Source organism: Brettanomyces bruxellensis, chromosome 6, assembly GCF_011074885.1.
Source record: "Brettanomyces bruxellensis chromosome 6, complete sequence".
Taxonomy (NCBI): Eukaryota; Fungi; Ascomycota; class Pichiomycetes; order Pichiales; family Pichiaceae; genus Brettanomyces; species Brettanomyces bruxellensis.
Genome location: NC_054687.1, coordinates 1315 through 1084915, shown reverse-complemented (window position 1 = coordinate 1084915; position 1083601 = coordinate 1315). Strand labels below are relative to the sequence as shown.

The window sequence follows — 1083601 nt, the reverse complement described above, 5'->3', positions numbered from 1 at the left end:
ATAACAAAATTCAACCGGTATTATATAATTACACCTGACTACGTAGCATCTACTCTGATTCCAATTGTCCACTTATTCTGATACATAAATCCAATCTGGTCTGCACAGCAACCTCAGTTATTGTTGAAATGTTGCTCAAGCTGTGAAAGTATTGTTGCAATAGTTAAAGTAATGCTGAAGTTTCTAAAGTAATATAAAGTTGATAAAGAAATGTAAAGTTGATAAAGTAGTGCAAAATTGATAAACCATCACTGAAGTTACTAAAGTATCAAGCTCCTCTATACCATGCTCATTTCTGCACTACCGCCTTCTGGGTCCCCGAGGCTTCGAAAAACGCATCTTACCACCTAGAAATTGTGATGCCTTTGCAGTATCCTTCTTTTGCTCGCTTGCAGTTTCCAAAAGAGAACTCACGTCCAACTCGGCAGGATCACCAACTTCTACCGTCTGCTTGAAGTTGTACCCGTGATTTTTCAAGTCCTTTGTGAATGCTAGCCTACTTGCAGCATACTTCATACGATCACGGACTTTGGACCCACTTGGACAGCAATAAATGAAAAATTCACCTTTTGCACTGCTCACAATATTGTAGGATGGATTCTCCGTCGGCAAAGCACCAACCAAATCCGTCTTGAGATTTTCCAAAGTGTGCTTTGCATCCAATTGTAGCTCCTCACCCTTTATGACAATCGTGTAAACTACATCCACGTCCCCGGAATGGCCAGCACACCCGTACACCACTTTCTCCAACGAAGGGTCCATTTTAAAGCCCAATTCCTTTCGTTGGTCCTGAACCAATGATTTTCGCCGGCTCGAACTTCCAGCCTGCAGCCAAATCTCATCATCTTGTTTCTCTGGATCTTCCTCAGCATGAATATTGGAATCAGAGCCCTTTTTTTCGCCCTGCACACTTTCCCACCACTGTGAAGTCAGGTCCTCTTTCGAATCAACAAAAACACTACTTGAAAAATGATCGGCACCAAGATCACGTGCAATTGCCCCATTTGTTGATGCGTAGACCATCTTATCGTGGACTTTCGCCTCCGATGGAACGTACGAAATAAACGTGAACGTCTTACCGTTATTATTTCTTATCACAACGTAAGCTGGTGCATGTTCCGAAAGGGTGCTGCGAAGCGACTGCAGCCACACGTCGATCGACGCGTCGCCACCATCCAGCGTGGAATCCACCTCTAGGGCCTCGTTTTGAATCTTCACGATGAGGACTTTCTTCTGTGAGGCAACAAAGGACTGGAAATCCCTCAAAAGGTTCTGATTGGCTAATAGATTGTTTGTTAGTAGTCCGTATCATGATGGTATGTGCAAAAAACAAGCAACGGTCAGTTTACCGGCTTGTTTGCTCTATGGCATATGGTGAAAGCGACAAATGACAATCAGTATGTAATTGGGGCACAATTGTGCTCCTTGAGTAGTCATAAAATTGGCAATTTAGCGCCAAACGGTAAAGTTCGAAATAAATGAATTCACAATTAGCATCTTCAACTTTCACCGGATGTTGATCGAAAAATGCGTACCTTCAATTCCAGATTGACTCGACATATTCCTGACACGTGTAATAATTCGGTAGCAGTGGGATGCTCTGATAAGATTCGAACTGATAACAACAGAATTACTCGTTTATGCGTTTAAATGTGGAGACCTTGCAAGATATTCTCGTGCACAAATTAGAGATTGCGAATGAGACCAAAAAGCGGGTGATGCTAGGCATTCAAGTGCACGGGTGTTGATTTTAAAGGTGCACGGGTGTGTCGTGACGTTGCCCCTCTTTTTATTTTCTTTCTTGTCTTTTTTCCCCCCTTGTGCCAACACTTTTGTTCCAGGATTGAAACCCATCCCACTTGCCGCTTCGGGCACAGGTAATGCCGTGCGGCGCGTCGGCGGAGTTTTAGGCCGTACAAACGGGCACACTGGCGAGATGCCCGCCCTTAGGCTGCCCCTCCCGCACGGCTGGCCTCCCGGTAGCCATTCCCGTGGGCCGGGTGGGGTCTCCTGATCTTGACTTGGAGCCACGACATGCATAACTGTCCGCAAAGGGACGGTAGAGTACACGGAGCTGATTTGTTCTCCTTTCTGGTTTTTGAATGAGTTCAATAATTTTTCACCCGATACTTTTTCGCGCCAGCTCCGGCTCGCAGTTCTCTCTTGTCGTTCTCTTGTCGTTCTCTCGATAGTTTTCTCACCTTTACTTTTCAGCAAACAAAAATAAAGTTGAATAATCCTCACCGGATTTTAGTGCGTATTTCTGCCTCTATGCTGTCTGCTTTTTTTTATGCTGGACAGATAGATGCCCTTTTTTCGTCCTATTTTTCGTTTCTCGTTTTCCGTCCTCTATTTTCTTTATTTTCGTTTTATTACTATTTTTTCCGTTATTATTGTTATTTTTTTTTTGATTTTTTTTTGATTTTTTTCTGCCTCTTCATCACATTTTCATCGCACCAAGAACTTTTTTTTTCATCACTCAGTACTTCTTCTGCTTAGTGTTTATATCTGTATACTTCATCATCAAGTATATTGCACGAGCATTGACGCTGAGGAAAACTGCTGTGTGGTAATAAGACATAAATTTTTCTGTTTGTTTGTTTGCACCCATACTCAATATTCATACTCAATACATATACTCGATACATACTACAACTTATTACAGTATTTTCTACAATATACTATACTTAGTACATCCACTTGAACGAAATTTCCGGCAACTTCATTTTTTCCACTTTTGGTTCACAATCGTTTCAGCATAAAAAGCTTCACTTTCTGGCCTATTATGCAACAAGAGGCCGCCGTGAATAAAGCACCGCCACAATCTAATATACCAGCAAACACAACCACGAGCACGATTTCCGATAATAGTAATAATCAGCAGAAAATTAATAGGGCGAGGGCTCAAATTAAAAGTAATTCATCGTTTTCTCCAATTGCATCTTCGCGCTCATCCCCCATGTCAAACAATAGTTCCTCAATGGCGCTACTTTCGCCGCCTTCCTCCAGATACGCGTTTGAGCCTGCGCTCACCACTGCGGCAATTCCTCCGATTTCGTCCGTACTGATGGAGGATGCGGATAGCGCACTCTCAGCGAAAAGCATTCTCTCGAGCCCGAAGCATGTCACCGCGGTCGGCGCAGGCACGCCAGCGCATGACTACAGCGCCAGCGCATCAAGCGTACCACCCTTGCGCGAGCGTAAGCCTGCGCTCAGCGACGGTATCCCTGCCTTCCAGCCCAACACAGGTGCAAAACTTCAAACTTTCAGCATGGACTTGGCCTCCTTTTCACGCTGGATATCTGACATGAAACCAGACCAGCAGAAAACGGTTGCGGATGTATTTCTCAGCGCTGTTTCTCCGCTTGTTGTTTCGTACATCCACGAAAGAAGCGCAGGCGGTTCTGGCGCAGTTTCTGATGCGCTCAGCTTTTCTTCTCCCATTAGTAACTGTGCTGTGCCTGCGCCGGAGCGCCCGATCTCGCCGCTCGTCATGCTTAATGGGGATTCCATTTCCCAGGCCAGTGCACGCATGTCCGCCAATGCGCCGCTCTTCTCATCCGCTGCGCGCACGCACAACCCTGGCGCCGCAGGCCCCTCGCACGCTGCCCAAGGTGGCGCAGCAGCGCCTGCTGCTTCCGTTCCGGTTGTTTCACCAGCTTTAGGCTCTCCTATTCTCGGAATGAGTTCTGACCCGGTTGCCAGACCTCGTTCCGCAGGCCCGCTTTCATACATTGCGGGAGACGCGTCGATGGATGCGCGCCAGGCGGCATATCTAGGCGGTCAGAGCCAGCAGCAGGCGCCAGCACCATCCGCCATTGGCGCATACGGTGCCAACTCTGCATTAAGTGCGCAGCCGCTTTTCAGGGTCTTCTCATCCGATTTGGACAATTCCGGCTACCAGCATAGGGCAAGGGACTTCTTCTCGGATGATTTGCAGCGGGGCATGCGCCTGCCTGCGTTAGCAAATCAATTAGAAATGAGCAAGACTCAGTTCCAGCCGGATGGCGCGCATAGCGCTGCCGCCGCGCAGCAATTTGGGCTAACTTCTGCAACAGACTTTGCGGGCCAGAATGCGCTCAAGCTCAACCAGTCATTGAGCACGATGGCGCGCAAGCCACAGCATGCGCAGCAGCCGCATGCGCATCATGCCCACCACGCTGGTAAGCCCGGCGCCGAGAGTTCGGCCACGAGTGCAGGCGCTGGATCTGCAGGTAGCGCCTCGTTGCCGCAGAGCTCGGGCGCAGCAGCAGCCAACCAGCGCGGGAGGGCGCACGGCGCCATGCGGGGATCCGCAGCGCAGGGTCCTCGGCGCCCCCCTCAAGGCAGACCTCTAGAAACGTGTCGGGACACGTCTCCGGATCCATCTCACCTCCATCTGTCGTCAAATCGGCTTCTCCAGAGGACATTGCCTCACGCAATCTCCTTGTTGATATTCCCCTTTGGCTTAAAACCCTCCGTTTACACAAATATACAGACAACTTGAAGGACTTGAAGTGGCAAGATATGATCAACTTGGACGACCAGCAGTTGGAAAAGCTTGGTGTGAGCACTCTGGGTGCCAGAAACAAGCTCTTGAAATCTTTCGCATACGTGAAGGAAAACCTGCATGATTGATCGGCCGATGGTTTGGTGCAGGGATGCTTTATAGGTCTAGATGGCATACATATACATGCTTCCAAAGAATACAGTACATACGGTAGAATGTGGTAATCGGGTAGTTTTGCTTTTTCATCTCGGGTGTAGTTTAATGTAGTTCATTGCGCACTAATTTCCTGGCAGTTCTCGTCAAGGAGAATGCCTTGTATAGTAGTCGGCGGCGCGTCGATCGACTATAGCTGGATGGAGTCACCCTGCTGGTATTTTTTTTTTTTTTTTTGACGGCTGGTCGACCCGACGATGGACGAAAATATCGCGGAGATGTCTGCAGTTTGGAAGTTTCAACGGTTTTGTGGAGAATAGAATGAAAGTTGATTGTGTGTGATACTGGCGGCTGCATGCATGTACTTTGGCAAAAATTTTTTATTTGATGTATTTTTAAATTTTGCTTTGATTTTGCTTTTCTTTTATTTATTCTTTGATTTGTTCTTTGATTTGTTCTTTGATTTGCCCTTCGATTTATTCTTTGATTTGTTCTTTGATCCCTTCTTTGATTTGACTCTGATTACTTTACATCCATGTTCACCCCGTAACTATTCCACTGCTATAATTGTTACTACGTTAAATCTGCATACTATGACATCCGTACACTCGGGTCTAACTATTTGGCGCTTACACCTTAAAACCGCATGTTGGAAAGTCGCCTTAATTTTTTCCCCTTCAAATTTTGTAAGCCTTTTTTTGCTGTTTTTTACTTCTTCTTTGTGGTTTTTCCCCCATGCACTACTCAACCGTTAAAAAATCTAATCTTGATCCTTTTTTCCATTACTTCAATATTTAGACACAATCTTGTTCCGCAAAGTACATTCTACTTGAATCAACATTTACTTCGTAAGCTTAGAAATAAGGGCTGTTGATAAGCGTTTGAGTTTGGCTTGCTTTCTCGTTTCAACTTCAATTTTTATTTTCTTTTCCCGTTGAATACAACGTTTATTTACTTATCTGGCCCATCCCACTATTGCCCAATAGAACTCTTGATAAATTTGATCACCGCCTCATTTTTTAGCACAGACGCAGTTCGCCACACTTTTAAGGGGTCCTTAGTTCATTAGAGTGAACACAAGCCACCTGGAAGATCGCCTTTTCATTTTATTGTTGCTGTTATCGAAAATAGGTGCAGAAGTCACATCCGCTAAAATTTCGTTGCATCTCACACTTTCTGAACTCAACTTGCCCACACAGGATGGCTTCTTTATTCTTATCCTAGACAAGCCGTTGCAGGAAAATGCTTACTCCACAGATCAGGAAACTTTCCATAAGAGTTTGTCAACAACTTTCCCCAGTGCTCATATCGAGATTTTTGCGGATAAACTGCAGCTTCTCAACCGCCTCATTCGCAATAAGAACTACATACTTAAAACAAGTACGGCGAATACAAGGACAAGAAAGCGGCAGGCACTATGCATACCAAACGACAAAGAGGAGGAAGTATCGTATCCAGTTGTTATAATGATAAATTCAGTTTCTATAGATGGATTTGGCGTGCTCTCGGACCTCGTGGAGACCCATTTCAGATACCTCAATCCGGTAATTCGAAGCTTTGATTTTTCCGGCTCGGATTCCGTGGTGTCGGAAGACATCTCCAGCTTGATGGATAAGATTTCCACTTCTTTACATGATAGAGTGAGTCGGATGGAGTCCTGGACGGGCCTAAAAGATGCTTTTTTTAATAGTACCTTCAACTCAATGTCGAAACTCATCAGATTCCCATCAAAGGTATCAGACTTGTCTGCAAACTTTGACTTTCTAGCCTCAAAAGTGGACTACCTCGAACCTTTACGCAATTTAGAGAACGCAAACGGTAAGCAGTATTACAAAAATGCATGCCGAAGCTGGGACTTTGATGCATACAGCTTTACGCTTGACGAGTTGCTCTACATCGCATATATCATCTTGTTGGAGCCGTTTTTGGAGTGTGTCAATTACAGAAAGTCCAAATACTCCAAAAAACTATTGATGAATCGCCTGGCTGCCTTTCTTTTTTACATTAGGGACAGCTATCACTCAGAAAATCCATTCCATAATTTCCGTCATGCTGTCGATGTCCTTCAGGCCACGAATCACTTCTTGAAGCGAATAGCAACCCCAGATTCTCTGTCTGCACACAAATTCCCGCTTCAGTTCACATTCTCAGAACAGTTCGCATTGTTGCTTGCTGCCCTAGGTCATGATATGGGTCACCCGGCCGTTACAAACAAAGTGTTGTCCGAATCTCATTCCACAATTGCAGCATTGTTTCACGATGAATCCATTCTTGAAAATTTCCACCAATCAGAGTTTAGAAATGCTTGCTCCGCGTTTCTGCACATCAACGGAAAGCATATTTTAAGCGATGAAACTTGGAACTTGATGGACTTGCTGATAGAATCGTCTATTTTAGCCACAGATATGGCAAAACACGATGAATACATGCGCCACATGGACAAATTCGATCCGAGGGGTATCCTGAAAGAGGAGAGAATGGAAAATATACATTTCTTGGCCTCGCTAGTTATAAAAAGTGCCGATATATCCAACGTTTGCAGACCTTTGCAAACGAGTGTAAAATGGGCGTTAAGTCTAGGCCAAGAGTTTGCAGAAGTTGGAAAATTCGAGCAGGTTGTGGTATACGGAAGTAAGGATAGAACGATAAAAAAACTACCGTTTGAAATATCACAAATTGATGCCGATGGTGCTGTAGAGAAGGTTCCAGGCCTTTCAGCATCGGAAATGTTCTTTATCAATCGGTTTGCAAGCGAGTTCTTTTTGAAAATAGGTAATGTTGTTCCCCCATTGTTGTTCTTGCACAGCCAGCTGATTGAAAATACCGGATTTTGGGTTGCTGATGAGGAGAAGAAGGCTGCAATTGCGAAATGTGTCTGAGGGTAATCTCATGGCTTTCTAGAAAATCAACGTTTCAGGCGGTGGTCGATTGATATGCGATGGCTTTCTCCTATCTTTTTTTCCCCTCTACTTTTCATCATTTTTCTTTTTTTTTCGAGGTTGCTGTTAAGGCTTTGGCTTTGCAGGCATCCTCTTGGTTTTTGCGAGGTTATATTTCTATACATGAGTATTTATAGATGTGATAATAGAGACTAGAGTCGAGTATTTTATAAAATGCATATGATGTATTTTGTGACCATAACTGGTTCATACTGAGAATGAACAAGTGTAATATTGTATTATTTCTGGGGAAGGATTACCAAACCAGGAAGCAAGTTATAATCGAATTATAATCAAGATATGTCCCAACTAAGCAAGATAAAGCACTTTTTTGTTTGCCTGATGATCATATATATATGAATATTGGAATATAACCGTGTGACTATAAATGAATACGATTTAGAAAGATATAAAGAAGTGGTGAGGTGTTCAGTATACCACACACACCCCATCAATAGTACTAGGAGAGCTTCTGATATGTTGTGCGTCGATATACGCGACGGTAATCAAGAGGCCCTGTTTGTTGGCTCAGTAGCTCAACGTTGATTTTTCCTTATCTTGCAAATTTTTTTTGGCGCTTTTCGGCCTGACTCGTGCGCCAGGAGTCAGCAGGAAGTCAGCGGAAGTCAACTGACTTCAGTCGAGGGGGTCGGAAATTTTCCCCAGAAAGATCAGTGGAAATCACAAGGCCTTTCTGCCCCACCGTATATATAGAGGGGAAGAAAAGCTCGAAATAAATCGAACAGTACGTTAAGCCTTTTTATACTTTCACTTTTTTCATTTTATTTCAAAGTCCAACCTTCCCGTTTCTTTTCTATCAATAATTGAACTTTCATCGCTCAAGATGATGTCCATGTTCAGATCCTCAGTTCAGGTTGCCCGGTTTGCAGCCACTAAAGCATCATTTGGTGCCAGATTTGCTTACAAGCCATGTGTGGGGCTCAATCTTGCAAGATTTGAGTCAAGTTTGAGCGATAAGAACAGCTTGAACACCAAATCGATTGCTTTCACATATTCAAAGGGTCCAGTCACAGTGAAATACACACCAGAACACGAGTGGGTGTCAATTCACCCAGATGGAACCACATTTGTCGGAATTACAACTTACGCAGCAGATGCATTGGGAGATGCAACATACGTGGAGCTCCCATCAGATCTCATTGACCAGGATGTGGAACAGGGCAACACGATTGGTTCAGTTGAGTCCGTGAAGTCTGCCAGTGACATTTACTCACCTGTGGATGGAACTGTGACGGAGGTTAACGAGGTTTTGGATGAAAAGCCAGCCTTGATTAACGAGGATCCAATGGGAGAAGGCTGGATCACGAAAATCAAGTTGAGCGACGGATTTAAGGATGATGATTTGCTCTCAAAAGAGGAGTATGTCAAACTTTTAGAAGAAGCAGACGAGTAACAACAACAGCCAGCAAATCTCATTTCATTAATTGTGTGACGCAACTCGATGCGGCACTGCCTACAGTACGTACTTTGAACAGAATTATTACCGTTACAAGATATAGAAAATGAATCCATAGATATAGTATATTGTACTGCCTTTTGTTCGTTTAATTTTGTGCTTTCTTTGCCAATTCCCTCTGCCACTCCTCCGGGGTTTTTGCCTTGATCTGGAGTGCATGCACACCTTTGTTTTGCAACTCGTCCTCTAATAACTTGTAGATGAGGCGGTGCCGTGAGGGAAGACCTCTGTAGTCTTTGAAAATCTCACTAATCACAATCATGTTGAAGTGGGATTCCGTTTTGTTTTCCGCATTTTGCATAGGCTTATGGTGCTCATGTATCCAAGAATCGTTTCTAATTTCAAAAAATGTTGGATTCAATGCTTTCCTGATTTTTCTCTCTATGCTTTGCTCAATCGGTCCTGCTTCAGCCTGATCCTCTGCCTTTTTCGTGGTGTTAGGATGGTTCGGACACCTTGGTGCCTCTGGCATTAAGTTGTTTGCTGATGACATGTTTCTAAAGCTGGAATTTAATCGAATCACCGCCTTGTAATTGGAAAGAGTTTTGCAAATACTTCCCCTAATGTTGAACATTTCAGGATGATCAATCCGATATCTTTATCTCCAAACAGGTTTTTAAGAAAAAAAAGGTAGGGCAAGAAATAAAAACGATTTATATGTGTAAATATCTCCGCCTCGCATATTTAAATTTGAATATTTTATTTCATTTTTCACCATCCACTTCATTTCATCTTTCTTGATTTGGTGCATATTCTATTTTTCTTGATTTACTTGCTTTAGTGCACATTTCGTTTTACTTGATTTGGTGCACATTTTAGCTTTGCAATTGTCAACCACGATCGCTGCATAATAGATCCTTTCTACATAATTACATCACACCCCAGCTCAATCCATATATCGTCAAATAATTTAACTTTAAATCCAATATTGCAAGAAATACAAACTAAATACATACATGCTACCAACACCTCATTGTTGCTGTTCATACTGGCATCCAGACACGAAAAACTGTACATCAGAAGAAACTCAAATATCAAAAACAATAATCAGTACTCAAAAAAAGCAATAACAATATCATGCGGCCAGACACACAGTTCGAATTCCACGAAACTCAGAACTTATAGGCTTAATAATCGTTGCCTCTTCTGTCGTTTCTGCCACTTCCGTAGGAATTATCGTTGTCGTTGTCATTTCCGTAAGAGTTAGAGTTGCCTCCGTAGGAATTATCATTGTCATTTCCTCTTCCTCCATATGAACTGTTATTATTGTCATTTCCGTAGGAATTGTCGTTGTCGTTGCTTCTGCCTCCGTAAGAACTGTTGTTGTTGTCATTTCCGTAGGAATTGTCGTTGTCATTACTTCTTCCTCCGTAGGAACTGTTATTGTTGTTGTCATTTCCATAGGAGTTATCGTTGTCATTACTTCTTCCTCCGTAGGAACTGTTGTTGTTATCGTTACCGTAGGAGTTATCGTTATCGTTGCTTCTTCCTCCGTAGGAACTGTTATTATTGTCGTTACCGTAGGAGTTATCGTTATCGTTGCTTCTTCCTCCGTAGGAACTGTTATTATTGTCGTTACCGTAGGAATTGTCGTTGTCGTTACTTCTGCCTCCGTAAGAACTGTTGTTGTTGTTGTTGTCATTTCCATAGGAATTGTTGTTATCGTTTCCATAGGAATTGTTGTTGTCGTTTCCATAGGAACTGCTGTTGTTGTTGTCGCCATTGCCACTCTTGTTAGAGAATGACTTGAAGGCACTTTCTGCCTTGTTCTTGAAGTCGTCGTTGTTAAGAGCTTCCTTAGCCTTGTCGAACAAACCCATTTTTGAAATTTATGATTGATTTAGTTGGTGATGTAGTTATCAGAAATTATACTGAATACCGATACAGAAGAAGCTTTAAAAGAGAAATGGAAGGGATGGCAAAAGAGAAATCAAAATTGTGGATGTTGCCCCCCTTTTTATACAGAAAGAGGAATCAATTAATTAAGCAGGTTCAATAAGACAACCGTCGAATATATTTCCACGTGTACACAATGTGGCTCCTTTTTGCCCTCGTCGTTTCTTTTTGTGTGGTTCCCGATCAAATTCGCCGACTGAAAGCTTTTCCCCTCAATTATGCAACACTCTATTATACCATTTGATCTGAAATGTGAAAAGAATACCTGAATAATGAGAAAAAAAAAGACAATTCCCGTAGAATTGTTTTCTCTTGCAGAGTTTACGTGTTGAATTGGCCAATAAGAATTGGTTATGTTTTGTAGCTAGACCGGACGCGAATAATCTGCATTGAAGAAAATATTAGAGCTTAGGGTTCCATGCGTCGGACAAATGTTCTTTATTTTTCCTTTCTAAGCCACAGGTCAGTTTTTTACTCTGAATTATGCAGAATTGAAAATTCATTACAATTCAAGGTGTAACTATGGTGTGAACAATATGACTTTATGTTTACATATGGATGTATAAATATATATATTCTTTTGTTTTTAAAAACAATTAATTGATTGAAACAGCATGGTATCTTTTTTTTCTACAGCTGTAATTCCGAGGTGTCTGTTTAGTTCGAAATCTACTCACAGGGGGTAATCAGTATTTGCAAAAAATGCAAAATATGATCAAGAATAACATTTATGACTGGAAGTATTCAATGGAATGTCCCTCATAGGGCAAAGGTCGAACTTAATGAGAATCAAAGAATATAATACAATACACGTATGAAGCTTGATGGTATTTCAAATCAAATAATTGATCCAGAACAAATTTCCAAAAAAGCAATTGCGGTTTTCCATTTGTTAGGCTGCGTTTCTGTTCTCACGATGATGAATGGGGACCCCCTTATAAATTGAATTGATTATAAATAGAAAAAATAAACCAAGTTCAAAAAATGGTCGTATAATACGCCTTTCCTCCCTCGCAGTCTCGAATGTATATTCTCGAAAATTTAGAGAAGAAATGTCAGGGGAAATTTTATCTTGACTTTCACCATCGAAAATTGGGAAGAACTGCAAATTCAGAAAAGGTACACAATGAAAAATATTTGGATACCATGCATCTTTGCCACATCAATTGAATTCGTAAATAAGGTATTCATCCAGCAAATTAATTGTTGGTTTTATTCAACCTCAATCTCTTTACTTTTCCTGCATTGTAATCTGTTCGGCAGCTTAATTACATTTTCCTTCCCCCTTCCACCTTTTGAATGCCACGGTTCTAAATGTGGTTCAGTATTTTAGTAGGTTGCCTTTTTCTTCATCTAACTAACTTCACTCTATACGCGCCTTTTAAATCAGTAACCTGAGCTTCCAAATGTGACCAAATTTGCCATATAAATTATTCATTTCTTTGGGGTTTGTTGGGGATAATAGTGCTGCTTTTCAAAAATCCTCACAGGAGTTTCTCGGCATCACATTAACATGTTATTGCTTTTTATTTTTTTTTTACGTCGGATGTGTAGCTTGGGTTTGCCGAATAGCCGTACCGTGAATTTCTTTACATTCCTTCGCTCCTTTTAGGTTTGCTGTACCATTTCTTTATTATATGCATGAATACCGACTGCTTCGGTCCACACAATAGTTGTCTCATCCCTCATATTGGTTTTAATTTCTACGGTGTTCGAAATGCTTGAGGAATTTATCCGAGAAGTAATTAAAATTGCCCAGCCCTCATAATTACCGATAAGCGAATCAAAAGGGGAAGAAGTGTGAATCTCGTTTAATTTCCACTTAATATTAGCACTACAGTACTCAAACAGATGGACGTATCAATCTGTTTCAAATGTGGGCAATTAGTGAAAGTAAATATTTTGTGTGCAAGCATCTTTGCTGGCTTAAATTATAGCGGATGCTCCTCCTATTACTTTTTGTTTGACGTAGCAGCTAGCTGAGCTCACCTACAATTTCTCTTTTTGCTGCTACGAAAAAAAAAAATCGAAATCAGGAAAGAAATACAAGGATTTTGGAATTTTATCAGTCACTAAACAAAAGCATACGACACTAAATACAATAATTTACAATGTAGTTAAATTACGTAGTAAAGATGAATGCTTCACTCAGTACAGACGAGAATGATTCAATACTGACAGAAAGCATTGAAAGCGAGTTACTCGAAAGTACTGGAAACCAATTGAGTTTCTGGGATAATTTTCTGTCTGCCCTTAGTTCTGGTTGGATATTAAGACCAAAAAGTCTGACCCTAACTTCACATCCGGTTCAGGCAGAATTTTGGGTTAAAAGATCAAAATGCCTTGGAGATGAATCAGAGAGAGAAACCTGCTCCCTCATGATAGCCTCAATGTGCAAAAAAGATTTGGAAATTCAAAAGCATGTAGTCAAGCGAGTTAGATTTCCGCTAAATTTTACTGAAAAGCAGGAAAGAGAGGCATTAAACACTTTCAGTTGGGAACGAGGGTTGTACAACTCAATTATAAATTTGTTCTCAAGAAAGAATCCCGAAAAGGTTTGCTACAAAACAATATGCAGCCAACTCCTAACTCCTCAAGCCAAACAACAGGGTAAATGGTACATTAGCCATTACAAAGACGTGGTTGAATGTACTATTCATACATTTTTAAGAGATTTTAAAAGGTTGAACAAGAATAGTGATAAGCGAACTGTGTTACCGATGCTTTTGAACAAAAAGGCGTCTTTTTCCCAGCTACTAATTCCTGCTTCCATGTGGTCAAAAACAAATTCATTGCTTGGTACTTTGATAGACTTTGATAAGTTTCTTTTATCACATCCACGTGTCTCAAATAAGCTAGAGAACGACTTCCTTTTTGTTCTTGATGGGCCTCATCAATTTTATATTGAAATACCTTTCACACGTGATTCACTTGAACCAAAAGAAGCTGCAGCTGGACATTTTGCGTTTATAGTCCCAGAACCATCAGAATTTATTACATGCATTGATTCCGAAGGCTATACTTCTGTTATTGGTGGAAATATGCTCAAGGAAATAACTGTACTTCAAACCAGACTAAAAGCCATGAAACCGAAAAACGAAAATGGTGAACCAGATGAGCAATTTCAGATTCTCTCCAAATTAGTTTCAACTATATCAAATAGTTTTAACAAAAAGGTTACACGTTTCTTATGTGAACGTTTTGATTACATTTTCATCCCCACAATATCCACGACATGCCCTCCGGATACAGTTCGTACTAATATTTTATCCAATTCATTGTATATGAAACTTGCTGATAATCTTCACCATGAAGCAGATACATTTAATAGGCAAACCATTATCAAAATTCATAAATATGGCAGCGTGGAAAATATTTGCAGTAGTTGCGGAATAAAGGGGAAAGCAATCACAGAATTTGGTTTATTCTGTTGCTCTCGTTGCGGCCTTCGAAGTGATTCAAGTGAGAATCAAGCTAAAACCGCAATGTTGATGTATCTAAAGTCGTATGTTAAAAAAATGGTAAGAGATTCAATTACACAATAATTGACCTTTATGTTTATAATAAAGGAACTGACAAGCTGTAATATACTCATCATGTGACCACACAATCCATTTCTGGTAACAAATTGTAGAAATCATATTAAATAATCACAATTCCCCTACGATAAATAGTGAAAGTATCAATTAAAATTCATTCAGGACAAAAATATGTATTTTCTGGTGTTTGTATGTACTATTGTACCTGTACTAGTGCAGTTGTTTACTTTAACCTTTTAAACTCCTTTTTAAGTTGCCCTAAATCCCTATTTTTTTTTTTCTCCAATTTTTTTTTCCTTAGCATGAAATATCCAAAACGGGAAACATATAAACATACTGATTGGCTCTAATGAAATGCATTTTTTTTTCGTCCTCAATTTCCATCAGTGCTAGGAATTGCTTCGGCGTCTAATTTTATAAAACATAACCCTAAAATTATGAAACAATTCCATCCTTTTGTTCCAATAATCTAGGTCGGTAAACTTAGTTAGCGTTGGTTTTGACTTTGCTAGGGACTGGGCAATCGAATAGAGACTTGGGGTTTGGAAAGACAATTACATTCCTTTGTGAGAAGATAAGAGGACAGATCACATACCAAGCGATATACTGCATTTAATACGAAGTTTCAAATTGGTCCTGGTCTAGCACAAGCAATTTAGAGCATCAACTATTGCCAGAAAGCTAATTCTGCATTTGGGATTGAAGATATCAGGCATTGGTGGACGAATTAAAATCAAATTCCACAAGCTGAGAATCAATTCTAGATTTATCAACTTTCGAATTTCCATCTCAAAAGCATCCATAGAGAACATGTCCAACAACAAGATTCCGGATCAAGGGAGGACACCTTCTCCAAAACGTCGCCACAGGACGATTTTTGGAAACATGAGTCCGAATCTGATTAATCAAAGCACAAATTCGATATTTACTGGTAAGAAGCTCAAATCCCCAGATTTAAAGGTGGTCAGTTCTGATTGGTCATCGAAACATATACCGACATCCTCCGAATCTACTTTGAGCAGCACAAACTTTCAGAAGCTCTCGCAAAATATTAATCGGGAGAGATCAGGGTCGAATTCTACAAAGGGAGATGCATATAGAGCGTTTTCACTGGGATCGAATCTCAAGAGCTCAAACACAACTAATAGGATATACACACATACGAAAACGTTTGCATCGAGGATGAAACCAAGAAATAAGACTGGCTCGAAATCTAGAACGAGCTTAGACAGCCACCATCTTAGCTTCTACTTTGGCTCCATCGATAAGGAAAAATGCTTTGGAAAAGATACCAGATCCGAACTGTTGAATCTTTCGCATCACTCGCATCACAGAAGTCACAGTGAGGTGTTTGATACACATTCTAATGGTACCAGTCTTCGCCGGTCGAACACATCTGAGATCTTTGATAGGTTTATACCGTCCAGGCATACGACATCGGGGAAGTTGTCATTACGAAAGCCAAAACCAAAGCAGTCTGCACTCCCTGTAGACCACATTGCATCGCAAACATCAAAGATATATCAAAATACGGTGGCAGAGGCGTGTGGGTTGGAAGTTGGCGAGAGGATTCTTCAATTTCGACCGGCTGCACCTGAAAGAACGGCATCTTCAACATCTGTAGTTGGTAATGTGGCTGAGCAGGGAATACCAGCATCAACCGTACAAATGAGACTGAAAAAGATGCCGACTTGCCCACAGAAGGTGCTCGATGCCCCGGGATTCATCGATGACTTCTATCTTAATCTTGTAACGTGGTCTTCATCCAATGTTCTTGCCATAGCTCTGGGAGACAGCGTTTACTGTTGGAATGCGGAAACCGGCAACGTGGTTCAACTGGCGAGCTGCAGTAGCACTGTTTGCTCCATAAGATGGTCTAATGACGGCTTCTATCTCTCAATAGGGCTAGAGGATGGCTCGATTGAAGTTTGGGACTTCGAGAGTTGTCAGAAGCTGCGCACAATGCGAGGACACGATTCAAGAGTGGCTGCCCAGTGCTGGAATCAGCATGTACTTACAACTGGTAGCCGTTCAGGCCAGTTAATACAACATGATGTGCGAGTGCAAAAGCACCAGATAGCAGAACTTCAGGGGCACACAGCTGAGGTTTGCGGAATAGAGTGGAGGCCAGATGGGTTGCAACTTGCAACGGGAGGAAATGACAACATCGTGAATATATGGGATGCACGCTCCACAACACCACAATTTATCAAAACGGCACATAGTGCAGCTGTCAAAGCTCTAGCGTGGTGTCCAACACACGCATCACTACTTGCCACAGGTGGAGGATCGGCCTGCCGGAAAATTCACTTCTGGAATACTGCAACCGGAGCCAGAGTGAACACTATAGACACCCAGTCACAGGTTTCCTCTTTGCACTGGGGATACAGCAATGGTGTGGGTATGGAGTTGGCTGCCACACATGGATTTCCCAATAATGACATCAGCGTCTACGCCTACCCGACATTACAAAAAACTGGAGTTGTGATAGATGCACATGAGTGCAGGGTACTTGGTAGCTGCCTATCTCCAGATAGAACAACCTTGGCAACGGTTGCAGCCGATGAGAATTTGAAGTTCTGGAAGATGTTCGACAGCATTGAGGATTCGAGGCCCGAGAACTTGACCGAAAAGGAAATCAACAAGGTGATCCGTTGAGGTCTGGCATATAGAATAATTATATAGATGGAATAGATACAACAATTAAGCAGACAGAGGGGTACAAATAATGTATGATAATTAGAGAAGAATACCAATACAAAGATCCTTGTCTCGTATGTGGCTGTTCCAACATGGACGAGTTTGTAAATAAAGTTCGTCTATGGATAGCAAGAAAGAGATCAATTGTTGATGATGCGACAAGAATACTTGTGTAACCAATTTAAGCGCGCTGTTTAGGAATAATCCTGCTTTTTGACCAGTTGACAAAATCCAAGGTTTTGTAGCGGGAGACATTTAAGAAAATAGGCCTAACATTAGTAAAATACTACTAATACTGCTCTATGAGAACTAACCATGTCTTGCTATTTTCCGCTACTTTTTCAACCGATTTCTCGTTCTCCGCGGTACAACAACCCTATTTCCAGATTTGGAAGTTACACTCGTGGCAAATTATTGTGATGGCGGGTGTCACAGTTATGTGAGTATGAAGGTCAAACAACATGGATTAAACATGAAGCAGTATTTATTTGAAGATACCATGAACTGTCATGAAATACCGTGCTTGATTTATCCATGCTTTTTTGAAAAATGACGTTAATATAATGTCCTTCACATGTCCCAATAAAAATATATATCTGGGACGATTTTCAACTGGTGAGGCAAAGTTCCGAAAAAGGAAGCTGGACTCATCGAAAGCGAACAATGCCTACGGAAAATTTTACACTCCGGCAAATATCAGGTTGGTATATATAAAAGCACAAATCGGATCTATCGAGATCTAAATATGCACTTGTTACAGTAGAAGAGCTTAAAGGCAAGCCTTTATTTTAAGTTATACTTTAAGCTTGCCATATTAAATTTTAAGTTTCCGTAATCGATCTGCGCCGAGGATTGGTGATACTAATTGACATAAAACTGGGGTCAAAATTTCAAAGGGTCCGATATTTGAGATTCCATTCCAAATTACATAAATTTAATCATTAAGAATGAGCTCGAGAAAAGTGCCAAAGGTGGAGGTTCTTACATTTAAGGACTGCAAGAAAGCAGCCAAGACTCTGTACAATGCATTCAACGATGATGATGTTGACAGATATCTAAGCAGACATCTAGAAGATCAGCCAGAACTCAAGAAGAAGTGCGATCTGCTATTGTTTGAGGCCTATGTGTACTCACTAATGTTGAAGGGAATAGTGGTTGGTGTGAAAGGTGAAGACTCAGAGAATAAGGACTGCTTTGAGACTGTTGCTACATGGTCAACCCCTGATACTGGCACAATCGAAGATTATCTGACGATGCTAAGAAGCGGATTTGCAAGATTGGCATGGATGACAGGTGCAGAAGGACGTAGGAGAATTTTTCACGATCTTTTCAAGACTTTGGCCGACAATGCTGACGATATAATGTCTGCTGATCCTGATGGAGAAAACTTGTTCACATTGGTGTATCTAGGAACGATTCCAGAGGCTAGGGGCAAGGGAAATGTGAGAGCAACCTTCGAATACATGTTCAAGAATTACATCGACCCAAGAAACTCCATATCGTATCTTGAAAGCTCTGCCTTGAGGAACATTCCTATATACGAGAGATTTGGATTTCGAGCTGTGGCTGACGAGTGGCTTGGCGATAAAAACGCACCTGTTGACAAAGCTCGGATGGATGTGATGATCCGGGGTCCCCAGGGAAAAACATGGAAGTATTTGGAAGTAACGAGAAAGAGAAGAGAGTATGAAATTCCAGAATGTTCGCAATTGAAATGAATCCGCAAATAAGCTAGATAGCATAATAAACGATAGACAAGGCTGTGAAAGAAGTTAGCGTGTGGTGTAGTTGAACTTGGCATGTGTACCATTCATTATCTTTATTTAAGCTGGTAAATCCTAATCTATCTTTCTTCACACAAATATTTCAACTCTATTTGCTAGCGTCTCACAGCATCGCTTGATTTTCCCTGATGTACATCAAAATTCAGTATATATCATCTTTCATCTTATAGCCTCTTTTAATATACATGATCTTTGGGCAAACGGCTTCTTCCAACTTTAACTTGCATCTGAATTTCACCTTCCTCGCCAGATTCACGTTTTCGGGCGCAGTTTTTTTTTTTTGGCATCTTCTTTTTCAATTTCTCCAGTGTATTTTTTATTTTTTATTTTTTACTTTTTATTTTTATTCTTCATTATTTTATTTCTAGCTCTACTCCTTCACCAGTCTTCTTTACTTCAATTCTTTTCCTTTCACAATATTATCAATTTCGGCTTCCACAAGCTTTCTGTATTACACAAACAAACGGAACATGTATAACAACAGACAGCAGTTTGACTTGGGTGGCGTGGATGCTCCAAACCAACAAAGAACCTACCAATCACAATTTTTGAATCAGCAACAACATCAACAACCAAACTTGGCACTTTCCCAGCAACTGCAGGCAGCTGCGGCGGTTACAGCAGCAGTTAATCACCAGAATCAACAGTCGCAGCCAACAATGGCGTCACAGCTGATGTCGCAACGAGTCCAGGCCTCAAAAGCCACTCTTAAGGACGGAAATAGTGAAAATATGATGCCTGGTAACTCACCCAGTAATGGCTCCGGAGCCAGCGGCAACTCCAGCAATAATAACCGTGGCCCAACAAGGAGAAGCCAGGAAGCTGGGGAGGAAGGCGGTGCAGCAACAAGAAAGGCAGTAGAAGATGAAAAGATATGCTCATGGATTGTGGAGTTGACATACGGCCCAAACAAGGAGGAGGCACTTCTGGAGCTTGGAAAGAAACGAGAGTACTACGATGATCTTGCATTGGTGCTCTGGAACTCGTACGGGGTGATGACGGCTCTTTTGGAGGAGATAATATCGATTTATCCGTATCTTTCACCTCAAAATTTGACTACTCCAGCATCTAATCGTGTTTGCAATGCATTGGCATTACTGCAATGTGTTGCATCCCATCCAGAAACGCGTGCAGCATTCCTACATGCGCAAATTCCATTGTTTTTGTATCCATTCTTGAACACCAGCTCCAAGCAGAGACCATTTGAGTATCTTCGATTGACCAGTTTGGGAGTAATTGGTGCGCTAGTGAAAAACGACAGTCCTGAAGTGATCCAGTTCCTTCTCACAACGGAAATAATCCCATTATGTCTTAAGATCATGGAGTCATCATCCGAATTGAGTAAAACGGTGGCCATTTTCATTGTCCAGAAGATTCTGATGGACGATACGGGTTTGGCATACGTTTGCCAGACTTACGAGAGGTTTGATGCAGTGTCTAACGTTTTAAAGTTGATGATCGACCAGATGGCAGTTAACCCTGCACCGCGGCTTCTAAGGCACGTCATCAGATGCTATTTACGGCTGGCTGACAATGCAGATGCCCGATCTGCTCTTAAAGAACGCGTGCCGCAATCTTTACGTGATCACACTTTTGATCGCGTTTTGGCAGATGATCCAACTGCAAAAAAGAACCTTTCACAACTTCTGTATACTGTGATGTAATGAGGGAGATGCTGTGCATATTCGCTGGTTGTATTTCTTGTTCTTTGGGTGGGTCTTATATAGAGTTACGATTTTGCTGTTAATGTATATATGTATCATGCGGCTTAGAGTGGTGCAAGGATGTGGAGACGCTTTTCTGGGGAATGTAGGACTGGGAGATGGAGAGGAGGAGGAAAATGAAAACTAAAATGAAGATGGAGATAGAATTAGATGTAAGTGAAAATGTAAGTGAAGATGGATGTGAAGATGGATGCGAAGATGTTTCTAATAGTTTATAAAAAGGAATCTTGATACATTTTGGGCATGAATCGGGATTAGTGTGGATCAGGCTGAGGTATTAAATTTGAAAAACGACAAAATGTAGGCAGATTTTTCTTTATTTATTTTTTTGGCATTGATTTTTTTCCCAGCACTTATTTGATTCTTCGCGGACGATGTGGTGGTGAGCAGAAAAACAACACTTGTACAGATACTCAATACAGGACATCAGAGGCAGCTGGCAACACCTTCGAGTAAGAACAAACAAGCTTGACTGAATTGCAGTTCTGAGCATAGCGGGCGTTTGAGCAATCGAGACTCGTTGTTGGCACACAAATTAGCAAAGCATTGACTTTAGAATTGAAGCCTCAAGCATAAATGTCGACATCTACGTACAAGCGGTTCGAAGACCCCGAATCTGGGGTTCTTCCGGACAAAATGACGGTTTACCAGGAGTCCCAGCGGGCATTTGGAGCAAGCCCAATAAAGGCGAAGAAGTGCCGGCGGTTGTTGTCGCAATTGGTGCATCTTTTATACCACGGAGAGACGTTCAACAAAACAGAAGCAACAAACCTTTTTTTCTCAGTGTCGAAACTTTTCCACAACAACGATCCGTCTCTCCGGCAGATGGCCTACTTGGCAATCAAGGAGCTCTGCTCGATGTCTGAGGACACGTTGATGATTACGGCATCGATAATGAAGGATATACAAGGCAGAGAGGCCGTTTTCAAGCCGGACGCGGTCAGGACACTTTCGCGTGTTCTAGATGGTTCGACGATCCACGCAGCAGAGCGTGCAATGCGCAACTGCATTGTGGACTCGAATCAGGCTGTGTGCTGTGCAGCTTTGGTTTCTACGTATCATTTGTTTCCAGTTGCGAAAGAGGTGGTTAGAAGATGGGCAAACGAGGCACAGGATACGATTGGTGCAGCCAAGAGCATCGTGAGGTCGCCATATACGGCCCAGGGAGGTGTCTCCGGGTCGTCGCGTCTGCCCCAATCGACATATTTCCACCAGTACCACGCCCTAGGCTTGATGTACCAGTTGAGGAAAGACGACAAGATGGGCATGCAGAAGCTGATCCAGCAGCTCACGGGCAGCCGGCGGTTGCAGAACTCGTTTGCCACCGTGCAGCTGGTGCGGTACGTGGGCGTGCAGCTCGCAAACGAGGTGCAGGTCGGTGCGTCGATCGACGCCTCGGCGACCCGCTCCTGGCCGCTTTTCGCCTCCTGGCTCTCGGACAAGTCCGAGATGGTGGAGCTGGAGGCCGCCAAGGTCGTGTTGAGTGCCCAGCTGGCCCGCGTGTTCACTTCCGAGCAGCAGATGCAGGCAATTTCGACGGTTTCGAAACTTCTCTCTGTTCCTCGCACCGTGACCCGGTTTGCAGCCATCAGATTGTTGAGCCGGCTGGCAGTTTCGAGCCCCGAGAAGGTGAGGCCGTGTAATGGGGAGATCGAGGAGTTGGTGAACGACCCGTGCCGGTCGATTTCGACGTATGCAATCACCACATTGTTGAAGACGGGCAGTGCAGAGAGTGTGGACCGGTTGGTGAAGATCATCGGCGGGTTCATGGACGACATCACGGACGAGTTCAAGGTCGTCGTTGTGCGTGCAGTGGGCACTTTGGCGCTCAAGTTCCCCGACAAGCATCGGGTGCTTCTTGGATTTTTGGGAGATGCTTTGCGGGACGAAGGAGGCTTCACCTTCAAGAACTCCGTCGTGGAGTCTGTGTTTGACATCGTGAAGTTTGTGCCGGAGGCCCGCGAGGACGCTCTCAAGCTGCTCTGCGAGTTTATTGAGGACTGCGAGTACACAGAGTTGGCAGTGCGTGTTTTGCACATGCTTGGCCAATACGGTCCTAAGGCCTCCAAGCCATCCACGTACGTCCGGTACATCTACAACCGGGTGGTGCTCGAGAACTCGATCGTCCGGTCGTCGGCAGTCGTCGCGTTGTCGAAATTTGCACTTGTTGGGGACCAAAAACTCACCTTGAGCATCGAGGTTCTCCTCCAGAGGTGCCTCAGAGACGTGGACGACGAGGTTAGAGACCGGGCGGCCTTTGCATTGCATCTGTTGAAGGAGGCAGATGGCAGTCCGGAGGCCTCGGCGAGAACTAGGGCACTTTTGGATCCACAGACTAGGTTCTCGCTTGCATCTTTGGAGCAGCAGTTGTGCCAGTACGTGCGGTCGGACGACAAGGCGTCGTTTGCACAGCCGTTTGACACGTCAGCCGTCCCAATGTGCACTGTTGAGGACAAGCTGGCCGAGCAGTTGCGGCAGAAGATGCAGGGTGAGGGTGAGATCAAGGAAGGAGTGAAGGCTGAGATGAAGGACGAGATAAAAGGTGAGATCAAGGCTGAGATCAGTGAGGCTGGCGGTAAAACTGGGGCTGCATTTGGCGAAAAGTTGACGACCCAGGCCCAGCAAGAGGCCGAGAAATCCCAGATGCTGGTTTACGCACGCGAACTGGCCACGTTGCCGCAGTTCGAGTCCTATGGGGACCTCTTGCACTCCTCGCAGGCAGTGGAATTGACCGAGACCGACACGGAGTTCGTCGTCCGGGCCGTCAAGCACGTCTTCAAGCACCATCTCGTCGTCCAGTACGACGTGTGCAACACTTTGAAGACGTTGCAACTCGAAAATGTCACCGTTATCGGCCAGCTCGACTCAGATGCCTACCAGGAGGAGCTCAGCATCCCAATACAGCTTCTAAGACCGGACTCCAAGGCCTCTGTCTACATCTCGTACAAAAGACCAGACTCCGGATACGACCGCAAATTTGTCAAATACTCTCTCGTACGTCGCCAAGGACCTCGATGAGGCTTCCGGTGAGCCGGCTGAAGACGATGAGGGTTACCCAGACGAGTACCAGGTCGAGGACTTGCAGATCACCCCTGCCGACTTCGTCATCCCGGCTTTTACCGGCTCCTTCACTGCCGTGTTCGACTCTTTGCCCAACGAGGAAGTCGCAGTGTACAATCTTGGCTCGGCCGAGTCCATAAACATGCAGGATGTCGTCGCCAAGGTTACCCGGACGCTTGGAATGCTGCCGCTTGAAGGTTCTGCCAGAGTTCACAGCGAGTCCACGCACACTCTCAAGTTGTTTGGTACCAGTGTCGATGGTGCCAAAGTTGGGGCACTTGTCAAGCTCATTTTGAGCTCAAAGGGTGCCATGATGAAGGTCCAGGTGCGGTCCTCCGATGCTGATTTGAGCCTGTTGCTTGCCAACGTGTGGGGTGAGAACTGAGAGACCGGCAAAATATATAAATATACTTCTCTATGAAATCTGATCTTGAATCCAGCAGTAATTGTATGAGGATGTTGTATAGTGCGATGTAGAGCCATGCATGAATATGTTGTATCTAATGCGATATAAAGTGATACATAGTATATATTGTATCTAATGTGATGTAAAGTGATACATAGTATATATTGTATCTAGTGCGGTGTAAAGCCTTACATAATAAATGTTGTATCTCTGGCGATGTAAAGCCTTACATAATAAATGTTGGTTCTCTGGCGATGCAAATCATACCCACAAAATAGTATACGCTCTATCTACGAATATCCACATACTTCTTGTGCTACACTTAAACTCACCTACTCACCCCTCCGTGCTTGTCAAATATAAATATATTGCTTTTCTATCTACATGAAATCTATCTCACCACCCTAAATCTTAAATCCATAACCAGCCATGCACTTCTTGTACTTAGCAACCAACTCCTCGCAGTCTGGAGACTCGTTACCCTTCAACAATATGCACTTATCCCGAGCATCCTTCTCATCAAGACACACACAGCAAGGCTTTGGCTTTCCTAAACGTACTTATATGTTAGTATCATATCTAAAAAAGGCACATATGGCCAACCACCTGAAATACACATTTACAAATCTAACTTACCGTCATCTTTCTTCATGTCGCACTTCTTGTCATCACACTTCTTCATGTCACACTTCTTCATATCACACTTCTCATGCTTGTCACAATGACAATTGTCTTTCTTATCCTTTCCCCACGAGAACCACATTGTGTATAATATGTGATGCAAATATTATCCTTCCAGTATAGACTCAAAAGAAAATAACTACTCTGCTATTATGTTATCACTCTCCCCCGCCCGAAATATTTATAGTTATGTAAGCATTATTATTCAATTTTTCTGATTTTATTTTTTTGCCAATTACCACTGCTGGGATTTGTCATCCTCGCTTCTCCACCAGCCAAATCCAGCGATAATTCTCTCGTGTGGCTGAACACGCAATGTCCAGAGGCGCAGCTCATCCGTACATGCAAAGGTCGAAAAAAATGTACCTCCTTGAAATTTTCCAGAATTACGCTGATCCAAAAATTGGCCGACTTCAAAGCTTCTTTTGCCTACTCAAGCATAGCAAAGCCATAAATCTGTGTGAAAAATTAGACACCCCGAAATGGTTGAGCCGGACTCTCCAAGGAGAGACAGGTGTGAGATATTAGGTCCCTTTTCACTCCTAATTCAAGGGTGCCTAGGCATTCTTGCACTATCTTCTTTGGTTTGGAAAAGATTCCACGAGTATCCAAATAGACGACCCTGGAGGGTTTGGTTCTTTGATGTTTCCAAGCAGGTTCTCGGAGCTCTTGGTGTGCATCTGCTCAATATTGGAATGAGCATATTGGGCGGGAATTCGGACGAATGGTTTAAAGAAAATGGTGATCCAAACAACCAAACAACTTCTCCATATTATCTACAATACAAGCAGGGCCGGCCAAAGCCTTCAGATCTCTGTGATAATCCCTGCGATTACTATTTCCTCAATATTCTATTCGATACAACTGTCGGCATTCCAATTCTATGGGGGCTTCTTTATGCGATTTATCACCTCGCAAAGAAGTCGGGCATATCGGGAATAGATAGTGGGGAGTATGGCAATCCTCCTAGATTTGACTACTATTCAAAGCAGCTTGGACTATACTTCTTGGGGCTTTTATCCATGAAGCTTATTATTTATACGCTTCTTGTTCTCTGTCCATTTCTTGTGCGTTTTGCCGTTTGGATACTTAGCTGGTCAGATTCCATTCCAGAGCTTCAAGTGGCTTTTGTCATGATGATTTTCCCGCTAATTATGAACTCCTTCCAATATTACGTGATCGATAACATCATCCAGAGCCCTGAGTACTACAAAATGAACAAGAAACTCAAGCATCGTGTTGTAATTTCTTCCTCTAACAATACCGATGAAGAACAGAGCTCTATCTCTGAGCAGTCTTCGGAAATTCACGGCTTGTTGGGCCAGCCAAAGCCACGTTTGAGTGAGGCAAATTCCGTTGACAAAAGCTGAACAACCTGCTAACATTTACTTTCATGTTACGCTCTTTGATATAGTTATTCAATGTTTACTGGCAAATGCCTCTTTAATTTATAACTTATAACTGCATTGCATAACTTCGATTTCATTCGAATGTCCTTTTAAGCTCTTGTTTTTTCACATTTATCTGCTTCTTACTCTATGTACATTAAATCCTCTCCTGTATGCAGTTTTATAGATTTTCCACCACTTCTGCATATCCTTACAGTTGCAACTCACCTTTTAGTATCATACTTTCAATTTATTGATATTATGTCCAAATCTCCAGTTGGATTAAATAAAGAAAAAAATTGGTTCTTAAGGTGCATCCTTTAAAGTTAATGTCCGTAGCCACAATAACGGTTTCTTGCCGGATAATGCTGTCAAGCATTATTGGGCAAAGCCTGACGCACTTGCGGCTGCTATTTTTATTATTATTTTTTCTTGTTTCTTATCACCCCGGTTTGTCTTCATTTATCTCTATTATTACCTCTCGCAACCCGCTGTGAATTTTTTTTTTGGTTTTATTTCCATTTCCATTATTAAGTTGCCCCTGTTTTTAATTTTATCTTGGTTGATTTTATTTTCCCCTTCAATCTACCTTTTTCCCACTGCACAACCATTTTCTTCTCTTTTTCACACCGTCTTTTTTCTTCGATCGTCATACTACTTCAGCAAGACACATCAACTTCTTGGATTATTCTTCAAGTTCTTGAGTAATGTCAGCCACAAAAGACTATAAGGCAATTCCGTCCTCAGCCGAGGAGTTGCAATCCACTGAGAATGTAACTATAAAAAATGGTACAGATGCCTCTTTGCAAAAGCAACCAAGAGCATGCAGAAGAAGACGGGTTTGGCTCATAAAAATAGCCCTTCTTCTTACCTTTGTTCTGCTTTGGTTTTCGTTCAAGTTTGCAGAGGCTGGAAATGTGGGTGAGAGATTTGGTGACGCATCAGGCACCACAAAAGCCCCAAAAGGTAAGAAGAATATCATCATGATGGTGACGGATGGAACCGGACCAGCTTCCATTAACATGGCCCGGACTTTCCGTCAACATCGTGACAATCTCCCTTACGATGACACGCTTTTTTTAGACAAGTATTTTATTGGCTCGAGCAGGACTCGTAGCAACTCCTCCTACATCACGGACTCGGCAGCCGGTGCAACCGTTTTTTCGTGTGGTATGAAGTCGTACAATGGAGCAATTGGCGTGGATCCACTGAAAAATCCTAGAGGAACCATCTTGGAGGCTCTAAAGTTGAAAGGTTATAAAACTGGACTTGTTGTGACTACATCCATCACAGATGCCACTCCAGCAGCATTCAACTCACACGTTGACTATAGATTCATGCAGACACTTATAGCAAATCAGCAGCTCGGCTTTAACACCACTTTGGGCCGTGTTACCGACTTGATGATTGGTGGAGGCAGATGCTTCTATCTTCCAGGCAGCTCAAAGGGTGGTTGCCGTGATGATGAGGTAAATTTGATAGATGAGGCCGAGAAAATGGGTTTCAACGTTGCCTTGGACAAAAAGCAATTCGACTCTTGGGATTTGGGCAAGAATGTCACTTTGCCTATGCTTTCTCTCTTGGCATATTACAACATTCCGTTCGACTTGGACAGACAGGAGAAGAAGTATCCAAGCTTGGAGGAGGAAGTCATTACGGCATTAACTGCTTTGTCGGAAGCCACTAAAGATTCTGATGAAGGCTTTTTCCTTTTGGTTGAAGGCTCCCGGATTGATCATGCTGGACATTACAACGATCCAGCAGCCCAGGTTCGCGAAGTTCTTGCCTATGACAAGGCATTCAAGGCAGTGATCGACTTTGCCGATTCAACTGATGTGCCAACATACATTGTGTCGACATCTGATCATGAAACAGGTGGCTTGGATGTTGGACGGCAGATAACAGAGGCCTATCCCGAGTATTTGTGGAAGCCTAAGGTTCTTGAGAATGCTACGCACTCTGGAGAGTTTTTGACTACAGAGGTGCACCAGTTTCTATCGAAATTGGAATCTGAGTCGCTTTCTGAGGCCGAGAAGAGCGACAAATTGACGATATTTGTCGAAAAGCAGGTTTTAGAGGAAGGCCTAGGCATTTACGACTACGATAAGCAGGACGTGAGCAACTTGATTGCATTGAAAGACACATCGTTAATCCAGAATTATCTAAACAACATGGTCTCGGTTAGAGCACAAGTTGGCTGGTCCACCCATGGACATACTGCTGTTGATGTTAACATTTATGGACATGCAAATACCAAAGATGGCAGGCAATTCTTGTATGATCATTTACTTGGAAACCGTGAGAATGTTGAGGTTGGAACATTCTGGCAGAAACTCACCGGTGCGGATGTCGATAAAGTCACCAAGCTGTTGGTTGGTACACCACATAAACCAGCATTACTTGAATTGCAGGCTGAAGCCAATGCTAAACAGATCGAGCATGGCTTTATTTACCATCCATTCGATGATACTCGGTTTTTTGGAGTTGACATGTGGATGTAAGGTCTGACAGGTGCTATGTAAAAAAATGTATTTAAATGAAAAGTGTGTTAATTGAGAGCAACAAGTGATACATGTGGAAAGGATGTATAGATATGATGCGCAGTTATAGTAAATTTTTTTTTTTGCATCATTTTTTGTTTACACGCGGTATTTATCTTTTACGAAATAAAGCGGAAATCCATTGAGATCAACAGGTAAATAATGAAAAAGAAAAACACTATCTATCAACTTGGATACTTCTACCATAATTCTTCCTTTTTCTTTTCTTAAAGCCATTTTATGCAATCAGAAAGAAAGCAGCTAATTTGTACCGAATCCTTAGTTTGACAGTTTGTAATAACATCCGGAAACTGCTTGCAAATAGATGGATTACCAAGATTCACCTGGAAATAGAACACAGAAAATAGTCCAAGCTTTCGAAAAGCTTGCAGCAGGGACAAAAATGTCAGAAAATGGAAATAAAGCAGTTGTTTCCTGTTCAGAAGAAAATGTGGTAAAGGACCCGATACAAGAACACAGCGTAATTCAGGATGACTTCTCCGGTAAGACAGGAACATACTCAGGATCTAGTGATACAAATGTTGGTTTAACTAGAGGAGATAGCAAGCATTCACATCTTCCAAGTGACACAGAAGTTGCAATTAAGGACAGCCAGCAGTTGGAAACCGATTCTCTTGAAAGAAATGTGCTACCAAAGCCTGCTCTATCAATGAATAAAAGTGGATATGGCAATTCTTTCAGAGAAAGCACCAGGAATGACAGTATGCTACTTGAGAATAATCATTCCACAGCATTAGCAAGTCCACTCAAAGCTCCACAGATTCAGGAAACCGCAAACAGCTTTTCGGATGTTGCACTAAACGATGATGATAATAATGATTACACAAGTACAGTTCATACTGCAGATTGCGTTCCTCCAGAGCCCCCTAAAATGACCAATAAGTACGTTTTAAACGCAAATTTCAACAAGGAAAGTCCGTCGGCAGTGAAGGATTCAAGAATACAGGAGGAGAATTCAATCCATAGCGATCAATCCTATCAATATTGGATGCCATCGGTTTTAAAAGATCAAAGTTGGCCTCAATCTGATAGAAATGCGTCTGGTGAAAACACTCAAAGCTATCGGCAGCGAATACGTAAGAAGTCGTCTCGATTTGATGTTCCTGAACAGCCCGATGATAATTCCAGGCCTGTTTCTTCTGAAACTTCTTCTGCTGGTGAAATAATTCAAGAAATCGATACAGAGAGCAGTGATGTCAGTGGGAGCGAAAATATCAAAAATGCACCCAGTGTCAATGTGCCTAAAGATAAAGGAGAGCTTCTGGAGAATCCGTATTTGAGTATTAGTGCCAAGAGCAACACAATCTTGAAAAATTCAGTGCTTAGCGAAAATAGCGAGGCCGAGTGGAAGAAATATCGGAATAACGAATTCGTGAAACATCTCAAGCAGAATAATTTTAAGCTCAAGCCGCCTTTTGAAGTAGCTCATGAAGAATATCCGCCAGACACATTTGCAAACAAGCCAAAGAAACACAATAAAAGCACAGAATCTGGATCTTTTACACCAAGCTCTCCACTTAAGCTCTTTTGGGACCGCCATGACACATATACAAAGGATAAATTCAAGGATATTCTGGGTCATGTGAATGGAGAACAAGCATCAAAGCCATCTCAGGGAAGCAGCCAGATTCAAAATCTGAAAAGTAAAGATGAGGGGAAGGTGGCTAGCATAGAGAGTTCTAGCGATATAGACGCTTCCGAAGTTGATGATGATCGAATAAGAAATGTTCTACAGAGCGCAGATAGTATTTATAACAAAGCAGTTGCTAAGGCTGCAGATCGACTTCCACAGAATAGAGAAACGCAAAATGTGGAAGGCTCGGTTACATATTCCGAAGATTTTACTTCTGATGCTGATGAGTTCGATTCAGAACCCTCTGCTACGACTTTTTCAGCAAACAATTACTATCAAAACGGTGATGATATTTTCCGGAATCTCAAGCAGAAGTTTGGCAAACCATTACCAAGGCCTGGAAGTGAAATTTCCGACTACACATTTGATGGAAATGGGGCGAACAATAGGGATGTGCTTTTAGATTCACCAATTAAAAAGAAAGCATCCACATCCGAGCAGGTAGATCCCCACGATGCTTCCTCAATCATATCTGAAGTAAAGACCGAAAATGAAGATGAAGATGTAAACGTTACCTCCTCTCTTGAACTCTTACAAAAGCAATTAAATATCTCTTACAGCGACCTTGGACACACAGACAAACCTGTTTCCATACCGAAGATTGAAGAAGAAAAGGAAAACAATGTCCCCACTGATGAAAAATCGACAAATCATGCTGTGACAAAAGTGAATTCTGATGATACTGCCATAAAACTAAATGAAGCAGTTGGTGACGCTGGAAAAATCAGCCCTGGATCTCCAGCTAGGATTGCACACTCAGGAATGAATTTTATTTCTGCAGAGGATTACAAGGACAAAGTATTCGATAAAAGGCAGAACAAATATATAAGCAAGGATGAATACACAAAGCTTTATGGTGCTGATACGTTGTCTCCTGTTGATAACAGCAATAAGCTGTCTTCTAATCCCCTTTCAGATGATAAATTGGATAGTTTGAGCGGTCTATCCGATATCGAGGCACCTACAACTTCAAAGCCGGTTTCACCACAAGTTGAAGAATACCAACCTCTGCACGTTCCAAGTCATAAGACAATCACCAAGAAAAGAAGCAGTCTTAAAAAGCCCCATAGTAACGACACTCGTTTACGGCATCAAGAGGTCTCTTTTAAGTTACCAGTGCAGGAAATGAGGAAGGAAAAGATTGAAGGGTATCCCGCTAACGGAAAAATGATTCCGAGTGATTCAACATTGGCTGATCTCTCCTTTTCTCAGACCAATAATTCCTTGGTTTCAGCAATAACAGAGTCTTATCCACAAGAAGACTGGGAGTTGGTAGAGCAGCTTGATATTAGCGATAAAAATCTTGACAAGTTACGCGGTCTTAACAAGTTCACACCCAATGTCTGGTTATTGGATGCCTCACATAATCATATTTCACATGTTGAAGGAATTCCTCAGGATATTCAGATTTTGAAGCTGAACGACAACAGTTTGACAAACCTAGCTTCGTTCCAGTTTACCAACTTGCAAGTTTTAGAACTGGACGGCAATCATCTTGAAAATCTTTCAGGACTCGCGCCTTTAACAAACCTCACGAAGCTTAGCTTGGCTTCAAACAATATTGCGAATATTGATCATTTGGAGAACTTCAGAATGCTTCGTTATCTCAATCTTTCGAATAACGAAATTTCCGGGCAGGTGGACTTTTCTAACTATCAACTATGGCTTTTAGAAGATCTTATCCTTGATGACAATAGAATCAACTCTTTAATTGGAATAGAGAATTTACCAAATTTAGTTTATTTATCAGCAGACAGGAACAAGGTTAGACAGCTCATCTGTCAAGGAGTGAGACATGAAAATTTAAAGCGGCTTTCACTTAATTCCAACATACTCACAGAAGCATCGTTACAATCGTTTCCATTTTTAAAAAGGTTGTCATTCAATAGAAATAACACGAGGCTCGTTGATTCGATAGGAAAGTATTTAGAAAAGGTGTCCTTCAAATATCAGGGATTCACAAGTTCATCAGCCGGAGCACAGATCATTCAAAACAGTTTAAGAAGTTCATCACACTTACAGGAGGCATGCTTTACAGGAAGTAGTATTGACTTTGAACAAATCGACTTGTCTAGGGGAGGAATGTTTTCCACTATAACAAATCTCAATATCTCTGCAATGCAATTGACGTCCCTACCTGCTAGCTTTAGCTCAATTTTCCCACTCCTTGTGACATTAAATCTTAATTTCAACAACTTGAATACATTAAGAGGTTTGCATGGCTTAAAGCATCTACGTAAATTGAAAATGTTAGGAAACTCGATTGAGGATGTGTCTGAAATCATAGAATATACTGAGGCTTCAAGAAACAGCATCCAACTTTTTGATCTCAGAGTCAATCCTGTTACAAAAAGTTTCTATCCGTACGTCTTTTATGATCCAGAGGATAGGAATGAGGATGACAAAAACCAACTTTTTGAAGAAGAGGCAAGAAGTTCGATGACCAACACTAATGATGGAAGTTTCGTAGATGAAAGTACTGTACTGAATTTAAAGGATTTTGATGATATTGAGGCCTTTTCTGTTGAGTACGAAAAGTTATATTCCACAGATGAATTACTACGCTGGCATGAAAAAGATGCCCAATTCGATAAAAAGCAGCCTGGAATTACATCAAAGCAGAAGAAAATATACCAGACTGGACTTATTGTGTGGTTTCATAATATTCGTTGCCTAGATGGCCTAAAAATAACGAGTAAGCGCCGTACGCATGAATACCATCAGTTTTTAAAGCAAAGACGGTGACCTTTTAACATTCAGCTTTTTGGAGTTTTTGTTATTATTTTAGACTCACGTAACAATTACAGATTTACTTTTGGCCATGTCTGGTTTAACTTGTAGAACATAGATACATACAGATCAATAACTAAATTATGGTGAACAACCGTACACCGCGTAAGCAAGAAGTAAAATGAAGTAAATTTTGGATTTGAGCAAAGGAGAGAAAATTAGGATAGTCTTCAATTTTTTAGGGTGTATCCTTTAGCTAGAAGACATGAATCCTACATCGTAGAAAGTTTGATCAATTCCATCATAAAAAGAATTGGATTAAGTTTGCGTATATTTCAAAATGGCCAAGGCATATCCATGGTACACAAGAGCTACAGATATCGCACACAGAGTGACGGTTCTTTCATTGGTTGGCTTTACATTGTATATGACAGGGGCTATTGTGTATAATATTGCATCAACAGGAAAGGAAAATAAAAGAAGGATAGCAATTGAACAGAAGAGACGGGAAGCTATTTCCAAGCAGCAGCAGCTGGAAGAGAGTAAGCAGAGCCCCTCTCAATAAGCAGTATGATAGTACGGCGAGGATACAGAGATCTTTTTATACGATTTATGTATGCTCTCTGAAACTAGTCATTGTTATGTGGTAAAAGGTAAATGCTCGTTGGAGAATATGGAGCATAATGTGTTTGTTGTTTTTCAGGGAGTTTGCGATGTTAGGTTTCTTATTAAGTATTAGTTCTTCCTTTTGCGGAGATTTCGCCTGTATATAACTTTAACTTTGGTTTTGAATAGGAAGAATAGTAATGGTGGAATTTTTCATTTTAGTTATGCACCGTTCACAGTCTGATCGCATGCGATACCACTACGGAGTCCCGAATAGTGACGGCAATTCAATATGTCTGTTTCGGATTTATTGAACAATAGTATATCTATCCATCTATTTATTATTTATCTATGAATATACATTTTGTACAATCCAGTACAGTGGAAAAAATATATATATTTCCAGCGTACAATCGAGACCGGCTTTCCGCAAGCCATCGAGCAGATGAGATAAACATATTCACGAAGAATTTTTCAGCGAATACATTTCTTCCAACGTCAAATTATATCAGCTTCTGCTTTTTCGCATCTTTCTTAATGTTATCTTTAGGATCACCCTTTCTTTTCGTGTGCCCATCACTTGCCTTCCTTTGCGGCTTCAAAGAATGTGTGAGTCCGGAATCTTCCAGATCTCTCATTCGTTCCGCTAGCCTCTCCTTTTCAGTATTATCCCGGGTATTTATATCAACAATATCACCGCCACATGTAACAGAGCCACAAACGGGACACCTCATCTTTACGTAGCACCTTGACTTCCGTTTGTTGGCTGATACGTGTGCCTTTTTGTACTCAACGTCCAGATACTGATCAAGTATCTCCTTTCCAACAGTACAACCACAGGGAACCAAGTAGCAAAGTTGAAGTTGGTTGATATCGTTATCTTTCTCACTTCTCAAATGAAAAACCTTGCCACTTAAGGGACATTTCACAGTACCATCATGCTCATTGTATTCTATGTTTAACTCCACAAGATCTTTCATCGTTCTGAGATGCGGAAACGGGTCTGAGTCCTCCGAAGTATCTTCCTTTGCATTGTGCCTCTTTTTTTCATCCGATCCATCTTTCAACTCTTTTGATTTTTTACTTTTCCTTGCCTTCTTCCTCTTCCTCTTTGCTATAAGATAGAGAATAGCGTCTTCCTTGTTGAACAGCCTCCCCATATAATCGGATACTATTGGTTTGGATAACCTCTTATGTGATAGTTGACAATACCCAAAGGCACCGGCCAACTTCCAAAGTTCTCTCTCCTTCTTGCTAACATCGCTTTTGGCTAAAACCCCTCCAAGTTTTCTCTGTGTAAAGTTCAATATCTCTTTCCTTGAAGGAATCGTTCCTCCGTCATTCTAAGTACATGTTAGTAGAGATGATGATAGCTAAGTCGTATAAAGCAAGAAAGCACCGTTCTGTAATGTACTCACACCCATGGTTATATTTCAGCTTGCAACTGATGCCATATGATTTGTTTTAATCCGTGGAAAGCGGGTAAAGATTGCTGATGTGTAAATAAACGGATATAAGTATGATTATTCGTTATCTTTACGTCGGCGTTATTAGGATAAGATTTTCACTCTGGATTCTCCGCAATTTTTTTTCAGACAAAAAGAGATAGATAGATAGATGTTTTAGCGAATCATGCCTACAATTTTTATGCGAAGCAAATTAATTTGTGTAAGGATGGTATGTTGAGTGTTAGATTATAGCTCACAGAACTAACAATCAATAATGATACTAAATCTGGACAGTCAACTTATAATGTATTTAAGTAATGAATTAAAATCAATTTAAGTTAAATTATTTTAGCTTGTCTTCCTTCAACTTTTTCAAGAAAAAGGAAGTATTGGTTACGTATTATAGTTTAGCAAAACTCAAATACCCCTTTTCGCAAGTGGGATTCTCTGTGTTGCATCGATTCCCAAAGATTTGTGTGTGCTTCTGGGATTTTCGCAACAATAACGAATCTGTTCCTAATACGTAAAGACGCGTCAATTGATCCACACGCATCAAAATCTTCAATGAAGTTTTTTTTTTTACTTTAGCTTTAAAATGTGCCAAGGGAAAAAAATTACTTAATAAAATGAGAATGAAATAGTTAGTTTAGTAGAAATACGTGCACATTCATACATAAGTAAATTGAGGTCAGATTTTCAACAAGAATTTACTTTATTAGTTTACCAAACTAAAAATTAAAATTATGTACGTATTTGAATTCTGATCTTTACCATTTACAGTTATTTGTTTGTGGTGAAAATTAAATTCATTGATGCTGCGATCAATTTTAATACCTGAGTCTTCAAGAAATAGTAATTTTGGGGATTAAATAATGTCTTTCTGAAAGTTTCGAAGTGATTTTATTTGATATATCAGCATGATATCGGACATGATTTTATTTCTTCTAATTTAGTAATGAATAGTAGCAGTAATTTTTTTGCCAAATTTAAACCATTGTGTGTACTGGAAAGTCAACGATTGGATACAAGTTGTGTGCGTTAGATAATACAGAAAGTTAAGTAAAAATTAATGATGTGAACAACATAAAGGAGTGTTTCTTCTACGACAAAGAAAACTTCCAGTCCAAACAAATCATCTTGTATATACATATATCTTCAAATTAGTTTCCCGTTTAATCAAAGGTAAGTGTGTTAATTGGATCATAGTAATTTCTATATAAGACTATCACACGCATGTAATAGATGCGTCGAGAGTCGCGTCTACATAAAGCTGCCCTGCCTTGTTTATGGTCAAGAAAACCTCGCTCATAAGGATCAAAGGTATTTAAACATGTGCATTTTCCCCTTTTTATCCAGTTCATTTTACCTTCTTACTTAGTTCTTTTACTTTTATACTTTTCCTTTGTTTAGCCTTAAAAACACTCAATACTAGTTATAACAAAAACTTCAGAAAGTAATCGGCGTCACACTTAAACCAATTAAATAAAACTATTACATGGAGGTTCTACCCGGACCCGAACATTTCCTTTTTACTAATCCCTTTTTTGCTTTCTTATCTGCCCATTTTACTTTGTATCCTATTTTCATTAGACTTCAAGTCATTGAATATACTAGTAAACGATAAACTTCACAAAGTAATAGGGGTTACATTTGAAACCAAATCAACTTTAATGCAAAGGGAGTTATCAATGAATAAACATTTAAAGGTACATTCATTGCATAGAAAAAGTTGAGCTGATAGCTTGTTAAACTTATATTTGTAATATAATAGTAGTTAACTCAGTAGTTTTTTTAAAAATAAAGGTTAGAAACAAAAATTGATGTAGTGATTTTATTGGGCAGATCATATACATCTGCATACTACACTATTAAGATACCAAAATAAGCATGCATTTAATATGGCAAAAATCAATTATATTTATGTCGATTTATGTCAATAGCAAAACGAAAGTGCTCTGAGAATTTTAACATTAAAACACTCCAAGGAGAAAAGACGTGTTATACTTAATTGTGAGAGGATCACGCCCATCCATACCTTTTCTGTTTCATTTATAACAATCTAAAGGTAAATAAATACCTTTGTAGAGGTATTTGTTTGAATTTTCTTTTCGAAATTTCTTGAGAGTGGATCTGAACATGCCAATGTGTTCCCTATTAAGTTGCACCAAATATTAAATAATAGTCTGCGGCCTATGAAGAACTTATTCCTACTAATCGGCATGATAAAAAAAGCCGGCAACACACTTGCCGCGAAGTGGGTTGAAATATATATATATTTTTTTCCCCGGGATAGACGCATACTCCACTCTCTAAATTACATAGGAATGCTTTCTACTGCGTGAGCCAAAGATTTTTTTGTTTCACTACTTTTTTTCTTTAAACATTCCAATTCCTGGCCCGGGGTGAATTCCAGTTAGTGATAAGGAAAAAAATAAAAGATGAATGCTTACCGATTTAAGCAATAAGTGCAGGTAGGTATTAGTTATGATCATTAAACGACTTTGGGGAGTTTCAGAAGCATCACACTTTGAAGAGAAAACATATTAAATAAATTGGGATCTTCTTTTCAAGCTTTCGGACTTCACCATACCCTCAGAGAATGAGCGATAATTTCCCACAAAAAAAAAAATAAAAAGCGCTTTTCTGCTTGTAGTTCACAATATGTCTGCACTAACACTTAAAATGTACGGTGAAAAGAAAAATAAAAAATTCAAAATGAGAGACTAAAAGAAATTCTGCTTTTAATTGAATTTGTCCCGATATATTTAGTACATATTATGGAAGTGATGACCAATTGAATATCCCGTCAATTTCTTACCTATAATCTTGCATTTTTTCTACATTTCACATTTTTCCATTTTATTCTCTTTCTTTCTTTTAGATATTTTACTTGGCTCGTCGTATTCAACCGTCCTATTTGATAATATTTCTAACCGTCTTTGCCTTATCAAGATTTTGTGATCACTTACCCTTCGTTTGGTGTGTTTTTTCTGTGTTGTCGTTGTGGTCATTGATTGAGTTTACGTTCTTTTTTGCTGATATAGTTGATTCGAGCGCTCGAAGTTCATCTTATTCCGTATTTACAAGATCTCAGCAGTCATCTATTTTAGAAATAGAATATCCATTTTACAGCTGGAGAGGACTTTTCCAGGATACCGATCAATAATTTCCAGAAACAAAGAAATTAAAGCCAATTTGTTGGTGTACTCCTTATCGCAGACTTTTCATATCCAAAAGAAAAATTAACTTTTAAGCTTATTTTTGCAAAGCAATTAATCCGATCGCATTGTATCCCTACGCTTTTGCAATAGCTTACAATAAGTTTGCTTGCTACTAATTGGTTAGATTTGTTTCTTCCAAATCTACTTTAATATCAAATATGACCCCAAATGTTCCATCTATACCGGCGCCTCGGTCACTGGCAATTTCAGTGCTTGAAAATAATATGATCAAATCTCACGGAGAATTTGATTGCGATGATGTAAGCTGGGCATATAGCTTTGACCCCAACTCACCTAATAAAGATTTGGGTGACTGGAAGAAAATGCCTCTTGAAATCAATTCAAAAGGTGAGCTCAGAGCTCATGATTCGGCAGTGATTGTCCCAAATGTACAGCAATGCATTGTTGGAACATTTCCAGGCCACCTCATTTTGAAACTAGGCATCACGACACAGAAGGTGCTGTATTTCCGCTTACCATCATATAAGGTTTACTCCGATTTGCTTGCCTGTCTTATGTCATGGCAAAATTTAAAGCCGAAAGGACTTATTTCCAAGTGGAATTTTTCACGATCAATAGTCTATGATAAGCATCTGCAGGCCAATGATGTTTTGATTTGTAGATTCAAAGTCTACGGACCTTTACCTAGTAATAAGAAGGTTGCTGTTGATAGTAGACTGCCAAAGATGTCTTCTTACCCTATAGATTCCGAGTCTGATGTAGAGGAAGGTTGGTTTACTGCTATTGGACATTTAATGCCGAACGGTATTCTTACTTTGCTCTGTGAAACTGATGGTTCTGCCATTTATTCAATAAATGTTGCTTCTCTTTTTTCATCTGAGGTTCGAAAGGTCCACAGTTCCGTTGTTCAGACAAATAACGTCTTGTTTGTTGGAGTCATCAACGAGTTGAGAGTGCTGCATGGTGTTTCGGATGATTTTATGTCAAATGGCAGCTTTTTGATTCCTCCCAAAGGTGCAAATAGTTCTGAAACAAAGCGTTTGTCTTCAGCATCGCGTGTTTTGCTCGATTTTGACCTTTGCATAGATCTTGAAGATTGGTATGTGGCACTGAAGTCTGTTACAGCACTGGAATACGTTGGTAACACATTATACGAGAAGAAGTTACGTCTGGTTAGAAACGTCAATCTTGAAATTTTGGAAGCAACATTTGAGGATGATACCATCTGTAAAGAGCATCCAAATATATACTGTGAGCTTGTTATGTGGGGAGCTCCTTGGTTCAAAACATCTGTTGTCAAGGCATCAGAAATTTCTAATTGCTTTTGGAAGGAAAGTTTGAATCTTTCGCTTCCATGTGGATCTGATTATTTCAAAATTCTTTTGAAGACTTCCAAAAGCGCAGACTACTATGATGTAGAAGGTGTCAATAAAGATGGTATTGTGGGGGAGTGCTTTATTACTCCGAATTTCTTTGAGAGTGACCAGTTTCTGACGAAAGTCCGATTTTCGATTCCGAAAGCAACGTCATTGGTCAATTAACTATTAATTTATCCACAGATGAAGTTCATATTCTGCCGTACAAGAACTACAAGGTCTTGGAGAAAATGCTTTTGAACATGGACATTAGTAAGTTGGTGCAATTCATCTCGCCCTTAGTTGATTCATCACATCTTGAGCCTTGGTCCATCATGATGTTGGATGTTTTCCAGACATTACATAAAGAACGTGAATTTTTTGACACCCTCATGAGACAAGAATTAGCATCTATTGATTCCATAACTCGGACCCATCGAATAAGCGAGAGTATTTCATCCTCAACTGTTTCCGGCGCCGATTCAAACGTTTCCGGTGTTTCCAAGACGCCATCACGTGCTTTCAATACAATTTTCAGAGGCAATTCGATTCTTTCTAAAGCTTTGGAGAAGTATGACATTCGTGTTGGTCAAGAATATTTAGAGAAAATGCTCGGGCCATTTATTCAAAAGGTTGTTTCTGAAAATAAGAATTGCGTTTGCGATCCAAAGACTTGCCCAGATGATTATGAGGAGAACTATAAAAACCTTCTTGGATATGTGGAGATATTGTGGGAAAAAATATACACGACGTCAAATGATCTGCCTAGAGAAATCAGAGATGAATGGAAGAACTTGAGGAGAAATGTTGAATTATCAGTTGATCCAAATGATTCGGAGACCCCACTTAATGCTTTGACAGCGTTCATATTTCTTCGATTTTTATGTCCGGCAATTATGAATCCGCAGTTGTTTAACCTTACTAGAGGATATCATAATGCGAATATTTCCAGAAGCTTGACTTTGATTGCCAAAGTTCTTATGGTGTTTGCTAACAGGTCAGAGTTCAAACCACACAAGGACCCATCGCTAATGAGGCTTAATACAGATTTCATAGACAACCACAAGGATGAAATTGTCGCATACTATGATCGTGTCACTGGTTGTAAGATGGATTTCAATGAAAAGGTATTAGATCTCTCGAATTCAAAGGATAGATTGAAGTTGAATACATCCGAGGAAATTCTCAACGAGCTTCCAACCATGCCTTACCTCATAGATAAGTATCTGAATCTGACAAAGTTATGCCAGATCTTGTATAATGAGGTGAAGGAAAATGGCTCTGAGAGCAAGAGTACGGACACAAATCCGCAGACCGATAATGACAGTGCCCTTCTTGGAGTTGATGTCTCAGGACTTGGAACTGGTGATTTCTTGAAGAATCTTTTGGATGATAATGACGAAGAGTTCAGCAATATTTTGTTTAAGCGAGACTTTTCCATGAAAGAACTTACAGATCAAGCTGTGCACATAATGGAGAAAGTTCAAAGCCTTGAACGTGTGTTAAAGAGGGCAGAGACACCTGAAGCATTTGACGAAAAGAACTGGAGGATGTTTATTTCATCCATTATAAGGTCTGTTCGACTGACCGAAGATGATGTTATTCTGAATGATCAATTTGTTCTGCACAACCCCGATTTGTCAATGGAAGAGGACCATCAGTTGATTGGGCTGCTTACTTCACTTTCCAAGGTCACTCCACAGACTGAAGACGAGATACAGAATCATCATCATCACGGTAAGGGAAACATTTTCAGAAAGTGGTTCAAACATAGAAGTTAATTATTGCTTAAAGTTTACAATTTTTTTTTTTTTTCCCTCTCTTTTTTCTTTACTTAATTATACTACACGCCGCATTTAACTCTGAGATTGTAAGAAAAGAAGCCAGTTGTCGGGGCATAATTGTCGCTATTTAAAACGTTTTAAGTAGTATGCAGAACTGGGTATGACTTATTGCTAGTAGAAGAAACAATAATGAAAACGCAGGAAAGAGAAAGGAAGGAAAGCAACATAAAAATTTTAAACGATGAATCAGGAAAATGTGATATGTAACAGGGCAACGATGACGCTTGACTTATTCAACAGTAATCTAGTGACAATGTTGAATCAGGCCAAACTCCGAAACCATTAATAGACACTTGGGGTCTCACCTTCTGGGCCAATGTACTTCTTATCTTTCCAAGGGCCAATATCACTCAATAAAAGGCCCCCTTCCTCCTCACTAACAACACTCTTACCACCAAACTTAACGGGCAAATTCTCAGCAGGAATCTGCTTCAACAACTCGCTCTTATAGTTCCAGCCAAGGATGAAAATCTTGGAGATGGTAACCGGGTCCAAGAAAGGCTTGAAAATTCTGAAAGCAGTAGCAAAGCCGAAAGGTGCATTGATGAGATAGAACTTTCCCATTCTTTCAGGATAGTAATTTTGGCCAATATTGGAGGCTGCTCTCACATAACTCAACACTTGGTACGTGGATGAAAGTGAAATCCCCTTTAGGTCCAAAATCGTACAAGATGTCTCAATCAAGTAGCCGGCTTTTCTCGAACAAGCAGTAAGTCTGTAATTCGTAAATGCCTCATACTCCCAAACAAGATTCTTGAGCATCCTGTCCTGATTAGTGATCTTGTACATTTCTGGAATGTTGACGGCACCAAGCTCCTCATAATAGCACGGCCTTCCGTCCTTATCGGTCTTGTGATAGTACTGGGGATAGTACTTTGCCACTTTAGGTTTCTCTGTGTACTTGAAATCTGTCAAAATGGTGTTTGTGCCAAACTCCTTTCTCCACTTCTCACAATCATCAAACATCTTCTTTGCTAGCATCACGTCGAACTTTCTGGCTCTTAGAAATCTAAGTATGGTTGAATCATCTAATCTTTCCTTATAGCCCTCAGCCTCTAATATCATCCTCAGTTGCTCCAAGGCTGATTCCTCAGATTTAGTCAAATAGCCAGGGAATCCTGTCTGGTTTAAATCTGGCTTTTGAACCTTCTTTGGAAGAGAATCCCAAAGTTCTTGCTCTTTCGCTGTTAATGTCATTATTGTTGGTCTTTGCTTGCGTGGTATGATAAGGCTTAGCTTGCAAATGGTATATTCAAATAGAGTACACAAACAATTGTACAATACTACTTTAGCTGCTCTTTGAACTGATGTCTAAGTTAATGCTGAGAGACTTTCCTTAACGAATAATTAGTTGAAAGAGTGATTTATCGTAAAGATAAGCTGAACATTATATTTATAAGAAACTACGGAATCTCAACAAAAAAAAAGAGAGAGAAAAGAAAAATAATTGAAGTAAATAAACGGGCTGAAAAAAAATTTCAGATCATGGAGGACGAAAAACTGTACAGATCGATGGTAGAGAATAAAATGAATATTATGATTTTCATAGTCTGCCAACATTTTTTTTTTGTACTATGAATCGTATCGTTCGCATTCCATGATCGTTTTTCCTGTCTTAGATCCCAGAAATTCTTTTGCCTAACAAAGCGACAAGCGAAGAAAAAAAAAATTCCCCATCATTTGAACTCATCGACGTTGAAATGAAATTTTCTTGCGATATTTGGAGGAAGCAAGATTCAAGATCACTGTGCTTGGGAATACAAAATATTATATGAGGTTTATTATAATCATGTATTAGCTTCTGTGTGTGCTCTAAAGAATGAATTCGACAGAAACTGAATTGACTACTCCATTAAATATACTACAATGTAACCATCCGAAAGAACACTTGACTGTATTGTATAAATACAAGGAGTGCTAAGCAGCTAATATCGAGAAAAAAAAAAGGCATTAGTAGTCAGCGACCTTGTGGTCAGTTTACTTACAAGCTACCATTCCATAAAGCTTAGTTTTTCATCTGCTCAGCAACATAATTGTAGCTTGGAACAGTATCGATAGTTCCCAATGAAGCCATTGCAACCGGTTTGTTTCTAAGAGAATTCTGGCACCATTCAACAACATCTTTCTTTGTGATGGCATTGACAATCTTAAAAGTTTCCTCGGGAGATAGTCTTTTGCCTGTTGTAACAAGCTGTCTTCCAATATCCTCAGCGATTGGTGTAGTGCCATCCATAGAAAGAAGAAGCGAACCCTTAAGTTGTGCCTTGGCAGTTTCAACCTCCTCATCGCTTATATGTCCAGTACAGAGACGTTTCCACTCTTTAATGATTTCGTCAACCACTGGCTTACAACTGGTAGCTTTATCAACAACAAGATAAACTCCCCAAAGACCGGAATCAGAGTATGAGGTGGAAAACGACAGATATGAGTTGCAAAGAGGCTCATCCTTGTTCCCATTGACTCCATTTGAAACTGCTTGAGCTAAAGGTGTAATCGATCCACCTGCAGCTCTATCCCAGTTTCCAATAATTGCCTGTGCAACAAGAGCTCTAAAGTAGTTCTTCGACGACCACGAACAACCTTCGAATGAAATAGCAATATATGTGTTTGGAAGATCTTTTCTGTCAAATTTGGCTTCGCCAGCACAAAAAACTGGCAACTTACCTCTTGGTGTTCCAAGAGGAAGAGGTTCACTGCTTATTGGCACATGTCCAAAATCCTTTTCAGCTAATTTAACAAGTTGATCATGCTTAACAGATCCCACACCCACTAAAACCATCCGGTCTCCCTTGTAGTTTGTTTTGATGTAATTTCTCAAGTCTTTCTGGCTAATCGACTTAATATTTTTGATAGGTCCCAAAATTGTTCTTCCCAATGGTTGGTCTTTGTAGACAATTTCGTGTAGTCGGTCGAAGATAACCTCGTCATACATCTTATCCACTTCTTCACTTTCTCTGATGATCACTGACCTTTCTCTTTGCACAGCCACATTTTCAAGCTTGGACCTGGTCAAAATGTCTGAAAGAATGTCCACAGCCCTTGGAACGTCCCCCTTCATCGATTTTGCATAGTATACCGTATTCTCACGTGATGTGTAGGCGTTCAAGTGTGATCCACAGTTTTCTACCTCTAACTCAAGGCCCAATTGACTTCTATTACTTGTACCCTTGAAAGCTAAATGTTCTAGAAAGTGGGCTGTACCGGAAGTTGCATCACTAACATCAGCACGCGATCCTGCATCAATCCACATTCCAATCGTAGCCGATAAAGAGTTTGGGACTTCTTCTGTAGCAACTGTTAAACCGTTCTTCAAAACGGTAGTGTTCACTTTGGGTATGGCCGATGAGGCCGAAGCGAGACCTCTATATGCACACAATGGTCGTATGCTTGGTTTGATAAGATTTCTTGCAATATTTCTGAGCATATTATGCTATGAGAGTTGATTTTATGATACCAAAATAAGTGTATAGATATGCATATACGTAAGCTATGCACTAGGTTCCGAAATGAAGGCAATGTTCAAAAAAAAATATGGAGTTCCCATGATGAGCAAAGGTGCTGTGGGAACAGTGGAAAAAAAAAAAAATTGAGGAGAAATAATTATGTTAGAGGAAAAAACAAAGCAAGCTTTAACCAGCTTCCCAGCAAGATGTATAGTAAAAGGAAGCTGGCAGTCAAGAATGAAACAAATCAGGAAGACATAAACAGAAAATTAAGATTGTTCCCATGTAGAAAACATTAAAGCAAGACTCATGTTAAGAAATTACAGATAGTGAAACATATATAAGAGACGACATGCACCAATGAAGCCCGACCCTAATTCTTCGTATCAGTCACACGTGGCTTTGCTCAAATTGCTGACTTAACTTCAAAGAAACGCTTTAGGTACAAAACTTGGAAGATAGAGTTCAACACAACAACGATCAACTGAAGAACAGACCAGTATTTCACTCTAGAATTCGTAGACTCGGCTGTGTTTCTGTGTGTTCTTTCTCTAACAACGATGTAGTTCTGTTCATTCTTCACGTCGTAAACTAATTCAAGAAGTTTTCTAGCACTTGATTCTAAGTTATCGTCCGAATTATCGTTAACATCAACGTAAACGACACCATGAACGTTGAAAGAAACATCCTTCGTCTTCATAGATGAATCCTCATTCGAGAAACAGTACGTATGCTTTCCATTCTCTTCAGCCTTGATTTGAATTGTACCGTGGGATTGGTCGTTCAATGATCTCATGATTCTACCAGAAGGAGCTTGGATCTATCATAAAGTAAAAGATTATTAGTTAGTAAGTATTCCGCTTCATAATAGCCAGACAAGCAAAAGCTGTTTTACTTACCCAAAAGTCTGCAGTCAACTGTTCTGTTGCTTCTGCATCTCTGTCACCAACCTGAAATGTGACCACCAATTCGTCTTGTGCCTTTAAATTCTCGTAAAAGCATTCTTTACCCCTTGGTGGAAGCAAAGCAATATGTGCCTCGATTAATTGCGAGAATAAAAGTAATGAAAGCAATGATAACAGCCCCTTGAAGTTCATCTTGTATCTTGCCTTTCCTTTAGCTATTTATGGTGGAAATGTAGCCCAAAGATATTATCACAGTGAGTGGTCTTCGGATCAGACATGTATTTATTTTTACTGTGTCTTTTTTTTTTCACCAATACTGTCAGCTTTACTTGTTATCTTTTTTCCCCCCAAGCTAATTAATTCATAGGGGAAAAAACGCGTCGTCAAAAAAAAATTAGAGCGAGACGAGATAGAACTGCTAATTATATATACGTCGATCGACGTAATGCAATGACATCACTACCATAACTGCAGAAGAATTGCCGCCCACCCTATTTATAATTTACATATCATTAGTTGGTACCGAGGGTCTACAAGAATCTTGGCTTGCAATTACTTAATTCAACCAAGCATTACGATTCATACTGAATAGCTGACTCTCATAATAATGATCTATTTTGCCAAAACCAAACAATTCTGTTTAAGGAAATGGTTTATTCATTTGAAAAGTGTCTCTTGTAATTATGAAATATTGCAACATTAGTTGCGGGGTGTAAGGTGGTCTTTGGCCGATTATTTGTTATTTGAGCATCTGGAAGTACTTTAGATCATACTGAAAAAGGGAATTATGCACACTTTCCAATTCCTACTCTCTTGGGCGTCACTGGTACAGTTTAGTGTTTGATTTCGCGGCACAATTTCTGAGAATTATGCAACACAGAGAATCCCACTTGCGAAAGGGGGTATTTGAGTTTTGCTAAACTATGATACGTAATCAATACTTCCTTTTTCTTGAAAAAGTTGAAGAAAGACAAGCCAATACATATTTAATTTGATTTGATTTTAATTTGATATTGATTGTGTTATAAGTTGACAATATACCCCAAATTTGATATCGTGATTGATTCTTGTTCGTATCTCTGAGTCTTGTAACTTCACACACCAGGAATGGGTATCTCATACCATCCTTACACAAATGAATTAGCTTCAGAATAAATTTGGGTGCCATTCAGTAAAGCAGTAATAAAAAATTTTTCCCTCCTGCCATCGATAATTTTTGTTTGACGAGATAGACTTGTTTAAATTGCCGTCGATCCCACCAAAGCGTCGAAAAAGGTCTACTGTTTACACAGGGATCAAGGCGGTGCATTAACAATTCCAGATTGAGGAAGCACGTGCAGATGTACCTAAATGAATGGACAGCTTTATTTCTTTCTTTGTGCATATTACGGCCGTTGGCACACGCTTAGTTTTATTTTTTTTTTTACATATCTTTACAGAGGATGCAGTGGTTATATTAAAGTCCGCGTTGTTATTTTGAAACCATAAATTTGAGATCTTGCTTCCGTAAGGTTATATACTGTCAGAGGAATCCTTAACGCTGTATCCCTGTTGCAAAAATGATTATGCTGTCATCACTGTCTGAATATTTTCAATTATAAAAGTAAGCAGTGCTAAATACTATTCACAGCACTAATATATTGCAATTATGTAAGATAGTGTATAAGTCTTCTTGAATAATCCATTAGACCTTGCAATTTTCTTATATGTAGTATTCCAAATCATGTCACTGAGATCAACCGAAAGTGCGATTGAACTTCAATTAAAGCCTGTTCATAAGGTTGCAAAGAAATTTGTTCCTCCTTTATGTAGTGAATCACATTGAACAGAGTTTACAATATAAATATAAAATAGACTGCTCCCACCCACGAGTCCGTTAAGATTGAAAAATAAATTGTGGAAAATAAAAGTATCCATTGTTGAATTGGCTTTAATTCATGATTTAGCTATAAACGGCATTGTATTTCTTATTCATGTGGAAAATTGCCGATGCCGATATAACATAATAGGTATGAGCATTTACTTTTAATCTACATCGCCGATGTACAAGTAATGTCTAGCAATTCTCTTCACTATCTTTCTTTATGTCATTTATATACATGATTCAATTTCCATTTGTTCTTTTACGTTGTATCAGTTGAGGAAATTTTAGTATTAAATTCTGTCAGTACAGTGGTAAATGCCAGTAAAGCCACTAGATAACATCCTTTGGTATATCCACTCAAGGTTTCAGCTTTTCGATCTGGAACACCAATAAATCCGGCTTTATTTGAGCTAGTATTGTCAATGAGAAGTATAATCTGTCCTTATCTTGGAAAATCGAATAATTCATTACAGAAAGGCTGTTTACGAACAATATAACTTCCTTGATTGCAAGTCCAAGTACAACCAGTTCAAGTTTCAGTCATCTTTGAGTCAGATTTTCCAAATGGTAACGCAAAAGAAGTATGAAAAAAAGACAAATTCACAATCTGAATCATCTGCACTTCGGCATTTAGATCATAGTGTGACAACACTGAAGTCAAAAGGAAAAGAAAAACATATTTGTCAAGTGGATCAACAGAAGTCACAGTCCGAACTTCCGATACAGTCTTCTTTACCATTATCACAACCTTCCACGGACACTGATTTTTTGTCATATGGTTTAAATTTCCCATTTCAAAACAATATATTTACTCTTTCACAGCAACCATATTTTGTAAATACAGATAATGCTCCTTCAACTACCTATATGGAGTCTGCTCCAGTGATCAAGATGTCCGGAATAGAAAGTCGGACAGGCACTTTAATGTCACAATCATCTGCAGGGCAACCTTTTCTTGATGGTTCGCATTCAGCATATAGAGATTCTTTTTCAGAAGACTTTTCTGTTGATCATAGCATACCACAGTCGTCAAGCAGCGATGATTTTCCTGTTGGAAACAACTATAATCAATCAAGTTTTCCATTCCAAGGTGAACGGGCCCATTTCAACAAAATACATCGGCAGCAAAGCGTATTGTCAACAAATTTATCATCAACAACCACCTCAGATATTGCAAATAGATTTAAATATATAAGTACTGCTTCAAATGTGCCGGCCTCCGATATGCATACAAAAATTAGGCCTGTTCCAATTTTACAACCAAACTCGTTTCCAGTCCTCAGAACCAACGGAAAACCTAGAAAAGAGAAATTGGTGAAGATCGCTTTAAGAAAACGATGCTACAAAAGGAAAAAGAGACGGATATCTGGGAATGGAACCAATTTAGACGGAGCAAACTTAGCAGTAAATACCAACCATCAGGAAAGAAAATCTAGAATTGGAAGGCCTCTCAATCCAAAAACTAAAATTAAGTTGACCTTAGTCCCCAATTTGGTATCATTGCACTCACTGCTAGTTTCCACACATAAAGAGCAAGATATTACTATTTTGACCCAAGGCAATTTTACCAAAAAGATGGTTGCAGAAGAGTTAGATATGGATCCAAATATAGAGTGGAAATTTCGACCCAATCAACATGGTGAAGTGTTTCCTGGTCAAGCACATACATTGATTTTTGTTGATAAGGGCTATCAACTAATGAAAGATGAATCTCGAGCATATGTCTCACCTTATTTGTATCCTGGGGCAATAGGATTTGAATATATAGGAAAGCATACTGATTTACCGACAAATCCGGAAAATGAAGATAAAGATAGAGGTACTTATTTGACATCCGGCCAGGGAGTAATTCCGATATATGATGATTTTGCTTTAGCAGTCAGAGAGCTTTTTCAAGCAAGAACATTCTCTTTGGTAAGAGTCACACGAGCTGCTGCATTTGAGCGCACTGGTGCAATCGTATTGAAGCTGGAAACAGCTCATCCGGGAGATATACAGCTTAATGATGAAGATGAAATCGTTGATAATGGTCGAAACAACGAGGACGGAAAAATTTACTTGGGACAAAAGGGAGATCCGATAACAACTGCATTTATAAAGAAAAGAATTGCTCGACCAAGATATAAAGCAGACATGCGAATATATTTCATTCCACGTGATACAAATGCTGTCCTCTATTCGAGAGAAGCAATGCTGGAACGTGATTTGCTGAATGGAATTGTGAATCCTTTAACAGAAAAGAGATTAGTTACTTGTGCCTTTGATTCCCGTCCATGGTTAAGAAAACTTGGTATAACCCAAAGACAAAGCATCCAATAGAAAAAAGCAAAACGTCTTCCAAAATTTGGGTTGCAAGTATTTTTTTTTGTCGCCGGTTCGCTTTGAAAGAATAAGCTAGCTAACAGTACAAGAAGAAAAAGAATCTGATCAGATAATGTAACAATAGTCTAAATATATAAATAAGATACAGACGGTATCAATTATTTTATAGAGTATATAACCATTCAGCTTCATTCGTAAGGCTACGTAAACTCCAAGCTCTGTTTGAAATGCTCAGCTGCTAAACCTAAAGTAGCGCGCATTCGACAATTATCAACATGTCACCTTTCTTATTCTCAACGCGCAATATTCTTTATACCGAAAAAATGCGAATTCGCGAAAACAAGAAGCGAGCACCGAAAAATAAACAGTGAGGCAATAAAAAAGACACGAGGTAGAGATGAATTTTGCGAGCAAAAATAGAAAAAAATAAGTTGAGAGTTCGCTAGCATCTACACGTACGTAAACCTGATCCACACAGTGGGAAACTTTTTTGAAGCACTTTTGTTTGAGTGTACAGGTAAATATTACCAAGAGAACGGCATTAATTTACTAATAGAGATGTTCTCCAGCATACTTTTAGCATTGACACTGCTTGTGTCTTATGTTCATGCTACAGCATTGACATTTGCTTTGGAGCCAAATGAAAAGCAGTGCTTCTATATATTCAATAATAAACCAAACTCGAATGTTGGATATTACTTTGCCGTTCAGTCGGGAGGTGCATTTGATATCAACTATTACATTAAGGCTCCAAATGGGGTTGTTATTGTCAAAGCAGACAAATTAACACATGCTGACTACATTTTCACGGCGGACCAAGTTGGTGAATATGAGTTTTGCCTAAGTAATGACATGTCCACTTTTGCAGAGAAGATTGTTGACTTTGAGATCAAGGTTGATGATGATTTCAAAGCTTCGCTTCCAGAGGCACCAAAGGGAAATGCTGCTGCTGAAGGTATGCAGAAGACTGTTAGCAGTATCGAGCAGAAAATTAACCAATTGGCAAACTCTTTGGCATACTACAAAACAAGAAATAATAGGAATCAGTCTACTGTCAAGTCTACTGAGAGCAGAATCTTTTGGTTCTCTATTATTGACCTCATGTTGATGGCTGGTATATCTGCATTCCAGGTTTTGGTTGTCAAGTATTTCTTCCAGGGATCAAGAAAGCAAATGGTTTGAGTTCGATTTAATGATTTCTTATATACTTAAATGTTTTCATAACGTAATTTGGTACTATCTTCTTGTGTTTTTTCTTTCAGTAATCCATATGAAAGTATATTATAACGTGTTGCTGATAAGGCTTGTCCGCATCGTGTTGGGTCCATACTTTTTGGTGTACTGTTGTATATCAATGATCCTTGTCAAAAAATTTTTCAGATCCGTACGGCTCTCCGCATAACTGGGTTTTCCGCGACAGGTGGAAAAAATTTTTATCCCAGTTTTCCAAGTTGCTTGCTTACTTGGGCACCGACCAAAGACCAATAATTCTAAACGGAAAGCGTGAAAAAAAAAACTGTGAGTCGTGCCAGTCATCCCATAGACAATACAAGCCTTACAATTGAATTCATAAAGGATAAATTTAGGCATAGTACGCTTCGTCTACTAACATCACCAGTCTTTACTTTCAATCTGTGCTTAGACATATTGAAGTAATCTCAACCATAATTGACCACAGAAACAGTTAGAACAAAAAGGTTAGTTATAACAAGAACCAATCATTTCATTATGAGTACAACGCACTGCAGATTCTATGAAAACAAATTTCCGGAAGTGGAGGAGGTTGTGATGGTGAATGTGTTGCAAATCGCCGAAATGGGTGCATATGTTAAGTTATTAGAGTATGACAATATTGAAGGTATGGTGTTACTTTCTGAACTTTCTAGAAGGCGTATTAGATCCATTCAGAAATTAATCCGTGTTGGAAGAAATGAGGTTGCAGTCGTTTTGAGAGTTGACAAGGAGAAAGGTTACATTGATCTTTCGAAGAGAAGAGTTTCTGCGGAAGATATTGTTCAGTGTGAAGAAAGATACAACAAATCAAAAGCTGTGCACTCTATTCTGAGAAGATGTGCTGAAAAGTTTAATATACCGCTTGAAACCCTATATAAGACGATTGCATGGCCTCTAGCTAAGGAATATGGCCACGCCTTTGATGCCTTCAGACTGTCTATTTCAAAGCCATCTATTTTTGATACAATTACTCCACCTTCCTCAGACGTGTTGGAAGATTTAAAAAAGAACATTGCAAGAAGGTTGACCCCACAGGCTGTGAAATGCAGGGCTGACATTGATGTTTCCTGCTTCTCATATGAAGGTATTGATGCCATAAAAGAAGCTCTCAAAGCTGGAGAATCTGTTCCTACTAGCGACGATAAAATTACAATTAAATTGGTTGCTGCACCACGTTATGTTATGACAACCCAGAGTTTGGACAAGAAGCAGGGTGTGGAGGAACTTCAGAAATCTATTAACAAAATATCCGAAATCATAACCAAGTATGGCGGTGTCTGTGATGTTGCAATGGCTCCAAAATCTGTGTCTGCTAGTGAGGATGCAGAGTTGCAGGCCTTGTTGGAGAGAAATGAAATGGAAAGTTCTTTGGACTCAGACGACGATGATTAAATCATCTAGAATCATTTTCTTGTCTTCTATATAATTGTAATAATGTTCTCCCATTATCGATAATTGTGCCATGATGAAGTTTAAAAAAATAGGATAATAGAAAAAAAAAAATAAATGAAATGTGCTTTTTATTCCTTCCCTCCTCTGTTAACTTAAATTCAGTCGGCTAATTAGAACATCACCAGGTAAAAAAATAGGGCATCGTTTTCTTTTTCCGGGCTTTTACTACAGTTTCAAAAGCATACACTGTGGGTTGAGTTCTTCGCGACATTTCGATTCGATGTTATTCATAGCAATAGGGTAATATTTGGTATGAGTAAAAGGTTGGTGCCCTCTGATAGCGGCCAACAGGAAAATCAGAAAAGGCAGAAGAGTGATGATTCATCAGACAAGTTCCAAGAGTTGAAAACCATACATTTTAGATTATGTTCGTATTTTACGTTTTTATCGTCGAGAAAGCATGTGATAACTACATTTGAGCTTCTTAAAGTGGCCCCCGAGAAAGCAATTAAGAGAAAGTTGCAGATATTAGACCTTGCCCGAATAAAGGCATTGATACCAGATGATGTTGTTTACGACTACTTTGACGAGAATCAATTTGTGCTCGAAGATAAGCATTTCTCGTGGAAAAATGGCTTTGAGCAGAAGGATAATGACATTTTTGAACTTAAGGATGAGTTTGGAAACGTCAAGCCGTTTAAGCAACTTTTAATATTTGAATTTATAGATGGCGATCTCAAAAAATCGAAAACTAATACCGCCTTCAAAACTGAAATCAGAGTACCGCAATATTCGCCTTCTTCTGTGAAAAAGTTAATATTAAAGAGAACCCAGAAGTTTAACGGGGCCATATCATCTTTCCTAGCAAGCTGTACAGAAAATGGCATTTCGGATCCATGGGCCAAATTGACAAATGATGCACAAAAATACATTCCCCATAAGATTGACTTCATCGATCCCATGCAGGAAATGGAAAAAAGCACAATAAATGCTCAGAGAAACGAGGAAAGTGGTGCTGGAAGGCCAACTATGGGTTGTGTGATTCAAAGATTGAAGCATGCAACTTTCTATAGGGATCAGATACCGTCAAATGGTGAATTCTTTTTAACCCCTCGCTCAGCAGAATATCGAGACCTTGATTTTGAACTCAGTCCTAAGTTAAAGGAAGCGTTGGAAAGTTCAGATAAGATCACAAAATTTTACACGCATCAAGCGGACGCAATGAATATGATACACCAAGGAAAGAATGTTATTGTTTCTACATCCACATCCTCAGGTAAGTCATTAATTTACCAAGTTCCTGTTCTTGATGCCATTGAAAAGGACAGATACGTTACAGCAATGTACATTTTTCCAACCAAGGCCTTAGCCCAAGATCAAAAAAGATCTTTAAAGGATCTGTTGAAAATGATGCCTGGTATGACTAATCTTGTGGTTGAAACATATGATGGTGATACTGCAAAGGAAGACCGCAAGTATATCCGTCAAAACGCATCAATTATTTTCACTAATCCAGATATGGTGCATACAAGCATTTTACCAGGGCATCAATACTGGCAGAGATTTTTGCGTAATCTTAGATACGTTATGATCGATGAATTACATATGTACAAAGGTCTTTTTGGATCTCATGTTGCCCTTATAATGCGCAGGCTTCGGAGAATTTGTGCTTTACACGGAAATGATAAACTTCATTTTATTTCTTGCTCTGCAACGTTGAAGGATCCTGTAACACATATGCACGATATTTTTGGAATACCATGTGAAGACATCGTGCATGTGAAAAAAGATGGTTCTCCATCTGGAGGTAAGCATCTTATAGCATGGAATCCTCCATTAATTGATGCAAGAGATCCGATATCTGGCCGGATCAATTTTATTTCTGAGTCTGCGAGGATTGTGATTGAGCTGATAAAAAATAATGTCAGGACCATCGTCTTTTGTGTTGTGCGGAAAACAGTGGAGCTCGTAATGAAGGAAATACGTCATATGTTGAAAGCGCAGGATAAGACTGGAATACTGGGCCAAATAATGAGTTATCGAGGGGGTTACTCGGCTTCTGATAGGCATAAAATCGAGAGGCAAATGTTTCATGGTAATCTTAAGGCTATCATTTCAACAAATGCTTTAGAGCTTGGTATTGATATTGGCTCTCTTGATGCGGTTGTAATGTGCGGCTTCCCGATCTCCATTGCAAACTTTCATCAGCAAAGTGGTCGAGCTGGTAGAAGAAATAAGGATTCACTTACTTTGTTTGTGGCAGCTGATGATCCGGTTAGTCAACATTATATGGCTCATCCAAAAGAGTTGATAAAAGCCGATTATCCTGATTTGGCGCTAGACTTTGAAAATGTTCTTGTTTTGGAAGGACATTTGCAGTGTGCTGCATTTGAGACACCTCTTGCCAAAGATCTTAAGCTTGAAGAACCATTTTTCTGCGATTATAAGAAATTGGAAAATGTCGTCAAGCGTAGACTTGTCTTGGACCCCTCAGATAACTGTTATCATCCGAATTCACGATATCTGCCTTGGCCTTCTGCCAAAGTTTCTATCAGAGCTATTGAAGAGGATAGCTTTGCTGTTGTTGACATGACCAATGGCCGGAATGTCATTATTGAAGAAGTGGAGGCTTCAAGGACGACTTACACCCTTTATGATGGAGGAATCATTATACATCAGGGTTTACCGTATATCATAAGAGAATTTAATCCTGAGGAAAGATATGCAAAAGTTGAACGTGTTAATGTAGATTGGATTACTTCACAAAGAGATTACACGGATGTGGATCCGTTGGTAATTGATAAAATCAGATCCCTCAACTCCAATGATGTTCCGATTTACTTTGGAACGGTTCAGACGACGATGATCGTCTTTGGGTACTTTAAGATGGACAGAAGGAACCAAATTTTGGATGCTGTTGAGGTTCATAATCCTCCGGTCAAATATAAATCGAAAGGGCTTTGGATAGATATTCCGAAAAAGGCCCTTGATTACATCCGACTGAAGGGCTTAAGTGCTCCTGCTGGAATTCATGCTGCCCAACATGCGGTAATTAATATGCTTCCACTCTTTATTTTGTCGGGACTTGATGAAATTCGAACTGAGTGTAAAGCTCCCGAAAAGGAGTTTGGACATAGAGAGAATAAGCGTAAAAGACCGGCCAGATTAATCATATTTGATAGTAAGGGAGGGCAGTTTGGTTCTGGTTTAAGTACCAAGGCATTTGATAACATTGACATAATACTAGAGCAAGCATTGAAGACTCTTTTAGAATGCGATTGTGAATGGGGATGTCCAAAGTGTTGCGCTGCTGCAAATTGTAAAGAGAATTCTTTGGTTTTATCAAAATATGCTGCAATAATTATTTTAGCGGTAATTATAGGGAGGCCTATCGACTTGGATTCACTCCCTAATGGGCCAGAACCAAATATGCCTGAAATAACCATTGAGACAATTAGACCAGCAAATGAGTTTGGAATGGTTGTTTTGTCCGATGACTTAGAAATCATTGATGAGAAAAAAGCCACAAATAGATTGAAGCCACTTCCTAAATTGGAAGAGGTCGTTTATCTTGGAAGGAATAATCGGAAACCGGACGATGAATTGAATACGTTTAAGAAAGAACCGGACGGGGAGATTGTCGTGAAGCAAGAAGGTGATGATAATATATTTATTAAAACGGAAGAAAGAGACATTGCTTTGGAGGAGTAGTTAGTTACTTACTGAATGGCAGAGTTCACATAACATTTTACGTAAATATATATGTATATGTATTCCGAAAGGAAAATAGTTGATTATTTCTTTAAAGACAGTTTCCTCATAATACCAGAAAGTCCATGGCTTTCTGAGTTGTTTTCGGCTGGTGATGGTTCATTATTTTCGTTTCTTGTTAAATCATTCACACGCTGAGAAGTAAACGCCATTCTGCTCCTGAATGAGCCCGAATTTGATGACAACGTAGAGGATCGGGATCTATATAATGTTGATCGTCTGTCATTGTATAAAGGATTGCTTAATCTGGAATTTGATAAATCTTGGCGAACTAATGCAGGTGAATCCGAAAGTGTTCTCGGTTTGCAATGTCTAAAAACCTGCTTTACCGGCCTTAAGTATATGGATGCAATACTTCCCATACACAAGTCTAGCTCCTCCCTTACATGGTCCGGAAGTGCAGCCTGATCATTCTTTAGTGTGGGTAGACGTGGTTTTATTATATCAATAATATTCGGAAGTCCCGAGGAAAGAAGTCTCCAGTAAAACAACCCTCTTTCACGTAAATCTGGGTTGTCGATATCCACGATTGTAACTTCAAGAATATCCTCAACAAGTGCATGCAATTCTTTATTGTATGGTTGGCATGTATGGGCCTTCATAATAGCGGTCAAAAGCGTCAACTGAGTTTCCGTTGATTCTTCCACAAAAGTTTCTGAAAATTGTTTTAGGAGCGTAACAGATTTAGATATAGATGAGCTGTATTCGCCCAATATCCATATTATCGAAGTCTTGGCATCGGACTCTTTAATAAGACTGACCCTGTCCACCAACATATCAATGAGGTAATCAAATGTTCCGGGGTATTTTCGAAGAATATCTCTGGTGATAATCGCTATTTCTTCTATCACATATGGAATTGATTCTGATAATAAATCTGCAAGCACAGAGACGCATTTTTCGCTTGTGGGCTCTATCTTGACTGCTAAATTGCCTATAGCTCTAATTGATTTTCTCACCATTTGAATGTCGATCTCCATGGCATATTCTTGAAGCTCTGCTAATACAAGATCCATATTTCCCTCGTTGGCAAGGAGAAAAATAATCTCCAATTTCGTGTCCTTGATATATAAAAGATCATCATACTGACAAAAGAACATCCTGATATCCAAGTCTAGCAAAGCAGGTTTATCCAGTAAAAGTAAAATGACGTTTCTCATGGCCAAAAATTGAACCTCAGGCGGTCTAAGCATTAAATTAGAGATCGCCGCCGAAATTGACTGTGGCAATGATGGAAAAACATCCAAAACATTGTTAATGTAGTATGAAAAGTAAACTATTACTTTAAGTGCATTTAAAGCGATTGATGAATTGTCTGACTGTAAGTACGGAAGTATAAGATCGATCAAATCCGCTGCTATTTTATGGTCCTGTGGCACAAACGTAAGAAGAGCATTTAAAATTGAAACTTGACACCATTCTTGACAGGATGCCATGCCCTCTGTCAGTTTCAAGGCGTGTTCTTTATCTGTAGATAATTTTAGTTTGTCCGTATTTAATGTAATATCACCCAGTGAATTCAAGGCTGCTGCCACCACATCCAGATCATCATCAACAAGTGCGTCATTCAACATCTGTAGAAGCTTAGGACTTGATCCTGGATTTTCAACCTCGTTACTTCTGAATATCATGGCAACACAATAAGCAGCAGTACGCCTAATTGATGCATTGCTGTCATTAAATGCGTCTTCAAGAAGTGGAGTTAACGCATCTATGTACGCTTTCAATTGAATTGAAGCAATAGTTTTAAGTGCGGCACAAGCATCAATAACAGATGTGTCACTATTTCTTTTATAATCTTCCACCATGAATGGGAGAGCAGATATAGCTTCCTTTGGGCAATGTTTCCAATAAGTTATTAAATAAAGATAGCACATGTTCTTCACTTCTAAATCCTCATAGCCCATATTAAAAAGAATTCTAACAACATCACTAGCCAATATAATAACTTCGTTATCTCCAATGGATAAATTCACAATGATCTTCTTCAGTATTGTTTTCTGATAGACACCCGATCTTGGTTTCTTCTCATAATTCTTAAGTTCTGTCAGTATATCCGAGGCCTTTACCCTTGTGTATAATTTTGCATCCCCCATTTTTCGACTGTTCTATATTCACTATGATTATAACCGGAATCTAAGTATTACTTGCTTGGAACCCCTTTTCATGATTGCTTGGTTGAAATTATTTGAATATCGGATCAAGCGGATTTTCATATCAGCAAAAAAAATATATATATATAATTTGGAAAAATGCACTCGATTGCAGCCAAGACAATATTCAATAACATAACTCTCAGAAGCAAATGATCAAATTAAATTACATCATACTGAGCAAGAATCATTTTACCTTCAGACATTGTCTTTACAACGGATACAATGTCCTTTTCACGATGAGAAATGATATTATAGATGACGATATAACACTCTATATAAATGAAAAATGCAAAGCAAAGCAAAATAAGCAATCCGTAGAAATTCACTAGTGCAAAACTTCAAACTTCCTTAATGAACAGCGGTCTCATTGCTTCTGGGAATTGGTTCCGGAATTGACGTCTCAATAGGAATGTCTTTGCCTTTTATAGATTCCTCCACACTAAAAGGTGTAGTCGATTCAGTAGTGCTAGAGTTCCTATTATTGGAACTATTTCCAGTAGCACTATTATTGCTATTACTGGCAAAATCCTCCTCAGGATCGTAATCCGTGTATACCGTTGACGAGCTAGAATGATTTTCCTTACGATAAAGTAAACCATCTCTATACACGTCAACAATAGATCCCGTTCCGTCCCAACCTTTGGACATTTTAAGGTGGACCAACTCTTTAAAGACCTCGATCCATTCGTAAGAAGTCCAATGCTGCTGATTTGCGTTGGTCATATTTAGCGACACAAGGTCAAAAGCTGTCTGCATATCCATATACTGAGTGTGAGGTAACTGCGGGAAGCCAAATAAAAGAGAATGCTTATCATCTCTGCTAGAACGGAATTTTTCAGGACGGCCGTACAAGTGAAATGTATTCATGATAGGAATAAGAAGCCGAAGCATTGTCTCGGATGGTTGGACGGCTCCGTGTGTTTCCGGAATCATGTAGCAAAGTTTTGTCTGAACTAAATCCAATTTCTTCATCCTCTCAGGTGCCTGAGCATAACCTGCCTCAGAATGGGATGACATCACAGAAACAGTCGAGTCTGCTCTCCTGTGTGTATTAGACCTTCTGGCCCTTGAAAGTCTCCTTGCTGATGGTCTCAGGGAACTGAAAGAAGATGTTCTGGTACGCCTGTGAATTATCTTCAGGTGCTTTGTGTTTGTATATCCGAAGGTTGAGCCGTTTTCGTTAATTGAACTGTCATCATCTTCCTGAATTATCTTTTGAATTAGTTGCCTATTGATGTAGCAGTCGGCCCAAGTTCGGATCAGTGCATTGCTATCGATATATTTGGGATTTTCTGGATATAAAGAGTAGGCGGAGTGTCCGTTAGTCATTATAGCCAACAAATTCTTTTTGGAAATGGTGCTCGATGTGTAAACCTCGATTTTTCCACATTTGTGTTTTTTCTTGATGGTTCTACTTTGCGGTCTCACAATAACATAGCACCTTATCCATTTATCATTTATAAATGGGAATCTCAGAATACACCACTCACTATGTGCATGCAAGTTTTTTGGGTCCAATAGTGTTCTGACATCAGAAAAGTGAACAGCAGTAGAGGAAAGCAATGCTCCCGTAAAGCTCTCTTGCAATTGTTTGTACTCAAATTGAGAAAGAAACAATCCTGCTATGAGATAGTTCATATCTTGCTCATTCTCACAGCGAATATAGTAGCATTTTTCGTTAGTGATATTCAATTTTAAGTCATAGGTCGCCCCACTTTTAATAAATTCAAGTTCGGCGTCCGATATGTTGATGAGAAGGGAAGACGGCTTTTGCTTTCGATCGTACGAGGTATCACTAGCGGTAGTTTCTTTTCTTTTCGTATTGGACTTTCTTTCCATTATGGCCAAATCTGTTCCAATCAACCTTATAAATGCTGGCCTCCAGGCTATCGCTGAAAGTGGTTTGTTTGGTGATTCATGATCATTTACTGGGACATCAACAGTAGCTTCGAAATAGCATCTGGCCTGTTGGGCATGAATTATTGTTACAGCAGGAACCAATGATTGCGGAACTGGGACCATCCCTGTATCTGCCTCGTCACCTGAGTTCATGAAAGGGACACGGTTGGAGGAGATTGTACTAGCCGACCGACTGTGAAGAACATTACTCAGAGCTTTTGCTCCTTTTTGCTCAGATTCGGATGTTCTCGATGACATCGAAAAGTTTCTCGGCCTTCCATAAGAATCGCTCAAAACTGGAGGAGCCCTAGTGGCTTCTACATTTGGAAAATTGCCCTCTGCAGAAGATGATGTGGTAGATGTCCGGTTTGCGATTGGATCCGTTAAAATGTGAAGGAGGCTTTTCCTCTTTACCGAAGTGTCCGGGCTATTGGATTCTGGTCTGGTTTTAAAAGTCTTTCCATTACCTGAATTGGTGAATTCCTTCTTGTTGTTTTGTCCTTTCGAACTGTACGATGTGTGGGAAGCCCGCTTCTTGAGAAAGCCAAATAGAGCCATTTCAACGGGTGCCCAAAAGAGAAGTGTGGCTGGAGGAAGTAATTAGCGATTATTGAGCCACCGTATCTCAGAAATCCTATATTAGAGGAAACCGTTAGTACAGTTGGAAAGCTAATTGTAAATGTGAGAAATGTTTAAAGGCGGATCCTACTCCAAAGGAAAAAATATATATCTCGAGAGAAAACGATGTTTTAAGATCAGGGGAGATATGCGACAAGAGATATTAAGAAAAATTATGGGATGTCGAAGCGGATATATTAATAGGAAATTTTAGGGAATAATAAAAACAATAAGAAAGAGAGATAACTGAATAATTTGGCCCTGCCGCACGGAAACGGCGGCCTACGGTAATATATGCATGTATTTATATACAGCTGGTAAATAGCATCATATTATGTATATGTGGTGACATATTGTGAAATAGTTCATGTTAATAAAACAGCAAGGGAATTTTCGGAGGTAAGACTCTGATTATGAAGACGATGATCATGAAAGCAAGAAAAAAATGAGATAAAAATATGAAAAAGAGCCGGCGAAAGCCCCCATAGTGAGTGCATGTCGTATTTCTATAGATATTCTATGATTTTACAATAGAGCAGAGCAAGGTACACACACACATTGTATTATTCAAAACAGGACAAACCGAGCCAATTTTTGATATGAAAAAAAGTTGATGCCGAAAGAATTCGTATCACCTATTGTGCTAGTGGACACGAGGCGAAGCAAAAAAAAAGATTTCTTTAGTAATGAATATGCAAAGGCCAATCAAAACATTTCAAGGGTTCGCGTTCATGTCCTGGTGGGGGCTTATATTGAGCAAACGATAAGATGGAAGAGAAGAGGCAGAGCATATTAGGTATAATAAAAATTAATCTTCGGAACAAAGCTGAGCAAGTGTGTGTCAAGTGATAGATAGGTTTTAGCCATGTTTTAAATTATGACATCACAGGTGAAGGCAAGTGATTTTTATTTTTCATGATCGGCTGGAAACAAATAGTACCAGCGAAATAGTTAAAAATAGATTTCACACTGGCATCCTAAAAATGCCTATGGAATATTATTTGTTCGCACATTGTACGTAATGAAAGCCGATAATATAACTTCATTATAAGTAACAACTGCCTGTACAATACAAAGAATATATGAACGGTCAAGATCTATAGATATTGAATAAAAAAAAAAAAGGATGCGTTCAAGATGTCTGCAGGTCATAATAAAGAAACCAGAAAAAAGTGGTGGCATTTTTAAAGCCCACTAGTGGTTGAATTTAACATTCATCTGTATGTTTAAGTTACATTGCAACGTTGTCGAACTTAAAAAAAAAGAGATCCCTACTTTGGCGAATAGCATGTGTTAAATTCCAAGCATATATTGCAGTCAATTGATTTCGTATTGTTCCTTTTCAAATAGCACCTACCTAAATTTTCAAGGTTTTTGACACTCGCAGATACTGGATAATTACGGTAAAAATAATATGAAAGACCATACTGTGAATTTCGGTATGTTAATTTATGAAGGCAGAAAACAATCCGAGTGACACAGAACGAAAGAAATGGTATGGGGTTTGTTACAAAAGCCGGTCTAAACGAGAAGCGTCACGGGGCTGTAATATCTACGTAATATATTTGCCATCTTTTATAAATCACCATGTTTTTTTTTTTTTTTTCAATTGCAAGAGATCCCCGATGCATTGCGTCATTATCGATAAATTCTGAAAGTCGTTGAAAAAGGAGCTGTTTTCCTGTGTTCGCAGACGATTTTTTTTCTATATAAGAATTCATCGACGCGTCGCCCAATTTATTTTTCTCTGCAGCACGTTCATCTATACGCCGTAAGTAGAACGCTTCCTCATCAATCTAAACTATCTTTCTTCTATACTACTTATGCATTACATTTTAAAAGGCTAATGCGTAAATTTAGGAGTATAATTTGTTAAATGCAATGTCATTGCGTTAAAAGTTTAGGAACAATTATTCCTCAATTTTTTCCTCTGTTAATCAGCGAAGTAATCCTCGGCATTCATTTTATTGCAATAGTTAATTGGTTTAAGTGTGACGCCGATTACTTTATGAAGTCTTTGTTCTAACTAGTATTGAGTATTTTTAAGGTTAAAGAAAGAAAACGTAGAAAAGTAAAAGAACTAAGTAGGAAGGTAAAATGAACAGGATAATAAAGGGAAAATGCACATGCTTAAATGCCTTTAATCCTTATGAGCGAGGTTTCCTTGAGTATAAACGAGGCGGGCAGCTCTATGTAGACGCGACTGTCGACGCATCTATTACATTTGCAGGGGTGCAACGACCTTGCGAAGATCAGATGTTGATATTCGGAAACCATCTTTTGTTCTCTTGTGCTGGCGGTCAGACTTTTTACAACAAAAGCGAATATTTTTTTTTTGTTATAGGATAGATATTGATATATTTACCAATTTCTTTTGTATGTCCGGAATCATTCAACAAGTAATGTTTATAAATTTTTAGAAATAGATATCTTCTTGTTCTTTTTTGCATTGAGTCTTTCTTCTTCCAATCATAAAAGAGATGAACTATTTGAGAATAGTTTTCGAGGTTCAACGACACATTCAATAAATAAATTGATCTTTACCCAGCATGCAGTATGTAGATAATAAATCAAAACATGGGAATATATAAGAATATGTCTGAAAATATAGGATTATTGAAGTCAGCTGGTAGTAGATTTGATGATAGTCACGTCTATAAAGAACCATCTTTCCTTGCTTTATGCCAGGAAAGCCTCATTCATAAGGATTAAAGACATCTAAGCAGGAGGCATTTCCTCATTTTATTTTAGTTCTTCGTCCTTTCTCTCATCTCTCTTAATTTTATCTTTCCCTTTATTTGATCTTATAAGCATGCAATGTACTAGTTAAGGAGAAACTTTATAAAGTAATCCGCGTCACACTTATAGCCAATACTCTCAAACATTACACAGTCTCTTTCAAATTTTAGAATATTCGTGGGGAATGGTACGTAATAGATTTGTCGATAGTCGTATTCAAGAAAAGCAAAGCTGCCCCGTTTCGTTTTCTACTTATCTTTTAATCCTTCTTTGTTCAATCCGCAAAATTGCATCAGAAATAATTTGCTATTTCTTTTTTGCCATATTTACAACAGCAATCTATCGGATTTTTTCTTTTATCGATCGAAATAAGATAGACTAAAACGACTTCGTTTATCCAAAATCGGAGCTAATTTGAACCGAAAAAAATTTATTTTTATCGGTCGAATCTGTAATCTTTAAAATCAGAAATTGTGGAGTATGTGGATGGGGACAATGAAATCTGAGGACGGGTCCTAAAAAATTTTTGGTCACGTGCATTAGAGAATGTGAAAATTCTTCTTTCTTCTTATTGTTTTTTATCTTATCTTCCACATATAAATTTTGTGGCGAACGGTGGTAAGATGTGGACAGATATGGAAAATTTGGTCTGCCTCGGTTAATTATGAAATCCGGTTCCGATTTACATAAATCAAATGGTATCAGCCATTCGCGGTTTGATACCGGTTTTCATTCCATAGGTTTTATGAATGATACAAAATCTTAATATACCAAAGATGGGTAAGTATCCTCCTACCAGAACTTCGGTTGCCTGCTTTAATTGCAGGAAATCTAAAATTAGATGCTTTAATAAAGGTGACGGCACCCCATGTGACAGATGCAAAAAATCAAAATTGGAATGTAAGTATTTGTTCACGGGTCGGCAGCTTCAGAAAACCAGTAAGAGCAAGAAGAAAGTGAAGAAAAATACTGAAAAAACATTGTTAAATGCATCACCACCTGGATATCCCTATGCTTTTTCGACCAATATTACCCCTGTTGTGATGCCAGATAAATCACTGTGGTTAGAGATCGCGGATATCTTTTTTAAGAACCAATATCAAGGTATTTTTCCTTTTATTCACAAGCCTTCTTTTTATTCTTTTCTAAGATCCAAAGAATTCAATCCTTCTACGTACCTTACGGACTATTATAATGGTCTCCAAAGTAAAGAAGGCTCTATAATACGCTGGCCTGACCCGATTGTTCTTCTTGGAATTCTTGCTCTTTGTGCCAGGTTACATCCGACTTTGGTTCGTCGTTATGGCTCTTTTAATGAGGATGATAATCCCCATCTGTATAAGCCCACTCTAAATACAAATGGATCTTGTGACAATGATGCTAAAGAATACAGCCCCCATTCTGCTTCTAAGTATTTTGGGTGGCATGCTAGGATGCTGCTACAGAATGTATTTGATCGGCCAACAGTGCAAAGAATTCAAGCATTGACTATGCTTAGTAGCCATGAATGGGGAGAAAAAAATGTTGCCAGAAGCTTCTCCTATATAGGAATAGCAGCTAGAATGTCATTATTGTTAGGCTTGGGTGAACGAAAATCGCTCTGTTATACCGAAAGAAAGGATAATAATGAAGATCCTAAACAATCATTTATATTACAAGAAGTTAAAAGACGAACTTTATGGTCTGTTTATATGATGGATAGATGCATCTCCAGTGGTCGAAATAGATCCTCAGCAATAAGGGTAGAGGATATTAAAATATCTCTTCCATGTTCCGATCGAGATTTCGCTTTTGGAAGTTCAGTTGAATGCATGACTTTTAATCAATTACGAGATCATTTGAATTCAGAGGTACATGATTGTGAACTTGAAAAGGCTACTTCTACTACATTTATTATTTTTGCTTTTGAGTTATGGGCTCAGATTGCAAAATGGTCTGGAGAAGGAGGGGCAAGGAATGATACCCTCGATCCATGGTTGCCAAATTCTGTATATTCTAAGTTCTCCTCTCAATTAGATACAATCCATGACTTCTTGCCCAGTAATCTGCAGTACAACTCCATTAATCTCGATGCACATATTGCAGATAATACTGCTGGCTCCTTTGGATATCTTCATAGTTTATTATTTCTTTGTCGCACTTTTTTAAACAGAGAATATTTATATCTATGTCCAAAGAAGCCGCAGAAAAGCTGGTGGTTTAAATGTATTGATGATTTGATTTCTTCCATTAAAATGTGTTCAATGCTGATCAGCACTCTTTCTTCATTAAATTTAATGGTTGTCGCACCGTTCACTGGATTTCAAATATTTACTTCCGGTGGAACATCCTTATATCTAGCCTCGTTTTCATCTGATATTTTTGAATATTATATTAAATCCCATGGATTTTCCAGAAACGACTTTAAAGAAATATCACTTCAAAATGCGCGGCTCCTAAGACACTGGGGTGATGTTTGGACGTTAGCAAACTGTTGGGTGGTATATATAAATCAAATGAGAAAGGCATTTGCTCGGATGGCTTCTTTTGAGGAAACGTCGCAAGGTTCGCCAATTCATAGCATATTGCTAGACTATGGCTCCCCTATTATTCAAGATGAAAATGATAGATTGGCAAAATCTCCTGAAAATCCTGCTCAGCAGACGCCTGAAGATCTTAAACAGAACGAGCAACAAGCAGCAGTTGTTGAAACAGGTAAGAAAGTATTACAGTCGAATGCCGAGAAACAATTTGCCTCAGATTACTTTGATATTGGTTCTATATTTCCGGCTTGGTATGACACTATACATGCAGATGATGAATTCAATTATCAGTGGAACTAATTTAATAATTCTACCTAGGTCTAAATAGTGTTTTTCTTACTTTTTTTTGTATTCTTAATTGATTTACCGGGAAGGGATGCTTTGAGGAAACTATTTGAATTTGTGCTACTTTGCAAAACTAAGATACAACATGTTTTCAATTTAATTTTCCCCCAGTGTATGTCTTAGTCAAGCTGAATTGTGTAGTTGGTGAAGAGTAATGATGTTAAATTATGGATTACGTATTTGGCCTTTAACTTCGATCAATATCAGAGTTTTGGCATTAGTTTGAATTCAGAATCTTCAAAAAAGTTTTAAACGGTGGACAGAACTTCTGAACTAAAATTGTAAACCTGTTTTTTTGTTAATCGTTATAGAATTGTAAGTTTATCTGATTCATATCATATTCTTAAACTAGGTAATTTCAATTTTTCAGTTCTTTTCATTCCTAAGAGTATCGAAACCACAATTTGGAATTTCTTGCGTCATCCAAAGTGAGAAATTAAAGTCTTTTGTGGCATCTTTAATCTATTGCGGCATATTTACTAGCATTTTGACCTTCATTTCTATTGAAATTGCCACACTTGAATAAAAAATGTACATAGAATCACATTTCCATCCCTTTGTTTCCATGGTGGCATTGTATCTACTAATAAAAATGAAATAAGTTGTTCCCATTTCATCGCGAATTTTATAAAATTAGATAATCCTCATGTTCATAATTAAAATCATTCTTGCCATTTCTGTAAATTTTTCCTGAGTTCGGTTCGGTTTGACACACCTCGGTACAGCGGTGTATACACGCATAGTTGTCTAGAAAGTATATATGTTGAAAGTTCTTTGTTAACTAAAGATAAAATAATAAACCGAACATAATTATGGGAATTTTTTCCTGTATTATGTTTAAAGATTTGACCCTAAGTATTAGATTCTTGTATATTAAAAATGTTTTTCTCCACGGGATCATGATCAAAGTTGTGGTTGAAATACAGAACATGCCATACCAGTTTTCATTGCCAATGGCTTATATTTGTTTGTACCGATAAAAGGTATGTTGTATTCCATATTGCCAGATAAAGTTTTTCCAACTGAAGAAAGGAATGAAAAGTGCATTGGAAAATCCAGTCATCTTTCTGAAGAGGTCTTGGAGGAAACCCATAATAGTAATGTAAGCAGTGAAAATGTATCTGAGTTTGATTCAATGGCAGACACAGAAACATTGAATTATGATTATGGCGCCATGAATGGAATTATTGAATCCTTAGACGTACCTTTGACTAGCGGCTCTTTGGGGAAACAAACGACTGTTGGAAAGTTGTCTTTTATTTGCATCGAACTTTCCCTCTTTGCAAATGTCTTTTTAACTGGATTTGATAGTACAGTTACTGCTTCTATCTACACAACGATAGGAGATGAGTTTAATGCAGTCAGTACTGCCTCTTGGATAACTACTTCTTATTTGATTACAAGTACGGCTTTTCAACCCTTATACGGTTCGTTCTCGGATGTCTTGGGAAGGCGCATTTGCTTGATTTCGGCTACATTTCTCTTTATTTTAGGCTGTCTTGGTTGTGGATTAGCAACACATATCTATACATTAGATATAATGCGCGCAATTTCTGGAATAGGTGGTGGTGGCTTAGTAACATTGGCCACGATAATTAATTCTGATATTATTGCTCCGGAAAAAAGAGGAAACTGGCAAGCCTTTCAGAATTTACTTCTTGGTTTTGGTGGGATTTGTGGTGCATGTACAGGAGGGCTAATTACAGCTGTATTTGGATGGAGATGGTGCTTTTTAGTGCAAATACCTATTGGAGCATTATCAATTGTAATTGGGTATTATTATGTCATTGATCCTGAAAATTACATTGAAAGCAGTATGACCCTATCAAAGATAGATCTTAAGGGATCTATCACCTTAGTGATATCACTTTCATTACAGTTGCTATACTTAACCATTGGTGGAAATGAAATTGGATGGTTTGATAACACTGCATTGCTTCTTATTCTAATAAGTGTGTTCATGCTTATTTTGTTTATATCTACGGAAATAGCCACCAACGCACTCCCAATTTTGCCACCTGAACTTCTGCAAAATTCTTTCAGTATGATTATTTTATCCATTGGGGTACTTGTTGGTTTTGCAAGCTATGCCTATCTCTTTTTACTTCCTGTTTTATTTCAAATTGTTCTTGGAGATAGTATTTCTATGGCAGGACTACGTTTGGCCTTTCCATCAATTTTCACTCCGATTGGTGGATTGATAACCGGATATTTCATGAATAAAAGCCCGGATACATTATTCGCCTTAGTTTGTTTTGGTTGCATATGTATGTTTATTGGAAACTACCTTTCCTTACTCATACATAAAAATTTAAATCCATGGTTGTTGGCGTTGTATCTTATTCCAGCAAATATCGGTCAGGGAATGATATTTCCAAGCTCTTTGTTTTGTTTCATTTACTTTTTTGACAAAGAAAAGCAAGCCATAGCAACATCTACGGCGTACTTGTTCAGAAGCATAGGTAGTGTTTGGGGTGTCGCCTGTTCTGCATCTATTGTTAAGCATTATCTTAAGATCTATGCGGTCCGTAAACTAAAAGAGATACCAGGAATGGATGAAGAAAAAATAATGTCTGTTCTTAAATCCGTATCCCAAGATATCTCTAAAATTGGATTTTTGGACCCAATTGTCAGTGAAATTATTAACTTTGCTTACGCTTCCAGTATTCGGAAGGCATTGGAATTTTCGTGCTTCTGTTGTGGTTTGTGTCTTATCCTTTGTGTTATCAAGGTAATCTTTAAAGTGAATGGCCCAATCAGAAAAATGAAATCAATGGATTAGAATAACTTAGAATAAATATTTAAAGAAATTTACATGTCTTATCTTCGTATACGCCTGTAATCCTAAGATATCGGAAAGTATGGTTCATAACTCTTCCAGAAAGTATGGCGGAATTTTTGATCAACTTTGGTGAAATGTATCATTCTTAAAGATGCTGAATGTTCACAATGATAAGGATAAAGAGAATATTCGATGTTGAATCGAAGTGGAAAATGTGTGCCATAATACAAACCCGCAACATAATTTCATATATGCAAGGTAATTTTCAACCGAAAACATAATCAACCGAACCGAACAAGGTTTCAATCGATAGGAGAATAGAGTGAATTGAGCTGTACTAGTTGCCACATTTACCAAAACGGTTGCTTCCATAACTAATTTAAATGAGTTCAAGTAATGTAAATGCCGTATTCGTTAATCTATATAAGGCTTGTTCCAGACTAACTTGAACTTTTGATAGTTATCATTATTAGCTCCATCAATTAGTATACAATTTGCAACGTCAAACGATGATTTATCAATCTTATTTTTTACTGCTTTTTCTACACATTCTTGGAGTTTCTGCCGATTGGCAGTTTAGATCAAGACCAGATTTAGCTCCTCCTAAATTGAACATTACAATTCCTGCTACCTCAGAAGCAGCCCCAGGTTATATTTTTTGTGCACCGTTTTCAGGTTATGCAGACAACAGAAATCATGGTCCAAGACAAGCTGCTCCCTACATATTTACACAAGATGGAGAACTTGTTTGGTCCGGCTTCAGTCTCTTCTCGATCTGGGCCACTAATTTCCAGGCAGGTAAAATTAATGGTGAGAATGTTCTTTTTTCTTTTGAAGGATCGCATAACCCATTTTATGGTCATGGTCATGGTCACATCACCATCCTGAATGATAAATATGAGACTGTCAAGGAATTAAGAGCTGGTAAACATAAGATCTCAGACAAACATGAATTTAATATTATTGATCAAAAAACTGGATTGATTCAAATATATCAGCCTGTTCCAACAGACTTAACATCCTATGGTGGTTCAAAAGATCAGCAATGGATTGTTGACGCTATATTCCAAGAAATTGATCTTGATACGGGCAAAGTTTTGTTTGAATGGTCATCATTGGATCACGCGTCGCCAAAGGATTCCGTTGTTCCGTTAACGCCAGATCAGGCTGGTTCCGGTTACAACTCCAGCGATGCTTGGGATTACTTCCATATTAACTCAGTTGATAAGGATGAAGAAGGCAATTATCTTCTATCAGCAAGGGATATGGCATCACTTTATAAGATTGATGGCAAAACTGGTGAAATTTTATGGAAATTGGGTGGAATTCCTGGAAAGACCTCAACCAATTTCACCGAGAACGAAGAGTTTAAATTTGGTTTTCAACATCACGCACGGTTCCTTGCAACATCACCTGATGGTAACAAACAGATCATTTCCTTCTATGACAATTCAGCTCATGGCTCCGAAGATAAGGACGGAAGAGTTCTTAAAATTAATGATCATTCTAGCGGTAAGATTGTTGAAGTTGACACAAAGAACTGGACTGCGAAATTATTGCAAAACTACGAGCCTCCTTATGATTTGTTATCCAAATCTCAGGGCTCCACTCAGGTTCTTGAAAATGGTAATGTTCTCGTTAACTGGGGTTCTGAAGGTGCTGTTACCGAATACACTCATGACGGAGAGCCTATTTTTCATGCATTTTTTGATTCAGGAAGTTTGGGTGATAATGTTGAAAACTACAGAGCTTTTAAATATCAATGGCATGGGTTCCCAACGGAAGATGTTGCACTTTTTAGTGAAACCACTATTGATAATGAAACGATAATGTACGTTTCGTGGAATGGTGACACTGAGACTAAGAAATGGAATTTTTACCGCGTTGGCGACAGTGGAAAAAGAACCATTTTAGGTGAGATTGAAAGAAGTGGATTTGAAACTTCTTTCAAAGTTCCCTCTATAGTTGAGGATCCAATAATTGCAGAGGCAGTCGATGCCTCCGGAAATGTCATTTCTATATCAAGTGCGGTCACATCTGTTGAGCAGGTGCTACCCCTTAATACCAAAATTGAGAAGAGTAGCAAGGATTTTCTTGATTATTTTTCATGGAAGGCAGCCCAAACGTTTTTTTCAGGGATTTAAATTGACATAGACAATTGCAATTACAATTGGCGTGATCAATGATTTTTTTTTTCTAATGTAATTAGGATTAGAGCCTTTAGACATTTGATTCTTTGATATATCATAATTATGTTTTTCTTTCTACATAATGATAAAAATGCATTTATACTATTGACAGGTGTAGCGTACCAAATAGCAAGAGGTAATGTAGCCAAAGCTTAATAAAGCCATGCATCTTGTAATTCCATTTTACTGTTGCCAAGTATTTCATATTTCATGTGTTCTATACGTTTCAAGTTCATTTATAATTTTAAATCATTCAAATTATGTTGTCAGAAGTGTCAATGTGTACAATATTACATTAGATGACAACAGGCATATCAATAGTCACGATAAAGCAAATATAAAGTATAAAAAGACCCGAGATTTTCGAATGTTAAAAAAAATGAAAAATGAAAATGGACAAAAAAGGAGCAAATTCATCAGTGTGGAAAGCGAAAGTCGAGTCGTTGAAATCCAACGTCCTTGGAGTTTTGACAATAATCCAACTTTTGCTCGTCTGACATTGAATCCCATTTCTTTGCTTTCTGCTTGTTCCTAAAAATATAATAGAATTTTGTAAAAAATGCGAAAGCAATGTTAAAACAGACAATTCCCAAAATAATATTATTTCCCTTATTATAATATGGCTTATCTGCTTGTGTATATATGTTTGCTGCTATAATACTACCGACCTGGTAGGACATATTATAAACTGCAGTGCCAACAGCCCTTATTCCAACATCATTTGAAGTTTGAGAGGTCCATGCAGCCAAGATTGCATGAGTATAAGGTTCAGCAACTATACCACTTAATAGCACGTACTTTACCCAATTGCTACCTGTGTTCGGATATGCCACAATTCCAACAATAAACGGGAATACAAAAATGTTTGCCAATCCAGCACAAATGCTTTTCTCCTTAGCCAAATGGCTTAAGTAGACAAAAAATGGCAAGTTTATCAAAAACCAAAATTGCCCTGGAATTGCAAGCACGTTCGAAAGGAAAGTTGAAAAGCCCATACTTTTTAAAATAAGCGATATATATTGTGACACCGGTTGCATGGGGATAAATGCCATTACTCCCTGGATAAATAAAGGGTATAGATCTGGACTGGTCAAAACAATTTTAAGATGTTTCCAAGTAATCGATTGGCGATTATTCATATCTCCCTTTGATGGATCATCCCTCACAAGCCGGTTGACAAGGATTTTCACTTCATGCTCGTTGAACCATGGGTTTCTTCTTTTAGTAAATCTGTTCCGTGTTTTTCCAGGTCCTGTTCTCATGATATAAAAGCTTGGAATTGCAACTCCCAATGAGACAAATCCTTCAATTAAAAATAAATATCTCCATCCAGCCCAGCCATGAAGACCTCTCATCTCTAAAATACCGGATGCGGCCAACGAACCTAAAATTTGGAACAATGGGATGGCAATCCAAAAAATTGAAAGTCTCAAAGGAAGTTCCGTACTCGTATAAAAGTAGGAAAGGTAAAGTATTTGATCCGGTATAAATCCTCCTTGACAAAAACCTAATAATGCACGAAGACCGATAAATTGATTCTTTGTAGTCATAGCACATTGGCAGATACAAACAATAGACCAAACAAGAATTTGAATTGGAATAATTCTCTCTGGTCCATACCTCTTGGAAATAAGATTTAACGGTAATTCGGCACATAAAAAGGAAAGAAGATAAATTGTTTGTCCTAAGTTATATGAAGTGTTATTCATATTCAAATCATTCAAAAAGTTGTCGGCAACCGCACGGGTGACATTCCTTCTGACAAGATCCAAAGAGCAGAACATGATGAACACCCAAATAAAGACTTTCATATCCAATCTTCTGACTAGCTTTTTCTCTTCTTTGGGATCCCATTCAAACTCGGGATCGAACCATTGCAAGTTTTCATAATGCGAATCCTCGTACACCTTTCTCCATCTAGCTGCAACCGCCGGATCTGAGAAAACGTTTTTTTTCTTGGACTCCACTTCAGAATCATCACCAGCTGATGCAGTGTAACCTACGGAGTAAAACGCCGTTTCAGATTTCTTGTCATTCATGACTTTTGGGAGTATCTTTTATGTTTTCTCGCAGATATTTTCACTGTAATGATACGATCTGGCAATTTGTTGAAATTTGTTGCAGTCCGATAGATTAAGATTTAAAATTAAATAAAACACTCCACACAACGATCTTCTGATGGGTATTTATACGTATTGGTGCAAGCGTTGATCATCACGGGTTTGTGATGTTCTAAAGAGCAGCCACAACCTTATCTGATGAATATCATTTCCGGATAACAAGTTCAACCTTTCATATGTCTTCACATCGCATAAATTGTATATTTACACTTAGATAGCCACAGTGGCTAATTTAAAGGAGAAGAAAAATTAAAAATTTAGTGTCCTATCATCCCAACCTGCTTATAGTTTCCCCCTATGTGCCTAAAAAGATAATATTATTCCTCCTTATTTCCTTTTTCTTTTTTTTAACCGGCATTCTATAGACAAATCAGAAACGGTTCGCATGCAGAAAGTATCGATGGCTCGAAAAATCAGTGGCTGAACCGATATGTGTTCGGTTCACAATTAATACCTGATCAACCGAGCACGTAAAGGATCTTATTGAAATATGATCTTGATTTATTTCGCAATGGTACACTCATTTTTAAACGCAATTTAAAACCTAAGCCTATAAATTGGTTGTAATTTGATACCGGAAGTTGTATGATGTAACATGTTTTGTAATGTGATTTGGTGTGGCCGGCTACAACAAGTAATTCTGAACAAATTGTTGGGATATTAAGTACTGTAAAGCATTATTGGGCAAAGTCAGCAGTATTTTTTTTGTGATGTCAAATAAATTTCTCTTTGAGGTTACTTTATATGAAATGAATATATGTTGACAATTATGAGCTGAGCGATGCTCAACTTTAACTCTCTGAATAAATACATACTAGTTTTTTTTTATGAGCTTCTCTCCCCTCTATCAGTTATTGTGAGAATATCTTGATTTATTTGCGTTCGCGGTTCTGAGATTCAGGAATTAACTCGTAGTGGGAATTAACTCGTAGTAGTAAGTTTAATAATAACTTTTTAAAGCAATCAGAGCTTTTGTTCGCAAATATCTATTTATCATATTTTGTATTACGAAATTTTGTGTTTTCCTCCTCAATGATTCATGCCGTATTAATATGTAAGTGCTATAAAGATAAAGTGATTTTACTATTAATCGAAATTACTAACCATAGATTCTTCATTATTATAAGCATAGTTAATCAAAGTGGTGTGCCCAGATTGATACGATTTTACACACCTGTGGATGTTCAAACCCAGCAATTATTATTGCAACAGGTATATAAGCTTGTCATTAAGCGGACTGACGATCAATGCTCTTTTTTGACTCCTCCTACTTTACTTGAGGACTATGATGAGATTAAAGTGATATACAGAAGATATGCAACACTTTATTTTGTTTTCATAGTGGATCAACAGGAATCTGAATTGGGAATTTTGGATTTGATACAAGTTTTCGTTCAAGTTTTAAACCGCTGCTTTAAAAATGTTTGTGAATTGGACTTGGTATTCCATTGGCAGGTGCTAGAAGCTGCACTTGAAGAAATAATTCAAGGTGGTATGGTCATTGATACGAACATCAACAAAATAGTTGCTGCAATTGACGAAGCTAATATGCAAGAAGAGTCTTCATCTTCTTCTTCTTTCTTGAAAAGAGTAGGATCAAGTTCGTCACCTAATGCATCATCCGCTGCAGCTTTTTTTAATCGGTGGGGCTCTTATTAATTCCCAGTACCAATATAATTACATTTTAAATCATATTTCCAGGTTATAAATAAATAAGGCATTATAAACACGCGTACTAAAGTCCGACTCACTACCAAAATCTGAACCAGCTCTTGGTAGCCTTATCTTTTTTCGCTATATCTTCCGTCAATGTTTGTTGGTTCTTTAATTTTGCCAACTTTGCTTTTTGTTCTTCTGATGCTTTCATCTTCTCGAATTTCTGTTTGGAGACTAGTGATGATTCTGTGGTTCTTTTATAATCAGGATCCCAAGGTGATTTAATAGGGCCTGTTTTCCAAATTGGATCCTTGGATGCAGCCGTCTTTTTAACTATTTTCATGAGTTCCTCCTGCTCTTTCATGCGTAGTTCTTTGTTCTCTTCTACTTGTCTTCTCACACCCGGTGACATTTCTTTAAGTAATTTCTCTGAATCAGGCGTCGCATACTTTAACAAGATAAATCCAAGAGCAACAATACTCGAACTCCAAAATATAGCCTTTGCCCATATAATTCTGGTGCCCCGTTCCATCCTTAAGTTATATATGATACCGCTGTTCTTAATATCTGAGTATTACTCTAAATAACGTATGACCAGTATCGGAGACTTGCGTGTCGAGTGTTTGTCGTGTTTGCACCTCATATCATGTCATTTTTCCGCCCTCACTTCCACGAGTTTTTTTTTATTGTATATCGCCTTCGGGAACCTAATTAATATCTTTATTTCTACCTTTATGTAACTCCTAAAAAGCTTTAAGAATAAGCTGATTCAGGGCAATGTAATCAAAAAAAATTATATATATCGTAAATTTATTCACTTTTGTATCTTCACAATGCTTGGCGATTACCAATGGCGTCATCTTCACTATCTGCTACAAGCTGGTCGTCTGAGATATCACCCATCTCAATATCTTTAGAATTTTCGTGTCCTGCGACCCTTTCATATTGTATGTTTCCACGGTTGTAGCCTAATTTTGATAGTACAGTGTTTAGAATGTTGCTTGTTGGTTGTTTGTTGTAAGGCAAATTGCTATTCAAGTCAGAAGTTACTTGATCATCATACTTTGCGCCCGAAGAAAGGTCATGTTCTGAATCGTCATCATAGATGTCATCATCATCTGAAATATCATTTCCGTCTTCCCAATGAACTCTTTTCCTTTTTCTGCTTGCCCTTGACTCCAGGAATGAAGATTTCTTTATGTTTCTGTGTCTTAAGTACAAACACAAGAAAAGAGCTGCAATCAATGTAACCCCTATTAATGTTACCTTCACGCCTATCCATGAAGTTTTTGATGACCCGTGGGCTGGAGCTGAATACTGTTCTTTACCTGAATTCACATAAGTATTTGCTGACGTGGTTGTAAATCTATCCTCAGCGCTCTGTAGTTCATCTAAGCCAAGCATTATGTCTAATAGACCTCTTGAAACTTCGGGTAAATCATATGGAACCATATGAGAAGAGTTGAAAACCCGGACATAAGTCAAATTCATTTCACTTCTCACGTTTCCAACATGAATTCCATCCTGGATCCAATTTATATAATGGGAATTGTTTGAAAAGCCCTTTTGTTCATTTCCTATTATCATTTCTTGGATCATCATCTCTGTTCCCAAATGATTACAAATAATATCCTTATCTCCATTAAATAGCATAATCGGAATATCAGCTAAAAGTTGAGGTATTAACTCAAATGATTTAACCGACTTTCTCGGAGAAAACAGCATAGATGTGTGCTCATCACATTCAGCCCATTTCTTCTCGTGAATGATATTCAACGACTTTTGGACATCTTTCCTATTAAGATAAGAATCTGTGGAGGGTAATATTTCGGGCCAGTTACTTCCACAAGCAGGATATACATCTTGCTTCCTGTAATCATAGTAATTGTAGCATGTCCCCCGACTTCCAGTATCGTCATTTATAATTCTTGTTGCTTTAGAAAACACATCCAACACTTTGTCACACTGCGATTTTTCAAATTCCTTGTTATCTGGATCATTAATCGCGTTCTGGCACTTTTCGTGTTGTGCTAGAAGTTTAGGAAGCATAGGATTTGTTTTATTGATAAGGTTGTTATTCATAGCAAATGGAACGTATGATAACGATTGGATATCGGGTTCTACCCATCCGTTTCCGATGAGAAGTCCAGCCAAATTTATTTGAAATTTTGAATTTTTCTTTTTCTCCCTTAGAATTGCGTCGGCGAAGTAGGGAATATATTGACCAGCGTACGATTCTCCAGCAATCCAGATGTTGCGAAATCTATCAGATGGAAACTTCGAAAAGTAGCTTTTAAAGAATTCAACAATATGTTCCGATGCTTCTGTTAATTCAGTATCGTAATTAACATCTGTGTATGCAAATCCCGTTCCAGCAGGTTGATCTATGAATAATAAATCTGCATATTTAAGCCAGGTGCCATTATTATAAGTAAGTTCAGAAGCATCATCCTTTTTAGTACGAAATGGTCCAATTTCCATCATTGCACCATCAAGTGATGAGCATCCAGGACCACCGTTAAACCAAATAACAAGATCTTTGGTTGTAGAATTATTTATCGTGCTATTTTCACTATTCTTCCCGAATCTCCAGAAAAATAAGCCTGTATCGTTCTCAGAATCCAATGCCAGTTGCCCAGCATGCATCACAGGTATGAGAGATTCTGGTATATCATCAATTCCTGGTAAGTCTGTCACAATGTATGCATCTTCTTTCCTCGAATTTTCAGTTGTAACGTCGGGTATCGGTGAGGCAAAGACAGAGCCAGAAAATAATGAAAGAAGGCTAATCAGCGAAGAGAGTGCGGAAAGAAGCATCCTGAAGGCCAATGGATCTATGGATTCAACTTTTTAATTTCAAGTTCTTTCCTTGTCTATGTGATTAACGACGTTTTATAATGCAAGCAAACCAATCTTGATGATGTCATTATATCAGGCAAGTTAAAAAAGATGCTCAGGTGTGGTGTATCTAGAATTTGAAATGTTACGAAGCTGAAACACACAGAATCGCGAAAAAAAAAATACCTGATAATTATTGTTAGTGTGAACCAATATCTGTTTTTTAATTTACGTAATCAAAAAATACTTTAGTGGACTTTTGCTACTAGGAGCAGAAAGACTAGTTAGTATTCTTGACAGCCTACTGTGTCCAGTAAATTAGTGGTTTATGTAAACCTAACATTTTTCATTTTATGCAGATGAAAGAAGAATACTGTGAAGGGTATAAAATGATAATTGGAAAAAGATAAGAGGAATAGTTGCAATAGAAAAGGTTAACAGTGGGTATAGTAATACTAATTTTACTGTTCGTCTCAAAATTCGTCATCAAAGAACCAAACGTACTAATATTAACGAAAAATAGGATTTCTCATTTACGTAATTGTGTACAGTTAAATTTGCATCGAAAGGCTACCTACCTAGAAATTTCAAAACATTGCGAATTATCCTCCAGTATCCGATTCATTATTTGCAAAAACAGAATTTGTGGTTTGTATTTAACCACATAATGATCATGCCCAAGGTGCTAGTCAATTTAACCATGATACTAAAATAAACGTAAAATGGATGGGAAACAATTCGAGGGCACTATAATAATTGATTTTATAAAAAAAATCAAGAAAATTGCAGGCTGAGAGGTTCGAACTCTCGCATCTTACGATACCACGGCCTAAACGTGACGCCTTAGACCACTCGGCCAAACCTGCATTTTTCAATTTGTAAATGGTCGGACTAAAGGTAACAAAATATTATTTTTAATAACCTGAAGTATAAGGATTCTTTAGATGATTACCAAATCCGTCTAAAGATATATAATAGATTAATAAGATTGTTATCTGATACTTCCCGTATCCTTTCATATCTCTTATCTCATAGCTCTCTATGAATCATTCTATTCATTCATTCTTCTATCTAATCACTTTTTCCCCCATCTCTCTTTCTAGAAAAATAACTAAATCATAATCTAACCTTGCCTCTGTATCAAAGGAGGGCAAGGGCGCATATTTATATTAAATGGAGAATGACACTTCTTCCATTTCTCTTCCAAATTCATACAATAACAAATTGTACGCCAAAGAGGAATCCATCCTGTTTGGGAACTGTCGGACATATGAGAATATTACCTAGTATTAGGTAATCTATTATTATATGTCATTAGGTTTATTTGTTTTGAGATCTGAACTTATTCTAAAATAACGAAGATTTAGAATAATATCTAATAGAGACAATCCTGGATAAAATGCACTAACTGTGTATGTTAGGGAATCAGCAGAAAAATAATTATGCGCGATCATAATTCTGTTTCTGAGAATTAAATCTTTTTTTTTTATTATGTATGATTACCTCACTTTATTTTCCTTTTTATTTTTACTTTACTTTACCTCTTTTTATATAACTTGTTTCTTCTACGAAGGGACGAGACCCGATAGCCTATTTTGCAATACAACTAGTTCGACTCCACTTTGATGGTAACAGAGTAAAGAAAGTAAATTCATTTTCTTCTATGGTGATACATACACAATTGTTAGAATGTTAAAGGCATTAACATTATCACACAGACCACTTGGTACATTTATATCCACCCACTTAGGTAACCGACCTTACAATTGTCTGAATCTCCCCGACTGCTAGGTTCTTATTAGTTCTATTAAAGAAGGAGTTTGATAGCTAAAGCCCGGGAGTAACTCATAAGGTCTCTCTTAACTCCGACAGGAACATCACATTATGTGAATTCAGCATAACCCGCGATCATGCAAAAACCTGTTGTTTTGCATATGCAGTCGCCACACGAATATTAGTCAGTTTATTCCGATGTAGCTCTTTCTTATTGTCTTTCGGATCACTATCCTTTCAGTACGCTTTATTTCTTATTCGCGCTTCTCATAAATTATTTCGGAAACTATTTATATCTTTCCGTGTTACCTAATCAGGTAAATGAATTCATTAATATTTTATCTGGCTTTAAACCAATATGCGCTTGGTTTGACCCCTTACACAATTTGTAAGAGTCCTGCTTTAATTTGAACCTAAATTATTTTATATTATGTAAGTACAAAGTGATTTGTGTGTTTGTTTTGATGTGTTGAATCAAACAGTCATGTCAGAGTATATAAATCCCGTGTGACATTTGTATCTGCTTAATTGCTCACATATCTCTGTGCCGTAGCACTACCGAGCGCGCAGATGCCCAAGGTTATGAACGGGATTGGCCATATAGTTCGGATATAGAAAAGACTTCTGTTGCATAGAATGTCCCTCATAACAAAACAGGGTCCTTACGAACACGTTTGTAATCCAGCGAGAACCCGAAGGTTACTCTCGGTTTCAGCTGAAGGTTCACTTCAAGATGGATTTCCTTATATGAATATGTATTGCAAATTACACAATAAAGTCGTCGTCCCTTCTAAGAGACACATAGTATATAAGGAAAAAGTAGTACATACATATAAGAGATATTTTTCCGCAGAAGTGGAATAGGTCATTCTCAGCCGAAAGTAGATTAGGGAGAAATTTATTTCACAGGAAAAATTTCCCCGCGAATTATTTCTTATATCTGTCTGAACATTAATTTGATCCACATATTATAAATCAAATACCAGTTGAACCTTTATGCGTTATTAACATATGGAACATTATTATAACTCATAGGTTCCGACAGATTTACATATTACAAATCAAATATCGGTGAGCCTATATGAGATAATGTCAAAACAATGTAGTTCCCAAACAATGGAGTTCGAGTAAGTGAAGATGATATTGTTATATCATCTGATCAATACCAGAACCACATCTATATAAAGTGAAGATATTCCCTTTTGTCCATCATTATACATATTATTTATTACATACTACAATAAAGATCGAAACACTATATAAATCTGGTAACACTAACTTTAACAGATAATAACATCAAAAATATCATTATATCTCATATGTTCCGACAATTCCAAAATATTCGATCGGGCCTCGGCCCTTTGTAAAAGAATAAAGTTATATAAAAAGGACAATGTAGAGGGCTGTAATCTTGGTTTAAAATTTTCCCTGTTTTATTTCATACCTTAGTAAACCTCACATAATGCTTAGAGGTATTTAAGCATGTGCTTTATCTTTTACTGATCTCTTTTGTACTTTCTTCCTTGCCTCTTTCACAATGTATAGTTTTTCTTTTTTTGGCATTAAAAATATTTGATATACCAGTAATTTGGAACTTCATGAAGTAATAGGGTCTCCCTTAAAACTAATTCAATAAATAATACACGTTTTACGGGGTACATTTCCTCTTTTCAATTTCACCTTTGTCTCTTCTACCTCTGTATAATTCTTGTTTTATATACCTATTTTTTTTCTAAAAGTGACAGTTAATTCCAATTCATGCTTAAGTAATTTGGCCTATTTATCGGATAAATATTCTTGAAATCGAGTCCAGTAATGGTCTTCTTCTTGCGCATCCTTATAGCCATCTTCCCATAGATGAAGATCTTTAGGGCTTATATCTTCAAATGTTTGCAACAAGTTCTCTTCTATATCCAATTCAGGTTCCTTTTCCAAGTTATTATTCAATGAACTTTTGATTATTAGCTCTCTTTCCGGATCAGCCATATTTTGAAAGTCTGCACCAGAGTTTCCCTCTGCGGTAACATTTGCATTTTTAAATGCAATTTTTCGGGCAGCCATTAGATTATCCAGATGCTGTAATCTCTGAATCGCAGCATTATTTCCTTTACTCGCCATGCTTTTCAACAATAGCAGGCTTTTTTTTAATAAATTACTTGTTCTTGTTCTTTGAATTCCAAGAATTTTCCCACATAAAAAGAAGGTAAGAGCTGCCGCGTAAGCGTAGTCTAGATCCATAACTCCAAAGTCGGCCAAGATACCAACTTTTTGACAACCTTGTAAAATTCTAACAGTCATTTCGGCGGAGTTAATGCAAACACTTATTAAATCAATTACCCTCTTTTCAATATTATTCGATTGTAATTGATGTGCTCTTTCTTGTTTATCCATACGATAAAGTATCGGTATTATTGAGAGATGAATGCAAAAACAATAGTTAAGATTTAATGAAAACACCAATCTTCTTCTCTTTTTATCAATAATTGTAAAGGCATCCTTAATTCGAAGTTCTTCTGGAAGTTTGGAGCTCCATGCAATAAGATGATGTATTATACTTCTCAAATTTTTTGTTAACCCCTTCGGATAATTCTTTGTATAGATCACATTGCAGATATCTTCCGCAATAAAGGTCAACTCAATATAAAATCTAAATGCATCTCTAATAAACTGTGTACTACTCAACGATATTGGCTTATTTTTGCTATCATACGTGATAAACATCGGTAGTGGTCTTTCTATTTTTGAAGAGTCCAAAATAAATTGATTTCCCATTTTTGCAGAAAGGGTTCTATTTGCACCAAAGCAGATCCAAAGAATGCGACACTTCAATTCCTGTTGCACAACATTATCAGATGCATCAAACTTGTATAAATTTATTTGTGAGGCAAATTGTAGGGCCAAATTTGAATATAAAATTGAGTCATCTCCTCTACCAATCGATCTAAAGTAAAACCCAGCCATTGTAAAAATGGATACTAAAAGATAGTTTTCATGTCTTTCTTTTAATTTTGTTATAGGGGAGACAAGTAACAATGAGTATGACATAAGATAATCACAATCATTTTCAGAATCACCAAGATATTGCTTACCTAAGGCAAATGTTAAAAGAACCAATGGTTTAAAATATGTTTTTTCTTGTTGAAGAAACGTTTGCAAATGTGTCACTGGTCTGAATGCCTTGCGAAGCCTTTCCTTCATGAGATCAACGTCATATGGAAAGTAAATATCATTAAGATAAAAGTGACACTTATCAATTAATTCCAATGCCTGGGCTAAAGTAAGATTTTTTATTATTGATTGGACTATCTGATCACATTTATTTATCTCTTGCTTCATTTCATTGGAACTTTTCAAGACGTTTAGGTGAATGGTATTTTTTTCAGCTGATTCGGAACTATGAAGTTCTGCAAGTTTAGTAATAATACCATCAGCCGAGTCAGACGAAAAGTCAGCTTCATACCCTCCAGATTGAGTATCATTCGGGTTTACACTCATTGTAGTTTCAGGTAAAGGTTCATTTTCAAAGTGTTGAGCCTCATACTGGTGTGTCTGAAGAAGAATTTCTTCCTTTAATCGTAACACCTTCTTTTCCATATCATTGTATTGGGAAAGTGAGATAGATATTCTTTTCGGAAATGGAACGTAAACACATTTTATCCCCATTTTCTTGCAACGGGTACATGTTGGCCGCTCTCCAGAACATTTAAGTCGTTTTTTCTTGCAGTATGTACAACTTGGATTCTAAGTTAGTAAAGTTCTAAAAATCTCACATACATGGATATACATACGCTTTACGTCTTCTGCAAGAATTAGTTTCATGAACTTCGGTATTAAACAACATGTTAACTGATTTAATAAATACTTCTGAGTACACATCAAAAGATGTAAAAAGAAAAGCAAGATCTTGTTTTTTGTCACTATAACATCCGTGGTTCAACTGTTTTTCCCAAATGAATCTAACGATATCATATACTAACTCCTGCTTCTTAGATCACCAAAATATGAAATATAATAATGACCAACAAAAAAGAACTTCGGTGATTATTTTTCTGGGTACAAGGAACTCAAAATAACAATATGAAAAAACATATTATGTATGGCCATAATCACTGCGCATCCGCCGGGTTGGTCAGATCAAGAAACATTTCCGATTTCTGACCGATTAAGAAAGTTCATACAAAATCTAAACAATACAATATTATTTTACTTTTTTTTGATTTCCGGTTATTCTATTGGTACATTTTTTTTCCCCTTGGCAAGATAAGAAACTGTGAATTGTGAATATGACTGTTTATTTTCGGACGTTAGCGAAATGCCTACTAGGACCTTAAATGTATGTTTAGATTTTGTTTCTGAGATACATCTGAAGCGGTCAAAGCTATAATTGTGCTAAGTACACTTTTATCTTTATCCGTAAAATAATTGTTTCATATTTAGGTATATATTTGATGGATCTTATTCCTTATATCCCCCACACATATCAATAATAACACGCATAAATATACGAACTGTATCCAAATAGTCGGGTATGTCAACTCTCTCATTTGGCATTGTGTTATATTTTCCACCGGGCCCACAAACAATACCTTCCATTCCAAGCTTTTGATAAAGATGACCGGCATCACTTCCGTAGAAGCATGGAGGTTTGATGGCTCCTGTAGGTTGGTCAACACCTCTGACTTGCTTGTAATATTTGTTCAAAGTTTGTACAACACGAGAATTTGGATCCACTTCAAACGAAGGCATGCAGTGTTCAACACCTGTACTTAATTCATATTTAATCTTTGGAAACTTCTTCTGGGTTTTCTTAAGCTCATTTTCAAGATCACGCTTTACAGATTCTCTGGTTTGACCTGGTGCGTATCTTGCAGCACCACCAAATGTAACAAAATCAGCGACTTGGGGTTTTCTCCATGTTTCGTACTTACGGCCAAGCCCACCTCTGATTGTGCCTACATGACATCTATTAATGCTCTCGTGAACTTTACTTCTTGCGTTCGAAAATTTCATGTCTGTAAATCGTTGAATGGCATCCATGGAAGCTAAGATAGCATCAGTAGCTTCCTCTCTCTTTGACAGATGTCTGGTATCACCAATAATATTGACGGTAAATATTAATGATTCTGCATGCATAGTTAATGCAACAACATCCGTGGGTTCGCAGTTTATAAAATAATCTGCGGTGTCCTTCTTAATGGTACCATTATCTATCAATGCAATTGTTCCAACACCACCCTGAAGTTCTCCAACAACGAATGTCAAAACAACATCTTTGGAGACTTTGTATCCGGCGTCAATCAAAGTCTTCACTGCCATGTAATAAGCACAGCAACCCGACTTCATATTTGAAACACCAATACCCCAGATAAATTTATCATCGACTTTCCCTTCATATGGATCCACTGTCCAGCCTTCTGACACAGGATTCACGTCAACATGACCATTAAATAAAAGCGATTTTCCTTCTTTCTTTCCAGTACCTTTCCATATTCCAACTGCATCATACCGTTGACTGCCATCCTCTTCATCTTTAAAACCAATACTTTGCCCATTTAAGCCAATTTTCTTCATGGCCTCAGTCATATATTTGACTGCATCAATTTCGGCAGGGGTTTTTGAATGAGAAGGTATTTTTACAAAATTTGAAAGAAACTGTAGACATTCCTTCTCATTTATTTGTGGTAGTGATTCCATCTTTTTGTAGTCTGCTTTGCTCAGTACAAATATGATTATTTAAGCCAATTAAGCTATTTAATTGTATGACAGCGTTGTTAACCCATTGAATATGACAAAATAAAAGAACCCTTCTTTAATCATTTAACTTTAAGAGCATGCTGATTATGTATATACCCACCTTCCTCACAAACTCAAGTTCGGGGATACCGAGAAACATTAAACCTCGCAAAACAGCCTCCGGATAAAAGCTCGCGATAACTCTTGTTGACAAAAAAAAACTATTGTGCTGCATTTTCGGAAGTACTTTTGCCTGGGCCAGCGGGATATCTTTTGCGAATGGCAGTAAATGCATTGTTTAGACGTATCCTTCTTAGACGAGACTGAAAATGAATTATATAGGAAAAGTACTCCGGAATGTCATTTGAAATCTTTCAAAGCAGGAATTGCATTTTTACTCCGATTACTGTGGATGGGCGGATGATTGATTATCTTTAAATTTTGACGGATCGAGTATTTGCTATCTACATTGCTTTCCTAATTAGATCTCAAATGATAGCGGTGATAAGACACGTAGCTTAAAACATCGAGGGCCTCTAAACCTTTGTGCACATAGAAGATTGCAAGCAGTCTTGATTAGAGATTAATATGATGGTTAATAGTTTAATGATGTAAAACGGTGTATATATGAATGAATCAAGCAGATTTTCCGCTTTTCATGTTTGTCAACTTTGCACTGAATTGTTGAAATAAATCTTTAATCACAGTTGATTACATTGAAAAATGACGCAAGATCCAACGAATTCAAAGGATAACGCAGTGGAAGAGGTTGTGCCAATTACTAGCTTTAAATCGCCTCTATCTGGGTTTGTGACTATTGATGAGAAACATCCGGACAGAGCTTTAAAGTATGCTAGGGATTTAAAGCCAATTGATGATGTTACAGATGTCGAATATTCTAAATTGAAAAGAAAAATTGATTGGATGATCATGCCTTTGATATCTCTTATATATGGTGTTCAGTATATGGATAAAAGTACTTGCTCTTTTGCCAGTATTATGGGACTCTTAGAAGCTCTAAGTATGCACGGTTAAATGTATTCATGGACTACAACATCATTTAACTTGGCCTATTTGGTCTTCGTGTTCCCACTTTCAAGGCTTTTGCAAAAATTTCCATTGGTGAAAACCACTTCGACGTGTATTATTCTCTGGGGTATCGTACCTTGTTGTCATACCGCCTGCGAATCATATGCTACATTTGTATTGTGTCGTGTTTTGTTAGGTGCGTTGGAATCTGCCGTGACACCAGGCTTTGTTTTGCTTTCAGCAAAATGGTATAAACAAGAGGAATCCTTTTTGAGGACAACAATATATTATTCAAATAATGGATTTGGTACTATAATAGGGTGTGCCATTGCCTATGGTTGCTATATTCATGGTGGAAGTTATTCAATGGCCAGTTGGAAGGTTTTATTTGTGGTCACAGGCTTGTTGACAATAGTTCTTGGTTTTATTTTAATGTTCCACGTTCCTGATAATCCTCCTGATGCATGGTTCTTATCTAAACGTGAGAAAACACTTGTTATGCAAAGAGTAAAAGACAGTAAGCAAGGATACGGAAGTCCAAAATGGAAATGGTATCAATTTAAAGAATCCTTAATGGATGCAAGAACATGGCTTGGCTTCTTTTATGCTTTCTCCTCGAATATTCCAAATGGTGGACTAGGATCCTTTATGTCAATATTGCTTTCCGATTCTTTAGGATATGGTTCCAAAAAAAGTTTGCTAATGAGAATGCCTGGTGGAGCCGTTGAAACAGTTGGTCTTGTTCTATTTGCTCTTCTTATCAGCAAATGACCATATCGTATTTTCCTATCCAGTTTTATTACCGCTGTCGTTATAGCTGGCTCATGCATGCTAGCTTTCTCGACAAACAGTAAAGCTCAATTAGCTGGCTTGTATATTTATTCGTTATCACCGATTGGTATGATTTGTTTCCTTTCCTTATTTGGTGCCAACACTTTGGGATATACGAAGAAAATCACATCACAAGCCTTACTTTTGATTGCTTACGCAACCGGTAATCTTGTTGGTCCTCAAACATTTAGATCGACAGAAGCACCGGGCTACCATTCAGCAAAAATAGCTATTGTTGTGTGCTACGTTTTCTCACTTTTTTGCTTAATTGGAACATTTTTTGTGAACTACTGGGATAATAAGAAACGGGATAAGATCGAGAACAGTCCATCCTTTGAAATGCCTAACATCGAAAACATCGAATATGCGGATTTAACAGACAGGGAAATGCCTGGATTCCGTTATCTTTATTAGTTATCTATGTCATTGCTTTTATTTTATCTCAAATTTATTTGAAGCTAATGAATTCGATAGTTGAATCTAAAAATACGTACATTGCTTTCTACTAAAAATGTATCACTCAAAATGATTGTAGGCACTTAAGCGGGAGCAAAATTTCCCTCATTATTGTAATTTTGTTCTTCTCTACCTATTTTTCTACTTCACTTTTCTCGGACTTAAGAACCCAAAACAATTGACATCCATTATAGCAAAGAAAAACGGCCTGATAATAAAATCATTCAATAAAATTATTCTCTATTTAAATCCGATTCAATTATTCTAATGCTAAAAAAAGTATGCGTTTATTCAGTTTTTTGACATGTCAATGTTAATCAAGCAAAGAAGATATGTATTTCGTGATAGCGAGGCATTTTTCTTCTTCTAGACGATTACAAACAACTTGAACGCTTACTGGTCCTCCTTCAAATTTAATCAAGTTCTCTCTGTACGTATCATGAACATCTCGATCAACATCACTTAAATATGAATCTTTTTTCACAGGCCTATCAATTTTCACGTTACATCTTGTTACTGGAAGTGTAGAGGCACTATAATCTAGGGCATTCCACATAGATGTGTACGGCTGAGGGGGAACTTTGTTCAAAAGGCATGCCGGAAAGGCTGATGTTGGAATAATTATAGCGTCCAATCTCCCATTACTAGATCCCGTATTCCAGTAATTTAAATACTGTTGCACAATTTTGGTCCTTTGAATTTGATAATTCCAAAGTCTGGAAACCGGCATCACCTTAGCACTGGCAATACTTTTTTGCATACGTGAATCAATTGGTTCGCCCGACTGTTTAAGTAGTTCTTTCAAAGTGGTGAGCCCGTTTGCTCCATACATAGGATACATGCAGTCGGTCATACTTTTGAAGTATGCATCATTCCAATCAAAGACATTATGGCCGGCAGCCTTTAGTTTTCTTTTAACAATATTTAATCCTCGAATAAGGGGCGGTGTAACAGATGTAAGTCCATCCCGATCGAGAAAAGCAATGTTCAGTGGTTGATGTTTCTCTAATGTGTATTTTCGATACGATAAGGGTATACATCCAGCGTCAATATCTTTATAAGGTTCCGCTTCTATAAAAGCCTTAAATGAATACGTCATGTTATCCAAGTAATGCGAAAGAATTCCATACACTGTTTTTATAGACTCCTGTCCAGGCTGGCCTGATTGTGTGCCATATGTTGGTATACGTCCGACGGATGGCTTGATTGAATAAGCATTGTTCAATGCCGCAGGATGTTTAACGGATCCTCCAATATCTGATCCAATTCCAAAGCATGATCCTTTCAAAGCTGCAATAGCACCCTCACCACCTGAAGAACCTCCAACGTTCAAGTACTTTCTACTGTAAGGATTTAACGTTCTACCCCAGAGCATATTAGTGGTTTCTGTGAACAGCAATCCCGCAGGAGTATTTGTTTTGCATATAATAATACCTCCCAATTTCTGTATAAGATTGACAATTGCTGCATTTTCCTTTTTTGGTTTGCAGGCTAGTGCAATGAGACCCATTGTACTATCGAATCCTTTGATATCGATGTTATCTTTAAGGGAGATTGCCACACCATGCAATGGGCCTATTAATTCATGGTTTCTTTTGAAATACTCATCCTGTTTTTTTTGCTTCTTCAATTGCTTCTTCAAATCTCACTTCCGTAATACAATTCACTAACTGATGTGCCAATGTTGCTCTATGGCAGTATGGCTTTTTCTGCAGTTAAGTTATTATTAAGATATTGCTGTAGAAGTAGCTTTATGGGAGAGTTTGTGATTTTTTTTTCTTCGGATGATAATAATTCGCAATGATCTAAGTAATCTGAAATGTCATTTTGTTGATCTACCGAAGGTATAGAATCCACTGGAGCTTCAAATGCTTCCAGAAGAGTATTCCTCTGATGAAGTTTTAATGCTTTCTTGTCCTCCCATTCAGGCATATTGTATTTATCTATTATATTCTGTGGGACGTATCCTTTCGAATTTTATTGAAATTACATAATTCATCATGAATTACCATAACAGAGATTAGTTAAAAGTGAAGTAAAAAAATATTACATGCAAAGAACACTGAATTTATTTGTGAATTCAAAAACGCTTGATGTGGTTAACATCAAGAAAAATTTGAAGGGAGTTAATTAGCGTAAAAGAAAAAAGATAAGGAAAGATATTTGAATATCGGTTGTTTTCTTGAAATAAAAAATCAAGCATTATATATATCTATTAATGTATAGGCACATTTTCACGGGCATAATGCAAAAATATTTATTGCTAGATACAATTGCCTCGTACATTACCTTTTTTGTGCGTGCAGAGGGTGTAAGTAATTATCAATCTAATTGAGGGATTTAGGAAGATCAAGATGTGTCTTTCTGGGTTTAAATATTGATCTTCTAATCACTGTCAGTGTTCTCAAACTATTTCAAAAGTAAAAGCCTTTAGGTGTCCCAAAAAATGGTGTACTTCTTATTTTTAGTTTTTAGCGATCATTTCATCTTGTGAATGACTATGAAAACCATATGATTGATCTCCTGGCCCAGCTTTTAGAATACTTTTGGGATGGTTGTGATGTCAGATCTTGGTTTTTAAAAAGTACTGTGACGCGCGATACGTAAATTCCGGCGGCTCAATCTAAAGTTTAAACAATAGAAATTATTTACATTGTTGAAATTTAGTTCGGATCATGTTTTGCGAGCACATAGATAACTGGATAGTGTTTTGCGAAGAGTATAGAGGAGATCAAATAAGGAACAATGGTAAATATAAATAAAAGTTCATTATGTGCGATTTATGATTAGGTGGTTATTTTAATTCCCTTTTTTGACATATTCTGAGCGACGGAGGAACATTACATAAAGCTGAACTTTTGCTTTCCAACGTTATATCACAAGAAACGAATGAGCACCTAATACCTGCTGTAAACTATATCACAAAACAACTGGAAAATGTCAGAAATACTAAAATCTGCTGCGAAAGTCAATATGTCGGAAGAAAGTTCCGACCTAAAGGATCAGGTCTCTAGGGTGCTTTCTTCAGCAGATAAGGAGAATATTAAAGATGAAAACTTTGATCTTTTTGAAGAAGGAGGCTCTAATGATGAAGTTGATCAAGCAGAATCGAAGCGTGTTGCCCGTAAGTTTGACTACCATATGATGTGGGTTTTATGTGTTCTTTATGGTATCAATTATGTTGATAAGGCGGCTCTTGGATGGGCTGTTCTCTTGAATTTCCGTAGTGACCTTCATTTAGTCGGTGATGATTATTCGTGGGTTTCTTCTATTTTTTACTTTGGTTATTTGGGTGCCCAGTATCCTGCCTCATATTGCCTACAGAGATTCCCAGTGGGAAAGGTGATTTGCATTTCAACATTTCTCTGGAGTATTATTATGTTTGGTCATATAGGCTGCAAAAATTATGCTGGTATTTTGGTTTGCAGATTCTTGCTTGGTGTGTTTGAGGCCCCTATTTCTGGTGGTTTCGTCTTGTTCACTTCACTTTTTTACACAAGAAAAGAGCAAGTTACTAGAACTATGTTTTGGGGATCAATGCAAGGTATATTTTACGTTATTTTCAGTTTTGTCTCTTACGGGCTTGGTTACGCTAACAATGCCTCTCTAAGTGAATGGCAGTTAGTTTACTTGGTTCTTGGTCTTTGTTCGGCAATCATCTCCATCGTTTGGTTTTTCCTAGTTCCTGATACTCCAAAGAACGCTCGTTTCTTAACTAAAGAAGAAAAGATTATTGCAATCAAACGTGTTTCAAAGAATATGATGGGTACAAAGACACATGACTGGAAGTATCAACAAATGTGGGATTGTCTCATCGATGTCAAGACCTGGTTCTTAATTGCATTTATTGTTCTCTCGATGATTCCAAATGGAGGTCTCACAAACTTTGGTACACTTGTTCTAAGTAGTATTGTGCATAACAGACTTCAGTCAATTGCGGTCTCGGTTGGAAGTTCCTTCTTTTCTTCCGGACAAATGCTCATATATTCATATTTTGCATCTAAATACGATAACTTGAGAACTATAGGAATGAGTGGACCCCTCCTTCTTGCTATTGCCGGTCTTTCCGCTGTTTATGCTACTGAAGATCATGGAGGAAAATGGGGAAGGGTTTTCGCTTACTGGATGATTAATTCTTATGCCGTTACTTGGCCTTTCTGTCTTTCTGTCCTTGGTTCTAATTATGCTGGTCATACCAAAAGAGCCACGATGAGTATGCTACTTCTAATATTTTTTTCTGTTGGTAACATTGTTGGACCTTTCTGCTTCCAAAGTTCGGATGCTCCAAAATATACGAAAGCCTTGGCCACCATCTTGGGATGCTTTTGTGCATGCTTTATTATTGCAGTTCTCTTTAGGTACTACCTTATTTTCGAAAACAACAGAAGGGATAAGAAGTATGGTAAAGTCGACACCAAAGAGGATTCTGTCAAGAGAGAGGAAAAACTTTCTGGTATTATTAATGGTATGAAAGACCAGACTGATACCGAGAACAAGAACTTCAGATATGTTCTATAATTTGTCTGTACTTTAAAAAAAAAATGATATTTTTATTCATTTATGCGATAGTGTGTGGATGGCTTGCAAAGATGTTTGTAACATTCTTATAGTTGTAATTGTACTTAATTCGAAATCTGGAATTCCGATTCTTTCTACCGGAACCAGTTTTACGAACATCAGAATTGCGTTAAAATCCCTCTATCTATATATATCGCCTATCTGGCACTCTTTTTTTTTTTGGGAAGTCGCGGTACCTGCATACATTTTTTGTCTCTTTCTGAAAGAAATAGACTAGACTGTGGGGAGCGAGCGAAGTGCTAAAGTCAAAAAAGCATGAAAAGCTGGCAAGATATCAGAGATCAAAAGTTAAAAGAGCGGGATGAGAAGTTGAAGCCCTTTTCTCCCAAAACAGAATTACCCTCCATTGATGAGCTGAATGATGTGTCAGATTACATTGATAAATCAGATGTCCTCAGTAACGACGAAAAAGGTATTACCAATTATTCCATCACAGAATTAATTGAAAGATACAGAAATGGAACTTTGAACGTTGAAGAGGTTACGAGAGCATACTGCTGTCGTCTAGCAGTTGCAAATGAACTTGTGAATTGCATTACAGAAGTGCGTTTTAATGAGGCTTTAGAAGAGGCAAAAGAAGAAGACAGATTTTTTAAGCGCACAGGTAAGCTTGTTGGTCCCCTTCATGGTGTTATTGTTACATTGAAAGATAACATCAGAGTTTCCGGTCTTGCAACTTCGATGGGCTTTATAGGTCTATCGGAAAGCATTGAAGCGGAGGATTCACCTATGGCCAAGTTAATCAAAGATCTTGGTGGTATTATTTTGGGTAAAAGTAACACTTCTGCTGGAATGATGTATTCAGAAAGTACTAATATGCTCTGGGGTAGAACATTGAATCCTTACAGTAGAAAATACTTGAATGTTGGCGGTTCTTCAGGCGGTGAAGGTGCCATTGCAGCTTTGAAAGGATCATGCTTTGGAATTGGATCAGATATTGGAGGATCCGTTAGACATCCTGCGGCATTAAACTATGTTTATTCCATAAAGCCATCGTTCGGCCGTCTTCCTTGCTTTGGTACCGCCTCTGGGCAGCCTGGTCAAGAGTCTGTGAGAACAGTATATGGTATTCTTTCCAAAAAGCTGGATAATGTGAAGTACGTGTTACAGCAAATTGTCGATGCAAAGCCATACAAAGGATATGATGCAACATGTCTTCCTATAGACTTTCGGCCTTATATTTTGCCTCAAAGAAAATTGAGAATTGCGTTTTTGGATACAGATGGTCTTTCTACTGCCACACCACCAGTGTTGAGAGGTCTCCAGATTGTGAAAGATAAATTGAAGTTTAATGGACATATAGTGATTGATTGGCCCGATTTATATCTTAAGGATATTAGGGAAACAATATATCCGTTTTATGATGCGAATGGCTTTCAAGCTATTTTCGACATAATTAAAAAGTCCGGTGAACCTGTTGACAAGCTACTTTCAAGATGGTTTCCAACGGCAAGAGACATGAATGTTTCGGAATTGTGGAAATTACAAATCAAGCGTACCGAACTGGCCCAGAAATATATGGAGTTGTGTAACGGATATTTCTCTGAGGGAAAAATTGATGCAATCATCACGTATTCCTCTCCTCTTCCTGCCTGTCTAATAAATGGTGTTGTACCGCTTCCTTGTACGGCAATTTGGAATGGGCTTGATTATGCTGCATCAACTTTCCCTGTGACAAGGTGTGATCCTAAAGTTGATATACCGATCCAAAAGAAAGCATATATTTCAGAATGTGATGAAAAAGTTCATACCACTTACAAAGAAAGCTTACATAGGTTTGCTGGAGGTCCGGTCGCTCTACAAGTTGTTTGTGGTAAACTCGAAGAGGAAAAATGTTTAGAATTAACTAATTATATATCTAGCTTGATTTAAATGAAGCCTTATATATATCAAGGAGTCCATTAATGTCAATTACATTTTTTTGTGTACTGGCTAATGTCTGATAATTAGTGTGTAATATTTTATGAATTCACATTTAGATTAGTCTTCCGACAAAAAAAAAATCGATGCGGATTTTAAACAGTTAAAACTGGACACTACGCTACTGTAACTTGACTTCCAAATTCTTGTATCGACTAGCCCTGTAATGATATACCCAATGTTTATATAGTCGCAATATTGATAGTTTAACATGTATATTGGCTTCATCATGTATTTGATGAATTCAGGCAAAGTTGAAGGTCATATATGAATAAAAACATTGGAAAGGAAATAAGCTCACGACCATTTTTATAATATTGGCCGCGAAATATCGATGAACAACTCCTTCGTTCACGCATGGCAAAACACATTCTTTGTTCATGTTTGCAACGCATATTTGTAGCTTCGTGGACAGACGACCATATGGAGAGAAGAAAGTGTGGAAATTGGGTGAAGCTTTACTGTTGAGCATAATAAGGAAGTAAGCAAACCTTGGTTTTCAACGACGCGTCGATTTATCGGAAGCATCTCTAATTGGCTGACATAAAAACTTTTTGAAGAAAAGTATAATGCTAAAAGACGATTACCAAAAAAATCACACAGGTAGAGTGTGGCATCCGTAGAACCCGAAAAGTCTTTCGCAGTATTATGTACTTCCTTTAAAACGATACCCTCGGAAACCTACATTCATTGATTGAACTTCAGAACTGATATATATATATATATTTGTCGATAAGCATCACGATATATACAGTTGTTTAGTATCCTGCACGAGGGCTTACGTTATTTTGATCAGTTTTTAGCAGCAAGTACGGCAATGAATTTCCAACGTACTGATTTATATGGTGGAGCAATAACAGCACAAATTCCGCGTGATCTCATAGATGCGTCAAAGTTCAGGCAGATACCTGATACGCAGGAGGTGTATGTTTGTCGGGATTCGACAATTTTGAATGAAAATGATGCCCTAATAATAGATTTAATGGAAAGAGCAGATGTTAAGGATTCTGATGCGCTTCGTTATCATCTTAAGGAAATTTGCAGACTGAATGGTGTCGAGAAAGATGATTCTGTCATATTGGAGGAGGCTCATGATTTGAAAGTTGTTAATTTACCCGATTCATATTGCGATATAGTAACATCTGGAGAGAATGTTAAAAAGTGGGGGAGGGATGATGTTCATTTGGTTCTTATACTAGCGATAGTTAGGCTTTTAAGGGTAAAAACTGATTTGTTGATTAGTTATAACGTACCATTTCATAAACCAGACGAAATGGAAGATTTGAAAAAAATGTTGTCTGGAAATAACTCTACGGCTGGTAAAGCTAAGCAAAGAATTGACGTTGGAAGGCGGGTGGTAGCAAAAGTTCTTGATAGCTTGAAAATTGAAAATTGGGCGTTGTTTAAAAATTGAGTAAATGACGCGGCAATCTCGCGCCTTTAACACATAATGATTGACCAACATGATAGTGAAAGTGATCTTAGATTTTTGCGTAAGCATTCTTAATGAGGTTTGTTCTGTAAGCGATATTCCCTCTTGAGCAGGAAGAGAAAATGGTATATTGTTGCAAAAGGGTAGTATGCAAGACCCGAGGATATTTGAAGGATATAAACAGTAAGTACGAATTCCGCTGAGGCGTGTTATGTTCAGGTTGCGGTGAAACAAATCAAATGTGGCATCCAAATATGTGCTGTTCTGTTAGTATATATAAATCTCGCGCGGTTGTTTCGTACTCTATAGTCTTCGTGCAATTTATTGCTGGTAGCATAGATTTCGTTCAATTATGGATATGGTTGGCCAGATCATTCGGGCATGAGAAAATATTTCCGTTTCTCCGAACAATTTCACAATGAATAAAAGGTATTCCTGCAGTTGAGCATGTTTCCTCACTTCTGGGTGGAGAACTCAAGGTCATTCTAGATTTCTGCTTGAACTTTATCTCATCATATTCCTTTTTCCGCTTCATTTTTGTAATTGCATGGTACACAAAATTTTTCTTCTCTTTAGAAGAGATGTGTAGTAAAGGAATGTGAATAAAATAGTATGAGTGCTCAAGTTGCGTTCTTCTGCAAAATAGTATAAGGTTAAGCGTAATTTGGTAATGAAATTCATCTAGCGGGTATATAAAATACATTTTTCATCTTTCTATTCCTTTCTTTCTTTTGAGACTATCTTAATGTTGTTCATCATATGCGATGCATCTTAGCTCACTATAATGGTTTTTAACTAGTTAATCAAATGTTTCTAAGGCCAATAAAATAAGTAATTTAATGTGAATGAAAAAATGCGTACTGTTCAAACAATTTTCGAACATCCCAAGGCCAGAATGAGATTCGGCATGAGGATTTATATCATTTCATATATTTTAACACCAATCCTTTCATAATTATCAAATTTATATTCACCCAGTATTGTATTGTATGAAAACTTATAGGAGAATAAAGCAGACACACAAGTGTGCATGATTTTTATATTTTGATCGGTCCATTTGTTATAGGACTGGAAAAAAAGATCAAATTTCCTAATCAGACAAGAGGAAATATATCGATGAGATAAAAAACAAGAAATTCAATAACCCTGTGGTCAGATCAAGAATATATTGATTTAAAGACAGATGAAATATTAATGAATGCAATCACCTGACTAGATAACACGGAAACGTATGAGTAGTTTTCCAAATAACTTATGAGGTGCCCAAATAAGAAAAAGCCCAAAGGACAGTAATCCGAAGGACAATAAGACAATAAGAAAGAAACTGACTGATATTCATATAACAACTCCATATGCAAAATATAAGGTTTTTGCGCTTTTGTTGGTTTTGCTGAATTCACATATTGTGATGCTTTCAAATAGGATGTATTCCCCTTTGACATACAATTGTTATTGTATGAGATTGTAATAGAAATGGAAGAACTGAAATTCTTTATTTAATGTAAGTATATATCCCTGCCATTTTCTGATAGAGAGATAAATTTCAGGTTGCAATTTATTTATCTTCTGAAAAGCAGAAGAGGTGAAACAGATAGAATTGTTAACGAATAAGAATGGTTCACAGATAATTGTTATCAAATAGGGAATATGAAACAAGATAATAAGTATGAAAATATAAATCTTAACAATCTACAATATCGTTTAAAGAAATTGGCTAACCTTCTAGTGAATTCTCAAACTCCAGGCCATTTAAAATAATATTTTGTTACTTTCAGTCCGACAATTTACAAAGTCTGTGAGGGACCAAATATGGAAAAAGTACTTGTGATCCGAATGGTTACGTAATAATATGAACGAAGCAATACGAAATCTATTAAAATTAGTGTTCCCAGATTAGTATAGTGTTCCAATATTTATTGTAGTATATAACTTGTATATAAGGTTTTGTGTAGACAAAAAAGAATATCTGAGCTTTATACAGTTCACATTCTTCTTCATATACGATAACTTAGACAATAGGTCTTGTTCTCCTTATAAGTTCAGTGTTCTATCTTTCTATTATTTTTGACAGCCCCCTTGTAAAGTGATATGTATCTCTTGTGTTTGTTGGTTCAATTTAAGTTTCTTTTCCAAAATACATCGGTTTAATAACATGTCTGCTAGATTGAATCCTCCTTTGACGAACATCAATCTAATTTTTCTTTCTAGTGCTACCGCGTCTGTAACTCCAAGGATTTTCTCCCTAGATATTTCTTTCCTTCTTGATGTCCTAGCGTAGAATACATCTTCAATCCTGCTTTGTTATCATTTACAAGTATTATGCTTTTAGGTGCAGATTCATGACATTCGAGGAATCGCTTAATACCTAGTCGATCATTGTATACCTTTTCATATACCATAAGTTCTACTGTTGCTTATTAAAATTGGACGACGAAGTGCATATATTTCATTAAGTTAAAAAAGGAGAAAGATTAAATGAGTGTGCTTAGCCTTTACGTAAAAATTATGATGGAGATGAGAAACATCATGTTAAAGCAATAGAGGTAAAGACAATGGAGTTCTAAGAATAACAAATTCTATTGTCCATGTTGTCATAAAAAAGAAGAATGACAACTATATAAAACTCAGATATCCTCATGTGCCTACACTAAAACTTACGTACTAGTTATATACTACAATAAATGTGTGGTCACCATACTAATTCGGTCGCACTACCTTTGACAGAAAAAGCTTAAGTTTACAGAAGAAGAAAACGATAAGAATAAGAACAACAGAGATAAGAATAAGAGAAAAAGATAAGAAGATAAGAATAATGAAAAACAAATAAATAAGTCATTAAAATAAATCTAGCATTACTTCAAATTATAAACGCATACAAGTGGGCGCTTTTATCTGTATCCTAGAAAATACAATCAAGTTGATTATTTCATTATATATTACTTTCGTTGTCGGACATATGAGAATATTACCTAGTATTAGAAAATATATTATTATATGTCATTAGATTTATTTGTTTTGAGGTCTGAACTCATTCTTAAATAACGAAGATTTATAGTAATATCTATTATAGACAATCCTGGATAAAATGCAGTAACTGTGTATGTCAGGAAATCAGCAGAAAAATAATTATGCGCGATCATAATTCTGTTTCTGAGAATTAAATCTTTTTTTATATTATCTATGATCACCTCACTTTATTTTCCTTCTTATTTTTACTTTACTTTACCTCTTTTTATATAACTTGTTTCTTCTACGAAGGGACAAGACGCAATAATCCATTTTGCAATACATCTGGTTTGAATCCATTTGATGTTGACCGAGTAAAGGAAGTAAATTTATTTTCTTATGTGATGACATATACATAATTGTTAGAATGTTAAAGGCATTAACATTATCACACAGACCACTTAGGTAACCGACCTTACAATTGTCTGAATCTCCCAGACTGCTAGGTTCTTATTAATTCTGTTAAAGAAAAAGTTTGATATTATTCTAAATCTTCGTTATTTTAGAATAAGTTCAGATCTCAAATCTAATGACATATAATAATAGATTGCCTAATACTAGGTAATATTCTCATATGTCCGACATAAATATAACAGTACTTCAAATTATAAACATATACAAAGGGGTGCTTTTATCTATATCCTAGCGAATATAAACTAGTTAATTATTTCATTATACATTACTTCCGCACTTACTTAAATTACATCATAACATTCTAAAAACATTATTTTACAACATACAGTACTTCATCTTTTCGTGGTTTGATTCAACACTTCAAAACAAACACACAAATCACTTTGTACTTACATAATCTAAAACAATTTAGGTTCAAATCAAAGCAGACCCATTTTGTACCATGTGAGGAATCGAACAAGGAAAAGTCACGTGTTATCCAAATGGTTACGTAATATTATGAGCGAAGCAACATGAGCGAATTATTTATTAAAATTGGACGACGAGATGCAAATATTTTATTAAGCAGAAAAACGAGAAAATATTAAATGAGTATTTAGCCTTTTTGGAAAACTCAAGATGAAGAGAAGAAAGAAGAAGCAACAGCTTAGATAAGAAGAAGATAGAAAAAGAATAAGAAGAACAGAGATAAGAATAAGAGAAAATATAACAAGAAGATAAAAATAAGAAAAACAAATAAAACAAATACAAAACGAGTCATAAAAATAAATATAATAACACTTCAAATTATAAACATATACAAAGGGGTGATTTTATCTATATCCTAGTGAATACAAACTAGTTGATTATTTCATTATACATTACTTCCGCACTTACTTAAATTACATCATAACATTCTAAAAACACTATTTTACAACATACAATACTTCATCTTTTAGTGGTTTGATTCAACACTTCAAAACAAACACACAAATCACTTTGGACTTACATAATCTAAAATAATTTAGGTTCAAACCAAAGCAGACCCCTTACATACCAAACAAATCCGATGTAGTGTAATGGCTATCACAGGTCGCTCTCACCGTCCAGATCCGAGTTCGATTCTCGGCATCGGAATCAATATTTTTTTGTCCAGCAATCTTTAGATATCTAACATGAGAGTTGTATCTTTATACAGTAACAGACTTAAACGATATATACTAAAACATATTTACATAAATATGTAGAACTATTAAGATATTTTTAATAAAAGTTTTCCGGTTGTCCGTCTACCCTCCTGTTCAATCACTGCCTGCCTGTATTCGGAAAGTGGGTATATTTTAGAGATGTCAATTTCTAGTTCATGATTATCGATGAGGCTAAACAACTTCTCTGTGTAATATTTGAACTCCTGTGGCTCGCTAATGTAACCATATAGTTGTGGTCTTAACACTTTAAGATTTTTTGCAGATAACCTATTAATTGAGAGGGGAGGAACAGTCCCAGATGCATTACCAAAAGAAACAAACGTTCCTTTCCTCGAAAGAGCTGACAAGGACAATTCTGCTGTATCTTTTCCCACAGAGTCAAATGAGGCTGCAACACCATTTCCTCCTGTGATTTCCAGTATTCTTTTTAAAATTTCATCTTGTGACAATTCTGAAGAATTTAGTAGGTATTCGGCACCAGCAGCTTTAGCTTTTTGGAGCTTCTCCTTACTCGAAGCTATCGCAATGACATGTCCTTTTTTTTCTTTTGATATCACCTGATCCAAAAGCAAGCCAACACCACCAGCTGCGGCAGTGACCAAAATGTAGTCCCCTGGTTGAACTGAATATGCTTCGTTAACGAATGTTACAGCAACCAAGCCCTGCAACAATGCTGCAGCATATAATTTTAGCTTTTCATCATCCGCATTTGATCCAAGTTTGATCAAATTTCCGGATGATGGGAATTTTGTATACTCTGCAAATGTTTTGCCGGAGAGAAAGGCAACCTTATCGCCAATTTCGAGGCCAGTGACATTCTTGCCAATCTTTACGATGGTACCTGTAGCTTCCCGTCCCAAAACATATGGCATCTTCGAAGGATATATTCCTTTTCTGAAGTAAACTTCAATGTAATTAATACCTGCATACTTGTTTTTGATTAAAACCTCTGAATCGGAAATTGCTGGAATCGGGAAGTCTGCGTATTCGAGAACTTCTGGACCTCCGTTCTTTCTAAAAAGAATTACCTTCTGCTTTTCTGGAAGTGAAGCACTCATAATAGAATAAAATGATTTTTGTCGCAAAATGTTTCTTTGATAATTGTTAGGAAGGAAATGCCAATTATATGAGGAATGGTATGCAATTCTATTAACGCCACTGATTAATTTGCTATAACAGCGAAAAAGCTGTAATCGTGTTTGAAACAACGTGAGAAGTAATAAAGTAAGAATTGGCAGATTGCTTCTTTATAACTGCGGAATTGAACTGTGGAAGAATTTGCATGTTGTAATTTAGAAGATTGTGGCTGCTTGCCTTACCTCATATAGTAAAGACCTATTAGTAATTAATATGCAATCTATAATTTTTTTTTTTTTTTAGTTCTTTCTATTATTCAAGATTACACAATATGGATCCTCTTAATAATGGCAATACTTCGTATCACATCATACAGACAAATGCTTGAAAACTTAATATTACATGGAAACAAATAACAAGCCTTAGCCCATCGATCATAAGTATATATATATATTTGATAAATACGTTTTTTAGCTGATTGGTACCATCAAGTTACATCTTCTATTATGGGACCATTAATCATATGTGGCATTTTGTTAAGCACGATTCCAGGCTCGCTATCTACTGCAACATTACAGAAACCATCTAAATTTATAGAATACCATCCAAACTTTAGAATTGATCGCAGAAGTGAATGGGCATCACCGTCATTAATCAATTCATTGGGGCAAAACTTCAGTTTGCTGTATCCGATATATGATGATGCACTTGAATACACGTGCAACATAAACAACCCAGTCACATCTCCTTACCAAGAGCAACCAGAGAACGATTCAATTGAACTTATAAAACAGAAGGTAAACGCTATAAATGCAGTAAAACGTTTTAACGAACAACATAAGAATCAATGCATATATAGGGAATTCGGCTACTGGTCTTATCGCATCTGCTTCCTGGGAGATATTACACAATTCCACTATTCTGGGGATAGAATGAAAGTTCATGAACAATTAGCGGTTAAAAATAACAACATACCATATCATAGATTGGGTTTGATGAAGGAGGGCTCATACAGCAAATCTTCAGACTTTGAATTTGTCAAATCAAATGACGGATCGAGATATTTGAGCCAGCTGGTTTACAATGGATCTACATGCGATATTACAGGACAACCCAGATCAATATACGTTCAATACAAATGCGATCAGAATCGTGCAATTCCTTTTATAGAGACTGTGGAGGAGTTAAAAACGTGCGAGTATCGTATGGTTGTGTTATCTGCTGAGCTATGTCAATATTCCGTTCTCCAACCCGAAATATATGCGACAGAAGGCAATATAACTTGTTATCCTGTCAAAAAGGAATATATTTCCAATGACGATCTTGTTGAGCATGAGAAGCTAGATTTGTCGGCGTTATCGCTTCAGCCAGTTGGTTCTGGAATTTTTTATGGAACATTTAAGGACCAAAAATTGCAAGCTAGGCCTAACATACTTGTATCCAACAGGAACTATGAAATTATTACAGATAACATTAACTTAACAAGCTCAGATGTAGGGGATGATAATAACATGCAGGTTACAATTGACACTAATTCTCTTCTCGGGGATGTTATGAATGCTTTCATTAACATGGTCGGTACTCATGCCATCAATTCACCAGACGGGCTTAAAGGTACGAGAGCCATCCGACAAGGTGACAAGTTTATGTATGTGACCGAGGTTTATGGGTTGAATCGAGAATTTATTGCCAATGTTGCATTTAATCAAACTGATGATAACCTCATTTTAGCCTATTACATCGATTATGGTACAATCAAAGACAATTTCGTGCTTTTTGAATCTGCGCTTTCTCCTTCTAGTACAGAAATGCAAGAAGTCATGAGTTCTCAACCAACAAAATTAATATGATGACAAACGAGCAATGCCTATATTAATAGGATATGCTTGATAACAGAACAGGTTCCAAAAGAGTATATTCTTGGAAGTTTGAAGTATTTCTACCGAAGGGAAAAAATACAGTACAGAGAAATATTAAATATCTAGGACTAAAAGTACAAAATAAAGGAACATTCAAAGATTGTCTTATCTTCTTCTTTTGCTTGAGCGAGAATTTCCATATCTACCATAGTGTCCACTAGAAGATAAGGACACAGGAAGAGTTCCTCCGTAATTATGTTGTAAAACGAGTAATTTTTTGCTTAGCTGCAAATTTAATTTTGAAGGATTAATATTTTTTGTCTTGAGCAAGCCAGATATTAAACGTTTAAGTTTATGATATTTCTCAACCTCCTGTTTCGAAGCCCGTATCATATGATAACCAGCTCCAAATGTATTAACACCTTGACGAGACTGCTGGGCATAAAATTGCTGCTCGGCAGCCAACTGCTGTCTTTGAAAACTTATTCTTGATTTTCGCAGCTCGTTAAGTTCAAGTAATAAGTTGCTAATTTGTTTTTGAACTTTATTATCCTTAATCACATTCTTTTCTGCATCATCAATAGTGTTGCCAATGTTCCACTTCAATAAATTTTTCAAATCAATCTTCTCGTCATCCATTAAACTGCCTTCTTCCAGATCTTTACTATCGTCTTTCTTTTCATCCTGCTTTTCGTCCACATCGTTTGGTAAGACTTTGCTGCCATCATCCTCCGGCTTGGACCCATCCACTATTCTTTCAGATTGCTCCCCTAGCAACTCATTGTATTTTAACTTAAGATCTCTCATCTCTTCAAATCCTACCTGCTGCATCCACGTTAATCCTTTCCATTTATTGGTAATAGTGGATTTGCTTTCATCATAGCTTGGCGCAAATGAATAATTAATGTCTTTATCACCATGCTTTAACCACTGTGAAGCCGTTAACCAGAGCCAGTTTGGGTGCATATAACTATCCAAAATCCTTCCAACAGCTGGTAGTGGCTGAGGTGAACTCTGAGACAAGAATATCATCTTCTCCGGCTTAACTGAATACAAGTTTGGAATGACTTTGACAACATTCACTCCCAAAGTAGCATCAACAATTGGCTCTCTATCATCTAACTCAGATTTTGCTCTGTTAAGGGAGGTGAAAAGGGGGAGATTTCCGGATGCAACCATCGACAAGGTTTCAGACGTTTTATCCACAAATGTCCTCGTTATCATATCAAAATCTGTAGCAAGCGTCTGTTCTAAACTGGTTTCCATATCAATACCCTGTTCGCATGGTTCCAATTCCTTCTGCTCATTTTCTTTCTTCTCCTTTTCTTCTTTGTGGTTGATATTTTCGTTGGACTCTGCTGTATTAGCAAGACCATCAGTGCTCTCTTCATTTTTCGAATCATCCATCTTCACATCCCTCTCATCAGTATCGACCGAACTTTCTTCCCTTTCGTTCTTTCCAGAATTTTTCTTCTCTACTTCGAGTACCATGCCAATTCTAAGACATTCCCTCAAAAGTAATTCAGTAGCAATTTTGAAGAATTTGTCAACATTTTTGTAGGCAACAGGATCATCCTCCACTTGCAATAACCTAATGATGCATGACACTTTGAGATCATGGAAGATCTCATATAAGGAACTATATTTGTTGGCTGCGAATTTATCATGAAATGTTGTATACTTTTCCAAATCGGTAAAAGCTTTACCTTCTTCCGCTGCTTCGGGTTTTAGGCTATCAAGATACCTTAATAACGAGTAATTAATGTCCCGCAGATTGGGCTCAAAAAAGTCATCCTTTAGTGGGATTCTACTGACAAGAACGGACAACCCTCTATCCAAATTTTCTATAACAGCAACCCAATCTTCAAAGTACTTATGCAATTTATCATCCGATTCTTCCATTTTTTTCATCCGCAGAGAGTATTGAGTCAGAATATGAATATATTTTGGGAGCAGTTTAATTATCACGACAAACAGAAGATTAAATAGTTGATTTCTTTCTACGCGAAATTATAAAGGGGACGTACGTGCACACGGAGAAAAAAAAATTTGCGTACTTGTTTATGCTGAAAAACTTACCAATCCTAACCTCCATACACATGCAAGGATGCATTTCCTTCTTAATTAAGATATACTACTATTTCGATTGTCCCATCAACGTGGAAAACACCTTTCTTAAACTGCTAGCAAATCGTTTTTCCTGTAGCTTTGATATCGAAAATTAAAAATACATAACTTTACATATTAGTTTGACTGTTTTAATATTTTTGACTATCGAAAGTATGAATTAGCTTGATGCCCGGCTATGTGTAGTTTGAAAAAGGTTGTAACCTTTTTTATCCTGCTGGATTGTTCTGTAGACCGGTACGGTAACATGACTGTTACATTACTAAGTTTAACATTATATTCAGATCTTATTATCAGGTAGATTTTCATGTTTAGATCAATACAAAACATCTGACAGAAAGTGTATGATAAATATACTTCATAAAGGGTATTAGTAACGGTTTTCTATAGTTTGCCGAAAACATCATACTCGTATAGAAAGAACTGAAAGTAGTACGAACGATGAATTTATTCCAGACATTAATCATTCATTCTATAATCCACGAACCATGAACCTTCTTTTGCTTTACTTTAATTGCAGGCAAATTCCATCCGAGACTTCTGTTACCTATATTGGCACCAAATCTCGGAACAACATAGCAAACTCTTTCGGTTGGAGTTACGTTTCTTGGACCATAGGGATTTCCAAGGGGCTTGGAATAAGTCACAAGGCCACTATTTTTACCAACATTTGCAAGTGCCTTCCCAGTGACGTCATTCAAAGGTTTGATTCTAACTTTCCTGAAACCGGAGGAAGTAGCATTCGAAGATAATTGCAATGCTTGAAAGACTAAATACTTTGGTGGCAAGTCACCACTCTGTGAAATAATCGATGATGGATGTATATAAACGTATTCTTCGTCATCGGATCCCTCATAATTCTTTACAACTTCCGGATCGGTTGAAGGGAAAAGGGTGACATATGGTATGTTAATAATCTTAGTGTTACTGCCAATCTTCACATCCTTTTCAATTATGTCAGCCCTGACAACAATTTGATCTATAAATGCTGCCGTTATCATTTGTTTAATAGCCTGAATTTGCACTTTTGAAGGCTTTGGCAATTTTAAACCCTCATCTGTCACATGGGAAGACGCCACTGAATCTTTGCTCAAGTTCACATCCACAATATATGTCAATTGCTTTCTTAGCTTCCTGATATCATTCATAATTTTGGAGTTCAAAAAGTTCTGATCGTAATAATGATCGCGGTTTTGTTCTTTGACATAATCGACACTGCAGATTGCAAACAGAAGCTTGATTGAATCGCCATATTTATCCAAATGCCCAAATATCTTTCTGGATTTATTAAACCTCGACTGCAACTGCCTTTTTTTCTCCTGTTGTAATTGCGTTATCTGAGTTTCATTTTGAGAATGATGATCATCACTTTTATTATCATCATCTACATCATTGTCATTTTCTCTGCCACTTTCATTGATTTTTATTCCAAGATCATATTCATTTAAGAATGGGTCACCCACGGAAAGGCCAGCAACAACTGCAATAATATATGGCAAACACTCTTGTTGGTTTCCAATCAAAAGCATCTTGGAGAATCGTGGAGACACAGGCAATAAACTCATCTGCCTACCAAATTCAGTTATTTGCTTTTTAGTATCTAGCGCTCCCAAATATCCCAAAAGTTTTTCTGCCCTATCCATCATTGTCCGGCTTGGTGAGCTAGGAAAAGGAAAGTTGATAATGTTGTCAATTCCCATGCTTTTCATTGTTAAAACAACACTTTCCACGGGCATTCTTAGAATTTCCGGAGTTGAAAATTGTGGAAAATCACTTTCAAAAAGCGCAGAAGAATATATTCTATAACAATGGCCAGGACCTGTTCTTCCAGCTCTACCTGAACGTTGATCAGCACTTGCTTTTGAAATCCAATTAACTTCAAAAGATTGTACACCCGTTTTCTCGTCGTATTTTCTTTCTTTTGCTCGACCACTATCAACAACATATCTAACTCCAGGTATAGTTAAAGAAGTTTCCGCAACATTAGTGGCAACAACACATAACCTAGATCCTTTTGGAGGAGTAGAAAATATTTTCATTTGCTCTTTCGTTGGCAATTGTGAATAAAGTGGTAGAACATAAAGGGGATCATCTGGCGTCTGATCCTCTTCTAAGGTTTCTTCAAATCCTTCCTCATTCTCCTCTTCCTCGTTCGCATCATAATCATCCTTAACATCTTGTATATTCTTTCCGATACCCAAATCAATGTCCTCTTGTTCAACAGCAACATTTTTTGAAGAAACTCCAACCTCTAGAATATCGTCCTCATTATTTTTAACATGAAAATACTTCTTTTTATCTTCTGGGAAGGGGAACTCTTTCCTTAACCGTCTCACCATATCATTGATCTCCGCTTTACCAGTTAAGAATATTAAAATTGCACCTTTTGGTAGTCTCCTATGGATTTTGCAAGTTTTCCTAAATACCTCCTCTGTGTAATTAAAGACAGTTCTTTTATTAAAATGAATCGAAACGGGATACTGTCTAGCATCAACCTTCAAAACAGGAGGAGATTCTTTAAAGAGTACTCTGTTGCCACTAAAATCTTTCACTCTTAGGGTAGCAGACATAATGATTAACTTAAGGGGCTTCCACTTCGACGAGTTCTGTTGGTAATACTGTCTTCGAAGCTTTAAAATTCTGCTCAACATGCCGATTAGAATATCCGTATTAACACTTCTTTCATGTGCCTCATCTATGATTATTGCTGAGTATTTATTCAACATAAAATCACTCATCATCTCACGCAAAAGAACACCATCTGTCATAAACTTTAAGGCAGTATCCTTTTTTACGTTACCATCAAATCGGATCTGATAAGCTACCTTATTTCCATAGTTGCAAAGCTCTTTGGAAACTCTATTTGCCATGGAAACTGCAGCAACTCTTCTGGGTTCAGTAATCCCAATCATGCCCGGAGTATCTGATCCTTTGCTACCATAACCTGACTCAAATAAAAACTGCGGAACTTGCGTGGTCTTACCTGAACCCGTTTCACCGCAAATAATAATACAATCATTATTATGAATTGCATCCATAATTTTATATTCTTCTCCGTAAACAGGCAACTGTGTCCTCACAGCTTGAATTTCTTCCGATCTGTCCACTTCCACAGTAAATATCTTTCTATTGAGATTCTCATTCAATGAGATAAATTCTTCTTCACGGTCATCTTCAAGATCCTCTGGTCGTACTAACGGCTTGTAATTCTTCGGTGTAGGCTGCAACTTTATCTCAGTAATACCTTCAGAATGTTTTGCTCGTTGCTCGGCCCATTTCTTAAAATCTTGTCCGGCCTTAGTGTGTACGCCATGAAACCTTTGCTTTGGTTCTTCTGAAATTACATCAGTATTCTCACTGGAACTTGACTCACCATCATTTACCTTATCATCGCCGTTCAAACTGCCATCAACACCATTATTATTATTATTATTATCATCATCATAATCGTCATCACCTGAGCTAGATTGGAAATCGTCATCATCCTCGTGCTTCCTCCTTTTTGCTTCCTCCGCCTCAATCTCTGCTCTCCAAGTATACTTCCTTTTTTTGGATGCTTTTTTCACCTTAGTTAAGTTAGAAAAAGAAAAGCCAAAACTTTGATTTGTATTTCCGGTTTCATCTAGCGTGACTTGTAAAATACTTTTATTCTTGATTTTCGAATGCTCTGCTATTTGTGACCGACCGTCGTCATAATTAAAATCGGTGTTTTCCCACGTCTTTACTTTTCGTGGCTCATAAAGCAAATCATGTGTAGCATCAGTGCCTTTACCTTCTTTCTCCAACTCTAGTGCTTCAGTTAACTTTTCTCGTTTTGTCTGCCTACCTGTTCCTATGAGCTTGGCTGATTTTAATATTGATGTGTCTATTTGAGTTTGCTGAAGCTTTTTCAGCAATATCTCTTTCTCTTCTCTTTTCAATTGATGCTCAATATACTTGTTAAGGCGCTTTTTCTTTTGAGTACTAAGTTTCGTTTTATATTGCTTTCTCAACTGTTCTCTCAACTGTTCTCTCCTTTTATTTTTACCTTTGGATCCTTCCATCTTAAGTAATTCCTCAGCCTTGGTTGTACTTTCATTTCGATCATCTGAACTGTTATCATCATGCTTCGCCTTAAGCCCATCAGCCTTTCCATAGAAATGCCGTTTTCCCATGTTAATCTCCAAAGTGGCTATTATATGTTGAGAGGTTTTAATATCGTTTTCATGGAAGTCGAACAAATGTACCGATCAATGAAACGGAAGAAAAATGATGTCAAGATTTTTGTTATCAGCCGGTGAAAAATTTTGGTACAATAAAAAGAAGATTTCTCAGTCTTATTTACTTTTAGACAACCCCTGAATTGGGCACTAAAACGAGGGAAAGAAGATAACGAACGGTAGCAGGTATTACACTTGTCCTAGAAGAGCACAAACAATATAACTATAATTGAAGGAATAACACATTTTCTTGGAAGAGATTCCTTGGTTATTTACAAAATTTATCGGAATGACGACTAATGATCTCAGCCTGCAGGATGACGATTATGGTGCATTGACCTATCGAAACATTGAGCGTATAAGACTTGGCAAATACGAATTTAATACATGGTTTGGAAACTCTACTATATTTTTTCCCAACGAACCAGACACATTGGCATGCAAAATTATACGGAATAACATTCGAATATCGGGGTCAAAGAGGAAATTGGAAGAGTACGCATCAACAATGAGACCTTGGCTCAAGCTCCTTCATATATGTCCTTACTGCTTTAAATACACGGATAACGAGAAAGAGATGAAAGAACATACAAATGGATGCCCTTTAAAATTTCATTTAATGGGAAAGGTGATGTACTGTGATGGGGAAGTAACTGTGAGAAAAGTGAAAGGATCTCGACATCGGCTATTCTGCCAATGCCTGTGTATTCTAGCAAAGTTCTTTTTAGAAAATAAGTCGGTGTTTTTCAACCTCGAGCATTATGATTTCTACGTGCTATACAAAGTTTTGGATGGAATAAGCACGCCGATGGGCTTCTTTTCTAAAGAACTACTATCCTGGGAAGGAAATAATCTATCGTGTATAATGGTGATCCCCTGCTATCAGAAACAACATTTGGGTACAAAATTAATAGATTTCTCATATAGATTGTCACAGTTTGAACAGGTTGTAAGTGGTCCAGAGCGACCTTTTTCTTCCTTGGGCAAAATTGCCTACCTCAGGTATTGGAGTGGGCGATTATGCCTTCATTTTCTCTATGGGAGACTTTCCACTTATCGACACGTGACATTGAAATTTGTCAGCCAACAGACGGGCTTTAGGATGGAGGATATTCTTATGGCACTGAATTTTATGAATACTTTTTATGTGAATGGGAAAAAGAGACCTTACTCAGAGTACTGCCTCCAGAACTTAAACGAGGATGACGACTGTGTTTGCACCGAGGAAATAAAACAAGACAATAAGCAGACAATCTTTGGCTACGACGGATATAATCTTTTCATTGACAAATCAAGGATGAAGCAATGGGTTGTAGACCATAAAATAAGCGATAGCCCAGTACTAAAAAAAGAGTATTTAATTTTATACTAAATTGAAGGACAAGCGATCGTTATAGCATGAATGCGTATACTTTTCTATAAAAAAAAAAAAAAATGATATATGGAGTTAGAGGTGTTCAGCCAGTTAATCCTTAAATATACTTTGAATTTCTTGAATCCTCTTCTTTCTTCTTTCCTCATCGTTCAAGGTTAGTGCTTCACCTAAACGGTTTTTCTTAGTTTGAATATCCAACATTCTCTCTTCTATACTTCCCTGCATGACGAAACGAACCACTTTCACGCTCTTTTTCTGACCAACCCTGTGCAACCGGTCTATAGCCTGAAATTCTACCGCATTGTTCCAGTGAGGATCTAAAAGAAATGCCTTGGAGGCAACCGTGAGATTTAAGCCAACACCACCCGCTCTCAAGCTAAGAAGTAATATTGAAATAATAGACTTCTTCGCATCACATTCCTTTTCAAAATTAGTAAGGACCTTTTGCCGTTCTTCCATGCTTAAGCGTCCATCAAATTTATAAACCACAAACTCTGAACCATAATTGGCAAGTTCTTTTTCTATTATGTCCAAAAAACTTGTGAATTGAGAAAACACTATTACATGATCACCAGGTGACTCTTCTCTTATTTGGTCCAAATGTGAAAGAAGTGCATTCAGCTTCGATGACGTTCCATAAGGGTCAAACGGTCTAACTGTGTATTGTCTATCGGAATTAGAACTGCCAACCTGAGTTAAAAGCATGTCTTGCGATTGTTTAGTCAACTGGACACCCAAATTCTTTGGAACAGTTTTAAAAAGACGATTTTTCTTTATTTCTGCTCGACACATCGGACATAAAACCTTTACATTGTTTGAGTGTGAGTTCACATTAGATACTTCCTCGGTACTATATTCGGTCTCTAAAATGTTCTGATGTTGCTCTTGAAAGTCAAAATGCTCTTTCAAGCAGGAGGCACAGAAGCAATGCTTACACTCTGTAATAACACAATTCCGTGGGTCGATGGGGCCCGTGCATATTGAACATTCAATACCATCAAAATTTGGATACAACTTGTATATTTCTGTTTTAGTGTGCTTCATTTCCTCTAAACTCATTCTCCCCGCTACCTCTTTTTGCTCTATACTTTTTATCATCGCTAAAGCCTCTTTATCTTCTTTGCTTATAATGTCATTTCTGAGACTCATGCGATCCTTGAATGCTTCATTTTCCCCAGATGCATCGCCTGTATCTTGCGTTTTAATCAAATCGATATGATCACACACCTGACGTAAACGGAGCAACTGCGTTAATATCGACGAGTAATTTTTTAACAACAGTCCCTTCCTGAAATTTTCGTTAAATGTGGTAACTGCTCTTGCCTTTAACCAATTATAAAGAATTTCCTCTTTTTCATTAAACTTGAGTTTCTCAAGGACAACCTCCTTAGGTGGTAGCTCAACAAGAAGCTTACCATTTCTTCCTCTCTGACCTTTTGTGCGCCTCAAAAGTATGGGATCAAGGATAGATTTCAACAAAGTAAAGGCAAGCGGTAAGTCTTTACCAGTGTCGAAAGGAGCAGTAATAAAATGCTTCCAAAGAAAATGGTTTGACCAAGGTTCGAAGTTAAGAAATCGAATCAACGAATACAAGTCTTCCAATCTGTTGACAATGGGGGTACCAGTTAAAATCCATTTTCGCCTAGCGCCAAGTGCATAGATAGCACGGGCTGTTTTAGTCGATCTATTTCGAATTATATGACCTTCATCAAGAATAATTCTAAAAAAATCAACTGAGTATAAGCCCTTCGATGTGTCCTTACTTTCTATCCTAGACCACTCACTTTGAACTATTCCGTATGTCGTTAAAATCACGGTTGGTGCTTTTGAGTTATTGCAAAGCAAATTTGGTAAATCATCAACAATGTTTGTACCATAATACACGAAGCAGTGCTTCTCAACACTGCCATTTACACGAGTGAACTCTTTATCCCACTGTGACAACAATGCCATAGGGACCACAATCAATGTGGTACCCGAAGCATAACTTCTATTTTCTGATAATTGGGACTGAACATCAGTAATGTGAGTGTCGTATGGGCACGAAAATATCAATGAGAGGGTAGTTATAGTTTTACCGAGTCCCATCTCATCAGCCAAGATACCGCCCACACAACCTGAATTGAGAGTCGGTCTCTTGAATGAGCAAGAACCATCATATAAATTTATATAGAATGATCCTTCAAATTCTCCTTTAAGCACCTCGTATTGCTTTAGATTCTTTGGTACTGATGGCCACTTATACTCTCTATATAGGGGGTTGATAGCCTTGTCAATATCATTTTCACTTTTTGATAAGTTACCACCGGCAATTTTTTTGTCTTCGTTTTCCCTGTGAAGCATCCAGCTAAGTCCATGCTTCTGGTATGGCCGGAGTTCAAGATTGAAGTCTGATGGGGAGGTTTCTGGCCATTCATACTTTATTGCCGCTGATTGATTGGTCCCATACAAATCTTTGATTTTATTCATGGTGAACTCATTTGAATTTAAATCCTCTTGATCATCATTTCCGGAATCCGAGAGATCGACAATTTGGGCATTTTTGACTCCTCCACTTCTAGGAATAGCAGGCGTACTGATTCCAACTCTACGGAACAAGTCAAAGATTGAAGTACGTTTCCTGATGGTAAAAGCATCTAAAGATTCGTCTTTTGATTTAAGATGGTTTCCCTCTGAATATTTCAAAGCATGTAAAAGATTCTTGTTGGAATTATCAGATTGGGAAAAAAGAACCGATTCAACAAAGCAATGCACTTGCATGATGAATGTATCACCAATATGCATTATTCCACCTGGAAAGTAATATGGCTCTAAGGTCACATATAGAATATGTGCTCTTAACAAAGGTCCAAGACACACTGCAACATCTTCGTTTACACGTCCAATTTCTCTTAAGGCTCTACCTGTTTCGGCCAGCTTAATATACACAACATTATCGTTTGTTTTGTGGACTTCAAATATGAGATGGCCATCACCAAATAAAGACGAGCTCACGACTGTACGCGTGCACCAGCAATCAACATCAAAACTTCCAATGTATTTTCGCCAATTATCTGATACATCTCCTGCTGAAGACACACAAGAATCATCGTTAGGTTCTTCGGATATAGTTAATATGCTCGTTGATGGTTTAACATTCATTGCAAGTTTCTTTTTTTTCACAATGTTGCTATCCAGAAGACTTGGAGCCTTATGCTTACGAGAACTCACGTTTGTGAAGGGCGACAGTTTGTAATAGTCAGGATTGTCTAGATATGCGTTTGTTGCCTCGGCAAGTGGACTATCGGAGCCTTTGTAGTCATCAAATAATTTTTCTAATATTGGAGTTGATATCCCCCTGAATAATGATAGCATGCCTTTCTTGAAAGATGCAAAGGCAGAATCATCAGGAGAAGAAGTTACATCATCTATGACAATAGGATCATCTTGAGTTGAAGGAACGGAGGATGGACTCACCACAGTTTTCAGTGAATGATCAAAGAACGGACTCCGTTTCATTGATGCTAATATATGCCAAAACTCTATCCGATTAACAAGATTATCTAAGTCTACATACTTCTATTGCACACCATGTACTAAATGGAGGGTGGAATCAATTGAAAAATTCTGTCTGCATGTATTTTTTTTTTTTTTTTTTTTTTTCATTTCGCGACGCGTCGGCCATCCTTAGAAATGCCAACCAGAGCATTCAAGGCGGTGCACAATTTTTGAGTCTTATCATGGATTTAACAATTGCAATACAGACAAATATGCGTGATACGAACAGACAGTTAACATTTTTATAGAGACGTAATATAATACAAAGAGAAGTGACAAGATAGAAATAGAAATACATTCGATAGGGCATAAAAATCGGATAGTCGTCGAGCTAGAATAAATAAGCCACAGATGTGTATTTCAGAAACATTAATAGGATGGAAGACGCGCTAGTAAAATAGGAAGGAGGACAGAATAAAAAAAAAGAACAAAAAAAAATAGAAAACCGTAAAGCAGTAAACCAAAGTAGGTAATAAAAACACACACACACACAAACGGCTAAATCAAACGCAGCAAAAAAGAACAAGAGCAGAAAACAAAGTGGCGCCAAGTACATGGTAACAGAGAAGAAATAAAAAAAAGGTAGAAGTAAAGAAACCGAAGAGAGATAAAAAGTATACCTTTGATACCGGCGACAGTAAATTGATAGATGACTTCAAAAGTAAGCTTTCAAGCAAACATTCCATCCAATTCGGCCAGTGAAACATTCTCCGGACTTTCTATATCCTGATTCAGGAATCCAGAACGAACAGTTTCAAGCCATTTGTTACTAATTCGTGGAGCTTGAGACTCTTCTGCCTTGGATCTAGCAGAAGAGCCAACTGCAGAATAAAAGTTACTCAAAGCAGACACACGGAGAGCAGCAACGGCAGCAGAAGCGCCCGGAGAATCGGCGATAGATTGCTTTCTAGGAATGCGAGGTGTCATTGAAGCTGCAGTTAACTTGTTGGTCCTTGGTCTTTTCGATTGGATGAAACTCATCGATTTCGATCTTTTGCTCAAAGTAGATGGAACAACAACTGTAGTAACAGAGGAGCGACGACCCATATACACTTCATCTTCTTCATCTTCCTCAGAGTCGTTCATTAGACTCAACCATGGATTGGCTGATGAGGGCGAAGCAGAGGAAGAAAGTGATATATTTGCTTCTGCTTCCTTCGTGGAATCAAGAGGAACACGACAGGTGTTTAATGAGGCGGTGACAGGGGCTGAAGAGTATGGAACCGACAATTGAGGCATCTTTAAGGAAAGAACGGCATCTTGGAAAGGAGACTGTTTCTTGAAATAACCAACTCCAGGAGCCAATGGTGGATTTCTATCACCGCCTCTAAATGGAGATGAGATGTGATCCATATTCACATCAGTACTGCTGCCAACAGAGCTGTTAAGACTGGCCGGAGTTCCAATAGAAGCAGGTGAGGCTGATGACGATGGGCTAGCTTCAGACATGCTTTGAGCAATTTCAGCCTCCTTAATACTTTCTTTGAGACGAAGTTTCTCGATGGCATGGTGAACAAACTCTGGATAGTTATCTGCAAGCACGCCACGATAGATGTATAACATTCTTCTTGGGGAAGTGTTTGCCCAAACACGTGACAGGGCATACTTCATCCTTTTATCACCTTTTTCAATCCTCTTCACGTAAGCATTCAGCTTTGCCGAAACGAGGTTTGAAGTCTTCGACGATAGGTTGGCCATTTCTGGATGCTTCTTTATAAGAATATCACAAATGTGTTTAACGGTCATTCCGTTACCATCCGTATCCTCATCGTGTAAAATTTCGAAAATTGCCATCAGAACATCATCACTTAATGAAGGATGTGCCGTTGGACGAACTCTCTCTCCTTGAAGTGGAACATTGGATGCAATACCAGTCGCATGGTTTATTGTACGTGGCTTCGAAACTTTTCTCCTCTCCTTTTTCTCTTTCTTTTCTTTCTTTGATGAATTCTTCTTGTAATGTTTGTGCATATGAGTATGCGAGTTAGGGCGAGAAGCGGAGCTCTGTGAATCGAAAGGCTTCTTTTTCTCGACCTTGTCCGCATTCAATGTGGAGGACACAGGCTTTACGAGTTCCGACGGATCTGCCACCGAAGTTGCAGCAGTCGACGGGTCGATCGACTGCGTCGATGAAGGAGTCGAAGATTGCTCGCTCAATGAATCAATACCCACAGCGACAGACGTTTGTAATGGTAAAGAGGACTGAACCGTAGTCGTTAAACCAGACATAATGATGCAAAGGAAACCGTTGAGATAAGAAAAACTGCGAGAAAAAAGATGTTAAAAATGGAACAAAAAAGATGAATAAAAAACAGATGGGATAAATCCTTAACAGGTCGTCAAAAAGTAAATATCAAATAGGTTGAAACGAGGTCTGTTTCAAACTTAGTCCAAGTAAGAGCAAAGCTGTACCTAATATGATAATTGCTCTAAGACGGTGAAGTAGAACGAGGGCAACAACAAGGATCTACACAAAGTCGGAAGCTTAGAATTGTGCGAAGGCCGTCAACGTTCAGAAAGATGATGAACTCGGGTTCGGATTGTTTAACACGAAATTCAGGGGCTTGCTTTGTGGCTCAAAGATGAAAGCTTGAGTAATTCAATTTGATAAATACTATTTAGCTCTATGAACTAGAAGAAGAAGAAAATCAAAATTAGTATGTTGATCTGGCGAGAGCTTAATTAAAACTAGCGGAAATGCGACCTGTACAGTCAACCATGAAGCAAGGCAGTATTTTAAACCTCAGACATCATCTCCAGTTTATCAGTAACGACAATGCTTGCCCCTATCTTAAGTATGCAAATAATATCATATCCAAGGTATTTTTTATTTTTAAATTTTTTTTTTTTGGGAAAATCCTGATTTAACCTAGATCTAGGATTAAACTTCATTCTTTGACTTCGGTATGTAACAAAGGATCATAACTTCGGGTAAAGCTTAGAAATACGCATTTGACAGCATGGTGAATGATATTATAAGAATGGATTTCACTTGACGAACTAATACCTACCTATAAGCTTTCAAATTGAAAAATGAAGTATATTCAACAGAAGTGGAAACAGTAAGAAGTAAACACCCAAACTTGTGGGGTTGGATTTCTGATGCTTTTGGTGATTTGCAAAGGCAAAATACCACTGGATAGTGCTTGTAAGCAACGCTACCAGGAGAAACCAATATTTGAGTAACGAAGATCAAAAGTTGATATCAATAGTCAATAATAATAATTAACAATACCTTGATAAGAGAAAACGTGAAGAACGTAGTAATTAGGCCTTGCACGTCGCGGGGAAAAATTTCCGGGGTATTGGCCGCGAGGTGTCTGGTGTAGATTATCGTAGAATTTTAAGCTATGACTCAGAATTTCATATTCACTATGCGCGACAGAAAGAAATATTAAAATTTTAGTGCTCGGGATAAGAGGTGTCCGATAATAAGGCAGTGCTAAACTCAAGATGGGAAAAATTTAGACTTCTTTACTGGAGGTGTAAGGTGTACATTATGGTCCCAAACAGGGTAAACGAGAGATAGCGACTTCAAATAATAAGAACGACATACAAGAATTTACTTATCACATAGCGTAGCTTTTGCGATAAAGCCACACGATAAATTTACTAAATTGCCATTGGTAATTAAAATTTTTTTTCTTGGTTTGTACACTTGTAATCAGCCACATAAATAAGAGATGAATTGAATTGCAATAATTACTTGGATAACGATAACTAAGAGGTATATTAAGTTGTAGATGGGGATAGGATAATAGTAGTTGACAATGTTAGAAGTAAATATTTTCTTAGTCGGTGTCCGGCTTTCATTGAAGCCATAATTTCAACTTCTCCTTATTTAATAAGGTCGATCGTACGAATCCTAAAAATAAATGTCTACGGCGGCCAACTTTTCTTGTCTCAACCCCGCAGAACCAAAAAATCAAATGCAAAACCATCCCGTTGCTTACAACTTAGACTACACCGCCCAGATTTCATGATCCAGTGGGCTTGTTTCATGCATGCGAGGAGGAGAGGCAAATAAGGGCAAATTTCCTGAAGATGTGTAATTTCAAGTTTTGCAATACCAAGATCATTAAATACAATTCATTTCAAATAAAGTCAATATTGCTACTAATCAGTTGGCGTTGACATTAACAAACACTACCTATTTAGCCAGAACATACACTGAGTCCTGCTTTCGGCTAGAAGTACTATTTATATAGGAGAATGTAAACTTCGAAACAAAAAAAAAAAAATAGAACAAATAAGCGGCTGTGTACCTTTTTTTTTTTCTGGAGATCACCGAGGCTTCTATTTTCAAAAATAGGAGCGGGACCGATTTGACAATCCAAAGGTGGAATCCAATTGTAATCAAACATATTACAGACTACAAAAAATTAGCTTTGTTAATTTACTAATTAGTAAATAAATGATAATACACAAGCATTAATATCGCCGACACTATGGTGCTATTCAGCGCCATCATTTAAAGTTCACTTATGGGCGAACCAAAGCCTTCCTAAAGACAGTTAAAGGAATAGGATAAGTTAATGAGAACTCCGGATAGTGAATTTCAACAATTATATTTAAATCATAATTTGATCGAAGAACGAGGCTAGAAGAAGAGAAAGTAATCTGTAGTGCAATACTTTCAATAAGAGGCTGGCTGGGCTTTGCTAATTGTTCCTAAGCAAATCCAACACTAAACTAGACAAGGTGTACAAAACAATAGTGATAATAGTGACAACAATGCAAAGCGACCTTCACTTACCGGCATTTTTATGCCGAACGCCGCGAACATTTGTATTCTGAAAGGAAGAAACCAATCAGATTATGTATTTCTTTCTTTTAGTTACCGAGAAGACTTTCAAAGTGACACAAAATATTGGAAAGGAACCTCCTGAAACGGAAAAGAACAAAAAACATCTTTGTATATTTTTTTGACAAATGGCTGTAGCGTACAAGTAGTCACTGACTGAACAATAATGTCTTATTTGATAGACGTAGGTGCCACCAGCGAAACCTGGATAAGACCGAATAAGATAAGTGAGTGATCATAGAAATAAGATGTGCCTTTATACGGTATGGTAATGCTAAATAATAAATATTTTTTATCTCTGCTCTGTGAGATCCTCAAAAGAATTTTCCCACTATCTTTTCACGAATTTCTGGTTGCATTATTGGGCAATTCCTTATCTAACAAAAATATTGAGGAGATACGATATTGGCGGTGAAAGTTGTCTATTCATGCGGCACACATTACTTAAATATCAGAACATTTAGACATCTTCGGGGCAACAATCAATTGCAAATGGGTGTACTATATTAGGTAAACATTTCACATTAAATTTATCGTCGTTGTCGTTTAATTTTTGTCTTCTGACCTGAGTTGATAATAACTTAAGAAATTGGCACTAGTGCGCAAGAAGTCAAATTTAGGAATTTTTTTTCCAAATTATTCAGGGTCGGAGAGCTATTGTTTCGCTAGCAGCTAGCAATATAGAACAATAGGATTTTGCCCCAAAAAAGACGAAAAGAGCTAAAGCCTTACTTGGAGTAACATAAGTGGGTTCTTATCTGATCACATATATAAAAGTGAAAGTACAAGTCTTTCAAATATTTATTTTTCCAACCGACGTTTATTCTATTCCTCTTTGACATAGGAACACAAACCTTTTAATTCTTCTCTTAGAATTAAGAGCAACCAAAAATGAAGCAATTAGAAGCTGTTAAATCCCTTCACGCAGTTCAATCTTTGCGGCAGGAGCTTTCAAGTGTTACTTCGATTGATCCTGAGGTCCAGGCAGACTTGGATGCACATCCAGAGGAAAATCTCATTTTTACCGAAAGAATCCGCAGGAACTTCCATAAATTTGTTAAGAAGGTGACGACAAAGGAAGGTTTGCTTGGCCATTATGATTATTCTTATTTATTCATCCCTGCAGTCCCATTTGTCAGTAAAAAGCCAAGAACACAACCGTTCTTTGGCCTCCACGATGACATGCCAATATTTCTTGGTCTGCTTTTGGGTCTCCAGCACTCATTGTCCATGCTAGCAGGTCTAGCTACGCCTCCAATCATGATTTCTGGTTTTGCAAATTTGGATACCAAGCAGGAACAGTACTTGGTGTCTGCTTCTCTCATGGTTTCCGGATTCTTGTCAGCAATCCAGATTACTCGTTTCCACATTCCAAAGACACCATACTTTATTGGCACTGGTATAATTTCTGTGGTCGGTACTTCTTTTGCTACCATCACTATTGTGACTAAAGGCTTCCCTATGATGTACAAGACTGGATTCTGCTCAACCGATTCTAAAGGTAACGAGCTTCCTTGTCCCGACGGATACGGTGCATTAATCGGTACTTCTTGTGTATGCGGTCTTCTTGAAGTCGTCCTTTCTTTCTTGCCACCAGCTATTCTTCAGCGGATATTTCCTCCTGTTGTCACTGGTCCAGTTGTGTTGTTAATTGGTGTTTCTTTGGTGGAGACAGGTTTTGAGGATTTCGCCGGTGGTTCTGGTTGCATGAGTTCTGGAACTTGTGCTAAAGGACTTCCTTGGGGTTCTGCTCAATTCATTGGTCTCGGTTTCTTGGTTTACGTCACCATTATTTTCTGCGAGAAGTGGGGTTCTCCGATTATGAAATCCTGTGCTGTTATCTGCGGTTTGTTGGTTGGCTGTATTGTTGGTGCAGCTTGCGGATATTTCACACACGAAGAAATCGATGTTGCTCCTGCAGTTACGTTCGTCTGGGTTCATACATTCCGATTGAATGTGTATGGTCCTATGGTTCTTCCATTCTTGGCATGCTATATTGTGTTAATGATGGAAGCCATCGGTGATATTACTGCCTCTTCGGATGTCTCCAGATTGGACATTTCTGGACCTTTATACGAGTCACGTATCCAGGGAGGTGTTTTGGCAGATGGTTTCAACGGAATTCTGGCTGGTTTGATGACGTTGCCTCCACTTTCCACCTTCGCACAAAACAATGGTGTTATAGCCATCACTAAATGTGCCGCAAGAACTGTCGGTTACTGGTGCTGCTTTTTCCTTGTTATTATGGGTATCTTCTCCAAATTCGCTGCAGCTTTGGTTGAAATTCCAAGTGCTATCTTGGGAGGAATGACCACGTTCTTGTTCACATCTGTTGCCGTCTCTGGTTTAAAGATTATTTCTACAATTCCTTTCACTAGACGTGACAGATTTGTGCTTACATGCTCTCTTATGTTTGGTTTGGGTGCTACACTTTTGGGTGACTGGTTTGACAATGTCTTCACGTATAGTGGTGACAACAAAGCTCTAGAAGGTTTCTTGAATGCCATTATTTTGGTTATGGAGACTGGTTTTGCAATCGCCGGTTTCATTGGTGTTATCTTGAACTTATTTATTCCACAGGATCTAGATGAAAATGATGAGGCTGATCATCTAATTGATGAGGAAGTTGTTGAAAGCTCTTCAAACAACGGAATTTCCAGCTCAGACGAAAAGAAAACCGATAAGGGTGTGTCTGTTGTACAGAAAGTCTGAGTGAAATTACATTTTCGAGTTTGGGGTGTCTCCAAATTTTTTCATTTTATACATTTCTACTTTATTCATCCTGGTTTGTGCTTTAATTCTTTCGTCTATTTTAAAAGAGTGAAAAAGGCTGCGAGGTCTTGCATATTCTAATTGGCTATGTATCCTTGGTCGAATTCTCTATCTTATTTTGGTGTGATGCCGCTTCCTTATTATTTAACCAAGCTTCGTATTCCCTTTTCCTTTTTCCTTTATTTATAGCTCTTCTATGCTTTTTACTCTTTAAATGTATCTGATATTGGTCCCCAACAAAAACTAACGGCTTCCCATCTTTATCGAGGCAATGATCACAAGTATGATATACCCATTTACTTCTATCAAACGCTTCTTTCTTCTCTCGTATTAAATTCGCATCTGCAAGACTTTCAGGAATTTGAGGAACAGATTCTTTCACTTTCTTGTTCTTCAAAAACTGCTCAACAATAACTTGTGCTCGTTGCTTCACATTTTTCGACCATAATGACAAATCGGTAGCATCAACGACATAAATCTTGCCAAAATGACACCAATTATGCTCTGCCTCAGATGAAAGGTCTGGAATCAAAGTGTTTTTAATCCATTTGACCTGCTTTTTGGCGTACTGTTTAGTTCGCAACTTCATCTGATTGCAACATTTGACAAATAACTCATCCTTGAGAACGTCCTCCTGAGATGTATCCAATAATACGTGCTTTCGGTTGGATGTCAGATAAGGCATAAATTCTTTAAATCCAATGACTTGGAAGCAGCCTTGATCCATTTTGGGCTTTGGCTCTGGAAGAGAACAGTAATAATCATAAAGCTCGGTCAACTCCCTTAGTGCACCACTGTTCATCATTTTATCCACTCTTTTATCTAACCGTGGTTCTAAAACATCTTTCTTTGAGTAGACCCACAAGAATAATGTGTTATATCTAAGTCTCGAGTGAAACTTCTGCTGCTTTTGCTGATCTAAATATATTTGATTAGCAGTATTTCCAGTACGATAATAAATTTCCAATGCTCTTTTAATTCGTCGCACATCATGAGGATGAAATTTCATCGCCACGACGGGATCGTATTTAACGAGTAGATTATGCAGTTGCTCAGGTGAACTTGTACTCAATATCTTTTTCTGATCCTCTGTCAATAACTTTTTTTTGAACTCATCTGGACTATCACCTGAGTCTACCGTTTTATTTAGAAAGAGAACACTTTGCAAATAGTAATGTGTTCCACCCACCAAAATCGGGATTTTACCTTTCTTATGAATTCTTTTGATAGCTTTAAAGCATTCTTTCTGAAATCGGTGAATATGATATTCCTCGTCCCAATTAACATGATTTATCACGTGATGAACTATACCATGTCTTTCATTGATCGGTTGTTTATTTGTTATTTCAGGTAATCCCTTATACATTTGCATGGAGTCGGCATTGATGATCTCTCCATTGACTGTTTCCGCCAAATAAACACCAAGATCTGATTTACCCACTCCTGTGGTACCTATAATGGAAATAATGGGCTTGGGCTTGCGCTTGAATATTGAGAGAACGGAACCCATCAGACGTTGCCAAATTACCATACGTATAATATCAAGTGTTGCATTATTGCTGAGAGCATATGATTTTGCACTGTAATGTTTTGGATAATAAGATATATCTTGAATGTGATGACATTTCATTATGTGGGGTCCCGAAATTGAAAAAAAAAAAAAAAAAAAAAAAAAAAAAAAAACTTTCAGTAGAAAGAAAAATTTCACATCCCTAAATAATGCATTCTTCCGGTTGGAATCGATACTTCTGCGCAGACCTTTCAGAAGAATAGTACCGTTTAGATTTCACCAATTTATTTATGCGTGAACAGCCAGAAATTAAAAGAAACATAGTTAATGAGAACTGGTGGAGAAATGGAAAACAAATTGCAAAGCAAGAAGTTAGAAGCAAAAACAGCAGAGGCAAAGCCAGATGCTGTCGCTAAAGATAAGCATTACAAACAATCTTTAAAGCCATCAGAAGTGCCAAATATACGAGATACAGAATCGTACATGGGTTCAGAATGGTGTGGAATATTTGAAGTGGATGTTGATTTTAAGCAGGAGCACTTCCTGCGTGCTATGAAGAATCTGATTAAGAATCCAAACATAAATTCCACGGTTATTTTGCGATCTGATACATTAAAAAGATTTAAATATGACTATGATACAGATACTCCACTTGAGGGCCAGGAACCAAATTTGGAGAGCTGGTGCAGAGAGAGACCAGAGGAACTTATTGTGAATACGGAAGAGGACGGAACTGTGCTTACAAAAAACTTGCAAGATGTCGATGTTAGGAGAGTTCCGATCAACCCGGCTTTTAAACCAAGACTGGAAACTGTGAGAAGAATGATTCCAAGAAATCCCGCCAAGGATTATATCATAAATCAAACATGTTTGATTCTGGAAAGTGGAAATGAACCTGGAACTACGGCGGTTTTATACAATCCTCATGTTTCTTGCTCCGAGGACATTCCTTACTATCTTCCTCCAGTGAAATCTATTGCTATTCTTTATAGGAAAGGTAAGCTTTCAATACATTATCTAACTTTTACCAAGGAGTCTGCGGGAAATCTTCGTTGTATGGAACCTACAGAGAGACCAATACGGATAGCATACAGACTTCTGCATACTGCTAAAAAGCATTCAACTGGTGTAATGAATGGCTACACAAAAAGAGTGAATCACGATCGTGTCATTTCAAAAGAGGTGTTTCAAGACCGATATATTACGCTAAAGCAGAAATATGCTAAGACGCTTGTTGATGGATGGAAGGAGAAAACAGATCCAAGAAAGCATGTATTTGAAGATATTGCAATTGCTGCCTTTCTAATAGAGCTGTGGAAGAAGATATACAAAGCGAAGCAGGATTTTCAGTTTAGAGATCTAGGTTGTGGAAATGGCCTATTGGTCTACATCCTCACAAAGGAGGGGTATCATGGATTAGAATAGATGCCAGGGCCCGTAAATCGTGGACTTCATATCCGGAGGATGTCCAAGAAAAGCTCAAAGAACAGGTTATTGTTCCATCTGTTCTTCTAAGACCTCATCCTGATATCAGGAAGAACTCTCCGGAGATGAAAGATAACGGCAAGGTGTTTAAAGTGCCGATTAAACTAAAGCCACAATATCAAGGCAACAGAAAACTTCACTCTCAACCTACATATCCATTTGGTGAGGGGATCATTCCAGGAATGGTTCCGGCAATTATACCACCGCTTGGTACGGCAACTCCGTTACAAACCTTCGATAACAAAATTGAGATGGTGGAATGTTACAGTAGTGCAGAGCTTTTATCATCTCCGAAAGTGAACACTGCTGAATTTCCTCAGAATACATTTATTATTGGAAACCATGCCGATGAGATAACATGCTGGATTCCATTGCTAGGATACCCATTTATGGTAATTCCATGCTGCTCGCACAACCTGAATGGAGAGAAGATCAGATACCCGATCAACAAAGCAAGACAAGAAAACAGTAAAACACTTTCTTACTCTTCAACCTCACGTTATGCTTCTTTGGTGGACCACGTTGAAGATCTTGCTGGAATGTGCGGATGGAAAGTTGAAAGAGAGATGCTAAGGATACCATCTACAAGAAACGCAGCCATTGTCGGATATGAGCGGAAAAGCGAGTCTACAAATTCAATATATGATATAATTGCCAGGGAAGGAGGTGCCGATCGTTGGGTTGAAAATACTATGTCATTGACCAGAAGAGCTCCGAGAAATCATTGATTACATACAACTTTCTAATTTTACTAAGCCGAATTAAGCATTAAAATAATGGTTAATATTACATTTCTATGCAAGTAAACTAAGTATTTGTAAAGCGAGCGACCCTCTCATTTCTTTGCAGTAGCTAGACCCTTCAAGTCAATATTTTTAACTGCGTTCTTAAGCTTCATCTGAAATCTCTTATTGCTCTTCACACTTTTTTCGTGCTTCTTTTTATCCTTTGGCTTTGTAACTTTTCCAGCCTTCTTACTACTCTTCTTACTCTTCTTTTCAAGCTCACGATTCTTCTTTTCCTCTAATTTCCTCGACTTTCCTTCACGAACCTCACGCTCCCTACCATAACTGAATCCATGATGATTTCCATTCTGTGATTTGCCACCTCTCCTACCTTCTCTATGTTGCCTTTTTGGATCAGATTCTACACCATTGGCTTCATCTCTTTCTCTCTTTGCTGCCCTCTTGCTGTTCGATATTTGCTCTAATCTTCTCTTTATAACGTTAGCATTTTCTATAGCAAATTCAACCACAAGTCTCTTCCTTTTGATAAGTTTCTCACCTTCAGCTATCTTCTTTTCTTCATCGGTTAAACTAGAAAGGATCTCATCAGCGGTAACTTGATGAGCATTCAGCCATCTCAATGCCATCAATGCTGATCTATGGTCTCTAAATTCCAAGAAACCATAACCCCTAGATCTTCCGTATTCCCCACTTCCTTTGATCTCATTAATGATCTTTGATTGAACAACCACACCATGCTTACTCTTCACCTTACCAGACTTCCGATCCTCGGGTGTAATTCCCATCTTTTCGTCAATCCATTCAGCATGCTTCTTAGACCGATCCAATTCCTCCTTATTAAGAGGATGCCTTTTACCATCTTTCACCTCCTTGGCAAACTCAACGATAGCTTTTCTTCCTAATGCCTTCAATGCCTTATCGTTCACTGCACGGGGAATATTACGAATGGCAAGTCTTGTCATTGAAAGATGCAAACTTGGATTGCTATTAAGCTGCTGAATACGTGCCTTATAAGACTGTTCTCTAATTTCCATATCTGTCGTTGATAAAAGATCTGCCAACTTTGATTCTGGCGCTATTCTACCTTCATTAAGAAGGAACAAACGCCTTTTATCACGCTCATGGGGCTCTCTTCCAAACAATTCAGCTCTAGCTTTGGCATGTCTTTCCGTAAGCTTTAATGCTGATTCTCTGTCAACTGCTGGAGCAATTTGCATCACTCTGCCTTCAAAAACATAAAATGGTGACACATCATCGGGAAGTAAAACCGAATCCTTTGGAATTTCGGGAGCATTCAACAAGCATTCTTCATATGGCTGCTTATTCTCAAATGCAACAAATGCTGTACCCTTTGCAAGACCTGTTTCCTTATCCATGACCGGAAGAGCGTACTTGATATCTCCCAACTTCTTGAAATGCTCCTCTAGAGCCTCTTGTGTGGCATCGTATGGTAAGTTTCTGATGAATATGCAATACTTCTCTTGTCTGTTTTTCTTCACTCTAGGTTTTTTACTTGCCTGCTTTTCCTCATTATCTTCTGGCTCAAAGTTTATCTTCTCATCATCTTCAGCCTCTCCTTCTTTACTCATATCGTCTTTATCATCTGATTTCTCCTCTTCTGGTTTCTCTTCATCTGATTTCTCTTCACTTGGCTTCCCATCTTCAGCTGTTTCCTTTTTATGGGCTTTTCTTTTCTGCTTCTTCTCAGCGGCCAGATGCTTTTTTTCTGCCTTCATCTTCTCCCAATGATTTTTGTCAATAGCAAGAGCAACGGTTACTCTTCTTCCCCCTATCTTTAATCCCTTACTACCTTCAACGGCTTTCAAGGCAGCAGCATGCTTCGACATTGTCACAAACCCAAACCCAGACATCTTACCACCATTCTTTCTGGGGATGCACGAATCTTTAATCGTTCCGTATTTTTTGAACAATTTTGAAAGTTCATTGGCATCACGAACAGACCAAGGTAGGTTCCTCACAATAATTTTGGCAGTCTTCACTCTCACATTTTCCTCCTCCCTGGCTTCCGTCGATTTCATATTTTCATGCTCTTGAACATCATTGTCTTTGCCTTTTCTTGCTCTTCTTTTTGCAATATCAACAGAAAGTAGTCTGTTGCCAAACTTGGTTTTCTTGGATTTCTCTAGGGCGGTCACGGCATCATCATCAGATTGAAAAGAAACAAAACCAAAGCCACGACTGCTTCCCTCTTTATCTTTGACAACCACTGCATGCTTCACTGGAACAAATTGGGAAAAAAATTCGGATAAAGTGTCATTTGTAGCATCATTTGGGATTGATCGCACAAACAATGTTCTCCGATCCAAACTTGGGTCTCTAACCTTTTTAGGAGACACAGTCGTTTCGACTTTTGGAGTCTCCGATATTTTCTCTTCAGCTGGTTTAGCTTCTTCAGTCATCCTCGAGGAAAGATATGGAATTCGTGTCTTGCTTATCAAGATGGTCAGCCAATAGTATAGATTAATTATGTCTGATCTTGAGACTAAAATTTTTCAGATTCAAAGGACCTGGGGAAAATTTTTATTTTTATTTTATTTTTATTTCATTTTTATTTTATTTAATTTTTTTTTTCAACGAAACATTTCGCGCCTGCCTGATTAAGAGACTTTCATCTCTAAAAGAAACGATGATGAGAACTGTTTATGTTTTGTTTATCATTAAACAAACATTTTTTTTTCGCGTTTCATCAATTCTATCTAAGCGACACTGTATACCAAAACACTGCTATATAATAATAATCTAGATGCCGAAAAGAAGCCGGAAACATCAGAACCCTGGTATATTGTCAAATTCTTATGTCCCACCATTGGAACCTCGAGTATTGGTAAAAGAGCTTACGAGATTATCCACAAAGTCTCTTTATAATATTGTTGAACTATGGCTAGCTCTTCCAGTCACACAACCATTGCTCACGACGCGGCAAAAGAGGAAAGGGAAAACTCAGGCAGATATTGTTAAAAGTGCCAGGGAAATTTTGAAGATGCTCCAGAACACATCGTCATCCAAGAAAAGAAAACTAATAGACAGAATCATGGTTGATTTTTATCCAAATGGCTTAAACACACTTCAACTTGCACAATTGGATATACAGTTGATGATAGAGAAGCCCAGGTTATACAGCTGGGTTTATTCCACCGCCAAAATTGCCAAGCAGACTCAATCTGGCGACGAATTAAAGGATTCATTACAGGATTTCATATTGTCATTAGACGCACAATCATTTCTTGATCACATCATCAAGAATCTATCAAACCTTTATCTTACACACATATACATCTCAAGACATCCTGAACTTCCACTGATAATCATCCGAATACAAATGTACGAGTACACACATCGAAAACACCACAAACGAGCACAAACAATCACTCATCATGGTAAGCGAAAGAACCCTGATATCATATCGAGAAAGCCATACTACTTGGCAATACCAACAAGCTCGCCAAATATTATACACTCAGCTTCAAATGAAGACGATCTAGCTTCGAAGCTAATTCTTCAGGCTGTCGAAATAACACTCTCAACAAGCTTCCGCCAGGTTCGGTTGATGAAAAACAAAAATCCTCCTGTCAAGACTCTCGAAGCAATGAATATATTGACCGGAGTATCCCGCCATGGAAATATGCTGGGAAGCTGGGCACCATATGCCGATGGAATTGTTGATATCGGACCATTAGGTGAGATTGAGGATCATATTCTTCTCAATCCGGGCATTACAGGAAGTTATGACGGCAAAGAAGCATCTGAAAGGGAGAACCGTAAAACAATTGCTGCACTCCGCTTCAAGGGAACAACAGGAAGTGCTCCAAATGAAAAATCATACTCAGGGAAAAAAAATAAACCTGACACAGTTAATGATGAAGACAAATCTGAAGATGATACAGAAAAAAACGAATATGCCTCGGTGGTTCCTTTACAAACAGGTGAATTCTTTATTCAAAACACATTGAAGAAAAAGAACAATTCCGAAATGCCTCCAAGTGTCAGGCTTCGACTTTTTGGGAATGATATCTTTGCCGGATTGCACGAGTTGGCAGTAGAAGGAGTAATAGACCCAGTTAAAATACCGAGCTGGCTTACAGGAGAAGAAGGACTAAACCGTGGCATCATAAGCAAAGGTCAGTTTACAAAAATCGAGTAGAAGATATCAGGTGTGGTTTATTCGCTTTCCAGTTTGTATTTTCTCTATCCAAATCTTCTTGTACCATTTATAGATTCAATACTGTCCGTCACCAAGCGGAGATGTGTTTGGCTTTTCGCAAGAGGTTTTATTGACTCTAGAAGCTCCACATTTCTCTTCTTGGACACTTCATTGACAGCTTCCCGGAAGTTATCGCATTCTAAATAGCATCTGGCCTTTTCTTTATAACTGAGCTCAGAGCAGAGTGATATATACATATCAGCCTGCTTTTTGTCACCAACAGCAAGTAGCTTTGCGTAAAAGGGAACGTATCCAATGGGCGACTTCTTAAATGTTGCAAAATCATACAACTCACGTCTTTTCTGTGGAACCACTGCAAGTGTATTCAACACTTTGTAGTAGAACTGCTTTTCGTCTACCTTGAACTTTTTCTGCAACTTAGCTGCTTTTCTGATGTTAACCAGACAAATTCTCTCAATCGTCTTCATGACCGGTTCATACTTTGAAGTAGGGATACTCTCCTGATTGTAGAGTTCTGCCTGGTATTCAATTAATGCTGTCATATTTTTCAATGCTTCTCCTTCAAATAAGGTAGACTTGGACCGCAGTAGCACCCTGGAAGCCTTTAAAAGATCAGCCTTTCTTGATTCTAGAGAAGCACCCGACTTATCCTTCCGTACAAACCGTTGAAGATCAAGAATAGCCAACCCAGGAATATAATCATCCTGATAATAATAGTCATATAATATGTGATCATCAATCTGCGAGAAGTTCTCTTTAAATACTCCTATTGCGTTTGTCTTACCATCCAGGAGTTTAAACAGTCGAGTGAAGTTTGTCTTACTGTACAAATAAAGCAAAACGTAGCAAATTGAATCCACGTCAGCATCTGCATCCGCCTTTAAAAGAGCATACTCATCCTGCTCCATATTGAGCAAAAGTGGAATTGCTCTCGAGGTCTGCTCTTCCTGATTAAGTAGTTTAACGCTGAGTTGCCCTCTTCCCTCCTGATAAGCAACCATAGCCAATTCTGCAAACGATACATGCTTATTCTTAAGTCTGTCAATTATTACAGATGCGAGCTTCTTCTCGGACATATCAGGGGATGCTCTAATCTTGGCCGATGCCCAATGTAAGTAAATATCATCCTTTGAGATATCCAAGGCATCTGCTATCTTGATGCACAAGTAGTGTAAGTCTCTAAGAAGAAGAAGCCTTAAGATATAGTTCACGCCAAGCTTTGCATACTGTGAATATGTGAGGAAGATCCCAATCTCAGGCTGTCTAAGTACATTCAAAATCCGGAGCACGGTACACATATGGACAAATTTATCGGGATTATAGAATCTCAACGAAATCTTTCCTAGTGAAGCAGCTCTAAGTAACCTCTTCTGCCAGTAAGGCTCAAACTCCTCAGCTGCAGCATCAATACATCCATCTATTGCTTCTTCTAGGTTATCTGCAATAATTTCAATGTTCTCATTGGCTCTTGGGGAGTGATTATCAAGTAAATCCACTGCATCCAAAAGAATTGCACTTGGTGCAGTAGAACCAATCTTGAACACATTGGAGGTTACTTTAGAGACTCTGGATATCAAACCAAGAGTGCTGTCCGTTAAAAAAAATGCGCCATCCTCTTCAGATCTTATTACAGATCTTGAATTAGTGTAAAAGCTCAAAATATCTTTCGTGGGCCCGATCAACTTCAATTCATCTGGATATGAAATCACAACCGCATCGTTTCCACACCAACATATTTCTGATGGTTTCATTGGTGTATCTAGCTTCTGGACGTTTAGAGTGTGCTTGAAATCTGTGGTACATATAGTAATTTCCCCTTGCATGTACGAATAAAGTGCAATTAATTCATTATTTGGAGACACCGCCATTAGGCTGTAGGAACACTCCCTGTCAACTGATTCCGTTAAATCTGGTGATGCCTGATCCCAGATACAAATCTTTTCTGATATGGAGGCAGCAACTCTTAGTGTTCCATGATTTCTGGAATGGGGAATTACCACCCAGGAATGTATATCAGAAGCAGTAATCTTTAAATCCGATATCTCGTCATCTGATTTGGCACTGTTAAGAGTGAACCCCGATGGATTATCAAAGTTTGTAATGAAATGGAATTCCCCATCTGAAGCCATAGCTGCAAAAAAGTCTGTAAAAAACTGAGCCGAAATTATGTCGCTATTGGATGAAATATCGTATTCGTCAAAGTCAGACTTGATATCATGATAAATTCTGTATTTTCCGGAATTCAGAACTATAATAGGACAGCAATCATGCGTCCAACCTATGGATACAACCGTTCCAATAGAATTTAACCAGGGGATCGAGTTTATTGGCGTTCCAGAGGCGGAAAAGATATCAATAGAGTATGCTTGTTCATCGTGCTTTAGTGACACAACAGCTATGTAGCATCCATTTGGTGCAATTGAAACATTGAAATCAGATGAGCTTATATATGATGCTGGCCGGGATGAATCTGTATCCCATTGCATTTGAAAGCATTCCCTTGAGCGATAAAAAACATCCTGAAGACATTCCCAGCCCAAGCTTGGATTAGACGGCATGTTCTGTATTTTAGAATGCTGAGCAATTCAGAATTTCACCCGATCTGAGTAATGCTATAACGTCAACTTTGGAAATGTATTATTGTTTTGAAATATCTTAGAAATATCTTATATAAAGAATCTGTACTTGTTATTTGCTTTTTAGAGGGTAACCCAATGCTATGTATGCGAAGATAGCGGTCAATAAGAATGAATATTCAAGGGAGGAAAAAAAAAAGCTCAACTTCAAAAAAAAAAAAAAAAGAGGTAGATCATTTCGATCTACGATAACGTAGATATGGAACTTAACTATGCTCATTGTGAGGTGTCAACACTATTACATAAATCCTTTAAAGTGTCACACAGTTGCATCTAATTAGAAATACAAAAAGAAGGATATAGTCCGAATTTAGCTTGATCATGTCCGACTCAGATCTGGAAGAACCATCACCTTATGTTACGCTTATATCTAGTGATGGATACACATTTCAAATTACTCGAGAAGCAGCAATGGTGAGCGGGACTCTCAAGGGAATGCTCAATACATCATTTCAGGAATCGTCAACAAGTACAATAAAGCTTCATGAGCTAGATTCGCAGCTCCTTGAGAAGGTTGTCGAGTATTTATACTACAATCTCAAGTATAAGGACAATGTGAATATTCCAGAATTCGATATTCCCACTGAGATGGCATTGGAACTGTTAGTGGCGGCAGATTTTTTAGATGTTTGATATTACGGCGATACATTTTACGACTCAAAAATATAGTTATGAGGTAGACAATAAAAAATATTCAGAAGTGTCAAATTAAGCAACAGTTTGCATCGGGTTAAGCATGACTAACTCAGCTGACTCACATACCTACTGCTTCCAGCTCTGATTACCAAACTTCGAGTACAAGGATGGATTATACGCGGATGGTGTGCTGTAGAAGTCCGTGTTCTGGTCAGAATTAATGTTGCTTCCAGGATTTATGCTTCCAAGATTTGTGCTTCAGGATTTGTGTTTCCCAGATTTGCGCTTCCAAAATTAGCATTTGTTCCAGGCTTTGATGGTAAAGGGGGTGGTCTGGACCTCTGCGAAGATGAATAAGGTGCCTGAGATGGTGGAGTATGCATAGCAACGGCAGGTTGTCTATATGAAGAAGTAGAAGAAGAGGAAGAAGCCCTGCCAAACGATCCACGAGGTGAAGCTGCATTTTGTGATGAAAAGCTATACCGATTCATGCTTTGCCTGAGAAGCTGCTCTTCGGTACTACTTCTGGCTTGTATACTTTGTACGAATCTATTTCCCTCGTTTGCCCGTTGGCCGACGTACTTCTCAATTTTAAACTTCAATCCTTCAGCGAACTTAAACAGCTGCTTGTAGAAAGGGGCCGCTTGCTCACATCCTTGAGAATAGGCTTTCCAGGAGTCATAGGCTGCCAAATAGGCGGCTGTTTTGGCTTGCCTGGTCGTGCTTTTCTTCTCATACTCCTTCATTGCACTTTTAACTGCTTTATCATCCAACACAGATGCCATCAACTGCTTTATCGAATTGATGAGACTGGTCTGCTTGTCTATAGTGTCAGCTATACGCTCCTGGTAGGGGTTGAACTTCTGCAACTCCTCGTTGAACACACCCTCAAAGTCATCTTTATCCTTATTCAACACCAACACATTCGATATGTCGTCATCTCTGACTGCCTTCTTCAAGTCAGTCAAAGTGTTGTCTCTTTCTTTTTGGAGACGTCTTAGATCCTGGAGCTTTGAGTTCATTGCCTCCACTTTCTTTTTGGCCCCACCTAAGTCCATCTCACCACTGTCATCCAAGTCCAAAAGAGATATCTGCTGGGAAAGTTGCTCTTCCTGACTTTTGCAATCTTTTCCACTCAAAAGAGCAAGAAATTTTGGATTCGTCGGCCCAAGACTGAGTTCGTCGATCTCTGTTTGATAGTGCTCACGCAGCATGCTGATCTTTTTATCTGAATCACCTGCATCCTTCAAAGACTTCTTTGCCTTCTCCAACTCCTGCTTCAACTGCATAATCTCTGAAGGATATTGCTCCTGAGTGAATTGCGATCCATACTGTGATCTGAGCCCGGTGAAACGAACATCATCATCTCTGAGAAGCTGTTCGCATCTTTTTAGAGTATCATCAACGTCAACCCTAAGTCTATTGGCACCCTTTAAACTGATCGACGAGCCAGATATCTCGGAAGATATGGCGAGTATACGTGGATCAACATCATCACTTTCAGAGTCCCCGTTATCCACAGAATTTGACCATTGCTCCGATCTAGATCCATCACAAATCTTTTGCAACTCAGTGAGCGATTCCGGAAGCTTTAAAAACTCCAAGGCAGACGTGAATTCTTCCTTGGCAGTGGCACAACAATCATCCTCATCTCTAAGAATCTGTGCTTTCTGCTCTGAGTATAAGGACGACTTCTCATGGACACTCATCGGTATGATGTTTTCAAACAGATCATGACCAACCATCTCATCCACTTTCTGCTCGTTTAATGGTATCTCTTTGCTAGCATTCAGAGGCTTAATGGTCGAAAGTGAGGCTACAGCTGGCATATTTTGATGATAAATGAAGTCATTGTCCTTGTCAAGCTGCTTATAATCGGCTTTCACCGTATCAGTATGCTCTTTCAACAATTCCACAATCTCGTAATCAAAAGACGGATCAAATGCACCATATGAAGAGAGTTTATCCTCTGCTGCCTTGAGGTTCGCCAATGCATTGCCATACTCTTCATTATCACTCTCCACTTTTGAGTTGTAATAGTAGGCTAACGACTCATAATACAACTGCTTGATTTTGCAGTAGTCGTCCTGCTCACTGGGGAAGAATTCTATTCTAATTGTGAGCTCCCTAACTCCTCCATAAAGATTAGCTGCGCTTTGGGCTAATTTTGAGCACAACGAATCCTTTAGAGTGGCACCACTATCCAAATACTTTAATAGGAAGGCCTCTTGTGCCTGTGCAAGCATCAACTTTGAGAATGCTGCAACCGCATCCACATTCATGTCATCGGAAGGTGCATGCATAAAATTCTCTTTAATGTAGGAAAATATACCTGCGGCTTTTTGAAATGCCGAATATGCGGCTTTCAGGTCATCCTTGGAAGAATCGGCTCCAAGCTGCGATAGCAATGCTGCTAGATTGAACAAGACAGATGCCTTTTCAAAGGCAACTGAATGCTGCGATATCTTTTTTGAAGGTTTGAATGCGTCATGCCATGTAAATTCAATCTTTAAAAGATCCATCGGGACCCGGAGCTCAAGAAGTTCCAATTGACCATAGTATCTATACAAAAGATTCTTTGCAATGTCATCTTTGTCTGAATGAACGATATCTGTGCGTAAATTGTCAAATTTGCGAACTGAATCTTCGTAATTGGAAAAGGAGCCATATATTTGCGATAAGAATGCTTTCAACGGATGCACCCAATCAGTGGGTTCAGCCTTTTTCAGTGGAACCGTGATGAACTTCATTATTTATTATGAAAAAATTGATCGTTTATATATTGATAAAATACATATACTTTGAAACACAACAAACACTACACTAATCATTCGTATGGCTGGCGACTCAATTCCTATTCTATTTTTTTTTCTCAATCTGATTTCTTCGAGCAGCTAAATTATGTGCTTTTTTATATTGGCTGCGTGCCGATAAGCTAATAAACGATAAAGAATAACACTTTTACATATCTTTTGCTGTACTTTCATGGACAATATTAGTAGGATAAAAATTAGTTTTGTAGTACATTGCAATTCTAATGACAATTCAAATTGACCATCAAGAAATATATGTACATTGCAAAATAGTCGGACATCTGTATGAACAATAAAAATGAGCACTCACTGTAGTAAAACAAGTACTGATATTGATAGGCAGGGAGAAAAAAAAAACAAAAAAAAAAACAGAAAAAGGGCGCCTTATTTATTTTCGTTATCAGATGCCTTAGCACTATAGTGACTAAAGGTATGCATGCCCAATTATTATTACTAACTGTTAAATCTGACACAAAAATTAATTAGAGTTTGAAGTGGAACTTGGAATTATTCATGAAAACTTAATTGGCGTCATGTCAGAGGTTCAGAAAGTCAAGGAAGAGGTTTTCAAGCTCTCAGCTGTGAAATCGCTCGATAACATGGTAAATGATTCGGATGCACTATTAGCAAGTCTTGAAGACCTGAAATCGGACATTGAAAAAGATAATGATATCAACTTTGATGAGGTGAAAATATCCGTTGATGAATGGGACAAGAATTCATTACAAAATGAGAAAAGGATACATCGTGCCTTAAGAAATTACGCATCAAAGATTGAGGAGATACCAACAGAGAATGTGGGGCCTATTTGCGAAAGTGTGGGAATTGATCGAAAGTTACAGAAGAGTACCATAGATCAGGTGATTGCGGAGGATTTGTTGTATAAAGGGGAGTTTAAAATCAGCGAGCAGTTATGCAGGGACAAAGATGAGGAAACATTTGCAAATACGGAGAAGCAATTTAAAAGATTGGCATTCTTGACTGATGAAATTCAGAAGAACTCAAACATAAATCCTGCAATTAAATGGGCGGAGGAGAACTTGACAGAATTGACACGAATAGGATCGGATTTACCATTTCGTCTTCAAGTGGCAGCATTTCTTACTCTTCTCTGTACTGGAAATCGTGACAAATACAAGGCGCTTCAATATGCACAGAAAAACTTTCCAGAATACACGAATTCGAACTTGGAGGCCGTTCTAGATACGTTCAGTCTTATCATACGGCCGGATATTGAATCAAGCAAGCTTGAAAAAATGGCTGAGAGCATGAACGTATACATCATTGAGAAGCTCCGTAACGACTTTTGTGCTATAATAGCAAAGCCAGAACAGTCCCCGCTCTACAGTAGTGTAGCAGCAGGTTACATTGCCATACCAGCATTAAAAAAGTATCAGGCGATATCACAAATGACAGGAAAGTTGAACTGGACGGAATCAGACGAGTTACCGGTGGCAGTTCGACTTCCGAAGTGGCTCAGATTCCACCCTACATATATTTGCCCAATTTCGAAAAGAGAGATTGGAAAAAACGGTGAGGAAGCAATAGTTCTTGACTGTGGTCATATTATTTCCTGTTCCGCATATCGTAATCTGTTGGGGTCTAGGAGCGACGGTAGTGCAGTAAAATGCCCATATTGCCCGAAGTTATCGTATAATGCGTGTGAAGGAGTCTTTGTAAATATCTGAAGGGGAGTCAAATATAAATAGTAAGTATAAGATTTCTAATTAGCATTAGTAGATATGATATGCTATGATACTGTATTTTATGATATGAGATACTCTGAAAAAGAAAATTTTTTTCAGGACTATATTTTTCAAATAGTTACTAAACCAATTTCTGTTTCAACATTGTGTACCTCTATTTGGCCCCTACAAGTTCAAAGGCTTTCTTTATACATTAAACTGGATATACATATCAATATGCTGGAAAAACTCAGTAGAAAGGAGCGGAAGAGACGGAGAGTGGAGGAAGATAGTTCAAGTTCGGAATCATCATCTTCTGAAATATCAGAACTTGAAGAAGATATCAATGACGAGGAACAGGAAGCAGAAGCTAATACTAATATTTCTGAACTTGACACTACAAATGTGAAGGATGATACTGTCGGGGAAACTGTGAAATCATCATTAAAAGACATACAGGCAACCCGGAAAAGTATAAGAAAGATCGAGGATCAATTTCCAGATATGAAGAAGCTGGAGATGGAAGTGGATGCTGGAGGGGACCCTAGTAAGATGAGAGATATTAACGGGAAGATAGATGAAACGAGAGAGAGGCTTCTAACTGAATACTTGGCAAAGATACTACCTTCATATGGAGATGACTTAATCCAGCTTCGAAGTAAGCCAGATTTCCATGGAGAGAGCTCAATCCGTATGATTGCAGAACTCTTGAAGACGAGTGGTAATATATTTGATGATGAGACATTAAGAGCAGTCGTTGGAAAGGATATATGATGATACTGTCCTAGATACTCAACAACTATCAAATTATACCAAGGCATCTGCGAACCGGTGCAAGGATGCAAAACAAAGGATAGGAATGGGCAGAATAAGACAGGAACAGCAGCGATTGAGAAATGATGCATCTTTTGCCTCACATCATGGATTGTCCAATTGCTTCACTTTATTAGCAGTAATGACATCGGAAAGCCAATCTAGATCTGCATGAGGGCTTTTTTTAGGTCCCATCCGATTTTTTTAATTTTTAACTTTTTTATTTTTTTCTCCCTCAGATGTGTTTAGTCGAGGTCACACAAACCAAAATGGTGGAGGGGCTGAGCCATCAATGGCCAATGATGATTGGTTCATTCTACACATGAAGACTCCGAGATCATTTACAAATTAATTGACATGACAAGAAATCCTCAAATATGGGCAACTTGCTGATATAACGGTACAGGTACCTTGTTATCGATTTATTAGCATATATCTATGTCAGGCAGGGAGTGAAGAAGGGAGTAGCTAAAAATAAGAAAAAAAAATAGAAGGAGGATAATTACGCGCGATGGCCAAGAATGCACATACAATTCATACCGTACGAAGCTGAAAACTTACATACATGGCAATGAATAGCCGGCAATTGAAGATCTCCAATCCTCGGCCAAATAAAAACTAAAGGTATATAATATAGATTCTAATATCCAGACTTTGATAGCTAGGAAATCGTAGTTAACATAATTATACTAATTGGAAAATAGGCAAATGTGTGATGTACAAGTGCCACTAGTGGGCTTTAGTGCAGCACATGGAAAAAGTAGACAATAACGAGTACGCGGCAAGTTGCTGTTTAAACAATCTTGGGGAAAAACCTCAAGGTTTCTGGTACAATAAAAAAAAGTACCCATCTACAGGAGCTACTATTTATACCATACAATTCCCCAGCCCCCAAAACCTGACTTTGGAATTAAGGTTTCTGCTATTAGATCTCGATCTTGCCATTTTTTTTGCATTTTATCTTCCTATTTGAAGGGCAGGGAAATAACATCGGGGAAATTAAAAAGGAATCTGCATTTGCATAGATACATTCGCATAGGCATCAGTAATTAATTATATCAATCGGCATGTTACCAATACTTACGCTTTTATCACTTGTGCTGTCTGGGTGTTTGGCACACCCTGCACCAGTAGCATCTCCAGGATATCTAAAGATCGATGCATACAAGTACAGAGGATCTACACCGGAAAGTGCAGAACTAGGAGCTGAGCCTTACGTGCTTCAGAAAAGAAACACAGATGGCTCATTGGAGATGACATTGATGAATGAAGAGACATACTACCAGGCAGAAATAGAACTCGGGTCAAATAAGCAGAAGGTCGGTGTGCTTGTTGATACAGGATCGTCTGATTTGTGGGTCATCTCATCCAATAATACTGGATGTAACTCGGACGAGTCTAGTGGAGTGAGTGCTTATGGTGGATACTCCACGGTGTACGAAACAGAATCTGCATATTCCGCGGTGATGAGCGAGATGAGCGAGATGGGAGGCATGGGTGGCGGAGCGTACACTACCACGATGTGGTTTAAAGGTGTTGCACCTTGGCAGATTCGCAATATGAATGCCATTAGCAACAGCAGTGACGTTGAAGTCATGAAGGAAAATAAGGACACAAGTGGAACTGCGACGCAGAATTCGATGAATGCAGTTATGTCGAGTGATGATCCCGAGTCGACACTTGATTGCAATGCGGAGGGAACGTTTGATTCGAGTGAATCATCGAGTTTCAAGTCCAATGGCACATCTTTTTCAATCGAGTATGCCGATTCGACGTTTGCAAAGGGAACATGGGGACACGACACGGTTGTTATAAACGACCAGGCGGTGAAGTCCCTCTCATTTGCCGTGTGCGATGACACAGACAACAAATTGGGTGTTCTGGGTATTGGATTAATGGGATTGGAGACAACTTATGGAGGATCGAGCTCAGGATCTGCAAGCAGCATGTACATGTACGAAAATCTTCCCGCAAAGCTCAAGAGTGACGGCATAACCAAGAGTATTTCTTACTCTATTTACTTGAACGATACCTCGTCGAGCAAGGCAAGCGTGTTATTCGGAGCTGTTGACCACAGCAAGTACCAGGGAACGTTGAACTTGTTCCCGATTATCAACTCGGTTGCCAGCTACGGCTACAAAAACCCGATCCGGTTGGAGATAACGTTGAGTTCGTTCACAGTTGGTTCATACACGGAAAACGAGGAAGTCAAAGTTGCACAGGGCGAGGCAGCAGCACTTCTTGACACCGGTACTACTCTAACGTACATTCCAAGTGATGTTCTTAAGAGGCTAGTCAGCGCTGTCAGTGCAAAGTACAATGCCAACATTGGATACTACATGAAGTGTAGCGACGGCGATAATTACTACGTCACGCTTAATTTCCAGGGTGTCGACTTCCGCTTTTCACTTTCGTCTTTCATGATCTCCTTGACTACCAGCGATGGATCCACATCCTCATATTGTGTCATTGGCTTCCGTTCAAGCGATGATGAATCCTTCACCTTGGGTGATACTTTTCTCCGCAATGTGTACTTTGCTGCCGATCTCGAAAACTACCAGATTGGTATGGCTATGGCGGACTTTGACTCCAATACTGAAGACATCGATCTCATCGAAAGCTCCATCCCATCTGCCAAGTCTGTTGCCTCGTGGTCTGCTACATATGGCCAGAGTGCAACCGTACTCAGTACCGTGCCTGCATCAACAAAGGCTGTGACATATTCAAAACCTACTGGCAATAATGCAGGTGAAGTGTCTGGTGCTACTGGCACTGCCGACTCTCAGGCCTCATCATCTGATTCTCCCGCATCTACAGTTACGACATCTTCTGGCAGCTCATCTTCAGGCTCATCTTCAGGCTCATCTTCAGGTTCGAAGAATGCAGCAGTCACGGCAGTTGGAACAACCCGAATGACAATAATACTGTCGCTGGTTGGAACACTTCTTACTCTATTTTTGTAACTTCGTTCTGCACAGTGTGATATTTTTGTTTTGTATCACTAGACGCGATAATTTGTTTATATATTAATCGAATAAAGCTATTTTGCTTATCGGCAAGCGTAAAAGATAAACTTGTGGTGCAGGGGATTCCGTAGACCTGTAGCTATATATATATATATATATATATATACATACGGCGGTTTCTATTGTAATTCGTTACATACAGGCTTATCGGCTCACACAGGAAAACAAATGAAAGCAATAAACAAGAAACGAAAGCTGGCAACTCAAAGAATATTGTCTCAGTTGTCGATGCTTAGTAAACATAGTGTAATTAATAGTAATAATCTACTTGATTACATTATTTTATTGTCATTGCGATGATTCTTTCAGCTCAATCCTGTAATTGGCTGGCGGTTGCTAAGAAAAAAAAAAAAAATCGTTCCGCGAGCTGAACTGCATGCATTCAGCGCTATACGATAAACGAGATTTTTTCCACAAATTAGACTCGGTGAAAGTTCAACTGTAAAATTTTAAGGTAGCCAGAAGGGAGGCTGGTGGTCTGCAGAATAGGGCAATAGTACGCATCAGGATGCGTGATGAATAGAAAAACACAATAGTAACATAACCTTCCATTAAGCTGTACACAGAAGGAAATTGTGCACATATCTACAATGATACAATCTATTTATGCAGCTGTTACGGAATATTTATTTTTGTAGCTAAGTCAAGGAAGGGCCAGTGTAAAATTAGATTTGTGGACCAAAAACGGCTCTTCTTATTCTAAGCGCGAGATTTCAGCATTCGGAAAGAAAAGGGAAGGAAACATTGGTGCACATCCAGCTTCTTAATTCCACTGCGGGATAAATCGAAGTCGCATTGGTGGGAGGGAGCCCAGCTTTTTTTCGATTCTTGCAATTATTTTATTTTTTCTTGTATTTCGTGCTTCCTCCTATTTTCCTCGTGCCGTTAATTCTCGGATGTATAAAAAGTGTAGCGATTCCAGTTGGCTTTCGCACTGTAGACCCTGAAATAAAATTATTCGGTCACAGTAAAGCCCGGAAGAACCAAGCCCCACCGCTCATTTTTCACCCTTAACCAGGAATTTAGCAGCAGAGAAAAGCACATAGAACGTCAGAAAGATGTCAACGGAACCAGAACACATTGCTCTTGCACCAAAGCATTTCAAGCAAGATAAGGATTTTGCGGATGCTTTGCATGGCAAGGATGCAGCAGAGACAGGAGGTCTTTCGGCATTGGCCCACAAGAATAAGAAGGCCGATAAGGAGGCACTAGATGGATATTTCAAGCACTGGAACGGGAAGACAGACAAGGAGGCAGAAAAGGAGAGATTGGAAGATTACTCGAGTTTGACCAAGCATTACTACAACTTGGTCACTGACTTCTACGAATACGGTTGGGGATCCTCCTTCCACTTTAGCACTTTCTACAAGGGAGAGCCTTTTGGTCAATCGATAGCCCGTCATGAGCACTACTTGGCTTTGAAGATGGGTCTCAATGAGAACATGAAAGTCTTGGATGTTGGATGTGGTGTTGGAGGCCCAGCCAGAGAAATCTGCCGTTTTACCGGTTGCAAGATTGTTGGTCTCAATAACAACGACTACCAGGTGGAAAGAGCCAACCACTACTCTAAGGTTTACGGAATGGAGGACAAGCTTCAATTCGTCAAGGGAGATTTCATGCAGATGGACTTTGAGCCGGAAACCTTTGATGCTGCTTACGCAATCGAGGCAACCGTTCATGCTCCTGTTTTAGAAGGTGTTTACGGTGAAATCTACAAGAGTTTGAAACCTGGTGGAGTTTTCGGTGTTTACGAGTGGGTCATGACTGACAATTACGACGAGAAAAACCCAGAGCACAGGAAAATTGCTTATGGTATCGAGAAAGGTGATGGTATTCCAAAAATGTACAAGAGAGAAGTTGCAGAGAAGGCCTTGAAGAAGGTTGGATTCGAGATTACATACCAGCGCGATGTTGCCGAGAACAACAACCAGATCCCATGGTATTATCCTTTGACTGGAGAGTGGAAGTATGTCCAGAGCGTCAAGGATCTATTGACATTCTTCAGGACCTCGTATCTTGGAAGAAAGATCACTTCCGGTATGGTTGGAATGATGGAGAGCTTTGGAATTGCACCAAAGGACTCGACAAAGGTTACTGATGCCTTGGAAGATGCTGCCGTGTACTTGGTGGAAGGAGGTAGAAAGAAATTGTTCACCCCAATGATGCTCTATATCTGCAAGAAGCCAGAGAACTCCAATTAAAGCCGGTGGCTAGCTTTACTCGACAAACCTCTTCTTTAATTTATTGTATATACGGGCTGTGTACTTATTTACTTACTTTGCTGTTAGTTATTCCCAGTATAGACGAAGAGTAATAACATTACGCCGCATTGAATGGATTTTGAACAGCTGGAATAGACTAATGTGGAGAAGAAAAATCTATTGTGGGGGAGTAATTAGAAAAGACGAAATCATAGTACAGACGGCAAAAGCAAAGCAAGCAAAACAACAAAAAAAAAAGGCAAGTGCGTAGTTTCAACTGTCGATCCAATCAACTAAAAGCCAGGCAGAGCCAGCAGCCAATGAACCGACAAGAATCATCTGGAGGCCTTCACTTAAACATGTGGCAAATCCGACCTCCGAACCCATCGATATTCTAGCTTTGAAGAAGCCAAACCAGAACAAAGTTATGAGCATCACAACAACGGAAATTGTGAGGCCGGTACCCACAGTATTGGAGAAGAAATAGGGCACAAGCGGTATAAAGCCGCCAAAGAAGTACCCAGAACCAATAGTTAGAGCTGACGTAAGCTGACGATTCTCAGCAGGCTCCTCAAGGCCTCTTCCGTATCGGATGATGAAATCAATCATCAACTTTGGGTTTGAGCTGAGATCGTTTATGAGCATATCGGCAGTGTCGATGCTGCCACCCATATTTATAATAATTTCCTGTAATTCACCCGCCATGATTTCCGGATCGTCAAAATAAAGCTGTCTCTCTCTTCCCACCTGTGCATCATAGTACTGAGATTCTGATTTAGCTGCGAGGTATCCGCCTAGACCCATAGAGATTGCACCAGAAACCAACTCCGCCATACCACCGGTAATAACCAATTTGGAATTTCCAAGAGATGAAAGACCTGCCGTTAATGCAAATGGAACCGTCAATCCGTCCGATAAACCAATAATCAAGTCACTCATTACTCTGGGGTCCACCTTGCCGAATATCCCCAGTGATGATGACGATTCATCACACTTATCTCCAAATTTACTAGATGCATTGGCATTTGTTGACGATACAGATGGCGTACTGGAAACATATAAGGTGTCAACAACATTAACTGTTGAAGTGTGCCCTGAATGACTGCCATCTTCCCGGGTATTTATATTTGATGCTGAAGTATTAGGCGAAACAATTAACGGATCATGCTCATGGTCAGAGGCATTGCTAGCATTACCAGATGACTTCACCTTATCTGCAAATGTGGTAATTAAGCCTGTTATAGCCTTCTTTGTAGCCACCAAGGACATGTTTGTGTAATAAATAGCGTGCCTGGCTGCACAGATGTTTACCTTTGCAGTTTTAAGTTAGTGTTAAAAATACACAACTCTTTAATATGAATGCTGAATGGAACAGGGCTTGCCCTGAACTGAATGTGAGGCAAGGCAAATAACTGCAGGTTATTCAAGGTTAAAATGCACAAAAAAGTCAGTAACACGAGGAAAAACTATAGCAACTCTTGGTCGATGTGTGTGTTAAAAGAAGATGCGTTCAATTTCTGGATATTTGGATGCTTAGAGGAAGGAAAAAGAAGTAAGTACCAAAACTGAAATATGTGGAATAAATAATTAATTATCTAGACTAGATCCAGTCGGCACAGTTCCATAACAAATCCGACTAAAACAGATCAGGAGCAAAACATTTTCTCTTCTCCTTATTTAAATTTTTTTGTTATCCTTTGTAAGGCTGAGGGGAAAACTTATAGACATAAAGAAAAATAGAATGGAAATTACCGAAATGGAAAATAGACCGGTTGGCAGATTGTTAGCTGGATGTGCCAAAGGAGCGAATAGTATTGCGGAAAAATGTAATCCTATAAAGAAGGATACCAGCGCGCGACTGGACAAAGCACGTGATTCAAGTCACGCGACAGCTTTTAAACAAAAAATGCGGCCATTTGATGTCGGTTTTAAAACGGGAGCTTTATAGTATGAAAGAAAAGAAAAGTTACTGGGAACGAGAACTAGAAAAATAGCGGCTAAAGGGTGGTATACCAAAAAATGACTCAAATACTTATGCATTATGTACACTTTGAAGAGGATAAGATGGGTAAGGTATAATATAAGAGACGGACAGTCAAAAATACTAGGGATTGGCAATTAGATCCTTAAGCTAATTCAGATATAAATGTAAGAGCTTGGAAATATGGTGGCACAGTTTTACTCTTAAGTCGAGAATTGTTTGCATTCTTACTACATGAGCAAGCTACATAACCAAGGCAACAAAGAGTGCACTGACAAATAATCCCCAGTACTCGCAAAGGATAGGCGGAAACAAATGCGGATGGAATTACTCACAATAAGGCAGAAAAAAAATAGCAATTCGAAAAGAAGGGCATAGTATATCAATGTAACAGAGTACATTGCTTGGGAGCGTGGAAGGCACCGATACAAAGCATGTGGGAATAACAAATAAATAATTCTGCATTTTTCCCTTCCAAGTGCCACATATCTCAACATACAGAATTAATAGGCACTTTTGTTTGCCACAGAGAAATTTAAGCGCCGTAACGAGAAAAAAAATGTTAACGTCGAGAGGTATTTTTCCTCCATTTTTTGTTTCACATTTAAGCCGTTTAGGCTCCTTAGAAATTTCGGAAGTGCTTCGTGCAGGGTAAGGATTCGTATTAATTTCTGATCAAAATAGGTTGAACTAGTTGCTTGATGAGCAGACGGGACGATTATGTATAAAACATGTAATTCCTTAGAAGAAGATCACGGCTTAATATAATACGTGTAGTAACTAAGATGTATAATAGGACTAACCAAATACTTCCCGCGCCTGCTTTTTTATAGGGTATGAAAGCGGCATTTAAAATAGAGAGAGACCGATTAAGGAAGTTGGGGAGAGCAGATTGGAACAAGCAAAACAAACATGTGGATCTCAAATTCAGGAGAAATAAATATTATTAGGTGAAATGGTCCGCAATCAGCACACCAATGAGATGTTACTTTTTGTTAGTGCTGTAACCAGCCCACAGACCACCAAAAAAAAAAAATTCGGAATCTTTTTTTTTTTTTTTCGTAACCCAGGACATACCATTTTGCTCCTGTGACCTGTAGTGGCTATGACTACATTCTTTTTCCTACATTCTCAAAATTTGTTTTTTCTGGAAGTTCTGCGTCCTTATCTGGCAGCGATAACGGCAAGAGAGCGAACTTTATCCCTTGGCCTCCTATTGTTTACACGATGGGCGACAGATACACTTTAACTATATATATCCTAAGGAAAAAAAAAAAAACTGTCGGTTTACTTTTTTTTGTTTTATGATTCATATTTAAAATAACAACATATTCTTATCCTGTATTTTCCCCCCTTTACATCTCTTTGAAGTAGACTGGTGTCAGTTTAACTTTATATATTTCTCAAACTTAAAAAACACATCTCTGGCTAATACTAAATCAGTGATTTGCCACCGTATACATATTACAAACCATCAACTAGAATTCACAAATCCATTTGATCACTTGAGTTTGCCTCCGGACCAAAAAAAGACCCAAGCAACTATTTGATAATCAAACATGAAGGTTATCATCAAGCTTAATAACGAACAGATTTTCCACGTCACAGTGCCCGATAATTCTACAGTGGAGGATCTCAAAATTGCTTCACTAGTGGCGCTGCCCCCTAAAGTTGGCTTATCAAGGCATACAGCAAAGCTTTGGTATTCCGGTGAGAAGATGGAATTCACAAGTACTTTAAAGAGTTATGGAATTACTTCCGACTCGAATTCAACAGTGTACTTAACAGCTGGCAGCAAACCTGTTGTTGATGTTGTGGATTCAGAACACTTGCAAAGCCAGTTAAGTTCGGAGTCTGCTGTGTCTTGCATTTCTCAGGGTGAATCAGACCAGGAACACACTATACGGCACACCAGAAAGAAGTCCAGATCGAAGTCAAAGTCAAAGGGCAAGAATAGATGCTCATTTGGCACATGTCATGCTACCGCTTTGAGATTGACAGGCGAATGTCAATTCTGCAAAGGCCGGTTTTGCTCCAAGCATAGACTTCTTGAGAAACACAACTGTAAGGGATTGAAAACATGCAAGGACAAGTGCTTTGAGAGGAATGCGTTGAAGCTCCGTAAAGAACAGACTGTTGCCTCCAAAGTTTAGATTTCTCTATATGTGGTGCAGTTTGTCTACTCTTTGCTGTCTTAATGAACGCTGCTGATGTTTCTTTTGCAAGAACGACTCCTCATAGACCTTTTTTTTAAGATGGCACTCGAGACAAACATGTGTTTTTTTCTCCTGGTGGACTCACTGTCATTCTCTCTTTATTTTTCTTTTCAATATCATGCTGCGTTTTGGTGTTTTTGTTGTTGTTTGCTTTACTTCTTCGGATTGTTCTGGGTTCCCTTGTGCTATACATTTATTTTTCTTACTGTTCTCCGTTTTTACGATAGGATGTACAATAACACTATTCTTCATCGTATAGACACCTTTTTTATTTTCTCTCTTCTTTTTATCTCTCACCAATATAAATTAACTCATATTTACACGTCATAGTATATCATTGGCTTTCAAAGCCTGCTCAACCGCTTCCTGGACATTATCGGCTATTCCGAAGTTTGGCTTAGGAAGTGAGGGGTCAACGACAAAATCTCCATCTCTGTAAACACCAGTTCTCACCAATATGGTATTCCATCCATAGTCATTACCTCCCTTAATATCGCTTCTTGGATTATCACCCACCATGTAGATATTCTTGAACGGAGAATTGATTGGCGGATCATTAAGCTCAGGTAGGCAGGCGTCAGTGTTCACATCACCAGTTTGGAGCTTATGTCTCCAGTCTATAAGAATATGATGTGCGTAATCATACGAAACTCTAAATGGCTTTCCAAGTACCGTTGATTGCAACTTAACGCCGTCATTTGTTTTAGCATACAAAGCCTCAATGGCAGTTCTGACGGCACCCTGGCCAAGGCGCGGTAACTTAAAGTCATTTGCCCAATAAAGGTCATCATTCGAAAAGATGATCGGAATGGATGGCTTCGCTTTACCCGTTATCCGCTTTGTTCCAAGCTGGCCAAATTCCGAATTCAGCAAGTCGATGATGATTTGAATATCTGAGAATAATTCCCGTGGGTCGTTGAAAACCATAATGGAGTCAATCGGCTCATTGCAAGATGGATCATCCACACTGACTTTAGCCTCATTTGGCGGAATACTCCACTCCTGAATCTCCCTTTTAGTGTATCGATGATATGGACAAATACTTGGATTGGCTCTTATAATATCAACCGGTCTTAGCACCTCTTGAAATCCGTAATGCTTGGCAACAGCACGCGATTTGTCAGCAGGACCTCCTACCACCAAAACACGGTGATGCTTTGTGATAAGGGTCCTTAGTGGAGTATGCGATTGAATGATCTGATTCTGGTTAATTGGATGCTTTTCGAGATGCAAGAGCTTGTTCAAGTATGCTACACGATCAGCTTCCAAAACTCCACCTCCATTTGTCAAAAGAACAAACGGTATTTTATTGGCTGAAAGAAAGCTTAAAGCCTCAGTTGCCTCCTTGATAGGGTGCTTTCCTCTAATAAGAACCCCATCAATGTCAAATGCAAAACCTATGTCTTCCTTTTTCACTTGTTTTGGTGCCTTCGGCTTCTTTGTTGTGTAAAATCTATAACTGTTGGCCAATACTGCTTGGTGAATAAAATTATGTCTTAATGCTGGCCGTAGTCCATTAATTAAACCAGAACGAACACCCAGCATTGTTGATTGAGTGAATGTATCTAATATTGCGTCTATCCTTTGTCTATGATTTGGAATGATGATTTGATATTGCGGAAATACTTTATTCAACTAATAAATTGATGTGGCACAAAACGAATCCTAATGGGCTCGAATGAGGTGAGGCACCGCTTAAAAAAAAAGAATAAGCACCGACGACTCCAATAGACGCGTCTATATTTGAAGAAGAAAAACTGCCAGTTCGCTCTTTCTCTCCGCTAGATGCTACTGGACAAACCTACTTGTCATCTTTTCACATTCTTTCTTCTTCCTTTGGAATTCCGTAATTTTTCCAGAACAAGACTTTGCCATATTGCTCAGATTGATGTAGAGTATGATAAAATACATTTTAAATCAGTTTCCGTCTTCTGTGCAACACCTTTCTAGAATCCAGATCTCCGGAGAACTTTCCAGCAAAAATGCAAAATCCCGAAATCAGGCAAATTCAGGCAAATTTTATGCACCACTACACCATATTACGACGGAGTCTACGGAGTTTAAAATTTTATAAAAGCGCGGGGTGCTCCATAGAATTTGTTGCTCGAGCAGGGGATCTTCTTATTCAACTTTTTTTATTTTCAGCTGTTTGTTTTCGTTTACCTCTCTCTGTTTCTGCTTTTTTGTGGCAATTCATTGCAGTATATATTAGATTTAAAACAAAGTTATTAGAATGCTCGGTGCTATAAAGTCTAGAGTACCAACTGGTGCAAGACGAGCTATTCTTTCTTCGTTGACTCATAATAACGGAATCAAGCGGAACACTGCAATAGCAGCATCTATAAGTTGCATGAGACCATATAGCAATGTACAAACTTCATTACTTCGATCAAATGTGTCAGATAAACAGGCAGCATTGATTTTGGATGGGGTTCGGGCAAAACCTAAGCTTATGGCATTACCTTTAATTTCAACAAGGCAGTTTTCCACATCTCGACCATCAAGAATCGAGATGAAGATGAATCCAAAGCAAGCTGAACCAGCATTGAAAAAATATGGTACAGATCTGACAGAGTTGGCTAAGCAGGGAAAATTGGACCCTGTGATTGGCCGAGATGATGAGATCAGGAGAACAATTCAGATTCTATCGAGAAGGACAAAGAACAATCCAGTTCTTATAGGTAATGCCGGTACGGGTAAGACGGCAATTATTGAGGGATTAGCTCAAAGAATCACAAAAGGCGAAGTTCCGGAATCGATGAAAGATAAAAAGGTGATAGCATTGGACTTGGGATCCTTGATTTCCGGTGCAAAGTATCGTGGTGAGTTTGAGGAGAGATTAAAGCAGGTTTTAAAAGAGGTCAACGAAAGGGTGATATTGTTCATTGATGAGTTGCATGTGCTTTTGGGCTTGGGAAAGAGCGAGGGATCAATTGATGCTTCAAATCTCTTGAAGCCAGCCTTGGCTCGCGGACAGCTTCAATGCTGTGGTGCCACTACTATTGATGAGTACAAGAAGTACATTGAGAAAGACACTACATTGGCCCGTCGTTTTCAGTCGATTCTTGTCAAGGAGCCTACAGTTGAAGATACAATTAGTATATTGAGAGGTTTGAAGGAGAAGTACGAAGTTCATCATGGTGTCAGAATTCAGGATAATGCACTTGTGACGGCTGCGGTTTACTCCAACAGATACATCACGGACAGATTCTTACCGGATAAGGCCATTGATTTGGTTGATGAGGCATGTTCAGCTTTGAGACTTCAGCACGAGTCGAAGCCAGACAGTATTCAGGAGTTGGACAGATCGATTATGACGATCAAGATCGAGTTGGAGTCGTTAAGAAAAGAGACGGATCCTGTCAGTAAGGAAAGAAGGGGAAAACTCGAGTCGATGTTGAAGTCGAAAAAGGAGCAGTTAGGCAGATTGACAAAGATCTGGGAATCGCAAAAGAAGGACCTTGAGGACATCAAGGAGTTGAAGAAGAAGCTGGAGCAATCGAGACACGAATTGGAGACTATGCAGAGAGAGGGTAACTTTGCAGAAGCTTCCAAGCTACAATATGCGACAATTCCATCGATGGAGAAGAAGTTGAATGATTTGGTGAAAAAGCAAGACTCTGCTGCAAAGAAAGATGATGGTGCAGGTCCTCTTCTACATGAATCTGTTACTTCAGATGATATAGCCATGGTCGTTTCGAGGGCTACTGGAATTCCAGTGCAAAATATGATGCGTGGAGAGAAGGATAAGTTGCTGTTTATGGAAAAAGCGTTGAGGAATCGCGTTATTGGTCAAGACGAAGCAATAACAGCCATTTCTGATGCCATCAGAATGCAGCGTGCGGGATTGATCAGCGAAAAACGTCCAATTGCATCCTTCATGTTCTTAGGTCCAACTGGTACTGGTAAGACTGAGCTTACAAAGGCCCTTTCTGAGTTCTTATTCGATGATGAGAATGCAATTATCAGATTCGACATGTCAGAATTCCAGGAAAAGCATTCCGTTATGAGGTTAATAGGTGCTCCACCATCGTATGTGGGTTACGAAGAAGGTGGTGAGTTGACTGAGCAGGTGAGAAGAAGACCTTATTCGGTTGTCTTGTTTGATGAGTTTGAGAAGGCACATCCAGACATTTCCAAGTTGCTTTTACAGGTGTTGGATGAAGGAACCTTGACCGATTCTCAAGGTAATCATGTCGATTTCCGTAATACTTTGATCATCATGACTTCGAACATTGGCCAAGATATAATGCTTTCGGATCATCCTGACAAGCAGAAGATCGAGGCCTTGTTAAAGAGTACTTATCCACCGGAGTTTATTAACAGAATTGACGATGTTGTGATTTTCAACAAGTTGTCACAGAAAGCTCTTAGAAGAATCGTCGACTTGAGGGTTAAGGAAATCCAACAGAGACTTGATGATAGGAGAATTGTACTAAAGCTTACAGACAAAGCTAAGGACTGGCTTGCACAAAATGGATACGAGCCTCAGTACGGTGCAAGACCTCTTAACAGATTAATTAAAAGAGCATTGTTGAATCCAATGTCAAAGATGATTCTCACTGGTGATATCAGAGATAATATGGAGGTGACTGTTCATGTTGAGAAGAACAAGTTGGCTCTGAAGGCTGAACCAAAAAAAAAGGAAAATGGTGACAGCGATGGAAAGAAGGATGAAAAGACTGCGGACAAGCCGAAAAACTGATAGATCGAGGTTCAGACTACAGTGTGCTAATTAATTAATACACCTGCATCGGTTCCTTTGCTGACTTTTAAATTTCCTGGTTGCAGCTCATAATATCAGACATTTTTATTTTTACTCTTTCTTTTGCTGTCCATTTTCTAAGTTTCAGCGGTGCTTGATTTTATCGTGTTTCTTTTGTAAATATCTGTGGTTTTTTATTTGCCTTCATTTAATACATGTAAATATTGGGTACATAATGTAAATAGAGATAATTAATTGCACTATGTGGTAGTGCCGAATGGCTCTGTCGTATTTTTTTTTTTCACTTTTTTTTTTTTTACTTTTTCCTCCACCTACAATAGGAGATGCCATTGAGGATTGGTGCCGGATAATTATAAAATTTCCCGTTGGAATAATATCGAGTTACTTTGTTAGACATCATCGCCTCCAAAGTGAACGGAGAAGTTTCAATAAGCGGATTGCCTTTCACCAATATTCAAAGTATGCGTAGAAATTCGACGTAAAAGCAAATTCAACTTGATGATTTTAAACCAGGTAAAGTAGGAGAAAAAGCTTTGAGTCTAGATGGAATTGACACTGTATTCAGGATCGTGTTCTTGTTTTATAGGGTCGAATATATTGTCTGAGTACGTTTTATTTTTCTGATGTTTCTACCTCACCAACCTTAGTAGTAAGCCATTTCTGCTTAACAATCGAAACGGTTTCTACTTTTTCCTTCACGTTTCTATTGTTAAGTTTTTCTTCAAAAAATTTTCAAAAATTTTTTTAAATCAATTAATTTCATTGTTGTAACGATTAGACTTTGCCGCTTTCGTTTGTAAAAAATTTTCTTCTATTGTTCATTCGAGATGTAGCGATTATCTATTTGACGACTGCAAAATAGTTTATAGGGGAATTGATGTGAAGCCAAGACGTTAAAAGCATCATATTCTTTTCCTTAAGTTAATTACCTAGGTGCAACATTGGTCCACTGGAGTGCTATCTACATATTCGAGAAGCTAGCCACTGAAAATTCACAAGCATGCCACGCTTAACAACTAGAAAGAGAGGATTGGCAGAATCGCAATCAAAGTCGAAGCAATCGACACACAACTTGAAGCGAAGAAGGATTTCGAAAGCAAAGTGTAAATCAAAGACGAAACAAAAGAACAAATCGAAGTCGAAGTCTAAAATCACGCTAAAGTTAAAGTTGTCGCCAAAACACAAGAAATCCTCCTATTCAAATATCGAACCATTATCACCAGAATTGTCCGAAGATGATGAAGGCCTGTTTGACGAGAACCAAGAAGAATCGGAGTTGAGTGATGTGACTTCAACTTCAGACTATGAAGAAAGTGCAGAATCTGGAAAATTAAGGGGAATCAAGATCGAGGAAGATGACAAACAGGGTAAGAAGAGATGCTCAAGACGCGACTTTAGATCTTGCTTCAATAATTTCTTCAAGCAAACGAACTGTGTTCCACATCCATCATCTCTCAGAATCGACGCAGACTCTGAAATAAGACTTCAGAAACAAAGGCAGATGATTGAGCTTGGAAGAAAAATGGAAGAAGATGAGAACAGCGATAATCTTTCTGACTTGAGTGATTGTCTAGAGATTTATGATGAATCTGACAAATCATTGGCCATAAAACGCGGTGGAGCTTACACAAGAAAGAGTCAGAAAGATCCGGAGCAGGTGAAAAAAACCTTGTCCGAAGTTCCAACTGGTTTGGAACCTGTGGATCATTTGATAAGACTTGCTAAGGAAATGGATGATACTGCAACCAGTACCGATCTGTTTGAACTTGAGCGCGGTTCAAGAACAGAAGTAAATGCATCACTTGACAAGTCTCTTGCTGATTACAGTTCAGATGATCTTTCACTGGATAGTGGAAATCAGCAGGATGAGGAAACATTCGATTCTTCATCTTTCAACAGAAACTCCAGCGATTGTGATCTCATTTCTCCTACATCTTCGTTCAAATTATTGGCAGATGAGACAAGCCAACCAGAATTTGCTTCATGCTACCCACTGGAGTTACCCCAGTATAACAAGCCTTCGATGATTCCAGAAACATCTATCAGGATTTCCGATTATCTTAAGATAGACGTGCCATCGGATGATTCCTCAATAAGTCTTGGACGCCGCCGTCACAACCTTGTTTTCCCATATAGATACAACAGCGATAATCTCAACTTGGCATGCCTGGATAACGTTGATGAACAGATGTGTGAGCCTAGACATGCCAGAGCTTTAAATAAAAGAGCTTTGTTTTATGGAAATTCAGAGGCCATGGTCAGTGACGGTAGACCGATCACGTTAAAGGACTTTTTAAATTGAAGGGACCCTATGTTGATACCTTATGAACTCATTGAAAACAATATGAATGCTGATGGATAATACTAATTTAGACTTAGGTCCCTTTTTTTCTTCTTCTTCTCTACATACTACCCGCAGGTAGTTCGCATCATTTACTTTTTACTGCTATATACTTACTTTGTACTCTTCTTCTATCTTAATGTACATTCTTTTATTATTTTAAATCTTCTTTATTTCCCTGTCATGTATCTAAATTCTCTTCAATGCTTCAAATCTCTTCTTGAGATCATCCATGTCATCTCCCTTTTTGCTTTGGTTTTTGTCATTCTTGTCATTACCATTTACACTTTTGTTCTCGTCCTCCTTCTCAGCTATATCACCATCCGAATCATCATCACTCGAATTACTTTCATCTTTGTACAACCCCTCCCCATATAAATCAATCTTGTATGTGTCACAAAACTCTTTCAGGTACATTTCTGTCAACTCATCGACATTATCTTCTGTACATTTCTTTCTGAAGTCTTCATCCGCTTTTGACGTTTCATCCAACCCATAATTTTGGACAGCCTCTTCATAATACAATTTACCGTATTTATTGATGAGAAGAGTCACAAGCTTCTTAAATTCCTTGATGTTCACGTAATTTGAGGCAAACATCATCTTTCTTGCTAACTTATTCACAGTTTCATCACCTCCTTGAATTTCCTCATTCTTCCTGTCATGTCTCACACTTAACAATCTGTTCAATTTCGAAAGCATTAATTCACAATCAACTACAAGGATTTCGTAAATATCTGCCGTGTTATCATCGTTGACTAGTTTTGAAATCCGTATCTTGATAAGTAAAAGTCCTCTGTCGAATTTTGGCCCTTTGGTACCAGCCAAACTTTTTAAATCCTTTGAAACAGACCCTAAGGCCATTTTGTTCAAAGTTCTTGTCTTATTGGCTTTAAATCGAAGCTTTGACGACGTCATCTTAAGTGCCGTTTTAAATAAGATCTGTAAGAATGTGCAGTTAGTAATAAGTTCATTCAGTATCAACACATCTTGATCAAACTTACTTCTTCAGATAGGGGCATTTTGTCAATTGTGTTTTATACGATATTGTTACCGTTAATGGTAGTAGTATTTATCAAGTACAGCAGGTTTCTATTAGTACACTATCACTTCTAGATATTAAATCATGATAAGCTCTGACCGTTAAATTGCGAATGACAAAAAAATAAAAATAAAAATAAAATAAAAAAAAGTTACTTACAATTCTACTTAAGCCGCGCGCAGCACGTTTCTCCTCATTTTTTTCTTCTACTACATCATCTTTCTAATATACACTATTGGTATTGAAAGTAATATAATGCTCACCTAAGCTTAATTCCCAGATGATACAGCACCATTGTAAATGTCGATAAAATAAAGGTATAACCCATAAGAACAAGAATTCCAGACCAGTCTGAGGAATCTAATGTATCATAACTCATGTTGATAACACCAGTTAAGAGATTGGCAACCAAGAAAAGAACCAAACTGTTATTATTGACAGCCGTCAGAGCACTAGGAACGGATACAGAAGGATCAATAACACTCAAATCGGTGTTTTTTGGCTTTTTGGCAGATGTTTTATCGTCAACATACTGGACTTTAACATCTCCCCAGACAAAGTTTTCAATGAGTTTGTAGCAAAGCAAAAAGGTACTATTATAAGCCGAGACCCAGAGAACGTAAAGCATGTTGGTCATTCTTCTAGAAACGCCGTATTTATAGCATTTGTCACCCAGTAAGTATAAGACATGATATAGAAGTGATATGAGAGTAAGTCCTTGAACGGGGGTAAAGGTGAAATCACAGCTCTTTTTTCCCGATTTATGATAAGCCATCAAATCCTCACGCGAGCTAGTCATTTTAGTAAGATTGTGTGGTGTTGGAACCACAGTTAAAATCATCGATCCTAAAGCAAGACCGTTAAGACAAATGCAGAAGTATCCGATCAATGAGAAGATACCTTCCTTATTATCGGATAGAAAATCCACTCTTGGGCTCGAGATAATATACCGCATCAATCCTCTATTGGTAAGGATGTATTCGTATGTAGTACCAATTGTGAGACTTAAAATTAATGGAGAAACCTTCAAGATTATTGGGGAGAGAAGATTAGTAAGGGGTGGAAGACATCCCAAAGTGAAAAAGAAATTCCAATATTTGCCATATTCAGTAACGTGCTCCTGATAGTTGAAATATTTCACACTCAACAATCTGAAAACACCCAGTCCAAGAATAGGAAGAGATCCTTTGATTGCGCGGAAAAGATTCCTGAAATATGAATATTTTCCAAGGAAATGCTGGCGAAGATAAGCTCTGGCAGTAATAACTCCCATTGAAAATGCAAATGATCCCACTCCCAAATCCATCAAGCTAGTACCCCAAGTTTCCACTTTTGCGAATCTTCTGGGAAAGATTGGAAAATCCACGGCAAGAATGCAAATACACGTAAGAATCATCATTTGAGACCTGTATATCGTGATGTATGATTTAAATGGAAGATATTCCTTCACTGTAAGTGTTTTAAAATTGATCCTAATAACCCTTTGAACATACTTTTTTGATTTCGATGTCAGCAAAATGAAAACAGCAGGAATTATGATTAAGAATGTCAAGAGCGCGATGTTATTCGCATATATAGTCACTGCCAATAACAAGTTGTTCCAGTTAAGTAAAAAATCAAGCAATTGGCTGAGTACCGACCGTGGATTCTCAAATAAATTTGTTCTTTTCTTGATGATGCACCAGATCAAGTATGAAACTGCCGATATAGATGTGACCACATACACATCTGTAATTGTACCCCCGGTGAGTCCAGTTACAAATGCCTCTTTCCTCTCTTTCAAGCCGTCCATTCTTAGAAGTATATCCCGACAATCTTTGAGAATTTCAGGCTTTCCAAAAATATAAAATGTAATGAGAAAGCGTACGGCCAACTTGTACAAGTAACAGTCTGTAAGAATAAAGGTTGAAAAAAAAATGAAATAGAAGAACGACAGGGTGTACACGAATTCTTGCACGTCGATCGACCCGCAGATATAATCACGACTGGAATGTGCGGGCAGTGCAGAAATCGGGTAAAGAAAAAAGTAGTAACAATACGAATAAGTAATAAAAAGCTCGATAGCGCGATCACCGTCAATCCTGGAGGTTGGAAATAATAGCCCGATAATCACAGGATTAGTTGTTGAGTAGAGTTTAGAAGTTTTTACGCACAGAAATTTCTCTCGTTACTATATCCAGATAAGAGATGGTGGAAACTGAACTGGAGTAAATTGAAAAGAAGGAAAAAAGAAAGAATTGAATTTAAAGGATGGATCAGTTAGAACAATATTACAGAGATCAGATGGATGAGTTTCATGCACTTAAGGCAATTTATCCAGATATCTTGGTTGATTTGACTCCGAAGACATCTGCATGGAACCAGAAGCCTCATCCGAAGTTTGAGATCACACTTTCATCCGACAGTGAAAAAGAGCCGGTGTTATCATTGCTAGTAAGTGTAGAATTTACCGCAACATATCCTCAATCAGCACCTATCATTAAGTTTAAAGAGCCCAAGAACATCATGGGCTCGCAGATGGACAGCATAAAGCGGCAATGTAATCAGATATTGAAGGACGAAAAGGGGCAGCCGGCAATATATTCTATAACTTCGACAATTCAAGAGTACATAGATGAAATACAGGAAAGTGCCAGGACAGAGTCTTTGGAGGAGGAGCGCGTGAATCGGCTTGAGTTGGAAAAACGGAGGCTGGAACAGAAGCAGAAGAGAGAAGAGCAGGAATTTGAACAGGAAAGGGCCAAAGAACAGGAAATGCTCGATCATATGGTTGAAAGAGAGCTGAAAAGAAGAAATAATGAGGGAAGACCGGGCTCTTCCGACCAATCAGTTAAAGAAAGCTCCACAATTACGACAGACGATGAATCGCTTGTCCCCACACAGGAGGAGCTTCAAAGTGCCGGGTCGTACTACTACATATTCGATAAACCGATCAGAGTGGAAATGCAGTATGTACAATTTCAGTTTAGAACAGTGACCGGGTTTGTTCCAATCCAGCCGACGGGTCTTTTGAAGGCGATTTCCAAGCAGTTCATTGTGAGGCCGTACGTAAGGAAGGGGTCGGCGTCGGATAAACTTCTCCGGTCGGCAGAACTTAAGCGAAAGGTCTCCAATAGGGCACATGGCCATGCTGGGCATGACCTAAGGAAGAATATGGAGTATCTGTTGACTGAGGTGGAGCTAACAAACCCATTCTGGAACACCTCGCATGGCAAAAAGATGATGCTTACATTAGAGAAGGAGTTGCAGGCAGTAATGAGGTTGAAGCACGAGAATATCGACCAGGTATACGCATTTAGCATTGAGAAGTTGCAGGTGAACCCAGAGGGAAATATCACGATGAGAAACTCATCCTCTAGAAAGGTGTCGAAGAAGATTGTGGCAAAGGATGCGGACATGACCATCTGGAAAATACGGATTCTTAGTGGCTACTGCCAATCGTTAGGGTCACTTCTTTCGACGGTGGCATTTGTTAACATTAACACTGCCCGGGAGTGGGCCATCCAGCTTCTTGAGAGTCTGGAATACTTGCACAAGAATGGTCTTATGCACAGATGCATCACCTTGGACTCTATATTGATGGCTGAGCATGGGGGATGAGGACATCCACACCAAAGCTCTCATCCACTTTTTACGGATACACTCTGCTGAATATGCTCCACATGTATCCGAACGACGAGACGAAAGACGCTTTTGATGTTGGAATTGACGATGATGAGGATCTGATTCCGTTTGGAACAAATGGTTGGACTGCACCGGAAAGAATAGACCCGAAAGTTCCGTCGAGGTTCTTAAAGCCCCAGCGGAAAACAGACGTCTGGGATATTGGAGTTGCATTTTTGCAGACGGTACTGGGTGCCGATGTGATATACCAGTTTGGCAATCCGTCTGATTTTCTTGTCGACTGCGTCAACTTGGACGATAGTCTTCGCAGCTTTTTAGAGAATATTTTCCAGGTGAAGCTGAGGAAGAGACCAGATCCGTTAGAACTACTTCCGGCGAAGTTTCTTCGTCTCAATCTGGATGTATCCCCTCTCGCTGGACTCCGTGACACATCTTATGACAATGCTGATGCTAATAGGGGCAGTATAGGCTCTTCACGCGAGCTTTCGATGGGTGTTGTGCGAGACTCGGGAGCCAAAAGTGTCTCTGGATTCTCGGATATCTCGAATGAGCCTGTGATCATGATTCCGGCTCAACGGAAACCAGTGGTACGATATAAACGAGACTCGTTTGGTGCTTCCAACTTTGCATCTGAACGAAAAACAACTTCACGTTATGCACAGGACTTTGATGAAGTTGGCATACTAGGAAAAGGTGGTTTTGGGGAGGTGGTGAAGGCTCGAAACAAGTTGGATGGCCGGTTTTATGCGATCAAGAAGATCCGCCACACGGAGGACAAGTTGGCCAAGATTATGAATGAGGTGATGCTTTTGGCACGCCTTAACCACCAGTATGTGGTCCGGTACTATGCGGCATGGTTAGAGGACGACTATGCGTATGATGCAGACAACGAGAATGCAATCGAGAGTTTCGATGAGGACACCGATGAGTACGAAAGTGTGGATACCGATAGTGTCGATGATGAGGACACAACTCCGTCTCTTGTTCCTCCCGCAAGGCCAAATGCTAACACGAACACAAACAGTCAAAGTTTCACGGACTTCATCTCGAGCTCGATGAACCCGGAGTTGAATTTTGACTTTTCCGATACCAGTGAGGATGAGAATGAGGATGAGAATGGGAAAAGTCACAATGAAGGTGAGGAGGAGGATCAGAATGATAGCAGTACTGAGTACTCTGGCAGCTCAAGTCAGGACATTGCTACAACTTCAGAAACAGAGGAGTCTAGTGAGGACCCGTTTACCTTTGGTTCACAAAGCGACGACTCTGCAGGATACACTATTGGTGCAAGGGAGAAAAGCAACAGGACCATTATCCAGCCAAGGCGAACAAAGAAGAGAAGTGTTCTATTTATCCAAATGGAGTACTGTGAGAACCGCACGCTCTTTGATCTCATACAGCAGGGACTTCCGGATGATCCCGATAATTACTGGAGAATCCTACGGCAAATCCTCGAGGCACTAAGCCATATTCATGCACAGGGAATTATTCACAGGGACTTGAAGCCAATGAATATTTTCATCGACCGCAGCAACAATGTTAAGGTTGGTGACTTTGGCTTGGCCAAAAATATGCACAACACGGCAACTGCTGCTAAAGTCCCGGAGGCTGATAGATCCAATGAGGATTTAACTTCAAACATAGGAACCACGCTTTATATTGCAACGGAGGTTTTGAATGGAAGCGGTACATACAACGAGAAGGTGGATCTATACTCGCTTGGTATCATCTTTTTCGAGATGGTGTATAAGCTCAAGACGTCAATGGAGCGGTACAATGCGATCAAGAATCTAAGGACCCCTGAAATCGTCTTTCCAGTTGATTTTGACTCCAAGCGCTTGGCCACTGAGAAGAAAATCATAAGGATGTTGCTAAATCACAACCAGGAGAAAAGACCATCGGCAAAGCAGTTGCTGCAAAGTGGATTGATCCGTGTTCAGCAGCAGGATGATCTCATGAAGGAGGCTTTGAATGCATTAGTGGATCCTTCCTCGTCCTGGCATCACCAGGCTAGAAACATCCTCTTTTCACAGCCGTACAGTTTTGCACGTGACTTGCTTTTTGGCGATTATACACAGGATACAAACTCGGATGTGACGGAGTACTTGCTTCACAGCACGATTGAAAAGCAGATCTCCAAGGTGTTTGAAACGCATGGGGCCGTGAAGTTCTACGATAACAACTCGATTCTTTTCCCCAAGACGCCACTTTACGACGAAAGCTACCAGGTGTACGATGTTTTGGATAGAGCAGGCTCTGTTTTGCAGCTTCCGTACGATCTCACTCTTCCAATGGCAAGATTGCTTGGAAGGAGAAAGCTTGAAGTCCATAAGATGTTTCGAATTGAGTATGTTTATCGCTCCAGAGCAAACGATGAAGGCTCGGGTCCGATCAAGTTCAGAGAGGCGGACTTTGACATCGTGAATCATTCAACCGATGCACCCGAGTACATTCCGTTTTCGGATGCTGAGTGCATAAAGGCCATAGATGAGATCGTGTGCATCTTCCCGTTCATCAGAAAGTGCAACGTGAAGATAATCCTCAACCACTGCAATCTCATGGAAACCATACTTGAGCATTGTGGAATTGAAGGGGCACAAAAGCTTATGGTGGCACGTATTCTATCTGAAGTGGGCTACAGCCGAACCATGAAGGATGCTACATCCACATTAAAGGAGGAGTTGAACATACCGTCGACCGTGTTGAATGAGTTAGTCCAGTTTCAGTTCTGCTCACCACTTGACGTAGTGCGTGCGAAAATACACAAGCTCATGCTGGACAGCCCGTTGCTAAGCAGAATTGACAGCGCCTTAAACTATATTGCGAGGGTTGTGAGGTACTTGAAGCTTTTCCAGATCGATCTAGCGATTGAGGTTTGTCCATTCAGCGGATATAATGCGTCGTTTTATCGCGGTGGATTAATGTTCACGGCAATCTACGAGGATAAGGCAAGATCAATACTTTGTGCCGGTGGAAGATACACGCATTTGATTGGCTCATTGGCCCGCAACAAGTCTCCACGCACGTTACCAACTGCTGTAGGAATGCGTTTGGCTTGGGACTTCTTTTACAATTCGATGAAGAAGTACATCAGTGCCATAAGGCACCACAGAGGAAAGAAGAAGAAGCACTTGGACAAACAGCTGAGGCTCGCATGGAACCCACGTGAGTGTAAGATTCTTATTGGAACGTTTTCTGTTGCTGCCTTGAAAGAGGTCATACCTTACCTGTTGAACTACATGTGGTCTTATGGCATTAGTGCCGATGTCACCAAGAACTGCCTTACCACTGACGATATGATGGCAGAGGCTGTGAAATGCAACGTGAAGTATTTGCTAATCGTGAAGGCCCAAACAACGCTGCAGTTGTTGCTCAGACAAGGTCGCAGTGGCTCATCCAAGTATAAGCCACTCAGATTGAAGAACTTGGATGCTTCTCGGGATTTCGATGTTGATTTGAAAGGTTTGATGAAGATAATTAAAAGTGAAACTACCGGACTTGCCGACACTGAGGCCTCGAATGAGTCGGATGAGCAGATTCCTGACGGTACTGAGCATAAGGACAGCTCCGAAAATATCAGAAACCCTAACCAGAAAGTGATCGTGGTGGCCAATCATGCTACAAATGCCAATAAAAAGAGCAACCGTAAAGAGAAATGGGTCATTGTTGAAGATGCTCTAAAGGCAACCGGTGGCCTGCTTTCGATCCTTGGAGATGCCCCTATATTTACCATAGAGGCGAGGGAAGAAGTGTTAGATATGATCTCGATAACTTCGCTAGACCAACCTGAAGAATGGAAAAGAAGAGTTGGAGGTGTTTCCAGTGCTACTCCTCGATCTTTTGTCAGCAACATCTACAATGCTTTGGCCAAAGAGGCAGCCAGGGGAACCAAGTGGGGGATTGTTTACGGTGGGCCCAAGACTCAGAAGGTCTGTATAGTTGATCTACAGAGGTAGATGTGTAAGTAATTGTGGGTATGTATTTAATTATGGATACGCAATAAACCGATAATCTCCGCAAATTTATTTTTCATGGCTTTCTTATCGTTGCACTGCCCGAGGACAAAAAATACAAAAAAAAAAAAAAAAAAAAAATACAAAAAACAGAAAAATGTAATTATGCCAAGATAAGAGAAGTACATGCATGCACTCTGTCATGGTTTGAATATGGTACAGTAACTTAACATTTTACATATCCAAAAATGGCTGGTAATGCAGACTTTGGAGCTGTGGTTCCCCTAGAGTCGGATCCTAGAATATTCACCGAGTTTTCGAGGAAGCTTGGACTCTCCCCACTTCTTGCCTTTTGCGATATTTACTCAATTACAGAACCTGATCTATTAGCGGTTCTTCCCCGGCCACTCAATGCAATCATCTTACTATTTCCTGTTACGGATGCATACGAACAGTACAGGGAGTCTGAGGACAAACGGCAACATGCTGATGGCAGCGATATCCAAAATATTTTGTGGTTTAAGCAACTCCTTAAGAATGGATGTGGACTATACGGATTGCTACACGCAGTTTGCAATTTGCCCGAGGGTCTAATCGTGGACAGGTCGAAGATATGGAATTTCATTAATGACGTTAGGTCACTACAAAGGTGCACAAACTACAATAACTTTGCTCGAAAAACACATCTCATATCAAACCTATTTCTCTCCGCTTACAGCGAATACAGTCAGCAGGGACAAACCCCAGCACCTGATGCAGAGGAGGATGTCAATTTGCACTTTATTTGCTTCACCAAGGGGAGAAATGGTCATATCTATGAGTTGGATGGACGAAGAATCGGACCTGTCGATATGGGAAGGTGCGATTCCAATTCTGACGTCTTAGACTCAAAAGAAGTCATCGACAAAATAAAATTGTACATGAGTTTTGCAGAGGGTCAGGACAGCCTGAATTTTGCAATGATGGGATTGGGGCCGGAACTCGAATAAACTATATCTGGCCCTTGATGTCGATTGTTTGGAATGTAGACCTGAACAGAGCATCAACGGTTGATTTTGCCTTATGACACACTAGAATTCCACCAGAACTGTTGTTTTCTACAAATCCAGCCAGACTGTGCTTTGTGTAAAAGTCCGCAAGATCATGCGCCCTGTCCAAAAGTAGCAACTGCCCCAAGACCGAGTTGTCGATTTGTCTATAAGCGTTGCAGATCGTGTCCAAAGTCCGGATTCTTTCTCGATGCATGATGTTTTCTAGCATTTTATTGAAGAAATACCACTTTCCATGTCCTAGTAGTAGATGGTGATCAGACCAGATTTGTTGTATTTGGGAATCTGTTTGAGAGTCTGCTTTTACCTTTATCTCATCTGCATCAGTCTCATCCCGCACTTTCATTGCAAGCTTGCTGAATCTGTAGAAATCGCTCGTTAGAGAGAAATTCAAGGCTGCAAAAGCACGTGTTAGGAATTCTGGAATTTCTGCATCTTTTGGAAGCTCGCACAAAACTTGTAGTTTGATGTTGAAGGCCTCCTCAAGATCCTCGGTAAGAAGACAGTACAAGATTCTGTACGAGTAGAACTCATACTTGTTGATGCACTGGAACCTGGAATCCGCATATAGAAGCTTGAGCTGTGTCTGGCATTGGTTGAACTCACCCATATCACCAAACTCTATCGCAAGTTTACTGTGAACTTCGTAAACTCGCGCTGCGAACAAACTCCATATCTTCTGAACTGTGAGGTCTTGCCGAAGAGACTTGAACTGATCGCATAGATAGCCATAGTGGGCATGCTCCATGTATTTTCGCACTAAAAGAGTAAGTGTCTGCTTCAACACTCTCACAGGTCTCACAAGCTCAGGATTCGGCTGAGATGTAAGCCGAAGATACTTCTTCTCGAGTTTCTCGCATGTGCCAACAAATCTTCCTTCTGGATCTGCTTTATCGCTGGTTTGTGTATCAGTGGTTGGTTCATATTGAAGCTCTCGTTCAAATCTCTTTTCCCGGAGCTTCTTCCTCTGTTCCGAGTTCATAACATCCAACTTCTCCTTGCTGGTACCTGCACTGCCCATGATTATGTTTGTCGGTTGGTTTGCCATCTGCTTTTGGTTTACATTTTGAGTTGCTTCTTGCATTTCTTTCTGCTTTGCTTCTTGTATTGCTTTCTGCTTTGCTTCTTGTATTGCTTTCTGCTTTGCTTCTTGTACTGCTTTCCGCTTTGCTTCTTGTACTGCTTTCTGTTTTGCTTCTTGTATTGCTTTCTGTTTTGCCTTCTGATCCGCTTCCTGGGTGGCTTTTAATGCAGCTTTTCTCATTGCCCGTCTCATCCTCTTCCTCTCTAACTTTGCAAGCCTTTTCTGCTTCTGTTTCTCAGCCGTTAGAACTCTCTCTTCTTCAACTTTTCTTGCTACAATTCTTCTCAACTCGTCTTCTTTCTTCATCTTTTCCCTATTCTTGTCCACTTCTGCTTCTTGTATCTTTTCCAAAACATTCTTCGACACCTTAATATCCGCCTTGTGCCTCTTTTTGCTTGGATTCTCTTTGTCGCCATCCTCTTCTACACCACTTATCGCTTCTGGATCGTTTTCATCCTGCTCGAATATATTTCTTTTCTTTGGTATCGACACCGCCTTGCTGTTCTGGCCAAGTTTGGTGGTCTCCATGTTGTTCGTCGCACTCTTTTTCTTTCCCTTCAAGTTCTTTGCCCTTTTCTTTTCAACAATATCGCAGTACAATTGCAGCCCTTGCCCATAAGGATGACATAGTGTAGGAAGAGTTTGTTTGGTCCAATCATTTATCAACACCTTTTTCTCCTTAATAGATTTGTTGATTATGTTTCTAAGCTCTCCTTGAAACTTTTTTTTTTCCATTCCTTGTATATTTTGCTTTGCTGCCTGCTCAAATGAATGACTTATAAACTCTTGTAACGACTTGGGCCAATTGGCTGGATTACGCATGGAGGAATCATCATTATGAGGTGGTAAATTCACCATTCCTAGTGTTATATTCTGTAAGTAAATAAATTATCAAATGTTAGTAATACGAATAATGCCAATGCAAGCTGTCTTGCCTTTATTTTCTGCACATGTGTTCTTCTATCAAGAAGCTTTACAGAGATATGCTTCGTCCAGATCTGAGCAGAAATGTGAGAAAATCGAAAAAAAAAAAATCAGCAATGCAGTAGGTGCGGAAAAGTTGAAAATTCAGTCTCAACTTTTTTTTTATTTTATTTATTCTATTTATTTTATTTATTTTATTTATTTTCTACAGACCCTCACACGTTCTTTCCGCAACAGATAACAAACCAGCTAACAATTAATATGCTACCAAGTCAAACAAAAGCACATATCTGGCGGTAAAGGAATTAATTAAGAAGTGTTTAAACGCGCGGTGGCATGGGTGACGTTTTCGAATTCGATGAGGACAGCCTTGCCTCTGAATTCAGGGATAAAGTCAGCATTAATAAAGAAGATGAGGATTTAAGCACTATCAACACTCCAGACCTCTCAGATAATGAAGGAGAGGGAGTGCAATTCTTCAAAAAGCACAACTCGAACAATGTCGTTTCAGTTGGTTCCATTGGTAAACGTTTAGGAACGTCTTACAAAGTGACATTGGATGAATTTTACGACTCTGATAATGCAGAAAGCAGACAAGGAAGTCGTAGGGGTCTTTCTAGCGAAGAAGAGCCAAACGAGGCGGGCAAGCTAAATGAGAAGAAGAAAACTGGGGTGCAGAAGGAGGCGAAGCGGCAAAAACCGAAAATACAGGACTTCAAGCAGCTCAAGGTTTTAGGAAAGGGAAGTTATGGAAAAGTTTTATTGGTCCGGCATAAGAAAACGGGTAAGTTGTACGCACAAAAGCAATTCAGGAAAGCCTCTATGATTGTCAATGCGACAAATTATGAGCAGACATTGACTGAGAGGACGATCCTAAAAAAGGTGAGACACCCCAACATCGTGAAATTGTACTATGCACTTCAGGATTTCGATAAAGTGTACTTGATCCTCGAATATTTGGATGGAGGAGAGCTTTTCCACTATCTAAGAGAGGAGAGGATGCTCTCTGAAAAAGTGGCATGTTACTACGCGGCAGAATTGGTGCTTGCACTGCGGCATTTACACATAAATGTGGGTGTTATATACAGGGATCTGAAACCTGAAAATTGCATGCTTAACAGTCGCGGCCATCTAGTTCTCACAGACTTTGGACTCAGCAAGGTTTCAAATGAGTGCAACTCCATGTTTGGAACGGCCGAATACATGGCGCCGGAAGTGGTGAAGGGAGAATGCTACGACTCGCAATGTGATTGGTGGTCCTTGGGTGCTGTTTTATACGATATGCTAACTGGAACACCACCATTTATTGGAAACAATCATAAACGAATCATGGATAAAATCGTGAAGCAAAAAGTCAGGTATCCATTTTATCTTTCGCAGGATGCAAATGACTTTCTCAGGAAATTGCTCAACAAGAATCCAAGGAAGAGAATAAACTGCGATAAGGAGTTTGACAAGGTGAAGAAGCACCGCTTTTTCAGATATATAGATTGGGATGCACTTATCGCACAAGATGATGACAAGTTGCCTCCTCCGATTGTACCAATAATCACTAATCCGGAGGATGCAGAGAACTTTGATGAAGAGTTCACTTCGATGCCCATTACTCCTCCAAGCTCTCCAATTGGTGAGTCTCTGTTTGAGAGTATTGAAGAAAGTAGATCGACAAGTACCTCCTCATTTATTCCGATTCAAAGGACTGATCCTAGCGGTAATAACGATGTCAAGAAGTCTGTTTACTTCACCAACTTTTCATATACGGACGAGAGTGTTCTCCGATGAAATCGTGTTGGTTTAATTGACAATCATTTTTCTTTCTTCCAATGTTTTTGTTACTTTTACTTTTTTTTTTCTCTCTCTCTCTTGCTATCTCTTTGCATTTTTCCTTTTCTAGACATGAACCCCATGATGGTTCCGGCGCGTTGCTTATTTATCTAATTGCATTCGTTACATTTCAGTTATTTTAATTACATATGTTTCATAATAGTCACTTCCTACTCCTCCTGTGCTTCTTAGGCTTTTTCTTTATCACTATTTGGCCCTCCTTGACCTCCTCAGGTGCATCCTTCAGCTTGCTCTGAGTGTCCAAATAAAACATCAAATCCCTTACCTGATCCTCGAGGTCCTTATTTTTGTCCTGGAGTTCCGAATTCTGCGAAGTCAGAAACGACAATTTCTCCATAAACGCCTTATTCAACGACTTCTCGTCCTCGTACTTCCGCTTGACATCTGACAGTTCCTTCGGATCAACCTTCTTACATGCTCGATAGTCCTCGGACACTTTTTCGAGTTTCTCCTTCAACCCGCCCAACGTCTTTTTCACACTCACCAAGTTTTGATTCGCAAGATTGAACTTATTCTGGACCTCGGCAAACTTCGAATCGTAAAACTCCCGCTGCGACTCGAGCTGCGAAATGAGCATATTGGAATACTCGAGGCCGATTTTCTCAATCTTCGCCTCCTTGGCTTCATCCTCCTCGTCACCTTCATCTTCATCATCCTCATAATCGTCATCATCATCCCCTAAAAAGCCCTTGTGAGGCTTGTCTCTGATTGGAAGCTCCAGATACTTGCCATCCACCTCACTTTGCACTAGACGATGCACGTAATTATCGCCAGAATAGTCCCAGACTCGCTGCGTGGTAATTTCCATCGCAAAGCAATGCGAAGTTTTATCGTAGTGATCAATTGCATGGCCTGAATCGTACCGGCCGCAACCGATATGTCCGCAAAGAAGACAAATCCAAAGATTATCCGTGGCCTCGCACTCCGTACACCGATCAACCCGTTTTTCCTCCTGCGACTTTCTCATGTCTAGCCGGCTCGAATACCGGCAAACCGGACACGTGTCATCTGTCCACTTGGCAAGACAGTTGCTGTGGAAAGTGTGCTGGCAAGGAATTGTGAGCAATCCCGTCACAGTTGCGTCTAATCTCTCCAAACAGACTGGACAAGTGGCCAATTCTGTATATTCAGATGGTCCCTGACCCATTGTTTCCCTTGGTTTGTCAGCTGAGTCTTTTTTAAAGCTTGACGAGGACCCTCTTCTGGGAGAATTCTTCACATCCTTGCCTGAAACGACTTCTGCAGCCTTTGTTGACGTAAAGGGATCGTCCAAAAGATACGGGATGGTGCTTAACTTCCCCATATTGTGTGTCAGAGGTCTGAAAATAATCTCTTTGATGAATATTATCTGGCACGCCTCCAGCTCCATCGAGTTGAAATGTCTCCCGTTGTACTTGTCGACGAATTCTTTTGCCTTTAGTGCACTTCTAAACTTCATCAAAACCATGTATCGATTTGGTGTTTGTGTCTTCAAAAGCCTCATGTGCGATGCACTGTCAAGAACATCCTTATCAAAAAAGCCCAACAGCAAGTCACTCGTCGTGAAGTAAAATGGAACTCCCAGAATGGCAACTGTGGTATCATCGCCTTTGTTTTTCATCAATATCCCCTTCTTACTCTCCCTGTTTTTGTAAAGACGTACAACACCATAACCTAGTAGTTTTGCCTTCAATGGCTCGTTTGAGGATATAATCTCACCCTTCTTCATGTCTGCTGCTATAATATCCACCCTTGAAAACCTGTAGTCCACAAAATTATTATTGTCCTTCTTCCGCAAAGATATCTTTTCTTCAGTGGCCAGCTTTTCTATTGAAAACTCCGCCAAATCTTTCTCTTTCTGTTGTCCTGATACCTTTCCACCAGGTAGTTTCGTGAAAATATCCTCTTTCTCGTAAACTTCAGAACACCAAGCGTCCAAACTTAAATCCTCAGGATACTTGACTAATTTCTTTCTTTGAACCGTTCTAAGATAATTTATACCTAGACGGGGTGAATTCGATGAACCTGAACTTTTTTTCTGCTCAAGTTGTCCCTCTTCAAATAAATCAATCGGCTTAAATATATCGAGAACAATTGTGTATCTAGTATTATTATCACAGGTTGTGTCTTCCATGACTGCAGTAAATGCAAATGTAGATAATAATATTCAGGCCAGCCCACACCTTAGACCTTATTAAGCATCGTAAGTTCCTGATAAAACTTTGAATATGGAGTGTTTATTGTTGGTGTTGAGAATAACCAAAGAAATCAAAGAGGACATTCCGGGGAATGTGTGTGCAATGTTTATTTCCCGCAGGGGCACATTTTCCCCACCTTTTTCTTATTTCTTATTTTTGTTTTTGTTTTTGCTTCTCTCCCACATTTTACTTTTATCCCCGCTGTACCATTCCTATTGTATTCATATTTTTTTCTTCTTTGCCTGTTTGAGCCACATCCGGAAATTTGTCGTGCAATCCTATCCTGACAGTAAAACTTTAAATCTTTGAATCATTCTTTACATATCATGCTTTGATATTTTTACATACCTTATTATGGTATTGCCCGTATGTATATAATTTAAATTATTTAATTTATGACTTAACCTTTTTATTTTGATTCTTTAAAGCTAACACCTTCTTCTTAAAATTTGCTTTGATTTGATCAGATGACATCTTTGAACCACTACTAACCTTGGAATTTTTTACTTTGGTAACTTTCACATTTTCTTTATCGTTTTTGACTTTCAATACTTCTTTATCATTTTTGACCTTTAAGGTCTCCGACTTCATAGTTGTTGACTTCTTTGGTGCTTGCACGCTCCAAATACTATTTGAAGGTATAAGAGTTTCTCCAAACGTAAATCTCTTAACTGCAGAAGGAGATTTCAGGCTTTTGATATCAGCTGTTTGCTTGTCATCTTCAACAAGTAGTTTGTTAATTTGTGATATCGTTTTTAAGTGATTCTCAATCTCATCTTTCGAATTTGGTTTGAAAAGATTATATTCTCGTTGCTTCAACCTTAGGGGTTTCTGAGGTTGTCGGATAATTTTAGTATTGAGCACTTTCTTGGGAACTTGAAACAGTGTCTCATTATTTGAAAAGTATGAGAATGCAAACTGCGTAATTTGTAGAAGACAAAACAATTGTGCACAGACTACTGAGATAGCAATTGCTGGTTTAAAGGCATACATAGAGAATTTATATGAAATCTCCATATATCCCACATTGTCCTCGGTAAGCATAGCATTATCATAGCACATTCTTAATAATAGAGCCATCTGATTGACGTCTTTTCCAAGCATAAACACACTACTTGTGCATCTATTTTTTTGATCAGTATTATTTGTTAGTATCCTCATCTTAAAAATAAAAGTTCACATTTCAAATACTCACATGTCGAATTGCTTGGAGGCTGATACTCCAAAATATTTAGAGACCACCTTTGTTATAGTTTTTCGTTTTGAAATTGCACAATTGTAGGAATCATCGATGTTTTGATAGCAGTCAGATAAATGCTGCAAAAGTTCGGAAAACAATATAGGAGTTGGCTTCTTTTGGAAATCACTCAAAAGCCAATTCAACCCCAGTCTGATTAGCAACAGAAGGTGAGCTAGAGCAACAACTTGAAGCCACATCATAGTTGTCCAAAAAACAGTAATTACGGTCAGAAAGAAGATATTTTATTGGGAGTACGAGTATCTTGTGAATAAGGACTCGTTTACTTAATTTATTATTGGCACAATATTTTTGTCCACCCCGAAAAAGGAAAGAGAAACTCTCAAGGAGTGAGAATAAAAAAAAAAAAGTAAAATACCAAATAATACCAACAACTACAGCTTTATGCTTATCAAATACTTTACATTAAATTCAACAACTTCTATAACACGATAAAAATTTAATTCTTTTCAGCGAGCTGCTGTGCATATTCTGCAGCCTTAGCCTTAACGTAGTCCGATGCTTTCTCGTCACCATTCTTACCTTCATAAGATAACCATTTTCCAAAGAAGAATTTGGCTTGCTTCTTGGTTAACTTTCTTGCACTGACTCTCTCAAACAAATCCTCGACCTTGTTCTTATCTCCATTCTTGATTTCCTGGTCAATGTAGACATTCCAGATATCCAATCTCTTTGGAATATCTGAGAGAAGTCCCTCAAACAAAGATCTTCCTTGCTCCGGGTCACCTTCCGAAAATTCGAGTTGTGCAAATTTTCGCACAACTTCCACGTGACTTCTCTTTGTAAGAACCTGCAATGCTTTGGCAAGAACCTGGTGTGCTTCGTCTGGCTTTGATCTCTCAATCAAGAACCGTCCGTATGCAACCCAGACGATCACGTGATCATATCCAAACTTCTTGCAGATAACCTTAAACATGGAATCAGCCTCCTCAAACTTGTCGGATGAAATGTAGATTGAGGCAAGCTTTCTGTGCATAGTGTACGCATCCATATACTGGCAAGCCCGAGTGAATGTATCCTTGAGCGTGTCCTCTGTTCCAAACATATTCTCCAAATTCAAAAGTGCGATCCAAACGTTCATCTTCTCACTTTCCTCCCTGTAATTGATCGTCTTCAAGGCACGGTCACCAATCTTTCTGGCTTTCTCAATCTCACCAAGCTGCAACTGGAAAGACATGTACTGAATCCACATAATAGATGAGTTTGGATTACCCAAGAGCAATCTTTCAAAGTCGGACACAGACTCTGGGGCACGGGTGTTGATTTCAGCGGTTTTGTCCTCGATCTGCGAAATTTTAGTTCTCTTGGACCTCTTCTTCTTCTTCTTTAGGTTCTCATCGTATTCATCATCACTATCCGACTCATCTTCATCCTTGGCCTGCTCCAAAACAGAAGCTGTCCAATCAATGCCTGTGGACAAACCTTCAGATGTAGATAGTCCACTTGCAGTTTCCGTTTCCAAAGCTGGGGCATCCTCATCACCAGAAGACTTGTCATTAGCATATGTGGCATCAACAAAGTCCTCTTCCTTCTCAGATTCAGAGGCATCCGACATTATTTCGTCTTCACCTTCTCCGTTCTCTTCCGCATCACTCTCAGTATTCTCTTTTTCAGCCTGAGAATTCTCCTCATTCTCCTCATTTGCAAAGTACGAAGCCTTCATACCCAAAGAAAGATGCTGCTTTTCTGCGTTCAACTTGAGAATCTTCACTTTCACCTTATCACCCTCCCCAAATATGCTCTTAATGTCCTTAACTGGATGGTCGGCAATCTCCGTGTGGTAGCACAAACCGGTAAGGTTAAGACATCCATCAAGCTTAACGAAAACACCATACTCAACGACGGACCTGACGACTCCATCATATATTTCTCCAACTTTGAGGTCTTCAAATCTCTTTAGCAAGTGCGCTTTGCCAGACATATCACTTTCTTTCAAAGACAGCATGATCTTACCCAAACCATCGGCCCTCACAACCTTTCCAGTAACAGGCTGATAAAGCTTGAAGAATGGCTTCCAGTCCTTCAAGTAGGAATCTGAAAGGTTGGCCACATTGACAAACGCATATACGTCTTTAGAAAGTGCAACAAGCAAACCTCCGTTGTTGATTCGATTGACAAAACCTCTCACAATATCTCCCACCTTCAAATTGTCAACGGAGTCGATAGATTTATCTTTAGCAGTGTCGGATTGAAGCGAAACTTCAATTCTCTTGCTTGGCTTATCAACTTCAAGAACTCTGGCAGCAACAACATCATTTTGAGCGTAAACCTCCTCCAACTTCTGATCGTAGTCATCGAGAGCTTCTGTTATGTAAGCGGCGGCATCAACATGGTCACCCAACTCCAATAAAACGTAACTCTCATAAACCTTGACCACACGTGCAGGAACACGATCACCAACATGGACTGAATCAATAGAAGTGATGTAGTCAGCCCTTCCCGAAAGCTCAACAGTCGAATACTGCTTGCTGACATCAACGATCTTCAACTTCAAAGCACTACCTAACGGATGAACTTTTTCGACGTCGGAAAGAACTGAAATGTCACTGCTGAGATTCATGAACGAAACTCTTCCCTTATACTTGGCGGCCATACTAATCCACACAGCGCCAATCGAAAAGTTATTGACAAATCCTAGAATCTCGTCCCCAATCTTTGCATCTTCAATAGTTGGGAGATACAGTCTTTCAGTATTCTTACCTGTGTCAATATCGACCTTTCTGGCGCTTAGTCCTATCACAGACTCATCAAAACGCCTGTGGTTTTCGGTAAGATAGGTGTGATTTCGGGAATCGAAGTATCCAATCACTTTCACCTTGAGAATCTCGCCTTCTTTAAACTGTGATGTTGGATTCTTTGGATCCTTAATGTCCTCAAACTTGTCAAACAAATTGGTAACATCAATACGACCAAGCTGGTTGTCAGCTAGCCTAACTATCAAGTATGCTAGCTTAACCGATTTGACAACAGCCCTGGTAATTCTTCCAGGAATATACTCGTTCAATTTCTTGATATGCTTATCCACAGGGTTGTTTGCAGGCTCTATAACGCCACCCTCAGACTCTTTCATAGATAAAAGGAATCTTCTGTTGGCATCATCCATTTTGACAACACGGCACGAGATCGACTGATTGACGAAGAACTTCTTTTCAAGATACTCAACATCGTTTGAGTTCAAATATCTGGGGAGAATCAAACCGGTTAGCTGGTTAGCAAAGGAGACAAACACACCATATCTGGTTACATTCTTGACAAATCCATGGAGCTCCTTTGAAGACATTGTAATGTCGGAATAATCAGATGGCAAGACACCATTCGCTGCATCTTTCATCAGTGATGGCTTTAGGGTCAAGTCCACAAACCTTCCATTTGGAACTTTCGAGATGACCAAAGCCTTGACGGTTGATCCAACCTTGGTCTTTTTCAAAAGCGAACGGCACTCATCATAAGTCTTATCCGAAAGCTGTCCGCAAGGTATAACACCTCTCAAGTTCGAGTCTGCAAGCTCTGCAATCAAGCTGTTTCTATTCTTTTCCACAATGTTACACTCCACAATTGTTTTTCCAGGAACAATCTTCTCCATGGCCTCTGTCTGCTTCTCGGATAAAGTTTCAGCAACTCTCATACTCACCTTCATTCTGTTTTTCTCCTTCTCAACATTGATGATCCTCACTCTAACAGTCTGCCCAAGCTTTAGAAAATCCTGTGGCTTGCTGACAAAAGTCTCACTAATCTCAGAGTTTGGCAAGAAACCTCTGAGGAATCCAAAGAAACTGACAAGACATCCACCAGGATAAAACCTCTCAACTGTTGCAAGAGCCTTTTTTCCAACTGTGGCCTCGTCAAACGATGAAATGATCTCGCTATCATCGGCACTGACCAATGTTCTCTTTAGTGTAATGTAAATTGTTGGCCGCGTGCTGTTTGTGGACACTCTGAGGACTCTACCTTTGACTGTGCGGCCAATCTTAAACTTCCTTTGTGGATAAAGCAAATGCACATCGCTGATGTGGACATCCGGCACAAAACCCTCAAACGTGTCCTCCAAGTTCACCTGTATACCCTTTCCAGGGACAATTTTATCCACCTTACACTTCACATACTGGCCTGCTGGAATATCCTCCATTCTCAAGTATTTTTGGTCGATCTTCTCCTCGTCCATAGTGAGAATATACACATTATCAAAAAGAGAATATCCCAAAACTCTGGCCCGGTGAGTCGAGCCAGTCTTGAAATCTGCATCCAAATCTGCACCTTTCGAAACTCGCGATTTGTGAATTTGACCAACGGCAGTTCTGCTTCCCAGATCCGCAAACAAGTAGTTGGAGTCACAGCCTGAGATTGTAACCTCGTCGAATATGTGCCCAATAGGGAATGCAACCAAAGGTGCAGATTCGTCCTTTGGATCATATGCCAGCTTCTTCAAGTTTACAATATGAGGAAGAAGAGACAGCTGAACATTTCTCAATCCATCCTGTATATACGAGGCGTAAACTCTGGTCCTCACAGACTCACCAACCTTGAAAGTGTCTTCCAACTCTGATGAGTTGTACTTGCCAATGTGTGTCAAACTGATGGAACCATTCGCAAGTCCAAAGGCTTTCACTATCAAACCTTCCGAAACGACATCCGTGATAGTGCAGTCAACCAACGAACCAGGCAATATGGCATCTATAGTCGAAACTGACGATGGTATTTGCTCTTTTTCCACATTATCGGATGGAATTGTGAGCTGTAGAGTTCTACCTGAGCGCTTTTTCACAGCCAAAAGATGCACAGAGCCAACTTCAAGACTGGCCAAGTCGATTCCGCCCTTAGTTGCATCTTTCTTAGAAAGAAATCCGTTCATATCGTGCATTCCCAGGTCCAAGATGGCACCGTGATCTTCAACAGACCTGATGGATGCCTGGACATACGTGTTTGGCTCAAAGTCGTCCTTTTTCAATCCTTTATTCACATTCTCCGGCTCGACACTTAGCTCGAATCTCTTTCTTCCAGTATCAGATGTGTTTTCAACGACATATGCCCGGAGATACTGGCCGACGGAAAATCTTGTCGATAGATTTGGGAACTTGGCACTAGAAGAAGAGCTTTTGGCCTTTGATGCAATTGTAATTCTGTCCTGTTCATCGCCATTATCCTCAGCCTCTCCTTCATCGTCATCAGAACTCATATCTTCATCATCATCGTCATCTTCAGACCCTTCTTGCTCCTCATATGCATCTAACTGTTTACTGAGCTCCTTACTGACATTAGTAATCGGCACATATCCCTGCAAGTTATCAGCCAAAGAGAGTGTGAGCTCAATGTTTGTCACCTTTGCCACCTTTCCCAACACATACGATCCCGGTTGAAGAATCTTGAATGATAATTCCTCAACTTTTTGGCTTTTTTCTTGCTCTTCCTCATCCACGGTCTTTGGATGGCTTTTACCTCCATGCTTTTTCGATTTTCTCGATTCTTTATGCGCCTGCTCAAAGAGGACATCGCTCTTAGCCTGGTTGGAGATTTTCTTGATTTCAAGAGGCGTCAAAACAGACTCACCACCACGAGGAAATGCTATCTCTGCACTTTGCTTTAAAATAGATTTCACAGGTGGTTGATCTTGCTCTGCGTCATCATCCACACTGCTTCTTTTCCGTTTTTCGACCATCTTCTGACACTTGGAGCGATTTCTATGCCTTGTTTTCTGGGTCAAGAGTCTGATGCTTGAGTGTTGACAACCTGTATATCACGATATATGGTATCTCAAGCAGACAATAAGGGCTGATAAAATTTTCATACATATTTTTTTTTTTTTAATTTTATTTATTTTTCAACTTTTCATACCTTGATCAAAAAATTTTTTCAACCCTAATCCTGCTTTCCCCAGATCTGTGTACAAAAAAAAAAAAAAAAAAAAAAGAATAGGTGGTCGGCGAGTCCATCAATTCCTTATTATTGAAACAATAGACTCAGACCAAGTGCAAAAAGCCTTTTTTTCAGTTTGTTACTGTGAAAAAATTACGTCTAACGACATTCCCCACCGTATAGAAGGAGATATCCGATTGTGGTACCTTTATTTCCGTTTTCAATACACACAGATGCGCATATATTAACTTATATGTACGGAATAATCGGTAAATTTGGAATAGGAGAGAAGGTAAGCTTAGGCAGAAGCACGATACACACTTCAAGCTTTCAGGAAGCAAAAACACACATAGGGAGTCAACAGAGATTAGCAATAGCGAAAAACCCGGGGATGTCCTTTGAAATAATACCGGTGGTTCATCCTACATCGGATTTGAACAGATCAAGTGTATTTATAAGAAATACGCTCACGGGACAAAGACAACTGATTGGATCCGTTCCAGAAGGATTTCAAAGAAAGTGCAATGAACTTGGAGTGCGCACATCGAGGCTTGAAAACATATTTCTAACCGGAACCCTTGATTGGGGCTCCATTAGTGGTCTTCCGGGTCTTATTCTAACGGTGAGTGATCAAGGTCTTAAACGACTTGGTGTGTACCACAGCACAAAACATGTACTTCAGTATCTAATCTCATGCTGGAGGTTTTTTGTGTTTCGCTTTGGCCTCGACTTAGATGTTGAAAAGCCGAAAAATGGGCCATTAGAGACAGGTGGGTTTGTCATTAGTCCTGTGTCGATTAAACCAGAAAACGGGTCTGAAACCAAAGACATAAGCAGCTCGCTCAAAAGGAAGCTAGACATCCTTGTGAAGCAAATCTTTCCGATACAGAATAATCCAAATATCTTGAACAAAACCGTCACCAATGTTTCGTTGCCCAGAACAATCACAAACAATAAGATCTGCACAAGTTGGGTAATGAACGGCATACCGAAACGTGGAAAGTTCCAAGTCAAGAAGGCCCGGGAGCTTGGATGCCAGATTAAGCATTTTAAAGCACTCTGCAACTTCCAACCTGTCACTTTGGATAATGGAACAGTTGTGACACCTGACCAGGTACTTGAACCAACTCGCTCATTTGAACCAATACTCTTTCTTGAGGTGCCTTCAGAGGAATATCTTGCCAATACCTACAAGTACGACTGGAGCCGGGTTTTGAAATCAGTTCACGCGGACCATTTTGGAGCAGTTTATCACTTTATTGGAAGCTCAATTGACAGACCACTCAGCAGACCTGATTATAAGGAATTCATTACTTCGTTCGGTGACAAGACACTCCAGTTTATTTCGCATAAACAGTACACTCCCGATCTCATCAACTACGAAACATCGTATGAAACATCGCTTAAATGGAAATGCTTTTTACCTCGGTGGTTTCCACTTTTCCGGTGGAGCAACAAACCGGAGTTGGAAATACCGGAAGAACTTAAATCCACAAATAAAATTTTCCCAATGATTTCCGGCCAGAAGGTGAACTTCAAGGCTGGAATGCCGGTGACATTAGACGAAGCAACGATTAAAGGGACGGAGAAGGATATACACTACTATGAAGAACTATACGACAGCGTTTTTGGAACTTTGAATATGGATAATAGTGAACAATTAAAGAACGATTTCGTGTCATGGAGCACTCCATCGGAAGCAGAGCATTTAATTCGTTGCAAGCCGGATGAAAATGTCTCTTTGGCAGATCAAGTTGAGACATTGGTTTGTGGAACTGGATCGGCAATTCCATCTAAGTTTCGAAATGTCCTTGGAAATATGGTGAGAGTTCCATTCATCGACTCGAAGACCGGCGATAGTGGATATAGGACGATATTTCTAGATGCAGGCGAGAATACAATGGGTACAATCAAGAGACTCTTTAAGAAAGATGACATGGACATGTTGATGCGAGAGTTAAAACTTATTTATCTCTCACATCTTCATGCTGATCATCACATGGGAATTGCTGGATTGATTAAGGAATGGCTCAAGAGAGCTCGGGAGGACAATGATGATAATAGACTCTTGTATATAGTTACTCCCTGGCAGTATGAGAAATTTCTAGAAGAGTTGAACAGCATAGAAGATCTAGGTGATACGTCGAGACTCCGGTATTTGAGTTGTGAGCAATTCAACAAGTGTTCATCCAAAATATTGCCGGAACTTGAGCAGCAGCCTTTGGAAGCGATCAACTCCGGTGATCTTCTTTCTTCAAAAGTCAAAATTCGTCCCTTCACCCCTAACGATGATCTATGCGAGCAGATGTTTAAAGACTTGAAGTTGAAAAGCTTCAACACGTGCTATGCTTTTCATTGTGAATACGCATACTCTTGCGCCTTAGAGTTTTGGCTTAACGACACTGGGAAAAGTTTTAAAATAGCATATTCTGGAGACTCAAGACCGAGAAAGCAGTTTGCACACATTGGACACCATTCCAATCTGTTGATTCACGAGTCCACATTGGAAGATGATAAACTTCTCGATGCATTAAAGAAAAGACACTCAACAACTTCCGAGGCCGTCCAGGTTGCCATTTTGATGAAAGCGAGAAAAGTGATTTTAACGCATTTCAGTCAAAGATATCGTTCATTCAGCTGCTCAAAGCAGGTGTACGAGCAATTAAAAAATGCGTCTTTATTACCCAGAAGCGAACTTGGTGACCCTAGAGTCATTATGGCGTTAAAGGATGAGCGTGAGAAAGCTGAATTGAGGATGAAAAGTAAGAAGAAGACAGAAGATGAAGAGACAACTGATTTGGTGATAAATCTGTCTGATCCGTTTAAAAAGTACGCCTCTTTTAAAACACGATCTAGCATCTTCAAGGTTCCAGTTAGCCCCGAGATGGAGCGAAATTCATCAAATATTCAAATTGTGTTTGCGTTCGACAATATGCTTTTGAGATATGGAGAGATGGACAAGCAGAGACATATAATAGAGCGGGAAAACGAGAGATTAGAGCATATATTCCAGTCTGAAGACAAGATTGAGCAAAAGGAAGAAGAAGAAGAGCCTAGGGATAGAAGCAAGAAAAGAAAGCTACAGTCCAGAAATTAGTATGAGAGTTTTAATTTTTGTTTCTAAAAACACATTTGGAAGCGTGTAACTGTTGAAGGTTACAGTCTAATCAGACATTTGACTTATTGTGTCTTCACTATCGGGTGCCTCATTAAAGGCGTGCTTTATCTGGGACTGTGAATTGGACATTGTATTAAAAACAGATGCATTAAGAACGCTTAGCGGTAAATCATGCGTAGAAGTTTGCGACCTGCTTGGTGTTTTGAACTTATCCAAAGGAGAGAGCGTACTCGTGTTCTCGTTGGCAAAGATCTTTGGATCAATTTGCTTATTGAAAGATGCAGATGCGTGAATTTGCGGCGGTGTATGTGGCACTAGTGTAAAAGGCGAGGATAAGATATTGTGCGATGTGTTAATTGTTCTACTTGGAGTGATGAACGGATATTTGAATGGATCTTGCGTTTCTTGTCCAGGAATAGGGAGTAGGAAATTAGAAGGATCCGATGAAGACGTTGGAAAGAAGCTGGAGGATCCATTTTTAGGAGTGTGTGCTTTAATGAGCTTCGAAAGTAGGGTATTCTGGGGGTATTTCTTTTCCAGTTTCATTCTGTTTCTTTGATAAACCTTGCTTGAGTACTTCTTTCCGGGCTTAATAACCTCCAAACACGAACCATCAGCTTTCACCACCCGAAACATATCCCTCAAAATCTTCATTTTTCTAATCGTTATGGGTCCCACCCGCTTGATTTCAGCTCCTGATATGGTAACATCACCTATGCGCTCAGCACTGTTTATCAACTCGTTCTCTCTCTCTTTGAACTTTTTGAGAATGCTGATCAATAGACTGATTCTCTCATCTTTTTTCAAATGGTCCGGCTCTTTATGGCGAGCTGATATGGGCCACCAATACGGTTTGGCCTTATCTCCTTGATTATATGGATGACGTGATTGCTTTCGTGGTTCGATAATCTTGATCCATTGCTTTGCAAGGATTTTGCATGGAATCTGCTGAAATTCTTCAAAGCAGTTGAAGAGATAGTTGTTTACTTCATGCTGGCTGCTTGTGTTGACGACTATCATCTTAACAGGACTGCTGTGTGGAGAAAAGAAGGTTGGATCTGGCTCCGTTGCCTGATCAGGCGTACTATCGGTTAAAGGCACATTCTGTCTGCATTCCGATGACATAAGCTCTCTTTTAAATACACCATTTGAATCATAGAAGATGCAATAATATTGAAGGCCATGCTTCTGGTTCAAGATCTCTGCCTTCTCTTGGATTTCCTTTAGATAATTCTCGACTTGCTTCATAATGACTTGCTTTTGTTCAACATATCATTTTCACTACTTTGTATCATTAAGACATATCATTTCGATGTATCACACAGATTTTGTAGCTATATATATTCAACAGATCAATATGATCCCTAATGGTTTTTTAAGCTCCATCCTGGTTCCATCTGTGTGAAAAAATTTAATGCGGATTCGGACTTGTTTCAGAACTGTAGGAGCAGTCATGGAAAATGTATTTGTGATTCATTATTGAAAACTATAATATTTGACGTATCAAGTACAATGCAAATATTCTATCTTGCCCTGTGTCCAGATTAGAGGATAAAACTATTGGAAAAGTCAAGTTTCCATTTGTTCACATCAAATCATAGACATGGGTTCTCATACAAGCTAAATTTCCAAATTAGTGCTGGTGTACGGATGCACAGTTTTCCCTAATAGTGAATTCGCTCAGGCTTTTTCTTTGCAAGGAAAATGCGGTTCGTGTTTTCCTGTACATACCACACTCCAAACAGGATTTGGACAACAGTAGAGTTGCCGAACAAATTATCGCACAATGTCTTCAGATATAGATGAGATTGAGCGGAAACTCAAAGGTCTCAGTCTCAGGGATATGAGATGCAACTCGAAAATATCGCCCACGCAGTATGCAATATCGCTTTTTGAGGTAGCTGCTGCAAAAGAGCATGTTGGTCTTCTTTCAGAGGCAGCAGAATACTATAGAAAGGCATATAAGTTGGATGATAAGGTGGACAAACAGTATCGAACAAAACTTTTGGAGAAATTACCACCATTGGAAAAGCGGAAGGATGGAATACCAAAAGTTGACCATAGGTTTGTTCGATTAGATCTCAGCAAGATTCAAGTGCAGAAACTGCTATCAACATTTTCAGAGTGCGAATTTGAACCACTGGATGAGGAGCAAAACCCGGAAATACCAATTGCTATTCTTCCAGATGAGATGCTCATGTATATTTTGAAGCTTTTACAATTGATGAATGCACCTGCCTGGTTCAATCTCTCGATGACATGCAAGAAAATGGCCTATTTGGGATTTTACGATAGCCGAACGTGGAAAGTAATGGCCAAGTCCGTATACAGCAAGCAAGTGTATCGGATTGAGGAAGGTACCAAATATCGACAAATCATGCGTAAGAAATGGGGGAGACAGTATTTGAAGATGCTTCGGGAAAGACCTTTCATCAAATATAGAGGGGTGTATGTGAGCACAGTAATTACCCAAAAACCAGGTGGCAGGGAGGAATTTTCGAGTAGTTGGGCTGTGCCTTTCAGGATGATCACATACTATCGTTACTACCGATTTTTCCGAGATGGCAGTTCTCTCAAGTTGCTCACAATTCTTGAACCATCCAAGGTCATCCCTCTTTTATACAAGAACTGGAAGGAGTTAATAAAAAGGCAAGAACTTGAAGATAACGAAGGTTCCAATAGGCCGCTAGTTAACTCAACAACAAAACGGTGGTATAATATCTATGAGGGAACATTCAGCATCAGCCCTGAAGGTTTGCTCATTGTGAAAAGTGAAGGTTCACAGAAGGATTGGAACTTCATAGATAGGCTTCAGATCGAAAATGGAGGCAGGTACTCTAGGCATGATCGGTTGAAATGGATAGAAATGGGATATATAAACACTTTTAACAATGAGCCTGGAACATTTGGGCTTGAGTCTGAGAAGGACTTTAAATTTATGAGGGTGGAGGAATATGCGGATCCGGCTAGAAGAGTGTGATATAAGGATTATAATAACTCAATAAAATAGATTAATAAGATACTAAAGGTAAATAAAATGAGACAAAAGGGATGGAAAGAATCCCTTTTATATACTTCTTTTTACTTCCTTTTTACTTCCCTTTACTTCTTTTTTAATTCTTTTTACTCCCCTTTAATTCACTTTTTATGTTTTCGTTTTATTTTCGTTTTATTTCCCTTTTATATGCTTTCTTAAATATACATAAGTATTGCAGTGTAGATCGAGCATAATTTCTTTTCCCAGAATGTGACGCATGAAATGGGATTCTGAGGCAAAGCCGAATTCGGACTAGAATGCCTGTATTCTAAAAGCAAAATGAGGGAGCCCATCTGCCCGCACATGGATTAATTTTGTGGGGTAACGGGGAGATGGCGATAAGGGAGAGAGAAAGAAAAAAAATAATAAAAAGGCACACCAAGATTTGTCGAAAATATGTACGGATGGAAGATAAGGGGAGAAAATCAAGAAAGCAGAAGGCAGGTTCGGTTGGCCGGAAGGAGCATTATTTGCATAGAATAGCGATGGGCCGAGCATTAATTGCCAGGGGTGACAGGAGGACGAAAATGGAGTGTGGGATGATAATTAAAAGAGGTGCGATATAAATACAGACCAGTTTCCAACATATTTTAATTAGCTGTGCATTCAGATTGACTTTGTTGTTTGCATTTGGAAAAGCAGTATTTTGTATTGGCCACGCAGACGCGAGCATTAAGACAATTAATTGGAAGTCAAGTGTGAATTCTTGAAATTTTTTTTTTCTCAACAATGCCATCCGCCGAATTATACAATTCTTCTCTAAAAGGTGTTCGGGTTGTGGGAGAAATCTCGGACAAGGCCGAGAAGGCACCCTCAACTCCCCGCGATATTCTCACGCAGGGAGCACTAAAATTCATTGTGTTCTTGCACAGGACTTTTAACGAAAGAAGAGAAAAGCTTTTGGAGCACCGTCAGGTTGTTCAGAAAGAATTGGATGATGGAGGACATTTGCACTTCTTGGAAGAGACCAAGTACATCAGAGATGATCCAAACTGGAAGTGTCTTCCAACACATCCCAAGCTTCAGTGTCGTAAGGTTGAGATCACGGGACCTCCAGATGCCAAGATGGTTGTGAATGCCTTCAACACCGATGTGCAAACATACATGACAGACTTTGAGGATTCATGCTCTCCAACCTGGCACAACATGATTTACGGGCAGGTGAACTTGTACGATGCCATCAGGGACAAAATCGACTTCACGAACCCGAAAACGGGCAAGAGATACAAGATCCATCACGAGGGAAGACGTGTTCCAGTTCTGATTGTGCGTCCGAGAGGCTGGCACATGGTTGATAGCCATATTCTGATCGATGATGAGCCGATTTCGGCTTCCATCATGGACTTCGGCCTTTTCTTTTACCACAATGCCAAGTATTTGATCTCGCAGGGCTTGGGACCATTCTTCTATCTTCCAAAGATGGAGCATTGGCAGGAAGCCAAGCTATGGGACGACATTTTCTCTGTTTCAGAGGACTGCCTCGAAATTCCAAGGGGTTCCATCAAGGCCACAGTGTTGATCGAGACCTTGCCTATCTCGTATCAGCTTGATGAGGTGTTGTATGCACTCAGAGAGCACTCTTCAGGTTTGAACTGCGGCCGTTGGGATTACATGTTTTCCACAATCAAGCGGTTGAGAAACCAAAAGGAGCACATTCTTCCGGACAGAAACCAGGTCACGATGACGGTCCCATTCATGACAAACTATGTGAAGCAGTTGATCAAGGTGTGCCACAAGAGAGGAGTTCATGCAATGGGTGGAATGGCAGCATTCATTCCAAGAAAGGACGATCCTGTGAAAAACAAGGAGGCACTCGATGCTGTTGGAAGAGATAAGCTTAGGGAGGTGTTGGCTGGACACGATGGAACCTGGATTGCACATCCTGGCCTTTTGCAAACTGCAAGATCTGTTTTTGAGAAGCACATGCCGACACCGAACCAAGTTTACGTGCAGAAACCTGACACTAGTGTGAGCGAGGCCGATTTGGTTGATACAAACATCATCGGTGGAAAAATCACCAGAAAGGGTGTTGATGCCAACATCTACATCGGCTTGAACTATATGGAATCCTGGTTGAGAGGCTTTGGCTGTGTTCCAATCAACCACATGATGGAAGATGCTGCTACGGCCGAAGTTTCACGTTTGCAGCTCTATTCCTGGTCTCATCAGAAGGTCAGACTCGAGGACACGGGGGAAACCTGTACACCAGAGTTGGTGATCGAGCTCATTGACCAAGAGGCAAAGAAACTTGCAACTGCTGATGGAAACAAGTTTGCTGAGGCCGCCAAGGCTTTAACCGATGAAATCGGTAACAAGAAGCCACTTTCGGAGTTCTTGACCCAGATCTTGTATCCGCAGATCACGACGGTTGGAAAGTCGATCGACCTCTCCAGCTTGAAGCCATGAGAGGGACCAATACTATTTGAAATGTTTATCTTATGTTTAAGTGCAGGTTCCGAATCGAATTGAATCAAGATATCTTAAACTTATATTGCATGTAGAGAGTTTGTTTAATCAAGATATTAGTAAACATAGAGGTTATTGCATGTAGTTATTGTTTGAATTGAATGCATTAAAAAATATATACGTCATTGTATGCACAGAATTGGCTTAATCAAGATATTAGTAAACTTATATGATATTACATGTAGAGAGTTGGATTAATCAAGATATTAGTAAACATAGAAGTTATCGCATGAGTATTGTCTGGATTGAATGCATTAGCAGACATATACGACATTGTATGTACAATTAGCTGAAATAAATAGCATATCTAATGAGGTAATGTGCAAATATAACTCAAACTGGATACCGAAAGCAAGTAGAAAGTACTATCATATACCAATTAGTTATCTAATCAAGCCATACATCTAAAACTATCTTCACGGTTAAAAAGCACTTGCTACATATCCTTTACTGACATGGCTTTATCGTTTATCCACAGCTATACATAAAGTACACTGCTTGCACCAAATTAAGGACGAAACACACATTATTGAATCCGTAGTCTGTCAAAGTACGTTCAACTAATGACTAAACTGGGTATTCATTTATATAGGACATTAAACCAACAGAATTCTGCAGCATTCGAAGCTGCTGGTAAAGATTAACACGAAACTACATGAAAGCAACGCGTCAAAATTCATCATTTACACATTCGCATCTATCTTCTTCCTTCATCTCTTTCTGCCCGAATTCGCAAGCGATGAACTTCTTCAAGCATCACCTTAAAGCAATCGTGCATGAGGTCTCTGTTTTGCCGATTAAGCTTCAACGGCCGGCCGTGTAGCTCCTGATGCAAATCCTGGATGAACTGAACCTCGTCTTCACCCAAAAACTTTATATATCCCCTAAGCTCATCGTATGTGATTCCAAACTTGTTCAAAATGTTCTTAAGGCTGTTGGTGGCACCAACCCAGCTCACATTCTGGAGATTATCCATGTATAGCGTGTAATAGTTCGACCCAAAATCCGTCTCATCAAGAATTCTCTCTCCTGCCCCACATAGTTTCACTCTTGCTGTCAGATTGTCAGACTGTGGCTCTGGTTTCGGCACTTGCCGATTACTGGGCACCTCCCGATAGGAATGCATCTCTTGCTGTAGCTCGTCCAAGTGTGCCTTGTACTGTTGAAGTGTTTTCTCAAGTTGATTGATCTTCTCATCCTTTTTTTTCAGCTCCTTGTATATGTTCACATTATTTTCCTCCATTGCACTTGTCTCATGCTCTCTTTCATCAAATACAGACCTATCAAGACGCCGAATACTCTCTGAGGTTGATTGTGGCCTAAACTCAGGGGCATAATCAAAATGCCCATGATGTACTTCTCGAATTTCTGGACGTTGTGCACTCACTGACGCGTTAAGGTACGGGCTTCGCATTGGTGTGCTTGATTCGACAAATTCCACCTTGTGGCTTTGCCCCCTGGGTTCGGCTTCAGATGATTTTGGAGCAACCGAGACTGGTGGGGGTAGATGGGGACGAGTTTGCTCTTTTTTCTTCATGTTTGACTCTGCTGTATTTATCTGCTCTTGATTTAGATGATCCTGATCTGTCGCCCCTAAATTCTGAGAAAACCGACGTTGTAGACGATTCTGCCGCCTTGAAAACATTCGCTTGATTTCAGATGATGGTATCGTCTTGAGTGAATCCTTATTTGTGTCATCTTCGTTGTTTGAACTACTGAATTCACCGTCTTGAGAAGACAAGGCTGAGTGATTAGGTGAATTCTTTGCATAATGGTAATCCTCCACAAATTTGTGCAATTGCGGCTGCACGTCCGAAGACATCTTAAATGCCATAATGCCAAATATTTTTTCTAAACGTTAATAAAAAATGGAGGAAAACATGAGTAGAAGGATATGTTGTTTCCTAGATCAAAATGCAAATCTTCTTTATTTACGTTTGGTCAACTGAAAATACGATTTCTATTTTTTTTTTTTTTTTTGTTGTTCCTAAAAATTATACATCCAACTCTATTGTCATTCCGGCAACCCGCTTTATTCGCATTCTATTTCTGTCCCATTTCTATATAAGTGATGCCAGTATTTCGCGAATCCTTGTTTCTAGCTCACATCCGCATCTCCTGGGCGGCTTTTCCTATTTCGGGTTCAAAGCATCGGCCTAGTTGCTTTTGCTTTCATTTCTATTTATAATGCTCATTTTTGCCAATAAACAAGCCAAGGGTCTCAAACGCAAAACCCGGGAGAGAGAAACATAAAAGTAAATAAAATAAAGATAAATAAAAGCCCACTAATTTCGCAGTGCATATATAAAGCATTATTCCCCCCACTGCTGGCACAATTTCCGCAACTTTTCATTCTGTGCCTCAAGAAGTTCTATTTCTATAACTGCCCGATTAAGCACATTGTACTTGGACATGGCCTTCCGCTTACTCTTGCTCTTCCGGCGATCCTGCAAAGTCTGTTCAAACTTGGATTTATCCAAGAGTTGGGATAATTTGAGAAACGAGCTTCGGATCATGAGTCGTCGTTTCTGTTCTGAAATTGTATGATTCTGTTTTTTTTCCTCATCTGTCAGCACCTGCTTTGACTGCTCTTTCACCTTCCCATTTTCCACCAAAATACGACCCGGAAGAATCGATTTTTCACCAACATCCTGTCTTTGTGTTGGCGGAATGCTAATTCTTGCTGCAGTTCCATCCTGCATTTGTTCCTTGAGACTATTGGCCGAACTCCCCGGGTCGATCGACGACCATTGCTTTGCCAACTTGTCGAAACTCACGTCGCTCGCTATAGAGTCGAGAAAATTCTCTAAAGCGGAAGTTTCAGTCATGGAAAGCAATTCTGTCGACTGCCCGGAGGAATTTGCCATTCCTGGGTGGTTTTCCCGCTGTGATTGGCCCAAAATGTTCGAAACACTATGCCCAGTGGCGTTCCCGGAAGGTGGTGCACTGTTGTTTGGTGCCAGATGCGAATATTGTTGATTTGGGACCCCCCAGTCGTTCATTGCCGTTTTTGACGATACGCTATAGTTGAGATTGTTGAATGTATTCAGAAGAACTCTTGTGTTTGGAGAAACGGTTGATGTTGTAGGCGGCACTGGTGAAATAGGAGGCGGTGTGTGATAATTTGATGTTGGAATTTGTTGTATTTGCGGCAAATAGTTTGTTCCCTGGACGGGATCCGGGATGCTTTGTTCGGCAAGGCCCGCATTTAAATGCTGCTTTTCAATACTGCTTGTAGGACCCACCTGAGAATTGCTTAAAGCATGAATGGAGGAACTGTTACTGCCCACCGGTTGACTGTTATAAGTCACAGATCTTGCTGGATGGGCTGGAAATGGGTATGTGTCCGTTTCCCGTTGAGGAGAAAACCTTGTTCGCACTAAATCATCAAAATTTGGCGGTGTGTAGCAGCTGACGGTATACCCAAAGAGGCAAAACTGCTTGATTTCAGTGGATCGGATGTCATGAGCAAGTATGCAGCCTCGAAATCGGCATCTGTGGCTGATGTTGGGGATTTCGTACGTGGTGAATTGTGATTGGACGATTCAAAAGTTCTGGTTAAACCAAGGAGATCCATTGCAGACTGTTGTGCCAAGCTCCGGCCACTTTGTGCATTTTTCTGATGTTGGATTCCATCTGCTGTGAGAGGCTTCATCGTCTAGCTGAAAAATGTGTGTGCGATACAAAAATGATGAGATGCAAGGTATTTCTGAAATGTGGAGAATAATTTAACAGGCGTGACAAAATAGTAATAGGAAACCCAAAACTGCACTCGATATACCCCTGGTACAAATCCTATGGATGCCTAATTGTGCCAAGTCCAAATGTGCCTACTGAAAAAGAGCGATGATTCAAATAATGATTTCTACAATTAGCAAGGGGTTCAATTTGTTTAACGAGGCGCGTGGACTAGCAGTCAAAAATCACATGCGGCGACTGTGAAAATTAAAAATTTAACGACTCCGCGTCGATCGGCGGATTTATTTTATTCTATTTTTTTTTTTTTTCGTTTCAATTCGTTTCTCAATCAAGTTTTGTTGGGGACACCTACATAGAACAACAAAAAAGTGAAAAGATATCAAGGATATTCAAAATACAATTAAATAGTACATAAATAACATGCAATTATTGCCGCACACCTTCATGAAGCCTTTCCAAAATTACGTCATCTTCATTATCGACCACCCCGGCCAACCGGAGAACGTCCTTGGTCTCAATAATGTTTCGTCGAAAATCAACTAAACGTACATTGTTCGAAAAAACAGTCCTTTTGGCCCACTGTTGAAGATCAGTCTTTGAATTGTAATCCAGGTACTCCAATATGTAATCAATTGCTTCTTCTTGGTGTTCCTGATAATACTGGATTCCCCTTTGAAGACCATCCAAAAACAATCCCAAAGATGGGCTCAAGTCACGTGATCTAGAGGAGACAACGACCCAGGAGGACCAAGGCGTGCAAATTTCACCAATTTGCTTAAGTTCCTTGTTTTCGTAGTACTTCTTTGTTGTGAAATACTCCCATAAGAAGATATCGGTAGTTTGTTTGTTGACGGAAGCTCGTAGGTTTTGGAAATTGTGTAAAACCTCAAACTCAAAGGGGGACTCACCTAACTTGAGCTTTAGGGCAAGAACATATGACATTACATACGAACCGGAGCCAATACGACTGACACCAACTTTTGCAGTATTGCCTTTAGTCAGATCGGCCTCATCTTCAATGTCATCTCTACCATAACCAGTAGAAATAGCCCAACATAATGGTGATTTGACATATTCTCCTTGAATCTGGTAAGAGTCATCTCCTTGACAGAGACCTCTTACAAACGCTTCCGTTAGTCCAATTGCAATATCGATCTCTTTGCTCTTTAGTAGAGAGATCAATCTTCCCGAGCCTTCGGGGCAAGGAATAAATTCCACTGATAATTTGAGGTTGTCAAAAATTTTGTGATCTCTAGCAAGCAAAAGAGGGACTGAGAAATGTTCTGGAATATATCCAACGGTAACTTTGTGCTGTAATGACATTTCAAATAGCTGAATAGACTTATGTGAGGGCCTTGAATAGATAGTTAAATATTATGATGAAAGTTTGGTGCAGGCTGTTATAAATTAATATGGAATAAAGAAGATTGAGAAGGATGCAAACGTAAATACATCCTTGATCCTTTTCCAAATTGACAGCGATAAATTTATTCTTGGATTCTTAGTTTTTCATCCACTTTTATATTTTATTATCTTGATATTTAATTTCTCAGTCCTTAGTATTTCTACTATACATTTTCCACTATACATTTTCTACTATACCTTATCTATTATACCATTTCTACTATACCTTATCTACTATACCTTATCTAATATTCCTCATTTATTCACTCTACATTATTCGCTTGTACTTTCCATAAACTCACACACTTTTTGATCCTTCATATTTCTACTTTCTCAATCTTTTTCCCCTACAAAATTCTTGCAGCATGTCTGAATGAAATACCCGTTCTATTTATTAAACTAATTTTTATACACCTATTTCACCTCCTTTTATAAATGCATGGCTTCAAAAGCCACTGGCCCTCATTCCCGCTTTCCCTTATTCCCTGTATGCTTTGAACATCCAATCTTTCAGGCTTTAATGGTTTGAAAAAGTCGAATCTCGTAAACATTTTGTTGGAAGTATCAGTTTGCTTATGTCTAAAGCCAAGCTTCGTTATCGTATTGGAAAACTCCTCTCCCGTACTATCGGCCAACCGGGATTGAATCTCTGCTATCCAGAGCTCTCCTCCAGGTGTGAGAATTCGATATGCCTCTTTAATAAAGTCTAAGAAATTTGTTCCCATTAGAGAAAGACAGAAAACAACAACTGTACATGATTCGTCATCCATTGGAACATTCTTTATATCGGCAACTGTCACATTATCGTTGACTTTGTCTAGATCGAAAGAATGCACTTTTATCTCGATTCTCTTATTTCTTGCAGAAACAAACTTATCTCCCCCGTACTTCTTCTTGAACACTTTCAAAGCCTTCTTGTGGTCTTTTCTATAAATTCAAGAAACCTGTCAACCTGTGTTGCTAGTTCTGCTTCACCACATCCCATATCTGCAACAACAACAGTTCTCTTTTTATCATTTCTCAAGCCAGGAAGTCCACCTGGTGAATTAGCCGGCTTTGAGACCCCCCTGAACACCAAACGCTTAATATACAAGTCCACCGGGTTTTCCGGCCACGATTCAACCTGTGATCTGAATCCTTTGTGATACTCTTCAAACAAATCAGGTTGTTTTCGAATGATTTCGAATGCTTTGTCCGAATCCGTGGTATAAAACTGTTCATTTATCCATCTGAATCTCGACCCAGACAATTTGCTTAACATTTTCTTTTGCAATGGCGTAAGTTTTGACACATCCATATTCATTGGTGCTTTAGGTGGTGCAACATCTTCTTTTTTATTACTGTCATCATCTGTCTTTTCATGCTGATCAGAATATACTTGCTGTTTCCCTATATTCTTTCCCGCAATCGGCTTCTTTTGATCTGCCTTGTGTTTCTGCTTTTTATGCTTCCTGGTATCATCATCTTTCTCCGAATCCATCATCTTATGTTTACTACCTTGTCTTTTGTCATCTTTCACTTTATTGACTTTTTCACTTTTCTGTTTTTTGCCTTTTGTTGATTTAGACACTCCAGGCGCCACTTTCTCGTTATCCAAGCCCCATCCCTTAACACTAAATAACGGCATTTTTGTATAACTGATGGCTTTTAGTTATTTGTATCGTGAAGTTGTAACTGATTTGTAACTGACTGGCAAGTCTTGGGAAAGTACTGCCGTGAAAATTTTCAAACGTATAGCAAAAAAATAATAAAATTAGGGAAAAAAAAATTGAAAAATTATTCGACCGAAAATTTTGGTGATGAATATTTCTGTCGATGAAGGTAGTAATTGGTAAGAATCAGATTGCATATACATGTATATCTTCACTTTGATAAAGTAGGGATATGAAAGGTTCATTCCAGATATATAAACCTCAGTTTCGCTGTTACAAATTGAAAATACTTCAGCTTACTGCAAAAGCACGAATAATGTACAGATATATTCGAATTTGTTTAACCAAACAAGAAGACAGAATGAAATGAAAAAGCTGAACTAAGGCTATCAGCCATAATATCACCTACTACATACTGCAAGAAAAAATGTGTAGGAAGGTATCTTCTACCGCATGCAAAACAATACTCATAGTGTAACAACCAGTTATGGTACATAATTAAGCCTGTGTGCATACTATCAAATGTAGAACTGTAGCATCAAAGAAAAGTGCACAGGTAATATTATATGCAAAAAGCAACATCAGACTAACCAAGAGCAAGAAATGCTCTGATTGAATGAGGATTTGCTTAAATCACTGTCAAACTTACTCTTAAAGCAGAACTGAAAACAGAACGTAGTATATATGTCTCATTAAGATTTTCAGAATGATTCTCAGAAATTTATTCACGAGTAAGGTGGACTCAGAAGGTATTCTGATGATAGTCTATACAAATGCACATATTAGCATGTGTTATGCATTCAGTGATAAATCTCGCTCTTAAACACTAGCGGTTGAATGTAAAAATGTATGTATATACAGGTGCATACATACGTAGATATATAGGTGCATACGTATGTAAATTTATACGTGCATTTGTATGTACGTGTATATGTATGCACGCACGCATGCATGTGCGTTTCGGACTTAATAGTAAAAAAGCACTTCCGAGTCGATCGACGAGACGCCTCCCTCGCCAGAACGTAAAAGAAATATCGCAATGTCACATGGAAGGTATTAAAACTCAAGATAAATCTTATGAAAAGCACATGCGGAAATGGTCTAGAATTACGGGACCTATGGAAAGAGGGCTGGTTGAGAGTGGGCAATAAAGCAAATGTGGGATGAAAATCACGAATTATTATAAAGGCAGCAACAAAAAAAAAATGTGGACCCTTACGAAGGGTAAGCATTGATTATGCATCTGCGGTTGCCTCGTGTAATAATATCCGCATATTTTGTCCAAACTAAGACAAGTAATTTTTTAAAATGAATAAGGTCTCGGAAAAAATATTTGCCGCGCCGTGATCGACAACTAAGTGGGTAATATTCTTTTGTTTATGTCAATATATGGGAGTACATCTATTAGTATGGGAGGAATTGTAAAATGAGGTGCACAAAACAATAAAATTATTACACAAAGTGGTCTCCGGCAATCACGGAAACTTGAACAGGCAAAAAGTCTGCCGGAGTGCATTAAAAAGGTGGGATCCCAAAAATAGAGCGTTAGAAAAGGTGTGGGTGGGATTGGAAATCGGAGGATGCTTGCTTGTTTGGACAAAAATTTGGGGCAGAAAAAGGCGGCCCTAGAGACTTTCCAAGAAAAAGGCAAAAAGCACAAGTACAGCATATTAGAATGAATAAAACAATCCGCCGACAATATTTCTGTGAGTCTTTTTGAAGGGTTATGAGTCTGAGATCCCACGAGTAAATATTGTAGTAATATTCCGACGGAGAAAAACACGCGGTATACCGAAAGTTCATTTTGGAAGTAGGTGTGGGATTAGACAGGTTTGCAGAGAGGAAAACATTAAAAAATGTGAATGTGAAGAAGAGCGGGAGAAATTTTCTCTTTTTCCGAATGCATTTAAATCAGAAAGAGAAGAAAACATAGGGGGAAACACAAAATGATAGCAGAAATGGGAATGATGGGATTAAAGGGAAAAAAGGAATAAAGGGAATAAATAAATGTGACTAAAGCAAATGTGGTTGAAGCAAATATGGTTGAAACAAATGTGACTAAAGCAAATGTGAGGGAAACAAATGTGACAAAAGGAAACGTGCATAAAGGCAAAAATCACTAATGAAAAGAAAGCATAAAGTAAAAATTAAATCATAAAATAAAAATTTTCTGCCGGTGATCCATGCATGCTTGTGCGTGCGTACGTGTACAGTGATAGACAAAAGAATTCCAATAAAGCTAAATAAAAATTGCCTTTTATATGCTGGTTAATATGATAGGTGGCATTTTTCTTCTAGAGCCATATTCTATTATTTCTTAAGCTGGAAATGTGTAAGCAACATCAAAAACTAAAAGCGCTGATTGGCTCTAACTGAAGAACTGCTAACTTTATATTTTCTATCGTACAGGTGACTCTATTTCTGTGCAGAATCACTTTTTGCCACAAGTGGTCCTTCTTGCTGTATTCTGTCTTTTTGCTGGCCCAGCGGTTGCGCATAGAGTTGCTGCTGCTGCTGCTGCTGTTGCGCTTGCGCCTGCGCCTGTGGTTGCGGTTGTGGTTGCGGTTGTAGCTGCGGCTGAGTCCGCGGTTGCGCTTGCTCCATGCCCTGCGGCTTTGCCATATACTGCATCTGCGAGTAATATGGAAAATATGGCTGCTGTGAAAACTGATGCTGCTCCGATTGTGCAGGCGCCTGAACCGCTTGGCGCTGAATTGTGGGTCCCGAGTAATATGCCTGGTCCAGATCATTTGGGTAGTAATAGTATGTCTGCTGTTGTTGCGGCTGCGCCTGTTGCGCCCTCTGCGCGCCTGCAGATTGCTGCTGCTGTGGCGGCGCCTGGACACCGGCGGGTGTGCGCACCTCCTGCGCTCCCGGGAGCACGGGCAGCGGCTTATATCCGGCCGCGCCATACGAAAGCGTCGAAGATGCGCTCCCCATCATATCTGGTGCATCAACAGGCGTCCCTTGCTGAATAAGCGAAGCAAGATCTTTCACGAAAAGAGGATATAGTAAATCGTATATTCCCTCGCGCTTAGCCATAGCCGCTGCGCGCTCGAATGGAATCCAAATTCCTTTCAAGTGTAGCGAGCCTATCTTAACGACATCCCTTATTTTTTCAGCCTTTAATATTCCATCTCTGCGGCCTCTGGTCATTTTTGTAACGTTTAATAGTTTTGTACCGTTTATCATATCGTTGTCGGCTCTTCGTACCACAATAACACCGTTGGCTTCAACTTGATAGCAAAGAGTCTTCTCGTCTTCCCACATTGTTGTTGTAATCTTTGGTTTCAGAACGGAGCGCCTGGGTGCTCTTCTTGCGCCGGGGTCGAGCGCCCCAGCGCCCAAGGCTGTGCCGGGACCCGCAGCCGTACCTGCGGCAGATGCTGGACCCGGCGCCGGCTGACCGTAGTAGTAGCCGCCGTTGGTGTATGCGGAGGTGGCCTGGTAGTAACCGCCTGCGCTGGCACCCGAGGGCAAAACGGAATCCTGGTACTCCGGAGTTGCGCTCTGTGCGCTGGGCGCAGGGACGCCTCCCGTCGCCGGATATCCCTGCGCGGAATAATACACGGGAGAATACCCAGGGGTGGAGACGGCGCTACCGCCCGGCTGAACGGCGCCAACCTGCGCGGAGCTGCGGTAGTATGGATAGGCTAACTGCGCCTTCTGATAAGCGCCCTGCTGCCCCGCAGGCATGATGCCCTGCGCGGACGCGAGCGGCTGGCTGTGACTGTCCCCCGATTGGTTCACGTACGACTCGTAGGACATCGGGTATCCGTATTGGTACTGCTGCTGCAGCTGTGCACCTGTTGACGTGGTGATGCTTGCACGACCTGTTTCAGATGCGGGGTGGCGCTTCTCGTGCAGGTTTTCTGCTTGCTGTGCCTGTTGGTTTTCGTATGCGGTCGATCCTGCTTCTGGTGTCCGGGTGTGTGCGCTGTAGGACATAAACCGGCTGAGCGAGTGTTGGCGAAAGTTGCGATAAAAATTAGTGCTTGCTTTCAGAATGGGTCGAAAGCCAAGTGAGGAGTTGGTTTGTTGTGCTGGTCAGATTAGTATCGTGCAGAAATCAGAAGCTGGCTTGTTGATCTTTGGCTTCCAGACAATGTGATTGGTGCGATGTAGTTTGAATTTCTCTTGATGTGCTATGATTGGACCTTCGTTGAACTTCGACTGCACTTTGTTTGTAGTTGTATGGACGTGGAATAGTGCCGTAAACAGTTGAAATTGAATGGAGAGAAAAGTGGAAAGCAGAAGAAGAGGGAAAAAAAAGGCAGCACCGGGATTGTAGCTGTTAGGAATTAGTAGGCAGGAAACTGTGTGAGGGTGGGGATGAGAGAACAGAAAAATAAAATAAAAAATATCAGAGTATGATGGGAGGAGAATAAAAAATAAGGAATAAAGCACAATGCATAAAAAATAAAAAGGTAGGAAGGAAATAAGGAAATAAAACAAACAAAACAAAATAAAAAATAAAAAAGTAGAGTGAGGCCGAGGTAGAAGAGGAGAGATGGGAGATGATAGAAAAAAGATGCAGCCGTGAGAATATCGAAAGAAGTATGTACATATATATATATATAGTCCAACACATGCAATGTGGGGTCTGTGTGACTCCAAGTGATAATACGTACAAATACCTGCACGGGAGGTTTTCTCGACCGGAATTATTTTTATCTTCGGATTACTTTTTGCTTTCTTCTTTATTCTTGACTCTGCTTTCGTTTCCTTTCGTTTCTTTTATTTTCGTTTTTCCCTTCGACATACTTCTTTAGGATGCTTCCCAGTTCGAGCGTCTTAGCGGAGGCTCGGAAAAGTAAACAATGAAAATGGCAAACCTGGAAAAGATAATAATCGTAAATGTAAGATTTTGGACACACCATTGCAAAAAGCCGTAAAACTTCTATGCGCCGGAAATTGGAGAGTTGGGTTTCCTGTGGACGGAAGTGCTGAAGAAAAAAGAATAGTCTATTCAACAGATAGGGAAGAAAAAAGCACAATGCACGCAAATAAAAATTGATCGGCATAATTTATCTCCAACAAGTAGGAAAGTGCAAAAAAAAAAACGCGAAAAAAGATTTTCAAACTGGGACAATAACAACCGCAGCGCACTTACACAGAAACAGGGTGCGCTCCAGTAAAGCGGCGCGCAACAAAGCAGGGGCTGCGGGTGAAGCGACCTCTTTACTGTAATTATGCCGAGCGCCAACAACAGCCTGTGCAAGGCTGAGTGGGAATTCAGAGATGAAGACAAGAGCAAGTGTTGTTGCGTACTATTGCATGCTTTTGCATGTCATGCTGCTTTGCGCCTCCCCTAGTTTGATTCAACTTCTACATGTATATTTGAAAGAAGTTCACTGTTCATAAAGGCATTCGTTGCATGGGCTAACCTTAATGCTGCAAGTGTATGTGAAAATGCTACAATACGAGACTGTTTGTTTACCTTTTTTGTACGTTACCTTTATTATTTGGCATACCTCTGGAACCTATCATAATTGATTTTTTTTCTTCACATGCTTTATTTTTGACAGGGACACCTGTGATACATGACGAATAAAAAAAAGGCATGCTAAAAGGAAAGAAGAAAATAGAAGGAAAAAATTTGAATGTGCAATCGGCGGAGGAACAAGAAGGAAAAAGCGGGAAGGGGAAAGGGGTTGGAATAGTTTGGAAGAGCTTTGGGAGAGTTGGTATTTTTTAGGTTCAAAATTGTGACGTGCAAACAAAAACAGATTCCAGAAAGCTCAGAAAATAGGAAAGAAATTAGAAGGAAGCTAGCAATTGAACAAAGCATTTAAGAACTAAAAAAAGAACCACAGAAGGGAAGAAGTAATTAAAGGAAAGCTAAACAAAACGACTAAAGAAGAATAAACAAAAAGCAGACCAGAAGAACAAAAAGCAGCTCAGAAGAACAAAAAGCAGATCAAAAGGCAGAACAAAAGACTGATCGGAAAGTCAAAACAAAAGAATGCTGAACAAGAATCAAACAAAAAGATTTTCAACAAAGGATAAGTAGAGGAATTTTGAAGGGGCAGGGATAGCATAACGTCCTTAAAATCGCTTCCAGGAGATTTTCAACTGCTTGAGTTTCCTGCAATCTCTGGCCTTTTTTCTTTTTCTTACGTTTCCGCTATAACAAAGATATTCCTTACATATTTCTCTCGTATTCTTTACACGAAATCTTATATCCATACTCTCGCTTTAAAATGCAGATCCCGGATACCTTTTAAAGCCGAGGCATCTCTACTTGTTCGGATTTGTAATCCTCACCAATTTTGTTCAGCCGTACTTCAGAAACTTTGATTCATTGTCTTTCTTATTCTGCCAATGGTGTGTGTTCGCCGGTAAAATATTTCCCCTTTAAAATTTTTTTTTTCCTCACTTTGTGTGGGACCCGGCCAATAACACATTATGCAGAGAAGCTGCCGCGCGTCACCAAATTGGAACGTGCAGAAACTTTGAAAACAGATCACTTCAACGTTTATTTTAAACTTTTCGGCCTGATCTGACTATCAAACTATAAAAAACTTATCTCACTATTTCTTCTATTGTTTGTCTGCTTCCCCTTTAATAAAATTTAACATGCTTTCGTCCCACAGAGACTTCATTTCTTCCCGTACTATTGTGCTTTATATTAGCTTCCGGTATCATGTTTCTGTATATCCACCATTCCGCTGGAATTGCAATCCGTTTCAAATCTGTCTTTACGGCAGTAAGTATACAAAGCATATTCACATTAGTGTCTAGACAGAAGTCGACACATGCAAATGCATTAGTGATTTGCAGTATGTGTAGATGTGACGGCGATATTTTTAATGTTCCTATTTCTAGAATCAACGATATTGACGTCTAACATAGAATTACAAGTCCGACCAACCAAATGTCACAACAATTGTTTTTTAGGTTAACCGCCATTTCAAGAAACTCGGGAGAATTGTCGCTTTTACAAAAAAAAAGAGTTACGAACATCAACAGAGGCCGTTGTTTTCTCGAGACGCATCTGTGCGTCGTTCGCTCCCGATTCGCTTAGGACTGTATGCATATCGAAACAATCCTTATTGTTCCCTTTTAGAACCGCGAAACTAACCCTGACATTGCACTGCCAGTACAAACACAGAACTTTGCTGCTTTTTGTCATGTTGTGCTTTTCAACTATTTGGGTCTTTTGCACAGACTCAATCCATATCTTAGCTGCATGCATCAAGTGTTTTACAATTTCATTTGGAATAAGATTCGGTATACATCCTGTCGTAAATATGCCACCCGACTTAAAAATTTTGATCGCACATTTTGGCCTCGTGCTGTAAAATTTTGTTTTTCCAGAAACAATTTTTTTTCCACCATTGCCACTTGCAGCGCATTGTTTCCATTTTCAGATTCTATTTTCAGATTCACCTCGGCTAAGATCCATCTGTAATCTTACATCCATGACCTCGTATAATTACAATATTTTAATTTCAGCAGTGACCATTCGCACTTCTAAGCGTATTACTCTGGCTGACTCTTTTTACTGTTTTACGATTCAACATTTGACATTACTCAACCATTGATTATTTCATTACCATGTAAGTTGTGGCAACAATGATTTACAAGGTGAATTTCTCCTCCGGCATTTGGTGTATGTACTCGCTCGGCTTATAGCTGACTTGCAGCCTGATTTAAACGAATGTTCTGTGGGAGGTACTTGCTCGTGACTGCCCAAAGTTGATCGACGCGTCGAATTCCGGAGATAGCCGAAATTGTTGTAAAGGGTTCAGAACGGCCACAAGTAGGATGGAATACGAAACATGTTGATTTTAGTAATGCGTCAATATCGTGCCATACACTTAAAGGGAGTATATGCTGATGTAAGGCAACGTTTAGCGAGCAGCGGTGTGTGTGATGCCAGCAGATGATTTACATTGTATGAATTGGTTACGCTCGAGAGTATTGCAGCTTTGATTACATTGATCCGTATTTGATATTTCCTTGCATCCTGTGGATTGATCCGTTGATCTTTACCTGCATTGTATCCTGTTTGCATTGTTTGCTTTCCTTGGTGTTTTGTCCTGGCTTCTGCGTGTTGCATGGACTCATGTATTGATTGTAGTAATGATGCATTGCCTTGTGGGCATGATACATTTACTTGTTGTAATGGTGATATTAGAAATGCATTATTTATTTGCTTCATCTATGCTTTATATCTGCTTTAATTTTACTTTGTTTTTGCTTTATCCTTGCTTTATTGCTTTATCCTTGCTTTATATTTCTGTTTTATATGTTCGCTTCACTTTATCTTCGCTTTGTTCATCTTCACTCTATTCATCTGTATTGTACCTCCTTCATCTATTTTACTTCATTCTACTTTGCTTCATTTGCTTCATTTGCTTCGTTCTACGTTGCTTCATCTGCTTCACCTCACTCACTTTCCGCGGCATATTATTTTTGTGGAATTTTTCACCCGCGGCGGTATTTCTTCCTGCGGTGAAATATTCCTCGACAACATGGAAATGTAAGATTGCGTGACTGCAGAGATCACAGCAATTACAACAAATAACTATTACAGCAGCAGCAATAAACACTAATCATTACTCATTAATCATAGCACTTGCATTTTTGCTCTCGAAATGCTCTCCAAGTGGCCCCTTTTTGTCAAAGCCTTTGGCTGGTTCAGCACGGTGCTTTCTCTAGTATCGGCCGTTTTGAACATATACTGCTACACATACCCAAGCCTGAACCCCCAGAACTGCAGCTGGGCTGTGTCCGATGACGTGGCCAGCAGCACAGCCGGCAGATGGTCGGCTTTGGGCGAGATGTTGGCGGGAATACCGTACTTTGGGGATTTGTACGCAAACAGTGTTGGCAGAGCAAGCAGGCACACAGATGACATCAGGATGCTTGCAATCGGAGATCCGCAGATCGACGGGGCATGGCCGTCGACGGGCCGGCGGAAAAGACTCGATATCTACGGAAACGACCACTATCTCGGGCACATATACGGGGTGATGAAGCGGAGACTACAGCCTTCGCATGTTGCCGTTCTGGGCGACCTCATCTCGTGCAACTGGGTCAGCGACAGCGAGTACTTCAACCGGACGTACCGGTACGCGACACGGTTGTTCCGGCGGCCCGAGACCCCGTTCCCCGGTACCCCGGGGGCCATCGATCTGCTGCAGCGGCGAGGAATTGCTGAAAACGGCAGCCAGTACGCTGCGTGGCTGAAAAATGGCGTGAAGACGCGTAAATTCGAGCAGGCAGGCCAGTACGCGTTTTATGACGTGTACAACTGGGACGGGGCAACCGGTGAGCCGCTTTTCATCAACACCACGGGCAACCACGACGTGGGGTACGCGGGTGAGCTCGGTTACAACAACATGTACCGGTACAGCCGATTCTACGGGCTGCCGAACTACTGGGTCGAGTACAACACACACGACGGGCACAAATCGCACGAATCGCACCCCTGGCGCCTCGTGGTGGTCAACTCGCTCCTCCTGGACGGCCCGGCCAAGCACACGCCGCTGTACGAGGCCCAGTGGCAGTTCCTGCGTGCTCTTGCGGCCCACCCGTTCAACGGGTCCACCGTGCTCATCACACACGTCCCACTGCACAAGCCGGAGGGCTTCTGTGCCGACCCGCCGGCCACAGAGTATTTCACGCGGCAAAACTGCCCCGCTTGGGACTGGGACAAGCTCGGAAACTTGAGAAGCCAGACGCTGCTCAGCCCGGAAACCTCCCAGAAGCTACTAGATGCCGCCTTTGCCAACGGCCGCCCCGGAATCATCCTCACGGGGCACGATCACAAGGGCTGCATCACATATTTCGCCCGCCGGGGCACCGGCGCCGCCTCCTGGTCTGCCTCCGCCCAAAAGCCCACCAACTACACCGCCGTGGTCAAGGAGATCACCGTGCGGTCCATCATGGGCGAGTACGGCGGCAACACGGGGCTCCTAACGGGCCATTTCTCCACGCTGGATGATGAATGGCAGTTCCACTACACTTTGTGTCCGTTTGCGATCCAGCACGTCTGGTGGGCCTCCAAGGTGACCTTGTTGTTGACTGTGTTCTTCCAGACCGTGTCCTACTTTCTCTAGGTGTGTGGGAGGAGTGGGGAAAGTATTTAAGTAAGTGGCTCAGTATTTAAGTAAGTAGTTAAGTAGTTAATGAAGTATTTAAGTAATTAATGAAGTATTTAAGTAATTAATGAAGTTCAGTAGTTAATGAAGTATTTAAGTAGTTAATGAAGTTAAGTGTTCGAATTAAGTTCTTGAGTTAGGTAGTTAAGTCAAATATTTAAGTTAAGTACGTTCAGTAGCTAACAACGTGAAGTACTAAGCTTGGGGTGGACGCTAAGTAATTCAGGTAAATTAAGTTGCTAAGGGGAAGGAAGCTGAGTTAAGTAAAAAAGTTTGGTACTTATGTAAGATAACTAAATAAAGTACTTCAATAAGTGATGATCTAAGTACCTAAGTCAATTTTAATAATCATGTTAATTAAGATAGGGAAGTTAAGTACTTAAGCAGTCAAATCATTATGTAAATACGTTGGGATGAAGCTAAGTAAGTAATGTGTTGAGCAAATAAAATCTCTTAAGTTGATTTTGATAAGTTAGTTAAGTTAAGTGGTTAGATAACTTAACTTGGCTGGTTAGGTATTTAAGTGTTACGTAAGTTAAGTCTTCTAGGCAAGCTGATTCTGTTACTTTGCTGAAAATTGTTAGGTAAGTTATGTGTCTGAAGTAAGTAAACAAATTCAGTTCAATTTAAATTAATTGCATTTGTTAAGTAAATCAAGAACTTCATTTGTTGATTCTTTGTAACTAAGTTAAGTAAGTTATTTTGTTAGCCATGTTTATGTTCAATTAATTAGGTATAAAGTGATTAAGTTGTTAAGTATCTGAAGTATGTGATTCTGTTAAGTTCAAGGTAGGCAGATATGTCCTGTTAAGTGATTTAGTTGAGTAGGTTAGTTCTGTTAATTAGGTTAAGTGAGAAAGCTAATCACTTTAATCCAGTTGGAATATGAAGTGAGCTCAGTATTAGGTAGGTTAAGCTAAATGAGTTCACTCCCTTTAAGTTCATTCCGTTTTTCCGCTAATTCAAGGTAAATAGTATTTTCAGTAAAAAAATACGAGGCACCTTAAGATGTTTTCACTATGATATATTTGAGTTTGATATTTATGTTGTATCCTGTTGGATCTAATTCAGCTTATTCAATTTCTGTACAATTCTCCATTCTCTGAAAAATTCTCGCACTCAAATCTCCAGTGTGGAACGATGAAAAATAAAAATTAATCCGCTGTCAACGTTTTTGTCAACTTTTCCTCGCTTACCAGTCTATGTCTGCATAGATCGTTTAGCAGGAAAAGTGCAGTTCAGTTCAGTTTGTTTTGCACATTTGCTTCAATTAGAGTCTTTTAGGACTGTTCCGGGCATTTTCTAGTCGTGGTAGAGACAGGTTGGAATATAAAAGCTATCCTACAAAAAGGTTGGATTCGATCTTGAGAAAAGCAATGTTATCTTCCGAGGTGGAGGACACAAAGCATGATGAAGGTTTAGATTTGATGGCAAGTAAGACAGCAGGGGGTATTGAAGTGAGTGAAGCGGAAAAGAGCGACGCAGAAAATGGTGAAGCAGAAAATGGTGAAGCTGTAAAGAGTGAAGCAAAAAAAACTGAAGCAAAAAAGGGTGAGGCAAAAAAGAGTGATATAACATCAAGTACGGCAGATATTAAAGTGCCTGAAAAGAGTGGGTTGGTGCAACAAGAAGCAGAGGAGGGCCCAGCGTACATTGTGGTGTCGATCAGTGGTACAGGGGGCGAGCAGATGCAGTATACGGCAAAAGATGCAAGTGAAATCATAGAAATAGCATGGAGAATAGTTTCAGCCAAGGATTTGACACAGGTGGCAGCAGGAAGCGAGCTGGTGAAGCCAATAAACACCCCGATAACGCCGCTATGCACGAGTGTGACCGGGTTGACGTGGAGCAGTGTGAAGGACGCAAAAACTTTGAAAGATGCAATCGAGAAATTCAGCCAGTCGATACTCGAGCACTTGATAGCAACCAAGAGACCGTTCAGTTTCGTTACATTCTCGAGCTGGGACTTGCGGATGCGTCTGCCAAAAGAGGCCCGCGAGAAATCGATCCAGTTGCCCGAGTACATGCGGTATCCGCGGTACTTTGACTTGCGAAAGGAGTTTGTCCGGTACCAGGAGGCCACCAAGGATGAGTTCTACTCGAACAGCAGCATTAACGAGATCACCATAGGCCAGGTAGTGGAGTCGCTGGGTGTGGGCAGTGCAGCAGGGCCGGATTTGTGTGAATGTGCGGCCGATTCAGGCGAAAAAGACGAAACCAGCGGATATGTGGCCGAAGATGGTGAATGCAGGAATGGAGGCAGCTCCGCCTTGAAAACCATAGGCCTGCTCGTGGAGATAATGCGGAAACTGAAACAGGAAGCAGGCCCGGAGCTCCGGCTGCTGAGCCGGCCGCACGATATGGGTCTAGACCTTACGCAGTTTTACGAAGATGGGTCGCGGATCCTTTACATCACTAATCTTCCACTGGATGTGACGCAGAGCGAGTTGGAGTCGTGGTTCACACAGTTTGGGTGCAAGCCGATGGCATTTTGGACGATCAAGGCGCCGCTTCCGGAGATGGGAGGTAGTAGCAGTAGCAATGGCAATGGCAATGGCAATAACAGTAATAGCAATAACAACAACAACAACTATAACAACAACAATGGCAATAACAGTAATAGCAATAACAACAACAACAATTACAACAACAACTATAACAATAACAACAACAACAATTACAACAACAACTATAACAACAACAATTACAACAACACTAGCACTAACTATAACTACAACTCCAACTCAAACTCCAACTCCTCTTCGCTCATCCTCCACTCCATGTGCTCCGGATTCGTCATCTTCGCGTCGCACGACGCAGCAGCCGAGTCGCTCGCGATGAATGGCCGCGTGTTGAACGATCGGATCATCGAGGTGCAGCCTTCGTCGGCCGGGGTGCTCGACAAGGCCCAGGAGATCCTCACGCCGTTCCCCTCGTCCAAGAACAGGCCGCGGCCCGGTGACTGGACGTGTCCGTCGTGTGGATTCTCCAATTTCCAGCGGCGGACGGCGTGCTTCCGGTGCTCGTTCCCGGCGACGTCCGCGCAGGCAGTCCAGGAGAGCAAGTACGGGGGACCGGGGTACTACACCGGGGGCCCTGTTGGCTACACCGGGGGCTCCTACGGGGCGGGCTACGGCCGCGGTACCAGGGCCCCTGGTGGGACAGACGGTGTCCCTGGTGCCACGGGGCAGCACCACCACGGCCACCAGAACGGCCACCGCGGCATCCACCAGGGCGTCCACCAGGCCCTCGGCGGCACTTCTACCAGGGGCTACTCCGCGTACGGCAGCCAGCCCGCCATGGGCTCCTCCAATGTCCCCTTCCGGGCCGGCGACTGGAAATGCATGAATGAAAACTGTGCCTACCACAATTTCGCCAAAAACGTCTGCTGCTTGAAGTGCGGTGCCCCCCGCGTGGCCTCCGCCATCCTATCGGGCCACCCTCACACCCCGCGGCACGCAAACCAGCCCACCGGGCCCGCAACCCAGCTCGGCCGCATCACACCGGGCTACCAGGCCCACGGCCAGCCCTTCCGGCCCCAGAACATCGACAGCCACCGCTCCTACTCCCAGCCCTACCAGCAGCAGGCCTACCAGCAGTTCTCCCGCCCCATTTTCTCCCAGGGCTCGACCCCGGTGCTCTCTGACTCCTCCGTTGACAATTTATCGTCCCAGATTACCGGTTTAAGCTTATCCCGGCCGGACCAGCCCACCGGCCAGGTCTACGGCACGCTGGCCAACCTCAGCGGGTCCTCCCTCAGTTTGAATCCCGACCAGGCCCAGGAGTATTAGTGGGAGATGGTAAATGGTGAGGGGGTTGAGTGATGATCCAACTGAGTAAGAGCTTGCGTGTTTTGATCCAACTGAGTAAGAGCTTGTGTGTTTTGATCCAACTGAGTAAGAGCTTGTGTGGTTTTGATCTAACTGAGTAAGATCTTGTGTCAACTTTTGATCATTCTAAGAGTTTAGTGTTTGTCAGTGGGTATTTTCCATTTGAATTTAATATATGGCCAGCTGATCATTCCTATTCGTCGTTGCTGTTGTATTTCAACCTTCAAGAGTTAATGATTGTGAGAGCTTATTATGAAGGCTCATGACACTCTATATGACAGCCCATTCGAATTCATTGATGGTTGCCTTATTGCTTCGGTATTTTATGATACTACTCTGAAGATCATTCCATGATATATTGTTTTATGACTGCATCTACTGCTGCTGAATGCTGTTTGACGATTGATTACTGATGGCTGTTTGATCGTATAATGTGTTGAATGTTTGCCTTATTATGAAATGTGTTGGTCGAAACCGTTTAGATGTTAGAGGTTTCGCATGACTGCCAAGAATATTTCGGAATGATGCTTTTTATGGCTTTTGCAATTTGAGACTTCGGATAGAATGTTTCTGTTTCCTCATCTGATTGGATGTGATGATAGGTTGTTTCATATGGCTGTTGAAGGCTATTTGATGATAGCATATAAGTGCCAATCAGAATTATGCATATCACGGATTACTGCTCTGAAGAGGCAGTTTGAAGACTGGATAGAGTGCTAGATATGAGCGTGAATGCTGACTAATTCAATGATGTACGTAAGTGTTATTCGTGCTCTATTTGGACAAATATGTTAGACTATACAATTTGTTTGGAGGACTGTTTGGCGTTAAACTGCTTTATACTAGTAGAGCTCTTGGAAGGTGTCCCTGTAGTAAAATGTCTGATTATTTTGACGATTGAATGCTTCTTGTGAGTATTCATAATTATTGATAGCTTTCTTTCTCAGTGCTTAACTACTTCATTCTGATTGGCTTACGTTATGCTATTACTTACGATGGAATGCTTCACACAATCGTTTTGAAGTTCTTGGCAAATGTTTGAGTGCAACTATTGTTGATACGCTTGATGAATTACCTTACCTGCTGAATATATTCTCAATATAACGATTTCCCGAGTGGTGTATTTGTATATTTTCTTGCCAAACGAATTGTGTATGCATCTGACACATTGTATGTACATCCTTACCTACTTCCTACTTCCTACATACCACTTTCCACTCACCTATTTACATAATTACCACTTCTTCTTATCACTTTTCACTTCCTCTTACCACTTACCACTTCACTTCCTACTTTACTCCCTATATGTTCTCACCTTTTCCTCCCCCCCCCCCTCAACTCCACGCCGCTCACTATCCGCGAATTTTTCCCGATTCAGAAGACGGCGGCTGTGCAGCTGCAGGAATGTAAATATTTTTCAAATATTTTTCCAAGTAATTTTCTCTACGCACACATTCCCGGGACAGCAACTTGGCCTTGAAGCTGTACCAACAGCCACTAATTAGAGCCAATTTACGCAACAACAGAACCAGCAGCCAGTGGCAAGCATATGACAGAGTTTCCAGATAATTTGGCGGCAGACCCGCCGCCCTTTGACCCGCGTGCACAGACACAGACGGTTTTCAAAGTGCAGCTAGGAATATGCTCAGGATTGGGTTTGGTGATCTCATTGTTGTTCTGCGTGTTGCGGAAAAGGTTCCCCGTGATCTACGCGATTCGGCCGTACCGCAACAAGAACATCCGGATGCTTCCCGGGACGCTTTTCGGGTGGATCCCGGTGCTTTACGATATTTCTCCCGAGGAGGTTCTCCAGGTTGCAGGATTGGATGCATACGTGTTTCTCCGGTTCTTCAGGATGTGCGTGAAGATCCTGCTGGTGTTGTCCGTGCTGGGCATTGCGTTCATGTGCCCCGTGCGGTACTGGCTGACGGGCCACTTCGACCGGGACCTGCCGGGGAGCGCTACCGGGGCCCCCGGTGGGCCTACCGGGGACCACTTCGAGCCACCGGGCTACCTTCTTCTCTGCACCATTTTCACCTACGTGTTCACACTCGTGGTCTACTACTTCATGTTTTCCGAGACCAGGCACATCATCCGGACCCGGCAGCGGTTCCTCGGGTCGCAGAAATCGCTCACTGACCGCACAATCATGATTACAAACGTGCCTGCCCCGATGAGAGATGAAACGGCACTAAAGACGCACATCGAGCAGTTGGGGGTCGGCCGGGTGGACTCTGTGTTTCTCGCGCGGGACTACACGGTGCTCCAGGAGCTGTTTGTGCGGCGGGAGGCCGTGCGGAGTCGTTTGGAGGCCTTGTACAGCCGGTACTACGGACTGGAGGTGCACGTGCTCCGGCCGGCCGCCGGCGGAGCTCACGGGGCCCCCGCGGTGGCTCTACGGGGGCTGCCTGGTGGAGTTACGGGGCCGCCTGGTGACGCTACCGGGTCCCGCCGCCCCCTGCTCCGCCTCGGCCCCCTGGGCCTCGTGGGCCGCAAGGTGGACGCCATCAGACACTTCTCGTGGCTGCTCGTTCACACAGACGGGCAGATCCGCCGGCTGAAGCACCGTGCCACCTTCCGGCCCATCCCCTGTGCATTTGTCAGCATGAAATCCGTCACAGACGCCCAGATGGCCGCACAGGCCCTTTTCTCGCCCAACCCCTCCCAATTAGAGACTTGCCTAGCCCCAGCCCCCTTCGATATCGCGTGGAACAACCTCCTGTTGAGCAGCCGGCAGGTGTTCATGCGCAGGAACGTCATCGAGATGCTGTGCATGGCGTTCTCGGCCCTCTTGATCGTCCCAATCCGGTACATCACGTCTCTTTTGAACGTCCAGTACATCAAGAAGCTGTGGCCCGAGTTCGGCCGCTATTTGCTGGCCCACGACACCCTCCGCACGCTTGTCACGGGTGTGCTGCCCACGTATCTCTTCACGATCATCAACACGATCCTCCCCTACTGCATCTACTCACTCTGCCAGCTCCAGGGCATGCCCTCTAAGGGCGAGATGGAGTTGTCCGTCGTCAAGAAGAACTTCATGTACATCTTCTTCAACATGTTCTTGGTCTTCACCTTGTTCGGCACCTTCACCAGCTACCGCGCTCTTCTCTCAGACACAACCAAGATCGCCCCCTTGTTGGCCAAGTCCATCGAGAGTCTCTCGTTGTTTTACGTCGACTTGATCGTGCTTCACGGCTTCACCATCCTGCCGCTCCAGCTCCTCCAGTTCGGCGACTTGCTGCTCGATTTTTGGCACTGTGTCATCTGCCGGCTCTCCCGGACACCTCGCACACTCCGTGACCTCTTCTACAAGCCCACCATCTTCCAGGTCGGCCTCGTTCTCCCGCAGCACATCCTCATCCTCATCATCATCTCATCTACTCCGTGCTCTCCACCCGCATCATGGTCTGCGGCCTCGTCTACTTCTTCGTCGGCTACTGGGTCTACAAGTACCAGCTTGTCTACTCCATGGTCCACCCGTACCACAGCACGGGCAAAGTCTGGCCCATCGTCTTCCAGCGTGTCTGTCTCGGTCTCTTCTTCCTGCATCTCCAGATGTTCGGCACCTTGGCCTTGGAGAAGTCCTACGTTCCCGCCGGTTTGATCATCCCGCTCTTCCCCACCACCTTGATCGCCATGATGTACTTCAAGCGTAACTATCTTCCCTTGCTCAACTACATTGCACTCGATGCCATCAAGACCGACGGCCTGTCCGTTGACCCGGGCAGCGAGGACGACTTTGAGAGCTTCATACGCTCCGCCAAGCCCAAGAAACGCGGTAACTCCGTCGTTCTAACCGACGGCTACTACGACTCCGCTGGAATTCTCCATGTTGACAATCCTGACCAGTCTGTATCCCAGTCTGCATCCCAGGCTGCATCCCCAACTTCTGACCATGGCTGTGCTCTCGACGACACCGATATTGCCAATTTATCGCAGAGCACGCTGCAGAACCAGCACATGATTCGGAGAAAGCCGAGCACCATCGAGGAGCAGCGTGAGGCCTTGCAGAACTACGTTTATCCATATCTTGTGGATCCCCTGGATGGGCCTTTGGTTGGTTTTCTGGGCGATTACATAGACACCATCCGTTACAGGAAGAATGTTGTCTACAGACATGCTGCTTATGGCTCGGTGCAGGACCAGGAGGTGTACCATGACTTGGAGCGTGACTTTGAGGAGCATTCCGACCTTGAAGTGGAAATAGTGCGCACGGAAAACTCCCAGAATGAGTATGATTAGAGGGTATATAGGTGATATATCATGTATTCTTGGTATTAATAATGGTTTATTTTGATAAGATACTTTGGATGTATTCTAAATACTCTAGACGTACCCTAAATGTGCTTTATATATACCCTAAGTATACTTCAAATACACTTTAGAAGTGCTTAGATACGGTCTAGATATTCTCTAAATATAACATAAATACACTCTAGTATTCCCAAACCCTATTTCTTCTTAGATACATCTACTTCTTGGAATATTCTCTAAGTTTACATCCATTTACCCCTGGATTACTTTCTGTCTGTAATTTGCACCTACGCAGTAACATATGCATGCACCTCTTAAACATTTTCTGCATTTCCAACACTCATTTAGTTCTTGGATATATTACTTCCACACTCTCCAAATGTACTTATTTCAAAATACACTTCCATATTAACTTTGCATACATTTACTTCTAGATACATTTGTCAAAGATATAGTTACTCCTAAATACTCTCCCAAATACCCCCTCCTCCATACTACCTATCCCTACAACATAACAACCCCAACATCACTCCTCTTCTCCAGTTCGTACTCCCTAGTCTGGGAATCAAAACCACCACCCACAGGAAATGCCTTGTAGTTGAATAGATAGTAGTTCAAGAATCCGTCTCCAGGACCAAACTTCAAGTCTTCAAGGAAAAGAACATTGTCCTGAGATGTCATGGCATTGAAAACATCCATTCCAATTCCCTTGGCAAGCACCAAAGCATCCGAAATAAGGTTCTCAAGCCTCTTCTTCAACTCGTTCGTTGCCTGAGCGTCATATCTAGGCTTGTCTAGTCCTGTTTCTGTCGCATAGTAGTATAGATACGCCACACCCAAGCTCTTGTACACACTGTTGTTCAAAACGGTGAACGGAAGAACATAGAACGAAAAGAAGTCGGTGATCTTCTTCTCTGTGTTCTCCACAACGTACGTGACGATGACTTTTTCACCATCCGGCTTCTTCTGCTCCTCGTCATCTCCCAAAAGAAGATGTGTAAGCTCCTCCTTGGTGAATAGCTGTGTCAGCTGGTACCGCTTTTGGAATTGAGTGAAAAGACTGTGCACAGCATCCACGTCGCGGACTTCCATCCTTCTCAAGCCAGTACACTTTGTAATCGACGGAAGTGCGTACTTTGCCACCATTTGGGCCCGTGTTTTGCCAAGGGGAAGTGCAGAAAACCCAACATCGCACAACTTCTCCCAGTTGAGCGGCCGATGGGTGTACCGGCACGTCGATATCGGAGATGGGAGCAGTGTTCCCGACGTGTAAAGTGCCTGCCAGACGTTTTCCAAGTGCACTCTTCGTGTAATCTCTTTAATCAGCAACGGGGCGAGCCGTTTGTTCCGCAACTGCTTGTGCACGCAGAGGAAGTTGATCTCCACCGCCTTGAACGTGTTGCCACGCACTCTGAGCGTTGCTGGCACCGCACTGATGAAGGCAACGAGCTTTTTAGTCTTCTTGACACGAACTCCAAGATGCCACTGCTTTTTCCAGCCTGGAGTCTTCAACGCCCAGTTGAAAAACGCCTTCCCATATGCAAACCGAAACGTCGAGTCGTGGTCCTCCACATAGTGCTCGTATAGGAGCTCGTACAGCTCGCTCATCTCACTATCGTCCTCTATATCCAGGTCTGACCACTCGAACAGATCAAGAATCGCATAAGACTCCTTGGGGACCTTAGAAACGTCCTCTCGGCGGTCGATCGGGCCCTCCTCGGACACAGCCTCGTTGAATTTCGTCACCGGCTGTGTTTTCCAGAACTTGTACTCGCTCATTGGCTTTGGTTTTTGCTCCTCTGTGTCATCTTCGCTGCTTGCAGATGTTGCTAGAGCTAGCTGCTTGAGAAGGTCTGCAATCGACTTTTTCGGCAATTTCTCTTCCTCTTTCTTGCTGTTCTTCGTTGCTTTGTTGTTTGCCATTGCTATCGGGCCACGCTTTGGTTGTGCTCTGTTGAAAAGATGAGCTTTAACCTGGACATCCATAAAGCACACCTTGAAAATCAGGAATGAATTTTTGAAATGCTCGCTTTCGCGGACAAGGCTGTGCTGCCGAAATACCACAAGAAAGTTAGTAGCAGGGATGAGGATTGTGGGGTGATAAATGGGGGAGAGTGAAATGAGTGTGTGGGTTTGAAGATAGATAAAGGAAGAGACACTTGGTTGAATTGAATGAATGGGTATAGGGGAGGTTGAAGGATGAGTTTGTGGTGTTTGGAAAATATTAGTGGTGAATAATACAAGGAAGAGGTGATAAAAAGAATGTAGAATTGACTAAATACTATAGATGTGTTTTTACGTTTTTTTTTCAAAACGTGTGTTAGGTGAAATGTGTTAGATGAAAATAGTTGGTGTCAGATTAATGATGTAGATAAAGTAATATGTGTACTACAAGGGAAGATGCACAGACCATAATGCGATCGTCGATAGTCGCGTCTAAATCTACCCCGCTTCACTCACTAGGGAATAAAGGTATTTAGGCATGAATGTGAATGCCCGTTTTGCTCATATCTTTACACCTTTTACATGCTTTTTTTTGAACTTAAAGCATTCATTATATAGGCCAACTTCGTAAAGTATTTGGCTCCATACTTGATCCAAGTAGGAACTATTACGTCTATGTCACACCTATGTTATTAGACCATGGAAGTTGGTTGCACAATTGCATAACATCTGCACAAATTTTATTTGAAGAACATGCAACTAGCTTTCCCAGTTTTATCGTTGGATTTTACTTTCAGATACAACTCAACTGTGTGTATTGCTTAAAGTAGGTCGTCCAGAAGAAGAAATACCGGACACTCGAGAGTTCCGGATTGGGCAGCAAAAATTTTTCAGCGAGTTTTTTTTTTTTTTTTTTAAAGATAAATTTTCAGATATCAACAGTTGACATAAGACAGTCCAAGAGATACAGAAAGGCCAACTTAAGCACCCGGAAAAGCAGGAAAAATGATATCGGCAACAGCATGGGTCCCGAGAGGGTTTGCGTCGGAGTTTCCGGAGAAATACGTGCTCGATGACGAGGAGATGGCCAGAATCAACGAGATGGCCAATTTGCACCTTGATAGTGAGCATAAGAAAGATACAGGGAAGGTGAACTCGGACAAGTTGAAAGACACAGCCGAGGTGGACGAGGATTTGAAGGAGTACGACTTTGAGCATTATGACGAGGAGCCGGACAACGTTTTTTTGGGCGAGACGGCAGACATGTTTCCAGGAATATCGAATACAGGGGCTAAGCTAGTGAGAGGTAAGAAAGGGGGAGAGGAGAAAAGAAAGGGAGAGGAAGGAGAAGATGGAGTGGAGAGAGAAGAAGAGGAAAATGAAGAACAAGACAAATATCTCGAGCTCCCTTCAAAAGAAGAAGAGCTTGAAGAGAAACAGGAATTCCAAGTGTATCCAACAGATAACCAGATCTTGGCCACAAGAACAGACGACGGGGTGTCGTATTTGGACGTGTATATATACGATGACGGTGCCGGGGCCCCCGCCGGGTCGAAAGAGGAGGAAGGAGACAAGCAGGACCCGGATGTGGCCCGGGGAATGGTCCGAGGAAGCAGCATGTACATTCATCACGATTTGATGCTTCCCAACTTCCCGCTCTGCGTGGAATGGATGAGTTTCCGGCCGCTAGGCGAGGTGGCGGCCTCGAACACGGGGAACTTCGCCGCGGTGGGCACGATGGACCCGACGATCGAGATCTGGAACTTGGACTGCGTGGACAAGGCGTTCCCGGACGTGATATTGGGCGAATTGAAAGAGGACGAGCTTGAGAGGCAGCAGGAGGGCAACGTGGAGCCCGAGGGAGTGCAGCCGGACCGCCACACGGCGGCAGTGCTCTCGCTGTCGCACAACCAGGTGTTCCGGAACGTGTTGGCGTCGAGTTCTGCGGACGGAACGGTGAAATTGTGGGATTTGGGCACGTGCGGCGTTGCACGGTCCATCGGGGGCCTCCACCACGGCAAGGAGGTGTCCGCGGTGCAGTGGTACGGCACAGAGTCCGAGCAGGACGGATCTGTGGTGCTCACGGGGGGCTACGACTCGTTTTGTGCGGTTTCGGACGTCCGGATCGACGATGCAAGCAGCATGAGCAAGCTGTACAAGACGGGTGGCTCTGGCAGCGAAGACGTGGAGGCCGTTTGCTGGAAACGGGCCGGCGGGGCATGCGCACACTTCTACGCGGGAACCGACAAGGGAAACGTGTACATGTTCGACATACGGAAGGAGGGCAGCCCGATTTGGAGCTTGCACGCGCACGATTCCGGTATCACGTCTCTCGCCTGCAACCCGCACGTTGGCGAGATGCTCGTGACCGGAGCTATGGGCGACCGCCACGTGAAGTTGTGGAAAACAGGCCTGAAACCATCCATGGTGACCTCGCGCGACCTTGGCTGCGGAAATGTGCTCAGTGCCAGCTTTGCACCCGACATCGAGGTGGCTGGCGACCTTGTGGTTGGTGGTTCGAGCCCCGGCTTGAAGATGTGGGACTGCTTCAGCAACCGGTACGTGCGGAAATCCTTCCGGGAGGATTTGAAGGCTGTCCAGGCTGCTGCTCGCACTGAGGCCCGGGCTGCCGGCCGGTCGTCCCGGCTAGCGCGGAAATATGCCAATGATGAGGGGGATGTTGTTCTTGGCGAGGAGGAGGATGAGGAGGAGGAGGAGGAGTGATGCGAAATCTGAAGGAAAAGACCCAGTCATGGCAAACAGCGTTCGAGACCTTTTGCGTAAGCTTTGAGCGATTTGTAGTTGGTAGCTTTGGTTGCAGTAGCTTGTCCTGAAGTTAAGCAGGGGACCTGTCCTTCTGCAAATAATTATATTTGTCCTTCCGCAAACAATTATAACTTATCCGGACTTCTGGCTGATAACTTGGTTTAGACGTGAATTTTGTGGAATATACTATTGAATGATAGATGTGGTATTAGAGGTGCTGATGTAATGGGTGTAGGTGTGGAAGATATTGAATTGAGAGAGAAGTGATGTGGAGCCGTTGAAGTTTAGACGTGGAATATATTATTGAATTGATCGAGGTAATGCTGTAGATGCAAACCATACTGCTGTGAGTAGGGTTGACTACAAAATACGATTCTGGTAGCTGTACAGATGCTATATTCAGCAAGCAGTCTCTATTGACTATAAGTTTTTGCTTTTATGTCTTACTGCTCAGATGTACAACACCTCACTGACTGATTCATGGGTCGAGTATATTATCTTTAGCGGTAACTACAATATATTATTGAGTGCAGAGGCAGCTGCGGGGTAACAATGTGGACACGGAGATCTCTTTTGTGGAAATTCAATAAGTGCTTGGTTGGTGGTCGATCCAAGTGGAATAAAGAATGATTATGATCGTGAAGAAGCTACTAGTGTAAATTATTGATTCAACCCTATTTAGTTATCAAGTATTTACCTGATTCCTTATTGGTCGTGACATAAATTATGTTTGTATGGTACTCGGTAATATACCCAATAATTAGTTGATAGTATTATGTAATTCGGTCTTAAATTAGATCGTAGTTAATTGGTGGGTGGCTAGATTCAAATAGAGTACTGTTAATTTATTGAGGTGGCTGTCAACTATTTGCATATTAACGAAAGTCTGTGTCGATAAAGTAGCTAGATCAGAGCAAATCCTTGCAATTAATATTCTAGTGTGATTAATATGCTGTAATACCGGTTGAATATGTTGAATCAGCAAGCAGTCGGTGCTTGGTCAAATTACAGTTTAATGTATGAGGTTAATTGGACTGTTATTTGAGTAAAATGTATTTTCTTTGCCACTATCTACCATCAAGTAGTGAGAAACAACCATGAATAAACATGAAATAGGTTATTTTCAAGTAGTCTACTTGGCCAAACATTCCTAATTGTAAAATGAGTGACTGCATTGAAGAATGATGCAAGACTACATATTGAACTCACTTGAACGATACGATCTATACGAAGTTATTAAGAAATCGAGACATTAAGAGGTTGTGTGAATGGATGACATTTAATTTTAAGTACTTTGAGGTACATTAGGTGAACATTTGTTGTAAATGGATATTAAATATCTCCAACCATTTAATTGCACATCTGCTTGTACGAGCGAATATGATTAATCGGAATATAAACCGCTGAGTTCCTTTCACCGGTATTGCAGCAAGCTTAAAGTCAGATCTGTTGATTATGAAGCTGTTGATAAGGATATTATCATTATGTCCATGTACTTTGAATTTGCCCATAGGCCATATATAACTCTAACTGTAGGATATCTTCAGAATGCAAGGAGCTTAGCTCATATTTCAACTCATAAGAGATAAGTTACGGGTTGAATATATATACTGCAAATTAAGCAGCATTAAGTGTAGCGCACATCGTTACCAGTTGGACACACTCAGATCCCAGCAATTTAGCCAGGTTTGTGAAGTTTAAATGTGCTGAATGTTTTGTAAGGGATAAAATATTGCAAGGCCAAACAGTAGATGTGCATCAGCAAACATGTAAATATTTATATTGCACATTTAAGGACACTTATGACCAGCACATATTTTAAAAACCGGTGCCAAAAAACTTAAAAAATCGGACCGCCGATCATTTTATGAAAATAATTATATAACACACGGTGTGAGGGAGTGCACTAACAGGCTTGCGAAGGCAATTCCGATGATGAAAAACGGCTTCGATGATTCAATGTGGCTGACTTCCAAGTTTCTGATTCGGAAATTCCAGCTTTCCCCACTTGTGCAGTTGGTAGAAAAATAGCAGCAGGGAGGAGCGAAATATGATTGGCTGGGAGCAGGGCGCGATAAGAGGAAGAGGAAAAAAAGTTGACATGAATTTTGCAAGTGTGCGGCGTATCCCGGCGAGGGTAGATAAGAGATTAAACGAGGGGGAAAAGGAAATAGGAGAATTAGTATAGGAATAAAATTAAGAGGTAGATGAAGTGAAGATATGAAGAAGTGAAGAAGTGAAAAATGATGAATTGAGAAATGTAATAAGAAATGAGAATTGAGAAATGTAATAAGAAATGAGAATTGAGAAATGTAATAAGAAATGAGAAATGAAACGATTTGAGAAATGCAATAAAAGGTGAGATATAAGAAATGAATATGCAATGAAGAAACCGCATAGATGAAATTCAGAATTTAGATAGGAACCGGAATAGATTAAATAAAAATAAAAAGTGGGAAGCAATGAGGTAAGAAAAATGACGAGCTTACAAAATTTATGGCTGCGATTCGCTGAAAATTCAAGCGCGAGCAAATGCAACAAGGCAGCGAAAACGGAAGATAAGTGAGTCGCGAATTATTGCATTGTTATCTGCAGTAATGGAGGAGAGAAATGTAATAAAGTTGGGCGGCACTGTTGGGCAAGGCAGAGGGGAAATTATGCGAGTGCTTGGACGGGAGTAATAAATTGATGAATGGATCTTTAAATAGGTGGGTTTGCCACTTTGGAGAAAAAGGAAAATAAAAAGTAGTGTAGACGCAGCATCAAGCTATAGCAGTGGTAAAGTGAAGCGATACTTGCAGCATTTGTAAGTATACAGAGTACTTTAGCAGTAGAGAGTACTTGGTACAGCATACTTGAGCAGTTACTAAAGAGTGCTTGAGCAGTTACCACGGAATAATTCAGTAGTATTACGGCATATTTCAGCAGTTACCACAGAGTTGTTCAGCAGTTACCACGGGATAATTCAGCAGTTAGTTCAGAATTCTTCAGCAGAATAATTCAACAGCCAAATCTTCAGTAAAAACAAATGAAAAAAGAACCAGAAACTTACTCAGTTTATAAATACGACGAGGTGGATGAGAACAAGTCGTGGGCCTCGAGTCTGCCCGTGCAGAAAGGCTTGTACCAGCCCGAATACGAGAAAGATAGTTGCGGAGTGGGCTTTGCATGCCAGATAAAGGGAGAGGCGTCGCACCGGATCATCTCCGAGGCCAAGTATCTTCTCTGCAACATGACGCACCGGGGAGCAGTTGGTTCGGACGCCCGGGATGGAGACGGGGCCGGTGTGATGACCTCGATGCCCGATAAGTTCATGCGGCGGGAGTTCAAGTACCGCTGCGGGGTGGAGCTCCCTGCTGTAGGGCAGTATGCGGTGGGAAACTTGTTTTTCAAGAAGGACCCGGAGGTTTTGGAGCGGTCGAAGGCAACTTTTGAGTCGATTGCCCGGTCGCAGGGGTTGAAGGTGCTCGGATGGCGGCCTGTGCCTGTTGATTCGTCGTTGTTGGGCCCTGCATCTTTATCCCGTGAGCCAAGGATCCTCCAGCCGGCAGTTGTGATGGGGGGAGAGAAAGAAGAAGCAAATGAAGCAAGTGCAAATACAAATGCTGATAGCACTTTCTCGTCGAAGGAATTCGAAAAGAAACTCTTCATCTTGAGAAAAAGAGCAACGCACACGATCGGCCTGCACAACTGGTTCTACATCTGCTCGCTGAGCTCGAAGAACATCGTGTACAAGGGCCAGCTCGTGCCTCCGCAGGTGTACTCGTACTACATGGATTTGGCAAACGCGGACTACGAGTGCCACTTTGCGTTGGTGCACTCGCGGTTTTCCACGAACACGTTTCCCTCATGGGACCGGGCGCAGCCTTTGCGCTGGCTCGCGCACAACGGCGAGATCAACACGCTCCGGGGCAACAAGAACTGGATGCGTGCCCGGGAGGGCGTGATGAAGTCGGAGCTGTTTGGCCCGGAGCTCGACAAGCTCTACCCGATCATCGAGGAGGGTGGCTCCGACTCGGCAGCTCTGGACAACGTGCTCGAGCTCTTGGTGATCAACGGTGTGCTCACGCTTCCGGAGGCCATCATGGTGCTTGTTCCAGAGGCCTGGCAGCACAACGAGCACTTGGACCCGAAGCTCAAGGCGTTCTACGAGTGGGCTGCGTGCCTCATGGAGCCCTGGGACGGCCCGGCGTTGTTTGCGTTCGCGGACGGCCGGTTCTGCGGGGCCCAGTTGGACCGGAATGGACTCCGGCCTTGCCGCTACTATGTGACCAACGACAACATCATTGTCTGTGCCTCCGAGGTGGGTGTTGTGCCTGTGGAGTCCTCGCGGATCATCCAGAAGGGGCGTCTTCAGCCTGGCCGCATGCTTCTTGTTGACACTGTGAAGGGACGGATTGTGGATGACAGGGAGCTCAAGCGGCAGATTTCTTCTCAGCATGATTTTCGCGCGTGGACGATTTCGAATATGGTGACAATGGAGGAGTTGGAGGAGAAGTTGGAGAAGAGTACCGGCAATACTAGCAATGCCAGCAATATCGCTACCGCTTCCATTGCTGGTGATTTGGCAAGTAAGGATGGTGAGGAGAAGGATGGAGATAGTGAGGAAAAGAATGGAAAGAAGGAGGGAAAAGAGGAGGAAAAGGAAGTAGGCAAAGAAGAAGTTAAAGAAGTAAAGGTAAAAGAGAAAGAGGGAAAGGAACATAATTTGAATGGATCCCCAAAAATCAATAAATCCAATCCTGAGGGCACAAAAAATATTTCCCAAAACATTTCCCAAAACACCCCCAATCCCTCCCCATTCAGTTTCGCGAAAGACCCCCGCATGAAAGCCTTCGGGTACACGCTCGAGCAGGTGGTGAAAATTCTTGCGCCGATGGCGCGGGACGCGCACGAGCCGCTCGGCTCGATGGGCAACGATGCGGCATTGGCGTGCCTCTCCAGCGCCCCGCAGCTAGTCTACGACTATTTCCGGGAACTCTTTGCGCAGGTGACAAACCCACCCATTGACCCTATCCGCGAGCGCATAGTGATGTCGCTCGAGTGCTATGTGGGACCGCAGGGCAACCTGTTGGCGATGGAGCCCTCGCAGTGCAACCGGCTCAAGTTGCGCTCGCCGATCTTGACGAGCGCAGAGCTCGGCGCCATCCGGCGCATTGCGCATGTGTACCCGAACTGGCACGTGCGCAACATTGACATCACGTTTGCTGCTACTGATGGCTTGACGGGATACACAGAGGCGATCGACCGAGTTTGCGAGGAGGCGACGCAGGCGATTGTGGACGACTGCCAGGTGATTGTGTTGAGCGACCGCGCGACGTGCGCTGCGCGGGTGCCACTCTCTGTGCTTGTTGCGGCGGGCGCCGTGCACCACCACTTGGTGCGCCAGAAGCAGCGGTCGAAGGTGGCAATCATCGTGGAGACGGCGGAGGCGCGCGAGGTGCACCACTTCTGCTGCCTCATCGGATACGGCGTGGACGCAGTGAACCCGTACTTGGCAATGGAGGCGCTGTGCGCGCTGAATGCGCAGGGGTTGTTGCGCAACGGCGCAGGGGGTGCAACACCCAGCGCCCCGCCTGATGCGCTCCAGCGCCTCTCCTCGCAGCAGGTCCTCGACAACTACAAGGCGGCCATCGACGACGGCATTCTCAAGGTGATGTCCAAGATGGGCATCTCGACGTTGGCCAGCTACAAAGGCGCGCAGATCTTCGAGGCGCTCGGCGTGGACAACAGCGTCGTGGACCGGTGCTTCACGGGGACGGCGTCGCGCATCAAGGGTGTGACTTTCGAGTACATTGCGCAGGACGCGTTCACGATGCACGAGCGCGGGTACCCGCGGCGGTACACGGTGAAGCGCGCTGGATTGCCGGAATCTGGGGAGTACCACTGGCGTGACGGCGGGGAGGCGCACGTGAACGTGCCCGGCGCAATTGCGAACTTGCAGGACGCGGTGCGCAACAAGAACCGGCACGCGTACGAGGTGTATGCGCAGAAGGAGCAGGCGGCGGTGCGCGACTGCACGTTGCGCGGGCTGTTGGACTTCGACTATGCGCACTCGCAGCCGGTGCCGCTAGACCAGGTGGAGCCGTGGACGGAGATCGTGCGGCGGTTTGTGACGGGCGCAATGTCGTACGGGTCGATATCGATGGAGGCGCACTCGACTTTGGCGGTTGCGATGAACCGGTTGGGCGGGAAATCGAACACAGGTGAGGGCGGCGAGGACGTTGCGCGGTCGCGGCGCAGCGCTGCGGGCGACTCGATGCGCTCCGCAATCAAGCAGGTGGCGTCGGGCCGGTTCGGCGTGACATCGTACTATTTGAGCGATGCGGACGAGATTCAGATCAAGATGGCGCAGGGCGCGAAGCCCGGGGAAGGCGGGGAGTTGCCCGGATACAAGGTGAGCGCCTCGATTGCGCGCACGCGCCACTCGACGCCCGGCGTCGGGCTCATCTCGCCGCCGCCGCACCACGACATCTACTCGATCGAGGACTTGAAGCAGTTGATCTACGACCTAAAGTGCGCGAACCCGCGCGCGCGCGTGTCGGTGAAACTCGTGTCCGAGGTCGGAGTTGGTATTGTCGCGTCAGGCGTGGCAAAAGCAAAGGCGGACCACATTCTCATCTCGGGCCACGACGGCGGCACAGGCGCTGCGCGCCTCACGGGCATCAAGCATGCGGGGCTCCCCTGGGAGTTGGGCCTTGCGGAAACGCACCAGACGCTAGTTTTGAACGATCTCCGCGGGCGCGTGGCTGTGCAGGTGGACGGGCAGTTGAAAACTGGGCGCGATGTGGCGATTGCGTGCCTTCTTGGCGCCGAGGAGTGGGGGTTCGCGACGCTGCCGCTCGTTGCGCTGGGGTGCGTGTACAACCGCAAGTGCCACACGAACACGTGCCCGGTGGGGATTGCGACGCAGGACCCTGCGCTCCGCGCGCAGTTCAAGGGCACGCCGGAGCACGTGATCAACCTGTTCTACTACATTGCGAACGAGATGCGCGGGATCATGGCGCGGCTCGGGTTCCGCACGGTGGACGAGATGGTGGGGCGCGCGGACAAGTTGGCGGTGCGCGAGGACCGGCGCACGACGAAGAGCGCGAACATCGACTTGGCGCCGATCCTGACGCCTGCGCACCAGATCCGCCCGGGCGTCGCCACGCGCTGCGTCAAGCGCCAGGACCACCGCCTCCACGTGCGCTTGGACAACAAGCTGATCGACGAGGCAGAGATCACCCTCGACAAGGGGCTGCCCGTGACCATCGATGCGCACGCCATGAACACGGACCGCGCCATCGGCACGACGCTCTCGTACCGCTGTTCGAAGCGCTTCGGCCCGCGCTCCTTGCCGCATGACACCGTGCACGTGAATCTCACGGGGTCCGCAGGGCAGTCGTTCGGCGCATTCTTGGCCGCGGGCATCACCTTGGAGTTGCAGGGCGACTGCAACGATTACGTGGGCAAGGGGCTTTCGGGCGGGCGGCTAATCATCTACCCGCCGAAGGATTCGCCCTTCAAAGCGGAGGAAAACATCATTGTGGGCAATACTTGCCTCTACGGGGCCACTGCGGGCACGGCGTTCATCCGCGGGATTGCGGCGGAGCGGTTCGCGGTGCGCAACTCGGGCGCCACGGCGGTCGTGGAGGGCACAGGCGACCACGGGTGCGAGTACATGACCGGGGGGCGCGTGGTCGTGTTGGGCGCAGTGGGGCGCAACTTCGCGGCGGGCATGTCGGGCGGCATAGCCTACGTGTTGGACATGGCGCAGGACTTCGACGATAAAGTGAACGGCGAATTGGTGGCGCTGGAGCGGCTGTCGGACCCCGAGGAAATCGCGTTTCTCCGGGGGTTGCTCGAGGACCACCGGCACTATACCGGGTCCGAGATCGCAGATCGCATCCTACACGACTTCAACCGGTTCCTCCGCAAGTTCGTCAAGGTCATCCCCCACGAGTACAAGGCTGTGCTCGATGCCCGAGCACGGCGCCGGGCAGCCCGGCGACGCCGGCTGGCCTCGAGTCTGTTCCGCACCGTTCGGGACGATCCGTCTGCGGACATAACCGGGGGAGAGTTTAGTGGGGGAAGGAATGTTGGAAAGGAGAGGGAAGGGGATGAGAAGGAAGACGAAAATGGAAATGAAGCTTTTGAGGATGGAGATGGAGATGATGATGAAGATGGAGATGAAGATGAAGATAAAAACGAAGATGAAGATGAGAATGAAAATAAAAATGAAAATAAAATTGAAAATGATAATGCTGGCAATGGTAATGTTACAGACATCGAAGATTCTATTTCCTCCATCTCACCCTCCACCTCCTCTATTTCCTCTCCCTCCACCCCCCTCATCAAACTTGGAGGCTTCATGAGATACTCCCGCAGACACGAAAAATACCGCCCGGCCAAATCCAGAATCCACGACTGGAAAGAACTCACCACCCGCCTCTCGCCCCGCGAGCTCCAGGTCCAGACCGCCCGCTGCATCGACTGCGGCATCCCCTTCTGCCAGGCCGACACCGGCTGCCCCGTGTCCAACGTCATCCCCAAATTCAACGAGATGGTCTACCGCGGCCTGTGGAAGGACGCCTTGGACCGCTTGCTCATGACCAACAATTTCCCCGAGTTTACCGGCCGCGTGTGCCCTGCGCCATGTGAAAAAGCTTGCGTTGTCAATGTCAGCGGAAACGAGCCCGTCGGCATAAAATCCATCGAGGCGGGCATAATCGACCGCGCCTTCCGCGAGGGCTGGATTCGCGCACAGCCGCCCGCCCTGCGCACGGGCAAGACCATTGCCGTGGTCGGCTCCGGACCTGCGGGTCTCGCCGCCGCCGACCAGCTCAACAAGGCCGGACACCGCGTCACTGTCTACGAGCGCGCCGACCGCCCGGGCGGCCTTCTCATGTACGGCATCCCCAACATGAAGCTCGATAAAGCCATCGTTGCGCGCCGCACGGACCTCATGCGCGCCGAGGGCGTCGAGTTCGTCTGTGGCTGCACAGTCGGCACCGACGTCAGCGCCGAGGACCTTGCGCATGATTTTGATGCCGTCATCTACGCTGTCGGCTCCACCGTGCCGCGCGACTTGCGCATCCCCGGCCGCGACTTGGCGCACATCGAGTACGCCATGGATCTCTTGAAGCCGAACACGCAGGCGGTGCTGGCGAGCGCAGCGGCAAAAGGCGGTGCTGGCGCATCCAGCGCATCCAGCGCATCCAGCGCATCCAGCGCATCCAGCGCATCCAGCGCATCCAGCGCATCCAGCGCATCCAGCGCATCCAGCGCAGACCCGCTTGCGAAGATCGCCGCGCAGATCGCCGGCAAAGACGTCATCGTCATCGGCGGCGGCGACACCGGTAACGACTGCATGGGAACCGCAGTGCGCCACGGCGCGCGCAGCGTCACTAACTTCGAGCTCTTGCCGCAGCCGCCCCGCACCCGCGCCCGCGACAACCCTTGGCCGCAGTGGCCCCGCGTGTTCCGCGTCGACTACGGCCATACGGAGGTCATCGATCACTACGGACACGACCCGCGCCAGTACTGCGTCCTCTCGAAGGAATTCGTCGGAGATGAAAACGGAAACGTCAAGGGCATCAAGACGGTGCGCGTCGAGTGGAAACGGTCGGACTCCGGTGCCTGGCAGATGGCAGAGATCCCGGGCTCCGACCACTTCTTCCCCGCCCAGCTCGTGCTCCTCTCGATGGGATTCGTCGGACCCGAGGTCGGAGACCTCAACGTCGCTACCACGGGCCGCGGCAACATCGCCACCGCCATTCAGGGCTCCTACCGCCTCACCCCGACCTCCAACACCTTCGCCGCCGGTGACTGCCGCCGCGGCCAGTCATTGGTCGTCTGGGGCATCCAGGAGGGCCGCCAGTGTGCCCGCGAGGTGGACGTATTTTTGATGGGCCAGACCAGGCTCCCGGGCAACGGCTCCATCGAGAAGCGCGACTTCAGGATGCTTGACGAGTTGGCTGCCAAGGTGTGACTGTTTTTTTGTATTGAACTTTTGTATTGAACTTTTGTATTGAATTTGTATTTTGTGAAATAATTGTAGGGTAAGAATTTAAGTGTGCAAGTATGCATAAAGTATACGCTGGCATGCAGGCATTTGATGTTTAAGTATTCATATTCAAGTATACAAGTATGCTAGTATGCATAAGTATTAATGTTTAAGTATACAAGTATTCATATTCATATTCAGGTATTTATGATGCATTCGGCCAATCTACAGTATGCTCCTCTCCATACTCTCTTCTTATCTCTGTTCACTCCTCCATAAATAGCCCACTAATCAACTAAGACAATTTGATTTCAGCAACTTTCACATCATTTTCTTATTCGTTAACCACTTGTTGAATGTTTGTTTGAAAGCATCTACTGCTTCTCTTATATTTGCATTCTTTTGAAGAATACCCTTAAAGCTTCCATTTATTCCAAGACCAAATTTCCTTTCTCAAAATTTAAAGCATTACCATCATCAAATATTTGCAGGAAATACAAGATGCGAAAACTTCATTCATGAATAGTGGTATCAAACAGTCATATTTCATGAATCAACCCCGAGAAAATTAATATGCATAGAGGAGGAGAGGGTATAGTACTGTAGCCTAATATGGTAAACACAACCAAACTCCAGCTCTGAATTCACACATATTTACTAAGTGCATGATTATGACTTGAAAATCCGCATATCCTCCCACTATTCAACTTAAGGCCAAATATAACTATCACTCTAGTGATTATAAATAATGCTTTGACATCAACTAATGAACACAGATATTCTCTTGCATATTGTGCTTGATGATTACGTCAGTGTTTCTTTACTGTGAATGTAACAACTCACTATTCATTCACACATGGCTAATAAGCTTCTACATTAAATGCCTATAATGAATTATCGATGTCATGTTAAATTCATAGTGTAGAAAACTATGCTTTTTGTTCTGCTGTCCAATCGTTCTTTTGCAGTTTTTGCATTGCCAAGGATGTAAATCAATTAGCAACACATGCATTGTTGTTCTCCCGTGCCTTAATGCAGATTATTACATAACAATATTTCCATCGATCAATGCTCTTTTTTGAAAGTATCAATAATGTTCTCATATTCGATAGTTTGGCTGCTTATATTCATTCAGCCTGATGTATCTTTTAAAATTAATTCTATTCACAAGTATAGAGCTCTAAAGGTTTAAAACTACCTAAACCCTTATTAGTGACAGCAGCAGTCACATGTGATAGCATAGTTAACTGGCAATTTGCACAACGCTTTTTATTCTCTTATAATATATCAGATAAACCTTACTTTTTCGTCTTTTAGGTGTAATCAAAATACCTTGAAACGAGATCTCAACCCGTTAACTTCAACATCACTGGGGAAATACCGGCTAAGCATGTAATATGCATGTGATAATGTATGTGATAATGTATATATATATGTGATTATACACATATTAAATTACACACATTAGATTACACATAGTTGATAAAATATTTATGATAAGATATTTTTGATAACTCATTCTTGATAAATCATTCCCGATAACACATTCTCTATAGCACATACATATAGACTACATACACTACTGATGGGGAGTTGTTAAAGCTCATCAACACTCATTGGAAATTTCCTTTGCATCTTTCCAAGAATACACGACCAAATTCTTGTATATACTTGTGTTTGGCAAGAATACCCACAATACCCAAATCCTGCAGTATCCCACTAGAGCACCATCCACTCCTCATTGAAATATCGCTGTATCTGGTTTCGGAAATTTTTCAGGAGATTACCGGTCACCTGCTGAAATCAGCGAAAGCAGAAAATCAAAAAAAAATACTATTCACCGTATCTACTTTCTATTTCCTTCACAAACAGCAGGCAAAAAGCGGCAAATTTTCTACCTGCAATACACAAAAAAGCACAATAAGCACAAGAATGAGTACGCCTAAGCTCATTAGCGCCGGCGAATGCCGGATTCTCGTGGTTGCAGACATTCGTGGAGAGATATCGAAATTGAACGATTTGGCATCAGAATACAAAGCAGACATCATCATTCACACAGGAAACTTTGGGTTTCTAGACAGCCACAGTGTAGAGGAGATCCACGAGTCGTACTTGCGGCACATCGTGGAGTTCTGCCCGCTCCTCCCGGAAAGCCTAATACTCAAGATATCAAAACTATCCAAGGTCAACGGACATGCCGTTGAACATCTTTCCAACGAGCACGAGAACTTGCGAAAATTGCTGCGGAACCACTCACTTTCGGAGCTTGGGGACTTCATCCGCGGAGATAAGACGCTCCAGGTGCCTGTTTACACGATTTATGGCATGTGTGAAGACTCCTTGGTCATCAACAAGTTCAGGTATCAGATCTACAGAGTGCCCAATCTTCACATCATAGACGACACCGCAGTGTCCCTGGTGGACCTACCGGGCGGCCACAGGCTGCTGTTGGCGGGAATCGGCGGATCCTTGTCGTACCACAAGCTTTTCCACCAGGGGTCCCCGGTGAATTTTGAGGATATCATCGGTGAAGGCCGACAGATGCAGGATATCGAAGGTTTCGGACGGCTTTTGCCCATCAGTGGCGACCCGGGCAACATCTGGATCACCGTGTTGCAGTTCGGCAAGTTGATCGAGACGTTGATGGAGTTCTCGTTGCGCGATCCCAAAGTTTATGCCGATGCAATCAAGATTTTCGTCACACACCAATCTCCGGCAAGAGAGCCTTTGCTTGAGCATCTTGCCATCTTCTTCAAGATGGACTACACCATCTCCAACTCGCTCCACTTCCGCTACTCCTCCTCGTACAACGAACTCTCCATCAGCCCGAGCTTCGAGTCCTTTAAGATGAAATTTAACGAATGCCGCCACAAGTTCGCCGTGATCTGGAAAAACGTCCAGCCCAAGTTCGAGAAGCTTCTTTTCGCCTTGGACAACCGCGAGATGATTGATTGCACCCAGCTGGCACTCCAGGTTTTCGACAAGATCCCGATTTCCAGCCGAGGCGCCGAGGAAATCATCCCACTACAGTTAAAACACCACACTGCCGATTCGGACGGTCCGACGGATGCCGACGGCAACCCCGGCGCCACCCGACCAGCCAGGCAGAGAGAGTTGAACGCCATAATACGCCAGCTCAACGATTTGTACTACATTTCCTTCCAGAACTCGTGGCATTTCAACATCTGCGATTTGGCATGCGGCCACCTCATTTTAGACTTCAAAGACGGCCACGTGTCCATGCAGTCCGTCTCAAAGGGGTTTGACTTCTCATACCGGGTGCTGGAGTCCGGGGAAAACGATAAAAGCAACAAAAACGACCAGAACGACGCTTCTGGATCCAACATCGACGAAAATTCTGCAAATTCCACCCAAAGAAACGCATCGCCCACTACAACCGGCTCACCGGGACATCTACGCCGTGCCAGGCGGCCGTTTGGCCACGGGACATCCTCCAGGGCCAGCCGGGGTGGCCGGGGCCGAGGGGGAAGGGCGTCTGGCAGATCTAGGGGAAGCTACAGGAGAGATTAGTGTTAACTGAATTTATATCGACTATGATGCAATTACCGTACGCAATTTAAACCAACGGTACAATGTAGCATGATGCACTGTAGTATATCTATGGACTGCTGCTTCCTGGATACTTTATTCGAGGCTCTTGATGGACACATACACCACTATCACCAACTAAGTCTGTCTCGTCTCTATATATCGTCCTGGAAGAATCATCCTGACGCGTCGATCGACGCGCCTGCCTCATTTGCACATGAATTATGGCCCATCCCGTAGATGCCAACGTTGAAATTTTGGGCCGATTTCCCCAACACCTACTCAACGGTGCTAAAAAATAGCAAAAGCGTGCCAAAATTATACGAGCCGAGCCATTTAAGCAACGGCGGTAATTATGAAAGGTCAAAAAAAGGCAATCAGTAAAAGGTTGGGCGCAGAAGTTTATTCCAGATTCTTACTTATTGCAATTTCTTCTTGCATCTCCTCTGAATTTACTTTGCACGTTTTACTTCTTCCAACTGTCACTATATCTGCAGATCTTCCTTTATACCCCACCTTGACCGGACACTATCTTTTTTTTTTTTTTTTTTTTTTTTTGCTTTTCTCCTCGCACCTACCCACGTTCCCCTACTAACGGGCAAGCAAAATAAAACGTAATTAAAAAATCAGAACTTCCAAATTAATTCTCCACTCACATACCTACATCGAATTCTTGTCGAATTGACCCATACTGTTTCGATAGGGAGTACAAGTGCACTTAGAATTCACATAAAGTACAGCACTAGGGTACCGCACAACACTACACCACATAGAGAATAGCCCTCAGGTGCTGGATTATTTATACCCTTGAATATTTGTACGCACACAAATATTCACACAGGCGTTTCTTATCAATTGTTATTCAGTCTTGTCAACCATTGATCATCTAAGTATACAATCGAGAGGAATTAGACAAGGCAACTACACAGAGGAATTTGATCATATTGAATAATCATATCTATCTGAGTTCTTTCTATTCATTGAATCAGCCCATCAATGAGCCCATCAACTAGCGCACCAATCAGCTCGTTCAATTAACACAAATTAACACATCCTAGCACAAATTAACGTACCCTAACACAGGTTAACACATCTTGGCCCAAATTAACACACCCTAACACAAGTTACCCCACTCTAGCACAAATTAACACACATCCAATCATTACACACATCACGTCCAGCACAGATAAAGACACTCTACATGGATTAGCAACGCGAATGAATTCAGTCAGGTCTATTAACCGGTCTCTAATAAAGAAAAAGCCACCTCCGGCTTTACCAGATACTTTGGCCAATGGCAAACTTGATCTACCGCCAACTTTCCCTTTGCATACAAAAGAGCTGCCTCCGATTTCGGACGCCGACATAGTGGGGCGACCCCCATCCAGCCAGATGGGCATTAACCCGCAAGTGACGTTCGATCACGAGTTTTACCGGGATGGTGTGCCCGAGGACTCGAAGCCAGTCCACACAGTACTAAAATTCATAATTGAGCTTGTTTTGTTCCTCCCCAAGTACATCGTGTTCAAGCCGTTGCGGTACATCGTGTTTATTGCTACGTATCCCGTCCGGCTCATCATATATCTCTTGTTTTATAGAGTCCGCATCCAGATATCGCGCGGGGAGGATACAGGTGGCAAAGCGGGAGATTCTACAAATTCCACCGGGACCAGTACCCCGCACGAAGTTTGCCCCGCGGCAAACGGCCCAGACGGCTCTAATCTGCATGCTGGAGATGACGACATCAAGTTTGAAGTGGCGGAAAAAGATGATGACCGTGTAAAGTCACCACAGGGAATTGTGCCAATTCATAAAAGAACGGAGTCGGCAAACTGCCCGCGCCCGCGTTCGAACCAGGGACCGGCCAGCCCTGGCGGCGCCCGTGGACCAATCAGAACACCCGTAGCCAGGAACCGCAAAAAGCCCCACAAAAAGACGTTTATCTTCCCCAGGCTGCTTTTCAACTTCGACATCAGCCACCCGCCGCGAATGCTGAAGAAAACACTTGTTCTCGACTTGGATGAGACCTTGATACACTCTTTGTCGCGGTACAACTCGTCGATATTGACGAAAAACAAGGGAATCTCCGTCGAAGTCCGCCTCAACAACTCAGGCCTAACCACCCTTTACCACATATACAAGCGGCCACACGTCGACGAGTTCCTCTCCATTGTCCGCAACTGGTACAACTTGGTGTGCTTCACCGCCTCGATCAAGGAGTATGCAGACCCAGTCATCAACTACCTCGAGGAGCAGGTCAAATTGAGAGATAAGACAGACACTATTCCGCAACCATCGAATTCTCCGCCGGAGAAAGCCGGCCAAACAGCCGTGTTTTCCCACAGATTCTACCGGGACTCGTGCATCTTTGTCGAGGGAAAGGGATACGTGAAAGATCTCAGTGTGCTCACTGGGCGACGCGACTCCGACTCCGTGTCATCACCAACACCCGTGCACCAGAGCATTATTGACACCCCTACACCATCTCCTTCACCGCATCCCGGCAGAGCTCATCGCCGGCATTCGAGCCACTCTGCAAACTCAAGCTCCAGATACACGGATCTTTCCAAGATTGTCATCGTGGACAATTCGCCAATCAGCTATTCGCACCACAAGGATAACGGAGTGATGATTGAAGGTTGGATAAACGATCCAGGAGATGTTGAGTTGCTGACCTTACTTCCTCTGTTGAATGGCTTGAGGTTTACGAGTGATGTGCGGACTATTCTCAGCCTGAAGAATGGTCAGTCTGCATTTAGATGAGTAATCATTCAGCGCGCGCATTTTAATAGTATTAGTATATGATATGAGACGAGGGTGTAGAACGTAAAGGGTGTGTAGATGTATCCATGAAGAACGTGAATCGCACAAAGTGCCTATGGGGTGCCCAAAGTGTCTAGCATTATGACTTCAATGAAACACTAGCTATAGTAACATCTTGCATCTCCTTGAAATACGAAGTGAGCACTTGCCACTTCTTCGAAATGAAGTAAGTATCAAGCATTTCCACCTCTCAGGCTTGGGGCATCATCAAACTTCTTTTGTGCGAAGTGTGAAGCATGCAACCTCAAGCATGGAATACCACCCATCTGCTACAAGTATAAAGTCAACAATCCACCTCAAGTACTATCCGACAAGTATCCACTGACCATCTTGGTGGTTAAATATGTGAATTAGATCAATCTTGATCCAATCCGCAATTATCATTCATCTTCATTCATCTTCATCAATCTTCATCAATCTTCATCTATCCCATCTATCCAATCCATCCAATCCATCCCATCCATTCATCCATCCAATCCATCCCATCCATTCATTCATCTTCATTCATCCACCTGCCGACCCCGCATCGGCTTCACTATCCTCAAGTTAAGTCCAATCGGCTTTCCATCACCCCTTGGTTTTCCAACAGCAGAATGTCTGGCCACCTTCACGTTCTCTTTATTGCTTATTGGTGCACCTACTGACTCCATATGGTGGTCCATGGAGCTTTGTATGGCAGAAAGACGGTCCTTGAGACTTCCCAACCGATTTTTGAACCCAGAAGAGTTTACATTCACCAAAGCTTCTCTCGCAGCTAGCTGAGTCTGAAGTTCCGCGATTCGTGAATCTTTCATTTTGCTCACTTTCTGCATCGCCTCGATCTCACGCCGGAGTTTCATGTTCTGCTCCCCGATCCCGTCCAGCTGATTGTCGAACTTGTCGAGCTCCTTGCCCAAAACGGCAAGCTTGTCTGTGCCTTCACTGTCTGCAATTGCCGAGCCTTCATTTCCTGCTCTGCCTCCTGGAATCTGCTTGTATCTCTTGATTTTCTCCTTGAGCAAACCGTTCTCCTCCTCAAGAAGCGAAATCCGCTTCGACATCGTCTCCATCCGCTTCGCACTTTCTGCATTCACTTTCACCTGCTCCAGGTACCGTTTCTTCAACTCGTTCGTGCTCAATTCGCTGTTTATGTGCACGGAATTCGTTATCCGCTTGGCCCGGGACCCAAAACGGAGTGTGGACAGCGTTTCCAGGCAATTGGACTCTGCCGGAGAACAGTTGATGATGAGTGTAGTCCGGGAGTTTCCTCCAAGCGATTCCTGAAGTATCCGAGTGAGTTTGGAGTTGCGATATGGGATATGGCGAGATTTGCCGTCTGTGAGACTGTTGATCACGTTTCCAAGCGCCGAAAGTGACGAGTTGATCTTCTTTGCCTCCTCCAAAAGCTGCCCCGTAGCCCCAGTGCGGTCGATCTTCTCCGAGCCGGCCAAATCCACCAAAAACAGATTTCCTGTCTTCACTACACCACCATCTAAGTCTTTGGATGTCAACTTTATCTGGAAAATCGAGTGCGACCTCGAGCTCTGGCTGTTCATCACAGTTGAGCCGGTAGTCCGGTTCTGTGACCCCTGCCGGAGGATTGTGTACACATCTGCGAGATTCGCAACATAGAAAGTCTCTAAATGCGACACGTAGACTCCATCAACGTTATTTTCGCGTATCGCCAAGTGCTTGTTGTTCTGCGGGTCCAGCAAGTCCCGCAAGTACTCATTGTAGATCTCCAAGTACGAAACTCCAACAGTGTACTCCAAAGTCTTTGGTGAGGCCTGTATTATCTCAAAAATCCGCTCGAAAATCCGTGGAATGAGACCTCTGCATTCTGGATTCTCCAATTCCCCCATCATCGTGTACGATTTGCCCGCTCCCGTTTGCCCGTAGCAAAGTACCGTGCCGTTATAACCCTCTGTGAGGTCATCTGTGGTTTCCCGAACCGAATAGTCGAAAATCTCTTGCTGCTTGCTGCTTTCAGGAAAAACTCTGTCATACATAAAGTCAATCGACTGATGTCCGGCATCGGCCCGAATTGTCACTGATTGCAAGTCTGCATTGTAGCTTATCACGGACTTCGCCGAGTTTCCCGGCCGGAATCGTGCGATCACCTTGATGTTGTCATTTTTCACGCTTGAACATCTTTGATGTGTTTTAAGCTTCGGTCGGAATGGGGATGCTGACCGAGATCGATCACGCGTATAATATGATATTTGCTCGCTAGCCGACATAATAAGTGCTGCCAGGATGTTTGTATCGCCTTGCTTTTGTCCTTTGTGCAAAAAAAAGTGCTGAATTTAAAGTTATTTGCGGCGTTATGCCGGACAAAAAATGTGTTGAAGATGTAAACAAAAAATAGAATAAATAAGTAAATAAAGAAAAAATGGAAACTCGATGAAACGCTGTGAAGCGCGAAAAACAGCTCGGCACGCACATCGATATATCGACGCGTCGATATGACTTTAGTGCACTCCGCCATTTTTTTTTTTTTCTCTGCCTTTGCCGAAATATGCATGCTGTGGAGATCGCACCAGCTTCGTTTTGCCTTTGCATTCCATCAATTCCACAACTTGCATCTTTTGAAACCACACAGTACGATAAGATCGATAAAAAGCCCACCATTCGACATCTGTAAACACATTGTACTATGTCGCAGCCAATTACCGTCATCTACAACTTCAAAGAGTTCAGAACTAAAGTTAAACCATCAACACTATTAGTCGATGTGTTAGATAAGAGTTGCTCATATTTCAACGTTTCCGAATCAACGCACACAATCGTATACAATGGCAAGGAGCTGGACACATCGTTGTCGTTTCGGTTTTTGAACCTTCCTCATGGAGTGAAAGTTCATCTAAAAAGCACAAAAACAAGCATGGGTGGCAATCAAATACCGAAAGCAGCTGCTTCATCTGTAAACATCAGGTTGCAGATCCTTGCACCAGACAAGGACGTCAATTTCAAGCTGTCCGGATCCATTCCAGTGCGCTCCTTTTCCTCAAGTGAGACTCTTTATGATGTGATTAAGCAGTATGAACAGATTACACAATGTAACTTATTGGAGAGAAAGTCGTACTACGATCTGCCAAATGCGGCAAAGAGAGTCCATTGCTTGTACATCCCGACAATACAGAATATGTCGAAAGTTGTCAGCGGCATTGATGAGTTTAAAACGACAAAATTACGCAGTATGGGTCTTGTGAGTGGAAACCACTCTTTGAGACTTTGCTTCAAGAGAGTTGATGTTTCATCTGAGGAGATTAGTGGTGTAGAGTTGAATGGTGTGCATGGAGGTAAGAATGTGGCTGAAGAGGGTGATACAGTAGCAGAAAATGCACAAATTGAATCGGAGGGTACGAATACTGTTGGAAAAAGGAAGAATTGTAAGAACTCGAATGAGTCAGCAGCGTTGGGCAATTTCAGCAGGAAAGATGCAGATGTGGGAATTAAAATGGAGAGCAGAGGAATGAAAGAAAGTGAGGAAATGAAAGGAAGTGAAGAAGTGAAAGGAAGTGAAGAAATGAAAGATAGTAAAGAAAAGAAAGAAAGTGAAGACAGTAATAATACGCTGAAAGAGAATTCAGACACGAGTATCAAAGTGTACAAGCACCAAAACTTCGATGATCGCAAAGAGGACACATACAGCGACTCAGAGTACAATATGACGATTGACCAGGCAAAAGCATACCGATCAATGCTTTTGAAAATGGGAAGTAACGGGCCAATGATGACCCGAAGACAGCGTGAAGCCCTCAAAAAGCAGAGAGAGCCTGTTGTCACAAGTTGCAAAATTCGAATCAGGTTCCCAGATCAGACATTGGTGCAATTAGAACTTCCAGCGACGAAAACTCTCGGTGACCTTTATAAAATCTTAGTGAGTGAGGTCCTTGAGCTTTCGGAAGCAGATCAGGAGGCAGTTAATAAAACTAGCGAGACAGATAGCGAGGACATTTTCTTCGAGCTTTTGACCATGCATCCAAAAGTTGTCCTTTTGGAGAGCAGGAAAGACTTCAAAAAGGAGTTGGTGAGCCATTGTGGACTTGGGAGTAGGTCTGTGCTTGTGTACCGAGAGAAAACGCAAAAGAAGAAAAATGTGTATGTGAGGAAGGAGTACATGCAAAAAGCCATGCCGTTATCTGCGATAGATGACATGAAGGCTGACCAGGAAGCAGATAAAGGGAAAAAGGATGAGAAAAGGAGCCCAAATGAGATAGCGAAGATGTTGCGGCCGCATTCGAACAGGAAGGTGCCTAAATGGTTTAAAATGGGAAGAATATGAATGAGATGTTAGGAGCGGGAGGTGGAACACAAGAAGACAAGAAAGTCATCGTACAAAGTACTTCTTAGATTTCGTAAAACTAGTTTCATTTAGCGACTTTCGCTGACGAATGCAAAAAGCATTACAGTGACCGAACACATCAATAAATAACTATAAACTAAAGCATGTATGTATTTGATAACACATCGAATTCACCTGGCAAGAGAAGAAACCAACATATCGAACTTCACCAACTCGTGCACGAAATCATGCTGCTTCCCATCCTCCAATGCCTCGGCCATACCCGGAAGCTGCTGCCCGGCGTATCCCGTATATCTACCACTCACAAAAACAACGTGCTTGAACCAGGGTCTGTTACGTAAGCCGTGCTTCGACAAAAAGCGCCGCTCGTAGTACTTTAGCACCCGGTTAGTTCTCGCTATGGAGACCACCAACTTGACCTTTTCCCAGAAGCTGAGGTCATCCCAGTGATCGTATCGGTGCTGTTGCAACTCAGCAGCCTTGTCGAAGGCCTGATTTTTCGCAAGCATCTTTGCAAGACTGATCTTCGTGTTGTCGATAATCTGCCTCACGGTCACATTTCTGTGGTATGGACATCCAGGACCAAAAGCTGGAGTGTAGAGCCAGCTGTCGGGGACTTTTGCAAATATTGCATCGGAGAATTCTGTCAACTTCACAGCATAGTCTGCAGTTTTGAGACGGAGCACCTTCGTTTCCGCAATGTCCAACACCAAGAGCCCGGCATACCGTGCAAGGAGGTTGTGCAACTTGAATCCCGGGTCGCCGTACCGAGTCATCCAGTTGTAATTGTCGTAAATGGAGTGATAATGGTACACAGGAGAGTTTTTCGCCGACTGGAATCCCATGTCAACCGCCGGGATGCCGAGACGCTCAAGAAAGACCGTGTAGTCAGATCCAGATCCCAAGTTCCCGACGACAGAAGTCCCCTTGTGTGTATGGCGGAGATGGTCGAGCAAAGTCCTCGTTTCTGAATAGGGAAGTTCCGACGCAACCGACTGCACAACCTCGTAGAGCATCGGTGAGGCTGCAAGGTTAAAGTTAGGGCCTGTGACCGCTGCATCCATGTTTATGTAGGCCACAACGTTTGCCTGGAGTCTTTTCGCGTAGTATGTGGCAAAGTCAGTCGATCCGAGAAGCCCGTACTCCTCACCGTCCCAGCTGGCTAGGACGATCGTCCTCTGCGGCTTCCATCCCAATTTGGTTAAATCACCGAGCCCGCGCGCCAACTCCAGCATCACCGCAGATCCCGAGTGCGGGTCGCCCGCCGACGGTGTCCATGAGTCCCTATGGTTTCCAATCACGATAACATCGTTTTTGTTCCGTCCTTCGACCCGCGCAAGCACATTATGCAATGTTGCAATTGTGGCGTTTTGGTGGGAGTGCACGGCGAGGCGGAATGCCGGATTTGGCCCAACCGAGTAGTCGAAGCCCGAGATGAGCCCTGCGCTCCAGCCCGCAACCCGCGGTCCGTGCCCAGAAATCCGGCCTAATATGGCAGTCGCGTCGCGCTCAGAGAGTGGGAGCGCAGGGATGCGCGGCAAGGCGTAGTACGGATCGGACCGCGACTTGTTCTCGCCTGGCTTAATCGCGTACCCTGGGGTGGTGGGATCTCCCGGGAGAATAGACAAAAACTGCACTGATCCCCTTTGAATCGAGCTAGGGTTCCGCGCAGGGCCATCAGGGTATGCCTTCACGCCACCTGCCACCGTCACATTGCCATCGTCCACCGGGTCGCTGAAAAGCAATGCCGCCGTCATGTTATGGTCCTGTGCGAATTTCACCTTGAGGCCCCTGAAGTTCCGGCCGTACCTCATCACGGCAATCTTCCCGGCAAGGGGCACACCGAGCTGCTCAAGCGTTGCAAAGTCCTCCCGCGTGCCGTAGTTGCAAAAAACATACTCCGCGGTCACATCTCCGGAGCCCGAGTATCCCAAGAAGGCAGGCCGCGAATTCTGCGAGTACTGATCTTGGTCGTATGCGTCCTCCAGGAAAGACGCATTGTGAATAATTGTGCCTTCTTGGATGTGAGTACCGAGATGAATATATGTGCCCTCAGTTTGGCTCTTTTCTGCTCTTTTGTTGCTTTCTTTGTTAGTTTCTCTGCTCTCAGCTTTTTCAATGCTTTTTTCAAAGTTTTTTTCAATCCTTTCCACATTGCCTTCCTTGATGCCTTTTTCATTGTCTCTTTCATTTTCCTCTCCCCTTTTCTCATTTTCTTCCCCCCTCATCTCCACAAGGGACAATGCCTGCTCCCCCGGATACGAAACGTACGACAAATATTCGTCCACACGGGCATCCCAGCCAAACTGCTTGAATTTTTCCCTCGTCCAGTTTGCCATCGCCACATTTGTGCCCGCGAGCTGCTCCTCACTGCCGTACTGCCGCGACCAATTGCCCGCGAGATTTTCTTCCAGTGCTGCGAGGTATGCCTTGGCTAGCACATCCCTCGGCAAAAAACTTCTTGACGGGGTCTCGCTGCTTGCTGCCGTCAGCTGAATCACCGAGATGTTCACCGCGTACCTAATGGCCAGAAGTTGGATCATCAACAAAATGCAAATTCCAACCAGTGCGATTGATTTTTTTAGTGAAATGTGTTTTTTCTGAGGCGGGCCTATTCCATCCTGGAATTTTTCACACTGCTTTTCGGCCGACTTTTCATTCATTGGTGTATTCATGGCTGAGAAGCCTATTAAAGGTGTAATTTGAATTCTGCTTGTTGAAGAATTGTTTGCGGTTAGACAGATGTAAGATCGCTTGTAGTGAAAGTATCTACCTTGAACTATGATTGCAGCTAATATGTATAGTTATACTTGCTGTAAGTATCAAAGCGTAGCAATACTAAAGTGTGGTTACACAACTGCAAAGTGCGCCTTTAATAAATTGTCGCTATACTAATCACTATAAGTAAAAAGAGTAGCTTGTAGTATAGCTAATTGCTGACTAATGATGGTTATGCTAACTATTGTAACTATGATAACTGCTAACTAGTAACTGCTAACTATGGTAACTATGATAACGGCTAGCTATATTAATTGCTCGCTATAATTGCTAACTATGCTAACTATGCTAATCGCTAGTAACACTTGATAGTGCTATATCCCTGTATAAATAATTGTTAACAAAAAACACTATTTCCACCACCAAATTATTATTTGAACAATGCTGAGCTGCTCATCGCTTTCTTTTTATCTTACTTACATTTGCCCCCACTTCTCGGAATTATACTGCATCTGCAAAAAAAATTTAATAAATAGAAATCTCGTTTGCAGATATCGGCATATCTCAGAACTTATACGACCTGCACACTAGGCAGCATATTGGCTCGTTTGCAGTTAACTACAGCGTTGTTTCAGTTGTATGTGTTCTGTATACAAACATGGTGATTGTGTAAAAACAAATCAAACTAAAGCTTTGCACTAATGCAATTTTCTACTCTCTAGAAACGCTCCTTGGTCGATAATCGGGACTACCGGATATCTCAGAATGTAAATGCCGAATATTCCCGAAGAGCCAGGAGTGAAAAGACCCGATGGTGGAAAGTGGCAAGCCCATATTTGAGCAAGCCAATCAAAGCTTATTACTCGAATGAAGCAGTGCTCATTAATCTAAGAAAGCTACAATGAACCTATGCAAGCTTCAATGCTAATAAACCTAAGCAAGCCACAATACTGGTTAACCTACGCAAGCCACAATGCTAGTTAACCTAGGATAACTAACCACACCTAAATAACCTAATTGTCCAGATTTCACTTTTCAGCCACCTCTTTCCGAGATTTGCAATATGTTTCACTATTTTATACATACGAGTATCCCTGCACTTCTGCTTACGAAACTGGAAATCTAACAGGTTGCGATTCTGCTTGTTTGCCGGTGTTCGGATGTGTGTTTATGCATAAAATCTTTGGGACTAACGACGTGAATCTGAACCGCGACGGTTAGATAGACGATTATCACAGTATACCTCGTTCTGCTCGTTTTCTGAATTTTTTTTTTTCCTATCTGAGGAATCTTGCCTTCAGCAAGTCAGTGCTCCTCACAGAAGTGAGCATCCCTGATAGTGCACACAAAAAAATTTTCGGTTGCCAGTATGTTCTAAAATTTTTTATTTACTGGCTGGCTATTTTTTTATTTTTTCCCTCTTTATTATTTTACTTTTTTTTTTTTTTTTTTTTTTTTTTTTTTTACTTACTCTATTTAATTTTTTTTTTGTTCTGCATATTTATACTATTGCAACCCCACTGACCCTCAGCCGCTTACCGTTGTCATTTTCTTCTTGCTCTGCAACAACTTTATATTTTCCTTTCATCTTCTTTTCACTCTCTTTCCATTTTCTTTGTTTTATTTTTATCAACTTCCTCCCAATTTCGTCTGATCTCCTCCAATTCAAACGCTACACATTAGACCACTGCTACGTTGAGCATTACATACTATCCGACACTCGTTACCCCCGGCAACAATTTGAAACTTGCATTTCCCGAAAACAACTAATTGCATAAAGCACTAAGCACGCACCAATCCAGCATGATAACTACCACGGCAACGCGGCTTGGCACCCCTGCTCCATCCGGGGCGCAGTACATCCGAATGACATCCTTTGACGATGAGAGATCATCATCAGATTTCCCGCGTTCCAGATCGCAGTCCCTAAGTGTACAAAAAAGCGCATTGGACACAACAAGGAGGCTATCAGTGAGTGCAGCAGCCGGAAACGAGAAGCCGCCGGCAGCCACGAGGAGCCGGTCGTCGACATACGGCTGGAATTCGAGATCCACGCAGTCGTTTTCGCACCATGGCGAGCACCACACTGGATTCTTTCTTTTCAACTTGATTCTCATGTTGTACGACGAGTACAAGGCGGCGTGCCGGGACGGGAACTTGCTGGTGGGCATCCGGGTTGGTTATAGGCCCTCCCTGCGGAAATTCCGCCACCTCACTGGCTTCGCAAAGGCAAATGTTGCCTTGTGCACGTTTGTTTTCCTACTTGTGCTCTACATAATTCCCGTCCATCTGTTCTTCAAGCTGGCCATTGCCACAGCCTTGATCACCGTCTGCACAGTGCCCGTCTTGTCGCAATTCTTCTTCTATGCAATGCCTGTTTTGGCATGGGTCTTTTTCTTCTTTTCTGCATCTAAGTTCCCCCAGGCCTGGAGACCTCCCATCTCTGTCAAGGTTCTCCCTGCTATGGAGAATATTCTCTATGGGGACAACTTGTCCAACATCCTCGCTGCCTACCACAACACCTTCTTGGACTTGTTGGCCTGGCTACCTTACGGAATAGTGCACTTTGCCGGCCCATTTGTCGTCGCAGCACTTATCTGGCTCTTCGGCCCACCAACAGCCTTGAGATACTTCAGCTGGAGTTTCGGATACATGAATCTCTTGGGGGTCGTCATGCAGCAACTCGCTCCTGCTGCACCGCCCTGGTATAAGAACCTCTATGGCTTGGCAGCTGCCAATTACGGCATGTCCGGTTCGCCGGGTGGATTGGCACGTATCGACCAACTTTTTGGCTTCGATATGTACACTTCCACATTCAGCAACTCGCCCATCATCTTTGGTGCCTTGCCATCCTTGCATTCCGCATGCTCTACTATGAGTGCACTCTGGTTGTCCTATCTCTTCCCAAAATTCAAGATTTGCTTCATTGGCTACGTTTGCTGGTTGTGGTGGTCCACCATGTATCTCACGCACCACTACTTTTTTGATCTTACCACCGGCACTGCCATGGCCATCAGCTTTTTCTACATGGTTAAGCTCACCTATCTCCCAGTGCGCGATCCTCGTTGCTGGTGTCGTTTTGACTACACTGAGATCAAGCAGTACAATCTTCAAGACAACGATCCGTTATCTGACCAGGCCAACGATGATTCTGGGGATGTGCTGGAGGCCTCGGTTCCAAGAGTTGTAGTTTAGGCTGTTTAGTTTAGACTGTTTAGTTTAGGCTGTTTAGTTTAGACTGTATAGTTTATGCTGTTTAGTTTAGACTGTTTAGTTTAGACTGTATAGTTTAGACTGTATAGTTTAGACTGTTTAGTTTAGACTGTATAGTTTAGACTGTTTAGTTTAGACTGTTTAGTTTAGACTTTAGATAGTTTATGCTGTTCAGTTTAGACTATTTATTCTGTTTAGACTTTAGATAGTTTATGCTGTTTAGTTTAGACTGTCTACTCAATTCTCTTGTCTCTCGTCTCTTCTTTTCTTCCATTCCCTCGTTATAAACTCGGCATCTGCTTGGTGATGCGTTCTTCTTCTTGGTTCACCTTCCTCTTGATATCGCCAGCCCGGGCTTAATTCTCTCTCTTTTCCCAGCCCTTTTTTCTTATCTGGCGCTACGTTTAGTTTCTAGTAATATATGGTCCTAATTAATACACGCTTGCTATTCATTTTAGTCATATAGTCATGGTCAGATCTTTTGGTGTAAGGAATGCAGTTGCGTTACCATTGTAAGAGTGCTATCACTTTTGCAAAGTATCTCTCTATAGTTACTATCTGTCTACTTCTGCGTCTTGAAATCCACTAAAAGATCACCAAACAGATCATCCTTCTTCTTTCCACCACTCACCAAAGTACTGTCTGTAGTCTTACTACCATTAACACTTTTCTCTTCGTTGTTGGTGATCGGAATGTGCACATTTGCCGATTTTCCAGTCTCGTATTCACCGAAATCATCTATTCCCAACGAGGAAAGTAGATCAACAGCAGGTGAAGGCAGCTCCTGCAGTTCCTTCTTCTTATTTTGCGACTCTGGTGCCTTTTGCAGGCTTCCAAACTCATCAGCCCACACGTTTTCCTCCTGTGTCTCTCCGATTTCTTCGGCAAAACTGCTTTCTGTAGAATTAGCAGCATTTGGGGTCTCCTCAACCCCATTGTGTCCCAAAGCGGCATCTTCAGCATACGATGCGTATGTAGATCCTGGAAATTTGTCCTCCCGGAGTCTCGGATCGTTGAAATTGTAGTCATTCGTGTATCGAGAGGTGCGATTTTCCGGAAGATGAACATTTCTCGATGAGCCTCGTGAATGGTGGCTTCCCGAGATTATCTTATTGACACTGTTGGAAACTGAGGACACACGTGACCGACCAAACGGATTCCGGTGAGCCTTGACCGTGCTGTCTGTTGAAATAAGACCCTGTGAGGCAATTCTCTTTTCGGTGGGCCTCAGCTTTGATCTTTCCTCTGCTAGTAAATCCTCATTCGAAAGCAATTCCAACAGCCTTTGTGCCAAACTGTGCACCTGCTTCTCGTGGACCATCACCAACCCATCGTAGCATATTTTCGCTTTGTACTGTTTCAAGCTCTCAAACACACTGGTGTGCATTTTTATGTCTTCTGCAATGTCATACGTGATTTGGCCCCTATTTGCGCGGTAGCAGTTCAACACTAGGTACTCCAACAAGTTGAGACACTTCACAATTATGAGAAACTCGTATCCCTTCACCACAAGGTTCTTCTTGAGCTTCTCATAGATGCTACTTCCGTGTTGATGCACCGAGTATTCCCTAATCCGGCTCACGATGAAATTCACCACATACTGGGATATTTCATGAGTCGTGGCGGGATCAATGTGGCCTGAAAGATCAATGTCGTTGTAGTATGATTCATTTTGACTGCCGGAGTACGTCAATATATACCGTAAAAGTTGTTTTTTTTGTTCTGTCGTCGGCCCCCAAGTGTCGGTATTTGTCGCTTGACGGATCAAATTATCTATATGCGAATATCCGGCAAGCGCATTTTGTATCTTCCGACCGTATTTTCTGATCCCATACATTTGTGCCTTCAAGTTTTGTAGTGTCCACTTTCAAATCACCAAGTATAGCATTTGGTTTGAAAATATTGGCGCGGCAATTTCGTGCCAAACCTTATTTGTGATCCTTAGTGCCGAGCCACCCGGGTGATTCCAAAGGTGTAATAAATCGCACGCATTCCGGGGGTACCCTCGACCCGTCGATCGACGTCATCATATAGTTAACAGCAAATTAGCACATCATCAATTGTATTCTAGCATTGACACTCCAATTTTTATTCCAGTAGTGCCACTTGTATTCTGGCAATGCCAAATTCAACGTTGATAATCAAATTAAAGAAACGAAGGAAAGTAAATGCACATGTATATAATCAAGAGCACCTCCTACAATACAAATACAGCCCATTTGCACATCCCTACAAAACTCCTATGCAAAAAAGAAAGCAATCAAGCATTGTTGAATTAAAAAGCAAAAATATGTAATTCATAGAAGCAGGGCATCCGAGCAGTTGCCCCTTAAAAGAGCACCAGCCAGTTTGCCACGCAAAACCTATAGAAGCAAGCAAATAGCATCATAAGAAATAATTCAAGCCGGCCTAAAAAGCAGCATTTACAACTCACCCGAGTCGGAAATGACAATTCTGGCTCTGGTGGCACCGGAAGACGAACCCAAAGACTCAACCTTCTTGACAACATCCATGCCATCAACAACCTCACCGAAAACAACATGCTTGCCGTTTAACCAAGGTGTAACAACTGTGGTGATGAAGAATTGAGAGCCGTTGGTGTTTGGACCAGCGTTGGCCATAGACAACATACCTGGCTTGCTGTGCTTGTGGATGAAGTTTTCATCTGGGAACTTGGTTCCGTAGATTGACTTGCCACCAGTACCGTTGAAGTTGGTGAAGTCACCACCTTGCAACATGAACTGTGGAATAACCCTGTGGAAAATCGATCCCTTGTATCCAAAGCCCTTCTCACCGGTACACAAAGCTCTGAAGTTCTCAGATATCTTTGGAACATCATCGTACAAAGAGAACGTGATTCTTCCCAATGGCTTGCCTGTACAATATTTGTTTCGTCGTCCTGTTAGTACTGCAATTCTAGACTTGCAACCAGTACACTCTAGAAATGACGTAATCCTCCCATTCCGCCTCATTTCGCCCCTAGATTCCGATAATACTTACCATCAGCAGTAACGTCAAAGTAGGTCTTAGTCATTTTGATCAATTTAGTTCAATGTTAGCAAAATAGACACTTTCTAGGACACGAAGTCGACCTTCACCCGATAAAAAGCAAACTGTACCTCGCCAGATAAAGATTGAAAAACTGCTGCAGGGGGCGAAAGGACCTCGGGGCTCCAGAAATTTTTTTTTTTACTTTTTACTTTTCTTTGAGGCCTATTAGAAAAGCCGGCGAGCCATTGGAAAAGTTCGCAGGAATAATTTCATAATGGAAAGTCCTAGATGAAGTTGGAGGAAATCATTATAATGAAAAACATAATGAACCATGCCTAATGCTGAATAGTGCGGGTTATTATTAATCCCAGTGGACTGTACCTCCCTACGGACATTTTTCATTTGCCAATTATCATATGGGCTTAGTTCAGCGCTAAATGAATGCACACTAATAAAGAGCAGTATTAGCACCTTCTGGCTAGTAGCAGGAAATATTACTTGTTAATAGCGGATTATTTGCTAATGGCAATGTTATCATTTCCTGGTCAATAGCAAAATAATACATAATGCCTGTTGATCTTTCTTCACACTTCAAAGCCTTATTCATCTTATTTTATTTTTCTTACATCATCATCAATAAAAGACCCGTAATTAGACAAATACCGTCATATTTTTTCAAGACGCCAGCATGTTCACTATTATAATTAGCATTTAATTTAATTTCTTTGGCATTGCTATTACACTACAAACACATATATCTATATTTTTCCGGCTCCCACTTTTGCCACTACAACCGAGACCTTGTACAATTTTTAGATCGCATCCGTTAGCATTATCCGCCAAATACAATAAGTTGTTGTTATTGGTCGAAATTGGTCGTCATCTTCTTCCTGCCCCGAACCATCTGGCTTAGTTCGAATTGGTATTTCTATTATTCAATTCTCAACTTTTTTTTGTTGTTTTATTCCTTATTGATCTCTTCCTTCTATTCAATTATTCAATCATTCAATTACTAATTTTTGTTTTTGCTTTTTTTTTGCAATGGCATTATTCTCGAGTCTTCCGTATTGAAAAAGATCTCAGGCATGAATCAACATTTTTTAAACAGTCTAGAAAATGATTACACCGACCGAATATGGTGTCCGGGTGTCATGAATAAGTTCTCTTTCCCTTCTCTCTATATGTTTCTACACAACAACGATAATCGTGGTTTAGTTCGTTTAATTCTATACATTTATATACATGAAGTTTGTAAATTAATGTGCAAGAGCCCCTTACACGTTCTCACACATTAAACAGTTTTTCACCTTTGGTTTCCAAAGGGTCATCTAAGAATTTTATGAATTGCAACACATTTTCACAGAATTTCTTATATCCTGCTTCTCTTGCCTCAGGTGCCATTTCTTCACTAATACTGGACAAAACAGACACCTTGTATGATTCTTCTGAACCGTTGTTGTTCACTTCGTAGATAACTGGCATTTTCTTATACTCGAGTTCTATCGTTCTTTTCAAATTCACTTCTGTTATCAGGTATGGAACATAATCCTGCTGCTCATGACGAGATGTTTGGATAAAATCCGCTTTTCTATCACCCATCCTGATTGGAACAGTCCGATTACGTAGAACGTGAATAAGCTTTCTTAGTGATGCTTGATCTTCCATCTTCAAAAGGCTGTTTGGAATCCGGTGCAACAACTTGAACAGTGGTTTTTGCTTTGACTGGAATGATAAGTCGTCATCTGCATTGCTATCAATCAACAGTGAGTTGTAACTGGATTGGAAGTTGAGATCCACCGATCTTTGTGGAAGGGGAATCCGATAATTGTACTCGTACTCGTCCACAAATGTGTCGCAAGTGTCTAATTGAACCTCCTGCCTTATCACATCAAGCCATATCTCGATGTTTGGAAGCTTTTTGAAGTTGTCGAGACTTCTGAAACCGTCTGGAACAAGTTTAATCTGCAATTTATGCGTGAATTGGTTCTTTACACCTCCTCCAATGCCAAACAAGTGCTGTGACCTGTCCAAAAGCTTTAACTGTGCGATTTTTCCACTCAACTCAGGCAAGTTGCTGTGAAATATCGCGTTCGAATTGGCCGACTTCTTCTCGAACAGCACTCTTCCCACTGTCGCACTAAGGATGTTCGGAAGCCAAGTATCCTGTTTTGTAATTTCTGGATGTAGCATTGCCTTGCTCAAGTTTTCCAGGTTCACTTTGAATTTTCTTTCCTTTTCATCTGCCAGTTTTGTTTGTTCTTTGGAGTTAGTCTCTTCGCCAGATTTACTTCCTTTTGTAACTCCTTCTCCAGATTTACTTCCTTCTGTAATTCCATCTCCAGATTTACTTCCTTTTGTAACCCCTTCTCCCAATTTAGTCTCTTCCGCCTCGTTTGTTTTCTTCTGTGAATCTTCATTTGCATTAGATATGCCAAGCGCGGAACTTGCATCCTCTAGGAAATTGTATTCGAAATCATCTTCAGCGTGTTCAACTTTCCTCTTTAGTGTGGCAACCCTTGATGCAACATCCTTGCCCGAAAGCCTTGCACCTGGCATCGTTTTTCTCAATCTAGGTTTCGGCACCTTAAGCCGATATATGGGCCCATCACTAGTTGTATACCATGGAAGAGAAGAGTCATACACTTCTTCGAATGATGCCTCTGATAAATACTTGTCTATAAATGTCCTGTCAATGACTCTGGTAACTGTTCCGGGAAGATTTGCGGCCTCAAGCAATAAAACTTTTGCATGAACCAAATTAGGACGAGTAAATGCACTAAGAATGTAAAGCTGATCTTTCTCACTCACAGCATCAAAGAATGTATCGCTGAGTTCCTGGACCAAGTCTATAGGCAGATTTCTATGTAGCGTGTTCATGTAGAAATCTTCAAGATTCTTCATCTCTAGACTTATCGACTGTACATTGTTCAAAAGCTCATTCCACGAAACTTGGACAAAATTAACGACTCTCGGGTCACCGGCGACCTCAAGTTCACTTCCCTCTGGATTCAATGTTAGTTTAGCCCCAAGACGAGACCAGGAGTTTGTAATGAATCCAGTGTGCGAGAAAAGCAAAAATAGCTCTCTTTTATTTTGAAGCGTGATATGTATCTTTTTCTGTAGTGCGGCCTCATCGATGACCTTGTCGGATATTGTTATCTTCCAGTAATTCTTGATAATCCTGTTGATGACTTTACTTTTATTGGCCGACCTAGAAGAAAGCACCTTTTTCGATGCTGCAAAGTTTCTGAGCTGTAATAGCTTAAATGCCGACTTCATATCCCGCATCAGCTTGTTGTATCTCTTGACCGAAATTACATTTTCATGCGGATTGAACTCCTCTATCTTCTCAAATATCTCATCATCAGGAATATCCTTCCTGAATATCATCAAGTCCTTCGCATCCCTCTCAAAATCTACCATATTTGTGTAATTTTCCCTTGCCAAAGGTGACTGGTAGCCCTTATGGCGTCCCCTCTGCAATTTTTCTAACGGTGAGTACTTCTTAATAAACGGTCCAAGAATCACGTGATCATTATCCACCGTCTTTTCTTCTGGATTCATCTGTTCCAAAGCTGCGTTCAAGTTCCAAGGCAATTTTCCATTTTCCTCTGATGAAAGTTGTTCCTTTTCCCACGGAAGTGCAAATCCCTGTTCAAAAAGCATCTTTTTCGATTTTATGGATGATTTATCGTTTTTCGGCAAATCTTCCTCGCCAAGATGTTCATCTCCGGAAAAAAGTGAAAGATATGCGTCAAATGAATCGTTCACATCTGCACTCTTTGAAGTTTCAGCCGGACTTTTGTTGTCCTGATCATCCTCAAAGTCTTTATTTACATCATTGAATTCTTCAACAGAGCTATCTGCTGCTTCATTTGAGATGGCATCCTGTATAATTTGGGGGCTTTCATTCTCATTATCAGTTGATTCTGCAGCCTTTTGCGCTTTCCCATCCTTACTTTCATCTGATTGGCCAGTTGCAATCCATCGACAATGATTACATCTTCTAACTGGCAATAAAGAAGCATGATAATTCCAATGGTGGGTAAGATTATGCGATACGGAACGGTACGCACCTCTGATCAACCCAAACCTCAACATATCCTCTTATATTGGGCACCACTAAAAGTATATTTCTAAAATATGTTGAGTAGGCCACGCCTTATTAAGACGATTGCTTGGTTTCTTTTATAGCCCACAAGGTCATGATGTACTTCTCATGAATGTGCAACATTATATTATAATTAGCGCTATCCCCACTCAATAATTTTTCAGCTTAAAAAAAAAAAAAAAAAAAAAAAAAAAAAAGTATATTTCAATGCTGATCTCGCAAAAAAGCTTTTCTCCCACTATTCAGCTTGCTTGAGCGTTAGTTATACCTAACGATTATGCTTCCAGGGTAAACGAAGTCTACAGATTACACTATCACTCGTTATTCCACAGATATAGTCTGCTATTATGAGTCGATAGTGGTGTATGTATCTACAGATAAGAGGCGTTATTCTATAAAGCATGTGCAGTGTCATGGATCAGGCATCAGAAAAATCAGTATCCTCAGGAACGAGTAAAAACGAAAAGATAGTATCACATACATTCAATCCACAAACAACTAAGAGAAGAAAAATCATTCCACCCAAGACTGGGCATCAGCATAAGAATGATGATCATCATTCATTGGTTCATACGGGCATTCCCGAAACTTGTTATGGCAATATAGAAAACACGTACAACGATATAGCAAAATTTTCCGATTTGGATCGACAGATTTATTACGAGCTTAAATCAGAAGATTTCGGCAATAACTCTAAGTTCAGGCCGAAATGGAATAGAACGTTGAACGATGTATACGTTGCGCGTAAATACCAGGGTTTTCTTCCTGAGGAAAGACTCAAAAATGGTCCACTTTTAGAATCATTGGCCAAACGAATGGCTCCACTGGCACACATTAAGACACGAAAAGTTTGCCTGCCACGTTTTCTTCAAAATCACAGAAGTACATCGTCCAAGCCAAAGCATTTCCAAGGTAATATCAACTATTTAAACTTCTTCAATCGAGAAGCTTATGCATTTCTTCATTTCAAACGAACCCCGGATGATCCAGCACCAAGTTTTAAATATAGTCTTATGGCGACTGATGGAAGCATGATATATAGACGGCGTTTGAGAAGTGAAACAGAGCATGGCATTCAAAGAACAATGTGGAAGCCAGGAGAGAAAGAACGCTTCTTTCAATTACTTTCAAGATATTCCATTCATAGAATCGATGCGATATGTGAGCAGCTACCTTCAAAATCGAAGAGTGAGATACTCACGTATTACCGGGCTCTTTCAAAGCAACTGAAGAGGATGAAGAATTCAAAGACCAGCTACCAAAGGCTGATACCGATGAGTGAAATGCCGATTGCTTATGAAATGAGTTATGAATACACGCAATTCGAAGAATCTCAATCACGCCTCCTGCTAAATGTTGTACCTCCTGAAGATTTTATGCGGACTCCCTTCAGTTCTAGAAAGCTTGATAAGTACCATTTGTGGGATCACAACGAGGATTTAATCAACTGGGAAGGCCTTTCATCCTCCTTTGGTCTTCGGATTGTAAATCCAAACACACGGAAAGGCTTTGAAGAATCGGAAGACGACCAACTAGAAATCAGAATAAACCCGTTCATCCGCAAGATACCGACCTTGACAAAAATCATGCTTAAGGATTTGACAGTCAACTTTTTGTACAGTCTCTTGCTTGGTGTTGTCGAGAAGAAGATTGCTGCACAAACGGTCCAGAAGTTATCCTATAACAATCGTGTTTTGATGCCTGTTACAACTAAAGACATTCTAGAATCATTTCATCAATTGACGAATCGAGAGTCCACAGTGTTGGAATTCTGGGAAAATCTAATCTCTGAGATTGGGGGTGAGATCCCAAAACGTGATTTGAAGTTTCGAGATCCATGTCCTATTTATAACAGGCAGGATGAGGAGTGTGAAAAGAATGATGCCAACAGCAATATCAAGTCGAAGCCTGACTTCAAGAAAATTTCTGCCGATTTTGAGGATGCACTTCAAAATACACTTTCTTTTGACGATCTTCAATACGCTGTAAATGATGACATTAGGGAAAGAGCAGATAAAGTAAAGTCTGAAATTCAGGATTCGGACGATGATCTAAACGTTTCATTTGAATGGAATGATACTGTATCCGCAAAGTCTGAAGCAGCATCAGATAGTGATGAAAGTATGCTGGATGTGGGAGCAGTCAAAGTAAGAAGAAGTAAAAAGAGGAAACGGGAAGAAGATGAATTCTTCGATGAAAAGGATCGATTGTTTGTCTGTGATGACCCGAAAACGGATAAAGAGCTTGAGATGTCGGAAAAGTTGTTTTTGATGGAAACATCACTACTAGAAAGGATGGATCATGAAGCTTCCGTGAAGTACGAACGATTATGTTTGGGATACATGATGTCACATCCACGTTTTGTGGATAAGAACGATGATGAGCTCACGAAATTCTACATTCTTCAAAAATATTACCCCAAGGAGCTTCCGTTTTATTACATCGATGATCTTCCTGAGATGAAAATCCTGCAATTGCAAGCAGCAGATAAGAAGAAAGCTGATGACTGTGAGCAGGCCTTGAATGCGTACGTCAAAAGAGAAGCAGCTTTAAATGAGTGTATGACAAAAATCAAGAGTTATGAACAGGATTTGAGACCATACAGCAACCTCAACCCGGAAGAAAAGTCGAAAACTCGTGAAAAACTCGAGCACGAAAGAAATGTGAAGTATAGTCTTGAGTCTACATCAGATTTGTATAACTGGATAAAGGGTCCTATTCCATCGGACTCAAAGACAGGCACCCTGAATATTCCACTTGAATATGATGGAGAGTTTGTGCATTTTGCACACTACAACGAAAACGATCCATACGCAATGTGTGTTTTCCAGGATGTCACAGATGACATGCTCTATCTTCATAACTACCAATTCAGCTCCTACGATAAATAGCACCGCATTGCTGCCATGCTTGCTTTCATAGATGCATCATGTACCAATTAATATAGACATAAATAATTAGAAAAGTAGAATACATGGTACTTTCAACCTGTAGTATTTCTCTCTCTGTATTTTATATCGATGTGTTCTTCACCCCTTCAGTAACAGACTCCATGCCTGCAATATCATCTGCAGCCACCTGTGGCTCACCGCCTTCTTCTCCAGCTAGACCTCTCTCAAAGATCTCCTTTCCAGTTAGCTTTCCCTGATGTATTTCCTCGAATCTCTTCTCCTTCCTCTCCTTTATTCCCATTTCCTTGCGGAATTTCACTTGCCATGCCTCGAAGTTTTCCCTCGTGACCTTTGTTCCAATGAACTTCTTCTGCTCCTGCTTCTCTCTTGACACCCGTGCCTGTTCTAACTTTTGAGTCTCTGCCTCGAGTTTCTTATTGAACATTTGTTCGGCATCATCTTTCAACACAGATGCTAAAGTGAATACGCTGGGCATGCCTATATTCATTTTAGCTTCTTCATCCAACTTGTCCGACAGCTCGCCTATGTCCTTCTTGTCGAGCTCGATGGTCTCGATTAGGTTAAGTGCCCGTTGTGAATCTTTAAGATCTGTGTCTTCTTCTTCTTCTTCAATTTCTTTTTCCACTTCTGCGTTCTTTTCATCATCAGCATTGGTATCTCCTGCCACCACCCAAAGCTCGGGGACCACCTCCGGATACGTGGCTGGATATCTAATGTGTAATTTCACGGCATGCTTTCTTTCACTCTCGACATCCAATAGAAGGTTAATCGTAAACTCTGTATCGGACAGTATTTCGAGTTCCTCAGGATAGATTGTTTTAAGGATTTCTATTTCCTGTTTCTGCTCTTCAGCTGGATCCATCTTTATTGTTTAGTCACTGTCGCTGTTCTCCCTTTGTCTTGCTTCCTGTTTACTGTGCATCCCATAACATGATTCGCAAAGGAAAGCAAATTCATGCTACTGCCACTTGCTCGCATGCTAACAAAAAAAAAAAACGATAGTAAAAATTAATACGATGCCATAAAATGAAAAATACAAGCACAAAAAATTTCACTACCCTGCAATAGCACTGAGCTGCATTTTTGACATGAACAGATTTTTCATCGATTGTTTCCCTTCTTTGTCCTTTTCCATCCCCATATACCCGTCTACATTGTTTGTGGGAGATAACTCAGTGCTCAGTGATGTCTCAAGCTATTACGGAGGAACTCGGAAACTTGATTGTTGAGTCTTCCCAGTTATTATCACAATCTCAGTCACAAGAAGCTGTGGATCTTTTAAAAGAGCATTCGGCTACATTCCAATCGCATCCAGTATATTTACAAAGTCTTGGAGAGGCACTTCTTGAAAATGGTGATTTAAACAATGCATACGATGTTCTCCAACGTGCTTGTGACTTGGATCCACAATCTCGTCAGGGAGTAGAGAAATTCCTATACTTGGGTCAGATTGTAGGTGGAGAAAAAGGTGTTGAACTATTGCAAACAGGAGTGAACAGATTGTTGAGTGACCTTGATCAGCTCATGAAGGGAGTAGTGAGCGATAATGCCGATGATGGTTTGCAGTTGCTATTCGCCGCATACAAGACCCCACAGGGAATACGTCAATATATAAATCAGAAGTTGAATCAGGCGATTTTTGCCATTATCGAAATCTGGATGACAGATCTATGCGAGGAGCCTCAGGCTGAGTCTGAATGTGAAAAGTGGATTCAGAAGGCTCTAGAAGTGGACCCGGAAAATCCAGAGGCTTGGTCTCTACTTGCCAGTATTAGAATATCGCAGATGAAAAACGAAGAAGCAGTTAAAGCCATCGAGAGATCGTGGCAACTGTTCCGAGAGAAAAAATCCAGACTTGAGATAGCATCCAAAGATGATAACATGAATTCCAAGGGAGAGTCAGATGCCTCTGATTTGCAAATGGCCTATATCGAGATGGCTGAACCAATTCTTACATTAGCAAAGTACGCAATAGAAATGGGTCTTTTTGAAAATGCCGCACTTATCGCAGCTGCCGTTCAGGATATTAATGAGCAGTCTGTTGAAAGTTTCTACTTGGAAGGCTTTTCGAATTACCTCAATGCCAAAAGAATTCAAAATGGAATATCAAAGGATGAAGGACGCCAAGTGTCTCTTGATTTCACAAAATTCCCACTCAATGCCAAGGTTGAGAGGTCCGATCCTAGTTATGAGTCAATCTCCAATGCGAGAAATGCCTTTACTGGGGGTTTTAAGCTATTACAAGCGGATTCCGTACTGGAATCAACAGATAAGGATGTGAAGAAAGCAGTGTATCATCTTCTCAAGGAGCTTGGAGGACCTGCAAAGAGTAAAAGCAACGCTGATCTCGATGTAGATGATAATACGTGGAATTCGATTGTGGAGAGTATAGAGTGATCCTGGGAAATAATATGTACATTTAATAAAGTAACGTGTGGAATAGATAATACGGCAAAACCAGCCCACGCGATAATTTTTGAGAGCGATTCGATCCTTATGCTTTAAATTGAATGGCATTAGTAAAGTATAAATTTACAGTGGTGTCTTTATAGAACAGGTTCACAAGCGGGTGAACCGGGAGAAGAGTGAAGTATGAAATAATCCTCAGCGAGAACCTCCATTAGCTGATAATCAGGTGATCTACTCCCTTCACCACTGCATCTTCCGTTACACTTTTGCTCAAAATGGTATTCTTTTCACTCTCGTCATCTTCTTTTTCCTCATCTTTCTTCATCTTCTCTTTTACTTTCTTCTCGTTCATCTTCGTATTCCCTTCTTGTTCCTTCCCGTTGTCCTTCCCGTTCTCCTCTCCAATTTCCTTCTCATTATCGAGCGATTCTTCTAACATTTGTGATTGTGCGGTTTTCTTCTCGCCAGATACTTCTTGGGAAGTTTCCGGTTCTTCATCGCCTATAATTTGCACATAGGCAGATGGGATTAGACCCGTCCTGCCGGACTCCGGATCATATGCTACAAGCCAACCATCACCATACTCATAATTGATCATAATAAGTTGATCTGGTACGAGACCCAGCTCATTTTCGTTTTCTGCCTCGAACGGATACAATGCCACGGCCTGTATTATTGGTTCGAGCTGCTCTGATTCACGAGTACTCCCCTCATCATTGTTCGGTAATGTTGATGTATTTTGCGTTTTTCCTCCTCTGAGTATGTCCTCCGTCCTCTGTTTGTGATCTGCTGAAGTTGACAACTGCACCTTCTTCCCGTGTTCAATCTCAGTGGAAACATCAAGTCTATTTTCTCCGTCGTCTTTTCTCAATGTAAACACGGTTCCATCATTTCCATTCTCGCTCTCCTCTCCATCGATTTCACCCTCATAATCCGAATATTCGACTGAATCCTCGTCCTGCTCATCATTATCATCGTATATCCCATAATGCATTGGATTCTCTTCCGTATATGCATAATCCTTTATTGATATCGGTCGTTCCGTATATATATCGTTCTGCAATTCTGCACCCTCATGCTCCGATACATCTCTCCCGCTTTCGTCATCTGTAAACTCTTTACTATCTGTATTTGAGTCAACATACACACTTGTCAATGTCGTCTGACCTTTACTGTGATTTGTATCACTAGAACCGTCTTCCTTTCCGGAAGATTCCATTTCTGTAGCTTGGATAAGATCAAGCGGCCCCTATTCAGCACAAGCACACTTTCCGAATGTTACTTTATGGCTGACGATGTCCAAGAAAAGAGTGATTTCAGTATTTCATTTGTGTGTGATACATACACACATGTATATTTATTGTTTTTTTCTATTTTTTTTTAGGACACATATCTAGTAGAGCCCGTATTTCGATACCTGACCAAGCAGTGGCGATAGAGCAAAAAAAAATAAAATAAAATAAAATCACGCAGAGAACATTTTAAGCTTAGTAGAACAAAAAAAAGATAGGAGATTCTGAAAGAACTGAAATTGCATCCCAAAACTCAGAATCTGCAGTTGACACCTGTCCGTCTTCAGAAATCCCTTCTATATACGAAACACAAGCATTGTATGGCTCTTTTACAAAAATCTAGCATCTAAATATTATGACTACTGCACACAGACCAACATTTGATCAGGCTAGAGCCAGATCGGGAGGTCCGCAAACTTCTATCCAGCATAAAAGAGCACTGCCGGGTTACAAGACCCTTAAATACAGGAAAAAGGCGAAAAAGGTGAATGATGACTTTGATTCGGACGAAGATAAGGAGGAGGAATTTGGTATTGATGGAAAACGGCGGGGATATATCACAGGTAAGGATGTTAAGTCTCTGCGAGAGACTTTGCTACTTGAAGAAAAGAGGGCAAAAGGTGAGGCCTGTTTGGGGGAGGTCAAAGATGAAATAAAGGAAGTGTCACAAACGTCTGGAAAACACAAAGATGAGGATTTGAAGCAGGAATCAGGTGATGAGGGTGATGACTCAAGTGATGAATCGAACAGTTCCAGCACAGATGAAAGTAGTTCTGATGATGATGATGAGGAGGAAGAGGAAGAGTTGCTGAGGGAGCTTGAAAATATACGAAAAGAGAAGGAGACAAAGGCTAAAGATGAACACGAATCGGTTGATAATACACAGGAGTTGATTAGAGAGCCGATCCCTGATACAGAGAATAAAAAAGCAGATACAATAAGGAAGTCATGGCGATCTCAAAGCTTGTTTCACCTGCAAAAGCGACAATCGGACCAGGAGAAGCACAATCCAATGATTAACAACATGATGCAGAATGATTTCCATAAAAGATTCATGGATTCATACTTTAAGTGACTCATACGCAGTGTTATACTTTACTATGCTTATTATCCTTTACTACATCTACTATTGACTACGGCTACACTTCACAACATCTACTGCTCTTCACTTTTCCTGTCACAATGTTCACAACTTAGCTTAATCTTATCATTTTGAACCTGCGGCCAGCACTTTTACATTTTTACCTTCCTACGAGTCTTGAACAAAATAAATACATTAAGTCACTTCAAGTAATGTAGCGAGCGAGAGAAAATAGCGAGTTCTAGTTTAAAATAACTTCCTAAAGGTATCTAGCTAGAAACTAACTCAAACTCCATCTAAAAATATCTAGCTCAGAAAACCTTTCTGAAAAGAGATTTAACAACGCCTTTGACCAATGGCCAGCCACTGTCTGCCCTGACTGCATCTCCATTCTCCTGTAGTCTTCTCAATAAATACTCCTTTGTCTCTAATGGGGGTCCCCATGGAACGTATTTTATGAGATTCTTTGCGTTTCTGTGCTTGATCAAGTAATAAGTAATGTTGTCGCCCATTCCAAGCAACTGAGCTTGAACCACGTTAGCCTTCACACCAGGATCTGTAATCTTATCAAGCAGATCACTGGCCATACGCTGTGTATCGGCATTGTGAGAAGCAACCACTAAATGGCCGACTGTTGGGCTTTTAGAACACATGTTTGCCAAAGTATTCTTGATTCCAGAGTCGTAGTTTGCATCCGTGTCGCTCTTAGTGTCTTGAATAACTCCTCTATCAGGTTCGGAGTGGATGTATGCTCCTCTAACAAGCTTCCAGCCAATCTTGTAGCCACCCTTACGTGCGTATTCGTCCTCTTTCAACAAGTTCGGAGACGATTCTTTCAAATACATCTGCATGGTTCCCACAACAACCGATTTCTCCTTGTTGAAGCGAGCATACAAGTCTCTCTGAAGCTTGTAAACTGCTTGTTGAAGATCGTTTCTCTCGGCATCGACAATTGCACAGATGAAAGGTGCCTTCCTGGTTGGGTACTGCTTGAGCAAGGCAGCATTGGCACTCTCACATTCCGCAATTATGTCAACGCATGTGTCGTACAACTGCTTGAATCTTGCCTGGTATGCAGGCTCCTTGTAATGAAGAAGAATGTTTGCAGCATTCTCGATTAGACCAGTTGGTTTCAATGCAACATATCCCGGTGGAACTTCGTTTATATGATCAACACCCACCTCCTTGATCATTCTCACTGTGTGAGGCACCAAAAGATCTGTCACTGACTTTTTCGTTTCGTTTATAATTGTATCGATGCTCACAGACATCTTCTTGCCATCACAGGCCTCCACGGTGTATGAAACCATCATATTTCTAATTCCTCGCTGGCTCAAACGCTCACCTGTCTTCATAACATCTGGAATGGTGTCTCCACCACAGTAATTCTTGTAAACGAGAAGTTTTATCATCCAAAGCGGAGTGAAGGGGAAAATCTTGATTGCAAGGTTTAGAATCGGCCGGGAAAGGGTGCATAATCCAATCACACCGTATCCAAATAGCTCTGATGAGCTTAGTGTGTCCAAGTAACTGCCAGTTTGTGGCTTTGTTTCTGATGTTTGTGAATGCACAGTAGCACTTGTCATATCTTTTCTAGAGCTGGATATGTATCTTCTTGTCAAAACAGACACAGCCGGCTGCCTGACAAAACACACAGCACTATTTCGTGCCGCCTGCTTTGATGAAACAAGAAGTACACCTCTTAATTGCGATGCAGACATTATATATGCTTTATGCTTTGAATTTGTCTTATCTAGCCTCGAGAAGAAAAAAATGTATGGATTCAATCTTCTACTTTAAAAGTTGCAATTTCGACTTTCTGCATGAAATTCATGCCTACTTATATGTCAAACTTTCACAGAATCCCTGCGAGAATTCTATTGTCCCATCCAAGGCACGTTTAAAGTGGCAATCACACCAAAGCTAGTGAAAGTTACCGTTCTATCTCCTCACCTGATCTCGGAGTCATCGAATTTAGAAAATGGAGTTCCCAATCGGGAATGCGCGGCTTGTCTTCTCTAACAGTTTCCAGATTTTTACTCTACTGTCGATGCGGGAGCCTGCAAATTGGAAACTGTTGGCGAGGTACCACATTTTGCGAAATAGTGCTAAAGCGCTTTTTTTTTGGCGCCTGCCATGCTTTTCGCACTAGTTATTTATTTTCTGTTATCTTGGCCCACTTTTCCTCATAAATTGATCTATTGTTAAAAGCTTATTTATGTTTACCGAGGAACTAAAAAAAAATTGTAGTGTGTGAAAAATATGTAGTGACAAAGATGTATGAACACAAGTCATACAGGAGAGGATGCACAGCAGTGTTTGGCATATCCGGTGAGAGAGCACGAAAATAAAGAAAATGAAATAAAAGTAAAGTAGATAAAGTAAAGTAAGGAAATAAAGTAAGTAAGGTAAAGAAAGATAAGTAGGATAAAGTAAAGAAAAATAAGTAGAATAAAGTAAAGAAAAATAAGTAGAGGTAGAGTAAAGTAAAGAAAAATAAGTACAAGTAGAGTAAAGTAAAGAAAACTAAGAAAGAGAATTAAAGTGAAGTGAAAGTAAAAATAAAAGATATCATGTCACTTTCAGCATCTTAGGTATCGAATCACCAACTGATTCATATACACTGGATCATACATATATAGTATGTGAAACGAAGACACGATAAAAATGACAATCCGCAAACTTGAAATCTTCAAAATACTTGCAGGTAATTGCATCAAAGAAAATACTTTGCGGATCAAAGGATGATTGTCTCACTTTTTGCTTTCATTTCACTTTCTCATCATATTGTCTTCATTTTTCTCCTAACTGCTTCCTCTTTATCTTTTTTACTGTTGAGCTGCAGCACTGTATGTGAGAGCCCAAGTTTTTGTCATTCCATCATCTAGCCAATTGTTGCTGAAACTGCTGCTGTTGAAAAAGTTGTAGGAAGTGGCAGGATCATACAAAGCAACATTCCAGTATAGGATTCCCTTCCAGCCAGAGTCAACGCTTCCAACAATACTCTTAAGAACGCCATTTTCCCACTCTTGCTTCACGAACTCGGGAGTCCTGATAAAGCTCGAAATCGGAGTCACGGGCAACATGTGGATACCATGAATGTACTCAACGTTTGTTCCAAAGTACGTGGTGTGGTCAATTTTGTTTTCGAACTTGATGCCGCTCACGTAGTTCTTGATGAATCCAGATGGCATCACAGTGTTGTCACTCTTATAGAGCATGTAGAGGCCCATTGATCTTTTCGTAATGGCAAGCATGAGGTTGGCCCTGGCTTCCATGTTTGTGTCAGAAATCACCTTTGACCAGATCTTCATGCCATAGCTGAAGTTGTAGTCCTCGCTGGAGCTTTCTTCATCTTTGCCATCGGCATAAACTGTGATTCCGTGCGCAAAAGAGTGTCCAATAAAGAAGTCGAAGTTCCTAAAAACGGGGAAATAGGTGTCGCTCTCGCTTGGGTTGGCCACATCTCTCACCATCAAATTCACCCAGTCGGTTATATTTTTGTACCACGTGCCACCCAATGCCTTGTCAATATATGCAGTAAGGGCTGCAGCATGGATATGGTAACCGTAGTGGAAATGATGGTCGTTGTAGAAGGCATTGCCAAAATCAGCAGCACTATCACCGCTCTCCATTCCTCCCGTGGAGCACAGCCCTTTCCACCTTGTCTCGTAGCAAAGTGGGTAGGTCTGCGAGTTGTTGCTGAATCTCTCGATTGCAGTTTTCATCTTTGCGAGAAACGTCTTCGTTGCAGAAGTGTCCTTCACCACGTAGTACAACACGTAGAGCACGTAAGCATACTTGTCGAGTATCTTGCCACTGTAGTACATGGAGTCCAAGTTAGAAAGACTGGAAACATCCTTGCCGGCATCGCTGGTGGCCGCAGTCTTGATTGAAGCCAACTGAGATGTCGTGTACGTTGGTTTTGACCATCCGGAAATGGAGCTCCATGGATCAACCCCAACGCTTATCGGCAAGGTTTCGGACATCTCGAAAATCGAGGTCAAGTATCCCGTCATCGTACCGTGAACCGTGTCTGCAAGAGTGGCCGAAGTTTTACCACTTGAAGTTGTAGACGTGAACGAATTCACCTGATGAGGTAACGCATACAGGATAGGCACTCCCTTGTTGGAACTGCCTGATGTCGCATAGTTGAACGAGTATTTAGCCGTTGAGCCACTAACCGAAGCCTTTAGTGTGGCTGCAGTTGGATAGCATCCGGCTGCCGCATCGTAAGCACTACTGTAATCTCCACGCGCCACCTGGATAAGGCAGTTGTTGATCGAGTTCGATCCAATAATGTGGTAGTTGTCCTTTAAGGCAAACTGACAGGTTTGATTGTCGCTGAACGTCACGTACATCAACCAGACACGATCATCATTAAGAGTAATCTTGTACTTGTTGGTGCCTGATCTTGGTGCCGTTCCGCCGGTGACTGACTTGATACCAATTCCAGAGTGAATCTCTGGAATGAGATCGTAATACACTCCAGTAATCATACCCATACCCTGCAAAAGCGAGGCCTTTAGGTATCCTGCCGAAGAGCTTTGAATTGTCAAGTCAACAGACATCTTTGCCAAGTTTGTGAGCTTGATGCTAACGTTGCTGTCAAAATCTGACGATCCAAGAACCATGCACTTGTTACCTGCTGCCATATAAAAGTAGCTGCTTGCCCCCTCGGAATTTGTCGCACCTAACACCCTTTGAGATGCATCCTGGTGCGAGATTGCGAGTCCTTCAAAGTTTGTATCTTTCGAAACCCACTCTACGTACGGATGTGTGTAAACATATGAATTCTGGCTTCCCAAAGTTAAGTTACCCCAGAAGTTGTTTGTTTGAATAGGTGCAGACGTGCTCACCCCCGAAGGAATTGAAACAGTGCTGGCAAGCCTCTTGTAGTTGAGGATGGTGCTGCAGTTGAAACTGCATTGAAAATAGTGCCTGAAGTTTGAGCTGTTAGGTTTGACAATCGACTATGTTAGTAACATTTTCTGAAATGGGTATTATACTTTCGCAGTGGCATACATACCTGTCATTTTGTTAGTGTTGTTGTTTGTTAATTGTGTTATTTTGGTTTTTTTAATTTTCTTATTTGTGTTGTTTTTGTCGTTATTTTTTTTTTTGCTTTCAGTATTTGTTTTGTATTTGTGTGCTCTGAGTGTACAGCACTGTGTGTTAGGTTTAAAAATGATATATCCCGGAAATATTCAATGTAATATCTCCCAAAAAGACTGTTCGATGAAGAAAAGCTTGTTAAAACGATTATATCGCAACAAGCACCAGTTCCAAAGTGTAGGATATATAGGCCTATTTATACCTTTGTTCGAACAAAATATTTTCGGGCAAGATATACTTTCCCAAATTCTTTTGTATCGAAAGGGGTATATACAAATATCAGTGTGCATACACAAAAACGTAAACACGTATAGGCACACAAAAAAAAAAAGGAGCGACAATCCTTTTTTATTTTTTTTTTTCTTTCCTTTTCAAGGTCCAAGTAATGTTTATTTGATCCTTCTTTCGTTTCTTTTCTGAAATTGTAACCATAATTTTCAGCAGGGGCAACATGTCTACACTGCCGTAAATATGTAAAGGTTACATACAGATCGCATTACATGTGTAATTTTATGGAAAGCCGGATTATCTTGATGGCAATTTCGTGAATTGCAACTCCTTCCGGCTTTTTTCTTGGATATTCAGGCATCTGAATCTCCCTCATATGGAGATGCTGTTCTTGATTGGCCATAATATGATGGAGAATTTACTGGACTGTTTCCATAAAATCTTGAAGGAGGTTTCTTATCTCCCGTATATATTCGTCTTGGATTAAAATCATCTACTGCCAGCTCCGCCTCATCAAAGGCACAAGGATACGATGGCATCATCCGACATAAATCAAGTCTTCCCCTTTTCCTGAGTTCCAGTTTCTCCAGAGATTTTCTTTCTTGCTTCCTTAGTTGCTGTTCTACTTTTAGCCGCTGGCTACACGCCTTTATACGAGAAATCTTAGAATTTCTCGCAAGTATTTGAGCCTTCTTGAAAAGATCTAATATCTTACTGGTTTGTTCGTGGTACTGTTCTAACTCTTTTTCCCCTAGTTGCTCACCATATTCATGGCCGAATTTTTCACTAATGAGCTGGTGCATCTCTGGTGAAGCGTTTAGATGTGCATTCTTGATCCGAAGTGATGAACCGTCATTTGGATTAATCATGTCACTTTTAGGCCCTTCCGGGACCAGCCGAAAGTTCATGTTGTTTGGCCCTGCTGAAAAAGGAGGTTTTCCATAGTTGTGTCCATACTCACGTTTGGGTGATCGTCTTGAATCGTTATACTGTAAAGCTAGCTGTGTATTCCCGAAATTCATTCCAGGTTTCCGTTTTTTTTGTTTCCTCCTTTGCCTTCTTTGTTTCCTGCGACATTTTCCACAAACCCCGTAGGCCATCTGCTCCGGACTATCAGTAAGCCACGTTGAATGACACACTGAGCATATTTTATTTGATAAACTCATTACCTTATAAATTCTTGATGGGCCAAATGATTGATTACTTCACTTGTTTTCAAATTATCTGCTTGTTCCTTTGCTGTTTGTTGGATTAATTGGTTCCTGATATTGTTTTGAAGTGTGTTCTAGTCTGCTCTTGCTGTCCAAAATAGTCGTTTAAACGTGTATATGTATAAATTTATTTTGGTTGTATTAAATTTGTCCTTGTTCCTTTTTCCCCTGTTGTTTGTACTTTAGTTGTATAGAGAGGTAATAATTCCGATTTGTGTATGCGAAAAAGTGAATAATACTCGCAGGTGTGAACTAACTTTAAATCAGAGGTAGTGGTATATTTTCTCTGTATCCCTTTTTCGTCGGCGTCAAATAAGTGTGCACTCAATTTTTTTTTTTTTTTTGAGGTTTCATAATGGTAATCATGATATTTTCAATTTGCTTATTTTTTCTACCCCTCCCCCAACTAGATTGAAATTTCAGCCCTTATCAAGACTATAATTTCGTTTTGTTGTCTTATCATATATCCATGATTGAACCATCATTCAAAGTTACGTTCACTTGAATTTCTTCAAATCAATAATTGAGATCTTGTTGCAAACTAGGATTTTGCAACCATGAAGTTTGTAGCCCTAGTATCTGGAGGAAAGGATTCATGCTTTAATATTCTTCACTGTTTAGCAAACGGGCATGATCTTGTTTGTTTAGCCAATTTATATCCACCTCCAACCGGAGAAGAAGAGATTGATTCATTCATGTATCAAACTGTGGGTTACGATGCCTTACGGTACTACGCGAAATGTATAGGTAAGCCATTATATTCGCAAATGATAACTGGTACTGCTGCCAACAAAAAATTGGAGTACGCTAAAACAGATAATGATGAGACTGAAGATTTATTCAAGTTACTAAGCTTAGTGATAAAGAAGCATCCTGATGTTGAGGCTGTAAGTGTAGGTGCAATTCTCTCAAATTACCAACGAACCAGGGTTGAAAATGTTTGCAACAGGTTGGGTTTGACAAGTTTGTCGTATCTCTGGCAACGAGATCAGGCTGAGTTGATGCAAGAAATGTGCAAATCGGGGCTGGAGGCAATTCTTATAAAGGTTGCAGCCATTGGACTCAAGGATAAACACCTTGGCTTGACTTTACAGCAAGCATATCCGATTTTGTCTGACTTAAACTCCAAGTTTGGTGTTAACGTGTGTGGAGAAGGAGGTGAATTCGAAACCTTAGTTTTGGATGCACCATTTTTCAAGTATGGACGATTAGTGATTAAGGAAAAAGAGGTTGTGAGACACACGAGTGATGAAGTTTGGTATTTGAAGCTTAAAGTTGATGTTGAGGAGAAGGTGCCGCCTTTACCTGATCCAAAAACCTGGTTGCAATACATTGAACAGCCACCTCTTTTTGCCGATCCATTTTTAGAGTTCGATAAAGGATCCGAAGAAGTCCAATGCGCCGAATCAGTTACCACAATTCCAAAAACTTACAAGTCAAAAGCTTGCATGTGGACAGCGAATTGCAAGCTGGTGGCATCAAAGATTTACATCGATAACTTGAGCTCGACCGCTGAAACTGTGAGCCAGCAAATTAGAGACATCTTTGAGCAGTTCTCTGAATTTTTGGCTTCATCTCATTGCACATTTGCAAATGTACAGTCTGTGGATTTGTTCGTTAGCAATATGGACAACTTTAGTGAAATAAACGGCATTTATAAAAGTTACTTCACAAAGCCTTTGCCTCCAGCACGCTGTTGTGTTCAGTCGAGTCTTCCAGAAGGAATTTGTGCTTTGATGTCTGCAAAAGTGATTCCAGATATAGCCCAAAAACTCGGACTCCATGTCCAGAGTCGGTCCTATTGGGCACCTTCTAACATTGGTCCATACTCTCAAACTATTATGGATTACAGTGAGGGAACAGCATACTTAAGTGGTCAAATTCCTCTAATTCCAAAAGGTATGGCATTATGCTCATACCCACAAGATAAATCAACTGCATTGGCTCTTCAGCATCTCAGCCGTGTTGAGGAAGTGACTGGCTATAATGAAACATTACTCCTAACAGCATACATTAAAGATGCATCTTGGCTTTCTACGGTGGTGGAAATTCAGAAGAAATATATGGGAGAAAGCAAGTATGCTGGTAATTTTGTCATAAGTCAGATTGAAGAATTGCCTAAGAGTGCTTCTGTTGAATGGAGTGGGATAGGCTATAAGAATAATAGCATGTATGATGATGATGATACGATCAAAGTTAAAAATATTAGAGATAGAATCCACGTGCTTTTCACGGATAGCTTAGATCAAGCAAGCCTTTCTGCCGAGTCGCACTACACCATTTTTTGTAAAGCTGACAACCTTAAGCAGCTTGTGAGTCTTAGCTATGAATTTGTTCCCTGCATCAATGTTTACAATAGTGAAATGAAGAAGTTTAAGTACGCAATTGTCCAAAACTGATGTTTATAAACGTGCAGGGTGCATTTGTTTAGCATACTTTTTTCCGTATAAGTACAAATACATAACTAATATAATGGCGTCTTTTCGCTGTAACTTCTTTGATAATACCAGCTATCCGGTGTTATAATTAACCACTGCTAAATAGTAAGCACGTCTTCCCAGTTCGGCATCCATATGCAGATCCTCCGTGTGGTCACATGATAAGCGCGGTTATTATTACACCTCGCACCGCTATTTGTTTTTCCTAGCAGTTGGATTATTCGCGAAAAGCCCCCGGGTGGAGTCAGCAATTTTTGCGGGCTATCTCTGACTCACCGCCGCGCGTCCACGGCAGCCCAAGAAATCAGGCGCGATAGAGCCAAAACGCACGTCTGCCAATTTTTTTTTGTTTCATTTTTTTTCTCCAATTTTTTTTTTTTCATCGTCGCGAAAGTATGGACTTCAATTTTAAGAGTAGGGCCAGCATAGATAGTCTATAGGCAGCAGTAGAAAGCTTCTTAGAGATTTAAGGTTTTCGCATACTTGCTTTCTGTATCAACATCCATTCTCAAGTTAACAGAACTTTTCAGTTCAAAACAAAGGAATAGAACCATCTTGCAAGAATGACTGCTCCAGTTCCAAAGTGGTACAAGTCCCATGACGCCCCAGTTGCTAAAAAGACAAGAAAGGCTGTCAGACCACAGAAGCTAAGAAAGTCTTTGGTCCCAGGTACCGTTTTGATCTTGTTGGCCGGCAGATTCAGAGGTAAGAGAGTTGTTTACTTGAAGCCTTTGGAGGACAGCACTTTGCTCGTTTCTGGTCCTTTCAAGGTTAACGGTGTTCCTTTGAGAAGAGTCAACTCAAGATACGTCATTGCTACCTCCACTAGAGTTTCCTTGGAGGGTCTTGACTTGGCCAAGTTCAATGTCGCTTACTTTGCCAGAGAGAAGAAGCCATCTTCCAAGAAGTCCGAGGCTGATTTCTTCAACGAAGCAGGTGCCAAGAAGGTTATTAAGGCTGAGAGAATCGAGGACCAGAAGACTGTCGACAAGTTCTTGATCACTGAGGTTAAGAAGACTCCTCTCTTGAAGCAATACCTTGCTACTTCTTTCTCTTTGAAGAACGGTGACAAGCCACATGCTATGAGATTCTGAATGCATTCTCATTAACCATCAACGCGCAAAAGAAAATAAAAAAAAAGACCAACTCAACACCATCTAAAATGTTCCACACTTCGAATCCATCGTCACAATAACTTTCACTAACGCTGGTAAATGCTTAGCTGCTGATTTGATAGTTCTTCCATTTTACATATAACTACTAGTGCATACATTCATTTGGCCGTATTGCTTTTTTTTCTCTTTCTACACCATCTAATATCATGTTTTGCTTTACGAAACTACGTGTCTAGAGGAATAAGGTTAATAGTAATTGGAGAATGTTCATTCAGTTCTTCTTCAGTTTATTTTCCAGCAGCGCTTTAATTATGTTGTTAGTTAGGTGTAAGCGTTACTGTTTCATCATATATTATCTAAAAAAAAAAAGCACGAGGAATACACCAATGCTTACAGCTTTCTTTTCAACATGTTGGTTTTTTCATCAATATCATCATCTTTACAACTCACTGTCATAGCAACGGCCAGAAGATGTCTCTTTTGGTCTAGCATGGATATTTTTGTGATGCAGAAAGTGGGTGGTCAGGTGAGGAAAAACTCAAATCTGATCTTCCTTTTTTGTGCCATTTCTATATCTTAATTTTTGTTTCAACCTTAATGTTATCTTAGTTCTGTTAGAAGCGTCCATAAATAGAGTAGCAAGTAAGCCGTTTTGATTTGGTAGCCGTTGTTGTTCACAATAAATCAGTAATAACCAAAAGTAGACCTTCCGAGTATTTGTTAATGCTATATCAGGGAGTGCATTCTTATTTTTCAGACATGCGAAATTTGTGCACTTTGGTATTTTCAGCATTCAAAATTATGCAATCATTTTGACCGAGCTGCTTATTTTATCTTCCTTTTCTAAATAAACCTAAGCATTTCATTGATTGACAAATGCTGAATCCAATACTACCTGTCCCACGTGACGTCCATCCTGAGGAGAATCCACAAATTCCAGAGATTCTCCCTCATGAACGTATGTACTCAATACAGATTGGAGATAAGCTATTCAAACTAAGTGCGCATCTTTATCATATGACTCACCTTCATATTTCACGGATTACTTTTCACAGCCAAATAATGAGTATGGCACGCTTTTCATAGACAGATCGCCTAGAGTTTTCAAAAAGATATGCCAGCATCTTCAGGGGTATTCGATTAAAGTGCAGGATGAGTATGAGTTTATGTATCTATATGCAGATACAACATACTTCCGGTTAAACAAGCTTCGCCTAAAGCTACTCGATGAAGGGCTTTTTGTTAATATTAGAGGGGAGACTTTTCAGATTTCCAAGGCGATTTTCAGACAGAAAGGTAACTCTCCTAATTATTTTACCGTGCTGTATGAAACACTTCAGGCAGATCCATTTCTAAACAGCAAGGTGTTGATTAGACCACCATCGATGACTCCATACAAGATACATCGGTCGCCTCTACTATTCAGGCAGCTTTTGTACCTTCTCACTGGAGGAATTGTCGATATTAAGGATGAAAATCATCGCAAGCAGCTCATTGAGGAGGCCAGGTACTACAGTTTCTTTGCACTTGAGCAACAGCTAACAAAAACGGATATCAGAAAGAATCCTTTCACGATGCATGACGAGATTCTTATCAACTTCAACGATATTAAGAAAGACGGTATGATAAACGTCTCCTCGAGCAATCGGGAGGCCCTGGTCCAATATTCGAGACCTCATTGTGACCGCATTGGTAGAGATCTTGTGATTCAAATAATTTCAGCAGAGGTAACATTGTTGATTGATGCGAACGATTCGTTCTGCAGTCTCAGTGTGGTGGGTAAGACTGCCAAGATACTGTATGGTTTGCTTTCTGTGGTATCAGATGATGTCATATTTGAGCAGACAGACACACAATTGAAGCTTACCCTTTTAGTTCGTCTCGACAACTGTTACTCGCACATAAATAGTGTTGAGATGCAAGATGGATGGATATCGAAACTTGTGGAAGCTCGCAAGCATAAGTTGTCTCCCCTACCAATGTCCGATCCATCTTTTTTCAATTCAAACGTGCCTAGGCCAACACAAACTAGCATTAACACCCGTAAAGTACCACCGCAAGTTATTGCAATTAAGGTTCTTCGATCTCAGTGGACAATATCGGTCACCGGAAGGCACCGTATACTTGCCAACGGAGTGATGATAGATGGTGTTTCGGACGAGGCAAACTACAATAATAGGCGGGGCTTCATATGATACAAATTGTACAATTATGTTCTATTAGTTTAATATATGTGCTTGTTGAGCAAGCACGCGTTTAATGCTCTCTTCTTTTCCTCAACTGGCCAACGGTGAAAAGTGGCACTCTGTCCTTATCATTGTCCATTGTAACTCTATTCTTTTCAATCTCGGATGCAAGCCGATCCTGCTTTTCCGAAACTCTAATGCTACCATCATCTCCAATATTGTAGAAGATGATGGAATGAGTCTCATCCACTAAACTTAGCACAAGTGTGTCGTCCGAAGATGTGCCATATATAACATAACCAGGAGTCTCGATGGTCTGATCATACTCCAGTGATCCATCCTCAATCACTTTCAAGACAAAAACGGCACTCACTTGTTCGATGATCACGGCTATTTTGTGAATTTTGTTGAGAGGAATTATTTCAGAAACGCAGTACTCTTTCAACGTTCCATCTTCATTCTGGAATTTTTTTGGTGCCAAATGCTCCTCATCCAAGTACTTTTCCACAACATTGGAAAGTTCCACCTTTCCTATAAGCTCGTTACCTGGATTGTTCTGCCAAAGCCATGAACATATGAAATTATCACCCCCGGCACTAATTATAACCTTGTTTGAGCACCACTCTGGAAGCACAAAGCTCGAGACGAACTCCTTGTGCCCAAAAAGCCATTTCTTTATCACATAACTCTTTGGAAAGTACGAAACTCTAATATGCTCATCTCTATCTGAAGTTATCACGCATTGTCTTCCGTTTTCATCAGTTGCCATATCTATGCACGTGAGCATAGAAACATGACCCAAGATTGGAGCTAGAGTCTTCTCGTCAATTGCCCTTTTATCCATCAGCGGAACAGAGAAAACATCTCCGAATTTGTCGGAAACGATTAAATCCATGTCATCAAGGGATGTTGTAACTGCAGATGGTCTTTTGCTAAATGGCTGGCGTTTTATGAGCACAAGGCTGAAGCTGGAATCGGCAGTATTGGCTCTTTTATCACTAATTTCAAAGACAACAGCGGCCTTATCGTTATCCGTCAGTATAATGAGATATTTCTCGTTTCTGGAAAGTCTCATTCCTCGAATGTATGTAAATGTTGGAGGTGCACCTGGCCCTGGAATGGGCATCTTAGGTTTCTTCGGCTTTGATTCCGGATTGTTTCCTTGCTTCTCAAAGCTCTTCATGTCATCTTCGTATTTCTGTAACACTTCCCTGTGATGTTTGCGAACGCTAAAGTATGGATCTATCTCATCTGTCCATTGAGTTAAAAGATTTGCGCCTGAAGGTGTGATCTCGAAAACAAGCACTGTGTTTGCCGATGAAGCAAAAAGTAGGTCTCCCTTCTTGTTAGCAATCAGCTTTTGATAGAAGTGCTTCATTTTTGTCTATTAACACCGAATATCTTTTACCGATCCTTCAATCTCCCGACTCAAATCATGTTTCTTTGGTATAGACCTTTTCCGGTAAAAACTGTGAATTTTTTTTCAGTGCTTTTTTTTCAGGCTCTATAATGTTTTCCAAAGACGCGTCTATAGTCTCTAGTACTCTACTATCCGCATCTTGTGACCCCACCCGAGCCAAGAAAGAAAAAAAAATCTTAAATTTTTGCAGGGATCCCGTTATCATCATTAAAATCAGAGATTGCCCGTATCAGGTAGGCACTGTTGTGTTCGTACATCACATCCGGTAGCTCTCGATTTCTATATTTTTTTTTTGTTATTCTTCTTTTTTTCACTCAACACAAATTATCTTCTCCAAACTCTTTCACATTTCACACTACCTCTAATCTGCATAAAGCGTTACTGATATTGTGTCAGAACACAGCTTTTGTGTGCGCCTCACTATACATAGATTCATTTATTAGGAAATTTTTAAGATTAGAAAATTATTTATTGACATGAGTGAGCTAACGCATCCTTTGATCATTGATGGATGGTTTAAAGAAGTCAGTGATGAGTGTTTCCCGGGTCAGGCATTTAGCTTAAGGGTGGAAAAGATATTGTATGCAAAGAAATCCAAATACCAGGATGTGCTCGTCTTCAAATCCACAGATTTCGGAAATGTGTTGGTTCTAGATGGAATAATTCAGTGCACAGAAAGAGATGAATTCGCATATCAAGAAATGATTACACATGTGGCAATGTTTGCACACATGAACCCAAGGAGAGTATTGGTCATTGGTGGTGGAGATGGTGGTGTTCTTCGAGAGGTGATAAAGCATCCTATGGTAGAAGAGGCCACCCTTGTTGAAATTGATAATTCTGTTATTGAACTTTCTAAGAAGTACTTACCACATATGGCTTGCTCATATGATAATCCCAAGGTTAAGGTCGTTCTTCAAGACGGATTCAAGTTCTTGAAAGACTGCGCTTCAAAAGAGGAGTCGCAAAAGTATGACGTCATTATAACGGATTCTTCCGATCCCGAAGGCCCAGCTGAAAACTTCTTTACTGAGAATTACTACCAACTTTTATACGATGCACTCACACCTGATGGTGTGGCGACCTCCATGGCTTCTGAAAATATATGGCTTAACATTAAAAAGCTTGCCCATTTAAGGAAAGCTGCCAGTCAGGTATTCCCTGTTGCCCGGGTCTCGAACTGTACAATTCCTACCTACACTTCCGGTCAGATTGCAATATTGTGTTGTGCCAAGAATTCGCATGTCGATGTATCAAAACCTATAAGAACAGTTACAGAATCTAAAGAGGGAACACTGTTTAAATATTATAACCATCAGATACACAGTGCAAGCTTTGTTCTCCCTACTTGGGCCAAGAATATAATATATCAATAGGTGATATCTATTAGAACCCAAAGATATCGTCCATAGCATCTTTTACAGATTTCCGTTTCTTCCTTTTCTTATCCTTCCCCTTCTTGGCTACTTTGTGATCTCGTGTGTTTGTTTTGGCAGCGGCCACTATATTGTTAACATCTGCCTCTATTTCTTTCACTCTATGCTCAGCTATAGATGAATCGTCGAAAATCATGGCAACACCAACATCCTCCTCTTCCTCATTAATTATCTTCACCTTTTCCGTTTCGGCATGCTCTAATATATGATTTGTGATTTTTTCTTTGGCCCTTAGTTTGTCCACAGTTATCATTTCCAACCCTTTTATCTTGCGAAGAAGAAAATACACCCGGGATACCAGTGCCAGTAGTGCAAATCCAAGCGTAATGAATTCTCCTGTTTGTAATATAGTGTAGCACATCAGATAGCACTTCGGTATAACATCTTTTACAATATATCTGCTCAATTTTAACGCATTCTGCCTGGCCCTTACTGTCAATTGAAGTGCAGATTTCTGAGTTAGCTGTTTTGTTCTGTGTCTAAGTCGTCCCAGCTTATTCCATCTTGTTGTCGTGAGTTTGTGTCTCGTTCCCAATGCATTTATCTGCTCAATATCAAGAAAAATTAATAAAAGTTGTCTCAACTTTCGATGAAGAACGTTAAAAGATTTCCACCATGTTGCAGTTCGATGTTGGTTTGCATTTCTATGATAAATGAGATGTATAAGCTCAAATTCTGTGAAGAGAAGATCAACATCATCGGAATTCAACAACGGCTCTTTCACATAATCTTTCATCTTCTCTGGCATCATCATCAATAGGGATGTTATCAAGTTTAAATTCTGGATCTTGGATCATAATGGACCTGGTACGTTGTACCAGACGTACCGATAAATTTTTTTTTTTTTTTCCCCCCCCCCCCCCCGTTCTCTTTTAAGAAGTAGTGACATACGGGCTAGTTGTTTTAAGGGATTTGATAATTCACTTAAATGAGATTGAGACGCTAGTGTGAGACTGAATGAGCAAACACTCAATAAATCAAAGAAAGATACCAGTTGAGTTCTGTCAATATAAATAGAGGGCTGAATACTGATGTATTTAAGAATGGCGATGTTCTCATGATTATGAAATGAGATTTCTTCCTACTTTGTAGAATATAGTTCCCGGATTGTTGTCATTACAAAAAATATATATTACACAATTTTAAGTACCGCAAAAGAAAGTAAAAAAACAGATTATGGGCGTACAGAACTCTGAGCTCTCAAAGGGATTATAACTTGGTACATAATAATATATGTTTATTTACGATTCATCACACAAACAGATTTCGTACTTCTTCAAGCACGTCTACCTGCCAAAAAATTTACTAACTGCTGAAATTGATAGAGAATCTTTGCATTTCAATCAGGTAAAGTGTGATAACACCGGAGATTCGTTGCACAAGTAATAACACTATAACATATGTCAGTAATGACAGGAAATATAGTTTTCAAGAATTTAAGCGCCTCTATTTAATCGGAACAAAAATTTTCATATGAGGAGGTTGGTAGTTGCAAATTACAGCATAATATTGGAGAGATAACCTAAATTATGGGTTAACGTTCTTTTAGATAGTGCCGGGAGTAGTGCTTGCACCAAATCTTCTACATTCTTTCCGATTCGCTACTTAAAATAGCAGACAAAAACTACCATTTGCAATGCTTCTATCATTCCTTACATTCCTTAATCCCAAATACCGTTCTTCTCACATATTTGCGTTTATTCAATCGCAGAGTGTACAATTGGTCGAACGTATTCGTGTAAAAAGACGAATTTTGCTTTTGCTGAACACGTTCTCCAAAACTGAATACTAAACAATATTTCATCGTACATCCTCGGTATGTTAAAGAAAAATTAAATAATGTAATTATCAGGTACTCGGTAACGCGATATTTAGTAATGGCATGCTAAGCAACCAGCCATCTATTTTCCAAAGATTATTATGCACAAATGCCTAAAATGCAAAAGAAAAAGGAGGAAACCTCTTACGCGTAAGTATTTGACCCCTCTGATGCAAGCTTTCAATCTACATGATTATCTAAAGAACAATTTGTAGAAGATAAAGAGTGCCACCTTTTGCCGATAGCGAGACATTGCAGCTAATTTTACGTGCATATGATAGGACGTGTGTATAGAGAACAAAGTAAAATGTGTGAAATTGAGAATCTATGGCCTTCTTTGGAGTCAAATAATACGAAAGCAGTAATTCAAGACCACTAAAAACTGTTCCCGAGATATGCATTTTTAACTCCTTTGCCAGATAGTCGCGCACCCCTTTATAGTGCATACCATTTTCTCCTTCTATTTTTCTTTCCAGCACATCCTTTTGATTCTCGATGTTTTATGGATTGTTCCTTTTAACGCCAAGAAAAAAAAAAAAAAAAAACGCGCTTCGCGCTTACATCGGAAAAAGCACTAAGTACAGACAGATAAACACCCCTTTGGACGTGTGGACTAAAAAAAGAAATTCAAAATAAGAAAATCGAGCTAAAAATAAAAAAGAATAGAAATTAAGTAGAACAATGTTCCTAGAATTGCGGGAAATAGCCAAACTTAAATGTATGACGAAAGGTAAACAGAGAGCGGAAAATACAGACGGGCCAGGGCCTTAAGATGGAAAGAAATAAATATTTCAAGACAACAGCCAAGGCATCATGCTGTAATCCAATAGTAAATATAAATGACGAAACAAAATTGTGAAAAAATAGTGATGTGCAGTGCTTACCGTGTCGCATTAACTGAAGTTAAGTCAATTTTGGAACCAAGCCAAAGCGTTAGCCAAAAATTAAAGCAGTATTCTAGAAGAACAAAAAAAAAAGAGGAATGAGGATAGAATTTGGATAAAGAATAATAATAAATGAAGACTTGAAGGATCTAGTACGTCTACCAGTGCATAATCTTAAAACTAAACTTGAATGTATTGCAAGAGCTTATCGACGATATGGCATTCTTGCCAGGTAGTGCCTGAACCGGAGAACTCGCTCGAGTTCGAGTGCACACGCACAAGTAATCCGTTTAAAGCGGAATCTAAGATGTGGAATAGTTGGGAGGGAAAAAAAGCAAAAAAAAACTATAGTGGTGGGAAGAAAATTACACAATGTTCACCGGGAGGCATAAACAAAGCACTGTAAACAACAAAAGAATATTTTGGTGATGTGGATCGAGCAGATAAAAAAGCTGGGGCTTCAGAGTTGAAAATAATTAAGAGGTAAAAGATAAAACGAAAGTAAAACAAAAATAAATACGGGAGTAGGAGGTTCCAGACTCTTCTGGGTGGGGGTACCCCCTTAAAGGCAGGAAAAATCAAGTGAGGCAAATTCCCCTCTGAGGTAAGGCTCAGCATTTTTTCGAAGCACATTGTTTCAGAAAAAAAGAATTGGAAAATTCATCACAGTTTTCTCACAGTTTTCTCATTGTGTCCAGGCAATGTTTTGCACCACCCAACTCGCGAGACAGCTACAGGCACGGAAACAAACAAACAAACAAAACGCCCAGGCAAAAAAAAAAAATTAACAATAATAATAAATATGACTGACTGAAACTCGGTAAGTTTCACGATCCCTCTGACTATATAAGTAGGATCGGAGCCGCTGATATTGAGCATTTTCTTCCACCCGTTTCAACTTAAGCTTTTTCTTCTCTTTCCTCTTCATCATCATTGATCATAAATTTGTTATTCACAAACTTCTAACTTACATTCACTCACTTAATCAAAATGCAATTCTCTTCAGTTATCGTCGCTTCTGCTTTGGCTTCTGCTGCCCTTGCTGCTGATGTTGTCTCCCAGATCGGTGATGGTCAGATTCAGGCTACTGCTTCTGCCTCTACCACCGCTGCTGCCGCTGCTACAACTACTGCCGTCACTGACACTTTGACTACCACTTACTGCCCAGAGACTGCTTCTGCTGCTGCTGCTGCTAACAGCACTGTCGCCACCTTTGAGGGTGCTGCAGCCAAGGCTGACGCTTTCGTCGGTGCTGGTTTGCTCGGTGCTGCCGTCGTTGCTTTGTTCTAAGCGATGCCGCTTTTTATTTTGTTTTTGGGTTCCTTGGAGCCGTTATAATTTCATGACACCAGGCTTCCTTGATTCTCCTACTTTTCTTTATACTGTCCTTTTGAGCTGAATAGTTTAATATTAGTTTATCATCAAAAGGTTGTTTATTTATGTCTGTGGTGTAGCGATGCCGCGTGATTTGTGGCTCTTGCATTACATTGAATTGATTGTAGATTATTTTCCGTTGTTTATGGTGTTATTTGATCTATTGCGGGATGCATTTTCGGATGAGCCACACATTCTGTGGCCACCGATTTATTTTGAATTTAATTTCATCGGGTGTTTTTTGTTGACGTTTTTATTCCATATCGTTTCATTTCCTTTTTTTTTTTCATTTTCTTTTTTTCATTTATTTATTCACAATTTTTTTTCGTTTATTTTCCTTTCACTCATTCTCATTTTTATTTAGCGATTCTTCAACCGCGTATCCCGGCAACTCGGCCATCCGGTTGGAGGCTCGGCCACCCGATTGACTCGAAATAATTAACAGGAAAAAACTTCCCCGCGCTGTCTCTTTTTCGGGATCCCGATCGCCCCCAACACATCCCTACACGTGGAAATACCGGCCCACCGAAATTTGGAGGCTGTCCCAAAACAGCAAGGGCGGACTGCGCCGATAAGTGTGCCAAGCCCCTCCTAGCAAATTTATGTGACAGTATAAAAGGAAGTGCGTTCTCCGCAATTTCTACAACTGACAACCACACACTTTCCTTTTCTATTATCATAATTTGCTTAACCACACAAAACCGCCAGACAGAAAGACACGTTTATACAGCAAAGATGAGATTCACAGTTCTCGCTGCAATTGTTTGTGCACTAGCATATACTGAGGCTTTGCCTATTGGTGAAGAGCATGTTCAGAAACATGCTGTTATGCCATGTTCTAAGGAGGAGCCTCAATCCATGTTTTCCGGCATTGTCGAAACCTTTTCGTCGTTGATTGGCTTTGAGACAGAAGCCGAGCCAGAGAAGAAGAATCCTTGGAAGAAGATCGGGAAACATGAGGGTAAGAAATGGAAGCACTATGGAAAGCACCAGAAGAAGAAGTGGGGCAAGAAGCCAAGGGAGGATCCACCATCCGACTCGGAGTTTGAGGATTCCGATGACGAGGATGACGAGATTATTGAGATCAAGATCAAGAACCCAAAGAAGCACTGGAAGGATTATGGCAGAGACCAGAAGAAATACTGGAAGCACCACGGAAAGGAGGAGAGAAGAAAGTGGGCACCAAAGAAGCCTGAGGATGATGATGATGAGCAGTTTGTGATTATGGAAGAGGGTGGTGAGGGAGAAGATGCTCCTGATAAGCCGGTCAAAGACCCTAAGAAGTACTGGAAGCACTATGGTAAGGACCAGAAGAAATACTGGAAGCACTTTGGAAAGGACCAGAAGAAGAAGTGGTCGCCAAAGAAGCCTGCATCTGATGATGAGGGCGAGAATGAGGACCAGCTACAGAAGCAGGATGCACCACCAGAAGCTCCAGATTGCTCAGTTGCCGCCGACCCAAAGGCTTGCTGGGATGATTACGGAAAAGAGCAGAAAAAGTACTGGAAGCATTATGGAAAGGAGCAGAAGAAGCACTGGAAGAAGTACGGAAAGCACCAGAAGGAAAAGTGGGGAAAGAAGCCTGATGATGGTGAAGGTGATGGTGAAGGTGACGGTGAGGCCGAAAAGACCCAGGAGTAGATACTTTGGCCTGGGGATTTTCCGCATTTACATTTTGAGCGCTTTTTCATTACGATAATTTGGTTCTTTTTTATTTTAATGCTTGTTATTTGACATACTGGGCCGACGTGAGGCTCCCTCTTTTTATTATACAGGTGTATAGGATATGTCACACTAAAAACTTCGATGACTAACTATTGGTAAATACTGTAGAGCTTCTAGAATTACTAAAGTTGAACTAATATTTTTTTCTGTAGATTTAATTTGGACAATTTACCTGGTGTCGGAATAACGTATCAAATTGTTGTTTTGATCTCCGATGTGTTCGGATATGATACTCCCTCTAATGTATGCCAACTCCATAAATTGAAGAAAGCTTAGCCCAATAGACAGAAGAAACAGGTATTTGCACGTGACATGCAGCGGGCACTTTCTGTAGAAGGCGGCATTTCGCATTTTTCGGTGAGCCCACACAGAAAGGAGAAGGGTAATAATTTTTATTTTCAGTGTAATCATCAGCTTTTATTAGGCACACTAATCAATAATTTGAAAGCCTACCACAGTTTGGTTAAGTATATAAGAGCAGCATTTGTACGTCAAAATAAGTGAATTTTGGCGGTTAGCTGTTTAAGTAATAGACTATCAATTACAACTGTTGTCACTGATTACCTGTTCAACGTAGTTAAATACTTATTATGAAATTTGCAACTGCTTTGCTTCTTTTGGCAAATACCAGATACATTGCTGGGTTACCAGCTGGATGCTATGATCAAAATATCGAAGAAATCGGCCATGGATATCATGATGTGGAAACTGCTGCTAGAGTTGCAAGAACTCTTGTTTCAAGAGAATCCCTTGCCAACTTGAATACCTATGATACAAACACTGGATATCCCGTTGGATTTGTCGAGTATTATGCCGACTGTCAACAGGATGGTGAACCAGTAATGTTGATGATTGGAATTAGCTCTTCTAATAAGAATATCGCCGCTGGCTCAAATGCATCGTTGACAATCCGAGTTGGAGATCATCAACCTGGAGATCGTGTTGATCCTCATTATATCGGTAAAGTACCACACTCTGTTGCGGGATCGCCTCGTCTTAACCTAAAGGGTCAATTTATAAATTATAAGCCTACACATTCCGAGCAGGAATATTTCGTCTCAAGGCATCATGAAGCCATAAGCTGGTTCCCTGGAAATCCTATCCATGATTCCTACTGGGTCAAGTTTAAGGTTGAATCTATTTATTTTGTCGGTGGTTTTGGAGACAGAGCCTATATTGGTGAAATACCTGCTGAAATGTATCTAACGGCAAAGCCATTTCCTAGTAGAAAGATTCCTCGTCGGTCAATCGGCTCTCATGAAAACGATAACCATGGTTCAATTGCTGATTCCATTTCTTCCATCGTCGATCGACTTCACATTGCATTATTCGGCACTTCACCTGACGAGTATCTTTCCGAGTCGATCGACCAGAAGCACGACGATCCACAAACTTCAGAACACATGATAGTGGATCAGACGAATGAAGTTTAGCTACTAGGTAGCAATGCAGATCTGGGGCTGCTAATTAATTATTCATAATTTGTTATTGGCAAAAATTCTACGAATATGTCCGATATTCTCTTTAAGCCGGGTCGCTTATCTCTTTCCTCTTCTAACTCATTTATCTACTTTTAACATTCGGCCTGCCGGTTCCCCACCCACAAAAATTCAATTATCTAACATCGGCTGTGTAGTCAATGCGCATTTTCTTTTGCAATGAATCTAAAATATGCTTATGATACATTTTAATACTCCTTTAAAAATCCGACGGTCCAAGGATTCAAATACTAGTCCAGTCCATTTTCCGATGAAATTAGCTTATTGTAGCCTGTTATTAACGCGTAACACGTTGAATTTGCAAAATCTAGCGATAAAAATTACCAAGCTTGTAGAGTTTCGCGCCACATTCGCAATATTCACAATCAAGCTAGTTATTAAAACCGTCAAGTGCAGAGTAGATAAAGCCTGCTCTAATTTTTTTTTATATACTCAATTGGGTCTGTGCTCAAGCCGGCAAACTACAATGTGACAAAAAACTTTTTACCTTTTTTCCCTTCTCTCTTTTTCATGTATCGTGCTTTTTTTTCCTCCGAAATCCAATCACTCACTTGCACAGTCATAATTTGAAATCTATGTCTATTTCCTTTCCCCTATCACTTACTTCCCTGGCTTTCACCCGAAACTATCTCCGTTTCTAATCTCCTTAATTTTTATCGAGCCAGATATTTATTGCTGAACATCATTTCTATCGCTGTTCAATTCTTCGTATCGATCGTCACAGTTAGCATAGTCAAATTCTGTTTTCTATTTACGCATTATCGTGTTTGCTAATCTAAATTTCAATTTCTTCTAACAAGAATAAGATGACTTTCAGTTTGACACCACAGCAACGTCGCAACGTTTCTATTGCTGCAATTTCTGCAGTTGCAGTTTTCGGAATTGCTTCTATAATCTTCAAGACCTATCCACATTTGAAACCAAGCTTTTTGGGTGGAAAGAAACCTTCTGACGATCCAGATGAAGATGAAGTTCTAAAATCGACCGTTGTTGTTAACAAGAAGGATATTGCTGATTGGTCAGATGATGATCTCAAAGCCTTTTTGAAAGAAGTGAGTACAGAGTTACCTTTTTTCAAATTCCAAATTCCTGTGAGCCGGATTTTTACTAACACAAATTTACTATCTTATTATAGAAGGAAGTTTCCGTTCCGGAAAGCGCAGAGCACTCAGATCTTGTTGCCCTTGCTACCCAATTCAAATCAGACTAATTTTCACACTCTTTCTATCGTTTCCAGCTATGGAAACAGTGTATGGCCTCTCTGTTTTCGTATATAGGTATATTTTCATGGTTATAACACTAAATGACTCTGGTTAGCTGGACTAGGTAGTGTTCAGTGTTATTTTATTTTTTTTTGCATCTGTCTCATGTCACCTTTCATTTAATGAATTGATATATCATATGCTATTATTTTGATGGTCAATTGATGTCTGCTGCTTTTCGTCTCCATCCATCGATTCCCGATCGGAAATTATGCCATGTAAGTTGCTCGTTAGGTAAATGACAAAACTTCACTCCCAGTTTTTTCTCCACGTCCGAGTTTCTCCATTCGTCGTCGAATAAGCATATTTCGCTAAAGGTCAAGTTCTCTGATTCTCCCTTTTTCAAACTCGAATTATAGTTCTCGACCAACTGCCGAATATGTTCAACTTTACTGTAATAACCCCATTCAGAGTTATATATGTATTTATCAAGACCAAATAATTTTAGCATTTTCTTTGCTATTCTGGGTTTAGCCGTTCTAGATGCTGTAAAAATGATGATGTGATGCTCTTCCAAGAAATCAAGAATAGGTTTCACATCTGGGTAAAGTTCAACTAAGAAATCTTCAGAATCAACAATCTTGGGATTTTCTGGAGTAGAGTCTTGTGTTAATCTAATTGGTGTTGAAATATGCGTATCACACCAGCACGCTAAAAATGTTTGATACATTAGTATTCATCAGTAATATTTCAGAGCTTAATCGCATGCCAACTTACGCCAAAAGGTATAATCGAGATCAAAAACAATTGCTTTGGGATATTTTTTGTTATCTTCTAAATCTTGAATTCTTACTGTCATGATGGTATGTATTTTCTCTATATTCTCTAGGTTGTTTCTGGTGTAATATGTTAGAACGCCGTTTTGTTGACCTTCAGATCTGAGTAATGAATGCACTTGGACCGGTGACAAATAGAAAAAAAAAATTAAAATAGTAAGTAAATATAGCGCGAGTATAAAGCACGAGCCGAACACATGCTTTGCTGATCTTAAAGTTTTCCAAACTTTTGAAGAGTTGCAGAAACCTTCGCCAAAAGATATTGAGGAAAGAATAACTGATATCTAATGGATTCAAAAATCGCTAGTATTGAGAAGGATCACAAGAAATATGACTCTGCACTTGAGAAATCGTTCAAGTTGTCACATGATGCTTTAACGTTATTGCAGGATATTAAAAAGGACCCACAGTTAGACGAAAGCAAAATCAATAAAATAGATAGCTTGCACAAAAAACTGGTGTTGGATAACATATCTTTAATAAGGAATAAGAATGAGATGAAACTAAAAGTTGCGGATATAAATGAACGTCTAGTTTCGGAGAAAATCGATAAAAATGATAAGCAATACAATAATACAAAATTGGCCGCTCTTCAAAGAGCATCGACAACCAATGACTCGTTAGCAGTGAGATTAAGCAATATCTTCCACGAAATTCCAGAGCTGTCTGGGCCCCAGCTTGAATTATTTCTTAGAGATGTTAAAGACCCTGATGATCAACAACTATTAAAAAGACTATTCAAAGGTTCTCCAGCTAAGAGTGATCTTGCTAAAAATTCTCCCGATGAGGTTGTTATCAGTGAATCCGATGTGCAGAAAGGTAAAGAGCTATTCGATACCGTGTCAAAGCAAAAGTCTAAGCTCGTTTTGCTAAATGAAAGATATTATAACAAAAAGATCAGAGAATTAGAAAAATCCATAAGTTACTGGGATGAGCAGTATAAACAGGTTACTGACTTCATAGGAGGCAGCATGGTACAGATAAAGCATAAAATAGATGAAACGCAGAAACGTTTAGATGCTGAGAGTGGAAGTGTTGGACAAAGTTATAATAAGCTTGCCGGGACTAAATCGCAAGTAAAGGCAGACAGTTCGAAGAATGAGGATGTCGAAATGAAGGATATTGGTGAAAATTCGGGCAATTAGATATGAACTGTAAAACATAATAAATTAGATTACTGTATCAGCATTGGTAAAAATGGTTTAAGACATATCTCTAAAATGTAGCACATATCAGTATGCTCCATGAACTTACGGCCAAATTTGGTCGAAAGGCAGAAAGCGAATTCCCGTGGAAATTAGCTTTAATCGGCAAAGATCTTCTGGGTGGAAATTTTGGTCGTCTTTTTTTTTTTTATTGATTACCGCAACGAACTTTAGGAGATAGTTCGAGATTAGCTCAAATTAACGGACATCATCTTGAATGTCCAATTTACACTTGTCGATTTCAAACCATAATATCGTCAACAGTTGCGGAACCAATCAAATATGTCTAAACCAGTGGCGAACTATTTGATGATAGCCCTTCCAAAGTCGGCAGGCAGTGAAGATTCATTACATCTTTTTCTGCAGAAAGACGTGAATGGAGGTGAAGTTAAACTCACACCATTTAAGCTTCCAAGTTTTAAAGTGGGTACATTGGACTCATTGGTGGAGCAAAGTGATGAACTAGCAAAGATTGACAATCAATTGCACGCATCGATCTCAAAGGTTTTGGAGATTGCTGGCAATGTTTTAACACCTTTAGCAGCGTTATCTTCTGGCTCTAGTAGCACCAACGAAACCCAAGCTCCAAGAATGAAAATAGACGGCAAGACTGTTGATGAGTATTTAGAAACTTTTCAATGGAATACTTCCAGGTACAGACTTGACAAGCCAACAGAACAGTTAATCAAAACCATCTCTGAAGAGGCATTTAACTTAGACTCGGACTTGAAGACTGCTTATAGTTCATATAATGTTGCTCGTTCGAATCTGCTAGCCGCACAAAGGAAGCAGACTGGTGACCTCACTGTGAAATCTCTTCATGACATAGTCAATAAGGACGATTTTGTTCTTGGTTCTGAGCATTTGACAACCGATCTTTTGGTTGTGCCGAAATCCTTGAAGAGCGCATTTTTGAACAGCTACGAAACTTTGACTCCTTACGTTGTTCCAAGGTCTGCTCACAAAATCACGGAGGATTCGGAGTATAATTTGTATGGCGTTACGTTATTCAAAAAATACGAGAAGCAGTTCTTGACTGCTGCAAGGGAGGCAAAATGGATTCCAAGAGAGTTCAATTATTCAGAGGAAGCTATCAGTAAGATGAGAAATGAGTATGAAGCTGCAACGAAATCAGAGGCATCATTGAAGAACGATCTTATCCGTCTTTCGAAGGAGGCATACATGGAAATGACATCTGCTTGGGTGCATATTAAACTATTAAGAACATTTGTGGAATCTGTTTTGAGATATGGCTTGCCTCCAGAATTCTCCTGCTTTTTGCTCAAGTTAAAGAACGAAAAGGCGATAAACAGAGCAAAGAAGGACCTTCTATCGAAGTTCGAATATCTTGGAGGAAATGCGTTCTCGACAGATAAAAATGGTAAGATTCAAAAGGATAATTCTCTTCACGAGTATGCATCGTTGGTTGATCAGGATTACGAACCGTTCGTGTTGTATCACATTGAATTGTTCTAGTTGTTGGGCCGGCGTATCTGGTGAAATTAGGTATTGTATGTTCTTACGTTAGCAGTATCGTCATATTTTTATGTTAATTACATTACTTTTTTTTAGTATCTCGTGTTTTATTTTCTATTGACTGCATGTCTGATTAAGAAGTCATACTACATTAAAGAGTTAAAATCGTTAAGTTCGTTAAAGTCGTAATATTGTTCATATAACTGCAAGAATATGCATCATAAAGTAGAGCTCATAAAATATAACCAAAAGCAGTAAGAAGCGAAAAGGCAGGCGTAATCCCAAAGTATTTTATTGCGGCAACCAATGAGAACGGCATATCATGAGAGATGCCACGAGAATTTATGGTATTATGGTCGGAGCAGATGTTATTGACACCCTGCGATCCATCTCCATCCCTCTCGTTTTTCGATCCTCCATCACATCCTTGGCCTTCTTTTCCCCATATTTACGGCAAAGTTTGGCGTAGAAAAGACCACAGGCATTACACAATGTCCGCTCCCCAGTTGGTCCCCTTCTCCACTCGGGTGTATCTCTGGATCGGCAGTGCATGCACTCACTTGGAACAAATGGTGCACTGCTAGGAGACCCCGGTGACGATGCGGCTGATGTGGAATATGGTGATGATAGCTGTGAGAATGTTGGTGAACGAGGACTCTTGCATGAGATCTTTATCTTTCCATCTGAATATAAGGAATTGGAACGCATTGTTCGTCCATAATTAGACCTGTTCCGGAATGTGGTAGAAGGGACAGACTTGCGTCTCTTGAAAGTAGATGATAATGAAGCAACGTTTGAAACCGGTGAAAGAATGCTTGGGGAAGGCACCTTGGTCGGAGACGAGAGAATTGACGAAGGTGAAGACACAGATGAGCTTGCACTGTTATGTGTTTCATTCATAGATGTCAATGCCCTCACTGCCTGCTCTTCCATGGATTGGAATGTCTTTGTATGTGCCCTGTTCGCCATTTTGGCATCCTCCATCTCCTTCATCTTAGACCACTCCTGATATATGTATCCCAGCTGCTGAAGTCTCGCATAGCCATCGATGAGTAGCTGTCGTGAAACCAGACTCATATCCTGAGATTCTGCAATCTTCGAGTTTATCTGACTGGTAAGGCTCGCAAGCTCCTGTAGCTGAAATTCTGAATTCATGCTTGAGACTGGTGCCAAAGGTATTGACTGTTGTTGTTGTTGTATTTTCTGTCGTTGCTGCCGTAATTGTATTTGTGGTGCTTGGCCTGAGAGGGGCACACTGTAGGTTGCACTAGTGTTATCAGAGGCTAATGTGTAGTTGTCGGACTCAAAAGTTCTCCCGCCAAATGGAGAGACAGCTCCTGTATTATTGTATGTATCCGATGGGGTAGAGCCAGGGGAAAGTGCCATATTTGATGAAGCTGAATTCTTCACGGAAGGAAATGCGGAGTTCACCGCACTAGTTGGAGCGTTTCCAAGCGTAGGGAATAGATCTTTTATAGAAGGTAGATTGCTCCTCCTCTGTGGTGCATGGATAAAGGTAGCCGTGGTATCCATCGTGTATCTGAATATAATATAATAAATCTGCCGGTATGGATATAGTTGAGAACGAAAATCGTGATGAATTTTCTGTGTTATATAGAATGTAATGTATACGAGTAAGCCTTTCGATAAAAGGGTAAGATGTGATATATCTAAAGTATAATAAGTTTGATGGGACGACAAGCAAGAATACGACAAGATCTCCCCTTATGAGGAAAAAAATGGGGGAGATTGGATCTGGAGGGAGGGAAATTGTTAAAGTAAGAAAACATAAACCGAATTATATACGATTGTCAAAAATAAAAAAGTGGGGAGAGTGGAGTAGCTGATCAGGGAAAAAGTGTTAAGGAAACAATAGAAGCAAGATCTAAGAGTAACAGGAGATCTGGGGCAGAATTTGTACTGCAAACAATAGGCTTTATGAGGCAGCAGACAATGCAACAATTGAATGCACAGACAGATGACTTTAAAACCTAGGCCGTATTTTGTGTCATAAGATGCGGCCAATAATTCGCTTTTTTCGTTTTCCTTTTTTTTTTAGTTCCCGAGGAGTTTCCGTTTACAGGAATCTTTGAAGCCGATCACTCCGTAAACTGGTCGTAAAAATAGCCAGGAAAACGATCAATTTTTGTGAGCAACACTTCTTTTCTTTGCTGGTATAATGCCCCAGTTGGTGTCTACTGCTATCTGAATGTTAAATTTGTTTGGTAATTGTGCCAAATATGTTTGGATGGGATTTGCTTTCCTACTGAGTCAAGAAATTTTAAACCGAGATAGAAATAAATTTTACTTGAGCGGCTGACAATGCTATGCGAACCCCAAGAAAAAATCTAACAATAATAATAGAAAACGAATTGCTTCAAAAATCTCGTCACGTTATACACACGGGAGTTACGATTCTTTTTTTTTTCGGTGCGAATGCGTAACTTCTCTAGCTAAAGAATTTAAAATGCCGATGAGCTTTGAGAATTTTAAACAACTATTCTACTAGAAGTTGTTTAAGATGATGGACGATGGCCTGAGAAAGGTCTACCTTCTCAAACAAGTAGGCTTGAGCTCTCAAGTATTTTTTAAGAGTTAAAATTTATTTGGACCTTTTTTTTTGCATCACCCTGATTGGTTAACTTATCCGCTATGTATGTTCTGCCTACAAGACTTAACACACAATGATGAGGCCAAGTTTCCTGAATCGAATTCTCCAAGTGTTGATTAGCGACTAATTCCTTTCTATTTTGTGTCGAAAAACATTCTTCCGTAGAATCAGATCATCCGAAATCTTAAGTGTGATTAAGGGAAAAAGGACAAATGGCAAGGAGGCGGTTATTGTTTGTGTGCCGGTTTCTGTCACTCGTTTATAGGAGTATTTGCCCCAAGTAGGGAAACTTCTGTGTGTATTACGGTATTCATCCCCGAGATTGAAACACTGAGATCTGTTCCTATCCCAAATTTAAAGATTTCTTCTATTGAATAATTAATTTCCATTACAGCCACACGCAATAAATTGTGGGGGAGCGATGATTTTTGTTTGTGCACTTCTGATAATTATCCGTACGGTTGATCATACTCCGAATGGCTGAAAAATAGACGTCTGCCTTACGTCCTAGAATTTTATGTGGGGCACATTGTTTCTGGTCAATCTTTTCGCTCATTCATTCATTATTTTTTGTTCAATGAGCTTTTAAATTTTTTTTTTTTTTTTTTTTTTTTTTTCGCTTATTCTTTTCGGTCCCTAGGGCCGTCAAGTAAACTTTGTTTTCCCAAAGCAAATTCTATTTTCCTTTCTTCATTTCCATCTTATTGTTGCCGGAAAACTTTCCTTCAAATTTAATCATTCAAAGTTGAATCCTCTTTGCAATTTATGCCATTCCCTAACAAGCTCTTTTTCCTTTGTTATCCAGCAAAAAATGCGGGGAAGCTTCAGATTCTATCTTCCCTTCTCGGCGTTTCATTCATCTATGTCATTTACAGTCATTAATTACATTTACGTAGAAAATAGTCCCAATTCTAAGCAGCCAGCTGTATCAGTTTTCTTATTTTTTGGTCTTGGTATTCTTTCTTTAATCAACTTCTGGCATGCGTATCTTCTGAACATTCTTTTCGCACTCTACTCTACCGAACGTAATCTCGATGTTATTCTTATTATCTTTTTTTCATTCTAATTTTCTATTCTCTATTTCTAACAGCATAAGTTTGTCACAACTTACGTATTCGCGTAGGTTATCATCCGAAAGCATCCCGCATCTAGGCGTGACTTGGAGCATTCAACCTTGAGTCAATGACTGCTATCTCGTCTCTTAAACTGGCTTCCTCAACTGTCTTAACCAACTCTTTGGTGCTTCTAGCTATATCAAAAGCAATACCTGCGGATCTTTGCTTGAAGTCCTTGTCGGCATACATCACATCCTTGCTGTGATCTTTTCCGTATAATTTATCCATCCGTATAACGCAGTCATCCAACACATCCACAACATATTGTGCGTGACCCATAGCGTCCGCATACCGGCTTTGGCTCATCAGAGTCTTGGTACCTTCGCACATTTGCTTCACAACTGTGATGATCAGTTCTGCAGCACCACGCAAAAGACCTCTTGTTGCCTTTGGATTCCTGATCGACTGTAGGAGCTGTTGAATTGCAGATATCACCTCAACAGTCTGATGTTCTAAGTAAAGCAACAACTCCTTCAAAGTGTTGTCTGGGTCCAAAGTGTTGAAGTTTTCAAAATCAAAGTTTTCTTCCTCTTCCTCAGTCGTTGCTCTCATAGGAGTCTCTTTTTTCTCCTCTGCATCGTTATCATCGCTCATTTTATCTTCCTGCCTTATATCCACCTCCTTACTTTCTTCTTTCTTGCTTTCCTCGTCTGATGCTTCCTCATCTGATACTTCTGCCGCCACTGCCCTTGTCTGATTACTATTAGATATTTCATCTGTAGATCCACTGCCTTGTATATATCTTGGCTTAGGCTCTGGAACCTTCAAATCTGACTCCGTACCACTCTGCTCGTATTGAGGAATTTTTCGCACGGTTTCAATTTTTGCCTCAACTCCCGTAGTGTCATATTCAGACTCCTCACTATCTCCATCGCTTTCATCGTCGTCCTGTTTTTCATCAGTGAAGAGTCTTTTAGAAACAGGTGATCTGTCCATAGAGTTCACCCTAGCACCGAATTTATCAAATGCTTTGGCAACTTCTCCGCCGTTTGAGTGATACTTGACGGGAGATGGACTTCCACTAGGTGAACTAGAGATAAAAGAGTCATGCTTCAAACTCTCTGCATCATTCTGCTCAAATCTCTGTTTAAACTTGTTGATTTTAGACGACCGAGGAGTAGATCCACTTCTAGACACTGCTTTTCCAATGCTATGTGGTGTGCTTTCATTACTTGAAATTTCAGAAAACTTGGATGCCAATGAAGAAACGCTCACATTTGCAGCAGGTGGTGAATTCCTAACTGGTGTTTGAGATTTCGAAATGACCGCTGGCTTCTTATTAATTGTATGGTGATCAAGATGTGGAACAGTATTTATAGCCTTTGGAGCAGAAGAGGTCGGTGATATCTTACTGAGATGCACCGGTTGCTTCTTTGCAGATTCTTTTCTCTCGACATCTTTTCTCGCAGCCTCTTTTCCAACTTCAACCGGCCTTTCAGACTGATCAGCCAACCGATCAGTGGAAATTGTCTGAACGGTCAATGGCTTTTCCGATGCTTTTTCCATGGTTGAATTTTTGTCTTGGTAGATATTTCTCATCCTTGGAGAGTGCACCTGTATTGGACTTATAGTAGGCAGAGGTCTTTTAAAGTTCCTTGGAGCCCTGTGACCGTCGGATGTTGATCTTTTTGTAAGATCCTCCTGTGATGATAATCTTTCGGCCATTCTGAGCGGCTTAACTTGAGTTAAGGTTTCCTCCTCGGTTGGAGTTCTTGGAGGAGTGCTGGCATCAGATCCATCTCCATCAAATTTAGGCACGTCAGGTAAATTTCCGGAGTGGATATAATCTGGAAGAGAAGCTAAGGGATCTTCATTCTTCTGGGAATTCAACTCACGAGACTGCAAATTGGACTGTGTTAATTCATGGGCTTTCTGATTGCTCGCCTCTTGTAAAGACTGCTCGGTACGAGACCGACTATCTTTAATTGCCTGGATCAAGGTATCTCCAACCGCATGAATCTTCCTCAGACTCGTCAAATCCAACACGCTAAAGTAAACGTCGCTAATCGCAGCATGCATCAAGAGCTTTGGCATAACATCCAAATACAGTGCGTAGTATCTAGTGCTAGTCAAAAGATTAGAAAGTGACGCCTCTATCAACTGTGTTTTTTCTCCAACGGCAGACGTTGGATCTGTAGATCCGGCATCCTTTGTTATAGCTCGAACTGCGGCCGCAATACCAGAAACACCATTGAACAAACCAAATGTTGAAATCTTTTCCTCTGATATATACGATAGCATCATCTCAACGCCCGCATAGAGATTAGCTACAGCAATCAAAGGGACAGAACCATCAAGATCGCAATACCGTTGCAAACTTTCAACATCTGGACCTTTTGCCGAAATAATGTAATCCGAAATCTTGTCTGCTTTTAGTTCTTGGAACTTTTTCTGCCAGACAGAGTCTGGAATCTCGCTGCTAGTCCTTTTCAAGCTCGTGCTACTCCCGTTTCTTGCCATAGGAATATCTTCCATTGTCTTTTGAAGAGCAGTGTGATCTTTTTGCAGCAAGCTATGTTGTCTGGACAATTGCTCATGCTTTTTCTGAAGTTCTTGATACGACCTTTTTTGCGATTCACTCTCCTCTTGCAACAACTTGTTTTGCTTCTCTAGATCGGACACTTTGTCATTTAAATCATTCGAGTTGCTATTTATCTCTCTGTCTGCGCTTTCATATTTTTCCTGTAACTCTTTATACTTCCCTTTAAGATCATCAAGCTCTCTGACCTTGGGTATCGCTTTGTGCAACTGATCTTGAAGCTCAGCAATCTTGTTTAATTGTTCGGCGTTGGTAACTTCGAGCTCAGAGAATTTTGAAGATTCCTCCTTCAAAGACTTCATGTTGGAATCTTTTTCCAACAACTCTGATTCTAGATTGCTCACCTTTTGCTCATTCAACTCAATGTTCTCCCTCAAAGAAGTTAGTTGCTCGTTCAATCCTTGAATTATATCATCCTTGGCCTTCAATTTCTCCTCGTAATCCTCCTTTATTTTTGTGTCTTTGGTCAAAGAATTGTGATTGGAGGTCAGCGGTGATTTATTTTCTGTTGCCCTATTCTTCATTTCCCTTGACTCAATAGAAATACGCCCAGGACGAGAGGCATCATTTGATAAAGCGTCCTCCTCTTCCTCATCACTCGACCATGTCAATTCTGCACGCTTTGGAACCACTTTAGTGGCTTTTATCTCACGTTGGGAGGGAGTCTCAACTTTTTGCTGTTGAAAGTTTTCTCTGACAGGAGTCTTAACCTCATTAGCATCGTCCAAATCATCAAAAGGTGAATCGATGTGTAGCTTTGGAATTTCCTGAATAGACAATGATTGTTCTGATCGCTGGAGACTAAGTCGCTTCGATTCAGTCTGCTGAGAAGACTCTCTAGCACTAGGATAATCATTTAAGTTTGGCGAGCCCATAGACGATCGTTCTATGGAAGGTTGCTCTGCCAAGTGTCTTCTATCTATCTCGAAAAGAACATCATTCACCAAATCCTTGAATCTTTGAGACGGTAAAGCGGCCAATTTTTGTCTTGCTTGATTTCTTTTAGGATGGTAGTTGGACTGCGGAAGAAGATGCTTTGGTTTCTCATTTGTTTCATTGATTCGCCTCTGTAATTCATCGTATACATCGGTACTCAAATCATAAAATTGGATCTCAGTTAATCGGCTTAGTTTTTCACGCGCCTTGGCAACACGCGCAGATGTTATGGGCGTCAGCTTATCTTGTGAGATTCCAAGATATAGCTTTAATGATTTGTGATACTTGATAAAATTTGAGGGTTCCAGTATAGAGTTCATCATCTCTGAATATGCCGTAAAGAGTGGATAAAGTGAGTGTTTCCTGATTCAGGTTTAAGAAATGATTTATTTTGTCAAGGAACACAAAGTAATCTGTAGCGGTGATAAAGTTATATTCTTATATCGAGCCCACACGATCTGTGTTTATTTTCTTTAGAAAAAAACGGTTCTCTTTCAACAAAGTAATCTCTTCCTTGTATAAATCAACACGGTGAAATTTGATTCAAGACAAAAGTGCGGTGTTTATTTTAATTAATTTTTTTTTCTCTTCTTACTTTTTTAAAGTAAGATAAAAAAAAAATTGATCTTGTGTGCTCTAAACAAGAAAAGTAGAATAATCAAGCACGTCGAAGCCCTGTTCTCGATAAAATGGCATGCTAAATTCGAAATTTTTCTCTCTTGTGGCTCGAAACAGGTTGGTATTTCGCGTCAGCTTTGTGTCCCGTTAACATTACAAGCTGGTAAAGTTTGAAATTTTATTTCGGATGGCAGCGCGTTTTGTCGAGGGGCGATAGAATATAAGTTGACCATATTCATTATTTAGTTGACAACCTATTATATAAATCGATTTTAATCCGGGTTTTAAAAAACATTATTGTGCTAGCTCTAAATTCAGTCGAAAACACAATTATGATGTAAAACACAAAATTTTCTCAATAGCCAAGTCTTCAAGAAATAATGTACTAACGAATGTTCTTTACACGCAGTAGTTCAAAAAAAAAAGTGAAATAAACAAACATTTAGGGCAATATGGGTCTCCTTCCCAAAGAAGGTCTAACCTTCTCATTTAGTATACAACCTCTACTCCTTCAAATGAAATAAGCTGCTATCTGACAAAAAAATCTAATATTGGCTTGGTTTGAACCCTTGTGCATAATATATATAAGTTGTAATGAGCTGTATACTTGCTGGAACTGTGAGCAGAATAATATCCTTAATTAAAGCGTCAGAATCCAAACACATTCACAGGTTAAAGCACATACTTTTTTACAGGCTGTTTTCCTCTTTTCTATAGTATTAACAAGCTCACTCACTGGCCGTCTTCTATCTTCAAAACCAATTGCGATATATCCTTAAATAACATTTCATTGACAAATTTTTCAGCAACTGCCTTTCCGTGTTGAGCAGCAATAGCACCAGCCAAGGATGACACTATAGTCGAATACATTGCCTTAGGTTTAACATTCTTTTCATGCTCCTTTTCTGAATACGGAAGAGCCACTTTGCAGAAGAATATTTTATCAATTCCCTTTTCACTAGCAAATTCGCTTAAACTCTTATCAGTCACAATCAAACGGTGAGCTAATGATCCAATAGAGTCAAAGTTATATCCACCCACCGAATATTTATAGTTTTCATTTCTGCCTGTTGCAAGAACAAACTTTGTGGCAGCATATTTTAAGAGACGCTCACCGAAGAATGAGAACTTTTCGTTGTATGGTTTTGAACCGTGAGCAAACGACTTGTGCGTAAGAATCTGAAGGAGCATTTTATCTGGGAGTTCGTACTCCTTACCTAGGAAGTTCTTCAAGGGCTTTATATTATCTTCGGATAAGCTGTATTTAATTCCCTTCGATGTCAGATAGTCGCTTGGATCTCTAAGCATACCTTTCACACGTTTTCCTCTGACAAAAACCACATTTCTCCTCTGTACATTTTGGAATAATATTTTCCCCCGCATCACACTAGAAAACGATAGTCTATCCGCAGCAGTTCTAAGACAATTCATGCTTCCTTATTCTGCACTATTGTACCACTATTCAGTATTTGTTATGTGTGATTAAATTGCTTTATATGGTTATAGTTAAATAAATATACCAACTTGTTTGCTCCGAAATGAAGTGACGATTTCTTATATAAATATAGATCGACGACCACAGATACAAAATATTGGAGTTTTGGTTGATCAAATCTGAAAATTCAAGTTGAACGCTTTGCTAAGATCAACAGTAACTACACACATTCAGTGTACATTTTTTGCTTCCCCAATTGTATAGACAAGACACTAATCACTGTGGATAAATTCACTAGAAAAAAAATTTTGAATACCCATTTGCACTGCCACACAGAATTCATGAGCCACGCTTTCGACCTGCACTGAAAATTTTACCTGCGATAAGAAAAAAAATTTCAGATTATTCGGAGTTTTCATCGTGAAGCAAAGATTGATCTTAAATTACTATCTTCCTTTTTATTTAGTTGGCGTTATATAAGAGATCTTACATCAGCCATACAAAATGGATCTTTTCAGGGCTTTAACAAGAGGTGCGTCGTTGGATAAATCCAAATCTGGTAGTGGAAGTTTTACAAAAGCTACTAGTGCGCAGATCAGAGGTCAGCAGGGAAAGCAGAAGGCTTTAAAAGAAGAGGTGGAAAAAGAAATAGATTTTTTCCATGATCACAAAATTGAAAAGCATACTGCCGATGAATTAGAAGATGAAACTAAGGATAAGAATGAAGGGCAAGATGACCTCCCTCCTCCAAAGATTCAGACAGAGGAAGATGCCTCAAAGTTAAGGAAGAAATATGGCATTAAAACATCAGGAGAAGATTTACCATTGCCGATTGGATCCTTTGAAGATTTAGTTACTCGGTTCAAACTCAACCGTACCTTATTGGACAATTTACTTAAAGAGGGCTTTACTGAGCCTACACCTATTCAATGTGAAGCTATTCCAGCAGCAATGTATGATCGTGATATTATTGGCTGTGCACCTACAGGTTCTGGTAAAACATTAGCATTTCTTATACCGTTAGTACAATCCTTGCTAGATTTCATTAGTCCACAAAATTCAGTTAAAGGAAAGTCAACAAAAGGTTCCGGGATTTATGGACTGGTGGTTTCCCCTACGAAGGAATTAGCATATCAAATATTTTCAGAACTTTCAAAGATTGTGAATGGTGTTCCTGGAATAAAGGTTGCATATTTAAACAAAAGTCTGGCTGCTAAGCTTCGAAACAAGGTTATTCAGTCGTCTAAGTTCAACATCATAATCACTACTCCTCTTCGATTAATCAGTTTAGTAGAAGATGATGCAATCGATCTTAGTCACATACATCATATCGTACTTGATGAAGCCGATAAAATGTTCGAATCGAATTTTGTTGAGCAGACAGACCGAATCCTTACTGCTTGTACAAACCCGCATTTGAGAAGATCCATTTTTTCAGCCACCATAACATCTAGTGTGGAGGAAATTGCGCAGAGTGTTATGACATATCCGGAGAGAATAATTGTTGGACATAAAGAGGCAGCTAATACAAATATTGAACAGAAGTTGGTGTTCTGTGGTGATGAGCATGGAAAGTTAATAGCAATAAGGAATATGATTCAGCAGGGTGAATTTAAGCCCCCTGTAATCATCTTTTTACAGTCAATCCCCCGTGCAAAGGCGTTGTTCCACGAATTAATCTATGATGGTCTCAATGTCGATGTTATTCACGCAGAAAGAACACAAGTCCAGCGTGAAAAGGTTCTTGAGAAATTCAAGCGTGGAGAATTATGGTGTCTCATCTGTACGGATGTTTTAGCTCGAGGCATTGACTTTAAGGGGATAAACATGGTGATTAACTATGATGTTCCAAATTCGGCCCAAGCTTATGTGCATAGAATAGGACGTACTGGTAGAGCTGGAAGGATTGGAAGAGCGGTCACATTTTATACTAAAGTCGATATGGATTTAGTGAAGACAGTAGTCAACGTTATGAAACAGAGTGGGTCAGTCGAAGGTGTTCCAAAATGGCTTCGTGAAGGAATGCCAAAGCTTTCCAAAAAGAAAAAGCACGAGTTGAAACGAAATCCCGTGAAAAGGGGAAGAATTAGCACTGTTCCGAATATTGATAGTAGAAAGAGAAAGAAACGCAGAGATATGATAGACGGCTCCAAGAGAAGAGAACTTTTGAACAGGCCAAAGAATCGGAAGTTACAAGATAACGATCACCAGGCTGCAAATAGAAATTAATGTAAAAATTAATAATAAAAAAATGATGTTGCTAATTGCAAATCATAACTTGATATAAACTATGGATAGCATTTAAATGGAATAAATATATGCGGAATTCTGAACTCTAGAGAATATGGAGAATGGCAAGCAAGAAGGGAGCTGGAATGGAGCTTCACGTATGATGTAAATAATACAGTTGCAATTTATTGTTTAATTGCTCTTCTTTGGGCCGTAATCAGGATATCCTGCCAATTTTCTTCTGCCGACAATCTCTCCCAAAGCAAAGAATCCAAGGATTTGAATCAAATAGCAACCGTACTTTAAGTAATCGCCGCTGGTAGATGTTTGAGCAACTCTAAGAAGGGATGTTGAGTATCTCTTTGGATCTCTCACTAGAAGCAAACCTTGCTTAACAGCATCATCATAAACCTTTCTGAATTCTGAAGCATTTGGAGGCGTAAGACCTTCCTTAATATAAATCTGTTTGGCAACATTACCAAACACTTTGGTCCAGTACCATGAGCAGTTGGCAAATCCTACAGTTAGTGATTGTGCTTTTTTGTTAGTATAATTGGCCCCCACAAAATCTATTAAAAAAAAAGAGAAATTAGAGTTCCTTTATCATGAGCTTTGCGTATTCCTTCAGCAATACTCTTGCTCTCAAGTAAGGGAGTACTTACCAGTAACCTTGGAAACAACCGAGGATGCAGTAGAAGCGTTTCTAACGCCAAATCTTGATGCTGATCTTATACCCTGTCTTGCAAACATTGATATATTGTTGTTAAATTTTGTAGAATAAAAGAGAGACGTCAACCTTTTGAAGTTGTTAATTCCAAAGGGGAAGGAAGGTACAACTTGCTGTACTGAGGTTGTATGGTTCGAAACCCCCCGCCTTATTTTTTTTAATTTTTTTCAGCTCGATTAAGCGTCCAACCAGATGCTTTAAAAATACTCAAAAGCCAAAAAGCTCCGCCAAAAAAATTAATAGAGGGGGAGAAAAAAAGAATATACTTTCCTCACGTGATCAAGTATATTTTCCAAGCAACAAGTTACCCATTACCAATTACCTAACATCAATTACCTAGCATCAATTACCTATCAATTTCAAATAGTACAAAATGGAAATTTCTTACATAGAAAAATAACTTTTTTATAGACTTTCATATAGGTCCAGATCTGTTTGCTCTTATTTCTCTCCTATGACCTCTTCCGAAAGTAACTATTTGGTTATCTGCCTCTAAACGCCTCAAAGCTTCGTTCAAATCCACATTTTCAACTGATGTAGAAGACTGATCATTGATCCTGTTAAGTAAAGCATCGTAAGTGATTGTTTCTTCTTTATTCACGATACTAGCTATTTGTGATGTCAAATCCTCCTTTAGCTTTCTCTCTGCCGAAGTCTGACCTGTCTGAACAAGATCCATATCAATTCTTCCTGTAAGTGGATCAGTTGCATATTCCTTCAATGCCGACTTCATCAATCGAACAGCTTCTTGAACATCTTCAAGATGAACCACATCAGAAAGTCTCATCTTTGCATGAGCCTCTGATAAACGAATCAAACTCTCCAACTGTCTTGTAGTAGCAGTAATTCTCTTTTCAGACCCACGAACATCCTCCCCAAGTTTTCTCATTTCCACATATGATCGCACTAGTTCCCCCTTTGCCTCTTCTGTCAGATGTGGCTTGTAGTGAGCCTTTGCATACTGGATATATGAGGTGAGGAAATCGGCACTTAAAATTTCTTCCTTTGTAGCACTAGATCCATTATCTTCAAGATACATACCAGCTATGTGTTTTGCCAATTGGCTATCGATTTTCTCATCCACCTTATCCAAGATAAGATATACAAGATCAAATCTCGAAAGCAAAGTAGGTGGAAGGTCAATATTTTTGGTAACCGGAAGGTTAGAATTGTACCTGGATTCGATTGGATTAGCGGATGCAAGAATAGACGTTCTAGCATTTAGAGTAGTGATAATGCCTGCTTTGGCAATAGATATAGTCTGCTGTTCCATGACTTCGTGTAAAACAGAACGAGTAGCATCACTCATCTTGTCGAACTCATCAATACAGCAGATACCACCATCGGAAAGAACTAATGCACCACTTTCAAGAACTAACTGCCGTGTATCTGGGTCCCGTGTAATATATGCAGTTAAACCAACCGCAGATGAACCTTTACCGGATGTATATATACCACGAGGAGCAATTTTATGCACGTATTGCAGAAGTTGCGATTTAGAAGTGGATGGATCACCACAAAGTAAAATGTTAATATCACCCCTTGTTCGGCCAAGTTTCTTGGTTTCTATGTTGTTACCTCCAAATAATTGCAAGAGGATTCCTTTTTTCACATCACCCATTTGATAAATTGATGGAGCCACCGACCTGGAAAGTAATTCATATATGTCCTCTCTTTGAGCAACCTTCTTGATCTTCTCTATTGTCTTTTGGGAAAGCTGCCTGGTCTCTTTAACTTCCTGCTGCTCTTTTAATTCAGTCTCCAACGTACTTTCATCCGGTGACAATCTTTTTCCGTTTGTCTTCTTAATGTGCACCACATCCAAGTACGTTTTGTATAGAGCCCTCAACGCACGTTGACGAGAATTAACTTTAACTGGTGATGATTTAAAGATTCCCGTTACCTCAACCCGATCACCAGCACGGCATGAATCAACAAGCTCGTCATACACACATAATGTGACAGAATGAGGAGTCTGTCCATCTGGAACCAAGTCCGGTGTTTCCTGAAGCTTCACGACCTGCTTATTGGCAAATGATGATCTATTGTGAATCAATTGCATGGAATTTGCCACACCACAGATGGGACGAGGACATTTTGTAGGTTCCTGAATTAGTCCCCTATCATTTTCCACCACAACGGTGTGATCACAAACATTGCATTTGAAAAAAGCAACCTTCATATCTGGAATTATAGGGGTCGATCTGATCACAATTCCCTTAACTGTCACCAATTTGTCAATGTCACCTGGATTGAGTTCACGCATACCTTTGTTGTTTTCAATATTATACGGCCGCACCTTATAGATGTTGGATTCAATCTGGTCCACAATCGAATCCCGTTCTGTGTTTGATTCATTGCTTGGTGCATTGTCTAGCACAAGTGAGACGAGACAGTCTTTGATGGTCTGGTCCATAATTGGCACAACTTCTTGCGGATAGTTGATTAATTGATAGTATAGCTTCTTGGTTGAAGAGTAAGCAAGCAAGTTCCTGCAGTCCAAATTCAAGTTGGTGGCGTTTGTTTCCTTCATCATGTTAAGCATATCCATATAGTACAATTTTTCATCTTCATCTGGATCCTCCAACGTATCGTCCATTTTCTTACGATACTTCATCTTAAATGACATCAAAAAAGTTCTGAAATTATCTGAACATTCTTGTATAGAGACATTTGTACCCCAAATGACTCTGACAGGTTCATCAGGAGCGTGTGACGTTGAAGTATTGGTTGCCGTAGACTGAGGAATGTTTGCTGCAGAAGACAAAGCATTTCCAGCATCAGATGACGGTAAGGCTGATGATGATGCAGATGAAGGTAGAGCCGAACTAGAAGATAATCCACGTTCCAATCCTGAGGATGAGGGTCCAGCGCCAGAACTCTCTGTGAAAAATCGTCTTTTCATGGGAGAAGATAAAAAGTCAGAGGAATGAATATCACCTCTACTATGCAAACGCGGACGCTGGAATGATCCAAATCCCGTAGAACTAGTTGAAAGTAAATCGCTTGTTGGCTCAGCAACAGGTGAAGATAATCCCCCGAGTGCACTTCCTAAGTGAGTATTTCTGTTGTGGTCATCGTTAGATCTTATTTGTGATGAAGGTCCCGAGACGGAATCACTCGATGGAGGCATAAAAAGCGGTGAAGATGGAACGGCGTCATGTGTTTGAGATGTTGAAAATGTATCATGAGCAGTCAAGTGTGTATCATTTGTATCCTGGTCATTATGATCAGGTGTTGAAGGCATTGGTGGAGAAGATGACATGGTGTTTATCTTAGTTTCCTTCGATTAAATTTGGCTTATGTGAATCGATCTCCTTCTTTAAAAAAGAAATAAACTTAACTGTCAGTATCTGAGACAAATCCAGAAAATATATGAAATAAAAGATCTTGAACTCTACAATCAAGTTTTTTTCGTGTTCAGTTTCACAATTTTTTGGAAGATAGGTTTCAACGCCAAAATCTTCACGTTCTTGTTGTGGGCTTGTCCCCTTTTTTTTTTTACCACACATTTGCTCGACAAATTTTCAAGCACTATGCATTCATTTAAACTCGATTGAGTAATGTTTCCTTTTTCGTGTTTAATGTTTTGCATTAGAACGCGAAATTTTTACCTTAATAAAAAAAAACTAGAGTAATCGAGAATCAAGCAACGCCCAAGCATATCTATCTGGAATTTCTTTTCCCACTATTACGAGTTGATTATACAACATTAATATTTATATCTGTACTATTTATTCAAATTATATTTTCCTTAATTTGTCATAGTAGAAGTTGCATCTGCGTTTATAACCCACCTGTTCTGTTTCTTGTCAAAGGAAGCAAAATGTTTAATGCTATTTCTCACTATGGATCTAGAGCACTCCGTAAATATTTGTTTTTGTAACAACTCAGTTAAAGTGCCTAAAGTGTAATTTGAGTTTTTCCTCACAAAATCCACAAGTTTCTTCACATCTTCTTCCTTAGTAAGCGTCTTTTTTCTCACCTTCATAATACCTGGTTGCGTGTTATTAGTATCTAGTGATCTCTCGGTGTGTGTATCTGTCCCTATCGGTAAAGATTTTGATTGGCTACTATTATCCTCACTCTCATACTTTTTCGAGCCATCCCAGTAATTTTTAAAAGGATTGATTGGAAAGCTTAGTTGTGCCTGTACCTTCTTTACTTTAATACCTTGGAAGTATTTGCCAAATGCATCTTTTTCCGAAAATGTTTGCCCAAGCCATCTGGTCTCTGGTTTTAATGGTCCAAGAATCTTCTGCTTTGAATCCGTAGAATTTTGACTATCAGAACCATCTTTTTCGACGAAGCCTTCTATATCAGATACACTAGATATGTCCTCTTCATCATCCTCGTCGTCCTCATCGTCATTCTCAAGATCAATATCTTCGCCGTCTCCCTCATCGTCAGATTCCTCCAAATCTGAATCGTATTCATAATTTATAGTTGGTCCTTGTTTTGATGTTATTTTGATGAATGGATTTGTCGCTAATGTCTCTTTCACATCAAAAATAGTATACGAGGAGGTACCACAATACGGCACCTTCATATTCTCATAGAATTGTAGAAATGCACGAGGAACCTTCTCAAAATCTTCCTGAGAATCTTTTATGAGACCCAAATTCATTTTTTGCGCAACATCTCCAGCTTTTCTGTAATCAAGTTTGATTTCAGAAGCATTTTTCAGCTCTTTATTTGCAAGTATACTAAAGTATTGATTGAGATCTGTTCTTGATTTGCATGTGTTCTCATCGTTCTCGGCATTTCTGATAAATTGTTCCAACGAGGCTTCTTTCGTAAGGTCAATCTCATGCTTAACTAGACGAGTATTTCCCTTCACATAAAATGGAAGGAAGAATTTTTCAAAGTCAGATTTACCTTCATTCTCCCCATCCTCTTTCTGAGCCTCCGGTAAACTTGTCCTTGAAAGTTTAGTCGAATTCTTCGTCGCCTTAACATGAAAGAAATTTGTTATCGATTGTTTCTTACGTTTTTCCTCCTCTATTTGTTGTTTTCGTAGTTTCTCTTCTTCCTTCTTCCTCTTTTCTTCTTCCTTCTTCCTCTTTTCTTCTTCCTTCAGTTTGTTTTTCTTTTCTAACTCTTCCTTCTTCTTTCTTCTTTCTTCTTCAAATTTTAGTTTTCTTTCCTCCTTTTCCTTTTCCCTCCTCTCTTTCTTCAACCTTCTTTCCTCAGCTACTTTTTCTCTTCTTATTTTCTTTTCCTTCGCTTCCTTCTCCTTACGAAGTCTTCTTTCTTCGTTTTCCTTTTCTCTTTTTGCTTTCCTTTCCAATGCCTCTTTCTGCTTTTTTGCTCTCCTTTCCTCCGCTTCTTTCTCTCTCTTCACCCTCCTCTTCTTTGCCTCTTCATCCTTTTGAAGTTTTCTCTTATGTTTCTCCTCTTTAGTAATTTTATGTCCAGAACTCTCTGCTTTTTTCTTTGGTTCGTCTTTCTTTAAAGGTGATTTATTCTTCATTATTTTATGTGTAGAAACTTTCTCTGTTGCTGGAACCTCTTCGATTTCGGATAATTGAGTACTAGTCGCACTTGTCCCAAACATCTGGCTCTGTTCCTCATCACTTTCCTTGTCCAGATCTATATCTAGTGACTTATTTTTAGTTTTGTCTTCACATCCATTTTCCTGTTCTAAGTTGATAATTTCTTGTGCTCCTCCTTCGTCTATTTTGGCTCTTTTTGAGATCGCTTGACGAGGTGCGTCTCCAGGTAGTGCACGTTTATTTTGTGGCAGCAAAAATGGCAGCTCCATTTGCCTCATCTTATTTCTCCAAGTACGTTGATGTGTTGAACTTCAGTAGCCTCCCAAATTAAATTGCTCCATGTCTGTCAGAGTTAATATTGTAGTCTGTGGGAAGATGATGCACGCACTAACTGAACCTTGTCCTTTTTTTCTGTTCTTTTCGCGACTTCAATTTTGACGCGTCAACCGGCTGGATATTTTTTTCAGTAGATACTTCACATTTATTTATCTAGCTGCTAATCAAAGATCAATCAAATGTTCTTAATGTTGCATGGCACCTGCTTCAATTGTTGCTGTATTTATATATTTAAACTGCTAAATTTTATTTATTACATGATTAAAATGTGTGAAGATGAAGAAAGTCATGATGCTGGGAAAATTTCACAGTCATTTGCCTTTGGTACACAGGCACAAGCAGCTTTAGAAGAATGGTCTATTGAGGATGAGAGAAAAGAAAAAATATCCTCATTACGCAAAAAGTTTTCTTTTCATCACAAAAAACCTGTTACAACGAGTGTATCAACTGGGATTGGGTCGAAACGTAAAAGATTGTCGGATGATTTAGAAAAGGGAGTACCTAACAAAAAGCAGAAAGGCTCAAAGCGCACAAAATCAAAGGTGGTTAGAAAAAAGAGAGTAACTAAAAATCGCAAAATAGGGAGCATTTCAAGCAAGATGTCCAAAAAGTATAATCGTCGCTCTGTTGATGCACCAATGGGTGTTGGTATGTTGTCTGGCAAAAAGGGAAAGCTCCGAAATTTTTGTAAAGGTTTAAAAGGAAAGAGTGAAGATGATATAGAATTGAACGGCACTTCCTCACTCTACACGGAGGAAGAATGGAGCGATGCTTTAACGCAAATTAAGAAGCGGTTTTCAAAAACAAGTGATGCACTTCAGAGAGAAAGTTTGGATTCTCTGACACAAAAATATAAAGAAAGACATCCAGATTTGCATTTTGAAAATGCTTCGGTATCTTCAAAGGGAATTGTAAATAATATCACTGGAACATTTGAATTCTCAAGTCAGAAAGAACCGAAAAGGCTATGGCCAAAATCATCGGGCGCCCCGACCTCACTGAGCAGAGAGGATATTAAAATGTTGTATGATTACGATTCGGATGGAAATGGCAGAAGTTTTCTTTCTGAAAGCCAAAGCGACGATGATAAGGAAATTTTTAGTATAGACCAGGTGGTGAATACGCATGGTAACGAATCTAATGGTTTTGTTTCAACACTTTCACAAGTAATGGATGACGTATCGAAGGCTGATCATGTTCAAAAACCCCAAGAAATTGATAATGATGATTTAATTACAATCAGTGATAGTTGCTCTGAATTAGATGCAACTCAAATTAATCTGGAAAACATTGAAAGTTCACAAAAGGATCATGGGCAGGTGAAGGTTTGTGACGCAAAAAATGACGATGCCCAAAATGATATTCCCAACAATTCTATTGGTATAATTGGCACACAGGAGCGTCCATTACTATTATCATCATCACCTAAAGTTTCTGAGAATGCGTCTGAAAATGCTCAAAGTAATTTTGTTGAAGACAGTTCAAAGAAAGAATTAATATCTCACGCAAGACTAGTTAGGAGAAAAGTTTCTCCAAGCAATTTTCCAAATGTGACTTTGTTAAGAAGATCGTCCACCGAAATGTCTGCAACCCCGGATATCAAGAGATTAAAAAGTATAAATCAGCTCCCTGAGAGTATAGACACTGTTAGCGAAATACCGAACTCTTTGTCCTCTGAAAATAGTGATGATTTAATATGTGTTGGTTACAATGATTTGAATGTTACTGATACTCCCATGTTTGATGCTGCTGAAGATAAAATAAATGGAGACAATAGCGGCGTTAATGCTCTTCCGAGTAGTTTCCAAAATAGGGAAGAAGTTGATGTTTCGACAAATGTTATTCAGGTTGTGTCCAGTCAAAAAGAGCCCATTGTAGATGATAATGATGCCAGTGTATCGTCATCTAACGAAGATAGTGAGCCGTCTACTGCCATATTTGCAAGTGCACGAGAACAATTTGAAAATGCGCAAGACAAGTTTACTCAGCAAGTTGCTCACGACTCACCTGATCTCTTAGAAACAAAAGATCTTAAAAATGTGCTAGCTCCAACTGAAATCCCAGATTCTCAATTTGAGACCCAAGAAAAGCAAAATATGGTATTGTTTGAGAAGTTTACCACCAAACAACTACGAAACCAAATTAGTGAATGGGGCTTGAAACCTACGAGATCTAGAAGCAGTATGCTGTCGCTTATACAAATGACATGCAACCTAATGGACCAGACCATTTTGAAAAAGGCAATAGCTAATTTTGATCCATCTAAAAGCGAAATATTGAAATTTACTCAAGCAGAAAAAATGCCTGAAATTCAATCTATAAAGGAGAAGGAAATAGTTAGGACAAATGTATTCAATAAGATACGTGATTGCCTTGTGGAAGGCGATGACATGTATCAGAAGATTCTAATGTACAAACCTTTAAATATCAACAAAGTTATGAAATACCTTCATAGCTGCGGCCTAAGGGATTTAGACACTGACGTTGTTTGTGAATGCTTAGATGAACTAGGAATCTGCTTTTCCGATGCAAACAACCGCAGATTGCAAAAGAAAGCTAAGTCGAAATGAAATCTATAAAAACACATTATCAAATAATAACATTTCCTGGGTAATAATGTTAGGCCTATTCGTAGAGTACATGGCGTACGCCCTTAAGTTTTCCCATAATCTTCTTAGTTGTATTTCGAAAGTTCTTCTTCATCATTATAAACCAAAAGGAGTTTTTTATTCAAAAAAACTATGATGTACGCTGCTATTAGTCCCTTTGCAAACAACACGATACCTCTTTTAACATAAGACATGCCATCAGTTTCTTGATGAAGCAAAAAATAATTCACTAAAAGGTCCCATAACAAGTTGAAGATCTCAATAACAAAATATCCTATAAATACCGTCATAAGTATGGTTATGAAGGCAGTCTTCAGCACCCTCGTTTTATCCAACTGATCTTCTTTATTGTATCTCAATCCATTTTCGTCCACTATAGTGTTATTATCGGTTTTTCTGTTCCCCCCATGACGTGTATTTCTCTTCCTAATATTTGTTTCTGACATTGAGATGTATGTTACTTACAGCTCTACTAAAATAATAAGTTGCCCCATATCTTAAATCATACAGCAGTTAGGTTCGTGTCTCTTTTTTACTCGATAATGCATTTTTTCCCCCACCCCCTGTAAGCGAGGTGAAGTAGAAAAGGCAAGGTATATACGCATATGGGACGACGCGTCGATATAGGACGAAAGCAACGGCATTTTTTGACGTTTTTACGCTTCCCCGTCTTTTTCGCGCCTTAGGCCCCAGCCAGCTACTTACCCCACATTGCTACTTTCGGACTTTGTCATTAAGCTTAAATTGTTCACTCAGGCGGAAACAGCCTACATCTATAATGTGATATTAACAATAGCAAAAAAGTCACTGCCACCTAGATTTTATGATTTGACCTATATTCTGTTAGACTCGAAGAAATTTTTAAAGAGAAACTGGTATACACACCAAAGTAATTAAAAAAAAGCAATCTGGAAAACATCGTCACGGCATCCGAGACTTTGTGATTTTTTCCTCTCCGCTTCTTCAGAACTTCTAAGATTCCATTCATTAGTGCATCGAAAATAGTACATTTATACCCTCGAAGCACTAATTAGCAAGCTTTGTACGCCCACAAAGTTATAGTCATTTCTTTATTTCCTTTTACCGGCCCGTCGGATACGCTTTTGATAGAAGGTGGCTCTTTTCAACCCTTGAAAGATCTATCCCTCCACGAGCATTGAATAAATAAATAAATATGGAAATTTCTTAATGTATGACAATCTGTGAAATTAGTTTCTGCCTATCAACAAACACATTTTATCTTTCTGTTACTTTCTTAATCCCTGTGCTAAATTTTATTCTGCGAGAATTTCTCCTCTACAAGTCTAACATTGAATCAGGTTCCTTGCTTCCAATAAACTTCCACTTCCTTATTAACCACATCCTACCCACACAATCCTTTGAGGTTCTGATTCCTCATTTTACTGTCACAAAGTCCATCTTGTCTTGGGAGATTCTAGTTTAGGATTAGGTTAAAATGGCGAGTCGAAAAGTTGCCTTACCCTGCACTTCTGTATTTCCTGTCACACCTTCTCCGAACAATAACCGAAAAGGGCATCATGCCAGTGCAAAAAACGATGAAGAGAGCAGAGTCAAAATGACACAATATGGGCCATTGAAAGTATCTACACACAAATTATCCTCGAAAAGTGTTATAGTTCCAGAAGAATTTACAGTCAAGGGAGCAACTCCTTCTGGTAAGCCTCGTCTATATGTTTGCAGTGTATGTACAAGAGCTTTTGCAAGGCAAGAGCATTTAAAAAGACACCAGAGATCTCACACAAAGGAAAAGCCTTTTGCCTGTCGTATTTGCTCAAGAAAATTTAGCAGAAGGGACTTGTTGATGAGGCACTCCTCTAAACTTCATGCAGGAGCTAGTAATTTAGTCCCTCGCTTGCGTAAAAAATCTAATAAATTCAGAAAGCTTTCGGGTGGACGAAGGATTGGATTATCAAGTGAGATACAAAATGCCACAAGGAAGAATTATAATAAAGTATTCCCCAGCAATGAAAATTCATTTACAGCATCCAAAAATGGTGAAATCGGAAATGCTTCCATTACAAGTGACGTCGGTAACGTTCAAAAGTCCGGACGCCAGAACGAGAATAAGTTTGATATGGATGCACTGGCCAAAGAGTTTAGCTCAATAATGTACCCATCACTTACGTTTAGGTCACTTCTGATGAGAGAATCTGCCTATACTGACTCAAACAAGATACAGGAAAACAATGTTAATAATAATCTGTCCGCAAATATGGAATATAAGGAAACTACGGATAGTTTGAACCCAACTGTCAATAATCCTCTGCTTTTTCCAACAAACAATGAGTCGTATGTGCGCCAGAGAGGTGTATCGTTTTCCGCTATGGGAGGGGAAAGTTATGTTAATGCCGATCAAGAACCAATGGATTCCGTCGAGTTTTCGACACCCCAACTCTATCCCGAAGACATGGATAAATTAAGTCTTGATGATGAAATATTGAGTACCTCAAAAGTCGAAAATGGTGTGCAAATAAATTCGGACAATCAAAAGATTATATCAGAGGGATATTCTTTCTATGATGTTCCCAGCAATAAGGGGACGCTTTTCACGCATGTAGGAGAGGCATATTCACCAGGCTCTGGTAGGCAATCCAGATTGAAGTCGTTGACCTCAACAGTTTTGGAGTCAGTTGAAGAAACTGATCGGGATACAAGTGAAAAAGATGTAAAAAATAGTATTTCGCCTTCCCTTGATACTAGTGTTGAAAAGGTGAAAAGTTGGCAAAAAACCTTATTTAACCAGGACATAAATTTTCTTGAAACAATTGCTGACTTAAACATTGCTAAGCCCTTTGATATTCCCCAGGGTTATTCGTTCTATGGAGATGACCAGCAAAATTTGAGAGATTCATCCCTTTCGTCAAACAATACCACTATCTCACCACCTTTGCTTCAAAATGCGGTGAATAATTCGAACCTGCTAGATACATTGCCAGGGGAAGTACGGAGTTCCAAGTTAAGCATGGAGAACCTTGCTCTCAACAATTTTGCGAGTAAGGGTTACTCCAGAGCTTATCTTTTTGGTAATACCATAAGGTCATGTGTTTTTGATACATTATCAAAGTATCCTTTTTTTGGAGTTCCATGCCCGACAATTCCAAAAAATGATAAATTAAACATGCTCGTGCAGCAATTTACGTCAAGATTCTTAATTCATTACCCCTTTATTCATCCAAGTATTCTTAATGAGTACTCTTTAATGACAACGACAATGGACATGGTTGATCCAACCGTGATCAAGGACGACCTGTTTGTACTAAATTTTAAGTCATCGCTTGTCTGTTTACCATTGTTGGTTGCAGCCATTGGTGCAACAGTTTCAAATGACAATAAAGATGCCTCGAATTTATATGAGGCAGCAAGAAGATCTATTCACGTCTATTTGGAAACGCACAAAGAGCTTCGCAAACAGTCGCCTCATAATTCTGCCTCTGAAACAATTTCCGGTTCAAGTTCTCACCAAAATGAAAGCTCATTCTCAATAACTTCGTTAAGCTCATCGTCACCACTCTGGTTGGTGCAGGCCTTGACATTATCTGTCATGTACGGCCTCTTTGCTGATGATAGCAACAGTTTAAATGTTGTCATTAGACAAGTAAATGCCTTGTGCTCTTTGGTTAAGACCTCTGGCCTAAATAAAGTCAATTTCCAGTTATCAGATCCTGCTCATTTAGATGAGATTTCCTACAATAATTTCATCAGATATGAGTCGACTATACGAACTGTTCATACAATCACACATATAACCAGTCTTCTTTCTGCATTGTACAATATTTGCCCGGCATTACGAACTGATGATCTTTTTATTGATATGCCATGTGCATCAACTCTATGGAACACGAAAACGCTTCAGGATTTCAATGGCATATTGAAGGATTTTGACTTTCAATCAGCTAATTATAAAGATGTTCTTTCTCAACTTCTCTTGCATGGTTCAAACGGCAATGAGAATACTGGTTTTCTTGATGCGAGAAACTTTATGTCAAATTATCATGTGGGAGATTATGGACTCATCTGTCTTCAAAATGGTCTCCAACAGATTTCTTATTTCAAAACCTGGAGTGATGGTTCAAGAATATTTAACGAACATGAGGTCACTAGCAAACTTAAGTCAGTCTTTGCAAATTGGAATTTACTCATTTCGCTCTTTCATTTCAATGGAAATCCTGAAATATATAACGATAGCATGATTATGAATAGCTATTTTTCCATAAAGATACTTGGATTGGTTAAGTTGGAACAAGTCAAGCAGCAAGTATGGTTGAGAGATTTTCACAAGACTAACATTTTGTTCTGTGAAAATCTCACGTATCCTAAGGGTGCATTTGATAACGGTGAGTTTTTCCAAGACGCAATGCTTTCGGTAGAAAGTACAATTCAGATATTCAAGATATTGTTCTTTCAAGGGAGTACACATTTTTTTGAATCAATGAATGTCGTACAATGTGACACATTTAAAACCGACATCTCATCTCTAGCAGATATATGTGGACTGGGCCATGATATTGATCAGTTAAATATGAATATTGAAAGCAAGGTTTTAATTGATACTCAAATTCTTTACGACGCCTTTTTAGCCCTTTGTAAGTTTGTCACCAATTTTGAAAGTCACTTCAAACAAACTTTGCAATTGCACAACCTGTTACCTTCAGAATCGTTAAGTTACTGTGATTTCTCAATTCAAAATAATGGGGAAGGAGATGACAATATATTACATTTACTTCCTGAACAGCGGGAATTAATGATGTATGGCTGGTACTTGAAAATATTCAAAGTATATCTATGTCTTGAACATTTTTTGAAGATCAATTATGATTATCAAGACTTCGAAGGAGAATTTCCTAGTCCAATTATACACAAAATACTGGGAGAGAGAAAGGGACATGATAACAGCAGTCTTGTTATAAAAGAAATGAAACCAATTATCGGCGAATTAATTCAGTTCAGGCTCCCTTGTAAGCTTCTAAAGTTGGGATCTTTCATGTTTAATTTTTTTTATGATAAATATTCCAAGTTCATGATTTTCAAGCAATTAGGTGAATCATTGTTCCATCTTCGAATATATCTTGAAAATCAAGAAATAGTTTGACTCGGATAATAATTTTATTTAGTAATGCATTTCGGGCTGAAGTAATACACTTATTCTCATGTAGTTTGATAAGCTTCTTTCTCAGCATAATTATCAAGGCACGCATAGACTGTATTAAAAAAAAAAGCATATATATTTGGATCCGATAAAAAGTGTCAGCAGAGCAAAACAATAAGAAATTATATCGATCATTATCAAGTTACTTGATTAGTCTGATTTAAAATTAATAGTACTCGGGAAGCCGGGTTATCACAAAAATTCAATAATGCATCGCCCCTTGTTCGGCGGGTATATCCGACGTTGGCTTATCGTTTTAATTGAACAAGAATTTCTTTGTGACAGTATAAATTTCAATATTTACTTCAACATACGTGTTGATGTATCCTATAATGCTCTAACCCCATTTTTCTGTTAACAATGTTTTGGAGCTTAAATTTTTCAATCGGCGCACCGTTGAAATTGAGTTCAAGAACATACGCAATTTGGAGTAGGGTAAAAATATTTCCCAAAAAAAATTTGGAGAAACTAGCAATCTCTAACTGATAACGTATTGTCTATCGTTTTCATGAAGGCAGTGCAACAGCAAATTAGAACTGATTGCCTGGGCTCTTGTGTGTTATCAGGCATGCATGCATCCTTATTTCTTTAAAAGTAGTTTTTGTTCGATCCTATGAAATAATTCAGGTATATATAGACCTCAAAACTCCCTTTTTTTCTGACTTAAATCATCCACAGGCCAAGATGTGTAAAGCATACATTTTTGATATTGAACTTCAGTTCGACAAGGAAATTTATTTATAACCGTCAAATATTATAGAAATCAAAAAATATACAAAAATGGCTTACCTACAGGATTGTACATATGGTAAGAACAATGTTAGATTTTTGAAGGTCAAGAGGGACCCTATTGACCCTAAAATCCATCAGGTCATGGAGGCTAGTGTTAGGGTCATGCTTACGGGTGCTTTTGATGTCTCCTACACAAAGGCAGATAACAGCGTTATTATTCCAACCGATACGATCAAAAATACCATTTTGGTTGAAGCCAAGCAAACAGATGTCTTCCCAATTGAGAGATTTGCCGCTCACCTTGTGAAGCATTTCTTTGGTAAGTACAGTTGGATTGCAGGTATCACTGTTCATATTGAGCAAGCCAAATGGTCTAAGTATTCTGTCGATGGAAAGCTCCAGCCACATTCTTTTGTCAAGAATGGTGATGAAGTCAGGGTTTGTGAATTGGTTTCTAAGAAGAATGGTGACTTTGTTCTTACAGGCGGCGTGCAGGGGTTGACCGTTTTGAAGTCCTCTGGCTCTATGTTCCATGGCTACAATGTTTGTGATTACACCACTTTGAAGCCTGTTAATGAGAGAATCTTGTCAACAGATGTAGACTGCAAGTACAAGTTTGACAGTGCCAAGATTGGTTCTGTCGATAATATATTCACTTTAGCCGATTCTGGACTGTTTGATAAGGTCTTCCAATCTGCTCTTAAAATCACTTTGGACAGATTTGCTCTCGAGAACTCGGCCTCTGTTCAAGCTACCATGTATAACATGGGTACCGATATTGTCAATGCTAACCCATATGTTTACAATGTCTCTTATGCCTTGCCAAACAAGCATTACATTCTGTTTGACTTCTCCTGGAAGGGCTTGAAGAACGAAAACGAGATGTTCTACCCATCACCACATCCTAACGGTTTGATAAAGTGTACTGTTGGAAGGGAGCCTATTGCAAAGTTATAAGTTTTAGGAAATTAGCGGACTATTTCAATTCCCAGTTGCTAGTTTTCTCAATTGCTTGCCGCAGCATTTTGGCGCTTGTTGTTCATATATTTAGTTGGGCTTCAATGCTATTTATTCGTGCTAATATAACATGCCATTGTTTTTTAAATAGTAACTCGTAACACTGTAACGTCTTTTTCTAGCATTAATATAACATGGAGAATATTTGAGACCACATAGAAGGGTGGAATTACCTGATTGCAAAATATCCGATTGGGAAGATACACAGTAATGAATAGCGACTTCTGAGCGTACGAGATTCTTCCTCAACAATTACTTTTTTTTTTTTTTGAACCCCCTTCTTCATTGCAGATTCATAATGCCTAAAGATATTATATACAATTATAATGAAATTGCCTCATTACTATACGCAAATAACAGAATACGATTGAATTTATAAGAACATCAGGCATGTCAATAAGGTTGTTGTATTTCCCTAGATTTTCTGCTTTCGGTTCATCCATTGTTCTACGAAATGTTGGCACTAGACGTTATATTTCCACCACTTTGCCTAAACTAAATGTTCAAGCGCATGCTCCTCGTCCAAAAGAAAGTCGATTGAAGAGTTTGGTAAGGGAATATGGATATAGTGGAATTGGTGTTTATCTTGGTATTGGATTCGTTGATTTGTCACTATGTTATTTGTTAGTTCATTCGGCGGGTGAAGAGAAGATAAGATCATTACAGGACAGGTTTTTAAATTTTATTGGCTGGAACAAAGATGACGCAAATGATCAACATCCAACAGAAGATAAGAAGAAAACCTCGACAATCTGGACAGAATTTGCATTAGCCTACGCACTTCACAAATCTTTGATTGTGGTTCGTTTGCCCTTGACCGCGGCAATTACACCAGCGATCGTGAAAAAATTACGTGGCATGGGTTTCGATGTCGGCAATATTGCAAGTGCTACAGCAAAAAATGTTGGAGAACGGGGTCTCAAAGGTACCCTTACGAAGAGTGGCGTTAAGGGTATAGCCAAAGATTTAAAGTACGATCCTACGGCTTCAGATCCAAAGTTTGGAAAGCCACCTTCTAAAGGCCAAAGATGGTTTTTCTAATGGTTTGTCAATATTCTATTCTTGGGTCTCTGTATTTGTTTCTTATATCTTTATAAATATGTTATGTTACATTTAAATTACGTAAGTTTCCTTGTAATTCAACGAAATTGCTCGTACCATTTCTCTTCAGAGAACCGTTTGTTAACTCTCGCTATCACCTCCGGACTGTAGACATCCTCCACTCTCTCACCACCAGCGAGAACCCGTTTCTCATGTTCCTTTAATTCTTTTTTTGTTATTACCACAAGGTTTGTAAGTTGTAATGGTTTATCCGGAAGCCATCTAGACACCGCTAATCTGGTGGAATAATTAGATATTACAGATTTTCCATGAAACACTTCCTCTAATAAATACCTCATGTCGTTTAAAGCAATAGGAACACGTTGTCCGTGACCCAATCTATCTTCCTGTGAGCTTATACTTTCCAAAAGGTTGTCATAAGTTTTGTATCTGTTCTTTCCTTCAATAGGTTCTATAGGATACCCGGAACAATCAGCTAGTATATATGAGGTTATTGCAAGTCCAAATATTCCAGGCATGGTACCCATGACTGGAAGAATACGCACCCTAAAATTTTGAAGGGCGCTAAGTTCATCAACTGAACCTTTGTCGAATTCATCCTCTGGTAGAGGTAATAGTCTTGCCTTTCTTGGATCTGGTTTCTCTGCAGAAAATATGCAAGTGACCCCATTCATAATTCCTCTTTTCCTTAGCCTTCTTCTCACTGCTTTCGCTAATGGATCCTCATCTGTGCTTGAAATATCGCCGACGTTTACCCTAGTAGGATCACTTTTACAAGAAGCACCCATGGATGAAATAGTTTTATAACCTTTTTTGTGACAGTATTCCAAAAGATCCACCTTGGAATCAATATTATCAATGCAGTCGATAACATAATCAGGGTTACCCTGAGCAACAAGTCGATCAGAATTCTCTATCTTAAAAACTTCGTCAATTGCTTCAATTTCGCACCAAGGTGCAATCTGAAGAATTCGATGACGTAGACATTCAACCTTTGGAGTTCCAACATCCTTGAGAGTGGCAACAGAATGGCGGTTTAATGATGATAAGGAAACCTGATCAAAATCGACAACTCTAATCTTTGTAACACCTGATCTTGCAAGTGTAGCCACACAATTGGAACCAACACCTCCTGCGCCAAGCACAACGACAAATATCTCACGAATTTTTTTCATCCCATCATTGCCAAAAAATGCATAATTACGTGCAAGTTGCTCTTTAATTAACACTTCTGGGTAGTTCTTATCTGGCTCTTTATATTCATCATCCTTCTTCTTATGGACAAGTGTGGAAGCACTGCTACCTTTAGTAGACTTCTTAGATAAATAATGATGGAAGCACTCTAGAGCCAAAGTAGTAACAGCAGCTGTTGTTACTATTACTGTACTTAACCTTCCTGTATCATATACCATCAGGAATGTCCTTAACTGATATAATGTCAATTGGGAAAGATGATTATAAGGTTTGCGGTTAGTTGAGTGAAGATATGGTGATGTATATATGATCTTAAAATTTTCAGTCAAGGTTAAAATTTTTATTCCCTAGATCTGTCAAAAAAGTTTGTGGCTCTCGATTTTTCATTTTATGTGAATCCTAGTATTAGTGTGCATGCTGAAACGTAAGTGCGTGATATATTAAGTACATGTTTCTTCTTCTATTCCAAATTTTATAATATACTTTTGATTGCTTTATTTGTAATCATTAGAATGTTACGTCATTTATCTAAGGACTTTTCTTTGCAACTTTGAAAGTAAGTCGTTGCAATTAAGAGAATATTTACTGGATCGTTGATTGCATTTCCTCTAATAGAACAAAAGTTATTATGTTCAATTGTTTTATTACAATACTAAGTACTAGTTCCAACAAAGTCAAAAGCTGATAATTTTGTTTAAAAGCAAATTGTTGAGTTCATATCAGTTACATGTTGGTATCAAGGAGATATTCGTTGTCATAAGCTTAGACAATAAATGAATAAAGTCTGTATGATCATATTACTCTTTTACTATTAATTCAAAATTCTAAAGATTGTCGTTTTTAATTCAAATAAATGAGCCAAAAAGTGCTGTTAAGCATTAGATTTTAGATAAGAGTATATGTTAAAACAATAGCATGGAATAAAGTTCTAGGTGGAACAAGTCCTATTGTCAATGGTGTCGTATAAGAAGAACAACGATAATTATATAAAGCTAATGAAGATATCCTCTTGTGTTTATGTACTACAATAAATATCGAAAACCATACTTAATATGGTAATACTAATTTTAATAGTATATTTATTGATGGCTTTCGAATTATCAGGGGAAAAGCACTGATATGCACAGTACTTATCATTGTGCAATAAAATGTGACATGTATGCTTCCTAAAATGAACTTTATAAAACGACAACCCCTGTTCTTATGAAACACTTCCATTGAGCTTTTCGTACTAAACGATTTCCATCACTCAAATTTATCGCCCCGATACAGCATCAAAAAGCAGTTGGGAATATAATGTGTGTCAATTTTCTTTTTAATTGTTTTAAGATGACCATTTTTACATAATACTTAAAGATAATTCAATGAAATAAGATAGGAAACCTAGAAGGACAGAAAAATGTATGCCTGTTGTATTAAGCCCCTCGATATTATGATCCGCATGATACTAAACATTTTATTGCTGTAGTTAATAAATCCTAATTCAAATCATTATGCAGTTATGAACCTTTTTTCTGGGTACTGTTATTAATTAATATGAATTATTTTCTGGAAACGTTATTGTTATGCACGGGAATCGATTTTATTCACACAAGATAAAGTTATATAGATCGAGAGGAGCATAGAGGGATGTTTAATGTTGTTCCTTCAAGCATATAGTACATTGGTATGAACAAGCCCTAAGGGCAATAAACAATGTAAAAGAAAGTATTACTCAAATTGTAATGTTCCCCAAATAAAATGAAAGATTCATACCTACATGTTTGCTTTCAACCCTAAAATGAATGTCTTCTGGAATATCGAACAAGTATACTAATCTGGTAACACTACTTCAGCAACAGTACATAAATGTTTTATATATAGCTGCTTGCAGTGCCTCTATTTTCTCAGGTATAGAGCCATTGAATAAAAATAATATGTTTCCGAGATTATCTAGATTTGCACAATAAACTTCTCTCCCAGCACATCACCAGAGTAACCTGAAATCTAATCAATCATATCTGATTTCCAGAGAACCTGGGGCCAGTCCATATGTCGGAACTTATGAGTTATAATAATGTTTTATATGATAATAACGCATAAAGGTTCAACTGGTATTTGATTTATAATATGTGAATCAAATTAATGTTCGGACAGATATAAGAAATAATTCGCGGGGAAATTTTTCCTGCGAAATAAATTTCTCCCTAATCTACTTTCGGCTGAGAATGACCTATTCCACTTCTGCGGAAAAATATCTCTTATATGTATGTATGTACTACTTTTTCCTTATATACTATGTGTCTCTTAGAAGGGAGGACGACTTTATTGTGTAATTTGCAATACATATTCATATAAGGAAATCCATCTTGAAGTGAACCTTCAGCTGAAACCAAGAGTAACCTTCGGGTTCTCGCTGGATTACAAACGTGTTCGTAAGGACCCTATTTTGTTATGGGGGTCATTCTATGTCGGACATATGAGAATATTACCTAGTATTAGATAATCTATTATTATATGTCATTAGATTTATTTGTTTTGAGATCTGAACTTATTCTAAAATAACGAAGATTTAGAATAATATCTAATAGAGACAATCCTGGATAAAATGCACTAACTGTGTATGTTAGGGAATCAGCAGAAAAATAATTATGCGCGATCATAATTCTGTTTCTGAGAATTAAATCTTTTTTTTATATTATGTATGATTACCTCACTTTATTTTCCTTTTTATTTTTACTTTACTTTACCTCTTTTTATATAACTTGTTTCTTCTACGAAGGGACGAGACCCGATAGCCTATTTTGCAATACAACTAGTTCGACTCCACTTTGATGGTAACAGAGTAAAGGAAGTAAATTCATTTTCTTCTATGGTGACACATACACAATTGTTAGAATGTTAAAGGCATTAACATTATCACACAGACCACTTGGTACATTTATATCCACCCACTTAGGTAACCGACCTTACAATTGTCTGAATCTCCCCGACTGCTAGGTTCTTATTAGTTCTATTAAAGAAGGAGTTTGATAGCTAAAGCCCGGGAGTAACTCATAAGGTCTCTCTTAACTCCGACAAAATAAATCTAATGACATATAATAATAGATTATCTAATACTAGGTAATATTCTCATATGTCCGACATTAACTCCGACTTCATGATCTTCTGAAAAATATTTTAAACAAAAAACAAATAAAATGCAATATATAAATAATTAAGTTTGTGCTGCTATTCAAATTGCCATACATTTTTATGATGTCTGGGCGTGTAGCGCAGTTGGTAGCGCGTCTGCCCTGCAAGCAGAAGGTCACTGGTTCAAATCCTGTCTCGTCCACTTTATTTTTGTTCTAACTTTTTTTGAAGGATTTTGAACATCGATCTGCTCGGTGATCGATGTTCATGGATCAAATAATAATGAATGAATGAACACACGTAAGCTTTTATTTTTCATTTCCTTTGTACTAAAAGCAATTCCCCTTATTGTCCGTAGACATCATGAGCAATTTCCAGTTCATTGGTCCCGCTTGTATACGAGTACTAGCGGTACCCATTGGGCAGATGGAAAGAACCGTGTACCAGGGCTATGTCGATCAATTAAGAAAGCTTAAAGATGTACGATTGATGGACTTAACACCAAATCCAGGAATATTTAACCCTCAAGCATATCCAGGGGGTAGGATATTTTATTATTTTAGTTCGCACAATGATGATACAGATACCTTATTTCTACACGATTTTGAGCCATTCAGGAAAACTTTTGTGATAATCGGATTGCTTACATATAACAATAACCTCGAGGAAGAAGAATTGCGAGACAAACTTTCGGCACTAAAGAAGAGATACCCAAGTGCTATTTCACATTTTCTCTTTGTATTTTGTGATGCCAATTCAAGTTACGATAGCGACGTTAATGGCGTTTTTTCATTGAAGGCAGATTTTTCAAATCTTAGGGAGGCATTGTCACATCTATCATCAAGATTTCTGGCAGAGTTTTCTACTTATGCTTCTGCATACGAACATGTTACACTACGATCGCCTGGGTCGATTAGTGGAGATGATATCAAGAGGGGAGAATCACTGATTGAAAAACAAAGACACCGAATTTCGGATTCTTTCGAACTCAGTGCAGAGAAGATTAGAAAATACAAAACAAGGGGACGGAGATTGAAAATATACGCCAATTTTTATCTTCTTGCTGGTAACTTAAAACAATCGTTATCTAACTTTTGTGAAGCCATTTTTTATTTAAAGGCCGCAAGCGATTACCTGTGGCTTGCATCTGCGTTGGATGGGCTTTCTGTTTGCTTATTTTTATTAGCTTTTTTAAATGCTGGTTTTCAACTTCCAAGCTTTGTGTCAAACATATTAAATAAGAATCGAGACTCCTCTTTATCACCGTTCGTGTCACCAACAACTTCTCCAAGATCGTCGTTGCAGCTTCACTCTTCTATATCAAACTCTTTAGAGGTTTCTTCTGCTGCTCAAATTGCTCCATTACCACTCTCTACGGTTCAGCAATTTATAGATAAAGCTTGTTTAAAGGTGTTCGTGTATTATCGGAAATGCGAAGATAGCGGAAAGGACTTTTTACCTTTTTTGATTTATTGTGAGGCAAGGCTTAGACATCTTTGCCTTCTTATACGCATCTGCGGGGAGCATGAACTCAATAGAAGTATTATTCATAATATCGTGACCAATATTCCGATTTCAAATAGTTCAGTCTCTAAGCCAAATTTTGATTCTTTACAGCTAACTGAAGCATCCTCAGAGATTTTTGGTGCACGCTTCAACGAGTTGTCAACATCCCAGCGTTGTAATATTTATAACCAGATGATATTAATATATGATACATTGGGTTTACATAGAAAAAGGTCACTGCTTATAAATGCGTTAATAACGCTGTTGATTTCTAGTGATTTTTCTAAAAATCACAATGTTAGTCTGGTTGATTCAAGCTTTGATATGAAAATTTTTGATCAACAATGCAGGGTTTATGGGATAGATGTTGACAGAACACCATCTATAGCAGGATTACCAAATGCACTTCAGAAAAGAGCTCTTTTGAATGCATTAATTTTTTCAAAGCAATTAAACAGTGTGAATGGTATGATGAAATATGGCTCCGTACTATTAAAGTACTTCTATAACTTATTATCTGATCTTCAGCAGATACAAATATATGACGATCTAAGGAAGTTAACTGTTTCTTCGGACGTTCAACCAGAATATTGGGATCAAAATATGCTTTCTAACGTATGCATTTCAACTAGCGAGGAAACAAGTGGGGCATTGGTCCAAAATGAGATATATGAGGCTAATATAATAGTCAAAAATCCTTTTGCCTTTCCTATTGGAATTAGAAATATTCAACTTTTAACGGAAGGAGAAAGTGTTGTGGAAACGCATATAAACATTAAAAGGAAGGGCATTATAACGACTTCAAATGGTACTCAAATTGTGGTAAAAAGACAGAGTACGGCCTCAATACCATTATTTGTTATTGCGCATTCTTACGGCACAGTTAATATCACTGGCATAAAAGCATCAGTATGTGGATGCAAGCCGCAAGAGTTTAGGGCTTTGAAAGAGCAGGCATTCAACATTGATAAAGAGCCATCGGGATTGAATAGGGCTGAAAAAAGAAGGAGTCATGCAGAGGCAGTGATCGCGGAATCATTGCGTTCTAAATGTAAAGATATTTCTGCAAGTACATCGTTGAATTTGATATCAACGTTACCAATTACGAGATATAAGACTTGGAAGTTTAATGTAATTCATGAACAACCTTTACTTAGATTGGCTGAAACAAATTTCAACAATAAATGGATTTTGTTACTCGAAGGGGAATGCAAACAATTTGAAATTAGCTTGAAGAACTGCTCATCAATACATATTAATGATATGGTTTCAACCTTTCTAGATTCAACAATTGAACCTTTAAATGAGCTTCTTGCCAACAAAAACTTACCAGCAAATGAGACTTATGAAATAGAATATTATTTAATTAAGAAAAAACCTTTTAAGATTCTTAATAAACCGGAACTTGTCGAGGTTTGTGGAAATAGCACGTTTACATTACGAATGGAAATATGGGGGAAAAGAGGCGTTAAAGAAGCCAAACTTATTCTACGTTATGGATGCAGAACACCGAAAGATATAAATGAAAATGCATCCATAAATACAGACAAAAACAACGCAATTTCAAAATTCACGAGAAGTATCACCATTCCTGTAAATGTCACTGTTTATCCAAGCGTTGAGCTTGTGGGATGTGATACAATTCCATTGTCATCTCACACCGAAGTTACAGATGAGAATAAAGGGGGTGATTGTTGGCCATTCTTGAAGAAAGCATGCTCTTCGGACCTCAGAATCTCTGATTTTTGTCTTCTTGCTCTTGATTTTCTGAACTCATGGACTGAAGAAATCGAGATCTGCATTCAATGCTTGCTTGAAGGATCAAAGAACAAATCCTTTCAGGAAGAAAGTGGTTTGTTAACAGGAAATTTGGATAACACTTTTGCCACTAAAATTCGTCTGGGAAGCAAAAAAACAACAAGAATATTGGTGCCCATAGAGAGAATGAAGTTTAGTGAAGAGTATTTGGATAGAAGAATTCCAAGTCTTCGCAACAAACAATTCATTTATGATTCAAAAACACCAAAGGAAGAGCAAAAATTTACTAGAAGGGCATTTTGGCTTCGTAACGAACTTTTACAGCGAATTCGTGCGTGCTGGAAGATTCCTGATGATGTTGAAAACAGTATATATGCTGGTAGGTCAGGAACGATTGATCTGCGGAGCATCCGATTTTCTTCTAAAATGGCAAATATGATTGCGGTTTCAAATATAGATATAAAGTTAGAACTCCATGATGAGAATGAACAGAAAGTGATTTTTGATGACGTGAAACTGAGTGAGTTCTATACAGTGAGGACCTACTTAATCAACCGGGGGAGTCATGAAATCCAAGGAATGCTTAGACAAATTCCAGTTTGCAAAGGTTCCAGATTACCTTTAGAGAAAAGAATTCTTATCAATGGTGTTCTACAACAAAGCATTGGAATGCCATTGAAGGCAAACTCCTCGAGGACTTTTGATCTTGGAATATGCTTTTTGGAAAAGGGCGAATATGAATGGGGTGCAGTGTTTGATGAGATGCATATGATCGATGACAGTGGAAACTTGAACCTAGTAGAACAGCATCTACAGAAAGAACAACTGAGAATGAAGGTAACGTGAACTAGTGAACGGTAATCCAGTTTTTGAAAACATTGATAAATACATATAGATTCAGAATTGGAAACACATGTGTTACGCAATGCATAGAACTCAAAAGAATGAAGTAGCAAGTAAGCGTGAACAGCGATATCACAGAATACTGTTCTCGATGTATCTTCATTTCCAAATGTGATAAAAAAAGGAATTCCATTACAAGACGTAGCGTTTAATGCCTGTAATTATTAATCACAACCCAATGTTGCGAAAATCATATGGCTCTTGTATTTGTCATGGATAACCAGGTAGAAAGCGACTTTTTTTTTGCCCCACCAATCTATTTCCCAACTTTTTTTTGTTTTCTTCGAGTGGGATATGGTAACAGGATAACATCATCTTTCAAGAATTAATTGCTGTGAGAGGAGAAACAGCAAAACATTGCGTAAATTATTGAAAACTCATAAGTATATTTACGGTTCAGTACTTTGGAATTGCCGTTCTGCAGGTTTGTATGTGCTTGCATTGTATCTGATCAAACTACCATAAGCATACAGAAATTATGTCAGGTTGTATCATACGTGCAGACGGATGGCAGGAAGGTCAAAAGGAACATTTCTTAGCTGTGAATCCGAGCGGTGAAATTGTTTCCCTTTATCAAACAGATGAAAATGCGGTAAGTGAGGACCATTCTATTTCAAGAAAACGAGAGCGTCCTGGATTTGATAAAATTCAATGTCTACAATACTCAAGAAAGCACAAAGGTCTGACCGCTGTTGGACAATTGACAGGTAGCTGCACAATTTTTAATATACTACAGTCCAATGGAAATATTAAAGGCGATAAGACTGATGATGGCAATTTGGAAACCTTAGGCGCTGGTCACTCTTTTACCCTTAAGCCACACCAAGCGAGATCTTGTAATTCTATATCTTTCAATGAAAATGGACTTATAGCCATGGGATATGACAGGGGAAGACAGGATCACTCAATACAGGTTTGGAATATTGGTACAAATGCTGGATCACCAGTGAAAGAGTATAGCTTCGTGCCAAACGAGAGCGTTTCTTCTGTTTGCTTCTGCCCAGATGAACAGAACAACCTTCTTGCTGGAAGTTACAAGCTGTTGAGGGAATTTGATTTTCGAATTAAGAAACCGGTTTATTCATTGGCAACGAGATGTACCCAAAGTATTTCGGCAGATCCTACGAATTCTTATGTTTTCGCCTCTTGCAGTGAAGATGGCTCGTTATCAATCTGGGACCGTCGAAAATTGACTACAGATAGCAACATAGATTCTAGTTCCAAGACTAGCACTCAATCAAAATTTACGTCCTCGGCATCCACTGTTCTTAACGAATCTCCACTGCTTAGCTTTCGAAAATTACTGGGTGATTCTCAGAGAAAAACTGGTGGTGCTCCATTCAAACTTTCTTCTGTAGTTCGCGGGGAGATAAGTGCTCTATTTGGAGGGGATATGATTCGAAGATGGAGAATAGGCACTGTTCCAAACCTTGAAGAACTATCTTTGGGTGATTCTCTATTTATATCTAGAGTTTCAGATGTTAGGACGAGATACGAGCGTGTAATTTCTTACGATTATCTTCCAAGCACTCAATGGGCTCATGCAGTGGAATTCGTTTGCATGAGACAGTCTGGTAGTGTTTATAGAATGTCTGTTGAAGAAAGTCAGACTGCAGCTAGATTCAGCAGTAGTAATGCGCTTACTTTTGCTGGACCGGAGGAGAATATTGTGTCGGTGATGATTTAGGACCAAACACAGATATTATTAACAGTGATATCTCATCGATAATAAATGATAATTCAGGAAATGGAACTGATATTAGCGAAAGCGGGAGTGCTGGCAAGAGGGAGCCGTCCATTCCCTCGCAATCACTGATGTCTGCATCATCTACATCTTCGGCATCAGCATCAATTTTTGCACCGGGCCGGGATATTTCTTTGAGGCCCGAGGTTTTGCTAGAGAATGATATTTGTTCAATAATGAGGAAACGTGCATCTTTAAATTACGGAATGGATCCAGAGATAAATATGCATATATTGGATACGATAACCATATTGGAAACACAATCACAGCTAAGAAACACTTGGAAATGGGTACAGATATCTGAAGCGCTTATTTCTGCCGGTAAAATGTCCTTCGAGGGGTACGATCTCGGATTTTTGGGAATTTCAGGTATTTGGGAAACAGGAAGCAAGTTTGATGGAGAATCAAGGTATTTCGGACCCTTGAAAGCAAAAAATGAAAAGACCTACAGTGCTGTGGATCTAAGTACCTTTCATGAAAATAAAGCTGACAAATCAGATCATCTCTCGCCGATGATTCAGGCGGTTAAGGCTATTGTGACACATCGATCAAGAGAAATTCACGCATTAGCTGTCCCGGTGATTGGATTTAGGGGAACGAGTGCAAAAAAATTACAACGAAGACTTGCCATGTATGTTATTGGATGGGACTTCAGTGCTCAAGAACTAGAGAAGAAATATGAAAAACTAGTAAAACAGGGAAATTTTGAACGTGCAGCCGGTTGGGCATTATTTCACGGCGATATTGACAAGGCTGCAGAAATTTTGCGATCTTCCAACAGGGAGTCTTTTAGAATAATATCTACGGCAATATCAGCTTATGATGCCTTTAAGGACGTGCAGACAAACTCGGCTTGGAAAGACCAATGCAGACAATTGGCAGCAGAACTAGATAATCCTTACTTAAGGGTACTATTTGCATATATTGCCGATAGAAACTGGTGGGACGTTCTGGATGAATCTGCTTTACCTTTGAGAGAAAGACTGGGTGTCGCACTTCGCTTTCTTAAGGACGAGGAACTTGATCTTTATCTCGAAAGATTAATAGAAGATGTCATCAAAAGGGGTGAAATAGAAGGTCTTATTGTAACTGGACTTACAAAACAAGGAATTAATCTTTTACAATCTTTTGTCGATCGTACTGGCGATGTTCAAAGTGCTTGTTTGATTGCTTCTTTTGCCTGCCCTAAATATTTCAAGGACACAAGGGTTGAATCTTGGGTTGATTCATACAAAAATATTCTTAATAGCTGGCGAATGTTCAGCCAAAGAGCACGTTATGAGGTTGCCAGAAGGAAGCTTTCTATAACTATAGATGGTAAACAACATGCTCATGCATTGGAAAGACAAATTTATATCCAGTGTGCCAATTGCCACAAGAGCATAGGGGAAGAATTTAATCATGCTCGAGCATCGCAACTACCTGTTAATTCTTCTGGACAAACACACAATTTACATTGTTGTCCACACTGCGGATATCCACTTCCAAGATGTGCAATTTGCCTAATGACCCAGGGTGTTCCGGTTCCCAAGGAATTGATTAATATTGATATACTTGAGGTGGAAAAAATTAATAAAAAATCCGAATTCACAAGGATACAGGATAGCGATAAAAACTCAATTTTGAAAGATGACACAGCTGAAAAGCATGACACGAAGGAGAAGCAATGTATGGAAGATGCTGAAAGGGACTTAGTGGAAACTCATTTCAAGGAATGCTTTAGTTTTTGCCTTTCGTGTAACCACTGTATGCACGCGGGTCATGCTGAAGAGTGGTTTTCAAAACATTACGTTTGCCCAGTTCCTGATTGTAACTGTCGCTGCAATAACAAGTAAGCTAAAAAGTGTACAGGAAAAATGATGGAAAAGATGAAAGGACTTCAAGCGACATTAACTTTTTATACTGGGAATCAGTTCTGTCTTACTTCAATGCAACTTTATAGAATTGAAATAAAATGTTGTGCTGAAAAATACTACGATTTTAGAAACAATGTTTTTTAAATCATAAATGGATTTGAACGATGCTACGCTATTCAAACAATATATAGCAATCTAAACTAAAAATTGATTATTTGTAATCCTTAAATTTGAAGTTTTCGTTTTTGGCGATTTTTAACTCCTACAGCGCGTTTTACGCATAAATATTTTTTGAAGGTTTTTAGCATGGAAAAATAAATCGCGCTATGTTCGCTTCGCATAGTCCCGCACATGAGAATGAGAAGTAAAAATCTTGAAGGGGTATCGTAGAAGAAATTGCCAAACAAGGAGGGGGGGGGAGAGAGAAAAATAGAGAGGGGAAAAAAGGAAAAATCGAAATAATGGAATCAGGGGAAAAAAAGAAAGAAAGTGACAGATTACCATAAATCAAGAAAATAGAGTGTAAAGAAATAAAGAAGAGAGAAAACCCAGAATTTTGGGTTACCATACAAACTATATTACCTTTTGGCTTTATGCAAAAGGCTCTCACCGTATCAGTCACATTGATTAGTACGTACAGTCGATAGGACTGAATCGAAGAAGGGAAGACAAAGGTGAAGGAAAATATATTAGTTTAGGTTGAAACGTTCAAAGGACAAAATACCATAACGTTGGATTAAACTTGGAACTTTCTTAAAGATATACATAAACTTCTTTGATAATATCAAGGTGTGTGTCGATTCGAATACCCAATAATTAGTAATCGACATTTATAAAAGCATCTTATCAACAACAATAAGAGGAGGCACTTGTTGCTTTACAAATTTCTTCTCCTGCATTTTTATTGATTAACGGACTGCAACTTATCATATCAAGTACTTCTAGAAATGGCAGAGCAAACAGATTCAGTCATAACCGACATCCTCAAGAAGATTGAGAGGGAGAGGAATATTGCTATTGGTGCCAATAATCTTCGTAAGGAGACAAACAACACCAGTGTGATTCAGCGATGTAACATTCAGATAAGGGTGGCTCAAAAGAACATCGAGTATTTAGAAGAGACTTTAAAAAAAATGACTTTAAAGCAGAAACAGAAGTATCAGATAGAGCAAAACGGCGAAGAAGCACAAATAAACGACGAAAAGAAGGTCATAATGCCAATACATAAACCAACATTTACTGTTTTAGATCTGCTAAAATACGAGTGCCCATCCTTAGGACACAAGATTCAGTACATGCTTCAGCTACTTCAGTTCAAAAAACAAGTTGAGGAAAAATATCGCGAGGCTAACGAGAAGATTTACAAACTTTATGAGGCTGACGGAGATAGAAGATCATTGGCCTTAGCTGATGAACAACGCTTGGATAGTGACAGAAGACTTCAGCTAATAAAAAAATCCATGAAGCAATATCAATCATTATACGTTGATGTGGATGAAATTTCTCGTGAGAACGCTGTGATAAACACATACCATAAAAATCCTTTGACAGGTACTCTTTCTCTCACAATCACCGCTATCAGAAATGTCGACCATATCTCGTCTCCAATGCTACAGCGTAATCCAGAATGCACAATTGTGATCAAAATTGACGATACGACACGTTTGAAAACTAAATCTGTTAGAACAGATAGGTGGAACGAGAACTTCACCCTAGAAGTGACTCAAGCAAACGAACTTTCTTTTATCATAAATGACAAACAGGACGGACAGCAAATTCCAGTTGCTTTATGCTGGCTTCCACTTTCCGATATTGCTGAAGAGATCAGGCGAAAAAAAGTTCGTCAAATGGAAGGTGGACAAAAAGACGCATGGATATCTGCATCCTCTCTACAAATGCATGCATCCAACGGTTTAACCTCCGCAACAGATTTTAGTGATTCCACAATTGGTGGAGGGGCCGCATCCAATGGAAAAGCCTCGGGTCTTTTATCATCCTCGTCATCCTCTTCGAAAATGTCGAATCTTTCATCCCAGGAAAGGGAAAAATCACAGGATCCAACATTCAGCTGCTGGTTTGAATTGGAACCAGCCGGACAGATCCTTGTTACACTTGGATTTGTGAAAGGCGAGACAACTAATGCCTCCCGTATGGGTAAGGCATTTAACGGCTTGGGAAGGCACGGTGCAATTAGACAAAGGAAAGAGCAAGTTACGGAATACCATGGCCACAAGTTTGTTCAGAAACAATTCTACAATATTATGTGTTGTGCAGTTTGTGGTGATTTTCTTCGTTACACTGGATTCCAGTGTCAGGATTGCCGATTCCTTTGCCATAAGAAATGTTACAAAAATGTGATCACAAAGTGTATATCAAAGCCAAGCTTGGGAGGTAACACCAGGGACGATGACGATGATGAGATGACTTTGAAGCACCGTATTCCTCATCATTGGGTGCAGGTTACAAACCGTGGTACCAAATGGTGCTGCCATTGCGGCTACATTCTTCCATGGGGAAAGAAAAATGTTCGAAAGTGTGCGGAATGTGGTCAGATGTGCCATGCTTCATGTGCTCATCTGGTTCCAGATTTCTGTGGTATGTCCATGGAGAAAGCAAACCAAATATTGCAAGCCATTAAAATGGCTAAGGAAAGAAAGGCTCTGAACGATGCCCGCAGACTAAGATTGCAAGGTGAACAAGAAGAAAAGGAGAAACAGATACAGCAAGCAAGGCAAATTGAAAAGCGTCAGAAACAAATGAGAAGACAGGAGGAGGAGAGAAGACGGGAAGAGTCGGAAGAAAGACAGAGAGAAAGAAGAAGGCAGGAAGAAATCACTTACAGACCACAGGAGGAACAAGTAGAGAAGCAAGAGAAGACGGACATAGTAACAGATTCTCGGGTAGAGACGACGCAGAGGACAGATACATATCCTGAAGTTGCGGTGACAAAGGAGAAGTCGAAACAAGTGTTGAGGCAGCAAGTAGATGAGAAAACACAGAGATATTCTCAGGGAGAGATATCCGAATCAACCGACAATTCCTCAAAGCAGATTTCATCAGTTGCTGGCAGGACTAAACATCACCATCACAGACATCATCACCGTCATAGACATGGACTTGACGACTTCAAGTTTCTTGCGGTTCTTGGTAAGGGTAACTTTGGTAAGGTGATGCTTGCCGAATCCATCCATACCGGACAACTATGCGCCATCAAGGTGTTGAAAAAGGACTTTATCATTCAGAATGATGAAGTTGAGAGTACTAGAGCAGAGAAGAGAGTGTTCCTGATTGCCAACAAGGGACACAATCCGTTTTTGATCAAGCTACACCAATGCTTCCAGACGGAGAACAGAATCTACTTTGTGATGGAATACATTCCAGGCGGAGATCTTATGTGGCACGTTCAGCAGAGGAGGTTTTCACAGAAAAGAGCACAATTCTATGCGGCCGAGGTTCTTTTGGCACTCAAGTATCTGCATGAAAACGGCGTGATATACAGAGATTTGAAACTGGATAACATTTTGTTGACATCCAGCGGACACATAAAGCTAGCCGATTATGGACTTTGCAAAGAGAATATGTGGCTGGGAAACAAGACGTCAACATTCTGTGGTACGCCTGAGCTTATGGCACCCGAAATTTTGAAGGAGCAAGGCTATGGTAAGGCAGTTGATTGGTGGGCTTTTGGTGTCTTGTTGTATCAGATGCTTCTTACAAAGTCTCCTTTCCGCGGTGAGGACGAAGATGAGGTGTTTAACTCCATCCTTACAGATGAGCCTCTTTATCCAATTAACATGGCTAAAGAAGCCGTCGATATTCTTCAAAGATTATTGACAAGAGATCCAGAGCAGAGATTGGGTAGCGGAGCACGTGATGCGGAGGACATCATGGAACATCCTTATTTTGCCAACATCGATTGGAATGCCATTATGCGTTGCAAAGTGACACCACCATACATTCCAGACATTAAGGATCCTAGAAATGTTGCATGCTTCGATGAGGAGTTTACTTCTCAGGCTGCAAAATTGACTCCGGTGAACTCTATATTGACACCATCGATGCAGGAACAATTCCGCGGATTTACCTACGCAAGTGGGGAGAATACCGCCTGTTAACCATTAATGGATCAATCGTATGCTATTTTACTATACCTTACTGTTGATAAGTATCATTGAATAATTATATCTAAAGTGTTTGAATAAATAGAAACATGTACTTTTTGAATCATATTGGGATCTAATGATTCCTTTCATGGGTTATGCAATACTTCGGCTTTTCTAACTCCGCGTTTTTTTTTTTTTTTTTTTTTTTTTTTCCAGTTGTTTCTCGCGAACTTTCGTCGTTATGCGCAGAACTCGACTAGTAAGAAAAGAAGATCAACGAATGTGCTGAAAATTTCATAGATTAGCGATAGTATACCAAGCGCATCTTTTAGAGGTAATCTCTGGTATTACTAAAGTAAGGCAAAAGAAAGTAAGAAATCGATAACATAAGTAAGATGGGACTAGATACAACTATCAAAAGCTTGGAGGGACTTGCGGACATTGACTTTTACAATGCGGTGCACTCTACTTTTCTGAATGCCCAGAAGGATGGATCTTTGATTTATTCTGCAGACCAGAAACCCGAGATCATTAAAGAGGATGGTACAAATATGAACATTGAATTAAAAACAGTTAAAGCGTTGGGTATTAGACCACACAATCGTCCTGCTGCTTCTTCTCCCGAGAGCAAAACTGATGATGAAAAATTGAAGTTGCAGCAAGACAATGACCCATTTGCTCATCCAGAACCAGAACTTACAGTCATTGGCAACTTACTAGATAAATACAGAATTATATTGAATAAATTCCCAAACTCCGACGACCATTTCATGTGGTCACAAAGGATTTTGCCAAACAAGACTCTTTGCTTAAGCCTGTTGAGCTTCAGATTATGCATGCTATCTTGAAGAACATCAACAATAGTGATGAATGCAAAAAGAACAATACGCAGTTCTTTGCATTTTTTAACAGTGGACCAGAAAGTGGCTATTCCCAATTCCATAAACACATCCAGTTTTTGAAGCTGCCTAGGGGCTTTTCTCCATACCAGTCAGGATTGGCTAGTACAACAGAGTTCTTCCTTCCACGTGAGTTGAATGTCAACAAGCATCCATTAATTTACCAAAATGCCAAATTCAAGCATTGGATTCTTAAGATAAAGGACAGTTTTGAGGACGAGGAAGAAAGGGAAACCATTCTTGCCATGCTTTACATGTTCCTCATCAGCAGAGTCTTGAATGTTTCTAAATCTCAGAAAATAACAAGAGACAAGGTTAGTTATAACTTTATGATGATGGACGATTGGATGATGGCTGTTCCAAGAAGTCACGCCAAATATGAAGATGTTTGGCAGAATGCTTTAGGTTATATGGGCTTATTCAGTGCCAGGGATGAGGATGTCAGACAGAAGATGCTTGATTTAGGATTTTCCAAAATATTAGAGGGATGCGGCTTTCCTGTAGAGGAAAAGGAGAAAGAAATCTCTTACGATGGATTATGGTACTAAGTAACATTTATAATTTACTTTATACTTTAGTTTAATGTTTAACTGAATGTTTCCTTTAATAAATATGAATGGATTATAGAAGAGGAAAGCGGAAATAAATAGAATAAATTTTAAAGGAACATAATTAATGCTTGACTAATTTAATGTTGTTCAACTCATCTTTCTCTTTCGCTTCAGCCTCAGCCTCCAAAATGTATGGCGTCAAGTATGGAATATCGTCCTTTGGCTGGATTGCCTTAGAGTCTGGCAAAACATCGTGCATTAAAGAAAGTTGATGAGAAGTCATGATTCTGTAATTTCTGGCATAGGACTCTTCTGCTGGAAGTCTTCTGATAGCAGACTGCATGACTGGATTCTCTTCCCAAAGTAAATCATCGAGTCTATAATAATATCAATTTTTTTTGTTAGTAATTTTGTATGCTTAAATGCATTCAGAGGTTTTGACGATTCATCAGCGATAGAGAAGCCAATTAAGCCATTCAATCAACTCATATTTTCCTAGAATACAATTGAAGAAGAAGCTAAATCAAATGACGTAACGAAAATGAATCTTCTATATCTTCTCTTCACTTACCTCAAACCCATGTTTCTGTAACCAGAGAACTTGGTAAAGAGCCTGGCCGCTGGCATAAATATTTGCCTTAGAATTGGCGTGCGCAAAATAAGATCTGCTCTCCTTTTAACGATAGATAATGACATGATGTATCCTAAATTTCTGCCTTTAATATGCCTTTATAAATAAGGAATAAATATGTATGTTGATTCGCCCAACTTTATCAGCGTTTCAGGTTTTAAGCTCTCTTTTAGCATCAAATTTTTTTCATCCTTTGCTCGATAGATAGATACAACAGAGACTTCTATTAATCTACTTCAAAGAAAAAATTGCCCACTATCCTGCTATATTCGAGCATGAGTCGACAGACAAAAAATCGACGCGGAATTAAATTTGTTTACTTCGTGATTGGCTGCTAAGAAAATAGACTACATATGCTAGAATTTCCGAGGGGAAAAAAACGTATGCACAGATGTATTACTTAGTAATGGAGCCTTCGGAGTGAAATCAAAATGCGAACAGAAAAGCCGGACACATGTTATGAAAATATACATCCAAAGTATTTTCATAAAGGGATAAAATCAAGGCAAATAAAGATTTCGAAACTCAGCTTTAACATTGCCGATTTACCCACGCTTTTTTACTATACCATTCTGACAAATACTTTAAAAATTCGCAATTTACCGTAAAAGGAAAAATATCAACACACACAATTAGATAAAAATGGGAAAAACGACGGAGATCAGGTAGGCCATCGAAGAGCATCGATAAAAGCTCCGGAGGTGAAAATATTGCTACTTACCCGAATATCATGTCATATAACTCAATTCTTCAAAGAATATAAACAATAATATATTTATGGATGAGGAGTCTAAATTCAAACCTTTTAGGTTTCCTAGGCCTTGCCTGCAGAATTGTTGCAGAAAGCATAATACAGTGCAATGAAACATCACACTGCCCAGCAACATACCCTTGCTGCACAACAGAGGGGTTGTGCGGGACAGGAAATTATTGTATGGGTGGATGCGATGCTAGATACTCATTTAACTTGACAGCTTGCGTTCCACAACCAGTATGTCAAAGTGGGAAGTACGAGCTCAAGTCAGAAGATATGGAACTGACAGATAAATACCTAGGAAGTACAAATGATACACTATGGACTTATACTGGAAATGTTTTGGATTATAATGGTACCGTTCTTTTGGCAATGCCTCAAAATTCGACTGGAACAGTTGTGTCTTCAACATTTTATGTCTGGTACGGAAAGGTGAGCACAAGATTCAAGAGTTCACATAATGCAGGAGTGGTCTCATCCAGCATCTTATATTCCAACGTGGAAGATGAGATTGATGTCGAATTTATTGGTTCTGCATTAAAGCAACCGGAATCGAACTTTTACTATCAGGGTGTTTTAAACTATACGAATGAAGCTAATTTGTCAGCTTCAAACACGTACGAAAATTGGCATACCTACGAAGTGGATTGGAAAGAGGAAAACATAACTTGGTCAATAGATGGAATTCAACAAAGAGTGCTTCAAAAGGATGATACATACAATGCTACCACAAAGCAATTCATGTTTCCCCAAACCCCTAGTAGGATTCAGTTGTCCATATGGGCAGGAGGAGATTCTTCCAATTCACAAGGTGTTATAGACTGGGCTGGGGGAGAAATCGACTGGGATGCTTCAGATTTTGATGATCCTGGATATTTATATGCCGCTGTGGATTATATTGAAGTCGAGTGCTACGATCCACCATCAGGAACAAAAATTAATGGTAACACTTCTTATATTTATACAAGCAAAAAGAATTTCACGCAGAGCAGTATTATGATAACTGACAATGAAACAATATTAGACAATTTGGGTGAAACGGGGTGGGATATAGCAAATATGGGCAATAGTGGTGTTGATGAAAATAATGGAACTAGCAGCTCAATTAAGAGCAATGTTAGCCAAAGTACTTCAACTCATTCAAACTATCCAAGCTCTAGCTTACCAGCAGGTTATTCTACTGAATTTTTCCAAAATATCAATTCATTATCTTCTGATTTGTCTTCAAATGCCGGTGCACCTCAAGCTATACCACATTTAGGATTAATCATCTGGCTAATTTTATCGTCACTCTGACGGAAAGTATAGGCTTCCATAGTTAAACAACTGAACAAAACTAGTAATATTTTGATAAGGGATATACTAGAATAATCAAGCTTTGCATCCGTGAGTCTCCCATACCTGAAAATAATTTGTATAAGGTAATTAATTGTTAAAATTTGAAATTTTCGGAGAATCGGGATCACTCCTCTTTCTTAAAAAATCTGGAGTACTTGGAGAAATACCGTAAATTTTTTATTTTATTGAGATATGTAGAGGTTATGTAAAGAGAAAGATGGGACTGTTAAAAAAGACAAAATCTGGGGATGTGTTGCATCTCTTTTAGCTTTGTTATCGAGTACTCCCGTATATGCCAATTCGTTTACTTAAATAGCTCAGATTTCTTTTTAAAGCCAAATATGAGATTTCACCGCGAATACTGGCATACTCGTATACTTCCCGCACGACATCACAAAAAAGAAAAAAAAGAAATGGAACAAGCGTATCAATTCAAGCTCTATCATATAGATAGATGTTCATGATGTGTTCTCAAAAACTAAAATCAAAGGAGTTTAGAAAGGAAGAAATTTTTAAATTTACTTTAGCAGGTATTTAGAAGGTGCAACATGACGGTATCAATCAAGAAAATAGACAAGCCTACCATTTTTGTAGCTCCCCTGTCGAATTGGTTGGAAATCGAGGATTTATTAACACGAGTGATCAATCGGGCTTATGATAAGCCAAGATATAAATATAATATAATATTAACACCAAGAATAAAGTACGGGCTTGCTCAAGACTTTGTCATCGAAGATATTAATAAAGCGATTCTTGCAATTTGGGTGGTTCCATCAACTGGCAAAAACATCAAGGTCGAACAAGGAGACGACAAGGATACAGTCACAAGAAAATTAATTGAGAATTATCCGATTGGAACGTTGGATCTAGATAATACTTTAATCGAAACGGAAATAACACCACTTTTAACAAAAGAGTCATTGAAAACGCTAGAAGGAAGAATCTTAGCAACTGTTTGTTTAAAAAGCTACGCCAATGATAAAAATGGGATGGAAATCACAGGGTTTACATCTTTTTATCCTAATCTTTCTTCACAACTGATGCTGTTTGCCAGAAACTACAGTTTGGAACACCACAATGTGCAAAAATTATGGGTTGAGGTTGTGCAGGAACACGATCTCGTGCCATATTACGAAAAGCAGGGATTCACACTCTTAGATTCAAAGTTATGTGTGGTGAACACGAAAACACACAAGTCCGCAGATCAACCATTGGAGAATGGAATCGAAGCATCTCAAAATTTTCATGTCGCTCTAATGAGCATGCGTACTACTAAAGCTTAAAAATAGATGGAATACAGTTACAGTCAAACATTTAGATATTATTATACCTTAAGATACATGGACGCATTCAGAACAATTTTTGGTAGTGGTCCAATAAATATTATTTTCTGACTATTCTCGATTTAAGCGTAGCAGACATCTACATTATTAAGAGAGGTTTATTTAATCGCCGGAACGAATTAAGAAGAAAAAAAAAATGGAGACACCAACGAAAACCGCTACAAAATTTTTTTTTTTTCATTTCGTCAGACGGAGCAGTGTGCATTTTTCAAGAGGTTTTCCGACTTGAATTTGTGAAATGTCGGAAACTTCTTTGTTGGTATATAATTTTAAGTTTAGTATAAAGCTTCGCTTGTAATTCATGCAGAGGATTTTAGCATCCACCGGATTACTGAATTTTTGCAGATTTCCAAAGCAAGTAAGATATTTTTCGCAGCATTTTAAACCGCAGACACATAAAGTTAGTGTTAAGAGAAACAGTAATATTGGCTTGTCGGTGAATAAGATGGCTACAAAATTCAACAGAGAACAGTTAGAGAGTCTTCTTAAGCACAGGTTCTTTTTTGCGCCTGCATTTGACATCTACGGGGGTGTTTCTGGATTGTATGACTACGGTCCACCGGGATGCGCTCTTCAGGCCAACATTGTTGATGTGTGGAGGAAACATTTCGTTCTTGAAGAAGACATGCTTGAGCTCGATACCACTATGTTGACTCCATATGAGGTTTTGAAAACATCTGGCCATGTTGATAAGTTTGCTGACTGGATGTGCCGTGACCTTAAGAGTGGTGAAATTTTCAGAGCAGATCACTTAGTGGAAGAAGTTATTGAGGCCCGTTTGAAAGGTGACAGAATCGCTCGTGGAAAGAAAGATGAGCCTGCTGCCAAGACCGACAAGAAAAAGAAGAACAGAAAGAAGAAAGTTAAGGAGATTAAGGCTGTCAAGTTGGATGATGAGACGGTTAAAGAGTTTGAAATTATTCTCGCCAAGATTGATGGCTATACCGGACAGCAATTGGGTGAGATTATGGAAAAGTACAAGATTGGCAACCCAGTCACTGGAAATCCACTAGAGAAGCCTCAAGAATTCAACTTGATGTTCCAGACTAACATTGGACCATCTGGTCAACTGAAGGGATATCTCAGACCGGAGACTGCACAAGGTCAATTCTTGAACTTTGAGAAGTTGTTGGAGTACAACAACGAAAAGATGCCATTTGCATCTGCCGTTATTGGAAAATCTTTCCGTAATGAGATCTCCCCTAGATCTGGACTTTTGCGTGTTCGTGAGTTCATGATGGCTGAGATTGAACACTTTGTTGATCCAGAAAACAAGGCTCATCCAAAATTCCACACGGTGAAAGATCTGAAACTCAGCTTCTTGTCAAAGGAAGTGCAGGAGGCCGGAAAAACCGAGCCACTTCAAATGACATTGGGCGAGGCTGTTGAGAAGCATATTGTTGAGAACGAAACCTTGGCATATTTCTTGGGAAGAATTTACCTATTTTTAATTAAAATCGGTATTGATCCTGCAAGATTCCGTTTCAGACAACACATGGCTAATGAAATGGCTCACTATGCCAGCGACTGTTGGGACGGTGAACTTAAGACGTCTTACGGATGGATCGAGTGTGTTGGCTGTGCTGATAGATCGGCTTACGACTTAACAGTTCACTCAAGAAAAACGGGTGAAAAGCTATGTGTGAGACAAACTCTTGCAGAGCCAAAGATCGTTGAAGAGTATGATTGTGAGATCGATAAAAGAAAGTTCGGTCCAAAGTTCAGAAAGGACTCTCCAAAGGTCACTGAATGGCTTCAGAGCAGATCACAGGCAGAGCTTGAGGAGCTGTCGAAGGAACTTGCAGAGAATCAGAAGATTGTTACCAAAGATATTTCTGGTATTGCAGCCGAAGAGGTTGAGATTCCAGGTGACTTCGTCAAGATTGAGAAGAAGAAGAAGACAGTCCATGTTAGGGAGTACATTCCAAATGTGATTGAGCCATCGTTCGGTATAGGGCGTATTATCTACTGTCTTTATGAGCACTCTTTCTGGTGTCGTCCAGAAGATACTGCTAGAGCAGTTCTGTCATTCAAACCATTGGTTGCTCCAACGAAGGTGCTTTTAGTTCCATTATCGAACAATGCAAAACTTCAGCCTGTTGTTAAGGAAGTTGAGCAGCAGTTGAAGCAGGTTCAAATTCCTTTCAAGGTTGATGATTCATCTGCATCTATTGGTAAGAGATATGCTCGTAATGATGAACTTGGTACACCATTTGGTATCACTATTGACTTTGATTCTTTGAAGGACCAGTCGGTTACCCTCAGAGAGAGAGACTCCACCAAGCAGGTTAGAGGTTCAATCAAGGAAATCATTGGTGCTATTAGAAACATAACCTACTTTGGTGAAAAGTGGGATGAAGGTGTGAAAAATTTGAAGGAATTTGAAGGTCAGTCAGAAGATTAGGAACAGACACTTTCTTTTTCTATAATTACATAACACCAAAGTAAAGTCTTCCTTTTTAGGTTTGGTTGTAAATAAAATACGTAAGGTTCGGTTGGTGGATCCTTACAATCCGAAGCTTTAATCCGTTTTCGTGGAACGTACCTTCTTGAAACATCCTTACACTCTGTGCACACATTCTAGCTCTGCGGTCGGGACCAAAATCAAATTCACGTCACTAAAAAAAAAAATAATCAACCGTCGGCAAACTACGCAAAAACTCCTTCGTGCATTAGTTTGACGCCCAATTTTATATGTATGTCATTTAATTAGGTAGACACCCCACAGTAGACTATCCAACCGGTTGAAATTATGAAGGCACGTAAGCTATTGAAACTTTGTGTGATTGCAAAAAGTGCGGATTGCAAGCCATCGTAAGCTGGATACAGTAACGCTTATACCATTTTAGGATACTCAACATGTGTACGAAGCCACCTATATTTATTGTTCGCTGCCGTGCAATTATTGAAAGAACAGTGGGAAAAAAGAGTTAACAAAGCGGACATAAAAAGTTGAGAAAGCGGTGTAAGAATGTTTTTCCCAAGAGGGTGTATCTCGTTTAATTGGAAAGCCCCAATCTACGTTTTTTTCTTCTTTGGTGCGCGAGCTCTGAGTGTCGATTATTCTGCCGGTAATTTAATTCAAAGGGTACATAAATAATTGCCGAGAGCTGGGCGAACTAAACAACGAGGGGAGATGAATATTTTCAGATACAAGGAGGGAAAAATAAAAAGAACAACTTAGTGAGAAAATTCAAAAAAACTATTATTTTTAGAAAGCGGCACAGAAACATCATCAGTCGTTACATATGCTCTCTTTACTTTAATTTAACCTAATCTGTTTAACATACCATTTTCTTACCAGATAATTACGAAGGAAAATTAACGTTTTTTAATCCATTATACCATCATTCCCTATTGAAAAAACAATTTAAATACACCAGTTACACTACAAATCGTTAAGACTTTTTTTGTTTACGCGTACCAGATCCAATTGTCTTAGCAAATATTTTGCCATACAACAAAAATGTCGACAATCACCGGTGGGGTCTCCCAACTCATAAGGGAAATAAACACAAGAGAGAATGATAGTAGATCAAAGGGTGCCACGATTAAAAGCTCGAAGAATAGTACGGCGAATAGCTCCGTGAATGTATCGGACGAGGAATTTCATGATAGTGTGTCTATGCGTGCCAATTCCACGGCATCACTTAAACCGGAAACAAGGAATATTAATACCAGTCGGGAAATAGTTATAAAGAATACACTGCAAATTGATGAACCCAACAACGAAGGTACCGCATCTGATGAAGATGCAGAAGAAAGTCAGAATTCATCGAAACATTCCTTATCACCATCTTTATCATCCTCTTCTGAAGACCGCACGAAGACTTTGAGTAGCCAAGAGTTGACGAATGCTGGAAATAAGTCAAAAGCTGGCAGCGAAAAGACAGAACTTGATAACAACGAACAGAAGGCGGGTCCGCATGCGAACGGCACCATTGCCAATCCGCTTTGCTCTCAAGATTCATTACCGGAATCTGTTAATGCTTCCGCTTCTGAAGCAAGTTGTGCAACATCCGTGACCAAACTACAAAAAAACTTTTCCTTGCTGAAAACGCCGAAATCGTGGAACCGCAATAGCATGAGCGATGATAGCAGCGAGAAAGACTCTCACTCAAGTAGGAGCGCTAACCCAGAGGCAGAACAAGCTAAAGATTTGGAATCGGCGGATACCACAAAGGACACATCGCCTGTACAATTATCACCCCGGAGTATTGGGGAAAAAGAAAACTTTCAAACTCTTGATCCAAAAGAGCGGACCAACGATTTGGAGTACAAGAAGACACTCAGAAAAGTCAGTAGTATATTATCACATCATAGAAAATATTCTTCACAAGACATACCTTCGCGCTTATCTAGTTTTTCAAAGGGACACAGCATCAATGGAAATAGTGTAACAAGGGCATCCAGAGGATCTATTTCAAAACAGCCAGATTCATCTGAAAGGCTTAGTTCTGGGGTTGTGAGCTTGGAATATTCACAGGAGGGACATTATGAGGGTAAGGTTTCTTTATCGGATAGCATGAAAAATTTGAACATTGGTGGACCGGCACTCAGTCCGAAGAAGCCGGCAAATTTAAACGCAATCAAGGATGCAAATGAGAGCTCGGAGAAATTGTTTGAAACTGAGAAGGATCATTCATCTGAACAGATTAGTAAACAAGTTTTCGGGGATCATACATTGTCAAAGGCTAAATCAAACGAATCCGATCAAGGCGCTCAGGATGAAAACACTTGCAATAAAACAGTGGAGAGCAACACTCCGGAAACTAATGAAATAACTGATCTGTGCCCACCCGTTCAGAACTTGTCTGCTCAACAGGGATCCGGCAATAATTCTATTAGTACAGAAACGATCGATATGCATGCGAAGAGAGTGGCACAAACTGGCGAGATTATGAGAGATTTAGAGAAGAACTATAGCAGCTCGAGTGTTTTGAATCCAGATAATGCAGAATTACTTCCAGGCAAGAACGCTGAAATTAAAATGTCGAATTCTGATGACCTGGAGGCCAGTAGTGTCAATGATGCCGATGAAGCTGCTGATACAAAGCTGGGGCATGCAAATCGCATTTCAGTGCCGAAGGATAGAGAATCAAATTCTGGAGAGAGTAATCAAAGCTCGGATGATGGTGAATTATATCATGGAAGCCCTGAGATGCCATTGAGAGTTACTAAGATTCCGTCCTCGAGAATTCGGAGTGTTAAATCATCTTCTTTTAAGAGTCAGAACTCATCGTTAACGTCCAATAGCTCAGCTCAAGAAGGAATGGTTGCTGATATTATTGATGAATATGATAGTTATTCTGAGCCCAATGAAGAGGAAACAAAGGAGGAAGATACTTATGATGACGAATATTCGGATAATAGCGATATACAGGAGGAAGAGGAAGATGTCAGTAATGTTGCAAAATTAATGGAGCCACCAAGTCGTCCAGCTCCTAGAATTGTGCATAATTCGGTTCCGAAGAGTTATATCAAGGGAAATGGTCGTATGGGTATTAAACATAAGAAGTCATTTTCACTGTCTTCTTCTAGTCCAACGGGTGACCAAGTTACACAAATGCCAACTACCGCCACACCAGCAACTCTTCCTTCCCCTCAGTGGACTACTCAGAAACAATCTGGGGTTAAGCATTCTTATATTAAAGGAACTTCTCTTCCAAGTACGCCTGATTTACGCAAAGGGTCTTATGCAAGGGCTAGGAGTACGTCAAACGGCTTCCAGAGAAATAATAGTCGAAGCACAAGCAGGAGTTCAAATGGTCGAAGCAGTACGAGCATAAGTAGCAAAAGCAGGACTGGAAGTTTTTCAAGAAGCAACACAAACAGGAGGAAGAAAATGTTTGGGCAGATTCAAAACTTGTTTTCCATTGGAGGTAATCAATCAAGAGGAGGGGAGAAAAGAAACATTTCAGCACCTATCGGGGTTGTTTTGAAAACACATGTTACCTTTGACCACGAGACACAGACGTACAAAGATCTTCCTGAAGAATGGGCCCGGGTTCTTTCTGCACAAGGAATATCCGTCGAAGAGCAACGGAAAAATCCTGTTGCCATGAATCAGGTAATAAATTTCTATAATGATAACTTTGGAGAATCAGATCAGAAATATATGGCGGTGTCGGCTGGAAGATTTTCAGAAAATAGTGGAAATGAGAACGACAGCAATAGAGAAACAAAAACTTCATCAGGCTCATTATCGTCATTCAGCCCTAGAAATAGCGGCACACAACGGTCTAGTAACAAGCTCCACAATAATTATTCTTCCGAGAATAGATCCGGACATAGCAGCTCGGAATACAAAACAGGTAATGAGCACTTTTCGCCGGTAATTGGGCAAAATATTATAACTGAGATTCCAAGGACGCGGAAAGACTTGAAGGATGAAGAGTTTATACCAAGAAGGCATGCACCACCACCTCCACCGAAGGCTATAAATACTAAGAGGATAGTCTCGAACTCTCGTAATCTATTGAATCGTGGAAGCAGCCACACTCAAAAAGGTCTGTTTGGATCTATATCGAGACGGTTTCACTCCACGCACGGTGAGCAAAGGCCTAAGATTGTTCACATGGCAGAAGGAATGAGAAATCCATCTGGACCAGAGCAGATTACATCTCCTCAAATGAGCCATGCAGCTGAAATGCATTCTGTGTCACCAATGAACGATCAATCTGGTGTTTTCACTCAGCCCGAAACCTTAGCAACTTCTCAAGTCAGCGAACAGGATGATAAATTCGAGAACTTCTTGTCACCCCATAGACATGCTCCATTACCGCCTGTTCCAGTGTTAGAAGGCATAAAGAAGAATTCCGAGAAGGAAGAAAAAGGGGTAACTGAGAAAATTCAGGAACAAAAATATACAAGTCTTGATGAAAATGAGAAAGATCAGCCTACTGAGTCTGAACAGACAAAATTGACCAGTGACTTTTCCAAGAAAGACTTGCCTAAAGAGGATTTCCATGAGACAGCAAAGAAGCCGGTCCATAAAGTTGAGGAATTAAAATTGAAGGGGGAAACAAAAGAAAAGACCGCTGGTACAGATGTCAAGATTCCACAGATTCCAACAAAGAAAGCTGTAAAGAGAAGACAACTGACAAGGTCGGAGCAAGAGAGACGCCGTGAGATAAGAAGAGCAAGAGATAAGAAATACATGAAGAAGTTGACACAGATATGCTCCAGCGCAGATCCACATTTGAGATATAAGGACTTGGTTAAGGTCGGACAGGGTGCCTCCGGTGGTGTTTACACAGCTTATGAGGTTGGAACAGGAGACATTGTTGCGATCAAGGAGATGGAACTGGAAAAGCAGCCAAAGAAGGAATTGATTATTAATGAAATTCTTGTGATGAAAGGATCGAAGCATCCGAACATCGTGAACTTTATTGAGGCGTATCTATTAAAGAAGGACCTTTGGGTTGTGATGGAGTACATGGAGGGTGGTTCACTAACAGATATAGTGACCCACAACATTATGACAGAAGGACAGATGGCTCGCGTTTGCAAGGAGACACTTCTTGGCTTAAAGTTCCTACATTCAAAAGGCATTATTCACAGAGATATCAAATCTGACAACATCCTTCTTTCATTGAAGGGGGACATCAAATTGACGGACTTTGGATTCTGCGCACAGATCAAGGATTACTCCGCTAAAAGGAATACTTTGGTCGGTACACCTTATTGGATGGCACCTGAGGTTGTGACAAAGAAAAGCTATGGTCCAAAGGTTGATATATGGTCACTGGGTATTATGACTATTGAGATGATAGAAGGTGAGCCTCCATACTTAAATGAGACGCCGTTGAGAGCTCTCTTCTTGATTACCACAAATGGAAAACCAAAACTGAAGGATCCAGAGGCATTATCCGTGGAGCTGCATAGTTTCCTTGACCACTGTTTGGAAGTAGATCCAGAAAAGCGTTATGATGCTGTTTCACTTTTGGCTACCCCATTTATTTCAAAGGCTGAACCTAATTCTTCGTTATCTCCTCTTGTTGAAATGGCCAGGAAACAAAGACTAGCAGAGAGATCTAAGAATTAAGGCTTTCTTTTCTACATGCATATATACAGTGTCACCTTTTTCCTCTATTAGTCTATCTTACTTTTTTTTTATCTCCCTGCTGTCTTCATGAATCATGTTTCTGCGTAAACGCCTATGATACAGTCTGAAATATAAAATTACATCGGTGAATAGATACAGTAAGAAAAACAAAATAAACAAAACCATCAGTGCATGATAATAGTGAGTAATGCTCTTTCCTGAACATCAGCAGGCATTGTCCAAAGTCAGAAAATAAAAGTTAGCTCATTCCTCTGCACTTTGAAGATCACTATCATCAGGATCAGCAACCACAACATATTTTGATTGAACAAAAAAGAGCTTTGCTGGCTTATCACCCTTATTCTCAAAGCGATAAAAGTTTCCCATCGGAATTTCAAAGGAGCTTCCTTGGGTAACAACAAAAACATTATGCGATATAGAAACTTCCAATTTTCCATCGATAACATAAAACACAAAGTATGTATCTTCATTTGATTTGACAGACTTTCGGGAATTGACAGGAAGTTCTAATATTCCTGCTCCACTAAACTCAACATCTTGATCAAATAATGTTTTAATTTTAAAGTATTCCTTCTTGTTCCTGATAATTGTAATATTCTTTGATTGGTTCGGAGCCCACGCAACCGTTCTTTCAATCTGTTTCTCAGAACCTGGGCCATCGAAAACGGGAATAGTTAAGGATTTATCCTTCATCCATCTTGCTTCTCGAGCATTCAAACGGACACTTCCAGAGGTTGACTTCCTTCTATGATTATTTTCTAATGATTCACGACGAGAAACAGTACTTTCTTGTTCTTCTTCTTTCTCGTCACCTTTTTGTACAGTCGAATATACCCGACCATTGAGATCATTGTTCTCACCGTATGCTGCTCCCACATCAGCATCCAAGTCGATAATTAGATTTTCCGGATTTTGGGAGGCCTTATGTACAACTCTAGTTCGATTGGTTATGCTGTGTGACTTGCGACGCCTTTTAGGGGAACGTGATGGAGATCGAGCTTCAATTCGCTTTAAGCGACGCTCGTTATCCACAGTTAGGTCATCAGGTCTATGAACGACATTTTCAACTTCTCTGACATAAGCCCCATGCTCTTTTTTCATTTTATACACAACGCGTTCATTTCTCCACCATGCAACGGGTTTCACTTTCGTCCGGGTGGAATGTCTAATTGGCTTTTGAATACTAGTTTGTGGCTTTGGTTTATGTCGTCTTGATTGTTTAGCTTTGCTTTGGTTCTTGGCTTTGATTTTACTTCTCGCATTAGAATTTTTGGTGCTTGTTTCAATGGTTTTAGATGGTTTATTCACCTCAGAAGATAATCTCTTTGCAGATTTAAGGCTGTTTCGAACTATGCTTTTACTCTGCTGTGCTATGACTTCATCACCGGAGTTATTGTCCTTATCGATACTTTCTTTCTTGCCATCTATCAGTTGCTCATCCTCATCGCTAGAGACAGATATATAGTCAAACTTCTTTGAGCGACCTTTCTGATGTAATGCAATTTGTTTCGTCAGACTAGACGAATTCTTAAGCAATCGCTTAGAGCTGTCAGAAGATTTCGAGAGTGGATCAACTGTAGCATTATTTTCAGGTGATTTCACGGATGCGACTTTGTCTTTGCTTTTTGGTCGTTGAACTATTTTATCTGCATCCTCGTCAGGCACTTGGTCATTTTCTGATTCTAATTCGTGATTACTCGAATTTTCTTCTGAATTTACTCCTCGAAAACTAGGTTTTATAGGAGAGCCAAAAACTGCTGCCGACTTAATCAATTCATCCGCTCGGCTATCTTCATTGTCGTCACTCTCGTCTCCAGAACTTGAATATGCCTTTGGAACATCATCATCGCTTACTTCAACAACCTGTGGCTCTGGTAGTGCTATTTTATGTACTTTTGCACGCCGTATCTTCAGTCTTCTGATACTTTCCGCAGGCTTCACCGATTCCGAACCACTATACTCATCATCGGAAAGGAAAAAATCCTCCAAATTCTCGAGTCCATTTTTGTCCTTCTTTGGTGTTCTGGTCATTCGAAATCCTGTTTTTCGTCCGACCTGACCCGGAAGCTCAAAAACATCTTGCTCTTTACTGTTTGTCTCCGTCATACCAACAATTACTTCCACAAATATTATATAACAAAGGCTTATAAGCTTGCGGTAAAGCTGCTTATCGTCTTATGCTTCTTGCAGACAGAAAGTAATTCAACTTTCAGTATGCGCTCTCAAAATTGGCAATAAACCTCCACACAGAATAGTTAACAAGATTCTGTATAGGGCTTTGAATTAAACTTAATATATGACCTCTCTCGCCAGCAGTGAAATTTACTTTATATGCAATACATTTATTTCTCATTACATAAATGATCACCGACAGAGATATGACCTGTGTGTGAACGCGAAAAAAACAATCCAAGGAAATCGTAAGAGCGCAAAAAAAAAAAAAAAAAAAGCACAGCCTTGATTGCAGTACTACCAACAATAAATTGCACATCAGTGCGCGTACTATATTCAACCACGATAATAATAATACACTCGATTATTGGTTATATATCTAACTGTCCAGGAATAAAATAAAAAAGAGACAATAATAGCCTTATAATGGATAAATTAAGGCGAATATTTCCTGATGCTTTTTATTCTTTATCATCTGCTTCATCGGCAGCTCCTTTCTTTGGCTTTTTCTTACCATCCACCTCTGTTACTTTGCTTGATTCACCATCATGATAGGCCAACATCTTCACTCTAAATTCAGCGGCGGCAACACCGAAAGTCTTCAAAATAAGTGCCTGCTTAACACTGAGCACCTCACCTTCCTTTACCACAGGATATGATTCTGTCAAAGTAATCTTTCCTTTCACTATCTTAGTTGGCATCTCAAACTTGTTTCTGAGCATTGGCTCCATAGTGTGTTGCATTGGAACATCCTCCTCCACAGGAATTTGTCCTGCTCTAGAGTACAATATACCTTCTGGAACAACAAATGTTATTGGGGACTTGCTCTTAGCTCTAGAGAAGCCTGTCTTAACATATGCTCTAAAATAAGCCTCAACAGTTTCAGGCGTCTCGTCTGTGAAAAGATATCCAACAAATCCATCACTATCGTAATCGGTTAGTTCGTTTAGATTGTCCTTGTATTCTTCTTCTGGCGTTTCACCTAATGCCTTTCTAAGAACCTTTTTCTTTCCTAATATCAACTTAGAACCAGTCCAGTCACGCCTGAGATCCTGCATATCTGGGGTTCGCAGTCCTTCGAGATCTAAGGCCCACACATATCTATGTGTATCCAAAGCTTTTCTAACGTCATCAAATATTCTGACCTTGTTAGCACGTCCCTTCTTCTCAGTTCTGGCTAAAGTCACCAGTTTCGATCTTTTTGATCTTGGCATTTTATGTTCTTTCTTGTTTTAAGACTATACGCCCTTGAATGTAACGAAGAAACGAATACTATTAGTTATACCATGATTATCCTGATAAAAATTTTTCAGTTATTATTATTTTTTTAATTTTTTTTTTCACCCTACAATTCTCAGAAATTATGTGTAGGAATCGCTCAAGCACTATTTGGCTATGAAAAAGAAGCTAGTATTGATTAATATACAACATGAACACAAAAGCTTAGCCATAAACAGATGCTTTTGGGAAATGCAAGTAACAAATGCGAAAAATTATTAGATACTAAGAATTTATGTCAATAATAAGTCGACGGATCACATTGACATTTTCTATTACCGATCTTTTGGGGAAGGATCATGTTAAATTTCCAAGATTAGTAGGAAGGACTAGATTATCAGGTTCAGTCGCTACTGCATACATTTGTCAGACAATATAATCTTAAATAAAAAAGTACTTTTCGAATAGATCTATAAAAATAAAGTGTAAGCAACAATATAACTTGAAGACTTTCTACCCAAAGATTTGATGATTTTGCAGTGAATACCACTCACTGAAAATTAATCAAGTCAGGCCATCTCGGGTGCACATATTATGGAGATGCCAAAAAAAGATATGAAAAAAAATAGGACTCCTCACCAATCGCCGCGCAATTATTTTGCCTCTCTCATACTCCAGCGTTGCTCCATCTTAAAACCGATCGCGCTTTTCCGCCTTTATGTGATACCCTCACAAATTGCCCAAATCTTGATTATTCAAATTTAGAAGAAGGGCGTGTTCTGCTATAGAAAACAGTCAGCTCAGCAGTTCTATTACTACTATTATTTCCTATTTTCCTTGCACAAATTTAATCACTCCAAAGACTTCACTTCTCACTACTATATAAGCGCAGTTTACTGATCGATATACCTCATATTCTGTCAAATTCAATCTTCTTTCCGAATTTGTTGGTATTTTTGCTTTTTGACCATGAAACAAAAGCAGTGTCTTTCTAAAGTTCGTTCATCGAACAGTAAGGTCTCGTTTAGCAACATCAGAAAGCAAGCATCGCGGGATATTCCAAATTCAAATGGAGGCTCTGATGCTGATATGCTATCGGAGGGTGAAGATGATGAGGAAATCGAACATTTGTCAGGACGGAAATTGAGATCTGGAATAAAGCCTTCTGTTACATCTTCTGTGCGTGGAAATATGGAAGATAAAGAGGAGAACGAGGAGGACGCGGCTTTGAGATGGCTAACTGGAAGTTACCGGCGTTCTTCTCAAGCACGTAAGGATTATGAAAGGTATTGTGAGAAGCAGAGGGACGAAGGTGGCATAAATCGAAATTCCAATTCCAACGGTGTTCAGGTGCAACAAAGAAATGTCTCCGATGATATGGATGACGATTATCTCAGTAATGATAGTAACAATGACGATGATGATGATGATGATGATGGTGGTCATGGTCATAATAATTACGAAAGCTCAAGAAATGAAGGATCTTCCAGTCATGGTGATTCCAGTTATTACCCCTCTCGCCATGCCGTCAATTCGAGTAATGCTGGCTATTCGGAAAACTTTTGGCGGTCCCAAAGAGATTCCGGGGCAAATTCCGACTCTACAGATGCAAGGTCTGATTCTGATGCAAATGCCAGATCATTTCGGAATGCTCTGGGAAGATTCCTTTCAGGGACTGGCTTTGAGGAAATTCTTGCCGATGGATCAGAAATTCAAGCTATGATTGACCAACTGCAGACGGAAACGGACCCATATATTGTCCAGGAGACATTGAATCAGCTCAGTGGAAAGCTGCTTATGATGAATGGTTTGGTTGCAGAGAGAGGGCTTCCTGTTACTTCTTTGACAACAGAGCTAGTTTCTATTTTAAACGATCCGAAATATCAAGAATTGTTGCAGATTCAGTTGGTTTCTTGTCGTTGTTTATATAATATACTTGAGGTTTCCCCAGAGGCTGTTCATACAATGGTTGAATGCAATGTAATCGAAGCCCTTTCATCTAGACTTGCTGTTATAGATTATATTGATCTTGCAGAACAAGCATTGCAAACACTAGAGATGATATCGAGGGATGCTGGGGATGAAATAATGGAGAGGTCTAATATTTCATCGTACCTTACATATTTGGACTTTTTCACCATACATTCTCAAAGAAAAGCTCTTAGTTTACTTGTCAATTCCTGCGATCATATTCCGAAGTCTAAATTGGCAGAAATAAGGAATATATTACCAACAGTAGAGCGTGTGGCCACCGAATATACTGATTCATCTTGTGTGGAAAGTGCTTGGCTTGCAATTTCCAAAATCATCAGGAACTTTGAAAAAACTCCAGAGGTATTGTCTGAGCTTATTAATTTGAGCCTTCTAAAGGGAATGGTTAGTATATTTCCAAGTTGCTTGGGAAATCATCACAGTTCCAATAGAATAGTGAGCTTTGGAGCTTGTATTAAGCTTCTTGGCTCCTTAACATTAATGTGTCACAGTTCACCAGATTTATCTTTAACCCTCATGCAATTGTGTCATCTTGGTCAAATTATTAAGCAGTCCCTTTTAAATTTTGAGAAAACCGATGTTGACGGCAGTAATTCCTCTTCAACCGTTAATATCAATGCATTGTCAACCAAATTTGAAAAAGACGATGACAATTCTGCGGATTCAAGTGGTAAAAGCGGGACAGTTTCAATTGAAGCTTTAATGTCAACACCGAAAGAATTATTGCTATCTGTTTTGAAATTAGTGGCATCCACAATACCATTTGTTCGGAGAGAGAGGTCAGATGAAAAGTTGGATGTAGGTAATTATTTAGGAATGAGGAGGGCACAGGAAGAAGAAATTTCTAATAAGAAGCGTATAGAACTTCTTTCCGATTCAAAATATGTCGAAATATATTCCAAATATGTTGGGGAAGTGTTTCCGATATTGATCAACATATACAGTGCCACAGTTGATTATAGAATAAGGAGGTTATCATTGGTTTGTATACTCCGTTCATGTGCTTCATTGGACCAAAATAGTATTGGAACAATAGTCTATGATTCAAATATCTCAACTATTTTGGCTTCAATTATTACACAAGGAAAAAATTCTTTGCTTAGATATGACTCCTCTGTGAGCTCTCTGGATAGAATTCGTCCGTGTATTCTTATTTATGGGGCCTTTTTAATTGCGCATGTATTGGTTACAAGATCTCCCGAGCTTTTCCTACGTGATTTCGATAGAGAGGGTATGTTATCACATACTCAGCGGCTCCTTACCGTATTGGACCAGGATGAAAATGTTATAAATCAGAGTTCAAAAATCAACATTGCTAACGAAGGTAACACTTTCTCACAAATGAGTGTGGATGATGAAGAGGGTGCTCGCAATATAAATGGTTCTGATGATGATACGCATGAGCATACAAATGAGGATGATGTTTACGATGAAGATGAAATGCCAGAGACTGATTCTGAGATTTCTGATGGTTCTGAAGTTCATGAATCAGAAACGCCAAGGTCAATATTTTCTTCATTTAGGCACTTGAATGAGTATGAAGATGATGGGGCTGCCCTCATTCCAATAGGAAAAGTATTATACAGTTTGGATCAACTATGTCATGAAGTGAGTCAGGACTATCAAACGTTACTGGCTTCTCATGGTACTTCGAGATCTAAGCACATGAAAGAACTTGAGGAAATAGGAATCTTGCTATCAAATAAGGGACAAGTGAATTATTCAGAGAAGCAATGGATGAACCTATGGACAAGATTTGCATATTGCATCAGTACAGATAATGACGCAGAGGCTATTTCAAGTTTTGAATTGACATCCTCCGGAATTATAGATGTGCTCTTGAAAACTCTATTGTCTGAAGATTTGAAGTCCTTTTGTGTTATGTCATTTCAGAATATATTTTGCTCGAGATCTAGTATTTTAGGATCCGAGGAAAAGCTTCCATTAACAATATTGGTACGCAAATTGGAGGAAGCACTAGAGAGAACAGAGTCGTTCTGTATCGTTACGAGTGGAACATCCTTACGATCTGACACGCGTGCCTCATCTATGGCAAAACAACTTCGAATTAAACTCGTTTCATCTGATGAAACGTTGGATGAATCTGAACGTAAGGTTCTTCTGATGATTCATGCAATTGCAACATTCAAATCAATAGATCTATTTATGCAGTCAAGGCTGAATAGGATTAAGAGTATACTTCGTGTATTTTCTCCGTCGAATGAAAGAGCTGCCAGGGCTACGCCTAATGAAAGTTACCATATTGAATTTTTGATTAACGGTGAGGTTGTTCCTCCCGGTACTACGGTTTATGGCGCGATATATAGATCATTACAAAAGAATCCACATGAAATAGTGTCTCCAAGACTTATCTGGACAGCCCTTCCTCATGTTGTGAACTTTCGTAAAGTTCTTGGTTCAACTAATGAACCAGATGATGAACTTTATCCAGTTGATTCAAATGCGGGTTATATTACTTCCACCAATTCTGGTGATTCAGATATTTCCTCTTTAGGGGATCCTGTTACCATAGAAGTGTTACATTTACTCAAAGTATTGCACCGTATTAATGGCAGGACGACAAACCCGGGTGCCTCAGATGCATTATTTTTGAATTACAAATTAACTGCAAAACTGAACAGGCAACTTGAGGAGCCTTTAATTGTTGCAAGTGGCACGTTGCCCGACTGGTCTATTGATATTACAAGAAATTTTCCATTTGTTTTTCCTTTAGAAACAAGAGTATTTTTTTTGCAGTCAACCTCCTTCGGATATTCTAGATTAATTGATTTATGGCAGAGCAGAAACAAGCAGCAAGGAGATAATAATTCTGCATTAAATGCTAGGAATGTTGTTCAGCTTGGAAGGCCTGTTAGGCACAAGTTCCGTTTATCACGTAAGAAACTTTTCCAAGGTGCAATAAAGGTTCTTGATGGCTATGCAAGCGCTCCAGGATTGTTAGAAATTGAGTACTTTGATGAAGCAGGAACCGGCATGGGACCAACTTTAGAGTTTTATGCGAATGTATCCAAGGAATTCTGCAAAAAAGAATTGAATCTTTGGAGGGATACTGATGGTTCTAATAGTCTGTATGTGAACTATCGCACGGGTCTTTTTCCACGGCCAATGGACAGGAAAGCTCGGATCTATCAGAAGTCGCTTCATCATTTCTCGATTCTTGGAAAATTTATCGCTAGAGCCCTATTAGATAACAGAATTGTTGATTTTGCCTTTAATCCGTTATTCTTCGAACTTTCGAAATTTCCAGAATTGCCTGGAGAAACAAAACTTCTTGATATTTTGAAAGGTGTTGATCCAGAGTTGTTTAAATCGTTGTCATTCTTAATATCTTATTTGGATGATAATGTTAAAAAGGAAGCAAATCTAACTGATCTTTCGCTATCATACGTTCTTCCTGGTTATAATGATATTCAACTTGTTGAAAATGGAGCGAATGTTCAAGTCACTGAAGTTAACCTTGAGGCTTACGTTAATGATGTCGTACAAGCAACTGTCGGAAAGGGTGTTTGGGAGCAAATACAGGCATTTAAAAAGGGTTTTAGTACAGTCTTCCCCTATTCTTCGATGGCAATATTCTCCTCCGATGAACTCACTAAACTGTTAGGTAGTGCCGATGAGGATTGGTCACTTGAAACTTTACTTGGTGTTGTAAAGGCCGACCATGGCTATACTGTCGAATCACCAAGTTTCCAGAATCTACTTGAAGTGCTGTCATCTTTTGACAAGAATGACAGAAGAAAGTTCTTGCAGTTCCTCACAGGATCGCCAAAATTACCTATCGGTGGGTTCAAGGCGTTACACCCCGAGTTTACTGTGGTCCGTAAACCCGCAGAAGGTAAACTTAAGCCAGATAATTACCTACCAAGTGTGATGACTTGTGCTAATTATTTGAAGCTTCCTGAATATTCTTCGAAGGATGTCCTTCGACAGCGTCTTATTAAAGCTATGAATGAAGGTGCAAACACATTTTTACTCTCATGAAATTTTGTTGATATATATATACGTATAATTGGATGATTCTCCAGCCAGTTGTTATATTCGAAATAAAAGGCATATTATTAAAAGATGTATTTATCATTGGTTGTGGTTGTTTTACACGTCTTTCTTTGAACAAGTTGAATATTTCAATCGCCCCAAAAACTACAGAATCAAGCAAATGATGATGCATTTGTAAGATAAATCAATTTTTCAAGGCTTTACATAATTACCAAAAAATGTTTCCTATTGTCTTCCGTAAATGTTTTTTAAAAAACAGTATACAAATCATTTTTTTTGTATCTAAATAAGTATGCCCATTAGTGCTAGTTAACGAGCATGCCAATTAATGCTATGCATATTCATGCCGATTAGTACATATTTATTTTTTCCTCCCTCAGAATTTTGTGCCAGATTGAACTTCAACTACTACTCATATTATCAACGTAGAACAACATAAAATAGCAGAAATCATTGGTTCAAAAAGAACAGCAAAGTAATGGCAAATACAAATAGTAGATATATCGATTATAAAACAAGAAGTAACAAAGTAAAAAAAATCAAAGCTGCCGATAAGGAACCAATAAAGCTTGTTTGCAAGAATGTGTTGGATAACTTTAGCCCAATAATTGCACAGGCTAAATATACTTTCATCATGATCATCAACTTAACAAATCTTTCCTTTCTTAAACGTTTGTTTTCAATTATTAAAATCTGAATCCAATATAAACAATGACAATCTTTACAAGAGTATATCACAATCCTTATGTGACGGAACCTTTCATGTACTATGTGAAAATCCTTGTATTTTTCAAGTAACTCTTTTCTGAGGGAATCAACATCATATTCAATTGTAGGTGAAAATAAATTTATTGTTTCAGTAGTATCTCTTACAATATATTGCAGTACTATTTCCATAATTACCCCAAACTTCATCTAGGTCTCTTCAATCAGTGCTTTGTAACATGGTTGTGATATGGTATTATTTCCTTTCCAAAACGCTTTCACAACCTTTGGGAGGAAAATATATAAATTTATTTCATCTAGTATATTTACAATATTTTTAGCCACACTTATTGACTAGAAATGACCTAAAGTTTAGTAAATACATTAGAGAATCATCCTTTTGAATTACTTTTTATTTATGAACGAAGCCAATATATGAGTGGACCCTGAATTTTGCATAATCGGGCATTACTCTCGCAATTTTTTCCAAAAATATATATGCCTGTTAATGCTAAATGGTTTGACCATTTATTAATGACATCTTTAAATCGGATCGGATGGTAATTTTTCGACCATATTTTTTGGATCCGTCCGCGCCAGTGCAGGTTTGCCCGCAAAAAATGGTAAAAATCGACGTATTTTCGCGCGCTGATTCTGATGGTGAATTCCTTTTCGCGAAAAAAATAAAATTAGATTTGTACGGGCCGCTTTGTTGTTAAATGGCTGGGAATTAATTCATGTCTTATATTAATTGCCATTATGTAAAGCCTTGCAACTTTTAAAATATGAAGCAACTACAATAAAAAGTCAAAAAAAGAAAATACAATATCATAAATATCCTGCAAAAACGGTGAAACGTATCGAATGTCCCATACATATAACATCACTCCATACTCATTTCTTGAACTTGTTTTCAACTTCAGCCTTGAAATCAGAACCAAAGTCCTTGAGATGTTCCTCACTAAGCACCAACTGCTTGTGAGATTGGTCAAGTTTCTGCTGAATGACCTCCTGTTGCTGCTTGTTCCATCCAAACCAGCTGGCTTTAAGGGAATCTAATTGCTTTTCATAACTCTGAACCTCATTTTGAGCGTTCACATACGCATTAGCAGCATCTTCTTTAGTTTTACCAAAAGAAGCCCTGATCCGCTCAACACCCTCATCGTAGTTCTTCCTTGCCTCGGACATAGCCTCATCACCATATTCCAAAAGTGATTTCTGAGCACTATCCAAAGCAGCTTTTGCCTCGTCAATAGATTTCCGAGCTTCCGCCTTATTCTTGTCATTCCAATCAGAGGCCTTCTGTTGGAATTCCTCACTAGACTTCACTGCATAATTGTATCTGTCCAATGCTTTCAAATATGCCTCTTCAGATTTCTTTTCGGCCGCTTCGTATGATTCTCTCAAACTCTTCCTAGCAGCCTTGCTAACATCATTGTACTTTGATGAAAACTGCTCAGCTGCCGCAGCGTAAGAATCTTTTGCTCTTTGTGTTAACTTAGAGTAATTATTCTGAGCATCCTTCGCTGCATTACGGCCATACTTCTTAAGATTGTCTTTTGCTAATGCAAGATTATATCTTGCCTGGTCAAGTTTATCCTGGGCATCTTGAGCATTGGCTTTTCCTTTGGCCTCAATAGCATTCTGTGCTGCTTCAACTTGGGCAGCAAACTCATTATATCTTTCAACTGCAGCATCTTTTGACGATCCAAAAGAATTCTGTATAGCACTGATGGTAGAATCGTACTTGTCTTGAGCTTTCTTTGCTGCGTCGGATCCATATTTATCCAACGCACTCTTGGAGTCTTCCCATTGTTTTTTGGCCTCAGCCAACTTCTCCGAAGCCTGCTTTGATTGCTCTGAAGTCCAGGACAAAAATCCAGAGTTCACTTCATCAACAGCCTCTTGAGCCTCCCTGTACTTGTCATAAGCAGAAGCGTACGCTTTGTTGGCTTCAGTCACAACGGAATTATAACCTTCTGATGCAGCATCTTGAACAGCATCAATTCCACTCTGAACTTTTCCGGCCATGGTTTCATATGTTCCCTTAACATTAGAAGTCGCTTTGTCCCATTGCCTTTCGAGAGCATCTGCATTTTTGGCATATGACTTCTTCATATCATCAGAGAGTTGAACGAACTTGTCGGTGGTCTGCTTATAAGCATCTTTGCCATACTTTTTGAGGTTCTGTTCGGCCAAGAAAGCAGCTTGCTGAGCATCAGCAGCCTTTTTCTGGATTTCGGCCGAGGCTGCAGTACCTTGGGCCTGAACACTCTTCCGTAACTCCTCCGCACTGGCTGCAAGTTCAAAGTAATAATTCTCGGCCTGTTCCTTCGTATTACCAAAAGAATTCCGGATTGCATCCGCTCTTCTCTTATGAGCATCTTCAGCTTTCTTAATAGTGTCCTCGCCATACTGTTGCAACGATTTCTTTGTATCCTCTACATGCTTCCTGGATGCATCATACTGTCTCTTGAACTGATCGTACTGGTCACTCTTCCAAACACCGAAAAACTTCTTAGAGCTGTCCAACTTGGCTTTAGCAACATCGAACTGAGAGAGTGCACTATCATATGCATCCTGAGCAAGTTCCTTTGATCTCTCATTTCCCGCAGATATCTTATCAGAAACCTTCACATACTGAGATTTCACGGAGTCTGTCATCTTGGAGTAAGCTGCATCGACCTGGGAAACAGCATCCGATCCATACTGTTGAAGATTCTTGCGTGCATCATCCAGTTGCTTCACAGTCTTCTCATACTGCTCTTTGGCCTCACTGTTTTTCTCCTCGCCCCAGTTCTTCAAGTCAGAGTAATGTCCAGAAAGTCCCTTCTGGGCAGCAATCATGTTGTCATAGGCAGATGCATATGCTGCCTCGGCCTGCTTCTTAGCCTGAAGATACTTGTCCTTCGCACCATCACTGAATTGCGAGTACTTGTTTTCTCCATAACTAGAAGCTGCCGATGGACTGAAATCCATCTGTCGAGTGAATGCACTGACAGTTTGCTTACGCCTATTCCAATTATAAAGTCCTAATGCCTCAACATTCTGGCCCTGATTATATTGCACATCATAAAAGTAGAGGCATGCGGCTCCGAGCACCACCGATAGAAATACTTTATTAGAAGCCGGCATTTTGTTTTCTTTTGCCTTCTGATATTATTCTTTTTTTTTCGTTCTCCTTACTGATTGGATCTGGATGTACGATAATAATACAAAACTACAAGAATATACATGCATTTCAAACTTATGAACATCTAGGTGTTGCAGTGCAGCAATGCGTGGTATATATACCAACCTTGCTAATTCCAAACTTCTTGGAGTTTTCCAGGAGTTGTGGAGAGCCGCAATATCAATACAATTTGATTGCTTCCAACGACTGCTGTTCAATGGCAAACAAACACTCCGGCAGCAATAAATAGAAAAATTGCAGAAAAAAGAAAAATAGCAACCTTTGTTTAGGATGTTCAAGATGAACTGAAAACGTTTTAGAAGTATGCGAGGAAGACGGCGTACGGCTGTAAAAGGACTTCGGAAGTGTGTAATTGTTAAAGTAACAATAAAAATACGGCGAAAGTTTGTTTGATTTTTTTTTTTTTGTAATTTATTTGGCGGCTAAATTGTAATATATGCTGAAAAGAGAGAGGCAATTCCGTTTTTGCCTCTAATACAAATCATTATCGTTGTCCGTAGACCATTCTATAAGAGGTCAAATATTCAGAAATAACCCGGAAGAGTGGCGCTGGCGGATCCGAATACAGAGAACTGATTCTAGATTGCTCTTACTTGTTTTGATTCATGCTTAATTGATCATTCCAATTATCGGCGGACAGGTAAATTAATTGTGCATAAATTTCGGGCACGCTGCTAATTGAGGTCTCCTCTTTTAAACCAATCTGGGGTATTAATGGCTAATTAATATTAATATGAATTTTACACCGCTAACATTAAGTCCTGCATTTTTTGCACCTTACCTTTGCATCTAGACAAATGCTTTAACTAGTACACATAATTGTTCTGATAACATATTCATAAGGAGTAACATTATAAATATTTCAATGCTTCATGTTTTATAGGTTGTTTGACATGTAGTAAAAATTGTAGTTCCCAACATTTCACAAGGGGAAGCAAGGAATTTGTATTGTGACGTATAAGTAAGTAGTACACCCTCTCACTTAGAATGTGCATATAGTAGTATTGGTGAAAATATATACAGAATAATTATCAGAGTAATCATACATAATTTTGTTAGTGTTGGATTAGAGCGCCTATCCTAATGATTTTACGATTTTTTTTTTTTCACTCTATTCTTCCTGTCTGTTTACTGGTACGAAATTTTTTTGTTTACTTTTTTTTTCGCTTAATCTCATATCTGATCCCATTTTCAACACGTCCCGTCCCTTTTGCAATTCAAGTATTTTTTTCTTTGCTTTCAATCTTTTCATACTATTAGACCACACTGGTTGCCTATCGTTCTTCAGTTACCATCAACACTATGGCGTCCTTTGATGATGATGACGAGGACTTTGTACTGGATGATGTTCAAGTAGCTTCAGCTGCAAGAACACCTCTAGCATCTACAACAAATACCGTCAATAGTACAGGTGCGAAGACTTCGAGCAAGAAGAATGGTGGAAAAACTGCTTCAGACAACTATCAGAAATTGACACAGTTGGAACATATTTTGAAAAGACCGGATACGTATATTGGATCTGTGGAGAAATTTGAATCTGAACAATGGATATATAATACTACTACTGAATCTATGGAATTTAAGAAGGTGAGCATTGTTCCTGGATTGTTTAAGATATTCGATGAAATATTGGTGAATGCTGCTGATAATAAGATTAGGGATCCTGGTATGAAGAGGATTGATGTCAAAATTGACCCGGAGAACAATCTTTTCTCTGTTAAGAACGATGGAAGAGGTATTCCTGTGGAGATTCATACCAAAGAAAAGATTTATATCCCAGAGCTGATTTTCGGTAACCTTCTTACATCAAGTAATTATAATGATAAGGAAAAGAAGGTTACCGGTGGTCGTAATGGATATGGTGCAAAACTTTGTAATATATTTTCTACAGAGTTTACTGTGAAAACTGCTGATCGTACAAATGGTAAGACGTACTCGCAGACGTGGCACAACAACATGTCTATTGTTGATAAGCCGAAGATTAAAACAATGAAAACCAAGTCCGAGTACACCGAGATCAGTTTCAAACCTGATTTGGCTAAATTTGGTATGGAAAGCCTCGATGACGACATCTTGGGTGTTCTTCGTCGTCGTGTTTTTGATTTGTGCGGTTCAGTTCGTGGAATCCGCGTCACCCTTAATGGAAAAGCTCTTAAAATCAATAACTTTAAACAGTATACGGAACTTTACGTGAAAGCGTTGTCGGAGAATCAGAATGGATCTTCATCTCGTAGCAGTTCTGTTGTGAAAACGGAACAAATTGATGATGCTGATCAATCGGAATCATCACCTGCTCCATTAGAATCTACTAAAAAGGTTCCACTTATATATTATGCTATTAATGATCGTTGGGAGATAGCATTTTCTTTGTCTGACGGTAACTTTCACCAAGTTTCTTTTGTTAATTCCATTGCTACTACATCCGGTGGTACGCATGTCGACCTGATTGTCAATATGTTGGTCAATAAGATTATGGAACATATTAAGAAGAAGCACCGTCGTGCAATGTTGCGTCCTTTCCAAATCAAAAATAACATCTTTGTGTTCATTAATTGTTTGATTGAAAATCCAGCCTTTACTTCCCAAACAAAGGAGCAATTGACAACTAGACCATCTCAATATGGTGGTAGAAAGTTGGAATTGCCTGAGACATTTCTTAAGAAGGTGTTTAATTCTGGAATTTTGGATCAGGTCATGGATATTGCTCAAGCGAATGCAGACCGTGCCCTAAAAAGAATGGATGGAAGGAAGAAAAATAGGATTACTGGATACCCTAAGTTAGAGGATGCAAACAAGGCTGGAACTAGAGAAGGCTATAAATGTACCTTGATCTTAACTGAGGGTGACTCTGCTTTGACGCTAGCTGTTGCTGGTTTGGCAGTTGTTGGAAGAAACTACTATGGTTGTTATCCCTTGCGTGGTAAGCTGTTGAATGTTCGTGAGGCGAGTGCTGATCAGATTATGCGAAATGCGGAAATCCAAGCTATCAAACAAATTATGGGTCTTCAGCACAAGAAGAAATACGATCCAGCAAATATTAAATCTCTTCGGTATGGTCATTTAATGATTATGACGGATCAAGATACGGATGGTTCCCATATTAAAGGATTAATTATTAACTTTTTGGAGACTTCCTTCCCCGGTCTTTTAGAAGTTCCAAATTTTTTGATTGAATTTATTACTCCGATTGTTAAAGTAACTGTTTTAAGTGGTCCGAACAGGAAAAAGGTTACTGCCTTTTACAATATGCCAGAGTATGAAAAATGGAGAGATACGGAAGGAAAGACTTGTTCCTATAAGCAGAAGTATTACAAGGGTTTGGGTACTTCCTCACCCGAAGAAATGCGTGAATACTTCAGCAAGCTTGATAAGCATTTAAAGAAATTTCATATTTTGGAAGAAGGGGATGCAGGATGTATTAATTTAGCATTTTCTAAAAAGAAAGCTGATGATAGAAAAGAATGGCTTAGAGCATACAGGCCAGGTACATTCCTTGATCCTGATCTTACTGAAATCCCCATTTCTGATTTCATCAACAAAGAGCTTATTCTTTATTCCATGGCAGATAATATCCGTTCAATTCCATCTGTGGTAGATGGCTTTAAGCCCTCTCAAAGGAAAATTTTGTTTGGATGTTATAAAAGAAATTTAAGGGGTGAAATTAAAGTTTCACAGTTGGAGGGCTATATCGCAGAGCACACTGGTTACCACCATGGTGATGCTTCTTTGATTCAGACAATTATTTCGCTTGCACAGGATTTTGTTGGTTCGAACAACATGAATTTGTTGTTCCCTCATGGTGGTTTTGGTTCCAGAGCTTCTGGAGGAAAAGATGCCGCTGCTGCAAGGTATATTTTTACAGAGCTTTCAGCTATAACGCGTAAGGTTTTCAATCCACTAGATAACAAGTTACTCACATACATGCAAGATGATGAGCAGACGGTGGAACCGGAATGGTATGTTCCTGTTGTTCCCATGGTTTTAGTGAATGGAGCTGATGGTATTGGTTCTGGTTGGAGTACTTCTATTCCACCGTACAATCCAGATGATATTGTGGAAAATATTCATCGCTTAATGCGGGGAGAGGATTCTCAGGAAATGACTCCTTGGTTTAAAGGATGGACTGGATCGATAAGTAAAATTAGCAAGGATAGGTATCGTGTGGAGGGAATTATTAATCAAGTTGATGAGACCACGCTCGAAATAACAGAACTTCCTATTAGAATGTGGACAATTACTATGAAAGAGTTCCTTTTAAAAGGATTATCTGGATCTGAAAAGCAGAGTGCTTGGATCAAAGATATGGAGGAGGATCATGGCGTTGGAATCAAATTCATAGTGAAACTTTCTGTTGAAGAGATGGCAAAGTCTCTTAAAATTGGATTGAAAGAAAGGTTCAGGCTAATATCCACCGTCAGCACTAGCAATATGGTTTTGTTTGATCCAACTGGTCGTATTAAAAAATATGATAATGTCAACCAAATACTTGAGGACTATTATCATGTTAGATTAGACTTCTATCAGAGAAGAAAGGATTATATGGTGACTGATTTATCAAACCAGCTTGAAAAGTTGAGCAGTCAAGCGAGATTTGTCAAAATGATCATTGAAAGAGAACTCGTTGTTAGCAATAAGAAGAGGCCCGTTATCGTGAAAGAATTACAGGAGAAAGGATTTCCTGGATTCGATAAAGAAAATAAGCCAATTAGAGTTGATATCAACGATAATGATCTGAAAGATGAAAGTTCTACCGAGGAGGAAGAAGATGCAGATGTCACGACAGCAGCAGAAACAGAAACAGGAATGGTTGTTGATAACTCCAAGAGTGTTAATTTCCTTTATGATTATTTATTAGGAATGCAAATATGGTCGTTGACTAAAGAGAGATATGATAAATTATTGAAGCAGAGGGATCAAAAAGAAATTGAATTGACAACACTTTTAGGCAAGAGTGCAAAGGATTTATGGAATGAGGATTTAGATGTGTTTGTTGAAGCTTGGCACACATTTTTGAAAGAAGATGAAGAGAGGCAGAAGTCTATGATTCCAGATGCTCCAAGTCACAACGGAAAGAAGAGAAGAAGACGAAAGAGGAAGGTCAAAACTGAGAACGATGAAACCTCAGGCTCAAAGAAAAAGGCAAAGAAGATGAAACAGTCCACGCTACCTATAAATGAGGAAGGCGAAAAGCGCAAGTCAAAAACACCAGAAGTGAAAGAAGAGGCGGAAGAAATTGAAAGCAAGGAGTTATCATCACCTTTCAAAAGCATGTTCGGAAGTAACAAGAGCTCGACTCCATTTGGAAATAAATTTAGCGCTGCATTTTCGGCATTTAATAACTCCGGATCGAATAAGGGTTCGGATATATCCACTTCTAGTACTGAATTGAGTTTGGAAAAGTCCAAAAAGAGGGGCAGAAAGCCTAGATCTACAAGCAAAAAGCCTGTTCGACGGGGAAGGAAAGTGAGTAAAACTAAGAAGAATGATGAAGTTGATATCGCTTCAGATTCGAACGACGAAGCAGCGGTTACAGCACCATCGGATGATGAGATAGTTACTGCGGTGAAAAGAAGAAATAGAGGTAAGAGTCCAAAATCATATGCTATGCCATCTATTGATATCGAAAGTGACGGAGGAGATGAAGATGACGATAGTGATGAAATTGTTGCTATTGATGATGATGATAGTGATGAGAGCTACCACGATGATTTCTGAGGTTTTATAAAATAATAAGCTATAGTTTTTTTTATGTGTGTGTTTTCTGAAATTGGTTATAGTGTTCTCTACATAAAGATTTGTTTTGGTATCTTTTTGTAAGCTTTACATGTTTCATGAATTCATGAATGCAAAATGTGTAACTAAACTAAATATAAAAAGCAACTTTTTTTTTAAAAATTTATCTCTTTCTAGTAGGTGTCATAGGGGCCCACGGATTAGATCCAGCTCCACCTTCTGATTTGATAGATGCAGATGCATCTGATGGTGTCATTTTCGTTTCGCTATCCGAAAACATTATATCAAGTCGTTTCGGCTTTGAAGGAACAATCGGAGGAACTTTATGGTTTTCTTTTGTGGATTTTAGTGTCGAGGAGTTTGTCAAAGTCATTTGAGGAACCTGGTCACTCATAGAGCGCAAAGGTTTTATTGTATCCCTTATAATGTATTGCTGTGAAGACACGGATATTTTTCTAGGAGCTGGAGGAACTGGTTTTGTTACTAATCTTTTGGATGAATCGAAAGAAGAGGCAGTACTAGAGCGTGGAGGAAGAGAAGGAGCGGCTGGACTTCCACTTCTAGATCTCGTTGGTTTCATCACTGCAAATGCACCGATGGCCAGACTTGATGATTGAGAAGATGTAGGCTGCTGAGAGTCTGTTCTTCCTAATATTTGGTTTGATGGTATACCAATATTGTCCGGCATAATTCTTGTTCCATCCCGATTGAGAACATCAGGTTCTCTTGATCCCGATGCAAATGGTGGTGGAACTTTCCTTCGTGTTCTTAAAGAGCCATTAGCTGACGTCACAACGGGTTTCGAAGAATTTTTCGGCTCTTCTGAAGGCATTTGCAGATCGATAAGAGTAGGAATGGATGACGATGATGATGAAAGAGCGTCAGAATCCAACGAATTACCATCTGTATCCACATTAAGTTCTATTATGTTGGCGGATGAGTTCTCGGCGGTAGACTTATATTCCTGTAAAAAGTGCTTCGTTAATGTATGTTTTCTAGTCGAATTGACAATTTTCACCTTGGCAGAAAATGTACCGTACACAGGTCTATGATCGGAAAATTTTATATCAGAAATGTAATGATAACATAGTTGTGAAATTTGTTTTCCTTGGTACAGAATTCTATCTGTCCATGAAGGAACACGTTGTTTCTCTGAAGAATCGTATCTATCAGAATTGCGGTCAAACTTATAGGTCGGAGGAAATTGTATCGGTAGCTCTGTAAAGTCTTGTAATTCTGGATGTCTCTTTAATTCATAACTTAATTGATCATATTGCAAGAGTTTACTCATTTGGCCACGATCTATTATCAGACGTGCTTCCTCGTTAGATAACGACACCCGGTAATTTAAGTCTCCGAGCCATATAACATTGTCATGATGTCTGATGAGTCTGTTCCTGGAAAAACGTATACCATTCCATGATGTCAAAAAGTCATTGAACCTTTCCTCGGTATTTGTAGAGCCAGAAGCAAGATGTGAGTTAAAAATGCAAAATGATGTAGAACCATATTTAAACGTTATAGCGACAGAACCCTTGTTTGCCGTCATTCCCCCCAAACCAGTTTTCTTGGATTTTCCCTCAACCTGTGTCACAAACTTCAGTTTATCATCTCTAACATAAAAGAGAAGAAGCACAGAAGACATGTATTCAGACCTTAATAGCACGTAGTTGGTGCCATTTTTATCATTAAGGGTTTCCGTTGTTCTTCTTTTCCAATACTGACCTGCTGAACCATCATTCTTCAACATACTAGAGGCATTTAGCTCTATAACCTCTTGGAATCCGATAACATATATATCTGGTTTCACAACGGTCGTTTCTTGAGGGAAAAGCCAATGCGATAGATCTTTATTAGAAGTTGTTCCGGATAAGTTGAATGTTCCAACAAATATAGATATGTCTTGGTATATGGTGTATTGTGATTCAACCTTCAACATTTTCTCTGAAAGCCACTCGGTGACAGGATCAAAAATTAACACCGGCATTTGATCTGTGTTTTTACCTAAAAGTGTATCAATAACAACCTGTTTGCCCTTATCCACGAAATTGTTGATGTATATTCTGCTGAGTGATTTTGTCGCGTCTGATAGAGCACCAGCTAACCCCATCTTACCCTTCCTGCTAAAGCTTGATTTCAAAGCATTGGTACCAGTATAAATCTGAGAAATTTGATCGCCATGATCAGCCCATATGACTGAATGCTTTGAAAAGATTGGAGATGACTCCACCGAAATCCTAGAATTATTTGAAGCATAAGGCGACGAATACTCCTTCATACTGGTTCTTTGGGTCCTTCCTTTATTGAAATCAGAAAGATAAAACGCAACAGCAGCTCGTGAGATAACTTGTTGAACAACGTTCGTTCTATCCAAGCAATCAAGGCAATTCGTTCTAAAAACCCCCTGCTGTTCCATTATCGTCTCCTTATTATTAATGTCATAACAAAAATATCCAAAATTCTCAAGCGAACTCTGTAATGACTTCAGCACTCTGTCTGCATCAGCGTAAGTCTTTGATGTTTCCTGGTGAAAATCAAAATCTGTGAAGTACACCGAATCTGGCTTTTTTTCTTTCAAAGCTTTATAGTGTTCTCTATATGCTCTGCTTAGCTCAACCTCCGAAGATTTTGTTTTAGAAAGAAGATTAACAATATGTATGGGGCCGTATTTTCCATTAAGATTGGCAAAATGTTTTTCAAAAATAGGTTGAGAGGCATCAAAGCTTCTTGTTATTTGAACTTTTGGAGAAACTAGTGCTGTATCTTGCTCCCAAAACAAAGGAATAGAACCTCTTATTTGTGTATAAGCAAAAATATGTACACCATCATTTAATATTGTTTCTGTCTCCACAAAGTTGGCAACATTTCCATTGTCATCAACACCTCTTACGTTGAACCGTGTGCCTGTTCTTTTCCATGATTGTTTTGAAATGACAGTCAAAAGCGCAGTTTTTGCACCAATGACAGCACGCACACTTTGGGCAAAACCTCGAATTACTGTTGTCAGAAACCGATTCTCATCTAATGCCTGCTTGGGTTCATCGTCTAGATTGTTCCGAAAATGAATAATTTCCTTCATCATGAACGCATTCCACATGTAGTCCATATGAAATCTATCAAGTGACAATCTCTGAGAAGTTTCTACACCTCTTCCCTGTAATGTGCTTGTTAAATCAAAATCTGTGCTGTAGTAGAAAGAACCATCTGTCAAGATCTTGCGCAATTCATAGCAGGGGTTTTGTTCAAGATGAGTAGAATACGCACCTGGAATGTTGTCATCCTCACCCGTAATTGGATATCCGTTACTATTTAGTTCTATAAAATCCCACGTTCCAGATGTCAAACAATGAAATTCAACATCGTATATGCGATTAATTCGCTGACCAGTAGTTGGTGAAGCAACTTCAATCCGTCCTGTAATTATGCACAAAAATATGCTCTTCCCCATTGAGATCATACCTAAAAATCCTAATGGCTTGTGCTTTGAAAGTATCCTGTACCCTTTTCTATTAAATGTCTCTAATCTAACCAGTTCCATTGCACATTTTGAAATCTTTTTAATGTACCTGAAAAGCAGGACATGTGTTTCTCCTTCAAGAGCCAGTGTTCTGTCATGCCCAGCTTTCACCAAAAGACGCATTTTCCCCAACTGAAATGTATACTTCAGTGTAGCTATTGCTAAGTAATGTATAATAAAGAAAATTAAAGTCGATTATCTGGTGTTTGGCAGTTGGAAATCAGTGTCAGAAGACACATCAGCGGAAAATGTTGAGACAGGAATTGAATCGCCGTCTTAGCCGGACCTTACAGATCTAAAAAAAAAAAAATGTATCAAACGAAAATAAAATTAGATGTTAAAGCGTAATCTGGATCTCAGTTCGTGAGTAAATGTTTCCACAAGAAAATTATATATGGGTGAACTCTATATTTATAGATATGTAATATTCTTCTATAGAAATACTCTTCATGTAATCTCTGTCCCTCCGTAATTTCATCATCATAATGTGAGTGAAGCCCTTGTCTCTTCATAAACTGTAAATGTAATGCAGGTGGCCGGAACAACTCTAATAATATTCGCAAGTAAGCCCTTGTAGAATCCTTTTAGGCCTTCCTCTTTAGCAATCTTATATACAAGTTGACGTGCAGAAATTGTCCTTAGACCATTGTTAACCTGTAATCTTGACCGTATCACTTGTAGAGGATAAAGCGTCATAGTTGCTGTTATTTTAGATATTGCACTAGAGTATAAATACTCGAAAGTCGTCAATTTTCGTTCTGGGCTTCCTTTCCGAAGGATAAAATGATGTTTGAATGTATCATATATTGAAAATTGAAGTGCCCCTTGAGAAACGTTTAGTAAAGCGGGTGAAAGTCCTTTGTAGTAGCCTACGAAGCCTTCGTAGCGGTAAATCTGCTTGATTCCATCAATAATAGAAGTATATGCTCCAGGTGCCTGTCTAGATGTCGCAATCATTCTTGTTTTAATGACCCATATCGGATTTGTAAGAATAGAGGTTGTCCAGCCAGCCCCAAAGGCGCTCAGTAAATATTCGGCCGAATTAAGGTTTGAGTCATTGAATGTGCTATCGGTATACTTCAAGATTAAGTCCTTATATTCTCTGTAAAAAGAGAAATAAAGTGCCCATGCTGCTGTAGATCCCACTAGATTTGGTCCAACTCCTCTGTAGACATTTTTTATTACACTCAAGCCATGAACCTTCCCATCGGCAGAAGTCGAAGTAAGTAAAAGATGGCTGATTATATTTTTGACGGCCTTCCATTGTGACGGTGACGTTTTATCAAGCTGCATTCGAAGTTTCATAAAGTCCAATGGATGTGACACCAAAGTAGTTGTAAAGCCTGCCGAAAATCCAGCAATTCCTTCCACTAAATTTGCTCTGTACTGACTCGCTTCTGTTATCCCATCATCAGGGGGTGTGTTGTTTAATCCCTTTATCGCTAGAGTCCTTGCATCTGTCACTTTCCCTCCAACAGCATCATCCACCATTACTTAATTGATATTCAGTTTTCTAATTTCTTCACTTCCACTTATAATATATATTTGTTTTATTAAAGATGTTTTCACGACCAAAATCAAGACATGTACTTCCTAGTGTGAGCGTGCATTTATGTGGGGTATCCAGGATCAAAAAAAAAAATTAATCAGACGCGTCGATGGACGATCTTTATGAGGGAGATAAGATGAAGCGGAGAGTCGTACATACTCCGAATTTCAGTACAGAAAAGCGTGGTTAATTGCCAACTAAGTACCGGTTTAACTGTAGGATTATATGATCCAGTTGCACCTGGATAGAAGTACTTGAAATCATCAAAAGTTTTATTTACCGTACGTTGTTTGAATTTCATTTCTTTCGAAGGAGTTCGATGTAGCGAAGAAAATCCGTTATCTTTTTCTTTTCCTGTCCTTTACTTGCTGCTGGCAGATAAGACCAATCAGTTTGTTTATTTGATGGCATATTTGTGGAGGTATATCACATAAAATAATGTGTGGAACATTTCATCGATCATCTAATTTCTATTTACTGCAAACATAGCAAATGTTGTACCTTCTAGACTTTATTTTTGTGAAAAGGCAGAAGTCAAGCGTGCCCCATCTTAGATTACAGATAGCCACCGGAGTCAGGACACTCGCAATAACTGAAAAATTTTGGTTATAAGGACGTGCGGTTGGACATTATTCTGAAAACTTACCCATTGAATTTTTTTTTTTTTTTTCAGTTATATTAGGAGTAACAGAGTTCTCGGGTTTCATTTTCTTTCCTCTAAAAGATCTTTTGCACCAATGACCAGCTCATCACGTACCTTTTCAAGGGTAATTCACACTTTACAGTCACATCAAGCAATGTCATCTCCATACAAAAAGCTTAAGCTCTCAATTGAAAATCCGGTTCCTTCCGATTACGAGATTTCTCGTAAGCAAACTCCAAAGCCAATTGTTGAGGTTGGTAAGGAGTGTGGAATTCTCGATTCGGAGTTAGAGCCTTACGGAGCCTACAAGGCCAAGGTGAAATTGAATGTTTTAGACCGTTTGACTGCCAGAAAGAACGGAAAGTATGTTCTTGTTGCTGGTATTACGCCTACGCCACTTGGTGAAGGTAAATCTACAACCACAGTTGGTATTGCACAAGCCATGGGTGCCGTTTTGGGAAAGAGAGTCTTTGCAAATGTCAGACAACCTTCCATGGGCCCTACTTTTGGTGTTAAAGGTGGTGCAGCTGGTGGTGGTTACTCTCAGGTTATTCCTATGGATGAGTTCAATATGCATCTTACAGGTGATATCCATGCTGTTTCCATGGCTAACAACTTGTTGGCTGCTGCATTAGACACCAGAATGTTCCATGAAGCTAGACAGAGTGACAAGGCTCTGTGGAAGCGTCTTTGCCCAGTGACCAAGGATGGCTCTAGGGATATTCCAAGGGGTTTGTTGCCAAGGGTTAAGAAGCTTGGTTTGGACAAGAAGGATCCAAATGAATGGACCGATGAGGAGATTGGAAAGTTTGTGCGTCTTGATGTTGATCCTGAAACTGTTACCTGGAAAAGAGTTGTTGACTTGAATGACAGATCTCTTCGTGGTATCACCATCAATGAGGCTCCAACTGAGAAGGGACTCACCAGGAAGACTGGTTTCGATATCTCTGTTGCTTCTGAGGTCATGGCTATTCTTGCTCTTTCAACTTCTCTTGAAGACATGCGTAAAAGATTGGGAAACATTGTTGTTGCATCTTCGAAATCCGGCGAGCCAATCACTTGCGAGGATTTGGGCTGTGGTGGTGCTTTGGCCGCCATTATGAAGGATGCTATCAAGCCAAACCTGATGCAAACTTTGGAAGGAACTCCTGTGTTCGTCCATGCCGGACCATTTGCTAACATATCTATTGGTGCATCTTCCATTCTTGCCGATAAGATTGCCTTAAAATTGGCTGGTACTGACTCTGAAAATCCTGATCCCGGTTACGTCGTTACTGAAGCTGGTTTCGACTTCACTATGGGTGGTGAGCGTTTTCTTAATATTAAGTGCAGAAATTCTGGCTTGTCTCCTGATGTCATTGTCATTGTTGCTACAGTCCGAGCTCTTAAAGTTCATGGAGGTGGTGCCGCTGTTAAGCCAAACCAACCTTTGGCACCTGAATACACAAGCGAAAACTTGGATATGTTGAGAAAAGGATGCACAAACTTGCAAAAGCACATTGAGAACGCCCGCCAGTACGGTGTTGATGTTGTTGTTGCTATTAATCAGATGTCTTGTGACACTGCCAACGAGCATGAAGTTATTCGTAAGGCCTCTCTTGAAGCCGGTGCCGTTGATGCCGTTACTTCTAACCATTGGGGAAAGGGTGGTGAAGGTGCGAAGAAGCTTGCTTTGGCTGTGATGAAATGTGCTAACAAGGAGTACCCTGTTCAGCAGACTAGAGATGAACATTTCCATTATTTGTACAGTGTCGACGGTGCTTCGACAATTAAGGAAAAGATTGAGGTCATTGCCAAGAAAATGTACAATGCCGATGCTGTCGAATTCTCTCCAAAAGCCGTCAAGAAGCTCGAGGAATACACTAAGCAGGGATTCACAAATCTTCCTATCTGTATGGCCAAAACCCAGTACTCTATTTCCCATGATCCAAACAGGAAGGGTGTTCCATCTCATTACACCTTCCCTATAAAGGATATTAAGGCTTCTATTGGTGCTGGTTACTTATATGCATTGGCCGACAAGATTCAGACCATTCCTGGTTTGGCTACAAGATGTGGCTTTATGAATGTGGAAATTGGAAAGGATGGTGAAATTACTGGTTTGTTCTAAGTGATTTTAACTTAGTGGTACAATATATTTTGCTACATTTATTTTTCTTTTTTTCTTTTGACTGCTAAAGGAATACCTTGGTGTGTATAATGGTTATTGTGCCCTACGTAATATAGATATGAATTGAAATTCTAGGCCGCCTGCCATTGATTTTTGGTGGTATTTATTATTTAATATTTCTATATTCGTATGGCTAGAGGTAAAACGTAGGTGGTATGAATCATCAATCTCTTGAAGAAACCAGCTGTACAAATGATCTTCTATTGCCTCTATTATGTCCTCCTCTGCTTCCCCTTCCAGATCTTCTTTGACTTGAACCACGTCTAGAGTGTCCTCCTCCTTTACTGCTATTTCTGTTACTATTGCTGGATCCGCTTCCAGTTTCATTTCCGTTTGCGCTTCCGTTTCCATAACCACCTCTATTCCAGTTCCCACTAACATTTACACTTTTATTTCTTGTATGACCAATTCTGGTGCTTCCTTTGCGAGCACCACCATTTCTTTGCTTAGGCAAAACAAGTTTAGAGTCGCCATGCGTGTCTTCAAAAGAGTTATAGCTACTGAAACTGCTAGTAGAACTTAAACGTTGATGCTCGTAGTTACCTGACCTTTCCCTTCTTCTGCTGTTTCGTTTTTCGTTTCCTCTTCCAGTTTCAAATTCGTCCATTGAAATATCTCTAAAAACTTTTCTTTTTAAATTTTCTTTATTTTCATCATCTTGCTCTCTGATATCTCCTGCTTCTGCACCCGTCGTCATGCTACCTCTTTTGTGCCTCATACTACTATCACTCCTTCTCCTTTCTTCGGCCATCGTAAGATGGTTTTTGGCGTTATCTGTTTTGCTGTGTTCCTCATTATGTGCGGATGAAAGTTCATGGGTGGCCCGCTCGTCATTGAATTTTCTTATATCCTCCTCTGTATCGCTGTCGCCATTTGAATTTCTTAAACGCGCCATCAGCTCCTCGTTTCGATTCATTTGTTTTAGTACATCCTCGCATTCGGCCATTACTATTCCTGTTTTTTCACCATGTGTTTTTGTGGCACCAGCAAGAGCAACTAACGCTTGGCTAACCGATTGCTGTCGCTGAGCATACATTTCTTCCAATCGCTCCGAATTCTTCACCACCACCTTATAAGAAGCCATGATTTCAGGTTCCTGTCTTTTCAGAAGGTCCATGTTACTCTCCAAAGTTTTCTTTCTGTCGTCAACAAAAGAATAAAGCTTTTGTTCCAAATCGGAGACCCTCTTTCCCATTAATCTTTTGTATTCATTTTGAGCCGTAACGATTGCGTCATATGATACTTTTAGTCTCTCGCATTCTGAAACTGCCATCTCTTCCTTTTCCATAAGCATTTTTACCTTTTTCCTCATATCATGAGATTCAAATTGTAAATTATCAGCTTTGGAAAGTGCTTCTGTTAGCTGTGCCTCAAGATCGGCTACTCTTCTTTCTTTTCGTTTTAATAGAGCTTCTGACATATCGCTTTCATGTTTAGCATTAGATAATTGTTCCACAAGATCATCATTCCGCTTCCGTAAAATTGAATTCTTCTGCTTAGACTCACGTAAACTTTCTTTTGTCTCATTCAAATCCCCGCTCAATTGATCGATCTTGGATTGTAATTGGTCGATCACTCTTGATGTAGCAGATGATGTATACACAGAACGTCCATCTGTTTGTTTTTGAGGACTCGACATTTTCCCGCTAAATTCCTACACCGACTAACTTTGGCAGCTTCGTCAAATAAATAAATCGCAAGTTCGTTATAGGATGTTGATAGATTGTTATAACGTCTTTTTTTTTTGTTAGGGAAAGAACAAAAAAAAAAAAATTAGACAGCGTAAAACAGAATGTAATCAATTAATTTATATTTATTTGTTCTGTCTAAATAGAACAACCATTTGAGAGTATATTGATGGGTTTCGAGGTCTGTCAAGCTGACCAATCGTTTTGATACATGTAAAGGGTCACTGTTGAATAAAAATTTATTACGAGAAGTTGGATAAGATTAACCCCCGTCTTTTATTCTAACGGTCCATCCTTTCTCTCTTTTTCTTCTTCACCCTATATCATGGTACAAATTTTGAACAATTGCTTGTCGTCGTTGATGCGAGATTGATATTTACATTTTTCTCGCTGGCTATTTACCTTTTCTATTACACCAATAAAAAATACATTGTTACTTGTATTAAGTTTGCCTTTTTGAGCACTATAACATCGTACACATGAAAATTTCAGTTCAAAAAAAAAGGTGCGATTTAATTATTTAGCGCCTCAATTCAGACATTTTTATCGAGAAATTCAAGGCTTCAGCATGATTACAGTATACAGTCGGGCCGCTATCAAAAAAAAAAATCTGCAAGCAGAATTGGTTTCTATTATTTAGAAATAAAAGAGCAGAGATAAGAAAAGAGTGAGAACTTTATATATTAATATAACGCAACAGGCATACTAGAAGACAGGAAGAATGAAATAATATAAGATGAAAGTCAGACAAGAAAGAATATGTCTATCCTGTAATTTTACAAGCAATTTTCAACTCCACTACCTTAATTCTTAACGCCAAATTGCTGTTCAACAGCTTTAATAAGATGGTCGACAACTTCGGGATTGATCATAGTACTGGTGTCACCAATGCCATTAGCCTCACCAGAGCAGACTTTCCTGATAATACGACGCATGATCTTTCCGGATCTTGTTTTTGGAAGGTCGTGAACGATGATAATAGATTTTGGAGCAGCAAATGGTCCAATGCTCTTTCTCACAGTCATTCTTAGTTCTTTTCTCAATGCTAAAAGAGAGTCTTCATCATCTGCAATATGAGGGTCTTTAAGCTGAACGGCAGCAATAACTGCCTGACCAGTAAGATCGTCACTAATTCCAACAACTGCATCCTCTGAAACCTTTTTGTTGGCCAAGAGAACAGATTCGATCTCACTTGTGGAGAGCCTGTGACCGGAAACGTTAACGACATCATCAACTCTACCCTTAATCCAGTAATATCCATCATGATCTCTACCAGCACCATCACCTGTGAAATAGTATCCTGGGTATGGACGTAAATAAGCGTTGAGGAACCTTTGGTGACAGTGATAAACAGTTCTTGCCATTGATGGCCATGAGGATCTCACAGCAAGAACACCCTCAACATCATTTCCTTCCTGAATCTTACCCGATGTTGGATCTATAATCACGGCATCCACACCAAAGAATGGAAGAGTTGCAGCACCAGGTTTTGTAGGAACTGCGCCAGCAAGGGGAGCAATCAGATGAGAACCCGATTCGGTTTGCCAGTATGTGTCAGCAACATGGCAGCAGTGGTGACCGATTTTTTCATCGTACCACTCCCAAATTTGAGGAGCAATTGGCTCACCAACAGAGCCTAGCGTTCTCAATGTACTAAGATCGTACTTGGAGATCTCGGCCTCGCCGGACTTCTTGAGCATACGGAGAGCGGTTGGAGCCACATAGAAATGGGTGGCCTTGTTTTTCTCAATAATCTTCCAAAAACGGCCCATGTTAGGATAAGCAGGTGTACCCTCAAATATAATTGTGGCGGCACCTAAGGCAAGTGGACCATAGACAGAGTAGGTGTGTCCAGTAATCCAACCGACGTCACCGGCAGTAAATAAAATATCCTCAGGCTGGACATCAAAGACATAGCGAGTAGTCATAGCGGCTCCTAAAAGATAGCCACCGGTACAATGAACAACACCCTTTGGAGTTCCAGTTGAACCTGATGTGTAAAGAATGAAGAGAGGATCTTCGGCATCCATAGAAACCGGAGGAATGTATCCGGGATACTCTCTAACCTCGTCCTGCCAGAAATAGTCTCTTCCCTCAACCATCTCGATTTCTGGATTGCCTGTTCTTTTATAGACAAGAACTTTTTCAACGTCTGGGCAATTCTCAAGAGCCTTGTTTAACAGCTCCTTAGTATGCGTAATTCTTCCACCACGTTTACCCTCATCGCAGGTTAAAACAACCTTTGCATCAGCATCAAAAATTCTCTCTCTGATCGCACCGGTCGAAAATCCGGCAAAAATACAGGAGTGAACAGCACCGAGTCTGGCACATGCCAACATAGCAATGACAGCCTCTGGAGTCATTGGCAAGTAGATAGCGACCCTATCACCCTTCTTAACACCCCAAGAACGCAGAACACCAGCAAGTTTACAAACCTCGAACAAAAGCTGTTGGTAGGAAAGCTTTCTGCATTCCCCTTCGTCATCAGCCTCAAATATCACGGCAGTTTTATCTGGTGTGCTCAATGCGAACCTGTCAACACAATTGTAGCAGGCATTGAGTTTTCCGCCTAAAAACCATGAAATGACACCTTCTTTCAAGGATCCCCATTTGACGTGATCGAAGTCACGATCCCATGAAAGGAACCTGTGAGCCATTTCTCCAAAGAACTTTTCTGGCTGCTCAATGGATTCTTTGTACATGCGCTTGTAGTCATCCAAATTCTGCAACGATTTGCGAGGCTGCTTTTCATAAAATTCCTTAGGAGTTGGGCGAGGAACGACATTGTCGGCCTCATGAACTATCTGATGGAGTTTTTGTTCATCCATGGTGAGAGTTAATAATAAATATCGGAATCAATCGTAGTGATGATATTTAGATAAAGATGCCAGTGATTGGACAGATTAAACACCTTAATTAGTAATATCAAAAGAGGAAATTAGAAGAAACACTAAATTAAAACTTGGTTTTATACAAAAACAAAAAGAAAAGGAGAAAGGGAGGAGGAAAGAGAACGCACAAATCTGATGTACTTGAGTCTACACTTTATTCTCACAGCTAAAGCATGAAAAGAGAAAAAGTGAAAGTTTTGAGCTAGAAAAGGATAATAAGAATAAGAAAAAAAAAAAAATAAAAAAAAAAGTAATTGTAATTATAATAAGCAATACAGTAGTAATGTTAACGCAAGAAGATTCCATATTGGTACTAAGCATTTTCCCGCTAACCCTTCTAGTATTCCACATCCGATTGAAAAGGATTTGGAACAGTGCCCGAAATCGGAATTGCCCCCCCAGTTGACCGATGAGGCACTCTTTTGCACTTCCCCGAATTAAGGTCCTATTTGTGCTCTTTCCCTCAGTCCCTTACCTTATTTCCTCTTACCCATCTTTTTGGGCGCTTAAACGTAAATTACATGCTGCATCATTCGGTCCAACTTAAATTTCGCATGTTCTTTTACTATGTAAGCGTTGCGAACTTATATTTTCCCAAAATGGTTATTTTCGATCGTAATTACTCCGAATACAATTATATCCAACGTATATGGTGCTTTCAGTATGGCCCCGTTTTTTCGTTTTCATACTCGTACCACGAGAATTTTTTTCAAATCTTGAGCGCTTCGAACGAGTTCCCTCATTACTCCAAGTCAATCACCATATCTCAAAATTTGTTACTTTCCACAACTCCTTCAACTATCCTCCCAGTATACATACTGCTAAACGCAGTTACAATTACATGCATCTATCTTTCTCTAGCAGTTAATCCTTCCTGAACGTCGTCCTATATCTTCAATTTGTGAGGAGTTCTAAGAACAATAGGCTTGTGACAACTCCAAAAAAAAAAGTTTTATGGCTTATTATTGCACTAATTAATTGTTTCTAGATTTCTGCCTCAGATTACATGTCAGATTATCAAATATATGTACTGTTAATATGTATTGTTAGCTTTACCGGATTACTCCGCTTATCGAATTTTACTTCAAAACTACTCATTATCTGACACCTTGAATTTTAATTAAGGTCGAAACTCTAAAACTGAAAAGTATGCTTTGGGTCACTCAACGTTTTCTATACTTTACATAACCTTAATCCATTTAATTGGCTTGGGTCCTCCTCCGTTGAGCAACGATTTGACAATAAACAAAAAAAAAAAAAAAGCGTTGGGCAGGTTGGATCTTCCATGAAAAGAAAAAAAAGTTTACAATATTTGAGGATCTAACTCCACACAGCCTCATTATACATTATACACACAGCCTTTAAATAATACTGTTAATTAGCTGAAGACTAGTAGAGAGGGGCGGAAATACAAAAAGAAAATAAATTTTTTCCCTAATGCTTTCATGGTACAATAGGCCTTGGGGTATGTATACATTTCGTCGATTCAGTGGGTAGTAGGCCCAACAGCTCGTGGCAGTCCGTAGTGTGTCAAAAAAAAATGTATCTTCATACTCGGTGTACGGGTGTATTCAAAGAATTCTGGGAATATACGTGCTAGTTTATTAATGTGGATGCTAAGAACACGTCGAACAAATGCATATGCAACATCAAAGCATCCTTTTTTATTCATTTTGTTTGATGTCTCAGTTTCGATGTTTCCAAAGATATTGACACTGTATTTGTATTAGTAGCACCACTTTGGTTAATCAAACAATTGGCTAAAAATTAGATGTTAAGCCAACTCGTAATTGTCTAAAAATGGTTGAAAAGACGGTAATCTCTCATAGAACACTATCCTATTATATCTCTTCTTTTCCAATCAAAAATGAGCATCTTACAAGTGTAGAAGATTCTAAAACATTTGCTTTAGTGAATGATGATGCTCAATCCGCGAAATCCTACACTAAAGTGCTTATGTAATCTGAAATTTATCTGGTTTTTGGGAAGCAAAGCAAGGTAATTGTTTCATCACTGCTTGATCTTTCTATTTATTTTCTTCTCGGAGGATAACTTTAGAACCGGAGCAGAGAACTTTTTGCTAAAACTACATCTCAACTAATTGACACTTGAGCCCTAATTTCAACAGCATTCAACTGTTATTATTAGGTAGATTAATGGATTTCCCGCCTATTTCATTTATTTCCTTGTACTAAAAAAATAAAAAATGATTGTCATTTTCCCACTATATTTCGGATGTTCTTCCCTGCTGTTGTTTTGTAATCCCTCCTTTCCAGGGTATTTATTACCATATTCAAACTGTCCATCAAAGCTTTTTTTTTATAACAGTACGAGATAATCTGAGTCATACCGTTTTAGTGAATGGTACCCAAATTTAGAATGAAGCTAATTAATTTGTGTAAGGATGGTATGTCGACTAGCTAGATACCGGTTCCTGGTGTGTGAAGTTACAAAACTCAGTGACACGAATAATAATCAATAATGATATCAATATGGACAATACTGTCAACTTGTGATACAATCAATATTAAATTAAGATCAATTCAAATTAAAAAATATATATTAGCTTGTCTTCCTTAAACTCTTTCAAGAAAAAGGAAGTATTTGTTACGTAGAATAGTTTTAGCAAAACTCAGATATCCCTTTTCACAAGTGGGATTCTCTGTGTCGCATCAATTCTCAGAAATTATGCTCTTGTTAGAATTTCTAAAAATCCGCGAAATCCGACACTAAACCGTGTAACAGTTGCTATTCATCTTTTGACCAACTAAAAAGTAGAAAGCATATGTATGTATTTTTCCATAGTCGTTATTTCTGTTTACAAGGCGACTTTTAGCGTCTCATAAAACAACATATCTACAAAACAAATGTACACCTCATGTAATTTTTTTTTCGTCTAAATTAAGCTTCAGAATTTAAGTACATATCTCCATCCCGTTAAACGCGACAAAGCTTACTTGCTCTAAAGATGCTTCTTCTGCTATAGTAGTGTCTTTGGTCATCCCCGGAGCTAGATTTTTTTTTTTTCCACCCCCCTTCCCTACTGTAAATTTTAGCCATCCTCCCCACTTCAATGCATTTTTTGTTTTCTTCTTCCTCCCAATTATATTTTTTACCTCCTTCAAAACTGAAGTATCGAATTTGCCTGCTTTTGCTAGTGTGTCAGGTTGGAGGAAATAAACATCAGAGTATTGTCTACTGGAAGCGGTTAAACCAATTCAAGTTGTCAAACATTTGATAGCTATTTAATACATATTTTTTCTATCTCAAAAGGAGAAGTTTGTTTTTGAAGTACAGTGGAGAACAAACGCATTCCAATTATATTACACCTGGGGGTTATTTCGGATTACCTATAACTAAGGCGATCTCAATCACATTGGCCTATTTTCAACAACTTGATTTGTGATAAGCAGAAAATAACAAAGAGCATGTCTTCTGATAGAGAAGCGACTCCGGATTACAGAAAAGCCGATCAGCAAGCCCCGCTTGTTCTTCCCAAAGTCCGCGGGTCAAGTTCAAAAGTTCAGTCGAGTCCTTACAAACCAAACATTGCACAAGCTACACCTCGAATGCTGCGGACTGCTAGTAATTCTAGTGCATTTATGGACAAGCAAATTCATCATACTGAGTCACATACACCTAATTCATCAGGTAATAGTAGGAATCCTGAATATGTTGCGAAGTCTCATCCAGTTCCTTCCTTTCAATCGCCGCGAAGGCGTGTCAGAAGTGCATTTAGCCCAAGAGCTATACATCCAATGGACGAGGTACAAAGAAAGCAAACACTTAGTGCTGGTCAGGATAAGTTTCAAAAGCCAATTCGAGAATTTTTAGAATCTCCAACAAAAGCAGGTCCTTTTCCGGCTTCCCCGATACAAATCACATCCAAGGAAAAGGGCAATATTTTCAATAGGGAAGCCCCAAAATATAATAACGCTATGATGAATTATGAAGGAAATAGAGAGGGGTATACGAACAATATAAATAATGGCAAAATGAATCATGGACAGCATCCTATAGTATCATCGCCTATCAGGCATCAGCAATTTCACAGGAAGTCTATAGGGGATTGGGATTTTTGTAAAACCATAGGCGCTGGATCCATGGGTAAGGTGAAATTGGCTAAACATAGAATAACTGGTGAGATTTGTGCTGTTAAAGTTGTTCCGAGGGCATCGAAAATATGGCAAAGACAGCACGCTAATGATCCTCCGGCAAGGGATCAAAAAGAACTGTCAAAAAGAGGAAAGGAGTATGAAAAAGAATTGGCAAGAGACAAGAGGACAATAAGGGAGGGGGCTTTGGGAAGAATAATGTACCATCCATATATCTGTAGGATGTATGAGATGTTTCCCATGACTAATCATTATTACATGCTGTTTGAATATGTATCTGGAGGTCAGATGTTAGACTACATTGTTTCTCACGGATCATTGAAGGAAAAGCAGGCGAGAAAGTTTTGCCGAGGAATTGCTTCTGCGTTGGATTATTGCCACTCCAACAATATTGTGCATAGGGATTTAAAAATTGAAAATATTATGATTTCAAAGACTGGTGACATCAAAATTATTGACTTCGGTTTATCTAACTTATTCGATCGCGAACATCTTCTTCGAACTTATTGCGGATCATTATACTTTGCGGCTCCGGAACTTCTTTCTGCACATCCGTATATTGGACCAGAAGTTGATGTCTGGTCATTTGGTGTTGTCCTGTATGTATTGGTATGCGGAAAAGTTCCGTTTGATGATCAAAGTGTTTCTGCTTTGCATGAAAAAATTAAAAAGGGAAATGTGCAATACCCCCAAACTTTGTCGTACGATTGTGTTTCACTTCTCTCACGAATGTTGGTTGTTAATCCTAAAAATAGAGCTTCCTTACGTGAAGTCATGAGTCACCCATGGATGACTAAGGGATACAACGGACCGCCTTCCTCATATATGCCCCATAGAATTCCCCTTCAGCCACCTTTAGACCCTAAGGTTATCGAAACAATTGTCCAGTATGAACTTGCAAGTTCCGAACAGCAAGTTTATCATGATTTGATTGATATAATATCGTCAGATTTCTATCAGAAAGCAGTTCGTAACTGGTATCTTCGTCGTTCCGGTGATGTTCGTTATGATCCATCTATTCGCGATCCAACCAGTAGTTTTCATCCTCTTGTTTCTATTTACTTTTTAGTTAACGAGATGCTTCAAAGGAAGCAGATGAAGCAAGGCTCTCAGGATGTTAATGCAAGACTAAAGGCCGCAGCTCTTGAAAAAGAAGAAGACTTAAACATGCAAACTTCCGATAGTGGTGTTGTACAATCTTTGGCGGCCGGTGCAAATCAGCCTGTTCTTCCATTTCCTGAGGCAACATACAGAACTCAAAGGAAAGGAAGCATTGCTGTTGGTAACATTCAGTCTACAAATAGTGGTCAGGGTGCCGCAAATGGTGACCTTTCTACTCAGATTTCATCTTCCCTCCTCCACAACAGGAAAGCATTCAAGGAAATTCATTGTTTAGAAGACTTAGTACTAAGTTGCAGGGAGGAAAACGGAGATACAGTACAAAGGAGTCGCATGACGGCCCTGAACTTTTGAGAGAGTACACAACAAATTCTCAGCAACGATACGAACAACGGCCGCCAGAAAAGTTGTCCGTTCCATTTCATCGTGTTGGATCTGTCAAAGTTACTAATAAGGAGAAACAGCAGTTGGCTTTAGAGCATCTTCCACCTCTACCACAAAGTGCACGTCTTCAAGTTCGCCAACATCAAAGGACCGTTTCCGCATATACGTCTGGAGAAAGTCAGAGAAGGGAGCAAAAACAAATAAGTGCAGGGATTCCCATCAACACCAATGGTGAAGAAGACCAAGATGGTAGGAATTCCAAAAGCATGTCCACAGGAATCCGCAAGCAGCAGCAGCCAGTACATACCCAATTGGAATCGCAGTGGGGTAGTGTCCCACGTCGGTATCATCCAACAGCACGTGGTAAATCTCTTGGTCACGGACGCAAACGTTCATTTAATATTCCAAAAGGCGGTCAATATGAGCCGGATCCAAATGCACCACCATTGCCTCAGTTACAGGTTACGACAGGAGATGATGGCTTTTTTGATGAGGTTGATATGGAGGAAGGAAAATGGAGAAGTCGGCGGGAGGATAATAATGGAGGCAATTTCAAAAAGCCTAAAGTCCTTACAGAAAGGCAAATTATACAGCAGTATGAAAATGCTTCTCCGGGAACAATGCCGTCTATCGAATACCCAAAGACATTATTTTTGAAAGGGTTCTTTTCTGTTCAAACTACTTCCACAAAGCCTCTACCGGTTATAAGGTATGACATTATTACAGTCTTGCCTGAAATGGGTGTCAAATACACGGAAGTTAAGGGAGGCTTTGTTTGTATCTATTATACTCGAAAGCAAGAGGATGATAACTCTGCCGACACGGTAAGTAATCATCGGAATGAAGAGGATGCTGGTCTACGTACTCCAACTTCAAAGTTACTTTCTCCTCCTTCTTCGCCTTCTCCTTCGCTTGGGTCCGATGAAAAGAAAGAGGCAACTGTTGTGGATCTAGAAATGTGCTCTCCTGGAGATAGTGAGTTAAGTAGTCCTAATGATGATGGAAAAATATCACACGAGTTTTCACCACATGCTGCTGGATCCGGGTCTACTTCCGGAAGTTCTTCGTTGCATTCACACAGAAGAAAATTTTCTCTTGGAAATGCATTTATAAGAAGAAAAGAACCTCAGAAAATTTCGCCTAATGTCTTTGGTAATACCATGTCATCATTAGTCAAATCGCATTCGAGGCATGTCAGTATACTTTCATCCTCGCCCACATCGCCAAAAACAGGTAATCATGCGGAACTTCTTATTCCAAAGACACCAGCACCCGCAAATGTTGATCGGAGATGTTCCAGAAGCTCGGCAGAGAGCTCAGAATCTCTTAACTCAGGAAATAATGGAGCTTCGGACATGCTAATTTCGAGCAGAATCGAAGAGGCTAATCAGAAGAAGGAGTCTACCCATATTAATACAGCACGAGCACCTGTGAAATTTGAAATTCATGTTGTAAAGGTTCCATTGATCGGTTTATACGGAGTTCAGTTCAAGAAAGTTAGTGGTAATACCTGGGTGTATAAGTCACTGGCAAGTGAGATTCTAAAAAGGTTGAATCTTTAATCTGTTTAATAATGTAATTCTCAAATAAATTTGTTTGCATCGGCTTATTTTCTCTCAAATCGTAAAAATGTATTGCATAACATTTAAAAATGAAAAATATGTAAAAATAAATGCATACTGCAGGATTCGAACCTGCGCACTCACATGAGTAACAGATCTTGAGTCTGTCGCCTTAGACCGCTCGGCCAAGTATGCTCGTTGTAAAAAAAAGATTTCAAATATATATATACTAGTAGTCAATTATGCACATAAAAACTGAATTTTGTTTGTGTTTGGCTTATTTTTCTCATTTTACTTTAATTTCTTTGATAAAAAAGAAATTATGATAAATGCTAATAATAATTTGTATGATGCAATGGATAAAATTTTATTTATGTCAGAGTATATAAATCCCGTGTGACATTTGTATCTACTTAATTGCTCACATATCTCTGTGCCGTAGCACTACCGAGCGCGCAGATGCCCAAGGTTATGAACGGGATTGGCCATATAGTTCGGATATAGAAAAGACTTCTGTTGCATAGAATGACCCCCATAACAAAATAGGGTCCTTACGAACACGTTTGTAATCCAGCGAGAACCCGAAGGTTACTCTTGGTTTCAGCTGAAGGTTCACTTCAAGATGGATTTCCTTATATGAATATGTATTGCAAATTACACAATAAAGTCGTCGTCCCTTCTAAGAGACACATAGTATATAAGGAAAAAGTAGTACATACATATAAGAGATATTTTTCCGCAGAAGTGGAATAGGTCATTCTCAGCCGAAAGTAGATTAGGGAGAAATTTATTTCACAGGAAAAATTTCYCCGCGAATTATTTCTTCTATCTGTCTGAACATTAATTTGATTCACATATTATAAATCAAATACCAGTTGAACCTTTATGCGTTATTAACATATGAAACATTATTATAACTCATAGGTTCCGACACGCTCCCTTGATTTGTAACATCTGAATAAGCATGTGCCTTAGTTTATCCATGACCTTGATAGTTATTGGTTTAGTAAGCAAATCAGCTAATTGGTTTTCTGTGCCAACATGCCTGATGACAAACTTCTTTCGATTAAATCTCTCTTCAAGACATTTAAGCCTGACTGCATATGGCTTTGCCTTCGGCGAAAAATTACCGAAGACTATTGTATCTATGGCAGACTTGTTGTCGACTAGTAACTCAGGACAATGAACCTTTCCTTGATAAGCAGAAATAAATTTCATCAAAGGATGGAACCATTCTAACTCATCAGTTAAGAAATTGATGGCTTGTAATTCAGCTTCGGTAGAAGACTTGCACACCAGTGGAGTGTAGTGACTTCTCCAATGAACTGGCGCATTAGCAAACATGATAAAATAACCATTCATCGATTGACGAGTAATTGGATCTTGCGCATAGTCACTATCCGAATAGCAAATTAGATGATTAAGCTTATCGGCGTCAGTGTTCTGATAAACAATTGTCCTGAATCTCGAAAAATAGAGATATCGAATTGTGTGAATCACCTGTTCTCTTACTAAATCATGTGGATAAGTAGAGAATCTTGCTAAATAATCAACTGCATAAGCAATGTCTGGTCGAGTCATAGTAGAGACATAAAGTAAACAACCAATCTTGCGTCTATAATCCGTAACTCTTTTATCCAATTCCTCTTGAGTTAATTTCAACGGGTGTTGATCCATATCAAAATAAAAGTTAGGACTCAACGGTGTAGCGCATTTTCGTGTCATCTCAATCTTCAGTTTCTCAACAAACTCTTCAATGTAAGAGGACTGACATAAACTAATTCTTCCAACACGACCATTTTTAAGTCTCTCCACCTTAAGATCTATACCTAAAAATCTTTGAACATATGTCTTTGGATCTTGTTCGATGATCTTTAATTCATAAGCTTTCTGTAAGTGCTTAGTGACCTTCTCAAGAATAGATTTGGTCGATGCACCTATAATAATATCATCCACAAATAGACCAAYCACGCAATCTGTTTTTCCCTTGACATCTTTATGAATGTATGTGGAAGGAAATGGGCTCGAATATTCAAATCCAATCTTAGCCAAATATGCCTTGATTGTCTCGTGCCATAATTTTCCAGATTGCTTGAGACCATATAAGGCTTTGTTAAGCCTGTACACCACCCTCTTACCGGTTGATACATCGGAAGGTTTGACAGAACTATGATAGCCCTGTGGCTGATAGATGTACAATTCGGTATCAATTGGACTATTAAGATAAGCCGTTTTAACATCAAACTGTGCCATGAACCAGTGTTGTGTAGCAATAAGAGCAAGAATGCTCCTCATGATCTCAGGTCGAAGTGTCGGGGAAAAAGTCAAGGTGTATGTTGACTCCTTCTGGTGGTCGCCGTGAGCAACGAGTCTCGCTTTGAACCGACCATCTGACTTGATGTTGAAGACCCAACCTGTGGAGACCGTCCGGCTCAAAATTCTAGGATCATCTGTAATAATAGGTTTGGGATCCCAGGTGCAATGTTTCCGATGAGAGTTAAACTCATCAGCAATTGCTGCTTTCCACTTTGCAGCTCCATCATTACTGCTTATCGCCTTCTTGTAGCTACTTGGTGTAACTGCCAGGTGAACATCACTTAGCAACACTTGGGTGACCTTGAGCTTCTTGTGTTTAACCGCATAACGCCAGCGGCCTTTTGCTTTCAGCCTAGATCTACCTGTGCCGATCGGTGGCACCGTGCTGTCATATCGGTCCAGATCGCCATCATCATGAAATTGACGTTTTCTAGTTAATGGTCGATTCAATGAACGCATATTACGACCTTGCCACGATGGTAAGCTATTCCCTTTAGAAGATGTAACTTCAGACTTTTTACCAGCCACGGAAGAAGACGTCTCACTGCTCGTTTTTCCGGAATCGAGTCTTGGAGGATGTGGGTAATCTTGAGGTGATTTATCTCCGTGTTTGGCTTGCTTGATTGAAGAGTTTGGCATCAGCTGACTGCCAGCGCTCTTGTCGTCTGATGTTATAGTACGTGCGACTGAATGCTCCGTATGCTTTCGTTGTTCGATCCCTGCCTTAACAGGATCTGCACCCTTCGGCTTCTGATTGTCTTCAGTCCATGCATCTAACTTGCATGTATCAGAAACTCCAACTTTCACATGCTTACCGAAGCTATCCGATGGATTTAAAGTTTGCAAAGAGTCCCCTGACTCCTTTGCAGTGGAAACAACAGTTGGTTTAAAATTTGCTCTACCATTGGTAGTAGTGTTACCACCTTTAGTAGAGCGACCATTTGATTTATTCAACTTGTCGCTCTGTGCACCCTCGCGTCTTTTCCGAGAACGCTTTGGATGCTTAGCCCTACCAGCATTTTGGCTAACGAGCGACTTTCCGGGATTCTTCGCCTCGACCCTTACCTCGGGTGGAAGTTTCTTGTAGTGTATTCCGGAAGTCGAATGATCTCCTGGATCCAGGTCGAAAAGAGAAGTACCTTCTACATCCTTTCTTTCGTCTGGGGCCTGGTTAGTCTGAGGTTCATCATCAGACAGCTCACGTGAGTCGTCATCTGAGTAATCCTCAGGCTCGGAAGAAGAGTCTTGCATACTGACGTTGTCAGGGGTCCAGTCCGGRTCGTTGTCAGACTCATCCGTACTTAAATTTCCAGGATGATCCGTCGACTCGTGGAAAGACTGAGTATCTCCAGGTGAGGTATCAATGACAATGGTATCGTCTGTAACCTTAGGAGGTTCTGCTTCTATTTCCTCTTTAGCAAGGGAAGACGTAGTGAGCGCTCCAGCCTTCGAAATATTTTCTTTAGGGCGAGTGTCTATCAACTCATCTTCAGGGGTAGCAGGTCTCGTGTCGATACTTGAATCGATACGCGACGTCCTTTCGACAGCGGGTGACAATGTTAAATCATTTTCAACCTGATCGTCAGCAAGCAATGCTGCTTCGTCGCAACTTAATGGTGCTTCCTCTGACTCTAGATCGGCAAATATTTGAAAACGCGGATCATAAAGTTCCATAAGAGGGTCATCATTCAAAGTTCGATGATTCAAGCAGTAATCCACATACAACATGGGCGTCTTGAGAAAACTCACGCTCCTTGAATAAACATGACTGCCAAATCGCAAATCTCCCGGAGTGTTTGGAACAAAGACATGAGAGCCAAAAGTGTTTGGATCAAATCCTAAATATATTCCTTCATTACCTCTAGTGTGAAGCTTGGGTAAGTAATCCGGAGGTTGAGTAACAACGCAATATTCGCCAAAAACATGTATATCCTTTGCCTTCAATGGAGTCTTCACTCCCAGTGCCATTACTGGACTAGTGTCAATGCTCTTCTGGTAGAGGTGGTTGCGTATAAAGATAGAATATGACGCTGCCTCTTTCCAAAATGCGTTAGGAACTTTTCCAGCCTGTAACATAGCACGAGTGTCATTCATTATTGTCAAATTCAACCGTTCTGCAACACCGTTGGATGCCGACATGTATCCTGAGGTCGTATGATGTTCCACACCTTTTCGCTCAAGAAGTGTCTTCATTGCAGCGTTCAGGTATTCAGTGCCCTTATCAGAATAGAGTTTGTGCACTCTGTACCCTTGTTCGCTGAACTGATTTTCCACCCAATCCAAGTATTTGGCGACCGCCGCGGTAACATCATTCTTATGAGCCAGGAAGTAAATTGTAGTGAACTTCGTAAACTGGTCCTTGAAAGTAACAAAGTAACCTTGGTCGCCTTTCTTAGCGTGCAGATTGACAACACAAACATCTGTATAAACCATATCAAACGGTACTGGGCGCAAATAATAATCACGAGAATATTCGACTGCATCAGCACGTCTCGCTTTTGCCCGTAAGCATCTTGCGCAACCATGATCCGCTGTGTGCTTTAGCTCATTTTTCTCCTCCTTGGAAACAGAGATCGTTCCGTGAGAGATAGAGTCTCGAATCAGCTTTGTATTGGCATGTCCTAGTTTTAAATGTAAATTATTGATTGCCATTTGACCACCGCCAACAATGAATTGGTTGTAGTCGCCAGGAATATACCATAGCTTGTCGATTTGAATAAGCTGTATGCACTCTTCACCAACATTTAGAACCTTCGAATAACTTTGAGAAGTAGTTCCGAAGTCATGATGATAGATTTGAGTACTGCACTCTGGACATTTGTTTATATCGTCTTCTGAAAGAATAGTTGGGGCACCCTCGTAATAATAAGCATCAACTGAGAGTAAATTTCCAGTATAATTAAAGATCAACCTGCCTAGACCCTCTAGATTTTTCGTTGAATGATCGTAGGCTATTGATTGAATATTGTCGGATTCTGTAAGTGGTACAAAATCATGTAACCATTCCTTGTGCCCGGTAAGACTAATTCCCGCTCCTCCATCAATAAGTATAAGATTAGACGAAACTCGGTAAGTTCTTACCTGACATCGGAACACCTCCCAATAATTCAAGATCAGATATGACGTTGTGATTATTCAAGTTGAAGTTGTGAACATTTTTCTTCTCGGGTGAGTCCTTCTTCGATTGACTCTGCCCTTTAGATTGACCGTGCTTCGAAGAATATTGCTTTTGTTTGTTGTGTGTGCCGCTAGAGTCGGTCTGAGAATGGTAAAGACCCTTCAATAAGTATTTTGGGATCTGAACCTCCTCCCTGTTAGGGACACGTTGGATCTTGACCTCCTTAATGATCCACTCCTTAAATTCAGTTAGTGTAGTAACTTGATTGAGTTCGTTTCGATCGTTCTCGCACAACTTAACAACACCTGGTTTCAATGCCTCTAGGATATCATCATCATCGACTTTGTAACCGTCGCTCTTAATAGCATTAATAAAGTCATCGATTAGATTAAAGTAGTCCAAAAAGGGTTTGGTATAATCTTCATACCGAAGTTTTGCAAGGGCCTTAAGATAAGACTGCTTGCTATGCTTAATAGTCGAGTGTCGGTCACGTAAAAGATTCAACATCTTTGCTGCGGATGGATACTTGCCGTGAGATTTCCTATAGTAATCTCTCAACATAACATAAACAGAGCCATCGTTTGTTTGTTTCAAAGTCTCGTTCGTGAATAACTCCTCTTCGTCAGAGACGGAGTCATATTTCTGTTCTGCAAAGTTAGCACAGACCTGCTCATAACCATAGTCCTTTAGAGCACTTCTAAGCTCACTTAAGTAGCGAATGAACACCATAGGACTACATTGTCCATCTTCGTCCCGCAAAAAATGAATAGCAGGGACAACACTTTCCTTAACCGTCTTTCTGATTTTCTCAGGGTCAAGACGCTTAACAGCGAGATCCTGATGAATCAACTTCAAAGTTTCATTAGTATTGGTTATAGCCCTAACAAGGCTACGAAGAAGTTCTGATGATTGAGAAGATTCGGTTGAATTGGAAGCTGAGTACATGTTGGTAAATTGAACAGTAGTGCCTGATAATATTTGCAAGTAGTTGAGAAGATTTTGCAATTGTAAATCTGTGAATTTTAGAGGTATTAGGCTAGATCTTAATCCTAGGTAGCACAAAAGTATTATGCAACTAAGAAAAATCCTCTGTCGACCTAAATTGACCAATGAGAAATTTTCCCACACGGTGCAATAAAACCGTATGAAAAATTTGTTAGTGAAAATTCCCTGGAAAGGGTTAATTCTCGCCGATCCGAAATGAAAGAGTATTTGAAAAACTAATAGTGTCGCGAACCACAATTCTTATGCAAAACTGAGTATCCTGTCTGTGACGCCATGTCAGAGTATATAAATCCCGTGTGACATTTGTATCTACTTAATTGCTCACATATCTCTGTGCCGTAGCACTACCGAGCGCGCAGATGCCCAAGGTTATGAACGGGATTGGCCATATAGTTCGGATATAGAAAAGACTTCTGTTGCATAGAATGACCCCCATAACAAAATAGGGTCCTTACGAACACGTTTGTAATCCAGCGAGAACCCGAAGGTTACTCTTGGTTTCAGCTGAAGGTTCACTTCAAGATGGATTTCCTTATATGAATATGTATTGCAAATTACACAATAAAGTCGTCGTCCCTTCTAAGAGACACATAGTATATAAGGAAAAAGTAGTACATACATATAAGAGATATTTTTCCGCAGAAGTGGAATAGGTCATTCTCAGCCGAAAGTAGATTAGGGAGAAATTTATTTCACAGGAAAAATTTCCCCGCGAATTATTTCTTCTATCTGTCTGAACATTAATTTGATTCACATATTATAAATCAAATACCAGTTGAACCTTTATGCGTTATTAACATATGAAACATTATTATAACTCATAGGTTCCGACAATTTACCTTCCCTTCCGAGTAAGTTGTGTATATATAATGAACTGAATTCGAGCTTTAAATTTTAGCGTTATTACGTGGATACAAACATTTTTACAAATTACTTATTGGAACACTTTTCTCAAAAGCGGAGGATTGATAATAAAGAATAATAATATTCGCTCATCAACAGAATATAGCAACAGTAATACTGCATGATTTGAAGGTATATTGTGATGTTAGACAGGAAATCTTCGTGTACTTTCTTTTACGGCACATGCACAAATAGGACAAATCTTTAATAATATATATTTTGGGATCATTAATACATAAAGCAAACATTCCATTCGGTATTACCATTCAATACTTCATGAAGCATAATAAATATCGAAGGATCTATTACAAATTATTGTAGCTATATATCTTTAGAAGTACATAGAACCACTTCCAAGGCAATAACCGAGATTACCACACCTAATGTGAGTTCTGTTTTAGACAATAACCGTGGAAGATCACAAGAATCCCATTAGAATAACAACCTTGTTGAATGACTTAGGGTATGGTATCCCTGTTGAACATGTATCTTTACGCAGAATTCCTAAATGTAATGTAAAAAAGATTCGAAGGTAATTTAAAACATGATTTTCAATTGCCATCCAAGTGCATGCTCTTGCATTTGCCTAACATATTTTTAGTCAGCATTAAAAAATCACAAAAAGTAAATCAACTATAGTATGTAACGGGAATGGAAACGAACATATACACAATTACTATGCTACAGCGAGTTCCATTGAATGCCATTTCTTCATAACTGAGCAGAGCAGCATTAGTATTTAATCCGTCGTATAAATTAGTTTTACAGGTTAGAAAAAATTGTGACATTTGATTAAAAAAAAATTGCCATGTCTAACTGACCTATTCATAATACACACATTCAATTAATGACACTTGAAAATTGAGTTTAAATCTGCTAAAACTTCTAAATTAATCAATATTAATTTTGATCTTTTTTGTAGAACGCAAAAATATTGTCTCATTCGCCTGTTCGAATATTGTGAAGGATCGGTCCTCAAAAGAATTCTTCACAATTGCATCGACGTTAGGCTTACTACCGCTTATCATATGCCTTAAACTTATATCACATAGACAATCAGGAAGGCTGTAAAGGAACATTGCTGCACAATCGGTATGCCCTGATTCCACCTGATAGTCTTGAAGTTCATCCGACTGTTTTTCAACCTGCTCTTTTGAATATCCAATATATACATATAGTTTCCTAAATCTTGGAACTGTTACGAGTTCCAACTTGGTTAATGAAGTAGGGAGGTCACATAGTTCCAGAGCATTAACACATTGAAGACTTAATACTTTGAGATTGCATGGCCATCTATTTAAATTTATTATTTGATTAATGGCTGAATCACAGAGATTATTCAATAACAACGACATGATCTGCTGGCAGTCTGACAGAAAATGATCGTTCCTTATAGTAAGACACTTTATGGATGAAATTGCCAATACTCTTAAAGATGGTGGCAAACTTTGAATAATAAGTGATGCACACGATGAAGCAGTGAACTCTTTTAATTTGCTAGCATAATTAAAATCAATGATCATAGGATATGTGCTTGAAATATTGCTCAACGAGAGTTTCCTTAACGATAATGGAATACTTTTGAGATCAAAACCGATGACAGAGTGTGCCAATTTCAATGCCTTAATACTGTCAGGAAAAACAAGCGGTTCTCCGTAGGTACAATGTGCTAATTTTAAAGACTCAAGTCCGGACAAATTTGAGAAGTTACAAGAAATAGCAGAACCTAAATGCCTAATGACAAGAGACCTCAAATTTACATTTCGAAGAACAACCTTCTGGGCTATCTTATGATTCACCAATGAAGAAACTCGAAGAGAAACCAAATTAGATAATCGGTTTAATTGTTGTAGATCTGTGAGAATGTTTCGTGGGTTTACACCAAATGCTAAATCGAGAGTGTGACATTTGCATTCGTTGATGATATCACATAAGGAGTCTTCCATCGAAGTTAAGTACATGTATTGTAATTCAACCATCAAAGAAGACTGCCCATCATTTGAAAGCTGCCTATACTTAGAGTATATGCTTATAAATGAGGCAAAAATATCATGACCACAAGTAAGCCTCTGCTTAACATCAGGTGAAATAGATAGAATAAGCTTTTCCACTTTCGGGTTATAACGCTGGATGTTGAACAACCATTTTGAGAATGTCTTCAAACTAGTGACCGCAGGATCATCAATAACAATATTTAGTACTTTTAAATTGTTCATTGCCACCAATTCGTTAAGAAAAAGTAAATCCTTACGATATCTGTATGCCACTTTTACTATTTTTGGACCAAATATTCGTTTACCGTACAATTCGACAACATCGAGATCGAAGATCTCAATATGCTGAACTTTTGTCGCAATGAAATACACCAATGATGGATGTACAGCAACAATATCAGACAAAACCATGTCACTATGCGGCTTTATAACCAGTGTTGTTAAGCTTGGATAACGGTCGAACAAATTGGAGTAATGCGATAAGATATTTGAATCCAAATTTGAGGACACATATCCAGAGTCAGAGATGTAAATTGTCACTACCTTGACATATTTTCTTAATAAAGATTTGAACGAATCTTTACCATGAAGGCCATCAAAAATCTTATATAATCTTGTATCCCTGCAATACGAAAATGTAAAGAAGTATTTAAAGATATTCTTCTGGATTTTTAATGGCAGAAGGTGGAGCAAATCCACAAGATCGCTCACAGGAATATCATCATTATAAAGATGTGTCATATATCTGCTTGACTATTATAAACCATGCTTCTGGAAGAAATTCAGCGGATATAAGGTTATAGAAAATGATGAGATCGCTGTACAGGGAAGCGTTAACTCATCAAATATATATATTTTTTTTCCTTCTATTAATTGAGCTATTATTATTGGAACTATTTTTAGTGGAAGAGGTCATATGTTGGACAAATGATGGAGCCAGAAGAATCGAAAATCGATCTCTTTAATTCGCAAGTAAATATGAAATACACTTTGCTGCACTAAAGATGGTAAATAGACAGATGCTATATTCCAACGAAATAAATGGCGCCATTAATGATGTAACAAACAGCTACATAGAGACTAAAATAAAATGTAAAGAACAAGCTCATAGAATAACTATAAAATTCAAGATTAACCGGCAACTTTGGTTCAAACACTCACCGTACCCATTCAGAGTATTTAGATGCCGATGAACAAAAATATGAATGCATCAGCAGAACAAAGTGCATTCAAAGCACCTTGTGCACTTTATTTATGCCCTTGATAATGCAGCTTCATTTCTAGCTATTTTTTTGAGGGATTTGTAGCGCTCGATTTTCTTCCGCGTCTGTCATTATACATCTATACACGCGCAATTATTGATCGTATCATACAATTGCTGTTTTTCCATTGCCGATATACTTTTTTTTTGTTCACCCCAAGTTATAAAAGGTATATTACAAAACGGTACAATCCAGGCAAAGTCGTAGGAAGCTCGGACCGAGATACAAGGAGTACATCTTCAGTTACTGAGACCTTCCAATTGGCCGTCTGAGACTAAGAAGAATAGATAAGACCAATATTAATACAGAACCGACCTTTTTGAGGAACTATTTTAACAGCTCTTGTGATACGCCCATAATTATTTTGATAGAATGGCAACAGAACAACAAAACATTTTGGATACAAAACTCGAGCTACTGTTCGTGACAGGAGATCGTGTCCATTTACAGCTAGACAAAGAACTGCTCTCAGAATGTGGATTCCATGAGGACAGCTTTCAGATGTTCAGAGTTGGAGATTTGAGACAGTATATATTCGATCGTTGGAAAGAGCTAGTTTCAGAAAGAGAGAGTCATGGTTCAGAATCGCAGGAGGACATTACGAATAGGCCAGAGAATGTAGAGAGAGTGCAACTTCTACATTTAGGAAGACGTCTTGACCCGAATGTGCTTTTGAAGGATTTAAATTTAAAACTTTCGCACGTGTTACACATAGTTGTAAAACCAAATGGACTGGATGAAGCTGGACTTCAGGATAAAAGTAGGTTTGATCATTTTGCGTCGCAATTCATTAGAACCAGAACGAGTGGAAACAGAAGAGGATCATCATCCAATACACCTGTGCCAAAATTTGTTTCCTCCGTGGCACATAAGGGATTGGATATGTCTCAGAGACTACAGGGTTCAACAGTACCAGAACATGTGAAGGGCAAACGGAAGGGATCTCTTGCAACGTCCAGTATATCAGAAATACCCTCCAAATTTTCCGAGATTAGCCCAGAGAGAGGAAGCTCTGAGAGAAAAAGTTCTGACGAAACTCAGAAGGAGAATAAAATCAATAAAGCAGCTAGTGCGAACATTAAATCGCATGAATCCAGCCAAATAGTTACGTCATCATCTAATCAAGCATCTGAAGTCAGAATTCAACCACATGACAGTAATATGGATACTTCTAGAACAAATCCGCCTTCAGATGGTGGTGGATGCTGCATCATCATGTAATATGGCTGGATTTTATTACCCGCTGCTTTTCCATCCTCTTTCCGCTATTTTATTTCGCCATCCCATTGATAGACACTTATAAATGCCATCTTTGAGTTTTATTCTCTTTCCTTCTCTTCCTTTCTAGCACATTTTCAGCATTTTTAATTTTTTTTTCATCCACTTCACCATACTTACTAAGTTTTCCTTTGATCTTTTATAATTTATGATTTTATCATAACTTCTGGCTCAATTTTACAATACTCTAGAGTGAAGAATAAGATTGAAAATAACAAAACGTATATTATATGCAATTGTAGAAATATCTTGCTCGTATTGTTAGAATTCTGACTAGTTCAGGGTCCGGTCCTGGACCCATCGCTTGCGGGATGATTCCGTTTCTGGAACTACTGCGTACTAACTCGCTTAATTAAAATCAAAAAATAGAAGTTAAGAAAACAAACGCGGACGCGCTGTTCAGTATGCGGCGAAAGAAAGAGGAAAGATTAAATTCATTTACACATACATCGGATATCTGATAACCACACTATCTGCATACTTACAACAAGCCTAGTATACAAACTACCCTACCAGATATATGCATTCTAGAAGCAATTTATATCCTTTATCTGGTTACGCTCTCGCTATTAACTAAAAATCGTTGATATAACATCAAGTATCAATAAAATGCCCATGGCATCTGAAACGGCGGCTTTGTCCTCATTCGAGAACACAGTTACACATGTATGTGCACACTGTGATTATGATTACCATGTATCAGGGTTTACGGTACGCATATTTTGTACCATCAAATATTGTTGTCTCCCAATAATATCAATTACTAACATTTGTGACAATATTTTCACCCTTTTACAGTTTACAGTTGGTCATTATCTAGAAAGAATACAATCAGATAAACATTACAAAGTGAAGCATATAACATCATCAGCAGAGTTTGATATGGAAACATTTCAGAAGATTCTTAAAAAGGTCAAGATACCGGATAATTGCCTTGACCATATATCATATAAGAGATGCTTCAAAATTACAGAGCTTGAAACAGAAATAAACATTCTCTTGAATACTTCGGATCCGGAAAAACAAGTTGATATGCTGGTCATTGAAGACTTATGCGATCTTTTTAACTTCGATTTTTTCAAGGATGATACCAGGGGTAAGTATATTTATCACATAATTGCCGTGCTTGAGAACATTATATTAACACCGGCCAACTTATTATAGCGAGTGCACACATAGTAATCATATTTAGAAAGCTTCGAAAGCTTGCACAAATCAAAGGGATCTCAGTGATTGTAAGTATGACTAAATCGTAAGAATCCTGGGTCATAGATATACTAACAAATAAAACCAAACCTAATTAGCTTTATGAACGAAATATAGGTATAACATACAACTCCAGACATATTGATGGATACGTCCAAACGTTGTACGATAACGAAGTTACTTTGGAACAGACGAAAATGAACGACCTTAGCGTAAAATTTTCGAGCACATTACCTGGAAAAAGAGACCAGATTACAGCGATATCTTATACTTAAATATACTTTCTGGCTTGAGAATTTATAGATTAATATAGAGCAGAGTTGCAATCTTGTCGATAGACGGGACGGGACTTCATCACAAACTGCGTAACGCTAAAAAATAACAAACCGTACACCAAAATGCATAAGATGAACACTTTTTACCACACCTCACACCTCGCGAAGGATGACCCGTATTTTCGAAAAATCAGCCCCGATAGGAGATTCATAACTCCTCTAATAACCAGCATTCGCGACTCTCTAAAAGTTGAAGCCGGGTCGAAAACTAAAGGCGGTTGAGATTCGCGGTAGATATTTTTCTTGGTCAGTGCTACGGGGAATTTTTTTCATGGACCTTTTTTTTTCACGATTTTTTTAAACTTTTTTTTTTGCAAGTGCTCATACCCCAAAATACTACAGATTCATAATACATCTGCTTCTGCTTATACCTGTATTGGAACACTTAGCGCTTAATTAGCTGTTCATCTTCATCTATTAACTATAAAAGATCAACAATGAGCACATTCCAACCAGTTGTCGTTATTGATGGTAAGTTAAACGAAATACAGAACTGTCATTTTGATTACCAGCTTAAACATTTATTGAAGTCAAATATTTCACCTAATGATTTAGAAAACATATGTGAACAAGAAATTATACACCAGATACACTAATCATATGAATATAAAACAATCTGATAGAAGACATGTCATACTTTTAATACTTTTTCCAGAGAATAGTTGAACTTAAAAAAAGTTGCATTTATTGGTCAACACGGCACATAAACTTTACCGCAATCTAATGTTCACTGAGAGTATAAGATGAGACTAGGGTAGTAGAGAAAGTTTGCTATGAAAAAAAAGATACGCTGATGATCAAAATAGAACAAGCTTAGAAATAACCAAATTTTGACAAGGGTAAATACTAACAGTATATATTTGTTTTGCAGGTAAGGGTCATCTTCTCGGAAGATTGGCATCAGTTGTCGCCAAGGAGTTGTTGAACGGTCAGAAGGTCGTTGTCGTCAGATGTGAGCAGTTGAACGTCTCTGGTGAACTTTTCAGAAACAAGTTGAAGTACCACGACTACTTGAGAAAGAAGACTAGTTTCAACCGTCTCAGAGGTCCATTCCACTTCAGGGCACCATCCAGAATTTTCTACAAGGCCGTCAAGGGCATGATTCCACACAAGACTGCCAGAGGTGAGGCTGCGTTGGAGAGACTTAAGGTCTTTGATGGTATTCCAGCTCCATACGACAGAAAGAAGAGAGTTGTTGTTCCTCAGGCATTGAGAATCTTCAGATTGAAGGGAGGAAGAAAGTACACCACCATAGGAAAGTTGTCTGCCTCCTTCGGCTGGAAATACGAGCCAGTTGTTGAGAAATTGGAGAACAAACGTAAGGCTAGATCCCACGAGTACTACGTTGCCAAGAAGGCTGCTGCCAAGAAGTTGGCTGCTGCCAAGGCTTCTGTTGTTGACACCGAGGCTGCTAAGAAGTTGGCTACTTTGGGATATTAAGTGGATTAGCTTTTGGGGAGTTGTATTGTGATGGACTCTTAACCCTTAACGATAATACAATGATGGGTTGAAGAGTTAGCTGGGTTCTTGAGGATCTGCTTCTGAAATGTAGTATGTGTGGTATATCTTTCGCTTTAGTCGAGGAGTTACTGCACACTTTATTCAGACATATATCTGGTCCTTGGTTCTATAATAAAATTGCAAAGTACTGTTTTAGTTGATATTTGTATGAATAAAAGTAGTTATAGTATTACATGTGTGCTACAAGATATAATTTATTTGCCGGAGGAAGTACTTGTGCGCATGGAGAGAAGTAATTGTAAAACTTGAAAATAGGAAGAGCAGTAGAACATTCTCGATCACTAACATTGTGGCTTAATCCTTGTTATTGAAGTTAAGCAGCTTACCCGAAAGTTACTTTAGGACGCGGACCGACTCAACTGATCCAGATTAAAAATCTATTGAACTGGTGTTCTAACCTTTAGTGACAAAATAAAAATTATAATTTGATGAATATGCTGTAATAACAACAGTTCGAAATGCCATACTTCTCGCTGAATTTAAAAGACACAATTTAATAAACTAGATGTTAAGTGAATTTTTTAGGGCTTTTGACCATCGATTACAAAATTATCAACAGTTTGAAGATAATAGATACAACATAAAATGAGAGGGGGGATCAAGCTTAGTCTCCTCCAATAGGACTTGTCCACCGAAACATGAAAAGAGGACTCTGAACACAGTGCTAATGTCCTTAATCGCTAGATATCGATCTGAACGCTTAGGTTTTAATCAATGATTTCAGGTATATATAGGAACAGAGCTAAAACTATAATCTTAATAGGAATTTTAAAGAAACAGTGCAGCCTAAAGCCCAACTGCATGAAAATACCAGTAACCGAGTAAAGAAAGACTCAACGGCTAAAACGGAGATTTCGAATCCGAAAACCAGCTTATCGTAAAGAGTAGATACTTATTTTAGTAGGAACGAGTAATCGCACAATAAGTGATCCAAGAGTGAACGGGAAAATAGTGGGAGCAAAAAAAAAAAAAGAAAGGGAAGGGAAAAACTCCATTGATATACCAAAAACATGGAGTAAAATTATCCGTCGCTTCTCCACAGCAAAGAGCGCGGAGAAGACTTAAAATTCTAATGGGGGTACAATGAGGTTAAGAATTGAAAAGCGTGGGGTGATACTACGCGATGCCACCATGAAAACAGACGGACCTAAGTGGGAGCACAACCTTGGTACTGTAAATATATTTTTGAATTATTGGAAAGGAACAATCCCACGGAAGGGGCTGGAGCTTTATAACAAAATAAGTAACACAGACAGCTTAACTTCGGAGACAGAAAGACAAAGACACTATAAATTGGTTAAACAGTGCCGTTTTTTACTTGTTAGGATAGTAATAACTTTATGTAGATATATTAAAACGGACTTTCGGGTCGAAACGTTGTCCACAAAACTCGGTCGGAAAACATAAATAAATTTATAGAGTTTAGAAGATGAAGGTGGAAAAGGCGGGAAAAAAAGCGATTAGTTTCGGCAATATCTGTGAAGATAAAAAAACTGGTGGCAGAAAAGTGGACCAATCAGAGAAAGAGTATTGGAACAAAGCCAAAGCTGGGAAATAAATTAAATTAGTAAGAGCAGTGGAAACAATGCAGCGTTATTTAATAAGGATAACAATAGACGGGAAGTGCTGGACGGGGAAAAATACAAAGGAAAATGAGAACTGCAGCAGATATGGCAAGTTCGAAGTTGCGGGAAAACCAATGGAAATAAAGGTAAAGCATAGGACGAATAATCGAAATCGGAGTTACTTGAGCAGTGGGTACAACACCAATAGAGATGATAATAGAATAAAACAAGAAATTATTGGTGGCATCAAAGAAGCAAAACAAAGCATTTTGACGCGTTACAATTTAGAGAAAAAAAAAGTTGAGGTGCCGAAATAGATCTGTATTCTTCTGAGAATGGATACTTAACATCTGGTATTACCGACAGAAAGAGAAAAAAAAGGCTGAAACGATTTTACATACCGATAAATAAATCAGATATGGAAAACTTTTTGTTCCGGGTGGCTGAACATTTTAACAACAGGAACATATATGGTGTATCGGTGGGATTAGGAAAAGTTGAAAGGATCAAGAATTGGTTAGATGCTGGCTAAGAAAAAGGTTATGAATCAGTACTATGCTCTATGTGATAAGAGAAAGGGGAAAAGATAGGTAGGCAGGGGGCCGGCTTACCTTTTTCAAGACTCTTCTCAGTGAAATCAGCTTTTTCCCATATATTAACAGCAAAAGACGAATAATAAGTAAGGAAATTTGAAAGGAAGGAGTGTCGAAAGGCCAAAGAAAAAGAAACGAGAAGTGAACGCGAAATATAAGGTTGTATTTAATGGCTTTAAGCGGCAAACCGACCTTGCCAAAATTTTTTACCAGTTCCATATTTCACCTCTTTTTATTAGGTAATGTCTCCTCAATTATCCATCCGACAAAGCAAAAATCAAGAAAAAAATTTTAATCTTTTTTTTTTTTTAATTTTTAATTCGACGTTCTCGCTTTATCCTAAGGGGGATCTTTTTTTTGTAATTGCGGCATTTTATATAGTGACAACGTTTCGCAATATTTTATTTTTTCTGTTAGGTTTTCTTAGAGGTACAACGCCAGTTTATTCTCCTTTTCCTCCCCTCTTTTCCTTCTTTCTTTTCACTTCCTCGCCTTTTTTTTGCCCGTCGTCCTTTTCTATCTATTAGCTTTTGTAGATATCCAAAGCACATATAATATTCTCCAGTCAAGATGTCCACTGAAAAGAAAACCACAGAGGCAGCCCCACAAGCCGGATCCAGTAACTTCTGGGTTGATTTCTTGATGGGTGGTGTTTCCGCCGCAGTTGCTAAGACAGCTGCTGCTCCTATTGAGAGAGTCAAGTTGTTAATGCAAAACCAGGATGAGATGATCAAGCACGGTACCCTTGAACACAGATACACGGGTATTGGTAACTGTTTCAAGAGAACCTTCCAGGAGGAGGGTTTGATCTCCTTCTGGAGAGGTAACACTGCTAATGTTATCAGATACTTCCCAACTCAGGCTTTGAACTTTGCCTTCAAGGACAAGATTAAGAGAATGTTTGGTTTCAAGAAGGAGGATGGTTACTGGAGATGGTTTGGTGGTAACTTGGCTTCCGGTGCTGCCGCTGGTGCCCTTGGTTTGTTCTTTGTTTACTCTTTGGATTATGCAAGAACTAGATTGGCTAACGATGCCAAGAAGGCTTCCGGTGCTGGAGAGAGAGAGTTCAACGGTTTGGTCGATGTCTACAGAAAGACTTTGAAGACAGACGGTATTGCTGGTTTGTACAGAGGTTTCGTTCCTTCCGTTTGCGGTATCATTGTCTACAGAGGTTTGTACTTCGGTTTGTACGATTCCCTCAAGCCTGTCGTTTTGATTGGACCATTGCAGACTTCCTTCCTTGCCTCATTCTTGTTGGGTTGGGTTGTTACTACCACTGCTTCTACCATTTCTTACCCAATTGATACTATCAGAAGAAGAATGATGATGACCTCTGGTCAGGCCGTCAAGTACAACGGTGCTGCTGACTGTGCCCGCCAGATCATCCAGAAGGAGGGTGCCAGATCCTTGTTCAAGGGTTGCGGTGCTAACATCTTGAGGGGTGTTGCCGGTGCCGGTGTTATCTCCTTGTACGATCAGTTACAGTTGCTCCTTTTCGGTAAGAAGTTCAAGAAATAAGTGCTTTGACTTTTCTGAGCTTTTCTTGTCTCCTAAGTGTTATTGGCCTGCGCCAGACATGATTTTGAGTGAAGAGCTTTCGTTACAGTTTACATCAGCTTATTCTTTTACTTGCTTGTGTTAAAGATCTGATGCAGATGTTCTGCGTCTCTTTCTTTCTTTCTCCTGTCTTTTCTTTTATATATTCTTGGACTTGACGATATATAATGTCTTGTACATTGCTATTATTATCAATTTCCACTTTTTCTGAAGAGCTGATGGTACTGCTGCCCTTATATATTCATACTCTACAGCTGTTCACGCTTGTTCAATACTCTTATATATTCAGTATTCTTATTCCAGAATGATGAAATTTTGTATATGGTGCACTTACTGTGCTTGGTATTCGTACTGGATCTTATAACACCTATTTGCATTCGTCTTTGATTCTTTTTATTGGGTTCGCTTGTGGGAGACATAAATTAACGATAACCAGATAGATAGGAAGAGACAAATGGTTATGATTCAATGTGAAGGGGTAGAGAATACCACAACAATGCTCGGTACGAAAATGTATAATTAATAACTTGCTGGAAGTACATTAATTACTCCTTATTACGTGACATCTCTACCAGAAGATTAACGTCAAACTCAAAACACAGATCATTTCAGGAAAGTTGAAACAAAGCAAAACAAAAAGAAAGAGAAAAATATTTGAAGATGAGGTGGCCAGATATGTGCCAATGTTTCAAGACAAGTTTAACATTGAACAGGGAAAAAAATGCAAGCGAGTCTTTCAGAGTCAAAGATCATCATCACTCACCAATTACTATGGCTTATCAGTACGCAGAGCCCGATGCAACAATTTTTTTTTTCTAATTTTCTAGTCAAATTATTAGGCACCCGTTTAATTTTTATTGATTTTTCACTTTCTTTTGGACCCCGACACACACTCTGATCTCAGTGTTCACCACAAAAAAAAAAAAAATAGAAAAACATGTTCCACTATTACACGAATGAGTTGACATGCCAGTGCTAAAACATTACTAAACAGTATTAACAGAGTTAGTCTGAAAACAAGAAGGGCACAGACTTCTCACAAGTTGCATATGCATTTTTTATTACGCTATGATTGATGAATGGCTGGCAGGAATTTCGTACTTCGTCTATTGACAAATTATTTCCCTGAACTTCCAAAAAAGGAATAATTGGATCTAGCGGGATCACGCCAAAAAAAATCGAAACGAGCATGCACATTGTAACTTCATTGTAAGAATGGCAGATTGTCTTCTGCTTACGCAATAACTTATGCTTTAGAACCCCTCACGTTAGTTCTTCATATATTCCTAAATCGTTTAATAACGTATATCTAAACTTTAACATTTGCCATAAAAAAGGGGAAAAATAATCTGACGACCTCCACATCCCAAAAAACATTTTGCTAGGGTGATTAATTCTGTTTGTTTATTTTTGTTCATTTTCATTATTATTTCCGTTTCTATTTATTTTATTTTTTTTATACGCTCTTTTTTTATTATACTTTTAAAATTCTTTCTAAAATTCTTTCTTATTCAGTTCAATATATCCTTTATTATTTATTTCGATTTCATTTATATCTTCTCCCCCTGAATAGCTAAAGGGTTGACAATTCCTAAACAAAGTGCATATCGACAATTCTGTCAATAGAGTTCTAACCTGGCAGCGCCTTTTTTTGCCTGGTACAGCCATATTCGCTTTCACTCGTATCATTTCTGCTGGGGGTTTCGCACAACTTGCATTATCAAAGAAATAGTGATAAGTCAACGATAATTAACTCATTCAATTGATCAATCACTTTTTGAGTGTGCTTCCTGCAGCTAGAGAGAGAAACAAAAAAAATTTCATTAATTCATTTCCAGCTTTTTTAAAATCCGCTGTTTTTGGTTCTCTTATAATCCACTATCATTACCGGAATGTCTGCTTCTGAACTATTATTCCAACAAAATGATTTATCATCTACCGGTTGCGTACACATTTCAAACGTGGATTATTCATCAAAGGGCGATGGCAAAGTTGTAAGACCCAATGATATTGTTGATCACACATCAGAATCTTTAAGCTTAGAACAACACGATCAAGATTATACAAGTATGGGTGAAATGCAGAAGAAGTTCATGAACAAGTTTCGCCGACTTGGTGGTGCTAATGATGCGAAAAAAGAGAAGCGTATAGGGAGTTCAGGTCCGGAAACAAATGAAAGAGAAGAACATATGCGAGAGATGAGAGATATCGCATTCGAGGTAAGAATGCCAGATAAGGGTCAAAATGTTCATCCGTTGGACCGTCCGCTGTTACTAAAAAACGGCGGTAGGATTTCAGCAATTACAGGTGAGTATGAGAGCAACAGTGGTGCTGGATCAAACGCAACAAGCAGTTCAAATTTTCCATCAAAAGGTAACACGAGTGCAAGCAGTTTGCGGAGTGGATCAACGGACGATGAAAGAAAAGGAATGTCCAAAGGAATTCAAGTGTCAATGAACGATATAACATGGTTCGCTGGCGTGCTATGGAAGATGCTTTATAAACTGCTACTGAAGCTCTGGAACCTGGATCTTTTTATAAATGTGCAAAAGTTCGACGGTTCGACAATGAAACTTCACATTCCATCCATAATATGTGGCTTTGTTTGCCTTCATATCATTGCATCATTGCTAATTGGCAACTCTACTGATAGTATGCCGGCTGGAAACTATTCTTCACCTCGAGATACTTCATCGTCGAAGTTTATTTCCATTCCACAGCTATTGACGTTCACTGTTGTTGCGGTCTTAATTGCATGTATGACCATATCCATGTTGGCAAGTTCTCATCGGTCTTCGGAGCATACAGTAACGACTGCAACACCGACATCCTCATCTGCATCGATCTCATCCTTTTCTAAAAAAACCTCCTCTCTAGAAGGACGCTTTGGTGACGGGGATAATACTGCTATAACTTCATATGACGTTAGCAGCAATGCACATGTAATTCCAAGAACAAAATCAGAGAATATTGCAACGGGATTAACGAGTAGGCAACATGTTCCAAGACGTCATACCACACCACAAAACAACTTGCATGTGAACAAGGCGATTTTTACGTATCGTTCTGGCTTTTCATCAAGTCATAAGGAAGTGGATGTTGAAAGAATGACAATTGCCGGGAGAAGTAGAATGCTGAGTGCATTTCGAATGACGAAAGCAGATGGACCCTCAAATGAGTTATACAATTAGTTTTTGAGAAGCCGGAAACAACAAGGACCGTTGACTGAAGATCACTCACCGCATGATGGTGGAGCGAACTTGCATTTACTTAATACTTTAATACTTACCCTTTGATGCCTTGTCGACCGGCATTTGGCTTACAATTCTACACAATGATCAAGCGTTTTGATGAAGCTATATAATGATTTTTTTTTATTTTTTTGTTTAATTTTTTGCAGGCATTCAATTCCATTCAATACTTTTACGGACAACTTGATGTTGAATTATACAAAGAAAACTCTATTCATATTATGTATACGTTGATGCGTTAAAATGTGTTCATATTTCTAGTTTCAATCTCCCAATTTATCGTAATCATAAAGCTTAACGTTGAAATTATCAACCTTTACTCTCAGTTCAGATTTTCCACCAGTATTCCCAAACTGTTTTGCAAAATGCCTATCCTTCTTCCAGCCTAATCCTTTAATTAATGGTATGAGATTATGGGTATCACCATTGCTTCGGAAATCTGGATAATCTTTAGTAAAATGCAAATAGACCGCATAAGCTGCTTGGCTATCATTCATAGAAAGTTTCTTGATCATAATTGCATATGTCTTGTAATGTATTTTAATATCTGGATGCTTCCTCTTGAATTCTTCAACCTTTTCTGCGCACAGGTTTGGACTCTTGCTAACCAACGATTCAAGGAAAGTACTCATAAATGGACCCATATTATCATAATAAATATCGCTCTCAATCATGCATCGATATATAAAAAAGAGCAACTTCGTATATCCTTGAATACTGGCAAAAGCTATAAAAGCCTTGAGTATATAACTGGAGTTTTTGGGACTCAATATTGTTGAGCCATACTTTTTATCACACATCATTATTCTATCAAACAGCATAATTGCCTCGTCTTCTGAAAGCTTACTTCCCCAAATTATAAAAATATTCCTAAAAATCTGGGTTAACATTAGCAGACCAGAATTGGGGCATACAAGATTTGGATCAATCTTAATGTCTCTCGTCAAACATTTGGGCGTTAGGTCGAATATACGGAATAGTCCAAGTTCCGTAAATATATTTAATGATAACGGGCAATATAAGAGAAGGTATCCCATTGTAATTCTAAAATTACTGAATACTCGATATCTCGACAAATTATAGCGGTGAGTTTTGAATAATAGATATGGCGAGTAATGCTTTAATTTGTATGAATGTAATTTATCTTCATACTCAATGCAAATTTCTTTAAGATGCTGTACCGCTTCCCCATTGGATATATCCTTTTCAATTTGACAACTGACCTTATCATCATTTTGCTCTCTTTCACGCGGTAGGAATCTATTAAATAAAATATCTGCACGTAATCTAAGCTGATTACAAAAATATTCATCTTTGCTAAGATCACTTCCTTTCAGGCAAAGAGGGCACATTTTCAAATATTCATAAGTCTTTTTCTCATTACCTTGCGTCATCCAGTACTCAGCAAACTTAATGACTAGGGACTCCGAATATCTGCTAATAATAGTTGCACGCTCCTCTTTATTTAGGTCAGAATAAAACAATTCATTATCAACATTCAATTTAGGATGATGACCTCGAAGAATGCGATATTTCGTGTTCAAATCTCCATCTTCCAGGCACTTCATAATAGCCTTCCTGAATTCTGAACAATAGTCAGCCTGTAAGCCATTTTCAATTATCTTCAAAAAGACACTGTCGAGCTTGTTATTTGGTATTATTTCTAGCATTCTCTTCTCAAATTTAAACGGCAACAGCACCGGAATTGGCAATGGTTTCATCGAATTCAAATGTTCATAAAAATGCTCAAAAGGCCGCTCACTCGAATGCATAGAATTATACAAGGATTTAATGGGTGCCTTTATTTCATTTTCGGAAGGATTGCTCAAATTCGTTCCTGTCAATTCGTATTGAATTTTCATTATTTTCTGATAGAAGACTTCATCAAATTTCCTGAATCGTGTTGCGGCGTTTGCAAATATATCAACGATGCGGCTCCGAGCAGAGGGGCCAAATTTAAATGATTTCAATCCATTTTTGAGTACACTGTTTTCAAAAAGCCTTTTGAAACTTGTAAATGATAAGGCTTGATTATTTAAAATCCCAACATATAAATTAATGATATCGGATTTCCTTGGAAGTGCTTTGTCAAAGGATAGTAATTTTGTAACAATCGAATAATTTGTATATGGAGCCAAATCAACTTGAAATACATCGAGGAGTCCCAACGGTTTTGCTGCCTGTTCAAATGATTTAAAGAATGAAGCTAAATATTCCATTAAGTATTCGGAAGGATAACCTTTGTCATGAAAATGCTTAACGTTGTCGCTGTGCATGTTAAGCGTATCTGCTCTGTTCAATCGTACATCACTTATTAAAATGAACATTCTTAAAGTCTCATCCAATTTGGTAATATTCAAATTTCCATTGCTTGCCATTGCGGCTTTGTAGACAGACTCAGGGATATCCAATTTCACGGATGAATCCTTGTTAGATTTTTCAAATTTGTCTGACGACGCATCTGTTGTTTTCTCAATTGATGCTTTAGCACATATATCAGCATTAGCATCATATTCAGATATCTTTCGTTCACACTTCCTGGGAACATATATATATTTGACAATATCATTACAGAAAGTCTTTGGAAATTGCGTGATTACCCTTTTCGTATTATCAAAGTTAAGGTGCCTTTCTGAAATTTCCTGACCATCAAATAATTGCTTTAAAAGCACATCTTGGTCATGCAGCTTTTTTGGAATAAGATGCTGCGTCGAATTTTCGATAAAGCTGTACTCCTTTTCGGAAAACTTGATGCCTGCATTAGTGAGATCCACAAATAATCTTTCTCGTTCAATGAATGGAACATTATTGAACATGTTTGTGATCAGGATGTAGGGCAATAGTACTTTACCCCATGTATCTGTATAGCAACGCATTGTTTGAAGAAATTGTGAATATCCATCTCTATCAGTCAAGTAATATTCAAACGCAATCTGATATAAATATGCTAGTTCCTTAATGTAACGATACTTGATGTCGGATAAAAAGGAAATTAGTCTAGCATAATAAGGGTTTGAATTGTCAACTTTATCATTCACTGCAACAAATGCTCGTGTATAAAACGAGTAAGCAGAAATAGAAGCATCAGGAAACTCAACCATCAATCCGTTAAACAACTTCAAGTAAATTTCTGATGATATTCGTTTGGAGGTCCCACGAAAAAGAGCATCATAGATAGGGGCCAAAAGACGCTCATTGAGATGTAGCAAACTGCCTGCTGGCTTGATCAATTGTTCTTCATTTTTACTTATAGAGAAAGCTTCTTTTAATGCTAAAGAGTCTTTCTCCATTACGTCGGGGCAGAAGAAGCAGACAGCAAAATAAAACATCCTTGGGGACGCATTTATGCTCTTAAGTTCCTCGATTACTTTTGAAAATAAGACAAGTGGAAGGCCAACATAATGTACGGAGGCCATTGTATGGATATATGGTATATTTTTTAACGCCTCAAGCATTGCTCTAGGATTATTTGCGGTCTTCAGATCAAATATAGTGATTTTATTCTCAAACAAGGTAATAAGCCAACTCAGGAAAGCATGAATTTTTTGTAAATCATCACCGTTCGCAGAATTTACCCTAAGGAGATCTAAGTACTCTCGAGCTTTTTTATAGTCGCCAAGATAAATAAATTCCACCGCAACATGCACAATAGCCGTTCCAGGATAATAATTGATAATAAATTCACGCTCAGATTGCGTTAATTGCTTTCGTAGGACACTGATTTGCTTGTTGATGGTAGCATTCGAGCTTAATCCTTTCGCTAATTTGTATAAATAGTCGGCACCTTTCTTCATCAAACCATAATGAAGAAGCTTATTTAAGGCAAGGGAATCTGGAATCTTAATCCCGAAACAAACCAAGATGAGAAACAAATTAGGATCCTTTTCTACCCATGCCCTAGAAATCAAAGATGTGGAATCTGCTTCGAGAGTATACCTAAGTTTCTCCACCCTATCTGACGAAATTTCAGTACGTTGAACATATTCAATAACATTTGCAATGCTTCGAAGTGTACGTTCAGCTGTACCTTTGGCAATAATGAAGTCCAAGTCACTTTCAGCATTACTTAAAGAAGAAAAATTGCTTGTCAGTTCGGGTTCGATTGATGTATTAGGGGTGCTAGAATGATGAATATGAAGCCTTGACCGATTTTTATGTTTTTTATCAATTGGGATTTCCGGATCTTCATGTTCGTAACCTCTCCCATGAGAATTTGTTGAGAATCCACGAGGACAAAAAGTAGTTTGATGAATGAAAACTATTGGCGAAATTCGAGATTGTAATGATAACGATCGTTCTGTGTAAATGAGACTGCAACATTTTTGTTTCATCAAAGAGCATACGCTCTTGGATAGATATTGCATCTGAAAGTTCAAACGAATCAAACAATTGCTCTTCCTTGAGCTATACTCAACCAAAAAAGAGCACCGTACAACTTAATATCTTCGTTTGATATAGACGACGATTAATAGCAGTGATAAATTGAGGATAGTATAATAAAGTGAACAAACCGCACTGGTCTTGGTGCCTTTTCGCCCCACATATTTGTATACTCGCGTCAAATCTTAATGCTTTTTTTTTGGTTCCAGTTTTGCAGCTATTGGTGTGACAAATTATTTACAAGCAGTCAAATAAGATGTTCTCGTTATAAATGCTCTAGCTAAGATTAAGATATCCAGTTACAATATAAGAAAAACATGTTGATTAAAGCTATATAAACAAGGCAGCAGACAGACACAGCATATCTATAGCCATAAAATGGAAGAAAGAAATTAAGCCATATGTGTAATCATAAGAAAAAAAAAAGCAAAAAAGCCAACTATAAATGATCCAACAGGATAGAAAGACCATGCATACAGCAACCTTGCAAAATAAACTTTAACTGAGTTCAGGTGAAGAGGGGAAAGTTGGAGGTGATTAGCGAAATGATAACATGTATGGAGATGAAGTGTCACAGAAAAGGGAGAAAGCCAAAGACAAAGTCACTAGAAAAACAACGCAACAAAACCCTTCTCTATTAGTGATAACCGGTTAGTGACCTTTCGATACTGTAGGTCACAGTTCATTGAACTGAAAAGTCAACCCTCCTCAGAAAAGTGCCCAACAGTAACGACTAAAAACACAAAGACATTTATATAGCCTTCTGAGGAATCTCAAAGACAACCTGCTTTCCAGTCAACTTCTGGTAGATAGACTGGAAAGTGTCCAGCTTGTAGTCAACATTGGAGGAGTCCTTGGAGTCCAAGAAGATCTTGGCAACCTTACCACCGCCAACGAGATACTTAACTCTCTTTCCGGTGATCTCGGTTGGGAAGACCAAATCCTCAAGAATCTTCTCGTGGACAGCAGTCAAAGTTCTGGATCTTGGTCTCTTCTGAGCCTGTCTGGTGTTTCTGGCTGGCTTTGGAAGAATTCTTCTCTCAGCCAAGAAGATAACATGTCTGTCTGGGAACTTCTTCTCAAGCTCTCTGGTCAATCTGATTTGAACCTTGTGGAAAGCAGAGAGTAATGGAACTGGAACAAAAACAATGATGGCCTTCTTGTTTCCAGAAACCTCAAACTCCTTAACGGACTTGACTTTAAGGACGGACAACTCAGCCTTGATATCTGGAGAGTTGTTTTCCATGTCAGTAAGAGCTTGGGAGACCTGGAGCTCCAACTCAGTTGGTTCTGTCTTCAAGATTTTCGATGATGCTGCGGTAGACATCTTGCTATGTACTGATTCAATCCTCTGTTTAAAGATGTGCTGACAGTTTCTTTTGCCGAATGTGCCTTAACGTTCGTAAAATGTAGTCCGACTTCTTGAGTTCGTGCTATAGTTTTCTTTGTGCTTTTTTTTTTTCCATCTCGCTCCTCTTTTTTTATTATTATTATTTTTTTTTTCCAATCAGGGGAGCCTGAAAAACTTTTTCGACTAGCATTTTTCAACAGGTCTCGCGCTCCCTTTGCTCGGCAAGCTTACAATATTGTCAGGGACCTCGCGACTAGCTACTCAGATTAAGCGTGGTGTCAGGGTGGCTTAAGAACGATTAAATTGAGACAGAGTATACCCTGTATAAAACCACGTGATCTAGAATTAATATTTTCTAAGGATGGCTGATTTGGGACAATCATCTACGGATGGCTGTGCCAATATTGATACAACGGGTATTGCAAATTTGTGAGTGGTCAGGCTGAAGTATTACACAAAATAAAGATTAAAATGTGTGGAGGGGTATAAGACCTGATTGGCTAAAAATTAATGTGGGCGAGAAGTTGAATTAGGGAATATGAATCTAGACCAGTTTATGTCATTAAGTGCATGTGTGTACATAGGATAATTGACAGTCATGCTGATTTCTGTCCTGAATACTTTATTCTCTTTTATTTTATTTTATTTCATTATTCACTCATTTTTTCTGGTGCACATACAGCGAATAGGTATGAATCATCCAAATGGCTATAGTCTAGGTGAATAAAAAAAAGACGGTTCAAGAGAAATCCTTAGAGACAAAGAAATACAAAGATCTGGCACAATACATGGGTATGAGCAAGTTGTAATATATAAATATAAGCCAGTCATCACAGATAGTCTGAATTTATTCACGGATTTCCTTTTTCAGCCGGCTGTCAGTTTTTTCCCCGCATGTTCATCGAAGCGATGCGAGTAAAATTTTTTCAAAAGTCCGACACCCCGTTGGGCCGTTGACCGATATATAAAAGATCGCATATCCGCTTTGTATTTCATTTTATTTTTTAAATAAACCGCCAGTTGAGTACTCAGTTGATTACATGTTACTTAGAAGTATTCTGCGAAGTTCCACTGGCATAGCAAGACAAGTTTCACACATAACGGTCAGAAGCATGACTAATCAAACAGATCTTATCGAAAAGGCAAAAAAATTATGTGCATATGCAGCAGTCGATTCGAACCTAGATATTAACAAGGACAAAGTTATAGGTATCGGATCTGGTTCCACAGTCGTGTATGTTGCTGAGCGAGTTGGACAACTTGCTAAGAACTCAGGAGTGGTGTGTGTCCCTACTGGTTTCCAGTCAAAACAACTCATTATAGAGAATGGTCTCCGTTTGGGAACTTTAGAGGAATATCCAGAGATTGATGTCGCATTCGATGGGGCGGACGAGATCGACTCAAGTTTAAATTGTATTAAAGGTGGAGGAGGGTGTCTTTTGCAAGAAAAACTTGTCGCTGATAGTGCAAAAAGATTCATTCTTGTAGCGGACGACCGGAAAAATACAGGTATATTAGGTCGTCATTGGACTCAGGGTGTGCCGATTGAAGTTATCCCAACTGCATATACAAAAATTCTTCGACAGCTAAAACAGATTGGTGGAAAACCAACGGTGCGACTTGGTGGAAAGGCTAAGGCCGGTCCTGTTATCACTGATAACGGTAACTTTATCATTGATTGTGATTTCAGGGAGGTTCCGGCTGAAAAACTTGAGGCTTTGAATGATAAGCTTATCAGAATGGTTGGAATTGTTGAAACGGGTTATTTCGTTGGAATAGCGAAGAAAGCATACATTGGAAAAAGCGATGGCACTGTTTCAACACTGGATGTATAAGCTAAATTTACGAGCAGTTTACGTTCTGAAAGGGTAAGCGGTCTTATTTCTATTCCGATGGCTCATCTAATTAATATATGTTCGTCGCCAGCTAAGTGTAGGTAAAGGTACAAAAGAACGAAGCAGAAAGAAAGAAAATAGGGAGATCGGGGAAGAACATGAAAATGAGATAGGGAACAAGATAATATTATGACTCGCGCGCAATATATCCTACATCACTTCCTCTTTGGAATATGGCTCGAGATCCAGCTGAGCATTTCCGTTAGCCCTATTCCCTTGACTGCAACTGTAGGGATGACACACCACTCGTGATTTTCAAGCTTGCCCAAATCTAAACGCTCTATTACCTCTTTTGGGTTGATCGCACCTTCCACATCCTGCTTGTTAGCCAAAACAGCCACTAAGCATCCACTCAACTCCTTATCATCAATCACACGGTAAAGCTCTTTCTTTGCATCATCAAACCGTTTAATATCTGCACAATCGATAACGTAAATCAATGCATCCGTACCAGAGAAGTAATGTCTCCAAAGGGCTCTTATTCTTTCTTGTCCACCAACATCCCACGTATTCATGATCATCCGTTTATATCTGATTGTTTCCACATTGAAACCAACAGTCGGGACAGTTTCCTCTGTCTTTCCGAGTTTAAGTTTGTATAATATGGCTGATAAATATGTTAGTAAACTGACGTCTATCCTGATACTTAATTAATGTCATATAATAACTGCAATACGTACTTGTTTTTCCTGCATTGTCAAGCCCGAGCATTAATATACGGACCTCTCTCCGTTTGAACATCTGAATCATAGATTTTGTTCGTTAGTATATCTCACTTAATTCAGCCTGTTGAAAGCATTCAGTTACTTACAAGTTTAGAAGCGAGTCCACCCATGATGAAGAAATGCAATCAGGAATATGACGGCAAGTAACAAATAAAAAACAAAAGATTGTGTAGTTGACAGAAAAAAAGAAGATGTTAAGTTAAAGCTTGTAAGTGATGTTGTCGAGAACGTATCTTAGTTAATGTTAAGCGAACGAATGATAGTTCTCAAAATTTACGGGCTAGCACTTCCTGTGACACGAGTGAACCAAGTGAGTTCAAAGGAACAAAACAAAGTATAATTAATGAAGCGAAAGGAAAACAAATTTGAACGATAGTAAGAACATGAAAATGATTAAAAATGGATTTTCAGTCGGACCAGAATTAAAATAACTTAAACTGCACGTATAATAAGGGTAGTGCACGAAATCAATGCTATGCTAAGGAAAAAAAATGTGATTATTTATTATTATGGAGTGAGTACCATTTTGACATCCAAATAGGGAGCGGAATTTAACAAAGGTGAAAAAGCATCGATAGGGCTGAATTGTTTAAAAAATTCACGGCAAAAAATATATGGAAAGTAGGGAGGGGGTGGTCATGAATAGCGTTAACTGAACTGATTCCCACAATGTAATCTTATCAAAAGTAATTTCAAGTTATGATTATGCACACGAAACTAAAATAGTTTCCAATCATGCTTTGAGGACAGTTTGATACCATAGTCGCGCTATGTATTGAAACAGGAAACACGAACTCCGAATCAAGAATTGTGCGCAGCGCATTAATGCAGTATTTGAAAAAATGTTACTCGGCCGTTTTCACAATTGACATACACATGAAATTATTATTTGAGGGGACCTTCTTTATGTGGATATTCAAGCAAAATAATTAATAACACAAGGCCTTTTTTTGAAGTTAATACAGCCTTTGAATCTATTTGTAATTAAATGTTTGTAGCAATATGAATGTAATGAATCATTCCAATGATCAAATTTCGCACCCCTGCTTTTTTTTCTCTGTGATCGGATTAGGCGACATTCCAACGCACAGTGCCTCTTTATTCGGGACATAAATATGGGATGCTTACGTTACATTTATGTCGCCTCAGCAGACTCAAACAATCATGTAAGCTATTACGATATTATGCCATAATAATTAATCACACAAATATTTGATATTTGCTTATTGAAAAGAGGTCTGGATCATGTAGTGAATTGTTTTTACTTGCATGATCCATTCCAATTTCAAACAACTTTTTTCTTGGAATTTCTTTTTTTTTCTACTTCTAGACGAGCAAAAGGGTACATCACACAAGAAATAAACATTAAGACATAGTGTAACTTATATTTCCATTTATTTATTAATCTTCCCATACATAAAATGAATTCCAGACCAAATGATAATTAATATGTCTGATGAGCTCATCGAACATCCCAGAAAGAAGAAAATTGCGATTAATTGTAGATCAGAAGGAGGGGAAAAAGTAAAATCTGGAAATACCCACTATATATAAGAATAATTAAGATATAAGTTGATAGGATAGTCGAAAAAATGTCTAGAAAAACCGTCAAATAACCGAAGATTAAAGTAAAGTAAAGTCCTGGGGGAAAAGAAGAGAGAGAATGCGGACAGGCTTCCGTTTATTAGTTGTCATAGTACTCCACATGCTTTTTTGCATAACCCATGGCATCATTAACCTGCTCGTTGTTCAAACCATGCCTGAATCTCAAATGTCTGGTCAAGGCATCACAACGGCTGAACGTTTTATTACTCAAGTAACCTCCTTTTGCAGAAGATGCCTTCACCTTCTTTGAATTGTGCGAATTGGCCATGTTATTTCGAGAATTCTCGACTGAGAATTTTGAATTTCTGTAGCCGCAATGCGAAACCACAACGTTGTTTGATTCCAGATGGTGCTTTCTCCTCAAGTCATCCTCACAAAACATACATCTATAAAAGCATCTTTTTGGGGCATGAATAGTATTCTGATGTCTAACCAAGTCATATGGACGTGAAAACCGCTTGTTGCAAGGCATACCTGTTTTTGGATTAATTATAGTACAGACGTGCTCTTCCTGCTTCAAACTATCAGCACTGACCTTTAAGTTTCTGGCCTTCCTAAGAACCGGAGTCTTGGATCTGATCCTCTTTTGGCGCTTGTTGGAGACCGGCCGCCCTTTCTTCGTATTCACCTTTGCCTTTTCTATTGCCTGATTGGCCACATCTGGCATTCTGAACCGTGATGGCTGAATAGAATCACGCTGCTTTTTCATAGGCTTACCCAAGAGCGGTGGTGCAACAATTGGATTTCCTGCTTTGACTGTATTTTCAGAGCCGGCATTCCCAAACGGAAGAGTGTAAATCGACTCTGGGTTTCCAGCATCATTGTAAAGATCATCCATTACCTGAACAACTTCGGCCGGATTCCTGAAGGTACCAGAATTGGTCAAATATTTCCTTGAGCCAGCAACATCTTCACCAACACTGCTTTCGCTGCTCAAATCATCCCAATCCATACTATCCAGTTTATTCAAATCGTCATCGTCCTCGTCATCCTCCGAAAACTCATCCTCTGGATACACATCGTTAGACTTGAAGACATTGAGCTCGTCACTCTCTGGTAGCGGCTTTCCGTCTCCCAGTCCAAATTGCAAAATATTTGGATAATATTGGGAGTCATTCTGGTCAAATAGGTAATCATCCTGCGGAACCAGGATCACTTCATCGTCCAAATTACCAAACTTTGTATCCTTTTCACTATTATCGTGCCCCGAATGAACATCATTATTCCATGCTTTATTAGATTCAGAACCTGCGCTGCTGGTATTGTCCGACACTGCACCAGAAACACCAAACGGAACAGAGCACGGCTTACTACTAGGCTCAGACAATGTCTGTCTCATCGCAGTAGATTTGTACTGAGGCTCATTTGTGTCGCCCACAGTCGGTAGCTGTGGATGCTTTAATACCGTATCGCAATTCACAAACTCCTGTGGCTCATTCTTCTGGGGCATGGACGATATACTACTGCCATCTGTCTGCTCAAAAGAATCTTGTGATCCATTCAAGTGCAAGTATCTTGATAAATCATCTTGCTGCTGGGACTGCTGCTGCTGTGATTGCATCTGATGTGGCCACGAAGGACTCATAAAAGAATGTCGGTAATCATTGTAAGAGGGAAACTGATCCCTGCGGAAATGCTGGAACCCGGAGCCTGTCCCAAAAGCACCATTAGACCCCCCGAAACTACTCGTTGTACTACCTGCGGTGTGTGAATGTGACTGAAAAGATGACGGAGAATAAAGCTCATCTTCCATGATGTCTGTCAATGTTCTCTTAAGTGTAGAAGTCATCTTCTTATCTTTGGTATATCTATGATCACCTCTATTTGCTATATTACTCTCACCTGACTTCTCTTGCTTGCTTGCTGTCTGGGTCAACTGGACTATTTTTGAAAGCTTAAACTGTGTCTCTTTACTAGTGCTTGTGGACGTTTTTTTTTTTTTTTTTAATATAAATTTCCTTTCTGTGTTGCTGTAATTTGTATCTGTAGAATAAAAATATAGAACTCCGATAAAAGAATATTCCGGAATTGCTCTCGTTATCAATTTGTTTTTAAGAAATACTTTTCACTGGCAATGAAAGTGATTACGACCGTAGATATCGAAGGAATTAAGAAGATACAAAGTTAAATGTAAATATCAAAATGATAGCAAGAGGGATGCTTTTATATAAATAACCCACCCCAAAAATTATTGGGGAAAAGGGAAATAAGGAGGAAAAAAAAGAATGATCTGGCAATTAGTAAATGATTAGAGAGCAATAATGCCAAAAGTAGATGCATATTTATCGGAGATAGATAAACTTGAATCCGATTTCAACATTTTTTCCCCCTTCCCAATAACTTCCACAGACAGCCTGATAACCAATTCTATTACATTTAATTATACGTATTTTGTATTACATACTCTTTTATTCCCTCTTTCCTTTTTTTGAGCTATCAGATAAAAAAGACTTGAATAAATCAGGACAATAATCTATGCCTTTTATTGCTACTCCGTAAATCCTTACAGACCTAACAGACGAGTTATTGGTTGCTATACGCCAGTACGAAAAACCGCAAATCCTTAGCATGTCCATTAGTGCGATAGAATAAATATTGGGCATGGCCGCTGTATCTGGCATGAGTCAGAATTGGGATGCTAAAAAGTATGCTAAACTGATTATTAATAGACACAATAGGCCCAAAATTGTAGCGCGAAAAGAAACCGAAAACAAAATAGCTAAGCCATCAGTCGCACTATTCTGCATGATATCATTTTTATTATCCAATGACCTATTTTTTTTTTTTTTTTAATATACCAAACCTTTTTTTTCCCATACTTGAGCATGGGTCTCGCTTCAACCAGGGAGGGTACAGCAAACGCATTATGGTTGAGGTCAACATGTGTCATCCATTGACCGTTATTTCCCGCTTTCGGGGTTTAATAATACAAAGCCGACTACTATCGACATGAATTTCATTCCGTACTGTAATGCCATAATATCCGCATCCGGAACCAGGTCTCGGCTTTGTACCAAGGCTATGTATGTATGATATCTGATTCTAATTTGTTACATGCCTGCCGTACGAAGCGGTGGGTTCGTTTTTGCTTATGTCATGAATGAAACCGTTTAAATACATACGGCTATTTTTTTAATTTTTTTTTTTGCTCTACAGATTTTTCCAGAAGATTGATGACGTTTTCTCAGAAGAAGAGCTACTGTACAAATATGCAACCCTACACCAGTAAAATTCGGAATGACGAGTCTATCGACGTTTCATAAAGTATGGAAATCCAAGATTCTCAGAGGGGAAAAAACTGCAGACACAGAGACGAGACGGGACACCCACTCACATCGAAGCAGATATAGAATATATTTCGCGTCGGAGAAAATCAACTCCAAAAATTATTTGAAGTACGCTGGTCAGTTAACAGAAAAGCTGATCGTATTGAAAGTCGTGTTTGCTTAAAGATAATTTACATTTAATTAGGCATCATCTGGCATCAAAAATGACAGCTGTTAAAGAAGAGGGCATATCCGAGCATCCAGCTAATTTTCTTTCGAAAAGGGTTGACGAGGATGTTAAAAAGCAGCTATTAATGACCCCTCCGGGATTATTGATCGAAAATCCCGCTTATAAAGACGTGCTTCAGCGAATCAGATCAAATTTCAAGTTTTGTTATATTATTCAGTGGCTGTATTTAATGAAGCATCTTATTAGGCTGAGTGATGCGTTTGATGTTGAAAACTTCGAAGAAGAGCTAACAGGAATTGCAGATCCGCCTGTTTTTCTAAACAGCTTCAAAACTAAACTGATTCAATACCTTGGAAATTACAAAATGAAGTCGGTCCATAACGAGTTTGCATCTGAAGTGGCGAGATTCTTCATTAAGGAAGAAAAGAAGGAACAAATTGCAAATGGGGATGGCACGGAAAATTCGAAAAGCAAATCGGAAACTCCTCCAAATGAGTGGACGGACTATGATACTCTTGATTTGGATGGAAAAATTGACATTTTGTATCAGTTGGTTCAGAAGGCAAATGAAAAAAGCCCAGATCATTTTCGAAAAACTGTTATGAAGTATGAAGATAGTGCGGATGATATGAGAATCATACCCATTTTGGAAACAACAAATGATAACGGAGAAAGAGAGGAATATTTCATGTTGAAAGATGCAAGACTCTACTATCGAAAATGGGAGTTTAAGAGAATGGAGGTGCCAGTGAGCAAAAGAGAGTTTGAGGAGCAGTTATCAGGTGAATTAATTGAGGACTATTACTCAGACTTTGAGCCCAAACTGGTATCCTGGAAGTGCTTGACTGCAGGAATATATGAATTTGATAAGTATGTCCAGGAGATGAGAGACAAGGCTGGCAGAAATAGAAGATGCCTGGAGTACAAACTTGGCGTAAAATTGAACGGATGCTATGAACAGGTGATTGACCATGATTTGCGGAAAAGAAAGCAAGCATTGCACCGGAAGAGAGAAGTGAAAATGCAATATCTGTTGGCTCACAGGAAAAGATCTTCTAGAATTGTCGAAATGGAACAGAAAAAAAAGGAAAGGGAGCGGAGGAGAAAAGAAGAAGAGGAAAGACAGAAACAAGAGGCTGCCGAGCGTCGGTTAGAAAGACGTAGAAGAATGAAAGAACGTCAATATGCACTGGCAGAGGCTAAAGCTCGGGAAAGAGAGCAGGAAAAATTAGAGGCTAGAACATTGGCAACGGTCACCGTTAGATCGAGATCCAGATCAAGAACGCGAACCCGATCTGGGGTCTCATATCCTATACAGCAGAATGTAACAGTGAAGTCTGAAAAACACGGAGGAGGAAGAGGCAGGAAAAGAAAAAGAGTAGATGATACAAAAGTTGGAAAGCATGAAAAGTGGCAGTTCGATTGCCTATGTGGAGTGAAGCAGAAGAATTACGATGATGGCAAAAAAATGATAGGTTGTGAGAAATGCAAGAGATGGCAACATTATGAGTGTCAGTCAGAAAAGATCAGAAAGTCGATCGACGAGGACTCGAATTACAAGTTTACATGCTCGTACTGCAGGAAGGAAGCGAAGGAGAAGGCCGAAAGGAAGAGAGAAAAGCATATGAAGGTTATCGAACGACATGCAGAGAAGGAAATTGCGGAATTGGAGGCTGAGTTTGCAAGAAATGAAAAGTTTCAGACTTCATCATTTGATTACAAACTCGGGAAACCAATTGCACCCTATTCTTTTGAAAAGGCTCAGACTATGCTTCAACTAACAATTCCAGAGGCGGGAAAGCCAAGAATTGATGCTTTGAAGTCTGAATTGCCAAATACTAAGATAGAAGTTCAGGAGCACAAATTCGTGAACAATGGTATTAAATCTAACAACACTCTGACAGACTCTCAAGATGATGGACAAGGTTTATCTCAGTCGGAAGTTAAGAAGTCTATGGAAGTTGAAAAGTTGAATCAACAAGACTAGCAGACTGGAAACAGTATGGTAACTTATTTAGGATCGGCTGAAGCTACTCAACCTTTGAAAATACGCTAGATAATGTACTAATAAAAGTGTATAATTACGATCATTGCTCGTAGTATTATGTATTAGGGGGAAAGTTATAACTCGGGAAAAATAAAAAAGCATATATTAAACATAGGGAAAGCAACGTAAATTAGAGGTAAATACAACGACACGAAGAAATAAAACATGAAGAAAATTGAAAAAAAAAAGATTTCAGAAGTTGGAGCATAATGGGAAATGTTATTATGCTTCAACATCCTTCTTTTCGGCTTGGGTATTTGCAGATGCTGTGGGGACCAAAAACTTTCTAGATCTTCTATCGCCAGGCTTTCTTGTAAAAAAATTGATAGGCGTTTTGTGCTGAATAGATATTGTTTTCGTTTTTAGATCCAACACAAGTTCAGGCTCCGTTGCAAGTTCATTATCGACGAATCTGTCCCAGTATTTATCGAAATCCTTATCGGAGATCGTACTAGCCTTTGTTGTCTTTAAGTACATGTAGAGCTCATCCAAAGACAAAGGCCTATCCTGCCTACTTCTTAAAAGATTCAATGTGTATTTCATTAAAAGAAGCCTTTTTTGTTCAGCATGCTCATCAAACACACAGGTCTCCTGGTTTGGAATGAGACCAAACAGAGACTTCAGAGGGTAATGGACTGTGTAATCATGATCACAGATCATTCGAGAGTTCTGATAGCATGAGGCGTGATTCGGACAAATTGCACAACTTGGTGTGACATGTTCAGACAACAAAGTGTCCATTCTATTCAAATATGGATGTAAAGGTTCCAATTCGGAGTGGAAAGATTCTGGAATCGCAGACCATGATGATGGTGTATGCAAATCATTATTTGCAATATTACAATAACCAACCTTAAGCTTCATATCTCTGTAATATCCAAAAAGTACCAGTATAACAACAAGCGCAAGAAATAGAAAAGCTTTTGAAATGAATATGGCCAAACGAACGAGGAAGCTTGATTCTTCAACAGTAGATTTTTTAAGCTGAATATCCTTCTTTGGGTTCTCCTTTGGCTCATCAGATAATATCCCATTTGCATCATCTTCATTACCTGACTCTATTTCAATATCAGTTGTTCCATCAACATCATCCGAATTGACATCCAAAGCTTTCTCAATCTTGAACTCAGCATCGATGTCTGATCCATCCGATTTTATTGTCTCCTCATCATCCTGAAAACTGATCCTAGAAATTTTTCTTTTAGGTCCGCTAATTATCTCTATATTTGACTGCACTCCATGACCAAAAGCTTTTATAGAAGTAGGAGAACCATTTCCAGTGCTGTTTGCCGATAAAAATGTATTGCTGCTTTGAATAGAGGCTACACTAACATCAATATCCTTCTGTGTTGAGGTCGGTGAGTACAAAATCGGACCCGAATGATCTGCAACAGAATTGTCTTTCTCAGCGGGGGATTTCGGAATCTTATTTTCTTTACCTTGTTCCTTTGCGCTGATTGTTTTCAACTTCTTCTGCAAACGCTTAGCAGTTGAACCTTGCTTTTTCATAACCTTGCCACCCGGAAGAGATTTTTTATAATGATCTAAAATATTCACACTATCGGACGTTTTCTTTAAACCCGGACTCTCAATTCCAGTCGGATTCTTTTGAAACTGTTCCATCAAACTGTCAAGATTTACATTCTCAAACTTTTCAAAGCTGAGCGTAGACCTATCAATAGGAGAAGCCGTTGCCGAAACAGAGCTATCAGAGTTAAGCGAGTCATTCACTCCCTGTGCTCCCCTTCTAAGAATCTTTTTCTTAACAGTCCTTCTACTTTCTTCATCATCAACCGGCGAGGACCTCTTTCGGGGAATAACCTTATCGTTTTTTTTGGGAGTAGATATAGGTGATTTCTTACTATTCTCCTTTTGCGATCTTCTAGGCGATTTTATTAGACCCACACTTGGGGAATTCGACGTTGAAGCTCCTTGAAAAACATTTTCTTTCGAAAATGACGTTTCATCAACATCGCCTTTTTTGCCTTCTTCATTTGACTCAATACTAGTCGTTATTGTTGATACTTTATCATGTTCTCCTTTTTCTGCCTTTTTAACCTCTGTTTTCTCTGTTTTTTTCTCCTCAGGAGAGTACATAAAAATGATTCCGTTTGGATTGGCAACACCTGCCTTCTTATACTGCTCCAACAATTGAGGAGCTTTCGGTTTTACTTCCTCGTTAAACAGCTCAACAAGTTTACTCTTATTTGCCGAAGATGAATACTTAACCTTTTGATCAATCAATATTGACCTTAATTTCGGAATGGTCAACTTCGACACGTCGAAATCTGGCTTCAAGTATTCTTCTGGGTCCATTGCTAAGATTCTTAGCTAGTATACGATGAGAAGTAATAGATAATTGCTAGTTATCCTGATATACACGCTTTTTGGCCGGAAAATACGAAAGCACAGCTAAGGATACGCTTGTTTACAAACAGATATACCAACAAAAGTGCTGAAACGTGGAGTATAAATAAACTTGGAAATTGTTTCACCCGTGTTTCAAAAGGCCAACAAAGTTTACAAAGTCTTATTATTTATTTTATTATGCACGTTTTATTGTTCGGGCTTTAAAGTGCAAGATAACAAAAAAAAAACTTTTTAGCGCTGTGTTTATTTACGTTTTTCCGCAATTTGCGTATTTTTTTTGCCTCTCCTCCTCAACTCTCGGAATGATAAACGAGTCAATCGATGCGTCTATAATGCGAAGTCACATGCTTCTTGTAAGTACCGGAGGGTCTAAGAATTAGCGAGTGGAAGAAGAAATTATTGAGTAGAAGTAGTCAATGAGTAAAATGAAACTCTGACTCAACTGTAAATCGATTTGGAGACATGATGTTATATCTAACATAGGGATAAGTTAAAATACTTTTTTAGAATATCTGTATAGGTCGAAATTTACCATAAACCAAGTAAAGAATACGAAGAGAACTTTATATGCTTTGCAATAAATTTAAGATTTGAAATTGAAACCAAAATTATATTCTTATTTCAGGACATTTAAGAATCCTGAATTCAAAGAAGCCGTTTGGTCCTTGCATTTACGTTACCCGTTAGAGGCGAAAAAGGTTGGAAAAAAATTTTTTCCCTGTGTTCGCGTGAAATTTCTCACCATCATAATATCTATTGTTGAGCATGGGGAAAAAGTATGCGAGTAATAAATTTTTTTTTCTTATTGTACCGTCTGCTTTGCTGAAGGATCAAATTTCAAACCCAGAAACTACCGATCCTTTTGCTTTGGCGGCTCATTTGCTTTCGAAAAAGGACCAAACACCCCACAGGAAATCACAATAATTTAGGAGACACAGGGCATTGTGCATACTAAAATACTTTTGGAGACCTATTGTGTAAAAAATGTCGAACCAAGGTCAACAAGACGACAAGCAAGGTCAAAATGACCAACAGCAGCAATATAATACCAACAACTTGGCTTATGGCATGCAGAACATGAGTTTGGGTGGAAACGCTCCTGCATTTAATCCAGCTGCACCAAATTTTGTTCCAAACATGAATGCTCAGACATTTAACCCTGGTCAATACGGTCAGTATGGTCAACAACAATATGGCCAATATGGCCAGAACCAATACGGTCAATACGGCCAATATAGCAATAATAATGGTGGTAAGCAAGGCTACAACGGATACAACAACCAGCAGTATAACAATCAGTATGGTAACCAATATGGTCAGAGGTATGGTAATCAATACGGCCAACAGTATGGTAACCAATATGGACAACAGTATGGTGACCAGAATAATGGTAACGAATCTCACCTGATGTCCCTAGATGACTACAAGAAGCAGAAACAGCAGCAAACTGGTACTGCCAAGCCAAAGAAGAAGAAGACCTTGAAGCTTAACTTGAGTTCCAGCACTATTAAGATTGGAAACAGCAAAAAGGTTGAAAAGAAAACTGTCAAACCGGAAGCGCCAAAGGTTGAGAAGCCAAAGGAGGCAAAGCCTGAAAAAGGATCACCAAAGGCAGTCAATATTTCAAAGTCTACTTCATCAGCTCCGAAGAGTAGTGCCGAAAACAGTACAAGCATTACAGATAACTCGAACGTTCAAAAAAGTATTTCAAGTAAACCAACAGACGACAGTTCTCTAAAAGAGGCTGCCGACATTGCGCGCGACCAAGAAGACCATGTCGATCCAGAGGTTGTCAAGGATATGTTCGGTGGAAAACCACACGTTTCTATTATTTTTATGGGACATGTTGATGCAGGAAAGTCTACTATGGGTGGTAATCTTCTTTCTTTGACAGGTGCTGTGGATAAGAGAATTGTGGAAAAGTACGAGAAAGAGGCCAAAGATGCCGGACGTCAAGGTTGGTATCTTTCCTGGATTATGGATACCGATAAGGAGGAGAGATCTGATGGTAAGACAATCGAGACCGGTAAGGCTTACTTCGAGACAGACACCAGAAGATACACCATTTTGGATGCACCTGGCCACAGGCTTTATGTTTCTGAGATGATTGGAAGTGCCTCTCAGGCAGATGTCGGTATTTTAGTGATTTCTGCCAGAAAGGGTGAGTACGAGGCAGGATTCGAGAGGGGTGGTCAATCCAGAGAGCATGCTATGCTTGCGAAGACTCAGGGTGTGAACAGGTTAGTTGTGGTGATCAATAAGATGGATGATCCTACTGTTAATTGGTCCGAGAAGAGATACAAGGAATGTACCAAGAAGTTGTCTGTATTCTTGAAAAATATTGGCTATTCCGGAAAGAATGTCTTCTTCATGCCTGTTTCCGGATATACAGGTGATGGTTTGAAAGCGAGAATTCCAGAAAAAATTTGTCCATGGTATAGGGGTCCATCTCTGTTGGAGTACTTGGATGCAATGCCACTTACTGCCAGAAAGATTAATGACCCATTCATGCTTCCAATCGCTTCTAAACTGAAGGATATGGGTACAATTGTCGAAGGTAAAATCGAGTCAGGTCACGTTAGGAAAAACCAGGAAATTCTTCTGATGCCAAACAAAATTGATGTTGAGGTTCTCACAATTTTCAACGAGACCGAGGAGGAAGCTGATGCTGCCTTTTGTGGTGAGCAGGTCAGAATGAAACTCAAGGGTGTCAATGAGGATGATATCAATGCTGGTTATGTGTTGACATCCAAGGAGCATCCTGTCCACACTGTTACTAAATTTGTTGCACAAGTTGCCTTGGTCGAGTTGAAGAGTATTCTTTCAGCTGGTTTCTCATGTGTTATGCATGTTCATACTGCTGTGGAGGAGGTCACGTTCACAAAACTTTTGCATAAACTTGAAAAGGGTACGAATAGAAAGTCTAAGAGAGCTCCAGCATTTGCCAAGAAGGGAATGAAGATCATTGCCGTCTTGGAGACAGAAAATCCAATTTGTGTCGAGACTTATAAGAACTATCCAGAGTTGGGACGTTTTACTTTAAGAGATCAAGGTGAGACCATTGCCATTGGTAAAATTGTTAAGCTTTTGTAAGGAGAAGTTGGTGATGGCTGTGGTACAGGTTTTGTTTTTATTTTATTTTTCTATGTTTTTACTATGTGCTAATCTAGATACAAAATCTATGCTATTCACGTGTAATTTAAACAGTATTTTTTACTTTTATTCATATTTTAAAGAACTTTCGGCCTTACTAGGGACTAGGCTAAGATAAGAGGGGTAACTGTATCAAAATGTAACTGTGTAAGCACGGTGATTCGGGAGTTTATAACATTACGACATTGGTCATGATTGGCTCGAATAAATGCAAATGATGATATCATATGTTGCAAGAACATTTGTAACATGAATTATTATAACCAATGGCGTAAAAAACATATTATCCTTGAATGTAGAAGCAATAAAGTTTGTCTGGTAAAATACAATTAATAGAAATTGGATGGATACAACTCCCTTTGTATTTCTTGTTTTCTGTGTACTCAATTATCTATTCTTGATATATTTCAAGTCTTAGTAAATACTATAACAAGTATGGTAACACTACATTTAACAATAAATAAAACGTGAAATGTAAAACAGATGCATACCTCTTTAGTTTTCTATAAAACTCATACTATGCAGGCTGTGTCAAACAATAGGTGAAAGGTTGTAGCAACAAAAATCTTGCCTCGACGCCCAGAAAGTGGGGAATATACAAAACAGGAAGAAATATTTATGAACATGACAATAAACCCTAGATGAATAAAAAAAAACAATAAAAATGATTATGAATGCAGGCTCGAGCAACAAGGGGGTAAACTTTTTATGACGTAATATATTCTTAAATGGTAGCAAGTTGTCAGTACACAGATCGAGTTTTAATTCCGGTAGGAATGCTAACATCAAACACAAAACATCATATAAAGCCAACCAATATATATATATATATATAGATGTAACAACTTTCAACATCTAGTGATCAAATTCTAACAGATGAATCTTTTATTTGTATTCACCTTCTCTTAGATTATTACTGAAAACAGTGCAAAAAAATGACAACCAGTTTTAGCGTTGGAGAACAAGAATATGAAGCAAAAAACTTCAAGGACAGACAACTTGATTCCAACGGTGAGGATTCAGAGCTAAGTGAGAAATTTACTAACGATATTGGTAACATGGACGAGTGCCCAAAATTTCTTGGATGCTCTGGAAATAAGTTACAATTGGTGACTTCCTTTATGTGCTCCACAGGGTTCCTTCTTTTTGGATATGATCAGGGTGTTATGGGCTCACTATTAACACTTCCGAGATTTAGAGAAACATTTCCATCTATTGATACTGTTAAAAATCCTGACAGTCATACCTCAACTGTTCAAGGTTTTGTTGTTGCAGTGTATGAAGTTGGTTGTTTGTTTGGGGCATTAACAAATCTCAAAATCAGTGATCGTTTCGGTCGTCTCAAATCGATTACATTGGGTTGTATTCTTATGGTTATAGGTGGTGTAATTCAAGCTTCTGCTTTTTCAATTACACAACTAATCGTTGGAAGAATTGTATCCGGCTTAGGAAACGGGATGAACACCTCATCTATTCCAGTTTATCAGTCAGAAACAGCACGGAGAGAGGTTAGAGGGAAATTAGTGATGCTGTCGGGTGCTCTTATTACTGGCGGTGTGGCTCTTTCATATTGGGTTGATTTTGGAATGTATTTTACAAATGGAGATGAGTCCTTTAGATTCCCAATAGCTTTCCAAATAATCTTTCCTTTGGCAATTCTACCTTTGCTTGGCAAGCTTCCGGACTCCCCAAGATGGCTTGCCAGTAAAAAGAAATTTGTGGAAGCGGCACGAGTCTTTGCAGCATTTAACGATACGTCGGTAAATGATTCGGAAATCATGGAAGAGCTTAGAATGATCAGAAGATCGTTAGCTCAAGAGCATTTTGCTCAAAAGAAAAGCAATGGCCTCAGGACACTTCTCAAGCAGGGGAAGCACAGAAATTTTCAAAGACTTATGCTTGGTTTCTGGTCACAAGTTTTTCAGCAGATTACTGGAATTAACCTCATCACGTACTATGCGGGAACAATATTTGAACGATACATTGGAATGTCCGCATTGAATTCCAGAATACTTGCTGCCTGCAATGGAACCGAGTACTTTTTAGCATCGTTCATTGCCTTTTTCACAATAGAACATTTTGGAAGAAGAAAGTTGATGATGTTTGGTGCATGCGGACAATCGCTATGTATGGCATTATTAACAGTATTGACACTTTACGCTAACAAAGATAACAACGGGGGTTTCGGAATTGGTGCTGCCATTCTGCTATTCGTATTTAATACGTTTTTTGCAATTGGCTGGCTTGGAATGACTTGGCTTCTTCCAGCTGAGTTGACTCCACTTTCAATCAGAGCACCGGCAAATGCGATTTCTACCGCTGGAAATTGGGCTTTTAATTTTATGGTGGTTATGATTACACCCATAGCATTTACTAATATTGGCAGCTATACTTATACTATATTTGCAGTTATTAATGCTTTAATCTTACCCTGCGTGTACTCTCTTTATCCGGAAACTAAAGGTAGGAGTTTGGAGCAGATGGATGATATCTTTGCAAGTTGTCCAACCACTAAACCATGGAAAGTTGTCTCTATTGCAAGAAATACACCATATGAGAAAAAACTCGTCAGCGATATCGAATCCTTCTCCAAGCCTGAAATAGAGAACATTGAAATTTATCCATCTGTGAATTAATTACAAAAATTTAAACTGAAGGACTTATTTGTTAATTTGTAAAAATAAATATCAACTTTACATAGATGTCTTAAAGTGTAGCATTAGAGCCCGAAGAAAACCTACCACATTCTGCAACGGAAGAGGGCTCGAAAATTCTTGCAGCACAAAATACAATTTAATTAAGATGGCACTATATCAAGGGGCGGAGTCTGAGAAAAAGAAGGACAAAAGGGGAAGACAAAAAAGGGTGACTTCAAGAGATTTCAAACTATGCAAAATTATGTCTTATGGCAGTAGCCAAGAACCGGAAGATAATAAAAAAATTTAATAATTAAATTGATTGATGTATCTCTTGACTAAGACTAAATTATTACAGATCGCAGCGAGATTTTTTTTATCTATGACGTATAAAAATATAGGTATAAACCGTGGGAAGTTTTTAGCATGACATAATTGGAACTTGAGACAGTTCTATAGTTTACACTAGTTGAAAAAATATCTCATATTTTTCAACCTTTGCACCCCAATAGTTTTCAGGGCTGGAGGAGGGCATGCAGGTTTGAATATGCAGTTAAGCGATAAAGTTACTAGCTAAACAAAGCCGACTTCTCCCATTTTGGAAAGCGAGGGTAATTTTTTTTCAGAGATTTTTTGAGAAAATAAAGGATCGCGCATTGATTCAATAGCTATGAATAATAACCAGGACGTGACTAGGTTTACGCTTTGATTCCGTAAACAACATGCAAAAAGCTTCATTCTTAATTAGAACGTGCTGATGATCCAGACTGGGATTTATGGACATTTTACACATCTCTGTTTTGTACATGAATATAAATAAGCCAGCGTCTGTAAAAAAGTAATGATAAACCGTAGCCAGTGATTTTGCTTAGTTTTATTCACTATCTAGCTCTTAACTACAAACACAACTGAGTTGCACTTGAAAATAAAGAAGGACACTATTAGTTGAATAAATTAAGATCATATCGGAAAATGGCAAAAACAGAAACACCCAAAAGAAGGACAAACAAAGTCTTGGGAACGATCATTCTAGGATATGAATCATTGGGAGCTATCTACGGTGATATTGGTACCTCCCCATTATATACACTTTCAAGTATATTTCCGGACAAAGTTCCTGATACCGAACGGTTGCTCGGAGGTATTTCTTGTATATTTTGGTCATTTACCTTGATTGTCATCATAAAATACTGCTTAATTGTGCTTAAATTTGGTCCAAATCATAATGAAGGTGGTCAAATTGCCATATATTCCAAAATTATTTCTGAATTGAAGTTACAAAAACCAAACAATACAGTTTCAAAAGAAGATACGTATAATGACGATGAAACATACACAAATGACACAATTCCAAGAGAGAGTGATCTTTTGACATTAACAAGAACTAATACTGTTGACACATCAAGTTCTATCTTCAGTAACATGTTTGTTCGCAGTACAATATCCGTGATCAGTTTAACATGCGCTTTACTGGGTTGCAGCTTGGTTTTTTCGGATGGACTATTGACACCAACAACATCGGTTTTGTCAGCTATTGCAGGAATTGCAACTGCAGATGCATCTTTTACTAATAAGGTTATGCCAGTTTCTTGCGCAGTTTTGATTGTTCTTTTCCTGTGTCAAAGATTTGGTTCAAACAATCTCAGCAAACTCTTTTCTCCGATTATTCTTGTGTGGATGATCACTCTTGCAATTAACGGATTATACTGGATATGCAAACAGCCAGAAATTCTCAAAGCATTCAATCCAGCTTATGCCTTCAAGTTGCTAGCACAGGAGAAAAGCATCAGCATTCTTTCTAGAGTCATGCTAAGTATCACAGGAGCTGAAGCTATGTTTGCTGATGTTTCACATTTTGGAGCTTTCCCAATTCAGATAACTTTATTTTTTGTCGTTTACCCATGTCTCATGTGTGCTTACTTTGGACAAGGAGCATACATTTTGGCAGACCCAAAGAACTTTTCGGAAAATCTTTTTTACACTTCGATACCTTTTGGAGGTGTTGGATCCTCATACTACTGGTTCATTTTTGTTATGGCAACACTTGCAACAATTATTGCCTCACAAGCTTTGATTCTTAGTTGTTTTGCAATTTTGAAGCAACTCATTAATTTGGATTGCTTCCCAAGAATGAGACAGGTTCATACTTCGAAGAAACAAAAAGGACGTGTTTATATTCCAGTTGCAAATTACATTCTCATGGTTGCTGTTGTTCTTACAACTGTGGGTTTCCAGAACAGCAACAATGTTACGGCGGCTTATGGTTTGGGAATCTCCATAGATTTCCTTATGACCACTACATTGATAGCTATAGTATTGCATTACATATACAACTACCATTGGATCGTCTCTGTGATATTTTTTGTGATATTTGCTTCATTTGAAATGTGCCTTGTCATTTCGGGATTGAAAAAGTTTACCCATGGAGCATGGTTTCCAATTCTTATTTGCATTATAAGCTTTGGGAGCATTAACTTTTGGAGAATTTGTCGTTCCCTTTCCTTGAACAGTGACCTTAAGAGTAGGAAATCAGCAGAAGATATGTTTGGAGATAGGATGAGAATAATTGAAAGGAAGAGATTCGCTGTTCTTGATCTTGGTAATGGAAAACAAAGGGGAGTTATTACTACTGGTTCTGCCGCTAATTCAAATTCTGAATCTCAGACTCACGAAACTGCCGAGCAGGATTCAACCGGTGCTGAGAATACGGAGGACGAAAATAGCAGCATATCCTCTGAGAATTCTGATTACGTGAACTTTAAGGACGAATTTGGAAGTGTCAGTGTTCCAAAAATCCAAAAGATTGCACTCATATATTGCTCCTCATATTCAACAATTATTACAGAGCAATCCATTCCAAGTCTACTTAGAAAGGTTGTGTCATCATTCTGGTCTCTTCCACAAGTTTGTGTCTTTATTGAAACCAGAGTTTCGCCATTACCAAACATCCCAGAGGACCACCCTAAGGCTACAATTCTACCAGTGTCAACTTCTTCAGAATATGACCTTAGCTTTTACAGATGTGTGATTCGCTCCGGATTCATGAAACAAACCAAGATTGATGATGGCATTTTAAATGACATCAGGCTACAGGTCAGAGACTTTGAAGATGATCCGAAAATTATGGAACTTCCTTTGATGCATATTCTAGAGCGCAATTTGACGGTTTCAAAGAGAGTTGAGTTGCTGTATGAATCATCATCCGGATACGATAGCGATGACGAAGAAAACGGAAATAAGGGCAGAATTGGCAAGATGGTTGACCAATTGAAAAAGAAATGTGGGAAATTGATCAAATATCCCGGATATTTCATTCGGAAGGCGGCAATAGACAATATCTATTCCCCGCTAAGTAATGGCTCCATGGAGTATATTATGGATGATCGTCTGAAGGAGAAAAGCACGACTGAACTTATTTACGTTGGAGAGAAGGTGTATATATAGTTTGCCATGTAACATACAATAAATATGCTCAGTATTTTTCAATAAAAGAAGCAAAATGTACTTAATCAATCCGTTTTTAACAATGAACAAAACTTTTTGGTAACCGAACCCACCGAACTTGGCAACGGACCGATTTTATTAACTTCGTACAATATCTTTTCATTTAAAAACTGGCGAACACCAACGCTGAAACTCAAACAACTCCGAAAAGCAAGAAATGACATACAAGTGTGTGAAATACAATATTTTCACCGTTAAATTATAATTTCATGAGGGTAGTCGTATGACTTGTAAATCGATCTGCACTACCCACAATGTAAAAAACTGACATGCACAACAGTTGTGTGTCAAGGGTACCGCACAAATCTTGGTATTCTTCCCAACAACGCTTTTTTTTTAATTTTTTTTTTCAGATTTTGATGTTTTTCTTAACGGAGTTCTTTTTTTTTTTGAACTTTTTTTTTTGCCAAAACTCGCACTTTCCGTTCTTTTTTCAGCCGAACAAACCTATATATTATTTTAACATTATTTTTTTATTATTATCTCAATTGCTTATTGTCATTCGTGGAAGGGCCTTACAAATCAAAACTTACCCTAGGGATCCTGGCGTTTCCTTCCTCCTACACATATCAATCATTTTCCTATATAATATATATCAGGAGTCCGTTATCTTTGAATATTAGTTCACATAGCTTTACTGCACTAGAATAGAGTCCTCCCATAATCAATTCGCTCCTTATCAATCGGCACATTTTATTGTATGCAAATGAAAGCTTATCTTAAAGACGATGGCCTACTGCTAGAAGAACCACTTCCGCCAGTCGAATCAGATGGCCATAGACTTTTTTTAAACTTTGGCTGTGTTAATGTGACCGTCAGTACTGGGGGAGCAGGTTCCGCTGTTTCCGAAAGCCCTGTTATTAAATTTAAAGATATATTATGGGCTCAGCCGTGCAAAACCGGAATTCACAATGAGCTGGAAATTTCGTACGTCCGAAAGCTCGGTGATAGACTTGTTGCATGCACAAGCGTTTTAACAGTTTATTCTTTGGATTCTGAGCCACAGAAGAGGGAGGGAACAGAAGATACGCTATGCAATAACAACTCAGCAACAAAGGTTTCCGATGAGTCGACGATCTTTCTCTCGGAAAAAGTCCTTGAGCGCTCCTATCCGGAATCAGAGCCCGGAAGGTCAATAATGGTCATTATAAACCCTCACAGCGGCCAGGGCAAAGCAAATAAAATTTATGAGACTAAAGTAGAACCGATATTGAAAGCAGCTCAGTGCAAGATTACAGTGGCCAGGACTGCTTATAGTGGGAATGCAAGTGATATAGCGGAAAATATGAACATAGACAAATACGACATGATATTGTGTGCATCAGGCGATGGTATTCCACACGAGGTAATCAATGGTATATATAGGCGAGAGGATCGTGCTCGTGCATTTGATAAGTTGATAATCACACAAACACCATCGGGGTCTGGAAATGCGATGTCCTTATCATGCTTGGGCACACTAGAGCCATCGCATGCCACATTAGAACTTCTTAAAGCTGCTACAGTGAGGAATGATCTTATGGCAGTTTGCACACAAGATGCAGATGTGAAACTTTCATTCTTAAGTCAAACGTATGGTCTTATAGCACAGGCTGATATTGGAACAGAATTTATGCGGTGGGTAGGCCAGGAACGATTTTTGCTCGGTGTTTGCTATCAAGTTCTTTCAAAATCAAAGTATCCATGTAGGATCGCTGTCAAATATATTGCAAGGACAAAAACAGAGCTGTCACAATATTACAAGAAGCATTTAAATGATCTATCCGACTTTAGCCCGCTTAGTGAGGAGGATTTCAAACTAAAGTATGCTGATAAATTTATAGGCTTAGAAGATGCAGCAGATCTGAGTCTGCTACCGGATTGGGAGCCTTTGGACGAAGGGGTGTGTTCAAACATGGGGATCTTTTACTCTGGAAAAATGCCATATATTTCAAAAGATACCAACTTCTTTCCTGCGGCTTTACCAAACGATGGATCAATTGATGTAGTGGTTACAGATGTTAGATCAGGAATTTCCAAGACAGTTGACGGACTTCTTTCGTTAGATAAAGGCCTACATGTCTGGAAGGATGATGTTGCACATATCAAAGTGGAAGCTTTTAGAGTGATTCCACTTCCTGGTCCCAACGATCGGAACTTTATCTCCGTTGACGGAGAAAACTTTAAGTTACGGCCTTTTCAAGTTGAGATTTTGAAGGGCATAATGAAGACTGTTATGTCTGGCGGGTGTTACACTGAAACTGGATTTCTGGAACAGACCAAAGACTAGAATTGTAATTTATCCTAAATATTCACAATTATTAGAGATAACAAAAAAAAGAGCAGCAAAAGATAATAGGAACGCAACGGAAGTATATCTTGTAGCTTCAATTAAATAGAAATGGTGATGCTTTTAGCGACTGCCGCTTTGTTATAAACTCAGAAGAAAACAATTAAAAAGTAAGGTTCCATCTAATCCAAAAATTAGCTTTTCTTTATTGGTGTCTCATCCTCCTCACTGTCATCGACAATAAACTTATCGTCGGACACAGGCTCCGGATCCATAGCAGAAAGATCCTTCCATTCAGCTGCTGGTTTCTTTGCTGCTTTTACAGTTTGGTCTGCAGTACTCTGAGCATTCAACTTTTCCGTCGACGAAACTTCAGCCTTTGGCATAGATTCTTCATGCTTCACACTACTTTCAGTATTGTTTGAAAGCTGAATTGGAGCCAATTTTTCCGACAACCTGTCCCCTAAGTCATCCTTAGGAGGAACTGGAGGTGCATTTGCTTTGGCAGATTTTGTATCATCAGCGCCAAAGGCACTAAAAAGTTGTTGCTTTCTTCTACGTGGTAAGTGCGAAGTCTCTGACTGCTGCTTCTGTTCTTCATCAGGAGTTATCTTCTTTGCCAAGCCGCCGACCCAACTGCCAAACTTCGTCCTAACATTCTCAACATTCTTGCTAATAGAATCATATATGTCATCCAGCTCGTCACGATCACTATCACCATCCTTAGCCCAGGTAGGAGTACTGCCATCCTTGTCATAACCATGAGATTGACGTCTTCCACTTTTTTCTGATGCTCTTCTACTGCTTCCCCGCTCATATTGCCTGGCCAACCTCTTGGCAAGAGCTTCATCTGATTCCAGTTGTCTTCTGGTAGAATCATCAAAAGCTGCACCATGTGAATTACCGGCACGAGAATTGGAACGTGGTGATGGAACCTGGACACCACTGGTAGGATCAGATATGAAGAGCAGAGCATTGAAAGCAGGATCCATTCGTCCTTCTGATGCAATTAGTGCCATTTTCACAAACTTTTCTTCGACATTCGGAAATGCTTCCTTGAGTTCATGAATTGCTTTTTCTGTTGAAGACATTGGTCGTTTTGGCATTGGAGGTGGGTTTGGAGAATTATAAGCTGATGCATTCGACTTATTTTGCTTACTTTCACTTTCCTTTCCGTTCTCTGGGACGCTTTTATTTTCAACTTCCTTATCTTCACCCTTCTTTTCATTAGAATCCAACTTTGGATCAAGTGAGGCATTCATACCTGTAGTTATGTGTTTTAATTGCTGACGAAAACAAAACCTGCAAAATGAGAAAACTCCAATCTTGATTCTGTTTCATGCAATTAATTGTCAACTCAGCGAGACACAACGCGGCCCAAACAAGTAACCATCAAATATGTCTGACACAAGAAAAGTAAAAGGCAGCTATCGACGCGTCGATAATTTGCATAATTCTGCGTCGCTATATTTTACCTATTGCAGTCCGATGATACTGGAGATGAGACCACCGGTCGTGTAAAAACTGTCAACAAAATATTTTTTCCCGATGTATGAAATTCGTACTATAAAAGAGGAGCTATCTCCGGGGTTTGAGCTAATTCCTTTACTCCTCTTGCATGAAAGAAAAAACGTCATTCTCCACTAGATAGGCTCTGAATTATAGGAACTCGTAGCCCTTTTACCCGTGGCTAACCTGTGCGGACAGCGGAGCTAGAATGAAGTTTTGGATCTGAGCACCTTTAGGTGTCTCTTATTCTAGTAGGAAAACTACAATATTGGGTTTCACTCAATTGGGACCCTTTTTGTTTTTTCTACTCTACATTTGATCTAATAGCAATCTGAAACAAATACAATCAAGAGTGAACTGAAATTTAGTAAGCGTGTGCACTAAACAAGTGAATTAAAAATATGTCAGTAATGAAACAATGTAGAAAGCCTGGAGGGGGAGGACATCTATCTCCCTTGCGCTGTTTCCAGATTGTATGTACCCAATACCGGGCCTTCATATAAAATAGCAAATAGTGTAGTGTAGTAGCATAATGTATTCTGAAAAATTCTACCTACTAGCGGAATTCTGTCTTCTCGAAAAAGCACTGACCAGCACTGCAAATCGGACACAGTTTCATTGGAAATGCTCACCCTCTTCTATTGCACCTTTATCTTTTGGCCTGCCTTCTGCCGTAATTGAACCTTCGCACTTTCCACATTGGAGTGCAAAACATCTCCCAAAACTCTGAAAATGTAGATAACGAAATCGCATCCAACAAGAAGGAGATATGGCACTATTATAATAAGCGATATTATGTAATTGACATATATGATGGTACGCTTGATGGCATGTCCGTATTGTGCAATGGCAATGTAATAATCATCTGTTGACAAGGAATTAAGCCGTTCTATAGCCTCCGAAAAGGCCTGATGCCATAAGTATGTTATCGTCGTGCCTAGTGCTTGCATCATATTGTGGGCGGCCTGACAGATTGGTGTATATATATATTCGAATATCACAGTGACAAAATCTGAAAACTGGTTAATTGATTCACCCAAGTAGATACTTTAAGATGATACAAATGGAATCCAGGATGAAAATACTGCTTTCTCTCTTTCAGCGAGCGAACTGTATATGCTGTGGACGATAATGAAAAATAAGAAGCAATAATGAAAACTAGCTAGCTGTAATGAACAGAATATAATCTCATTTGATCGGGCAAACAACAACGAACAAATTTAAATTCATTCCAGAAGTTACAAGGTTTAAAGATATCTTAAAGGCAAACGTACGGCCATTAAGATTTAAGGGAAATTTGAAAAAAAAACTGGCAGAGTGTTTATTCACCATTTAAATAAGATTTGAGATGCTCCTTTTTCGGTAAATACGACCACACGGGCAGACAGATTCATTTCGGTTGATGCGGAAATTACATTGTTAAATTTTTTTAATTTTTTTTTAGCAGTATCGGCTTAAACAAAACTGTCAGCCACAAACTGAGCTACATTACATGACTGACTCACTAGGGACTAAAGGCATTTTTTTAATTCATTTTCATTCATTTCAACTGCCGATCGTTGCAAATACTTGATAATCTTGGCGTGTACTTTTTCTTCTGAAATATTTTATATAGATCCAGGCATGAAGAACTTTGTAAGAAGCAAAAGAGTACATCTATTTGCTGATAGTTTTAAAACAACAAGAAAGACTTGCCTCCGAAACGTTTCTGCAAGTGTGGAAAGGTAAACAAAAATAACTGATACTCGTGATATTGTCATTACTTCTAAAAGTTAAATTTGCTGACGTTTATTGTAATCCAAGAGTTTAATATATTCGGCAAGACCATTCTTATTGATAAACGAGGATCGGAAAGTGGCTACGAATGCATGTGAAAAAGTAACAGAGCGGGAGCGGAGGGGAGAGGGAAGGGACAGTTGGCAAAAAAAAAATAATAATAATGATTAAATTAAGCTGAAATACATCCGTGCATTGTACAACTCTGGGGAGAAAAAGAAAAATTGTCCCAATATAAACTTTTCACCAATAAGAACAAATCCCACGGCTGGTTTATGCACAGTCATTCAGAATTGACATTAATTCTCCCTTAGCTTAACGCCGACAAGCAAAAAAAGCATACTAGTATGAGTCGAATGGAAGTATATTCTCCGGAGGGTCTTCGGATGGACGGCCGAAGGTGGAATGAGCTTCGACAATTCAGTTGTCAAACAAACACACATCCAAATGCTTCAGATGGTTCATCATACGTGCGACAAGGAAACATGGTGGTTCTTTGCCTCGTGAAGGGACCGATGGACACAAATAGAGCTACTTCAACAACAAGGGCATCTGCAGATGGACCTGTTTTAAATATAAACGTTAGTTATCCACCATTTGCTGGCATAGAACGAAAAAAAAGATCAAAGAATGAGAGAAGGCTTTCTGAATTAAGTATAGTGCTAGAAAGATGCTTTCTCAAAACTATAGTTTTAAAGAATTACGCACGGACGGTGATAGAGGTAAACTTGACTATACTCAGTTTTGATGGTGGCCTTTTGGCAGCTTGTTGTAACTCCATTACTTTGGCACTTATAGATGCCGGAATATCACTCTATGATTATGTGAGTGCCGTTAGCGTGGGAATATATTCTGAAACAGCTCTGCTTGATTTAAATTCTTTGGAAGAGAGTGATTTAAGTTTTGTGACAGTAGGAGTTGTCGGGGATAGCGATAAACTTAATCTAATAATGTGTGAAGATCGACTTCCCCTCGATAAACTGGAGAGATTAATTAATTTGGGAATTCAGGGCTGCCACCAACTTAGAAAATTAATGAATGATACGGTGAAGGAAGTGGGCGTTGAACTTCTCAGTAAAAGGCAATAAGCATAGAATATAACTCTTAAATATAGGTAGAAATGAAAATCATCCAATATATTAAAGAGGAACTGAACAGTACACAGTAAAAATATAGAAATAGTAAACATACAGTTTGACCTGTCGTTCAACCAGATAAATAAAAGAAAAGCGAATCATAATAATAAAAATTGGCACGCACAACTATTTGGCCGTCTTCAAATGCATCTTTTTGAAGAAGTTTTTGCCCTTTTGCTTTAGAACAGAAGATCTCCTAATAAGGTCACTTGCCAACTCAGATGTAACCGATCCAACTGATGAAGATGTGTAACGATGGTGCAGATGCTGAGAATTGCTGTAAGCAGATTTCACATTTGGTCCCATTTGACCATCTTTACTAATGGCAGGTCGTTTTCCCATCTTGACAGTTTCTCGGAGAAATGTTTCAAGTCCGGAGTCAAAGTTCAGGAGATCATTTCTTCCTTTTTTGAATGCAGCAAGCCTTTCCTCCGATGTCGGGAGAGCCATAATTGCTCTTACGCTGATTGATGGCAACTCTGGAATTTTCCAGTCGCTATAGTCCTGCGGCGGGCTTTTCATGCTGGAATATGATGATGTAAGCGATTTTGATGACAACTTACTACTTGCCTTTGTATCTATGGATTCCCAAGTAACACCAGAATTTCGCGTGGTATCTTCAGTCGTAGTTGACGATCTTTTGGCGTTATTGTACTCCTCGCCTTCAGGAAGTGGCTCTAACATACTTGAATCAATTGTGTTTTCATTCTCCTTGGTGCCTTCAGTGAGACTATGAATCCCACCTGAATCGTCACCATTTGCATCCACATTCACCGCCAAAGGCTCTGGAATTTGTGTCGGCTCACTCGCAGTTTTTTCTTCTGGAATAGCAGTACTAACTGTGCTTGCAGTCATCACCGTCCCCGTTTTATCTTTTCCTTTAGTGTGTACAGTATCCATCGTGTTCATCCTGATAAATTTGGCTCTAAAGTCCGAAGAATCTGGAAGCGGCGCCTCAGACAACGCATCATCTTTTTCTGTAACAGATCTAGATATCACACCAGTTGATAAAGATCCCGTGGATGTATTCGAAAGGTGATGATCAAGAACACTACTGGCATCATCATTTGGAAGAAATGAATATGCATCCCCATCTTCTTCCCCGTTGCTTTCTTTACCGCTACTTCCGTCTGCTTCACTCGAAGCGTCCTCGCTTGAATTACTATGGTTATCAATTATGCTATCAGGCTTAACATTATTATTCACCTTTGACTCAGCAGTGTCATCAATGTTCCTATGCTCTGAATTATCCATTTGAACAGCATCATAGTTGTCAGTCTCATTTCCATAATCATCCACTATATCTTTGTCAATATCGTCATCAATACTCGCGTCCAGAGCATCACTATTTGCACTTTTGTTATTAGACTCTTTTTCGTCACTTTCACCTTCACCAAGCTTCATTTCCTCATCATCCACTGCTTTATAGTCACCAGCCCTAATGCTATTAATATCATCATTGTATCCAGATGCTTCCAAGCTATTTCCATTCATCTTCAAACCTTCCAGACTTGTTTCTATATCATTCATATAATCGTCGGCTGACTTCACCTTCCCACTAGGTATACCCAACTGCTCGTTTTCTATTCGAGATGAATCCTTTGATTCACCAGCACCTATTGATAATGGCCCTGTTTCCTCGATAGAATCATCATATTCTCCAACAATATCACTAGCTGATATTTCACTTAATGAGGAGTCTGTGGTTTGCGCACCTTTAAGTCCTGGATATGATGGCTTGGGCGTACTATCAGATTCCCCTTCACTTTTCACTGTTTGCTTAGCACTTTCTTCATTGACTTTTTGCTCGCTTGTACTTTTTCGAGGCTTCGTATTTTTATTACTATCTACGTCATCCATAGATTGTAAATATGCCTCGTAATAGGCAAATCCGCTATCTGGTGATGACTTTGACATCCTGCAGTTTTAAAGTACTAGTAATTCTTCTGGCTTTAACGCAATTTAATGCATTACAGTTAGAATGTCCTTAGCAAAGAAGAATATCCAAAAAAATAAATGGGAAAAAATAAATAATATAGATAACTCAAGTTAAGGCCGCTCGACATAATGTTTGTATGCCAAGAATATTTCTGTACCTTACATTCCTTACGAACTTCATTTCCACTAGCATTATTATTGTTCTCGGTACCCCCGTACACAAATATCTGGGGGTTCTAAAATAAACCTTACTTTGTTTCAGGAGGAAATTTTTAAGCACGTTCGCTATAGACACGCTGGTGGGAAAAAAAAAGTTCTCTCGCGATCATGGTACGGGTACCAAAAATTTTTTGCTCTCCTCCCTGCTTCACTTTAAAGTTTCCATGAACTCAACCACTATAAACTTTCAAATTATCCCAATTCATATTCAGCATTCTCACTTGAGAGTATCTGAATGTGTCTGAAAAGGGCAGTACGTCACTGTCTTTTTTAATAATCAAGAGCTTCCTTCTTAGAAGATGATATCTTGTTCATCATTATCATCAGAAGATGAGCATGAATGAATAAAATAGCCCACAATAAGACAAGACTAGGTCCGGATGATGCAGCCAAATGATGAAATACAATTTACAAACCTTATCTACATTATCTGAACTGGATTCTCAAGTTTATTGGGTTTCTATTTGATAGAGAAATAATTGAACCACTGATCTGTGCTGTGTCATTTCACGTCCCAGGCATGCCTTATGGTGAAGGTCGTAGTATAATTATGTTATATTAACGCATTTTGTATTTATTCCTCTCCAGCAGGTATTTCGTCTTTAAGAATCTTGTTGAGTTTCACGCGTATTTCAGTGTTCTCATCACCTTTCAAACTATCTTGCAAGAAGCTCACATCACAATCTAGTTGAACCATCTCTAAGCATCCTTTCAATACTCCGCAGAGTACATTCGAATACCATAATTTCTTTCTTGCCTCGGTATTTGGTAGTTCAACAAAATCGGCTAACGGGTTTTCCACCAAAATGAGACCAAACGATTTATTATCTGCTGTCCAGTGAGATACCGTTGGAGTGATGTTTAAGAATATTTTAAAGCCTATTTTCGACACAACCTCGGCCGTTTCATGCATATTTGTGCATCTACTGAGTTGCGTCTTTTGTAGAAATTCGTCAATTAGCCGTACTCCAATGTTATAGCCCATTTTATATAATTCGTTATTAACTTGATCATAATTGTTGTCTAGATCTTTGCATAGTTGTGCCACGACCGAACCATATGTGAGTGTAAACAATTCTGAATTGATCTTCTCCACCTGATTCTTCCAAATGTCATCCCCTAGTTGCTTCAGTTGTTTTGACATGATTTGTATGCTTTTGACACAAAATTAATGGAAGTAAACAGTCTAGCGATATACAAAACGTAAGCGATTTTTCAGCGACAAATTTCTCTTGAATAAAGAAACAAACAGATTTGATTTTGAAATGTATAAACTATAAGGCCACTAGGCTTCTTCGATATTCCAATTTACACGTAATTTACAAGTGTGAGATCTTGCACATATCCTCGCTCAGTCTTTTTTTTTATGTACCATTTTTTTTCACTTACTAGGAGATACTCCTCAACTCCGCTTTAGAAGAACAAGCATACATTTTCATTCTCCATACCCCGGATTTAAATTGTAAAATGTTAAATTGTTGTATATATAATGTGTAAGAATTTAAAGAATTGGGTTACCATAAAAGTTCTTGCTCATAGTATTCGACATGCTTGTGTCTTCTTAAGCATTCAACTGTAGCAACCCTAACGTCGGCATTTAATGTAGATGGACCGCATGCAATAATTGCAGTTGGTCCTTCAAGAGCATAAATACTCTTCAATGTTTCCGTCAAATCTGGTCTCTCGCTAAATTCAATTGAAACTGAGCTCGAACCATTTTTCTCAGCCAAGTCTGCAAGAAACTGCTGCATTTCCACTTTCTGCTGCGAGAGTGCATCCCCGGCTTTTTCTTTATCTTTGCATCCTTCAGTGTGGGCATGAGAGCCATCATGTATTAATGCAGACTCTACAATATGATCAACCTTACGAAGACTAGTGTTCTCCATAGGATCTGTCTCCTGAGCGGTGTGTTGTTCACATGGAATATTGACGTGGTGCCTCGTAACAAAGATCTTCAATTGAAGAATTTCGCTGAACTCTCTCAATCGTTCAACCTCTTCCCTGAAGAGGAGCACTGATTCAAAGTTTGGAACTATCCAAACAACGGAAATGGACTTTTCGTTCGATGTCTTCTGACCCCTTAAAACTTGTGCGCGGTATATTTGAGCAAGATCCATACACATGGAATAAACAACAGTCATTCCAACGCCCCCAGCAATGAACACCGAATGATCATAAGCCTTGAACGGAATATTTGTACCATATGGACCTTCCACTAAAATAGGCATGGAACATTCAGCCAGTGGCAGCTTGGAGATGAAGTTTGCAAGTTGCTTCGTTAGTCCTCGCTTAACCCTGATGATGAATACTAACTGATTGAAATTTTGTTGTGATGTTGTTGAAACTACAGTAAAAGGGTGTGCTTGCCAAGCCATATTCCATCTCATGAAATAAACCCAACAATAGACACCAGGAAATGGTTTCCACCATCCTGAATGATTCACTTCCATCCTAATTGAATGTGGCACTTTCTTCAGTATCTTTTTTCCAGATTCCAGTTGTTCTTCCACCCTATATATCACCTTGCATCTGGCCTTAAGAAGTCCACCGGTGGAAGCAATTTTTGCAATCCGGAAAATGTAATCGGCAGCCCAGATGGAAAATGACACGGCCAAATACTCTATCCAACCAAGAGTTAGGCAATGATACCAGGCACCAACGGTGAATATTATCAAAAGAATCTTGTGAGAAGCTTTGAACCATTCGTAATACCTCCTACGTAAGGAACCCCACACCATAGTAATGCAAAGGGCGGAAAAGGCTGTGTTGGCCATTCTCCATTTTAATAAACCCCATCTTGCAATATAATCACCTCGAGCTCTTACGTAGCTCAAATAGAACACACAATGAAGTAGCAATAGAATAAATGCAATTCTGGAAACCCATTTGTGAAATGTTTGAAATGTTCTGTAGCTAAAACCGGTGATCTTAGTTAATGGATTATTTCTTGCAGCAAACAAAAACACCAATGGAAGCTGGATAGTGCCTATAATTCCTGTCCTGTCAGCATAATCGACAAACTTCTGACCCCTAGGACATCTGAAAATTGTATTTGGACTCACGATCTTATAATCAACGCAGCAAAGAATTGCAACAAGGCAAAAGTAGACGAATATGATCAAAGCGTGGACTCTGACGGGCAGACGATATACTGATTCAAGAATACCTAGATCGTGAGTGTTCTCTGTCTTTTTATTGTCATTTTTAGAAAATAGCTTTAGCCTTGTTAACTGCGAAGGTCTCACTAACTGTGGACAAATAAGACTTCTCCGAAGCCAGTTAACAAATTTGGTTTGCTCAATTCTTTCTGAAGCGTACGGACAACACCAGTGGGCAATATTTATTACTGCGGCAACCAAAAATATGATTGCCCAATAGCCATAAAGAGCCCAACCCATGTATGTCGAATCATTTCTTTGCTTCATTAGATTTACAACACTATCATATGACACGGTAAACGCTTTCTGTGATATTGTAACGGGATTTCTGAGGACTGAGGACGTCTCAATGCTATCCATTGGCTTCAAATATTCAGTGGCATTGTCATAAATACTAGCCACGTGAACCATTCTGTACTTTTGATGACCTTGGCTTGAACATGTGTCTAAAAGATAAGAATATGCCTGGGCCAATGCTTGACTATCCTGAGCATATGTTTCGATACAGTTGATAACTGTTCCCAAAAATGACTTATCGACACACCGACAGGTATATGATAAATCTGGCTGAGGACAATCAAACGGGAAATTTGTAAAATTGTTGGCCACATTCAAGCATGCTGCTCCTTCTGCACTTGTAATACCTCTGGCTAAAGATTTAGCAGCAAAGCTCCAAAGAATAAGAAGCAGTACAACAAACATTTTAAAAGAAACGAATGCCGGTGAAGGTTGTGAAGACTGTGCGAAAAAATGAAGAATAGAAGTAAAGAAAGCAAGTGTAGCGTGAAGGTTGTATAGAGTTTGGTTGACAAAAGCATGAATAATTCCTATTATAGAGTTTGTCAAGTCACAATCCTTTTTTTCTCCCTTTTTTTTTATATATCCTTTTTTGAGTTTCCACAATAAGCGCTCAACCAATTAATTACTAAGTGAACGAATTTCAATGTATGATAAGTTCATACCAGGGAAACATTAAGCCATTCTTATTTATTTCAAAAAAACTTCTGTAAGTATATAAATCTCTAATGATTATATTTACTTTGGGGCGACAAACAAAATTAAGGCCGCTAGTATGTACATCCAATATTTTTGTATGAAGTTCTTGTCATCGTCATCATTTTTCTCCTCACTACCCTTACTCTTCGAGCTTTTACTCTTTTTGCTGTACGCTTTTTCTCTCTTCTGATCAGCTTTTACAATATTTTTCACACTAGAAAAGTCCACATTCGGTAGCATTTGGGTGCTTTTCACAAAAACTTTGATAGGGGCGCTTTTCCGGCTGTTTTTTCCATCTTTGGGGTTTCCGGGTGTTTGCAAAAAAGCCACTGATTCCACTCCTAGAGCGGAATTCTGTTCAATTTGAAGTACCCCTCTAGTTCTTGGGCCAACTGTAGCATAATTGAAGCACTCCACGCTAACGTTTTCAGGATTATTGCATGAAAGGGAAATGCAATAACGCTTCGTTTCAAAGTCGGATGTAATAAAAGTTGAGTTTGTCGTCCACCCGTTTTCCGTGTACCAAAAGCTTGTAATTGGTATGATGGATATTTTTGCATTACGTTGTAGGGGTTGAAGAACTAAAAAGTATGATGAATCAGGTGTTAAACTAAAAGCCGAGACCTCGCCAAGTAATGTTGATAATAGAAGTATTATTGACAACATAGCTAAAATGAAGTCTAAAATGTCAACTAATTGAAAATGGTACCAATAGTATTGCAGAATCGTTCAATTAAGAAACCACTAATGTTGGTGAATATAAGTCTAAATTTCCCAAGACCGCAATGGATGAATGTATGCTTTTTGTAGTTTATATATTACTGTTATTTTGTATGGGAAAACAGTGCATACCCAGAGTTACATACACTGGATAGAAAAGCTTTTTATTTAATTATTTTTTTTTTTTTTCGGGGCTACTCCTCACACTTACTTACTCTCGAACCATTAGGGCAACCAGGTAATGTTGAATCATACACATATAATTAAAGCGTAACTAATTTATTCAAATTGTGATATAGAAGACAGGAGCATGACCAAACCGCCGATAGTCATGAAATAATAGCGGGCTCTTTCTTCAAAGGTATATGGGAATGTTTTGAAAAAGAAATCAAACTAAAAGAACAAAGCATGGCAAGGAATGGCAAAAGTGCCAAAAAGGAAGAAGATATTGCCTTCAAAAGCAGAATAAAAGTAAATAAAGTAAATTTTAATGGCGAAATTTGCGGGTGAAAATAAAAGATAACGTCCATGAAGTGGAGTGTTATGATGAGACATAACTTTTCTTTAGGAAGGAAATAGGTACTAATTCATGCTATTTTGAGCAAGATAGTATTACTGCCGAACCGCAATGCATCTTTAATAGAAGACAGAAGTTCGCCATTCGAGCGTAAAGGTTTAAACAATGAGTGCTTCTCATCTTTATAGTTAAGATTGAAATCACTCAGATATTTGTTGATTTGACCAGCAACCGTCAACTTTAGATCATGAACGTTAATATCCTTAGGAAGTCTTAGTACGAAGGAACTTTCCCCATCAAGCACTTTAAAGTTAACCTGAACCTTATTTCTGCTGCTTGGTATCGAAGCACTTGAACTATGGTGACGAACAGATCCTCCGGAAAGCGCAGATGGGGAGGCTTTACAAAATAATGGGGCTGTGGGAGCATCATCGAGTTCTTCATTCATATGAGGAGTGGTGTACATGGCTGTATCATTTGCCAGGGGCCGGGGAATTTGGTTTTGCTTGAATTGTTGCCGTTGTGGTAAACCCGGAACTGAAAGTTGTGGATCAGAATCAAACTTGTTTTTCCCGCTCACTTCTTTAGGGGACAGCAATCTCAGAATTTCGGTTTCTGTTAGATCGGAAGAATGCTCAAAATCTCCTGTTCTGGTTCTCATCCAAGAGAGTATGATTTCCAATAGGAAATTATTCTGCAATTGATCAACCAGAGAAACAACCGAGCACAAGTATCTGTTCAACAAAACGCAGCGTGCGTTCATACCATCCTGCGACATGTTGTCCGCAGGGGATATCAAATTTGGAAGTTTTGGAAGAACATTCACCGAGCCTCCTAGTTTGTCTTGATTCATCATGATCTCAACCTGCAAGTTGTAAAAGTCCTGATAAAAACGACAGAGATGAACGTGCCTACTCTGGGAAACTGCATCTATTCTGTACCAGAATCTATTGCTTGTACAATGTGCAGAGGTAACGCGAATGTTAGAGTACGGGAATCTGTGACGTTCTCTTGGCATTTTCCTGATTGGGGAAGATGAGCGATCCGGTTGGTATGCTTTCTTTCCCACTTGCTGTGAAGTGGGAGCGATTGGAAATGTTTTATTCCGAACAAGATTTGAAAACTTTGGAGTTGATGTCATTGGCACACTTGAAGGCAGTGGAATCCTTTTTGATGGAAGGGGTGTTGCAGGAGGAGTTTCTAGCTGCTTATTATGCGCTGGAGAGAATTCTGATGATGGTAAAGGTGAAGAGTATGAATCGAACTCTTGCCTTTTACCTGAATATTCACTCCGCAATTTCTGCTGCTGTCTTCGTTGCGATTGTTGTTGTTGTTGTTGTTGTTGTTGCTGCAGCATTTGCTGTTGCTGCCTTTGAAGCTGCTGTAACTGCAATTGCTTCTGCTGCTGCTGGTATTCATACCATGGAGTTATCAGGTTCCTATAGTTCAGTTGGCTCATAATGGTATCTTTTGACGATGATGGACTCTCCGTGTAGCTGAAGCATGACGAAGTTGTAGTTGAGGTTGAAGTTGAAGAGTGGGAGGAACTTCCACTGTTGTGACTTTTTGATGGAACAAAGTCAAGAACTTTGACTGTGTCTTTTGGAATCCAGCCTGCACGTCCTTTTTCATAGGTGGAGCAGACAAAAATCCACCCTTTAACAACTGATTTCGAAAGAAGCCGCACTGTGTCTCCCATATGTGTTGTTAACTCGTTTTTTGACTGGCCTTCGAATGGAGCAATACACACAAGAACTGGAGAATCTGTCCCGGACATATGCTGACCATTGGTAACAGAAGGCTGCTCACCTCCAATATCATATGAAGGATTTGCTTTAACAGGTGATGGCACGCTATGCAATTCAGCATTCAAAGTTCCAAGGCCGGATGAATTTGCAGCCACATATGGTTCTTCTTTCTGAATATTTGGAGATGTCAGCTTCTCAATGGGAGTGAGCATTGTGTTTTTCTGCACATTGAAGGGGCCGGAAACAGATATATCTGTTTTAATGGAAAGCGAAGGTGTCATGGCTTTTTGAGAATTGGGATGGTTCTTCTTTTCTTGAAAGAAAAGTGTCATGCCAAAAATGTTATTTTCTAAAGGTTTGTATAAGGTAGATGAAGAGGGGATTGACGATAGCTATCTAAAGGAAGTCAATTCGGATGGGAGTAAAAGGAATGAAGCAAATTTAAAGTATGTGCCCGAATTGCACATATAAGGACCAATTGCACTATGAAAAGAGAAACTATAAGAGGAAAATAACCAACGCAAGACGAAGAGATTTACTGGTAAGAAGGTTGGAAATATTAATGATGAAAAATAGTGGATAGCAAAGATAAATAAGTCTTGAACGATGAAACGAAAATCAGGGGGAAATGCAAAGTATGGGAATGGAAAGTAAATAATCAAGAGCACGGTTTAAAATGACATGAAAAAATATGTACATACACTAACAATAGCCTCTAAATAATCTATATGCTCAATATTAATGTATTTTTACTGTTCTATTCAATAGTGGAGAAGCGTATCCCAAATAAGAAATGTGGGAACGTTTAACGGAAAGAAAGATTCAGGGGAAACAACCAAAAATATCTGGTTTATCCAGTTGGAGTAAACAAAAAACGTGTGTTGGGAATCGGGTGACTCGCTGAAAGTTGGAAAAATACAATCAGGGATTTTAGCTAAGAAAAATAAACAATAAGTTAGTTGCTTGCATTTACGTTGAAAAAAAGTAATAAACAAACCGGAATAATAACCAAGACAATAATAGATAAATAAAGTTGGAAAGAATACTAGTAGGCGCGTTATTGTTTCTCTGCTAAAAAGAGACAAGCAGATGAGAAACATTAGCGAGACTTATTGATGAACACAAAAGCCGTTAGAATCATGGATTTTCATTTCAAAAGTTTTTTGTTCAGGCCAAATAATGGAAATAGTATTGATTATTGCTGATCATATAGTTGCATTGTTTTCCATTTAGATTGTCAAAGTATAGGCATTTTTCCTCTATCGACAAATAATTAAATAATTATGTTTTCTTGTTTAATCATTTTATTTTTTTTCTTCGTACTTTAGAAGCCACATCATATTTGGGCATTCCCATTAGAGACGCGCTAAATTCCGATGAGCATGAAAAAAATTTTCCACTAATCTCGATTACGATATTGGCGGTTAAGAATGTTAGGATAAAGAATGTAAGAGCATACCGATCGAAATGTTCACGTGCTCTATTCTAGGTCTCGTTCAAAAAAAGAGCTCTTTCCATGTTAAGAGACAACGACTAGAACGTGAATTGTCTGTAACTTTGTCCTCGTTTTGGATGGGACTGCAGTGTTGCTTTCTCATGTCAATTAGGTTAAAAAATATATTCGCGCTTACGTCGTACCAAATATTATATACGCATATCAACAGATATGATGTTGTTTATTTCTCATGAAATTTCCTGAAATTTCCTGGAATTTTGAGATGTAACCTTTACCTACCAAAGGCCTGAAAATCATAATTTGAAATTACGATGTCAACTAAAGATGGAAAATTCCAACTGGTTATTTATCTTGTACCTAGATATTATTTCTCGTTCTCCGAATTAAGCATTTTACTGCCATACAAATGGATAACATATTTGAAATTGAGTAAATATGAATTGAAACCTTCCAGTGTTTCACCATTTTGTTGGCATGTGTCTATCCCTCTGGGTTAACCAATATTTCCCACCAATTTAACTCAGCCTCTGAAGTTTTCTATTGCCAAAAAAGGTCGAATTTAACTGCTTATTTTTTAAATGCTACCAACGTGGTGATACGTCTTCTCTACATTTATTTCGCCATCATGCAGGAACTGCATATTAGTAATATGGTAAAAAACGAGTCTCGATACGATCAATTGGGGAAGTAGCTCACTTCTTTTTACATACCTAATTCTACGGATTAGTTATTCGTACAAAAAAAAATAAGAAAATAAGAAAGAAACTTTCTAACATATGCACTCTTTGAAAGAGAAAATTTCTTTGAATATTATTCGTTATTATTTCAGCTATGCCTATTCGAAGTCTAGAATCTGCATTGTTTCTGTACGGTAAGAAATTAAGAATTGTTAATCAAGTTTAAGATAGAAGGGGTCCGAGTGATACAGGCATAGAATTTTATTAGATCAAAAATGCATTGTATCAATATTTTGAAATTATGCGTCCAAATGCAGTATCTGTTTCCAATTTTTGAAAGATACTGCTTTATTTTTTTGGGTCTCCTTCTGTCTGCATGCTACATCATGCAAAGATAATCTGGAGATTCATTCAAGAACCTTACTTTGTTATATGGCGTGTTCTGTGAACAGGTGAGAATACAAGCGTGGGCGGAGAAACTTTAAGCAAATATCAAAAATATGAAACATAATCTGATTTTGTAAGAAATTGATATAATGATCCTAACTATAAACAACGTGAACAATTATTAATACGCTTAATGTAAGAGTGTTAAATTCCATTCATTCAATAAAAGCTCAATATTATGACGTTTGGAATACTACTATAATTTTGCCTATCCTGAAATATTTTCTTCTATTTCCCCTAGCAACTCGTTTTTTCAAACGCAAATGCCAAATAGAATGAACAGGCGTCTCTATCCTCTCCAGAAATTCCATATGTGCCGTCTTCTCTTCGTAATGATTGCATCAAGGGATGGGGAAGACGATGGAAATATTTTGGTATTTCCTTATTGAAAACTTCAAACAGGTTTTTTTTGTAACGAAGCTCCATATTATACTCTTCACATAATGCACGAAGTTTTTCAAAGGGAACAACATACTCAGGAACGTGATCCACAGCATCCGCTAGATAGTATGTGTACAAATTCCCGAAAGCGCTCTCAAAATTTCCATCCTTCGGTGGTACTTCAGGAAATTCAACGGAATATAAGCTGTTACCCCATTTCTTTTCACCTGGGGCCAATCTTCTAATTTTCCATCGTATGAAATCGGAAGATGGCATGGTTCCAATGAACATTCCTCCTAGTTTCAATGACCTTGATATATTTTCGAGGGCATGTCTTGCGGTTTGCTCATTGATAAATGCATAATGAAAGCAAAACTGAAGCGAGACCGTATCGAACTCTAAATTTACTTCATCCTGGAAATTCGTCAAAATATCAGGGAGAGGTGTGTTGTAAGCGTCACCAGTTGCAAATATAGCCCTGAATCCGTATCTTCCTCCTCTGTATCTGTGAATGGCTTCCCTGATAGATTGATCCGATATATCAACACCCACATACGACGCTATCTGTGCCATTTCCCACTTGGCCAAATCACCACCTTTCCCGCATCCAAGATCTAAGACATTTCCACCGCGAACTGCATATTTGTTGATTAAAATATATTTGCAGCAGTTATTGAATGACCGTAATTTATATATCTTGGATTGATTTCTTTTCTGTCTCTTGGACCTAAATGTTTGATCGTTGTAAAAATTTCGGACCATACTTTGATGTTCGACTCTGGTGACCGGTCTTTGAGGAAGAGCAGAAGATGCACCCCCCAAGGCCGATTCCGAAGGGCTATAATTCTTTCTTTCTAATCGAGCCGACAGCTTCGAATGAACGACTTTTAAACTTTGAACTTTGTGTGATTCAGGAGAAGCAAGAACCTCCACAGACTCTAATCTTTTTTTGTATAAATCTTCAGGCATCCACGATGGTCTAGATTCTTTCCTATGTGCCCAGCCATCCGGTGCCATCAAGTTTTTTTTAACTGGTGGCTTCTTTGGAATCACCGGTTGTCCACCTTGCTCCAATTGTGGCCCAACCTTTTCCGGCTTTTCAATATTCCGCTTGTCTTCTTCAGGGTTTGTCCTCTTTCGCTTGAAGCTCTTCAAGTTGTAATAATTGTATGTACTCTTCTTTTTTTCGGTGGCCAAAGCATCTGTATTATTAGCATTGTCCTTCTCTGTCTTCTGTTTTGATGATTCCAACGTGGATCCCTCCTTTCCTTTACCAACCGAATCACTTTTCCCTGAGGACCCATTTGGCTCTGTGACATCTTCCTCTTCCTCATCAGAGATAACCGGATTATAGCGATGTCTTACCGTTTTCGTTAATATAGGTTCGGAAAATCTCTCGATATCCTCTTTGGATGATGATTGAGGCTTCTTCTTTTCGTCTGAATCTGAAACTAAATCTGACATTGAGTTAAGGCTGTCAGGCAATTCAGATAATTTTGCACAAGTTGAAATTTAAATACGCTGTTTGTTTGAAAGCTTGAAGTGGTGGAAAGAGAATTTGTAGCGGATTCAAGGCATAAAGTATGGCAGTACTTTTTCCATGCTCGGCATATGAACTCTTCAGGTAATTTTAAGGTCGATCGACGCTATTATTTTTTTTTTTTTTTTTTCTCCGATCATCGAGCCTACTTTTTGTCCGGTGGAAACAATAAACAGAAGGAAGAAGATGTTTGCAATGGAATAGTAAAGACCGTCATAGCATTATTAAAAAAAAAAAAAAAAAAAAAAAAAATAGATAAGCAAACAGAATCAGAATGAGGGAGTAACATGATTGGCAGTTCATAACAAGTTACTCATTCTTTTATTCATTAGTTATAGTTCTTTTTCTTTTTGCATTTGACATCTTTTGCATGCATAAGCTATTTATAGCCCTACAGTCAGTTCGTGTGAATAGTATCTTTGCGGGTATACATTGAGGGGAAAAAAGATGTCATCACGGAGAAGTCGAACACAAAGTCGTAGATTAAGGTATGATGAAGATGCACCATACGAGGAAGATGACGGTCAAGCTAACTTCCCGGAGAAAGTAGAGGAGTCCACATCAGATGAAGTGACAAGGTGTATTTGTGGGAGTGACGAACTCCTGGTACCAGATAATTCAGGTACGGATTTTGACGATGTCGATCCTGGCTTCTTTATTCAATGTGACAAATGCTCTGTTTGGCAGCATGGATACTGTGTTGGAATAAAGGGTGAATCGAATGCACCTGAAAAGTATTGGTGTGAGAAGTGTCGGCCGGATCTTCATTATTTGTTTGTGGATAAGTATGGTATACAAAGAAGCCAGTATAATGCCAATGGATATGATACTAGAAAGAGACACTCGAAAGCAACTTCTCAAAACGAACCTGAAGTTAACGAATCATCTGAGGAGGAGCCTCTTGACAAACACAAAAAGCAACGGACAACTATCAATTCAGTGCGTGATTATGACTATGAAGCAATGCTAAAAAAGGCATTGGAAGAAAGTGCTAGAGAGAGTGGAGTGCAGCCAGAGAAGGTTGATGTACCAAACACAAATGTTCCTCCCTTTAGAAATACACGGTCTTCATCTAGACGGCATTCTCCGAAGTCTGGTGATGAAAGTTCCACTGGCTCTAAACGGAATTCTGTATCTTCCAATCATGTGGTCGATGTTCCATCAAAAGGAAAGGTGCCTCGGTCCTCTTCTACTGATCAAAATGTACCTTCTCTTTCTGCTTCTGAAAACGAATCAAGTGCTGGATCTTCCAGAATGAGAACGGTCAGAAATTCCAGAAACAGGGCTGCCAAAAGCAGGAAAACTTCGGGCAGTAAAAATATGGATGGTTATAGAAGTCATGGTTCCGAGAGCGATTCTGGATATAGGTCCGGCTCAAAAGCAAGACGTACTCAACGCTCAAAGCGTGGCAAGCATTCTGTGGAGTCGAAATTGGAGGACGATCGACCATTCAGGGCCAACATTCCTAATTCGAGAATTAGTATTGAAGAGATGAGACGCCGGATATATTCTATTATGGAATTCATTTCTAATATCAAGGTGGAACTTACAAATGATGAGGATACCAAGAATAGCATGATTGAAATGCAGAAACAGGATCCTTCCGGTGAACTTCGGAAGCCCGAAAACCTTGCGCTTCAGAAAAAGTTAATAGGTTGCTACAACGATTCTGTTGTACGTCTCAATTCCTTGACTAAGCAGTTATCCGACTGGGAGGGCAAATATTGCTGACATTTTTATTTTTAATATAATGTATTTTCATAGTTTTGTATAAATCATTGTGATAATAGTTATTCTGACTTTGAATATTGGAAAAAGGGATCTTCTTATACGTAAAATGTTTTTTCCTAGAATGGATACTTAAAATTGATATTTGACTTTTTTTTTCTTACACAAAAAAAAATTAAATCCCTACAGAAAATTAATATTTCATAACATTACCATAATGTTTAGACAAACAATCAAGCAGCAGTTTAAATAGCACCACCAGCGCCCCATGTGGAGCCTACATCAATAATGTTGTTCATAAAATCGTCCGTGCTTGGAATATTAGTTCCACCAATAACACACCTTAATCCGGAATTAGAATTATTAAGTTCGGCAACCAACCTGGCTTCCTCATATGTGACACCACCAACCATAAATATCACAACCTCTTGAGGTGGTACCCGATCATCGGTACTTGCAGTTTCATTTCGCAAGGATCGTTCCTTAATATAAGGATATAATGCACTGTCTAGACTACATTTTGCAATTTTCATCAGAACGTTTTGTAATCGCGGAATATGCTGCATGTAAACATTGCTGGAATCACCATGACTACCAAAGTTGAGACCATTTATAAAAGTTGTCGATGATTTTGCGACCCGTTCAAAAACAGATCCGACCCTATCTGAAAGTCTGTGTGATGAACCTGCGTACTTTAATAAACTAGGAATGAAATGAAGATATTCAGCAGAAAATCCCTGCTTTTTAAGCAGACGAATAAGATGAGAGGTTTGATTTTCGTTGAAAGTCTCATACTTCAATGCGTATAATGCCAATAATTTAGCTTTAGTGGATTCGGCAAGTGGTGGCTGAATTTGGCCCTGCTCATTCTTTATACGATCGAACAAGAAATCCTCAAGTTTCGTAAGCTCTTCTTTATGGTTACTAAAACTAGAATCAGAAACCAAAGTTTGCTGAAATTCACTGACCTCCCACATGCGCCATTCATTGATCTTTTTATCGATATCAGATGAAAGCAGCATGTGCTTGGAGAGATTCAACGAAATCTTTCGGAATTCGGGATAGTTTTCGAGGAAGAATCTCATATCTTTTATTGTGCTAATACTAGAGTTCGTCTTGGTCTTTTGCTTATATTTGTTGATATATTCCTTGAGAGACTGAGATAATTCACCGAAGTTGGAGTACATCGAATTCTCATAAAACTTGTCTTGCGTCTCATTGAGAACCACCGTCTTTAATTCTTCACCGACATTCGGTAACCCGGACATATCGACTGTATTATTTCTGATACCAAATATTTCATGAATCATTGATTGATAGGTCCACGGGAAAAGAAGCGGGGTGATCGGATCGTTTCTTCGGTCAACAATTAAAAGCAAGGGTGATATGTCTTTCTTTGGAGTATCAGAAAATAGGCTGTTATTCTCTTTTATCTTGTATGCAACGGATGATGCGAGCTTCTGACACATTTTGGAGTTTGATTCATACCGTATCACTGGGTTTAATTTCAAAGATAGTAGTGTGGAAATAATCGAGTCCAATGAACTGTCAAATGAAGGACCATCCCAGGTATCTGGAAGATTAATGCCTAATGAATTCTGTATATTGATGGATGTGAAAAAGGTTTTATTAATTGTGTAGAAGTCCTGAAACACCTCTGCAACTTTAGATACAATTTCCATATCGTCGGATTCGGCCAATCTTTCCAATCTAGGTTTGGACACAATGTTATTGAAGTATACTTGATAGCTTTTATACTTTGGAACTGATATCTCATTGCAAAGATTTGATACTGTAAGATCCGATGGTCTGAGTAAACATATACAGGGAAGATTCTTCAAGTTATCTCTTTCTGTATTTTCAAGCCTATCGATAAGAAATATTTCGTGCTTGAGCAACTCAGACTGTGTAGAAACCATGGATATCACTTTTGACGTTACATTATCTAAGAGAAGAACCCTTATACGGTCACTGCTGTTTTCCTTCCGGGTCAATTGGCCGCTTTCTGCTTTATCACTGTCTGTTGATAATATTCTGCTGAGATAGTTTTGAGCCACCTCATACAAGTTGAAACTCGCTGACATTTGATGTAGACCGTATGAGGCAATCCGTTAAAATTCTAGAATGATGAATATAATACCAATTGTGAAATAGAACGCTTTTCAGGGGGAAAAAACAAGTATCTCTTGCAAGAAGATAGATAATAAAGATTGATGGGCACATATACAGAACAGGTATAAATTATGTATGATTAGCAGTTTAGACTCCAGGGGCGGGAAAAAAAAAGAAAGAGTCGCTGCTGCTAGTAAATGCGTACCCCATTTATTTTTTATTATCCTTCACTTCTTATTTTCATTCATACGATAGCGACGATCTTGAAAGAAAAGAAAAACAAACAGCTGACTGTTTCTTATTGAATATAAAGATTACATACTTCAATTTCCTCTGATTATTTGATTTAAGTGGTAGCAACATGGTGCGAGTGCATTCATCGACCCATCTTAAAGATGATGGTGCGGGAAAAAGAAAGATGAGGCAGTTTGCAGCTGGAAAGTTAACAAGAAACAGTTCTCATACGATGCTACCGAGAATAAGATCAAACGAATCATTTGTAAGAACAGATAGACCGTATATTGGGCGATCCAGGTCAAGTGGTGATGTTATCAGGTATAATAAATCAGGTTTAAGGCTGGGATCCTTGACTGTTCTGGGACCACATCATAAAACAAGAAGTCTTATCAACCTAGCAGGAAGAAATGCATCATTGAGAGGTACAAAGCACAAGGTTATAATCGATCTGGGATCAAGTGATAATGAATCAGGGAATGAATCTCCTGAGGAAGTCGAATCGTTTGATGATGCTGAAATTTCGCAGAGTAAAGAAAAGGCAGCAGGTATGAATTTGAAAAAAGAAGATAACGTTCGAGAAAGTACGAAACTGCAACAATCCGCTTTGAATAATAAAGTGAGGGATATGAAAGAAAATAAACCGGATGGCAGGAGCTATTCCCAAGTAAATAAAGATCTTTTAATTGAATCTGTTCCGGAAAGGCTTAGACAGGATCAGAATGAAAAAGGAAACGGGGGAGAAAAACACGAGGAACTACTTTCTAACGGAAATAAAGATTATGCTATGAAAGAGAAGAGCAAAAACACTGTGAATGATAAAAATTCGATGTCCTATAATGCCGACTATCTTTTATCTCAGTCCACAGGACAGGAAAAGCCCATATATAAGCCTAAAAATACTCCAGACCGACATAAGCACATCACTGGAGAAGAGCATGCCAGAGTTAATGGCTTAAGCAATGGAAATGTTAGCAAAAGTATCATTTCATCAAATATGCAGATGCAGGCTGTGCCGATGAATCAGTCTAGTAGCAGTGCATCTCTTTTATTCCGACAATCTGGGTTGAATCTTGCATCCGCAAATTCTTTTTATCGTACGAATAGATTCACACCCGCCCGTTTGAGAGATTTTAGAGCTCCAAACCATAGAAAGGTATCAGAAGACCAAAATGAGGAAAAGCACTTACAAAAAAACCGCATGAGCGAAAACAAAGAAGGAGCCTCTACAGATTCTACAGACTTTTCGAATGACTTTAGTTCATATATGGCAAATCAGCAACCCGAGCTGCAGACTAGAACTCAACAAAAGTTATGGCTTCAACGAAAGAATATTAGTTCTTTAGTGGATATTGCAGATTCTAACAATCCATTTACAACAAATGTGACAAGGTTGGAGTATGAGAAGTTATCAAGGGAGTATCTAAGTATCAGGCGTTTCAGCAATCCTATGCTGAGGTCCCTCGATAAAATGAAGGAGATCCCAGGCTTGTTAATACAGAAAACGCGGCCTGGAATCGTACAAACAGAAACAGAAGATGCAGGTACAACGTTAGGTATTGCTTCAAGAGAAGAACCATTTCGTGGCAGCTTTGAACAGTATAATAGGCAGGCATCTACTTTCTGGAAAAAGTACAGTGATCAATTTTACTCGGGAAAAGGAGAGACATTGAATGTGGATAGTAAAGATGATCATTCTTCAAAGGAGATCAACACAGAAGGCTCTAATAATTATTACAGTTCTTCCAGATCAGCAGCATCTCAGTTTAGAGCAATGCCTAGAAGATATCAACCCACGACAAGAGCTCAGCAGAAACTAGCTGCTTCCTCTTCACTGAACTTAGTTAATTTACAACACTAAATATATGCATCTAAGTAATCTACAATTGAAAAGCTTATTTAGGATTCTTCACTATTGTACACAAACATTTTATTTTATTTTTTTTCATTTTCTCTATCTGCCGTTTCTAATGTTACTGTGGGATCCGGAATTGTGACATCTGTCCTTCCAAGTATATTCTCTGCAAAATATCTTCAAATGTTCCATTACTCTTGAGCTCCAAATACTTTCTGTATGCACGCATGGCGGAATCGGCATCTTCAATTGAGTCATGATTTCCTACCTGAACATTATCCTTGAAAAGCTGATAGATGAGATATTTCAAGCTCAATTTCCGCTTTTCCTTCTTGAGATAGAATAACTCAGCTGTATCTCTCACCTGTTCAGGTGGAACTTGGATGTTGATCATACGGAAGTCTCCCTTTAGGGAGTGGCCGACAAAAATGCATCCAAGATTCAAAAGTAGCCACATCTTACGATAAGCAGTCTGTAGAGTAACCAAAGTCCTTTTGGATTTATCAGGATCTAAATCTCCTGGCTCAATTCCAGAAAATGAGGTGATGTAATCGTCAATGTGCTCCTTTGCCACAATATAATCATCAATGAAACATTCTCCAGCATTCTTACCATCACACTTTAAGACTGATATACGGCCAAGCACCAACCTCTTGGGCTTGACAAGCTTCTTTGGGCGGTGGAATGATATCTCAAACTCTTGAGGTGCAATCTGCACAAATTCCGCATCAATTGCAACCATTGTACCGGGCAGTGGTGGCTCATCGTGCGTGAGAAGTTTGTACTCTATTATTTTGCCTTCTCTAGTTCCTCTTGCAAAATGATCCTTGTAAAGAATACTAACATCCAAATTCTGCCGCCAGCAATCATACACAAACTTATCCTCAGTATCCACAGCTTTATACATTATCACGACGGGCTTTTTCCACCAGTAACTCAAATCAAGGGCCTCCTCTTGAGACACCTCTGTAACTAAGAAGTCGTTAAAAAGGCACCAAGACTCTTTATCTAACTTTCCGGTTTTGTCAGGGACCTTCGTCAAGGTCACAAGGTGGCTTCGATTGACCCTATCCGTTATCTGTACCACAAGACCTGTGATATCATACCTTCGCACAGGAACTTGGCTTGGGACGGATTCACGCTTGGCAAATAACACAGACGAGCCATCGTTTGTTCGCGCAACATAAAACTCCGGTACAAGCCATCCTTTCAGAAAGCGAATATCCACTAGTTGTTCATCCGTTAAATCAATGTTGAGAATCAAATCGGCAGGTAACGATCGAACGTGAAGCGAGGCATCAATTGGATGACGCTTTCCACACACATCACAATTGATAGGACGACTAACGGCTTTACTCATGGAAGCCTGTATGTAGTCTACTATGGTTAGGCTTGCTGGAGCATTTAACGAAACGGGAAGAACATTAATGTCTATCGAATGAAATACGGTAGAAAAACTTCGTTCTAGTGAGCAGAATTTTGACACAATTCGAGTTTCAGTCGACACACCACACAATGAATCCAAACGCACTGGTTCAGTTGTGGTGTAAAGATATTGTTCATCACGTGATATTTGCTCTAAAAGAAATCTGTTAAACACCTGGACCAGCTTTCTTTGTCCATAACTATCATAGACACATTCATTCTCCGTAATAAGACCAAGCTTTCGTGCTTCTGCATTGGTCGAAAGCACCCTTTGGAAGTTGGATGGAGCACAATGATGCCCATTTGCATTCAAGCTTTTATCGAAGAGATATCCAAGTTCCACGAGCAAAATATCTTCATCTGCAACATCTTCTCTTAATGACAGTGAAATGTAGTTAAATAGCGGTGGGTTGTACTTGTATAATTGAATAATACTATTCGTGTAAGTATTTCCCGCATCCGCCTCAAGACCAGTAAATCGTGTGTTGTTAAAATATTCAAAATCAAAGTCGTCAACACCAAATTTTGAGTATGCAATACGCATAAGTTTGAATGCGTTCGGTAACTCCCCTGAATCAGAAACAGTTTCAAATACATTCTGCTGCTTCTTAGGATAAATCTTGTCCTGAGAGATATTATCTGTTCTGTTTGAGCTGGAGCTTGCTGGGAGACTCATATCCCTTGCAGCTGCGAAATCTTGAAGCTGCTCCGAATTATGACTCTCATTTTCGTCGTCACTTTGGTCGGAGTCCTTCTCACTAATAAACTTCGGTATGTTCAGCTTTTTTTGCTTTTCATACTTTGTGACAATGTTCCTTGAACCGAATTTATCCTTATCATAGTGTGCAATACTGAAGGTTTGCACTTTCCTTACACCTCGTAATATTTCATAGTCTATTGGTTTAGGAACAGCACCAACTTTAAACACAACATCAGGAGGCCAAGCAGAAAGTAGCATTTCATCATAGTGTGGAAGCTTGATTCCATTTAAAGGTGGGAAAGCTGACTCAAAATTCAAGCGGTTCATCATCGGTATTACCTCATTGTTAACGGACGGAAATTTCACCGGCTTTCCATAAACGGTAAAGTTTGGAAGAGGACTCATTGGATCTGGAACCCTTGCCCATAAATGTAAATTCTGCATTCCATCAATAAATGCAAAGTAGTCACCCGAATCTGAAATATCCATCAGTGTGATAAATGTTGATAAATCTGCCTGGTAAATGTGGAGTTTTGCGGGGTTTGAAATATCCACAAAATGAAATTGGCCCATATTTGATGCTATCAGAGCAAGATCTAGGATTCGCGGATGTAAATACACATGCGTAGGTCCTGCAGGAAAAGGATACGGCGGTATTGAGTCCAAAGTTTGTAAATCAAAACGGTTAACCAATGGGTCGGGAACAAACCTATCCTTCTTTAACGAATACCCTGTTGTCATCAAAATGTTGTCATGAATAAATATGGACGAAAGGCTGGCTGAATGGCACCGGAAAGTTTTGACAACTCTCTCAGACTTCGGATCAAAGACATCAACGCAGCCATCTGATCGTCCGAAAATGACATATTGAAGATTGCAGGTCATAAAAACAAGATCCTGAGAATATGAGATGCAACCTGAAACCTTACCGTTGACAAGATCAATTTTAAAGATACGACTTCCAGTCGACGAAGCTCTTCCTCCAGCATATACCTCAGTTTGCGTATTCGATGTATATGTCATACATCGCAAACCACCATGCTCTTTGGAGCAAATCACGCTGTATATTAAAATACCTTCTACAGTGCCCAATCTCACCCCTTTGCTGGACAGAGTAAGAACACCCTTTTTGTGACCTAAGATTTGATTAATTTGCCCTTGACACACTCTGCATGAAACGTATGGTTGCAGTTTCATGCCATAAAATGAGTATAGATAACCGGATGAGTCTCCAAGCCATATAAGATCATGTGAATCGTCAAATTTGAATGCTGTTATACCCTTTTGTACAGCCTTATCTGCTGAATGTGACCCTCTGGGCACTTTGATTGCGGGAATCTGAAGGATCTAAAGAATAAATCATGACAAAAAAAAATTGTTAGTCAAGAAGATCCAACTGAGACTGAGAAGGTTCAAACCTTCTACTATTGTAATTACTTACCTCTCCCCATCCATCCATGATGCTATAAATACTCTGTTCAAGAATGGATGTACAAATTCAAGATTGCAAAATATATATATGCACTTTTTTTATAAATTATAAAGCTCAAAACAGTTGATTTCGATTAGAACTAGGGCTAGTGACTCTTCTCCTTGAGCGTCAGCGGTTGCTGAATAGAGCTGTTCGCGAAAGCTTCTGATCGAATATCACGAAAATAAACATCTAAGAACAATATCACGTGGGTAAGGATGCGTCGGCAGTTTTTAACTGAGAAGGGAAGAAAAATAATGACACAAAAAGCAGGGGAAAAGTGAAATAGAATACTGCAGGGTACCTTACAGACTGTGCACAACATATTTACGTATCAAAACTTGAGTAGAATTGTATTTTTAGCAATTAGAATAACAATTTTCATAATGCTCTTTATTGGATTAAGACAGTTCCTACCACAGTTAACAAGCCGTTCTATCGGTGTGAATACGGCGTTTATAAGGGGATACAAGGTTAAGTCATCAGTCAAAAAGATGTGTCCCAAATGCTATATCGCTCGGAGAAAGGGAAGGGTGTATGTGCTTTGCAAGGCTAATCCCAAGCACAAGCAGAGACAAGGTTGAAACTTTTTTGGTGAATTAGACGGGTGAGAATGAATTTAAGGGTCTGATTCTAATTTCGGTGAGCCATCACTTTGTCAAAAGAAGCATCCTTCGATAAAGGTGAAAATCATGTTATCCGGATATTTGCATGATTCATGTTACTCACAGACTACTATCTTGTATATATAAATACAATATATTCTATTATTTGCATATTACATTTGTATTATATTGCACTTATACTCTCCAAGAAGAGACTCCTGCCCCGGCTATAAGTCCCAACTTCTGGCCAGAGATAAATTTAGCAAGTGCAATACAGCCTGTATCTGCAACGGTGGTATAACCATCTTCAACCAAAGTGAGTGTATGATTATCTAAACTCCAGAGTCTAACCTTTTGATCAACTGAGGCTATTAAAACATGCGTGATGCTAACAAGACAAACACATGTAACAGTTGATGCAGCAGCATCTGGAATAAAAGATAGTGTATTGAAAGAAAGTTTTCCTTGACTTATTACCAATGTGCTGAGTGCAATTCCATTATCATCACCTCCGGTAACAATCTGAATAGCATCCGGTGACGTGTATGAGAAATCTAAATCTTTGATGGATGACTGGTGAACATGCTGATCGCAAGCCAACACACCCAAATTGGATGCTGAGAAATCATCCATGGAGGAACCAGCTCGAGGAACCAAATAGCATTTATCATTGGTTCCAACCATCCTGAAATATCTCCGTAGCACAGATCCAACCTCATAAACAGTAATGTTTCCATTAGTTGATGAAAGCATCGCATACATTTTATCATCAAATACAACAAAATGAACACCCAAAACACAGCAGGATCTGTATCTATCCTCCACCAAAATTTTAAATGTGTTTTCCTTATAGTTAAAATACCAAACACGGATTTGAGAGTTAGAGTAAACAGCTGCTACCACAAATCCAATATCTATTTCATCCTGTTTGACCTCTATTGTATCGAAGTCCATCACACGTAAATCAGGATGCGTCGACAGAGGCTTTACCGTCCGATAAAGAGACATACAAGGATTCTGTCCATTTTCCCGGTGTATTTTCCATAGATAAAGCTCTTCTCTGGCAGAAGAACTGAGTACATAATCATTGTTGACCTTATGAACTGATTGAAGACCAGATCCGTGCTGTCTCTGGGTCCATAATTGCTTAATAGAGCCATTTTCCGTAAGTACAGAAAGCTTAACAGTTGTATCTTCACCGCCAGATATCAATAGCTTTTCACTTTTGGAGCACCCATCAACAACAGCCATGCTTCTGACTTCACGTCCGTGAAGTCCCGATTCCAAAACTTCAACATAAGGAGACTTTCCATTTTGCAAAAGTTGTATTTCTGTGGCCCTAGTAAATATAAATCTGTATCTGAGCCTTCCATTTGTATCATAACTATGTTTAAAAGACCACTGTCTATGTGGTCCACCGCACTCAACACGGAGAACCTCATATTGACGAGTTTCATCCCAAACGAAAAAGTAAGTTGACTTGAATCCATAAAGCAAGAAATGTTCACTTGGATCCACAAAGCACCCCTCCACAAATCTTTTCTGCAGCCGATTATCAGCCAGAATCTCAAGGCAATGCTCTTTATTAGTTTTAACAATGTAATATCTTCCATCTTTCATGGTAGCATAAATCGACAACTCTCTAATTTCAGCATTAGCCGATCTAAACTCAAAATGAGAAACCGTATCGCCTTTCACTTTATTTTTGTAGTATGCACATAGAGAGAGATTATCCTTAAGATCATAAAGAGCTATCATGCAATATCTGCAACCAACAACGAGAAATCCAGTGTCTCTAAAATCTATTATCGCCGTACTGGCAATTATTTTCTCTTGTGGTTTGACAAGACTTTTCTGAGTTGCAAGTGTTAGTGATACCGGATCAATTTCCAAAAATAAAAATGGCTCTTTGGGATTTTGCGAATCCACCAAAAGGAGCATTTTAGCATCATTAGTTTGAACACTGATCAGATTTCCAATACGAGATAAATCAGAAATTTGGAATTCATTCTTTTGAACAACTTCTGCTGAATCATCAAATCTCAGAACCAAGATATGACCAAGCTTATCAGCAGCAACGACCACAGAGCTGTTTTGAAAGCCCGTCAAAATAGCAAAGTTGCCAAAGCTAAAATTCTGGAAAAGAAACTTCCAATGGCTAAAGTTGGATTCAACCACAAAGAATTTACCAGTAGAGCTAACAGCCAACATACCAGAGCCAAAATCATAGTAAGATTTGATAATTTCTCCTTTTTTCATCGCACTACCAGATTGTAACGCAATTGTGGAAAGAGTGAAAAAGTGACTGAGATAACCAGACCTGGATGACTCGTTTAAATCATAGACCTTCAACTTTCCATCAGCCCCTCCAGTGAAACCCACTTTTAGCTTCTCATTCACACATTCACTCCAGACATTTCGACCAGTATGTGACAAATAATCTTTCAATTGGATCAACTGGGCATTGTTTTTGCTATACCGCCAAACACGGGCAGTACAATCTTCCGAGCAACTGAAGACCTTGAAACCATCAGAGGTCATATCGAAGAAACTTAATCCCCATATTCTAGCACCATGACCCCAACCAGTGGCCATTAACTGACCGTTTGCCAAATTCCAGGCCTTGATACTTCTGTCATCTGAACAACTAATTAAATATTTGCCGGATGATGATATTTCAACGTCAAAAATCGAGCCTTCATGTCCCTTCAAATTATACTTGATGTTTGGCTCTCCAACACGCCAAACCAATATTCCATTCATAACGGTACCAGAGCAAACAATCACTCGACCATCATCTAGCGAACGAATGCAGCCCGAATAAAGGATAGACTTCCAACCGCAATTATCTGTGGCAACTAGTCTCATACCCTCAACATCAATCGTACAAACAACATTATGTGTCGTTAGACAATATAACTTCGTACCATCAATCGAAAACTCAACGGCCAAGATCCAATCACCAACACTGTATTCCTTTGGCTGGTAATCAGTATCATTCAATTTCTCATAGGGAAACACGGTAAGCGATTTTCCGCCAAAGATAGCAATGTTGACGGGTGCCGTACTTTCATAGATCTTTATACCATGTATCTTATTTCTCGCAAATATCTGTTTCTGAAAGACTTTCTTTCCATGTTCAAAATTGTAAGCTTTTAGATTTGGTCCTTCCCCAGCAAAAATGATATTGTCGCTTGTCCTGAGGGCCGTTAGGGCACAAATCGGTCCAGTATGGTTGACTTCTTCTATATGCGTCATCTCTTCCTCAATAGGCTCCTTCTCTATAATGGGCGACCGCTTCGATTGAAGATCTTGTGAATATATACATCCAGGAATGAATTAAGAATTATTTCCATGCAGGGTGAAAAATTTAGTATACCGATCTTTGTGTAGAATGTAGACAAAAAAAAAAAAAATAAAAATAAAAAAATAAAAAATAAGAAGAAAAACATTAGACGACCAGAATTTGATCACAATTCAAGGTAGCAATTCATATACACTGAATCAAATCGGCACATGATCTTAATTGATTAAAATAAGGTAGCGAGGAATGAATAATTACAGCAACATATGGAATAATAATAACAACAGCGGCGGAATGGGGGAACGAAAATGGCAACAAAATAGTTTACCCCTTCCTAATCGAAAGCCATACCAACAACAGCAAATGAACACACAAGGAGGGAAACAGGGGATGACACCTGAGGAGCAGGAAAAGAAAATACAACACAGAAGAACTATTGACTATTTTACACCGATGGGAAAGATGATGATTCGTAAAAATGTGTATAATAGGAGAAAAACGAGGCAACCGTTGGGACATATAAGACCTGAGATGTCATATCTTACATACCTACTTCCACCATTCAAAGAACAACCTGCTATATATGATGTTGAGACAAAATTTGTTCACGTGTCGACTAATAAGGCAAGGCATGCTATACATGCTATTAAATGGACACCAGATGCAAAGCGAGTTTTGGTTTCTTCCTACTCTGGAGAGTTCACACTTTGGAATGGCATGACGTTCAATTTTGAGTCTATTATGCAGGCCCATGACTCGGCGATCTTTGCTTTACAATATAGTCATGATGGTGATTGGTTGATCAGTGGTGATCAAGAGGGTACAATTAAATATTGGCAGCCGAACTTCAATAACGTGAATATATTGCCCAAATCGCACGATAATGCAATTCAGGGCTTGGCATTCTCACCAAACAGCTCCAAGTTTGTCAGTTGTTCTGATGATCAGATGCTTAAGATATGGAACTTTAGTACCGCACAGCAAGAACGTGTATTAAAAGGTCATCACTGGGATGTTAAGTGCTGTGATTGGCATCCAAGTCTTGGAATAGTTGTTAGTGGCTCAAAGGATAACTTGGTCAAATTTTGGGATCCACGTGATGCCACCTGTATTACCACTATGCATGATTTTAAGCACACAGTTACAAAAGCCCAGTTCCAACAGATTGGTAACCAGAGACTCATGGCTGCCTCATCACGTGATCATTCTACCCGTGTGTTCGATCTTCGCACAATGAAACCATTATTATCAATACGATCTTTCAATGATACGGACATGACTGCAATGTCATGGCACCCAGTTCATTCGTCCATTCTTTCAATCGGCGGATACGATGGTTCTTTATCTACATATGATCTTGGCAAGGCAATTGATCCACAGATTGTTACTGATGATAGTTCTATAAGCACAGATGCCCAACCCAATACAATCTCGCCACTCAACTTTAAAGAATTTCATGTGAAAAGTATTACCGAGCCGTTGAGCCGGATACCGTATGCACACGATAAAGCAATATATACGATTGAGTATCATCCTCTTGGTCATTTGCTGTGTACTGCTGGAGCGGATAAATCGCTTAGGTTTTGGTGTAGGGGAAGACCAAACGATCCACTTGCTTTCAAAGATACTGCATACACTGGAGAAAGCTGGGCCGAAAAACAGCAACATTTCATGCAGAGAGGATACAAACAGGAAGAAGAAGGAGAAGAAATGCAAGAAGAACAGGAAACACAGACTGCAGCTCCTTCAGAGCCAGCATTTCCGGGTTTCAGTATACCTGGCTTATCTGGTTAATATCGATGTGTATTATGTATATACCAACTTTGAAATAAGTTCAATAGAATGCAGCTTTTGCGAATAACATTATCTTTTCCCTTTATGATATGGCTGATTCGTAACCCAAATTATTTTATATTATGTATGTAGTAAAAGTAGAGAGAGAAGAAAGCTAGTAAAAAAAGTAAAAAAGTAAAAAAATATAACCTAATTAGCCAGGTAAAATGTCATTAAATAATAGCCGTAGTAATACATCACCTTTCCAAAGCTTTTCCAGTTTAACCCCATGACATCTGCATCAGTTTGTCCTGTGCTGCAGAAGAACAGGTCTTAACTTATCCTTAGTTTCCCCAAAGGCAGTCTTAGCAGCTTCTGTTGTTGACGAAGTCGTACTTTCATGCAGGCTGCTGATCCTCAAGCATGACTTAAATATAGGCTTGTAGTAGCCTTTAGTGTAAAAGTCATCCACCATCTTTAGATATGGCGCAGCAAAGAAGCATCTGTAAGAAATTAGGAAGTCATATATCAGATTCAAGACCGCACTTTTGAAAGTCAGGTTCTGATGAAATCTTGTATCGTGATGTGCAAAACCGCAATCGTAACAAATGGACTCTCCTGCGTTCGTAATGCTAAAATATTTCGCATGGAGGCGACGAATCTCTGCCAATGTAACCCGTTCGTAAACCTTTTCGTATCGCTCAATCCTATTGAGGAAGTCTAAAATGGCCTGTTCCTTTGGTGTACCCTTGTAATCCGGGTTATCAGCCTTTTTGTCTATGTTAAACCTCCTGAGCGATTTGTTGATGCACTTGACTTCAAGGATGAGCTTGTTAATCTTAACCCCGCTCTCCCGGGAGACTTTCTCAACATTTTTAAATACCCGTGAACGCCTATCCTTAGTTGTGTTGGTAGCATCCAAAATTCCAACGTCAATAGTATCATTAACAAGACCATCCGTAAGTTGCCGCAATGCCTCGAAGGCATACTTTTCGTGAACAGCCTGAACATTTGCGTTATCCATGTTGAAACTGAACTTTGTGTTCTCTTCATGTTCGTATTTCCTTCTAATATCACCAGCATTAAACGAGCGGAACCTGACCCCAGCGTCATCCTTGGTCATTGTATTCATTAACGCAAAATTGATAAGCTGTTTGACTACAGTGGACTTTCCACATGCGGGAAGCCCTATCAAGCAAATAAACCACTTTTCTCGATAGTTGAACTTTTTCGGGTCATATCTTGACATCTCATCGATCGACTCGATGCTGGCCATACTTTTGCATTTTTCTAGCCTGTTGTGCTCTTCACTTTCTTCATCGCTCAAGTACATGGTCGGAACACGCTCTATATCGTGTATATCGTCAGGTGTGTAATCATCCTCGGTTTCCAGTGCAAGCTCCTCAGCTTTATCATCGTCAATAATATCGGCGCCTACAAGATCCAGGTCATCAGCATTTAGTAAGTCACCAACTTCTGTATCGATTAAATATGGTGAGTAATCCGGTGTGGTTGCCAAAGATGACAGCATCGATTCTAAAGAAGCACTAGATCTACCCGTAACGGATGAATTGCAGCCCACCTTCCCCAGACTTTCAAAACTGGCACATCTTGAGAGGGAGGAAAGTTGCCCTAGGTGGGTACTTGATACGTTGTGCTTGTGTATGGTCATATCTAGCAAAGGCCGTCCTTATACCGAAGCCCAAAAGTTAAAGGAAGGAAAGCTTTGGGAACATTAACAAGAAAGTTTAAATAAATCTGTTAAGGCAAATCCGGAAAAAAGCCCTTTGAGCGCTAGAAAAATATCTGGAAATATATATACTTCAATTTGAAAAGTTAGATTAATCACTGTTTAAGTGCGAGGAGTTTCCCTAGCGGAAAATTAGCTTACAGAAAGTCGAGCGAATCTTGCGAAGTTAATCCGAAACGAGTAATTCACAAAAAAAAAGCATAAAACTTTCTTTGTTTTTCCACCCCTGTCATTCTCCCTACCTTCTCTCCTCACTTATATTCAAAGCTTCTTCCCCTCTCTTGACTCGGCAAGATTTTCACAGAGCAGGACCCAGCATATCGGCAACAGTATACCAAATAAAGCTGACTATTTTCCAAACCGGCAAATTTTATGGTCAGAATTTGTTGCCTTCCAAAGCCGATTTTCGCAAACATTTTACTTCCCGAAGGAAAAAAACGTTTTTTTTCCGACTGCGAGGTGCCTTTGAGAACTGCTTGAGATTTGATGTGCGTATTCTTAAATTTTTATTCATCTTCGGGCTCTTCGCACTCCGACATCATCCCAGAATTATTTTGCGCAGTCGAAAACAATACACGTCGGCCAATCTTGCAAACATTCAATCAAAAATAATCAAGGGCGGTCTTTTTTGAACGGCAAACAAAAAAAAAATTGACGGCACCTCTCGGGTCATTGGTAACCATTTGCTCGAAGAATAGTTAACGAAGCTTTTACCTATTACTAAGAATGAATTTTTTTTCCATATTATTTTCACTCGACTATTCCGCTTCCTGCATCTCCCTCTTGAGCATAAAGAACATTCCCAATTGCACCTCTCGTATAACCTTAGTAATCTCAAAATCTTTGTTATTCTGAAAAGCCGTTCCATTCAGTCGAGTTTCCCCAGTTTGTTCATCTCTTTCTCTTTTGTTTATCATACGTCCCAATAATCGTTGCATTGATACCATATTTCGCTCTGAAATCTGGAGATAATGGAAAGCGACAACTTGTTTGTCTCCATCCTTTATGCGGTCTACTTGGTTTCCGAAGAGCCTGACTCCCCCATACAATAGGCGACTACAGGATGATTTGTATTCCTCTCTTTCTGTGGGCTCATTCGTCTCTTTCTGGTGCATTTCTGTCTTAATCATCTTCCTTTTTTTACAGATTGCGGGGACGTATTTGAACTGATTGAAAATCATTATGCCGTAGACATCGCTGTCAACATATGCCCTAACCGGGGTGGTCTCGAAGTGATGGCATAAAAAATGTAGGAATATTCTTGTTAATCTGTCTGGAAAACCTTTACCCGTGATTAGGATCACTCCTTTTCCCCGCAATGTTACACAAAGGCTTTTAAAAATTGCCTCTTTTTCTATGACCATGATTTCTTTTGGGACCTCTACCCCCACATTATTAAATGTGAAATCAGAATATTCGGAATTTAGTGATATTTGTGGAATTAAGCACGGCCCTTGGTCTTCCTTTATAAAAATGGGTGTTCCTTTGTAGGACAACTCTATATTTCCAAAAATTAATCCTTTTTGTGCGGCAACAACACTCAAAATGTGAATGCTCACCCCAAAGCACTCTGCTATAATATCAATGTATTCGTCAACTATCCTCTGCTTTCGAAATAGGGCAACATCGGTGTAAAATATTTGTCTTTTGGTGATATCACCGTGCCCACACATCATATTACTCCATATTATTTCCATTAACCTGACATATCTGGTAAACCTTAGATTTTCATTTTTGTCAAAAGAAGGGAACTGTACGCTCATTTTTCTCAGCTTAAGAGCAGCTTTACGAAACCTTCCATCACAAAACACTTTTCCATGCTCACGAAATTTCAGAGTTAGAATAATGGGTGCTCCTTGTATTATGCCATTCTCGACAAGCTGAAGTACGTTGCGTAATTGTTTCGCTATGTAAGATTTACAGTCTCTATCCGTACTATTGCATTGTTAGTATACTTTTTGAAATCATTGTGCTAGCTCTCTCTTTGTTGCAAACTTACAACGTTTTCTGATCAAGAGGGGAACTTGAAAGAACGATTTCTCTCATTTCTGCTTGAAAATATATAAATGTATAAGGTATTAATGTGTTCGATTAATTTTAAGAAATGCAAAATGGAAATCCCTTCAGAATGTTTTTTATTTATCCTTTCCCTATCAACATCTTTTTGTACAGCGTAAGCGAAAATCCCCCAGGATTTACAATTTATTTTTCTGAATGATCCTTCGAACGAACTCATACTCTACAAGCAAACTGTTTGATTAGGAATGATTCAAGCATTGAAGGATAAATGAAATATATATGTAATTCTTCATTAATTTATGTAATATTTCCTTGGCCTTCTTTATATGGACAACAACATCATTGGATGTAAGTGTTGATCGATGGAAAAGTGAAACCATGTATTGAAATACCTTACAGCCCCAAATTAATTCTAAGAAATTTCAAATCAATGCATCTTGATACGCTACGGAAGTTATATGATTTACCTATTTACTAAATTTGATACTTCTCGTTGCATATTTCGAGGAATACTTTTTTAGCTGTCTGTCGTATACACCTTGAATGTAAATGTTATGCAAGAATCTTACACCAGCCTAGTGGTCGGGTACTGATATACGAATTACTTTTCGCGCCTAAAATTTCCTTTCAAGATGCACTTGTACTAGGATTCTCCTTTTTAAATCACCATTCGTATCACAACACTTAATCACAAAGCCATTATATTTTCTTGTCCTTGTTTGATTCTTTTTCATGAAAGGCTTCACACAAAGAATTGCGTGTCATTTTTTTGTCATTACAACGTACATGCTATTATGATTATTCTGAAATATTTTTTTTTTTCGAGGAGCAGAACTTAGAAAGCAGGACGTGTGCATGATCAGGCAAACTTTTTTCTTTGAATGTTCTGTTGCCGAATAGTCCGCAAAGGTCATATATTACGTATAGGGCAACCCCAGAACATACAAAAATAAATAATAGATAGATAAAAAAAAGTGATCATAAATTTAGGCCCTTAATCCAAAGTAGGCTTTTCTTGCTCAACCCTTTGGATGACCAATTCAATTGATCGAAATTTAAAATTAGACAAAATCAATTAAAGGCAGCCTTATTTATTAAAACCGGTGTAAAATTACATCGAAAGTGAACAGATAGAAGCTATTAAGTGCGTTTTCAGAAGGTGCGTATCGACCAACTACAAACAGCAAAGCAAACAAAACAACAACAAATACAAAGGGGGCAAGATACAACCAATGGCTACAATCACAACGTTGGAAGATTTTGACCTGGAGAAGCGAGATTGGTACTACTCGTCCAATGGTGGTGCGAAGTATGCATTTTTGGCATTCATAATAGCGGCGGTGGCAATCATCTTTCTGATGATGTGCTTCGTTAACATCAGGCGCATAAAGGCAGGAAGGCGACCGCTAGTTTCCAGATATTTAGCACCACCATCTTACGTGCAATCTCAACAGCAGTATCAGAACAATGCACCCCCACTACCTACATATACAGAAGCACCAAATCCAACGCAAGATGCTGGATATTACGACAATCAGGGAAATTTCGTTGCTGCCAAACCAGGGGATCTTCAGTATCCCCCTCCAGCAGTTTCAGTACCCAATGCTGCTGAAGGTTGTCAGTATCCACCGGTCGGCGGTGAGATGAATGCACAAACATCATACTCATCACCCTACCAGAACCAAAACACGCCCACAAATAATCCAGAAACTACGGGCATTGAAGCTGCACATATTAACGTGAATCGTCCAAAAGATACGGCAACCAATCAACAATCAAACTCATACACACTGGGACAGGGAAATAGTGACTCACATAACACAAATGATCTTCCTGCTGGATATTATTCTCCTCCTCAGGGACCGCCACCTGCTCATTCAAGAACATAATTGAACAAGGACGGCATTTTGTACAGAAACTAATTATTTTGTTACCCGCATGGAAGATGCTTTTTGGACATAGACTGGATTTTGGCTTTTGCGGTGCAAATACAAAAGAAAAGAATGGCAGAGCATGTCGCTAATCTTACATTTTTGCCAAGGGCTTTGGCTCTCCATGATTATTTTTATTTTTGATTTTATTTTTAATCTTTTGTTAATCACATTTCTTAACTGCACTACACGCAATTATTTTTTTGATGCTAGGGCTTTTACTCTGTTATATCTGTTCTTTTTACCAATGTATTCGAAGAGATATATCTTTAATATTACTTAATTAAAAATGTATATTCTGACTTAATCAATACGTATTTATGGCTTGTACGAAACAAGGCGGTGTATAAGTTTCGGTCGATCTAAAAAAAATAATGCAGATAGTGAAAATTTGACACTAAGAACATGGAAAAGTGCCATCAGTTTTTACCCTGAAAGTTTCATGCAAAAGGTAGAGAAGTGAGCACATAATTTGGCAATGGTAAAGAATTCTTCAGACAAAAACCAAACCGACATTCACGTGCCGTCGGGCAAGTCGAAAGCAGATTCACACTCTTTGAATGGCATTTTAAAGCAAAAAAGAAGAAAGGTGTTCAAGCCAATTTTATCAAACCCATATACAAGACGAAATGAATGGCCTGAATTAGAATATAATGTGATGCATAACATAGTTGATCTATTGGCAGACGACGTTTTAAGAGCCACTGGAAATTACAATAAATTGTCATCGCAAGAAAAGGCTAAATCAGCAATAAGGAAGCCAGAAGAAGCTGATTACATCAGCTTTGGGTTTAACAGTACAATGAAAATGATGGAGCGCCAAATAGCGAGTATACGTAAAGGAAAATTCGACCAATCTGATCCAAATTCGCTCAGCTATGTATTTGTTTGCAAATTTGATATGACGAGCAGTCTATTATACATGCATTTCCCAGTTATGTGCTGTCTTGCGAAGGTAAAGCTAATACAGCTCCCAAAGGGAAGCAGTGCAAAGCTAAAATCAGTTCTTGGCGTACATGAGTCAGTGGATATATTAGTATTAAAGAGGAAGGCGGTTGAGGAGTATAGCTCCTTACGGAATTTAATAGATAACAATGTTAAAGATATTGAAATCGGATTCTTGAACGGGAAGGAATCAGAGCTAGGATTAAACGTACAATTCTTACACGTACAACAACCAATAAAAACAAAGATAAATTCAAAGAAGAAGCAACAGCAAAAAAAAAATGCAAATAGAAAAGTAAGCAAACTGATACCACAATGATTGTGTTTTATATTAATTCAATTTTTTAATACAAATGCATTATGAATGATGAAAGGATAATGGGAAAAATGATTTATCTTTTTGCATCTAAATTCGAATATGACTCAACATCGAAGATGAAAGCTTTAAAGCCTTTACTGATATATCAGATCCAACTTTTGTGGCCTTTGATCTCCCCATTACATTAAGCAATCTTTGTAATGTATCTGAATCTGTAAATTTCGGAGCGGCTTTTGTACAAAGAACCTTGTGTGATTCATGCTGTGTAAGCAACGCAGAGGATTCAACATGAGGAAATACTTTCGGTGGCTTGTATTCGTTGTAATTATTAACGGAAGATTGGCTTGTGGCCTTCCGAACTTTAAATAGTGCATGCATTTTATTACGATCTGTTGCACCAAGTGGCCCATCGATCACTGGTTCCCATTGATAATCCAGCTTATTGAAATAAAGCATTGATGTGGCTCTAGTCATACCAACGTATACGAGCCTTCTTTTTGCATATCTGCTTATATTGAAATTATTTTCGGATAGTAGAAATACAATAGGGAACTCTAGTCCTTTTGATGTGTGAATTGTGGAAAAATTGACTTTGTTCTGGCTTCCAAGGGTCAGAAAATTTGATTTGGGGTTCATAAACAACTGTGTGCTGAAATTGTTCAAATAAAATTCAAGAAGCGTCTGATCTTCAGGTTTTAAGTTCAAAAACTGTTTGAGAGAGTTGTGCATCGCTATCAAGCATTCTTGATATTCCTCCTTTTGGCGTTTTGATAACTTTGCAGAAATAAGCTGCTTTTTCAATCCAAATTTCTCAGCCATCTCCAATAGGTTTAACATGATAGAATTTGGATCATCCAGATCAATTCTTGACCGTACCTTTTGAACATACAATATAAATTCCCTAATGTACTTGGAAATCTGCACTTTATTATCGATACAGAAGCAAAGATATTCCCATGCAGACATTGATTTAGCGGCGGCATTTGAAAATATATTGTCAATGGTAGCAACACCAACGTTATGAAGCAGATTTATGGATGAAAGCAATGGAAAGTTTTCGAAGGGAGAAAGAAGAACTTTCATGTATTGCAGTAGCATCGACAAATTTGTTCTTAACCAACGCGGTGTGCTGTTGAGACGATTAATTTCAATTATATCATTGCTTTTTAAACGTGACAAAGCATTTCTCTCCTCAAAATACTTGTAGGCATTATCAATATCTCTGTTTGTAGCAGACAAAATGGCAAAATCTGAATATTTGATGAGACCATGAGAAGTATTCACTAAGCGTGCAATTTCGTCGTACATAAACTGATGCTCCTTTTCTTTATTTTCGAAGGATTTTCTTATTGGAGCTATTTGGGCAGACTCTTTCACACATTCTTGTAAATTTATCTGGGTAATACCCAAGACCTTATTCGACAGCTCTAAAAGTTCCGGTGTCGAGCGAAAAGCCTGATTCAACACAATCTTATGCTTCTTGTCTGAATTATACATTGAAGCAATCTTCCGCCAACTCTTTTGTGGTGATGCACCCATGAACTCGTAAATAGACTGATTGGAATCGCCGGCAAGAGTCAAATGCCTGCCCTTGTTCAATGCCGTGATTATGGAAATTAGCGCTGGATAAGCATCCTGAAATTCATCTACAAAGATAACTTTGTATTTTTTAATAAACTCAGGAACCTTATCTGACCGCAAAATACGGTTGCACTCTATTAGCATGTTATCATAGGTAAATGCATTTTTGGCGCCGATAAGTCTTTGTATCTTGGTGTAGAGACTTTTAGAAACACCATAATCACTCCGAAAGGTTTCATCCGAATATGAATCAAATTGTTCAGATGTCATCTCATGCATTTTACCTATCAATCCCTTCATCTGCATAATAGGAAACGATTTATTGTTTCTTTTCGGATCTCGAATAAATTCACAAAGTCTCTTAATATCATCTTCTTCCACTAGCCTCCAATTGTTGTACTGCTTTCTCAGAACAGATGCTGCAAGCGAATGGAATGTCATGACATCTGCATTTGCAGCAATCTTATCTGACACCAAATTGCCCAATCTATATTTGAAATCGTCCACCGATTTGTTTGTCAAACTTAACACGAGGATTTCATTCGGCTTCATGCCTCCACCTTCTTTACTCATCATATAAGCAAGACGTGAACATAATGTGCGAGTTTTTCCTGATCCAGGACCAGCAATAACAGTTAGAAGGGTATTTGGGGTAAAATCTGAAACAATCACCTCTTTTTGCAAAGGGGTGCAAACAAAACTGACATCCTCGTCTTTTTTTCCAACTGTATTGTTCATGCTGTGAGGATGGTGATGTGAGGCTATAACATGGAAGAGATAGACAGCAAAGCAAGTAGAGGAAAAAGGAGGAACCAGATCACAAATTGAAAAGTGACTTCTAAATTTTTGGGCCTGCCTTTTGTGCAATGTACCTGATTAGAAAAAAGTTCACGCCATTTGCAGGTAAATAATATGACATATCGTAAGGAATGAAACGGATAATATTATTTTATCTACCCTATACACATGGCGACTAATTGGGAATAATGACGCGTCGGGGTGGAGAAAAAAAAGTGAATTAAACAAAAAGCCGAGTTTGAGCCAGCAGGCGTAGCAATCAAATAGGCTATGAGGAAGATTGGCATCATGAATGTGGTTCGAGAAATGTCATGATGAAGAGATACCAATTTGATGATAGAGATGCATTTAAAAGTACTAACCAAGATACGCGGCTAACAATAATGTAAAATCCTGGTGTACTGCTGCCGCACGTTAATTGAGACAAAAAGCTTTTGGGAAATAATTGTTTAATTAGGATAATTGTGAAAATGTGAATGGAAAAAATAAGAAGTAAAGATAAAAAAAAAGTCTCACCGCACACAGACATATTTGTAGCAGCACATGCGTACCAAATCAGTAAGTAACACTTTGCTCTTTGGATTAAAGTTATTACCAACAATTCAAAGTATCGGATCTTGGAAATTATTCCACTTGCATTCGCTTTATCTTTCAAACTTTGCGATCCGTGCTAACAAAATATAATTACAATGTCGGCATCGTCATCTCAATTTCAACAACTAGAAAAGCTAGGGGAAGGTACATATGCTACGGTCTATAAAGGTAGAAACCGTCAGTTGGGCACCTTGGTTGCCCTTAAGGAAATCAACTTGGATTCAGAGGAGGGAACACCATCCACCGCTATCAGAGAAATATCTATCATGAAGGAATTAAGACACGAGAATATTGTTACCTTATACGATGTAATACACACTGAAAACAAACTTACCCTAGTGTTTGAACATATGGATAAAGACCTAAAAAAATACATGGATGCATATGGGAACAGAAATGGCTCGCTTCCAGCTCCAGTGGTGAAATCTTTCATGTTTCAGCTTTTGAAGGGTATTGCCTTCTGTCATGATAACAGAGTGTTGCACAGAGATTTGAAGCCACAAAACTTGCTAATCAACAACAAGGGCCAGTTGAAACTAGGAGACTTTGGATTGGCACGAGCCTTTGGAATTCCAGTGAACACCTTTTCAAATGAAGTTGTCACTTTGTGGTACAGGGCACCTGATGTTCTACTTGGATCTAGGAATTATACCACTTCCATTGATATGTGGTCTGCAGGCTGCATTCTTGCCGAGATGTTTTCAGGAAAGCCTCTTTTTACGGGTTCCTCAAACGAGGACCAACTTAAAAAGATATTCAGAATCATGGGTACGCCTAATGAAAGAACCTGGCCTGGTGTGTCGAGCTATCCAAACTACAAACCGGATTTCAGTGTATTTATACCTCAAGATTTGCGCATTTTAATACCTAGTATCGAGCCTGGTGCTCTTGATCTGGTTCAAAGACTGTTACAAATGAGACCCGAGATGCGAATCAGTGCTAGACAGGCTTTAAACCATGAATGGTTAGAAGAATACACGCGTGAGGGAAAATCACCACTTGCTGTGTTTCAACAAATTCACAATGGCGAACAATTACAACAGCAATCACAGCAGCAGCAGCAGCAACAGCAGCAACAGCAAATTCCAATGCAAACTCAGAATCAGCCTAATCTACAGTATGGATATCAGATGCAGAATTGATTGGAAGGGGTGGAGAGCACATATATACATACAAATCTGCACTTCTTATAGCTTTGCTTTATTTTACTTTCTTGTTTTGAATTAAAGGTTTCCGCACATTTTAAAGCATCCATTAATGCTTGTCTATTGTCGTACCCTATAGAATGATATTTCTATTCACCTTGCGAATTTCTTGCCAAAATGTTAAGAACTCCCGCACTTGGACTCAAGTGGGCATATTTCTCCAACCATTTGACATAATCAAGTCTTTTGCTTTCCATAATACACGTCCAGAAATGTTCGTTTTCCTGCAATGCATCCCTAGAGACATACTTCAAAAGACTTTTTGACCATTTTTTTCCTGCCTTCATCAGAATACTCAGTACAAGTTCAGGACTTGTAATAACAAACTTCTTCTTATCCTCCCCGTCGGTCTCAGATGTATCATCCTGTGACACTCCTAAATGCTCAACTTGGTCCCCAATCAAAACCTTCATATCCTTTAATTTTAGTCTAATATCGTTGAATTCAACGTCTGACGGCATGACTTCCTTCACTTTAATGTTTAACTCTATCAAAAAGTAAACGATATCTTGTAGAATATTTTCAAACTTTGGATGCAGTAGCATAATTTTCTTCACTAGACGAAGCTTATCTACATAATCATCCTCACCAAGATAATCCAAATTGGATGGATTACTCGGATCAAGGTACGGAAATGGAATTTCTGATTCATTGACAAACTTCTTTAGGACCTCTGCTTTATTTAATCTGTCCGTACCAACGAAAGTCGTCTGATAAGAGCTTAACAAATTTTGTTGTAAGGCACCTACAGAATGTTCAACTTCAGATCTCAGCTGTTTGATCTTAAATGCCGGAAGAATCGCATCAATCGTAAATGCTCTGAACAATTTATATGACATAAATGGTTGCAGAAGACATTCTGAATCAAGGACAATTATGATATCCTTACTTTGGTAGTGGACACTACTGCGTCTTCTTTTCCTTTGCTGTTCCTGATGATGTTTCATTCTCTTTTCCATATCTTCAATGGTAAAAGCCATGGAGTTCTGTATATGTTCTTCATCGGTAAGTCTGTTTGCCTTGATAATGGATCCAAAAGTGACGGAGCACTTTATCTTAGTCAGATAGTAATACTCAATTAACAGTCGATATATATGTGCTTGATGCAACACAACAAAGTCAAAGAAAAACCGACATGTTTGTAGCAATCCTGGAACATTTTTGGAAAGTGCTATTATCCGCAATAAGATCTCTGTTGGTAGATTAACAAGTTGTTTCGGCTTCTGCGGTTCTTGAACTGGCAGCACTTTTTCAGTTGACTTCTTTTTCACAGATCCCGAAACATGTGTCGATTGCATCTGCATATTTTCAGCAGTTTCCGACTTAATACTTTTGTAATTTGTATTAATTTGAAGAGGGTTTGAAACCAAGCTTTTGTTATTCTCGTTTCCGACAGTTGTTGTAATAACATCTTCCGGAATATTCATATCGTACGAATTAAATCCGCCAAAAACCGAATTCCTTCGTGCACGCAAATCGCAATTCCTACCCTCATCCATACCAAGTCTGATGTTCCAATCGTCCGTGTATAGCATATTAAAGTCATATACCTCAGTCGGTGGAATTAATGGGCAATAACTGTATGGCTGGTTTGTAACCGTTGGGGCCACAATTGGAAGCCCATAATTATCGCTTTGAATTTTTCTCTTCTTTCTCCAGTTACTGTTCACATATTTAACAGTGTAATCATACCCGATTCCGGGTATCTCGAAGCCCATGCTTAGTGCTGGGCGATTGTATTAGTTTATTATTCACCTTATAAATCTCTAATGAGTAGATGAAAATAATCCGAAGTAAAACAGCACTAAAATTTTAAACTTTTTCTCTGTCAAATGTGAGGGAACGAGTAAATAGTAAAGTACTATCACGAAAGTATGGTATAATGCTAATAAATATTACATTCCAGATAGATACACATGGTTCATCTGACCTTACAAAATATATAACTTTGCTATAGGATCTATCAAGTGACAAAAGTTACAATTTCGAAGCAAAGTCCGTGCTATAATCAATTGGAATACCGCCTGTTTGTAGAAGTGCCTGCACCTTCTTAGGATCTGGATGATCCAGAATCACGTGAATATGTGGGATTGTTTTAATGCTTTGCAAAGCTGCCCAGTTCTTAAACCATAGCACCTTATCGTTAGACAATCCTAAGTGATCAACAAACGTTTTCTTCACGTAAAGATTCACAAGACGCTTCATTTCGTCTGAAATATCACCCAACTCCGATTTGGGGTCTGGGGGCATAGGAAACTTGACCCAGGCACACAAATGCACTAGTCCATCCTCCAAGTAGTACGGAAAACTATTTGTAACAATCGTAATGTCATCTTCATTAGCAAATGGCATGCTGTCTTTTGGTTTGATCTTCTCAACAATTTCGTTGGAAGGCGTTCGAATACTTGTTGAAGGCGGTAACCAATGAAGCTGCTCTACCACAATACGAGAAGTCATATCTATTCCTTCATCCTTCAGCATCTTTTTAAAACTATTGTATTTCTTCATGCATTCCGGTGATCTGTAGAGTTCTCTAATATTTCCTGAATCCACAATTTCTCGAACTTTCAAAAATGACATGGGCTTATATCCGACCGTCATACTGAATGCTTTACCTTATATTTGGATTAGGAGTATGTTACAGCTAAATCGCAACGGTGAAAGTGACATTATCCTTAGAATTACGAGAAATAAATAGGATCTTGACTTTTTCCGCCAACTTATATATGTTACACTGCCGGGATTCGCGCCATTAATTTCAGTATACCTCACCGTAGTAATGTAACCCACGATAAGTGAAATGTAACATGCAGCACAATAAGATACAAAATTTTAAGATTAATATAATAGACAATATCGAGAGCTGAGGAAAAGGCTTCTTAAGATCTTTATTTTATTATAGTACACAACCCAAAGCAATTCATATCAGCAGAGACATGCCTGGTTATACAAGGTGCATATAGTGCAGATTATACGTTCAGTATTTCCTGTTCTTTATTTAATGGCAAAGTGATCTCTTCTCTTCGTCTCCAATTGTATAATGATTTCTTAATGTCTGCCCCTTTCCGCATTTAGACTCTCAGTGTATGCCTCGTTAAATAATCCCATTGCTTGCTTCACTTTCAACTCGTCACTGCCTTCAACCAAAAGATAAAGCTTGGGAGTATCATCAGCCTTTGGAATCTTTCCTGGTGGATAAAACCGGCCCTTATTTGTTATAGCAACGGAAGTTTGATCGATCACTTTCTTCAATGTATTAGCATTGGCAACTGACCAACGGACACGTGGAGATAAATCGTTGATTTCAATTTTTGCATGAAATGGAACCGCCCCTGGAGCAGCTGGCTCTGCAAAGAAGTTGGCCGGAAGTGATTCTCCTTCAGGTGTTTTCTTATTTTCATTTCCTGCAATTTTATCATTTGACTTTTCATGCTGTTTATCATTCACTTTATCCTCGTTAACTTTATCATTGTCATCATAAATCTGTTCTTGCTGCTTTCTCTTTTCCTCTCTAAGCTCCTCCAACTTTTCTAGACCTTTTCCACCAAATCCCCCACTGAATCTTGCCTTTCCGGCCTTCACCTTTTCCCTAAATGATGTTGACATATTTTGGAGATCAGTAGGAACTGGCATGCTAGAGAGCTCCAATAATTTTACAATATCACTTGCAGCCTTCTCCTCAGTATGCGTAATCATAGTATAACTTTTACCTTTCCTTCCCGCACGTCCAGTTCTGCCAACTCGGTGTATATAGTCCTCCATGTGGCTAGGTGCATAGAAATTTATCACCATGTTCAAGTTATCAATATCCAAACCCCTCGATGCCACTGAAGTTGCAACCAAAATATCAATGACACCATTTCTAAAGTCTGTGATAATTTCGTCACGATCCGATTGGTCGAGACCACCGTGAAGAGATAATGACGGATATCCACGCTTGCTGAGCCACTGAACCAATCTGTCACAGCTATTCTGCGTATCTGCAAAAACAAGAACCTTCCCGTTGGCATCTTTTGCTTTGAATTCTCCAAGAATACGAAGCAGTTCTGGAAACTTATCATCTGGATCCAAAACCAAGAATTTCTGGTCAATATCTTTACTCAATAGGTTTCTTATACCGACAGAAACTCTGACCGGGTCATTTAAAAATCTCAGGGCTAGTCGTTCAACTTTGGGAGGAAACGTTGCTGAGAAAAGAACCGTTTGTCTGTGCTTCATCATCAAACGGGCGACTTTTTCAACTTGAGGTTCGAATCCCATGTCAAACATCCTGTCTGCCTCGTCTAAGACGAAATACGAAATATCCGAGAGTGAAAGTATCTTACCATTATTTGCTCCTAGCAAATCAATAAGTCTCCCAGGTGTCGCTACTATAACATCAGCCTGTACTTTCAATCCAGATATCTGGTGACTAATTGACTGTCCACCATAACAGCACTGACCATGTATATGCAAGGATGAGAGAAAAGGTTGGCACACTTTAAAAACCTGCGTTGCTAATTCACGAGTAGGTGTTAGTATTAGAGCCAAAGGTTGACTTGCAGAATGTCGAACCGAATTACTCGTTTCCGATCTTTTCATCAGGCCAACATTTGCCAAAATGTGTCGGAACATGGGCAAAAGATATGCTAAAGTTTTTCCTGAACCCGTCTTTGCTATACCTATAAAGTCTCTTCCACTCATAATATTTGGAAGGGCCTCTCCTTGAATCGGAGTTGGTGATCCAAACTTCAAGTTCATCAGGACTTCGTATATATTAGACGAAAATCCGGACTGTGCCCATGTGAGAATCGATCTAACCGGATTATTGCCATGAATAACTATAGCATTTTGAATTCGCAAACTGGAAACCTCCTCATCAGTCATATTCGAAATAAACGAGGACTCTTCATACAATGACTTAACCATCTCTCTCTTGGATTGTGGAAATACGGGTAATTTCTGCTTGTCTTTCTTCTTAGAATCATGTTGGACCTGATCATATTCATAAGGAAGAGTATCAGTCTCCCTAACATCACCATCTTCATCATCGGAAAAAATCTCGTGCCCTCCCAATTCTTTATCCTTTTTTGCTTTTAAATTTCTCAGATATAAGTCGAGATCAGTACTATCATGTTTGATTGGTTTTAAGGAAGATATCTTTGGCTTGAATACATTTGCTGCATTTTTTGGTATCGGGGAACTTTTAACATCGTCCTCAATCACATCCATATTCAATAAAGCCTTCTTCAATTTTATACCGCCTAGCATCTTTTTCCTTGTAATTGCTTTCTTTTTGAACTTCATTTTTGTTTTTTGCGTACCACCCAAAGCCTTTTTTGGCTTAGTTGCAGTTTCTTGGTGGTCCAAATTAGCAAGTCTTTTATCAGCATTCGGGGAACTAGATCTCGACTCTCGCGAAGACTTTAAAGGGGTTTCAACATTTGCAAAAGTCGAACCATTAGTTTCTTGTCTTTTCTGAATAGAATCTGAAAACTTATTTGTACTTACATTACCAGATACTCTTTCTGGATAATTACCAAGCCGATTTGGCAAATTTGGATATGACCTTGACTCATTATATGAACCATTTGATTGACTGCCATAATCATGATTATATTTGTAGTGTTCATGCCGATTTATCTCGTAAGACTGCTGTCGATGATCATATTCTCTGCTCTCAGATTGACCATAGTGAAATGACGAATATCTCGACCTTTTCCTTTCTGGTTCTCTGTATCGATCATCGCGTTTGTAAAATTCATAACGGTTTTTTCTACCACGTTTACTATTACCTCTTCCTCTATACATTGTTAGTGTTGCAGATGGATTAATGCTTTTTGATGAAGAGTCTAAAGAAAGAGAATGATACACTGATGTCGGTAAGCTTCTCTTTAAAAAACTTTCGAATGGTTATTTTTCATGCGTCGATCGACCAATCGGCTATCTTTCTCATTCCCTACAGTAATTTCATTTAGTTAAAAGATAAAAAATAAAAGAGCCCTTTGAATGCATCTGTCAAAGCATACGTCTACGCTTCCTCTTTCTTGCTATTTTGACAACGTTCCGCCCTTTTTCCTTTCAAATAACACAGATTTTGCTTTTGTGATATCAGTTTAAGTTTCTATTATACGAACTGAACGTCGATTTTTTTTTTCTTTTTTCTACCATCAGTGCAGTAGATTTGGAAATTACATATTCATTCTTTTACTTTTCTTGAAGCACAACTACAATATAATTTTCTGAGGTACACATAGTTGAAGTCAAAGAGTACTAAACTCAAAACACAAGCCAAAATCATATTTGCTGAAGCAGAGAATATAATTACAAGCCTTATCAAAGAGAAGTGGTAACTTGATATCTGACTAAGTTCAATCGCTGCTTTAACGATAACGAGACAAACTGTATCCTTTGGGAAAATGAAGTCTATGAAAACCCCCATTGCGCGAGGGCGGCAAGAATCGTATGGTGCGATTCCAAAATCACCCACAATAATGAGAAGAAGATATGTTGGTAGTTCAAGATTTCCAAGCTCAGATAATCCAAGATTATCTGGAGTCCCTTCTTCCGGTAATACCAAATATAATGGGGCCCGGAAACAAAATACAGGATCCTCCACAGGAAAATGTTACAATGTACCTTATTCTGCTGCTGATAGTGATGGACCGCAAAAGGAATATAGTCATATCATAGAAAACGATGAAGCGCGAGGCAATGGAGAGTCATCTGATGGCTTAAAGCAGAAAGTTAAATCAAACAAGCTCGGAACAATGGCTGGAGTCACGATGCCAACGATATTGAATGTTCTTTCCATCTTGATGTTTGTCCGTTTTGGTTTCGTCTTGGGACAAATGGGATTTATGGGCACCCTTCTTCTTTTGGGTATGAGTTATGGTATTGATCTTTTAACTACGATGAGTGTCAGTGCAATTGCTACGAATGGAATTGTGAAGGGAGGAGGAGCTTATTATATGATTAGCCGAAGCTTAGGCGTGGAGTTCGGTGGTGCAATCGGAATTATATTATACATCGGACAAATTTTGAACGCTGCTTTGAACGTTGCTGGTCTTATCGAGCCATTACTATACAATTTTGGCTTTTACGGTGGTGTTATGGCAGAATGGCTTCCAACTAGTTCGAACTGGCAGTTATTATACGCAACCATAGTTCTTGGAATATGCACATTCATCTCTTTGATTGGAGCTGGTGCCATGTCTCGTTGTGGTGGATTATTTTGCCTTGTGCTTCTAATTGCTACGATATCTGTCCCAATTTCTTCTCTAATAGTGAAGCCATTCGGTATTCCAAATCTAGGCACAGAGTACACAGGCCTATCATGGTCCACATTCAAAGAGAATATGTGGCCCCATTATACTATTGGTGCTGCTGGATCTCAAATTTCTACGATTGAAAGCTTCAATGATGTTTTTGGAGTGTTCTTCCCGGCTACAGCTGGTATATTAGCTGGCTCGGCCATGAGCGAGGACCTTAAAAATCCATCAAAATCCATTCCAAAAGGAACTTTACAAGGTATAGTTGTTACTGTTATTTGTTACTTTCTTGTGATATGTTCCATGAGTGCTTCCATACCAAGAAAGTTGCTTTATCGGGATTCCCAAGTGATCCAAACTGTCGGAGTCTCATCGACACTTATTATTATGGGTGAAACTGCCACTGCACTCTTTTCCGTTATTGTTGGTATTGTTGGGGCTTCGCAGTTGTTGCAGGCTGTTGCCAAAGATGATATATTTCCTGGACTTTATCGCGTGTTTGCGTTAGAAGATGATGATAAAAATGATGGTAAATGTGGTTCCTCTGCATCCGCAGCATTCGCAACCGGTAATGCTTCCAACAGATATCAGCAATTATCTGCAGAAGAGTCTGATGGTAAAGCTAGATTTTTATCCAACAATGCTGCTAAGGATAACAATAAGCTAACTCCAGGTTTCGCATACCGTTCTTCTCGCCATAATAATCAGTATCATCATCACCATCATGAAATTCATCCTGTTAAGCGTTCTTGTGGTAAGCCTTGGCATGCTATTGCTGTTTCATGGTTGCTTTGCCAGTTGTGTTTGTTTGCTGATGTGAATCAGCTTGCCACCATGATCACGATGACGTTTCTCATGACATTTATTTCCATTAATGTCGCATGTGGGTTGCTCAGGATTGGATCTGCGCCTAATTTCCGTCCTAGCTTTCGCTTTTTCAACACGTACACGGCTATTGCTGGAACAATTGCATCTGCTGCTGCTATGTTTATTGTTGATGGAGTCTCTGCTTGCTTAATAATTACCTTTCTTGCATTCTTAATTGTTGTTATTCATTATATCTCTCCGCCTAAGCAATGGGGTGATGTCTCACAGTCCTTAATATATCACCAGGTCCGGAAGTATTTGTTGAAGCTTCGTCAAGATAATGTCAAATATTGGAGGCCGCAGATTCTTCTATTGGTGGACAATCCGAGAACAACTTGGAGACTCATTAGTTTTTGCAATCATCTAAAAAAAGGAGGCTTGTACGTTCTTGGACACGTTATGGTAGCCAGAAGATTTCAACACCGAGTGGGTGAACTTAATAAGGAAAGAGCGGCATGGGAGAAAGTGAGGGATTTATCGCATATTAAGGCATTCGTTCAGGTGTCAATTGCACCAACATTTTCATGGGGAGTGCGCAATGTCTTTTTAGGATGCGGTCTTGGAGGTATGAAGCCAAATATTACAATCCTTGCCTTTTATGATTTATCGCATTATAACAGAGAGCAGCTTCATCTTCCTACCGGCCTGAAGTTTGAGAATGGAACTTACCAATATAGCAGTCAAGTTAGCCTAGATATGGCCAAAATTCCTACCGACAACTGCCCATTAGAGCCAAAAATACGACTTACTGAATGGGTACAGACTCTAGAAGATCTTTCATTGCTGAATAGTAATTTGGCTGTTGCCAAGGGATTTCCGAGATTGCGAATTCCAACAGATCAGTCTCCTCCACTTTCTGATGGAAGCAAAGAGCTGATTGACCTATATCCAATTCAAATGGCTTCCAAGGTTACAGATAATAGTGGAGACAGAAACATATTAACGACAAACTTTGACACGTATACGCTGATTTTACAATTGGGAGCTATTCTCAGAACGGTTCCGGCATGGCATAAAACTCATAAGCTTCGGGTTGTTGCGTTTGTTGAGTACGAGGAGGATATATTAGAGGAGAAAAGACGTATCAAGTCATTGCTTGAAATTTTAAGAATAGAGGCTGATGTAGTTGTGAAATGTTTGGACAGCGGTGAACTTCTAACATACAGATACATTGCGAAAGGTGAACCTATTGATGATAGCAGCATTGCAAAGATGGTTGATGAAGCTTTGATCGGTGATGTTTGGTGGAAGACGGTAAAACAATTTCGCAAGGAAGAAAGAAATATGAAGAAGGAGAATGGAACGCAGGGTGGGTCCGAAAATACCGCCTCAAATATAAAAACATCACTTACATTGAGCGCAGATAGTGGCGTTTCCATAAATCCTCGGGCAGTTCGTAAAATTGAAAAGTCCAACAAGGGAAGATACACATTTTCGAAGATGAACAATTTAGGTGTCTCTCTTTCTATGGTTGCAAATAAGTTGCCAGTTGCTGATATTCATCGAATGACTGAAGAGGTCACAGAAGATGATTGGAGTTATAGTCATTCTATGTCTGATGTTGATTCCATGATGTCTTATGCATCAAGTGTATCTGCATTCCCAAGTCCGTTTATGCTACCAAAATCTGCAAATGTACCATCCTCGGAGCATATTCCTCAGCTTAGTATATCTAGTCAGAAGAGTACGAACTCCGTTACTGGGACTACATCTGCAAAATCAAATACTAATCCTTCACGAAAGTATATCAATTCACGCCACCTGCGGAAGCCAATATTTGATACCTTAAAATCAGCACACACACTACGTAAGGAAAGATCATCAATGATGTTCACTGCAGACACTATGCCATCCTCACAGATATTAGAAAATGCACAAGGAAATGAGCCATCAATCATATTTGTTAAAGAGAAAAAGGATAGGAAAAAGCATGAGAAGAAAGAGAAAGAACCTCAGAAACCTTTGGAGTATAAGGATTCCGAGAGTCTAAGCTCAATAAATGAAGTGGATAGCAAAAGCGACCAAAACAACATCACTAGCGATGCTAATAGAACAATAACTGATGGTGACGCCATGAATTCAACATTGTCTGTTACTGAAAACAATTCTGAAGATACATCTATCAAATATAGTGATAAGAACATGAACATTCAGAATCAACCAAAAACTGATGAAAGCTCAATAAGAGATCTTGATACAACTACGCAGTCTGACGAGACCGTTATTGGGCCCTTGAGTAGAGGTGATAATGGAGCTGTCAATATTTCTGTAACCGAAAAGCAAGATGAACCTTCCCTACCATCTGGGGTAATGAGCCCAGAATCATTAGATGCAAATGCAGTATTGTCATCTGCTTCAGTTAGATCGTCAATATCGTCCTCTTCTTCTTCTTCTTCTTCGGCTTCAAGTTCTATGACTTCGCTTTCATTTAATGAACTTCCAAATAGGTGTCAATTTCTGATATTGAATGAGCTTATGAGCAGAATATCGCAAGATTCTTCGCTCATCTTTTCAACTTTGCCAGTTCCTGACATAGGACTGCATGAAAGTGAGGAAGACTGTCTGGATTATGCATGCAATCTTGAGTTGTGGTTGAATGGGCTACCTCCTGTTTTGCTAATTAATGCCCAAACCATGACTGTGACAACAAATCTTTAGGATTGAGATATGAACCTTGATGTAAATGGACTGAAGTTCTTTCTTCAATAAACTAAACTATGATTCATCTTATTTTTGGTGTATTTCATGCTTTTTTATGAAAAACCAGGTCTTCAATAAAGTGAATAAGGAAACTCTTATCAACCATCTTAATTAATAAATAAATGTGAATGAGTAATTTATAAGGAAAAGTAAATGTATGCTCTTAAGTGCTGTTTTGTAGTCATCTTAATACATTTGTTCTTTTTGATGATCAATACTGAGCTGTTGGACCAGCATGCGGTCTTTTCAGTGCGTAGCAATAATAACCTTTTCAAAATGTTATGAGGCTTGAGTATATAATCCTTGCTACATATCATAATGAAGTAAATTTATAAATGTAGAAAGAGCAAGTAAAAGAAAACAAGATCACTCCATTATTAACTGATACCAATTTTGATCTCATTATGCCTTTATGCATTTAGGTATTCTGCTCCAGTGCAACCATGTTTCAATCCTGGCAGAACAAGAGGCAGAAAATTGCATGATAAATCACTCCACTTCTCTGTTAAAATCATACTCAATGCATTTCAAGAATCAATTATACATTGGCCTAATTACTTAATCATATGTATATGGTTTTATAAGTCTAACCAACGTAGAATCACGATAAAAAAAAGAAGGAAGGAAAGACCGGCTAACTTTGATATTCGATTTTTTTTCGGTTTGCATCCATATTTTCCCTAGGGATGTATGTCACTTCATGTTGTTGAATAAATAATTGATCTTGGATGACTCGCTCGGAAAGTGCTTAAATTTACTTTGGTAATTACAACTTTATTGCCCGCTCAATATATGTGTATATACCAAAACACTTTACCCCGAAATATGTTAGTAAGACTAATATAGCTTCCCATCACTAGTAAACATAGAAGATAGGGTTACCATAGCATGACTATTGAATTGAACTAGCAATGCTCGGCCGAAGTATGAAAAAGAATAAAACGAATTGTGATAATTTTTTCTGGTGGGAAGGCACAATAATGCAGGGCATGAATACTACAATAAAGCTGCCAAGAAAATACGAGGTAGATTTCAAAAGAAATTTAATTAAAAAAATCTAAAGAAGATCGATGGGATGAAAAAGGACGTAGTGCGTTAAACAGGTTGAAAACTTTGAATAATCCGCACAAGTAAGGAAACTTTGTATTGGGATAAAATAGGGAAGAAAAAAGATGTTTGTTTCGATTGATTCATATGCCATATTATTAAAATAAAACACCATTGTTACATCTATATGCCAATTCCTTGCGTTCTTTTTTAACAGCACTTCTAATTCACCTTGAATTGTTACACTATTTTTGGTAAGCGCTCAAACAAAATTGTCCTCATTCGCATGAAGAGTAATAAGACACACACAACAGATCACCACTGTGTATTTTCATTACGTATGTACCCTTAGTGTTGCTATCAAAGATACTTCTTGGGTGAAAATATTTAAAAACTTGACTCTTCCCCTTTCATTTCCATTTTAAATTTTAAATAGGTCAGCACAAAGAAAAAAAAAAAAAGGAAAATTTCAACTGCCGACGAAAGCCGATGGTGGCAGAGATAAAAATGGCGACCATATCTTCATCGTCCTTAACAGATATATGTAAACTCTTTATCGAAAAGTATGAGCAGAACGTCAATGAAAAGAGAAGGAATGTTAAGCAATCTATATACTAAACTCGTTAGATATGAATTTGATGTTTAAATTTACATTCAACGGAAATTGTCAAAAGAATTGCAAATAGTTAATATTATTATACCACGGCGGCTGAGCCGCAGAATTGTGTGGATTAATTAATTGAGCACATACTTCTCTCGTATATTCTTATTATTGCTATCATGAGCTATACCTTTTTTATATTGAGGCTTCAGTTTTTTTTTTTGTTCGATATTTTTCTTCCCGTTTGACGTGCGTTCAGGCCAATAAATGTTTATTCTACGATTCCATCAAATGAAGAACAGATTACTTGCCGAAATACGGGAAAAGCTTTGTTAGAAGTTATTCCAAGAATAGCATCAAGGTCTGTTTTCATTTTGACTGGTGATTAGTTTCCAGACAGGTTATTTGTGTTCATTGCGCACGAATTCCCATGCAGGCATTTCCGCCGGAATAAAATCAACTTTTATCGTGTATGGCTGTCCATATTTACTATTGCGGATGAGCATTCATTATTTCCAATTTTTTACCCCTTCCTATTTTCATATTTTTAGCCAAAAATATTCCATCATTCGTCGATCAGTACTTGCCAAGTTCTATTAAAGTAAAAAGGAAAAAAACGCAATGGACAACAGTCCCATCACTCCTTTGATATTTCTTCCCATCTATCTTTCTGAGTAGATTTTTTTTTTGCACATGCTTTAGTATACACGTACCGATAAGGTGTTCCTGTTCAACAAATCATGTCAAGCTCATGTATATAACAATAAAGAAAAGGTTTAATTGGTAGAGCGTCCTTTGATTTGTCCGAAGTTGCACAATCAAAAATAGATAAATTAATTTCCATTTTGAAGCATTTTTGCTCTCAGTACACGGTAGCGAACGATACGATACCCGTAAATTAGTAAGGCAAAAAGCTACCGCCGGAATAAATCTAAATGAGAGAATTTACCACTTTGGAACACAGATTTAGCGAGTGCTCGGACCTAATATCAATTAGGAAATAAAGCCTGGATCATGCACAGCTGAAGAAGGGCTCCGGCAAGGGAGGAGAAAAAAAATCGTGTATCTTTGTAAGCAATCTTTTTATTAAAAATTCAATATGTCACTATTGCGAAAGTGCCCAAAATGTGTCAGTGAGCCACATTTTGGGTTGAAGATCTATCCAAAGAAATCCCAAACCGATGTAGGCGAGATTAGCGTGATCAGGTGAGTAATATCATAATAGTCGCTTGCAGAAATAACAGATAAGTAATGGGCCAATCGATTGTTGAAGAGAAGAGTTAACGCATAAGGAGAATGCCTAATTAGGATATGTACCAATCGGGTATTCTGCGTTAATTCCGCTGGAAGATTTATAGTTTCCGACTTCTATTTTATGCATGCTTCCAAATCTGGATCGGCCTCGCTTTTTCTTTTTTTTTCTTTTTTTGAGATGCTGTGAATCGGCGGCTGCAGCTTTTAGAGTGGTCGGGCAGGTGTGGAATTGACATAGCATCAATAAAAAAAAAGCAAATGCGAAAAACCTCAGATAAGGATGTGTCAAATTTTGAATTTCCACAGTATTTTGCCCAATAAAAAAATAGACAATCTGTCCTTATTCTATTATATTTTCTTATATGACGTATAAATCTTATGTAAGCCGAAAGCAAATTGGCAACGTACACGTTTTGCATTTGCCCGTCCTAAAGATAGTATTCTACACTTAATATTCATATTCATGGATTTATGTTCCCTCTTAACGTCGTTAGCTACTGAAGGCAAAAGGTCTTAACAATTACTTCAGAAAACTGAAAGCGATTTGTGAAATGTCACCTTTCATATTCTATATATCCAATTTTCTTCCCTTTTTACCCGCCCTTCATTTTTAGTTAAGCAATACTTTGATTGACAGTTCCCGGTGATTGTCCCCGGAACATGTTGATGCTTATACCGTAGAGGTTGAAAAGCTGAACTTTACTCACCAGCAATCTGGAGTAAACAATGAAGAAATTTACTTTTTTGCTCGGTTCGGAAGTGTAAATTTTTTCTAACATCCTCTGCGTTTTTCGTTTGTCCGGCCTGTGGATTTTAAAAAAAGAGAAAAGAAAGAAGTTGCGAGGATGAGCAAAATTCATTGTTCTTTTTCGAATCCTATTTCTGTCTTTGTTCATTACACACCGCAGCACTAACTTCTCTTTTTCACTTGACTTGCATCGAATATTGCATTTTCATTCAGCCGTTTTTTTTTTCTTATTATATTTGACTTGATGATCAATTCTGTCCTCACTATGATGAACATCGGTATAAAACCGCTTGGTTTTTCCGCGGTTACTTCATTATCATTTCTCCGATCAAACCTTTCCTTCCTCTTTCACCTGTTTTGTGGGGTTTTCCTTTTTATATCCTTTACTTTTGCCGTATACTATTGATAAATCAGCAAAGTTATTGAATTTTTTCAAATTAGGATCATTACTGTGACGTGACGTTGTGCTTTCTGATTCGCATAATTCAAAATCCAAAAATTGTCGATTGACAAAAAATTAATTTGCAACCGGGTGCCATTGAAGTAAGATCGAACAGCTTCATATATACACTGTTAGTACATTGCTTGTTATTATAGTCGCTATTATCCTATAATGAATGCTCCGCATCCAGAGTTGTCACACCCACCTCAACCGTTACTTCCAAGAATTTCAATTGGTGGCAGAATTCCAGTGACAAGTCTTCCACCATTGAATTATTCATATGATGAAACCAGCTCCTACATCCAGAAACCTGCAAACTACAGGATACCGTCAATTTCGGTTGAGAATCGTTATGAGCCAGCAGACAGACTGCCATCCATTCGTTCGTTGCTTTCTCCAGCATCATCCCTTCCTAGTCCAATAGTATTGCCACCTCCTTTCACCTCCTCTACCTCATATCCTCCTCATCAATCTCCTGGCATTGAACAGCCGTCCCCTCGCCATCGCTGCAATTCTATACCCTGTGAGTATAACTATCCTCCAACTCCTTCATATTATAATGTTGCACCTTATCCATCGCAGATGCAATCATATCCATATTACAGAAGGCAGAGTCTGTTGTCACCCACAAGCCTTACGCCTGCCTCCCTTCCCATTTCCTCGTCATACGCATCTATCGCCTCGCTAACACCATCTGGCTCTTCAGCGAGTGCTTCAATTGATGGGGACATTAGGAGGTCTTCAATCGTCACTCACTATATGGAGGATAAAATTATTGATCACAGAAGAATTCAAAGATCTAGAAAGAAGAGAGCAAACCTTCCAAAAAAAACTACAAGTATTCTTTTGGGCTGGTTGAATGACAATTTGGACCATCCATATCCAAGCGCAACTGAAAAGAGTGAGTTGATTCATTTGACCGGTTTGACGAATCAGCAACTTTCCAATTGGTTTATAAACGCAAGACGGAGAAAGATACAGGTTCTCCGTGCTCTGAAGAAAGAGAAGAATCTTTAAGAGTGGTTATGCTTTTACATCTGAAAATGGTCTCAGATTCTACATTTCTTACTTCTTATAACTTCATTTTTTTGGTTTCTCTTTTCTTTTCTATTTTTTGTTCCATGCTTGCATTTCATCCTTTGCACTTTTTCAAATCACTATCAATAACAATTATCCAGCCGGCTTGGATGATTTCAAAGGCCACCCCAGAATTCCCACGGTGTCGCCTGCCTTGTATTTTTGATATTCAAGCATGCCATCATCTAAATAAATATGTGATTTTCCTCGTCATCATTAAGGACAATAATTTGTTTATTTTTCATAAAAGTAAGGATGCCGTAGATACAGTATAGGCAACTTTATGACTTTTATTGCTGAGATAACTTTATTACGATTTAGCTGGCAGTTTATTAGCTATCTACGCTATTCAAATTCATGCAACGTAACGTAACATCCAACAAGGTTCTTAATACACATATCACTTGGGTTTTCGAAATGGTTCGTTATTATTTTTTGATTGCTTCACTTAAATGCACCGATTCTGAAACCTGCTCCCTCCAGCATGATCGAACAGCATCGTAAACAAATTGAAACTGAGATGGTCCAACCATAAGCATTCTCTGCTTCCTCAATTGATAAACTATCTGTTCAATTGGATCTCCATCACAAATAAATTTTCCTTCTGTATTTAACATATCTTGTAAATGGCTGAGCATGTAATGGAGTGAAATAAAAGCACCTGTTCTTCCAACGCCAGCTGAGCAATGAACAATCAATGGATTCTTTTCTAAATTTCTAATTGACTTTTGCTCTTTTATAACCTCTTCAGCAAGAGATATAATGTCTAAGTGGTTATTTGGTCTCCCAAAGTCCTGCCATGCATCATAATAAAAATGAACCACTTCTCTTTTGTGTGATGTTAGCATATCTGTCATTAGCCATTTTCTCACTTCAAACCCCCCATCTTCAAAATAATGAGTAATTGCATCAAAATGGAGCAATGCTTTACCATCCGAATCGCATATATCAAAGTTCCCGTCCCTCCAATACTGATAGCATTTATCGATTTCCTTCTCTCTGAGAGCGGTCACCATAACAATGACGATTTTTTCGTCATTCAATTCTTTACACATTTCCCAAAAGTCATTGACCGTATTTTTCATAGGTCCTTGCGTCGCAATGTAATAACCTTCCTTTGTCTTGTTGCAAATGTCCTTCAACATTATACGACTTGCATTAATGTACCTACCTTCAGATCTTATTCTAACCCGTGTTTGATCGTATGGAAGAACATCACTGTATCTATTCTTAGTTTTATGTGCTAATGCTTCATCAACACTAAACTTATGATGATTTTGAACCGCAGATATTGATCTCAATCGATGCCTTTCTTCATGCACAATTCTTCTATGCTTCTCAAGGATTTCTGCATTAATAGAAAGTATATCTGTTAGTATTGTCAAAATCTACGAAGAACAACCAAACGTCGTACATTCATACCTTCATGTGTCTGTTTCAAGAAACTTGGTATCTCATTGATAGCAGACATCTTAATGCTGCTTAAGAAGTGGTTAGAACGTATTACACTAGGCTGTGTTCAGACACATCAGATCAGATACAAATCGCAATTTTTTTTTTTTTCTAAATTTCTGATCTAAACCAAATGCGGAATGCCGAAAATAGATGACGGAATATTGGGCTGTGTCAGCAGCATGGGGTGTCCCGAACCCGAAAGTATTTTTACACATATTCCTATACGCTATATCCGTTTGCCTGATAATAATAAGCATTCAAAACCACCCATAACTTATTGCATGATCATCATTATTCTTTTAAGTATAAAAAACAGCCAATATAAATTCTACGTGTCCGTCACAGTGATATCCTGTGCATTTTGTTCGCTGTTCAATTTGAAACCAAGTTCCAGACAGAGTAGTTCTATCTTATCGTTAATGTTGCTTCCTCGCCCCCTTTGATAGGATATCGGGAGTTTCCGCATTTTTCGTAATCTTAGCAGACACGCAAGAATATCATTCATATATAATTTTTTTTTTTTTAATTTTCGCGGATCCAATTGCCTGATCACCTCAGACTGTTGTTAGTATGTAGTATGTGCTATTATTTGGATGAGCTACGTAATCTGGAATACAAATTTGGTGAACGGACGTAATACTAATTGTAAAGTGTTGGTCTTCAATGAAGATTGAAGAGGAAAGCAATGAAAGTAAGTTTGTTAAACGAAAAAGTAATTCTTATTTGTTGATTTTATGGTTAATAAGTAATAAATCAACAAAACTTGAGAAACTCATGAAAGCACATGTTGCGAAAATTTGTTTATATAGTTAAGGGTTTTACCACTTCTGTGCAGATGAAATATGCATGATGTAAACGGTCATGTAGAATAACGAAAGTTAACGAAGTTAAGCAAGTTACTAAGTGACCAACTTACTGATATTATTTCTACTACATAGTATTAATATCAGCTGTTTATTTACGTAATTGGGTTATAAAGGAAGCTTTCAATAAATCACAGATTACGACACATACCAGGGAAGCAGGTACACACATAGTGGTAAGCTAAAAAAAAATTTTCGAGCTGAAAAATGATATACGATATTAGATTACTACAAAAACAGCATGATAGAGTGCAATGATTTATATACTTAAATGACTGCTACAGAATTAGTGTATTGGTTCCGTGATATTTGCAAGAAGAGATTTGATACCGAATTTTATGCCTGATTCCATTCAGTCTTCTATTGCTCTCTTTCCAAAGAACTTTTTGTAGCCAGTAAGAACAAATCTAAATCTGACATCTCCTTTCTCAAGTCTCTTCCAAGCCGTGGAAACATTTGCTTCATTTATATCATAAGTCTCGATCCAAGGCTTGATGTTATGCTTTGCAGCAATATCAAGCATCTTTCTGATTTCATCAGGTGAGCCAATTGCAGAGCCGCCAATCTGGTAGTTTCCGGAGCAAAGGAAGAATGGATCAATAACAAGTTTATCACCAACTTTAGGCATGGTGATAAAGAGGAACTTACCATCGGGCCTCATCATTGACATAACATCTTGTATATGACCTTCGCTGAACATTGACGCAGTATTGACAATGACATCAAACGAATTCTTATACTTACTTGGAAAATCAGGACTAGAGGTGGCAATGTAGTGGTCGGCTCCCAACTTCTTTGCGATATCTCTCTTCTTATCGTTTCTTGAAACAGCAGTAACTTCAGCACCCAGAGCCTTTGCAAACTGAATTGTTAAATGTCCAACACCGCCAATTCCGCTAACTGCCACTTTAGAACCTTTCTTTACTCCTCCAATAAGCAAGGGCCTGAAGCCAGTAACACCAGCACAAAATAAAGGTGCGGCATATTTTGTTTCAAGTGCTTCTGGAATATTAAACACGAATTTGCTATTGACTCTCACATAATCAGCGTATCCACCCTGTGTGTGATATCCATCTGGAGCGGTAGAGCCGTAAGTACCAGAACCGCTTGGGCAGTTATTCTCAAAGTGATGTTTGCATCTCCAGCATTCTCCACAGCTGTCACACTGTGCGCCAACACCCACTCTCTGACCAATACTGAACGTTTTTCGGTCAACTTCAGGGCCAATTCTTACAATATAACCGACAATTTCATGACCGACAGCCATAGGGGTAAAGGGTTGACCCCAGTCACCTTTAGCAGTGTGAGTATCCGAACCACATATACCACAAGCCTCCACCTGGATATCGATATCATAAGGTCTTAATGGCCGAGGTTTATAGGTAAATAATTTAGGTTCAATCCAATGTTCGAAATCCTGGACACCTATAGCGTGGAACTCAGTTATTTCTTCTCCCATATTTATTTCCGTAGTTTATATTTATTTAGTACAGATATAATGTTGTGATTAGTGTGCACCAAAGAGTTCTTCGCAATTCTTGATATGACAGATATTTATAACGTGAAAAAAAAAATTATATGGGGTAATTTTATTTAATTACTAATACGATTGCGGAAAGAGGATAATTGCTGATATCGAGCCATCGATGTGGGACTCTAGCATAAATCGCTGATAATTGGGTTGTTGGTATGCCTTCATTCTATTCCTACTTTTAGATTAATTTCAGGTTGCCCCAAATCTAAAGTATATAAGGCGTTTGAATTGTTCTGTTTGATATAATTTACCATCTGTAGTTCTTATGTTAGCTCTATTTAATGTACATACGTGATCTGCTTTTCCTAATAACCGAAAAGCGTGGAAAAAATTGGAACTTTGTAAGGGAGTGAGAAAAAAGTAGCTCGAATTTTTTATGACACTCTTTTTATAAATGATTGCAATTGTCCGGCATTGAGACAGTATAACAGTCGAATGTGTTCAAAACGTACTTTAACTATATCAATCTACTATAGTATGACGATAGATAACAAGTGAAAAATGATCAGAACAATATGATATCTCCAAAATTGCAAATTCTTAAGTAGATACTCCCTAAACTTGTGATTCCTTGATCCATTTGGATGCTTATCTTCGGTCCTTTTTTTAAGTTGTCTTTCTTCGAGCTACTAGTACGAATTCCTATCTGCCACCACATAATATCACTTAATTTATACAAGTGAGAAAGTTGTAAATTTAATCCACCCTGGACAAGATGTGTCCCAAAATTACTTTTTATGCAGACTCTTTCTGTCCGTCCAGCTTCCCATTATTACAAAATTATGTATTCTCAGTATACACAATAAATATTCACAACTAAATGTTTACGAAAGGGACACGTTCAATGATAATAAAATATTCATCGATTGTCGCATATAACAATCCACGTTAATCCTGTACACATATCGCCTCCTAAGTATTTTGTCATTACATTCAAGCAACAATTTTATTCGTTTTCCTTGAAGGGTTGACATTTTGGAATTCCTTGTGAACTATAATGACTTTGGAATCTTCGATATAATAGTATTAGAATGATGTATACGTGTAATAGATTTATCAGCAGGTGTAATAAAAATGATGCAGCTTCTTGGTTTTGCACCAAGAAAGCTTATATTCCCTCTAACTTTTGCTCTTTTCATGTCTCCTTTTCTCTTTAACAGTTTCAAATATCATCATAAATAACTGACATCAAAGTAAATAAAGTAAGCAGAACATTGCGTCGTGCAATAAATTAAATATTTTGGTACGCTTTTAAAAGCTCATCATCTGTGCTGAAAAGGTTATCCGGGTCCAAAAGGTCGATATCACCGAAATACTGCTCGTTTGATGCGTTCAGCACATTATCAAGAATCCCATCTAGACTATCACCCTCATTACTATTGAGAGTATTATCAACCTTCCCAGGGGGATTGGCATCAAACTCCCGAATCAGTCGTATCCTCATCTTCTCCATAATATCCAGCACAGTAATCTGCTTTGTCAGCAACAGTTTTCTGCATTCCTCTACCGTTCTTAAAACATATATCCAGAATGCGGCACTCCTTGCTGTGAGGAATGACTCAAAACTGCTGCGGATTACCTTATTGCTCACAAATGTGTCATCAGCAAACTTTAGCATTTCTTGCAGTCTACTGAGTCTCAGAAACAAGTCTTTTCCAAGCTGAAGTTCCTGTTGGTGCTGTGCTTTTTCCTGTTTTTCTTTCTTTCCAGTTTCATTCTCCACCTTATCCTCCACATAATCCCCAATATCCTCTTGTCCGTTATCTATCCTACTGAATAGAGCATCTTCTACTAACTCAAGGGTGATTTCGTCACCATTATTCCCTATTTCATCTCTTTTACTAACCCCATTCGATGCGTACCGTCGTGTCTCAAGAAAGTGCTTTTGCCATTCCGTACTACCGGAAGCCTCAGGAAGAACATATGTAAACCAAGCTGTGGTACAGTGGCCTAGCACAGTTGTGATCATGTCCCGGAAATACATCATGTATCTCCCATTATTACAGACTTCAAATACCGTCTGCCCAGCAACAATGGCCTTTACAATGTACAATGAAGCAACCACTGCCATAAGACATTTCAGAGACATGCATGCAGAAAGCCTCTCAAGTCTGTTCTGTCCTGTATCAGAAATTTTGTCCCACTCGTCGGAATGGTCTGATACGAGCGCCGAAATACCTTCCATCACCATCCGATACAGACGCTGTAAGAGTTGCAAGCATACAAGCTTCTGACGAACTGTAAAAGCCAACATGTCGAGATTCATCTCAGGAGTACCGCGAGCATGCGAACGTTGCAACAGAGACGGTAAGTGGCGACAGAAGTTTGACACACGTGTAATCAATTTGAGGATGATGCTGACAGACACCGGTGCTGTAGAATTTAGTGCAGTAGCAACTTCACGTTCAATGTGCACGCTAGTTGCACAGAGTGTTGATAGAGATGACTTAGTACTATCGTGGCAAGTGTAGTCATTGAGTAGCAAAGGCGTACCAATCATAACCGAATAAAAGGCATCTTCCCTCAGCATGAAATTCCAGATTGCTGTCTGAAAATGCTGGGAGACATAACGACGTTCATCTTGCGAACCCTGGGCGAGTATGAGTGGGCATGCTGTATCTACATCTAGATGGATTCCCATCTGCAAGCAAGTAGAGACACATAGCTGAAAAATGGGATATGAATCAATCTCGCAGTGGGTATCTGCAGATCCTTTACATAGCAATGAGCTCTCACAGAGTATAAGCAATGAAAGTAGAGAGACATGTGTTGGGTGTGCCGAGAAGTGGGCTGCATTGAGAAGCCGCACAAATGCTGCAAAAAGCTCGCTGGCCTTACAGGGTAGCTCGTAGGCGAACATGGGTCGTGTGCTGTTATCAAGTCGTGTAAACATGCAGGTTGTGCATACCACAGCTGAGACAAGTGCCAGATCACCGCAACGTAAGTAGGAGAAATCTTGTGAGTCCTCAGTACCCCAGTCTCTATTACTACCACTGAAATACTTGAACAGTAACGAATGAACAAGGTCCATTGGGATACAGCCGTGGAAGACCAAGGGGTTCAAGTAGCGCTGAAAGTAAAACACACGTTCTTCAAAGGCAGGGAGGTTTGCAGTAGCAGCAGCCAGCACAAAAGATACACTATCTCCGGGCTCTGTGTTGAGAGGGCCAACCTCTGCCCGCCAGGAAGGGTGCGTTTCAAGCCAGTGCTGCTTCTCCTTTCCCTTTAAAGCAAGAAGCTCTCCCAGATAATCGAGGATTGCAGGCATGGTGGCAAAGAACCACATTCGACAGGTTGGTCCCAGGTAGTTAGTTCCAATCTTGTTCGAGATAATTAATGATTGCTTCATCGATGGCAAGGCTCTATTGAGTGGATCGGGCACAATGACACTATGCTTTACTCTTATACCACTTTTGAGACTCTCAACTTCTCTCTCAAGCATTTTTACGCGGTCCAGGAGTGGTTTGAGATGAGATTCGGTTGGTATGACGGATTCCTTAGCAGTATGCGATTCCTGTCGAGTGGAATATCCTTCAGTTGAGTGACACTCTCTGTTAGCATTAGAAGTTTCACCTTTTAATGTATACTCGCACCGCATGCCCGCCCTGATACATCTTGTACAGGGATGCTTGCGATCGCACTTGACTTTACGCCTGCGACATCGTACGCATGAAGTAAATGCACGTCTACGATGTCTCTTTTTCTGAACAGATGGGCTGATGGATTGGTGAATGGGTGTGTCACCAGTTGCATTATTGTGATCAAATTCCCTTTTATCAGGCATCTTGCTCTTATTTAGTAATATCTTCTGTCTCCCGATATTTTTGGAAATCTGCAGTTCTTTAGTATCTGCTGATACCTGCTGTTTATGAATATCTTGTTTCACAAATAAATCTAGCCACTTGACAATAATTATTACTTTATCAGTATTACAGTCCACCATTCATCTGTCATCTACCTACCATGTCTTTCCCGTTCTTTAGCCCCGCTAAATTATCTTTTAAACCCGCCATCTGGGCCGCGAAACAGAGCGGTTTTAATTTTAGTATTTCCAGTATGCAGCAACGGATTTTAGCCTCGCGGAGCGGGATTAAAAACGGAGCGGATAGAACGGACGAAGGGCAGGTCTAGTTCAAGCAGGGAAACCTGAATAAGGTATATAAGGGTGGTGGTAACAGCGATGGTCCCAAGTATAGTAACCGCAATAGAGTTTGAAATCGTAATAATGATAGCATTAAGAGCAATATTACTAAAAGCAATCTCAGTATGAACAAATCTTCATCAAATATCGAGGACGGTAGGAGTTTGGAGACGATAAATGATATAAATGGCATATCTTCGGTTCAGACGAAGAAAGAAAAGGCCGATGAAACAGATGTCAGTAGAAATTTTATGGCTACAGACAAGATGAATGTGATAGAATCACACCAGACGGATTCCTCAGCAACTACTTCTGACATCGAGAAAGGTACAACCGGTAAGTTCAGGGAGTCTGATGCGGGAGACGGGACACATAGAGGAGATCAGATAATTACAAGCAAAAAAAAGCTAGCTATGTGCTCGTTTGCACTCTGCTTATGTATGTTCTTGATTTCCTTAGACCAGATGATCACGACGACAGTTTTAACAACGGTGTCAGATCATTTCGGAGAGTTTGACAAACTGACGTGGATTACTGCTGCCTACGTTATGGCAATGGGTTGTTTTGCCCAATTCTGGGGCCGTGTTTCAATTAACTTCGGACGAAAGTGGGTGCTTGTGGTTGGAATGGCCATCTTCGAGATTGGATCGTTGATTTGTGCACTAGCCACATCCATGAATATGCTTATTGCTGGTAGAGCTGTGCAGGGTGTGGGCAGCTCCTGCATCGAAAGTCTCGTCATGATTATTGCATCAGAGATCTGTAGTATTTCTGATCGTCCACTGCTCTTAGCAACCATGGGCATAACATTTGTCGGATCCTCTGTACTTGGTCCACTCCTTGGTGGTGTCTTCAGCATTTATCTTTCCTGGCGCTGGTGCTTCTACTTCAACTTATGCTGTGCTGTAATCATTCTTCCACTCTTTATTTTTACTTACCATCCAAAACCACCCACCACCACATTTCATGAACGCCTCAGAACCATTGACTTTCTAGACAATTTTCTCCTCATTGCATCCTTCTTTCTCCTTCTCCTCGCCGTCTCACTCGGTCAGACCGAGCCTTCCTGGGGTAGCACATCTGTTATATGCTGTTTTGCAGTTGGTGTTCCCCTACTCGTGGCATTTTGCATCTGGAATTTCCGTTACTCGTCCCATCCTACCATCCCCCAAAATGTGTTCTGTAACCGACAAATTCTCATCTGCCTGGGCATCTTTATTGCCGGTTTCAGTTGCCTCATGGTGGCCATGCAGTTCCTCAGTGTTTATCTACAGAATGTTATCGGTCATAATGCATTCCATACGGGACTCTCCTTATTACCCCTTGCACTTTCCTCATGTTTTGCAGCCATGTTCTCTGCTGGACTTACTCACCGTTTCTCCCACATCAAGATCTTTGCACTTATCTCAGGTATTCTTCTCCCCATCTCTTTGGCGCTTTTCACATTGCTCCAACCCGTGGAACATCTAGGCACCAGTATAGGTCTCCAGATATTTCTCGGTATAGCCGCTGGTGTCAACTTCCAAGCACCAATGCTCACCGCTTTGCTTTTTGCTCCAAAAGATCCAGGATCTACTATCCTTACCACAGCTATGATGAATTTTGCTCGCAGCATTGGTATTGCCTTCTGTTCCAACATCGCGGGTGACATCTACACGGCCTCACTCAAGCATGACCTAAGGAAGATTGCCTCGCTGCTTGATGACTCATCCTTTCAAATTACTTCTATTTTATCTAATGCTGAGGTACTTAAAACTCTCACACAACATGACCAGAACCTTATTAAGACAAAGATGACTGCTGCTATTCACAACATCTTTTGGATGGCTTTTGGCATTTCCGTTTTCTCTATGTTCCTCACATTCTTCATGTCCAATAGAAAATTACCTAAGACAGACGAAATTGAAGAGTCTCAGCGTTAGCTTTCTCCTGGTTTAATATTCATGGTATCTCTTCCCAAAACGATCCAATACTATTCGTATTCCCTGTTCGGTTTATAGAACTTCATTGATAAAGCTGTTTGAATTATTGTCACCATCATAACTATTGCCGTTGTTGGTCAATATCTGAATATCTACGCCATGGTATATTCAGTGTCACAAAGTGCAACTCCTATTAATGAAGGTCCATCAAAAAAACAAGTATACGTTACAAAAGCAGTTTGCTTTCCAGAGAGTCATAAATATCCTTCAGAGAGCAGAAGGCAGACTGTGACAAAAAAATATATATATATATTTCGTTCAGCTATAGTTCTCCAGCACACTATTAGCTGCTTGATACTGTATACTGTACATTTGTTTCTTAGTTACTTAATTATACGAATACCTATATGTAGATACATTTTTTTTATTTTCCTTGTGGTGGAGTGAAACCGGGTGACCAATGCGGGCCCCGGCCGGTCGGCCAAGTGGTACCGGCGCCCTGAGAAGGGAGAAAAAAAAAGTGCTGCCAGGAGAGTGCACCAGGCGATCAGGAGAATTTGTGGAAGGCACGAGAGGAACCACCAGGAAGCAGGTGGTAGGGAAGCGCGGTTAAATAAGCAGGGAGCTACTTAACGCCATATGCTAATAATAATAAACATTCAAAAAACCCCATAACTTATTGCATTATCATCATTATTCTTTTAAGTATAAAAAACAGCCAATATAAATTCTAAGTGTCCGTCACAGTGATATCCTGTGCATTTTGTTCGCTGTTCAATTTGAAACCAAGTTCCAGACAGAGTAGTTCTATCTTATCGTTAATGTTGCTTCCCCGCCCCCTTTGATAGGATATCGGGGGTTTCTGCACTTTGCGTAATCTAAGCAGACACGCAAGAATATCAAATCTAAACTTTTTTAATTTTCGCGGATCCAAGCGCCTAATCACCTCAAGACATCCTCGTAAATCGTCATCCGAGTTTTTCAATGACGGATTTGATAAAGCATCCAAAATTGTATAAAGTAATTGTTTCCTTAAAACTAATCGGTAGCTGCCAGCCAATGGGAGAAGCTGCTCGTTGATTACATTGGTAAGAATGGATACCAGTCCGGGTGTATCCGAGACTTTAATAAGTGATGGACATATGAAATCGTTCAGAAGCATCGACAATTTCAAATTCAGCTCTTTTTTGTCTTTCAAAGACACATCCCACAAAGAAAATATCGTTTTATAGCCTTCCTGTATGGCGTATTTGGAAATATCTGGAGGAGTCATCGAGGGAAGTGATAAAATTACCGGAACCACACCATCGAAGATGATGGGTTCTACTTGGCCCCGTACTATCACATTGGAACCCTTTGCAAGCTTTCTGCAAATCCGTTGAATGACTTTGCATGCCTCAATTTTTATGAGTGTATCTGTATCATCGAGAAAGCAGTTGGTTAAAGTAAATATAATACCCCAATATTCTTCTATCATATGAGCTGATATGTTATCGACAACAAATTTTAGTCCATTTATCCTGTAAATGTTGTCATCGACAAACTTCTTGTGCGATTCTAAATCGTCTGTGTACGTATTACCCACTAATGGGCTAGATACTATGTCCGTAAGATTATTCTTCCAGAATCTTTTCCGACCTTCAGCTGTTAGCTTATCATTAAAGTTTTTTGCAGAGAACTCATTAACGGGTTTCTCGTACGTATGAATAATCTCTTTCATGTCTCCTTCTGTGATGTACATTTTATCTATAATATTCTGGCTCAATTTGATACTTCTTGTCGATGTCCATGGACAACCAGTACAATAATACGCAGATAATTTGTCTAGTATTTGTGTTCGTATCTTGCCTGGTTCTGGTATGTTATTTACACTCAATTCATCTATTACACTTAGAATATAGGCATTTTCATCATTTTGAACGTCCCACTTGTTATCCGGCCTCACTTTCCACTCGTTGCGCATATCAGTTGGCAACAATATCGCATCGGCACAATATTTCCATAATTTGTCGTAATTGGTACATTTATGTCTGATACTATAATCAATCAAAATTGCTTTAACTAATCTATCATCGGTTGTTTCAATTAAATCTAAAGAATTGTCATCCCCAATAATAGATTTGATTTCATCACACTCATTGTCACCTAACTTGGTTGATTTTTTCGCTATCCCCTTGGCTAAAGAATGAAGTTTGTTCATAATTTCCATGACTAATGACATATAAATGTTGACATTTAACGACTATTGCTTTTTAATTTTGAAATTGTCAAATCTCCTGATAGAGTACCACAATCATATGTCAAGCATTTGCATAATATGGCTGTGCTACCCAAGTTTCAATTTTCACTTTTTTTTTTTTTTCTGACAAGTGACAATTTTTAGTCCACTGTTTTTCTTTCGAGACCCTGCAATAAATCTCCTCTTCTGATGGTTTCACAAAGAGTACTCCTTCCTACTTCCGCAACATTAGCAAGACTAGACATTTTTTGAATTATAGTCAACAAAAGGGCAATAGCCTGTTCAGTATAGAATGCCTTCAAATTTGAAAAGACCATTCTCTGAGACGAGCTCTGAGAACTTATCTCAACGTCCCACTAAGCTGTCGCGTTTATCTAAGACGCTTGCTAATATTTGGGGATTGGGAGAAAATGTGGTTCAGAAAATACGTAAGAGTATTCAGGAAAAATCAAACCTGAAACAACACACACAATCACTTGAACCTTTGTCTTCATCTTCTCGGTCAAATATCATACAATCGCCTATTAAGGCAAGTGAGCTTGCGGAATACTACGAAAAGGTGAAACAGGAGAATAGTAAACTATACTCACAACTACACGGAAAAACGAAGGACACAATAGAGGAAAATGCTGGATTAGGTTCAGATGCGAAATCAAACACCATAAATGAGTTTCAACCAGCCGAATCAACGCAGCTTGATGGCTCGTCTATCAGCAATGTACACTCTAAAACGTTTGACTCTGCATTGGATTCAGCGAAGTCCCAAAGTGAAAACAAGGCAAAATCAAATAGCTCTGCAGTTATAAAAGCATCTTCACGTTCACATAGACTGACATTCGGTATAGATCCTGTTGAGAGAGCTCAACTTATTCAATTAAAGCGAAGAATGCAAGCGGATCGTTACAGGAGAACACGCGAAAAATACCTACGAAGTCACACACAGCATTTGAGACATGTAACAGCATCTTCTTCTGACACACAATTGGTTGGTGCAGGTGCAAATACTAAAGGTAAAAAATCCAGCCTTGATCAGAAATTGGCAGGCAGCGTTACGGAAACAATAGACTCAATTCCTAAAAGTAAGCGGAATACCCGTGGTATTTTTACTCTTCAAATGGCCTATAACATGCCTTCGGATGATGAGTCGGATGGTGATTCTGAGCTGGCCTTGCCACAGACTAAGCCAGTTGCCTCTAAGTTAAAGTTTCCAGCCAATGGAAAGAAGAGTAAATTCAATATTGGTGAGAAAAAGAAGCATGCTTTGGACTTGCCAGAATCGAGCAAAAAGATTGAGGAACCGAAGATTAAAAAACATATTGTTAGTCCAGCACTCAAGCCAACTGCTGCTTTTAGCTTTGGCCAGCATTCGAATAAATCGATGCCTAAAGTTGTGCCTGCGGATTCAAAAAAGCATCACGTTTCAATAGAAGATATGCCAGACTCAGGGCACCATTCGATGCCATCTGTTCCAACTGCAAAAGCATTTACATTTTCTGCCACTCCTGGAGGAAAGAAATCAGTACCAGCTTTCTCGTTTGGCAAGAAAGCAGAAAGTGGAGTCGATTCCTCAACCGCAAAACAGCCAGCTTTCTCGTTTACACCTTCTGTTAAGCCATTAAATGATGCCAGCAAAAATAAACCATCTATGCCAGCATTCTCGTTTGCTCCAAAGAAAGAACAGGGAAAAGAAACGAAGGAAAAGCCCTCATTCACATTTAGAGTTAAGAAGGAGGAAAATTCAGCACCTGCTTTTGGAGCCAAAAAAGAGGTAACTTCAGCACCTGCTTTTGGAGCCAAAAAAGAGGTAACTTCAGCACCTGCTTTTTCATTTGGTTCCAAAAAAGGTGAGGAGCCCGCTCACACAGATAATGCGCCGGCATTTAAATTTAGTGCAAAGCCTGCACCTGCTAGCGATTCAAATGCTACTTTCTCGTTCGGTAAAAAGACCGGCACGGATTTGAGTAAAAGTAGTAAGCCGGCAGTCTTCTCCTTTGGTAGTACTAAGCAGTCTGATAAGCATGAGGAGAAAAAGGAAGGTGCTACAAGCTCTGCTTTCAAATTTGGACAGGCTGCTGCTTCTACAACTCTTCCATCCAAAGCCGCGTTCAGTTTCAATCCGTCATCCCAACATGAAAAAAAGAGTGAAGCAGGAACAACTAATGAATTGCCAAAAGGGCCTTCAAAAAGTGATAAAAGCCAGCCTTCATCTTCCTCCACTACAGCATTCTCGTTTGGAAATTCTGGACCATCAAAGGTTACAGACTCAAAACAACCATCCACTTCTCCCGTGCCGGCATTTAACTTTTCTTCAAATGCAAACTCATCTGCTGGTTTGACTGCTCCGGCAAAGTTCAGTTTCAAACCGCCTAATCAAAATGCAACTGGACCTGCATCATCATCTCCTGCCTTCTCCTTTAATGCAAAGCCGCAAACTGCTGCAGATGGTAAAGCATCGACGAGCAAGCCTGCTTTTTCGTTTAATTCCTCAGTGAAACCAGATTCTACCAAGGTTGAGACAAATGCCAATGGCTTTGCTGAACCCCAGGATAGGAAGCGTGTTCACATTAACACTTCCAATAACGCTTCCAACCCTCCTGTCTTTAATTTGGATGCTTCAAAGATATCTTCTGTCGCCTCTGGTGGCAATGTTTCCGACAAGCCTGCGTCTGGTACTGGATCGAAAACGCCTGGCTTCACATTTGGAAATCCACATGCATCTTCTGGATTCGGAACAGCTACTTCCTCTTCATTTGGTGCATCCAAGCCTGCTGTAGGTGCTCAGTCTTCGTTTGTGCCAGCTGCTGCAAAAAGTAATACGGGTGGTGGCAATATTAATGGTGCAAGCAGCAATTCAAAGGGACCTGCATTTACGTTTGGCACTAAGCCGGCTGCTAATAACGACTTCACCAAAAATAGCAGTGTTCCACCATCTTTTGGCTCCTCACAGAATAACGCCGGATCGAATTCCAGCAGCGGATTTTCGTCTGGATTCAACTTCAAGCAATCTTCCGGCTTCGGTACTGGTGGTGGTTTTGGACAGCGTGCAAGTTCGAATCCACCCCAAAGCACGACTTTCGGAAATAGTGCAAATGGTTCTTCGACTGTTTTTGGTCAGAATTCTAAGAGTGGAACCGGATTTGGCGGATTTGGTACAAATGCAGGAAATCAGCCGGTTCCAAATGCATTCGGTGGAAGTAGTAATAATAATAATAGCAACAGTGGTAATGCATTTGGAGGAAATGGTAGTAACAACAACAATTCTGGGTCTGGCATGTTCAATTTGAACAACAATGCTTTCCCAAGTCTGCCTCCTTCTCATATACAACAACAGCAACAACCACAACAGCAGCAACAACAAAATAACCAGAACGGCTTTGGGGGCTTTAGTGGGCAAGGGTTTGGCTCATCTCAGAATAATCCAAATGCGTCCTTTAATTTCAACATGTCCTCAACGCCTGACTTTAATTTTGCCGGAAATAACGCGAATAAGGATCCCTCAGCAATATTCAGCGGTCCACCAGTGCAACCAATGCCTAGAAGAGCTAGAAGAAAGCTGGCTCCTCGTCCACTTAGACGCCATTAAATATATATAATAGATTATGTATGTATGTACACTAGTATACGTGTATTTTCTTCTTTAAGTTACGTGAAATTTTAACAAGTTCTTAATTATCGTGAAATGCACAATTCGCTGTTAAATATAATGTATCAGATTAGTTTAGTGATGATTTGTGACAATCCAGGTGAACATGACTTTCAGCGGTGAGTCCTTGGATAGCCGGATGTTACTATTTTTTTATTGCCCTATTTTTTTTTGTTCTCCAGAATCCTCGCCCCCGCATTTACATCCTGTAGCATATTCTAGAAATGTACCGCGCAATATGCCATCGGCAACCCCAATACTATTTTTTTTTATTGGCTCTATATATGTGTCAGCTTCTCTCAAAAGCACTGATACATTTTGATTCTTAGCTTAAATTGTAATCTATCACTTTATTTTCATCTTATTACTTGCATATAAATAATACTAACAACTAATTGATATTTTAAGATGACAGCAGTTCCTCCAGAAGGTAAGTTTTTGACCAGTAGACGTGCAATTGCTTTATTGCTATTTGTTGCTTTTAGGTTTCCATTTATTGGTAAGTTACTAACATAAAAGCATTATTCCAGTTTTATGGGCTCAAAGATCCAACGCTAAAGTTGATAGCAAAAACATAATATTCTTGAAGGTGAGATTGGTGGATCCTACGGATCTAAAAATTGATCTTAAGGCTACATCATTGGACATTACAGCTAAATCTGATGGCCAAGATTACAGCCTTCACATTGACTTTTATGCAGAAATTAATGAAGAGGAGTCACATTATCATGTGGCTGGTTCGCACATTGCTTTCGTTTTAAGAAAAAAGGAAAAGAAAAGTGAGTACTGGCCAAGACTTACAAAAGAGAAGGCCAAGTATCATTACATTAGGACTGATTTCGAGAAATGGGTGGACGAAGATGAGCAAGAATCCAAGCCAGAAGCAGGCGATTTTGACCCAAGTACTATGGACTTAGCTTCCTTGGCCAAGCAATATGGTGGAAAAGGTGACCCATCAAAGGGAAGTACAGGGCCATCTGAATATGGTGATTTAAGTGAACTTGCACACAGTGCTGCTGCAAAGAAAGAATGAACGAAGTAATTGTTTGGCTTGAACAGTTCAAGAGTGACGAAACCAGATCAAGTCCGTTTGTAATCTACCCTCTTAATTACGATTTTTTTTTATATTACCTTGCTTTTCGTTACGGTCGATCGTGTTTCAATGTTTCACGACTGTTTTTCTTTTTCTACATTTATAAGTCCTAGCTATTTTTAACATGAATTCATGAATGCATTTTCATTATTTTTCTATGCGTATATTTTTATCTACATCGATGTAGTTCTATTCCTGTAACTTCTCTAATCAATTCTGTGGTTCTGAAAACTTACTGTCCAGTTCATCAAGCTCCTTTAGCATTGCCTTGACATCATCCAACTTTTGCGGATTTGCACCTGTTTCTGTCAATCTCTGGTACTCCTCTGTGAGCTTTAATATGAACGTTTTAATAACGGATTTCTCACTTTCCACGCGTTCTTCAAATGTGTGTCTCACGTCCTCTAATCCAAAGATCGTAACTTCATATAATCCAAATAGAGCCGCAAGAACGCATGCAGCCATTGAAATGTATCCTTTAAGAGTGAATCCATTTGGTAAAGCGTCCGCTTGCTGATTTTCGCCACTTAAATCAAGCCAGTCTTTGGAATTTCCAGCCGCATTTCCAATAGTTGGAACACCGGCAACCTTGCATATGTTAATGTAATCCTCGGGTAAGGAATCGTAGGTCACATGATTTCGTAGAACGTTCGGTGCCTCCACTAGCACAATTGCAAGACCTTGCTCCAAATGGAAATCAAGATGGCAGTGAAAGAACCACACTCCTGGGTTATCGGCTTTGAACCTGATAACCGCATTTCCAAATGTATTCAACATGATTGTGTCTCTAATGCAAGGATTCTCAGGGAAAGAAGCATTTCTATAATCAAAATGGTGAGGCTTTTCATACGCTGGTGATCTGGCAATAAGTTGGTACTGGTGGCCATGCATATGAAGTGGATGTTTGTTGGAGTCATCATTATCAATAACCATATCAACGATATCACCAGCATTCAACACGAACGAATTTGTGTTGTGGCCATAAATTTCAGAGTTTAGCACAAGCTCTTCTGGAGCCGTCAATGCGGTGAGAAGTGTAGGCACCTTAGGCGACACGTAGGTCTCATTATTGAAAAACGCATAATTGATGCCATCGCCCAAATTATCCATGTGCAAATTTAGATGTATTACGTGATCAGCTTCTGGAAGAAGTGGCTCTGGAACAATTGGTTTTAGATTGAAGTCATCAAGTTCATCGTAGGTATCAACATCATAAAAAGTGGGGTCCGGGACAGAGTTTTCAAAGCTATTGCCATAACTTAAGTAATTTATGGATGTCAATTGAAGATTTTTCGGAATAACGTCAAGCATTTCTGCGTCAAAGGTTTGAACTATGCAGAAATTCTTCGTAACCTCGTTAAGCTTCTTCGTCTTTAAAAGAACAGAAGTCCTTTGACCAACAGCCAAATATAAGGCCTTTGTCTTCGCTGGTTCTGTGTAAACACCATCAACTTCAACGATTTCCAAATCGTGGTCTTCTATGAACAGATATTGAGAAGTCATGACACCCATATTAGCTATATGGATAAGGTATGTTGTTTCCGGCTCCACGTGTACAGTGACATTTCTCGTGTCGTTAAATAAACTGCTATCAGGGATTGGTTCTGCACCTGTCGGGTTATATCTGGTGAGCTGTTTTTCGGTAAGAATTGCACTTTCATCATGATACCAGTCCGAAATTGAAAGATCCAACTCCTTATCAAACTTGTACTTGGACTCTATCTGAGGATCATGAATCACCACCATTCCACGTAAACCATCACTGTACTGAGCACCCGAGTGACTATGATACCAATATGTTCCAGACTGTTCCAATGTGAAATTGTAAAGCATAGTTTCTCCTGGGGGAATTGGACATTGTGTGACAGCAACTGGACCATCCATGTTATTGGTGCGGTTCTGAAAGATGCCATGGAAATGAAGGGAAGTTGTTGTATTTTTAAGTCCGTTAGTTAGGTATAACTGTATTCGATCGCCCTTATTAGCCTCGATTATCGGCAATGGAAATGACCCGTTAAATGAAATGACTGGTCTTGGATGTAATCCATCGGGATTTGCTCTTATCCATTCTGCATTGAAATAGTATGTGTGAACATCAGCATACACAATTTCAACACAGGCCCATAGCCATGCAAGTATTAAACTCAGAGTTCTGCGCATTTTCATATAAGTTAAAGCATAGATAAGTTGAATTATCTACACTGTAGTTTTATTGCTAGGTAAATTCTAAGAGATTTAGCTTGGCTTTTATCTTTTTTTTAAAGACAAAAATGTCTGATCCGCAGTGATGGTGCCATTTGCTCTCCGCCACGCATAGATTATTTTTGACTTATCTTTTTCGAACCCCTAATTATTCGGAGATATCGAAAACCTTGAGCATATCTGACGTCACACACTATTATTTTGCTGTACTTCAATTTTCTGTTTTTATTTTATTACTTTCTATAAGGCTAGCATTTGCATTCGTATGGGTCGCCCAAAGAACTGATGTTGCACTAATTAATCATGTCTGTCTATAAAACATTATATCTCAATCATCGTCATTTGGAAGAATATAGTTTCCAAATTTATCCATTTTGAGCTCTCTACCCGAGCTCAAAGCCTCGATAATCTTTTCGTTTTCATTTTCTACTTGGTGTTCTTGTTCTTCCTCTTCTACTTCCTCTGCATCCTGTTCTTCCTGTTCTTCCTGTTCTTCCTGTTCTTCCTGTTCTTCCTGTTCTTCCTGTTCTTCCTGTTCTTCCTCTCCTTCTGAATCTTCTTCTTTTCCCTCCTCTTCCTCTTCTTCTGAATATTCCTCTTCTTCTGCATTTTCCTCCTTGCTCATACTGGCAACTGCTCCCTGAAGATCTCTATCTTCCCTATTAAGCTTTGCCCTATATCCTGAAGCCTTAACTTGGACATCAAGGTCACTGGTTCTTTTCACGTCCCTCTTAAATATAGGATATGCATATTTATATTCGTCTCCATATCCTGTATCGGAATGGCTACCGTTAGAAGAATTTGCCTTTGGAATATACTTAAATCTTCTCCTAAAGAACCGCCGTATACAATCGACATCTCTTTGGAAGTAAAACTCGGCATCCGGATGTTCGATAGAAATACATTGAGGAAAATCAATCACCACAAATGCAAGTTCTGTCTGAGGATCAAATGTTCCATCCTCCTTTATCATAATATTGTACTCGTTGAAATCACCGTGAATGAGCCCACTGTTTGCTAATTTCACTATGAAGCACATGAGCTGGCTGTACAACTTCCTGTATGATTTACATTCGCGTAGAATCTTCATAGTGAACCCCTTCACTCTTTCCATCAAAACACAATGCCTCGAGTAATCATAAGGTGTTGGAACACTGAATCCATTTGAATGTAGTATGCTCATAAAATCCCACTCCCTCTCGGCGGCTAATCGTGAGAGATACATCCAACTTTGAGCCTGTTTGTTTCGAAGATAGTCGCGTTTGTTTTTAACAGATCTGAATGACACACGTCCAAGTCTGTGGATTTTGAGAACACGTGCTTCTCCGTCAGGTGCAATTGCTGCATATATATCTGATTCTTTGCCGACACCTATTGTTGTAAGTAGCTTCTTTAAGGTATGATTCTTCATCATTGCTCTAAGTGAGAGATAGTCAAACCCATTAAATGTCAATTTGTATCCGTCATACTTTGCGTTTCTCACTTTCGCAATAAGCTTGATTTTGGCAAGATCTGATATGCACCTGTTTGTTGCACCAACTCCAGTTCTAAGATTGGCGATTTTTACTATCAAAGTGGTTGGTACTATTTCATGGTTTTTTGATCCAACATCCATCGCAGTAAGAACCTGCCAGTCATCTGGCGTCAAATATTTAATATATTTTGTTTCTAACTTCATTGTTGATCAACAATTTATAAGTGAAAGCTAGTTTGGTTTATTTCGGCTTTATTTGATATGAAGAGTTAGATAATACAGATCTTTCAGTGATCGCTTTCCCATATCTATTGACTAGTGAAAATGAAAAAAAATTTTCAATATAATGGGTGGAAAAAAAAAGTGAACATGTCAAGTTAATGCCAAATCATCTCAGCCAGCACAACGATAAGAAATAAAGGAAATAACATATTATCTGAAAGCACAAGCTACAATCACCTACAATATAAAACTGAAATAACAAACGGATCCCTTCTTTTCATTAGAAAAAAGAAAAAGCTAAGTATGTATATTCTTTCCCCGATCTTCTCATATGCCAAGCCAGTCCAGTAATTTTTTGTTCATTTGGAGCATTTAGACAGAAGAATAATAAAGAACAGAGCTAAAAGTTGCAGGCACTATCAAAAAATGGCCTGCAAAACCAAGCCAGACACATATATCATGAATTACACCATCTCTTCTTAATTAAACGGCATCGCTTAATGGCGGCTGACAGCCTTGTTAACAGCTCTCTTCAAGTTCAACTCGGCCTTTCTCAAGTCGTCGGCACTTGCGTCCTTCAACTCCAAAGAAGCCAAAGCATCGGACAAGGCATTCTCGATCTTGCCCTTCTGGGACTTCTTCATCTTAGCAGAAAGAACAGGGTCGGTAATGGTAGACTCAACAGATGAAACGTAAGACTCGAGTCTCTGGTGAGCCTCGTGCTTCTTGGCAAACTGCTCGTCGGCCTTCTTGAACTTGTCAGCATCGTCAATCATCTTCTCGATCTCCTCACTAGACAATCTACCAACAGAGTTGGAGATGGTGATGTTAGCGGACTTACCGGTAGACTTCTCGACGGCGGTAACCTTCAAAATTCCGTTAGCGTCAATCTCGAAGATAGCCTCCAAGACTGGCTCACCAGCGGACATTGGTGGAATTCCCTTCAAGTCGAAGGTACCGAGCAAAGTGTTCTCGGCACAGTTGACTCTCTCACCCTGGTAAACTGGGAACTGAACAGTGGTCTGCATGTCCTCAACAGTGGTGAAAGTTCTTCTCTTGATGGTTGGAACAGTTGTGTTTCTTGGAACAACTGGGGCGAAAACGTTACCCTGCATAGCAACACCGAGAGACAATGGAATGACATCCAACAACAACAAGTCCTTGGTGTCATCAGAGGTGGACTGGCCGGTCAAAATAGCACCTTGAACAGCAGCACCGTAGGCAACAGCCTCATCAGGGTTGATGGACTTCTCCAACTGCTTGCCGTCAAAGAAATCAGACAACAACTTCTGGACCTTTGGAATTCTTGTGGAACCACCAACCAAGACAACCTCATCGACATCAGCCTTAGCAAGGGATGCATCCTTGAGGACCTGGTCAACTGGTTTTAAAGTAGACTTGAAAAGTTCACTGTTCAAGTCCTCGAAACGAGCTCTTGTGATAGAAGAAGAGAAGTCCTCACCCTGGAACAAGGAGTCAACCTCAACTGTAGTCTGCGTAACAGAGGACAAAGTTCTCTTAGCCTTCTCGGCAGCAGTTCTCAATCTTCTCAAAGCTCTGGCATCTCCAGAGATGTCCAAGCCAGTCTTTCTCTTGAAGTCCTTCTGCAAGAAGTCTAACAAGTTGTTATCAAAGTCCTGACCACCCAAGTGAGTGTCACCAGCAGTAGCCTTGACAGTGAAGACACCACCCTTGATGTTCAAAAGAGAGACATCGAAAGTACCTCCACCCAAGTCGAAAATAAGAATGTGTCTGTCCTTTTCGGATTTACCTGCACCCAAACCGTAAGCAATGGCGGCGGCGGTAGGCTCGTTGATGATTCTCAAAACGTTCATACCAGCAATTGCACCAGCATCCTTGGTGGCCTGTCTCTGAGCATCGTTGAAGTAAGCTGGAACGGTAATGACAGACTTCTCAATTGGCTGGCCAATCTTGGCCTCAGCGGTCTCCTTCATCTTGTTCAAAACCATAGATGAGATTTCCTGTGGGGAGAAGCTCTTCTTCTCACCCAAGTACTCAACCTCGATCTTTGGGTTTCCGTTGTCGTCGACAACCTTGAAAGGCCATGTCTTCATGTCCTTTTGGATGCTCTCGTCAGTGAAACTTCTACCAATCATTCTCTTGGCGTCGAACACAGTGTTCTCTGGGTTCAAAGCAGCCTGGTTCTTGGCAGAGTCACCAACCAATCTCTCTTCTGGCGTGAAAGCAACGTAAGATGGGGTGGTTCTGTTACCCTGTTCGTTGGCAATAATTTCAACACCAGCTGTCTTATCGTAGACAGCAACACATGAGTACGTAGTACCCAAATCGATACCAATGGCACCTGGGAATTTTCCTTCAGACATCCTGCTAAAATGATCTGTACTCTACTTAGTATATCCTCGACGGCTCTAAGGGATTATTAAAAAAGTGAATATACGTTAAAGTAGCGTACAAAAGGTAGAGTTTAAAACCGCCTCACCTGAATTTTCATTAAAAGGGTAAAAAATTTTTTTTCGTCTTCGTGCAAATTTATTTTTCAAATTTTTCATCCCAAGATGCCGTAATTGGCTTGTTTTTTATTGTTTTTTCACACCTGGGAAAAAATTTTGCTCCAAAAGTTGACCGCTTACGGATCCTTCCAGCCGTTAATCTTCTGAAGGAAAAAAAATTTGTTCGTCGTGCGGAAAGGGAAAAGCAGAATTTGCGGGTTCAAAAAGTGCCGTCGATCGACTTCATGCTTTTCCTGCTTGATCCCTTGCAGCAAAGAGGTCACTTGGTAGAATCCTCAGCTTGTATTCTCGACTTGTATCAAGATGATGAAACTGCTGACGGTCAGAATTCAATTAAGATTATACCTTTTTATGCTTATTAATGATTTCCTGTTTATTCCCGTTGATTCGGTAGCATCAATATTTAACAGCTTAAGTATTTCCCGATGAATGGTCGCAATATGTGAATTTATGGGTTAAAAGTTGCTCGCGTATAACTTTGAGATTCAATTTCTTTAACAGAATTAGACATCTTGATAAAGGAAATTTCACATCTCTGTAGACGAATTTCGGCATTAATTGTCGCTCTACAGTTTGTTAAACATGATACTTCTGTCAACTTCTTGAAATACTTTTAATTAAGGGGTTATTTTTAATATTTCATGGTGTATATTGTTGAAATTATTGCTTTGTATGAGAATGGTATTCAGATTGGGTTTCATCACTAATCCCAGTCTAGTGTATGATGTTATCATTTTGCCAAATAGCCGCAAATTGGCAATATATCTGTCTCAGAATGGGTGTTCGGATCCTCTTAAACTCAAGCAAACATTTGTATACATTATTTTCTTCACCATTGCTAGTAGAACAAATCAAAGAAAGTTATCCATCAGAAGTTATAAATACAAATAAGTCATATGACCGCAGTAGAAATATGAAGAAGCAGCTTTAGAAAGCACCAGAAAGCTTAGATATTGATGAAATAGATACGGCGATTGTATCAATTTCAAAAACTTTGTTACACATTTCCTAGGGTATTCTTCTGTGACAAAAATCTCTGTGGTTTGATTTCAGTACATTAAGCTTAGGTTCATGTAGTATGGAAAGTCAAAGAAGGAATAATCTTCCGTATGCACCTATACACTTCCTTTCTATACGAAGAAAAGAACACTCTGTTGTAGAAAACCAAAATTAATGATTATGTTTATGTAAAATCCTGGACAACAACAATGTTTTTTTAGAGATGACTTTTCCCAAAAAAAAGAAAGACTTTAGCTTACCCACTATTTTGGCAATTACATTAAATTTAGGGAATGTAATTTACAAAATAAAATGTGCATCATGAACCCTAAATAATCTCTCGCAGTGCTTATAGAACACATTAACGCATTAAAGATTTGGGAAAATACAGTAACATAATAATTAGCAACAGCCCTCATAATGGCTTATAAGGATCGGCAACCGATAAGCCTCTATCCGATTTTGAAATGAATAGTAAACTTAAGCATGGAAGTTGCTGATTAGATAAGAAGAGACAGGGCAAGACAAGTCGTTGCTGCAACAGCAGTGCAAATTGTCGTGCTATTTGTGTTTCATGACTTTGATAACCTCCGTTCTACATTGAAAGTGGGTTGAAAATTAGAAAGGGAATGGATTCCCGTTGTCGGTGGCTGTGAAATATAAATCCGCGTGGGCGGAGAAATAATTAGATAAAAAAATGGGTAAAACATTTTCTTTCGTATAGGATGTGCATTAAAGAGGAAGAAAGTGAAAGATAAAAAAACTTTAGACACGAGTACGATGACAGCAAACACGAGAGAGCGAGGCGCAAAAGCGGTATACACAATAATACGCAGATTTCAATTTCCCGAATAATTGGGAAGGAAATTTTTCAAAATCGGAATATTAGCAACAACAGCAGATGATAATGAAAATTTATCAGACAGCAAGAAGTCAAAAAGAAAGAAAGGGAGATAATGGGAAACTTTCTACCGCACTATTTTTTTCAGAATATTTTTTCTATTTATTTATTTATTTTATTTTTTTTTTTCATTTTATTTTTCATTTCTGGGGCAAGATAGGCCCTGTACTGAGACAAATGAAAGGAAAAAAGAATGAATGACCTTTAAATGAATATAAAATCTAGGACTTTTCTTTAAATGGATATAAAATCCAAGACTCTTCATATGGGATGACAGCTGCTCTTCTCCTCCTTTCTTCTTTTGTAACTTTGTAATTCCACGAATTCGGTTAGATTTATGGAGATTTTTTCTTCTAATTGATGCTTTCACTTCTTCTAGTCTATTGAATTACCTTCTCCTATAATACCCTCTATACACATAATCACAGCAGAAATTCGGATTAAGTAGGAAAATATAAAAAAAAAAATTCAACATGGCCGGGGCAGCATTATCAGAAGTCATCTACTCATCGGTGAAGCCGATCATAAGAATGTATTTGATTATAGGTTCAGGTATAGTTATGGCTCGAGTAGGATTATTGGGAGTGGCCACAGCTCGTGCATTGAGTGATCTCGTTTTAATGGTCTTCATGCCTTCTTTGATCTTTGATAAAATTGTGAACTACATTTCTATCGACGATATCAAAACCATCGCAGTCATTGTTTTATCCGCTATTCTCATGTATTGCATAAATGCGGTCGTTGCAGGTCTTATAGTAATATTCACACCTGTGCCGAAGAAGAAAGACCAACGTTGGGTGGGTGGTGCACTTTTGGCCGGTATTATGCAAAATGTCTCCGATTTACCCATCGCATATTTGCAGGCCATGTCCATGCTTACTAGTGAGGAGTCGGAAAAGGGTACTGCTTATGTGATTATTTGGTTGGCCATGTATATCATGGCACAATTCAACTGTGGTCTTTTCCAACTAGTGGAGATGGACTTCAGGTACATCAGAAAGCATTCTGATGACAAAGATGAAGATATTGAATCTCAGGGCACGGAAGACTTGTCCAAGACGCACTCTTCATCTGAGAAGTATGCTGCCGAATCAGGCGACAGCATTCAGAAGGTTGACACGAATACGCCAAAGCAGGGAAACAGCTCTTCTTCGAACTTGAAATCGTTCTCACCCAACTCCGAGGCTGCGTTAAAATTGAAGGTGGATGAACCTGCGGAAAACGAGAAAGCCCGAGAGGAACTAGAGGCCCAATCACACACAACAGGTGCTCAGAGACAGGCAGAAGAGGCTTCATCACTTTCTGATTCAATTCTCAATCCGATGTCGCCAACTTCTACGCTTTCCGAAAACGCCAGCTTGGAATCGGATGCTACTGGACCTGATCGTAGGCGCTCGATATTGAATCCAAGGGCTATACTCAAGAAAACAACAACCGAGGCAGAGCAGCTGCTTTCACCGGCAGTTTCGCACAGGGCAATTGCCAGAATTCCCTCTGCTAGAAGTTTCACATATATGGACAGAAAGAATACAATTGACGAGGAGTTGAACCCCGTTTCGATGTATGATGAGGACATCAGAAGTACACATTCAAGAGCAACACAAGCCACATCCTTGGCAGAGGATTTGGTTAGGGAATACTCCAGAGCTGAGCCTCACAATCAGAATACGAGTACCTTGGCAAACATTGTGACCGAGACGCAGTTGAGCCATAGGGATGTGGATAACGTGGCTAAGAAGTTGTCCCTTGCTGAAAGATACAAGATTGTGAAGTACGTGCTCTTCTTCGTTGAGAACTTTAAGAAGCCAGCGTCTATTTCGTTGATCGTATCTCTTATTATTGCGCTTATTCCATGGCTTAAGGCTTTGTTTGTCAACAGCGGAAGCGTGTACATCTCAAACGCTCCTGACCATCAGCCTGCACTTTCCTTCCTTCTTATGTATGCCGAGTACCTCGGTATGCCATGTGTTCCCCTCGGATTGCTTCTTATTGGCTCGATTTTAGGAAGATTAGAAGTTTCTGAAATGCCAAAGGGTTTCTGGAAGTCTATTGTCTGTCACGTTTTGTACAGACTATGCATTCTTCCAATTATCGGAATTCTTTGGGTGAATAAAATGGGTGCAATCCATTGGTTAGACGACTCGATGTCCAAATTGGTCACATGTATGGAATTTGCATTGCCAAGTGCTACAGTTCAAATTTACATCACCGCAAGTTGTATGAGGCCGGGAGAGAACAAATCAGCACCTATGAACTGCTTGGCATTATACATGATTGTTCAGTATGCCCTCTTGTGCATTACATTGCCAATTGTTGTTTGCTACACCATTAAGGATGTGGTTCATATGTAGGTGCTCTTAATAGAGAGAGGGAGATACTACCAATTCGCTTCGCCTTTACTTAGCTTATATAGAGAGCTTTATAATCATATGAACGAGATGATACCCTGATGTTGGATGTTAGCGTAATTGTTTGTTTGAAAAGTGCACAAATTACATGTAGCAACGATCTATACGGCCCCACACATTTTTTTATGTTGGTCTATTTTTTTTTTTTTTCTTTTATGAATTTAATTCGGTCTAGTCCCATTGTTCTCCAAATTCCTCTCCAGAGCAATTGCTCGCATGTAGTCTGACATAAGGCAGTAACTCAAGCAAACAAACAGCCAGAGTAAGAAAGCACATGAAGGATACTTTTCCAATAGTTACCTTATAACCAAGAACAATCTACACATACTACTTTTGGGACGAATTGCTAAAGCAACAAGCTATAAAGAGAGACGTATAATGCAGAGCCCCTGCAAGGCAAACCTATATACAAAAGATGGGGACGATCAGACAAACGATGATGATAAATACAACGAAAAATTCGGAGTTCAGTTTCCGATTGGAACAGGCACAAATGAGTCTGGATCTACAGTCAGGGAATTACAATCGTATCTGGCTATTGGGCGAAAGAAGCTTCATGAAGCTGTTAATGCAACAAGGGAATCTACATACTATAAAAAGGTGAGCCAGCACTTCAATTCCAGCTCTCCGATATTTGAAGATGGAATTGTTCCAGATGGTGCATCAATACTGTTATATGCCACGTATGCCCGCAAATTGGATGCACATCAATACTCTACCAAAGTTTCAGGTGCTATATTTGTGAAGGGACGTCTGAACAGGAAGAATCGGATGATGCTTTCTATGGCAAGGCGCTTATCAAGGACCAATGCCCCATCTGTGACGGCAGATCAGTTTGAGGACAAACTATCCGAGGCAATTGAGCATCCAGATAAAAATGGGGAGAACGATGATAAAGGTGACGATAGTGATGCAATCTCTCTTTCCTCTTTTAGGTCTCAGAATAGCGCAAGCAACACGATAAACAAGTCCAATGAACTTTCAGAAGCGGCAACAGAGAAAAGAGTTAATGAAAGGATGACAAATGTTATTGCATCATCAATTTCGCATACATTAATTAGAATTCGAATAGGTTCAGAACATGAAACAAGAAGTGCTCCTCCAGTTGATGTCTACACGAATCAGTATGGGACCTTTTCGTGTGAAGTAACAACCGACTATGTACCTTCAAGCATTGAAGCCTCTTCAGTTTCGAACCCGGAGGTTTTCCAGGTTTTGGAAATTGAAATGATACCAGAGGAGGGAGTTGGAGTAATATCGGATGTTGATGATACTATACGTGTCACCGGGGTCATTGGAAATAAGATCGACATTTTTAGAAACATCTTTTCGCAGCCATACGGTGAATGCGTGATTTCAGGGGTTGCCAATTGGTACCGAGAAATGCATGACAGATTCGGGTGTACTTTCCATTATGTTTCCAATTCACCTTCACAGGTCTACAATATTGTTTATGGGTTTTTGCGATACGATGACTTCCCGATAAACTCGATTCACTTGAAGCAGTACTTTGGAAATATATTTTCGACAGTAAGAATGGATGCGGGCCAGAGGAAGCAGAATTCCTTAACAGAGATCATGAATGATTTCCCCAAGCGAAGGTTTATTCTAATAGGAGATTCTGGAGAGCAGGATATGGAAGCTTACTGCTCTTTGTGCCCTAAATTTGGTACACAGATAATAGCCATATATATTCATGCACTCGAAGGATCATTTTCATCACAAGGGCTTGACCATGAGAACGTTAAAGAGCTTCAAAATATTATTGATACCAAGACGGAAAGGAAGCAGACTGCTCCTTCATTAGTGGATTCATACGATGGGTCCATTGACAGGAAGTTTTCCGTTATGACGCCAGTGAAGTTGAACAATACATCAAAAGTGGATGCCAATTCAAACACAAAATTCATTCCTATATCAGATTCCTCGCAAGGGAAAATAGTTCCAGCACAGCAAGCACAAAGAAGAACACTAAAGCACAGGAAGGTACCGCCTATAGTTCCGGATAAGCCATGGAATTTGCATGGAGAGCCAATTCCAGAGGCAAAGGCTCAAACTACTTCCACAAAGGCCAATAGTTCAGATGTAAAGAATGGTGCCCCACCACTTCCAATAAGAAGGCCATCAGTGAGACGGTTCGCCTCGGAGAGTACAAGTCGTATAAGTTCGACATTAAGTAATTCTGCATCTAAAATGGGCCACCTTCCTTGGCTTAATTCGTCACCTATCAGAGCAGAAGATGAAGAAGCAGGTAAATATCCGGGATACTACTCTACTGGGGACTTGGTACTGGACGAGAAGTTCGAAACATGGAAGCAGAGAATTATGAATGTGATTTCGTATCTGCCCGAACATATTGACCTCCGATTTTGGTGGCACCCAGAGGATCTTACAGACAGGTGCTTTTCTACTTTAGAGGAGCAAGAAATAGACCACAGTGACAGTTAGTTAATGCTCTGTGACCTTTTAATATAACACTTTTTTTTTTATTCCTTTGCTATGTAGTAAATATTATATGCATTTCAATCAATACATGTCAACAGCGTTTCAGCTGTTTGCGGCAAGAAAGGCATTGGAGCCATCTCCATAATCTTTCACACTACGACCATTGAGCTCTTTTTCTTCAATTGCTTCTATAGCCTTTCTAAACTCAGACATATCCACTGCAGTACCCTGCTCAGCAGCACGTTCTTCTTCTTCTCTGAAGAACCTATCCTGGAACTTTTTGAGCACTATCTCCCTACCAGTCAATGCTGCCTTTTTTATGGTGTTGACTTTTTTGTTCACGAGTTTCTTCTTGTGGTCTTTTTTCCACCTTGCAAACGTTTCTTGCGTCACAGGTGTTAGGTTTTCCTTTGGTAAATTCTGCCTGTCCCTTTCTATATATTCCTCTAATGTAAGCCTGCTCTTACTTTCTGCTGCAAGTTTTTCTAATTTCTTCTGCTCCTTGGTCTTCAAAACAAAGCCTGGCGGAAGCACATGCTTATATTTGCACTCAATGCCATTTTTAGGATCAGAGTTTGGACAAGTCCAGAACCATCCATATTTTCCATCTTCAACGGCTTGTATAAAATATTTACAAACTTTGTTTGTTGTTGGATGCTCGCCCTTTTCTTTCTTGGCCACAACTGTCCGAAGCTTTGTCTCATCCCAATTGTCCATAGTATCATCCATTTTCTCCGCCTTCTCTTTGTCCTTATCACTCAGAGGAGAGTCTTTTGTTTTCGCCTTTTCCTTCATCAAGCTCATATCATGACTAAATTTACAGTTTTTGCCTCTGGTACACAGCCCAAGCTTGAAATATTGACATAATATACTTTTCGGATCAACGCCAAATGGTACCTTTTGTCTTGGAAGTGATGGCGTTAAAAGTTTTGAGGCATCTTTTCTGGCCTTTTCCAGTGCTTTCTTCTCAGCGGCCTTCCTTTTTGCAAGTTCTTGCTTTTTCCTTAATAACGGGTCTTGCTTTTTTAAACTCTCCACGTATTTTTGGACCTTCTTAGACTTGTTCTTATTTTTCAATCCAAATGTTTTATCTTCAGCAACCTTGGCCGCCCTTTTGGCCCTTGCTTTTTTAGCAGCTTCCTTTTGTTGCCTATTTTCTTTCTTTGCAGGCATTATGAGAGTTCAAGTCAATATTTCTCCCAATGACAATAATGTCCTTTAGAGCTATTTATCCATAAATTATGTCGTGAGACTGAAAAAAAAATGAGATGCAGGTAGAAGAGATGGAAAAAAAAGCGGAGCCCTGAAAAGTCGGCTAAACAACAAAAAAAAGCTTAGCTTAGCTAATGGTATAAATCAGAATATGATTGTCTTTTTATGATTCCAGCAAGATGCGTCTCAGATAAGCAAGGAGGAGCCTTTTTTTTTCTTATTCCGTGAAAGAAGACAAACGTAGAAATTATAGTTTTAACTTTAAGATATAAAGCACCTCATTGCAGTTGACATATTTTTACACTTAATTTCTAAAAAATGATGAAACAATCTGTGTCGAGCTGCACCAGACCGCTGAGAAGACTATGTGTGCGCTCAAGAGGAAGATTTCATACCTCTAGCAGGCGGCTATCTTCATTCCAATACAAATGGAACGTCCATAGGTCATCAAAGACAAAAAGGGATATAAACTTTGCACTTGCTGGAGGAATTCTTTTGGCTGCCTCTTATATTTTCCTTACCAAGAACAAACTTTTTTTGGACTCATCCAGATCATTGACTAGTGATGGTGCAACTCTCATTTCCCAACAGAGATCACTTTCAGGAACTGCCGCAACGTCAGGTCCATACGATAAATCTAATCTGAAGCAAATGTTAACGGATGAGGAGGTGGACAGAAGACTTCGAGCTTTTGAAGAAAGTTACACTCTCAAGAATGGTAAAGGAGTTAGTAGATATGATGTGTGCCAATTACCGAGTAATAACCCAATAGAGGATGCTAGGGCAGAAAAGGTAATTCAGGTTCCAATTGAAGACTCCCACGGTAAGGATAGAAGAAGTGACTCTTATTGGTATTTTTGGTCAGTTTTTGATGGCCATGGAGGTTGGAATACATCACAAAAACTAAGTAAAGAGCTTACTAACGCGATTATCAAGGAGTTGGCGAACTCCGCGTACAAGATAACTCATGATGATTTACATCTTATTCCATCCAGTGAGACAATAGATAGGGCCATTAAGAATGGGTTTGTTCAATTTGACCACAAGATGGTTATAGAAAATGTGCAAGAGTTCTTTGCTACAGAGCAGAAAGATAAATCTGCTGCCATGAAGTTTCTTCTACCAGCCCTTTCAGGATCTTGCGCACTTATGTCGTTTTACGATACTCATACGAAGAACTTGAAAGTGGCGGTTTCGGGTGACTCGCGCGCTCTATTGGGGTCTGTTAACGACAAAGGAGTTTGGACTGTAAAATGCTTATCAATTGATCAGACAGGCAGAAACCCAAGTGAAGTTACCAGACTACGCAAAGAGCATCCAGATGAGCCAAACGTTGTTCGTAATGGTCGTATACTAGGCTCTTTAGAGCCAACTAGAGCCATGGGGGATGGAAAGTATAAATGGGGGCCGGAATTGCAGCAGCAGTTAGGTAATATGTTCTTTGGAGGTAAGCCATTAAAGAAATTAAAAAGTGCTCCATACGTCACAGCAGAACCAGTCGTCACAACTCAAGAAATTCATCCAGAAAAGCACGATTTTCTGGTTCTTGGATCAGACGGACTTTACGAGATGCTTTCAAACGAGGATATTGTGGCTTTGGTTGTCAAATGGATGGAAAATAAGAACATGATTAAGATCAAACGTCCTCTTTTGGGATCATTATTTTCCAAGAATGATGATTCAAAACTTCCAAAAGTTATAGATGTTTCGGATCCTGCTGCAAAGGCAGAAAAAAAGCCTTTCAGGCAGTTTAATAAGAAAAACTCTAAAGAGTATCTGCTTGAAGATGAAAATGTGGCTACACACTTGATCAGAAATGCTTTAAGTAATGGCGGATACAGTGAATATGTTAAATTACTTCTGAGTATTTCCTCACCCGTCAGCAGAAGGTATCGCGATGATCTCACTGCTACTGTTGTGTTTTTCTCCGATGAAGATTCTGGAATTTCAGGAGAAACTCAAGCTTCTGTTGAGATCAACCCAGATGCCACGAGAGGTGGATTGGACCAAAAGCTGAAATCAAAGATATGAAAAGCTCTGGCATAATAGTTTTTAATAATTTCTTTTACGTTAAGGAGTCATTGGCATACGATTTTGTGAAACGATTAATCTCCAGATATGTATATTAAGTTTGAATAAAGCAGATACACAAATAGGGTAACTTTCATTACCGTACTAAATACAACCAGCATCATATTAAGAACCATATATCCATTCACAATAGTATCTGAAATCGGACACTTTCTGCCTAACAACTCAAAAAGTGACGCCTTTCAACTTCTGTTTCCTCCTACACTGCTAATCATTATGCGAAAGGTGGCTTAGCATGAGCATGCACTGTTGTGAATATCATTTTGTGCAGGCGCACTCAAGTCAATCCTATTTGAATTGCCCTCATCATCATTCTCGCCTTGTTTTGTAGTGTCAGGAATCTTCTCTCCTATCGTGGTAAAGACCTTGTTAACATTAAGTCCCGTCTTAGCACTGGTCTCAAAGAATAATAAATTCTCTTCCTCTGCTAGGGTTTTACCTTCATCAATTGAAACCTTTCGTGCACCTTCAATCTCCTCACCAGACTCAGGGTCCAAAATGAGGTCAAATTTATTTCCGACAAGTGCAATGACTATATTCTTTGATGCCTGCTCATGTAATTCTTTTACCCAATGACGTGCCTTGATAAAACTAGAAGGTTTTGTCACATCATAGACAACCAATGCTGCCTGTGCATTTCTGTAATACAACGGTGTCAAGTTTGCAAACCTTTCCTGTCCAGCAGTATCCCATATCTCAAACTTGATGTTCTTATCACCAATTATACACCTTTGCGTGAGAAATGCTGCTCCAATAGTAGGCTCTTTGTTCTCTTCAAAGTCGTTGGAAACAAACCTCAAAACAAGCGACGACTTTCCCACTGCTGCTTCACCAAGCAACACCAACTTCACTGATATTTGATTATTTGCCTGTGAAGACATTCCTGTGCTATAAAAGTATATTTGTGATCTTGCTCCTTTAAGGTATTAATAGAATTTCCTCGTTCCCTTAAATTGACAAATAGTCACCAATGCTTTAAAGCTCTTTTCATATGAACCTTGAATTCTAATTACGTCCCTGTAAATATAGATAGCGGAACTACTAGTAACAGACAACTCTTTCAGGAGTATCGGTTTGATCAGGCAAAAAAAAAAATAAAAGATAAAAAGAGACGGAGAAATCAAAAAAATATTGTACTTCTGATTTTAATCATCACCATCTTTTTTTAGCAGAAAGTCCTCAGGTCAGATAAAGGAAGGGAAAGGGGGCGTGGAGGAAATTTTATACATTACGTACATTCTGATAAATAAATAAACCGGCAACTTGGGGCCACATTTTGCAGATTGTTTGGGTAATAAATAAAATAGACTTAGGTAAGGCGTCAATCGACTCACGCGGATCAGCTTGTCTTTTTTCCCCCTCACTTTTTTAAGGCGTTTCAGAACGCTCCTTGACATAGACAAATAAGGAAATATAATGTCTAATTTCAGGCCTCGCACGTATAGCAGATATGAACCCAAGCTTTCAGATTGTCACCCTCATTTATATTAAAATGAGTATATTTCCAAAAAATAACTAAACACCTATCAACAAACTTTACCTCTCTTTTTTGTCCAATGCCTTGAACCATTTATTAAGTTTCACAACTCATAAATTTAACCAATGCCAACTGCAACTAATATTCAGTACTTCGATGAGAAATTTCCCGTTCCTTTCTCCGCAAAAGGAATTTCACATCAATTTTTCAGACTCAATAATGGATTAACCATTTTAATAATCTCTGATCCAACAGAGCAAATTTCAGCTGCCTCATTGTCAGTTGCAACGGGCCATCATGCTGATCCCGATGGTATGTCTGGATTGGCACACTTATGCGAGCACATGGTGTGCGTTAGCTCCAAAGAATTCCCGGAAATAGACAAATACAAAAAAATGGTTTATCAATCTGGAGGAAGTTGCAATGCAGTTACCGTAGGTGAAAGAACTTCATTTTTCTTCTCTATTCCAACAAACTCAGAAAAGTTCGAGGAAATACTTCAAATCTTTGCTACTTATTTTAGACATCCTCTTTTTAATAGTGATTATGCCAATAGAGAAGTTATTGCAATCGACAATGAGCATGAGAAAAACATGACTAGACCATCGAGAATATGCTTTCAGGGATTACGGATACTTTCAAATAGAAATTCAGAGTTTCATCGTTTCTCTACTGGAAATTATGATACTTTAAGTCAATTGCTTTCAGGAAATAATGCAACCGCTATTCTTAAAGAATTCTTCGATACCGAATATCTTCCTCAGCACATGACCCTCACGTTAAAATCTTCATTTTCTTTGAATCAACTCAGAAAGCTGGCTGTTTCGTGTTTCTCGGAGTTGGGAAATCGAACATCTTCCCTGGGAAAATTACATATGTTTAAAAAATCTCATAAGCAATTGGCATCTCCAAAACAATCAGTTCATAATCTTGATCAATTACATATAACTGAAAGTGTTTGGCTGCCACGTTATGAAGAATCACCTTTCAATCCAGAGAACCTCAATAGATGCATTTTGATTAATTCTACAGACAGCGATCCTTTGATGAGATTGGATTTCATTTTAAACCAGAGTTCACTTGACCTTACTCCTAAGGAACTTGCAATTTTCAAGTCATTCTGGTGTGATATATTGGGGTCGGAGTCTAGAGGAAGTCTTAATGAGATTCTCTTTGACAATCATTATATAAGTGAGCTTATCACAAGAGTGAATTTTGTTTCAAGTACCACATCGTGTTTGGAGATACAATTAAAGCCGACGGCCCTCGGTATTAATGATTTGGCCAAACTTATACAGTATATATTCATGAGTTTATCCTGTATATGTGATGACACTGATGAGAAGCAGGTTTTTCAAGTGGCAAAGATGCTTTCAGAACACAATGGAATTGAGCTGTATAACTTTTATCATTCAGAATTGAATATCAACACTGCAGGGAGTATTCGTGTTCTCAGTGAGCGTCTTTTATCCTCTTTTGCCATGATCTCACAGTGGTTCTTTTCTGGATCACCAAATTTTGATTTCAGTGATCATCAATTTAAAGGAGCATTCGAGGAAGGTGAAGACTGTGAACAATTTTGGATGAATGAAGCAAAACGATTTATGAAATTTGTCAAACGTATATGTGTGCCAGAAAGCATGGTGTTCTGCTTGGTTTGTAATCAAAGGCTATGCAAAAACTTAAGTTGGCTTCCCCAGAAACAAAATGGAACGGACATACATTATAACTTTGATTACAGTATTAGAACTATACCAATCTCGTATATTATGAATATGCAGCAGAACTCAATCGAAATGAGTCAGCTTAAACTACCAAAAGCAAACATATATGCCCCATCGATTATCTACCTTCAAACACGGCAACTTGGATTAATGGATAAGACAACCCAAAGTGCCGCAAATGCCAGCTTGGGATTTGCTGTGCAGAATAACAGTAACTCGTTTCTTCCGAGACTTTTTGTTTCATCAGATGGCTACCAAGTTTGGATTAAAAAAGAGACGGATCCAGTTTATGTTGATAAGCTCTTACTTAGTGCTGAAATTACATTTGTTTCCGGTTCCCCAACAATATATCAGGTGATTGCGCTTGAACTTCTTTGTATTATTGTCAAAACCAAATTGAGAAAAGAATTATACTCTGCTCTTACAGTTGGATACGTATACGATATAATTCCATCATTTAAAGGAGATGCAGGCTTGATTATACATATTGGTGGTCCAAAGCAGTACATATATCGGTTGTTTGAACGTATTATTTTCGAATTGAAGGATATTGTTTCAAATTTGCGTGCAACAGTGCAGAATTCAGAGTTCAGAAAAGCTCGTTCTAGCTTGTTAAAGAAGTATGCCACTGGTGAAACAATGCCTTCACATGCCCTTGCATCTCTAGGATTAATGGCAATAATGGAAGAGAATACTTGGCTTTTGGAAGATAGAATCAGTGCATTGGAAGATATCAATTTGGAAACAACAGATGACATTTACCATGAACTTTTTGAAAAGGCATACATCACTTTATTCATTCAAGGCGACATAAATAAAGACAACAGTCTGCAGATAAGAAAACTCTTGTCTTCTATACATGAAGTCATCAAAACATTTTGTGGACAACAAGTGAAACAACCATCTACTATTTGTCTCAAAGCAGGAAGTAACTTTACATGCAAAGCAGTATGTAAGGATCCATCAAACGCTATTTCCTACTTCATACAATGCTCTATGAGAAACATTCAGTACTCAAAAGCTCTGACAAGATTCGCAGCATTTACACTATCAAACTCTTTGACAAGAAAACTCCGTTTTGAGTATCAGATAGGTTACATAGTGTTGGTTGGTTTAAGGGTTTTTCGGAAAGTTGAAGGTATTCATGTTACAATTATGAGTGGACAACTCAGCCCTGAATCAATCGAATCAAAAATTGAAGAATGCATAACAGAGTGGTACAACGAAATACTTGAAAAGTTAGATGATGAGAAATTCAATCGAATGTACAAATCACAATTTTTGTATAATAAGCACGGAGGAAATGGGGCCCTTACCAGCGGCGGTCCATCAAGTATTACACAAAATTTCCTTATGTCAGATCCGGCCAATAGTACTCTTGGTAAGCGTCATCAAGGGTTCTGGGACCAAATAGTTAATCGTTCATACAGATTTTCTCATGACACTGCAGGTGAAGATGATATAGACATAAGTTACATTCGGAAACTCACACTTGATGAATTCAAGAGTTTTATCGCAAAATATATTTTGCCTAGCTCCAGAACTAGAATCAAGATTTCAGCAATGGTCAGCAGTTCAGCTTCTAAAGAAGAGATTGAAGAACAGTTGCGTCCTGTAAGGATGTATTGCTTCCTATCCTCACTCGGTCTACCTATTAAAAAGGATAAGTTGGAACAGATTTTACAAGAATCTGGCTCTTCTAAGTTGGCTCTAAGTAAGAATTTGCTTAGATACTATCGAAAGCAAGGAAAAAGCATTCGTCTCATCTTGGCAGGGATCACGAAAATTACTGCTGACACATCTCTGAGCTGGAGAACAAAAAAGAGTGATGACGGTACTTCTCAATCGTCAATGGCCACTGAAATTAACATTCATACATTACAGGAATGGCAAAAAACGATTGGATTCATTCCATGTGAAAACTTACACGAGATATTGGCCCAATTCCAAAAATAACGACATTCTTGCTTTTTTTTGTTTTCTAATGAAGCTCTTTCTTAATTTTTCACTTTCTGACAGACCCAAAATTCAGATTTGTAGCTCCAATTACCTAATGCCATTGGGTCCCCTCCATATGTACTCTCAATATCGGAAATATGATCTATAAACTCAAAGCCCATATCTTTAATTAGTTGAATCAGGTCTTCACGTGGAAGTTCAAGGCCCTTCATGGGAGTTATAACCTTTTGTTTTAATTTAGTTACCGGGTCTATTATGATACTTTCGATTACATCATCATCGTCCTCATGATGCCAAAGTAAAGGCCCAAAATTGACCCAATAGCCATTATCAGACAAACAATTTTTTATCGTTTTGAGGTAGTCGATTATGTTTGAGGCCGTATCAATAAAAAAGCAGGTAGCCACTACGTCGAATTTATGTCTGTTAGTCTTTCTAAACTTTACAGCCTTTGGACTTTCCGTATATGTTTCATTCACCTTATTCAAATCTGAAGGGCCATATAAATCAACAAATGAGCCGGCAACCATCGACATTAATTCACCAACTAGAATATTCGGATGCTCTTTACTAATTAAAGATACGTCAGGAGGATAAAAATCGGGGAAAAAAACTTGTCTTGTCTGGTACTTCTTCTCAGCATTGTTTGATTGTTTGTGAATGAACGGACAGATACAGAAGTTATTTGAACGGTAAGAAGCATTGAGAATGAAACTTGAGTTAAGAAGCATATGATACGAAAATTCATTCCCCTGGGTACAAAATCCTCGTTTAACAAATTCAACAACTAGACGTCCAAGACCGGCTCCAGGAACCAAGACGTTGACATTGGGTCGATTGTCAATGTTCGGAAAAAGTTCTTCACACTTCCTAAGAATACGACCCATTGAATTATCTCTTTCTTTCACGCATATATCAGACCACTCTCTGACATACTGAATCATGATTCCTCGTAACTTATCAAGGTCCTGACTAGAGCAATCGCTCCAGGAGCTCGGATCCCTGCCTGCTTGCCATAAACGATCAGTTGTCAAGGCTACCTCTCGAAAAAAATTTTCATTAGTTTTAATACAAGAATCCAGGAGCTCAAGATAACATGGGAACCAGGGAAGAAGTTCCTTTTCATCATCCGTAAGTGATTGCCACTTTAACTTTTTCGGATTAAGTATTGTTTGCCTTGCCCATTGGCCATACTTCAAATGTGCAGTAAGTACACTTGTGAGAGATCTATATTCAGCGATATCATTAGGATTTGTTGAATCTGGATTCATTTCTGAAACCGATATATTGCAATGTGCCCGATTGATGCAGTCTCTCCTATGCTTACTAAATTTTTGATTCCTTCAGATGACTGTTAATTTGCATATATCAATAGGCTTTAAATGTAAACAGACAAAGTGGTGGTTTAGATATGGATGAAAAATTAAGAACGTGCACATTGTTATTGTTAAATTGTTGAATAAAGTGCACTTTTTTTTTCACCTTCAGAATAAAAATTTTAGACAATACATTAAACAAAGGAACAGTTTAGTGTACAAAGAAGGGTAAGACCAGCATCCGAATTTATAGTGACTCATATAATTGATTTTACACTTGTGAACTCTAATGTTGAAATATGTATTGTCAATTATATAGGAGATATTAGATGTAGCTATGTGATTGTATTTCTTAAACAGATACATTTGCCATGTTGACATCCTTAAATCTGGAATATTCTTCTATTTATAGCCTAGCCTTTTTTTTTGGCTTGCTTCCTTGGTGGTCGCGCTCGGAGAAAAAGTACAAAGTCCGATCATAAGATAGTGCAAAAGTTAGATAAATACATATTCGAACTCCCAGTATTTATTAAAGGTATACTATGAAGTCTGAGCATAGCAACTGGAAGAATTCTGTTTGTAAAAAAACTTGGAAAAAATAAGATTCGAATACTTGGAACTAAAAAGTTAGATCCGTCAACCCCACATTACGTATAATCCGTTTGGAGTTATAATAATTGCGAAATATTTGCATTACACAAATCGGTTGTAAGATAATCTATAGGCCGATTTGTAAAAAAAAAAAAAAAAAAAAAAAAATGCTGGTAAGACAATTAGAATAACAATAAATTATGTTTCTAATCCTTATGCACCACACCTCCTGCACCGAAAGATAAGTACAATATGAATGCGCTCAAAAGCTGTTATTGCCTGATTGAGTCATAGCTCTCAAAAAATTATTTAATTCGGAAAGCTTCCACCTTCAGGAAGGGCACCTGAAAATTAATATAAATCAAGGTAAATCCGACCAGTTTTATTTATACATTATTTGATCCCTTTAAAAAGATCTAAAATACCTTTTAAATCATTATTCCAGAAACACATATTAGTATCCATTTCATCTCTTTTAATAAGAATAAAAAAAGAGAATTAGGAAGCCTTTGCATGAAAAGCAAGAAGTCAGAAAAACTATTAAAACCCCAAAAGCTTATTTTAACTGACAATAATCAGATACCACAAATTGAAGATGTCTTACCATCATTTGAAATGCACAACTATATGTTTAATCGAACAACCAAGGATGTTGAAAATGATTTATCCGAGGAGCGGCCTCCAGCGTATGAGTCGCTGAATGGTCCGCCCTTGGATGAAAATGGCCATGATATGAATCCAATTAATGTTGAAGATTTAAACACGAACGCATTGAAGGATTTGAAGGGGTTGAAGAAAGTTGATCTTCCAATTGAAGTGAAAATATTTGTGACCCAGCAGCCTGCAAAAATGCATCATTACATACCACCAAAGAATGTTCTAACTGAGTATAAGCCTGGAGAAATGATTACAGGATATATTACAGTGAAAAATTGTGGTGAGGAAATTATTCCTTTTCAGATGTTTCTTGTTTCTTTAGAGGGAATTGTTGGTACCAGAAGATGGCCCGCAGGAATAGATCCACAACCCCAAAAAAGTAATATCTTTATGCAGACATATGATTTGGGTGCTTCGTACCATCCAAGTCATATCTGTCTTTCATTAAATGGACCAGACTGTAAGGGAGAGCAGGATAAACTTGATGGAAGCTTTTATGGATTTCCGGAAAGCCAAAAGCTACAACCGGGAGTCACCTATAAAAAATTCTTTACTTTTATTGTGCCGTTCTATACCTTAGATACCACCTGCCCTTATCAAATTCCTGATCATTTGATTTTGCCACCATCGTTTGGAATGAACACTAGCGTTCCAACCGAACTTTGTAATAATTCTTACTGGTGCGATTCGGTTGCAGCATCCAATTTTAATGTGGATTCTTCTCGCGGATATGTCTTCAGAGATTTCCACCCTGGCAGTGCCATGAGAGTTCGTGATTTTTCCAACGATTATCAGTTTGTCAGTTACAGTATACGGGCAAAGTTGATTGGATCAAATCTAGAGCTTAATAAAAGCTGTGATGTGGAAAGTGCAGCATCAAATTCGGACCTTGTCGTTATCAACGATATTCATTACTTTATTCGTATTAATACCTCAAAACCTGTTGCTGATCTAAATCAAATGCGTGGTAATGATGCATACTCATTTTATTCATTGCCAACTAAGATGCAGTTAAAATCTTTTGATAATCAAGTGGAGGATGTCATTTCTAATTTGAAGCAAAAGCTTAAGGCACAAGTTGAAGCACTGAACCATACGGCAAAGGCCTGCAATGCCAATCATATATCTTGCGATGTTCAAGAAGGAGAACCTGTGCAGGAAATCCCTCAAAAAGTTGCTGAAATGCATAGCACTTCATCTAACAAACCAGTCTATCTCAACACCTTGATTGATACTTCTTGTACTTCACTGAGCGTTATCTCTTCAGAAGAGACTAGATACACGCAGACGACTAGTATGTCGGTATCAAAGGGTTTGATCCCACGGTTTTTGGGAACGATGACTGTTATTTTAAGTTCTCCAAAGGATTTATCAATTGCGACAATTCGTCCTAAAAATATAGAAGACTGTGATCAAAGGCAAATATTCATGGGTGACGTACCATCTAGATATGAGCGGAGAGTGTCTGCTTCAGCTTTTTCTTCGAAAAGTGCTTCTATATTTGATGAAGAAGTTGAGCCTTGCTGTGAAACCATAGGCACGTCCAGTATTTCTATTTCAACACGATCATCCGTGAAAAGAAGTTCAAACTTTTCAGGTGTCTCTAATTCAGTGCTTTCAGCAAGAAAACTAAACTGTGTTCATGTAACCTTGAAGTTTGAGCCCAAAGCTTGCGATCGCAAATTTCAGCCTCCAAAAGAGGTTACGATAAGGCCAGAGATGGAAGTTATCGACATGCAATCCGATAAATCACTTCCGGTTTCGTTCGATGACCAATATGTGTGTAAGGGAGGATTGACTGGTGAGGCGAAAAAAGCTCTGTTTTATAAATATGCCAGTTATAAAAGAGAAATATCGTCCTTATGTCAAAAGCTTCATGAAGGTGTCTCTGAGAATATATATCATGGTATAAGCGCCTTGACTACAATTCGGCAAGATACCACATCTATTAAAGATCTTTTTGAGCCCATCAGAATAACTGATCTCCATTGGAAATTTAACTTGCAAGACAAATGTTATACGACCTCTTTCGAGGTTGAGTTGAAAGTGAGTAAGAAGGCTATCGAAAAGAAGTATTATATACCACCTAGTTTTCAGACGTGCTCGTTAGGAAGATGGTATCTGTCGAATATATCCATTCAAATAGGTGGGAAAACATCAAAACTTAAGGTCCCTTTAAAAGTCGCTTAGACAGATTGTTCCTTTAATGGAATTTTTTTTTTCTTTTACCTTTATCCTTAAGGATTAAGGATTCAAATATTTTAAAAGTTCTTTTTATAAAAATTTATTGATTGTTCATTGTGTGCTAAATTGCGAACTGTATGTAAAACTAAATACGAGTTAGCTGCGAGAAGTCTCATGAAGTTGCTTCTTGAGCTCTTGATTATCCTGTATGACCTCAGTGAGCAAAACAGTCAACTTATCAATCTTCTCATATAACTTGAAATACTGCCAAGGAATACCCACGTTTTGACTTTCTGTAATTGGTGGCTTTAACTCATCAAGATTCGTAGACCATGAAGAGAAGTGTTTTGTGAATGAAGGTTCTTCTTGTTCTGCTCGTTGCTGTAATCTTTGCGATTTGTTGACATGCCGGTGAGGATTTTCATCTGAATCGAATCCATCTGACAAATTCCATTCGGTATCTATTTCATTAGCATCGTCGGCAACGTGGACTTGCCTGTTGTAGTTCACCCTCTTAGCAACCTGCGACTCATAGTTTGCAATGAAAATAAGTAATGGGAAATATAGAACCAGCATGACACGATCACAAATTGCGATATAATATTCTTTGCGCATCCACCAGCTCAATGGAATATCCAACAAGAATATTTCAATGAGGTTTAGAGGCGGACAGAATATTTTAGCGTCAGGTGCACGAACATATTTCAAAATTTTTGATGAATACTGGGCCAAATATTCGTCCGTAGCATTCTCAACAACATCACTGTATGCCTGTGAATACAATGCAATCAAGACGTTGAGAAGAATTAGGACGACAATGAAGGTAAATGAATAGTAAAGAACACTTCCGTATGGGTATGCAAACCTGCCAATTGAATCAAAATCTGGTCCTGATAGAACTGTACGAAGCAAACATTGAATGATGAACTTCGTCAAATCACGCTTACCGTCAGCTTGATCCAATCCCAAAAAGGCCTGAAGAAAGCCAATCAGTATAAATGTAAGCATGACGAAAAAAATAATTGATTCTTTCATCATTTTCTTTATGATTATAATCATTGTTCCCACAAACTGGTAAACATCCAAAAACAAGAGCATTCTCGTCCACATAAAAGGAGCTGCCAGAGATAATATTCTGTACGACATGATATTTAAGTTAATGTTCTTATCCGGATTTGTTGCAGATATTCCACAGAGCCTTATAGCCATTGAAAAGAGCACTATCGTATACATACAATCATTGAATGCGTTCGAGAATTGTAGGTAATTGACACCAATATGCGAAAATTTAATGACTTCGTCTAAAGAAAAGCCGATGGTCGCCAAGTAATAAGCCCACTCCCATGCACCCAAGTGATGTGCACTAGAATCTGTATTGACAATAACAGTGAAAACAAAAAGATATAGGAAAGAGAAGAGGATCTCGAGGATATTCTGATAAAGAGGAGTTTTAATTCTGTCGGGGTCAAAACGAGAAGAAAACTCCGTGTTCGAGATACCTCTGAAAAGAACGTATTCGCTTGGATCCTGGCTTGACTGAACGATCCAACCACGCCAAAGCCATTTGATACATCTTTGATACCCACTAGAAGCAATTATTGTAGTTGAGTGCATGTCCACCGCAAGTTCAAGTGCATTTTCTGGGTCAGCATCCACATCGTTGAGATTGATGGAATATCTATGACAAAGCAGAGAAAGAAATAAGTATTTAACATCTGATTCACGATCAATAAGTGTAGCTGCAATATTTTCAGCTGTCACCTGTCGAGTCTCATAAAGCTCTGTGTTACTAAGTTCATTTTCAGCTAATGAGGAGTACCAACCCGCAACTTTAAGAAGACAAAATACTAATGATGCCTGGTATCTTCTAGCAGATGATCCTTTTCCTTTACCATCTCCTCCAGCAGCACCATAAACAGCAGTCATCACCTTTTCACTCAAAAAGGTAGAATCCTCGGTAAGCGAATGAACCGGTATTGGTGAGGGAATCAGTATGTCTATCAGATTTTTTAAGTTTATTGCAATCCTTAGAACCTGTCTTGGAGATGGTTCTGTGTAATCATTGCAATCCTCATCCTCATAAAGAGGGAGACTAACCGAGTCTGAAGGCATGTTCTAAATCAGCCTTATAACTCTAAAGTTATAACCTATTGGGGTTATTAATGTCAAGCTTGATTCAAGGCATGCTGGAAGACTGACAAAATATCGAGCGAGAAAAATGCTGCTTTTATATGGAATATTATTTACGCTTGATTGCTTAATTTCTGTAATGGCACGCGGCTGTTACAACCATTTTTTTTATATTATTCTACTTTTTGTACTTCGCTTCAACCCGCGCCTCAAACGCGTATATTTTTTTTWTTTTTTCTACTTTATTTTTTCAAGCAGGATCCGATCCTCGTTTTAACAGACAACTCCTGACACCTTCAATAGAAACAAGCATCTTTTTTAATACTATTGAATGCGATTTATATAGATTGGTCAAATGAATAAGCGATACTTTTCTCTACATATTCGGTAATATTTCCCCTGCAAGAATGACTCTGGCATCACTTCCCAGCCAGCTTCAAAATGATATAACTGCCTTGATCAAAAAGGATCCAGAAAGCGAGACGACTATAAAGCAGATTATTGAATATTATGAGGGAAAGCTAACAGAAGTCGAAAATTAAATCACAAGAAGCTTAAAACAGATAATGCACCAACGCAAACAAGCTCAGCGGATAGATCGGTACTTCCACAAACACTAGAAGGTTCCCAAATCATGCTTCAAATACCAGATCTTTCAATTCAATCACCGTTCCGAAAGAAAGTTAATATGGTCATTGGCGCTTTTAAGGGTAAAGCACCATTTATGACATTCACTAAAGCGATGAATAATCCACCAGAATTTATGTTAGATGATCTAACCGCTAAAAATATTAATTTTACTACTATATTGCATGTTCCTGAGAAAAAAGCTTCGAGGGTTCTACTAATATCCTACAAGCAAAATCTAGGACATTTGTATAAGGATGACCCGCTTTTAGTTCAGTTTAACAATGACATTTTAACGGAGCAGTTCGGTTCGATATTGAATGATACCACATTGGTTTCATTTTTGTTGAAACAACTCTCAGAACTGGGCATGAATACAGTTGACGGAACAACCGAAGACGTTTTTTTCGTTCAAACGTACAACGTCACAAAGGAAGGCTATCTCTATTTCCTAAAAGACTATATTATTTTTGGTTTTAAGAAGCCAATACTAATATTCAAGACTGCTGATATTGAGGCCGTCACATATACCTCCATTACTAGATTAACGTTTAATGTGTCTCTTAATGTCAGGCACTCCGTGGAAAACTCTGAAAATGGTAATAATATACAGAAAATGACCACTGAGAAGTATGAATTCTCAATGATTGATCAGAAAGAGTTCGATAAAATAAATCAATATGTGCAAAGCCAGAAGTTTGAAGACAAATCAATGGCTGATGAATTAAAGGCCCAAAGACAATTGAAAAGCGGTAGTCATAAGCCAGGAGCACTTACAGAAGCAGCAAAACTTGTCCCAGGGGGTGATATGGTTGTTGGTAGTGCTGATGGTGAAGAAAATAATGATGATGATGAGGAACTTGATGCTGATTATGAGCTTGGAGATAGCGATGATGATCACAGTGATGATAGCGAGGAAAGCGAGAATGAAGAAGCTGAGAGTCAAAGTGAAACTGACAAAGAAATAGTAGGAAATTCCGGCAAGGAAAAGGAAAGTCATGATGATGAAGATGACAGCCCAGATTATATCTCTGGAGAAGAAGTCGATGAAAATGGGGAAGAATACGATAACAGGGAAAAAGTTCAAAGTGATGATGATGATCGAGAAATGGATGAATTCGATGATCAGGACAATGGGGAAGATGATACACCAGACGAAAGTAAGCAAACTTTAGAGCAGGAGCTTAAAGATTTAGAGAACGGTCTTGATGACACTGATTATCTCCAAATGGCCGATTACACTGGCATGTCATAGTTATATTCTGCCCAAAATAGTACAGTAACAGTTATATGATTAATAGTGATAAGTCGTGTATGATTGAATAAATACGTAAGGATATGGTAAAATAAATATATGATGTGCGGAATACAACCTGGTCTCTTTTACTAATAGTTTTATCATTCTTCATTCCTCCCAGTGTACCGCTCTGTTTGAATTTGATTGCGGATATTTATTAATAAAAGACGTTTCATTATATCTGTCCAAACTTGCATTGCTAGCACAATCATTTGTCATTGAATTGCCAACTTCATTTTGCTGCTTCCAAAGATGCAGCAGCCTCCCTCGTTTTCTGTAGTTTTTGCATTCTTAATTCAAGCAATTTATTGTTTTTATCAACCCATGAGTCAAATAAATAACCAAATCCAACCCAGAAGCCAGCGGAATACACATACGCCATTGGATAATATCCTAATGGGGCCTGTCTAATTCCCATTTGAAGTGCCCTTGCACCTACACCAAACAGTGCCCAGCCTAGTAACATGTCTATTGTGTCTATATTGTAATGTCAATGTGTGTTCCCCGTGATTGGATAATGGTCACTCTTGTTAAGAAACGATCACTGAGTAATTAAGCACTCTTTTTTTACTCTGCTTCTTTGCTTCTTTTCACGTCGCTTTTTTATTTTTTTTTTTTTCTCCCTCTCTCTTCCGTTATTGTAATTATCTTGGTGCACGGTTGTACAATACTTTTAAGAATTAGTTTTGTTCTTTTATCAAGTCCTTTTCCAGTTATACCTGCCAACATAAACAAGTCCAGCATGACTCTTCGAATTTGTTTAAGTTCTTTATATAAATATGTCCTTTCCTTTAAAAGAACAGTTGTCAATGCTGTATGAAAAACTAGACGCCAGTATTTCCGGATCAAGTATTCATAATAGAACAACTCTTTTGGCAGCTCTCTCGTACTTAGTTACATTGATAATATATTTTATTGTTTTAATTTGCGGACTGTGTTATGGAAGAATTGGAATTCCGAGAAAAACAGAGTTTGATCCTCTAGACAGAAGACTAATTTTTCCATACGTTTCTGAACCCGATACATTTACACCTGTATGGCAATTGGTCATCTGGTCTGTATTGGCTCCTTTAATCATGATGGCAATATTTACATTCAAGTTCACGAGAACATTTTCTCTCAAACAAAGATTAATAATGTTTCATCGTTTTATGCTTGCTTTGATGTGTGCTATTTCCCTAGAGTTGTTTGTTGTCTCTTGTATTAAAAATGTTGCATCTGTTGCGAGGCCAGATATTATTAGTCGATGTGAGCCAGCAAACTATCCAAATAGTCGAACACCTATTGGAATTTCGTTCTGCAACCAATCAAATCAACAAATTCTCTATGAAGGATTCCGCAGCTTCCCTAGTGGCCACTCAGCAACAGTATTTGCTTCGATGACTGTTCAATCATTGTATAGTATCACTGTTCTTCAACTGTATGACCATAAGGGATTTGCTTGGAAGTTTATTTTCTGTATTTTATATCCATTAACGGTTGCTCTAGTTATATCTTTTTCAAGGGTTTCCGATAACAGACACAGAGTATCAGATGTTCTTGCAGGTTCCGTTATAGGGATTATTTCCGGAATTTCGGCTTTTACCTTTTACTTTCCATGGCATCAGAGCCTTGAGTTGAAAGAAGGTAGAATGCAGCATCAAAAAAGAATTAAACGGCATAACATTGATAGAAAAATGCAACATCCACTTCTGCCAGTATCCTATCATCAGCCTATCAAAGCTTTCAATAGCATCAACAGCATTCCAAAGATTAGTAATTCTAAAGCCAGAAGAACACAAAGCTACTGAACGCATTATTACTTTAAATAACTAGACGCCAACAAAATTAGAATGTTAATCTCTAAACATAAGTAAAAAAAAAGAAATAATTATGATAAAAAAACGAAAACAAAAAGATGCTGAAAGTTCAATCAAGGAAGATCACCTTTCCTTGGACCAAAGTAGCCACCGGCTACACTGGTAGCATTAAGTAATGTTTGTTGACCTTCACCACCTTCAACACCCAAATCTAAAACATCATTACCCCACCAACTTATAGGTTTTGGATGATATTTAACTGCAAAGAATATGATAATAGCCGAAAATGCAACAGCGGAGGAAAATGATGCTGCCAAAACATAATTGTACTTTTCCCACCACCTAGCATGGTGCTTCTTAAGGTAGTGCATGAACGCATACGATGCATATAAACCTCCAGTAAGATATGATAAATTATAAGGAGCGTATTGCAACATTCCACCAATAATAAGAGATGGTTCAAAATGAGTGGTGTACTTAGGGAAATACCTCTTCAAAGCTGCGCACAAAGGAGCAAGAAGGAAACCAATCAAGAAGCACCATTTAAGAATAGGATATAAGCCACTGAAGATTCTTCTTGGACCAATCACACCCCAGAAGACTGATGATGAGTAAAAGTTCACATCCTTAGGACATGTAAAGTGATTTTCGGCTTCATCGGTACAGATACCAGGAATATTGTTAATTTGCCAGTTGATAACACACAAAGCAGTAAGGCATTGGAAAAAAACAGCAATCAATTGACCTCTGAAAACGGATCTTTGAGGAATCTTGGCATAATGAGCAAGTTTCTGATCTGCAATAAAAGATTCGGCTTGATTATCCACCTGGTAACTTAAGGACTTCAAAGTCATAAGACACAATCCCGAGTTTGGACGAAGGTAACCAATAATAACTTCGGTAATCACACCCATGGTTATTGAGTAACCGGTAATAGAGAAAATGAGACAAATTGGAATCAAAAGCAAAAGGTTCAACACCAAAATAAGGAAATACCCCAAACAGGGGTCTGAGCCGGATAAAGCTTAACAGCCAATATTCCTAGAACAATACAGATCACCAATATAACAAGAAAATACCAGTCAGGAACTTCCTTGTACTTCTTCATCATTCTTGTTTGAGGATCATCAAAGCCATCATAATTTGATTTCCAAAGTTTCAGGTGTCTCAACTGGTGATAGAAAACCTTGAAGCTATTCTTGATGGTGGACCATTCGGTTATGACTGTATAGCAGAATGAGAATGGATATAAAGCAAAGTATGCACCGTAAATAAGAAGATTACCGGCGGTGTAAAAGGGAGGTGAATATTTTTGATATTTAGATTCAACTAATTGACTATTCTTATTAAGAATCTCGGTAACTTCATATAATTCACCTGTGTTCGTGTAGATATTATTGTCATTCAAAGGCAAGTATCCGGACCACTTGTAGTTAGAGTAGAAAATACCTATGATTGCAAAAAAGCCAATAAATGAACCTATGTATTGATTCAACTGAGAAAAGAATGGAATCGTAATGGCATAGTTATAGTCAATAATATTCCAATCGAAAGTAGGAATAGGGTTCAGTCCAAGGCCATACTGAGAGCCAGTGACAACAGCTAGGTTGAAATTCTGTGGCTTTATCCATGCAAGCCAGTCAAACGTGGACAAAGCTTGGAAGAGATAATTTGGAATCCAAAAGTAGAGGAACATTCCAATGAAGCAAACCAAGAAAAAGTGATATCTTGTAATTCTCCAACCATTAATGTTTTCTGTATGCTTTTCGCCCTTTAAAAGAGCTGAATTTAAGGCCAATGTTGGGAAAGCTGTAGGCCAAATGCATTTTTCTGGATAAATAACGAATTTTCTGACAATTCCAGCAAATCCAAAACCCATGAATTGTGACGAAAGCATAAGAAGAATCTCATATCCAATGTCAACCCAGTCATTGTTATAGAACCGTTTCAACTTCTGCACGTAAATATTATGAGAGACATAGGTATAACTAATGGCCACATTAAACATAAGAGTGGAAAACATTTGTTCTTTTGCTGTCCAAGGACCTGGGTTTAAAGAAAATCTCTTTCCTCTGAACTTAAAGCCCCAGTCTGGAAGAACATGTTCACAGAATTTACCACATGGATAAAGCAAGACTTGAATGACGGGTGCTGTTAAAGTAATTCTTGGCTTTCGATGCATGAAGAATTCGTTCACACCTGCACCAATAATGGTCCAAATGATACCTAGAATATAAGATCTAATGGTTTCAATAGGAACATCTTCAATGTCCAATGGCGATGTGACAGTTCTAACTTCAGGATATGGTGAATAATAGTAAATTAGGCCAGCCTGAATCTTGCTTTCTTCAGTCCATTCCTTCTCAGTGTGACCCTTTGAAAGATAAAGCTCTTTATCCAAAAGATCATGGATCAACAAATAAACGTCACTTGGGAAGTTCTGATCCTGATAGTGATCTTTGTAGGCCTTCTTGAGAATATCAATAGCATCCTCTATCTTTAAGCCGCCGATTTTATCGATCATGTATTCGATATCAGCAGGTAGGTCAAAGGATCCACCTTTTTCTTTGTCAGCGCTAAAGTTATGACCACATGCATGAATAATATTGTATCTGAAATCCTCATCTATTTCCACACCTTTTTCACTAAGCGGAACTTCGTTCACCTCATAAGGTGTTTTCATCCCTTTCTTCTGGTCAGCTTCCTCAGAGGAAGTGCCTGTAGAAGGTAAAGACATTTATTGGAGTGTGTTCTATATCCTTGAAGCGTGAAGATATATTCTTGATGTCCACTCTATACTTCATCTGGACATTGAAACCCTCGTAAGGTGTTTTTGTTTAGGAATTTAAGAGGCCAATATGCCCATATTTAAAGCATCATATTGCTTGACGTGAGCTTCTGAAATATTTTCAAGAATCATAGATAAGCGCCCCGAGTCATTAAGAAAAAAAAAAAACCGCGCTCGTCGGATTACTATTTCAAGTTATTTATCATGTGTGTTCCGAATAACTTCCCAATGAGGAATTTTATATTTCAACTCCGACAATACTTCGGAGCGCGACAACAGAAAATTACCTGATTTAGAGTGCCCTCCGACACCTAGCAATGAAATGGCCGATTTATTCACCAACAATATACATTTCAAGATTAATTAGATTGATCTTATTGGCGTGACCTTTTATTGCAGTCATCACTCCGACGTTTGGATTCCAGTGATTTCAAACTCTTTGCCGACGGTCTTGTGAGTCCACATCTGTATATATAGGCAATCTAATATCTGTTCTGTTCTTATTAGAGGTAACAAGTTGCTCATTTTTTCCTGAATATTGAAATTTTCTCGCTGACACCAATAGTATTAAAAGTACGGGGAAAAAACTACAAAATATACATCATGACCGCAGAAGCAGAGTTATATCCTCATGTTATTGTGACAGGTACACCATTTGAGCGTGGACTCAAGCACGGTAGTACATTGAAAGAGAAAATTCAGAAGTTGGGAAATCATTATAAGACCAGCGATACTCTTCCACCATGGGATTGGTGCGAGAATATCATCGAATCTTACTATATTCCAGCATTGCAGAAATATGACCCATTTGCCTTTGAGGAGTTGAAGGGAATTGCAGAAGGTGCGGAGACTCCTTTGGACATAATTATTCTGATCAACGCTCGGTACGATTTGACCAAGTATAAAAATAACTCTGAATGTGCTGATCAGATTGCCGACAACTCTAAGACTGCGGATGAATGCTCGACTGGTGCAATAATCGATGAGAGAGCAGTTAAGCTTGTCCAGAATTGGGATTTGGATAGTTTTGTGTACGATCACGATCTTTGTGTTGTTTTAGAGACACATACGACACCAAAAGAAGGTCTACCAAAGGTTATACTTACTCTTGGAGAGGTCGGTCAACTTGGTCGTTCTGGTATGAATTCCGAAGGTTTGGGTCTATGTGCCAACGGTTTGAACTCTAATGTTGATTTTTTCAACTTCCCTAGAGACCCCATGGATGAAGCCGCAGCAAAGAAGATCGAAAAAGAATATGGAATAAAGCTTCCAGTCATTCCAGCTTCTTTTGCCAGAAGAAAGTTCCTTTCGTGTCATAGTTTTGCTAATGGTTTACATTACATCGTGCAGTCCCCAAGACATGTTTCCGGTAACATATTGGTTGCTACTGCTGAAGGTCTCGCATTGGACTTCGAACTGATTCCAAATTCATATTTCCTCATAGAACCAACCTATGTGGACGAGAAAACAGGTGCTGAGGTCTTGCCTTCATTCAAGAGAAGAGCATTTATCACGCATTCTAACCACTTTGTGTCCCCTCGTTATACGCCGGCTGCAAACTACATGAGATGTAAAAACCCAGGCGGTTCCTCACTTTTCAGAAACCACATTTTGGCAAGACACTTTGTTGATCTCATAACGAGTAAGCCAATGGGTAAGGGTATCTCTTTCGATGATATTAAGAAAAGTGTCAGCGATAGAACCTGTGCTCCAAATTCTGTTTCTGAATCCAAGAACCCTAGAGGTGAAGCTCAATTCTCTAACGAGAAAGATCCTGAGATGGTTATGACTGTTGCGACTGCAATTTATGATTTGACAAATGGAACTGCCATGTTCTGCAAGGGTCCTCCACATTCGGCAAAGCAATGGCTTACTGTCAACATTGACATGGAGAAGAATTAAGAGTAGGAAAAACTGTGTCTTCTATTCTATGCTATTATTATATATATGCAGGGGGAATAAATTCTTTATCTATAAAATATTATGCTTTTGTATCACTTTCCAATGCAAAATTCAGAGAACACTGTACTTAATATCTCCTCGACCCCAATGGCCTGTCCAGTTATCTTTCCAATTCCTTCCATACTAAATCTCAAGCCCTCAGTAGCCAAAACTATATCATCAGCATCTTTTGAAATCTTGAAGTCTTTAAATCCTTGAAGAACACTCTTTTCTAGGATATCTCTTGCTCTCTTTGAAATCACAACTGGACTTTCATTCCTGTCGGTCCATGTTATATGCCTGAATTTGCTGGTCAATGTATTTACAAGTTCCTGTATGCCTTCCTTTGTCTTGCAGCTAATAAACATGAATTTATCCTTCTTCACAGCAAGTTTATCACTGAGCATATCTATTAGAATTTCTCTCTGTTTCAACGAGGGCATTAAATCGCTCTTGTTGACTATAATCAACAGTTCTTTACTTTGTTGTTCCCGTATGGTTGAAATGTGTTTCATAAAGACGCTGTCTAATAAATCAGACTCATCAGCTGGCAATATCACTAAGTTCAAGTCTGCAATTTTGGTTCTTCTGCGTGCCCTTTTAATACCCTCCTGCTCAATTTCGTTGGTCGCATTTCTTATTCCAGCAGTATCTCCAAGAATAACTTTGTAGCCATTTATTGCTAGCGGTATATCTATGGCATCTCTTGTCGTTCCAGCAATGCTGCTCACAATTGCCTTTTCATCATCCGCAAGAATATTTAAAATCGAGGATTTTCCAGCATTTGGAGGACCAGATAGCGTCATCTTAATGCCGTCCATTAATATCTGTGACTTTTGTGTCTTTTTTAAATAAGTCTGCACCTCTTTCTCCAACTCAACAATACTACTTGCCACTTTGTCGAAAAGATGATTAACCTCATCAATTTCGTGGTCTTCACCGAAGTCAATGACGGTGGTCAAAAGTGCCACATTATGAAGAATCCGCTTCCTCCAGCTGTTAAATAACTTTCTGGTATCACCATTTGTAGATGACAAAACTGAAAGCCTTTGGACTTCTGTCTCTGCATTCACCAATTCGTTGATTCCCTCGGCTTCTGTAAGATCAAACCGTCCATTCTGAAATCCTCTCTTTGAAAATTCACCTCTTTCCGCATAGCGTATTGGCATGTATTCAGTATGTAAGGATGAAACTGCCTTCATTATAGCATTTATCACAGCCCGTCCCCCGTGACATTGAACCTCCAGTAAATCCTCACCACTATATGAATGTGGTCCCTTGAAAAACAGGCAGAGTGATTCATCAATAAGCTTTTTTCGACCTTGCTCCAAAGATTTTGGATCAAAAAGCTTTCTGACAGTTGCAAGACGAGCTTGTGGTGGTGAACTGGAACCTGTTAGCTTCCTAAAAATGTATGTTGATGCAGGCCCTGATATTCTAATAATTGCCACAGCAGCCTTTCCCGGAGCCGTCGATAAAGCATATATTGTCGGCTTATAATATTTCTCCCGTTCTAGAACATGCCGAGTAGTTGAAAATTTGCAACTATTTGCCAAGCATAACCTCCATGTGGAAAATGTCTTGTTCATCAACATGTAGAATAGGTATTATAATATTCTATGGCGTCACAATATATATTTGTTGTGAAATATACATGAATACGATGGTGGCGTCTCCCTCCGGATTTAATGTCGTTGATTTAGATACACATTTCTCTACCGGCAAAATTTCCTTCCCATTTTCTCTCTCTTTTTTTTTTGTACTTTCTATTTAGCTGAAACTTTCCCTACGATATTTGCCATTAAGTTTCCGCAGAATTACCAGGTTGGATTAGAGATATGTTAATTAGCACATTGAGCAAGGAAGTTATGTAAAATATTAGCGAACGGAAGTGTGCACAAAGGTAAGGTATTAAAGAGGTGAGCGAAAGGATAAAAGCTGAGAAGAATAAAATGTACTAGAAGAAAGAGTAGCATAGAAAAAAAAAAAAAAAAAGCAAAAAATAAAAGATATTAAAGAATGACCGGATAGAAAAGAGCACTGGAACAAGCGTGTATGAACGGGTATGACTGTTCTTGTCAGGGAACGTTATTAGTTAGTAAAATAAAAGAATGTGATGCAACCCTGTCAAACTTGGTTCGCGTAGATAGGGAGTACCCTCGATTGAGAAGCAGGTGAGAGCAAAATTGGAAAATGAATGTTTACGAAAGAACACAATCTTTCAAAACGCGTCACGAGCCGTAACAAGGGGATGATGTCTATATCCAACGGAGAGCAGGTTAGAGGTTTGGATTTGGAAATTAAAAATTATCATAACATGCAGTCTAAGAAGTAGCATAAAATGATGATATATTGGACTTTGTCCTTATGATATAACACAGCATGAACTCTCATGTTCATTCTTCAGAAGTAAGCTGGCCCGTGTCGCCATCTCAAATACATCGTCAACTGCCTCTCCTGTCAATGAAGAGCATTCAACATATTTCTTCGCACCAATAAATTGAGCAACTTGTTCACCCTTTTCTGGGGTCACGTATTTGTCTTCGTAATATGGATCTGAGCCATCATCAACGGGCCTTAAATCTTTCTTTAGGCCCACTAATATAATGGGCACATTAGGGCAATATTGGCCCACCTCTTGTGCCCATTTCAAACCAGCATTTTCCAGTGAATCTGGGGAGTTTAACGCAAATCCGATAAGAATAATGTTGGCTTTAGCATACGATAAAGGTCTAAGTCGTTCATATTCTTCTTGTCCTGCCGTATCCCATAAGGTAAGTCGAACTGGTTTTCCATCAACCCTGCAGTCAGTTGCATAGTTTTCAAAAACTGTTGGATGGTATTCTGTGGGGAACTCTCCTAAAGTAAACACGTAAAGAAGTGATGTCTTCCCACACGCACCATCACCAACTATCACGATTTTTCTTTTGATGACGTTATCGGACATAATAGTAAATGCTCAAGCTGTACTTTGTATGCAGTAACTGTACCTTAAATATCTCTGTATCCTATGATTTTCAGTCTATATAAAACTCGAATTGCGGAGGAAATGCTGTAATAATGATGTAGTAATGATCTTCCTTTCGTATTTGTGATTGCCACTGTAATTCCTATTGTAGTGAATTTCTTCAGAAGTATTAAAGCAATCAAATCTAGCCCTTTTATCAAAAATGGCTATTTAATTTAAGACTTTTTAAAGTCACAAGATCAGCACTAATCTTCTTAAAGTGTATCCAAATGGTAATTATTTGACTCACGAAATCTCGAGAACTTTGTAAAAACACAATTGGATCAAAAACTGTAAAGTGTCTCCTTCCTCAATTCTTGACTATTGCGAAAAAAGATGCTAGTCTATAAATAAGTGTCAAATAATGTGATGTCAGAGATCAGTTTGGTAGTAGTTGAAGGTCACAAAGTTGATTGTGAGGCACAAAGTTAATCAGTCGTTCTCAATTTTTCTCCTTCAGAGCGTTCAACATTTAGGCCGACGCGGATTGTCGGTCCAAATTTTGCGGCCCTGTTTTTTCCCCTTCATCTGACTAAGCAGGTCCCCGATAGCTATATTTAGGCAACCGCGTGCGTCCAAAAATACGGCCCAAAAATGTTCAAAATCGTAAACCCAAAATAAAATACACAGCATATTTAATGTCTTTAGATTTGTATCTCTCTTCATTTAAAACACGGCGTGACATATAAAATTCCTTTTAGAAATGTTTACCTACTTTCTATATGTATTTTGAAGTACGGTCATTGGTGAAATAGAGTATCGGTATTTGTGACAATGTTAAGGACTTGAAAAAATTGAAAAATGTATCGAACTAAATTTAGGATTTACAACTATCATTTTCATAAAAAATGCCAATCTGAAAATATATTAATTAGAAATTAAAAAAAAGTCACAAAACCTTTTTAAATAACAACTATCTGATTCCCGTCAATCTTTTGTACTTGGCGCTTACATTCATTTATATCATTTTTTGATGAATCGATGCACCTTTTGTTAAACTCCTTACTACTAGACCTCTTGTTGCAAGAAACAAAAGAGAATACACAGGCACGTGACCACCAGTTTACGTAAGCAAATGATGAAAACTGTGCATACGGTAAATTATAATATTTTGCCTGGCATTTTTTATCCAATGAAAATGGGGTAAATTAATGAGCGTGTTTAATTAGCAAGACAAAATTTTTTTATCGCTCCCCCAAGCTAGGTATACTTATGCCTTTTATTCGATATATTAGCATCGTCGGAATTCTAATTGGAAGGATGCACTTAGCAGATTAATGCTAATTGGGGTGAGAACATGGTGTTAGGAAGCATCTTCTTTTAGACATTAGTGTGCATTTAGTAATTCGTTCGGTGTCATAATACCCACAATTCAACCTAAAGAACTTTGTAATTGTAGTATATTGATCAACAGTAGCATATGCAATCAAAAAGACGGAAATTTAATTTTCAGAGATGAAATGAGACTTGTTGTGGGGTTGAAAGCTTAGATGCTATTAAAAAAAATTTAAGCTTTACTTACTGTTTACTGGGATGCTGAAAAAAAGCTTTTTGCTCGATAACCAAATTTGCACTTTTTTTTTTCGAAGGAAAAAAGATACTTACTTACTTACGTCTTCAGCTGTAATCAGAAGATCAACGGTTTATTGTTGGTAAAAAGAACATACAAGGGACAAAACAACATTTGCTAAATTGTAATTTTCACAATGCTCTCTAGACTTTCCATGAACAGTGTGAAGGGTCTCCATTTGGGTAAGTTTTGAAGTTTAAAAGTGGGCCTTGGGTCGAATATCCATTTACTGCTTTTTAGATTCCTGTTGATACTTGTCGAGAAAGAGTTTGTAAACCGATTGCACGCCGACATATATCTGGGTAAAGAGCGATCTTCTTTTTCTTGGACATGGAATGAAACACGACTTTCGTGACTTTCTGAACTGATATACTAACAACAACGTAAAGGATCCACAATTGCCAGATCATTCTCGAGCTCTACAAAGGCTTTGAAATCCACATATGACTCACCCGACTTCACGTCATATTTGAATCGGTCAAAGGGTGCCAACCCTGATAAATCCAGGGACTATACATACTTCATGGTTGGTGCGTATGGTGTTTTGGGTGCAGCAGCAGCAAAATCTACAGTTGATGTTTTCCTTTCGACAATGTCTGCGTCTGCTGATGTGTTGGCTATGTCCAAAGTTGAGGTTAAGCTTGGTGCAATTCCATTGGGTGAGAATGCAGTTGTGAAATGGCAAGGTAAGCCAGTGTTTATAAGACACAGAACTCCAGAAGAGATTCAAGAGGCTAATGACGTTGATATTTCCACACTTAGAGATCCTCAAAAGGACGCGGACAGAGTTATCAAGCCAGAGTGGTTGATTATGGTGGGCGTTTGCACTCATTTGGGTTGTGTTCCTATTGGAAATGCAGGAGATTACGACGGATGGTTCTGTCCTTGCCATGGTTCTCATTACGATATTTCTGGTAGAATCAGAAAGGGACCAGCACCATTGAATCTCGAAATTCCACACTACAAGTTTGCCGACGACAGCGCTAGTGTTTTGATCGGTTAAGCTATCACATGTGCTATGAAGCTTACAAAAGAGTATTTAATTATGATTAATTGATTGAAGTAGCCGCAGCTGCATTCCTGGATTTGGGCCCATTTCATTGATTAACAAAATGCTGCGATCAGATGGCAAGCCTGTATGCATACTATCTTGATATTCTCCATTATTTATTTTTTTCGGTGCTTATCGTTTACGGAAGAGAGTCGTTAGCCACAGAACAATCCGTGGCTGATTTATTTATAAGGTCAATAAAGACTAATAACTGTTATAAAAATTGCGAATTCAACGGGGGTGAAATCTCTCTAAGGGAGAATTGAATGTAGAATAATAAACATAGTATAGCGAATGCATTACAGCAAATGCAGCACCCTTTGCGAATGTATGATTGCAGCGTTAAGCCAGAGGTTGCAAGCAGGATTATTTTCCAGGTATTTTTTTAGGGACGCGTCGACAGACGCACAATTAGATCTCGGGCGGTGATCTGAAGCGATAATAATACTGGGTGGATTTATATTTCAAGCATACATGAAAAATAAATATATGACAGCTGTGTCAGATATAACAGCAATTGCTTATAGATCTAAAATCAATCTAAATTATTTCGGTAAGAAATGCCCACAGACACGAATCTGGAGGATAGCGTGCAGTCCGACGAAGATGATAGTTCCTGGCAAGACGTGTTTCGTACATCTAAGGAGTATAAGGCACTAATAAAGAATTTTGACAACTATCACACGGTAGATTGGGCAAATGAAACATATATAGAGAACAGAGATTACTATAGAGAGCTCTTAAAGTCTCACCAGGGTAATATAGAAGAGGGACAAAGCCTCATATCAAGGTTCAGAGGTGGAACTGGAACACACCAATCTGATGTACACAGTGACTATCAGAGCGGCTATAATTCAGAGTATGATAATGAATTGGACGATGACCGGAATGATGGTGGCTCGTCATTTGCCAACCAAGAGGACATTAATGAAGCAATCACGACAAGCAGCTCTAGAATTGAAGGTGATTCACTACAACACGGATCCAGATTCAGGTATTTTTCTCTTGGTCGGCAAGGAAGATCTTCGGAACGAAATGATAACAGAAAAAGTATAAACGCTCGCATAATGCGCCAGATAAAACGTCAGGTGAGTCGAATCCAGATTGTGAAGAGTAGATTGTGGATTACATTTCAGGTGTGGCTTGCACTTACCATTATCGGAGGTCTGGTCGGCTTTATCGCTGGATGCCTTAACATTATCACGGAGTGGCTCGGAGACCTTAAAGAGGGATACTGCTCGGCGGGATTTTACCTTAACAAGAGCTTTTGTTGCTGGGGAGAAGCAGCAGGCCAATGCTCGAGCTGGGTTCCATGGTCTTCGATGTTTGTTGTTCGTTATATAGTGTACATTATATTTTCTGTGCTTTTCGGAACCATTGCTGCAATTTTGTGCAAATACTATGCACCCACAGCTGCGGGATCCGGAATATCCGAGGTCAAGTGTATAGTCTCTGGCTTTGTTACAGACAAGGTGCTTGGATGGCCAACTTTATTCATAAAGAGCATTGGTCTACCGTTGGTGATAGCATCTGGCCTTAATGTGGGCAAGGAAGGACCAAGTGTCCACTATGCTGCTTGCGTCGGCAATGTTATTTCGAAACTTTTCAGCAATTTCGAACGCTCGTTTGTTCACCAGTCTCAGTTTCTTACTGCTGCATCTGCATCTGGTGTTGCTGTGGCCTTTGCATCTCCAATTGGAGGTGTGCTTTTCTCAATTGAGGAGATCACCTCAAACTTCAAGCTTTCAACTTTGTGGGAGAGCTATTATTGTGCCCTAGTTGCCACAGGCGTTCTTTCTGTAATGAATTCTTTCAGAACCGGGCAGATTGTCGTTTTCCAGGTTTCGTACGATACCACGTGGAGGTATTTTGAGATTCCATTCTTTATTATTTTAGGAATATTTGGAGGTGTCTACGGAATAGTTATCTCCAAGTTCAATATCAAATGGGTTGCTTTTAGAAACAAGTATCTGAAGAAATATCCCGTCACTGAAGTGGCTATACTATGCTTGCTAACAGCTGCCGTCGGATATTTCAGTGAGTTCATTCGACTGGATATGACTGAAGGTATGGGAATTCTTTTCCATGAATGCCACAACAACAATGGAGGAGATGATGGTGTTACGGGGTTTTTTGAAAACGAGATTTGCCGGGCGGCCTTGAACAAGAACACCTTAATTCGTACTATTGTGAGTCTCTTGTTCTCCACCGCGCTTAGAATGATTTTTGTCATAATCTCGTACAACAGCAAAGTGCCGTGTGGCATTTTTGTTCCTTCCATGGCTGCAGGGGCAACATTCGGAAAAGCAATAGGGCTTATATCCGAAGCGATTTTCAATGATCCTGAACAATGCCTAGCAGGTAAAAGAAATTGTATAATTTCTGGTACATATGCCTTTCTAGGAGCAGCTGCAGGATTGTGTGGAATAACAAACCTCACTCTGGCAGTGGTCATTATTATGTTTGAGCTCACTGGTGCGTTAAACTACATCGTTCCAACAATGATTATAGTTACCGTAACCAAAATAGTGGGTGATCATTTTGGAATCGGCATGGGAGGGGTGTGTGACCAGATGGTTCGTTTTAATGGAATACCATTTTTGGATGTCAAGGAAGAACACAACTATGGCGATCACACAATAAGTGATGTGATGACTATGGATGTGGTGGCATTGCCATATAAGAATTTAAAATTCTCACAATTGGATATACTATTGAAAGAGACAAGGTTCAGTGTATTTCCTATTATTGAGTCGGTTGCCAGTAGGGCTGTTGTGGGTGTGACAACTAAGAGAAATCTAATCAGTGCTTGTAAGGCGGCAAAAAGAGAAGCAAGCAAAAAAGCACACGCTGCTCTTTCTGCTAATGCACATGCTGTTGGAAGCAGCAACGGAGCAGATCACCGTGCCAGCACGATCAGCACAGATGCCATTTATGATCTAGGAAGCAAAAACGTGAGGTTTGTGTCAGATGAAAAGGTGACTAACATTACAGGTATAAGACATGATAACGATAATGATGATGAGGCGGACGGAGGGGAATATCTCGAAGAGAATGAAATAAACTTGGAAGACTACATGCTTCCGGAGAGCTTCAGTATTGACGTGAAGTCATCTCTACATTTTGCATTCGATATCTTTGCGAAATTAGGACCACAGGTTATAATTGTCGAAGATGAAGGCAAGTTGGCCGGTTTAGTCACTAGGAAGGATTTGGCAAAGTTTGAGCTTTATTTGCACTATTCGGAACATGGAAACGTGTTCATAAGTCCGCAGGATGAGATAATTTTTGAGAAGATTTGGCAGCTGGGTTCAGGGATTCGAGATGTATTTAAGAATATTATCAGCAAACTGCTGTGCTTCAAGAAAAGGCGCCAAAATTTCAACAGATCTGGAATTGAAATCGATGTAATGCCAGATCAACAATAAGGACAGACAGTGTGTTTACGCAATCACATGCAATAGAAGAGAATGCCTAGCATTCGAAACTATTTTTTGGGATACAATGCAGGATAAGTCAGTTTATTTCTATACATTTATATGTACAATTTCCGGCATGCCATTAAATATATTTCAGAAACTCAGCATTCCGAGTAATACTTGCAATGTCCCTCGAAGGTGCCTCGATATTAATAAAGGAAGAACAAAATACATTACTGGATGCTTGATATTGTCGCCGTACTTGATGTAAGACAACTATTGTACATATCTCACGGATCGAGCAACTGTGGTCGGAAATTTTGCGTTCGATAGCCGAAAATACGCGCTAAATATTTTAAACATTGGCGGGTATACCCGAAAGATAAAAAAAAAGGAGTGAGCTATGTAGGATTAGATTAAGGGTAGTGTTAAATATTGAGGCATACCATTTGGCGTAGAAAAAGAATCTGACACTATCCTAAAAGCATTTATTATATAACTGCTTTATCTTTTGGAAGTTTTTGTGTAGAATATGAATAGTCCTACAGACAATTCGAGATGTCAAGGTTTATTAATATTAGACTTGGAAAGCGATAAGAAAAAAGAAGAAAACGCATTATTACACCAAGGACAATCAGACACACAGAAGTGCTGAATTTGGAAATACCAGCCAGATTAACAACAATTCTTACAAATATATTATTGATGCAAGCAAGCCATTCTACGTCTTTAAGCATAATTAAAGCTGAGGTTGTAACTGTTGGAAAAAGTATTACGTAGTCTAGAAATAAGATGATGCAGATTATTAATGTATCCAGTAATGAGCATAAATATTCTTAAGGTTGCTGTTAGCAGCTTGAAGAAAACATAGCAATTAAAAAAAAATATTTCTTCGAGCAGTTGGTAATCTTAAAGGTGCGGCGGGAAGAATAGAAAAGGCTGAAATTGTTAAATGATTGAGAGAGTGTGTGTTCTGCCGGTTGGCGATTGTTATCTGCAGCGAAAAAGAATCCGTTGATTTGAAATCACGCTGAAATGAGCAAGCAATTTTTGCCTGGCCAGGACTGCATTGTTTTGTACTCTAATTTTTATTTTTGTATTTTTTTCACCCGGTAAAATATAGTGCGGAGTGGGGTTAAACCTAAAATAGGTGTGCAGAGGAGGGGATTTGTGCCCCCGACAATTATGCAGATGAAAGTATATAAAGAGTGCTAATGGCCACATTTCCGTTAAACAGTTAAGCGGAGTTATGAGCTGCCGTTAATGTAGTTTGCTTCTATCTATAAACTTAAACGTAACTAGTAAACGCAATGGCCAAAAAATATCCACCTGTTTATACCACTTCGACCGGTGCACCGGTTTCAGACCCTTTCTCTACACAGAGAATTTCAATAAAAAAGGATGGTTACAAGTATGCACCACCAACAGGACCATTACTTCTGCAAGATTTTAAGTTAATCGATTCCTTGGCCCATTTTGACAGGGAGAGAATTCCAGAAAGAGTTGTACATGCCAAGGGTGCAGGTGCGTTTGGATACTTTGAGGTGACTGATGACATTTCGGATGTCTGCAGTTCGAAGTTTCTGAACACAATTGGCAAGAAGACCAGGACATTCACCAGATTTTCCACAGTCGGTGGCGAAAGGGGATCGGCCGATTCTGCAAGAGATCCAAGAGGTTTTGCCACGAAGTTCTATACGGAGGATGGTAACTTGGACTTGGTGTACAACAACACGCCAATATTCTTTATCAGAGATCCTACCAAGTTCCCACACTTCATTCACACCCAGAAAAGAAACCCTCAGACCAATTTGAAGGATGCGAATATGTTCTGGGACTACCTTACTGCCAACCCTGAGTCGCTTCACCAGGTGATGTATCTTTTCACGAATCGTGGAACTCCTGCATCGTTGAGAATGATGAATGGCTACTCTGGACACACGTACAAGTGGTATAACGCGAAAGGAGAGTGGAAGTATGTTCAGGTTCACTTCAAGTCGAAATTGGGGGTCCATAACCTGAATAATGAGCAGGCGGGTGAGCTGGCCGGTGCTGATCCCGATTTTGCAACCAGGGATCTTTTTGAGGCAATCGAGAAGGGTGACTTCCCAGTGTGGGAGTGCTACATACAGACCATGAGCCTCGAGGAGTCCAAGAAGTTGCCATTTTCCGTCTTTGACCTCACAAAAGTCTGGCCGCATAAGCAATTCCCATTGAGGCACTTTGGCCGCCTGGTGCTCAACGAAAATCCACAAAACTACTTTGCAGAAGTGGAACAGGTTGCATTCTCACCTTCAAATACGGTCCCAGGAATGGAGGCATCAAATGATCCTGTCTTGCAATCCAGACTCTTCTCGTATCCAGATACACAGAGACACAGACTTGGTACAAACTTTGCCCAGATACCGGTGAATTGTCCGTTCAAATCCGGTTCATTTGCTCCGCAGATAAGAGATGGCCCTATGTGTGTCAATGGCAATCTTGGACCAACTCCTAACTATGCTAATGCCTACAACTGCCCGGTTCAGTACAATGCAAAGGCAAAGCCTTCCGGCGATAAGCCTGACGAGGAATATTCAGGAGAGGTTGTTCCATTCCATTGGACGGTTACTGACTACGATTATGTTCAGCCTGGCAAACTTTGGGATGTTCTAGGAAGAGAGCCTGGAGAACAGGAGGCACTAATCCACAATGTGGCTACCAATGCCATTAATGCCAACGATGAAATCCAGGAGAGGGTTTGCGAATATTTCGGCAAGGCCAATCCTGAGATTGGAGTGTCTCTTCACCGTGCCCTTCAAGAGTTGAAGAATAAGGGGAAGATGTAATGCAGAGTGTCGTTGATTTATTTATTTTGATATTGATGTGATGTCCACCGGACCATACCGAGGGTTGTAGTTTAAAACGCCCATTGACTACTCCTAGCTTTTTATATATCGTGAATTCTAATATGTAAATTTGGGAAGAAAAACAACTTAATTCTCGTCTATTTAAAATGATCACTGCAATTAGCGCCAAGTGTATCGGCAATCAATCATTTTACTAATAAGGCAGCTCTATGCATTCCTGGCCGCAGGCTGCCACTTTTTTTTTGTGCAAGTATTTAATGCTAGTTACCCAATAGAAAATCATTTCAGTATCATCCTGCATTATCCTACAAAATTTTGGTGAGATAACAATTTCTTGACATATATATACTAGACGCTATCTCCTCCACCTCTATATCTCTTTTTTTTTAGTTTTGCTTATTATCATACCCTGCAACATTTGCTGTCAAATACCACCTTCAGTTTTAAAATTAACAACATGCCTTGCCATTGCTCGAAGTCACATAACTCTCCTATTTCAAAGAATGCAGCACAGTCCACGGTGAAATTACAATGCAGATGTGGAAGTGGAAAGAATGACACTCAAACTGGCACAAAGTCGTCCTGTGGATCCTCATCGGACGATCATGGAAAAAGATGTAAATGTGGTACTGGTTGCGGATGTCCAGGTTGTAATACCACTAAATTGTAAAGCCATAGGTTGAAGAAATCAGTTTTGCGGGATTGCACTACAGCATATATATATATATTTATTTATATCAATCACTAGACCTGTTCGAGCATATTTCACTCCGTGCCTTACTCTTTGGTATCTATGGGATCAATACTATATTCCGTATTACTTTATCGGTAGAACAGAAGTAGAAGGACATCTCTACACACGCTTTGTGTATCTTAGTAATTTTTTGCGTCTGATTCGCGGAGAGCTGGTCGTTCCAGCGTACAAACTTTAAATTTTATTTTATTCCTTCTCTATTTGATGTGGGAGGAAAAAATTGGGGTAAAAAAAAATATAAATAAAAATTGGAAGCAGATGATGATGTCTTGCTTAAAGCTGTACGGGAAGTAGCTTGATAATTTCAAGGAAAGCAGAAGCTGTCTATCAGATATTACAATATATATTTTTTTGAAGTGGCATTTTTATTGCTTGCATTTCCGTTCAGTACATAGATTTCCGTGGCCCCAATTCTAGAGCAGAGCCAATTGCGCAAGTTCGATACACGTATTTTCCAAGTTAGACTGCTCTGGGCAATACATCAGTCAGTCGTACACAAATTGAGCTCAAGAATAGGCCTGCATTTAACAAAAATAGAGACTTGAAGCAAGTTGCACTTGACCTGAAAGTTGCATTGAAATTGTTCAAACATGTTTAGACCTATGACGAAGTCAAACAGTGGAATCAGGACGGCTGGAAGGAGGTTTTTGGCCACAGCCCAAGCAACACCCAACAGAGTTCACGGTGGACTTCAAGACCAGGACAGAATATTCCAGAACTTGTACCTGGGAAACTCCAAGCGGTGCCACACGGGTCCGTGGGATTTGAAGAGTGCGATGAAGATTGGGGACTGGTACAAGACCAAGGAGATCATCCTCAAGGGAGACAAATGGATCATCGATGAGATGAAGAAGTCCGGGCTTCGTGGACGAGGCGGTGCCGGTTTTCCGAGTGGATTGAAGTGGTCATTCATGAACCCACCGGGATGGGAGAAGAACGTGGGTCCAAGATATGTGGTGGTGAATGGTGATGAGGGTGAACCAGGCACTTGTAAAGATCGTGAAATTATGAGGAAGGAGCCCCACAAGTTGGTTGAAGGGTGCCTTCTTGCCGGAAGGGCGATGAACGCCACTGCTGCGTACATATACGTGAGAGGGGAGTTTTATCACGAGGCCGAGACGTTACAGAGAGCAATTGATGAGGCATATAAAGCAGGCTTTTTGGGAAAGAATGCCTGTGGCTCAGGATACGACTTTGACGTGTTCATTCACAGGGGAGAAGGTGCGTACATCTGCGGTGAGGAGACGGCATTGATCGAATCCTTGGAGGGAAAACAGGGAAAACCAAGATTAAAGCCACCCTTCCCGGCTGGTGTTGGATTATTTGGCCGTCCATCTACAGTCACAAACGTCGAGACTGTGGCGGTCTCACCAACGATTTTGCGAAGAGGCAGTAGCTGGTTTGCATCTTTTGGACGTGAAAGGAACCAGGGCACAAAGCTTTATTGCATATCCGGCAATGTGAACGAGCCCTGCACTGTGGAGGAGGAGATGTCGATTCCATTGAAGGACTTGATTGAAAAACATGCCGGCGGTGTGAAAGGTGGCTGGGATAACCTCCAGGCTGTGATTCCAGGTGGTTCTTCCACGCCTATCCTCACGGCCAAGGAGTGCGAAGACCAGATTATGGACTATGACAGTTTGCGGGATGCTGGATCCGGATTCGGTACTGCTGCAGTCTCTGTCTTTGACAAGCAGGCTGATGTTGTTCATGGCATACAGAGGCTTTTGGCGTTTTACAAGCACGAATCTTGCGGGCAATGCACGCCATGCAGGGAAGGATCGACATATCTCTCCAAAATGATGGACAGACTAGCTGTTGGCCAGGCCAACGAGAAGGAGATCGACCAGGCATTGGAGTTAACTTACAAGGTTTGTGGACACTCTATCTGTGCTATGGGTGAGGCATTCAGTTGGCCGTACCAGGGGTTGGTGAAGAAATTCAGGCCGCTTTTGGTGCAGAGGATCCAGAACTACAAGAAGGAGCATAACTTGGCCGATCGCGAGCTTAAGAACGGTGGCTGGTACAAGGGCATTAATCTTAAGGATGGTCAAGTCAATGGTTCTCCAATTCCTCGCAACTCCTTATACCATTGAGATAGGGTGACAGGGTTGGAATTCCGCCAAAGGGGAGACAACAAGAATTATAACTTCGCCATTGCTTGCGTACAACATTCACCATATATACGAGCTTTATATTTATTTATTTATCAATTGAATTACCTTACCTATTTATTCAGTATTAGGCGCCAGTAAAAAGTGGAAAAGAAGCAGAAAAAAACGAGGGTGAAAAAAAAAAAAATTGCTTTCAGTTGTTATTATTCCGCAGTGCAACTCATCACTGCGAGGCCCTGCATCGAATCGAATCTTGAAAATAAACCGAGTGTGTGTACTCTTTTCAAAAATTTAGCGCGTGAAACCATTTGCTCAAATTGCACGACCAACATAAGTATTACGCACAGACTTCTTATTTTAAGTCGCCACTCCTTACACTCATATCTCGGACAATTGGTCTTCGTTGGATCATCTGAAAAATGAAGGCTTCCGTTGTTTCCGCAATCCTCTTGGCATGCTGTACACTTTCTTCCGCGGCTATAATACCGGGAGAAAGAAGATATCGGTCAAGAAAGGAAGGAAATGCAAAGCACATCAAGCAATCTTCTAATACCGGACTTCGTATGTATGACAGCGAGAGCACAGAAAACGAGTTGTCTGGTTCAATCTCAGATGTTTTGATACACTCTGAAGAAAACAACCAAAACCAAAATACCATCTCAAAATTAAGAAAGAGAGCAGCAGACTCTCCTCTCGAATCGTTCTTGCTCAGTATTTCCATGATTGCTGTGAGCGAGATCGGAGATAAGACATTTCTTGTTGCCACTATTATGGCCATGAGATATCCCAGGGCACTTGTGTTTTCATCATCTTTTGCAGCTTTGGGCTTGATGACGGCTCTATCCGGACTTTTGGGTCACACACTCCCAACTTTGTTGTCTACCAGGGTGACGAGATTCTTGGCAGCATTTCTTTTCCTCGTGTTTGGAACAAAATTGTTGCGTGAATGCCTTGCAACAAGCAAAGGTCAAGGTGTTGAAAACGAGATGAACGAGGTCGAGGAAGAGATCTCGGCTAAGGCTATCAACACAAGATCCGAGAAAACTGAAGGTGGGTCAAAGTTGGAGAAGATAAGTGAGAACTCTGGGAGTAAACTTTCCAGGTTTGGAAAGAAAGCATTGAAGCTTTGCCATAATTTCTTCTCACCAACTTGGATCGAAATCTTCGTCATGACTTTCTTGGGAGAGTGGGGTGACAGATCCCAGATTGCTACCATTGCATTGGCTGCTGGTTCCGACTACTTCATGGTGATAATAGGAGGAATTCTTGGCCATGCTGCTTGCTCTGGAATTGCTGTTGTGGGTGGAAAGTATCTTGCCTCAAAGATATCTGTCAGAACCATTCTTATGGGCGGTACCATCGCATTCTACATCTTCTCTTTGACCTACTTTTACTCGGCATACTATTTCAACGAGGAGGCCGAAGTCGAGTCTGCCAAAAAAATGATCGGTGAAGAATAGTGCTTATTGTCTGTATTGTTACTTCCTTAGCATTGATATATAACCTAGAGGACGAGGTATTGTACCTGATAGACTCCTGCTTCCTTACCATTTATATGTTAAATAATATTTTTCTATCGTTCACTCTCTGCTGCCAACTTGGCTTTTATGGATTGTCTCGCCAGCTGCCGTAGTCTATCCTGGGTTTTCATTTCTAGCAAATCCCAGTCTTCCTTCATTTCTCCTTCGTACAATGGTATTGTTTCATCATCATCTTCGTCTTCCTGCATTTTTTCATCATCGATGGTTTCGCCCTTCATAAGTGCATCATATTTCTCGCTGACATCCTCTATCAGCTTATTAGACTTCGATACCACATCCATTTTTTCTGGAATGGTTGTATTCCCTCTTTCATTCAATGCATCGACTGCTCGTGCCTCCCGCTGCCTTTCTGGGTTGAAATTCTTAAACCTTATTTTAATCTTTCTCTGGTTTGTATCTGAACCTGTGTGCGGCCTCTTGAGAGATTCTTCGCCACCTTTTTTGTCACTCATGTTGAATGATTGATTACACCTTCATTTTTAATTAAATCCGGTCGACCCTTCAAATGTTTGCATATCGCACTATCTTATCGAAGCGTGAGAAAAGCATCTAGTATCGTTAAAATCTTCGTCATACTCAGGTAATTACATCCTTACACATCTATTCATTTTCCTGATCTATATCTTCCTATTTACATTCATTCCATGTCACGCATTCAGAACTCCAATTGATGCAACTTCTTCCCCAAAAAGAAAAAAGATTAAGAAGGGCACAAGATCAAATCAGTTTTCTTGAAAATATATACAAGCTCCAGTATGATGATTAATAGGATGATTTCACCGGTGACGCTGAGGCCATATGTGCGGATTCCAAAAAGACATTTTCACATTACCTATAGGACGTTAGACGATGATCTCCCAAAAGGTCCGAGCTTTGACACACACCAATTTGTGAAAGATTTAACGAAAGAAGGATTCACAGAGGAGCAAGCACGGGCAGCAGTGAAAATAGTATCGAAGTCAATTTGGAATGGAGTCGAGAGATATGCATCAAATATGGCAACTAAAGAGGTTCTTAATAAGATGTCGTATCAGCAGAAAGTTGACTTTGCGAAATTGAAAGGCGAACTTCAGATGATTGATAAGTCAGAGTTTAACTCTCTTAGGAACGAGCAAGAGCGACTTCAGAATGATATTGAGAAGATGAGTACAAAGTTTAAAGAGGAGATCAATAAAAGTTTATCGAGCGTGAGGTTAGATCTCTCTTTGGAGAAGGGAAGGATAAGGGAAGAATCATCCACATACGATTTGAAAATCAAGGAAACGGACACGCGGATCAATCAGGAAATCTACAACTTGAAAGTCCAAATAGACAGCGTGAAGACGACTGTTCTGCAATGGCTATTTGGTGTGTGTACGGGTACATTTGCCTTAGTTTTGGCATACGTGAGGTTTGCCAGCTAGTCGAATCAGTATCTGCCAAACTGAATTGGCCGTTTTGTACATAGTCTGCATCTTACTCAAAGAAGATTTCATCTCATTTTTACTCTCTATACAGAAATAGTAATTAATTTATTTCCAGGATTAGCGGCAGGAACTCACAATTTGAACAAATCCTTCAAGATCTTTATGGTATCCTCAGGCGTCTTGACGGAGTGACCGATGGTTCTCTTATCAGTGTAGATCTCCCAGTCGTTACCACCCTTGTATGCCTTATCACCAAAGAAGTGGATAGTGTCGAAACCTTCATCCTTGATAAGATCCAAGCAGTAAGTCTTATCCCATCCGGTTGGGAAGACATCAAAGGATATCTGGCCACCGATGGAGTAAGTCAAGCCCAAGTCTGGGAATTCCTTTCTGAGGGCCTCAACCATCTTCTCTCTGACCTTGTTTTTAAGATCGTACTTCTCGTACTCGTTTCTCTCTTCTGTGGAAACATTTCTTCCAACTGGAGACACGTTGACCAAACCCTTTCTGAACTCGATGAACGTTCCTCTTCTGAATGGGAGATCAATCTCCGACAAATACTTCAACATGAACTTTGCCAATCTGTTGTATTTATCCTCTCCTAGCCACTCGATGAATGAGTTGGATGGAAGCTTTTTTCCCAGTCTGTAGGCAGTAAGACCGTTTTCTGAGAAGCAAAAGTCAAAGTGATCAACCACATCGTCTCCCAATTGCTCCTGCTGCTTCTTCAAATCGGAACCTCCAACAAATCCAATGGCACATTTCTTTCTGACGTCAGCAAGGGTCTTTTCCATCTCTGGAGAAACGGTTAATCTTGCTGGTGTAAGTGTACCATCAACATCAAAAAGACACAAGGTCTTTGGGAATTCTCTGTCTGCAAAACTGCTCATCTTTTGTGCTTGTTTTATATATATATATATAACGAATGCAATATAAGGAATACCAAATATGTTTATTTTTAAGGGTGAAGAATATCGAAGTACAAGATTAAATTTGAACACGGAGGAAAACAAAATGTGTCCTTTTTTATATATATATATTTGTACGCTAAACTGCCTGGTTGTATTTTTTTTTTCTTGCGTTGTATCTCATACATACTTTACTTTCGCGGTGATCGCTATTTACGTTCAGTTTACCCTCATTTTTTTCGTGTATCGTGAAATTTTCCTTTTCCTCCGTCTATTTTTATTTTTTATTTCTTTCCACCGCATACATCTTTATTGTTTTGGCGAATTACGTTGGTGGGTCGGCGTGTTCTACGCGGCAGTTTTTAGCAGCAGTTGCCATAATTTCAGGGACGTTCACCAATCCACCTTCAAACGTAAATGTTTTACATAGTACAAGTTTTCAAAAGATCCTCACCAAATACTTGCATATATTCATAGCATGTGTCCTTTTTTTCCAAAAGTGTTGGAATGATGCCTCATTGGCCTAATGTAAGACACACTTTTAAATTTTTAAAGTCGTTAAATTGTGAATGTTTATGTTAGATTTCTTAGGTCGCTGAATCCAGGAAGCCACGTTTATTTTTATTTTATTTTTTTTTTTTTTCAACATTCTAGCTCTTCTCGTTGAATTCATTTCGCTAAGGAACATTACTTCACTGATCTATCTTTTTTTTAAGGATATTTTTTTGCTTGTTCTGAAGGGATTTCCGCACGAGGTCAGGAATAGCAGAATACCAAATTAAAGTCAAAATGTATATATACTCATGTACATACAGCCCCAAATTTCGACCCAATTAATTTCTTGGTTGCAATATTTCTCTTTCAAAATACACCAGAAATTGAACATTAGACTTTGGCCCCATTTTTCGGCCCAGATACCTGCAGCAATGGGCCCTGCTGGCATTTCGTACCCTACGCTAATTTCAACAAGCAACAAATCGTTGAATAATTATCTTGAAGCGGTTAAACTATCTCCATCCAATTCTCTTAATGGAATTCGAACAACCGAATCGGTTAGCTCGCAGACAACAATTAGCACTTATCGAAGTAGTGAATATTGCAGAGACAAATATACTTTTTCAGGCTTGAAGGTATATCTAAAGTCGAGAGACTCAATGTATGTTGATAACATATATTTTGGAAATTCTACAATTCTTAGCTCGAAACAAAAACAAAATGCAGATCTAGTTAAAATAAAAGGCGGACACAAACATAAAATACATCTTTCTAAGAGGAAAAAGAATTCGGCTTCCGGGCGAATAGATCAGGGCATTCTTGATATAGGTAGCAATGAGATGGAGGTGTTGAAGTACATTGTACAGTAACAAAAAGGTCTGGATTGATGCATTTCATTCGAATAGTTCATGCTGGTCACAAATTAATATTAGACTATTTATCAATTTGGTTCCCATCCAAAGTGGTTTGCATCAAATGAAGATGGGAGACCAGTTCTTAACAAGAAATTGCGGAAAATATCTGTGTCAATTTTTTTAGATGAGTACACCAAACAAATTTTTGGAGCCCCCCCCATAAAACGATAAATGAATGAAAATCGAAAGATTATTAGATTGAGCCGATATCACAGTTATCAACACTCCACCTTTTTATCGGTGTGATCCACAGTTATTATTTAATTTATTAGAGCATCAATAGCAAGCCATAGGCATCAAATCGCAATGGACCATAAAGAAGAAATGCAAAAGCTAATATCGGAGCTCCCCGATATTATCAAGAGTGCCAAGTATGATGAATTTTATGGATATCAATTGGACCCCAAGGGTGAATTCTATGATTCCAAGATAGTTGAACATTTGATTCACAAGCTTCTAAAGGCGTACGGATTTAATCTTACAGAGACGAAAAAGCATCTTTTGGATATTTTGCGGTGGAGAAAGCAATTCGATCCAATTAGCGCTGCTTTTATAGAAAAGCACGATCCGAAATTTAACAAGATCGGAGCGTTGTCATTAAATAAGGATGGAGGTTCATGCGAGAAAGTGATAACCTGGAACTTTTATGGAACAATAAAAGATTCAAACGAGGTTTTTGGCCATGTTAACGAGTTTATTAGATGGAGGGTTGGATTGATGGAGCAGGCATTACAATTACTCAAGTTTGATGATCCTACTAACAATTATATGGTGCAAGTCCATGATTACAAGGGGCATCTCTGTTTAGTATGACGAGCAGTGCCAAAAAGGCATCCACGAGCATTATCAAACTTTTTGGCGATTACTACCCAGAGGTTTTGTCGAAGAAATACTTTGTGAACGTTCCATTTTTGATGTCTTTCTTATTTAATGCCTTCAAGTCATTTGTAGCTGAAGAAACCAGAAAGAAGTTAACCATGATGACAGATGGTTCTCAGCTTAACGATTATCTGGAAGGTTCTGGTATACCCGCGATTTATGGAAATAAGGGGGGCAAGTCTCTAGACGATATTAAAATTGTGTTTGACCGCTCAAAATACAAGCTTCCGGAGTATGTTGCCTATCTTGTTGAAGAAAAGCTATCAAACACTGTGGATTGATTGGTTCTGTCAGAAAGATTGACTGTTTCCATGCCTGGGAGCATATTTTTTAAATTATATGAATTGTGGCTCGCAATTACAGATATGGGTGAAGGATGTATAGAATGGATATAAATGGTAAATTATGAAAGATTGAAATATATGCTGTCGTAGGTAGATGTAGTGAGTTACGTTCTGCTTACGACAATCCCTAAATTATTATTTTATTTTATTTTTTGCTCTTTTTTTGCTCTTTTTTTTTTTTTTTGTCCCTCTCGTAATTTCCTGGGCGTGTCTCTGTATCGTATCAATGATAAGCTTTTTTTTGCAAAAATCTAGTGCTGATCGGCTTAATTTATCTACGGGAAACATTGGAAACACAGGAAACACTGAAAACTTACAAGAGAGACCAACAAACATATAAGGTGCATACATATTTTAGCACAGAAGGCATTAAATTCGGACTTTCAATCGATCAATTGGCCGGGATTTCTCAATATAATTAGCCAATCAGTGAAATAGGTTTCTCTATGGCTGTGAAGTGAAATGCAAAAACTACACTTGAAGAGCCCCTTCAAAACATCTGGAAGGCATCACGGCCGCCGATCCAAAGAGCCGTCGCCGCTCCAACGGGATGCAAGCCCAAGTTCGAACACCGTTGTCACGAAAATATCATCATCTTCTAGTATTGCAGGTGGATACACAGATAGAAGCTCACGGTCAGTTTCGCCATGCCATTCTTCGCCGAATCTTTCATCCGCGAGCGGTGGCAATAACAGCCGGAGCATATTTCGGGAGTTGCAAAGCTCCGATGATGAGTCGAACGGGGGAGGCTTAGATGTGGATGATATGTCGCGGGATTTTTCTCGTTTGAACAGATCGCAAAGTGAATTGCGAGAGGCATCAGCGAGCAATCCGGCATTGGTGCTCGAGTTGAATCTTGACTGCGAGGTGAGGTTCATCAGTCGAAGTTGGAAGCACATTGTGGGCACAGACATCTCTAAGATTGTCCGTAAGCCGATTGGAAAGATTATTGTTGGTACGGATGAGGACAAGCAGGTGTTCCAGAAGGCGACAGGTATCATGATGAAAGACGACGAGAGTTACCGGGTACGGTTTGTTGTTCAGACGAACTTGGATGGGGGAAAAGAATATGAGGCGGATGAGAAGAATGAGAAGAATGAAGATGAGAAGAATAAGGATGAGAAGAATGAGAAAGAATATGAGAAACATAAAAATGAATATGAGAAAGAGGATAGGGAGGACTTGGAGGATGATGATGAGCAATACGTGGATGCAAGTGCAGAAATCAGCACCAGCAGCAGTCTTCGGGCAGGTTTTAAAGAGCCAATCGTTGGTTGGCAGTCTCCAGGCGGCGAGCAGACCTCGTCAGCTGGATATGGTAGTCTTGCCGAAAGCACAATGTGTGCAGCAACATCGGCGGTGTCGTCATCTTCAGAAGACGACTCGGTGAGCATCAAATCGTCAAGCTCGACAATCACGACAGACGGAGGAGCAATCGAGCTCGAGGCACAGGGGATTCTGATCTCAGACCCGCGGACAGGAAGGCCAACACACTCGATGTGGATTGTGAAGCCGTGGATCGCGCTCAAGGAGGTGAATCTGGAGATGCCCGATGACCTCGTGTGGACGCTTGGGTTCGGTGCAAACCTGTTGGAGTCGTACTTGGTGCACTTGAACGATATCGGGGTGATCGACGAGGAGCGAGTGCCGCCGCCACCGGTGCAGTTGTGCCGGATATGTGAGCAGAACGTGCCGGATTGGTGGCTTGAGCGGCACACAGAGCTATGTGCACTTGAGCACCGGGTGGAGGATTCGGTGTATCTGGGACAGGAGGCACTCCAGGAGCACCGGAATGCTCTTGGCCGGATCTACACGAGCATGATCACGCGGCGGGACCCTGTAGGGGGGCCGGTTGGTTCTGGGGGCAGTACTAAGGCACCCCAGCAGCTTCCCCGACAGCACCCCCGATAGAGTACCGGGGGCTGGTGGTAAGCGAGCCTGCCAGGGGTGCACTCCCCGGCTCATCGCAGAACCAGGCCTTGCAGACCTTGCGGAGCTTGTTGCAGATGCTCAAGTACTCGGACGAGGCACTCCAGGTGAACACGGGCGAGGTGAGGGCCGGTGGGGCAGCTGGAAACCCGCGGATTTCGTACTCGCCGGACTCCACACGGCATTTGCACCGGCTCGGGCAGCTGGACCTGGGCGTGTCCGGCAACGCGGCAGTGCAGAGGATGATAGAGGACACGGTGGAGTTGAGCCGGGAGAAGCTAGACAGCATAGTGCGGCTTGCCCACGTGCAGCAGTCGGTGGACCGGATCACGAGGGAGACGGACGGCATGGTTTTGCAGGTGATCCAGGGCACGATCTCAAAGATTAGGGACCAGGTGTTTGGGTACAGTGGCAGCGATGTGGACGAGGACAGTGATGTGTCTAGCGAGAGCATGCAGCGGGTGGGATCGGGGCGGATGCAGGCCCCGGTAGCGATCAGGTCGCCGCAGCCCAGGCTGCCGTCCAGATTACCGTCCAGTGGGTCGTTTGCGGGCACTGGCCGGGCCCCGATATATAGTTACATGGAGAGCAGTCGGGGTCCTGGGAGTGTGGGTGGGGCAGGAAGTGGTATGGGTGGTGCCTCAACTCCGGTGATATCGATATATGGTGAGAACCCGGGGGAGGCCACCGGGGGGCCAGGCACCGGATATTTGTCACCCAGGAGACCACTCTCGCCCGGCTCCAGCATCCCACTAAGTAGCATCCAGCGGAACTCCAAGGGCAGCGTGAACGGTGTTCTGTCGCGGGCTGTTTCGCCGTTTTCGTCGCCATTGCCGGTGGGGGTGGAATCTGGAGAGAAGAAAAGCCTGGGTGACAGAGAAACACCCATATTGCAAAACCTCCCTCTCTCACCGCTCATCGTGCCCCAGCAGCCCAAGCAGACACCGCCCTCGATCCGCGACTACGAGGTTGTCAAGCCAATCAGCAAGGGGGCGTTTGGATCGGTGTTCTTGGTCCGGAGGAAGCTCACCCGGGAGTACTACGCGATGAAGGTGCTGGCGAAGACGGACATGATCGCAAAGAACCAGGTGACGAACGTCAAGGCGGAGCGTGCGATCATGATGGCCCAGACAGACTGCCCCTACGTGGTGCAGCTCGTGGCATCGTTCCAGAGCACAAACTTCCTCTACTTGGTGATGGAGTACATGAACGGGGGCGACCTCGCGACCTTGTTGAAGAACATGGGCACGATGCCCGACGGCTGGGCCCGCCGGTACATTGCCGAGGTCATCGTGGGGGTGGACTACTTGCACCGCAACGGCGTTGTGCACCGGGACCTCAAGCCCGACAACCTCCTCATCGATCACAGTGGCCACGTCAAGCTCACCGACTTCGGCTTGAGCCGCATGGGCTTGGTCCGCCGCCAGAAGGGCAGGTACTGCTCTTCCAGCAACAGCTCCTCCGGAAGCATTCGCTGCTCCTCCCCTGCTGCCAATGGAGAGCAACACTCGGATGATCGCCGATCGCTCGGCTCCGTCAGCTCGTTGGAGGAGTTGCGGAGCCCAGTGGGGAGCATCAAGTTGGCACACGCCACACACGGGTCCAGGGGCTCATCCTACAGCTCTGGCTCGCCATTGGCTACGCCCACCTCCGAAATTGACACGTGGCACCAACGGAAGTCCAGCAACTCGTCCCTGGCAGCAGCGGTGACCCTGGCAGCAGCATCAGCCGCATCAGCAAACCCCACCAAGAAGACAAACACCCAGACACTGCTTGTCTTTAACGGCAAGGACTTGCCCTCCTTGAGACCGCCCGAGATCACCAACTACGCGTTGTTTGACCCGGAGCAGTCGGCGAAGTCCAGGCGGTTCGTCGGCACCCCGGACTACTTGGCACCCGAGACGGTTGCCGGCCGGGGCCAGGACCAGGTGTCCGACTGGTGGTCTGTCGGCTGCATTCTCTTCGAGTTCCTGTTTGGCTACCCGCCGTTCAATGCAGACAAGCCCGAGACCGTGTTCGAGAACATCCTCAACGGCCAGATCCAGTGGCCACGCCTTGACCAGGCTCAGTTCACTACTTACTGCACGGACGAGGCCCGCGATCTCATCCAGAGCTTGTTGGTCAAGGACCCGGCCCACCGGCTGGGTGCCCACGGGTCTGCCGAGATTATGGACCACCCGTACTTCCGCGGCTTAAACTGGGGCTCCCTTTTCGAGGACGACGCGTCCTTCGTCCCCAACACCGACACCCCGGACTCAACCGAGTACTTCGACCCGCGGGGCGCCAAGATGATCTCCTTGGAGAAGGAGATGGGGGGCAGTGAAGCTGGCTGCGAGGAGAATGCTGATTCTGATGATGACCCGCACAGCAGCCCCCTGCTGGGTGCACGGATGCCCGTGTTGAGGCACAAGTCGTCGGTCTCCTCGGTTCTTTCGCAGGGTGTTGTTGGGGACTACTCGGTCCACCGGGGCTCCTTAATCGGCGAGGTTGCAAACGTGAAGCGGTCCGATTCCGCCGCCTCATCCATGGAGTCCCCCCTAAGACAGAGTTTCTCGAAGAACCCTGCTCAGATGAGGCTAACGGGAAAGCGAGAGAGACGCAATTCCAGGTTGAAGGATGCCTCGTCGTCGTCCGAGTTCGGGTCGTTCCAGTTCCGGAACTTGGCCTTGCTGGAGAAGCAAAACAAAGATGTCGTCAACAGGCTCAAGACCGAGCACCTTGAGCGGAGGAGCAGCATGTCCTCCATGGGATCCTCGGACAGCTACAGCTTGAACCTGAACCTGAATTCCCCCAGTGTCTCGTCTGCCTCCGGGGCCATCACACCCATCAGCAAGTGTCCACCCGGTGCTGTGGGCTCGTTGTCACCCCGAGTTATGAAATCCCCCGCTGCCAATCTTAACGGCACCCCAATCTCTGCTCTCAAGTTGCAGCAGCAGCAGCGACAACTCCACGGTATCCACCACAGCTCCGGGTTCTTGCTAGACTCACCGGACTCGTCGTCTGCACTCAGATCAGTGGCCAAAAGCGTCGGAACTCACACCGACAGATCGTCCTCGTTGTCTGATAATGAGGAGAGGGCCTCCATCATTGCAAAAGTCATGCGTAGAAGATCCAGGCGGAGATTGACAAACAGATCCGGCTCCTCATCGGGTATGACCGCCGGCTCATCCGACAGCTTCAAGAAACTATTCAGTGCTTTGGACGTGTTGCTATGCGAGCCGATTCCAATCTACCGCTACGCGATCGAGAACGACTTGAGAAAGCTTAATTGCAATGTTGTCGCCGTCAGCAGCGGTTCAGAGCTAGTTAAACGCGGAACCAGCGGTGTGCAGTTCGATCTGATATTCACGTCGACAAAGCTTTCAAAGCTCGATGCCGGCGATCTCGTCAAGCTAATAAGACACACTCCCTGTGCCAATTCGGACACCAGGGTTATAGCCTTCACCCCATCCTGCCACGATATCGTGATCGGCGGTATCTTCAATGATGTTATTGAGTATCCCATCACCACCGAGAAGATCAAATCTGCCGTCGAGGACTACAGGCGGCACATGAAATTCGAAGAGGAGGCCATTGTTACAGATACCGAATGAACAGCTCTTCCGCTTCTTCCCTATTTTTTTCTCCTACCGAGAGCTACTGAATGAATTAATAATACATAATAGATAAGATATTTTCCTAGGACTTCATGATAATCCCTGCTGCAACTAGTAATGTAACAAATGAAATTGCAAAGTATGGTGCCACCTTCTCATGATGGTACACTTTTGGCTCCGATGTATCAATAGCTCTTGCCAATGCCTTCTGCATGGCTGAAAACGAAAATGTAGACTCGGCACGTGCCACGCATCTGTTTGACACAGTTTCGAGCTCTGTCTCAGGTAATGACTTGACAAAAAAAAGAGTTTTACTCCACTCCTGTGCATCGGCTTTAACGGTGAAACCAGTGTACGAGTCCTTATTTGATGAATAGTTCACCACCGTTTCCAACGGTCCACCTGTATTATCTGCAAGAACCAGCTTCCCCATCCTCATTGCTTCCACAGGAACAATCCCAAAGTGTTCATATGATGGTGTGTACATAAGCAAGTCCGTTCTTGATAGTAGCGCATTCTTTATATCAGTAGCTATTGATGGCATGAATATCACCTGGCTATCGCCCAGTTCGTCTTCTTCCAACGCTAAGGTGGTAATAGCATATGAAAGTCCCAAGTCCTCACATTTACTCTTGAGGTCTTCCAAGTATGTTTTGTTCTCAGACACCCGTTCATCGTATCCTCCGGATATCACCAATCTTTCCTTTGTATCTGCACCTTCCAATTTTAGATACAGATCATACGAGTCAATAGCGAGTTCGATATGCTTCTTTCTTTCGAATCTGTTCACTGATAGGAAAAAGCTGCTCTTTCCGAAGAAACTTGAAACGCGACTTATAGATCTTTCATCTATATCCACTCTAGATGGAACGCATGGATAAACAACATTCAATGGTCTCTTTTCCTTGGCAATACTTTTAAACTGTTTCAAAACTGTCTGCTTTGTAAACTCGGAGTTAACCACAATAATGTCCGCAGATCTCGTAGTCCATTCCTCAATTCCATCAAAAACGTATCTGTACAATGATCTCAAAACACCATGATGGGATGCCAATAATTTGTCTGGAAAATGGCAGTAGAATATAATCTTTGCCTCGGGACGCTTATAAAAGTGTAGCAAGGGAATGCAGTATGCCAATTGGTCCACAAATATCACATCGTAGTTGTTCAACTTCCCGGTGAATATCAATAATAGGACTAGGTACAATTGCCGTAGAAATGCAAACACGATGGAAAACATTCCAAATAAGTTCGTGGGAAGAAAATCCCCATAAACATACACCTTGAGCTCACCATTTCGCACCTCCTCAAAGCAATGGTTCAGATCACAATGCGAAGTTAGCACTTTAACCACATTCTCTTTTCCAGAATCATTTTTCATGTTTTTTATGGCCATTGCCGCATCCACCACCAAACGTTCTGCGCCTCCTATTCCAAGATCCGGATGTATAAAGGCAACATCAAGGCGTCGATTACTTGTGATATGAGCTGACATGATGATGAATGCTGTCTTAATAACCACAAAGGGAACTTAGATGTGAGTACTAAAACGCATTCATCGGTGATGAAAAAGCACACTCAACGTTAGATGCGCAAAACTGGGGAAAAAGCTGATAGAAATTTATTGAAATTTACTCTGCCCGCGGTTAAGCGACAGATTTCTGTGTAGTCTATATTTACAGACAGAGTAAACAACTATACCCTATCTGTATTATATACATGTTTCAAAATATTCTATGGATACTCTTAGCATAGGTTCTTGCTTGCCTGTTGAATTGAAACAAAGTTATTAGACTATCAAATACATTTCATTTCTCTAATCAGGTGTAATCTGTTCTATACAGAAAATGAATTTTTAGTAAAGCAGAGAGGATAATTACCAAAATACTCAAGTTTGTTAACTATTCAAAGAAAATTAAACACTTCCGACAAAAGGCGCTTATATGAATACTATTTAGTGTTAAAGTTAGTGTTACCTGATTTGTATAGTATCTCGATATTTATTGTGGTATATAACTTGTACATAAGATTTAGTATAGACACAACAGGATATCTCATCATTATATAGTTGTCATTCTTTTGTTTATACGAAAACATAGACAATAAATCTTCTTCTTCTTAAAGCCTCATTGTTCTATCCTTTTATTGTTTTGACATTTAGTACAGTTAAAATACGGGTATTATTCCATATATATAAGGGACTTGCAAAAGTATATTCCATTTGTTGCATCCGTACACCAGTATATTACCAAACTATAAAAACAGTTTGGATATACAAATGAGATCGCTGCACGACCATTCCTTATTGAAATAGAAATTTAAACTAAGGACCCCGGACAATTAACGATACAACCAGCCAGGAAGTACAATGTTAGTTCCACCAGATAATTTTGCACTTGTTGAAGATGGGATCTACAGATGCTCAAAGTTGGATCCAATCAACAACTCATTTCTGGATACCCTACAGCTTAAATCAATAGTGTGGATGGACGAGGAGAATCCTACCAGGGTGTTATCTGAATACATGGAAGAAAATCACATTAGACTCTATCACATTACGGATTCGAATATTTTGCAAGAGGACAGTGAAATCAGCAGTTTCAAGCATCAGGATTGGATGGTTCTAAGGCCAACATTAATATCCAAGGTGATACGAATTCTTTTGAATTCTCGAAATAACCACAACTGTCTTCTTATTGATAAAAGCGCAGTTGTGGTTGGTATATTGCGACACATTGAACGGTGGTGTTACTCAAGTATTGCGAACGAGTACAGACTTTTCAGCGGTAGTAAAGCCAACTACAATGTTGAGAGCTTTCTTGAGTTAATCAATATAGAGTTAGAACCATACAATGAAGAAAATGACGAGGATCAAGGAAGTTTACAACAGACACACGGGAGACGGATAGTGGATGACTCAAAGACATTTTACAGGAAGAACCCAGATGTTACCGACAAGGAGAGGAAAAACCTCAGGGGACAGAGCATACCGTATAAACCGTCATATACAAGAAAATACAGCTCGAGTCTAGAGAAATTCGGCGCTTTAAAGGAAGAGACACCAGAAGAGGCTATAGATGATTCGTCTATGAGTGAGGGAAGTGTCGAAAAGTACTCGCCAAGGATGGATACATCATTTGGAAGTAGTTATAAGACAAGTGAAGCCATATCGATCGAGGGTAGAAGACCTTCGTGGGCTGCAAGAAGGGTGTCAGAGAACTATGGAAATTCCCTCTTGCAGGGATCTGCCGGATCGGGAAAGCTCTCGATGTCGACTTCTCCTCAGATCCCCAAGAATTTGTTGAAGTTGGTTGAAGATCGTAAGCAAAGGAAGAAACAGAGGGAATTGCACCGTAAACAACACGAACTTAACGAATCAAAGAATGACTCAAATTTGAATGCGCTTGAGGGTAATAATAGATCAATCACCGAAGCCGGAACTGTTGAGCAAGGAGCACTTTCTCAAGGGATGGATAAATCATTTGGAGAAACTAAATTATCTGGCATGAGCGATGAACACGAGAAAGTAATGCTTTACCATTTCTATAGGCCTCAGAAGCAGTTCAAAGTGATAAACGATCGTAACAAAGTGTTAGCCACAACTGTTAAGATTCCCCTACCAAAGGAGGAAGATTTACCTCTGTGGTTTATAAGCTTGAGAGATAGTTGGGAGAAGCAATACGGGAAACTTAATACAGTTTAATGCAGAGACGTACGAAGAGAAAACTAGGGAGGTGGCCGGAACCACCTGATATATGTAATATAAAACATTAAAAAAACATGTTAGGGCTTTTCGGAAACTTGCATTCGTAAGAATAATAGAAAAGAAGATAAGAGTAGGAACCATTGTTTCAGTCTTGAAAAGCACCAGTCATTTTTACAAATTTCTCGAGAACATTTCTGATATTTGACTTAGGATAGTAGTCATGCCCGAATTTTCCATTGATGAAAATCTCGAGCGACATTAACAACTCAAGAATTGCAATGTGAAGTAAAAAAAAAAAAAAAAAACTTCTTCATTTTATTGGCCACGAATCAATCAAATGGATGTGAAAAGTTCCGGATTGGGATGGCATGAGCAAAAAATGAATGGGAAGACCGATTACATGAATTTCGCGACTTGTTCCTGCTCCAACATGTTTTTCGACAATTTTGCAGCCAGAGTTGCTCATTCTGGATTTTTCTTTTTCACAGGGTTATATATATCACCAGAATTCTCTTCACAGTTTTTTTTTTTTTCAACAAAGTGATTACACTCTTATTCTTCTCAGGCTTTCCCTTTTTCTCCGTTTCCCTTTCCAAAGTTTATTCTACGGATATAATTCTTAACTGAAACATATATATACAAAATGGCCACAAAGAAAGTTCTTTTGCTTGGTTCCGGCTTTGTTGCCCAGCCAACCATTGATATCCTCTCCAAGGAGGCTGATGTCGAATTGACCATTGGTTGCAGACATCCAGAAGATGCCAAGAAGTTGGCCCACGAAAACAACAAGATCATCGCCGTTGACGCCACCAAACAGGAGGAGTTGAACAAGATTGTCGCACAGTACGATCTTGCCATCTCGTTGATTCCATACATTTACCACACCAACGTCGTTAAGGCTGGTATTGCAGGTCACACTGATGTGGTGACGACCTCGTACATCTCGGATGCAATGAGAGCTTTGGAGCCTGAGATCAAGAAGGCCGGAATTGTTGTCATGAACGAGATCGGTTTGGACCCAGGTATTGACCACTTGTATGCCGTTAGAGCCATCCATGAGGCACACTCTAAAGGTGGTAAGGTGACCTCCTTCATATCCTTCTGTGGTGGTTTGCCAGCCCCAGAGGACTCCGACAATCCACTCGGTTACAAGTTCTCGTGGTCTGCCAGAGGTGTTTTGCTTGCTTTGCAGCACACTGCCCACTATTACAAGAATGGAAAGCTTGTTGAGGTTCCAGCCAAGGAGTTGATGGCATCTGCCAAGCCATACCTTGTTTACCCAGGTTACGCTCTCACGTGCTACCCTAACAGGGACTCCACCCAGTACAAGGAGTTGTACAACATCCCGGAGGCCAAGACTTGCATCCGTGGTACTTTGAGATTCCAGGGCTTCTGTGAGTTCGTCCAGGTTCTGGTGGACTTGGGATTCCTCAAGGATGAGGCCAACCCAATTTTCCAGAAGCCAATTGCCTGGAAAGACGCCTTGTCGCAGTACATCGGTGCCAAGTCCAACTCTGCCGAGGACATCCTTGCAAAGGTTGACACTTTGACCAAGTACAAGAACGAAACCGACAAGGAGAGAGCCCACTACGGCCTTAAGTGGCTGGGTATGCTTTCAGACACCAAGATCCACCCAAGAGGAAACGCCTTGGATGCTCTCTGTGCCACTATGGAGGACTTGATGCAGCTTGGTCCAAAGGAGAGAGATCTCGTTATCTTGCAGCACAAGTTCGGAATTGAGTACCCAGACGGAAAGAAGGAGACCAGACTCTCCACTTTGATCGACTACGGTATTCCAGGTGGCTACACCTCCATGGCCAGAACCGTTGGTATCCCATGTGCTGTTGCTTGCAAGTTTGTCTTGAAGCATGCTGGTGTCTTTGCTACACCAGGTTTGTACCGCCCATTGACTCCAGAGATTTCCGAGCCTTTGTTGGAGGCTTTGAAGAAGGACTACGGCATCTACCTTGTCGAGAAAACTTTGTAAATACCTTGATATTTTAGTACTTTTGCAGCCTGTTCGCTGGACGTTTGAAATAATAAATTGCAGAAACTGAGAATTGACGAAATTTGCCGAGGGTAGAAAAAATTAAAATACTCATGAAGTAATAATTCAAGTAGGTGTAAAAAAAAAATGCGAGCAACTGACTCAGTGCCTCTACTCTCTTTTTCTTTGGTGGTTTTCCTTTCTTTTTTTTTTTATTCGTATCCTTCGTTAAATCCTATTTGATCAACAAATAAAAGCAATCTGGGTTTTTCCAGAGCCACAGAAATGTCAACCGTCCTCCAAAAATTTAGAAAGATCTCAAGCGAAATAGGATCAATAACCCACAAGGAAGAAAAAGATGGTAGGACTGAAGATGACACAGTGGTATCAAGATCTCTTTTAAAATACTTCCGCACAAACGGTTTACAACCCCCGGAATGGTTACATGCATCTGCCGGAAGCGAATCTGCATCAATGTCATACGGATCACGAGTTTCATCTCTTAAGCCTAGAATTCGTGCATCCGCATCTTCCCCAGTTATTCCCCAACCCCAGGCAAGGAGAGGAATGCCTCCTGCATCAGCACCTTCCATCAACTCAAGACCCAGATTGATGTCGAGATTCAGCACCTCCTCTGACTTGTCGAAAGTGGGGGGCAGAAGTACTACAAAACTTTCCCGTTTCGGTACCATGAGTGCTCACGGTGCCTCTAGAAATAGATTCACCGTTAGGAAAAACGACTGATTCATAAGGAAAACAATTGATTCGTCAGAAAAAACGATTGATTCGTTCTTTCTTAGCTTTACTACAATTTCTGGTGGGACAGGTGTATAATTACATTCATTCCGTACGCAACTACTTTAATCACCCCTCATAATATCATCCTCCGCTTTTTTCATTTACTTCATTATTACATTTTAATAACAGATCACAGCAGACCGACATTTATTGAACCAGAAGTTTTTGTACAGAGCTCTGCATTCTAGATTCACATTCTGGTCGCCCCTTTACCAACCAGCGGCATCATCTTCTGTTTAATTTTTTTTATTTTTTGAACACAAAAAAAAATAATTTTCCACTTTGAGCTAAATTTCGTAAGTTCGTAAGTTCGTGCATGCGTGCTTCGCGTAAATTGCTATATTGTGACACAAATTTATTTGTAAGTGCAGCCCCATGAGCTTATTTGGCCTTATTACAGATAAAGACACACAAGGTTAGTTTTACGGTGGGTTCCACTAGTGTGCAGTATTTGGCATAGTTGAGACATCAAGTGCGCGTCTTGAATTTATAGAGAAAATATAGCTGGATCAATAACCAAACTTCCATTGCATAATGACGACGAACAACAGTAAGGAAAAAAAGAGCACAGAAGAAGGAGGAAGAAGTTTATTGGACACCCTCAACAGTGATATAGAGCTCTATCACAAGAAGGTTCAACTCAAGCGGAAAATAGAGAGAAACCTGGCCAAAGAGAGGCAAATACAGGAAGATCTTATGCGTGAGGCAGAAGAGAGTGAATCGACCAATAAAGAGAAGGAGGCTGATAAAGAGACAGAGGATGCTGGAAAGGCAGATGCAGATGGTGTGGTAACGAAGCAGACTGTTGGTGATGATAAGGAAGCTACTTCAAGCACAAGTAAAGATGACGAAGAGAGCGAAAAGGTTAGCAGGCAGTCAGTACCAGCAAATAGGAAAAGAAGTCATTCAGAATTGGACGGAAACGATGGAGCAAAGGACTCGGATGAATCCTTTAAAGAGAATGCACCAAAGAAGCAAAAAAGCACTAGGTTCACACATCGGAAAAGAAGAGGAAATACAGTTCCTTGGACGAAGACGGAGGATGATGCCATTGTTTACTACAAGGAGGAGATGAGATACTCGTGGAAGCGGATAGAAGAGTTACTGAAGCACAGACATTCATGGCAGGCCATACAAATGAGATATCTCCGTAACCACAAATCTAGAAACGAGGAGTGGTCCAGGTACATGGAGATTAAGTTGATCAACTACGTTCGGAAAGACTGGGAGAACCGCTGGAAAAGGATCAGCGAGGCCCTGGGTAACAATTTCAGTGTCGAGCGTTGCGTGAACAAAAACGTTGAGATATGCAAAAAGATGGAGATGCCATATTTTGCTAGTGTGTTTAACAACAAGCAGGTTACCGCAGGATACGAGAACCCATACCACGATATAAAGGATGCTGAGCAGCACAAGAAGTTACTGCTTGTATACATGGGCTTGGATTCCATAACATACGATGATACTGATGATGAAAATGAGGCTGAGGATCACAAAGAAAGCTAGAAGTAAAGAGCTTTGGGTGACTTTATTTTTTAATTTTTTAATTTTTTTTGTTCAGTTTTATTTCATTTTCACCTTTTTTTTTTGGCTTGTTGATCTTCTTCCCCTGGATCTTTTTGAGATTGGTCAGGTGACATCACCAATCTAGTTTAAGTTAGCCAGCTTGGCTTCCTTTATCTGTACAATTCTGGCAGCGGACATTCTTTTTGCTTTATTGTTATACACTGTATTTTTGTATCTTTCTTGATTTTACCTTCTGTATTGTAAATATGCCCATGCCCTTTCCCTGAACAGGAGGCCGAGTAAATTTCGTCGAAAGTGGACTGCATAAACAAGCATATTAAAAATCTGATCTCCGGATATCCCTCATCCCGACCATATGATTGGACGTGATTGTTAGTAGTATAGTACGTGTGTATCTGGCGGGGCCACTATTATGGCTCTTTTTTTTCGTCCTTTGTCATCTTTTTTTTTTTATTTTTTTTTTTTTTCATCTTTTCTTCGCACGGTGAATTTTCCTCCGTCAACATTTGCCGGTGAAAAAGTTCGCGATGACTCAAAGAGTGAAATACGGTGAAAAAATAGCGAAAAATTAAGATAATGGGATCCCTGTTTCCGGACCTAGTGCGTGTATAAAAACGAGGCAAAAAGCTCATGTCCGCAAAGCACACAAATCTTTTCTCATCGCAGATGCTCGTTTCGAACGTGCTCAGGATTTTCTCTCCGTAAGTTATTAGAACTCTAACTAGTGTTCGTTAATCAGCACAGTCTAATATATTAATAAAAAAAATGGCCTTCAAAAAAGCAGGTGTTCTCGGAGCTACAGGCTCTGTCGGACAAAGATTCATTCTCTTGCTCTCGAAAAATCCACAGTTTGAGGCTGCCGTTTTGGGTGCCTCCCCAGACTCGGTTGGCAAGAGATACGAGGATCAGGTTGTCTGGAAGCAGACCTCCTTGTTGCCAGATGAGTCCAAGGATCTCATTTTGCAAAAATGCGAGCCAGAGTACTTCAAAGGCTGTGATGTCATCTTCTCAGGATTGGATGCAGCAGTTGCCGGTGAAATCGAGAAGTCGTTTGTTGATGCCGGATTTGCCGTTATTTCCAACGCTAAAAACTTCAGAAGAAGCCCCGAGGTCCCTCTTGTTGTCCCAACAGTGAACTCAGAGCACTTGGAAGTTATCGTGAATAGAGCCAAGGCAGCCAAGGCCAAAGGTGTCGCCAGACCAGGTTTCGAGGTGTGTATTTCAAACTGCTCGACTGCCGGCTTGGTTGTTCCTTTGAAGCCTTTGCAGGACGCCTTTGGACCAATCAGATACGTCTCTGACACCACCATGCAGGCTATTTCCGGTGCCGGCTTTTCTCCAGGTACCTCGGCCATCGATGTGCTCGACAACATCATTCCATACATCTCCGGTGAGGAAGATAAGATAGAGTGGGAGGCAAAGAAGATCCTCTGCAATGTCAACAAGGCTGGAGACGGTTTCGATATTCTCTCAGACAACCAGTTGACCGTTTCCGCACAATGTAACCGTGTGGCTGTCAGTGACGGACATACCGAGTGCATCGCGCTCAAATTCCTCAACAGAGACAAGGTCCCTACCTTGGCCCAGGTGAAGAAGTGCCTCCGGGATTACGACTGCGAGGCTACCAAGTTGCACTGCCCATCTGCTCCTAAGCACGCTATTTATGTTTTGGAAGATCCAGACAGACCACAGCCTCGTTTGGACAGGAACAGAGATGACGGTTATGCCGTTTCTGTTGGACGTGTGAGAGAGGATCCAATCTTTGACTTCAAGATGGTTGTTCTTTCCCACAACACCATCATTGGTGCTGCCGGTTCTGGTATCTTGATTGCCGAGATCTTGGCTGCCAAGGGTGTGTTGTAAATCAACGGGAGCACTTAAAGTTGAGAGCTGATGATTCTAGTCTTTTCCTCCTATCCACCTGTTCTTTTTTGAGTAATACTAACGCTTTCTCTTTTACCGCTGGTTATCAGGACTGCCTCTCTGTGTACGTTTTATTCTACTTTTGCTTTACATTTTCGAGGCGGAGTTTCGACTTTTCTTCAGAACACAGCCCGCTTCCAGGATTTTTTCTTCCGTCGCCTGTTCTGTTGGCTTTTCGATAGTTAGCTGTATAAATAATACATGATGATACAAATGATCTGTTACTGTAGAATGGTGCTTCTAATTTTAGGCCCGCCCACCCCTTTATTTTTAGTCTCAATCGATGCTTTCTTTAGTTAGTATTGAAAAGCCCTCCTTTAACTCTTGCATAGTTCAAGTTTTTACCTTCAACTATATTTTTGCCTACGAATGCACTCATCAAGACCACACACAAAAAATAATTCATCCTCTCCCCTTGCATCAAATGATGTCAGCGAATATATTTATTTCTCCTGAAATCGGTATGACTCTCTCTCTCTCTACCTTTTTCTTTGATTTGACGACTTTGATTTTTTGATTTTCCGAGTTCTTGATTTTTTGATTTTTTGATACTTTCAATTTTTTTCCCTTCAAGTGCCTCCTTTAGCCAGATACATAACATTTATTATAAAATCGCCGAAATATAGATGTGAAATAGGCAGATGAAATGGCCCGATAAACTTTCCAACACTGCCATTGTTTGCGGAAAGAAAGGTAAGCGCTCAATTATAATTGTAACTGTGATGTTCTGCTGCATGTGCTGTATGGAATTGTTAAATTTATATTTATTTCTATTTCTATTTATCTTTCTCCTTTTCTTCCTTTTCGCACTTTTTTATATTTATTTTTTATTTTTTCCCTGTCTTTTTTTTTTCTAGGTACTATACTGCAGTACATGTTGCATCAATACTGCCAATATTTTCACAGCAGGCAGAATTACATTTCAGATTTAAACCAGTCCCCATATTTTTGCCTCCAGCATATCACTTTTAAGGTCGGATCCCATCACTATTTCCTTTTTCCAGATCTTATATCATCGTCATAAACACAACCGAACAAAGCGCTGCTTTAATTTTATTCATCCACCTACATTTATCTTATCGGAGAAGCTATTCGCAGCCTGATTTTCACAGGTGAAGAACAAAAAGGATAGTAGGATTACTTTCCCATCTGAACACAGAGACTGGAATAATTGGTTGTACACAGTGCTATACTAGCAGCAAAATTTAGCTCTTCGTCTACTCTTCTTCTTCTTCTTCTTATCAGATGCCATACACTCCTCCTTCAAGACATCAAACTGGTAATAAAAATGCTGTTCGGACCAGTGGACATCGTGCCTTTTCAGACTTCATGACGCATGCGAACCAATCATCGTCGAGTGTGATATCGCGCAGGAAGTTTTACGTGGGCGAAAATGACAGTTACGAGAGTTGTTCCGACAGTGATTACGACTCCCATTATAGAAGCACTGTTAACCAGGATCAGACAGACAACAGCTCAGATAATGGGTCCAGGGTCTCCAACAGTTTATCGCCCCCGAAACCAACATACACCGATTGGTACTCTGGTTCCCCTAACGCGTCAATGTCATCTTTGATTGATAAAAGCTCGATATTTCCTCTTAATAGGCTCTTGAGGGAAAAGGGCCACTTGATGTTGAAAGAGGACGATACCGCGAGCAAATACCGGTCTGATGAAGAGAACGCAGCGATCAAATTTACAACGAGTTCTCCCCAGTCGTATTCATATGCACTTTTGTCGCCAAACTCCATGGCGTTGAGACTCAAAGTGCTAAAACGATCATTGGAGATTCTTCTGGAGAGACCTGGCTGGTTGAACGCAAACGTTCGCGAAGAGGAATCGCAAAATGCCATACCATTGCCTGCATCATCTTTATTTACACCTCCGGCGGCTCCTGCACTGATAAATAGAAGTGGTTCGCGGTCTTCAACATTATCGACCTCTTCGTCAAGTGCTCTTTCCACAACACCGAGAAACTCGCACGATTTGTACGGCTCGGTGCCATTGCACATGACTCCTTCGTTCCGGAGGAGATCGTCCACTGCCAATGTCATGGATAACGTTCTCAAGTTGGAAAGATTATCAAGTTCTCGAAGTAACGAGACCCGTTCTGCGGCTGGTGTCGGGAAAAACGTGCCATCTGCATTGAAAACAGCTGATTCGCCGCCTCAGTCGTCAGTGAAAACGTTAGGCAACGTTTCTGTCGACAAAAACATGCTGGAAGACTTGAAGGAGATAATACATTTCCTTGAGATAGGTATTCATCCAGAGCTCAGTGAGGATCAGACAAGTAGGATGATCAATCTTCACAATCTATCGCTTACAAATGCAGAGAGAATCCCCAAGAAAACATCCCTTAGGATCCAGCTTCTTCATGCATTGGCGACGCCGTTTCAGGAGGGAAATAGCAGCAATAACAATGCCGTTGCCGGCATTCCCATGATAAAACCAGTGGATTCCTCTTGGGGGCTCAACAATTTACAATATAGCCAGCAGCAGGCAACCAGGAGCTCACCGCAATCCCAGCCAAGCCAGGGAATTTCAATGCAGTTTCACTCATCTTCAGCAGGCAAGACAAGATCTCCCAAAGCCGTTCTAACGTGTGGCTTGGAATCTCCATGGAACATTTTGAATTCTAATGATTTGGCTTGCTTGATGTTTGGTGTTTCCAGGCAGATCATGAAATCATTGAGATTGATGGATTTACTAGCTCCTAGATCGAGGGATCTAGTGTTCAACCGGTTGCAGCTGCAATCCGAACAGCCATTTGCAGGTGAGGTCATTGCAATAAAGAGGTACAACGACAAGATGGCTTGGACCTCTGTGTGGGCTAAAAGAAAGGAAAACTTCATCATTTTGATCATTGAACAGATCCCGTGCGATTCGTTGGACATGCTAATAAGCAAGGATCTTACGAGTGCTGAAAATTCAAAATATAAAATAGAAACTTCGAAGCCATACTCGCCTCTCTTTACGGATGTTAATTTTAGCGGCAAGAAGCTCGATTACAGCTTACCAAGCATTGATCAGCTTGTGAGTGAGGAGGGCGATATTCCTAAAACCTACAAAAATATGCTGCCATCTCAAAGAGATACCGAGCTGGTTAACAAAGTTCGGTATTTCACTCTTAGGATCAAGAAAAACGATTCTGAAGTGGGTGAAGATGCACATTTGGACGATTCGGATACCGATGTGAACGATGAGAAGGATATCATCTATGCACCTTGTGCAGTTACATCCGAGAGTCTGGATCCAGACGATGAGGAAGACAGCGAATTAAGGTTGAACATACACACACTTCCGTACATGGCAGGCTCGTTTGTGGTTTCCACAAATGGATACAATATCGTCAGCTTCAACGAGGCCATTGCAAAGAACTTGTTTGGCCACGATGACCTGAAGGATAACTCTGTTGATTGCATTATTCCAGGCTTCTCTAAACTTATAGATAAGGCTTTGGCAGAGAACCCAGGACTGTTATATGAGGAAGGTACTGTTTTACCAGAGCATTATTGGCGGAGGCTGGTTGCTCAGCAGGATGGTCGGACGGAGGAGGAGAAGGAATTGCTGTTCTTACGTTCCACAGGTCTTGATGCTGTGCATAATGATGGAAATACCATCAAGGTTGATGTGCAACTTCGTTTGATTGATCACAACTTCTTCCTTCTATGGGTGACCTACTGCAGAACAATACTAGTGCAGTCACCATCCTTGCACCCGGACAAGATCTCGGACGCCTCACTTCGTGAAATAACCCAAAAGTTAGAAGAGACAAAGTTCAAGATGGATAAGGAGAAAAAAGAGCAGTTGAGAAGGGACAAGAGTAATGAGACACTCCATTCAGAGGGTGACTCCTCGGGAAGCCATCTAATGAACCTCAACATGCAGACCGTTCCATCCCAAATCCCACTTCTATCCCAAATGTCTGATAATCTACACAGTACTGGATCTTCGGAGGCAATGAGTAGGTCAAGTACAGGCGAAACGGCGACAAATTCTAATGAAGCAAATCCACATTCGTATGAAACAACAAGAACAACGGGTTCGACATTGTCTTCATCGTCCTTCGAAGCTACAAACGATACATCGAGTTCATCAACCACAACCAGTAGTAAGTCTGACTCGAATTCGAGGTACAGAGCTTTCAAGTTGGAGAATGCTCTTTCACAAAGTACGCTTATGAAGCGGGAAAATGACCTGATTGCCGAGATAAGGAGGCATTCAAAGTTATTTCCGCGTATTGTGGGAAAGGAGAGACGTACGAAGAAGATGAAAGACTTCCATATTATAAAGAACCTGGGCCAGGGTGCGTATGGTAAGGTTGTTGTGGCCGTGAGGAAAGCAGACCCTCTATATAAAGTTGTGTTGAAGGCCATTTTCAAGGAGAGAATATTGGTTGACACTTGGGTTAGAGATAAAGACTTGGGAACCATTCCTAGTGAGATTCAGATTCTAAATAAGATTAACCAGGATCCGCACCCTAATATTATGCGGATAATCGATTTCTTTGAGGATGACAAGTGCTACTATCTAGAAACAATGCAGCATGGTGATCCCCCGGCAATCGATTTGTTTGATCTCATTGAGGTCAAGACTGATATGACTGAGTTTGAGTGCAAGTACATCTACTTCCAGTGCTGTTCGGCGATGGCTTATCTTCACCACCATGGTATTGTTCACCGTGATATTAAAGATGAGAACATCATTGTTGACCAGGACTTTACTGTGAAGCTCATTGACTTTGGTTCTGCTGCTTACACGAAGGATGGACCATTTGGTGTCTTCGTGGGTACAATCGACTATGCAGCACCTGAAGTTCTCAATGGGAAACCTTATGATGGTCGTGCTCAAGATGTTTGGGCAATGGGTGTTCTTCTTTATACGATTATTTTCAAGGAGAATCCTTTCTGCAGTGTTGATGAGATTGTGGAGGGAAAGTTGACGTTCCCGAACTTCCCGGATGTTAGTCAGGACTGTATTAACTTGATAACGTCAATACTGGTTGAGGATGTTAACAAGCGTCCAACAATGAAACAGATTTTGAAAAGTGACTGGCTTAAGAGTATGCATTAAGGGCTTTTTTTTTACTTTTATTTTAATCATTACTGTTCACTCTAGAAAAGAGGAAATTCGTTTTCTTTTCCTGAAAAATGCCATCGCAAAATACATTATTCATCTTGTCACACGTCGTTTTTATTACTAATTTTTACTGCTTTGCTTGTCATTACGCTGCTCCAATCTAATATATATGTATAGATCATTAGTTATATATGCACATAAATCGTTAGTTAAAAATCAAACAAGTAGTCCACATTCAATCCTAAACTTCTCAATGGCTGGGCTCGTGACTTGGTCATAAGAACGCAATCCTTGTAAATTTTGGAATCTTTCTTGTAGTCGATCAACTGTCTCTGAACAACCTTGTTATATGATGCTATACGGTCATTTGTCCAATCAATTACAAACGATTTGTCTCTGATCTCGGTAAAACACTTTTCGTAAAGCACATAAACTTGCTGGATGAAGTTGAAATAAATTATGGACACCTGCATTAGGAAATTCTTGAGATCCCCTTCAAATTTGACCTCTCTAACACGTTCATCCAACTGCTTTGTCTTCGCATCTAATAGCACATTTCTACCTTTGTCTTTTAGTCCAAGAATACGGAAAAGATTGATCGTGTCGGAAATTACTTGATTGGATGCGACTGGATTGCTTACTTTCCAGGATAACCATCCCACCAACTGATCAATCAAATCATCCAGCTTCAACTCCTTCAACTTAATAAGAATTTTCAGATGTCCATCCTTATCCATTCCTGTGGCCTTCGTAGATTTCTTCAACGACTCTAGTTGGTCCTTCAACCTATTAACAAAACCTGTGCACTCCTCAAATTTGTGATGACCCAAAAATACTTCTATGTTTGTCAAGCTTTCGTCAATCGAATCCATGGAATCCGATTCCGATTGCTGCTTCAGATCTCTGGACCTCACTCTATGATGTGAAAGTTGGCTTGAAAGATCATGAAGCACACTAGAATTTCGTCCCAAGTGATCTGATGATATCCTGTTGATCGACTTTCTAATTTGCCTATTTCTTGTTTCCTCTGACTCATTTTTCTGAGCCCAATCGGCCTTGGCAGCACCAAATGAGGATTTCACCTTGTTGTACTCATTTTGACTGTCTGTCTGAAATAGCAAGGAGGTGTTTGACGTTTTGAAGGCTAGCGTAAATTTGTCACTTTTCTCAGTATGCGATTTCGGAGGCTGGATGGAATCTATTAGAGTTACACTTCTTAATGGCCAGCATCCAGTCGCAATTGTCCTCTTTTTATCCTCGATTCTCTTCCTCGTAGCAACCAGCAAATAATCATTCAGAATGATTAGATGTGCAGGCCTAACCGGTTTCCATGTTAATGCATTCAATTCTCCCCATCTCTTACTCTGTGTGACAACATGCCGTCCCGGTGCAGCCGAAACAAACTGCTGTGCACCATCCACCTCTTTGAACAACTGGCCCATGTCTGATGCCCATCTCTTCTCCAATATTAAAACACTTCTCCTTTTATCTGCATTCTTCCGGCCTTTAGTACTTAGCGGCGTGTTTTCTGACCCCGAAGCTCTGGCGTCTGTCTCTGCCTTCACAGCCTCCTGAGCATCATCAAGTTGTTGATACAACACGTCGTTGAGAGCGTTGATGGTCTGCTTAAGATTGTCCAACACCTTGTAAGTATCAGCAACTGAGTCACTCACATTTAAAACGCTTTCCAAAGATTCCGATATCGTACTCTTTGCATCATTCTTGCTCTTAATGGTAAGACTTGCAAGTTGCGATGTAAAATCATCAATCTTAGAAGCGTCCGCATTCTTTAAGTGATCATTCAAATATTGAGCAGCGTTATAATCGGGAGAAGACAATAGATCGAAGAGACTTGCCTTTTCCCCTGCCTCAGGCCTGGCACTGTTCTTAATCATCTGCTTAGCATTACCCGGCAACGCCGGAACCTTCCCCAGCGGTATTCCTGTGGGCTTTGCGGATGTATACACCGAAAATCGTCTTCCATAATTGTTGTTGTCAATTCTTTGCGGACGAGATGTAATTCTTTTGATTTTATTTTGAGTCGAAGTGGGATATCCTCCATTATGTTGCTCCGTATCTGGCTCTTCTATAATTGTAGGTGCCAATCCTGGCACTGTGAGGAGATTAGTCTGCCCTCTGTTATCAGATGGTCGAGTATATGGCTTAGCATTATCCTTAGTGGACCACACAGCTCTACTAAGACGTCGATCGGCCATTATTTCTTGTGATATTGTCGGTTTCTGAAACAAGGTAAACGTGTAAAAGCGTATGCAACAGTGTATGGACCGATTGATGCAGATATACAAAGTTGTACTATGAAAATGACAGTATCCTGTTGGAGGTAATGCAAAATTTCGGGTTGAAAATCAAGCAGAGAGAGGGGGAAAAAATAAATAAAATAAAGTATCTCCCGGAATATATTATTAAATTTGGATATTTCAAATGCATACTTACAGATGCGAGCGCGGCGCAAAACTGTAAATACCAGTCAATTATTTTCAATTCCTCCTCCTATTGGCGTTAAACTTAGAAGCAACAACATACGGGCAACCTCGTAATAAACGCTTTTAATTCGTTATTTTACATTAATTATGATTTACACATCCGACAACACAATCTAATTTCAAACCAAACTGTCCCCTACTTACTTGTCCCGCACATTTCCTCGTTCTTTCAATTCATTCAATTGAAGTATAAGAGACTCGTTTTTCAGACGTGGAAGAACATCATCAATCCTCTGAACAAGATCCTTCGATATCAGATCAGACAACATCAATCTATTGATGCCATGACATATTGCTTGTGCTTTTTCGATGTCATTTTTCTTCTTTCTTAAGCTCTCGTCTATGCTTCCAAAAACATCTTTATCGAGCTGTTCAAGTATCTGTAGATTTTTTTTCACATTGAGCAGACTTTCCTTCACTGGTTTTCCTCCAGAAGATCGTATGGCATTGTTACTCTTCTCTTTCATGCTCATCAAGATGTCGTTGATCTTGATAAGCTCGTAGTAATTATTATAAACGATTGATTTGGTCTCACTTTGATTATTTCCTAACTCCTCTAATATTTCGTCCTCCTTCAGTAGTAACTGTACGAAATCAACCTTTGAGACATATTCATCAAATGTCTCTGGTGTTAGTTCGAGTGACTTTAAATGTTCCTCCGACACCCGTTCTTTTCCATTTGTTTGGGGTTTCTCTTTCGAAGTATTCTCAACATTATCGTTTAGCATCCGCTGTTGCTGATCTCGCAGTTTGTAAAAATCTCGCAATGCTTTTCTTCTGGACTTTGACCTATCCTCGGGGCTTTGTTTCTTTTTTATACTATCGTCCTTTTTTTCTAACACTCTTGCCTTCTTGTTCTCATCAGTTGTCTGTCCAATTGTGTCCGATGATATAGAACTTATCCTCTGTTTAAGAAGAGAGCCTGTAGGCTCTCGTTTATGGGCAATTACCTTTTGCGACATTACTGTAGCAAGTCAATAGTAAATATAACAGTATAGACCATTTACTGCCTTGCTCATTAAAATACAACGCTTGTGGAGTTAACTGTTAATAGGCATTATCGCTAAATTGGGATTCCAATCTACTTATTTTTTTATGTTTGTTGAAATCGATTTTTATTTTTCTTTTTTATTTTTTTTTTTTGCAGAACTCAGAAGCTAGACTTTCTTCGCCTTTATCACATACACATTTGCATTAAACTTTGAAGTAAACAGCTCGATTCCGTTTTGTACCTCTAGTTGTTGGCAAAATGTCCCTGGATACGTCCGTTCTTAAATCAATATTGAGTAAGTCGGATAATGAACCTCATATAGAGAAATTTGAGGAGCAAGTAGAACAGCATCAAGTTGAAGTTCCCGCTTTCCAGGAATGGAGATTCGAACTTACCAACAAGGATACACTCAAGATCAAACTCACTAAAGGAACAGCTGAGATTTTTGGAACAGAGCTTTCACCGAACTACGAATATACGTTTCAAGGATCTCTCAAATCATGTATTTCTACTTTTTCTGGATGTACACTTGAGTATTATAACTGTCAGCCTTCTTCAGAGTATGTCGGCGAGGAAACATGCATGGGTACACTTTTAAATTTGCATTTAGCTCTTGAGAATATAAGAGCTAAAGGACCAAATGGCCCCAGAGTGTTAGTTATCGGCCCGAAAAACTCTGGAAAGACTTCTTTGTGTCGCGTGATTGCATCATACGCAGAAAAAATGGATGGACGGCCATTATATGTTAATCTAAATCCCCAGGAACCTGTTTTTACCATACCTGGAAATTTAACGGCCACTGCAATATCTGGGATGTTTAACATAGAAAATATCTGCCTTGGAGAGACAATTACCACAGGCCCATCCTTTTATCACCCAAAGCAGCCCTTGGTGAAGAACTTTGGACTCGAGAACTATAGGGACAATTTGAAATTTTATAAGTATTTGATTGGTCAGATGAGTGGTTGTATAGAAAAAAGGTTGGAAAAGAGTTCGGATGTTCGTTCTTCCGGTATTATAGTAGACACCCCCGCTTTCCATATTGGTGATCTCGATGTGATCCAATGCATTATAGATGAACTTAAGATAGACATCTTGATTGTTGTAGGAAATGAGAGACTATTGGTTGATCTTAAACGGAAACTAAAATACGACGAAAATAGACTCACACTTCTAAAAGTTGCCAAATCTAGTGGATGCGTTGATATGGATGATAAGCTTCAGCGTGAGATTCAACAGCGGGCTATTAAAGAGTACTTCTACGGAATAAGTAGCTCTCCTTTGAGTCCGTACACAATGGTGGTGAACTTGAAAGATTTCGTGTTTCTTAATCCAAAAGTGTTGGAAGCTCTAAATCTGGCATTTCTTTCTGGAGATACTGCTGATGATGATAGTGCAGAGGCTGGAACCGGATTGGAAGCCAGTGCAGTGACAACCTCTTTTGATGATTATATGGAAAGATTGAAGGCTCCGTCCTCATCTAATTTAGAGAATGCAATTTTGGCCTTTGCTGATGATTCAGATCTGGAAATGGGAAAGTACATTGGTAGCCCTGACGATACAGAAAATAATACCATCTTGATTAAGACGGTTTCTGGAAGAAATACTTTGGGATTCTGCTACGTATTGCATTGTGATGATGAAAAGGGAAAGCTCAAACTCTTGATACCTTCACCTGTTCAACATCTGCCAACAAAAGTTTTGGTTGTGACCCAATTCAGATACAATGAGTGAATAAGGGACCGAACTAGAAATGTATATAATAATAAAAGGAAGTAATAATCTACCAATTTTATGTAGTAACGAAAAGAGAATGCAGAGAAATAAACTATTAGCTTGAATATGCACTTGCAAAGTATATGAAATTAAAGACAACTAGGTTGATTTGTTTGCTCAACTGGAAATTACTACCGCCTTAAAACTATTTCATGCTGTGCATTGGAATGACCTCTTGTTCTGCTTGTTTACCACTAGAAGGTGGCTTTTTGCTCTTCGAATGCGAATTATCATCTGTATCTGCATCATCATTTGCACTCACAACCATATTATCCGCCTGACCCAATTCTGGATCAATCAACCCTTCAAAGAATGTATCCCTAAGTTCTTTCCAGCGCGTACTATATGTACCTAAACCAACCATTATGCATGCACTGGTAACTTGTAAACACCACCACGGAATCGATTTTGGGAACCCTTCGTATAACCAGGCAAACATCAAATTTATCACATGTACCGTTACTGCAAAATCCCATGCTAGCTTTGAGCGCCCTATAACCAGCATGATAAAAATGACCGATATTAGAGAATCAAATAACCACAGCATTATCAACGTTATACCTAGTGAAGTACCAATCGTAATTATGCGCCATGAAAACATCCATTTTGCATCAAATGGCTGCCCTATAAGATTTGCCGTAATAAAGAATAGAACAAAAGCTGTGATATAATAGAAAAATTGTAATGTGACTATTTGAAGTATCAATCGACTGGGCGAAGACCTATTAGAAAAGTGCTGGTCAAAACCAGAGAGTGCGTTGTACTTTTTGCTCATAAAGCTTATCATAGCCTGCTATAGCTGCACTCTAGTTGGCTGTTGATTCTAACAAAAAAGAGAAGATCCTTTAAACAAAGAATTCAATTTTGTACACGGCTGCACTATGTGGAAACTTTAAACACGCTTGTTTTATCCCTTGGGGAAAGGAGGCTTTTTATCGCTCCACCCTATTTGCTCTCATTCTCATCTATCTGATTCAAGTCGATCGACCCACAATTGGAGTCTATAATTTTCTGTGATCAGGAGACGCGATAATGCTACTATTTTCTTGAAATATTTACGCGTGAGCCCAAAAAGAGGTACGTACCTTCGGTATTGAAATGATCTGCATCACAATTTCAAATTTAAATATATTTTGGTTCCGTGCCATACCAAGTTCATGCAGACAAAGGCAATGAAGCAAAAGTTGAATTTTAAAGAAAGGCTAATTTCAACTGCCCGAAAGCCAGTCTCCACCAAAGAGCTCCTCAGCAGGCTTGAAATTCTATCTGATGAATTGTCTTCCCTCGACCAAGATGAAGTTGATACCGGATCACTGGAGCATGTGAAATCAGAATTAATAAGTAAAAAGCTGCTTCATCATTCGAATGCTGGTGTCCAATCATATGCCGCATGTTGCATTGTGGATATTCTTCGACTATACGCCCCAGATGCTCCATACAGTGCACCTGAGCTCTCACAAGTTTTTCGGCTCTTTTACAGGCAGTTGAAAGGACTTACAGATTCGGATCATGGATATTACAGTCAGTATATGTATTTAGCTACAAGAATTGCTGAAGTGAAAATTGCAATATTGTTGACTGATCTTCCAGATGCACCAAAACTTGCCGAGGGATTATTTCAGGTGGTTTACCAGGTTGCCTCCGTTAACAATCTGGATAAGGAGTTGAAACCGATATTGCTTGAGATTTTAACAGAGGTGATCAGCGAATCAAATACTTTGCCGGAGGGTGTGATGAAGCTTATGCTCAACAAGTTTCTTCAACATTTTAAGCAAGCACATGGGCGTCATCCAATTCATGCAGTTCCTGCCTTTGGATTTACAGTGACTCTCTTCACATTGAATGCTGATAGACTCTCAAGATTGGTTACTTTGTTTTTCTCCGAAATAATTTATGATGCTCTAAAGTTTACTCAGGAAGAGGACGAAGATTTCAACAGTTCCTCGTCGAGCGACTCCGAATCTGATTCTGAAGATAGCTCATTAAGTATTCGTCAGCTTGTCAAGGTGAATCAAATAGTAATAGAAATTTGGCGTTATGTTCCAGAGGTAACTTCTTCTGTGATGGGTCTTTTAAGCAACGAACTTGAGGCAGACAATGATAATATCAGAGTTGCCGCCACAAAAGCCATTGAATCCATTCTCAGCTTTTCCAATTCACCTTTGAACTTTCTTCATGAGCATCAGGATGTTTACAAGAAATGGATGAAGAAACCATTTGACCGATCTCTGGCAGTGAGAATTGCATGGGTTAAAAGGACGCCCAGACTTATTGAAAACAGAAGCGACACAGCAGAAGATATTCGAGATGGATTACTAAAGACGTTAGTCGATTCTGAAGCGGAAGTTCGGCTTTCCACCATCCAAGCACTCAGCACATTGGACACCAATACATTCACATCAAGAATTGCTTCCAAGTCGATTATGGATACACTATATCAACTTATGAGGGAGAAACACTCCCAGATTCGAGTGGAGTGTATTAACTTCTTAGCCCGCCTTTACAACGAGCAACTTTCGAATCTTTACAGCGGGAATGATGACCTTGATCAGTGGGTCGGCTCCTTCCCGGATCATCTTTTGAATTTAATTTATATCAATGATAAACTTGTGAATTCAGAAGTCGACATGGCACTATTTGAGAAATTGTTTCCATACCAGCCTGACTCTAAGAAGAGAACACATAAACTTCTTGCAGTCTTTTCTCATCTTGGGTCCAAAGCGAAGAGTTCGTTTTTTGCTTTGGCAAGAAGACAGGTTCAACTCTGTGGTTTTCTTCCAAAATTACTAGAATTTGCGGGTAGTGTGAACGGAGATGATGATGATGATGATGATGGCAGAGATGAAATTGATAACAGCAGTGATGATGCAATAAAGCTGGATAGGGGAATACTGTGGCTATGCTCTGATATGCCACAGACTGGAAATCCGGCTGCTTCTTTGAAGCATTTCCTTTTGATGAAAAACAAACGACTATTTAGACTTGTCAAGCTAGCAATATCACCTATGACATCGGATTACGAAACCGTGCAAAACTCATTGAGCGAATTATTTGAAATCGTTAAAAAGGAAGACGTCGACACTAACTCAAAACTGCACATTTACAGCACCGTGAAACTCGTTATGTACAGAGCTGCATGCATATGCTACAATAAAAGCAATCTTTCTGAGCTTATGGCAGTGGCAAGAGATCTATCAAGCCCGCTTTCATCATCAGCCATACAGTTGATTGACAGCATATCTCGTTTGACCCCAGAAATTTTAAAATCGAATATAATGGAACTTATATCTGAAACATGTAAGGAGAATGACTCGGCCATTATAGTATCAGACTTGGGTGCAATTGTGAATTTTGTTCGCAAATTCCCAACAGTTGTTAATGATAAGCTCACGCAACAAAGCTCTCAACAATCACATAGCGATATCACATTTTATGAGAAGTTGGTTAGATTTGCAACCGTTGGCTCCCCGCTTGAGGCTAAATATTCTGTTCAGATAATAGCAAATACCAAGTTTGCACTTCGAGAATCTTATTTACAGGATATATTGGAAGGTGTATGGCCGTTAAGTGACGATCCAAATAAATTGTGTACTGCCTTGAGCTCAATATCGGAGATGTTTTTAGCAGATATGCTACTTTTGGAACCTAAAACAAAAGAACTTAGTACGTTTCTAGCGTCGAAAATATTACTCAAGAATAACTTTCTTGACCAGAAGCAGTATGAAGCAGAGAGTAATGACGTTTGGATATCTGATGAACATTTGATCACAGATGAAACTTCCTGTTACGTGAAACTTCTTGCCCTAAGATGCCTTACCAATTGGTTGGTAGCTGTAAAGTCGGATACGCAGAGTGATCTTATTTCTTTGAGTGAGCCAATATTTAAGCTTCTTAGATCAATTATAGTTAACGGTGGTGAAATTATTTCCAAAAAGGATGCTACTTACCCAACACCGAAATCATACCAATCGCGACTTCGGCTTGAGGCTGGTCTTATGTTGTTAAAATTGGCGGAATGTGGAAGCTATGATGCTCAACTCAATGTGGATGTTGTCGAAGAGTTAATTTTCCTTGTGCAAGATGAAAATAAGAATGTGCGTGATTTATTTTTGGACTCTTTAACGAAAGCTTTGTCATCCCAGAAGGTACCAAAGAAGTTTGTTCCCCTCGTTATGTTTTATGCACATGAACCTGATAGCAGCATTCAGAAAAAAGCTGCGACGTGGATCAGATCAATGTTTAACCGGGAGTTACGACTTCACGATAGTTGGAATGACTTGCTTTTTGAGACATCGTACGTCAGATTGATTTATATGCTTTCTTCTCATAGCGAGTTTAAAAATATCTACCGTGAATACACATCTGCGGAAGAAAACACCGGTGGGAAGGCACAGGCATTCTATAATCTATCGGCATTTGCCTCTGCATACCTCATCTTTGCGGTTGAAATAATATCAACGGAGGACAATATATCTTTATTGTTCTACCTCACTCAAAGAGTTAAGCAATATCAAAGTGTACTGTTAGATGCTGGGCCCGAAAGATTAGACAGGCAGCAGAGTGACTTCAAGAATGAAGATGAAAGGCTTTATTTTGTTTCTGATCTTGCTCAACTAGTTGTTAAGCAAATATCAGAAATGAGGAAATGGTATACTACTACATGGCCAGGTAAGATGGCTTTGCCTTCGGATCTCTATCAAAAGAATAGATCTAAGGAGCTGGTGCAGGATGTTGTTAAATCATCATTTATTCCTGAGCAGTATTTGGCGGAAGTGACTAGGGTGGTGAAAACTAGTTGTAAGCGCTTTAAAAGTCTCCCAAAGAATCTCACTATGGGAAAACGTGTTCGTCAGGATAAAGACGAGGGTCAACGAAAAGTTTCAATTCTTGAAATTGATGCCCAAGAAGTGGCCAAAGATAAGAGACCTTTTAATAGAAGAGATACCATTGCTACTAGGGTGTTGAGAAGAAGCGGTGAATGAACCGAAGAAGTTTAAGAGAATGATATTTTTGTATTATATAGCTTTGTGGAATAAATTTGTGCTCCTGGTTAATGACAGCTTACTCGTATTTTTTTCTATTTGTTTTGTAAGATAAAGTAATGTAATATCTATTGAAAAGAATACAATGGGGCATCATGCATCATGGTTTGCTAAAATGTTACATTAGAAATTAATTGCTGTTATCACATTCAGGAGCGAAGAAATTTCATCATCTTGTCCTCGCCTTTTCTTTCCATCAGAGCTTTCACCATCATTAGCTTGCGGAGCTCTTTTTTATCAAGCTTCTCATTTTCAATCTTGTAATCGGCATTTGCAACGTTAAGTAAATTTTCGAAATTTATTTGTTTCTGCTGCGGACTAGCAATTTCTCGCTTACTAAGTTTGCACAAACTTGACACCATACCTTTTAGATCCGGCTCCAATTTCCCGTACAGGTGTAAGTTATGCTGGTCCATGTTATGCATATCGTGGAGTTTTTTAATACGAGACCCTTTTATAAAATCCAAAATGACACCCTCCTCTTTGAATCGATACGTCACGTTACCCAACTTGAGGTATTTCTTATAGCGCTGCATTGGTTCTGATAAATTGTAATGAAGGGATGTTTTCCCGTTCTCAAACTTGTACAATTTTTTTCCTTGTAGTTGTTGTTTAGCTGTCCGAGAATCATACAGATAATCAACAGTAGCATCCTGGTCAAACGATTCAGCATCCTCGATATTGTCAATCTCCACATTGGAGTCTGGAGAAATTTTCACCCCCCTCGTCGCAGCAATCTCAACCGAGGGCTGGTGCGGAAGTTTTAACTTTGGGGCAATAACATTATCGGCATGATTCGGACACTTCCATTTTGTTCCCAGTTGCTTTATAGAAGCCATTGGGGGATCCAGGCAGTCCAGATGCCAGTATAGCGGGCAGTAATCGCATTTTATCAGTTCTTGGTGGTTCAGTCCAGAGCCTCCACATTTATAGCAAATTTTCACGTTGCCTTCCTGGTCATAAATTTCGTGAAGAGGGTCTTCTTTTTCTTTGCAAATTTGCCGGTATGTTTTCACCGGTTTAAAATTATCGTCGATATAATCGCCAAATTTGTCCACGGTAACTCCTTCAAATGCGTCCGATATATCCCTGGGAAGCATAAATGAAGATGGATTAATATATTCCAAGTCATCGAGCATCTTGGCAAATATGCCGACATTCTTTGGATGTGTACTTTTCTGATGATTGCTACTCATAAGCTTATTTTTCCGGCATTCGTTGCAAATCCAGTAATCTGGAAGGTGTGCCGGATCCATCGGAGGGCTAAGGCAGTGGAAATGAAACGATTTGGGGCACTCTTCACAACAAATAAAAGAACCTGGTAATCCACACGAAGCGCAGAAATCTTGATTTTTTGCAGCTTCATCGTATTCTTTCTTCATAGATGATTCTGTATTCTCCGTTTCCACAGAATTCAGTTTCTTCAGCGATATCCTGAGCGTCACCTCCTTTTTTGGCCGTAGTACTCTCTTCCTAATTCGACTGCCAATATCTTCTTTGTCTTCTTTCTCCTCCTCTTCTAGTTTTAAAGGTTCCTTCTTCACTTCGGGACGCGTTCGTAGTTCACTAAGTCTCGTTATTTCTTCTGAAGATCGTGTTTTAAGACCTCCGGTATATATCTTTTCCTTTTTGTGTTCCAAATATTCGTTCTGTCTGGCATCATCACGTTCTTCTGGTGTTAATCGTCTTTTTCTTAAACCTAGATTCAACTCCTTCTTGGATACTGAATTGGGCGGCTCCTCTAGCGGTTGACCAGTTGCACCTTTGGCTGGCTTTGCCAATGGTGGCTCTGTAAATGCAAATTTTTCCCCGTTGGCCTTCGCCAAAGTAGATGTTTGTACCAGCTTATTTTGATAGCTATCATTATTCAAACCGTGGATATTTTCTTGTCGAGAATTGTTATTCGATACTGTGCAACTGAATCTCGACGGCATATTGGAGTTTGGAAATAAATAAGACGTTATCAATGTTCTGTATTAATTTCGAAGCTAATTTTATACCTCGTTTAATTCTGCTTGTTCAACCGACGTGCCGAATACTTGAATAAGGATTTATGACTTTTTCAGAAGACCTGGCCGAAATTCAAATCCCTGAGAAAAAAAAAGTGTACAGGCCGCGAAAAGTAAGAAAAATTATGGCGGGTCGAATGAAATTGGGAAATATTGAAGTGAGAGAAATATTGGAATAAAAAAAAAAGAGCGTACAAGCACCGGTGGCTATATTTCGTACTTGTGCCTGGTTCCCCTGTAATTCATAGAGAAGAGAATTAGTACCGTCTGTAATCGACGCGTCTATCAGTACTTGCTTGTTGGTTCTACTTTTCTTAAACTAGGTTTCTAAAATCCCCGTCTGATATCGATGCAATTATATTCAATGGTTTTGGAACGTTAGTTAAAAAACTGCTTAGTCGATTGCAACCTTAAATATAATTCATTAAATATATCTTGGAAACGCCAGTTAACAAAAAATTGAACCGCCATTGCTGAAAATGGTAATTTTGGCATTAGCCGCGCTTCGTTCTATTTCGAAAAATAGTCAAAAGTTTTGCTTCGTGACTAATTCTGAATTCTGGTGGAAAAAGTATAGTTTCTTTTCAGAGTGCTGATTAATTTAAAATCATATTGATAATAATATCGGTATATATCACTTAGTGAATGCTATGTAATGGCTAGAGTATATATCCCGCTCTGTACTCATAATTTTCAACCGATAAGGAATTGTACATCCACCCTTTTATCGGCACCAATTGACGAAATTTTGCATTGTTTTTATTTTTCAGCAGATCATTTAAACACGGAATATAAATATCGGAACAATCTCCTGTAAAAAAAAAAATTTGGGCAACAAGTTTAGTTTATTCCTTTACGGTTTTCTTTCCAAGATATACATTTACTGGTAGTATATTTCACTAAAGCAAGATGTTTGGAAGAAGATTCTTTTCCATGACTGCGGCGAGAAAATTAATTGACAAATCCAGATTTATTCCAAAAACTGGTGTGTATCCCAAGGGATATAGGGTTGGTGCAGTGGCTTCAGGTGTGAAGAAGCAAGGTGCATTGGATATGGCAATGCTTGTTTCCGATAGTCCGGCATCTGCTGCTGCTTGTTTCACCACTAACAAATTTAAAGCTGCTCCTGTGTTGGTTGATAAGGAAACTCTCACTTTGAATAAAGGAGCTGGAATCAGTGCAATAGTTGCAAACAGTGGCTGTGCCAATTCTGTGACCGGTGATGGAGGTCTTGAAGATGCAAAAAAGATGATTGAGACAGTCGATAAAAGCCTTGGAGTGGGAAATGGTCATCGGTCATCATTAGTGATGTCTACTGGTGTTATTGGGCAGAGGCTTCCAATGGATCAAATAATTTCGGGAATTAAAAGACTATCGAAAGGTGATCTGCTTGGGTCTGATCACAAGCATTGGCTTACTTGTGCCAGGGGAATTATGACAACTGACACTTTTCCAAAACTTGTGTCTAAAAGATTTACGATGGGAAATATACAGTATACATTGGCAGGTCTTGCAAAGGGTGCCGGTATGATATGCCCTAACATGGCAACATTGTTGGGATTCTTTGTGACAGATGCACCAGTAGAGCCTAAGGCATTGCAAAGTATACTAAGCAAAGCTGTGAGCCAGTCGTTCAACTGCATTTCGGTTGATGGTGATATGTCTACCAATGACACCATAAGTGCATTGGCAAACGGTGCTGCTGGTGGTGAACTTATTACACAGGGCCATCCAAATTACAACATACTTCAGGAAGAAGTGACCGACTTCGCCAAAACCCTTGCCCAGTTAGTGGTTCATGATGGTGAAGGATCCACTAAGTTCATAACATTAAAGATAAACGATGCTATAACTTATGAGGATGCCAAGAAGGTTGCCAACAGTATTTCTAACTCACCTCTCTTCAAAACTGCTATGTACGGAGAGGATGCCAACTGGGGCAGAATTCTTTGTGCCACAGGATATGCAGGTGCAGAAGTCAATCCTTCCAAGACGAATGTGTCGTTTGTTCCTACAGATGGGTCTGCAGAGCTCAAGTTGCTCGTGAATGGTGAACCTCAAAATGTTGATGAGGTCAGAGCAAGCGAAATTCTAAAGAATGAGGAACTTGAGGTGAAGATTGACTTGGGTACTGGTGGTGGCCATTCGTGTGAGTTTTGGACTTGTGATTTGAGTCATGATTATGTTAAAATAAACGGTGACTACAGGTCGTAATTGATAGAGATAAACATAATAATAAATATTGCATTTTTTGCAGTTCACATCCGTACATCTATTATACTCCGACTTTTCCTTGAATTAATTTTTTTTTTTTTTTATCCCCACTTTGGATTGTCGGATTAGCGAGTGTGTTTGTTGATAGATTTATCGTCTCTTCAACAGACAGTGTTTCCTTCAACTAGTAAGGCATTCAAATATTGTAGGTGGCACCCCGCATTCGTCTTCGAGTTAAGGGCATGTTTAACGGACAAGGGAACTGGAATTTCCCGAGCTCCCAAGGGAGTACTAACAACAACAATAATAATAATAATGCGAGTGGGAATATGAACCAATTTAATAATATATCAGGTGGAATTAATAACGGCATAAGTAACAATCAGCTGAATCCAACAAATGTAAACGGAAGTAACAACAACAATATCAACAGTAATGGCAGCAGTGGGAACAACGGCAATGGTAACAACAATGGTCAGATGGGTGGTAATGGTGTCAATTCTGCAATGGCATTTGGAAATACAAACACAGGCATGTCTTCCAATCAAAATATGAGTATCAATAATAGCAGCGGCAATGCAAGCATGCCCAAGCAGGTTACACCGCAGCAACTACTACAGTGGCTCATGAATTTGGATCCTCAAAGAAGAAATGCAGTAGTTCAAAAAAATGCTCAGATAAGGCATTTCTTGGAGCAGTACGAACAACACAGAAAAGCAGCAATGCAGCAGATGGTGACGAACCAGAAAATTGCAGGCCACATGAACTCGCCTCAAATGCAGAACCAGTCGCCTGTGGCCATGAATAACGGTAGCCCTAATCCTGCAATGAGCCATCCTTACACCAATGCTATGGAAGGTCAGATGATGCAGCTGCAAATGCCGAATGGTCCAGTTTCGCAGGGTCCACCAAACGGTTCGCCTTTAGCACAGGGTGCACATGTTCAGCCTCAAATATATCATCAAGGTGGCAAGTTCATGAATCCAAATATACCCGCCACAAGTCCAATGGTTCCACCAGGAATGATTTCATCTAGTTCCAGGCCACATGTTGTCAACTCTCCTGGAGCATCGTTACAAAATCATCCGGTTGCTCCTTCCAGCGGACAGAATGCGTCTCCTCGGCTATTTGCGGGAGTTGGCAATCCAGAAGCAGCAGTATCACCGGAGAAGACATCAGAGCAAATACAGCATCAGCAGGCATTACCTCCGCCAAGAAAAATGCCAAGCTTGCACTACTGGTCGGACTTTTTCACAAAGAAGATGCATGATGTTCCTTCAACGGTGAAAACGTTTGAAAGAATAACTTCAAGAGATGCAGAGTATGACACAGGGATGCAAAACGAGCGGGCGAGACCGTTTGACGCGGATATGGCCGAGAGAATGGTCAGGGACCTCAAGTTTTACCAGAAAATCAGAGACTCGAGGTTGAAAGCTATCAATCTCAGACCAGAGCAGAATAAGGTTACCGATAGGTTATGGGGTGAGGGTTATGCTGGTTACGGAAATGGATTTACTACGGGAAGAACAGAGCTTATTTTACCTGCAAACAGGAAGAAGGCCACCACTGCACCGGATATATATATATCGAAGGAGCAGCTCGAAGAGCAGGCTGAAACTCCTGAGGAGCTGGTTCCTATACGATTGGAATTCGACCAGGACAGAGATGGTTTCCAGTTGAGCGACACTTTTCTTTGGAATATGAACGAGAAGGTGATCAGTCTGGGTGAGTTTGTTGACACACTAATGGCCGACTACTTGTTTCCAAAGGATAAGTTGGCTGACAGCAAGAAGAAGATCATCGATAGCATTCGCGACCAGCTGGGTGACTATCACCCCATGATATATCCAGGAAATGGCTCTGACAACCCACAACAAGCTGATGATCACACAAAGAAGAGTAAGCAGTGTGATCTCCGGTTCCCGATTATGTTGGACATTACGATTGGAAACAACCAGTTGACAGACAAATTCGACTGGGATGTGATGAATCCAAATAACAACCCCGAAGATTTCGCACGTGTTCTCTGTGCTGAGATGTCTCTTCCTGGCGAATTTCAGACAGCAATCTCCCATTCCATCAGAGAGCAGTGCCAGACTTATATCAAGTCCTTGTACTTGGTTGGTTATAGGTTTGATGGCTCGCCTGTGTCTGGAGAGGAGCTGAAAGAGTTTGTTAGTTCAAACTTGGATGCACATAATGTGATTCGCCCGAGATACCTCTTGAGTGACTACACGGCTTCCTTGCAGGAGCTCTCCTTTGAAAGCATTCAGAAATTGAAGAAGGAGCGTGAAAGAGAGGCAAGAAGAAAGAAAAGAGGCCAAACCAGAGTCGGTCGCAGAGGTGGTGTTCTTCTTCCAGATCTTCGAGATCTGCCGAAAACTTTCAGGACACCTGTTCCAACATCTGTTCTTGCTGGTGGTGTTTCGCTTGGTTCCGGCCCTGATGCTTACATTGATTATCCAATATCCATCGAAATCCCTCAACGACAACTCAAGGCTTTGGACGACTACAAAAGAGAGCAGCTCAAAATTAAGGAGGAGGAGAAGAAGAAGCAACTTGAAATGGAAAAACACAGGCAGGACGATCAGGCCCGTGTTGCCCGGTTTCTTGCTAAAACTAAGAGAAGGCTTGCCTCTATCACTGATAGGCCTACAATCAGAGTTTCTTGCGAGTGCAATCCGGAGGAAGTTCTCATCAAGTTCAAGATTACCTGAAAGTGCTCTTCCTGGTCGTACAGTTTTTTGTGCAAGCAAGCCTTATGTATAACAAATACATTGTAACATTACAAAGTCTGGCTGTGTGGTATGTAGCTCTTGAACATAGTGTAATAACTACCCAAGAGGATATGCATAATTGCATTCTTGAATACTGGGAAGGAGGCTTAACATTCAGGTTTGGTTCTGATCGGGAATTCTTTGTAGCACGAAACGTTCTCCTATTTCAAAAATTGCATTATCAGTTGAATTTTGTACGATGGAAAATATGCATCTAAGATTGGAACGAATCTAAGGACTTGTTCGATGCCTTATCATTTATATACGCGCAGTTATTAAGGGCAGAAATATCATATATTGCCTCATATCATATGTTGCTTCATTGGTGCCATGCATCTGAATATTATAGCCCACTTCACTTATGATAGCACCAATACTGATGTTAAGACCATCGGCCATATACGTATCCAAAATAGCTCCAAAATTTTTATTTCCTTCTCACATGGGGACATGGATAGAAAATCCTTGCACTTTCCTGATTTGGATTCTATTTTCAATCCCATTTGCAACAAAATTTTTTTGATAAAAAGCAGTTATCATTGCAACGCAAAATCTTCTACTTTCACCGACTCAAAAGCTATCAAGTGGAGCTATGGCAACTGAATTGGTGTTTAATTGTTTTTCAAATTTTATTGGTTTCTAATCTTCGAGTGTTGTCGATGCTTCATTGAATCCCGATTTGATATGTTCATGAATAAGAACTCCGAGCATGTTTTGAGGTTCTTGGATAACGAAACTTTAGAATAATATTTATTAAAAACAATCCTGAATAAAATAAGCCAATTGTGTATGTTAGGAGACCCGCACCGGGACAAATAAACACGATGATAATTCTGTTTCTGGAAATTAAATATTTTTTATATTATGTAGAATTACCTCACTTTATTCTCCTTCCTATTTTTACTTTACTTAACATCTTTTTATATAACTTATTTCTTCTACGAAGGGACGAGATCAGATAGCCTATTTTGCAATACATCTTGTTTGATTCCACCGGATGGTGACAAAGTAAATGCATTTTCTTCTATGATGACATGTGCACAGTTGTTAAGATGTCAACATCATCAAATATACCATCTGGCACATTTATATCCAACCCTTTTGGATGGTCCACCTTACAATTGTCTGAGCCTCACAGACTGCTAGTTTCTTATTGGTTATATTAAAAAATGAGTTTTTGATAGCTCAAGCTCGGGAGTAACTCATAAGTTCTCTATTAACTCCGACAAGAATATTGATATTCAATTACTAAGCAGTCCTTAACCTCAACTCACGGTAAAAAAAAAAAATAATAGTAAGAACAATAGTTGCAACATTAATTTCTGATTCAAGTGTACATTTCAGGTATAAAGGTATAGAACATTTATATTGTTCCCATTATCTATTTTTGAAGCTTTCTTCGAGGATTAAGTTTATATAGAAAATCATGATTCCCAAATTTTTGGAGTATAAAATGGTCTGTTATGCTCTTCATAGGGGCCAAATTTACTGTTAGATCACCAATTACTGCGCATTAATTTGTTGAAAGGGTAAACTATTGACGTTAAAAGTTAAAAGATACACTATTTTGCGATAATAGATACATTATAACCTCACAATGGCAGAATCAGGAGCAGTTTACCTTCTTTCTTTTTCCCCAAGATCAACCCTCCTTCCACCTCTTATCGAGTACTTGAACTTGGACATCAAGATTTCGGATAGAGATGACCCAGAGTACAAAGCAGCCTTTCCTTTGAACAAAGCACCAGCTTTTAAGTCCAAGGATGGATGGAAGCTTCACGAAGCAATGGCAATCTTGCAGTATATTGTCTCGTTGAAGCCAGAGAGTTGCCAATATAAGTTCTATGGAAACAATGAGCGTGAAAAAGCCAAAGTCTGGCAATGGGTTTCTTTTGCAAACTCTGATTGCATCCGCATCCTTGCAGACTATTTGTACCATAGTACTACTGAGGAAGAAAAGAAGGCAGCTGCAGCGAATGTGACTAAGGCTGCTAACGAGTTTGAAGATCAGCTCAAGCAGACTAAATACTTGGCTGGAGCCGAGTGTACGTTGGCCGATATCTTCTGCGTTAATCTCTTTGCGTTGGGAGTTGACAGGCTATTTAACAAGGAGTTCTTCGCCAAGTATCCATCGATTCACAGATGGTTCAGGGAGGTTTGCGATAACGATCCAATTCTTTCACCAACTTTGAAGGGTAAAGATGCAACCAAATAAATAATACATCGTTAGATCAATTTTTTATAGACAAATATGACATTTTCATGCCATCAGTTTACTTGTGTTCTACACAATTGTCATGTAAGTGTGTAATGTAATACCGCAGATTCGGGATTGCTGCTTGTCCATAACCAGGATCTCGATGTCGAAACGCAATAATATCTATAAACGTTCTTCATCTGGAATCCAAAAGAGAGCATGGCTAGCCATCTGATTCCTCCAGTCAGCACACTTGCTTCGATAGTAATTTCATCAGAAAAGTCACGTGCAACAAAGTCATGATTCTCATACTAAATGTGGTCTTGCTTATCAAGGCCTGATCTATCAAGTGGGTGTCCTATATGGTAATAATCGTAGTCATCTCCAGATAATATCAACTTCGGCTTTATCCGATACAAACTTTCTCTTGATTATTTAAACACGTTTACTATTTGATACTGCTTTCCCTTAACAATCTGAAAAAGTTTGCTGAATTCTCTGTATCGACCTCCTTATTTGGGATTGCGTTTTTTTTTTTTTTTTTTTCAGAATACGCGAGAATCATCTGGAATACTAATTAATGCCACGAAGTCTTATCTTACAGGGCGCAGTGGTTCTGTGTCTGCCTCAGAGCTGGAATGATAGCTATTGGGATCCAGAAAAAAAAAAGTTTCCCGTGATAATATCTCGGACAGGGTAAGGGTGGGGGAAAAAAAAGTTACCGTTCGCATATACGAGAATATCGCTTTAATCGGCAACAAAAGGTCCCAAAGCCTCTTTATTTATTCCGCCCATAATAACAAACCTTCAAAAGTTATATTTATCAGTTCCGAATCTCATTCATTTTCATTTTAGTTCCATCTATTATCCCGTCTTTATTTCCTTCAGTTGTCAAACTAAAAATAGAGACTACTTTAATCATCACATTGAATATATTTAAGATTAGTTGCTCAAATAATAATAAAGCGTTGCAACTTCATTTATTTATAACGTTTACAAGTTCATCGCAAGTCTTTGCCAACTATGCCAGCAGGTCAAGGTAGAGAAGACTCACAGATTGAGCTGAACGAGATGGATTCCACCGCTACAGCCTCAACTCATGCTGATGGTGATACACAGACAGGTGCAGGCAATAGTTCAGAGCAGGTTGTTGCCGGTTCAACGCATGAAAATCCAACAGTTTCACAATACGATGCTTCGGTTGGCGGCAGTGGGCATAATGAGGAAATTTCCAACGAAGTGGGGGGCGAAACAGTATCTGAGTATTCGGTTGCATCAAGATTAAGAAGTACTGTACGTCATTTGGTTCATAATACACTTCGGAATGCACCACTTCTGAGGTTTATTTACAAGTCAAACAGATACAATCATCTAGGACAATCCGATCATCCAGTTGGTGAGTCAAATGACGGTGTGTTCAGCAATATGTCAGCAAAGCCAACAGTCGGAGAGAATTCAGATGTTACGGAAGAGCTTCCAACTTATGAAGATGCACTGGAGGACCCTGCTCCTCCTTATTGGGAGTCCAGTATAATGGCTGGCTTTGAGGATGAAATATTTGTGGATGGACTTCCTGTGGGAAACATTGTCAGCTTCCTCTGGAACATGATCGTGTCCATCACTTTCCAGTTTATAGGATTTGTTATCACGTATCTTTTGCACACATGCCACGGTGCAAAGAATGGATCCCAGGCCGGTTTGGGTGTCACGTTGTTTTCTTTCGGCTGGACAATTCTTCCATACTCGAGCTCCTCTGCTTTTGCTCCGGGAGACGGTGGCCAAAGGTTTGAGCCGGAGAACCCTTCATCTGTGGATATTGACGACACGATGACCTTAAAGGGTTCGCTAGATGGCTTTGAATCGAGTCTACCATCTACTACAGAGGCTGCAGCGGCTGCATCGGCGGAGCAGTCATCTATATCTCATGACATGGTCTTTTCATACATGCTTATGGCTCTTGGTTCGATTATTTTCTTCAAGGCCATTTACGATTTCTGGTGTGTTCGCAGGAAGGAGTACCGAATAATCCACTCTACAGACACTTCTGCGGTTTAGAAGGTTGAGCGAGTGTGTTTTTGCTTCTCTTGTACGTCGCTCTTTTCCTACCTTTTGTACTACCCATTTTCAGACTAACGTCGTTCGCTGCATAAATGATATTATTCACTTTAATTTAATAATATAGTTTACTTTAATAACTACTCTAGTGTACTCCACCAGTATCATACTCTACTTTCGTAACCGCTCTACTCCACTTAACTACATCCATAATACCACTCTAATCGATGACATCTCTAATTAATCTTCGACAATGTATACAACGGCCGCCCCGTAGTCCTTGCTTTTCTATTCAGTTGCTTCTCTCTCAGCTCAGTTCAAAACGGTCATCATTTTCTCGTATGTGGTGAACACAATACCGCCTCCAAGAAGTAATCTTCCTAGACGAGGAGTTGCACCTTTCCAGAAGGCTAGCAAACCCTCCTCCCTGAAAATCTTGGCAAAGCAGTTGAACGTACCGGAATATCTGGTTCTAGCATCCAATGCCTGCATTCTCGTTTTGACCGTGTCTATAGGCATAGTCGTGTAGACAGTCACTAATCCAGCAAATGCACCAACCAAAAAAGTCATACCAGTTGACAATGGCTGGTCCGGTGGTGTACCACTGGCCTGCTGAATAGCACCTTTAATTCTACTGTAAGTTCCCATACGAACTGCCTGGTTTGCACCCTGACGCATGGCAACAGGAAGGAATCCCTTGTACATTCCTCTCAAGCCAAGATCCTTGACCAATTTGACAGATCCGGTGACACCCTGATACTTTGGATGTGGAAGTTGACGGTCATCGATCATGGCTGTCTTAAGAGACTCGGCTGGAGTAACTGCAAAGATAGATTCCATTAAGCCGGCACCCAGACCCGCAACAACACCCCGTGGCCCACTCAACTTACCATCTTCGTCAACTAGGAGTTTTTTGATGGAGTCAAATCCAAGAAATCTGACACCGGCCTTGGCTGTATTACCAACAACGAAGATTGGGCATCCAACGTAAAGAGCACCGAGTCCTTGGCCTTTAACCACCTTGTACATGAGCACAAATGGATTTCGGCTCATTGTGGAAGATTTAGGCACTAACTGGAGTCTGGTTTTGGTAAACTCGAACGGATAGTTGACAGTTCCCTCGACGGCGCCTGCGACGGCTCCGGCCAGAAAGGACTTCCATCCCTTTTGTGTCTTTTGAGGTTTTTGTGCTGATGACATCGTTGATGAATTTTGTACTTATAAAACCAGCGATCAAAGAACTAACGGTTTGGAGGGAATATGTGACTCAAGCAGCGTAGAAAAAGAGTACGGGAATTCGACTTTGGTAATGAGATAGTCTTCGAAAACTTCATAAAAAGGGTTCACTAGGATTAAAGCTTGAAAATGTGACCACCGGAGATATTTGTATAGTTTTCATGATGATGTTGAATGATCTTTTTTTTATTTTTAATTTTATTTTTTTATTTTTTTTTTCACTTCGTGACTCCCTGTGACGTGGGTCCTCATTGAAAATCTATTGAGTCCGTTCCAACAGCATTGATCAAAAATTTTCCGGCTGCATGAACAATGTAGCATCTCCGTTTTTATTTTTTCTTTGCCGAAGTCGTAAAAAAAAATAGCGCTATCCGGATCTCGCATTACCCTCAATTTTTCACTAAGATGCAAGTTCCGCTTTCTTCCCCAGCTCAAGGTCATGGAATACTAACATATCCAATTGACTGGAATTAAGTATATAATGGCTTTCATCTGTGTGATGACAATAAACTTCGGAATTTCGGATCTCTTATTTATACCTACATACTAATTAGTTAATGTCGCTTGCGTGCATACTTTTTATTGTAGCCCACGTCCCATACATGATCGGAGAATTGCAACAAAATAAATAAATAATATTAAAATAATAGAAACGGTACTTTAATCACGGCTTTGTATTCTATCTTCACCATTCACCATTCTCATTATGATACTCCACAAACTTACCCGTGTCCATTAGCCCTTCAGCAATAACATCAACACTTCTCACAAATTTTGACGACCCACATGTGTATATTTTCACCTTTGAGCTTTCCTTGGTTATTGATTGGATATGTTTGCTAAGATCTGGGCGGCCTTGTCTATGGAAATTTATCAGAGAGCATTCTTTCTCACTAATGCCGTGTCCGGAGTTGCTATCGCTCGAAAATGCACTTTTTTCGTTGGTAACTTGAGATTCATCATCTTCTTTGGATGTATCGTAGACTTCGATGAAAGCATTCTTTTTTTTAGCAAGCCCTGCCAATGGACCAGCAAGGCATTCAATATCAGATTGGCAGTTAGTCAACCACAAAACGTAGTACCTGCTTTTTGTTCCTTCTGGGATCTGGTTCATGATTGCTAGAATTGACGTTATTCCTGCTCCTCCTCCTATTCCAATTATCTTGTCAAACTTTGAATCACTCTCATCACTTTGATGTCTGCTAATTGTACCGTATGGACCATCTATAAGAACCTTTGTCGTTCCATTTGTACAAGCAATCCGTTTTGTCATTCCCTTCTTCACGCGAATGTAAATTTCTAGCTTTCCATCGTAGTTTATTGACTTCACTACGGAGAAAGGATGCGACCGGTAGCACGTGTACCATGGATTGAGAAAGTGCAAATATACATGGCAGCCTGTAAAGAAGATAAAGAATTTGGGTTTGTGAAATGTGAGCTTTAGAATTGTTTTATTGTAGCACTCCACTTGAGCCTCATTGACAAGTCCATTCTGAAGGATTCTCATCACTCGGCAAACCCTGTCAAGCGTCATAATAGCAACTAAAGAGTAAACCCAGCCCATCCATCCAAGAGTATTGCAGTGGAGCCACATTGCTACAATAAATAATATGGCTAACAGCTGATGTAGCACAAGAAACACCTGATACATAATATCTCTGAATAATTTGAAAGCTTGTAATAGCAATACTCCCAAGCAGACTGAACCAACTATTCCCCATTGGAAATAACTGTCCTGGACCCAAGTTGAATATCCGCCACCTTCAACTATTGGATATCTGGTCCAAATGCATGAATGTATGATAGCCATAATAAAGAGTACCCAAGCCACAATTTTATGATATTTGATCATTTGCGATCTCTTATAACCTCCAAATAATACAAATGGGTTGTTTCTTGTGCCCATCAAGTATACAACTGGCATAACAGAAAATCCAATCAAGTCTGTTCTGAAAGACACAAGATCGATCATCTTATAATATTGTGTTGCAAGATATGCTCCTAAAGGTGTATCATAATTGATAATGCATGATAGCAAAACCTCGATACAGAAGAAAAAGCAAACTATCCATTCCCAGGTATTCATACTTAGGAGTTTATCATGAGGTAAGAGTAAGTATCTGGTGATGAATTTCTGGTAAGAAGGTGGCAGTTTGTAGAATATTTCCAACCAATGCCATATTGCAGCAATTCCAAATACACCAAGCCAATATCCCACAGATCCCCATCCTAGTCTTTGAGATAATCTAATAGCCTCAGCAAAGTCAAAATAACTTCTGTAGTAGTATATGAAATTTGTAGTTGGAATCGAGACCGGGTGTTGCAAAACATTGGTGGTATCCTCTTCTGAATATGGCTCAATGTAATCTGTAGCATTCTTTTTGAAAGCCAACATATCAGAGAGCGTGTACGTGAGATTTGCCTTTGCCTTACATCTTTTCATGATATGCTCGTATCCATGGGTAATTTCATGTGTACTGTTTCCATACTTCTTGATACAGTTTGTCACTGTTCCTAACCATTCAATACTTGCACATTGGCAAGACCATATATTCACATTCATATGACCCGCATTATCTGAGCAGCCCCAGTCTAGAGTCCGGGTAAATGATGTACATGCCTCAGCCAATGGAGAATCATAAATCACCAAGCTGGTTGCTGTTGTTAGCAGGGTAGAGAAAATAAACAAGAAATCAGAATTTCTGGTTCTCATCTTTACTTAATGGCTTTCACAATTTCAGCTTGTTGAGGCCAGAGCTAATGGATCTACAAACGAATTTTCATAACTTTTGAAACTGCAACCCAAGAGGGTGTATCTCCTTATATAATTGCATTTAGGACTCTAGTCTTGTCTCTTTTTTTTTATTCTCTCTGTCTTCTTGTCCATAGAACTGACCAGTTGTATTCATTAGATTTTACTGCACACAGGTTGTGATTGAAAGTTTTTCAGGAAACATTTCAATGTGTCGGTTGAAATATTGTTGTCCTCTGTAATGAAAGGTAGGTGTAATTTTATTTTCTCGAAAAACGATAATTTGCTCGTCTAAACGGAAAAGATAACAATAGAAATCAAAAACATTTTTCCGATGAGTTCGATATTTGCTCACATCATAACTAGCTGATCAAATAGATAATAACTTTTAAGATTAAAAAGCATAATTATCGGTTATTGTGTCGTCTGACCTGTTTTTAATTCTGGTCATCTATATACTTCGCATACCTAGTTGTACATAATTTGCGCATTAGTTTGCATTTTTGTTCGCAACCCCTCACAATTAATTTATTTCTATTAACTTCATTCAGCATCACTCATTTCCTCCATTTCCTCAAATATCGCATCATCAATATCTTCATCGTCCATATCCTGATCCGAGTCCTTCGTTGCATCGTGTTTCTCCTCTGATTGGTTATCAGGATTCATTTGTTCACCAGTTTTCTCATTATCTTCATCTGAAATATCATCAGTATGTTGCTTCTCAGGTGAGTTTTTATTTTTCTCTTCATCAGATGAATTTTCATCATTCTTACCGTCTTCTTCATCAGCCTCTTCAAATGCTTCAAACTCGTCTACATCATCTTCATCGTTCTCACCATCACCATCTTCCTCTTCCTCCTCTTCATCTTCTTCCTCTTCCTCCTCTTCGGCTTGTCTCTGTCTAAGCTGTGCATAGTATGCTGTCAATGCATTTAATTCCTCGGTAGTAGCACTGCCTGAGGAAGGTTGCTTGTCGCTCTTTTCCTTTGTTTCATCTTTAACTTTTGCAAGCACATCTGATTCCATCGATAATCCAGTACTTGGTGGCTCCTCCCCCTTGATCTCAACTGCAGTGTTGTTTCCACTTGTGTTATCCTCCTCATCAGAACTGTTAAGAATTTTAGAGTTCTCCTGGGATACGGATGGCGATGGTTGTGACAATTCTTCTTTATTTGTATTTTCATCCTCTTGCTTGACTGGACTTTCCGCATGTTCGAATCCTGGCTCGACTTTGGGCTTTGTAACACCCGATTCCTGTTTAACTTTGGTAGAGTCTTCAGATTCACCTTCTATCTTAACTTGAACATTAGCTGAATCCTGCTGCTGTTCAGTAGGAATCGGTTCATCATGTAAAACACCCAGACTACCCCCTCCAACAGCACTCTCTCTATGCCAAGAAGGCAGTGCGTTCTGCCTGAGCTTCTCGTTCCTCTTCTCTCTCTGCATTCTCTCCCTCTTTATGTCCTCATCATCAGCGGTAATCGAAACATGAATCGTGGCCTGTGACCTCCTTGCAGCGGCAGATGTTCCATCGTTACCAGCCTTCTTCCGACGGCCAGTTCTGTTTGTAACTGTGTATGCGGCAATGGAATTCGATGATGGTGGGACAGCTTTGATGAGGGCAGTCTCAAAGTTGTTATCATCAACTTTCATGGTATCTATCTTCTTCAAAGATTCAATAATTGGTTCTAGCTGAGCCATCAAACGCTCTAGCTTTTCTTGTCCCTTCTGTGCCTCTAAATCGGTATCATCTTCCACAAGGGTATCGCCACACACAGAACACTCGAATCTCATTTTATCCTCACTTAAAAGGGATGGAACATCAAGCAATGAGTACTTGGCATGGCATGTTGGACAGACGTAACCTTGTGGATCATTGAACTGTCCAATCTCATCCTTCACAAACTTCACCAAGCAATGGACCTTCCACTTGATGGAATCGATGGCTTCCAAATAATGTATATAGTAGTATGCTCTAGAAAGCCATCTGTATTGACCGGCCGGTCCACTTGTTTCTTCCTTCTGCGTATAAGACGTTATCAGCCTATCATCCAACAACCGATTACAGAACGATCGGAAAACCTTTTTGTGCATACACGTGAGCTTTAAGAGGTCCTCCTCGTAAAGAACAGAGTGGAACATAAGTGCCTCTAATATTAGCACACATTGATGTGGATAGAAAGACCGGGCCGCCAACCTGAGCAAATGGAAAACCTCATTTTCGACCACCTGACGCTGAGCATTCATCTCCTATGTTCAAATTGGGTATTTATCAGATCTGGATCGTCCTGAAATGTCAACTGAATGAACTAGAAGATAACTCATCACGAGATCTTTATCTCGAGTTGCCGCATCCACTTCAAAAAAAAAAAAAAGGCCCAAGAAAAGAAAATATATTTCTTTTCAGAATAATCGACGCGTCTGCATAGTCAAATAATATGTACGATTTCTCTATCATTTTCCCCACCCATAATTGGTCTCCGTGAATATGATGATGTGTCATTTATTTATTTATTAATCTCAGCATCTCATTGGGTGTATCAATCAGATCTTAAAAATATTTTCATATTTTCGTTTGAATGTCAGCAAAATGGCTAAATAGGTTAAATTGAATTTGTTAAAGCAGCATGTTCAGTGAGACACAACAAAAAAGTTGTATGGGTATCAGAAATCTGAAATTCTCTGAATACTAAAAACAATGTGTATCTCATCTAATTCAAAAAGCCAACACCGTTTGCAAAATCCATAAGTCTGGATGTAAAGGTTCTACATTTAGATGAAATTTCGCTTCGGCCGGTTTGTTTTGATTATTGTTTCATGAAATTTCTCTCCTGATTTTTTTTTGTGTCGATCCACATTCGGTAATAAATAATACGATTGAGTCCAATTTGCAGAATCTTAAATGTTACGAGGAGCATTTATTCATTCGAAGACGATTTGGGGAAATACAGTTAAAGTAGAGGCGAAACGTAAGATAGGGTTGGCTAAAGCAATTAAAGTCAGTATGTAACCATAGTTGATATTTCTTTTTAATTTGTGATCATCTTATAACAAGTACACAAAAAGTAACGTTGACAAGTATTATGATGTAAGTGTATTCTAAAATGTTTACCGGATTTATTTGATTTCACATGAAAGTACAAGTCGGGAAGTGTGGCAAAGGGTTGAGGAAGAAAAACAAGGTGCATACATAAACTCAACGATAATTTTTGTGTGCTTATGGCTTTGGTACTAGAAGCTACTCTTCTCATTTTGCACATCGATTATACAAATCTGCAGAATGCCAAAAAGCCGTTGAATTTCCAGAAAGTATTTTTAAATGATCTGATCAAGGTAAAAAATGGTGTGTCTGGTCTTATTAGATTTCCAAAATGGTCGGCAAGCGGTTCTTGGGCAAATGTGTAGCCTGTGTTGTTGATTTGCAGAGGCTTTACCGGACAAAGCACGAACCAAAATGAAAGATTACTAGAAATGTGAATAATGTAACCAAACGGTAATGAAAAAAACGGCCCGAGCGAAAGCAAAACAAAGAAAAGTAATTTGCACAGGAAGCAGAATAGAAAATGAAGGAAGAAAAGCCGTATAGTACAGTAGGATGCTTAATCCATTACAATAGAAGTTGTAAATGAATGAACTGAAAAAGTGCTTTCCGCAGGTTTCGCTTATTATAGAAAGGAGACATATCGCAACCGCGCATTCTCAATAGAAAAAAAAAAAAAAAAAAAAAAAAAAAGTGAAAAAAGAGCATACAATTAGTTGTAAGGCCGACAAAGATCATACCACTTCCTCTCTCCCCAAGTATTTAACCCTGATCAACAGTCTCATATCTTTTTTACTATCACTGTTTATAGCGTATTCAAGTACTTTTACTGCGAGCTGAGATTTAGAACTTGTGTGAATGTTCACCTAAACTGTGAAGCGATTATTTTCCGTTGGGCCATATTCACATTCTGGATTATCGGGTTGATTTTTTTTTCCCAATACATACTCGTTTATACTCACATTTGTTTGTACTTTTTCTCCGCTCACAAGAAATCACCAAGGATCATATCCCGTCCTGAATTTCAAGGTCCAGTTCACTTTTAACTTCAAAAGCATCGGTTCACTTTTTGCTTTGCACTTCGCCAATTGAACCAAGATAGTGTTTTATCAATATTAATACCCATTGAAGCAATTGACGGTGTTTTTTTATAATTTTTCCCCGTGTTGCGTCAATTTTTAAGGTATACGAGCTTCACGAGTCATTGCATATCATTAGGCGTCAGCTGGCTGCGACACTAAAGCGTTGCCCTAAAATAAGCAAATAAGCAGCATTTCTTGGAAAAGGAACATTGAATTTTTTTTAAAATGAGCACAGAACGACAGGAGCCTCCTAAGGATCCAGATTTCCTGTCCTACTTGTCATTTCCGTCTAATAAATCAAAGGGAAAGAAGCATATTATTATAGTTGGAGCCGGAATTATTGGTGTCTGTATAGCGTACTACATTACACATCATCCCAAGTTTGATCCCAAGAAGCATTATATTACTATAGTGGAGAGTAAACGTGTGGCCGGTGGAGCATCTGGAAAAGCTGGGGGGTTATTAGCTCTATGGGCTTTCCCTCAGCAAATTGTGCCTGTAAGCTTTAAATTACACCAGGAGTTGGCCAAAAAATATGATGGGGCAAAAAACTGGGGATACAGAAGGTTAACTACAGTCAGTGTTGAGGGAGATATATCAAAGAAAAAGGTTTCGCATGTCAAAAAGCTGCGTGAAGAAAATGAAAAATCACCTTCCCCTGTAGATGAAGATGGTTCGGGTAAATCCGAGAAAAAGACAAGTAGGACCAGTTCTGCTAAGGAGGTGAAACGGAAGAAGGCTCAAAAGAAAATGCCATTACCAAGCAATTTGAAGTGGATAGATCCTAGTTTAATAAGCGACTGGAATTTACTAGGAGATGAAAGTACCACCGCACAGGTTCATCCATATCAGTTTACCACTTTCATGTTAAAGAAGTGCCTTGAAACAGGATGTGTCGAACTTATTATAGGAAAAGCTGAGGACATAATTCTTGATGAGGACTCTGGAAAGTGTGAGGGCTTGATTTACAAGCCTTCAAGTGCCAAAGCACAATATGATAAGACATCAAAGGAGAGGGTTGAGCTCCGCGGTGATAAAGTGATTGTGGCCATTGGACCATGGACTTCAAAGATACTGCCAGATTGCCCTATATCGGGACTCCGAGCACACTCAATCTTGATTAAACCTGAGGATATGAGCAAGATAACACCGCATGCCATATTCACAGAGCTTCGTACTGATAAGCAAAGCTTTGTGAGCCCCGAAATCTATTCAAGAAAAGATGAAGTGTACGTTTGCGGAGAAGGTGACTCGAGTGTCTTAATACCTGAGACTACTGATGATGTTGAAGTTGTGACTGCGAAGTGTGACAAGCTATTTAGTTATGTCTCGAAAATATCTCCGAACTTGGCACATGGAAAGCTTATAAAAAGGCAAGCTTGCTATCTTCCTGTGCTTGATATTCCATCCTCGTCGGGTCCATTGATTGGTGAAACCAACGTTGAAAATCTGATATTAGCTTCAGGACATTCCTGTTGGGGTATTAATAATGCTCCAGCTACAGGTTTGCTTGTGAGTGAGATTGTGCTTGATGGAGAAGCCAAAAGCTGTGATATTAGTGCTTTGGACCCATCTCTATACTTTGATGCGTCTCTAGTTTATGACGATGATGAAAATGATGATGATTACAGTGATGATGGTGATGAAAGCGATGACGAGGATGATGATGATCAGAATAACTCCAGCTATCATGAAAGCACGGAGGAAGAAGCTGAGGAATGAATGTACATTGGCAATTTTTCATAGTGAAAGAAATGGTGGCATTATAAAGTAATTTTATGATTGAATGAATGGTACATCGATTATGATGCTATCTTTCTCTCTTTTTTCTATTTTATTTCTCATCCATACATTCGATTTTACTAGGTGGACAATTATCAGCGGCATAATATTTCCTTTAATATATACCTCTAACGGCTACTGTTTCTATATGGTTTATCCTCTTTCACGTGCAATTTGGCGCTTCGCTAATTTTCTTTCTATTTTTCCTCATTCCTTTACATAGATCATCATATCCTTTTACATATATATTTCTAGTTATCCGGATAGCTATACAGAAAGTCTAAATAATCTGATAGTCCCTAATTTTTTTGTGTTTTGTCTCCTCACTTGCCGTATGTAGTAGTAGCATATTCTGGCACGTTGATTTACAAAAACTTTTGTTAAAAAAAAAAAACGGAAAACGTGGAACATACTCACAAAATATATTAAATTGGAAGTGAGAAATGAAAAAGCCGCCCTTTTTTATTATAACCGATAACCCTTATGTCATCGGTTTCCATGTTCGTTTACCGGATGCTACCTAAGAAAATGACGCCTGAATAATGAAACATCCGCAGGCGGATAAAAAAAAAGTCTAATTTAAGGGAAGAGGGGATTCGCGAAATTCATTTAGTACCCATGAACTGCCGCTATTAATCAGCAAGACAAGATCTGTCCGTCCTGCAACACAATAGTGTAGGGGGTGGGTGTACACAGCATTAAGAAGCAAGAAGAAGGTTGTTTTTTTTTCTTCTTTGACTCGCTTTTTTTTTTTTTTTTTTTTTTTTTTTTTTTTTTTTTTTCAATTCATTTCTAATTGTTGACCATTTCGGGTAGTCTGGCATCTTCTCCGTAACGGGTTCTTTAGTCGTATTTATACTTCTCCTTTCCCTTGAATTTTTTTTTGTGTGGATGATCCTTGTCCCAATACTTGTTTTCTCCTCTTTTTTGTCAAGGCATTATTCTTAATAGACATTCTCAGCAAATACTTTAAAGGTTTAGAACTCTAAAGAGGACGAGTGCAAACAATTCAAATAGAGTAGACAAATTGGCAAGAATAGAAAAGAAAAACTAGATATGTGGAAACTTGTTCAATCAGGACTTTCTGTGGTGGCAGGAACAGCCGAGCCGGAATATGGCCCAGATTCAATTCGTCCAGTTGGTTCTGAACTGAAAGAAGGAGAAAAATGTTACAGAGACGTGACAAGAGATGACTTGAAATTTAGAGATCCAGATCATACGAATATCGAAACGATGGTTTTCTACTTTGAGGATAATGTCCATTCTGGATTTGCACAGATTATACATTCCAACTTAATGGGAATCCATACAAATGCCCAGTTTACATTTAAAGTTTTCAAGAAGGATGAACCAGAGAAATACGTGTGGACTTCAACGAAGTTGGAAAATGCTAAAATTGTTGACGGTACAGACTTTTATGCCGATAATTTGTCGATTGTCCTCGACAAGGAGAATGGAGACACTTATACGATCAACTCTAGTGTGACACCTAAATCAGAGGTGATAAATTTGAAGTTGGTTCATGTTGGTGAAGGTGTTATATTTGGAAAAGATGGAACAACATACTATGGAACAGATCCGGAGAACCCGTGGGGTTCAATGCGGCATCTTTTCTGGCCACGCTGCCGGGCAACCGGAGAGATCATTTGCAGAAAATATAGGCAGCCAAAGGAGGATGAAACTGATGGCAATGGAGAGTTCTTGGACTGGGACTCTACCAATGAGAAGCTTAAGATAAGTGAAGAGAAGTTTGAGATCAAGAATGGACTTGGAATGTATGTCATGGCCATGCAAGGTATGAAGCCACACCATGCAGCAGCAGCTTGGGACTTCTTGAACTATCAGTCTAACTCACACTCGGTGGTGATTATGGAATACACTACCCCTCCTTCGTATAATACCACAACTGTTAGCACGGCAATGGTTGTCGACAAAGATGGAAAACCTGTTCTTTGCACCTTGAATAACAAGACAGAGCATCTTGACACTTACAAAGATGAGGATTGTGGATGGATGGTTCCTCGTAAAATGAAGTATACTATGGAAGGAGTGAATTCTGAAGGTAAGAAGACTACTGCTGTCGTGACTGCTGATTTGCAGAGAATGTCTGAGAGAGTTGATGTTATGAGTGAGATCCCACAGCTCGTTAAAAATATAGTTTCCGGAATAGCCGGAACAAGGCCTTACATCTATCAATACAGCAATTCGATGGAGTTGAAAGTTGACGTTGAAGGAGATCAAATCATTAATGAGAAGGGCTATGGTTACAATGAAACCACATTCATCAGTGATATTTAGCTTTGCGACCATCTAGTTTGTTTGTGATCCGATTGGCAATTTCTTAATATAAAACAAGCTTCATACTTTACCTTCGTGATGACAGGCTTATCTTCTTTCTTTCAGAGAGCTCTGTTTTTTATTTTGTTTCACCTTTTTTATTCGTTATACACTATCTATCATTGAGCGTTGTCCCACTCTTTGATTCGTGCCTGATTTTGTTTTTCTCTTTTCCTTGCGGTCCATCTTTATCATCTAATCCAGCATTATTATTTTTCGGGACTTTAATGCAAATAATAATGCTACCTAATGCTATTTCTTCTCTAACTAATACAATTAACACTTATATTTTTAATACGAGCATCTCTCTAAATGTAAACACTGGTATTTTTAACACAAATCGTGATATTGTTTTACGAATTTTAGTGCTTCTTTAATTATGATGCCGGTACTATTTTTATACGTATGTGTATGAACCTGTGGAATAAAACATTACAAGCTAAATGAAACTACTCCTATTTCTGCACCCCGCTCTTCTATTTCGTGTACCATCTATTTATCGCGTATTGTTGGGCCAATGATCCTTATCAAAGTGCGTGCGATAAAAAAAAAATCAAAAAAAAAAGTAAAATAGGGAAGCAATATAAATAGAAGGGGCGATTGTTACTTCAGATCTTTAATTATCTAGCATTCATAAATCTTAGGTGTAGTACACTCTCTTCCGCTTATATGCATTTTGCACTTTTCAGCAGGACAGGCATTTTTCACGTTTTCAATTTGGCCTTACAATTATTGTCTAGCTCAGGTTATTCCAATGTCCTCATTTCAGATACCAGTGCTGGATTTGGCTCAAAAGCCGAACCAGGATTCAGATAGTATAAATAGCACTCCTTCATCAGCTGGACCCGAAAGCATTCGTGATAATTTAATGGATTCATCCAGCCAAATGAATCACGTTCCTTCTATATTATCATCATCTTGGCATGTAGAGTCACGCTCTACTGTAAATCGACTTTCTGACGAATCGAGTAATTGGTTGCTTTTCCCTTCTGGAGATAATCAGTTTCGACACGAAGTTTTAAGTGGTAATAATATTGATTCTACTCCTTGCGATCTTTCGACTACAACCAGCAATTTGACTGAGGGGACTTTTCCCTTTGCCGATAATTTCAGTAATGCAACATCTGATCGGGTAGAACTAGCACAAAGAAGAAATGCCACAAACCAACGGATTGAATCCTGGAGACAAGAGCAGGTAAGGATTCTTTTGGGTGAATTGTCTGGTACAACTAATCCTATAATTACTAATCATGGAAGTGGGAATCTGCGTCCATTTGAGGCACGTGATTTATTAAGAAAATGGGACTTGGAGAGTCTTTCTACTGACAGAAAATGGCGAAAGTGTACAAAGATAGAAAAGTTATACGGAGATTATGTCATTAGGGGATATTCAGGATCTCATCTTAAGGAGATTAAGACCGCGTTAAATGATTTGGCTACTTATCTTAAAGATTCATTAAGGAGCCCACCTAAAGTCAAGGCGATAAAGCACGAATATAAAAGGCAGCGCAATAGGCACTCGGACAGCCAATTCATGAATAATCCTTCACTCCAGAAATGCATTCCCATATATTTGAAAGGCATAATTGTGGAATCAAATCTATTTTATGATTTTCAAACCCGGGAAGCAGATGGATGTACTGATAAAGAATGTGATACAGAAGAAAGAGAGGTTAACGAACAGCCCAATGACGAGAGTGTCGGCGTTATTCCCATGAGAAGACAGAATTTCTGGGAGACAGACAGTGTTGATTCAAGTCAATTTACAACCAGATCGGAGAGCATTGTTGGATTTTAGGCAAATGTAGATTTTTACTAGTGCAGGTCGAGTGCTGTTTTCTTATATATGGTCTATTTTGTAAATTTATCGGGGTCAAATCATTTTTCGGTTATCTATTATACATTTTGCAATAAATCGGAGGTAAAGTTTAAAGCTTAAAAGATGCGGTGCGTCTGTATTATCTACATAAGTATTCATTGCATATCCACATCTTCCTTTTCTCCCTGACCGGTTTCATCAGCAACATTCTCGTTGGCATCTTCCGTATTACTATGATTGCTTACGTTGCTGGTATCTGGATCATTAGTGATTGGCGCTTGTTTCTCACTTTCTGAAGGAATTTTATTATTGGCTGTACTGTCATCCTTTGCATTCTCCTCGATGTCCTCATCGCCCGACTCTTGGATGTATTCAATTGTTTCACTTCTTGAGTATTCGTCCATTTGTTCTTGAAGTACTTCTCGACTATCAGAAAATTCTGCCATTATATCACCAATCTCTGTATCGTAGTCACTGTTCACGTATTTGTTTAAAAATGCACTTCTTCTCATAAGTTGGTCGTACTGGTTGGCAATTTTCACCAATAAAGGAACCACCGAAGTTGAATTTGCAAGCATTAGACCACTCATAGAATCCTCCTGAACGGATGACTTCCCTGCATCAACGCCAGGTTTTGAGCCAAATGCCACATGAATTGCTGATGAGCTCCATGGGGCAAAGTTAATCCGATCCTTTGCTTTCATTAAAGCACGTTGTATAGATTCTGCCTGGCTTGCTATCGTATTTCTCTGCCCCAGTATGATATCAAACACAGAAATGTTTGTACCCGCATTTGTGCTGTTCGAGCACATTCTTAGCTTCTTATCCAAAACCTCTAATATTACGTCATAAGCTGTACTGCTGCGTATTTTCTTGGCAACGGCTCTGCTCAAGTCATCAGGTAAGAAAGGTGTATAACTTGGCACAAGAAAATGTAAGTCAGGTGTCGGTACGAGTGTGGAAAGAATACTTGTGAGATTGTTGTATGAATATCCCGGGAAACGAAGCGTGTTGGTTGCCGCAGACATGACTGTAGATATGAGTTTATTTGCATCTTTGAATGAGGGACTTAAAAGCTGTAAGCTCTTTGAAGCAATTGACATCAAAGATTGGTTATCCACAATTATGTTTGCATCTGTTTGTTCGATCAATCTTTTCAACGTTAGAACGGTGTTGTATGGTTGCACCACCACTTCGGATGCTCCAAATACGGAATAAGTTTGCACCAATTTCTTCGGAAAGTTATCGCTCAATTCTTCCAACAAAAAGGAACCAAAACCAGATCCAGTTCCACCGGCAACGGAGTGTAATAGCTGAAATCCTTCACAATTGTCACAGCCATCAAGCTGTCTATTTATCATATCCAGAACCTCCTCTTTGTTATGTACGGCGTTCATATATCCTTCGGCCCATCTATTTGCAGCACCGCCACCCTCTGAAGACACATAGCAGTTTTTCGGATCGAAAAGTGAATCATTGGTCTTATTCCTAATGCTGTTAATAACTCTTGGTTCTAAATCAATTAATATTGCACGCGGCGTATATCTACCTGTACTTCCTTGTGAAAAAAAGACGCCAGGTCTATCATTCCGATATTCCCCCTCATCCTGTGAAATTGGCATTCCATCAACCTGTATTCTGTGTTCTTGGCACAATTGCGACCAAAACTGCTCACCCACCTGATTACCGCATTGTCCTTGTAAATTTATCACGTGTTAGTATTTAATCTTGAATTTTAATCCTAGACGAACACACAAAGGCTGTCCAAATTTATGATGACAAAGTATACCCATGATATATACGGCAAATATTTTGAAGATGTATGTAATGTGTATTAATAATGAATCTGGATCAAACGGCACATTTGATTCTGCACATAAAACTATCGAACACCAGTGTATTTTTATCACCTGAACTTACCTGCTTGAAGTGTAATAATCTCACCCGGCATATTTTAACTGAGTAGGAATGTGACGAGCAATACCGTAAAGTGGATGAATATTTGCGGGTACTTCTGTTATTATTAGAGCTGATAATAAAGATTCAAATGTAAGCATCCATGCAAACCCTTAATGCTCGACTGGGGTTGAATTTCTTGTTTACATCCATAATTTTTTTTCTTAGTTTCGCGTCGGTCGCAAAAAAAAATCGACTATCATAGTCGATCGGCAAGTCACCACCCACATAATGGATCCTTTCCCCATTTTAAACCCCACCCTCAGTGGGGAAAGGAAGACTTTCAAAATACTTCCGTATTTTCCCGATTTCGTTGCAGCATTGTAATTTAAATAGCATCATATTCGCACGTTTTTGACTTAATTGGAGTTCAATTCATTCCACATTGCATTTGTACCTTGATTATCAAATATAGAGGTAAAAATCAAGATGTACTTTTGGAGTGTACATCTGTTCATTCTCTTACTACTGGCATTTGAGCAGTGCTATGCAGTTAAGGATTATCTTTTTAAAAAATGCGGGCAGTCCGGCTTTTGCAACCGAAACAGACACTTTGCTTCAGAAGTTGAAGGGTTGGGCGATAAGTACAACTCACATTATTCAGTTGATATCTCATGTCTTGATATAAATGATGCCGATGGAATTGTTAGAGGTGTCTTACTCAAGCAGTTGAACGATGGAACTTTTGTCGATCTAAACTTCAATTTAACCCTCATAAACAACAATGATCTACGACTAAGAATTGACGAGGCAAATAGAGAAGAGAGGATCGGTACAAATGTGACTTCTCCTGTTACCAAAAAGAGATATGATGAAGCTTCAAAATGGTCTTTTGTCAATAGCACATCAATTAGATCAAGCTCATTCAAGCACACTTTGGGCAGCGATAAGCTTACTTTACAGTATGGGGGTCATTATAAGACTGATGTTATTCTCTACCCATTTCAGATTTACATGTACTATGATGAAAACCTTCAGCTAGTGGTCAATGATCGAAACTTTCTCAATATAGAACACTATAGGACAAAGGAAAGCGAAGAAGATGAGAATTCAAACGATATTGCACCAGAAGAGTCGAAATATAATGCATATCATGATGACTTCAAGGATTCAAAGGGGGATACACTACCTTTAGGTCCGGAGTCTGTGGCATTAGACTTTACGTATCAAAACTATACAGATGTCTACGGTATTCCTGAACATGCAGACTCTCTTTCATTAAAGGATACAACTGATGGCGAGCCATATCGTCTCTACAATGTCGATATTTTTGAATATCCCGTTGAGCAAAAATATGCCATGTATGGTTCAATTCCTTTCATGATGTCTGTGAAGCCAGATACGGCTATCGGTGTCTTTTGGGTCAATAGCGCTGATACTTACATTGACATCAAAAAGCATCTTGCTGAAAAGCAGGGAAACGATACTGAGAAACTTGTCGATTCGTTGAAAAGTTACGAATCAAGTGTAGACAAGGTTCAGACTCACTGGATGTCTGAAAATGGTGTATTGGATGTAGTTTTATTTGTGAAGCCGACCCCGGCAGAGGTTTTGAAAGAATACGGATTGCTAACAGGTTATTCCGCATTACCTAATATCTTTTCCCTTGGCTATCATCAATCCAGATGGAACTATAATGACCAAAAAGACGTTCTAGATGTGTCTTCACATCTAGATCAGAATCAAATGCCATGCGATGCCATCTGGTTGGATATCGAGTATACGGAAAAAAAGAAATACTTCACCTGGGATCCTCACGCTTTTCCAAATTCGGACGAAATGGCCGCTACCTTGAATAAAACAGGAAGAAACTTGGTTGTCATCATTGATCCACATCTCAAGACCGGTTACAAGGTTAGTGATGGCGTAATAAAGGACAAAATAGGCATAATGAAGTCTGATCTGAAGGAAATATACAAAGGTCAGTGTTGGCCTGGTGAGTCTGTCTGGATAGATACTCTCAATCCTGCATCAAATGACTACTGGAACAAGCAGTTTGCAAATGGTACAGATCTCTTGAAATATAGCACGAACATTTATCTTTGGAATGACATGAATGAGCCATCTGTTTTTGATGGTCCCGAAACAAGTGCTCCAAAAGATCTTATTCATTATGGTAATTGGGAACATCGTTCTGTTCATAATCTTTATGGTATGACTTTTCATGAGGCCACGTATGGGGCACTTATTGCCAGAAATCCACACCTAAGACCTTTCATTCTTACTCGTTCTTTCTTTTCTGGCTCCCAGCGAACTTCCACAATGTGGACTGGTGATAATACAGCCAGTTGGGAATATCTCCGTGAATCGATTCGAATGATTTTGGCACTAAACATTGCTGGTTTCCCATTTGCTGGCTCTGATGTCGGTGGCTTTTTCGAAAACCCCGATGAAGAGCTACTAACCAGATGGTATCAAGCTGGTATATGGTACCCATTCTTCAGGGCACATTCACACATTGACTCTAGAAGAAGAGAGCCATATTTGGCTGAGGAGCCATATAAAAGCTATATATCCGATGCACTCAAACTTAGATACAAACTTTTGCCTATCATGTACACGTTGTTTTATCGGACTTCCGTTTCAGGTTCCCCTGTTTTGAAACCAATGTTTTATGAATATCCTGGCAATAAAAAGTCATACAGCATTGATGATCAGTTCTTCCTTTCGGATCTTCTTGTGAGGCCTGTTATGGAGCAGAATCAGCATAGAATTAAGCTATATCTTCCGGATGATAAGAAATACTACAATTTCTTCAACCTGGACCAAGTGTTGTCCGGAGAAGGTTATCATTACAATGTCTCTGCTGAGATAAATGAGATTCCTGCTTTCTTGAGGGAGGGATCAATCCTACCTACAAAGCAGAGATATAGAAGAAGCTCCAAACTCATGACCTATGACCCTTACACTTTATATGTGACAATAGATTCAAGTGGTAAGTCAGCAAATGGTGAGCTTTACATCGATGATGGTAAGAGCTTTGACTATCTGGATAGCGAAGACTTCATACTTCTAAACTTTACTGTTGAAAATGGTGACACGCTTTCTTCTAAAGTGATAGGTGGAAGTTCTTCAAAGCCTTTTACCAGTTCTTTGTCGGAGGTGAAAATCGAAAAGATTCTTATTGCAGGTGCCGATGATGAGCGCATGGAAGCTGCTCAAGTAGAACAAGAGGGGAAGATCTGGTCCTCGGATATTGAAAAGAATGATAACTCGTCGGTTTTATCCATCAGAAATCCTGCAGTTGCAATCAACAAACAATGGACGATTAGGTTCTGAGTGTGCAATTTTTCTTTCTGTATTTATGTTTTATGAATTTTTCATGACGTTTACCTTACACACATACTTGTAGCATACGCATATACTATTAGTTTCGGAAAGATTCATTATCAAGTGTAGCAAAGAAATAGAAATATAATTTAATTAATGGCATGCCAACGACTGTCCGGAGGTACGGTTGTCGGAAAATAGGAAGTGGCCAACTATTGCACCAAAAGTGACAGAAATCATTACCCAAACGTTAAAAGTCATAAATAAAAGCATTATCATAAACGAGTAAAAAACAGTGAGACCATATATGATTGAGCTCTTCACCTTAAATGTCTTTAACTGCCTTGCGGAACTGGCACCGCCTTCGGTCATTGAATTGTAACGGTATTCAAATGCTGCTGCCCATTTCTTGAACAATTCATATCCTATGGTAATGAATACAATAATGGCCATACTAGATAACATCTGAATTTTTGTGGTTATTCTCCATCCTGAGGAAAGTATGCATAGATTCTTGTATCCAGAGTTGAGCACCATCGACATTTCACACATATCGTCTGATCCATCGCCCATTCCGGGCATATCGTGATCTATAGAGCTGTGATCCATCATTGAATGATCCATGTCAAAAAAGAATGTTTCCGAAGAGAGTTTTTGAGTAGAGTTAAATTGAGGAAACTAACCGTACTTTATATGTAGAAAGTTCAGACGCTCGGAATTGTTTTAATGTGATACCGGTGGCTGCTGCTTCTGGTATTCCACACACTTTTTTTAGCAGACAAGTATCAGTTCGGTAAGTTTAAGAAAAATACGGTTTTTCCTGGTGTTTTTTGGGGAATGGTACCTCTACTTTGAATGTGTCGTTATCGGTGTTAAAATGGAATGGCTGCATTTAGTAATGTTGAAAAGGACGAGAAAAAAAAAATAGAATAAAATAAAAACTAAAAAAGAGCTCAGTTGGTTGGGAGCAAACGAGCGAACCGAGCATTTATTCCGCATAACTCCAATCAGTTATGTGCCCTCGAAGTTTCATTTTCCCCAACAAAAGGCTCGAATTTTTTGTCATCACCTGGTTTATCCACTGTCTCTGGTCTATCCCCGATGATCTCAGAAAGTAATTCCTCTGATCTAAGCTTCAACTCAACAGTAAGTGGTTCGGGCTCAATCGCAATTGAGCCTGGATACAGATTCAATTCTAAGGGATTCAACAAAGTTGTGTGCGGGCTTTGAAACTCAAATAAAAGGATGAACTTGCATGTCAAGGTGTACAACTCCTGGAATGCAAGATGATTTCCTAGGCACATCCTGGCACCGATTCCAAACGCCAAGTGCTTCGTCTTGCTGTTGAGAAAACGCTCTGGGATGAATTCCATTGGTTTGTAGAATACCTCTTCATCGTGATTTCCAGCCCAACAGTTCATAAAGAGAATTGTCTTGGCAGGGATAACCGCATTTCCATAAACTATCGATGCAGTTGTCTCTCTTGGTAATGCCATTGGCAACACCGTGAAAAGTCTCAATGTCTCTTTAACCAGAGCCACTACATATTTGCATTTCAGCTCTCTGTAACAGTCCCTGTATGCCCCTGCTGGGTCGTTTGCGTAGCACTTCAACAACTCATTATATGCCTTTTCGCAAATGTGTGGAGAGTTTGATAGCTGATGTATTTCATAGAGGAAGTTTAAAGGTGTGTTGTCGAGTCCAGCACTAATCAGTGTTAGACAGATACTGGCCATTTGTCCCCTGTTGATGTTTTCCCCACCATCCATGAAGTACCTGTACATGAGACTTTTTTTCACTGAAACAGTGGGATAAGTTACATTATTCTTGGAATATGTGAAGTATCTGTCTAGATATTTCTTTCTTCTCTCGTATAATGCACTGGCCTTCTTCTCTTTCCCAGAAAGTCTCTCCACAAGTCCCCGGAAAGGCTGCGGTAGAAAATCCTGGAAGTTTTGCACATGAGACCTCACTTTTGTGATTTGATTCTCCACATATATGATCTCTTTTGCATTCTTCCGAGCCTCCTCATCTGAGTAATTTATTGAGTACCCATAAGTGAGCATTAAAGCAACTGCCAAATGGAAATACTGGCATTGAAGAAGAAGATCATTCACAATTAATGACCTGGTAAGCTTCCCATTGCTGGCCACCTTCTTTTTCCCACTTTCCTTGATAATTCTGGCAATGAGCTTATCCGATTCCCGACCAATCACACGGCCGTTGTAACTTTTTCCATGATAAAGGCTAAGAAGATGAGAAGTGACAAATTTCCTCATCTTCAAATAATCTGGGCCAAACGGTGTAGTTCCTATAGTGTATATATTTTCTTTTGAAAGAAGTTTGTGAAATGTGTCACCAATTGGTCTTGAGTTATTTCCCCGCACACTTTTACAGCACCATAACTTCATAATCGAGGAATAGGAGTTGACAATAATCACATCTCTAATTCCAAACCTAACCTGGTAAACATCTCCTAAGCTTTTTGTTATTTTGAGAAACTTCAGACAAGGAGAGTCCTGCCATGTTTTTGCTGATGGAGATATCAAGGAGAGATTACCCCAAACTGGAATAGCAGAATAAAGATTTGGTATGTTCTTAATTCTCCTGGGAGAAAGAAAAATTATGTCAACAATATAGATCACAACAAGTAACATTAGGATCCATCTGATCACAAGAAGTAATGGATATACCCGATCAAGAATTTCACCTACTTTTCCAGGGTGTGATGGAATCCAGGTTAGGATGTTGATCATGTTTATTACTTGGATAGATAAAAAAAATGTCGGATTTGTGCTTTTGAAAGAAAACATGAAATTAAAGCATATAAGAATTTAGGAAGATAATAAAATATCAGCCACTATATACGATGTAGATATTTTCCAACATTAGATGATTCATTCCTTGTTAGCGCCGGTATACTCACCCTGAATTGGTTACAAGGGATTCCAGCGACAAGGCCGGATGTGGCATTTTTTGAAGAATGAAAAAAAAAAAATAAAAAATAAAATGTGTAAACAAAAACGTCCCAGACGCGAATACTCGAAGGTAAAGCATAATGTTTTGTGCATGCGTAAAGAGTATGTATGTATTGAATCAAAGTGTATATTCAAAGGCTCTCCTCAATCGCTGTTGTAAGGACATATATGTGGAACCTTGCCAAGGTCTACTACTCCATGCTGAAAGTCTGAAGTAACTATTCCTTTTCTCCTCTTCTAGATTCTTTAATCACTGAGAAAGTGCGTCCATATACAAATGAGCAGTTTTCAAGAGCAACAAGCATTGGAGCAGTCACTCAGCAATTTAGACTCCATCAGACCATTGATGGATGAGTTGCGGCAAAGCCTCCAAGAACATTTAAAGAATATAGAACAACTCGTCATTAGAAAGCGTGCAAACTACGAAAAAGCACTGGCAGAGCTCGAAAGCCAAAAGAATGAACTCAACATAAAAATAAAGAAGTATGATGAAGAGAAAAATCAGATCAGTTTAATATTAAGAAGAGAGATAGAAGACAAAGAGAAAACGTCGATAAAAGTGCGAGAGATGAAGGCCCAGCAAGAAAGACTTACGAAACAGTCTGAGAAGTTTCATAGTGATATCAAGAGGTTGGATGGTGAAATTGAGGCTAAGGTGCAAAAGCTCAATGATGAAAAAGCTATGCTATCAGACCAAAAATCAAAAATAACAGATAAAACATTTCAATTTGAACAAATGCTAGGGATGAGAATAGAGACAGGCGGAGAGAATAATTCTATAAGTTTTATCTTCAAAAATGTCGATCCTGATAATTTTCAGCGGGAGGTGAACTTTGTTTTGGATCCAGCAAAGTATCAAATTGTTAAGACGAGCCCTGAGTTGCCCGATACTGTAGTGTCTGAAATTATGGATCGTTTTGCTAAGCACAAGGAAATCGGATATTTATGGCGAGATATGAGGATCAAGCTAAGGGAGAAACTCCTTGAAGAATCAGATTAGGTACTTGTTGACTGTGTAATATATACATTAAGTGTGTAAATTAGATTATGGATTGAACTGATAATCCTTTCATGAGGAAAGAAGAGTGGAGGAAAATGGGAACAGAGATTAAATTATACCACGAAAAAAAAAAAAAAAAAAGTAGAAATAGAAGGGATGCCAGTCCAGATCAGATAATGCATTTTCTCAACTCCGTATGATTTACACCACATTTAAATAAGATTTATTTCAAATAATTCCTACTCAGCTTTGTTGATGAAATGGATGCTGCAAGGTTGGATGGTCAAACTGAGACCCATGATGTTGTTGGGAGTAGTGCGGAAATAGCTAAACAAACTGATGCTTCCCAAGAGGAAGAAAATCAGACTTTGAAAAGAAGTAATGAAGAGCCTGTCCAATCCGAACCGGTGACAAAGAAGGTTAAAACAACACCGGAACCAGTGCCGCAATTAAAGAAGGAAGAAGAAAAGAAAAGTGAAATTGTCATCAAGAAGCCAATTGAAGAGATAATTGATGGATCCGACTTGCGCAAGTTCCTCAACAAGAATATCACTCCGTTTCTTATTAAGGCTTTGGATGAGTTATCTGTGTATTGGCAGAAAGGAGAATACGATGACCTGGACAGTAAAGCAATCCTCCTAAAATTTAGTGAAATAATCAAGGAGTATGCAGATAAGACTCAGTAGATCTGTCTGTATGTGAATGGAAGATTTGGTGTATAATACGAAATTGGTGTATACTTTGTGGTGTGAATAGAGGTGATTACAGTGATATTTGCTCATTAAAAATATTAATATTTCATTAAATGCAATTATGTACATGGAAGATAAGAAGAACGGAAAAAAAGAAAATAAAGATTTCATAACTGCTCTTCCGAGAGACTTGTTTCATCTGCTTCATTTGCCAACAAATTTAGTGTGAATCTGGAGAGAATCTGAACTAGTCCAAGTCTCCAGCCTCTGAAAATGGCCAACGGACCCTTGTTAAGCTCTTCAGAATTGTCCACCTCTATACTTATGCTGCTTTCAAGGTTGTTCTCTTTGCCATAGTCAATTGCCTTCGTGCCAGACATAATATAATATAACGTAGACAAATAGCCCTGATAACCACCAAATTTGACGCACATATCATCCTCAGAAATGCGCATAACGCTTGGAATATGCTCGCTATGAAGCAAACAGTTAACCTGAGCTCTGCTGTATAAAGTTTCGAAAGGAAGCTTGATAAATAGTCCCAAAATCTTGAGCAACAAATTGATGGTGCTGTATAAATATGGGCTATTGTACTTACTTATGTGTAGAATTGATGAAACCAAGTATTCCGGATAGTGCTGCGATAATGCACGAACTAGACTTGTGATAAAGTTTGGAATGATAAGATCACGTGGAATCTTGAACAGAGAGAATCTAGGAAGCTTACCAACAATTTCCCTGAAAGAACGCATACCTTTTGTGGAAGTTGTCACTATAAATCTCATTCTTATAAGGGCGATTTGCGAAAGAAACATGCTGGTGACAACATGGCTGAGAACACTGAGTCCTAAACTGAGATTTGCATTGGGAGAATGGCTTATATCGACAAACAAAGGATCTGGGATGTTTAGCAATCCCGAAACAAAGCCGCTGATCCAAGATTGAATCGTATACTGGAAAGTACTCATTAAAAATGACGTGTTGACAGCCTTGAAAATACCTCGTGGGCCCTCTTTTGCTATCAAACCAGACACAATATCCACGATATTGAGCGATTCCGGTTCTATAAGACACCCTCTTGTAGCTTTTGACCGTTTTTTCAAATGCGTTTTCCCGTTGGTGGTACCAAGACCACGCTTTTCAACTCTAGGAGACCGTTCTATTTGCGACTCTCTTAAATTAGAAACACTAGCTTTCGAGGTATCTGTCAAATCATTAGTCTCATCCACCTCTTTAAAGTACGTTGAAGCATCCTCTGATTCTGAATCTGATTCAATTGCAACGTTGGCATCTGAGGTGGAACCAGAACTCACAGTCTTGTCCTGAGGAGAAAAATAATGCTTTTTTAATGATCCCTGAGTAAAGGATCCCACCTGTAGAAGAATTTTGGATATCTCAAACGGCTGGGAAAACAAAAGCCGGCTGTAGTTCGATAGAAATGAGTGCAGCAAGGAACTCAAAAGCTGTTTCATGTTTGCGGAATCGAAATATTCTTTGAATTCTAAGTCTGAGTATATGTTTTTCTTATATCTGAGAGATGGATTGCTCACCAAAGGGCGTATTATACTTCTTGTGGCAGTTGTTCCTATTCCAATTCCGCTTCTCCCAGATGCAGTCCGGGATATTATAGGAAGAGAAAGCGAGATTGGCCTTCCTGTGGAGTTATCAATGATTCCAATATCTGGCTCATAACTAATGGGATACATACGATCAAATTCCTGTCGGTTCACATACGGGCGCTGGGACCCGTCAGCAAACTTTCGGGTAGACATATGAAGAGTCAAAAGTTAACCTTTCGTTAAAGATTGTTCTAAGTACTGGTATAAATGTGAATTGGAGCTGTAATGTATTGAAAGAGAGTGAACCTATTAATAAAAAAAAACGATATATCTATATCTCTGCCTTCTAATCTTGACAGCAAGCTCCTACTGGTAATTTTTTTTTTTTTTTTTCTTTTCTTTTCTTTTGGAACGTTGATTCTTTTTGGGTTTATCTATCACCTCTCAGGAGACAAGAAATTGTTGGAAACCTCCAGCCAGCTAAAGTCAAGTATTTTACAGCACGACCAAGATAACCTGGTCCTTAAGGAAATTAGAATTAGCATAAATTGACTTTCATCGCATTCAAGAGAATACGTGGTCGGTGTCTGTCATTTCTGTTTGGTTGTTAGCTGTTAGATAATAAGTGTCCGGTATTGGGTCGAGGCTGAAGTTACAATGTTTTTTAAAAGCAAATCATTTGACCCCGACACTTTCGAAAAGCAACTCAGAGAAATCTCAAAGGATATCTCCAAAAATGAGAGGCAGCTAAAAAGCATGCAGCTGAATGTTTCGAGTTATCGGAGGGTTATTCCGATGTATACAGTTTCATTGTACATTCTTGTCATCGCATATTTTTACCTTAGAGGCATGCTACACGACCAGAAAGCGATTCTGGTACTAATTGCGTATCCATTTGTGGTATTCCTACTTTACAAAGGTGCAATGTATCTATCGAATTACTTGATGAATTGGAAAAAGTCGACCATTGACAAATTGAAGCAGAGGCATGAGGAAAAACTAGCCGTTCTAAAGGAAAAAACAAATTTTGAAAGGACCAAGGAGTTGCTTGTAAGATTCTCCAATGGTGAGGACATCAAAGAGCTTGAAAAGGAAATCAAGAAGGCAAACTTGAAAAAAGAGGAGTATATTCAAAGATTGGCTAATGAACAACGTGATATGAAGAATCTCGGGCAACGAAAGGGCAAAGATGGTAAACTGTATGATAATCTTTTTAATCTGATGATGGGAGAAGATGAAATGGGCGCAGATAAGCGATATGCTTTAATTTGCCATAATTGTTTGCAACATAATGGATTAGCACCTCCTGGACAGGCTCCAAATGAGGTAAGATATATTTGTCCCAAGTGTGGTTGGGTTAACGGTGATCAGAAAGAAGGTCAAAGCCCGTTACTACTTCCAAAGATTCAGGATTTGAAGGATGATGTTGGAGTTGACCCTGCAAAAGATGATCACTCCAGCAAATCTAATAACACAAGCGATGCTTCTTCGAAGTGAATTGTTTGTGACAGAAGTGCATGACGATTTCCTATATAAAAACTGTCAAAGCTGACCATTCGACACTCCAGGTACATTACAATGAATCATTTTTCTACGTATACAAGAAATTGTAAGTTTTAGTGGAAGCATCATTAACTAAAAAATGTCATTGCTAGATTGCAGCACGACAAAATGAAGGAAATGTAGGTGTATATAACGAAAAAGCATGTGCTTAGATATCAGCCAAAGACATGATTGTGTTGACAACATCACCCTTCTCTTTCCTCAAAGCACTAACAGCCTTGGCTTTAGAGACATTGGCCTGGTCCATGACAACCTTGATATCAGCCTCCTCCAATCCAGTGGTGTCAACATCGGCATCTGCAACTTCCTCCTCTTCCTTATCATCCTCTTTCTTGTCTTCCAAAGAAGCTTTCTTGAGGTCCTCAGTGATAGCATCGGCAACAGAGCCGGAGGTGCTGATATCTTCGGTAGTCTCCTTTCCGTCATCAGCAGCCTTCTGAGCAGCTTTCTGTGCAGCCAGAGTCTCGGCATATCTCTTGTTGAGGTCTTCAACCTTAGCCTCACCGAAAACAACATATGAACCACCCTGAGTCTTGTAAACCTCTGGGTTCTCAATGGCCAAGATGAAGTTACCCTTCTTCTTGAAGGTAACTCTTGAAATGGACTTGACCTGCTTCAATCCAAGCTTCAAAAGACGCTCTTTAGCTTGCTTTTGGTGCTTTGGGATAATTGAAACATTGGCTCCAGCTGGAATTTGCTGCTCTGCGGCAGGAGTAGCCTCTGGTTTGGCTTCAGTAGCGGACATTATTATGTTTTTTTTTGGTTATGTTGTGTATTAACACTTGGATTATGCTATAATACTAAATGTATAATTGAAGAACGTAACGTATTACTTGGTAATAAGATTCTTTTTTTTTTTGTTCTCATTTTTTCCACTTACCTGACTCGAATTTTTCAGCAGTACAAAAAAGGTGGTATTTTTTCAGCGAGACGACGAAAATTTTGGGGAAAATGCTTTAGCAATAGAAAAATTTTCCTTCTACAATTAACAATCCAAAATGAAGTCTCCTTATTTACATCTATACACCGGAGAGTTTTCATGCTTTTGCGCCCACTTTTTTTTTGGCCTTGCTGTTACATCCTTGCACATGTGCAGTCAAACAAACATGTGGAAAATATGTAGCAGTAATTATTTTGGCTTGAATCCCTGCTCGGAATTAAAGGAAGTGCTCCGCCGCGTATTCGGCAGAAGAAAACAAAAAGATAGAGAATGTTCGGCACATTATTTTTCAAGCCTTCTGAAGGACCCTAACTGATTTATTTTTATTTTTTATTTATTTATATGGGATGCATGCAGATAGGCAAACGTAAATATCGCTGAATAGATCTGGCCGTGCGCAGCAACACGTACATACACCCATCTCATTTATGTTTATTTAGTCTCAACAATTTTTTTTATCAACTCGCATTTTTTTCTGATTACTTACTTATTTACCTCTTCTTTTCATGTTCTTCCATACGTTAGCAAGATAGAATAGCCAACGATTCTTTTCCTGATAATATTATCAAAGTCAATCGCACGTTCTTCCTGACTTTGCTTCGGCCCAAGACTAAGCCGAGTTGCCGGGGTTATCGTGACCAATATTTTATTTTTAGCTAGATAGCTTGCTCCAGATTTTCAACCATAATTACCCTCTCTTAAGCCAAATTAAGGTTGTTATACATAGGCAAAGGATCAATTCACCAGTCATCTGAGCGTTTCATAAATTTGCATATGGCACCTGCTTTCGTGCTTCATTAGACCTTCCTTCCGCTTTTTCGACTTGTGAAATATAATAATATTTACTACCAATTTGTTTATATCTAATTAGCAGCATCTGCTCGCATAAAATACACCGAATATGAAATTAATCAGCCCCAGCAGGATCAAAGAGTTGTTTAAAAAGCCAGAGCCCCCGAAACAACCAAGGCACATTTTCTTTAACCAGGAACTTCCGGCGGAATATAAAGATGCCAAAGGTGAGCCGGTGATGTGCTATCCCCACAACAAAGTGCGGACCACCAAGTACACGGCGTGGAACTTTTTGGCCAAAAACATTACATTGCAATTCATGAACATCGCCAACTGCTATTTCCTTTTCATTATTATATTGGGAGCATTCCAAATCTTCGGTGTGCAGTCTCCTGCAATGCAGGCTGTTCCTTTGATCGTTATTGTCGCACTTACTAGTATTAAGGATGCGTTTGAAGATTTCCGTCGGGCAAGAGCTGATCATCAGATGAATACTTCCAAGGTCCACCGTCTTTGTGGTCTTACAAATCCAAACATTATCATTAAGAAGAAAACGCTGTCTTCCAGGTTGTCCGATTGGTGGTCCAGGAAACTTTGGGCAGCCGGAGATGCCGTTGCCGAAAAGGTGAAGAAAAACCGGAAAGTTGGTTCTTCTGCAAAGAATAGTGCTTCTCCAAAACCTAAAGGGCATACGGAAAAACCAAGTAATAGTATTCCGGCTCGACCAAGTGTGGATGGATCATCCAGCCTTCCCGGATTGTCGAATATCAATACTGTGGATAGCTACGCCCCTTCTTTGGGATCGCTTGCGCCTTCCTTGGTTTCCAATGTTAGTGATGTTTCTGGAGTTGGCTCTCTGGCACCCGTGAGAGCTTCACTATCTACTGTTAGATGCACAGGTAGACTGACTCCGTTTGTCCCTGAGACAGTGTCAAATCCAAATATAATACCAACTAAAAATGCCTGTCGGTTCAGAACTACTTATTGGGAGCAGCTTAATGTGGGAGATATCATAAGAGTCCGTGAAAACGAGGAAATTCCTTGCGATTGTGTGGTTCTCTCGTCTAGTGACAGAGATGGAATTTGCTATGTTGAAACCAAGAACTTGGATGGTGAGACAAGTTTAAGGCGGAAATCTTCGCTGAAGTGTGGCAGTGGTTTGGTTCATTCCGCTGACTTTGAGCGGGCAGCTTTCGAAATAGACACCGAGCCTCCTTCCCGTAACTTGTACAAGTTCAGAGGTGTCATTCGGTATCAGTCCTATCTGAACACGGAGGACACGACTGGAACGTTTGAGAGTGAAGCCATAGATATTGATAATGTCCTCTTGAGAGGGTGTATATTGAGAAATGTGTCCTGGGTCCTTTGCTGTGTTGTGGCCACTGGTGAGGATACGAAAATCATGCTTAATAGTGGTGTGACCCCAACGAAGAGAACCAAGATGGCAAAGGCATTAAATAAGATTGTTTTCATGAACTTCTTTTTGTTGTTTGTGATGTGTTTTGCTGCTGGTTTGATCAATGGCTTGTTCTACCGGAAGAAAGGTAACTCTAGAACTTTCTTTGAGTATAAGCCGTATGCTGGATGGTCGCCTGCTGCCAATGGTGCTGTTGACTTCTTTGTCAACTTGATTCTTTATCAAACGCTTGTTCCGATCTCCTTATACATTACGATCGAAATCATCAAGGCTTTCCAGGCGTTCTTTATCTACTCTGACGTTCAAATGTACTACGAGGAAAAAGATATGCCTTGCACTCCAAAGACCTGGACGATATCTGATGATCTTGGGCAGATTGAATATGTTTTCAGCGATAAGACTGGAACTTTGACGCAGAATGTTATGGAGTTTAGAGGTTGTACCGTTCATGGAAAGAAATATATCGGAGCAGTAGCCAAATCCGAAACTGAGGAAGATGAAAAGAAAAAAGACGTTTCAAAAGACCAGTCTCGACCTCCAACTAATTCTATCAAGCCGGATCTTGAAAAGGATTCTAATATGTACCCTCAACTGAATGAGAAGCGTCTATCTGTGGCTGGAAGCATCTCTGTACCATTTGACAGTATGCTCCTGGAGCAACAAAGAGATCAAAATGGGTATAACAGAGAATTTTTAATTTCACTTGCTCTTTGTCACGATGTCATTACGAAAAGATTACCTGATGGCAAGATTGAGTATCATGCAGAGTCACCAGATGAAGCTGCATTGGTTTCGGCTGCAAGGGATGCAGGTATAGAATTTCTGGGTGGAACAAGAGATGGCGGAAGGTACTTAAGGCTGAGAAGCAGTGTTACGGGAAAAGGAGGTAAAAGCACACTTGATAAATACCAATTACTGCAGACAATACCCTTCAATTCAGCACGTAAGAGGATGAGTGTTGTTGTTCAAACACCACAGGGAAACATTGTGGTTTACTGTAAAGGTGCCGATAACGTGATATACAAGAGGTTAGATAACAGCAGTAAGGATACATCTACAGTTGTAGGAAGAACGGCTATTCATTTAGGTGAGTTTGCAGAAGGGGGTCTTCGTACTTTGTGTGTTGCAAAAAGAGAGCTTACGCAAAAGCAGTTTTCGGATTGGAAGACCGCTTATGACAAGGCTTCACAGTGCGTGGATGAGACTCGTGAAAAGCGTATGGAGGATGTTGCTGCAAAATTAGAAGAGCACCTTAATCTTCTTGGAGGAACTGCCATCGAGGACAGGTTACAGGATGGGGTTGGCGAGTCGATCGACCTTATACATCGCGCTGGTGTTAAATTGTGGGTTTTGACTGGTGATAAGGTTGAAACGGCAATAAGTATTGGTTTCTCATGTAGATTACTTACAAATGAGATGGAGCTGATTGTTATTGGCGGCAAGAAATCAAAGCAGAGCATTAATGCCCAGACGGAAAACATGGATGGCAAATTAGAAAAGAGTAAGGGTCTCAATAATGCTGAAGACATTGAGAATATTATAGACGACATGCTAAGATCGAAATTTAATCTGGATGGTACCGAAGAAGAACTTGTCAAGGCGAGAAATGATCATTCAATGCCTGAGAAGTCTATTGCAGTGGTCGTTGATGGTGATGCTCTTGCCATAATTATGTCTCCCGAAAATAAGCATATTAAGAGAAAGTTTCTCCTATTATGTAAGCAGTGCCAATCCGTTCTTTGCTGTCGTGTTTCTCCTGCTCAAAAGGCAGAGATTGTGGGAATGGTCAAACATGGATTGCAGGTTATGACCTTGGCAATTGGTGATGGAGCTAACGATGTCTCCATGATTCAAATGGCCAATGTTGGAGTTGGAATTGCTGGACAGGAAGGCAGGCAGGCAGCTATGGCCTCTGATTATGCTATAGGGCAGTTCAGATACCTTGTGAGGTTATTGATGGTTCATGGTCGGTGGTCGTATCGTCGTTTGGCTCAGATGATTCCCTGCTTTTTCTATAAAAACGTGGTCTTTGTGTTCCCTCTTTTCTGGTACGGAATTTTCTGCAATTTCGACGGAACGTATCTTTACGAGTTTTCGTACTTGATGCTTTTCAATTTGTTCTTCACCTCTATTCCTGTTATCACCATGGGATGTCTTGATCAGGATGTCCCAGCTAAGGTTTCGTTAGCAGTCCCTGAACTTTATCGAAGAGGAATTCTCAACAGCGACTGGTCAATTCCCCGTTTCCTTACACTTTACATGCTTGATGGTATGTACGAGTCATTCATTTGCTTCTTCTTCACTTGGTTCTTACATTGGAAAGGTGTATTTGCTAATCAAAACGGTATGCCAGTCGATCACCGGTTTTGGCTTGGTGTCTTTTCGGCACACATAGCTGTCTTTTCATGTAATACTTACATTCTATTACGTCAATATCGCTGGGATTGGCTCACTCTTCTTTTCTGGTTTCTCTCCTTTGCAGTTCTTTTGTTTTGGACCGGTGTTTGGACATCTTCGCTATCAGGTTCAACCATTTTCTATATGGCTGGTGCCGAATGCTATGGTACCCTTTCGTTTTGGGTTCTTTTTGCCATTGGAACATTCTCGTCTGTCATTCCTAGAATTGCGTATGATGTTTGCAGGCAACTTTTAAAGCCAAACGATGTCGACATCATCAGGGAGCAAGTCAGAAAAGGAATGTATGCCAACTTGCCATCTGATTACGATCCAACCATACCAAATGTTGTTTCTAAACAATCCAATGTGGAAAGTCCACCGGCTAAAAATAACACATTCCTTCAGAATGTCAGTCAACCTTTCAAGAGTATTTTTACTCACAACAAAAAGAAGAGTTGGCTTCAGAATATCAAGGATGAGATGGTTCAGGAGGGGCAATCTTCAGCAAGAAGTTCATTGGATGGAATCAGGAGTAATGCTGACATCGGTATATCGTCACCTTCCAACTTGATGCGTGCGTATACACATAATGAGAGGTAAATTGGTGTACCAATATGTTTACACTCTGTGGACACTGTTCGTCATTCCCCTGTAATTTTTCTTTTTCCCCCATTGTTTCTTCACCCCAATTTTGGTTTGTTTTTCCCGTTTGCTTTTAGTACCCACAAATTCATTTTTAGAACGTTTGGATAATATAACCATTTGTAGTTGGAGCTTCTCGCCTGATGTACATTCAACCATTTCTCAGCCCATACTTATTCTAGCACCGCCTTGCTTCTCTGCAAGGCGGGAACGCGAAAAAATATGTATACAGTAGAAAAAAAAAGTCTTACTTATTTGGGGTAGTCAAGAACACCAACTTTGCTCTCTTTTCAAAGTAAGTTGTCTGTATCCCACAGCAGACAGGAGTGGTTTAAAATGGAGAATAACACAGAGAATAAGTCTTCTCCAGTTACTGATGTTGATGTGAAAGCCAAGAAAGAGCTCCCAAAACTCACCCCACTATCATTGGCTAAGGATGCATGCTATGTTGTCAAATCACTTATTGTAAATCCAGATTTTAGTGGAAGAATAATGTTTCCCTTATTGATTGCCGAATCGATTGGTTTGGAGGCCATTATATTGAATGTTCCATATACTGAAATTGATTTTTCAACGTATATGCAACAGATTAGCCTTATTGAAAAAGGTGAGCTTCATTATGAAAAGATTAGTGGTGATACTGGCCCAATAGTGTATCCTGGAGGCTATGTTTGGATTTATTCGTGGCTGAAAACGTTTACTGGAGGTATGGAGCACATTCGGGTTGGGCAGGAAATTTTCAGGTTTCTCTATCTTTTGACTACACTTATAACTTTCATATGTTACTTAATGACCAATACCAAAGTTAAGCCATACATTATATATCTCCTACTTTTATCCAAACGACTTCATTCGATATATGTGTTGAGATTATTTAATGATTGCTTTACGACATTCTTCAGTACATGTGCTATTCTCTCACTAATTGTCGCCACTAGGTTGAAGACCCGGAATCCTAATGCAGCTTCAAAAATGTCATTTGTAATGTGCTTATTGTCGTCTGATTTCCTTGCATTGGCAATTTCGGTCAAAATGAATGCCTTGCTTTACATTCCTGGGTTCTTGGTTATTTCATACTATCTTTGCAATGAGAATCTATTGAAGGTGTTGTTTGTTTGCTTGTTTGGTCTATTTATTTTCATAGGGATGAATGCAACATTCCTCCTTAATAGTGACCCAGATGTTAGAAAGCAATTCATATCTGGGGCATTTAACTTCAGCCGCCAATTCCTATATAAGTGGACGGTGAATTGGAAGTTTTTAAGTGAGGAGGTATTTTCCAGTAGGCAATTCCAAAATATATTACTTGCATGTCACGTCGGACTTCTCTTAGCTTTTCTTTTCTACAAATGGTTGGATCCAAAGACGGTGACTGGAGGTAAGTCTAAGTCAAAGATGTTAAAGGATGGAATACTGAAACCATTTCAAGATACTATTAGTCGCAACAATATTATTTTCTCAGGTCGGTCGACTGCGTTCGTGTTTGACGTTATGGCTATCTCGAATCTAATAGGTGTTCTATGTTCCAGGAGTTTGCACTATCAATTTTTGAGTTGGTATTTCTTCTCACTCCCTTATCTTCTATTCCGGACAGGTCTACCAGATATAATTATTCTTGCACTTTTTATTATTCATGAACTCTCCTGGGATACTTACCCTTCAACACCATTATCATCTGGTGCGCTCGTTACTGTTTTAGTGCTGGTAGTTTTGGGAAATCTTTTCCATAATCAGTATAAGAGAAAGGTGAGTAATGAAAAAAAGCAACAATAATTAGATGTCATTAAAGGTGTTTTGGTATTATTTTACTCCCTCTTTTATATAATGTTAATGAATGATTTACCATTCCCTGGTCTCGTTTTAGTTAAATTACATTTGGCAGGTGTACATTTGTGTCAAAGCCGAACCCATGGATTTCCAAATGCGGAAATGGAGCAAAAAAGTTGTAGGAAGGACTTTAGCGAGGGGGAAAAAAATTTCTACAAAGAATTCTAATTGTGTTGTGTAAGTTAATATTCAAAGTACATCTCCAAATATATTGTTCAAAGAAATACCCTTTTTGTATTTAAAATGGCCAAAGTAAGTTAATTTGGCGCCAGATGTTAGATCTCCGATGGAGATGGCATCCCCAAAAAAAAAAAAAAGTAGGACTCAATATATAAAACAAGCGCCCTGAATTAGAAACGATAACAAGTTGATGGTACAGTTGACTATTCATGAACTGTTCCCGTTCACCCCTGACAACTTCTGAATTATGCCTAAGCAAACAGCTGGGACGATTCAGACATCAAAGCTTTCAATGAACAGCGATTTTAAAGCGTTTAACGAGAGCTCTATCCCTCAAGAAGGAAGAAGTGAAATTCTTGAGAAGGATCCCTTTGCAGGTTACCGTAAAGGAGATCAATGGTCAAGGGAATATGAGATGGATGATGAGGAGGATGAGGTACTGCTAATGGAAGAGAGAAGAATTGGTGCAGCCGAAGTCTCCGATGGTAATGAAGCTGAAAATAGGATGACATCCTCAAATGAAGACAAGAGTGCGGAAGAAGATAGTACTAACAGCAACCAGACGGATGAATACTCGACAATGGGAGAAACACCTCCGACAACAATAACTGGCGTTGATCAAACGTATGCACAATCTGATATGCAACAAGATGGTGAACTTGGCGCTTATGAAGAATTGGCAAACAACAACACCGACGATACAACCGGGGCTGGTATTCGAATAGGGGTGGACAAAGTACAACCAGAACAAGATGAGGAATCAGAGAGTAACGACAGCACAATAATGATGGAAGCGGAGATTGAATGCTGTAGAATCTTGGAGGAGAGAGAACAAAGATTTACATCGATTGGTGAGGAGGGATGTCCTGACATAGAGCTTGGCACTTCTTGTGGCGAGAAGTACACTCTTTTGCGGGACATTCATCAATTAGGTTATCAATATACCTACACCCCATACTTACCATATATGTTCATCTCCCCTACAGAGTCCGAACTCCCTCGTAAGAAGAAGAAAAAGAAGATTGCTACCAGTCTTCCAAACAAAGAGGACTGCATTGAGCCGCCAGATGTGCGAGATCTTATGAGTATTTGTTCTGATGAGTCCTGGGAACTTGCTAGATCCATTTATACAAACGAGGATCACGTCCAGGAACTTTGTACTCGAATCGGAAGCAACTCCGATCCGGAAGATATACCAGCTATGCTGGTGTACAACAGGCCTGTTCCAGAATTCCCTGTGGATAAAGCTGAAGCTGCTCCTCATCAAAGTGGTGATGGTGAGCACACTAAAGCACACAAGAGATTCTCATGGCTGAGATTCTTTCACAAGAATTCTGGACCCGAAATTGCCCCGGCAGTCGATGCACCTAAGGGAATCCACTTCTCACACGAGAAGAGGACATTGAGCTTCAGTGGTAAGGAAGAATGGAAAGAGTTCCAAAGTAATGCTGAAAGAAGTAACAGCAATCCTGAACCATTTGAGCCAGTGCCAATCCCTAGCGCTAAGCCCGCAGATGCACAAGATGATGCAGAGGAAGAAATAAAAGTAGACAATGCATCTGCCACTTCTGGCTCTTGCAAACTGAGAAGCTGCTTCAACAAGCTCCGAGTGATCCTCAAGGTTGGAGAGAAGAGGACAAAAGAGCATAAAAAGAAGCACTTCAAGCGGTTAAGACAACTGATTCATGGCTTTCATTGGTCAGGTAAGCCTAAAGAAGTTGTCCCAGAAGAAGGGCCAAAAGGTCAAAAGGTTCTCCGTAGTTGTCTCAAAGTTAGGACAAATCCTAATATTGAACAAGAGACAACAAGAGCTAACAATTGTGATACCGTCGATGCATATTACAAGTTCCGATTCGAAAATATATATAAGAACGAGCTTGATCGACATGAAGGTTCTATCAGGAAGTATAAAAGACAACAGTTGCTAGAATTTTATGACCAAGTGTGTCAGGAATCTGAGAATTCGGTTCCAAACGGTTGACGCTAACGCATGACTTGGGTGTAATGGCAAGATAACCCTGGTTCCAATAATTGGTCCCGAAACTCTGATGAACGGGATTAAGGGCCTCAAGGGATTGCAGTTTGGAAACAATTGCAAGAGGGAACGTATTTATTCATGGATAAAAAGTACTAAATGGTACGACCAGTGTTTGCTTATTTTAAGCTTTCTAAGGTTCACTGGGGAACAACAAAAAGGAGAAAAGCCAAAAAAAAATTAAAAAAAATTAAAAAAAATTAAAAAAATATATTTTTTCTTTTCATTGTTCTATCTTTATTTATTCTCTATTCTTTATTATTTGTTCTTTGTTCTATAGTTTGAGCCTTTATTTTAATATGAATCTGTGAATCTGCTCAAAAGCATCTTTGCAATTAAAGTAATTGATAAGCTTGAGCGAATTTAACAGCATGCAAAAAGGTTAAATTAGAAAATTCAAGCGAAAATACGGGGGAAAAAGCATGCTTGTAATGTGTTCAGCATAACTGATAAGTTTCGCCCAGCTTTTACTGCCAATATTAATCTGCAACCTTTTTCAATTTCGGATATATTCACCTGTATTCGCCCAATTATTCCCCAAAAGCCGTCTGTGAAGTGGGCAAGAAAAAAAAAAAGTCGATGTTCTAGAAGTTCGCGTACAGATTTTAGCTTTATTAACTAGACATGGGAGAAATGTCAAAGCAAATTTACCATTCTGAAAAAGAACATGATGATTTAGTTGTCCCTGTGTGAGCATACGGTACTGCCTAAATTTTACAATAATCAGCAATGAAAGATTTATGTAGTCATAGGCCGGGAATAGAAAAGCCTGCTTGCCCGCAACGCGGGAAAACTAAATGCTAATGCAGATCATTTCATTTTTGTTATTTAAGAATCGCCATCAGCATGCAGCCTCATCATAATAGCCCGTAATTTTCACGAGTTACATTTTTTTTGGAAAATAGAAGAAAATTCTTGCGGTGGTCATTATTATACTGAGGCTAACGTCAATATATGGGGAGGTACCGCAATATATGAGGAGGTATCACCCATATTCCTGATGGCGGTAACGATGATGGTTGGTTTGATGCTTCTTTGAAGGCAGCCAAAGCATTGTGGCTCGTATAATTTGAGACTAGTCTAGTTCGGGAATCTGAAATGTGGTGAATGGTAATTTTTATAGTTTTTTAAAGAAATAGATTGATTATTGGGATACTGCGGTATTTCACACGCGAAACGCCCACAAAGAAATATCAAGTGGACGGGGAGGAAAGGCGAGAACAGCCAAACCACATTCTTCTTTTTTTACTGCTCATTTATGGTAGTAAAGAAATTTATATCGAATTTTCTTTTCTTTTTGGCCCCTCCCCAATTTCCATTTTAATCGTGACGCTTTTTTCGGCTAAGGGAGCACAAAAAAAAAAAAAAAAAAGAGGTAGGTAGAAATAAATAATTTGGGTCTAAAACTTAATCGAGAAGTTGACCCTAAACCGGCGAATTAATCTCAACGTAATAAACAAAGTCAGGACACGAACAGTATCGACGAACTGCCTTTTGTAATAGCTGCCAGACAATACAGGGACAGCAATAGTGTTTTTTTCAGAGTACCCGGTTGTTATGAAACATGGCACCATTGGGAAGTCAGGATTAATCAGTGGAATAAACATTAAGGTACATAGTGTACAGGAAAACAATACAGATATAAGATCGCAATATCCGATGCAGGCCAACATCCCCCCTCAAGCTTTGCCTCCCGGAATGCAACAGGTGCCCCGGGTGCCACGTGTTCCTCAAGGTGCTCAAGGACCACAGGTTGCACAAAGCGGCACTATTCCCCAAGGTGTCCGAAATATGCAAGCAATGAGCAGTATGCAGGGTCTGAACATGCAGCAGGGCCTTCAACAGAATATTCAACTGCAACAGCAGCGTCATCAAAATCAGCGTCAACAAATACCCGTACAGCATCAGCATCAGCATCAACCACACAAGCAGCAGCAGCAGCAACAACAACAACAACAGCAACAACAAAAAGGCCAGCAGGGAATGTTTAGAGAAATGAACACGGGAATCCCCATGGAGCAGTTTCAGGCCCAGAATGCTCATCAGTCAGCTAGCAAATCACCAATGGTGACGGATTCGTGCGCTGTGAACTCGAAGGAGTTGCTCAACGCGTACATATACGACTACTTGCTGAAGAGTGGGTTTAACAAGTCGGCCATGAAGCTTTTCCAGGAGGCAGGAATTCCAGTCGTGCCTAGTGCCGGGGCAAGTGATGCCGGGGCCAGCAATCCCGTGAAAAAGGAGAATGACGGTTCAAATAAGAGTTCTGACAAGCTACCCCGCGCGAAGATGACCATGGACACCCCCCAGGGCTTTTTATACGAGTGGTGGATGATTTTCTGGGATGTGTTCAATGCCCGAACGGAAAGGGGAGGCTCTACGAACGCACAGAGATACTACCAGTATCTTGACCGCGGCCTACATTGGAACCAGACTGGTCATCCGTCCCAAGGCCGGCCTGGATTCATGCCTGTCACCACTGCTGCCTGGAATATTGGCATTCTGCAAAACAGGAATGCCGCTCACGGCCCTCAGCGGCAGAATGTGCCCCATATGCGGAGAGAAAACGTGGGGATGCCCCAGAATGGTGGCCCACGCATGATGCCGCCCAATGGGCAGGTTTTGACGCCAGAGGCAGCAAATGAGATGCAGAGACCACCGGTTGGAGTTCAGGGAGGAATTCAGCCTGTTCAGCCTGTTCAACACGTTCAATCTGTCCAATCTGTCCAACCCGTCCAGTCTGTTCAACCCATTCAATCCGGAATTCAGCCTGCTGGGACCCCATTCCAGCCTGGAGTGGCATTTGCACAGCCACCCCGCCCCCAGGGCAACTTCAATATAACGCAACAGCAGATGCAGCAACGGATGCAGCAGCAGATGCTGGCGAATGCTCGGCGGCTTGCCAAAAGTAAAGCTTCAGGCACTTCTTCCGGAGACAGGAGGGGTCCTGAGAAGTCCCGACCAAAAAGTAAGGTTAAGGGGAGAGGAAAGGCAAGAAATAATGGAAACGAAGGACGATCGAAGGCCGGAAACTTGAAGAAGCAGGCCAGATCGTCAAACAGGGCGGCACACACCGGCAGTACTGCCAGCAGCAGAAATAGCAGTAATGCAAGCATACGCAGTACCAGTAATACAAATCCCAGCTCCACAAGTGGGAACGTCAGCAGTAATGGTGCTGCTGCCGCGGCTGCTGCTGCCTCTTTATCTTCAAACTTGAAAGCTCTCTCTTCCAATTTGAAAAATGGATCCCAGAAATCGCACAGGCCGCAGAATCTTCACGGTCTACATCGTGTGGGTTCAATGAACGTCGCGGGCCCGATGAGTGCCCCGGCCTCCGGAATATCGCCGCGTGATACATCGAGGATGATGACTGACTTTTCCCCAGTGTCTGGGCAGTTTTCTCAAGGAGATACTGGCGCAAATAATTCGGGAGTTTCTGCCATAAGCTCGCAGCCCGGTAAAGGCCGTTCCAGAAAGCTCTCCAGATCCGTTCCAGCCACTCCTCTTACCTCTGGGGGAAGCTTGAACGCCTCAAATAAGCGTAAAGGTGGTCCTGCTACCATACAGGAGGGACAGGAGTCTCTAAACTTTACCCACCAGAGCAAAAAGCACAAACCGGAGCCAAAAGCCTCGCCTGCTGCCACGGAAAACGATGATTTTAATATAGATTTTGATGCGGGTTCGAACGACATCTTTGACTTCAATACGCTTCTGGGTGCCGACGAGGATCCCACATCCGGGAATTCCGGTTTGAAGGAGGTATTTAACTGGGGGGACTCCATTAGCTCTCACGAGTTATAGTCTCGGTCACCATATCATGCCTTCATTAGTCCATTATTCATTTATAGTATACTTACAGCGCTTCTTTTCTATGTTGCCCATCATCAGTGCGTTTCTGCTTTTATTCTTTTTACAGACTTTCTATTTTCTTGCTGAGTACTTTTTTTTGTCTTTCTTGGCCTCCTTCCATCTCTTTATCTCTCTTCTACAGTACGTAGAAGAAATACTTGGAATACTGCCAGCTGTGAATTGTTTTTTATTTGCTGGTTAAAATACGAGGGTGTGCAATTCTCAGTGGGCCGTAGATCCGGCTATTTCGCATAACAGCTGTATTATTTCATTTACTGTTTTTGTTTTCCTTTCTAATTTAAAGGTCAGGCACCTATTTCATATCACCTTTTTGCTTCATCTTCTCTTTTGTTGTTGTCCTCTTTTTCTTTTTTTCTCATGTACAATTTACCTAGTCTTTTATAATTACTGCATGTAATCGAACATTAGCTACTAATTAAGACAGTGTGCATACTAAAATTATATACTCCCTAGTTCTCATTTCTTCTTTCCGCGAGGTTTCACGTCCTCATCCTTACACGCGTGTATTCTGATCTTATTAGTGTAATTCTGTGTGTGGTATTGATATCCCTTGGACCAATCATAGCTTAATGCGTACGCAAATAAGCCACCGTTGCGGTTGAAGTTCGCCACAGGGATTGTCGCATTTAAAGATGGGAAACTCCGCAGCCTATGTCTGGAATCTTTATCCCAGAAGCAAAATGATCCATCTGAGCCTGCCGTAGCAAAAGTTCCATAAACTGGATGGAAAACAATACTGTTAACTGAGTATATTATAGACTGCTTTGGCGATGTTTTCTGCTGCCGCTGGCATTTGAACGAAAACCCATATTGATTCTGCCGTGTCTTATCAATGTACTGAATACCGCATCGTCCTTCAATAGAGCCAATAGCAAAGCCATCTCCCTTGGGATAGCAGCCAATAGAACGTGTCTGCAGCTTTAATGGGGACATTGTTGATCTAAATATCTTATCCGGGGAGTCCAAATTGATGATCTCCACATGTCTTTGTGCTGTACCCACAACCAACAACTTCTGTGAACTGTCCATTGTATAAACTCTCTCTGGCATGTTTAGCGTGCAGATCGGGTTTGGTTGCCTCATATCCCAATATTTAACTGTCCTATCCCATGATCCACTCACAACGCACTGTGTGTTTTGAGGGCCACATTGAACATATCTCACTGCCTTCACCGTGTCAGTATGCTGTCCAATAGTTTGTGCTTGTTGAGATGCCAAATCAAATAATTTAACTTCTTTATCTGCACCTCCGGAAACTATCTTTGTGCCATCTGTACTGAACCGACAACTTAAAACTGGACCACCACTTGTATACATTGCTCTTCCATTGACAGTAGTCGGTGTAACTACTCCCGTCATGTTGTTCATGACATTTATTTCGTAAATTCGCACTTTACCATCCCAGTTTGCAGTAGCAAGAAACTCGGCAACTGGTGAGAAAGCCAAGTCTGAAATGGAATCATCTCCAACAGCGGGAACTTCGACATCATTCTGAAGATCTTGTAGTGAGCCTAATGAAGTTGATGTTGTTGAGGTCGTATTTCGACCAAAGGTTGATCCGAATGCCATACCAAATTATTTGCTTTCCAGTTGACACCCTTCTTTGAAAATTTTATATCTGGTCTAACTGAACTCTTTGAACCTGTGTTATATTTCTAGTATATGGACGTCTCTTTCCTACTAAAGATTCCTAGTATACGCTCCAAAACAATATATTCACGTGGCAAAGCTTCCCACAATTCAATTAGTCTTACTGTAAACAGTCAACGCTCACCCTTTTCAACTTTGTGCAAGCTTCGGATATTTATACGTACAGAAGTTGAGCAGATGTTCTCGAAAAGCCTCAATGCTCTTCAAAGATACTTTTTTTTTATTACATTAAAGGACGAAAAAAAAAAAATTAGAAAACCTCTCACCCGTCTGCTCTTTTTTTTTCCCGCGCACTTCGAAATCTGAGGCTCGTATACATCCCTACATTACTTATGTCATCTGTGTCACAACCTACAAGAATGTACGCCTACTCAAGTATTCTTAAACAAAACTTTGTAAAACTATAAAAGACAAAAAACTAATCTGGAGTGCCAAATATCATATACACCTTTCTAAGGGGACGAGGAGAAATGTATCCTCTTTATTATTGAAAAATTTTTCACTTGTCACCTCATAATTTCAATAGACGTAAAGCAATGGTCGTATCATTGATCTGAGCATCCTCCTCAGCAATGATCTTGGAAGCATCCGCAACTTCATCATATTTCCGTAATGGATGTCCTGAACACTTCAAGAGCATATCTGAGTGCTTTTCAATAGCATCCTCCAAATCAAGAGTGTCTTTCTTAAGGTTGTATTGAATCAACACATCATCAGTTTGTTTCAATCCAGCCTTCTTTCTCAACTTCTGGATTCTGTTAACAAGCTCTCTGGCAATACCTTCAGCCTGTAACTCAGGATACAAGTTTGTGTCTAGAATAACAAGTATGTCTCCCTGAGAGCGAGCTTCATGGCCTCCAGAAACGGCAGTTTCTGGTAATCCACGTAAAACATGCAAATCGCCCTCAACAAGATCAATGCCAGCAACATTAATTTTACCTTCTTTCAAGTAGTCCTTGACAGATTGTGAGGTCAAGCCTGGAAGTGCATTTTTAACCTTCTTGACATCTCTCTTCAACTTCTTTCCAAGAACAGGCCAGTCAGCAACAGCACGGTACTCAACGCCATATTTATCCTCATCAGATGTAATGATCAATTCACGCACGTTCAATTCACTGATGATGTACTTCTTCAATGATTCAATGTCAGACAAGAATTGTGGGTCGCTGTGAAGAACAACCATTGTCTTCAAAGGAGTTTTCAAAGAAATCATCTTCTTTTCTCTGATGGTTCTTCCTAATTCAATGATGGTTTGCATCCGACCAACTGCCCTCTCAATATCATCGTCAAACAATGATTCATCAACTTGAGGATAGTAAAGGAAGTGGACTGAGCGGTCATCATCACCAAGCTGATAGTTCTTCAAGGTTTCTGGCTTAAATAGAACCTTTAATCTACGGTAAATGTTATCTGACAAAAATGGAGTGAATGGTGCCATTGCCCTCACGAGGGTGAATAATGCTTCTGTCAAAGTGTTTAATGCATGACGAGCATCATCAACACCATTTTCACCCTTTAATCTCTGTCTGTTGAATCTGATGTACCAGTTGGTCAACTGGTCGATTAAATCCAACAATTTCGGCACAACAGTGTACAATCTGTAGCCAGTCATCTCCTGGTGAATGAACTTAATCAAAGACTGAATGGATGCAAGAATCCACTTGTCCATAACGTTCTTAGAACGCAATTCTGGGTCAAACATGAAGTCAATGCCATTTGTCTTCTTGAATAGTGCAATCTGCCCTTCAAGGAATTTGTATGAGTTCCACCATGGAAGAAGAACCTTAGAAACAACTTCCTTAACACCAGACTCCTTGAATTTAAGTGTCTCTGCACGCAAAACGGGAGAGTTGATCAAGTACAATCTAAGGGCATCCGCACCATACTTGTTCAAAATAATGTTTGGATCTGGATAATTTTTTAATCTCTTGGACATCTTCTTACCATCAGCAGCGAGAACAATACCATCAACAATAACGTTCTTGTAAGGAGCAGTACCAAATAGATGAGTACCCAAAACAGTCAAAGTGTAGAACCAGCCTCTGGTCTGGTCCAAACCTTCGGAAATAAAGTCAGCTGGGAATGAGTCGCGGAAGTTCTCCTTGTTTTCAAAGGGATAGTGCTTCGAGGCATATGGCATAGAACCTGATTCGAACCAACAGTCAAACACCTCTTCAATTCTGTGCAACTGTCCCTTGCCCTGCTTTGATGGGATGGTAATGTTATCAATCTTGTCTCTGTGAATATCCGAAATGTTTTTCACGCCGGATAACTCTTCAAGCTCGCCAATGGATCCAACACAGACAATTTCCTTGAAATCGTCAGACACCCATAATGGAATAGGCGTACCCCAATAACGGTTACGAGAAACATTCCAATCACGTGCATTGGCAATCCAGTTACCGAAACGCTTCTCCTTGATGGTACTTGGCACCCACTGGGTCTTTGCAATGTTATCGAGCATCTGAGGAACAATGTTCTGAACACGAACAAACCAGGCAGGAACTGTACGGTACAACAATGGAGTGTCAGATCTCCAGCAGAATGGATAACTATGGTTAATCTGAGTAGCTCTCAAAATTCTGCCATCATTCGTCAACCGTTTAATGATCAATTTGTCAGCATCCTTAACGTAAACACCCTCGAAATCAGAGACATCAGCAGTAAACTTACCGTCATCATCAACCGGGTTTGGGGGATGAACCTCGCCAGAAATAATGTTACTCTTGGTACATGCGTTGAAATCCTCTTCACCAAATGCAGGAGCCTCGTGAACAATACCGGTACCGGATTCGTCAGAAACGTAATCAGCACCAATAACATGAAAAGCTCTATCCTTGAACTGGTCGTAGAAATAGTTGAATAATGGTTTGTACTTCAATCCAACTAATTCAGAACCCTTGATTGTTCCAGTAACCTTGTAATGTGCTTTCTTTGGTTTCTTGTATAGGGCACCAACAAGTTTTTCCAATAAAATGTACGTCTTTTTAGCATCCTCATCATAAATCTTCGTGTAAACGAATTCAGGATTAACTGCAAGTGCCAAATTCGAAGGCAAGGTCCAGGGAGTAGTGGTCCACGCAACAAGAACAGTGTCTGGGTCATCCAATAAGGGAAAGCCGATGGTAATAGCAGGGTCGTTAACCATTTTATAGTTCAACTGAGCCTCAAAGTTAGATAATGCGGTAGTGACACCAGTGGAGTATGGCATCACTCTAACGCCACGATAAACTTGTCCCTTCTCGTACAATTTCTTGAATGCCCACCACTCGGATTCCATAAATGTTGGATATAACGTCTTGTAATCGTTATCAAAGTCGATCCAACGACCAAGACGTCCAATGGTCTTTCTCCATTCTCCAGAATATCTCATAACAATACTTCTACACTCGGCATTGTATTTATCAATACCCATATCCATGACATCCTGCTTGCAAGTAATGCCAAGTTTCTTGTCAATAATATGTTCGACTGGAACACCGTGAGTATCCCATCCGAACCTTCTTTCAACATAATGGCCATTCATTGTCTCATATCTTGGAACAATATCTTTAATAGAGGATTGCAAGATATGACCATAGTGAGGAGTACCTGTTGCAAAAGGTGGGCCATCATAGAAAGCGTATGGTTTCATTCCTTTCGTAAGCTCCAGCGATCTGTGGAAAGCATCGATTTCGTTCCAAAAGTTGATGATATTTTCTTCCTGTTTAGGGAAAGAAAAGCCATGACCTTCAGAAGGTTTTGGGTCTTCCTTGTTAGTCACTTTTTCTGCCATATTTAGTAATCTAAATTTGTTCAAATTTTATGGCTTTAAAGAATTCGTTCATTCAATAAGTTGAAACTAAAAGGGATGATTAAATTTATCAATTTGTAGATATTTCTTCGAACTTTTTATTTTTGTATTCTTCTCACTCTGAAAGTAGTGGAACTTTTTTCACCTTTGCGAAATTTTTCAGTACACTAAAAAAAATTGGAAACAATGACTAATTGGTGTGCCCCTTCCCGATAAAATCTTGAGATCTGTCAAAAATTCAACTCGGCAATATTTAGCTAACTTCATCCGCCAATCTTCTCCTAAGTATAGTTCGATGTGATATTCATTATTTTAGTATTACCACTCAAAATTTAAATAGCAGTCACTGTGTACATGACCTGGAGTGAGGTCAAGTTGTTTGTACTTTGGGAACAATAAATCAATAAATTGGAGAAGAGCATTCCAATGGCAACTGCTTACTTATAAATGTAGTTCAGTTCCCACCAAGGATTAGGTTTTTGGAAAGCATATTTAAACTATTTAAGCTTTTAGTGGGCAAATCTCAGGTCTTAGCGCTAAATATTTTTGATATCATTAAGAACGAATTTGGAACAATATTGATAGCATCTTTTACTAATAAATCCCTTTGGATTTCCTAGGGGTGTTCTGTTTGGAAGGCATACTGTAGTGTACAATTATTCGAAAAGCTTTCATGTATGGTATTTCAAAGTATATCAAATTAATAGAAAAGAACTACCTAGCCACCCAATTATTTCGTTTATATTTACTAAATATGTCACAGTATTAAGTTCATGTCAGTAGTGTCAAAATAATGTATTAAGTGTAACACATAAAATCAGCATTAACTTTGGTAATACCTTGTAAAAGTCGCCGATAGCAAACTATAAAATTATATATATTATCCTCCTGTTATCAGACGCTTGTCCCGGTATCGATTTAAATTATCTAATACCTACAAGCATACATGTAAACCACCGGAATCATATTAGTTGATATATGTTGGATATATGAGAATATTACCTACTAGGCAACATATTATGATATGTCATTAAATTTACCTGTTTTCAGATCTAAGCTTATTCTTAAATAACGATGAGTTGGAATAATATCTAATAGAGACAATCCTGGATAAAATGTGCTGACTGTGTATGTTAGGAAATCACCAGAAAATAATTATGTGCGATCATAATTCGGTTTCTGAGGATCTGCTTTTTTGTATTATGTATGATTACTTTACTTTATTTGTATTTTATTTTTACTTTACCTCTTTCTACATAACTTGTCGGAGTTAAGAGATACCTTATGAGTTACTCCCGGGCTTTAGCTATCAAACTCCTTCTTTAATAGAACTAATAAGAACCTAGCAGTCGGGGAGATTCAGACAATTGTAAGGTCGGTTACCTAAGTGGGTGGATATAAATGTACCAAGTGGTCTGTGTGATAATGTTAATGCCTTTAACATTCTAACAATTGTGTATGTATCACCATAGAAGAAAATGAATTTACTTCTCTTTACTCTGTTACCATCAAAGTGGAGTCGAACTAGTTGTATTGCAAAATAGGCTATCGGGTCTCGTCCCTTCGTAGAAGAAACAAGTTATATAAAAAGAGGTAAAGTAAAGTAAAAATAAAAAGGAAAATAAAGTGAGGTAATCATACATAATAAAAAAAAAAGATTTAATTCTCAGAAACAGAATTATGATCGCGCATAATTATTTTTCTGCTGATTCCCTAACATACACAGTTAGTGCATTTTATCCAGGATTGTCTCTATTAGATATTATTCTAAATCTTCGTTATTTTAGAATAAGTTCAGATCTCAAAACAAATAAATCTAATGACATATAATAATAGATTACCTAATACTAGGTAATATGTCGWCATATGAGAVATATTACCTAGTATTAGGTAATCTATTATTATATGTCATTAGATTTATTTGTTTTGAGATCTGAACTTATTCTAAAATAACGAAGATTTAGAATAATATCTAATAGAGACAATCCTGGATAAAATGCACTAACTGTGTATGTTAGGGAATCAGCAGAAAAATAATTATGCGCGATCATAATTCTGTTTCTGAGAATTAAATCTTTTTTTTTATTATGTATGATTACCTCACTTTATTTTCCTTTTTATTTTTACTTTACTTTACCTCTTTTTATATAACTTGTTTCTTCTACGAAGGGACGAGACCCGATAGCCTATTTTGCAATACAACTAGTTCGACTCCACTTTGATGGTAACAGAGTAAAGRAAGTAAATTCATTTTCTTCTATGGTGATACATACACAATTGTTAGAATGTTAAAGGCATTAACATTATCACACAGACCACTTGGTACATTTATATCCACCCACTTAGGTAACCGACCTTACAATTGTCTGAATCTCCCCGACTGCTAGGTTCTTATTAGTTCTATTAAAGAAGGAGTTTGATAGCTAAAGCCCGGGAGTAACTCATAAGGTCTCTCTTAACTCCGACATGGCGTCACAGACAGGATAACCAATTTGTKGTGATTTTTGTGAAGAGGCAGATGTGTATGCCATCTTTTTTCTTTTGAATTTAGTTGAGAATTCTACGAGAAGGAATTTTTTATTATGTCTACTGAATTTCTCTCAAGAAAAATTCTCGCTTGATGAAAATATTTTCAGGTTATGACTCCTGGGAAAATTTTCTAAGATCCGTTATGAGTGTTAACAGATTGGGAATTTATGTGAATTGCTGACCATATCGATTACATAATCTCATTCATATTATCTTTATCAGCTAGTTTTTAACCAAAGCTTCAGATATATTATCAGCTTAATAGATATACTTTCTACTACTTCATTAATTTTTCAATATGACTTCAAAATTTGCTGAAAACGAAAGGAAACTTACCGAGACCAGAATGTCTCAGATGGAGCGGAAGATCGAAAAGACGATGAAGATGTTAGCAGATCTCGATGTTTCTGGAGACGATACTAAAGAAGCGAATAGAAAATTGGTCAAGGACCAAATTGCCCCACAGATCCCGATGTTAAAAGATTGGAGCTGCTAGGAGCAACGGTATTTTGTTCATTGAATATTACAATGCCTTAACTAGCGTTTTGGAAGCTCATGACTGTGGTCAGGTGAAGGTGCTTTTTGAAGCGAACAAGTCTGATTCTTGCAAAGGATTCAACTGAAGCCATTGCCAACGAGGCGATTCGAAGCACGATTGACAGTGCTGTTTATGCGAGGTTGAGAAGACACCATTTGAGAATGAAGGGTGAATACCCTACTGCAGTTGGTCTTCTCCCACATGTTGCGTGATCGCTATTGGGGATTGAAATATACATCTGAATCATTTATGAACGTTTTGGACGATGTCAAGTATGATGATTATAGGAAACCGGTTATTGATTATTTCGATATCATTGACAATATCACTACAGCTATGAAATGGTGTGGTTGTTATCACGGGGATACGGATATTTTGGCCCATCTTAGACCCGGTGTCACTGAATCGATTAAAGGAAATTGTTCAGAATTTGATGAAATAAACGACTTAGTTGAATTTAAGAAATGGATCGAAAGAAAAGTCAAGTCTAAACGTAATGCTGCGATTGTTTCGAAGTCGCTTTCCAAGTCAATCTTTGTGACTTCCAACAAGCAAGGTTATTCCAGCATTTCGAAAAACAAGAAAAGACAAGAGCCGCCGAATAATAACCGTTCGCATGGATCTGATCATCAGAAGAAGGATCAATCTAACAAAGGCAAGAAGAATGAGAGGAAGGAGAATATGAATAATGTCAAATTGAGCGATGAATCTAATAAATATCTCCGAGTTACAAGTCCTAGGCAGCGTGCCAATGGATAGTTTGAATACTCCGAGGCATTCGAGATTTTATCTTAATTGATAATGGCGCTGCCATTAGTCTCACAGGTCATAGGGAATGGCTACATGATTACATGCCTTTCCGCAAGGACGATAAAGTTTTCTCTGTTGGTTATGACGATAGTCAAAAGAAATTGGAAGGTTCCGGTAGGATAATCTTTAATTACATGGGAAATGTTCTTACACTCTACCTACACTATTATGAGGGTGCTCCTACTATCTTTTCAGAAGACGATATCAACCGTTGCCCTGAATGCCGAATTCAGACCTACTTTCACGATTTTGGTACCAAATCTCAGACTTATTCAAAGGTTCTCAATGTTGGAGATGAATGTATTCAGTTAGTTCAAGTTAACAAGCTATGGTATATACCAGGTGATTTTAATCAGTTTATGATTGGTGGAGGACAATTGCATATAAACAACTTACATCTTAAATTGGCTCATGCTAACCTTAGGCTAATCCAAAAAAGTCTATTAATCATGGGACGATTACTGCTTCGAAGAGAAGGAAATAAAGGAACTTGATGAATTGCTCAGCAAAGGTTGTGTTGATTGTATGGAAGCGAAGGCGAGACGAGCAAATGCTATAGAGGGTTCAAGAGACTATTACTTGCGTCCTATTCCTTTTGATGTTGTTTATTCCGATGTTTGCATTGTCAAGACGCACACGAGTGTTGGCGAAATGGGTTGCTTTGTTACTTTTAAGGACCAATATACTAAGTATACAACGGTTTTTATGATGAAACACAAGAGTGATGTTGCTCGTGCAGTTGATAAATACGTTCGATGGGTATCAAACCAATTTAGCAAGGAAGGATACAGAGTGCATAAAATCTTCTCAGATAAAGGTACTGAATACTTAAATGCTGAATTGAAAACCATATTAGAACGTGAAGGTATTGAACTTCATACTACCTCCGGTTATACATCTGCGTCTAATGGTGTTACTGAACGCTTGAACTTAACGATTATGAATGATGCGCGTGCCATGTTGCATTCTGGTAAAGTTTCTCACAATTTTTGGAAGGAAGCTGTGCTATATTCAGTATTTGTCAGGAACAATCTCGTGAATGATAATATTGGAACCAGTCCGTCACTTAAACTCAAGTTTATGTCTCCCAAAACTAAGGATTTGCATATCTTTGGTGAACTTTGTGAGGTTACTTACCCTCCGAAATACACACCTAAGCTTGGGGAAAGGGCTGTTCAGGGCATATATCTTGGATGGAGCAATGAAACCTTTGGTTGCCAAGTCTTCATCCCGAATACGCCAGGAGACACACGTTACGGTACATTTACGGATACACGCCATGTTCAATTTATGAACCCGTCTGTACTTTATACAGACTATTTTCTTACACCTCAATCACGCGTGGATGATTCATTGCAGTCACTTTATGATCCAAGAATTGAGATTTTTGCCGATCTATCTGCTGATGATGCATCAAGTGATATTTCTTCTGAGGTGCCGAGTATTGTTGGATTATCTGAAGGTCAGAATGCGTCATCTATTCCTGTTGACAGAAAGCTCTACGACGATGCTGCTATGGAGACCGAGCTATCTGAAGATGATGATCATTCGATTGTGACAGAGCCCACATTGCGTGCTGGCAGTCCAATTGTATCCAGTTCAGACGATGACTACGAAAGTGATTCTGACTGGGTGCCAGATTCAGATGATAATTCAGACATACTGTCTACTACTTCTTCTACGTCTGAGGACTACTCTGATGATATTGAGAGCGCTGCCGACTTACGTGAAGTCTCAAACTCAGAGGAACCTCAGACTATCCAAGCATCAGACGAGAAGCCTACAGCGGAAACTACTATGCTTTTCGACTTGGATGCAGGAGATCACTCAACTCCTCAACTGCATTACAGGAAGCCAAACTTTAAGAAGCCTGCCAAGGGTACTAAACCCAAGAAAGTTTCATCGAAGCCCGCTCCTAATGCGAAGCGTTCACCTATGGTTGGTCATGCTGGTAAGATTAAGGGAGCGAAGCATTCAATGCCCCAAGCTCCTAAGGAGAACGTTAAAGCTGAGAGATCTACTGCAACTTCTACTGACGACAACCCTGTTGTCGGTGGRAAGGAATCGAACAATCTTGCTACTTCCAGAGTGACAGTTCCTGAAAATATGGAAGCACTGAGCACGTTAAATCGTCCGTTGCCCGTGGTCGAACCTGAGAAATTTGCAGTTTCTGATTCACCAAGTTTAAATGCTGGTGAAAAGGATTATCAGAGACTAACTGGACACAATCACACGGAGTCCAAGCATCWTACTACGACCAGGCATCTTAACATCCCTTTACAAGCAGAACATGAAGATGATCGAGCATTACTCAACTCGTCATTGGATGGAGAAGTCAATCACTCTAAGTTACCTCAAGTTACTTCACCTCATGATACTTTGGCGGACAAATCCGGATCCTCTGGCCATAAGATATCATTTCAAGTGATTCCTGCGACTTCTGCTGGTGAAAAAGTGAAGACCGAGAAGGGTTCAAGCCGTTGGAACAAGTCCAAATTCTCTTCCTTAGAGCCTTTTAGGACTGGAACTCGTTTATCAAGAAAACATACTTATGATGATCTTGTGAATGGGGACACCCGTTCCTCGGTGCCGTTGATTAACAGCACTCCTGGCGAATCTTCTGCTCCTGAGCGTACCTATATGGTTGCTCGGAAGAAGCCACGGATTTTTCAAGTGTTGTTAAGCGACATTTATCTCGCAGCTAATCCGAAAGGTTACAAACAAGCGATGTGCAGCAAGGACGCTGCAAAATGGAAGGCAGCAATTGATGACGAGTTTCACTCTCATCATATACATAACACATGGGATCGCAATCCAATTCTTACAGATGATCCGAAAATTTTGAATTGCTGCGTCTCCACAAGTTGGGTTTTTACCGTTAAATCTGATGGTCGACGCAAAGCACGTCTCGTTGCTCGCGGTGATCACCAGAAGGAGAATACATATTCAATTACATTTTCTCCAACTCTTCGACCAGAGATCATGAGAGCGATTTTTGCTCTTATTGCTACTCAGCATTGGTTTATGGCTCAGTTTGATGTCAAAACTGCTTATCTATACAGTCCTATTGATACCGAATTGTACATTTATCAGCCTCAAGGGTATTCTACCCACACAAGGCATGCAAAAGTGCCATCCGGTATGAGGGTGGTCTATAAGCTTAACAAAGCTTTATATGGTCTCAAGCAATCGGGCAATTTGTGGCATAAGGAAATTCAGAAACATTTGGCCAAAATTAATTTTGAAAGTTCCCACCCTTTTCCATCCACCTACATTCATAAGAATCGGAATGGAAAAGTCGATTGCGTTGTTGGTTTATTTGTGGATGACATTATTGTTGGCGCTTCGAATAAAGCTATACTGGACAAAGTTTACAAACATATATCTGGTAAATATGAGCTTAAAACGATCCAACCTGATAAGAAGACCAATTTACAGAAGTTTTTGGGGATTGATCTCACTGTGGAAAGATTAAAGGATGGTCGTGTGAAAAAGATTAAGCTATGTCAGTCTGCCTATATCGAAGAATTCGTTGAGAAGCTTCACCTTACTTTTGCTAGAAGCTGTGCTACTCCGTTAAGTCCAAATTTCTACTTCGATACTGCGGAACATCCGTTAGAAGCTACTAAGGAGATGCTTAATAAGGCAGTCAGTGATTTTCGACGCAAAATTGGTTGCTTATTATACGTCGCGGTTATGACAAGGCCTGATATTGCTTATGCTGTTGATTACTTAGCGCGTTTTTCGACGTATCCTCATCGTCTAGTCGTTGATCAGTTGAAACATGTTTTAAACTACCTCTATCATAGTCGTTTCAAATCTATCATTTATCAACACACTTCGGAAACTAAAATGGATCATTTGATTTGCTACTCAGATAGTGACTATGCTCAAGATCCGATTACAAGGAAGTCCATGAACGGATTTCTCATCATGTTTTCGGATGCACCTCTCTATTGGAAGTGCCAGTATACCCCATTGGTCTGCAAGTCATCTACTGAGGCGGAACTTCAGGCAATTTACCTACTTTCTAATGAGCTTGAATGGTTTCACCCTCTCATGAAGTTCATGTCCGCTTATCAAGGCGAAGGAAAATATCCTGAACTTTTAGTGGATAACAAATCCGCTGTTGATACGATAGTTTATGGTAACTTTTCACCAAAATCAAAGCCATACGCTGTCAGGTTGAAATGTTTAGAAGAACGATTTGAAGAGAAGCGTTTCATTATCAAACACGTTAGTACGAAGGACCAGTTAGCTGATATTCTTACTAAACCTATTACTACCAAGGTATTGGGTAAGTTAAGGAGCATGATTATTCAGATGCTACAAATCAAGGGAGCGTGTCGGACATATGAGAATATTACCTAGTATTAGGTAATCTATTATTATATGTCATTAGATTTATTTGTTTTGAGATCTGAACTTATTCTAAAATAACGAAGATTTAGAATAATATCTAATAGAGACAATCCTGGATAAAATGCACTAACTGTGTATGTTAGGGAATCAGCAGAAAAATAATTATGCGCGATCATAATTCTGTTTCTGAGAATTAAATCTTTTTTTTTATTATGTATGATTACCTCACTTTATTTTCCTTTTTATTTTTACTTTACTTTACCTCTTTTTATATAACTTGTTTCTTCTACGAAGGGACGAGACCCGATAGCCTATTTTGCAATACAACTAGTTCGACTCCACTTTGATGGTAACAGAGTAAAGGAAGTAAATTCATTTTCTTCTATGGTGATACATACACAATTGTTAGAATGTTAAAGGCATTAACATTATCACACAGACCACTTGGTACATTTATATCCACCCACTTAGGTAACCGACCTTACAATTGTCTGAATCTCCCCGACTGCTAGGTTCTTATTAGTTCTATTAAAGAAGGAGTTTGATAGCTAAAGCCCGGGAGTAACTCATAAGGTCTCTCTTAACTCCGACATAATATTCTCATATGTCCGACAAAAACAAATAAATCTAATGACATATAATAATAGATTACCTAATACTAGGTAATATTCTCATATGTCCGACATTATATATCTTTAGACTGATTTAGTAATCATCTAAAAAATCCTTATACTTCAGGTTATTGAAAATCATATTTTGTTAGCTTCAGTCCGACCATTTACAAATTCGCAGAAGCGCGAGTGGTTTAGTGGTAAAATTCACCGTTGCCATCGATGAGCCCCCAGTTCGATTCCGGGCTCGCGCATCAGCATATTTTTTTGCCTGAACTCGGCTTTTTTATGTTTTGGACTACATGTAGAAGAGTTTCAAAATGCTTAAAACTCATGCAGTAAAACCATTTACCATTCCAACGAGTGTCGGTTGTTTTCGGTGCGTGTAGTACAGGTAATAATGCTTAATGACCACAAGAAAAATCTGGAACAGCAGTACAGCAAGTTTCAAAAGGCGCCGAAATTTAGCCTTAACTCTGAGCAATTGTACTGCGTTTGTCGGAAACCTGATAATGGTGAGTTGATGGTAGCCTGTGATGGTTGTGATCAATGGTTTCATTTTAAATGCATGCATTTAGACAAGAAGTATAAAGATCTAATTAGCAAGTTTTATTGTGTGTTTTGTGATGAACTTTTTGGAAGAGGTAAGACACAATATAAGCGCAAGTGCCGATTGCCAGAATGCTATAAACCTGCGAGGGTGGACATTGTAACAGGACAAACATCAAAATATTGCTGTGATGCCCATGGAGTGAAGTTTATGAAAGATTATGTTGTTGATGTAGTTCGAAAATCAGAAAAGGAAACGACAAGTGTGAATGCACTTTTTACAAAAGAGGCAATCAGTATTGCAAACTACTCAGAGTTTAAAGCATTGGGCATGACTCTACCCATTTTTGACAAGATTTCAGGGAAATCATTGGTTAACCTAATGAGTGAGCAAACCAAAGAAAGACTGGCTAGTATAGATGTAAATATTGGAAATCTCGAGAAACTGGAGAGAACATATGAAAGCAAACTGAAATACCTAATGAAGCTTCGTGGTTTAGTGAAGAAATTAAATGAGCAACTGACCAAAGCAATTTTAGATGAGAATACGAAAATTTCCTCGGTTGACTTGAAATCACAAAATGGAAAGGGTGGTAGTAAAAGAAATCGAAATGGGAAGAACGGTAAAGCATCAAAACGTACTGCGAAAACTGACATTTGTGGTTACGACACTAGCCTACAGCTTTTGGGTAATAGCTGGATTAAATTCACAAACGGTGAGAGGTATAAATCTGTTGTTGGATGGGATAACTCATTTTCTATTAATGAGAAAGGAATATTGACGGAGTTTAAGTTGCTAAGGAAACGGTTACAAATTACCGAGGACGAACAAAGGGAGGATGTCAGTAGAGAACAATCAGAGGGAGAAATGAATTCAAATATAAAGTCGGATGGCTGTATTGTTGATAAAGAACTAACAATATTTTGCGGACTGTGCGTAAAGGATAGAAAGAAATGTAGTAAACATCTGACATGGTATACAACCATATATGATAGTTTGGATTCAAATATTGCAAGTATAAGTGAGGAGATAAACACGTTGAGAAAAGAGAAAGATAAAGTGAAGCAGGAGGAGAATAGACGACTATGGGAAAAATGGAGAAACAATCCCATTTTGAAAAATGAATCAGCATCTACGGTAATCCATCAGGGAATTACGCCAAAGTAAGTAGAGGGAAAGATCCTAATATATAATATATATTTGTACAATAAAAGAAAGAGATGACAAAAAAATTATTATTTAATCCATATTGACATCTCTACTTGGGTGCTTGTGATCAATATTTGCTGTATCCGGCTGCACACCATTGCTAGAACCTATGATCGCAGCCGTATCAGATGGCTTATTGATGGCAGTGTCATCAGATTTTTCCGTGACAGATTCAGCCTTTACCGTAACATTTGCCTCATTAACATGCTTGTTCAACTCATTTTTTGAAACACCGGCCTCCTCATGTTGCTTATTTTTTTGCTCTTCTTCTTCCTCATCTTTCCTTTCTTCAGCCTCTTGCTCTTCATAGTCGAATTCATCCTCTATATGCAAAGGCCTCCATATTTCCACAAGACTGTCTTCAGCACAGCTAATAACAACATTATCAAGCTTAGGATGCCAGTCGGCCTCACAAAGTCGGCCGGTATGTCCACCATGAACAAATATTAGACTTGCATCAGCATTTTCATCATTTCTATCATGTTCCCTTGAATCTTGTCCTGAAATTCTATTCAAATCCCATAGTAATACTCTGCGGTCTACCGATGTCGACAGCATTAAGTTATCCTTAAACTTTAGATTGAGAACAGGCCCAGTATGTCCATAAAGCTTTTTCACAGGTGCGGAGACATCTCTCAAATCCCAACATGAAATTGAGCCGTCAACTGCACCAGTACTCAAAAAGGATGATAATGCGGGATGAAACTCAACTGCATTAATGGCTTTTCCTTCATGCGCTTTATCAACACGAATAGCCACATCGCTGTCTGCTGCTCTTAAATCATGAATCTGCAAGGATCCATCATCACTGATAGATGCAAAAGTATCAGACGAAGCACAATTCCACGATATGTCGTTGATTATTCCTGTGTGAGTAGCAAGTGTACGAGAAGGTTTCATCACAGTCTTACTTTGCTGACCACGTAAGGAAGATAGGTCCCAAAGTGCAATTTTGCTATCTTCATTACCGGAAAGCAATCTTCCTTGTGAAGTTGGACTCCATTCCAAACCAAATCCTTCTTTTAAATGATACTTCAAAGTACGCACAGATGTGTCTGAAGCAATATCATTGTAGTCATATATAAGGATGTCACCACTATTCGTTTGTGTAGCAATAAGCCCCAATTGTTCGTCAAATCTAACTTTATTGATCTCTCCAGGATGTCTCCACTTCCTCAAAAGATGAAGCCTTCTCTGAGATGTTTCCGTATCGACAGGATCTATTTGTGAAATTGAATGTGATCCAAAATTCTCATCGCTAACTAATGTTGATGGCAAGTCAACACCGTACAATTTTAAGTAATTTTGATGTGCATCTGTTGTGTGAGTTCCAAGAAGAAATTTTGCAGTAATCAAATTATTTTGTGCACTGGCTGTCAAGTCCTCGAGCCACTGCACAGTTAAGCTTGGCCAATCACATGAATATGTATATATGAGATCGTATAACATAGGTGATGCCTTCTTCCAGACCTTAAACCCCTCATTGATAAGCTTTTCACTGATTTGATACTGCTCTGTAACATTAAGAGCTAAAAAAATAAGGCAGGAATATTGTTAGTACAAAATTAAGGAAAAGAAAGTTGTCATCTAAGCTCCGGAAGCATACCTTTTGCACTCTTCATCTTGGGAGAGGAGATTGTGGTTGTCGCAGAAACCATTTTGTTAGTTCCACCGATTAGATTCAAATGGTAAGTATTCGTGAATTCTTCTTATGAGCCACTTATAAAAAATGTGTCTCTTGCGTGAAATAAGGAATAATACGCCAGACTGCCGAAGCGATAAGAAGGGAGGAAGAACACGAATGATTAGATGAAAAAAGTTCCCCTAAAAAAAAAGAAAATTGCGAACATATAAACAATGTAAGGATGGATAGCGATGGTCAGCCATATATTATTTTGTTCGTTCCAAATGGTAGCTGATACAATAACCAACCCTCTAGCAGCTAGGTGAAGATGAAGTTGAACATGCAAATTGTATTGAAACATATGTCTATTCTGCTTAGCATATTATTCACATGCAACTTGCCATAAGACAAAAAATAATCAAGTGAAAGCGAAAAGCGGAGAATTTTCAACAAATGGGCATTTACTACTTTAAAAATAGACAGGCAAGTATGATACGAAACTCGGCGAGATCTCTGGAGTGAAATGTCTTAAAGAAAGGAAGCCTGAAACTAAAGAGGTTGTGAACAGAGTTGTGAATAGCGTAGAAACGTGTTTATTGTCCCTGTTCCGGCAAAAAAAGCAAAAAATATTATATCGGAGTTAAGTATAAACTTGAGGAGAAGGATTATAATGTGTATAGTTAAGTCGTCAGAAAAAGCAGCTCACTTTCAATGACGGCGTAGTGGGACGCACAAGTTTTACACAATTCTTCAAGGAATAGACACGCGTAAACAAACATATTAGGAATGTACGATTAAAATTCCAGCAGAACAAGCTCGAGTATAAAAATTTGATTGGTCAATTTACGCGTGCGTATTTTCAGTCGTTTGGGAGCGAGCAATGATTAAAATACTGCTGACTAAGACAATTAATGGCACAAAAACAACAACAACAAAAAAAAACTGACGAATGCTATATGGATTCATTTTACGACATCATAATTCGATTATTACACAACAAATTACATCACAAGCTGAAACAGAAGCAGCTTGTCGATTTGAATTGTCCAACAAAGTAGGAATTTGATTAAACTCTCTAATCATTAGGGCAAAACATTTAAATAGACGAACTAAATAGTAAATAATTATAAGACGTTAAACTAAGAGTCCAAGAAAATATGGGGTAGAAAGAGAGAAGACCTGCACAAAGTTGCAACAACTTGAAAGCCGTAAGTTATTGTTAGGAGTAAGGAATAAGATTGCCATTTTTGCAAACTTTCGCTATTGTGAAGTAACACACATTGTTATCAATTGAATAAAGAAATTATCATGCTTTAGATCTTCCATGCTTAATGTTATTCCGATTTGCTTGCCCACATAATCTCCGCTAGGATATTGACGCGTCAATGTGCTTTTAGGAGATGGGAAAAAAATGTACACAATGAAAAAATACTTCTCGCAGGGTGGAAGAAAAAAAGTACGATGAGACTTAAGTATATAAGAACGCGAAAAGTACAAAGCTGAGTGGAGAAGAAAAAGTTTGCACCTTGCGTGTTTTTTTATTGGAATTACATTTTTTTACCAAACTAATACTAACTGTTGTTATCCGATATTTATACAGATAACCTTTTAAATTTCATTCTTTGTTCGAATTATTATAGATAAAGAAATATAGAAATATGTCCGCACCAATAAATTCAGTGACAGACGATCTTTCAAAACTAGGTATCGGCAAGAAGCCAGAGACTGAGGCTGCTGAGGTTAAAGCTGAAGCTTCAAAGAAGGCAGGACTTTCAACTGATTCTGATTATATCAGAAATTACGACAACTTCGAGCCTGTCGAGGGACTGGAGAAGAAAAGATGGGCTGAACATGCTGAGTTCCTTAAGCCATTCAAGGCCCATCGTGACGAAATCAGAAAGTTGGAATCAAGCGAGCCTTTGCTTAAGGAGAACATACACAGATTTGTGATGTTCCCTATTCAGTACGATGATATATGGCAAATGTATAAGAAGGCGGAGGCCTCTTTTTGGACTGCTGAGGAGATTGATCTCTCTAAGGACTTGACTGACTGGAACAACAAGATGAATGCCAACGAGAGATACTTTATATCGCGTGTTTTGGCATTTTTTGCCGCTTCTGATGGAATTGTTGACGAGAACTTGGCACAAAATTTCATGAAGCAGGTTCAATTGCCAGAAGCAAGAGCCTTTTACGGTTTCCAGATTATGGTTGAGAACATCCACTCTGAGACCTACTCTCTTTTACTTGAAACGTACATCACCGACAAGAAGGAGTCCGACTACTTGTTCAATGCTATCCATACCATTCCACCTATTAAGGAAAAGGCTCTATGGGCTTTGAGATGGATAAACAATGATGATGCTTTGTATGCTGAAAGATTGGTTGCCTTTGCTGCCATCGAGGGTGTTTTCTTCTCTGGCTCGTTTGCCTCTATCTTCTGGTTGAAGAAGAGAGGTTTGATGCCTGGACTTACCTTCTCCAATGAGCTTATTTGCAGGGATGAGGGTCTACATACTGATTTTGCATGCCTCTTGTTCTCTCATTTGAAGCATCCACCTAGTAAGGTTATTATTAAGAAAATTATGACCGAGGCTGTCAATATTGAGAAGACTTTCTGGAGTGATGCTCTCCCAGTTTCTTTGCTTGGTATGAACTTCGATATGATGGCCCATTATGTTGAATTCTGTGCCGACAGATTGCTTATTGCTTTGGGATGTGAGAAAGTTTACAATGCTACCAATCCATTCGACTTTATGGAGAACATTTCCTTGGCTGGTAAGACTAACTTCTTTGAGAAGAGAGTTTCTGACTACCAGAAGGCTGGTGTTATGGCAAAAGAGTTGGAAGGCTCTAACAACGACATTTCTTTCAATGAGGACTTCTAATCGGTGAATATTAGATATTATGAATTAGACGTGCAAACCCGCGTTTGCAGGATTCGTTTCGGTGTTGGAGTTTTTACTTTTTAGCCCTTGGTTTCATGAATCATTCACTAATAGCTATGCTTTTTTTCTTTTATTTTTATTGCTTTTAATATTTTCTATTTGCTGATTTTCTTTTTCCATTGCGTTTGAGGTTATTACATCTGCGCTTTGTTTCAGGGTTCCTTTTTATTTACTAGTAAATGAAACTTGGTTTGATATTTCCTGCTTGTTGGCTGGGGGCCTCAGCAGTTATGTATGTAATTTATGCATATTTTTCTCAATTACCGACGCGAAATACTTGTTTTTTATTCCGAGATTTTATACGTCGAAAAATTTTATTTTCATTTTTTTTCACTTCAAAATTCAGTTCATTGCGAACTGAAGCCAACAAGCATTAACCGGCATGATAAATCTTAAGGAAGAAAGATTATTAAGTTGCATTAATTCCACGGAACTTGAAGTATGAACATATATGAAGTTTAAACTCTGACTTTATAATTAAAAAGAAAGGCATGCTCTCCTGAAGACTGTTTACAGGATATACAATGTTTGTTCCTTTCATTTAACATTCTTTTCCCTCTAAGAACGTAATTGCTGCTTTGTGCAGATGTACATAATGCTTGACACAATGCTAGAGAATGCATTTTGTGAAGTATTTTCGCATCCTGGATATTTTTCACTACTAAATTTTTTTTTTTTTCACCTGTGGCCAAAAAAAATTTTGACTATGAATTTGGGGCTATAATTCTACCCACTCCTACTTAATGCCAATGCTTAGATATACCCGGATAAGCAAGTCACACGCTCCAAAAGGTATTTAACAGATCTACAACTCTTCCGCATATAGAGTCAGAAAAAAGACGAGAAGAAATTCACTCAAAGGGACGTAAAAAGAAGGGACCTTGGTTACCGGCTAGATATATCAATAAACAAGATGAGTGACAATCAATTTTTAGAACAGTTGGAGCAAACTTTATCTGTGATTTTATCTCCAGATAGTAAGGCTATTAAACAGGCCACAGAGCAGTTAAAGAAGCAGTTTTATCCTAACACTGGGGCCCTCCCAGCTTTAATTCACATTTTGCAAAATTCCGGAAATGATGGTATTAAGCAGTTAGCTGCCGTTGAAGCTAAAAAGCTCATTAGTAAACAATGGGAAAAACAGGATCCTTCACTTCAGCAGCAGATAAGGGATTCATTGCTACAGTTTGCATTCACATACCCATCAAAGAATATTAGGCATTCTACTGCTCGTATTGTTGCAGCTATTGCCGATATTGATTTGCCTGAAAAACACTGGGACGGACTTTTACCAGCACTTGTTTCGGGCGCCCAGAATCAACAGGTGCAAACGAGGGAAATGGCTACGTTCATTATTTTGTGCGTTTTGGAAAACTTTCCTTTGGAGTGGTTGGGACAAACCCCAAGCTTTTTGGATCTCTTTGGTCATACTTTGCAAGATTCGGAAAGCATTGAAGTTCGTACGACGTCGATGTCAGCTTTGGAGGTGATCTCTTCGTACATCGAGGAGGATGATAAGTTGATCGAATCACTCGGTGACAAGTTCCAGAATCTGCTTACCGTTATGATCACAATTCTTAAAGACAGTATAGGAATGGGTAAACAGGGCTCATCTGCAAGTGACCCGGACTTTACGAAGGATATGTTTACGTCATTCAACAGCTTTGTTTTGCTTGACATGCGTTTGTTGGGAAATCATTTCTTTGAGATTATCAAGTTGATGGTGGATGTTATGATGGCAAGCTCTCTTGACAACGAGATCAGAGACTTTGCCTTGCAGACTCTTATTGAATCTGTTTCATACAGAAAGACAAAGATCATACAGGCTAAGTTGGGACCGCAACTTGTCGAATGTGCTCTCCGTGTGGCATGTGAGGCTGATAAAGATGATGTTGAGGCAGCTTTGGATTCCGAGGATGAGGAAAATGAGAATGAGGAGGACGATCCAGCTTCATTAGCTCTTCACTTGATCAACATGTTGGCTATTAATTTGCCTCCTCAGCAAGTTATTCAACCTGTTGTTAAGGCAGCACCAGCAATGCTTTCATCACAGGATCCATTTGAAAGGAGAGCGGCTCTTCTTGCCATTGGTATTTCCAGTGAAGGTGCACCTGATTACTTCTGCTCGGTCTTGGACAAGGTTATACAAATCGTTGTTGCAGGTTTGAAGGACTCCTCATTGGTTGTTCAAGCAGCTGCATTGAGAATGCTTTCACAACTTGTGGAGGATCTTAAGGATTCAGTGGCGGACTACCACTCTCAACTTATGGGCCCCATCATCAACATCATTGATCATACAGATAAGATTCTCGTGTACAAGTATGCAACTTATGCCTTGGACACTTTAGTTGAGTACATGGGTAGTTCGGACGTGAAGCAGTACATGGAACCATTAATGAACAAGCTTTTCCAGATGCTTGAGAGAGCACAAAGTTCTTCCTTGAAGTCAGCAATCGTTTCTGCAATTGGATCCGTCGCTTATGCAGCTGGAATTTCATTTAAGCCATACTTCAATCCTTCCATCAAGTTTCTATCGCAGTTCATTAGCAACATTGATAATATAGAAGGCATGACTGAAGACGATATTGAATTGCGTGCCCAGACTTTCGAGAACATTTCCTCCATGGCAAGAGCAGTTAGATCAGAGGTCTTTGCTCCTTATGCGGAATCATTCATCAATGCTGCTTATAGTGCCATAAACTCTACCAGCGGTAGACTTCGTGAAGCAGGATTTGCATTCATTTCCAACATTGCTAAGGTGTATGGCTTCCAGTTTGGCGGTCCATTTTTGGAAAAGATTGTTCCACGTATTTGCGAATGCTTGAAGCAGAACGAGTTTGATATTGTGGATGATGAAAATTTGGATTCCAACGAAGAGCTATCGGCTGAAGACTTGGAGGAACATTTTAACGTTCATACTGGTGTTACAGTTGAAAAACAGGTGGCTCTTGTTGCATTGAATGAACTAGCTACTGCTACCGGAGCAGAGTTTACACCATTTGTTCCAAAGGTAGTCGAGACTCTTCTGTCCCAGATTGATCATTCATATGCTATCCGTGAAGCCGCATTCTCATCGTTATGGAAAATTGTTTATTCAATGTACAAAGTGCATGGACCTAGTAATGACACTGTGCTTGCATTGATCACAAAGGCTCGTGATGTTACGGCTAAAACACTTCCAGATGAATATGATACATCCATGGTTTTATCCTGCCTTGACTGCTTAGCAGAGTATATCAAGTCCATGGGAAGAATTGCTGTTGTAGATGCGAAAGACCAGGAATCTCTTCCTTCGATATGTGGACAGCTTGCTCTTTTGATCAAGGGTGAACACATCTCACAGGAGTTAGACAAGGATGAGGATGTTCCAAGTGACGAGATAGACTCTTCTGAAACTGAGGCTGCTGTTTATGATTCCTCTCTTGAAGTGCTTGTTTCTCTTTCGCATGCCTTCGGCGAAAACTTCCACCAGCTTTTCAATCCATTTAAACAACTAGTGCTTGCACAGGCAAATTCGAAGGATAAAGCCAAGAGAGTTTCTTGCCTTGGCTGCTTGGCGGAGATCAGCAACAACATGGCTGGCTCTAATCCATATGCACAGGAATTCCTCCAGTTGTTTGTTGAAAAGCTCACCTCAGATCTATCTACTGAAGTCAGAGGAAATGCAGCTTACGGTGTTGGTGTTGTGATTGCTACATCTTCAGGATTTGACACAACATCTGCTTATGGACCTGTTCTTCATACTCTTTCTAAGATTCTTGCTACTCCAGACACGGACTTCAAGAACGAGGATGGTGATGACGAAACAAAGGAAGTTATCAACAGAACAATCGCCAATGCTTGTGGCTGTGCTTCTAGAATGGCTCTTAAGAATCTCCAAGCTGCTTCCATAAATGACATTCTTCCAGTCATGCTTGCACGCTTACCTTTACAGACTGCATTCGAAGAGAATAAGCCAATATTTGATTTGATCATGAAATTATACGGCGATGGAAATGAGCTTATTCTTAACTCTACTCCAAAAATCGTTGACATTTTCGCAGAGGTGTTCCAGAAGGAGGCAGATAAAGATAAATTAATCAATGAATCAACATTGGGCCGTGAAGAGAACGTCGACAGACTTAACCAATTCGATTCTAATGAGACTAAACTTAAGGTGGTCGAACTCCTTAAGTTCTTGGAGGGAAAGTATCCGGGAAGTGTTAGTTCCAAGCCCGTTTTGAAGGCAGCTTTGAGTTAGGCGTGCTTACTATTATTTCATACTTTGCTTGCGAATATTGTGTTTTTTTATCTTATAACCACCTTTGTCCCTTTTGAACCGCTTATCTATACTTTTATACTCCTAATTACAACCATATCTTTTCTGACATTCAACAATTTCTCTCATAGTATGCATTTGTATCTGCTTGCGTTTAAAAAGAAAGTAAGGAATAATAACATAACGACTATAAACAAGACTTTCTGTACGAATAATTAAAGAGATAGTGCACGACTAAGCATGTACCAAAATAAACCCGAACCTCTCACGGCCAAGTACAGCAATTATTTTATATTACGTGCATCCGTAACAGTATCCAAAAGCAAAGCTTCGTTGTCCAAGTAAACCTTATTTGGAGATCTGGATAAAGTTTCAGCAATTTCCTTGGCAGTTTCTAATCTCTTCAACTCAACGTAATCTTTAGATTTCTTGATAGCATCACCAATCAATTGAGCCGATTTAGCTTCACCCTGAGCCTTGACCACCAGAGATTGCTTTTCTTGAATTGCTTTGTCAACAACATATGCAGCTCTTTGAGCATCTTGCTGAGCAATCTGCTTAGCCTCCACAGCTGAAGAGAATTCAGGGGAGAAGGTCATTGCAGTAAGTGAAACATCATCTAGCAAGACATTGAAATGACCAGCACGTCTCACTAAATTCTCCCGAACAAGCCTGGAGACTTTCTCACGCTGTGTGATCAACTGTGCAGCATTGAATTGAGCAACAACCGCCTTTAACACTTCATTGACAACGGATGGAAGAACTCTCTCATCATAATCCTTACCAAGCGTCCTGTGAATAGTAGGCAAAGAAGAAACTTGAGGTCTCGATAACACTCTGCAAGATATATTCACCATCTGTAAATCCTTAGTTCCCGTTAATGAGGAAATTGTCCTTGGCTTGGCACGGATATCGTATATATATGGAAATTGAAGGAACGGAATCTTTATATGCGTGCCTTCGCTCACAACAGTAGGCAGAATACCTTTAAATCTGTCATATATCACAGCTCTTTCACCACCATTCACATTATATAGGGATTCATTGGCCGCCCAGATGGATATTCCAAGAAATATCAAACCACCAACACCAGCAAAAATACCTTTTGGTGATCTTGGGTTTCTTCCTCCTGAAGTGTTGGTCATTTGCTGTGCCCTTTGGCGCATGGTTTCCGCAAATTTGTCCCAATTGTTGTTTCCATTCATGTTGTTAATCACCAGCGGTTAAGCTTACTTTGGGCCAGATGTATGTTACCTGATTTAACAGCCGATACTTTGTGTGCTTAAGGAAATAATAAGTTTACTTTCTGGCAATAGCCTTTTTTTTTCACAGCTGTTTGCTTGCACCAGTAGGCGGCGCGCTGATAGAAAAGGATGGAAGTGAAATAAGAAAAAAGATCGTTTGGAAGTAAAGCAGATGGAAGTACATCCAGACACCTGAAATGAATTGGCTTACATTACCCAACCTAATCAACAAACCACAAAAAAATACAGATGACTATGACCTCAGAGATGCTCTATTATTCCGCATGACCTCGTTTCTCCACTTTTTTCCCCTCGGGGATTTTTATGCCTAATGATTTTAATCCGTCTGCACGTACCACAGAACATACAAAACAATTCCTTGTCATTTTTTCCTTATAACATTTTCATGGCCATCTGCAAAGTACACCAATTAAACCAGAATTAAAATAAGAACTAAATAATAAGAATGTCGGAGGATACATCAGAAGTTTATAGGGCTGTCATGGACGGCAAACTTATGACTTTAACAGGAATACTTGCCGAGGACCCTTCTCAAGCATTTTCGAAAGATCAAGACGAAAGAACTCCATTACACTGGGCATGCTCATTTCAGCGAGCTGATATGGTGAAACTTTTGCTCAATCCATTCCAGGTGGTTAATCAAGCTGGAAACCTATCTGGATCTACTGGAAAACTGTCTGGAAACTCAAACAATACCAAACGGATAAAAATCGATATAGACGAGTTACAGGATGCTAGCGGATGGACACCGCTCCATATAGCAGCGGCAGTTGGAAATATTGATATCGTGAAACTTTTGGTTGAGAGAGATCCGGCCCCCGATGTGAATTTACAAACTTCCACTGGTCAAACTTGCTTGCACTATGCGGTGAGTAAAAATCATTATGACGTAGCATGCTATTTGGTGAGAAATTGCAAGGCGAGTGCTAGAATCAAGGACAAAAAATCACAATATCCACTTCACAGAGCCGCGGCAATTGGTTCAATTAAACTATGCCAGCTCTTGATAAAAGAAGCTAAGGCTGCACTAAATCCCAAAGATATCTACAGCTTTACGCCCTTACACCATGCATTGGCCGAAGGACATGGCGATGTTGCCATTTATCTTGTGAAATGTGGGGCGGATTACCATGTTGAGGATAAGGATGGAAATACTCCTTTAGATGTTGCAGTTGATTCAAAAGTGCAAGCGTACTTTAAGAGGCAATTGGAGCAGGAAGGTTACGAATTGTAAAAAAAGAATAAAAATAATGAGCGGGTAGGGAAAAAAAAAAAAGGAATGACAGGGAGGGATCGAGCTGCTTAAACATACTATCACGTGATCGTATGCTTTTTCTAACGGCGAGGCAAAATTTTCAGCCCTTTGATATGTAAAAAAAAAGAAGTTGCTGCTTATAGCCATATTAAATTTCAGGTGCTTCGGTTTCTTCCATCTGATTCTAGACTATCATGTTTTGTTTAGACAGATGCTTCTGTTTGTATAAATAAACGTTAATGGGAAAGTATTTGCTGAAAAAAAAATCAACGATCAGATAATAGAGATATTAAAAAGCACCAAGAAAACAGAAAATAAAAGCTGAATAATGTCAGACCAACCAGATGCTAAAAAGCAGAAGATTGAAAAGCCAGGAGTGGGCAACAGTACAGGAGAAAAGAAGGACGAGAATGGAAATGAAACATTTTTTAAGCCAGTGGAAAAAGCCGCTGAAGATATTGATGCTCAAGATAATGGAGTAAAGAAAACAGGAGCTGAAGACGCAGAAGGAAATCCTGTTCAAGAAGTTCAATCTCTTTGCATGAGATGTGGAAAACAGGGCGTTACTAGGATTTTGTTGACAACAATTCCATACTTTAAAGATACTATTTTGATGTCGTTTAGTTGCCCACATTGTGGCTACAAGAACTGCGAAGTTCAAGCCGCATCCGAAATTCAGGAGAAGGGTACGAAATACGTCTTGAAAGTTGAAAATAAGGAAGATATGGATCGTCAGGTTATAAGGTCGGACAGTTGCACTTGTAAATTTGCTGAGCTCGATGTGGAAATCCCTGCTGAAAAGGGTCAACTTACAACAGTTGAAGGTCTTTTAAGTGAGATGGTCGACAATCTTGAAATGGATCAGGATAGACGGAAAACCCAACATCCTGACGTGTATGCAGCAATTGAAAAGTTTGTGAAGAAGGTGAAGAAGGTTTTAAATGGTGAGCCCGGCTCCTTCCCACTAACATTCATTGCAGATGATCCAGCTGGAAATTCATGGATTGAATTTAAGCCTGGAGAACCTCAACATAAATGGTCTTGCACGAAGTATGTCAGGACACCAGAACAAAACGTTGCATTGGGACTTATGAGTGAGGATCAGGCTGCACAAAGCAGACTCAAGATGAATGAAGAGGAGCAGAAAAAGGAAGCAAAGGAAAAAGAGAATGGTGAAAATGAAGAAGGAGCGGCCGAAGCAATTAAAAGCACCAACATCAGCGATGAAAATAATCCAGAGGCAGAAGTTCAAATATTCAAAGCGGAATGCCCATCCTGTCGGGCTCCTTGTGAGACACATATGAAGATGGTTAGTATACCGCATTTCAAGGATGTCATTATAATGTCCACAGTTTGTAATAGGTGTGGATACAAATCTAATGATATTAAGACGGGTGGGGAGATACCAGCAAAGGGCCATAGGATTATATTGAAATGTACAGATCCAGAGGATTTATCGCGGGATATATTAAAATCCGAAAGTTGTACGATGGAGGTTCCGGAGTTAGGTCTTAGTATCACACCAGGAACCCTTGGAGGTCGGTTTACGACCGTTGAGGGGTTGCTTAAAGAGGTCAGGGACGGATTGTACTCAAGGGTGTACACAGAGACATCTGATTCTATGGATGAGGCTACAAAGTCAAAGTGGAAAGAGTTCTTCAGTAAGATTGACCAAGCTTTGGCTGGAAAATTGCAGTTTACAATTATGATGGAGGACCCACTAGCATCATCATATATTCAAAATGTTTATGCACCAGATCCAGATCCAAACATGGCTTCAGAAGATTATGAGAGAACAGAAGAGGAGAACGAGGATCTAGGAATTGCTGATATGAAGACTTAAGTTGTTTGGGCGGCTGGTTCATCGGATTGATCATGCTTATTAAGCAAAATGCTGCTAATAGAAAACACAACTTACAAGGTAATATAATAAAGCGAATATATATGCATTCAAAAATCCGTATATGTCTGTGTGTGTAAATTTCCATAGCGGATGAAATGAAAGTTGATAGAAGTGAAAAAATGCAGTTGCTGAGTAAAGTGATGTATAGTAAAGTAAAGACATATAAATTTAATGCAAAGATAACTTTCTTTCATTGGAAGGAACCTGTAAAAAGTTTGGTGTGGAGTTTCTAAATGGATCTCCTGTCTCATCTCCAAATGGATATCCACCATCAGATGCGTTATCACTGTAATCGTTAAATGGCGAATCTGGGTCGGTATCATTTATGAAACCATTTCCGGCATTTTGAACCCTTGTAGCAATATCTCCTGCTGTCCATGGATCAAAACCGGAGCCTTCTATAGGCTTTGAAATTGAAAGGGTGTGGCACTTGAATCTAAGTCGACAAATGGCCATTTCGACCGTCGACTGTATTTTCATGTTTCGAAGGATCTTATTAATTTTTTTCATGAGAATGGTTCTTTTGATAAAATCCTCTAATGTTAAACAAGTACTGTCTTTGAATCTGGAGTAATATCCAACTTGAAGCAAGATATCTGTAAATCTGAGCATCAAATGGTTATTAACAGGCACGGCTTTCAGCCGAGCTTCAATGATCAATCTTTCGTAACGAGCCCTTCTGGAGTGTGCCTTCTCAAAATTGACAAGAGCAAAGGCTTTGTTCAAATTTCCAAAATTAAGCCTCAAGTCGTAGGGTTTAGAAGAATTGCAAGTGATCCACTTTTTGGTCAAATTCGGAATTCTGTGCATTTTTTCATAAACATGATAAGAGAGAACGCCATCCAAAGAATCCAGGAAGCATTGAAAATCCTCAAGTTTCAGATATCCAGTACCATATGGGTCATATCTGTTCCAAGCGCGTTTGAACTTCCTAATCTCTTCTCTAGTAATAGCCGAATGTGGTCCCGATCCGTGATAAACGTAACTAAAGTTGTTCACCACAACAGAAATGAGAATGTTCATGAATATATACATAGAAAGTATATTCCAACAAACAAAAAGGAAGTAAGACATACTCTCACTCCCGCAGTCAGAGTTATAGAGATGTCCGCTATAACATGCAGGAGCTTCCACTGCAAAATCATCCATGATATAGTTCCATCCTTCTCCAAAACTGCACCGGAAGAGCATGATAATGGCTTTTGGCACTGTTCTCGCATTTAGGTTTCCGGTTGTATTCTCGCCAATCCTAGTCAGCCCGAACACCTGGTTTAGGGCCATTGCAAACACAATAAAAAGAACTATCCATGTGTATATTATGGCTGCCAAAGATGGCAAACTTGCCGAAGCATATCTCAAGAGTTGGTTTAAAATGTTCACTTTGGGGATGATAAACAAGAGCACAGCCACAAGAAACAACTTGTTGAAATTTGCAAAAATAGTTGTACGTGCAACAAAGAAAGAAACCACCGACAGTGTAAAGGCCCCGGCACAAACAAATAAACGGAAGTAATTCCATTTATTGGCAAAAAATAGGCCAGGACCATAGGCAAAAAGTGAGAGCCCAACATAGAGCAATAAACCCGAGGTTGAAATCATAAAGATAATATACCTTGCCAAACTGAAACTGCTTGATGTAGGGTAAGTTTCTGTAAGTAATCCAATGAGGTGAACAAAAACCAAAACTTTAACCGATCGATTAAGAAGAACGTTTTTGTTCGTAAAGGCATCATAAACTTTTTTCCTGAACCGGCTCATATGAGCCGAGTCTATCCTTTTGGATGGCTTGATCTGACTTAGAATCTTTTTGACCTCGTGCCATGCAAGCTGCTTTTCCGACAGATAAGCAACGCCAGTCTGCATCGAATAATTATTAATAATCAAAGAAACAAAAACGTTCAATATCAAGACGATAGAGAGGAAATTGAAAATGACAAGATAAACTGCATTACCCGGACTGGCAAAAGTTTGTGGAGACTTTGCATACCCAGTGATATTCATGAGATTGAGTAGCAAATCAACCCATCCTTCCAATGAAATGATCTGGAATAAAGAGAAAATTGAATCCCGAAATCTATCAAATAGCAATGGAGGAGCAGTGAAAACGTTTGGACTCACAACATTCCATTTGAATACCTGTTGACTGAACTCCAATGTACACTTACTCTTATCGGAGACTCCATCGAGACAGTAACCTAGCCTTCCTCGAAATATATTTATTCCCCATAACGCAAATGGAAGTAACAATGATAGTGCAATTATAGCGGCATTAACAATTTTTTTAGAACCAGATATAACAGCATACTGGAAAGTATCCTGAGACACCTTAGTAATTGTAAGAAGTCTAAACCCTCTCATTGCTCTTAGAGCACCAACGATTATGAGCAATTCGTAGTTATCGAACATGACAGAGAAGACGGTTATCCAGAAGGATATAAGAACCACAAAGTCAATAACGTTCCAAGCAGACTTGATATAGGCACATTCTCCAAACAAAAAGCCATCAGCGACAATCTTGATGATAAACTCCACAGAGAATAAAACTGCAAAGAATATGTCAAAATATAGAGTCCAGTTCCATTTATCTGTATAGTAGCCATTATTTTTTCTGTATAAAGGAGTGGTATAACAAGACACAGCAATAACAGCAACCGTAGAAATAAACATTACCACCGAAAATACTTCAGAAACCTTTTGAATTGGTTGATATCCATGCATTCTCACACCTTTACCTGGGGCAACTATAGTTTGGCAAAGTGCTCTGAATTTATTATTAATTGTGAAAAGCCACAATGATCTATCTTGATGGTAATTCGATAATGTATGTGTATCGACGGAACTTTGCAAAAGACTGGTCGAGGCATCACGGGAATGTTCGTAACTCAGTTCATCCAAACTTGATGACTGATGCTGCGTATTTTGGCCATCGGAACTTCTATGATTCTTGTGTAAATTCTTTAAAGAGTTTATGACTCTTGATTTATGCATTAGAGAACTTCTGTGCGAACGTCTATGATTGCTGGAATGTTGTTGTTGACGACGATGGCCGCGACGTGATTGGATGAATTCACCATTCTTGACACGTTGCATTCTTTTTTCTGCCGAATGATACAAGTCAACAGTAAGATTTTCTAACTGGCTGTAAAAAGGAACAAATCTAAACATTTCACGAAGCCACTCAATGAAAGCAGTTGTTATTGACACCTCCTCCTCCTCTGAACCCGAGACATCTTCATCCAAATTCTCCCTTTTCATTAAAACCTTCATCTTCTTCACAAGTTGATCAGTTGGAGTTAACTCTTCCGCAGTTCTCTTGTTAGCGATTCTTTTTCTTAGTGAGTCTAAGAGGGAACTCGATTGAGACTTTTGATTGAGCTGACTTTTTAGCTTCAAGTAAAAATGTTTAATCTGTTGTCGTTTCTTCTCTGCCTCAGGTAAACCAAGATTCTCCGTTATAATGGCAATGAAAATATTGATAAGGATTGTGTTAGAAAAAGCAAACCAAGCAATTAAATAAACTGCTATAACGAACTCTGTAAATCTATTTTTCGCACACTGCTGACACAAATAAAGAATATCTGTCCAGTTCTCAGTAGAAGTTATTGTATATAACGATATCAACACGTTAGGAAAGTTTTGCATGATAAGCTGATCCTCATCGAGATATTGATCAATTGGAACAATTCCTTCAAAAAGTCTTGCCATAATGAGCGAAATGAGATACAATGATAAACCGAAAAACATGCAGAGATGAAGGAACGGTCTTATCTGCGAAAAGACCATTTTCCAGGCTTCTTTTAAAAATGCAACAGACATCACAACCCTGTAAAAACGTGCGACCTGAAAAAATGTAAGCCACCCGTAAGCGTCTCCCAAATTTCTATAGATTGGTGGTAGTATGATAACCATAGTAACGATGGCCAACACAAGATCGATCCAGTTGCATATGGAATAAAAAAAGATCTTCCAATGATGTCCCGGAATGAACAAAAGAAATCTCGTAACAATTTCACCTGCAAGAATTGCTGAAGTCACAAACTGGGCTCTGTAAAATGCATCAAATGCTATCATAGGATTATTCGCCCTCTTAAAGCACTCAGTGACAAAGTTTGCAATAATAATAATCACAAAAACACTACTAAAATTGTTGAATCTAGTGATAGTTTTTGAATTGCGGACAACCTCATTATAGCGGGCTTGGAGCAATTTCAATTTTGCTTCAAAAGCTGAGATCAGGCCTTGCTTTCTCATTTCCATTAATTCTAAATGAGCTCTGTAAGAGTTAATCACAACAGCAATAATCAAGTTCAAAAGCCAAATGGTCAGAAATAATATTGTCACAACGTAGAAAAGCGAGGCAGCAAGACTTTCACTATCCATGGTGTAGTACATTAAATCAGTAAAAGTATTCGCACTCAATATCACAAAAACTAGCTCCATCGAATGGAAAATACTGTCAAACGAAACCGTATTTCCATAGGGGTTCTCCTTTAAAATGCACTGAGAGTAAACGGGACAGGAAAAACCTTTAGTTTGAGACGATGACAAGCCAGTAACTTCCAAGTAAGGCATGGGCTTCTTAGTATTGGCGTTTAAAAACGAACCACAAAATTGGAACTCATTCTCAAAAGTATTAGCAGAATTCGATGGATCCGTCCAGACACAGTGTCGTCTCAATGAAGTTTTAAAAGATTGCACACCAATAATGGCAAACAAAACCCAAAAGCATAGAAGAAACAAAGTAACTTCCTTACATTGAGAGCCCGCTCCACGAATACCCTTCAAACAGATTCTTGTACCCTTGGTTAAGTTGAAAAGTCGGAGTATTTTGAAACACATGAGGGACCGGAAAACAGTACAGCGCATATTGATGTCCACTCCTGACATTGACAAAATGAAGGACACCCAAAATGACACGATCGAAACAAAATCAATTTTATTCCAATCTCCGCGAAGATATGCTCGAACAATAGTCACTTTCTTATTGGAGGAAATACCAACCTTATTTACAAGTGGGACAGAACTTAAAACCGAAGTAGAAGTAGAAGATGAAGAAGATCTGGATCGAGAGGCTCCTGAACCACTTGACAAATGTGAAGAGTTCGAAGATGATGGTAAGATAGTATTGCTTTGGAAGTCATCTCCCTTAGCAAGATTGGCTCTGTTTCTCGAAGAAAATGGGTTTGCCAGATCTACAAGATCTAGCGAAGAGTCACTCGTTGCCGTCTTGCCATGATTGATACCATCGGAAGCATATGCATCATATATTTCTGAAACATCATTATTCTGCGTATATGTATATCTCCTTGCAGTGTGCGATTTAGAATGATGTGCATTCGTATTTGGTAATGGCTTTCCTCTGAACCGACGAACTTTAGCTTTAAGGGAATCATAATATCTGTGAACTAATCCCTTTTCTCTTTCGATATGAAGTGCCTTAAACATTTGAGAATCATCAAAGAGACCGAAAGCAACACACTTCATCACCATCTCAATAGTGTATACAATGTAGAACACAAAGAACACCCAATCTATCCAGGAATATTTTTTTAATGTCATGTATTCACGACCAACACTCCACTCCTGAAACGTTAATAATACCGTTTGCAATAGAATCAAAATTGTTATCGCCTGGTTTGATCCTGGACTAGTGATCAGATCATAGCATTTCTGCCTGAAAAGAGAATCCGGAGGAAATATCATAAGAGACCTACCATAAAGATTTGGATAACAACGATTTTTAGGTACCAGGTGTTCGCTTTTCAATTTGCTGACATCGCTAGAAGGTAAGATACTGGATTGCGTGTGGAATCTATCATTAAATGGGTCAAGAATATCAATTATGTCATCGTTCTCCTCAGGATAATATGATCTTCTTTTACTTGTTGCTCCCTCACCAGTCAAATCAACATCACTGGACACTGCTGAACTTGACTGACCCTGTTCAAACAGAGATCCGTTATCCTCTTGATCACTTAAAAGTGCTTTAATATGTGCTGCCTGTTGGGAGTTTCTTTGACTTTCTTTTTTCTGGAGGACCTCTGCAATGTTCTCACCCACATCTCGCATATGAGCTGATTCCTTACCGGTTGCTATTTCGTTATTGGGACCCACATTTTCAGTACTACTTTCATCAAACAAAATTTTGCTGCTAGGAGTCGCAGTGGTGCTCACACCGTTATTCTCATCATTGGCATCGAAATCCTTTTCATCATCATCATCATCATCATCATCAACGTTATCACCCGCATTGACGTTGTTGGAGAGGTTCTGAAATGCTGTGGTAAATATGTTCTTACCTTTATTTATAGATTTGTCCTCTGAAACTTTACTACGTGTACTTTGCTGGGCAGATTTCGCTTGCAAACGCAAAGAGCTTGTATTTTCATGTAAGCGTGATGATTCAACATTAATCAAACCAGAATTCTTGCTGTTCATTTCACTTAGATCCTGTAAAGGAATTGCTTCATGATCATTAAATCCACCATTTTCACGGATTGATGCTTCTAGGTCCGGCGAAATACCAGTGGAACGGCCAAAACTAATCTGCGAATTGTTCATACTACTTTTTTGCGATAGATCGTTCTTACTTCCAGAAAGTGGAACATCCAAAGGAGGTGGCTTTCTGCGTCTCAATCGGCTCCTTTCTGATGGCATCCATGCGCCCTCTGTACCCTTTCCTTTCGTATCTCCAAGTGCAAGATTAATACAATCGGAAATCTCACTTTCAATACTGGCGTTATCATCAGCAACATCAACAGCCGAGCTTAACTCAGATCCACCAAAAAAGTTGGATGTTGGAGCAGCTACAGCAGACCTCGAATTTCGTCCAGGATCACTGATTCCTGAAATATCAAGAGATAATTTGGGCTTGACTCTCGTAGTCTTTGACCTTCCCAATCTTTCTAAAAGACTTCTCGATGGTCCTAAAGTACCACCACTTTGACTTGCAATAATATCTCGTGGTGCAGGAAGTAGTGGAGAGTTCGGATTTCTAAATCTGAGATCCCAACTATTGCGTCTCATATTATCTGTATTATGCATTGATTCATGTCCATCGTCAGGAGTGCCAATGGTATCAATTTTGATTTTCGGCGCTGAAGATTGACCTGAAAGTGCTTTTGGAGGTGGGTTTCTCCACAACTTTTTTCTGAAGCGATGCTTACCACTTTTATGCTTTTGAGTATTGATAACTGGCTCCGGCTGGGATGAAATCTTTTGGAGATTCGTATTTAAATTATCACCTTCTCCAGCTGTTTCATTCGCATCATTTCCATAAACATTAGAACTTGCTTCCCTTCTATTCGATCTCGCCAGGCTATCTGCCGCTACACTCTTCGATCTGCTCCTATTATGTGACTGAAAGGGCATATATGATCTATATGGACTCAAATGAAATGTATGTCACAGGAAACTCAAAAAGATGAACCTTTCCTAACGGCAATCAATATATAAATCCTGTTCCCGATTTTACAATAAGTGACATCAACAACTTTCCATAGTCACTATAATTCTGTAAAACCTCTTTCCTTTTTTATAAATACACAAGCAAGCTGCATTCGCAATGGCCGAGGTTTAAGCCGAAACCTAGCGCTTCAATTTCCTCAGGTTCTATTTTTTTATTTACAGTATTTTTTTTTTTTTTCAGCTTTAGCTTCATCTTCGCCTCAAGGTTGCCGAACAATGCAAACAATTTATTGTTTCCAATTAGGTCTAAATTAAGAACTTACAGTACTTCTTTCTGTCCGTATCTGGTCCGGAGCTCCCGTTTTCCTTTGAAAATCTACACTAATACACAGTGTAAAGCAACTTTTTTCCTATAAAGCATTAAGCTTGATCAACTCCAACCCAAGATTATTCATACTTCTGTGCATACTCTCTCAAAGTTACGTCATTATTCACCTAAGTTATTTTTTTTTTTTGTGATCACATCTAATCCAGTACGCATTAAGCTTAAAATTCCAAAACCAGCTTATTTAAGAGTAAAGTGTAAAGCCTAATATTAATGAAAAAGATGCGTTTATACACATTTCTTGATATTAATCGATGGGCATTCAACATGATCCTGGAGAAGGAACGTTTATAACAATTTATTTATAATTCACACAAAATTAAGACTGGACCGACTAAGAATTCCGAATTACGATGAATTCCGACAATGAAACGTATATTTTCTTTTAGTATACTGATGTTATAAAACCAAAAACCCACCAATATTAGTGGAACAAAAATAAAATGGACAGTCACCTTTTATCCACTTTCTTCAGAAGAAGTGGAGGAAGTGGAACCTCTCCGTTCCATTTCACTGATTAATTTCTTTGTTTCAGCACTTGTGCTGGGATGGACTAAAATCTCTCCATCCATTTTATCATGTTTTCCTTCCTTTTTATAGTATGCATATGGTACATTACGAAGATTTGGTGTAGTGCCAGGAGATTTTGAAGCTTCGTAATGTTCAGCTTTTTCAGTAGTAGATATTGGTGTACCCGATGATGTATTGTAGGTACCTGTAGTTAAATTATATGTCCCAGAGTAGGAACCCCTGGAGCGGTTATAAATCCAGCGGTCTAGAAAAGAAGACATTTCGAATAGATAAGAATTATTGCAGTTAGATATGCTGTGAAAGTTGTTTCAATTTCCCTTTTTATTGTGATTCTGGTGTGGTTATCAAAACAAATAAATTTACTAATTGAATGAATCACTTGTAAGTGCTGAATTGAAAATGAGGGACATACGGTCATCTATATACCCCAACTGGATGTGATCAGTTCAAGTGGAGCAACAAAATCTAGCTCATTAATGCATATAGACGATATATTCTCCTAATTTCAGTCAGCCTTCCTCGTAAAGCAATATATTACAGAAGTGCTTCATTCGGCATACTCTAAAATATACCCCTCACTTGCTATATAGCATGGGAAAACATCAGGGCAATTATTTCTGGACAGAAATACTAGAAGTTTTTCAGTTCATAATATTCGCATAGTGGCGATTAGTAAAAGCAAGGCTTTTCTAATGATACTATCTATGTTCAACAATGCGATTTGATATGGCGTTATCTAATATGTAAAACGCAAATAGAGCTCGACTCGATTCTGTAAAAAAAATCGATTTGTACTGTTGTGAACCGCACACTACTTTGAAAATTAATTATTAGGGGTTGGTTATCTCTGAACTCTATTGTGCATCAACAAATGCTAACTAAGAATAGATTTGCTTGGCATTCCACGACCTTCCACATTCAGTCTTCAAATACACATTAGTATCTCAATTTTCTTAACCATCATTTGACAGAACCTGTCACTTGATTATTCAGCCATGATAGTAATACAATGTTAACGTGCATTCATTCATTTAATCGTGCTTGGTGCTTATTTGTGCACTAGCACTTTCGTATGTACATGTATATATGATAAATCTAAACCACATTAGACAGAAAACTGATCTTCTAGAATCAAAAGATAATTCGAAAGGTGCACCGTATGTAAGCATTAATTTCAGCCAATATTATATCCATTTCTGTATTATCACTTTTGTGACCAACTTTATCCCTTCTAAAATAACAACAATAACTGAAGATTTCGACATACCTGCCAATCCTTTTCCGGCTTTTGCAAATTGAATAATAATTTCATGGTAATATCTATTCATTTTTTACTGTCTTGAGAATCATCGTTCACGACGCTTAAGGTCTCGTCTCTTAAAATTGCTTCTTGATCTTCCTTTGAGAGTATTCCTGCCTTTTTCATCTTTTCCTCGATGAACTTATCCCTTTCTTCATCAACGTATTTCTTTTGTCTGCGGCCATCAATGCAATTTCTCATCTCTTTCCCTTCCTTTTTGCACTTGAACCAGACACCCAAACCCGCCGTTTGCTCACATTCAGCAAATTTCTTAACGTACTCATTACAATATTTCCAGGCGCTATCTCTCCAATTATTAAACACCTGCTTTTCTTCTTTTGGACTAAGCAGCCACACAGGAGGTTTTTTTTCTTCTCTGTTATATTCTGCCCCCATTCTATAAATAAATCAGCAAGCTTTGTATAAGCCACTAGATAGCTTGATGTTCTAGACTTGATTTGCCTAAATCGTGTAGATAACGATAGCAGAGAAAATCAACTCTTAACTTCACAGCCAGCGCAAAGCTAGTTTTTAATTTATATTTAATTTCATTTTATTTTGATTTATTTTATTTTATTTTGTTTCCGTGATTTTCTTGATCGCGGAGTGTTTACATACTATACACGTACGCTCTCTCTAGAACAATTGTGTTAGCCTGTACTTCTATTTTGCTTTTGATTATTTACCAACAAGATTTTAAAGGGCGAAATGGATGCACTGAAATCAGCGGTGCTTGAAACTCGTGCCAGTTTTGATATACAAAATGATCTTAAGCTTCTGGACAATATAGGCAGCAATCTACAACATTTAAATTCACTTCAAAGTTCCGATCTCAAAGAAAAAAAGGACGAAATCAATGGTAAGTTGCTCTCAAATGGGCTGAAAATGAACAACAAAGAATAAATAAAACTAACACTACTAAAGATTTGAAAAAAAAATTGAAGACGCTGTCTGACACAATAAGTGAGCTTAAACTATCGCCAAAACTCAAAAAGGCTAAAAACGATCTCATAGAACTTGAAAACCAAATGTTCAAAATTGCTAACGGTTTAACAAAGTTGAACATGGAAATAAACTCATTAAAATTGACGTATAATCAAGATCTTAAGCAGTTAGATGATCTTGAAGATCAAATACAAGGCTTGAAAGTAGGCTTCAAATCAAAGTTGGCTGAAAGCTCTGCCGAACCGGATGAGGTTTCTGAGAAATCAAAGTTGATCAAACTCCGACTTTATGAATCATTAGGCTTGAAGTTAGACTCTGGAAGTAAGGAAATACTTGTGCTCAACAAGCAGGAAAATAAGACGAGCGTTCTAAAGGTGGATGATAGCTACAGTGAGTACTTCATTTCGAACTACGTCTGGAATAACATATGACATTTTTTTCTAGATTCTTTTTTCAGCTGTATATTAGTCTAGATGTATAATCATAGCCAAATTTATTTAGGACCGGTGCAAACTACAGAGAGCGGCTCACGGTAAATCAATATAAATCATCAGTAAAGTAAAAGTTCATTTGAATATATTTATATATACAAGTACAAACGTACAATATCATACAGTTAGAAGTTCTTTGGATTTTTTCTCAGCGAGATCTTTGTCCACTTAGGAACAAAATGAATAGCTTTTCTATATCCTTTTGAATGCTTGTCAAAAACGGTATATTTGTCTTTTGGTTCCATGTCCTTCTCCTTTGGAAATTCGAACATAAGATGATCAATGGATTTGGCACTCATTCCGTTGCTCTTCATCCCTTCATATAAATTTTCAATGTTTTCATCCACTTGCTGCAGTCTCTTTCTCTGTCTAAACTTTTGAGTTTTTGAAAGCCTCCAAGGTCTTTTCCAGAGCAAACTGCCCATATCCACCATAGTTGCTCTAAAAGGCCCAAGCATTTTCTTATAACTGGTAATCCTTGCAAATATTCAAATGTACAGAATATTGGACTGTTCTGAATAAATGGAAACCGTTCACAGATGTCTAAGAGCACTGTTGACTGCACCCTCTTACTTTTTGAAGCCGCGGAATATTTTCACAATTTCGAGAAAAAATAGCAAATTTCTCAATCTTCGGCCAGTCGATCGACGCATTTTGGAAGCTGAACCTTTTCAAAGAAGAGTGAAGACTCACTATTTTTGTGTTTGTGGGTTTGGCCGAGTGGTCTAAGGCGTCACGTTTAGGCCGTGATATCGTAAGATGCGAGAGTTCGAACCTCTCAGCTCACAGAGATGTAGTAACACGATCTTTTTTTTTCCTTCCAGAATGTTGATGGTATTTAGCTGAAACACCAGCATTCCTTTGGATAGGTGAAGTGGGGGATTGGGATAAGTATTTGTACATTTTAGCTAAGGAGCTGCAGCCGCACATCTAGGAAAAACTGTACGAGAAAGAGAAGAAAGCCGGGAAAAACATTTATTTGGTTTCATTCGCTAAAAGATTTCTGATTTCATTAAAATTTCTTTCTTTAGTTGGAAAAACCAAGTACTCAAGCTCGGGGTTGCCGGAAAGAAATTTACACACGGAATGAAGAACTTGTTTGGATATAAAAATCACAGTTCCTGTTGCTTTTGTTTTCGCTTCGAAATGATATGCTTTAAGAGGAAAGACTTCCAGAGAGTAGGGAATTAGTGGGAGGTTATAATAAAATTTCAGTTACGTAATGCTATTTGGAGCGATTTATTGTTGAATTATTTTTTATGATATGTATTTGTAATGCAAATAATATGAAAGTATCGTAGAGAGGATTGCAGGTTGCGGCATTATTCAGATGCGAAAATTTCATAAGCTTATTCATTATATTTTCAAAATTGAAGGGATAGATAGATACCTTTCGAATCCTATGTCACTCACTTGGCGAGAGTTCGTATAACATGTGCACTATCCACAATAATGCAACTACTCAATACTACTTTTATGTTTTTTCTTGGTATTTAAAATTGATCAGTAATGACTTTTTAATTTCAGGCACGTTTGAAGTTGATGAAAACTAAAACAAAAATTGAAGTACTAGTCGTCATTGCAACTGAATGAATCGACTGAGCGAACAACCCTGTCTTTCACAAATTTTTTTATCGTTTGTTCATCGTTTCGCTTGCCAAATACCATTACGTAATCCCCTTGTGACTCTCATTTCTACGCCGTACCATCTATCCCATGAGGCAAACCAAAACAACAGTATAAGGAAACAAACTTTACGGAAAATAAAAAATGAACGGTTCTGATCAATCAAAAGAAATACTTGCATATATATGTTAGCAAGAAACCCGATTGAGGTATTTAGCACCACTTTTAAATAGGTTTCTAATAATATACTTTTGATCTCCGTAGCTCATTCACTGAAGTCTGACACTCAAGCACAAATTTTTTGTACCATAAAATTAAATTTTTTTTTTTTGACAGAGATGGTGAAGAACTTCCTTCCCCTTCCCCAGACATTAAAAATTGGGCCCAAGTTTTAGACTTTGGAGGCAACATTTCAATCGTAGCATTACAGGTATATTTTTTTGGCAAATATCCTTTCATTTTAACAGATTCTATTAGAACCAGTAATTAGCATCAGGAGCAGAACCGGCTATAGAATTTGTCTGTCGTTATACCATTTTTTGCAGCGCCTTCTGCATTTTTTTTCTTCCTTAATTTACAGATATTCATCATAGCAGGGCGACTTGTTTCTCTAGCTTTGGACAACTAGTTCTTTTTTTCAGCACTGGATTTGGGCTCACAGTCAAGCATCAGGCTCACAACCTACGAGACACGGATCTACTAGGCACATTCCCTTAATATTAGTTACACGGGTGATACTTTTTGAAACATTCCTTAAGTTTACTCGTTCATTACTTTCCGGGAAAGAAGCTATTAAAGCACACATTTTCAGCGGCGCCCGATTTCCATTACAAACCGTGCAACGTGAAACTGGTAGATAGGAGTGTCGTATCTATTACAATTTACTTGCATTGAAGAGACATAAGAAGAGAACAGACACTGGATTGATATTATTGCATCATTTACAGCAAGCATGGATTCGTCGTCCCACAGTTCATTCTTTGGGTTCAACAATCAGCCACAGGGGGATCTACCATCGAAGCATGATGGATCTTCCGCGAATGGGCAGCAGAATGAGCCGACCACAGTTCAGACGATAGGTGACAAGCCAAGGACAATTCACGTGGCACACCGGCGTTCGCCAAGTGAACTAACAACATTAATGCGTATGTACAGAAGAGATTATTAATTTTCTCAGCTTTTATTATATTACGAACGAAAATACTAACATGCACCTTTCTGGTTTATTATAGTGGAGCAGCTTAATCTTCAGAGACAGCTCGAGATAGTGCAGCAGCAGCAACAGCAGATTCTACAGCAGCAGCAGCAGCTTTCGCAGCAGGCAGGCATGGGGGGGTTCGAGAAGCGGCCTTGGTGGAGCTTCAAGAAATTCATTCGAGGGAAATTCGAGAAATGCACTTGATGGAAACTCAAGAAACACTCTTGGCCTCCAGGGAACGGCATCAGGCACTCTTGGCCTGCAAGGGCTCACGCTTACGTCAGCATCAAACGCCTCATATCTCTCTGGAGCCCACAGACGGTCTTCAAGCTCCACAGCCTTGCCGTCTGGCCAGGAATTCACGTTTGGCAACCATTTGCACAAGCGGACCCAGTCGTCGGCCTCGTACCGCGGGTCACCGGAGGTCTTAGAGGAGGGGAGATTACAACTTTCCGGCCACGCGAGATCGCACTCTCGGTCGCAGTCACAGTCTCCTTCTTTCCATTCATTCAAGTCCCCACAGTTTCCGGCTGGAATGGGGCATGCCCGGCGGCATTCGTTGGGCATTACGGAGGCCCGGAGAGCGGCAGCAGAAGCCCAGGCACAGAGAGTGCATTCTCCATCGAAACTGGGCCGGCGGGCGGGCTTTGGGCTCGTTTCTCCACTTTCTCCACCATCTTTAACTGTTACCCCGGCTCAAAACTCTACTCAGGGTCTTGCACCTCCTCCTCCAGGCCTTTCAGCACCGCCTGGCCTGAATGAAAGCCAGTCTTTCAAGTTTCCGGCGGCATCTTCGTCGTCTCCGCAGCGTGGATTCCAGTTTCCAGCGTCCCAGCCCGGTTCCAGCGGAGTCTCGGCTCTTGGCCCACCACAGCCGTCGTTTGCCGAGCAATCTGGCGGTTATTCTGGCCACAGGAGGCTTGGATCAGCTTCCAGCATGAATTCCGCCTCTGGATTCAGTCTGGGCCACCACAGAAAGCAGGGATCGTATGGAGGGTCTGCGTCATCCATCACACAGTTCCAAAACGGGCAGAGAAAGTCGCTGTTTGCCCCATATTTGCCGCAAAACTCGCTTCCTGAGCTCATTGGTGAGGGAAGACTCGTGACGGGCACTTTAAGGGTGAATAAGAAGAACCGGAGTGATGCTTACGTGTCTACAAACGGGCTTCTAGACGCGGATATCTTCATCTGCGGGTCTAAGGACCGTAACAGGGCGCTTGAAGGTGATCTGGTTGCAGTTGAGCTTCTTGTGGTGGACGAGGTGTGGACGTCAAAGCGTGAGAAGGAGGAAAAAAAGCGAATCAAGGACTACAAGGAGTGGGCCGAGGGAAACCGGAAGAAGGGCGCGGGTTCGAACCCGGCCCTGCCCATCACAGACTCCCACAATGATGCAACCGAGAGCGAGAAGTTGCACAGCCATGATTCAACCGGCCAGCCTTTGAACCGGAAGGGATCTCTAAAGCAGAGACCTACGCAAAAGAAAAACGACGATGTCGAGGTGGAGGGCCAGTCGCTTTTGCTGGCTGAGGAGGAGGAAATCAGCGATGTGCAAAAGCCGTTGTATGCAGGGCACATTGTGGCAGTGATTGATCGAATTCCAGGTCAGCTCTTCTCTGGCACTTTGGGGCTTCTTCGGCCATCCCAAGCTTCCAAGGAGAATAAAAACGGCAAGTACGCCAAGAGAAACGGCGGCAAGGGGGGCCGGCCGAAAATCATCTGGTTTAAGCCCACAGACAAGAAGGTGCCTCTCATTGCGATCCCAACTGAGCAGGCTCCAAAAGACTTTGTGGAAAACCATGAAACATACGCGGACCAGATCTTTGTCGCCTCTATTAAGCGGTGGCCAATCACATCCTTGCATCCATTCGGCACACTAGTGAGTCTTTTGGGCCCAATCGACGACCCACAGGTCGAAGTCACAAGCATTTTGCGCGACAACAATTTCCAGGGAAACGAGTACCCGGACAGAGCTGTCGACAGATGCCTATCTGAGCTTCCCCGGGTCGAAGACGGGCTTTCCGGTCGCAGGGACTTGCTTTCCGAGTATGTTCTTGCCTTTAGCCAGAATGGTGTGGTTTCTGAAGCTGCCATGCACGTCAAGGTGGCTCGGAACAACCGTATTGAGCTCGGTGTGCACATTGCAGATGTGACATACTTTGTTGGCCGGAACTCCGGCCTGGACAAGCGGGCAAGAAAGAGATCTCACGGTGTTGCACTTCCTCAAAAAACAGTTGGTCTTTTCCCCGACGATGTTTCTCAGGCCTTCTCGTTTGACGCCAACAAGACCAGTCTTGCCTTGAGTGTTGTGTTCGAGATCAGCTCTGCCACCTTTGAGATCCAGGATGTTTGGATGGGCCAGACTGTCGTGAAGCCCGCCCAAAAAGTGAGCTACGAGGAGATGGACGAGATTTTGGGAGGTGAGAAGAGGGCAGAAGGTGAGGGTCGACAATCCGGCAAGAAAGAGGATGGCCAACTATCCGGCAATGGTGGAGATAGCCAGTCATCAGGCACCAACAACGCCCAACAACCAAACAAGAATCCTCCATCTGCTGCCGCAGGTTATGTTGCCACTCTCCAACTCATCTCGGACAGGCTTCGCAAAAAGAGACTCGGCAACCCTGGCCTTAATGCTGACGTGTCCACACCTCTTCTTGACAGGTTGGATGACGAAAGCGTTCGTCCTTCTCTCAACATATACACGGAGGATAAGGCGAGTGAAGTTCTAGCAGAGATCTTCCATGCAGTCAATGCTGCAGTAGCTCAAAAGATTCATTCTGGGCTCGGATCGCGAGCCTTACTGCGCAAATACCCTATGCCAACAGTCTCGAAGTTCGAGGCTCACTTGGCGAAAATTGAGCGTCTGGGTGTGAAACTTGATACCACGAACTCGGTCACATTCCAGAACTCATTGCTCACTATCCAGGATCCCCTCAAGCGGTCTGCTGTGGAAACTATTCTTGCCAAATGCATGCCTAAGGGCCGGTATGTTGTTGCTGGTAGAAGTGACCAGAACTTGGGCCACTTCTTGTTCAACAGCCCAACTTACACTCACTTCACGTCTCCATTACGCAGGTATGCGGACCTCGTCGTCCACAGACAGTTGAAGTCCGTCGTTTGTGCAAACACCAACCCTGATGCTACTTCCTATGCCGAGTCCATCGACTCACTGAAGGTCACCTGTGACTACTGCAACTTCAAAAAAGACTGTGCCCGGGCCGCACAGGAGCAGGCCATCCATCTTTTGCTCTGCCAGACTGTTAATGACATGGGCCGGGAAACTGGCCAGATCTTGTGCACGGGTGTTGTTTTGCAGGTCTACGAGTCCTCGTTTGACGTTTATCTTCCAGAGTTTGGCATCGAGAAACGTGTACACGGAGATCAGTTACCTCTCCGGCGGGCCGAGTTTGACAAGACCCAGAGAATGCTTGAATTGTACTGGGAGCCTGGCGTTGATTCGGCTACGTACGTTCCTGAGGACGAAAATAATGCTCTTTCGTACAGGGCATCGATCAAAAATAAGTACAGGGCTCCTGCTCAGGCTGCTGCCAAGCATCAGGCGGAGACAAATGGTCAGTTGCTAAGTGCCGCAATGCTTCAGAGACTCCAAACTTTCCACCAACATGCACCTTCGTTGTTCCTTGCTCCAGGAGAAGGAAGTGCCAAAGGTTCTTTGGCTGCTTACATGAAGCTGTGTGTTACGAAGATGGACGGAGACGAGCATATCCAGCAGATAAAGGTTATGCAAAGGATCCCTGTTCTTTTGCGTGCGGAAATAGGTATGGCTTTACCATGCTTGACCGTCAGGACGCTCAATCCGTTTGTGGATGAGTAGAGGGCTGTAATTGAATCTAATAATTGACCGAAGGCTATCTCTCTTGGCTTCTTTCCTGCTCTGCATTGCTTTTACACTATTTCATTTGTCCTAGTTCATTTTATCTTATATTATTTCATCTTATTTTTTCTTTCCATATTTTGCGTTTGGCTTTCTCACATATCATTGATGATGCATTTCATTTTTTGCCTTTTTTCCCCCTCTCCCCATCTCTCCTTGATCCTCCACTATCTTTCTTACGTTTCACTAATACACACATCCAAAGTTCATGTCATAAATTATGCTCTCTTATATATACATACAAGTAAAAATCTACCTCTCTTAATGTAAACGCTATTGTTCCAAACAAAACTGTAACCGCTAATGGTTGTGTCTCGTCAAATGCCGCTTAAGACTACTCATCGAAGGAAAAGATGATCTCTGTCTCTGCAAAAAGCTTGAAGAGTCAGAAATAGAAGCCGTGCTTGTTGCTCTAGGCATTCTTCCGGATCGAAGAATACTCGTACGAGGTTGTTGATGCCGGAAAGACTGACTTCTTTCCAGTTGAAGCCGTTCGTCCAGGCTGAAATTCTCGTTATACTGATTCTCAGTATCTGCATCGCTATTCGTGTCGGCAATACTTTTCGCAATTAAATACTGTAGTGAGTTGAACCAGATGTTATGTCTCTGCCTGGTTGGGCACGTGATCTTGATAGAGTGGCGATCGTTCGAGTAAACAATTATGGATTTGTGGTACAAACCAGGTGGAAGAGGATTGTTATCATCGACCACCTTCACTTTAGCAATTGCCAACGCATGAATCTTGTTCTCGGATGGATCCGAGAGTGAAGGATTCGACGTAGACCAATAGAGTGTGAGCGAGTAAGGATGAATCCAGAAGTATCTTTCGTGTCTTGTTCCACTCACCGAAGAAACTAAAGGCCCTAATTTCCTGTAGTACTTGAAGAGATACTCTCCAATGATGGTCTGCGTTATTGCCGCCACCATTTCTTGTCTCGTGGATATCACCGTGTTGACCGTGTGCAAGGATGTAGCTCCAAGTCTGCTCTCCGTATCTGCAGCATCCTGCTTTGCAAGTTGCGATAATGCAAACGCTGGTGAGTTCACTGGTGGCTCTTGCGAAAGATGCAGCTTTCTCTTCAAAGCTGCTCTCCGTGAGCTTGACTGTTGGCCCAATGAGCCACGCTTTGCGGCCAAAGAAGAAGAAATAGATGTGGAGCCCGAAGATATAAGCGACACTCGTTCATCCTCTACCTTCTTACCGTTAACTCCATTCCTGTTTGCAGTCTTTTCCCTCTCCATCTCTTGCCACTCCGCAATACTATCTCTATTCATCTTATACCAGTCATGTGTCTTGGTCAACTTGACATAATAGCTCAAAGGAAGAACTACAACGGTAGCAGGATCCGGCTTTCTGCAAACAGTAGTTGCAACAAACTTGTCCTCGGGAATACAGAGTAAGTTCATCTTTCTTGCCGCTACGTTGATATCCTCAACTGTTGCCGGTGATCTTTGTCTCAAATCGGCAAGCTCCTGCTCTGAAATTAGTGCAAGACCATACTCTGCAGCCTTGATTGCAAGTTCTTGTGACGTTATCGTGCGAGGAGATGAAGCATTCTTCTTTGAAGCAGCCGTCTCCGAATTTTCAAACTGTAAACGCTGTTTCTCGAGCTGCTCTTTCAAAGAATCATACTCATTCTTCGGCACAAACTTCTCCGCAGCCTTTCTCTGTCTCTTTGCCGCTTCCTCCTGTGCTCCAAGTTCTTGCAACTCCACTGCCTTATTCTTGAGCTGAGTCTTTAGCTGTCCAATCTCCCGGTTACGATTCTCTAATTCTGGCTCATAAGACTTGATTGCCCTATCAAGCAACTGCTGGATGTGATTGTACTCCCGCTTTTGCTTCCTCAATTCAACCCTAAGTTCACCAATCTCCATCTGCAACTCTGAAGTGCCAGCTTTGGCTCTTGAAGCATCTTGGCGATTCGATTCAATGTACTTTTGAAGAACATCCAGTGCGTTAGACTTCGCTTTGAGTTCGGCGCGCACGGAGTCAAGTTGATCCGAAATCGATCCTCCAGGTCTAACATTTTCCTTGTCCTTGGCATCTTCCTGCATTCTTTTGATCTCAATCTCCAGATTCCGAACTTTCTCTGTAAGCAAGCTTTTTCTCTCCTCCAGCTCCTTCTTCTTCTGATCAAGTTGCATATCAACCGTGTCAATTTCCTCCATCGACAAATGTCTTCCTTTCTTCTTAATTCTAGAAAGAACTTCGTCATTCTCTATAATCTTTTGCTCGGTTGATGAAATTTCTTTGATGTTTCACATCCAAAAGCTTCCGGAGCTTTGAGATCTTCGTAAATGGCATACTTCCACTCTCAGCATTTCGAAGTTCTGCATCCTTTGCCTCTTCTGGATCAAGTGTTCCTTCAACTCTCCGCTCCAGCTGCTTCAAAGTTAGCTCCTTCTTCTTCAAATCAGTCTGTAATGCTTCCAGTTCATCTGCTCTACTCTTCATCTTTTCTGTGAGTATTCTGTTTTGCTCGTTAATAGCCTCCTCGCTTACAATGCTGGCCTCGTCACCGTTCTCACTCTTGTCAATCAGATTCTCTTTATTTTCAGACTTCAAGCTTATGAATTCACTGACCGAAAGAACCTTCATACCAAGGTTAGTTGCTTTCTCTTCGATGTACTCAACACTTGGAGATTCATATTTAGATGAAATTTTGGCCTGCTGCTCAGCGGCGGACTTCAACTCCGAAATTTCGCGCTTCAACTCCTCATCATCAACATCCTTACTCTTCAAGTTTTCTGCGTATTGCTTGAACTGGACACCCAACATTGACATCGCACCAAGCAAATTCTTAAACCGTTCAATGTCAATGGCAACACACCCAGATGGAATAGACGAGGCAGTCTTACTTAGAGAAACGTTCTTCTGCTCAAGATTAGACTTCTCATCTTCCAAAGATTTGAGCTCTCTTTTCAACCTCTTAAGTTCTTCCGACTGTTTTAAAATGTCACTATTCTTCTTCTCTAGATCTAGGTTCAATGCTGTAATTCTGTTTGCCTTCACAGTAAGCAAATTTTCGTTCGTTGCATTTTCTTTCTCCATCTTTTCCAATCCAACGTGTGCTTCATCTAGTTCTTTCTTCAACGAGTTGATCTCATTATGAGCAACGCCAAGATCTGCTTTGGCAGTACTGTACTCCTGGTTAAGTCTAGTTATAGCTGTGTTAAGTTGCTCAACAGCACTCTCCTTTTCTTGAGCTTTCTTCATAACGGCAGAATGTTCGGTGCTTGCAACAAGTGAAAGCCCCAAGAGTCCAGCTTTCTCCTCAAGGAACTTCTTTTCTGGCTTCTCCAAAATCTCGTGGGCAGTCTCATAGTCAGACTCAAGTTTCTCCAACTTCACCCGAAGCTTTTGATGCTCCCCGGTCAACTCCTCCAATTCAGATGTCTTCTCCTTCAATGCATCCATACACTTGGTTAGTTTCGAGCTGGTTGATTCCAAATCACAGCTCTTACCTTGAAGTTCGGCTTTCAAAGTTGCTAACTCAGTGATTTTAGTTTGCAACTGATTCTTTTTCAGCTCAAGCTCAGTTGATCCATTGCTGATTAATGCCTTCTGCTTTTCAAGCTCTGCATCTTGTGCACTCTTCAATTGTGAAAGTTCGTTCTGTTTCTGTTCCAAAAGCTTCTTCAACAAAACCGCCTCTTGGCTGTGGGCCTGCTTCACGGAATTTAGCTTCTCCTCTTTCTTCTGCAACTGATCTTCAAGAGCACTGATGTTCGACTTCAACTTAGAGTAATCACCGGTCGAAACATTTGCAATACCCACGAACTCGCACTTGCTTTGGATGTATTCTGGTGTTGGCTTGTCAAGCTTTTTCTGCAGATTTTTCACCTGTTCCTGAGCTTCTTTCAACTGCTTTTGCAACTTCTTAGATTGTGAAATACTTCTTGAGAACACCTTGCTCAAGCTGCTACTTCTTCTTGGGGATATATCCTTCTCAGAATCAATATTGATTGGATCCTCGGAAGCATCTTCAAACACGGACTCGTCGTCCCTGGATTCAGTAGAGGTTATTTTGCTAATCAACGCCAATCCCAATGCATCTGCATGCTGTTTAACGTATCCACTATCAGGTTTTTCATACGAACACTTCAATCTCGTTAAACTGTCATCCAATGTTGTATTGCGCTCCTTTAGGCGGTTCAATGTTTGTTGTAAGCCGTCAATCTCCTTCTGCTTCTCTTTCAAATCAGACTGTAAGGTCACAAGCTTGACTTCGCGCTCAGATAACGTATTGTTAACTGCAGAAAGCTGCTTTTGGGATTCATTAAATGCATTCGCTTTGAGTGCAATCTTCTTTCTCAATCTCTGAATGCTGCGTCTTCAACTGAGAACTCTCCTCCTTGGCTTGCTCAACTTCATTCTTCAAGTTGCTGCAAGTCTTTTCACTCTCCTCAAGTTTCTTCCGCGTACTCTCGAGTTCCTCATTCTTATTATCATATTCGAGCTTAGGAATAGCAACCAATTGCAAGCCGACTGCCTTCTCCTTCAAATACTGGGCACTTGGCGCTTTGTGAACCTCTTTAAGCATCTTCAACTCATTCAAAACGTCAGTTTGCTTCTTGTTGGCTTCAGTTAGCTTCTTCTCTGATTGCACCGCCTTCTCCTTTAGTTCGCCGATCTGCAACTCGAGTGCTTGTTTCAACTTCTGCAAGACTGCCTTATCTTTAGAATCACCCCTCAATTTCTTTTGCTCTTCAAACGGAAGTGTTGAAAAGCCCAAGACACTTGCTTTGGATGTGAGATAAGACTCGTCTGGATTTTCGTATTTCTGCTTTAGTGCTGAAAGCTCCTTCTCTGTAGCAGAAAGCTTATCCGAAATTTTGTCTTTGATGGCACCTGCTTCCTTCTTGGTTTCACCCACCAAGTTCCAAAGTCTGGCGACTTCAGCCTCGTCCGTTTTAACCTCTTCCCTAAGCTTTTCAATTGTAGCCTTTAAACTGTCGACCTGTTCTTGTAAAGTATGGGCGGCCGAAGAATTCTCAACCACCTCTTTCTGAGCATCTTGTAGTTTCTTCTCGAGATCTCCCATCTCTGCCTCTTTATGTGAAAGAGTCTTCTGCAAACACTCAGCAGCATTTAGTTTCTTCTTCATCTCTTCCATTTCCGCTGTCTTATCGGAAAGTTTCTTCTCCAAATCCTCTGAGGCCTGTTTCCACTTATTTTCGAGGCTGTTCTTGAGATCATCTGCTTCTGCTTCCTTCTCAGAAAGTCTCTTTTGAAGAGTAGTGGCGGCTTCGCTCTGAGAGTCCTCCAACTTCTTCTGAAGAACACCAATCTGAACATCTTTCTCGGAAAGCTTCTTCTCGAGTATTGATGTTGCCTGCTCAAGCTTCTTTTCAAGATCGTTCTTCTCTGTTTGGCCGCTGGAAAGTTTCTCTTGCAAGTTTTGGGCTGCCTCCCTTTGTGAATCTTCCAGTTTCCTTCCAAGTTCCTCCTTCTCAGATTCTGTTTTCGAAAGTTTCTCCTGCAGATTCCGGATAGCCATATTGTTAGTTCTCTGCAAGCTTCTTCTAAGCTCCTCTTTCTCCGTCTCCTTCTTGGAAAGCTTTTCTTGCAAATTCTGGGCAGCCTCCTTTTCAGCCTCCTCCAGCTTCTCCTTAAGCTCTGCAACCTCCTTCTCCTTAGCGGAAAGCCTACTTCTCAAGTTAGAGACCTGGACTTCATACTCCTTGGCATCACGACTTTCCGTCTGTGTCTCCGCAGTTGATTTTATGTCTTCGACCTTATTCTTGGCCCGCTGAAGCTCGGTAGTCGTAGTTTCAAGCTCCTTCTTAAGCTTCTTGTACTCAGGAGAAGTCACGAGTCTCAAGCCTTGAACAGCCTTTTTCTTCAAAGGTGGAATCTTGACTGTTTTCTCTGCCTTACGTTTTTGCTGCTTCAGTAAACGCTCGTAGTCTCCACGGGCAAACGGAACCATGTCGAACTCGCCTATTGCATCCAATGACTGGCCATGTGGAATTGCAATCATACCCCAGTTTGCAAACGTAGAATTGTTCTTTGCCGGTTTCTTGCTTGGACTGCTCTCAAAGTCTCTCTGGCTGATATCCCGCTCCATAAGCTCGTCTGCCAAAGCTTTCTTGTCACCTTGCTGTAATCTCAACTGCTTCTCCTGCTTGTCATCTTCATCGTCATCATCATCATCATCACTATTGTCGTTTTTCACAAGTGCTGGAATGTGCCCAAGTTTTCCGGCGGTTGTTTTAGTCGTGGCGATTGATGTGTCTTCGAAATTCTCCCAGTCCCTCTCCAAATTCTCTCCCACGTTTTCTTTCACTGGAGAGGAAGAGCCGGATCCGCTTTGAAAAAGCTTTCTTTTCACAGATCTCGATCCTCTTGGTGAGCCGGTTGTTCTTGAGCCAATAGGAGTCGAGGTCATAGGAGAGGACATGGCAAGTGTCTTCAGAGTTGGCGAGGCAAGCTTTTTGGCATGGAATACTTTCTGCTTCTGAATATACTTCCTTAGCCGACCAATTGTCATTATTGCGTGCGAAAGATTTGCTCTTAGCGTTTCTCTGTCGAGCTCCTTGGCGTTGTCCACGGCCAAGTTGAGCTCTGTAGGCTCCGGCTCCATCAACATCGACGCGTCGTTATCAGTTGCCTCGTCGAAATTATCACCTAGACCCGCAAATGCATCTTTAAAGTTCATTGGTGCAACAACAGCGCCAGCCTTGGCCTTCAGCTCACCAACCTTCTTCTGGAGAGCATCATTTTCATCGTTGAGATCGCTGTTTCTCTGCCTCATGTCACTTGCCTGCTTTTTGAGCGTGTTGATTTTCTCATTACTCTGCTTCTCAAGCTCAATCTTTTGGGAACGCACACCTTCAAGTGTAGCCGTAGAGTCTGCCAACTGTGTTTCCAACGAGGATTTGGCCTTGCCCACCCTTTCAAGATCAATAAGTGCCTTTTCAAGCTTGTCCTTGGATTCGGAAAGCTTTGTCTCCAACTCCCAGATGCGATCACTCGACTGACTCTCTTTTTCGCTCAACTTTGTGTTCAGTAGCCCCAAGTTCGATGCCTGGTTTTTGAACTTGTCGCGCTCCTCCTTCAAAATCTCTACCTGAGTCTTGAACTGCTTGTTTTCATATGCCAAACGACGCGATTCCACAAGTAATCCATCACTCAAGTCACTAAGGAAATCCACTCTTTTGGGGCTGGTTGGTGATGCCAACTCTTTTGGGCCACGTCTGACTCTCCTCCTTATTATAGGCTCTTCATCTTCCTCCTCCTCATCGCCTTTTGTCGCATCTTCTCCTTCTGATTCACTCGAACTTTGATCTTCATTCAATATGTTTGTGCGTGGCCCTCTATTCCGCGACGGACTTTCCGACACCATGGCATGTGGCATACGCTTTAGCCGCTTCTGGAGCTCCGCAAACTGAGACTGCAAATCCCCCGCAGATCCCTCTGATCCGGCTGTATGCTTTTTACCACTTTTGCTCGGTGTGAACGGTAATGACATTCCGAATGATTAATATTCACCAAACGCTTTATTTTTCCTTCACTCTTCAGAGTAATCTTTGCTCTGGTTCTTGCTTCGTTTGTTTCACTTAAATATGTGTTGTCTACTTGGCTCCGATATGCTCTTTTCTGTATATTAATCCTCTTTAGTTTTTGCTGATCACTACAAAAGATGCACTCGGTTATCTCAAATGATCAATTATCCGCACTCAGAAATTCTGCCACTCTCAACACTGGTATCGATATGTATGTGGGGAAGTCTGTATGGCAGAAAAGCACGTTAATTATATTGTGTAGCTAATTTCAGTTGCAAACCGACATGCCATTACAATTCAGTTGATTTCACGATTTCCGCTCGCTTCCTCATGTAAATAATCAGGGAAGTTATAAATTCATTTACGGATTGAGAATTTTTTCTTGATCCATGCACTTGAGCGTTTCTTACCGGTTTGTGCACTTATCGAGTAAATCGTAAGCTTTTTTTTTTCCTGTTGTTTGTTTATTATTCTTGCGTGTTTATTTTTTAGAATTAGATATTGATTTTTGGCGCATTAATTTTTATTTTTATTTTAACGTTTGACATTTTGGTACTCCCGTAATACTTTTAATAAAATTGTAATTTTTTTTCGATCTTGTCATCGCCAACCGCCCCTTCTTATTCCCTTTGCCGGATTGTCGATGAAAATTCAAGTTCAACATTTTCACGTAACTAATCCTCTCATTTTCATATCTGCTACAAGAATCTTAATTTTATTTCATATGGTACTCTAGTATGTGCTGTATATACTTTATCCTTCACTTTTTACTTCTTCATGAAATTGAATCCTGTTAATGACAAACCCTTGAAAATATTTTGAATTACTTTAATTCCATGGAATTTTTCCACGCCTTTCTTTAGCACACCTTGAATGGTGTATGGATGTAACAAAAATTACAAATGACGTCTTGAAGTGTACGGCAAAAGTACGTTCTACATACCTTGAGCATGCTTCATTCTCCATTTTTAAACATTTAATACTGATTGATATATTTCATTTGTAATTTGCCCAAAACAAGAAGATACTATATAGCTGACTTCCACAATGGTAAGTTTGGAAAGGCTAGTCAAATTTCTTTTAAACGTTCTTGCCTACTAACACGTAGCTCACAGTTACGTCTAAGAAAAATGCAAAAGGAGCAGAAGAAAGGTGGTTCACCGCAGAAAACTGTATCAGTTGCATATATTCGTGCAAAAAGAGATCTCCAAGAGTATGAGGAAATTCCAGGAATCAGTATATATTACAGTGAATCCAACCCGATGCATATAAAGCTTACGGTAAGGCCAACGGAAGGATATTACGCGAATGGCATTTTCCACTTTGAGTGTCAAGTGCCCGAGGATTATCCAAACAGAGCACCGGAATTTAAATGTCTCGAACGCATTTATCACCCAAACATTGATCTCGAAGGTCACGTGTGCTTAAATATTCTCAGAAATGACTGGAAACCAACATTAACGCTAGGCCTTGTTTTTGCCGGTATTCTGCACCTATTTCTTCATCCTAACCCTAACGATCCTCTCAATAAGGATGCTGCTAACGATCTTTCTAAATATCCAGAGTCGTACGAGCATCATGTGCAGACTAGTATGCTAGGTGGATATGTTGGAGATCTCAAGTTTGATTCAGTCTGGGATTCGCATAAAAGAAGACCTTTCTATTAATGTAAATATCGAATCAACAAGAATTTTATACAGAGCATTGCTGTGTCGGCTTTGTGTTGATCACTGAGCTGACTCTTCCAGTTTGCTATTTTTCCATACATATTACATGTTCTCTACTAATATTTGTGTGTGTGATATTGTTATTCCATTATTTGCCATACCCTGTATAAAAATAAGTGATAGTCAATGTCACATTGGTAAAGTCTCCTATTTCAAACGGTAAACCAACCAGTGATGACCAGAATTGAAAAAGATAAAGAAAAAGAGAAGAAAGTCAAGAGCCTCTAAAGAAGAATTAGTTATTTGTGTCATTGTCCATGTTTCGCTATGGTTCATCCTCATCATAGTGCACGATGGCCCTGACCGCTAACTGCATCATCAGTATAGACTGTAGGAATAAACGGCGTATCCGGAATTGAATATGTGTCGTCTTCAGCATTATTTATATATGTCATCTCGCCTTCAATAATATTACCGCATCCGTTATTGCTAACATGGAGATTGTCAAAGATATAGCCTGATTCTGGAACGGAGTCATAGTCATATTGCGGTGGTTGGTTGTACATATCATAATATGATCTTTTCGGTTGGGTGTATGAACTGAAGTTTTTGGAGGCGTTAATTTTCTTCGAGTCACTCTCGCCTTTATTGAAAAGAGGCTTGGATGCCTTTGTTAGGCATTTTGATGCCATATTTAGAGCTGATAAAGCCTGAGGTGCCATTTCGCTACTCTGCTGGCTTTTCTTTTGATCTTCTGCGAAAGTAATTTTGAAAGTATGGGGACAGAAAATAGCTTTAGAGAAATGATAAAGTTCTGCCTTTTGTTATATAAGAATGAATTTAAAGGATGACTTGCGTAATCATATGTGTGTTCTGAAATAATATACAAGGAAATATGCCCTTTTTATAGTCTTGAAAGTTTGTATTAGTGTAGGTAGGAAAAGGCACATGTGGAAGAATCTTGAATTCATCCGGGAAAATGGGTCAGCCGCCGTCTCTCGGAGTTTCGGAGTCCCTTTTTCCCTTTTTGCTATTCAAAAAGTTTCTTATATGCATAATTCCACACCCCCTTTGCGATCCGGTAGCCATCCTGGTTAAACAGATTGCAGAAATCAGCTCTCCTTCAAATAAAACATTTTATTTTTTATCTGTTTATCCCGTTTCGCCTTCAACAATAAAAATTTTAAAATTAGATAGCACCCTCTGTAATAGAATTCTCAAAATTCAGTTACGAAAGTGTATCCTGATTTGCTTTGTTTGGCAAACAAAGGCCAAGAACTCCGGACCGGCTGTTCAGAAATTGGACTTTGTGATCCGTTACCCCGCATTTTTTATAGTATTGCTATTATTACYTTTTTTTTTTTTTCGGAGATATGCACCCAGTGTGCATATGTACTCATATTATTGCTTTTTGCACGTAAACTGAATCATCGATACAGACAATCGTTTGTAAATTACACAATTACGCACAACCTATTTTGAAAAATCTATGTCAAGAGCATTTTTAAACGTTCTTCCGTTTTTAGTTGATATTTTTCTTGCAAAAGCGGGAGTTTCGGCAAAGTATGTGCTTTTCCAGGCTTCCATAGTTTTAGAATCATAAGGTCCATATATTTTATCATCCCCCAGACTCCATTTAAATTCCCAATATGCATTATTGTTAGTAGTGTCGGTGAAATCTGACTGATCATCTTGGCTTATTGTGATGCTTTCTTCTTTCTGTGTATTTCTTCTTTTCTCTCTATCACGTTGCTTGTACTCTTCTCCGCAATCTTTTCTATATTCTCTTAAAAGCAATTCTCTTGGCTGTTCAAAGGCATTCTTAAATCCACGTTGGGAAAGCTGATAAGCGGAATCGGTTAGTCTAGATATTCTAGCTCTGAGCATTTTTTTCTCATTTCTTAGTTCCATATTACTTTCCTGACAACTTCCTTCTTTTGAGTTTATGAGTTTCTGCTTCTTTTTTAGCTTTTTGTCGATCTCTAATGATTTCTGGTGCAAATTCTGTAAAAGCTCCGATACCGTTTGTACTGGCTCTAGAAATTCCAATAACTGACCTATAAGTTGCCAATTTGTCGTTTTTATAGCTTTATTCTTCCTTTCTCTCTCCTGCTCTGCCAATCTAAGCTTAGCCTTTCTTTCTGCCTCACGAGCCTTTGTAATCTCATCTTTTTTTGCATGTAAAACCCATGAGTCTTCATCGGTATCGTCATTTTCCTGATCTCTTCTTCTCTTCATGTTATTTTGACTATCTAAATTCGAGTTAAACTCTTCAAATGAACCCTCTTCCTCCTCTTCATCCAAGTTAAATGCCTCAATTTTTGGCCCGCTTGCTCCTTTCACTATTTTTCTGTCAATTCTATTTAGTTCAGCGTTTTCTGGATTATTATAATACTTTATTATGGTTTCCCTTGTTTTACTGTCCAAAGCCTCAAAATCTTCTTCACTGCTTTGATCGATGACCACTTCTGACGACTGATAAGCTGAATCCTCGTCTTCCTTTTTGATGCTTTCGTTTAGCTGTTGTAAATACTGGCTACTGCTTTTATTTTCCTTTCCATTTCCATTTTCCGCACTACCTTCATCAGTGGACTGTTCTTCTCCATCAGAACTACTTTCTCCACTATCTGAGCCTGTCTCAGAGCTGTAGATATCATCTTTCACTTCCGTAAATCGCCTTCTCCGTAAATTGTTGGTATCTGCTAAAAGCAGGTCTTCGGTTGAGTTCATGAATTCTATTTAAGACTCAGCGATCCCAAAACTGACAATCCTTAAAAATACTTCAAAAAAAATATTGGATGCAGGGTATTCAAGGTTTCCCGATGGTGTTCTAAACTGGTAGAGTTCTGATCAACAAAGTTAGTAATTACGTCCATAGACCACTTGCATATAGGTAAATAAACAACGAAAGCAGCTTACCCGATAGATCCCCGATAGATCAGAAAAATAGTTGCGAGAAAAAAAAAATAAAAAAAACAGTACGGATAAATGAAAAAAGGCGCCTATGAGAATCAGTTGTATCCTCGTCCACTATAGCATTCACATTTACTATTTTCAAATAAAGTCTTTCTCTGAACTATATTACATATATATCCATACCTATTAGAATGATCTCAAACTCCACGAACGACATTTTTGACTCAGAGTTGCTTCTGAGACCAGAGGAGCATTTCTATAAGAAGGGGTACGAGGAAGGAAAATCACAACCAACTGAAGACGATCATAGAGAAGGAAAAGAGCTTGGCATACAAACAGGATTTCAGCGGTTTATAGTCGTAGGAGCATTACGAGAAATCGCTGAATTCTTGCATGAGCAAATTCTGGTGGCAAGAACCGCAAATCCCACGTCAGATTTTATAATATTGAACGGTAGAAAGAAAACCTATCTTAGATTGCAAAAGCAGGTTTCCGAAGTGATACAGCTACTTAATTCATTTATTGACTCTAAGAGTGGGCTTGTGGTAGCATCAAATTCTGATGAGGATGTAGAGAACTTCAGAAAGACTTTCAAGCAAGCCCGTGCAAAAATCAGGTCTCTCTGCTCAATAACAGGATACGGCAAAATGTACTCGGAAGTGGAAAAAAACTGTTTGCTTGTTGGGAAAAAGATTCCAGTTTCTGACATAAGTGGTACAACTGATGATTCCTGGTGATATTTTTGCTGCCGCTCAACCTAATATTGCAGGTAATTTTCAATCTTGAATCCAACATCGTTTGCTATTTGTCGAACTGCACTCCATTCCATATTTGTTCTCCACTTGGTTGCTCCCCCAATCGTGTCATGTGCACCCATCTTAATAAGCATTTTCAATGAGGTCAACGTCGATATATCGTTTTGAAGTTGTACATCATCTGCCAGCACCTGTCCCACATCAAATTCTGTTGCCACAGATCGCAAAATTGCCAGCATTCTCTCCAATGAAAATGGCTTTGGAGACATGAGCTTGGTACCCATAGTTTCATTTGAAGTGTTTGTCTTGCGACGCTTGTATCGCACCCTTCTGTTCGATCTGAGCTCTCTGTTTTTCGAAAAATTCACCATATCATACTTGGGGTCGGTAAAAGATGCTAAAAATGATGCAACAACGATATACTTCGTGCGCAATGGCAAGTCATATCGCGTTTTATTATTCTCATTAGCTTTCGTGGGGCTTTGAAGCTCTCTTGAAATGAACTTATCTCCCACTTTAATGCCATTCTCATCTGCTATTTTCGTCACTAGTCCGTATTCTGTCTGTAGAAGCCTTCTTTTACGCATGAACGTGGTTAAAACATCATTCACTCGCGGTTTAATCGATCCTCTTGCCTTAATTGGCTCATAAAATGCTGGCCAAAGTCTCCGGAGTGCAGGAATGATCATGTCAATATTATGGCCAAAATACGAGCCGTAAGTCTTCACGATATACTCCACAAAACTCCTGATAAAAATCTGAAGCTGTTTCTTGCTGATCTTCGCACTATCTAAATCTCTGTACACTGCCTCAAGCCATTCATCACTTACAAATTTTTTTCCTATTATGTTGTTTATCTGCTCTATAGTGTAACCTGTGAATTGAATAGTTGGAATCGACATGGTCGAAAGATTCAAGTAATCAGCCCGATTTACCACAAAGACAAAGCATATGCCCTGAAAAAGATCATCCTGCTCATGTAACCGCGTTAATGCACCACACAGCTCTCCTATTTGCTCGCTGATAAGCATTCTATCCACACGATCTAGCACAAAAAGTACTGTTTGAGATCGAACTTCTTTTACCTTATTCTCCAAGGCCGATCCAAATGTGTGCTTTAACACGTATGTAAAATTCGAAAGATTCTCACAGTGACTCATCTGCCGACTGCTATGTATACGCCTCCTGTATTCCGTATAATCAGGATCAACTTCAAGAATCTCTTCCATGAATTCAAGAACTTTCCTCAAAACCCGGCGTCTAGTCATGCAATAATCACATTTTATTTGCATCCACTTCACATCAAATTTCTTCCGAAGATAATTTGCGTATTTGATAACTGTGAATGTCTTTCCAGATGATTCTGGCCCCTCTACTATGATACCGGGAGCACATATGTTTGTATCCGGAACGATAAACGTGGAAAGTACTCCAAGTTCGTGATTTTTGTACGGATTCAAATTCCATATCTCATTCTCTCCAATTCCAGGCATCTTTTACTTTTCTAGCAAGCCTGTTGATTTGGTCTTGGTTGGTACTGTATATAAAATAGCAATTCTTAAATATGTATTTACTTTGTTTACACTTAGGTCGGTGCATGCACTGAATGCTTATATCCGCATTATCGTGAAAAAAAAAAAGTAGGATAAATGATATGCGATTTAATATCAATCGATCGACCTTTCATAGAGGTATTTTTTTTTATCCCTACACTCAATTAATTAGCAGTTATTCCCGAAGCTTTCGATTTCACCTTGGATAATGAAGGAGAGGCCGAACCCAAAGTGGATTTCTTGCTAGCCTCTGACAACTTTTCTGTTCTGTACTTCTCGTAATAAATCTCCTCTGTTGTATCTTTCAAATCTTGTAAGCATGCACCCAAAAGGCAAGTCCTCAAGAGTAAGAAATCGGAGTGAGAAGGATCATCCACCCTGACAATCCCGTGTGGCAATTTTCTCACCTTGTATTCCACATCGTCGATAATCTTTCTTTCAGTTCCAGAAACTATTGACATTGGAATTAAATCATTGATATTCACACCTGGCAGCATTTCCCCTATATCCTCAAATGATGCGGTAAAATCGTAGATAGGTATCTCCGCTTTCTTTAAGTCCCTCATAATGCACTTCCGATTCACTGCTTTTTCTACTTCTGTGAGAAGATCTCCTTTTGATATAACCGGAATAACGTTACATCTTTGTGAAAGTGCTTTCATGCATTGAATATCAAGGGGCCTCAATCCTTTACCAGTTGGTCTGATGAAATAAATCGCAGCATGGACTCTACTGTCACTAAATTGATGTGTCCTTTGAATTTTACATTCCTCCTTTAAGGCAGCCTCAAATTGATCATCAATATATTTCACAATCTTAGATGTGCACGTTGAATTATCAACGGAATCCCCGAATCCGGATGCTAGCACTATGTCCAAATTAATTTTTGTTCCACCTTCAAATATTGTTGTGCTGTACTTATCGATACTCAATTGCTTCTTCCCGTGAGCTTCATCTACTGGAATCACATCCTCATCACAAAGGGTGTTGATAAATGTTGATTTTCCGGTACCCATTTCTCCAACTACCATAATGCTCAACTGCAATCCTCTTCTAAGAAATTTACGTTGCCTAATTTCTTCTGCTGTTATCTGCAAGTAGATAGGATACTTTGTTAGTATTTTGTTTTCCATCGTTACTTGTATGTTCTTTATTTAATTCTGTTTACTTACAGTTCCAAATCTAGCTGAACGGCTCATTTTAGAATATTTATGCCCAATATGATTTGATTTATGATGATTATGTTTTTCTAATTTATTTATATATATGTTCTTTTGTAAAGATATTTAGCTCCTTAAATAGTTGCAAAAAACGCGAGGGGAATCCTCTTGTCTTCACTCCATGCATTTCAAAAAGATATTTTCCTTAAACGGCGGAAATCCTTCCTCCCATTTCATGCATTCTTAGAAATGCTATTTTACTTTTTTCCTAGCATTCAACTTTCTCTTACATGCAAAAGGCAAGTTTCCCATCTAAAGAATATTCTAATTTATTATACATTTTTGAAATATCTGTCCTTGTACATCTACATTTATATACCTGCTAATTTTCATCACCACCATCCTTATCAACATTCTCGCCAATCCCCATTGCAGATTTATGGTTGAGTTTTGGGATATGTGAAAGTATTGGAAATGGTTGCCTTAAACTTTCTAAACTTTGTGCAAGCTTCATTGCTGTACAATAACTCCTCCATATTTCTTCTCGACTAATTTGAAGCTTATTAAAGGCATTGCTTGGTAATTGTATTTCGGAACTTGCACATGATAACAGCAATCCAAGACCACAGATAACATTCACTGGAAAGAGAATCGAAAGAGGAAGCCTTGATAAAAGCTCCAGAAAATGTGTACATGTGGAAAACAATTTGTCTTCATGTTCATCGTTTGAATTGTCGTCGTCCTCACTTAAATCAAGAATATCAAAACAAATCTTATATGGGTTTACTGGTGTCACATCAAAACACAAAACTTCCAAAATCAATTCCTCAAGATTAACAATGACGTCTTTCCATTTCCAGTATATTTTTGATTCCTCGGTCACCTTATTAGACATACGCCCGGTTAACGCGATACTGGCACAAACCTTAACAACATCGGACAGCTTTCTGCGGCATTCTTCTGATTTTGAAGCTATAAAGAGACAAGTTGCCGCTATTTCGAAGTAGTGATAATTTGTGAAGTCTCGTTTCATATAAAATCTGTGGAAAAGAATGGATGCTGTCAAGGCTACACATCGAGAAAGTTTCATCTGTTTACTGCAAGCAAATAAATATACTATTCCCTTTGCACGCTTTTGACACTCCTCAGTAAATCCAATTCTTTGCTTTACATTTGTTAATCGTCTTGATGGTGATTCCCGTTGAATTTGTTCCAAAGTGAAAAGCCAATCATAAACTGGAACATCTATAACACCCTCGAAATATTCGGCTGGGCTTGTGATATTTTCCTGAGGTTTCACCCGATCTTGATTATAATTCTCTTCATGCTTACTTTGTATACTCATATCTGCTAAGTTTTACAGATTCCGGGTACGAACTTTATGCAGTATAAGAGATGTGGTTGTCAATGGTTGAAAATAGCAAGGGAACAACTAAACAAGAAAAAGGAAGGAAAAAATATTTATACACAGCCTTATATTGCTGGAATTAAAAGCATTACAGGAGGCCTGGCTTAAAGAAAAGGATTTTCAATATGCAAGAAATTATTCTCATATTAACGATAATCTATTATACATAAAATGATGGAGTCAGTTTGCTAATTCATCCATCTTCTTGGCAACATAATCCAATGTGTAACTGCGCTCGATGAGATCATCGTAACGTGAGTAATGTCTCTCAGAATATGGAATAATCGCTCCTATTATGTTCATCATTCCAGGAATTCCCGACAACTTCTCTGCGCTAAACTTTACTAAGAGGACCTTAATTAGACGTTGTGCAATAGCAAAAAATCTCCTGTTGGTATTCCAATCTCTTATCCGTTCAAACATTTGTTTTATTTCGTCATCAGAAAGTTCAGTAATGGCTTCCTCAAGTTTAAATGACCCGAGATCAGATTTCTTATCCTCATTTGCTGCAATGCTCGATCTCACAACATTATATAGTCTCATTGGATGGTTCAATTTCATAGCAAGTTTGAAAGCCTCAACCCATTCACCGTTATGAATATAATTCTGAAGTTCCTGCTCTTTCTCCACCTTATTTTTCATGTTTACCTCCTCCTCATGCTTGGCTTCTTCAGTATTATCTTCCCAAATGGAAATAGTGCCATCAGCATCTGCACTGACAAATTCCTGTCCGTCATTCTTCACACAAAGTGCCCAAATTCTGTTGTTGTGATTATCCAGTGTCTGAACACACTCACCAGAGCTGACGGACCAAATTTTAATAAGACCATCAGCACCTGCTCCAATTATGAATTGATTTCTATCCAAAAACGAAATTCTCTGGACGGCACCAGAATGCCCCTCATATGTTCTTTGGCATGAAAATTCATCGAGAGACCAAACTTTTGCAGTCTGATCACCGGAGCATGTAGTTACAAGACGATCATAGCCACAGAAGCTGATATCATAAACTGGTCTTTTGTGACCTCTTAGAATTCCAATGGTTTCACCAGATGCAAGATCCCATATCTTTGCCGTTTTGTCATGACTTGCAGTGGCCAAAAAGTCATTGTTTGGACTTATATCAATGGCGTGTATCACCTTCTCGTGTGCCTTTCTTGTATATTCGGAGGTTTTCACCACTTTCACCTCCGAACTATCATCCGGCTTTGGAACCTTCCACTTCTTAATGGTTGTATCCTCAGATGCAGTAATGATAAAACGAGGATATTGATTAATTGGAGTCCGTGGAAGTCCAACAGCCGAAACCGATGCCCCATGTCCAATGAAAACAGCATAGCATTTGAACTTATTTTCCCCCTCATCAAATCTCCACAATCTCGCAGTGTTGTCTTTTGAAGCAGTTGCTAGCCAAAGACCATCAACAGTTGAATCAAGCATGTTGAGAAGATCCGTATGTCCCTCGTACAACTCCATATCGAAAGGTCTTTCACGGAGATTGACAATTCTCAGAGATGGCGAATTTGTTGCCAAAGCAATTAATTTTCGTCCCTTAGGACCGACATATTTCATATCAGCAATCGTACCGTGGTTACCCGCCATTCTTCTGGTAACTGGAATAATATGCGAGCCGGCAGTATCGAGTCCAGTCCAAATATCTAAATCTAGGATAGTCTGGTCAGACTGCACAGCAATTAAACTAGAAACAGAGATACCGTCTTCTCCCAAAGCTGGAATAATTTGTGTCATCATAAGCTCTTCGGTGGTTTTTAAAGGTGGCTTGGTTTGTGCGTATAATTTTTCCTCATCGAGATCCCAAACTTTCATTACACATCCTTCACCTGCAGTGTATAAGTATTCTTTTGCATAATTGTCCTCTTTACTTCCAACAAAGCCAGCTGCCTCAACCGACATCTCCACTGGAATAGTACAGATATCCTTCCATTTTGTTCTGTTTGTTGTTTGATACACTATGGCCAAGCCATCTCTTCCAGAACTGACAAAGCGAGAACCATCATGATTGAAATTCACACCTCTAACAGCAGATGTGTGCTCATTCTCTGTAAAGATGCACTTTCTCTTCACCAAATCCCAAACCTTTACCATTCCCATGATGTCACCACTGGCCAACATCCAATTTCTACTGTTCGTCTCTCCGAAAAATGCCAAGGAGCAGACCGTTGATCCATGACCTTTCAAGTTGTGCGTGATAAATGAGCCCTCTATATCCCAAACAACCACACTTCCATCCGTTAAGCCAAAACTGAAAAGTGTGGATGATGGATCAGCTGCAGTAATATAGCAAGAAGAAGATAATCTTGTCGACTTTATTATAGATCCGGTTTCCACGCTGAACACTCTAAGCTGTTGAGATTGTGATAAAACGGCCAAAAATCTGCCATCTGGTGATAACTGGAGAGCTGTCACCTCTGATGAGTCTCCTTCAAATGTGTAAAGTACCTCGTTATTTATTCGATCGATAACAATTGTATCTTCAAGAACTGCCGTAGCCATAACCGAGCCATCAGATGAAAATGTAGCTGATGCGGCTCCAATATAGAACGGCTCGATACCATTTAGTTTGTAGCTTCGTTTAACTTCACTCATTATGCACTATCTTTTTAGTTGAACTGAAGCCTTGCCGATGATCTACAGTGAACGATAATTTGGTGCTAAAAGAGAAAAGTAAATGCTGGGTTGGGTACCGGATAAAGGAAGTTAGATAAGAAAAAAATTTTTCAATGCTGATCGGGTGGAGTGAAAAATCCTGAATAATTGTATGTACGCGCTTTAACCAAAATGAGACGGGATTAAGTAATACTGGGTATAAGTTCAATTTAAGGCTATTCAGACACAGTCTATATTCCATTTTATGCTACTTTTCTCCTTTCAGGCTTATATATCTTATTCTTCTGAGAAATCTAAATTGGGCTTATGCCTTTCTTGTTATTAATCTTATAAGGAATTTCGTCTTGGATTTGGAAGCTGTCTTTTTTGGATATCCGTAAAGTACGGAATAGAATGCTAATGGGTTTTTGAAAATTTCTTGATCTCTAATATTGACAATTCTCACCATCATACTGTAGTCTTATTATCACTTTAGCGTATTTTATTTGCGGAAACCAATGTTTTACAATGCAGTCTAGAAAACGCAATAAATGCGGCGTCGCATATGGTCGATCGACGTACAGCAAATATAGAAAATTTTTTCATTTTTCTTCACGAGAAAAATTATCAAGCTGGCAATGCGGTTGAAAAAAAAAAAAAAAAAGTACCGGAAAAGAACGTGCAAAGTCTATTATAAAGCGTAAAGCGCAGGCAAAGAGTTTTCCGAAGGTACAATATAACTGACGCAAGCAATACCAAGGCAATATGACTACGCCAGCTCTTCATCTTGTTAAGCCTAACATGGTGGCCCCATTGGCGTCATCGACTGATTCGCCAATTGAGGTCACAGTTCAATCTTCAACACTCTTGCAACTAATCGACACCATTTACGAGAATAATGACGAGACAGAAACACAAAGCAGAACAGTGGGAACACTTCTGGGAACAAGATCTGAGGATGGATCGACAGTGGAGGTGAAGGAGTGCTACGTTGTTCCTCACAAGGAGGAAGACGAGCAGTTGACTATTGAGGAAGCAGTTCATGTTTCTCTTTATCATTTATACAAACGTTCAAACCCAGAACTTCAGGTGGTTGGATGGTTTTCTACCAATCCATCCTTGGATGCATATACTGGTTTGTTCCACGAGTTCTATGCCAAGGGATCTTGTGCACCATACCAGCCGGTTTTGCTCACTTTACAATACAGAGATGAAGAATCTGGAGATATTATCGCACCTATCGTCAAGACTTTCATCTCATCTCCAGTTGGACTTCCAGGAAACTCTGGTGTGATGAGAAAGCTAAACCTCGAGAAAATTGGATCATACGCATTTGTGCCAATTCCAAATAAGGTTGTTCGCTCTACCGGTGAGTCAACTACCCTGAAATTCTTGTCACAAGCTTCGAAAAAGGGTGACACCTCATTCAATTTGAGCGACTTCAACGAACTTAAGCAGGTCTCTATGACTGTCTCACAGATTTCAGATCTGATAAAAATATTGCAGGACTACACAAATAGAGTTGCCAAAGGTGAAATAAAAGGTGATGACAAGATTGGAAGGCTTCTTCTTTCTAATTTGAACTTTAACCTTTCCGAGGTGGATGTGGAGGCTTTTAAGAATGAGTTTGAAACACACGTCAACGACACTTTGTTGTTGCAATACTTAGCATCCTGTATCAAGCAGCAGCTAGACTTGAGCAACAAGTTGACCAATTTCATCAACCCTGAAGATGCTGTTAAAGAATAAGGAATTGAGAGTGTGCCGGGATGAGGAAGAGAGGAAGTAAAAAAAAAAAACTATTATAGAATGAGTTTTCAGCTTGATGCATATTAATGTGCATGTGTGTGTGTCTGTATATTGGCTTATTAATCTGACGGCATGTGCTTTTGACGTGTTTTCGTGTAATGTAGCGCTTGAATTTCCCATTAAGATAGTAGCTAAAAAGAAAGTATTTAAATAAAGAAGGTGACAAAAAAAATTTTGAAAGCATAAAGAAATTAGGTGTTTTATTTACAACGTTGATCCCTTAAATGTGCGCTCAGGTTTCAGCACTGAATAAAAAGTTGCAATCCTCTGCAGCTCCAATGTCCACCAGCATTGATTCCACATCTTTGAGCATGTCTTCATTGAATAAGCCAGATTTCGTCGCTCTAAACCCTTTGGCTTGTGCTTCTGCCATGCTTTTCCTTCTGAGTCTTTTCTTGGTGCTATGTTTCAATTTCATTGCTGGTTCTACAACAACAGCATCTTTAATACCATCCGGAATGAATTGTTCACTGTTAATATTGTTATAAGTACGCCACAAAACATGGCTGCCAGTCTTTGGAGGTGCCAGACCCAACTTGAGTCCCTCATAGTGCTTTGATCCACTCTTTTTCAATCCAAATGACTCTCTTCTCAATTTACTCGTACTCAACTTCCTCGAAATGTGACTTCCACTGTGTTTGTGATGATGATGATGGTGACGTCTTCTAGAGCTTGGCAATTTAGTAGTTCTAAAAGTGTACTTGCGTGTGGCATCCTCGTAATTATCGTTCTTCAAAGCTCCACTATTCATTAAAGTACGAGTTCTGAATGCGGTAAGTGGAACCCTTCTCTTCTTGAAGTATGAATCCCACTTTGTTCCAGAGTTATCATGATCGATATCATCGTCTTCAAACTCGCTGATGTTAATTAAATCGTCCAATGCGACTGTCCGATCTTTTTTGTCTGTGGTATGCTCTTTTAATTCATCCTGTGCAGAAGATGATGATGACGATTTTCCGGATTCCAATCTCTGGTTGTTTGAAGATGCACTTCCGCTAACATGATCACCCGATGAGTATCCATTATTCATCGAATCTTCCTTGGAGACATCCAATGCTGCATGTGTTCCCTTCAAAATCGAAAGTCTGTTGTCTTTCGGATACAAAAATCTTGTCGAATAGCCATCGATAATACCGAATGGCTTCCGGTTGCGGGAAACGATAAAGGTTCCAAGCTTTGGGGCTCGGAAATTCTTTGAAGATGAGGAAAGAACTTCTTTTGCTCTCTTACTTCCAATTTTTCTGGTCGATTTGCGTGGCAGAGTTGTATCTTCATCTGTTTCATCACTATCCGTTTGTGCCTCCTGTTCTTTAGCCTGAACTCTGTCTTCAAGTGCTCTATCTTGAGCATTTTCCTCATCTGCTGATGATGAACCTGACGAAAAGAAGCAGTCCAGTAGGTTTGAGTTCTCATCTTCATCAGAGCTGCTCGTAACAGACCAACTACTGCTGTTGGCAAATAAATCGCCCTTATCCGAATCACCAGCAAAAAGATCGATCTCCTCACCACCTACACTGTCATCTCCACCATCTGAAAATAGCTCGCTTTGGGGAACATAGAGACTTGCGTGAGTTGAGCCAGCTCCTGAGTCAAGAAAGTCTCTGTATCCAAGCAAGCCAAATGAATCATCATCATCGTCATCATCATCGTCATCATCATCGTCGTCATCATCGTCGTCATCATCATCATTATCATCATCATCACCATTTTCTTCCTCTCCTTCATTTTCGTTACTCCTGTTATTACCTTCCACACCTCCTGCCTCCGTCAATTTATGCTTCTTTGCAGTACTATCATCATCCTCGTCACTCATTATTGCATTTTCATACTGCGATGCATTCACATCACTCAGCATAGCCTGTGTTTCTTCCTTCATTAGATAATTACCGGGACCAGCATTCTTATCTGGCACAATCGGTGGAATACCCAATCCTTGGATCTCTGAACCCCCTCCTAAAACGTTCCGGTAATCCTCATCGCTATTTCCAAACAGCTCTAACTCATCATCATCATTTTGAAGAGTGCGAATAAGTTCTTCTGGATCGAAGTCATAGTCCGAGTCCGAGTTGATATCATCTTCTCCAAGTTTTGGCACCGCCAATGTAATCGGTTCTTCGGCAATCTTTGAACTAACATCTGGAATGGCTTCGTCAACTGCTTCTCCAAGATCTTCGTTGTTGAGTTCTTGAACGGGATTTTCCAATGATTGTTTTTTATCGACTGGTTTTTGCGAAAAACTTAAATCCATTATGTTCAAATCGTCCTCCTTTATCTTGTCACTGTTTAAATTTGCACCTTCGGAAGCATCGCCAACGCTATTACCAGTACTATTTCCTATTTTATTGCTTAAAGTGTCGCTGTCCATCTTCTTTTCCTCTTCACTAATCACTGCATCCACAATTGAGTCATCTAGCTCGTTTTCCTCTCCTGGAATCGCTATATCTTGTAAATCCTCATCACCTGAGTGCTCAACTTTATGCTTTTCCACCCTATTATCGTCATTTCCTTCATCTTGGTCTTGTTCCTTGTTAGTGGTTGCTATCTTTTCGCGAGATTTCATGCCCTTTCCACCCAAATACTTGTGTGCTGCCTGTCGATCGCCATATCGAAGTCTTTTGGCTGCTTTCATTGCTCGTGCTCTTCTTTGCTTAGTCAGAGCAACAAGATCTACATCTTCATCATAGTCGTCATCATCCGATGAAGAAGATGATGAGCTATAAGAAGACGATGATGAATCTTCTATTGCCAGCTCGTTATTTGGCATTTTATACATGTCACGTACCACTTTAGCACGATTATTGGTCTTCGGCTTTCGATTGTGTGTTTTCGTGTATGTTCTTGATCCTTCGACATAGTCTTCATCTTCCGAATCATCATCATCGTCATCATCATCGTCATCATTATCATAATCTTCATCTTCATCTACTTCTTCATCATCATCGTCATCATCTGATATTATACTGAACCTTCTATCTCGATGATACCTGTGCTTTATGAATTTATCAGATCGTACTTTTTGATTCTCTTCCGCTCCTCCCCACGGCCCTCTTGCTGACTTCCTTACCACCGAGGAACTTTCTTGCTTTCTGGGACTTCTCGCCATTTTACTACCTTATGTTTGATGCGCTTCTATGAATTCTCTGTACCCTCTTGTAAATATCTCTTATTTTCACTATATCAGAAAAAAAGAAGCCTTTTCACTTTACTTGCTCACAAACTTCACAATTACTTCTCAAATTGGCGTTTCCAAAGTATATGTCATCAATGTTATGAAAAGTCTTTGCAGGATATTCGAAAAGATCTTTGACACTGATATATCGGTGGATATGTATACCATCTTACAGCTCAAAGCTAAAAAGAGGCATTTAATTTTTATTATTGATGTGAAAATTTTTAAATTATTAAATTATTTATTTATTTTTATTAGCCCAAAGGGGCATTGTTCTTTTTTTTCTTATGTATTTTTACAGTTGCCGTTTGTAGCACTATGTCTTGAGCTACCGCATTTACAATTGTTGGCTTACCAGCTCCTTTATTGTTTGGCCATCACTGAAATCTTCTGTCAGGACTTGTTTCTTTAAAATTATATATGTTTGTATTTAACTTTTCTAGTGTACATTAAATAGTAGCATTGATTTTATGCACATAAAGGTGTACAAATGAATCCCTGGGTTAAGACGAGTGTGTTGAACGTTTTCCAGGTAGGGATATATCTAAAATCATCATAATCTTGCTGTTCATTTTATAAGTTGTGGCTTTTCTGTACGCCTCAACTATCAAGAGTGGAGCCCTTTTGGTTGTTAGCAAAAAAAAGTTTTATTTAAATTGCTGATTCCCCCCTTTACTACATCATTAGATTTCTTCCCCTCAAATTCAGAATTACTTAGTACATTTCATACGCTGGCCAAAGTTACCCAACCAAAATCCTCATCTTAATGTGTACGTATTCGGTTTTCACTTTTCCCTTTACACCTTTTAACAGCTTGAATATTCAGACTAATCTTTATTTGTCAATATAATACCTCTGATATTTACATGAAAACAAAGTAATGTAAATTAATATTATCGATGCTTGCCTGTAATTTACCCCAAGCACGACTTTCCACATCGAGAAAATGTTGGTCGGGGCAAACGGACTTGCAATTCGATGGCTTAATGCCTATTTCCGAGATACTACGATGAAAAAAAAAAAAAGTCGTTATCTGAGATTTCACCCTATAATATAACACTATGTTTTAAATAAATGGAACCTCATATTTAACCACCTCATTTGCCTCCCTGCCATTGTTTCATTTTGGTTCCCTTTATTTTTACATACTAGATTAGAGATACAAACTGTAAACTTAGGCAGAGTTCACTTTATCTTATAGACATGCTTAAAATAGGATATCGTGAAATGTTTACGGGTCTAAGGATACCGTTGAAAAATGAACTTTTATTACATCGATCCTTCCATACACTACCGGTGACTTTCTATGCCAACCAGCAAATTAGAACGAATAAAAGGCCACCAAGGATTAACCAAGAAGCTACTGTTAGCAGCACTAAAGTCTCTGGCGGAAACAGCAGTTCAAATAAGGAAAACATTGATGTTAACCGTGGTATTGAAACTCGTGATATAAAAGTTGGTGGTAACCCACACAATGAATCAAAGAAGCACATTGGATGGTTTAAGAAAGTATTAATTCTTACTGGAGGAACACTCTTTACAGCCTATGCTTACGATAACCTTTTTGGAGATGGTATTTCTAACCGTGTGATTCGATCGCTCTCAACTTTCCTACTTATATCGGTTGACTACAAGCTGAACTTCAAGAGCAGTAAGGATGTTGCCGCCTTGCATGAGCGAAACGCAAACAGGGTTTATAATTTGATTATCAACAATAAGGGAATGTATATTAAGATGGGACAGATGATGGCAATTCAAGGATTCATGTTTCCAAAGCAGTATCAGGACAAGTTCAAGTTGATGTTTGATCAGGCACCAGAGGAGTCTTGGGAAACTTGCGACAACACATTGAAGAATGAGCTTGGTCAGGATTATAGGGATGAGATATTTTCTTCTATTGATGAAACTCCTATTGCCAGTGCATCAATTGCCCAAGTGCATAAAGCTATTTTGAAGAGAGATGGACAGCAAGTGGCAGTGAAGATTCAGAAAAGCACCGTGACAAAGCAGGTGGATGCTGATCTTTTGACATATAGGCTAGCAATGAGACTGTATCAGTGGATATTTGGTATGCCCTTGATGACAACTGCGAAATATGTGTGTAAAAAATCTAGGGAAGAGTTAGATTTTGAACATGAGCTGCAGAATGCCGACAGAATCACGAAGTTAATAGATTCCGATCCTGAGTTCAAAGATAACGTGTATATTCCGAAATACTACCCTGAATATTCAACGAAAAAGGTGTTGATTGGCGAGTGGATAGATGGAGATTCAATTGGAAAGTACAAAAAGCTTGCTGACGATGGATATGACATTCAGAAACTTATGAATTCAATCATACGCGTTTATTCCAGGCAGATATTTTCGTGGGGTGTAGTTCATTGTGATCTCCATCCAGGAAACTTGCTTGTTCGAATGATACCATCTCCACGAGGTGATAAGAAGAAAATTCAGCAGCTTGTGATTCTTGATCATGGACTTTATGAGATATTTGACGATAAGTTTAAGCGCCAGTATAGTGAATTCTGGAAGTACACCATGGAGAGAAACCAGGAGAAGGTGATAAACGTGCTAAAATCCTGGGGTATTAATCCAGACGATATGATGATGACAGCTATCGGTATGAAAGATACAAATTCAGAGGCTTTCAAGAAGAAAATGGAAGAGATCCATCACATGTCATATTATGATAAGCAGGTTATGCTTAAGAAGGGAATGCAGAACTTTTTTGACAACACAGACATATTTCCAATGTGTCTTGTGTTTGTTATGAGAAGTATGCGTATTGTTCAAGGCCTCAACCGGAACTTTGGATCTCCATGCAACAGAATGGGAATACTTGTCACAGAAGCAAATAAAACTGTCGATCTCTTTGAGCAGATATCGAAACCATCATTTCGCAGTTATGCCAAAAAGTTGGAGCGGAATATTCTGGTTTTCATTATCAGACTTGCTACATTCTTTACATTCGAAATCAATAAACTTATCCGGTTTATAGTTGGATGGCTACCTGCCTCTAGAGTTAAACAGATAGCTGATCTTGAGGAGAAATACGAGAAGGATTTGATGCAGGCAGGTCATTCTATGGGATTTGAAAGTATTCCTAGTACTCAGGATCTTTTGGAGCAAGAATAAATATTTAACCAACATATTCCGACCCTGTTGTCATTCTAATATGGAAGAAACTAATTTTTTTTACTTTACTTTACTTCACTTCACTTCACTTTACTTTACTTTATTTTATTTTACTTTACTTTTTTATCATTCATTTTAGACTCTATCACTCATCCCATACGCTACTTACATCCCTATGATTTTATTCTGACAGATTTCTTGTTTTAACTCTTTACTGTGTCTTTTTTTTTTACCTTGCCTTTGCCTTTTTGCCTCTATCTTGTCATATATAACGGCTTGTTTGATGTACATATAAATAAGCGCAGTAAATCAATTAAACTTTGCATTCGTAATGAGTTTCCTTACTGGTGTAAATGTAGCGTATTGAATCTCGCTTGTTAAGCGCGGTACCAAAAATAGTATCGCCTAATTCAATAGGAAAAAATGAAATAAAATGAAATCCTTATTGAACGCGCTCCTTTTTCCTCCCGATTTTTTTTTCAGTACATTTTTTTTACACACAAAGATCGCTACTGCTCCTTTCTCTCCATTTAAAGCTACATACTTCCTTTTTATAAATAACGACGCTTTTCCCTTAGTTAATTTTAGAAAGCAGTTGACATAGCGAGCAGAAAGAGAGTTTCAACTTCAGTATTTCTTTCAAATTTCAGAAAGTTTCCGAAAACTTGCCCTTTTCAAAACTTCATTCCACTCAATTATTATTGCCTTTGATTCGCAAGCAGTCAATTCAAGACAACTCAAATACTTGCAGGCCTCGTATAAGAAAGGGGGACTTTGCTCGCAACCATTAAATTCATTGATCGTGTCACGTTTCTCCGCCGCTGGTACAGAAATAATGTACTCCGCAAGATTAATCATCGAGAAGTAAATCAGTTACAGTTGAGTTAGTTTGTGACTTCCTGACTTGAATCCTTTGATTCGATTCCCATTGAATTAAAGCAAATATGGCTTGCAATATCGGCACCCTGATGGAGGGGTCTACCCCCACAACTTCGGCTTTCGATAATATAAATGCACAGGCCAAGAATCGTTTATTTATAGTACCGTTTGCATCTTTACCACACAACATTTTAGAGCTTATTTTCTGGAATCTTCCGCCTGCTGATCGTGTTCACCTCTGCCTCACTTGCAGGAGGGTATTTTCTATTTTAGTGTCACAATTGTATGCGAATATTGTCTATGCTCCAGACACAAACAAAGGAGATGGAAACAATACAGTAACCGCTGGTTTAGGCAACTTCACCGTTATAAACCGCCGTGATGTCTCCCAATTTTTCAGTGCTCTCAACTTGAAGAATGCTACATTTAACTTCAAATATGCAGATCTTGTACAAAAGTTGTTTTTGGGTGAGCTGTCAGATCGAACAATATTCGATCTTAGTCGGTGGCGAGAGTTGGAATGCCCACATTTTGGTAATTTGCGATTCTTTGAGTTTTCGGAGTTGATTCCAATTAGACCCTTGACACTAGAAGAGGCGCCTAATTTAACAAAAGTGTTTATAGATGAGAATTTTTGCAATGAGGCCGAAATCCACCAAGGGCAGGTTGATTTTGTTGATTTCTCAAAGATAACAGAGATCTGTTTCAAGGGGAAGATGGGAAGAAACGAGGATATGCTGATATTTGGGCTTTTGACAAAGCACCCGCAGTTAATAGGACAGATTACAGGGTTACATTTCATGGTGGATCCGACCAACGAGCATTATGATCGCGTATATCGACGCGTCGTTGGCTTTTTTGCCATTCTTCGACGCATGGGGCTCGTGCTTGGCAATTTGACAAAGCTTTCCTTCCCACTGACGAACCATTCCACTGCAGTTATTGTGAATCTTATCGGTAAGCACGTTTACTTTGAGAATTTGAGCCATTTAGAGTTGTACATAGAGGATGATGGTGGAGTGATCAACCTCGTAGAATCACTCCAGGAGCTTTCATCCATTGTGCGTGAGCGGGGATCATCAATTTCTCATTTGTCCGTTAGCTACAGATTGACCAAGGAAGATGTAGAAAAAAATCATCTTCGTGCAATGTCACTTTTGAGGCTAATGGAGCCATTTATGGAATTGCAAACGATCAACATCCGTATTCTGATTGAGGGATTGGATTTGTCCAATCTGCTCATGATTTTCGGAACTCCACTCTCGAACAACATGCAAACTTTGAGAAGTATTCGTATCGACGCGTCGACGCCGTCAGAAAACCTAGTGGCAAGTGTTCTGCCAACTTTAGGCGATGTGAACATGCTTTTCCCGCACTTAAACTATCTCTACAGGTGCTCGTGCAAGAGCTGCAAAGAAATAATGCACAATTTACTTAAATTCAATGATTTCCCTGCAAACAGTGGAATGATGGAAGAGTCAATACAAGTTTCTACATTAATGATAGTGGGTCACGAACTCGACGCGTCGCAAGGGTCGATGCAGACAGAGCCGTGCGATTTTGCTAGGGGTGAGCCAGATTGGCCAATGAGAATACAAGGCTCTTCCAAAGCTGGAGGATGCCTTTTTGACCATTTAATAAATTACCAGCTAAATGAGTCACTGGAGGGTTTTCCATGTTTGGAGACTTTTGAGATATGCGGAATGGTTTACGTGAGAGATGCAAATGGTCGCTTAAGTCTTCCGTTTCAGGAGAAGTTTAGTGGTTTAAGTGAGGAGCAATTGACTGCAATGGTAGATATACGACAAATCTTTGATGGTGCTTATTAAAAAGTGTACGTATGTCAGTATATGCCAGTATACGTAGGTGTATATACGTTTTACAAACAGCAGTGTGATATACTCTCCGTTAATATATGTATTGTATCTAAAGCTCGATCATTAATCGTCAAAAAGATTTTATTAATAAATAGGTAAAGTTCTCAGGTCATTTGGTATTTTGGACCGTCTCCACCCTCAGGAACAGTCCAGTTAATATCCTTAGTAGGGCATTTGATGTCACAAGTCTTGCAATGGATGCAATTCTGGGAGTTGATTTGGAATCTGACGCCTAGCTTGGATTTTTCATCTGGAACGTATTCATAGACGCCGGCAGGACAGAATCTTTGTTCAACACCTTGGAATTTCGGATACGCGATCTCTGCATGTTTCCGCATGTCCTGGTTTGGGACTCGGAGATGGCAACGCTCATTTTCCTTGTGGTACGTACCTGTCCTGCTGACAGAAGTAAGAATGTCAAATGTGATCTTCCCATCAGGCTTTGGGTACTCGATTTTCTTGAAGGAGCTTGCAGCTTTCGTGATATCGGCATCAGAAGCTCCAAATTTAAGAGTAAATGGCTCATGACCGCGAGTTATCATAGTGAATAACCCAGAAAATGCCATTCCACCCCACATACCAAGGGGATTATGGAATGATGGCCGAACATTACGCACACTGTATAATTCGTTTCTGGCCCATGAGTTATCGTATGCCTTCTGATACTGTAAAAGGTCAATCGCCTTCCATTCAGGAAGAGTAACACATTCTTCCTCTTCCTCCTCATCTTCGTCTTCATCCTTTTTCTCGGCATTGCTTTCCCCAAGCGTTGATGAAATCCATTTCTTCACCTTCAACACCTCTGGATACATCGATTCCGCAGCTAGAAGTCCACTCTTAATAGCAAGATGCGATCCTTTGATCTTTGGAACATTCATAAATCCTGCAGAAGCTCCAACAAGCACTCCTCCTGGAAAATGTAGCGTTGGAACAGCCTGGTACCCACCCTCATTCAAAGCCCTTGCACCATATGAAATGCACTTTCCGCCTTCGAGGACTTTCTTGTATAGCGGATGCATCTTGAGCTTCTGGAATTCCTTGTAAGGTGAAATCCATGGATTCTTATAGTCAAGGCCGACAACCAAGCCGACTGTCACCAATCCATCACCAAAATGATACTGGAATCCACCACCATAAGTGTCTTTATTCAGCGGATAGCCCATCGTATGCATGATAAAGCCCTTTTTGAACTTCTCAGGCTGCACTTCCCACACTTCCTTCACACCTATTCCGTAAGTCTGGTGCGACTTTCCCTCCCTTAGGCCGTATTTCTTCACTGCCTGCTTGGTGAGTGATCCTCGGCATCCTTCTGCAAGAACCGTCATTTTCGCATGAAACTCCATTCCACGTTCAAAATCCTCGGTTGGTGTTGCATCTTTCGCGATGCCAATATCCTTAGTGGCCACACCTTTGACCGCTCCTTTACTATCGTAGATGAGATCACTAACTGCTGTATTTGGATATATCTCGACACCAAGTTCTTCAGCCTGCTCTCCGAGCCACTTTGTCACCTCTGAGAGCGATGCGATGTAGTTTTTGCCCTTGTTGGTCATCTGTGGAGGAGAAGGTAGGGGGACAGACATCCCATTTTTGAAAAGAAGCTTCATGTGCTCTTTTGTGACAAGTGTCACCAATTCTGGCGGAAGTGGAATCCCCTTTCCATCTTTATCGTAATATTCGCTCTGAGGGAAAAGCTCACGTAATCCCTTTGGATCAAGAACTGCTCCTGAAAGAATGTGTGCCCCCACTTCTGGTCCTTTTTCAAGAACAATTACCCTCAAGTCACCATCCTCATCCAGTTGCTTTAGTTTAATTGCTGTTGCCAATCCGGCTGGGCCTGCTCCCACAATACACACGTCCACATTATCGATGGCCCGCTCTTCGGTGAGAGTCTCTTTCTGGTCCTCTGTCAACTTTTCGAAAGCGACTTCTGCAAGTTTTGACCTTGTTGTTGTAAAAGTTCTCACAGGCTGAAACCTGGCGCTTAAGAAAGAACGGTTCTGTATTGGGCAGCGAGAAGTTTCAACAGCCATAAAATTGGCAGAAGCAGACTTAATGCCGCCCACTTCCGGCCTAATAGCTGCCAGTCTAAAGCATGCAGCTTTAAGAGATGCTTGTTTTACACCAGTAGAGAGCATCAGAGCGAATTATGGAGAATGAGTAGTGGAGTATGAATAATGAGAGTGTGAATATTAATTAGTCTACAGCACCGAAATTGTGGTAAAGAAGTATGTTGACAAGAATTCGGAGGAAGCTCGAGATCAGACGGCAGATGATAGCTTAATTATACAAACAATGTGAAAATAAATTATTCTGACGTGATCGGGCTGAAAAATTACACGAGCTGATGAAATCTGACTCAGTGCGGGTGGATATTGAAATGCACTAATGCCATAGCCGCGAAAAGAGAAAAAATCAGGCAGGATCAATGAGTAAGAAAAAGAAGAAAATCTTCTTTATTAAGGCCGGTGGGGAGAGACTGGATGGATGAATAGGAAGCGCGCTAAAGGTCATATAAAAATGAAAAGTAGTAATAAAAAAAAATAAATAAAAAAAAATAAATAAAAAAAAATATATATATATCTACGCGGGAAGTCGAGAACCAGTGCAGATCCTGAAGTAGATGCTAAAGTAAAGGCAATGGATCAGTTATCAAAAACATCGATAAATCATAAAATCATCAAACAATCAAATATTAAGTCAATCCAACCGTTTCAAATTCATGCGTTACCACTCAAGGCAAAACTAAATACGCTGCAACCTCTACTCATACATTTCTACATTCACGATTCGTTGAATTATCTGCATTAGTACACGGTCATAACTAGTAAACCTTCAATGTAAGAATCCTGCGCTCCTCATCGGATATCTCTGCAAGCATGTCCTTGGCAATTGCCCAATCGGCATCATCCTGGAACCGGATCATGTCCCCATCCTCATCTTGGAATTTAAGCTTTATCAGGCTTGCATCGAACCGCTTGGCCACCCCATCGGCCACCATTACGTAATTGAGCTTGTCGACCAAAATTCTCGTCAGCTCACCGTAGGTCGTGTCCGGATTAACCGACACATGCACGCACTCACCGTCACCTCCGTACACCAGTCTCATCCGGATCCGGTTGTCGAAAGGTGAAAAAGAGCGATTTGATGATACCGACCGCTGGCGACGCGAATAGACGTTTGGGGGAGCACTTTTTGGTGCGGGGCTCATGCGTCGATTTTCCTGGTGCTGAGGGGCAAACTGCTGCAATTTGTAGATTCCAGAAGTTGGAGGTGCCATTGGATTTTGAGAAATGGCAGTACCGTTAGCCACTGGGCCTCCTGGTGTACCGGTGTGTGCCCCCGCGCTTCCCGGTGTACTGGTGTATGTCCCCACGCCTCCTGGTGTACTGGTGTAGGAGACGGATGCCTGTGTGAACTTGAGGTTGCTTGGAGAAATGTTCATTCGCGAGAATTTCGACGAAAGATTGTCGTACTGGGGCACGGGTGGCAAATCCGATGATGACAGAGTCCTGACCCGCGGTAGATAGGCGGCAGGCGAGGAAACAGACCGCTTTTTTTTGCTGACAAGCTGTGGGAAGCCGGATAGTGGGACAGGTGGCAGTGACGGGTACCCTCCACCGTTTACCACTCCCCCGTTGGCTGTATTCGGCATGCTGGGGTTCCCACCGGCACTTGAAGTGCGGTGCCGGACCGTTGAGGCAGCAGAAAAATAGGAAGTAGAGGATTCGGGGATACTGGCAGTGCTCTGGTGGGCACTTGCAGGTGCAGAGCCGTAGGAATAGTCGGGAGTACCGCCGGTACAGCCCGAGAGACGAAGAATGGCGGCCTCCCATTGGCCCATGTGCTCCTCAGACCGGAACTTAAACACGCAGCCGCCGGTATCGCGGTTTCCACGCCATCGCAACGTCAAATAGTGGCCTTGCCCTGCAGAAAAGTACGGCGAAGTGTCCGAACTCGTCACTCTGTATATTTTGTTGATGTAGACGACTCCGTTGAGCGAAAGCCGGCGGTTTGCCGAGGACGTCCCGCCGCTATTTCTGTTCTTGTCGCTTCCGTAGCTTTTGTGGTGTGAGGATGTACCAGCGCTCCCGGACGACTTCCGGTGGCCACCAAGAAACCCGCTTTTCTCACGGTGCTCCTTGAAAAGATAGATCACGTGCTCAAACAAGTAGCAGTGGACCTCTTTCTCGCCAGAGTGGCCTTCGTTTAGCAAATCTTTCACCATTACCACATTCGCATATAGAAGTTCCCCCACCCCACTCAACGAGAATCCTTTCCAGTCCACAACTTGCTCCTGGAGCCGTTTCAGTAACTGTATGTTTTCCGACTTCCTCTGTGCCTCGTTGATTGTATTTCCCACCTCGCACGCAATATCGTATGCATCCTGCAACTCGCCGTAATTCGGCCAAGTCTCCTTTGATAACTTAAGAAGCGATTTCAGGAGAAGCGGATACTTGCAAAGACGTTGAACGGGTTTAATTAGGAAACTCTGGAGCTCGTACGGGCTTCCAATCACTGATGAAGACTGCATTAAGCTGTCTGCCTCCTTCGTGATGAATTCGATTGCTGAATTCTGGAAAAGCGACCATGCCTCATAGATCTGAAAACCCTCGACACCTGCATGCACAAAAACGGAGCCCAGCCGCTGGTATTCCGACGGAACGACTGCATTACACTCGAGACCAACAAGAATTCTTCGCTGGAAATCCACAATCTCGTTCAAGTTTGGAAAAAGCATGTTAATGTCATCTGATGAGATCAGCTCCTTCTTCATCAACTCGTCTTTGTACTTGCAAAGTGTTTCCAAGTCGTAGACGTATTTCCGCTCACTCTCCACGAGCTCCTTGACAACTTTTGACCTCTCATCCGACACAACTAGCTGATCTTCAACAGGAGAAACGTCAAATCTGGGGTCTAAGTCCAGAACTAGGTTCACCGAGTGGATCACCTCCAAAAGATTGCGAATATCATCCGAGAACACACTCGTTATAGGGAAAAGCTCGTCGTCACGAATATTCAAGTGCAACTTGCAAGCGCTGAGAAACTGGTAGACACTCATCTTGCAGACTTTCAAATCGTCGGACGAAACTACGTCAATCTTGTGCTCCGGCCTTATCACGTTAAATATGAGGCAAAGAGGTGCGCCCTGCTGAAATAGATTGCAGATTGGAGTGACTGGATCGTGAGGAATCTGCGATGGAAGAACACCTGCCGCAAATGTGAATAACGTTGAATTCCAGTGGTTCATTGGTCCGTATTCCGAATCTCTCGATGATGTAGATGATGCAATGGAAAGCTGGCTCTTCCTGCTTCGCTCTGAAAGACTCATCAGTGTTCTGCTTCTTGCTGAGTCCGCCACTACGCCCGTTCGGCCACTTTTCCTGCTTTGAGTCCTCGATATCTCGTTTGAATCCAGTGTACTTGAAGTAGTGGCTGTTGAAATTGCTAAGGCCTGCTTCTCTGCATTCTCCTCCGCCCGAGTGTATGCAAGCTCCATGTATGGCTTTATTCCAGGGACCTTTTTAAGCCTTCGCATCAACGATGTGCATATGTAGTAAAGAGAATCCTTATGCGTCACTTTTACGTTCATAACCATGCTGGCTGCACCAATAGGAGCGCTCGGCGTAAGAGATGACATCGACCCTAGTGTATTTGACGATATTGTTCTGATTGGGGGTGTGAATGACGACATTATGCAATGTGAAGTTGTAAATCTGGAGAAAGACTGATTATGAACTGTAGATGGTAATAAAAATATTTGTCTAACTCAACTAGGCAAGTGACTATAAGTCTGTTTCGGTAAGTGAATCTTATCAGAAATACGTGCCCCGCTGTAAGCACAAATATCCAGTGCTAAAAATGGCTGATAAAACACGGATATATGCCCTTGGTAAGAATGTATCCACGTCTAAGTGAAATTCTAATTTTTGCGCACCAGATTGCTGTCAACGCCTGAAATTTCAAAGAAAACGATCACTGTGCCTTTTCCCACTTACACAACCAAACGTTTAAGCAATTTGAACTCTTAAGTTAATTTATCTCGATGCTTGACTGCGAGATTTGATAATCTTAAAGGGGTCCCTTAAGAGCACTATCAAAAGAAAGTTCGAGGAGAGAGATGCTCACGCTTCGTTTTTCCTTTTTTTTTTATCACTTTTTTTTTCTCTCAGTGCGGTGCGGGTAAATCTAGAATATGAACTTAATCAATCTGCCTGCCATATATTTTTATTTCACTTTTTCCGCACCTCTCCTTATTTTTGCAAAAACAGAAAAAACGTTTGTTGACCCGTCACAGGGATGAGATCACAGAAATGTTTGTTTACCTGTAAATCACCGTGAGCACTATTGTCCAATGACTCTTCTGCAATTCTGCCAAGCTTAAAGACCGATATAAATGCGAATACAAAGAATGTCAAGAATGCTTTTTCAATAGGGACGAACAATGGTAAGAATTCGAGTGATGTTTGAACTGTTTTAGTGAAAAGTGCATTATTCGGCAAGCGATAATATGCCGGAAACTGAAAGGGAATGCAGAGACGAGAGCCGCATGCATAAAAGCGTGAAAAAAAAAAAAAAAAAAAAAAACGAATTTTTAAGGAAGAAAAGGTAATGCGGACAGATCAGGGCTGTGTTACACAGTTTACGCGTCTAAAGAAGTTATGGAAGTACTACACGAATAAGCGACCAACTAAATATATGGTAGTGGTATTTGTGGCACCAGCAATATCTATGTAACTTGAAAACTGTATAAATCAGGAGGAGCATGATGTAAATTGTGGAGTGTTGGCCATACTTTTTTGAATAATGCTTTCTCTGTGCCATTTTGTCTTAAAATTTATATTTTGAGTATTACACCCGTTTCTTCTCCTTAAGATACCGGTGAGCCGTCCAGATAGTTCTGTCCAACAATGAGAAAACAGTGAGCACACCAGCAATGGCAGAGCAAACACTGAGACAGAAAGCAGACCATGTCTTCTTGTTGGCTTCCCTATTGATAATTTTCATGGGACTAATATCAAAGTAGAAGTACAGGCCGGGTAGGCCACCTCTGGCATGAATGGTATTAGGATGATCATCATCTCTGCCGCCCCTGAGTGGTCTGTCGTGCTCTGTTGCCGAAAACTCGTTCGTCTCAAGAACATCACCATCCAGATACTCGAAGCGACTATTCACCACTTTTAGGAAGTAGGAATAAACTCGGTACTTGTCACCAACAGCCTTCTCACTTCCGTCTAACGGATGGGTTGTTGTGTAGTTGTGACTGGCTGAATGCAAATTTAAGTGATGGTCATCTGGGCCAAACGAGAAATGATTGATAACATGATCGAAGTTGAACTTATCTTGGTGCTTATCGAATAGAGAAAGATCATGAACGTGACGATCGTTCATTGTGATGGAGCTACCCGGTGCAAAATGCAAGTTACCTCCTATTCTGTTCAATTGAGCTGTTCCCTTCACCCGGCATCCTTCATCTAATCTCTTATTAATCCGGTCCACGTATCCCTCTTTTTCGCATTGCTCGATTCCCTCGCCATCATAGAATTTCCAAGCCGCTTTCGAATATGCAAGTTTCACTGCCTCGCAACTGTTACAGCAAACCCACTTGGTTGGATCACTCTCCTTCTCGTTTCCCGATTGGTCAATGGCCCCATAGCATGAACCACAATACTGAGAGTCCTCCGTGCTCAATTCGGACTTTGCCCCGTCCTCTTTGTTCACCTTGAATGGCTCATCAGTGGCAATTTCTTTGCCATCTCTGTCCAATCTTGTGCGAAGAAAGTTGCCTTCTAGAATATCGGCCTGAACATCACCGGTTAAGTCCATGATATCCATCGAAAGTAGATCACATGGCATGTTTGGGAAGGTAATATCCAAGTTGAGACCCAAAGTCTTGTCGTGATCCCTGTCAACAACCAACTCTGGTCGCATTATCAGCGTTCGGTAGTCCCTGTATTCATTTATAAGGAGAATAAAGATGGTAAACGAGCATATAAGCGTTAGGATACCTCCACTGGTTGTTTTGACCTTTGCCTCGTCCAATGTCTTTGCAAAGGCATCGAATCTGAATATCGACGGTCCTTTACCCATTTTGCTTGCTTTCCGTATGATCCTACCGGTTTGTAGTGTTCTAATGATGTGTTATGATGTCTGGCTGATACGTGTGTGGTGTTGAAAAGTAGCGAAAATGAAAAAAAAAATTGAAAATAAAAAATGAAAGATACTCAAAGAGTGAAAAAAGCCAGGAGTGACTGAGAGGAAGGTACGAGTGTGGCTGTGAATTATGGTGGATAATGTGCATACAATGTATGTGACATGTTTTTATGGTTTGGTTGGTTTGTGAATTTTTGATTAATAGTAGCAGGTATTTTTTATGATTTAGCAAAATGATTCTAGCTGGATATATATATAGTCAAGTGCTACATTTACTAGGGATTACCTAATCATCTTTTGACCTTATGCAAAAACCAGCAAGTAATGGTAGCAATCAGGACCAGGAAAGATAGCAAATATATTGGGCGACTTTCGGCTTGTTAGTTTTGCTATTACTTTAGTCGCATTATGAGTAGATGAAAGTGGGAAAGCACGTAGTTTGGGCTACAAAAGCGTAGTTCAAGGCAATATGTGATTACACTAAACACCGTGAGAGATAGGAGTAATTCGTTTAGGAGCAAAAAGGAGGATATGGAAATGGAAATGGGGTCAGCTGGAGGAGCAGCAATAGATAATTACATAAATGGTAGTATAGGATAAAAAGCAATGTGTTACCTACAACAATGCATAACAACACTAGTACGAAGCGTAAGAATAGAAATACTACAAAGCCAGGATGATCTAGCTACATTAAAGCAATGAATCAAATCTTGCATTAGCAACTAAACAATTAATTGGATCTCAATTCCGTAAAATACAGTGGTGGGAGCAGCTCTATAAGGTCAAGCACATCAATGCTGGTTCTGACGCATCATCTGCGCCATGTTCTGCAGCATCTGGGCCATGTCGACCTGGCCGTTTCCCTGCTGCTGCATCTGCTGCATTGCAGCCATCATTGTGGCCATCATCTGGGCCTGGGACTGGTTTCCAGCTCCAGCCTGGCCAGGAGGTGGAGGAGGAGGAGCGGAATTGTTCATTGGGTTCATGGAATTCATGGAATTCATAGAGTTCATGTTTCCCATCGGGTTCATGTTGCCCATTGGGTTCATTCTGCTTTCGCCATAACCACCGGGAGCAGCCATCTGGGGCGACATTCCACCCTGTGGGGAGCCACTCCAGCTGCGGTTATAGCCCCTGCCGCCGTAATTTTCACGCCGGCCGTGTCCACCGGGCAAATCAGACTTTGGCCCGTTGCTGGCCGAGTTCGTGGGCATCTTCCGGGAGATGGACTTGGAAGAAACACCATGGCCAACTTCGATGTCCGGCTCTTCAACAAAAAGCCCGTCTCTCAGGGGTTCTCCACCTGTTCCTCCCCACTGGGCAGACACAACCCACCGCTTATCGGCATCGGTGAGTCGACTAATCGGTATCGTGGACACTCCTGTCTGGTAGTCGCAGCAGTCTCTTGGACCAAAGCCTACTCCCCATCTGGCACGCAAACCCGAAGGATGCGTGACTGAGAATGCTTGAAGCACCTGCTCGGCCTCTGCCCGCGAATACACCTTCACGAATGCGTGTCTCCGCTCATTGTTGAGAATCACACTTTGCACCTCTGCATACGGCCGCAATATCTGTGCCAGCTGCTCCTGATCCATCGTGTGCGGCACTCCACCAATGAAAATCGTCCGCGAATACACGCCGATGCATCCTGGAGGGAGGCTTGAATCCTCGGAAACATGCTGCTTCCGGTAATGCGGGTTACTCGGCACATTCTGCTCTCCTTGCATCTCTGCAGGCTCTGGATTTCCCATCATGCCTCCTCTCTGTGGTGATCTCTCTCTTCTCCGCGACCCGTACCGATCGTACATTCCTCCTCTTCCTCTGTCCTCGTACTCCCTGTCCCTGTATCTGTCATCTCGATACATGTTTCCTCCCCGCCTTGGGTCGCCATACGAGTTGCTGCTGTTATTATTGCTGTTATCTGCACCATACCCGTTTCCTCCTCTTCCATACTGCTGCGAAACCCGGCCGTTTGCACCGCCTGCCGCCCCCATCTTGTTCATGTTCTGGAGCATCTTGAATATTGCCTCCGGGTCCGAGGACGACGCATTTGAAGATGCTGCACCGCCCGCATTCTGTCTTTCCGGTCTTCCTTCCTGTTTTCTTTCCAGTCTCCGGGTGTTTTCTGCTGGTTCCAGGTTCGAGCCCCGGACTGCTCCTTTATCGGCTTCCGCACCTGCCGCTGGAGAAGGTGTCTTTTTTGCAAGATTAGCCAATGCCTGAAGAACGGATGCCGGATCCTTTGCCCCTGAGCTTGCAGAGCTTGCCGAACTCGATGCTGTCTTGCCCGAATCGGACGAATCTGAAGTCTTTTCTCCATCCTTCAAGCTGCCATCCGCAAACTTCACCTTTCTCTCAACTGCAGGTGGAGTTCCGGGCGGTGTAGTTGATGGGAAGTTGGTCTGAATCATCTCCTTCAACGTGTTCTCATCAAAAGTCTTGCAGTTGCGCCAGATCTCGATCAACTTGAAAATCTTATCGCGCACATTCTCGTTCGAATTGGCCGTTGCATCTTTCACAGTTTCCAAAATCGCACCCCGAATAGAATTAACTGCTGCAGCTGCTGTTCCATGTGGTGAATCTGCAGAAACATCAACATACTTCACAGATGAGCCGCTAGACTTGCTGATTTCATCTATGAGGCCACGAACAACGGCATCAACAACATAGAGAGGGCCCAATTTATTGGTTGTTGGTACATCCTTACACCCGCCGATGAGCTTTGGCACCAGGCTTTCCTCCTGATCAACGTTGCCAAGAAAGATTTCTTTCAACTTCTTAATTCTGGATCCGGAAACTCCTGGAGGCTTGATGGTGCCCATCTCGCCGATGATCCGTTGGAATTCCTTCACCTGTTCACTTTCTGAGTCTGAGGTCATTAAGGATGAATTTAAAGTAAAAGTAAAATTTTTTTTTTGTCCTATGTTGCAGCTTCAATACGACTGCAATTTCCCTAAATAGTAGTAAGGAGCAAGGATCTAAGTTTTGTTTTTCTCTTTACACGGGTCACGAAACAAAGCTTTCAAATAACTCGCTTTCTTTTCTTCCCTAGTTCTTCTTATATCTGGTCTGGTCCAGGCTCTCTTCTTGATAGCCAGTACTGTTTAAATAAAAAAACGATACTATTAATGTTCTTCTTATCAGTTTGGGCAAAAATACAATTGCTCTAACAATACCTTATTCAACTTTCACTGGATTGTACTTTTCTTTATTCTTTCAACTGTTCTCGTTCGTTTCCGCAACTATACAGCTGTTTTTTAATACGAAGAAAACGCAATACAAACAATTCACTCTTGTTCTAAAATACCTGTTTAACAAAACAAAAAATACACGTTTGATTACTTGATGCTTTATGGTACGATAGCGTTGTTCAAAAAGAAGTGATGTTTATATAAATGACGTGTTTTTAAGGTGCTGTGAGGAAATTTCGCTGCTTTATATAGTTTCGCCCAAATTTATACTGACGACAGGAAACAGAAAAGAGCAAAAAAAATTTAAAATAAAAAATTTAAAATAAAGTGGGAAAATTTTTTGCATTTTATTGCGCTTTTCTTTCTCGCACACACTAATAAGTTTAATGATTGCACGACCTTATCGGTTATGATGTGCAGATATAGGGTATTGCATGAAAGGAAGGAACACTTGACATGATCGCATAGCGTATTAAGTAAAGTAAATTAATCGGTTAACATCTAAACTATTCGCTCTGTTTTACTAGAGAAAAGATAACGGTTGGTTTTGCATGTGATCCTTATCCGAATTAAGTCAAGGGATTTAATGAAACGAATGAGATAATAATGTCTAATTAATGTTCTGTTACCAGTATTTGCGTAGAGAGATAAATTATGTTTACAAAGCAGAGTTTAAACCTGTTTTTGTACAAATCTACAATGTCAAGATTATATTCTGGAGATTTTGAAAGGAGTGGAACGGGTTGTCCTTATGATTTCGGTATTTGTTTCTGTGTTTTCCTCTGAGAACATCCTTGCATTGGAATCCGATAAGAAGAGAAAAGATAGCTGAACGATAGATAACTTAGTCATACACAAGTACATGAAAAGTCCTTGATGTACATTTTGACAAGCTATATAATATGCCCGAGTTCAGTAAAGAGGGCTGGGATATCTCTGCGCAGCAATTAAGAGGACTGCTCTATCTAGCACAGAGTCGGAAGGAAGCTAAAAGTTATATTGCACGAGAAAAAGTTGTAAAAATGGCCAATATCAAAGAAGTGAATGAAAATGCTGAGAGCAAGAAAGTTGGGAAAATTGTGGATGAGAAAAAGGAAAATGACAGGATTACAGATGGATTAAGAGATAAAAGTGTGTCCAGCCGATTACGTGAGCTAACTCGATATTACACCAAAGCCGAAGATGTAATATTAGGTACCCTGGAGTTTGGCATAGACCAATTTGATAATTTCATTCTTTTACAAACATTCATTCCAAGATTAAGGCAGAAAAATAAAGGACGAGTTGGCAGGATAATCAATATTCTTGTGCGGCATTTGTCACGGTTTTACATTGTGGTTATCTTGATCAATTGTCGCCGTTTGGTTGTGCGGTTAATAAAAGTGAATAAGATCGTTAGACAATTAGAGTTGCAATGCCGGATAATGAGCCACCAAAGTATTTTACCCGATTTCCAGATACCAAAGCATCTGAAGGATACATTAATGCAGTTGTATACGATGAAAGTAAAAGTGGTGGTAGAATTAGTTGGATATTTGGGCGAGCTTATGCTTAACCTAGATATGGTGTGGAAGAAAATGCACATTCCGGTGAGGGTTAAAAAGCTTTTAAGTGTTTTAAGCTGGATAGTTGGAATATACCGCTTTGCAAAAGATGCTGACGACGACGCAAAAATGGACTCGAACTTGGCACAAATAAGTGACCGTTATTGCTGATTAACATATTTATGACTTGGGTTGGTTTTACCGGATAAGAGATGCTTTTTTTTTTTGAAGAAGATTGAATGCTCAAGCCAGCTGGACTCGGTTTGTTGTTCCAGACCCATTTCAGTGGTAATAACACTTACGCAATCGAATGGTAATAGCAATAACGTAATAGAATGGTAATGTGTCATACATGAATATAATAGATAGCATCATGAATGAAAGTGACATCTAGGTAGAATTATATGCTTCAGTATTGTATCTTTATTTACTCAACCATTTGTCTACGCGTGACTACAGGCGGCAAGAAAACAGAAAGCGAACCAACGCTCTATTTATTTATATTAATTAAATGTAAAACATCTTGACGTAAATAAAATGCACGAGTAGAAAAGCGATTCCAACCGAAGGAACTGCGTTCTATGTTAAAATGTGTAGATAATCAAAAGAGTGTGGGTATGGTACATGTGTGTTTTTTTTTTTTTGTTTTTCTTCGTTTTTTCTTATTTTTCGTTTTCTCCATCGCCTCTAGCGCTTGTTCTTGAGCATCCAGTGAAGCAGGCTTCTCCCGTGTCTGCCAGATGAAGCAGATTTGTGCTGCTCAGTAGCAGGTTTCCTCTTCTTTGGAGAGCCAGTATTGGAGATATTTGACAGTGGAGAGCTCTCTTTGGAGTATTTTCCAACAGAAACATCCACCATCGGCCCAGGTTCCCCCAAAGTGCGTGAAGTAACCGTTGCCTCGTCCGAAAGAAGGGTTCTCTCGGCTGCAATTGCATCATGTGTGCTCATTGTGGTGTCCTGGTGGACGAAAGAGTTGGAAGAAGACGATACAGGCGATGAGGCAGAGATTCTTTCTCTTCCAGACACCAGATTGAGACCGAGAAGCTCGTCCGTGGCTGATTCGACAAACGAGGCTCGTTTGGAAAGTGAGCGGAACGACTTCAAGGAGAAAACAGAGTTTCCGTGGCCATGATGGTGCAAACGGGAGGAAATCGAGCTGATAATCGAGCCGGACCGGTGATGATTCTCAAGCAAAGAAGGCTGAACTTTTGTGCTCTGCTCGTATTTCGGACTTGAACATGCGGAAGATTGCGAGGAAGCAACCTCGTGCTGGTCCGGAGAAAAGGAAGGCGACCTAGAAGGCTGGTCGTGGGATTCGAACCCTGAAGGAGAGGGTGAACGGGACTGTGTGAAACTTGTACGTGAAGATTTTTCGTCCGGTGGAGGGAGAGACGGCCAATTCCCGTTTAAGGACGGAGTTTTGGGGGTGGTCTCGCCCGGTATTTCGAGATCCAAGTCCTTGAACGCGTCTGGAGACACCTCGTACACCTGAGACTGGTAGCGGAACGGGTTTTTCTTGCGGTTTCCACCCTGTGCCAAAAGTTCACGGCGCCTAAAGTGTGCCGGACTGGGTGAGTGGCTGTCTGAAAAACGCACAGAGGTAGGTCTAGTCTTGGCAGGCATCCGCACGGGTCCCAAAGTTGGCGAAGCAAGCTTTTTCTGGTTCTGGAAGTACGATTGGTAGCGTACTTTTCCCCTGAGAGACGACACTGAGGAAATTGTGCTGAGGCTGCGTGTTTCGGACGAAAGCGAGGTCGCAGATCCACTTTTCTTGCTTGTAAGTGCAGACAGCGTGGCAACTTTTGCCTGTAAAGGCTCCAAATTCGCCGGTGTGCTCAAGCAGCTCTTTGCTGCAGAGCAATGCGATGATGCACTGATGCTAGTCGTGCTGCTACTACTACTAGCATTTCTGCCGGTGCTGTTTGCGTCGCCGTCCTCCTCGGTGATCTCCTCAACGATTGCAACCTCGTTCTTTTTCGGAGAGCAGAGAAGAGAGTGCTTTGGGTAGCAAAACGGCTCGAGTTCGGGGGCAGACGACGTCCGAGAAGACTGTTCCTGGGGCCTGGATGGTTTCAATGACTGCAAATGCTCCGAAAACACGTCGTCCAAGTCGATAACTGCATCCGGGACATCCGAGCGAGCGGTAAATCTTGCTTCTTCAGTCATAAAGAAGTGACTTGGCGACCCCGGAAGCGACTGTGGGCTTTCCCCGGGTTGTATGCCGGCTGCACGGGACGTGAAGTGGGCCACCGGCCTCGTGAAAGGCGATCCGAGCGAGCTCCGGGAGTTTTTTGGCGTTAGTTTGAGAGGTGCCGGCGGAGATTTCGAGACTTTGATCTGTGGTTGGGCGATTTTCGGCTCGTTTTCTCCGGCAAGCGTCAGAAACGCACCCCTTGCCTTTGTCGGAGACCCTGGGACAGACATGCATCCTCTCTGCGAGGTGGAATACGCCTGAACAGGCGGCAGCATGCCGAATTCTCGCATATCGAACTCGCCGGATATCGCCGCCGACCGCCGATGCCTATGTGTCCGCCTCAGCGACGATGTAGAGCCCTGTGGCTGATGTGAGATGGGAAGCCCGCGTGAGGGGGGCAAAAGGGAGATGGTATTTGTAGAAACGCTCATTTGTGCTGATGCAATGTGATGGATTGTAGACGCAGTGCGAATAAATTAGATGTGCAGCCAAAGGGAAATGCTGTGAAATATACTGGTGGAGAGCAAATGAGTGAATGGCAAAAGATGTACTGGTGGAAATTAGATGAAATATCAGGCAGCTCTTTATTTCTCCCCTACTGAATGATTGGCACTAAACTGTGCTGTAGGTGAAGCGAGGATGTGCAAGCTGCGAACTGCGAACTGTGTATGCGTGAAAATGAGCGAGTTGAACGTATGTTCTCTTTCTCTCTTCTTTATCTCTGTCTCTTCCCCTCTTTTTTTTATCTCTCTCTTCCAGCAATTGCTCTTATGAAAAAGAATGGAGGCTGACAACTCCCGAGAAGATCCAGATTTGATAGTTGTTGGTATAAGCGAGGGAAGCACGCCAACTTGAGTTTAAACGAGCTGTTGAGTGAACGCAGGGGCACGAATACTCAAGTAGAAATGAATATATTATTACTGTCCTTCTTAGCAAAAAAAATTTATCCTTCCGGATTCTTTTTTTCTCTGCTATTTGATTAAATTCCGGCCCTTTGCTTGGCCTCTATTAAGTGACGCAAGCCTTGCCGGTGGAAAGTATACGTGTATGGGTTGATACTTAGTAAAGAGTGATGCAGAAAGAAAGATGCGAAAGATGAAAAGAAGATGGGAGCAACTCAAGGGTAAGAAAATATGCGAAGGATAAAAAATAGGACAGGAAAGCAAAGATATAATATAATAAAGAGAGGCGGAGGGTAAAGAAAGAAAAAAAAAAAATTTAGAAAAGCGAAATACGATACGTAAGAAGAAAAAAACCGAAAACGGAAAAAATGGGAATGAAAGAAGAGAAGTAATTATTGGGTAAATAGAAATAATTATTTCCCATACAGGCGACGCAAAAGAAGATATATGGATACATGTGGAATGAATGGTACAGGAAGGTGCCAAGTTGTGTGCAGACAATCAATGTGATCTGTGTAAATTCGGTGGAAAAGTATGTTGCATGAGCCTGAAGGGGAAAAGATAATAGGCATTAAATTACGTGCGTTGGATATAAAAAAATTTTCTCTTTTTATCAGAGGGACATGCAATTTATAGTGGTTGCAAGATTACAACACATTTGTACAGTCCAACACATGTTTAGCTTATTGTTACGGTTCAATGTTATTGTACGTTAATTAATAATTAGCTAACTGCTTTTTTTTTCTTTCTTATCAAGCAGCTTAATCATACTGCCAACACCTATTTGTTCCATTCGGGATTCATGTCGCGTCTCGAATCTTACCCCTGAGATATCCAGCTGTATTTCGGCCCACTCGGCCCAGTTCGTTCCCCGTGCCCTACGGGGCTCCGCGGTACACCTCAGAAATTCTGCCCCGGTGAATACCAGGCCACCGGGCAGCCTTCCCAGCTCACCGGGTTTCTCCGGTTCAAATTTGCTCCCGATATCGCAAATTAGCTGTAATTTCCACACGTATTGTACGCACCATTTTTTTCAGCAGAACACACGTTTTCCATTTTTTCTATAGTTCATTCCATTCAGCTTCCTTGTTCTGGAAATGGTCCGCCCCCCCCTTATCATTGACCAAGTTCAATTAACTGGCAGAATAATGTATTATTCTCCTAAAAAATTTATATTCGATGAACGGCTGAACACTTGAAATAAGGCCGGTTTAAACCCGATGCATTTCGAATTTATCGTTTGCTAAAAGGAAAAAATATTTCCTCCTTCTAAGATTTATTTCCGTTTTCGTCTCTTCATTGCTATTTTCTTTCTACGACCCTTGATTGATTCGCCCACCCCTCCCATGTGCTATCTCGCCTATTTAAAAAAGCAATCTGTCTCATTTGAACCCTTTTTCCGGCATTTCTTTCTGCATTTAGTGATGTTCGATTTAGTGTAAACCCCAGCCCGACTCTCAATACTGACTTGCCTTAAAAAGGAAAGTGGAAAAATATATGCATTGGGCATTGGGCATTGGACATTTTCTTATCCTCTTGGTATATACACACTAATCTCCTATCTTCTTTTTTTCTATTCCGTTTGCATGCAACTTTCTTGCTTTTTCTGGTTTTTTACTCATTTCTCCGTTCTATTTTAACGCGCGCTTAATGTTTTGTTTTCCCTTTCTCCCCGGAATGTTTTAAGTCACAATTTTTTTTTTAGTTTTATTTTCTCATTCTTTCCTGACGCGTCAGTTTTTCTCAAAAAAGTTTGCCCTCAGCATCCCCTGCGTACTCTTACAAATTCAATAAAAATTCAAAAAAACCCTTTGTGGTTTCAGCCTGTCTTCCTGTTACTTAATCTCCTGCAGGATATAATACTTTGCCAAAATAGCAAGCAATTTGTCGTTACTGATAAGCTGCAATTTCTGTTTATTGCTCGCTAATACTTCCCTTCCCACACACGTTACAAATGTCGGCATCTTTAATGCTGTCACTTGTTGTCTATCCCGGTGTTAGTGCAGTAAAACACACAAAGTTGGCCAAGTTAATCGTTCGGTTTTGATTTGGACGCATCCTTGCCTAATGCGGACATATTGTTCACATATTGCATACGTAATTTTTTTTTCGGGGTACTAACTCATCCCCTTTTGTTTTCCGCAATCGCTGCGTCAAATTTTCCGTTTATTCCTATTGTTTTTGCTATTGCTATATTGGAACTGTACGCATAGCTTGATTAGAAGGGCATACGCATTGCTTATCTCTCATGATCGATTACCATTTTCGTTATACACTTTATATATATATATGTCCTCTACTAAACTCAGCCATACTTAAACCGCCCTTAGTTCTTACAACCGCCGTTATTTTTCACCGTTGCTCGTAATACCTCAAATTTCTTATTTGCTTATTTCTTTGAGAAAATCAATCTTCTGTTTTTCCTCCGGCTTCTTTCTTGCCCTTGTCCAAGGCTGCTGCTGTTCTGAACTTCTACTATAAAATGTCACATTTTTGTGATTTGCCGCCTGCGATTCCAAATATTTGAATTTTGAATTGGTCACCTGAATGAGTTGTGCCCTGTTGAAGTTGTTAATCGATGTATATCCGTTTCCTGTAGCATTACTATTACCATTAGCAGAAACACCATATTTCGATCCTTGTCGATGATGTCTGTTTTCCGCATGCACCTGAGCAGTTTCCGTTCTCTTGTTCGGAGCATTTGCAAGCGCTGCGGCCCATTGATTCGTAATAGTTGTCATATTTTGCAAGTATGTGTATTTTCCTGGTTGGAACTTAGATGAAAGAAAGGTCACAGTTGTTGGCAACTGTAAAAGTATACGTTAAATAAACCGTCCTACCCTAGATGTAATGCGGTTTTATGTTTATATTAACCTAAATGTACAGCAGTATCTGATGACTGTATGTACATTTTATAGCCCTCATTCGTATAGGCTACGAGTAGATTCATGTTGTGAAATCGAAAAATGCAAGAAAAAAATTGAACTAAATTGACTGAATATAAAGTAACTTTATCTACTATATTTCGACGCGTCGATGTTCTACTGATGGTAGATGCTTGTAAGTTTAAACAAGTCATATTTTCCCTCGACATTATTCTTTTTTGAGCATCATTCAATTTTTTTCCCCTTATCTAAGATTGGACCGCCACTTATTTTACTGCTTCTAATTTGCCTGTCCATTCTTTTTAGGTGAACTCCTTTCCAGCATTATTTAAAAGCAGCAAGCTTTAGAATAGCCAGTTTTCGGTATTTACATTTTAGAACGGCAGGAACTCAAGAGAGAAGCTGTTTTATTTATTTTGCACTGATTATTAGAGGTCGCAGCATCATCTATTCCGAATTCTACTCTTAATAAGGCCAATGTTTGTCGGTAAGCCTAAGCATATTTACCACCCGGAAACAGGCGAGACGACCATAGTTCCAGAATATTACAAAGAAGATGAGTATCTTGTGATGGCAGCTCTTTCCGAATCTAAGAATGAGGTTGAAAAGCGGTCTAATCCTGAGCCAATTTCTTTTTCAGATGTTGAGTACGATCCAAATATTGATCCCATGAACATGGAACAGTACAATCGCAAGATTTACAAGGTGATACCAATGTTCCAGAAGGAGCTTGTTGATGACTCAGTGCAGACAGACTTTGAAATTGATAAAGGAGGAATTGGAATGCAGAATATCAGCGATAAGAAAGTCGAAAAGAACGATGATAACGATTTGCCACCTCGTTATGAAGATATTTTCACAGAATCGGATGTCCGTGATGATAATTATGGTTACAGTAGTGGAGTATCTTCTCCTTACAAGGAACTTGAAGGAGGTGATAGAGAAAAGAGGGCCGGAGATAGGCATTCTCATATTATGCGTGTTCATAGAATACTCGCCGCATGTCTTTTTGCATTCGTGCTCATGTTGTTGGCCGGACAAAAGATTCAATGTTATAAAAATGTTGCCGATACCACAGAAAGGGAAACTCAGCCCACAAAAATGTGTGATACGGATTGAATTTATGAGTTAAATGGGAAGTTCTGCTTACCTATTTGAAGTGTTTGTATGGAAATTGCGAAGTATGCCTTGACATATAATATGACAGCATTGAAGGAAAATAATTGGATCACTGATTGGTGCACGGAACTGATAGTTTAGGATAGTTATATATGAGAAGTTTTCTCTTTTTAGATCAAAGAAGTTATTAAGGCAATTGAGAATGAAAGTTAAGAACTACAGCCTTTAGTGTCTGTAAAGGATCTGGAAAAGCACTTAAAAATTAGCGCACAGATTTAGTAGCGTCGAGTATAATATTTGTCTATTAAAGTAGACATCGCTTGGTTTGATTAAGCAAATTAAATATATGCTTTCGGTTTGGTAAACGTGCTCAACTGTAGTTTTCCAAAGAATTCCAATCATCTTGAAAGCAAAAGAGAAATATGGAGAGTTGTATGAAGAGCCCTGCTGTTCATGTAGAAATTGGGGTATGCATTCAGTCAAGTCCCATATACTTAGCGTGAAAAGCACAGTGATCTGCCACAAAGCTTGAGATGAAGTAATATGAGTGGTCATAGCCATCAACAAGTTTTAGGTCAATTAATCCATCCAAAGGTGAATTCTTTGCTGCCTTCACTAGATTTTCTGGCTGAAGCTGATGATCTCTTCTGTAGAAATTATCGGCAGTTCCCTGGTGAATCAAAATCGGCTTCTTCTCACCCTTAAAGTTATGAATGAGTTCGCATGGATCGTACTGGGCCCATTTGGCTTTATCACTACCCAAATAGTTTCCAAAGCATTTCTGACCCCATTGACAATTACTTGGATTGGCGATAGGTGCAAAAGCTGAGCATGAGTTGAAAATATCCGGGTTTTTTAGATAGAGCATCAGTGCACCATATCCGCCCATCGAATGGCCGCAAATCGAAATGTTGGTAGTATCCAAACGCTCGTACTCCTTGCCGATTAGTGGAAGTAATTCCTTCAACAAGTATGTATACATCCTGTAATTCTTGCTCCAAGGTTCCTCGGTAGCATCCAAATAAAACCCAGCACCTGTTCCAAAGTCCCAGCTATCATCCTCACCAGCTACATCTGCACCTCTGGGGGAAGTATCTGGATAAACCACTGCAAATCCATATTTGTTGGCATACGGTTGGAAAAACGCCTTTTCTGAGGCATTGTTTGGAGTACAGGTAAGTCCAGACAAGTAGAGCAAAATTGGTAGCTTCTTTGAGCCCTCTGCAAAGTACTGTTGGGGTAAATACACATTGACAGCCATTTCCGTGTGCGTGACTTCCGATTTGTGCGATAATTTCAACAATCTACCGTCAAATGACTTAATAGATTGCTCAACAGTGAAACTCATGTTGCTTGCTGATGAAATTTGTTTACGTGCACGAAAAGTCCTGTAATTTTAATATTAATGTAGCTTTGACTCAGTTGTTAAACGAATCTATGCCTGAATGTATATTGTTGAAGGGCAAAGAACTTTCTTATAGCTAGCTAGCTGTTGCCTATTACTATAAAATCGAAATCCAGATGATAGTGAAATAATCCGCGGATTTCCCACTCTTTCGGATGCGGTAAAAAGTTTCGACAATATAACTCTAGCGGCAGATACTCCATGATAATTCTCAGTTAATGTCATATGAGAATACTGTAAACCATCAGATTTTAAGCTGGATATGTTCATGGAGTACATTACTAAACAGGAAACCTGATGTTTAAAAGATTGAGATTTTTATTCGTCTAAATCAGCCTATCTGATTAAGATATGCATCGGTTCATACTTTTGAATATCCGGTATTTGCTATTCAGCACAGTAAGCAATACAAGTTGTTGCAGTTTCCACTAACTTCCCTCGGTATAACTTCAAATACAAAATCTGAACTTTTGTAGCCCTAATTGTGCTTGAAATTGGCTTGCTAAGAAAAGCCAGTTGAAAATAGCTCGATCCGCCGAAATTATCATACTGAGATCAGCCAGTTCTCCTTGTAGTGGTAATTTTTTTTTTCACTTCTCGTATAGCCTCGCTTTCCCCGTTATCACCTTTTTCCTCCTTAGCATATTTCTGATTGTAATAAGTCGGGTTAACCATTCAATTAAAGACTGAAGTTGCTACTTTTCAATAAGATATCAAAGGCATAATAACAAGAATGCTAGGTAGGAGCTGTCTGCGGCCATTTGGTCGATTACTCGGCATGGTTTCTGTTTCCGGATCAATACACCACGAATTGGCAAAAAGCGTTATTTTTACAACGTTGAAAAGTCCCAAAAGTTGTCAATTTGGTCATATGGCACGTCGTTATTCGACAGAAATTGGGTCTCCTGTTGGACAAAAGGTCACGCAAACTGAACAGCGAAGAATATGGGGAAAATGGCAGTTATTGTCAGCCGGTGGATTAATAAGCACAGGATTAGCAATTTGGTGGATAATGAACTCGAAAAGCGTTCACAATGACACAGATCCAGCTCCAAAGCCCACTTCTGTGAATATTGACCCATTAATTGATCCCCTTCCAAAAGTGATAACAGATCCACTAACTGCGACATTCCAATTACTTGGATATGGTATTCGAATGGTGACATTTTTAGGCATGAAAGTTTATGCTTTGGGTGTGTACATCGCCAAGGATGATCTTACAAAGGTCCATGAAGTTTTTAACTCACGCTTTTTAGAGACTTTGTACGAGAAAGATAAAGATACAAAAGTGGCTATGACACAGAAGCAGGCCCTTGAAAAGGCTCTTGAAGACGATAAACTATCAGTTGTACTTATTGATAACCTTCTCAATGCAGGTGTTAGGATGACAGCAAGAATTTGTGCTCTCAGAAACACAGATTTGAGTCACTTGCGTGATGGATTTGTGCGCACGATCAAAAATAGCCAATATTACAAGGATATCATGAAAGAAGGTGGAGAACGTGCGGAAAAGCTTACACAAGGCTTAGATGAGCTACGTAGGGTCATGAACAGTCATCATATGAAGGCCTATCGGAACTCAAGAGTGTTTGTAGAGATCATTGAAGGTGGAAAGATGAGAATTACCGTTAAGGTTTGGGACCAGAATCAATTCTGGGATCCTGTTCATATGGGTGTCGTTCAGGAGCCCTTGGTTTCGAGACTATTGTTCTTGTGTTATTTAAGTGGTCCTAATCCTTTGGTTCCAGCTGTTCGTAAAACTGCTGCTGAGAGTTTGGCCAGTCTTTTTTAACTAATGATACCGGTCTTGCAAATTCATTTTTTCCATATTATTTAAAATAAGTGAAAGTTTGAAATGCATGGCTGTGCTGCGTATGCAGATGAATTTCTCGGTACCCGGGGGCGAACGGAGAAAGTCGCGTAACAGACCCGGAGATTTGAGGTGGGGGAAAAAGAAAATAAGGTTGAGAGGTTTTTTGATAGGCTTTTCCAAGAATACGGGGAAGTATTGGTGTCGTTGTGAAGAGAGAAATGCGTAGAAGTTATATATTGGATGGAAATTGAATGTAATGAAAAAAGAGGAAAAAGGAAAAAGGAAATGTCATTGGAAAATTGTTTCGAACAGCTGTGTATTTGTGTACTTAATATAGGATGATTGATTGCCTAATGAGCCATCTATAGTCGCATAGTGAGACATCCCGGAGTGTGAAAAAAAAAAGGATATGCGGAACAAAGGAGGCGGCAAAATTAATTTATGTGGGGAAGCCAACAATAACAAATATAATTCATAGCAGACTATCTCACCCGAATTTTGACTGTTTTAGTTTTAACAGACACTTATAAAAGGGCCAGCTTTGGCATTATTGTGAAGAATTGCTGAGATGTTGAAAGAAACAATTTCAAGACAATTTCAAGAGATTAATTTCCCAGTGTTCGTAATACTACCGATTAATCTATTTGTTACTACATTCTGCTAATTGGATCACCTCCTTCTATTGAAACAGTTGAACCATACTCTCAGGCAATATCCATTCTGATTCTTTTTCGCCTGTTTCCGCATTTATTTATTTGTTCGCCTGTTAGTTTCCGTGCCGATTAAACGTACATATCACTCGCATCATGTCTACAACTGTTGATGGATCCGCTAAGAAGCAAACAAAGATCAAAACTGATATCATCACCCTTACTCGATTTATATTGGAGCAGCAGCAGAAAGTTGCACCGGATGCAACTGGAGAGCTCACACTCTTGTTGAACTCGTTACAGTTTGCCTTCAAGTTTATCGCAAGTACAATCAGAAAGGCTGAGTTGATTCACCTTAAGGGGTTGTATGGTGAGACCAATTCATCTGGTGACAGCCAAAAGAAGTTGGATGTGATAGGAGATGAGATCTTTATTAATGCTATGCGGGCTTCTGATAAAGTGAAGGTCCTTGTGAGTGAAGAGCAAGAGGATTTGCTTATTTTCGAACAGAATCATGGAAATTATGCAGTTTGCTGTGACCCGATCGATGGATCTTCAAACTTGGATGCTGGTGTCTCTGTTGGTACCATTTTCTCCATTTTCAAGCTGCTCCCTGGTTCTAAGGGCTCCATTAAGGATGTTCTTCGTTGTGGAAACGACCTTGTGGCCGCTGGATATACAATGTATGGTGCTTCGGCCCATTTGGTGCTAACAACTGGTTATGGAGTGAACGGTTTCACTCTTGATACCCAGTTGGGTGAATTTATTCTCACAGAGCCGGACTTAAAACTCCCAGAATACGGCCATATATATGCAATTAACGAGGGCTACTTTGCTTACTGGCCAAAAAAAGTTCAAGACTACATTTTGTCCCTTAAGCAACCTCAACCTGAGGATAACAAGCCATACAAACTGAGATACATAGGTGCAATGGTTGCCGATATTCATCGTACGTTGCTTTACGGTGGTCTCTTCGGCTATCCTGCGGATTCACACGCAAAATCTGGTAAGTTGCGGATTCTATATGAATGTTTCCCGATGGCTTGGTTAATGGAGCAAGCGGGAGGAATGGCTGTTGATGAAGATGGAAACAGAATTCTCGATAAGACCCCAAAGAGAATTCATGAGAGATCTGGTATCTGGTTGGGAAGTAGGGGAGAGATCGAGAAGATCCTTAAGTATATTAAGCAGTGATGAGTCTTAGTGCTATCGATATTTTGATGTTGTTTTTTATATGAGGTTTATTCATTTATCCACCATTGTTTGTTGATACATGTATGCACTCAAAACTTTTGCCTATAGTATGATCATTTGCCCCTGTTTAGTGAATGTGCTGAATGGTATTTCCAGTAAACACTACCAACATATGAATGTTACATGCACCCTTAAGAAATATGTAGACGCGACTATCGTCTGTATTGTGTTCTTTTTTTGGTCCCCTTTTCCGCAGCCCGCTGATCGCGGCAAGATTTATTGTCCGTAAAGCATTAGCGCACAATCTAGAGCTTCCGTGCATTACTCAGTAACCTGGCAGACTGCATCGCCTAAAAAGTATTGAAAATTTCTGGTACAGGTGTCCTTTTAGGTTTCTACTCAGGGGGGTGAAATGCATATTTACTCTACTTTCACGCCAAGCATATCCTGTATTTTCCTCCTGAAAACTGCTCTGTCCACGTGATTTTTTTATCTGAATTTATCAAGCCATGTGTTTAATGTATCTTTTGCCTTGAAAATCGAAGCTTTTCAGGAAAGAAGCTTGAGAATGTACATCAAGAGATGTGGTTTCACAGTGATTACGTAATCGGCCTGGTCATTGTTCCAGTTACGTATGCTTGTCAGAATGCTTTAACAAAGGCACTTTAAATGGCCACGTTGTTCTAAGTACTTTTTTGTGGATGGATATGTTTGCCCGTCATGTATTCCTTTACGCCAAAGATTCATTGTTTAGGATTTATGCAATTGAAAATAAGCACTCCTTTCCAGCCCAATCAGTTCGTTTATTTTTGCGTACATTACTGGGCTTCATAATAAAAGCTTTTGATGAAAATTGCGGTGCTCGTTTTTGTCGAATTTTTTTTTCGCATTGGTGTTTTTTTTTCTGGGTACTTTTTTTCCACATGCTCAATTAGTGACAAACTTTCCTCGTAAACAAATACGTTGGTAACAAAACATACACTAAGAAAGGTGGAAAGCAGTAACAAAAAGTAATCTAGATTGGAAGAATGTCGTCTTTCCATGCTCTAGATATCGTCAAGCCGCTTAGGCCGTTTCTTCCAGAGGTTGTGGCCCCTGAAAGAAAAGTGCCCTTCAATCAAAGACTCATGTGGACAGGTGTGACTTTACTCATCTTTTTAGTTATGTCTGAGGTCCCACTTTATGGAATAACGTCATCTGATTCGTCGGATCCATTGATCTGGCTTAGAATGATGCTTGCATCGAACAGGGGAACGCTTATGGAGTTGGGAATTTCACCAATTGTGACTGCAGGTATGGTTTTCCAGTTTCTTCAAGGAACGCAAATCTTGTCTGTGAACATGGAAGACAAAGCCGACAGAGATTTGTATCAAGCTGCACAGAAGCTTTTGGCAATTGTTCTCTCTCTTGGTCAAGCCACTGTGTATGTTTTGACTGGTATGTACGGTCGGCCTGCTGATTTAGGCACGGGTGTGTGTCTCTTATTGATCTTGCAGTTGGTGTGTGCTGCCGTTATTGTCATCTTGATGGATGAGTTACTCCAAAAAGGCTACGGTCTAGGATCCGGTATCTCACTTTTCATGTCCACCAACATCTGCTCCTCTGTTTTCTGGAGATGTTTTGCCCCAACTACCGTTAACAGGGGTCGTGGTTCAGAATTTGAAGGTGCTATTCTCTGTCTGGTTCATTTGCTTTTAAGCAAAGGTGACAAGCGTAATGCCATCCTTGAGTCGTTTTACCGTGATAATGCTCCAAATATGTCGCAGGTTTTTGCTACAGTTGCTGTTTTCTTCACCGTTATCTACTTGCAATCGCTCAAGATTGAGCTTCCAATCAAGTCCACCAGACAGCGTGGTCCATATGGACTTTATCCCGTGCGTTTGTTTTACACTTCCAACATGCCTATCATGCTTGAAAGTGCTTTAAGTTCGAATCTTTTCATCATCTCTCAAATTCTCTATTCAAAATTCTCTAACAACATATTTGTCAAACTTCTCGGTGTCTGGCAGCCTACTGCTAACAGCCAACAGTTGCGTGCCGTTTCAGGTCTCGTCTACTACATTCAAGCACCAGCAAGCCTTGCCGATGCACTTTTAGACCCTATCAGGACTGTTATTTACGTTTCCTTTGTCCTTGGACTTTGTGCCTTTTTCTCCAAAACTTGGATTGAGGTTTCTGGTACTTCCCCAAGGGATGTTGCTCGCCAGTTCAAAGAGCAGGGTATTGTCATTGCCGGTCATAGGGATACTTCTGTCTACAAGGAGTTGAAAAGAGTTATTCCAACTGCAGCTGCATTTGGTGGCGCTACTATTGGTGCCTTGAGTGTTATCAGTGACCTATGTGGCTGTTTGACGTCAGGTTCCTCTATTCTATTGGCCGTCACTACCATCTATGGTTATCATGAGATTGCTGCAAAGGAGGGTGGCTTTGGTAAAACTATTGACTCACAATTCGCCGAGTTGACCAGTTAAGTTGGTTGAGCAGATGATCAGATGGAATGGTTGTTTGTTCTCATTAAATTGGAATTCTGTGGTATGATAAATTATCATTGGGTTGAGATTGATTAGACAATCGATTGTAAAATTTGTTGTTTAACAAATTTTAGTGCAATCATAGGAGTATTCCTCATCGAGTTGAAAAAGATAATTGATCTTGGGGCAGCTGTATGATTGATTATCAGTGATTATATAAATTTCGGATGATTATACCAATTTTTATGTAATTCTTTCTAAGTCGATAATAGCATGTGATTTTAAACATGTGTTGTGTTTATTGTATCCTAAATCAAGTACTCGAACAATGGTAATGTTTCCTTAAGGCCCACATTTGCAAACCCCTGACACATTTTAATGGCTAAGAATTAATTCATGTACGTGAATAACTGCATTGCCATTATGTCAAGCTATGATATTTGTTGATAACTAAACAAGAAAAGAAAATAGAACTGATTTAAAGTGTAAGGATGTTGTAGGACTAACAAGCATAAGTATTTAGGATCTCGTTTATATTAATTTAAACTTCAGAAAGTCAAGATACCTTGAAGAATGTTTTACACTTTCACAAATCTATAAATTATGACTCTCTAATTTATTCTTATAATTACTTTTGAACTCGAGAAATATGTTTCAGCTGATTTTAGCTTATCAGAGTATATCCTAAAAGAGAAAAAAAATAGATTTTGCGACGCGAATTATTGATATTATACAACGAAGTCCTTTTTAATTACTAAGATGTAAAGTTACATTAAAGCTTAATTATCACCTTTTCATCGAATTTTTAATAAGATGTTTAATGTCTCAGAAAATATCAACCATGCTTTTTGATGATTTACTTTATATTCTAGTTCTAATATGACAAACTTGTATATGTTTATTCATTCAGAAATAATATTCCCTAGTTCAACATTTTTTATTGATACCGAAAGTCATTCTAATCTTAGTTATTAGAACCTTGATTTATAATGGAATAACGAAAAAGACCTTATATACGGAGGCTTCTCCATTTGTTTGTAATATTTAAATTTGAAAGTTAGTACTGAATTAATTATCACTAACGATGTCTATTAATAATCTATGCTGGAGGCATTTGAGACACCTATAGTGTGTATAAACAATATTTGAAGAAGTTATGAAATACTGCTTTATTCTCAGTGAAGAATTTTACATTGTTGGATACTACTACATTTTTCAATTTCTTTTTTGGTATAGCTAGAAACTTGCACCTGCGATTGAAATTTTGGTAATATAATATACATTTAAAGGGGAAAAACATCGAGGCATCGAGGCAAGTAATGTTAAAGTTAGTGTTACCAGATTTATATAGTGTTTCGATATTTATTGTAGTATGTGATAAAGAGTATGTATAATGATAGACAAAAGGGAATATCTTCACTTTATATAGATGTAGTTCTCGTATTGATCAGATGATATAACAATACCATCTTCACTTACTTGAACTCCATTGTTCGAGAGCTACATTGTTTTGACAAGTAACAATGCTAAAAGTTACTTGGGAGCGAAGAATCTGATTAGACAACAGAAAACAATTCATTCAGTATTTGGTCGTTATTTAATTCTTTACCTTTATATCTGGATTGATCCTCCCTAGTCCTCCATCATTAGCGGTTAACATAATAAATAACTCATCCTGGGTTCAATGCATTCATTCAAATTGTACTGCTACATGTATTCTACTTCGGACTATCTCAAGAAATTCACATAGAACAAGCAATAAGTATACTAGAAAACTTATTTTGTAGCATAGGATTCCACTTTTATTTGTAAAATGCCCTACTTCGATCACAATTGATGATGATTATTAATAATTTTTTTTCATAAATTCTTAACTGATGAAATGTTGCAAAATGTACGGTGGTCTAACTGTATTTACAGATAAAGTTATCTTCAATTAGCTAATCAAGCTGTTACTGATCTGAATACACTTATATCGAATATTGAATATTTCAAGCTGAAAATAATGCCCATTCATATTTACATTACGAAAAGCATTGGTCCCGATCAACAGGATAGGTTACCAAATTCTTTTTTAATGAAACGTAAAACAATATATATGACATTTATATATATCTGTAATGTGCAGTTTACTACAGAAGTTCAACAAACAAGAATCTGGAAAGGGGACTTAGGTAAAAACCATAGTAAGCTAATAAAATTTTATTAATCAAGTACTCCACCTGAATGGTACCTAAATTAGTAAAATTACAGTGCGCGAAATTTTCGTTAGAAAACGGAACGGTTTTATACGCAACATCAACAAGAAAAAAAAATTATTTGTTCGATAAATCTTCTCTATACACAACCCTTTTTTTCTTCGATGACTGTAATTTCCATCTTTATTTAAGCCATGGCTGGTCAAATACAACGCCGAATACACGGCATATCAATTTCAAAACCAATCATATATGGAAATTATGCTGAGCCGGTCTCAGAGAAGAATCCATTACCTCCGAATGCTCCTAAGGACCACACACATATATGGACACTATTTGTGAAGGATCCAACGGGTCAAGACTTATCAACTTACATAAAAAGGGTGGTGTTTAAACTTCATGAAACATATCCAAATCCGAATCGCACGGTAGACCACCCTCCATTTGAACTGCGAGAATCAGGATGGGGTGAATTTGAAGTGGCCATAAAGATATATTTCAACAGCATTTGCGGGGAAAAAAGCGTCACGCTTTACCATAATCTAAAACTTCATCCATACCCACCAGAAGTGGTATCACTGAATGCAGGTGCACCTGTGACAACGAAAGAGGGACGGGTGGAGTCGATACTGTACGAGGAAATTGTGTTTAATGAACCAACTGAGAAAATGTTTCGTCTCTTAACAGCCAAGCCGGGGTCCCTTCTCCCGTATCAAAGCGAGAAAACCCCATTTACAAAAGAACACGAGCGTGAAGAAGAAGACCGAATCGATCAGGCAAAAGAACTGGTCAGACATCAGCTTGAAAAAAGAACGGCTGAATTTCGAGAACTCGAAGTGGAGCGCCAGAGACTTATGCAGATGTGAAAACTTTAACGTTTTGTAATGAAAGACTAATTTAACCTTGGAAGCTGAAATCGCTACTTGTAATTAACAGTATTCGTATTTTGACTCACGAGGTAACATTATTTACTGACCAAGTATTTTGGAAAACAGAGCAGGTATTATAGCACACCATAGAAAGCCACAGAACATATGAACACATACCTTAACTTTAGATATATATAAAAGGAAAGAATGGGAAATCATTTCTGATGACATGTATCCTTTGCCGCAATTAGGATTGATATTCTCTTCAACTTAGCATCTTGCATCAATATAATTTGCGGATCAGTGTTTGAGGCTGCTTTTCTATCGAACTAATGGGTGTCCACTGTTCGGGATAGCCAAAAGCTCTCAATATTCAAAAGATGGCATTCTAATCCACAAAAATTCCAACCATTTTGTAGCAAAAATAGAAGCAGAAGAAAATTGGGTAAAGGTTATTTCAGCCGTGACCTCTTGAGATGATCCTTCCTTGAAATTATTTTAGTTTCACATTCCACCTTTCCAGTACAAACAAAAATCCTTTTAGTATTGTATGCTCATCTTTAATGTGTCTGACAGCTTCAAATCTGCTTGAAAAGGAATTAAGACAAATATGACACCAAAGATGCTTTTAAAATAACGGTGGTAATACAGCTGGTACCCGCAATATTTAGTGGCTTCATTTTAGACGATGCTTAGAACCTTTTTTTCATTTTGAACGTATTCATTGACGTATGGTCCCTTTTTGTGGCTGATTTTAAATATGGGATTTTAATGGCCACTCTAACGCCAATAAATGACGAGCATTCATCCGCTTTATGGATAAATATGTATTCTGATTATGGAATAAATCTTGAAGTTATATTTTTAATGGAATCAATTTTAGTTAGCTTGCAAATTCACAGTGAATATAAAGGAGAATACGGAAAAAATTCCAAGCCACCAAGGGAAGTACCACACCTTAAATAAGCTTCTTATTAGTGCAATAGACTGCATTGGTTTCAATATCCATAATTTAGTAAACGATCGCTCAATATTTTGTGCCGGTTCAAAATAAGAATCATATATACTTATACTATCTTTAGGAAGGTATATGAATCTGCATAGATACCTTTTATTTTTGATATAGGAGATGGATACACGACCGGACGAGCCACTTGTACTTATCCAAATAAATCAAAATCATTATTGAAATACGGATTCATAGCAGTATTTAATTCTTAAGCAAGCTTGCTTTGTAGAAAACACCGTTAGCTTTTTGATCCAAGGATTCACCTGTGTACATACTGGAAGAGAATGGAAACTATGCTGTATTCGGTTGACTTGCTCTAAGTTAGATATATCATTAGACAATCAATATTGACAAATGTATTTATTTGCCGGAAATCAGAAGGAAAAGAAAATATATTTGACATCGGAACCTTTGAAAGTTTTTTGTGGCAATCTAAAGAGTGTCAAGGTTGGACGCAATATGAAAAACGCAAACGAAAAATGAAATCCGAAAGGTGTGGTAATGTGGTCAAACTAACTATATGCCAAAATGCGCAACCAAAATAAGTATGAGTTTAGGCACAAAGAAGTCTGAATTGTTACAATGCTATGGAAAGCCTCTGTACACATTTCCATTAAACTGATCCTTTAATTATTGAAAAACTGGCAGAAGGATAAAGAATTCTGATATTTCAGCAGCTGAATCATTTACGTGGGTTTAACAGAACAGTGATCAATATACTGACAAACCACATAAAATGGGTAAAAGTTGGACATAATTCTCGATTTCGATTGTCTAAAATTACTTTATGCTAGATCTGTACGTGGGAGTAAAGAATGATTTAATGTAAAATTATTAATATCTAATTTAAAAGAGAAAGGTTTTGATTAATTGTCTGATACCATTCTTCTTCTCATGCTTTTCGACATTGATCTTCTTATTTTACTTTGCCGGTATGTTTACTCAGCTGGAAACTTAAGAGTGCCGCATCGCGTTTCAGATATTTGCGAACCAAATATTAGTGTGTGCAGCTTCCATGAGAATTATTCAACAGAATAATTCTTCACCGGAAATTCTCTTAGTACGTGGGATGCATATGTACATAATTACATTGTCCCTCTCCGTGGGATGCGCTTGATGTTTAGCTTATAGTTTAGTTCATAAGAGAGAAGATTTACTCACGTACTGAAGGATTTCGTTAACTGGATAACAGCTAAAACTTATAGAAGATTAAGTAAAATACATATTACTATCAGTTGAACATGTATAGATCCCAAAATATATCGCACACACATTTAGGGATAATCAGAGGAAGAAAAAATGAATTAATATGAGATTACGAACATGCTCGGTTTATCAATTGTAAACCTTTTGATTGTTTGTAGTAGAATTTTCTATTGTTTATAAAGAAATTTGAAGAACATAGTATCCGAATAACTTTTCTTCCTCTCTACTATTTCGAGATGCAAGTCGGAATAAATACAGGCTTGTGCGAACAATAAAAAATAGCACATATTAGAAAAATTGACAAGCGTCCTTGTTATTTCGGCCAATGCAGAAATCTTAAATTTTTTGTTGTTAGTCTTCTATTGAAAGATATTCATTTTAGGCAATGCAAAAATAGACAGCAACACACAAAAAAAATATTTGGTCGTCGATCGTAACAATCAAAAAATGCTTTTTTCCATGATGATGTACACGAACACTTGATTTATGGTAGTTACTGAACCAGGGAGGTTTCGGGCGGTTCCAAAAAAAAAAAAAAAAAAAAAAAATAGAAAATACGACCTCGTGAACTCGCATAGAATCACACGAACAACAGCATCTTCATCAGAATACCCATACATCCTTTTTATTCATTCCCAAATCTCCCCCATTCAAAGGCTTCAAATTAGACTGTGTGGTATTTTATTTGTTATGTTTCTATGGGATACAAATTGTATATAGAATGTTCCGTGGCAGCTCCTATTATTTAGGTGGTTGTTACTTTAATTGCTCTTTTAGATTTAACATTCTAATTTTTTCTTAATAGTGAATAACCATTCTGTTTGGCATCAATGAAGTTTGAACTGATAATTGAGCAATAGGCTGACCACAATAGATTTTAATGCAATATATTGCTTTATATTACTTCAAAGGAAATCCATTCAAAGGAAACATGACTTTAGCACTGATAATCTGAACTTTAATTTCTATTGCTCCCTTTAGTCAATATTTTCATTTGGTTAACGTCAAAACACATACAGACTGAAATGATATATTTCAGATAATTGGCGTAAGACTTATGATCTATAAATTAACTGGTATAATTGAATATTATCAGGGTTGAGGTAACAAGGCCTTCATAGGCGGAGGTCCCAACACAATTGGAGTAAACGTAAAAACGGATGAATTCTTGATGATTTTCATTCCAGATACGAAGGCACACTTGCCAAATGGAATATTTTTCAAGCATTTAAGTTGTGCTTTGCGTGAATGAAGATGTCTCTTAAGTTGATCTTTACGGGAAAATCGCTTTCCACAACCCCATCTTGCACCGTTGTATAATTTTCCGGCACAAACAAATTTCTTTTTAGGATTCCTATGCTGCTCCCTGATATGCCTGAGATAATCTGATTTTCGGTTGAATCTAGTGTGACATGTAGGACAAGTAAATACCTTCGAATAAATCGGAATGTCGTATGTGTGCATACGTTCCCTTTTATCATATACACTTACACCACTATATGCAGGAGAATAACAAGCATTGATCCTTTGAGGAGTATCCATCTGGGACTTTTTCATTTTTCCTCGTTGTTCTGATATTTTAGTGGGCAAAACTTGGACAAATCTTCTGTCGTACGGAAAGTAACATTCAGTAGGTGTGTTGATGATTGGATTTATGACTGATGGGAGTATTTCCTGTGCATCATCACATTCGAAAGAATGATTGAAATTCAAAGGGTAATTTTCAAAGAAAGGTTGCCCTGACCTTAATGGTATCATCTTGGTGCTTTGATTTTGATATGTTGGTCTTTTTAGCGCAAATTTCTCTTCATTTTCTATCTGATTGATCCCTTGCTGAGATGATGATGCAAAGTTCATGATTTATAATACTTATAGGTATATTCATACCTAAATATGCCGGGACAGGGTGAACGAAATTCAAATCAGGTTTGGAAGGTATATAAATATTTGAATAAGCCGCTTGTTGAATTTTCCGTTTAGAGCTAAAATAAATGTTCTCGGGCTCGTATTTTCTTTGAATTTGATTAGCTTGAAACTGGAAAGGTAACGGAGAATATATTTCTGTGTAGGTGTTAAAGGGCATGTAAATGGGTGAAGAATTTGAAGCATTAAAGGCATCCATTTGTCCTCTTTCTTCTTTATTTAGGTTGCTTTTTTGTTGACAATGTTTTGCCATGAAATAATTCATTGGGTATATCATGGTAACAAGATAGATGTAGAGTAAACAGCAAAAATGCCTAGTAATATAAATGTTGCATTTACAATTAAACAGATGACTTGGGAACAGCAGATGTTTATGCATTTTAAGATATTATTTGCAGGAGTGAACTTGTTGAAAAGCCGTACATTCAAGGTAATTAGAATACGGCTGCAAGAAACAACATTGAAAAGGAAAGGAAACACTTCTAAATTGGAAATAAAAGTCAAGAACCCATTCAAGATATAGAACAAAGGGTGGGAATCAAAGTTCAATAATAGAAATCAGATAGATGAGAGAAAAAATGGAAACGCATTGTTATTTCTATCGAAGCCTGAGTTGTTGGTATAGACTAGAAAAATGCGATGATGGAAAATTCCTTTTTTTTACGTCATCTCACAGCCATATATATATTAGCCAATGCTTTATAGCCGTACAACACATTTACTTAGCTATGATATCGATGATCATATAATCTTGGGAGAAGCATCATAATATTTTTTTTCCCATATTTGTAATGATTACTAATCTTTAGAGCAAAAGTCCACTTGGGTTTTTCCAAGGCGTCTTGTCTTAACTAAACACTGTTACTCAAATCTGTTCCCTTACTTTTATGGTACAATTTTGAAAGAGAGGATACATATATTGAATCATCAGTAAGGCAAAAATTTAAGAAAATGGAATGCTAAAAGGCAATTCGAAACTATAACATTATGTAAAGCTTTCATGGTACATTATGAATCAAGATACCTCATGTTGACTTTGAGTATTATTTACATTCTAGGAAAAATAAGCGGGTAATTTTTACACATGTTATTTGTACGAGATTCCCCATTACTCTTCCTTAATTTGTTTCATTTAATTAGTTGTTACAATGTAATGAACCGTAGAGTCATTCTTAAAATTTACACATGCCGACCGCATTCTTCTAGAAGTTTTTAATTAACTATGACAATGAAATAGAGATAGGAATGATGTATGAGGCTTGAATGACCTTTGGAAAGCATGCATCCAAATATTCAACTTTGCTCCAACAAAAGAAAAATTATCTGGCATTTGTTTTATTATTTTTTTTCTAAAAGCATATTATCGCAAACAAAGGAAATTTGGAAACAATGCAGTACGAAAAATATTCATATGCATCGAGGAAGGAAAGAAAGAATAATGTAATTTAATGATGTCAAAGAATATTCAACACGACCGGCATAAAAAGTATTATTTATTTATTATGTACGCTCGGATGTGATACGGCCAAATTCATTGGGAATTAATAATTAGCTCATGAATTGTCGAATTCTTCAAGTTTAAAACATTTCGACCGATTAGCAGGATAGATATACATTATTCGAATATCATTTCCTTTCAAATTGGTGGCATACTTTAAGCTTTAATTATTAAGAAACCCCCAAATATTTAGAGCGTTCAAATTCAAAACTATTTCCTATCACATCAAGCCGATTTAATTTACCAAAGAGACATTGGGAGAAGTTCAACATTTAATATTTACACAAATAAAGTATAACAGTGTGTCGCAGAAAACCATTATTTTACGTGATGAATAACAGCATAAGCATTACATTTATTCAATAGTACGTATGCAAATTATTTTTATTCTTTATTATTTCGATCATAATTCCTTCCAATATTACAACCAGCCTATCAATGCGGGATGTATGTTTCTATTTTTGAGGGGTCCAAAAACTATGTAAAGTTCGATACATTCTTCAGCTCCTTCTTTTAAAGGACGCGCTCGAATTTCAAGTTTTAAACAATACTGGACGGGTCAATTAAATTTTTTAAAAATACGTACCGCCATAAAGTCAAGAAGTGCCGATTATGTACATTTTTAAAAACAATCACATGGATAAATTTGCGTAATAAATAGTAACTTTTATTTTATTGACTTTATTATCCGGAAATGAAGGTATGCATTCTGTTGAATTGATTAAAACTTTTATTTAAGCAATTACGCAAGGATGAATCAGTTAACATGAGAATCATGCGTTCGGGAAAAAAAGCACATGCGATATCAAATTTAAAAACTTCTTTGCATTGTTCCCAGTCGATCTACATTGTCGGTAAATTTATGATAAATCTCATTCACAAAAACTTCTGTCCACATAAAAAAACTCGGTGCAACTCTTTACAATAGCCGGAAATATGGAATTGCTGAATAAGAGGCCGCGGTAAAATTAACTTAGGGACAAAACAACAAATCGGGGGCGGAAAATTCCTTCCTTTTCCTGTAAGTCTAGAGACAATGAAAATATTAACTTATGCGACAGGACATATATTATCTTACTAATAAAATTGTAAATTAATAGAATGCAAAGAAAATATACCAAATTCCTGCTCCAGTTGGCACCTTAGATGAAAAAAGGGCTCAAAAGTCGATGAAAGCGGTTTATCCATTTTTTTATTCATTTTGAGAAGAAATAAATGAAAAATAAGATAGATGACAAGGAATTAAAATAGCCGTAATAATAGAGTGTAATCCGACTTTTTATGATAACATATAACTATGAACTGCATAAATGCTCATTTTCCAAAATGTGATATGCTATTATTGAGAATAACTGTAAAGAAAAACAACTACTGCAATGTGGGAAATTGAGGAAAATAATTTAAGCCATTCAAGCATTCAACGCAACAACAGCAGCAACAAAGAAACAATTAAATTATTGAGAACATCTAGAAGAACAAGCACTTATACAAAATAGGAAAAGAACAAAAGGGGAGAAAGCCAAAATTATAGATAAGTTCACACATATATTTGAACATGTACATTGAACTGAAATATTGCTAGGATTCACAGTTTGTAATTTCCGACTGTGAATGGCATTTTTTGTAATACATACATATAATGGGTCTGCTGATAACTATCTTTATTTATTGTTTTCTTGTTCATTCAATGTAATGGTACATATGGCTGCGCCGCTATCATCAGAAAGCTTTATTTTAGTATCATCAATCTTCCTATGCAACATTTAATTCAAAAAAAAAAGGTTATGATTGGATCAGAACTTTCTTTTTGATTGCACATAAAAACTTCTGTTTTGGTCAGTTGTTGACATCCTATATAATGTGGGCAATTTCGGATTAAGTTACAACGCTTTTACTTTTGAACGCTATTACCACTTTCATATCAACTCAAAGTTTCTGGGATTGGCATACAATTTCTATAGAATGATGCTTTCTTTTAAAAGACAATGTATAATTGGATTGATTTTGCTTCAAACTTATTTAGGAACAGCCTTGGCGGCTACCGCCACTACAGGAGGTATCGGCTGCAATTACGGAGCTCAAGTTGGTAGTGTTAGTGGCTTTCGGGCAACATATTATTCATATCCAGATGGTGATACGGCGGCTGGAGACACAAGTGATGGAAGTGTCAGTACAATATTCTTCGAATCAAGTTATAGTGAATTCGGATTGATAGGAAGTATAACTACTGATGTTGAACCCACAGTCAGCTATAATTATGCCAAGACTTCCGATGTGGTGAGCATAGGTACTTTCAGCATTAATGCGGGACACTTTGTTTTGGAACTAGATGGATATTTTTATGCAAAAACCTCAGGTGTCTACACATTGGAGCTTGTGAATGTTGATGATTTTGCCGCCGTTTGGTTTGGTCAAGGTTTGGATTGCTGTGATTCTACATATTCAAGCGATGAAGGAAATGATGTTCCAGATTTCGCGACAGGCCGAAGTTTTTCGGAAGACGAGAATGGAGCTTCCTCTTATTCAGTTTATCTTTCTGCTGGCTCATACTATCCAATAAAGATAAGGTATGTCAATGCTCACACAAGAGGACTTCTTAATTTTATTGTGGTGGATCCATCTGGTAATAGTATTACGGAGTTCGACGATTATGTTTATCAGTTTGTCAATATAGATGGAGCATGTACAACTGTTACTGTTACTTTACCTCCTAATACGATTACCACTACGATGAATATTGACAGCCCTACAACTACTACTGTCGGTACTACATACACATCTGGAGAAAGTACTATTACGACAACAGTTGTTTTGGTTGAGGAACCACCACTTTCGACCACCACTACTCATACCGATGTTGATGCAATCACAACCACAACTGTTGCTACTACATATACATCTGGAGAAAGTACTATTACGACAACAGTTGTTTTAGTTGAGGAACCACCACTTTCGACCACCACTACTCATACCGATGTTGATGCAATCACAACTACTACTGTTGCTACTACATATACATCTGGAGAAAGTACTATTACGACAACAGTTGTTTTAGTTGAGGAACCACCACTTTCGACCACCACTACTCATACCGATGTTGATGCAATCACAACCACAACTGTTGCTACTACATATACATCTGGAGAAAGTACTATTACGACAACAGTTGTTTTAGTTGAGGAACCACCACTTTCGACCACCACTACTCATACCGATGTTGATGCAATCACAACCACAACTGTTGCTACTACATATACATCTGGAGAAAGTACTATTACGACAACAGTTGTTTTAGTTGAGGAACCACCACTTTCGACCACCACTACTACTGAAGATGTTGATGCTGTTACAACTACTACTGTCGGTACTACATACACATCTGGGGATAGTACCATCACCACTACAGTTGTCCTAGTTGAGGAACCACCACTTTCGACTACCACTACTACTGAAGATGTTGATGCTGTTACAACTACTACTGTCGGTACTACATACACATCTGGAGAAAGTACCATCACCACTACAGTTGTCCTAGTTGAGGAACCACCACTTTCGACCACCACTACTACTGAAGATGTTGATGCTGTTACAACTACTACTGTCGGTACTACATACACATCTGGGGATAGTACTATTACGACAACAGTTGTCCTAGTTGAGGAACCACCACTTTCGACCACCACTACTCATACCGATGTTGATGCAATCACAACCACAACTGTTGCTACTACATATACATCTGGAGAAAGTACTATTACGACAACAGTTGTTTTAGTTGAGGAACCACCACTTTCGACCACCACTACTCATACCGATGTTGATGCAATCACAACCACAACTGTTGCTACTACATATACATCTGGAGAAAGTACTATTACGACAACAGTTGTTTTAGTTGAGGAACCACCACTTTCGACCACCACTACTCATACCGATGTTGATGCAATCACAACCACAACTGTTGCTACTACATATACATCTGGAGAAAGTACTATTACGACAACAGTTGTTTTAGTTGAGGAACCACCACTTTCGACCACCACTACTCATACCGATGTTGATGCAATCACAACCACAACTGTTGCTACTACATATACATCTGGAGAAAGTACTATTACGACAACAGTTGTTTTAGTTGAGGAACCACCACTTTCGACCACCACTACTACTGAAGATGTTGATGCTGTTACAACTACTACTGTCGGTACTACATACACATCTGGGGATAGTACCATCACCACTACAGTTGTCCTAGTTGAGGAACCACCACTTTCGACCACCACTACTACTGAAGATGTTGATGCTGTTACAGCTACTACTGTCGGTACTACATACACATCTGGGGATAGTACTATCACCACTACAGTTGTCCTAGTTGAGGAACCACCACTTTCGACTACCACTACTACTGAAGATGTTGATGCTGTTACAGCTACTACTGTCGGTACTACATACACATCTGGGGATAGTACTATCACCACTACAGTTGTCCTAGTTGAGGAACCACCACTTTCGACTACCACTACTACTGAAGATGTTGATGCTGTTACAACTACTACTGTCGGTACTACATACACATCTGGGGATAGTAACATCACCACTACAGTTGTAGTTGTTGAGGAACCACAACTTTCGGGTACCACCACCACTTCGCATATTAATGCTACAACTACTGCTCTTACTACTACGTACACATCTGGAGACAGTACTATTACTACAACAGTTGTACCTGTTGAGGAATCACCTTTCTTTACCACCACTACTACTGAAGATATTGATGTTGCTACAACTACTACTGTCGCTAGGACTTACACTATAGCAGGAAAGGTTTTTGTTAGAAGATTTGTACTTGTGGGAATGCCATATCTTTATAAGACCGTCACTGCTACTGAAGATATCGATGCTGCTACAACAACAACTGTTGCTACCACATACACATCTGGAGACAGTACCATCACCAGTACAGTTGTGGTTGTTAAGGAACCACCACTTTCGGGTACCATCACCACTTCGCATATTAATGCTACAACTACTGCTCTTACTACTACGTACACATCTGGAGACAGTACTATTACCAGCACCATTGTTGTTGACACGGATTCACTGCTTTCGACTGTCTCTGGTACTAGTACCACCACTTCATACTTATCAGATAATAGTGCAATCACTAGCGAGGTTGAATCTACTGGGGACTCAAGTATTTTGTCAATTACTATTGCTACAGACATCAATTCCGTTACTACAGTCACTGTTGCCACAACTTACGCATCAGGTGATAACGCGGTGACCAGCAGTGTTGCGATTGTGAAGGAACCTTATCCTATTACCATTACTACTACCGCAGACATTAATACTCCAACTACTGCTACTGTTACTTGTACATATACATCATCAGGAAGAACTATTTTTGGAAGGGTTGTACTCATCGAGGAACCATCACTTCCTATAGTCACCACAACTACGGATGTTGACTTTGTGACTACTACTAACATCGAGACTACTTATACCTCTGAAGGAAAAGTCACCACTGGTGAAGTAATACTTATCGAAAAGCCGGAATTATCCATTGTCACTGTGACCACTGATGTCTCTTGCAAATCTACAACAACTAAGATTTCAACATTTACATCCAATAATGAGGTCCTTACAAGTAGTGTTATTTTTGTGGAAGAACCTTTCAGCTCAGACACTAACATAGAAACCATCTCCACAGGGTATGCAAAGTCGGAAACGTATGGATTCTATACAAATAGTTCAAGTTCAACTGTGGAAGAAAGTTCTGGGGACACAGCTGGCTGGGTCAGTACCTTGATAACTACTGATGTTAAGTGCAGTTCGACAGCCACAACTCTCAGTGTTACTACTATTAGTGGGGGAGCAGCAAACGGAGCAATGACGGAGTCGCCTGATATTGTTTCCACATCGCCTATTACGAACATTGCTGTCTCAGTAACAGAATCTGGATATACGTCAAAAGAAGAAGCTGGCACTTCATCTAAACCGCAATATCAGTCAAATGTGATTGTTTCAACCGCGGAAAAAGGAAAAGGCACATCAACACCCACATCCACATTCGAGTCCAAATACACATCAATATACATACCATCTGAATCGAAATCATCCTCTTCAGAGTATGCAATTGCATCGAGTGTTGCTATTTATGAAGGGGCTGGTACAAGGGCTGACTATGCCATCACACTTGTGATTTCAGCCCTCATTGGCTTGATTGTCTGAAATGCTCTTTACTTTCACATGTTACCGGATATAAGTTGTCTCATCCGGTTGGGACATAGTTTTTAGACTCTCTGATTTCAGAGGGATCATCGCCATTTTTAATTGATTTGAACGCATTTAAACACGCCTTGTTTTGTCTTTTATATAACTTGTGTGAAAACATAACAGAAAGTTCTTGACGTTTGTATTTTTAAGTAGACAAAATTATGTGTATCAGATTTATCGCATACTTTTTAAATAGACTTCAATCTGGGACAACACTATATTTCACAATCAACATTATTGCTTATAACAAATCTTCAATAATCTACTGAATCTACTGAATGGATCTGCTAAAACTAATCCAATCACACTTTCCTTCCTTTACTTACCAGAGTTCTTCACTTAAATTGATATTCTGTTACGGGTTAGCTTTTGGATTATGACTTCCATACTACGATCAAATCAAAAGCTGGGAAACCATACCCAAACATATATTAATAAGAGATGAACCAGAAACACTTCGTGGGACCCATTTAGAATTTTGTAAAACTGTATTTATAAATAGAATGTTGTATGGTATCTGTGCTCAATACTTTGAGTTGTACAGAACTTACAATTAAGAGGGTTGTTCAATATATAGTGTGAGTATGCAAATATATAGTGTAAGTATGTAAATATATAGTGTGAGTATGTAAATATATAGTGTGAGTATGTAAATGTATAGTGTGGGTATGCAAATATATAAATGTACAATGTAAGAATTTGTAAATGTAACAAGGAAGATACGATTTATGTTCTATCCAGAAACGTGTGCCAAAAGAAAAGTACTGGAAACACTACTATTGTTCAATCTTCAGGCGTACAAATACAGTGCTATTCATTCACTGCAATAGTTAAGCACATCAGACAAAGTTTCCGGAAGTGAATGACCTTCTCCGAAGTCATAATATAAACCGCTGTCATACCTTAGTCTGAGTCGAATAGTCTCCACACCATTCTTATCAAATATTATGATACTGTTTAAGGGGTAAACATCACCACCAAGGGGATCTAACATGCCTAACTTGCGAGAGATACGTCCGTCACTGTCTTGAACGAGCGGAAATGGTAAATCATTTAAATCGTTCCATGTGCTTGGTGTAACACCAATCCATGTGATATTCTTGGACACATTTCCCGACCTTATTACCCTGTAGAGTGTTGAGGCAAATTCATGGCTGTTCCAAGGGAAAGTAAATATTACAGTTGGCCAACTGTTATCAGTCAAGCTTAACAGACGTGTATATTTGATATCTAGTGAACCGTGCTCCATGTACCCTGCCTTCATTATCTCATTAATGATGTCATTTAGATGCAATTTTTGGAGATGGGCCTGCATTATGACAATATCAGGGATCGAAGCTCCTCCCTGTAATATTCTTTGCGATATCTGATACGTAAATGTCTGCTCATCATACTTTGTACGTCTCTTTTTCAACGCTTGAAAAGATTGCAGGGGAGATACAACTGACCGTGGTCTCTTCGACTTTGCAAACGGTGCATTGAATGTGAAAAAATCAGGGGAATCATACGGGAATGACGAGAAGACTCCTGGTGACGTTGACATAAAATGATTAAAAGTCACGAATGGACTTAATGAGAAAAATGGGCCGAGGACTGCGGGTGAATCTTGCAAATGAGAGAAAATTGCAAGCAAACTCTTAGAGAAGTACTTATAAATAAGATCTATGATTGATATTGAAAAGTTAGATCGACATGAAAATTTGTTCCGTGCTTTAACGTGTATATAAAATTTCTGTAATACGTTCTCGCCTAGAAAGCCAAAAGTCAGCAAATAATCTATTAAACAAAAAAGTAAGTACAAGCACAACTAACCAAAATACTGTTCCTTTCATACTATTTCAGTAATATCAGAATGTGTGAAAACACAAAGTGCCACACATATCACATTTAAACGCCCAAAACCGAAAATTCCGCCGAGATTTTCGACTCTCGCGATCTTCAAAAGGCCTCATGAGGAAATGCGTGTAGGACCGCGTAGAGTCTTAACACATCTAAACACCATATCTATTATGGCCCTTTGATGGTAGTCCAAAGAGCAAAAAATACAAAGCATGATAAAATGAGTTAAGTTTATTAATAAAACATGCTATTAATCTTAATCTGTTAACTGATCAACATTGCTTGCTATTGCTTATCACGAAATTCCAACCTATTGGTTTCGTGGAATCTCAAAATAGTGTCGGCCATAAATCTTGCACGAAATTAAATTATTAGTAAGAACCTCCTAATTCGTATTCTCGCAACGTTTTGGATCTTGATCAAAATACCTCAACACAATATAAGACTAAATTGCTGACCAAAATTGCTAGTAATAGAACTGTATCAATGAATTACCAAACTTGCAACCGGAAGATCAGTTTAAATCCCTAATTCTGATTTCAAGCACTGCCTTGCAATTGGGCAGCACTGCCTTACTTCAATTTTCTGAGCACGCTCGACTTTCTGCATTCTTGCTCGGGGTACAGACACATTTTCAAATTTCGTTTAATGGTTACATTCCTCATTTTCTATCATATGATTTGTAGATGCAATTAACATCTGAAGACTACTATCAAAGATGGTCACAGAACTTCCACCTATATCTGCAGTGTTTCTCTGCAAATTTGACGTTCACAGTGGCTATGACTTGCACTGGTATAAGACGAATAACGATCATCTGTATGATTTGAAAGGCGTGGAGTTTAGTTCTCTTCCATCTGGATTACACTCAGTTTCCTCGGATACAATAATGTTTGCTCGTCAGAAGGGAGACATGGATGGTGATGATCATGTCAGCAAGGACAAACTTCTTTATGGAATATCGATTTTTCATCAAAATAAGCTTGACGATCAGAAGAACGGTACAACATCAGTATCAGTGGACAGATCCTGTGTCAAAATGTACTCACTTGGTGTTTTGATTGATCCGGTGCATGTCAGTTTATTGCAGGATATGTCTGCGGATTCACCATGGAAACCACGAGTGTATTCAGCTTGTTGGCAATACCGCAAAGAACTAAGCCATCTTTTGGACGGGTTCATGCTTTGTAGCGGTTCTATTGCCGAGAAGGCATATTTTTCGAAGTTTGATGCATTCTTTGATAAACATAAATATAGGTTGGTCTATGAGCCAGAAATTGGACTGGAAGTCTCGTCTCATAATGCTAAAATCAACACTCCCAAAATGACATTTCTCACAAACCAGCCTGACCCTTCCTCACCTACAATTTCGACGGACGAACTCACATCCATAGATATGTCAATAGATGCATCCGAGTACGATACAGAAAGCCATCTGGTGTTTGGATTGGAGACAATGCTTGAGGTATTGGGTCCTCTGGTATATGAAATTTGGAAGCTCTCTCTATTAAGGAAGCGGATTCTCTTTTATATGGTGCCGGAGAATGGTAGCGTGGTTTCAATTCAAGAGGAACAGAGGACAGAAAAGTCACTACTAAAGGTTCAGGATATGTGCAAATTCATATACAGTTTATCGTTGATTTCTTCAATCCCGAAGAAGTTGAAACAACAGCTAGTGAAATCCGACGTAAAAAACATGGACGAAATCGAGTTTAACCTACCTTTTTATAATTTTTGCATCAACGATATTGATTTTGTGAAGAATATTTCAGGTGGCTTTTTGGCTTGCACAACGGACCAGATATTACTTGAGAAGCGAGATCTGTATGACTACTGTGTGCGGATACCATCAAATTTGGGCCGTGGCGGTGCTAAACCTGCCATCTTTAGCTCTCAGGATGCATCAACAAGTATACATGCGACGCATCGTGATCTGGAGGCGTTTTTGCTCGTGAAACAGTTTATAGAAGCAAGTACAGCTTTAGGAGATGCCGAAATGGACACCTCGCGTGCCAGCTTTACAAGTATGTCAAGCTTGATTACACCAGTCGTTTCCAGTGTTGGCCAGAAGCGTGCCAGTCAGACTACAGACGGTGATTCCTATTACGTTGAATTAGCTGAGAAGATTTCATTGCAAGAGATGATTTGGCAAGGCATTTCATGGTGGGCGACTGCGGGCGAGTCGTCTAAGGAAATAGATGAGAAGTACACACTGGAAAATGCGTTATTTCAGGATCTGGAGGAGGCTGATGCGACTCCTGATAAGATTGACATCATAATTTCGCTCATCGGATATTTCCAACGGAAGACCGATCGACTCTTTGTTTCTCTGATCGAGCTCATGCTGAATGAAGACAGCGATGCGTTTAATGAGCATGGAGTGGAAGGATCTTCGGCCACAGTGTGCATTCATCCGCATGATATGTTAGAAATGGGGCTGGACCCTTACAGTTCTACAGATTGTAAACTTTTGCAGGAATTAGTGCACGTGTGGTGGGGCAGAGATGCTGATGTTGGTGGGGTGTGTGCACGGATGTGCTGCTTTTAGCTGTACGGGCTGCAATACGCAACTTGAATCAATGAGAAAGCAAACAAGCCAGATGAAATAGAGACAGGCTGGATGAGATAGAGACAGACTGGATGACGTAAGCAGACGAACATTTGAACAATTTGAGTTTGACTGCTTCAATTGCAAGGGGCCAGTGGCATACTGTTTAATCTTAGTAAGCGTGTTGATGTTCTGACGCTTTTTGTATTACGGTATTACTACGGTGTTTAATGAAGAGAATATTTATAAATATAGCGGTAAAGCAAGTGTATTGGCAAGGGAAATAGAATGGGATGAAATTTATAAGGCAGAAAAATAGAGGAGGGGGAAAAACGAAAAAAAACGTAATCATGTTAGCGAGCAAATGCCCCCGGAAGCCGTAACCCCCGCGATTTCACTTTCGGCCCATCGCCTTGTCCCATATCGGCTTCCCCTGGTAAGCCCACCAATGATTGACGCGATCCACCGCATTGACAGGGTTATCCAAAGCGGGGCGCACATCCAAAACAAAAGTGGGCATCCCCGTAGATTCATCATCGGGGCCCGCATAGTAGTCTATCACATAGCGCACTTTTCTCCAGCCACCCTTTCCGTTACTCCGCAGAACGGTCCAGTCGTGCCGGTCGAATGGAGGCGTGGAGCTAAACTTATCGGGGAAATATTTTCCCAACGTCGTGAATATTTTTGCACGGGGGGACATTTTATCGGGGATTCCCGTGAAGCGCTCAAGGCGGGGCTCCACCTGGGAAACTTTGGTGTGGGGATCCTCCCATTCTAGAATTTCTCCCCAGGCGCCCTCATTAAGAAAGTTGTGGATACTCACCATACTTTCCACCGCGTCCTCCGGGACATTTCCCTTCCCTTTTCTTATCATCGCGTTAAACATTTGCTGCGGCGACGGATATTCCCACACCCCTTCCTTGCCGTCTGTGCCCTTCGGAATGGTCGACTTAGTTTTTTCCTGGGGGAGTTCGATTTTCTGTCCCGGTAATTTTTCTGAGTTCAAGTTTCTCGGCATATTGTTAAGGGGATTTATGCCATCACTATCGCACCCTTCCTTAGCCCTGTTTTTCCCCATCACGGGGCACCCCGCAAATGAATTCGGATCGAATTTAGGCTGGGCTGATATTAGTATGCTGCTCAAAGGAAAAGAGAAGACACCCGAATATTCTCACCACTGTCATTGTAAATATCTCTGAATATATTTATCAAATAATGATTTTCCATGCAAAGCACCAAACTTAAGCCACTATGATTCAAGCTAACTGGCTGATTAAGGTAGGCATCTCATTATTAATCAAACTCTCTTTATGTTTCCGTTGATTTTGCCCTTTTATACGTGTCTCAAATGTTTACATCCTCTTCAATGAATTTTTCCAGACATGTCTCCTCCATCTAACTTTTCTTTATCTTTTACTTACCTTCTTTGAATGTGCGACTGGGCACGAACCCGCTTTTTCTTCTTCATGCCTGCACTTGTGGCAACATTTCTCCTTATTTGGGACTGAATCTGCCCAAAACAAACCCATTACTGCAAAGGTCTTCACCTATTATTACTATCTTTGATATTTCTGAACCAAAATGGCGATATGTGGAAATTTATGAAGCAGAAGAAAAGAAGTGAAGATCAGAGAAGAAGAAAATTAATTTTATCGCCGTTTTTTTTTTTTTTTTTTTTTTTTTTTTTGCACCCCACACACTCTTCCTACTCATCCCGCATGATTGAAGACTGCAAATATTCAATTATCGAATGCAGCAAGCCTACTCGTATAAAGAGTTGTTATCGTTTTATATTTTAAACTTCAAGCATGTACAGTTTTATTTTATATAATGAACCGTTATTAATGAGGACTGTACAGAAATTTGATCTTCGGACATAGTTATTCTTGACAATGTATTATTATTGTTAATATAATCAGTCAGATATATGTGATATTTCTTGATTCCGATGACAGCTGAAAGATATCTAGTAACTTCACTTATTTTTTATAAAGTTGCTGTTTTATTCTTGATCCTAATCGTTTCATTTAAGAACAGTGAAACCAGTAATGAACTATATCTCTTTATTGAACATGCAACTATTGTAATCTAAATGGTGTATTGAATTGAGAAATACTAAAGCCTCACGTGCGGCATAGGAAATTTAATTTATTGTGTACTCACCCTATAATGCATAGGGGATATTGATAGGCTAATAAATGAACCATCAAGGCGGAGAAAGATAGCAAAATACAGGGAAAATCTTTTTGTTGGACTCTTTTTCAAAAGGCAGTCTATATTTTTATGTATTGAAATACAAAATAGTCAAAGGCGAGAAGATGCGTTTTCTATCTGAAAAGAGAAGAGAAGTAAAAAAAAAAGTAAAAGAATGAAGTTGAAAAATGAAGTTGAAAAATCCCCAAAAAATTCTCTTGCCATTTCTAAAATAGGGAAGTGACGCAGTTCATTCTCTCTCACCTCTAAGCTTCACTTTTTTCTTTTGAAGCAGAAATATATTTCCTCGCAGTATCGAAAGTAACTTATACTGCGATCATTAACTGTGCCAGAGGCTTCAGGATACACAATTTCCGCAAGAATGTCTGAATTCGAAGAGACTAAAGAGGCGCTTCTTGCTCGCCATAAAAAAGAGCAGCGAGATCTTGTAGCAAGAACCACAGGAATGAGGAAGCAAGCCTCGAAAAAGACACGGAAGAGGGTTCGGAAGCAGATTGAGGAGTTGGAGAAAGAATTGAAGCGGAGACAGGCCGAGGAATTGGAGAAATTCGAGGTAGAACATGGCGAAGTTGATCAGAATAGCGAGGGTGTGCAAGAAGCGACAAAAGGTGAAACAGTCACTCCTGAGATGTTGTTGGCACAGCTAGAGATTGAGGAAAAGGAGAAGCGAGAGGAGATAGCAAAGGAGGAGGCAGCAAAGAAGCAGAAACAAGATCAGCAGAAGGTGCCCCATAAACATAGAAACAGACAGAGAGAGAGGCTCGAGAGGAGAAAAGCAGAGATGAAAAAGCAGGAGGAACAAGCTCGAAAGGAGGCAGCAAACATGCCAAGTGCAAAGGAGGTGGAGGAGCAGGCGATTAAGAAGTTGTGCGAGGAACAGAATCTTGTTCCGCACGAAATCACACCGGACGGACACTGCTTGTTTGCATCTATTGCAGACCAGCTAAAAACACGCCAGAAAGTGGATATGAGCGTGAAGGAGTTACGGGCGAAGGCGGCAGACTACATTAAGGCGAACGAGGAGGTGTTCCAGCCGTTTTTGTTTGACCAGAATACGAACAGCATGCAGAATGTGGAGGAATATGCGAATAAAGTGGAAAATACTGCTCTCTGGGGTGGGGACATTGAGATTTTGGCTCTTTCGAAGATTTTCGACAGCCCTGTGAGGATTTTAATGGCTGGGCGGAAGCCGATGGTTGTGAATGAGGAGGGTCAGCAGCCAGAGTTGAAGATTGTGTACTACCAGCACAAACTTGGATTGGGTGAGCATTACAACTCGTTGCGGGATGCAGATGGCGAGGAAAAGAAGGACGAGTGGAATGAATAAGGGAGAATGAAGAAGAGGAAAAATATTAAGATGGAGATGAAGATGAAGCAGAAGAGAGACATAAATAATCTGACAGACATGAATACACAATCTAGTTTGGGAAGTTGAAATAAATAAGTAGTCAATCAACTACGCTTATCGCACAGTTACACAAATAACACAATCCGGCAGTCTAATTACACGCATATATACAAGCCAGGCCTATTTCTTCTTCTGGGCCGCCGAATGGAATGTAAGGATGTCACTGTCCTCGACCACGTAGTTTTTACCCACACGGTGTATTTTTCCCTTTGCCCGGAGCATTTTCTCCTCGAAAGGTGGCTGAAGCTCAGCCACATCCTTGTATTTGATCAGCTCAGCATTGATGAATGTATTTTCAAAATCGGTGTGTATGACTCCGGCGGCCTGCGGGCACATTGTGCCCTGGCGCACGGTCCACTGCCTGCATTCTATTGGTCCGCAGGTGAAGTAGCTGATCAAATGGAGCGCCTGGCGCATCTGCCGAATGATGCGCGGTAGCGCCGACTTCTGTGCGCTGACGGCGGCCTCCCGATCCGCAAGTTCCCACTCGTACTGTGCCGAAAATGGAATGATTGGAGATCCAGGTGCAAACTCGTCAACCCAGTCCTGAATTCCCTCAACGGAAGATTTTTCGCCGTTCAAGTACTCGTCCTTGCTCATATTGGCAAGGAAAACGGACGGCTTTGTGCTCAAGAAGTGGTGGTGGTTAAGTATATCGATCTCACTATCGGTCCAGTCGGTTTTGTTGATGATTCTCTGTCCGCCTATCAAAATATCGTATGCCTTATCTAAAGTCTCCTTTTCGTTCTCCATATCAACGTATTCCTGGCCGTTTTTGCGGCTCCGGCTCTTCATCTGCTTGGTGAGCTTCTCTTGGATGTTTTCAATGAACTCCATGTCTTTCAACAGAAGCTCATCCTGGACAATTGTAAGATCTCGCACAGGATCCACGTTTCCTTCTATATGCGTCACTTCCGGGTCCTTAAACGTCCTGACAACCTCGAAAATACCGTCCACGGCACGGATGTCCGCCAAGAATGCGTTTCCAAGACCTTTGTTGTCCGATGCGCCCCTCACAAGTCCTGCAATGTCGAATATTTTCAAAATTGACGGAATTTTGCGCTTTGACTGGTACAACTTCTGGAGGTGATCTAGCCGCTCATTGGGCACCAGAACCCGGGCTTCCTCGGGCTGTATTGTGGCAAAAGGATAGTTTGCCGGATTCCCGAGCTTGCTCCTTGTTATCGCCTGAAAGAAAGTCGATTTGCCAACATTTGCAAGGCCCACAATTCCGCTTGTAAGATTATTTCCGGGCCTACCAAAAAGTTTTCTGGATACCCCGGAGGCTTCACTGGCTGCTTTTGAGGAATAATATCGCAGTGCTAGCATTAGATGCAATTTCCGGCAAAGCTATGTGGATGAGTGGTTAATAAATGGTTGGTAAGTGGTGGATTGAAGTGGCTTTGCACTCTGTAGATAGCTCTACTTAACACCCCGCACTTATTTAATTTCGCGAAAAGTTGTCGAAGAGTAGATAATGATTTTTTGAATTTTTCACTCTTTCGCTAAATTTCGCGAACCCAGGTGATGCCTAATTAGGAAATGCATGGATGGAAACGTTAAGGATTGGAATTATTAAGGGAGGGAGTGAGGCAAAGATAAGCATGGAGGATTGATGAAGAATGTCAAACAATAATAAGATTAATGGAAAAAGATTGATGGAAAAAAATTGATGGAAAAAGATTGATGGAGAAAGGTTAATGGAAAAAGATTAATGAAAAATAAATTAATGGAGTTCTAAGTAAAACCCGTTCTATTGCTTATGTTGTCGTATAAAAAGAAGAATGACAACTATATAAGGCTGAGATATCATCCCGTGCTTAGACTAAACTTACACCAAGTTGTATACTAGAAAATGCCAAATTATAAAAGTAGTCTGGTAATACCAACCTTAACAAAGAATGAGAACTTAAGAAATAAGTATAGATGACAGGACACTGTTAAAGTTAGTGTTACCAGATTTATATAGTATTTTGTTATTTATTGTAGTATATAATAAAGAGGATGTATAATGATATACAAAAGGGAATATCTTCACTTTATATAGATGTAGTTCTCGTATTAATCAGATGACAGAACAATACCATCTTTCCTTATTTGAACTCCATTGTTTGAAAGCTTTATTATTTTGACAGGCATGAATACAAGCATTGGCAATAACTCAAACGGCCATGCATTACACATACAGATACAGAACGCACGTGATACATACGTAAGCAATGACCTAAATATAATCTGGAAACTGATACATAGCACAAAGCATAAGTAAATAATCACAAAGAAAGAAATGCCAACATGATATGATGAACGTAAATAAAGCTAAGCTATAGAAAAAAGTATCATGAGTCGTGAGAAAAAGAGCATGCAGACACCAGGCAAAGCCGGACAAGATACAAAATGATTCGAAACGCGGCATTCGTGGGTCAGCAAGAAAGTGAGGCACAACTCTAAGTCTAATGAATGTAATGTAAGTAATGGAAGAGACAAATGAAGCAGGGACTGAGATGAAAAGCACGAATAAACTCGAGAAGAGGCGGACGAAAAGATTGGAAACAGAGAGAATCTAAATCACAATCTTCTGCGCTTGGGTGCGCTGGCGGCATCTCCCGGGAAGGGCCGCAGGGGCGCCTGGCAGAGGTAAGGCGCTGGCACCGGCGCCGGCTGTGCAATCTCAACCATTTGTGGCTGAAGTTGCAACTGCGGGAGCGGGAGCGCATGCGCTGGCGTGAATGCCATCTGCGGGGTGCAGCTGTAGTTTTTGCCCTGCGCGGAGAGCGCAGTGGGCGTGGAACCCGGTGTTGGAATGGTGCAGCGGCGCAGACATGCAGAGCGCGCAGGGGCGCCCTGTGCGGAGGTGCGGCGCGGCGATGCAGGCGAGATCGGCGCAGATTTGGTGCGCGTGGGTGACGCGATCGGCGAGATTGGCAGGCTAAGATAGCGCCTGGAGTCTTGCACAGGAGAGGCACATGCGCGGAGTGGCTTGTTACCGCATGCGCTGCGGCGGCGCTCGCGCTGTTCCGTGGCGAAGGAGTCGGCCAACTCGACCAAATTGTGGATGATGGCGGCCTTGCTGGAGTAGTGGGCGCCCAGGGCGCTTTGCACATTTTGCGCAGCGTGTGCGCCCTGCGCGTGCGCGTCACGGTCGACGTACTTGTAGCGCACAGCGGAGGGCATGAAGCGCACTGAGCGCAACAGCAGCGTATCCAAGGCGCCAAAGCGGTGCTGGTAGACGTGTTTGTGGCGCAAGTTGAGCAAAGCGACATTGGTGAGCAGAATTGCGGATGCGGCAATGGCGCTGGCGCTGTAATGGTGGAAGATGGCGGTGTTGAAGTGCGCCAACTCGCAGAGAAAGAGCGCACCGTAGCGCCGCTCGATGTTGTTGGGCTCGGCCTTATTTAGAAAAAGATCAACAAAGGACTCGGTGGCCGGGTAGGAGAGATTCCAGCCAATGCAGTTGAGGATGCGTGCCTCGAGCGTAAGGAAAAGCTTCTTTTGCGCAGTGCGGTAGCCGGCGCGGCGGATGAGCGCATCGGCCAGCTTGCCCTTGGGCTTATTTTCGTTGTATTTGGAGGCAATCCACAGGCAGCAAAAGGCCACCATGCGGTATCGCGCCTTGTCTATGGCGCTGCGTGCAGCGTACAAGTCGAGGATGTGCACTGCGAGCGAAAAGGTGGCGCTCCGCCACTCGAGGCGGTTGCAAACGTCGAAAAGTGAGTTGACGCAGCACATGCGCAGTCCTGCGAAGTCCGGCTGGCAGGAGTACGCGGATTGCGAGAGCGCCATCTCGAGCCGCATCAGGTGGCCACTTATTGTGCCCTCGTAGTCCTCGAGAGCGGCCTGGTGCGCCTGGCTCTCGAAAAAGTGCCGCATGGCCACATAATCGGAGTTGTTTGTGTGCATGCTGCCGAATTGGGAGTCTTAGATGCTAGTGGCGAGCGTGTGGTTGATGCTGAGGGATGCAACGGGTACAGTCTTATTTTTTGCTTTGTTTGGTCTGCTTTGGAGTCTATGTGACATAAACCAGGCAAGGGTATATGTGAGGAGAAGTGGTGCAGGGAGGGTCGATGGGATGAAATGGGTGAGGGGTGGGATCACAGGGGATGATTGATGGAATTGGATGAGATGAATTGGATGAGATGATTGGTGGATTGGTGTGATGAACTGGAGTAGGATGAACTAGTGTGACTTGTGGCTGTGTCTTAATTTGGGTAAGTAAGTGATCAACAGAATCGCTCGCGTTGCAATTGTGTGCTTGATAGTATGATTGGTGGTATTGGTAGTATTGGTAGTATTCCAGTATTCAGTATTCCAGTATTCAGTACTCCAGTATTTCAGTAACGCAATAGCACGGTTATAAACGTACAAACAGGTATGACTATGCCCAACTAATAATCACTAGATCCAGCTTCCTATACTAGTTATGACGATGAAGTGTATCTCTGACCAATGGTAGGTGAAGGTGATATGCTATATAACCAACACTCTCTACTTGTATTCGATCGCCAGATGGTTGGTCAAGAAAAGAAAAAAGAACTCCGGGGATGATGCCAGCAACACAGACTGGGTTAGATGTGGTGATGAAAAGAATCTATGAAAAGATTTACCAAAACAAGATAAAGTTAAAGTCAAAGTAAAACGTCCGAGTTTAAAGTTGCGAAGAATCAGGATATTAAAAGATTATATATATTAAAAAAATCGTCTGTGATGTATCACACAGAATTGGAATTACGGCTACCGCCAAGATTGGAGAGGGGATCAGTGGAAGAAAAAAATGAAGGGGAATGAGAGGGAAGAGAAAAGAAAAAAAATCAAAAACAAAAAGACAAGGGAACGAAAAATCGGAAAAAGAAAAGAGAGAGGGAAACGGCCGAAAAGTAATGGTACAAGAAACACCAATAAAGAGTAAAAGCAGTGAGTGAGAGGGTGTGTTGAATAGACGAGAGAATAGGCTTTTTTTTTGGTAGAGCGAATCAAAGAGAAATCAAAAAAAATGCTTGCTGGAACCCGCATGATCAGTCGGAGAGCAAGAAAAAAAATGTAAAAGTAATAATAATAATATAATAGTGTTTGTTACGCTAATTGGTGAGGACAGGATATATTTAGATCAGGAAAAGCGACCATTGATTACTGAATAAAGGGGGGATTGTTGGAAATCGTTGAGGGTTGAAAACCTGATGACGACTGGTTATTGCCTTAGACCGACTAATGTGCTCAAAATAAACTGTGGGTCCTATTAAGTGACTGGCAAAACTGGAATCAACCATCATAATAAAATATCCTAAACTATCCTAAACTATCCTAAACAACTTCTATCAATTAACTGGCAAACTGTTGGCTACCAACCATCTGGCCTTGATCTGGCTTTTCTTACCACCGGGCCTGGAATCAAAACTATTCATGCACTATCCGGATAGCCACGACCAAACCTGCGTTGAGAAAAAATATCGGATAAAAGATATCGAAGGGCAACCGTAATAAAGCCCAGAGTTCCTAATTAGGGCATAGTGGCACACCGAACGTATGCACCCAATTTTACTATGGAGCATTGAACTCCCTCATATTACGTATTTGCGTTTGTCGTGAGATAAGAAAAAGAAAAGGCAACAAAAAAAAAATTCAATAAATAAAAAATAAGAAATGGAAATTAAATGGAAATTAAATGAAGATGGACAAGACAAGCTCAACCATACCATGGGATGGGGGACAAGAGAAGAAATGAGCAATGATTGAACAAAAGCGTTAGACAAAAGGGGGTTACGAGGGATATTTTTACACAAAACTGTTAGTTTCAAGCTTCAATGATCATTAAACCTGACTTCGTTCAAACAGATATACACAAAATGATTCCAGCCCAATCAGCCGACTCTCCTTTCTTGTTCCATCCTGTGTCTCACTCCCACTTGTTCCTTTTTTTTTCTGTGATTTTTTTTTCCTCTTGAAAAAATCCGAGCATGCGAATTCAATGAAATTCTAAAAAGAAAAAAAGAGATCATGGGACAAATTACAATCCTACCACCCTCTGTGAGGGCTAATTTCAAAAAAACGAGAACAAAGGGAAGGTAAAAAAGAAATTTGCAAAGATAAAAAAAAGCAAAAAAACCTATAATAGAACAAAGCCGGGAAGTCCAATGTACGTAATTAAGAATCTAAATAAGGAAGGAATGAAATATTTTGGCTGATTTCCCGTACAAAAAGCCCCTACCTTGCCGAATACTGCCATACTTCCGGCTTTCCATGTGCTCAGCCCATCTGAAAGTGGAGGGTCTGTAAATTTGGGCTAATTGGGATCTCAACGGTAAATGTGGAATTTTTCAGAATTGAAGCTGATTTTCCAAATTTCACACATTTATCACTTCACTAATCACTTAAGAGCCTTAGCAATCATTAATGCGCCAAGTCAGCTCATCAGGCGCTATGCACTAGCAACAGTGTGCGCTACAGCGCATATCCGGTGGCGCTCTTGCCGTCCCTCACTCTGCGCAACACCCCCTGCCTAGTCCAACTTGCTTGCGCACTATGCTATGCGTTCGGCTCCCGACATCTCCTCCTTATCTAAATCTCCTTTCTCCCCCGCCCGGCCCAATTCACCACACTTTTGTGCTGCTTTTATCCTTCTCAAATTCCTTTGTTGTTGGTTTCTTTCTTTTTTTCACTTCACTTGTTGCCAGCACAGCCTTGCATTAAAACGTTAAACATTAAATTCGACGAAAAAAAAAAAAAAAACATCTTCACCACATTTCCCCACACACAAAAGAAATCATGCAAATGGCATTAAAGAAGAATTCATAAATTGGTCTTTTGCACGATTCTTATTCTTTTTTTTATATATTTCTCCCATTTCAAACATATTATCAAGGTCCAAATCCCATATAGAAAAGATTACAAAACATCTTAAATCCCATCTTCCTTTCCCTCCTACCAGTCCCGTTCTGGCCCCAATTTTTTTCCTTGCTCTTTTTTTTTTTTTCACCACAAAATGATATATTCTTCTCCAAGATCAAGATTCGCACTGCCTTGTTTGAACTGCAAGGACAATAAAATTGAATGCCCCCGATAGATGCTGCAGTAACCATGTGTCTCATGCAGGTTAATTGAGGAAAAGAGAGGACGTAAATAATAGGCCGTAAGAAGTGAACAATAGCGGAAAAATAATACTCTTCAACCCATATTGATCTTAAATAATAATATTTTTCTAAATTTGTTAGCCTATTGTTCGCAGACCCCTACTATAAAAAAAACAATGACTGATATGATTCTTTATTCACTAGACCTTGGCGCTTTGGTGCGTATAGTACCCACTATATAATTTTGTTTTGTGTGCTTGCTCAAGATTAAGTTAGTTAAGTTTGATCTGCGAGACAGATATCCACAATTAAACGTATAGGCACTTCTTTACAAGCATTGCTATAAAGTTTTGTATATAGGTCCTACTTGAGATTTCAGGCATCAAACAGACACATATTCCACACAGGAAAGAAATCAGGTTTCCTATTTAGGAATCCCCCTTTAGTTGAGCATGCTACTATTTTTGACCTTGCAAAATTCAATTATCATGCGATTGCAATTTTTCCTTGTATCCCGATATTGTTTTCACTTTCTCGACCCTATCTAGTCTTTTTTGCTCGGATCATGTTCGGTTGAGGTAATCTTCCCGTTTATGTCCGCGGATACAACTTTATGGGGCTGCGCTCCAACTGCGCTTCAGCGCCACCACAGGGCGCTTCGGCGCCTATCCACATTTCACGTTTTACCTGAACTAACTTCGCAAACTTACACCTACTCGTCCACTTGGTACAAAAAGAATCTCATATCCCGGCATTTGAACATACGAGTTCAATTTTTCACCCCCAGTCGGCGCAACCAAACAACCTTATTCATCTTTAAACTTAAATCTTAAAAATTCATGTAATTGTGATTTTTGATTTTTTTCGTCCTCCTTTTTTATTTTTCACTTGTCGCGCACAACGCCTGATTCACAATTGCGCTTACACTTGCTCCGGTTTCCGGCTACAGCCCGCCATATAATAGAAAAAAATACGCTTATATACGAAATCATATTTCTCCTCTATCTGAATTTACCTATTTAAATATTCGTCATATCCGTCACACGAACAATGCGGTATACATGCAAGGCTGTGCTGTGGATATATTCGTATGTATATGCAAGCAGCGGCAAAAGTAATAAGCATTGTAAAAACGAAGCTTGGAAATAACAGTACAATATAAGGTCTTATCTTGAAACCACTCTTAATCTAGCCATCGCAAACCACATATCTGCAATTTGCATCTTGGTTTTCTCACTTCCGCATATACGGCTTATCTTGTTTTGTCCCCGCCTGAGGTAATTTGTTCTCTAATTGGCCTGTTCTCTTCCATGCTTATGTACAAGAAACAATGAATCGTAGCTATGATATCGATTAGTTATGATTGTTGCGAGTGTTATCGATGCATTGTTCTAACAATGTGACCAATCGTGGTGAATATAGTCTTTTTGTCTTTGTCTTTCATCCCTATTGTGTCCATAAATACGATTTGAATTATATTGTGGTGCTGTTTGCTCATATCCACAGTTCACAAATCAGAAAATAGCGTTATCTCGGATACCTGGCGTGTCATTCTTCCTGATCTCGTGTATTCAAAAAATGTGTTGAAGGAACAAACGCAGTAAGGCCTTAGGCCGAGTTTTTTAGCGTCGTATTACAGGTTTGTTTTGCAGATCCGAATTCTGCACTGATTTTTGCTTGCTATTTGTCTAAGTAGCACTTGTATGAATTTGATGACGAGTGTTAGATATGTAGTAGCAAGGATAGCACTGGAGTCTGCTTCTGTGCTATGGCACCTTATGGTTCGCTTGGATATGATTCGAGTCAGGAAAGCAACCAAAAAGACTTGAGGCTTCTTTTTTGACATTAATATGTTATCTGACTTGTTCCTTAGCTCACAAGATTGCAATCACTTCTCCTTTACCGTAGTAATATATGCTTCAATAATACTGAAATAACATTCTGACTAATGAAAAATCCTCAACCTCATGATTCTTCAAAAATGACATTTTCGCAACTTGTCCATTTCCAAATTTCCCACCTCTTCTATTCGTTAGCTTCTCCAACTTCTCCTACTTCATCTTTTCAGCTTATCCTACCGTAGCTTCTCGATTTCTTCAGCTTCCCCTACTTTCAAATTCCTCTTTTTACTATCTCCATATTCTCATATTCTCATGTTCTCCACCTTCTTCCTATATATGCAACTTCTCCATATTCTCATATTCTCCACCCTCTCATACTATCTATCTTCTTATACCATCTCCTCCCTTTTTTCTACCTTCCACCTTTCGTCTCATTTCGCTCACTTATTACTTTAAAATGGACACTCGTTTAGTCTCGAGTGCATCTTGCTTAACATCACATGGGAAATAATCCAGGCAATTAACCAAACAGCCATTTCAAACATTCAACCACTCATTTCAAGCAACAATCCAAACAATCATCTTTTATCCCAAACATTTCAAACAATTATCCAAGTATCTATTCCGAACATTCTAACATTCATCACAGACAATTATGCAAACCATTATTCAAACAATTAAGCAAACAATTAAGCAAACAATTATTCAAACAATTATCCAAACAAATATCCAAACAAACATCTAAACAAATATCCAAACAATCATCTACACATACATTCATTTCAACATCACAAACATCCTTCACAAATCACTGCTTCAACACATCCGGTAACCGGCCAAAAGTAAGCACGCTGTCAATTCGGTCGGAGCCGGTGAGAAGCATGACGAGTCGATCGACGCCGAGTCCCCAGCCGGCGGTCGGCGGCATTCCCCACTCCATAAACTGCGTGTATCGATAATCCGGCAAGATCGACTCCTGGTCGTTGAACTGGTTCTTGTTGCGCAACTCGGCGGCAAACTTGCTGCGCTGCTTGAACGGGTTGTTCTCCTCCTCGTAGGCATTCACCACCTCCTTGCCACCAATGTAGAGCTCGAAGCGCCGGGAGTGCGCGCCAGCGCTCTTCGCGAGCGGCGATAGCGCCTCCGGCATGTTGTAGATAAAAGTTGGGATTTTTGCGCACTGCGGCTCAAGATATACTGCAGAAAGGTTATCAAGCAGCTGCGGCACCGACGCAACTTCCGGCACCGGCAGTCCCAACTTGGCATAGTATTCTAGCAAGTTCTCCTGGGAGAGGTTGTCTGGGAGCGGTGCGCCGGTCTGCGCCTCGAGCCCGCGCGCAAAGTCGATGCGGCGGAACCGCCCGCCGCACTGCGCCATGGCGCCCAAGAGGGACGCGCACTGCGGGCGGCACAAATCGGCATACGCGCCGGCGCCACCAACGAGTGCCCCACACACCTCCTTGAACAGCTGCTCGGTCAGCGCCATCAACTCCTCCAGGCTTGTGAACGTTTGGTAAAACTCGCATGTGGTAAATTCAGGATTGTGCGTCGCGTCGACGCCCTCATTGCGGAACTGCGCACCTATTTCGTATATTTTGTCAAAACCGCCGATGATCAGCCGCTTGAGCCACAATTCAGGCGCCACTCGAAGGCTCAACTTCTCGAGTTTTGATTGGTCATCTTTGCGCCTCAAATGCGCCGAGCTGGTGGTGAACGGAGTAGCGTTTGCGCCAGAGTTGCCAGCGCCGATTATTGGGGTGCGCACCTCGAGGAAGCCGCGCGCCTCGAGAAAGCGCCGGAGCGCCGAGACGATGGCGCCGCGCGCCAGGATCACGTTGCGCGAGCGCTGGTTCACGAGGTAGTCGACGACCCTGTTGCGGTTGATAAGCGCAGTATCCGCAAGCTTGGGCGGGAGCGGGTGGAGCGCAGGTGCAACCAACAGCACAGGCCGCGTCAAGCGCAAGGAAAGTTCGCCGACCCTCGTTGCCGCGGGATTTCCCACGCATAGGCACTGATCGCCTGCGCGCAGCTGCGCATGGCGCAGCGCAAACTCAGCCTTATCCAGCGCCATCGCCTTGTGATGCGCCATCAGCTGCACCCGTACACCGTCCTGTACTATATCGATAAAGTAACTTCCCTTCCCCGCCTTGCGGATACTTTTGATCTTTCCCCCCATAATGTAGCTCTCACTCTCGATTTTCCGCACATCCGGATGCGTTTTGAAGAATTCAGCATACCGCTTTCGGAACTCCGGCACACGTATTGTCCGTATATCACCAGTTCCTTCACTTAGTGCCTTTCTTGCATCCCAAATGCATGGATAATACTTACTATCCTGCTCCTCTGCACTCAATGCGGATATTTGCGTTTTGCGGCCTGAAAAATCAGAGTCATCCTCGAAGTCTGCCCCAAATCCAAGCCTGACATCTTCGCTGGACATGCTTCTGTGCTGTATATGCCGAAAAAACGGCGATTCCGACTTCCTGTGTACGTAAATGGGCCGATGAAGTCTCAAGCTTGCCGAAATCTGCATTCCAAATAGTCTCAATTCCCTCAGCATTCTGGAGCCGCAGCGTGCATTTTGCTGCATCATGGTTAGTAAACACAGCCTCTTCCACACGTAACCGCCAAAACAAATCGCCTTTTAACCTCTTTTGGCCTTGAAGTTGATGCCAGAGATGTGTTTCAGGCGTCTAAATAAGCAGCTACTAATTGGCCAAATAAGCGCTGGAAAATCGCGGGGGAAACAAAGTTACCCTGTGGTGTACGGGTGTGAGAACAGGTTAAAAAAAATGAAAGAATACAAATAAAAAAGATCAAAAAAATCAAAAACCAAAAAACCCCAAAAAAATTAATGCTACGCTCGATTTTCTGCCATACCAACACTACACAAAACACATTTAAAGCACCCCATAAAGCATAGTTTTTCCATCACGAGTACCTGGGCAGCGGATTCTGCGTGTTAGAGTGTACTTACTCAAGGAAATGAGGCAGGCGGTGCAAGCAATGGAAGCAATGCATGTTTCTAGAGGCAGAATAGTGAGAGAAGTGATTTCAAGACGATGTTTCTCAGGCAGTGCGATTCGGAGCATCGGAGACGAGTTTAAAGGGCAACCGGCAGAGCCAGAGAAGCAGGATGAGGAAGGCAGCAAGAAGGAAGACGAAAAATACGAAAGGACAAAAAAAATTGCAAGAAAGGAAGAGTTGAAAAATTCAAAAAGCAAGGATACAGAATTGATGGAAAGACTAAGAGGACAGAAAAATATTCTCGAGCAGGTGAGCGGGATGACGGTTAAGGAGTTCGAGGCTGTGCTGAATTCAACGCCGCGGCCGACATTGGGCAGGGACGAGGCGGTGCTGCGCAAATTCCGCGAGTTGCTCAAAGCGTACGTGCGCAGGGACAGTGTGCGCAGGGAGTTCAAGTCGTCTTCGGCGCTCTTGGCGCAGTTCCCGAACTTGGCGCCCACCGGCAAGGCGGAGCCGTACTCTGCGGCGGAGTTGGCCGTGCGCCAGCGCCACCATGCGGCGCTCATGGGCAATCTCGGCAGCGTCGTGCGCAGCGTCTACAAGCCGCACATGTTGATAAGCAACCCGCCCAAGCCTGCGCGGGTGTCTCTTGAGAAGATGTTGGCCTGCGGCGTTCACTTGGGCCACTCGGTTGCGCTCTGGAACCGCAAGACACAGCCGTTTTTGTATGGCGAGTACGGCGGGATTCACATCATCGACTTGAACCAGACGCTAGCGCACCTGAAGCGCGCAGCGGCTGCGGTGCGCGGGGTTGCGCAGAACGGCGGGCTCGTGTTGTTTCTCGGATTAAAAGAGGGCCAGATGCGCGCAGTCAGAGAGGCCGCGCGCAGGTGCAATGGCTACTTTGTGATTCACAAGTGGACGCCCGGAACAATCACCAATGCTCTAGAGAACCCGAAGCCGCGCCTTGAGGTCGATATGGCCGACATCCCGACAAAGCGCCAGCTTTCGGCAGACGAGGGTGCGCTAAATATCAAGCCTGATCTTATAGTGATGCTCAACCCACTGGAGTCGCAGGTGGCGGTGAAGGAAGCAAATCAGGCAAGAATTCCGACCGTCGGAATTGTGGACACGAACTGTGACCCTGGAATTGTGACATACCCGATTCCTGCGAACGACGACTCGGTGCGCTCGACCAACTTGATTTGTGGCGTGTTGGGGCGCGCAGGGGAGGCTGGTTACAAGAGGCGCTTGAGCGCCGTGCATGCGTACAAGAGTGCCTTGGGAATTCCGCTGGAGGAGCCCGTTGACGGCGACGGCGCTGCGGAGGCCGCGCAGGGTGCAGGCGCCGCCAGGTAGTCCCTGCGCAGGCGCCATCGCACCTCACCCAGCAGCTGCTCGTTTCTTTTTACATGTACATAGATGTCCGGCGGGAAAAAGAAACGAGCAGGCAAAGCATTTCGTAAAGATAAAGAAAAAAAAAAAAAAAAAAAAAAACTACTCGACGCGTAAGCATGTAGACATATTTATTATATTATATTACATACACACCAGGTCGCACGACATTAGTCATTAGGATAATTAGTTGGTAGGAAGTGCTGGCGCTGGCTGGCGCATCATTCATCCTTCTTCTGGAAGAGCTTGACCTCAGCCTCGTCACGTGCATCCTCCTTGTCCTCATCCTCCTCAGTGTACTCATCATCGGATCTGTCGTCCTTCACGACATCGAAAAAGATGTACCTAAACAGGATGCGCAAAATCAGGAAGAACCAGTAAATGTTGACGAGCTGGAGCGCAAAGATGAGCGTGAAGACGATTGGCTGGGAGATCCAGCACTTGTACTGCTGATCTGGGAAGCTCAACTCATAGGGACCCACTGTTTTGAACTCGGTGAGCACAGACCACAAGATCTTGAAGTTCAAGTAGTGGCGGGTGTAGAACCAGACGATGATGAAGCTGAGGAAGAAGGGGATGACCAAAGGAGAGTCGAGGTAGTTCAAGGTCTTGGAGAAGGCCAAGAAGAAGTCCGAAACATCCATCGTGATGTAGACTGCAAGCCCCATCCAGGTGAAGTGGAAGCGGTACGACAAACCGATCAAAAGCATCGTCACAATGTGGTGGAAGATCAACTCCTTGAAGTCCTTGCGGGGCTTCTCCAAGCGGAGCATCAACACGACCGACTGCTGAGACCAGAAACCGGCCTGGAAGAGGTAGTAGAACTTGAAGAGCCAGAAGTGGCTCTTGTGCGGGTAGTTGAGGTAGAATTGCCGCGTGTTGAAGTACCACATCGGTGTTTTCCACATGATGTAGAGCCCCAACGGACTCGTGATCCCGTAGTACACGATCGAGTACGCCTGCTCCATGAATCTCTGCTTCTTGCCGCGTTTTTTCAGCCCAAACGACTCCGCAAGGGGTTTGAGTAACACCTGCATCACAAACTCCCGGAAAAACGTGAAGAACACCATCATGTGTGACACGAACACCAAGTCCTTCCAGCCCTTGCCGTACATCGTGGGTGCCGTGCCCGGGATCGCGTACGAGAGGTTGAAAAACGGATAGAGTGGGTTACTGTCTGTATAATTGTTCGAGAGCACATATATCAATCTCAACGCACCCAAAATCAAAAGCGGCGGAAGCCACGTGTGCCGCACACTCAGGATCCGCAGCGATACCCACAGCTTTGACAGCACATCGCGGTCTGTCGCCTCATTCGATGTCATCTTGTTGAGATCGTGTGCCTGCTCATCAATCGTCTTTCTTGATGGAATTGAGTGGAGTGCACGCACTGACGTGTCTCCCAATTCAAATTTTCCCACTGACGAGTGTCTCCGGCGGCCCGTCAACGGTGCCGTAAGATGGTAGTGTGCGTTAGCAGCTCCTGTAGATGGAAATTTCGTGTTTGCCATACTTCAGCCTGCAGTTTAGTCTTTTTAGCTCTGCTTAATGCACGTTTTGCCCTTTTTAGTCGCTTTTTTTTTGGTTTAAACGTCTATATACCGCCTGCGTGTGCGCTTTTCTTCGCTATACTGATGCCTTATTGCCCTTTTTCTGCTGGATTTCGTCCTCTCTGTAAAATTTCTGGCTTCAACTGTGCAATCTCTCAACACGCTGAAAAATCAACCGGAAGTGACGGAACAACGCAAAATGCTTCGGGATATTGTGCTGCCTATGTGGAAATCTCAATTTGCAATTGCGAACAGTTCGACAAAAAGCTAATATGTGGATAAACACAACGGAAATCTTGGTTATTACGAGATTAAAAGGCGAGGACCCACTCAATCGGCCATCAAAGGTCTGTTTGCAGTTATGCATATATATAAGTAAAAAAAAAAATTAGTAATTAAAAAAACCTAACAGAACAAAGAAAAAGAAAAGATGCCTGCACCAGTAAAGTGTAAGGAGGAAAAAAAAAAACCTTCGAAATCGCGAATTTTCATACCGGACAATACAAAAGCAACCGAATACGTAAACAAAAAACAAGGAAATGGAGAAACGAAATAGCCGAGGGAAAAGTGAAGGGAGCAATTCGAGGGTGCGCCGGCCAGCTAGCTTTGTGTTTATTCCCGAAACCTGACCGAGTGCCGCCGGCGCCAGATCTGGCCGAGGGGCGGGCGCATGGGGTGTGCGCCAGGGTTGGGGCTGCGGGTGCAACATCGTGTGATGGCCCGGAGAATACGGCGGGCCGCAGGCGAGACACCAGGTGGGGCCGCCGGCCTGCGCACCCCCTATAGCGCTGGCGCAAGGTAGCCCTCGGCACCAAAAAAGAATAAGTGTGTCTGCGGGTATATCCTTAATTTCCGAACACATTCGCGGATGAATGATCTTTTCTGCAAGAACAAGATGTGTACATTCAAGGTTAGGCTACCAAAGATGGAAATGCAGAATCCCGACATCCTGAAGATCCGTTTATCCTAATCGGGTAATCTGCGATTTTTGGCTTCGGTGAGGGAGATAAATGGAATCAGCTCGAAAAAATCGCAAAACGTAAATAAGCAGAATGAAAAAAGGAGAAAAAAGTTGCGCGTCTGTGACCAAAATATTATTTAGCTTTATGTCTTAATAAGCAGCTTTAAGCTTCAATCAGGTTCGGTCGGTTATTAGCTTTAATCAGCTTTAATCAGCTTTAATCAGCTTTGTTATACTTTGATCAACTTAAATCGGCTTAGATCGGCTTAGATCGGCTCAGCTTTGATCAGCTTTGATCAACTTAAGTCGGCTTCAAATGGCATCACCCGTTCTCCCCACGCCTTTTTCCCCAGGTTACTTTTCAAAGCCTATACTTCTAGAGATTCGTAAATAGTCCTTTTTACTCTTTATGCCATTTCGTATCTTTTGTTGTCCTTGTTTGCCATATTCGCTTTCCACGTTTGACATCCACATTTTATGTATTATTTGTATGTAGTATTGAATGTAACATCGTATGTAACGTTTATATGTACTATTGAATGCACCATTATATGTACTATTGAATGCACCATTATATGTACTATTGTATGCACCTATATGTACTATTGTATGCACCTATATGTACAATTTGTATATCTTACATCTACTTATAATAACAAATGGCAGAGATCAGCACATCACAATATGCTTTCCATCTTGATTCTTTTATCCAACATCACCATCTCTTATCTTACACTCATCTTTATCTAATATAACCATTTCCCTTCTTACTTCACCTTCTTCCCTTTTACCTCTACACATTCGATGTTTCAAACGATTCGAAGCCCGACATCACAATTATTTCTTTATTTTTTGTTATTCATTCTCTTTATTCATCCCACACAAGACCGCAGCCGCATCCTTGCACCAATCATATGATGCTCTCCATCTCTCTAGCGTAACCCAACGCATTCTTGATGATGAGTTTTTCATCTGTAATCTCCTCCTCGAGCACTTTCTGCTTTTTGGCAAAGTACACAGTTCCATTGTGAAGCGTCCAGCCAAATTCTGTGATGAAACTGTTGGCCTCCTCGTTGGACTTGAGGAAAAGAAGCATCTTCAAATTTTCAAGTGGAAGATTCTTGTAGGCTGACTGAAGACTTTCGGCGATGTTTAACTGGATAGAACTCAAAAGATCCGACTCGAAAAAGTTGAACTCCTTGCATGGGAACTTGTGCTTCAAAGAAAGGGCCTCATACACTTTGTTAAAGTCGCCATCGATGATCCATTTCTCAAATTTGATCGGCACCTGTAGAAATTCGTCTTTCTCCATCTCATCGACCGACTGTCCAAAGTTCTGGAACTTTTCAAGTTCAACATGAAAAGAGGCAAGCCCGTCCTGTGTCAATAAAAGCAAGAGGTAAAGACTAAGGAGCTTGTTTCTGTTTGCAGATGTAGGGATGACCTCCTCGGGTAAGTTGTAGAAAGGCTTGAGTAAAGTTATGTAATTGGAGAATTCGGATGCATTCTTCGTGTTTATCGATGCCAAAGCGCCGATCTCGAGGATCGATCTCGTGATCACCATGTCATTTGGATTAATGCGTGCGTCTATAGTTGGCACTAAAAGCCCATTCTTCACTAATTCCACTCTAATCGGTGTAAGCAGCTTCACACATGTTTGGTACTCGTTTTGCTTAAAATGGGCTGTTAATTCCGTAGTGAGTTTCTCCAACGACATTGTATGTGGTTTCAGTTCGTTTAATTATGCGCCTGACTATTTTATTCTTTACGCAAATTGTATTTTGCTGTATGGTTTCGTTAGTTTTGGCAGATCTAGCTGGGGCTGAAGAGATTCACGAAGCTATATTTTTGCCACAAGAGAGTGACGGCAAAAAAAAACGAAAAATATAAAATTCAAAACGCAGTCACGTCTATCGACCCGCAGCTTGCGTCGACGCGTCGGCGTCGGCGACTCGATTCAATCAACTCGCTACGCAATTGCACGTGCATCAATTTCGAACAACGGAAAAAATTTAGGCAGTTAACTCCGGTGAGGGGCAAGTGTGAAGCTGAAATGCGCATGACCCCTGCGCTGCAGAGAACAGGAAGCGCACGCTGCAACGGTCCTACTTGCGCTTTACAACTTGCCGACCCTGCTGCGCTCACCATCTCAAGCAGAATCTCGTGCTTTTTCTTCAATTGCCAAGAAAGGCCAAGCACAAACTGCATTAAAGCCGCCCTTTGTACTCGTGTGCCAAATGTGGAGCCATTTTAGATTTTTGCTTCAGTTTTATGGATACTTTTTTTTCAATATCCAGTACTCTATGTAATTATGGATGGGATGAGCCTCCGCTGCCGGCATTGGCTTAGGAATATGGGCATTGAACTGAAATTGTGCTTTTTTCAACATCAAAAAGCCACATGCTGATTAGTGCACCCGCGCGAGTCCCTTCGTCCCCTCCCTCCTTTTCTCCTCCCCTCAAAACGAATTATGTGCCTCAGTTCGGCAAACTCGCTGATTCCATTATTCTCAGATAACTCAACCACATTTTTTCCATTGTTGTCGCTCTTGTTTGTTGTCGTAGTTTTTCCCTGGCTATCTTTTCCCCACTACCGGGCATGACGACTTTTCCCGCGGTGTCGTATTTGCTATTTTTTTTTCCCCTTCTCCGTCTTCCTTGGTGCTGTAAGGTCTCTCTGTCATTTTTTTTTTTATCTAGTATCATCGTTCTCCAGTTCCTTTTCCTTGGATTTCCCTTTGACTTCTATTTTCTTTTCCCTTTCATTTCATTTTCTGCGAATTCCAGAACTCAGTTTTATTTTTTGTTCTGCATAGTTGAAATTAATTATTATCTCCACCATACAATCATTGGCACCTCTCAATTTCTCACTTCCTTCATCAGTGTTTCTTGTCCTCACCATCTCATCACAGCCCTACCAATTACCATACTGTTTAAAGCCAGCAGCCAAGCAGTCAGTCTATAGCAGGCATACGAGTAACATATACACAGATAAGTGGTTTAAGGGAGAATACGGCGATATACAAATAGAAACAAGCAACCTGGGGGTAAAACTGCACAAGTGCAAATACGCAAATACCAGATAAGCCGATAAGCAAGTACATCAGTGTATATAACACAAATACGCTGATACAGCACTCAAGTATACATAATATATTAGTATACAAATACAAGCACACCGATACATTAGTATACAAATACAGGCATATAGTACAGAAGTATACAAATACAAGCACATAGTACAAAAGTATAAAAATACGCAAATATATTACAGTATACAACAAGCAATAAAGTATACACGAGTCACGTCAGCCTTCACATAGACTTTTTGAAATCGCCCGTTTGAATCCCCACATATTAAAATGCCGTATTTCAACTGGCGAAAATCGTCTGCCGGTTCTCAAAAAGGGTCGTCGGCACCACCAGAATCAACCTCTAATGGGCAACCGTCTGCGAGCGTGATTATTTCATCTTCGAAAAGCGGAAATTCTGCGGACGCAAGTCCGGAGGAAATATCCCACTCGCACAGCCCGACCCGGATGTTTTCCATGTTTCATTTTAGCCGACACAAGTCGAGCGGCAGCGCGGCCGGCGGCAAGGCGGGTATGCGCAGCGATCAGCGCGAGGATATAGGCGCAGAGCGTGAGGAGGTAGGTGCAGAGCCCGGGGAGATAAGCGCAAAGCATGAGGAGAGAGGCGGTCCCCTCGACACCTCGGACTGCATTGATGGAAGTGCGGAGTCTGGGTCTGTTGACTCGGAGAAAGAGGAGGAGGGTGCGCTGGGTGATCCGTTGGCGGTTCCGCCTGCAGCAAGCCGCGCTGAGCGTACTGAGCATGCCGAGCGCAGCCAGCGCGATGCGCACGATGCGCCCGACACACAGCGTCATTCGTCGCGCAAGCACAAATGGAAGTATCACAAGAAACTTCAGGAGGCAAAGGGAGAGTACTTTGATTTTCAGCCGGTGCAGCGCGACGCATGGTGGCAGCACGATGGCGCTGCGCCAGCAAACAGGCGGCTGTCGAACAGCTGGTCGCCGAATAAGCCGGCGGCGGCGCGTGCGCGCGCAGGGTGTGCGCCATTGCGGCGGTCATCTGCATTTGAACCAGCGCACTCGTCGCTTATCTCGATTCCCGCACCATCCAGGCGCAGCCAGTGTGGCGCGCCAACCCCTGGCGCACTGCCGCGCTCCGCATCATGCCGAGGCTTCCACCCCGCATCCCAAAGAAGATCGTCCTCGTTGCGCATCCAGGCGCCACATCTTATAACTGAAGATTTCACGTCGCCCGTTTTGGACTCGACAGTCGAATTAATAACAAACCAAAATCTAAACGACGTCGATGTTGTGCAATTGGGCTTCCGCAGCCCCTCGTCCGCATTCATGCGCTCTGTTGGGCGCAGGCGTAGTACACAGTCATCTGCGGGAACCGCCGGCGCTGCGGATATTACGGGGACGTCGGTGTCGCCTATATCGGTACAGTTGGCGCCAGCGCCGGTGCAGGCAGCGCAGCAAGTGGCACCAGTTGGCTCCGCCGGCTCTAACATGTCCGGAGAATCGTTCTCCGGGGCGATCGACTCTGGCCGCAAAAGCATCAGTTTCTACTCTTATTCCGATCTTGTGAACTTTGAGAAAAGCTCAAAGCTCTCACGCGACCTTGTGATGTCGCCCGCAACAGCGGCATCGTCCTCGGTGTCGACCGGCGGCGTTTCGGAGTTAAGCGCAGGGGGCAGTGCGGGTGCGGGAGGAAGCGCTGGCGCTGGCGCGTCCATTCTCGTGCGCCCCGGCCTCTCCCCAGACGGCAAGATTCGTGCCGTCGGCATGGCCGGCGCAGTTTCAAGCTCTCTCGGTGCCATCTCCCCGCCCTCCACCACAGATGACAATTGCGATTTGTTCTCCCTTTCGTCGGAGCCCGAGGATAATGTGAATTCGATGTCTTCCAACGGTAACGAGGCAACAGACATTATTTCGGACTGGGTTCCCTGCGGAAAGCGCACAAGGGACCAGGCAGCCGTCGGCACGCCGTTGGAAACATGCTTTTCGCGTGGTGCTAATCTGGAGAGCGGTGGACTTGATGCGGTTCTCTGCGGGGAGCGCAAAGACTCAGAAAGTGCCGAGGAAACTAATTTGGAGCGCAATGAGGCGGTGAACGTTTGTTCAGCCAAGGATTTGCTTCAACAGCGCTCCAGAGAGCTACATAATAGTTTTGGTGGCAATTAGTGTGTGATCATGCTTTCTATCTTTGTTATTGATCTTTGTTTTTGCTTTGTTTTTGCTTCATTTTTGCTTTGTTTTTGCTTCATTTTTGCTTTGTTTTTGCTTCATTTTTGCTTCATTTTTGCTTCATTTTTGTGTTGTTTTTGCTTCGTTTCTTTCTTTCTTTCTTACATTCGCTAGGATCGGTTTATTCCATCACTTCTTGTCTCGCTCTTTACTCTATTTATTCATCGTTTGCTGTACTAATATCATCTGTGACTGCTCTTGATCACTTATGCTTTTCTTGGGGCGTAGATTCTTTTCTGTTATTTAAACTATGCCAATATTGAAATCACTCAAGGTCATTCGAAGTCACTTCAGGTCTCTCAATATCACTCAGCATCACTCAATATCCCTCAATATCGCCAGATACCCTCATTACCAAAGCTCAATATTATATATCAATATCTAAACTTTTGTAATAGATCCGCCGATTTAAAAGTTTACACACCACCTTATCCTATATCCATAAAACTTGCACCTTACAGGATTACTGTTGCTCAAAAACAATTTACAATGCCATCTTCTGCCAGTCAACTTTATTCCAACTTTGATTTAAGCAGTGCTCTTGAAATTTACACTCATTGCGTACCTATTTAATGCATTAACTACGAAACTTATTCCGGATGAGCCTTGAAATCTGCCACTTAAAATATTAATTAATCTCATGGTACCAATCATGAATGTATTCAACATGGAACCCTATAAATACAATATTGCCAATATCATTGTTCTTAATTGGTCGTGGAATATACTGCAAGCAACAGGATAATTTTGTCTTCATTTTTAAAAGTTTTTATTTTTCCATAGATTCAACTTAGGAAACTTTGTCTGTTTAGACTGGTTACGATATGATTGCTGGATGAGAAAAGAAGTAGCCTGATTTTGATCAATCCTTCGAATGAAAACTGCGGCGCTAATTGGCATGTTCGCGAAAGTTTGTTTCCAAGGATAGTTTATCTCGAATAGGAAGGAGTAGCTTCGCAGAGACAACTTTGTTGGAATATTTCACTGACGGCAGAATATCACAATGACTATAATTAATTATTACAATACCTCACTAATTTTCTTCATTTTTAAAACATTCATTGGCATACGATGTCTTGTCGTGGTATAAATTTCGTGTTTGAGCTTTTGTCAACCTTTAGACAACAATATGTTGGAAAAATAGAACTGATCTTATTTTAGACGGTGGAGCTGAGATAAGGCGTCTAAAAACTAGAGGCGAGAATTTACTCCTGTTCCAAAAGTAGAAAAGCTGTCATTAACACTTCACTGTAATTTCATTAGATAACAAGATATGAACTGTCAACGAGAGACAACTATTGATCTTCATCAAATATGTTGAAATTACGTGTAAATCCGAGAAAATGATAGAAAAACATTTCGGTTGGTATGTATTTGTATCCTACATTTTCACGTATATTAATCATTCTCGAGTACCTAACCTTACTTCGTGATTATCGTGGTCTGTCTCTCATTAGGGGCATTTTCGTTTTGGTAGAAATATGTACCTTTATTTTTATTTACCTACGCTATCCCTTTGATCGTACTGCATAACTTTTTTTACATCTTTTGCTTTTGATTTCTATTTTACTTTTACATCTTTTCTTCTCTTATTCCATTACACTTTCTTTTCATCCCTTACTCCCTTGATCAAATTAACCATGATATAACGCATTCTGCTCCCTCTATACTACAAACTCTCCTTGTCTTGCTTTTTGCCCTACTTATTCTATTTCATTTATGCTGTACTGTTTTATTTGTTTGCCTCGATAGGCTTTTGTGCTACAAGTTTTGTGTTTTAAAGATAGGTGACTTGTAAAAAGGTTGTTTCTGAACGGTCAAAAAGTTTACCTATTCTTGTTTTCAATTCAAAATTCTCTCTCCTACTTATTTACTTAGTACCCAATTTGTATTTTCTAATCCTCATTTTTTTTTTCTCCCCTGATCCCTTTTCCACAACTATATAAGACCCACCCATTTCCCGGTTTCTTTCCTAGTCCCTTTCCTAGTCCCTTTCCTAGTCCCTTTCCTGTTTCGGAATTTTCTAGCCTGTGTAAGGGTTTGCATTGGCAATTTTTTTTTTTTTTTTTTTTTTTTTCACTCCCATTCATTCACCTACTTCCTCACCTTTCAATACGCAGAACATGCTCCATCTTTCCGTTGCCAGCAGGGAGATCAGTTAGATCAATCCGCATACATGGGAATTATGACTATTTCACATGATTATAATGCAAAAGAGGACGTTTCGGCGGCGCAGATGAGCACCTCCGGGCATGAGGACGAAATGCAAAGCAGTGCAAGCGTATCAGGCACATTTGAAACATCGTCGTTTGCACAATCGGAGCCATCGACTATGGCCCCCACGGTGCGAGCCGATTTGCACGATATCGCACTCCCTGCATACGCATGTGCGTATTGTGGTTGCAGCTCGCCCCAGAGCGTGATCCAGTGCACGGTGTGCAAGAGGTGGTTCTGCAACGGGCAGAACGGTGCAAGGGGGTCGCACATCGTGATCCACATGACGATGAGCCACCATAACAGCTTGGCGTTGCACCCGGAGTCGGAGATGGGCGACACGCCTTTAGAGTGCTACAAGTGCGGGAACAAAAACGTGTTTTCGCTGGGCTTCGTGGCAGCCAAGGAGGAGTCGGTCGTGGTGCTCTTGTGCCGTCTGCCGTGCGCGCAGACGAAGCAGAACCCGGAGTGGGACATGGAGCACTGGCAGCCGCTCATTGAGGGGCGGCACTTGTTGCCATGGCTTGCACGGCCTCCCCAGGACGACGAGATGGTGTCCGGGGTTCCCGGGATGAAGCAGATCTCGGACCTGGAGGCCATGTGGCGTGAGAGCGGGCAGCAGGCGGCTTCAGACGGCCGGAAGATTGGAAGTGTGGATGAATCTGGCGTCGAGGACGCCGGAGGGGATGCTGTGGAGGCACTGGAACCAGTGCAGTTGGTGTACAAGGACGGGTTCGAGTACCAGCGGACGTTCGGCCCGTTGGTGGAGGCGGAGGCGAACTACTTCCACCGAGTGAAGGAGTCGAAGATCTTGAAAGAGATCAAGGTGCGGTGGTCTGTGGGCGTGAACAAGAAGAAGATGGCGTCGTTCATTTTGCCGTCGTACGAGTTCGCGGAGTTCAAGATGGCGGTTGGCGACGAGATCCGGCTGTCGCACGAGGCCGTGCCAGAATTGGACGCCTGGCAGGACTCCGGGTACGTGGTGCGTCTGCCCGGCCCGTCGACGGAGGAGCTGACGGTGCAGATGCGGTCGAAAGACGCGCCGATGCACGTGCAGCAGGGGTTCTCAGCCGAGCTCGTGTGGAAGAGCGTGCCGTACGACCGGATGCAGGAGGCATTGAAGCGGTTCGCGTTGGACCAGAAGTCTGTGTCCAAGTATCTTTACTACAAGTTGCTTGGTAAGGATCAGCCCGCCGAGACTTTTGATGTGGAGTTGCCCGCGCGTCTTTCGGTGAGCAAGGAGCTGGAGTTGAATGCCTCGCAGCTGAATGCCGTGCAGACGGCCTTGCGAAACCCGCTCACGCTCATCCAGGGGCCTCCTGGTACGGGAAAGACGGTTACGTCTGCCACGATAGTGTATCAGTTGTGTCGGATGCGGCGGAGTGGTAAGGCTAAGGGTAAGGCTAAGGATAAGGCCAAGGATAAGGGGGGGAAGGATAAAGGTAGCACACGCAAACCTCCCCCGGTGCTCGTGTGTGCACCGTCAAACGTGGCTGTGGACCACTTGACGTTGCAGCTTGCACGGCTCGGGCTCCGCGTGGTGCGTGTGGCGGCACGCGGGTGGACGTGCGACCAGGAGGAGGTGGAGAAGTGTAGTTTGGACAGCGTGGTGGCGCGGACGGCAGGCGGGCGGCTCCGGAGGCTGCTGCGCCGGCGGGAGGAGACCGGGGAGCTTTCGGAGCAGGAGTACCGGGAGTACACGTCGCTGGTGAGGGCCCGGGAGGCGGCGGTGGTGACACGGGCAGAGGTGGTGTGCTGCACTTGCGTGACGGCGGGCAGCGGGCAGCTACCGGGCCACTGGGCGGCGTGCACGGTGTTGATCGACGAGAGTACGCAGGCGACGGAGCCGGAGTGCCTGATCCCGATCGCCCGGGGCGCCCGGCAGGTGATCCTGGTGGGAGACCACCAGCAGCTCGGTCCCGTGATCGGCGACCCCCGGGTTCGCAGCCTGGGTCTGGGCCAGTCACTTTTCGAGCGGCTGATCTTGCTTGGCAACACCCCGGTCCGCTTGGAGGTCCAGTACCGCATGCACCCGGGGCTTGCGGAATTCTCGTCAAACGTGTTTTACGAGGGCTCCTTGCACAACGGCGTGTCCGCTTCGCAGCGCTCCGGGGCTGCTTCCGGGTTCCCCTGGCCTATCTCCGGTTCCCCACTCATGTTTTGGGCCTGCTTCGGCCCAGAGGAGCTCTCATCCTCCGGCGTGTCCTACTTGAATCGCACAGAGGCCACAAACTGCTTCAAAATCGTCTCGCGAATGTTTTCTGCCGGCGTGTCCCCCGAGCAGATTGGCATTGTGACACCCTACGAGGGTCAGCGTCACTTCATCTCCTCGTACATGCTGCTTAATGCCTCCCCGGACATCACCGACGCCCTCCAGCACGTCGAGGTGGTCTCCGTGGACGCGTTCCAGGGCCGCGAGAAGGACTTCATCATCTTCTCGTGCGTCCGATCCAACGACTTCCACCAGCTCGGCTTTCTCCGCGACCCCCGCCGGCTCAACGTCGCCTTGACCCGTGCCCGTTATGGCCTCATCATCCTCGGCAACCCCATCACACTCTCCCGCGACCGCTTGTGGGCTTCGCTCCTCCACTACTACCGGGATCGAGGCTGCCTTGTCGAGGGGCAGCTTGGCCGCATGCGTGTGTGCTCCGTGCGGCTTGGGGCCCCAGCCTATGCCCGGCCCAGCCCACGTGCCCAGATGTACCAGAAATCCAACTACCGCGAGTCCGATACCGCTACTTTGGTTTCTTGCGATGCCTCTGTTCTGGGAGGCCAGGAAAACAACCCCTGGCCAACCATCGACCAGGCTGAGCACTATTCTTACGCCCGGAAGGGCAATTATGGTGACCAGGAGCAAGATTCCGATGACCAGGAGCAAGATTATGGTGATCAGGAGCAAGATTCTGATGATCGGGCCTCCCGAAGTGTCATCGAGAGCTTCACCAACAAGTTTGCCAGCGAGTTTACTTTTTGAGCTGCTTTTGTATTCAGTAGCTGTCACTGCTAGATGTTGGCGTTTTAAGTACACTAACACTAGTTACTTTTGTAAATGTTATACATATAATTGGAGTCTTCGTTTAATAGCTGTCAAGACTGGATGGTATGTTGGTGCTTTTGTATTTAGTAGCTGTCAATACTAGATGTTATAGATGCTATAGATGTTATGAAGGTGTCTTAAGTATACTAATTACGTTTCCACATACTATACATAGCATTGAAGTCTTTGTTTAGTAGCTGTGCTAAAATTAGATAGTATAGATGACATTGTATCCAAATAGCAAGTGTTACTACATCTGGCCATTAACATATCTAATTGGCTGTAGATGTTACGTTAGCGTTTTATGTGTGCTAGTTAAATCCCTAGACTATATGCTATAGACGACTTGTTGGTGTTTCAAGTATACTAATTATACTCCTACATGCTATACATAGCATTGGGGTCTTTGTATTTAGTATATGCGCTAAGCTAGATGTTATCTTGGTGTTATAATAAACTAGCAAGTGCTACTTACTACTTTTGGCCATTAACATATCTAATTGGCTATAGATGATATATTGGTGTTTTGAGCGCGCTAGTTTGTCCCTAAACTATATACTATAGATGACATGTTGGCATCATAAATATACTGGCTGTCATTTCTAAATTACGTGCTAGATATTAATGCTGGTGCTTCGTATTTAGTATATGTGCTAAGGTAGATGTTATAGATGATATATTTGTTAACATAAAACGATCACTTACTGTGCCTAAACTACATCCTATGAATGACATTGTTGCTTGCTTGTTACCATGCTTAAGCATTCTATAGATGACATTGCTGGTTTTTTGTAGTTGTGTTTAGCTAGATGTCTCTATTTTCTGATGAATTGCCCGGTATTACTCTCTCACATATTACTCTCGCTCAATATTGCTATCTCACTTAGTATACTCTTACTTGGTATTACTATCTCGCTTGGTATAATATCTTAGCACTATACCTTGATACTATTGTTACTCTTAATGTATATTTCAATACTTCCCCTCCCTAAATTCTGTGCCGTTCTACCTCATAATTTATTAACCATGTAATCATCTAAGAGCTGCATATTACTGTTGTGCTTTACACAACCATCTATTTTCTGATAATACCACGTTACGACCTCCACATCAAGTACTCAGTATATATCACTATATTCTCCGTCCCGCTGCCTAACTCTACCATTTATCTCTTTTCGCTTATCCCATGCTGATCTTATTGAACAATGCTTCCAGGGATAAAGCAAGGCGGTGTAGCACTTTAGATACACCAATCCACTACACTTGGTATGATTCGATGCATTCATACACCAGGAGCATTTTCCGTTATTGTTCAGCTTTGTGCGTTCAGCATTTTCCGTTATCCAGGTTGTTCCATTCCTAAATTCTCAAAATTGGAAAAGAAATAAGTAAACACCATATGGATATCCAGACAGTGACATCATCCAATTGTCCTGACTGCACTACTACTACCATGTTAGTATGATCTTACTTTTCATATTAAGTTATACACTTTGCACTTTTCCGTTCATTGTGTCTCTTACATACTCATTATCACATTACTAATCATTCACCTCTACTTCGCATAATCCAACAATCGCATAGCTACTCGATTCTCGACCTTTAAACCTCAAATATAAAACACGTAAGCAACTTTAGTCAACACGACATTGTTAAACTGACCGGGTAATGGAGCTACGGACCCCGGATAGCCCCCTCCGTTATCCAAATTGATTCATCGCACTTAGTACTTTCTGCGGGGTGCAAATCGTATTACGAATTAGTTTCGCGAACATGCACTAACCGGCAAGCTCAGACGGTTTAAGCAACCCCGTTCTCTGCTTTTCAGATAACTCGTATTTCCGTTTTCCTGCCAATTTTTTCCACTCACCACCTCTTTCACTTCGGTATAAATAGCGGCCTATTTTCCCAATTCTGCAGTGTGGTCCAGCAGGCGGCCATTTCCCGGATATCCAGCTTTCCCACTCAGCAAACAAGTGGGAAATTATTACCAGAAAAGATGTCCGCGCTAAATATTGATATTGCCCTAAATACCGGCGCTAAAATTCCAGCGGTTGGCTTTGGAACTGTGTGCGATGAAGAATTCCGCTATAAGTTCAAGGATGCGTTGAAAGTGGCAATTCTAGAAGCCGGATACAGGCACATTGATACCGCCTGGTACTACGGAACCGAAAAACTCATTGGCGAAGTGCTTTCCGAGTTGATTGGATCGGGAAAAATCAAGAGAGAGGATATTTTCGTCACCACAAAAGTGTGGCCCTCCCTATGGAACAACCCACTAAAGTCACTCGAAACTTCTTTGAAGGATTTGCAATTGGACTATGTGGATCTGTTATTACAGCATTGGCCGCTTGCGTTTGATTCTGGTGCCGAAGGAAAGCCCGCCGTTCCAAGAGATGCCGACGGAAATGTGCGCATTTTGGACGTCGACTACTTGGAAACATGGAAAAAGATGATTGACATCTACAAGAACACCGGCAAGGCCAAGGCCATTGGTGTTTCCAACTACACAGTTGCAATGTTAAAGAGATTGCTAGACGAGACTGACGTTGTTCCTGCTGCCGAGCAGGTCGAATTGCATCCGCACTTGCCACAAGTTGAATTGGTTCAATTTTGCAAGGAGCACAAAATCGTCGTCGAGGCTTACTCTCCTCTAGGCTCCAACGGTGCACCAAACTTGAAGATTCCAGTAGTCCAGGAGCTTGCCACAAAGTATGGCGTGCATCCGGTTGATATTCTCGTCAATTACCACGCACAGGCAGGCAGAGTTGTTCTTCCAAGGTCACAAAACGTCAACCGGATCAGAACTGGCTTTAAGGTGGTCAAACTCACTGCTGAGGAGTTGAAGAAGCTGGATCAGTTCGGCGTTGAAAACCCAAAGAGGTTTATCACCGATTCCTGGGGAAAGAACCTAGGCTTTGAGCACTGGGATTGATCTTGTAGTGGCAAAACTTCTTCTTATTGTTTGTCTAAACGTTTTATTTCTATCCGCGTACCAGTTTTCACTATTGTGACTTCTCCTCCCTTAATGCAATTATGTATTGAAACCTATATTTAAATAAATGACAGTAACGATGGCTCCCATTTCAACCGTGCCGTATACCACCCTTCCATATCTCGAACTTGCACACTTTCCTCTGTCCAGATGCCACCAATGGACTGAAAACGACATCCATAAAACGCTCAGTCTCAAAGTTGTGTGCCAAATACTCGTTGGACGCCAACATATCGGCAAAGCTGGGCTGCTTTTGCCCGTCTTTGGCATCTTCCTGTGTCTGCGAAGCTGATTCTGAGCTCCTCAAAGCACTGGTGTCAATCCCAAGATCAACACTGAATTCATCTATCAAATCCTCATTTAAGATCGGAATTGACCGCTTCCTGAGCATAATCCGGCAGTCTATCACGTTCAATAGCGGCATCCCCAATGCAGGAATCGTCCTGATATGCGACAGCTCCCTTTTGTACTTGGATTCAAACAGTTGCCTTCTCTCTGAGCGCAATTGCTCTTTTACTGAGATACTTGTACCATTTGCATCATCCACATGTTCGTTTGTCGCTTCTTCGTCTCCATCTGCCTGCTCTTCCGGATATCTTATACCATCATAGCTGTCTATTGCAGCTTCTTCGCCAGTTTTAATCTCCCAAGGCCGCTTTTTCCGTCTTCGGATCATCAGCTGTCTATATATAACACCTAGGTCGTTCCAGCCGACCAACCAGCTCATCTGATAGTCCACGTTCATCTTGTAAAGCACGTCGTTCCGCGACGAAAATATCCCCGTCGGTGGTTTGTCCGTCATCTGGTTACTCACGATAATTGTAATTCCATGTTTGAGACTCAGCTGTTTAAGAAACGTACAAGTTTGCGTGATATACGTATCCCTGTCCCAAAACCGACGTTCTGCCCGCACATGATGCGTGATAGAATCGATGACAACAAGCTTAATCCCCGGATCGCGCTCCAGCATGGCTGGAAGTTGGTAGAAGAGGCATCTGTCTTGAGATTCCAAATCTGCTATGGGAAATGAAGTAGTGAGCACATTTTCCATGCTTGGAAGCATCTCCGGGTCCTCGATGCCGTTCCCCTGCATCAAATCCCGATAATAGTTCATAATTTGCTCCAATCTGCGCGTGCTTAACGAGGATTCCGTGCTGATGTACATCGTCTTTACCGTTTGGTGCTTTTCCTTCTCAAAAACAGACTTGCCAAGTCCTCCAAACTCGACAGGAAGCTGAATCGTCGCGGCAAGACTCATCAACAGATTGGATTTCCCGGTGGAAGAACTGCCGCTCACTTCTATCAGATATCCACACGGGATTCCTCCATTTAGACACGAGTCTAGTTCATCATCTCCGGTGGTAAAGCTCACGTGAGCATCTTTTTTCATGCTATTCTCATACAAATTCTGTAAGGTTTTGTCCTGATCCATCACTGACCAGCATTCCTGCTTGTACTGTGCAACAAACGTTCTAACACGATCCTCTGAAATGCCCGTACTGCGTGCTAAAGACTCCGCTGAGCGGATCAAAAGCTCACTTGTCAAAATCCCGCTGTTTTTAAACGCAGTAGTAACATCGGCAAACTGATCGTCCAATATGGCAGGCACGCTAGCATCTGATTGCTTGGTAAAGTCCATATGATTTTCCTGTGTGCCTTTGCATGCACATGAGCCCGATGTTCTTGCTGGGTTTCTTGATTGCTAACGTTTCTAGTACTTCTATCTTTAGAGTGAAAAACCCTCGATAGCAACGACCGCGTCTAACCTTTTTTTTTTTATTTTTTTTTTATTTTTTTTTGACGCGCTGAAAAATTCTGAAATTCGCAGATCCAACATTGTTGAGGAAAATGCCGGAAAATGTTAAAGGACTAAATCAGAGAGCATTCTCTGTTGCGAATGTCATCCGGTAATATATAAATATGCTGCAACAAATCCATCTACTGCATCCGCCACATCTACTAGCATAAGTTCGATTAACATCTACAATCACTACACTTCTTAAATTCAACCCGGACCTTACGTATAGGCGTCCTTTCTTAATCTCTACTTGTCATTTTTATTCAGTCTCTAAGTACCATACTCTGTGACACTCAACTTATATCCATGCCGTCAGTCATAATCTCAGCCGAGTTCCCATAGTCATCTTCATCATCCTGGTTCTCATTTGCAAGCTCATCCTCATCCATTGCATAGTCTGAATCAGAGTCTCCTACCCTATCTTCATTTTCTTCTTCATCAACTTCTTCCAGATCTTCTTTATCAATCAATTTTCCATCGGCGGTCTCTTGTGATTGGCTTTTAGGATCTCCAGACACCTCGTGGCCATCCAAATCCGCAGGATTGTCCTCGTCATCTTCATCAAATACATCTTCATATATCGGGCTGTTGGTATTGCGAGAAAATCTCGTCTCATCACGCAAATCATATTCTTCATCCACACTTGAGCCACCTGTACGCCCATCTCTCCTTTCATCAGTGCTGAGACTTGCAGTAGACCCGCTTTTGACAGCTTGAAGAGTTGTGGCCCGGAAGTAAAGAAAAGCAACTCTTTTGCGTTTCTTGTTGTACATGAAGTACATATTACACCACAGAGTACCGGGAAGATCGCCCAAAAACGACTGCTCAGGCTCATACTGGAAGCACGTGCACTGTGCAACATCCATGTGCGTGTCTATAGTTTGCCAGATCCAGTCTAATCCCTTCGACTTGCCCAATGATATAAGCAGTGAGTTCACACGCTTTATGAGCACCTCTGGCGATGTTAAAAGTGTGAAGTTTGTCGGTTGCACCAGCGAAAAATCGTGGTCCGGATACGTCGAGTTGAGAATTGCAATCAAATACGCGAAAAGCCGTCTCGACGACTGCCTGCTAAGTGGTCCAAACGGCGAATAATAGTCCATTGTATCTGTATCTCGGTTGGACCTTAGCAAATCCAAAGCTTCACCACTATTTCCTGTCATCGAGTAGTGGAAAGACTTCGAACGCGGTTTGGTGCCATTCTCGGAGTGGATAGAGTTGCCGGATCCCAATATCCCCATCCCATGACCTCTTTCTCGTCCGTGCTTGCCGGAAATGTTGCTATTCAGCAGAAATTTCGCCAATTGCGACCGTTTGTACGGGTACGAATAACTGTAAGAACGCTTTTTCAGCTGCATAAACTGCGGACTGATAAACTGGCCGTGTTCTCCAGCTTTGGTACCATCCACCGTCACATTATTCGGTGTTTCTTTGCTTTTCTGCTCCTGTACACTCGTGCTGTCTCCAGTTTTCTTTTTCAACTCCTCCATGCTCTTTTTCTCGGTCAAACTCCGAATCATCGGTTTCTCTATCATCTTCGAGTCACTATTCGACCGCCCAATTGAGTCCCTATGTTCTTTCGAATACTCATCCTCAGAACTGGACGTATCGTGTCTTGAAGCTGAATATCGCCTATCAAGCCTTTTATAGAGCTTGCGATCTATCCCAATTGGCTTTGTCGTGAACAAGTCGCATGTTCCCTGTACGTGCATATCTGTCGTATCGAACGTCATCGACTGGTTCACCAGTTCAATATCAAATTCATCAATATACTGTTAGTCGGTGATGTGTTAGTAACTTGTCCAATTCTGTGAAGAGCACACCACTTTTAAAAATTGCATCGGTTTTTAATGGCATCCCCGTCACCGACCATCAAAATTAAGCGATTGGCAACCCCGAAAAAGCCTCAATTAGTGCATCCTTGGCAACCGAGTGGTGATCTTGCATCTCTACTTTTAGTTCTCACTTACCTTCATTATAATTCTTTTTCCCTCTTTCTTTTTCCTGTTCACGGAGCGTTGTTTCTAGAATAAAAGTTAACGCTATGTAGCTCTTGTATTGCGAGTACGTTTTTGCACAGTTTATTAATAATGTACCAAAATTCAACGCGTGAATTAGTTTCGAGTGGCTTGCCGTTTTATTGTATTGTTTCTGTGTTTATCTTTTCAAACACGCTAATTTTGTTTGTCAGATCCAAAATTTTCAGTCCAAGATATATCTTTTGCTTCGACAAAGCTTACACCGATTGGTATACCTATAACGTTTTGTTAAAATCATGCAAATAAACAAAGCAAAAACCCCAAGCTAGTTTGACTGGACGTATATTGCCGCGCGTATGCTCCGCCTAATTAAAATTAATCATCGTTACCTCATTCACCAAAAAATTAGGCAAGAAGCCGTCAAGTTTGGGGAAAGTGAGGTGTACGGGTGTAAAGCAGATGCAATGTTTGGTTCACGGGTGTAGCAAGTGCGTGGAACAGCAATCTTAAGCGAGGGGAAAAAAATTATCTAGTAGCGCAATCTAAAATAGGACGAAGGCAATAAGCAGTCAGTGGTCTAGATAAAAGTTCGAAAGCAAGAAAAAGGTAAGAGAAGCATAATAAATAAAATAAATTTGAATAGAAATAAGAGAATCAGCAAACGAGAAATGATGCGCGATAAAGCTCGGTTCAAAATTCCCAAGAGCAAGGATATTGATTAATTATCTAATTCAATAATCACAGAATCCAGGAGCAGTTAATGAAATGTATGTAAAAAAATTGTGACAAGCAATGAATAGTGCCATATTAGTGTATTGATGGTAGTGTTGTACATTTGAAGAAAGCTTTAAAAATGCAGCTTTGTAAAAAGATAAGGGAAAATGGTAGACGCGTGGAATATAAAAATAAGCATTCTATGCAGGAATAAACATGCAAAAGACGCAATCTTAAGAAAATAGAAAATGGGTGGCTGGACCAGATTCCCATATTGTGGTAACACTGCATAAAAAAAAGGGTAGATCGCGTGGCTGAGCCTCCAACCCTTAGCACTAAAGAGAGTGCTGTCCATCACACCCACTAACGAGTAAGACAATGCATAGAATTTTGGGAGACAAGTTTGTGGCTATAAAGAAATCTTCTCCTTAAGCTTATGGTCAAAAAAAAGCTAAAAAGAAAAAAGCAGTTTCCGCAATTCTGATTGGCCCACCTACCATTGGTCATTCCCCATTTGGAGGTTTGCCAAAACACGCTATTGTTCCTGCAGAATCGTAAAAAACTTTTTTTCTTCTATTGACTTGCCACCGAGCGTGCTGTTTGTTTACGTAGAGCAGAAAGTGTTTCTGTAGGAAATTTCCCCTCGTGCATTGTTTTTTTCTCTCTATTTATTTTTTTCTTTCAGATTTTTTTTTCTTTTTTTTTTCTTTGTCACCGAAAACTTTTCTCTGGCCCCTGGTCGCCGCACTAACAGGCAACTGTTTTTATGGTTGTTTAGTGGTTAATTTTTGTGTGCGTTCTTTTTTTTCCCCTTCTGGCATTGTTCTGCCTAATTTTTCCCTTCATTATTTGTTTGTTTTGCGTTATCCTTTTCCACACATTTTGCTTCTCTAGAGAAGCATCATCTTGCACTCAATTAATTACAATTGTTTATCTGCTACTTAAGCTTACTTGTTTCCTTCCCTTCTCTACTCACTTTTTTTCTTTTCGCCTCTTTCTCCAGCCAGGGTTTTCACACCGATTTATTCAGCCTATCGCATACTGAGTAAAGCACTGGAGATTGTTTGATTTAAATAGTACATCATCAGGGCAAAGCAAAGTTTTCGAAGGGCATAGTTTCAGAGTATAGCTTTCAAAGCACAGTTTTAAGAGCATTTTCAGAGGCCCTTTTTTGCATTAGGAGTCGAAAGAGACGAAATATAAAGCAAGATGTCGAGTTCATCCCCACAGCAGACGGGATCATCTGTCTCTGCGTTCTTGTCGACACTTATCATTAACTTGATTGTGTTTTGCGTTTTTGTCATCATATTTGTGGTGGCGAAGAGGAAGTATCACCGGGTTTATGAGCCGCGCTCGGTCGTGGACACGGTTCCGGAGAATCTCCGGACGGAGAAGCAGCCTAAAGGGGCATTTTCGTGGTTGACGATGCTTTTGAAGCAGCCTACACCTTACACAATCGAAAAAGTGGGTGTGGATGGATACTTTTTCTTGAGATACTTACAGATGTTTGTGGTTGTTGGTCTCATTTCAGGTGTCTTCTTGTGGCCGATACTTTTCTCGGTAGATGCAACTGGAGGTGGTTCGAGCAATGGCTTTGATATCATCTCTTACTCGCATAACACACACAAGTGGAGGACGTTCGCACACCTCTTTTGTTCGTGGGTGTTCTTTGGATGCGTGATGTTCGTCATCTACAGGGAGTTGGTGTTCTACACGAGCTTTAGGCATGCACTTCAGACGTCGCCTTTGTACTCTTCGTTGCCATATTCAAGAACGCTCATGGTTGATAACGTGCCTGATGATTTACTCGACACGGCAGCAATCAGCAAGCTTTTCCCGGCAGCTAACAAAGTGTACATCCCACGGGAGACGAAAAAGTTGCAGAAGATGTTGAAGAAGAGAGCAAAACTCGCAGGCAAGATCGAGGGAGGAGTGTCTAAGGTGTTGTGCAAGGCAGTGAAGCTCAGAAACAAGGCTGAGAAGAAGCACAAGCCGATCCCAGAGCCTGCAGACGACATTCATGCGTATTTCAAGGACAAGAAGTTGCCTACTTACCGGGACAAGCCGATTATCGGCAAGAAAAAGCAGCTTTTGACCGATGGATTCGAGGAACTCGGCGACTACAACCAGAAAGTGGCAAAATTGCAGTCGGAGTACCCTGATGGGGAGCACAAGAAGCAGGGAGTGGTGTTTATCCAGTTCCCTAACCATATGGAGCTGCAAAGGGCATATCAAGCAGTTCCATTCTGCGACCAGCTCAAGAGAAGCCGGCGGTTCACCGGAATGGCTCCGGAAGACGTGATTTGGGAAAATGTCGATGTTGGATTTGCCGTTAGGAACTCAAAGAAAACCGCTGCCAGCTCCCTTCTTACTGCAACTATCATCTACTGGTCGATTCCAGTGGCTGTGGTTGGCTGTATCTCCAATATCAACTACTTGACTTCGAAAGTGCACTTCCTCCGTTTCATCAACAACATGCCAAAGAAACTCATGGGTATCATCACAGGAATCTTGCCAACTGTGGCCCTTGCCGTGTTGATGTCGCTCTTGCCTCCATTCATCCGTAAAATGGGAAAAGTTGGTGGTTGCTTGACAGTCCAGCAGGTCGAGAGATGGACCCAGCAGTGGTATTTTGCATTCCAGGTGGTTCAGGTTTTCATCGTGACCACTTTGGCATCTGCCGCCTCGTCTGTCGTGCCCAAAATCCTCAATGACCCATCTTCGGCCATGAGCATGTTGGCCCAGTACCTTCCTCCAGCATCCAACTTCTACATCTGTTATATGCTCTTGCAAGGACTCTCGATCTCGTCCGGTGCCTTGGCCCAGCTCGTTGGTCTCATTCTCTCATTTGTGCTCGGCCCATTGTTGGATAAAACACCAAGGAAGAAGTGGAACCGGTTCAACAACTTGAGTGCTCCTTCCTGGGGAACGACGTACGCCAACTACGGGCTTTTCACTGTTATCCTGCTCTGCTACGGTGTCATTTCACCAATCATCATTGCATTTGTCGTCATCGCCTACGCCATGATCTATGTGGCCTTCCTCTACAACTTGACCTACGTCAATGACCACTCGTACGATGCCAGGGGTCGGAACTACCCCTTGGCTTTGTTCGAGGTCTTTGTTGGCCTCTACCTTGCGGAAATTTGCCTCACTGGTCTTTTCGTCATGGCCAAAAACTGGCCCGCCGTTATTCTCGAGGCCATCTTCATTGGTTTTACAGTCTGCGTGCACTTGTACTTCCGGTATCTCTTTGAAAAGGTCATCGACACCGTTCCTATGGGTGCCATCAGAGAGGTGGATCTGGGTGAATCCGGTGCTTACCCGGTCAAGGATCTTGGAAGAAAGCAGATCAAGATTGAAGGCCAGAACTTCTTCGTGGATGCAGACTCGCCAAACGAGAGAAAACTCTCCGATGACGAGAAAAAGAGCACAAACTCTGCCGGCTCGTCACCAACCGCTGGAAACCCTTTCAACGAGTCTCTCAACAACGATGTTGAAACCTCTGCCGGTGCTGCAGCCAAGAAAATCTTGTCTCCAACATCTTTCAAGGGTCGCGTCAAGGACTTTTTCCATCCTCGGCGCAGCCTCGGCTTCCAGTATGCCCGCTCCATCTTGCCGGCCCGCTGGATGGAGGCCTGCTCCAAGGAAATTGCCGATAATGTTGACTATGGTACTCCTGAAGTTGTTGCCGATGAGCCCCAGCTTTGGATCCCAAGGGACTCCTACGGGCTTTCGACGCATTTCATTGAAAATGCCGACGGCAAGTTTTCTCTTTCGGATGAGAATGCCATTGTTGACCAGAAGGCCAAGGCCCAGTACACGGGACTTCCTCCGGACTACGAGCCAAAGCTTGCATACTGATCCTTTGTTTAGTTTGGAAGTTTATTTGTATTCTTTTCTTTTGCTTTCCGCCTAATATTAATTTAATTGAGTATAATATTGCATTTTATCACCATTTTGTATGGAGGTTGATTTTGCTACTGGTGTATAGCATACATAATAGTTTAATCGTACATAATAGCTTAATCATACTTAGTAGTTTAATCATACATAATACATTAAGCATAATAATAAATTAGTCTTCAGTCGATGCCTCCCTCGTTCTTCATAACTCAATGGTGAAATTGTGCGTTAGCATTTTATTTATTTGGCGCTTAACAGTAAATTAATGCTAAGCGTTTCTAGCTTACACATTCAATCTTAGTTTAATACTGGTCCGGCCGCTCTATATTTGTTAATATACATTGCAGTTAAACCTAAGCTCCGTAATAAAACACTTCGAATGACATGATCTCATGCCATATTTAACGTACTTTAACGTGGCTAGTCTCTGCCTACTTCAAAATACTTTAATTACTACTTCTCTATCTGACATACTTAAATAAATATATAGCCATTCGGCAAACTCCAGTATCCAGAATTCCATATTCTCAAATGATTTGATCCTTTCCACCGCACACATCAATAATATGTCTTTCTTTCCTTTCTTGTTCGCTCTCCTGTCTTGCTGCATCCAGTGGTGTCAAGTCACGTGATCAGCGATATAAATACCCGGGCAGTGAAACGCCAGTGAGAAGTGAGAACACATTTAATTTAATATAAAGAAGTATATATCTGCAAAAAAAGAGACGTTAAGCATATCACACCACTGATCCGGCAGACGGGAACCTCCGAATACCGTAGAAATGTGAAAATTACCAAAAGTTGGACATGATTCAAACTGCTGCTAAATTTTAGTGGTTGGTGGAAAAAGGTGGAAAAAGGCGGTGAAAGCAGGATAAATGGAAAATGAAAATTGGAAAATTGGAAAATTAATGAGCAATGTGAAAAGTGGAATTCGCATACTGTTGGAAAAATGCTGTCTCGAAAAAATAATTTTATTCGTTTCGTCGCTCACTTTAAATTACTTATTATTACCCTCAATCACTACTTTTACACTAGTCTCCTCCCAGATAAAAAGCACAAGTATATATTTCAAGCTAACTAGCAGAATTTTAAAACAAATATGGCATACGGAACTAGACAAATCGGATCCAAGAACACTCTTGGCTATACCGTGTACATCGAGAAAGATGGAAAGCCAGTTTCTCCTTTCCATGACATCCCATTGTATGCAGATGAATCAAAGAAGATCTACAACATGGTTGTGGAAATTCCAAGATGGACCAACGCTAAGATGGAGATCAACAAGGATGAGAAGTTGAACCCAATCAAGCAGGATGTTAAGAAGGGAAAAGTTAGATTCGTCAGAAACTGTTTCCCACATCATGGTTACATCCACAACTATGGTGCTTTCCCACAAACCTGGGAAGACCCTAATGTCGTGAACCCAGAGACTCACGCCAAGGGTGATAACGATCCATTGGATGTTTGTGAGATTGGTGAGGCTGTTGGATACACCGGAGAAGTTAAGCAAGTGAAAGTTTTGGGTGTGATGGCACTTTTGGATGATGGTGAGACTGACTGGAAGGTTATCGTCATTGACGTTCATGACCCACTTGCTCCAAAGTTGAACGACATCGAAGATGTCGAGAAGCACCTCCCAGGTTTGCTCAGAGCCACCAACGAGTGGTTTAGAATCTACAAGATTCCAGATGGAAAGCCTGAGAACCAGTTTGCTTTCTCTGGTGAGTGCAAGAACAAGAAGTACGCTGAGGAGGTTATTGACGAGTGCAGCAACGCCTGGAAGCTTCTTATTGGCGGAAAGTCTAAGGATGACAAGGGAATTGCTTTGGCTAACACCACTTTGAGCGGTACTCAGACATACACCGCGGATGCCGGAATTCCACCAGCCCACCCACTCGCTGACACTCCAATCGACAAGTCTGTTGACAAGTGGTTCTTCATTTCTGGCTCTGCTTAAGTGTTTCCTGCTTTAAGGCCGCAGCTTTGATTTCTGTGACTTTTTGACTTGTACTTCTTCTTTTTGTTGTTTCTTTCCCTAGCGTATATAACTACAAGAATTTGAACGTCAATGCTTATTGTAGCTGTAGCATCCTGTACAATGTCTTCGTATACTTCACAAAGTGCAACTTCATGAAAAGCATACTTCATAAAGTGCAACTTCATGAAGAGCATACTTCATAATGCGTGATCTCGTTCCTCTATATACTAAATATTCATAGCACTTCCTTTCTCGCATTCCTTAAAAACCTCCCAATCTTCTCGTGATCCTTACTTCCATCCGTCTCGACTCCTCCACTCACATCAACACCCAAACACCCGGACACCAGCAATGCCCGATCCACATTCTCCGGCGTCAATCCACCTGCTAGTATAAATTGTCCATCTAGATCTCTATTAAACTCCGCTGCCTCAGCCCAGTCAATCACCTTTCCCTGCCCTCCTGCCTCTGAATCCAAAAGTGGAAGTAAATGTTTGTGTGTTTGCACGGCCTTCGACAAATCGCTTCTACCCGGGGTGAAACGTGCAATAACGGGCAATTCTAAAGCCGGAACATATTCCTCGAGATTCTCTGATCCATGTAGCTGTACAATATCGATATCTAGTCGCTTGCATATGCTTATCACATCATCTAGTGGTTGATTTCTAAAAACGCCAACCAAAAACGGACCGTTCTCTATTATGAGTTTTGAACAGTCTTCAAACCATAGTGCACCTGTGCTGGATAATGTTCGTGCATAATTTATGAGTTCCTTGCTTGTCTGAAATCGTCTATTCAGCCTCTTACGCTGTTGCCGGCATAGATTTGATATTTCTCTAGCTTTATCATCCTCAACTGTTCGTTTCCTATTCGGCACTAATATCACGCCCAAAAGGTTTGCTCCCCGCTTTATAGCCACACTGGCAGATTCTGCATCCTTTAAACCACAAATTTTTACTATTTTTCCACTCATCTTCTTGTTTTTTAGTTGCTTTTCAAATAACGAAATTGATTTGTGGTGCCAAAATCGGGATTAGAGTCTTCAGTAAAGGTACTAAATTTGAAAAAAAAAAATTAAAAATTAAAGCGAACACCTACCTTCCTGATGAAATGGTTCGGAAGCTAAAAAATTACAACAAATGAAACATGCCTAAGATAAACCTCGTGTATCAAACTAGGCAGAATATCAAGAGTTTGGGATTCATTATCGTGTACTGGAGATAATCAATATTAAAGTAATACGACCCCTAAGGGACAGAACTATGTACAAATATCCAAAAGAAAAAATTGATTTTGGGCTTTGTCCAGAAAGATCTGATTTTCTTCATCGAATTTTCAATTTCCTTTCCTGTAAATTAAGCATTCGGTATGATTTCATAGAAGCATGTATAAAGTAGCTAACGAACCCCAAGAAAACAAATAATGTGAATGTTTTTTGATTTTATTCAACATTAGTGCAATAAATCGATAGCTTCTGTATTGAGGAAAGGCATAGTGAGAAACTTGCAATGACTTGAAGTGATAAGGCTTCGGAAATGTGTTAATGAATTAAGAAGAAAAAAGCAAAAGAGAATTGAATAATTCATCTCCTACGTAACTTTTATTTATGGGATCCTATCTGATATTATTAATTAGGCATTGTTCTTATTACTTCTTTTCTTGTCTTCCATCGTAGCACTAAAGGAGTGAGGATGAAGTAAGTCTTGAATTGGCACATCCACTTCAGGTATCATAATTACATAATCTCGGTAACTGAACATTTTATTTTTATAACATTTTCAGCGTCTGAAATTCCAGAACGATGGTCAACAGCTTTAAATAAATTAAGACCATCAGCATGCCTGACACACTACTGCGTTCAGACTTAAACTCTACATCACGTGATTACTCTTTAAGAAAAAGAGTTACTCGTAGAAGCAGGTTTATCATCAAGTCTGTCAAAAGACTAAAACGTCGATGGAGTTTAAGTACAGAAATAGAAGTCAAATGATGCATTATTTCATCAACAGAGAAAGAATTGAAGTAAAAAGATGGTTATATCGACATGAAAGTATTGATAAAGGTATTCTAACATAGTGCTGACTGATCCCGAGTATGTATGATATAACTTCTGATAGTAGCATCCGTAGTTATCTATATAACGATCTTCTGACTTCAAAAATTAAAATTTATATTCTAATCATTGATTTTGTTTAAGCGATTCTTGCTCTCGCTTTAATTGCTCTTCTGTTTTCTCACTATCCAACGGATAATCAGTAGAGTCTTTTTTAGTAGGATGTGCTTCACCCCGTTTCTCGATAAGATCTAAATCTTCACGATCTAGCTGGAAATCAAAGACTTCAAGGTTACTGTCCAATCTTTTTGGCTTCGAAGTCCTTGGAAGGCAGATGAATCCTTTTGAAAGAGACCAATTAATGAGAATCTGAGCAGGACTCTTGTTATGCTTTCTTGCTATTCTCACAAGAGTAGGATCGTCCAACCACATTCCTCTAGTCAAGGGAGAATAGGCTTCTGGAGCAATTTTGTTTTTTTGCAAATAAGTCACCAACTCTTCTCTCATGAGCCATGGATGTAATTCTACTTGATCAACTGCAGGCTTTATTTTAAGATCTTTATATTCCAGAAGCTCTTGAACATGCTTTAAGGCGTAATTAGATACCCCGATTGTTTTAACGAACCCGCTTTCCACTGCCTCTTGTAGTGCCATCCAAGTTCCGTGTCTCCTTTCCCAATTAGAACGAGCAGAATGAACTAAAATCATATCGATGTATCTAATTGTCTTTGCATTTTCAAGACAAACACAAATAGCATTCTTAGTTTTCTCATATCCATGTTCTGTCTCAAATATTTTTTGTAGTGTACCACACATCGCTCCTCTTGTTATTACCAGGATCCTCCTTTATCCATTTAGCAATCCCTTCACAAACCCCTCTTTCATTTTTATATATAGCAGCTGAATCAAAATGCCTATAACCTTTTTTTAATGCAGTATACACGAGATCGGATACTTCTGTAGCTGGAATTTGTGCCAGGCCTAAACCAATTATTGGAATATGCGAACCATCGTTCAATTCTTTCCTTGGAATATTTATCATTTATGAACATATAAATTACGATACTTTAGTTTTCACCACCGTGTTTTCTCACTTTTATAGTACGTGTTTACAAAAACCCAGTGATATAGAGAGTAATTACAATCATTGGTCTTATATATTCTCTTTCTTAGGTAATTCCAACTGTCATGACTGAAGATCAAATTAGATTCCGCACAAGATGAAATATTATGAATTTTGAACTGTGGCACACACTCGTGGCGCAAGAGTGAAAAATGAAATTTGATTTTCAAGTAGTTAGCTCGGTCACTCACATAGACAATGTAGACAATAGGCCTACAAAAATAATGCATTAACAGAAGCACGCTCGCTTTTGATTTCATTCAAAAAGATTATATGGCAGTTATAACTCATATATAGAGTTAATATGTGAAGTGAAAAATGGTTACTCCGAGTTATAAACTAGGTATGATACTGAAATAAACAATCTGTAATGGAGAAAATTACTTAAAGTAATCGGAAAACGAATTAAGGGGGAAATTCGCTTTCGTCATCATCATCATCATACAAACATTTCACCTGCTATATGATAAGAACAGTATTAAAAGCTTTCAGTATACACTATTTTATATGGAAGCTTAATTTATTAAGGATCTAAATATAATTATGCCGCTTATAGTTTAGATTACTCAAGTATTCTTACTTGGTCATATTCAAATACCTGGTGATAAAAGATTAAATAAATATTCTTCCGAATAGTTATAATTTCTAGTTTTTCCTCTTTATTACATTCTCCTTCTTTTTATGTGCTTTCAAATGTCTTTGGCTTTCTAGAGGTTTTGAACATTTAATTTACTTAACTCTCTGAAATACATATTTCGAAGAAAGAGTTTGATTATTTAACATTATCCATTGAGTATTCTGCATAGCATTAGAAATTACAAAATAATACCAATATTATACTCTGCATCCATTCTACTCGCCTTTTACATCACAAAGCATTATTCACCATCGCTTAAGATAATTCATACTGCTAAAATTGATACGCTTAATCTACAAATTATAGGAAATAGTGCACTTCCCTGCTTGCTGAGGTTATACCACTTGATTCAACACAAAGATGATTGGTTATTTTAAATATGATGCAAACCTAAAAAATGAATAAATAATAATAGTAGATGGATTAAAGGAAAAATCCAGATCTTGTACTATCACAAAGGATAAATAAACTCTTTGTTCTCAAAGTCCGTAAGATCAAAGTTGGAAACATCAGTCTCACGTTTTCCTGATTCTGCATCAGATCCACTCTCCAAGTACTCATATCTCTTCATAATAACATTTCCATCAGAATCGTAAGTCAAGTCTTTTACCCGCTCATTGTTTCTTTTAGCGAGAATGTAACGAATGGTCAAAAGAATCAAGGAACTTCCAAACCATGCAATTCCAAGTTGAACTCCCCAGGCAGCATAATAACGAGGCCCGGTAACCCACATCTGAGGTGCAATGATATCACCAATACCGTAACCAATCATAAACATCGCCGTTCTAGTCAATCTTTTTGTGTATCCAGCCGCAGATATTTGGGACCAGCAAAGAGCCAAGATATATGCGAAACCGTCAGTGTGAACAATTATACAGGAAGCCAAAATACCAATTTTATTCTTCCAAGGAAGGAAAACGGCAAGAAAACCACCTAGAATTGCAGGAATATTAAATATAACGGCAAGATAGCATAGTGAGCTTTAAAACTTGGTCATTAAGAATGAACCTAAGAGGAAAAAAGCACAGCTATAACAAGATTGTGCCACAGTAATAAGAGTGGAATTGATTCTTGACACACCTAATGAAAGAGATATAACCTGTTGCTGAAAATTCATATTATTTGCAAGCATTGATGTGAGAGCATAGAGGGAAAACAACCATGTAACTGGATCTTTAATTGCCTCAATGAATTGGTACTTTTTTATTTTCTTTTCCTCGATAGATGAGCGATTCTGACGCTTGATCTTTCGAATAATATGAACTCTTTCCTCAATAGTAAATGCCTTGTATTCTGCAGGATTAGTAGGATAGTCTAACACCACCCAGATACTCAAAAGGAAAGTCAAGGAACCGTTTATTATCCAATAGAGCTTCCAGGGATGAATACTACCTTTGACGTGTGAGATACCATACGCAATAAATCCAGTAGGAATTCCAACACTGACAGCTCCAAGCCATAGAATTGGGTTGAGAACGGATTGAGTTTTGCTATCAAAAAACATTCCCAATGTATGCTCAATGCACGGTGTAACACTGCTCTCTGTAAGACCCAAAAAGAATCTAATAGTAGCAATTCCAGCATAGTCTTTAGCTGCAAGTTGTGTGAACATCAAAATCAGCCAGCATGTAAGAGTGACAGCCATGAAGTATCTCTTGTTGAAAGTTTGAAACAATACATGTCCAGGAAATTGACCAATTAAGTAACCAACATAAAACAAAGTATTGGTATTGTTGTACTCCTTTTGTTTGAGATTAGTATCCTTCCACATCCCGAGCAACTTCGAAAATCCCATCGCATTCTTATCCATAAACATAAACAAATTGATCAAAAAGACCATCACAAAAACCCGACGTAATAACTTATGATACAATTTACGTTCTTGTTCTGGAGTAATTTCCGGAACTTCAGAATCATGCTCCTCCATGAAGGCTAAGGTCGTGTCCATAGTCTTCCTTTTCACGATTTTAATATCATGATCCGACTTGCTTTGATCATCGTGATCCAACCGGACAGTTTCCTCTGTGTGCACGCCCTTATCCAATGATGAAGCGTTACTCATATTGTACCAATAAATTTTTGATCTAGTGTGAGGGTCAGGCAGTTAGTGTAGTCACCTGCTACAGAAAAGGAGGTTAAAAAAATGATCTTTTGACAAACTTCATGCATACTCTTAAATACTTATACAGGATAATATTAGGTTTATTCCTGTTAGGATAAGAATTAGTTGAAAGAAAAGAGTTCCATGAGCCATGGTATCATTAAACAAAGCTTATCTTATTTGTAGATTCGCCACTGTGGAGATGACGAAACAAAAAATCGGGACGTATCATTTGATTCCAGAAATCTGGGAACTTCTTAACAATTTCTTACACTTTATCCAGTATCTATTAATCATCACAAAATCAAATTTGGCTCCGAGGAACAATAGATCACTTCCTGTAACCCAAGGAAAGAAATAACAAATCGATAAGTGAAAAAAAAAAAATTTCAAACCATCCGCGGAATGTCGACACCGTGCTTGGTGTAATTCGCGGGATCTTATTATGGTTCGCATAACAATGAAAATTCAATAAATCTCCACAATTCAAATGGCTCGAGGAGAAAGAAACTTTCCGCAGATATGATGATTAGTATATGCGGCTTTAAAATATTGGACTTTTCTTCTGTAACGGAACTATATTTATACATATATTTATATACGTGTGAAATTGATCCATTTGATGGTATAGTGAAAAGTAGTACCCTTTGCCTTATTTACCAATAAAATAATCAGATATGAGCACAGAAACTAAAAAGGGAGTGATCAGTGGTAGTTTACCAGTGATCTCGGGACAATATACGGACTATAACTTCAAGTTTACAGAAGTCGAAATTCCGAATGCTAGATTTGTCAACGGTAGAAAATACCCCGTTGCAATTAAACTAACTTATACAAAAAATAATGAAGCATCTGATGATGATTCAAGGTTGTATGAAGAATTAGCTCAATTTGTCTATGATCTCTCGAAAGATTATGACACTTTTAAGACGTTAGTCAGGAAATTTGGAGCACTTGCTATAAAGGGTTTCAATAGCACTGATCCTGAGAATTTTTCGTTATTTGTTAGGAACTTTGCAAAGGGCTCAAATCTTTCTGAATTTAAGCAAAATGGTATCGCACACCCTAGAGAAGATGTGGCTAAAGGAGGTGTGACAACTGTGAACAAGACGACCGGATTTAGAAGACTTTATGCTCATCAAGAATTATGTCGTTTCAAGACCTATCCATCTATCCTTACATTTTTTGCCAAGTATCCATCAAAAACAGGAGGTGACGAGACTTTGACAAATGCCTCGGAACTCTACAACGTGGTGAAGCAAAAATATCCTGAGTTCATTGACGCCATGGCAAAGAAAGGTATCTACTTGACTCAAACCTGGCCTTTGGGTCAAAAATTACCTAATGGTAAAGTTTACAGTTGGAAATCAGAACACTCATTTGGCAGGCTCATCAAAGAAGGTGACGATCTAGAAACTCAGAAAAGGAAAGCAGGGGAAATTTGCAAAAAATATGTCTCCGAGGATTATGAATGGACTAAGGATGGAGGTATGAAAATCAATGAGCATACAAAACCTATCCGACTAGATCCTTATAACAAGGAGCCTATTATATTTGGATCAATTCCTAGTTACTACCAGAAATACAAGTGGAATTTGGAAAACATCGGCCCCAATATTCCTCCAGCGGTTACATATGATAACGGAGAGCAAATACCTCTTAAATATTTGAACTTTATCCTTGAGCAGTCTATAGAACTATCTTTTGATTACAAATTCGAGGCTGGAGATATTGTACTACTTGATAACTACACTAGTTACCATGGAAGGACTAAATATGGTGATCAACGCAGAGAGATCCTGGCTTGCTTTTTGGATGATGATGAACAAGAGAAAAAGGTTCCAATACCATTTATCTCATCATAAATAAAAGGTTCGCTCCTGCACCTGTTTAAAGTTTGTGTTTCTCATGAATTATTTTCTTGACGTTATATTTTCTTTACCTTATATTTTTGATTACTTTTTTTATACTAAATGATGAACTGAAACTTATTGATATCCTTTGATACATTCCGACCACGCATAGGTCAAAGGTCGTAAAAAAAAATACAGTTTAATGGCTTATCATTTAAACCGATCCAAGAATTCTTGGGTCCACATTTTTCTTTTTAATTTGCTGCTGCTATTATTTTGAAAGCATAAGATAATAAATCTGTCATTTAAAAATAATCATACATATAACTCTGAAAACATTATTCTCGGAATACTACTCGGTTCTTGTAAATGAACCAATCCCTAATTTAAAATTTTCCTCATGAAGAAGTAGGGCTGTGTATATTTCTTTCTTGATCTTCCGTAAGAAGAGTATGCGAGATTTCCAAAAACGCATTGTTCAAAATTCAACTGTATAGCTGTGGCGTACACATCACATATAATCCGTGTGGTCTAAGCCGGTAAGTTTTATTTAGTGGCACTACTAATAAAAGATATCGACAGAAAGTATAAAACTATGGCTTTTATGATGTACCCTTAATTTTCGGATACGATAAAGCTGTGATTTAGATAATCCACTGTTGTAAACAAAGAAAAAGAAGTGCTAACAAATGCCACTGTTTATCAAATATGCCAACCCACATCACAAACACGCCATACGCTTGAGTTCCGTAACATTCGTGATTTCATTTGAAAGGATGACTCTTGGATAGTGATTAATTTATGACAAAATGGTAATATAGGGATTACCCTTACATAAGGGCACCTTTGGACGGAAAATTGATTAGCATCCTGAAAATCATAAGGATACGAAAAAGTGGATTATACTATTAAACCCAAATATGTCCACCACAAAAAGATTTGATATTAAGAAGGTTGCCATAATTGGTGGGGGTCCTGGAGGACTTTCAACATTGAACGAACTTTTACACACTAGTAAAGATGGAACATCAACGATCACCAAGGCGACAGTGAACAACCCACTTCCAGAAAATCCTGCATTTGAGCAGATCACTGTTTTTGAACAGAATGATCATTTTGGAGGTGTGTGGAACTTCACGAAGAAAACAGATCCTCCATTTCCTGAAGGGTTGAAACAGTATTTTGATCCTGCCGGAATTAGGACCAAATTAAAGACCCCTTCCTCTAATGATTTGTTACGTACAGATAAGCAGCACCCAATAGTTCAGGATATTTCAGAAAATAAGGATGTGATTCGATACTTTTGGAGACACAGTGGTCTTTACGAGAAACTTTTTACAAACATTCCAAATCACTTGATGAGATTCTCATCGGGTTATGACGTGGAAGTTCCAAATCCAGACCCCAGATCGAAGAAGTATGCACCATTTGTTATTCACAGTGATGTTGAAGCGTACCTCGAGGAATTTGTTAAAGAGGCCAAGCTAGAGAAATACATTCGTTACAACACAGTGGTCGATAAAGTCTTCAAGAAAGATGGAAAATGGCAGATTGTATTATTACAAATAAATGAGAAGAACAAAACTATAGGTTGGTATTTAGAACAGTTTGACGCTGTGGTTGTTGCCACTGGCAGATTTAACATTCCATTCTTCCCAAAAATTGAAGGACTTCAGGATTTTGTGAATTCCAATCCTGGTGTTGTTATTCATGCAAAAGCTTTTAGAAATGAACAGGATAGAGGAACTGAGAAGGTTTTGCTCGTCGGTACAAGTGTTAGTGCTGTGGACCTTCTTCAGTACTTGATTCCCAAGTATCAAGAAGTTCATTTATCCGGTAATGTCTCTAAAGTCACAAATGTAAAAGAAACCAAGCTCGAGAAAGATGCTAATTGGACCGATCAGCTTATAGCAAACCCAAATCTTAAGGTGCATAGGCATCCAAGAATCAAGAGCTTTGAAGGTGACAAAGTTACGTTTGAAGACGGAACATCTGAACAAGGCTTTGAAAGAATTATATTTGCTACTGGATATCACATATACTATCCATTTTTGGATATACCAGAAAATGATGGCAAGGACTACGTTTCCGTTTCATCTGGTCTCGATGGAGTTAAAAATTATGCAAGAACTAAGATTGATAATCTTTATCTCTATACATTTTCGTACGGAGACCCGACCTTGGCCCATATAGGAATTGCACATAATCCTCTTTTTTTCTTGGCTTGCGAAGCAAATGCTATTGCCATAGCCGGTGTTTGGTCTAACAAGCATAAACTACCACCAAAGGAAGAACAAAGAAAATGGATTGATGGTAGATTTGTTGGAAAGAAGTCGGGTTTCCAGGTTTTCAATGAGCAAAACATACAATATTTCATTTCTGAATTATACAAGTTTTCCGCTGATGGCCGCTACAATTTCATTCCGTTAGTTAAGGGTCTTGATATTAGTGATGCTAAAGACAAGTTAAAGAAACTATTTGCCAGATTTGTCGAGGGAGGACTAGAGGAAACAAGTACTCCTGATCCGCAAACAACTGAATGAAGCATTTCATATTGAACTTCTATATTTTAAGAATTGCAGCTTTTGAGTTTTTGTTTTGACTTTTTTCGATATTTAAACGTAAATTTTTATAGGACTTAAATGTTTAGTTATGTAGTATGATTCTAATACTGATTCTTAGAGGTATGAGATATTTGTACATAACAGGGATAAGAAATTATAGTTATATTATTTCTCCTTCATGCTTTCCTGTAGCAGAATTTAATATTCCTTTGAAAAACTTGGCAGGGAACTATTTGCATATGAAATTCAATGAATCATTTCATTTCCATTATTTAATATTAGTTATTATTATGCATTTAAGATATGCTTATATTTAAGGGGTATGAGTGTTAACTACCATTGAGACAAAATGCAAGGAATGGTAGCCAAATAAAGATTCCGCAAATGAGATATTATAGTGCTTGCCAATTGAAAGTGGATGCTATTAGATATCCACAGTTGCTCGAATGAGAAAAAGGTAAATTATCTCGATTCAAAAAAAAGAACAATAGAAAGACATGAAATTGTAAATACCCTCAAAGAAACTATCTGCTGAAGATCATGAGAAGTGATACAGTGCAATATAAAAGGGCCTGTACATCCCAGATTATCTTATTCCGTTTACACGTACTGTAAAGTACGCGTGCAATTGAATATAAGTACAGCTTTGCATTAAGTTTAAAGATAAAAAGCAAAAGGATTCAGCTTCCCCTATTTTTCCAGGAATCAGAACGGATAAAAAAATGACAGCAATTATTACGAGGAATAATGATCCAAAGTCAGTTGGTACTAAGGGATCACAAACCTATCTTTACTCCTGGTCTACTACAAATGGTGTAAGACCAACAATTTTATTGGAACTTTTGGAAGCCACTTACTACTTGAATAAAGTGGATATTAGCAAGAAAATTCAAAAAGAGAAGTGGTATTTAGAGCACAATGCTAACGGAAAAATCCCAACTCTAGCATGGATTGAAGCTGATGGATCAATTACGTATGTGAACGAATCTGCTGCGATATTGCTCTTTCTCGCTGAGAAATTGGACAAAAAGAATGAGTTCAGCTTTAAAATTGGTTCGTTAGAGTACTACGAGGATATAGAATGGCTTTTCTTTGTACTCTCTGGATTAGGACCAAACAAAAGTAACTGGAAGTATTTCTCTACCTTGCCAGTCAAAAATGATAGTGCAATTAAGAAATATAGAGATGAACTACTAAGAAATCTTGGCGTAGTCAATACTAGGCTTCAAAGAAATGGAACAGGATATCTTGTTGGAAAACATATTGGGCTTGCAGATATTGCTCTTTATCCTTGGATCCGAAAGGAGCAATTGCCAGGTCTCGAAAAGGAGATTGAGCAGTTCCCATACGTAAAGAAATGGATTAAATCCTTTGATGACAATGCTAACGTCCAAAAAGGTTATTCTGTTTTCAAACAGTAAATATTGTTTGACTCCGGATATTTAAAAATTTAGAGAGATATATTGTATATTGTATAAATTTGAATCTAGTGAGTAGCATATTAAGATTAGGTAATTTTGCATGTAAAGAAGGCAGTGTAGACCTTAAAACCAGCTGTGGCGTTTTTGCCTGTCTAAGAGAAGAAAAGCTTGGAATTTGTGGCAGACTCCATACTTCAAAAAGAGTTGATATAGTTAACTATTAGATTGTATAATGGCAGACACACGAAATATCAAATGACTAGAAATGCGTTTTTTGGTTGAAATTCTAGTGGGCTTATCTCTTAATTTGTGGTGATGTTTTCCATCTCACATAAAAGGTATATACATGCTTTAATGGCCAAATTATGGATTGGGGCTAAATTGGAGGGAAACAATATTCTTGTCGTTTTCCTTTTTCAGATCATTGTACTCTGATAGATATACCTTTTAAAATGGGAACAGGCCATCAGATAAAAAAGCGCAAAATGAGAAAAGCAGCATACAGTTGTGATCGATGCAAGTCCAAGAAAAGAAAATGTGTTCGTCAAATTGAAGTGGGTCAAAACGCTTTTGTGGAGACATTTGATGTCGCATATCCTTGTATGGAATGCATAAAGGCAAAAGCCCTTTGTCATACATCCCTCTCAGAGAGGAAATATATTATTGATGAAGGTAAACTCAATACAAATTTAAGAAAAGAAAGAGAATCCATAGGTAATCTAGACGTTGCACCGACACCATTTACTGGAACGTTGCAGACTACTCCTAAGGATTTCTCCCCCATATCATACAAATACTCTGATAAAAGCGATGCTATTTCCACATGTGACATTGTGGATGACGCCTCTTCAAATGATTCTCGCCGAGAAACTTCTTCATCAACTGAGTATAATAGCAGGACATCAATATCATACTCTCTAGATTCAGTTCGAAACATGCTTTCAGTAGCGCAAAGGCAATTGCATGATGAATCTACGGAGGCACGACTGACAATTGATGGAGAAGGCCATACACATTATGCCAATTTATTGTGTTCATCAACTATTCAGAAAAGTATATACAAAATGGTTAAAGGAAAAGGTAACCTCAATTTGGAAGAGAACCCTAAGAACCCATTTTTAGATAACTTGGTGAAAGACGTCAAAATTGATGAATATTCGTGTGGTATTACAAGACAGGATACGGATCCATGTGTGAAACTTTTCTTCGATCGTGTTTACCCTACTTGTCACTATTTTGATCAAAACCAATTTTCAAGATCATACGAATTATATTGGCTAAAGTTTAAATTTAAAAACATTAGTGTTATTAAGTCAAAAATCACACTAGATATAACGAAAGAAGGTATATTATATCTTGTTTGGTTGATAGGTAATTTGGCAGTTAAAAGTGACAGTCAAAAGAATTCACGTGTAAAGGGTACTCATTTTGCAGCTCAAGTAGAAGGCAATTATTTACAGCTTATTAACAAGATCCTTCCCATTGCGATATTGAAGCCGTGTGTCTCCGGTGTACAGTTTCTCTCTCTTTATGGCATGTACTTAGAGATGACCGATTCTGTTCAAAATGCGTATTATGTCATCGAAATAGCTGTTGCGCAGGCATTATCATTAGGTTTGAACAAGGATATAATATCTTCCATTCCGAGCTTTGATTTGCGGAAACAAAAGACGTACTCATATATTTGGTGGTCGCTTTTTTGTAAAGAAGTGTTGTTATGCAACTTATTAAAGCGACGGAGCACTGTAAATCTAACAGATTGCACAGTTAAATTTCCTGATTCATATGGAACATTTTCAAATGATATAGAATACTGGAAGGAGCCCGATGACTATAACGAATATTTTGGGAGCATTTGCAAGCTTCACATGATCTTATACAGAATTTTGAATTTACATCTCCTTATTTCATCTCCAAACCGGAACGCCCCCACAAAGGAAGATATTTATGACGCAACACATATCAGAAATGATTTATTATCATGGAAACATTCTCTTTCCCCCCGTTTGAATGATGTGTTTAACTTTGGAGCCAATTATTCATCTCATTACAAAATTTTCCTTCATCTATGCTTTCATAATTTTTTTGCAAGTTTGGGCCTTCCATTTTTGCTCATGATTCTTAGGACTATTCGGTCTGATTATAAGCTCAGAATTCCTGCAAAGAATCCGGTCATGTTATATTTCACTTCGGCAATCAATTGTTCAAAACAACTTTACAATATTGTTAATTATGAGTACGTTAATCATATTTTCAATGGATCTATTTATACAGATATAAACATTTTATATGACGGTGTGATAGTTCTTACAATTGCCAAACTCATCCTTTCCAACAAAAGCATGCCTAATATTCTAGACACGAAAATGCTAAAAGCAAAAAAAAATATTACTCTTGAAAGTATACAAGATATGCTAAAAAAAATTAGAGATCTCAACCTGAAGCTTTCATGTTTCACGCATGGAACGATGAACTCTGTCAGTGGTTTAATCGAGAGCCTTCTGGAAGCAGTTGATACTTCTGTTTCAAGTAATGAATTATTGACCACTGAGAAGCACTTAGTGGAAAGACCAACGTGTAAGAATGAAAGGTATCATAAGAATGAAATTTTACCTTTAGGAGAAAAGAATATTGAAAATTATGTTGATCCCTTAGACAATTTTCCAAGTGATGATGATCAATTCTTTGATGAAATTTCGGCTGATCTAAATAACCAAGAGACGGAAATTAATTTTTTTGGCAGATTCAAATAAACGCATCCAATTAACTTATTATTATATCTCTGCACGTTTGTTACTTTAAAGGTGACATCACATTCTATCTGATAATAACCATTTCATTACATTGAAGAACAGGATATCGAATCATCAATAAGTTTGTAAGAGTTTAGACACTGGCAGTAATCCCAATTAGGAAATTCGTTTTTCTAACGAATAATTTTTTGTTGCATGCCAAGGATTGGATTTTAAGCTTTGATTCGAATTAAAAAGCATAAAGATGGTAAAACAATTATGTAATTTAAGAGTATAGCTATTGTTACTTTATTTTCTGACAATCAATCATGTGTTAAAGTTAGTGTTACGAGATTAGTGTAGTATTTCAATATTTATTGTAGTACTTGTACATAGCATTTAGTATAGACACTAGAGGATGCCTCATCTTTATATAGTGGACATCCTTCTTCTTATACAACAATGTAAACAATAGACCTTGTTCTACTCAGAACTTTATTGTTCTATACTTCAATTGTTCTGAAATCAACTGAGCTCAACGCATAGTGGAAATTAATGCAGTGTACGTAAAGAAGATATATATTTATTCTGATATTCAATTATCGATGGCATTTATTTCCTGAGTCTAGTATTGAGTATCATAAGAAGCCTTTAAATATAGAAGTTAATAGTTTTCTACTCTTTAGCAATTGGTCCGGGTTATATGGAACCAATGTTAAAGTTAGTGTTACCAGATTTATATAGTGTTTCGATATTTATTGTAGTATATAATAGATAGTATATATAATGATAGACAAAAGGGAATATCTTCACTTTATATAGATGTGGTTCTCGTATTGATCAGATGATATAACAATACCAACTTCACTTACTTGAACTCCATTGTTCGAGAGCTACATTGTTTTGACAACCAAATCTAGTTTAAAATAGCACAAATGTAAACGTTAGACCAATTGAATGCCTTTATTAAGACATGTAAAAGTACCTTACATGTTCTGAATTGATAAAAAATAACCTCTATTTGATGATTTATAAGAAACATATTGAACATTTGTTCTTTGACCATTTGGACTAAGCTTTCTTATAATTGATATGACCATTTCTGAAAGAAAAATGGATTCATTGATAATATAATTTGCTAATTTTGATATGGTAAGGTAACTCATATGCCTATAAATTTAAAACTTAAATATTACAAAACCGAACAATCCTTGTTGAAAATGAAAAAAAACAGCAGAAAAAAATTGCTTGATGCAGTTAATCCGAGCGAGGGTGGTCGTCATAACTGAAATTACGTTTTTAATGTCTCCTAAAAAGTTGTAATTGATCATTTGAATTGGCAAAGAAAGGTTGTGTGGTGGCACAAGAATGGGATTATTTAAAAAGTTGAAAGGTAGAGTCGAAGAGACACTTGAGGAATTGAATATCAATGAACGTCCAAGATACCAACAACCAATATATAGTTCAGGATACCAACAACCAATCGGACAGAACTTGGCGCCGGCTATTCCGGAAAGGGACTATTACAACTGTAACAATAATAGTGGCAGCAATCGTAATGGTGGTAACCATAATAATTATAATAGCGGTGAGCAGCTGAACAATGTGAAGGGTCAAGGAAATTCAGGTAATGGAAAAGTGGATGATTTGTTTAGCGAGCCAATATCATTGGATGGCCCAGTTTCGCAGATCCCATCTTCAAACAACCATCCAGTTCCACTTCCAGAGTTTTATCAGCAGAAGGGACCAATCGAAACGAACAACTTCTACGGAAATATGCTTGTGGAAAAGCAAAACTTACCAGTTTGGACTCATCCTTACAGTTTGTGGAAATGTGACGATGATCAGTTCTGGGGTCTTGCCGTTTCCTGCACCACGGCCAGCCAGCGGGTTTTTGGTGATGATCCCAACTCAAATCCGTGCAAGTACTTTTTTTCGCCGGTTGGGATCTGCTCGATTTCTCTAGGAGCGTCTGAATTTCAGTGTGGAATCAGATTTAGAATTGGGGAATGTAAACGATTCAGCTGCGGTGTGGAATTCACTGCTGCAAGCGGTGGAAATTCTGGCAAGATGACCTCGAAACTTGTCCAAGGTATGGGTCTCATAACTGCACTCTATTCAGGAAACATCCATCCCAGAATTACGAGCAAAGTGGGTTTCCAAAGGCTGGATCCCAAAGGAAGAACTGCAAATGGACTCTACAAGTTTATCCTAACACTATTCGATTCATCCAAATGGGTGCTTTTTTCGAACATGGACGCATTTAGTTTGAGAAATGCCAATTGCATTGAGTCATCTTCTTTTCAGAATAGTGCCATCATTCAGGTGGGAAGAGTTCCCAAGAACGGCGATGAGGGTGCCTATGATTTGGCTGCTGGTGCCTATGTTGAGGATGTGACACTTTCTGGAAATGTAGGTAACCAGAACAATGCACAGTACAGCTTTAATTACAGAATTGGAGGTAGATCGAGTTCAGGAAAGGTTGTGCAATGGGCATTACCTCATCAATATCACTCTGCAGACAAATGTATGAGTAGTGAACGCATCTCGAATGCTGAGCTAGACTCCACGTGCAAAGGTGTGATGTGGGCATATCTAACAAAGCGGTTTGTGATGAATGAGCGATTGCCACCCCAGGAATTGCAGTTCGATCCATATGTTGAGGGTAAAGGATGCACTGGGTACTCAGAGCAGGCGATAAGGAGAATCAGGGAGGTCGCAAGCCGAGAAATAGACTCGTTTGATGTGGTCAACGCGTCCAACACAGACTCGATGTACACGTCAGGAAAAATCCTTGATAAAGGGGCATTCATGTTGTACGTGGCCGGATTCGTGCTTAAGGACGAGCAGTTGGCGAGAAAGCAGCTTTTGAAGATGAAGCAGGCATTTTCAAGGTTCATACAGAACAAACAGCAGGCTCCATTAGTGTACAACAGCACATGGAAGGGAATAGTGAGCTCGGCAGGATTGAAAGATGGAAATTTCTACTGTGACTTTGGCAACTGCTTCTACAACGATCACCACTTCCATTACGGCTATCATATCCATGCAGCATCCCTAGTGGCACTAGCTGACCGCAAGTACGGTGATAACACATTCTTGAACGAGTGCAAGGACTGGGTTAACACCTTGGTGAGAGATGTTTGCAACCCGAGTGAGAAAGACAGATATTTCCCAGTATTCAGATCGTTTGACTTCTTCAACGGCCACAGCTTTGCAAACGGGCTGTTTGCACACGGAGATGGAAAAGATGAAGAGTCGTCGAGTGAAGATTATCACTGCTACTACGGTGTGAAGCTGTGGGGAAGAGTTATTGGAAATGTGCAGTTGGAGCAGTTGGGATCGCTAATACTTGCCATTGAGCGCCGAGCAATGAACTTATACATGCTTTACTCGAGTGACAACGATGTGGTGCCGGCGAATTTCAAGGCGAATAAGGTGTCTGGCATATTATTTGAGAATAAAATCGACCATGCTACTTACTTTGGGATGAATAAGGAGTTTATTCACGGGATCCACATGATTCCAATCACGCCAATGTCGAATTACATGAGAAAGACGAGGTTTGTGAGGGAGGAGTGGGAGCAGATGAGGTTGGGAGAGTTGGTGAGGGGCATTGATTCAGGATGGAAGGGGCTTTTGTACTTGAATTCGGCCGTAATCGAACCAGGGGAAGCATGGAAATTTTTCAATGATGAGAATTTCCAGGATGCATGGTTGGACAACGGGATGTCGCGGACTTGGTGTCTGGCATATTGTGCCGGGATGGGAGGGATATAAGGCTTATAGAGGTATAGATAAAAGTAATATTAGGAGAAAGTTGGGTAGGATAAGTAAGGGTCGAGAATAATCGGGAGTGTGCTCTGAGTGAAAAAAATGAGAGAATGGAAAAATGAAAAAGTGAGAATGCAAAGATGGACGAGAAAATTGCGGGGCAGCAAATGCAGGAAAAACGGTGGAAGGAGCGCAAAAAATAGAGAGGCAGCTTTTTCGACTCGCCACCCCGCGATAAAAAATGGATCGAGGCAAAATATAAAAGCTGGCCCAAGTGCAGATCGAGGTGAGGTGTATAGGAAAGCAGTAGAGCTCTATGCAGAGTTTTATGTGTAGTGTAGGCATAGTGTTTTGGCATAGCATTTTAGGCATTATTTTAGACGGTTAGGTGTTGTTTAGGTATTATTTAGGAATTGCTTTAGATATTGTTTAGGTATTGTTTAGACATTATTTTAGGAATTGCTTCAGATATTGTTTTAGGCATAGTGTGTATTTGACGCCAGTTAGCAATTGCAGACTGAATTTGTCACGGAGCTGTACTTAAAGATATTTGTGAGAAGTGAAGTGAGGTGAAGTGAATTGGAAAGTGAAGTGAAGTGAAACTAATTGCAGCTGATTACACATTGTTGAGAATACATCAGTGATTGCACCAATCATGACAGACAGAGGCAGATTCGTGCACAGGGGAGGCGAACATACCCCCGGGATGTATCCACCCCGGGACTCGGCCCCAATGTCAAGGTCTATATCGGCAGTGTCGCTATCGAGAGGAAGCTCAGCGGCAGCATTCGGCATGCCGGATCCACGGAGGCCGTTCAGCCCCGGGCCGAACCGCGAGGAGGCCAACATGGAGATGCAGCGGCTGAATAGGTACCACTTGAACATTTCGGAAGATGACAACGAGGCGAGAAGGCAGCAGCAGAGCCGGGAGTCTGTTTTCTATGCCACGAAGACGAAGAAAGACGTGAGGCCCGAGCAATTGCTCCCGTATCGGACGGAGAGCATCAGGGAGCAGTACCGGTATCTTTGCCACATCGTGACACACATCTACATGGCGATCAAGTCGCTTGACTTGAAGAGCAACATCTCGATCAGCGTTGGGGACTTGGACCGGGCGCGGGCCGAGCTGATGAGGGGTGTTGGAGAGGGAGACGGGCAGGAGAGAGGCGAAAATGAGGAAAAACAGGGCCTGGATGCTGAAGGGGAGCGGTTCGAGACCCTCATGCACACGGAAAGCGAGGCTGAGGAGGACGACCAGGAGGAGGACTCGTCGGATTCGTTCTACGAGTCGGACCTGGAGTCGGAGGACGAGGATGCGAGTGTTTTTGCATCGACACCGGTGTCGAAGGTGGACAAGCAGTCGGCGTCGGTGATCAGCCTCAAGTACTGGACCAAGGAGTTGAAGAACTTGCTGACGATCGGTGTGGCGGTGCCCGGAAGGCTGTGCGTGTCCCTGATCAAGGTGTTTTACGCGGTGGTGCTGTCGCGGGGCCAGAGTGTGGACATCGGGTTCTACACGGAGGTGGTAGTGGCTTTGATGCGCGAGAAGGATGTGCTCCGGGAGCTGGGGTTGCGTTTGGACTGGCGGCCGATCTACCAGGAGCTCTCCGGGGGCCTGGTGGGGCCGAACGAGTCGGGCCATGTGGCAGATGAGTTGCGGATGAAGCGGCTGGTGCGGTTTTCGCTGGCCGTGAGCAGCTTTTTCGAGCCGGGCAGCATCGGGCAGGTTGTGGAGCTGATTCTGGCCCGGTACAGCAGCCAGACGATCTCGCCGTCGTTTGTGCAGATGGCGGTATTGCTGCCGGTGGTGTTCAAGAGGCCGGTGAGTGGTACCATGGATACTCCCGCGTACGATGCAGGCGACATAAGGCACTACCTGCCGGTGCTTTTCAGCTGCTGGGCCACGCAGCAGTCCAGCCGCGAGATCGGTAGCCTCGTGTCCGTGGTGGCCAACATCGCCCAGCAGGCGTTGGCCGAGGGTTCGCGGCACCCGGAGCTCGTGCACCTGGGCAAGTACGGCATCTTCACCCGGCAGCAGTTCGCCATGCTGCTGAACCTGCTCGCGGTGTCCTGCCGGTCCCCCGCGGACGAAAAGCAGTCCAAGTACCTCAAGCTGCTTGTGGACATCGCCGTGCACTCGTTGACTGCCCGCTTTGTGCACTCCGAGTCCGGCGTGTTGGACCTGCTGCGGACCTTCATCGGGTCCATCACCACGCTCGTCCACCCTTCAAACAGCGGTGTGTGGTCCACAGGGCTCTCCCGCGTGGTCAAGCGGCTCGCCACCGCGTACCACCGCCGGCTGCTGCAGGAGAGGGTCGACAAAACACTCGTGGCACGGTACGCGGACGATTACTCGGGCCTCCCGCTGCAGTACCGGCTCTCTGACGAGCTCACTGCCGCCTACATCGACATGCTTCTGCCAGTTATCATGCTAGGTGTGCAGTCCAAGGCCCCGGGCCAGCGGAGGAGGTACATCGCGTCTCTACAGACTCTCTGCTTCATTTCCCCGCACCGTGTTTTGGACACCGTGTTGTTGGACATCTACAGCTCGTTTGGGTCTGTGAATTCCACACATCGCATAAACGTCATTTTGCGGGAGGTCACTGCCCTTGCCCGGTACATGGTGCAGCTGCCCGTCTACCGGGTGCACGTGCCCCGGCTTCTGTCGATGCTTGTGCCCGGCATCGACTCCAACGACCCGGATAAGACCATCTTGACCATCGGCCTGGTGAAATTGGTCTGCCTGGTGGTGCCGTTCGCGGACCTCTCAGCCGGCCGGGGGGACGGGGGGGCCCTCGCGCTGGATTTCACCGCGCGCCACGTGAGATATTTGGAGGGGGAGTTTTACGGGGGGAGAAAAATGGAAGTGAGAAAAGTGAGAAGGAGAAAAATAAAAATGAGGAGAAAAGTGAAAAAAGGGAGGAAAAAAATGAGGAAAAGAATCACACTGATTCCCCCCCTCCCTCCTTCCCCTACTCCCCACAAGAAGAACTCAATGCCCTAAAAAGTGCTTCCTCGGCCTTCCCCGAATTCGCAAGGCAGTTCTGCAGAAGCTGCTTCAAGTACTTGGAGTATTCACCAGACGTCGAATCAGACGACGGGGTCGAAACCAGGGCCTCCGTGTTGATCCCACAGGCGTTCGACGCACTCGTCGAGTCGATCGACGACTCCCTCTTCCAAATCGTCGCCGACGAATTCTTCGCTTACGTTAGCACCCACGTCAAGCATCCTGTCGCGGTCATTTTTTCCAACATTGCCGAACTTTTGGTGCGTCGGGACCCGGCAGCACTCCTCCACAAGCTCTACGGGTACCTCCTCCGGCAGATCCGGCGGGAGATCGCCGTCGGAGCCGGTGTTTCGCGCGGCCAGCACGTGCTGAACAAGGATGCCTCGCTAGTTTGGTATCTGAAGCTGCTTTGTGGTGTGTGTCTTGGTGCCGGAGGCCACCTTGTGCCTCTGCTTGGTGACCTGCTGCAGCTCCTCACTAAGGACACCGTCAACTTGCGCGGCGAGGCCTCCTACAGCGTCAGCATGCTTGCAAACTCCGTTTTTACTGCTGTTTCCTGCGTGAGACCACTTGAAAGGCGGCTCATCTCGCCCGACTGGCTCGAAAAACACGGCGGACACGTCACGGAGGCCTGCTGGGGTGCGTTCCAGTTCGATCCGTACCGTTTCGACGCGTCGAACTTGCAATTCCGCTGGTACCAGCCGTCGGCTGCAGAAATCGACCCTTTGGTGGATGGCTTCGACAAGGTCATCGATTCCAGCATCCACAGCATAGACACGCTTCTAAGCGACGTGGAAAGGGGCAACAGACTGCCCTTGGACACCGTCGATCGACTCAGCCACCACGTCAACATCCTCGACGGCTCCGTTGCTGGAATCTGCACTCTTTTCGACCCCTCCTTTAAACCACACACACTTGAACCGGCAAAGGTACTCAGCCGCCGGGTCGGGCCGCGGGCTGACTGGGGGTCCGAGTACAGTTCCAGATCAAATTCCCAATCCAACTTGTTGCCGATTTCCCACTCCAATTCGCAGTCCAACTTGTTGCAGTCGCAGTCCATCTCCGCCCTCCCATCGACCGCATCTCTCGCGTCCATCGTCGCAGACTCCGCCGAGGCTCCAGCCTTGCCCGCCGGTGCCACTTTCGAGTCTGCTGTGACGGAAGTAGAGGACGAGAACGAGGACGACACCGTGTCAGACGCGCCGATCGACGTGCACATGCCGCCCGACTCCGCGACGCCCACCGGCGCGTCGACTCCAGCGTCGCTTACGGCGGGTGCTGGTGAGTTCGAGTCGATCGACGCGTCGCTCACCCGCCGCTCCCCCGGCTTGTACAGCTTCGGCTACTACTTCGAGGGCAACACGTTTACGCGTCTCTCAGATCCATCTTACGTGAAATTGCACGCGGCACGCGAGCGCGTCGGACACGCGTTGCACCGGTTGGCGGCGGCGGTGTCTGGCACCGACGCGTCGATCGACCTCCTTGGTGAAGTCATCCAGGCGATGAGCGACTGGCTCAAGAACTGCGGGTACTTCAGCACGAACAACCCGGTGCTCATCGACAACATGCATTTGGCGGGGATGTTGGATTTTGCCGGTGTCAACAGCCCCTTCACACGGTCTGTTTTTGGTGCAAGGGCGGCCGTCTACCACTGCAATAGGACGAGTCTTTCTCGGTGTACGAGACTTCCAACGGCCACCGACAAGCTTCTCATTCGGGATCTAGTGCAGCTTGCAGCATCGAGCTATGCAGTGACTTCATACCACGCGAGTAGTGTGTTGTGTTCGGCATTATCGAAGATCATGAACTGTACGTACTTGGTGTTTGGCATTTTCAAGGAGTGGGATTCGGCGTTGGCCAACCGCGACCAGGACAAGCTTCGCAACGTGTTGCGTGTGTTCTCTCTGCGGAAGTTCCGCGGCTTGGCCGAGAAAAACAGCCACTACTTGAGGCGGTACGAGGACTTGCTTGTGCGATCGGTGGAATTCGATGAGTACCACACCACAACTTTGGCCTTGAAGCTCTACGGGTCGATCCGTAAGTACGTCCGGGTTCCCTGCGAGGTGTGCGAGATGAATTTCGAGCTTGTTGAGTCGATCCGGCCGCCGGATCCCGACGTCGACACCAGAATTCGCGTTTTGAAGCTCGCAAAGGACACCAAGAAGAAGATGTATTTGGGCCTGGTGTCGCGGCTCATGTCTAGGACTTTGCGGCGGACTTCTGGCCACATGTACTGGAAGTTGAGGTTGAGTGCATTGGAGATGGTGTCTTCTTTACAGACACACTTCGAGGTCCCGCTCAGCCCAGAAATCCTCAAGGTATTGGCCAAATCCGTCAACGGCATCCACCCGGCCCTTTCCAAGAAATGCGTCATCTGGATTGCATCCATATTGGACGTCGTGTCCACAAAGGGGCTCTATAAATACGATCTCGGCAAGATTTTGTGCGTCAAACCGCCGGAACCGGGCATCGTGCCGTTGGATTCCATCCAAAACGGCGCCTTCTCAAACCCAGACGCCTTCTTTGCTGAAATGCACGACTTCAGGAATCCGAAATTCTTCCTCGACAGCCGTTTCTGGGTCCCGACGCTGTGCTGGGACCCGCACCAATTCGACGTCGTCGACGCGTCGTTCGACCGCACCTCGCTTGGCCTTGGCCTTAGTCCCGCCGATCGACGCGCCGTCCGCCGCTTCGGCCACCTCGTCTCCCGTCACTGGGTCACCCAGATCTTGCAGTTGCACATCCAGGAGTCGGAGTCTAACACAGCCTTCCTCCCCGGCATGGCCTACTTTGTCTGCTCGCTCTGCGTGCTCTCCTTCCACGGATACACGCCGAATTTCCACCATGAGCAATTTTTCGACATTCTCGGCTCTCTCTACAAGAAAGACGATAAGGCCACCCACCTCGCGGCTGCTGAGGTCTACGCGGGGCTGCTTTTGTCCTGCCGGGTCCACAGGGACCATCTTGCGGCTATAGACGGCAAGATCGCGGGCCAGCTGGCGGCAATCATTAAATCGGACATTTCCCAGTCCACCGTCAACATCTGGAAGATTTTCTGCTGGTGGCTTCCAGCCCATTTTGACATGCGGAGATCCCCGCAACTAGTTCACACAATCTGTAGCTTTGAGATCGACCGGGACGGTGCTTCATCGCCCTTTGCCACTTTTACGAGGCTTACTTTGCTCAAGGCGTACATGTCGTCCACTTTGAACACCTACCACTGCTTCCCGGACACCATCCGGCAGCTTTTCAGCTCTCTCTCGCACCCGTACCACATTGTGGCCGACCGGGTCGCGTCTCTGCTTTTTGACTGTCTCCTCTATACCTCCACCAGAACATTTTCGGCCTTCTCCGGCCTCCTGGAGGCCAACATCAAAGTCCCAGGCGGCCGCGGAATCTACCCTTACGCTATGGACGCGACTTTCGACGCATGCCTCTCCGAGTACATGGACAAAATCCACAAACTAAGGCCCACAGTCGACGGGAAGGGCCCCCAGGAGATCGCATCCAGCGACTACATGTATGCCGTGCGAGGATTGCACTTTTTTGTGCTGTACGCATTGAAAACATCACACGGTGACCTGCTCTACCCTTACTTGAAGAGCCACATCATCCCTCTCATCCTCGACTTGGACAATATGAAGGATGCCTGCAAGCTCCTCAACATCAACACCACCCTCACCTTGTATCTCATCGCATCCACGCGGTACACGGACCCGGAGATCGCCGAGATATCGGACGTGCTCTGCAACCACCCAATCATCGCCAACCCGTCGCTTTCGCAGTCTTTGCAGCTCGTGTCACTCACCCAGGCTTTCTACATGGTCAGATTCCTCGTCTTATCCGACTCTCAGAGGGACATGTTTGCCAACCGCTGCATTTCCTTCCTATACGACGAGCATCTCGAGGTCAGAGAGAGGGCATCTGCCTTCTTTACGCTCCTCGTGCACTCTTATCCGGCCTCCCACGAGGAAATCTTCATCCACGGCTGCATCAAGCGCTTCCGCCGGCTCATCAAGGCCTACCGCCGGCAGCTCAAGCACGAGCGGCACATGAAACCGTCAACTTCCCAGATTTCTCAGTTGCACGGTGCCACTTTGGGCCTCGGCTCTCTCATTGAAGCCTTCCCTTACACCACTCCTCCTCCTCATTGGATGCCCAAGGTCTTGTCCACTTTGGCCAACAAATGCTCTTCTATCGATGGAATCGTCGGCCGCACTGCAAAGGACATCTTGAGCAAATTCAAGAAAACCAGACAGGACACCTGGCACATCGACTCCAAGTTTTTCACCCCGGAGCAGTTGGAGGACCTTGAGGGTGTTTTGTGGAAGTCCTACTTCATCTGAATGCGCCTTGCTTTTATTGTGTACGCTGGTCTATAAATTCTATATACATATAGATATATTACACCTTAAAATGTTAGTCTTTCCAACTTTTTCGTTACCGCCGCATTCCCCTTTTCCTCCATGCCTTCAACCCGGACCTTCGCCCGGCTTTTATTTAAACCTTCAAGAAGAATGCATGCCTTACATATCCGGTTTGTTGATAAATATCCGCATCTCTCACACCTGTTCCCATCCCTATTTCCTAGAGATACCGACCCGTCTGCACGAACCTCCATCTCCCTGTTCGCATTCCTCTTTTTGCCCCTTGGCTTCAGCCTGAACTGCTCCCCGCTTCGTATTATATCTAGAATCGAAGACGGCCTAATAGATTCTAAATTCTTAAGAAGCGTCCGGGCTGTGCCCCTGAAGGCCTGTGGCGAGTATGTGCACTCCGTGCTGAAGTAGTCGAGCTTCCTGTAGTGTGCATACAACACTATTTCCTTCTCATAAGTGTACTTGAAAGGCTTGGACCGCTTAACAGGAGATCCGGTCGAATTTGTGCTGATACTCACCGATCGCTCGATTCTCGCGGTATCTCCGCGTAATAGATTGAGCAACACAGTCTCCGCCATATCGTCTGCATTGTGGCCGGTCACTATGTGGTGGATTCCGAGTTTTAAGGCCCCTCTATCCAAGGCTTGCCGCCGGAAAACTCCACAGTACGTACAAGACGATTTTATGCCGGTGCAGGCCACTATTTCGTCCATCGTCCAGTCGTAAAGCTGCTTGTACGACACGATCTCAAGCGGCATGCCGTACTGTGCACGGTTGCGCTTCACGGTGGCCAAACTATCGTCCCTGTACCCCACTATTCCTTCATCTATACTCAAAAGTACCAAATGTAGTCCGTAGTCATATCTCTCATTTAGTGTTTTCATCACCGCCGCCAACACCGTCGAGTCCTTTCCACCGGAAGCACCGATGGCAACACTCTCACCTCTATGGAATAGCTTCTCCCGCGTTATCGTGTTGTGGATCTCCTCCTCAAAGACAGCTATGAAACACACCTTACATAATTTTTGAAGATTCTTGGGTCTTCTCATGACTGCTTTTCTGCAATGGCAGAGCTCACAGAGAGCACCCACCTTCACTGGACCCTTCATTTTCACTATTGTGGAGCTCGCTGCAAATTCAAGTGTGCGTAATCGGGGCTTATCTACAATAAATGTATTGTGTACAATCCATCCCACGAGCCTCAGCCTTTTATCTCGTATGCGGAAAAATTTCACAAAATTCAGCGTTGAGGCACAGGCGCGACTATTGGCACAATAGTTTTTTTAGAGGCTCGGCGTTCTTTCCCAGCTCCTTGGCAAAGATGAAAAATTAGAGAATTCGGACAGTCGCGAAAGAAAAAAAAATTAAAATAAAAAAAAAAAAAAAAAGAGGGGAACGCACGAGGTGAAATATCATCGTATAAATACAAAATAAAGTGTCAAGCCTCATGTAGTTGATAGTTGAACTCCACAGTTTTCATTCTTGAAATCGCATTTTAAGAGCCAGAAAAAGGGATAAAGCATGCATTTTTGTAAAGGAAATACTATTCTGCTTCTATTGGCGTCCATTTGCACCCGCATCTGCGCTATTGAAGTGGATGACGAAACGTTTGATGACGTGGTGCTCAAATCAGGAAAAAGAACGTTTGTGGATTTCTACGCTTCCTGGTGTGTCCACTGCAAGAATTTGAGACCAAAGTGGGACCAGCTTACAGAGAAGTATGCAGACCGCGAGGATGTTCAATTCGTGGAAATTGATGCCGACAAGAATAAGAAGCATGCCAAGCAATACAACATTGTCTCCTTTCCTAGAATCATGGTTTTCAACAGTACCGGTTCCGAACATCCAATTGGATACGGAGGTGCCCTTGAATTCGATAACTTGGATGAGTTCGTCGATGACAGTATAAACCCTCCAAAGAAACCAGAGGAACTTAAAGTGGTGCCAGAGCCTAAAAAAGCAGATGAGCCAAAGGAGCCTACAAATGCCATCGTTAAGTTGAACAGCACCTTGGTGGATAGTTTGATTGCAAAGCCTAAAAAAAATGCGTTTATTCTTTTCAGCGATGAAGAGAACGAGAGCAAGGAGAACAAGGAGCTCTACAAGAACTGGGAGGAGCTCTCAATAGCATTTGCTGTCGAGTCCAACAAGATTGTGATAGGTATCGCCACTCCTGAGTTGGAAGACAACACAACCAGTGTGCAGGAAATGTTTAATGTTACGCAGTATCCTACAATTGTGTGCATTATCAGGGGTAACGTTGAAGGAGCTGAGGTTTACAACAACTCGACATCCGTTCACGATCTCGTGAAATTCTTGAATGCAAAGATGAACACGCACCGGACAGTTGACGGAAAGTTGACGGACGATGCCGGTATCATCCCCGCATTGAACGAGTACATGATCACATACCTTCGTGCAGATGTCGAAAAGAGAAAGAGTGTTGTCAAGTTGTTGGTTCAGCAAATGGCGAAGGTAGACAGTTTGGCATACAGAAGAGAGTTGAAGTTTTACTCTAGAATTATCACTCTTCTCCTCAACGACCCAGAGTCACGTTATATCGCATTGGAGAAGAAGAGACTTCTCACCGCAAAGAGGGAGCCTGACTTCGAGCCGGAAATTTACGATGACATCCAAATGAAGTTAAACATGATCAACTACTGCGAGAAGATTATGAAAGGCACCATGACTGGAAAAGTTGTTGCTCACACGATGACGAAAGACGAGTTATGAGGAAATGCTTTTGATTAAAAACATAAACAGAATAAATAAGATAATAAACGACAATCTTGCCATTTGTAATCAGAAAGACGAATTACTGTAGCTGCCACCCACTACCACGTGATTGGGTCGTTTTTCTTTACACTTCTTGCGATATCCGGAAACACCCTTCCCTTGAGAAGCGTCTCATCGATGATTGGACGCACATTCAACGGTGTGCATCTGGCAAACCACGCAAACTCTCCCCCTTTATTATAAATAAGTACATTTGCCGCAAACTTATGACCACCCACGTGATTAATGAATGCCACACATACACCATCTGGCCGGCTATCACCCGAATCTCGGTATAGTCCGTCCTCTCTTAGTTGGCAATCGAACTCCTTCTTCATGAATGGTGCAGTTCTTCCACATCGCTTATCTCTCGTGCGATGTGAACATATGAAGACGTGTGATTTGAACGGATCAACAGCAATGGAAACTCCGGATATCTGCTTTGGCAAATCGCTAAGCTTTTGCTTCTTCAAGACCAACGCATCTAGAACCTTCGATAATACCGCCTCATAATTGTCGATTGTGACACCTCTAAGCCAAACAAAATATGGCATGATGAGAATGTCGACTTTCCTGAATTTCTTGTAATCCATATCCAGCAGCGGAATAGGAAGTGAAGTCACATTCAACTTTGCAGTTCCGTACTTGCTGAAATCAAACGATGCTATGTTTGGGAATATTGTTCCAGGCTGGTCATATGCATCAAATGGCCAATCATGATGTCCGGTCGACACCAATATCTGAAAATCAAAAGGTTTAGCAGTTTCCCAAAGGGGTGTCTTCACATCAATTGAATTAAGCTTAAAGCACTTCTTATCGTATGAATTCAAGCATTTCGATGGATCACATTCTGACGATTCTGTTGCAAGTGGCAGGATCTTGGAAATTTTCTCACTTGATCTACTATCATTGGCCAAACCTAGTGTACTCTCTAAACGTCGAACAAAATTCATCTTTTCCTCAATTAAAATGCCTACTATCTGGTAAAGGAATAAGGATAATACTGTTCCATACAACTTTATGTCCAACCTGTGAAAATTTGAGATTGATCCAATATATATATATATATATATAGATATGCCAAGATGGGGGAGAAAAAAAAGTTGGGCACGTCAAAACGAAAAAAAAAAAAAAGTAAGATTTTGATGAAAACGGAAATATCCGCGAGGCGACTGATCGCCATCTCGGTCGGCAGGGAATTTCACAACCGGGTATACAACATCTCTTATTCAGTTTCTGGTGCATTACTTAACAAAATGCCGGTTATTCAGTAGAAGGGAGATTAATTATTTAAACTTAATATTTTGGGGCCTTTCAAACGACGTGCACATCGGATTTGTACGCAGTTTAAAGTCGGTCCATCTGTCCCGATTAGGAATATACATCGAGGTGGTATTCAGAGAATCCTATACGATTTCCGATGTGTAGAATCAGTACAACATCATTGTGGAATATCGAATGATAAATTGTAGTATCTCATCAAAGATGTTAGCCATCGCAATATACAATGAAAATTCCTTGATGAATTGCGGATGCTCTTCATTGCTTCAGAAATTGTTTGGCAAAGGTGTTTAGTAAAAAAAAAAAAGGGTTATCAGACCAGGCGGAAAATATATGTAAGTATTAAGTAGTATACGAAATGTAATGTACCAAAAAAAGGAGGCTGCTAGATAAATCAAAATAAGCGGAGAGATTACAGTTTTTTCTCGATTTGGCATTCTCCATTAACGAGAAATCCTTTCTACTTTAGAAGTTAAAAAAAAAATTATTTATTTGTCGTACATAAATAACAGTACAAGAATAAAATAATTTCTGAACTGTGTCTAATTCTGTAAGAATAAACAATAGGAATGTTTGTCTTAGTATTTATTTCACAAGATTACCTACGATAAGACACACGTGAAATAGAACACTCAAAATAACGCCCTTAATAATAAATTTACTGACAACATATTACAGTAAACGTCAGGCGAGCAAAATGGCAAACAAACGTGATAAATTTGCATTAATAATAAGGTATAACCTTTCCCAAATTTCAAATCATTTGCAAACAATAAAATAGCGTTCAAGAAAACTACAATATATCATCATGACCAAAGAATAGATATCGTAAATGAATTCACGTTGCGTATAATTCAGCCTCCGAATAGTCACAGTAACAATAATCGGACTCTTCAGAAGAATCTGGCCTTTTTGAGGATTTGGAGACTGCCTTTCCCGTGGAATGCTTTTTACCATCTGACCAAGTTGTTTGTGACTGATTGGTAGATTCTGCATCAACAACCAATCCACCACTTGAATTAAATTTTGCATTGAAGTTTTCAGTCTTACTAGAGTCCTTCCTCAACCTTTTATCTACTGCATTCAATGTTTCCAAATTCTGATCCTTGCACTCATCCGTATCTTTTTTTGACATAAGCAAGCTTCCATGACCCACGGAAGTGAATTCCTTGCAATGGATAACATTGATTTTTCCCGAATAGACCACCGCTTGCTTTGAATCCACCAATTGAATCTCACGAATCGCATCGAGAGAAAAATTGTGAACATTTTCGTTAGAGCTGATATCATTAAAGGAAAGCACAGTAATGGATGAGGAAACGAAATTCAAACGGCGAAAATAAAAAGCTCCCTTCTTTTTTGTTTTCTCGTCTTCAGCGAGAACCTTGACGACATAATTACTCAAAGTTTCGTTCCGGTTGAAGACAGTAATAGTCAATGAATCAAAGGTCACATTCATATAGCACTGCACATCAACCCAACTCAAGTCTTCTGGTATGTTGCCACTTTTAAAGGATGCAATTTCAGTGAATCGTTTCTTTCGCTCTTTTGAAGCATCAAATAGTTGCTTATTTTTTCTCTTCAAGTCTAAGTTTGAAAGAAGATACTCCAAAGCACCCATTCTCAAGCTGGGTTTTTTCACAGGTGGAGTTTCAGCGACACTTTTGGGGATATTAATACTCAATCGAAGTGCTCTGTTTATCTGAATAAATTCTACGTAAAAAACTTGCCTATGATTCTTCATTTGCTGACTCTGATTCTGCGATGAATAGTGCCCAGTGTCATATCCATTCCGATTTCCATTCCCATAATATAGGTAATCATATTGATCAAAACTTGAAACCCTACACCTAACACCAACACTTCCCAAAAGGCAAAGAACTGGATCAAATTGCTTGTCGCCTTCTTCTCGACATTTGATTAAATTCAACATTAGATCGGGCATCGCATCATCAACAGAAACAAATCTCTCCTTTGTTTTAATATGAAATTTGTGATCCAAGATATTCCAGGATGGTGTGAAATCATCCAAATTGAAATAAAAGTCCATATTTGTGAATATTTCAGTGTATGTTTTGCACCGTAGGATTTGGTTGCATAACTTGTAATTGAAACAGCAAGAAACTAGAAGAAAATAAAGTTCAACTGGCCACAGTATTTATATTTCAGAATTTTTGAAGGGATAACACATTTATTTCTCATCATACATCAATCACGTAAATAACCCTTCTATTTTTATCTGTGCACTATCAAAGTTGCTATTGATATCAAGCTTTTGGTAAAAAGGGTTTTGTGGGGATCATAGATGCTAACGTTAATGATCTATTGTTCAGTATGTATATGTATGAATTACGTAATATCCTGCAAAAATATTATTGTTATTGGTAAACTCCAATTAATAATTTATGATTGATTAGTGTGATTATTAAAGATGATTGGTACGGTTCAAAACACGAAGGTAATAACTTATTAATGCTTTTGTACTGAAAACCCACCCTTAATATCATACTAGATCGGTTTGCAATGGATTTAGCAGTAACTAAGAAAAACTGCTTTCTCAAATACATTAAAAAAACAAATTACATCCCCATATTCTAACAATAATTGTCTTGTAATGCAATCCAACTAATAAAAGTAAGGAGAACCACAAAGTGCCTGAACAGGGCAAATTGGAAATTTGATATGTCTAATTTGATGTAAATTACGGGTTTAAATTATAATTACTGGGTTATTGGGGACAGCAATCTTTAGTGTAACGCTCAAAAAAATAAATCCTTTATTTTTGTTACTTGCTTGGGTTACTATTGAATTTTTAACGGCAAATGACGCGTCGATCAGACGCTCAAAAAATATGGTGAACAAAGTTTTGTGACGACATAGGAGCAACAAAACACTAAAAATAGACCGAGGCTACCTAGTGGCATACCTGCTGTTTAATATCAGACACTCGAAGCAATAAGAGTGACTGACTTCATCACTTTTCTAAGGGACTGGGAGAATAGCCTTGGATTTTAGCTTGTGAAGGGTTTTATGTTCAAGTATAATTTAGAGTCGCCTTATATTTGTCGTTCTTTAGCGTGATTGTTGAACAGTAAAGCTCTTTAGAGTTGAATTAGATCAGACAGTTATTGAAAATATTAGAAGCAATCAATTTTCTTCATTAAGAGAACAAGAAATAGAAAGTCAAGGAACATTGAGGGATTCATATTCTGGCTGTGAAATTTAGGAAATAAACAATACATAGAGTCTACAGCAAGGATATCTTGAAGATGGTTAAGATCAAAAACTTCGCCAATGCCTTTGGTACTTTGCTATGCCTATTAATTGGCAAAGCATCTGCACTAACACTTACAGTTGGAGATAAGGATTCAGTCTGTGATGCGGCAACTTTAATTATAAATGGTATCATGGATTATTATGAAGGTATACGGTATGGCGGCACAGTTGGAATTTTTCAGGCCCCTTACTATTGGTGGGAAGCAGGTGAGATATGGGCTGGAATGATAGATACGTGGTACTTCTGCCAAAACGACACATACGAGGATATAATCTTTGATGCATTGCAGGCCCAGAAAGGTTCAGGTAACAGTTTTATGCCTCAAAACCAAACCTTAACGGAGGGTAACGATGATCAGAGTTTCTGGGGATTTGCAGCATTGTCAGCGGCGGAAAGAAACTTTACAAACCCATCAAGTGACGAGCCAGGCTGGCTAGCACTTGCTCAGGGTGTGTACAATACGATGTGGAGTCGTTGGGACACCAGTTATTGTGAAGGAGGTCTCAGATGGCAGATTTTCACATGGAACTCTGGATACGACTATAAGAACACAATTTCCAATGCATGCCTTTTTGCGATTGCTGCAAGATTGGCCAGATACACGAAGAACGATACTTATGCCGAAACTGCTACCACTGTCTACGATTGGCTTAAGGATGTTGGATATTTCAAGCTTGATGGTGATTCATACTCTGTTTACGATGGTGCCAGTATCACAGGTAATTGCAGTAGTGTCAACACGGCACAATGGACTTACAATCAGGCCATAGTGCTTGGTGGTGCAGCATATATGGCAAACTATACTGGAAATAACACATGGGTGACTGAAGTTGGCCGTCATATTTCTGGAATGAGTGTCTTTTTAAACAACAATATTCTATACGAGCGACAATGTGCCTCCTCAAACACCTGTAACAATGATCAGAGGTCCTTCAAATCGATCACTTCGCAGTATTTGGGTGCGACTGCACGTTTGGTGCCGGATTACTCAGATCAAGTGATGGAAATCATTGATGCATCTGCCAAAGGTGCAGCTGAATCGTGCAGTGGAGGATCCGATGGCCATACATGTGGAACAAGTTGGACTTCGGGCTCGTATGATGGAAATTACGGCTTGGGTGAGCAGATATGTGCTTTAGAGGTGATACAGAATACGCTTGTGATGCAATATGATGGTCCATTCGATAATTCGACAGGTTCATCAGAAGGAAACTCTGCCGAAGGCTTGGGTTACGAGTCGAGTACGAATCCTCACGAGATAACGGTTACAACACGTGACAAGGCGGCTGCAGGAATCATCACTACTATTGTTTTGGCCATAGTGGTTGCCCTTGGAATCTGGATGATTATATAGTTAAGTTGCAGCTATAGTTATGGGTATTATTAAGGTTACAGCTATAGCTATAGCTACTGTTCTGTGTACATACACTTTATTGTTTCCTACTTTTTATAAGTACTATGACACTTGTTTGCAATGCATTAATCACTTCTCGAATATCTGGCGGACCCTGTCCAATGAGCTGACAACATAAAACCTCTCCCCACGCTTCTGTATGGCAAGTTCTGGATTCGTAATTGAGCGATCAACCAGGATAGCCCCCATTCCTGCAGCCATTGCACATTGGACATCATTTTCATACTCATCACCCACATGCCAAGATGATTGTAACAGCTTTCGCCTCTCTTCCAGATAGTTGGGATCGGTTGACCGGATGCCCCTCAATCTGGCCAGCTGATCATCTATTATACGGTTGAAGAATTCAGGGTTGGGCTTCCAGAGCTCCAAGTCGTAGCTTAAATATATATCTTGGGAATCAAGAAATGTTTCCATGCCAAACTCTTTAATTACCAAATGTGTAACTCCCGAGTCTGCGTTCGAAGCCACGCAAAACGGAATCTCCTTTTCCCATACTGCCCACTCGGCCAGACTAACGAAATCCCGGAATACCTTGTAGGATTCTTTCTTGCCCAATTTGTCGATGATCATCCCTATCATTTCCGGGTGTTCCTGGCACTTGCCGTATATTCGAACAAGCACCTTTCGCCAAAACTCATCCACCGTCAAACCGGCTGCTTTCCCATAGTTGGGGTACATCTTCTTCACCGTGTGATAGCTGTTGAGCCACTTTCTTTCCAGCAAATTTTCTGGAATCACCACTCCAAATCTCGCTGTAACATCATTGTATTGCTTTGGTATTGAGAACCTTGGGGCATACAATGTCCCATAGGCATCTGCAGTAATAAGCTTGGGCATACGAGGCCGCATGCTGCGGGAAAAAGCAGATAAATTCAACTTGTACAAACTGAAATAGTGTGGCCGGTTAATTGAGTCTTGAATTTTGATCTTTGCCGAAAAGCGATAAATCTGCAAACTGCCAAATTATAAAGGCCGCAGAGTAAGTGGCTGGGGATAATCTAAATTGTCGCACTTGCTTTATCACACAACTTGTGTTGCAGTTGCAGTGTCGTTGCCATTGTTTGCCGTCTCTAGCCGTGCGTCTTCAAATACCCCGGTGACAGAAACACGGGCAGTTTACAAATTGTTTAGAGATCTTCGAATATTCCCATTACAAATTATTACACAATGAAGTTCACACACACAAAACAATACCACATATACACACACTAATAGTTCTCCAAACGTTTTTTCCGCCTTTTTTTCCGAGCAATGTCCGCCCAATACTGGTGGTGGCATTTTTTTGAGCAGAACCATTTTTTCTTCACATCCGGATCCTTATGCAAGCCTACGCATTTATAATGGAACCACTCGTATTCACATTTCGGATTGTCGCATGCAATCATCCGACCAAATGACGGGCCATGACAAAAGCAGTATGTGGGCGTCTGCATGTTTTCATCTTTGTGCTTTTTCTCCTTATTGTGGGATTTCCTGTCCAGTTTAGATTCTTTGATTGTAACCTTTCGCAGACTCTTTTCGTCCACCGGTTCATTTTTGAAGCGTTTTAGATCAATCTTGATCACCATTGTGGATTTGCCACGCTTATTTGAAAATGCGGACACTGGCTCCGATGCTCGTTTCTTTGGCAACAAAGGTTGCACATTATGCTCGGTATCCTGTATTTCTTGAGAATGCTCAGCTGCAAACTTCCGCTTGAATGAATCAAACATCTGCCAGCGTTGCTTAGGATCCTTGTTCATCTTTCTGAAATCATCGTAGTCTTGTAAAATTCGCAGGTCGTTATCTAGAAATTTGAGATGATCTTTGATGGTTTGGCTCAAACCGGCAGACTCTGCAACTATCTCCCTAGAATAGCGTAACATCAACATCTTCAAATTCTGAAATCTGGATTCCAGTTGTTGTCCATTGCCCTTGCCCTTCTGCTTAAGCAACAAATCAAGATCTTTTTTAATTCTTTCATTCTTGAGATTTAACGACTGGATTAACCATAACGACCGGATTATCTCACACGGTAGGTGATCCAAGGATGAAATGAATGCATTGTTAGCATTCACCACCGTGTTTACTATATTTTGCTGATTTTGCTGCGGTTGTTGCTGCTGGGGTTGTGCAGATTCCATATGTAGCAATTGCACATTTAAGGCGGTGATAGATAGTGTGGATAGTGTATACAATATGCTTGATATGGGGAGATATGGAAGAGAAATAGACAATCGACAAATATGTACCCCAAAGCAAAATAACAACACGCGGCAAAAAGAAAAAAAAAAAAAACGGAAAATGCTACATGTACAAATACTTTTCTAGCTGGCTATCAGGTAAATAAATAAATAAATAGAAGATGAATCAACACATGGAAGCAAAAAAAAGGTAAGGAAAGGTGATTCTTAGTATATGAGCAGAATGAAATCTGTGTAAAGCCGGTGGAATGGAGTCAACCCTAAGATGTCAGTTGTGAATTAGCCTGATCTTGACTTAAGGAATGGGATGGGAGTAGTTTCTTCTGATAAAAAAAGCAAACGACGGAATTGTGAAAAGTAGCATGTATTAACAGTCCACCCACGACTCTGCCGATGCTTTCAGAGGCATATTGTTCATTTTTTCAGTTTTGCTTTTTCAAAATTAGCGTCTTTTGGGTGGCTTTGGAGGGTTGAAGACGATCTTTCTGTGCTTGATAGGAGTCCACTTGAACTTCTTCGTCCAGACAGCCAAGAGGTACAAGGAGCCAACGATCAACAAAGCCTTGACACCCATTTTCTTTCTTTCGTCGTGTTCTGGTTCTGAGCACCAATTCAAGAAAGTAACAACATCCTTGGCCTCCTGGGAAGTTGAGGCCGGTGTACCGTCCTCATACTCAACAAGATCATCGAACAAAACTCTGGCCATGGCAATTGATCCACCTGGGAAGTAAGGATTGTAGTTTGCACCTGGAGCAAGCTGAACACCTGCAGGAGGCTCTTCTGGGTAGCCTGTAAGCAAAGAAAAGACATAATCGCAACCTCCGTGTCTAGCCTTGATGATCAAAGAGAGATCTGGAGGGAGAGCACCACCGTTAGCAGCTCTGGCAGCCTGCTCATTTGCATATGGGCCGGGAATCGGATCGGTAAGCTTACCAGGTCTCTTTCTTGGGTTTCCTTGGTCATCTGGCTCATCATCGTACTCAAATTCGGCAGCCATGGCCTTGGCCTCGCTGGCAGTGTGCGAGACTCCCACCAAGTTCCTCCATGAGATCCTGTCGAGCGAATGGCATGCTGAACACACTTCACGATAAACTTGGAAACCTCTTCTGATGGATGCATGGTCAAACGAGTCAAACATGCCCTTATGTGACCACTCATACTCTGGAGCCTGCAGACCATGCTCAGCTGCAGTCATGGCCTTTCCAGTTTGCGAGTCCTGATACACAATATATCCTAATGTGAGGCCTGTAACACCAACCACACTACTGATGGCTTTTTTTGTATTAGACGAGAGTTCTGCCTTGGCCGATGTCGAATATGCCCTGGCATTCTGTCTGAATGCAGATCCTAGGCGCGAAAACATTGCAATGCTCTGTTTGTGTGTACTGGTCTAGTTGAAAACTCTTTCTGGTGAAATAAATACTGACCGGCTGGTAATTATCTTCTTTGAATAAAAAAAAAAGAAGATTATATGTCTAACGGATCCTGGCGAATAAAATATTATGAATGGGTGTAACACCGAACTAGCCTTCTAGTACTTGGTTCAATAGATGCTCGTCTAGTTGTTCCTTTGTAAAATACGTCGGAGTTTGGTCCTTGTCAAGGAAGAAGAAAAAATGTATCTCTGGCAACTGGCCTGGATGTTTTCTTATAATTATACTTTATTTTACCTTTATCCCGTTTTATTTCATTTTATTTTTTTTTTTATTTGCACAAATCAGAGAGGACCGACGACTGAGACAGTAAGGTTTGAAAAAAAAAATAACAATCAAATTGCTGGATTTGAAAACGAGGGAACTATATTGGTAATGATGGGGCAGGCAAAAAAAAAAAGCTACAGGTTTCCCCATAGATTCTAAATCCAAATCCAATAACTCTTCTCTACTCTTCTCTACCCTGCTTTAATCTACACAAATATGCCTTTAATCGAAATCAAAACGAGACATAAGCACTATACAAACTTTATTATCTTGGTGCAACTCTTTTTTTTAAATTTGTCTTGAAACCTGTTCATCAGTAATGTACATTTACTTACCCCGTAATATATAGTTGTCCACGGTGAATCCCCACAGTACCAGGGGGAGAACCAAGTCCCACGGCAAACATATTGCCTCACCGCGGGTTGTACTCGCGGTACAAATATTTTCCCCGGTGGAATTTTCAGTCTCTTCTATTTTACAGGGAGCAGCCTAGATGCTGATTTTAGATCCCCCACCGAACCCATTGATAAAAAGGCCAGCCTTAAATTGACAACCAAAATGCTATATTTCGTATCGATCCCATTTCGAGTTTATTCACATTGCTTAAATTACACATGCTTCAGTTCTAACTATTTGCAGTTGGCAGTCCCTGCTTTAGCCCGCAAAGTTTTCAGCCAATGATATCGCTGAGAATACAAAAAAAAGACGGAAAATTTTTTGATTAGATTTTATCGCTCCGATTTTCTAACTGAAGAGAAATCCAAGAAGGAGCTTGCCAAACAAAGCACTGTGGATAGTTATCACGAAGGTATTACCTTAACGAGCTCCAAACTGCAAGCCGATGGGATTCAAGAAAATGAATTGAAGCATTTTCGTGAAAGTAAAATAACGAGGCAAAATTGATCTTAGGCTCTCTAAGGGCGAATTGTAGTCAAATACGTACATCCTTACACCATAAATCGTACACGTGACAAGCTACACGTGACACGCTTCTCTTTCGGGCGCGAACATCTGTTTACGCGTCTGAATGAAAAAGTAAATGTACTAAGTATTGAAAGACCATCGTCTCCATACAAGCGTTTACTAATTTTGTCCACTAGGAATTAACTGCCAGCTTTAGGCATATAAAATCTTGTTTTGAAATACAAAATACAAAATGACAGAAGCACAAAAGGAAGAAATCGGAGTGAACACTGAGGAACAGCAATATCTTGATCTGTGCAACAATATTCTAGAGCATGGTGAAAGACGTAAAGATAGAACAGGAACGGGAACATACTCATTGTTTGCACCACCACAGCTTAGATTCGATTTATCAGATGGGAAATTTCCACTGTTAACGACAAAGAGGGTTTACTTCAAGGGCATTTTGCACGAACTCTTGTGGTTCATTTCAGGAAGTACAGACGGTAAAGTTCTTTCTGAGAAAAACGTTCATATCTGGGAAGGAAATGGTTCCAGAGAGTACTTAGACTCGATTGGACTTACAGACAGACGTGAAGATGATCTAGGACCAATATATGGATTTCAATGGAGGCATTTTGGGGCAGAATACAAGGACTGTGACACGGATTATACTGGTAAAGGCTATGACCAGATTGCGCACATTATCCACACATTAAAAACAAATCCTTATGATCGAAGAATAATTCTTTCAGCATGGAATCCTCCCGCCTTCAAAAAGATGGCATTACCACCTTGCCATGTCATGTGCCAGTTCTACGTGAGTTTCAGAACTGGAAAGCCAAGGTTGAATTGTCAGATGTATCAGAGATCGTGCGATGTTGGTCTTGGTGTTCCATTTAATATAGCTTCGTATGCTTTACTCACATATATGATTGCAATGGTTTGTGATATGGAACCGGGCGAATTTGTTCATGTTATGGGAGATTCGCACATTTATTGTAATCACGTCGAAGCAATCAAGTCGCAACTTGCAAGAAAGCCAAGACCATTTCCAAAATTGGTCATAAAGAGGAAAGTCACGGACATTGACGATTTCAAGTTTGAAGATTTCCAGGTGGTGGATTACCATCCCTATCCAACCATTAAGATGAAGATGGCAGTTTAGAGAAGATGTCCACTCAGTATAAACACCTTTTCAGATATCACATGATAGCATTAGTATACAAATATATATTTTTCTAAAGCCAAGAGAATAAGCAATATAGCTGTTCACAGCAATTACCTTACACACTAATCATTTTCGGCACACTAGCTGCAGACTTCTTACTTTTACGCTTTCTGCGTCTTTTATTTGTAGTCTGCCGTATCTTTTTGCTTTGCTTTTTCGAAGGTACCACATTCTCCTTATTGTTTTCACCCCGATTTCCATCTTCTTCATCCAACAAGTCAAATATTGATCCTCCTGTCTTCTTACTACTGCGCCTCGAGCTGTTACCACTGGAATTTCGATCAAGATTATTTGTAACATCCTTTAGCACATTCAACTTTTGACTGCTCTTTCCATAATCGGTAATGCGTCTCTTTTTACTAATAGGACCATCCATAAACAGCTTTCTGCGCCTTGCACTGGTTGCCATAACATCGACAGGATCAAGATCTGCTGGCTTTGAGCTTTTGTAATCGTCATCACCAGAGTTATCAGCCTCGATATTGACAATGGAGACATCCCCTGGCTCTTGCTCACTTTCCAAATCACTATCAACCAAACTATTGCGTCTCTTTTCAACCTTTCTGGGCTTTTCGCCCCCTTGATCTCTCCATGATAGAGGCATCTCAAACTGAAGATTTTTAAGCTCTCTGGATAATCCACTCAGCCGTTTTCTTCTTCTTCTCTGTTGTTTCTTCCTAGGAGACCTCACAATACGAATCTTAGTCTTTGATCTTGGATCCTTGAATGGATTTTCAGTCAAAGGAACGTTTGTTACTCCATTCTGCTCATCATCTTCCTCATTACGAGCACTTTCACTTTCAAATTGCGCCTCACCCGAGTCTATTCCATCCATGAGATCCAATTCCGGTTCTTCGACTGTTGAATATGACGTGCTAGGCTTGTTTGCCTCACTTGAATTAGCAACATACGCATTTTCTTCAGTTTTATCTTCTGTATTTCTGAATATTGGTGACTTTTCCGGACTTTGAGGTGACTCAGTCAATCCCTTATCCTTTTCGGAGAACGACAAAATTGGAATTGCATCTTTTGTAATACTTTCTCCCAGAGGGGAGAGTGTAACGGGCTCCTTTTTCTGTGGAACATTTTCAGGAGCATCTTCATAAGGTGCAGGAAGAAGCTTTATATCCTTAGTATCGGTTACTTTTAAAGCAGAAATCGACGTTGCACCTGTTGAATCCAAATTTGATGATGAAAAATCGTTAAATTTACTTGTGTCAGCGCTTGAATCTTCTGATTGCATCTCTTCCGGCGGATTTTCGAGCTTTGTTGGACTTTCATTTAAATTTGCATCACTTGAACTTTCCTCTGAATTTTCCTCCAATATAGGCTCAAAGGCATGATCATCAACCTGTTCATTTTCTGGAATAGTTTCACTTGTATCACCATTGGCTTGTTCCTTTTCCTGGATAGTCTCAGAGATAATATTTACACCTGAAGCGTTTCCATTTTCATTATTCCTATCGTTTTTATCAGAATTTTGACCATAAACAGTTAATTCAGATCCGCTAGAATTCTTAGATGTGGATATTATCCTTTGATGAATGTAATCATTCATCCCTTTCAAGTATCCGGCGGGATCCGGCAAAGTTCTATGTGTATTTGAGGAAGATACTCCATGATAACCTACGGGAAGATATGTAGAATGCTCATATCCTATTCCTAATTGATCCACATCACTATCGAATTGGGCCATTAAATCTCCGAATTTAGATATTATTGTTCCACGGATGGCACCGATCGACTTTCGAAAGCTTCCCTTCATTCTTGCTTCTTTATTTCTCAACATAGTCATTTGCTGATGTGCGTTAGACATTTCATTTTGAAGAACTGCCACCTGCTGCAAAAGCTTCTCATTCCGCATAGCAAGCTGCTTATTTTGTAGTTGAAGTCTTTTAATTTCATAATTGTCATGTTGCTGCTGAATTTCATATGTATTACTTCCATTACTCATGTTCTGATTATTGACATTAACCGCGTTTTGGGTACAATTATTAGTGGGATTAGACCCTAGCACCGACTTCAGAGAAAGCTTTGCCATACTTTTCAGCAATTAGAGATATGATATGATTCAGCGACTTGCTTTTTTGGTCAGATTAACTGGGACTAAGGGTTTGTGAAGGGTCGCTGGTATGTAATAATGTTATCCCTTGACATGTTTTTGTACACAAAAAAAAACGCGCTTGAGGTTTTTTTTTATTTTTATTTTCCTTTCTCATACTTCAATTTTCTTTTTTTTTACGCGCCGAGACCTCTTTTGAGTTGGAAAGTTTCAGATGAGAAACAAGTGTCACATATGATTTGTTCAGATGGCTATATTTTGTACTTGGAGATCGATCACATGTTGATATGCATTATTACGATAATCAAGGGGAAATTTAGAAAAAATATATAAAGTTATCAGATACATGCTGGTTGCCATTTAGAAAGCAGTACTTTATAATCAATATTCAGAATTCATACAACTGCTCTATCTATAATAGTCACAACCAACAAGCATGGGCAGCTCAAACCAGAAATTAGACTTGAACCAGGTACTAGAGCAGAGACGCAAGGAACTCGAGCAACTAAAGAAAGTCGAAAAGATTACAGGCCGGCTTTCAGATAAACTCGAAGAGTTCACGAACAGCATAAAAAAGTTAGAAGACGGTTCTAAATCCATAACGGAAGTGACATCTTTATGGGGCCAAATCATATCATCCATAGCGCTGGCAGCTGATTCGACTGTAAATCTAAAAAAATCGGACTATGATACGGGGACGCCGCTCACAGAAAGACTAGTAAGATGCAAAGTTGACAAAAATGGACGAATTACAGACAAAACTGATGGCGAATAAGCGCTTGCTTTCGAAAGATATCATCATCTACCATTCATCATCCCAGGCTGAAGCATCCTCTGTATCGCTTTCAGCCTCTTCAAGATTGAGCTTGCTCTTTGGCTTTGTTTGAGCAGGAGCAGTTGTATTTCCAAAGCCCAGAGAAGCAGTAGTGCTGGAATTAGTGCCATTCGCATTATCTTCGAGGTTATCATCCTCGTCATCCCAACCACCGTCATCCTCATCATTCCACGCAGATGCCTCTTCTGGAATATTAGTGTTATTCTTCATTGCCAAGCTGTCAGAAGACTCTGTATTTCCAAATCCAAAAAGCGTATTTTTGGATCCAACAGCCACTTTGCTAAGCGATAAGGTGTTAAAGCCGTTTAAAAGACTCCTGGATTGCTCGTCCTCAGCCTGTATTGTTTCCTCATCGTCAACAGGCAACTTTGAGGCGGCGTCCCTTATTTTCTTCAAATACGCCTCTAGCGTCTTTTCGGCCTCAACCCTGACTTTTGAAGATTTATCCAATAGCGCAGGAGCCAAGGCTGAAAGTGCTTTCGAACAGCACACTTCGGGACTAAAGTACTTGAGACAGTTCTGGAAAGAGATCAAACTGTTCCATCTGGCCGGAACAAACTGGTCTTTCAAAGCTTTACCGAATGCCGTGAGGAGAACTGCAACTCTGGAGTTGTCGTTCATGAAGGGAGCAACTTTTGTGAGACACACAACAACGTTTGTCCGTATATCCGAGCTTTCATCCGCCTGCAACCTTGCCAGATATCTGAGCAAGTCGTTGTTGAGTTGCCGATTACTAATCTTCGATACTATTGGAATAACTGCACGAATTGTTTCCTCCCGAATAGTCACGTTTGTATCGTTGAAACCTTGAAGGAGGTTCATGAAAATTCTATTTTGAACCTCGCTGTCTGACAATCTTGGAACGATTTCAGGTAGACCATTCAAGAGAGTCATTCTGATGGCCCTATCGGGTAAGGTGAAAGCCTTGAAGATGACTGGCTTAACCAAGCGTGAAAATGAGTCCTCAGAGAGCGTTTTGCTGTGCTTCAAAAGCTGGAATAGAATTATCGACTTTTTGTTGTTATTGTTGTGGCTCAAGGTGTTGAAAACGGAGCAGAGTTCGGGAAGAATGCAGAACTCAAGCATTCCAGGAGGAAGGTTGTCGATGCTGTCTAAAGATTGGAATATGTCCAGTTTTTCATCCTCGTTTTTCAGCGCGAGCTTGTCGATACCCTTCCATAAGTTTATAAGCGGCGTATCGAAATAAGAATGCTCACCGTACTTAAGAAATTGCTGAGTCGTGTATCTCGTAGCCACTGACGCTTGTAGGCATCTTTTCAAGTGCGGTATCATGACTTTTGGAGTGTTAACGGCACTTGAGACGAGATTTTGCGCCAGTCCTGCTTTGTTGGGAACCTCTTCTGCCCCAAGAAGCTCACAGGCAAAGGCACCAAACTTGTAGGCATCAAATTTAGCAGCAATGTTTGGTTTTACGCTCCCAAAGTAGTTGGATCCAGATCTTTCGAATTCAGGAGGAACAGGCGTAGAATCAAAGGATGGACATTGGTAGGCCATTGATAAAACCGTGAAGTCCTTTTCCTTGAGACTGACAAGGAGTTCAAAGCCACTGACTTTGAATTCACCACTCAGTGTGACAAAAATTGCGTTTCTGCTTATATTGCAGTGAACAGACGAGCCTTCCACGTTTATGTATTTTAAAGCTGAGGCAACCTGGTAAATTCCCAAAATCAGAAGATCCTTGGATGCAGGATCATGGTTCGCAGGTCTATATAGTGGCTGGCTCAAGAGATTGAATAGTGGCTGCACTCTTTCAGTAATTATATATATGAAATTATCATTTTGGATGGAATCAATGACGGTCAAGACACCGGGTAAAAGCGATAATCCGCGTGATTTCTTGAATGCGTTTCTCGCCAGGGGCGTGTACTTTGCCAATTGTAGGCTTTTTAGGTCGAATGCAAAGATTGTGACTGCAGATCCGTCCTTATTCGATGTTCCATCATAAACATTCCATATTGATTTGGAACCGACTGGGTTTTCCTCAATATTCGAAACGACTTTTTCTTTGAAGGTGTAGGGAATGGAATTTCCAGTGAAGGTTTCTACTGCTTTTGCGAGAAAGTTCATCGTTAGGCTTTAGAGTGAGTATAATGTTGGGGTATATGCCAAGAGAAGGTCGAAAAGAGTGAAAAGTAGAGATAAAAATAGACGAAAAGCGGGAGAAAAAAAAAAGAAGAGAGAAAAAAAGGGGAGGGGAAGAAAAGTACCAAAGAGGTAAGTGTAGAGGGAGTGATAAGTAGTAATTTAAGATAAGCATGAGAAATTTAAGAGTGTTTAAAAAGTAAGTTAATAAATCAAGTAGTAGGATGCGTAGGGATTCAAGATTACTTAAGAGCACTTCAATAATATTCGAGATTAATTCTTGACTACTTTCAAAATAATCTAGGAATTAATCAAGAGTGCGTAGAGTAATTTAAGGTTCACTCGAGATCAAATCAGAAATAATTCAGGGATATTTAGAATATTCATTAAATATCTATACTAATAAGAGCAATTGACTCAAGAGTGATTTAGAATTGGCTTTGGAGTTTTTAAAGTATTTCAGTAGCTATTTAACGGTAATTCAAGATGAACTCAGGAGAAAGTTAGGAGAGTTAGAAATAGTAATAATACTAATATATGGGTAACGGTAATCAGCGCGGTACTAATGTATTGGTAATACCTATTCGAGAGCAAGTATAACAAATGAGTAATGATAATATGAGTAAGGGTATTTCAGGATTAGGAATAATTTAGTAATAGGAGTAATAGTGATACGAGAAATAGTAGGAGAAAGAGAAATAGTAATAAGAGTGATATGGGTAATAGTAATAGAAGAAATAATAGTAGAAGTATAGGATGAGAAATAGTAACAGAAATAATAGTAAAAGAAATAATGGTAAAAGAAGTAATAGGATGAGCAATAGTAATGGGAATAATAATAATAAAAATAATAGTAGGAGTATTAGTAATAGCAGTGATACTAGAGGAAATATTAGTAGGAGTATAATAGGAGTTATAGGAGGAGTAACAGTAAAAGGAGTGATAGTAATGGGAGCAATAGTAATGGGAGCAATGGTAATGAGAGCAATAGTAGCAGGTATAGTAGTAGTTATAATAGTAGGTATAATAGTAGGTATAATAGTAGGTATAATAATAATAGGAATAATAATAATAGAAATAGTAGTAGGAGTAATAACAGTAAATAATAATAGAAGTAAGAGTAATAGTAATAGTACCAGTAATCTAAGATTAAGAACACTTAAGTACACCAATCAAAAGTACTTTGCACACAACTACAATACACAGGATAACCAAATTGCATATTACTAAGAGTTAAAGTAAAAGACGAAAGAAGGAGAGAAAAAGCAGGAGGGGTAATCCAAGCCGAACTCTCATCACTCGGAGGCCTCCTGGAATCTATCAGAGACCCTCTGGACCAACTTGTCCAAATCAGCACGGACCTTCTCCTCGCCAAGGCTTGGCTCCATGAACTTGGCGGACGAAACTTCATGCTTGACATCGGCAGTGGCATCAGCAAGCTTGGACCACTGAGCTCCGGAAGCAACGGCCTTCTGGGCCTCGTCGAAATAGGCGACGAAGGCCCGCATCATGTCGTAGGTCTTCCAGATCGGGCAGAAAGCATCGTAGGACGAGTAACCGTTCTGCTGGAGGAAGTCCTCCTTGATCAAGGTGGACACATCCAAGACGATCTTGTCGGAGTCGGAAAGAGCGGATTTTCCGACCAACTGGACCACCTGCTCCAACTCCTCGGCATTCGACAGGATCTCCTTGATCTTGTTCCGTAACACGGGGAACTCTGGGTAGTTCGCATCGTAGAACTTGTTGAGAACCGTGGTGTACTTGGAGTAGGAAATGGACGTGTTGACAGAGGGGAAGTGCTTTCTCTGTGCCAACTTCTTGTCCAAACCCCAGAAAACCTGCGTGATACCCAATGTGGCGGTAGTCACGGGGTCAGAGAAGTCTCCACCGGGTGGAGAGACGGCTGCCACGATGGAAACCGAGCCCTGCCTGTCCGGGGAGCCGAGTGCGATACACCGGCCTGCCCGCTCGTAGAAGGAGGCCAACTTGGCACCCAAATAGGCGGGGAAACCCTGGTCGGCGGGCATTTCACCCAACCGGCCGGAAATCTCACGCAAGGCCTCGGCCCACCGCGAAGACGAGTCGGCAATCATCGAAACGTTGCGGCCCTGGTCCCGGAAGTACTCGGCAAGCGTAATTCCGGTGTAGATGGAGGCCTCTCTGGCTGCAACCGGCATGTTAGACGTGTTTGCAACCAAGGTAGTCCGCTTCATGATGGGCTCTTTCTTGCCGTTAACCGTGGTGTACAACTCGGGGAAATCCATCAACACCTCGGCCATCTCGTTTCCCCTCTCTCCGCATCCCACGTAGATGATCACGTCCGAATTCGAGTACTTCGAGAGTGACTGGGAGATAACCGTCTTACCGCATCCAAAGGCTCCTGGAATGCACGTTGTTCCACCTTGCACATCGGGGAAAAGCGCATCGAGCACTCTCTGACCCGTTAATAGTGGATAGTCTGCCGCCATCTTCTGTGCAACCGGTCTTGGCACACGAACAGGCCACGTGTGCATCATCGAGTACTCTCTGGTTTTTCCCTCGTATTCGATCTCGATCACCGGTTCTGTAATCGTGTAACTGCCCGATTCGGCAATCTTCACAACCGTACCCCTGGCCCGCGGTGGGAGCATGATCTTGTGCTCCGACATGAGCGAGTTCTCGTACGCAATTCCAAAAACGTCTCCACCGCTGATGTGGTCGCCGACTCTCAATCCGTCGATCGGCTTGAACTCATACTGCTTCGTCCGCGAGAGTGCCGGAGCATCCACACCTCTGGGGATGTAGATCGACTGCGAGGCATCCTTGATTGCCTTCAAAGGCCTCTGAATACCGTCATAAATCGTCTCCATCAATCCCGGACCCAACTCCACAGAAAGTGGCTTTCCTGTCCGCATCACCGGGTCTCCAACCGTGAGTCCTGCCGTCTCCTCATACACCTGAATGGTGGCCTTGTCGGCACTGATCCTGATAACCTCTCCGACCAAGTTCTGGTGTCCAACTTTCACCAACTCGTACATCGCACATCCAATCATGTTTTCCGCGATCACAACTGGTCCCGACACCGAGTACACCGATCCATAGTGCGACTCCTCTTCGTCGATGGAAAGGTTCTTCAATTCTTTTCTTGCGTTTTCAAGCGCTCCTGCCTGTAAGTATGGCTGATAAATGTGTAGGGCGTAATCGATAAGGTATTCCGAAGATGTACAGTGAAGGTGTGGTGAAGAGGTACTAAATAAGTACTGAATGAGTACTACATAAGTACTGCATAAGTACTGAATACGCAACTGATTGCATGTCTTCAAGTATCCAAACACAGTATCCCCAACAGTATCTTCATATCCTCAGTATCTTCAGCATCTCAATTCAGTATCTTCATATCTTCATATCCTCATATCTTCATCCCTCGATACCCTTCATCCCTTACACCCTTTTACACATTCAATTCATTTTAGCCCCTTTGTTAGTACTCAATCCAATCAAATACTTATCACCCTCCGTAAACTTACCATTATGTGCCTATATTATTTATGCTTGTCTATGCTATGTAAGCTGCTGCCTTTTTCTCTCTTGAAAGTCAAATGCTATCAGAATGTAAATAAAAGAGTTCAAGTTGCCTATATCCACTCAACAGATATGATTACAACTATCCTCTTTCCAACTTAAATTCAAATGGCTTGCCTTATGAACGAAAAACAACCACCTATGCGTATCTTGGGAAAAGGTGTACATTTTATCGTCCTCTCTTTTTTTTTCTTTTACTTTTTCTCCTCCTCTGTTTCTTGCTTCCACTATGCTGCATGCCATTATTTTATTTTTATTCTTAATTTTTTCCTCACTTCGCTATCTTCTGCCTACTTTATTTTCCTCCCTTTCAATTAATTTTCGTCCATGCGTCTCTGCTGCTTTCCCTCAGAACTTTTTCTTGAGATCGTGAAATTCCGGTTTCAAGATCTTTGAGACTTGAGACACCCGTGCACCAAGGCTCGAGAACTTCGGGCTATTTAGGTATGCATTGAGCCTGAGTTTACGGACATAATCCAGGTGGAAAAGATATCGAAGAACGGACTTTCTTCTGAAAATTCGGAATATTCGAATATTGCACACCGAATATTCCATATTCAAAATACTTCAGACTTAACCAAACTTGAATAGTTAAACTGATTCAAGGCTAGGCTATTTATTCATACCGGCTATGCGTTTACTTCCCTTCTTCTAAATCGCTACATTTTCTTCCTAATTCTACTCAAAGCACGTGTATTCTCTCAAATAAGACCTTCTAAGTTTAAAATTTCTGGGCATCCCGATGCCTCTTAAGTCAGTACCAAAATATCGCATCAGATCTTGTCTATGTTTATGTAATGGTACGATAACCAGTTATTAGAACCAATATATATAAAGTATGAAATGCATTAATGTGTGACTCAGATAATAAAAAATGAAAAAAAAAAAAAAAAAAAAAAAAAAATTTAAAGAAGCCTCAAATGTAAAATGCAGAAAGTGCATTGTTATGGACCCGCGGATCAGTGTAACACTATAGTTTTGAGGGGTGATGATTATAAGGTAGCTCGTGATTTCTGATTGGATATACCGGTAAAACAAACGCGGATTTCCTCGGTCGTGATAGCTGAAAATTTCCTGTTTAGGTGCGCGGACATATTTTAAGATTGTGCACAACAATGCGATAACAATATTTGAATTTATCTTGAAAGAATTATCGAGGACGAGTGAAGCCGAACTCGATAGGGCAGCTTGATAGGGCTTTTTAGTATATGGGTCTTTAAGCGTTGACTCCGAAATTGTTGAAAAGAATTTAGATAAGAAAGACTTGGACAAAAAAAAAAAGAATATATATCTGGGGATATCATCGAAAGATCTTGGTAGCCTGGTACTATGCTTATGTTTTAATATTACGATCATCATTATCAATATAACAACAAGCTGCCTCCAGCCAGTGGAAGATATACGAACTGAACATATCTGAGACCCCACCATGTCGACGCTTAATGAAAAATCAAACATACAGAACTCCGACTCGCAGAACTCGGAATCCCAGGATTCGCAGAAGTCGGAAGCACAAAAAGTACAAGTTGAGTATTCAGTGAAAGATGCAGAACTTTTGGAGGATGGAAAGGGTGTGATGATCAAGGCAGCGCAGAAGGATATGACCGAGGTGGAGAACGATGATCCAGCACTCTCAGCAAAGATCCATTTGGTCAATGATGCGTTGGATGAGATCGGATTCACTTGGACACACGCAGCATTATTCTGCATTGCTGGATTTGGATACTCTGCAGACTCCCAGATGGAGATGATCCAGTCCTCCGTCTACACATACGTTAACATGCAGTTTTTGGGAGACAACTCGTATCCAATCGCAACGCAGTGCTCGTATGCCGCACTTATCATGGGATCTTTCATCTTTGGTTTTGGTGCCGATTTGATCGGCAGAAAACTCTGCTTCAACTCTTCCTTGCTTCTTGCAGCCGTGTTTGGTATGTTCACAGGTGGTGCAGGCAGCTATCCAATGTACGTGATCTTCTTCTTCTTGTCGGAAGTGGCAGCAGGAGGAAACTTGGGTACGGATGTTGCTGTCTTTATGGAATACTTGCCAAGCAAGTATCAATACTTGAACACCACTATGGCAGCCTGGTGGGGTGTTGGACAGACTATTGCTGCTGTTTTGGCCTGGGCCTTTATGCCCAATAACTCCTGCTCTGATGCCGCTACCTGCACTTCTTCCAATAACCGCGGCTGGAGATATAACTGGTACGTCAACTCGGGAATCATCTTGGTTGTCGGTTTGATCAGACTTTTCGTTTTGAAGTTGAAGGAGACGCCCAAGTTTTTGGTGTCAAACGGCAGAGATGAAGAGGCCTACGAAACAATTATGGCCTTGGCAAAGAAGCACAATCGCCACTGCTCTTTGACACTTGAAGACCTTAAATCGTGCGGTGAGATTAAGGAAGACTACTACAACGCCAAAAAGCACGGCCACTCGTTCAAGAAGCTCTGCACCACAACCTGGGACAACATCAAGATCCTTTTCCAGTCCAGAAAGGTCACCTACTCCACTTCGCTCATCATTCTCTCCTGGATGATTATCGGTCTCGCCTACTCGACTTTCTACAACTTCCTCTACACTTACATTGCTGAACACGGTGCAACCGGGCTTGATTCTACCTACATCACCTACAGAAACGGTACAATCGACAATGTTGTCGGAATTTTTGGACCTATAGCTGCTGGCTGGCTTATCAAGGTTCCATATTTGGGAAGAAGAGGAACAATGATCATTGGTGCAATTGCGGGCATGGCCATTTTATTTGGTTACACCACCTGCCGTACTGCTGCAGCAGATGCCGGATTTGGTTCTGCCACATACTTCCTCATCAATGTTTATTACGCATGTCTTTATGCTTACACTCCAGAGGTGTTCCCAACAAGGGCCCGTACTACAGGTGTTGCATTATGTATGGCATTGGGTAGAGTTGCTGGTGCATTTTCGCCAGTTATCTACTGGTTTGCCTCTTCCAGCTCTTCCGCTGCTCCAATCTGGGCATGCGGTGCTCTCATTGGCTCATTATCGATCTTGGCATTCCTCATGCCTTTCGAGCCTTCCAAACAGAGAACTGTGTGAGGGAAAGAGCACAGGTTTGTATTTTAATAGAACAGTCGCTAATAGCTTTACTCTAATGCCTGTAGCATTTTTAACATTTCATGAAGCGGGACCAATTTAATTATATAATCGTATTAAATCTATTAATTGCGAACAACAGGTGTTCCTCTAAACCACAGTACGGAGCTTTCTGCCAACTATGCTCATTCTGCTGAGGACGAAGAAGATAGTAGCGGCAAGACAAGTGCAGGCGGCAAATATGACCATCTTCCTGTAGTCGGTGGCTGTTTTCTGCTTGATAAGTGCACCAGAAACAGGTAAAGACAGCAAATTTCCAAACGACACGAACGCGTAGACCGTCCCATAGCGTTTTCCAAAGTCCTTTGTTTTACGCGTAATAGTACTAACCGTGGCACCGGTTAAAGAGTATGTAGCGGCACAGCCAAAGCCAAAGAATACGACAAAAATGTAGAGGGCCCCTTTAAACTGGCCAAACGGTAGCCAAATGACAAACAAGGAAAACGTGTTCAGTGCTGACATGATGATGATCATATTGAATGAGCCATAGTAGTCCGCTAGGTAGTTTGGAATGAACCGACCGAAGATTCCGGCAAGGTTCAAGATGGTCAACATTTGGTAACTCTCAGCTTGAGAGACCCCTTGGATCATCGCGTAAGACGAGATGTATGTGAGAGTAATCAAAAGTGCAAACTCGTTCAAGAACACGGCACATGAAAGCGTTACAAAGTTTCTGTCCTTAAATGCCTTAATATCGAACGAATCTTTTAGTTTATCCCAGAAAGTCCGGCTGTCTACATCCTTCGTCTTTAGTCTAATCTGCTTTAATCTATCCGAAGCCAAAACAGACCCCACCGATGAGATGCCGAGGTTAAGAAGCGCAAGAATTCTGATGGACCAAACAAAGCCAAAACGAGGAAACAACGCTCTGAGCATAACAGGAAAGAGAACTCCACCAACAGAACCACCAGACATGGCCACTCCGATTGCAAAAGACCGCTTCTTCTTACTGAACCAGCTGGAAACGGTTGAAACAGACGGAAACATCATTAATGCGGCGCCTATTCCTGCACAAACACCAAAACTGAGAATGAACTGATAGACTTTGGTGCAGGAGGCAGTCGTCATTAGACCAACAAAAATAAATAGAGTTCCAGCAAGCAAAAGCCAGCGGGAGCCAACAACATCGTACATAGGCCCAATAAAAAGACCAAGAAACAAAGACATGAACATGAAGATCGAAAATATCCACGAGACAATAGACACAGACGAGGTTTCGAGTTGGTGGCTTTGTACGTAAGACTCGATTACTCCTAGACTGTTCATGAGTCCGAAAGATGTGACACAGCAAAGAAAGCTGCCCAAAACAACACTGTACGCTTTCCAGCCACCATCCGGATACAAGTCCGGTATATTTCCATCATCCTGATCATCTAGATCTGCATCTGCATCTGCATCGCTTTCAACAGGACTATCAGATCTGTAAGTTGTCTCCTCAACTTTCGAAGTTGCCCTTGGAAACTCGGCTTTCATGTTTGCGGCATGTTTCAGATCTTCCTCCTTCAGGCCAAAGTCCTTTGTTGTGCCTTGAGAGGTTATCTGTAACTTGGGACTATGTGTAGACATTAGGTAGCACTGGATGGATAAGAATAATCTAATAATATGAAAGCCAATCTGGTTAACGCTACCCAATTAACGTCAGCCAAACCTTATCCAAAATACACCTGACTTGAAGTTCAATAACGTCTGTTTTTAACACGGCTTAACTAATTTGCAAATGTATTTTAAGGCTTCACAAACTGAACTTTGAATTTATCAGGATTGGAATACCTTCACCTTCCACTTAATGCATTCGCGAGCCCAGCTAATGTAAGTAATTACCTGAAACTCACCTTGAAACTCACTCTGAAACCCGGCTGATAGACCAGACCAATTGATATATTCAGTTGCAGAGTAAGGCAAGAGTAAAACAAAAGTGCGCAAGATTCAAAGAGATAAAAATATATCTAAAACTAAGAATTGCAAAAACTGCATGAATAGTGATGGGACTTGACTGTCTATTTAAATACTTAAATAAGAAAAAAATAAAGGAAAAAAAAAATTTAAGTTAACAAATCAGAAAAGGGGGTCCCAATTATTGCTTACTTTATTGATATGCTGGGGACAGAGCCCAAACTTACAGATGCCCATTATTTTTATTATTACGTCTCATCCTAAATACTTCCAATGCCACGAGAAAAACTGCGGCGCTGTATCGGGTGAGCTAATAGCGAATATGTTCCACCGAGTAAAGCCGAATTTTCATGGATAATCACTTTTTTTTTTTCATCGCCTTTTAGGTAAGCCGTGCGGATCTCTTTTTTTCTAAAGCATCAACACAACATCAAGGACTTGAACTGATGTTCTTTCCACTTTAGTTTGCTTCAGTTTACCATTTCACAACTAAATTTGTAATGAAAGTATTCGGAATTTTGTTCCGAACACAAAGAACTTAAAATTGTCAAGAGATAGTAAACAACGCTCAAACTATTGTCCCAATCAACTTCCTCAATAGTAGATCCGCTTACAAGCCCATCTGCAACTTAAGATGCTTTATACGAATAATTCTACATTTCGCAATTCTATTTTAACCAATTCCACTCATTTCAAGTATAACGGTAATTTAATCCACAATTAGGCTGATTATGTGAAAATTTATCATACGATCCACATTGTGGCGTTTACGAACATCTCACAATTTTTAACCTTGCAAATTTCCCACTGCATGAATAGACGATAGCATGAATTTGGCGTCACGCCAAATATATTATAAAACTGTTAGTTCCTACACGGCTCGCTTTAAATTTCAAATTTAATTTTAAAACTACTTATTTTCTACTTTATGTACAGACATTGTAGCAAGACATGTCTCAACTGTACACAGTAAAAAAAAGCAGATGTTTAGGTAAACTGTCTCTTTATTGTTTCCTTCCACTCCTTAGAGAACACCTCGAGCTTCTGATCCCAGGCTTTGATTTCTGCAGTAACGTAAAAGTTATCTGAATCGCATGTCATCACGGCTTTAGTTTCCATCTTGATATCCCAGTTATCGCGCTTTCTTCCAAGATGACAGTTGTAAATACACTCGTTGTAAGCAGTGAGCGGGTCAAGAGGCTTAACACGCCATATGTTCTTGTTATATTCGCCGTAGTAGGTGCCTGAAAGTTCATCATAGTGGTCAATCTGGTTTTCACCGCCATCCTGGACGTCAACCAAGACCCATTCGTCTTTTGCTGCGTCATACGTAACAGTTTTGACCCTATTTTCCGGAAGAATAGGCTTCACCTTCACGGTTCTCTTCACCACAGACGGTGTACGGAGGTCTGGTGTCTTGACAACAGTACTAGCATCCAATTCTGGAAGAAGAAGGGTGGCTTTGTGAAGAGTAAGTGTTGGAATTTCCGGAGTAGGCCATGCTGAAGGCCAGCTGACCGTGGAGAGGGCCAATCTTAGCTTATGTCCCTTCTCTATGACTGTACCGACCACATCAAGTGGAACTTTCACGTCGTAAACTTCACCTGGAGTGAGGTACTCTGGGTATTCGTGAGATTTCCTGTGTGTAACGTTGAGGTTTCCCCATGAGATGAGGATATGCTCGCCACCATTTGGGTATATGTCAATTAGGCTTGCACACAAGTGGGCTAACTTCTTGTCTGATGACACACTTGCCTGCAAAACTGGCTCTCCTAGAAGTTCCATTCTCTGCTGTATGACACCTGAGTCGAAGCAACAGCATTTTCCGTCCTCATAGCGTTGATCGGATGGAAAATCACCTTCCATTCCAAATGGACACCAGTTTCCTCTATGCATGCCATGAGAAAGCGTTCCTTTAAAGCTGACACCAATTTCATCGGCAGAGCCTTCTTCTGGTTTTTCGCACAGGCTCTGCTTGTCGGTTAGCACAAACTTTCTGTACTTCTTGGCCGCTTTCTCATTCTTGGAAACCCATCTTCCGTCTCTTGAGGAGTACGAGTCGTTAATGTTGGATGGCTCCTGCACATATGCGGTCAACCGGGGCATCTGGAACTCCTGAAACTCCTTCTTTTCAGGATATAAGTACTTCTGGAACCAGTTGAGTGCAAGCTGCTGGAATCCGACTTTAGGACCCGGGGTGGCCACTTCGGGAAACTCGTGAACCCAGGGACCAATCACAGAGGAGATGTGATCACCAAGGTTCTTAGCAAGCCGGAAAACCGGGGTTGTATAGCCGTCACGCCAACCACCAAATGCCAAAACAGGAATATCCACCTTGCTGTAGTCCTCACACACGGAACCATGCTTCCAGAACGAGTCTCGTGTCTGGTGCTCGATCCAGTTGAAGAGCATAGGCTTGATGTTTAGTCTCTGGAGCCAGTTTTTCTTCCACTCAGAGCCGACAATTAATGGATCCTGAGGTCTGGGACCATAGCAAAGCATGGTAGTTCCCCACCAGAGCATATCGGAAGCCAACATGCATCCTCCCCTATAATGGACATCGTCCGAATACCGATCATCGGTGAACATCAACGGAATTGCTGCTTTCAAGGCGGGATGCTGCTTGGCAGCAATTTGCAAAGAATTGAAACCACCCCAGGATTTTCCAAAGATACCAATGTTGCCATTGGACCATTTTTGCTTGGTAATCCAGTCAAAAGCGTCTAGTGCATCCTGTTGCTCTTGCTCCAAATATTCATCATACAGTATTCCGTCCGAACTCGAGCATCCTCTCATGTCTATCCGCAAAGAAGCAAAACCGTTACCTGCAAAATATGGATGTCTAATGGAGTCTCTGACGATGGTCACATCTGTTCTATATGGAATATACTCCACGATTGTTCCAAGTTTTATGCTGCCAGATTCATCCTCCCATGCTTTCTTTGGAATCCAAAGATGGCCTTGAAGTTTCACTCCATCTTTCGCAGTAATCCATATATCGTGAATTTTCACAATTTCGTATGGGAGATCTTTCTCATCCACACAGACTGTCTCTTGATCTGCTTTTGGCTGTCTCATAGTGCTTTTTAGAACTCGAATATTCTACTTGAATCTTGCCTCCTGTTATATCGAGACTAGATACAACTAATATGAACAGATAGATACTCTACCAAACCTCTGAACTTTTCAATGTGTGAAATCTTCTACCTCAAATTATTTTCGCTACATGTTCTTTATTCAAAAACATCTTGATTCTGTATTTTCCCTAGAAAAGCTCTACGACTATATTTACAATAGCATTCGTCACCATCCCACTTTCCAACCACTAATCAATGCGGACTTTTTATTCATTTTCCCAGTTCGCCCAATCAAAAAAAAAGCCGAGCTGATACGAATCGCGGAAGTTGCCAAATGATAACCAACCATTCAAAAAGCTTTTATTCATCCTCGAGAGTTATATTTTTTTAGCGCCGATAAGACTCTCCAACTTTTTTKGGGGAATTTTTCAGACCCTCGGAATTCTCTCCATTATCAAGATTACCATAATTTCCGAATTCACTCGTTCAGATCACTCAATGAGGCCAAAAATTGGTTCCAGCCGTTATCACTTAAAATGTCTTGGATCGTATCTTGAATCACGTCCGGTAATGGTGTTCCCATCTCGGGTAAAACATCAGAAGCATCATCCTTTTCTGCTGCCCTCTTAGTATCAAAGTAAAGTTGTTGTGATTGCAGGATTTCTGCTCTGTATGCCACTTTCAACTGCTTCAGTGCATCTAAACGCTCACTTGCTGATTCTGGATTCTTCTTGACGATCTCGGGGTTTATTTTATGTGAATCATTGTAGCCATTGGTATAATTTCGAGCAGTTGAAGTGTCAATTGAGGATTCTCCAGCATCCGGTTGCAATCTTTCTCCTGTTAAAGTGTATTGCCTGGAAATAAACCGCTCGGGCACCCCGTACTTGTCATGGACCTGTCTCTTTCCCTTGACCAAATCGCAGAGTCTCTGAATAACGTAAATTCCTCGGATTGCAGGCCGAATCACAATCTTGTATGTTTTGAGTTGAGCAATCACAGTATCTGCCTTTCTGAGCACCTCACACTTGTACTTCCGCCCAGACGATGTATCAAGAAGCAAGTCCACCAGTAGAAAGATAACTGCCGAGACCACGTACTCGGAAACAAAGTATGGCTTCCTGAAATGCGATGGCGTCTTTGATGAGCAGAACATACTGATTTGTCTACATGCCAGAGTATAGCACTCATGAAAGCACGTCTGCTTCCACTGCACGGAACTCATCAATGCCGACATTCTTCTGTTCACCTCCAACAATTCGTGAAGCACGATCATATCGGTTAGAAACGCCATGTACTGGATATGTGACTCCTTGGGAGCACTTTGGAAATAATGCTCTGTGTCCACCTGTAGCAGTCGAATCTGTAGATCTGTCTCCTTGAGCACATCAAGAGATGGCGAGCCAGAGTTATCTCCAAGCCATGTCTTGCGTATACTTGCGATCCGCAAGGAGAATGAAAGAAGATACTCAGAGGATGGGTATGGAGGGTTTGGTAACGGAGTGGTGAAGCTGTTGTCTGGGATCAGGCGCTTATTTCCAGAATTTTGGGTCCAATCAAAAACAGTCAAGTTCCACCAGAGGCAGGTTCGAACCACCGAACGGTTAGTGTTATCCAATTGAGAATCCAGCCCCAGCCGCCGGGCAATGTAGACACTAATGCCAAAAAGACAGTGCTGCAAGTCAATACCGCCCAAAGCTTGAGCACACATGTTCATCAGAGCCATCACCTGAAGCGTTCGGAGACTCATGAATGTCATAAAGCGTCCTCTGTATAGACACTCCAAGGCACAGGAAAACAACACTCTGGGGAAGAAATCCCAGTCCTCATCCGTGAACTGAAGCTGCTTCTGCAAGCTATCCTCGCAGTAATGTATCGCAATGCACATGAGTGCGTAGGACTCGCCAAGAAGCATGTATTTTTGTGGTGACTTGGAGTAAAACGGCGAGATGTGCTTCTCACCATCCTGATTATCGGCCCAGTATGTCTCATAATCCGTCATGAACGACTGCTCGTCTATTATAGGCAACAAGAATGGCACCTGCCGAAAAGCTGCCTTTATTAAGAGGTCCGACTCCGACTTTGTCACCGTCCGTATCACTTTAAGCTGATAATTCCACACATCCGACCGGAAATCGCCCCACTGCTGCATTTTCGCAGCTGTTGACGGATTATTCACTGTTGCCCACTCTTCAGTATTGCTTTCCAGCTTACTTGCCTCGATTTTTGTATCCATGAGTCCTCCGTTAAGCAAACTCATCGTTGCAGAGTACACATCCCAATGTGAGTCAGTTAAAGGAATTTTCGAGTCTGATCTCCCAACAGATGGCGCTGTTCCAACTATTGGTTCACTGCCCGGCTGCTTTTGCCCTGTGTGCTCTCCTCTTCTCTGCTCTGTTCCATCTCCAGACTTGCTACACACTAAATTTCTATACACAGGCTTGCTGCTAGTGTTAATACGATCTCTTTCCATCTGCTCCCTCATCCGATTCACCATACTCTCTAAGCTGCTTATTCTGCCTCGTAAAGCCTCGTTTTCCCGCACATAAGCCTGCTCTGTGGGTCCACCGGTGTTCATCTGAAGTCCATCAATCACAATTGGCTCTCTCCGGCATAAGTGTGCCATTCCACGTGCAATACACCGATCACAGGGAATTTCAAAATTGCATTTGACCTTTCTCTGGTGGCAGCTAAAGCATGCTTTACCGATTCGGTTTGTTTTTCTGGCCACTTGCTTTTTTGGCTTTATTTTGAACTTTGTCAGGCTTGGCCCACTCATGAATATTTTAAGCGCCGAAAAAGATACTGATATTGAAATGTATGTATATGTGTATAAATCCTCGAGACAGCTGTCTAATACAGCCAGGCTCCGTAATCAATTTCTACTTCCTACTCAGATTCCCAAAAATTGGCACATAACATGCGTTAACTGGTAAAAATTAAAGGAGTAATGCCCACCCATAGCTGTGTTCTGCTTACTCGGATCTCTTTAGCCGGTATTTACTTCTCGGGTTCTCACCCCGCATAAAAAAATAATTACGAAGAAGATAAAAAAAATACAAAATACAAAATTAAAAAATAAATACAAATTTCAAATTCCAAATTCCAAAGCCAAAATCATTATTTATTGCTACTACCCTCTCAAAGCTCCATTTTTTCACACTTCAGTCACAGCCATTAAGCCCAGAAATGAATCAATCACCTGAGCAGCCAAAAGTCCAGTGTTATCAGAGTTTGCACTATTAGGAGGAGTACTAACCTCAACGACATCACATCCAATAAGATTGATTCCCTCTAATTCATCCAATATAAATTGTACTTCACGTGGTGTAAGTCCTCCTGCTTCGAGAGTTCCGGAATTAACATACGGAAGGTCAAATGTATCCATGTCAAAAGTGATGTAGACTTTGCTGCTTCCTACTATTTCTTTGATTCTTCTTCCCACACCCCGTGGTGTCAGGGTGTATACATCCTTAGAAGTAATCATCTTAAAGCCGCAATCCTTGTCATGTCGAATATCGCTTGGATCGATATACGGAGCTCGAGTCCCAACATGTATCGAATGGTTGGCCGAAACGTAACCGTATTCACTTGCGTAGTGAAGAAATGTGCCATGGTTCAAGCTCGCATACTTGCTAATTCCTCCACCTAACACTTTCGGGTTCCAAGTGTCAATATGTGCGTCAAAATGGATTACTGCCAAACTTTCGTTTTCTGCAGCCTCATATGCCGATCTGAGGTTCATTAATGTTACAGTATGATCTCCACCAAGTGTGATAATTCTAGGATGCTCCCTAGAGTATAATTTAGAGCCTTTATCTGGTGTTCCTAGCGAGTGTATTCTCCTCTCACCTCTATAAAGCTGATTTAAAGCCACCCGAGAGTCAAACGGAGTCATAGGAACGTCTCCACAGTCCACTATGCTGAGATTCGCATGATATGGATCGAGATTCCTTAACTTAGAGCCTGCATAGTTGCCTCTTATTGGCGTTAATCCACCACCAAGCCTTCTAGAACCTTGCCGAACTCCATTGGGTCCAAATCTTGCTCCAGGGCAATATGATACTCCAGAATCATATGGAGCTCCAACTATGGCAATGTCTGCTTTCACGTGATCATCAAAAAAGCAGTTGGCTTCTGGCAAGTGAGCAAAAGTCACAATTCCAGAGTATAACGGCTTGTACTCGTTAAAATCGGAGATATCGTCATCATCCGGCAACCTGAGATGGTTTTCTCTGAAAACTGTGTCTGTGGACAATTCGTTAACGCATGTCTCTATTTTTCCAACTTGAAGCATCTTTTCTCGATATTCGTTGTCCGGCACTATATCTCCAAATATCTCATCGATGAAAGATCGTCCACAGTTAGCAATTTCGGCTTTATTCCGCAAGGTGGCCTGTGCTGAAAACTGATCGGCTTGAAGTGCCCCAATTACTGGCAATACCACCAAAAAAGCCAACATTTTTAGCATTCAAGTGTGAATTAGAAAATTTTAGTGCTGGGCTTCATAAGTAAACTGGCAAATATGATTAACACAAGTGAGGATAACGACTATTTATACATGTATCGTTGAAGTTGCTGAGCATGGGGTCCAGGTCCGGATTAGGAAGTTGGAGCCGTTCGAGTATGGACTCAAATATACTTTCAGTTGACTTCAACATGCTTATTATCTGAACAGGTATGCTCATGTAAAAGAAAGCTGTTTATGCTGATCGATGTATTCAAAGTTTACGGTAATAAATTGTATCTGACTCAATTACTTGAATCAAAACAAATGTGATACGGATAGTGTCAATCTGGAGGAATCGTATCAGCAGACTTCAGATCGGCATTATTCAGCATGCAAAGTTTACACAAAGCGGTTTTTGAGTGACTTCCATACATTTCTTACAATTTGTGATTCTTGTTGCTGGTTTTACACCCTAAGTAAGTACAAGGCTGAAAACTTCCAGTTAAATCTTTTTTTTTTCGGTACTTCTATTGTGGGGAACTTTCCACTTTTTTATTTTATTTTTTTGTTTTGTTCTTTTTCAGCCGCACACCATTACAGTCATTCTTCCGTATTCCCGGATTAACGGGCCAGGAAAACATGCGGAGTGCACGCTTAAATAAATCGATAAATACAGACCAAATTTCCTACCTTCAATAATTTCAACTTTCTTTCAAATTACCAGACACTCCGCCGATAATCCATATTTAAAGGCTTTAAGTATACATAGCAATGCAGGCGGTGAAGCAGCCGGGACTACGGCTTAGTGCCATTGCATCAAGTTTGGACTTTTTAATGCCTTTCCAGCCCCGATATTCAGACTTGCTAAATGAGCAACATTTTTATCGTAATCCATCCATTTTGGAATTGGCAAATCGCCCAGTGCATCCAGTCACATTACGCCAATTGGCTAATTTTGGGCATAAGTTAACGGAGAAAAAGCTTCTCTCGAGTGCAAACTTTGTGAGAACGGAACTTCCTATCCGATTGGCTTTGAAAGTTAAAGAGCTGCAAGAGCTGAATTTTGGAATTGCAAACAACTATCATCTCAACCAGGTTTATCAGAGTTACTGCTACTGTGTGAATGCTTTCAGGCGAGCCCCTGTAATAAACAGCCTTGAGGATAACGACAGGTTCTGCCGCTTTATATCGCATGTTTTGGATGATCACTTGATTATATTGCCGCACTTGATGATGGGGTCTTTGGAGGTGTCTGTTTTGAAGAGTCTTTCTCAGGAGAAACTCGACAAGTTCATTTCCAGCATGATCCGGTCCAGAATTAGTAGGCGTGTGATTATGGAGCAGCATTTATCGCTCTCGAAGTCTTTTCAAAGCCAGTCAAATCCTGTTTTGGTGAAGCCCCAGAACTACATTGGTGAGGCATTTGAGCAGGGGTCGATTTACGAGCATTTGCGGCTTACAGCGGATGTTGTTCGCAGCTTTTTGCAGAGCATCTATCCCGATCTGAAGATGCCGGAGTTGGTTATTGAAGGTTCTGATCTCAAGTTCGAGTTCCTAACCTCGCACCTCAACTACATATTTGAAGAGATTCTCAGAAATGCATTCAAGGCCACTATTTCGGCCATGCTCAAGCGCAACAAGACACTTTCGCAAGAAGAACTTGTAAAATTAACACCACCGGCTGTTGTGGTGCAAGTTGTTCCTCGCAAGGATTCCATTGCAATCAAGTTTTCCGATCAGGGAGGTGGCATGCCTAAAGATGAGCGTTCGAAGGTGTGGTCGTTTGGGAAAAGCCCCGAGTTGGCATCGCAGTACTTGAAGAACTTCTACAAGATGTCACGGTATGATCTTCCCGACAGACCACCAATGAGGGACCACCAGTTTTGGAATGTGGGTGCCGGAAGAGCAGATCTGGAGTCTAGAACAGATGAAAAGAAGGCGGATTCAAGTACAGGAGAAAGAAAAGACTTGGATGGGGTGTTGGGAGACCTAGGAAGAATGGAATCAAGCAAGAAAGTGCAGAAATCCACATTGCTAGCCTTGGCTCGAAGGCCTTTTGAATACACCTTGGGAATTTCTCTTCCTATGTGCAAGGTGTACACTGATTACTGGAATGGAACACTAGAGATATATTCGGTTCAAGGATATGGATCGGATGTGTATTTGACATTGGGCAAGATAGGAACTAATCACGACAAGTTACAGCTTGACAGAGCTTAAATATGTAGGAGAGGTGCTCCGCGGGTATTTATTATGATGTGTGTATATATGATAAAGCATTCCTTTATTTCATTCAACTTGTGTGTAGCGAGAGTTTAAGGCTTTTTTTTTGCATCTTTTTTTTTTATTACCTTTTTACTTTTTAACACTTACTACTTTTTCACACTTCTTTATTTTACGTACAATATTTTTTCATCCCCGTATTTTCTCCTTCCCACATAGTGCACATCGGTATCTATAATACTGGATCAACCCGAATTATCCACACGCAACAGCTTACGCTTTCTTTTAATCATTACCCAGCGTACAGTGTCAAGGTGGGAACTTGGTCCGATCATCAATTCTGTTTTCCAATCTCTTTTGGTGGTGAAACTCGCACATTGAGCACATCCAGCAATGAGCAAGAAATCAACAATATATTCACTTCTTTCAGAAGACAACACCCCGAATGAGACACCGGTACAATCACGGTCTATTTCTGCTTCCCCACGTAGCTCAGCAAGCTTTTTTGACCCTGTAAAAAGCGTTTCAAGTGCAAATGAAGGCGGAAAGCGACGTGCAAAATTGTCATTGAGCGAAATAATGAATAGCAGCACGAATGATGGTGCAAGAAGCCCAAATGAGGAAGCTGGTGCTGCGTCCGGAGTGATCAGAAATGTCAGTACTGCAAGTGATGCTGCTGCAAGTGGTGGTGACACTGATAACAAGATCATACTGGGAGGACAAGTATTGAATGAGCCAAAAAGTGCCAGCAGTGAAAGTAAGGCCGGCAAAGACGGCAAGAGTAATACTCCGTCGATAAAGGTGACGCGGAATCTAAAGAGCCCGCGTAAAGTACGCAAGATAATGCCTATGATCAAGAAAAACGGGACAGGCAAGCTTACATTGGGAGCTAATGGAATCGGCACATCGGGAAGCCTAATTAGGCAAGGATCCGGGATGGAAGGGTCAGAAACGGATATTCCAGATGGTGAATCTGGGGAGGGGGCCGGCCAGAAGGATCCACAGCTACCAATAATAAGCATTGATGTGCCTGTTGCACCACCTGGCGTGAAAACTACCGACCAACAGATCACATACAATGTGGCCAGTCTGTGTGAGGATAAATATGGATTCAATGCACTGAACTCGAACAGCAGGCTTCCTGTGGACCTTGACGATGATCTGGATGATGAAATGGATGAGGATGATGATGATGTGGCCAATAACAGTGCAGTAAGTGGGCATAATGATGCAGTAAGCGGATCTTTGGCAGGTGTGGGAGTGGTGAATGCAGATGAAGAGCATGATGATGCAGCAGACATTGTGAATCGGCTACATCTTAAATTCACGCCTGAAATGACAGATGAGGAAAAAGAGGAGATGGTTTTAAAGGAGTTGCACAGAAGGCGGATGGAAGACAACAAGCGTATTGGCAAGTATGACATTGATGATCCGTTTATTGATGATGAGGAGCTTCAGTTTGAGGAGCAGACTAAAAATAACAAGGGCGGCTTTTTTGTTTATCATGGGGAGTGGACAGACTCAGATCAGACGAATAACAGAAGAAGAGGCGGAAATTCGTCAAAGCGGAGATCGCAAACGTCAAGAAATGCGAAAAGAAGGAGAACTTCACCTAGTTCGAGAAGCCATACGCAGAGAGGCCATGCTGGACATAGCCAATCGAGTCGGCATTCGAGTCACGGGCATTCTTCGAATCACAGCTCGAGATCTCACTCTGTAGCAGCTGGAAAAACTCAGGGTACGGTGAAAATTGCGCCAAGAGTCGTTCCTCAGTCTCATTCATCAAAATCAAAGCCTCACAATTCGACAAAGACTAATGAACCAAAAGCAATTGTCGTTGGGACGAAGAAGCCAGTTATTGCATCTTCGTCTACCAGCAACAACAAAATCATCATAGGCTCGTTTCCGATTGGCCCATAAGCGGTAAGAAGATATATAAGGGTATATATCAATGCACATGTAAGCATATGATTTCATGTTCATATAATGAAATATACAACATGACTGTATGGTATATTCTGGTGTGCTGCTTCTCCTATATAGGCATACATGTGACTGTATTTTCTGCTATTTGTGTATTTTATGTACGGTGAAATAAGCATTATAGATGATATAGACATTGCATTTTTAGATACATTAAATTACACTGCAATTATATTAAGCTACATTTCTACATACATTACAGCTACACTGTAACTACATTCCAATCACATTCTAACCACATTAAGCTACATCAATTACATACTTACATGCATTGTTTATATCATGCAAACTCCAAAACTGTATTATGTCTTCAATAAGTATGGCTCCCACACTAGTATACGTTCTAAATAACTCGGTATAATGTATTTACATATCCTCCCTCTTCCCCACACAAGTATAATCTATAATCAATCCACATAACTCGTCACAACTTCGGTCTCAACATTGGTGCTCTTTTGGGTCACATGAACTGTTGTTGTTGGCTGCGTCCAGTTTGTATTACAGGTATTGTAGATGGTGAAAACTTCGCCGCTCTCTGTATCGTAAGTAGTTGCTGGATAACATGTCTTAGATGTGGATGTTGAGAATAGTGTCTTTTCAACTTCACTCAAAAATGTTACAACGGTAACTAATGAAGAGTCCGCGGACATGACTGCAGTTGCCAATGTGCAAAATGCTGCTATTATCGTGGAATATTTCATCTTTGACTAACGTAATTGAACTTTAAGGAATGAAGTATGGCTTGAAGTTTCAACCTGCAAATGATCAAACTACCATCTCTTCTTTTCCGAGCATTACATGTAGAACTAATTTATCGTTTTGTCCTCACTTTATATGTTTTCGTTCTCCATAATGCGCTTTCTACTCTGCATCTTAAAAACTTCTTACATACTGTACAATCGATGTTTGGCACATCGTTCGAATTGCCTAATTCGGAATACTCAAGAAGCTCAAGATACTCAGCGCTAAATTTTTTATTATCAGCCTGATTCTTTGTTACATGAAGCTTTTATAAAACAATGCCGGGAGATGGTTAAAGAACTTTACTTGGAAAATCTTGATTCCTTGTATGTTTCACCCGAAACCTTCTGTATTAACCTTCCTCAATAGTATGGAACAAGACCTAAATGGCTTTTTCAAGGCGGTGCAGTGCCATTTTGTAACGCTTAATTTTTGAGGAATCGAATTTCTTTTCTTTAAGTTATACTCTGGCCAGACTCCTGATATGGTACGTGATTTGTTATACTGGATTGGCTGTATTTAGACGGGGAGTATATATTGCTAATTGATATGTTCATATATACCACGCATGTTTGTACATACTTTTGGTGTGCAGATGTTGTGAGGACAGAAAAAAATTTTTCTTGTTGGTGTTTCTTTCTACATAAGGAAACTTGACCGAAACCCGAAAACAGGGAGTACCAGGAAGGAAACAGGCAAGAGTTGAAGGAAGGATAAACCTTTCGAACATAGCAATTTTCGAATTAAAAAAGGCGAGCACTAATTAGTTTGATTTGTTATTTCCAGATTTGGGATTGATTTGTGTTGAGTTCTGGGACTATGGGAGATGGGGCGAGAAATTTTAGAGTGAGAAGAGAGGAAAGAGAGAAAAGCCAATTATTAGGCAATCAGCGTAATCTCAGCATACAGAAAGAAAGAAAGAAAAAAAAAAAAAAAAAAAAAAAGGTGGAATTTTTTTTTTTGAGTGTACAGTTGCGCTCACATAGGCAATGGCACATACCCAAGAAACGCCAGGAGAGCTTTTGTGAGAGTTAAAACAGATTGGTATACAGTAAGAAGCAAAAAAGTGTGCTCAAGTGGATAAATCTGGCATTACAGAGTACTTCAAGGAGAGTTTCAAGGGCCGGAACAATCTTGATATTGAAAATATACAGACCATAACAAAACGGCTCTCAGAACAAACATGGCTTCGAATTACATTGCCGGTCAAGATGTTCACTTTGACTACGTTCCAGAGGTTCAGGCAGAGGGCAATTCGGGCAGGAAACGCAGTAGTAAAGCCTGGCGTGGCAAAAACGTGAAAATGCAGGCGAAACTTAACCGTCCTGGGGATGATTATCCAACGTCTAGGGTGATTAGACAAGATGCAAATGGAAATGTGATTGTGTCAGAGTTGTCCGATGATTCGGCAACGGAGAGCGGTGAAAAGTCCCGGCACATGCACTGTTGCCGATGTGGGCGGTGCCTGACGGATTCCGAGTATGAGGAGGAGGAAGAAGAGGTGGAAAATGGAGATGTGCATAATAATGAGGAAGGTGGGAGTGAAAAAATCGCCGAATACGAGTACGAGTACGATGATGATGACGAAGGAGTGGATAATAATGAGTATGAGGATGAGTACGAGGAGGAGAGGCGATCTGGGCACGGATACAGGAATCAGCAGGGCAAAATACACGAAGATTTTGATGATAATCACGGCCATAGTCAAAGTTGCCATCACAAACATCACCAGCGACATCTGGACGAGAACGAATACAACGATCCGGGAGAAGAGTACTCGGAAAACGAGTTCATTCCGGGAAGCAGCGAGGAGGGGGAGTATGAGGATGAAGATGACGTTGATGATGAAGATGACTACATGGGATTTGAGGGGGAGACAGATGACGATTATGAAGAAAACGAGGGTAATTATCACTACCGGAGCCACGAACGGGTCCATGGGTCGAGCCGGCAGTCGTTGAACACAAAACGGTACTTGGAGATATCCGTGAACCGCCAAAGAATGCTCATTGCTAGGTGTCTACTGCATCCTCGTGTTGGAAACTATCTTTGGCGTGTGAACATGTCAACAGAGGATAAACTAGGAATGCGGCAGTTCTGGATGGAGGCTAGCGAACAGAAGAAGCGCGAGATAGCCTCTGTGACGACCGAGGATGTGATGAGGGTGGCTAGAAACGAGCATGACTTCAATTGCAACTGTCGTATGTGCGGAAACAGGAGGGTAATCCTGGAAAGAGAGTTGCTGAAGCTCTATAGCCGGCACCGCCAGCTGTGTGGGCTGGATGCGGGCTCTTTGGACTCGTACCAGGTGAATTATAGACTTGTGAACGCGTTTTTGGGTGTGCCTGAGAAGCGTAAGGCCGATAAAGAGAGCGAAAATACACCAGACAGCGTTTCTAAAGCGGACGGAAAGGATTCGTTTGGCGAAGTTATGTCTGTTGCTGAGGACCTTCTCCGGAACCAGGGGGAGAAATTCATCAACACGGTTGAGCAGTTTGACCAAGAGCATTGTTATACAAAGCTCTTCCAGCAAAAAACTGCAGAACATGCTCGCAACTTGTTCAAGTCATTCATGAAGGTGAAGATGGACAAACGGAAGCATATGTGGAAAGAGGGTCTTGAAAAGGGCAATAGTGGTAAGGCCAGAAGGGCTGGAAGGCAGCAAAAAGGTGAAATACTGCCGAATGAGGGGGAAGAGCCTGGAGATTACTATGAGGATCAGATGGAGGATGAGGAGAATGGCAATGAGAGAGAAGGAGAGGAAGGAGGTGACAATGGAGAAGGGGAAAGAGAAAGAGAAGAAGGAGATGATAATATTGACGATATTGATGATATCGATGACATTGACGACATCGATAATATTGACGATATTGACGATATTGACGTGGATGATGAGCATTTCGACCAAAATGCAGTCGAAGGGGAGAAAGAAGATAATTGTGATAGAGCCAACAGTAATGAATGTGTGGATAACGAAAAAGAAGATGGCAGCCAGGCGGTTGACCCGCGGCTAATACGCAGAATGGAGAAGTTGGAGAGGAGACTCGTTGAAATCACAAATATGCTACAGTTGATGACAGCGAAGCTTCTTGTGAGTCGATTGATAGTGGCGTACAAGTACAAAGTGGCGGAGGATAACAGAAACGAGCTTTTGCAGGAGCTAGAAGATGAGGAAAAGCGGAAGAAGGAGAAGGAAGAGAAGGAAAGAAAGCGGAAGGAGAAGCAAAAGGAGAAAAAGAGGCTTCAGCAGCAGGCGAGGGAGCAGGAGAAGAAACGTCGGGAGGCTGAAAAGCTGGAAAAGGAGAAAAAGGAGAGAGAGGAGCAGATCAGAAAGGCTGAGGAGGGCCGGAAGAGAAAAGAGGCTGAGCGGAAGAAAAAGCGGGAGGAGGAGATGGTGAGAAAGAAGAAGGAGAAGGAAAAGAAGGAGAAGGAGAGAAAGAAGCGCGAGGAGAAGAAGAAACGGGTTGAGGAAGCAAAGAAGAAGAAGCTTGAGGAGCAGAGGAAGCTCGAGGAGAAAAAGAGGCAGGAGGAGGAGCAGAGAAAGCTCGATGAGAAGAAAAAGCAGCAAGAACTGCAGAGAAAGAGGGACGAGGAGGCCAAGAAGATGGAGGCAGAAAATGAGAGAGTGAGAAGAGAAAGGGAGAGGCATAGGCTGCAGAAAATGAAGAAGGACACGCAGAAAGATAAGCAGACGACAATCCAGGGCGATACAAACAATGTTGCACGAAAGTCACCAGCCAACATGCCGGCAAATGCAGCAACTGAGCACATCCCTGCACCGCCTGCAGCATTTGGATCAGTTCAAGCTGCAGCAGGTGTGAGTGCACTGTCCGGCAATGCAAGCTCGTTTGGCAGCATTGGGGCAATGGGGAATTCGGCAGGCTGGAATTTGCCAAGTGCGAAATTGTCCGGTTCGCCGTTTGCAATGCATTCGAATGGGTCTTTTTCCGCCGACCCGCTTTCGAGAAACCCGCTCCTGAGCAGCAGTATGACAGCATCACGGGCAGGCAGTGTGGATATACTTTCGCAGTATCTGGCATCAGCTACACTTGGGGATGTTGTTGGAGACAGTAAGTATCTAAAGACGGCCATTCCGTCCACAAATCCGCTTCTCAACACATCGTTTTTCGGCGGAGCTGCCACCAGAAACGGCAGAGCGGACATTTGGGGAAGCACTGCGCCGAATTCCGGCATCAGTTCATCCAGAAAAAGCTCCATTTGGGGAAACAGCAACCCACAGTTGGCAAATTCAAACAAGACTCTCGGCTCAGCGGCTGGCACGCCTGCTGACAGCCTCAAGTTCTCTGGATTGTCCTCCAACATTCTTGGATCGGGAACCCTGATGCCCAACTGGTCTTCTGCCAATGAACCATCCATGAATAACGGTCTGGACTCTCCACTGGTGCCGCAACCGCTGCTCACTGGCCCAAAAATGGGCGTGCATGATGCCCAGAGGATCCAGTTGGAAATCCTAAAGGCAGCACCGAACTTGCCGACGGAGAAAAACGGATTCTACTCGATTCCGCTCCTGTATCATTACTCGAAGTCGCTGCTCTCGTCACTCCTTCCCAACTTGAGCTTCGACCAGTTTATAGACGCTTTGAGCGTTCCCTTAAACACAGTTGTCGGTGCGTCTTTCCAGGTTGCAAAAGACGACCTGGGCAACTTCAGCTTTGTGAAATTGATTCCGAACAGCCCTGCTGGTCTCGACAAGCATGCCCAGCAGCTTGGGATGCTTCCTCCTGGCCTGGATGGACGCTCCTCGCTTTCCCATACGGGCAATATGAGTGTTGGGGCCAGTGTGAGTCCAAATGGTGCCTTAAACAAGCCTCTTGGCTTTGGAGCACCCGCTTTTGCAGATTCCAGCATGCCACAGAGCATGACTTTCTCCAACGCGTGGTCCTCAGGCCTAAATTAACCTCGCATGAGCTGCTTGCTCGCTTGTTCTGTATACTTGCACACTTCATATCATCAATGGTAGTATTCCGTATACTATTTCGTAATCAACCGCTCTTCCTGCTCATAGACCGCTTGTATCTGGTCACACACATCCCTGAGTAGCTGCGCGATCTGTATCCTATGCGAGTTCGGCACTCCCTTGACCCTGGGATCGAATCTGTCCCCACACAACTCTTTCTTTTGCTCAAAGCACCTTTGAACTTCCTCCAACCGTTGCACTTCCCGATATATCTGCAACATGCCGGATGGGTGACTCTGCTTGTGGGTGTAGATACTGGTTGCACTAAGTATGCTGCTTTCGGAAGACATGCTGTCCTCAATTGTAAGATTGATTCCTGATGTGTCAGTTGTGGGATTGATTTTTGACGCCTCAGTTGTTTCCCATATCTCTTTCTTAACACTCACGTTTGCACGCACTCCTTGGCCTGAGTGCGGACTCGAGGTAATTACTTCATTTTCAACATGTGCTTTTTTCTTCATGGTAATATTATCGCTTCTATGGGAGTCTTCCACGTCTATTGCGATATGCCTTCTTTTGGATGGTATTTTAGTGGGTTTTCTTTTAGCCCCAGGGACTTTCTTCAGTGCTCTTTTTCCTTTTCTTCTTTGTGCCCTCTTCCTCATTGATGGATTTCAAATGCACCCGAATTTTGCACAAATTGGAAAAAGGGATTGAAAAGACTCTAAATAATTTTACAAAGAATGAACGTGTGGATGAAGAAAGGGAGTAGTAAGGAAAAAGTGGAAAAAGACCTAAATTTATACCAACGGTGAAAAAAGGCACAATTCGTACCAACCACGAAAAGGGATTTCGTAGATTTATCCAGGTGCTTCTACGCTACCCTACATATTCTCGCGGACACGTAAAAAAAATACTTGTTATATTCAAAATATTTCAGATAAGATAAGATGAGACAAAGAAGTAAGCAATAAAGAACAACTAGAAAGATAGAAGGAAACAAAGAAAAGCCAACATCTTTCCAAGGAGTGACACAGATGGAGCCAGTCTGAAAAATCCCCCACCGTATTAATAATAATAAAAGAACAGAAACAAAAAAAAAAAAGTATAAAACGCAGACTTAAAAAAAAAGCATTGCGTGACCCCCAAGTCATCACTGATGCCAAAACCAGCATAGCTGAAGCCCGGTGAGCCTCTAGCAGGAAGATATTGAATGATCAGGATGCAAATTGTATGGAAAGAAGGAAACGCAAGGCAGATACAGCGCAGAAACAAAGAGAGAGAACTGCGGCTCTTTTTCCTGCGTGATTGCCGAATAAAGCAACCACGTCAAAGAAGAGCAAACAAAAAGCTTAGAGAAGAAGAGACCGCGGGAGGGAAAAAAGAAACCCCAGAATCTCGTCCTAATTTAAACCGGAACACAAGGATAAAAAGAGAGAAAGCATGACAGAACACGCAATCAGTTGTAGAGAACGAACTTGGCCTTACCGTTGGTAACGGCAACGGTACAACCGTCGGAACCATCACCGTTGTAGCTGCCATTCTCATACACGCAGTCACCCTGGACGTCACCGCCGTCGGAGACGATTTTGACGTTGAAGTTGGCGGCATCCAAATTGTTTGGATTTGGAATCAAGGACAAGTATGAGATGCCACCGGTTGCACCTGCACCGAAGTTCAAAGGAGCCCAGTTACCGACACCGGAGCCCGAAGTACCCCATATGCAGCCATCCTCGTAAGAAACACCAGCGTTGTTGACGTAGTACTGGGCCGAGGTCTTCTTTCCCTGCCACTTGTAGTAAGTGTCCTCGTCAACGACAGTGAGAATGTTGCTGGATCCGGCATCGACAACGGTTGGAATAACCATGTTCTCGGTACCAGGGTAGTCTGTTCTGCAGATTGCGACGGAATCAGAGAGCTCGGACACGACAACAGCACTGTCTTCACCCCACTCACAGAGGTGGGTGGTATCGGTGTTGGTTCTGTAGAGGTAACCGTTCTTGCAGTACAAACCTCCAACAGAAACACCGTTTGATGGCTGGTCGGAAGGCCACTGGGTCTTCGACATACCGGGTTGGCAAGCGTACGAGCAGTAAGTGCCGTCTTCGCAGCTTCCACCGGTAGAAGTATCGTCATGATACAAACCGGACCAGCCGCCGAATCCAAGCCAGTCCAAGGCAATGACACCGTTTCCGGATGGGAAATCGGAGCATGCGATGGTACCATCCTGGAAGTCGTCGGATGGGTCCTCGAAGGCACTCAAGTCACCACTGATTCCACCTTCAGACGAAGAAGAGGTCGACGAAGTGGACGATGATGACGATGGGGCGGCAGACGAGGCTGATGATGATGAAGCGACGTAAGATGAGGCTTCAGTGGTGGTGGCTGGGGCGGAATATGATGATTCGGAAGATTCCTCAGCCTCCGAAGATGGGGCAGGAGCCTCTGAGTACGATGAGGCGGCGGAAGTTGGCGTTGAAACAATCTCAACGGTTGGAGTAACGGTATTTCCGTCTCCGTCAACTGTCACCGTCACGTAAACGTAGTCGTATGCAACGGCTCTCTTGTGTTGGTGGTGCTTGTGGTAGCTTTTTTCCACCGTAGTGCAGTCATCTGAGGCTGCAGCCTTGGCAACGGCTTCGGCATTTGCCATTGGTGCTGCTGCACATGATGCGGCCAGGCACGAGGCGATAGCGGCAAAAATTTGGGTTGTCAACATTGTATCTGTGTATATTATGATTAGTGTTAGAATGTATGCTTTGCGAGGGCAGATTTTGCGAGTTTGGTTCTAGTCCGATGCTTTGGATGGGTTGTTTTGATAGAATGGTGGTTTTCGCTTGCTTGTTTATTCAATTTGGCTTTACTTGCTTTCAGTGCACTTTCTGCTTAAAGGAGTGAATGCAGTTGGTTGTTCTGAACGTGCACAGTGGCTTTGTAATGATGTAAGTATAGAAATGAACGAGTTCGCAGACCTTCAAGTATCCACTAAAGTGAATAAAGCTTAACAAGAAACACCAAGAGCAATCACGACCCAAAAAATTAAAAAAACAGCGTAGAGTGAAGAAATTTGGAAAAGACTCAAAGAAGAAAAATAAAAACGTAAATAGCTATTATTAGAATGGAAATAAAGCCAGAACCTAAAAGGAAAAAAAAAGCTGACACACCCTGATCCCCGGCTTTATCCCGCATCCCAAACACGTAAGCGCTCAATTACCAAAATGCACATCCCGCTCCACGACCCCTTTGCTTATTGATTCCAGTGTCTGAAAAACAATAAACAAATGAGAAAGCTATTCGCGGTCTGCGAGAATAAATGTGAGATCAAAAAAATTTTCTTAAAATTTCTCTCAGCTGGAATTCCAAATTTGGAAGCCGCCGCGTTTCAGCCTCCTCGCATTATTTTCCCACCTTTAGTTTCATTCGCATCACTTTTTTTCTCCCTCGTTTTTCTCAACCGCCCCTTTAACGGGCATTACTTACCGTGCAAGCTGTTTCGCGCTATCAAAAAAAAAATTAATGTATGATTTGAGTATCGCGAGAAGCCACTCGTCTAAATTGGGGCACAAATAAGATGGCTTGGTTTCAAACGGAACATGGAACAGGGCCATCGTGAGAAATTACCAAATTCATAACGTCTCATCTAAGAGACGTATATGTTCATGTATAAATCGGTATTTGTGTCCTTTATCAAGCCTCATCGTGCCCTAATCCCACAAAGATGGATTGCAATCAGTCCTAACTCTAAAAGTCATCATGTTCAAAAGCAGATCGTCAGACCTGCCTTCTCTACTAAGACTCAAGAAGCTTCCTGTGTAATCTCTTTGTGCAAAAAGCAACACATTTTGGCCCTAGCGATATCTCCTCTCATACATTTCCCTTATGCTTATACTGTTTGTGTGTTGGGTGAAACCAGCCTTGATGATAATCAACGAAGTAGAAAAAAGTGGCGTCAAATGCTGGTGAAATCAAAAAATACGGCCGTGGACATGTTGAAGCCTCAAACTGACAGCCCTTTAAAATCAAATTGGAAAAAAAAGCTCTTAACTACAGGGTGTATTCTTGTCTCCTCGTTCATTTCATACTTATCTTATAACCATGTAATATCAAGTGTAGCCATACTGAGGTTGTAACTGTGTGTTGATCTTTGGACTGTGGTGATTTCTCAAATGTGTGTGGCCCATGCGAAGACCTTATCTCGAAATGATATCATGTATTATATAGCTCTGTTGATAAGGTTAAAAAAAGCGCATCTGGAAATATAAGAACCAAAACTCCATATGTAAAAAGTGTAATACGTACCTTAAAGTTAAACGCTGTTGATAGGTATCTCAAATATAAGCTTTCTCTTGAAATTTTCTCCTTACTGGAATTCGATTTGTTTAAGGAAAGTAATTAGTTGGAAGGGCACAAAAAAAATGAAAGTTGGCTTTGCAAGTTTTTGACTAGATCAAAGGAGTGACTAGAGGTGAGTTATTCAAAGCTTGTTATGTTTAAAGTAGGAGTTTAAAAGATAAAACTAGTATATCCGAAGAAAAAGGGTAGTGAAAACAAGGTTAGAAATTTTGTGCCTTTCGAATGTGCGAAGCTTCTGAGCTAATTTTACCTACTCTAATTTTTTTGTTTTTTTGTTACTCAACTTTCTTCGCAGTTTGTTTATTATTATTATGGTGCCGCATTTTTTAGAAGCCGTAATTGGTCACCGATAGATAATAAGAAGAAGAAAAAATTTTGAAAAGGAAATCCAAAAAGATCTCCCACTCATGTGCAAGGTTTTTTGGCGTTCCCAAAAATGTATTACCTAAGCGTGTACAACCAAAAAAAAAAAAAAAAAAATTATCTGTACTTGCATCCCTTTTGTTTCATGATTCTGATGCACCCGATTTCCTCCGTAAATCCATCAGTGACGCCGGAAAAACTTTTTACCTTCGGGAAGTCGGCGTCATGCACTATTACATAATCGCCAAGAAAGCAGAGAAGTCAATCTTGATTAATTTTAGGCCGCAAGGGTTGGTACTAGTGCTAACGCTTACCTAAATTGTTTCTTTCTATGATTCTCTAGCTTCTTTGGAGATTGTTTTTCTTCTGGAACAGAAATCTTCACTTCGATATTTGTTTAATTTTGCTGATTCCATGTTCACCAATAAAATTGTAGTAAAATGAACATTTCTAAAAAGAAGGGCAGCCAAATTTTGTAGCTCTAATGATGTTTCCCCGTAAATTTACAGCACTTTGTGAGCAACTACAAAATTTTGGTGGGGATACGCCGTCGCAAGTAAAGTTAAAAAAGGTAAAAAAGTTTACATGGAAAAAGTGATTGGAATATAAACATATACAGTGAGCTAAGTTTCGGGTGCTAAATACGGCCCTTTAAATAAAAAGATGAGATTAAACAAATGAAGAAATAAAAGATGTGGGGTAAATGAGTTGGCGTGTAGGTTAAGGGCGGTACAATACACACATGAAATGGATTATCCGGGCCGAACTAATATATGTGAAATAATGTAGTTCGTCGAAATAGGGTTATAAGCTTCCACAAAAAGTTGAATGCTGATTGCATGTTATTGTACTCCCGGAATTTCGTGGATTGGCTGTACAGAGCTATGTGTTGCGGATGCATATTTGGGCAACAGGTTTTGTGTGCTTTATCCGGGATTATCCGCTTTGTGTGCCAAACGCCATTTCTGCAGTGTGAAAAGTCGAGCGGTATCGTGAATGTGTGTAAACGATTATTTTGGCCGTAGTATGAGTAGCACGGTTTTGACAAAGTGGCAGAGCCAAAATCAAAAAAAAAAGAGAGAGAACGCAGTATTTTGCCAAGTGAAAGATTGAATTTCAAGATAAACCAAAGTTCGTTTCAGAAGGCATAAGACTCTCCACCCCCGCATTGCAACATATAATCGTGGGATGCCTAAGTTTTTCAAAGCACTTTCATTCTTTGTGCGTCCCGGAGTTTCTTGTTAACGAAAAAATTCAATTGTTTGGCATCTGTGCGCTATTCGTGGTCCTCAGCTATCTTCGGAAAAACTCTGATTTGCAACACCTTAGACTCGATTGCTTCCTATTGTAGTTTTTTTTTCGACGTCACCCAACATCCAATGGTTAGCGAAGTAATGGGCTGCTTCAGGATTTTGTTCATGATTTTGTACTTGGCGCTAACCAGACGATGTGATGTTTGTAAGTGTTGATTTGGGCCTGCTGGCAGTGAAATGAGCAGCAGCCTTATTTTGGTGCTGGGCGTTAGTGCCTGGTTCCGGCAAGGTTGGAAATCGGCGCGACGACCGACGGTCACGAAATTAAAATTACCTAATACTCGCACACCCTGTGCAATAATATTTCTCGACCTTTTTTCCCTCCACCATTCCCATTCAATTTCCAAATTACAATTTTTTTTTTTTTTTTTTGTTTCTTACTCCCCCTTCCCTCATACCTCGTTGCATTAGAACCTCACCTCACAGAAATAGCAGATTTTCAACATTTTCCGGGCGTTTGCAAGGATATTGGCTATTATTTCAAAAGAGCCTGCTTGTATAGATTTTCAGGAATCATTAGGTACATTTGTGGCGAAAATAGTGGGCACAAAGAGCGGATAACAGACTCATTCTGGCATTTCTCTCAGCGTATTATAATTGTCCTCGTTAATAATATTATTGTCACATTTTTTTTTTGAGGGGGTTAATTTTTACCCCATACTTTTTTTCTCAGACTTCTTCTGTCTTGAGTTTCTTTTCCTCCTTAAGTGGACACAGATTCGTATTGCAGTATCAATTTGTTCACGGCATCATTGAGAAATTGCCGTTGTTGCATTTAAGCTGAGAACATTATTAGCAGGTTGCAATCGATAGGTTGTTGAAATCAGATTGAGCAGCGATAGTTGATACTGAAAGAGATTGTCGCAGCACTAATTGGACCTAACAAAAGCGAGGGGCAAATAGAACAGAGGAATATTGAGGTGAATAACGGGCAAAGTATAGAAAACAGATACAGAGAGTGAGGAGGCCAACAAGTCAGAGTTAAAGCAGCATATTGGAATAGGATAAAGCCGGATATAGGAAAGAGGATAAAGCAGAGATACAGGAAATAGGAAATAAGAGCAGAATAGGGAGACAAAGCAGTATCAGGCATTCAGAGAGTATTCAGAAAGGAACTGATAAGCTAGGTGAGCTAAGTGAGCTAAGTGAGCCAAGTAAGCTAAGTAAGCTAAGCGATAAAGCTGCATATAAACATCACATAATCATAAGCAACCTCAACGCAAGCCATAAACAAAGTCAAGGCAAACTTTTAAGCCCAAAGCAACTTCTAAGATAAAACACAACTACAACATGTCGAAAGAAGTGTTCAACGAAGGACCAACGACTTCTCAGCATGTGGAGGCAGACGATGAGGACTTCTTCAAAAAAACAACCTTCAAACTCAAGCGGACTCGGTCAATGGGGCTCTTGGATGACTTCATAAGCCAAGCCCACGGTCTGGACGATGGCGGCGAGGAGGCTGTGGCGACTCCGAGTGCCGCAAATGCGAAAAAAATCACGTCACGAGACTTTGTGTCGAGTGCAACGCTCCAAAGGCTCAATCTCGGGGCATCTGGCGGTGCAACCGAGGCAAATTCACCATACACGGCAGACGAGTTGGACCACGTGCCCAGTTTCTACCGGGAGGTGATCCCATCACACAAAAAGAGCCTTCATGGAGCGGCTGAAACCGCAAATGGGTCTGCACTCGTACCGAAACACGAGCAAAAGAGGCAGGAGCTTCGCAGCAAGCAGGAGGAGCGAATACGGCAGCATCACCTGGACCAGATCACCAGTCACGTGCTCCACGACGACACCGACGTCGAGGACCGCCCAAAACAGCATGTGGACTACTTGTCTCACAAATGGCGGGCGGCAGACGAAGTTTTGAAGTGCTGGCGGTACGTCGTGATGAAAAAGCACGATTTTGCCGATGCTGCACGTCTTGAAAATGCCTCCTGGAGGACTTGGGCACAAACACGAAATCACCTCAAGACCATTTCACCCGAGGAGCTCAACTGGAGCAAAGATGCAGACGTGACGTGGCTTTATGGGCCTGCATTTTGGGACGAGACGTCACGCAGCCGGCTGCATTCTGCGTCTGGGTCGCGGGTCGACGTGCATGCTGCTGCAGGTGGTGATGACATGCATGTGAGTGGAGTTGTGGTAGGTGCGTCATCTGCGGGGGCCGGGCGCGCACAGCACGGGGGCGCCGGCAATTTCAGTGCAGCGGTCGCAAACAACAATGGCACACCTCGTGCGCAAGGGGAATCCGCATCCGCAGCCGCCCGCGCACCCACGCCCGCATCTCCGCATCCCGCCGACCAGCATCCAGAGCACCTCAAGTCCATCTTGAAAAGACGTTCAAACGTCGAAAATCTTATCGGTGATGGTTCCTACAGCCGGCTTCAGTCTCTTTTAGAGGAGCGCGAGCACAAGTTCAAGGGCAGTCCGGTTCTCGAGCCTGGGTCGGCGCAGCTGGCGGCAAATCTGCCGAGTACGCCGTCACCGCTGGCGTTAGACGGTGCGCCGAGCGCCGGTGGGTCGGGTGCGCGTTTGCGCAGGTCGGCGGGCGCAAGGCTCCTCGCGGGCCCCCAGAAGTCGTCGCTCAAGAAGCACAAGCCAAACAAAAACCTGCTGGCATCCCTGGCTAAAAAGCAGCAGAGGCACATCCGCTTCAACTCGAAAGTGGAGCAATGCATTGCCGTCGACAGGCCTGCGGTTAGCGCAGAGTTCCAGAATGAGGACCCAGACGTGTCTCTGGTGCCTGCAGACAGTCCCACCGACTTTCCTTATACGGACGAAACAGAGCAGTCCTTCAATGAGTATTACGATGGCGACGATTCGTCGTCCTCCAGCAGCAGCGGGTACTCGTCGTCGTCGTCGGCGATGGAGGACGATCGACCCGTCGGCACGTCGGCAAACTACGATGATGAGAGTGACGGGTTTGTGTTCAAAGCTGCATCTTCTAACTTGGAGCCAGACAAGGCCGGACAGAAGTTTGTGTCGATTGCACCGCTTCCGGCCACCACATTGAAGACAGACTCGGATGACGAGAATCTGGAGAAAAGATCACTGTACACAGTTTCGCACAACACGCGGACAAACCGTGGATACGAGTACTACTACGATTACAACACGGTGTACAGCAACAGCTCGAACCCGATATATCCGGTGGTTTCGGGCAGCAACGATGACGTGCAGATGGTGGACGTGCCGCCGGAAGTGCTTGGTCTTGGCGAAGATGACGCACAGGTGCCTGCGCCGGTGGTACCTCAGGTGCAGCCGCAGCAGGCGCAACAAGCACAATTAGCGCAATTTGTACATCCAGCGCAACCTTCCGGCGCAACGGTGCCAGCGCACAGGCGCGACAGCGCCTCCTCGCAGTCCTCGCGCGGCACCTTCGTCTTCGGCTCCGACTCTGACTACAACTCGGACTCTGACTCCGAATCTGACTCCGACGCAAGCTACAGCTCCAGATCCAGCTCCGCCAGCCTTTCGGGTTCCGCCTCCGGTTCCAGTCTCAACTTAAACACAAATCTAGCCTCCCAGTCGCACAATCAGTTGCAGTCACATTTCCAGGCACAGCCACACTTCCATTCTCCGATCGGCCCCAGCCACATGTCGCGGAAGTCCGCCTCTTCCTCCTCCCAACATAGTAACGGCAGTTTTGTTTTCAACTCGGACTCAGAGGACGACTCGGAGGACGCGTCGATCGACGCGGTCTCGAGTCCCATGCAGACCGCTCCTTCCTTTGTGCCGAGCCTGCCCTCTTTTAGCGGTACCCGGACTCTGGCCGCCACCTCCAACGCCACCGCGGTTTCGTCCACTGCCCGTTACGGGAAAAAAAAGGACAGTTACGCGTCTCTCGCCTCTTTGGCGGCCAATAACTCGATCACCAGGGGCGACAAATAGTTTCAGCACCAGCCGGGCTTTCGTTTCTTGCATTGTGGCCTGTGCTTTTTTTTTTTTTTGATTCGGTCTTTTCTTCGCATTTCCTACAAAATTTCCATCCATCTATTATTTTTGTGGTCTGCTGGTGCCTGCTGTGATCCCATTCCGTCAGAGTGGTTGCCCTTTTTATTTTTGAGATGTTGCTTTACTCTTTTTTTTTCTTGTATCTATTTTAACCTTTTCAACAATCCCTTTTTGTTTTTTATTTTTCTGTTTTCCCATGCCTGCTAGACCTTCTTTGTTTTACTTTTACGATACTCACAATATACATGGCTAATGATATACTAGATTGGTAGGTGATGAATTGAATTGCATCTGGGGATTCGTCCATGTATTCAGTAATGCATTATGGCTGATGGTGGTAACGATTAATTTATGAATGAGATCGTAACCATTATAGGTAATTGTTGTAATTATTGTAATCATTGTGATTATTGTGATTATTGTAATTATTGTGATTATCGTAATTATTGTAATTATTGTAATTATTGTGATTACTATAATTATTGTAATTATCGTAATTATTGTAATCATTGTAATCATTGTAATCATTGTAATCATTGTAATTATATAGGTAATTATCGTCAATATCATAGATGCGTCGACAGTCGCGTCTACATAATTCTGCCCTGCCTAGAAAACCTCTCATAAGGATTAAAGGTATTTAAGCGTGTGCATTTCCCGTTTTTATCCTGTTCATTTTACCTTCTTACTTAGTTGTTTTACATTTATACTTTTCCTTTTTCAGCCTTAAAAGCAGTCGCTAGTGGTTATAATAAACATTTTAAGGTAATTACAGTTGGTGTATAGATAAGTATGGTAACAACTGATGTATATAATGTATAATTAGCGAAACGATTAAATTATTGCTTTTGATTCCTTCAAATGATAACTTTCTGATAATTGTTTCCTAATATTTGATATCTTCATGTTAGCTATTCCTTTCAATTGATATCATTCTGCCAATTTTCCTAAGTTCTTCTTACCTTTGTTCGTATCTGACGCGATTCGAGCGGAAAACTTTCTGGGTACACGTCAATTATGTTTTATTTACTATTGTTTTCGCGTATCTTTCCGCAGTTATTTTTTCTAACATACCTATTTTACTATACTTCTCCCTCTGTATACTTTTTAACATATTCCTTGTCAATTTCATTCTTCATTCTTACTCTCAATCACTAACTCTCTCTTCATTCTTCATTCTACTCACTCTCTTCATTCTTCATTCTACTCACTCTCTCATGCCAAAAGATTCAATCAGTTTTCCCGGTGAGTGCTCATTTGTTGCAGAAGGATATCATTTCGACCACCCTCTAGCACCAGCCCGCAAAGAGAGAAAACACATCTTTGGTTGCCAAGACACACGTCTGCAGAAATTGTTCGATGAGAATTTTAAATACATTACCGAGCCAACTGATTCGGATTTGAGTAGAATCCTGTTAGGCGATGTCAACGAGTTTGTGACAAAAGTTTCAAGCTTCTACATCTGCCCCTCAGACAATGAGGCAACCGTTCTAAGGTTGATAAGTGTGGCAAAGCTTCTTTTTGGGCTTCAATCGGGATCGATCACAACTACTTTAAGACGGTTCGCGTGCCTGGCACCGTTTTTTATGAACTGGATTTGTAAAAGAACTTCATTTACCAAAGCACCGGGCAAGGCATCGTTTTCCGGCCATTACATGTGCAAAATGCATTCTGAAAAGCACTCGTGCTGCCCGTTCAAGTTCACGCTCAGACTGAACTTCAGTTCGCAAACTGTTACATTTGATGTTCGAACTGCCCATAATCACGACTACTTCAGTATGGTTACCTACTTCCCGCCTGACTACTTGAGGAGTCACATTGAGGCTATTTGTGCCACACCCGGGGGCAATTCTGCAAAGCTCTTGAAAATCAATACCTTCAATTCACTTAGTGCCGACATTCTTGAAGCGCTTTGTTTTGAGTACATTCCAATTAAGTATTTCAGGAATATCACGTTGCGTGACCCGATAGTGAAGAATCGGAAAAGTGAGTTTTGCGGGACTGGGGATTGGAACCAGGATATAGCAGGGATCGTTAACCGGTATCATAATGGAGGAATGCACTGCAAATTGTTTAGCATGGGTGGCTTTAATGCTGCCCTTGTAGCTACCGACACGATTTTCAGCAAAATCGTGAAAGAGAAGCAGATCCTCATGATGGACACCACTTGTGGGGTTTGCAACTATGAGGACGCGAAACTTATAAGTATTACGTACAGGAATGAGCTGGGAAAGGTGAGAGTTGGTATTACTGCTCTTGCAAGACCAAAGGATTGGTCCTTTGACGATATTTCTGCCTTTATCAACGCTGTTTTTGCGTTTGCGAAGGAGCGGTGTGGGCTTTCGGAGCAGGACGCGTTTGCCAAGCTATCGTATTTCATCATTGATGAATGCATGGGTGAAGAGAAGGCGGTACATGCTGCTTTCAATAGATTGCCTGCTCCTTTGCATCATGTTACAATTCTATACTGCCAGTGGCACATGGCTTCCAGCTTTGCCAAGAGGCTAGGACGTGCCAGCGAAGCATATAAAGCCATGCGTGAAGCGATATATGCGACCTCCGAGGCCCGTTTCACTGAGTTGGTGAAGAAGGCTTTGTGCTTGCTGGCAAGCAATAAAGCCAAAGCAAACAATATAGCCAAAGCAAACAATATAGCCAAGGCAAAATACATCAAGGACTCTCTTAAGAGCAAGGAGAAGTGGGCTGGGTGTTATCGCCAGAGTCCCGTTTTCCCACAGGTTCGAGAAAAGAGGAAAATCGACACTATCCACTCTCGTTGGAGGAACCCTTCTTTTAATGGCGGTCTTTGGGTGTCCGAGAAGTTGACACCTCTTGCCTTAGCTGATCAATTGAGCATTTTCTTTGGCTCCGAGTATTCCGAGAACAGTGTTGAGATCCAGAGAGCAAATCTTCGTCTCCATCGCAGCAAATGATTGGGCAATTTGGACGAATTAATGTCTATACTATGGAAAGAATGCCATTCCAGAAGCAGTCATTTTCTAGATTTGAACCAATATCGTGGAAGCAGCTTCTCGTTTTGGAAGAAGCTGCATAGTAAAGCGTTGGTTGACACTTGGAGGACGATAGCTCCAGGATAGCGATGGTTTTAAAGAAGTTGTGACTGTGGATCATATAACTACCCACACTTTGCTCCTGTGCTGGTAACTGAAGCAGAGACATTAGGGGTATAATGACAGAGGTGAGAAGTGGAAATATGGATAAGTGAGAAGTGGAAAATGCTTGAAGACTTTATGAGCAAAGCTAGACTCCAATGAAAGCAGTAGCTAACGGCAATGGGTGCGGAATACTTTGATTCAGGAGCAAAGACAAAAGTTGATGCTACCCAAAAATGGATACTTGGTTGGATTTACCAGAAACCATAGACTAAGCGCCTTGAAGTCAATAAATACCTTAGAAGAACTGGTGGTGGCATTGGACTACTTCAAAAAGAGCAAACCAGTCACATAACCCCCATGATGGCGTTATTATAACAGAAGATCTGGTCTCACAGAGCAATTGGTGGATCATTTAAAGTTTTTGGATGTTGACACATAAAGCTGATATCCGGGCTTGTAAGCCACTAAGAGCAGACCAGTCTGCACAGAAGTTGATATTCCTTAACGCCCTTCGAGAGATGGTGCAAGCTTCAGAATAGCATGATGCAGTTCGTAGAGTCTGATGCGACGTCAAATTCTCTTCGAGATTGATACTTTCAAGTATGTGTTGATTTGCTATGGTATTTTAGGCTTCTAAGGTTGAACTAGGGAGGGAAGATGTTCCAGAATTCTTTCAGAGAATCGCCAATAGGATGTTGTTGATGAAACGCAGGTGGGAAAGACAGACATGAGGTAGCTATTGGTAGCTGATATGGTATCAATTGTTTCTTTACTAAGCATAATAGTTTGATATTTAGTGGTATTTGGTCTTATATACTTCTTAATTATTTCTCGCATATCACTTCATGTTTACTTCATGTATATTACTTCACATATATTGCTTCCCGTATATTACTTCATGTATATTACTTCTCTTTTCCAACAAGTATTGAGTACCACAATACATGATAATCACAAGTTATATGAACCAAGATTGGGAATATTGCAATTTTTAATTAGCGGCTGAGTACCAAAGAAGTGTGGTGAATGAATCAATAAAATGGAATCAGTAAAGGTGAGAGTAGTATAAGGTAGTTGAGCACATAAAATACTCATGATATCTGCAGATCTGCAACCAGAAGTCTTCGCTTTCTGACTTCATCAACTATGACAGACGTCATTTTGGCGAAGAAGGAGCAGGTTTTAGCATTTAGCCAGTCAATTAGCACAGAAATGTCTTATTCATTCTTCAGTATATCTGTTTTATACCACCTTTAATACAATTTGTAATCATCTTGTAAACATCATCTACACATCCTACTTAACTGAGCTTCCAACTGAAGTGAGAATAATTAGTTGATATACGCTAAGAAGTAGTGAGCGTACATCTTAATCCTCTTAATACATTTCTGAGTCCCAGATCCTCTGCATCTTTAACTTAGTCCCAGTACATCATAATCATGTACATTTCCAAACATTGGTAATTATCAGTATTCTGACTCATCTATGCATACTTAATCCAAAGCTCAATTCTACTCTATTCATCCAAGCATATTTCTCACATCCTACTCTAGTCCCATCAAACTTTTCCATCTCTTGCTCTACACTCCAACCACTTGTATTATATATTTTGTCATTCCCGCATTTCGCATTTACTAAATCCTCCACTTATACAGTATTTTCTTCTTTTATTTGTTTCTTTTTAATGATTTTCTTTGTCCTCTCCATTAATTAACGTGTCTTCCTTCTTCTTTTCGTTTCGACTCACTTCGTCTTCTTATACTCGCCATTCCTAATCACGCTCCAGACAGCATTGAGCCCAAACTTGATCCGGATAACAAAAAGAATCAGCCACCTTGGAAAGTAGGCAGCCACAAACGAAAGAATACCCGCACCAGTTCCCAGAGCGACATTCACAACACCGACGCGACTATTTTCAACGGCATTCACGGCCCTCTTGGCGTACAAAGCGGGGTCCATCGGGCTGTTTTTCACCGCCATGGCCTGCCTGTCGGCAAAGCTCTTCTTGGTGGCCTCAAAGTTGTAGATTGAGGTCTCTGGAAGAGGTCTTTTGTCTGCAATATCCGTGTTGACGCCTCCGGTGACGAAATTCACGACTTTCACGTTGAACGGCTCCATCTCCAATGCCAACACGCTGGCATACTGATGCACGGCTGCCTTCATTGCCCCGTAGACGGACCCCCATGGGAAAATCATCACTCCAGCCAAGGATCCAGTAAATGCAATAGTTCCCTGAGCATTTATCACAAGACGGCTGAATTTTGATGTCACACGCACCGGGCCCTCGAAATCCACCGCTGTGCATTGTGTGAGTGCCTCATCTGGCACATCGATGGCCGGAAATGTGCATGAAGACCCTGCATTATTGTAAAGAAGGTCCAATTTGCCGTCTGCAAGCCTAGAACTCACGAATTCGTACCCTTTTTCGATCGAGTCCAGAAGCGAGATGTCCATACTAAATGGGACTATCTTCTCTGGGTACTCCTCCGCCAAGCTTTGCATTGTTTCCGCCCTTCTTGCACATGCAAACACCTTCCATCCTCTTTTTGCAAGTTCTTCCGCTAGACAATACCCAATTCCCGACGAGCACCCGGTGACCACTGCTGTTTTTTGATGTTCGGCTGCCATGCTTTTTTCCGCTGTGTGCAGTGTATTTTTCTGAGGGATAAAATGTGAAATATGGGATGAACTGATGTGTTAGGAGCAGTATAGTATCAAATTTGAGGAAATTGATAGAGGGCCAAAAGGGAATAAAAATAAATAAATAAGGAATTTAAGAATTAAAAAAATTTAGAGGTAAGTTAAATAAAAATAAAAATAAATATTCGGTCAATTCGCGAAATGTGTTGTTAACTGTAGTGCTTCCCCCAATTACTTCCTGCCAATTACAACCAATTACCACCTGCCATTACTCCTATCAACACAACCTTGCATTCCACTTTTAGTCCACTTTCTCCGCCATTTTACACCCCGTACTTTCGCTGAATCCAGTATCGCCCCCTGAAACCAGCATCAAGCGTCAAAGTGCAGTTTTGTGACCAGTTCTCACTCCAAACATGTCGAACTACACCAAAATAGACCAGGACCAGCATGATGTTAACAATGATGATTTTCTCATAGAGCCAGATGTCGAGCCCGCTAATACAACTAACAGCAATGCGGCCCAGACCCAAGATAATGCAGCAAGTGCATCTGGAACCTCTGGAACGTTCAACTTTGCGAATTTCGTCAATCCTCAAACGTATCTTGATCCCATACTAGAAAGCAACAATGTTGAAGTTCGTGAAAGGCAATTCACCGGGGGAAACACTTTGGACGAGTCTGTAGTTACAACACTCAAGCGGGACCTCTCCAGCATATCAGACAAGCTTCTCTCGATACTTTGGCCGCTCAGATTGAGGCAGAAGTTGAAGATTTTACAACATTTCTCAGGCTTGTCGCATTCAGGCTTCAATACCGATGAGGAGGAGCAATCGGGCTCTGGATCGAGGGATTACTCAAAGGAGGCACTCAAGAAGATCCTCGACTGGGATTTGTGGGGACCGCTAGTGATAAATCTTGGCTTTAGTCTCATCATTACTTATCTTCAGACTCGAACTTTAGACGATATGTCTAAAAGCAAAGTACAGCCCAGCAGCATCTTCAGCGGAGCCTTCACGCTCATATGGGCATCTCTTGCTGTTCTTTCGTTGAACATCCAGCTCTTGTCCCCCGTTAAACAGCAAACTGAGGATGGTGGAACCACTTCTGGCATTATTGGTGTTTCTTTCTTCCAATGCATCAGTATTCTTTCCTACACGCTTTTTCCAATTGTGCTTGGTGGATTAATTTCCATATTTGTCAAGTTCAAGCTTGTCAGAATGGTTATAACCATACTCATGTTGTTGTGGTCGCTTCTTTGCTCCTGGCTCATACTTGCAATTATAAATAATTGCAGGACCCCGGCAGCTACGCCACAGTTTCTCTATGATGCCGTTACCGAGCCACAGACAGGCTCTGATGGTGATAAGCGCATCTTTTTAATGATCTACCCGATATTCTTGGTGTATGGACTTTTCTCCTGGTTCAATGTGATTATTTGAGTCATGGAAATGATTAGAAGCAGGAACAATTTGATGTATACGGGTTTTTTATGGGATACTGACCCCAATTTGGTAATGGAAATTTGTCAAGCTATATATACTTGGAATGTTCCATCAGAGCCGCTGTACATTGGTTTTTGGATATGGTATAAATAGCATTATAGCAATGTGTTGCCTGTACTCGCACTTAGATATCCGCTTTAAGCTGTAACATCTAATGATTGTGAAACTGTGAGCGATGATCAGAATGTGTTTTTGTGTGTGTACATGACTTTGTCTGGGTATAAATATGTTTCATTCATGATATTGTTACTATGCAGCTCTATGATTAATCTACCTGCTCATATCCAATAGGTACCTTTTCATTATATCCTCTACTCAATTATATTCTATGCAATATCCTCATTCATGTCACATTTCTGTCTGCGTAACTTTTCATCATATCGTCTACTCAGTTCTCTGATACAACCAAAACTGCACTCATATCCAATACATAACTTTTCATTATATTGTCTAATCTATTCATTATATGTAATCAAAGCCCCACTCATATCCAACGCATACCTTTTCATTATATTGTCTAATCAATTCATTCTATGCAAACATCCTCACTCACATCACATTTCTGCCCACGCTTTTCTTTCATCATACCGCATAGCATATTGAGTGCATTCTGGCTTCTCTAATCCGCACATACTGCCTATTTCAACCCGTATTTCGCAGCACAGCCAGAAACAACCTTGGCGATGCTGGATGGAACTTCCCCACCGACAATTTCCAATATCTTTTCGTCGGAATAGTTCGGATTCAAGTCTAAAAGCCCGTTTATCTTGGCAGCAGTCCTGCAAACGGAAGAAAAGGCAGGCGCATGCTTCAATTTGGAATATTTGGTGAGCTTAGAGGACGAAGTGAACTGTGATCTCACACCAGGGAGACCACTGTGATATAGAATGGACACAAACTGTAATAATTTCGGCAGTTCCTCGCACATTCCTGATGCACTTAGTGGCGAGCTCTCGGAAAGCTTTAATGTGGCTGCACGCACGTGAAAGCGAAGTGGGTCGGCCTCTATTTGCCGGCAGCATGCAAAGAAATTGTCCATCTGAAGATCTGACGGAACTGCCACCAGTTTTCCGATGGTTAGCTTTGAAATTGCCATGAGAGCACTTTTCACAATGAAAAACTTCGACGTGCCGGCCGGGTACCGATCGTAGATAGTGTCCTTAATCCAGCCATCGACCTCCGGGAACGCCCTGAACTGGAATTTCAGCCCGTCATCGATATTCACGCCCCGGATTCCCAACTTGAAGAAAACACCCCGGATCGAACACCAATGACAGAAAGCACGGAGTGAATTGTACACCTCCTTCACGGATATAGCCTCCTCATCACGGCATATCTGCTTTACCAGGCTCTGGAGAGCCTCACCCTCCAATTTGGGCCAGGATACATGGTGATCCGACTGGTAGAAGTTGATTTTGGTGGCTGCCAAAAGATTGCATCCCATCTTCACATACCGCTCTCTGCCCGACTTGGAAACTCCAGAGATGTAGTCCAAGACCTCATCCTCCAACCCGTGGAAGTTGTAGTTGCATTCGTCCACAAACTTGATCTTGGTGCTGGGATCATACCACTTGTTCAACTCGATTTCTCGAGAAGTGAAAATTATCGCCAGGCAAAGGTCCGGGTAATCGTCCAAAACAGAGCCTTGTTTCTTCAATATCCCGTAGCTTGAGCAAAGCGAACAATTCTGCCCAAAGTCCGTGTAGTCTCGACCCACAATTAAGTATTTATCCTCGCTTTGAACACGGCAAAAGCTTCCATCACTTGTCTGTCGGTATTTTTTACCATTCCGACAGTAGAAGTCCGATGGTCCGTGCTGGGTCTTTTCCGAGAGCTCTAAGATCGAGTCACATACATTCACCAAGTTCCGCGATATGTCTTCTAGCATCTTCTACTGGTCTGGCCGCTTTAAATTGTGCCCTTTACAATCGTTAGTATCGTGTTCTGTTTTATGTTGGTGTTTTCCTTCGTTTATGTTTTTCTTCGCTATTTTTTTTTTTTTTTTTCCCACTCCATTATTTCTCTTTTTGGATGTTTTCGGCAACTCCTTTATCCGGTATGTGCTCCTGAATGCGACAATATTGCTAGATGTCCTGCTTTCTCTTAAGGGACAAGTTTTGAGATGAAAAGCAATTTGTTAATGCCCAATTTTGTAGAGTTTGATAAGTGTATTGAGTAGTTATGAAGGAGAGGAGAAGTTGAGAAGGTTTTAAATTTGGATGTGAAAGGTTGAAATTTAATGCTGTAGGAATATATGAAATTTAGCGCCATAGGAATTTATAAACAAGGACAGAATCGATTAATTCTTTTATTAATGGAATCAAAATGAACTGAGCACAATCTTGAGCAGGAGTATTGTTATGATAAATATGATACCAGAAATGAAGTAATAGATTATTCTATATGAAGCAGGTGATAGTAAAAGTAGTTTGAGAGATTAATAAGGAGCAATGTCATCATACTGATAAATACTGGCACATGGGGTATTAATAAATGCTGAAGACATACTGAGAAAATACGAGCAAACTTTAAACTATAGACATAGCCTACTATTAGCATAAATTATGGTATTAGTGTATATCATGGTATTAGCATATATCATACTATGAGCATAGATTTTACCGTTAACATATAACTTACTATTAAGATATATACTACTATTAAAATATAGCATACTATTAACATACAGCATTAACATACAGTATTAACATACAGTATTAACATACTGCATTAACATACTGCATTAACATACAGCATTAACATGCGCAACTCAATATGAAAACATTTAATAATAGTACAGGATATCTATTCTATAACATCCAATCAGTTCTTGTGCTCGGAAGTCTCTTTATCCTCTTTATCATCTTTCTCTTTCTCTTTTTCCTCCTCCTTCTCATCATCCCCTTTTCCCGTCTCCTCATCTTCTGCCCCAAACTCCATCGGATCATAATCACTCCGCAGCATATCCCTATAATCGATTTCTTCCCTGGTGGGCTCTCTAATAGAAAGATATATCTGGTCATACGACATCTCGCGGACCTTGGGCTCAAGATATGGATCGATTCTTCCCTTTCTGAGCTCCAGCTTTCCGGAAAGAGGAATGTACATTGCCGTTTTCGTCTTCTCGTTGAACGTGATGGCCAGATGGCGAAGTTTCTCGGAGTCCGCAAACGGCTTGACCTTGCCGTCATAGTCACGGACCTTGTCGTATGTGTAGGATGTGGTTCCGGCGGAATCCTCGGCCTCCTGCTTGCTGATTGGTGCGTTTTCATTCTCGTCGTTGAGCTGCGTCCGTATCTCCTTGGCACTATCCGTATTTGTCGTATAGCACGACACCAAGGTCGTGCCTGCATTAACCTTAATCTCCCGAAACATCGATGTGAGCAACCTGGGGTCGTTTTCCGACTTGATGCCACTTTCTTTTTTACTTTTACCCTTCCGAATCGACGCGGAAGAGAGGAATTTGACATCGTAAAACTTCTGGTCCAGCATCGACGTGTCGGGCAAGAAGTTCCAGACCCTCTTGGCCCTGAGGTTTTTCCTTATTGGGTGCCTCAACTTCTCCACTTTCCCTTCAAACACAGTTGTGTCAAACATCGACTCAACTGCATGCAACTGCTCCTTTGGGTCCAATTCCTCGCCTTTCTTCAACTGCATCTTCTTCTGAAGTATGCTCCTAGTGGCCGAAGCGGTGCTGATGGTGCCTGCCGAGTATCTTGAGGGGAGTTGTGTCTTGTCTGCTGCAATATACTGAGTTCTGCGAAGAAAAGGCACTGTTTCACCTTTCACCGTTGTGCTTCTCACCGGGTCGGTTAAAAGGAGCTGGTCGCTTGGATGGAGATTGAGCCCATCGCCATATTCAGGTGTGAGGGCACCCAATGACGAAATACTGTTTTTCTCAATACATTCTGGCATTTTCATAACATTCATCGTCATTCCCAAATCATCGTTCAAAGGCACCAAATTGCCAAAATTCTCCGTTCTAAAAAGCCCGCTGAGAAACGTCGTCGACTCCAAAGACTGCGGATCCTTCACATTCGTGTAATTAAGCAGCTTTGGTGCACATGGAGGGGGAGGAAGATCATTGTTGTAACGAATCTTGGCAATAAAGTCTTGCCTCGAAGAAGTTGAAGCGTGTTTGTTTGGTGCTTCCGGCATTGCACTCTTTTCTCGATGGTTATTTCCTGCTTGCTCGATAATGTGAGCCTGACGAATAATCCAGAAAAAAGGTGTGTGTATTTGCAGATGAGTACTCACTGATTGTTCTAATCCATCTTTTTGCTTTTCATTTTTTCCTCCATGTACTAAAAAAAAAGAGAGGAAGAAAAAGTGAGGGGGCACAGGCATATGTTCTGCGTCGATCGACGGCACGCAAGACGTACGGATTTCTTTGATTCCATTGCAGGCAATGAAGCAAGTAGTGGGGTTAAGCAGATGGAGGATGTACATTAGACATAAGTAAAGATTGATAGATGTTATTTGTTTTTTATTTTTGTTTTGTGGTGATTTCTGTTAATTATTTATTTATCTTTATTTTTATTTAACCACCTATCGTTCTCAATTAATCTGTAATACCCGTAATCTCAAATTTCTCCTCAATTATCCTTAATGCGCATATTCTCAATTTTTCTCATCTCATTTATCCTTAATATCCATAATCTCAATTTTTTTCTCATTTATCCCATATTTTTATCGCATCTTTCCCCATTTTTTCATTTATTCATCACCCTTATTACATCTCCCGACTTTTCATCTCTTCGACTTTTATCACATTTCTGATATCCCAACTAACAGTTCATCCAATGAATTGTGTCTGATAGGATGCAGGCGGAAAATGCACCGCAACTTCAGGGGCCGTTTTCAGGTGTCAAATTTTCAAGCACTTCAATCCCTTCCACAATTAAGAAGGAGTTGAGAACAGATATTACATCCATGGGAGGTATATTTTTCGATGATTTGATGGCAGATGTCAACGTGCTCATTGTGGGGGATCATGATACCGAGAAATACAAGTTTTGCGCCAAGAGAAGATGTGACATCAAGTTTGTTAAGGCGGAGGCTATTTATACACTCTTTGATAAGTGGAAGCAGGGAGAAGACTTTGATTCCTCGATACTAGAGCAGTACATTTCGCCAGTTTTCGACCGCATTTCGATCTGTATGTCCAGGCTTTCGAATGTGGAGGGAGAACTTTTCAACAAGGCGTACATTTCAACTCTTATCAAGGATAATAAGGGCACACCGACCGAATCACTTCTCATGTCGACATCTTTTGTTGTGACGACAGAAAAAGCGGGCAAGCGGTTCGAGAAGGCTCTAGAATGGGGGATTCCGGTGGTCCACCCGAGGTGGGTGCTTGACAGTGTGAGGAGAGGGGCAATTTTGGAAAGTACGTACTACGACATCACGAAAAACGACCCCAGCAGTATGGGTGAGGGCTCATGCATAGTATGGGACCAAGTGCCTCCGGAGGAGTTTGATTTGTACGATACTTCGAACCCGGTGTATGTGAAAAGCCAGCAAGCATACCGGCACTCGAGTATCCGGCAAAAATACACGACGAGTGTCAATAGTGGCGCAAACAACTTGCTTTCCGGTCTCTGCTTCCTGACGTACGGGTTTACGGAGGCCCAGATGGCGAAACTGGGTGAGATAATCACACAGAAGGGTGGAAATCTGGTGGATTCGTACGAAAATGCGGTCACTCACCTCCTGATCCCATCAAGCATGCCGTTTAAAGCCGTTCCGGGCAGGCTCAAGCAGCTCATCGGCACCCACGATATGGCGGTGGTCAACGAGTGGTTTTTGGACCGGTCACTTTTCTACAAACAGCTGAAATTCGACAGCTGGTCAATTCCTCGGAATTTCACCAACCTGGACTTGAAGCTCAAGATTAGCGTCAGTGGATTTTCCGGAGTCGAGTTCTTCCACGTTTCTAAGCTTATCGAAGTTCTTGGGTGTGAGCTGGTGGAAGTTTTCCAGCCCGACTGCAACCTTTTGGCAGTAAATTTGTACTCTGTTGGACTGAATAAGTCCAACTCTCCCAAGCTTTTCCAGTATAAATACGCAGACATTCTCTCTTGCAGGCCGCACAGCCAGACTTCCAACAAATCTACCAAGGCGAAGATTAACGCGGCGAAAAAATGGGGGATACCGGTTATTTCTCTGGCCTATCTTTGGGAGATATCGGAGCAGGGAAAGCTGCCCAACTTGCTCGATTATCGCTGGTGCATATTTGGGCCTCGCAGCTCGATTCCAGCCCACAATTTCATTGAGTATGCACGTGGAGTTAATGGGAAGGGGAAGGATGAAGATGCGAGGGGAAATGATGTGAAGAAGAATGAAATTGTGAGGGAAAATGAAGATAATGTGAAGGAGAATGGAATTGTGAAGGAAAATGAGGATAATGTGAAGCAAAATGAAGATAATATTAAGGAAAATGAAGATAATGTGAAGAAGAACACCACAACTGCGCAAAATGTAGAAGATACACCCAGAATCCCATCTCCAAAGAAAAAGACCAAACGAAAATGGCCTAGGCTTGTTGGAACAGCGTTGAAATCGCAGTTGAAACTTGGTCCTCTCGCTTTACCAAGCTTCACATCCAAGAAGAGTCTTTTGCAAGGCGCTTTTTCATCAACTGACTTGAAAGATGGGGGCCAAGAAGAAAAGGGTCAAAAAGAAAAGGACCAAAAAGAGGCTGACGAATCTCAAGTTCCCGAAATCAGGTATGATATCTCACCTGTGAGGGCAAAGAGGAGAAGACGCAAGTAGGATTGGAGGTATGGTATTGTGGTTATGTGGATGGATAAGTATAGAGATGGAATGACTGTATATGCATATTACGATAAAACTTTTGATAGTACTATGGCAAATGTAATTAACTGAGTAATAGGGTTAGTATTCTTAATACTGACAAGAAATCCTGCTATTATTACTTATACTAGCGATATGTAATATTAACTATAATATTAACAATAAGTATCTACAAATACTAGCAATTACTCCTGAAGACTTAACAGTTACTAGTGACAACTAATACCGACTAATACCAACTAATACTAACTAATACCAACTAATTCTAACTAATACTAATACCAACTAATACCAACTAATACCAACTAATACCAACTAATACCAACTAATTCTAACTAATACTAATACCAACTAATACCAACTAATACCAACTAATACCAACTAATACCAACTAATACCAACTAATACCAACTAATACCAACTAATACCAACTAATACCAACTAATACCAACTAATACCAACTAATACCAACTAATACTAACCACAATATGCAACTACACTAATTCTAATACTTACACGCCAACAATGAAGTTCTTGGAGTACTCAATTAAACCTATCCACCCTTCTCCACTCATCTTACATACCCTATCATGCTTATTAATACACAAGCAAACACACTAACCCTATCCCGGACATATATTCCAATCATATAGTACACATTATCTCAAGCAACATCCATCCTACTGCTCCGGTCTTGATGGTGACTCCTCTCTATCTCTTTGCGTCTGTTCCTGTTTTCTCTTAAAGAAATCTGGGAACAAATCCTCCTCATCTGCCCTGCTTCTTCTAGAATGATCTTCATCTCTCGAAGTACGATAAGCATCAAACAAATCACCCCTGTCTCTTCCTCTTCCTCTTCTCCTTCTTCTTCTGCGTTCTCCTCGACTACTTCTTTCATCTGATGGTCTCCACGTATCCCTAAAGCCGTTATCCCTATAACCGGCATCTCTGCGGCCATAATCGTCTCTGTACTCGTTTCTGTAGCCACGGTCATCCCTATAGTCTCCTCTATCCCTATAATCCCCTCTATCATCCCTGTAGTCTCCATACTCATCTCCATTTCTATAATCACCATTCTCAGCCCTGTATTCATCATCTCGGCCTCTCCTTCCCCTGTAACTAAACAAATCATCCTCTCTGTCATCTCCACGTGCTGGAACAGGCCGGAAAGACCCGGCCCGATCTCCCAAAAGTTCCTCTTCTGCAACTTTCTCACCAGTTATGAGATCTTCGGCATGTTCGCCGGCCAGCCGTGGCTCGTAGCCGTTCCCGCGGGCCCTCCTCTCCCTTGCCGCCGGCATCCTCTCGGCGCGGTCCGGCTCCCCGTGCATCAAGTAGTACCGCGAGTATATCCGGGCGTTTTTCACCTTTCTGTCTCCTTTCAAGCTTTGCCTCACCGTTAATTGAACATTGTCCGCTGTATCCTCGCCAGTTTCTTCCTTTGCCCCTTTTTCCCTCACAAACGGCTTTGCCACCCGCTCGTCCGTCGCAGAGAGTGTCTCTGGCTGCTCGATCGACTCGTCTGTGAGAATTTGAAGAGCCTCTTGTGCACCCTGCTCTCCCTCGTCTCTAGAAATGAAAACCACGTTCACCGACTCGTCATTCACCCACTCAAGCCTGTAGGCGAACCTCGCGTACTTATCCCTGTTGTTAAACGAGTAATCCGGCCGCACATAGTGGTCTATGTAGTACTTGATGGCACGTGTATCAAGAGAATTCACACCTTTCAAAAGAAGTGCGTTTGGCCGTGGTTCCTGCAAGTTTTCCGTCTCTTCTGCTTCCCCGGTCCCTTGCATGCCGATATCTGCACTCTGCTGCCCATCCTGAACCTGAAGATGCGGCGGGAGTCCCGTACTCGGTGCCTCATTGGCTGCTTGCTGCTCAGAAACACTTGCAGTTGCTTCATCTGGCTTCTGATTGGTTTGAATCGACCCGTTTGACTGTTCAATTGGCTGCTCGGTGCCATTTTCTGCATCTACCATTTCTGCGTCGCCGTTTTCCATGTTGAGACGTGCCTGGCTCAATTATTTACTGCCCATTCGGGGGAAAAGGAAGAAGCAAACAGCTCTGGGTGTTTATTTTTGAGGATAGAAATACAGCATGAAAAAGACGAGAGAAGAAAAAAAAAAAATTAAAAAGTGAAAATAATTGCTACGAATAAAATCATCAACTGCAAGTCGAAAGTCTCGATTGCATGCTTAATACTGCCCTCAGCAGTATTGGCAGTTGAAAACACGCTTTAGATATTTGTTTAGATATTCATTCAGATATTCATTTAGATATTCATTTAGATATTCGTTTAGATATTCATTCAGATATTCATTCAGATATTCATTTAGATATTCATTCAGATATTCATTTAGATATTCATTCGGATATTCATTTAGATATTCATTCAGATATCCTTCCACAGCAATGAATTTCCAGCCGATAAACCCCAAGCCATTCCTCCAGTCGTTGCTCAATAAGCAGGTTATAGTGAAGCTCAAGTTCAACAGCATAGAGTATCGCGGAAAGCTTCTTTCGATTGACAACTACATGAATTTGTTGATGGATAAAGATGTGAAGGAGGTGAATGGAAAAACGCGGGAGGTGAGTCCATTGGGGGATGAGATGTTTATAAGGTGTAATAATGTTTTGTGGATATGTGAGGATAAGAAGGAAAAGAAGGATGAGAAGGAAAAGAGTGATGATAAGGAAAAGAGTGATAATAAGGAAAAGAAGGATGAGAAGGAGAAGGAGAAGAAAGATAAGAGTGAGAAGAGTGAGAAGAGTGAGAAGAGTGAGAAGAGTGATGATAAGCAAAAGAAGAATAAGAAAGATAATAAGGATAATAATGATAAAACAGAGATAGAAAGTGCCGATGTGGATATGAACTAATTTGTCAACATGTACAATAAATAATCAATACACTACAGCAATAAATAATCAATATATTGCAACTGCTACTACGTTAACATGCAAAGTAAACACCCATTCTACAACAATAAATACTCATACAACTACTTCAAAGCTAACGACTCGAGGGAAACGAATAGATGTAATAAATAAATAACGTGTCTGGGCAAGCGTGCATGCATGCAGCAATGCAGAAGGAGTCAAGCAGTGCAGCATGTACAAACTGCCGTATTTGGCCCTGCATGCATTCTGCATGCATTCCGCATACATTCTGCACTGCACAGAATGCCCTGCACGGCACATCGAGACCTCTTTCAGGAATCTGCTGAATATAAATAGAATTCTTTCATTCACAATTCTCCGGCAAGGGGAACCGTGTCGACGTCACCAACAACAACAAGGTTGAATTTAGGGACTTTGACAGTCTTGGCGGAGCTGAAATCGGCCTCCCGGCCGGAAATTGCCGCCAAATAGCCGGCCAAAGGCTTGTACTGCGACAATTTGGCACCGGAGGCCTTTTTCAAAGCCGCTGCCGCCTTCTTGAGGCCATCTGAGACCTCGGATGCATCCTCGGATGCAAAAGAGATGTAGTAGAGGCCTGCTTCCTCGTATGGGAGGACATTTGTCTTGACTGAGAGGTTGTAACTGGCTGGAATTGCACTGTAGACGGCTGCGGCAACCAACTCGTACGATGGGATGTCTTCTGGGGACACGGGCACGCCAAGAATGGCAACAGTCTTGCCCGGCTGCCTGATTCTGGACTCAACACCAGTGTAAATCTTCTGTGCAGTCTTTGCAACAGTCTTATTTTTCGACTCGGGCAACTTCGAGAGTGCGGATTCGGCCACAAACTTGTCCAATGCAGCCTTGTCCACGTTCTGGCCCACCACCTCGATGTTGTCGCTCGTGAAAAGGGCTTTTGCAAACGTGGCCAGATCGAAAGATGAATATTTCTTTGTGCCATCGTAGTAAAGAGGCTGTCCAAGTCCCCTTCTGAAGGACACAGCATGCAACTCCTCGAGGGCTTTTGTTGCCGGGCACTCTGCGGCCTGCCGGGCAACGTGGGTGGCGTATGGGAGCACCAACTCGTCAAGTTCGTGTGGTTTGAAAGATGTTTCTGTTAAAACACCAGAAAGGGCACTCACAAAGAAGGGGAGCGCCTCCTTGAGGAACGTGGCCTCGAGAACAAGAGCATCCCTTGTGACTGACGCCTTGTACGATCCCCCGAGGAGCTCTGCCTCCCTCTTGAGCCTCAATCCTGACTTGGATTTCGTGTTGAGAAATGCTGAGGATGCCAAAAGGTGCGATAACCCGGCAGGGGTGCTTTTCGAGCCCGCCTGCTTCACCACAACCTTCAAAGATGACACTGGTGAGTCCACTGCCGCCTTTGTTGACACCTTTATGGCCCTTGCAGCCGATGTTGAGAATGTTCTTGTGCTGATTCTAGAAAACATGTTTTTGCTGCTGCTTGAATTATCGCTGTCTAATTTTCAATTCCGCTTGTAGCACCTGGCCGTCCTGCTATTGCGTTCTGTATATGTGTCTGTACGTGATCTCGCAAGCCTTCTGATGCCGAATGAGTCTGTGCAAAGCTTAAAGTTGATGTGTAAAGGTAATGTTCGATGAAGCAAAAAGATGTGAATGAAAACGGCAGGGAAAAATAAAATAATGCACCAAAAAATGAGGTAGAAAAAAATGAAAAAAGTACAAAAAAATACTCATGAAATTAAGCTTAATTGATTGATCGAATCTTTTTCTCCCAGCTTTAACGCCATACCCGATCCCTTATAAACCTGCTAAGCGATGACGGAATTTGGGAAAATTCGCCCAGAAATCGGCATTTCTGTATTACTTCTGCTGCAAACTTCAACATGACCTTTTTTTTTCACAATTGTTGCCTCGTAAACATCTTTTAATCGCCTGCTTTCAGTATGTGCTCACTGTCCTCCTATTTCTCTTCCGCCAGGCCGCCTTTTCTCTCCCGCCAGGCCTCCCTCTCTCTGCCCGGCAGACCCGCCCTTTCTCCGCTGGGCCTGCCTGCTTTTTCCCCTGTAAATTTTCTTCTCACCGCGAAGCCGAGCTCTCTCCCCGGGCTGCCGCGCGGCGTAACTCCACCCCAGAAAATTTTCCTCCTGGATAACTAAGACATGCTTCTATTCCACATCTAACATCCCTAAATTTTGCTTTCCTCACACAAATCACTTCAGCTATATTCCAAAAACATCACACCCCTTTTTCACTTTCATTGCTTGCATCTTAGCCCCGTTTAATCACACTCCTGCTAATTCATTTTGCTCGTTTCTTATTGGCTGCAGCGAAGTTTTTTCTTTCACCACGGATGTAAGGATGCGCAAGCCCGTATTACGTGCCGGCACGCATTGTGTGTACGGATGTCTCCACTGACGATTTTCCTTTTTTTTCAGATCACTAGAAAAATTTCATTCCTCATCTCGAACCTATCTCAAGACACATAAACATACGTGTAGAAGATGAATACAGCACCAATTAGAGCCACACCGCACGTGTTTCATGTCTTTGTAGACTCATAATGGCACACCCTAACACTATGAAAGGGCTTCCGTCGGACCTACCTCCTTTCACGAGGAAGCAGTCGCCAAAGTCCTTTTTATACACTCGTGTATTGAAAAATTTCCTAGGAGAGCAGGCTGCTTATATTTACGCACTTCTTTCGACAAATGAGCGTTTGTCCTTCTCCAGAATACAGCAAGTGTCGTGCATGAGACCGTCGCATCTCCGCAAGATTCTTGTTTCGCTTATCCAGATGAACTGTTGCACGTTTTACCCAAAGAGTGGACCACCATCAGTGCAACTTAGACCAAGGCAGCACAAACCTCGAGAGTACTACTATTATCCAAAGGAAGAGGGCTGCTTGAAGTTGGCATACGCGGATGACATCATAAGGACGATCAGGGGAGAGTACTCGGACGAGTTGCCGGCAACAATTATCCAGAATGTGCTTTCAGTTGGAAGTTTGACGATCCGGGACTTCTTGAAGCCAATAGCATCAGATAAGGACCAATGCTACAAGGTTCAGAAGGCTTTTAAGCTTTTGGTGGATGACGGGTGGCTAGAGCCGGTGGGAAAGACGACGTTTTTGAACATGTTCGATCTTTTCAGTGCCACATTCAAGAAAACAACCTCGTCTTTCAACAGAGAGCACCCGCTTTCCAAAACCATCTCGCAGACTAAGAGAATGCACATGATCAAGGAGATGACGTACGAAAAGTTTATCCGGCTGATGGAGGGAGAGGAGTTGCACAGCCTGCTGCGTCACTCGGACAACCCGGGACTCATGCGGGAGCTCGTTGGTGCAAATTATGCAACTGATGCCAAAGATAAGGATGAAGATAGCACAGAGTTGGATTTGGCCGGCTTGATCAACAGAGACCTGCCGCTGACATTTTGCTTTGAACGGTACCTCAAGAGACTGCGGTCTGCACACTTTGCGAGTGCCGCAAAGCACCGTGTCGGGAATATTTCGGCCAAGATATACGCACTAGTGCTAAATCACGTTGAGGAGAGATCGCGAGACGTGAGGAGCAAAGGCATCATTTTGCAGCGTTTGTTGGCGAATGTGGGGCAAACAACGGTTGGGTTGAACCCGCACAAAAAGATGGAGATGGCAAACAAGCTCAGTTTGCAGGATCAATCGCAATCTTTGAGTGTTACAGTGCCTGAGATATACAAGGACCTCCAACTGCGGGGTTCGAAGTTCGGGATCACCGAGGACGACCTTTACGGCACGATCTACGACCCGGCGAACCCGGATGCCGGTGCAAAGCCCGAAAAAAAGCGGCCTCTTGAGCCAACTGGCTCTGATGATGATGGTGCAAACAAAAAAATCAGGTTGGAGGATTTCACGAATCCAAACCCGGGTGACGGTGCAGGGATGGACCTTGGTACAAGCTTGTTGGAGATGGCAGAGAGTGAGGACGACCCGTTTGGCATGGGAATGCAGAGTTCAGCATCAGCATCGTCCGGAGATCCCCGGATCATGACACTTCTTTTGCAGCACTTGAAGCTTCTCTGCTCGGATGCACACGAGCCGTTCTTGAGAGAGGCCAGCCCAGGCAGTTTTTACGTGCCGTTTACAGAGCTCACGCCGCTTGTTGTCAAATACACCTTCAAGCAGTATCTGAAGCAGATACTGGGCTCTTCATGTCTCCGTATCTTCAACTTTGTGGAGCAGGAGCACTTGACGGACGTGAAGGAGCTGGCAAAGCGTGTTTTGATGCGTGAGAGCGATATCCGGAATGTTCTAGACAGGATGCAGGAGTTCAATCTGATCGAATTTCAGGAAATTCCAAAAACCCAGGACCGGTCGGCAATTCGGGCCGCTTTTGCCTTGAGATCCAACTACAGAAATGCACTAAGTGCCATGAAGAGTTGCCTGATTCATAATATGGGCGAGGTGCTTGAGAGTCTTGAGGATATCCGCTTTGACAACAAGATTCTCTTGGATAAGGTGAGCCGGAATGACGTTAAGGGAAGAGAGCAGGAGCTTTTGTTGGCAGGCGAGTTGAAGCAGTTGCAGAAGTATTATGAGTTTGAGAGGCAGACGCTGGCGAAGTTTTTCAGGTTGCGGTCTGCAGTTGATGTGTTTGAGTTCATGGATGGGATTTGAGTTATGAGAAGGGGTAATGAAATGTATCGAGTAATAAAATGTGATGAGCAGCGTTATGTATATTTGTAAAGGTGTAAGGGTGTGTGGTATATGTGGGCGGCTGTATTCTATATCAAGATGTGATAATGCAGTTATCTGTTCTCATTTCACTTACCACTGTATCACTTTAGTCTTTGCATCTTTTATAATTACACCTAACCATATAATGATATTCTATCTCTTGCCAGATCATGATATACCACTTTTGCATCTTACCAATTCACATCTCATACACAACTTATGTATTTTATGCACCACTTCACATCTCATACATCATTTTCATATACACCAGCTCCACAATTGCTCGTCAATAGTCGCGTCTATTTAAAACTGCGCCTTGTTCATGCCCAGGAAACTTCACTTTTCGGGACTATTTAAGCATGCGCATTTCCATTTTAGTTAGCTCGCTTATGCTATTTCTTACCGTTTATATTTAGTGTCTTTACCTCTCTTTACCCTCAACAATGGCCAATTTAGCTCATGAAAACTTGATAAAGTAATCGTTGTCCAGACAAGTTCAGGAAATATTTCATCTCGGTAACACTTCTATTACTCCTTACTCCTATTACTCCTATCTCCTATCACTCCTATCTCCTATCACTCCTATCTCCTATCACTCCTATCTCCTATCACTCCTATCTCCTATCACTCCTATCTCCTATCACTCCTATCTCCTATCACTCCTCTCATATTCCTTCCACTCCATATCTAATGCACAACCCTATTCACATAAATCTCCTCCCACTAGTAATTTGTAGCAGTTACACAGAAATAATTCATACCTGTCATTATTATTAGTTTTACTGATTTGTATATTTGCACCTACTCAGAAATCAAGGTTGTTTCTAGCCAAAGTCATATCACTCATGGCAAACATTAGTTCGTCTTCATCATCATCTTGGCCTTCGTTATGATTATGATTATGACTTTTTTGGTTTTGATTAATCAAGTTTTGGTTTTGGTTTTGACTAATCAAATTCTGATTTTGGTTTTGATTTAGATTTGGATTCTGATTTTGATTTTGGTTTTGATTTAGATTTTGATTCTGATTCTGATTCTGGTTTTGATTTTTATTTTGATTCTGATTCTGATTCTGATTTTGATTCTGATTTTGATTCTGATTCTGATTCTGATTTAAATTCTGATTCTGATTCTGATTTAAATTCTGATTCTGATTCTGATTTAAATTCTGATGCTGATCCCTCATTCCAGATCCACGTACTAATCCATAATTGTCAGAACTAGTACGCCTGCGATTGTAAAGAATAGCCTGCATATTTTTGGAAGCACTCGGACGCCTACCATCTTTTAGGTCATCGGAATCCTCGTCATCGGAAACAAAAACCTGCTCCTTGTAAGATCTCAGCTTCAGCGCCTCCGGGTCGAGCTCGTGCGGGAGCCTTGAAAAACTAGTATTCCTCGAAATGGGATCGCCCGCGGAGCCCTGGTGCTGGGCAGAGTACGAGGAGGCAGCGGACGACCGCCGCAACATTTGGCCCACAGCGGCGAACGGCGGGTCCGTCTGCGGGGAGGAAGAAAAGCGGCCCGCGTATCCCACGGCAGGGGTCACTGTGGGGTTGGAGGGACCGGAGCTGGAGGCGAGTTTCATAAATTGGAAAGATGGCGAATACGAGTAGGAAGAGGAGGAGCTTGCCCTTCTGTTTGCAGGGAGAGCTGTGCCCCTTGGGTGAGGGGAAATGGGCACAGGTGTGCCCTTCAGATGCGGGGTAACGGGCACAGGCGTGCCCTTCCGGATGAAGGGATCTTTTTGGCCGGGATTCGCGCCTACCTCCTCGGCCTCCCGCTCAGAAAACAACTCGTTGCTTTTCTGCAGCTGCTTGAATTCCCTCAAACTCTCGCCGTAAATCCGGCTGGCACTTTTTTCATCCGTGGCACCAAGCCGGAGGCTCGGTTTGGAATCCAGCATCTTCACAAAACCCTCGAGATCCTCGTCCATATAAAGCGAGTTGGAGGGATCTTGCTCAGAGCCGACCGAGTCGATCGACCGCGCATGCATCCGAAAATTCTGAAGTGCAGGATTTGCACTTGCCAAGTTGTCTGCACTGCCTTGCCGGCTACCGATGCTGGTTCTAAATCTTGATCCGAAAGAGGAGGCAAACTTGGCGGGGAGCGACGCAACTACGCCGATCGACGCGTCGGCTGTGTAGTTGTTGGACGATGGGCTGAATGAGCGGGAGAAGGAGTTTTGTTTCTGGGAGTTTTGGGGAGGAGGGTTTTGTGTGGGGGCATTTTGCGTGGGAACATTTTGCGTGGGAAGCGATTTCTCCGGAGGGATGTTCAATATTTCCTTTTTTGTCGATGTGAAATCCCCCCGCTCCCTCATGGACACAAAAGAGGCCAACGAATTCGAAGACAGATTAGCCACAAGGCCAGAGTCAAAGCTGCCGTTGCCCCTGGGCCCGTGCCTTCTCGGGGAAACGGAGGGCCGCGCGTGCACCAGCGCCTGCTGCTGGTGCTGGGACGAGGAAGAGGCAACAGACCCCACCTTGAAAAGCGGAACCGAGCGCACGGACGAGCGCCGGCGGGGCAACTGGCCAGTCCCCGTGGTGCTCAGCTGCCGCCGGGACCGTGGCACGCTGCCTGGTGAGCTCGGGGAGCGTGAGCGCGGCGCCTCACCCAGCAGTTGGTCCGAGATAAGCTCCTCGTTGTCCCTGACGGCAAAATCGCAGCTCGTGCGGTAAGACGCGGAAACTTTTAGCGCGCCGATGGGTGTCAGTACGGGCTGCATCAGGTAGGTGCTGAGATGCGACCTGCCGGTGCCCGGAGACCCCCGGCCAAGGTCCCGGCTCAACCCGATCCGCCCTTTGGACCCGATTTTTTTTGATCCGTCAAGAATTTTTGCCCTCACGCAAACGCTGAGCGCCGACTGGCCGGACTCCAAAAGGGAGTTTCGGAGTTGGTACGCGGGCAAAAGCCGGAGCACCGTGTACAGCACCCGGAAAAGCACCACCAGCCGCTTGTAGATTCCTGGGACCTCCACGGACTGGTTGTCAAAAATGCTCATGTCGAATTCCACAAGCCACCGCTCCAGCACAATCTCGGATTTTTTTGCCGTTTTTAGCATGTTCTCTTTTTCGAAAACAAGAGTCTGGTTTGCCTCGAGGCCCCGGAGATCGAGCACGGTTTCCACAACAAGCGGTGGGAGCAGCAAAACGTCCCGGGTCCGCCACAAGGAGAGTTCTGCCATCAAAGATTCCGGGTACTGCTTTTTTTTCGATCCCGCAAGATCGATATTGAACCACCTGTTTGCTGCCGAGGGCATCGACCCATCCGACGCATCTGGTGGCGTCGGTGGCGTCAGTTGCGACTCCTCCACCGGTCGGCCCACCGTAAAACTGCAATCCCGGGCCTCGACTATCGTCTGGGCGGCCTTTGTAAAGAAATTCTGGATGATCTGCGCCAAATTCTTCGACTGTTTTTCCGAAAGTAGTTTAAATTGATTTGACGACATGCTGAAATTGATGTGACAAAGGGTAATTGTGTGGCCGGGTAGCAGAATAAAGTGAGAGGAATGATTGCAACGATGATGAAACAACAAGGATAGCGAAAAAAGCAATTATTAGAACGACAATAACAACTGTAACAACAATTGTGACAACAACTATTAAAACAACAAACAACTATTATAACCACGATAACAACTGTACCAACAACGGTAGTAACAACAAACAACAATTACAGCCACCACAACAACAACTTTAACAACAATTATGAACTTCTTGGTGAGCACAAATCGCCCCTTTCCTATAATCAACTACTTCACTCTGGCATGAAACACAAGGATAATCAGTGATGGTATGAGACCTGTGAATTCCCTGTTTGAGATAGCAATTCCAATTGGCCACTCTTAGCTTCTGGAGATCTATTAAGGTTAAATTCGTCCCTTTAGTACAGAAAAAGTAGGCTCGAAACAAGTGTGAGTGGTGGATTTGGAAAGGCAAGACCGATAATGAGATGCAGAAAAATAAATGAATCAGTAAATAAATAGATGAGACGCCAAAAAAAAATGGCGGTGGGAATAGTGCACTTATCTAATCGCGAACGTATGAGGTATTGCTGTTATCTCTGATAGGAAATATTACAGTGGGCATTAAATGCTGGACTATTAGATAAAAACTGGAATTAAGAGCTAAACTAAAAAAGAGCTAGAATTACTAACTAAATAGCTAGAATTACCAAAGAAATGATGACATTTAAATAACTAAAGAAATAGCTAGACTTAAATCACCTCCCTCAATAACTGGGCCACAGCTGAATTGATAACAGGACTTAATAACTTACTTAAACAACTTACTACAATAACCTCAATAACTGACTTCAATAACCTCAATAACTTACTTCAATAACTAACTTCAGTAATCTCAATAACTAATTTCAATAACCACAATAGCATACCTCAATAACTAACTTCAACCTCAATAGCCTCTTCCTAGAATGCTTTATTACATCATTGTGGAGTAAATATAGAATAGTAAGTGTAAATAAATCGAACAACTAGAAATCTTAGAAATCTTAGAAATCCTACAAATCCTACAAATCCTAAGAGTTAAATAATTACAACTACTTTTCCTGAATCAAGGAAATATTTCAGCATAATTAAATTATTATTATCGCCTCCACTATATATACCACCTTCTTAAAAAGACACGACTGGGAATTTTCAGTTTCCCAACTTCAGAACTCCCCCACCATAATTTTATGCAAAGCAACCCCTGAGAGCCCGGTAGCCGTTCACGTTGCCTGGGTCAAGAAAGAGCCCCCGCTGGATCTCCCTGAGGGTGCCTGCCCTGACGTAGGACTCGGCCAGCACACCGGAGTCAGTGTCCCCGGACTGCGAGGCCACGTCCAACGCTACGCGGGAGTCCAGGTGCCGCCACGCGGCCGCCTGCCCAGGGAACAAAAATGCCTCCCGCTGCCAGAGCCGGCTGTGGGCACGCAGACCCAGCCGCCGGTCGATCTGGTCGACCAAGCCTGGGATCTCGCACGAAATATCGGCAGCCCGTGCATCGGCAGGCATCAGAAGAAGTTCCTCGCGGGCCGCGGGCAAAAGATCGTCAAGTCGATCGACGAGGGCAATCGAGGCAACAGTGGACGCCACCAGCGGCGACGTGCCATATTTTTCGATGCTTTTCATAAGTTCGTCAACGGCAGCTTGCCTTGCGTCCGGCCGACCGGAAGCGTGTAAAACCTGGGCGATTAAAACCACAAGACGGGATGAGTCCGGGAACACGTCGAGGACTGTGGCGAGCTGCGCTAGCGATGCGTCGAAGTCCCCGGAGAAATACAGCGAGAGCCCGGACACCGCGAGGGACGACATGAGGGATTTTTGCGATTTGCCCGACATGGATTCATCCTCCGCGAGAATTTCCGCCGCAGCATCGCCGGCCTCGGCTGCCTCCGGATACCGCCCAGCCCCGAGATAGAGCCTTGCGAGCTGGGCCTGTGCCATCGCGTAGGGCGCGGAGTCCGAGTTATTCCGAGGCCCGGAATAATTGTCAAGCTCCCGCCGAAACACGCGGATGCCCTCATCGAAGGCGTGGATGCGCTCCATGACGGTGAGCGCAAGCCGAGAGGCCAAAACGTCGCTCGGGCGGAACCGGAGGTAGTGGCGAAGTGCGGCATGCGCGGTTGTGAGCTCCTGCACGGCGCCGAGATCGCGCTCCGATGGCGAGCAGCCGACACGCTTCCGCACGACCGAAAGCCCGTAGAGCAATGCGCAAAGCGGCGCACGGCCGTTGGCGAGCACGTACGCATGCGTTAGTAGGCGCGCCGGCTGGTCTGCGTCGTGCAGCCCGTGGAGCGCCAGCGCAAGGCCGGCCCACGCGGCTGGGGTTGACGGTCCCAAGGACTGGGCGCGCGCAAAGCAGCGCTGGGCCAGCTCGAAGTCGCGGTATGTGAGACAGAGCGCGCCGAGACCGATCCATACGTCCGGGGCGCCGGGGGCGAGCGAGGCAGCCCTGATAAAGCAGTGCTGGGACACGCGGGCACTCCTGGTGATGCATGCGGCACCGAGCGTGGCCCAGAACTCCGGGTTACCGGGCTCTAGCTGCACGGCCTTCCGGAGGCTGTCTATGGCGCTGTCCCGGTGGCCCCAGCCCAGGTACGCCACGGCCTCGTTGTAGAGGGCACCGGCGCGCATTGGCTTGGCCGCGGATGCAGGCAGAACTCGGAGGGCAATTTTTGCAGCCAGCACGTTGTAGCTGTGCAGGCGGTTGATGTCGGGATATGTGGAATTTGATTTTGAAATATTTGTGTCGTTTATTTCATTTGATTCTGAAATATTCCTCTTTTCAATTCTATCAGCCTTCAAATTATTTCCCTCCCCCTTACTAACACCCAAATTTTCCCCATTCATCTCATCAATCATCCCCTCAAGAATTTCTACACCAACGCCCTCACAGCCCGACTCCACCTCGAGGCAAAGCGCGAAAATATCCTGCACGGCCTTCCAAAGTTTCTGCGATGCCCGGTCAACTTTGTAGGCGCGCCTCAAAACCCCCACAGCCTCGCGGATGGTATCCCGCGAACGGCCCACAAAGCCCCCGTCCACCTCGTGGCGGGCCCGGGCGATCAGCGTCTCGTACAGCGTGGTGAGCACGCACTTCTCTGCAGCGTGCCCTCCGGAAGAAAGCGCCTGGAGCTGCTCCAGCGCCTCCCCGTAGCGCAGCATCGCCTTGTAGGCCACCGCGAGAAGGTAGCGCGCGTACCAGTCGCCGGGGCACACCTCCAGCACGTGCGCGAACACCTTGGCCGACGCCTCGAGCCGGCCGCCCCTTAGGTACGCCTCGCCCAACCCGGCCCATGCGGCGGTGTCCCCGGGCGCCACGCGGAGGGCATTCTGGAAGTGCCCGATGGCACCCGAGTCGTCGCCCTGCTCCAGGCTCGAGCAGCCTAGCATCCGGTACGGCCACGACGCGTCCTCAACCTCCCTCGCCAGCAACATCCTCCGGGCCCCCTCGTGGGCCACCACCCGCGTGCAGATCACCTCGACCATCTCCCAGTCCCTGCGGGAACTGAAGTGGCGCACGAGCTCGCGGCATGCCTCCAGCTCGGACGGATCCAACTCGAACGCCTTATAGAAACACCTCAGCGCCTTGGTCTCGTTGTGGTAGACTTTCAGGAGGAGCCAGCCCAGCGAGGTGTAGCACGGTGGGTAGCTTGGTGATTGTTTCAGTGATTTGACGAAGTAGTCGAAGGCCGCGCGAACTGCAGCGTGTTGATTAATTTTTTTATTATTCTTTTTTTCTTCTTCTTTATTATCCTTGTTTTCTTCTCTTTTATTATGCTTATTTTCTTCCTTTCTGAATTCCTCATTTTCTTTTTCATCTTCCTTCTTGTCTTCCTTTGCATATCCCTTTTCATCTTCATTTTTATTTTCTTCATTCTTATCTTCTCCTTCTTTCTTTCCTACTTTCACTTTTTCTTCATCCTTCCCTCTTTCTTTATCCCCATCCTTCACTTTTTCTTTATCCTCATTTTCATCTTCTCCCTCCCTATAATCAAGCAAATAAGACTCCCCCAACCTCCACAAAGCAATAGCCCTCTTATTCAACGAACTGGCATCCGTTCCTGAAACCATCTCCATTGCCCTCTTCGTCCATTTCCGTCCCTCCTCCCTCCTACCAAGCTGAATAAGGCACCATCCATACTCGTGGCAAGCATCATAGTTTTCCGCATTCTCCTTCACCACATCCTTCAAAAGCCCAGCTGCTTTTTTGAAGTTCCTATTCTCCACAAATATCAATCCCTTGCCGATTTTCGCCTGGATGTTCTGCGGATCTGCCTTGAGAACTGAGCTGTAGAGGTCCATTGCCTTTGCAAAATTCTTTGGTGACTCGTAATAAGTGTAGACAATTGCCAAATCTAGCAGAGAATGTAGCCTAGAGTGTGGTAAAGGCACCCCAATTAATCTCGAATGCCTCACTGTGATCTGCACGCACTCTCTAGAATAATCTAAAGCCTCCTGGTAGTTTTTCAGATGAATGCAGAAGTTGATGAGGATCCGGTGGGCTAGAATCGACTGCTTAGCTAATCTGATTCCGGCCATCATAAGTTCAAGAACTTCTTCATTAACTAGTGTTTGTGAATCTTCATCTTCGCTTTCTATGTCTTTATCTTCTTTCTTATCTTCTTTCTTATCCTTTATATCTTCTTTCTTATCCTTTACATCTTCTTTCTTATCATCCTTTGTATCTTCTTTCTTATCTTCTTTCTTATCCTTTATATCTTCTTTCTTATCATCCTTTGTATCTTCTTTCTTAGCATGTTTCTTATTTTCTTTCTTATAATGCTTCTTGTCTTCTTTTTGATCTCCCTTCTTATCTCCCTTCTTATCTCCCTTCTTATCATCACCCTTAACATCCTTCTGATCTTTAGCATCCTTTGTACTTTCCTTCTTCGTATTCTCCTTCTTTTTATTCTTATTCTTACCCCCCTTCTTTTTCTTCCCCTTCCCTTCACTCATCTCCTCCTGAAACATCTTCCTATCAAAAGGTGAAACCTCAGACAATGCATAAGCATAAAGTATTGCACCAAGTCCCGAAACGCCAAATAACCTGATATACTCCGCAATAACCTTCATATCCAGATCCTCCAATTGCGCAAAATCGGTCCAATCAAAGTAAAGATCGTAGGCAAGCTTGCAGTGCGTGTGAACAAGCACCATGTCCGACACCATCTCATATGTTTCATGAAAAGCCTGTTTCTTGTCTGTGGCAACAGAAAGCATCTGATACTTATATTTCAAAAGCTGCTCCTCATAGATTGCCCTAAGATTGTCGCTGATGTCAAAGTCTAAAGCCATATTGTAAAGCTTTGGAAGTTCTGAGTGTTCATATATCGAATATTCTGCAGAATCAAGTACCTTCCGATTCTCACTCGTGAGATGTGCCGGCATCTTGAATTTTAGCTTATCCTGCTTCGTCTTGATTTCCACTTGCTCCCTTTTAGCAATCAGAGTAATCAACTTGTCTAGCTTTGATATCGGGCTGCCACTCATCGGACCAATAAAGTCTCCCAACTCAGAAAGACCTGGTATCATTTGCTTGTAGTAATATTCGTGTAATGAATCGTTTGAATCCCCGTTTTTCGAATATTTCTGCATGTACCTATCCACAAGATCAACGCACAACCTCAAATTCTGCCCTTGTGCCTCTTCTGCCTTTGCCAACCCAAGCACATCTTCAAAAAAGCTCTTAAAGTTGTCTGTTTCTCTATCCAGCTCTATTAAGCCCTTCCAAGCCGACGGATCAAACGGCCGGATCTTACAGGCAAGCTTATACAGCTTTGTAGCTTCCTTTATGTGCTGTTTATCCTGGGAAAAAAGCGCTTTTCCTTTTATTAACAAGGCATAATAGTCTTCCTTGTCTTTCTCTAGTGCTTCATCACAATAGTCAATTGCACCCTCGAAATCCTTCGATAAAAGGGCATTCCTTGCCTGTCTTATGAGCGATTTCGGACTCATTGTTCAAGCTTTGGTATATGTGTATTAATAAAGCAAAGTTTGTCTTTTGTGGTCTGCTTTAGTAGTCGGGCAAGAAAGAAGATGAATAGCGAGAAAAATCGCATAAAAAATATATCGAATAAAAAACCTCGAGAATACAGTAATCGAATATTGGGTAAGAAAAGAGCTTGTGTATTTCAGTTATTGCTTAGGTTTTAACTTTCTATATGAATATATAGATGGGCAATCAATTTAGGTCAAGTAAAACATCTCTTAAAAGAAAATAAAAGTGATAAAGTACATACAGATATTGTTCCACTTCTGCATAGCCACTGCATAGCCACTGCATAGCCACTGCATAGCCACTGCATAGCCACTCCACAGCCACTTCATATCCATACCTAACTATCTAGTAATAATCTTCAGTAAAGCTTACAGAGCAAGTATTGCTGAGTGTATATTCTTTTTTAACTTCCCTCTTACATTATTCTGCCTAAATGCAATTAGATACGGTACAATTTCTAGTTTGCATTTTTGTTATTGTGTTAGTGCAAGATTTCAAATCCGGTAATCTTTGTTTACGTATTATTTCGCACCTAGTGAAATCAGAATAAAATCAACATCGAAACTTAATCATGAACATATCAGATCTTTCAGTCTTCAAATTCAAAGATTCGTATACCGACCTTTAGAAATAACCCCTGCAGCAATCCAGTATGTCTAAGAAGGTATGTTCCCAATTTTCCTATACATTTTTCAGCGTAGTTTAGTACTAACCCGCATTACATTACTATAGTCCAAGAATTCACAAGCTAAGAACAAATTGAAAGAATCTACAAAAGAAAAAGAGGAAATGCATAAAAGTGTAAATTATGGATCAGCTACAGAGCAACAAAACGTCCTAAACAAGCTTACATCAAAGCAAATTCGGCAATATAAGACACTGTTCAACCTAATAGACCAGGATCATGATCAGAAGATATCGTTGAAAGATTTAAAGACAACGATAGTTAGTCTTGGGATGGAAAGTATGGATGATGACTCAGTTCTGAAAATGCTACCCGAGGGATCCAAGGAGATGAATTTGAACGCCTTTTTGAAGCTGATTGGTGCGAAATTTCAAGGTTTTAGTGAAAGTTCAGAATTGGAAGATGCATTCTCTGTTTTCAATAACCCATCCTCAAAAGACAGTGGAATAGATGCCAACAGGCTGAAAGATGCTTTGCTTGATGCAAATGAAAGGCTTAAAGGAACGGAAGGGCTTTCTCTAACGGAAGACGAGATGGATACAGCAATTGATGATTTTAGCAAGGAGAACAAAATATCGGGAAAGAAGACATTTCTAGCAGATAAGTTTATTGAAACGATAAGTAATTAATACGATTTTGGTTAATTTGGTAGAGACTATAGAAAAGATGCATGTATTAGTGAGCAGCATTCTTGTTTCCCGCTATCTTTCTTATGGCCTCTTCACTCCAATTTAAACTATGTTCTCTTAGTCAGTTAAAAGTACAAAGGAAGCGCACAGACAAAGAGCTTATACATCTACGCAACCAAAAAGTGATAACCGGTAAGTGCCAACCCCATTAATCAATGATTAACTCCTCGACACTCCAATCCTCATAAGAGTTATCAGGTAGATACCTCCTCACGATAAGTGGGATCTTCTTTTGAGCAAGCTCCTTTCTGGCAATTTGAAGTGGATCCGTCTCTCCCTCTATATCAACAAGAACAGGTGCATTCATTGCAATCTGTAAAGCTCTGGTTCCTAATATTCTTGCCTTTTCATATTTCGTCATGTATGGAGTTGTTATCCTTTTCTCCTTTGGAACTGGTTTTGGCGTTGGTCTCACGCCTATCTTCAATAGTGCCGTGTCATCCATTTGTCCGTTTCCTCCTATCACGACCTTCTTGTCATCCACTGTTGATGGTGCCTCATCATCACTAAAGTTATCATCTGCAATATTGTTCTTTTCGACTCCATCCACATCCATCTTGCTTTCGTTTTCTTCCGATGCCATTTTTGTTTTTCTGATTTATTATTATTTTCTATCTAGAAATGTCTATTAGTTGTATTCTTGCAAAGAGAACACCAGGAACGTGTGTTTATGTTTGTGAATAACTTATAGCCAATGAGAGATTCTATGTTTCTCTTTTGATGGTCTTCCCACAAATCTATATGCTAATGACACCAGCAATGTGTATTATATCTCTGCTCAACAGAAAACTTTGTACTTCTTGAACCCAGTTTTCCTGCCTATGATCTCCAGTATCTGATGTGAACAACAGGCGTACTTCTGTTCGATTGGGTTTATGCATCTCAAGGAAGACTGTAAATTTTTCAACTCAAAAAATAAAAAAAATTTGAGGAGGAAAAAATAAGAAATACTAGAATAAAGATTTCCCCCAGTCGATCGACGTTCTCCTGGGCTGCATTTCTTCGGACTATTATCAATAGTACTCATCTGGTGTAAAAGCTTTAACCATCATATCATATGCACATACCGAAGAAACGTGTACGAGCCTGACAATTTTCATCTCTTTTTACTTGGCAAGAGTTGGCAGTACGTATTTATTTTAGTAAGGGGTTCATTCTGTGAATTTCTGCATTCTCCACGCTTATCTTTACCCTCAACTGAGTTTCATTCAGCGTTTAATCGCATATTTACACTTCTTTACACATGAAAAGCAGCTGGCCGGCCCTATAACTCGCCTATGCAAAAACGAAATACAGAAAGTGGGACCATCCCAGTTGGGATCAGGTATGAAGATAAAGCAGAAAGCGTATCAAATGGAAAAATAAGCGCATCTTTCGATAAGTTCAGAGTAGGGGATAAGGAAGGTAAAGTGGATAAGAAAGCAAAAGGAAAGCCGAGCAAAGCCGAAGCAGCGATGGAATTCGATGATGAAGATGGGGAGTACATTCCAAACGCAAAGAATTCGGAATCAGATGATTCAAGCCACGAAAAAAGTTTAACACCAACATCTTCAAACGAAACACAAGCCGAAGAAACACCGCGGAAAAGACGGAAATACACCTTTAGAAAGCGGAAACCAGCCACCGGAAAGAAGAAAGTGCACAATTACCCGCGGCCCAAGCGGTACGTGTGCCTTATTCCGGGATGCGGGAAGGCATACACCCGGCCTTCACTATTGGAACAGCATCAAAGAACACATACTGGTGAAAGACCGTTTGTATGCCAGTATCCCGGGTGTGATCAGGCTTTCACACGCAAGGATCACCTCAGAAGACACCAGTTGAAGCATCTGGATGAGAAGGACAAGCCATTCCACTGCAGTGTGTGTGGAAAAGGTGTGAACAGCAAGCAGCATCTTAAAAGACACGAAAAGACGCACTACAAGTCTTTTCATTGCAACTATCCAGGTTGCAACGAATCCTTCTACAAGCACCAATCGTTGAAAGCACATCAGCGGGCGGTGCACGAGGACAGGCAGCTCAAATGCCCGAAATGTGATAAAACGTTCTCGAGGCCGGGAAGACTAAATTCACACTTGAAAAGGCACCACAAGGACAAATCGAGGTTTGTCTGCGAGTATCCGGATTGCTTGCAGTCGTTTAAGACGTGGAGTGCCCTCCAGTTGCATATTAAAGGCGTGCATCCGAAGTTGGAGTGTCCTACATGTGGAAGAAAGTGTGTGGGGCCAAGTGGGCTTAAAAACCACATGAAAGTCCATGATGAGGCTACTGTAATAAAGCTATGGGTGTGTCCATCGTGTGACAAGAAGTATCTCCGGAAGAACGAGTTGTACGATCATTTTGTAAGCGAGCATCCTGGTGATGAGGTTCCTGCTTTTTTAGTACGAGATTCGAAGAAAGACGAGATGAAGAAAGATGGAGATGTGGAATACAAGCTTGTTGAGGGGGGGGATGTATGTGTGAAAAATGTCAAGAATGAAGATGTTAATAATGAAGATGTGGATGCTAAGAATGAAGATGTGAACAATGGTAGTGATGCTGGAAAGAAGCCATTTTCATTGGCCGAGAAAGTTGATGGTGAAATAAACTTCCTCGTGAGTAAATATAACGGTGAAACATTCACCAAAGCGGTCAAAAGGAGAGAGATAGAGTCCTCTCCGATGGATCTGATTATAAACAACGTGGACAACCGGCTTGCTTGCGAATATGAGAATTGCCATAGGCTTTTCAGGAGAAACTACGATCTTCAACGGCATCTAGACTGGCATCATAAGCAGGATGCAAAGTTAGAGGATAAGGTGAGGCAGATAAACGCAGAAAATTGAACCTGATGGATTGTGAGACTTTTCTATAATAATGTTGATGTTGGGAGTATAAGTAATAGATACATAGTTAGAATGCAGTAAAATGGGTAATGGTAGCTGAATAAATGATAATGGTTAGATGATAAATGATAATAGTTAGATGATAAATGATAATAGTTAGATGATGGATAAATGATTACTTTCCTAGAATTTTTAATTATTCCAAATTATTTTTTTCCATGCTGTTTTCCCCACATACTTCTTTCCATGATTATACCCTTTTTTATATACCTTCTGTTCGTGAATAAACAATGGGCACAAACAGTGAAATGCACAAACTTGGTCATTCCGACCGGCTGAAACGAATACGAGAGCTCCGAAAGCTGAAAAAAGCATCAAAGTATGAGAATAAGAAGGAGTTGAACAGGGAGTATAAGGCGAAGCAAGCGAGAGCAAAAGAGATCGAAGAGAAGGAAAGGCTTGAAGAGCAAGGTATAAAAAGTGTGGAGAAGAGCGAATCCATACAGAGGGGAGTCGATTATGACAGATTAAAGAGTCTTGATTACACGGCAGAAGAAGATGAGGCATGGAATAAGAAGCTGGAGGCCAAAAAGACGAGAGACGACCAAAGGGAGTTTCAGAACTATGATCAGTTGGCCGAAAGGACATATAACAAGAGGCTAAGGGAGATAGAAGGGGTTAGCATGGATGAGTACAAGCAGCAGAAGGAGATATATGCTAAATTGAGAAATCAGGGAGTGGATGAAGCAACGATTATTACAGCTTTGACAGACAAGAAAAAGGCACAGAATCTTGGAAGAGGCATCAGGAAAAGGGACAGGGAGAGGTACAAGAGGCGGGAGAAGAAGGTGGCAGCAGAGGGCACCGATATAGGATTCATTAATGACAAAAACAAGCAGTTCAATGAGAAATTGGGTAGGCATTTCGACAAGTACCTTGGGGAATTGAAGGAGGACATTAAGAGGGGCGGTGCGGCATAGAGCAAGAGAGATGCGTAACATTAGAAAAGCGTACCGGGAACCGCATCTGTGTATTTTGGAAAATGTAGGGAGTGATCAAATATGATCAGGCGTAACAGTTTGAATAGGAAAGGCAGGGAGAAGTCTAAAAGAAATTGAAAGACGTTAAAGGTTAAAAGAGGTTGGAACGGTTAAGAGAAGTTAAGAGACTAAGAGAAGCTAAGAGAAAGAGGAAACATAAAGATGAATTATGGATGGAATTGGAATCTGGGTTATGGTCCATATGTATTAATAGTACTTTGATAAGAGTAATGATTCTGGAGAGTGTAGATACGGGAAGATCAAAATTTCGCTTTGTATTGAGGTATATGCCGCTTTATCCACTTTAATTGTTTATCCACTTACTGGTTTCTCCACTTACTGGTTTCTCCACTTACTGGTTTCTCCACTTACTGGTTTCTCCACTTACTGGTTTCTCCACTTACTGGTTTTCATTTAATTCATGCTTTACAGTTAAAGGAGAGACTGAGGTAAAGGACTCATCCGTACACCCAAAAGGTGAAAAAAAATCAGTTTTTCACAGTGAAATACTGAGCATAAAAAGCGAGCATAAAAAAAGCTCCACGCCGTTTTGCAGCCGTCATCAACAACGTTGCAGAAACAAGTGGAAACAAAAAGAAGACAGGCGGAAATAAGTGGAGTTTAGCTTGAAAGCAGCACTACCGCGTATACAGAACCTTGCAGAGCAACAAACCAGTTGCGGAGAAGTTGCAGATTGTATTTTTTGAAGAGTTGGAGAAAAACCAAAGAACAGCAAGTCACAAAAAAAAAAGCATAACGGTAAACAAAGCAGGCAGGAACAGGCATTTCTTGTTGGAGACACAGCTACAGATACGGAAGAAGATGTCAGGCGGAACAGGAGATTCGGCTGATACGAAGGAGGAGCGGAAAAGCATGAAAAAGGAGGAAGTTGGACTGGATGAAGATGAGAGTAAGGCAGTTGGAGCGGTTAAGGAGGACGAATCGCAGCGAAATAGGCTAGTTGAGGATGCCGCAAGCGAGGACGAGGACGAGGAAGGCGGCGGGCGGCACGGGAACTACGATTCGTCGGAGGAGGACGAGGATGAGGAAGATGAGGAAGCAATAAGAAAGGTGAGAGAAGGATTTATCGTTTCAGATGATGAGGCGGAGGAAGAGGGAGAGGACGAAAGCGGCAAGGAGAAGGAGCACAAGAGGAAGCACGGGAGCGGAAGTGAGGAGGAGTTGGACGAGGATGACTTGGAGTTGCTTCGGGAAAATGCAGGTGAGCCGGTTAGCGGAAGAAGTAAGTTCAAGAGGCTCAAAAGAGGAGGAGACGAAGAAGGCGAGGAAAAGGGCAAGTCGAAGGGGTTGACGGAGATGTTTTCGGACGAGGAGAATGAGGGGGGCGAGAATGAGGAGGAGGACGACCTCATGGAAGCCTCTCGAAGAAGACGGCAGCAGAGAGAGGGCATGCCGGGAGAATTTGACGATTTTATCGAGGATGACGAGATGTCGGAGGACGACGATGATCGGGACGAGAGGTTGGCACGGATGCGTTCTGCGCGGGCGAAGAACCAGTTTTCTGCGCAGTCACGTGTTGACCAGGACAAGATGGACGAGTTGTTTGAGATATTTGGCGATGGTGAGGATTATGCTTGGGCGTTGGAGGCTGAGGGGGAAAAGGGAGGAGAAGAAGGTGAAGGTGAGGGAGAAGGTGAGGATAAGGATGAAGATCATGATCAAGATAAAGATGATGATAAAGATAAAAGTGATGATAAAGATCATGATCATGATCAAAATAATGTTAAAGACAACTCCATCTCCAACAAACTCAAAGACGTGTTCGAACTCGGAGAATTGAAAAAGCATCTCCTCACAGACGAAGACGAGGCCATCCGTACAACAGACGTCCCGGAGAGATTCCAACTTCTAAGAAAAGGAATCGACAAGTACGAGCTTTCGGACGAGGAGTTCGTCGAGGAGCAGCAGTGGATTGCGAAAAAACTGTTTGACGAGAAATCCGATGCATTTGACAACGCCAAAGACATCTGGGACCCCTTCAAGGACAGCGTTTTTCACGTTGTGGAGTTCGTTTGCAGGGACAACCTCGAGGTGCCCGTCATCTGGAGCTGCCGTAAAGACTATACCTTGCACACATACCAGGAAGACGGCCAGTTGCGTGTGCAGAAGTTGCTAAATGAGAACGATCTTTGGCGAATTGTGCAGTTGGACATTGAGTATCACGGCATACTTGAGAAGCGCCGGGGTCTGCAGCGGCTTTTCGACTCTTTGCATGTCGTGGATATCCTGTTTGACCGGCTGGTCAAGGGTGCCGCCAGTATTCCAGCGTTGCAGGACTTGCATGATTACGTAAGCTTCACATACAGCCGCGAGATGCGCGGCAACGAGGCCGGCGCCGGCCGGCGCCTCCACTCGCGCTTTGCGCCTTTCGAGCGCATCCGCGCCGACCCGATCTACCGGGTGGTGGAGGCGCTGGGCATGAGCGCCGAGCATCTTGGGGAGAATGTGAGTTCTGATGCGCGGATCTATGTGACGGAGGACCCTGCGCAGCCGCCGGAGGAGATGGTGCGGGACGTTTTGCGTGAAGGTGAGGGCGAGGACGATGGCGCAGATGCACACACTTCTGGCGCTGAAGCGCATCCTGTCGGCGCCAACGCGCACACCCCTGACGCAGATGCAATCCGCACCGCCATCGACGCCGTCGTTCACATGTACTCGGAGGAGTTGGCGCACAGCCCAGAGCTCCGGGCGCACCTGCGCACAGCGTACCGCCGCTACGCGACCGTGGACATTGTGCTCACGGCCAAAGGCCGCGACGAAATCGGCGCCAAGTCGCCGTATGCGGATTTCAAGTATGCGGTTAACCGCGCCATGGAGTCGTTCGCGTATGCGCCGGACCTGTTCCCGCGCATGCTGGAGGCGGAGGCGCGCGGACTTTGCCGCGTGGAACTCGGTTTAAAGGCGGCATACAAGGGATTCGTTGACCATCTGTTCACGTTTCTGTCGTCGGATGGCACGTCGGACGTGAGCGCAGCGTGGAATGCGCTTCGGCGCCGGTGCCTGGACGTTGCGCTGGGCAAAATGCTGCCCGTGGTGGCTGCGGGCGTGAAAGATGAGCTGCGCCGGCGCAGCGAGACGCGGCTGTTCTTCCGGGTGCGCGACGGGCTACTCGCGAAGGTGGACCAGGCGCCGTTTGCGCCGCAAGGCCGCCGCAAGGGTGCAGTGCCGCGGGTGCTTGCGCTATCGAACGGTGACGGGCGCAGGGATGCGGCGGTACTTGCAGCTGCGCTCGACCGCGACGGCGCCGTCCTCGACTGTGTCAAGTTTGAGGAGAACTTCCGCGACTCCGAATTCGAGCGCAAGCTCGTCGATCTCGTCGGGCGGCTGCACCCCGACGTCATTGCCGTTTCCGGCTACACGCCGGACGTGTCGCAGTTGTACAAGCACGTGGAGGAGTTGGCGAAGCGCAATGCGCTGGGCGCCGGCGCGCAGGACGGCGAGGAGTTCGTGGCGCTACCGGTGATCTACGCGCCGAACGAGACGGCGCTCGTGTTCGAGCACTCTGCGCGCGCACGGCGCGAGTTCGGCGACAAGCCGGCGGTGGCGAAGTTCTGCATCGGGTTGGCGCGGTACGTGCAGGACCCACTAGTGGAGTACATTGCGCTCGGGGATGCGATCAGCTCGGTTGCGGTGGATGCGCACCAACGCCAGCTTTCGAGCGCGAAGTTCCACGAGGCCGTGGAGAGCATTTTCGTGGACATGGTGTGTCTTGTCGGGGTGCGGTTGAACGATGCTGCGCGTGCGGCGGAGGGGGAGGCACGCAAGCTGCGCTACGTGGCCGGCTTTGGCAGGCGCAAGGCTGCGGGCGTGCTGCGCGCAGTGGCGGCGCAAGGTGGTGAGATTGCGCGGCGCGACGAGTTGATCCTCAAGCGGCTCGTGGCCAAAACAGTGTTCATGAACTGCGCTGCTTTCATCAACTTGCCTGCGCCCGACCGCTTCGACGGCGACGTCGAGCTCTTGGACGCCACGCGTATCCACCCGGAGGACTATGAGTTGGCGCGCAAGATGGCCAGCGATGCGCTCGACTTGACCGATGAGGACCGCGCCGAAATCGAGCATGAGGAGGGTGGTGTCGTCGGAAAGTTGTATGAGAGGGCGCCGGCAAGTTGGACGACCTCCTGTTGGAGGGCTATGCGGAACAGTTGGAGCGTCACGGCCACCGCAAGCGCGCCACCTTGGAAATGATCAAGGAAGAGTTGCAGAACAACTTCGAGGAGCTCCGCCAGCCGTTCCGGGTGCCTGCGCCCGAGCAAGTGTTTGCAATGCTCACTGGAGAGACGCCGCGCAGCTTCCGCGTGGGGCTGCTGGTGCCGGCTGTGGTGCAGCGCGTGGATCCGCGCTACCTTTCGGTTGTAACGCAGTCCGGGGTGCGCGGCACCATTGCGCGCTCCGCTGTTTTGCCGTACAACGACCCTGGCAGCTTGCCTGCGCGGTTTGTGCCGGGCCAGCCGGTGCGCGCCGTCGTCAAGGCGATCGACTACGCGGACTTCCGCGCGGACCTGTCGTTGCTGCGCGAGGACCTTGAGGGTGCTGAGCGCGCGGACCCGGTGCCGAAGTTCAAGGGTCTCTGGGACTTTGCGGCTGAGGAGCGCGACGGCGCTGCGCAGGTGCGCGATTCCCGCATGGCGCCCGCAGGGCGTGTGGGCGCATTGGGCGCCTCCGGCCCCGCCGGTGCTGCTTCCTCGCAGCTCTTCAAGCACCCATTCTTCCGCAACCTATCTGCACCACAGGCCGTCCGCTACTTGGCCTCCCGCGACAACGGCGCCTTCGTCATCAGACCCTCCTCAAAGGGCCCAGATCACCTCGCAGTCACGTGGAAAATCGCAAACCAGCTTTTCCAGCACTTTGACGTCCATATAGTCGGCCAACCGACGTCGGTTCGGCCCGGCACGATGCTCGAGGTCGGCCGGTTCCGGTACCACGACCTCGACGAGCTCATCGTGTCGCACATCAACAAGCTGTACGCCAATGTGGTGGCAATATCGCACCACGACAAGTTCCGGGACCAGCCGGCGGCAGATGCCAAAGCCTGGCTTCTCCGGTACTCCAAGGCCAACAAGAACCGGTCCTGCTACTGCTTCTGCTTCAACCGCAAGGCCCCGGGCTGGTTCTTGCTTCTTTTCAAGCTCAACGACGATTCTGACCGCACCTACACCTGGAACGTCAACGTTCTGCCCACCGGCTTCATGCTCCACGGCAACGTCTACCCCGACATGGTGCACTTGTGCAACGGCTTCAAGCGGCTTCTCCAGAACCAGTTGTCCGGGTCTCAGGGCTATGGGTATTGATGTGGTGAATGATTAGACGGAGTGTTTGAGCTTGTTTAGTTGTATAATGTATGAGAGCTTGCTATATGAAGTATTTGAGAGTGCTTAGCTATGTGATATATGAGAGTTTGTTAGTTATATGAAGTATTTGAGAGTACTTAGCTATGTGATATGTATGAGAGTTTGTTAGTTGTATAACGTATTTGGGAGTACTTAGCTTTGTCAAATATAAGAGTTTCTTTAGTTATATAAAGTATTTGAGCTTCTTTGAATGATGTGTTCGGAGCTTCTTAGGTGAAATAGTTCTTAGCCTTTTCGTAAGTAAATAGTATGAGAATAGTGTGATTATTTCTCAACTTGGTTGTGCTATCCGAATGTCTTATTTACTGCTTGTAGTTCTGTTCAAAACGTGATTAATTCAGAATCATTTGAACCACTCTTTCTAGTTACTGGAAAATTTGTATGGTTGCTATGTCTGTAAACTATGATTAGAACTGTTTTGTGTATATTGCGACTATTCAGAACATACTGTGTCTGTAATGAAGTGAATAATTATGTGAAAGTATGATCCAAAGCTATTTATGCTACAGTTCCATACTGGTGTGCTTATAGGCTGCTTCTGTGTCTGTAAGCTATTTAGATGAATATGTGAAAAGGCATGACTACTTTACCACTGTATAAGTTAAGTAAGCATGTAGATGTTGTTGAACCGTATGGTTATGGATTATTTATGGAAGGTCTCATTATTGGTTGCCAGTGTGTCTGTAATTATGTAATGTATATGATTGTTTCAAATACATTGAGCACTTCGTATCATTTGAATACTATGTAATATATGATAATTTTAGCACAATTGGATGTTGTTTTGATGAGCTCGATGTAAAAAGTACGATCATAAGTAGCACTCTAACTTCAAGTGTGTGAGTTAAGTCTGGTTTAATAAGCTACTTATTCATCATTCCAATGGCCAAATCAATTAGCCAAATATCTGGGCGGCCAAGTATACCATTTAGGTTAGATAAGCTGATAGTAGGTTCTAAACGGTGCATGTTCATTATGCATGTATCTATATATATTCTAAATACGCCTACTAATTGTGAAGTTCTGTAAATTGATTTAATTCAATAAGCAAGTTAAATTAACTGAATTAAAGTAAATCAAACTAAGTTTATTAGAAAAGTGGCCAAAGAAAGTAGGGAAGCAGTATTTTGAACTACGAGATTGTCTAATTAAAGCACACTGTAAGGTATAACAGTGAAATTAAATCGAATTAAGTAATTAGTGAAATAGCCAAGTGAATTAATTACTCAGCTAGCTACCCATAAATCCATATATCATCAAAAATAGGATTAGGACTTTTCTCCACCCGAATTGCTACTACCAGGATATGACGCCAGCAGTTTACTGTAGTATCCTTCTCTATAATACCTCCCATCAATAAATTTTGTTGCCGGTGCAAGTAAAGTAAATGATGTCTCTATTGCATTCCTCTACACATCCAATAATTGCAAAATCAAAAAACAGGAGTTTGCAAAACAGTTGAAGAATTTGATATCCAGAAGTAAAGCCATATCATATGGCAATAGTAAATGATTGTTCTTAGGTACAAATAAGAAGCAGCACAACCATCCAAACATATTCTTAAAAGTAGACTACAAACAAAATAACTGCCCCTGTATGTGCATCTCCTTTTATTCTTCACTATTTTCTTAGCTTTAATACCCAATATACTATTTAAGGTGGTTTATAAGTGACAGGAATCGGAGTCAATATTACAAATGATTAAAATAAGGATGTAAATCTGATTGCCTAATTGCAAGCATGAATTCTTACCTGAAATTCCGTTTTTGCTTGTTTGGTTGCAGTATACCAATATACTGAGGCATCGTCTACTAATCAATGATGACACTAATAACAAAAACTTTGGTATGGTCTTCTTGTTGCTAGAAAGTCAGCTAAAAATAAGATGTAATGTCAGCATTAGATATAGAATTAGGAAACTTAGCAACCCGTACAATCCACTGAAGCAACTATTTTTGTCTGCAATTGAATTGGGTAGCTTTACAAAGGAGTGGTTCATTCACCTGAATAAAAAGACTGGGAAATTTCAGGGTTGCAATACATACTTGGAAAGCAGGTCGGATAACTTGAAGAACAGGGAATAGTGAGATGCATCTATTTAATAATTGACTAAGTTGTTCTCAGTGCATTATTTGGCTACAGTTATTCTCGATGCATTATTTGGCTGGAGCTATTCTCAGTGCATCATTCGGCAAGTGCTGAGCCTCGTTAATTAGTTGGATCGTTAGTTATTCTCTGTATTCATTGTGCATTCATTATATATTTATCGTCATATTCATGGTTATGCGCGTATTTTCAATTCGATAGTTTGCGTTGCTTTGGGTTATAGTAGTGCAAGACAACATTCTCCGAAGCTGGATCGCAGGTGCACTAATTGGTATGTTAAAGGAGTAGCACCAATCCGCATACTAGCAGCATAGCACCAATCCGCATACTAGCAGCATAGCACCGATTCGCATATTCGCGACCAGCACCATCCGGCAAGATATTTCGTGTCCGAGAATGTTTTACGATAGTATGTATTTTCAGCAACTGTAGCGAGTCTGAAATAAATCCAATAATACAAAAACACCCATCCGTTTCATTACTTCAACAATTTCAACATGTTGCACTTTTCTTCCTCTTAAATACCCCAGAACTCTTCTCGCACATCCCACGCACCACATCTGCATTTTTCCATCATGTCCCTCCTCAGGCATCTGGCACTAATTGCCACTATTCTAGCCACCATCCTCAACATCTACATTTACACATACCCCAGCCTGGATAGCAACAACTGCGACTGGCAGTACACATACTACAATGAGGAAGACCTCTCGCCCCTCCAGCACACCCTCCTTGGCCTGCCGTACATTGGCGACATCTACAAACACGTTTTTTTCAAGGAAGACCCCAGGCTGTTTCCCGAACCTATGGACTTGCGAATAATGGCCATAGGAGACCCCCAGATCAACGGAAACTGGCCTTCAACACGCTACATAAAGAGACTCGACAACTACGCGAACGACTGGTACATCGGGCACGTCTTCCGGACCATGAAACCGCGGCTTAATCCACAAATCGTGGCTGTAATGGGTGACATGTTCTCATCTCAGTGGATTAGTGATTCCGAGTTTTACAACCGGACAAAACGGATGATAACCAGACTCTTCCCACGGCCAGAGGCCCAGACCGCGGCTGAGCTCGGGTTTATCGGCCGGCATGCTGATGTGGACTGGCGTGCACACTACCGGTGGTTCAACCAGGCTTTAAATGAAGGCTTGTTCAAAAACTCCTCCTCCTACAGCTACTCGGAAGTTCGGGACTGGACCTCGGCCAACATCACGGAAGAACCGTTGTTTATCAACATCACCGGCAACCACGACATCGGCTACGGAGACACCACCTACCAGCATATGTGTCGGTGGAGAAAACTTTTCGGAAAAGACAACTTCTGGATCGAGTATGCCAAAAACACGGACCACGCTTGGAGAATAGTCGTGTTGAACTCTTTGGCTTTGGACGGCCCGCTCTTGCAGCCCGAGTTCGAACGCTACGACTGGCAGTTCATCGACACGCTTGCCCAAACCCCATATAACGGTACCACAATCCTCATGACGCACATCCCCATGTACAAAAAAGAGGGTTTGTGTGCCGACGGGCCGTTTGTCGACCACTTCAACAAGTCCAACTGCCCGCCAAAGGCCAACTGCAAGATCGGGCTTCTCAAGTCCGAAAACCATCTTCAGTACGCTACTTCGCAGCGTGTTTTGAACGCTGTCTTTGCCAACAGCTCTGGAATCATCATGACAGGTCATGACCATGTTGGATGCGTCAACTACTACAACTACGACCCGGAGACTTCCACTTGGGAGGCTTCCAAGAGCGTCACCTCGGAAAAACACGTCACGGAGTTGACCGTGAGGTCTGTTATGGGTGAGTTTGAGGGAAATATCGGCATTGTGACCGGCCATTTCGACAGAAACGCTCACAACTGGGACTTTCACTACTCCACGTGCTCTTTTTCCATCCAGCATGTCTGGTGGGCAGCCAAATTGAGTCTAGCCTTGGCTGTTCTTCTTGACACGTTGTTGGTGATTCGCTGAGGTGAGGGTTGAGAAAAAAGCATAATGTTGGTGGTTGGAGGCTGAAAAGCTACCGAACAGTTGATATTCAACTACAAGAGCTGATATAAAACTGCTAGTGTGTTGACGGGAGACTACTATAAAAGAGAGTGAAGAAACTAATAAATGGTGCTAATAAATGTTAATGTGATAGTAGAGCCAATGTTGATGAACAGAGCTAATATTGATAAATCTAATAGTAGAGCTAATGTTGATAGATCTGGCAGTAGAGCTAATGTTGATAAGTCTGATAGTAGAGCCAATATTGGTAAGTCTGATGTAGGACTAATGTTGATAAGTATGATAGTAGAACTAATATTGATAAATATGATAGCAGAAGTTATTCTAATACATTGTCAAGCTGGTAAGTAGATAATAATAAGCCTCTACACCACCCATAATAAATCTAATGACTAAGCTATGAAATAGCTGTCTTAGTAACGGCGGACAACAAGTTCACGAGATGCTAATAAAACGTAAGTCATAAGCTGGATAGTAAATAATCGCAAAATGCAAGAAGCTGGTAAAGTTAGGAAGCTGATTGTATCAGTAGGTTGATAAGAAGCAGTTTGTTAAAGAAGATTAAATGTTGATAAGAAGAAGAAGATATTAATAATACATAATAATACACTAATGATTAGCTAGCTAGCTGGACCAAAAGCGTTAGAGATTGATAGAAGATGATGCACTAATAAAAGAAAAAAAAAGTTGATAGTCGATGAAGCAGATAGTTAATTGTTCGAAATTGATAAGGTAATAATCGGTCGCTGATCAGCTAAAATAGTCGGGTAAATAAAAATAGACAGAAATAGAATATTCCTTGCATAAAATAAGAAGCAAGCGAAAAATTGGGAATCGTTTTATTTTTGAGTCCCCTTGATTTATCTGCATCAGTTATCGACAAGAGCATTTATTGCCAGCAAGATATTTTCAGTTATCAACATACAGTATTTGCTTTGTGGCATATTTAGATTTCAAACCTGGATTTCCCCATTGGCACACTTGCATCACACTTGCATTTTCACCCTTGCATCAACAACACATTATACCAGGCACACGCGATCGTTTTTATTCAGATACGCATTCAGAATTAGATATCAATCTAGAGCCAGGCACAATATGCGGCTGAGGGACATGCTTTCAAGGAGAAAGCAGCAAGAGACACCACTTCAGAAGTTGACCCAGCTTTATAACGAAATCGAAAATGACTATCTCAACAATCTCAGCATGCAGCAAAATGGAAGAATGAGGGAAGCCCTGGTAGGCTGGCAAATGTTGCACGATAAACTTGCCGATAAGTTTGGCAAGGTCCGCAGCCAGTATGCGGATACTACACTAGCAAAAGGAGAGTCATTTCTCATGGATGAGATTACCGTTATGGAAAAAAAGACAGATGATTGGCTGGTTTGGATGGGCAATAACTATGTGCCGGCAGTAAGGAAGAGTACCAGCTCGTCCAGCTCTGCAAATCCGTTTGATGATAGTTTTTCTGCCACTCGTGAGAACAGTATGCATTCGAGAACTTCATTTGGGGGAAGAGCCAGAAAAAAGCCTCCTCCTGGATATGTGGTAGAGAATGGAGATGAGAGTCCCTCAAAGTATTCATCAAAGTATTCATCAAAGTATTCATCAACAAATCCATCTGAAGGCACAGACAACCCATCCAAATATTCATCTATGCAATCTTCCATACATTGTACACATACAGAGTATTCACCTAAATATACAGAGCGTCCACAAATGCCCCCGGTGCATTCTTCAACACCCTCTTTGCACGCAGCACCCCCTTACACACGAAACAGATCTAGTCCAGTTGTCCTGACGCTAAGACAAAAACAAAAATCGCGGCCCCCGACAGCCACAAAAACACGGATGCTGAAATCTTTACGGGGGGTCCAGCCGACGCAGGCGGACGCGTCGAGCCCCGCGAAGTACGCGGCAAACCTCATATGGTCGCCGACGCCGAGCCTGGGGAGCACGGGCCGGTCTCGGTCGCCCGAGAGGCCACAGCTGGGCACCGGGGACCCGTTCGAGGGCTTCGACTCGTCTTTTGTGCCGGAGAAAGCTGAGGGCTCCGGAAATGCGGCCGAGGAGGATGTGGTTGCCGGGCAAATGAGAGCCCTCGATGTGCGGCGGAAAAAAAGGGAGCAGTCCGACCGCGTCAAGAGTGCCTTGGAGAAGTCTGCGGCGGTCCGGTTGAACGTGCCTGCGCCCCGGCCAGTGTACCGGCGGCACTCGGCCCAGAAGAGGATTGTGGGGGGTACAAAAAGTGGGGTTAGCCAAAAGGGCTGTCAAAAAGGCTGTCAAAAAAGTGGCCAAAAGATTCGCGAGGGCACCCCAAAGACCCAGGAGGGCACAAAATCACCAAAAACACACAAAGGCCCAAAAATTTCAAATGAGGCACGAAAGGACGTGAAAACTGACAAGGAACTCGTTCTGAGCGGGCAGGATAACCCAACAAAGGACACAGAGAACTTAAAAGAGTTGGAAGAATCCACAAATGACGAAAAAACACCAGATAACGACCGGATGGTGGCCAGAAACGGCACGGTGATGAGCAAGAAGAAAATCGTCGCGTCGCTACGGGGCGTCGACGAGGCGGCCGCACGGCAGATCTTGGACGAAATCGTGGTAAACGGCGACGAGGTGCACTGGGAGGACATCGCGGGATTGGAGGAGGCGAAGAAATCGTTGAAGGAGGCGGTGGTGTACCCGTTTCTCCGGCCGGATCTCTTCAGCGGGTTGCGGGAACCCGCGCGGGGCATGCTCTTGTTTGGTCCGCCCGGGACGGGAAAAACCATGCTGGCCAGAGCAGTCGCGACCGAGTCGCAATCGACCTTTTTTTCCATCTCCGCCTCCTCCTTGACGTCCAAGTACCTGGGGGAGTCGGAAAAATTGGTGAGGGCACTTTTCCAGCTCGCACGCAAGATGGCGCCATCGATAATTTTCGTGGATGAGATCGACTCCTTGTTGGGCACCCGGGACCGCGACGGCGAGAACGAGGCGTCCCGCCGGATCAAGAACGAGTTCCTGGTGCAGTGGTCGAACCTCACCAAGGCCGCCGCCGGCAAGGACACCGGGGAGGACGTGCAGCGCGTCTTGGTGCTCGCCGCCACGAATCTCCCCTGGGGGATCGACGACGCCGCGCGCCGCCGGTTCGTCCGGAGGCAATACATCCCTCTCCCCCAGAGAAGTACCAGGAGGGCACAATTCGAGACTTTGCTCATGCACCAAAAACACACTTTGAGCGAGGTGGATTTTGATGCCCTCTTGGACTTGACTCGTGGCTTTTCGGGGTCCGACATTACTGCCCTCGCGAAGGATGCTGCCATGGGCCCCCTCAGGGAGTTGGGCGACCGCCTATTGATGACCAACAAGAGTGAAATTCGCCCGCTGAAACTCAAGGACTTCGTCTGCTCCTTGCGGTACATCAAGCCGAGTGTCTCGCAGAAAAGTTTGGCCCGTTTTGAGGAGTGGGCCAAGGTCTACGGCTCGTCCGGGGCATAGGTGAGTATGGTGAGTATTTGTGTATTTAACCAGTTGAATTCCACAGCGTATATTTAGGGTAGTTTTTTTATTTAATACTTTGGTTGTAGGAATACTTGAGGATTTAAAAAATATGTCATTTTTATTCTCTTTTTTCAAAGCTTTGCTGAATATTGAAAAAGGGTTCATTCGCATGTCTTCTTTCTGCACTTCAAAATAAGTTAGTTCACTTGATAAGTCTGAAATCGGGGACAGCTCTGTAATCTCGTAATTTCTTTTCTACACCTTGTGTTATTTCCTTATTTGGCAACTACTACTTTATTAAGGTATTTCTGCTTACACGCTGGTACAAGCATAGTATTCCTCATACTTTATATTCTACTCTTATTTCTCATCCATATCCTCATACTTTATCTTCTACTCTTATTTTACTACTTATTTTGACCATCTTGAAACCAATTGTTTCTTACTTCAGTTTTTCGGTATTAATGGAAGATGGATCTGGCCTGATTGAAATCCTGCCAAAAGTTATTGTTCTAAGCGCTCACTTCTTTTTCTGGTTACTACTCCATCGAATAAATATTTGGGGAAATTATATATCAATTAGAGATTTTTCTTCACCTTGCTTATAATTGGCACTCTGTTTAAGTATCTAAAGAATGACATATGTTAAAGTTAGTGTTACCAGATTTATATAGTGTCCGATATTTATTGTAGTATGTAATAAAGAGAATGTATAATGATAGACAAAAGGGAATATCTTCACTTTATATAGATGTAGTTCTCGTCTTAATCAGATGATATAACAATTCCATCTTCATTTACCTGAACTCCATTGTTCGAGAGCTTCATTGTTTTGACAACATATTTCAGAAGTCTTCGTCCGAACAGTCTGGCATGTTTAGAAATGCCTACTGTGAAGTATGCTTTTTTTTCTTTCTTATCTTTATTCAAATGCTACTGTAGTTTAACTTGAAAGCATAATTGATCTGCTTGGATTATAAATCTCAGCTGCAAGTTTTATGCTTTATACTTTCTTTTCAAATACTCAGATTAATGAAATGAATCTTGCAAGGTCACCTCTCAATGAAAAATTAATCCTGCTACACGAAAGACCTTCAAATTATATATTTTCTTTATCTCCCCATTTACATCTTTTTTATATCTTCATCTCTTTTCTTATATCTTCATCTCTTTCCTTATATCTTTATATCTTTCTTCATCTCTTATTTCTTTCTTTACATCATTTCCTATACCTCTTTCTTCTTTTTATTTATATCTCCTCTATTTCCTCTCTTTTCTACTCTTTAAATTAGACGCACTCACCTCCGCCGCGAAAAAAATCCCCCCTTTCGAGATTCGCTCCCCGCGTCTGCGGCATCCGGGCTGACCCTTTTCGTCTCCCCCGGCTCCTCCCCCCTGCTCCCGCTGCCTCCAGCTGCGACCGCCCCCGCGACCCCCTCGCGCTGCCGCTTCTTCAGGTATGCCTCCCGCCTGATATCCCGCGACCGCGTCTTGCCCGCCTCCTTGACCATCTGCTCAAACACCTGGGCATCCTCCGCGGACTCCTCCCCGCTCCTTTCCGCGGAACTGAAAATTTCCCCCATGGCAATCATCACCTCCGCGCGGCACCTCCGCTCCTCAGCAGAAACAGACTTGTCGTTTAGCACCCTGCTGCAAACTTTGCCGAGTGTTTGTGAAATTTCGAACTTCGAAGACATCCAGGCCACATTGAGGAACTTTCCCGTCATCGCCTGTTCGTATCTTGCCCTTTCATATTCGTCCATTTCCCCATCCTCCGACTCCTCAAGCTTGCTCATAGCCTCAAGTGTGCTCTGAGCTTCCTGGGCACTAGATAGCATGCTCCACATACCTTTAGCGGTGTTTTTTCCCTGCTTCAACGATGATCCAATCTTGTGGAACCGTCCCAGGATCGCCTTCCGCGATTTCACAAATGCCTTGCCCTTGAACTTGTACATTTTACCGATCTCGTGGCAGATGTCCACGCCAAACGACTCCAAGACCAAGTTTTCCACATCCTGCCGTGTTTTCGCCTGTAAAGCTGCAAACTCGCCTTCATCGATCTTTCCAGACTTTATCACACCGTTCAACTTCTCAACAAGCTTTTCCGTAAGCTCGCCCACCTTTGCATCCTCCTCCTTCTTGCGTTTCTCGATGTACTCGGCCGTGATCTTCGATTTCCTCTGCTTAACGTCTTTTTTCACCTCTTGCTGCCGGTTGTACATCTCGCTCAGTTTTCCTCCACGCCGATCCCCCTCTCCTTTAATCAGCTTCGTGTCATCAACCTTCCTGTCCGGCTGACCCTTCCCAGTTGTTTCTTCACTCCCATCTGTCCCCTCGTCCTCGCCTTCATCCACATTCAAATCCTCCATCATCCCACTAATAAAACTTAGCTCCCCAATATAATTCCGGAAGCCCTCGCCTCCAAATATCATCGAGAAGAACTCCTTCGGATCCACGTCGGCTGTCTCGACGCCCTGCTTGTTCATGCCCTCTTTTCCCACCTCATCGTATATCTTTCTCTTCTGCGGATCGCTCAATATTTGATATGCCTCTGCCACCTCCTGGAATTTCAACTCCGCCTCCTTGTTTCCCGGGTTCTTGTCCGGGTGGTACCTTAGCGCCATCTTCCGGTATCCCTTCTTGATTGTGATCCCATCTGCATCCGTGCTAACGCCCAAAAGCTCGTAATATTCTGTATCTTTCACCATGCTGTGTGTATTTGATAAGAAAGTCCAATTTTGAAAAATGATGCAAATTTCACCGTCCTCTTGTCGATGCTGCTATCAATTACAGTGTCTAACCACTTAGACCTCTTGCCCTGTCTATTCTATAGCCAAAAAGACTGCCAACAACTGGAAAAAGTAACAAGGAAGGACAACTGTAAATAAATAATCGAAGATGGTGGCTTAAAATAAAATAAAAAAATAAAAAAATAAAAAAATAAAAAAAATTGCCTGCTACATGAATCTCTCCTCATTCTCCTCACCTTCCTCGCGCATCACCTAATCTTTTTCTTTTAAGCTTATCTCAGCAAATTTTCCGCTAAATTTAAGATAAATGAACATTATTGGCGGACCAATAGGAGCACCAAGCTAACCTCATCACCTCGAAAACAGCCCAATTGCATTTATCCATCAATAAGCATGTTCATCCGCCCTCTCTTGCTGGTGCAAAGGTGTGGTATGTCCACCAAGCTCACAAACACTACTCTCCGCAGAATACGGCATAAACCAAGAAGTAAACCGGTGGATGATATCTCATTCGAAGAGGTAAGCAGTCGATCGCATACTGTTAAGGATTTGGGACGGTTTTGTACTAACTAGGCTGCAGTTTGTTTTGAAAAATCAGATTTTGCAAACTTATCGGGACATGATGAGAACTCTACAAAGTAAGTATTAGAGATAGAAGGACAAATAGGTACAATATATACTAATAAGGCCTTTATTATCACAGAAATCCCCGACGAAGGCACAAAACAGGAAGTCCACGACTTTGTCAAAGGTGAATTTCAGTCTTCTCGAAACGTTAGTAACGTCGAAACCAGGCGATCACTTCTCATTGGTGGGATTAGGCAGTTCCAAAGTCTAGCCAATAGTCTGGGCATCTCTATGCCAACCATTGATTTCAGTTCTGGGAGACAAATCTGAGTTCATTGTCCACATGTAAATACAACCGATCTTTCTATAGAAATGTATTATAACACCACGTCATTCTTTATGGATTAGAATTACCATACAAGCATCATTCTTTATGTATTATGATAGATTATGATTAGCGTACAGTCCTTTTTATAGATTATGGTTAGCGTACAGTCCTTTTTATAGCTTATGATTAGCACACAAACACCCTTCATCTTATAAACATGTATTATATTTGAAATACCGTATTAAGTTATATCGTATGTACAGCAGCAGCAAGAATGAAGACAGAATCAGATAAATAGTATCCACCAAACCCTAACGCTTGACCCAAGTAGGCATTTTTCTGGCCTTTCTTCTTCCAGGTTTCTTCCTCTCCACCACCCTGTGGTCTCTTGTCAAACATCCTGCTGCAAATAGCCTTTTCTTATAAAGAGGATTGTGTATACAAAGCGCCTTCGATAATGCCAACTTAATGGAATCAATCTGACCTGTTTTTCCACCTCCACGTGCCAAGGCAAACACGTTGTACTTGACCACGGCATCAACAACCTGTAAAGGAAGCAAAATTCTTAGTCTGTCCTCATAAATGGGGAAAACCTCCTCTAATGGCTTACCATTAATGAGAATGCTACCTTCCCCTTCAACAACATACACTTTGGCACTTGAGGCCTTTCTTCTGCCAACTGCAACTCCTCTTCCCTTATCATCCAACTGCTTCGTCTTCTCCTTTCCGGAACTTTCGTCTTTGGCCTTTCTGTAGGTGTTGAGTGCATTATTCACCTCGTCATTCCTCAATTCCGGCTCAATGGAGTCCAAACGCCTCAATACCGTGATAAGCTTCTGATATTGTGTCACCTTCAACTTATTGCCCCCGCCTATGTCCTGGTAATCCTCAAATGTCATCCATGAATTGTCTGTGTTCTTTTTATCAAACGGAAGTGTCATGTATTTGTTCAATATATCAGTCAATTTCGAAATATTTTCCTCGTGAGCAGGATTTCTTGAATAGAATGTAGGCACTGTTGGGACCAATCTCATTCTTTCCAACTCCGGAACATGCCGGTCCCCATTCGATACTTTATAATATTCTGAAAATTGTTCATATGCTGATATTCTATCCGGCCGTCTTGCAGCTCTATTATATACATGCCTCACAACCTCCATCTGCCGCACAAACGAGCTTCTAGAACCCACGCCGACCCTTTTGAGCCCCAATAAATACATCTATAAGTGTGTAAAGCCGTATTCTGGTGTTTTGCCTAAAGTGTAAACTGCTGTAATCATTATACGCATCGTGTTAGACACTCAGACAATGTTCTACTTTACTTTTTTTTTCTCTCGCTACAAATCACTTTTTTGTAATTTTCTTTTACCGATGAAAATGGTAGTCAAACTCTCGCGAGCCGTATTTGTACATCCGTAAACCTAAATCATGCTATGCAGTTCCAATCTCTCATTACTATCCATATCTTGAGACAGTAGTCCGATCGTGATATCCGGTAATTATACAAGAATCATCCAACCTTTATTCTTAATCATCACATTGCAATTGTTTGGCCCCATCGAATCAATTCTCTTAAACTGTGTATATACTCAAAAGCTGTTTTAAGCAAAATCAGATGTAATCACCCATATCACTAAATGTATCCTCCTCATCCTCCTCATTTTCTTCTTCTTCTTCTCCTTTGTCTTCTTGCTGTGTTGTAGACTGACTAATTAGTTCCTGCTTCACCCTTGCACTATTCAATTGGTTCATCTCTTCCTTATCTTCTCTTTCTGTACTTTTTCCACCTTGTCCATTCCCATCTCTCGTTTTTGCCCCCTCCAATTGCCGGCTCAACATCGCCTTAAGACCAGGATTCTTGCGTACTATCATCATCATATCATTTGGTGTTATTGTCTTTCGTCCGGCATGATTTGCGAATAATGCTAAATCCTCACCGACACTTGTTAACTGTCTATAAACTAATTCAACTAATGCCGCTACTAGTTGTGGAGTAGCCGTAATTGGACTGTCCGACCCTTGAGAAAGTTTCTGTGTCTGTTCCTCGACTATCTTAGTGATAGTTCTCCATATGCTTGCCTTTAAATGCTAATCACACAAGGTTGTTTGTCAGTAACAAAGTTCACCGCTTGATTAAGTTGACATTCTTCGCACGATTATACTTACCGCAGCCACTTCTTTCTGCTCTTCCGTTAGAATCCTCATTGCGAATTTAATAGTGTATGTTTGCTGTTTTATAGCAATACGAAAGCCTGGAAAAGTGATATTTAATCCTCATAATGTTGAACTGACGCGATTTCGCGACTTGATAGATTTACATTTCTGGCTACCTATCCTCATTTTGGAAAAGGATTTCCTAGATCATTATTCTGGAAACATATACCCACCTTTTGGCTTTCAATTTATTGTAATGTTTTGTTACCACTAATTGTTTTGGTATTTGGACAACAGTATAAGATGATCTCAAAAAATGACAGAAAAATTATCGACAAGATTTGTGAAAGATTGAGAACGGTTGGAATAAAATGAATTAAAATAAAATGAATTAAAATAAAATGAATTAAAACAAAATGAATTAAAATAAAATGGATTAGAGTAATATAAATTAAAATAAAATGCAAAGCTGCCATCTGTCTGCTTCTGTTTTTGTAAGAAGTTTAGCTATACTATGCGAGATTTCTATTCTTTGGAATATGCCTTACTTGATTAGCCCCAAACTTTTTTATCAAAATATAGTATGGCCGCTTGCCGGTTACCGATATCTTGAATTCAGATTGATCCCAAATTGATCCTATCCATTAATTTTTGCATATACATTATATTTAGAGGTAAATCTGTTGCAAAGTGTAATTCTTTGTTTGAATCACAAATATAAATTCCTAAACCAAAGAAAAAAAAAGATGAACCAATTATCAATTAAATATAGAATTTGGATTACGCATAATACCAGGCATTGACATATTAAAAAAGCCCCTAATTATAAACAATCCAGCCTTGTACATCATTCAACCTTATAATATAACAATTCAAAATTAGATAAAGAAAAAGGCTGTATAATAAAAACATAAAAATCCTTAAAGTATTTACAACACAATAAACGTCGTGACACGGCATAATTGACAATATAATTTTTTCATTTTACAAAGCTCGCAAAAGTAATCACATTAACGATTGAATCATTATATAGAAAAGAATAAATGTCAGTGGTAAAATTCCCTCCTGTAAGTATCGATAAGATTCTTAATAGTGCTTGTAATCTCCCTACATTCAGTTGTACTTTTAGCCTCCAGATAGTACTTCTTATAGACACCATTCTGACTCTTATTGACGAATATCTTGAAATATCTTGGTATCTTCGACGACTGCTTTATCCTCATAATCTGTTCGATGTTGAAGCTCACAGTTTTTGCCTCATACCATGACCCATTTGACTCATTAAACGGCAATATATATATTTGATACCCATCAACAACTAGGGATTTTGGATGCCGTGCTTTAAAAGACATTTGCTGTCTTTTCCAGACTGTCCATCTATGATACATCGAGAGACGAACATCTCCCTTCTTATTTGAAGCAAATATATTTGACTTGAATAGCGACTGATGCTGTGAAGTGTTTTGCTGTTCATGTTTCCAAGCTGCATCTGTTTTTTTTTGGTCTGAACGAGCATCCAACACTGAGCTTTCATTTGTGATAAGAGAACTTTCATCATGTTGTACAGTATGCGGAGATAATAAATGTGGCATTGCATGCGATGCAGGAGTTAGATTCGACGGGATCGTAATCACAGAAGTATTTCTGGCATGTTCCATGACTATATTCGATGAACCTAAGGAAGAAAGCTGCTTTTTGCTTTTCTTCTCGGCCATTTCTAAAGGTGATGGTGTTAAGACCTCATTTCTCTTCATTTCCTTTTCACCAACCTGGGTCATAAAGAATTCATCTGTTCCATACGATTTCACTTTCCTAGTCCGGCTAAGAACTCCGAAATCATCTTCTGCTTCTCCGTCATCATCTGCCAAGTACATGGCCCAATAATTTGGCTGCTGGTGACATTTTTGGATTTCTGGTTTGTGCATTTTCCAAACTTGAAGCAACACATACCCGATCATTTCTACAACTGTTGCAGAGGTATCGATTTTGACCTTGAGGGGTGAATCTTTGATGAAACCCAGCTCCTTAATGATAACAGATACCGTTGATATTTTATCGTCGGGCAATTTCTTTCCACCCACGTACTCATAGTAATCCAAGGAGAGCGTTTTTCTTCTAATTAGGGCTGTCAAGTTGGATTTCGGCTCTTCCATAGTGTCTACAGTCATTTCTTTACTTTTGACATCCATCTTTTCAGGCGAACTTAGAAGGCTAATGGATTCAGAACCTGTGTTTTGTGTGGAGAGACTTTCAACATCGGAAAGTTCATCACCTGCCAAAAGACTTTCATCTGATTTGATGTCCTGCCCTTTGAAAGAACTCTGCTCATCTCCATTTTTCGGTGATGGAAGACTGCATGCACTTGACATACTTCTATTCGCAGTCACTTTAGGTGAAAAGGAGAGTTCATCTTCGCTTTCGAGACCTAAACTCACTTTTTTCGTTGGCGTATGCACATCTTCGGTGTTACTTTCCTGCATGTTGAAGTTATCAACAGGTCGGAAATCATCTTTCTTGTCAGTTGATCGGGACTTCAACCTATAACATCTTTTCACAGGACGTTTCGTGAAGTCTAAATCCTGATGTGATGGCTTCTTATCTTCTCCATCTGCATATAACGAGAGCATATTTGTCAGCGACTTGGAATTCCTCGTTCCAGCAATTCTATGACTTTGAAGTGATGCTGGTGCCAAAGATAACCTTGCTGGGATAACTGAAAGGTTGGCTGGTCGGACGTTGGATGAAAATCTTGATCTTTGGGAAGCACTTAAAGCATTATTTCTGCTTCTAATAGATGCACCACGACGGGAAATTTTGAATGGTGTGTAGGTTCCAGGCCTTGATCTTGTGAAATTGATCCTCGAGACTGGATGATCTCCCTGATAAACACTGGAATGAGGATGCAGAGACGAAGTTTCGACACTGCTGTCATAAATAAGGTCTGAATCATCATAGTCTGAATCTAGATAGTAGTTGTCCGAAGAGCTGCCGGAAACCTCATCATTACCACCTTCAGCATAAGAAGATGCTAGGTACGATGGTTCAAGAAGATAATCTTGATCGTCATCGTCTGCAATTTCACTTGATTCGATCGAGCCAACAGATTCGTCCGAGTCAGTTGCACTTTTTATTGCCTCGTCATTCATATTTAGAACATCCTCATCATGATTGGAACGATCTTCAGTGCCTTGAATATCATCCAATGCACTTTCACTTCCACTGATCATGGAAGACTTCGAAATAAACGAGTCGCTGCTTGTACTGTCATCAATAATTGCACCGGAAGTTGTTATATGCTCATTTGTGGCCGCTCCTCTGCTCATGATCCTCCCCAATATACCATTTTTCTTGCCCTTGCTTAAACCAACGTTGTTGTTACTGGGCTGACTTTGAGCTTGAAAGTTTCCCTTTCGAATCGAAAGTTTCTTCAATGATTCAATTGGTGTTGATTGCTCCACATCCGATACCTGCGTTATAACGCTTTCTGGTACCCCTTTTTGGGATTGGGTTTCAGAAAATTCACCATTTCCAGATTTCCTGCTAATCATATTATCACCATCCTCCTTAAAGTGCGTTTTTTCTTCCCTGTTACCAATGCTGGATATACTGCTTTCATCAGACTCATTTTCCTCTTTAAGTGGCTCTGAAAATTTCGACTCTTGGTGCAGGTTCCAGTCAATTGGTGGGCTTTCCTGACTGCTTAGATTGGATACAAGTGGAAAATCTCGTTTCACATTGATCAATCCCTCCAGTTCGCCTTTCTTGTAGATTTTACAAGGGAAACATATCTTCTCAACTCCCTTTAGAGATTCAAGACTTCTATTCGTGCCGATTGCATTATTTAATACGCCGGATTGGGAGCTTTGCTGTTGATATATTCGTTCTTGCTTTTTCGAATATCCCTGCTCTATCGATGCACAACTTTCACGAAGAACATTGATGAGAATATCGGAGGATACCGGAAAGGCCATAGTAAACTCCTTGTATAAACCCTGGTGTACCTAAAAAGGGGAGAATATAATGTTTGATGAAATACTAGACTCAAGTTAGAAAGAAACCCACACTCCGCTTTATTTTCTTGTACTGATGGAGATGAGAACCCGAATCTTTTAACAGGGCTGGGAGGAAATCTGCAAGACGCGTCAATCGACGCACTTATATCAGTAGCATTTTCAGGTTTAAGGGGTATGAATTTCAGGTACAACGAGCAAATTTGGCAGCATTATGCTGTTATAATGATAGAGAAAATCAATCCTAGGAGATTGGTATCAATATTATGTTGATTGAGCCTTGGATAATGTGTATGTAGGCCAGATATCCGATTCACCAATGATATTGTAGGTAGTGCAGAGTGCGAGAGAGCTCGAGCATCCAGTGCCTAAAAAAATGAGGATTGGCAGGACGAAAAAAAAACAGTGTTGAAAAAAAAAAGAGTACAGGAACATTTGCAGAGAGGTTACATTTTTATACTTCGTATGCGTATCACTGGACATCACAGAATATACATCGCCTTTATATATAATATCTTTTGTTGAATTACAGAAAGGGGGAAACAAGGTACTCACAGAATGGTCGCTACATACACTATTGCCGGCAAGGTTATCCCTTCGCACTATTTATCTATTGCAACATTGAGTTTAGTTACTTTGCTTGTTCTGCCTAACCCTTTCAAGACAGTGCCTGTGAAGCAGCCAAAAGTGGAAGGTTCGACTCCAGAAGAGACAGCATTCATTAAGAAGTATATAGAGGAGCATGAGCCGAAGAAGGAGGAGTCGAAATAATGAAGAAGGTCTCGAAAGCAGAAAGGGGGTTGAAAACTTCAAATAAAGGGAAGCCTTTGAAGAAAAGCATCAAATTAAGAGGAAGGTTTTGAAGAAAGACCAATTAAAGAAATAGGTTGAAGCAATGCAGATCACACAGCACGTTGGCATAGAAACCATAGAATATGTATCGTTTAAGCTTCTTCATGGCTCCTTATAGACATTGGTGGACATTTCATTACTTTGGCCACCCCTTTCCCCTCTCTCTCTTTATACGTATTTATTCTCGCTTATCACATATACTGAATACACAACATTCTATTCTTATTTTATTAATCTTCTCATTAGCTATGCCGTACACATCTACTCCTTGAAAAGAGCATCATTAGACAATGGGTTCTTCTTAGCCACACGGCTGGATTTCCTCACCTTCTTATCAACTGCATCTTGCTGCCTGTCTCTGGCTTGTTCTGCAGCTTTCTGCTTCAACTGAGCTCTGACAACATTTGGCGACACATACTGCTTGTTTTCGAAGATCTTCGGACCTCCAAATGAACCTTCAAGGATGATTATTGGCGTAAGCACGAGTCTGGGTCCAATTTCAACCAAACTGATTTGCTGCTGCTCATCATCTTCTGCATTTGGATCGGTTTGCACCTCTTTTGGCTCGTTAATCTGGTAGTTTCTGATCCATATCTTCTCATCGACGATGGAAAATGTCATAACATGATCAATAAATGGCTTTGACTTCCTTGCACGAGGTGGAACACCAAACTGCTGTGTGAACATCTCTTTCATGAGTTGATACTTTTCATCCATGTCAAAAGCCTTGTCAAACGAGAGAATGGGCCTCGAACCTTTAAGACAGTTTCCCGTGAAGTTGAGCTCTTCCATAGTGTGCAAATTCTGGATGTAGAACTTGATCGTAGGTCCATTAGGTGGCTTCGAAAGCCACATGTACAAATCCTGATGCTTACGAGCTTCAAAGTACATTATGTTATTGCAGTTGTACAACTCGGCAAGCTCGTTTAACTCATAAAGCGATTTCTTTGTATCCAACTTTGGTTCTTTTCTTGAATGTGGTAGTAAAGCGTATAAATCGTTCAAAAGATGGCGATGTCTAAATGTAACACCCCTTGAAGATATGAGCAGCACTCTTTGCCTGTTAACTCTTTTTTTTGAAACTTTTGATCCTTTAGTTTGGGACATCTCTTTCGACCCCGTGAGGGCCTTGTAGATTGCAGACATTTGTTTGGTTATGCAATCTTACTTTCTGTTGTTTATATGCCAAGAAGGGAAAATCATAAACTATACATCAGACCGAAAAGGTGCAAGAAAGGTGATGCTGAAAAATTTGATAAGATGTGGAAAGAAAAAAAAAAACATTTTTTCAACACTCGGGCTGTGCAATAAGCTTTAAATATTTCGAGCAGCGGACATTTTGGGGTATATAGGAGCAGTACAAGTAGTATATGCTGATTTAATAAGTAGAATCCTGCATATTATGGGAGGCAAAATGAATGGGGATGGAAACATGAAGCAAACCGGTGGTTTACAGCGATATTTTCGGGGCAAGGGTGTATACCAGCGAGAGGATTCAGATGACAGCAGTAATCAAAGTAGTTCAGAAGAAAGTGAAGAAAATGAATCAGAGGAAAGTGAGCAGGGTATGCCGATAATGAAAGTGAAGTTTCAAAAGAAGGCTAAGTCGAGTGATAAGAGAACAGTTGAGGGAGTGGTAGGGAACGAAATTGGTAAAGACGAGAAACATGAGCAAGAAACTAAAAAAGATACAGAGATAGAACATTCATTTGAAGAAAGCAATTCGGATATGGAAAGCGATTCGGATACGAAAGGCAATGCAGATACCGAAAGCAATCGAGATTCAGAGAGTGATGAGAGCTCCGAAAGCTGCAGTTCAGAAAGTTCGGGCCAAGAAATTATCCATGTATCAAAGAAAGTGAGGTTTCAACGAAAGAAAAGAACAGCGAATACTGGTAAAAGCGATGATAGTGAGGATTTACAGAAAGAGAAATCCAGGAAAATATTGAAAGGGATCAAACGGAACATGGCTGAAGTTGACAGGGAAGATATGGAGCAAAAACTTAGGGGAGGATGGGGAAAAATTGAAGACCAAATAGTTGCACACCTAGATGATAACGATGAAGCAAGCCCCAAATTAGAGTATGAGCAGTGGAAAAAGAGGGAGATGGCAAGACTATGGAGAGAAAGAGAGGAGATGATTAAGAGAGAGAAGATGATGGGATAGAGATGAACTTTTGCCATTTCACAGTTGTACAATAGGATTATGTAGCGAGCACCATACTGTAAATATGCTTTAATGCTAAAGCTTATACTAGTTTGCAGAGAAAATTGCAAGAGTAACAAACTTGTCAGTATTAAGAATGATCACAATCATAAGCTACTTGACTGATTTATGAGTTTCAACAATCAAGTTGATGATAAGCTACTCAAAAAATGAGAATCATTATACTCATAAATTGAAGAACGGCAACACTATTAGTACATGTTCCTAATTAATGCACCAATGCCATCTGATTGCGAATTTAAATATTCGACACTGATTTAAATTGTGGTACATAATATTGAAAAGCAAAGAATATCCGTTTGACATAGTTTTTTTGCATCTGTGAATCCTTTCATGCCCAGAAGTCCAAATATTGGTATTAATTTCTTGCTAGCAACATAATCAGCATGTTGATTTATCACATCTTTCCTTCTGACTAAACTAAATTTGTTCATTTTTGTATATCATTTTATTCAATATAAATCATACATCTGTTCAAGTACACCCGTTCAAGTTAGTTTAATATTGGGGTGGCATTGAACATCAGCACAAATGTCTGGAATAGGCAAAAAAATATTCTTACGCAAAAAATGGCTTCACACAAACAGGATTCAAGAACAAACAAACTATAAAATGGCGAAAAAAACATTTGCGAAGGAATAGCAACCATGCCATAACAATAATCAAGTTTGAAAATCTCCTATTATTAAGCACGTGATCAGTAGTTTCACATTCAACACACAAAAATGTGATATACAATGCAGGGGATATGATACGAGGTGGGACCCCACATTATTACAGTTTTACTGAAATTAGGAAAGTACAGACAAGAAAGAAACCTGAATCTGAAAATAGCTATCGGAGTACTACCGGCAATTAGAGAATATATTCTGTTATTTCATTCCAGAATCTTCCATCTGGTGAGTGCCTTTGTCATTTAAAAGGATGTAAACTTCATTGGAGAGTACTTAGCTAAACACCGAGACAACAAGATAAACAAAGTAATTATATTGATTTAGGGTGCCGGCTTCCGTCCTGAAAGTGCAATTGTGTTTTCGCGCTAATGCAGGACTGAATGGACTTAATCGCTTAATTTCCGAGCAGGAGAGGGAGTTTTTTTTTTTTTCCGATGAAAAATTCATTATTGACGTATTTACGCACGGACTCATAATGCATATCTCCGAAGGCGCAAAACTAACAGATATAAATAGGGATGGGCTTACCCTAAATTGTCTATGTTGAAGTTCTGATCTTCAGTACGCACACCAACAAAAAAACTAATAAGAGAGATTTAATTAAAGGAATACGCAAGAAATATTTATAAAACACCATGAGCTCAGACGAAACTTTCAATGCTGTTGGAGTTGTTGATTTCGATCATTGGCAAGATCCAAAGGACTTCACATATCATCCAAGACCAATGAGGCCGCATGATATTCAGGTGAAGATCATTGCATGCGGAATTTGTGGTTCTGATATGCACTGTGCAAAGGGTGACTGGGGAAGAGCATACACTCCCTTGGCTGTTGGTCACGAGATCATCGGTCATGTGACACACATTGGAACTGAGGTGGACAAGTCGAAGTTCAAGATTGGTGACAGAGTTGGAATCGGCCCGGAATGCGAATGCTGTGGAAAGTGCTACAGGTGCAAGCATGAGCTTGAGAGCAATTGCGTTTCGCAAGCCCTAACATACGCATATGTTTATCCTGATGGCACCAAAACTCAGGGAGGATATGCAGATAACATTCGTGTTAATGATAAATTCGTTTTCCAGATTCCAGACGGATTGGAGACAATTCATGCTGCCCCTCTGCTTTGCGGTGGAATTACTGGATTAAGACCGCTTCTTGATTATGGTGTTAAAAAGGGTACCAAGGTTGGAGTTAGTGGAATAGGAGGAATTGGTCATATGACGATTCTTTTTGCGAAAGCATTAGGTGCAGAGGTGACTGCAATATCCAGAGGTGAGAAGAAGAGAGAAATCTCTAAGAAGCTTGGCGCCGATCATTACATTGCAGCCTCCGATGAGTCCCAACTTAAGGAAGGAAAGGATAGTCTTGACTTGATCGTTAATACTGCATCTTCGTTCTCGCAGACTCATCTTGAGAGTGTAATGCCATTGTTGAAACCAAATGGAAGAATGACATTCATCACAGCTCCAGAACTAAAGGAGAAGGTCGAGATAACACCATTCTTCTTCTTGTTCAATAATTACTCCATTGGTGGCTCAGCTGCTGGCTCGGTCAAACAGATTGAATACATGCTCAAGTTGGCAGCAGAAAAGCACATCAAGCCATGGGTTGAAACCATTGATATTAGTGAAAAGAACGTGAAGGAAGCTTGGAGAAGAATGGAGGAGGGAGATGTGAAGTTTAGATTTGTTTTGACCGGATATGATAAATACTTTGGAGAGAAGAATTGATCTAAAATTGGGTCGTTGCAGATCATCACTGAGATGAAGGTTGTACGTTTCGTTGTGTACTTCCATTGATGCATTATATAATGAAATAAAAAAAAGGAAGAACACGAACGTTATACACGAGTAATCGAAACGAGTGTAGTGAGCGTCAGAAATAGATGGTGGCTGATTATCACGCAATAGAGTGGTAAACATCGCTTTCGTTGTATTTCAGCTGTATCATAATGATGCAATCAATAGTGACTTTACACAGCCAGATTGTCGTTCTTAAATGATTCAAATTAAAGATGTCAAGAAAGGTTTTTAGTGCTTAAGGAAGAACGTTACTGCTTCGGATGTAATTATCTTACTTGGTCAATATCTCATGCAAAGTCATATTATTCTGTACGTACTAGTAGCTACAAAAACAGTACATATAAAACTTGTTAGTCACACATCTAAAAAGAAAGTATTCTAATAAGAAATGACAACTGGTTGCAGTATGGTTTGATAAAGGATCGTTTCCATGGAGTAATCAAAGGAACCCAGAAATGGTCCATTTGATAACATCATAGTGAACCAATGATTAGGTAGATAGTACTAAATAAACCCAGCTTTTTTCTTGAAATCGTAAATTTCTAAGGTGATAATAGCAAGACCACAGTAAGGTAACCTGAAAAATGATTGCTTACATGTATTCTTCCCCACACAAAAAAATTATCAAGGTTCAATAAAGCAAAGAATAAGTGTGCACTGTGCGGCAAGTACTAAATGAAATTTCAAAAAAACTTATTTCCGCGTTAATTCCGTCTCGTCAATAGCGCAGACTCAACACGAATACTGAAGGAATGGACTTATTAGCCTAATTTCCGAGCAAAATAAGGCTTATTCTCTAGAGAAAATATTGAACACTTCACGCCTTTAAATTATGAAATACACAGCTTTTATCTTCAAAGGCTCGGAAATGCATATAAATATGGATGGTGCTGTCCCAAATTATTCGGAATGAAGTTTCTATTTCAAGTATGCATTTGCGGCAGGAAGCAGTTTTATGCACGGTACATAAAGCAACCATTTTAGATCTCTGAAAGGATATTTACGATATTCCAGAAAGTACTGACATCAGGTTAAGAACAAACAGAAAATAATACATCATGAGCTCAGACGAAACTTTCAATGCTGTTGGAGTTGTTGATTTCGATCATTGGCAAGATCCAAAGGACTTCACATATCATCCAAGACCAATGAGGCCACATGATATTCAGGTGAAGATCGTTGCATGTGGAATTTGTGGCTCTGATACACACTGTGCAAAGGGTGATTGGGGAAGAGCATTCACTCCCTTAGCAGTTGGTCACGAGATCATTGGCCACGTGACCCATATTGGAACTGAGGTGGACAAGTCTAAGTTCAAGATTGGTGACAGGGTTGGAATTGGCCCGGAATGTGAATGCTGTGGAAAGTGCTACAGATGCAGCAACCATCTTGAATCCAACTGTGAGTCTATGGGTTTAACATATGCATATGTCTATCCTGATGGAACCAAAACTCAAGGAGGATATGCAGATAACATTCGTGTTAATGATAAATTCGTTTTCCAGATTCCAGACGGCTTGGAGACCATTTATGCTGCTCCTCTGCTTTGCGGTGGAATTACTGGATTAAGACCGCTTCTTGATTATGGTGTTAAGAAGGGTACCAAGGTTGGAGTTAGTGGAATAGGAGGAATTGGTCATATGACGATCCTTTTTGCGAAAGCATTAGGTGCAGAGGTGACGGCAATATCCAGAAATGAGAAGAAGAAGGAATTGTCGAAAAAACTAGGTGCAGATCATTACATTGCAGCCTCCGATGAGTCCCAACTTAAGGAAGGAAAGGATAGTCTTGAATTGATCGTTAATACTGCATCTTCGTTCTCGCAGACTCATCTTGAGAGTGTGATGTCATTGTTGAAACCAAATGGAAGATTGACATTCATCACAGCTCCAGAACTAAAGGAGAAGGTCGAGATTACACCATTCTTCTTTTTGCTCAACAATTACTCCATTGGTGGATCGGCAGGCGGCTCTATTAGGCAAATCGAGTACATGCTCAAGTTGGCAGCAGAAAAGCACATCAAGCCATGGGTTGAAACCATTGATATCAGTGAAAAGAACGTGAAGGAAGCTTGGAGAAGAATGGAGGAGGGAGATGTGAAGTTTAGATTTGTTTTGACCGGGTATGACAAGTACTTTGGGAAGAAGAGTTAGGGTGAAATCTAGTACTAAGTGTTAGGGAGTATAAGGAGAGGTTCGACAAGTCGGGCTGGAAATGCTTTTTGTTTGTGTTATCATTGAATTATTTGTGAAGAGGGAATGAAGTAGCTGAAGTAAGTGCTTTAAGTAATTGCATGGTAATTGCATAGTAATCGCATAGTAATTGCATAGTAATTGCATAGTAATTGCATTAAGTAGTGCACAGACGCATGAAAAATTTCGCTGGAGAAATTTCGTTTCACTGTGGGCAAGCGCGATGCATTTGCATTGTTCTCGAGAAACCAAAAGCGGATAACGGCAGTGCGAAAAGAGAGAAAGCTGTGGGGAAAAACTACATGTCAGTGGATAATTTGGGGTACTGGATACCGCGAATTTGCAATTGCGGAGTTTAAGATATTGGCAATGTGCCGAGAGATTGGGAAAAGACGTTTCGAAGGAGAAAAGAGAAAGAAAAAAATAATTTAAGCTGGGGGGAGGGGGAGAAAGAGAATTGGCACGGGTGAAGAGTTTAGCTGTTTAATTTAATCTTTTTTTTTTTTTTTTTTTTTTTTCTTAATTAGAGATAAGTACGGAACAAGCCAAACCTGGCTAATGAATGCACTTTGTATACAGGTTGGAACTTAGCATCACAGATTTACATTTAGACAAGCAGGAGCATCTAGAGCAGCTTCTTAGAAATTGATTGCAGGCCACTTTATACAGGCAGAAGCACGTGAAAATGGACCAAGCACAGCAGAGGAAGAGAACGGTGAGCTACATCGTTAATATTGCGGACCACGAGCTTCCAGGCCACCACTCTTTAGGGGTGAATGTTGTGCGGTACGACAGGCAGAGCCACACGTTGATATCGGGTGGCCGGGACGGGGTTGTTTCGGTATGGAGGCCGGAGGGGAAGGAGGAGGAATATGGAGAGAAGGGATATGGAGAGAAGGGATACGGAGAGAAGGAGTATGGAGAGAAGGAGAATATTGAAGAGAAGGAATATGTGCAGGAGAAGGAGTATGGGGAGGAGGAATATGAACAATATGGAAAGAAGGAAGAGAAGCAATATGGAGAAAAGCAACATGCAAAAAAAGATTATAGAATAAAGCAAAATGCAAACCCATTCGCTGGAAGGAGCGCAGAGGCAAACATCTTCACAAATATGAACAACGCAGAAGACATCAAGCGGTACATTGCAGAAAATGTGGGCAACGAGGAGGCGGTGGAGCAACTAGAGCAGCAGATCAACAGTGAAAGCATCGCAGGCGAACCAGTGAGGGCTGGACGGTACAAGCTGGCGGATACGTGCCACCGGCACCTCGACTGGGTGCGGGATGTGAAGATCTTGGGCCCCGGGAACAGGGAGCGGACGGAGTTGAAGTTGGCGACGTGTTCGAACGACTTCTCGGTGAAGATATGGCGGACGAGCCGCGAGGCCCCGGTGATGTCGACGGTGGGCTACCACGACGACTACGTGAGCTGCCTGGGGTACACGGGGCAGCAGAGCCACTACGGGGCACAGCTTGTGTCGGGCGGGCTGGACAAGGAGGTGAAGGTGTGGGATTTGGGCCGGCAGTGTGCCGCGGACGGGTTCCGGTTCGCCGAGGAGAAGGGCTCCGTGTACGCGGTGGACTGCTTCGGGAACTGCGTGGTGGCGGGCGGCCCGACGGGCGTGGTGACACTTTTCGACCGCCGGGACATGAAGCGGCCCGCCCGGCACTTCTTGGGCCACACGGACACGATCCGGGGGCTCAAGATGGGTGGCAAGTCGTTTGTGTCGTGCTCCTCGGACACAAGGGTGTGCCTGTGGGACTTGCGGGTGAACCGTGCCATGAGGATTTTCGACATGCACAACTCCCCCGTGTGGTCGTTGTACGTGCCGTTGTTTGGCGACGACAACAACGCCGCCTACGACTGCGACCCGTCGTTCGACGTGCTCTACACGGGTGACAGCGACGGCCTGGTGGTGAAGACAGACTTGCGGGCGTCTGATCTCGACCCGGAGCTCGTCGGGCCCCACAAAAGAGGCTACCTGAACGACCGCGTGAACTCGAACCTCGGCATTTCGACCGTCGTGGCTGATTTGAGCGTCTACAAGACAGGAAAGGAGTCCGCTGGAGTTCTCGGCATCACGGGAGGTGATGGAACCATCTGGACGGCATCCGCGGTGGCCAAGGACCGGTACCTGCTGAATTGGGAAGTCCCGAACACCACCCGGCTGGCCGTGTACCAGGGCATCCGGCTCTACGAGAATCTCGGTGTTCTGTCCAATGCAAACGACCTGGACGACCACCTGGTGCTCAGCTCGGCCCCGTTGAACCGCTCGGGGACCTCCGGTGCGATCAGCATCACGGCAAGTATCAGCAACGACAACTCGGACATCGTGAGCCAGTTTTCGCACGAGGACATGAACCAGATCGACGCGGCGCTCGCGACGCCGTTCGGCGTGGACGAGGCGGTGCTGGGGGCAGGGCCGGACGAGGGTCAGGAGCTGGGGTTGGACCTGGGTTCAAAGCCTGGACAGGGCACCCAGGGAGACACCCCGGGCGAGGCGAAGGTTCGCACGCTGCTGCTCTCGCTGAACGGCGGGCCCAGCACCGAGTATGTGGTGAGGGATGAGGTTGGAGAGAAGGGTGAAGTTGGAGGGAAGGGTGATGGAATTGATGGAGTTAGTGATTCTAAAATTGATGGAGTGAGTGATTCTAAAATTAATGGAGTGAATGATTCTAAAATTAATGGAGTGAATGATTCTAAAATTGATGTCACGAACAATTCCTTCTCTGCCCACCCCAACAGGAATGTACAAATCAACTCGCAGAAAGTACCAGACCACGCCGTGGAGGTGGTCACGTTCAACGAGGCTCCACTACAAAGCATCGACGGATCGAACGGCCTCGTCCTGTCCCGGCTGCTCAACAACCGCCGCCACGTGGCCACCATGGACCAGAACGGGTGTATCTACGTGATCGACATCGTGCAGTGTGGCCTCGTGCGGAAAATCGACACCAAGGACGCCCGGTACGCGATTGGCTCAGTTTCTGACTGCCTCGACGACGAGGACCGGTTTGAGCAGATCACTGACGGCCTGCAGACTGATGAGAGTCTCCCTCAGTGGTGCTCTGTGCAGACCAAGGGCGGCATGCTCTTCATCACCTTGAATGAGAGCAGCTTCACAAGCTGCGAGATCTACGAGGATGAGTTTTTGCACCAGTATGCCGGCCGGGCACTCGGAATGGAGAGGGAAGAGAAGAAAGATGAAAACTCCTCTGAAAACTCCTCATCCGCCTCCTCCATCTCGTCCAAGCCAACCCCTCGGTACAACCTCGGCAAGGTCGTATTGAAGTCGCTCTTCTGCGATTTCATCGGCGAGGCGTTCACCAGCCAGCAGATCAAGATCAGAGCCACCATACGTGCCAAGGAGAGAAGTGAGGAGGAGCGTGAGATGAAGTCTCTGCACAAGTTGAGTGTGTGGAAGACACTCTCGCGGACAAAAAGCGGTGGCAGAGACAAGACCGACGGCAGAAGAAGTCTGCGGTCTGTTTCTAGCTCCTCGGCTGCCTCGATGCACAGTTCTGGTGATAAGGACACCGAGAAGAAGAAGAAAAAGAAGAAGAAAGGGTTCTTCAAGCGGTACCTGCACCATGGGAAGCACGATGAGGATGATGAGGACGCTGCAAAGGACAAACATGGTGGTAATGAGGACAATAACGGCGGTGTAGACGTCGCAGATGCCCAGACAGAGGAAGAGAGGAAGAAGTTCCTTGAAAAAGAGTACAGGAAGCAGCTGCAGGACGAAATTATGGGTCTTACGACCACAAAACAGGTGCTGGACTGGATGGATGAGCGCGGGATCTCCGGGCCGGACGGAGTAATGCTTGCTGATGAGGATGATGAGAAGAAACTGAACACGCCGTACTTCAAGTACGACAAAAAGATCATGGTGACCATCAACGAGAACATCCGGACCTACGGAACAGACACAAAGACGCTTTTCCTGACCCACATGGGCGAACAGAAGGACCTGTACTCCTCCTTGGAGGACTTGCTGCCTGCCTGGGTCAGCCGCGCCGTTTTATTGGATGCCTACGAGCACATCCCGGGCAGAAAGGTCGAGTTCACCGTGGAACCGGACATCTCCGGGCTTCCTGGGCTCCAGAAGCTCAATTCGAACAAGCTCTCTGCCAATTCCTTGCTGAGAATCGACAGGGTCATTGCCTATGTGAAGGGAAAGCTTCCAGAGTCGGAGAAGCACGGACAATTCGAGATTCTGTGCCGTGGAAATGTCTTGGACAACAAGGCCACATTAAATACCGTCAAGAACCGTATTTGGAAGAGCAGCGGAAACGTCCAGTTGATATACCGGAAGAAGAAGTGTTGAGCATGCTGGAGAGCCATTTTGCCACCTTGCGAATTTTCTAGCCATCGAATATAATGAACGGTAAGTATCTGCTGTAAGAAGGACACAAGTTGTTGGTGCTACTTTGGATGAGTTGTAGTTACTTTGTCGTGAAAGTGCTAGTGTTGCAATTGCTACAGAAGTATAGAGTAAGAGCATTCTTGTATACCATGCTACATTGATTTTAGTGTTTTTTTAGTAGAACGAATTAGAGATATTCTAATGAAATCGAGATTATTTAATGACTCGAGATGTGCTTGAGATGATTTAATGACTTGAGATGGTTTGATGAACTTGAGTGTCAACGATAATTATCTCTTTTGGTGACGTTAGACTAAGTTGTGAACATAGTTCAAACTGTAATAGATTCGTCCACAGTCTCGTCTAGATAAAACTGCCCCTTGTTTATGCCAAGAAAGTCTCACTCAGATTGAAGGTATTGAAGCATGTGCATTTCCATTTTTATTTAGATAATTATATTTGCAAACGTTTTCTTTTGTTGGCTCAATATCCTAGTCAACGAGAAACTTTATAAAGTGATCAAATCAATTTAAATATTACAGAAGCTTGGAAATAGCTATAACTACTTAAATAGATGTCTGCATCTAGACTGTAATAAGATTTATTTACTTAAAAACTGAATAAACATATTTTATTAGAGTACACTATTTAAGTACTTTAAGAATAAGCTGTGCAGTTTCTATCCACTTCAACATTATCACTATGTATATCCAAAACAATAAAAGAATGAACTTTCAAGTGAAATTATTTCTATTGTCTTGTGCCGTATAAAGAGAACAACAACAACTATGCAAAGATAAGATATCCTCTTAAGTTATAAACTGTATAAAAATCGAAATCTAGTAATATAAACCATAACTATCAGATTTTTTTACTTGGTGTTCAGAATACTCGGTAAATTCATTTCGTTAGAATACATTATTTAAGTACTTTGAGAATAAGCTGGGTAGACTCTACCAGGCATATTCAAAAACTACCACCATGGAATACTTCTTAGTGTAAATGTACTTTTTGAGGTGATGCTTATCAAAGCTGCAAGTAAAGCCATTTCAAAAACTTGCTGTTTGCATATAAAACAGCATTTATGTGATCGGAGCTTGTATCAGTAAGTCCTGGACGTCGGGTTGATTACGTAAAGGGAGTTGCCGGATAAGGAAGGGTAGATACAAATTTTTTTTTCACTTTTTTTTTTTTTTTTTTTTTCCCTGTGAAAAATTTTAGTCAACAAAATAGTTGCATCTAGTTGAAGGAAGGTGGGTTGCTCCAAAGGACACACCCAAACACACAGTAGACATCGAAAGCTAGATTGGAGGATTAGCACAGAGATAGATACAAGAATAAGCGAAAATGGATATGGCAAAACCTGTGGGATCAGAGATCTCGTATGTGGATTTCAGCGTGCTAACACCGGAGGATGTGAGAAAAGTGTCAGCTAAGCAGATCACGAATCCAACAGCATTTGACAGCTTGGGCCACCCAGTTCCGGGCGGATTGTACGACTTGAGGCTAGGTGCGTTTTTGCACAACACGTGTGCGACATGTGGGCTAGATGAGAGGTACTGTCCAGGCCACCAGGGCCACATTGAGTTGCCCGTTCCGGCATACAACCCACTTTTTTTCAAGCAGATGTTTGTGCTTTTGAGGGGGAGTTGTGTGTACTGCCACCACTTGAAGATGCGGAGCATCGACGTTCATGCGTACGAATGCAAGTTGAGGTTGATCCGGTACGGATTGCTACTCGAGGCATCGCAGATTGACCGGATAAGACTGGAGGAGAGAGAAATGGAGTCCGGCCGAGATGAGGCGGAGGAGGCGGGCAACATGGCAGAGGAGGAGGAGCAGATCGGCCGGGAGGCCGAGAAAGTGGGCCGGACGTTTGCGACGCGGATGACGGCGTCGGCAGAGAGCCGGTTGCGGGAGAAAAGAGAGCTTTTCGTGTACGAGAGCGTGCACCGGGCAATTGAAGAGGGAAGAACGACCAAGAGCGGCGTGAGCACGGGCACAGTGCTCGAGGCACGGAAGGCAGTGATCAAGGACCTGGAGCGGCGGGTGGTGGCGAAGCCGCGGTGTGAGAACTGCATGATGTACAGCCCGAAGTTGCGGTGTGACGGATTCTCGAAGATTTTCGCATCGGCATTGTCGGAGAAGCAGCTGGTGAACAACCGGGTAAAGGCGGTGAAAGTGGCAGGGGCATCGAGCGTGGACATTGCCCCTCAGGCTGGGTCGCGGTACGTGCTTTCGGCGGAGGTGCGGGAGGTGCTGGATGCGGTTTTTGTCGTGGAGCAGCCCGTGGTGGAGACAATTTTCCACTCGAGGCCCGGCGGCGGCCAGAAAGTGGCCGGGGACATCTTCTTTGTATCCGTGCTGGTGGTGCCGCCCACGCGGTTCCGGCTGCCGCAGAAGTTGGGCGACGAGGTACATGAGAATGCACAGAACGAGCTTCTCTCGCGTGTTTTGAGCACTTCGATGCAGATCAAGGAGTTGAACGAGCAGTTTTTGGGCCTGCAGAAGGACGTGGCCGGCGAGGAGCGGAAGCTGGTGTTCAACCGGTTGATGAACGCGTTTGTGACGTTGCAGAACGACGTGAATGGAGTGATGGACGCGACGAAGAACCAGAACCCAGCAAACGCGCAGACTGGGCTCCCGGGCATCAAGCAGGCGTTGGAGAAGAAGGAGGGCCTCTTCCGGAAGCACATGATGGGCAAGCGGGTGAACTATGCGGCGCGGTCGGTGATTTCGCCGGACCCGATGATCGAGGACAACGAGATCGGGTTGCCGCCGGTTTTCGCGACGAAGTTGACGATTCCGGAGCCCGTGACGGCGTACAACGTGGCAGAGTTGCGGCGGTGCGTGGAGAACGGGCCGGACAAGTGGCCCGGGGCCACGCAGGTGAAAGATGAGGCCGGCGTGGTGACGAGTTTGGCCGGGATGACGCTGGAGCAGCGGAAGGCGGTTGCCCGGCAGCTGCAGACGCCCGCGGTGGCTGGCACGGGGTCCAACACGGCGGGCATGGCAGGAAACGCGGTCAACAAGCAGGTTTTCCGGCACATTCGCAACGGCGACGTGGTGATCATGAACAGGCAGCCCACGCTCCACAAGGCATCCATGATGGGCCACCGGGTCCGGGTGTTGCCCAACGAGAAGACCATCCGGATCCACTATGCCAACGGTGGGCCGTACAACTGTGATTACGACGGAGACGAGATGAATCTGCACTTCCCACAGGGACAACTTGCCAGGGCCGAATCGTACACGTTGGCCAGCACGGACTCGCAGTACTTGACGCCGACGTCGGGGTCGCCGGTGCGTGGGTTGATCCAGGACCACCTCTCGACGGGTGTGTGGATGACGAGCAAGAACACATTCTTCACGCGGGAGCGGTACCAGGAGTTGGTGTACGGGTGTGTGCGGCGGCACCAAAATGCCGGTGCCGGCGGTCGGAACTTCCGGATTCGGACACTCCCCCCAGCCATCTGGCTCCCGGCCCCACTGTGGACCGGAAAGCAGGTCATCTCGACGGTTTTGCTCAACGTGCTGCCCCAGGGCGTGCCCGGCTTGAACATGCAGTCGCGCAACAAGATCAAGAACGAGTACTGGGGCGAGGGCTCGCACGAAAACGAGGTTTTGTTCAAAAACGGCCAGCTTTTGTGCGGCACACTCGACAAGTCGCAGTACGGCTCGTCCAAGTACGGGCTGATCCACGCGATCCACGAGACGTACGGCCCGCACGTGGCCCAGCGGACACTCTCGGCATTGGGCCGGTTGCTCACGAACTACGAGCAGTGGATCGCCTTCACGTGCGGTATGGACGACATGGAACTTACCGGGTCAGGCAACACGGTGCGGGCCAATATCCTACGCGGGGCCCGCGAAGCTGGCCGGCAGGCGGCCGCCGAGGTCACCAACTTGTCGCCCGGCATCTCGGCCGCCAACCCGGAGTTCCACCGCCGGTTGGAGGAGGTGCTCCGTGACCCTCACAAGCACGACATCTTGGATGCCGTGACGATGTCGAAAGTGAACGCCATCACGTCGCAGGTAGTGTCTGCGTGCGTGCCAGCCGGTACCGCGAAGAAGTTCCCGGAGAACGCGATGCAGTCGATGGCGTTGTCGGGGGCCAAAGGTTCGACGGTCAACGTTTCGCAGATCATGTGCTTGTTGGGCCAGCAGGCGTTGGAGGGCCGCCGGACCCCAGTGATGGCCTCGGGCAAGACACTCCCGTGCTTCAAGCCGCTTGAGACCGACGTCCGGGCCGGCGGATACATCGAGAACCGGTTCTTCTCGGGCATCCGGCCCCAGGAGTACTACTTCCACTGTATGGCGGGCCGAGAGGGCCTTGTGGACACCTCCGTCAAGACGGCCAACTCCGGCTACTTGCAGCGGTGCTTGACCAAGCAGCTCGAGGGGGTCCACGTGGCCTACGACAACACCGTGAGGAACGCGGACGGAAGTGTGGTCGAGTTCCTGTACGGTGGAGATGCCGTCGACGTGACCCGCGAGTCCTACCTGTACAAGTTCGACTTCTTCTACGACAACTACACGGCTCTTTTGCAGCGCTACAGCCCCTCCAGCATCGACCATCTCGACGTCGACACTGCCGGCCGGTACTCGAAGAAGTACCGCAAGTCCTTGCAGGCTCAGAAATCGCAGCCTGCCTGGAACCAGACCTACCGCCGCGACCCCACGATCTCCGTCTACAACCCGGCCAAGTACTTGGGCTCGGTGTCCACGCGGTTCGAGGACCGCCTCGACAGCTTCATCGAGCACAACAGACACCTGTTCATGGGCCACGGCCAATCAAAATCGCTTCTCTCGGCCCGCAAGTTCAAGGCTCTCATGCAGTTGAAGTACATGCGGTCCTTGATCGACCCGGGCGAGGCCGTCGGCATCATCGCCGCCCAGTCGATCGGCGAGCCGTCCACGCAAATGACCTTGAACACGTTCCATTTCGCCGGCCACGGTGCAGCAAACGTCACCTTGGGTATCCCCAGGTTGAGAGAGATTGTCATGACCGCCTCCCGCCACATCAAGACACCCCAGATGGCCCTGCCGCTTCGTGCCGACGTCGACGACGCGTCGGCCGATGCCTTCTGCAAGAGCATCACTCGACTTACGCTCTCCGAGTTCATTGACGACGCAACCGTCGTCGAAACCACCGCCGACCCAAGCTCTCTTCACAGCACGCGGTCCTACGACATCCGGCTCGAGTTCTTCGACTCCGCCGACTACCGGGCCGAGTACGACGTCACGGAGGCCGAGTTGGAGCGTGTGATTGCCGAGAAGTTCATCACGATGCTCGAGAAGGAGATCTCGGCCGAGGTCCGCAAGCAGCGGCGCGATGGCACGAGCGAGATCTCGCTGGGAGTGGAGGAGAAGGTGGAGAAGGAGAAGGAGGAGGAGGAGAATGAGGATAGCAGTGACAGTGAAAGCGAAAGTGACAGTGGAAGTGAAAGTGAAAATGAAAGCGAAAGCGATAGCGATAGCGATACTGACAGTGACATCGACATTGACAATAAGATTGCTTCCAACCACCTCTCCAAAAAAGCTAAGGACAGACAGGAAGACGTCATCACATCCCATGAATTCGTCTCCGCCTACAACTTCGACGACAAACATGGCCGCTGGTGCAGCTTCAGACTCCAGCTCTCCGGAGACACCCAGAAGTTGCTCATGGTCAACATCGTCGAGCAAATCTGCAAGGACTGCGTCGTCAGAGAGGTCCACAACATCGGCAGGTGCCTTCACGAGGAAGGTTCCAGGTCTCTGGTCACCGAAGGTGTCAACTTCCCCGCCATGTGGGAGCACGACTCCTTCTTGGACGTCGACAAGATCTCCTCCAACGACATTGCCGCCGTCCTCAGCGTCTACGGTGTCGAGGCTGCCCGGAATACCATCGTTAACGAGGTCATCAACGTGTTCAGCAGGTACGCCATCGAGGTCTCGTCCCGCCACTTGGATCTTATCGCCGACTACATGACCAGAGAGGGCAACTACTTAGCCTTCAACCGCCAGGGCATCGACAGCTGCACCTCCGACTTCATGAAGATGTCCTACGAGACCACCTGCCAGTTCTTGACCAAGGCCGTGTTGAACGGCGACCGCGAGCCTTTGCAGTCTCCTTCTGCCAAGCTAGTCGTCGGAAAACTCAACGGCAGTGGAACCGGCAGCTTTGACGTGCTTGCCAAGATGCCTGTTGCCCAGAACTAGTGGTGTGGGTTGGGTATTAGAACTAGTAGTTTAATATTATTGATTGAATTTGAACTACATTGTAGGAGTAATGTTAGTGTATTACTCATGGATTATGAGTTGGTACTGTATTACTCATGGCCTATTTAACTTACTCATGGATTATAAGTTACTTACATAACTAGTAACTTTAATATTGTTGAATTTGTTAAACATGTAGTAGGAGTAATTAAGTACTCATAAGTTCTCAGATCACTTTACTTTAAAACTAGTAACTTTAATATCGATAATCATGTAGTAGGAATAATTATTACTCATTCCTTACTTAACTTACCCATGGATTATTTAGTTGCTCATGGATTACTTAGTTGCTCATGGATTACTTAGTTACTTATAGCTTACTCCAGAAGTAGTGTAATTGCTGCTTACTAAATGTTCTACCTTGATAGAATTTCCAACATCACTGTACCTGAACTTACTCACGTCCCCTAGTGTGGTGTTCCTGTTGCTGAACTACTTCTGAGGACTTACTTTGTACATTGCTACTGATCTATGTAATCTAAACAACTTAGTTAGAAAATATTATTCTCAATTATCCGCTTCCTCATTCTTGTGCATGTTAGTATTTCCCCAAGTAGCGTGTGCCCTAATTAATAGATACTACCTATTGCTACAATTCTGCCATTACGTATTAATGTTGACCCAGCTATTAAGTCAAAGTAGTTAGCACATTGTAGTGTCCCTGCATGCTTTTGATATGGTTGCCCTTTCTGCAATTTCGATTAGTTGTTCTGTGAAATTTAAGCAGCTCCCACATTTCTTCAGGTAGTTTCAGTGAGCTTTGAATAGCAGTCTGGCTATGAGTTTGCCGAAACCAGCTGGAGATCTTTCTGTGGCCTGAAAGGGCTTTTTAGCAGTGAATCATTCTGTGCTCAATAGGTTGTGACTATATGAAAAGTGACTATGATTGATTGCTGACATTCTGTAAGTGGCTAAAATCTAGCTATTAATAGCTACTGACATGCCATAGATCACTGAATTTTCAGTGGATTTGAATAGCTGCCGTAGCTTTTAGTTAACCACAAGTTCTGTATGAAGTATTTCTGAAGCCACAAGTTCATATGCCCCAGTTATATGGCTTCTTCTGCATGCTCCCGAAATACTTGTAGATCTGTAGAATTTACTAAATCATAATTTCTCACCTTCGCGACCCTCTGAACAATTTTATTTTCATCACATTTTATTTTTTTTCTTCCATTTCGTCCACCTCTTCCTCCACAGCACAACCTTTTCAACATCCATCGCCAACATGTTCTCTTCCAAATCCCAGCAAACCGGTTCTAGCTCAGGGAACGGGAGCGGGTTTTCATTTGGAAACGGCAGTAATTCCAACAACGGCTTTTCGTTTGGAAACACTAACAACAACAACAACAACGGCAGCACAAACAACGGCTTTTCATTTGGAAAAAGCACCAGCGGCATTTCATCTGGAAATAGCAACAGCATGTCTCTTGGCAACGGTTCATCACTTGGCAACGGCGCAAAACCTGCCCTAGGCAGTGGCTTGGGCTCCTCCACAGCAGGAAATGCATTGTTCAACAACTCCAAGCCAAGCATCTTCGGAAACTCCGCAACAACGGGCCAGACGACGGCCAACGCACTCGGAAACGGCTTGGCTGGGTCGGGATTCCACTTTGGATCAGCAAATGGCACCAACAACAACCCTGCAAGCACAAATTCTACAAGTAGTCCGTACACGGCAGATCTCAGCTCAATGGCGTCAAAAATGACAGATATGCCAAAGGCACTTACGCAGGCACCATCCACCTTGGGAGGGCCGTCGTCGGGCAAGAGGAAAAGGTCGTCCTCGGTGGTTTCGGGGCCGGAGAACGCCGATTACGTCAGAGATGCATCTATTCCGTCTCTGGGCCGGATTGGGCACTCCTTCGCAAGGGATGCCGTGGAAAACGTGAGCGGCCTCTTCTCGTCACCGGTCCACGCTGCTTTCCCGCGGGAAAATGGCACACAAAACAACCAGAGGCAGGCAGAGGGCGGCATGGAAAAGTACGCATCCTTACACCACATCTCCGTGCAGCGGTCCGAATACCGCCGCTTAGTGATCACGCATGCAAGAGATGCGTACAAGGACTACAGCCGGATCGACCCGAACAAGGTGATACTCAAGAGCATGAGCGTGAGTACGGGCTCAGGTGCTCGAGCTGTTGATTTTAGGCCTCCCAGCAAGAAGGCGAGAGTTGGCGGCAAAGATGAGTCGGATAATTTCGAGTTTGTGCCGACGATCGTGGTGAGGGAGGATGAAGTGGATGGAAAACATGGAAAGGAGGAAAAACGTGAAATAGATGGAAATGGAATAGATGGAAGACATGAAATGAAAGAAAAACTTAAAACAGATGGAAAACAGAATAAGCAACCATCCAAGCTCAAGCCTCCAACCGGGTACTGGTGTACGCCGTCTCTCAACGAGTTGGCAAAGATGAACGTGTCGCAGTTGGCAAGCGTGAAAGATTTTAGTGTGGGGAGAAAAGGAAGCGGCCAGATGATGTTTAGATCACCAGTGGACCTCACAGAGTTCGAAGGCAGGTGGAACGAGTTGCTTGGTGATGCGATCGTGTTCAAGAACAAGCTCATTTGCGTGTACAAGACGGACGAGGAGAAGCCGGAGCCCGGAAACGGGTTGAATGTGCCGGCAACGGTTTCAATCAGTGGATGCTATCCGAAGGATGCGAAAACCAAGAAGCAGATCACGGATCCGGACTACCCGGGGCTCCCGAAGCACATTGAGCTGTTGAGGAGTTACTGTGGAATGGAGTTCGTGAACTATGATGCGTTGACGGGCACATTTACGTTCAATGTGGAGCACTTTAGCATCTGGGGGATGGTGGACGAGCAGGAGGATGAGCCGGCGGATGTCCAGAGGTTCCAGCGGCAGCAGCAGCGCGAGAGAGTGCTGCAGGGGGAGGCCGAAGAGAGGCAGAGGAGGGCTCTGGAGAAAGTTCAGGGGGTAGAGGAAGAGATGTGGGAGAGGGAAGAAGAGAAGAAAGAAGAAAATAAAGATAAAGATAAAGAAGACAACACCTTTGCCCCATCAAGTATCATCTCCAACGACCACTTCTTCGATGCACACAGTTTGAGCGATCCCGGATCGTCGGAGGACGATTTCGGGTCGGTGATCGACACCAAGGCATACGAGCCGGAAATCAACAACAAGGAGATGCTGGCGATCAGCTCGGCACCGCAGTATGCCGTTGCCGGAACGTGGGACGACCAGATCCGGCTGGCTTCCGGCTTCCACTCGGTGTTTAACGATAATCTGGAGGATGCCGACGGCATGCAGCTCGACAAAACAAACGTGAACCGCGTTCTTTTCGACAACGACAAACCAAAAAGCTGCCTCAGCAACAACAAGCCGGTGCACAAACCGGCATTCGCCCAGGCCCCGGCATTCGCAAAATTCCTAAAGCTCGAAAAAGCACAAAACACGTTCCAGGCCAGGCCGGATGGGCAGGTGCCACTCGTTGGTTTCGACACGACACCATCATTGCGCACAGCCTTGGACGCGTTTGGGCAGTGCTCGCAGTACGAAGGGTGGCATTTGCTTGCGATTTTGTTCGACAACGAGTACTGTTTCTCGCACTTGCCCGATCCGGATGCCCGGCTGTGCCAAACACAGCCCTTGCTTCGGCCGAGACTCGAGGAGTTGAAGCGCCGCGAGCTGTTGTGCCGCTGGCTTGCCGATTTGTGCACCCCGGGACTTGAGCACAAGATGGCCACCACTTCAGACAAACTCGACACCGTGTTCTATCTCACGTGCCTGGGAAAGGTGGGCGAGGCGGTGCAGGCGGCAATCCGGGGCGGAAATCCGGATCTGGCGGTGCTGATCAGCATGATGGACTCGAACGACCAAACAGTGAAGAATTTGGCCAGGGACCAGCTCGATGACTGGTCGAAATCGGGTTCCTTGCAGCTCATCCCTGCACCAGTGGTCAAGATGTACAAACTACTGGCCGGCATGGTGTTGTCGGACTCGTACATTGATCACCTATTGGGTCTCTCGTGGCCTGTGGTACTCCTGCTTCTCCTCCAGTACGGAGACACCAATCTGCCCTTGAGCGATGTGATTCGGGACTTCGTCGGCTACCTCGAAACTCACGACCTGGCGCCGGTTGACGGGCCTCAGAGCACCATCACGTACTACCGGCTGGTGAAGATGTTCATGGAGCCTGCACAGACCCTTTGCAAGTTCGATCTTCAGACGCAGTTTGCACTCGTGAAGAAGTTGAACGTGTTCCTCAGCTTGGATGTCCGCTCTGCCGACGAGATATGCAGGCAGTTTGCACACAAGCTTGTGGAAAATGCAATGTACGAGGATGCCATCTTCGTCTGCGAGCATCTCTCACTCGAGAAAGACTGCACTGATGAGATCACTGCCATCATCGATGCCCACATAGACCGCATGGGCTTCCTCAACGATGCGGCCACCTTGGATAGGTTGAACCGCTCGCTTCACCTCTCTCGCGACCTCTTGAACAGGGCCCGGGCCACCCGATTTTCCGCAAAGAGCGAGTTCGAGTCTGCAACCAGGGCCCTAATCGCCGCCCACTCGCTAGAAGAAGCCCACAGCCTGGCAATCCAGCACGTGGCTCCCCAGTACATCATTCAGGAGTCGTATCTTGACCGGTTGCAGCAACTTCTGGGGCACTTTGCCTCTGTTCCGGGCTGGAGCACAGGAGGGGCCATCTACAGCGATTACTGCACACTGGGCAAGTACTCTGGTGCTGGAAATGTGCATGGAATCAGCCAGCTGGTGCCCAGGCTGCTGAACGAGCTCTCGCTCTTGAAAGAATTGAACTTCAGCGTCAAAGTGGCCAAAACGTTGATGTACAAGCGGCTCATCGGCACTGCGTTCAAGTTCCACATAGATGTGGCTAATTCGCAGCTGCTGGCTCTAGAACTTCCGCCTAGTGAAACTAACTACTTGAAGAACAAGCTTTCAAAGGAGGGTGGGCCAAAGCTCTTGATGTAGGATAGAGCTTGCTGAGAACTTGCTGAGAGGGTGCTGAGAACTTGCTGAGAGGGTGCTTTGAGAGGGTTCATTGAGAGAGTGCTTCACATTCTCGGTGCAACTCTATAAACGGGGTGTTATATTTGTGTAATAGAATAGCTCTAATAACCATGAGGGCATTGCTGATCTTTGTATTTTCCACTTTAATCAGTATGAACGAATAGCAGTTACTTCAGCAACTAGAGGTGGGCATTATCTCATTCCTCTTTGCTTCACATGCTGACAGTTTTGTAGTGGCAAGTATCCCAGCTAAATAATTCCTATCTAACATTTGTAACAACTGCTAAATAGGAAACTTTAATCGGCATCACTTGCTCCATCAGAAATAGGCTTATTGTAGGTGTAGGTGTTATTGCAGGGGATATTACAGTTATTATAGTTATTACAGATATAGTTATTACAGTTATAGTTATTACAGTTATAGTTATTACAGTTATACTTATTGCAGTTATACTTATTGCAGTTACCGTTATTACAGTTATAGTTAATAGTGATAACTCAATCGGCACCGGGATGAAACAACACCATTGTTAATCCAAACTGTTCGCTTTTTGTCACATCCACTAGGTATGCAGAGATTTCAAAATCCAAGACTCTTCACACAAAATTATGCGAATGTGAGAAACAAATTATGAATGAAGGATTAGTCAAAAAGTCTCAGCTGTCTCGTCTATACTTCAAATACTTCTTTGAAACAATTATGAGGTACAGCATGTCTTGGAAATTTTCAACAACTGAACATAAGGTCATTTATTAGAGTTGTAGTTATTAGAGTTATAGTTATTAGAGTTATAGTTATTAGAGTTATAGTTATTAGAGTTATAGTTATTACAGCTATTACAGTTATTCTTATAGTTATTCTTATATGCCATTCCTATACATCCTTATCTCCATTCATGCCAAGGCCTTTGGAACCCTCTTGGCAACATCGCTGTCCTCAGTTAGGTTCTCCTCGCCATACTTGCCCCAGGTGATGTAGCCGTAGTTGGACATGTTGTTGTAGAAGGTTGCCCGGTTGTAATGGGTGAGCGGATAGCCGTTTTTAAGACGGTTGGCAAGATCTGGATTGGAAGTGTAGTATCTACTGGATCCGATGATGGTTCTATCGTTGGCATTCACAAGCTGCCGCACCCGTGTGTAATCTGGGTCGTGAAGCAAGGCTCCCGTAATCACAAACACCCCCTTCCAGATATCGGTAGCCCACTGGATGCCAATATCGGATGGGTTTGGCTTCCCATCAAAAGTCTTGAATCTCGGCTCGATAAACGAAACATACCCAATCCTGTTTCCCTCTTGGGCCCTCCTCTCCAACTCACTGAGAATGTATCCCCACGTGACGATCGGGTTCATCTTAGCATTGATACCTTCACCACCTTGGAATTGAACGTACGGAGAAAGCCGAATGGCCACATGCTCGGCACCAACTGCGTCAATCATCGCGTCGACGACCTCGAGAGCAAACCGCGACCGGTTCTCGATGCTTCCACCATACTCGTCGGTCCGGTGGTTCGACACTGCCTGGATGAACTGATCCAACAAGTACATATGTGCAGCGTGAATTTCCACAAAGTCAAAGCCCGCCTCGTCGACGGCCTTCTTGGCGGCTTTTGCCCACGATTTCACTGCTGCGTGGATCTCGTCAACGGTCATGGCTCTGAGCGGGTTGCCGGCTGCCTCAGCTCCCTTTTCATATGTGTCATCTATGTATATTGGAGAAGGTCCAACATAATCAATTTCATGATCTTTCAAGAGTTTAGGGTTGGCAGCACGGCCCAAGTGCCACAATTGAAGCGACATGTATGAGCCCTTGCTGTGAACTTCATCCACAATCTTCTTCCAGGCCGCAACTTGCCGTGGAGTGTCGATCATGGGAGTGTTTGCGTAATAGCCGAAATCTGGAGATGGTGATGTGGCCTCTGCAATCAACAACCCTCCGTTATTCTCCGCTCTTTCTGCATAATACTCCCTCATGGAATCCGTAGGGACCCATTCTGTAGTATTTCTGTTTCTTGTAGTTGGTGCGTACGCCAATCTGTTCTTCAAAGTCACTGTTCCAACTTTGATTGGTTTGAATAAATTCGTGTCTGCTAATGCGTGAGGCATTTTGCTTTTTTTTTTAATTGTGCGTGCTTGAATATGTGCTATATATTCTAAACCAGAGGGTGTGTCCCTTACCGTAAATGCAACTCTCAACAATTGTGCAGACAGCCCTATTTATGTACTTGGGTTGCTTACTAATGCTGTACTGCCGAGGGAATCAGATCATCGGCACAATTCGACACCTACAATCTTTATTGTGTTTCGCGAAACCGTTTTATTGTGTTTGCATGATATTCCGTCCTTCACAATTTTGCCTTACGCATAATATCATAGTGCGGACACTGCTTGTTAAATTTTTTTACATAGCTATTTTTTTTTTTTTTTTGGTAACAAGACAGATGACATGCATTGTGTGTAAATGTGTTTGAGTTGTTTGTGAGTGCACCTGCTTCCAAGATGTTCTATGTGGATGGAAAGAAAAAGGAAAAACAAACGAGAAACAACAAAATATTTTCCCCTCCGCTTGATTTTATTCCACACCAGGCGCCAAAAAACACGCAGCTATAAAGTATTGCCGTTTAAAGCTGGCTCAAATCCCTAAAGCCAGCCGAGAGTAAGAAATTTAGAAAAGTAAGACAACGCTATAAACATGAAACGAAAACGGTAAAAAGAAGAAATTAGTATGTGTGGAAGTGCTATATGAACATCTATCTATCCATATCTATCCACTCTAGTCACTTTTATCGGCGCTACTCGTACTATCACCCTCAATAGCATCCCTTAGTTCATCAACCACATCCATAATGGCCTCAGAAGCTGGCGAATCAGGGTAAATGTCCAAGAAGCACTCTCCAGAGTCACAACTTCGACCTATTCTGGGGTCTAATGGCACAGATCCAAGGAATTTAACGCCTAGATCCTTGGCAAGCTGCTTCCCACCGCCTGTAGTGGGCTTGAAAATTCTCGACTTACCCCCACAGTTCGGACACACAAACCCAGACATGTTCTCCACTATGCCAAGCACCTTAATGTTCGCCTTACGGCAAAAATCCACCTCTTTTCGCACATCTAGAAGTGCAACCTCCTGCGGTGTCGTAACAACCAACGCCCCGTCTATTCCTGTGCCCTCCAGATACTTGGCTATCGATAGATGCTCGTCTGTGGTGCCTGGAGGCGTATCAACCACTAGATAATCCAAATCACCCCAGTCCACATCCTTTAAAAACTGCTTTATGAGACTGTTCTTCTTCTGGCCCCTCCATATGACTGCCGCATTCTCCTCCGGGAGCATAAACTGGATCGACATCATGCCCAAGTTGTCTGCTGCATAGACTGGAGACCATCCCGAATTCGACTCATGCACACTTTCCTTCTCACAACCCATCATCCGGGGTAAGGATGGGCCGCATATGTCCAAATCCATCGCTCCGATCTCCATATCCTCGTCCGCCGCCAAAGCCCACGCCAACATTGATGTAAATGTGGATTTTCCGACCCCTCCTTTTCCGGAAAGCACCAATATCTTATGCTGGATATTTTCAAGGCGTTTGTTGATCACTGGAATGTCCGGATCCGGGCCGTGCGGCAATGACGCACAGATGTCCTTATTTGCACATGTCTGGCATGCACTTGCGGTACCCGCATTTTCGCTTTCTGGGCCTGGACAGCTCTCAGGTTGTGGCTCTAACAATTTGCCGTTTGTCACAGCTATGGTTGCAGACATTGCTTGATTTTTGTTTTTCGTTGTTGCTAAGAGTTCTGAATGTGGTATTTGTGCTGTAGTATGTGTGCCTGGTGCCTTGAGCAAGTTGAAAATTGACTGAAAAATATAAAATACTCCCTGTATAATGAATGCACTTCATTCCTCTTGGAAGGCGCCTTTTATTCGCCGCTTTTCATGATTTATCAGTTCAAGGATGTCAAAAAAAAAAAAAAAAAAAAAAAAAAATTAACGCGATCATCGATCCCTGCTGGATCTGGCAAGCCAATTGCATCTCTGCATATCTTGCCGGTTGATGCGAGCGGGAGATATGATACGCGCAAGAGAAAACACACACAAAAAAAGAGAATAAATAAATTTAACGTATCCGTAGGGAGTAGCATTTATTTTTCAACCCAGCAACATTTTCATGTCTGGAGGACGTTAGTATTTTTCTCCCCCCCACATCAACATTCTGTTTATAGACAGGCCATATTCCGGAAAGTTCAGTCTCACAGGGGTCAAGGGTACAGGGCAAAACACGTGGAGAAGAAGAAAACAAACAGGTTTAGCCACGAAACTTTTAGTATCGAAACCAGATCAACGAAAAACCACAACCCACACACAAATAGCAACAAGATGCCAGAGTTGAGTGCGGAGAGCCAGAATGACCGCCAGGAGTCGCCGACAGAGGTCCTGCCTTCGGGTCCAACGTACAATCCCGGGATGTACGCAAAATTGCACACCGAGTTCACGAAGAAGCAGAAGAAGCAGTTTTATTTTGCCAATGCAGGAAAAAACCGATTCGACGCGCAGGAAACTGCACAGAGGTACAAGTATCTTCTTGATATCACGGACATCTTCAGCAAGTTCCTCAGGTCGAAATCGGAGAAGGATCCGCGGTTTGCGGAAGTGGAGGAAATCCTCCAGCGGGAAAAAGCTGTGGAGCAGAGAAAGGAAGCGAATAAAAGGCAGAGAAGAACAGAAAAGGAGGAGGATGAGGAGTTGCTAAAGCAGGAGGAGGAGTCCGGGGAGGAGGAGTCGACGAAAACGTTTGAGTTTCTCGAGAATCCGGCATACATCAACGGGAAATTGCGGCCGTACCAGATCCAGGGCTTAAACTGGATGATCAGCTTGGATGCAAACCACTTGTCGGGCATCTTGGCAGACGAGATGGGCTTGGGCAAGACGTTGCAGACGATTTCCTTCTTGGGGTATCTCCGGTACATCAGGAATGTGCCGGGTCCGCATTTGGTCATTGTGCCGAAGTCGACTTTGGTGAACTGGAAACGAGAGTTTTCGCACTGGACCCCGGAGGTAAACACGGTTGTTCTCACCGGAGACCAGGAGCAGAGGTCCCAGATCATCAGCGAGCGAATAATGGCGTGCGACTTCGATGTTGTGATATCGTCGTACGAGATTGTGATCCGGGAGAAGGCCGCATTGCGGAAAATAGCCTGGCAGTACATAGTGGTGGATGAGGCACACCGGTTGAAGAACGAGAACTCGTTGCTTTCGCAGATCATCCGGATGTTCCACTCGAAAAACAGGCTTCTTCTTACGGGCACGCCGCTCCAGAACAACTTGCACGAGCTCTGGGCATTGCTCAACTTCTTGCTTCCGGACATTTTCTCGGACTCGGAGACTTTTGACGAGTGGTTTTCTGGAGGGGAGAAGGAGGGTGAAAGGGAGGAAGATGGGAATGACAAAAACAACTCCAGCCAGGATTTGGTGGTGCACCAGTTGCACAAAGTGCTCCAACCGTTTCTTCTCCGCAGAATCAAGTCGGACGTCGAGAGGTCGCTCCTGCCCAAAAAAGAGCTTAACGTGTACGTGGGGATGTCGTCCATGCAGAAGATGTGGTACAGGAAGATTCTAGAGCGGGACATCGACGCGGTCAACGGGGCGAACGGCAAGAAAGAGTCGAAAACACGGCTTTTGAACATCGCCATGCAGCTCCGCAAGTGCTGCAACCACCCATACTTGTTCGACGGGGCGGAGCCGGGGCCTCCGTACACCAACGGCGAGCATCTGGTGTACAACTCGGGCAAGATGCTGGTCTTGGACCGGCTGTTGAGGCGGTTGAAGGCGGCCGGGTCGCGGGTGTTGATCTTTTCACAGATGAGCCGGATGTTGGACATCTTGGAGGACTACGCGGTGATGAGGCAGTGGCAGTACTGCCGGATAGACGGGCAGACGGAGCACGCGGACCGGATCAAGGCGATCGACAACTACAATGCACCGGGATCGGAGAAATTCGTGTTTCTCTTGACTACGAGGGCCGGCGGGCTCGGAATCAACTTGACGTCTGCAGATGTGGTTGTTTTGTATGACTCGGACTGGAACCCGCAGGCAGACTTGCAGGCGATGGACCGGGCGCACCGGATTGGCCAGAAGAAGCAGGTGAAGGTGTTCCGGCTGGTCACAGAGAATGCCATCGAGGAGAAGATCTTGGAGAGAGCCTCACAGAAGCTCCGGTTGGACCAGTTGGTGATCCAGCAGGGTCGGCAGGTGGCCCCACAGGCAGGCAAGAGGGGCAACTCGAAGGACGAGCTTCTCACGATGATCCAGCACGGGGCAGAGCTGGTGATGCGGAATAGTGGGGAAAAACGAGATGGACAGGCTAAAACGACACTCACGGACTCAGACATCGACGAGATCCTGGCTGTGTCGGAGCGGAAAACGTCGAGGCTCAAGTCGAAGTTCGCAGCGTTGCGGTTCGACGACCTCCAGAACTTCACGTCGGACTCCGGGTCGGTGTACGAGTGGGACGGGCAGAAATTCCAGAAGAGGCAGCCCGTGGTGCACCGGGACAGCTCCGGGTTGGGGCTGGGCAGCATGCCGTGGATCGGTCCGGCCAGGCGGGAGCGCAAAAGGGGCAATTACTCCGTCGACCAGTACTACCGGGAGGTTCTCAACACGGGCAGGAGGTCGGGCCAGCCCGGTGGGGTGCCCTGGGACGAGAGGAGGACGATCCGGCAGCCCAAGCACTTGAATTTGTACGATCATCAGTTCTACAGCACGCAGCTCTGGCTGCTGCACTCTTTGGAGATGTGCCACTACCGCAAGCTGGTCAAGCAGCACCCGGAGCTCGCCAAGGGCCCCAAGAGCACGCTTGCCGAACGCAGGCTCGACCAGCAGTTGGACCAGGCCGAGATCGACCACTCCCGGCGGTTGGCTGCTGCCGAGGAGCACCAGAAGCAGAATTTGCTTTCGCAGGGCTTCGGCACCGTGTCCCGGCGTGACTTCTTCCAGTTCGTGGCCTCGTGTGCCAAGCACGGCCGGAACTGCATCGATAAGATCGCCGCAGACGGACTGGCCGAGGGGAAAAGCCGCCAGGAAGTCGAGGAGTACGCGAAAGCGTTCTGGGACAGATTCCGCGAGATCGACGGATACGAGCGGCAGATCGCACACATCGAGCAAGGCGAGGACCACATCCGGAAGACCGTTGTGCAGCAGGAGATGCTCCGGCGGAAAATCAGCCACTACCGGTACCCGCTCGAGGACTTAACGTTGCAATATCCGCCCAGAAGCAAGGCCAGCAAGGCTAAGAAGACCTTCACCGAGGACGAGGACCGCTTCTTGATCGTGCAGATGTTCCGACTCGGTCTATCGACGCCTGACCTGTACGAGGAGATCCGCAAGTCCATCCGTGCGAACCCTCTTTTCAAGTTCGACTACTTCCTGACCAGCCGGACTACTACTGAGATAAACAGGAGATGCATTACACTACTTGCTAGCTTGCAGAAGGAGTACGGCAGTGCACTTCCTGCCTGGTATGCCGACAAGAAGCGGGACTCCAGCTCTACCCCCGACCCGAAGCCGAGATCCAAGAGGCGCAGACGCTGAGCTAGTTATGGGTCTGGCCTGATGTATTATATTACGTACTGGGGTCAATAGAAAATGTATGATGTATTGGTAGAATGTATTGATAATGGTAAATGGAAATGATAATAGTAAATGATAATAGTAAATGGTATTGAGAATGGAAATGATAATAGTAAAGTATGATGGTAAAATTCTTCCTTCCACTTCCTCTGTCTATTGTCTGGTACATGCGACACTTCGCTTGTAAGTAATTTTAATAAAACCAATCAAAGTATCGTCCCGAATATCTTCTAGAAAAGTGCACAATGCGCGGCCGAGGGCACTCTGAAACTTGCTCTAACCAGCATTGTGCCTGCACTCAGGGCCCAGAGTGCTCAATCCAGATTACAAATAGGCCTAAAAAAAATGGAATAAAAAAAAAAGGAAAAAAAAAACATGCCAACTTAACCTCACCTGCCGATGAGCAGGTACCCGTGCAAATCCCAGGGACCTAAAATAATTGTATCTGAATTAATTCTAAAATTAATTGCATCATAATCGACCTTACGCATTTGTGTCCGGGGCGTATATAAGAGAGAGGGATTTCCCAGATTTAATTTATTTTCCTACATTATTTCTCTCCTGCCATCTAAATTTCTGCGCTACATCAATCAATAGCTGACTTCTATCAACCTCAACTACCAACAACCTTCTATAATACCAATAACAGCACACTATTCACTATGTCTAAGTTCTACACCTTCACACCAACTGACAACAAGGGAAAGCCTTTCCCTTTGGCAGACCTCAAGGGCAAGGTTGTCCTCGTGGTCAACACCGCCTCAAAGTGCGGCTTCACCAAGCAGTATGCCGAGCTTGAGGAAATATACAAGAAGTACGAAGATCAAGGATTTGTCATCGTTGGTTTCCCTTGCAACCAGTTCGGCCACCAGGAGCCAGGCACTGAGACCGAGATTGCCTCTTTCTGCAAGCTTAACTTCGGCGTCACCTTCCCATTGATGAAGAAGATCGATGTCAATGGCCCTAACGCCGATCCTCTATACGTGTGGCTCAAGGACGAGAAGCCCGGCTTACTTGGATTCAAGGGCATCAAGTGGAACTTCGAGAAGTTCTTGATCGACAAGAGTGGCAAGGTTTACCAGAGATACTCTTCTATCAAGACGCCAACCAAGATCACCGGCGATATCGAGCAGTTGTTGAAGCAGTGATGGGGGAATTCACGAGTCTATTTATTTCTTGGGTATACAGTATGATATAATAATATAATTTAATTAATTGAAACGGCATTGATGTACGCATGCCTAAATGGTATGGGTGATAGTTTATTAATGCTACCCGATACTGCTTCTATTTCCTGTTTAAATCATAATTATTAACACGTGTGCACATGACGTAATCCCGCGCAAGTAAAGTAAAGCTATGTAACGTAAAATATACCAGACACCACCTAGATCTGTTTCTCAGGCGGGCAGCTCAATAAATGACCCATTCTCTCCACCTTCGTCCGTAGATATCCCTCAATTTCCTTCGATTCGATTCCCTTGCCCTTCTTCTGCCATGCCAAAGGGATCATAGGTACTCTTTCCACCACTTTGACCAGCTGCTTCTTGCCCTCGACCGCTATAATCTTGTCCGGGTTGTTCGTGAGTAATCTGATCTGTGTAAGACCCAAATCCAGTAAAATTGCCGTGGCCATCGAGTAGCTCCGTTTGTCCGCCGGGTGCCGGAGCAAGAGATTGGCCTGGACTGTATCGGAACCCAAGTCCTGTAGGTTGTAAGCTTTGAGCTTTTCTCCAAGCCCTATACCTCTTCCCTCCTGCCGCAAATACACAATACATCCATGCCCGTTTTTCCCCATCAACCGCCCTGCTTCGTCGAATTGCTCCCCACAATCGCACCGGGCAGACCACGCGGTCTCCCCCGTGTAACATTCGGAATGTATTCTGACCAAAGTGGGCTCTTTTGCACACGCCGAATCCACATCTGGTACTATATCGCCCTTGGCGTCAAACCGCGCCTCTATCCCGAGTTTCTCGTCCTTGTCTGCAAGCTTTCTTCCCGGATAGAGCCTGCCAACATACGCCCCCCTTGTCATTCTGTCACCCTGTGTTTCTCCGGGATTTCTTCTGAATAAACTTCTCGATCGGATATCTTCACCGAACACTATCGCAAGATGCTCCTTCTTGTCAACGTTGTTGGCATATAAATGCAAGAAAATCTCCGGGCCCTTCGTTGTTGGGATCCGGGCCCTTGCTATGCACTGAACCCTGGGTAAAATATCGGGTAAAAGGTTTCTTTTCGCTTCAACTTCGACGTCTGGAATCAGCTTCTCAACATTGTGACTAAGCATCTGCTTTTTGGTCCGATGATACCTCACATCTGCACCTGCTTTGTACAAATCCTGCTCTTCCTCCTCCTCCGACTCCGTTGGCGTGATCTTCGGCGAAATTATTGGCATGTGCTCAAAGATATCATCTGTGGATGGCATAGAAGATATCGGATGATCAATCTCCATCTCTTGGTTTTTCTCTGTGTTTAGTGTACTCATAGTTGGTGGGTGGGTGAACCCGCTGGTCTAAATGTTGATCGATGCAAAATTGGAAGCAGGATTTCCGCCACTATTTATTAGATGTATGATTCGCTTGCGATCTGTGGGGGTTGTGCTTCTGATTTGTGTGGTTATGAGAAAGAGACTCACAAAAAATCGAAATCGAAATCGGAATAAAAAAAAGTAATCAAAAATATAAGTCCTCGCTAATCTTACGATTGGCTCCAGGTTCTCTCTTTTTATTTTATTTTTTTTTTTTTCCACTGATATTATTTCTGAAATTTTTCCAGATGAATGTGGAAAATTATATTCCGCTTTCCGGACTTGCACACCACAGTTGCCAATGTTGCTACACTTGCGATACGACAACTGTCAAATTGTCAGTCTGAAGTGGGCAGATAAGATTGGGATAGAACACGGTGCATCCTCTATGGGGGAAAAAACAACTTGACACAAAAAAATAGAGTATTCTTTGATGCAGATGACGGTTCTGTTCTATATATATTAATATTATCTGACATAATAACCGGTTATGACTATTGGTGAAATCTTCATTATTCACGAGATATGGGGAAGCGCCCATGAAAAATGGAAAGTGCGCTCCAAAAAAAAAAAAAAAAAGGTGGTGGATGCTCAATAGAGGGGAGGGGGTTTTCGGTATTAGTAAGAGGCGGGAGTAATGTGCCCTGATTTTCAGTTTTCGGTATCGCGACTATTCAGTAAGGTGGGCGATTAGAAGGATAAACCGATTTGTCAGATGACGCAAAAAAATAGTAAGCAGAATGTAAAGTTAATGACAGCGAGTTTTTTTTTTTTTTTGATCACTCCAAGTCTTATTCTTGCCCCGCACATCCGTGCAATAATACATTATAGCGGGCAAGTAGACCGAGACCCGAAATTTTGTACATGCCACCTGGCACGAGCTTGATTAACATTGTACTACGAGCAGCAATTGAAGACAGCAAAGCAATAAATACCGTGATACGTTTCAGAATTTAACCACTAGGAATCGATCGTGCTGGATATTGCGAAATTTATTAAATTTACCTTCGGTCTATTACCTGGAGATTCAAAATTAATTCAACAGATAGCAAACAGATAGACAGCAGATAGGCAGCAGATAAGCACTAATAGAAGCGGAAAAATGCTCACCAAGAAACAGATATGGCTCCTAGCAGGAACCGTCATAGTTGGCGGAGTTGTATTCTACATTCAAACGTCCAAACATCCGATTATAAAGCCAACGAAGATCGTCTACCCGCCAAAATCCGGGGGTCTGGCACTAAACAGGATATACCAGATCGTGAGGCAGCCCGAGGACCTCAACCATTTGCTTTTGACAAAGACTCCTCTTCTTTTGAACTTTGTCCGCCTTGGCGAGACGGCCTCCAACAAGCAGACAAGTGCATTGCAGAACATTGTGGAAAAGCAGATGCCAAAAGAGGCAAAAGCTGTCAGTATGGTCAGTATTGAGTGCGATAATGCCGAAAATGTCCCACTCACGATAAAATACGGCGCGAGGGACATCCCCTCGATCGTTTGCCTAAACAAGCAGCTTCCAAATGGTTACTACTGCGACAAGAAGTTGATCTCGCAGCCAGAAAAATACAATGCTGACATGGAGACTCTTACGGCTTGGGTTCGCGAGCATGCGGAGGACATAACTGGGCCAAATTCGAAGCAGAAATCGGCATGAGTGCCCGCTAAGATCGCCAGGCCTGCACAACGTTGTCATAGAAGCTGCACGTGACCACAAGGTCGTTTTTCCAGTCGCCTCCATAGCAAATCGAGCTGTGATCTTTCTTGAAGTAGTTCTTGACCGTGATACCGGCGCCGGAGTCCGCGTCGTAGCCCAACATCCGTGCACCGTCGTACATGCAGCACGTGAGCACTCTGTTGTCTGAATTTCCGGCCGGACTTGGGATCAGCTTCCACACTCCACCGTGCAGATCTAGTTTTTGCTTTATTTTCGGGTATGCACAACCGACAGAACCGGCGTCTCCCTCTATGTACCTGAGGTCGATCGACCGCACGTGGTCGTCATAGGAGCCGGTCCATATCGTGTACGGTGAGGATGCAAGCCAATCTTTTGACGATGCAAGAACTGAAACGACTCCTGCCTGGTGAAATGTGCCGTTGGAGCACACAACGGAGTCTGGATCTCGCATATCGTGAATAATCATCTTTCCGTCATCTCCGCCGGAGATGGTAAGCTGCTCGAGGCCTGGCTGGGAGCAAAAATCGGCATACCAACACTCCAAGTCGTGCGACGTTGCGAAATCCGTGGATTCGTCGGTTTCTTCATCATAAATCGAGCAAAGACCAGAAGTTGTCGTTACCACCATCTTATGTGGTATCTGCTTGTGGTAATTGATCGCTGTGATGAGGATTTTCGGGTCGTACACCTGGCGATCGTGCAATTTTGTAAGCATTGTTGGATCCTCGGCGTCTATTTTCCAAAATATGAGGTTTCCACGTGAATGACAACTGCACAGAATGCCTTTTTCAAATGGGTCCAACTTGAGATCGAGAATGGCGCCTTTCGTCGGATACTCTCTAACTTTTATAAAATCGTCCTGTTGCTCGTTGAATTTCCACACTTCTATTGATCCATACCTGTTATCTCCTTCTACTAGTTTGTACGTTCCTATATAAACCACATTCTCGTATATTCTTAGGCAGCAAGGCGGCAGCTTTGTTTTGAAAACTGCCAACCGTTTCAATTCCGGCACGTTTTCGGACATCTGGCTTACCTTGTTATGTATATTGTGGGTACTTTTCGGAAGAACGTATGGTATCCATGGAATTTCAGGGAAGATCAAACTGAACCAATCAAGATTTGGTGCAGTGAAAAAAAAAGTTTCACCGAAATAACATCCCTACCCTCGCGACGTAAAAAAAAAAAAAAAAAAAAAAAAAAAAAAAATAGCGAATGATTTCGTGTAAACAGATCAACAACAAAAAAGCATTATTCGGCAAGATCGACGATCTGGCCTGGGTCTGCACTATTTACCGAAGACTATTGTTACACTTTTTTTTAGGGGGTTTCAAGCACAAGTGCGACTAAGCATATTCTTTTTTTGCTTTATTTGTTCGTAGTCCAATTTCAACAAAGTATACACGACAAACAGCCTGAACCATCACACAGATATTGCCTTTATAAGCAGGACACATAAACAGAAAGAAAAATGGTAAGTCTAAGTGGTCAAAAGATGCTTTTTTTTACAAAAAAAAAATGTTCTTAAGTGCTTATACTAACGAACGAAACTACATACTACTAGTCGGACAATACAAGAAAGTACAAGGATTCATTTGCGCTCTTTGACAAGAAGGGATCCGGGAAAGTTGCAATTTCACAATTGGGGGATATGCTCAGGGCAGTTGGCCAAAATCCAACTTTAAAGGAGATATCTGAGCTCGAATCAAGTGTGGGAGGAGATGGATCAGAGATTGATTTCGATACTTACGTGAAGCTTATAAACAGAGAGGGAGGATTTAAGAAGGCAGGCCAGCCCGAGGATTATATTAAAGCATTCCAGATCTTTGACAAGGATTTGAGCGGATATATTGGTGTGGGTGAGTTGAAGTACATTTTGACTACAATTGGTGAAAAGTTGCAGGAGGATGAAGTTGATGAGTTGCTAAAGGGCATCAAGATCACGGATGATAACAAGATTGACTATGTTGAGTTTGTGAAATCGATTCTTGCTCAGTGAGGTGCGGCCTTGATGTTACGAGTAATTTTATTTTTATAGCTTTCGTTCATTCTTTACATTTTTCTTTTGCTGTGATTTATGCTAATAGTACGTGTGCTTGAGAGAGAAGGGGGAGGAGTAGGAAGTATAGAGTGTTGGGCAATTCTGTGATACTGATTACGTAATAAAAGTGAGGGTTACGTAATATGAAAGTGTTGTGGGTAGTGTAGGAGAGAGGATGAAATTGTAGAGCGTAAGTAATGCGTGATACCTCCATAAATTATTGCAGTTGTCAGATATTATTCTCTCTATACAAAATACACAGACGTGTGCAGGATCTAGATAACTGTCAGGTCAATATGGGAAGAAAGTTGGCGATAATCATCATAGGAATTCCAAAGACATCACGTTTTAAAGTCCAGACACACGAGGTCCGGATACTTTCATGCTTTGGGGTCAGCAAAGTGCACTCAGTCATGGTTGCCCCGCGGAAATCGCCGAAGGAGATCTTGGAAAACAGCCGGAAATACTCCACACAGGACTTATCGTCCATAATTTCGACCGCAAAAGTCGATTTTCCCAGTAGCTCTTGCTTGGTCCAGCCAGTGAGAATGCAGAACTCATCACCAACATAGGCAATCTGTGAAGTCCGGCGCCAGACCAAGGTCGGCGTGCCGGAGATGGAGACGTAGTTATCGTACTCGAGCAAAGTTCTTTGGAAGCACTGCTCGGCAAAGATCAAGTCGTCCTCCTTGAGGTGGATCATACCGGCGATGAACGAGGGCCTGTATTCGGCAATCGACATCGACATAGACATGAGATGCTGCCTGTCGAAACGCCGCCGGAGATACAAGTTCAAGTCATGGTATGGTCTGACGTACGGGAACGGAGTTTTGATGTGTGAGTAGATTTCGGAGGGCTCTTTGAAGAGCAAGCCGCAGTTTCCCGATGAGGGAGATGAGACCTGTCGGGGGTGCAAGGAGGAGATTGTGGTAGAGACATTTTTAGTGCTATTTGGAGATGGGCTATTTGCAGAAGGGTTAGTGATATTTGTAGAAGTATTAATCCCATTTGCAGAAGTGTTAATACTATTTGCTTTATCCTCCCCCACGCGTTCACCGGGCCTCCCCCGGCCAGAAAGCCTGTCAGAGTATCGGAAATCGGCCAGAGCCCGGTACGAGTTCCCCTGCGACCCGGTACTTCCAAAAGCATCACCAGGCAGCTGCTCCAGCACGCTAACCGCGAAAGATATGGCCGAACGGCGATTCCTGCGGCGGAACTCGGCCGGACTGCGTGACTTGAACCTCGCGATGCCCTTGACTACATCCGGAAAGGAGTACGTCCGTACACCATCCATCGTAGAGATCGTGCCTATGAAGTACTGGTTTGTGGAAGGATCACACTTGGGCTCATCTGTGTGAAGTAGCTCTCCGTACTGCCGGCTGAAGGATGATTGGAGATGAGGATGCAGTTGTTGGAATGATTGGCCTTGATTTTGAATTTGTCCTTGACCTTGGTTTTGGTTTTGATTTTGATTTTGTCCCTCATTTTGATTTTGTCCTTCATTCTGACTCAAATTCTCACCCAGCTGCATGAGCGGCTGGTAGTTGAGATAGCCAAAGTCATCCGGGCTGGAAAACCGTTGGGTGGGTGTGGCGGTGCCGCTGTGGCTGTGCGAGCTATCGCTGTCTCTTCTGCCATCACGGCTCACAATGCTGCCTAAAACGGAGTATTCCAGATCTGCCGCGGACGAGAGGAAGTTTCCCGACTGGCTGCGGCTGGTGGTGATGCCGTTTCCCGTGTCCATCGTGCGGGGGTCCCGGTATTGGTCCGGGGTGTCGAAATTTCCACCCGGCGGTAAAAGTGGCCGGGACGGGGCACCCACCGGGAAGGAGGCCCGCCGCGGCACACCGGGGGCTTCCTGCAGATCCTCCAGAAGGTATTTCTTGGCCTTACGGGGCGCGTCCCGACAGGTGTCGGCCAGATTCCGGGCTACACACCTCTTGCAGGGCCGCGACTCATTACACGTCACATGTGCCTTCTGGCAGTGGTTGCACGCCCTGGAAACCTTCTTTCTGTTCATTCGCCGGCGCCTGTGTGCTTTTTTTTTCGGCTGCTCCTGTCCCGTCACACTTTCCGTGCCAGTCTCTGCAATACTCTGCCTCCCTCGCTTTTTGCTCACTTTATCACTCGTGCCTCCTGCTTTTCCACCATACTGCACCAGGACAGCCCCATCAACTCCGCCGTGATGCTCACCACCCGCCAGTGCCATCTGCCCCGTCACCGGGGGCCCGTCTGCCTCTATTCCAGCCAACGTGTCGGTCTATGTGTATATGCTTGTGAATTTGGCAATAACTGTCACACAAACACACTATGTGCCTCTTGCAACCTGCCACCGCCTGATTTTTCGACAAACAATATGTACAGGGTAAACTCAGCCCACACAAGTCTGTATGCCCGCCTGCTTAGTAACAAAAGCGTCCGGCACCACTATGACTCCGGGATCTCTTGGTAATACGAGATGATTCAGCCAAAAATAGCCTTTTTTGTGGGGAAAACAACCTGCTGGCAAATTCCCTCTATTCTGTCGCTGTACTTCAGTGAGAGCAATGCTTACTGTTTTTCTGCACTCAGGCATATACATCAAATGGCTGATCAAAGTATAATTCAGTTGGGGTTACTTGATTGTTCACTTGCCAAAGATGACATATTCATGCTGGAGAAGCCCGGAAAAAGGCTGGGAACCCGAGCAAAAAAAAAAAAAATGAGACTAGAATAAATTCAAACCGGGACTATGACATCCTAGAAATGCAGTAACCACTCCTCAAAAAGCTTTGTAAGAAGCAAATTCAATCCGGTGAAGACATTGGAGAAGTATATGATGTGGAATATCCAACTATGGGAAGTATGATTGTGTTCGGGTCTATTTGTATGGAAAGAGTGTATAGTGACTGAAAACCGACTGTAAGTATAATAATAAATACCGGAAAAAGAGCCGGCAGAAACGAAGATCGTTTTCTCCGAAGGAAATTGGCGATGATATGTAAGCAGTAGCATGCATGCCCATTGATTCCCATCTTTTATTAATACACCAAATGCAATACATTAATTAAGTATTTGAAACTTACATATACTAAATTTAGTACGACTTGAAACTTATATACGTTATCCAAGTATTATCTAAGTACGACTGCGTACTTACGTAAACTTCCTCTTTTTCCTCTTTGCGCTACTAGCGGCTAATTTCTTGGGCTACACAAAAAAATTTTAGAAATCGAAATTTCACCTTTTTTTTTCAGTACGTCAAGGGTTGTGTAAAACCTGAGTGTGCAAACCCATACATAATCGTTTCAAATAGTGTATAATCGCAAATACATCCGCCAACTGCACAGCTTTTTTGCGTTCCACACGTTTTGGTCCATAAACCGTTGTATTGCACAACACCACAACTACCAAATTAATCTACAATGTCAAGTATAGCAGATATATTAAAGAAGATCGAGCCATCTTCTGTGAAAGGTCTTGTTACAGACAAAGACCTCAGCAATGAGGAACTTGCACTCAAATCTCAGTGGGAGACACTTGCCCAGTCGGATGACAAGGCAGATTTTGCGAAAAGCCTCAACGATTCCTTAAGAAGCACCACATATGCCGTTGGAAACAAGCCAACCAGTGCAGATGTTGAAGCTTTCAAGTCTATTTTCATCGAGGCATCAAAGTGCGTCGAGTCCGGCAAGGTGGATACACTGGCCCAGCACAGACACATAGTGCGGTGGATCGACTTGTTGCAGAACACGCTTCTAAAAGAGGCAGTGCCAGAATCTTCTAGACTGGCCGTCAAGTTCGATGTTGAATTGCCAAGAGAGGTGAAGGAGAAGAAGAAGAAGGGCAAGAAGGGCGCAGAAAAGGAAACTGGAAAGGGCAAGAAGGAGAGCCAGGGCGAAAAGAAGAACTTCAAGCCGGATGAAGCCACCATCGCCAAGCAGAGAGCCGCAAAACAGGCAAAGAAGGCTAAAAAAGCAAAGGCAAAGAAGCAGCAGCAGCAACAACAGCAGCAGAAAGAGCCAGCTGTTCCTTCGATGATCGATTTCCGTGTCGGCTTCATCCAGAAGGCCATAAAGCACCCTAATGCAGACTCGTTGTACGTGTCAACTATCGACATGGGTGATAAAGAGGGCCCAAGGACAGTCTGCTCCGGTTTGGTGAAGTTCATTCCCCTGGAGGAGCTGCAGCAGAGACTTGTTGTTGTTGTTGCCAACTTGAAACCAGTGAAAATGCGTGGCATCAAGTCCTCAGCCATGGTTTTGTGTGCTTCCGATCCTGCAGACAGCAAAGTTGAATTCATCAACCCTCCAGCCGGTTCCAAGCCTGGTGATAAGATCTTCTTTGAGGGATACAACGGAACACCCGTGCATGTCATCACGCCGAAGAAGAACATATGGGAAACCTGCCAGCCTAAGTTTACCACCACTCCTGACTTCAGTGTTATCTACAAGGAGGAGGGTAAGCCCGATGCCCGCCTAGTTAATGAGAAGGGTGAGCTCTGCAAGTGCACTACTATTGCCAGTGCTGTTGTTCGTTAGGTGCATCCAGGATTTTTGTTTAATCTGCAGCCTGCTTTTTCTTCTTCAAAGTAATAGAAATGCATGCTTTGGCCTATGTGTAGTTGTGCGGCTGAGTTTAAGGTAGATCCGCGATTGTTAGTATTACTTCTGTAAATCAATAGACTTAATACTATTTTTATTGTACTTAGTAGTATCTAGGATACTTGCTTACTATTACTTAATTACATACTACACTCTACATACTTACTACTTGCTACTTACTTACTATTTAATTACTACTTACTACTTACTTACTATTTAATTACTACTTACTAGTTACTACTTATTACTTACCACTTACCGCTTACCACTTACCTAATTATTACTCACTCGTCTCGACTCCATTATTCCGCAAATTTTATCTCTCACTTTTTATTTTTTCACCTTGCTCGATTGTACCGGCATCCCCGACCATCCAAGATAATCATCCCGAATAACCATTGACTATATTACAATAATCTTAAAGCGTTGGTCACTTTTCTCTTCATACTTAGATATTTTCCGCCCACATCAAAGTACCTTCAGCTGTGCCTGGAAAGAGAATATTACCCACAGATGAAGCTCCTTTCAGAAACTATAGAAAAAGATAAAAGTGGAGAATTGGCATTGCTTCCAGAAGATAAGGACGACCTATGGGCAATTTACAATTTGATCACCAAGGGCGATTTGGTGAAAATCAAGACTTTCAGAAATATCAAAAAGGGCAAAGGTAAAGAGAGTACCGGGTCCGGATCTGGAGGAGTTAACGTGCGAAAGTTGCTATTGCTAACTCTCAGAGTTGAAAGCATAGAGTACACACCAAGCGATGAAGTGATGCGGATTAAAGGTAGGACAACAGAGCAGAACGAGGATGTGCCGCAGGGTTCGTACCACACGGCCGAATTGGGTCTTGGGCAAAAAGTGAGACTTGAAAAAGATGAGTGGGACGAAATAGCACTAGACACTATTCGAAATGCATGCTCTATAGAGGCAAAGGCTGAAGTAGGAGCGGTTGTCCTGGAAGAAGGTGTGGCGCATGTTTGCTTGTTGACGGAGAACATGACGGTTTTACGCAATAAGGTGCAAAAAAGCATCCCTAAAAAAAGAAGGGGTGACTCATCACAACACGATAATGCCCTCAGAAAGTTCATAGAGACGACAGCAGAGTCAACATTGCGTAATCTTGACACCGACAGGTTGAAGGCCGTGATACTAGTGTCTCCAGGTACGACAGCCAAGTTGTTGTACGAGAAAATCATCGAAATAGCCACGAAAAGCCACAACAAGCAGCTTTTACACAGCAGGGGCAAGTTCATCGTGGCGCATTCATCCACAGGGTATCTCCAGGGGCTAGAAGAGGCATTGAAGACCCCGGAGTTGCAGAAAAAGCTCTCAGATACGAAATTCCAGAGGAACATCATTCTTTTCGATGAGTTTAGCAAGCTTTTAAATGAGGACCAGGGCAAGGCATGGTACGGTGAAGAGGAGGTGGAGAAAGCGGCTGCAGTTCCGGGAGCCATCAAAGTGTTGATGATCACCGATAGCTTGTTCAAAAATGACGATGTGAGCAGAAGAAAACACTACATAGAGCTTGTGGATAAGGTGAAGGAAAGTGGTGCAGAGGTGGCGCAGTTTTCGAGCTTGCACGATACCGGGGAGCAGTTAAACCAGTTGACTGGAATTGCGGTTATTCTTAATTATCCGATGCCGGATTTGGACGAGGACGACGAGTAAAAAGGGCACAAAGCAAAAGAGAGGAGGCGAGGCAGTGCTTCTGTGGGATAATGGACTACACGAGATAGATGTACGAACAATAAACGAAGAATAAATAGAGTGGCTATATACAGTGTGTACGGATGTAACGCTAAGCAAAGATAATCCAGGCGAAAAAGAAAGGGGTCACAGCTTGTTCTTATCGGAGCGAATGCGGTCTCTTATTCTCTCGGTCAAACTTCTGGGCTGAATGCCGAAAAGCCGACGCAAGTACCACACATCGGCACCTCTAATATACTGAAAAAGGTCCTCAAGTAGCCCAAAGCCAATCCCAATCCGGCCCCCTTTCCGTATAAAGTCGTTTGCCTGGACACGGGGCATCCTGTGCCACCAAGAGTAGGCAACCCCAGGTATGCAAACAGCCATCATTGTGTTGCAAAAGTCCTTAACTCCGCGAAGCTTGTCAAAGCCTGCCTCTACAGCAAAGATACAGCCAACAAATCCACCCAGTTTCGCCCCAGTCTTGAATCCCACTATCATTCCCTGCTTTAGGCAGTAGTACATCTTCCGCTTGTGGTAAAAGAACCACCCATTGTAAGTTGTGGGCAGCCTGTGTGAGTTTGATGCTAGATACCGCAAAGATGAAGTTTTCCATCCATGCATCATTCCTCCCAAGGAACCAACTATGGCTGCCGTAAAGGCCAATGAGAACACTCGGAAAGCCGGCGGGAGGCCTAGCCGCTCGTTCAAACTTTCCATTTTCAGCGATTCCACGTCATCTTTCAGCTCTTCCAGCTGATCTTGCCGTGATTCTTCATTAATGCGACTGTTATTTAAATTTCTCGGGTCCAAACTGCTCACCATCGCTAAAAGAACTCGATTGCAGGTCTAGACTTGCCCGCAGACGAACGCAGATAAGAAATGCAAACAATTCGGAGCTCAATTGCGGTTTATTTAGTATGTGAAGGGGCATTCGGACTGCTGATAAATTCAACAACACTCGAGCTTTCTACTTTTTTTTTCTCACTTTTTTTTTTACTCGCTTCAAACACAATCTATTAAATTTAATTCCAATTTCCCTCTTTTTATTCTATTTTATCGCGTCTCCATTTCCCCACATTATTTTCAGCCACGTCTCTCACTACCCAGTATTCCAACATTTACAGCTAATTCCTGCACAAATTTACATTCTGGCAGGCATAGAAAATGACTATAGAGACAGAATCAACACACTCAAGATCTCCGCTTATGCCTACAATCCCGGAGTTGCAGGAATACCCCTCCTATTGGTCAACTGCTCTAATAACGTCTGTTTTCATTGCATGTCTCAGTTCCATCCAATATGGTTACCACATGTCCGAATTGAACGCACCAGAGCATCTCATCAAGCAGGATTTGCTGCTAAGTGACTCGCAGATTGGTCTGATCACGTCGATCTTCTCGATTGGGGGTCTAATTTCATCCTCTTTTGCAAGCGAGATTAGTGTCTCGTATGGTCTCAGAGTTGGCTTCATAACCACCTCGATATTCTACATTTTGGGGTCCTTTATTGAGGCAGCCGCTTACAGCTACACGACAATGCTTGCAGGGCGTTTTTTCTCGGGCGTTGGTGGCGGATTTGCAATAGTTTTCGTCCCACTATATGCAAATGAGGTCTCTCCAGTGGCTATAAGGGGACTTTTAGGCAGCATGACACAGGTCAGCGTCAACATCGGAATTCTAGCAACACAGCTTCTTGCTCTCCGCTGGTCGGACGAGCAGAATTGGAGGTTACTTTTGTGGGTTGGTGTTTTAAACGGACTCCTTGCACTAGTACTCTCTGCATTTATGCTTGAAGAATCACCAAAATGGCTCTCAATGACTGCCCACGACAAAGTGGCGGCCCTTGCCGGGTTGTGCCGTTTGCGGGACTGCGATACAAGGACCTGTGAGCGTGAAATTGAGTCCTGGGAGAAAGAACGTGTTCATTCAGAGGATCGGACTTCTGAAACTGGCAGTAAGCAAAGGATAAGTTTGGCCACGTACCTCACACAATCCTCATACAGAAACTCACGCCTTATTGCCACGCTCACCATGATTGGGCAGCAGTTTGCGGGTATTAACAGTGTGATTTTCTACGGGGTGAGGATTTTAAAGGATTCCTTTCCCGAGTGGAGTGTAACTCTCAACTGCCTCATTAGTGTTTTGAACGTCGTGATAACTTCCGTGGCATCCACATTTATAGATAAGGCCGGACGGAAGCCAATGCTACTTTTATCATTGTCGCTCATGACCTTTTCACTATTAGGACTAAGCTTTGGAATCTTGCATGGAGATTCCACTGCCACTCTTTTGAGTATTTTCACATATGTGGGCTCGTTTGCCATTGGTTGCGGCCCGATACCATTTCTTATAGTGAGCGAGGTTTCACAGCCAGAAGTCAAGGATATTGCTCAAAGCTGGGCCACTGACTGCAATTGGGTTAGTGTCTTTATCATTGGATCACTATTTCCTGTGCTTAATCGGTGGATAGGCGGTTATACTTATCTTATTTTTGCCGTTGTGTGCATTTTATTTGGCGGCTTCACATTGAACTTTATTCCTGAAACCAAGGGAAAGGACAATTACTATGAAGTTTGGTCTGGAGCTCAGAGAGCGGATTAGGCATTTACAATTGCTTCTGACCCTTTGCTATTTTGATTACGACGGAAACCATGACTTTATTTAAGAAATAGGTTCACTAATATGCCAACCAAGAATATATGCTCACTAGGAATATATGCTACGCTGAAATATATGCTGTATTCACAGTATTGAGAACTCTATAAGTAATGTAATCATCTACATACCTACTTCTTAATTAATATGAGCTCTCAAGAGATAGCATCAAATCACGTGACTAAATAGAGGGCTTTTCAAAAAGCTGGCCTCCCTGGATTTGGCAAAAAAAATACTTTGTGCATTAAGATAGTGGTGTGAGGTGTGCTTTGCTTAATAAAAAAGATCCATGCTGTCCGCGGTAAGACGTGTCCTACTATGTGGCTGACTTTTTTGAGGGCCGAAAATTTTACAAACCCCAGGTGAAAAAAAAAGTATCTAAATTTTTTTTTGTAGACCTAAAAGAATAGCGAGCAAAAAGATTTAAGCTAGCTCAAGAACAACCTTCACATTTACATACGTGTGTATCTTTGATTTATATACGTTGGACAACCAGGTTTTCACATAACAATGCCTACCAGATTACGTCAAACTAGAAAGCACAGGGGAAACGTTACAGGTAAGTAGGAATTGGTAGTACTTGATGAGCTTGAACTTTGACAATTTGTTGTATTGCGGATGGCATTAGGGCAATAAGATGATATTAATGAAATGGAGAAACAGGTTTGAAGGAGTTTTTTTTTTACAATGCTTACAGACAGAGGGTTGTGAGTCACTAGTGGTGGATTGTTTACTTGTGATTTGGAGTTTGAGGGAAGAGTATTCTCGTATTATGAAGAGTAGGATCAGTATAGCGAAAAAGTTTCAGGGAGAGAAAAGGCAACAACAAAAGGCCATGGGAGCATGTATATTTGGAGAGAGTGGCTTTAGCATTGCCTTGATTACAGAGATTGTGGTTCAGCGAGTTTCAATACACAGATTGGTAATATAAGATATTGAGGAAGCACAGTTACTAACAGCATTCATTATTTATTATAGCCGGTTACGGTCGTATCGGAAAGCACAGAAAGCACCCAGGTGGACGTGGTATGGCCGGTGGTCAGCATCACCACAGAATTGCCATGGATAAGTACCATCCAGGTTACTTCGGTAAAGTTGGTATGAGATTCTTCCACAAGCAAAAGAACCCATTCTGGAAGCCAGTTATCAATTTAGAAAAGCTATGGTCTTTGGTTGACAACAAGGACGAGAAGTTGGCTCAGTCCACTAAGGACTCTGCTGTCGTTATTGACACTTTGGCTCACGGTTACGGTAAGGTCTTGGGTAAGGGAAGACTTCCTAATGTTCCAGTTATCGTTAAGGCCAGATTTGTCTCAAAGTTGGCTGAGGAGAAGATCAGAGCTGTCGGCGGTGTTGTTGAGCTTGTTGCTTAAATTCATATAAAGTTTGATGATGTGTTTTTACTATATGGTCTTCAACCACTTAATTGATATTAGTCTAAAGAAACTGTTTACAGGCGTAGCATGGATTGTAGTTGTGGATAGGAATGATTGAATGTACAACTCGTTTTATTGGGTGATGCTTCGGGGTTTGAAATACCGGGTGGGTGTACGGAGGGTGCCGAGTAAATTTGGGGTGGACTAAATCTCTTATCATTGATATGGGAATAATGGGGATGAAAATGGGAAGAAGTTATACTGAAGGGAATGTGAGAAGATGAACATTGGAAAGAAATAAGTCAGAAGGAACATTGAAAAGAAATAAGTCAGAGACAACATTGGAAGGAAATAAGTCAGAAGAGGAATATTGGAAAGGAATAATTGCGACCGGACGACCGGTCTATTTTACTCCTCCTTTCATTTGATGATATGATTATTTGAATTTATTTCATTCGATTATTCGATTATTTCATCATTTCATTATTTCATATTCTCATTATTTTGACGGATCTAACAAAAAAATAAAAAGGAGAAAAGATTTTCAGGCTATTGTCCTCGCTTGTTTACTGTTTACAATTATCGTGTCTGGTCTGACTTCGGGATATAAATAAGACTTGAGTATTCTATTTTTTTTTGTATATAGTCTGGGACACAAGCCGACTTCAAACCCCATCCAGTGAACATTAGTCATACCATAAGTTTTACGTTCATACACTTTCACTTGCATAACTCCCACTTCATTGAGAACAAATCATACCAAGCGGTAAGGCAAAAGTACAGGAAGCATTCATTAGAATAAACAAGCACGCTAGAAAAATGACATCATCACAGTGGAAGCCAGAGGATCACGTTCCGAAGAAGATCACGGATCTCCTCAAAAAGGAAAATAGCGATCCCCAAAACTATAACTGCATCACTGCATTCTACCATATGGTCTCTCTTCTCAAAGAGCAGAAGAGAACGGGATGGCTAGACATGAAAGTGCCCGATCCAGAGTCTATTGGCGATCATATGTACAGGATGTCGCTAATTGCGATGTCGTTGAACAAGGACCGGTTCCAGAAAGATGGAAAGTACCCGGATTTGGCCCAATGCACGAAAATCGCATTGGTTCACGACATTGCGGAAAGCTTGGTCGGCGATATTGTGCCAAACGATCCACAGGTTGGCAAGCCAGAGAAGCACGAGAGGGAATACAGCACTGTGAAGTACCTGGCCGGTGTTATCGAGCCCTATAATCCCGCTTTTTCCAAAGAACTTGTCGACTTGTGGCTTGACTACGAGTACCAGAGAACTTTCGAGGGCACTATCGTCAAGGACATCGACAAGTACGAGCTTCTGCTCCAGACGTTTGAGTATGAGCGACTCCACAACATCCATTTGGACGAATTCTACTCGTGCCAGGCTGTGATCAAGAACCCGGAGATGAAGAGGTTGGCTGAAAGACTCATGCAGGAGCGGGCGGCATTCTGGGCCTTGCAGAACTGAGCCGGGTGCGCGTTGTAAGATATTGTAACATTGTACTTTAATATCGTGTCTCATTAGTCTATAGAGTGCCAAATAATACCCCCTCGAAGCAGCACATCCGTTCACATGTAGAACCTCTGTAGCATGTTCCAGGAGTTGTCGAAGCCGAATAGGATCGGGATGACGGTGTGGCGCAGTGCGAGCATCACGAAGCCGACCAGAAACTGCAGAAGTAGGATAATCTCGCAGAGCACATCTTCACGCTTTGGTCCGAACCAAATGATCACTAGATTGATGAGAGTCATGTTAGAAGACTTGGCAATCCGGCCCTGCGGGTTGCGGACAAGCCGGATGAGCTTCAATCTCTCCAGAATGGGGAAAACTGCAGCCATAACGGGCTTCACAGGGGTTTCCACTGTGTACTCGGTCCACGAGTTGTACATGAGACCGTCCTTGGCATTGAAGTGCGGGAGTCTGTGCCTGGGACACGGCACAAGGCCAAAAAGCTGCGGGGCCGAGTAGATAAAGTTGAAAATTTGAGGAACGAAGAAAAGCATCAAGGTCTTTGCAAAGTGGCCCGAGATTCCAACCACGGCAAACACCATGCCCGAGAAGTAGCACCAGGTGTCACCCACAAAGACCCGGGCCGGGTACCAGTTGAACCGGAGGAGTGCCAGTGCGACTCCCATGAAAGGAATGAGCATTGAGCAGGAGTAAAGATGCACGGAGTAGGCAGCAGAGGCGATATCTCCCATAAATAGGTAAGTCAGGTCGTTGAGGATGAGGAGAGCGGCAATAACAACGGTCTGGCCGACCTCTAGGCCGTTAATTCCGGCGAGAATGTTGACGGAGTTCGGGCAGAATATGGCAACTGCACCCATGTACAGGTAGTAAAAAATGCCGAGATCGACGGCTGTGCCAGCAATGTGGAACGAATTGCGGATGAAGTTTGGGATGAGGACGGACGTGACGCCAAAATCAACATAGTAGATCACAAGAAGAGGGATTGCAGCAATTGCCGGGAGGAAGAACTTGTGTCTCCAGCGAATGTCGAAAAGATCATCCATCATGCCCAAAAGAATCATCGATTCAAGGCAGAGCATCCCGCTTAGGAACGACGAAAGCTTCCCATTCGGGAAGAGGCTTGCCGGTTCCGAAAGGGCCACCGAGTTGTCTGATTGGTTGTAGTAGTAGCGGACGTACATGAACGGTATGAAGAGAATCATGAGAAACAGATAACACACTGCTGGAATCACGCCAATTGTCTCCGGAGTCACCGGCTTCCCCACTTTCGACATGTCCTTCCCAAAAAGGCCTCTTTTGACAAACATGGGGACCAGTCGTGGGATCAACATACACGTGAAGAAGTATCCAAAAACTGCAAAGCCGACAGCTGCCTCAAACGGCTGGAATCGGTCATTGTGGACAACCAAGAACACCGAGAACGCGAGCGCCGATACAGTAGAAAGTGCCATTGCAAATATGTACTTCACGATATTTCGGAAGACGAAATTTCTGGGCAATTTGAGGGTGTGGTGAGTGAAAACTGGGTGAAAACTGGATGTGTATTTATTTCCTTATACGCCTTGGAGACAGCGATGCGCGTTTCCAATTCTTGTGTTACGCATCATATTAGTTTTTCAAGACATTATTTTTGGATTTATTTAATATTTCAACTCTTTTTTTTTTCTTTCTTTCTCACTTCAGTTCGCGATAATTTCCGCACTCAGGCATTCTCCGGCTTCACTTCAAGAGGATAGTATACTGCGATAAGGAGCAAGAAGTGCAAATAGCCTACTAAAAGTTGCACAACCGGCATATTTACGCTTCAGACAGATACTCGTTCCCAACCAATGAGTGCCAGCACGGAAATATCGGTGCCCATAGTGGCATTTCCCCCGTTTAAGCTCAGATCCAGCATGATCGACAAGGATCCGCTTATTTGGAACCACATGCTCGAAGTGTACATTGCCCTTTTCCAGAGTTTTGTGGGCTCACTACAGGAGAACAAGAAGCTAGAACTGTCATTGAAGACGAGGCAGCAGCTGGAATCCTTCATGAAGATCTACCTTTCGGAGGTCAGCGATGAATCATCCAAGATTTTTTCACTTGGTGCAATCAACCCCGATATCGTCCGAAACCAGAGCATCCTCAAGTTCACCATCTTCTCGTTTATCAAGGGATTCGGATTGCCGGAACTCGGGCTGTCTGGCGCCTCTGTGTGGGATTTCTGCAGCGTGTATGTGAAGCTTGCAGCGGAAAACATCTCGACTAACCAGAGTTTTATCAGTATGGCGATAGTTCGAAAGATGATAAGTGGAGAGGGCAAACCGGGCAGCCAGGCCCCCATAAGTGGGATTCAGGACCACCTCGTGAACAAGGTGGCCGAGAAGAAATTTGGCACGCACGACCTTGAGATCTTGTACCTGCTTCTTGGCGATAAGATGAGCACTAATGGTAAAAGCAGCAGCAACAGGTCACACAGAGGCAACCAGAGGAGGGATAACAGGCAGCAAAAGGTAGCGGACGGGTTCCCGGAGCAGTTTGTGGACCAGCGGTGGATCAAGTTGGTCGAGAAACTATACAACGGCGGGAATTCCATCCACAGCAAGCAGTGCTGCCAGCTGATGGTTCTCTCACTTGCCGGATTGTCGCCGGAGTCCATCACGGCTTTGATCAGCAAGGGTTTGCACGTGCACAGGGTGAAGGACATGGTGGACAGATATCCGCTCCTTTCGAAGGTTGTTCTCTCGAAGAAATTCGCGGACTTGAAGCCGGGATTTGAGCGGGAGCTCGAGCATTTGAAGCAGAGAAAGCTGAAAGATGCAAAGAACATCATCACACGGCCAGATGAGGAAAGGTACTTCCCGAAGGACCGGATAGACGAGGTTGCCGAGGTGTTTCCGCAGCTCAGTAGTGCGCAGATCAAGACGGTTCTCGTGGACAACCGGGGTGACGTAAGCAAGGCGGTGGGCATGTTGTTGGAGAGGCCAGATCAAGTTGAGGGCATTAAAGAGTACAAGGCTGTGCCGAAGAACGAGGTGGCATTCCGGGCAAGCCGGGACTCGGCTCCGTCGCAGTTCCGGTTCGGCAAGAAGGAGAAGCTGGAGGACGCACTTTCGCCCGATAGGGAAACCCGGGAGGAGATCAAGAAGAAGTCCTTGCAGCAGGTGTTGAGGATGATGTATGAGTCGGACGAGGACGAGCCGGATGATACGTATGTTGGCCAGGAGCTGACTGAGGGGGGCAGTGGGAAGAATGCGAAGAGTAAGGAGCAGAGAGAGAGGCAGCAGGCGTTGGATATGAAGTTGTTCAAGGTGTACAGGCAGGATCCGGAGCTTTTCAGCACACATTCGAGGCACACCAACTACCGGAGAGAGTTGAAGAAGGAGCTTGGGTGGGTGGATGAGCAGCTTGAGGGCTGGGCAAGGATGTTGGAGCGGAATCCACACAGGTACCGGATGCTTGAGCAGCGGCAGATTGAGGCTGGGGGGTCGTTGAACTCGGGTGGAAGGAAGAAGACCCGATACCGGAGGCCTAATGAGGAGGAGGGAGATGATAACAGAAGGAATGAAAGGGATGATAAAAGAAGAAGTGGAAGGAATGATGGTGGAGAGAATGGAAGGAACGATGGAGGAAGGAGAAATGATAAAAGAAGAAATGGGAAGAATGAAGATAACACTAAGGCCAACCCCCACAAGACTTCCCAAACCGGAAACACCAACGGTCCAAGCTTGCGGAAAAAACAACGCGACAAGGCTAAGAACAAGGCCAAAAGAGGAAACCACGACAGGAAGAGTGGCCACGACAAGAAGATGGGAAAGTTGGGTTTGTCGTAGATGCCCTTTAAACGGTATATACAGTGTTTACGTCGTAATACGAATAGTCTATTAAATTGTACAGCACACAAAATGTGTCATCCCAGTCAGCTTAGCTCCAACCGCCGCTTCTTCCTGGCACTAACGAGGTTGCTCTCCAATCTGTGCCAGATGGCATCGTCATCACTATCGATATCGCTCTCATCAGCATTGTTTTCATCAGCATTGCTTTCATCACCTTTATTATCTTTACTTTCCTCCTTCTCCTTCTGCCCGCTGGACTGCTCCCTCTCACCCCTCTTCTTTCCCCTCTCATCGCTGAGAATCACCACATCCGCAATTTCTGTCCCAACGTACACCTTCACCAGGCATTCACGGCTCCCAATATCGTAACACCGTATGTATCTGTCCAAGCCTCCTGCCACCAACAAGTTAGACTTCCTAAACACGCTAATGGCACCCGTTGAGCCCACAGAACCGGTGTATTTGCCCTCCATGAGCCCACGGGAATAGTCAAACCTCGCAGTAGTCCGATGAGTATCCGAGCATATCACCTGCTTCTTCTCCGTGTCCAAAAGCGACATCGCCACAATCGCATCCGCCGATATCTTGTAGCTGGCACGTGGCTTCTTGCCCTTTGAGGTGTCGTAGTACCTCATCTGCCCCTGACGTGTAACTGTTAACATTTCGAACGAATCTGTGCTGTCACTGACAAATTCCGCCTTGCTTATCCATATCGGCTCCCGGAGCTGGATTCTGTTTGTGGACACGTTCTTCGCCTTGAACACAATGCTGAATTTCTTGGCCTTGCGGTCCATCTTTGTCACATGCAAGTCGATCTCCTTGCCGCCGAACAAAAATACATCTTTCTCCGTAGGATGCTGAGCAAAGCACGATATTTCCTTCTTACCTTCCACGTACTTGATTGGAAGCTGTAGTGCATCCGGCTGCGTGTCTAGATCCTCCAAATTTATCGCAAAAACCTGGCCCCGATCCGTGCATGCGTAGCAATATGCATCGCCAGTCTTTGGAACAAGCAATGAGATAAATCGCTCCCCAGACACCAGCCCAAGATTGTCATATTTGCGCACAAGCTCGTACGCATTCTGCAAATCGTAAATATCAACCACGCCACCAAGCCTCGTGGTAACAACATATCGATCTTGGTATATCCTTATGTGTAAAATGTGTGTGTCTCTCTTTTCCACGCAAAACGTCTCCAGTGCTTCTGGCTGGGGGGCACTTTGTAAGGATGTATCTGTGCCCCGCGTACACACGATCTCCTTCAAACCGCCGATGTCCGATGCTGCAAGTAGGATCTTCATGATGTATGTGTGATGGTGGCGTGTCTGTGTGTGGCTGGTTGTTATAGGGGATACCTGTGATGTTGGAACTGGGTGCGATGTGAGCTGAAATTTTTTATGCATGGTTTTTAAATCTTTTTTAAATTTTTTAAATATTTTTTTTTATCTTTTTCACCTCCCTTCGCGAATCACCAGCCCAAGGCTGTGCCTCGCGTAAATAAACCTGGGAGCATGTATGTTCATGGAACAAGCCTAAGAATACGATAAAAGCGTGAAATTTCAGGCAGAGAGCAAGCATGGCATCAGGAAAAGGCAAAGCGGGATCAAAGGGGCAGCCCAGGCGACCGGAGTTGAGGCGGCGAGGCAAAAAAGTGGCAAAAAGCGTACATCCTAAAAGCAGGCGGGAGAAAGGTGGTGTGGAGTATGTTCGATTCAGCGGGCTCGAAAAGGCAGCAGAGTTCGCGTTGAGCGAGACACTACGGAAGCTCACGCTACAGAGAATGGAGGAGTGCTACCCGGACATCGAGCCGGAGGTTCTCGAGTACATTAGGAAGCAGACGATAGAAGTGTGGAGAAAAAAAGCAGAGGCGGAATGTGGCCAGATATACACGGAGCGGGATCTCAAGAGTAAGCTGGATGCACTGGATGAGATCGTGAGTGATGCACGGGACCGGCAGAGCAGGAGGGACCCGGATGTGCTTCATATGGACCGGGTAAAGCCGGAGGAGGTGGTGCAGAGCCAGCTGATTGCATTAAAGGAGCAGGCGATCAGGAAAAGCACCAAGAGCCTGAATTCCTTGCGATACCACAAGAAAATACTGCTGAGGGAGCTCGAGCGGGTGAGCCGGGGCGTTGAGGCTGGCTGTGAGGAGCTTGATGGGGTGATTGGCGAGCTTGGTGACTTGAACAGCAGCCAGCAGGAGCCGGATGACGGCCAATTCGAGAAGTTGATCGAGTACGCGGTGGATGGTGGCAGGGCTGGGAGATAAAAAAGCAGAATGCTAAGAGTAGGTGTAGGTAGATTGTGTATTTGTAATATAGGAAATAAATTCTTCAGGTAGCTAACTAGTTGGTCTGCTGTAAGAGTGGATTGTGTATTTGTAATATAGGATAGAGATCCTTCAGATAGCTACCTAGTTGCTCTACTGTGCTAAGAAGCAAAATTCTAAAAGCAGAATGTAGGTAGAATGTAGGTAGATTGTGTATTTGTATATATAGAAAAGAAACTCTTCAGGTAGCTAACTAGTGGCTCTACTGCGCAGACTTGGCACTTATCACGCTCATGCACTGGAAGTTGTCGGCATAGCTTGCCTTGTAGAGCCGGACGTAACCGTCATCCCCGCAGCTGCTGAGGATTGTTCCGGTCTCGTTCCAGCACACCCGCCAGATCTCGCCGGCATGCTCGTTAAAGGAGGAAATGAGCACGACGTCGATGCCGATTTCTGCACCAGGTGACGGCCGGGGTCTCTCGACCAGCCGGAAAATCCGCACAAACCCGTCTTTGCACGCGGTGGCAATCAAGTGGTACGACCTGCCCATCAGCGGGGCCCAGGCCACCGACCGGATAAGCCCGTTGTGCTCCGGCAGAAGCTTCCCCAGGCAGTACTTGTTGGAAGTGTCGTTCTTGTAGTATATATAGGCCTGATCCAATGCACTCACACAGACCATCTCGGTGGAAAATCGCGACGGGCACCAGCTCAAGTTGAAGTCACTCTGCAAGTGCGACGCGACGGGGGCCTTGAGCACGTCGATTTCGTCCACGAGCCCCCAGTCGCGGAGATTCGAGGGGTTGATGTTCTCGTAAATCCGCAATTTACCGTCTGACCCAATGGTCCCGGCCTTGAGCCCCAAAAATGCCGGCAAAAAGCACGCGTCGTATAGTGGGCCGTGCGAGTCTGCTATCGTGGCCAGCTTCCGCCACCGCCTGCTCGTTCCGACGGGCTCCTCAAAGTCCTCCTGCCATATCTTGAGCGTCCGGTCGTACGACGCAGAAAGTAGCAGATGGCCAAATTGGGGATCGGCGAACCGAACCCGCACCACAGCCGAGTCATGTGCCTTCCACGAGTCGTTCAACACCCACTGCATGGTCTCCGGATCCAGGTCGAACACCTTGATGTGCTGGTCCGCCGAACATGTCGCCAACTGCCGTCCGTAAAAGTCATACTCTACATCCAACACTATATCTTCGTGATTTGTGGCGAAAGGTCTTAGTGGCTGCTTCATGGTGTTGTTTTGTATCTTATGCTTGTCCTGCTTGTTTCTTCGTGTGGCTAGTGTGCCCTCAGCCTGTTTCTTGCCGTGCTTGCTTTGTTGCGAGGGCAAATTTTCCAGATGTGTACACAGTCTTGCAGCTGTGTGTTCTTATTTTCGCACATTTTTCTGCCTGTGCTGGTGATTTTTTTTTTTCCACCACTTGCCGTTTCTAGAAAATGTGTTTCGCGGTTAAGGGATTGCCATGAATGTGAAAGTCTGAGTTTTCGGAAGTTACGGTAAAAGTATTAGAAAGAGAGAGCACTTGTTAAGGTGCCCTTATAATACTTTAGGGGATTTCAATATGAGTTTGTGAGGATGTATATTGCAATTGTACATGTTTCATAATCCTTCACAACACCTTTGATAATATCTTCCATAAGACGTTCTTTCATAAATTCTTTTATAATATCTCTCGTAGCACCTTTCATAATATCTTTCATAATACCTTGGTAACACTTTCTTTCACACTTCGTAATACCTTCTATTTTATTATATCTACCATCCTAACTACACTTAAATCTTATGAAAATCGTTGTGTTTGATTATTCATTATATAATAGCAAGTTTTATATTAGCAATGTGTCCAGTTAGTCTTAATAATATTCGCACCAGTTATATTTCGTTCATGTATGGCCTTGTTCTGGAAAGTCGGCAAGTAGAAAGCTGGCTATAAGCCCAGATGCTGAGATGCTTATCAAGCATTCCTTGCAGAAAAGCTATTAGTGAGAATTTTAAGGTTAAGTTTTGCCAATTGTTCGGATTCATTGTGGGTCGGGAAAATTCATACATCTCTGCGTTCTCAAGTTTCCACTCACGCCCTCTTCATCAATCTTTACTCCTTGCATATTACAATAGAACTCAGTGCTGCAACTCTAATTTGCCTCCAGCTGCCCGTAATAGTATAACTACCCTGTAGCCACTAAGACATCTTTCTGGAGACGGTGTCACTCTTAAGCTCTACTGATCTTACAGGAACAGTAGCAAAGGCCCAGCTGGGATATCTATCTCATTACTGGAGCCCGTTGTCCTGTAGACATCAGAACGCTAAACTCAGGGCAGGTTTCAAAATTGTAAAGTGTAAACTGTAAACATTTTTTTTTTTTTTTTTTTTTTTTTTTAAACCTGCAACCATGATTCTAGCGCCGTCGCTTGCCGTGCTCAGATCAAAGATCGAATTCAAGTTAGTAAAGTTTATCCTCTTTGTTTACTTACGCATTCTTCAGTCTAGTCCAGTATCGCTTCCATTTTGTTGATATGACCATTGTCTTTCTTCCCTTTATGGACCGGTTCCCCCCTTCCCATTCAAAATGTCCCCTTGCTCTCAGTAATACTCTCTCACTCTCCTATTCAGCTCCAAGTTGTCTAGATCATGGAAACTGTTTGCTCTCCCAACATCCGGCAGTCTGCCAATTTGTTTACTGTTTTTACCACACCCTAGGAGGTCCTTCAAGCGCGTCCTCTCTCTCTCTGCGCTTTCTCATCTCGATATTGTGCTTGTTCACCTTCTCCATCAGCTTCTTCCACTTCTTATCTTGCTGACGTTTCTCCTTGGCTAGTTTTCTTTCCTTGTGCTTTCTTATGGCCTTTTCCTTCAAGTGTGAGGCCTTCTTTTCGTACCAGTGCTTGTGCTTGGCGTTCCATCTTTTCTCCACCTCGGCGTCAATAAGACTTTCATCGATAAACATGTTGATGCCAGTTTGGTCAAATAGCTCTTGCATCTCGCTTGAGTAGGCCCTGTAGTCGTCGCTCCTATCCTCTTCGAGGGAAAGCCCTTTAAAATCTTCGATCAACTTCTTGTATTTGGCTTTGAGCCTCCGGAATGGGTTTTTACTCGAGGTGTGCTCCTTGAACAGTGCACGGATGAATCTACCTTTCTGCACCCCTTTCTGGAAAATTTCCCGTTGCTGTGCTTGGATTATTTCCTCTCTTTCGTCGATGTCGATCCGTGGCTGTTGTTCTGGTTGCTGGCAAGCTTCTGATTGCTGGTAAGCTTCTGTTTCCTGGAGAACTTCTGGTTTCTGGCAAACTACCTCAGTTGCTGGTGGCTCAAAGCTGTAGAACAACTCGTTGAAATCCTCAGGGCCGATTTCCCGGACTGGGCGGCGTAGATATGGCACAATGTAGTTTGGCGGAGGCGATATTTGCTTCAAGGTATCGATGGTAAGTGAAGTGATGGCATGTCTCAAAGCTGGAAATGGTGTTGGATCCATCTCATCAATGTCGCCGGTGTAGTTGATGCTGTCCGCAATTCTGTACTTCATCTCGAGAACGTACTCCAAGTGAATTCCGAGTCTTCTTCCTCTTTCTTTTTTGATTGCTTCTGACTCGTTTGCACCGAACATCTCTGTGTAGATGTCCTCATTTGGTTGCGGATACCATGGTTTGTCCGTGCTTGGAAATGGTGGTGGTACTGGAGCAGGATCTGAATCTGGTAATGCATCTGGAGATGGAACTGGTTCTGGTACATGTTCTGGTGCTGGTGCTGGCACTTGCGAAACTAAGGTCTCCGATTCGCTCTTGTTGTTTACTGGACTTGTTTTTTCTGGAATGCCGTATTCGTCCTCGTAGGTCAACATTGACTGGATTGGGGTATTCTCATCCAGCAAAGAGTCTCTTTGTTCCTGCTCTGGGTCTAGTGCTGGTGCTGGATCTATTTGGAGTTGTTGTTGTTCTTCTTGTTGTTGTTGTTCCTCTTGTTCCTCTTGTTCTTTTTGTTCCTTTTGTTCCAACTCCTGTTCTGGCGCTAGCCCTTGTTCAACCTCAGCCTCCACTTCTGTCTCTGTTTCTGGCTTGGGCTCCATCTCGGGCTCCGAATTGGTCAATGCGAGCTCCTCAATCTTGGATTCTGGCTCTAACGGGACCTCGTAGTTGTAGTAGTGGCATTCCATCTCACTTGCGGTGTCAATGTCCGCGTTCATGTTTGGTGAATAAAGGAAATTGTCATACAGTTGTTCAGTATTGGCATCCTCTTGCTGCTGGTCGGCTGGTTGGTCGGTCAACTTTTGTTGCGGCTCTGGAAGAACCCTCTCGAACTTATCCAATACATCTGGCTCTTCGTTCAAGGACTCCAAGAACTCACGTGCGAACTGCTTGCTCGAGCAAACTGAGAAAACCTGCAACATCTCTTTCTTCCAATTGATGCTGGCTCTGCTTTCATCAGTGCGAACTTTGATACCAACCATCACCTTCACAGCATAAATAATGGCAGGGGTCACAATTGTGACGCTTGAATTGTCACGAAGGTCCTTTGGCGATAACGGGACCGGGCCTTCGCTTCCCACAGATTTTGGTTTTGCCACGGTGAATTGGTGGAATATGTATGGCTTGAATTCATGGTCGTGGAATCTCTTTGGATTAAATCTCAGAATGGCTTTGTTGGACTTGATGCTTTCAATATCAGACAGCTCTTCTGCCAGGTCTTCGATTGGTGGAGCGTTGCCGGTACTGGATGCACCGGTTTTTCCGCATGGATTGGAGAAAATCGTCCAATTGAAAACCTGCTTCATCAAATTGGTGGTTTGCAGTGGCTTATCTGTCTCTGGTGCCGAGCTTTCGGCAACCGACAGGGAGTTGAAGTAGTTCAACAATGCTTCGAATTTTGGACTCATGCTTAAGTTCTTCTGCGCTTTTAAACTTTGAAATTTGTGGGTCGTTACCTGAAGAAGGAGGAGATTTCAAGAATGTGTATAGTGGATTAAAACTAGAATGAACAGATTTTGGGTCCTTCTTTTTTTTAAAATCCCTTAATTTTTGGGGAGATGCTTCTCCTTGTTTTTGCCGCTTTGAGAAATGTTTTTTTTTTTTTTTTTTTTCCCCCCCCCCCCCCCCCCCATCTCACTTTTTTTCTCTATACATGCTTTGCCAGCGCTAAACGTACAAGAAGTGTAGCTGTTTAGTGCAGATTAGCCAAGTCAGTTCTGTTCTTAACAAGAGGGTGTTGAGGAGTCTGTTGTTGTTTACGTTCTTCCGGATTTGTCCACGGAAACTGCCGGGCTACCGACAGAATTTCGTGTGATAAGTCCTAGTCTGGGAATACCTACAAGTGATTTGTATGCGGATATCTGCAAGCTAAGGTTTTGACAAGACTGTTAAAGAAAAGTTGAGTAGATAAGGTAGATGTAATAAAGCGAGTAGGTAGACGTGATGAGGTAAATGAAATAAAGTAAATGTTAAGATAAATGTAAATAAATAAAATAGTACATATAAATTTAGTGTCGAGGTTGCTTATTAGGAAAGTAAATAGAAACTTTGTACACTATAATTAACGAGTACTAGCCAGTCTGAAGTATTTTCATTCTCACACAATACATTTATTTTGCTACTCGTTTATGCTGTGTTACTCTTCCAAATTTTAAATACTTGGTCCTTATTAATCAGATAATATTAGTATTTCGAACAGCGTAATATACAAAAAGCACCATTAATCCTGTCCAATAATGTACAATGCGCTCTTAAAGGCCTTCACAATCTCGAGCGGCATATGCATCTTTACATCCTCCGCATTACTCTTAAATTCACCGCATATATTTGTCATCCTTTATATTTCCTCCTTATTCGCTCAGCGTTCGATCATCGTCATCATCGTCATCATTTTCTTTTTCCCTCCTTTCTCTCTTTTTCCCAACGTTACCTCTTTTACCAAATTTCTCACCCTCTCCCATTTTTTCACTCCCTCCCACTTTCTCCCCCTCCTCCCCAAATCTGCCAACAGATGGCCGGGTGCGAAGAGAAGCGAAAGTGGCCGGGTTCTTGCTCAATCCAAGCCCTACAAGCTGGCCAGTTCCGGCAAATCTGGGTGAGACCTGCAATGGCGGAAGAGTCCGAGATATGGGCGAGGAGGAAAGACGGGAATCGAGAGCGGGAAGCCTTACACGTGACTCGTCCTCGTCTGAGGTCTCCACCTCGGTGATATCATCATCATCATACGTAGGGCTGCGTGCAAAGGTGTGGGTCTTGCTTGGGCTGGGGGGTGGGAGAAGCGGGCCACCCAACTGATGACGTGCATTTGCGTCTCTGTTCGGGCTGCGTCTGTGCAAAAGCCCCGGCAAAAAAGCAGAAAGATGGCCCTTCTGCCCCTTTTTGGGCGAAGATGACGCACTCAGCTTGTCCTTGGGCGTCGCCAGAGTCATCAACGACACGATTGCATCGTGCTCTAGGCGTGTTTCCGGTATTGGCGAGCGGGAAACGGACGGAGGCGGCCCATTTGGCGGTGCATGCCGCGGCGTACGCGGGCTGAGGGCCTCCAATAGTGCCCGCTCGGCCGACCCGGAAGCCCCGTACTGCTTGAGCTTTCTGTGGTGGCTTGCCACCTCGTCTAGGGTGATGGAATGCTGGATGCCGTGGCTTTTTGGCAAAATGTTCGATTTTTGTGGCGTTTTCGGCCTCCTCCGAGCTTCCTGCCTCTCATACCGCGGCAAAGCCTCACCAGGGGTTTTCCAGAACTCGTCGTACGAGGTTTTGTCGCTTTTTTGCCTGTCCTTTTTGTTGCCTTTTTTGTTGCCTTCTTTCTGTGTCTCAAGCTGCTTGCGAACCTCTGCTAGCGACTTGTCCGACCACCCGTGCTGGATCTTCGCCTTGGCGTAGTTGAGCTGCGTCTTCAAGTTCTCAGAGATGCGTTTTACATCCGTGCCTCTTTCCACCCGGGGAGAAACACTGTACTCTTTTTCCGGAGACGGCCACGAGCATTCCTCCAAACGCCTAATTTCGCCCTCCTCGATCGACATGGGCCGCGAGTGCTGAGGCGTCCTCGGACTTTTGAGTAAAGTGTAAAAATCGTTACTTCTGCGTTTTCTCGACCCCGGAGACGCCACTCCTGGTGGCGATAGGAGCATCGCGGAGTCCGCATCGCCTCCCCGCGACTGATCGTCTCTGCTGATCTGGCGTATCGGAGTTTTCTCGGGTGTCTGAAACATCGGGAAGCCAGCATTCTCAAAAGTCGCATTTCTGTTCATCGACGGCGTCTTTGGCAACGGAAGCGAAGTATCCGACCCATTCTTCTTCTCGGGCGAAACGGGGCCACCCCTACTTTCCACTGCCTGTACCGGACGTGCATTCTTCAACGGGAGTGACTCCCGACTCGACGAGTGTCCCTGAGAGGCTGATGAAATCATTTCGAATCTTGTCTGTGGTATTGACTCTGTTATCTCTAAGTCTGGGGGGACTTACTCTGGTAGTATGCTTAAATTGCCTGCCAACTGCTTGGAATGCTTGTTCTCTGTTGCTTTTGTGACCTGCCAACTCTTTGCTTTTTGCTGCTTTCGTGCCCTGCTTTTGCCCGTAGTCCTGAAAAAAGAATGCCAAAACCAAAACAGTCACGGTTCCTATTCTCTGTTTGAATCCACCGCAAAAGTCCAACACTGATGTGCAACTGTCACTATCTAGCTGTGAAAAATTATCAGCGTGATGTTCTGGTCTCTCAGTGCAATAAATGTTGCTGTTGGAAAAAAAATGTACTCACAAGTGCAGAATAAATTCGCAGAAACAGGGAAAGCACCACCAGCACGCTTTTAGGCGAGCGAGTAAACAAATATAAATAAATACTGCGTGAGGGAAAAATAAAAAGTATTTTGTGCAAACGGGAAAAGCAGGAAGGAGCCAGAGCGAAAAAAAAAAAAACAGAGAGAGAAAAATAATTAGTACGGAGAAGAGGCTGGAAATATTTCAGCAGGGAATATTTAAGGCACAGAAACCCAGTCACTACCACTTACTGCCCTCACAGATGAGATGCATTAATCGTGCACTAGTAATTTTTTGGCCCATTCATTCAATTCAATAGTGCGCAACGGCTCACGATTTATTTCGACCGCCTAATCTTATCAAAAATCGTATCTTATCAAAAATAGGCTGTAAGGGACCCTTGGTCGTGAGTACCTGGAGAAAATGAATAATGCAAGCTGTGTAATAAGTTCCGGCAAGAATAGGCAACGTATGCAAAAAGGATGCTGCGTTCACAGGCTTACGTCAGAACGCATTAATGCATGCAATACACAAAAAGAGGCTGCCGGTTGACCTAAATATCGAGATTTTCTATCCAACAAGGAGGGGGGAAAAATGCTGGCCCAGAATAATGGGGTGGACATTATTATGACCCTTCCGACCCGCAAAAAAATGAATAAAATTAAAATTAAATAAAAAGACCTGTGCATCAATGCGAAATCTTAAAAACTGCATCTGACTGCTTTCAGTACTGGTAGAAATTCAGGAATCTCAAACCGTCAACGTAAGTCTCACGTGATAATCAACTTGCGTATATTTAAATATACGCCATTTTACTGTTCACATTTTGCAATTGCATACCTCACATTCTGTTCCCTGCTGTTGGCCGCGTACAGCACAATAGTATAAACAAAACTTCGATACCCTGTATTGCTCATTTTCCGCCGATCGACACCCCTTTTCAGTCGGAAATATTATGCAGCACCTGCAGCAGCAGCAGATTTTCGACATCCAGATTTTTGATCGCACCTTTTTGATAGCAGTGTTTTTTCTTCATTTCACGCTTCGCGATTTAGGAAAAACGCGTCGACACTGAAAAATAATCCAGGGCCCTTCGCGCACCCGTACACTTTTCCTATTGTTGCTTTCACGTACTTTATTTTGCATATTGACTTCTCATGGTTTAGGGACCCTGAATACTTATTTCTGCTGATCTTTCGTAAGCTATATGATACCTGGCCAAGTGCACTTATCAGGCCTTTTTAATGCTCAACCTTAATACCCCATTTAGGCCTGTAAGGAGAAGATCACCGGGTGTCAAGAACAATCGCTCTTTAACTCACAAGACTTCGTTACAGGTTGGAAAGAAGGATCATGCGGCTTCAAGATCACTAACAAGTGGCCGAAAAAGGACCCCTGCTGCCAACAGTCATATTAAGTATGCCATTTTATGGAGAAAAGTCTCGCATCGCAAAAATAAACCTTGGGATGGGGACGGAGTTCTCCGGCTTAACAAAAACACCGATTCGGCAATAGTCAAAGATGAGGATGGCAATTTTCTTGGAAAGGTGTTTAAGGCATCGGAGAGGATCTTTGGGGAAGATGCATTTAAGTGTGGCTCCGCAATCGAGTGCCAATTAAACGGTGAACTTGAATCGAGTGCTGATTCGCAGTCGCAATCATCAGCCGATCTTTCAAGTGGTCTTACTATGAAGATGTCATCTGGGTTAAAGCGTCACAAAATAGATTCAATCCCCAGTTCGAAACGTGCGAAGCGTATTTCCACTATTTCCGGGCACAGCAGCGTGAAAAGTGGCTCGCTTTATCCTGCAAAGTCGGTGCTTGACAAAAAAAACTCCAGGAAGCAGAACTTTCTCTCTGATGGCAGCAGCCACTCATCCATGCCGTTATACAACATAGCAGAGATCAATAACCCACTTATAATGGACAGACCGGGGCAGTTCGGCCCTCCGGGTACTTTGGTAAAGGATGTTGTGGTGGATCCTGCATTATCGTGCAAGTTGAGGCCGCACCAAAGAGAGGGCATCAAGTTTCTGTACAACTGCGTTATGGGATTCAACAGCTTTGTGGGCAATGGTGCTATTTTAGCCGATGAGATGGGTCTTGGCAAAACGTTGCAGACCATTTCTCTAATTTGGACTCTTTTGAAGCAGACGCCGTATGTTGGCCAGAAGCCAATTATCTCCAATAAGGTGCTCATATGTTGTCCGGTGACACTAGTAGCAAACTGGAAGAAGGAATTTCACAAGTGGCTAGGCAGGAAACCAAACTCCCCGAGTGTTTTGGCCCTGGATGGTGCACAGCAAAGTTTCAGGCAGAAAGACAGGCAAATAGTCCATGGCTTTTCGAATACCAAAGTGTACAAAGTGCTTATAGTTGGCTACGAGAAGATGCAATCGCTTGAAAAGGAACTTTCCGAGGCGAAGTTCGATCTCTTGGTCTGCGATGAGGGTCACAGGCTTAAGAACTCTCTCAGCAAGTCGTTCAAGGCATTGCAAAGGCTGGATATCCGGCGTAGAATCATTCTTACAGGCACACCAATTCAAAATGACCTGACCGAGTTCTACAACCTCATCAGTTTTGTCAATCCCGGGGTTCTGGGAAGCTTCAAGGAGTTTCAGAAGAAGTTCATCAAGCCTATTCTTCGGTCCCGGGAGACTGGATGCAGAAGTAAGGCCGTGATTAGTCTCGGAAAGCAGAGAACAGAGAGTCTCGTGCAAGAGACGAAGAAATTCATCCTTCGCAGAACAAATACAGAGCTTGTGAAATATCTACCCAAGAGATCAGACTATGTTTTGTTTGTTCCGCCTTCCCGGCTCCAACTTGAGCTTTTCCGTTTGCTGGCCAAGACGAAGAAATACACAAAAATCATGGAGGAAGAGGAGGAACTACAACCGGCCGGATCACGTGCAAAGCCTTCGGTCACAAAGGACTCTCTCAGTCTTATGACCACCTTCAGAAAGATATGCAACTCGCCGTCTTTGCTTGAAGAGGATTCACTTTTCAGGGAAATATGTGATGATGCCAGTGGTTCTGGCCCTGGAAGTGCGTTTGCAGAGCAGTTGGGGAAGAAGGTGAAGAGTGGGAAGATCAACTTGTTGATGAAGCTGTTGACTCTGATCTATAGGAACACTCAGGACGAGAAGGTAATCGTGGTCTCCAACTTTACGCAGGTTCTCGATGTAATCGAGAAGACAATTCAGAGTCTTCGGCTTTCCTATTCACGACTAGACGGCTCTACACCTTCAAAAGACCGCTCAAAGCTTGTGGACAGCTTCAACAAGTCCACCAAAGAAGCGTGCTTTGTTTTTCTACTCAGTTCGAAGGCTGGAGGTATGGGGTTGAATCTAGTGGGTGCATCACGCTTAATTCTTTTTGACAACGACTGGAATCCGTCTGTTGACCTACAGGCCATGGCCAGGATTCACAGGGAAGGCCAAAAGAGGCATGTTAGGGTATACAGACTACTGACAAGCGGATGTATTGACGAGAAGATATTCCAGAGACAGTTGATCAAACGTAACTTGAGCGATCGTTTTGTGGATGACTCAGCATCGTCCGATGCCGATTTCTTCAGCTATTCCGATCTCCGTGATATTTTTACGGTGTCGGAAGATTGCCAATGTGGCACGCATGATCTTATGCTTTGTGGCTGCGATGGTTTGGGTATAAGGAGCTTGATTGCACACAGGACGACGATTTAGTTGCAGCAAATGATGAAGCAGAGGACGATGAACCTGAATCGTTTGTCACAGCATTAAAGTTCAGCCAAAACTGCGTGAATGATGAGAACGAGACCAAGAATAGAGCCAAAAAGCAGATACAGCGATGCCTTCGGGGGTTTAGGCACATTGATCCGGTAGCAGCAAAAAGTGAGACTCCAACTGATGATGCTGTTATCAATACTCTAGTCGTCGACCAGGACCCTAAGAAACCTTTATTAAGTTACATATTTGCTAAGTATTAGGTGGCAGTCATGCATTTCTTGTCATTTCTACTTGTAATTTGTACTTGCCATTTGTACTAGCAACTTGTACTTGTCATTTCTATCTGCAATTTCCACTTGCAAGTTCTACTTGCCATTTCTCTTCTTTATCACCATCTATAGACCTCTAATTATACAATACCTCTTATTTGTTCGCCTTCATTCTCGCTTCAATCGCACGAGCTCTTTGCTCTCTCATTACTCGCATCTTCTGTTGTGGGGTAAGCGAGTCAAGTTTATGCTGCTCTGTCTCTTTAAAGCCTCCCAGCGTCTTACCTCTGCCGAATTTCTTATCGTGAGATTCGGCAAACTGCTTTCTTGCAGTCTCCAATTCCTTTTCGTGCAACTCTCGCAGTTTCTCACGTGACTCGTCCTCTTTCTTCTTCAGTATTTCCTCTACTTCCTCCCTGCTTTTTGACCCTGGAACTTTTGCCGCCTTTTCCCAGTCGCAATAATCTTCACCTAAAGTGTTTCTAGCCACCTCAAATGCATACTTGGTCTTCTCATCTGCAGACATCTCATAGGCTGTGTACCCTCTCTCGTTCTTAATCGTGGGGTCTGCCTTCAAATTTACTAAGAGGACCTGGCACATGCGGCTTAAGCCAAAATGAGCAGCATAATGTAGCATTGTTTGTGTATTTCTGCCGTACTCTTTCTCTGGCAAAAGCCTAAAGTTTACTGGGACCTTGTTCTTGCGGATATATGCGATCAAAGAGGGGGCCTTCGACTTCTTCAAGAGTGAAATCAACTGCTTAGTGGTCTCATCATCCTCAGAACTGCCTTTGGAAACGTCAATTTTCCTTTGCTTCTGCTCCTTAGACTTCGCAAGATGTTCTCTTTGCCTCATCTTCATTTCGACTGCCTTCTTATCACTTTTCGGAATGTCCATCACTTTCAAATACGAAAGCTCACACCAAGCCCTTCTCAATTCTTTTGTCGTGGGCCTCTTTGTGGTAAATGGGAAGATTCTGACCCTCGGATCTTCGGCTTCTATTACTGCTTCGGGACCTTTTCCAAGCAGTGATTGCCGAGCATAAACTCCATTAGCTTTAATAAATATCCTGTCGCACCTATCGAGCAATGGTTTCCAGATTTTCAATAAATCCTGGACTTCTTCCCTCAAAGCTTGCTCGTTATATCTTCTCAATGTAGAACCTGCACTGTTTGCCTTTCCTCTTGCATTATCTGAAGTACTCTGTGATCCTCCCTGTTTCCTTCTGGTAGTGTACCTATGAAACGTTTTATGCTCAGCAATGTTCACAGATTGCAACTGTAACTCTTCCGGAGAGCCCTTGTTACCCTTTGTAACAATAGGCTTGTGATTGATGATGGCTCCTGCAAAATGTCCTCCCCCAATCATAAACAAGGCCGAAATACTGTTGTCCAGTTTCTGCTGAAACTTCTCACTGTTAAGTTCCATTAATTTTCTCATGGGATCACTCTTGCCCTCCTCTGCATCCAAAGTTGTTTTATACACTCCGTAGCATTTTCCGTCCTGAAGCAGCCCCGAATGAAAAAGCACAAACGGTGATTTTGTGAACAAATAACTTATCGATGACTCATCCAGACTATTATCTGCTTCATCAGTCACTTTGGTATTCGAACTCTCCTCTTCCGTGATCGTATCCAACTCATCCTCCGTTTCAGACCCGGAAATGCTCAACTGGTCCATTTTGGCCTCAAATTCGGTTTCGGTCAACAGTTTCTGCCCATTCCGTGCTCTTTTTTCATTGTACTTGTCCAAATCTGACAAATTATTACTCTCGACGTGCTTCTTGGTACTTGATCTTGCCCTAGGTTTTACTATTTTCGGAGGCCCAAAGCTCCCCTTCATCGTTCCATCATTGTAATTTGAAACAATGCTGTTGAGCGACCTTTTGTACTCCTGTTCAGATCTTTCCTCGTGGGTTAATGAATCAAAATACATCAACTTTAAAGATTTCAAGACTGAGTCATCCAGCCGATACACATATCTGGCTGTAAATGGCGGCTCTTTCTTACCTGTTCGTCCCCCCTCTTGCATAGTTGCTTTCTTGTGTTTGCTTGCCCTTATATGAATGTGACTGTGTCCTTGATATTAATGTAACGAGTGGCTAAAGGCAAGATGTGCGCCCGGCTTAAATTCTACTTGCCTGGGTTAAATTCCTAGTTTTTCAAATTCACTAACATGATAGAGCGACGCGTGCACAGTCGATCGACTTGAAACACTTTGGACTGGTATTTCTAATATTTTGGAGAAGACAGATGGGAAGTAGATAGTGAAAGTGTATAGCAGAAGTACATAGTAAAAGTGACGGTAGCTTAAAGTTTAGGTGATCCTACTGCTAACCTGATAGTATAACTATTTTCCAAATTTCAAACGACTTAGAGATTTGTTCAGGGTTCTAATTTCAATGTGGAGCCAGCTAATTCTTCAGGCACAATCATAAAATATAAAATGAAAAAAAAAAAAAAAAAAAGATCCGTCCTTTCCGGTTTCCGTTGAGAATAATCTCTAATTTTTTTCCCTTCAATCTGAAATTTTTCTCCATTCTCTCTCTATCTATCTGCAATTGCGATGCGATGCGCCGACTCCGGAAGCCACAGTTTCATTGTTACAGTTACTGAATTGTTCGCACAAAGTACAATTAAACGAAGAAACGGAAATATACCCAAATATATATGTAAATATATAAGAAGTCTATCCATTGCTTTATATATTCGGGCGTATAGTTTTCTAGTTCCACTTACTTAATTTAACAACGCCGCAAATATATTAGTCTTTCGAATATTTCTGCTATCTTCAAGACTCAAACATGTTTACATCTGCGTTTGCACTCGCCTTTTTTGCGGCAGTGTCGATTGCAACGCCAATAAACCAGCAATCGGCATTCTCATTGGATGAAAGCAATGCTTTATCTGTCCCGGAGTTCGCCTCAAGACCTGAGCTTTTCCAACTTCATAAAGACTTAATTCAGGTGTCCTCACTAAGTCGCCATGAGGAAAACGCAACTGCATTTTTATCTAAATACCTTAGTAACCAGGGACTCAATGTTGAGCTTTTAGACTCTCCAGCCGGCGGAAAAAACGTCTATGCGTATTTTGGTGAAGACAAGAATGCATCTGTGCTTTTGACAAGCCACATTGATACCGTTCCTCCATACTTTAACTACTCACTTGAGAGAGACGCGGAAAACAGGCTCAGGATACACGGCCGAGGTTCAACTGACGCAAAAGCTTCTGTTGCATCTCAAATAATTGCTGCAAAGGAGCTTGTTGCAGAAAAAAAGGTCTCGAGTGAAGATATCAGCTTCCTATATGTCGTGGGGGAGGAAATTGGGGGCCTTGGTATGGTTCCAGCCGATAAGCAACTCATAAAAGAGCATGTTGGTTGGGATACTGTAATATTTGGAGAGCCGACGGGAAACAGACTTGCCGTCGGACATAAGGGCATCTACTACTTCCAAATCAGGGTGTATGGCCGCTCCTGCCATTCCGGCTATCCGGAGCTCGGTGTGGACGCCAACAAGGCACTAATCGGTATAATGAATGATTTATTGACCACGCAGTTCCCTGAATCCAAGCTTTTGGGTAAAGCAACTGTCAACATCGGTGAAATTGACGCCAGCAATGCAGCAAATGTACTTTCTCCATATGCTGCATGCACAGTCCTCATCAGAGCAGCCAGTACTACTGACAAAATTGCTGCAGTCGTTGACCAGATTATTTCAAAGCATGAAAAAGATGCCATCAGGATTGAAACAGAGACCACCCAACGGGCAGACCCAACATATGTTGACTACGATGCTCCAGGTTTTAACCACACGTCACTATCATGCTCCACGGATGTGCCTAACATGCTCAACAGAGGCTTTAAGAGGTACCTCTATGGTCCTGGCCTTATCACCATTGCACATTCGGCCAACGAGTACATTCTCCCCAATATGCTTGAGCAGGGTGTTGATGATTACAAGAGATTGGTTTTGCACGCTCTCGGACGGAACTGATCTCGCTTTTTCCTGCTTTAATTTTGCTTTTATGTGTAAAAAATTGAGATCTCGCTTTAGAATTTATTTGAATCCGTACATTACTATAGGTTTCTAGAATGCAACCTGTCGTCCCGTTTCTATATCCTTGTCAAAACTATGGTATCGGAAAAATAGAGCAGCTCATGCCACTCCTTCCTTCGGTATTTGACAGGACTCAAACAAAGGAGGATCAAAATTGATCTAGCGTGGGCACATACCAAGAGTTAAGGAAACCTTATTCTTCTTCAACGGGAGTGGCGGTAGCGCGCATAATTGAATGATACAGAAGGAAAGGGGAAAAAAAAGAGAAAGGAAAAAGGAAAAGGGAAAAGGGAAAGGAAAAAGAAGTGGAAAGTTGTGAAAACGGGACTAGTGTGATGTTGGGCTGATGAGGAAATGTGGGAGCTTATATATTCCACTATGATTTGCATTGATTTCGATTTCACAATTTCCATTATTCTATTGTGTGCGAGACCGATTTTTATTTGGGAATTTTTTTTTTTTTCTTTAAGATGTGAAAAATTGTCAGTCCTAGTCTTCTCCGAATCATAAAGTCATTTCTATTATCTGTAAGCAATTCACTAGTGGCCAATATCTAAACTTTCTTCGTTGCGCACATTTTCAACATATATAAAAAATGGTACAGACCCCAACAGGAAAAAGAGAGCCGGCATGGAAAAGACTCGGGCTTAAAATAAAGAGAAGTTTAGCAGATGATCCTCTAGCTATAGCACCAGTTCATTTGGCGGGTATATCAACAGAAGATGATAGTAGTAGTACAATAGAGTCGGAAGCAACCAAGACAGAAACAGAGAGCAAAAAAAGAAAGCTTGAAAAATTAGATAAAGACCAAACTATAGAGACCAAAAGCGTTAAAAAGAGTAAGAAAGCACCAAAAAGGAAGAAATTGCCAAAGAATAAGAGGCCTGCACCTCCTGAAAAAGATCAACTTGCATACCTTCGAACATTTTACAAGGATAAGGAGCATTGGAAGTTTTCAAAGCAGAAACAGAACTGGCTTCTGAGAAATATAAGACAGATTCCTGAGAAGTATGATGATTATCTTAAGGCGTATTTATCAACGATGAAGGGAGGGTCCCGAGATCGACTTATACAGGAGATGAAGGAGGTTGTAGAAAAGTGGAATCTACAAATAGAGATTGCTGCGAAAGAGTTGGAGGAGAAGAAGAATGAGAATGTAAAGGAGGAAGGGGAAAATAAGGAGGAAAAGGGTGAAGAAGAAGAAGAAGAAAAAGAGAATGAGGATCAAGAGAATGAGGATAAGAAGGACGAAGATAAGAAGGATGAGAATAAGAAAGATGCTGATGAGAAGAAGGAGGCTGATGAGAAAAAAGATGAGGATAATAGTGTTGATGTGAAGTATGCGATGAGAGCTGCAGCATTGTATAATTTGATGGCAGGTGAAGAGATAGAAATAAATGGAATTGAAGAGGATGATGAGAAGGATGAAAAGGAGGAGAAAGAGGAGAAAGAGGAGAAGGATGAAGAAATTGAAAAACCCTCCGAACTTGTGGTGGAGGATATAGATGTCAAGGATTATATAAGCAAGGACGACTATCGAATTGATTTGGATGATATTGAGGATGATAAAGATGATGAAGGTAGGAATGATGATAAAGAAGAAGAAGAAGATAATGATGATAATAATGACGATACGGAAGATGATGAAAAAAATGAAGAAAAGAAAGTTAAAGCAAGTTCAAAAGATAAAGATAAAGATCACCATAAGCATCACAAGCACCACAAACATCACCATAAACATTCAACCAATCAAACAGATGGCGGAAAAAGAAAGAATCACAAGCATAAGCATGCCCATAAGAAGCATGGGACTGAGAACGGCAAGAAGTAAGCACAGGGTGAGAGTGTATTGAAAGTTGCTGTACTGATAGAGGATGGTGGAATATAGTAAATCATAGAGACGCCTCTGATGGTTTAGCGGAAGACTAAGGTACAGAAAAGCATTGACAGAGTGCGATGATCCGTTTACTAATATATATTAATTAGAATAGAGTAAGCATATTTGAGCGTAGCAACAGACGAAATTCCACTTGATTGCTCGGTTGTACTGATTTTGGGATTATTATTTATTATCAGTAGATGGGACTCGGATTCATGTAAGCGAGACAATAGGAGTGGAGAGAGCGCGAGTAAAAAAACACTGAGTACTCTTTTTTTTTTTTTTTTTTCTGACCTGGATCTAGATGCGGCCTGGATGCTCTCTATTTAGCCCACAGAGCTTATTCTGCACTAGATCACATCCCATCAGCATACTTGGGCCAGTATTCATAGTTAGTTGTTTTGGCCACATTCGAGCACGACACTGCATGAGTATTGTGTGCACGATTGAAAGAGAGCAGACATAGAGTTACAGCTTGGATTATCACTTCAGGGTTCTCCCCACATCCACATTCCACATCATATATCAGGCTACAGTTGGGAGATCAAGCACATATTTTGACAGGCACAACACGTAAGGCATGCCGTCATTCTCAAGGCTGTTCAATGGCATAGTGCATGCAGTTTCGACGGAAGATTCCGGCGGGAAAAGGCGGTATGGGGGCCGGTCGAGTGCCAGCATAGACACTGAGAGTGAAACAGATGAGTACCACACGGTGAAATGCAACCGGCTGAACCCGAATTCCAATATCAGGATAAGCCTGTGCGTGGAGTCGCCGCCCATAATGCTGTACGGCAAGCCGGCGGAAAGCTCCGGGGCACTGTTCAACGGTGCACTAGTTCTGGATGTGTTTGCGAGAAACTCAAAAGACATCCGGGAGCTGCTAGAAAGCCGGTCCGGGACGGCTGCAAACAGCATGCCCGTGTCGCCCGTGATGCCGCCGGCAACGCCCGATGGGCTCGGGCCCACTGCGTCGGTCAGTCAGCTCTCCAGGCAGCAACTTCGCCGGGGTTACGTCGAGTTGAGGCAGGTGAAGCTGTATTTTTTGCAGGTGGTGCGATACTCGAAGCCGTTCCTCCCGCACTCGAGCTCGCTGCAGCACTGCGGTGCGTGCCGCCGGAAAGTGACAGAGCTGGCCTCGTGGGACGTTCTCAGCCGGCGGACCGCTTTTGCAAAGGGCACGTCGCACAGTTTCCCGTTTGGATACTTGATTCCGGGAAAAGTGCCACCCACGACCGTCCTATCGACGCACGGCACATCGATCACCTACGAGTTGGTGTGCAAGGCTGTGTTCGTCAACCGCCGCGGTGCCGAGGACCTTATCAACCTGTCGCTGCCCGTCATGATAAGAAGAAGCATTTTCCGCGGTCACGACCACAATTCGCTCCGAATCTTCCCTCCGACCGACGTCACTGCCACCGCCGCCATCCCCAACATTTCCTACCCGCGGTCGACGTTTCCCGTCGAAATTCGCATGGATAATATCGCCACAAAGGACCGTCGGTGGCGGATGAGAAAGCTCAGCTGGAAAATCGAGGAGAGTGTGCGGGTAAGGGCCCACCACTGCGTGCAGCACGAGAAGAAGTTCCGCACTGCTTTGGAGGTGGCCAGGAAGAAGGTCAGGGGGCGGAAGTTTAACCGGAACAGCAACGGTGCCAATGGTCCTGCGTACAATTACTTTATAGGGAATTTCGACGATGCTGATTCCGGGAGGAGTAACTCTTCCGAGTCTACAGGGAGTAGTGTTGGTAATAGTAGTAATGCTGCTACTAGTAATACTGCTACTAATGTTGCTAATGCTGGTAGTAGTGTTGCTACCGTTGCTAATGCTGGTAGTAGTAGTAATGCTGCTACTAGTAATACTGCTACTAATGTTGCTAATGCTGGTAGTAGTGTTGCTACCGTTGCTAATGCTGGTAGTAGTAGTAATGCTGCTACTAATACTAATGCTACCACCAACACTCCTATTGCTACCTCTATTGTCTCACCCTCACGCCCACAAGATCCTCCTAATGCCACCCAACCCAGCAACTCGCACAACCAGCGGCTCGTGCACAACGCATCATCCGGCGTCGCATCGATCGTCTCGCCGGACTCCTCTGCGACACCGACTTTGTCGCCCTTTGCGTCCAATTGGTCGATCGACGCGTCGCCAGCTCAGGTCTCCGCCGGTATTGACGAGGCTGTGCAGGCCTCGCGGCAGGACGAACTCTACACGGAGGAAATAAGACTGCTCAGCTCGGGCGAAATGAAGTCCGGCTGGAAGTCAGACTTCTCCAATAAGGGCCGGATCGAGTTGGTGGTCGATGTCTCTACTATGGAGCTGATGTCGATGGGTTTTAATTCTGCAAACACGAATATCACCACGATCACGTCTGAGAACTGCAACTCGCCTCTTTTTGATCCGGCCACGTACCTAGAGGCCGACAGCAACTGCTCCTGCGATATCTCCGACCCTGAACTCGGCATCTACGTCAATCATAACCTCATAGTCGAGGCTGTAGTTGCCGAGGAGCTTGTGCAAAGCTCTACTTCTCTTAAAGGGGGTAGGCTCGGCTCCTCGGCCTCCCAGCCGGCTTCCGAGTCTGTATCCGGGCCCGAAACTGCCTCCAGACCACTAGAAATGCACGATGGAGGCACTGGGCCGGACTCAATGCGTGGAAACAGGCAGGATTACGCCAATCAGACGTCCGGAATCCCAACAGGCGTTGCCAGGGTCCTCCGCATGCAATTCAAGGTTGTACTCACAGAGAGATCCGGTCTCGGAGTTTCCTGGGACGATGAGGTGCCTCCTACATACAATGCGGTCCATACTTTGTCTCCTCCGACGTACGAAGAGGCCACTTCCAACAACAATACACCACTCTTGAGCTCCTTGGTCATCCCATTGGATCACGAGGTTTCGCCGGGCTCAGACGCCGATTCTGTAAGCATAAATGCTCAAGTTTCCAACCCAGAAGTCCCCAGACATGCCAGGGTCCGGAATCGCGGCCAGGTCGGCAAATCTAGTAATATCCACCTTCGCACCACTCCAAGCCACCTAGACCTTGGCTCCTGAGGCTGCACATACGTGTGTGTTTATACGATACTAACGCCTAGTCAATCTTTTTCTTTCTTTTAATCTCTATCTACGTCTTTACTACCCGTCCATCTCAGTTTCTTTGCAAGTATAGTACATTAATTCAGTAGCTTAGTGCAGTCTTGGCCGCTTGGCACTCCGATCGGAATGATATCCACCGCTATTCTGCCCTCTTCCTCTCTTCACACCTCTATCTCTATCATAGTCCGGTCCTCTGTTGCTTCTCCTATCTCTATAATTATCGCCATCTCTTCTTCTGCCAATGTCACTTCTCCTATCTCTGTCTCTGTCTCTATCCCTGTCTCTATCCCTATCTCTATCTCTGTCTCTATCTCTGTCTCTATCTCTGTCCCTCTCCCTATTCCTTTCTCTATCACGTGATCTGTCCACCATCCCTCGGCCATATCTGCCATCACCTCCCCTTTGAATATCTCTCTCTCTCTCATATTTCCTGCTGCCTTGTCTATCTCTGTCAGCTGGCATGCTATTATACATATAATACCTATCTCTACTATCTTCTCTCTCTCTCTTTCTATTCTGATCCTTCTGCTCTACCTTCTGCTCCATCTTCTGCTTCTCATTCTCTTGCTTCCGTTTGTTTTTTCCACCCACTGAGTCACCCGGAACTAATGCATTCACAGTTAAACCACGAATCCCGGCAGATACCTTCGGATTAACCAGATTGAACCGAAACATATCATACTCTAGCTCCTTCACCGACTGAGTAGCATCTCCTGGCTTCGATTCCTCGCTGTCAAACAATATTGTATGGCCCCCATATGTGGGACAAACAGCAAACACAATTTTCCCGTATGGATCGTCTAATTCAGCCTCTCCAGCTATGCTTGTGCCGTCTATACCCTCAAACGCATTTTGGCCTGGGGTTAAAAGCTTGGATTCAAGTAGTCTCACTGTCGACGAAGAGCCAAAATTCGAGAACTGCTTAACGACGACCATATACTCGGTATCTACCAGCAAAACCTCCGAATTATCTAATACCAAGCTAAACCATTTCGCAGAATCCCTCGAGCATATCTTTCCAATGGCACAGCTGCTGATATGAGTGCCCTTTTTGGTTGTTGAAAGTTCCATCTTGCCGTCTTTGTCCACCAATTCGAAAACATCAACAAACCCACACGAATCACCGACAAGTATCCGATGACCCGTGTATGACCAATCGAAATCCCGAAATCTGGACAAGTATGGAGATGTTGCAACCAGTACAAACTTAGGAACTCCAAATTTCTCATCCACTTCAAACACTGTTATCGCTTTCTTCGTGGAAAATGCTGCCAAGTACTCACCGTCGGGTGAAAATTTCACGTTGGTAAATTCTGCTACCGAATCGGAGGCATACTCGGAGGCAAAAACAATAGATGAATCCTCTATGGAGAACACCCTAATCTTGTTGTCGTTGCTGGTAGTCGCAAACTGTGTAGGGGCTCTGGGATTCCATGAAATGGAATTGATCTGTTTTGGTGCTGCGTTTGCATAATTCATGGATTCTTCACATGTGCACTTGATGGGGTCAAATTTCGACACAAATATGCTCTTGTCCGACCAGGTATATGCTAGATATGTTCCTTCCGTGTTCCATTCTAGGGCAAGTGATTTCATTCCTGGCCCTGCACTTTTCCGAACTGGAAGTGGTATTCGCTCTAGTTTGGAATAATTGTTCATCTTAAAAATAGTCCAGGTATAAACGTTAAGTATTCAGATTCGTATTCAGTTCCTTTCTGGCTGTATAGTTGTAGTTTGTGTTGTTCTTTCTTTTAAAATGGCATTTCCTTGTGATCCCGGCCCATTCTTCTAATCGGAATTACTGCTCTAAGCTAGACTCGAAACCTCGAAATGCTGAACCAAAAATGCGAGCAAGGGAAAATCGCGCGAAAAAAAGGAATAAATAAATAGGGAGGAGATGCAGAAAAGCTAATTGACAGGTGTGTATCTGCGAAAAAGTAAGCAAGGTGATCACAAGATCATAATTACAGGTGATTCTTCAGTCCTTTTTCCCTCATAGCACACAAACTATAGGACATATATAGAGGCTAAGTTAATTCATAATGGTAAGTTTGGCGTTTTTTGCGTGTGCTTTTGGAGAATACGTGTATACTAACAACTCATCTTTTTATATTAAAAGGCTCTTCAAACCGCAAGACAAAGACTCAGAAACGAGAAGTTTGCCAAGAGAAATGAGAAGCAAATGGGAAAGCCAAAAATGAAGAAGAGAGCTAAGAATGTTGCACTTCCCAAATGGGTTATTGGTAGGTATACGCATGTTTAATTTACGTTATGTTTGATCTCCTCTGATCTTCAATACTAACAATTGCCATTATTTTGAATATTCCAGGTCTGTTATGTTTCCTTCTAATTGGTGGTGGTCTTTTGGAGCTTATAAGGCTATTCCTATGATCATATTTAGGGTCAGATTCTAGAATAACTGGGAGCACAAGCATCAAAGGTATCACTTCTCGCTATTTGAAATGTGCTCCTGATGCCACCCTCTATGTTTGTACTATTAGGCTAATAATCTAATACATGTTGATTCTCATGCTGACATATATGTATGGCGTGTAGATGGGTTAATGGATGCGTGTAACAGTTTGGCTGTAGTGCATCCGTGCACCTGCAAAGCCTTTTTTTATTTCATCTCTGGGAAGCGAATTAGAATGCTACAAAAAAGCAGTAGAAATAAAGTAGAAAAAAAAAAAAAATACGAAAATAAAAGCTGGGGAAATCGCACTTAGCTAGATAAAGAAAACAAGGTCTACCTAGGATTACTAGACGACTTAAGGAAAAAAAGGCACGGCAATTTCAAGAGAGTCGGTTATTGGCGAAAGAATATCAAAGATGCTTTCGGTTTTCAGCGGGAAAGCAGCAGCAAAGGCGTCAATGGCAGCAGGTAGAAAAGCAGCCATTTTAACACAGCAAAAAAGAAACATCTACAGATTCCCACTGAAGAGTGACGTGAACATCACAAAAACAGGAAAGACAAAGATCGCGATTGGCCAGGGAGGACGTTCTTCGAGAACTGGGTACACTGTTTCCGTTTTTGGCGGATCCGGGTTCCTTGGAAGAATCATCACTTCAAAATTGGCCAAGCATGGTACATTAGTGGTGGCACCATGGAGAAATTCGCGTTCTATGAGGCATTTGAAGGTGAATGGTGACTTAGGTGTGGTGAACTATCATGAGTGGGACCTGCGGAACGTCCAGTCGATCGAGGAGTCGGTGGCACACGCCGATGTTGTGATTAATCTGGTTGGCTCAGAATTGAACACGAAGAATTTCTCGATGGCAGATGCTAATATTGAAGGCAGTCGGCGGATTGCAGAGGCGGCCAAGAAATATGGCGTGGACCGTTTCATCCAGGTCTCGTCGTACAACGCTAACCCAAAGTCTGAATCCGAGTTTTTCGCAACCAAAGGTGTCGGTGAACAAGTGGTGAAAGATATATATCCCGACGCGACCATCGTCCGGCCGGCACCAATGTACGGAAGGAACTCGGCGTTGCTTCACGAGCTCGTGCCGTTGACAAAGTTGGGCGGAAATGTCCTGTTTAGGCAAGAAATATATCCGACACATGGCCGGCAGGTTGCCGAGGCCCTTGAAAAAATCGTTTTTGACGATTCCACATTGGGAAAAACGTACGAGTTGTACGGCCCGGAGAGATACTCGAAGCGTGAGCTCCGGGAGATGATCAAGTACATGACGCATATTGGAATGTACGGATATTTCCCTGCTGCTACAGGATTTTCGATCCCGGCACCTAGATCTTTTATGAAGGTGTGGTGCTGGCTAAATGAGAAGTTCAATCCAAGCATGGAGTCTGTGAACATGGATACGTATCGCAGATCGACGATCGACCAGGTGATCGACCCGTCCGCGCTCACATACGAGGATCTTGGCATGAAAGCGGATGATCTTGCCGACTGGTTGTATTCATACGTGAAGCCTTACATTATATCACCATCGCAGAGTTTGAACCGGACGGTTTACGGCCGGGATGAGGTGTTGAAGCTCCGTGATTACGTGAACACGCCTAAGAACAGCTTTGACTTCTTTGATCTCAAGTCGTGAGCTCATACTACGAATTATTTATCTATTTATTTATTAACAATAAAGATATACTGCATTCTATGCAGCGAAAGCTTACTTTGATCTGGATTTTATTGCCGTTGATCTGTTTGTATGTTTTTTGGGTTGTTGACGTGGAAGAGATGTAGGTTTGATGGAGTAAGAGAAGGAGGAATGAATGTGAAGGAAATACGAGTCAGTACCTACATTGTTGATATTTTCCTGTATATTATATTCTCGTGATGACGGTTATTACTTTAGGCTGAGTGGTGGCATTTGAACAGAGTAGAAATAGAAATAATCAATCTTTTAGGGTAAAAGAGAATGGTGAAGAAGCAGCAATTAGGGAAAAAGAGCTGATGGTTGTCCTTTCCCTAATTCAGCACACCAGCTCATCCCAAATATTACGAAGATAACTGAAGAAGTTCAAGCTTCAAAGATAGTGGGCAGCAATCGATCAGTTAGCAGGCTGCATAGATAACCTACACGTGCAAACGGTACCCCCATAACACCGATAACGGCAATTCTATTAGTAAATAAATGTACAGACGGATAAAGTAAAAAGTACAAATGCAAAGGCAGTCAATGTGAGGCAGAGTCGGTGGAGCCAGAACCCTGGCTAGGGACACTTTCGGAAGACTCTCTCCTTTTGGTCCTGTACTCGCAACTGTAGCCCCTTATATCCTGGCCGGTAAGGCCAAAGGGCCGGTCGACGCTGTTTCCAGCCATTGTATCGGCAAGCCAGGGGTGGTTGCTCATGGATCCAGCATCAACACGTTTCTGGGGCTCGTAGTTGAGCATTGAGAGAAGAAAGTCGGCCACGCAGCGGGCGAGCGGCATCTCGAGAAAATACTCCTCATGGAGGATTTCCGGGAGAGTCCACACCTTCAACTTGCCAATGTGGCGAAGCGACTGGTACGTCTTGTCAAAAAAGTGCCGGGAGTACTTGCAGCGGCGGAGAAAGTCCTTTGGCGGCCACTTTCCAAGCAGCTCGATCATCTGGGCGAGGTGGTCGTCGTTTTTGTCGAAGCTAGCACCTCTCTGCGGGTCGAACAGGTAGTCACCCGTGATAAGTTCAAAGATGAGGCAACCACAAGACCATAAGTCCGCCGAGCACCCCCACTGGCCGCCCATAATGACCTCCGGAGCCCGGTAAGGCCTGGTCTGAATCTGTCGGTAGAAGTGCGTGTCGAACCAGCATGCATTGCCCAGGTCTGCGATCTTCACGGAGATCACCGAGCTGAGATCGTTGAGGATCGATGGTGACGACGACGAGCTTGCCGCGCGAGAGAAGCTGGTGTTTATGTTCGTAGAGTCGTTGTTTGCTAAGTTGTTGCTGAAATTATTTGTGGTTTCGCTGTTGCTGAAGTTGTTGGTGGTTTCACTGTTGCCCGAATTACTTGTAGTTTCACTATTTCCCACATTATTGGTAGTTTCACTATTTCCCACATTATTGGTAGTTTCGCTGTTTCCAACATTATTTGAAATTTCGTTATTGGCGTCGTTGTTGCTGAAGTTTGTGGTTTCATTATTGGCGTTATTGCTGGTTAAGTTATTTGCGGACTCGTTGTGGGCGGGGTCTCCTCCAGTGCTCGGTGCACCGGGTGACGGGGTCTCCCGGGCATCTACGTAGACTTCACCGGGGGCCGTGGTAGGCACTATGGTTGATCCCGTGGTGGGCCTACGGCAAGTACCCCCTGTTCCCCCTGCCTCCGACGTGCTCGAGTACGCCCGGTGCACGGAAAACGACCGGAAAAAGTTCTCGACGGAGCTGGAGGTCTCGACGGGAGTGGCAAGCGGCTTGGATATCCGCACCGGGGTCGTGGCAGTGGACTGTACCCGGCGATGGGCCAGCCCTGGATGCTCAAAGCCGGAACGCACGCCCGTAGAATGCATTCCCCCTGTATGCACACCCCGGTCCACCCTCAACGCCTCCACCAACGCCTCCACGTCCTTGATCTCCACAAGCACGTTCTCTGGCTTCAAGTCCGTGTGGATGATCCCGCAGTACCGATGCAAGTAGTCCAAGCCAAGCAGAATCTGCTTGCTGATTTGCTTTACGAGCGTCACAGGCAACCCGCCGTAACTCTCATGCAAAATTGTGAGGTCGTTGAGCTGTGACATGTGAAATTGAAGCGACTCAGTGCTGCTGCCCGCTCCAGCATCGTTGCCCAACCCGGAAGTCTGCGACGGAGGCGTCGAAGCGTCCCCTAAGCTCTTCCGTTGGATTTCCTGCGTCTTGTGGTCCTGAAAACTCTTGTATCGGGTCAAAAGCGACACCATGTTTTCTCCCAACACTTCAAACACCATGCAGATGTGGCTGCCGTTCGGGCCCTTGTGTATAAAGTGGTCTAGCAGCTGCACCACGTGGCTCTTGCCCGGGTGGTCCGCCGGCCCGCTGTTCACCTTCTCCAAGATCTTGATCTCGTCCTCGGCTGCCTCCCGGTAGTTTTTTGCAGACTTCACCACCTTGATTGCCACGTGTCTCTTGCCCGAGCCATCCCACGCCAACCACACCGTCGAAAAATGGCCCCACCCGAGCTTCCGCACGATTTCGTACTGCCCAAACACCCCGTACCGCTCCCCAATGAACACCGGATGGTACCCACCCTTCCTGTACTCACTCCGGTCTTCCTCCTTGCCCATACTCTTTTCATCCGCTGGAGCTTCGTCTTCATCGCAGGGGCATGCACTCCCGCTCCCTTCCTCTGTCCCAACATGCGTGTCGACCGTTATCTTTGGGGCCTTTGCCGTCTGCTGCCTCACATCCGCAATCGACTGCGACAAGTTGCTGTGCTTCTCTTCGTACTGCTTTGGCAGTGAGTGCTTTGAAAACGAAAGCCGTCTCGCAAACATCTTGAATCCTGACGGTCGGCCTTTCTGGCTGTACTCTAGTGTGTGGACCTTGTTATTCTTGCTGCTGCTGCTGCTGCTGCTCTCTCTGCTAATATTCCTACCGATGCTCTTGCTGCTAGTCTTGCTGCTGTTATTATTGCTATTCCTATCACTGTTTCCGCTGATATGCTTATTGCTATGCTTACTGCTCTCACTCTTGTTGTCACAGCTACCACGTGATACACTTGGTCTCAATTCCGACACGCTTATACTCACAACTGGTGTTTCTTCAGCACTTGTACGCTCGCTTGTTGTTGCCGTACCTATCACTGTATTTCTTTCTTCCTTCGTTTGTGCCAAACGCATCCTCTTACCTTCTTTATTCCCGTATATTTCTGTCCTTGAAATTCTCCTTTTATATATTCTATCTCATGTGGTTCCCGCAATTCTATTATCAACCCCTGATTTGAACCCAATGTAGTCAATTCTAATTTAACGAAAACCGGGAGGGATGGCCATAAAAAAAAAGCCTGGCTGTATCACCTATGATGATTAGCAATTCTTGCTTGACCGAGACCCTTGATATTTCTACCAGTTAAGAATCCCCTTTTTTCTGCCAATGCTTTCTATCTGTAAAAATGGTCTGTGTTCCTGCTCGGTGCGTTTCTGCTCGATCAATTTAATTCGGACCATCCCTAGTTTGTTATGCTTAATTTTTTCCCCCCTTTTTTTTTTCTTCTTTTTTCGAAAGTCCCAGGATACCGAAACCTCCCGCTCTTTTTTTTTTCTTTATTTTTTTCATTTTCTTTATCTGCTCTCACTTCATTCACTGGGGTCAATCCAAATCTCGCTACTCTCATTAATATTTTGGAGAAAATCAGAAATTCCCCACTAATCGGTATTGTCGTCTATCGGCCTTTAATTTTCTCTCATTTTAGTGTATTGAATTTTTCCCCCTTTCTTTTCGCATGATGTAACCGAGTAGTTCCGAAACAAAAAGCACTCAATCCTAATGGCGTATTTTCACGTGCCAATCTCGGTTTTTTCCTGTAACAAAAGCTTCACCACGGTTATCTGAAATATATCCTAATAGGTATATGGGGCATCATACACTAAGTATACATAAGAATTTGAATATCACCTGTACCCAGGCTGGATTTGCCTTGAGCAAAGTAACAATTTTGCATTTGCGATTTCTCACGGCAACAAAATGAAATAAAGGTCATGATTTTCTGGATCCCGTCCTCGAAACGGCATTGCAACACAATTTTCAAGTTTCATTCGGCGATCAGTGGTCAACTGCCCGTGTTGATGTTTAGTACAATGAAATGAAATTTCATGAAAACTGTCAGGCACACCACTTTCCGCTATTATTTTTACTACAATGTGGTCTTTGTTAAGTGTTTACATCATTTAAGATTTTACGCCACACACACACAAAAATCACTTATCAGTGACCTAGGGAAGAAATGTAGAAAACTAGAAAAAATGAAGTAATTGATACGAATCTTCGTATCTGTCGTGTAAATATGTATGTCTGAAAGTTGTAAAAAAGATAGTATTCCGTTCATGTCTACTATCGTCTAATATTTTTTCTCCTTGTTATCGGCTGCCGTTGGCCAAACGACCGTTCTTCGTACAAATCTGGGAGGAAAGGAAAATAGAAAATTGTAAGGCTAAAAAAAAAAGATAAATCAAACCAGTTTTATGCGGATTACTTAATCGAAAACTTATTTGTGTGAAATCATACTTCACTCGCGTACTGCTGAAACTGCTCTCACCCACATCAAAGACATATCTGCACGTGATTAGCATCTGTATTACTAAAAAATGGCCTCAGATCAGCTTATTTTGTATTCAGCGTTATCTGCATTGACTATCATTTTAGTCGGTGTCTTTCTCTCCAAAGGAGAACCCAAAGAGAGGAAAGTGCTTACGAATGAGAAATTCCAGAAGTTCCCATTGGTTGCAAAGGAAAAGGTCAACCACAACTCAACATTGTACACGTTTGGTCTTCCAAGATCGACTGATGTTCTTGGACTCCCCGTTGGGCAGCATATTCAGATCACTTCTGAAATCAAAGGTAAGAAAGTTGTGAGATCTTACACTCCAACCTCGCTAGATGAGGACGCAAAGGGTAAGTTTCAACTTTTGATCAAGGTGTACCCCAACGGTAACGTGTCCAGATACATTGATGGGCTCCAAATCGGCGAGTCGATCAAGGTGAAGGGTCCCAAGGGATTTTTCACCTACACTCCCAACATGGTTTCCAGTCTAAGCATGATAGCTGGAGGAACCGGTATTACACCAATGTACCAGATCATCAAGGCCATTTGCAACAACCCTGGTGACAAGACTGAGGTGAATCTACTCTACGCCAACGTCTCTGAGGAGGACATTCTTCTCAGAAAGGAGTTGGATGAGCTTTCCAAGGAGCACAGTAATATTCATGTTTATCACGTTTTGAACAAACCTCCTGAAGGATGGAGTGCTGGTACTGGGTTCATTGACAAGGATTTGATGGCAAAGAAGTTGCCGGGCCCTTCGGACGATAGCAAATTGTTGCTCTGTGGCCCACCTCCTATGGTTTCTGCGCTCAAAAAGGCAGCAGTCGAATTGGGCTTCCAGAAAGCCAAGCCTATCTCGAAGCTTGCGGATCAGGTGTTTGTGTTTTAAGTAATATTAGTGGCTGTACAGTAAATAATCGCTGCTTTGATTACATTGTCTTGCTTCTATTTTATATTTCTCGTACATATCTGTTTAATTAAGTCATAGCTGATACAGAAAGTCCGTCCAGCAGCGGCATCTCATCACTCGCTCAAACGCAACTCGCTGATCCTCTGGTCAAGAATGCCGGCTCCGGACTCTACTGGGCGGAGAATGACCTTGTCATGAAGTGCGTTAAGTGCCTTGATGACGTCATGCTCGTCGATCACACAGGAGATGTTAATCTCATTGGCACCCTGGGAAATCATCTCGATGTTGATTTTCTCGTCGGCCAAGATCTTGAACATGGCACCGGCAATGCCGATCAACTGCTTCATGTGGATCCCAACCAGAGAAACGATTGCAAGCCCGGTGGTGACGTCACACTCACCGTATTTGGTCAACTCCGAGATGGCCAAATTGAGGTTTCTCCTTCTCTCCTTGGAGTAATTCATTGCCATCGACACGTGGACCTCCGAGGTGGAGATCAAGTCGACCACGAGCTTGTGGCGGTCCAAAATACGGAAGACATTGGCCAAAAAGCCATGCGAAAGAGTCTTCTTATTCGAGTGAATGTTCAGAACTGCAATATCTGGCTTGGCCGTGATGGCGGTGGCCGTCTTACGCACACTGAACAGCTCCTGTGGCAAGTTCTCGGCCGAGATTGGAGGGTGTGGCGGTGTTGCCTCGCCCCTCTTGGCCACGTTGTTCGGATATATAACGGTACCGCGGCCGTTTGGATTCATGACATTCTTGATTCTAATCGGGATCTTGGCCTTGATCACTTGCTCCATGGTAAACGGGTGGATGACCTCGGAGCCGTAGTAGGTAAGCTCGGCGGCCTCCTCGGGTGTAACCGAGGAAAGAAGCTTGGCACTGCGGACCTTCCGCGGGTCCGCTGTGAAAATACCGTCCACCTCCTTCCAAATCTGGAGCTCATCGGCAGAAACTCCGACTGCACACAATGCTGCACACAAGTCCGTGTATCCGCGGCCCACCGAGTTCAACATTCCGCCGGGAACTGGGCCAAAGAAGCCCGTCAACACCGGAACAACGCCTGTTGGCACACTACGGACTCGAGATGCAATTTCCCGGGCCAATCTGGCGTAGAACTGTGGCTTAAGCTCGCCTTTCTCGTGCTCCGTTGGGTCTGGTATGCTGCCTTCGTTCTGCATCTCTCGCGTAAAACCTACCACGATATCCGACAAATCTAAGTACTCGGCCGGTGTGCCGTGATCTTTCAGCAACGCAGTCATGAACATGCAACTGAGCTGCTCACCACATGCCATAACAATGTCGTTCGTGCGCTCCGGGATCTCTCCAATCACACTGCATGCCTCCAACAGCCTCCGGACCGAGTGCACTGCCGCTCTCGTTTCTGCGATGAGCTTTTTCTGAAGCTCCTCATTCTTGATTCTTGCCTCTGCATTGTTCACGTGATCCGCCTCCACCAAATCAAGTGTCTTCTGGAAAGCTGCATTGCTCAAATCGTCCGCGCCCGACTCTCCAAACACACTGTCGCTCGTACTTCCACTCCTGCTGCTTCCTTCCTCCTCATCCTCTGCACAGCCTTCTGCTGCTTGCTCTGCTGCTCTCAAAAGCCGGCTTGTAGTGCCCTCTGATTTTGTTTTCGATGACCGGGCACTGCACACTATGGCAACCCGGTTATTCTTGAGGTGTGGGCTCACGATCTCATCGCAGATCTTTTCTGGGAACTTACCCACCGAGGTTCCACCGAATTTTTGAATAACCCAGCCTGATGTAAGTGCTGATAATGAGCTTGTGGATGCTGCTAAACTCATTCTGTCAATATCTGTCTTGTTTTCTTTTTTTTTCCTGGCCTTGTTCTAATTCTGTAATCCTCCTAGTGCTGCTCGTAACAACTGGAATTTTATACCAAAGACTGCTATTTAGTTCAATACTCTAAGTACCGTGTAACGTCTCGCTTTGTAATGGCCGAATTTCAAATACTCAAAACAACCTATCGATAGAGTCCCGTCCGCAGAAATCCTGTGCTCATATATGATTTACAAATTGTCCTTTCCTCCACATTAAATTTATATTTCTCACCGTACCTGGAAAAACAATACCACCCTGGTTTGCCCAACAATGCACTGTTCACCTAAACCTACCTGCTCCCTCGTCCTCTCTCGCAATTTTCACCTTGCAAACTCCGGAAACGGTATGAAAAAAAATTTTTTGTTTTGCGTACTCGCGAGAAACTGAAAAATGACTCAGTCTTACGAAAAAATAAAATAAAGCAAAAATAAGGATCGGCTAACTCGCGCCGATACATTTATTATGTTTCTTCTATCCTTCTTTCTCCGCCATTATGACGCAACGCAACCTTGGTCCCCTCCGGTTTCTGTTTCCCTATACAGCCACTTCCTCCCGTTATTGTGCACCCGGGCATCGGATTTCTGTTCTGAAAACTCTTGAATTTTGAATTTATTCATTCTTCACGTCTTTGGCACACTGGCTCAACGCATTTTACTTTTATCTATTATTACTTTATTACTACCCTTTTTTTTTACCAAACCAATTTTATCGTAATTTGTACTTGTATATCTGCCGGTACAAAGAAGCCCTTCGCCTCGTTCTAGTATCGCTGAATTCTTCTTTTTTCTCTTATCAGTTGGAATGAATGATTCTCTCCCCCAATTATTCGTACAGTATTGAATCGCGGGAATGCATCCTTGCACCATTAATATCACAGAATGGTGGTACAACAAAGATCGTTCGGTGATTAGTACAAGAATCAATTATCAAAAGCACGTCTATCCAATATATGTTTAGCATTATCACAATTCATCCTAACTTAGCAAAAAATCCCTTATAAGCGCTATCAACGTCCCAAAGTAGTTCTTTCAGCTGATTCTCACTTAAAACTTCATCAAACTTTAATCCGTTGAGAGTAATAAGCCATTGCACGAGCTTTGGTCTTGAATCATAATCATCAAAAACTTTGTTTGTTGCTGTCACAATATCCGTGAGCAAAGGATGTAACTGCTCTTTCGTATTATAACTCAATTTAATGGCATCCATCATTGTGATAAATGCCCCAGTTGCTTCTGCTATTGCTCTGCCTTTATAACCTTCAGGTACTGCACTTTCAGTATCAGCGCTGATCTCCTTTTTCTGTGTTGGTCTCTTGGAACTCTCGTTCTCATCACCTTTATCTTGCTTGTTTTCGTCTGATATCTCTTTCGTCTCTTCCTCAACAATAGACAAATGTTCAATCGTAGCAGGCATTCGTAATTTGAGCCTCTTTACCGCCAGCGGACAATTGAGCTGGTATTTTTTCACAAAGTTATCGATATCCTTGAATTCTTGCTTCACCTCATCGTTCTCCAAAGTCAAGTAGAACTGTTTTATAAATCTCATCGTAGTGTTTGTATAGTACTCTTCGTTATCCACAAATTCATCCCTAATATAGCCTTTCTCCAATATGTTGATAGCAACTATAATTGAATACAATTCAGCAATAGACTCGCATCTTTCTCTTTCACTGTGTGTTTCAAAAAGTGGTATCTCGATATCAAGTGACCGTTTAGCCCCTTTTATCATTCCAATTGTCACTGATCTAACATTTGATCTGGGTGTGTATGGTTGCATTGCAATGCTCTATCTTTTGATTAAACTTGTCTCTCGATGTGTTTCACTTTCCGTACGACTTAAATCGCCTCTGTGTTTCTGTAAGAGCAAAAAGGAGCTGTTTTGCTTTACCTGTGCACTGCCTTACACCAAATAAAAAAAGAAAATCACAATGTCCTCGCTAGAAAAGCACCTTGTGACCCATTTTTCCCCTACTGTTTTGATTAAATTGACTTTTACGATTACAGGCATGGAAAGTTCCAATAGAGAAGTCAGTGATGTTCAAATAAAAAGCGTCTAAACAAAACCCACAACTAAGGAGAAAGATAGCTTAAACAAATAAAATAAAATGAAAGAGGGTGTAAGAAAGACCGATGCCCTCGACTATCAAATAAGAATCAAGCATGTATTGTATGGCTGACCTCACTAACCGAAGAGGAAGTCAGTAGAAAATAAATAGATTTCGCAGAACAGAAATGAATATTCAGTCTCCACTCAGCTAAAACGAAGTCCAAAGAAATCAGGTCCTCCAAATTGCTCGAGCAATTATTCATCGTTAGAAATAAAGTAATTTTGTAATGATAAGCATCTTAGTCTGGTTTAGTTTGAGTAATGATTTTAGAAAATAATAAGTTAATTGTGAGAAAGACAGATGAATCAACTGTCCAATGTAAAGGCAGAGAAGATATGGGACCACTCGCAATATTTGTTCTTCCCGATTGAACCAAATTCAAAGCACAAGACTTAGAGCCCACCATCTGAGATGATTAACTAGCAGAGTCAATGAGATTAAAAGGGGGCAAAAACCAGCTCAAGCGGAGAATCACAAATAAAGGTGACGAATAAGGAATAAAACAAAAGGCAATGATGATAGTCACCACAAGTTCTGCCTTATATTATGGCTTCCAACTGTAGTGGCAAGCTGAGATGTAGTTCTGGATGAAAATGCTTACTTGGACTGAACCTGGGAGTAATGGCTGAATGGATTGGCGTGTTTGGACTTCAAGTATTCATCAGACTTCTCCTGCCAGTCCTTGTGCATCGTCTTTGGAACATTTCTGAAGTGTCTGATTCCTAGAAAAAGTGCTGTGCAGATACCAAGACCAGCAACTGTTCCCCAAAAGATGGTTCTCTTTTCAGCAGCATTGTAAAGTGGTCTTCTTGGGCCCCACTCACCAAATGATATGTAATAAGCAGCCTTCTTTTCCTGAGCCGTGAGTTGATCCCATGGGAGTTTCTGTCTCTCAGACAAAGCGTCAATAACAGTCTTCTTTTCTGGCTCTGGAAGGTTCTCCCACCTCTTGTCCAAGCCGGATATCGAGGCCTGAGAAATGGCAGTGGAAGCAAGTCTTATTTGACTCTTACTCACAGTCTTGAGAAGGTTTGGTTTTAAAAGTCTCTGTGCCAACATTGCGATAATTGTGTGTATATCCCGTGTTTCCTTTCAAAGATAGTGTTTGCAGTAGCTTTCACTAATCCGATTATGTTTGGAGCGTACAGTATATGTTTTGTTGGAAGAGGTTCGTACGTAAGAAAAAAAAGCAAACTTTCTTAAAATCAGGAGAAAACTTTAAAAAAAAAAATTAGAAAAATAAATGTTGAAAAAAAAAATTAAGAATTAAAGTAATGCTCGCGAAATACAGCAACATTCTGTGATCTCTAACAAATCAGGCGGTTTAGAATTGAACTAATTATTTCTGCTTAATTAAACTATGCCTTACAACTATGCTTTAATTTGGCAACTACATTTACTCAATTTTTAACCACATTAAACATAACTACAGTCTCATTGTTGCTCCAGTAATATACATTTGCAGGTTTTCAAAAATCCTCATATATACATGTCTTTTCAGACTTCCTATTACTTATCTGGGACCCCAGTACTGCTGGAAGCAAAATTTATTATTCCCCGTCCTTTTTTTTGTCTTTTTCCCATCCTTTTTCTCGTATCCTCCTTAATCCCCGCAAAATTATTGCTCAAACAAAAAAAAAGCATTTAGGAAATACTTTATGTCAATTGCATAGCTAATCTTGTGTTCAGACAGAGGAAACAATTAAGAGTCCTGAATATGCGATTTGTCCACCCACTTCTTGTCACGATGAGATGGATGACCACAAAAATGCCATTCCACCCTCCTTCCTAGTTCATCAACAATCAAAAATGTCAACTGATGAAAGTGCTGTGATGTGATTACGAAACGCCTGATAAAATAAAAAAAATTTAGCTTTTCCGCGTCTATTATTGGATGAGCCACCTACTCCAGTTTACAACGCTCAAGAGATTTTTTATCATTGTTCTAGTTCCTCTTTCGTCCCGCCAATTTTTTTGGTGATGGTAGTTTGTGCTAAACCTTAATTTCTGACAAGAAAGATCTCAATGATGATATTACAATGCAGCAGAAAAACTATCAATCGTACTTGCCACATCTGCTTACACGATTTTTCAGTTTATTTCAACACATTCTTGGAAGTTTTGCTGTGTTTCTCGATACTACATCCTTCTTTGCGTTGTTCTACACAAAGGCTTCCCATAATCATACTATGTACGCACATACAGTATTCGATGATAAACTACTGAGTCCGATACAACAAGTAATCTTATCAGTAGACACAATTAAAAGCAAATTGATTAATATAAAAGGCAGCTTGTAAAAAGAAAATTTCTAGGATCTTAGAAGAAAAAAAATGGAGGGAAGATGGCAGGATTTCAACGCAAGACGAAGAAAAATCAATGTAATGACCAATAAGTTAATTCTTCATAAATGAGAACATATAGATAAGAACAGTGTAATAAGAAATCTAAGTAGAGTGCAATGATTCAATCACGATGAAACTTTCTCTCTAAGCTGTCCCAAGTACTCCTTATAGCTAACATTTGAGGTAGCACGATCTTCAACCATGTCAGACATGCACCATATACGCAACGGAATCAAATCTCTGTTTGCGCTTGCAGTAGCACTCTCGTTACTTCCTGGGCCAACGACAACATACAAGTTCAGATACTCAATGGTATCCTTTCCTTCTCTAATCTTGGAGATAATGTTTCTAACTCTGGTGTTAAATTCGTTTTCTAGCTCTGGAAGTTCAGCCTTGCCAATCTTGATGTCAGCAATGTTCTGAACGCCAAACACATCTTCGACAAGTTGTGGGACGGCATCTCCACCAACATAGAGGAATAACTCCGATGTGTTGTCGATCAAGTACAATCCATAGCGGGCCAAGTTCATGCACGAGGCGTTAACAGGCTCTGGAATGACGATTTCTCCACGCTCCAAGTCGCTACTTTGAGTAGGCTCTTCGTCGCCTTCCTCCTCTTCACCCTCGTATGGAAGTCCGCAATCATCGGGCATTGTGTGCAAGCTGTAGACCGATGGATAGATTGCACGGATCAAATATGGAAGAGGCATCGATCCAAGTTTATTCAATGCTGCAGCACGATGGTCTGATGGAACGCGGCCTGAACGGAATGCAATATTCTTGGCTAAAGACTGCAACAGTAAAGGAAGCATTCGCAGGTTTGTGCAAAGCTGCAAAGGAGAAGATGAGCCCATGTTGCCCGGAACAATTTCCTTCTTGTACAAGCTGAGAATGTCCACCACCGACTTGCGCAAATAGTCACGTGCATCATCAAGGGATGAGGACATCGTCTTCTCTATTGCACGGTGCGTAAAGTAGTTTGTGATGGCAAGCTGATCTGCAGATGCATACACACTCTTGAGATCCTTCGAAGTTGGTATAGCCAGAGTCATGACACGGATACGACGCTCGCCAAAGCAAGTGGTGTGAAGAACTGCACACTGGAAATAGACAATCGGCTTTGTGATATAGTCCTCAATGGACACCTCGATGACATATGACTGGTCCCGAGGGAAAGATGGGAAGGAGCACAAATCGGAGGACCGGTTGAAGAAGTTTCCAAAGAATGACTGCATGCGCATGCCGTTTGATCCACGAACACGAAGCACAGCCTCCAGAGCAATGTCCATACTGAGGTGGTTGGAAACCTCTTTGGAAAGTTTTGTGATATCTTCAACGGAGTTTGCCGACCATGCTGGGTAGAAGTGCGTCTGACCCGCGGTGAATCTTGGAAGATTTGAAAGTGAGGCAACATCCTGGTACGAGGATCCAGTTAAAAACATGTCCACGGTAACCTGAGACTTGTTGCATTCCACAGCAAACGACTTGTAGAAGGAGGAGTTTGGCGTGAGCAACTCTGATGCCTCCTTGGGCTTGTTGGCAACAGCATTCTCATCGCGAACCTTCAACTTACCAATTCCGATGTTCGGCAAGGTGGATGTGAACACCTCGATCTTTCCTCCAATTCTTGAAATCAGGCTGTGTGCAGACTTCAACGCAGGGCCCAATGCAGAGTCCGTGCTCATGTTGTTTGCGAAGTACGATGGAATCTCCTGGAGCAACTTCTCGATGTTCTTCCTGCTCTCCTTCAAGTTCACCAAAATACCCTCTGGAGCAGGGATAAGTGTCTCCTCTGTGTCGGAAACAATCATCATCTTTGTCTCCTTGTCGGTTTCCTCGTCTCTTGGGATGGCAAAGTAGGAAATCGAACTGTCAACAGCCATGAATGCAATTCTGGCGCGGCCTTCCTTATTTGGAATTCTGTCCAACGAGTCGAGTATGGTCCTCGTGACCGTCGCAAGCAATCCGTTATCTATGGAAAACTTGCAGACATCGAGAACAAACACGTAAACCAAAGGTTGAGGTGGACGAATCATGTATTCTGGAGGAGCAACGAACTCCACAACGCCATGGTTAAGCTCGCTTCTTTCCATCCTTTGAGCTGGCTGCGATGTAACAGAGTCATAGTCAAAAGCCGACGGCACGTCATTCAAAAGACCACAAAAGTTGCACCTCCAGCGTCTACCATTCTCTGTGAAATGGATGAAAGGATTAATGTAGGCACGGCAGCGGCGGCAACGGGCAATAACGCAGTCGGAAACAACTGGGATTTGATTGTCCGAGTCGTGAAGAGTGATGTATGGACGAACGACGATGGCAAATGGAAGCTTGGACTTCTTTAGCAAGCTACTTGTGTTTGGAATCACGTTGAGAGTGGATCTGAAGTACTGGTAGTCCGCATTAGAGCTCTCGGATCCAGTGGTTGTCGCATTAGCCGGCAACACAATTGGTGGCGGTGGAAATTGGAGATCTGCAATAGGTGGGGGAAGCTCCTTGAGAAGATCTGTTGAGTACAACATGTTGAGAGGAGCGGCACCCGGTCCCTGTTGGCCGTATTCAGGCTGATTCAAATAAGTCTGCTGTTGCTGTGCCATTGGCTGATATCCCAGTTGTTGGGATTGCTGACCCTGTTGCTGCTGCTGTTGTTGCAGCTGCGGCTGCTGGCCCTGCTGCTGAGGATAAAGTGGGACCGACTGTTGAGGTTGCTGCTGGTAATATGCCGAATTGACAGGATTGGCACCTGCAGTTGGAATATTTGGACTGATTGGATTGAGGGGAGTTGCAGCGCCACGAACACCAGGAACACCCTGTGGCATCGCTCCAGCACCATTAATGTTCATTTGGCTTATTCCTTGAGCTGCTTGATCCACCGAGTATGCAGATGGTGCACCAGGTGCGGCATTTCCTGCTGGAACCGTTGTGGCTCCATAAGGTGACTGTGCAGCATAATTTGGCTGTGGATATGCTCTTCTTCTACGAGACGACATGGATAGTAATTATCGTACCTGTTTCCTCCAATGCAGGATTCAATTAGGGGATCTAAGTTTCTTTGACGGGGTCGATTTGCCAGAAAAACGAAATGACGATGCAGACTGGTTTCCTCCTTTTTTTCTCCTACCCTTGATTCTCCTCTCCCTCGTCTTGAAAAAAAATAAAAATAAAAAGTAAATAAATATGGCAAATTTTAGGGAGGAATCGAAAAGCTCGAACGAGAAATTTGCCGCGTGCTCCAGCTGGCATTTCTGAACAGCGAAGCACTTACGCGGGAACGAGTTGGAAAAAAAGAATAAATAAAAGATGCTACGATAGTTTATGCCGGTGTCAGGATGTACTTGTGTGATTGATATGCCAAAGAGTTAAGAATGATCAGATTTATCAACTCTTCAGTTCACTTATTGCATTCAACTAAATATGTTCGACTAAATATGTTGATACGCTAGCCATAGTCAATTCGGTTCCGTTTCAGTATCCGAAGAAATGTTGATTTTCGATTTCCGGCAAGATCCAATTAACGTGTAAGAATCGCTAAGTTCTGGTACCTCCGAATAAAAGCAACCATCAAATGGTACGTACATTACAATCGCTATATGCCCATACATATGCATATGGAATATATATATATATATAAAAGCAGTGCTGCTCAATTTTGTGTGTCCTTCATCAAATGCGACCATTCCTAGCAAATCCTTATGTTCCCGAATTAGTCTTCACACTTCTCGAAAGAATGTACAGGTTATATAAAATGCCTGACAAAAGCTTCAATTGGTGAATAATCCTGATCACATTCTGAACATAAATATTTCCATAAAAGAGTTCTGAAACTGTTTCTCCGGTATATAATGCAGTTATCAATAAGCCTATATAGCAAACTAAACAAATTTTAACAATTGTCTTGATCCATCGAATAAAGAATAAAACGACCCCACGAATTATCTTGTATGTGATATATGCTGCAATTACATATATAATCAAATTGAACAACTCCGGATACGCTGCAGAAAAACCGGCAAATTGTTGATATAGGTAACCGGTTGCGGAAATCACACCGTACAATATCTTTGTAATGGCTGAATCAACAGACTCAACACCTGTAATTTGTAGAGCCACGTTCAATTTTGCACCTCCTGCCATGATTTTTATTTACACAGATCAGGGTGTTATAAATGTTGTTATATGGTATTAGTGATTCTAATTTCTGATAAGTCATGTGTCAACTTTGGTCAATATTGTTTTGTTCGCTTACAGATTAAAAACAATTAGGGTCGATCGACTTAAAACTCTCTTCCAAATTTCAAGATCCGGGGCAAAAAAAAAAAGCTTACTCTTATGCGTATCGGTTTTAAGAATCTTCTTTATTAGCCTGAGCTATCCCGCAGTATATTTGAATTTATCTTCATATTGTGCACAACATTCCATGTTGCAAGAGTTGTTAGATAATTTATCGGTATCTGAAATAGTTAGTGTGTGGTTTTGAACCATATTTTCTAGGAAGCAAGGTTATATTCAAGGTAATACATAGGAATCATGTCTGCATCTCCCCAAAAGGTTCTAGCTCTATACAGAAACATACTCAGAGCAAGCTATCAGTTTGAATACTACAACTTTAGGCTGTATTTTCTACGCAGGACTAGAGCTGAGTTCAGAAGGTTACGTAACGTTAGTGGCGATAACAGTGATCTTTATAAGAAGGGAATGAAAGATTTGGCATTATTAAGAAGGCAGTCTATAATTTCCGAGATGTTCCCATTTGAGAAGTTGGTTGTTGAAAGGGTTGATGCAAAGCATCATGAGGTGAGAGCTGCTGAAAGAGCTGCGGTCCCTGTGAAGCCAACTATGACCACGAGTGATTGAAATGGGGGACTGATATTCACATGTCATTCAATGTATATATTTTCAACGCAATGAGTGAATTTCTTTACGGTTTTTTATTCTCTCTCTTCTTTCTATATTTGTTTTCCATCTGTTTATGCTTCTTCTCTATCACATTTGTGGGAATTTCGAGCTTTCCAGATTATCATCATTGTCTGCCTACTACTCGGTTACGTGCAGCACTGATGCCTACTCGCCTGTTTACGTATGTATATATTTTACAGTCATTAGGCTACGCAGCCAATAGCCTTTCTTAATCTATCGAAAGATAAACAGTGATACACGAGTGTATATTTTATCACATATGTAACTCTCTTCCACCTAGAGGTCTTCAAATGTCCGGATTGCTGCAGAGGAAAGACGTTTTGCAGCCTCCTCTAAGACAGATATCTTGTCAGGATAGGAAATAGCGATACGTATAAAGTTTCCTCTTGAGGCTGAGAAGGCTTTGTCAACAGCCATGTTAATTCCCAAAACTGGAAGAACTCCCGCAATCTGGCAATTGAGAAGGAATTCCTGCATCAACTCCGAAAATTGGGGCTCTTTCGACTTGTCGAAATTTATTTTGCAGGAAACAAACATACCACAACTTGGATCTAATGGTAACAAGTAGCCTTTTTTACCTGCATCGGAATCTTTAATAGCTTTCACAAGTGCATTCTTTCTTTCCAAATAATGATTCCTAACAAGGGTGATCCAATGAATCCAGCCTTCAGTACCACCAAGATGAGCAATTGTGTCATTGACAATGGCCTGTGACAAACCGCTTGGGGCTCTAGTGTAGAGGTTGGCTGACGTTTTCATGTATTCTAAAAACTGTGGATGGCCAGTAGCATAGCCAAGCCTGGTACCTGGAGCAAATATCTTTGAAAATGTCTCAAGTCTGCACACCCTACCTGACTTATCAAGAGTAGTATACGACGGATAAAGTTTGTTTATGAATTCATCATTTGTGAGTTTGAAATTTGGTTTTTCGCCCACTGGAGAGAAATTGAGATAAGCATATGGTTCGTCTTCAATTATGAAAAAGTTGTACTTCTCTGCTAATGCATATATCTTCTTCTTTTGTTGAAAAGTTTGAGCAACTCCTAATGGGTTGTGACCATTTGGGATTGTGTACAAACATTTTGGAAGGGGAAGCTTAGGGTATCTTTCCTTCCAATGGCTAAGCATCTGCTCTAATTCATCAGCATACTCCATCTTACCTAAGGTATTGTTCTCCATAACTTCTGAAAGCTTAATTGGCACTGGGTTTCCACCCCTCTCCATACAATAATTTAAAATCGGCGTAAAAGTGAATTCCTCAAAGAGTACTGAATCGCCTGGATTCACAAGGACATCCATAACTTTGGAAATTCCATCAGCACCCCCTAGAGTAATTATGGTTGACCATTCATCCATCTTTGGTTTAACCACACGGCTAACAAACTCTTTTGTGGCCCTTTTTAAGGCAGGAAAGCCAGTAGTATCGGCATACTGAAGCGCATTCTGTAAATCAATAATATCTTCGTCTTTTGAAATGTCTGGAATGTTGAATGAGTCCTTACCATCAAAAGAGAATGGCTCAGAATCAAGGTTGACATCAATTGATTCAATCGGGAAAAAGCCATGACTAGGCATACCTCCGGCAACCGATATAGGGTCGGGATGGGGTTTCACACCTTTTGGAAGTTCCCTGACCTCGAAAAAATGGATGTTCTTTCTTTTACGAACTCTGTCTGCAATAAGATCATCATGGGCAAATGAAAAGCCACTTTTTTCTCTAATCGTATCGAAAGCCATGTTTGATCTTCGTTTTTCTGTTTTTTTGCAAATTGTTCTTCTAAAAAAAGGGCGATCTCTATGACACAACAGAGAATAATAATTTGTTAAATTTGATTTTTCCTTTTAAACGGTAAAATGTAGATAATAAACGTATCCAATTCTGACCATACAATCTTGAATTCATTTACTGATTTCTCTTCAAAAGTGATAATTCTCCTCTCTTATAAAGTGCGTGTGAATATGATCTGACTTCCACTCGCCGCTGTCCTACAGTTAAAGATACGATAATTTGAATTTTTGCATTGAAAATACGCCCAAACTTCCTATTATGGGTGATGTTAAATTGCCGAAACACTGTGCGGCCCGCAGTTAGTATTAGTGATTATTCCTAAGAAAAAGATGCAAATTTTCTGAGGATTGTTCTTATTTCTCTTATCCGGGTCCGAAAAGTTGATAACTGTAGAGATATGTTAGTATATAATTATTTTCTAATGATCGATTACAAATTTGAGGTATCGATAAGGCTGTATTTCTTCAAGGCACATTTATATATATACATATGGAATTCTACTAATTAAGACTTGAATGAAGATAAATTTAAGGGTATATTTTCTCACAAAGTAAGTATTAATGGTACATTACCCTACAAGGAAATTATAATATTACTACCCAGTAGTCTGCTTATAAACCTTTAGCTGATTATTAATGCCGAAGGTAAGTTCTGATATCCTACAATAGCATAACACAATGCAAGAAACGAAAGCCCGGCTGGTGCTGAAACTATTTGTCGCCCCTGGTGATCGAGTTATTGGCCGCCAAAGAGGCGAGAGACGCGTAACTGTCCTTTTTTTTCCCGTAACGGGCAGTGGACGAACCGTCGGATCTTGCAGTCACGTAGTCACCTTCCATTGGATAAGCGTGGTAATAGTTGTAAGGAAGCTTCTTAATAGAATGATCAGCGGGTTTTAAATGTGAAACGCATCCTTTGACTGGAACTATCACACCTTTAAATTCGGGTAGAATAGCAGCAGTATACGCATTGGTTGCAATTACCACTTTGTTGGCAATAATATTCCCTCTTGGAGTCTCGAGAAACCATTTTTCAACATCCCGAAGGTACTGAACATCGGTAACAGCTGTGTTTGTTTGCAAATTAAGCCCTTTATCTACACAGTGCTCCAACAATGAACAAGCAAGCTTATAAGGCCACACTGAAGCAGTAGGGCAGAAAACACAACAATTTGTACTTTTATGGCTCGACGTATTTTCTGCCAAATTGAACTCAAATTAAAATCTTTGCCGTTAACTTCTTTATTTAAATAAAATGTATTTTTACATCCTTACACTAGAGTGTTTGTCCGCAAATAATAAGAGAGATCTGATGACAGTCCGGAAATAAAATAAGAAAATGAATTAATTATAAAAGATGATAGTCCCGTCTATAGTCTCAAAACTAATATCAGTCGTGGTTTTCTGATAAGACAACTTAGATATATTATCACTAAATTCCTTAGTTTGTTCGTTAGTTTCTTATCTTCAATAAACCTATTCACATCACGTAGAAGTTTCAAAGTCACTGACAAGGACCATCTTTATATAGTCCTACGATTACTTTTACTTTTTACATTCACAAATAAGATTCTCTCTAATTTCTATTATCAGAACATTCTAGATGTCAGTTAGCGTCTTTCGACATGACACATAATCTTTAATATTGTTTGCCTTCGTTTGCCCTCAATACTAAAGTCGTATCTATATCCTGCTAAACTAGTTACCAGAAGATTCTTTAGAAATCTCGAAATCCTTATTTGTAGCACAGCCTTAATTTAAGTTTTCTGAGCACAACTCTCAACAAGATCGACTTCCATAAAATTTTTAGTAAGAAAGGCAGCTGAAAAAGCTAGACGCATGATAACAACGGTTAATTTCTCTTACATCAAAAAAACAAAGCAACGTTTACAAGGTGCTTATGTAATACAATGCAATAAAAAAAAAGTTTGCTACGGTGAGTAAAAAAAATTAACACGACTGCACATGATGGACGACCCACGAATAGAGGGAGGATTTAAGTGCTGGGGAATAAAAAATTTTAGGAGCAAAAAGAAATTGAAAATTGAACACTGTAAGACTTGTTACTTCTGCCATCCATATTTAGAAACAATTGTAACAACCAGAGTCCACTTGCAAACACAAACGTCGATAAATACTTTATAAGAGAAGCTCAGACTACCTCTTTCTTGGTTTATTTTAAGACAAGAAATAGGGGTCCGTACTGTTATTGTTGTCATAGTACGTTCAACCCATAAGGTAACATATTTTTCTTCTCCATCTTTTATTTTTTTGATTAGTGCTTCTAAATAGAAAAGCAGGAATGGCAACTCCGGCAGTTCGGGAATCCAGCTTGTCTGGTCTTTCAGTTACAAGTTCCAGGGATTTACAGGAAGACTACAATCATGTGTATATGGAGCATGCTGTGAGTATGGCTAAAGCTAGATATTCGATAAGTCGAGCACAGCATGTAGAATCGTGCACTACTCAGCAAGAGCGTGCAGGCTCACAAGATGGGCTTATACAATCTTTGCAACATCATCTTGATAATGATGTTATTCTGGCGGCTAAAAAATCAAATATTTTATTACATGACGTGAAGATGGCAAATATGACTACTCGGGATGTTCCTGAAGAGCAGTGCTTTGATGCAACGGAAATCAATTCCGTTGTTTCTAGTAAAATAGGCACTTTTAAAAATTGTGGCTCTATTGTCAAGGACAAGTTTATAGACGTTGATGGTGTTAGTGTTGTTCCTGACTGTGGGCATAAAGATACTACTTCAAATGGGGGGCAATTAGACAAAGTAAGGCAGTTTGCACAGGCAATTCAAAGCGGAGGACGATCATGCCCGAATAGCAACCATAGAACCCTGGAACAAGCTACACACATGAAGACAAAGCTTCCAACACGAATAACAAAGGGTAAGTACTCACTTTCAGATTTCGAAATTATAAGAACCTTAGGTACAGGTTCCTTTGGTCGTGTACACTTGGTTAAATCTGTTCATAATTCTCGTTTTTATGCAATGAAGGTTTTTCGCAAGAGCCGTGTTGTTCAAGCAAAGCAGATAGAGCATACAAACGATGAAAGAAGAATATTGGCAATCACTCATCATCCGTTTATTACCAGGATGTGGGGAACATTTCAAGATTGTAAGTCTATATTTATGGTGATGGACTACATTGAAGGTGGTGAACTATTTACTCTTTTAAGGCGTTCTAGAACATTCCCTAATCAAGTAGCCAAGTTTTACAGTGCTGAGGTGTTGCTAGCTTTAGAATATTTGCACTCCAAGAACATTATTTATCGTGACCTTAAACCAGAAAATATTCTTTTAACAAGATCAGGTCATATAAAACTCGCAGACTTTGGTTTTGCCAAAGAAGTTGAGACGAATACATACACACTTTGTGGTACACCGGATTATATTGCACCGGAGGTGATCGCCTTTCAGCTGTATAATAAAGCGGTGGATTGGTGGTCTTTCGGTGTTTTAATATATGAAATGCTCGCTGGAAGAACCCCGTTTTATGATCCTTCGCCAATAAAGACGTATGAAAAGATTAGCCAGTGTCATGTGCATTATCCGTCAACATTTAGCTCTGACGCCGTTTCTCTATTGAAAGGTCTTATTCGAAAAGATGTGACATTTCGATTAGGAAATCTAAAAAATGGTGTTGACGATATCAAGAAACATTCATGGTACAAAGAAGTTGTTTGGAAAAGTCTTCTCCAGGGGAGTATAGAAACACCATACGAGCCAGATATCCAATCCGGAGTGGGAGATAGTTCTCAGTTTAATACATATCCGGAACTAAGTTATGATTATGGTACAACTAGTGAAAAAGATGAGTACGGATATTTATTTCCGGATTTCTAAGATTGAAGCAGCCCAAGAAAGTTGTCTTCATTTACTTGTTCAGGGTGCTTTGTTGCTGTTTCGTTGGTGAAATCTTATACTTTTTTGTCCTACTTTGTTTAACTTTTTATTCCGTCGTTCTATTTTGTGTTTTGCTTTATCTTCGTTGTTTTTTATATCTTTCTTTTAGGCCATTATGGGTATTAACAAGGTTTTTTTTGGTGTGTTATTACTTTCTTCGCTATTTCACATAGGTAAAGGTTATATTTGCTCGCAAATGAAATATTTACTTTTACCAACGGGTATTGCATGTATTTAATATTTGAATTATTGATTCAAGTACGCAACAGCTCACAATCGTCATGCTATAAGTTTGAAATGTACAGTTTCTACTTTTATTCACAAAAACATTCACTCATTACACCACGGTTTAAGTTCCCCGAGTTTGATGATTTCAATTAATTATTCATCAAATTTCTTATATCAAGAAAATTTGTGAAGATAAATACGAAGCATAGCAACCTCTAGCACTACATATTATTCACCATCCCAGTAATAGCAATTTCAGAAATTTCGCATTGTGAAGAATCATATTTTCATCGTCTACCTCAGTATCATGCGGACTTAAAATGCTCAGTCGAAAAGTTTAAGATAAATTCTATTCTGTGTGGACTCAAACTCAAACTTCTTGATGACCTTGAGTTCCTGAATAATCCCCAATAAATCCTATTGGAATACAGACAGTTTGTTCCATGTTCCTGCATGTGCGCCTTTTAAAGTTTTCAAATATACGTATTGATTCCGTAAAAAGATACATTCCTTCAGCTGTTCCAGTGTTTGTGTCCTCTTTCAATTTCGATAGTAAAACTTCTATAGAGCTCGTAAACTTTATCACGCTTGAATAATTCAATTCTCCTTCTGTTGAAAGTTTAAAGTCTTTTGAAATATAGCACAGTTTGCGGATGTATTTTTTGTCTGTGGATATTAATGAAGTATTGATCAACTTCACAATGACTTGCTGGAAAATGTTGAGCTGATCACACAATGAGATAAGGCTAGAACGAACATCACATATTTCTGGATTTGACTCCCAGTAGCAATATGTTAATGATGGAATATTATAATTCAAAACAAGATTTGTTATCTGCCTGTCCTTCACAACGTCCTTTAAAAGATATACCATATTTCTCAGGAAAATTGGACTATTAAAGGCATTCATCTTTAGACATGGTAACCATTCTGTCTCTAAATATTGATCAATAATGTACCTGCACAGCATGTTCGACCTTAGCATTTTGTACCTAAAAGCAAGCGTAATTTCACATTTTATACGAACATTTGCATCTATGTCCCAATGTTTTACCAAGCAAGAATTGGAACTTAGTCTTTGATGCAAAGATATTAAATGATCTAGGTCCAGTCGCATTATTATGGAAATGAGACTTCGCTCATCTAACTCACTTCTAACTATCAATTCCTCTAAAATTACAGCAAGGCATTTTTGATTATGGGTCTTTCGTATAAATAATTGTAGTGCCGTGGCATGTTGACAATCCATTACTTTTCTTATAAATATTTGTTCATCCTTGTTTAAATCTGACCAAAATGAGGATCCAAAATGATCCATGATCCAACTAAGGCCATTCTCTGTATGGATTAGCCCATCGGTTCCTTCGTTTATGCATGAATTTAAACTTTGAATTCTTTTGGACACTACCAGATCAATATTGTTGTATTGAGGCTTCTCTAGAATGCTCAGTACGTGTGATTCATGTTTCTGTGCTAAATCCTCCAATTTTCGTGCTTCTTTTTTATCCACTTTTGAAACTTTGAATTGCAACTGACTTGTATGTTTCGATTTGGTGTCCGACTTCCTTTGCCGTGACGGCAACAGCTTATAACTTCCAACAGAAGATTTAAATCGTGTTAATAGCAACCTAAAAGAAGGTATCCTGCCGAAAATTCTCTGTGCAACAGGTCCGGTTACATTTGTTGGTGTCATCCCCTATTCTTGAAGAAAGCTTAACCCAAAAGCCGATTAATTTTATAATGCACCACTATGAACACAAAATTTTGAGGATTGGTTCATTGAGCAAATTAAAAGACTAATTTTCACCAGAAATTCACTTGGGTATAATTAACGTCAGTTCGACAGACTACTGTATGATAGCACACTTAAAGCCGTACATCTTATATCTCCGATCAATCACACTCTTCACATCGCCCTCTAACTGAATTCCGTTCCGTGCTCCCCCATGCAAAAAAAATGAGAAATTTTATTCAAAAAATAAATGGTCCCTAGCAGGGTCGAACTGCTGATCCTCGCGTTATTAGCACGATGCCTTAACCAACTGGGCCAAGGGACCATTAGCGTCAACTGTAAGGGGTCTGCTTTATTTTGAACCTAAATTATTTTAGATTATGTAAGTCCAAAGTGATTTGTGTGTTTGTTTTGTGTCGGAGTTAAGAGAGACCTTATGAGTTACTCCCGGGCTTTAGCTATCAAACTCCTTCTTTAATAGAACTAATAAGAACCTAGCAGTCGGGGAGATTCAGACAATTGTAAGGTCGGTTACCTAAGTGGGTGGATATAAATGTACCAAGTGGTCTGTGTGATAATGTTAATGCCTTTAACATTCTAACAATTGTGTATGTATCACCATAGAAGAAAATGAATTTACTTCCTTTACTCTGTTACCATCAAAGTGGAGTCGAACTAGTTGTATTGCAAAATAGGCTATCGGGTCTCGTCCCTTCGTAGAAGAAACAAGTTATATAAAAAGAGGTAAAGTAAAGTAAAAATAAAAAGGAAAATAAAGTGAGGTAATCATACATAATAAAAAAAAAATATTTAATTCTCAGAAACAGAATTATGATCGCGCATAATTATTTTTCTGCTGATTCCCTAACATACACAGTTAGTGCATTTTCTCCAGGATTGTCTCTATTAGATATTATTCTAAATCTTCGTTATTTTAGAATAAGTTCAGATCTCAAAACAAATAAATCTAATGACATATAATAATAGATTACCTAATACTAGGTAATATTCTCATATGTCCGACACGCTCCCTTGATTTGTAGCATCTGAATAATCATGCTCCTTAACTTACCCAATACCTTGGTAGTAATAGGTTTAGTAAGAATATCAGCTAACTGGTCCTTCGTACTAACGTGTTTGATAATGAAACGCTTCTCTTCAAATCGTTCTTCTAAACATTTCAACCTGACAGCGTATGGCTTTGATTTTGGTGAAAAGTTACCATAAACTATCGTATCAACAGCGGATTTGTTATCCACTAAAAGTTCAGGATAATTTCCTTCGCCTTGATAAGCGGACATGAACTTCATGAGAGGGTGAAACCATTCAAGCTCATTAGAAAGTAGGTAAATTGCCTGAAGTTCCTGATAAATTTGCCCTCCTCAAATTTTCCTTTATTGAGTCGTGTTACCTGTGCTATATACTATTATATAACGTGTCCTCAGATAACTTAAGCTTGTCAATACTTAAGTGCTTTGTATCAAATATAGTCTTGTAAGATCACTAACAAAAATCAACAATTCTTGTAGAAACAGTTAATTTTCTTGTTAATTCGTTAACTCGTTAGAAACTCGTTAATTCGTTGTCCATCCATATTTCAAAGCGAAGTATCAGTCATAAGACACTCAGGGCAGAGACACTACTATATATATCTGTCCTGACTACAGTAAATTTCCTGCACAACGATTCCCAGACCAGAAAATGCAGCCACCATTTTCCTTTGTTGTCAGAGTATATAAATCCCGTGTGACATTTGTATCTGCTTAATTGCTCACATATCTCTGTGCCGTAGCACTACCGAGCGCGCAGATGCCCAAGGTTATGAACGGGATTGGCCATATAGTTCGGATATAGAAAAGACTTCTGTTGCATAGAATGACCCCCATAACAAAATAGGGTCCTTACGAACACGTTTGTAATCCAGCGAGAACCCGAAGGTTACTCTTGGTTTCAGCTGAAGGTTCACTTCAAGATGGATTTCCTTATATGAATATGTATTGCAAATTACACAATAAAGTCGTCGTCCCTTCTAAGAGACACATAGTATATAAGGAAAAAGTAGTACATACATATAAGAGATATTTTTCCGCAGAAGTGGAATAGGTCATTCTCAGCCGAAAGTAGATTAGGGAGAAATTTATTTCACAGGAAAAATTTCCCCGCGAATTATTTCTTCTATCTGTCTGAACATTAATTTGATTCACATATTATAAATCAAATACCAGTTGAACCTTTATGCGTTATTAACATATGAAACATTATTATAACTCATAGGTTCCGACACGCTCCCTTGATTTGTAACATCTGAATAAGCATGTGCCTTAGTTTATCCATGACCTTGATAGTTATTGGTTTAGTAAGCAAATCAGCTAATTGGTTTTCTGTGCCAACATGCCTGATGACAAACTTCTTTCGATTAAATCTCTCTTCAAGACATTTAAGCCTGACTGCATATGGCTTTGCCTTCGGCGAAAAATTACCGAAGACTATTGTATCTATGGCAGACTTGTTGTCGACTAGTAACTCAGGACAATGAACCTTTCCTTGATAAGCAGAAATAAATTTCATCAAAGGATGGAACCATTCTAACTCATCAGTTAAGAAATTGATGGCTTGTAATTCAGCTTCGGTAGAAGACTTGCACACCAGTGGAGTGTAGTGACTTCTCCAATGAACTGGCGCATTAGCAAACATGATAAAATAACCATTCATCGATTGACGAGTAATTGGATCTTGCGCATAGTCACTATCCGAATAGCAAATTAGATGATTAAGCTTATCGGCGTCAGTGTTCTGATAAACAATTGTCCTGAATCTCGAAAAATAGAGATATCGAATTGTGTGAATCACCTGTTCTCTTACTAAATCATGTGGATAAGTAGAGAATCTTGCTAAATAATCAACTGCATAAGCAATGTCTGGTCGAGTCATAGTAGAGACATAAAGTAAACAACCAATCTTGCGTCTATAATCCGTAACTCTTTTATCCAATTCCTCTTGAGTTAATTTCAACGGGTGTTGATCCATATCAAAATAAAAGTTAGGACTCAACGGTGTAGCGCATTTTCGTGTCATCTCAATCTTCAGTTTCTCAACAAACTCTTCAATGTAAGAGGACTGACATAAACTAATTCTTCCAACACGACCATTTTTAAGTCTCTCCACCTTAAGATCTATACCTAAAAATCTTTGAACATATGTCTTTGGATCTTGTTCGATGATCTTTAATTCATAAGCTTTCTGTAAGTGCTTAGTGACCTTCTCAAGAATAGATTTGGTCGATGCACCTATAATAATATCATCCACAAATAGACCAACCACGCAATCTGTTTTTCCCTTGACATCTTTATGAATGTATGTGGAAGGAAATGGGCTCGAATATTCAAATCCAATCTTAGCCAAATATGCCTTGATTGTCTCGTGCCATAATTTTCCAGATTGCTTGAGACCATATAAGGCTTTGTTAAGCCTGTACACCACCCTCTTACCGGTTGATACATCGGAAGGTTTGACAGAACTATGATAGCCCTGTGGCTGATAGATGTACAATTCGGTATCAATTGGACTATTAAGATAAGCCGTTTTAACATCAAACTGTGCCATGAACCAGTGTTGTGTAGCAATAAGAGCAAGAATGCTCCTCATGATCTCAGGTCGAAGTGTCGGGGAAAAAGTCAAGGTGTATGTTGACTCCTTCTGGTGGTCGCCGTGAGCAACGAGTCTCGCTTTGAACCGACCATCTGACTTGATGTTGAAGACCCAACCTGTGGAGACCGTCCGGCTCAAAATTCTAGGATCATCTGTAATAATAGGTTTGGGATCCCAGGTGCAATGTTTCCGATGAGAGTTAAACTCATCAGCAATTGCTGCTTTCCACTTTGCAGCTCCATCATTACTGCTTATCGCCTTCTTGTAGCTACTTGGTGTAACTGCCAGGTGAACATCACTTAGCAACACTTGGGTGACCTTGAGCTTCTTGTGTTTAACCGCATAACGCCAGCGGCCTTTTGCTTTCAGCCTAGATCTACCTGTGCCGATCGGTGGCACCGTGCTGTCATATCGGTCCAGATCGCCATCATCATGAAATTGACGTTTTCTAGTTAATGGTCGATTCAATGAACGCATATTACGACCTTGCCACGATGGTAAGCTATTCCCTTTAGAAGATGTAACTTCAGACTTTTTACCAGCCACGGAAGAAGACGTCTCACTGCTCGTTTTTCCGGAATCGAGTCTTGGAGGATGTGGGTAATCTTGAGGTGATTTATCTCCGTGTTTGGCTTGCTTGATTGAAGAGTTTGGCATCAGCTGACTGCCAGCGCTCTTGTCGTCTGATGTTATAGTGCGTGCGACTGAATGCTCCGTATGCTTTCGTTGTTCGATCCCTGCCTTAACAGGATCTGCACCCTTCGGCTTCTGATTGTCTTCAGTCCATGCATCTAACTTGCATGTATCAGAAACTCCAACTTTCACATGCTTACCGAAGCTATCCGATGGATTTAAAGTTTGCAAAGAGTCCCCTGACTCCTTTGCAGTGGAAACAACAGTTGGTTTAAAATTTGCTCTACCATTGGTAGTAGTGTTACCACCTTTAGTAGAGCGACCATTTGATTTATTCAACTTGTCGCTCTGTGCACCCTCGCGTCTTTTCCGAGAACGCTTTGGATGCTTAGCCCTACCAGCATTTTGGCTAACGAGCGACTTTCCGGGATTCTTCGCCTCGACCCTTACCTCGGGTGGAAGTTTCTTGTAGTGTATTCCGGAAGTCGAATGATCTCCTGGATCCAGGTCGAAAAGAGAAGTACCTTCTACATCCTTTCTTTCGTCTGGGGCCTGGTTAGTCTGAGGTTCATCATCAGACAGCTCACGTGAGTCGTCATCTGAGTAATCCTCAGGCTCGGAAGAAGAGTCTTGCATACTGACGTTGTCAGGGGTCCAGTCCGGGTCGTTGTCAGACTCATCCGTACTTAAATTTCCAGGATGATCCGTCGACTCGTGGAAAGACTGAGTATCTCCAGGTGAGGTATCAATGACAATGGTATCGTCTGTAACCTTAGGAGGTTCTGCTTCTATTTCCTCTTTAGCAAGGGAAGACGTAGTGAGCGCTCCAGCCCTTGAAATATTTTCTTTAGGGCGAGTGTCTATCAACTCATCTTCAGGGGTAGCAGGTCTCGTGTCGATACTTGAATCGATACGCGACGTCCTTTCGACAGCGGGTGACAATGTTAAATCATTTTCAACCTGATCGTCAGCAAGCAATGCTGCTTCGTCGCAACTTAATGGTGCTTCCTCTGTCTCTAGATCGGCAAATATTTGAAAACGCGGATCATAAAGTTCCATAAGAGGGTCATCATTCAAAGTTCGATGATTCAAGCAGTAATCCACATACAACATGGGCGTCTTGAGAAAACTCACGCTCCTTGAATAAACATGACTGCCAAATCGCAAATCTCCCGGAGTGTTTGGAACAAAGACATGAGAGCCAAAAGTGTTTGGATCAAATCCTAGATATATTCCTTCATTACCTCTAGTGTGAAGCTTGGGTAAGTAATCCGGAGGTTGAGTAACAACGCAATATTCGCCAAAAACATGTATATCCTTTGCCTTCAATGGAGTCTTCACTCCCAGTGCCATTACTGGACTAGTGTCAATGCTCTTCTGGTAGAGGTGGTTGCGTATAAAGATAGAATATGACGCTGCCTCTTTCCAAAATGCGTTAGGAACTTTTCCAGCCTGTAACATAGCACGAGTGTCATTCATTATTGTCAAATTCAACCGTTCTGCAACACCGTTGGATGCCGACATGTATCCTGAGGTCGTATGATGTTCCACACCTTTTCGCTCAAGAAGTGTCTTCATTGCAGCGTTCAGGTATTCAGTGCCCTTATCAGAATAGAGTTTGTGCACTCTGTACCCTTGTTCGCTGAACTGATTTTCCACCCAATCCAAGTATTTGGCGACCGCCGCGGTAACATCATTCTTATGAGCCAGGAAGTAAATTGTAGTGAACTTCGTAAACTGGTCCTTGAAAGTAACAAAGTAACCTTGGTCGCCTTTCTTAGCGTGCAGATTGACAACACAAACATCTGTATAAACCATATCAAACGGTACTGGGCGCAAATAATAATCACGAGAATATTCGACTGCATCAGCACGTCTCGCTTTTGCCCGTAAGCATCTTGCGCAACCATGATCCGCTGTGTGCTTTAGCTCATTTTTCTCCTCCTTGGAAACAGAGATCGTTCCGTGAGAGATAGAGTCTCGAATCAGCTTTGTATTGGCATGTCCTAGTTTTAAATGTAAATTATTGATTGCCATTTGACCACCGCCAACAATGAATTGGTTGTAGTCGCCAGGAATATACCATAGCTTGTCGATTTGAATAAGCTGTATGCACTCTTCACCAACATTTAGAACCTTCGAATAACTTTGAGAAGTAGTTCCGAAGTCATGATGATAGATTTGAGTACTGCACTCTGGACATTTGTTTATATCGTCTTCTGAAAGAATAGTTGGGGCACCCTCGTAATAATAAGCATCAACTGAGAGTAAATTTCCAGTATAATTAAAGATCAACCTGCCTAGACCCTCTAGATTTTTCGTTGAATGATCGTAGGCTATTGATTGAATATTGTCGGATTCTGTAAGTGGTACAAAATCATGTAACCATTCCTTGTGCCCGGTAAGACTAATTCCCGCTCCTCCATCAATAAGTATAAGATTAGACGAAACTCGGTAAGTTCTTACCTGACATCGGAACACCTCCCAATAATTCAAGATCAGATATGACGTTGTGATTATTCAAGTTGAAGTTGTGAACATTTTCTTCTCGGGTGAGTCCTTCTTCGATTGACTCTGCCCTTTAGATTGACCGTGCTTCGAAGAATATTGCTTTTGTTTGTTGTGTGTGCCGCTAGAGTCGGTCTGAGAATGGTAAAGACCCTTCAATAAGTATTTTGGGATCTGAACCTCCTCCCTGTTAGGGACACGTTGGATCTTGACCTCCTTAATGATCCACTCCTTAAATTCAGTTAGTGTAGTAACTTGATTGAGTTCGTTTCGATCGTTCTCGCACAACTTAACAACACCTGGTTTCAATGCCTCTAGGATATCATCATCATCGACTTTGTAACCGTCGCTCTTAATAGCATTAATAAAGTCATCKATTAGATTAAAGTAGTCCAAAAAGGGTTTGGTATAATCTTCATACCGAAGTTTTGCAAGGGCCTTAAGATAAGACTGCTTGCTATGCTTAATAGTCGAGTGTCGGTCACGTAAAAGATTCAACATCTTTGCTGCGGATGGATACTTGCCGTGAGATTTCCTATAGTAATCTCTCAACATAACATAAACAGAGCCATCGTTTGTTTGTTTCAAAGTCTCGTTCGTGAATAACTCCTCTTCGTCAGAGACGGAGTCATATTTCTGTTCTGCAAAGTTAGCACAGACCTGCTCATAACCATAGTCCTTTAGAGCACTTCTAAGCTCACTTAAGTAGCGAATGAACACCATAGGACTACATTGTCCATCTTCGTCCCGCAAAAAATGAATAGCAGGGACAACACTTTCCTTAACCGTCTTTCTGATTTTCTCAGGGTCAAGACGCTTAACAGCGAGATCCTGATGAATCAACTTCAAAGTTTCATTAGTATTGGTTATAGCCCTAACAAGGCTACGAAGAAGTTCTGATGATTGAGAAGATTCGGTTGAATTGGAAGCTGAGTACATGTTGGTAAATTGAACAGTAGTGCCTGATAATATTTGCAAGTAGTTGAGAAGATTTTGCAATTGTAAATCTGTGAATTTTAGAGGTATTAGGCTAGATCTTAATCCTAGGTAGCACAAAAGTATTATGCAACTAAGAAAAATCCTCTGTCGACCTAAATTGACCAATGAGAAATTTTCCCACACGGTGCAATAAAACCGTATGAAAAATTTGTTAGTGAAAATTCCCTGGAAAGGGTTAATTCTCGCCGATCCGAAATGAAAGAGTATTTGAAAAACTAATAGTGTCGCGAACCACAATTCTTATGCAAAACTGAGTATCCTGTCTGTGACGCCATGTCAGAGTATATAAATCCCGTGTGACATTTGTATCTVCTTAATTGCTCACATATCTCTGTGCCGTAGCACTACCGAGCGCGCAGATGCCCAAGGTTATGAACGGGATTGGCCATATAGTTCGGATATAGAAAAGACTTCTGTTGCATAGAATGACCCCCATAACAAAATAGGGTCCTTACGAACACGTTTGTAATCCAGCGAGAACCCGAAGGTTACTCTTGGTTTCAGCTGAAGGTTCACTTCAAGATGGATTTCCTTATAAGAATATGTATTGCAAATTACACAATAAAGTCGTCGTCCCTTCTAAGAGACACATAGTATATAAGGAAAAAGTAGTACATACATATAAGAGATATTTTTCCGCAGAAGTGGAATAGGTCATTCTCAGCCGAAAGTAGATTAGGGAGAAATTTATTTCACAGGAAAAATTTCCCCGCGAATTATTTCTTCTATCTGTCTGAACATTAATTTGATTCACATATTATAAATCAAATACCAGTTGAACCTTTATGCGTTATTAACATATGAAACATTATTATAACTCATAGGTTCCGACATTTGTTTTCCCAGACGAACAATGCCTCCGAATCAGGTGATTCTGCACATTCTGAAACTTGCTGCAGCAACAATGATCAATGATCTTTTATTCGTCAATAATTGATCCCGTAATACCTACGCCAAGTGGGGTAACTATTCCCGTTTCCCAGCCGAGTCTTAGGATCCCGTCGGAACTTCCCGAGCACTGCGCTCAGTTCGACCTCAGCTCCGGGAACCCATAGTTAACCTGACATTGCCGAATAAAGCCGTCAGATGCAAGATCCACCGTTCGTTGACTTGACCATGCCGGCCAAAGCCAAATGCGTAGAAACTCATTTGTCAATTTTATCAACCAACTTGCGCTGGCTGATCAAACTAAATTGATCACTGTAACAAGCTCCCTTAGTCGAACTAGCAACCTAATTCTCATAAGTTAACTTGCTCGATTTTCTTCAAAGATCAAACCATGCCGGATAAAGCCAGCACGATTTTCTCTCATCGATTTCCCCAACGCTTCGACCAATATCGACGCGTCTATCGACCAATTCAGAAAATCAAGTTTCTGCTCAGTTTTTCCTCGCTGTCAAAACTATCGCGGTCTCATCGTTCTGCTCTACTGTAAATTTTACTTCCAAGCTTATGTTTACAACTAAGTATACTTTTGTTGTATCAGGTATTTTTATTTCAGAACAATATTCGTTCTTGTTATTATATACCTTTACAAGCATACTTAGCTGATCACATATCTTCAACTTCAACAAACCATACTTAAAGCAAGATGCTATTTACCCCAAAGAACCTCCGCGCACCGATTTCGAAGTCCGAGACAGACTTTGTGAAATTATTGGTATAGCAGGTATTAACTGATACAAGACATATGAAGTCTTCGAGCAAGATTGCTCTCCAAAACATGTTTGTTAGATACCTATGACATACTTTGATTGTTAAGACTAGTTATGAACGTTTGTTTGAATTGATGACTCCAACAAAGATATCAGATACTTGTACGTATCATATGATTTCATTTTCCTAAGAAGGAAATATGCTAACACCAGGCAATGCTTACGAAGATATCTAAATGTTGTTGTGAGATGTTAAAAAAATTATAAATCGAGGACGATTTTTCTAAAAAACGGCGGTAATGTAAGGGGTCAAACCAAGCGCATATTGGTTTAAAGCCAGATAAAATATTAATGAATTCATTTACCTGATTAGGTAACACGGAAACATATAAATAGTTTCCGAAATAATTTATGAGAAGCGCGAATAAGAAATAAAGCGCACTGAAAGGATAGTGATCCGAAAGACAATAAGAAAGAGCTACATCGGAATAAGCTGACTAATATTCGTGTGGCGACTGCATTTGCAAAACAACAGGTTTTTGCATGATCGCGGGTTATGCTGAATTCACATAATGTGATGTTCCCAAACAGGATGGATTCCTCTTTGGCATACAATTTTTTATTGTATGAAATTGGAAGAGAAATGGAAGAAGTGTCATTCTCCATTTAATATAAATATGCGCCCTTGCCCTACTTTGATATGGAGACAAGGTTAGATTATGATTTAGTTATTTTTCTAGAAAAGAGAAATGAGGGAGAGAAGTTATTACATTGAATAATGAACGAATAGAATGTTTCATAGATAGCTATGATAAAAAAGAAGAAAGATACGAGAAGTATCAGATAACAATCTTATTAATTTATTATATATCTTTAGACGGATTTGGTAATCATCTAAAGCATCCTTATACTTCAGGTTATTGAAAATAATATTTTGTTACCTTCAGTCCGACCATTTACAATTTATGTGAGGGATCGAACAAGGAAAAGTCACGTGTTATCCAAATGGTTACGTAATATTATGAGCGAAGCAACATGAGCGAATTATTTATTAAAATTGGACGACGAGATGCAAATATTTTATTAAGCAGAAAAACGAGAAAATATTAAATGAGTATTTAGTCTTTTTGGAAAACTCAAGATGAAGATAAGAAAGAAAAAGCAACAGCTTAGATAAGAAGAAGACAGACAAGAATAAGAACAACAGAGATAAGAATAAGAGAAAATATAACAAGAAGATAAAAATAAGAAAAACAAATAAAACAAATAAAAAAAAAAACAAGTCATTAAAAATAAATACATTAATACTTCAAATTATAAACATATACAAAGGGGTGCTTTTATCTATATCCTAGTGAATACAAACTAGTTGATTATTTCATTATACAGTACTTCCGCACTTACTTAAATTACATCATAACATTCAAAAAGCATTATTTTACAACATACAATACTTCATCTTTTAGTGGTGTCGGAGTTAAGAGAGACCTTATGAGTTACTCCCGGGCTTTAGCTATCAAACTCCTTCTTTAATAGAACTAATAAGAACCTAGCAGTCGGGGAGATTCAGACAATTGTAAGGTCGGTTACCTAAGTGGGTGGATATAAATGTACCAAGTGGTCTGTGTGATAATGTTAATGCCTTTAACATTCTAACAATTGTGTATGTATCACCATAGAAGAAAATAAATTTACTTCCTTTACTCTGTTACCATCAAAGTGGAGTCGAACTAGTTGTATTGCAAAATAGGCTATCGGGTCTCGTCCCTTCGTAGAAGAAACAAGTTATATAAAAAGAGGTAAAGTAAAGTAAAAATAAAAAGGAAAATAAAGTGAGGTAATCATACATAATAAAAAAAAAGATTTAATTCTCAGAAACAGAATTATGATCGCGCATAATTATTTTTCTGCTGATTTCCTAACATACACAGTTAGTGCATTTTATCCAGGATTGTCTCTATTAGATATTATTCTAAATCTTCGTTATTTTAGAATAAGTTCAGATCTCAAAACAAATAAATCTAATGACATATAATAATAGATTACCTAATACTAGGTAATATTCTCATATGTCCGACAGAGAGGTCTCACTTTATTCTCCTTTTTATTTTTACTTTACCTTTCCTCTTTTTATATAACTTGTTTCTTCTACAAAGGGACGAGACCCGATAGCCTATTTTGCAATACAACTAGTTCGACTCCATTTTGATGGTAACAGAGTAAAAAAAGTAAATTCATTTTCTTCTATGGTGACACATACACAATTGTTAGAATGTTAAAGGCATTAACATTATCACACATATCACTTGGTACAGTTATATCCACCCACTTAGGTAACCGACCTTACAATTGTCTGAATCTCCCCAACTACTAGGTTCTTATTAGTTCTATTAAAGAAGGATTTTGATAGCTAAACCACCTGGGAGTAACTCATGAGACCTCTCTGTCGGACATATGAGAATATTACCTAGTATTAGGTAATCTATTATTATATGTCATTAGATTTATTTGTTTTGAGATCTGAACTTATTCTAAAATAACGAAGATTTAGAATAATATCTAATAGAGACAATCCTGGMTAAAATGCACTAACTGTGTATGTTAGGAAATCAGCAGAAAAATAATTATGCGCGATCATAATTCTGTTTCTGAGAATTAAATCTTTTTTTTTATTATGTATGATTACCTCACTTTATTTTCCTTTTTATTTTTACTTTACTTTACCTCTTTTTATATAACTTGTTTCTTCTACGAAGGGACGAGACCCGATAGCCTATTTTGCAATACAACTAGTTCGACTCCACTTTGATGGTAACAGAGTAAAGGAAGTAAATTHATTTTCTTCTATGGTGATACATACACAATTGTTAGAATGTTAAAGGCATTAACATTATCACACAGACCACTTGGTACATTTATATCCACCCACTTAGGTAACCGACCTTACAATTGTCTGAATCTCCCCGACTGCTAGGTTCTTATTAGTTCTATTAAAGAAGGAGTTTGATAGCTAAAGCCCGGGAGTAACTCATAAGGTCTCTCTTAACTCCGACATGGCGTCACAGACAGGATAACCAATTTGTGTGATTTTTGTGAAGAGGCAGATGTGTATGCCATCTTTTTTCTTTTGAATTTAGTTGAGAATTCTACGAGAAGGAATTTTTTTTATTATGTCTACTGAATTTCTCTCAAGAAAAATTCTCACTTGATGAAAATATTTTCAGGTTATGCCTCCTGGGAAAATTTTCTAAGATCCGTTATGAGTGTTAACAGATTGAGAAATTTGTGTAGATCGCTGATCATATCGATTACATAATCTCATTCATATTATCTTTATCAGCTGGTTTTTAACTGAGCTTCAGATACATTATTTCGATGCYTAAAGATGTTTAATGATTCGTTTACTTTTCAAGTGAAATCATATTTTGCTGCGCGTGAATTGTTGTTATCTCAATTTTGAGTCAAGGAAGCTGTTCCTACTCGATATTCTTAACGAGATGATCTCATATATATTAATCAGAAATTTGTCAGAAATGGAATTACTACCAAACTCTGCTATTGATGAATAGAGCTGCTTATGCAAATGGAATTTTGTTCATAGAATACTGCAAGCCCTACTTATTATTCTGGGAACTTACGATTGTGACAAACATTGAATTACATCAGGATGGTTTAGGAATGTTTTAGATGTTATCAGGCATGATGATTATTAGAAGCCTCTTTAGTGTTTATGTCAACATCATTGACAATGTCATTACATCTATAAAATGGTTGTAGTTGCTATCACGGGGATACAGATATTTTGGCCCATCTTAGACCCGGTGTCGCTGAATCGATTAAAGGAAATTGTTCAGAATTTGATGAAATAAACGACTTAGTTGAATTTAAGAAATGGATCGAAAGAAAAGTCAAGTCTAAACGTAATGCTGCGATTGTTTCGAAGTCGCTTTCCAAGTCAATCTTTGTGACTTCCAACAAGCAAGGTTATTCCAGCATTTCGAAAAACAAGAAAAGACAAGAGCCGCCGAATAATAACCGTTCGCATGGATCTGATCATCAGAAGAAGGATCAATCTAACAAAGGCAAGAAGAATGAGAGGAAGGAGAATATGAATAATGTCAAATTGAGCGATGAATCTACTAATATCTCCGAGTTACAAGTCCTAGGCAGCGTGCCAATGGATAGTTTGAATACTCCGAGGCATTCGAGATTTTATCTTAATTGATAATGGCGCTGCCATTAGTCTCACAGGTCATAGGGAATGGCTACATGATTACATGCCTTTCCGCAAGGACGATAAAGTCTTACACTCTACCTACACTATTATGAGGGTGCTCCTACTATCTTTTCAGAAGACGATATCAACCGTTGCCCTGAATGCCGAATTCAGACCTACTTTCACGATTTTGGTACCAAATCTCAGACTTATTCAAAGGTTCTCAATGTTGGAGATGAATGTATTCAGTTAGTTCAAGTTAACAAGCTATGGTATATACCAGGTGATTTTAATCAGTTTATGATTGGTGGAGGACAATTGCATATAAACAACTTACATCTTAAATTGGCTCATGCTAACCCTAGGCTAATCAAAAAGTCTATTAATCATGGGACGACTACTGCTTCGAAGAAGGAAATAAAGGAACTTGATGAATTGCTCAGCAAAGGTTGTGTTGATTGTATGGAAGCGAAGGCGAGACGAGCAAATGCTATAGAGGGTTCAAGAGACTATTACTTGCGTCCTATTCCTTTTGATGTTGTTTATTCCGATGTTTGCATTGTCAAGACGCACACGAGTGTTGGCGAAATGGGTTGCTTTGTTACTTTTAAGGACCAATATACTAAGTATACAACGGTTTTTATGATGAAACACAAGAGTGATGTTGCTCGTGCAGTTGATAAATACGTTCGATGGGTATCAAACCAATTTAGCAAGGAAGGATACAGAGTGCATAAAATCTTCTCAGATAAAGGTACTGAATACTTAAATGCTGAATTGAAAAACATATTAGAACGTGAAGGTATTGAACTTCATACTACCTCCGGTTATACATCTGCGTCTAATGGTGTTGCTGAACGCTTGAACTTAACGATTATGAATGATGCGCGTGCCATGTTGCATTCTGGTAAAGTTTCTCACAATTTTTGGAAGGAAGCTGTGCTATATTCAGTATTTGTCAGGAACAATCTCGTGAATGATAATATTGGAACCAGTCCGTCACTTAAACTCAAGTTTATGTCTCCCAAAACTAAGGATTTGCATATCTTTGGTGAACTTTGTGAGGTTACTTACCCTCCGAAATACACACCTAAGCTTGGGGAAAGGGCTGTTCAGGGCATATATCTTGGATGGAGCAATGAAACCTTTGGTTGCCAAGTCTTCATCCCGAATACGCCAGGAGACACACGTTACGGTACATTTACGGATACACGCCATGTTCAATTTATGAACCCGTCTGTACTTTATACAGACTATTTTCTTACACCTCAATCACGCGTGGATGATTCATTGCAGTCACTTTATGATCCAAGAATTGAGAGTTTTGCCGATCTATCTGCTGATGATGCATCAAGTGATATTTCTTCTGAGGTGCCGAGTATTGTTGGATTATCTGAAGGTCAGAATGCGTCATCTATTCCTGTTGACAGAAAGCTCTACGACGATGCTGCTATGGAGACCGAGCTATCTGAAGATGATGATCATTCGATTGTGACAGAGCCCACATTGCGTGCTGGCAGTCCAATTGTATCCAGTTCAGACGATGACTACGAAAGTGATTCTGACTGGGTGCCAGATTCAGATGATAATTCAGACATACTGTATACTACTTCTTCTACGTCTGAGGACTACTCTGATGATATTGAGAGCGCTGCCGACTTACGTGAAGTCTCAAACTCAGAGGAACCTCAGACTATCCAAGCATCAGACGAGAAGCCTACAGCGGAAACTACTATGCTTTTCGACTTGGATGCAGGAGATCACTCAACTCCTCAACTGCATTACAGGAAGCCAAACTTTAAGAAGCCTGCCAAGGGTACTAAACCCAAGAAAGTTTCATCGAAGCCCGCTCCTAATGCGAAGCGTTCACCTATGGTTGGTCATGCTGGTAAGATTAAGGGAGCGAAGCATTCAATGCCCCAAGCTCCTAAGGAGAACGTTAAAGCTGAGAGATCTACTGCAACTTCTACTGACGACAACCCTGTTGTCGGTGGAAAGGAATCGAACAATCTTGCTACTTCCAGAGTGACAGTTCCTGAAAATATGGAAGCACTGAGCACGTTAAATCGTCCGTTGCCCGTGGTCGAACCTGAGAAATTTGCAGTTTCTGATTCACCAAGTTTAAATGCTGGTGAAAAGGATTATCAGAGACTAACTGGACACAATCACACGGAGTCCAAGCATCATACTACGACCAGGCATCTTAACATCCCTTTACAAGCAGAACATGAAGATGATCGAGCATTACTCAACTCGTCATTGGATGGAGAAGTCAATCACTCTAAGTTACCTCAAGTTACTTCACCTCATGATACTTTGGCGGACAAATCCGGATCCTCTGGCCATAAGATATCATTTCAAGTGATTCCTGCGACTTCTGCTGGTGAAAAAGTGAAGACCGAGAAGGGTTCAAGCCGTTTGAACAAGTCCAAATTCTCTTCCTTAGAGCCTTTTAGGACTGGAACTCGTTTATCAAGAAAACATACTTATGATGATCTTGTGAATGGGGACACCCGTTCCTCGGTGCCGTTGATTAACAGCACTCCTGGCGAATCTTCTGCTCCTGAGCGTACCTATATGGTTGCTCGGAAGAAGCCACGGATTTTTCAAGTGTTGTTAAGCGACATTTATCTCGCAGCTAATCCGAAAGGTTACAAACAAGCGATGTGCAGCAAGGACGCTGCAAAATGGAAGGCAGCAATTGATGACGAGTTTCACTCTCATCATATACATAACACATGGGATCGCAATCCAATTCTTACAGATGATCCGAAAATTTTGAATTGCTGCGTCTCCACAAGTTGGGTTTTTACCGTTAAATCTGATGGTCGACGCAAAGCACGTCTCGTTGCTCGCGGTGATCACCAGAAGGAGAATACATATTCAATTACATTTTCTCCAACTCTTCGACCAGAGATCATGAGAGCGATTTTTGCTCTTATTGCTACTCAGCATTGGTTTATGGCTCAGTTTGATGTCAAAACTGCTTATCTATACAGTCCTATTGATACCGAATTGTACATTTATCAGCCTCAAGGGTATTCTACCCACACAAGGCATGCAAAAGTGCCATCCGGCATGAGGGTGGGTCTATAAGCTTAACAAAGCTTTATATGGTCTCAAGCAATCGGGCAATTTGTGGCATAAGGAAATTCAGAAACATTTGGCCAAAATTAATTTTGAAAGTTCCCACCCTTTTCCATCCACCTACATTCATAAGAATCGGAATGGAAAAGTCGATTGCGTTGTTGGTTTATTTGTGGATGACATTATTGTTGGCGCTTCGAATAAAGCTATACTGGACAAAGTTTACAAACATATATCTGGTAAATATGAGCTTAAAACGATCCAACCTGATAAGAAGACCAATTTACAGAAGTTTTKKGGGATTGATCTCACTGTGGAAAGATTAAAGGATGGTCGTGTGAAAAAGATTAAGCTATGTCAGTCTGCCTATATCGAAGAATTCGTTGAGAAGCTTCACCTTACTTTTGCTAGAAGCTGTGCTACTCCGTTAAGTCCAAATTTCTACTTCGATACTGCGGAACATCCGTTAGAAGCTACTAAGGAGATGCTTAATAAGGCAGTCAGTGATTTTCGACGCAAAATTKGTTGTTTATTATACGTCGCGGTTATGACAAGGCCTGATATTGCTTATGCTGTTGATTACTTAGCGCGTTTTTCGACGTATCCTCATCGTCTAGTCGTTGATCAGTTGAAACATGTTTTAAACTACCTCTATCATAGTCGTTTCAAATCTATCATTTATCAACACACTTCGGAAACTAAAATGGATCATTTGATTTGCTACTCAGATAGTGACTATGCTCAAGATCCGATTACAAGGAAGTCCATGAACGGATTTCTCATCATGTTTTCGGATGCACCTCTCTATTGGAAGTGCCAGTATACCCCATTGGTCTGCAAGTCATCTACTGAGGCGGAACTTGTTGAAGTTGAAGATATGTGATCAGCTAAGTATGCTTGTAAAGGTATATAATAACAAGAACGAATATTGTTCTGAAATAAAAATACCTGATACAACAAAAGTATACTTAGTTGTAAACATAAGCTTGGAAGTAAAATTTACAGTAGAGCAGAACGATGAGACCGCGATAGTTTTGACAGCGAGGAAAAACTGAGCAGAAACTTGATTTTCTGAATTGGTCGATAGACGCGTCGATATTGGTCGAAGCGTTGGGGAAATCGATGAGAGAAAATCGTGCTGGCTTTATCCGGCATGGTTTGATATTTGAAGAAAATCGAGCAAGCTAACTTATGAGAATTAGGTTGCTAGTTCGACTAAGGGAGCTTGTTACAGTGATCAATTTAGTTTGATCAGCCAGCGCAAGTTGGTTGATAAAATTGACAAATGAGTTTCTACGCATTTGGCTTTGGCCGGCATGGTCAAGTCAACGAACGGTGGATCTTGCATCTGACGGCTTTATTCGGCAATGTCAGGTTAACTATGGGTTCCCGGAGCTGAGGTCGAACTGAGCGCAGTGCTCGGGAAGTTCCGACGGGATCCTAAGACTCGGCTGGGAAACGGGAATAGTTACCCCACTTGGCGTAGGTATTACGGGATCAATTATTGACGAATAAAAGATCATTGATCATTGTTGCTGCAGCAAGTTTCAGAATGTGCAGAATCACCTGATTCGGAGGCATTGTTCGTCTGGGAAAACAAAGGAAAATGGTGGCTGCATTTTCTGGTCTGGGAATCGTTGTGCAGGAAATTTACTGTAGTCAGGACAGATATATATAGTAGTGTCTCTGCCCTGAGTGTCTTATGACTGATACTTCGCTTTGAAATATGGATTAATAACGAATTAACGAKTTCTTAACGAGTTAATGAATTAACAAGAAAATTAACTGTTTCTACAAGAATTGTTGATTTTT

At 41.0% G+C, this 1083601-nt stretch overlaps 438 protein-coding genes and 7 non-coding genes across 445 annotated transcripts; 231 read left to right on the top strand and 214 right to left on the bottom strand.

Annotated features, from left to right (window-relative positions):
* Positions 1 to 300: 300 nt before the first annotated feature.
* BRETT_003904 (uncharacterized protein) lies at positions 301 to 1560 on the bottom strand (the record flags this gene model as incomplete). The annotated part of the gene is made up of 2 exons (XM_041282405.1): positions 301 to 1280; positions 1536 to 1560. The coding sequence occupies 2 exons, from the start codon at positions 1558 to 1560 to the stop codon at positions 301 to 303; spliced, it is 1005 nt and encodes a 334-aa protein (XP_041136244.1).
* Positions 1561 to 2785: 1225 nt separating this feature from the next.
* Positions 2786 to 7521, top strand: BRETT_003903 (uncharacterized protein; the record flags this gene model as incomplete). The annotated part of the gene is made up of 4 exons (XM_041282404.1): positions 2786 to 4214; positions 4237 to 4304; positions 4330 to 4593; positions 5842 to 7521. 4 exons carry the CDS (start codon positions 2786 to 2788, stop codon positions 7519 to 7521), a joined length of 3441 nt encoding a protein of 1146 aa, XP_041136243.1.
* Positions 7522 to 8425: 904 nt separating this feature from the next.
* Positions 8426 to 8995, top strand: BRETT_003902 (uncharacterized protein; the record flags this gene model as incomplete). The annotated part of the gene is made up of 1 exon (XM_041282403.1): positions 8426 to 8995. One exon carries the CDS (start codon positions 8426 to 8428, stop codon positions 8993 to 8995), a length of 570 nt encoding a protein of 189 aa, XP_041136242.1.
* A 151-nt stretch (positions 8996 to 9146) lies between these two features.
* Positions 9147 to 9551, bottom strand: BRETT_003901 (uncharacterized protein; the record flags this gene model as incomplete). The annotated part of the gene is made up of 1 exon (XM_041282402.1): positions 9147 to 9551. One exon carries the CDS (start codon positions 9549 to 9551, stop codon positions 9147 to 9149), a length of 405 nt encoding a protein of 134 aa, XP_041136241.1.
* Positions 9552 to 10185: 634 nt separating this feature from the next.
* BRETT_003900 (uncharacterized protein) lies at positions 10186 to 10878 on the bottom strand (the record flags this gene model as incomplete). Its single annotated transcript, XM_041282401.1, has 1 exon — positions 10186 to 10878. The coding sequence occupies one exon, from the start codon at positions 10876 to 10878 to the stop codon at positions 10186 to 10188; it is 693 nt and encodes a 230-aa protein (XP_041136240.1).
* A 2211-nt stretch (positions 10879 to 13089) lies between these two features.
* BRETT_003899 (uncharacterized protein) lies at positions 13090 to 14499 on the top strand (the record flags this gene model as incomplete). The annotated part of the gene is made up of 1 exon (XM_041282400.1): positions 13090 to 14499. One exon carries the CDS (start codon positions 13090 to 13092, stop codon positions 14497 to 14499), a length of 1410 nt encoding a protein of 469 aa, XP_041136239.1.
* An 804-nt stretch (positions 14500 to 15303) lies between these two features.
* Positions 15304 to 17151, top strand: BRETT_003898 (uncharacterized protein; the record flags this gene model as incomplete). The annotated part of the gene is made up of 1 exon (XM_041282399.1): positions 15304 to 17151. The coding sequence occupies one exon, from the start codon at positions 15304 to 15306 to the stop codon at positions 17149 to 17151; it is 1848 nt and encodes a 615-aa protein (XP_041136238.1).
* Positions 17152 to 18140: 989 nt separating this feature from the next.
* BRETT_003897 (uncharacterized protein) lies at positions 18141 to 18911 on the top strand (the record flags this gene model as incomplete). The annotated part of the gene is made up of 1 exon (XM_041282398.1): positions 18141 to 18911. The coding sequence occupies one exon, from the start codon at positions 18141 to 18143 to the stop codon at positions 18909 to 18911; it is 771 nt and encodes a 256-aa protein (XP_041136237.1).
* Positions 18912 to 19447: 536 nt separating this feature from the next.
* Positions 19448 to 20641, top strand: CAF40 (CCR4-NOT core subunit caf40; the record flags this gene model as incomplete). Its single annotated transcript, XM_041282397.1, has 1 exon — positions 19448 to 20641. One exon carries the CDS (start codon positions 19448 to 19450, stop codon positions 20639 to 20641), a length of 1194 nt encoding a protein of 397 aa, XP_041136236.1.
* A 636-nt stretch (positions 20642 to 21277) lies between these two features.
* On the top strand, positions 21278 to 24146 carry BRETT_003895 (uncharacterized protein; the record flags this gene model as incomplete). The annotated part of the gene is given in 2 exon segments (XM_041282396.1): positions 21278 to 23695; positions 23709 to 24146. The coding sequence occupies 2 exon segments, from the start codon at positions 21278 to 21280 to the stop codon at positions 24144 to 24146; spliced, it is 2856 nt and encodes a 951-aa protein (XP_041136235.1).
* Positions 24147 to 24571: 425 nt separating this feature from the next.
* BRETT_003894 (uncharacterized protein) lies at positions 24572 to 24930 on the bottom strand (the record flags this gene model as incomplete). Its single annotated transcript, XM_041282395.1, has 2 exons — positions 24572 to 24717; positions 24804 to 24930. The coding sequence occupies 2 exons, from the start codon at positions 24928 to 24930 to the stop codon at positions 24572 to 24574; spliced, it is 273 nt and encodes a 90-aa protein (XP_041136234.1).
* Positions 24931 to 25330: 400 nt separating this feature from the next.
* Positions 25331 to 26218, top strand: BRETT_003893 (uncharacterized protein; the record flags this gene model as incomplete). Its single annotated transcript, XM_041282394.1, has 1 exon — positions 25331 to 26218. The coding sequence occupies one exon, from the start codon at positions 25331 to 25333 to the stop codon at positions 26216 to 26218; it is 888 nt and encodes a 295-aa protein (XP_041136233.1).
* A 725-nt stretch (positions 26219 to 26943) lies between these two features.
* BRETT_003892 (uncharacterized protein) lies at positions 26944 to 28737 on the top strand (the record flags this gene model as incomplete). Its single annotated transcript, XM_041282393.1, has 1 exon — positions 26944 to 28737. The coding sequence occupies one exon, from the start codon at positions 26944 to 26946 to the stop codon at positions 28735 to 28737; it is 1794 nt and encodes a 597-aa protein (XP_041136232.1).
* A 442-nt stretch (positions 28738 to 29179) lies between these two features.
* On the top strand, positions 29180 to 33175 carry BRETT_003891 (uncharacterized protein; the record flags this gene model as incomplete). Its single annotated transcript, XM_041282392.1, has 1 exon — positions 29180 to 33175. The coding sequence occupies one exon, from the start codon at positions 29180 to 29182 to the stop codon at positions 33173 to 33175; it is 3996 nt and encodes a 1331-aa protein (XP_041136231.1).
* Positions 33176 to 33500: 325 nt separating this feature from the next.
* On the top strand, positions 33501 to 33844 carry BRETT_003890 (uncharacterized protein; the record flags this gene model as incomplete). The annotated part of the gene is made up of 2 exons (XM_041282391.1): positions 33501 to 33702; positions 33831 to 33844. The coding sequence occupies 2 exons, from the start codon at positions 33501 to 33503 to the stop codon at positions 33842 to 33844; spliced, it is 216 nt and encodes a 71-aa protein (XP_041136230.1).
* Positions 33845 to 34269: 425 nt separating this feature from the next.
* BRETT_003889 (uncharacterized protein) lies at positions 34270 to 35190 on the bottom strand (the record flags this gene model as incomplete). The annotated part of the gene is made up of 2 exons (XM_041282390.1): positions 34270 to 35099; positions 35166 to 35190. The coding sequence occupies 2 exons, from the start codon at positions 35188 to 35190 to the stop codon at positions 34270 to 34272; spliced, it is 855 nt and encodes a 284-aa protein (XP_041136229.1).
* A 3403-nt stretch (positions 35191 to 38593) lies between these two features.
* Positions 38594 to 39937, top strand: BRETT_003888 (uncharacterized protein; the record flags this gene model as incomplete). The annotated part of the gene is made up of 1 exon (XM_041282389.1): positions 38594 to 39937. One exon carries the CDS (start codon positions 38594 to 38596, stop codon positions 39935 to 39937), a length of 1344 nt encoding a protein of 447 aa, XP_041136228.1.
* Positions 39938 to 40002: 65 nt separating this feature from the next.
* Positions 40003 to 41532, top strand: BRETT_003887 (uncharacterized protein; the record flags this gene model as incomplete). The annotated part of the gene is made up of 1 exon (XM_041282388.1): positions 40003 to 41532. The coding sequence occupies one exon, from the start codon at positions 40003 to 40005 to the stop codon at positions 41530 to 41532; it is 1530 nt and encodes a 509-aa protein (XP_041136227.1).
* Positions 41533 to 41877: 345 nt separating this feature from the next.
* SEC14 (cytosolic factor, phosphatidylinositol/phosphatidylcholine transfer protein) lies at positions 41878 to 42792 on the bottom strand (the record flags this gene model as incomplete). Its single annotated transcript, XM_041282387.1, has 1 exon — positions 41878 to 42792. The coding sequence occupies one exon, from the start codon at positions 42790 to 42792 to the stop codon at positions 41878 to 41880; it is 915 nt and encodes a 304-aa protein (XP_041136226.1).
* An 808-nt stretch (positions 42793 to 43600) lies between these two features.
* On the bottom strand, positions 43601 to 45019 carry MAS1 (Mitochondrial-processing peptidase subunit beta; the record flags this gene model as incomplete). The annotated part of the gene is made up of 1 exon (XM_041282386.1): positions 43601 to 45019. One exon carries the CDS (start codon positions 45017 to 45019, stop codon positions 43601 to 43603), a length of 1419 nt encoding a protein of 472 aa, XP_041136225.1.
* A 425-nt stretch (positions 45020 to 45444) lies between these two features.
* Positions 45445 to 46135, bottom strand: BRETT_003884 (uncharacterized protein; the record flags this gene model as incomplete). The annotated part of the gene is made up of 2 exons (XM_041282385.1): positions 45445 to 45858; positions 45938 to 46135. 2 exons carry the CDS (start codon positions 46133 to 46135, stop codon positions 45445 to 45447), a joined length of 612 nt encoding a protein of 203 aa, XP_041136224.1.
* A 1531-nt stretch (positions 46136 to 47666) lies between these two features.
* On the top strand, positions 47667 to 50126 carry BRETT_003883 (uncharacterized protein; the record flags this gene model as incomplete). The annotated part of the gene is made up of 2 exons (XM_041282384.1): positions 47667 to 47723; positions 48321 to 50126. The coding sequence occupies 2 exons, from the start codon at positions 47667 to 47669 to the stop codon at positions 50124 to 50126; spliced, it is 1863 nt and encodes a 620-aa protein (XP_041136223.1).
* Positions 50127 to 50687: 561 nt separating this feature from the next.
* On the top strand, positions 50688 to 51311 carry BRETT_003882 (uncharacterized protein; the record flags this gene model as incomplete). Its single annotated transcript, XM_041282383.1, has 1 exon — positions 50688 to 51311. One exon carries the CDS (start codon positions 50688 to 50690, stop codon positions 51309 to 51311), a length of 624 nt encoding a protein of 207 aa, XP_041136222.1.
* Positions 51312 to 51857: 546 nt separating this feature from the next.
* SUI2 (eukaryotic translation initiation factor 2 subunit alpha) lies at positions 51858 to 52754 on the top strand (the record flags this gene model as incomplete). Its single annotated transcript, XM_041282382.1, has 1 exon — positions 51858 to 52754. One exon carries the CDS (start codon positions 51858 to 51860, stop codon positions 52752 to 52754), a length of 897 nt encoding a protein of 298 aa, XP_041136221.1.
* Positions 52755 to 53066: 312 nt separating this feature from the next.
* BRETT_003880 (uncharacterized protein) lies at positions 53067 to 56465 on the top strand (the record flags this gene model as incomplete). Its single annotated transcript, XM_041282381.1, has 1 exon — positions 53067 to 56465. One exon carries the CDS (start codon positions 53067 to 53069, stop codon positions 56463 to 56465), a length of 3399 nt encoding a protein of 1132 aa, XP_041136220.1.
* Positions 56466 to 56548: 83 nt separating this feature from the next.
* Positions 56549 to 58621, bottom strand: BRETT_003879 (uncharacterized protein; the record flags this gene model as incomplete). The annotated part of the gene is made up of 1 exon (XM_041282380.1): positions 56549 to 58621. The coding sequence occupies one exon, from the start codon at positions 58619 to 58621 to the stop codon at positions 56549 to 56551; it is 2073 nt and encodes a 690-aa protein (XP_041136219.1).
* A 408-nt stretch (positions 58622 to 59029) lies between these two features.
* On the bottom strand, positions 59030 to 61138 carry BRETT_003878 (uncharacterized protein; the record flags this gene model as incomplete). Its single annotated transcript, XM_041282379.1, has 1 exon — positions 59030 to 61138. The coding sequence occupies one exon, from the start codon at positions 61136 to 61138 to the stop codon at positions 59030 to 59032; it is 2109 nt and encodes a 702-aa protein (XP_041136218.1).
* Positions 61139 to 64713: 3575 nt separating this feature from the next.
* Positions 64714 to 66759, top strand: BRETT_003877 (uncharacterized protein; the record flags this gene model as incomplete). The annotated part of the gene is made up of 1 exon (XM_041282378.1): positions 64714 to 66759. One exon carries the CDS (start codon positions 64714 to 64716, stop codon positions 66757 to 66759), a length of 2046 nt encoding a protein of 681 aa, XP_041136217.1.
* A 1030-nt stretch (positions 66760 to 67789) lies between these two features.
* On the top strand, positions 67790 to 71730 carry BRETT_003876 (uncharacterized protein; the record flags this gene model as incomplete). The annotated part of the gene is made up of 2 exons (XM_041282377.1): positions 67790 to 69506; positions 70145 to 71730. The coding sequence occupies 2 exons, from the start codon at positions 67790 to 67792 to the stop codon at positions 71728 to 71730; spliced, it is 3303 nt and encodes a 1100-aa protein (XP_041136216.1).
* Positions 71731 to 72191: 461 nt separating this feature from the next.
* On the bottom strand, positions 72192 to 73814 carry BRETT_003875 (uncharacterized protein; the record flags this gene model as incomplete). The annotated part of the gene is made up of 1 exon (XM_041282376.1): positions 72192 to 73814. One exon carries the CDS (start codon positions 73812 to 73814, stop codon positions 72192 to 72194), a length of 1623 nt encoding a protein of 540 aa, XP_041136215.1.
* Positions 73815 to 74927: 1113 nt separating this feature from the next.
* On the top strand, positions 74928 to 75554 carry APS3 (Sigma-adaptin 3A; the record flags this gene model as incomplete). The annotated part of the gene is made up of 1 exon (XM_041282375.1): positions 74928 to 75554. The coding sequence occupies one exon, from the start codon at positions 74928 to 74930 to the stop codon at positions 75552 to 75554; it is 627 nt and encodes a 208-aa protein (XP_041136214.1).
* Positions 75555 to 75645: 91 nt separating this feature from the next.
* Positions 75646 to 76083, bottom strand: BRETT_003873 (uncharacterized protein; the record flags this gene model as incomplete). Its single annotated transcript, XM_041282374.1, has 1 exon — positions 75646 to 76083. One exon carries the CDS (start codon positions 76081 to 76083, stop codon positions 75646 to 75648), a length of 438 nt encoding a protein of 145 aa, XP_041136213.1.
* A 296-nt stretch (positions 76084 to 76379) lies between these two features.
* On the bottom strand, positions 76380 to 78368 carry BRETT_003872 (uncharacterized protein; the record flags this gene model as incomplete). Its single annotated transcript, XM_041282373.1, has 1 exon — positions 76380 to 78368. The coding sequence occupies one exon, from the start codon at positions 78366 to 78368 to the stop codon at positions 76380 to 76382; it is 1989 nt and encodes a 662-aa protein (XP_041136212.1).
* Positions 78369 to 79173: 805 nt separating this feature from the next.
* BRETT_003871 lies at positions 79174 to 79255 on the bottom strand. The gene has a single exon. It is a non-coding gene; the product is annotated as a tRNA-Leu (tRNA).
* A 2683-nt stretch (positions 79256 to 81938) lies between these two features.
* On the bottom strand, positions 81939 to 83756 carry BRETT_003870 (uncharacterized protein; the record flags this gene model as incomplete). Its single annotated transcript, XM_041282372.1, has 1 exon — positions 81939 to 83756. The coding sequence occupies one exon, from the start codon at positions 83754 to 83756 to the stop codon at positions 81939 to 81941; it is 1818 nt and encodes a 605-aa protein (XP_041136211.1).
* An 861-nt stretch (positions 83757 to 84617) lies between these two features.
* BRETT_003869 (uncharacterized protein) lies at positions 84618 to 85856 on the bottom strand (the record flags this gene model as incomplete). Its single annotated transcript, XM_041282371.1, has 1 exon — positions 84618 to 85856. The coding sequence occupies one exon, from the start codon at positions 85854 to 85856 to the stop codon at positions 84618 to 84620; it is 1239 nt and encodes a 412-aa protein (XP_041136210.1).
* A 762-nt stretch (positions 85857 to 86618) lies between these two features.
* Positions 86619 to 87695, top strand: BRETT_003868 (uncharacterized protein; the record flags this gene model as incomplete). The annotated part of the gene is made up of 2 exons (XM_041282370.1): positions 86619 to 86916; positions 87121 to 87695. 2 exons carry the CDS (start codon positions 86619 to 86621, stop codon positions 87693 to 87695), a joined length of 873 nt encoding a protein of 290 aa, XP_041136209.1.
* Positions 87696 to 88524: 829 nt separating this feature from the next.
* On the bottom strand, positions 88525 to 89721 carry BRETT_003867 (uncharacterized protein; the record flags this gene model as incomplete). The annotated part of the gene is made up of 1 exon (XM_041282369.1): positions 88525 to 89721. The coding sequence occupies one exon, from the start codon at positions 89719 to 89721 to the stop codon at positions 88525 to 88527; it is 1197 nt and encodes a 398-aa protein (XP_041136208.1).
* A 179-nt stretch (positions 89722 to 89900) lies between these two features.
* On the bottom strand, positions 89901 to 90143 carry BRETT_003866 (uncharacterized protein; the record flags this gene model as incomplete). Its single annotated transcript, XM_041282368.1, has 1 exon — positions 89901 to 90143. The coding sequence occupies one exon, from the start codon at positions 90141 to 90143 to the stop codon at positions 89901 to 89903; it is 243 nt and encodes an 80-aa protein (XP_041136207.1).
* Positions 90144 to 91184: 1041 nt separating this feature from the next.
* BRETT_003865 (uncharacterized protein) lies at positions 91185 to 92729 on the top strand (the record flags this gene model as incomplete). The annotated part of the gene is made up of 1 exon (XM_041282367.1): positions 91185 to 92729. The coding sequence occupies one exon, from the start codon at positions 91185 to 91187 to the stop codon at positions 92727 to 92729; it is 1545 nt and encodes a 514-aa protein (XP_041136206.1).
* A 315-nt stretch (positions 92730 to 93044) lies between these two features.
* BRETT_003864 (uncharacterized protein) lies at positions 93045 to 94661 on the top strand (the record flags this gene model as incomplete). Its single annotated transcript, XM_041282366.1, has 1 exon — positions 93045 to 94661. One exon carries the CDS (start codon positions 93045 to 93047, stop codon positions 94659 to 94661), a length of 1617 nt encoding a protein of 538 aa, XP_041136205.1.
* Positions 94662 to 95526: 865 nt separating this feature from the next.
* Positions 95527 to 96123, top strand: BRETT_003863 (uncharacterized protein; the record flags this gene model as incomplete). Its single annotated transcript, XM_041282365.1, has 1 exon — positions 95527 to 96123. One exon carries the CDS (start codon positions 95527 to 95529, stop codon positions 96121 to 96123), a length of 597 nt encoding a protein of 198 aa, XP_041136204.1.
* A 4482-nt stretch (positions 96124 to 100605) lies between these two features.
* BRETT_003862 lies at positions 100606 to 100677 on the top strand. The gene has a single exon. It is a non-coding gene; the product is annotated as a tRNA-Glu (tRNA).
* A 115-nt stretch (positions 100678 to 100792) lies between these two features.
* Positions 100793 to 101806, bottom strand: BRETT_003861 (uncharacterized protein; the record flags this gene model as incomplete). Its single annotated transcript, XM_041282364.1, has 1 exon — positions 100793 to 101806. One exon carries the CDS (start codon positions 101804 to 101806, stop codon positions 100793 to 100795), a length of 1014 nt encoding a protein of 337 aa, XP_041136203.1.
* Positions 101807 to 102331: 525 nt separating this feature from the next.
* Positions 102332 to 103675, top strand: BRETT_003860 (uncharacterized protein; the record flags this gene model as incomplete). Its single annotated transcript, XM_041282363.1, has 1 exon — positions 102332 to 103675. The coding sequence occupies one exon, from the start codon at positions 102332 to 102334 to the stop codon at positions 103673 to 103675; it is 1344 nt and encodes a 447-aa protein (XP_041136202.1).
* A 174-nt stretch (positions 103676 to 103849) lies between these two features.
* Positions 103850 to 105586, bottom strand: BRETT_003859 (uncharacterized protein; the record flags this gene model as incomplete). Its single annotated transcript, XM_041282362.1, has 1 exon — positions 103850 to 105586. One exon carries the CDS (start codon positions 105584 to 105586, stop codon positions 103850 to 103852), a length of 1737 nt encoding a protein of 578 aa, XP_041136201.1.
* Positions 105587 to 106278: 692 nt separating this feature from the next.
* BRETT_003858 (uncharacterized protein) lies at positions 106279 to 109965 on the bottom strand (the record flags this gene model as incomplete). The annotated part of the gene is made up of 1 exon (XM_041282361.1): positions 106279 to 109965. One exon carries the CDS (start codon positions 109963 to 109965, stop codon positions 106279 to 106281), a length of 3687 nt encoding a protein of 1228 aa, XP_041136200.1.
* Positions 109966 to 111475: 1510 nt separating this feature from the next.
* BRETT_003857 (uncharacterized protein) lies at positions 111476 to 114883 on the bottom strand (the record flags this gene model as incomplete). Its single annotated transcript, XM_041282360.1, has 1 exon — positions 111476 to 114883. One exon carries the CDS (start codon positions 114881 to 114883, stop codon positions 111476 to 111478), a length of 3408 nt encoding a protein of 1135 aa, XP_041136199.1.
* A 708-nt stretch (positions 114884 to 115591) lies between these two features.
* BRETT_003856 (uncharacterized protein) lies at positions 115592 to 117151 on the bottom strand (the record flags this gene model as incomplete). The annotated part of the gene is made up of 1 exon (XM_041282359.1): positions 115592 to 117151. One exon carries the CDS (start codon positions 117149 to 117151, stop codon positions 115592 to 115594), a length of 1560 nt encoding a protein of 519 aa, XP_041136198.1.
* Positions 117152 to 120617: 3466 nt separating this feature from the next.
* BRETT_003855 (uncharacterized protein) lies at positions 120618 to 122438 on the top strand (the record flags this gene model as incomplete). The annotated part of the gene is made up of 1 exon (XM_041282358.1): positions 120618 to 122438. One exon carries the CDS (start codon positions 120618 to 120620, stop codon positions 122436 to 122438), a length of 1821 nt encoding a protein of 606 aa, XP_041136197.1.
* Positions 122439 to 122583: 145 nt separating this feature from the next.
* On the bottom strand, positions 122584 to 124029 carry BRETT_003854 (uncharacterized protein; the record flags this gene model as incomplete). The annotated part of the gene is made up of 1 exon (XM_041282357.1): positions 122584 to 124029. One exon carries the CDS (start codon positions 124027 to 124029, stop codon positions 122584 to 122586), a length of 1446 nt encoding a protein of 481 aa, XP_041136196.1.
* A 306-nt stretch (positions 124030 to 124335) lies between these two features.
* BRETT_003853 (uncharacterized protein) lies at positions 124336 to 126221 on the top strand (the record flags this gene model as incomplete). Its single annotated transcript, XM_041282356.1, is given in 2 exon segments — positions 124336 to 125414; positions 125429 to 126221. 2 exon segments carry the CDS (start codon positions 124336 to 124338, stop codon positions 126219 to 126221), a joined length of 1872 nt encoding a protein of 623 aa, XP_041136195.1.
* A 107-nt stretch (positions 126222 to 126328) lies between these two features.
* Positions 126329 to 128659, bottom strand: BRETT_003852 (uncharacterized protein; the record flags this gene model as incomplete). The annotated part of the gene is made up of 1 exon (XM_041282355.1): positions 126329 to 128659. The coding sequence occupies one exon, from the start codon at positions 128657 to 128659 to the stop codon at positions 126329 to 126331; it is 2331 nt and encodes a 776-aa protein (XP_041136194.1).
* A 344-nt stretch (positions 128660 to 129003) lies between these two features.
* On the top strand, positions 129004 to 130401 carry BRETT_003851 (uncharacterized protein; the record flags this gene model as incomplete). The annotated part of the gene is made up of 1 exon (XM_041282354.1): positions 129004 to 130401. The coding sequence occupies one exon, from the start codon at positions 129004 to 129006 to the stop codon at positions 130399 to 130401; it is 1398 nt and encodes a 465-aa protein (XP_041136193.1).
* Positions 130402 to 130445: 44 nt separating this feature from the next.
* On the bottom strand, positions 130446 to 132980 carry BRETT_003850 (uncharacterized protein; the record flags this gene model as incomplete). Its single annotated transcript, XM_041282353.1, has 1 exon — positions 130446 to 132980. The coding sequence occupies one exon, from the start codon at positions 132978 to 132980 to the stop codon at positions 130446 to 130448; it is 2535 nt and encodes an 844-aa protein (XP_041136192.1).
* Positions 132981 to 133379: 399 nt separating this feature from the next.
* On the top strand, positions 133380 to 133691 carry BRETT_003849 (uncharacterized protein; the record flags this gene model as incomplete). The annotated part of the gene is made up of 1 exon (XM_041282352.1): positions 133380 to 133691. The coding sequence occupies one exon, from the start codon at positions 133380 to 133382 to the stop codon at positions 133689 to 133691; it is 312 nt and encodes a 103-aa protein (XP_041136191.1).
* A 239-nt stretch (positions 133692 to 133930) lies between these two features.
* Positions 133931 to 136444, bottom strand: BRETT_003848 (uncharacterized protein; the record flags this gene model as incomplete). Its single annotated transcript, XM_041282351.1, has 1 exon — positions 133931 to 136444. One exon carries the CDS (start codon positions 136442 to 136444, stop codon positions 133931 to 133933), a length of 2514 nt encoding a protein of 837 aa, XP_041136190.1.
* Positions 136445 to 137040: 596 nt separating this feature from the next.
* Positions 137041 to 138195, top strand: BRETT_003847 (uncharacterized protein; the record flags this gene model as incomplete). The annotated part of the gene is made up of 1 exon (XM_041282350.1): positions 137041 to 138195. One exon carries the CDS (start codon positions 137041 to 137043, stop codon positions 138193 to 138195), a length of 1155 nt encoding a protein of 384 aa, XP_041136189.1.
* Positions 138196 to 138429: 234 nt separating this feature from the next.
* BRETT_003846 (uncharacterized protein) lies at positions 138430 to 138966 on the top strand (the record flags this gene model as incomplete). Its single annotated transcript, XM_041282349.1, has 1 exon — positions 138430 to 138966. One exon carries the CDS (start codon positions 138430 to 138432, stop codon positions 138964 to 138966), a length of 537 nt encoding a protein of 178 aa, XP_041136188.1.
* A 1106-nt stretch (positions 138967 to 140072) lies between these two features.
* Positions 140073 to 141968, top strand: BRETT_003845 (uncharacterized protein; the record flags this gene model as incomplete). The annotated part of the gene is made up of 1 exon (XM_041282348.1): positions 140073 to 141968. The coding sequence occupies one exon, from the start codon at positions 140073 to 140075 to the stop codon at positions 141966 to 141968; it is 1896 nt and encodes a 631-aa protein (XP_041136187.1).
* Positions 141969 to 143089: 1121 nt separating this feature from the next.
* ERG6 (Delta(24)-sterol C-methyltransferase) lies at positions 143090 to 144232 on the top strand (the record flags this gene model as incomplete). Its single annotated transcript, XM_041282347.1, has 1 exon — positions 143090 to 144232. One exon carries the CDS (start codon positions 143090 to 143092, stop codon positions 144230 to 144232), a length of 1143 nt encoding a protein of 380 aa, XP_041136186.1.
* A 273-nt stretch (positions 144233 to 144505) lies between these two features.
* On the bottom strand, positions 144506 to 145501 carry BRETT_003843 (uncharacterized protein; the record flags this gene model as incomplete). The annotated part of the gene is made up of 1 exon (XM_041282346.1): positions 144506 to 145501. The coding sequence occupies one exon, from the start codon at positions 145499 to 145501 to the stop codon at positions 144506 to 144508; it is 996 nt and encodes a 331-aa protein (XP_041136185.1).
* A 2271-nt stretch (positions 145502 to 147772) lies between these two features.
* On the top strand, positions 147773 to 148366 carry BRETT_003842 (uncharacterized protein; the record flags this gene model as incomplete). Its single annotated transcript, XM_041282345.1, has 1 exon — positions 147773 to 148366. The coding sequence occupies one exon, from the start codon at positions 147773 to 147775 to the stop codon at positions 148364 to 148366; it is 594 nt and encodes a 197-aa protein (XP_041136184.1).
* A 387-nt stretch (positions 148367 to 148753) lies between these two features.
* On the bottom strand, positions 148754 to 149974 carry BRETT_003841 (uncharacterized protein; the record flags this gene model as incomplete). Its single annotated transcript, XM_041282344.1, has 1 exon — positions 148754 to 149974. The coding sequence occupies one exon, from the start codon at positions 149972 to 149974 to the stop codon at positions 148754 to 148756; it is 1221 nt and encodes a 406-aa protein (XP_041136183.1).
* Positions 149975 to 150662: 688 nt separating this feature from the next.
* BRETT_003840 (uncharacterized protein) lies at positions 150663 to 153134 on the top strand (the record flags this gene model as incomplete). Its single annotated transcript, XM_041282343.1, has 1 exon — positions 150663 to 153134. One exon carries the CDS (start codon positions 150663 to 150665, stop codon positions 153132 to 153134), a length of 2472 nt encoding a protein of 823 aa, XP_041136182.1.
* Positions 153135 to 154155: 1021 nt separating this feature from the next.
* On the top strand, positions 154156 to 155457 carry BRETT_003839 (uncharacterized protein; the record flags this gene model as incomplete). The annotated part of the gene is made up of 1 exon (XM_041282342.1): positions 154156 to 155457. The coding sequence occupies one exon, from the start codon at positions 154156 to 154158 to the stop codon at positions 155455 to 155457; it is 1302 nt and encodes a 433-aa protein (XP_041136181.1).
* A 228-nt stretch (positions 155458 to 155685) lies between these two features.
* Positions 155686 to 156414, bottom strand: BRETT_003838 (uncharacterized protein; the record flags this gene model as incomplete). Its single annotated transcript, XM_041282341.1, has 1 exon — positions 155686 to 156414. The coding sequence occupies one exon, from the start codon at positions 156412 to 156414 to the stop codon at positions 155686 to 155688; it is 729 nt and encodes a 242-aa protein (XP_041136180.1).
* A 383-nt stretch (positions 156415 to 156797) lies between these two features.
* Positions 156798 to 158330, bottom strand: BRETT_003837 (uncharacterized protein; the record flags this gene model as incomplete). Its single annotated transcript, XM_041282340.1, has 1 exon — positions 156798 to 158330. One exon carries the CDS (start codon positions 158328 to 158330, stop codon positions 156798 to 156800), a length of 1533 nt encoding a protein of 510 aa, XP_041136179.1.
* Positions 158331 to 158788: 458 nt separating this feature from the next.
* Positions 158789 to 160138, top strand: BRETT_003836 (uncharacterized protein; the record flags this gene model as incomplete). Its single annotated transcript, XM_041282339.1, has 1 exon — positions 158789 to 160138. The coding sequence occupies one exon, from the start codon at positions 158789 to 158791 to the stop codon at positions 160136 to 160138; it is 1350 nt and encodes a 449-aa protein (XP_041136178.1).
* A 62-nt stretch (positions 160139 to 160200) lies between these two features.
* BRETT_003835 (uncharacterized protein) lies at positions 160201 to 164118 on the top strand (the record flags this gene model as incomplete). The annotated part of the gene is made up of 1 exon (XM_041282338.1): positions 160201 to 164118. The coding sequence occupies one exon, from the start codon at positions 160201 to 160203 to the stop codon at positions 164116 to 164118; it is 3918 nt and encodes a 1305-aa protein (XP_041136177.1).
* Positions 164119 to 164363: 245 nt separating this feature from the next.
* Positions 164364 to 165104, top strand: BRETT_003834 (uncharacterized protein; the record flags this gene model as incomplete). The annotated part of the gene is made up of 1 exon (XM_041282337.1): positions 164364 to 165104. One exon carries the CDS (start codon positions 164364 to 164366, stop codon positions 165102 to 165104), a length of 741 nt encoding a protein of 246 aa, XP_041136176.1.
* A 1-nt stretch (position 165105) lies between these two features.
* Positions 165106 to 167106, bottom strand: BRETT_003833 (uncharacterized protein; the record flags this gene model as incomplete). Its single annotated transcript, XM_041282336.1, has 1 exon — positions 165106 to 167106. One exon carries the CDS (start codon positions 167104 to 167106, stop codon positions 165106 to 165108), a length of 2001 nt encoding a protein of 666 aa, XP_041136175.1.
* Positions 167107 to 167508: 402 nt separating this feature from the next.
* BRETT_003832 (uncharacterized protein) lies at positions 167509 to 168954 on the top strand (the record flags this gene model as incomplete). The annotated part of the gene is made up of 1 exon (XM_041282335.1): positions 167509 to 168954. One exon carries the CDS (start codon positions 167509 to 167511, stop codon positions 168952 to 168954), a length of 1446 nt encoding a protein of 481 aa, XP_041136174.1.
* A 205-nt stretch (positions 168955 to 169159) lies between these two features.
* Positions 169160 to 171130, bottom strand: BRETT_003831 (uncharacterized protein; the record flags this gene model as incomplete). The annotated part of the gene is made up of 1 exon (XM_041282334.1): positions 169160 to 171130. One exon carries the CDS (start codon positions 171128 to 171130, stop codon positions 169160 to 169162), a length of 1971 nt encoding a protein of 656 aa, XP_041136173.1.
* A 457-nt stretch (positions 171131 to 171587) lies between these two features.
* BRETT_003830 (uncharacterized protein) lies at positions 171588 to 172274 on the bottom strand (the record flags this gene model as incomplete). Its single annotated transcript, XM_041282333.1, has 1 exon — positions 171588 to 172274. One exon carries the CDS (start codon positions 172272 to 172274, stop codon positions 171588 to 171590), a length of 687 nt encoding a protein of 228 aa, XP_041136172.1.
* A 617-nt stretch (positions 172275 to 172891) lies between these two features.
* On the bottom strand, positions 172892 to 178105 carry BRETT_003829 (uncharacterized protein; the record flags this gene model as incomplete). The annotated part of the gene is made up of 1 exon (XM_041282332.1): positions 172892 to 178105. The coding sequence occupies one exon, from the start codon at positions 178103 to 178105 to the stop codon at positions 172892 to 172894; it is 5214 nt and encodes a 1737-aa protein (XP_041136171.1).
* Positions 178106 to 178693: 588 nt separating this feature from the next.
* BRETT_003828 (uncharacterized protein) lies at positions 178694 to 181399 on the top strand (the record flags this gene model as incomplete). The annotated part of the gene is made up of 1 exon (XM_041282331.1): positions 178694 to 181399. One exon carries the CDS (start codon positions 178694 to 178696, stop codon positions 181397 to 181399), a length of 2706 nt encoding a protein of 901 aa, XP_041136170.1.
* A 66-nt stretch (positions 181400 to 181465) lies between these two features.
* Positions 181466 to 182668, bottom strand: BRETT_003827 (uncharacterized protein; the record flags this gene model as incomplete). The annotated part of the gene is made up of 1 exon (XM_041282330.1): positions 181466 to 182668. One exon carries the CDS (start codon positions 182666 to 182668, stop codon positions 181466 to 181468), a length of 1203 nt encoding a protein of 400 aa, XP_041136169.1.
* A 538-nt stretch (positions 182669 to 183206) lies between these two features.
* On the top strand, positions 183207 to 184400 carry BRETT_003826 (uncharacterized protein; the record flags this gene model as incomplete). Its single annotated transcript, XM_041282329.1, has 1 exon — positions 183207 to 184400. The coding sequence occupies one exon, from the start codon at positions 183207 to 183209 to the stop codon at positions 184398 to 184400; it is 1194 nt and encodes a 397-aa protein (XP_041136168.1).
* A 786-nt stretch (positions 184401 to 185186) lies between these two features.
* BRETT_003825 (uncharacterized protein) lies at positions 185187 to 186863 on the top strand (the record flags this gene model as incomplete). The annotated part of the gene is made up of 1 exon (XM_041282328.1): positions 185187 to 186863. The coding sequence occupies one exon, from the start codon at positions 185187 to 185189 to the stop codon at positions 186861 to 186863; it is 1677 nt and encodes a 558-aa protein (XP_041136167.1).
* Positions 186864 to 187620: 757 nt separating this feature from the next.
* Positions 187621 to 188757, bottom strand: BRETT_003824 (uncharacterized protein; the record flags this gene model as incomplete). The annotated part of the gene is made up of 1 exon (XM_041282327.1): positions 187621 to 188757. One exon carries the CDS (start codon positions 188755 to 188757, stop codon positions 187621 to 187623), a length of 1137 nt encoding a protein of 378 aa, XP_041136166.1.
* A 478-nt stretch (positions 188758 to 189235) lies between these two features.
* BRETT_003823 (uncharacterized protein) lies at positions 189236 to 190578 on the bottom strand (the record flags this gene model as incomplete). The annotated part of the gene is made up of 2 exons (XM_041282326.1): positions 189236 to 190292; positions 190340 to 190578. The coding sequence occupies 2 exons, from the start codon at positions 190576 to 190578 to the stop codon at positions 189236 to 189238; spliced, it is 1296 nt and encodes a 431-aa protein (XP_041136165.1).
* Positions 190579 to 191048: 470 nt separating this feature from the next.
* Positions 191049 to 191945, bottom strand: BRETT_003822 (uncharacterized protein; the record flags this gene model as incomplete). The annotated part of the gene is made up of 1 exon (XM_041282325.1): positions 191049 to 191945. The coding sequence occupies one exon, from the start codon at positions 191943 to 191945 to the stop codon at positions 191049 to 191051; it is 897 nt and encodes a 298-aa protein (XP_041136164.1).
* Positions 191946 to 192445: 500 nt separating this feature from the next.
* Positions 192446 to 193653, bottom strand: BRETT_003821 (uncharacterized protein; the record flags this gene model as incomplete). The annotated part of the gene is given in 2 exon segments (XM_041282324.1): positions 192446 to 192953; positions 192971 to 193653. 2 exon segments carry the CDS (start codon positions 193651 to 193653, stop codon positions 192446 to 192448), a joined length of 1191 nt encoding a protein of 396 aa, XP_041136163.1.
* A 2440-nt stretch (positions 193654 to 196093) lies between these two features.
* Positions 196094 to 197626, bottom strand: BRETT_003820 (uncharacterized protein; the record flags this gene model as incomplete). Its single annotated transcript, XM_041282323.1, has 1 exon — positions 196094 to 197626. One exon carries the CDS (start codon positions 197624 to 197626, stop codon positions 196094 to 196096), a length of 1533 nt encoding a protein of 510 aa, XP_041136162.1.
* Positions 197627 to 202281: 4655 nt separating this feature from the next.
* Positions 202282 to 203748, top strand: BRETT_003819 (uncharacterized protein; the record flags this gene model as incomplete). Its single annotated transcript, XM_041282322.1, has 1 exon — positions 202282 to 203748. The coding sequence occupies one exon, from the start codon at positions 202282 to 202284 to the stop codon at positions 203746 to 203748; it is 1467 nt and encodes a 488-aa protein (XP_041136161.1).
* A 1418-nt stretch (positions 203749 to 205166) lies between these two features.
* On the top strand, positions 205167 to 207581 carry BRETT_003818 (uncharacterized protein; the record flags this gene model as incomplete). Its single annotated transcript, XM_041282321.1, has 1 exon — positions 205167 to 207581. The coding sequence occupies one exon, from the start codon at positions 205167 to 205169 to the stop codon at positions 207579 to 207581; it is 2415 nt and encodes an 804-aa protein (XP_041136160.1).
* Positions 207582 to 209169: 1588 nt separating this feature from the next.
* On the top strand, positions 209170 to 211862 carry BRETT_003817 (uncharacterized protein; the record flags this gene model as incomplete). The annotated part of the gene is made up of 2 exons (XM_041282320.1): positions 209170 to 211152; positions 211176 to 211862. The coding sequence occupies 2 exons, from the start codon at positions 209170 to 209172 to the stop codon at positions 211860 to 211862; spliced, it is 2670 nt and encodes an 889-aa protein (XP_041136159.1).
* Positions 211863 to 212378: 516 nt separating this feature from the next.
* Positions 212379 to 213860, bottom strand: BRETT_003816 (uncharacterized protein; the record flags this gene model as incomplete). The annotated part of the gene is made up of 1 exon (XM_041282319.1): positions 212379 to 213860. The coding sequence occupies one exon, from the start codon at positions 213858 to 213860 to the stop codon at positions 212379 to 212381; it is 1482 nt and encodes a 493-aa protein (XP_041136158.1).
* Positions 213861 to 214823: 963 nt separating this feature from the next.
* On the top strand, positions 214824 to 216542 carry BRETT_003815 (uncharacterized protein; the record flags this gene model as incomplete). Its single annotated transcript, XM_041282318.1, has 1 exon — positions 214824 to 216542. The coding sequence occupies one exon, from the start codon at positions 214824 to 214826 to the stop codon at positions 216540 to 216542; it is 1719 nt and encodes a 572-aa protein (XP_041136157.1).
* A 3070-nt stretch (positions 216543 to 219612) lies between these two features.
* BRETT_003814 (uncharacterized protein) lies at positions 219613 to 226557 on the top strand (the record flags this gene model as incomplete). The annotated part of the gene is made up of 1 exon (XM_041282317.1): positions 219613 to 226557. The coding sequence occupies one exon, from the start codon at positions 219613 to 219615 to the stop codon at positions 226555 to 226557; it is 6945 nt and encodes a 2314-aa protein (XP_041136156.1).
* Positions 226558 to 228504: 1947 nt separating this feature from the next.
* Positions 228505 to 230103, top strand: BRETT_003813 (uncharacterized protein; the record flags this gene model as incomplete). Its single annotated transcript, XM_041282316.1, has 1 exon — positions 228505 to 230103. The coding sequence occupies one exon, from the start codon at positions 228505 to 228507 to the stop codon at positions 230101 to 230103; it is 1599 nt and encodes a 532-aa protein (XP_041136155.1).
* Positions 230104 to 231339: 1236 nt separating this feature from the next.
* Positions 231340 to 232884, top strand: BRETT_003812 (uncharacterized protein; the record flags this gene model as incomplete). Its single annotated transcript, XM_041282315.1, has 1 exon — positions 231340 to 232884. One exon carries the CDS (start codon positions 231340 to 231342, stop codon positions 232882 to 232884), a length of 1545 nt encoding a protein of 514 aa, XP_041136154.1.
* A 560-nt stretch (positions 232885 to 233444) lies between these two features.
* BRETT_003811 (uncharacterized protein) lies at positions 233445 to 235163 on the bottom strand (the record flags this gene model as incomplete). Its single annotated transcript, XM_041282314.1, has 1 exon — positions 233445 to 235163. One exon carries the CDS (start codon positions 235161 to 235163, stop codon positions 233445 to 233447), a length of 1719 nt encoding a protein of 572 aa, XP_041136153.1.
* A 416-nt stretch (positions 235164 to 235579) lies between these two features.
* Positions 235580 to 237211, top strand: BRETT_003810 (uncharacterized protein; the record flags this gene model as incomplete). Its single annotated transcript, XM_041282313.1, has 1 exon — positions 235580 to 237211. The coding sequence occupies one exon, from the start codon at positions 235580 to 235582 to the stop codon at positions 237209 to 237211; it is 1632 nt and encodes a 543-aa protein (XP_041136152.1).
* Positions 237212 to 237402: 191 nt separating this feature from the next.
* On the bottom strand, positions 237403 to 239907 carry BRETT_003809 (uncharacterized protein; the record flags this gene model as incomplete). The annotated part of the gene is made up of 1 exon (XM_041282312.1): positions 237403 to 239907. The coding sequence occupies one exon, from the start codon at positions 239905 to 239907 to the stop codon at positions 237403 to 237405; it is 2505 nt and encodes an 834-aa protein (XP_041136151.1).
* Positions 239908 to 241753: 1846 nt separating this feature from the next.
* On the top strand, positions 241754 to 243145 carry BRETT_003808 (uncharacterized protein; the record flags this gene model as incomplete). The annotated part of the gene is made up of 1 exon (XM_041282311.1): positions 241754 to 243145. One exon carries the CDS (start codon positions 241754 to 241756, stop codon positions 243143 to 243145), a length of 1392 nt encoding a protein of 463 aa, XP_041136150.1.
* A 580-nt stretch (positions 243146 to 243725) lies between these two features.
* Positions 243726 to 245000, bottom strand: BRETT_003807 (uncharacterized protein; the record flags this gene model as incomplete). The annotated part of the gene is made up of 1 exon (XM_041282310.1): positions 243726 to 245000. One exon carries the CDS (start codon positions 244998 to 245000, stop codon positions 243726 to 243728), a length of 1275 nt encoding a protein of 424 aa, XP_041136149.1.
* Positions 245001 to 245586: 586 nt separating this feature from the next.
* CYP1_2 (heme binding) lies at positions 245587 to 246197 on the bottom strand (the record flags this gene model as incomplete). The annotated part of the gene is made up of 2 exons (XM_041282309.1): positions 245587 to 246038; positions 246164 to 246197. 2 exons carry the CDS (start codon positions 246195 to 246197, stop codon positions 245587 to 245589), a joined length of 486 nt encoding a protein of 161 aa, XP_041136148.1.
* Positions 246198 to 247438: 1241 nt separating this feature from the next.
* BRETT_003805 (uncharacterized protein) lies at positions 247439 to 250255 on the bottom strand (the record flags this gene model as incomplete). Its single annotated transcript, XM_041282308.1, has 1 exon — positions 247439 to 250255. One exon carries the CDS (start codon positions 250253 to 250255, stop codon positions 247439 to 247441), a length of 2817 nt encoding a protein of 938 aa, XP_041136147.1.
* Positions 250256 to 250666: 411 nt separating this feature from the next.
* BRETT_003804 (uncharacterized protein) lies at positions 250667 to 253156 on the top strand (the record flags this gene model as incomplete). The annotated part of the gene is made up of 1 exon (XM_041282307.1): positions 250667 to 253156. The coding sequence occupies one exon, from the start codon at positions 250667 to 250669 to the stop codon at positions 253154 to 253156; it is 2490 nt and encodes an 829-aa protein (XP_041136146.1).
* Positions 253157 to 253277: 121 nt separating this feature from the next.
* Positions 253278 to 254039, bottom strand: BRETT_003803 (uncharacterized protein; the record flags this gene model as incomplete). The annotated part of the gene is made up of 1 exon (XM_041282306.1): positions 253278 to 254039. One exon carries the CDS (start codon positions 254037 to 254039, stop codon positions 253278 to 253280), a length of 762 nt encoding a protein of 253 aa, XP_041136145.1.
* A 323-nt stretch (positions 254040 to 254362) lies between these two features.
* BRETT_003802 (uncharacterized protein) lies at positions 254363 to 255574 on the top strand (the record flags this gene model as incomplete). Its single annotated transcript, XM_041282305.1, has 1 exon — positions 254363 to 255574. One exon carries the CDS (start codon positions 254363 to 254365, stop codon positions 255572 to 255574), a length of 1212 nt encoding a protein of 403 aa, XP_041136144.1.
* Positions 255575 to 255797: 223 nt separating this feature from the next.
* On the bottom strand, positions 255798 to 256805 carry BRETT_003801 (uncharacterized protein; the record flags this gene model as incomplete). The annotated part of the gene is made up of 1 exon (XM_041282304.1): positions 255798 to 256805. One exon carries the CDS (start codon positions 256803 to 256805, stop codon positions 255798 to 255800), a length of 1008 nt encoding a protein of 335 aa, XP_041136143.1.
* A 428-nt stretch (positions 256806 to 257233) lies between these two features.
* Positions 257234 to 257953, top strand: BRETT_003800 (uncharacterized protein; the record flags this gene model as incomplete). The annotated part of the gene is made up of 1 exon (XM_041282303.1): positions 257234 to 257953. One exon carries the CDS (start codon positions 257234 to 257236, stop codon positions 257951 to 257953), a length of 720 nt encoding a protein of 239 aa, XP_041136142.1.
* Positions 257954 to 258270: 317 nt separating this feature from the next.
* On the bottom strand, positions 258271 to 259680 carry BRETT_003799 (uncharacterized protein; the record flags this gene model as incomplete). Its single annotated transcript, XM_041282302.1, has 1 exon — positions 258271 to 259680. One exon carries the CDS (start codon positions 259678 to 259680, stop codon positions 258271 to 258273), a length of 1410 nt encoding a protein of 469 aa, XP_041136141.1.
* Positions 259681 to 260787: 1107 nt separating this feature from the next.
* On the bottom strand, positions 260788 to 262995 carry BRETT_003798 (uncharacterized protein; the record flags this gene model as incomplete). The annotated part of the gene is made up of 2 exons (XM_041282301.1): positions 260788 to 262900; positions 262985 to 262995. 2 exons carry the CDS (start codon positions 262993 to 262995, stop codon positions 260788 to 260790), a joined length of 2124 nt encoding a protein of 707 aa, XP_041136140.1.
* Positions 262996 to 263655: 660 nt separating this feature from the next.
* BRETT_003797 (uncharacterized protein) lies at positions 263656 to 264324 on the bottom strand (the record flags this gene model as incomplete). The annotated part of the gene is made up of 1 exon (XM_041282300.1): positions 263656 to 264324. One exon carries the CDS (start codon positions 264322 to 264324, stop codon positions 263656 to 263658), a length of 669 nt encoding a protein of 222 aa, XP_041136139.1.
* Positions 264325 to 265070: 746 nt separating this feature from the next.
* BRETT_003796 (uncharacterized protein) lies at positions 265071 to 266912 on the top strand (the record flags this gene model as incomplete). Its single annotated transcript, XM_041282299.1, has 1 exon — positions 265071 to 266912. One exon carries the CDS (start codon positions 265071 to 265073, stop codon positions 266910 to 266912), a length of 1842 nt encoding a protein of 613 aa, XP_041136138.1.
* A 602-nt stretch (positions 266913 to 267514) lies between these two features.
* On the top strand, positions 267515 to 268045 carry RPL6A_2 (60S ribosomal protein L6A; the record flags this gene model as incomplete). Its single annotated transcript, XM_041282298.1, has 1 exon — positions 267515 to 268045. The coding sequence occupies one exon, from the start codon at positions 267515 to 267517 to the stop codon at positions 268043 to 268045; it is 531 nt and encodes a 176-aa protein (XP_041136137.1).
* A 511-nt stretch (positions 268046 to 268556) lies between these two features.
* Positions 268557 to 270261, top strand: BRETT_003794 (uncharacterized protein; the record flags this gene model as incomplete). Its single annotated transcript, XM_041282297.1, has 2 exons — positions 268557 to 268592; positions 269122 to 270261. 2 exons carry the CDS (start codon positions 268557 to 268559, stop codon positions 270259 to 270261), a joined length of 1176 nt encoding a protein of 391 aa, XP_041136136.1.
* Positions 270262 to 270322: 61 nt separating this feature from the next.
* On the bottom strand, positions 270323 to 271630 carry BRETT_003793 (uncharacterized protein; the record flags this gene model as incomplete). The annotated part of the gene is made up of 1 exon (XM_041282296.1): positions 270323 to 271630. One exon carries the CDS (start codon positions 271628 to 271630, stop codon positions 270323 to 270325), a length of 1308 nt encoding a protein of 435 aa, XP_041136135.1.
* Positions 271631 to 272148: 518 nt separating this feature from the next.
* Positions 272149 to 273048, top strand: BRETT_003792 (uncharacterized protein; the record flags this gene model as incomplete). Its single annotated transcript, XM_041282295.1, has 1 exon — positions 272149 to 273048. One exon carries the CDS (start codon positions 272149 to 272151, stop codon positions 273046 to 273048), a length of 900 nt encoding a protein of 299 aa, XP_041136134.1.
* A 10-nt stretch (positions 273049 to 273058) lies between these two features.
* BRETT_003791 (uncharacterized protein) lies at positions 273059 to 273856 on the bottom strand (the record flags this gene model as incomplete). The annotated part of the gene is made up of 1 exon (XM_041282294.1): positions 273059 to 273856. The coding sequence occupies one exon, from the start codon at positions 273854 to 273856 to the stop codon at positions 273059 to 273061; it is 798 nt and encodes a 265-aa protein (XP_041136133.1).
* A 2945-nt stretch (positions 273857 to 276801) lies between these two features.
* Positions 276802 to 277101, top strand: BRETT_003790 (uncharacterized protein; the record flags this gene model as incomplete). Its single annotated transcript, XM_041282293.1, has 1 exon — positions 276802 to 277101. One exon carries the CDS (start codon positions 276802 to 276804, stop codon positions 277099 to 277101), a length of 300 nt encoding a protein of 99 aa, XP_041136132.1.
* An 819-nt stretch (positions 277102 to 277920) lies between these two features.
* BRETT_003789 (uncharacterized protein) lies at positions 277921 to 278826 on the top strand (the record flags this gene model as incomplete). Its single annotated transcript, XM_041282292.1, has 1 exon — positions 277921 to 278826. One exon carries the CDS (start codon positions 277921 to 277923, stop codon positions 278824 to 278826), a length of 906 nt encoding a protein of 301 aa, XP_041136131.1.
* Positions 278827 to 279500: 674 nt separating this feature from the next.
* BRETT_003788 (uncharacterized protein) lies at positions 279501 to 280343 on the top strand (the record flags this gene model as incomplete). Its single annotated transcript, XM_041282291.1, has 1 exon — positions 279501 to 280343. The coding sequence occupies one exon, from the start codon at positions 279501 to 279503 to the stop codon at positions 280341 to 280343; it is 843 nt and encodes a 280-aa protein (XP_041136130.1).
* Positions 280344 to 281215: 872 nt separating this feature from the next.
* On the top strand, positions 281216 to 281619 carry BRETT_003787 (uncharacterized protein; the record flags this gene model as incomplete). The annotated part of the gene is made up of 2 exons (XM_041282290.1): positions 281216 to 281461; positions 281545 to 281619. 2 exons carry the CDS (start codon positions 281216 to 281218, stop codon positions 281617 to 281619), a joined length of 321 nt encoding a protein of 106 aa, XP_041136129.1.
* Positions 281620 to 281828: 209 nt separating this feature from the next.
* On the bottom strand, positions 281829 to 282341 carry BRETT_003786 (uncharacterized protein; the record flags this gene model as incomplete). Its single annotated transcript, XM_041282289.1, has 1 exon — positions 281829 to 282341. One exon carries the CDS (start codon positions 282339 to 282341, stop codon positions 281829 to 281831), a length of 513 nt encoding a protein of 170 aa, XP_041136128.1.
* Positions 282342 to 282734: 393 nt separating this feature from the next.
* On the top strand, positions 282735 to 283592 carry BRETT_003785 (uncharacterized protein; the record flags this gene model as incomplete). Its single annotated transcript, XM_041282288.1, has 1 exon — positions 282735 to 283592. One exon carries the CDS (start codon positions 282735 to 282737, stop codon positions 283590 to 283592), a length of 858 nt encoding a protein of 285 aa, XP_041136127.1.
* A 342-nt stretch (positions 283593 to 283934) lies between these two features.
* On the top strand, positions 283935 to 285128 carry BRETT_003784 (uncharacterized protein; the record flags this gene model as incomplete). The annotated part of the gene is made up of 1 exon (XM_041282287.1): positions 283935 to 285128. The coding sequence occupies one exon, from the start codon at positions 283935 to 283937 to the stop codon at positions 285126 to 285128; it is 1194 nt and encodes a 397-aa protein (XP_041136126.1).
* A 342-nt stretch (positions 285129 to 285470) lies between these two features.
* Positions 285471 to 286661, bottom strand: BRETT_003783 (uncharacterized protein; the record flags this gene model as incomplete). The annotated part of the gene is made up of 1 exon (XM_041282286.1): positions 285471 to 286661. One exon carries the CDS (start codon positions 286659 to 286661, stop codon positions 285471 to 285473), a length of 1191 nt encoding a protein of 396 aa, XP_041136125.1.
* A 2226-nt stretch (positions 286662 to 288887) lies between these two features.
* BRETT_003782 (uncharacterized protein) lies at positions 288888 to 292652 on the bottom strand (the record flags this gene model as incomplete). The annotated part of the gene is made up of 1 exon (XM_041282285.1): positions 288888 to 292652. One exon carries the CDS (start codon positions 292650 to 292652, stop codon positions 288888 to 288890), a length of 3765 nt encoding a protein of 1254 aa, XP_041136124.1.
* Positions 292653 to 293679: 1027 nt separating this feature from the next.
* Positions 293680 to 294378, bottom strand: BRETT_003781 (uncharacterized protein; the record flags this gene model as incomplete). The annotated part of the gene is made up of 1 exon (XM_041282284.1): positions 293680 to 294378. The coding sequence occupies one exon, from the start codon at positions 294376 to 294378 to the stop codon at positions 293680 to 293682; it is 699 nt and encodes a 232-aa protein (XP_041136123.1).
* Positions 294379 to 294886: 508 nt separating this feature from the next.
* BRETT_003780 (uncharacterized protein) lies at positions 294887 to 296611 on the top strand (the record flags this gene model as incomplete). The annotated part of the gene is made up of 1 exon (XM_041282283.1): positions 294887 to 296611. The coding sequence occupies one exon, from the start codon at positions 294887 to 294889 to the stop codon at positions 296609 to 296611; it is 1725 nt and encodes a 574-aa protein (XP_041136122.1).
* A 192-nt stretch (positions 296612 to 296803) lies between these two features.
* BRETT_003779 (uncharacterized protein) lies at positions 296804 to 297361 on the bottom strand (the record flags this gene model as incomplete). The annotated part of the gene is made up of 2 exons (XM_041282282.1): positions 296804 to 297129; positions 297274 to 297361. 2 exons carry the CDS (start codon positions 297359 to 297361, stop codon positions 296804 to 296806), a joined length of 414 nt encoding a protein of 137 aa, XP_041136121.1.
* Positions 297362 to 297753: 392 nt separating this feature from the next.
* BRETT_003778 (uncharacterized protein) lies at positions 297754 to 300603 on the bottom strand (the record flags this gene model as incomplete). Its single annotated transcript, XM_041282281.1, has 1 exon — positions 297754 to 300603. One exon carries the CDS (start codon positions 300601 to 300603, stop codon positions 297754 to 297756), a length of 2850 nt encoding a protein of 949 aa, XP_041136120.1.
* A 489-nt stretch (positions 300604 to 301092) lies between these two features.
* On the bottom strand, positions 301093 to 303102 carry BRETT_003777 (uncharacterized protein; the record flags this gene model as incomplete). The annotated part of the gene is made up of 1 exon (XM_041282280.1): positions 301093 to 303102. The coding sequence occupies one exon, from the start codon at positions 303100 to 303102 to the stop codon at positions 301093 to 301095; it is 2010 nt and encodes a 669-aa protein (XP_041136119.1).
* Positions 303103 to 303435: 333 nt separating this feature from the next.
* BRETT_003776 (uncharacterized protein) lies at positions 303436 to 305739 on the top strand (the record flags this gene model as incomplete). Its single annotated transcript, XM_041282279.1, has 1 exon — positions 303436 to 305739. One exon carries the CDS (start codon positions 303436 to 303438, stop codon positions 305737 to 305739), a length of 2304 nt encoding a protein of 767 aa, XP_041136118.1.
* Positions 305740 to 305843: 104 nt separating this feature from the next.
* BRETT_003775 (uncharacterized protein) lies at positions 305844 to 306224 on the bottom strand (the record flags this gene model as incomplete). Its single annotated transcript, XM_041282278.1, has 1 exon — positions 305844 to 306224. The coding sequence occupies one exon, from the start codon at positions 306222 to 306224 to the stop codon at positions 305844 to 305846; it is 381 nt and encodes a 126-aa protein (XP_041136117.1).
* A 1010-nt stretch (positions 306225 to 307234) lies between these two features.
* Positions 307235 to 310888, top strand: BRETT_003774 (uncharacterized protein; the record flags this gene model as incomplete). Its single annotated transcript, XM_041282277.1, has 1 exon — positions 307235 to 310888. One exon carries the CDS (start codon positions 307235 to 307237, stop codon positions 310886 to 310888), a length of 3654 nt encoding a protein of 1217 aa, XP_041136116.1.
* An 837-nt stretch (positions 310889 to 311725) lies between these two features.
* Positions 311726 to 312634, top strand: BRETT_003773 (uncharacterized protein; the record flags this gene model as incomplete). Its single annotated transcript, XM_041282276.1, has 1 exon — positions 311726 to 312634. The coding sequence occupies one exon, from the start codon at positions 311726 to 311728 to the stop codon at positions 312632 to 312634; it is 909 nt and encodes a 302-aa protein (XP_041136115.1).
* A 450-nt stretch (positions 312635 to 313084) lies between these two features.
* Positions 313085 to 313735, top strand: BRETT_003772 (uncharacterized protein; the record flags this gene model as incomplete). Its single annotated transcript, XM_041282275.1, has 1 exon — positions 313085 to 313735. One exon carries the CDS (start codon positions 313085 to 313087, stop codon positions 313733 to 313735), a length of 651 nt encoding a protein of 216 aa, XP_041136114.1.
* A 98-nt stretch (positions 313736 to 313833) lies between these two features.
* BRETT_003771 (uncharacterized protein) lies at positions 313834 to 315168 on the bottom strand (the record flags this gene model as incomplete). The annotated part of the gene is made up of 1 exon (XM_041282274.1): positions 313834 to 315168. The coding sequence occupies one exon, from the start codon at positions 315166 to 315168 to the stop codon at positions 313834 to 313836; it is 1335 nt and encodes a 444-aa protein (XP_041136113.1).
* A 3025-nt stretch (positions 315169 to 318193) lies between these two features.
* BRETT_003770 lies at positions 318194 to 318266 on the top strand. The gene has a single exon. It is a non-coding gene; the product is annotated as a tRNA-Ala (tRNA).
* Positions 318267 to 318427: 161 nt separating this feature from the next.
* BRETT_003769 (uncharacterized protein) lies at positions 318428 to 322174 on the top strand (the record flags this gene model as incomplete). The annotated part of the gene is made up of 1 exon (XM_041282273.1): positions 318428 to 322174. One exon carries the CDS (start codon positions 318428 to 318430, stop codon positions 322172 to 322174), a length of 3747 nt encoding a protein of 1248 aa, XP_041136112.1.
* A 535-nt stretch (positions 322175 to 322709) lies between these two features.
* On the top strand, positions 322710 to 323918 carry BRETT_003768 (uncharacterized protein; the record flags this gene model as incomplete). The annotated part of the gene is made up of 1 exon (XM_041282272.1): positions 322710 to 323918. One exon carries the CDS (start codon positions 322710 to 322712, stop codon positions 323916 to 323918), a length of 1209 nt encoding a protein of 402 aa, XP_041136111.1.
* Positions 323919 to 324046: 128 nt separating this feature from the next.
* On the top strand, positions 324047 to 325810 carry BRETT_003767 (uncharacterized protein; the record flags this gene model as incomplete). The annotated part of the gene is made up of 1 exon (XM_041282271.1): positions 324047 to 325810. One exon carries the CDS (start codon positions 324047 to 324049, stop codon positions 325808 to 325810), a length of 1764 nt encoding a protein of 587 aa, XP_041136110.1.
* A 968-nt stretch (positions 325811 to 326778) lies between these two features.
* Positions 326779 to 329946, top strand: BRETT_003766 (uncharacterized protein; the record flags this gene model as incomplete). The annotated part of the gene is made up of 1 exon (XM_041282270.1): positions 326779 to 329946. One exon carries the CDS (start codon positions 326779 to 326781, stop codon positions 329944 to 329946), a length of 3168 nt encoding a protein of 1055 aa, XP_041136109.1.
* Positions 329947 to 330329: 383 nt separating this feature from the next.
* Positions 330330 to 331381, top strand: BRETT_003765 (uncharacterized protein; the record flags this gene model as incomplete). The annotated part of the gene is made up of 2 exons (XM_041282269.1): positions 330330 to 330635; positions 330719 to 331381. 2 exons carry the CDS (start codon positions 330330 to 330332, stop codon positions 331379 to 331381), a joined length of 969 nt encoding a protein of 322 aa, XP_041136108.1.
* Positions 331382 to 331505: 124 nt separating this feature from the next.
* Positions 331506 to 332080, bottom strand: BRETT_003764 (uncharacterized protein; the record flags this gene model as incomplete). The annotated part of the gene is made up of 2 exons (XM_041282268.1): positions 331506 to 331761; positions 331956 to 332080. The coding sequence occupies 2 exons, from the start codon at positions 332078 to 332080 to the stop codon at positions 331506 to 331508; spliced, it is 381 nt and encodes a 126-aa protein (XP_041136107.1).
* An 869-nt stretch (positions 332081 to 332949) lies between these two features.
* On the top strand, positions 332950 to 334065 carry BRETT_003763 (uncharacterized protein; the record flags this gene model as incomplete). The annotated part of the gene is made up of 1 exon (XM_041282267.1): positions 332950 to 334065. One exon carries the CDS (start codon positions 332950 to 332952, stop codon positions 334063 to 334065), a length of 1116 nt encoding a protein of 371 aa, XP_041136106.1.
* A 590-nt stretch (positions 334066 to 334655) lies between these two features.
* On the top strand, positions 334656 to 335390 carry BRETT_003762 (uncharacterized protein; the record flags this gene model as incomplete). The annotated part of the gene is made up of 1 exon (XM_041282266.1): positions 334656 to 335390. The coding sequence occupies one exon, from the start codon at positions 334656 to 334658 to the stop codon at positions 335388 to 335390; it is 735 nt and encodes a 244-aa protein (XP_041136105.1).
* A 505-nt stretch (positions 335391 to 335895) lies between these two features.
* GRS1 (Glycine--tRNA ligase 1, mitochondrial) lies at positions 335896 to 337854 on the top strand (the record flags this gene model as incomplete). The annotated part of the gene is made up of 1 exon (XM_041282265.1): positions 335896 to 337854. The coding sequence occupies one exon, from the start codon at positions 335896 to 335898 to the stop codon at positions 337852 to 337854; it is 1959 nt and encodes a 652-aa protein (XP_041136104.1).
* Positions 337855 to 338916: 1062 nt separating this feature from the next.
* Positions 338917 to 343497, top strand: BRETT_003760 (uncharacterized protein; the record flags this gene model as incomplete). Its single annotated transcript, XM_041282264.1, has 1 exon — positions 338917 to 343497. One exon carries the CDS (start codon positions 338917 to 338919, stop codon positions 343495 to 343497), a length of 4581 nt encoding a protein of 1526 aa, XP_041136103.1.
* Positions 343498 to 343761: 264 nt separating this feature from the next.
* BRETT_003759 (uncharacterized protein) lies at positions 343762 to 345624 on the bottom strand (the record flags this gene model as incomplete). The annotated part of the gene is made up of 1 exon (XM_041282263.1): positions 343762 to 345624. The coding sequence occupies one exon, from the start codon at positions 345622 to 345624 to the stop codon at positions 343762 to 343764; it is 1863 nt and encodes a 620-aa protein (XP_041136102.1).
* A 527-nt stretch (positions 345625 to 346151) lies between these two features.
* MRT4 (mRNA turnover and ribosome assembly protein) lies at positions 346152 to 346904 on the bottom strand (the record flags this gene model as incomplete). The annotated part of the gene is made up of 1 exon (XM_041282262.1): positions 346152 to 346904. One exon carries the CDS (start codon positions 346902 to 346904, stop codon positions 346152 to 346154), a length of 753 nt encoding a protein of 250 aa, XP_041136101.1.
* Positions 346905 to 347877: 973 nt separating this feature from the next.
* Positions 347878 to 352902, top strand: BRETT_003757 (uncharacterized protein; the record flags this gene model as incomplete). The annotated part of the gene is made up of 1 exon (XM_041282261.1): positions 347878 to 352902. One exon carries the CDS (start codon positions 347878 to 347880, stop codon positions 352900 to 352902), a length of 5025 nt encoding a protein of 1674 aa, XP_041136100.1.
* Positions 352903 to 354516: 1614 nt separating this feature from the next.
* Positions 354517 to 356757, bottom strand: BRETT_003756 (uncharacterized protein; the record flags this gene model as incomplete). The annotated part of the gene is made up of 1 exon (XM_041282260.1): positions 354517 to 356757. One exon carries the CDS (start codon positions 356755 to 356757, stop codon positions 354517 to 354519), a length of 2241 nt encoding a protein of 746 aa, XP_041136099.1.
* A 1360-nt stretch (positions 356758 to 358117) lies between these two features.
* On the top strand, positions 358118 to 362530 carry TOP2 (DNA topoisomerase 2; the record flags this gene model as incomplete). The annotated part of the gene is made up of 1 exon (XM_041282259.1): positions 358118 to 362530. One exon carries the CDS (start codon positions 358118 to 358120, stop codon positions 362528 to 362530), a length of 4413 nt encoding a protein of 1470 aa, XP_041136098.1.
* A 181-nt stretch (positions 362531 to 362711) lies between these two features.
* Positions 362712 to 366086, bottom strand: BRETT_003754 (uncharacterized protein; the record flags this gene model as incomplete). The annotated part of the gene is made up of 1 exon (XM_041282258.1): positions 362712 to 366086. One exon carries the CDS (start codon positions 366084 to 366086, stop codon positions 362712 to 362714), a length of 3375 nt encoding a protein of 1124 aa, XP_041136097.1.
* Positions 366087 to 366545: 459 nt separating this feature from the next.
* Positions 366546 to 367556, bottom strand: BRETT_003753 (uncharacterized protein; the record flags this gene model as incomplete). The annotated part of the gene is made up of 1 exon (XM_041282257.1): positions 366546 to 367556. One exon carries the CDS (start codon positions 367554 to 367556, stop codon positions 366546 to 366548), a length of 1011 nt encoding a protein of 336 aa, XP_041136096.1.
* Positions 367557 to 368411: 855 nt separating this feature from the next.
* Positions 368412 to 370367, top strand: MIS1_2 (mitochondrial C1- tetrahydrofolate synthase precursor; the record flags this gene model as incomplete). The annotated part of the gene is made up of 1 exon (XM_041282256.1): positions 368412 to 370367. The coding sequence occupies one exon, from the start codon at positions 368412 to 368414 to the stop codon at positions 370365 to 370367; it is 1956 nt and encodes a 651-aa protein (XP_041136095.1).
* Positions 370368 to 370590: 223 nt separating this feature from the next.
* On the bottom strand, positions 370591 to 372066 carry BRETT_003751 (uncharacterized protein; the record flags this gene model as incomplete). Its single annotated transcript, XM_041282255.1, has 1 exon — positions 370591 to 372066. One exon carries the CDS (start codon positions 372064 to 372066, stop codon positions 370591 to 370593), a length of 1476 nt encoding a protein of 491 aa, XP_041136094.1.
* An 852-nt stretch (positions 372067 to 372918) lies between these two features.
* Positions 372919 to 374943, bottom strand: ACS2 (acetyl-coenzyme A synthetase 2; the record flags this gene model as incomplete). Its single annotated transcript, XM_041282254.1, has 1 exon — positions 372919 to 374943. One exon carries the CDS (start codon positions 374941 to 374943, stop codon positions 372919 to 372921), a length of 2025 nt encoding a protein of 674 aa, XP_041136093.1.
* A 3491-nt stretch (positions 374944 to 378434) lies between these two features.
* Positions 378435 to 382186, top strand: BRETT_003749 (uncharacterized protein; the record flags this gene model as incomplete). Its single annotated transcript, XM_041282253.1, has 2 exons — positions 378435 to 380445; positions 380502 to 382186. 2 exons carry the CDS (start codon positions 378435 to 378437, stop codon positions 382184 to 382186), a joined length of 3696 nt encoding a protein of 1231 aa, XP_041136092.1.
* Positions 382187 to 382297: 111 nt separating this feature from the next.
* On the bottom strand, positions 382298 to 382381 carry BRETT_003748. Its single transcript has one exon. It is a non-coding gene; the product is annotated as a tRNA-Leu (tRNA).
* Positions 382382 to 390418: 8037 nt separating this feature from the next.
* Positions 390419 to 392263, bottom strand: BRETT_003747 (uncharacterized protein; the record flags this gene model as incomplete). Its single annotated transcript, XM_041282252.1, has 1 exon — positions 390419 to 392263. The coding sequence occupies one exon, from the start codon at positions 392261 to 392263 to the stop codon at positions 390419 to 390421; it is 1845 nt and encodes a 614-aa protein (XP_041136091.1).
* Positions 392264 to 393156: 893 nt separating this feature from the next.
* On the top strand, positions 393157 to 394005 carry BRETT_003746 (uncharacterized protein; the record flags this gene model as incomplete). The annotated part of the gene is made up of 1 exon (XM_041282251.1): positions 393157 to 394005. The coding sequence occupies one exon, from the start codon at positions 393157 to 393159 to the stop codon at positions 394003 to 394005; it is 849 nt and encodes a 282-aa protein (XP_041136090.1).
* Positions 394006 to 394671: 666 nt separating this feature from the next.
* BRETT_003745 (uncharacterized protein) lies at positions 394672 to 397043 on the top strand (the record flags this gene model as incomplete). Its single annotated transcript, XM_041282250.1, has 6 exons — positions 394672 to 394773; positions 394861 to 395158; positions 395227 to 395297; positions 395818 to 395833; positions 396060 to 396074; positions 396475 to 397043. The coding sequence occupies 6 exons, from the start codon at positions 394672 to 394674 to the stop codon at positions 397041 to 397043; spliced, it is 1071 nt and encodes a 356-aa protein (XP_041136089.1).
* Positions 397044 to 399852: 2809 nt separating this feature from the next.
* On the top strand, positions 399853 to 400800 carry AAC3 (ADP/ATP carrier protein aac3; the record flags this gene model as incomplete). The annotated part of the gene is made up of 1 exon (XM_041282249.1): positions 399853 to 400800. The coding sequence occupies one exon, from the start codon at positions 399853 to 399855 to the stop codon at positions 400798 to 400800; it is 948 nt and encodes a 315-aa protein (XP_041136088.1).
* A 1931-nt stretch (positions 400801 to 402731) lies between these two features.
* BRETT_003743 (uncharacterized protein) lies at positions 402732 to 404030 on the top strand (the record flags this gene model as incomplete). The annotated part of the gene is made up of 1 exon (XM_041282248.1): positions 402732 to 404030. One exon carries the CDS (start codon positions 402732 to 402734, stop codon positions 404028 to 404030), a length of 1299 nt encoding a protein of 432 aa, XP_041136087.1.
* Positions 404031 to 404353: 323 nt separating this feature from the next.
* Positions 404354 to 408410, bottom strand: BRETT_003742 (uncharacterized protein; the record flags this gene model as incomplete). The annotated part of the gene is made up of 2 exons (XM_041282247.1): positions 404354 to 408155; positions 408289 to 408410. 2 exons carry the CDS (start codon positions 408408 to 408410, stop codon positions 404354 to 404356), a joined length of 3924 nt encoding a protein of 1307 aa, XP_041136086.1.
* An 811-nt stretch (positions 408411 to 409221) lies between these two features.
* RPS7A (ribosomal protein S7A) lies at positions 409222 to 409797 on the bottom strand (the record flags this gene model as incomplete). Its single annotated transcript, XM_041282246.1, has 1 exon — positions 409222 to 409797. The coding sequence occupies one exon, from the start codon at positions 409795 to 409797 to the stop codon at positions 409222 to 409224; it is 576 nt and encodes a 191-aa protein (XP_041136085.1).
* A 1136-nt stretch (positions 409798 to 410933) lies between these two features.
* Positions 410934 to 411656, top strand: BRETT_003740 (uncharacterized protein; the record flags this gene model as incomplete). The annotated part of the gene is made up of 1 exon (XM_041282245.1): positions 410934 to 411656. The coding sequence occupies one exon, from the start codon at positions 410934 to 410936 to the stop codon at positions 411654 to 411656; it is 723 nt and encodes a 240-aa protein (XP_041136084.1).
* A 215-nt stretch (positions 411657 to 411871) lies between these two features.
* BRETT_003739 (uncharacterized protein) lies at positions 411872 to 412551 on the bottom strand (the record flags this gene model as incomplete). Its single annotated transcript, XM_041282244.1, has 3 exons — positions 411872 to 412323; positions 412397 to 412457; positions 412528 to 412551. The coding sequence occupies 3 exons, from the start codon at positions 412549 to 412551 to the stop codon at positions 411872 to 411874; spliced, it is 537 nt and encodes a 178-aa protein (XP_041136083.1).
* Positions 412552 to 414125: 1574 nt separating this feature from the next.
* Positions 414126 to 415835, bottom strand: BRETT_003738 (uncharacterized protein; the record flags this gene model as incomplete). Its single annotated transcript, XM_041282243.1, has 1 exon — positions 414126 to 415835. The coding sequence occupies one exon, from the start codon at positions 415833 to 415835 to the stop codon at positions 414126 to 414128; it is 1710 nt and encodes a 569-aa protein (XP_041136082.1).
* A 1701-nt stretch (positions 415836 to 417536) lies between these two features.
* BRETT_003737 (uncharacterized protein) lies at positions 417537 to 419489 on the top strand (the record flags this gene model as incomplete). Its single annotated transcript, XM_041282242.1, has 1 exon — positions 417537 to 419489. One exon carries the CDS (start codon positions 417537 to 417539, stop codon positions 419487 to 419489), a length of 1953 nt encoding a protein of 650 aa, XP_041136081.1.
* Positions 419490 to 419771: 282 nt separating this feature from the next.
* BRETT_003736 (uncharacterized protein) lies at positions 419772 to 421865 on the bottom strand (the record flags this gene model as incomplete). The annotated part of the gene is made up of 1 exon (XM_041282241.1): positions 419772 to 421865. One exon carries the CDS (start codon positions 421863 to 421865, stop codon positions 419772 to 419774), a length of 2094 nt encoding a protein of 697 aa, XP_041136080.1.
* Positions 421866 to 422903: 1038 nt separating this feature from the next.
* On the top strand, positions 422904 to 425012 carry SUP2 (Eukaryotic peptide chain release factor GTP-binding subunit; the record flags this gene model as incomplete). Its single annotated transcript, XM_041282240.1, has 1 exon — positions 422904 to 425012. One exon carries the CDS (start codon positions 422904 to 422906, stop codon positions 425010 to 425012), a length of 2109 nt encoding a protein of 702 aa, XP_041136079.1.
* Positions 425013 to 426007: 995 nt separating this feature from the next.
* On the top strand, positions 426008 to 427708 carry BRETT_003734 (uncharacterized protein; the record flags this gene model as incomplete). The annotated part of the gene is made up of 1 exon (XM_041282239.1): positions 426008 to 427708. One exon carries the CDS (start codon positions 426008 to 426010, stop codon positions 427706 to 427708), a length of 1701 nt encoding a protein of 566 aa, XP_041136078.1.
* A 972-nt stretch (positions 427709 to 428680) lies between these two features.
* Positions 428681 to 431152, top strand: BRETT_003733 (uncharacterized protein; the record flags this gene model as incomplete). The annotated part of the gene is made up of 1 exon (XM_041282238.1): positions 428681 to 431152. One exon carries the CDS (start codon positions 428681 to 428683, stop codon positions 431150 to 431152), a length of 2472 nt encoding a protein of 823 aa, XP_041136077.1.
* Positions 431153 to 431918: 766 nt separating this feature from the next.
* Positions 431919 to 433481, top strand: BRETT_003732 (uncharacterized protein; the record flags this gene model as incomplete). The annotated part of the gene is made up of 1 exon (XM_041282237.1): positions 431919 to 433481. One exon carries the CDS (start codon positions 431919 to 431921, stop codon positions 433479 to 433481), a length of 1563 nt encoding a protein of 520 aa, XP_041136076.1.
* A 194-nt stretch (positions 433482 to 433675) lies between these two features.
* Positions 433676 to 434743, bottom strand: BRETT_003731 (uncharacterized protein; the record flags this gene model as incomplete). The annotated part of the gene is made up of 1 exon (XM_041282236.1): positions 433676 to 434743. The coding sequence occupies one exon, from the start codon at positions 434741 to 434743 to the stop codon at positions 433676 to 433678; it is 1068 nt and encodes a 355-aa protein (XP_041136075.1).
* An 885-nt stretch (positions 434744 to 435628) lies between these two features.
* On the bottom strand, positions 435629 to 435943 carry BRETT_003730 (uncharacterized protein; the record flags this gene model as incomplete). The annotated part of the gene is made up of 1 exon (XM_041282235.1): positions 435629 to 435943. The coding sequence occupies one exon, from the start codon at positions 435941 to 435943 to the stop codon at positions 435629 to 435631; it is 315 nt and encodes a 104-aa protein (XP_041136074.1).
* Positions 435944 to 437113: 1170 nt separating this feature from the next.
* On the top strand, positions 437114 to 437854 carry BRETT_003729 (uncharacterized protein; the record flags this gene model as incomplete). Its single annotated transcript, XM_041282234.1, has 1 exon — positions 437114 to 437854. The coding sequence occupies one exon, from the start codon at positions 437114 to 437116 to the stop codon at positions 437852 to 437854; it is 741 nt and encodes a 246-aa protein (XP_041136073.1).
* A 174-nt stretch (positions 437855 to 438028) lies between these two features.
* BRETT_003728 (uncharacterized protein) lies at positions 438029 to 439819 on the bottom strand (the record flags this gene model as incomplete). The annotated part of the gene is made up of 1 exon (XM_041282233.1): positions 438029 to 439819. One exon carries the CDS (start codon positions 439817 to 439819, stop codon positions 438029 to 438031), a length of 1791 nt encoding a protein of 596 aa, XP_041136072.1.
* An 814-nt stretch (positions 439820 to 440633) lies between these two features.
* On the bottom strand, positions 440634 to 441203 carry BET3 (transport protein particle 22 kDa subunit; the record flags this gene model as incomplete). The annotated part of the gene is made up of 1 exon (XM_041282232.1): positions 440634 to 441203. One exon carries the CDS (start codon positions 441201 to 441203, stop codon positions 440634 to 440636), a length of 570 nt encoding a protein of 189 aa, XP_041136071.1.
* A 370-nt stretch (positions 441204 to 441573) lies between these two features.
* Positions 441574 to 443919, bottom strand: BRETT_003726 (uncharacterized protein; the record flags this gene model as incomplete). Its single annotated transcript, XM_041282231.1, has 1 exon — positions 441574 to 443919. The coding sequence occupies one exon, from the start codon at positions 443917 to 443919 to the stop codon at positions 441574 to 441576; it is 2346 nt and encodes a 781-aa protein (XP_041136070.1).
* A 333-nt stretch (positions 443920 to 444252) lies between these two features.
* On the bottom strand, positions 444253 to 444879 carry BRETT_003725 (uncharacterized protein; the record flags this gene model as incomplete). Its single annotated transcript, XM_041282230.1, has 1 exon — positions 444253 to 444879. The coding sequence occupies one exon, from the start codon at positions 444877 to 444879 to the stop codon at positions 444253 to 444255; it is 627 nt and encodes a 208-aa protein (XP_041136069.1).
* A 641-nt stretch (positions 444880 to 445520) lies between these two features.
* On the bottom strand, positions 445521 to 447479 carry BRETT_003724 (uncharacterized protein; the record flags this gene model as incomplete). Its single annotated transcript, XM_041282229.1, has 1 exon — positions 445521 to 447479. One exon carries the CDS (start codon positions 447477 to 447479, stop codon positions 445521 to 445523), a length of 1959 nt encoding a protein of 652 aa, XP_041136068.1.
* Positions 447480 to 450015: 2536 nt separating this feature from the next.
* Positions 450016 to 451623, bottom strand: BRETT_003723 (uncharacterized protein; the record flags this gene model as incomplete). The annotated part of the gene is made up of 1 exon (XM_041282228.1): positions 450016 to 451623. One exon carries the CDS (start codon positions 451621 to 451623, stop codon positions 450016 to 450018), a length of 1608 nt encoding a protein of 535 aa, XP_041136067.1.
* Positions 451624 to 452146: 523 nt separating this feature from the next.
* On the top strand, positions 452147 to 453430 carry BRETT_003722 (uncharacterized protein; the record flags this gene model as incomplete). The annotated part of the gene is made up of 1 exon (XM_041282227.1): positions 452147 to 453430. One exon carries the CDS (start codon positions 452147 to 452149, stop codon positions 453428 to 453430), a length of 1284 nt encoding a protein of 427 aa, XP_041136066.1.
* Positions 453431 to 453672: 242 nt separating this feature from the next.
* BRETT_003721 (uncharacterized protein) lies at positions 453673 to 455511 on the bottom strand (the record flags this gene model as incomplete). Its single annotated transcript, XM_041282226.1, has 1 exon — positions 453673 to 455511. The coding sequence occupies one exon, from the start codon at positions 455509 to 455511 to the stop codon at positions 453673 to 453675; it is 1839 nt and encodes a 612-aa protein (XP_041136065.1).
* Positions 455512 to 455900: 389 nt separating this feature from the next.
* BRETT_003720 (uncharacterized protein) lies at positions 455901 to 457634 on the top strand (the record flags this gene model as incomplete). Its single annotated transcript, XM_041282225.1, has 1 exon — positions 455901 to 457634. The coding sequence occupies one exon, from the start codon at positions 455901 to 455903 to the stop codon at positions 457632 to 457634; it is 1734 nt and encodes a 577-aa protein (XP_041136064.1).
* A 112-nt stretch (positions 457635 to 457746) lies between these two features.
* On the bottom strand, positions 457747 to 461212 carry BRETT_003719 (uncharacterized protein; the record flags this gene model as incomplete). The annotated part of the gene is made up of 2 exons (XM_041282224.1): positions 457747 to 461100; positions 461195 to 461212. 2 exons carry the CDS (start codon positions 461210 to 461212, stop codon positions 457747 to 457749), a joined length of 3372 nt encoding a protein of 1123 aa, XP_041136063.1.
* Positions 461213 to 462024: 812 nt separating this feature from the next.
* On the bottom strand, positions 462025 to 465087 carry BRETT_003718 (uncharacterized protein; the record flags this gene model as incomplete). Its single annotated transcript, XM_041282223.1, has 1 exon — positions 462025 to 465087. One exon carries the CDS (start codon positions 465085 to 465087, stop codon positions 462025 to 462027), a length of 3063 nt encoding a protein of 1020 aa, XP_041136062.1.
* A 409-nt stretch (positions 465088 to 465496) lies between these two features.
* On the top strand, positions 465497 to 466927 carry BRETT_003717 (uncharacterized protein; the record flags this gene model as incomplete). Its single annotated transcript, XM_041282222.1, has 1 exon — positions 465497 to 466927. One exon carries the CDS (start codon positions 465497 to 465499, stop codon positions 466925 to 466927), a length of 1431 nt encoding a protein of 476 aa, XP_041136061.1.
* Positions 466928 to 467207: 280 nt separating this feature from the next.
* BRETT_003716 (uncharacterized protein) lies at positions 467208 to 468578 on the bottom strand (the record flags this gene model as incomplete). Its single annotated transcript, XM_041282221.1, has 1 exon — positions 467208 to 468578. The coding sequence occupies one exon, from the start codon at positions 468576 to 468578 to the stop codon at positions 467208 to 467210; it is 1371 nt and encodes a 456-aa protein (XP_041136060.1).
* Positions 468579 to 469414: 836 nt separating this feature from the next.
* BRETT_003715 (uncharacterized protein) lies at positions 469415 to 470419 on the bottom strand (the record flags this gene model as incomplete). The annotated part of the gene is made up of 1 exon (XM_041282220.1): positions 469415 to 470419. One exon carries the CDS (start codon positions 470417 to 470419, stop codon positions 469415 to 469417), a length of 1005 nt encoding a protein of 334 aa, XP_041136059.1.
* Positions 470420 to 471907: 1488 nt separating this feature from the next.
* On the top strand, positions 471908 to 472564 carry BRETT_003714 (uncharacterized protein; the record flags this gene model as incomplete). Its single annotated transcript, XM_041282219.1, has 1 exon — positions 471908 to 472564. The coding sequence occupies one exon, from the start codon at positions 471908 to 471910 to the stop codon at positions 472562 to 472564; it is 657 nt and encodes a 218-aa protein (XP_041136058.1).
* A 520-nt stretch (positions 472565 to 473084) lies between these two features.
* On the top strand, positions 473085 to 473870 carry BRETT_003713 (uncharacterized protein; the record flags this gene model as incomplete). Its single annotated transcript, XM_041282218.1, has 1 exon — positions 473085 to 473870. The coding sequence occupies one exon, from the start codon at positions 473085 to 473087 to the stop codon at positions 473868 to 473870; it is 786 nt and encodes a 261-aa protein (XP_041136057.1).
* Positions 473871 to 473957: 87 nt separating this feature from the next.
* BRETT_003712 (uncharacterized protein) lies at positions 473958 to 476189 on the bottom strand (the record flags this gene model as incomplete). The annotated part of the gene is made up of 1 exon (XM_041282217.1): positions 473958 to 476189. One exon carries the CDS (start codon positions 476187 to 476189, stop codon positions 473958 to 473960), a length of 2232 nt encoding a protein of 743 aa, XP_041136056.1.
* Positions 476190 to 476938: 749 nt separating this feature from the next.
* Positions 476939 to 477985, top strand: PHO85 (negative regulator of the PHO system; the record flags this gene model as incomplete). Its single annotated transcript, XM_041282216.1, has 1 exon — positions 476939 to 477985. The coding sequence occupies one exon, from the start codon at positions 476939 to 476941 to the stop codon at positions 477983 to 477985; it is 1047 nt and encodes a 348-aa protein (XP_041136055.1).
* Positions 477986 to 478137: 152 nt separating this feature from the next.
* On the bottom strand, positions 478138 to 479766 carry BRETT_003710 (uncharacterized protein; the record flags this gene model as incomplete). The annotated part of the gene is made up of 1 exon (XM_041282215.1): positions 478138 to 479766. The coding sequence occupies one exon, from the start codon at positions 479764 to 479766 to the stop codon at positions 478138 to 478140; it is 1629 nt and encodes a 542-aa protein (XP_041136054.1).
* A 259-nt stretch (positions 479767 to 480025) lies between these two features.
* BRETT_003709 (uncharacterized protein) lies at positions 480026 to 480649 on the bottom strand (the record flags this gene model as incomplete). The annotated part of the gene is made up of 1 exon (XM_041282214.1): positions 480026 to 480649. One exon carries the CDS (start codon positions 480647 to 480649, stop codon positions 480026 to 480028), a length of 624 nt encoding a protein of 207 aa, XP_041136053.1.
* A 447-nt stretch (positions 480650 to 481096) lies between these two features.
* Positions 481097 to 483838, bottom strand: BRETT_003708 (uncharacterized protein; the record flags this gene model as incomplete). Its single annotated transcript, XM_041282213.1, has 1 exon — positions 481097 to 483838. One exon carries the CDS (start codon positions 483836 to 483838, stop codon positions 481097 to 481099), a length of 2742 nt encoding a protein of 913 aa, XP_041136052.1.
* Positions 483839 to 484521: 683 nt separating this feature from the next.
* Positions 484522 to 488823, top strand: BRETT_003707 (uncharacterized protein; the record flags this gene model as incomplete). Its single annotated transcript, XM_041282212.1, has 1 exon — positions 484522 to 488823. One exon carries the CDS (start codon positions 484522 to 484524, stop codon positions 488821 to 488823), a length of 4302 nt encoding a protein of 1433 aa, XP_041136051.1.
* Positions 488824 to 493128: 4305 nt separating this feature from the next.
* BRETT_003706 (uncharacterized protein) lies at positions 493129 to 493974 on the top strand (the record flags this gene model as incomplete). The annotated part of the gene is made up of 1 exon (XM_041282211.1): positions 493129 to 493974. The coding sequence occupies one exon, from the start codon at positions 493129 to 493131 to the stop codon at positions 493972 to 493974; it is 846 nt and encodes a 281-aa protein (XP_041136050.1).
* Positions 493975 to 494462: 488 nt separating this feature from the next.
* BRETT_003705 (uncharacterized protein) lies at positions 494463 to 495505 on the bottom strand (the record flags this gene model as incomplete). The annotated part of the gene is made up of 2 exons (XM_041282210.1): positions 494463 to 495382; positions 495457 to 495505. 2 exons carry the CDS (start codon positions 495503 to 495505, stop codon positions 494463 to 494465), a joined length of 969 nt encoding a protein of 322 aa, XP_041136049.1.
* A 1199-nt stretch (positions 495506 to 496704) lies between these two features.
* On the bottom strand, positions 496705 to 497811 carry BRETT_003704 (uncharacterized protein; the record flags this gene model as incomplete). The annotated part of the gene is made up of 1 exon (XM_041282209.1): positions 496705 to 497811. One exon carries the CDS (start codon positions 497809 to 497811, stop codon positions 496705 to 496707), a length of 1107 nt encoding a protein of 368 aa, XP_041136048.1.
* Positions 497812 to 499117: 1306 nt separating this feature from the next.
* Positions 499118 to 501670, bottom strand: BRETT_003703 (uncharacterized protein; the record flags this gene model as incomplete). Its single annotated transcript, XM_041282208.1, has 1 exon — positions 499118 to 501670. The coding sequence occupies one exon, from the start codon at positions 501668 to 501670 to the stop codon at positions 499118 to 499120; it is 2553 nt and encodes an 850-aa protein (XP_041136047.1).
* A 482-nt stretch (positions 501671 to 502152) lies between these two features.
* On the top strand, positions 502153 to 503949 carry BRETT_003702 (uncharacterized protein; the record flags this gene model as incomplete). Its single annotated transcript, XM_041282207.1, has 1 exon — positions 502153 to 503949. One exon carries the CDS (start codon positions 502153 to 502155, stop codon positions 503947 to 503949), a length of 1797 nt encoding a protein of 598 aa, XP_041136046.1.
* A 730-nt stretch (positions 503950 to 504679) lies between these two features.
* Positions 504680 to 506170, bottom strand: BRETT_003701 (uncharacterized protein; the record flags this gene model as incomplete). The annotated part of the gene is made up of 1 exon (XM_041282206.1): positions 504680 to 506170. One exon carries the CDS (start codon positions 506168 to 506170, stop codon positions 504680 to 504682), a length of 1491 nt encoding a protein of 496 aa, XP_041136045.1.
* A 310-nt stretch (positions 506171 to 506480) lies between these two features.
* Positions 506481 to 509771, top strand: BRETT_003700 (uncharacterized protein; the record flags this gene model as incomplete). Its single annotated transcript, XM_041282205.1, has 1 exon — positions 506481 to 509771. The coding sequence occupies one exon, from the start codon at positions 506481 to 506483 to the stop codon at positions 509769 to 509771; it is 3291 nt and encodes a 1096-aa protein (XP_041136044.1).
* Positions 509772 to 510239: 468 nt separating this feature from the next.
* BRETT_003699 (uncharacterized protein) lies at positions 510240 to 510864 on the top strand (the record flags this gene model as incomplete). The annotated part of the gene is made up of 2 exons (XM_041282204.1): positions 510240 to 510261; positions 510362 to 510864. The coding sequence occupies 2 exons, from the start codon at positions 510240 to 510242 to the stop codon at positions 510862 to 510864; spliced, it is 525 nt and encodes a 174-aa protein (XP_041136043.1).
* A 270-nt stretch (positions 510865 to 511134) lies between these two features.
* On the bottom strand, positions 511135 to 513084 carry BRETT_003698 (uncharacterized protein; the record flags this gene model as incomplete). The annotated part of the gene is made up of 1 exon (XM_041282203.1): positions 511135 to 513084. The coding sequence occupies one exon, from the start codon at positions 513082 to 513084 to the stop codon at positions 511135 to 511137; it is 1950 nt and encodes a 649-aa protein (XP_041136042.1).
* A 370-nt stretch (positions 513085 to 513454) lies between these two features.
* On the bottom strand, positions 513455 to 514804 carry BRETT_003697 (uncharacterized protein; the record flags this gene model as incomplete). Its single annotated transcript, XM_041282202.1, has 1 exon — positions 513455 to 514804. One exon carries the CDS (start codon positions 514802 to 514804, stop codon positions 513455 to 513457), a length of 1350 nt encoding a protein of 449 aa, XP_041136041.1.
* A 515-nt stretch (positions 514805 to 515319) lies between these two features.
* On the bottom strand, positions 515320 to 517167 carry SSB1 (Heat shock protein ssb1; the record flags this gene model as incomplete). Its single annotated transcript, XM_041282201.1, has 1 exon — positions 515320 to 517167. The coding sequence occupies one exon, from the start codon at positions 517165 to 517167 to the stop codon at positions 515320 to 515322; it is 1848 nt and encodes a 615-aa protein (XP_041136040.1).
* A 2520-nt stretch (positions 517168 to 519687) lies between these two features.
* BRETT_003695 (uncharacterized protein) lies at positions 519688 to 521565 on the top strand (the record flags this gene model as incomplete). The annotated part of the gene is made up of 1 exon (XM_041282200.1): positions 519688 to 521565. The coding sequence occupies one exon, from the start codon at positions 519688 to 519690 to the stop codon at positions 521563 to 521565; it is 1878 nt and encodes a 625-aa protein (XP_041136039.1).
* A 435-nt stretch (positions 521566 to 522000) lies between these two features.
* BRETT_003694 (uncharacterized protein) lies at positions 522001 to 524070 on the top strand (the record flags this gene model as incomplete). The annotated part of the gene is made up of 1 exon (XM_041282199.1): positions 522001 to 524070. The coding sequence occupies one exon, from the start codon at positions 522001 to 522003 to the stop codon at positions 524068 to 524070; it is 2070 nt and encodes a 689-aa protein (XP_041136038.1).
* A 99-nt stretch (positions 524071 to 524169) lies between these two features.
* On the bottom strand, positions 524170 to 525240 carry BRETT_003693 (uncharacterized protein; the record flags this gene model as incomplete). Its single annotated transcript, XM_041282198.1, has 1 exon — positions 524170 to 525240. One exon carries the CDS (start codon positions 525238 to 525240, stop codon positions 524170 to 524172), a length of 1071 nt encoding a protein of 356 aa, XP_041136037.1.
* A 357-nt stretch (positions 525241 to 525597) lies between these two features.
* BRETT_003692 (uncharacterized protein) lies at positions 525598 to 527310 on the top strand (the record flags this gene model as incomplete). The annotated part of the gene is made up of 1 exon (XM_041282197.1): positions 525598 to 527310. The coding sequence occupies one exon, from the start codon at positions 525598 to 525600 to the stop codon at positions 527308 to 527310; it is 1713 nt and encodes a 570-aa protein (XP_041136036.1).
* A 290-nt stretch (positions 527311 to 527600) lies between these two features.
* On the bottom strand, positions 527601 to 528251 carry VPS21 (Vacuolar protein sorting-associated protein 21; the record flags this gene model as incomplete). The annotated part of the gene is made up of 1 exon (XM_041282196.1): positions 527601 to 528251. One exon carries the CDS (start codon positions 528249 to 528251, stop codon positions 527601 to 527603), a length of 651 nt encoding a protein of 216 aa, XP_041136035.1.
* A 721-nt stretch (positions 528252 to 528972) lies between these two features.
* BRETT_003690 (uncharacterized protein) lies at positions 528973 to 532527 on the top strand (the record flags this gene model as incomplete). Its single annotated transcript, XM_041282195.1, has 1 exon — positions 528973 to 532527. One exon carries the CDS (start codon positions 528973 to 528975, stop codon positions 532525 to 532527), a length of 3555 nt encoding a protein of 1184 aa, XP_041136034.1.
* A 41-nt stretch (positions 532528 to 532568) lies between these two features.
* Positions 532569 to 533801, bottom strand: BRETT_003689 (uncharacterized protein; the record flags this gene model as incomplete). The annotated part of the gene is made up of 1 exon (XM_041282194.1): positions 532569 to 533801. One exon carries the CDS (start codon positions 533799 to 533801, stop codon positions 532569 to 532571), a length of 1233 nt encoding a protein of 410 aa, XP_041136033.1.
* A 1149-nt stretch (positions 533802 to 534950) lies between these two features.
* On the top strand, positions 534951 to 537284 carry BRETT_003688 (uncharacterized protein; the record flags this gene model as incomplete). Its single annotated transcript, XM_041282193.1, has 1 exon — positions 534951 to 537284. The coding sequence occupies one exon, from the start codon at positions 534951 to 534953 to the stop codon at positions 537282 to 537284; it is 2334 nt and encodes a 777-aa protein (XP_041136032.1).
* Positions 537285 to 537434: 150 nt separating this feature from the next.
* On the bottom strand, positions 537435 to 539390 carry BRETT_003687 (uncharacterized protein; the record flags this gene model as incomplete). The annotated part of the gene is made up of 1 exon (XM_041282192.1): positions 537435 to 539390. One exon carries the CDS (start codon positions 539388 to 539390, stop codon positions 537435 to 537437), a length of 1956 nt encoding a protein of 651 aa, XP_041136031.1.
* Positions 539391 to 540042: 652 nt separating this feature from the next.
* BRETT_003686 (uncharacterized protein) lies at positions 540043 to 541290 on the top strand (the record flags this gene model as incomplete). Its single annotated transcript, XM_041282191.1, has 1 exon — positions 540043 to 541290. One exon carries the CDS (start codon positions 540043 to 540045, stop codon positions 541288 to 541290), a length of 1248 nt encoding a protein of 415 aa, XP_041136030.1.
* Positions 541291 to 542468: 1178 nt separating this feature from the next.
* Positions 542469 to 543122, top strand: BRETT_003685 (uncharacterized protein; the record flags this gene model as incomplete). The annotated part of the gene is made up of 1 exon (XM_041282190.1): positions 542469 to 543122. The coding sequence occupies one exon, from the start codon at positions 542469 to 542471 to the stop codon at positions 543120 to 543122; it is 654 nt and encodes a 217-aa protein (XP_041136029.1).
* A 122-nt stretch (positions 543123 to 543244) lies between these two features.
* Positions 543245 to 544045, bottom strand: BRETT_003684 (uncharacterized protein; the record flags this gene model as incomplete). The annotated part of the gene is made up of 1 exon (XM_041282189.1): positions 543245 to 544045. The coding sequence occupies one exon, from the start codon at positions 544043 to 544045 to the stop codon at positions 543245 to 543247; it is 801 nt and encodes a 266-aa protein (XP_041136028.1).
* A 59-nt stretch (positions 544046 to 544104) lies between these two features.
* BRETT_003683 (uncharacterized protein) lies at positions 544105 to 545868 on the bottom strand (the record flags this gene model as incomplete). Its single annotated transcript, XM_041282188.1, has 1 exon — positions 544105 to 545868. The coding sequence occupies one exon, from the start codon at positions 545866 to 545868 to the stop codon at positions 544105 to 544107; it is 1764 nt and encodes a 587-aa protein (XP_041136027.1).
* Positions 545869 to 546522: 654 nt separating this feature from the next.
* Positions 546523 to 547821, top strand: BRETT_003682 (uncharacterized protein; the record flags this gene model as incomplete). The annotated part of the gene is made up of 1 exon (XM_041282187.1): positions 546523 to 547821. One exon carries the CDS (start codon positions 546523 to 546525, stop codon positions 547819 to 547821), a length of 1299 nt encoding a protein of 432 aa, XP_041136026.1.
* Positions 547822 to 547913: 92 nt separating this feature from the next.
* On the bottom strand, positions 547914 to 549455 carry BRETT_003681 (uncharacterized protein; the record flags this gene model as incomplete). The annotated part of the gene is made up of 1 exon (XM_041282186.1): positions 547914 to 549455. The coding sequence occupies one exon, from the start codon at positions 549453 to 549455 to the stop codon at positions 547914 to 547916; it is 1542 nt and encodes a 513-aa protein (XP_041136025.1).
* A 770-nt stretch (positions 549456 to 550225) lies between these two features.
* On the bottom strand, positions 550226 to 550807 carry RHO2 (Rho GTPase; the record flags this gene model as incomplete). The annotated part of the gene is made up of 1 exon (XM_041282185.1): positions 550226 to 550807. The coding sequence occupies one exon, from the start codon at positions 550805 to 550807 to the stop codon at positions 550226 to 550228; it is 582 nt and encodes a 193-aa protein (XP_041136024.1).
* A 1766-nt stretch (positions 550808 to 552573) lies between these two features.
* RIP1 (ubiquinol--cytochrome-c reductase catalytic subunit rip1) lies at positions 552574 to 553440 on the top strand (the record flags this gene model as incomplete). The annotated part of the gene is made up of 2 exons (XM_041282184.1): positions 552574 to 552619; positions 552827 to 553440. 2 exons carry the CDS (start codon positions 552574 to 552576, stop codon positions 553438 to 553440), a joined length of 660 nt encoding a protein of 219 aa, XP_041136023.1.
* A 608-nt stretch (positions 553441 to 554048) lies between these two features.
* Positions 554049 to 556916, top strand: BRETT_003678 (uncharacterized protein; the record flags this gene model as incomplete). Its single annotated transcript, XM_041282183.1, has 1 exon — positions 554049 to 556916. One exon carries the CDS (start codon positions 554049 to 554051, stop codon positions 556914 to 556916), a length of 2868 nt encoding a protein of 955 aa, XP_041136022.1.
* A 1301-nt stretch (positions 556917 to 558217) lies between these two features.
* On the top strand, positions 558218 to 559735 carry PXP9 (Peroxisomal catalase; the record flags this gene model as incomplete). The annotated part of the gene is made up of 1 exon (XM_041282182.1): positions 558218 to 559735. The coding sequence occupies one exon, from the start codon at positions 558218 to 558220 to the stop codon at positions 559733 to 559735; it is 1518 nt and encodes a 505-aa protein (XP_041136021.1).
* A 1365-nt stretch (positions 559736 to 561100) lies between these two features.
* Positions 561101 to 562606, top strand: NUO51 (NADH-ubiquinone oxidoreductase 51 kDa subunit, mitochondrial precursor; the record flags this gene model as incomplete). Its single annotated transcript, XM_041282181.1, has 1 exon — positions 561101 to 562606. One exon carries the CDS (start codon positions 561101 to 561103, stop codon positions 562604 to 562606), a length of 1506 nt encoding a protein of 501 aa, XP_041136020.1.
* Positions 562607 to 563043: 437 nt separating this feature from the next.
* Positions 563044 to 564084, top strand: BRETT_003675 (uncharacterized protein; the record flags this gene model as incomplete). Its single annotated transcript, XM_041282180.1, has 1 exon — positions 563044 to 564084. The coding sequence occupies one exon, from the start codon at positions 563044 to 563046 to the stop codon at positions 564082 to 564084; it is 1041 nt and encodes a 346-aa protein (XP_041136019.1).
* Positions 564085 to 564197: 113 nt separating this feature from the next.
* BRETT_003674 (uncharacterized protein) lies at positions 564198 to 564617 on the bottom strand (the record flags this gene model as incomplete). Its single annotated transcript, XM_041282179.1, has 1 exon — positions 564198 to 564617. One exon carries the CDS (start codon positions 564615 to 564617, stop codon positions 564198 to 564200), a length of 420 nt encoding a protein of 139 aa, XP_041136018.1.
* A 303-nt stretch (positions 564618 to 564920) lies between these two features.
* Positions 564921 to 565568, top strand: BRETT_003673 (uncharacterized protein; the record flags this gene model as incomplete). The annotated part of the gene is made up of 1 exon (XM_041282178.1): positions 564921 to 565568. The coding sequence occupies one exon, from the start codon at positions 564921 to 564923 to the stop codon at positions 565566 to 565568; it is 648 nt and encodes a 215-aa protein (XP_041136017.1).
* Positions 565569 to 565702: 134 nt separating this feature from the next.
* On the bottom strand, positions 565703 to 566461 carry PMM1 (Phosphomannomutase 1; the record flags this gene model as incomplete). Its single annotated transcript, XM_041282177.1, has 1 exon — positions 565703 to 566461. One exon carries the CDS (start codon positions 566459 to 566461, stop codon positions 565703 to 565705), a length of 759 nt encoding a protein of 252 aa, XP_041136016.1.
* Positions 566462 to 567405: 944 nt separating this feature from the next.
* On the top strand, positions 567406 to 567843 carry BRETT_003671 (uncharacterized protein; the record flags this gene model as incomplete). Its single annotated transcript, XM_041282176.1, has 1 exon — positions 567406 to 567843. The coding sequence occupies one exon, from the start codon at positions 567406 to 567408 to the stop codon at positions 567841 to 567843; it is 438 nt and encodes a 145-aa protein (XP_041136015.1).
* Positions 567844 to 568194: 351 nt separating this feature from the next.
* Positions 568195 to 569048, top strand: BRETT_003670 (uncharacterized protein; the record flags this gene model as incomplete). The annotated part of the gene is made up of 2 exons (XM_041282175.1): positions 568195 to 568665; positions 568719 to 569048. 2 exons carry the CDS (start codon positions 568195 to 568197, stop codon positions 569046 to 569048), a joined length of 801 nt encoding a protein of 266 aa, XP_041136014.1.
* A 525-nt stretch (positions 569049 to 569573) lies between these two features.
* On the top strand, positions 569574 to 574633 carry BRETT_003669 (uncharacterized protein; the record flags this gene model as incomplete). The annotated part of the gene is given in 2 exon segments (XM_041282174.1): positions 569574 to 570978; positions 570996 to 574633. 2 exon segments carry the CDS (start codon positions 569574 to 569576, stop codon positions 574631 to 574633), a joined length of 5043 nt encoding a protein of 1680 aa, XP_041136013.1.
* Positions 574634 to 574718: 85 nt separating this feature from the next.
* On the bottom strand, positions 574719 to 576131 carry BRETT_003668 (uncharacterized protein; the record flags this gene model as incomplete). The annotated part of the gene is made up of 1 exon (XM_041282173.1): positions 574719 to 576131. The coding sequence occupies one exon, from the start codon at positions 576129 to 576131 to the stop codon at positions 574719 to 574721; it is 1413 nt and encodes a 470-aa protein (XP_041136012.1).
* An 873-nt stretch (positions 576132 to 577004) lies between these two features.
* On the top strand, positions 577005 to 578339 carry BRETT_003667 (uncharacterized protein; the record flags this gene model as incomplete). The annotated part of the gene is made up of 1 exon (XM_041282172.1): positions 577005 to 578339. One exon carries the CDS (start codon positions 577005 to 577007, stop codon positions 578337 to 578339), a length of 1335 nt encoding a protein of 444 aa, XP_041136011.1.
* A 646-nt stretch (positions 578340 to 578985) lies between these two features.
* On the top strand, positions 578986 to 580329 carry LYS9 (saccharopine dehydrogenase (NADP+, L-glutamate-forming); the record flags this gene model as incomplete). The annotated part of the gene is made up of 1 exon (XM_041282171.1): positions 578986 to 580329. One exon carries the CDS (start codon positions 578986 to 578988, stop codon positions 580327 to 580329), a length of 1344 nt encoding a protein of 447 aa, XP_041136010.1.
* A 285-nt stretch (positions 580330 to 580614) lies between these two features.
* Positions 580615 to 581073, top strand: BRETT_003665 (uncharacterized protein; the record flags this gene model as incomplete). Its single annotated transcript, XM_041282170.1, has 1 exon — positions 580615 to 581073. The coding sequence occupies one exon, from the start codon at positions 580615 to 580617 to the stop codon at positions 581071 to 581073; it is 459 nt and encodes a 152-aa protein (XP_041136009.1).
* A 588-nt stretch (positions 581074 to 581661) lies between these two features.
* BRETT_003664 (uncharacterized protein) lies at positions 581662 to 582633 on the top strand (the record flags this gene model as incomplete). The annotated part of the gene is made up of 1 exon (XM_041282169.1): positions 581662 to 582633. The coding sequence occupies one exon, from the start codon at positions 581662 to 581664 to the stop codon at positions 582631 to 582633; it is 972 nt and encodes a 323-aa protein (XP_041136008.1).
* A 786-nt stretch (positions 582634 to 583419) lies between these two features.
* Positions 583420 to 584517, top strand: HOM2 (aspartate-semialdehyde dehydrogenase; the record flags this gene model as incomplete). The annotated part of the gene is made up of 1 exon (XM_041282168.1): positions 583420 to 584517. One exon carries the CDS (start codon positions 583420 to 583422, stop codon positions 584515 to 584517), a length of 1098 nt encoding a protein of 365 aa, XP_041136007.1.
* Positions 584518 to 585822: 1305 nt separating this feature from the next.
* Positions 585823 to 589650, top strand: BRETT_003662 (uncharacterized protein; the record flags this gene model as incomplete). Its single annotated transcript, XM_041282167.1, has 1 exon — positions 585823 to 589650. The coding sequence occupies one exon, from the start codon at positions 585823 to 585825 to the stop codon at positions 589648 to 589650; it is 3828 nt and encodes a 1275-aa protein (XP_041136006.1).
* Positions 589651 to 589865: 215 nt separating this feature from the next.
* BRETT_003661 (uncharacterized protein) lies at positions 589866 to 591872 on the bottom strand (the record flags this gene model as incomplete). The annotated part of the gene is made up of 1 exon (XM_041282166.1): positions 589866 to 591872. The coding sequence occupies one exon, from the start codon at positions 591870 to 591872 to the stop codon at positions 589866 to 589868; it is 2007 nt and encodes a 668-aa protein (XP_041136005.1).
* A 428-nt stretch (positions 591873 to 592300) lies between these two features.
* On the bottom strand, positions 592301 to 593122 carry BRETT_003660 (uncharacterized protein; the record flags this gene model as incomplete). The annotated part of the gene is made up of 1 exon (XM_041282165.1): positions 592301 to 593122. One exon carries the CDS (start codon positions 593120 to 593122, stop codon positions 592301 to 592303), a length of 822 nt encoding a protein of 273 aa, XP_041136004.1.
* A 287-nt stretch (positions 593123 to 593409) lies between these two features.
* Positions 593410 to 594885, top strand: BRETT_003659 (uncharacterized protein; the record flags this gene model as incomplete). Its single annotated transcript, XM_041282164.1, has 1 exon — positions 593410 to 594885. One exon carries the CDS (start codon positions 593410 to 593412, stop codon positions 594883 to 594885), a length of 1476 nt encoding a protein of 491 aa, XP_041136003.1.
* Positions 594886 to 595072: 187 nt separating this feature from the next.
* BRETT_003658 (uncharacterized protein) lies at positions 595073 to 595432 on the bottom strand (the record flags this gene model as incomplete). The annotated part of the gene is made up of 1 exon (XM_041282163.1): positions 595073 to 595432. One exon carries the CDS (start codon positions 595430 to 595432, stop codon positions 595073 to 595075), a length of 360 nt encoding a protein of 119 aa, XP_041136002.1.
* A 652-nt stretch (positions 595433 to 596084) lies between these two features.
* Positions 596085 to 599909, top strand: BRETT_003657 (uncharacterized protein; the record flags this gene model as incomplete). Its single annotated transcript, XM_041282162.1, has 1 exon — positions 596085 to 599909. One exon carries the CDS (start codon positions 596085 to 596087, stop codon positions 599907 to 599909), a length of 3825 nt encoding a protein of 1274 aa, XP_041136001.1.
* Positions 599910 to 600118: 209 nt separating this feature from the next.
* Positions 600119 to 601903, bottom strand: BRETT_003656 (uncharacterized protein; the record flags this gene model as incomplete). Its single annotated transcript, XM_041282161.1, has 1 exon — positions 600119 to 601903. The coding sequence occupies one exon, from the start codon at positions 601901 to 601903 to the stop codon at positions 600119 to 600121; it is 1785 nt and encodes a 594-aa protein (XP_041136000.1).
* A 984-nt stretch (positions 601904 to 602887) lies between these two features.
* On the top strand, positions 602888 to 604192 carry BRETT_003655 (uncharacterized protein; the record flags this gene model as incomplete). Its single annotated transcript, XM_041282160.1, has 1 exon — positions 602888 to 604192. The coding sequence occupies one exon, from the start codon at positions 602888 to 602890 to the stop codon at positions 604190 to 604192; it is 1305 nt and encodes a 434-aa protein (XP_041135999.1).
* A 242-nt stretch (positions 604193 to 604434) lies between these two features.
* On the top strand, positions 604435 to 606909 carry BRETT_003654 (uncharacterized protein; the record flags this gene model as incomplete). The annotated part of the gene is made up of 1 exon (XM_041282159.1): positions 604435 to 606909. The coding sequence occupies one exon, from the start codon at positions 604435 to 604437 to the stop codon at positions 606907 to 606909; it is 2475 nt and encodes an 824-aa protein (XP_041135998.1).
* A 1657-nt stretch (positions 606910 to 608566) lies between these two features.
* Positions 608567 to 609184, top strand: BRETT_003653 (uncharacterized protein; the record flags this gene model as incomplete). The annotated part of the gene is made up of 1 exon (XM_041282158.1): positions 608567 to 609184. The coding sequence occupies one exon, from the start codon at positions 608567 to 608569 to the stop codon at positions 609182 to 609184; it is 618 nt and encodes a 205-aa protein (XP_041135997.1).
* A 1005-nt stretch (positions 609185 to 610189) lies between these two features.
* Positions 610190 to 611221, top strand: BRETT_003652 (uncharacterized protein; the record flags this gene model as incomplete). Its single annotated transcript, XM_041282157.1, has 1 exon — positions 610190 to 611221. One exon carries the CDS (start codon positions 610190 to 610192, stop codon positions 611219 to 611221), a length of 1032 nt encoding a protein of 343 aa, XP_041135996.1.
* A 312-nt stretch (positions 611222 to 611533) lies between these two features.
* On the bottom strand, positions 611534 to 612421 carry CTP1 (CtIP- endonuclease; the record flags this gene model as incomplete). The annotated part of the gene is made up of 1 exon (XM_041282156.1): positions 611534 to 612421. The coding sequence occupies one exon, from the start codon at positions 612419 to 612421 to the stop codon at positions 611534 to 611536; it is 888 nt and encodes a 295-aa protein (XP_041135995.1).
* Positions 612422 to 613142: 721 nt separating this feature from the next.
* BRETT_003650 (uncharacterized protein) lies at positions 613143 to 615170 on the bottom strand (the record flags this gene model as incomplete). The annotated part of the gene is made up of 1 exon (XM_041282155.1): positions 613143 to 615170. One exon carries the CDS (start codon positions 615168 to 615170, stop codon positions 613143 to 613145), a length of 2028 nt encoding a protein of 675 aa, XP_041135994.1.
* A 582-nt stretch (positions 615171 to 615752) lies between these two features.
* On the bottom strand, positions 615753 to 617459 carry BRETT_003649 (uncharacterized protein; the record flags this gene model as incomplete). The annotated part of the gene is made up of 1 exon (XM_041282154.1): positions 615753 to 617459. The coding sequence occupies one exon, from the start codon at positions 617457 to 617459 to the stop codon at positions 615753 to 615755; it is 1707 nt and encodes a 568-aa protein (XP_041135993.1).
* Positions 617460 to 619559: 2100 nt separating this feature from the next.
* Positions 619560 to 621056, top strand: BRETT_003648 (uncharacterized protein; the record flags this gene model as incomplete). The annotated part of the gene is made up of 1 exon (XM_041282153.1): positions 619560 to 621056. One exon carries the CDS (start codon positions 619560 to 619562, stop codon positions 621054 to 621056), a length of 1497 nt encoding a protein of 498 aa, XP_041135992.1.
* Positions 621057 to 622172: 1116 nt separating this feature from the next.
* On the top strand, positions 622173 to 623414 carry BRETT_003647 (uncharacterized protein; the record flags this gene model as incomplete). Its single annotated transcript, XM_041282152.1, has 1 exon — positions 622173 to 623414. The coding sequence occupies one exon, from the start codon at positions 622173 to 622175 to the stop codon at positions 623412 to 623414; it is 1242 nt and encodes a 413-aa protein (XP_041135991.1).
* A 793-nt stretch (positions 623415 to 624207) lies between these two features.
* On the top strand, positions 624208 to 625251 carry BRETT_003646 (uncharacterized protein; the record flags this gene model as incomplete). The annotated part of the gene is made up of 1 exon (XM_041282151.1): positions 624208 to 625251. The coding sequence occupies one exon, from the start codon at positions 624208 to 624210 to the stop codon at positions 625249 to 625251; it is 1044 nt and encodes a 347-aa protein (XP_041135990.1).
* A 176-nt stretch (positions 625252 to 625427) lies between these two features.
* On the bottom strand, positions 625428 to 626894 carry BRETT_003645 (uncharacterized protein; the record flags this gene model as incomplete). The annotated part of the gene is made up of 1 exon (XM_041282150.1): positions 625428 to 626894. One exon carries the CDS (start codon positions 626892 to 626894, stop codon positions 625428 to 625430), a length of 1467 nt encoding a protein of 488 aa, XP_041135989.1.
* A 763-nt stretch (positions 626895 to 627657) lies between these two features.
* Positions 627658 to 630507, top strand: BRETT_003644 (uncharacterized protein; the record flags this gene model as incomplete). Its single annotated transcript, XM_041282149.1, has 1 exon — positions 627658 to 630507. One exon carries the CDS (start codon positions 627658 to 627660, stop codon positions 630505 to 630507), a length of 2850 nt encoding a protein of 949 aa, XP_041135988.1.
* A 144-nt stretch (positions 630508 to 630651) lies between these two features.
* Positions 630652 to 631122, bottom strand: BRETT_003643 (uncharacterized protein; the record flags this gene model as incomplete). The annotated part of the gene is made up of 1 exon (XM_041282148.1): positions 630652 to 631122. One exon carries the CDS (start codon positions 631120 to 631122, stop codon positions 630652 to 630654), a length of 471 nt encoding a protein of 156 aa, XP_041135987.1.
* A 383-nt stretch (positions 631123 to 631505) lies between these two features.
* On the bottom strand, positions 631506 to 633254 carry BRETT_003642 (uncharacterized protein; the record flags this gene model as incomplete). Its single annotated transcript, XM_041282147.1, has 1 exon — positions 631506 to 633254. One exon carries the CDS (start codon positions 633252 to 633254, stop codon positions 631506 to 631508), a length of 1749 nt encoding a protein of 582 aa, XP_041135986.1.
* Positions 633255 to 633753: 499 nt separating this feature from the next.
* BRETT_003641 (uncharacterized protein) lies at positions 633754 to 634476 on the top strand (the record flags this gene model as incomplete). The annotated part of the gene is made up of 1 exon (XM_041282146.1): positions 633754 to 634476. The coding sequence occupies one exon, from the start codon at positions 633754 to 633756 to the stop codon at positions 634474 to 634476; it is 723 nt and encodes a 240-aa protein (XP_041135985.1).
* A 260-nt stretch (positions 634477 to 634736) lies between these two features.
* Positions 634737 to 635162, top strand: BRETT_003640 (uncharacterized protein; the record flags this gene model as incomplete). Its single annotated transcript, XM_041282145.1, has 1 exon — positions 634737 to 635162. One exon carries the CDS (start codon positions 634737 to 634739, stop codon positions 635160 to 635162), a length of 426 nt encoding a protein of 141 aa, XP_041135984.1.
* A 173-nt stretch (positions 635163 to 635335) lies between these two features.
* Positions 635336 to 636940, bottom strand: BRETT_003639 (uncharacterized protein; the record flags this gene model as incomplete). Its single annotated transcript, XM_041282144.1, has 1 exon — positions 635336 to 636940. One exon carries the CDS (start codon positions 636938 to 636940, stop codon positions 635336 to 635338), a length of 1605 nt encoding a protein of 534 aa, XP_041135983.1.
* Positions 636941 to 637384: 444 nt separating this feature from the next.
* BRETT_003638 (uncharacterized protein) lies at positions 637385 to 638224 on the top strand (the record flags this gene model as incomplete). The annotated part of the gene is made up of 1 exon (XM_041282143.1): positions 637385 to 638224. The coding sequence occupies one exon, from the start codon at positions 637385 to 637387 to the stop codon at positions 638222 to 638224; it is 840 nt and encodes a 279-aa protein (XP_041135982.1).
* Positions 638225 to 638438: 214 nt separating this feature from the next.
* On the bottom strand, positions 638439 to 639035 carry BRETT_003637 (uncharacterized protein; the record flags this gene model as incomplete). The annotated part of the gene is made up of 1 exon (XM_041282142.1): positions 638439 to 639035. One exon carries the CDS (start codon positions 639033 to 639035, stop codon positions 638439 to 638441), a length of 597 nt encoding a protein of 198 aa, XP_041135981.1.
* A 1096-nt stretch (positions 639036 to 640131) lies between these two features.
* Positions 640132 to 644436, top strand: BRETT_003636 (uncharacterized protein; the record flags this gene model as incomplete). Its single annotated transcript, XM_041282141.1, has 1 exon — positions 640132 to 644436. The coding sequence occupies one exon, from the start codon at positions 640132 to 640134 to the stop codon at positions 644434 to 644436; it is 4305 nt and encodes a 1434-aa protein (XP_041135980.1).
* Positions 644437 to 644814: 378 nt separating this feature from the next.
* BRETT_003635 (uncharacterized protein) lies at positions 644815 to 646251 on the top strand (the record flags this gene model as incomplete). Its single annotated transcript, XM_041282140.1, has 1 exon — positions 644815 to 646251. The coding sequence occupies one exon, from the start codon at positions 644815 to 644817 to the stop codon at positions 646249 to 646251; it is 1437 nt and encodes a 478-aa protein (XP_041135979.1).
* A 481-nt stretch (positions 646252 to 646732) lies between these two features.
* Positions 646733 to 648466, top strand: BRETT_003634 (uncharacterized protein; the record flags this gene model as incomplete). Its single annotated transcript, XM_041282139.1, has 1 exon — positions 646733 to 648466. One exon carries the CDS (start codon positions 646733 to 646735, stop codon positions 648464 to 648466), a length of 1734 nt encoding a protein of 577 aa, XP_041135978.1.
* Positions 648467 to 650077: 1611 nt separating this feature from the next.
* On the top strand, positions 650078 to 652321 carry BRETT_003633 (uncharacterized protein; the record flags this gene model as incomplete). The annotated part of the gene is made up of 1 exon (XM_041282138.1): positions 650078 to 652321. One exon carries the CDS (start codon positions 650078 to 650080, stop codon positions 652319 to 652321), a length of 2244 nt encoding a protein of 747 aa, XP_041135977.1.
* Positions 652322 to 652846: 525 nt separating this feature from the next.
* BRETT_003632 (uncharacterized protein) lies at positions 652847 to 653959 on the bottom strand (the record flags this gene model as incomplete). The annotated part of the gene is made up of 1 exon (XM_041282137.1): positions 652847 to 653959. One exon carries the CDS (start codon positions 653957 to 653959, stop codon positions 652847 to 652849), a length of 1113 nt encoding a protein of 370 aa, XP_041135976.1.
* Positions 653960 to 654551: 592 nt separating this feature from the next.
* Positions 654552 to 657815, bottom strand: ILS1 (isoleucine--tRNA ligase; the record flags this gene model as incomplete). The annotated part of the gene is made up of 1 exon (XM_041282136.1): positions 654552 to 657815. One exon carries the CDS (start codon positions 657813 to 657815, stop codon positions 654552 to 654554), a length of 3264 nt encoding a protein of 1087 aa, XP_041135975.1.
* Positions 657816 to 660660: 2845 nt separating this feature from the next.
* On the top strand, positions 660661 to 660858 carry BRETT_003630 (uncharacterized protein; the record flags this gene model as incomplete). The annotated part of the gene is made up of 1 exon (XM_041282135.1): positions 660661 to 660858. The coding sequence occupies one exon, from the start codon at positions 660661 to 660663 to the stop codon at positions 660856 to 660858; it is 198 nt and encodes a 65-aa protein (XP_041135974.1).
* A 243-nt stretch (positions 660859 to 661101) lies between these two features.
* BRETT_003629 (uncharacterized protein) lies at positions 661102 to 662204 on the top strand (the record flags this gene model as incomplete). The annotated part of the gene is made up of 2 exons (XM_041282134.1): positions 661102 to 661633; positions 661726 to 662204. 2 exons carry the CDS (start codon positions 661102 to 661104, stop codon positions 662202 to 662204), a joined length of 1011 nt encoding a protein of 336 aa, XP_041135973.1.
* A 4662-nt stretch (positions 662205 to 666866) lies between these two features.
* Positions 666867 to 666937, top strand: BRETT_003628. The gene has a single exon. It is a non-coding gene; the product is annotated as a tRNA-Gly (tRNA).
* A 146-nt stretch (positions 666938 to 667083) lies between these two features.
* BRETT_003627 (uncharacterized protein) lies at positions 667084 to 668400 on the top strand (the record flags this gene model as incomplete). Its single annotated transcript, XM_041282133.1, has 1 exon — positions 667084 to 668400. One exon carries the CDS (start codon positions 667084 to 667086, stop codon positions 668398 to 668400), a length of 1317 nt encoding a protein of 438 aa, XP_041135972.1.
* Positions 668401 to 668472: 72 nt separating this feature from the next.
* On the bottom strand, positions 668473 to 670100 carry BRETT_003626 (uncharacterized protein; the record flags this gene model as incomplete). The annotated part of the gene is made up of 2 exons (XM_041282132.1): positions 668473 to 669971; positions 670049 to 670100. The coding sequence occupies 2 exons, from the start codon at positions 670098 to 670100 to the stop codon at positions 668473 to 668475; spliced, it is 1551 nt and encodes a 516-aa protein (XP_041135971.1).
* Positions 670101 to 671724: 1624 nt separating this feature from the next.
* RNR2 (Ribonucleotide-diphosphate reductase (RNR), small subunit) lies at positions 671725 to 672954 on the top strand (the record flags this gene model as incomplete). The annotated part of the gene is made up of 1 exon (XM_041282131.1): positions 671725 to 672954. One exon carries the CDS (start codon positions 671725 to 671727, stop codon positions 672952 to 672954), a length of 1230 nt encoding a protein of 409 aa, XP_041135970.1.
* Positions 672955 to 673927: 973 nt separating this feature from the next.
* Positions 673928 to 677254, top strand: BRETT_003624 (uncharacterized protein; the record flags this gene model as incomplete). The annotated part of the gene is made up of 1 exon (XM_041282130.1): positions 673928 to 677254. The coding sequence occupies one exon, from the start codon at positions 673928 to 673930 to the stop codon at positions 677252 to 677254; it is 3327 nt and encodes a 1108-aa protein (XP_041135969.1).
* A 302-nt stretch (positions 677255 to 677556) lies between these two features.
* Positions 677557 to 678477, bottom strand: PHB2 (Prohibitin-2, subunit of the prohibitin complex (Phb1p-Phb2p); the record flags this gene model as incomplete). Its single annotated transcript, XM_041282129.1, has 1 exon — positions 677557 to 678477. One exon carries the CDS (start codon positions 678475 to 678477, stop codon positions 677557 to 677559), a length of 921 nt encoding a protein of 306 aa, XP_041135968.1.
* A 505-nt stretch (positions 678478 to 678982) lies between these two features.
* BRETT_003622 (uncharacterized protein) lies at positions 678983 to 679771 on the top strand (the record flags this gene model as incomplete). Its single annotated transcript, XM_041282128.1, has 1 exon — positions 678983 to 679771. One exon carries the CDS (start codon positions 678983 to 678985, stop codon positions 679769 to 679771), a length of 789 nt encoding a protein of 262 aa, XP_041135967.1.
* A 349-nt stretch (positions 679772 to 680120) lies between these two features.
* On the top strand, positions 680121 to 681635 carry ZPR1 (nucleolar zinc-finger protein; the record flags this gene model as incomplete). The annotated part of the gene is made up of 1 exon (XM_041282127.1): positions 680121 to 681635. One exon carries the CDS (start codon positions 680121 to 680123, stop codon positions 681633 to 681635), a length of 1515 nt encoding a protein of 504 aa, XP_041135966.1.
* Positions 681636 to 681863: 228 nt separating this feature from the next.
* On the bottom strand, positions 681864 to 689066 carry BRETT_003620 (uncharacterized protein; the record flags this gene model as incomplete). Its single annotated transcript, XM_041282126.1, has 1 exon — positions 681864 to 689066. The coding sequence occupies one exon, from the start codon at positions 689064 to 689066 to the stop codon at positions 681864 to 681866; it is 7203 nt and encodes a 2400-aa protein (XP_041135965.1).
* Positions 689067 to 689945: 879 nt separating this feature from the next.
* BRETT_003619 (uncharacterized protein) lies at positions 689946 to 690278 on the bottom strand (the record flags this gene model as incomplete). Its single annotated transcript, XM_041282125.1, has 1 exon — positions 689946 to 690278. The coding sequence occupies one exon, from the start codon at positions 690276 to 690278 to the stop codon at positions 689946 to 689948; it is 333 nt and encodes a 110-aa protein (XP_041135964.1).
* Positions 690279 to 691342: 1064 nt separating this feature from the next.
* Positions 691343 to 691714, bottom strand: BRETT_003618 (uncharacterized protein; the record flags this gene model as incomplete). The annotated part of the gene is made up of 1 exon (XM_041282124.1): positions 691343 to 691714. The coding sequence occupies one exon, from the start codon at positions 691712 to 691714 to the stop codon at positions 691343 to 691345; it is 372 nt and encodes a 123-aa protein (XP_041135963.1).
* A 312-nt stretch (positions 691715 to 692026) lies between these two features.
* On the top strand, positions 692027 to 692694 carry BRETT_003617 (uncharacterized protein; the record flags this gene model as incomplete). Its single annotated transcript, XM_041282123.1, has 2 exons — positions 692027 to 692177; positions 692243 to 692694. The coding sequence occupies 2 exons, from the start codon at positions 692027 to 692029 to the stop codon at positions 692692 to 692694; spliced, it is 603 nt and encodes a 200-aa protein (XP_041135962.1).
* A 185-nt stretch (positions 692695 to 692879) lies between these two features.
* BRETT_003616 (uncharacterized protein) lies at positions 692880 to 693212 on the bottom strand (the record flags this gene model as incomplete). The annotated part of the gene is made up of 1 exon (XM_041282122.1): positions 692880 to 693212. One exon carries the CDS (start codon positions 693210 to 693212, stop codon positions 692880 to 692882), a length of 333 nt encoding a protein of 110 aa, XP_041135961.1.
* A 248-nt stretch (positions 693213 to 693460) lies between these two features.
* Positions 693461 to 693542, top strand: BRETT_003615. Its single transcript has one exon. It is a non-coding gene; the product is annotated as a tRNA-Leu (tRNA).
* Positions 693543 to 695332: 1790 nt separating this feature from the next.
* BRETT_003614 (uncharacterized protein) lies at positions 695333 to 699410 on the top strand (the record flags this gene model as incomplete). The annotated part of the gene is made up of 3 exons (XM_041282121.1): positions 695333 to 695525; positions 695613 to 695715; positions 695747 to 699410. 3 exons carry the CDS (start codon positions 695333 to 695335, stop codon positions 699408 to 699410), a joined length of 3960 nt encoding a protein of 1319 aa, XP_041135960.1.
* A 360-nt stretch (positions 699411 to 699770) lies between these two features.
* On the bottom strand, positions 699771 to 706945 carry BRETT_003613 (uncharacterized protein; the record flags this gene model as incomplete). Its single annotated transcript, XM_041282120.1, has 3 exons — positions 699771 to 701702; positions 701734 to 703789; positions 703812 to 706945. The coding sequence occupies 3 exons, from the start codon at positions 706943 to 706945 to the stop codon at positions 699771 to 699773; spliced, it is 7122 nt and encodes a 2373-aa protein (XP_041135959.1).
* A 1164-nt stretch (positions 706946 to 708109) lies between these two features.
* Positions 708110 to 708646, top strand: BRETT_003612 (uncharacterized protein; the record flags this gene model as incomplete). Its single annotated transcript, XM_041282119.1, has 1 exon — positions 708110 to 708646. One exon carries the CDS (start codon positions 708110 to 708112, stop codon positions 708644 to 708646), a length of 537 nt encoding a protein of 178 aa, XP_041135958.1.
* Positions 708647 to 708987: 341 nt separating this feature from the next.
* BRETT_003611 (uncharacterized protein) lies at positions 708988 to 709368 on the bottom strand (the record flags this gene model as incomplete). Its single annotated transcript, XM_041282118.1, has 1 exon — positions 708988 to 709368. The coding sequence occupies one exon, from the start codon at positions 709366 to 709368 to the stop codon at positions 708988 to 708990; it is 381 nt and encodes a 126-aa protein (XP_041135957.1).
* A 751-nt stretch (positions 709369 to 710119) lies between these two features.
* On the bottom strand, positions 710120 to 711376 carry BRETT_003610 (uncharacterized protein; the record flags this gene model as incomplete). The annotated part of the gene is made up of 1 exon (XM_041282117.1): positions 710120 to 711376. One exon carries the CDS (start codon positions 711374 to 711376, stop codon positions 710120 to 710122), a length of 1257 nt encoding a protein of 418 aa, XP_041135956.1.
* A 377-nt stretch (positions 711377 to 711753) lies between these two features.
* On the top strand, positions 711754 to 712299 carry BRETT_003609 (uncharacterized protein; the record flags this gene model as incomplete). The annotated part of the gene is made up of 1 exon (XM_041282116.1): positions 711754 to 712299. One exon carries the CDS (start codon positions 711754 to 711756, stop codon positions 712297 to 712299), a length of 546 nt encoding a protein of 181 aa, XP_041135955.1.
* Positions 712300 to 712319: 20 nt separating this feature from the next.
* BRETT_003608 (uncharacterized protein) lies at positions 712320 to 713810 on the bottom strand (the record flags this gene model as incomplete). The annotated part of the gene is made up of 1 exon (XM_041282115.1): positions 712320 to 713810. The coding sequence occupies one exon, from the start codon at positions 713808 to 713810 to the stop codon at positions 712320 to 712322; it is 1491 nt and encodes a 496-aa protein (XP_041135954.1).
* Positions 713811 to 714034: 224 nt separating this feature from the next.
* Positions 714035 to 715003, bottom strand: BRETT_003607 (uncharacterized protein; the record flags this gene model as incomplete). The annotated part of the gene is made up of 1 exon (XM_041282114.1): positions 714035 to 715003. The coding sequence occupies one exon, from the start codon at positions 715001 to 715003 to the stop codon at positions 714035 to 714037; it is 969 nt and encodes a 322-aa protein (XP_041135953.1).
* Positions 715004 to 715412: 409 nt separating this feature from the next.
* BRETT_003606 (uncharacterized protein) lies at positions 715413 to 716375 on the bottom strand (the record flags this gene model as incomplete). Its single annotated transcript, XM_041282113.1, has 1 exon — positions 715413 to 716375. One exon carries the CDS (start codon positions 716373 to 716375, stop codon positions 715413 to 715415), a length of 963 nt encoding a protein of 320 aa, XP_041135952.1.
* Positions 716376 to 716618: 243 nt separating this feature from the next.
* BRETT_003605 (uncharacterized protein) lies at positions 716619 to 719045 on the bottom strand (the record flags this gene model as incomplete). Its single annotated transcript, XM_041282112.1, has 1 exon — positions 716619 to 719045. The coding sequence occupies one exon, from the start codon at positions 719043 to 719045 to the stop codon at positions 716619 to 716621; it is 2427 nt and encodes an 808-aa protein (XP_041135951.1).
* Positions 719046 to 719810: 765 nt separating this feature from the next.
* BRETT_003604 (uncharacterized protein) lies at positions 719811 to 720794 on the top strand (the record flags this gene model as incomplete). The annotated part of the gene is made up of 1 exon (XM_041282111.1): positions 719811 to 720794. The coding sequence occupies one exon, from the start codon at positions 719811 to 719813 to the stop codon at positions 720792 to 720794; it is 984 nt and encodes a 327-aa protein (XP_041135950.1).
* A 292-nt stretch (positions 720795 to 721086) lies between these two features.
* BRETT_003603 (uncharacterized protein) lies at positions 721087 to 723957 on the bottom strand (the record flags this gene model as incomplete). Its single annotated transcript, XM_041282110.1, has 1 exon — positions 721087 to 723957. The coding sequence occupies one exon, from the start codon at positions 723955 to 723957 to the stop codon at positions 721087 to 721089; it is 2871 nt and encodes a 956-aa protein (XP_041135949.1).
* A 1269-nt stretch (positions 723958 to 725226) lies between these two features.
* Positions 725227 to 727158, top strand: BRETT_003602 (uncharacterized protein; the record flags this gene model as incomplete). Its single annotated transcript, XM_041282109.1, has 1 exon — positions 725227 to 727158. One exon carries the CDS (start codon positions 725227 to 725229, stop codon positions 727156 to 727158), a length of 1932 nt encoding a protein of 643 aa, XP_041135948.1.
* A 944-nt stretch (positions 727159 to 728102) lies between these two features.
* BRETT_003601 (uncharacterized protein) lies at positions 728103 to 729866 on the top strand (the record flags this gene model as incomplete). The annotated part of the gene is made up of 1 exon (XM_041282108.1): positions 728103 to 729866. One exon carries the CDS (start codon positions 728103 to 728105, stop codon positions 729864 to 729866), a length of 1764 nt encoding a protein of 587 aa, XP_041135947.1.
* Positions 729867 to 730018: 152 nt separating this feature from the next.
* Positions 730019 to 732052, bottom strand: CIR2 (putative electron transfer flavoprotein-ubiquinone oxidoreductase, mitochondrial; the record flags this gene model as incomplete). The annotated part of the gene is made up of 1 exon (XM_041282107.1): positions 730019 to 732052. The coding sequence occupies one exon, from the start codon at positions 732050 to 732052 to the stop codon at positions 730019 to 730021; it is 2034 nt and encodes a 677-aa protein (XP_041135946.1).
* Positions 732053 to 732738: 686 nt separating this feature from the next.
* BRETT_003599 (uncharacterized protein) lies at positions 732739 to 735609 on the bottom strand (the record flags this gene model as incomplete). The annotated part of the gene is made up of 1 exon (XM_041282106.1): positions 732739 to 735609. The coding sequence occupies one exon, from the start codon at positions 735607 to 735609 to the stop codon at positions 732739 to 732741; it is 2871 nt and encodes a 956-aa protein (XP_041135945.1).
* A 1157-nt stretch (positions 735610 to 736766) lies between these two features.
* Positions 736767 to 738005, bottom strand: BRETT_003598 (uncharacterized protein; the record flags this gene model as incomplete). The annotated part of the gene is made up of 1 exon (XM_041282105.1): positions 736767 to 738005. One exon carries the CDS (start codon positions 738003 to 738005, stop codon positions 736767 to 736769), a length of 1239 nt encoding a protein of 412 aa, XP_041135944.1.
* An 854-nt stretch (positions 738006 to 738859) lies between these two features.
* BRETT_003597 (uncharacterized protein) lies at positions 738860 to 740947 on the bottom strand (the record flags this gene model as incomplete). Its single annotated transcript, XM_041282104.1, has 1 exon — positions 738860 to 740947. The coding sequence occupies one exon, from the start codon at positions 740945 to 740947 to the stop codon at positions 738860 to 738862; it is 2088 nt and encodes a 695-aa protein (XP_041135943.1).
* A 1214-nt stretch (positions 740948 to 742161) lies between these two features.
* Positions 742162 to 742974, top strand: BRETT_003596 (uncharacterized protein; the record flags this gene model as incomplete). The annotated part of the gene is made up of 1 exon (XM_041282103.1): positions 742162 to 742974. The coding sequence occupies one exon, from the start codon at positions 742162 to 742164 to the stop codon at positions 742972 to 742974; it is 813 nt and encodes a 270-aa protein (XP_041135942.1).
* A 516-nt stretch (positions 742975 to 743490) lies between these two features.
* BRETT_003595 (uncharacterized protein) lies at positions 743491 to 745428 on the bottom strand (the record flags this gene model as incomplete). The annotated part of the gene is made up of 1 exon (XM_041282102.1): positions 743491 to 745428. One exon carries the CDS (start codon positions 745426 to 745428, stop codon positions 743491 to 743493), a length of 1938 nt encoding a protein of 645 aa, XP_041135941.1.
* A 2852-nt stretch (positions 745429 to 748280) lies between these two features.
* On the bottom strand, positions 748281 to 748640 carry BRETT_003594 (uncharacterized protein; the record flags this gene model as incomplete). Its single annotated transcript, XM_041282101.1, has 1 exon — positions 748281 to 748640. The coding sequence occupies one exon, from the start codon at positions 748638 to 748640 to the stop codon at positions 748281 to 748283; it is 360 nt and encodes a 119-aa protein (XP_041135940.1).
* Positions 748641 to 749261: 621 nt separating this feature from the next.
* BRETT_003593 (uncharacterized protein) lies at positions 749262 to 749903 on the top strand (the record flags this gene model as incomplete). The annotated part of the gene is made up of 1 exon (XM_041282100.1): positions 749262 to 749903. One exon carries the CDS (start codon positions 749262 to 749264, stop codon positions 749901 to 749903), a length of 642 nt encoding a protein of 213 aa, XP_041135939.1.
* A 475-nt stretch (positions 749904 to 750378) lies between these two features.
* Positions 750379 to 751251, bottom strand: BRETT_003592 (uncharacterized protein; the record flags this gene model as incomplete). Its single annotated transcript, XM_041282099.1, has 1 exon — positions 750379 to 751251. The coding sequence occupies one exon, from the start codon at positions 751249 to 751251 to the stop codon at positions 750379 to 750381; it is 873 nt and encodes a 290-aa protein (XP_041135938.1).
* An 835-nt stretch (positions 751252 to 752086) lies between these two features.
* BRETT_003591 (uncharacterized protein) lies at positions 752087 to 753100 on the top strand (the record flags this gene model as incomplete). The annotated part of the gene is made up of 1 exon (XM_041282098.1): positions 752087 to 753100. The coding sequence occupies one exon, from the start codon at positions 752087 to 752089 to the stop codon at positions 753098 to 753100; it is 1014 nt and encodes a 337-aa protein (XP_041135937.1).
* Positions 753101 to 753927: 827 nt separating this feature from the next.
* On the top strand, positions 753928 to 754965 carry FBP1 (Fructose-1,6-bisphosphatase; the record flags this gene model as incomplete). Its single annotated transcript, XM_041282097.1, has 1 exon — positions 753928 to 754965. One exon carries the CDS (start codon positions 753928 to 753930, stop codon positions 754963 to 754965), a length of 1038 nt encoding a protein of 345 aa, XP_041135936.1.
* A 1028-nt stretch (positions 754966 to 755993) lies between these two features.
* Positions 755994 to 757436, top strand: SEC61 (translocon subunit; the record flags this gene model as incomplete). Its single annotated transcript, XM_041282096.1, has 1 exon — positions 755994 to 757436. One exon carries the CDS (start codon positions 755994 to 755996, stop codon positions 757434 to 757436), a length of 1443 nt encoding a protein of 480 aa, XP_041135935.1.
* Positions 757437 to 759828: 2392 nt separating this feature from the next.
* BRETT_003588 (uncharacterized protein) lies at positions 759829 to 760500 on the top strand (the record flags this gene model as incomplete). Its single annotated transcript, XM_041282095.1, has 1 exon — positions 759829 to 760500. One exon carries the CDS (start codon positions 759829 to 759831, stop codon positions 760498 to 760500), a length of 672 nt encoding a protein of 223 aa, XP_041135934.1.
* Positions 760501 to 763810: 3310 nt separating this feature from the next.
* On the bottom strand, positions 763811 to 764575 carry BRETT_003587 (uncharacterized protein; the record flags this gene model as incomplete). The annotated part of the gene is made up of 1 exon (XM_041282094.1): positions 763811 to 764575. One exon carries the CDS (start codon positions 764573 to 764575, stop codon positions 763811 to 763813), a length of 765 nt encoding a protein of 254 aa, XP_041135933.1.
* Positions 764576 to 768101: 3526 nt separating this feature from the next.
* BRETT_003586 (uncharacterized protein) lies at positions 768102 to 772373 on the top strand (the record flags this gene model as incomplete). Its single annotated transcript, XM_041282093.1, has 1 exon — positions 768102 to 772373. The coding sequence occupies one exon, from the start codon at positions 768102 to 768104 to the stop codon at positions 772371 to 772373; it is 4272 nt and encodes a 1423-aa protein (XP_041135932.1).
* An 859-nt stretch (positions 772374 to 773232) lies between these two features.
* Positions 773233 to 773961, bottom strand: BRETT_003585 (uncharacterized protein; the record flags this gene model as incomplete). The annotated part of the gene is made up of 1 exon (XM_041282092.1): positions 773233 to 773961. One exon carries the CDS (start codon positions 773959 to 773961, stop codon positions 773233 to 773235), a length of 729 nt encoding a protein of 242 aa, XP_041135931.1.
* Positions 773962 to 774975: 1014 nt separating this feature from the next.
* BRETT_003584 (uncharacterized protein) lies at positions 774976 to 776805 on the top strand (the record flags this gene model as incomplete). Its single annotated transcript, XM_041282091.1, has 1 exon — positions 774976 to 776805. One exon carries the CDS (start codon positions 774976 to 774978, stop codon positions 776803 to 776805), a length of 1830 nt encoding a protein of 609 aa, XP_041135930.1.
* Positions 776806 to 777199: 394 nt separating this feature from the next.
* On the bottom strand, positions 777200 to 777823 carry CYC3 (holocytochrome c synthase; the record flags this gene model as incomplete). Its single annotated transcript, XM_041282090.1, has 1 exon — positions 777200 to 777823. The coding sequence occupies one exon, from the start codon at positions 777821 to 777823 to the stop codon at positions 777200 to 777202; it is 624 nt and encodes a 207-aa protein (XP_041135929.1).
* Positions 777824 to 779380: 1557 nt separating this feature from the next.
* Positions 779381 to 780346, top strand: BRETT_003582 (uncharacterized protein; the record flags this gene model as incomplete). The annotated part of the gene is made up of 1 exon (XM_041282089.1): positions 779381 to 780346. One exon carries the CDS (start codon positions 779381 to 779383, stop codon positions 780344 to 780346), a length of 966 nt encoding a protein of 321 aa, XP_041135928.1.
* A 201-nt stretch (positions 780347 to 780547) lies between these two features.
* Positions 780548 to 781756, bottom strand: BRETT_003581 (uncharacterized protein; the record flags this gene model as incomplete). Its single annotated transcript, XM_041282088.1, has 1 exon — positions 780548 to 781756. One exon carries the CDS (start codon positions 781754 to 781756, stop codon positions 780548 to 780550), a length of 1209 nt encoding a protein of 402 aa, XP_041135927.1.
* Positions 781757 to 782995: 1239 nt separating this feature from the next.
* On the bottom strand, positions 782996 to 784327 carry BRETT_003580 (uncharacterized protein; the record flags this gene model as incomplete). Its single annotated transcript, XM_041282087.1, has 1 exon — positions 782996 to 784327. One exon carries the CDS (start codon positions 784325 to 784327, stop codon positions 782996 to 782998), a length of 1332 nt encoding a protein of 443 aa, XP_041135926.1.
* A 5813-nt stretch (positions 784328 to 790140) lies between these two features.
* On the bottom strand, positions 790141 to 791772 carry BRETT_003579 (uncharacterized protein; the record flags this gene model as incomplete). Its single annotated transcript, XM_041282086.1, has 1 exon — positions 790141 to 791772. One exon carries the CDS (start codon positions 791770 to 791772, stop codon positions 790141 to 790143), a length of 1632 nt encoding a protein of 543 aa, XP_041135925.1.
* A 545-nt stretch (positions 791773 to 792317) lies between these two features.
* BRETT_003578 (uncharacterized protein) lies at positions 792318 to 793658 on the top strand (the record flags this gene model as incomplete). The annotated part of the gene is made up of 1 exon (XM_041282085.1): positions 792318 to 793658. The coding sequence occupies one exon, from the start codon at positions 792318 to 792320 to the stop codon at positions 793656 to 793658; it is 1341 nt and encodes a 446-aa protein (XP_041135924.1).
* Positions 793659 to 793915: 257 nt separating this feature from the next.
* On the bottom strand, positions 793916 to 795205 carry BRETT_003577 (uncharacterized protein; the record flags this gene model as incomplete). Its single annotated transcript, XM_041282084.1, has 1 exon — positions 793916 to 795205. The coding sequence occupies one exon, from the start codon at positions 795203 to 795205 to the stop codon at positions 793916 to 793918; it is 1290 nt and encodes a 429-aa protein (XP_041135923.1).
* A 1910-nt stretch (positions 795206 to 797115) lies between these two features.
* BRETT_003576 (uncharacterized protein) lies at positions 797116 to 797922 on the bottom strand (the record flags this gene model as incomplete). The annotated part of the gene is made up of 1 exon (XM_041282083.1): positions 797116 to 797922. The coding sequence occupies one exon, from the start codon at positions 797920 to 797922 to the stop codon at positions 797116 to 797118; it is 807 nt and encodes a 268-aa protein (XP_041135922.1).
* Positions 797923 to 799566: 1644 nt separating this feature from the next.
* On the top strand, positions 799567 to 801420 carry BRETT_003575 (uncharacterized protein; the record flags this gene model as incomplete). The annotated part of the gene is made up of 1 exon (XM_041282082.1): positions 799567 to 801420. One exon carries the CDS (start codon positions 799567 to 799569, stop codon positions 801418 to 801420), a length of 1854 nt encoding a protein of 617 aa, XP_041135921.1.
* A 2239-nt stretch (positions 801421 to 803659) lies between these two features.
* Positions 803660 to 806671, top strand: BRETT_003574 (uncharacterized protein; the record flags this gene model as incomplete). Its single annotated transcript, XM_041282081.1, has 1 exon — positions 803660 to 806671. One exon carries the CDS (start codon positions 803660 to 803662, stop codon positions 806669 to 806671), a length of 3012 nt encoding a protein of 1003 aa, XP_041135920.1.
* A 2062-nt stretch (positions 806672 to 808733) lies between these two features.
* BRETT_003573 (uncharacterized protein) lies at positions 808734 to 809669 on the top strand (the record flags this gene model as incomplete). Its single annotated transcript, XM_041282080.1, has 1 exon — positions 808734 to 809669. One exon carries the CDS (start codon positions 808734 to 808736, stop codon positions 809667 to 809669), a length of 936 nt encoding a protein of 311 aa, XP_041135919.1.
* A 151-nt stretch (positions 809670 to 809820) lies between these two features.
* Positions 809821 to 811368, bottom strand: BRETT_003572 (uncharacterized protein; the record flags this gene model as incomplete). The annotated part of the gene is made up of 1 exon (XM_041282079.1): positions 809821 to 811368. One exon carries the CDS (start codon positions 811366 to 811368, stop codon positions 809821 to 809823), a length of 1548 nt encoding a protein of 515 aa, XP_041135918.1.
* A 452-nt stretch (positions 811369 to 811820) lies between these two features.
* On the bottom strand, positions 811821 to 813384 carry BRETT_003571 (uncharacterized protein; the record flags this gene model as incomplete). Its single annotated transcript, XM_041282078.1, has 2 exons — positions 811821 to 813299; positions 813349 to 813384. The coding sequence occupies 2 exons, from the start codon at positions 813382 to 813384 to the stop codon at positions 811821 to 811823; spliced, it is 1515 nt and encodes a 504-aa protein (XP_041135917.1).
* A 2045-nt stretch (positions 813385 to 815429) lies between these two features.
* Positions 815430 to 818084, top strand: BRETT_003570 (uncharacterized protein; the record flags this gene model as incomplete). The annotated part of the gene is made up of 1 exon (XM_041282077.1): positions 815430 to 818084. One exon carries the CDS (start codon positions 815430 to 815432, stop codon positions 818082 to 818084), a length of 2655 nt encoding a protein of 884 aa, XP_041135916.1.
* Positions 818085 to 819228: 1144 nt separating this feature from the next.
* IPP1 (Inorganic pyrophosphatase) lies at positions 819229 to 820086 on the top strand (the record flags this gene model as incomplete). The annotated part of the gene is made up of 1 exon (XM_041282076.1): positions 819229 to 820086. One exon carries the CDS (start codon positions 819229 to 819231, stop codon positions 820084 to 820086), a length of 858 nt encoding a protein of 285 aa, XP_041135915.1.
* Positions 820087 to 820342: 256 nt separating this feature from the next.
* On the bottom strand, positions 820343 to 821080 carry BRETT_003568 (uncharacterized protein; the record flags this gene model as incomplete). Its single annotated transcript, XM_041282075.1, has 1 exon — positions 820343 to 821080. One exon carries the CDS (start codon positions 821078 to 821080, stop codon positions 820343 to 820345), a length of 738 nt encoding a protein of 245 aa, XP_041135914.1.
* A 1206-nt stretch (positions 821081 to 822286) lies between these two features.
* BRETT_003567 (uncharacterized protein) lies at positions 822287 to 822976 on the bottom strand (the record flags this gene model as incomplete). The annotated part of the gene is made up of 1 exon (XM_041282074.1): positions 822287 to 822976. The coding sequence occupies one exon, from the start codon at positions 822974 to 822976 to the stop codon at positions 822287 to 822289; it is 690 nt and encodes a 229-aa protein (XP_041135913.1).
* A 1395-nt stretch (positions 822977 to 824371) lies between these two features.
* BRETT_003566 (uncharacterized protein) lies at positions 824372 to 825982 on the bottom strand (the record flags this gene model as incomplete). Its single annotated transcript, XM_041282073.1, has 2 exons — positions 824372 to 824853; positions 824956 to 825982. The coding sequence occupies 2 exons, from the start codon at positions 825980 to 825982 to the stop codon at positions 824372 to 824374; spliced, it is 1509 nt and encodes a 502-aa protein (XP_041135912.1).
* A 716-nt stretch (positions 825983 to 826698) lies between these two features.
* BRETT_003565 (uncharacterized protein) lies at positions 826699 to 827886 on the top strand (the record flags this gene model as incomplete). Its single annotated transcript, XM_041282072.1, has 1 exon — positions 826699 to 827886. One exon carries the CDS (start codon positions 826699 to 826701, stop codon positions 827884 to 827886), a length of 1188 nt encoding a protein of 395 aa, XP_041135911.1.
* A 908-nt stretch (positions 827887 to 828794) lies between these two features.
* BRETT_003564 (uncharacterized protein) lies at positions 828795 to 830417 on the top strand (the record flags this gene model as incomplete). Its single annotated transcript, XM_041282071.1, has 1 exon — positions 828795 to 830417. One exon carries the CDS (start codon positions 828795 to 828797, stop codon positions 830415 to 830417), a length of 1623 nt encoding a protein of 540 aa, XP_041135910.1.
* Positions 830418 to 831160: 743 nt separating this feature from the next.
* On the top strand, positions 831161 to 831859 carry BRETT_003563 (uncharacterized protein; the record flags this gene model as incomplete). Its single annotated transcript, XM_041282070.1, has 1 exon — positions 831161 to 831859. One exon carries the CDS (start codon positions 831161 to 831163, stop codon positions 831857 to 831859), a length of 699 nt encoding a protein of 232 aa, XP_041135909.1.
* Positions 831860 to 832344: 485 nt separating this feature from the next.
* Positions 832345 to 834612, top strand: BRETT_003562 (uncharacterized protein; the record flags this gene model as incomplete). The annotated part of the gene is made up of 1 exon (XM_041282069.1): positions 832345 to 834612. One exon carries the CDS (start codon positions 832345 to 832347, stop codon positions 834610 to 834612), a length of 2268 nt encoding a protein of 755 aa, XP_041135908.1.
* A 1347-nt stretch (positions 834613 to 835959) lies between these two features.
* BRETT_003561 (uncharacterized protein) lies at positions 835960 to 838371 on the top strand (the record flags this gene model as incomplete). Its single annotated transcript, XM_041282068.1, has 1 exon — positions 835960 to 838371. The coding sequence occupies one exon, from the start codon at positions 835960 to 835962 to the stop codon at positions 838369 to 838371; it is 2412 nt and encodes an 803-aa protein (XP_041135907.1).
* Positions 838372 to 839020: 649 nt separating this feature from the next.
* On the top strand, positions 839021 to 845718 carry BRETT_003560 (uncharacterized protein; the record flags this gene model as incomplete). The annotated part of the gene is made up of 2 exons (XM_041282067.1): positions 839021 to 841206; positions 841233 to 845718. The coding sequence occupies 2 exons, from the start codon at positions 839021 to 839023 to the stop codon at positions 845716 to 845718; spliced, it is 6672 nt and encodes a 2223-aa protein (XP_041135906.1).
* Positions 845719 to 845783: 65 nt separating this feature from the next.
* Positions 845784 to 846860, bottom strand: NCS6 (nucleotidyltransferase; the record flags this gene model as incomplete). Its single annotated transcript, XM_041282066.1, has 1 exon — positions 845784 to 846860. One exon carries the CDS (start codon positions 846858 to 846860, stop codon positions 845784 to 845786), a length of 1077 nt encoding a protein of 358 aa, XP_041135905.1.
* A 412-nt stretch (positions 846861 to 847272) lies between these two features.
* BRETT_003558 (uncharacterized protein) lies at positions 847273 to 848484 on the top strand (the record flags this gene model as incomplete). The annotated part of the gene is made up of 1 exon (XM_041282065.1): positions 847273 to 848484. The coding sequence occupies one exon, from the start codon at positions 847273 to 847275 to the stop codon at positions 848482 to 848484; it is 1212 nt and encodes a 403-aa protein (XP_041135904.1).
* A 101-nt stretch (positions 848485 to 848585) lies between these two features.
* BRETT_003557 (uncharacterized protein) lies at positions 848586 to 849479 on the bottom strand (the record flags this gene model as incomplete). Its single annotated transcript, XM_041282064.1, has 1 exon — positions 848586 to 849479. One exon carries the CDS (start codon positions 849477 to 849479, stop codon positions 848586 to 848588), a length of 894 nt encoding a protein of 297 aa, XP_041135903.1.
* A 1166-nt stretch (positions 849480 to 850645) lies between these two features.
* Positions 850646 to 851857, bottom strand: BRETT_003556 (uncharacterized protein; the record flags this gene model as incomplete). Its single annotated transcript, XM_041282063.1, has 1 exon — positions 850646 to 851857. One exon carries the CDS (start codon positions 851855 to 851857, stop codon positions 850646 to 850648), a length of 1212 nt encoding a protein of 403 aa, XP_041135902.1.
* Positions 851858 to 853076: 1219 nt separating this feature from the next.
* BRETT_003555 (uncharacterized protein) lies at positions 853077 to 854438 on the top strand (the record flags this gene model as incomplete). Its single annotated transcript, XM_041282062.1, has 1 exon — positions 853077 to 854438. One exon carries the CDS (start codon positions 853077 to 853079, stop codon positions 854436 to 854438), a length of 1362 nt encoding a protein of 453 aa, XP_041135901.1.
* A 129-nt stretch (positions 854439 to 854567) lies between these two features.
* On the bottom strand, positions 854568 to 855350 carry BRETT_003554 (uncharacterized protein; the record flags this gene model as incomplete). The annotated part of the gene is made up of 1 exon (XM_041282061.1): positions 854568 to 855350. One exon carries the CDS (start codon positions 855348 to 855350, stop codon positions 854568 to 854570), a length of 783 nt encoding a protein of 260 aa, XP_041135900.1.
* A 1776-nt stretch (positions 855351 to 857126) lies between these two features.
* On the bottom strand, positions 857127 to 858047 carry CYT1 (cytochrome c1; the record flags this gene model as incomplete). The annotated part of the gene is made up of 1 exon (XM_041282060.1): positions 857127 to 858047. The coding sequence occupies one exon, from the start codon at positions 858045 to 858047 to the stop codon at positions 857127 to 857129; it is 921 nt and encodes a 306-aa protein (XP_041135899.1).
* A 1493-nt stretch (positions 858048 to 859540) lies between these two features.
* TMP1 (Thymidylate synthase) lies at positions 859541 to 860455 on the top strand (the record flags this gene model as incomplete). Its single annotated transcript, XM_041282059.1, has 1 exon — positions 859541 to 860455. The coding sequence occupies one exon, from the start codon at positions 859541 to 859543 to the stop codon at positions 860453 to 860455; it is 915 nt and encodes a 304-aa protein (XP_041135898.1).
* A 118-nt stretch (positions 860456 to 860573) lies between these two features.
* On the bottom strand, positions 860574 to 862472 carry BRETT_003551 (uncharacterized protein; the record flags this gene model as incomplete). Its single annotated transcript, XM_041282058.1, has 1 exon — positions 860574 to 862472. One exon carries the CDS (start codon positions 862470 to 862472, stop codon positions 860574 to 860576), a length of 1899 nt encoding a protein of 632 aa, XP_041135897.1.
* A 544-nt stretch (positions 862473 to 863016) lies between these two features.
* BRETT_003550 (uncharacterized protein) lies at positions 863017 to 863355 on the top strand (the record flags this gene model as incomplete). The annotated part of the gene is made up of 1 exon (XM_041282057.1): positions 863017 to 863355. The coding sequence occupies one exon, from the start codon at positions 863017 to 863019 to the stop codon at positions 863353 to 863355; it is 339 nt and encodes a 112-aa protein (XP_041135896.1).
* A 27-nt stretch (positions 863356 to 863382) lies between these two features.
* Positions 863383 to 865503, bottom strand: BRETT_003549 (uncharacterized protein; the record flags this gene model as incomplete). The annotated part of the gene is made up of 1 exon (XM_041282056.1): positions 863383 to 865503. The coding sequence occupies one exon, from the start codon at positions 865501 to 865503 to the stop codon at positions 863383 to 863385; it is 2121 nt and encodes a 706-aa protein (XP_041135895.1).
* A 1310-nt stretch (positions 865504 to 866813) lies between these two features.
* On the bottom strand, positions 866814 to 869027 carry TFP1 (Vacuolar H+-ATPase V1 sector, subunit A; the record flags this gene model as incomplete). Its single annotated transcript, XM_041282055.1, has 2 exons — positions 866814 to 868676; positions 869025 to 869027. 2 exons carry the CDS (start codon positions 869025 to 869027, stop codon positions 866814 to 866816), a joined length of 1866 nt encoding a protein of 621 aa, XP_041135894.1.
* A 1481-nt stretch (positions 869028 to 870508) lies between these two features.
* Positions 870509 to 872155, top strand: BRETT_003547 (uncharacterized protein; the record flags this gene model as incomplete). Its single annotated transcript, XM_041282054.1, has 1 exon — positions 870509 to 872155. The coding sequence occupies one exon, from the start codon at positions 870509 to 870511 to the stop codon at positions 872153 to 872155; it is 1647 nt and encodes a 548-aa protein (XP_041135893.1).
* Positions 872156 to 872302: 147 nt separating this feature from the next.
* Positions 872303 to 873778, bottom strand: BRETT_003546 (uncharacterized protein; the record flags this gene model as incomplete). Its single annotated transcript, XM_041282053.1, has 1 exon — positions 872303 to 873778. The coding sequence occupies one exon, from the start codon at positions 873776 to 873778 to the stop codon at positions 872303 to 872305; it is 1476 nt and encodes a 491-aa protein (XP_041135892.1).
* Positions 873779 to 875092: 1314 nt separating this feature from the next.
* Positions 875093 to 877183, bottom strand: BRETT_003545 (uncharacterized protein; the record flags this gene model as incomplete). The annotated part of the gene is made up of 1 exon (XM_041282052.1): positions 875093 to 877183. The coding sequence occupies one exon, from the start codon at positions 877181 to 877183 to the stop codon at positions 875093 to 875095; it is 2091 nt and encodes a 696-aa protein (XP_041135891.1).
* A 477-nt stretch (positions 877184 to 877660) lies between these two features.
* Positions 877661 to 879961, bottom strand: BRETT_003544 (uncharacterized protein; the record flags this gene model as incomplete). The annotated part of the gene is made up of 1 exon (XM_041282051.1): positions 877661 to 879961. One exon carries the CDS (start codon positions 879959 to 879961, stop codon positions 877661 to 877663), a length of 2301 nt encoding a protein of 766 aa, XP_041135890.1.
* A 378-nt stretch (positions 879962 to 880339) lies between these two features.
* On the bottom strand, positions 880340 to 881644 carry BRETT_003543 (uncharacterized protein; the record flags this gene model as incomplete). The annotated part of the gene is made up of 1 exon (XM_041282050.1): positions 880340 to 881644. The coding sequence occupies one exon, from the start codon at positions 881642 to 881644 to the stop codon at positions 880340 to 880342; it is 1305 nt and encodes a 434-aa protein (XP_041135889.1).
* A 759-nt stretch (positions 881645 to 882403) lies between these two features.
* BRETT_003542 (uncharacterized protein) lies at positions 882404 to 883852 on the top strand (the record flags this gene model as incomplete). The annotated part of the gene is made up of 1 exon (XM_041282049.1): positions 882404 to 883852. One exon carries the CDS (start codon positions 882404 to 882406, stop codon positions 883850 to 883852), a length of 1449 nt encoding a protein of 482 aa, XP_041135888.1.
* A 396-nt stretch (positions 883853 to 884248) lies between these two features.
* Positions 884249 to 885775, top strand: BRETT_003541 (uncharacterized protein; the record flags this gene model as incomplete). Its single annotated transcript, XM_041282048.1, has 1 exon — positions 884249 to 885775. One exon carries the CDS (start codon positions 884249 to 884251, stop codon positions 885773 to 885775), a length of 1527 nt encoding a protein of 508 aa, XP_041135887.1.
* A 470-nt stretch (positions 885776 to 886245) lies between these two features.
* BRETT_003540 (uncharacterized protein) lies at positions 886246 to 886488 on the bottom strand (the record flags this gene model as incomplete). Its single annotated transcript, XM_041282047.1, has 1 exon — positions 886246 to 886488. The coding sequence occupies one exon, from the start codon at positions 886486 to 886488 to the stop codon at positions 886246 to 886248; it is 243 nt and encodes an 80-aa protein (XP_041135886.1).
* A 1274-nt stretch (positions 886489 to 887762) lies between these two features.
* BRETT_003539 (uncharacterized protein) lies at positions 887763 to 891497 on the top strand (the record flags this gene model as incomplete). Its single annotated transcript, XM_041282046.1, has 1 exon — positions 887763 to 891497. The coding sequence occupies one exon, from the start codon at positions 887763 to 887765 to the stop codon at positions 891495 to 891497; it is 3735 nt and encodes a 1244-aa protein (XP_041135885.1).
* A 74-nt stretch (positions 891498 to 891571) lies between these two features.
* On the bottom strand, positions 891572 to 892162 carry BRETT_003538 (uncharacterized protein; the record flags this gene model as incomplete). The annotated part of the gene is made up of 1 exon (XM_041282045.1): positions 891572 to 892162. The coding sequence occupies one exon, from the start codon at positions 892160 to 892162 to the stop codon at positions 891572 to 891574; it is 591 nt and encodes a 196-aa protein (XP_041135884.1).
* A 794-nt stretch (positions 892163 to 892956) lies between these two features.
* On the bottom strand, positions 892957 to 894216 carry SIM1 (putative secreted beta-glucosidase sim1; the record flags this gene model as incomplete). The annotated part of the gene is made up of 1 exon (XM_041282044.1): positions 892957 to 894216. The coding sequence occupies one exon, from the start codon at positions 894214 to 894216 to the stop codon at positions 892957 to 892959; it is 1260 nt and encodes a 419-aa protein (XP_041135883.1).
* Positions 894217 to 898816: 4600 nt separating this feature from the next.
* BRETT_003536 (uncharacterized protein) lies at positions 898817 to 901420 on the top strand (the record flags this gene model as incomplete). Its single annotated transcript, XM_041282043.1, has 1 exon — positions 898817 to 901420. The coding sequence occupies one exon, from the start codon at positions 898817 to 898819 to the stop codon at positions 901418 to 901420; it is 2604 nt and encodes an 867-aa protein (XP_041135882.1).
* A 1280-nt stretch (positions 901421 to 902700) lies between these two features.
* On the top strand, positions 902701 to 904416 carry BRETT_003535 (uncharacterized protein; the record flags this gene model as incomplete). Its single annotated transcript, XM_041282042.1, has 1 exon — positions 902701 to 904416. The coding sequence occupies one exon, from the start codon at positions 902701 to 902703 to the stop codon at positions 904414 to 904416; it is 1716 nt and encodes a 571-aa protein (XP_041135881.1).
* Positions 904417 to 906342: 1926 nt separating this feature from the next.
* BRETT_003534 (uncharacterized protein) lies at positions 906343 to 907227 on the bottom strand (the record flags this gene model as incomplete). The annotated part of the gene is made up of 1 exon (XM_041282041.1): positions 906343 to 907227. One exon carries the CDS (start codon positions 907225 to 907227, stop codon positions 906343 to 906345), a length of 885 nt encoding a protein of 294 aa, XP_041135880.1.
* Positions 907228 to 907655: 428 nt separating this feature from the next.
* Positions 907656 to 908681, top strand: BRETT_003533 (uncharacterized protein; the record flags this gene model as incomplete). The annotated part of the gene is made up of 1 exon (XM_041282040.1): positions 907656 to 908681. The coding sequence occupies one exon, from the start codon at positions 907656 to 907658 to the stop codon at positions 908679 to 908681; it is 1026 nt and encodes a 341-aa protein (XP_041135879.1).
* Positions 908682 to 909381: 700 nt separating this feature from the next.
* On the bottom strand, positions 909382 to 910632 carry BRETT_003532 (uncharacterized protein; the record flags this gene model as incomplete). The annotated part of the gene is made up of 1 exon (XM_041282039.1): positions 909382 to 910632. The coding sequence occupies one exon, from the start codon at positions 910630 to 910632 to the stop codon at positions 909382 to 909384; it is 1251 nt and encodes a 416-aa protein (XP_041135878.1).
* A 935-nt stretch (positions 910633 to 911567) lies between these two features.
* BRETT_003531 (uncharacterized protein) lies at positions 911568 to 912902 on the bottom strand (the record flags this gene model as incomplete). Its single annotated transcript, XM_041282038.1, has 1 exon — positions 911568 to 912902. The coding sequence occupies one exon, from the start codon at positions 912900 to 912902 to the stop codon at positions 911568 to 911570; it is 1335 nt and encodes a 444-aa protein (XP_041135877.1).
* Positions 912903 to 913565: 663 nt separating this feature from the next.
* On the top strand, positions 913566 to 915518 carry BRETT_003530 (uncharacterized protein; the record flags this gene model as incomplete). The annotated part of the gene is made up of 1 exon (XM_041282037.1): positions 913566 to 915518. The coding sequence occupies one exon, from the start codon at positions 913566 to 913568 to the stop codon at positions 915516 to 915518; it is 1953 nt and encodes a 650-aa protein (XP_041135876.1).
* Positions 915519 to 916240: 722 nt separating this feature from the next.
* BRETT_003529 (uncharacterized protein) lies at positions 916241 to 917563 on the bottom strand (the record flags this gene model as incomplete). Its single annotated transcript, XM_041282036.1, has 1 exon — positions 916241 to 917563. One exon carries the CDS (start codon positions 917561 to 917563, stop codon positions 916241 to 916243), a length of 1323 nt encoding a protein of 440 aa, XP_041135875.1.
* A 412-nt stretch (positions 917564 to 917975) lies between these two features.
* BRETT_003528 (uncharacterized protein) lies at positions 917976 to 918440 on the top strand (the record flags this gene model as incomplete). The annotated part of the gene is made up of 1 exon (XM_041282035.1): positions 917976 to 918440. One exon carries the CDS (start codon positions 917976 to 917978, stop codon positions 918438 to 918440), a length of 465 nt encoding a protein of 154 aa, XP_041135874.1.
* Positions 918441 to 918808: 368 nt separating this feature from the next.
* Positions 918809 to 919912, bottom strand: BRETT_003527 (uncharacterized protein; the record flags this gene model as incomplete). The annotated part of the gene is made up of 1 exon (XM_041282034.1): positions 918809 to 919912. One exon carries the CDS (start codon positions 919910 to 919912, stop codon positions 918809 to 918811), a length of 1104 nt encoding a protein of 367 aa, XP_041135873.1.
* A 1094-nt stretch (positions 919913 to 921006) lies between these two features.
* Positions 921007 to 923103, top strand: BRETT_003526 (uncharacterized protein; the record flags this gene model as incomplete). The annotated part of the gene is made up of 1 exon (XM_041282033.1): positions 921007 to 923103. One exon carries the CDS (start codon positions 921007 to 921009, stop codon positions 923101 to 923103), a length of 2097 nt encoding a protein of 698 aa, XP_041135872.1.
* Positions 923104 to 923968: 865 nt separating this feature from the next.
* Positions 923969 to 926614, bottom strand: BRETT_003525 (uncharacterized protein; the record flags this gene model as incomplete). The annotated part of the gene is made up of 2 exons (XM_041282032.1): positions 923969 to 924045; positions 924391 to 926614. 2 exons carry the CDS (start codon positions 926612 to 926614, stop codon positions 923969 to 923971), a joined length of 2301 nt encoding a protein of 766 aa, XP_041135871.1.
* A 1245-nt stretch (positions 926615 to 927859) lies between these two features.
* Positions 927860 to 932626, bottom strand: BRETT_003524 (uncharacterized protein; the record flags this gene model as incomplete). Its single annotated transcript, XM_041282031.1, has 1 exon — positions 927860 to 932626. The coding sequence occupies one exon, from the start codon at positions 932624 to 932626 to the stop codon at positions 927860 to 927862; it is 4767 nt and encodes a 1588-aa protein (XP_041135870.1).
* A 695-nt stretch (positions 932627 to 933321) lies between these two features.
* BRETT_003523 (uncharacterized protein) lies at positions 933322 to 933983 on the top strand (the record flags this gene model as incomplete). The annotated part of the gene is made up of 2 exons (XM_041282030.1): positions 933322 to 933333; positions 933402 to 933983. 2 exons carry the CDS (start codon positions 933322 to 933324, stop codon positions 933981 to 933983), a joined length of 594 nt encoding a protein of 197 aa, XP_041135869.1.
* A 208-nt stretch (positions 933984 to 934191) lies between these two features.
* Positions 934192 to 934626, bottom strand: BRETT_003522 (uncharacterized protein; the record flags this gene model as incomplete). The annotated part of the gene is made up of 1 exon (XM_041282029.1): positions 934192 to 934626. One exon carries the CDS (start codon positions 934624 to 934626, stop codon positions 934192 to 934194), a length of 435 nt encoding a protein of 144 aa, XP_041135868.1.
* A 694-nt stretch (positions 934627 to 935320) lies between these two features.
* On the top strand, positions 935321 to 936868 carry BRETT_003521 (uncharacterized protein; the record flags this gene model as incomplete). The annotated part of the gene is made up of 1 exon (XM_041282028.1): positions 935321 to 936868. The coding sequence occupies one exon, from the start codon at positions 935321 to 935323 to the stop codon at positions 936866 to 936868; it is 1548 nt and encodes a 515-aa protein (XP_041135867.1).
* Positions 936869 to 937158: 290 nt separating this feature from the next.
* BRETT_003520 (uncharacterized protein) lies at positions 937159 to 937848 on the top strand (the record flags this gene model as incomplete). Its single annotated transcript, XM_041282027.1, has 1 exon — positions 937159 to 937848. The coding sequence occupies one exon, from the start codon at positions 937159 to 937161 to the stop codon at positions 937846 to 937848; it is 690 nt and encodes a 229-aa protein (XP_041135866.1).
* Positions 937849 to 938730: 882 nt separating this feature from the next.
* On the top strand, positions 938731 to 943217 carry BRETT_003519 (uncharacterized protein; the record flags this gene model as incomplete). The annotated part of the gene is made up of 2 exons (XM_041282026.1): positions 938731 to 941998; positions 942022 to 943217. 2 exons carry the CDS (start codon positions 938731 to 938733, stop codon positions 943215 to 943217), a joined length of 4464 nt encoding a protein of 1487 aa, XP_041135865.1.
* A 2741-nt stretch (positions 943218 to 945958) lies between these two features.
* BRETT_003518 (uncharacterized protein) lies at positions 945959 to 947362 on the top strand (the record flags this gene model as incomplete). Its single annotated transcript, XM_041282025.1, has 1 exon — positions 945959 to 947362. The coding sequence occupies one exon, from the start codon at positions 945959 to 945961 to the stop codon at positions 947360 to 947362; it is 1404 nt and encodes a 467-aa protein (XP_041135864.1).
* A 144-nt stretch (positions 947363 to 947506) lies between these two features.
* On the top strand, positions 947507 to 947752 carry BRETT_003517 (uncharacterized protein; the record flags this gene model as incomplete). Its single annotated transcript, XM_041282024.1, has 1 exon — positions 947507 to 947752. The coding sequence occupies one exon, from the start codon at positions 947507 to 947509 to the stop codon at positions 947750 to 947752; it is 246 nt and encodes an 81-aa protein (XP_041135863.1).
* A 747-nt stretch (positions 947753 to 948499) lies between these two features.
* BRETT_003516 (uncharacterized protein) lies at positions 948500 to 950887 on the top strand (the record flags this gene model as incomplete). The annotated part of the gene is made up of 1 exon (XM_041282023.1): positions 948500 to 950887. One exon carries the CDS (start codon positions 948500 to 948502, stop codon positions 950885 to 950887), a length of 2388 nt encoding a protein of 795 aa, XP_041135862.1.
* A 1301-nt stretch (positions 950888 to 952188) lies between these two features.
* BRETT_003515 (uncharacterized protein) lies at positions 952189 to 953598 on the bottom strand (the record flags this gene model as incomplete). Its single annotated transcript, XM_041282022.1, has 1 exon — positions 952189 to 953598. The coding sequence occupies one exon, from the start codon at positions 953596 to 953598 to the stop codon at positions 952189 to 952191; it is 1410 nt and encodes a 469-aa protein (XP_041135861.1).
* Positions 953599 to 954846: 1248 nt separating this feature from the next.
* Positions 954847 to 955755, bottom strand: BRETT_003514 (uncharacterized protein; the record flags this gene model as incomplete). The annotated part of the gene is made up of 1 exon (XM_041282021.1): positions 954847 to 955755. The coding sequence occupies one exon, from the start codon at positions 955753 to 955755 to the stop codon at positions 954847 to 954849; it is 909 nt and encodes a 302-aa protein (XP_041135860.1).
* A 391-nt stretch (positions 955756 to 956146) lies between these two features.
* Positions 956147 to 956740, bottom strand: BRETT_003513 (uncharacterized protein; the record flags this gene model as incomplete). The annotated part of the gene is made up of 2 exons (XM_041282020.1): positions 956147 to 956614; positions 956702 to 956740. The coding sequence occupies 2 exons, from the start codon at positions 956738 to 956740 to the stop codon at positions 956147 to 956149; spliced, it is 507 nt and encodes a 168-aa protein (XP_041135859.1).
* Positions 956741 to 957735: 995 nt separating this feature from the next.
* BRETT_003512 (uncharacterized protein) lies at positions 957736 to 960660 on the bottom strand (the record flags this gene model as incomplete). The annotated part of the gene is made up of 1 exon (XM_041282019.1): positions 957736 to 960660. One exon carries the CDS (start codon positions 960658 to 960660, stop codon positions 957736 to 957738), a length of 2925 nt encoding a protein of 974 aa, XP_041135858.1.
* Positions 960661 to 961812: 1152 nt separating this feature from the next.
* Positions 961813 to 962697, bottom strand: BRX1 (Ribosome biogenesis protein brx1; the record flags this gene model as incomplete). The annotated part of the gene is made up of 1 exon (XM_041282018.1): positions 961813 to 962697. One exon carries the CDS (start codon positions 962695 to 962697, stop codon positions 961813 to 961815), a length of 885 nt encoding a protein of 294 aa, XP_041135857.1.
* Positions 962698 to 962965: 268 nt separating this feature from the next.
* Positions 962966 to 963718, top strand: BRETT_003510 (uncharacterized protein; the record flags this gene model as incomplete). Its single annotated transcript, XM_041282017.1, has 1 exon — positions 962966 to 963718. One exon carries the CDS (start codon positions 962966 to 962968, stop codon positions 963716 to 963718), a length of 753 nt encoding a protein of 250 aa, XP_041135856.1.
* Positions 963719 to 965087: 1369 nt separating this feature from the next.
* On the top strand, positions 965088 to 966182 carry BRETT_003509 (uncharacterized protein; the record flags this gene model as incomplete). Its single annotated transcript, XM_041282016.1, has 1 exon — positions 965088 to 966182. One exon carries the CDS (start codon positions 965088 to 965090, stop codon positions 966180 to 966182), a length of 1095 nt encoding a protein of 364 aa, XP_041135855.1.
* A 1130-nt stretch (positions 966183 to 967312) lies between these two features.
* Positions 967313 to 968407, top strand: BRETT_003508 (uncharacterized protein; the record flags this gene model as incomplete). Its single annotated transcript, XM_041282015.1, has 1 exon — positions 967313 to 968407. The coding sequence occupies one exon, from the start codon at positions 967313 to 967315 to the stop codon at positions 968405 to 968407; it is 1095 nt and encodes a 364-aa protein (XP_041135854.1).
* Positions 968408 to 969131: 724 nt separating this feature from the next.
* BRETT_003507 (uncharacterized protein) lies at positions 969132 to 972773 on the top strand (the record flags this gene model as incomplete). The annotated part of the gene is made up of 1 exon (XM_041282014.1): positions 969132 to 972773. One exon carries the CDS (start codon positions 969132 to 969134, stop codon positions 972771 to 972773), a length of 3642 nt encoding a protein of 1213 aa, XP_041135853.1.
* Positions 972774 to 974159: 1386 nt separating this feature from the next.
* On the top strand, positions 974160 to 979016 carry BRETT_003506 (uncharacterized protein; the record flags this gene model as incomplete). The annotated part of the gene is made up of 1 exon (XM_041282013.1): positions 974160 to 979016. The coding sequence occupies one exon, from the start codon at positions 974160 to 974162 to the stop codon at positions 979014 to 979016; it is 4857 nt and encodes a 1618-aa protein (XP_041135852.1).
* Positions 979017 to 980304: 1288 nt separating this feature from the next.
* Positions 980305 to 984039, top strand: BRETT_003505 (uncharacterized protein; the record flags this gene model as incomplete). The annotated part of the gene is made up of 1 exon (XM_041282012.1): positions 980305 to 984039. The coding sequence occupies one exon, from the start codon at positions 980305 to 980307 to the stop codon at positions 984037 to 984039; it is 3735 nt and encodes a 1244-aa protein (XP_041135851.1).
* Positions 984040 to 984972: 933 nt separating this feature from the next.
* Positions 984973 to 986181, bottom strand: BRETT_003504 (uncharacterized protein; the record flags this gene model as incomplete). The annotated part of the gene is made up of 1 exon (XM_041282011.1): positions 984973 to 986181. The coding sequence occupies one exon, from the start codon at positions 986179 to 986181 to the stop codon at positions 984973 to 984975; it is 1209 nt and encodes a 402-aa protein (XP_041135850.1).
* A 667-nt stretch (positions 986182 to 986848) lies between these two features.
* Positions 986849 to 987841, bottom strand: NBP35 (cytosolic Fe-S cluster assembly factor nbp35; the record flags this gene model as incomplete). Its single annotated transcript, XM_041282010.1, has 1 exon — positions 986849 to 987841. The coding sequence occupies one exon, from the start codon at positions 987839 to 987841 to the stop codon at positions 986849 to 986851; it is 993 nt and encodes a 330-aa protein (XP_041135849.1).
* Positions 987842 to 988456: 615 nt separating this feature from the next.
* On the top strand, positions 988457 to 991666 carry BRETT_003502 (uncharacterized protein; the record flags this gene model as incomplete). The annotated part of the gene is made up of 1 exon (XM_041282009.1): positions 988457 to 991666. The coding sequence occupies one exon, from the start codon at positions 988457 to 988459 to the stop codon at positions 991664 to 991666; it is 3210 nt and encodes a 1069-aa protein (XP_041135848.1).
* A 701-nt stretch (positions 991667 to 992367) lies between these two features.
* Positions 992368 to 992853, top strand: HYR1 (peroxiredoxin hyr1; the record flags this gene model as incomplete). The annotated part of the gene is made up of 1 exon (XM_041282008.1): positions 992368 to 992853. The coding sequence occupies one exon, from the start codon at positions 992368 to 992370 to the stop codon at positions 992851 to 992853; it is 486 nt and encodes a 161-aa protein (XP_041135847.1).
* Positions 992854 to 993092: 239 nt separating this feature from the next.
* Positions 993093 to 994193, bottom strand: RIB1 (GTP cyclohydrolase II; the record flags this gene model as incomplete). Its single annotated transcript, XM_041282007.1, has 1 exon — positions 993093 to 994193. The coding sequence occupies one exon, from the start codon at positions 994191 to 994193 to the stop codon at positions 993093 to 993095; it is 1101 nt and encodes a 366-aa protein (XP_041135846.1).
* A 1144-nt stretch (positions 994194 to 995337) lies between these two features.
* Positions 995338 to 995889, top strand: BRETT_003499 (uncharacterized protein; the record flags this gene model as incomplete). The annotated part of the gene is made up of 1 exon (XM_041282006.1): positions 995338 to 995889. The coding sequence occupies one exon, from the start codon at positions 995338 to 995340 to the stop codon at positions 995887 to 995889; it is 552 nt and encodes a 183-aa protein (XP_041135845.1).
* A 7-nt stretch (positions 995890 to 995896) lies between these two features.
* On the bottom strand, positions 995897 to 996937 carry BRETT_003498 (uncharacterized protein; the record flags this gene model as incomplete). The annotated part of the gene is made up of 1 exon (XM_041282005.1): positions 995897 to 996937. The coding sequence occupies one exon, from the start codon at positions 996935 to 996937 to the stop codon at positions 995897 to 995899; it is 1041 nt and encodes a 346-aa protein (XP_041135844.1).
* A 444-nt stretch (positions 996938 to 997381) lies between these two features.
* Positions 997382 to 997909, top strand: BRETT_003497 (uncharacterized protein; the record flags this gene model as incomplete). The annotated part of the gene is made up of 2 exons (XM_041282004.1): positions 997382 to 997384; positions 997475 to 997909. The coding sequence occupies 2 exons, from the start codon at positions 997382 to 997384 to the stop codon at positions 997907 to 997909; spliced, it is 438 nt and encodes a 145-aa protein (XP_041135843.1).
* Positions 997910 to 998237: 328 nt separating this feature from the next.
* BRETT_003496 (uncharacterized protein) lies at positions 998238 to 1000160 on the bottom strand (the record flags this gene model as incomplete). The annotated part of the gene is made up of 1 exon (XM_041282003.1): positions 998238 to 1000160. The coding sequence occupies one exon, from the start codon at positions 1000158 to 1000160 to the stop codon at positions 998238 to 998240; it is 1923 nt and encodes a 640-aa protein (XP_041135842.1).
* Positions 1000161 to 1001355: 1195 nt separating this feature from the next.
* On the top strand, positions 1001356 to 1002471 carry BRETT_003495 (uncharacterized protein; the record flags this gene model as incomplete). Its single annotated transcript, XM_041282002.1, has 1 exon — positions 1001356 to 1002471. One exon carries the CDS (start codon positions 1001356 to 1001358, stop codon positions 1002469 to 1002471), a length of 1116 nt encoding a protein of 371 aa, XP_041135841.1.
* Positions 1002472 to 1003047: 576 nt separating this feature from the next.
* On the top strand, positions 1003048 to 1004205 carry BRETT_003494 (uncharacterized protein; the record flags this gene model as incomplete). The annotated part of the gene is made up of 1 exon (XM_041282001.1): positions 1003048 to 1004205. The coding sequence occupies one exon, from the start codon at positions 1003048 to 1003050 to the stop codon at positions 1004203 to 1004205; it is 1158 nt and encodes a 385-aa protein (XP_041135840.1).
* Positions 1004206 to 1004370: 165 nt separating this feature from the next.
* BRETT_003493 (uncharacterized protein) lies at positions 1004371 to 1005048 on the bottom strand (the record flags this gene model as incomplete). Its single annotated transcript, XM_041282000.1, has 1 exon — positions 1004371 to 1005048. One exon carries the CDS (start codon positions 1005046 to 1005048, stop codon positions 1004371 to 1004373), a length of 678 nt encoding a protein of 225 aa, XP_041135839.1.
* Positions 1005049 to 1005390: 342 nt separating this feature from the next.
* BRETT_003492 (uncharacterized protein) lies at positions 1005391 to 1006827 on the top strand (the record flags this gene model as incomplete). The annotated part of the gene is made up of 1 exon (XM_041281999.1): positions 1005391 to 1006827. One exon carries the CDS (start codon positions 1005391 to 1005393, stop codon positions 1006825 to 1006827), a length of 1437 nt encoding a protein of 478 aa, XP_041135838.1.
* A 564-nt stretch (positions 1006828 to 1007391) lies between these two features.
* RPL28 (60S ribosomal protein L28) lies at positions 1007392 to 1008254 on the top strand (the record flags this gene model as incomplete). Its single annotated transcript, XM_041281998.1, has 2 exons — positions 1007392 to 1007440; positions 1007860 to 1008254. 2 exons carry the CDS (start codon positions 1007392 to 1007394, stop codon positions 1008252 to 1008254), a joined length of 444 nt encoding a protein of 147 aa, XP_041135837.1.
* Positions 1008255 to 1009076: 822 nt separating this feature from the next.
* On the top strand, positions 1009077 to 1009748 carry BRETT_003490 (uncharacterized protein; the record flags this gene model as incomplete). The annotated part of the gene is made up of 1 exon (XM_041281997.1): positions 1009077 to 1009748. One exon carries the CDS (start codon positions 1009077 to 1009079, stop codon positions 1009746 to 1009748), a length of 672 nt encoding a protein of 223 aa, XP_041135836.1.
* A 101-nt stretch (positions 1009749 to 1009849) lies between these two features.
* On the bottom strand, positions 1009850 to 1011202 carry BRETT_003489 (uncharacterized protein; the record flags this gene model as incomplete). The annotated part of the gene is made up of 1 exon (XM_041281996.1): positions 1009850 to 1011202. One exon carries the CDS (start codon positions 1011200 to 1011202, stop codon positions 1009850 to 1009852), a length of 1353 nt encoding a protein of 450 aa, XP_041135835.1.
* Positions 1011203 to 1011580: 378 nt separating this feature from the next.
* Positions 1011581 to 1013566, top strand: BRETT_003488 (uncharacterized protein; the record flags this gene model as incomplete). Its single annotated transcript, XM_041281995.1, has 1 exon — positions 1011581 to 1013566. One exon carries the CDS (start codon positions 1011581 to 1011583, stop codon positions 1013564 to 1013566), a length of 1986 nt encoding a protein of 661 aa, XP_041135834.1.
* An 86-nt stretch (positions 1013567 to 1013652) lies between these two features.
* BRETT_003487 (uncharacterized protein) lies at positions 1013653 to 1014870 on the bottom strand (the record flags this gene model as incomplete). Its single annotated transcript, XM_041281994.1, has 1 exon — positions 1013653 to 1014870. One exon carries the CDS (start codon positions 1014868 to 1014870, stop codon positions 1013653 to 1013655), a length of 1218 nt encoding a protein of 405 aa, XP_041135833.1.
* A 275-nt stretch (positions 1014871 to 1015145) lies between these two features.
* On the top strand, positions 1015146 to 1015838 carry BRETT_003486 (uncharacterized protein; the record flags this gene model as incomplete). Its single annotated transcript, XM_041281993.1, has 1 exon — positions 1015146 to 1015838. One exon carries the CDS (start codon positions 1015146 to 1015148, stop codon positions 1015836 to 1015838), a length of 693 nt encoding a protein of 230 aa, XP_041135832.1.
* A 262-nt stretch (positions 1015839 to 1016100) lies between these two features.
* BRETT_003485 (uncharacterized protein) lies at positions 1016101 to 1017072 on the bottom strand (the record flags this gene model as incomplete). The annotated part of the gene is made up of 1 exon (XM_041281992.1): positions 1016101 to 1017072. One exon carries the CDS (start codon positions 1017070 to 1017072, stop codon positions 1016101 to 1016103), a length of 972 nt encoding a protein of 323 aa, XP_041135831.1.
* A 1454-nt stretch (positions 1017073 to 1018526) lies between these two features.
* BRETT_003484 (uncharacterized protein) lies at positions 1018527 to 1020710 on the bottom strand (the record flags this gene model as incomplete). Its single annotated transcript, XM_041281991.1, has 1 exon — positions 1018527 to 1020710. One exon carries the CDS (start codon positions 1020708 to 1020710, stop codon positions 1018527 to 1018529), a length of 2184 nt encoding a protein of 727 aa, XP_041135830.1.
* Positions 1020711 to 1021652: 942 nt separating this feature from the next.
* BRETT_003483 (uncharacterized protein) lies at positions 1021653 to 1023212 on the bottom strand (the record flags this gene model as incomplete). The annotated part of the gene is made up of 1 exon (XM_041281990.1): positions 1021653 to 1023212. The coding sequence occupies one exon, from the start codon at positions 1023210 to 1023212 to the stop codon at positions 1021653 to 1021655; it is 1560 nt and encodes a 519-aa protein (XP_041135829.1).
* A 1590-nt stretch (positions 1023213 to 1024802) lies between these two features.
* On the top strand, positions 1024803 to 1027525 carry BRETT_003482 (uncharacterized protein; the record flags this gene model as incomplete). Its single annotated transcript, XM_041281989.1, has 2 exons — positions 1024803 to 1027163; positions 1027235 to 1027525. 2 exons carry the CDS (start codon positions 1024803 to 1024805, stop codon positions 1027523 to 1027525), a joined length of 2652 nt encoding a protein of 883 aa, XP_041135828.1.
* Positions 1027526 to 1027688: 163 nt separating this feature from the next.
* BRETT_003481 (uncharacterized protein) lies at positions 1027689 to 1029566 on the bottom strand (the record flags this gene model as incomplete). Its single annotated transcript, XM_041281988.1, has 1 exon — positions 1027689 to 1029566. One exon carries the CDS (start codon positions 1029564 to 1029566, stop codon positions 1027689 to 1027691), a length of 1878 nt encoding a protein of 625 aa, XP_041135827.1.
* Positions 1029567 to 1030338: 772 nt separating this feature from the next.
* On the top strand, positions 1030339 to 1031529 carry BRETT_003480 (uncharacterized protein; the record flags this gene model as incomplete). Its single annotated transcript, XM_041281987.1, has 1 exon — positions 1030339 to 1031529. One exon carries the CDS (start codon positions 1030339 to 1030341, stop codon positions 1031527 to 1031529), a length of 1191 nt encoding a protein of 396 aa, XP_041135826.1.
* Positions 1031530 to 1032187: 658 nt separating this feature from the next.
* On the top strand, positions 1032188 to 1033423 carry BRETT_003479 (uncharacterized protein; the record flags this gene model as incomplete). The annotated part of the gene is made up of 1 exon (XM_041281986.1): positions 1032188 to 1033423. One exon carries the CDS (start codon positions 1032188 to 1032190, stop codon positions 1033421 to 1033423), a length of 1236 nt encoding a protein of 411 aa, XP_041135825.1.
* Positions 1033424 to 1034051: 628 nt separating this feature from the next.
* Positions 1034052 to 1036529, top strand: BRETT_003478 (uncharacterized protein; the record flags this gene model as incomplete). The annotated part of the gene is made up of 1 exon (XM_041281985.1): positions 1034052 to 1036529. The coding sequence occupies one exon, from the start codon at positions 1034052 to 1034054 to the stop codon at positions 1036527 to 1036529; it is 2478 nt and encodes an 825-aa protein (XP_041135824.1).
* A 132-nt stretch (positions 1036530 to 1036661) lies between these two features.
* BRETT_003477 (uncharacterized protein) lies at positions 1036662 to 1038230 on the bottom strand (the record flags this gene model as incomplete). The annotated part of the gene is made up of 1 exon (XM_041281984.1): positions 1036662 to 1038230. One exon carries the CDS (start codon positions 1038228 to 1038230, stop codon positions 1036662 to 1036664), a length of 1569 nt encoding a protein of 522 aa, XP_041135823.1.
* A 383-nt stretch (positions 1038231 to 1038613) lies between these two features.
* On the top strand, positions 1038614 to 1038962 carry BRETT_003476 (uncharacterized protein; the record flags this gene model as incomplete). Its single annotated transcript, XM_041281983.1, has 3 exons — positions 1038614 to 1038616; positions 1038691 to 1038814; positions 1038901 to 1038962. 3 exons carry the CDS (start codon positions 1038614 to 1038616, stop codon positions 1038960 to 1038962), a joined length of 189 nt encoding a protein of 62 aa, XP_041135822.1.
* Positions 1038963 to 1039400: 438 nt separating this feature from the next.
* BRETT_003475 (uncharacterized protein) lies at positions 1039401 to 1040630 on the top strand (the record flags this gene model as incomplete). Its single annotated transcript, XM_041281982.1, has 1 exon — positions 1039401 to 1040630. The coding sequence occupies one exon, from the start codon at positions 1039401 to 1039403 to the stop codon at positions 1040628 to 1040630; it is 1230 nt and encodes a 409-aa protein (XP_041135821.1).
* Positions 1040631 to 1041209: 579 nt separating this feature from the next.
* BRETT_003474 (uncharacterized protein) lies at positions 1041210 to 1043828 on the bottom strand (the record flags this gene model as incomplete). Its single annotated transcript, XM_041281981.1, has 1 exon — positions 1041210 to 1043828. The coding sequence occupies one exon, from the start codon at positions 1043826 to 1043828 to the stop codon at positions 1041210 to 1041212; it is 2619 nt and encodes an 872-aa protein (XP_041135820.1).
* Positions 1043829 to 1045292: 1464 nt separating this feature from the next.
* On the top strand, positions 1045293 to 1046138 carry BRETT_003473 (uncharacterized protein; the record flags this gene model as incomplete). Its single annotated transcript, XM_041281980.1, has 1 exon — positions 1045293 to 1046138. One exon carries the CDS (start codon positions 1045293 to 1045295, stop codon positions 1046136 to 1046138), a length of 846 nt encoding a protein of 281 aa, XP_041135819.1.
* A 134-nt stretch (positions 1046139 to 1046272) lies between these two features.
* Positions 1046273 to 1047970, bottom strand: BRETT_003472 (uncharacterized protein; the record flags this gene model as incomplete). Its single annotated transcript, XM_041281979.1, has 1 exon — positions 1046273 to 1047970. The coding sequence occupies one exon, from the start codon at positions 1047968 to 1047970 to the stop codon at positions 1046273 to 1046275; it is 1698 nt and encodes a 565-aa protein (XP_041135818.1).
* Positions 1047971 to 1048976: 1006 nt separating this feature from the next.
* BRETT_003471 (uncharacterized protein) lies at positions 1048977 to 1049783 on the bottom strand (the record flags this gene model as incomplete). The annotated part of the gene is made up of 1 exon (XM_041281978.1): positions 1048977 to 1049783. One exon carries the CDS (start codon positions 1049781 to 1049783, stop codon positions 1048977 to 1048979), a length of 807 nt encoding a protein of 268 aa, XP_041135817.1.
* A 928-nt stretch (positions 1049784 to 1050711) lies between these two features.
* Positions 1050712 to 1051173, bottom strand: BRETT_003470 (uncharacterized protein; the record flags this gene model as incomplete). Its single annotated transcript, XM_041281977.1, has 1 exon — positions 1050712 to 1051173. The coding sequence occupies one exon, from the start codon at positions 1051171 to 1051173 to the stop codon at positions 1050712 to 1050714; it is 462 nt and encodes a 153-aa protein (XP_041135816.1).
* Positions 1051174 to 1052584: 1411 nt separating this feature from the next.
* On the bottom strand, positions 1052585 to 1055446 carry SEC24 (COPII subunit; the record flags this gene model as incomplete). The annotated part of the gene is made up of 1 exon (XM_041281976.1): positions 1052585 to 1055446. One exon carries the CDS (start codon positions 1055444 to 1055446, stop codon positions 1052585 to 1052587), a length of 2862 nt encoding a protein of 953 aa, XP_041135815.1.
* A 700-nt stretch (positions 1055447 to 1056146) lies between these two features.
* Positions 1056147 to 1056590, bottom strand: BRETT_003468 (uncharacterized protein; the record flags this gene model as incomplete). The annotated part of the gene is made up of 1 exon (XM_041281975.1): positions 1056147 to 1056590. One exon carries the CDS (start codon positions 1056588 to 1056590, stop codon positions 1056147 to 1056149), a length of 444 nt encoding a protein of 147 aa, XP_041135814.1.
* A 393-nt stretch (positions 1056591 to 1056983) lies between these two features.
* Positions 1056984 to 1057310, top strand: BRETT_003467 (uncharacterized protein; the record flags this gene model as incomplete). The annotated part of the gene is made up of 1 exon (XM_041281974.1): positions 1056984 to 1057310. The coding sequence occupies one exon, from the start codon at positions 1056984 to 1056986 to the stop codon at positions 1057308 to 1057310; it is 327 nt and encodes a 108-aa protein (XP_041135813.1).
* Positions 1057311 to 1057649: 339 nt separating this feature from the next.
* Positions 1057650 to 1059110, bottom strand: BRETT_003466 (uncharacterized protein; the record flags this gene model as incomplete). The annotated part of the gene is made up of 1 exon (XM_041281973.1): positions 1057650 to 1059110. The coding sequence occupies one exon, from the start codon at positions 1059108 to 1059110 to the stop codon at positions 1057650 to 1057652; it is 1461 nt and encodes a 486-aa protein (XP_041135812.1).
* A 762-nt stretch (positions 1059111 to 1059872) lies between these two features.
* BRETT_003465 (uncharacterized protein) lies at positions 1059873 to 1060682 on the bottom strand (the record flags this gene model as incomplete). The annotated part of the gene is made up of 2 exons (XM_041281972.1): positions 1059873 to 1060228; positions 1060670 to 1060682. 2 exons carry the CDS (start codon positions 1060680 to 1060682, stop codon positions 1059873 to 1059875), a joined length of 369 nt encoding a protein of 122 aa, XP_041135811.1.
* Positions 1060683 to 1061463: 781 nt separating this feature from the next.
* Positions 1061464 to 1063023, top strand: TPK2_2 (cAMP-dependent protein kinase catalytic subunit; the record flags this gene model as incomplete). Its single annotated transcript, XM_041281971.1, has 1 exon — positions 1061464 to 1063023. One exon carries the CDS (start codon positions 1061464 to 1061466, stop codon positions 1063021 to 1063023), a length of 1560 nt encoding a protein of 519 aa, XP_041135810.1.
* A 658-nt stretch (positions 1063024 to 1063681) lies between these two features.
* Positions 1063682 to 1065004, bottom strand: BRETT_003463 (uncharacterized protein; the record flags this gene model as incomplete). Its single annotated transcript, XM_041281970.1, has 1 exon — positions 1063682 to 1065004. The coding sequence occupies one exon, from the start codon at positions 1065002 to 1065004 to the stop codon at positions 1063682 to 1063684; it is 1323 nt and encodes a 440-aa protein (XP_041135809.1).
* A 290-nt stretch (positions 1065005 to 1065294) lies between these two features.
* Positions 1065295 to 1065368, bottom strand: BRETT_003462. The gene has a single exon. It is a non-coding gene; the product is annotated as a tRNA-Ile (tRNA).
* A 673-nt stretch (positions 1065369 to 1066041) lies between these two features.
* On the bottom strand, positions 1066042 to 1066344 carry BRETT_003461 (uncharacterized protein; the record flags this gene model as incomplete). Its single annotated transcript, XM_041281969.1, has 1 exon — positions 1066042 to 1066344. The coding sequence occupies one exon, from the start codon at positions 1066342 to 1066344 to the stop codon at positions 1066042 to 1066044; it is 303 nt and encodes a 100-aa protein (XP_041135808.1).
* A 5500-nt stretch (positions 1066345 to 1071844) lies between these two features.
* On the bottom strand, positions 1071845 to 1072771 carry BRETT_003460 (uncharacterized protein; the record flags this gene model as incomplete). Its single annotated transcript, XM_041281968.1, has 1 exon — positions 1071845 to 1072771. The coding sequence occupies one exon, from the start codon at positions 1072769 to 1072771 to the stop codon at positions 1071845 to 1071847; it is 927 nt and encodes a 308-aa protein (XP_041135807.1).
* Positions 1072772 to 1083601: the final 10830 nt, after the last annotated feature.